A 1042039-nucleotide genomic window follows, 5' to 3' on the forward strand; every position below is an offset into this window, starting at 1 on the left:
GAAGATATTTGTTTTACATTAGATTTAATCTTTATTTAAAAACATTTAGGAATTCTAATTCCTTATGACTATAGGAACCTTGTGAGATTGTGTATGATATTGTATCGACTTCATTTTTCCTTATATCTTGACCACTCTTGTCTGCACCATGGTAATTAAAAACTTCAAAAAATGAAAAATTCGAGATGTTCAAAAGATGTTCCTTTCAAAAGGCGCTGTCTAACAAAAAAAAAGCACAGTAAGCAATTTCTTCTTCACTGTTCTGATTTCCAAGAAAGATTGGACAATACCTTTTAAATAAAAGAAGAGAGATGTTCAAAAAAAAAAAAATTCTTTCAAGAGAGAATCCAAAATACTGGATTCAGATAATACACTGCAGTAAATTTGTAACACACTTCAGCACAATTTTGAACGCTAAGTTTAGTGAGACGGAAATTGAAGTCCAGATTTCTGCACCAAACTGATTAATGAACCTCTGCTTCCAAAAGAAAGTCTGAACCCGGTTAGTAATACAAAACATGCGTGTACGAGAATAAAATAAACGAAACTATCCAGAACTATGGGCCTAACAAAACTTCATTAACTAAAGACTATATCTGAGTCCCCGTTAACGAGACAGCGCTGATCTGATTTCTTCCATCAGACGTTGTAGGGATGGAAGAAACTTGTTCATTGCATCAGTTGAGCAGAGGCTTACAAGTTGAAAATTAGTCTTAGGTCAAAGCTAGAAGATGCAAAATAGCTGAATGTTCGGAACAGATGGATGAAGGAGGGGAGACAAATGGATGAGTCTTTCGCCTGGTCAGGGCCCAGCAATTATATTAAACACAATATACACAAAAAGTATAAACAAAAATAATTATAAAACAATGAATTAGTATCTAATTGTTTCTTCAAAATGAGAATTAAATATTACAATTAACAAAACTACATATCTTTGCTAAATTTAAGTGAAGTTTTTTCCTGTTTCTCTTAGTAAAAAACAGTTTATATATTTACAGAATTATTATTAATTTTGGGAAGTATCGCCCAGATCTTTGATGGTTTAGAAGTCTGCTTTATAAAAATCACATGTTACAGAATCACAAAATTAAAACTATCCAAAAGGACAGTAACAATATTGCGATTATAACGCCCTAATGAAGAAGTACAAAAAAAAGTGATCTCTCTCACATCTAAGACCGTATTTATCATTAGTTACTGAAAAGTGTTTGTATACCACCAATCAGAAGAAAGTAATTTTTAATTGTTAAGTATTATGACGGTTTTTTCCTTGAAATTTGTTCTTGAACTGATAACCTGGATATTACTATCAAGCACTTTAAAAATAAAAATTGAACTTAACAATAAACTAAAAAATTTGCTTAATAATGATTATATAATGTAGAATTAAAATAATTATTTAAAAAACAAACTAGAGGTCCGACTTTATTCAACTTTTGTTTCTTTTTTAAATCTCTTGTTATCTGACCTAACTATTTTTTATCTTTCCTAATTTCATGTATCTAGAATGAACAATATAAATTTTGTTTCGTTAGTGGAACAGAACTAAATGAAGCTGATAATAAGTTGAAAAATAAATTAAGTTGAAGTCAATTATTACATTTACGATCGTAAAAATTACAGCAACAGCAACTAGGGAAGAGTTTAACTTCACATTTTTGATAAACAACAAAATAATAAAAGTTTATGTTTTTACCAGAAATGAACTCCGAAGATAAATTTAATACACGTAGAATTAAAAGACTTATTTTCACAGATTACAATAAAAAATTAAAAGATACCGTTTCTATTCTCGCATATTGTAAGAACGTTATCAACACTACAATTTTATTCACCCCAAATAAGTCTTTTCCTATAATTTAAACTAAGTCAAGAAAAACAAATTGAATTGAATAATTTGTTTTTGAAACATCTTAAGAACTATTCTAAGAACTAACATATTCATTTAGCTTTAAGATCCTCACTTTATCCTATAAAATTCTTCTTTTAATTCCACGGTCTCTCCTACCCAAAAGTATTTGTAGAGACTTATTATTATTATTTATTATTATTTCTCAATCGCGGACATTTTTGTAAGTTTGATACATCTAAGTACTCAAACCTTTACTGACACTTATATACTGGAAAAGTATATAAGGTATAGATATATAGGGTATTTCGTCTGGATGCTTATTGCGTTTTAAGATCATTTCCAGATATTAGGAAAGGTGGTTGTGCATAGGATTAAATTAAAAATAAAAGTAAGAAATACAATGTACTTCCATGGGAAAGTTGACGAACTATGATGAAGATAATGAGATCATGGCTTGGAGATTTTTTCGAGGCAAATTTTCAATAATTTTTTTTTTTTTGCCGGCGCATCGACGTCAATGGCCATTAGCGCCCCGCTTGTTTTTTTTTTTTCCAATAATAAATTTGTCTTCAGAAGAAACTGATGAATTTGTCTTCCTTCGGGTTAGAAAGGAAGATAAAGGAAGGATAGGAGATTATCAAGGTTTTGAAGATCATACCTCAAGTGGTTAGGATCGACAACATCTAGGTGAGAAGTCAAGGTTTCCCTAGATGGACGACAGAAGCAATCGCTCTCTAGTTATTACTCCAGACCTGGAACCATCAAACTAGAGAAGCAGCGAAATAAGTATTTAAAATAAGTGCGATCGCTTGCAAAAGAAAAAAAAACATAACCTAGTATAAAATTAGAGATATCGTAATAATCAGCAAGTACTATAATGCGATGAACCGTAATAAAACACACGAAGACAACAGCACAAACACCGCTCGGACCCACTATTAAAACAAAAATTTGAATACGATTGCAATTTATTTCTTCATTTACATCATTGAATAAATAAAGATTACGAATTTATCTGATACAGAAATAATAACCCAACGAAAATGAAGTTAAGGTAACTTGTTTGAGTTTATAGAACTTTTGATTATTAACAATGTTTAGAAATAATAAAAAAAAATACATCTTTAAGTGTTCTTCAACTGTGAAGTAAACAATTAAATCTCCTAGCATGACTGTACATTACTGTAGTCCAATGACCTTGTTTATATTTTTTAACTTTTTTTTGCTTAACAAAACATTTTTATTTGTATATATTTCTTAAAATTTATTATATCAACATTTTTCTTAAAAAAAAGTAACATGGAATAAATATTATGATGTTGCTCACTATATAAAAACTTAATTTTTTTATTACAATGGAATAGTATTTATATATGTATATTTTTTTAAATCTATCTTCAGCCAATTTGGTTGTTTAAACTACAATGTAAATAGAATTTTAATTTCAAACCGAAGATCAAATCTTGATTATAGAAATGTTTTGTTTGTTAGATTAATAAAATTAGAGGTGATACTAAGACAAGCGTTAAATGAAAATTGTAGGCAAATGTGTATATTTTTCGAAGAATTATGTAACAATTTCCCTTTCAATTATATGACTACATTTAACCTTTTGTCATAATGAAATAAGTCATTCTAGAAATGTTTATTAATATCGGGATTTTTTGTATGCATATTATTATATTTTTGGAACGTTGAAACAGGATTGCTGCAGGTTCTTTATAGTTTATCATCTGGTATTTTGCCAGCCCTAGTTTCATGAACAAATTTCATTCTACCTATTTTAGTGCTTTCTTTTTGTAAAAGGCATTTAATAAAAAAATGTATTAAGAATAAAAAAGATGAAAAATAATAATAAAAATAAATAAAAAGGAGGAAAAAAATATGTGATAAATTAGGAAAATACAAATTTTTAAGATAGTATAAGAATTATCTTATATCTCTTGCAGCAGTAAATACATAAAGATTTTGGAATGTACATAAAAAAAGTTAATTATTAATATCAGTTAAGTAATTGTAAAAATATGAGTTAATCATATGTAGGAGATTTGTTAAGTTTAATGACATAATTAAGGTTAATGTAAACTATTGTAATAAATATTTATTTTATTTTTAGGATCCTTAATTTTGACCTAGTGAAAGAACTGCTTGTGATTAATTTTGAACCAATAATGTAAGTAATTTCGATAAGCACTTTGTTGTTTGCAGTAAAATTTCTCTATCATTGCTTTCGCACAAAGTAATACCAAACGGGATATCAAGTTTTAGCTTTTTGAATTTTAGTATTTGAGATATCATTCATCCAAAAACACACAATCCAAAATCCGCACGTTTTTTGCTAAAAAATATTTATCTCATATTCGAAGACATTGACGTTTATTTCCACTCAAAACTTGAGTCAATTGCAATGCTAACGAAAGTAACAAAAACATGGCTGAATGTGCTTTCAGGAATTTTTTTTGTCAATATACATACAATCAACTGCTAGCGGTTTTAATGATGAAATATTCGCAACATATAAGCCTAGTATTTGGCGAGCACACTTGAAATACTGTCCAAAGATCTACAACTTTGGCTATATTTAAACGCTCTTCTTATCATTGAGGGTCGCTCAGCTGTTCACTTTATTTCTGGCTATCACCCTGTCCTATTTCACTCAACACACATAGGCATCTATTTTCATTCACTGACGTAAATCGAACAATGAACGGGTAAAGATTCTTCGGCTATTTAAAATATAAAAGTATTTATTTATTATTCATGTACATATGTACTTATTATGTATTCTATGTAGGCATGATACCTACCAAAATAATAATAATAATAATAATTAAAATAAAGATAAATTAAAAAAATAAATAAGTATGCTCAATAATATATATATTTATTTATTTCGGCTTGTAAAAACCTTTGGTCATATGCCGGACCCCAACAAATTCGATCTCCAGTATTCTCTATCCTCCCAATCTCCTTCTGATAGGCCTCGTGCTGTCATTGTCTCCTTCACCTCCTGCAACCATCTCTTTCTTGGGCGGCCTCTTTTCCGTCTCTCCTTCGGGACATAATCTAAAAGCTTCTTCGGCCATCTCTCTTGACCCATTCTTCTGAGATCGTCGAACCATACTGCAGCTGTTTGGAGCTGTCCCAATGATGTGCATTATGTTTGTGCCCTACTTAACGTTTTCTCGTATGGCCGAGTTTGTCACCTGCAGAGTCCTTAAAAAAGCGACAACTTCTTCTAAAAAAAAATCCATTTTCAAAGCTTGCAGCCTTTGCGCGTCTATCTGAGCTTCTAGAGCAGATAAATAGATTTACAGAGAGTACTGAATTGGTAAATGAAGCAATTTGAAGATACTAATATGTAGAATATTTTTCTTAGATATTGGTGACTGAATCTTTCATCCTAAAGGAAGAAACATTATTGCCAATTTTAGTCATATTTTTTATTATTTTTTGGCAAGCTTGGTTACATAAACAGTCAGAACTGAAGACACACCAACCTTTAAAGTTAAATTGTAAAAATACAATAATTGTATACAATAAAATGTATACTATAATTGTCCAGAAGTGACCTAGTCCTTAAGACTAATGCTCGGCAAAAAATAGAAAAAAATTATGACTGAAATTGGCAAGATTTTGTCATCATTTTGAATACTACTATTAAGTTAAGTTTGTGTAGATAGCACATCCATTTACTGCCTATATATACTTACACGTCTTTGTCCTTATCATAGAAGTCCACGATAAACAGTAAATCCAATTCTTGGACGGTTTGATTGTGGTAGTGCAGGACACAAGTTTGTTCTTTAGAGGGCGTTGGGAATAACAGTAACCAGGTGAAACCTGGTTTTAGAGCCTGACGTGTGGTTTTGTATTTTTAAAAACATTAGTGTATTCAGACTTGTATGTTTAATTAGCTGGTTAATTTGGTTATTTGATTTTGGATTCAGAAACAGATAAAATGTAGTAAATACCATCATAATTGTTAATATTTGTAAGCATTTATTTACAAATATGTATTGTTTTGCAAAAACGAGTTATGCAACAATAAATTCTGTTGAACATTATCTTGAGTATTTGATCTGGATCCACAACAGCTTGAAATGCATATTTCAACTCTTAAAAAATTATACTTAATGTACTATATAAGTTAATTATAAGACATCGTATTTCATAAATTTCATCATCGTGTTTTTATAAATTTTGTGATTAAGGATAATAAGAAGAAATGTTTTGCTTTTTTGAAGGCACAGAATTGTGACAAGGGACATTTTCGTTCTGATGTTACAAATTACATTTCACGCTGGACTGGAATTGTGAAAAATTTACTGTCTAATACTCTAAAGAAAACGGAATAAAATTGATGAATTAAGTTTCAGTAATTACTGAGTATTAAACTTCATCACATTGCATTAAATTAATAATTTATATTTAAAACATAAAGAGAGTGCTGCCGCTGGGTAGCTTCTCTCCTCCTGCTCTTCCCGCACCAGTTCATCTCATTCACCTCCTATTTGCTTATTGTATATATTTATACAGATTGTAAATCACAAAATAAATTAAAAAAAAAAAATTAAAACAATGTTGCCCAAAAGTAAGTACCTTTCAATTAAAAGTGAAGTAAACTCTCTTGTTTACAAAAGTTAACAAACAAGAAAACTCTCTTAATACTACAAAATATGTACAGAAAACTATGATCTTAATTTATTAAAAATAATTTATTTTGGAATAATTAATTTCCGAGGTTAAGAAACCTGAAGATTTTATTTATTGAAATTAAATTTAAATAGAATTACAATGAAAATATTATTTATTTATAGATTGATTCTATCAACTTTAATTTAAGCACTTTTTTATTGTTATGTAAAGAAAATGTAAAAAAAAAAAAAATTATTACAAACCGAGTCTATTTACAATTATTTTTTTGTTTCTATAAATGTTTAGGAGTGCTTCTTTGGATACTAAATTGGAGTTGACAAATGTTTGGCTGCGATTTTAAAAGAGTGCAGCATTATACAATATTCATCTTTCCCAAAGTAAAAAATATTATTTTAACATATAATTTATTTTTTTTTACGATGGCCGAGTTTGAATTATTTGATCTTTAAAAGACTTATTAAATATACAGCTATGGAAACATTCCAATAAAGAGTGACCATCTCTTAGTTAAAAAATTTTGCAGTGTAAAGAATAAAGGTGGATATAATGTAGCTTTTATGTACAATGATTTCTAGTATGTAAATTGTTAATGAAAACTTAGTAAAATACAAAGGAAAATATTATTACAAAACAATGTATGTAGTCAATTTACCTTGTATTCAACACTCTTCAATTGTAATCTTAAATGATCCACCAAAACAAACAAAATGAAATAGATGTTGTTATCTATAGTAATCTCACTGAGATAGACTTAATAATTTTGTTATTGAAGAAAACTAACACTTCGTTCTTTGTTTTTTTAATTTAAGGTGTGTCAACATCTGAGGTCAGGACATGCCCTGAGCTTTTTTCAGTGCACTACCGGTCTCAGCACACTGTTCTCCCGTTACAGAAAACACTGTCCAACGCTGGACATTAGCTGTAAGAAGCTTCTTGCTACAGAAAGTCTAATGGCTAGCATCTGGATTCGAACCCGGGATCTCCGCGTCTGAATCCAGTATTCTTTCCAGTGAGATATTGCTCAAACATATATTAAACCCAACATTAATATTATATATTATTTGTAATCTAGAGATTCTAAACACTGAGCTCATCCTAGTCACTTTGTTTTAAATATAACTATTACATTTATATAACGTTGAAAAATTGTTTTTACTAGAGTTCAGCCCTGAATTTATTAGAAAATGTAAATGACAAGTGATTAAGCTAAAATCTTTGATAGTTCTTCCTTTCCTTGACTTAACAGAAGTTCCTTAGGGTTCCTCTCTTAAGTAAACTATTTATTTAAACTTATTAATCAAGAAACTCAGCTCAATCTTCTGGACATTTTTTTTTTATTATTTATGGATGGCCTAAAATTATTTTTGGCAGTATCGTCCACTAAAGAATTAGGGACTTTGAACAGGCTTTGGATTCGTAATCCTGTTAATGCTTTGTGAACAGGTTCTGTTTGGAACAGAACCTGTCTGAATGCAGCATAATTTTTTTTGGCAACACACTTTGCTGACTTACAAAGTTGCAACCCTACTGAGAAAAATGAGTAAATTAAATAATTAATCCGTCTTTTATCCAAGCATAATAAATAATAAAGCATCTTGAAGATTCATGCATAAGCACAGATAATGCTATAAATATTAATAATAATTACTGTTAATTATTTTTGGTAACTGATTCATACCATTATACTATTAATAATATTCATATATATTATTAATAATGTTAGCATATTGTAAAAGGTTGTCTTTAATTCAAGAAATTAAACTAATAGTAGAATAGAAGGCGATTTCTCTCTTTCACGCTTTAGGAGTTATGTTGAGTAACACCGGTATATCTGCATTTTTGTAAAGAAGTGGAGGATGAAAAGGTGTAATCTTTAATGATCCAGATCAATCACAATATGAATAGCTACTTAGAGCGATTTAAGATCTCTTGGTAATTCTGTCACTCGCTTATGCTTTGAAATCGTGAATTGGTCTAACTAAACCCTCCAAGAAATCGATGGGGCAGTCAATAACAAAATGATGGAAGCCCAAATTTACCCTCCAACCTCATCAGTTGTGTTAATCAGCTAACGCCTTAGAATCGGACTGTTGTGAGTTAAGGATTTTTAAGAAACATGTCTCTGCCTCATTATTTCTGTTCGAGATTTGGATTAATGTGCATAAGTAATATGACGGTGCCCACACTGGATTGATTTTTAGAAGGACGTCTACCACCACCAGAAATGTCTTCAATCAAATTTTCCAATTATTTTGCTCTTTAATTAATTTATATTTTCAATCCATTAAATATTTAAAACATAACGCATTAATAGATTCCACTATTTCTCTGAAGTCTTAAATAATACTCTCTACAGTACGCCTTAAATGTAGTTGGTAATTAAAAAAAGAAAAGAAATTCAACAGTAGGTGAGTGGCGCTAATGGCCACAGACGTCGATGCGCCAAAAAAAAAAAAAAAAAACAAAAAAAAAAAAAAAAAAAAAAAAAAAAAAAAAAAAAAAAAAAAAAAAACAGTAGGTGAGCCTCGCTTTCAGGGGTTTTTAAATACGTTTCAATAAGATAAATAATAAATATTTAAAAAAAGAGATAAGAATTTTATCTCTTGTCAATAGTCAATATGTAATTAGGTTTAAAGCTCACAAATCAAAATATTTTTTTATTTCAAATTGAATCTAGAAGTGAGGCCTCTATTTAGAAGTATATTCTCCAGGCCTATTACTTCCCGTGGAATGTAGTAATATCAGTCCTGTATCTTTCAAATACGCCAGCGTGGAGGCGAGCGTAAAACAATTTCTAAGATAGTTTAGTTTCTTTGGACACATTTCCTACTTAGCGTTTACATAACTAGTCCCATTTTTTTACAAAGCTCTAAACTAGGAGCTTGATCCTAGCTTTTCGTTCTGCCAAAGGGCGAGTCTTGCCAGGCTATATATATTTAGCAAGGAAGATCTATGTTGCTTTCCCCCTCTCTTACTTATCCAATAAAGAGCATGCATCCGTGAGAGCTATTTTCCGTCGCCGCTTGAGGTATTTTTGCGAAATATGTCCCTAAAAAATTAAGGGCCAGACTGCTTAATAACAAATTGCTCCATGAAAGCAAGGTTTTGAGGTAATGTACTCTTACGGCATTAAAATAATTTAATTTGACTTAATTAGATGAATTTAACAGTTTACCCAGATTATAATGTGTATATATAATAATGTATAATAATCTTTGTCAAATTGACCTTATTCAAATAAATTTTTAATGAATATTCAACAATTAATTTTATATTTCATTTCTATTAGTGTTGGTTAATTTAAATTATCTTGTTCGAATGAAAAAGATAAGATTCTGAAGTAGATCTTTGCCGAGGTTACTACTTTTTCAGAAATATTTTGCAATAAAAAGTTCTAATCGTTACATACAATCAAACATTATTTGCTGTCAACAAGATTATGCACCAGTGTAACTTCAAACTTCGTCTAGCAATAATGCTAACTTGGGAAACCGCTAATCAAAACATAGCTTATTAAAGCAATCATACCAAAGTAAAGATATGTGTATTTTTTCTTTATTACTTACAGAAATTAAATGACTAAGATACTTCATGTGGGCTAAAATTTACACGATGTCAGCAATTTTCAGAAAGAGCATTTCAAGCAGCATATGCTATCTGTCGGCCACTGGAAGTACTAGACTGTAATAATCCCCTCCAGCATATAATGGGGAGAAGCTTCCAGTTCTTACTTCTTCAGTTACATTCATTCGAACTTTGTTATTTGTAGTAATAATATCCAAGAAAGATAGTAAATACTGATAGTGAAAAAAGTAATTGCCGACGGAACAGTGTTAAACAAGGAGTGATTAAAGACGTGACCAGCTATACAGTCCAAGTAAACATCTGAACGACGAGAGTTTTGCGTAATATTCTGAATAAATAAGGTAAATGAATCTCTTGCTTCAAACTTAATTATGAATGAGTAAAAAAACTTCAAAAAATTAACTGCACACCAAGAAGCGAGGAGCGCTACTAATGCATATCAGATCTCTAGCTCCTGACGTTCAGTTAACGATCAATGTAAGCGGCATGTGGATGCCAGCAAGTTGCCTTGGCAACTACATTGACTTCTTTTTTTGCACCTGTTGATTTGGACTCAGATTTATTTATTTATTTATTTCCTTAATTGTTAATCAATAATTTTAAATTTACAATTTTTCACTTTTTGATTACTGCTTTTCATTCCAATAAAATCTCTAATTTTTATGCAAATTACTTTGAAAAATATTTTGCTTATCCTTCCTTATATTTAGGTTTAATCAATTATTTTTTACCTGAAAGTTCTACTTGTAAAAAAATAAGCAAATTAGTGAAAATGTTTTAACTACTTACTTTATTTAAGTACTACTGCTGTTAATAAAACGAGAAACAACTGAAATTTAGTTAAGAAATGACCTCGTTCATGCACGGACTAGTAAAAAATTGTACATCAGCATAATTTGTTCTGTCATAAACAAAAGAATAAGGATTTTATTTTCGGTATACTTAATACAACTAGCTAATTGAAATGAAGTAATGGATAAAACATTCAAACTCGTTATATAAAATCGACAATTGATTTGTTTGCAGTTCCAATTAAATATCAATCATTGGAGGCGCTGAGTGGTAGATAGGGCATATGTGAGTTATTCAAATCAAAATGTATTATATTTTATTAATGTTAGGCTAGAATATTTATTTTTTGATCTTATGTTTGCTACGCTTTGATTCACAGAGCAAATAATTGTTTTCTTCTTTTTAATTAATCAAAAGTATTTAAATTAAAAGTAGGACAGTTGAAGACGTGTTCTTGTTCTGTTCTGTAGGAAAATGCATACTGATGAAAAAACGCCAACATTGAAAATTTTGTGTCTCTTTTCTGTAAAAGATAAAGTACTCGATAAGTATCTAAGTAAGTTGCAAAGAAAGGATGTTAAATCAACCATAGCAACCTAAAAGTTCTATTGATGAAAAAATACCTCAACAAATCCTTTAGATCCGCTAAGCTTCACGGCTTATCCAAAATGAAAAAAATGACTTGTACTATCTTAACGCAAAATGTTTTCAATTTTTTACAAAGTCTTCTTCTTTCTTTCAATACAACATATTATGTGTAATAAGCTAGTTTTTGAGGCAATAAGAAAGTGTAACAGAACTCATACATGAAATGCCGTTTCAATACCATCTCAGATATTTCAGTAAAAATATAACCAGCAAAGAGCCTCTAAGACTTTCTTGATTGGCTTGCGTTTTTTTTTTTTTGATCGCTTAATAAAGTCGGTTAGTTTACGATTTTAGTGAAATATTTCCCTAAAAAAACATAATTAGAAGATAAATGATCTCCAAATAACTTATTTCATCTTTAGGCCTTCAAGTTTTTATTATATATGTACTTACAGGTACATGAAAAGCGCAGAATTCAATATTTTAGGGAATTCGACTTATTTTGAAAGAATTTAAAAATAAGAATTGGCGCCCAGTGCCATTTCAGCGCATTGTCGGCCACCTGGAAGAGCAAATAACCATTTCCAGAAGTTCTTAGAAAGGAGAAAACTAACGGTTAACTGGTCTTGAACATGGGCGCTTCAGCTGTCTTACACTAATTGAGTTAATCACTGTACGAAATTCCAATTTAAATTTATCTTTAACACCATGACACTTGTGTTAATAAGTTGTAGGAATTTGTTACAACATACATCTACAAATTAATTCAAATTTATACCTACAATAATACAAAAATGGAATTGGGAAATTGAGAAAATCAGCCATATTTAGATTTCTTATTCTAGGTTAAATAGTTTTGTGTAATGTCCAGGTTGATGTAGTCGGTTATTATTCCCTCTGCAAGCATGAAAGACACTATACATTAGTCTGTTCTACCTGCAATAACACCGAATGCAGCAGTTTAACTATACAAATCCGGCACTTAAGTCTGTACATATTCATATTCCATTAAACATTCATTCCTCATAGCCCAAAGAAAGTTTCTTCTCTGACTAAGCTTAATGTTTCCCTTTAAGCTTATGAAAAAACTTGCTTCCATAGAACCTCTTCTTTAATCTGAACATTAATGAATTTAGAACAGTTCAAAACAACTGAAGAACTGTAAACTCGAGAGAGATAAAAGCAGCTACAAAAGAACACTGGAATATGTGCTTAAGAGTTTCAAGGCCATCTCGTTAAACTGGATTATTGAAATGTTCAAATGTTTGAGTAATCAACCATTTTACGCTCACATTTTATTATTGATAATCCAAGCTAAATTGAAAATCATGTACATTATAGATGTTTCTTATTAATGAATCTGAAAGAATAGAGCAAAATACAGCACATGACGAAATTGTAAATTAAAAATAGTGATAAAATAAGTAACTTTTACTTAATTAAACTCAAAGGATGAGTTCCCTGAACCTCATTTTATTTACTCGAGATACACCCTGTACAGATGAAAAATGATTTTTAATAAATAATAGTAAGACAATTTTAATGTTTTTTTAGATGACTTTTTTGTGAGAATTAAGTTTATTTACGAAAATATGCCATTTCCCAAATAAAAGAATAATATAAAAATATGCTTATTAAACTATATTTAATCTAGTGAATAGCTAGATAACAGATTTACTACAGATCAATTATTTTCTTAAGGTTGAATAACATGACGAAGTTCATTGTATTATATCAAGTGCAAGTAACCAGTTCTCCCAGTACGGCAGTAGGTTCAAGGCCAATGTATGTCTCTTCGTTTTATATTCTTAGTACCTACGGCAACTCCATTCCAGTTCTTCTTGTCTAAAGTGTTAACTTGTTAACCATCTTATTGCTATCAACCTTAAAATTGGTACAAACTTATTCAATCCTTCTTGAGGAATATTTAGCTTGTTTGTTCTATTCTGGAGGCATGTTCTCAAACTCACACTTTTAAAAAAAATTTTTTTTTTAATTCATAATATTCATTATTATTGTCTTCAATAGTTTGTAGCAAGGCTATACCTTCTTTTACTACAGTAAGAAAAGTGCAAGTTGGTTTGCTTTAGTAGAATTTACCGTTAAACTTCAAGAGTCAAACAAAGGCGTCTTCCCCTTCTTTGTCAAAGAAGAAGGGTGACGTCCCCTATATGATACAAGCTAAAATAAATTCCCTTATAAGTGTGCTCATTGAGAGTGTAGATGTACAAATGAGTTTTTAAAAACGTTTGTAAATCAGATCAGCACCTAATTACTTTTTGTAATATATATTTGTTAAACTTGTATTTAGAAATTTTATAATCTGTGGAGTTTTGCACATAATAATTAAATAAGATAAAAAGTAGAATCTGTTAGGGCGTAAGTAGCAGGAAGATAGACACTGCAAAAGGGCAAACTACCACTTCATGCTCTAACGACTTTTGTTTACAATTAAAATTGGAATGATAAACTTTATTTAATGATAGTTGGAACTATAATTAAGAAACTCATTTCGTAATAAATGAATGTTACAGGATGAATAATTTATTTTCTCTGGCCCTTATTTGTTACTGGTTAAATCATTTTTGTGAATTCTATGGCTGTAAAAATGATAACATTTGCCACCCTACCAACATAAAATATTCTTACATTCTGCTTGTAACAAGTATTTCAGACAAGAAAACCGTATTATTGTTTCTTTTATTCTTATGAGGCAGCTAATTAGCCATATTGTTGTTGAAGGTGAAGATGAAATCACTAAGCACCGTACATTATTGCCTTGCGATCTTTTAAACCAACCATGTTCGTCTTAAAATCTTAATTTAAATTTGTCAACGAAGCATATTCTCAAATACACGCATTATTAATTTAACTATTAAGGTATTTAAGGTATTTACTAATGTATTAACTATTAATTAATTAATTAACTAATGAAATATCCAGCGGACCCTACCCTATTTTCAGTAACAACGTGCATTTGAATCGCAGATATAAAGAGAATCGATTAACTAAAAAGTGCGGCTTTTTACATAATTAAGATCTTTCAATTTTTTAAAAAAAGTAAAATTACTGCAATTGTAATTTTTATTACTAATTAATTAAGCACTCAATCAGATCTCTCAAAGTAGCCCTATCATCAGATCCCCAAATATTTTGATAGTTCACGATATGTTGAATGAATTTTTTTTTTTCTCAATTTGTGTCAAGTACGGTTTGGTACTTTGTAAGCTAGAAGCTGGTAGGGTAATCGATTAAGTGCAATTGAAGTAGATTTGATGTTTATTATATTCCTCTTCCTCGTAGCTCGTTAATATTTATTCATGCCAAATTAATGGCAATTATAAATAAGAATTCTAAAAGTACTGTCAGGTGTCGTTGTATATTGTTTTTAAGCGATCTATTTAAATGAATTTTTAATTATTTTCTGATTTTAAATGATCGATTATACAACTTTAATTTTCTTAAACAGCTGCTTTCGTATAAGAAAAGATTGATTTGCTAAAGATTTCAGAAACATTGTGTAAATTAAATATAACATAATGTCTATTTTTTGAAGAAGTTTTACCTAATTATGGTGGATTTGTACTTCTTTAAATTTCCGCCATTATGAGTACATGTAGTGTAAAACCGGACTGGAAATCATTTCAGTTTGCGAACGACAGAAAACAGCCCTTTGTTGGCTCTATCGGCAACTTTTATGTACACTATTTAGAGTGAGTAATGTGAGATTTTTGCAAGTATTTTCTCTAGCTATTCATTTTTTTTAAATACCAGTATTCGTTCTAATTTGTTTGATTGTGTGATTTGTTCTTGAAAGAAGGTACTAAAAGCTAAGGTAATCTTAAATGTTACTAACTACTTCATAAAAAAAAATTATATTTGTAAAAATTTAACAAAAACTTACAGTTTAAAATGTTAAGTATAAGGGTTGATTAAACGCCAAAAGGTACACAAATCAGCTAGTACCCAACATTTCATTAATACTTCATTGATATTATTTTAAGTAATTTTACTACATTAATTTTCATTAATATTTTTTTGAATTTATTAGATGTTTCACAGACCCTTATGCTGGCCATTTTAATCTACAAAATATTTGTTCAAGTAGAACACCATTTAACTTAGATTGACTGTAATAAGATAAATAAGATATGCATATTTTTATGACAGTATTATTCCAGTATTTTACTATAAGTAAAATTAGAGGGACTAAATTAAATTACAATTGAGAAATGAATAATTATTGCTGAATAATTTACTTGATATTACCTACGCGTTATTTGTGCTCACAAATACTTCGGAAAGACGAATTCTAGACTGAAATATTGTTTTAAATCCGTGATTCAAATTTAAATAGTAGCCGACTCTGCCTTTGTCTTTTTTTACTTTAACGTGCATGTACATACATACGATATATGTGACTATTCAGAATAAAGAGCATAATAAAGATAAATCAGAAGAATAATTTGGAATAAAGCTAAAATAAAGTACCTATTTAATTACGAAAATATAATATACATTTTATCATAATTATAACAAAAAAATAAAATATTATGAATGAACAAAGGGAAGGGATTAGCTATGCGGTTAGCATATTGGATTCCCACGTGGAGGTTCCGGGTTCGAATCCAGCTGCTGACCCTTAGATTTTCTCTTTCTAAGAGCTTCTTACAGCTCACTGTCCGGGTGATGGACAGAGTTGTCTGTAACGAGAGAACACTGTCCGGAGGCCGGCAGTGCACTGAAAAAAGCTGCGAGCGCCAATAACCGCAGATTGTTGAAGTTGTTGAAGCGACTTAAATCATAAAAAAAAAGAAAAAGAAAATGAATGAACTGGCCAGCATAAGGGTCTGTGAAACATCTAATAAATTCAAAAAAATATTAATGAAAATTAATGTAGTAAAATTACTTAAAATAATATCAATGAAGTATTAATGAAATGTTGGGTACTAGCTGATTTGTGTACCTTTTGGCGTTTAATCAACCCTTATACTTAACATTTTAAACTGTAAGGTGTGGGGCGACCATGGCACGCTTGTATGTGAGAGTTTTGTGGACATAATGTAACATTTTGTTAGAGACACAATTCCTAATCTCACTAAGAATTTTCTCACGGTATATTAAATCCAAATAATCGTTTAATCAACTATCTGCTTAGAATAAGAGTTTTAGTTATAAAATTAGTTTTCTTTAGAAATTAAATAGATGTTTGTCAAGGTTGGCCAAGGATAGTACAATTGTTTTTAGAGTTGGCTGCTAGGTTCCTAAGAAGCTCCTAGAATGTGGGTTTTCTCTCCTTTTAAGGATAAAATTTTATTGAAAACAAATTATTAAAATGCTCCCAAAATCACCTTTTTTGTTTAAATGATTTTAGTAATGATTGGTTAATTTATTTGCGTTATAAAATTTCTGGAAATAAAATCACAGAGTGCTAATTATCTATGCATTTGAAAAAATTTGCCTGATCAAAATTGTTTTTAGGTTTTCTTTTACATTCCTTTTTAGGTTTTAGTCTCAATTTGAGCTCTTAATTAAAATTCCACCTTGGACTAAAAGTTTTACTACCCAATAGTAAGGACCATGCTAATATGAAGTGCATTAATTTTGTATTAAGAAAGTCAGTAGTTCGGAATTTCGTCTCTATTGGATCGATAAACTCTTCAGTCGAGCTTTCATCTTGTAATGTTTCCTAATTATTTAGATTTTATTGAATTGTTGATTATGAGAAGGCCCAGTTCTGCAGGTAGTGAGTGATACATGATCTTACCAGGAATCGTAGGATTGCATTCAATCAGCTTCTTGGGACTTTAATCTCAAAATTATAAGTAACCCTAAGGGTTGGTATTTAATTTTATTTATTTTTTTTAAATTTACTTATTTGATAATTTCGAAACAAACTTAAAGATTTATTTAAAAAGTAAAGAAAAAAAAGTTTTAATTTCATAACTTTGAAAAAAACCTGATAGAGAAATAATAAATACAAAAATGAAAGAATATCAATTCTTATTATAGGGCCTCCCATATCCCAGGGCCCCTCGAATCTGGGAGTGGCCTCGCTCTCAAATTTATATGAAATGAAAAAGCAATTTTTCTATGGTAAATATTCCACGTTTAAAGATAATGCACGTCAGAGGCGTAGTTAGGAGATAGACGTGTATTCATATCCTGTTTTGTCCTAGTAAGAACAAACATTGTACTAATAATACTTAGTTTTGCATAAATTACGTATGAACATTTTTTCATCTTTCACAACAATTAGATGCTTTCTTATGGCTATTTTTTTTTTGTTTTCACTGTGAATGTTGGGCATTGGGTTAAAAAAAATTAGAGTGATAAAGAATAGATTAATATTATTAATTCAGCTTTTATACCCATTCAACTTTATGAGTTCCCAATTGTTTCCTACTATCTTATGTTTTTTATTACTTGAAATAAACAAATTAATAATATCAACTATAACCATTTTTTTTTTGTTTTTAGTATTAAATTTAACATAAAACAAGAACTTAGAATAATGAGCGCCATCTCTGCGGCTAGCTCAAGAAACTGATCTTGTTTATATTTTATTTATAAGTTTAAACAAATAATTCGCAAAATTTTTAAATATTCAGTTTTGTTTATTTAATGGTTTTGATTTTAAGAATTTTTCTAATGCATGTTTATTAATTTTTAGGAGTGGAAGTTTCATCGAAGACTTTCATGAAGTAGCACATAACAGAATGAGTCGACCGAGAAGAATCAGCTTTTTACCTCGGACAATTAAGGTAACAAAAAATTAGTTTATTTGGGTATTTCCATTTTCAAAGCATTGTATCTTTTGCAGTAAAAATATTTTATACCGCTTTAACCTTCAAGCACTTTTTTTTGATCTGATATCTTAGTTAGACTAGATTCATAAAATAAGTTCACAGATAAAATAATCCTTTAGTCAATTCTTTTATTTGTACCAACTACAAATCGTACGCAATACATCATCTCCTTTTAGCAGTATCTCTAACTTCAAAATTTTTACATAAACATGTATTATTTAGAGAGCTTGTAGGCTGTCTGCCTCGAATGCTGAATAGATAAATCAGAGTAACAATAAAGAAAAATGTATACAATAATAAATAATCTATAAAAAAAAACTTATATTAATGGAATGCGCCAAGCTGAGGGAGAAACTTAGGCTATATAATAAAAAAAAATCAGATCAGATTATTAAAAAATTGAGTGTCTTAATTAGAAGAATTTTTGACAGTAGTACTTGCTTGTACAATTGCATTGTAGAAATTAGGTTCTTTAATTGAGGTTTAGTATTTTTTTTTTTTCTTGAAGTCAAGAACCTCTAATTTTTGCAACAGATCTGTATCTTGTAATTTGAACATCCACCATAAACCGCTGTACTTAACTTCTTTTTCTCCTAAATTTTCAAACATGTTGCAAGTTCCTTTAATTAAGATCCATTATATTGGTATTATGTGCGCATTACTAATGTAAAATGTGCGTATGTTTACATTAAAAATGTTTGAATGCATTTATTTCGATTATATTGAGCCGTCTGGATCCATCAGGGAACTTTTGGAAACCAAACTTTTGTTTACCGGCTAGTTAAAACTTATTTTGTCAGTTTAATAAAATCTGAAGAAACTTTTATACAGTTTTTAACTGTTATCCCAGGTAATTAAAAGATTTCCATTTTTGTATTCAACTATATAGGTATAAATCATGTTGCTTTTCTATTAATTAAAAATATTTTTGTTTTTAAAAAAGTTTTTTGTTAATATTAATACAATAGTTAATGCAACTGTAATTAAAATTTATAAATTGTTTGTTAGGCAAGTTTAGGAGATGAAGAAAAATATAACATGCACCCTGACGCTAACTTACAAAATACTGAATTTATCATTTTTATTTTTTAAACTCTAAGAAGTAATATTTAAGCTTCAAGTATAAAATAGACTTATAATAAGCGTATAATAATAACCAAATAATGCTAATCGTTTAATAAAAATTGCATTTGATGGAAAGGTGCTTTTTGAAGTGAAAGGACATTTTAGATTTATGTCGTTGAGAGTTTTATACCGATATTCACGACAGTATCAATATTTCTACTTTCAGAGAGAATTTTTAAATAAATAATATACGAATAAATCAATAATAAATTGTACAATGTAAATTATCTAAGCAATATAAGTTGACTGTGGTCAGTTTGAATCGATACCACTGTTGATACCTTGAAGTATTGATTGAAAAAAAAAAAAAAAAACTATTAGCCAGTGGATTATTTTTTACTGGGACTGTCCATAAAACTATCAAAACTGTAAATTAGTAAATTGTAACCTGTAACTAAAAGACAATTTGATTAATATTTAAATTGAATAGAAACATGGTTAATTGTAATTAGAGGATTTTATTTTTATAAGCATCTTTAATCAGTTATTGCTATCTTTTTATATCATTTTTCGAATAGCTCGCGTTAAGTTAGAAGACTCGTATTGCAATAAAATTATAATTGAAATTTTTATATCTTTTTACACTTTTTCGCTTTATTTATTTAGTTATTTGTTTAATGTACTTGGCCTTCTCTGTTTTCTCCTAAGCCAAGAACTACTATGGTAAAGAAAATAAGTACAATAGAAGTACCACTTTGACAAGAAAATACTTTGACAAACTTAGTTTTAAAGGATAAGAAAAGTAATGCAAGATTTTCTGGCTGGCTTAGCGTCAAACTACAAAAAATTATATACAAAAATTACAATATATACTTCACTAATGTTTACTTTCCCAACAATTATAAAATTTTTGTAGCCTTATACCGGTTTTTAAACTGGAGATCTTTATTTCAGATAACATGCAACTTCCGTGCTTTAAATCTTTGATTTATTCCGATAGCAGACCTTTAATTGTTCATGACAGTTATACTCGTTGCATATATTCCATAAATACTGTATAGAAAACCTTAAAGCCCTTCATACCTTATTTCTAGAAATGCTATTGTAAGACTTTTCCCAGTCTATGAACTTGAAGGAATTTAGTTTACTATTTTTTTTTATATTTTTCTGCGATTGATTGCCTCATTAGGAAAATGTTGCCTGTTCATTGTCCAAAATCTGTCTGCTGTAGAGTCACACTATTTCTTTAACGTTATGAATCCGGCTGTTATGATTTGCAACTGCTTTTTCAATTAACTGTCGTATGGCAATTGTAATATTATATCTGTCAGATTTCCTCGCTGTAAAGTTTTCTTGTTTCCTTCATCACTTAATTTTTTCGGAGTGGAGAACAGTAAAAGAGCAATGAGAGGAGTATCCATACTTTTGTGAAAGTAACAAAAGAATAATTAGGATGGTATGAAGTTTGAAACCTTTATAAAAAAATTGTATTTGCTTTTAAAGATAACGCGTAATAATTTTTAGAGTTGGCAATGATAAAATAAAAAGAATGATATTAGCAAAAGAAAATAATATTTAGCTAATGAAAAAAAGTCAAGCAGCTTAAATGCAGTCTAATTCATTAAAAGGTTAGAATCACACAAAATTATAGAGCGTTAGAGATAAAAATCTGGTCAAAAATACTAACGAGAAACAGCGTAAAATCAACTTTAACGGAGAAATGCCTCGCACAAAAAGTTATATTACAAGAGCACCTAGTACAGTTTTATGAATGAACATTTTGTGCCAATTATTTTGCAGGAAATTAAAAAAAAATTAGAAGTTAAACAAACTTGTGCATTAGTACATGCAAAAAATTAGTCTCAAATATTTCTGGTCTAAAGAAAAGTGGGTGACTTAAAATCTTAAAAACTTAAAAAAAAACTAAGAGAGTTCAAATCTGATTTTTGTTTAAAATATCACCATATCCTCTAAAACTAGAAACATTCGTATCATTTTTACATTTTATTAAATTTTATCTATCGATCACTTGATACAAAATTATTTAGGTGATCTACATCATAATAAAGTGAAGGCCGCATCCAGAAAACCTCATATTCACATGTACTGTCAAGTTCGCATGCAGGGTCATATTAAACCATTTAGTTATTATTTTTTAAATTCTGTTTTGAAGATATAAAATCAATGAAATAATTCGTAATCCATAAAATGTTAAGTGACAATTATTGTTTAATTATCTCATACAAGCTCTTTTTTAACTGATTGATATTTACTTACATAAAATTGAACAACTGGTTTATTTTATTTTTTTGACAATGATATATTACACATCGGCTGTCACATTGAGTCCAAAATTTGTAATAGATGAAAATCATATCGCTCATCAAATTGTTTATGGTAGTCAATATTTCTTTGCTACAACAAATTAAAACAACACAAGAAGAATAAAAGGTTTAAAAATTTAAAAAATACTACATTAATTTAATAGGAAGAGCTCGGCGTTTCGGAGCCCTGGCTTCTTTTATCAAAGTACCATATCAAAATCAAAATGTTTTCTTATTAGCCTCAGTGATTGTACAAGAAATCTGCGTGCAAAAGGATTTGTAATTTTGGTCTTTTAAAAATCGTATTGGGAAGGTTCTCTTTCGAAGATTAGTGCTATCGAGCATTGTGTATTTAAGTCCGAATTGGACTCTTGTACTCTTCGATATATCGTGCTACGCTACTGTTATTGAATCTGTTACCTCTTTACTCTTTAAATTCTAACACTTTTGAAACTGTACAGAATACAGTTAATTTATAAACAACTATTTACACGATTACTTCAGCTTGTCAGAAATAGTTGATTAATTGTATTTATTTATTTATTGTTTTTGTTGTCTTGTTTGCACATCAATTGTATTGATGGAAGGGATTAAACATTTTTAATTTCTCAGAAATTTTGAAATTAAAATAGTAACAAATTGGTTAAAAGAATAAGTGACCTCGATTTTGCACAATAAAATGAACAATAATAGTTTTTTTATGTTGAAATTATGTCACTGTTTAAGAATAACGCTAAAAAAAAAAAAATAGATTCAAAACCATATACGTATTTCTATTGTATCATTTAAATTATGTAAGAAGTTCTGCTGAATCAGCGGGAGCACAATTCAGTTGTTAGGCTAATTGCAATTATTATTAACCATTGGCTTGCATTTTCATTAACTTATTCCTACTTATTCTTATTCATTTTTCTTCTTCTTCTTCTTCCTCTGGCTCTACGGTCCTCGAAGGACCTTGGCCTCCTCTAACACCTTTCCCCACTCCTCTCTCACTAAGGCACCTCTCCTCCATGTCCTCACTCCCAGACTCCGAACATCTTCCTCTACATCATCCAGCCACCTAATCCTCGGCCTTCCTCTTTTTCTCATCCCCCCCTGGGTGTCCATTCATTATCTTCCTGGGAATTCGGGAATCTTCCATTCTTACCAAATGGCCTAGCCATCTCAATCTTCCCCTCTTAATGAAACCTACCAAATCCTGCTCCTGGTACAGCTCTCTTATTTCTTCGTTTTTCTTGATTCTGTACCTTTCCCCTTCTTTCACGGGGCCAAAAATTTTCCTCAGAATCTTCCTCTCCCAGGAATTAATCAATTTTCCATCCTCCTTGGTCAACACCAACACCCACGTTTCACTGGCATACGTAACCACTGGCCTCAATATGCTCAATATGCACCTCGGAACTTTTTCTCTTAAGTAAAGGCTTGCGGCAGAGGGACCCCCTCTCACCATTGCTGTTAATTCATTTTTCTTAGATACTCAAAAAGTGAAAGTAGAAATATTGATTTCTGCATTTTATGCTTTTAATTTTAAATAGTGGTAGCTTCAGACTATGAACTGGAAATAGAATTTAATTAAAATAACGTAGACTTATGGTTGTCTAATTTAAAAATTATTCAGTCTCACTTTAATTACTATTTCCGTCAGAATTGTAGATCTAAAGCCCAAAGTTCTTCATCATGTAGAATTTACAAAGAATGGAATTTAGATGCTCCAATATATGAATAACGAGCTGCCAATAAATCACAATAGTTGGTTAATTAAGTCCAGAGGAGAGTTGTTGCATCTGAATTGCAGTGCACTCAGAGAGCCGCCAAGGCTAATGTTCTCCTTGTAATACGTCTCGTGTAGAGAATGTACAACACTTTATCGCTGAATTTCCTTGTCTTAAGAAATTCAGAGTGTTACATTTTAAAAAGATCACTTTCTCCTTGGAGGAGTTAGTGCAATATTAAACGGGTTGGTTATCTCCCACTGCAGGGAAGCGTGGAAATATAGGTATTATTGCCTCGTTTTATTATTTAATTATTGATATTTTTCCAAATTTGGATTTGTGTCCGAAATGTTGTATAATTTAAAATATTGTGGCTTATTCTGGGTGTAGATGAAGTTTAATAAATTTAATAATCTAATAAAAAAGATATTTTTTTATTTTATTATTTATTTTTTTTGCTATACTTAATTACTTTTTTATATTACATTTAAATTTCGTTTGTCTTTTTTTTAATGTAAATTTTATCTATTAAAACTGTCCGGTAGGACAGTTGTATAAGGGTTGATCGTCAAAAACTGCACGAAAAAGCGTTACGTTAAAAAACACCCAACTTTGACAATTTTTTTCTCTTTTTCAACAAAAGATAAAATTCCCAAATTTTCTTTAAAATATAGGGCAAACCCTCCTTTATAGCTGTAATTTTTTTGCAACAACCTAGATCTAATAGGTATCGAGAAAAAAGTTGCCAAAAATGAGCAAAAACGGCATTTTCAGAAAATGTTCTTGTTCTTGTTCTTCTTGTTGCTGTTCTTCTTGTTGTTACCTTTTTTGTAAACAACGTAGCGCCTAAACGCTGGAACCAATTTTCATGAATGAGGTGTCATTCGATTGGGAATTTTATGTAGATGTGCCTTGTACATTGAATAGGAGAGGAGTTAGCCCACTTTATGTAAGGCCCCCTCCAAAATTATTATTACTAATTGTAAATCTTGGCCCGATTTTGATAAAATTCGGTAGGATGATAGGGTTAGGGCTCCCCTACGTAACATTAAAGCGGCGATCTGCTCTTACACTTGTTAAGGGGAAGTATAGCAATCGTTTCAAATTATCGACACGTGAACCGATTTTCATGAATAAAGTGTCATTCGAATCGAAATTTTGTTCAGATTTGCACTTTGAAAGTCTGGACGCTGTGCCTTATAAGGAGGGGAGTTTGCCCCACCCAAATAAGGCCCTTTCTAAAACTATTATTACCAATATTTCTATAACCCTTAGTCCGATTTTGATAAAATTTAGCAGGAAGAAGCGGTTAAAGCTCCTCTACGTGGCTGTGAAGTGCCATCATGCTCTTACTCCTACTAAGAGGAAGTACTGCAATCGTTAAAATTATCAATGAGTGAACCGATTTAAATCAATGAATTGTCGTTCGGTTCAAAATCTTTGCCTCTTTGCCTTTTAGGGAGAAGTACTGTATTCGCAGTTTATTTTTCTTACTCCTCTTAAAAGGAAGTACTGATATCGCAGTTTAATTTTGCTATTTACGTACAAATACCTTCCTATTTTATTCAAAACGCTTTCTCAAAAAAATTGTTATTGAGGATGGTTTAGGGACCGCAACTATAGTCATTCTTTAAAAAGATCTCTCCAGTGGTAGTTAACGGTTCCGAATTAACACCTTATCAGGTTATAATCATAAAATTGCTTGTTCCAAATTTTTAAAAAAATCTGTAAAGCAGATATGTAACTTTGCAAAATAGACAAAAAGGAAAATCTATCCAAAAGGTACAAAAATCTCTTTCACAAAAACTTACACTGATTTGGTGTACCTTTTGGCGTTTAATCAACCCTTATACTTAACATTTTAAACTGTAAGTTTTTGTTAGAGTTTATTTATATTTTCACACAAACTCCGCTGATGGTCAGTGACCAAGTGTAGGTTTTTGTGTATTTTACTTCTTTTATTCTTTGTATATAGGCAGGCTACATATGTTTTAAAATTTCAGTTGTGTTAATAAAGACATTATCTATATTTCTATATTGTTCAATGTTTTAAACGATTTGTAATTTGGAGTGTGAATCACAAGCATTACCAAAATGAGATTTTGTTTTAGAGTGAATCGCTGTTGCTCTTAAGGTTGTTTTATTTGAACTCATTCAGAACCTTTTACATTTACATTATGTAAAGGTATAAAGTAATACGTCACTCTTACCTAGAAATGTTTGACAGTTGAGTAACTCATTATCATTTAGTTACTTGCTTTTTATTTTTTTAAGTGATGATGAAATGATTCTTTTATCATTATATACGAATCAATAAACTTTGAAAGATACACTTGAGTTTATTGTAAGTTTAAGAAGAACATTCACTGTGATCTAATTCACAACGTAATTTCACGATGCTATTTATGTACGCAAAATGTGACATCATTCTATGTCTAAATATCAGGCTATTTGATTTGATGTGACTCCTAACCAAGCTCTGAAGTTACATTCTCTTTCTCTAACTTCTTACGCCATTATCTTAAACGTTAACATTTTTCTCATTCTAATACATAATATAATATATAATATTTATTGATTTCAAAATTCTTTTATGTAGAATCGCAAAATTAGGAAATTCAAAATTTGAAAAAAGTAGCTATGAAGGGTTTAAAGCAGGAGCAGCAAACAAAAATGATCTTGTGGGCCAATTTGGAAGCCTGCTTACTACTTTATATGCTTTTTGAAAGCAGCAAAAATTCAAAATAGAATTAATTATTATTACAGTTTTTATTTTTTATTTTTTTATGATTTAAGGCGCGTCAAAATCTAAGGTTATTGGCGCCCGGAGCTTTTTTCAGTGCACTGCCGGCCTCCGGACAGTGTTCTCTCGTTACACACAACACTGTCCATCACCGGACAGTGAGCTGTAAGAAGCTCCTAGGAAGAGAAAATCTAAGGGTCAGCAGCTGGATTCGAACCCGGGACCTCCGCGTGGGAGTCCAGTATGCTAACCTCATAGCTAATCCCTTCCCTTACAGTTTTTATTATTATCCAAACAAGTAAACATAGATAATAAAATAATGACAATTATGAGACGCTCAAAAAATATTTAAGTTAATCAATTAGTGAGTTATTCTTTCCCTTATTTCTTAAAAGTCGATCTCAATGCGCGTATTTATTTGCACAAGTTAATTTATGTTGCAGTTTTTCTTCCGTAATTAATGCTGGGTGAATTCCATTTTCAACAAAAAGCACTCTCAAGTTCTTATGCCAGATTTTCCAGTTTAGAAAATTTCTCTTTTATGACATAGGTGTTAAGTACCTATTTTTGATTCTCAAAAGATACAGCAAATCGAAATATCAAGAAAATGTTAAACTACCAAACTTTATCACCTTATATCTCCTTTATAAATACAGCTAGAAAGCTGTAGTTGTGAACGAGAACTATAATTGACCATATTTTCGCAGAGTTTACACCAAGAGGACAGGCGATACAGCATTTTGAAATTTGAAGGAAATGTAAAGCTCCCAAACTTTATCACCTTATATCTCCTCCATAATTACAGCTAGAAAGTTGTTGCAATATAAATAATAAGGTATGCTCAATAAAACAAAATAATTACCTACAAATTCATTGCAGTATCCTTTAAAAAATAAATATAATAAAACATTGTTATCCAATCAGAAACATTCAAATGAAAACAGAGATGACAAGCTCGTCAGACACGTTTAGCTATCATTGTTTTACTATTCAACTGCTAGACTCATTGTTCTAGCGTAATGCTTACCTTGAAAAACCTTCTAAGGTTGTCTGCTAGTCAATAAATGCGGTGATATCGTGACTTACTTGCAATATTTAAAGTAGAATGCTGCAATTTACACGCGAACTTCATAGTTAAATTTTATTTCTTCCGGATGAAATACATATTTGCGTTTATAATTTACATTTATTAAATTTAGTAAATTTAAATATTTATCTTATTAATTTGTAAAGATTTTTTTTATTTCATAAATTAATATTTGGATCTTAATTAAAATTTCTGTAACAATAATATTTGGGCATGCAGCCGATGACCCGAAAAACAAACAATAAGAATTCATTCAGATACCAGTAAATTTTAAGTATTTAATTATTATAATATATTACTTGATTTTTACTGTCTATTTATCGTGTACGATCATGTATTCGCACTTTAATTCTTTTTGAAAATAGAAGTTCTCCAAAAAATCAAGACATACTACGAGGGTCGTTTGAAAAGTCCGTGCAAAGTTAGAGAGATAGCACCGCTGGCGCGTATCGAGGTTATGTTTAGTTAGTAGCATCTCTTGGAAGAACACACACCAAGTTACAGCCAGATCGGTCTATTTCTTTGTGTTTGGCATTCGTTTGAATCGAGGAAGTCGAGTGGTTTTCAAAAAATGGACGAAAAAGAATTTCGTGTGTTGATTAAACACTACTTTATGAAAGGCAAAACGCCTCAGGAGACTAAAGAGAAGCTTGATAAACATTATGGTGACTCTGCACCTTCGATTAGAACAGTTTATAAGTGGTTTCAAAATTTTCGGAGTGGCCATATGGGCACAAGTGACGCTGAACTTTCTGGACGCCCTGTTGAGGTTACTACTCCAGAAATCATTGATAAAATCCATGATATGGTGATGGATGACAGAAGAGTGAAGGTGCGTGAGATTGCTAGTGCTGTGGGCATCTCGAATGAACGGGTACATAATATTTTGCATCAACATTTGGACATGACAAAGCTATCCGCAAGATGGGTGCCGCGATTGCTCACGCTTGACCAAAAACGAAATCGTGTGAAGTGTTGCAAGGACGGTTTGCAGCTGTTCCAGAAGAATCCGCAGGACTTTAAGCGTCGTTTCGTCATTTCATGAAACATGGATACATCACTACACTCCTGAGACCAAAGAACAATCTAAACAATGGGTTACCAAGGGGGAATCTGCGCCAAAAAAAGGGAAGACCGTTCTTTCGGCCAGAAAGATTATGGCGACTGTCTTTTGGGATTCGCAAGGAATAATCCTCATCGACTATCTGGAAAAGGGTAAAACTATTACAGGTGCATATATTCATCGTTATTGGACCGTTTGAAAACCGAGCTGCAAGAAAAACACCCACAATTGGCCCACAAAAAAGTCCTTTTCCATCACGACAACGCACCAGCTCACACCTCAGCAGTTGTGGTCGCAAAATTAATGGAAATAGGGTTCCAACTCGTTTCACATCCCCCCTATTCTCCAGACTTGGCTCCCTCGGACTACTATTTGTTCCCCAATATGAAGAAATGGCTGGCGGGAAAAAGATTTTATTCAAACGAGGAGGTGATTGCAGAAACGAATGGCTATTTTTCAGACTTGGACAAATCCTATTATTCGGAAGGGATCAACAAACTAGAGCAGCGTTGGACGAAGTGTATAAGCCTAAAAGGAGACTATGTTGAAAATTAAAAAAGGTTTACCCCAAAAAATTAAGTAGTTTTTATTTTTGCACGGACTTTTCAAACGACCCTCGTATTTGAGACATCTAGTCGTATGACTAAGGCAATTCCTTCATCGTGTTAAACATAGTCCTTAAAACGTTCAATCATACTACATCAAGAATTAAATAAAAACATAATAATATCCGTTAATATAATGAAAAAAAAGAATATAGTCGCTAGGGAAGGAATAATTAAACAAAAAAAAAAGTCTTATGAAATAAAAAAACTTAGTGCAAACTAAGTAAGTGCACGATCTAGCCAGGGTTGGTGTGGAAACAATGCACAAATGCTCGTGTACTTCTGGAATAATAGCAGACACCAACCACCTAATTCTGGAATGTGCTAACAATACTAAAGGAAGAGAACGATCGTGGAGGGTTGTTCTAACGACTGGATGTCCTTTACCTGCCAATCTAAACACTATACTTGCATCTGATGATGGCAACATTTACACAGAACTCTTTGAGTTCATAAAACACAACAAGATAACTCTGTAAATGTTCAAAATACTAAAGAAGCTTCGAAAGAAGAATTTAAACGACTGATTTGCTAAGCTCAAGAGGCCAATATCAAGGAAAAATGAAAAGTAATTGCGAATTTGGATATGCAATCGTTTCATAAGAATTAACTTTTATGGTAGGTATACTTCATAGGTGCAATTATTTAACAGGTTTACCATCTCTTTGCCAGAAACTACGCTTCTTTTTTTTTATCTTAAACTTTGATTTCTACATACTAATTTCAGGCTGGGCTGAAAAAAAGATTAAGTACTTTCAATTTTCTAGTTTATAAATACATCGACTAAAATCACGAGCATTAATTTTATTTAACGCAAACAAAAGTCGTCTTTATGAATGCAAAAACAAATGACAGGAATTTCTATAACTAATTTTGAATTTCAATATTGAGTTAAAGCTAGTTTTAGCATCTCGCTGAAATCGTTATGAATGGAATAGGTATGCTACGCTTGTGGTTAAATTTAATTGCATTCCCATCACGTGACCATCATAAATTCATATTTGCATTTTATGTTGTACTGTACATAGCTCTGAATCTTTGTGTGCAAGTCGACGGTATTACTGAGTGCTAAAATTTAAACTACGCAGAATTAAATAACTAAAAAAGAAAGAAAACGCTCTGCTGATTGGGTTCGCTTATTTACAAATCTGTGAACACTAGCTCTTTCCCCAAATTAATTGCTTCAATGAAATAAAAATAATACTCCGTTCAAAATTTAATACAACTGAGCCATAAACTTCTCATCTTCATTAATAAAATTTATTTGTGCATCTACCAATTCATCAAACGTCATTACTGGCAAAATTCCACAAACTGACTGTTAGATATCAAGTTATAATTGTTGTAATAATTGATTATTATTATTTATCATTCTGCATTCTGCGGTCACACATCAAGTCGTAATTTAATTCAATATTCAAGGGCATATGAAACTCATTATATATAGTTCAAGGTTACCAGAAATTTTCTTTATTCAGATGTTAATTTAAACCAAAATAAATTTGTCTTTTCTAAATTTCAGAAATTTGTTTATTCTTTTAAAAACTTTCAGATTAAACAATATTTGAAAAATTTCCATTTCTGATATTGCTTCTACACGTTTGCTTCTTTCTTGTTGTTTCTGTCATCTTAGGAAAGAAGTAGAACTTATTTTGTTAGCAGTATAGCTATCGCACTAATTCCGGGCAATTTTAATGTTTATTCTTATATTTAATTAAGTTTCTGAAATTGAGAGGGTTAGCTCAATGGAAGCGCGTTGAATGCCAAAATTTGGAATTAGAATCCGGGCATTACTCGTACATCTCATCACTACGTTTGCTACAGAAAATGCCCTGATCTTATTGGATTTTGGAAACTGAGTTTTGTTAAGAAATAAAACTCAATTTAAAAATCAAATAAGTAATAAGTCTTATTACTTCGTTCAAATATGAATAGCTTTGAAGTTTTAAGTAATTTGAAGAAAGCAGAAAATAAAAATTTCATAAGACTTATTATATTGATTTCCAGTGATTTCTGTGATCATTTAAGGTTTTCTGATTGGACTATAAATTTAGCTCACCTTAGCAAATGCTATTCTATTATTAAGCTTTGGAACAAGATTCTAAACACTAGCATTTGACATTCATTATATGTAAACATCATGTAGATATAGAAATGTAAACCAACAATTCATAAACAAGGTCAGCTGGTGACATTTTATTTTCAAGATTTAAATTTATTTTAATGAAAAAAAAATTTCCTTCTGTTTTTTTTCTTTAATTTTGTTTTATTTGAATGATTTACCTGTTTGTTACAATACATCCTTAACTGTACTTCACGGTTGGAAAAGCAATCATGGTTTAAAAACTGCTTTAAACAATTTTTTTAAATAAATTTTCATTCCAAGTTATTAAGTTTGCTAAATGAAACGTTAACCAGCCATCTACGGTGTACGGTACGAGGGTCATTTGAAAAGTCCGTGCAAAAATAAAAACTACTTAATTTTTTGGGGTAAACCTTTTTTACTTTTCAACATAGTCTCCTTTTAGGCTTATACACTTCGTCCAACGCTGCTCTAGTTTGTTGATCCCTTCCGAAAAATAGGATTTGTCCAAGTCTGAAAAATAGCCATTCGTTTCTGCAATCACCTCCTCGTTTGAATAAAATCTTTTTCCCGCCAGCCATTTCTTCATATTGGGGAACAAATAGTAGTCCGAGGGAGCCAAGTCTGGAGAATAGGGGGGATGTGAAACGAGTAGGAACCCTATTTCCATTAATTTTGCGACCACAACTGCTGAGGTGTGAGCTGGTGCGTTGTCGTGATGGAAAAGGACTTTTTTGTGGGCCAATCGTGGGCGTTTTTCTTGCAGCTCGGTTTTCAAACGGTCCAATAACGATGAATAATATGCACCTGTAATAGTTTTACCCTTTTCCAGATAGTCGATTAGGATTATTCCTTGCGAATCCCAAAAGACAGTCGCCATAATCTTTCCGGCCGAAGGAACGGTCTTCGCCTTTTTTGGCGCAGATTCCCCCTTGGTCTCAGGAGTGTAGTGATGTATCCATGTTTCTTCCACAGTGACGAAACGACGCTTAAAGTCCTGCGGATTCTTCTGGAACAGCTGCAAACCGTCCTTGCAACACTTCACACGATTTCGTTTTTGGTCAAGCGTGAGCAATCGCGGCACCCATCTTGCGGATAGCTTTGTCATGTCCAAATGTTGATGCAAAATATTATGTACCCGTTCATTCGAGATGTCCACAGCACTAGCAATCTCACGCACCTTCACTCTTCTGTCATCTATCACCATATCATGGATTTTATCAATGATTTCTGGAGTAGTAACCTCAACAGGGCGTCCAGAACGTTCAGCGCCACTTGTGCCCATATGGCCACTCCGAAAATTTTGAAACCACTTATAAACTGTTCTAATCAAAGGTGCAGAGTCACCATAATGTTTATCAAGCTTCTCTTTAGTCTCCTGAGGCGTTTTGCCTTTCATAAAGTAGTGTTTAATCAACACACGAAATTCTTTTTCGTCCATTTATTTGAAAATCACTCTACTTCCTCGATTCAAACGAATGCCAAACACAAAGAAATAGACCGATCTGGCTGAAACTTGGTGTGTGTTCTTCCAAGAGATGCTACTAACTAAACATAACCTCGATACACGCCAGTGGTGCAATCTTTCTGACTTTGCACGGACTTTTCAAACGACCCTCGTATATAGAAATAACTAGTTAATAATTTGTCATTTTACTCAAACATATTATTAAACAAAACATTAATTTGATTAATGGATTTAAAGCACAAGTGTTACATAGTCCTGTAACGAGATATCTTGCTATAAGATAGATTCTAAGCAATACATTCTATGCAGTTTATAAGAAACATTTTTTCAATTAATGTAATTTAATTCGCGAGGTTAAACGATAACTCAAATTCAAAAATTTTACATGTTCTCCAGTAAATTAACTTAAAGCAGATGCAGAAAATAGAATTTCAAAAGCAAAAATATGCAGAAGGAGACGTTATTAAAAAAAAAACCTAAATAATTTCGAAAAAATTGGGGAATTTAGCAATGCTGAAATGTACGAGTAAATAAAAATGTAGACCCATAACTCAAGATGTTAAATAAATGAAGATTCTTATCTTAAAGTGTGTATGTTGTTGATAATACATGATGCATTTTTTAATTGATACATACAGTTTGCTTACAAAATGATAAATAACGATAAATAACAAATTTAGGAAGAGAGAGAAATAAAGATGGAAGCAAATTGAAGCACCATATTCACTTATTAATTAAATTAAACAGATATTATTCTTTAGATATTACAATTTTTTTTGTGTAAAATACCTGTTTTTAAACATTTCCCTTGACTTCCCTCTACTGCAAGTTATTAATTGAAAATTGAGGCAACATTTTCGACACTTTCAGAAATGTCAGGATGGTAGAGTGAGACAAATTTGAGCGAGTGTTTGATCTTTCTGAGCTGGGTAGAAAAGGTGTTTAATAATTATATCGCAAGTAATTACCATAATCCGCTGGTATTAACTCTCAGAGCATCAGATTCCTATTAAATTTTTGTTACTATTCATTTTTAAGTTAAAGTTCATTAAAATCTGAAGTGATTGGTGTCCGGGGCATTTCTGGACCCCGCCTGCTTCCGGACAATATCCTCTCATTACTATCGACGGACAAAGAGCTATAGAAAAACTCCTAAGAAGAGAAATCAAATTTAAGGTTTGTTGGAGTAGAACCTTGACTGTCGTATGAGAGACTTACCACTGAGCCTTCTCTTTGGATTCTGCACTTTCTGTTCAGAACACATTAATCTTTCGCCATTTTTGTTGCTAGTTATATATATTTTTTTTGCAACAAGTTTAAATTTAGATACTTTGGCACCCTCTAGTATGCTTTACATATTCATTATGTGGTTAAAGTAAGAATATTATAAAAATATATAAATAAATGAAATTATTTTTAGCTTTTCATATTAAGACAGTGTAGCGTTCCACTTGTAACTTCCTTGTAACATTACTATCGTTTAAATAAAACTAAAACAACATATATCTTTTACAGTAAGATATTAAGTGTAACTACACCTAATTACTATTGCAACAGTCATTTATTAGAGTAAATAATATTTACTGACATTTGAAATTATTAACAGTTAAACTCATAATACTAGTTCTACATAACTAGTGAACAACTTTGAACCAAAACCTGATTGCAAAACAAAATAAAACAATGGTGATGTGGCAATACTACTAGGACCGGTCCTGTGAGGTGACAACTTGCACTTAAATGTCAGCATACAGGTTGCTTTTTGCTTAGCACAATCAAGTCTACTTCAATAGATTTATTTAAACCACTTTCATATTCTATAGCAATCTATTTTGCTACTGCTATTTAAATAGTTCTTTTTTTTTCAAATGGTTAAATCTATTGCAGTACTTAATTTAATATAAAACTAGAAAGGCTGAAAAGGCGGTTGGAAAAAAACTCAGTTATGCACTCAGAATTTAACTTAGCTACTTACTAGAAAGAATAAAAATTACCGAAAAGCTGCTATCCCTGAATTATTCTGGAATCAAAATAAACCAGAAAATAAATTTCTTGAAAAATTAATTAATCTTCTTTCATCTTAGTCTAAAATTGAATGCTTTTATTTTACAAAACATATAAATACAAATACAGATATACAAAAAGCGTGCAAGACGGCTTATGCCGTCTATCGAGTTGCATAATTTTAGTTCAGCCTCTAATTACAGTATTTATTGTTGTATTTATTTCAGAAATGTATATTCATACATTTTAATTTGAAATACTAAACAAAGTACATTTAATATTGTTAAACCAGGAACTGGTTATAAAATATATGATTTAGGTATTTAGCAAGTGTTGTCCAGTTAGTACCATTCAATAAATTGACCACCTCCTCTTGATTTAATTTAATTTTACCAAAATATGCCTTTCTAAATTCCCCTAGAATTGGGCATATTCCAAGGAAGTGAATGGTATCTTCCGGGACATTTAGATTGCACATGGTTGATAGTACAAGTCTAACAGTTCGCCTCTAGCTTTTAATTTGAGAGATTTACTGTATAGATTTATTGCATTATTGTGGATATAGAATTTTGCCTGATGTGGTTAGTCTAAAATTAGTAAAGATAAATTTGATTTCCAGGACTATTTTTCATTCTATCTTGTTTTGCAAATCAGTTTACCAGACTTATTCAAAGAATTAGTTGTTATTTTAAAGCTAAGTCAAGTAACCAAAAAAACTTAGAATATAGAACAACTAACTTCCGTATGATTATTTATGTTATTTCTCAATACTTAAATCGACCAACTTTTTCTCAAACTATTTTACAAGTATGTTTTACTCGTTGAGTCTGTTCTAAATGTAGATTAGTTTATCTACAATTTGACTAAAAAGTTGTATTTTGAATTTTCTCTGCTCCGAAGATTGCTAAAAACTAAGTATGTTGCCCTCATAGACATAAAAATTGTCATAATAATTATCATTAAACTGTTTATTTTAATCCAATACCCTTATCGTAACAAAAACATTGCCTACTAACCTTCGGGCACGTTTCAATGCTACATAAGAATATATCTACATGTGAGTGCCAAAACACAAACATCACTTAAACGAAAGACAATAGCAACGCATCTTGCTAAATAATTGAACAACAATAACAAATCTAAATCCGAAATAATGTTTTTTTTTTAGCTATAAATTTAATGTTGTAATGGATACAATTATATAATCAAATTCTAATTTTTTCAATGTCTTTTAAGAGACACTCATTAACTAATTACCACCATTCAAAAAATGTAAACATTTTCGACTGGTTTAGAAGAGCTCCCAAACAACAAATTATGTAAGTCCTCGTTGACAAGCGTACAACATTCAGGTGTTTTAACTAACAAGGCTTTGTAAGTTAAAATTATATTTCTTAAAGACAAAGATGGTAGGCCCATACTGGCCATCTCGTCTAGTTTTTGTCCCAACATGTGCAGGGTATCCGGAAAAGTTTTATATTGCTCTTCTGAGTAAAAGTTATTTTGCATATCGTCCCTCTAACTTGGAGTTCTATCGTGGATTGCTCAAAGCCAAGAGCAAGCGCTAATATAATAATCTTTCTGTCATTCGTTCATTTGGCCGCACCATTCAATTATTCGAATGATTTCAGCATAGAAAAGCTTACTTAAACCGCCTTAACCAAATACCAGTTCCAGGCAGGCCAATTTACTTCTGTCTGGAATCATCAGAATAAGAGCTTCGTTTCCACTTTTCAATTAACTCCCAAGTGTATCCTCCTTAGCATCTAAAACAGACCTTAGCGTTTTCTTACTCGTCAATTCTGCTTTAAAGAAGAAATAGGTTCGCTAGTCCTAACTTACCCTCAATTGTCGATCCATTTCTTAATGTGTATCTTTCAGGAAAACATAGAATTGAACTTCTATTAATTATAACTAAAAATAGAAAACGCTAGTTTTAAGAAAAGCCAGTTTGCTAGTAATTATGTTTCACAAAAAAGCTATTATAAATCATTCTCTAAGTTTAGGTTCTTTCTATGTAAATGTAAATATTTTATTCAGTAAATAATGAACAATATTTTACCTTGAATTACAAAATCTTGCATTATAATTTAGTTTGTTTCGTATTTATGCATTTTACCGTACATCTGTTAGCGTATTTAAAGAAATTTATTTGATATATAAATTAATATTTACTTCTACATTAAATTTTTTGGTAATATCATGCAATTGTTTTTTGTCTTTTTTTTCACCTCACTCGTGAAGCATGATCGTTACGGTCGTTGAACATAATTTTCCCATATTATTGATAAAGCATTACAAACTTGCTACGAAGTTTATTCTCTACACACTAACTTCTATCTTTTAAATTCATCCAACAATACTAACAATATAACTACTGCATATTAGGCTATCTTTTAGATTAAGCTGATTGTGAGTAAATTTTCAGCGGTAACATTGTTTCAAGATAGTGTTAGAACTGATTTTTGCCAATGGAATAAAACTGTTACCAAGTGTTGAACAATACATCTTACCTAAGTGCAGACCTCAACGTCTGGATGGTAGAATATAACGGAATGAAAGGTACACTTATTTAATAAACTATTCCAATGGGAGGGACACAATAATCTAAAACCAAAGGCTGATCCGCTTGCTTATGAATTCAGCTAAATTCAGGAATTTTTTTGCTCAATAAATAAAAACTACCAAACAAAACTGTGTACTTTAATATGTTCCTAAAGCCGAATAAACCAAATTTTTTAATACTGAACGAAGAGTCATTAAACAAACATAATTTTACACTGGATTTAATAAAAATGATATGGAAATCTTGAATATAAAGAGATTTTTAAGAGAAGATAAAGTCTATGTTGCATTACAATTTTTTTAAAAAAATGATATATTCTCTTTTAAACGGCATCACAAAAATCAAAATCATTAATTTCTTTAGTGACCATGATACCAAGCAAAAGAAAAAAGAAAATAAATACCAATTAGACGACTCACATTTTCATAGAAATAATAAGAACTTCACAGTGATGATCAAAATAGTTTTAAAAGTAGGCCCAGTGAGGGAGGATTGTGATGTATAAAATAAACTCAAACCGAAAATTGTAGAGATCCTGCTTACCTTCTCAGAGGATTCGGAGATGATAATGTGGATAACAATGGAGTTATATTTACAGTGTAGTTTTCAGTTTTTAGCGATTTTGTAGGAAAAAAAATCACATTTTTGTACTAATTTTAGTACGGAAATTTATTTTAGGCCTAAACAATGTATTACCAGATTGCAGTTATAACCCTATGCGCAGACATTTTTTGTTTGTCTCCAAGGTGTTTAATGGTTTGCATTATTGAAAATTTATAGGACATTTAATCGAGCTGTAAACATTCCAAGTTATGAAAATTTATCTTTTCGAAATTGACAATTACAATAGCCAAGGAAAGTTGCAACAATGTCTACCACAAATTTTTAAATCCAGCAGAATAATTTAGCAGGTTATGGGGTAATTTGCTTCTTTACTAACCTGTTGAGCTAGCTGTTAAGTCTGGGGATCAATGACTGTTGTCTCTTCGACAGACAGCTTGGGGCCTCGTTTAGATATCACTGCCACAATTGGTCTGCTTTTCTAAAATTTATACTTTTTGGCAAATTATTCTCACTATTTTTTTTGTTTACCCTATTCCAGGTTATACATTGAAACTTTAACATTTATATAATTTATGATAAAGACGGCTTGAAATACAGGTTTAAAAAAGAGTTAGCGGAGAGTTAATGTGACCTAAATACCGATAAAATTATTTTCAATGCAGTGTAAACTTATTTATTGAACATAAATAAACAAAAGATATTTCAAACGAAATAAATTAATGAAAGAGATCACATATTTGCTTCTTCCGAGTTTATATGATTCAGACAGTAGCTTAGTAGCTCTTCACTTCATTAGGAAAATGTTAAGAGCTCTCGTTTGATTTCACTCATCCTTCGAAGAAAAAGGAAAAAACATATGGTCTCATTCTTGGATGAGGTGGCTGGTTTGACGAAAAAATCTCAAGATTCCAGATAGAAATGATTAATCTCTTTTAATGACGCAATAAATATATTAGTTACAGGAAAAATTTTAAAACCTTCATGGTATAGTTTGAAAACATTTCTATAAAGTTAGTTTTTCTATTTTATCCTCAATTCACATCTTTGAATCTGAGAAGGGCTCCCTTTCAGTAAAATCATATTCTGTTCACATATTGCCTGCAAACCTTAATTAAAATAGTAATGCCTATTTGTCTGGCGTCCAGTTACCAAATTTGGTGTCGTGGTCCAAGTCCAAAGTACATTACACTATAAACATTTTTTTTTCAAATTGCTTGCACTGACTAGGGAACAACCACTTTCAAATCCATGCTCGGAATTACTACACCAATTATTTATTCAGGAAAACTCTGAGATCTATTTCTGATAAAAAGCTTAAGTTTCTAAAAGTATTCAAATGCAGTAACTATATTGTAATTTTAAATTTTAATTAAAGCAACAGTGTTAATTGTAACTGTATTATATATTTTAAAATAGAATGGATTTTCTATAAGTTAGAAAAAAAAGAAATTATACATTACATTATTATCATTAACTGATTGCAGTGTGCAACAAATGCATTTTCCATTTAAATTACGTGCATTTTTGTTAGCTGGTTCAATGGTGTATGATTGTGTCGGAAGCACTGTTGTGACTGTTTTTGTGTTCCACTGTTCCTTTTATCCATTTCCCTCTCATTGTAGTTTGTAACTTATCATTGACTGTCGATGATAACACAGTTAGAAACTAACTCTGTTAACTTCACTCAACAAATGGTGCAGTGAGTAACTTCAACCAATTTTTGTCGTACATATTTTTTCAATCTTTTATTTTCACTTTATTATATTTATAATAGTAATAAGTGGATACATAATAGTCGTTGTATTTTATTATATGAGCGGTCCATCTCTGATTGCTTTCATAATTACTGAGGTAAAGAAGTGAATTTCAAATCTGCTTGGTTATTACTCTATGTAAATTTGATTTAGTTTAAACTATTTTGTATTGAATGTTGGGTTTGTTACAATTTTTTTTTTTACTCTATTTTATTCTGATTATTTGATTAAAATTTACCTTTCACACCTAGTTTTTATTTAAGGATGAAATCTGCCTCCTTATGTTTGAAGTTAAGTACATTTACCTTCAGTTATTATCTTAAATTTAAATAATAAAGGGCGAGTTTTTCTGTATTCGGTGTGCAGTTTATTTTTTTAATTACAAATCATTCTATGACATTAATTAGAAATGATGTTTTTACATTTATAATAACCTAATTTTTACCTACTTGCTATTGAGAACAATTTTAGTAATCACCTTTGTTTGCTGTTTGAATATCCTCCTACTACCTACATATCCCAGTCATACAGATACCATACTAGTGTTGCCCTACTTATGGAATAGTTATTTGCATTAACTCTTACTTTATTCTTTTTTTTTTCCTGTTTAAATATTTCACTTTAATCGAACAATATTGGATGGGTGGTTGAGCTAGTTGATGGTGGTCCCGCTAGAGCGTACAACGTTCACTACAAATGTAACCAGTCTTTCGTGTGGCCCTCTACAGAGCGGCTAAGTATGAATTACTATCTAGTATTAATTTCTATTTGATACTCCTTAACTGCATTTTGCTTGTGTTATGTAATCTACACTTAGATGGCTAGCGTGAGTGTACTTAATCATATTACTCTTGCACTCTGTTGCAATTTATTGGGGGTTATATATATGTGTGTGTGTGTGTGTGTGTATGTTGATGCACATTGTGGAATACTTAAAGCACCGTAATTCTCATTAAATTTAATTCAGTCTCCAATAGGAAGAAAGAATATCGCCAATTTCAGTCTTTTTTTTTTTAAATTTTTTGTCAAAATTTCTACTTATGGACTAGGTCATCTTCTGGACTTATGTTTATTGACAAAATATTTTGTACACTGTTACATCTAAGGTTGGCGAGTTTTCTGCCACTAGGTCGAAAGCATGAAAAAAAAAATAATAATAATAACTGAAATGGCCAATATCTTTCTTCATTCTGGATTAACAAATAAGTCATCAAAAACAATGAATACTCTTCGATTAATTCCTGAGTTTTCTGGAAATTTCCTGTTATTCTGGTACTTGTCTTCATACCTTTGAAACTCAATAGATTTCTTTTCCTAATATTTTTAGATAGCATCAATTTGTTTAATAATAATACCAATTTAAAGAATTTTATTTATTATTGATTTAGATTTAATTTTTTATATTATAGAAGAATTAAATAACTGAAAACCGTTTGTATTTTTGGAACAAATATTTAACGCGGACTAATTTTCAAGAAAAGTGATTTTGTAATTTAATTAAAATTTGTTACATTGAAACTAGGAACGTAAAAAAGAGAGGAAAAAAAACATTCAAGGGTTTATTTAAATACTTCGTGGTGAAGAACCATATCTTGATGCTTTCTTTATTTTCTCACAAAATCATTCTCGATTCTTACACCTCTGCCGGTGGAAAATGAGGTGCCTCTGCCGCGTTGGTCGATATCTAGATGGCTATTATTTTCTAATGTTATTTTAATCGAGATTATTTTCGCATTGCAGAGAGTAAAATCATTCATTTAATCAGTTGCTCTTAGATGGTTACAACTCAGTCAATTTGGTTGCAAACATATGTACAGTAGGTACTATTACTGCTATAAAGGTACATTAAAACACTAACTTTACTCGAATAATGAGATTCTAAGTCTCAGTTTAATCTTGATTATATAATGTAGCCACAAAATTCATAAGCTCCGTTCAAATTAACATTCAGTAACATCAGGAATTACATTACTTTCTGATTCTCAACCAAATTTGTGTCATTTATTTATTATAAGACACGTTTTACGATCCGTCATGCGCATTTGTTTAACTAGCAAATTATGCACATCATTTTCCACGTTTTAAGGTTGGATGAATTGTAAAAATGATGAAATGGCAACGTTGAGCTACAGAGGCTTTTTAGAAGAGAAAATATTCTCAAGGGCAACGTTGCCTGGATTAAAACTCGGGATCATCACGAACCACTTAAATAATCCCTAGATTTTGGACGTTTCAAAGTCAACTAACAAATCATCTATACATTTAATCTGTTTATGACATTATTGAAACTAAAAATAGGTTACCTTGACATAGTACCTTTAATGTGGACATTGAAATGAAATGTAATAAGTTCTGAACCTTCGCCTCCAGGAATGGATACTAGGGTAGTTCTATATTTGAACTCCCCGAAGCTGAGGCTGTCAAGGTTCTTATTCTTGTATTCTCTTGCTGTTTCCTCGTTGAGATTTAGTGTACGAAAGATCTACGCTGTTTACAGTGCCATATGGATTATTTACAAAAGGATATGGGCATGGAGGAAGAGGGTCACAAAGGTTGTGATCCAGTTATATGTCTTTGAATTCCGAAAATAAAGACAATTTGTGGGTTAGAACCTTGAAAATATTAGTAAGAGAATGTCTGGTAAGTTTTCATGCCAGATTTTCGTTAAGACTTGTGTTCAGATCTTCAGGTGCCAACAGTTTGAGGTTTCTCTCAAAATGGTATTCTTCTAAATTGAACAAAAAATGTGTTACAGAAAATTTTTGTAAAATGTTATACTATTGGAACGCTTTGAATATAACAGAGTTAGCTGGGTTATTTTGGGAAAAATTAAATCACAGATTAAATCTAATATGTATTCAAATAAGGTGCTAAACATAATGAATGAAGATGAGTATAATATAACGTTAAAGCAATGGTGGTATGTTAATTGCGGAATGGAACTAATGAGTGCCATTCTCAACTCAATATAAGTAATTTAATTGAGAGACTAAAGATTATCTGTTTACTATTGTGTTTTGATCATTACATTTTCACCTTTATAATATTGCTTTACTGTTTTATGATATCTTAACGTTTAAAAAAAATTATTTGATTTGGATTTTAAAAACGTATCATTAGGCTTAGAGGAATTATTATACTGAATTTAAAATAATTAACACGTTTTAAGCCGGTCAGTTGAGATTGTTTATTTAATTTAAAAAGTTTTATTAAAAAGTTACTGATGTGAAGGATTTTATTGATTTCTTTAAAAGTGTTGCAAACTTATTATGAAGGACTATAAATTTGTTCACTTGTCACATCAATGGATTACTTAAACATAAAAGTAGAGTTTTAAAGTAGTTCAACTTTTAGAATAAATTATTTATTAGATAAACTTTGTAAGAATTGTGAGTGGATTTTGATTTTTCAGATATTTCTTTTAAATATGACTGATTTTTTTACTTCTAATTTTGCTGTAACTTTCAGATCATAACTATAACATTTATCCGTATTTGTTGGAGTACAGAGCTGCGTTGTTCTTCCAGATCGGTTTAACCATTTTTCTTAATGACTATAGTGAGAAGTTGCCAATAGATTAATACCGTAACTTTAATAAAGCAGGTGCATTTGTTTTTTCTAAAACCATTTGATATTATTTGTTATTGTTTTCTAATTAATGAGAGTCAACATCTGATCTCATTGCAATTGGAGACTTTTCCAGTGACTTGCCAGCCTTCCGGTCAATTTTCTTTCATCTTTGAGGTTCCACACAATAGGCACATTTTCACTTGAGATCGATCTATCTTTTACTCTCCTTAGAGTAATACCTTTAATCTGAAATAGTAATTGAAAGTATTCAAGAAGTTTGTGAAGGCAATTTGGAAGTATATTTTGGGCATAGATCTTTGGGGAGTGACTACAGAAATAGGAAAAAAGCTGTGAATTGTAATTAATGAACCTTACTCTAGGAGTTTAGTAGTTCAGGCAGAAAAATATGGCTAGGTTAAGATATTGAAACACTATGCTAATTTTAGTTTTGTATTTTAGCCCAGAGAGCTACTACTTTACAAGTGCTTGCTGGAAATTAAATAAGATTGCAGCTGTGTAACTTTTTTAATTCAACTCTATTCCAAATTGTCCTGGTAGGAATAATTTCGTTGTCTGATTAGTATTTTGATTGTCTGAATTGGAGTAATTATACTAGCAATTTATTAAGGATAGTCTTTTCTTTGTTACCATTTTTTAATGTTATTATAACTTAGTTCATCTTTTCATCTTACTTTAAAGACCAGTGCAGCATTGTCACTAGTAATTTAAAACATTGGGTTAAAACTATTTGCCTTAATGATCTAAGACTTATTAGTTAGTGAACATAGATAATTTCTGTTCTTGGTTCCTAGATTCTGAGGAAAGGAAACCTCTTTCCCTGATTAACCCCACTTAATCTAAATTTTTTTCGGTGCTTAATGTTGCATTGCAACCTTGAAGGTCTATCAATTGAATGATTACCTTTAAATTTTGCTAACTAACTACTCAAATCCAACCTAACTTTTTTTTTTTCATATTTTCCCATGAAAATGAATTTTAGTTTATGATTAGTTCTTTGTCCAATTCTATTGAGAATATAAATTCCCAATATAAATACTCACGACATTCCCACATGCGACACCTCCTTTCTCGCAACTTACCAGGGTAACAACCTCCTTCTAGAACAGCACGACTTAACGAATTTTAAGAAATTTATACAATACACGCAAACGTCATTAGACAAAATTAGGAACTAGTGCTGCAAATGGAAACTAGACAGTGTACAAAAAGACGCATGCTAAAATCTTTTCGCTTTCAGACTAATCGTAATTTTAAAAATCTACAACATTGACGTGCAACGGAAAATAGCAGACGAAACGATTGGAATATCTTGGTTTAGTACTAGAAACATATTATGACAAAATTACCCTGGGGACTCCACACATTACATTGAAATCAAAACATGACTAACAAGCTCTCAGTAGGTGCTCTAATTAATCGACAGACATTTTGAAACCTCATTATACATTTACACTCAGTACCTTTTGGGTGGGCGGTTGATGGAACCATCCGCAGGTCGAATCCTTTTATTTTTTATTTGTTAGAAAAAATACTATTAGCAGAGGGGGTGTTTCTGAATGTTTTCTTTCTCGAATATACTATATAAACATGGCGAACTGTTTGCAAATATATAAATAGTAAGTAAAACAGTAATTCCTATTTTTTTAGGCGGATGATGCGTCCAACTACCTAATTAGGTGTCGTGGACGAAAACATATATAAATAAACGTAGTACCATATGGATATAATTCGGAGACATACACCTATATATACAGGGTGACCAAAGTTATATGCTCCACCCACTTTTTTTTTTTAACGGCGGGAAATTTCGAAAAAATAAAAAACACGTATTTAATCATTTCTAGTCTAGTTTATTTTCAGTGACCGACCCATTTTTTTAAACCCCTGTATCTCGAGATACAGCATCCAACTGGAACATTATATTTTTGTTTGCATATTTTTATAGTATTTGAGCTCCTAAAAAAAAAACAAAAAAAACGTTTTTGAAATCGGTTAGGTTTTTCAAAAGTTATGGTAATTTAAAATATGAAAAAAACAAATTTCAGTTTATTGTCAAAATTGCGTTATTTTTTTTAAAGAATCGGTTCAAACTGGTCACCATCAACGGTTAGACAAGCCAAAACTCTGGACTCCCACGCTTTGCTTGTAGCAGCACTTATGGTGGCGAAGACAAGATCTAGGCAGGCTACAGTTATTCGACGTTCAGGTTGTTTTTTCTACAAACGTTTGGTGTAGAGTTTTAGGAAATCAACTAATCGGCCCATACTTCTACAGAGAGAACTTAACTGGTGTAAGGTATCTAACTTTTTTAAAAAGACATTTTGCGAGTTCTGCTTGAAAATGTTCCACTACAACATCGGCTAGATATGTATTTTCAACAAGATGGTTGCCCGGCACATAATGCGAGAGTTGTTCGACGTTAACTGTACAGGAATTTCCATAAAAAGTGCTGAGGGACTCATTGACCCATCCAATGGCCAACTCGATCTCGACTTAACCCCAATGGACTATTTTTTGTGGGGATATCTAAAAAATAAAGTGTACAGTAACCTTAATCCCGTGGCTTCAGTCGATGATGTGAACCGTCAAATAACTCTAGCCTCCCTAGATCTTGACTTCGCCACCATAAGTGCTGCTACAAGCAAAGCGTGGGAGTCCAGAGTTTTGGCTTGCCTATCCGTTGATTGTGCCCAGTTTGAACAGATTCTTTAAAAAAAATAACGTAATTTTGACAATAAACTGAAACTTGTTTTTCATATTTTAAATTACCGTAACTTTTGAAAAACCTAACCGATTTCAAAATTTTTTTTTGTTTTTTTTAGGAGCTCAAATACTATAAAAATATGCAAACAAAAATATAACGTTCCATTTGAAAAAACAAAGTTGGATGCTGTATCTCGAGATACAGGGGTTTAAAAAAATGGGTCAATCACTGAAAATAAACTAGACCAAAAATGATTAAATACGTGTTTTTTATTTTTTCGAAATTTCCCACCGTTTAAAAAAAAAGTGGGTGGAGCATATAACTCTGGTCACCCTGTATAAATAAGTGAATATATGTGTAAAAAAGTGCGAATAGAATAGAGAGTTTGTCCCAATTGTAATATTTTTTTGAATAGTTAAATTAATATGTAAATCAATTAATTTGAATTGAAAGATTGTGTTTTCCTGCTTCTATTAGTGGTGAGGATTAGTATTAAACTTCTTTTGACTGTATTTGTTACTGAATGGTGTCCAATGGATAGGAAAAGGAAAAGAGGACGGCACTATCTAAGATAGTAGGACGTGATTCATAAATATTCGTCGGATCTGAATGGAGTTCTAGAGATAAAATGAAATGGAAAGAGTTGGGTGAAAGGCTTAACCCAGAAATGGGTTCAATTCCCAAAAAGGAAGACTTTTTTAGGTGTGTTAAAATTTTCTTTTTTTTTTGTTAATTTAATTTGGAATACAAACTTAATTTCAGTTATTTAGTATAAAAAAGAGAAGATATTAATGTAATTTGTTCTTAATTTCTGGAATAAATATTTTATTTATTTATTGGACTCTGGATCACCTATCCAGGCTATTGTTGTCACAAGTACTCTTACTATTGTTTACACTCTTTCTGTGATCACTTTAAGAAGAAATGTCAGCTATTTTTTTCTATAAAATCAGTTTTCATTTGTTGTCATCGTACAGTTTTTCAGGAATAACTATCTTTTTTCCAGTATGGCAATGCATACCTGTCGGAAAACTCAGTTCATTGGCCTACTGCTAAAGTGAGAGGGTTCGAGAGACAAAGCTCTGCTTAAGTTTTTACGTATATTACGAGTTTAAATTTTCAACACTATTTGTACAAATAGTCTTAAAATTAATTCTGTTAACGGACATTAAGGTTTTTAATAGATAAGAAATGACACGAAAATTCCTAAATGAATACCACTGCCTCATATATTCCCTCCAGCTAATGTTAGAAGACCGGTAGGGTTGCTATTCATTACTTTAAATTACGAGTTTATCAATACACTACTCGTAAATCAATACAGTCCAAACTATTAGTAAATTATAATTCAATAATTGGATATAAATTTAGTATTAATGTATGAATGCGTTCAATCAAATACACTGCTCCACAAAAAAAGTGGCGCACTTTAAAAATGCGTTATTTTTTTTTCTCTGTAACTTTTTTGTTCTACATTTTATTTTAGTTAGCAAATATAAGAAGTATAAAGTTACGGGAAGGCTAAAATAAAATAAAAAATGATCTAAAAGAAATAAAAACCTTTAATTTAACAAAAAAGTATTTCTCAGCAAAATATGAGTTTGGAAAAAAAAGTATTTCTTCCGATTAAAAAAGGAGAAAAAGAATTTTAGTAACGTGTATTGCTCGCATTATTGCATCTAATCTCCTCAGCATACTCCTTATTAAATTTCTCACGAAATCTTGTGTTAATTCCTCCCATATCTCCACCAGAGCACCTCGCAACTCTTCTAAGCTCCTGGGAGGATTATTTCTCCATCTTAATCGCCTACCAAGCTCATCCCAAAGATGTTCAATAGGGTTTAAATCCGGGCTGCGTGCTGGTCATCTCAGAATACGAATGCCAGTATCGTGGAGATATTAAACAACACAGGCGGCAGTGTGTGGTCGGACATTATCCTGCATAAAAATAAAATTTTCCCCAATAAATGGTGCATAGGGTATCACATATTGCTGCAAAATTTCCCTCACATACAAATCTGCATTCAAGATTGCCCTGATGAACACGTGGAGCTCAGTATAAGCTCCCATAGAAATCTCAGCCCACACCATCACTGAACCACCTCCGAATGGTAGTCTACCAGAAATATTGCACGGAGCGTAGCGCTCCCCAGGCCTTCGGTAAACTCGTCGCCTCCCATCAGGTGCATAGAGAGCAAAACGGGACTCGTCTGAAAAGAGAACGTTTCTCCAATCGTTCTCAGACCAGTTGCGGTGTTCCCTAGCGAACTCTAGACGGGCTCTCCGATGGTCTACGGTGAGCAATGGTCCTGTGGCTTGCTTCCTAGAGCGTAAATTCATTTCAGCGAGCCTTCTTCGTACATTTTCGGCACTGACTGAAACTCCACGAACTGTAAGCAGTGTTTGAGCTGTTTCAGAAGCAGTTGATGTACGATTTCTTAGTGTGTGAATTCTAATAAATCGGTCATCAAGTGCTTCTGTGGCTCTTGGTCGACCCGAACCTTGTCTGCGAGTGCAGAGGCCTGTCTCCCGGTAACGATGGATGGCTCTACGGACGGTGGTCTCAGGCAACCCTAACGTTCGTGCTGCGTACCGCTGACTCCGTCCATCCTCAACTAATGCAATAATACGGGCCACTTGCTCTGCTGTAATTGAGAGTTTGCAATGCTTTCAGCTTGAAAAGAGTCGAAACGCAACTGTAGAGGTCAATAAATTTATTTACTGTTGAGGTGAAGTTCACGTTGTTGTTTACACAAAAAGACCGAAGGGGATTAAACGAGGAATTGCTTCTCTATTTACAAGAAACTTTGGGCCTTGATTCGATTAATTGTTCCCTGACAGGTTATGAAAATAATTAAAACTAATAATCTTTCCCCAAAATGTGATAAAACAAAAAATAAACGCTTTTTTCAAAGTGCGCCACTTTTTTTGTGGAGCAGTTTATATTTTGTTGAACAAATCGTTGTTTCAATCCATTTGATAACCCTAATTTAAGAGTATTATTTTCGAATTCCAGTTTCCAACAAGTTGATAGAGTGAGTGCAGTGATAAATTGAAGTAATAACTCTAAAGATAGATTCTGAAACTCTATTAACTAGCCTAGACCTAGACTATCACTTGACTGCGAACACTAGTGATTTTAGAACTATCTTCTATTAATCTAACGCCCTAGCGTGGAATGTGATTTCAGTGAATGCCCATTGATCTGGTCAGAAATGTGTCCGCTTTCTGTTTATGTTATCTTCATATCAGTTTCTCAACTGTTTTAATGTAAATAGTTGGATCCATCTAGATTTTACAGTTATTCAGTCTTTGTTAATTTGTACAATGGTTTTATTAATTAATTATTTAGATTTATTTGCCGAGGATGAAACTCGTGGCCCTCGACTGTCCCAAAGCGCTTGTTTTGTGAACGTTTAGTGTGCATTGTTAGTAAAATAACAGCCAGTCTATTTTTGAAAACAGAAAATTTCCCTTGCATCTATTTAAGCATTGCATAAATCTTATTGTTATAGATCTGATCACTCTTAGCATTAAACAAAATCTTTTCGATTGCAATAAATTTATCTGATGAGGTGTGAGCAGAGAGCTTCCATTAATGATGCCTCGTAAACATTTCTCAGAAATAACTTTCTCAGACGTCATGACAAAGAAAGCTCCAAGCTATATACCAGTGAAGGAAATATTTTTTGGGTATGGAATGAAAAGGTTTAGTGTTTTATTAGCATTTTGCAAATAAAGCTTTAAGTTTGTGTGTATAAGTACGATTCCTGAAAAACCGTTTTGAATACCAGCTTGAAATGGTGAAAACACAACGATTCTTTTGTTGAGATAAAATTATTGGAAGTATGATTCCAGCTTCAATTGTATTTTACTTTTCTAGAACTGACTTTTTAACAATTTGCATCCAATGAAGACGAAAACAAAGTTTGAAGCAAAAGAGATTTAGCAATCAGTATTTTTTAGTATTGAAATAAAAAGTGCCTCTTTCATATTACTATCTGTATTCTGTATAATACTATCTGTAAAACTTTTTGATTAGATTATAGTATTTACAGCCTTTTAGGCGTTAGTGAGGAAGGGTTCCTTTTTGTCTAAATTCTGTAAGATAGCTTGGTATATATATATGGATAACGACTTTTTCTCGGAAACTAAGATAGCTAGAAAAAAACTAAAAAATACGTGTTCCCTTAGTTTTTTGTTAGGAATCCAAATTTACTTCGTAAATTTTTTTCGGTGCTTCCAGAAGCGAGGTACAGGCACCAACTTCATTTTTTCAAATAGGAAGGTGCGGTTTTTATTTCAGAAATAGATTCCTCTATTTTTTTTAAAGAAAAATTTACTGGAACGGTTTTTTTCTGTGAGCGATATTTTAGAAGTTATGAATGAAAACATGATTCTTATAAGAAATTTCAAAATGATAATATTATAACGGTTTTTTGATTGAATAAGAAGAAAAGTACTATTTTATCATAAATTTTACTCCTCATTAATATTGCAGATCATGCTCGAAATGGCCTCCACAATTAGAGATGCATAGACATGCACTTTCCTGCCAATTGCCCCTTACTGCCAAAGAAGTACATTCGGCTTTAACCGAGTTACAGGCATCTATTATTCTCTGCTTTAGTTCATCTACAGATGCAATCCCTGCTTGATTCTGATACCTAGATTTAGAAATGCTTTTAGATAAGCAGAAATAAGGAAAGAAAGAAAAAAGTTATGAATAATCACCTTGTTTTTCAGGTATCCCCAAAGGAAATAGTCTGTAGGTGTCAAATCCGGTGAACGAGATGGCCACTGAATCGTCCCCCATGTCGATATAATACCATGAGGCATGTAAAGAGATATCTCGATAGGCAATTTGATGGGCATGTTATATCGACACGGGGGCTATTCAGTAGCCACCTCTCTCACAGGACTTGACACCTATGGACTATTTCCTTTGGGGATACCTGAAAAACAAGGTGATTATTCATAACTTTTTTCTTTCTTTCCTTATTTCTGCTTATCTAAAAGCATTTCTAAATCTAGGTGTATCAGAATCAAGCCGGAATGGCATCTGTAGATGAACTAAAGCAGAGAATAATAGATGCCTGTAAGTCGGTTAAAGCTGAATCTATTTCTTTGGCAGTAAGGGGCAGGAAAGTGCATGTCTATGCATCTCTAATGGTGGAGGCCATTTCGAGCATGATCTGTAATATTAATGAGGAGTAAAATTTATGATAAAATAGTACTTTTCTTCTTATTCAATCAAAAAACCGTTATAATATTATCATTTTGACATTTCTTATAAGAATCATGTTTTCATTCATAACTTCTAAAATATCGCTCACAGAAAAAAACCTTTCGAGTAAAAGTTTCTTTAAAAAAATAGAGGAATCAATTTCTGAAATAAAAACCCCACCTCCCCATTTGAAAAAATGAAGTTGGTGCCTGTATCTCGCTTCTGGAAGCACCGAAAAAAAGTTACAAAGTAAATTTGGATTCCTAACAAAAAACTAAGGGAACACGTATTTTTTAGTTTTTTTCTAGCTATCTTAGTTTCCGAGAAAAAGTCGTTATCCATATAGCTTGGGACACCCTGTATATATACATATATATATTAGGAGAGAATCTTGATGCTAGTGTTGTCGGGCGCGCAGCAGTCACCTGGTCCCGGGAATAGGTCATGGTCCTGGAGGCGGAAGATGGAGGCAGTGCAGTGGTGGGAGGCGGCAGTAAGGTCAGGTCTATATCGAGCGCAGTCTCTCTCGGCACTTCAGTTCGCTCTCTCTCGGCCGCCACTGTCTCCAATGTGAGTATCATCTGCTCTCTCACTGCCTCCAATAGTTATACTTTCTTTTTTTAAGATGAATTTCTGCATTTAACCACCCAATTTTCTTCTATTTACTTTTGAGTATTTCTTTTTTTTTCCAATTTAATCATTTCATTGAATATTGTATTGCCCCACCCTTTAATTGGTCTATTAGATTTCCCTCCATAACCTAGAGTGCTGTATTCTGCATACTCTGTAGCTCTAGATACCGGCAAAAGTTTATTTCATTATTATGTTAGATTTAAAGAACATTCTCTATATTCCCTATTGTCTAATTATTGTTCTACTTTGTTCTTAAAGAACCAAATACTTGCATACAAATATTTCTACAATTCATTGCTATTATATTTATTCTTTTCATCTAGAAAAAAATCCAAAAATATTGTATTATTATTTAAAATAGCACAATTTTTCCTCCCATAAAAAATTGTGCAACTTGATAAATCTCAACTACATTGAAAACATCAGGTGTGACACACTTTCCCATAATTTTGCTTACCTCCTTTTCTTGAAACTAATTAATTTTGTACACTTTCATTAAACTTGTGTGTTTTACTGAACTAGTTAGCTTTTCTATACTAAACGTTACTCAATATATCTAGACTTGTATTATACATAAAGTGGCATAAATTAAAATTATTGTAGCTCCCGAAGATATTAAGACATTTATTACTGTCGGAAATTATTCAATCAGGCAATATGACGTTAAGCTTTCGATAAAAATAATCAGTTAGACTAAATTCAGTTTACTTAATTTTGTTGAAAAATTGCGAGAATGATTTTTCTGTAATTTTGTGTAATGTGTACTAGTATGCAGGCTTATCACTTTTATTTATGACATTTTCCTGGAATATTGTTTTTTTTTTTTTTTGGAGGGGAAGGAGCTAATTATTTTTAGAGTATTATGAATTCTCAGAGTTTTTAAAATGAAAATCAAACTAAGTAAATTGTAATAATACTGGACTGATTTTGACGAAATAGTTCTATTCTGCAGTAGTAACTAATGAAATTTTAATTTTGAACATTCAGCAATTTTGGGGGGGGGGGTTCTGGAGGTTACATCTGCATCTAAGATGAATAATTTTATTTGCAACTTAAGCAAACAAACATACTGAGCTTAAAACTTTGATAAATTCTTCGTTTTTAGTGGGTTAGAACTTCACACTTTTAGCCATTAGTTGTTTTTTTGCAAATGGCTTCAAGCCAAGTAAGCCACCCTTACTCGGTTTACAGTTTTACGCGTTTTTTTTTCTTTCTCGATAATTGCAATAAATACTATCTTAAACTTAGCATTTTGTGCCGGCACTGCAGTAATTTGATTTAAGAATTTTTCCAAAAAAAAAAAAAACTTATTTATTTATTTTTGGAGGGATTCTCGGAGAAGTACGAGTAACTGTAGCCTCAAATATGCCTTCTAAGAGTTGCCACATCAGTGTAATTTCTATCTTCTTCTTTTTTTTGTAATTAAATGATACCTGAATTAATGTTTGAAATAAATGAATCGGAAAACAAGAACTGTGACTTTATAGTTTCGAGTTTCAGAATTTTGAGTTGAAATTTTCCCTTAACTGATCTCTTAAGTTCACCAAATAAACTTATTAAGCTAAGCTAATGGCTTATACTTATACTCAAACATCAATTTATTTGAAGCATGCACGTCTGGTGCATATTTATATGAGGCATGTTTAAATAGTCGATATAATTTTTGTGGTTGAAGAAGATAAGGCGCGACTCTGTCTACGGATCGATTTACAGTCAAACCCACCTCATAATATCGCTGATACGATCAATTACAAGCTTAATCATTTTACAATTGTAGCTGTAAACATTATATTTCAAAAATATTTCGAGATTTTTGCTTTTGTAACAGCAGATAATGTATAGACATAAAAACTTTTGTTTTAATAATATGACTTTTTAATTCATTCCTGAATACATTCACAGCATAACTTCCAGCATTCATGCATACATATTAAAATATATCATAGTTTCGTTACTTCAGAACCACTTTCATTTAAGGTGTTTACACCATTAAGATGTGTTCCATTAGCAACCCTGATCAATCCAAGATCTTCCCAATTATCCACTCTTAGTCCTGTTCCTAGCATCTTTTCATTTCTATCCTCAAAGGATGTACATTTTGAGTGTCCTGTTATTCTGCGTCTTTCTGTTAGGTATTCCAATAGCTTTTTTGGCCATCTTTCCTTATTTATCTTATTAACGTGGTCGAAACATTTTGTGCCGGCACTGCAGAAGATTTAGATTTGCATTAGACCTAATTCTAATTCCAATATTAGACACGCACTGGAGACTAAACACCTTATTTTTTCGCCAAAAGTTGATCTCCAGACCTAACAATCGTTCCCAGTTCTTATTAAGTTGATTGAGTTTCCAAGTCACCACTTCTGCCCTGTGCGTGATAGATTTTCCTCTTTAAGGATACTATAACTTCTTTCGCTCATATAATTGGGTTTAATTCGCCATTCATTCCTTTTTTTCCATTTCCTATCTGGAGGATGTCTGTTTTAGTTTGCCCCATATTTGAAGTCTGCAGTCTCTCTTATCTTCAGACCATCCAAATTTAAATCTTTTATGGGGTAGAATATCTGGGCTCATAGTTTTAAATTTTCCAAATTAATTTCCACACTCCAACTAATTCGTTTTACAAAATCAAAATACTAAGTAAGTTTCAAATTTAGTTTTAGATCTTTACTCGGTGAATTTTCAGGATTGGCGCATGATGTGAAGTTGTGATGTCATCATCTCTGCTGTGAATATTATTTTTCAACTTAGATTTTCAGAAATAAATTTAAATCGAAATTTTTCTACTTATCCAAACTTATAAATAGTTTAAACAATACATCTCTTTTTTGGGGGGGTTCATTTAAAAACATTATTTTTAGGTCAGTACATTTCTTCTGATTCTGGAACTCTCACGTCGTTTAAGTTCTCCATCGCCTCTAACATTAAGTTGAACAGAAATAATATTTCATTTCTAGATCCGTTGCTACTTCCAAACCTTCCGTCAATACAGTTTTATCAAAATAATGTTTTTTGATTCCTTCATTTACTTTCTGCCATCTATTTATAATTATCAAAGTGTTTCTAAATTTTCTGCTTGTTATTTTCATTGGCATTTTGACAGAAAAGATTTTTTATTTATTTATTTTAGTTTATTTGAAGAAGATAGGTACATACCTAACTTATAAATTTCTTATTATTAAAAAGGTAAACTGTACCAAAAGTTACCTTTGGCAGGATTTTATTCTGCCTTTTAAATATATTTATGTTTAATAAATATATTTCTATAAAAATTATCTTTCTGTACCATTTAGTAATGTTTCGTCACTCTAACGATAAGTAGCCCACTAGCTAGTCGAGTCAGCTAGTATTCGAATGAATTATTATTTACCACAATTGATTTTTCTTTTGTAATACATTAAGTGCATTTATATTAGGTTGACTATTTCTTATTCATTAAATATTGTAACTGAAATAAGCCTTTACAACTAATGGTAGCTCAGATCTTGCATGATGAAGATGTAGTTTTTGAGGTAGTGGTGATTTAGCTAAAACAAAAACTCCTGATGAAGGGCATCAATAGTATACACGAAACGTAGAGCAACAACAAAGGATTTTTAAAAAGACTTTATTTGGCCGTTGCTAAAATAAACTACTCCTCATATCGTAAGTAATTTTGCGTTAATCATTCAAGATGACAAAAGATTTTTAATTTCATTCCATTCACGGATTATGATAAAAGTATTTTTGGGTCCCAACCGTTTCATCGGTCCATCATAGTCTGGCGGAACTGTAAAGACTGGACAGATTTTAGATCTTCAAATTATCGATTAACCGTTTGGTTTGTAATATTAAGTATATATTTCTTTCAAACTGCGTGCTCACGCGTGCACCTACAGTCATGAACATTATGACTGTAATGTAATTTGGTTTTTTAGTTAGGTTCTTGTCCTGTGCAAGAACACCCGTAGGAACATATCTTTATCTATTCTATATCAAGTATTCAGACCAGAATGTAGAGAACACCTTGGGTAGAAAGGTTAAATGGTAACAATATACTCGTAATTGTATGACAGAGCTAGCTATTCGTTGGCCTTATTAATGTACTCCACCGGACTGATGCTTAGCAGGAAAGCCCAAAGAGTGAATTAAAGGTTGAAATTGCTTAATTTAAAATAAATAAATGAAATAATTTTTTTAATGAACATATCCCGAGTAATCTTTCTCAGTCGAGTTTCATGGATAATGGTGGCATAGAATTTTTTTTGTGAGGCCCCTTAAAGGTATACTGTCGTGTGTATACAACTTTTTTAAAAATAGCATCAGTAAATCAAGATAAAATCCCCAGTATTTTTGGTCACCTGTTGGTTCAATTCAGTGTAATTAGTATAATTATAAATTTGGACTGTAAAACAATGTTTCCTGTAGGAATATTAGTTCACTTTAAATCAATATTAGGGACAGGCACCGGCTGCAACTACTTGTTATATTCAGTAAAACTTCCTTTCTTTTTCTTTAAACTTTTGTTATGCATTTTTCTATAAATTATCAATTGAAGTCTGATATAAAGGATCTGGTTTGCTCTAAATTTAATTGCTGGTTTCGTTTGATAATGAAATGTTAGCTATATTGAGGGCAGTATTATACTTCAGTGATATTCTGCATAGTTGTGCAGTGGAGTGTTAGGTAGGAGTATTTTAAACATCACAGGTCGCCATGATCCCTATATGTAAGTCTTCTTTCAATTAATACCATTTGTTAAAAGGAATCATTTATTTATTTTATTTTAGTTTATAATAATTATTATAAACCCTGATGATTGTGTTAAAATGAATCTATCAACCATTTCTTTGAACAAAAAGGAAATCAATTTTCTGAGGTTTTAATAGAAGTTTCCAATTAGGAAATTGGAAAATTCTATTAAAACCTCCTCATTATTATTTTTTTGTTTTTTCTTTCTGAAATATTAAAATTTCGAATTAAAAGTGAAGAGTAATTATCAATGTTAGAAACATGTACGCCATAAGTAGAGTATAGAGTAAAACTAAGATTTCGAACTTACTGTGCCCTTGCAAGCTGGTGGTTGTTCAAAATATTTATTCATTTTCGTCTGATCAAAAAATAACTTCATATGGTTTTGAAAATAGAGTTTATTGGGATCTGGTAAAAGACCATTTTTGCGTATTATCTGTAAAATTATAATTATGTGCTTTGTGACCTTAATCTGTGTATTAACAAACGACAAGTGGTCAGGTGTAGGTTAAAGGAATAATTTTATCTCATTTAGATTCGCCGCAAAAGGACTAGAAAGCCAAAGAAATTAGGAGGTGATACAGAATAGACTGGAGAAAAGTCTACTGGCTCTTGGAGGGTACTAACAGAGCTATATTCTGGAAAAGACTTACTCGGCTGAGAATGCCGAATGAAGCAGTGAGAATAAGAGTACTGCAACGTTTGTGTCCTATGGAAATAAACAGTGAAGCTGAGATTGAGGATAAGACTTGTAAGATAAAGAATAATTATCAATGTTATAATCAATACTAGTAGAACCAGTAGAATATATATAATATATAATACCAGCAGAACTATAATTTTGAAATAGATAGGAGCTGTTAAGTTTTGTACAGATATACGAGTAGTTCACATCTTAAGTGTAAACTAGCAAAAGCAGGTATTATTTTCAAATTTAACTAACGTTTTTAAAAGTGCACTGAGACATTCGAGATAATGGATTGGCTCAGTTACTTTTGTTGGTGCCGAAGTGCGGATGGGAGCCACTTGGCAAGGGGACAAATAAATTAGTATTAGAACTGCATAAATTGGGAGCACTATGGCTCCCTCAGTTCAAAGCTGTGGGTATGGCCGTATTGGTTATTGCTGGTTTGATTATATAGTTAACGAAATTATATAATTAGGTGGAAGGTAGAAGTAATCAAATTAGCGGCTAGCCAAGGTGGAAGAACCTGAACTTTACCAAGAAGGGCAAACCGACTGTAACTGGGTGGTTGAGGTATCTGACGGCAAGGCCTATGGCAAGTGATGCCATAGACAAAGTGTTCATGAAAAGCTGATGTTATTCTACAATGTTCTCCAATACAATATTCTACCTGTTCTCTGACCTTTACCAGTATCATCATGAAACTCTAGATAACTCTGGACAACATCTTCAAACTTGCCCGACCCACTCTTCACTATGTACTATAATCGACTTCCTCCATTTGATAGCTTCCACAGTCCCAGGTCAAGCTCCACGGTAGCCGAACAGTTAGAGGCGAGACCTAATGAGTATTGTGGTACTGGGTTCGATTCCCATTTTAGGCCAAGAGATTTTATTTAATGTATGTAAGAACTTTGTAGTGAAGTTATGTTTGCAAATCGCCTCCGTCCACGACACCTAAACGGTAATTTGACGTACAGCTCCCTTTACTTTACTTTACAATCCAAGGTCCTCCTTTATCTAAAACCATTCACTGAAACTCCTCTTCGCTTTAGATTATCATCCTGACCCTCTCTGTTACCAAATATCCATCTTAATCCTTCCGTTCCTCAATTTAAAAACTTAAACATATATTGCTTCAAACATTCTTCTTTAGCTGCAGTTTTTATTACCCTGCATACAATTTTCTTGGTCTAAATTAAACAAAAAATTTAAGACTATAATAGTTGAGACATTCGAAGTTATTTATGTTCTTAAGTGCATAAATAACTGATTTTAATATTAACTTTTAGCTTGGTACTGTTAAATTTTCTCAGTGTGTGATAGAAAGGCGAATCTGTATATTATTTACATCAGGCACCGGCGTCTGAAAATATGAATCTATTTGTAAAATTTAGAAAAAAACAACACTAAATCTAATTGCGTAAATTTGCTTTTATTTGCGATAATTTGGGCTTTCTTACTAGCAGGGTAAAACCGCAAGGTTTAAACTAAAAGACAACGAAAGAAATTCAAGCAGTTATATTCAGTAGAAAATATAACTTTATTCTGAAATTAGATTCATATTGTCAAATTGTGTGAAATATCTATCTGATTAAGTTTGATTAGTTGTCTGAAACGGATAGACAGGGATAGACACTTCGTCTCCCTCATCAAACCCATTAATTTTTCTATTTTAGAGCCTCAAATATATTCTCGCAAAACCAATCTAGAATATGTTTTTCGAATGATATTAAGATTTATAATAATAAACATTGGAAAGAAAAAAGGAATGTGAGAGGGTAATGGCGGAATGTGACTGAATGCAGTGAAGCAGACGATGAAGGGAATAGAAACGCTTCGCACGATCTTGGTGGTATTTCTTGAATTTACCTTCCATAAGTTATATAGAGCACCCGCTGCCAATCTCCTCTCTTTTATAAAATAAAGATCAGGAGAAGATTGTCTATTGTGCGGCAATAATTCTGTTTGCCAGCATGGTTTGAGCTTAGCCTTTCTCACTAGCTATCTAAAAGGCAAAGAAATAAATTTACGCTGCCAGATTTAGTAGATAATTACATTATTCTACGAGGGTCGTTTGAAAAGTCCGTGCAAAAATAAAAACTACTTAATTTTTTGGGGTAAACCTTTTTTATTTCTCAACATAGTCTCCTTTTAGGCTTATACACTTCGTCCAACGCTGCTCTAGTTTGTTGATCCCTTTCGAATAATAGGATTTGTCCAAGTCTGAAAAATAGCCATTCGTTTCTGCAATCACCTCCTCGTTTGAATAAAATCTTTTTCCCGCCAGCCATTTCTTCATATTGGGGAACAAATAGTAGTCCGAGGGAGCCAAGTCTGGAGAATAGGGGGGATGTGAAACGAGTTGGAACCCTATTTCCATTAATTTTGCGACCACAACTGCTGAGGTGTGAGCTGGTGCGTTGTCGTGATGGAAAAGGACTTTTTTTGTGGGCCAATCGTGGGCGTTTTTCTTGCAGCTCGGTTTTCAAACGGTCCAATAACGATGAATAATATGCACCTGTAATAGTTTTACCCTTTTCCAGATAGTCGATTAGGATTATTCCTTGCGAATCCCAAAAGACAGTCGCCATAATCTTTCCGGCCGAAGGAAGGTCTTCGCCTTTTTTGGCGCAGATTCCCCCTTGGTAACCCATTGTTTAGATTGTTCTTTGGTCTCAAGAGTGTAGTGATGTATCCATGTTTCATCCACAGTGACGAAACGACGCTTAAAGTCCTGCGGATTCTTCTGGAACAGCTGCAAACTGTCCTTGTAACACTTCACACGATTTCGTTTTTGGTCAAGCGTGAGCAATCGCGGCACCCATCTTGCGGATAGCTTTGTCATGTTCAAATGTTGATGCAAAATATTATGTACCCGTTTATTCGAGATGCCCACAGCACTAGCAATCTCACGCACCTTCACTCTTCTGTCATCCATCACCATATCATGGATTTTATCAATGATTTATGGAGTAGTAACCTCAACAGGGCGTCCAGAACGTTCAGCGTCACTTGTGCCCATATGGCCACTCCGAAAATTTTGAAACCACTTATAAACTGTTCTAATCGTAGGTGCAGAGTCACCATAATGTTTATCAAGCTCCTCTTTAGTCTCCTGAGGCGTTTTGCCTTTCATAAAGTAGTATTTAATCAACACACGAAATTCTTTTTCGTCCATTTTTTGAAAATCACTCGACTTCCTCGATTCAAACGAATGCCAAACACAAAGAACTAGACAGATCTGGCTGAAACTTGGTGTGTGTTCTTCCAAGAGATGCTACTAACTAAACATAACCTCGATACGCGCCAGTAGTGCTATCTCTCTGACTTTGCACGGACTTTTCAAACGACCCTCGTATAACAAGATACAAAGTTTCCTCTTGTTTGAAGTAACATTTCTGTTTAAAGATTTACTTAAATCCAAATTTTATTATAAACTAGTTAATTCAATAAGGATGTGGATATATTAGAAAAAGTTTTTCCGCTTTTCCCATTTAAATATTATTTAGTTGATTATTTCTCTCTCTAAGTCTGCCAGTGGTCTCTACACGAGATATTATCATTTTGAAAGGGAAATACCGGCCCAGGAACTGAAACGAAAACATGTTTTATTCACTAACATCTATTTACTAGAATACAATCCTTTTATACAAATCAGCCATATCCAGATTGAAATGGTTTTGTTGTGTAAGACATTGAAGATACAGGGATAGACGATAATACTTTAGTATTGTTGCCAGCTTGTCCGCAGATATGTAGTTACAAGTTAGTTCATATCGTTGTTTCAAACTGCAAACATCAGTATTAACTAATTCGAACAAATTTCTATTCAGTAGATTTTGTTTTCTTGTAAGTATCATTATTAGTTTTGTTATTGTATTGCATTATTAATGATATGCAAATATTAATTATTTGAATCATTAGAGTAGTTGGCGTAAGACTATTTGCTGCCTGTAACAAGTTAGAGAGGAAAAATATTGCATCGTGCAAATCTTTCTTTGGAACCCTGTAAACATGGAAAAATAAATATTTTTGTCAATAATTGCAGTGTTACCGTGCATGTAAGCGCGAGCAGTCTGCATAATTCATAAAGTGAAACTTGCAACAATTCAGTCGTGATATTTCTTTTAAGTTCCATCATTTGCTACTTACAATCAAAGTTTACCCAAAAATCGTCAAATTTTCAGAATCAAAATTTCAGTTTTACGATTTTCTCTTTAAAAGTAGTTCCATTGATTTTCTCTTTAAAAGTGGCTCCATCGATTTTCTCTTTAAAAGTGGCTCCACCATCGATTTCCCTTAAAACTTCGTACTTACTGCACATACAGGTCTACCACTACCTGTTGTCTAAGTCATGTTTTTTTGACGAGTTATAGTTTGATAAGGGCGGTCATGTTGTACTAGTTTGTTTAGATTTTGCGGTCTTTTCTTTTTTGGTCCTAACAATATCTTCTTCTTTCCCTTTTGGCATTATAACTTACTGAACATTGTGTGCAATATACATATACATATTGTGGTTATGAGAGGTTCAATTTTGAATATTTTTAGTGCATTTGAAAAAACAATCGCTTGGAGTTTATTGATGCATCAGAAAGAAATGAAGTTGGCTTTTTAGACCAGCGGTACTCTGGTTTAAGTAGTGTAATATACTATAAATTTATGTGGCAGGATATCCTAATTCTTTCGTTTGTTGCCTTTTTGGGTAGAAAGTTTTATGTTACAGAAACATAATTATGATCTTGCATGAGATTGTTCCAGTATCTTAATTTTTCATCAGTAGAAGAAAATCAAAAATTGTTGCCAAACTTTCTAGAATAGTTTCCAGAATTTTTTTAACATTAAATTTTATGGGAAGGGATTAGCTATGCGGTTATCGTATTGGACTCCCACGCGGAGGTCCCAGGTTCGAATCCAGCTGCTGACCCCTAGATTTTCTCTTCCTAGGAGCTTCTTACAGCTCACTGTCCGGTGATGGACAGTATTGCCTGTAACGAGAGAACACTGTCCTGAGGCCGGCAGTGCACTGAAAAAAGCTCCGGGCGCCAATAACCTTAGATGTTGACGCGCCTTAAATCATAAAAAAAAAATAAAAAATAAAAACATTTAATGAATCTATGTTTCACAAACTTGAAAGTGCCGTACTTCCTAAATTGTAAGCTTAGCAAAAATAAATACTGATATCGGCAACAATTTCTCTTCCCTTACAGGTATTCTGTCAGTCACCAGAAATATGGATAATACTCTCCATCAATCATGGTGGATTAGAGATGATAAGATGAATAATAGACTTTATTCTACTGTATATTTAAATTTATGATTTGATTGATTTGGATTTGCTATTCTTAAGAGAGTTATTTCCTTGTTTTATAAAAAGATGTAATTTAGAATTAAGTAAAAGAAAGACAAAAAAAAGTAATGCCTATTTTTCAGATGGGCTTTACGTCCAACTGCCTAAATAGGTATCTCAGTCGGAGGTGACAAGCGTACATACTTTACCACAAAGTTCTCATATTTAACATTAAATAAAATGGTCTCGAACCCAGTACTAAGAAATATAAATATTTAGCGTTGAGGGTCTCGCCACTAACTGCTTGGCTAACGTGGCGCCTAATAGAATTAAGTATCCTGCAGTATTTAAATCTATGGACGTATAGACTGCAGAGAGCACTTTGCAGACATGTAACTTTCTTTACTCTTTATTTTCAGAATAAAGTTTCTTTGCAGAAACTTTCTTGTAAGCTAATATTTTGTTTCTAATTACTAGCCTTATGCTAAAAACAAGTAAAAGTAGCATTCAATAATTTCACATTAACTTTTATTGAAAAGCAAGAATTATTCATTGAGATTGAGATGTGCTGCATTCAATATAAGAGGATTACCTGGCTCTAACTTGTTTCTCGCAGTTCAGTATTTTTAAAATAGCGTTCAAATCAGGTCTGAAAAGATGCAAGTCAAGAGCTGCCGTCTTGAAAGTAAACAGGTAACAAAAATTTAATCACTAATGATCTACTACTTTTAATGAATCGAATCTTAAGAAAAAGATAAACCAGGAGTATATTGACCAATAAAAAAATCACCCTATTTTTAACGACCCAATTAATGAAGGAAAAAGAAATAGTTTTACAACCATTGAGAGGGCTGATCTAAAGATGTAAACAGAAATAGATTTGGCTAGTGTCACAGAATGTAGAAGATCTGAAGAATTAAAATTATAAAAAGAAATAAAATTTAAATAGATTTGGTCTCTTGACGTAAGCTAAACTTAAGAAAATGAAATGGGAGTGTGAGTTAGTATTCACGAGGGAAAAGCGGTCCATTAATGATAATGATGTTCTCAGAGCCGTGCCGGCAGGTGGTTTGTACTGAATAAAGGAAAATTTTCTTTTGATCGATCAAGATGTGATGAGCTAACCTATAAAATGAACCACAATGAATTCCAGAAACGTTTAATTCTGTCATCTATTACAACTAAAAGACTACGTATTTATAAACGTTCATGGCTGTTCATAAATGTGCTGATAAAATGAAGAAATTCTTCGAAAATGAAATATAATAGCTGGCTGAAATATGATAACTTGAACAATATCCGTTTGATTAGTGAAATTTATTAATATGACTGTTTACAATAAAACAAAAGAACAGAGTGTTCTATTGCTAATTTCCAGTTACCGAGTAGTTTTCTATTTCCATTATTCAGTTTGGATCTAGTTTTCAAACGTGTAATAATGGTGGATCGCGTGAAAGTTCATATGCGTCTACCATAATTGTTTTTCTATTTTTAAATAATAAGAAATGTAATAAATTGTGTCAAAGAAGAAGTGGAACAAATAAAAATCGAACTAGAAAAGTGATGTGAAGTTAAAAATAAATTGGTTGGAAATGTACGATATTTTTGTTGTTGCTGGTGGTGGTGGTGGTAAGCGCTTTAAATTTATTTTGTAGCTTCTTAAATCAACGTGAGTGATTTTTTTGTTTTATTTAAGGGGTAAATATTGTTAACTTTATTTTTTAAACAATTATTTATTATCTTTTTGTTCGTCGCAGAACAGAATTGTTGGAATTTAAAGTTTAATTATTTGGTTTAATCTAGAACTTAACGAATGCAATGTAACTTGAAATTATCCCTGGGGGGCGCTAGTCGAGCAGTAAAACACTTTGGGAAGTCTGGATAACCAAACTGTTGGAGATATGATTGTCCAAGCACAATTATTGTATATTTCAGTTAAATTTCCCTATTTTATTTGGATTTAACTTTGTAATGAGGAATATTTATTATTAAACAAGTTAGCTATCAGCTTCCAACTCGTCACCTAATCTTTGATTTATTATCTATGGAGGTTTTGAATCCAGGCTTCAACTTCTTTCAATGTAGATGTACTTTATCAATCAATGCAAATCCAACCAAATTTATAATCAATACTAAATTTACCTCTCGGCCTTTTGGCTAAGATCAAAGTCTAGTATCCGTTCTTATCAGCTTAATCTCTGGTACCGCTTCCATAGGAGGCCCAGAAGATTAAACTGATTTTTGGAAAATGACGAAGTGCTAGGGGCTTGCTACACCTCTGTCGCGGGTTAACCCGATATTGCAGTACCTCTGGGAACGGCCCAACTTTTAGGCGCCACGGTAGCCTAGCGGGTTAAGAGGCGAGACCTGCAAAGCTAATATGCATTGTGGTACTGGGTTCGATTCCCGGTCTTGGCCTTGGATTTTATTTAATGGTTAAATGAGAAATAGTAAAGTACGTTTGCTATTCGCCTCAGTCCACGACACCTAATTGGTAGTTGGACGTTAAGCCCCGCCTGAAAAAATAGGCGATTACTTTACTTACTTTACTTTTACTAAATTTACCAATGATAATGTCTATTTTACAATTTTATTTTTTATTATAACATTGAATATTGGTAGCCCTATTTTCTTTGTTTTTGGATCAAAAAAATCTAAACAGTGAACTTTAATCATGAAATATTTAATTAGTTTTTTCTGTTGTTATAAGTTAAGTTTAATAATTAGAGAGAATAATAAGTAAATTGAATTATTCAGCTTGTCTAAGAAGAAAAAATGTCATTGTTTTTTTCAAATTAAAAAGTGGTTAGTACCAGTCCACAGGTTATAACCATTCTACTTCATCATTACTTCGAATTCTTTCAAATAACCTTGAAGAGAAGTGATTTAGTGTAGAAAAGAGCAATTTGCCCTGATTCATGACTAGAACCTACTTTTATTTAATAATATCTGAGACGGTACTGTCATAGCATATTGCTTCTTTTAGAAGCTCCCGTGTTATCTAATGGTTTTCATTACCCATAAATAAATGATATTGGGTTAGATATAATCCAGTAAATTAAGTTTATCATTTAGATTGAAATGGAAAACTTATTAGTGCTTTAAACCTCAATAGTTTTGGTTACTTAGATTTGTCTTTATATATATTCCTTCTAAATTTATAACTTCCATTTATATCTCCTACAGGTACATCCAAAAGGCATTGTTGAACAATTTGAGAACTATAGAATAGAGACAATGCGATATTCAAAGTCTAAGAAAGTTCAGCTAATTCTTCCTTATCTCGGACATCTTCTATTCTCTTGTCTTGTGATCCTTTAAAGCTTTTCTTTGAGTGTGTATTCAAGTAATCAATATAACTCAGCAAGTTATAATTTTGAAGGAAATTGAATTCAAGATAATATTGAATGATTATCTTCTTAGAATGCTTATATACTTTCACGCTGACCTAGTGCGGATTTGTGAGTTTCTTCAGTGATTGAAAGGAGCTTGAAAGGTTCTACATTGGTGATTATCATTGGAGATGTTGTTCCGTACAAACATTTATTTTAGGGCCGGCAATTCAAAAGTTTATATCAAATCAAAGCTGCATTTCAAGAATTTTTTGCTAGTAAACTTAAGAAAGGGTAGCATAGATAGATTCCAACAGCTCGTCGAAAGATGATTACTTAGAATATAGGACTAGATTTTGAATAATATCATTGATTTATTAAGCAATCAATTCAGATCTTTAAATTCCCATAGGAAGTTTCCATTTTGAAATACCTTGATTCCGGTAAAATGGTTTATATATAAATCGGAGTATATGCGTGCTTGGGGTAAGCCTAACAAAAAAACGGAAAGTACCATTATGTTCAACTCTTTGCTGCCAGGGACTGGATCAAAAAGCTTTTTACAATAAATCAGCCAAATGGAAGGGCTAAATCCAGGAATTAACGTGACATTTTTAGTTATTTGGCCTTAACTCTAATAAGAGTTTTTATTTAGAGAGGGCAAGATAACAGCAGGGTTCATTGTCCCTCCCAAAAAATATCGGTTAAAGGTTTCCTTTAAATTTCATAAGCTCATTGTACACTTGTTTTCCTAGCAAAATGCTATTTATAGAGGCAAATCAAGTAAATTACGTTGCCAGATTTAAAGGAAATCGGTTGGATGTGCAATTTTCCTGAATAAATATAGATTTTTGCGTGTGCAGCATCAGTTCCTATTTCCTTGGCATAGTCGGCAGAAGTTAAATAGAGGTGTTACTTAAAAAAAAACACCAAATTTTGAAAGAAATATCGTTTGACAAATTATTCCAGAGTAGGCCAAAACATTGTTTTGCAATGGTGTCAAAACTATTAGTTTTGGTATAGTTAGTGATTAGGTTAATGTCTATAATATTGAGAATGTTGATGTCGATCTAAATTAGTGTGTATAGTAATGTACAAGTGTACAAGGCCAATCAATTTCACATTGATCAAGCTAAACGATTATTTATTTCTATCTTTTATTTTTTTGATCTATTTTTATGTGCATTTATGTTGTTTATAGCGATTCAAATGCATAAAACTTTTATTAAAATCGCATAGTTACTATTATTAAAGATAATTCTTACGTAATTGGAACTTTAAAATCATTTAAATTGGAAGCAATTTTGTTTTTATACAAATAATAAGGATGATTGGGCTGAAACTAAGAGGTCTGTCTATTCTTGGCCAAGTGACATGTTAGTAGTGAAAGTTAGAGCAAGTTGAAGGAACAAGAGACCATCTGTCTGAAATGGTGTTGAAGTGAGAGATGTGCGTATACCTCACACTTACAGGGACACTGGCAATATGATTCTACACCCATTTCCGGCAAAAAGTTCGTATAAACAATTATCGATTCTTTTCCTTTTTTCGAAAAAGCAGCAGAATATACAGGGTGTCCCAAGCTATATGGATAACGACTTTTTCTCGGAAACTAAGATAGCTAGAAAAAAACTAAAAAATACGTGTTCCCTTAGTTTTTTGTTAGGAATCCAAATTTACTTTGTAAATTTTTTTCGGTGCTTCCAGAAGCGAGATACAGGCACCAACTTCATTTTTTCAAATGGGAAGGTGCGGTTTTTATTTCAGGAATAGATTCCTTTATTTTTTTAAAGAAAAATTTACCTGAGCGGTTTTTTTCTGTGAGCGATATTTTAGAAGTTATGAATGAAAACATGATTCTTATAAGAAATTTCAAAATGATAATATTTAACGGTTTTTTGATTGAATAAGAAGAAAAGTACTATTTTATTATAAATTTTACTCCTCATTAATATTACAGATCGTGCTCGAAATGGCCTCCACCATTAGAGATGCAAAGACATGCACTTTCCTGCCAATTGCCCCTTACTGTCAAAGAAATAGATTCGGCTTTAACCGACTTACAGTTATCTGTTATTCTCTGCTTTAGTTCATCTACAGATGCAATTCCGGCTTGATTCTGATGCACCTAGATTTAGAAATGCTTTTAGGTAAGCAGAAATAAGGAAAGAAAGAAAAAAAGTTATGAATAATCACCTTGTTTTTCAGGGATACCCAAAGGAAATAGTCCATAGGTGTCCAATCCGGTGAGAGAGGTATCACTGAATCGCCCCCCGAGTTGATATAATACGCCCATCAAATTGCCTATCGAAAAATCTCTTTACATGCCTGGTGGTGTGTATCGACACAGGGGGCGATTCAATGGCCACCTCTCTCACCGGATTTGACACCTGTAATATTAATGAGGAGTAAAATTTATAATAAAATAGTACTTTTCTTCATATTCAATCAAAAAACCGTTATAATATCATTTTGAAATTTCTTATAAGAATCATGTTTTCATTCATAACTTCTAAATTATCGCTCACAGAAAAAAACCGTTCAAGTAAATTTTTCTTTTAAAAAATAGAGGAATCTATTTCTGAAATAAAAACCGCCCCTTCCCATTTGAAAAAATGAAGTTGGTGTCTGTATCTCGCTTCTGGAAGCACCGAAAAAAATTTACAAAGTAAATTTGGATTCCTAACAAAAAACTAAGGGAACACGTATTTTTTAGTTTTTTTCTAGCTATCTTAGTTTCCGAGAAAAAGTCGTTATCCATATAGCTTGGGACACCCTGTATATATATATATATATATATATATATTATATATATACAGGGTGACCAAAGTTATATGCTCCACCCACTTTTTTTTTAACGGCGGGAAATTTCGAAAAAATAAAAAACACGTATTTAATCATTTTTAGTCTAGTTTATTTTCAGTGATTGACCCATTTTTTTAAACCCTTGTATCTCGAGATACAGCATCCAACTTTTGTTTTTCAAATGGAACGTTATATTTTTTGTTGCATATTTTTATAGTATTTGAGCTCCTAAAAAAAACAAAAAAAAAATTTTTGAAATCGGTTAGGTTTTTCAAAAGTTATGGTAATTTAAAATATGGAAAACAAATTTCAGTTTATTGTCAAAATTACGTTATTTTTTTTAAAGAATCTGTTCAAACTGGGCACAATCAACGGATAGGCAAGCCAAAACTCTGGACTCCCACGCTTTGCTTGTAGTATTACTCGTACTTACGGTGGCGAAGTCAAGATCTAGGGAGGCTAGAGTTATTCGACGTTTAGGTTATTTTTTCTACAAACGTTTGGTGTGGAGTTTTAGGAAATCAACTAATCGGCCCATACTTCTTCAGAGAGAACTTAACTGGTGAAAGGTGTCCAACTTTTTTTTAAGAGACACTTTGCCAGTTCTGCTTGAAGATGTTCATTCATCTACAACGTTGGCTAGATATGTATTTTCAACAAGATGGTTGCCCGGCACATAATGCGAGAGTGGTTCGAGGTTACCTGGACAGAAATTTCCATGAAAAGTGCTTGGGAACTCATTGTCCCATCCAATGGCCACCTCGATCTCTGGACTTAACCCCAATGGACTATTTTTTGTGGGGATATCTAAAAAATTAAGTGTACAGTAACCTTAATCCCGTGGCTTCAGTCGATGATGTGAAACGTCGAATAACTCTAGCCTGCCTAGATCTTGACTTCGCCACCATAAGTGCTCCTACAAGCAAAGCGTGGGAGTCCAGAGTTTTGGCTTGCCTATCCGTTGATTGTGCCCAGTTTGAACAGATTCTTTAAAAAAAATAACGTAATTTTGACAATAAACTGAAATTTGTTTTTCATATTTTAAATTACCATAACTTTTAAAAACCTAACCGATTTCAAAATTTTTTTTTGTTTTTTTTAGGAGCTCAAATACTATAAAAATATGCAACAAAAAATATAACGTTCCATTTGAAAAACAAAAGTTGGATGCTGTATCTCGAGATACAAGGGTTTAAAAAAAATGGGTCAATCATTGAAAATAAACTAGACTAAAAATGATTAAATGCGTGTTTTTTATTTTTTCGAAATTTCCCGCCGTTAAAAAAAAAAGTGGGTGGAGCATATAACTCTGGTCACCCTGTATATATATATATATATACATTAAGCACACTTAGTGTTTATATGTACATAGTTAATTACTCTAATCGATATTTGCCAAAATTTGATGAAATCAGTTTGCCTTCTATAAGAGGGTGTATCATTTGTGAATTTAGAAGTAAACATATTTCGTTGTTCATTCTTTTTGGTGACTGATTCATAGTTTCAATAGGATGAAAAAGTAATTGCCATTTCAGTCGTGATACATTTATTCTGCCGAGCTTTCGACCTAGGGATTAGGTCATCTTCAGGGCTGTGGAACATATTTATAGTTTGTTGATTCTATTGATATGAATATGTATAATAAAATGAAATTTACAAAAATTATTTACCTAGTTTAACTAGATCATTGTTAACAAACTGTAAATATGTTCCACAGCCCTGAAGATGACCTAATCCCTAGGTCGAAAGCTCCGGCAAAATAAATTTTACTCGACTGAAATGGCAATTATTTTTTTATCCTATTAAACATATTTCATTAGCGTGCTCCTGACAACAATGAACCCCAATTTCGCAAGCCATTTCCTGACTAACTTATAATATTGACGCAAGAGAATCATTCCCTCAATTCTCTTAGTGGTAGTTCAATGACCAGTTTTTGAACTCTCTGTATTTTTTTATGTTTCGCTGATTTTTCAGTTTACTTTTAAAATTTTCACTTCTTAGAAATAACCATGTCCAATACAAACCCAATTTCAAAAATCTAAAACTTGTTTTTATTTTTTTATGCAGAGTAGAAATGTAAATATTTAAGCCCTTGATTAAGTGCTGTTCTATTTGGGTAGGATATTTGCAAACAGTTGAAGCTGTCTCACTGTTGTGTATAGCGAAGATAACTGCTCTGGAAATTGAATTAGAATCTACAAAAGGGCTGGTACAAGGCGCTCAAATGAAATGAGTTTCCTGAATGTTATGGTATGATTGTGTTTGTGCGACAATATCGATTTAAATGGATTCTTGGTGAATAGAAGCATGGAATTTATTCTAAATTTTCTATAAATGTCTGAATTCACGTAAAAAGCTTTCTATAAAATTTGTTTTTGCATTTCAATTTAAACTGTGGAAATATTAATATCGTGGAAAGGATATACCAGTTTATATTTTCGAGCAAACGTTCCTTAATTCCAAAAGTTAAATCTTCAGTGGGAATTTTCCTAGATTCTCAAATCACTGCACAGACAAATCGTACGTAGGTTAACCTAGCGAAGTGAGACATTGTTCTGCACGCCAATAATGTTTGACTTAGTCATTCCGTCAAATAGGAAAGAGCAATTCGAATTGGTAAGATTTTGTTTGAAGTTATTAAAAACATAGTCGATCTTAAACTCTTAGATGAAAACAAAAAGAAATAAGAACACGTTAAAAAACAATTTATACATCGGAATAATGCTTTTGCTGTGTTTTACGTATTAATAAGGCTAATGCTAGATTGTATTTTTTGCCATCTACCTATTTTGAAAAACCAGAAACAAAAACTATGGGAAAAAGTGGACCTTTTCTCCTAATTTTACAGGAAGGCTGCTGTTTCTGTATTTGTTAATCAACGCCAATGTTGGATTGTAGATGTTGGGTCAATCTGTTTTGAAAAACGAAAAGTAAAAAAAAAACGATGAAAAAATGAATCTTTTCTCTTAATTTACTGATTTCGTGGGCAATTAATCTCTCTTAATAGCAATGTAATTAGATCTGAGCAACAGGAGACTATTTGCCCTGTTTAATAGAGAAGAACAGGAGGATTTATATTACTATGTAGGAGTCTGTCCAGTCCTGACGGAATATAGAGTAAAGTGGCTGGGGAAATGGAATTTGACTCTTTCCGAAGTCATATTCCTGTTAAATAGTGGAGGAATGGAAGCATGTTACCGGTTATAAAGACCGGCAAGTACCGGGTCTTTCTGATAGCTGGATATAACAGCTAAATAAATATTTATTTTGCAAATCAGGAGAGATATAATTTTTTTTTTTTTTAATTTTGCCTAGTATTATTTTTTCAGTTATGTAAATATACCAGCAACTCTAGGCTGACGGTAATTTACCAAGCCGAAAATGCTTTTTGTTTTTCTGTAGCCTTTTATTTAATATAAAATTGTATAAATATTTTTGCCCAATAAAGCTATTCTATTCTGTTCTATTCTTAAATTGCTTCGATTGCAATGATGTTGTTCCTGTATTTGACTTGTAATAATAAGGCCAATTCTAGATTGTACATGTGGCATTTATCTATTTTATGAAAAAAAAAGAGAAATGCAATAGAAAAACCTATAGGTAAAATTTTACAATATCGTATGCACAACATACGAATTTGGAAAAATGAAGATTCCATTCTACGGAAGTAATTCTTAAATTTTGTCATTTGTCATTAATTAACAAGTACCAATCACCTTAAGCAACAGTCTCTACCGTAAAGTTAGTAAGCTCTAAATAGGATATGGTAAAATTTTCTTTCATCTAGTAATTCAAAATTTAGTTTTTCATAATGCTTTTTCAATCTATTGTACTCAACTTTGTGGCGATTAACGTTAGGTGAATTTAAAAACTCAGAAAGTCTCAATTCACTGACCAGTTGACAGTCTTGGGAATTCGGTAGCAAGGGATATACTCGTATATACTTTATATGCCTTCCAAGGGTGACCCAGTGAAAATGACCACATTTATTTCTTTAATAACAGCAAAAGTATTATAGATATAAAAGTAACAAAAAAATCTTTGAAAAGTAGAAACCTGGGAGATTATTTGTGGAATATTACATCCTTCAAATGATGACCGTTCTGGGCTTTACATTCTTCCAATCGTTTAACGAAGTTTTTGAATACTTTCTTCAGCATGGAAGCCGAAATTTTTGCGAATTCGGCTCTAATCCTCGATTTTAATTTCTCTAGATCACGGGGCTTGGTTTCATAAACACGACTTTTCAAATATCCCCACAGAAAAAAATCTGGACCCGTCAAATCTGGCGAGCGAGGCGGCCAAGCGAAATCTGAAGAACGTGACAATAAACGAATTCCAAACGTTTCTTTCAGCAACGCAAGTGTAAGAGCGGCGGTGTGACAAGTTGCCCCGTCTTGCTGGAACCAGGTTCGATTCAGACGACGTTTGCAGCGGAGTTGGGGGATGAGGAACGAGTTTAACATCTCCCTGTACCTCTCTCCATTGACGGTCCGATAATTCCCCACGACGCTACACCGTAACTCGTTGGCTATGTAACGGTTTTTCTTGAATGTATTGCGGATTACCACTTGCCCAGTACCGAAAGTTTTGTTTATTTACCGATCCAGAGAGTTCGAAATGAGCTTCATCGCTCATTAAAAGATTATTTAAATCAATCTCACCATCGTCCAATTTCTTTAACATGTTTTCGGCGAAAAGTAATCTCTGTCGGTAATCAGTTTCTTTCAACTCTTGAGTGATCATCAACTTATATGGATGGTGGTTCAAGTCTGAGGTTAGAATTCGACGCACAGATTCCTTGATAACTTTAAAGAAGCTGCGTGACGGCGAGCGGAACGAGTTGGACTAATTTCTATTGCTTGGCAAACTTTTTCGATGTTTTCCGGTGTGCGAACTGTACTTTTGGACCTGGATGAATCTTATCAGTCGTCTTGCCACTTTCACGGAAGTTTTCAACCCACCTGAGGATCGATTTTCGTGTAGGAACAGATTCATTACTTTGAACTGTTTACGAAACGCTCTATGAACTTTCACAACCGATTTATCTCGAAAATACGCTTCTACACAAAATGCTCGTTCTTTTGCAGTGTAACGTTCCATGATTACTAAAATGTTGATAACAGAAATCTCCCAGGTCTCTACTAACCATAGAGCGCGCGTTCGTCCCTGTAGCAGTGTTACCAACAGAGTTATTCAAAAAAGAAATGTGGTCATTTTCACTGGGTCACCCTGTACAAGTTGCACTGTACAAAAAACACCACTGTCTATTGTTAGTGACTTTTAAAAAAGGATTTAATCTCGAAGCAAACTATCTTGGACTAGAACTCAGCATCTCTGGTGTAAGAGCCAACTATCCTATTCTTGAGTTTCATCTTTTTTGAACGCATTACGCTTTAAGAAAGAAGATTACATAATTATTATGTTAAATCTTCAAAAATAGGGTTTTCAAAGAAAATTCATGTTCTAAGATGCTCCTCAGAAAATATCTTAATGAAATATCTTGTTTTTCTTTGTGGCAAATTAGTTGATTTATATCCAGCTAATATAAGCGCGATAGTTTATAGTCAGCAGTAATTGATAGTGTGAGATAGAAGACAATTGTACTTGATAGTAATACTAGCTGGGCTCATTGAAAACAATTACAATAGTAATAAATAATAGTAATATTTATTTACATCATAACTATAAAGAAAAATATGTATTTTTTACTATTTTAATTAGATTATAGAATATGGTTACCGTTTTAGTTATTTGTTCGACTTTAATGTTCAGTTTATTGATGAATCATTAACTAGAGAAAGGTTAATTTATCACAAATGTATCAAATTAGTTAAATACTGTTGCAAATATAATATAAATTAATTTTCCATTCACAAAATGTCACATTTCTTGCAAAAAATTATGTTTTTGCAGAAGGAGGCCACAAATTTGCTAAAAAGTTGATCAAAAAGCTTCTTCTTTTTAAAAAATTAATAACCGCTATTTATTAACCAATGAATAATTAATACCATAACTGCAAGATAAAGAATTAAGCGTTGGTATCAGGTCCCGGGATTAGTAGTGGCAACTTTGAATTGATCGAAATTTACCGTAAAAACTCCTAGCTTATGATGAAACACGGTATACACTGGGAAAAATGGCATTTAGAGGGGGTCTATTTTAATTAAAAATAGTTATCAATAAAAATTAATTAAATATTAAGGGACTTCAGAACAATATTTCCAGTACAATATCAAATTAAAAGATTAGCAAGTATACTTAAGAATTTGTTCCCTTACTCTCATTTTGTCCTAAGTTCTATAAAACTGGAACAAAAAAACGATAGTTTCAAAATCTATAACTTTATCACATTATTATTGAGTGGTATTTATGCTAGAAGGCCCTTTAATTAAGCACTATGACACCCCGTGTCCCTAGTAATAAGTATTGGACGAGAGACTTGTCTTTAACTAAGAAGTAACTAAATTATTTATATTAATAAAGTCATTGGTTATTAATTCTTCATAACTTCATAATTAATGTAAGAGATTTTGTACCTTTATTTAGCAACCTAATTAAATATTCTAATTAAATACTTCCGATAGTTCTATCAAGAAACCAATTTTCCTTGATATACCTTGTTATTTTGTACCACCAGTGGTCGGTAACAGGTGGACCGTGGAGGAAACGATTTTTTGTAGTAATTTGAATATTTTTGCGATTTCTTTGGTGGGTTTTTATTTTTTGTAGGAAATTTATGTTAAAAGCTATTTTTATTTCTTATCGTTAGCAAAACTTGCCGCAAGACGGAATTATAGTGTAATCCTTGCAACTGCTGCGGACAAAATAAAGGACCCTAAAATGCACATTCACTAAAACGAAAATGCACTACAGTGCTAAGCAGTGAGAGGAAAAAGCAGATTTAGAAGAAATGACTTCCTTTGATAAATGGGTGTAGGTTGAACATTTAATTTATTTTTTAAAAAAAAGAACCATATTGTGGTATAACCAGCATTCTTGCATCTATTTTACTTTTTAAATATACCCAAGTTGAACAAACTGCTAATTTAACCAAAACTCCGTACAGTTCAACTAATTCCTCATAATACTGTGAAACGATACCACAATATTATTCTCACCACTAGAACGCTTTAAATTTCCCAAAACTAATCATGTTGTTTAAGTACTTATCTAGGTAAAATACTTATTGTCTCGTTACATTATTTTCCTGATTGACTCGAACTGTTTAGAAGTACTAAAGCAATTAGAAAACGTTTAGAAGCACCATAGATATGGACTACAGTAGGGTAAGCAAGTGGAATAGAAGCTAGGTACTCAGACTAAGGAACAGCTGGGTTACTGAAACAAGATTACAACTCCCAAAAAGGGAAGGCCCCCTTTTTCAAGATAGTTTCAAAATTTACACAAGATATTAAAAGTGTAAATGTTATTACTAAATAGGAATTCTGGAAACATTTCCATTTAGTATAATGGCCACCCCATTGAGAAGTCTACAAAAAAAAAAAAAAATATTATCAGAAGAAAGGCCTAAAAATGATGTCTTACTTTTCTGTAAAAACCCACCCGAAGATTTACTACCAGAAATATTCATTGAATTGAATCTGGGCACAAAGAAGAATTCTTGAACATTATACCAATATCTGTATCCACAACCATTCTGAATGAATCATTTCATTGTTTCTACATCAACTCTAATCTTATATGAGTGATAAGCGATAGAAAATAGCGTTCCAGGGTCGTTAAAACTTATTTATCGTCTAATAAAAAAGCATTTATAAGCTAATAAAAAATTAGCTTATCATTATAGGTACTGGGATTGATAGTTACTTTATTAAAATGATCTATCTATATAAATAGATAACATTTAAACATGTCGCTTTCACTAGTACTTAGAGATTATACAATTTAGGCCAAATGGTTACCTGTAATAATGAATCATATAGATTGGTGATTACCTTGACTTGAAATCTTATTTATAATAATCTTGCATTTTTGTTTTTACAAAAAAAAATTATTTCCATTCCTGCATCTTGTTTTGTAGACCATTTGATACAATCACTCATAGCAAAACTCACTTGCTATATTCTAGTTACTGGGTGTAGTTTTACAACAAGGTTCATTGAACAAAACGTTTTCTAACAATGGTTCATTAATAAGCTCATACGCTTTCGCAGACAGAAATATTTATGCTTTCTGTTTACCTTCTGGTAGAAGAAGGTACTATTCTAGGCAATCAATACTTCAATAGTCTAATAAATTATAATATAATTTAATTTTTAGGGTATACCTGATTCCACCGATTAATAATTGGTTTGCTTTCTTTTCATTTTTGGTACTTGGAGTAAGTAATTCTTTCTTGTTACTTAAGAATTTGTGGTTAGTATGTTATGATTTGTTACTTAAGATCTTCGAGAAAGAGTGTTGCTCGGGTGTCTTTCTCGATGTGAAGCAAGCCTTCGATCGGGTTTGGTACCCGGGCTTGCTCTGGAAACTCAAGGGCATTCTTCCGTTCACTCACTTCCTCATCTTGAAATCCTATTTGTCTGATCGTCATTTTCAAATTCAAATCGGGACATCGTATTCAGCTAAACATCGCATTGAAGCGGGTGTTCCTCAAGGAAGCATCTTAGGACCTATCCTATATGTTATATACACAGCAGACATACCAATCCATCCTGAAACTGTCCTTCTAACTTATGCAGATGATACCGCTATACTTTCTCCTCACATTGATCCGGTAACTTCACATAGAAACCTTCAAACACATCTCTTTTCTCTTGAGGAATGGTTTAAAAAATGGAAAATCAAGTTAAATGAAACCAAATCTCAAAATATTACTTTTACCCTCCGCCGCAACACTCTTCCTCCGATCTTCTATGACTCAATTCCAATTCCTCCTGCCAATGTTGTCCGCTATCTTGGGCTTTATTTAGACAAAAGACTGACTTGGAACCCGCACACACGACTTAAACGAACTGAAGTTAACAGGCGTTATCGACTACTTAAAAGACTTCTAGACCAACGTTCAAAACTTTCACTTAATAACAAACGACTGATTTACAATTCCGTACTAAAACCCGCCTGGACGTACGGTATTGAACTGTGGGGTTCAACGAAACGCTCCAATCTTCAACGAATTCAATCTCTTCAGTCTAAAATTCTCCGCACTATCGTTAACACTCCATTTTATGTTTCTAATCGAACCATCCACACAGACCTGGAAATTCCGTTTGTTGGTCAGGTTGCACGAACTCGCTATAAAAGTTTTCATCAGAACATGCACTCTCATTCCAATCCTCTTATCCGCCACTTATCATCTCATCACCATCCAGATCATCCTCCCAGACGACTAAAACGCCAATGGCCTCGCGATTTTCTCTCTTCTGAGGAGAGTAGCTAATCCTAGAGATGACTTAGGGAGTGTTATCACTGGGTAACTTCTCCCCTCAATTAGTGAGTTTGTAGTGGTATCAGCTATTGACATTGTTACTAACAGTGCATCTAGCGCTGGTGTTACTTAACAAATAAATTAGAAAAAAAAAAAAAAAAAAAGATCGAGTAAATTTCTCTGCCTTATTACTCAAGAACTTGATGTTAGTTTCTCTAACTTGTCACTGACTGGAGATTAGTATAGCAATTCTGAATTGAGACTTAATCATGCTAGCTTTTGTTATCGCTGCATTCATTTATTTGAAGGGAAAAATAAATCTTGGAAAGTTGTAGTTCATTGTGCCTGAACTTAAGGGAGGAAAAAATGAATAAACAGGGCATTGTTTCATAGAAAACTTCTTTGGTAGGGACAAAGGTATGCGTTGATCCAGACTGTGAAAGCGTCAGTACACAATAGAATCAGCTTAATTGGAAAATTATTAATATCTGTAAACTTATAAATACATTATTAGGTCTTGTGTCCGTAGTTTTAAGGCTGGCAAGAGCTTTGTTCTTCTCGTGAATATTTTGAATCTAATAAGCATATTCTGCATAGTGGCCCTTTTAACACAATCTCGGCGTTCACTTAGATGGAATATTAAATGATTTACTTATTGAATATTAATAGAATTGTAAAATTTCAAGTACCTACTCATTGTTCATGCACAATGAAAATTAGGTAATGTATTTCTTTGTGTTCAAGCACTGAGCTGAGAAATCTCAGTCAAGTCTCAGTGTTTAGGTTCTTTCAGATTTAATTTTTTCTTGTTTAATTTTGGAATATTTCGCTTAGGTTTATTTGTTTAGTGACAGTTTTATTATTATTATTTTGTTCACGCCAAAATAACAGTACTCACTACTAAGTATTACAAACTAGACCAATGTAGTTTGTGGCACAATAAAGAAACATACTAATAAATAATTTATTTATATACTCTTTGCCTTAATAATCTTCATATTTATGAACTTCGTTGGCTAAACTGATTGAGGCTATTTTTGTTCCCCTTCAATGTATGAATAGAAAAGCTTGATTTGTCATTGGCTGGCCGCAAGTGATTATTACATTATTTTGTGCGACTTCTACAGCGACTGGACATAATTAGAATTCTTATCGCTTATACACATTAAACAAGTGTTACATTTATGACCGAGCACCCATGCTACAACACGCATTCGGTTATCTTATCTTATGTGAAGAGTGTCATTTAATGTGTCCAGATTTTTGTTTTTAAAAGTAGTCAAGAGTATGGAAATGCTTAGTGCACTCTGTTAAATGAGCTTTAATAATAAAATTAGTTATTTTCTATCTCATGCTAAACGCTGTGGTTTTTTTTTTTTGAAATTTATTGTTTTTGGGTTCCTTGAATTAGGTGGAAAAATTGTTTGGACTCTAACTTTAGAATTATTTTTATAGAAAACTAGATTATTGGGTTCAGAAGCATCCTTTTGCTTTTTTCTAATTCTTGTTTGGAAACAATAGTTTTTATTAATACAAAGAACAAGTATAGAGTTTCATCAAGTATAGAGAGTGGAATACAATTGCTTCCAATCATTTGGAACGCAAAGTGCCTTGTCCTAATTGATACAGTTAGATTAACTCTCTGTCTTTGTTGTAGCTAACTAAAGCAAAAATGTGCATTTTTTTCCATATTTTGTCTTGATTGGCTAACAAAATGACAAATTTATTGTTTACAATGTCTTAACTTAGTTTTAGTATTGATGAATCAAATTATGCACCTGCAAAATTGATAAATCTAAAGTATGATAATAATTGAATGCTCACTGGAATTTTAAGGTTTTGATTAGTTCCTTTAACTCATATTTCTGTCAAAACAATCTTTGCTCACTACAAAGGAGAAAGTTAATAAAACCAACTGGAAAAATGGAGCCATTTTTCTATCAACTGCAAAATTGTATCATTTGTCTACTAATTAAAGAAAGAAAAGAAATCGCATACTTCTTTTTTCAGGACGAGGCTTAACGTCCAAAACTACCAATTAGAATGGTAGAGGCGATACGGCAGCTCATATTAACGATAAATATAAAATGTTATAATTTGAAATTAATTTACTATCAATCAATAAATTTCAAATTATAACAATAAATGCAAAATATTCCCTAATTTAGACGTTTCAGTAACCAAAATTATTTGTTTTTTAAATTCTGTACTAAACACATAAAAAATGAAGTGATTTTAACGTTAATTAATAGACATTTTTCAGATATACATCACAAATACAGCTTCTTTAATTATTCATAACTTTGAAAACAACAATGCCATCAAAATGATTCCAACTGCGTTGTCTTTATAACAAATTATATTTAAATAAACTTTGTTCAATTACATGTTTTGCTAATAATTTTAAAAGATAGAAAATATTTAGGTAATAAGGATTTTTTATAAAAAAAAAAAAAAAAGCTAAACAAAAATATTTTGATCAATGGTAGCGACCTCGAAATATTAATCGATTTTGCTCTAATACGGACGAAACTTTTTGTTTTTAAATGAGCTTGGATTTTCCGCCCGGCGCTCTTCAAAATTTAAAAGTCATCATTTTTTTGAAACACCTTAATAATCAGTGAGGGAAGACAGATGAAGAGTCGATCTACATAACTTGGAGTGTCGGCTGTAAGTCATGGGGAATCCTATTGCAGCACTGAAGGCATTTATTAAACAATGAAATCATTATTTTAACACCTTTTAGTCTTGACATCTTAGATTAGGAAGAAAATAAAATACTCTCAATTTTTAGTGTCTTTAAATGACACCTTGTCGCTGATGTGTCCATTCCAGCTTCAAATTCCCATTGTTTACTTTTCAGATTCAGTGAAGCAAAATTCTTCAAATCCTTCTGAAAAATTTTGTATACTGAACTCAAAAATATATTTTTTTTTCCTACTAAGAGGTAGTTGAAACCAAATCGTCACCTATTTTGTTTTATTTGCATCTCAGTAATTGCTTGTAGAATTCAGTGAATTGGTGAAATGGGTTCGCTAACACCAAAAATAGGAATTTATAAAGAAAAGTTAAAAAGAGGTGAAATATAATGGGCTCGTTGGATTTGGGATTGATTTTTAATTTGGTGAAGGAGTCCTCTTTGTACAGAATCTCTGTTTTTTTTTTTCAATTAGATTGTTATATATTTAAACATAGATTAATGAAAAAATTATTATCTCAGACTTGGAATATAAATGAATCAATTTAATTTTTATTAACTATGTTAGCAGCCTCACAATCCATACAGATCTCCAAATTCCACTCATCTCCGAACTTGCCAAAATCCGATATAAAAATTTTCATCCAAAACTCTCACTTCATCCGAACCCTTTAGCTGCAAACTTGTCTTCAACTACGCTACTCTCAATATTTCAATAAAAGGATATATATATATATATATATAAATTATTACAACTAAAAATTATACTTAGGACGAACAAAAATCTAAATTTTTGATTATTGACAGGGTATTTTCCTGTTACTGAACGATTTGTCTGAAAGCATGTCAAATAATTAGCAGCTAACCAACAGATCTCAAGGTGAGAAGGAATCAAACAAAAAAGAACAATAGAAAATCAGATAAATATGTACTTGCAATACTGATCATTAAAAATGAAGAGGAAAGAGAACTCTTCTATCTAGGGAGATATTGTAACAAATCTGATGATTACCTCTGAATAAATTACTTTTCAGAGAATGTCTGAGATTTAAACGTCCCGTTATGTAATGCCTTCATTAAATTAGATTAATGAGGTTAGTCATAAAATATGAATAAAAGTTGCTACATAATTTCAACTAATCTACGTTTGCTTAGATAGCCTCTTATTAAAGGAATTATTTTTATTTTTTTTTAATGAATTAAGTTGCAGTCTATATTTAACTACGATAATAAAATATAAAGGAGGTAGGGATGCAAGTGTAGTGATAAGGTAGTTACTCTGATTATAGAACTCAGGTGGTATGTTATGAGATTACATTTAGAACGGTGCCAAGTCTGAGAGTGGACACTCCTTAGCGTTGTTCCGTATTGTGTCAGTGTACTCAGGATGAATCATAACTATCTGGCTCGCCATGGCATGTACCGACGAACTCAATCAGTACCCTACTATCCTCGGCTGCCTTCATTGGTTAGAGACTTTCTTTTTTTTTAAATTTAAAATGTTTCGTTTATTGGTTTTTCTAAATTTATACAGGAAAATAAAAGTTATAAATTGAGGCACTGATAGATGTACATTTACTGATCTTCTCACTAAAGCCATCAATTTGTTTCTTACTTACAATAGGCTGGAAGTAACAAAAAAAACTTTGCATTTTTCACCTTGATGATTGATGTTACAAAAATGGTTTGTTTAACTTTACCTGTTCCTCAAGTTTACTTTTCAATCAATTTAAATCATCATCCACTAAAACTTGAACCCATCCGTGAGTCTACGATATCCTTCCGATTTTAAGCGCTTAAGACTCCAGTCATTCTGGAGAAGACAAAGTAAAAAAAGTTATTAATAAGTTAAGATAAAAAATCGTCTATTTTTTCACTAGACTTGATTCTAACTACCTGATTATGTTTAGTTAGGGGAAGAACATAATTTCTCCTTAACGATGAATATACGCGGGCTCAAACTAGAGCTTTCCCACTAATAATTCCATGCTCATATTAACTATTACTTCTCTCGTTTCTATTTCCCCTTATATTTAAATTAGTAACTCCTAAAAGGTGCAGAAAACATGTTAATCAGGCCATGCTGTGTTATAACGTGGAAAGTGAGGTAGAAGCTGAAAATTTATAGCCTTTATTGTGGCAGGCGCGGCTTTGCCTTTTGCAATGTCTTGATGAAGGAGTAATCTTTTTCGTTTAAAAAGGAGAGTTATTCTTCAGCTTAAATTGAGTGCAGCTGAGTGTGTAAATAGTTTGGATTTAATCGCATGACCAGTTTAGGATTATGGCATAAAATGGAATATCTATATAATTTATAAAATAATTATTTCAAATAAATTATAAACTTTAATTCCTACGATTATTAAAACTTATACATATTACAGATTATTTGAAAATAAAGACTCTATTAGAACGAAGTTGGAGTTATAAAATAGATGTTTTCCGCCTTAAATAGCCTGCTTATCAAAATTAAATTTCATTTACCTCTTTTAAAGTTTTTGCCGAACTGTTATGTGATCGAACCTCACTTCTGGGACTGTTTACGTGCCTTTAAAATATTCTAAAGTTTATTGTTTATTTGCTCGCCCTTTCCTCCTAACACATCTAAATTATAGCCTGCCAATAGAATGTCCATCGCTCATCACTCTACACTCATTCACGCTTAAACTCCAGTTAAGATATTGTCTAAGAAGTTTGAACTTTAGAAGATCATCGCCTACCCCCTAATAGATGCCTTTCAGACTAATAATAAAACGAACTTTTCAGTTCAAATATCTTTCGGTGCTATCTAGTCATTTTTTTTTTTTTTAATGGTATCAGTGTTTACACTATTAACCAATCAACAACTTGTATTTGTTTTTAGCAATATCTGGCTGGTAGGTTTTTAAATATTGTAATTCTTAATAAATTCTACCAAAGAAGAATACACATAGGTGTTGTTTGAAAATATTATCTCCTTAAAACAGAGGGGAACAGGGCAATATCTTGAGATTTCGTTAAAAAACTTTTCCCTTTCTTATTTTGTAGTTAGGGCAAACCATAACTATGTGTTCAAAATCCTCCGTCTCATTACATCTCCTACTCAGAGGAGAGTTTAATTTACCTATCCTAAACAAATATGACCTACAAATACCATGGTTTGCTCGCATTCTATTCATTATGGTAACAATTCTTTTGCCAAAATAACCATCTTTAAACCATGCTTTATGGTTAACCTGTGGTACCATGGTTTTGTAAAATTGCCATTTTTCCATGATTTTTCTTTTTACCCAGCCCTTTAAATCTGATGGTGGAAGAGGGATCGCTAAGTACTCAACAGAACTACTGGCCTCCTTAGCAAGTAAATCTACAGTTTCATTATTACAAATACCACAATGAGTCATTCGCACTGACCCCACCGATCCTGGATGATATTTTTTCTTGGAATTACTCTTCTCCTCGAACTACCGTCTTTTTCTGAAGCTACAGGACGCTGATTCTGCTTTATATTATCTTCACCTGAGACTATCCTATATTTGTTACGGAATTCTTGAGATATTATTCCATTTCTCCAAAGATACCATGGATACAATACTAAGGAAATTAAAGGCATCTTCAAATAACGAAATGTGTTTTTTCTAATTCAGTATGTCAGTTGTTTGAATCAAGTACTTGTAAGCTAATATACGATAATACTTCAAGAATATTAGACAACAGGAGCAGCGTCTTCTGGTAGACTATAGGCGAAATGCTTATTTAAACGTGTGTTATATATCACGGTTCGCCTAGAACGATTTTAATTGAAAAGTTCACCAACATTAAAAAAAAAATTTTCTCCTTATTATTTGGGTCAAAACTAACCAAAATCCACTGAAAACCAAATCGGTTTACGTTGCGGATTTTTTTTTTTTTAATTTTTTAGATCAAAAAACGGCTTTTTTTGCATTGTTAAGCTTAATAAGGAAAAACAATACAATTTTTTGCAAAACCAATGCATGCATTTTGAAGCTGAGGGAATTTCCGACAGATTGATGTATTTTATAAATGATAAAAATGAAATTTCGACATTCAAAATCAATAAAAAAGAAATTTTTGAGCAAACTAAGGCAAAAACAAGGCGTTTCTCGCATTTCAAAGCTTACTTAACAAATAAATCATCGTTTTTTTGTGGAAGGGAATGGGACTTTTCAAAAATGAGAAAAATTCCTGCAAAATACAATATTTATACACTGGGAAAAGGGAAATTTTCCAAGTCAAATTCATTTAATGAAACATTTTGGATTAAAAGACAAATGATTACTTTTTTTTTTTTTTTTTAATACTTTATTAAACTCATAGGAAAGTAAAAGTACCATACGGCATGGAAATACCAAAGTATGGTGAAAGACTTCTTCGTTCTATTGTTGTTTACAATTGTAATCATTTGTAATTTCTTTTGTTGACAAAATAATTTATATCATAATATATGACATCAAAGTATTGTACTATCGTTGTTCACGATAAAATTATTGAGATTTTTGTTAAAAAATAAAATTTAAATTACTTTAAGTTTATAATTACTTTAAATTTTTATATTTATGTACATATACATAAATGTCTTTTTTGTGAAAATTTAATTTCTATGAATATCTATCTTTATTCAAATAAAGTAAAAAATGTTGACTAAAAAAACTTAAAAATAATTGAGTAAGTTCTTTACAACCTCTGATGTCAATCACAATGTCTCCAATAGCAAAAACTTTAATTTTTTTTGGATTACTAAGCCCTGCAATGCGATAAAAAATTATTTGGGCTCTTTTAATTCAAAAAGTTTCATTAAATGAATTTGACTTGGAAAATTTCCCTTTTCCCAGTGTATAAATATTGTATTTTGCAGGAATTTTTCTCATTTTTGAAAAGTCCAATTCCCTTCCACAAAAAAACGATGATTTATTTGTTAAGTAAGCTTTGAAATGCGAGAAACACCTTGTTTTTGCCTTAGTTTGCTCAAAAATTTCTTTTTTATTGATTTTGAATGTCGAAATTTCATTTTTATCATTTATAAAATACATCAATCTGTCGGAAATTCCCTCAGCTTCAAAATGCATGCATTGGTTTTGCAAAAAATTGTATTGTTTTTCCTTATTAAGCTTAACAATGCAAAAAAAAGCAGTTTTTTGACCTAAAAATTTAAAAAAAAAAAATCCGCAACGTAAACCGATTTGGTTTTCAGTGGATTTTGGTTAGTTTTGACCCAAATAATGAGAAAAAAAATTTTTTAATGTTGGTGAACTTTTCAATTAAAATCGTTCTAGGCGAACCGTGATATAGATACATTATAATTTTGTTAAATTATCAATTACATCGCTACCGTTCAGAATTTAGTTTAACTAGTAAATGCTTTACTCAAATTACATTAGTGCTTTATTTCGCTGACGCTAGATTATCTCTCTCAAGCTGCTGTAATATTAGTTTTTTGTAAGCTCTGCCCACAAAAATAATAACTCGCCGTTTTTTGGTTAATTTTAGGTTCTGCAACTTTTAATGTTGTGGTTATCTCGTAGTGAATCCCACGTGTAGCTACTTTTCATTTGATAGAAAAAACGTTTATACGTAGTAGAGTATGTTCTTTCGACCCCATCCACTACACCTGTAAAAACTTAGAAGAGTCTAGAAAATGTCTTCAAAATTGAGGAAACTTTATCAGAACTAAATCCTCCCTTAGGACGTACTTCAGAGCAATTTAAGTATACTTATCACGGGGAACATCGTGACCGTTCTTGAGGATTTCCGGGTAGCTTCATTTTGTAAAATGACCTCTACATGTCCAAATTTTGAGTAACCACAAATTCAAAAAACAAAAACATCCCAATTGGTTGATTTGTGTGTGGTAAATACTCAAATACGACAATTGCAAAAAGCCAAATTGAAAAAGTACTAATTAGAGATCTGCAAGAACAAGACTATGCTAAAAAAAAAAGGCTAACTCCTTTTGTTGCATTTTATTATCCACTCAAACAAATAATTTAAATTCACTGCATTCAATATTAGCCAAATAAATTAGATTAGATTATTTTGTAGTCGGTTCCGTTACCCAGAGGATCTGTGTAACACCTACCAGTTTACAGTTTAGGAGCCTGAGGGATAATATAGAGGGCATGCATTTTTCTTCTCCGAAGAGCCGAACTCTGAGCTATATCAGTTCATCACACTTGAAAAATACCTGCAGCGCCTTATTTTTATCGATACTTTCTATGCTGAATACTCCTTATCCTCCTTAGGGACTTAGTTTATCATACATTTACTGAGTTAGACGGTACAATAGTTCCATTATTCATTCGTACTTGTAGGGATACTCATGCCAACATTACATTGTAATGTATCTTGTACCTTAAAAAAAAGACCTAGCAAAGTCCATTGTCAAGTATCTACGAATAATTAATTTCTGAGAACTGAGCCACTCCGCGGCTCTTTTGAAGCATTTAAAGTGTTTATTTTTGTGTTGTTGGTAGCTCCATTTGGTAGTTAACTAGAGTAAATTGAATGAATTGTAATTTCTGAGAACTGAATGATGAATCGTGCCGCCGTAGAGTAAAACAAAAAAATGTAAATATTTGCATGCATATTTTTTTTTTTTTTTTTTTTTTTTTTTTTTACAACCATTCTGTCAATATGTATCGAGTCCGTACTTTCATCTACCTGTTAATGGGTTAAGGCCAAATAGAAAGGGGAGCGTAATCAATTCTATCACTAATTGAAACCCCAAAAAATAAATAATACGTTATCTCATCTCACCAATTAAACTGATGTTTTTAAACGATGTTGTTTTCATTCATATTGTATATCTTAATTAACAGCAGCAGAGGACTGTTTTTGTTTATTTTGATAATATTTAACTGAAATAAAAAGCCATTTGAATATTTCCAAAAATCTACTTACGTTCTTTTTATCTTAATTTTTTTTTTTTTTTTTTTAAGTACAATGTTGCTCAAATTTGAATAATAAAAATTAGCTCTTCAGTAAAATTTGATAAAAAATTACAAATATTAATGTTGCTTTATTAATGGCACCATGATTCGAGTGTTTAGTGTACATATTTCAAGTGATAATGCATTAGAGCCTTATTTAGGTTTATTTATTTATTTTTATTTTTATTTATACCAATAAAAGGAGGTCTATTGACACTCAAGAGGTTGTTCAAAGTAGGGAGATAAATTTAATTTTTCAGATATTTAGCAGTTAAATCATTTACTATAAAGCGTACCTCTAGGTTTCTTCAGAAGAGCTTACGAAGATCAAAATATTACTAATCAGCCAAAAACAAACGTAAAGAGGATTGGAAAGGTGTTCATTCCCGAAGAGTAAACAGCTTGTGCGCTCATCAACGCTAAAAGAATTGTATCTGTTGCGAATTCACGCCGATATAACGCTAATATAAGTGATTCCTGACGGAAGAAATGGAAAAAAGGAAACTCATATGGTTCGGCCACGTGTTGAGGTAGAAGGTAGAATGCCGAAGACTGTGATGCAATGGAGCCGGCCAGGTACGCGGAAAAGAGGCAGGCCTAGGCCTATCTGTTCCTAGGAACAGGTGGCAAAATGGTATCGAAGAGCTAATGGCTGGACGAGGGGTGTGCGAGCAAGACGCGATGGATAGAGTGCACTGGAGAAAATAGTATAGATTGAATAGGGTAGCTATGGTTCCTGCAGTGCACTACATTGTTGGTACATGTGTGAAGGGAAATTGGTCTGAGGAAACCTTAAGGTTGAGGACAAATCCTTATAAAAAAAACAAAATAAGTGATTCCTCTAATAAGGAGATTCTGGTCACAAACAAACAGAAATTGTTGTAACTAAATCCATATTTGTACCAACCCTTAGGAATTCCTATGAGCACGAATCTTGTAAAGTAGTAATGAATCAACGGTCCAGGCCTAAGAGATGAGATGTAGAAAAATGTTCAGGTCAAAAGCGAAGTGATTGGCTAAACTAGCCGAAGCATAGTTAGGCCCTTAGAAAGAGCTGGATGGTTAGATTACTCGTTCTTTATGGAACGAACATAGCGCATGCCGAAGATGGTGCCCAACTTGACAAGGATGATAGCTTTTATTTTAAAAGGCTTCAAAATTATTTTTCCTGTTTTGCTTTTCTTTTTGTTAGAAACACTCATTTGTTTCAAACGGGGGTCCATCTACTAAAAAATGGCGTACTCACGTATTTCTTGTAAAATTGTCGCTCTACAAGAAAGTATTCAACCTGCAAAACATTGCATATTTTTCGGAAGATTGAAATAAAATAAGATTATTGATTAGTAGGAAAATTTGGTTGGATTTGCATTGCTAGATTATATCGTTACTTAGTGCGTCGAAACTCGCATATTTCTGATTTATTTTGGATTTCCACTCTTTGTCAGAGGCTAACTTCAGTGTGTTTCAGTCATTTACTGCTGGCTCCATTCACTAAATATCTTACCTATATAACTTGTACTAATACGGCGGTCAGTTAGTATAATGTGAGACAAAAACATATGGAAGTCAAGTAAAAGTTCCTGCACAAAACCGAATGACGAATCTCTGATGATGAATAGAAAAGGGAAACCAGAGAAAAAGATTATAAATATGCGTGCCTCAGCAGATAAAGGTAAACCAAAATCAATAACTTTTTTCAAGTTTTTAAGACAATTCAACAATTAAAACTTCAGTTAGATTGAATCTTTAAATGTATCGCTTCATTACAGTGATTTCACACAGATCATTTTCACTTTCCTTGAAGTTAAGAAAAATTTTGCAAATTTGCTGATGTGAAATGCGCAATACTACGCCTTTATCTTTTAGCAAATTAATTTCCTATCTTTGACAGTTAATTGATCTTCAATCTTTATCTTTACATTAAATTATTAAATATTATTTATTAATAGTCTGGCTTTTTAAATAATTTAAATATTAAAGTATAAAGCCATACTCCTAATCTAAGGCGCCACGGTAGCCGAGTGGTTAGAGGCGAGATCTTTGAAGCTAATATGTATTGTGGTACTGGGTTCGATTCCCGGGTCTTAGGCCTTGGATTTTATTTAATGGTTAATAAAAGAAATTTACAGTAAAGTATGTTCGCTAGTCGCCTCTGTCCACGACACCTAATTGTTAGTTGGACGTTAAGCCCCGCCTGAAAAAATAGGCGATTACTTTACTTTTTCTGCAACCATGTAGGGAAGTTCTCATTACTCAATTAAAATCAGCTGTGTTATGCCCAACTTCTCACACTAGTGGGGAAAAATTCCCATTAGTGTCACTTTCCGCACTAGTGTGTGGAAAAACTTTATTGTGCTTCCTTGATATAAGAAGTTTTGTTATTAAATATTTTCTGTAAAACTTTAATAAGCTTATTTAAATTTATTTTATCTAAATAATTAAAAAAAATAAAATAAAAATTGAAAGGAATATAGAAATAAAAATAATACTTTAATAAATAATTAGATATTTTTAATTATAACAGTTAAAAAGGTTATAGTGTTACCTTATAGAAATTTAAAATGGATTCTTGTGATTCCTGTTTAGAAAACACTCCTCCATCAATAAAAGAAACAGCAGAAAATGTAATAAGTAATGTAAATACGTAAGTAATGTAAATAATTGTAATATAACAATAAATATTTATAATAAATAAATTACTTTTTGTAGACTGTAAAAATGAAATTTTTAATTTTTTTAGTTAATAAATCTAATGGTTGCAGAAAAAATATAATATTTAACTCGAGTGTCAAGTATTTTCCTCACACTCGGCAATTTGCACTTGCACTCGCCTCGCTTCGCTCGCTCGTGCGTGCAAATCCTGCCTCGCGTGAGGAAAAGTACTACTTTCACACTTGTTAAATAAATAACCATTACTTACTTTACTTTTACTCCTAATCTATCGGGAAGTTATTTCTAATTATAATTATTAACGTTGAGTCCACAACTGGCCGAACAATCGCCTAATTAACTAATAGACATCTAATTGAAATTAAACAATGGAACTGAAATAATTATCTCTTTCTGAACGTGGGAAAACTTTCAAAATATTTGTTTTTTTCTTTGAAAACATTTAAAATTATGAAATTTAATTTTTAACACAATTTTAATAATAAAATAAGTTTTATATTGTATATTCAATTTTTTTCTCACTGTTATTTTGTTACTGTTTGATTTATGCTTAAAATTTAAAGTATAATATGCGAGAAAACAGAGTAACTTGTTGAAAAACCAGTTTGTTGTTGCCCTTGAACTTAACCGAGTTGCAACAAATTAGATACGGCTGGACAGTGTGTGGTTTTTTTTTAGAGTGTTTACGTCGAATAGTTCGGTTTACTTCTTTTTTAGGCTCATTTAGAGCGCTGAAAGCTAAACGTTTTGGAGTGTAAGATGAAGAATTAAGATTGGTAAAATGATTTGGATTATGAAATTTAAAATGCTACTCAAAGGGGTGGATCTACCGTAGAGGTTATTGGTGCCGATTTGTAAATAAGGAGATACCTTGTTAGGGTCCTGCATATAAGACCCTTGCTGTTTGATTATTCGATTACTTCATTCAAATAATACTTAAAACTTTTTTTCTTAATAATTATTAACTGTTATGTCCTCATATTTACTTATAGTATTACTTTTTCTGTATTCTTTCACCCCTGAAAGCTCTTTAAACTTTGTAGCAAGGAATTCTTGTCAATCGCGTTTTAACTTTAGATTTATAAACAAGTGACCTTGTTAAGAAAGTAGAACATAATGCCCAACAAACACTCTTTCCTATTTTTTTCAGTTTAATCAACAAAGAGATAAACATAGAGGAGTAATTTGTGCATCTTTCGTTATGTGATAAATAAATGTCATGCAGCTATTCAGGGCACTGCAATGTTTAGTATTCTATTCAGATGTTAGATCGTTGCATAGTAAACAGCACGAGTCTTTGCAATTACCATCTTGCGAGGTTCTGTCCGATAAAAATTGCTTATTATGTCTTATAAATAGATAGATGCTCCATTGAATTCCGGTCTCGAATTTATACACGATCAGTCCAAAAAAAAGGATTAGCAAGAATCATACTCAAAATTTTGGCAGTATTAATACGTAGTACAAATATTGGATTGAAGTTAAAGATTTTGTACATTTCCACTTCAAGTGAGGTGAAACTGGAAATCACTCAGATTTTCTTTTAAAAATATCATTTGTTCATAGACGTCTTGTATTTTTCCGAGACAAAATGTGAGAACATTTTGCAAAATTATTATGAAAGAGTAAAAAAGAGACATGCACTTACAGTTATCTTTTCTCTCGGTAGAAAAAAAATCTCTATTTATTCTACAGGTTCAGTATGTCAGCCATTGCCGTCTCAGTTCAGTTAAATACAAGTTTGTTTAAGAACATTTGTATTTAATTAGACATCTTTTTTTCTCTCTTTTATTCTAAATTAAAGACAACTTTCTGTTCGTTTATTTTTATGCAAACAACACTGTTTGAACTATCCCATTATTTTGGTAACTATTTACCATTGTAAGCTGAATGGTAAAGAGAGTTATATTCCTGGGAAACATTATGTCTAAGGAAGTTGTTGTAATTCTAAAGGGTCTTAAAATAACATTCAGGAATGTCTAGTTAATTTGATCATATTAAATTTGGAGTTTCGAGATGTTAATGGGGGGAAAAATCGGAAATAGTGAAAAATTATAAAATGGTAGTTTTCTCGAAAATGTTTGAGAATGGATCATGAAATAATGACTTTTTCACCAAAATTAGACGTAGAACTATCTATTTAAGAATGGCCAGTTTCAAGCGGGTTCTACCTGTGTATCATTCTATGAAAAAATAAAATAAAATAAATCTAATTTACTGTCTAAATTCCGAGTTATTTACTCTTAAGTTATTCCGAGTGTAATAAATTAGAATCTTAAATCTTAGATTAATCTCAATGTTAAATAAGAAACTAAGAATTATGAATTCTTAATAGACTTAGTCCAGTGTTTTTTAACCTTCCAACTTTACTGAACGATTATCTTTCAAATTTTTCTGAATTTTAAAATGACCCACCTGATTTCATTACCTGGTAACCAACTCTAAACAGTAAGCGTGTCTCAATTTGTTTTGAAACTATTTTAGAGATTCTAAAATTTCACTCTATTTTAGGTAATAACTATCTAAATTATTAAAGATGCTCTTAACATTTAGTAAAAATATTTGGTTCTTATTTATCTTCTGATGTAAAATTATATTTTTGGATTTGTTAAGTTTGTCACACATACTCATTACAGAAATAAATATAGTGGAGTCTCGGTTATCCGTCATGACCGGGACCGGACACGTGACGGATAGTCGAATAGACGGATAATTGGAAAAAACAGGAAAATTTCCAGATTCTTTTGTTTAACGTGTATAAAACTTTGTATTAACTGGTGTACATATTTTATACGTTCATACGCTTAAGCCTTAAAGGTCAGGTATCTTTCATTATTCAATTCATTCTATTGTGTATTAAAATTAATGAATACAATGTCTGCGACATAATTTTTTGGTTTTTTTTAAATTTTTAAATACTGAGGAAAGTGACGGTTAATTGGAATAGACGGATAAAAGGTTGTCGGATAACCGAGACTCCACTGTATTGTCATTTGTATACCATAATTGCGCACTCAACTAAACAATTTGTTTAAACCTTGAAAAAGATAACAAAATTATCGAAACTCGGGCACAAATGCATAATATCATTTTCCTTAGCAAAACTTCTCGAACTTAAGTAAATAACTTAAGTAAAAGTTCTAATTTTAAACACTGTTTATACAATAATAACTAAGAGTTGCAAAAAGACTGGACCGCTTTACCAAATTGACTTTTTCAGTCTTTTTAATAAAACTTGATATACTAATTGCATACTAAGAAGATCCATAACTATTGGTGGAAACGTTTTCATTTCAGAGAATCTCAGGATTGAAAAATTTAAAATTGATTTCCCCTCAAAAGTTCTGTATTTATGATATTGAAATGTAAAACCAAAATCCGAAAGGATAAAATATTGTTTAGACGCGAAAATGCAACTGTTCAGAACCGTTTTTTCGAGATCTTTATAATTGTTTAAGCAGTTCATTTGAGTTTAGACATAACTTATGTCAGCACACTTTTTGGTTTGAACCTGAATGTTCTTGAGGAGATGTTCAATTACTTGGCAATTAGGATACTCCGCTAGAATCTAAATGAGACTTAGTTGGAGGAAATGGAATGAGGTCGGAACTAGATTATCGATGTATTGAAGATGCTAAAATTGGAAGTAGCGGTTTACTCTCTTGAAACTACAGATCTTTTTGTGATCCTAGTGACTAATTTCCGAAAGTGTGATATTATTTTTTAATCTCGTATTTTTTTTAGCTTAAGTTAAATTTTTAATAAGTTTTTAAATTATTACTAACTTTTATTTTAATAATGTAATCTTGCCTAATTAAACTGCACTTACAGTTTCATCTGTATCCTAATAACTATATTTTACCTTTATCTTTTAATTTTTATTTTTTTTGTAAGGAACTATCAAATCAATTATATTATCTTTATGAAAAACGTCTTATAATTTATAATAAATTAATACTCAAAATATTTGAAAATAAAATCAGTTAAGTGCTCTTTCTGAAACAAAAAAATCTAAGGATTGTGGTCTAGGATAGTTCTTTTGTTGCGTAATTTCCGTCGAGGAATCAGATAGCCAACACATATCTAAGTGCAATACAATCTTGCATATAATTTTATTATTTAATTTTTTAGTTTTGGATTCTTATATTGAATGCATCCAACTTTATCAGACGATATTTTGAATGAACAATAAAAAGGAAAAGATGCTTATAAGGTACTCAAAACTAGGTTCCATATACGAGGGTCGTTTGAAAAGTCCGAGCAAAGTCAGAGAGATAGCACCACTGGCGCGTATCGACGTTATGTTTAGTTAGTAGCATCTCTTGGAAGAACACACACCAAGTTTCAGCCAGATCGGTCTATTTCTTTGTGTTTGGCATTCGTTTGAATCGAGGAAGTCGAGTGATTTTCAAAAAATGGACGAAAAAGAATTTCGTGTGTTGATTAAACACTACTTTATGAAAGGCAAAACGCCTGAGGAGACTAAAGAGAAGCTTGATAAACATTATGGTGACTCTGCACCTTCGATTAGAACAGTTTATAACTGGTTTCAAAATCTTCGGAGTGGCCATATGGGCACAAGTGACGCTGAACGTTCTGGACGCCCTGTTGAGGTTACTACTCCAGAAATCATTGATAAAATCCATGATATGGTGATGGATGACAGAAGAGTGAAGGTGCGTGAGATTGCTAGTGCTGTGGGCATCTCGAATGAACGGGTACATAATATTTTGCATCAACATTTGGACATGACAAAGCTATCCGCAAGATGGGTGCCGCGATTGCTCACGCTTGACCAAAAACGAAATCGTGTGAAGTGTTGCAAGGATGGTTTGCAGCTGTTCCAGAAGAATCCGCAGGACTTTAAACGTCGTTTCGTCACTGTGGATGAAACATGGATACATCACTACACTCCTGAGACCAAATAACAATCTAAACAATGGGTTACCAAGGGGGAATCTGCGCCAAAAAAGGCGAAGACCGTTCCTTCGGCCGGAAAGATTATGGCGACTGTCTTTTGGGATTCGCAAGGAATAATCCTCATCGACTATCTGGAAAAGGGTAAAACTATTACAGGTGCATATTATTCATCGTTATTGGACCGTTTGAAAACCGAGCTGCAAGAAAAACGCCCACGATTGACCCACAAAAAAGTCCTTTTCCATCACGACAACGCACCAGCTCACACCTCAGCAGTTGTGGTCGCAAAATTAATGGAAATAGGGTTCCAACTCGTTTCACATCCCCCCTATTCTCCAGACTTGGCTCCCTCGGACTACTATTTGTTCCCCAATATGAAGAAATGGCTGGCGGGAAAAAGATTTTATTCAAACGAGGAGGTGATTGCAGAAGCGAATGGCTATTTTTCAGACTTGGACAAATCCTATTATTCGGAAGGGATCAACAAACTAAAGCAGCGTTGGACGAAGTGTATAAGCCTAAAAGGAGACTATGTTGAAAAATAAAAAAGGTTAACCCCCAAAAATTAAGTAGTTTTTATTTTTGCACGGACTTTTCAAACGACCCTCGTATACTTCATTTATTGGACAATGAATTCAACAAATCAAAAGTATTTTGATTCTCGTATATTTCGTTTTGAACATTAAGCAAACCGCATCACATAATTTGATTTATTTATTATTATTGTTGTTACAACTGTAAAACGTAATGAATAAGTTATTTTGTTTATTTATCTGCATAATTTCTTTTGATTTTGAGAAAATATTAAATACGTACATGGGCGCAGTATCTCATTAAATAAATTGGTGTAAAACTTAATTATTACAAATAATATAAGCTCAGAGCTAATTATCATTAGAATGTAAATTATACTTATGGCTTTAACACTCATAAACCGAAAAACCATAACCAAGTAACAAATTGATTGGTTCAATATGATATAATTGTTATGAACGTAAATTTCCTTGGCCGAGTTTATGAGATCACAGAGTGCAAACACCTTTTGCCGTTGGAATAAAACCTTCATGGCAAGATGGTGAATGCTTTAATCATGTATTTACTAAATTTTATATGCTAATTTGGAAGCTCATTAAAATGTACGAGGGTCGTTTGAAAAGTCCGTGCAAAAATAAAAACTACTTAATTTTTGGGGGTTAACCTTTTTTATTTTTCAACATAGTCTCCTTTTAGGCTTATACACTTCGTCCAACGCTGCTTTAGTTTGTTGATCCCTTCCGAATAATAGGATTTGTCCAAGTCTGAAAAATAGCCATTCGCTTCTGCAATCACCTCCTCGTTTGAATAAAATCTTTTTCCCGCCAGCCATTTCTTCATATTGGGGAACAAATAGTAGTCCGAGGGAGCCAAGTCTGGAGAATAGGGGTGATGTGAAACGAGTCCTATTTCCATTAATTTTGCGACCGCAACTGCTGAGGTGTGAGCTGGTGCGTTGTCGTGATGGAAAAGGACTTTTTTGTGGGCCAATCGTGGGCGTTTTTCTTGCAGCTCGGTTTTCAAACGGTCCAATAACGATGAATAATACGCACCTGTAATAGTTTTACCCTTTTCCAGATAGTCGATGAGGACTATTCCTTGCGAATCCCAAAAGACAGTCGCCATAATCTTTCCGGCCGAAGGAACGGTCTTCGCCTTTTTTGGCGCAGATTCCCCCTTGGTCTCAGAAGTGTAGTGATGTATCCATGTTTCATCCACAGTGACGAAACGACGCTTAAAGTCCTGCGGATTCTTCTGGAACAGCTGCAAACCGTCCTTGCAACACTTCACACGATTTCGTTTTTGGTCAAGCGTGAGCAATCGCGGCACCCATCTTGCGGATAGCTTTGTCAATGATTTCTGGAGTAGTAACCTCAACAGGGCGTCCAGAACGTTCAGCGTCACTTGTGCCCATATGGCCACTCCGAAAATTTTGAAACCACTTATAAACTGTTCTAATCGAAGGTGCAGAGCCACCATAATGTTTATCAAGCTTCTCTTTAGTCTCCTGAGGCGTTTTGCCTTTCATAAAGTAGTGTTTAATCAACACACGAAATTCTTTTCCGTCCATTTTTTGAAAATCACTCGACTTCCTCGATTCAAACGAATGCCAAAGAAATAGACCGATCTGGCTGAAACTTAGTGTATGTTCTTCCAAGAGATGCTACTAACTAAACATAACCTCGATACGCGCCAGTGGTGCTATCTCTATGACTTTGCACGGACTTTTCAAACGACCCTCGTACTGTCTCTAAGCTCATATCGGTTCTAACCGAAGATTTTATTAATTATAGTGGTAACCGCAATCTAATATCTGTTAACTTCTTCTGTTTTAAAAAACAGTGAAGCAAAACAGCATTTTTATATTGCACTAATCAATTTAATGTAATAGTGAGTGCAAATATATTTATGTTTTGCTTCATGCGCTCCGTTTTAGACCAAATAAGGCTCCCATATTCTTAAGGCTCCCATATGTCTTAAAATCACTGAAGGGGTGGCAACATCCTTTCTCCACACTAACAGTAGGAAAATGGCAAAATTAAATTTACGTACAGCGTAAAGCTGTACTTATTACGCATTGCACGAATATTTTGCAGATTTCACTATTTAATCAATAAATTTTAATTACAAAAAAATTGATTTTACTAAATTTTAAATAGCTTCTGACCCCTGTACATATATGAACTACCTCTCTAGTAGTTCATAGTGTAAGTGTGGAGGTTGTTTGGGTTAATAGGCAACTACACCGCAATGCGCCAAGATTTCTGAAAAAGTGGACATTTCACTACTCTCTGTTTCCTTGTAATATTAGTTCAGGGTTCAAGACACCAATTGGGACTGGGTAATTTTCAAACTTGTAACCTAAGGGACAAAAATCGTTCTTAGTTTGCCAACGTCGTTGTAAGTTCTATGGCCAAGGGATGTCCTTCAGCGAATTGTTGACAACTTAGTAATCTCGCTGTTGGAAAATGAAAGCAGTATGAACTACATATTTTTACCGGTAATTCAGTTTCCTTTTCTTTCTATGAAGTGAAACTCAAAACCTATTGCACTCGTCGGGTATCTCAGCTAGTTCTTAATAAAACTTTTATAAAAGTAATAATAAATATATTTTTTATTTTTATAAAAGTTATTTTGTGTCTGTAACTCAATTAATTAAGAATTTATTATTTTATTATTTGATAAAACTATTTTTTACTTTTATGATTGTTTACTTCGCCAAAAATAATGTAATAAATTAACCTGGTGTATAAATCAATTTGAAAGGTAAAGGAACTCAACAATGTCTTGATAATAAATTTGCATACTTCATACAACTTACTATTAATTATTGCAAGGCTGAAATTATTAATTATGTGATGCAGTTTGTATTAATTAGGCTTTCCATTTTCTAAGCTTTCATGATCAGTTTTAATATTACTTTCTCTTTGTACGAGATAAGCCATAAAGGTATTTCAAGATTTTTACTCGATTAATGGAATAAGGCACGAACGATCAACCCCGTATCACCCTGCCAGCAATGGAGCGGCAGAAAATTCTGTAAAATCTTTCAAACTAATGATTGGAAGCAAAGGAAAGGCAAACTTAGAGACTTCTATCAGTAGGTACCTTATATCACTACAGAACGTCGGAGCATTCCACTACGGGAGAAACCCCGGCAAAATTAATGTTCGGACGAGAGCTTCGTACGCGTTGGGATGCTTTGCAAGCACACAAACAAGAAGCATCCCAGTACAAGCAAATCCAAAATTATAAAGGACATCGCAGCACGGAGTTTTCGATAGGGGAGATAGTGTATGGCCGCGACTTCAGCGATTCAGCTCACTGTAGTAAAGCACAAGTCGAAGAAAAATTAGGCGATAGGGAAATGGAGGGTGATCGGCTTTTGAGGCGGCACGTTGATCAGTTACTAATGGCAGATTCAGATGGTTTTGAGCCTCATCGGCAAATCAAACGAACGAGCGGAGGAGAAGAAGATGCGGAAGTGGCACAACAGGGAGATTTGCCAGAGACAGTAGGGGTCACTCGTTCGGGATTTAGAAAAGACTGAGGGATGAGAGATGACAAGCGAAATTCAGAGGGGAGATGTGTTATATTGTTGTCTAGTTACTGGTATTAATTGCCATGTGATAAAAATAACGTATGTTGAGTTGAGTTGAAATACAAAATTGTATAAAACGCTAATAAAGAATATCTGGAATAATTCTAGAGTTCTTTCTTGTCATAGTAGAGATATTACAAAGAGTTAAAACACTTTAGTGAAATTCTTGAATCTGCGAACACTAACTCAATGAATTTTAAAACGATAACGGCAATTTCACCTAGTAACAAGACGTGGAAATGGGGTGATTGAAGGTTGCTAGTAAGATCTACAAAACTAAGCAAAAAGAAATACAAAGAGCATTGTTGACAAAGCAAACAATTTTAATGGCTTGCCTTTCTTCCCTTAAACGATTATTCTAATGCTTAAGCCGCTGTATGCATTCCGGTCCAGAAGACGATTTTGTTCTTTAAAGTATTTACACTTTTCAGTACAATGCAGGACTTTCAAAATAATCGTTTAATATCACATTTCCTATGAACAATTGGCAAATTTACTGAACAAAAATAAAAGCAGTTAAATTTTTATCACCTGGCCGATAGGAAATTAGAGTAGAAATTCGTCCCTCCTACAAAATTGCATAAGCTCTAAAACAAGTCAACACCAACAACCAATTTGACGAACCTAATTATTTCAAGTTATAAAACACTTATAGTGATCTGAAAATTACCTCTCAATCAAAATTGATCAGTGCTATATGGATTAGTTCGGCCGGATGTGAATCTTATGTTGTTTTTTTTGTGAGTAACTTCTTGGGACCGTGGAAGGACGATTGATTGTGGTCTCTTTTTTCAAGGATGAACAATGATATCGCACGAAGAACTAAGCAGATACCAAAGAGTAAGTTTCCCCCCCAAAAAAAGTTCGTAAATCTGATATGGTCGTAAAACCTTTAAAATCGGTAAGAGAGGAAAAGAAGTACACGATATAGGCCGTCAGTAAATTAGGCCAGAATGTAAGAAAGGAAGCTTGTTATAGCGGCTAATGTCTGAAGAGCTAAATTAATTCTGTTAGATTGTCACACAATCCACAATTCAAGAAATATTAAAATATTTGAATAAGTAAAAAACGTAATTTCCCGAGTGTTGCTTTAGTACTGCTGTGAAAAAACTAAATGGAATAGCAATGTTAGAATTTAAAAAGTAAACTGAGCCAGAGATAACAGTAAGTGTTTACTGCTGATATGTCATTTAATAAAGTATCAACTTCACTAGTATTTTTGCCATTTAATTCAATTGTCTAGTTGTGCTGAACAGAAAATGATTCACAAAAACAAATTAATAATAAACTGATATTACAAGGCAATTTTTTTTGTACAAGTAAGTAACAACATTTCTTCAGCTGGATTTTCAGTTTTTTCCAATTTTTTATTTGTTTTGCGTTACAATATTTACACCTAAAACGAAAAAACGCACTTCTGATAATAAATAAATATAAACAAAAACAAAGCCGTCTTTATCTGAGTTGTCAGCATATCAGGAATACAGAAACATGTTCGAGACATCATTTAAAAGTCAAAAATCTCTTCAAAGATCGTTCAATCGAATTTAACTCTCAGAAATGTTGCACTGGTGATTGTAAAACACCACCTTTCCCCAAAAATGTAGAGTCTTCCTTTACGTGTTTTTGCATTTAAAACTGAAATTTGGAACTCAAAATTTCGGCAATATATTTAAGATGATATTTTAACGCTGTAAAGGGATATTTACATATCCGGAGAAGGGTTTGTTGAGACGTTATCAGTAAACATTTGGTGAGAGCAAATGTTTTTATTTGAATGAATAATTTTCGCTATAGGATTTTTATTTCAGGGGTATTTGGGAAAAAGATGGAATTAACCTAAGTTTTCATTGTTACAATTAGTCTATGAGCTAAAAATGTAGTTGTGACTAGTACACTTGTCCTAACAGAATTGCATTTTTATTAGTAAATGCAACTCAGAAACAAATAATTTACGACTTTAAATCCTACGCTTTTCTTATTTTTTTATAAATTCATTGATAGTTTCAGTATTATGAAGTAGGTTTCAATTTCAATAGGTTGTGGAAGCATTATTATCACTCCTAGTTATTATTATTAAGAACTGAGATTAGGTGTGGCCATTTGTTTGATCACTCATTGTTATTCATCTATACACCATTCAACATAAACTAATCAACCTACTCTGCAATGATGTAATCGTTCCATACTTTGTCTTCCTTTTATATCATCTGGTTGAAGTGTTTCCATTTTTACAGGGAGATATGCGTTTAATGTTTGCTCTTTAACGCGATAAAATCGCATTCAATTATACTTTACGAGCTGTCGGGGTTTTTTTATATTATTATTTCCACTTCAAGATGACATTTGCAACAATGCAAAATTTTAATGGTTAATGAAATTAAACTTATCTTTAATTACGAGACTTTAAGTGGGTAACGCATTAAGACAATTCCTAACAAATTTTTTAATCAACAACTAAGTATCTTGTCAGCCCATTTTGCTGTCAGAATGGCCAAACAAGTTTTCCTAAGTCTTTCATTCATTTTTTTTAGCTTCTTCACCCTTCATGCAACCGTACCATATTGATTTTCAGATCAGTCAATACAAAATATTCTAAGTCTTTGGATATCTGAATTAGGCAGTCCTTAACTCCTTCTGAAATATATTTCTAAGGATAATAGTCAATTTTATTTGTACGTAGGCTCCAAATTTCAAGTAAGTAAGACATTCTACTGAAACCTTGAAACCTCTTCTAAGCTTTCAGAAGAGCCTGAATAACCCTGGTTAAAAATGTGGTATAGTCCATGCTGGATAATACCGAAGATTTTATCATACCACGCAGTTTTATTTTTTTTTAATATTAAAAAGATAATAAAATACATATTTGTTTGATCTGTTTCGACTTTCATCCATGATCTGAGGTTGCAGTTTAGCGTTAAGAGTTTGTCTTCAAGTAAGTACCCATTTCACATTAAATTTTCGAATTTTCCCTTCAATTTTTTTTTATCAAGTTTGATTGATGAAAGTATGAAACCTATTGGAAATACCAAAAAAACAAAATAACCCTATAATAGCCCTTAAAAACTGGTGCCTATCTAATTTCCTTCAAGAAAAACAAGTATATTGGCTTAAGAAGTTTTTCTGGTCAACAAATTGTGGCACCTTATTACTTCAGAACAACGAAGATATTTTACAGTAAGTATCACATTCTATTCCGATGAAACAAGAAAGTTGAAATTGAAGATTATATTATGCGGATGAATGTAAAAACACATACGAAGATTATTAATTTCATTTTTTGAATGTAAGAAAAAGAAATGGTTATCTAGAGAAATTATTGGTAAAATTAAACATTATTATTATTTTTTTTTTTTAATGATTTAAGGCGCGTCAACATCTAAGGTTATTGGCGCCCTGAGCTTTTTCCAGTGCACTGCCGGCCTCCGGACAGTGTTCTCTCGTTACAGACAACACTGTCCATCACCGGACAGTGAGCTGTAAGAAGCTCCTAGAAAGAGAAAATCTAAGGGTCAGCAGCTGGATTAGAACCCGGGACCTCCGCGTGGGAGTCCAGTATGCTAACCTCATAGCTAATCCCTTCCCTTTGTATTATTATTATTGTTATTATTATTATGAATACCAGAGTTTCTGTTTCCGTCCACTAGGACATTAATATCATTGATGATTAATTATCTAAAAAATCTTAGCGAATAAAATAATTAATGTACTTTCTCTCTTTTCCTCCTTTTTCTTAGTCATTTCTGTATTTAAAATGTTTCTATTTATATAAATCTATTAATTATAGATTTCTTTTCCTAATTGTGAAGATAATATATGTTTCAAACCATGCCGTTTAAAGTATTTTGTTCGGTTTCAAAAACGAAATCTTGTATCTTGTATTTTTTGTTCATTTAAATAAACTTCATTACTATTCTTATAATTATTATTTAGTCACATCAACATCTGAGATCATTAACAGCTAACTCATCAAATAAAATTCAATTTATATGATGATCTGTACTGTACTAAAATTTATCTCCTCACAAAACTTTCTGTAATTCATAACCTTGGTGTTCTGATGAATAAATTTCCTTTAAATTTGTACTTTATTGATTCAAGAAATTTAGTGTAAACTTGCCAGGCATCCTAAAATTAAATTCCCCCCCCCCCCCCAGATATCACAAATGATGGCCGCCTTCAAGAAGTTCTTGGTGCTTTGGTATTTCTACCAATCTGTGAAAGCAAGCCTTCTCTCGTACATAATTTAAAAGTGAATGTTTAAAAATTTTCAAATGTATGTTAGATAATTCTGCATCACGAATATTAATCTGCACTAATAATCATGAATGTGGGTCAAGAAGCACTTCACATTAAAGTGCATGACGTTGAATGAATTTTTTTTTATAGTTAGTTAAATATGAGATATAATCTTTTGTTGGTATAGATAGGTTAGTTGTGTTAGGAGCAGGAGCATTGAAGGAGGTGGAGACCTTATATGTCAGATAATAAGTATGTGTGAATATTTGCATAGTATGGGGGCAGAACTTATGAAATACAGTTGTTCTACTTATTTGTGCTCACTGTTAAATCATCATTGTTAGGTGACGAACAAATTTAATAAATCATTTTCATTCTATTATTTTGTTTAATTTCTTGCTTTCTGTATTCTACTTAGGGAAGAAGTTATTTGCAGATTTCACCAGGGTATTCTTTTTTTAGGTTCTCTGAGTACGATAAAAAAAAACAGAAAGTTGAAATTTTACATTCTCGCAAATAGAGGTTTAGAAAAAAGAGAAAAATACAAAACCTTTCTTAGTTTTGCTGGAATTTCCATAATTTCTGTTTCTAACATTGTTCTTTAATGCCAACCGTACATTATACACATTAGGTCAGCTGATTTTAGATGTAGAGATTTAGAAAAAAAGGAAAAATACAAAATCAGAATTGAAAATTCGATTAAATGTAGTTTTGTAAGAAAGGGTATTTATGTAGTCTACTCTTTAAAGTCCCTTTTTTTTCATTATTCTGTTCTTGCCATCTGAATAATTATAATCAGAATCTTGTGTTGAACTAAATGTTTAAATTTAAAGGAAATCGGCTGACCTGAAATAAGATTTAAACAGATTTTTCACTATTTTGGAGTTTCCTTGAAAATGGATCTTAAGATTTTCTGTAACTTAGTGTAGTGATGTTATAGCTATTTCTCTATATCTTCATTTAAAACAGTTTCCTCGGAAAATTTTGATTAGGTGAACTTCTAGAAAAGTGAAGTGGTAGTTTTTCCTCTAAAGTACTGTTTTTGTAACACAAGTACCCAATAAGATGGTACAATGTATTGTTGAAATCGAGTTTGAAGGAAATGTCTTATCCAGGAGTATCCCTTCACTTAATGAAAAGTTAACGTTCTCGAAAATGGTTCCCAGGTTTTTCCTGAGTATTTAATAAGAGCATTATTAAATTTGTAACTTAGATCCTTGGTAATAATATTTAGAGAAAGTCATGTTCACACCTTATTTTTTTTTTAACTTAATTGGTTAATAAAGCTACACAAGGTTATTAAAAGCTAAGTTGGATTTAACCCAACACATACTAATTATATAGCAAAATTTAGGCAATATTATGTACGTTTTATACTCTTACGGGTTATACTTAAGGTGACTAAGACAAATTATTATTTGACCAGCCATGACCAAATATTGCTCAACTGGCATTCCAGGAAATTCATTAATTTTAACTTGGCTTTGGAAAAAAATATGATGCAAGGTACTTCAAAATTAGGGAATTATAACTCCTATATAACTGGAAGAAATATTTTTAATAATTTTTGCGTTACCATTTTACTTTTTATTGTTTGGTTATATTGTTTATTCATTTAAGCGTAGTCGTACACTTAGTGATAGAACTCTGCAATGGGCACTTCTACTAATTAAAAATGGCGGTATACAGTAAATAAAGCAACAACATCTGTGAAGTTGAAGCACTTTTTTTTATTAAGGAAAACTGATTGAAATGATTCTACAGATAGAGAAAGAACATACTTCAAATTTCATTTCAAAAGCTTTCATTAAAACTGTCTGGTAGGACAGTTGTATAAGGGTTGATCGTCAAAAACTGCAGGAAAAAGCGTAACGTTGAAAAACACCCAACTTTGTCAGTTTTTTTTCTCTTTTTCTATAAAAGATAAAATTCCCAAATTTTCTTTAAATTATAGGGCAAACCCTCCTTTATCTTTTTATTATGCTTTCACCCTAAGGTTTTAGATCATCATACTTGTAAAACTCGGAGAATGTTTTTATTTCACATTAACTAGTTGCTTTTCTAAAATACTTTGTTTACTTTATAAGCAGTGAACATATTGAGTATCTAGTTACCCAATTCCATAGCACTATAACTTCTGCAGTTTATAAACGGCACTGTAAACTGTTCGAGATGAGTAACCCCGTCTTTTAACGAATTTTTATTGTTCTGCTTTAATCGAAGTACAGTTGAATGACTGTTTTTTCCCCCCGGAACATCGACTGCTATGGTTATTAGGGCCAATGATAATTATTGCGATTATTATTGTCACTACCTTGTTACAGGTTTTATTGTCCATGGCAATTGCCTTATTGTCGGGAATTTTTAAGACAAACAACTTAGCTGTTTTGTTTTCTTTCTTTTTTCCAGAATTGCATTGTGATTTAATGTCAAACAAGCTTAAGGTCTCGGATCTGTAATAATATCTTGATACTCTATTCTCACTTAGAAGTGAGCATCCAAAAGTAGTTATATCTTATGTCGTTTATAAATGTGAACAGTAGCGTAGCATGATTATGATGCTAATGTTCACTTGTATGATAGCTCAGATATTTTGTTAAGACCTGGTCTTCGAACCATTTACTCATCTGATGTTACTCCACTCTTAATGTCCTATCGAGGCTTTGCGTGGGTATGTTTATAAATTTATTTAAGCTAAACAGATGAAAGTGCATTTATTTCAACATTCAGCAGTCTTTTTACGTGATTTTTCAAGCTCGGAAATAATGTTTACCTTAACAAAAGGTTATATAGTGCTATAATTGACCATACTCGTATGTTATTCTATACTGTTCTAAAGAAGAAAATCCAATGCGTTTTCTTTTTTTTAAACATGTTTCTGAATCCCATATTGTTTTATTTTATAAGGATCTCATTTAATAATTTTATGTTTTTGTTGATTATGTTACTAAAATAAATAATTCTTGTTTATTGCAGACGGAGCGTGATGGACGGGAGGGGGAGGCCGATCTGGACGAGGAGATGGAGAAGATCCTTAAACGAGATGAACTACCAACTGAGAGATGGCCGGTTGTTTCTACTGAACAGCCTCCAGATCGTAGGCATATGTCCGAACAGGAATACTCATGTGAGTTAGGCAAATGTGAAGAAGTGTTGGTAAACACTCATTAACCATGTAGATTGTAGAATTTTATCTCTTTTACTTAATGATTATTAAGAACGAAACAGTTTTGGGTTCATGAAAACAAAACAGAAGTTTTTAGATTCAACATTTACAAAGAAATATGGGCATTCTGGTTTCATCTTAGCTCAATTTCCAAGGGATACTCCTTCAATTCTATGCAGAGAAATCAAAGAACCATGGCTCATGTGGCATTTGTGCTCGGCTAATTATAAATCTTTTCTCTGAAGTATCTCTCATCAGATAAGATTCTGATACTACTTCTGAGTCATTTTAAGTAGAGAAGGTAACCGTGAGCACTCAAGGTATTGCGAGTATTAATACAATGTAAAATAAATATAAATGAAGTAGATAGGAACTGTGTAAAGCATTTCTATAGAATTTCTAGTATTTATTTTATTATTTTTTATTACATAGCCTTTATTTATTAAAATAAGAATATAAATAAAAATACATATCTTGGAACACAAAATTATGTAGACAACTGCCATGGTCAAAGACCGTCGGAGGAGTGGTTAATACAAATTATTTTTTCAATTAGTGATTTAACTAATACTGAACCAAGAATACTTATTGCATTGCAATATTGTGCTAACAGAGGCCAATCAGAACCATTTAAAATTTCTAATATTTCCTCATTTGATATAGAAATATTCCTAAAATATTTTAATCTGACCTCACACAGTCTAGAACAAACAACCAAAATATGATACATTCGATCATGTATTAGCTCATTATACAAACAAACTTCTTCAGTGTTATGATGGTATGGCGAAGAACTACCTAAGTACAATACACCAGCCCGAGCCTTAATTATCCACATGACTTGCTCCAAGGATAGCTACAATTGAAGTAATGTTTTCTACCTAAACTAAAATTAAGCTCTTTATAAATGTTCGGAAACATTCTGTATAAATTCTTTTTTGTAATGTAGTTTGGATACATTGCACTAATTTATTAAAAATACCGTTCCACGAATTTCTAGTATTTACATTCGGATATTTTCTTTGTGTTTTTCCCCTCTAATCAGTGAATTTCATTTTTTAATTAATTATATTTTCTAGTTCACAGAAAGAAAAGTTACCCTCATATGCATGTCCCACTGAAAGCATCATATTCCAAAAGAAAAAGAGCACATTCCTGTAAACCTGAAACCGACAGTATTCCTCAGGTAAGATTCAATAAAATTTCCACCTACAATTTAATTTTTTTGGTCTATTTTCTTGTTTTTAAATTAATTTACGTTTTAATGAACTACAAAGTGGGAATTACATGTTTTCAAATGTTCTTAGAATAATAAATTTTTATTTTCATTTATTTTATTTAAAAATAAAAATAAGATTAACATTAGCAGACTTTTTAAATGGTTTAAAGCTAAAATTGTTTTCACAAAAGTACTATTGTGAAAAAAAATGTGAGACGTTAACTAATCAGTGATTAATCACACGCTGAATGAGAATGCGAGGTCATGAATTCGAGAAAAGATGTACCTCACTTTTATATTCTTATTTTATGAGCCTCATTGAATGGGAAAAATGAGTATATGGTTGAAAAAATCTTTGAATCTAATGCGTAGTTGTAATTACTATTGGAAACGTATTAATGGGCGCTTGTCCCTCTCCGAAAAGCCAGAAGGGTCCTTCAACAAAAGAAACCAATCTGCTGCTCCAATCTTCTTAGCATTTCCTTGAAAAAATCTTTGAATCTAATGCGTAGTTGTAATTACTATTGGAAACGTATTAATGGGCGCTTGTCCCTCTCCGAAAAGCCAGAAGGGTCCTTCAACAAAAGAAACCAATCTGCTGCTCCAATCTTCTTAGCATTTCCTTGAAAGCATTCCTCTCTCGAATACCCTAAACTTAGTGTTTATGATACAAGCTCACTCACCTAAATAGTGGTACTCTGTTACCTTAATCATCTCATCACAATTCTGGTTCAGTACTGGCCACTTGACTAACTTGTGCATATTTAGTGGGTATCCTTTCGGTCAGCAAACCTGTCGAAATTCTTAAATGCTTGTCACTCAAAAAACCAAACATTTTAGATGTTTTAGAATCTTACGGGTCGCCCCAATAGTTCTTCAATATTTTCATCCTCTATTTCTTAATATTTTTGTCTCAACACTAATTCTTGACAGTAAAACTAGTGCGAGACTTCTGAGTGGTGTCAATACCATCATCGGCATATATATTATAAAAATATGTTTAGTAAATTATAATTTATTATTTGTTAATTTCATTTGAGAAAATTTACATAAATTAAGCTTCATGACAAGTTTACAAGTCTGCTACAGTGATGTTTCATACTGTTCTATACTCTTGTGTGCCATTTAATAATTGTAATAAAAAATATCTTGCATAACTATAAAAATACCTAAAATATTAAAGTAACAAAAAGAAAGGCCTACAAGATACCACACATCCATTCAACTTGTAAGTCTTATTAATGTTCTAAGTTTGAAGAGAAACGTTGAAGTATTTTTTGTAAAAATTTAAAAGAAAAATTTGGAAAACTTTTCTGGATAAAAATGAGGTCAAAGATTCTTTTTATATAAAGAGATTTTGTTTAAATAACATCTATTACTTATTTTTAAAGTGCTATTATTTATAAATTCCTTATTTTACATAATTTTCAGATTACAATGTCCAGTCAAGGAGGTACAGACTCAGACCCAGGTCACAGTATACCTACAACAAGGTTAGTTCAAAAATTAATATGTAGTATGAAAGTTTATAACTTTATAAACAACAGTTTGCTTAGTTTAAACTTATTTTCTAATTACTTACCTGATTACTTATATTGTATCCATCAAGTTTGTTTCTGTTCCTTCATTCTCTCGGTGTTTTAGACTTTCTAAAGAATCTATTACAGTTCGAAAATAAAATAGAGAACTAATATTCACTTTTACATTTTCTGTCATAAATTCTACGACTGATTAATTGTTGGGAAAAAATAAGAAAGTTTGTTTCATTTGTAGATCTCAACAACGCATACAGATAATTACCCTCCAAGAAAATAATAAAGAATAAGGGAGAATTGAGCATTCTAATGTGTCCAAGATGACTTTTTAGTCCTTTCGTATACTTTTGATTTCTTCCGCTGTTTGTAGGTATTTTAAGTATTTGAATATTGGTATTGAATTGGTTATTATCATTATTACGGTAGCTAACCTAGAAAAAAAGGTATGTCTTACGGTTATAGTGTTGAGACCAGATAAAAATTGGTACAACTCCTCTAATGGATGAAATTATGCAGACTGAGTTGGGGCAAATCTTTGGATTTATTTTTGTCAGCTAAAGAGCTAAACAAGGATTCTTGGTTTCCTCAACTCTTTTCAAAATAATGTAGGCATTCTATTGAAGAAAGAAACTAAGAGGTGACAGAATAGGAACCTCTCTTGGTTAGGGGACATGATTTTTCTTACTTACTTGTTGTATTACAAGTTATCGATGCTCAAAATTTCCAAGATACTGTGAGGAAAAATTTAAAAAAGAATGATAAAAAATATATAATAAGGGTTGAAACATTGCAGAAAAACTTATTTTTTGGTGATATTACTCTTAGATTTGTATTGTATATCGATTGTAGAACTCATAAGGAAGGTGCACATAATAAATATTTAATTCTTAATTAATTTCTAGCGTTAGCAAGAAGGGACATACATAGAAATACTATTGCTAAGGTTTGTTTTTGTTTTGACGCAATAATGTATGTCAAGGTCAACTCAATATTGGGAGTAGTTTTATTTAAACGGTTTTTTAAAATGCTGAGTGTATTTCGTTGAAATAAAATGCCGTCATGAAATCGTGGTTTTTAAAGGTTCATCGCCAACGGAAACTGATCTAAAGCAAGTAAAGGTTTGTTAGGAATCTGGTCCTTCATCTTCCCAGTAAAGAAATGGGCAATGCAGCTAAACGTCGTGAAAAATGGCCCTAAACTGCAGTGTGGTTCATTTGACACTAAATGTGAGAAAGCTTTGAGCGAAATGGGCGCTGCAATTTTTAAATATTAATCAAAAAACAAATAGGGAAACGATTTTGCATTAATCTCTAGAAGAATCCAACAAATTTGATGCGCTGATTTTCAATGCTGACACTAAACGTCAGAATCAAAACAGTAATCCAAACATTGACTGTAAACCGCTACATTAAAACAATAAAACAAAAAATCGAAGTCGATTTTATCAGTTGGAAGGGTCATACCCAGTTCTTTCTAGGAACAGAAAAGATTCTTTTAATTTATTGAACAGCAGAGGGTAAAACAATTGGCGAATACTTCATAAATCTTCTTAAACTAGTAGATGTAACAATCATTAATGAGCAGATCACCTGATTGCAAAATGGAAAACATAATCTCATCAGGACAATGCCTCTACCCACAAAAGTGCTTTGGCAAACTGTGGGATTTGAAGTACGTATTAGTTGAGAGATCCATCTCATTCGGAGATTTTCACCCTCTGACTTCACCAAATTCACTACTATTTAAAGAAATTCGTTGTTGGATAATGTTTTGGAACAAACAAAACAGTCGTTATTGTTTATGAAATACTCTTTCCAGAATCGCCCTCAAAAGGTGGAGTCTTATTGATTGGAAAAAAAGTTGTATAGTGCTATATAAAAAAATAAATATTTATTTTTTATCTTTAGAAACACAGTCATTCGCGGTCAGGCCAAGAACTTTTCAGTTTGCTATACAAATTATCTTTTTTACCCACCTGATCGGTAGATGAATATTATGTCCGCCTGGGAGTATTGACTTCACTTTATATGTAAATATGAAAAATACGACAATAATAACACTGCGTCACAACTATCATGAAGCTGTATTATCCTTTGTTTGACAATACATTTGAACTTGCTTATTTTATAATACTAATGGCTTTAGTGGCAATATGATATTGCATTAGGTGTAGTTTATTATAGGCTTATCTGTACGCTGATAAAGTAAGTTATTAGTAAATTGCTAATGTATATCTGTTTATTTGACAAATGTATTGAGTTCCAGTTTAGTGGCAAAATCTATAAATGTTTAGCTTTTATTTTAAAATAATTTCCGCTCATTTTTGTAATTAGGCTGATATATTATCAACAATTCCGACGTTTTACTTTTCCGATTTTGAGAATAAAATCGAATGGTGGGTAGTTGTCAAACGTATTTGAAGGAGTGTGAATCAGACACATTGGCGGATCCAGGACGTCCGTTTTTTTATTGTCAATGGTAAACAGATGATTGTGTGTAAAATCACTCCATCTTCTACTTGAAGATGTTGTATATATAATTTCTAACAAAATGTCTGTTCTTCGGTTAGAAAAAAAATTAAAGTTCAAAAAAAAAAAAAAATCTCAGAATATATTTCTATCTTATCAGGGTAATCTTAATTGTTTTGGCAAAATTATTCAGGTGCCACCTACCTGACTGATTCCAAAAAAAAACTAATTTTACCTAGTTCTTCTTTGAAATACAAACAAATGTAAGCAATTGAATAGTAATTTTCTCTTTATTTTCATCTAATAATAAAAAAACTTTTCTCCTTTAGACCCTCCTCTGATTCCTCGCGTAAACAGACTTGCTTAACTTAGCCTAGGGTTATTATTGTAATATTAATAATATTGTCAACAAATTAAGTGAGTACTTAATATAAAAACAAAATTCAAAGTAAATATTTGTAGAGTAAATTTTAGAAAAGAAGACTTTGATATTAAAAGGAATCATTATTTCAATCAAATTATTTCATCAAAAGATGTAAAATATAATACTGGCGGTGGGAATCTAGAAGTAGAAATCTAGCAAGGGTTCTAATTTTTCTCAATGTTTTATAAGAGGACAGGTAAGACATTTAACAAAAATACCATCTATAGAAAATAATAAAATTTCAATTGCTTCTAGCATTTGTATTGTTATTATTATAATATTTTTTTAATGTTCAAATCCACGTGGAGTGTTCAAAAAAAGAGGTGACGTTTAAGTTTGCAGAAATTATAAAGTTTAGAAAAAAAATCGCGGGAGCCATTGTCGTGAAATTCCAAAAACTTTTATATTGGATGCACGGCCAGGGTCCTCGCGAAAATAGTGATACAGCCAGTTTTTTGTTTTTCAATTTTTAATATGTCTATACTTTTACTTGAGTTACTGCTACACCAATAATTTTTGCTGAACTCTTGCAGCCCAACTATTGAACCCGCTGGAGATGAAGACTCGACCGCTGAAGATCTGCCTTTAAGTGATACTACGGAAGAACCGTTAGCACCTCTTTCAGAAAGAGCAAGAGAAGGTAGCTTAAGCCTATCACCAGATAAAAGAGTACAGTTTGATATAGGTAAACAGAAATCAGGTAACTAAATGCACAGTAAGCACGCTATTTAATTTTGTTTTTGTTTATATATATATATGATTGTTTGTTTCATTTTATATAATTTTTATTCTGGTTTTTAATTATTGTTATATAAGGATCAGCCAAGTAATAGCAGTTTCAGGTAATGCCTAAAGCACAGAACGCACTTTTTTAGTTTTCAATCTATCCAATATTTTGGTTTCGTCTTTGTTATAAACTTACGCTCTTCATTAGGAGAATATCACTGTGCTAATAGTTTTTCACCAATGAATCAATTTTTTCTATAGCATGCTGCACTTTTTGTGTTTAATTTTAAGTTGCTCATTTTGATTAAGAAAAAATTATATCCACCGTGTCGGTTATGTCAATTTTTTTAAAAGCATGCTGCATTATTTGAGTTTCATTTTATGTTCGCTTGTTCTGATTAAGAAAAAACATCCTTAGGTAAGAAATGCTAGAGAAAAGTGATCATTTAATTTTATATGTTAATATTTCATCACCCTATAAAAACATTTTCAAGATATCCTTAATGAATTAAATCTCAGAAGAAATCTACTAACTTTCTTCAGGTTACAGGGAAAAAATATTTAGAACCGAGAGATTAATTTGCCATCCACTTTAAAATTTATTGGGACACTGTCTAAGATAAAATGATGAAAAATTAATCCTAAAGTATAGCATTGACGCTAATGATTTTCAATAATATTACTGATGAGATATTTGTTCCTGAATATTATTTGTTACCCATCCTTTTAAATTTGAGAATTTCATTCTTCTAAATGTAAGTGAAATTATTTCTTTAAAAAGAACTTGGAATCTTTAACTTTAAACAGAACGTGACAAACCCATACATTTTTGCCGGAATACTAAATGGGTAGCATCCACTCTCAGAAATGTGGAAGTAGAACTGATTTATTGGCCACGCAACTTTCTGAGTGGCTTAATGTATAGTGTATAATAGAATCTGTCAAACTGGATATCAGTAACGAATGTATTACGGTCAGAAGATAAAAGTCCAAAACTTGTATGGAATAAAGAAAAAAAGCATTGTTTTATGGATGAAATCAATGAACTATGTCGTTTGTTCGGCCTATCGACTTTAAGATCATTTCCAATGCTTAAAAACTTGAAGAATCCTAAAAATCTACGATTATGAGATATGTCGCTGAAATTCACTGCCGTGGTACATGCTCATTCTATTCGGAGAATCCAAGCTTTCTACTTTTTCTTTTGATCTTTCACGTTGTTGTTTATGAATCTCCCCTTATCAGATTTTGCCTTCATAAACTGGTTGTCTTTGGTCAAGGTATTTCTAAAACTACCGCCAGCTGGAAAAGAAATGTTTTAGTGCCAGAATTGCTTTCCCAACGTCTGAATACTTCTTTGGTTTGTGAAAATGAACAAGACGGTTTGAGGTAATACCCAAAATGATCCAAAGAAGGGCTAAACCCTCGAAAGAGAGAACACCACATTTGCTAACATTTTCTGTCTGGTTCTTGCGGCATATATGCAAATTATACCAAAGAAGGTTCCCAAGTGAAATTCTATTCTCATGCAAAAAAGTACTAGACCGCTGCTCTGTCTCAACCCAACTTAAATTTTATTCTTGAAGATAAAAGTAATGTTTGGGTTTTATATTCTAAAACCTTTTTATAGAAATTCAAAATAGCATATTTCTCAGAATTAAACACTCATAGTAAGCACTAAAAGTATAGATATTATATGCGTAGAAAATGTTTGATTATGTGATTAAGAATATTACTAGAGATCAATTGAATAAATTGATCATTCAGAGTTTTCACTAATAGATACCTATAAATCCTTAAAGCAATATATACAGACATTTGTTGTAAAGTTAAATTAAGTTTGCTTTGAATTTTGTACATGAGTTGTTTTTTATTGGTAAATTAGTTTTTTAGATAGTTTTTTCTTTCTTTTAAATGAGAGAAAGTAGAAAGGGATGCAGTATTTTTCCAGTCAATAGTCTAAACACAATTACAAATTGTACTTAGAAAGTATGCTTTGATATTTCATCATTTAACTTCATTGCATTTTATATTGATCAGTATTGCATCTTTAGGATCTCCCGAAGGAGAAGAAGGAGGTAGAGGTAGTGATACAACACCAATTGAAGAACAACCGTCGGACGAAACTAGGCGGGACCATGACAAGAAAAGAAGAAGGCATTGGTATTTATTAAATTAAAATATTTAAAACAGTATGAGTTAGACAATTACTTTATATGGAAGAGAGAAGGGTAGATGAAGCTGTTAATTAAACAAATAAAAAAATTCTAAACGTCTAAGAAATTATTCTTTAAAAGTGAATTATTTTATAATATGTTTCCGATGATAAACAATAATTCAGTTTATTTAGAGCTTTTCTTCCCTGGCAACCACTTTTATTAGAGCTTAGGAATTAAGTCCTTATTAATTTATTATACCAAATTTCACTAATTATTAATTATTTAGTTTATATTCTATAAGTTACATTAATTATTAGGAGATCTCATCACCATCACCTTAGAAAGTACAGCCTAGCAGAGGAACCTGGTTGGAGAAAACGATCAGGAGCTGAAGCTCTTCCGAGGAGGATGAGCGAAGCAGTTTTAGAAGAAACATCAACTTTACATGAATTAGACCAAGATGATCTTGTCAGTGAGTATTCTTATTACAAGTAGTTACTTAATGTATGACTTTGAGTGTACATTAGAATGAAAATTAAGAACACATTTACTCCACGAGTATGAAAACCAAACAATAATACTATAATGAAGTATTGGTACAAAGGAAAACTAATGTACATAGTTTCAACAAGTTAACTTTGTCGTCAAATATCTGAAGAATATTGTAATTCCATATGTATTAATTGACTTATGGTTACTTACAAAGCTTAGTAATTTATTTTTTCTGAAGTTAATGTTAAATTTTCTTATCTATATGAATTTTATTAATGAAAAAATCAATCCTGATGTGCCTACAACAGTAATAGCGTCAAATTTAATTAAGGAATTTTTGCGTTGATGTTGTTTAAAGCTCAGGAGGAATAGGCTGCAATTGTGATAGCTAAATTCGCTTTCATGTTTCTAGTTAACGTGATTGTAAATATATTTCATTAACTTTTCGCGCTACCCTAATTTAAGCAGAGTTTAAGTTATACTTTAAAAAAAATAAATAAAAGGAAAAAAAGCCTACTAAGCCCACATGATATATAAGTAATGAAGTAATCTTGAACATAAAAGAATCAGAAAAATTTCTTAGAGGGGCGGACGACAGGTATGCTCTGACCTTCCAATAAAATAATTTTCTCTACCTAGGAACCTTTGCATCGTACTATCCAGTAAAATAAAGAGTTCTCGATAGCGAGAGAACACTGTTTAGGGACCGTCAGGCATTGAGTCTCCGAGCTCCAATGACCAAAGAAACTATCAATTGAAATGTTATCTTCACTATCACCATTTCTCTATTCTATTTGAAAAAGAAATCCCTGGGATTGAACGTTAAATTGATTAAACAAAACATTACTTTCTTATTTTACTCTATTTTTAGTTCTTTATAAGATTTGTTTTATACTTTTTCATAATTTTCAAAAAGGTAGTAAATTTAATTTACTTTTAAAATCTAGTTACAATTGTAAATTACATATTATTTTCTACCGGTCTTTTTATGAAATAAGAGATATCGCCTTCTCTTGTGTTGGAAGAAATGTATACGGCAATGAAATAAAACATTTGATTGCTTAATTTTTTTAAACTAGTTATTCTGAAAATTATATACTTTTCAGGTCATCGTTTTGACATATCGAAGGGTAAACGAAGATATAGTGTAAGACCAAAAGAAGGGCGAAAGGAATCTGCAGTGACTATAGTTGGACCGAAAAAATCTTATGACCACAGCCCTCATGAGGTGAAATTTATTACATTTGATTATTTTAATGGCATTATTATATTGCTAAAGTTATAAACTCCCTTTTAGTTTATTTAGAATTTAACAAGTTTACTTTATTAGAACCGTACGGCTTTATTTTATTTAAAAAAAAGAGGAAACCTGTTTCTTTAGGTGTTTGTACAATTGGATGAATTATCTGGCATTGGAAATGAACGTGAATGGAAAGAAACAGCGAGATGGATTAAATATGAGGAAGATGTGGAAGAAGGAGCTGATAGGTGGGGAAGGCCACATGTAGCTCCCTTGTCTTTTCATTCATTGCTAAATCTTAGGCGATGTTTAGAAACAGGTGAATTAATTCAATTTAATAAAGAAAACCAATTTTACAATTTAAAGTTGCAGAGCACTAAATATCTTTGTCTTTAGGGGTCATTCTTTTGGATTTGGAAGAGAAAGAATTACCAGGTGTGGTTTATAGAGTTGTGGAACAAATGGCTGTTGATGAGTTAATAGGATCAGAGGATAAACCGACAGTTATGCGAGCACTTCTTTTAAAACATCGTCATGTTCATGAAAGTGATTCAAGGTTTAGATTCAACATGAGAAGAAATACATCCAGTTATTCTAGCCTACAAGTAATTTTTTTTTTTTACTTTTTTAATTTTAAATATGAACTGTTTGTGTTGCTGTACAAACTACTGCATACTTCTTTCTTCTCTGTCTGTAAATTATGTATGTAAAACTGTGTGGCAGTAGCCGCATTCTATGAAATTCATAAACAATATCGCTTACAAGTTCTGTTTTCTACATCACTCCACTAATCCTGCGTACGAGATCAAAAATATTAACAGCTGATTTTTTTTTTTAAAGACATTTCATAATGTCTTCTTGTTCTTTTTCTTTGGCATAATTTTATTGGATTATTCTTTTGCGTATATAAAACTGTACAATTCCTCTTTACTAATTAAGTATTAATAGAATATCCATGGTAACTTGTCACATGCATTGTGATTTGGACTTCTGAATGGCAACATTCTCTGCTATTGAGATTTACTTTGCCCAAGAAAAAATATAATTTATATCAAATACTGTATGTACGTTGTGTTGTCAGCTAGTTGAATACTAATGATCTATGTGCTCTTGCTTTTTGCGCTTTCCATCTACGTTTTGAAACTTCAGTCAATGGCCTATGAGGAAACCTACACAACATCTCAACTTGATCTGCGTCACGAGAACAACGTAAAATTATTTTTTTACTGTATTTTTCTTTCTCAAATCTCGGTAGTATTGTCTTAAACATGCAGCTAAATTGAAAATAAAGTTGCTTTTAGTACCTTCTCATTTCATTCTTAACAAATGCTTTTTTTTATTATATGTATATATTGAGACTATTGTTTTTAACATCACCATCATCATCATCATTATTATTATTATTATAGGAAAATGCTAAAGGTACATATGTGTGTGAAAATAACAAATAGAACATTTCTACCTGAAATACTATAATATATTCTCCTTTAGGAAGAAAGAAATAACGTCTGTGGTGGTTGGTAGTAGGAGCTAGGAGAACCAAACATGCTCCTCAACAGGATTATTTTCATTAGAAGACAAATCTACTCTCAATTTTGTTTTTGTCGTAGGCCAATAAATTCTTATTATTTGAATTGCTTATTTTAATGTTTTTTTTTTCGTAAAAGTAGAAAAATAAATGTCTATTTGTTCAAAGGGGCACTAGGTGTATAGTAAACAAACATTTCTACAATTTTCTGTCTTATCATTTTAATTATAATCTGAGCCTGGTAAGGAAATCTAACCTAATGCTACACAGCATAACCTTAGCAACTGGTGAAACTTCAGCCCTGTTATTGCACTTAAATTGCACAATTCTAATTCTGGCTGATACATGTACGGCGAAACTTGTCTTTTTAAAGAAACTTCAGTGCTGTAATGCTTTAACTTAAAAGGCTAATGGCGAATGACCTAGCGTAGCTTCATTGTCTAGGCAGGGATCCCTGATAAGAATTATCATTTTTTAATTTTTCTGTCTCGGTTTTATTTAAAAGTCGATAAAATTTTACTCTTGTGGCAAAAGGCAAGCTGCTCTTTTTGCTAAACTACAAGGAGCAGTACTAGGATTCGGGACGGGTGTTGGTCTAGTGGTCAAGAGCGTGGATTTGTAAGTGGAAGATTCCCAGTTCGAATCCCGCGTAAGACTACTTTTTAATTGTTAGTCAAAATAGTTTATAGTAAAGTATGAGCTTCCGCCGCCGTCCACTACACCTAATTGGTAGTTGGACTTAAAGCCCGCCTGAAAAAATAAGCGATTACTTTACTTACTTTTTTACTAGGATTCGAAGAAACAATTATTTTAATTTTTTCCTCTTGTTATAATTTATTATAATTTTTCATTTATTATTTCGACATTGATTCCACATCATATGTAATTACGCTTCTCATCACAATGATTTGTTGCATGACAAATTTTCGCTCTGTCCTGAATGATTATTTTTCTCTACACTACCAACCTTACTTCTAAAAATATAATTTTTTTTAAAAAATGTGCACACTTCCTATAGTGTAGTAATATTTTAGACTTCTGAAATTCCTGAAAGCTTTTAATGTACATTGTACATTACACAGAACATTTCCAGTTCACGCAACAATTGCACATTCAGAATTAGTATTGTAGGTTTCTTTTAGAGAATCTTTGAAGTGCTCATATGCTCTCTTTTTTACTTTCAGACTGTATACAAAATGCCAAATTTTTCTACGTTTAGATATTTAATGGCATTTCTAAGAAATAAATAGTATGTTTTGTGAGAAACCGCACAGTGTTAACAGTACTCTTCATATTTTGCATGGCCTCAGTCCTTCTAATGACGGATCTTTATGATGCGCATCATCACTTTTCGTTGACGTTGGATTAAAAATTTTCATTGAAGAAAGATGTTTACAGTGGGTTAGAAATGACTGTTTAAAAAGTCATTGTAACTTTTATTTATGAATAAAAGCTCCGTTTAAGTATCATCGGCTTATAAAAATGAATTGTCATCCATCTCCAATTAATTAACTTTATGCAATATTTACCCAATACATAATTTACAAATTTGACTTACTTATTTTCAATTTTGTTTAGTTTCTACTCAGAAATCAAATTCAGATTAAGTAAGTTGCTTCAAAGGTTCGTGAGCGCGGATTTGGGGCTGAGGCTAACTCCAATTTCATATTCCAGTAACTGAAAATTAAGTTTCCCATTTTTAAAAAGAAGAATATAAATATTTGTATATATATCATACATAATATATAATTTAGTAATATGCGTAGTTAATCAAAAGTTTCTCTTGAGTACATACATATGTTGTTTTTTTTTTATAGAATTTGAATGATGAAAATAGAAGAGTAAAATTAGTTCCTTCAGCATCTGCTGTAGACACAACAAAAAGTACATTTTTGCAGCCACCAAACATTCACAATCACACTGCAGTAAGTTTTAAAAAAAATTTATAATGCATAATAATTTTCAAGTATATTGAGTACTTTTAGGGATTAGCTATGTGGTTAGCCAACTAGATTCCCTCGCAAAGATCCCCGGGTTCGTATCCAATTGCTGGCCTTTACATTTTCTCTGCCTAGGAGCTTCTTACAGCTCACTTTCCGTTTATAGACAGTGTTGTCCTGTAACAAGAGAACATTGTCCAGAGGCCGGAAATGCACTGAAAAAAGCTCTGGGCGCCAATTACCTCAGATGTTGACGCGCCTTAAATACAAAAAATAAAATAAATAGTAGTAATAAAACAATGTTCTTCAATATTCTAATCCACGTTGGATGTCTTAGATGACGTAATTTTTGTTAAAAATATTACCTCAACGTTGAAAAGTGATTTTCAAGAGAAATCAAGAAGTTGCTGATACCATTTTTCTGATTCACATTTAGCTTTGGCATCTCTATCCAGATTTTTTCCTGGCATATCTGTAAAATGTGACGGGCATTTGCATTTGACGTAAGTCTGACATCCGTTCGCTGAAAATCTCCTTGATTCAGAGTTTTAGCTGATGTTCATTTGCCCTGTTTGTGGCCGGCGCAATTTCTAGGCTTCCAGAAGAAAATTCACTTAAACGACAATAGTCTTTCATAATCCCATACTGTATAAAAGTTGCAAGCACTTCCAGATTACATTCATCTTAATAATTGAACCACTTTGAAATCTATTTGCAAAGTGAGGTAAGTGAATGAAAGTAAAAATGTTTTACTAACATTGTTTTTTCTTCTGTAAAAGAGAGCTTTATTTTTTTTTTATTTTTGTTCTTTTGATTATTGAAATATTGAATATGAAGTATTAGCTAAAATACTATTAATAATTTATAGTTGCAATTCGTTTGTAAGATATGAAATAAAATGTTTGTTTTTTTTATTTTACTAGGTAGATATGAAAGAAGAAACGTATATGTCCTCTTCGGAAGACCTAGCGAAAAAAGCTGCTAAAGAGAGCATTTTAAAGAGAATTCCAGTAGGAGCTGAAGCAACAACCGTACTTGTTGGTGCCGTAGATTTTTTAAGTCAGCCTACGATTGCTTTTATGCGACTTGCTGAAGCCATTCCTATCCCCAGTGTAACAGAGGTAATCGATTTAATTAACTATGCGACGATTAAGATAGACCCTTGCCGTAAGGTGTACTAAAGTATTTGTTCTGATTTCTTTCACGATGAATGGGTTTATTAATTATGGTTACATATTTAGCTATTTTTACTGTTGCTACTGTAGCAAACTATTATTTATTTATTTATTTATTTTTTTTCTTAGGTTCCAATTCCAGTGAGATTCATGTTTATCTTATTAGGACCTCAAGAAGCGGATCTTGATTATCATGAAATTGGTAGATCAATTTCTACTCTTATGTCCAATCCAGTAAGGATTTTTTTTTTAAATTAAATATTTGATAATGATTTTGGTAAAAATGTAGATTTGTTCCTAGACCATTTGTTCCCCCGACGATGGCAATAACCTTGTCAAAACGTTGGGAAAAATTAGAGTTGTGATTTATTGACCGAATCCTCGCTACTGTCCACAAAATGCATTGTTAAAGTAATTTATATATATTTAATAAACAGATACATATTTTAACAGGAATTTCACCGCATAGCATACAAGGCTCTGGCTCGGAAAGAGCTGTTATCCGCAATCAATGAATTTTTAGACTGTTCAATCGTTCTGCCACCAGGAGATTGGGAAAGACAAGCCCTTTTACCATTCAGAGAACTCAAAGCTAAAAATGAAGCAATAAGAAGACGACAAAGTAAAGTACATCAAGATGAAATTTCTGAAAAGAAAGGTAGTTCAATTTTTATTTGTTAAAATTAATATTAGAAAAAAGTAAAAGTTAATCATGAATGAAAAATTAATCGAAATCTTGAATCTTTGATAGGTCGTAGAAAATTTTATCTTATTAATCGTCTAATTTTATTGTTAGTTTTAAAAAGTCACATTTATGTTCTTAGATTATATCTTTTTAGTAATTTAATTGTTGATTTTACAAGCAGGCACTCCAAAGTATACATTTTTGACGTGTGGTTGGGACAAATAAATATTAATGTCAAAATTTGTCCTCTTTAGCTCTGATTGGTGAAGAGAAAGGGGAAAAAGACGAAGGTGATGAAGAATGGAAAAAGGGACGAGACGATCCTCTACGAAGAACAGGACTTCCTTGGGGAGGACTGATAAATGATTTTAAAAGAAGATACCCATTTTATTGTTCTGATTTTTTCGATGGTTTTAATGGACAGTGCATTGCTGCGGCTATTTTCATGTATTTTGCTGCTTTGTCTGGTGCTATTACCTTTGGTGGTCTTATGGGTAAGATTTAAATAAAGTATACTCTTCTGCTATAGCGTAATAGTGAAAATTTATTAAATAAAAATTGGCAAATAAATTCTTACTTTGTTTCAACTGTGACATTACTGACTGTTGTAATTTGAAGTATTTTTATTTTATTTTATTTATCTCTTAAGTAACTAGACGGGAATCTGTTAATTGTATTATATATAATTTTGAGTTGAGACATTTTAGTAATGAAAGGTATTTATTAGTATAATAATTAAAAATATATTATTAAATTGCCCTTTTTAATAAAAAAATCATCGTGTGTAGAAAAAATCTGAAGCAAACAAGCAAACGGACTTCCTCTTCCCGCAGTTTTCTTAATAAAATTGTCTTGAAACAACTTGTGCAAAAAAATCACTAACAACTAAATTTATTTAGTAAAATGTCCCACAAATAAATTTTCTCCAAATTTATGTTTTCTTCTTTTTTCTTGGCCTTATGGTGATTCCAAATTAGCCATCCTGCAAAGGTTTGTTTTTATGTAGTGGGTGGATTGTCTTTTATTATGTATAGTTATTTACATATTAAATTTTTATTAGTATTATCAAGATAACAAGGCCGGTCATTACACTTGTAACTCTATCTTTAGAGAGCATCTTACTTAGTCCTCCACTTCCAAAAATGACATTCATTGCAATATAAAAATGCTGTCAGCTCAAATGTTGATTATTTTTCAAAAAGTATATAATACATAACTAATTCTTGCTATTTATACTTAATGAAACACGTACATATTAGGGTGCCCAGACAATTGAAGGCCAGAATGCGGGCTGCAGCTAAAATATAAGTGTAACTGGGTTCAGTCTCATTTTTAGGCCTTGAATTTAATTTAATTTATGTTTTAAAAAGCGAATTTTGTAGAATGTATGTTCACTAATCGCCCCCGTTCACGACTCCTCATCGTTAGTTTGTTATAAAATCCCACCGAACTAATATTTATTTTCTTATTTTATATTTCTTTCCACTACAATCCATTAATCCAAGAACATTCTTCCCACTCCATTCCTGGGAATCCCAATAGAAGACAAGTCGCCGTTGGCCGAGAGATCTGCTGATGGAGTAAAATTGATTTTTATTTTTTCTTTGTAAATATGTAAATACCCTCTCTCTTCTCATTCAGTCAAACTTTCAGCGCTAATACTTTGCCAATTACTCGCATCTCGCTCAACTCAAGTTGTTCATTATTCCTTATCACATTCACAATCTATCGTCTGCATATATCTCATTCCTCACAGCTTGAAAATATCTCGGAGGGTTGTCAGTGGACAACTGCTCCACTCTTAAGCGCATCTTTTCCCTTCATCATATTTACTAGATGCAAATATTTATTATCTAGATGCTAATTTTGCAGTTGTAAATTTTTCAATAAATAAATTTAAAAAAATAAAAAATCTGTTTTCTCATAAACAATAACATCAGAGGAAAAAATCCTCGGACGTTGAAATTATTGGTTTATATCCTATGTACTTCAGTGATTCTTCTTAGCCTTCTTTTAATTTTTTTTTTCGCTTTGGGCAGCTGACAAAACTGAAAATTTGGTTGGTATTTCGGAAACTCTCATATCGACTTCTTTAGCTGGAATTGTATTTGCTCTACTGGCCGGACAACCATTAGTAATAATAGGAGCAACTGGGCCTCTTCTTCTTTTTGATGAGAGTTTATACACGGTAAGTTTATATCTTCTATGTCTGTTTTCTATGTAAGTAGTAATGTTAATTCTGTATACTAAAAGTTTGATTTATTTTCGGTATTATTCCAAACAATCCTTTATCATTTAAACTAAGACAGATTTTGATACTTATGAGGACAAAATCATAATTTAACCTTTCCATAGATCTATTCTTTTCTTTCATTTTTAGTGCTGAACTTCATACATCTTGGATTGATTTGAATATAAATTAAATAGAATAAAATATTAATCTTTAAAATTTATTTATGGTTTATATATTTTATTTGCTTCAGAATACCATTAGTAATTTCTTTTTCATTAGAAAGGTGCACAATAATTAGTAAGATGAATAATAAAATCGGTGAGTAGCAATACTTACTGGTAGCATACTTGACTTGATTTTACTAATCAGTTTTGAAGACAATCTCAGAGCCAATTGCCAGGGATGGTAGTAGAGGCAGGAACTGTACAAAAGGATTAGGGCTTTGAGAGAGTATTCTGGTATTTTTTCTTGGTTTTCGCTGCTTTATGAAAGGAATGGTGAGTTCGGGTGTTAAAGTGTGAGGTTTATGACGTTTTCATCGGGGCATCAATTTACACAGCATCTTAGTTTGAAATTTCTATTTTCTCTGAATATGTATATGTTTGGTTGAGCCCTAGAGTGCTAGTTCTAGATCCACTCTGGTTTGTTATTAGCCTTTTAGTTCCGTCGGTAGTTTTTGATATTTTTTTTTTTTTGTGAGTCGGTGAGTGAGTTTAATGTTTTCTACGAACAACGTGGTACTCCAGGTTGGAGGAGAGTAGCCCGCCGGAGAGTGATCGAGGCATGCTGGCATTTTTGATGGTACAGTTAAATTCTCAATAAATTTTTTTGTTTGGTTTTTTCATGGTTATATGATGTGAAGGTTTGTCTGTAATATATGGGAGCTGACAAAGAGTTTGTACATTTCGCAAGGATGATTGTTTCGTCATCATATGTAAAAAGTTGTGCGAGTGAGATGAGAACTCAAAGAGGATAATTTTATAAAGGCGTTTTAATGAGTAAAGGAGATAACTTCCAAGTGAGATCTTGGATATAAAGAAAACTTAGAGCTTTGATTTTTTCCAATTAAGCGCGATTAAGTTTTAAAAGTGCAAGGAGCGTAGGCTGGTGCTGGGAAGATAAATCAGCTAAGTTTTAATGTAGCACACACTTACAGAAGGAAGTTATTTGGTTAGAGGACTAAGGGGTTTGGTCGATTTGAATAGACCTCCTTTCTGGAGAATGTGAAGCTGTGGTTCATGAGTTTTTATTAGTAGATGGTTAAGTCAATTTTAATTTAATTTCTTTAACTTTTTGATAAACATCAAACCACTCTTGCGTTTCGTAGAGTATGTTTGTTTTCGGTGCATTAAGTATTTGTTTGGAAAAATAATAGGTCTTTTAATAAATTGAGTAAGTTAGTGTGTTCTCAGAGGAAGAAAACAAAATTTGTTTTTTTCTTGATTGAATTTCTTGAACTTGAATAGATTTTAATATTTGGGTAATAGATTTTTACATAATTACCTTCGATTCAGAGAAAATGAAAAGAGCAGCCAGATAGAATCCAAATAGAGGATTATAGTTATTGCTTTATTTTTTTTATAAGCTAAAGAGCAGAGTATGTAATTAACATGTAAAGTTTTGGGATTCTGTTTAGTTTTGTCAAACATCGGACATTGACTACCTCACAATGCGCGTATACATTGGAATCTGGTTAGCAGTCATTGCACTCGTAGTCAGCTTTTTTGAAGGAAGTGTCTTCGTAAAACTCTTCACCAGGTTTACTGAGGAAATTTTTGCGTCTCTCATTTCTCTTCTGTACATAGTAGAGAGTGTCATGAAAGTGTGCAAGGTATGTAATAAGAAAATACTAAATATTTTTTATTTTTTCGGTTAATTAAAAAATATTATGAACATGTGAATAAATGCACACCAGAATTAATTTAGAATTTAGTGATATTCGGATTACTGCTTGGTAGCATTTATTTTGTAACTGGGCATATGCCTAGCTTGGTTATACCTTAGATGCGAGAGCTGCAGATTTTATTTCCAAGTACCTCAAAAGGTTTTAAACGAAAATCTTTAGGGGAGCTGAAATTAATAGCTACAGGGTTTGATGGTGACAGTTTAGTAGATTCGACTTCTCTCTGTAATAGCGGGAATTTCGCTGTTAAAAATTTCATTCTTATTATAGTGAGAACCCTGGTTTCGCTTTTCAAAAACGCTAGATTAAACTGCCAACAGAGCCCGCTACGCTAATTTTTTTCTATCTGATCTTTATCGCTCTCAGTAAATCGCTAATGTAATTGACTATACTAACATTTTGATTTATTGAATTTCCGGATTTTGGTGGATGTACATTGGTGATCTTGACCAATTTTACATTTATTCCAGATATTTTAACAATTATGCCCATGGAACTAAAATAATATCACACGAAGTCGAATGAAATGTCTTAAGAATCGATTCGGCCGAGTCGCCAAAACTTAAGATTTACGGTTTTTGATACCTAAATAATTATTATCCGAATTGCTGAAAATGTAGAAGTATATAATAATAAAAAAATGAGTTTATTATTAAATAATTTAATAGTTTGTCATTTTTTTTTTTTTTTTAATAAGTTAATTTTGTATCCTCAATAACAGGTATTTTACCGGCATCCTTTGATGACACTTGCAGAATACTGCGTTGAATCTAACGATACAGCTTGGTTGATTAGAAAAAGTAATGAAGCTTTCCTTGATGGAACATTTAATGCAACTTCATCTGAAGGACAGAATTCTGCTTTTAATAAGTCTTTGGTGTCAAATTCCTCTCAGATCAGTGAGATGTTAGTAGTAAGAGCATTATCATGGATTATTATCTCCTAGCATGACGATAAATTTAGTATAATATATATTAATATTAGTACACCCAATTAATTTTTCTAAATTACTGTTTTACGAAATCAAGTTTTTAATGTCATATTAATTGTGTTAAACAATAATAGTAGTACTGTTACTGTCAGTATTATCGCTGTAACATCAGAAACAATTTCGTGCTTAATTGATTAGTGATATGTTCAGAATTACTTTGACACTTATATTTTATTAGTGATCTTTCCTTTTTATGTGTGATATATTTGATAACAATTTGGTTTGAATTTTTGAGGTGTCTGGTCAATTTTTGATATGATGTTTCAGGGTGAACTTAACTCATGTCGATATCAACACTTGGCCTATAAACAATTCTACTCTAATTATGCAGGCCATTCCACCAACTGTAGCTTCCAATGAGATAGCCAATCAACCCAATACTGCATTGTTCTGTGCCATCCTTGCTCTAGGAACTTTTTTCATTGCTTACTATCTGAGACATTTCAGAAATAGTAAATTTTTAGGAAGAAGTGTATGTAAATTTAATTTTTTTGTTTTTTATTACTCGCTTCATTTGCTTTCATTTCACAATTCAGAAATTATTCTTTACATTCCAAGTAATTAAACATTAACATTTTTATCACCTCACGAACGTATTATAGACTGGTAGTGGTTGTGTCGAATAGAAATTAGAAGACTTCTTTATTTCTTTTTTAATAACCTAAACTTATAATAACTAATTTATGTAATTAAGTTTCAACTTATTTGATTAAAAACAACTTGTTCTAGGCTCGACGAGCTTTAGGAGATTTTGGTGTTCCTATTGCAATTATTATAATGGTTGGCTTAGATTATGTAACTCCAGGAACATATACTGAAAAATTGAAAGTGCCAGAAGGTCTTTCTCCATCAGCTCCTGAAGTGCGAGGATGGATTATTCCACCTTCTGGTTTGGTAGCACCCATCCAAATTTGGGTTGCCTTCGCATCAATAATTCCAGCTCTTCTTGTCTATATATTACTTTTTATGGAAACACATATCTCGGAGTGAGTCATCAACTGCATTACTTAAAATAAATGGTTTTAGATCATTTCGAAACAGATTTATTAAGTGGAAACACGCTTACTTATCCTTTTTTACATTTCTTCTCTTGGTCGAAACGGTAACTTTTATTCTTTACTAAAAGTAAAGTTTGAAATTAGTGTTTTTTACAACCTTTACGAAAGTTGCACAAAATGAAATTTCATGAAGTTGTAAACAAAAAAAATAAAATAATAATAATACTGTTTTTCTTGCCAAACTTGTAATGTTAAAGGCGGGTCAATGTTATGTCTCCCTAATTACTTTCCATCTACATAGTTTTTCTTCCTTATTCCTCCTCAAATGAGAAAAAGTATTTTCCCCATTATATACTATATTACACGTTAATATTATACGTTAATTTCAATGTTAATAAGTGCAATAAGTGGATACTTCAGGATTTGAAATATGTTTAATTTGTGGGGATTTTGATTAAGTTACAATGGAATCCCCTCTAAGTACCAGTCGAAATATAAACGTTCAGCTTTTTGCGATTTTTCGTTCTAGTGATATTATTTTGTTCATACTCTGACCTAAAAGTATTTTTTCATAGTGGAAGGATTAGTGCGATTTCATGCAATATGATCTGTCAGTTAGGCCAATACTAATATCATATAAAAGTAGCTTTCTAATGCAGTACTTATATATTTTTTTGTACATAAATTTGCATCTCCGTCTCCTATTAATTTTCATGTTTTAAGGCTTATCATCGATAAGAAGGAGCGTAAACTAAAAAAAGGTTCTGGCTTTCACTTGGACATAGTTTTGGTCTGTTTATTGAATGTCGGTTGTGGTCTTATGGGAGCACCTTTTATTTGTGCCGCAACTGTGAGATCTGTTACTCACGTATCAGCTGTAACTGTCATGTCTCGCACCCATGCACCAGGAGACAAGCCTCACATAATAGAAGTAAAGGGTAAATATCTTTCTAAATTATATCTGTAGTAACGTGAGAAATTAGATTTTTCTAAAATTTGAAAGGGCATATTTTGAGGAGTAAGAGTGGCACCGTAAAGTTGTACAGCAGTTTTTACTTGTTTTCAAAAATTTGTATACCTTATAAATTTAACTACCTCCATTCCAAGGTACTGAACTTCACATAGATTGTTTAAGTGTAGGATGATTAAGCTTCTTTCAATTCATTCCGAGGTTTTGGAGTGTCACCATCGTTTAAGTCTGCGTTCAATTTACATGATTGTCTCGAATAATATGTACAGAAACTTTAAAATTATAGTTCAGCATAACCATACAATCGTTGAATTACTTATAAAAATATAGAGAAATTCAATCCGGCGATACTTAAAAAAAGTTCTATTAACTGTTATTTCGAATCTTAAAATATTATTTGGAAAGGATTGGAATTGATAAATTACCTGACTGCTAAAAAAAATTTTTTGCGACTCTTTTTTATTCGATTTTGGTTCATAGTACTAATATTTCTGTAAAAGGTTTTCACGTTTGCTAAAAAATAGTAAGTTTTTCTTTTTAATGTTTTTATGAATATTGTCTTTCAATAAATCACTCATTAACATAATTTATTGCTATTAAATGATGTTGGTTATTTTGATGACTAATTTATCTTACTTGTCGAACTAAAGAGATAATTATTCTATTAAAACTGCATCAGGTAAGTTAAATGAATGTTATTTATTGACTCTTTTTGTTTTGTTTGTTACAGAACAGAGGGTGAGTGCTCTGTGTGTCAGTGTTCTAGTAGGACTATCTGTATTAATGTCACCTCTTTTACGACTTGTGCCTATGGCCGTTTTATTCGGTGTCTTCCTTTATATGGGAATATCATCCATTAATGGCATACAATTCTTTGATAGATTCCGCCTATTTTTCATGCCAGTAAAACATCACCCTCAAGTTGCCTATGTGCGAAGAGTAAGTTTTAAACGATTTTTACAAACGAGAGTTGTATTTATTCTCTAAAAGGGCTTTTTAAAGCCCTTTTATGTGCCCCTTGTTACTTTTTTCTTCAAAGTTCGAATTAAGCGTATATTTCTTACGCTACCTCTGTTTGATTTTGAAAGGCAGGAATCTTTTTATGTATTTACGTTGTCTCAGATGATACCTACTATGCCATTCATTTTTCATGCTGTCAGCAATAACATTGTTCAAATCGTAAAAAAGTTTAATTTAGTAGATATTCTGAATGGATCTAATATTCTAAGTGATTACTACGTAAAAAAGATCTTTTCTAAATAACAAGGTAATACAAAAAGAGCAATCAGAAATAGAATTATTTTTAAAGATAATTTTATCTTATTTTCACTTTGCAGACGCACCTTCAAATCAATTAAATGTGCAGAAGCATCTACTTCTACATATCCATCGCACTGTACGATTATAGTGAATTTTAATTGAGATGTTTAATGACCGAAGAATCTGAAAGAAATATAGAGGAGTTTATTTCTTTTTTATTTTTTACATTTGGGTCCCATGCGATCCTGGCCAACTGATTTGAACTTGGAGAAAAATTCAAGGAACCAGAAATAACTTACCAAAAAAACAAAAAAATAAAATATGCTCTCATTAAAAAAAAAAAAAAAACACTAGTATTTTTTTTAATTTTTCACTTTTTTTGTTTTTGTTTCAATCTTAAGGTATTTTAACATTTAACAACAAACGGGATCAAAAAGTTTGAATATTCATAAACTTAGATTAACTGTCAGGAACTTCACCCAATCTCCTGAAAAGCGTTAGAGCAATAATAAAATATTCATTAATGAATATATCCTGGTTTAACTCCTCAGTCTCATGCGTCCAGGAGTCAAGATTCCTTGACATTGATTAAGTGCATTAAAACCACTTTTTCGGGCAATAGTTTCGACACAAGCAAGGTGATCCTAACACTACCAAAGTGATTACGTTGGCAGGCAGTAGATTTTTTACGGTTGGCTACAAAACAAAATCTGCTGCTACGTAAAAAAGCTCTATTATATATATTTATAAATGTGAAATATTTTTAAATTTACAAAATTTTTGTATTTCTGTATGTTGGATGTCGTTCACTTTAGATGAATCGCAAGCTCATTGTTTATTTATCCCTTAATTAAAAAAAAAATATATAATTTAATTTTTTCAAAATATTTAGTCTGCTTTTCTTGTTACAGGTTCAAACTCTAAAGATGCACTTATTCACGTTTATTCAACTTCTCTGCCTGGTTCTGCTTTGGGTAGTAAAATCTTCAGATATATCTCTAGCATTCCCGTTTTTCCTTATACTAATGGTACCCCTTAGAGCACAATTGAGGTTTCTTTTTTCACCTGCAGAACTTAGGGCGGTTAGTAAATATTTTATACTATGCATCATTGTTTTTCGACTAAGTAGTTAAGTAAGATTATTTTAGAATAATACAATAATGTTGAATGTTTAACGTCATTTTATCAAAATTATTTTAGTTTAATGGAGCACTTATTCGAACATTTAATTTGAAAAGTCATATTATATGTAATTGATTTACTTTTATTGTGCCAGCTGGATAGCGATGAGCCTGATTCTGTGGATGGTGGTGAAGAAGAGCCGGACTTCTATACTGAAGCCCTTCTTCCTGGCTAAAGCTGTTTTAACTTTTGGGTCCACGTTGTTGTAACTAAGTCCACTTTCTAACTTATTTATCTGTTACCTGTATATATTTTCTCACTTATTTTTAAAGAAATCATTCCTAAATATATTTTTATTTTACAATTAGTCACATTAAGCTAGATTTTTTTTTATCTATAAATAAATTTTTCTTTTAAAGAAGGTTATTAACAAAACAAGATATTATCTAAAAATTATTTCAAGGGAAATTAATAAATAATTACAGTTTTCAAAAGAATGATATTTTTTTGAGTCAGATTTATTGTTATGCATGAGTGGAATGATAGTTAAGACCTATTTTTTTTTTTTTTTTTTTTTTAAGTGTTGTAATCTTCGAGGACAATTTCTACTAATAAAATATATCAATAATCAAAGTAATTGATTTCAAGAATTTAAAAGTGTACCATATAATGAGAAAGTTCGATTTGGTATGAGATATTCTAATCTAACGATGTAATATTGCAAATCAATATTAGTTGATTTTTTTAATTTATTTTTTTTTTGTTTGAGAAATTAGGTTGTTTGAAGCAACGTAGTCAATTGCAGAACTGTGTAATTATGAAGTAACGAAATTCCAGTTCTATTTAAGAACTTAAACTTTATCTTGTCCCACTTAAAAATTAAAACGATACTTAAAATTAAGTATTTATAAAATTTAAGTATTTAGTATATTAGAAACAGTCCGATAACTGCAGTAGAAAAGTTTGATTAATTTAGGATTATTAAAATTACAAATTTATAGGTCTATTCAACCACTAACTCACGTTAATATTAAATAATATTAAATAATTTTATCTTTGTTTCTTCATTCCGTTCTGAGAGAAATCCCTAGGATAAGATATTATGTTAATTTATAACAGTATTTTTTTTTTATATAAAAAATTATTATTAACTAGAAAGCTTACTAACAAAATGAATGATGAATTATTGTTTTATATTAAAACTTATGAAAGGTTATGTGTACATATATATATAGAGATATATAGAGTTATACGGGTCAGGGAGAGTATGAGATTTTTGTTGAATGAACAAATTGTTTCATTCCTGAAACACACTAGTTCGGTGCTAAAAAGTGGTAGAGCTGTGAAATTTTGTAATATCTTTAATAGTATTTCTTACTACTTATAGATTTTTTTATGAGTAAAAAAAGAAAAGTTCAGTGATATGATATGGTTCATTAAATGAATTTTCTTTATTTTTATTCCAACACTAATGGGAAGAATGTTTGGTATCTGTTTTTTCCCCCTTTAGACCAATTTTCTAAACCAGGAAATAACTAAAATTCTTATCATAAGAAAACATTCAAGTTTTCCTTCATTAGTTGTACTAATCATTAGCTTTTAGAAAATCTTTGTTTAGTATTAAAGAAAGAAAAATGGTATTATATTTTAAAATTAAAAGAATTACAAGAAGAATGATTAGATGTTTGTGGTTGATGTAGTAACGTTCACATCTTTATCTAAAGTAAAATTACATTAGTTAGATAAGATGGAAACGAAAATTACATTCAAATTTTGTCAATTGTAGCAAAAAGTAAATTATAATTGTTCTATTATCTCAACCAATATCACAATTTTTTTTGTTGGATTTATTTAGTTTTTTTGAGTTTGTGAAAAAAAAATTAATTAAGATATAATATATCTTATTATAGCCCCTTATTTACATAGTTATTTTCACTGTTTTCGTTCCCACATTTTCAATTTACTTTCTTTGAGTTTTGTTTATTTCATTATTTAATTAAAAATTAATTTTAAACAAAACCTGTGCCAATTTTTATTAGTGTAAGTATTAAATTCTTGTTCTCATTCTTGTAAGTTTTTCTGCTTTGGAATGTTGGTTGTTGGGAATATTTGTACATAGCTATCTAATTAGAACAAAAAGCCTGTGATTTAAAGAGAGATACGTATTAGATCGTTAATTGAAAGTTCTATTTTTTCTCTAACTTCCAATCTTTTATTTCTTTAAAAAAAAAAAATAATAATAATGCATGTTCCAGAAACTAGACATTGAAAATATTTAAGTAATATAAACATATTACTTTGTATTTCTAACATTAACAACTGTAGATCAGATATATTTTTATTAATATTAATTTAGCCAATCTTAGGTAAAAAGAATTTATTTTAAATAAATAAATGAAATGTATCATGAATGGCAATATTTAATAACATTAATTGTGATGAATTAGGTTTATAAATTAAATTAGTTTCTAACCTAGTTTATAAGAATAAAATGTTTTGCCTATTCTTTTTATTCATCTGTTTTTATTTTTCCCAAGAAAATTTACCTGTTTCCTTTATTTTTTGAGTCTTAGAAAGAGAGAGAATGGGTGAGAGAAAATCTACGTTTGAATAGTTGAAATGTACAGTTCATTCGAAAACGAGCTATATTAGAATAGTAAAAATTCTGGACAAATATTGTTTTCTCTTAGAAATTCTATTAATTCCCTAGTCTCGCTTTTTTCTTTTCCTAAATTTAAGAGTTTAAGACTTTGCTCTTATTTCTCGTTGAATGTAGGCAGCAAAATTAATCAAAGTGATAATTGGGCTTTATTAAAATAACTAACGATAGTGCAAAATTTTGAAGAAACAGTTCATTTCGATATAAAAAAAATTATTCCTCAGCAATAATATTTTTCAATTAGGAGAAATCTCCCATTTGAATTTAGATACAATTGGAATGATTTCCGGTGAGGGTTTCTCTGTATTCTCCAAGTTTTAGTTTAAAAGAATAAAATGAGTTTTTTTTATGATTTGGGGCGCTAAGGATGCGACAAACGTATTGTAGAATGGAATGTTTAATGTAGTCATTCAACAGTCTTCACAAGATTGAGTGATTGTCAAGATTAGAGGGAAAGATAAGTATGGCCTTCCTGAAATAATGGAAACCGAATTGCACCGTATTTCTGAAATAAGGAAAATTAGAGCATCCCTTGAAGAACAAGTAAGAAACATTGCAATCGTGTTTTAGCTGTCTAAAAAATTTCTATTATCTCCATACTTGTATAATGGTATCTTCAAGATATCAACGCTTATGCTTCCAATTATTTTCAAAAAAACCTTCAGTGCTGTGGATGCCAGCCTGTCAAATGTTTCTGTTGACACAAATGCGTCGAATATATAAAAGAAAACGATGATAAAATTGTTTGTACGGCAAAAATCATGTTGCAATTTGGGAGCACTGCAGGATCTATCGTAGCAACACAGTTGAAGAGTGTTTCTTGTCAGCCAAGTACAAAAACATCGCACTGCAGCAGGCTGCCGTTTGGTTTCCGGGACGGCGTTGAAATCAACATGTCGAGTAAATATTTAGTTTCTCTTTAACATCTCATAACACACACAACACTCTAACCTGGCTCAGCTCCGCACCATACTAGCAAAGAACTTGACACTTGTTGCATCACAAACGTACTCCCTTAACACACTAAATACTAATTCACGTTAACACGTAAACCTCACTTCTTAACTTTCAGTATTCTTCTGACAAATACATTTCAGTGTCTGCAGCTCTTCTAATTCTTTTAACTCAGTTTTTTCAAAACTTTTAATACAGAAGCAATAATGAACGGACAGTTGCAATCAGACAAACAGAAATGTAACATAAATGACTGTAAAATCCTATAAATAAAAAATAGGATTATAAATTGTTTCCGTATACAAAATACGGAAATAATTTTCAAATAATTCTTTAATCTACCTGAAGCAATACCTCGATACTAATATTGATCTACTTTTATCTTGGCAGATTCCAATTTTTATATTCATATACATATGTCTCTCCTTACTAGGATAGAGAAATTTTTTTATTGTTCCAGTTGCCATAGGGCCGTTTGTGTAGCAAATGAGGGATTCCCATATAAGAATTTTTTTAATTCAAGAAAACTGAATCACAATTTACAAATTAAAAATCATAAAGTATTATATGTTCACCTAAAGATTTACTATCTGTTATTATGTGTGTAATTAACTACATTTAATACTTACATTGTATTCAAGGTAGGTTTGTAATGTTGAACTGACTATAAAATAGATTTCATTAGAAATTATTACCATGATTTCTTTTGAACGTATTTTTTAAATTATACTTTCCCGCCAAGTTAGCGCTATTAATATATTGTTAGAAATTCAAATAAACTTATTTATTTTGTGATAAATGTATTTGCTAAAATTTTTGTATACTGATTAAAATAATTTTTTTTAATTATTATTTAATTATGTTAAGGCACCTAGCGATTGTCACTGGCAATATGTCTGCTCCCTTCTATGGGTTTGGTTGGTGGACCAATGTGTGTTTAGTGGTAATTTCTAGTGTGAAATTTTGCTGATATTTGTGTGTATTTATTTTCAATTTCGCTATTGAAAATGACAAATAAACCATTTAAGTTGGTCTTAAATAAATTGTTTCTTAAATAACTGGTGAGGACATACATTTTCTAAAATGCATTGTTTTTGTAAGATACTTAGAAATATTAATTGTTGTAATATTTTGAAAATTTCAATTTTCTTTAAGTTATTGAGATCATTGGTTTGATATTTCCTGTCACTTTCAGGGTCTACTTTTAATGCCACATCACCTGCTATTTGCTTGATGATTTATTAAGGTAAGTTTAGTTACTTGTTTGTAATACATTTTTTGGAACGTTTCCTTCCAAATTACTAATTGTGTGCTTTAAAGACATTATTTGTCACATATTTTTACTTCTAAAAATTTAACGAGTACACATTTCATGTGTTATGTTTCTATTATTAGATTCGTAGATCTGATCCAAATATAATATTCCTGGCTTATTTCCAAATTTCTGCAGTTTCCTGTTTCAATTCTGTTTGTGAGACTAAGGTGACATTAGGTTAAAGTTTATTTAATTGTGAATATGTACTTTTCGTAATTATATGTTCGCTTTGTGTTTTTGTGTGACTTTATCTCTTTGCTTTATTTTATCTACTTTACTTCATAAAAATCTTGGTACACTCAAGTGTTTTCACTTTTAAGAAGTCAATTTACTTTCCACTAGCAAACAAAAATAATAATAATAAATAATGCATTAAATTTCATTGATCTTCAGAATTCCTAGCGAGATTTTTCCTATTTAAATATTGTTAATTGGAAGTGTGGAGTATTTGCTTTTTAACTTTGCTCACCATGTGCGTACAGGTATTGAATTTAGTATCGTGCTTGTTTTCTTTGTAGGGTCTCATGAAATTGTTGCTGTGGATTTTCAAAATAACAGTTTTGGGTTTTATTTCGAGTGGATTTTTAGCATGGTACTTACAGTGTCCAGTGGTTCAAACTACTCTATTCTAAAGATGTTGTTAACTTGTAGGGAATGGTGTGTGTAACGGAGGAGTCTAGAGTGCAGTGCGTTGTGCTCTTTATACCTGTAACCAGTGAAGAAAGAAAACTAAAGTATGAAATTACTCTTGTTGGATCAACTCCGGTTAAAGAGCTAATTAACAATGTAGCTAAACATATGAAATTTGAACCAAATTCTTTCCAGTTAAGATTGCAGTCGCTCCATGCACCTGATAAGGTATTATTTAAATTGATGACTAAGGCTACTTTAATATTCCTCATTAATTTTGGCATAATCAGAATTTGCTCTGCAATAATTGGTTTCCAGAAATAACGCACAGTTTGCTATAATTAGTAATAATGTTTTTGCTTTTGATGCTTTATTGGTTTTCAGCTAAAATATTTAATTTTTGTTCATTTAAAATCTCTTTTATTAGCTTCTTAGTGATATTATACACCTAAAGTTTAAACCGCTTTATTTTTGGTTGTTGAGCAGAGTATCAGATTGAAGGAAATTGAAAAAAACTGGAAGACATGATCTGATTTGATTAGTTGGATAGTTAAATATATTGGGATACTTATGCCTTATTTTTACTTAGATTTAAATGAAAACTTTTTTTTTGTTATATCTAAAAAAAAAAATTATATAACAATTTGGCAGATGTTTTTGAAATAAAATCATATTTTGAACTACTAGTTTCGATAGGATTGTTCGATAGGAACGGTGCAATCCTGAGTTTCCTTTTATAAAATTAAAATTCTCCGAATATGAGCAAAGTAATTCCATCCTATTAGATATAGATGCGAATTAAATTAATGGTTTACACTAAGATTCTCTTAATTTGTTTAAAAATGTACGTAATAGCTTGACATTTTGTCTTCACTTGGTTGGGTTCTTTCTAGTGGTTTACATTGATCTTTTTAAAGTTATGTCCAGCTTTATTCAACTTTCTTTTTGTCCAGCTTGTAGGCCCCTTGTGCTAAATTTCAAAAATTTAGTTTTTCAGGATAGTCACAGTTCGTCTTTGTGTAAAAAAATGTTTGTATTGAATGATTTGTTTTTTTTTGCTTTGTTTTGTTCTTTTGAAGTTAAAACTAACCTTTTAATGGTGCAAGATAAGATAATTTTATTTCTTTCTGGTGCGTGTCAGTCGGGGAAATTCTAATTTTTTGAGGTTAATAAAACTTCAAGAAATAGATGTAGATAAATATTACATGCCTTAGATATTAAAAAAAGAACGCTAAATTGACGACTTAACCAATAGGATGTCCTTTTGAAAAGTTAATGTTTTCAATCTAAAGGGACATTTTTTCGCTGGTACAGCTAATTTAAGTGTTACGGCAGATTCTTACAATAACGTGGTTCAAAGTTTTTAGTTCCTGTAATGCGCTGCTCTTTCCTGCTGCTCTGTTTAAAAATGATGAATGGACGTTTGGATTAAAACTTGCTTTCTGGGCTCATATCACACTTTCTAATTTTGTAAGCATCCCTTACAGAAAAACAGAGATCCTTTCCTTTACATTATTTTTTTAGCAAGCGGCGTTTGGAGTTGGTGTCGTTTTTAAAATTTTGACATAAAATCGCCTGTATTTTTTTTCATAATTAAAATATCGTCGATTTTATCTTTTGCTGACTCAAGCTTAAAATAAAATATATGTAACGATTTGTTAATAACATTTAGAACAGGTAGGGTCCACTTTCGATATAGATTCCTCTACCTTATCACACCTCTCCACTTATGTAAGCACTTTTTTTTGGCGAAGAAAATGATTCTGGAACAAACAAGACTATTTTATTATTATAAAATATTATTTTCAAGTTGATCTAACTGTTATTTTTTCCGTTTTTTTTTTTGTTATTCTACATTTAGGTTACACGGAGGAAACCGCTTTTGTTTTTGTTCCGGCAAAATACTTTTAAAACGCCCACATGACATGACTGAGAATGGAAAATATATTTTCGTTGCCTATGTTATAAGAAATGTGATATGAAACATCTTCACATCTTTCTATTACTGTATTTTCTTACTTATTACAGTTTAAATTATTATTTATCAACTAAACGTAAAAGTGTATACCACATGAACATGGTGGTAAGAATTTTGTTGGAAATTCCTTGCAATGATTAATGAATGAGCCAGGCTCTCTTGGCTGACAAATAGCTGCTACTTACTTCTTGCTCTTACCAGTTCGTTCGGTAGACAAACAAACTAGGATTACTTAGAACGGCACAAAAATAATTTTTCAAAACAATTTTGGGGTAAAAAGTTTTTTAATGAAATTTCTGTTTCAAGATTAGATAACACAACTGCTAACCGAGAAATTCAAAAACTTGAACTTCTAATCTTTAAAATAGCTCATTTTTTTTTCAACTTAGAATTCCAGTTATGCTATTAATACTACTTGAAATTATTTAAGAATTTTTTTATTTCGCTTATTATGTAATTCTTAAAAGGTATTGGGAGTTCATTTTTGTAATTGACTTCAGTAGAGAGGCACAATACTGAAAGGACCCCACCAGTTTTTATACTGAATATATTTTTTTTCTTTTCAGCAATCTACAGTGCATAAAAGTTGTGTGCGATTCAATTTATTAAATATTTATTTTCTTCAATACTACCAGCAATTTAAAATGAAGTGCCTGTCAATATTATTACTGCATTTTTAAATTAAATTATTTATCACTTTTTGTTTTGTGTCAACAGTAATGTGTTATCCTGTTTATGATCTTATTAATGATAAGACCTATAAATAATTATCTATGTTTAGATGTTACTTCAATTAATATGCACTTGTTTAACAGCTTCGATTGTAATTATAAGATGCAGATTTTATGTTGCTATATAATTTTATTTATAAAAAACTACATTTAAATATATTAACAATTTGTATTAGTATAAACATAGATGCCACTTGAATTGGTCGCTTGATGCTCGCATAGAAAAAGTTTTTGAAAATTCATATTAAAACGCGAAACCTAAAACTAGTTTTCCTTAGGCAGAAATGCACTAAGATGTCTCTTTGTTTTTTTTTAATTTTTAAGGTTCTACTTAGTTAAATTATAATTAGAGACTTTCCAGGCAAGTTTTGAATTTATATCTAAATTTGAATATGAAATGAATGAAACATATCTCTTATGACTCAAAGCATGTTCACTTTGTTATTTCTATAACATTTTTTGACTTGATGACGTAATTTTAGCCTTTTAGTTGTTTATTTTCAAACGCAAGAATTCATTGTAATTTCAAAGTTATCAAATGGTAGTTATTTTTGTTAACATTGTGACTAAGAAATTGCTGGTAAATCTTAGAAAAGCGTCCCTCTTAGATATGTAAGTTCTAAAAGTAGTCTGACCTTTGCGAAAGGATACGTACGGTATGTGGTTTCACTAGCTCCTAAAAAAAATAGTTTTTATTTTAAAGTAATATATTTATATATTTCTAGTAAGATTTGAGAGAAGTCTTACTAAGTAAGATGTGAGAAATAATAAATAAAATATTGACTTTTTACCGAAAAAATAGTTATGAAAGCTAAAATTTTTAATTTTCAGCATTGCCGTCGCAACCACATATTTAACAAATAACTATTTTTATATGTTCTGGATTTTTAGTAGCAATGATTCGGCTAATAAATAAATTTAAATTTTTCCATAAATTTATTGTCTTCTTTAAGGCTCGGATTGTATATGAATTTAATATTTCAATTTCATTAGGGTAATCCTTAAAAATGAATATAAGAAACGGCGAAAAATTTGAGATTATTTATTAACCGAGCTCTCGCTGTTATAAGTACACAATTTTAAGTAAAGTAATCGTATACTTTTTCAGGCGGGGCTTTACGTCCAACTACCAATTAGATATCGTGGACGGGGACGAAAGCTCATACTTTACTTTAAACAATTTTTCCTAACAAATAAAAAGTAGCCATACGCGGGATTCGAACTAGGAATCTCCCACTTACAAAGCTACGCTCTTGACCACTAGACCAATACCTGCCCCGCAGTTTTAAGAATAAAATTTAAGTATTTATATACAAAAATATTGATTCCATTTCGCCTTAAAGTTAAAAAAAATGTGTTTCTTCTTCATTTATTATTATTATTTTAATTAGTGAAGCAAAAAAGTTCAGTTCTTGACATAGTCTCATCAATTATGCACTAGAAGTTGTTTTTAAATGATGTTTTTCAACATATTTGAAATAATAAATTTCCTTATGAAAACTAACTAATAGAAAAAAATATTTTGAAATAACCTGTAATTATCTTTAAAACATTTTAAAATGTTTGTGAATATCAACTATTGGGAAGATCTACCGTAAACTTAATAATTTTGCAACAATTGTTGTTTGCTAAAATGATTAAAGGAAATGTATGCTAAAGAAAAATCCAGTTTAATTTTTATTTTTACATTATGTCTTTGTGTTTTGGTGTGGAATGATTTAATATCCGTGGATATAAATATTAACGTTTATGTCTGGTAGTAACTTGTGGGCTCCCCGTGTACAACTTAATACGCCTTTATTTTATGATATGCAAATTAATTATTTTTCTTTAGTTAATTTTATAAGAGAGATAAGTGGCGTGGCAGACGCAAATTTTTGTATGTACTTTTAAAAAATGTTTTGGTCAATGAAGGGTTACGTTCTTATTACTATTATTTATTTATTTTAAGCATACATTCTTACATTTTACATATCAAAATATATTATATAAATTTAAAAGTCAATTGAGCGGCGTTTACGTAGTTTAATGAAAAACTGTAAGCTTGTTTTGCAATAATCAGTTACTAAAGCGAATTGACTATTTTCGGTAGTTGTTACATTTAATCTGTTTTCGTTCCTAAATGAAAATTTTTAGTTTGACTTTCTTAATAATAATTTAATTTACTAACTCTACATCAAATTGGTACTTCTGTAATTTTTTGCATAGTTAATGAAAACTAATTTACTTCTACAGACAGTGAAAAACATCTTCGTCTAATCGATTTGGTTTTCGAGGTGGACTCTCTTAGATATAAGTGCGCTATAATCGATTTACGACATTTTGGAGGACTTCTTCGAAATTTTGTTTTCTATATTAGAACGTAGCCTCCACTCTGTTTTCTTGCTTCTTAGGTTATAAAAAATACAAACAAAAGGTTATGTTGCCCTTACGATTTCTATTAATTCTTTAATAAATCTCTCAGTTGATTGCAACTTAGCAATTGGTTTGAAATCTAAACTTTCTGCTTGTTTGTAAATAATTATAAAGTGGGGAAAACTTGACTAAGTATTAACTTTCCAATTTTTGATATTAGGTAACTTTTTTAAAGTTTTTAAAGGGCAAGGGTTGAAGTGTTGTCAGTAACGAAGGATTGCAGTCCAGAGCAGAGGAGGGTACGGGGCCTATGTTAACGCGTTATTCTTGAAGGAAAAAAAGTTGTATCAAAAGTTTGTGATATTTAATTTGATAATGATTTTTTATACCAGTAACATGGAGAACTTGTATCTCACATTATTCATTCATCACCACAACTAATTCATGATGACCATATCCTAATTCTCCCGCGCCTCGGGATCTTTTGAGTTTTGCCTTCGAACTTTGGTGTGTTCGAAAACTGTGGTATAGGAAAATGTAAATAAATGAACAATCGGTGAGCTCGAGATCAATTAATTTTGTTTGTTTTAGTTTTACTTAAGGCGACATTTTCATTTCATGCAACATTAGTGATTTGAATTTTCTATGTGCATTACCTGCCTCCGGCAGTTCAGTCTCGTTGCAGACCATACTTCATCACCGGACAAAGAACTGAAGGAGTCACCTAGGATCTGAAAAATCTAAGAACAGCCAGCATGACTCGAACTGGACCTTTGTTGTGGGGAGAATCAAGTGTATTAACCACTTAGTTTATCCCTCCTATAATTTTTTAAAAAATAAATTTCATGATACAAAACACATTATGATTATCGTAAAATCTCTCTTTCTGTTGGGTCCTCTCTAATTTGTAAATAAAAAATCTTGCTGCTCTAATATTTTAACTTTGGTGAAGTAATACTATTCCTTTTTTTGAACAACCCATTAAATGCTAAAACGATTTTATGTACATGTTGCTCAAATGCAATTTTATACACTCATTCTAGCATATCTTATTTATAAATAACCAAAGATTTTACTGAAATAGAAAAGTGATTCATTTGATTTGAAGTATTAGAATATGCTAATATTAGTTACAAAAAAAAAAAAAAAAAAAAAATACTCAGAAAAACTATGTATTTAAGTTATGAATCTTAGAAGTTATATTTCCGCAAAGAATAATAACTTTATTGTGTGTTAATATTTTATGGGACAAAGTAAAAGAAATAATCGTTTTCCAAATCTTCTCTGATATTAAATTACTAAAACCTACTTGTTTTACCTTTGATTATATATTTTTTTAACATATGTCAATTCTGACTGGTCAGCTTTTCTTTATTTTTTGTTTGTAGAATTTAACTTTGTAATTCAAATTGATATTAATACTTTATTGGTAAAATGGAATGTTGTTTAGAAAAATTTGTGCAGAAAAAAGAGAAGAACGTTGAATAAAATGACCCTCTCAACGTTGGTTTCAAAAAATTGAGAGTACGAGACAACAGCTAGGTATAAAAGGGAGGTTCAAGTATCTACCAGAACATCCACACGAAAGTTGAGCTAAAGATTGTAATAAACATGGGCAACAGCATCTGGAGGGTGCAACTACATAGGATGGAACTAGCTGCAGATCCGCTTTGCATGAAATGTGATCAGGAAGATGAAACTCTAATCCACTTCCTTGGAGGATGCACATATTATTATGCTCGCAGACGATTCCTAACCTGTGCGCCTAAAAGTGCCTTCGGTTGAGGCCTCTTCGCTCGCCTTACGTCTAGAATTTTTAAATAATACTGATGTGAGTTGTCTACTGTATGTACAATGAACCCACTCCGGGAGCTCACTTCGATATGGAAGAGGTCACAGTCTTTGATAATATTTGATCAGAACGAATTTTAAGAAAAAGGAATAATATTACAGTAATAAAGAACTATTACTCTACAAATATATTTTTTTTAATTTTAAAAACAAAATAGGTGTTGATTTAAATGCTTGTTATTATTATTTTTGATTCATGTTCAAACACAAGACGAACTCCTTTGATTCATAACTAAACTTCAAAAAGTTTAAATATCAGTTTTCCTTTAAACATATCATTGCTCAGTTGTAAATGTTTATTTTATTAAAAAAAAAAAAAAATTCTACTTTCCTTCCCAAAAAAATTAGGAGAATTATGGAGATAACTGTGGACAGATGGAAGGTAAATAAACCTTAAGTCAGTCAGAGAGACTTATTCACAAATAACCTAAAGCTGCAACTTCTACCCACCTTTTAACATTTCAACTAACTTATTTCTACAATTTGTCCAATTGTAATTTTTTTTTTTTGTGAAGAAAATCATACAGCAATTGCCATATGAAATATGTGTGAATTAATAAAAATTTTGTTGCATCTTCTTTTTTTTTTATAGTGTGTAGGGCTTTGCAATATTTTTAACCTTACAAATTAACGTCCATTTTAATTATATTTAATAGAAAACTAAAAAAATTTAACATATGATTAGTACATTCAAAATAGTACGTTGTAATAATCATTGGAAAAGAAGTGCTCATTAACATTTTCTTTGATGTCTGCTAAACAAAAAGGATTTAAAGTAGTCATTTTTAATACATTCCTTCGTCGTTCAAGGAAGTTTAAAAACAATTTTGCTAGCAGTGATTAGGTTTATCTTCAGCCAAGGACATTGTGCGTTGAAAAAAATTTTCAGGGTAGGTTGATTGGTTCATTCTCAAGAAATTTCTAAATTTTTTATTTTTAATTTTTGCGAAATACATTTTGAAGAATGAAATGGAGAAGATGGTAAAAAAAAAGCTCGAATATTTTTGTACAATATTTCTTAATTCTTCAATATTTTATTTTTGTATTCCTTTAGTTTTCCTTAGAGTCAAATGATTGTGTTACCCATACTCGCTTTTTATAGCCAGCAGTTAACAACTTACATACGAGTGTCAAAGCTGAAACATTGGACAATTGTATTTTTAAACATATTTATTTACTGTGTTTTTGTTTTTACAATAACAATTATTGTTGACAAAACCAACATATTGGTATTCCCACAGCTACTGATCGATCAGCTTCTATGGCCTCAATTTTCCAATACATTAGTGGAAAAAAAATTAACCTGAACTTTTTCAACGTTCATTTGTTTCAAAAAGGAATTGGTTTCAGCAGCCTCTTTAACTTTTTTCTTCTCCCTGAGCTTCCACAAGCTAAGAATGGCTCTCTTCCACATCTTTTGCTTCGTGGTTTCCATGAGATATGGGTGTTTAGTGGTTTATTCCTCATGCAGATTTATGCATTCCTAGAAATAACGCACTGGTTACTGAAGGTGACTTCACGAAGTGATTGGTGCTTAGTGTGATGTATATATTTTTTTTTTTTTTTTTTTTTAATTTGTTTATTTATTTTGCAACTATAATAGATATAACAAGCAAAAGGGATGAGAGTAAGGAAATGGCGCAAATACACGGGCACGCACATATATGCACTTATATACACGCGCGCGCATATGCATGTGCGCCAAGAGGCGTGAGTGGAGTGAACGACGACCATCCAGTGATGGAAGCCGTTAGTTCGCCTGATTGGCAAGCTTACACAGCAACCATCCTAGGAGGTCGGCGTTGTGTTGAGATGGTCGCGTGGCCACCGCCGCTTTAGTCTGCGATGAGGATTAGAAGGAAGTGTTGTGGTAGACATGTTGTGGATAAGAGGGTTGTAATGACTGTGTAGATTTGAGTGGAGTTTTGTGTAGCGAGATTGTGCTATTTCAGAAACGAGAGGAATATTGAGATCAGTGTGTATTGTATGATTGGAGACGTAGAAAGGAGCGTTAACTATTGTTCTCAGGATTTTTGATTGTAAGGTCTGAAGTCGGTTGATGTATGTATATATTTAGTGTAGTGATTTAGAGAGTGTTTGAGAACTAGATGTTGACAACTGCTTCGTAAATCCTATATTTTTATTTTATTCTCTCTTGAAATTTAAATTTAAGTAAGTTATAAAATAAATTTGTTTTTTTTAAACAAACCTTCTACAGACGTTTATATTTCCATGTCCGTAATTTGATTCTTACCCGTAGTCACCTACTATTCACAAGAAGTTATTTTTGTGCGGCGTAAAAAGTGATTAACATGAAAGTTATTTTGGCACAAAATGATTTCTAAATAGTTTCTGAACGTATATAATTAATTGATTATGGGGCGGGTGTTGGTCTAGTGGTCAAGAGCGTGGCTTTGTAAGTGGGAGATCCCCAGTTCGAGTCCCGCGTAATACTACTTTTTATTTGTTAGAAAAAAAATGTTTATAGTAAAGTATGAGCTTCCGCCCCCGTCCACGACACCTAGTTGTTAGTTGGACGTTAAGCCCCGCTTGAAAAAATAGGCGATTACTTTACTTGATTATTGATTATTTTATTTGATATCAAATTGATTGATATTTCGGTAAAAAGTTTTGCAAATAGAAATTTTCTCTATAATTCATGTTTTTTTCAGATATTCACAGAAAAAACGCAAGGCTCCCTAGAGGCTGCTGGATTTAATACTGAACCTCACTACAGAAATTCCCTAATGGTTGAAGGAATAGGAGGTTCTCCGAACATGATCGTATCACCCACACCTCTCAGGGAGGATAGTGGTGGTGAAGGTAGATCGTCGCAAGAGAATTTCTCAGTTTATCAACTGCCAAATCCTCCACCGGCGCCGCCGCATCTTCCAGCTGCCACGCCCGCCACTAGCACTGAATACACTTTTTCTACGCCACTAATTCGACATGAAACAGGTTTTTTTAAAAAAAATATATATTAAATAAAGAATTTATTACAATAATAATTGATCTAAGAATGCCATACTAACTAACAAATAAACGAATACGGATTCCATGTTGTTTAAAAAACAAAATAATAATAATATTTTCCAGGATATGTGGGTCTTGTAAATCAGGCAATGACTTGTTATTTAAACAGCCTTCTTCAGGCTTTATATATGACTCCAGAATTCAGAAATGCATTGTATAAGTGGAAATTTGATGAGTCTCATGGAAATTCACCAGCCAAATGTATACCCTTCCAACTGCAAAAATTATTTCTTAATCTGCAGGTAATTTTTGCTTAAGCTAAAACAAAAATACGATGTAATTAAAATAAATATTTATTATTCGAATTTAAATCGGTTACAATTATAAATAAGAAGAGATAAGCAGTTTTTTAGTTATTAAGTACAAACAGAGAACACGTGATGTTTTAGTATGCAGTAAATTGTAAAAAGTTTGTAACATGTCTAATCGAATGGTGGTTTTATTTTTATTTTTTAATTTGTGGAAGGTAATTTGATGTTTACAATAATGGCTGAATGTAACAGAGTAGAGTCGTTACCTATTGACAGAACTTCAAGACATTGTGGGTCATTTCGTGATCACTATCGCTGTTACTAGAATAAAAAAAAAATGTCGAATAAAAAAAAGTACTAACTATGGTAATATTAGGGTAAAGCCATTTCTTGCTGAGTTGGAGCGAGTCGGCTAGAATCTGAAGAAATCAGGATTTGTGAAACTAAATGTGTTGGACATTATTTACGAAGGGAATTTGCAAATTTTTTTTTGCTCAAGGATTTTGGGTTAAAACACTCTGCAGAACTCCAAGAATTGAGTTACGCATTAGTCTGTTTGAGAGATTCGTTCATTAACAAGAATATTAAGCCATTAATAAGTTCATTTCGTGGCGGGTACGCTGAGACATAGGACGTAGCCAAAAAAGTGGCCTCTTACCGGATACTCTTTGCTGAAGAATGAGATGTGGTTCGGCTGATGGATGGGCAAATTATTCATGACTATTTAACAGAAAATTTGTTTGTGGTGATCAAAATTCTCAACAAAAAAATAATTATTGTTTTAATTCACATAGACATTTCAATATGGATTAGGGTGACTATTTAACTAAAATATTAAGAGTAAAGAATTGAAATGCTTTTCCATTTTCATTTTCTCAAAATTATGCCTAAATATACATTGTAGACATCGAGTAAAACTGCAGTCGAAACTACAGAACTTACTCGCAGCTTTGGATGGGAATCAGGCGAAGTCTGGCAACAACATGACATACAAGAACTTTGCCGTGTAATGTTCGATGCATTGGAGTATGAATTCAAAGAAACTGAACAGGCAGATTTAATTAACAGGCTGTATCAAGGTAAGCAGGTACATTTTTTTTTTCTTGAAGGCAAATATCATTTACGTTTTTCAAAATAATAAAGAAAAATTTGTAATTATTTTTTAAGGGAAAATGATTGATTATGTAAAATGTTTGGAATGTCGAAGGGAAAAATCAAGGGAAGACACATTTTTGGACATCCCACTACCCGTCAGACCTTTTGGTAGCTCTGTCGCTTATGGCAGTATTGTAAGTAATGTAAAATTTTGTGGATTCACTTGAGATTTAGTTAATTTAAATTGTGAAATTATAGCTAATGTTTTCAGGAAGAAGCCCTGAAAGCTTTTGTTCAACCTGAAATCCTTGATGGAAATAATCAATATTTTTGTGAATCATGTGATAAGAAATGTAATGCGCATAAAGGTCTTAAATTTTCTAAATTTCCTTACCTACTTACACTTCATCTGAAAAGATTTGATTTTGATTACAATTCCTTACATCGCATCAAACTTAATGACAAGTGAGATATTAAAAATGTCGCAAATCTTATGATATTTGGTAATACTAGGTTACAGAATTCTCATTATATAATTAATGCAATTTTTCAGAGTGATTTTCCCAAAAATTTTGGATTTGAATAATTTTATAAATTTGGATAATAACTCTCCGGAAGAGAGTATAGAAGGAGCCGAAACAGCTATGAAATGCGATGATTCTTCCACTGCCGATTCTGCCCTCGAAGAAGAAACTAATCAAGTACCCGAGTCTAACATAAATGAAGTTGATCAGGTATTTTACTTCAGTATCTAGTAACTTAGCTTATTGGAGCTTTTGTACTCGAAATGCGAACTGGAAAACTCAGTAAGGAACTTCTCATTTCATTAATTTTCTTCACTTGTGGCCAATACGAGCAGTTACTGTGCCACATACTCTTAGAAAAATGTTATTTGTGAGTACAGAACTTCTCTTCAATGGCGCCCTCTCCAGTTATCAAGAAGTTGACTTCCTTCACACGCCTGAGTTTGATCTCAGTAGCCTAACCAACTCTTTCGGCTTTTTCTCAAGTGATGCCTAAATACCGCATATTTCAATAACGCTGGAACAATATCTTGAATTATACAGTCATTCATGTTTTTCTTGCCTTATAGATCCAGGTTACCTAATAATTGTTTTGGAGAAATGAATAATCTGACTCATCAACCCTTTTTTTTTGTTTCTTTGCGGTATTCTTATAATAAAATTCATTACTTATGTTTCACCTGTTTTCCAATCTTTCTGACATAAATTTTTTAGGAAGATGATGAAGGAATAGATTTAAGTAGTAGCAGCGGTAACCATCAAGAAAATGAAAGAAGTAGACAACAGAATATATCTAATGGTCCTTTCGTTTACGAACTCTATTCAATTATGATACATTCGGGAAGTGCAAGTGGTGGTCATTATTATGCTTATATCAAAGATTTCGCTAAAGAAGAATGGTACTGTTTTAATGACCAATCTGTCACAACAGTAAGTTTTATTGATTCGTTATTAATTTAATTATTGGTACTTACATATATATATGAATGTAAATAAATATTTACGAATTTATATTTTTAAATGCACAAATTCTTGTGGTTATTCAAGATCTTTTTACCTACAAGTCCTATTATTTATTACGGGATACCAAACAAGTAATTTCTCTTGGTACCATTTACTGTACAAAGTATTACAAAATTCATATTCATTTATTATTTAGTTATACCATATTTTCATTTTAATTTCAATTTTTTAGATTACTCAAGAAGATATTGAAAAAACTTTTGGAGGAGGTCCTCCAAGAGCTTATTACAGTGGAGCATACAGTTCAAGCACTAATGCGTATATGCTTATGTACAGGCAGATTGATAGAGAATTGAATTGCCTTGCAATGAAGGAAGATGAATTTCCACCTCATATTAAGGTACTTTGAGCCGCCAATATTATAATTAAATTGGCCGTTTAGTGTTACTTATTATTTTTACTGAATTCGGTTGTTTTTATTAGAAAGTTTTAGAAGAAATAAAAGAATCTGAAGAACATGAAAGAGCAAGTAGAGCCCGTCGAGATGAAATGGTCCGGCTAAACATATACACCATCCATCCTGTAACTGGAGCACGACTAAATCATAAAATCTTCTTCCACAATGATAACAGTTTAGGAGAAGTGCTAGACCAAGCCTACACTGTATGCACAGATAGTTAATAATATATTGCTTTGTGGTTACAATGAAATTACTGTTTCATTTTGATTAATTTATTATTTCCTTTAGACTTTTAAATTGGAAGGTGTGGTACCTAAAGAACAGTGTCGTTTGGTATCATATGTCAGCACCAATGACCATATGGAAGTTAGTTTTGAAGCAAGAGAATATGAGAGTATTAGGGAAATTATGGCTTCTCTAATTCATCCTTCTCATGAATTTTTTTTGGAAATTAGGGAAAAAAATAAAATTTTCTTACCATACAACTTAGGAGGTTTGTTAATTTACTATTTCATTTTCAATAATTGATAAAATCAATGCTGTTGAAGTTTGTAGAAGTATTTTAATTGGTTAATTTCTTTGCTTCTTGTAGATATGTGTCTGACAGTGTTCCAAATAGATGTTGATAATGAGGAAGTAATTAGTGTACATCAAGTTCGAACTAGTCCTTGTGATACACTCCTTGAACTAAAAAAAGTTCTTTGCAGAGCGTTACCTCTTCCTTCTCCAGAAATACATGTCGTTCTTTGCAGTATTCCAGTCAGTTATTTAAGTAATGAAGCAATACCTCTTAATAAACTGATTTCACAGACATGCAGTAGGGTAGGTTATACTTCAGTTTTGTAAAATTTTAAACTTTTCTAGTCATAGTTATTAAAACAATTATTTCAATTTATTGAATTTAATAATTTTTAAATAGATATTTATTTGCCCCATTGGCCCTGAAGGAGATTTATCAAACAACTTCGAGAATTCCCCACTTTATAAGTGTGTAAAATTACTTCAACATGTTATTGTACTTCATTTTTTGATTCCAGACAATCTTGAAGGTAATTGTTTCTTTTAGAACGTTTCATTCGGTTTGCTTTACCACTTGAACTAATTTTTTAAAATTATTTTAACAAGGAAAAAAAAAAATTCATTCATTGCAAATAACGATTGTTTTAGATACTCTAGAAAGGTTGTTAATTCCACCACTTGAAGATAAATGTTTAATCGAGAATAGTAAACAGTCTGAAGCTACCTCTACAGGTACTGTTTTCTGATTGCGGATTATTAGCGAAAATATAAAAGTATAATCTAACCGATTTTCTGTAAATACAGATATGAACTTGACACTTACAAACGGTATAAACGTTGGTACCGAAGAAGAAATAGTATTCGGTAATACGACTACTTCAGATCAGTCTGCTAGTGAAGATAGTAGTCTCACTGATAGTGAAAGGTTACTTATGATTATGATTAACATATTTCTTTTAAATGCCTGTTATTCAATAACAAGGAATCTGGTATTTTTCAGAACTATTATAGGCGATGAACAAAATGATTGTCTTCCAGAAACCAGTGACTCCGACCAATTATCATCACCAGAGGCTCAGACTTCTACCAAAGTAAGTTATTTTGTTTTGGAAGTTTTACTCGCGCAGGTAAAAGTTTTGTAGACAATGAAAGATAGCAGTGAATAAAAAATTCTTATTTTTATTTTATTATTTATTTTTATTATCATTTATTAATTGGTTTATTTTTGAAGAACTGTGATATCAATGGAGAAGTAGAAGAGAACTGGGATATAGAATGTGAACCACCAAAGAACTATTATTTTCGTGCTACCCTTTACACTATCGATCAAACACAAAAAGGTAATCATTAATATATGCAAGTTGCATTTAGCTAATTAGATAAAACCTCATCAATGATTGTTCTGCATCAAGTATTCTTATATAAATTTAAATAACCTTCATTCTCATGGAGTTAAGGAGAGAGATGTTTGTTAAATAAGCAATAGCTTTTTTTTTTAACAGATATTCGATAAATTCAACATGTACAATTGTCACAATAAATGACAAGATTTAACAATGACTGTGTCTGGATTGATGGAGGTGATAATCAAGAAAAGCAATCTTCGCGTTTTTCGATATTCCTGCTTTTGTTAGATTAGAGGAATTGAAGTTGGTTATTTTGTATCCTTCCTTCAAATGAGTCAAGAAGAGTCAGAAAGTAAAGATTTCTAAGTGAAATTTGGAAGCTTTAATAGTTGCTCTGCATTCCCTTCTTGGAATTCTAAATGAAATGCAGTTAATTCTGTAACCGAATACATGCCTGACGAAATATCGGTTGCTTCCCATTAGATTTATTTTTTTAATTGGAAACTAAAATGGAAACAGATGCTGAAAGGAACTGCTTCTTTTCATTGAGAAAAAATGAATCAACATAATGTGTTTATTCACGATCAAGTTTTTTAATTCCCTTAGTTTCTTGTTTGTTTTTCTCTAACTTAAAGTTTCTGTTTTGTTTTTGTTTTTTTATAGCAGTTAGGGTTGTGGTGGATAGACATATAGACGTGGCTACATTGAAGTCAAAATTAGAAAGATATGTCGGCGTGGCAGGAAAGTATATGAGGTTGACCAGAGGTGCAACAGCCACAGCAGAACAGGGAGCAGTATCTAGCATAATAGCAGCAGCACCAGTGCGTGGAGAACTTTCACCTTCGTTAATTGGACTTAAGGATGAAGACAGAGTCAGCATTAGTTTTCATCGTGTCCTAGAAGAAGGCGAACATTTGGCCAAGTTATATCACTTCAGTCCAAATTTAACTAATGTAAAATGATTTTTTTTTTTTTTTCAAATTTTAAAATTCATTTATGAAATCAAATTAAAAAAAAGAAGAAAACTTCAAAGAATTGATTATTTTTCTTCATTAAGATTATTTGCGGTTGTTTTTATAGTTCAAAGGCTAAAGTTTTTTAATGACTTTAAATGCAGTCTAGGAATTTTATTGCAGTCGTTAATGTATCTTTGTAAGCAATTGTAAAGTACACTTTTGAAATTTAAGGGGTACATATAGAAGAAGAATATTTCTACTTAATGATGTACTTTTTATTCACTTCAAAATAATGTAAACCCTTGAACATCTTCTTAAAAACACTTTTAGCAAGATGATTTAATGCTATTGTTAAAACAGATGTGGGGCAAGGCTAAAGAAAAATAAAGGTATAAATTAGTGATTAGAACTTTGTTTAGACATTTCATCAAAACGAAAATTTTACATCCTCAGATAGACCTCTAAATTTGCTATAAATATTCACTTGTGGACATTTAAAAACTTTTTATCAAATTTCGTTGGAATTAAGAATAAAGAAAACATGTGTTTTATTCTTAAAGTGAAACGACCACTTAGTTGAATTAAACCATTCCCAGAAAAAAATAATTATGAAAATAAGCTTTTATTTCTTCTCGATTAATTTAAAATATTGAAGTTTTAATAGGTTTATTCATCTTCTACATATTTTAAACTACAGAGATTTTGTTTTACCTTTTTTTCTAAATTTTCCTTTTACGTTTCAGCAAATGTCTTACTTATGTGATTGGATACTCTATAGGGGTAAAACTATAGGAGAAATGAAAAAAGCCATGCTAAAAGAATTGGAGAAGAGACATAATTTAAAAATACCAATTGATAGGTTTGTAACAGTCTGATCTCATTTATTTAAATTTTTGGCGCATGGTGAATGAAGTTACATTTCGCTTTTCCAAAGAATTATAGAAATCTCCTTTTCTTCGGAATACAAGCTTTAGTCAACTTTTGCACAGGAACATGTTTTTAAGATCCAAACGTATTTTTATGATTTTTTTTTTTTTTTTATAAAGAGCATGCTATTAAACAGTGATCTGTTTCTAATTTTAAATGTGATTTCTCTAGTTAATTCATTGTTTAAAACATTATTTGTTTTAAATATTTATTCTGTAGTGATGATCTTACTTTTTCAAAACAGATTGCGCTTAAGGCTGAAATGTTGGAAAACGCCTGGACGAGTACTCTTAGATAACGAAGAATGGACTGATGATGGTATTTCAAGTCCAACAGAATTGTTTGTGGAAGCTCTAGATGGGCCAGAAGAAGTTACAGCTCATACTTTTCTTGTAGTTTTTACAAGAAGATGGTCTCCGTCCACTTTAACTGTCGGTCCTTATGTTGAAGTGGCTCTGCGCTCTCCGTCAGTTGCAGACTTTAAAAACAAGGTATTTTTTTCTTTTCATATATGTACTCTTTTTTTTAATGATTGTGCTGTCATTAGCTGTCCTAATATTCTGTTTCTTTTATTTCCGTTGACTCTTGAGCTGAAAAGATTATTTATAAAAATGGCACATAGATAAACTATTGAAGTTTTCTATTTCAGATAAGCATAGTAGAATTGTTGATAAGAAGGCGGAGGATTAAAAATTACTTCACAATCAAACTAACTATTACTGATACTATCGATAATAATGTGTTTTATATTATTTAAACACAAGTAAAACACTTTAATGCTTATGTTGTTGTTCCAGTTGTCTGAGATTAGCAATATCCCTTCTGAGCACATTAAATTTGCTTTTGGTAATTCCATGTTCCCATGTGACATGCCTTTGCTTAGCATAAATGACTTGGATTGGGAAGATAGTGTTGACAATCATAGGCGCCTGAATATGAGCGTGAAGGATGGCAACGTTGTTTACTATAAGTGAGTATTTATTTATAAATATTTTATCTATTTTATAACCCTGAGAAGAATTTATTTTCGATATATTCTTAAGTCTGTTCTAATACAATTTTATTAGCTTTTATTTATTATTTATTGAGAAAAAATTATAGACTTTTTTAAGGGTTAGAAAAAAAAAAAGGAGAAAAGGCCCAAATTTGAAAAAATTCAGAAGTTTAAAAGTTTAAACAATTATTAAAATCTGCCGCAATGTGGTACCTCTATTTAAAAAAAAGAAAAAAATTGGGGAATATTATTTCCATCTTCAGAGACATGTGTTGATTATAACATGTAGCAGTATTCATATAAAAAAATGCTTTAACACATTTTAACATTGCTGTACTATAGTAACTTATAAGTTGAGGAGGTTGGGTCTAGGCAGATTTTCGTAAAGATTTCCTCAAAAACCAATTTTAAAATATTAATCTTTTGTCTCTTTTATTTTTTATATTTTAATATATTATCTTAAAAGTAATCTGAATAATTAATTTATTAAGTAAATAATTTTTAAAATAGGGGCACCAGATTCCGAAAATAGATTAGATTAAATTAGGGTGGCCTCAAGGCTTACGCCACCGCGACCCCTATGGATCTATTGTGGCTCCCCGACTTTAGAGCTTACCCTCCAGACCCGTCCTTGATGGATTAATTCTGCGGTCAGCATTCCGAAAATAGGTTTAATTTGAAAATAAATGTGGATATTAATTTGCAGAAAATATGAAAGATCTAGTTTAAATTAGTGGAATTATTTTATGACGCGAAAGCATTTGAACTTACTTTCGACATATCAGTGCACCCGGACATTGTTCTCCCTTTAACAAATTATCAGTCATTGGACATTAGTTTTAAATGCTCCTAGCAAGAGAAAATGTAAACACACACAGCTGAACTGTAACACAGGATTTCCGCATGGGAGTCCGTGCTCTAACCTTGCAGCTAATTTCTTAACTTAATGGGGTCTCATTGTTGGTATTTACTTTTTCGTTGTTTGATATGATTGTTCCTCTCCCTGCGTTTTTTGTTTTTCCATACGAATTTTACAAACTACACTCCTCATAAATTCTAGCAGTTTTTTTTTTTTAGACCAGAATGGAGGAAAAATACTACTAAACATTCTGTTATGTTTTCGTTAAAGAGATGATCGTGAGGAGTTGAAAACTTTAACCAAAGAAGAACAACTTGAAGTAAGCAGCATGGAAACGTCTTCTCATCCGTCGCCCTCAAATACTTCTTCATATATTTCTGGTTATTCTCCTCGTAAAGAGAAGGCCTTGAAGATTTATTTGGATACTCCTTCTAGAAGGGCAAGATCAGTAATAGATGTTGATTGAGGTAAATACTTTGTAACTTATATTTTAAATTTACGATTGATATATTAAATTTAAAATAACTCATTTGTGTTATTTTGAGTATTTATTCAAATACTATGGTTTTCAAATCGTTGCCAAAAATAAATACAAACTAGTATTTAAAAAAGTTATGCCTTAACTTTTCGAGCACCTTTGGTGTCTTCTTCAGTAACTGGAGAAGATCGAGGCTTAGGGTTCGTTGGGAAAAACAACTTTCCAATTATCTTTTCGTAACTATCTTGTTACGGTTCATGAAGAAAGACTAAAAAATGTCCAAAATGTCAGGACAAGTGAAGGCAAAATTTAATATCATTTTCCCAAGTCAACTATTTCAATGATTTCAATAACGATTTATTTATTTTTAAAAAAGTGAATAAAGTGTGATTTGAAAATAATTATTACTCCTCCCAGGTTTTTTATAATAGTGCATTAGTAGCTTTTTGACTCTCATATTTTGTACTATTCACATGTTAAGTTGATCACTTTGAACTGTAATAAATAACATGTATTTATTGATTTGTTTTGTACTTGATATTCGACCTTATCTTCCATATTTATAATCAAGATATTTATATTTAAATTAAAAATGCAATGTAATATACTGTTGTAGAATACATCAAGAAATAAATTAACTTATTAATTTATTTTTATTTTTTTGAAGGTTTGCATCAACACTTCCGCACCAGCTTACGTCCCTGCGACAAGACGCCAGGAAGTGTTACTTGGAATCTCGACTTATACTAAATTATATGTATTTGTTGAGATGAAGACAAATTGATGTATATTGTTTGGCTAAACTAACAAAGCTAAGTTCTGTCTCAGCCCGATAATATAAATATATATTTGTGTAAATTATTGTATTACAATCGCATGTTTATAAAATGTATATAACAATAATTTAAAAAATTACCCATATTACGAAATATCAGGTCAACATGTAACAAACAATATAGCCCAGTGTGTTTCAAGTTCATTTTTTTTTTTTTTTAAAAAAAAAAAAAGTGAATAAAGTGTGATTTGAAAATAATTATTACTCCTCCCAGGTTTTTTATAATAGTGCATTAGTAGCTTTTTGGCTCTCATATTTTGTACTATTCACATGTTAAGTTGATCACTTTGAACTGTAATAAATAACATGTATTTATTGATTTTTTTTGTACTTGATATTCGACCTTATCTTCCATATTTATAATCAAGATATTTATATTTAAATTAAAAATGCAATGTAATATACTGTTGTAGAATACATCAAGAAAAAAATGCGCGAATATTTGTGTTTTATATGTAACCCTAAGTTTTATATTTATTATGTACATATGATGATTTGTGAACCCATCCGCCTTTCTGCGATTGAAAAAATGTTAATTTTTTTTATGTCATCATTAACACACCGAAGGTTCTTTCTGTCATTTTAGGTGAAAGTTCATATAATTGTTCGAAAGATTTAAATTAAAATTACCAGTCTTTGATCTATAAAATAGAAAAGGAGAATTTCTTAGGCCGATACTAATTCAATAATTTTCTAGTCTTTACTGTTAAACTTATCTACAACAGAAATGATTAATGGAAGAAAAATAAAAATCTGGTAATTTTAAAGTATAACTGGGCATCAAGTGCTCGTAACTTTTAATTACAAAATTCTTAAAACATAAACAACCTAATTTTTTGATGCTAAAATTGAGATATTTGCAGTTCAATAAATTCTAATTATAATGTAAGTAAGACCCTTACAAAGTAAAACACTAGGTACAAGTAATAAGTGTTATTAAGAAAAATGTGTGCAGTTAGATCAAGTAAAAGAGACCAAAAACCAAAATTGATAAAAATTCAGATGAATTAGCAATGAATTCATAAATTTATCTTGATCATTTATCTTTGTTAGCCTTCATAAATGGACCAGCTAAGGGTTATTGCGTTTGTATTTTTTTTTGGCTCTGCTTGCTCAAGAATAATTCGTCTTGTAAAAACAAAATGTATTAAATATCCAGCCAACTTAGTTGATTTTCTACTAACTAGCTGACTTAAAAATGAAGAACATTAGGATTAATCTAAAGACAGCAATATTCAAATACTATCCCCTCAAAGCTCAAACTTTCCCTAAAAGCACTAAATGTGAACGAGGGCCTCAAACATTTCCGCCTTAAAGCTTATTCCTTTAAGCGCCTTTCATTTTTATTTTTCAATTTGAAAATCCACATTGGAAAACATGATTAATTTTTCGAAAACAATTCAGCTGAATTTCTAGCTTAGAGCGACTGAAATAATTAATTAATTTTAGGCGTGAAAACTCACATGATAAAGTGAGTTTTAGAGTATGTGTGGGTGAAAATGATAAAATTGTGATGTGACCCAATAGAACTTAAAACTGCAACATATGTATACTTCTTTTTCTGGGGAATTTCGATTTGATAGTTTGGGCCAAAACATTTAGAAATAGAAAATTATTAGAAATAATAATAATGATAAAATCAGTAGTTCTGAATCGATCTGTAAGTTAATAATATATTCACATTAGAGGGTTACTTCAGAATACTTACGCAGAAATCAACTACTTTTTTTCTCTCTTGCAACCCACACATCGTACACGAACTTAAAAGATGAAATAAAATAGAACTTACAAATTGTTGGTTCATCATAATCAATTTGTAATTTATTAGTAGGCTGATGTGCAATCACTGTCAAAGGCCAGTATTTCATTACAAATTCAGTTGATGTTTGTAATAATCGAAGATTTCATTTACTGTAGAAATGTATGTGTATTCAAAAAACCATCACAGATACAATAAAGACATATGTAGGCACTAAAATGAATTAAAAAGCATATTAAAAAAAAATACATACAGCAAAGATCGAGCCACAAAAGCGTACTTTTTATCTCTCCAGGATGGACTACATAGAAAACAATAATATAAATTTTCTCAAAAAAAAAAAAAAAATAGTATCGAAAATATTTGACACATTACGAGTACTTTCCAGAATTAGATATGCATTTAAGAAATTGATGATCCTAAAATCAATCTGAAACTTAATGTAAGCAACGAAGAGGTTCTATCCAAAGATCAATTCAATAAAATGAAGGAAAAATGAATAAATGAATTTTAAACCTAATGACAATTTGATGATCAACTTTATACTAAAACAAACATAAAGCTGAATCACTAGATGAGATATGAAGTGATTTCAGAAATTTGCTATTGACAATAACGTATTTATAGATTTTCTTTCATTCATTAAAAATAGTTATTCTTTGAATTAATAAACTAAAAAATTAATTTGGTTAAAAAAATGCGTAACTAAGCTAATTTTATAAATGAAATTGCATAATTCATTTCTTTAATTTTGGTCTATATACAAATATACAAATCAACTACTCATTTTGTTTAATAATGATACCACTAAAAAGAGAAAGTCTTCCAAAATTCATCACTTTGTAATGAATTTTAATCTAGGATTCTTACTCACTACTAAACTTATTATTATAATTAATAAAAAATATTTTTTATTAACTTGGCAAATAAATTTTAAAAAACTATTTTTTAGAGTTTTAGGGTACAACACACTCAAATGTATAACTTTGATTCTTAACTTTCTATTTCCTTGAAAAGTGATTAAATTTAAATGGCGTTTTTTCAATAAATTGTAGTAATACTTTTTCTTTCTTTTTTTCCTGAACGGGAAAAACGAAAATGAAGGGACTAATGAAAGCATTCGATCACGCATAAAACCTCTAAGAACGCGCAAAATATATAAGTTAACAATATAAATCTATAAAAGTGATTGCACAAGTTTAAATCACAGCATACGACTGGCTCTTATACATAGTCCGAATGAATAGGCGCTGTCTCAGAGATAGCTGCCAAACGTTGCCGCGATAACGGTCCCATTTCCCATTGGGTTACACCACCTCCTCCACCTCCACCAACAGTCTCATAAGTTCTTTCTGAGAGATCAGAATAATAAGCGGAACTTGGTGGTGAGCCAGTTTCACCGTCAGTTAACACATATCCAGTATTTTGGTAAACTGGTTTATCTAATTCAGCGTAGAGTGCTTCATCCACTGTATAATGATTGGTGGCTGGCGTTTCACTAGGAGCAGCAAGTGCCGGCCTCCGATTCATCCAACACCACACACCGCGTCCACCTTCGCCACGGGTTCCTGTAACACTCAACTTTGAGTCTTCTCTTCTTTCAAGTCCACCACTAACTCCACTGGTACAAGTGTCATTATAACCTGTAACATTTACGTAAGCTTTAATTTCAAATTAGTATTTTAAAACATTGAGAGTGTTACAAATTAAGTTCAAATTAAATAATCAAGAGGTGATTCAAAGTAATAAGGTATTTAATGATAATGGAATTATTGAAGTAGAAGTTTTAATAAGAAATTTTTCTATCCATGTTCAAAATTTATCGTTATTATTTCTATTCAAATGATAATTAATAATTGTAAGACCAAAACTAATCTGAACTAAACCTTTGACTGAAGGTTTGGTCTTTAAACTCAGTTCCCAACCATTGACCAAAGTAGGCACAAATAATCTTTAAAGAAGGGTAATGAATGGAGCTCTTACGATTAAAAATTTATACTGTTGAAGTATAAAATGGAAACTAAACTTCTTCTTTAGTACGCGTGGACCTTCACATAAATTGTGACTGCATTTTCACCTACATAAGTATTCTGCGGCTTTGGGTAAGGCCAAAATAAAAAAAAAATTATTGGTTGAAAGTACACTTTTATATCTCAATGAAAATTTCAACGATATAGTCCATTACGTAACCAATCATTTTTGAGCATATTTTGTTATGAAAATATAAACTTACGTGACGAGGTATTGTTGTTAATTCTCTTATAACAATGTCTAAGAGTAACCATTAATGTTGCGCCAAGCAGGGCTGATAAAATGGAAACTACTATCAGGGTGATGGACCACGGGACAAGGGCTGATGCCAAACCTGTAAAGTTGCACAAACTGAACTATCTCAAACGAATTTAGCAGTTCAATTACTGCTTTAGCCAAACAAATAGATCTTAATTTAATAAAGACCTCCTCCATACTTCTAATATTTTCAAACTGAAGTTAAAAATATGAAAAATAAACAACTTTATTTTTGCAAAAAGATTTGAAACGCACTTGTTGGATGTAGAGTGGAGGTTGCCCAAGAGCAGAGGTCACATGTAGTGACACCATCCGGTGGTATATCCCTTTCAAGAAAGGCCGGTCGAGGAGGCGGTGGCAGGAAGCCTCGTGCCCATGCACCATCTTCACCTTCTAACTCTAATGTTCTGGTAGTATCTTCTTCCAAAGCTCCGGCCCACCATGACCCGTCATCCCAGTTCACATCCATGGCTTCTAAAATTGAAACAGAAGAGAACAAAATGTGCGTTGTAAAATATAATTTTTGTGATGGCTAACTCGTACACAACTTTTTCAAGATCTAATCTCGTCTTTTGTCATACATCTTTTTCCCTAGAGAACAGTGAACTTTAAGAAAATTTAATACTCTATGCCCACCACTTTAGTGAATGGGATTTCAACTATCTACCTTATCAAGGGGAAAATATTTTTCAGGTATCTTTCAATAAAAACATCAGGTATACACTTCGATTTGGGTATGATGTTTTATCAAATTTAGAGAACACCACAAAAATATAACTTTCCAACTTCAAAATTATTCTTAGGGCAAATTCTTAAAACAATTACATTTTAAAATTACCATTTTTATATTTTCGATTCGAAAATGTAAAAAAAATATTGGCAATGAACCAATTTTTAAAACCGAGTAGAACACACAAATGATCTCAAAAGCAAAAGTTCAAATTATATTCCTAAAACAATGGATTGCAAAAGTGAATCTATTTATGTGCAATCGCATGCCAATTATTTGTTTTTTTACTCCAGGAACTCCCCTGCTTCAACCCATATATGGTTAGCAAATTCCGGTTTCTAGCCAAAGAATTTATACTATTTAATTTGTTCCTTTACATTAAGATCATAACATTTTTTTGTTCCTTTACTTTAAGATCAATCGGATATCAAATTTAACCAAAAGTTTCTGCCAAAATATTCACAGCATAACTGTCACAGCTTTGAAAAAAAAAATTTTTTTTTTTTGCTTTTTCTAATATTCAGACTATTAACTAAAAAATATTCAATAATAAAAGTATGAAGATTGATATTATACGCTGTTTTTCGCGAAGGATATGTGCGCTACAATTAGACTTTAATGGTAGGCAGCAGGTAACTTAAGAGTAATAAGTTCTTTTATAATAACCAAAAAATGTATGTTTAAACCAGAATACTTAAGCATTATATAAAAGAAATTTACAATCAGAAATTAACTGATCAGTAAATATTAATGTCAACAGAGCAAAAATTGTTTACCTTCGTTGTTAGCCAGTTTGTTACCTTTGTCTTTTTACGCATCGCTACTAAACATATGCACTGACATTAACTCTTAAAGATAACATGAAAACATCAAAATTCCACTCGCACTATGAAGATGTAATTCACTGCAGAGTGACTGTGTGACTGTACAACGGCCCCCCAACAACCAGTCCTGACGTCATATTCCTAGGTGGCCTCTGCTGCCCCCACCACCTCACCACTTCATGGGAGGTAGCGGACTGAGAGCTGGAAAGCAAAAACTCCATCCTCTTGTTCACGTACAGAAGCGCGCATGCATGGAGTTGAGATAGGCGCGTACGTCCAGTTCACACACACTAACAACACATCATGACACAAACTTGTAACTCCGGCACACACAAATTACTTCTTTCTCACTAGCCGGCCTTTCAAACTGGCGGTTTATAAGACACCTTTTCGACACTCAGTTTTCTTTCACACAGCACGTGTAAATTTGTTCCACCCTTGCTTGTCGCAGTGCTTTCATTGCATTTTATAGACGACTTCACACTGCATAAATCTACACCTGGAACTTAAAACTTTTTCTAGCAATTTCTATTGCTCCAGGATATTTGTTCATAGCGTTTAATAATATTGAAGAATTGCCACATACTTATCAGAAGAAATTTGGAATTTATATATTTCATTCTGTTGATCTTTTGGTTAGAAAACTTATGGCTATTTTACGCAGTTTCAAATCAATCCATCTTTCCCATAGTTAGAATTTTGAAAAAGTATAATATTCTATAATGAAAGACTAGCATATTTGAAACCCTACTGAACTCTCTGGTATTTATACAGCACATTTTTTCCTTTACCACAATTCTAAAATTTCTAATTTACAAATTTACTTCTAATCCTTAATTTTTACTAAATCATAGATGACCACTTTTGATAGCCTTTACCTCACAGGGTTCCACTTCCTTGCAACCCAAGCCATTGCCCGGGTACTATTCTTCACAGGTATTGTTATTTAAGACTCCTTTTCACCAATTGTTCTCTCGTGATTTCAATTTTAAGAACCAAGTTTCACCCGTTGTTAAGAATAACATCTATTAAGTGTTTTTATTATCTTTTATTGCTATTGTTTGAGGCCTTATCGTCTATCTTTTCCAAGTCAAACAAGAGCCTATGGCAATTCTTAATTTCTTTCTTACCATTTCTTAATTACTGCCTCAATATGAAAATTTTGTCTACAAACCATTTTTCTGAGATAGGTGCGCTCTGATTTCTCCGGGACTTCTCATCTTTTTTCCGATGCTTTTTCTCATTAACATGACTCTATCTCACTCTGAGAATTCCATCTCTGAATGTTGATAAAAATTCGAAAATTGTCAGAATGAGCAATCATTTAGAAGGATGAAATCAATTATGTTTTAATAAAACAGCCAACCTTTCTTTTGCTTATAGAAGTTCCAGATTTTCTGTCTGCTGTTTCAGGTAAATTCCAGCTGAATTTCTACAATCGTACCTAATAAAATATAATTAAAGTTACAATTTACAATGACAACTTTTTCTGAACAGTATCTTTGCGATATATGTTTTTAGTTATTATTCTTTACTAACATAGATTTTGTTATCCACTAATACTACTAATTAATGCCATGTCCTTAAACTACTTTTCTTCTTTTAAATCTGTTTCCACTCATCAAGTCTATTATATAAAAAAGATAAGAGCTCGTTAATATTTTAGAAATTGAGGCAGGAGTGTCAATTGGAAGTATATATTTTTTCTCTATCCTTTTCAATCCCTACCGTAACATCTTGCTTAGTTCAGGGGCTTTATCTAGGAAAAGTTACCAGTCAAATAACATTATTTCAGGTAAACGCCCAGAGAACCTTAAGGGCTATAAATCAACACTTACTACACCTTCTTAGCACACAGAAAATACGTTCTTATTTATTATCAGAACTAAAGCAAGTATAAAGATTATTTGGATTTATTTATTATTATTGAAATATTAAGGATTATATTAATAAAACTGAAAGAATAATAAAAAACAAAGAGCTAATATTATATCACTTTATTATACAAATATTTTTCATATCGGCTGATGATTTCCATGCCGTATTATTCCAAACGATTTTGTTTTGTTTCTTTCCCACTGTAAAGATTGTAAATTAATATCAATAAAGTGTATTATTATTATGATCATCATCATTATTATTATTATTAATATTATTTTATTATTATTATTACTGTTATATTTCATATTTTATTTTATATCAGGAGGAATTTAGTATTTTCCGAAACCATAACTTAACAGGTGGATATAGGTCGTGGATGCTGTATCACTTAGTTTCCAAGGTCACACAATACAATTCCTCTCGATTTCTATCTTTAGGGTTGCCCAAAGCAGCTGAAAAGAAAAATGGAAGCTTCCTCTGGAATCCTCTAAAACAATATAGATAGATAGATAGATTAGATATTTTTTTTATATTTATTGTTTTAGCATTACAGCCGTAACAAAACAAAACAAAATAAAGTAAAGTAAAGGAGTCTCTTTTACATAAGTGTAAAATAATATAGTGTAAAATGTTTTTGACCTTCTCAGTTTGATTTTTTTTTTTTTTTTCTTTTTACCCCTACACTAGACTTAAAAGAACAGAACTAAACAGACGCTATCGACTACTTAAAAGACTCTTAGACGATAGATCAAAACTCTCTCTGGATAACAAAAGACTGATTTATACTTCTATTTTGAAACCCATCTGGGCGTATGGAATAGAGCTGTGGGGTTCAATCAAACGCTCCAATCTCCAAAGGATTCAATAGCTGCAATCTAAATTTCTTCGAACTATCGTAAACGCTCCATTTTACGTCACCAACCTGACTATACACACTGACCTTAAACATTCCTTTTGTCACCCAAGTTGCTAAAACTCGGTACAGAAAACTCCACTTCAGCCTGCTAACGCGCTGATTGTAGCACAATAAACGAAAAAAAAAATAATTTTTTTTTTACCCAATGAGAAAAGTATCAATTTTATACAGAAGTATTTCATTTTGTACAAAGTTTGGGTTGAACGTTTTTTGTAAATTCTTATTTTTTTGACGCTGGCTGAATGGCGAAAGCCGATGCCAAAAAATAAATCTATATTGTTTACAGCCAAATATGCTGAAATAATCTTGTTACTAACTTAGAGATTTGCATGAAGCTGTATAATTTAACACATTATGTTAACCAGGTGTAAAGTACTTAATTACGGATGATTCACAGAATTCTCAAAGATGTGATTCATGACTTTTTAATAACGACTTCAGTATAAATTGCGTTCGTTAATGAAACATCACTTGAAGCCATGAAATAATAATAATAAAAATTAAAAAAATAATAATAATCTAAAATAAATATTGACCGTCAAATCTCATTTAATATAGATTTATTTTCTCCTCTACCAATAACATTCAGCAGCTCTTTCTTACAAGTATATAATGACAGTCAAGAACTAACTCATCATCTGAGGAATTAAAAAAATAACAGGTTTTGATAACTCCCGGCAGCCGGAGTGCTTTGAAAGTGGTAATTCATTTCATTCGCTCAATTAGCTCTTACATACCAACTAAACGTTATTTGCATTACTATAAAATATCTTTGTAAATTATTTCTTACATGGCTCTGCCTTCGTCTATGTTTATTTTTTCCGTATTATCCATTTATTGTGTTGTCAAAAAGAATTGTGCTGAATTTTAGTTATAATTAATCACTAATGTAGTTCTGAATAATTTTCAAAGAAATTAAGGTTTCTCATTAAATGATAAAAGCTTTCTGTTGTTGAAAGTAATTAGGTATAATAATTGGAAAGAAGAGGTTCTAGATGAGGTTCAATAATCTTTTTCTTGTTCTATATACTTTCGTTCCAGTAACAGTTTGTCTAGTTCTGAAGTCTAGATTTAAAAGTCAAATCTAGTGCGACTAGAACGTTCGCTTGAAGCCCTTGGATATCAGTATTAATAAATAAAATAAACGTATTGTGTACTACGAAAATTGGTGAGCCCCAAATGTAATTTTTGGTTACTTTTCTTTAATTTACATGCATTGTGGCGTATTCTGAGAAGTTGCAAGTGTGGTATAAGTTTCTTTAAGACTACTATTCGCTGGATATCAAGATATTGTGGAAGCGGATAATCTATTACTGCCAAGGGAGATTCGGCTATGTAATGGTTTTTCAATCAAATTTTCATTTGACTTATATACTATTCATCTTATATTTCTTTTAATTACTGTATTCGCATATCTAAATTAAATATACTACGCTGTCTCTTTTAAGAAATTCAACCAAGACACTCTTATTTCAATTGAATTCGAAATGAAGATGTTTTATTTATAAGAAGAGTCTTAAAAATAAATTCACGATACGTTTTTAAAAAGTTCTAAATTATTTAAATGTTTCAAAAAGTAGCGGGTAAAAGAAGCACTAATCATAATAATTGTTTCTATTTGAAAATTAAAAAATATTTATACATTTACATTTACAGAACTAGACTATTACACGATCAAATGACCTAAAAGAAGCACTATATATTCATAAACTTGATGTAACCACAAAAAGCTGCAATGGTAAGCAAAAGTTTTGACTTAAGTTCAAAGATAAATGAAATCTGATGTGAAAGATTCACACAACGTTTTGTTTTACGACCATCACTATAAAGATAATCGAAGTTTTGAAAAGAACTACGTGAGTTGGAAATTTGAGAATATAAGAAGTCATATGAGTGTTCCCAGATTTGAATAATAAATATTCTACTTTTTGTAAAATCTAATTGTTGCACTTGAAAAAAGAAATCCATCATGCAGAAATAAATGCAGGTAAATCCGAAAATTCCCAATATCCTTTACAAATCGGCGTTGTTGAAGTCTTTTTTGACGGCAAAATTACTTTGTCGGTCGAAAGGCTTTGATATTTTCTTCTTTTTTTTTTTGTCTAGTGTTAGTCAGGTAATGCGTTATATACAAGAATCTATTCAATGCTGGTTTGTGGTGTACCCCAGCTAGCATGACACTTTGCCATTGTATTGTATAAGAAGTTTCAATATCGTCAACATCAATTTGTCCCCTTTGAAGGTCTTTCAGATCTATTGATCGTTTGCGTACTTCCCTTACTTACGTTTTGATGGTCTTGTTCTTTGTGACTGAGAGTAATTAACACGATCGATAACAACTGCACTCAAGGAGATACTTTCATGTGTAGAAGATAATTACTGCCTTTGATTTTTTTGTAGAACTTCATTTTAAAAAGCGAAATAGTGTCTAATAAATATTCCAGGTTGTTTATTTAAAAAAAAACGCTCTATTTTTAAAAAAATGCTCATTTTCCTCTTTAAAATAGCTGCCGTCCAATTCTGTATCAAGCTACCTGTATAGAACCTTTATAGAACGAGTTTGTTAGATTTTTAGATATAGAGTTGGAGAGTATGTGTGTAAGATGAATGCGCAAGCGCCATAGACCGGCTATGGTTGTGTATAAACTTCATTTATATTTCAAATCAAGTATCAGGGTATTGTGGCATCTTTTCCTGGTGAGGAAAAAAGAAGCAGGTTTTATCTACAGGATTGCTGTACTTAATGTACATTGTCATAAACATAAGCGCGCATCGAAAATTCAAAGCAGAAGAACTGTTTTGTGGCAAGATGCTGAATATGTGAACCAATTCCAAACTGACAACATTTGTAAAACACCATTATGATCTTATCTATGTGAAAAGTGAACTAAATATTACGTTAAAATTTCAAATGTAAACTTTAAAAAAATCTGGAGCTAGCACGACTTTCATTTAATCAATTGTTATGATTCTAATCTGCCAATTGTTCATGTAAATTGAAATCTGATTCTCTAGAACTTTCCAAAAATAATTGCATTAATAACTCAACCTTTCTATTATCGTTTTATTGACATGAAACAGACTAAGGTCGCTTTTTTATTTACGAAAACAGTAAAAAATAATTTGTGTCCATATTAATATGCAAAATAATTTCGCCCCTTATTCGCCATTTAATGTTGTTACAACTGATGATATGTTTACAAAAAAATTATAAAAATTTCGAAACTAAAATTGAAGCAAGGAACAAAATGATAATGTTTTTAGAAAGTTGAAAGCGTTAAGCAGTTCATTCGATTTTTTATGGGTTACTGGCATCTGGTATATAATTATGGTGATTTGCGTGCTGCTGGTCAACATATTAATCTACCAACAATCACAAAAAAAATAGTGAACTTTTTTTTTTTTTAACCATTCACAACACAATATAGTTCAAGAAATTCTGTAAATGAAAACCAGAAAATCTGAATTTATGTTAACGTTTATGTAATTAACGATACAGAAATAAAAAGGCTCTGTATCATTAGAACTAAAAATGGTTTATAAGAAGTGCTTAGAATAGAAAATACAATTTCTGAATTTTCGAATAAAATATAATTGAATTTCAATTCAATTGTCTTTTTAGATAACCTTATCATTAAGGCACTACGTGTGTATATAAATTAAATCATCAGTCTAACAAATATTTACATCTCTAACTTCCCGTACATATAGTATATCAGCCAACCAATATTTGTCTGACTGATTCTATTTAAGAGAAAGAGAATGCAACTAACGTCGTTAAAAATGGAAGCTCATAACTTTGGACAGCTTCCAAAACTAAAAATGATAAAAATAGATGTAAGAAGCAAAGTCAAATGAAATTGAGAAGTAATATTTTAATACTCAAGACATCATTTTTGCAATTGTTTTTCAACATTTCCTACTAGAAACTTCCTTCCTGTGCCTAAAATGTTGGTGATCATTAGTATGTATACTCCAATAACATTAAACACATATTTTGAGATCATTAAAAAAAAATATTTAGTTATCTATCGAACGGTTTCAATAAAGACGGTGATTTTGTTGCAAAAGTTCTCTAGAATCTTGCAAATCTTTTGTTTTTTGTTTTATAGTTTAAGGAGCATTCATTACATCTAAAAGATCATTAGCGCTCGAGCTATTTATCGGCCTCCAAACGATGATCTCTCGTTATAGACTGTAAGGAGTTCATTGAAAAAGAAAATCTAAAGTTAAGCATGAAATATACATCGTGTAATCGTTGAAGTATTTCAATTAAAAAAAATCCACATAAACAAACTGTTTCATAAAAGGTCATTGTTTCGCCGCAGAAAATTTTCACTCTTAACAGGTTCATTTTAATAATAATTTTTTGTACAAATACATATTATTACTATGGGTTACGGTTATGGGACAGCGCCTCCAAAACAAAAAATTGATATAAAAATAATATGGATTCTTTGAATACGGTATGAGAAATCTGCACCAATTTTTTCTCAAAATTAGTAACGTAACATAGTGTTTGATGATCTTTTTTTTAAAGGTTCATTAGTATTCGCCACTAAAATTATCTTCCAACTTTGTTTACATCCCAACTATATCTTAATTAATCTACGCGAATCTATATTAATCTGCCGTATTTAATATTAGCAAATATAAATTATGTGTATATTGTACAAAATTCTTATATTTGTGTGCCTTAAACCTTTTCTAAAGGGCTTCTGGTTTCTTACAAAGGTTGTGATCCTTAGGGCGTCTATTTCGGAATTAAAATGAAGCCAGCAATATTGAATAGTTAAATTACAACTATTATAATGCCTCTAATTATTGATATAGGTCCTAATTACTTACATTAAATAGAACATTTAAGCTACAGTAGACAGTAAATAGATTCAATTTACATTTAATCGTAACATGCTAACAATCATATGCCATTAAATCACTACTAGTGGTTAGACGCTAGTGGAAAAGCGTGTATTTCGTGTAATTGGGTAACCGCAGGAAATCCAGGCCAATTGTTATCTAAATCGTTGAGCACTCAGCGAAATTGAAAATTAATCTCAACAATAGAAGCATAAAAAAAATCATAGAAGTTTTATTCCCATGTTCTCTCTATCTAATCTGCGTTATTTCTATCAACTTTAGATTTCAGTAATTACTTCTTCTTTTTTAGGTATTAATTCTTTCTATAAACTGAGAGTTACTGGAATTCTCCATTATGAGAGTTTCTCTCAAATCTTATCAAATTGACGACACATTATGATCTAAGTACAGCAAATTGATACCTATCTGTAGAATTAATAAATCAGTTGCTACAAGTTTTATGCCATTAATTTTTCTTTTATCATTTTTCGTGATATAAATCGTTACTAAGGTTACCCAACGTTTCTAGAATTTCTTAGGTGTAATAAGGCCTAAAAAATCTAGGCAAATATCTTCAAAACTAAGCCAATTAAAAAATATTCTTAAAATTTTAAGCACACAAAGGAAATAAATAATAAAGTACATTTGGTCACTTACGAGTACATCGAAAGTTTATTTTTTTATTTGCTTCCAGAAAATAAATTTTTAACACCAAACATTTTATTTAAAAAAAAATTTTTTACAACATTATTGACAAAATCTTGTTAATTATGACAAATTAAGTATAAAAAGCCATGAAATATAAAAAAATACGAAATTTGGCTAAAAATTTCCATCTAAAAGTAATGAAAAAAGCAAGTTTTGTACCAGGGCAATATAATACAGTAGGAGCTCAATGTAGGAATCCTGTTCAAGAGGTGGAGTTAAATATAAGAGTGTAACAGCCAATCAGATAGCACTAGTGAAACCTTCCACTTGCGCAGTAGAGATCTTCGTCTTATTGGTCAAGAGTATGTTGGGTAAAATGGCGTAGATTAGTAATATTATATTCTGATTGGCTGATGTTTTGCCCATTCACTTCTCTATTTCTCAGGCATAGATTCTGCTGTGAGCTCCTATTCCATTATGTTCTACTGATACTAAAATTGAATTTTACTGCAGTTTTAGATGCGAATTACGTAATTTTTTTGCTATTAACATTTATTTTAGTCTTTAAACAAAGTGCTATGCATTTTTATTATTTAAATAATTTTTTTTTTTTTAAACCGATCTGGACTTACGGACTCGAACTGTGGGGTTCAGCCAAACATTCTCCGTCAGATTACTAATTCTCCATTTTATGTCTCTAACTCCACCCTCCATAACGATCTCAAAATCCCATACGTAACTGACGAATCTAAATCTAAATACAGAAAATTCTTTGACTCTCTTCCACGAAACTCCAGCGAGAGTGTTGCCGGTGGGCAGCTTCTCTCCTCAAGCTGATCCTGTCACGAAGTGTTCTTTTATCGTATTCACTCATTACATTTTATTCTTTGTAGATTGTGAATAGCAAATAAATTTAAAAAAAACAATAATAATAATTTTTTTAAACAAGAATATTATTATAATTTAGGTTTTTAAACATTTTTCGTTATTCATCATTATTAAGGTTACCCAAAGTTTCTAGAATTACTTACATAGGTATAAGTTAAGGCCTAAAAAATTTAAGTAACCGTCTTTCAAACTAATCCAATTATAACATATTCTTTTGGCACACAGTATTAATTCACTTACTGAAACTGAATTTTACTGCAGTTTTAGATAGGAATATTGTGAAGCTTGGCATTGTTCAACCAACACGTACTGTTTTTTTTGTAATAACTTATTATACCATCAATTTTTCAGCTACTAGAGAGTGGCGTTTAATAAGCAGAACTACATATATTACAACGAGCTACTCAACAATGAATGGATAGCTAGTGAAATGGTTGTTTAAGTGAGATGCTATTGTTAGGTATAACCTTATTCTTTAATTGTTGGTGTTGATTGATACTTTTAATAACATTCCATTTCATTATTATTATTAAGTCACTATTATCACTAGCTTCTTCTGAATAACGAGTATTCTATCCTGACAGGAGTCTTCAACAAAACTAAAGACACACTATCTACAACTACATTAATAAGTTTCCCCAAATCTCTAATCTCATAATATTCTGTGAACCGATTTTTCAAAATCTGAGGTCGGGCGAGAAAATTTTATGATAGAATTTTAAATTTGAAAAAAGGGACAGTAAAAATTTTATTGATTGACTAGTGGTTTTGAATCAGACTTTTTTGTTTTTGTTATAAAAAAAATATTTTTAGAAAAAATACATGTTGCCAATTTCCGACTTCCTTTACAATAAACAGCACTACGCCAAAGATATACTTCCGATGCCTCATTCTAAAGGCATGTCAAGTTTTTAACAAATCTTATTAATTAGGTGGGTAGAGATTTTGATTTTATGTTGCTCCCTTATTTGTTCTTGAAAAAGTATAACTAAATTTTTATATTGAAAGTGACTGCAATAAAGCTTTGATTCTGGTTTTCATATTGTTCCTTGTTTATCTTTCACTTCTATTTATTTCTTAATTACACAATGCACGCATTATTTCATTAAAAATAAGGAGAAATTTAAATACAACTAAGTTTTTTGGCTTATCTATTTTTATTGTACCTATTGCTTAATTTTGTGAGATGTTCACCATTGTAGTTTTTGTATATAACACAAATAATCCACAAACCTATCTCTTTTTAAGTTTATTTATTAACTGTTTTAAATAGCTAAAAATTAATTATAATTCCACAATACTTTAAAAGCTTGAAGCAAGCAAAGTGGAATTTAGTGAAGGCTTCCCGTTGAATTCCAAATCACTATAATGCATTTTTTTAAAAACTATACAATGCTAGAATGATTCAAACATTTGGAGTTTGAATAAAAAAGTGTAACTTACAACCTTGAGAATTTCGAACAAAAAATTTGGTGAGTATTTTAATTGTTAGAGTTCTTCTCAGAGAGTTAATAATTTTTCTTTATATTTTAAAAACTTTTGTGGTTAAATCTTCTACGTAGTATGTTATAGTTGGAATGAAATATTTAAATAACTAGGTGAGTCTAATAATGGAAGCTCTTTAACACGCCATAAATAATAAGAAAGATGCGTGATAGTGGAAGGGAGTGTGGACACTGTAGTACCTGCAGCCACGCTGGCAGAGAATACCCTTGTCCTGTCATCATTAGCCTAGCCTTTTGACGATCTCTTTTAGAAGGGTAGTGTAGTGGTGGCTGAGTGTTCCTGAGTCAGGACTCTCCAACTAAGCCGCCTTCTCAACCTTGCTCTATAAGTGTTCCCACTTCCAACTTCTAAAACTCACCTACCAAAAACTTTGCTCCAGTCCACACATAAACTTAAGACTAAAGTTGAAATTAGTTTTGAAAATTGTTTAAATCTCAACATATAACTTTATAATTTAATTAAACGCAACGTATTGTGACAAGAAAGTTTATTCTAATTTTCTTTAAAATTTATTTCAAAATATATTTATAATATGAATAAAATTTTGGCTGGATTTGAAGTAAATTACAAATGTTAATTGGTATAAAATATGCATTGTGGTACTGGGTTCGATTCCCGGTCTTGGCCTTGGATTTTATTTAATGGTTAAATGAGAAATAGTAAAGAACGTTTGCTAGTCGCCTCCGTCCACGACACCTAGTAAATGGTACTTGGACGTTAAGCCCCGCCTGAAAAAATAAGCGATTACTTTTACTTGGTATAAACTACTTTAAGGTATTAGAATTTTGATTATTAATGATTGAGGCTCCGAAATCATACAAATTGTCTATTTTAAGTTTTACTAGAATTATATTTTTTAAGGTAACTTGAATTGAAAAAGTGAAATTAAAATCTGAAATTTAAAAAGTTTAAATTTTCGATTAGAATAGTGACCCACAAATAAGCTTTGATCCAAATAACCCAAAGTAAACCATTTTTGCTCATAAATTTGTAATAGATTTTAATAATTTTTTCCCTAAAAAGCTTCCCCACATATAGATTTATACATTTTATCAAAGAAATTCAATTTTGAACAAATTTAGGAGAGTGGTAGAGATAAAATTCCTTTAAAAGTGCTATTTCTGTGTATAGGCGTTTCCAGTTTTAGTACAATTTCAGCAAACATTTTATTTATTGCTGAAATTCCAAGTTTAGAGTCATTTCTTCCCAGAAATGCAAACTTTCTGAAGTGTTTCGTCATTTTTTTGTCCGATTTCGTAAAAAAATACTGATTTGATTCAACTTTGCATATTAACCTATTGATCTAAAAATTGCATTTTCTGTTTGAAATTTACAGGGTCATCTTGTGTTATGAAGTTTCGGTATAATAAACTGCGGATTTTTCTCTAACATATGTGCCATTTCATTGGACTGTTTTACATCAATTAGAAATAGTAAGGATTAACAAGGATTAAAAACTATGTTAAATTTTTTGCGAAAATTGAGTTCATCCCAAACCGAGACCTGGCCTTCACTATATAACTTCGTCCAGTCTTCCCTTTCATACGCCTTCGTCCCCCTATCAGATATTTCAGCACTTTCCGGCATCATGTGTTCTGACCATCTGCTACTTGGCTTACCTTGACAACAGCAGGTTCAAACAGCCTTATTCTGCATGACTTTCTTACCGGCAACAGTGTCCTGCATCCTAATTAAATCATCCATCTTAATCTATTTAGTTTTATCTACTCTTCCACCGGCACTTCTTTAAATAACTCGTTGAGTTCCCTATTATGTCGGATTCTCCAAGTGTCTCATTACTTGATTGGCTCTAAAATCCACCTATTTTTTTTTTTTTTTGTAAATATATCTTATTTCTTTTCATATTTGTTATTAATCACCCAGCATTCAAATCCATATGTTAAGACTGGATTAACCAGCGTTTTATACAGACGCAACTTTAAATATACTTCTATCGATTATTTTTCGATTTAAAATTCCTTTACAGGCATTACATCCATAATTACGTCTATTATTATTAATAATAATAGATAATAGCAGACTATTCTATTGATATACTGGTATACATATGTTGCTGTAAGAATTTATGTAGTAAACGAAACCATTCAGTTTTTAGAAGGAGTAGTCAGTCCATTACTTCGAAGGGTGCCTCATTTTTACAGGTACCAGTTGTCATGCATTTTTTTTTTTGGAGTTCACCGTCTCATATCCAATACGCCTGACTGCTCGTCCAATAGCCTGAAATCACAAAGTATTATATAAACATGAAATATCGAACGAAGTTGACCTTGATAATCGGACCAAAATTTTTAAGTTCAACGCCACTTAAAGGAATATTGAGAATATATAAATAATGTATTTTTGCTCTATATTTTCTAATAACCATTATAAAAAAAAATCAAGTAGTAGTTGAAAAAAAGTTTTAGTCACAAGATTTATCAGTCAGTAATTGTCATTTTTAGAAGAAAGTATTTTTTTTTTTAACCGAACCTTTTTACAACAAAAGAAGTCACTTTATTCTATTTTTCTATACTAGAATACTACACCCTTCTTTTAAAATGCTGCACGAAACTGAGTTGGTAGATGGGTATGAGAATGAAATCTGTGGATCACGCGTAGAAGAGGAGTAAAGAATGTTAGGTTGCAGTAGGAGGTGAGAGTATTATTAGCCTGCTTTATTTTTTAATTGCTGAAATAACAAAGGGAGTTTCTAATTCTTTAAACTGTTTGTTATTCATTTCAGAATATATATATTTTTTTATAAAGCTATTTACTATATTCTGTTACAGTCAATTAAAAAAAAATGTTTTTCACAAGCCTAGTAAAGAGGCAGTAGAAAAAATACAGACCAGATGTTTGATAAATCTAAAGTAAACATAAAATTAAAAATTATAATCTATCTCTCTAAAATATTATAATAACTTAACACACTCTCCGAACTATAAAATAAAAAATATTAGACCGTGTGTCAACAAATGAAACGATGTAAATATATGTACGTTTTAAGTAAGATGTAGAACAATCAGATTCCAATATAAAACCTTCGAAGTATTATTACCAAAATAATATGGTAAGAAACATTTCAACTCATTTCAAAATAATAATTTTCAACAGCAGTTACTATGAAAATTTCTAATTTAATTATAGAGTACTAATATTTCATGGTTCTCTCTCACTTACTTAAGAGGCCCAAAGATCTCATTTAATGGAATCAATATAAATTTTTCTTAAATAAATAATTGAAAACTTTTTCAGGCAAATTTTTTTTTTCTAATAAAGCTTTTTTCTTTACAATCCATTTCTGGAAATACTATTTAATTATCTAAGACGTTTTCTTTAAAACATAAAATTGGCAGCAGCATGTCTGAAAAAAAAATGAAGATTTTTAAATCAGGGTTTGTAAGAACAAGCATAGCAGATATTACAAAACCATACAATTAATAGACCTGAAATTATTGCACTGTTTCATAATAATAATTATTTTCCGTCGCGAGATCTCGGTTTCAAATCCAGTCCTTAGATTTTTCTAAAACTTCTTTATTTTCTCTCATTTTTCATTTGGTGGCCACTAAACGTTATTTCTATTTAAATCCTGATTTAGAAAGTTTTTACCTCGACTGCGATCCACCCTCTCCAACAGTTAAATAAATGTTCACAATAAAACCACTCACAATAAACATTGTTTCTTAGAAGCAAGGTTCCAAGATTTATTTCCCTTTGACTGAACGTCTCTCGGAATGAAAATATAATTGTATTTGTAGGTCTACCAACTTTTTAAAAGTAAAAATTCCAGTGTAAAATGCTCCATTTTTTTTTTATAATTTGTCAAGATTGCATGAAGTATTAAAACAAATAAGAACTTGGCCAGTTTGTTTTGTAATGAAATGGCACAGTTGAGAAAGAGGCAAATTGCAATTTTTTTTTTACAGAACTTTATAATGAATTTTTTTTCTTCTCTTCATCATTATATTTACACTTTGCTTTATCTTTTTTGTTTTTAAAGTTACAGAGGTTTTTTTTTACGGAGCAGAAAGAAGGAGAGATGACGGTAGTGTTTTGGAGGTAGAAGTAGGGGGAACCAGAGAACAGCTTAATTACGATGTTTACACCTGGCGCCTGCCCTTTCTGTTTGGTGATAGATAACATCAGTTGGCAGACGTTAAGAAAGTCTATATTAAGTTACAGGTTAGTCTGTCTTAACTTTTTTTACGCTAATGACTTAATTATGATTGAGCCTGATAATACAAAACTAATTATTACTTTGGCTGGAAACGGCGGGAAATTTCCAGAAGAATGTTTAACTACTTCAGGAAGGTGAGAATTTAAAACAACACAGCGACTGGACAAGTAAATAAATCAAAATATTGCACTATCCTGCACTCTTTTTTTGAAAAGTGGCCATTTCATTATTTGTTATGATTTTATCATAATTTACTTTAACTTCAACATCTTCATTTTATTCTGTAGTTTTCAGTAACTGTGGGCAATATGAAATACTTATCAACTTGTTTTAACTCGTTCAGTCAGCACTCCTGATCTTGTAGTTTAAGATATTAACTAAGTTTCATTTTACAGAATATGTTTTACTCTGTGCCCGTCATTATACGATTTCAGGCTTTCGCTTTTATGAGCATAAAATGACTCAAACATAGTATGTGTAAACAATTATTTGACTTAATGCTAGTCCATGATTTGTTTTCGCAAATTGTCAATAATCCAATCATACTGTCATGGGCAAACGACCATAACTGCCATAAAATGATGCAGTTTGCATGAAATTTGGTACCAAGTAAAAAAAATCACCCACATAATGAGTTTTATCTTTATTCTAACGTAAAAATATTAGGCAAATATTGTTATCTAATACTAGTGAAAATTAAATGTTTTATTAAAATCCGGGATTTAAGGAAATTCGCTTACCAGAATAATTAAAATCTTAAACGATTTATTGTTATGAGGTTTTATTATTATTTTATGTAATTTATAAAAGACTCTTGCGGCACTACAGCAAGGAAAGCCACTAAAGTAAGTTAATTCGCTTTTATGAATTAACATTCACACTTCATTCATGCTTATCTATCTGTACTCACACTTACGCGTAATATTCGCTACGGCCCCGAGTGCTAGACCTCTCTTACATGGAATGCAAGACTTATTAGTCCTTTGTAGAAGGATGAGGCTAGAATTATGACTGCTATTACGCTACTGAATGCATGAAGATCAGACACATACCTATAAAGTTGGTCTAAGAAATTTGAAAAATTAAATATTTAACGTTAAAATACTCTTTCTTTAACTTTAATACTACTACTACTACTACTATGTAGCGCTACAGCCCGGGGTGGGCCTTGGCTTCCTTAATAATGCCTTTCCATACATCTCTATCCATGGCCTTTTCTTTCCACCTGCGGACGGAAAGTGTTCTTAGGTCATCCTCAACATCTTGAAGCCATCTTCTTCGTGGACGCCCTTTTCTTCTCGTGCCATATACGTTCCCGTACAACATTTGCTTGGGCATTCTATCGTCCTGCATCCTCTCCACATGGCCCAGCCACTCAATACGTCGGATTTTGATAAATTGAACGACACTGACATCCTGGTACAGCTCGCACAGCTCACTATTTTTACGAATTCTCCAGTTGCCTGACTCACTGTCTAACACAGGTCCGTATATTCTTCTTAGTATTTTCCGTTCAAATATCCTGAGGCTGTTTTCCATTGCAGCAGTAAGGGTCCACGTCTCTGCCCCATAGGTTAGCACCGGCCTTATTAAGGTCTTATATATCCTAGCCTTAGTAGTCCGGGATAAGTCGGGCGTTTTAAAAAATTTTCGGTTGGCAAAAAATGCGCGGTTGGCCGTCATGATTCTTTTGCTTACTTCCATTGAAATTTTATTTTCCTCATTTATTTCTGACCCTAGGTAAGTGAAGCTTTTAACGCGCTCAAAAATGTACCCATGTGCCGCGAAACTAGCGGTGATATCACCTATAGTGCACAAATACTTTGTTTTTTGTTCGTTTATTCGCAGGCCCATCCTTTTGCTTTCCGTGTCAAGCTCCAACAGCATTTCCTTGAGCGTCCCACTATTTCGCGCGATCAAACATACATCGTCCGCATAAGCACAGATTTGTCTGGATGAGCGTAGTATGTTGCCAGTAGGGTTTAACTTCAGCATGACTTTATGGAGGACGAGGTTAAATAGCGTGGCTGAGAGCGCGTCGCCCTGTCTCACTCCTGTCGTTACTGGGAACTCCCGACTCAGGCCACCGCCGATAAGCACTTTAGCACTACTATTGTCTAACGTCATTTTAATGAGCCTAACTAGTTTGCAGGGAAAGTCAAATTCGCGTAGAGCTTCAATCATCTTATTTCTATTGACACTATCGAATGCCTGGCGATAGTCCACAAAGAGAATGTGTAACCCGATTTTGTACTCCCAACACTTCTCGAGCAATTGTCTTACAACGAATACTTGATCCGACGTTCCCCTACCTCCCCGGAATCCGCACTGATAGTCTTTTAAGACACGTTCAGCAAAAATATTAGTTATCTTTAGAAGGATGTTAGAGAAGATTTTGTACGCAATACCCAGTAGTGAGATACCTCGGTAATTCCCGCACTCAAGCATGTCTCCTTTTTTATACATTGGGCATATAAGACTTGTTGCCTACTCCCTCGGCATTATCTCATCTTTCCAGATATCCAGCACTAGCGAGTACAGTTGGTTTAACAATATTTCACCACCATTCTTGAAGAACTCAGCAACTAGACAGTCCTCACCCGGTGCTTTGTTACTTTTCAACCTTTCAACAGCATCCAGAAAATCTTCCATGTCTGGGGGCTCCAGATCATTCTCATCACTCAAAACAATATTCACCTCTGCCACATTATCGTTTTCATTTTCATTTTCGTTTTCATTTTCGTTTACGCCCTCCACAACACCCCTCTTACTTCCAAGCATCTCGCCATAGTATTCAGCCCATCTATCAACTACCTTGGACTTCTCCTCTATGATCCTACCAAGCTTATCCCTGCATGTATCCACTCTCGGTTGAAAACCTCGATTGATGAACTTAATGGCTCCATAAAATTTCCTAGTTTCATTGTTAGCTCTCATTTCCTCAATTTGTTCTACTTCCTTTCTCAATAAGGCCCTTTTCTTAGAGCGGATGATCTTCTTCGCTCTCGCACGATATCTGTTGTAGTCGGAGGTGGATTGTCTGGTATTGCGCTGCATCATGGATAACCTATATTCATTTCGCTTCTTTAGAGCTTCTCTGCACTCATCATCAAACCAATCAGCATTCTTTCTTCTTACTTCCTCTCCTATCACTTCATCTGCAGCTTCATGTATTGCTTTCTTAATTATATTCCAGTTCCTTTGAATACGCTGATCCCCATCGTCGTTTTCAAATCTGTTCTCATCCTTTCCCTGTCTCAATTCATTTCTCACTTTATTGTCACAAACAACCCTAAATTCCTCCAACTTTTCTGGGTCCTTAAATTTTTGTAAGTTCCATCTCTTCCTCAAGTGGGACTGGCCTTGTGCTACCTTTGCCAAACGCTGTCTGAGCTTGATTTTAACCAAAATGTGATCAGAGTCACAGTTAGGTCCTCTGGCTGAGCGAACATCAATAATTGAGGAGGAATGGCGCCGAGATATAAGCACATGATCAATTTGGGTCAGTGATCCGTTCGGTGCTTTCCACGTTGCAGTATGGATCTTCCTGTGGGGAAAGAAGGTGCTCTTAATTATCATATCATTTGCTTCGGCAAACTGGCACAAATGCATGCCGTTCTCATTAGTCAGGTCATGAAGTGAGTGAGTCCCGGCGACTGTACGCGTAAAGCTCTCTTTACCGACCTGTGCATTTAAATCACCCAAAATAATTTTTGTATCATACCTAGGAGCAGCTTGTAGACTTCTTTCTAATTGCAGATAAAAGCTACTTTTTTCATCTTCGTCACTATTCTCCGTGGGGGCGTAGGCTGATATTATTGTCAAATTTCTAAATCTGCCTTTCAAACGCATCTTACATAATCGGTCACTTATTGGCTCAAATAGTAATAAGTTACGGCGCATCTCTTTAGTTATCATGAATCCGGTCCCGCTTTGTCCAGCTTTTTTGGCTCCACTATAAAATAAAGAGTAGGCTTTCTTGTCAACTCTACCATGCCCACTCCATCTAATCTCCTGTAGAGCTACAACGTCAATTTTATATTTTAAAATTTCATCTGCTACCTCTACCATCTTTCCTGGTTGCAGCATTGTCCTCACATTCCATGTGGCTAGCGTCCAATCCAAGTTCCGTGGTCGTATCCTTTTATATCCATCCAGCTTTTCATTATTAGTTTTCAGAATCAAGGGTATTTCAGTTATGCAGGGGATTGGCCCACAGTAACCTAGCCTGATGGGGGGGCTGCCCCCTTAAGGCTCTCAAGCTAGCCTATGAATCTTAGGAGCGGTAGTCCTAAGGTGTGTACGGCTTATGTCCTTTGTCTGTAATGCAGTGATTGTTGTATAAGCGTGCGGTGTACTGTTCTGGTGAGGGTGCATGGTGTAGTGAACTGTGGTATCCCGTGGGGGCGTTATTCCCCAAGTAACTGCATGCATCAGTTACCCCTTGCGGGGTCTTTCTTTAACTTTAAATAACTTAAGTGATCAGTTGCATCATCAATGAATGAACATTATTTTTTATAAATAAGAAAAAGTTTTACTATAATTCTTTCCCTCGCCAATCAATATATCATTGGCTTATAAGGCTTCATTTCAGTAAGGAAAAACCACATTTCATGTTAAAGTTGCCAGTGGTGAATTTGAACCTTCCATCTTAGTACAAAGAGAGTGAGTGAGTAGAAAAGTGTTATTTATTGACAAGGTTTCACAGCAGGGAACCAATACATAACTGTTTCCTTATATATAACAGCACTCCTGCGAAAATATTTTCGATGTTACCAACATTACAAATCTTTTTTCGTACATGGAAAGGAAACTACACACAACCAAGTGAAAAGTTTGATTCTACTAAATCAATAGCAACTCGTCTGTGAGCCTTAGTAGAGTAAGAACGTTAATATTCCTTTCTAAATGGAGAATATTTATAGAAAACATGTAATGGCTTCAACCATTTTGTCATTAAATTTTATTGCTGTAATTCAACTTAATTATTCTAATAATCTGAATGGATAAACTGGACGAAAATACTTCGTTTTGGACGGTAAATGCAATTAGAATTTCATCCCATAGTTTATGAAGGATTTGAAAGGAATCGGCTACTTCATTCCCAACAGTGAAGAAATTAATGGCTCAAATAAACGTGGTCGTACTTCTTTTGAAGATGACCTACGTGAAGAAAGGTCCTGAATTGCATCCACAGAGAAGAACTAACGGTATTGGATGATCGGCGATTTAAGCTGTGCGAAATTGCTGATTGTTGTCGATTTCATCAACTGCTGGAAAGGTCATAGCCTTTGTTACACTTTTTTGTTGATTACTTGACAAACACTAAAACAATATCTGGAGAGTTTTAAAAAAGTCTTAAGGTTATATGGATATGAAAATTTCAGAGAAGAGGTCTGGATTACAAAGGAAGAAAATAATCTTTCAGCTGGTAACAGAAATGGTGATTTAACAAAGGTTCATTGGCAACGGGATTCGCTCCATTCGCTGGAATAGAATCTTCTCTGAAATCTAAATATTCCCAAATTTAAAGAAATTTGTGGTTTGGCAAGTTTTGACTTAAATGAAGAGTTGATATACTTCTAGAACTGTACTTCAGGGATGAAATATAAACATTTGAAACAGTTGATTTATCAGCATTATTCTAGAAGATGATTATTTAGCAAAATAAATATATTTACACTTCTAAATATTTAGCAAATCAGAAAAATTTAATTCGGTAAAGCGAAACTTCCAATCAGTTTTTTTTTAAATTTAGGATTTTAATCTTAAATTTGATCCTTCTTTAATAACAGATATTGAAAATTCTTTAGTTTAACAGATATTAAATTAGCACAAAAGTAATCATTTATAGTTTCTCTGCAAGCCAAAAGGCTGAAGTCAGCATTGGTAGGACTTCTTATCTTATAATATTGCATTACAAACTTGGATGAAGCAAACTGTTTTGTGTTTTGTGATAATGTTACGCATTGTCAGCTTTTATAATTAAAATCCCGTAATTACACGTGTTTCCCTTGCTGTCATTCTTGAAGTTTTAACTTTCAAATATTCTTCATACTCCGTACTTTTGAATCATATTTAATTCTTATAACGTAAAAATGCACTTAATCGAATCTCAAGGATAGATATTTCCAATAAAAGTTGTTGAACTATTTTCATTCTATTAACTCACCTAGTTTAAAGAAAATTAAACGTGAAAATCTTAAAGACAACAAAGTGGTACTTCTACTTAACTGTTTTTTGTCCAAAACCTTATTAAGGCATTCAAGGCTCCTCAGATAAATATTAAATTTGAATTTTCTTCGATTTTGTTTTTGTTTTTGAGTTACGATGGATAAATACACTGTTAGACAGACATATGAACATAAAGCAATTTGTAAAAACCACTTTTTTTGAACTCAGCGCACCTCAAAATCTCAAATTGAGAGAGTGAAATCTCGAAATCTAAAACTTGCATAACGACAAAACCTCTTACATAGCAGAACAGTGAAAGTAAAAAGCATTATCACTAAAAAAAATTAAACGTAAAATGGTTATCATCTTTTTTTACTTCTAATTACAGGTAAACAATTATTTGGTTGCTCTTCACGTTAAAAGAATGCGCAATGTATTGTAATAATGTGTTATACTATAAACAAGTAATGCCTTCAATTTGGTAAACTTTTTAAGTAGACTTTAATTATTACATTCTGGTAAATCCTAAAAATTCTTCTTTCTCCTATCAGTTTGTCATACATTTATAAGTGTGAACTGAAAGTATAAGCAAGCACAATTGCAAATCTTGATCTCCGATACTGATGGTTATACTAAGTGATTCTCCGAAACACACTCAATAAATGCTATAGTAATAAAACAAAAAATGCTTCGAATAAAATTTTAAACAAACCTATTTATATTTTTTCATTTAAACCATTTTATGATACTATATAGGAAATTTAATTAAACACCCATGTAAAAAAAATATATATATATATATATAATGAAAAACTATAAAGACATTTTCTCTTACACTAGTATTTTTTGGGTATTTAATTTAAATAGGAGTTAGAAGTAAAATAATCGAATGAATGACTCATGGTTGGGGACGAGACAGATCCTGGGACTTCCCAGAATCGATCGTAAGAATTTGGCAACTGAAACGACGGTACCTGTCCCGTTAGAGAAAATAGGTAATCTTATGAATTCTGCCTTACTGAGTTTTCAAGATAACATAAAACTATTTTTAAAAAATCTGATTCAGAAATAAATTAATTGCTCTACTGCAATTTAGTATTAAATTATTTCCTTAAAAATAAAATTTTTAATACCGTAATTTAGCTTAAATATTACATGTATCATAAGTAGAATGGCTTACAACCGAACTCTGCATATCTTTAGTTTGGGAGTGACTAAAAAGTTAAATCCTCTGCCACTTGAAAGATCTATTGCAGGTTCCTAAAGTGCCAGTGAAGTTCTTTGATATTCTTAGTAGATACGAGCCTGTATGAGCCTGTAAGAAGGTTTACAAGTGAAAATGTGGGCTAGAGACTGCCTACGGTTTGCTAAACCCAATTCGCACGTATCAAATCCCATGAAACACTTAGTGAGTGTTAGGGTGTCAGTGTAAACGATGTGTATTGCAATTAATGAGAAGAAGAGGCTAGTCCACTTTCCTCTAAAAGAAATAGACAAAATCAAATAAAAATATTGTAATTTTTTTAAAAAAGTATGTCGGTAACAAAAAAAATAATTATTTATTCGATGGTTTTATAGTATAAAAATACTAAGAATTCTTAGGTGCTGAGATGAACTACAATGTTATTAAACAGATGGTAGATTCGTATACCATATTGTCTAAAACAAAGCTGAACAGGAATGCTTAGTTTTGCAAGGTACTAAAAGTCAATAGTAAAACGTCCATTTGACTTTTTATAAATCTAATTAGAGTGACTTTAAAGTCACTTCACATCTTCCTCATAAATTCACTTCATTTTGTTAACTTCTATACTTAGTAAATTAGATAACAATTTCGTTTTGTCCTCTTCCACTTAAATTAGCGTACAGTCTATTCAATCCACAAATAAAAGAATTCGTACACCTTTGCGGAAATCTGCCACTGTCTAGTAGTGAGCTATTCTCTACTGTTTTGATTTACCTATTTTAGAAGACAACCTTGTATTAAGTTCACCTTATTCCATTTTTTTATTTATTTGGTCAATCGCAAAATCAAGGTGTAAGCTGTTTATTCGTAATAATTTATTGCTACATTTATGCCATAACTTGCAGAAATAATTCCATTTTCAATTAGAATCGCGATAATTACAGAAGGACAGGCGGTGTGAGGTTTCTCTAGTTTGTAAGTTCATTTACTGTGTCGATTACCAATGAATTTGATTTAAACAGTCATTTTAAACAGATATCAAAGTAGAATGAATAACATGAACTATGGAAGGAAATAACTATTTATACTTGTTAAGCACCGTGTTCTTAGAAAAGTAACCATTGTGGTTCTGATGTTCACGCTTCACCGAGTGTAAGCAACTAAGGATATCCTCTCTAGCATTTCAATTCCAAACTATTCTCCACACTTCCTTTGGACCCTAATTTTTGCTCTTTTTTTCTTCACTGGTTTTAACTGCACTGACTGTTCTGACACTATATGCTCAAACCAATGAAATAATGATAGTTTGCAAGTACTCCGTTAGTTAAACGAATATTTCAGAAGAAAGAATTGTTGCTAAATATTTAATCTTTCTCTTTTTTATTGTAATCTGCAGTACAATAGGCGGATATATATATATATATATATATATATATATATATATATATATATCACTAGTACTTTGTACGTGGGTAAAAATGTAATAATAACAAACGCCTAGTTTGTATTTTTGAGGCGGGGAAAAATGATCAGTTTGCGATAAAGAAATTGATGAAAATACACAACTGTATCGTTAAATTGTAAGAGAAACCGCAAATTCTATAAAAAATACTATTAGAATGATAGAAATGTTTTAAAAGAAGATACTCCATTTGCATTATGTATCAATATATAATAATAATAATATAATATACTTTATTAAAAAACGCAAAATAAACATTTCTACAGCAAAACTGAAATCACTAGTATATACGGCTAGGGAAACCCGTCAGCCGGAGGTTGATGTAAAACAAAACCAATTTAAATTTTAATACAAATGAACCAAGAACTTCATATTACAAAAACAATAAGTAACATCAATCAAAATGAAATAAATGCCAAAAGTAAATAAATTACTAATTTCACTTAAGAAATTAATGCCGTTAATCAAATAGAAAAATAAACTTTTATCAACCTTACATAATCCAAAGAATAGTATAAAAGCAACAAAAACTTATGATACATAAATAAATTATAATATTTCCAAATTAGGTTACATAATGAAAATTAACAACAATCAAAAATTAAATTCCTGCACCAACTGAAAACGGTAGCGCCAAGCAGACCTGGCGAAATTTATGAGACCATGACAGTCCAGAGCATTTAAATAATCTCTCAATATATGTAAAGTAATTAGTGAGCTGCTCCATATTTAATTTAACAAAAAAATAGAAGATAAAAAGATCGTTTCAACATTTGCAACAGGCTATTTTTACCGTTAATGATTTATATTTCCAGCAAAAAATAAAAGAAGAACCGCAAATTTTGAGATTTAATTGTCTTAGTTAAAAAAAAATTCTGATCAAAAATATTCTTATGTATTTTTAATCAATTACACTCGTAAAAGTTCTGAACTTATCTAAATAAATGAAGAAATAAGGAAATCTGCCACTTTCCACTGAGCTGTCACTGATACCCTTAAAAACAAAATCTATTTACATCTCAGCAATATGAAAATAAAACAATAATTCAATGAATAATAGAGTATTCGAGGTCTGCTTCTATGTATCTATATCTCATTTATTTTAAGGCTATTTCAACGTCAAATAAGTTTGTGATTTAATTGTGTGTTTAAACACCGTTTAAATTTGACAATATTTAATGAAATTTTGGGCAGGATAGACATCGTGACTAATACATTCATGTAGTTCTAGTACAAATTTATAAATTACAACTTTAAGTTTCGTTCTTATTCTTTAATTTTTATAGAAATATATTTTCTAAAAATCATTTGAAATCAAGAATTGCATGAAAAAAAAGGGTAAATATTGGTTAAGGCCGTATTAAATTCACAATGCAGGAACACTGGTGTCATCTGTCTGTTTAAATTTAAAAGATCCATTACACATCAGCGGTTCAATCATGGCCAGGTCTTGTTTGTGACTAGAAGTACCCAAGCTGAAAATCTCCAGTGGTTTGGGACTGCCTGCCGCAGATGTTACTTGAAATTCGGCTGACAGCTGTTTACAAAGGGCCAGCCCTATTTTATTTTTTTGTTTCATCCCTTCATTAAAAAATATTGATCTAGAATAATAAACAATGCAAGAACTTTTAAATGTATTTAACTTTTCTTAATTCCTAAAGACCAATACTGAGTGTCAAATTTTGGATAATGAGTTTTTACAGAAAACATGTACAGATAGCGATAGAAAAAAAACTGTTTATAGTGCTGAGACGATGAGTGAACCGAATAACTCATAGAATCCCAGACATAGTCACAGAAAGCTCAAACTTATTTGTACAGGCTCGATTTTTCAGTTTTTCGGGTTTTGTAAAAATGGTAAAAACGATTTTCTTTAAACTTCGCAAGTTTTCACTAACTTAAACGCCTATAACCTTTATTTTAAACCTTTTCGTAGGATTATTTCTTTTGGGGACTCTCAGATGTTGGCAATTTTCAACTTTTCTGCACAGAGCAATTCAATACATTATAGAATAATGACAACTATATAAAATATAAAGTTGTTTTAAAAAAACTGCAAGAATTCCAAATTTTAAGATATTTAGTTCATCGAAAACGAAAATTATTTATAAAAATTCGGTTCTTTTAATTTTTTATGAAAATGGCTCCAACCATTTTTATTGAATATGGTGTAATTAAGTACTTGTTTACAATCGCTTTTAATTAAAACATCTTGCAGAAAAAAACAAATCTTTGGTACTTTTAAGCGACAGATAATCTCTTTAATTGAGTACATACTTAGGACTCTGATAATCGGCGCAGAAATAGTAAAATACATAAAACTGAAACATAATTAATTTTACAACTTAAGCAATACTAAAATTATCAGCCTTCAACTAAATGTATTCTAATTTTTTTTTTTTTTTTTTTTTTTTTTTTTAAACCCAATAGGTAACTATAACAAGGTACAGACTAAATAAAGGTATCACATTAAAGAAAACTTAAAACATTTTGTGGGTGATTTGGTGGAAGGATGCGGTGTCAAGTAATATTTGTTCAGACTATCTAGTTTGGACCTGGTTTTATCACAGTTGCCACTTCTGTCTACAGATAATCAGATGCCATTAATGTCCCTGCCATTCAAAATCTTGTCGGCCTACCTTTACTGCATTAACGCTAGTCGTTATTACCGAAGAATACTTTCAATATTTTCAGCATCATCAGAGTTACAAATGCATTTTAATGGATTCATTAAACGATTTTAGGTAGCGAAAGATTGTATTATCTTCAGTATGTTTCAATTAAACATATTGTTTCATCGACCACTTTAATATCAACGATTGAATTTGATAAAATTAGAATTTTTAAATATTTATTGGATAAAATATTGATACTAAAATAAAAAATAAATGTTGCCAATTATAAATAAAAGTGAAGTGTTGCAAATAGATTGGGCCTTCCAAGCAATTCATATTAATTGTGAAACAAGAGCAATGGACATGACTTAGATTAAAAGTACCTGAGAAAGTGTGAGTTAATATTGGCCGAGAGAGAAGAATGGACCAGAAGGTGCTCACAAGAGCTTCAACCAAGTCTAATTCACCTCCTCTTTTCGACCTCCACTTTTGGTAAGTTAGTAATATTTTCCATTTTTATCTAAGTAATGACAAGGATATCTGCAAAATTTCTTCTTTAAAATACTGAAGTTCAAATACATATATGTACTATAAAACCTTCGATTTTTAAAATAAGTTTTTATTTTAAAGAATTTATAGAAATGTTTCTACCTAATTCAGATGTATTAAAAATTGCAACTGAAATATTTACTTGTCTTTTGCTAGGTGGCTAGAGTTATCCAGACCCATCACTAATTTCTGCTGAAGGCCAGCTGGCATTAGAGTGACTACACCACTAATAATAATCTCTTCGCTCTTGAAAACATTAGAGTGAAATTAAACTTCTGTGGTAAAAACAAAAGTTACTTCTTAAGGTCACATTCAACCGTTTAGTTTTAACAGTTATTTTATACTAAAAGTTTAAATTTAATTCTACGCTTAGTTTATTTTAAATAAGGTGCCATGATAGCCGAGCGGTTAAAGGCTGGACCCACAAAGCTAAGAAGTGTTGAGTACTGGGTTCGATTTCCAGGCTAGGCCTTGGATTTTATTTAATGGTTAATATGAGAATATAATAATAATAAAGCATGTTCGCAACACCTAATTTGGTACTTGAACGTAAAGTTCGCCTGAAATTTATACTGAAATTTGCTTTAAAATTCATATACAGCGCTTTATGATAGAGTGGTGTTTTTAATTTTTCATGTGGTAGAATTGAGCGGGATGTTTGAGGAGTGACGATTTCTAAATCAATTCTTTTTCACTGTTTCTCAATGATATGCACTTAATGAAATATGAACCTTCTTGAAGTGTACTGAATTAAAGGAATCTTTCTATTTATGTTAATCTTAATGACTCAAACTTTGCAGGCAGGCTTTGGTTAAAAAGAGACTCTAATTAGGCCAAGTTGATATCGTTAGCAAGTGGAGTATTACTTAAATTAGAAAACATCTCATCTCATCTTTGGGTGGTTATGATTTCGTGAATGTGGCTTCTGAAATTGGTGTTATCTAACCCCGTACCATGCAAAGTTATCCTTTATAATTTCTCTCTGTCTAAAGTCATGTTCAGAGTAAGATATGAATATAAAACTGACGATCACATAGCTGAATCGACAAGTGTTTGCCAAAATGAGCGAATCAGTAATGTGTTAATAAGTTTTCTTTTATAAATTAAAATAAGACGGAGCCTTTCGTTTAGCTCTATCAGCATAACTCTAATTGTTTAAATGCTTTAAATGTTTAAAAATTAAGTTAATGATTTTTTTTTTGTGATTTGTGACATATCTTATTCATTCATAAAACGTTATATTCCTACAGAATAATGGAAAAGTCGTTAGATTCACCATGAGTAAATGTAATTTCTAGACAATTATTGTGCTAATGAGTATGAATGTTAGGTGCAAGTTATACTAAATTTTCTTTTCATATATTGAATGTTTGTCTAAGGCCCAATAAATCAACTACATTTTATGTAATTTGAAGCAAATGTATCTAAGTATGACATTACGAGTGCGAATTCATTAATTTATGAAGTTGATAGAAATATTTATTATAACAGAATTTACTTGTTCAACTTGCTAATAAAGTTCTGTTATGTACGTGGATTATCTGTATTAATTTTTTTTTTACGTTAGCTTCAAGTTATACTTAGTTTGCATAGTATTGTAGAATTTACACTTACCTACTTGTAAGTAAGCAAAGTAGTATAAATATTTAGGGCCCCCTCCTTTAGAATTGTTCACAATTATTGAAACTGATCAGCTATGAAGTGAAACTTTGTTTTTCAATTTTAAGACAATTTATAATTCTTTATTACATTATCTTATTACATTACGAGAATTTATTTTAATTTAATTCTTCAATTCAACAATTTTAGATAACCTACATTTGCGACAAATAATTCTTTTCTTAAAAGTTATATAAATACATATATTCATGAACTAGATTTAATTTATTTGAATTCGATTCTTTTTTTGAAAAAAAATATTGTCCTAGTTATAGCTATCGAGAATATGATACATTTGGTTTCAATGTTTACAACATTGCATTGAATGTTGGTATAACTCTCAATCTTACCTAACCTTAGTTGAAAGAAGTGGTGATTTCTTTACCTCGTGGTAAGTGTTTTTTACATTTAAGTTTCCGAAATACTGAAGTAAATCTTCTTCATTCATATTAACATATTTTATTCAGTTTCAGTTTTTTCGAGAATACAATGGCGCCGAAGGGGAATAATATGATTCCAAATGGCCACTTCCACAAGGATTGGCAAAGATTTATAAAGACATGGTTTAATCAGCCTGCACGTAAGCATCGCCGTCGCATGAAGAGAATAAAGAAAGCTAACGAAGTTGCTCCCAGACCAGCTGGTCTACTCAGACCTGCAGTACGATGTCCAACAGTAAGATATCATACTCGCTTGAGGGAAGGTCGGGGCTTTACGTTACAAGAAGTGAGACGTGCAGGTATGTGTCCAGCTTTTGCAAGGTCTATTGGTATTGCGGTTGATCATAGAAGGAGAGATAAGTCTGTAGAAGCAATGCTTCTGAACGTAAATCGTCTTAAGGAATACCGCAACAGGCTTATACTGTTCCCGACGAAGAGAAGTAAGGGACCTAAGAAGGGTGAAGCTACGGAGGAAGAGATGAAAGTTGTCACTCAGGTTCCTCTGCCAATTATGCCGATTAAACAGCCAGTAATAAAATACAAAGCAAGGGTACCAACTAGTGAAGAGAAGAAATTCTCTGTTTACGGAGCTCTGCGGAAAGCAAGAGCTGACCAACGCCTTGTTGGAGTGCGTGCTCAAAGAATGAAATTAGCTGCTGAAAATTCAGAAGATGTCACTAAAGGAACAAAAGAGAAAAAAGCTAAGAAGTAAGATTATTGTAATATTTAAATGTTAATTACATTTTCAATAAAGATTTTTATTTGAAAACTATTTCATTACTGTGAACCATCTTGCTTATTTTTAGTATCCTTGGTTATTTAAGTGTGATATTATTTCACAGTAATTGTATTTTTACAGAATTGTTGATTTAAAATGTGAGATCTTTGTGTTTGCTTTAAAAATTGAAATGTGGTAATAGTCGGATTTTTTACTTACTACTGATTAATTAATTAATTGTATATAAAGTATAGACAGGTCTTTCATTAGTTTTGGTGATTCCTATTCAAAAGTTGCTTAATAATATTTATGTTCTATTTGGAAGTGTACTATTGCCCTACGAGCCTCATAAAAATAGTACCCAAAATATTAGTGAGCAGCAAAGTAATGAGCTTATAAATAATCGATTGAAGAAGAAATTGTAAATTCAATCTTAAAAAAAATTATGATACTTTTCTTATGTAGATTAAGTAATCTACTTAAGTATTTAACTGACTCTAAAGTTCTCTTTGGCCTCCCTGACAATTCCTCTCCATATATCTCTGTCTTTAGCGTTTTGACTCCATTAGGTCATTTCATTGTAGACAGATCTTCCTCGTAAGTCTTTACTCCAGAATTTCCTCTTGCGCCTCGTTTTCTCTTTCCGTGGAATACCTCTCTACTTATTCTCTTGACATGCTCTTATCTAGTCTTGCTACATGTTCAATCCCGCTTATTCTTTTTTATTTAATGAAACGTACTATTCCTTTATGACCTGCCAGATCGTCCAACTCTTGGTTGGATAAAACGCTAAATACCTTGCGTACTTACTGGTACAAGATTCTCAAAAACTAAGGTTCAGTTTGCGGAATCTTTAATTATCTAGACAGATCTACGCCTATCTCAGGAAGGCTGCTTCTGACAGATCTCTTCTTCCTTCTCAGCCTTAAGTATAATGAAGTGAAAAATAAAATAAATCAAAAGTATTTTACTCAATTTAAATTCACTCAAAGAATTAAGACCAACATCTGTTATGCCCAAATATTTATAATTACCAACTTCGCAAGAGTATACATGTTTAATTTATTGCTTAAATTCATAGTAGATAAACAATGAATTTTTTGATGAACTACGAAAAAGTTCATAAATGCTGCCTTGTGGAACGGAGTCATTAGTAGAGTGATGAAAACTGTCTTCAGCTGAAATTTGTCTAGAAGGAAAACAAAGAAGTAAGTACGGGATATCCAACCGTGTACCCGTTTGCTATGTACAAAAAATGCTATGAGAAAGGTAGCTTTTGCAAATGTGCTTAATTTACATTCCAAAACTTTAATTACTACAAGGCAATTAACTCACCAAAACAATTTGATGTAATCTGGATCTTCTACCGAAAATGGGGATAGATAAAGACAAAAATAAATTTTATGTTTTTACTATATAGTTACTTTTAATGAAGTAAAGCGAATTTAAATCCATTGTATTAGTCCACACTAATCTCGAACATGTAGTCGAGTGGTTAGAGGTCAGGATCGCCAAGCTTATTTATTTTGAATAAATCCTTAACTACCTGAAAAGTTGACGAATTAAAGTTTGCTAGCCCACACTATCTGTCGACTAATTCTGGCACTATTCCATTAATTTCAAACCAGGCTAATTTCCATTTAGTGTCTTTAATAATTTTCTTAAATAGTTATCGTTATTTAATAAAGAAAAGTAGACTAGAAAATCTAAGAAATGCTTATCAGGAACAAACCAATAAACAATAATGCAAAACTTTCCAAGAAGTTGTTTTATACTATTGTTTTGTGAATGTTTCAAAAAATAAAATTACGTAAATTTTATACTGCCTGATTAAATGTCTTCTTAGAAGTACGAAGCGATCTTGAAAACCATGTTATGCTAATATTATGTTAATCTGTTTCAATATTAAATTTCGATATTAAATAAATGCAAAGTAACGATGATTATCCAAATATAACCTTCCGTGAGCGTGAAGTAACCTTCGGGCATTTGTTTGTTGGAAATAACACGTACATGAAGTGTAAATGATTTTTAGGTATATTATTTATTATTATTTTTTTATAAAATTCAACATTTCTCTGATTTTTATTCAAAGTACCTAACAAATTAATGTAAAGTTATTTAGATTTGTTTTTTAGTACTGTAGTTTTATAAAACATCAATGAAAATATTATTTGGCCTTTTCGTGTTTCAGCTATTGCTTGCACAGATTATTGGAACATTCAGTAAGTTATTTCCAGTTTAATTCATACATATATAACTTGACTGATTAATCATTGTTTGTAGAATGTTTTCAATATTTATGGCTCAAGTAGCTCTTTACTCAGGATATAACAGCGGAAAACCCTGAGGAGATTGAAGCCAGTTATCTGAAGAATATTTAGAAGTTGCATCCATAATGTGAAATGTATAGGCATGCCTCGATTTCAGTGATTTGTTAGCCTCACTTTTGTGCACAACATTTCCATGTATTACAACACACGTTCCTAAAAACAAAAATAGATAAAAGTTATGATCCAAAAATTCATGTTACAAAAATTGAAAAATTTGTTACCTTTAGAAACAGGGTAAGGACGAAATCCTGACGATGGGTATGTTACAGGTGGTCTGTCGAAAACTACAAGCTCTTCTGCATTAGGATCTGGATTTCTAGTATATCGTCTGTGCACACCACTAGTGTGAGAACCAGGGATAAACCAAAGGCAACCATTTTCTAGAAAAAGTAATAATTGTTAATGTTCATTATCTAGAAATTAAGCAAGGTGGTACGACTGTTAGTGTACCATTTTTTAACTTATATTTTTATTTAAATGTGCTGTGAACGTTCATTGGTGCAAATTAATGTAGAAACGTAAAGATGAGCACATTTTGAGAACTTTTTTAATCTTGAATGTTTTGTTAAGTTCAAGAATCTTGTTACTTCACTCACTTTTTTTTTGTTTTGACGATAATTGCTCTGACGGACGAAATCCTTAAGGTTTTTAGATTAAAGACATAATGGATAAAATAGTATATTATTTATAGTTTTTTATTATTATTCATTACCTAAAGTAGCATTATCTAAAGCAAACCACAGTCCAATTAATGTGTTAGGATCTGTATGTAAAAATGTTGAGTCTTGGTGTGGTACAACTGAAAAAATAAAATTAATTCAATTGCGAAGCAATACATTTTTTGAACATTTCAACTGTTTTAATCTTCAATTGCTCTATATTTGTTAGAACAAGTGAAGCTTAGTATGTTAAAGCCATTTTCGCTTAAAGTAAATAAAATTATCAAGTAGTTATTACCTTCACCTCCAATCTGCGGATTTTTGTAAATGTACATACTTTGAAGAAGTACGGGTGCTTCCATTCTCAGAACATTGCAGAGATCTTGCACCTTTTTGCTAAAAGATATCTCTTTGAAAACTGGATGAAGCCAGTGTAATGCATGGCCTACTTTACTTAGAGATTCAGATTTAGGCACCTGCAGTTCACCTTTATCATTAAAAGCTTGTGTCTCAAAAAAGTATCTAATTTTGTCACCACTTTCGAGAAAATATGCATCCTTACTCTGAAATCGGATTTACAAAATATTCTTAGCATAATTATGTGGTAAGATTTAAGTGCTTTTAATTTTTGAAAGTGCTAGATATAAACATGAATTTTTGAAATAAGAAACAGGAGTTCAGTCTGTCTTTCTTTTACGCGGTATTCTATAGTTCAAAATTTATTCTTTAGTTGGAATAGAAAGTCCACAGTACATAAATAATATTTTATCTTTAAAATACTTTAACTGTTAGATGAAATGCTATTTATTGAAGAAATATGTCTAGTTTCTTGATGAATTCTTTACTGATGTGTGATGATTTGTATTTCTTATCATTTTTTAGCTATTTTGTATTTGTTATTTTTTTTTCTTTTTATACTTTGAAACTTATTCTGTTATACAACTGATACTTGTTCTGTTAAATTCTAGTGATAAGTACGTATTTCAGCACAAGTCTTGAAAATTGCCGAGCTTTGCATATATGTGTAACTGTGAAAAATTCTAAAAGGCCTAACTTACCTACCTATAAAAAATATGAAAAAGGACAAATACAAATTACTTTTTTAATCAGTAGTAGTAGGTTTTATTGAAAAATTCATTACAAAAAGACATTTCAATATATGAAAATAAATGAAACTTATCAAGCATGGGTATCAGTCTGCGAGGATTAATCAGTATAATAAAGAATTCTTAAAGAATTTTTAATTGCTGACTCAAAGTTGTTTGTTACACAGATCTTGGGGCTTTTATCCTTATAATTTTTAGTTTAAAAATAATTTAAATTTAAACTCACTTGTGGGGATTGTGTGGTACTGAAAACAGTTTTCTGTGTGTCTGCAGGTACATTTTCAGCAAGCTCGATACCAGCTTTTTTCAGATTGGTTACTTCTTCTTCTGTCAGAAAGTCTTCTAAGATAAGAAAACCGTCTGCCTGAAACTGTTTTATTTTTTCTAAGTTAGAATCTTTTTTTAGAACAATATATTCAGTTTTATGTACCAAGCTTCGTAGAGACATTGTGATTTTAACGTATGGTTTTAACATTACATTTTTTTCGTACACCATAATGCAACTGAACTACTGAACCGTTTTAGTATATTCATATTTTTTCGTTAAGATACCAGGGGAATTGTTTTCTTTTAAGATAGCGTAAAGTGAAACTTTTATCACAAATGAAAATCTCTAATAGGATTCAGTTTGTACAATCTCTCTACATATAGGTACTTTAAGAATAACAAAGAAAGGCCACTTCAAAATGTTATAAATCGCCTTCTCAATTTTACTTGGAACTAGAGCTTTTCTACCAGCTTTCAACATTTTTAACCGAAAACTGGATAATCTTGAAACAGTACATTAAGTTAATAAGATGAGGTTTTGAAAGTGAAATAAAATTGGGCTTAAATAAAAATCTGGTGTTACCTGAATTTAGCCTCTAATCATATTCTTACATTTTTCTGATTTTCACAATTATTGAATACGTTTCTAAGATTATTGTGTTATTTGTCTTCTAATTTTGTATTTAAAAAAGGTCTTTATTTTGTACGCACGATTTAAACTAGTTAAACGAATTACGAATTTAATAGTTCTTTCAGTTTTTCGCGTCACACACTGAATCCTTAGGCTTTATTTCGAACATTTTTGTGGGAAATGTAATGTTTGAGCGTTCAGCAGGGGACTTGCTTTCCTCTAAAAGCAACTTCTACATTAGACGGGTTTAAAAGCTATTTAATATTTAGGGAAATTAATAATTTGATAATGTAAGGTCTCTGTTTAGCTCGATGCCTGCTTTTCTCGGTCTTCTTCTTTTTAAGCAGGAAAGTTTTCGATTAACGAGGGTACAAACACTGTCGCTTGGTGAAATCAAAATTTAGTTTAGGTTCAAACTCTTGTTCATCTCTCCTATTGCTTCTTTCACACCTAACAATTTAAGGAACCGCTGCAAATCCATAATATTTTCTCAAGCTAAGGCATTGCAGTATGTTTAATATTGTTGAAGAAACTTACTTTTTTTTTTCAGGACGATGGGGTTTTGTGCAACATTACTAATATATCCAGTAACGTTCATGGTCGATCGACGACGAGATGAAGTAGATACTGGAGGGAAAATTATTCTTCCACCAACTGTACTTGATTTTATGGCAAACCAAACGCTCCAGTATCCAATGCTATTTAAACTTTCGAATATAGAAAACAATGTCAGTACACATTGTGGGGTACTGGAATTTATTGCAGAAGAAGGTACATTTTTTGCACCAACATGGATGTTAGAACAATTAAAAGTAGAGGCTGGCAGCTTTATCAAAGTAGAATCTGCAACATTACCAGTGGCTACATTTTCAAGATTTCAACCTCAGCAAACCAATTTCCTTGATATATCTAATCCTAAAGCAGTTTTGGAAAATCAGTTGCGTAAATACGCTTGCCTCACCGTTGGAGATGTAATAGCTCTCTCATATAACGACAAAATTTATCGACTCAAGGTAACTTTCTTATTTTATAAAAATTATATCCTTTTCATCGTTTGAAGAAAAAAAGATTATATTCCTGGAGTGCCAAAAAACCCAAAAAATATGGAAATGTCCCGATGCCTTCCAGTGCACCGTAGTTCTCCGGTCAGTGTTCTCCTCTTACAAACAGTTAACCGAAAAAGGTTCCTAGAGAGAAAAATGTTAGGGCAGCCAGCAGGTATTCATTGTGCTTTCATGGATCTGTTCCTACTTTTTTTTTTCCAAAGATTACTTTTTGTATTAATGGGATGTTGAGGATTTCACTGACTTATTCTCACAGTTTCTGCATCAGTAATACTAATTTCTGAATTATAGCAATTTTTGCGAGGTTGTCCAATGGATATGTAATTGGCTACGCGACAGAAGCTACCCCATAAACGGGAACTTATCCTTTTGTCAAGATAATAATCTGCACTATTTTCATTCCTTCGTTCCAGGTTCATTCTTTTTCCCAGTCCTTGACTGGGCTCATATTTCCATAACTGGGTGACGGAATTATACTCACCTTGTTTTCATTTACAACCTTGGCAGAGTGCTTAAAAGCTTTAAACGGAACAAATAGCTTGACGACACTATCTCGCTATTTCGTGTCCATTAACACTTAACATTATTTAATATTCTAATTTAAGGCGCGCCTTACATCTTATGTCATTGGGGCCTGTGGCCTTTTCAGAGCAGTGCTGGACAGATTAATCTCTTTGCGGACTGATAGGTGTAAAGGTTCCTAGGAAAAGAAAATTTAAAGGGAGCTAGTTGGACATGAATCCGGGTTCTCGAATTTCGGTTAAGTGCATTACCTCTTAGCTAATCCCTTAACTTTATTTACTTATTTTTAATTAAGGCCTTTAAATCCAAGGTTATTGGCACTTGGAATCTTTTTTTAAAGTGTACTGCCGGTCTTCTGGTAACACGTTTTCTCATTGCAGCCAACAGTATGTATCACCGGACAGTGAGCTGTAGGAGGTTCCTTGGAAAAAATATCTGAGGGCAGGCAGGATTCTTCACCCGGAATCTCTGAGTCTTGTGTCTAACTATTCTACTAATTCCATCTCCCCTCTTTTCTTTATTATTTGAATTTTCGATTTTCTCCACTCTGAAATTTTTGATTTTTTGCTTATTAAAAAAAAAAAAAAACTCGTTTTTAGGTGGAAGAAGCACGGCCAAGAGATGCGGTAAAAATTATTGAATGTGATATGGAAGTAGATTTCTCAGCCCCTGAAGGTTATGTAGACCCTAAAATAGAACAGCAAAAACAAGAATTGGAAAAAAACCAAAGCAATACTGCAACGGTAGTACATAATTCAAATAGATTCAGGCCGTTCTCTGGTAAAGGTCATAGGTTGGATGGTAAAGAAAATAAAGTTACTGCAAATGAAGATGCAGAATCAGACGTTCCTCCAGTAGGTATACCAGATTATGACTATAAAATTGGTTCAATTGAATTCTTTCGTAATGAACGCCCAGTTCCTACAAATACAAAAGAAGATGCTGCACAATCGTTTCCTGGTAATGGAAGGAGTTTAGATTAACGAAATTAAGCAGTATTTATAATTAATTTATTGTGACTGTGATAAAAACGAATTTCATGTGTACATTTTTGTAGAAATGATAAATGTAGGGAAAAAAATTGCAATATAATAGGCCTACTAACGCTTGATCAATGTTTTGATTGTAAGAAATAATTTTATAATTTTCGTTAAGAAATTAAATTTTTTGTATTTTTATTACCAAAATTATATTTCCTATTATACTTATTTGAAGGTAGGTTTATTTATTTATTTAATTTTCAAGTCCGTCCTGAACAACATTTCTACTTAATATCTAGTTTTAAACATGTCTAACATAGGTTATAGCATTTATGCGACTAGAGTTTTGTAACTTTTTTTAATTTTTCAAAACGACTTTTTTTTTTTTTGACGAATATCATTTTTGGAGTTTATTTTATTTTGTTTACTTAAATGTAAAACACCTTTCAAATTTGATTATGAATCTTGAATATGGAGATGAGCTTTTAATAATATCTTCTATTTACAGAAAAACAAAAAATAAAAACTATAAAGTAGAAAATGTTAAAATGAAGATCACTGCTCTACAAATTGAACCTTAATTGCAAGAAGCAACTCCTAACTGGTTTAGTCTCCAAGAGATTTTTTACAATTAAAAATGCTTTTATGAAGAAAGAAGAATATAAAAAACAAAATAGCAACAACACACATTTCAGCTACTACCAGATTGAAAACTTAAATTTCTTCCCAACTTACATGCTTCTACACAGACATCATTTCACCTAGGTGATTTTCTTTTCCTGATTAGAACCGATAAAATTCTTTATTAAGTTATCTTCATCTTACACTTTTTTTTTATCAATTGCTGAATGATTTTACATAAAGCTAGTACTGGCTTTCATGGCTAAAAAAGTATTCATAAGGACGTGTACTTAACGTCTTATATCTGCATTAAAAATATTTTTAAGACACTGGGGTTTAGTCATTTGGAATCTATAATATATTAGAGAGTTTTATTGTATATTTTTATTTTCCCGTCTAACATGACAAAATGGCACAGGGGGGGGGGTTAAAATGTAAAATCATTGTCTAATCAGGCCATAATGTTTTTATTTTTGGCTATAAATTCGTACACACAAGCAGGACACTTGAGACCACTGAAGCATTATTTTTTTCTTTAAAACACATGACTACATTGGCTAGTCCGTTTACATTGTGGGAGGAAAAGAGGAATGGGTTTCAAATTTGTTAGAGCATTGTCAGATAGCTCAACCATCTGACCATTTTTTTTTTAATCGAAATAAAATCACTTTTTCAAATTGGCTCTTCATTCGATAGCCAGAACGTGGCAATTTATATGGCGTTGGAAGCTTCTCAGAAAAATATCAGTCCGCAAATAGTGGTAATCCATTTATTTTCAAAAACTAAAACTATTGCTAAATCGAAAAATTTGAGAAGTGGAAGCTATGTTGATGTAAATAATTGCAGAAAACTAATTAAAAAGTTGATTCTTCGGGTTGTTACAATGAATGTTATGAATTCTTAGACATGTAGATCGTTCAAAAGTGTACAAACGGTTATTTTGGTCATACTCAGATAGTACAACCACGAAATAAATTCATGTTTTCAAACGGCAAAGAAGACTGGTGGAAGTGGCATAAGAAACAGTAGTGGCTGAAGGAAAGGTTAACCTAAGTCACTGGATCCCTTAGACGAGTGATCACAAATTTGAATGAGGATTGGACAGTTTCAGATTGTTAAGCTCTATACCATAGATTCATCACCTTAATATAACATGTTACCTTATGCGGGAAGGTAAAATATGGATGCCTCGCCCTTACAACAATGCTTAGAATGTGAGAAATAACAGTAACGATGACATAATTCAGGCAAAAAGCATTATATGCTTCTTTTTAGTACTTCTTCTTTTAGTACATCTAGAAATTTAGGTTTTCATTATTTTTGCATCATGTTTTTACTGAAACCATGTTATTTATTAGTCCCAGATTTTTGTTTACTTGGTAGCTTGATATTTTTATTTTTTCTTTAAATTAAGGCACGTCAAAGTTATGGCGCCCGAAGCCTATTTTAGTACACTGCTGTCTCAGCCATCTCTGTCCATCTCAGAACAGTTTTCTCGTTGAAAGAAAAAAAACTTGAGAACAGAATAACTAGCGATTTCGTGTGGGGTTCTAATACACTAATCACTAAGCTAATCCTAATCCCTTCCCTAATTCTAATATTGAATTTGGTTTTTTATGCGTTTTTTGAGATAGTTTTGTTACAAATAGAAACGCAATATTTTATTAAATATTATTAATGATAGGTTTTTTAAACAAGAAAAGTAAACAAGATTGCAGATTGCAGTTTGTCTGGCTTGGAGTTCCACATAGAGATATCCAAATCGAGTAAAACAATTATTTCTCATTGGTAATAGTTTACAATGTAATTTGCATTTTTCTAATGCCCACTTCATTGTCGCTACATCTTATGTTTGAGAAACTTATGGAAGTAGATATGCTAATTTGCCAAAAATCTTAACGAGCTACTAGAAAGCTTAGGACTTTCCTAATACACAATTAGCTTGTTTGAAACTTTAAGTGTACAACGTTTGGCGCTGCTTCACATGGGATACTGTAGCAAATGTGAAGTGATAATAATAGATGAATGTTTAGAACATGGATTCAAGATAATTTATGATACTCCAGTCATAAAGGCCTAGATGTATTTTTTTTTTTTTTGAGGGGCTAGGTGTGATGACCAATTGGAAACAGCCTCAAGAACTATGTTTTTAAAAAAACTTGAATGTGAATTTCTTCTCTATTAGTAAAATATTCATTAGTGTATCTAAGAAGTATATCCCATCCTGATGACCCATGCCTCATTTCGTATCACAATTAGAGAGATGTTTCTCTTGCCCAAGTCACGAATTACAAACATTTAAATCACCATTTTGTTGAAAGGTTGCTTGGTAATCACGGTCAATATTGGTAAAGTCACCTCAGTAGTTTTCTATTTTGTGGTAAGGATAACTTTCTTGTAGACAATTTTTTTTCTTGGCAGAGAATATGATAACCCATAGTCAGATGTTAAATAATTAATGCAGAAAATTGAAAAACTAGATTAAAATATATAGGGTAATTTCAAATTTCAAATGTTATATAAGATTTATGTGAAATACTATACAGTTTTTCGCAAAATACTGGAAAGGATATAAAGGCCCTATTCCCTTCGTGATATTTTGATCATTAAGAAATCTCCCCACAATATTTGCCATGAATGCGCTTCATTCGAACCTTGTAAGAGAAAGTAAAAATAGTATTAGATTAAAAAATATTATAATCGGAGCTCATTACTGGGTTCTTGAATATACAGAAGTTACAAAGTTAATCGCGCAAATTAGCAGCATTTTTGCGAGTAAGAGTAACTTTGTTACTTTTATTAAGACTGAATATTGTTACACTATCTATTGATAACAACTGAAACCTCAAGTTCTCCTATCAGCCACTAGAATTCTGGCATGTTCTAGATAGCCCGCGTAGTATCTAGATAATGTAAACTGTCCTGAACAATGTTCAAATAGGGCAAAACACCCTTTTCTGATTATAGCTGTTCCATACTCATTTTGTTTTAAGTTACTATTTTAGCAGAATCCAATGAACATTGAGAAATTCATAAACTTCAAAGATAACAAATTTCTCAGTCTTCTTATAGTTTAGAACTATAAACAACTTTCATAGGGTGAGGTTTACTATGTTGTAATCTTAGCTGATTTAAGCTATGAAAGATTAGATAAACTTTGTTGGATAGATTTTATTGTTTTCAGGATTATGAGACAGGATAACATTAGAAGAATGTTAGTTTTTCAATTGCTTTAGTTAATATCTGCCATTACAGCTTTAATATCTAATTAAGAAGAGGGATTCATGGCCTGTGACCATTTGTAGTGAATTTCATGAACTGCTGTTACAATTAATTTTGCTGTTTTTTTTTTCTGTTATCGTTGGATCATATTTCAAATCAACAACATTACTGCAGGGAAGAAGATGAGATCTTTTCTTTAGTTACATACATTTCAATTCTTCACTCACCAAACCTCCACATGCCAAGTCTACATCAGCCGGACAACTATAGCAATCTTTTTCCTCAAGCACAAGTGAACATTCGAAACGAACAACTGAGTTCTTTTGGTAAATTAATTGAATTAAATTCAATAAATTTATATATAAAAAAACTATTTCATTAAATACAACAAAAAACGAAGCTTATTCTTTTCTCAATAAAATTAAACTTTTTTTAGAACTTGTGTAATCATTAAGTTTATTAAAAAAGTAGTTACTTCAAAAAAAAAAAAAAAATATTAACGTTTAACAGAAGATATAAATAAAAATATATACATTTTTTGTCATAGGGTTCATTGTATAAGGGTACTGTAAATTGAATTTAGAAAAGTGAATCACGTTAAAAAAAGATTTATGCAAGATATATTAATAGATTTCATTTACATGTCTGTACCCAACGGATATCTCATATTAATATTCAACTTGGGATCTTTCGTATCTAATGAAAAAATTACATGTAAATGCATTGGTAAACAATTGTAAGTTGGCTTGATTAAAGTTATTTTAAGAGCTCCTAATTCACTCATTTAATTCATTATCTTATGTAAGTTTGAAATGTACAAAAATCGCTATGCCTTCATTTTTCTTTCATAAACTAATAATAAAGTGTCAACAAATTCAATCCAGAATTATTCTATTGCTACAGAGTCCATTCATTGTATTTTTTCATAATTCTCAAGAATTAGGAGGTATTTTATGTAAAGTTCTGTCAGGCAAGCATCTCCTGTTTACTTGAAAATTAAACAGAGGCTATAGAATTTCTTTCCAAAACGCAACGCCGATGTAAAATTATTTTCGTTCAAATTAAATAACATTTCTTAAAGCGTTGTCAAGGACATACTTAAGTGCAATATAAATTCATTATATTACTTATTGGAACTATTTATGTATTTATATTGACCACGGCCAATGATTTTATATTCTCGTAAATGCGTATGCATAGTGCATTTATTGAACTAAAAAATATGAATTATATTATTTACTACATTTTATCTAATTTATTAAAGTTTATACTGGATCATTATTTCTGATTATGTGTGTCTTAAATTGATATATACTGTTCATTTGATTAGCTGATAGTAGAATTAATGTTCAAATCATTATTATAATTTTTTTAACAATTGCCTGATAAAGGAATAAATTGCATTCTAACATACGAATAGTAGATATAAATTCCAACCTTTCATTTTTTACCTTGTTATGTAAATCCTCTCGCATGTTGTTAGGTGAAAAAGGCTCAGAGTAATACACAACTAAAACAAAGCTTCTAAAGCCAACTGATTAAATGTTAGTTGAGTGAACAAGGTTGTGTGTTGGCCCAGTGACAAGATAGCCTCCCACTCATCTTGAGTTCCACCTCCTCTGCTTTGCTTATAACAATTCCTGATCCATTCACCCACTTTAAGTTTCTGTTATTTGGTATTGATAACTTTTTAACTCCTCCTGCGGTTTCAATGAACACTCCTGAATATGTTCTAGATATAGCAGTAAATATTTCTTAGAGGCTGACAGATTTTTGACAAAAAGGGTACGATTAACGAAATTTACGTGTAAAACATTGTTACGAATCAACCTTTTTTAAAAATAATCTTAAAACTTAATCTAATCAAAACAGAATTCTATCAAGCGTCTAAAACTGTTACTAGTAGGAGAAATTTAATGATCTTTGTTTCTAAATATCTATTGCATAATTATCTACAAGATTGATAATCCTTGTTATTAATGTACAAGAAACATAAAGCATATGTATATTAATTGTTTGAATAACAATTTAATAATGTTCCCGATAGAGGTAAAGTTCTTTGTTTTTGAGATTTATCGCTGAAAAATGCGCAGGGCAGAACTTTATGGAAATAATTTCCTTCCTGATTAAAAGAATATTGATGATGTCTCACCATCGGAATTTGACATTTTACGCAGTAAAGAATCAGAAAATCGTATGGAATTAATCGAAATAAAATTTGTAATAATTTTACAAAATTATAAACAAGTGATTTATCTTGGTGCTTTATTTGAACATTTTACGACTAAGGTTTATTGCATTAAACTAAAAAAATATTTATCTTACATGTTATTATTTTGTTTTCTAATATACAACTATTAATCCCAAATTTAGAATTTTATTCCGAAATACTTTAAATTACTTCGGTTATAAGAAGCATTTGCGTTGAAATAGAAATATTTTTTTGAAATACTTAGAACTCCCTAATTGTTATCGTGATGGAAATGATTATGATAGAGACTCAAGAAGAGTTACAATCATTTTTATATTTATTTATAATGAAAATGGATTCTGTGTTACATTAAAATTATGTTTCAAATTCCAAAAAGAGGAAAGCTACTCTTTCTTCAAGTTTTTGAATACAGCCTACTTAGGATTTCAATCATTTTTTAAACTAAAACAACAAATTTGTGTAGCGAACTTTGACTTCGATTTAAAGCTTCCATCATGCTGGAGCAGAATCAGATGATGTACTAAAAAAGTTTTTAAGTGTAAAATATATATTTTTTTTCTACACAAACCTGTTGATTCAGTCTCTGAAGATAGAGGAAATCCTAAACCGATCAGGATAATGATTATTGCAATGAAATATAAAAGATAAAAAAACTGAGATGAGTTATTACAATTAGAAATAATTTATTCAATTTTTTCTTAACATTCAATTATATTAAAAATATAATCAAGAATTTATAGAAGTGCCGAAACAAAAAAATCTGATTTCTTAATGCTTTGAAAGTATTTTACTGTTTAATATGCTATTGATTATTAATTATAAATCACAGATTTAATCCTATAGCCTCGCTTAAAATTAAAATTAGTCGATTTTTTTTTTTTTATTAAGGTATAAAACCTTGTACATCATATTTTGCGAATATTTCGTACATATTAGAGCTTGAATAACTGAGATTATAAGTTAAGTATTAAATAAACGTTGAAAACGAATGTGAATGTTGATATTTATGTATAAGTTTTCACACATTTTACAAAACTATCACTTTGAAGGAGCATTGCAGCATAATCTACAAAAGAGAGAATGTCAGAGGGTGAGAAAGGCATAGAAAGAAAACATGTGTGCTTTAGAAGAACAAGATGGGGAAAAAAATGCTAGCAGTAAGTAGCCCACATGTTCTGTCGAAAGGATGCTACACTTTAAAAAAAACTCTGAGTAGTAAGTTGGAAAACACACAGTTCTATCTTTGCCAATTTGGTTACGTATTACATAAATATAGAGGATATTTTTAACTTGTGAGCCATAATTTTTTTTTTTTTTTAAATAATGTCAACAATTAGAACTGCATCTTGAAAAATCTCTGTACGTTGTTGGCTTCTCTGTTGTGTATTTTAAATAAAGTGAATTATTATTTACATTTCAGGCCTAGTCTGAAATATACTCTCAAACGGCTTAACAATTTTCTTTAAATAAGATTTTAAATTTAAGATTAAGATTTTTAGTAATCGAAATTTAAGTATATTTTTTAATGTGTACTTCAGAATAAAAAGAACACTCTCTGATTTAAATAGGAAATTCTTTTTGTTAAATATTTGTATGAGAATAATTATTTTTATTTCCGAATTGTAATCGGAAGTCAATGAATACAAAAGGTTTAGTAGTTGCAGAAACAAGAAAAAAATTCTACTTTCTCTAAATTCTAAATATGCGATTAAAATAATTCACTGCATATCTATATATATATTAAGAGTGTGTGTATGAGAGAGACAGTGGGTGAGTGAGGACTGGTGTGCGGTGATAATTCTTCTGAAAAGGTCCATTAGAACAATTTTAGAACAAAAAGTTGGCATAAAATTGAGAATTTAATAATTCTAATAGTTCTTTACCCACTAAATGTTTTGTTTAACTAAATTTTAAATGTGAAACTGTTAGTGAATCTGAGCGAAAGCCTAAAAATCCTATAAATCTATAAAAATTTGAGTTAATTTTTGTTGTTAATTTAAACGAGATTCCATAATAGCTATGTTATTTCTATTTAGTATTTCGGTAAGTTTATTCACAATGTTGCCAAATATGCGATCACGTCTTTGTTTATCTATAGAGTTTGGTTTGCGTTAAGGTATGCTAAAAATAACTGGCTGAGTAATAATATAAATGATTAATTAATTGTTTTTAATTCACATCATCAAAACTGTTGAAGTGAATGTTAATTTGCTTCCAAATCACCCATAGATAAATAATGTACTTCTTTTAGCTAGATAAGTACAAAAATCTTACTTTTAATTTTTCCATTTTTTTTTTTTTTTTTTTTAAAGTAATTTCTTTCCATTTTATTATATTGAATAATTATATAAAAGTATATAATTTTATACACTTTAGAACAGAGAAACTAATAAATAGTGGGCGAATTTTCGATTTTTAATTGCAACGAAATTTAAACTAAGGGAAATTTCAATAAGCATTAGTAATTTATGCTGTTTTAATTGATGAGGCAAAACCGAGGCAATCTTTATATTGAACTGAAAGTAACTGTCACTTTGCTATTATAGATGACATCGGAAGTGTATTAGGATGGGACTTTGAGTGCATTCTGTCAAATATTCCATTACAGTAATGTCTCTTTTAACTGATGTCAAAATAATTAAATTATTTGGAGCACCTATATTGATGCAGATGAGAACTCTAATTATATATTGATTATGCTTTTTCTTTATTCCATTAATAAATAAAATTCTCTTTGTCAGTTCTATTTTCTCCATTAAACCATTCTCGCTTAAAACGTTTTATTTTTTACGATTAGAATGTATTATGAACCGCTAGGCTATAGAATTGGAGATAGTGCTTTTATAATTTTTGTAAAATTGAAGAACAAATGACAAAATTTTAATTAAATTTAGGCGCTAATACCAACGCCATTGATGACTACTTCATAATAAACGTGTGATTTTATTAATTTTATGAAATATTAGAAATTTAGTGAATTACATAGTTATTTATGAAGTCAACAGACTACGATTGAGGAATTCTTTTTTATATTGATTCTGTAATTTCAATATAGTGGATAATTTTTTATTTAGGTATTAATATCAACGAAACATACGGCTATTATTTATTTAAAAGTTATTTCAACTGTAATTTATGATTTTAACTTAATTAAAGGAATAAAATCAATGTTGATCTTATGAAAAATTATAAACATAATTTTTTAATACGTCAAATCTTCTTTTTAGAAGGATATTTTAAAATTATATAGTATCCTCAGAGCGAAGCTATTAGCTAATAATATTTGATCTAGTATAAAATTGAAATTATTAGTACATATTTATGGAATGCTGTAAATTTTGGTATTTCGGAACTCAGCCTCTCTGTAGCCCGCTTATTCAGAATCACTTAAATTTTACTAGTAATGTAATAATAACATAAGGTGAGACCAGCATATGATTTTTTTTTTTTTGAGTTAGTCTACTAGTAAAATAACAAAAAAATGTTTTGGAAATAAATATGGTAAAAGTGGGATTGATGGAATAGCTCTTGTACATATTTTATTTTATTCTTTTTAGAATTCGAACATTATCGCTAGTATGGTTAATTATATTTTATAAAGATGTCCAATGGCCAATCTTCATTACCTTACCATTTTTATTTAAGATTTTTGCTAATGGAAACTTTACTTCCAAATCCGAATTAGATTTAAATTTAATTTTTGCTAAAAACAATAGAAAAGAGATATTTCTAATTGGTCTTACTTGGTCTTAATGAATGGTATTTAGGGTAAGGTTAAAGTAATGCAGCTTTTTTGACCACGATAAGAAATAAAGGATTTTCTTTTTATTCAAACTGTTCGTCTAAATGTTTTAATTATTGAAGAGAAAAGCGGAGAATATAAGATAAATTCTCTATATCTTATAAGATTATCAGTAAGATATAATGTATGTTCATGATAAGAGCAGAAAATTCTACTTTCTTAAAGAAGGAAATGGATTCAATGTTTCAGTTTTTACTTAGTTTTTAAGTTTGGAAAGAATTATCAAAGTAGTGTAACCTTTTTCCAGTACTTCAAGGTCGATTTCGCATTTTCTGTACTATAGTTTTCTCCAAGTTGTTAAAAGGATTTTTTATTTCCATAAGTGGTTAACAAAAATTAATAGAGGAGTGCAGCTGCTAAGTTAGAGTCACTCAAAATGACTCCATGATATTTCTCCTGATTTCTATGAATTTTACTATCTGTTATTATTATTATTATTATTATCTGTAGAATATAATTGAATTTCTGATAAATTATTGACAAAAAAACTTCAAATGAATGTATGAATTTAAAAAAAATATAAATATTAATAATAAACGTGACTAATGGATATTCATTGATAATATTTTTTTATTTTAGAAGGAGATACGACAAGTTTTTAAACAATGCTTACATATTCAATGAAAAATAAATAAATAAATGATGAAAAATAAATAAATTAAAACCCCAGTTAATTATATTTTCTTGAACCTTTACTTTGATATGTTTAGCCTCCAGCTAATGCAGCTAATTGGAAAACCACAAAGCTTCTTAGCCCTTTTTATTGAAATGGAGAATACTTTCTACTTTCAAGAAAAATAAAATTAATCTTTTTTTCTCATGCTTCTTTTTCTGTTGTTAATTAATGGCAAATGCTGCTACGAACTGCAGCTGCTACCCCTATTCCGCATTCTTAATAGCTTATTTTTTCGTTTTAAAAAGCATCATAATTAACATGCATGACTTAGAAATTACTGAGGGTAAATCAATTTTTTTTTTTTCTTGCTAATTATATTTTTACATTAATTTTAAATGAAATGTTAATTCATTTGTTATTTATTCATTTATTGATTCAAAACATTTAATATGTTTTCTACAGACTATTGACATATTGAAATAAGTAATTTCGCATAGATAGGTAATCATAAAATTAATTAAAATTTTAAGAAAACTCTTTGCCCGTAATTTACTACAACTGTAAAATTAGATTCCTTCGAAATTAGAACCGAGAGAGCTTACCAAGAAAATAGTACCATATTCTATCACTAGATAGCATAATAGTCTTAAAAAAGCTAAATCTTGAGACATGCTTTGAGCAACGAGAGCATACTGCTCTGTGTACTACTGGTTTTTTTAACAGATAACACAGGTTAATTTATGTTTATTTATAAATTTAAAACATCAGGAAACAAGTTTTGGACAACACCTAGAAGCAAAACAGAAATAATAATTCCAATTTAATGGACACATGAATGCACAGTTGCAAGACGTGAACCGGTTTTTGAGATAAAGATAAATACAATTTCCTAGCAAATTTATCCTCTCTCCCTGTCATTAGCCATTGTAGAATGGAATGGACTTGTCACCGCCCACCTCTTGTGGATGACAGAGTGAATTAAATAATTCAAATCCGATTTGAGATTCCCTTCCAGAAGAGGTGCCACCAATATTGTATTGTGTTACTATAGAGTGAATGTTAATAAAGCTCAAATTTTTGTCTTGTAGTTGTATAATTTTTTTTAAAAAAAGTATTAAAGCAGTTGAAGAATCAATTTTTTTGTTTGTTTGTAAACTACTTATTTTATTTAAAATTACTTATGTACCAGTTAAGAAAACTTTCTCTTTAGTATGTTTTATTTTAAATTATGTGATTTCGAAAAGATTTTCAAAATTTTGTGTTATTAATTTTTAATTGTTTAGGATGGACATTTAAAACATAGCCAGGGAGGTATCATGTTTTTACTTTCTGTTCCTATTTAAGAGAAATGCTCCCCCTACCTTTTTTGAATTGAGTAACTTATATTTTCAAAGACCTTTTAGGTTTCCAATTTCTATCTCGCCCTCTCTTAAGCTTGGGAAAACGCTAATAGCCATAAGAGATTCTTTTCTGAGTGTTTTTTTTTTATTCTCGCATATTTTTTTCGGAATTTTTATCAATTTTTTTAAAAATCCCTTACCAATTACACCAGTGTAATTATTGTTTAAACTTCAGCCAATACTGTGTCTTCGTACAGCGTCTTCGTTTTAGCTCTCTGAAGTTTTTATTTTTCGCTATTTTTTCTTTTTTATTACCTTTCTATTATTATTTTAGATGAAAATCGTAATAAACTTTTTCTTCTTTATTTAATCTTTAAAAAAATGAAGACATTTTTTAATCTACTACTAATGAATATGTCAATGAGCATTAGGGGCTCTGCCTCCACCACTATGGTAGTACTGATAAGACTAACAGTGAGAAATGGGGTTTGAACAGTTCTTAGTGCGGTGGACCAGTAAGCCGGACGACCCAGGTCCAAAGCTGCCCTTAGCTCTTCCTAACAGTATCTACAGCTAATTGCTTGATGATGGATGTAGAGAAAGGGCACTAAGTTGGCTCCTGGGATCAGTGACCTTACAGTTAACACGCCTGAAATTAAATTATAGGTAGGTACATAAAAATACTGTAAATAAATGTGAGGATGCTATTAATAATATGGAAGTAGGACTTTTATAAGGGATCATTAATGCAAGGTCAGAAAAGATCAGGTGACACACCTTTGAGTATTCAGATGTATTCAGGAGCAAGAAAACGTTATCTCTCTGGTAAATTTGATGATATAAATGAAGTGACTAAAAATCATACAGCGCATTTTTTGTTTTGTTTTCGGGGATATCAAAACTTGCATTTTTGTAAAAACTCGGTTTCGATAATTTGTTGCTAGGATTGGGTTTTTTATTTTTTCAATTTATTTCAATACTGAGGATTTCCTCCACCAAATATTTCTCTTAATTTCAGCTTCCAACTGGATCTATTCCGGATATCCTCTTCTCTCAGTCCGTAACAGTGGAGGCTTAATCGGACGCCATCTATCCTTGCATCTGCCCTTTCTTCTTCTACCTTCTTTCCAGTCTAGGATTTCCTTAGCCATTCTTCCATCTTCCATTCTTTGTATTTGGCAGTAACATCAAAGTTTCATTACCTCCACCTTCGCATTTTCTTTCTTATTTCTTCGTTCCTTACTCTTTCAAGCTTTGATATTCATGCTGCCCTTCTCCAGTAATCCATCTCGGTAGCTAGATGCTTTTTACTTAAAGCCTTATTCAAGGTCCAAGTCTCAGCGGCATTTAGTAAGTAAACTTGGTATCAAGCACTGGGTGGCAGAATTAACTAGCTAAAAGAAATAAAAAGTAACAATGTTTTTGGTTAACCAAACATTTTACACAAATAGAAACCTGTATGCTTAAAAAAAAATTAAAAAAATATATATTTTTTTTATTAAATCCTAAAATCCCATTCCTCTTTTGAATCTTATAACAAATGACTACGTATTTGTAATGTACTGGGGTGCAGGTGCAGTGACCATGGCAACGTAATTCCTCAGAGCCGGAACGCGCACCACCCTAACAGAAGGATTAGCCTAGTAAAATGGCTAGGTCAGTCATAAATCTATAACGTCACTTCGTTATTACATTTGAGAGTGATGTCTTCTTCATCTTTAGTTACGTGTATTTTTGAAATTCTTTTATAAATTTACGAAAAGTTCGAAGTTTTTACATTTTACTGCTTCCATTTACTACTAATGCTAAGCTTGTTGGAAGTCAATACCTTCCTCTCATTGCAGACGACAAGGTTCAAAGATGTTAACTCTGAATTTTATAAAATACTATATCGTACATTTTATAATCATTATTATAGAACCATTTGTCACACTGAAACGACACATAACAGGTATGTTTACCATTACCTCTAACCAAGAACTGCGATAAAACTAATTTATTTACAAAACTAACGAAACATCTTTTATGCGAGTGTCACGGGGCGATTGTCCTAGTCGTACAAATATGGAAGTTGCTCTATCCTTTATATGGATTATAAAGATGTACTAATAAGAATGTGGGTATTAGGGTGTGTTTGTGAGATAGCAGACCAAGTCCTGAAAGTGAGTTTGGTTTGTAATCCTATCTCTTGTGAACCAACTTTACAATTAAGAAAATGATATACATAAGAAATGTGTAAACAGACCAACACAATCTGATTATGTTATTAAATCAATCGAACAATTAGGTAAAGAGATTTCCTTTAAATAATCAATTTAATAGTTTTGATTAAACAAAGTGTAAACAAAGATCTAGATAAAATGGATCAAAGATATATAAATAATATCATTCACAGCAGTTAGCCGTATCATTAATTTGTATAAAGAGTAAGAAGAATATGTAACTGAAAATAACATAAGCTATTCTATAAAGTATTTAAAAAAAATTACACTAGTTCTTGCACTAGTAATAATTAAATAAACTACATAAAGTAATTTTTTGTCAAAAAGTTTGTTTGGAATGTTTGAGACAGAAATACCTAAATTAAAGGTGCTGTCTCACCTCGAAATGATAAACTTTTCTAGTTTACATTTTAAAGTAATAACTTGTTCAATCATCTGGAGAAGATACACTCTAAAGAATTAAACAATACCTGCATTATTAAACAAAATAAATAAAACAAGGTTACCAATAATTTCTGAGTCCAATGACCGCACTAATTTTGAGATAGAAGATATTTTGGTCACAGATAATGACGAAGGTTAGTTCCACCAATTTACCACTGAGTAAATTGCAGAAAAAACGATCACTGGCCAGTAAACAATCCAAAAATATTTAGGAAATTATAGCTTTTTTTTTCTTTCTTTTCAAATTGATGTGGTATGATGATAGCCGAAAGAATCAGGCTGATTGTCCACCTCCTACATAAACACGTGTTTGCCTCGTCCTCTCAAGCTGTTCTTCACTCCAAATCCTTATGCACCTCACTTGACTCTAAGGTAGTGGTTCTTAACCGGTGTTCCGCAGAACACTGGTGTTCCGCTAATACGGTCCAAGTGTTCCGCGAAATTTCAATTTTAAATGTATTGAAGATTAGAAAATTTTCTTATTTGTAGCAACGCACTTTTATGTTCATTATTTGATTAATTTAATTTTCAGAATTTATTTTTTAAAACTATGTAATAATTTGTCCTTTTTAATTTTAATTAATACATACATCTTTTTTGAAAATTATATTCGATTTTTTATTATTCATTAATTTTAAGTTCTTGCTAAATGCCGAATTTCAAATTTTTTAATGTTAGTGTTCCGCGAAAAAAATATATACATAATTGTGTTCCGCGAGAAAAATATATACATAATTGTGTTCCGCGTCTTTGAAAAGGTTAAGAACCCCTGCTCTAAGGTAATGATAGCCAACCTGAACATTCTCAACACATCAAGTCTGTCATAAATAACTTCAACTTGTGAATAACAATAATAACATGGACTGTTGCAGAGTCCTATCTCAAGTGATTGGTCCAAATTACTTCAAATCCAAATCCCGCCTAACTAATATCAAAATAAACACAAATACATTTGATTTGTTCAGGATTACAGTAAAGTACTTTTGGGATAAAGTAGCTGATTTTTGTCCTTATTAACTGTAGGAAGATAGAGGCATACAGAGTAAAACTGCGCCACCACTGTCAAAGCAATCAAAGATATTAAAACAGACATAGAACATCCAGACTTCTAGGTAAGAGAAGTTTCCAAAATTTCACTCTCTCCAATAAAAATAGCTTTGTTACTTTTTTCTTATATCTCAAACCTCAATTTAACTGCACAGATTATTCCAAATTATACATCTTAAATAAAAGTTAAGAAACCTCTTAAAAGTACTGAAATTGTCTAGTACAAGTACTGCAAACAATATGGACACTCTAAAGGGAATTCAAATATGCTGGAAATCATCCCTCAGCTAGCTGCACTATACCAAGACGGTGCCAAGCTTCCCTCTCAGTAAACTATAGAGATTCTCGGAGAACTAAAAATGTTAAGGAGTGCCGCCAATGAGCTCGATTAAAAAAAAAACCTGGACCTACACTCGTCACATCTTGTCCTCCCATAAGATTTACTTTCAACTCATTTCTGTTGTTACACTAAATGTTAGGTTTAGTGGCCCGGACAGAATGGAAACGGAATGGGTTACAAGACAAGGAAATTTGAGTGGAAACAAGGATTAGAGAGAAGGAAGACAAAACAAAGAGTAAGTGAGAAAACTGAAGGCACGCTGTTCAAAAAATCAATGAAGAAAATAAAATAATTTAAACACTATGAAAACAGCGAACTGTGGCTGTAGGAAGTGCTGCTATCTTTGGCCAAATTTTGAAATAGTAATTATCCGAATTTTAAACTTATTGAAACTACCTCCATGGTTACAAAATAAATTCATTCCCAACAGAAAAACAAACAAACAAACAAAAATCAAAAAATTGAACTAATTTATAATATTTACACTTGGAAATCAAGAAACAAAAATTATTCTTCTTTCCTTTAAAAATAAAGTAAATACCCAAAACTACTCAGTAATTAATTTTGTTGCTTTTTTGTTAAATTTAAATAAAAAACAAACAATTTTCTCGGTACTCTGTTATTAATAACTACTTACATTGCAATGTACAGCAGCAGGTGTAACTCGTTGTAATACAAGTTAATCAGATAAGTGATTATGTGACATTAGTTTTATCATTTTTCTTTCTTTCGTTGTTAATTTGATTTCCAACATCAAAATGTTAGACTTATTAATTTTTAAATCATTAATGCGGTTAACACATAGTTCGCAATGTTACATTAAATTGATGTAACCAATGTAACAATAGTATATGAATTGAACAAAAATAATGATTCTTAGATTAGTTATAATCAAGAATCAATTGTAATATTTATCACGTGATTAGTTAAGAAGCCGCGGCCCTACTTCACTGGTGGTGAGGATGAACAGAAGAACTTGGAGGTAAAGTTTCACACTGGTCTTACTGCTCACTTTGTAAACTTAACAACTTCGTCTGCTTCCTTACAAACAATGCTACCCCTACCCATTCTATCACACAACTTCTTGGTGTACGGCCCGCACGCTAAGCTAGTGGTTTGGTCGCATCCCCATAATCTTAACTCTGTGTATAACTCAATGGCGCCCTTTGAATGGTCTGCCAACCATCGTCAAGTCAGGTTTTGTCCTGTTTTCATTTGGCTAATTGTTAAGTTGCTTCTCTAAATCACAGACATTTCTCACCCGCATGGGATTAACTCTGTTTAATATAATTTATTATCTTTCATTTGTTGAATTTATTTAATCATTTATTTATATTTTATTTGAAAAATAAAGTTCTGTTAGTTGTTTAAAATATTTCTGATTACAAATTCAACCATTGTGTCTGTTTCTCGTTTTTTTCGTGTGTTATTATATCTTTTCTTTCCCTCTTTAAACATTGAACTTTGTTTTATGGCAAATAGAACTTGAAAGATCCATTCTTACACATAAATGACAATGGTTTTGTCAAGGTTGAAGTTATGTATACAGATAAGCTTTCTTCAGTGGCTCTTTATCAAGTTTTAATGGAGGTTACTACTTTTAACTTCTCTTAGTATTCTAACACGAGGTTGTGTTGCGGACGTGTCAAATTTTAAACATTAAGTTTTTGCCGATAATATCCCCTGAGTTAAAAAATGGGATTTTGCAGAAAATAGTCTTCGAGTGACCCAGAGTAACTTCAAAACGAAATATTGCATTTTCTCGAAAAGTGGATTTTTATTTCTATGTTTAAAGAGATTTCTCGAAATGTACACTAAGGGTGCGTTCCACTAAGCGATCACAACGACCAAAACATACCTTCAGGCGTTCCACTTGACGACCGCCGTCGTTGTGGTCGTGGCGAAAACGTCACTAATGACGTCACTATTTTCGCTCACGCGAAGCCCACAACGCCCCATCTATAGAGCTGGGTCGAAGTGGGCGTTCAGAAATATGGCGCAATTTTTAAAACAAAATATGGCGACCGAAAAAATTATCTCATGTAAATAATAGAATGTGTTTCTCGAAAGTCTACAAAAAATAAATAAATAATTACTTATCCCTTTACACACTAAATCACTGAATAACACAAAATCATTTACCTGAAATTCTTCATCTGAATAAAGATCAATTACACTGATAGCTAATAATACGTGGCCTAAGTTTTCGCTTTTTATCATTGCGATTTTGTAAAATTGCATTCCACTCTTCATCGGAACTAGATAAAGAACTTTTAAAAGCATTATTAATAAATATCCAACTGTTGCCACAAAAGACATTTTAATTTTATTTAAAGTAAATTTTATAAATACTCCACTAAAATGTAATATAAAAAATTGAATTATATATATTCTTTTAATATAAGTCAACTTTACCAATAATTAATAAAGTTTATTATAACTGCTTATAAACGGGGTTAAAATTAAAAAACAACCCTTCAAGCTTCTAACTTATTTTCGAGGCCGCCATATGTAATGTTTACATGAACGGTTAAAACGCCCACAGTCAATTCCACTTGGGTTTTCGATCGCAACGCTCGCAAGCAAGTGGAACGGGCAAAATCGCGGTCGTGAGCGTGGTCGTTTAGTGGAACGCACCCTAGGTAATCGCTTAGTTTTTCAAGCGGAGTTTAGCGTCAAACTACCAACTAGGTAGTAATATGGACAGGAGGTGGAAGCATATAACGTAAATATTAACTTTTGTTCTAATAAAATATTGTAAAGTACGTTTGATGGTCGCCTCCGTCCTCGATATCTAAGTTGGTAGGTAGTTGGACCCTAGAAAAAATAAGCATTACTTACATTTATTTTGTTTACTTCACCCTGTCATTTTGGTAAGAATTAAATATGATTAAAATGTTCGGATTGTAAAGAAAAGTAGTTAGTTACCCTGAGAATAATGGCAAGAGAATGTCATGTGATGGGTCACTCCAGGTGACGTAAAATTTCGTCATCGTAGAGACAAAATATTGTTTTCCTTGTAATACTAAACCATCAAGGAAAGAATCATTTTTCAAAGATTTTTTTTATTAAAGAAAATTTATTAATATGTTGAACGATTGTTTCGTTACAGCACTGGATGATGTTAACCTCCATTAGTTTTGTTTAACTGCACTAATGGAAGCGCTAGTTCCGGTAAAGACCACAAAAGTTAGGTGATAAAATATACAGTAGAGTTAAGCATACAGCAAACAAGTGCAATACACTTTTTAGAATCATTTTAATTATTTATTGGTTACAACGGAAATATAAGGGGAAGGACCATTTCCTGCTCTCATTATGCAATATTAATTTTTTAAGTGCTTGCGTTCTCTTCTTAAAATGCGCAGCTATAATTTGTTTATTTAAAGGCACTGGTAATAACTTCTTTTGTTGCTATTAGCTGCTTAATGGATGTACACAATAATTAACTGTTTCATAAATAAATCTAGATTCCTTTGTTTCAAATATGAAAGAAAAAAGGCAAGAAGTTTCGTTTTTCAAAATTCTGAAATGAGGTATGATCATTTTTAAATTTTCCCACTTTTTAACTGCCTAAAATCTCATCTATTTGGAGAACTGTTATAAAAGCTTTGCCGTTCCTTGCGTGGAAAAAAATTTGTTATGATCATTGATTATATACAAAAATAAATGCAAAAAGCTTCAATTCTAGAAAAATTGTAGATACTACCATAGTACAATGATGAGGCACCCTGCATTATACTTATGGTATGGGTGATTCCTACCAGATTGATAGCTCATCCATTGATGGAGGGAGAAAATACGAAGGAAAATTGGATCCACAATGATGGATATCAATCCGTGTTCTTCATGATTCTGCCCGGAATTGGACTTTATTTCATTTTCACAGGAGAATCATAAGATTTGTGTAGTGAAATTTGCAGTTTCTAGCCGAAATGATAATAAGGTGATCAATTGATGGATCAGTCGCCTTAGCAACTAACGAGTAATAAATACTCGCATTTGTATGCCCTACGCGGCTTGCGTTTTTACTTGTGAACCTGGCCGCTACAATCATTGAGGCTGATTTCTGTTCTGATCACATCCTCAATCTGTATAGAACCTAAAGCAGAGTAAGCGATATGTACTTTCTTTTCCATCAATAGGTAGGAATTATTATTATTCGGCACAGTTTCTCTCGTTTTTAGTTCAGTTCGTTCATTGTCGCGTCATGCGTTTGGACGATCGCACTTAGAATAATATAAAGCGATACTTTTCCTCAGGCTTTTTGCTCAAAACATAAACAATTGAGTATTTTTTTTGCACTAAAATTTATTCTAACTTTTTATCACCCACTTACTTAAATCTTTAACTGTTTCCAGACCTTCTTTTTTCTAATATTATTAACTGAGTAAGAGATCAATTTCTTACACAAAATTATCACAAATTATTGCCAGTCTGATACCTACTACTATAGACTCGACCCTAAAATATTCTTAGTAATGGTTATTCTTTTTTATTGTTTTTAATTTTCCAGACCTTAGGAAGAATCGCAATGAAGTCATACTTATAATGTAATTTTTCATTGGAAATCATAGAAATGATGTTCTATGATTTACTGAGTACACAAACATTTTTTAGAGGAAGGTATCAAATATAAAAGGAGGAAGATTTGTGAAGATATTTGAATGCTTGTATTTTAATTTTAGATGAACGAAATATCTTTTAAGTTATTGTTAATCAGTTAATAGTTAAAATATGGACTGAACGACTGGAAATTAAACCCAACTACGGAAAAGAAATACATTACAACGTAAGTACAATTTATATTATAAAACAATGAGCAAAAGTCGCAATCAATACAGTCAACTCTACGGCAATCACAGAGTGAAAATCATAAAATATCTAAACAACTTAATGTGAGTGATATGAAAAATATAACATAGAATAAGTCATCTTTCGACTGAAATGAAAAATTCAGAGAAAAGAATTGATAATAAAACTGAATATTGGTTATATTATTATCTACCTACTATAAATGCACATAAAATATAAATTACAACCTACAAATGTTTTGTTTTGAGTGACACGGCTTATTGACAACTTAATAAGTACTGTTAAATCTTTCAGCTGAAAGATGAAAGTATCCATCTAACGTTAACGTATTTGGTTATGCAATAAATCTAATAACGAAAATTTATTTTAGTTTAGCAACCTTTAATAAAAGTATTTTCCCTCCATAATTGATTTATTTTACAAGGAAATTCTGTAAAGTTATCTAGGGATAGTCAATGATTTTGGACTGGTTTAGTTCGACTTCAAGAAAATAAACCCGAATTCCTGCCTTCAGATTAGTTTTTAGGTACGTTCAAGTAACTTCTTGTTTACCGAAGCAAAAGAAAATGAAAAGAATTTTCTTTTTTACTTAGCCCGCCTTGCTAAGGAAAAGTGTGCTAATTCTTTTAATATAAAATATGCTTTTTACATTTCTTCCCATTTATTTTTTCTGTAGTGCATTGCATATAATATTGTGTACTAGTGAGCATACCGTGCAGTTTTTGCTTACAGCTGTGCTTGCCAGTTTGTGTAGCTACAAGCCGCATGAGCTAAACCGCTGGTAATTTCTGCTTTTAACCTATTTTAGTTTCACCTTTACGCAGCATTCTTAAGTTCTTCCACAGAGATTAAAAAGAAAAAGAAAAAAGAAAAACGTTTTGCAAATGAGCGATGAAACCTGAGAGCATTGTACTCAACCAGCTCGCTCCCACCGTTTTGTTATAAATACAGTTTGTCCTCTTTAGGTACATTGGCTTTTTTTTTTTTTCTCCGTCATTTCACAAAAGTAGGATGTGTCTGGAAAGTATCCCTTCTATCTGAAGAGATTTTATTTCAGCCTTGCTTTTATTTGTGAAAGGACAGCGTGGAACTAAACATCTTTCAACTTAAAAAAATGTAAAAAAAGTTTCCTAAAAAGGGAGGATTTTTCATTTTTAAATTTTAAAAGAAAGTAATTTAAAACGCAGTTATTATTATCTTGAATATTTTCTTGAGCTTTCCATGGGATACTAAATAAAAATCAAAGGCACAAAATTAAGTACTTGTTCTTAAGTTTCTGTCTGTATCAAATTAAAATGTATTTGTTCTTTAAAAATGAATGAATTATCATATTTTTTTTCTGAGCACTCTCGTTTTAATTGATAGTTTTTCCATTTATTGTAACCAATTTGAAGTTAAATGTTACAGTTTTCTACACTTAAAGATACTATACTATCTTCTGATGGCAATCTTAGCATGTTTCTGCTTCCATTTTCGCTCTTTATGGCTAAAGTAACAAAATTTGAGTTTGATTTCTAGAGTACCCAAGATTTACATGTAGTTTAATGCATTGTGTATAATTTTTTAAAGTACTAACAAGGAATTATTAGTAAAGCTATAATTTTGCTTTAGCAATCAAAATCAAAATACGAGCAACTTAATCACTTGATTAGTTTCTTCTGAAAGAATGCTCAGACGAACAAGTAAAAAAATTAAAAATTTCGTTAGAATTGCTTGGAAAAATTCAATAACTAAAATTAGATTTATTTATAACAGACATAAAACTAACAACTTATGCAAAAAGAACAATTTGAACTTACACAAAAGCTTCTTTTTTTTTTTTTACACAAAATATTAAACCTTTGTAACTACAAAGGAAAAAAAAAAAAAAATCAGTCGTTATAACAGTTCCCTATTATTCAATACTAGACTAAGACAATAATTTATTTAAACATACAAGTAGGCGATCTCCTATAAAAAAAAAAAGCGTACATCTCAAAGTAGTGGCTAATTAAACATTTATTCTACATTACTACTTAAAAACCGTAGTTTCAATTTCATTGGTTTTCATGGAAATATCGATTTCATTATTATATTTTAAATTTTTTACATTACATTTTTATTTATTTTGAATTCGGCTTTTTTTTTTTTTCTTGTATTAAGAAATCAGAAATATGAATAAAAAAATTTAATAGCTTTGCGCAATTTATTATTTGACAAGTAACCTTTCTCACCGCTAGGTATCAGCACTAACAAGTACTTGAACAACCCAATTTCAACTGGAACAACAAGAAATAAAAAAGTGACTTTTACATTTGTTTGATACTAAATACTTACTTCTGGGCTTTGTTTTGCTTTTAACTAGCAACTATCCTCTCTCAGAGAGGATAACAACAAAAATGCACTTTCCCAAGAGAGGAGACATCTTCCCTGCTTGCAATAGAAAGACCCTCTGTCAGTACACTCGACACTGATATCCCCTGTTTAATTCCTGTTAAGTTCCTTGAAAGGTCTTACCCACTCCCTTTGGTACAGCTCCTAGAGAGCACCCTAGGGAATAGACGATGCCATTAAAAAGGAAACTTATGTACATTCCCTGCACTGATAACTCAGTTAATATCTTCAAGAAAGGGAGAACTTTTATCGTATAAAAGGAAATTTTTTATTTCTTTTACTTCGCCTACATTATATGTAAAGAGAATATGCTTTTTACTGTAACGAATATAAGTAATTTCGTTAAGTGAATCAAAAGAGCTAAGAATATTGTTGAGATGGAACATTATTTTCATTATAAACGATTCATTCAGTGGCTTGTGAAAAAGTTTGATCAATGCTTGCAAATTTATTTACAAACGTTTTTCTTACGAAGTGGGAACTCATCTGTAGCTTACAAATATGGCTGTCTGATAAAATTACTTAACTGGATTTCATGCATTGACATGTTTTCATGACCTCGTTCTATTCATGTCTACTAAAAACTACAAGTAGTGTAATAAACTTTATAAAATTTTGCAGGAAATCTTAGTATTTGCAAAAAAGTTGCAAAAGAAAGGATGAACTTTTGCACAATATATCAGTTTGGAAGGCTAATCGTAATCTAATAAAATTTTTCATCTAACTTACGAATGTGAAACATTTTCTCAAATACCTAAATACTGGAATATAATTTCTCAAATAAATGTTGATCCATAATTTTCGGTGAATAAATTCTATAGCAAAATCTCAGTCACTCACACCCAAATTCTTGAAGAACGGAGAAACGGAGAAAACTTTAAATCTTAAGAGTACATAGGGGATGTAGGGATTGAGCCCTTCAAGAAAGTATTTGAAAAATATAAGTTCTTCAATAAGGAGCAATAAAAAAAGGATCAGTAATGCAGATTGTAAACAGGAAATTCTAATTCTAATACAAGTTTAAATGGCTTAACTCAAATGTTAAGACAATTTTTACATAAACAATGAATCCATCTAAATTCATGAACGTCATTCTTTAATCTAAAAATTGGACTTTTGTATTAGATTAGATTCTGTGGGGTTTATAGCCTGTTAGCTTATTCCACTGCGATCTAAGAGATCTGCTGCGTCATCTAAGCACCTCTCCGTCACTGTGGATGAAACATGGATACATCACTACACTCCTGAGACCAAAGAACAATCTAAACAATGGGTTACCAAGGGGGAATCTGCGCCAAAAAAGGCGAAGACCGTTCCTTCGGCCGGAAAGATTATGGCGACTGTCTTTTGGGATTCGCAAGGAATAATCCTCATCGACTATCTGGAAAAGGGTAAAACTATTACAGGTGCATATTATTCATCGTTATTGGACCGTTTGAAAACCGAGCTGCAAGAAAAACGCCCACGATTGGCCCACAAAAAAAGTCCTTTTCCATCACGACAACGCACCAGCTCACACCTCAGCAGTTGTGGTCGCAAAATTAATGGAAATAGGGTTCCAACTCGTTTCACATCCCCCCTATTCTCCAGACTTGGCTCCCTCGGACTACTATTTGTTCCCCAATATGAAGAAATGGCTGGCGGGAAAAAGATTTTATTCAAACGAGGAGATGATTGCAGAAACGAATGGCTATTTTTCAGACTTGGACAAATCCTATTATTCGGAAGGGATCAACAAACTAGAGCAGCGTTGGACGAAGTGTATAAGCCTAAAAGGAGACTATGTTGAAAAATAAAAAAGGTTTACCCCAAAAAATTAAGTAGTTTTTATTTTTGCACGGACTTTTCAAACGACCCTCGTACCTCAAGACAGCCAACTTTAGTTACAATAAGACAGGTTTCTTCAATGCTTACTTCTATTCCAGCAAATTTTTTCGGAAAGTACAATTCAATTTTTAAGCGCCATCACTTCGGTTCTCCTAAGTTACGGCACATTTCGTCTGTAGCTGGCTATGGAAGTCAACAGACAATAGTTATTACAGAATTTGCAAAAAACTAAAAATCAATAAAAAATATCTGAATCTCAAACGTTGACATTTAATTAGAACAAAGAAAAAAAGCATTTATCTTGAATTAAGTAATAAAGCTTAGTTATGACATTTAAAGTAAAAATGTTACCATCACCTCAAAAAAGTAGACAAAAAAAAAATAATAAAAATAAATCATCTTCACGTCAATATGACTTATTTATTGGCCAACCAATACAATCATTTATCGAGTAATCCATCAATATCAAAGGTAATAAATTCATCATGTTCGCAGGTGCGGATAAATCAGGAGTTGATGAAAAAAAAGGCTAATTTTTTTTTTTTTTAAACTTACATCAACCTGGCTGCTCGTCTAAAATGTGGCAAAAAATGTCTACAGTTACTGCGGTAACCGTTTTTATAATGAGCTACAAGCAAGATTTTCTTTTCGAAATCATTTAGCCATCCGATAATTTTTAAAAACGTTCCTCTTATTTACTTTCAGCTAACTGCAATTGTTAACTAATTTAAATTTTCTTATTGCTGGTAAGAAAAAAATGTTGTGGTCAAATATTTGAAAATAAGTTTTATCTGAAAAATACTTGCCATTTGTGAATTTACAGAAAACTGCTCACAGCCTCGGTTTTTGGGTAAAGGTGCTATGGCCGCTAGTAAGTCCTACTGCCGAAAAACAACTTTCTTAAGTAAGTTTGAAATGTTCTTTCGGGTTTAATTTAAACTTCGAATGCTAATTTAAATAATTTATATTCATACTAACATTTTCAAAAAAAATGTTCATATTATTGTTACCACATATCTATCCAATCATTCAAGACATACACACATTTCTCCATAAACTGAGGCAAAGAGAAGTGACAAATGCATCTTTTATTTGGATACCTGGTCATTCTGGGAACATTGACGCTGATTTCGCTGTAAAAGAAGCCGCTACTAGCACAGCGACAATAGAAAGAACCATGCCATGTAGCTGACAGCGCGAGTGGACATCCACAACGGACAACAAACTCAGAGCTATTGAAGAAACTATAAACGCTTGCAACTCAATCGATTAGAAGAGAGAGGTAACAGTGGCTTGGCTACGAATTCGTCTTACACGGCTAACGCGTGGACACCTTGTATGTAACTGCTCTTAAAAGTTCTATTAATTTTTGAACAGTTTAAATAAGTTATCAAAATTTGACAATCAGTTCAGATCAGTTTATTAACTTAAATAAAATTCAAATATATAGTTAGAGAAATAATAATGAAGGTAAATTTAGGGTTTTCTACACTTTGCGTTTAGTTTAGTTTCGAGTCGTGTGCTCTTTGGCCTTCCACTCAAACATTTTATTAACTTGTTTAGAAGGTAGGTGTTTTCATTGGAGATTTGTAGAGTTTCAACGCAAACAGCAGACCCATTCCTTCACCATAAGTAAACGTGAGGTTGAATTTACCCTTCCTGCACCACTGTTGGACTTAATGGTCGAATGTGGGTTCCCAATCTTTTGGACAACGCTTAAAGTTAATGAACCTAGAAACAAACTTTGTTTCTAAAACTTTTGCAGGAAATTGAACATACTCTCTTTACTTAACTTCCTATTAAAGTTTAGACGTATTCTATACTATTTTTTTTCCCGCCCTTTCAGAGATTTTATAAATCTCAAAATTACTATTTCATAATATTATTCATTTGATTTTGTTAAAAAATAATCATTAAATTATCTTCACCAAGTAATTGCGCGACATCATACACTTGCTTTGTACCGTAGATTTATTTTTACCTATTTTCAGGGCTTTTAGGTTATCTTGCCCTAAATCGAATTTTTTCAGAGAAGGGTTTCAAATAAAAGTTTCAGTTGTGCACTAATTCTTATTAATATAATCAATGATTGTCTGAAATGATTTAATTCATTGACTTTTAAGATCTTGCTTCAAATGATTCACTACTATTTCATAAAATTATTTTCGTGAAAACTCAAAAAGTTAAAAACTTGGATTAGAAAACGGTTTGAATTTTCTAGCGATCTTTTTGTTACACTGTTGCATTGTCCTTTGATTGAAATTTGAAAGATAGATGGATATGAATCATGGTTTCTGAAGGTGATTAAATAAACATATATAGTTGAAACAAAACTGTTGAGACCAGTTTATTCGTTAAGTACATTGCAGTATAGAAGTGCAGTACAGTTTTTTTACACTGTTTATTGGAACTAATCTCAATGAACTAAATAGTACAACTTGACCAAATAGGCGACAATTTGGCAACCCTTGAACTAAGGACTAAATTTAAATAAACAAAAAGTTGAATGCACTCGATATTTTGTTGTTACAAATCTTACAATGTATCGGAACATTTTTTCAAATGTTACAGCACTATAGTGTAGGGTAGCTTCCCCCTATTCCCCCTACTTAAAAAATAACATTCTGAAGTTGCATTATCCAATTTTGTTCAAAACTTTAGTAATAATTTTATAAATATTTTTAATAAATCTAAATTAAAAAGTTTAAATTTTGTTTATTTTTTTTTATTGTTGTTTGACGAATATTATTCCATTTCATGATAAGAACATTATTCTCAGGCAATCCTTAATTGGGGAAGTTTCCTTCAGCTAATCTTCTGTACTTCTCTCGGCTTTCGCTAGTTTTGTTTTAGGTCGTGACAATATTCATTCTCTCACCTCAGCCGTCTCTATATCCTCAGCGTTTCTGAAGCGCTGTCCATCCATCACCAGCCTTCCTTGCTCTTCCTCAGTTCATGACTGTACAATTGCTCCCTTTTTCTTTTTATATCTACTGGAAAATTTATCTCCCTCCGGTTCGTTACTACTTAATTATTCATTTCTTATCCTTTTAGATTTGAGATTTTCATACATTAATCCATTTTATACCCGGGCGCTCAAGTGTCTACTCATAACTTGGTAGTTAAAAGTGGAAATTTTATTCTATTCTTCATATCTCCATTAAAATATCGAATTTTGAGATTCCCTTGTTGTTATTTGCATTCTAAATGGTGAAGTGAGGCGCGGCCACTTACCTGGTAAATTATTGAAGTAAATTGGTTCAGAAAATTATAGGTACCATAAATATTTTTATCTTAATTGTAAAATAGCATAAGTTAAATAATTTTGTCGAACTATTTTTTACATCAAAATAAAGTATATTTTGAGCTGTTACTGTTAAATTTGTTCCTTAACCCTGAAGATGACCTAGTCTTGAGGTTGATAGCTTAGCAAAAAAAATATTACTGTAATTCGCATCATTCTTTCTTCCATTTGTATTAAAGGATAAGTCACCAAAAACAATGAAATTTACAATAAGTATTTATCATTAAATGTTGAGGAAACAATAAGACTGACAACAAAATTGTTTTATTTCAGTTCCAAAGCAAATCTTCCAATATACTTCTGTAATCAAGACTTGGGAGTCCTCAAGGATTTACGTCGCGTTCACTACAGATGCAAGTAAACTTGATGGAAATTAAATCGGATTTTAGCTCCCTCACATTCTCTACAAACTTATAATCCGCATGCTTCACTCGGACACTTTACAAAATTTAATGAAGAAACCATATCGAATACTAAAAGCACTCTCTCCTTCCCATGTCATCTTTATCCTTTCATTACTTTAGCTAAGTCTCTTTGTAAAGGCTTTAATTTCTATAACAAATTAAGTGTAGACTCAATATTAATGGTTTCTTTCAATCAGTTTTTACCGCAGCAAGAAAATTGAAAGTGAAATATTTATATTTACAGAAGCGTTGGATAGTTAAATTTTACAAATTGAGGTTTGAAAACCCTTAAAAAAATAGATTTAGTGTAAACAGGGAAACCTTTGCAGTTCTACATAAGAAAATCGCAGTAAGTAAATTTTGAATACTGTTTACTACTGCACTAGTTCGAAAATTCGGAACATAATCATTTATTTTTCTCTTTCTCGCTAGTAAAAGTGTAAAGTGATATTGCTTGTCTGACTTTACTAAATAAGCTCCAATATATTTATACTCTTTTCTCGTTTCTCTTTCTGCAATTAAACAATAAAATGCCGCGATTAAGGGAAACATTTTTACTGAAATGTTTGATTTGTAATAATATTTTGCTAGCGAACGAAACAATGCTGCTTTTAACGCTTGTGAATGAAACAGTCCTAAATAACACAGAACATTGGGCATAATTAATGGAAGCGTGCGCAATGTAATCAGGAAAATTTAGGGAAAAACACTCGAATAGACAATGTCAGGCATTCATTTATTATAAATGATTCAATAAAATCTAGAAGTTACATAGCAATCTGTAATTGTATTCAGTTTAATGTATTTGTGTATCAAAAAATTATTTTAATGACTGGATTTATGTTCAGCATCTTTATTACAGTTTAAAACAAAATTCTACCCGTGAATCTGTTTGTGTCGATCTTAAAGGTGCTAAATATATGAAAGAATAAACATTTTCTTTTAAGAAGGCTTAATCGCTTTGTTTTTACTAAATTTGCTGTATTAAGGACAATCGCGTGACAGCTGCTATTTGTATGTTTAGATTAGTACATCACTTGATAATAGATGGTATCTTACTTGATTACTTCATTTAACAAAATACCGCATTAATCCTATTCAAAAGTGTGCTCTTATATTTAAATCTTTTAATAAATTTTCGAACCTATAATTTCCGATCTGAAGGGAAGTATTTCTACTGTCGCTTCCGTGAGTCCATGTACTTGGTTTTGGCCTCGTTTTAACAACAACCCCATTCTTCCTGCTAAGGACTAAAGGGCGTTAGCGTTAGCAAGTTTCTTTAAAGTTAGCTTCCGAGTTACTAATCATATCATTATCATCGGCAGTCGCTTATTGGTCTGCACTTTTGAATCCTTAACTACTTACTTTTCAAGGGCTGTGTTTAGTTATAGGCAGGACAAAAAGTCTTCCTGGCCCAACCTATTCTCTACTTTGACTGTACCCTCAACATCTGTGATTGCTTTCGGACGAAACATTCCAGTCTAATCACAGCCATTCTCACCAGATTGACGAGCTTTCGGTGGCACTAAGCTCTTCCATACCTAACCACCCATATTGATGGACTTTCCGCCATCCGCATCCTGAAGACACACCTGGGATCATAGAAACCCAGTGCCAGGTTTCTACCTCATATTTGCTTACATATTTATTTAATTGAAACGAGCACCATAACTACTTCTTTTTACCAGATAAAATTTCCTATTAAATTGCCACATTAAATTTTGCAAGGTGATAAATCAGTCAATGAAGTATTGATAACAACTACCTTTGCTGCTTAGATACTTCTTCAGGTAACTTGACGCCTGCAGGTATCTGAAAAAAACCACAAAATACACTTAATATTAATATCTAAAGACATTCAAAATATACAGATAAATGATGAATGTTCGTACTTCTTGCCGACAAGCAAACTCTACCACTACACACATACAAATTCACATTTACTTTTGTACCCTTTACATATGGTTAGTTGTTAGTACCCATATGCATGACAATCACTTGAAGTAGCCAAAGTAGAACTTTAAGGTCGTAGTGGATTAGGATTTATTGAGCTACTCTGACTTCAATCTACTACCCAAAAAATGTTGTAAGATTGTTTTTTTAAAATTAGGATTAAAAAAAACTAAATAAAAATTGTTTAAGAGAAACTAGGTGAGATTTTTCACCATAGCTTTTTACACAATATAAATTCGCGAGGTTTGGCAAAAAAAAAAAAAAAAAAAGTAAAAAATAAGGGGGCACTCGGGTTTGAACCGAGGACCTCTCGATCTGCAGTCGAATGCTCTACCACTGAGCTATACCCCCACGGATTGCAATTATGATGCACTAACTATGAAACATATTGCACCTTCAGAAAAAAAAAGTAACTGAATAATCTTTAGAGCTTTAATTTTAGTGTAGAAATTAAATTTAGTTGAGACAAATTGGAATCTTTTTAAAATAGTTAATAGTTTAACAGCTAACAAAATGGCTTGCTAAAGAAATGATGATCGATTATTCTAGATTTTTGTAAATCTACTTTTAAAACAATAATGGAAAACTTTCAAATCTTATCTGAGGTTAGAATGATACTTCCGGGATCTAAAAATATTTGTAATCCTAGGTACACTTGGAGGAAGTCTGCATTTAATCGTACCTTCAGTTTTAAATTAACCTCAATTAAAATATCTCAAGAAGAATTACAAGAAGTACATCAGCTATCAAGCAAAAAGTTGATCAGGTTGAAACTGCTTCGTAGGTATTACCCTTCTCAAACCTAGGAATATTTTGCGCTTAGTACTTGATGGATTTGGGATTTCTTCTACTTCAAAGCCTAATTTTAGGGCATTTGCTCTATTTTCACTTTCTACCAGTAAAGGGAAGGTCGCGAAGAATTAAGATTTTGAGTTACCACCAAAACTATCCATGGGTCTATGCGTGCGTGTTCGTGATTTATCCAACTTAACTCAAAAACTAATAATCGCCGAAAATTCAAATTTGGTATTTCGTTTAGGTACCAATAGAGTTTCATTTATAGAAAATTCACACTCGTGTACTGTTAAAGAGGGTTAAATGAGTTACTAAAAATAGATTTTAATGGAAGTTCCTCAATCGAGAAGTACTGCTGTACCGAATAGATTATTCACCTCCTCGAAAATAGATCGTAAACTTTTATGTACATTCTGTATTAACGTTCTATTAACACAATTTTATATCATTTCTTTTATCATTTGTCGAGAAAGATTCGTTTTAGAGTAGATTCTAAGAATGGGTTTTGGGATATGCTTTCCAGTAAAGTTACATTTAAGTATACGGTACCGATATAAACTGTGTAGTATTGTTAAGAACCAAATATTCTGGGTTTGAACCTCGACAATAGCAATCAAAGAATGGCAAATATGTATAAATTTAAAATAAAATGTTTTATAGCAATAGTCTCGTTATTTAATAGCCACAATACAATTTCAGTCAGAAACAGTGACTTCTGTCAAAACAATCACTAATTGTTGATAGATAATGATAATATTAAAAAAAATAAAAAATTATAATACATAATGAGGAAATATTTCATTAAAATATAGGACAATATTGTGGCAAGAAGTAGCTCTCGGGCTGGGCCAATACCCAGAATATTAGGGTCTCTTATCGCTAAAACAGAGTAAATGCAATCCGTGTCGTATCTAGAGGTGCCGGGCGGGCTGATGCTGCTTTCTAGCGGGGGGTAAAAAAAATTAGGCCACTTTTATCTGTCGGTTAGCACGCACGCTGAGTACACAGTAATCTGAATTCTAATTCGCATTGTAAACTTCCTTTTCCTCTATCATGGTCTACTCAGATTCACCCACACAGTGTTTCTAGATCTGTGTGTATGTGTGATCACTTAAGAGAGCGGAAATGTCATCGTCAGTACTATTATATTCTTTTTTTAAATTACATATTGGGTACTTCCGGAAATCTGATCACTAGATGTAGTTTTCTCCGAAAGCACTTCAATCAGTACTTCTGGAAAGTTTTTCTTTATGTTCATCGGTTTCTTTCTCGCTGGTTTTTCCTTTACACTGCTATTTCATGAAATTGACAGTAATTCCTCTTATTTAAGGATAGTGAGAGTTATATTGGATGGTAAGTTTTGGAGAAAATCACTTAACCAAAAATGAGAATATCTGGAACTTTGTTTATAGTTCTTGAATAACGTCCACTCTGCTAAAGACGTGTCGCTCTTGTTTGAAACTCCTTTCACAATTACTGATTTTGACGTGTTCAGTAACTTCATTTCCTCTTAATAAACATCGGCATAACCTTCCTAAATGCCTTTAAGGCTATGCTTCCCCCCAAATTTTTTTCTTTCTTTATTTTACCACTCAAATTCAGCTTTCATAAACAAAAACAACAAATTTTGAATTGTTTGTGCCCTACAAATAAACGAAGCCTAGAAGTTCTAGAAATACCAAAGGCTGGCGATTTTTGGAAGCCTTAGTCGTATGGAAGAAGCCAGCGTTGCGGGGTCAGAACGTTAGAGCTGACAGAAACCACCGTTCGGAGGGCGCCCAGAGGTACAAGGAGACTGACTGCTGACGAGGAGACCGTCCACGACTGACAAAGTTTCCGCTGCCATAGATTTATTGTCGTGCAAACTATCCGAAATCATTTTCAGACAGAAGTGGAGACCGCTCATGAGGCTAAGAATTGCCCGAAATGTGGACACAGTGCAGAGGCGGCTTGCACTTTTATTCCAGGAGCCTCAGCTACAAAAGTTCAACTCACTCCAGCATATAGTCGAAAGACTAGCTCCGGAACACGCACGTAAGAAACGTACTTTTAGCTGAAGAGATTTATATTATTCGCATTAGTTCGCCAGGTTAGAGTGTGAAGAAGGCGGGATTTCCACCTTGCAAAATCTCCAAAAGATGGAGGTGTGTTAATAATGGTTTGGGGAAAATTCATTTCATAAGTGAAAACTGTACTCCATCTGTTCCAGAGAGGGGAGCCTAACAGCGCAGAGGTTCATATCTGACATCATCGAAAATCATATCGTTCCAATTGGCCCTTCCACCTTCATTTTTAAGCAAGACAAAGCGCGGCAACCTTAAGCTGCGATTGTGATTACCGACTAACTTAATGAGACCGGTGTACGCAACCTCAGAGGCCAGCCCGTAACCTCAGCCTCAACCCAATGGAACGAGCTACGGAGGAACACCCGTAGATGACCAAAGCTTGCCGCAGCAGCAAGCCGAGAATGCAGGCTTCTGTCTGCAAAAAACAGAGGAAGGTATCATTCCTTATTACGTAAAAACATTAATTATCTTTAAGTACAAGATTTGTACTTCTTTTGATATTTTTATTTTTTCGATACACAGGTATTTATTATTTTACAATCTCTGTTTCCTGCTTTTCTATTATGGCATACGGATTTCATTTTTATATAGGGTAATAAAGACAAAATATCCAGGTGTGCCGGTTTTTGTTGCTTCAAAAAAACAAATCATACAGCTTTAACATCATTATATTCAAATAAGAGGAGTTATACAGCTAACAATGTAGAGCAACATTGGATATTTGTGCTGCTATAAAGTGTTACATCAAGCTGAAGAGGCCACTTAAAATAAAAGCCGGCTCAAGCTCTTTTTGCAAGTAGTTGGAGAAACAGTTGCCATGGATAACATATCCATGGTGATCTCTTCTATTATTAACTACGTGACATTAGGTAAAAGCTGTACTTTAGTCAATAAAGGGATCGCGTAACAGGCATAAATCCGTCGGAACAATCTCTAGTTGCTACCATTCAGTTAGATGTATAACTGCTTTAGATACGTGCAAAGATCTCACTGTTTAGAGTTCTCTTATAGCTAATATATAAAGGACTGATAAACCTGTTAAGAACTACCAAAAATAGATTTTAAAATATTTGAAATCCATCATTTTTTTTTTTTTTTTGCTCCTATGGTTAAAGAATTGATTTTTTTGTTTTGTTTTATAATTTCTGCAAATAAAAACCATGTGCACCGTTAAACTGCCAAAGAATAACAGATAATGTTATTCTTTGAAAAGTGCAACTAGTTTTACTATTGGTTAACATGAAATCAGTGACTCGCGTGGAGTTAATGTGTCAAAAAAATCAACTCTATTCTGAATCTGATGATAGTTTGAGCCTATGTTACTCAATTCTCAGACTCTTAGAGAACTTCTTGATTTCAATTTAAACTAAGTTCACTTTACAATTCTAGATATACAGAGAATTTTTTCCATTTCTTGGCGATTTGTTTAGTTCTTTCAGAGATTCCAAAATATTATTCAGGTCAAAATATTTTATGCAGAACTCATTGCGAAGTAAAACAGTTCTGAATGTAGGAGTTGAGTTAATAAGATATAGCTGACCAGGCTTGGTCTTGCCGCTACCCACACATGAATTTCATTTCTAAAATAACTCAATTCTTTTTTACATCCTTGATTAAATACTCTTGTTTTTAAAATCACTTAGACAATATTTTGGACACCTATTTCCACTTTGTTACAACTTTTTCTCGCTATCAAAGCTTAATTTTATAACTTTGCTTATAAAAGCTTGTCTCACATCAGCTTATTTTCATTGTTTGCTATACTTCTTAGCACATTTTTCTTATTATTTTGTACGTTTAACTTGTGATTCTACTTGGTTCCATTTCATGTGATTTTCGTTTCTTCTGTTATTTTTATCTATCACCGACTAACAATTTAAAGGTTAATCTAGGTTGTTAAGTAAATAAGACATGATATGAATCCAAGTATGACTAAGTAAAGTAAAGTTAAGTAATTGCCTATGTTTTCAGGCGATCCTTACGTCCAACTACCAATTAGGTGTCGTGGACGGAGGCGACTAGCAAATATACTTTACTGTAAATTCCTTTTGACCGATAAATAAAATCCAAGGCCTAAGACCGGGAATCGAACCCAGTACCACAATGCATATATTAGCTTTACAGGTCTAACCGCTCGGCTACCGTGGCGCCCTCATTTCACCTCTATGTTTCGCCAAGTCAACCAAGATCTTTTTCTATTCCTTGTTCTTTCAAGTAGGTACAGCCTATTCTGCGTTCTTCTTTCCAGTTGTCTCAATCAAGCTCTCATATTTCAACCGTATTAGGGACCTGTTAATTAATCTGCCATCCATCTTATCCTTCATCCTATATTATGGGAAAGATATTTTCCTATATTCTTTATATATTATCATCCTATATTGATGTCCTAAATGGACGGGAACTTTGAAACGCTGGTATTCATTTGTACTTCTTAAGAAGCAAAAAATAGTATTACTATTTGTGTAATAAGTATCAATATACTACAGGCTTTCTGTGTATATGGCCGAGATTAAAACATTGTATTATTATGTAGAGCCTTAGGCCTCAAATTGATTTATATCCTCTGGCCTTGGAATACAAAATTTCCAGTTAGATATTTGTTTCAGAAGGACTTAAATTTAAGCCTCATTGCTTATAGCTAGGCAATCATGTAATCAAAATTTCTTTCTACTAGGCTTATACATTTAAACTTATTCTCGTTTCTGCCAAGAGTATATAGAAAGAAAATAACTATAAACGTAAAAGAATGCCTGTTAGCCAGGGCTAGACTAAGATAATTTAGCATTGCACATCATTCTTTTCTCAGCAACCTAATTATTGACAATAAGTGAGATATTAGAAATTAATATTCTTAAGAGAAAATTGCACTTACCTTAAACTTAACTCCAACCTCCATTGATACCATAACTGTAAGAAATTTTGAACGTCCAACAGAGTTGTTATTCATTCAAGGTTCAAACACAATTCAGTCAATTCATATTTAGTTATGCAAAATTAAAAGTAAAAATTAGATTTAAATCTCAAGGCAATGTCTTTGTGAATAATTCAAGAGTTCTAACATGTAGATATTATTGATGAATCTAAATGGCAACAAATTTGGTAACCTAGGATTGTTCATCAATCAAAGATATTCAGTAGGAATTCAATTAAATTAGCTGGTTAATTAAATGCAATATTCCTAGAGATATTGAATATTTTAATAAATTAATGGAAAGTATTTATTCTGTTAGCGCTGAAAAATAGATCTCTTAATTAATGAATTTAATTATAAGTGTCAATTATTCATTACTGTTTTCTCTGTTTATTTTTGGTGCGTTTTCACATTACCCATTTCTATGTAATCAAAATCAATAAAATGTTATTGAATAAATCAGTAAAATGTAATACTTTAAACTATTAACTTTTTTAAAATTGTGTTTTTAATTAACATTTTAAAAGGTCCAACTCTTTTATTTGCTGCCACCTTGGCAGGCAGATCTTTCGGTTTTCAAGTGGTTTTGTTACTTATTAATTAATTTGTTTTATTTATTTTTATTATTTTTTTTAATAAAAAAATACCTTACGGAGTACCTTTCGGTGGCGTTGGGTGAAATTTTAATCAGAGGATGCAAGATGAAACCGTGGCTGAAACAAGATATAACATCAAAATAGTCAAAAAACTGTAAAGTAGTATCAACATGCAATTATCTTTATTTACGTATTTGTAATATATATATATTTTTTTTATCCATTTACAAATTTATTTGTTTAGAATGTTAAACGAATTGAAAAAGTAGAAATAATTGTGGCTGCCCAATAAAATTGTGAAATGAAATAAATATAACAGTAATCAATGAGTGCAATGGTATAAGTTCCAATAAAGTTATTAAAAAGGTTTTATATATTTAAATTGTTTAAGGATATAAAACAAAAAAAGGAAAAATTGAATGGGTATAAATAATTACAAAACGAAATATCTCATTTGTAAGCTGTAAATTATTCATATTATAACTAAAAAGTCTTAAAATTGTCCAAATTACATCACATCGTAAACTTTTCTCAAATTTCTTTTAAGCAGTTTTGTTCAGAGAGATTCACTTTTGTTAGATAAGCAGTGACAAATGTGGAGGGACATTGGTGGGTCTACATCAGTACTGAGCAACCTCTCTCTTCTTACCCATGACAACAAAACCAAGTTTTTGCCCATGTTTCGGGCATGTCAAAAGTATATTTATCATCTGTCTATGAATGGGAATGTTTTTCGCGTAAAAACTAGTCGTATTTGAAGCAGTTTACAAATAAATCACAAAGTTAACATATACTCGTACATAAACTAGACCCATCAGAAATATGTATAAACAGCGGCCGTGGCCACTACTGCCCAAATTATCAGACTGTAACAGCTACAGATTGTAGAAGTCCGAACTACAAAGAGGTACCATAAAGTGCTTTTATTGAAAATGGAGCCGTCAAACTCTGTATTCCTTGTTTTAAAGTAGAAACGATTCGCAGGAGCGCTCCACTATTATTTTTGGATGCGGAGAGGTGATCATGAGCGCCTTTTATTGGTATTAGTATAATTATTGGTCTTACAGTATTATTTTATTATTGCTGCTATTCTTGGGCACGAAAAGCCACATGCAACGAACAGGCTGGCCATCTCTGCGTTGTCGCTACTGTCGTGCTAAGGACGTTCTTATGGGTCTCTTACAGTCTGTCGCACGGGTACAGGTTTCTCTCTACTTAAGCTTTCCACGGCTGACTTCAAGTCGTTTCCCAGCAGGGCTCACAGAGGCGGCAATCCTCTTGCATCGACGTTGGTGTACTCGTATGACTTTTTTTTTTGCAGACTGAATCCTGCCGACATCAGAGCTGAAATGTACAAAAAAAAAGGGCTTCAAGAGTTAACGACTTAGGAAGTTAACGCGCCTAATTACAAAAATCTTTAATGGAGCTTTGCTTAGAAATGTTAGTTATACAGTAGCACAAATTTAAGGGCTACCTGAAGGTTTGTAGGCTATTATGAAGACTATTATAACGAAAACTTGTATACTCAGAGAGCCATACGGTTAGATGGCCAACTACCATTACGAGTTAACCGAATGAATTACTTACAAACACAAGTTATCCCAAAGCTAAAGTAAGCTTCGCGCATTGTTAAAGGGCATGGTACTGAATTAGCCCCTCTGGTGCCCCATAAACCCTTCCTTATAATATCTCTAATGCAAATAACATAATTGGTTCGGCCGAGGAACTGTTACAGCCCGTTTCCAGCGTAGAAGCGTACGCTAACCTTGCCATGTCTGTAGTTCTCTGCTTCCTAACTCACACCGCGTATAACGCCCCCGACCCACCAGAGTAACTCGTCTCTTCTCTCTCCAACTAAGCAGAATCAACACTCCTCTATCTCCCTCTTTACAACAAACATTGTTAACACATAATGAACTTGGCCCTTGCTATTGATCAAAAGTCTGGTTAATTTATATTGTTACCATCAGCTGCGCTGCTCTTCACTGAAAGGGCTAACATACGCATGATCGCCTTACCTACGATATCATATATTATGTAAATAACACTACAATCTAAATAAATTTTATCAATTTCGGTTTATTTTTCTTTTATAACTTGGTTTTGTAAACGTACATGTTCATCATTTTTGTAAATGATCGTAATAATGTGTTTAACTTTTAACCAGATTGGGAAAATAAAAGAACCACCATCTAGACCGAAATAAAAAAAACTGAGATCAGTTATTTGAAATTTTCTCCACTAAGTTATAGGTAAATGATGAAATAAAAAAGAAATTAACCGCATTAGCTTCCAAGTAAGAAATGTTTCTAAAGTAATCATCCCTCTATCATGGTTTGATTTAGATTTAGAAGTATGCCCAAAAAGCAATGACGTTTACGCCATCACAATGATCTGTGTAGAGGAGCCACAAAACAAGAGAAACCGTGCTGTGCAATGGATACACCCGCGTACACTATCAACTTGCACCTAGATGTATAAAATGCGCTCTAACCTTACCAATAAGAGCAGTTTGATAAGCCTTCCAGAAATATAATGCTTACAACACGCGCACTCTGTTTAAGACCGCATTTTGCAAGCTAAGCACAAGGAATTGTTGATGTTTGGTCAGGAGAGTTACTTATATTGAGCAGAAATTTATTCAAGTGATCTTAAATAGATCCATTATTATAGCAAATGGTACTCAGTGAACTTATCACATAGATTACAGATTAGCTGGGGAATCTGTGAAATATTTTTAGTGTCAATTTGTGTTTCTAACTAATGAGGTACCCACAGTTTTATAAGAGAACTGTGAAACAGAAATGGTGTGCAATACAGAAGTATCTTCATTTTATTTAATTTATTTTGTTTTGTATACCTTACAAATAACTATGTTCTTGTTGACTTTTCAAGAACCAAACATTCGTTTTCAAACACTCTTTTTATTTATTGTCGAAGAATAAATGATGGTTGTGAGATAAAATTGTTTCTTTAAGCTAACATTCCATGAAATAGTGAGAACAGAAAGGTGGCTCTGAAATTCCAAGATAGAAACAAAGAACAAAAAGTGACGAATTCCTAGAAGTTTATGTAAATGGTTGAGAGAAGTTAAGAGTAAGAAAAGGAGTTAGTGGCATTAAAAAATCAAAGCAGTAGGAAGAATGAAATCTTTTATCCGAGTGAAAAATAAATTACTTTAGGACTACAGGGAAGGTGAGTGTGGCTTGGAGGGCCCACTCGATGAATTGATGATGGGTTTTTGCTTTAAATAATTTTAAGAAAAAAAATGCCTAAGATTTTCTAAAAAAAAGCTTTCATACTTTACCATATGTGTAAATTATTTACTTACAAGTATAAATTATATCAACATTTTCGGAGGACTAAAAATAATTGTTATGTTAGAAGATAGGAGACTAGGTAGTGTAGTTTAAATTTTCAATCATTGATGCTTAAATAGATTGCTAGTACGAGGGTCGTTTGAAAAGTCCGTGCAAAAATAAAAACTACTTAATTTTTTGGGGTAAACCTTTTTTATTTTTCAACATAGTCTCCTTTTAGGCTTATACACTTCGTCCAACGCTGCTCTAGTTTGTTGATCCCTTCCGAATAATAGGATTTGTCCAAGTCTGAAAAATAGCCATTCGTTTCTGCAATCACCTCCTCGTTTGAATAAAATCTTTTTCCCGCCAGCCATTTCTTCATATTGGGGAACGAATAGTAGTCCGAGGGAGCCAAGTTTGGAGAATAGGGGGGATGTGAAACGAGTTGGAACCCTATTTCCATTAATTTTGCGACCACAACTGCTGAGGTGTGAGCTGGTGCGTTGTCGTGATGGAAAAGGACTTTTTTGTGGGCCAATCGTGGGCGTTTTTCTTGCAGCTCGGTTTTCAAACGGTCCAATAACGATGAATAATATGCACCTGTAATAGTTTTACCATTTTCCAGATAGTCGATGAGGATTATTCCTTGCGAATCCCAAAAGACAGTCGCCATAATCTTTCCGGCCGAAGGAACGGTCTTCGCCTTTTTTGGCGCAGATTCCCCCTTGGTAACCCATTGTTTAGATGGTTCTTTGGTCTCAGGAGTGTAGTGATGTATCCATGTTTCATTCACAGTGACGAAACGACGCTTAAAGTCCTGCGGATTCTTCTGGAACAGCTGCAAACCGTCCTTGCAACACTTCACACGATTTCGTAGGAGCATGATTTCATTCAGCACAGAATTCAAAGCTCTTTTCTTCCTTGTAAAAGCTCTTGCGTCCCTAGTTAATTAGTTAATACATACGTAAAGCGGTGCAAGATTTTGAAATGCACAGAATGCTCTGTAATCTCAAGCCCCAGAGAATGCAAAAAAAGTGCTTGCAGTGACTATTAAGAAGTTGTAAACTTTTAGTTGTCTTGCCATGCGTTCGACGTGTATACACGTCATTGTCTGATTTTAATTCCGCACACTGTTGGGGGTTTTTAACGCTTAACTGGTTAAGGGCCATCAAGGTTGCTGACCCGTTTCAGAAGGTTTGTGGGGCGTCAGCCTCACTGTATGGATAGTATATAAAAAAAGGAGAGGCCAACTTCGTAACATTAAAAACGTTTGTGGCAACTGGCTGCTATTTTGTAACATTAGCCATTTTCTATGAACTTTTTTTTTTAAAAGTAGCCTCAGATCTAATTAATATAGATGAGTAACATCATTTAATTTAAGAATAAATATTGTAATAGAAGTCACCACAATCTGATTTCACTGTAGCACAATAGTTCATACATTAATAAAATAACAGTCTGCTCTGAACCGAACCAAACTCCAGATAACATATAGCAGTAAAAGTAATAGGAAATACGTATTTTTCATACAGCCACGATTCAATTCACCACGTTTTAATGTAAATTCAAAAATTTTGACTAGATATATAAGTTAGACCAAAGGAACAAGTTTTGTAAAATGGTTTAAAGTGGAAAATAACCTAGAGAGATAATGTTATTGAAATAAATTAGACGAAAGAATGTACAAGATCAATAATCTATGTAAATTCAGGACTAATGAGAGCTAACAATAGAAATGTAAAAACACACTTCTTATGACTAAAGATAAATGACAAATTTCTGCAAAATTTAGAAAAAAACAAACAAAAAAAGCTTATAATTATGTGATGATTCTCACTTTGTAATAATTTTTCATTAGTTTTTGTCAAAATTCATTGTATCAACATTTTATTTAATAGATTTTCTCCCTTTTTTATTAGAGTCTGGAACTGCACAATTGAGGACCAATCTATATTCTGGATGTTAGTTTTACCATCGGGAAACCAATATGTGCCATATTTTGTAAGCAACGGAGCAAAAGGAAATTACTGAGCACTGGGCAAGGTGTAACAATAACCAAGGACAGAATGTAGAGGACTAAAGTGGCAAGGTAGCCGAGAATTACAGTAAAGGAGCCAGTCTTGCCGCGGCCTCTTGAATACAAATGTGAAACAGACAAGTCTACAAGTAAGAGGGCGGATGAGAATCTAAGGAACGAGGCAGGAAGTAACAGCTTCTATCCGTTAACACCAGTTGGGTGTCATACCCTCTTTGCTTTCCACCTTCTACTCTTCCGTTATTAACACCCGTCTCATTCTCAAGGGAGGTTTCTAGTTTTTTCTTTCTTTCTTTTTTTTGTTTGTAACTTCTTATGTTTCTTTATAACGATAAATGGAATAAAAACGAGCAGTTCTCGCCTGGACAAGGGGGAAAAATGCATTTCATAGTCACTGTTTTTGAAGGCCACATCCACCTAGGTCAGACAGATAAAGGATATGTCCGCTATCGCCATTGTCATGCTAAACGTGTTTCTCATTTTTAATTTTATAGCAACGCCATCTGCTACAGCAATTTTATTAATGGAACAATAATGTCGCTTTTGTTTCCATTTTTTTAAATTTTCATTTTCTAAATTATATTTTACAAGTAGTAAGTTCAGGGAAGATGCTTTTTTAGTTTGAGCAGTAATCCAAGATGCCAAACACGATCGAAGGCCTGGCTTACGTCTAAGAATGCCCATGAGCAATACTGCTTTCTCTCCAGTGCTGAAGCAATAGCATCCACAACCCGGTGACATTGTTGAACAGTACTATGATGACGCCTGAAACCAAATTGGTGGTCTGGTATAACACCAAACTCCGATAATATGGGGTTAATACGCTTAAGTAGCAGTTTTTCAAGAAATTTTCCTAGTAAGCAGTAAGCTGATAGGTCTGTAGGATGAGGGAAGGTGAGCAGGTTTCACCGGTTTCAGGGATCCTCAAACCTATGTGGACTTACGGATCTCATTCACCTCCTATTAACTTATTGTATATAGTTATGCAGATTGTAAATAACAAAAAAAAAAAAAATATTTTACAAGTAGAGTCTTGTTTTGATCAAGTTCCGATTTTGTAAAGTTTTTTGTTTTAAACTATAGTTCCACTCGCTAGGCAGGAAAAATAGTAAATCTAAACAAATCTCAAATCTTTAAGAAAAAATTTTAAATTCATTATCTCTTGAATGCTATATTTTTTAGAATACTCTTGGCAACCAGAAAGTCTTTGCTTCTAACAGAGGACATCTAAAAGAGTTAGGGATAAGTTAACTTGGTTTAGTCCTGTTAAGACGTCATCCCATTACCCCATTACAATTTACTATCTAGATAACCTGTTGGGATGTTAATCGCTCGACGAGTTAAAACTTAAGGGAAGTTGACTGAGGAAAAGTTTCTTTTTAAGAAGTAAGTAATTGAGTAGTTCCAAATATTCCTAAAACGACGGCTATTTGTTTAAAAATTTGAAATACCAGCTCATAATAAATCTATTACTCTGATATGAGATTTTTTTCTTTTTTTTTGAAGAGATAACTAGAGGGTGAATCTACGAAGTCTAGGTATCTTTTGGGACTTGTGAACTTATACCCAAGCAATCATAGTCCCCACAACTAACAAAACATAATACCATCCATAAAAATTTTGGAAACAAATTGACAGAATATTTGCCATCTTTTGTATACTTCTTTTGCAGTTTTTAAGTTATACGATTGTTGATCTGCAGCCACGAGTACCAAGATTAAGGAAAATCAAAAGTTATCCTCTGCTTTAAAGCTTTTTTTGTAGTTGGATTTTCGAAGAAAGGTTGGATCATGAAATACAAATACTGTAAGCATTGTAATCTTTTTTCCTTCAGTTACAGTTTATTCCAGTTCGCTACTAAATTTCTTGATTGCATAGAACCCTTCTCTCAAATTGGTGTAGTATCTGTAAAGGTTCAGGATCTGCATTCTCCGACTGCACAATTTTTCGCTAGAACATATTATAAAAAGAAGTCCTACAAAAGGTTATTTAGTCTTATTTTGGAGAAATAAATCCTATACGCTAATAAGATGCACTGTTTATGCAGATTTCTTGGACAAATAGAACGATGATAGTTAGTTGTTTGACAACATTAGAAGTGTTGTGCCAGTTCTGTAGGGTGTAGAAGGAGTAACGTTCTAAACAGTTAGTAATTGATAATAATATTAGGAGAGGGTGTATCATCATTGTGAACTGTAGCTAGATTAGTTATAGTTGATCAAATAGCTGACAGATCCTCGTCTAATTCAATAGACAACCAACCCTCCTATTACTAACTCTTCTCCCGCTAGATTATCTCCGTAAAATGCAATCGCCCTATTTCTATTTGAATTCAAATGTTCTATTTAATTTTGCAATTAATGGAAATGAAGCCATCCACCAATCAACAAAATAGATAGACTATGCTTTTTACTCGAAGAGATTTCAAACTTAAAAATCACACTCGCCATTTCCGCAGAGATAATTAATAAATTCTGCATAATTAGTAAAGCTTATCTGTATCGGTTAATCGCCTTTCTTTAGGCTGTTTATTGATTATCGCGTAGTGACTTATTCGTGAACATTCAAATAACTTTTTAAATTTCACAATTCGGATTTCGGAGACATCACTCAACTTCTCACCAGGTTCTTCGCCTTGTAGACACTATTGCTACCTCCCGCGAGCAAAAGCAGTATTGCCCGAGTGGTTTCCTTGACGTCCTCAGGCGTTCGACAGAGTGTGGCACGAGGGACTACTGTTTAAGCTGAGGGAGATTCTTTCTCATACTTACTACCTCATCCTCAAATCTTACCTAAAAGATCGATATTTCAACTGTGGAGTAGCAGACTCTGATATCCGTCTAGTTCGAGCTGGTGTTCCTCAGGGCAGTGTCCTAGGTCCTCTTCTTTACTCCCTATATACAGCAGATATACCACAACATCCAAATACCATTATTTCTACCTTTGCTGACGATACTGCAATCTTATTCCGATCCTCTTATCGCTACACGAACTCTACAAACACACATCAACCACTTACAGGACTGGCTTTTCAAATGGAGAATCAAAACTAACGTTACAAATCAAAGTTTATAGTATTTACTCTCAGACGGAAAATACTACCTCCAGTCATCTTGAACCAAACTCCCATACCAACTGTGGACAAAGTACGCTACCTTGGACTGCACCTAGACAAACGGTTGACATGGAATCCCCATACTAGACTGAAAAGACAAGAAACTAACCAACGCTACAAACTTCTCGCCAGACTACTTGACGAATGTTCGAAACTTAACCTACCTAACAAAATACTCTTATATCTACTGTTACTGCGGCCGATTTGGTCATACGGCATCGAAGTATAGGGATCGACTAATCGTTCCAACTCACTACTAGCAAAAATGTTCATTATTAGCAACTTGGCCAAATACAGTATGCTTTTTAGGAGTAGTTTATTGGTGGAATGTTTACTGGTACATTCTTACAGAACTTTTTCTAAAAACCACATTACAAAGAAATTTTAGTACATGTATTTCCGTTGATAACTAGATATAGATAAGTAACTTCCTGTTTTTTTTAAAAAAAGAAAGTAAAACTTTATGTAACTGATTGCTGAAAAGAGATGGCAGATACAGGGACAATGCGATTTTCATATACAAAGATATTCGGTTCGTCAACGAATATAAACAATAAATATGATCTTCTCCCAGAATCTCACACAGTTATGTTGGTTCTATAAACGTGTCTGAAGTAAACTAGAAAGCTGTAAATGAGCACATCTGCTTTAAAAGCACATACTTGGAATTAAGTGAGCTCGCATTCCTCATTTTAACAAATAGGAGGCCAATTACATCCAGTTTGTGCATGTGTATGTAAGAAGTTTACCTTCTTTCTCTTGTTACAGATTCTAATTCTAAGACGGAAGTGTTGCAATCATATAAGCCTAACTTGCATTTTCTATCTCTCATTTTCTCTTGATTAACGGTCTGTTTGCCAGCAAAGAGTAGAGGTAAGCATTCCCTGTCTCTCTCACATCCCTTATTCCTAGGAGCAACATTAAGCTTATACACCACACAATCTCAGAACAGCAAGAGGGAAGCCTACATTCTCTCTTCTTAAGACTTAGTTCGTAGATAAGGCCACTTACATATTTGGCCATGTGTAAGTAACTCTGCTAGCTGGTTGAACGGTGAAGAAGTGTTCGTACGTGACAACGCTTTCGGCCAAGTCCTAACGGTATGCTAGGGAAACTTGACTAAGGGAGAAAGCTTGGGGGCGGCACCATCTCTTCCTTACCATTGTTGTGTAAGAACCTCCTCATCTATGACAGTGGAGCGTGTTGCTTACTATCACCAGAATGTTGAGGAACTATGTATAAATATAACATTTCTTTCGCAAAGAAATTTTGAAGAGTATAAACCAAAATTAAAAAGCATCATCGCAAACAAACCGCTTTGACAAACTGCATTTCAGAATGAAACTCATTTCTATGAACGAGCATCTGAAATTCTCGTTTTTTAAATGGAAAAAAAATTATTAAGCTGCCACTAAAATATATAATAATTTATTCAATTTCCTATCTCAAGCCAATTGATACATGCTTTTAAAATTTTAATTTCTACAATATGACACTAGAGGCTACGGAACAGTACAATACCCAGATTTTGAGCTGAGCTACAGACTGTAAAAAATCTTTAAAATATATCGCATATGTTCCTAATCCTCGTGTTCAGGCGAACGAAATAATTCTTCCTTCCATAAGTAAAACAAAATAAAAACCTTTCTTAAGGCACAGTATCTTAGCAAATGTATAATCTCCTCGGTTGTATTAAAAAAATCACACGAGATTCTTAAGTAATGGTAACTGAAATATGTATTATTTTTATACATCCAGTATTTGGAGAGTTGAAATAAATTCTATATTTTTTATAATTTCGCAAAATACTCAGTGCAATACCAAGTGTCAGTTCCAATTTTCATAAAATTTGCAGATCTGGTTGAAGGTTTTAAGGTCGAATAATATATCTGCTTTCCTGTGGTGGTAAACTAAACTTATTGATATTTTTTGCTCGCATAAAAATAAAATAAAGAAACATATCAACACATTCACATAATTCGGCAAATAAGTGGCAATAATTCCTGAAGAAACAGCAAATATTCAGTAGCCATTTTGGGAGAAGAGATGGTAGCAGTTGTAAGCGTAGAACTTAATTTTCAATTTTTAATTTTTCGCCACATCAATAATATGCAGCAGATATTTATAACAATGTTCAAGGCAGTGAATGTAAAAGCGTATTTTTATAAATGCTGCTTTTTATGTGTTTTTGGAAAAATTAAAACTTATTTTGATTTTTTTGATAAAAAGAGAAACATTTAATTAGTTACTAGTGATGCGTAAGAAAGAATCTGCTTTTACATTAGAGACAGGTAAAGAGTGGGTAGGCTATGTTTTTGCATAAAATATGTGGATTAAACATAAAAAAGGGCACTCCATCGCTGGAAAGAGAGATGTTTGAATTTTCACTCATGTGATGTGCATTCAAAAGCTTTAAATAAACAAAAAGATGAAAAGAGGTGCCCTCCTCCTCATCCCTTTAATCTCTCAGAAAAAGTGAAATTACTTTCCTCATATTTATTTAATCTGAAATTTATTTTTGTATTAAGTTCTTTTTTATATAAATATATAAATTTCAGTTAAAATTTTCTGAATTCTGATGTTTCTTGATTAAATTCTTTTGTCCAACTTAAAAATTATTTTACATTTACAAATACTCCATAAATACTATAAACTTAAAAGAAGAAATAATATTATGGCCAATTTCCGTCATGAATTTGTATTTATTTCTTGCTGATCTTTGCTGACTACTTACAAATGGCTGAAATACAAACAGAACTGGACGTTCCACTTCCTCTCTCGCTACCACCAAAAGTCTTTACTCCTTCAGACGTTAAATACACTATCAAGAATCTTCCTTCTAGAAAGTCTCCAAGATATGACCTCATCACCTCTGAAATTCTCCTCCACCTACCTAAAAAAGCTATCATCTATCTCGCCTACATTTACAACTCTATCCTTCGTACTACATACTTTTGATATAGATACTAGGCCATCTACAAGGGTTTACGTCTGCAATTATAATACATTCTTTACATTTTATATTTAAGGTAGTTGTGTCTACTGTCCTTCTGTTTATTGGAAAAGTTCTGGAATCGACGAGAAATTTTTCTTCCTATTGGATCAATAATTCAGTCGCCAAAAACTATTAATATTCTGCAATCGTAAATTAATTAAACGTGCTCTGTTTATCTAATACAATATAAATAATAATAAAAAATGAATTCTAAAAAGTCAAAAATTTGTTGAATTAGAATCAGTAAAAGTTTTGCAAAAATTGAAATTGGCAAATTTAAGGTTCTGCCTCCAGCTTGCGGACAATTTATGAGTTGGTATATGGAGGTTAGTGGCAGGTGTTGCGATTACTCTTCATATTCTGACTTATTCATTGGCTACGGAATGGCTAGCACGTTACAATTCTTTTGATGAAAATCCTTGACAGGGCTGAAGATCTTTTATCGACATTTTACCATTCTTTAAAATGGGTTATTGTCTTGCAGCTGCGAGAGTCTTAAAACCATTTTTATCCGCTTTCTTGAGCAAAGGTTGCATAATTGCCTAATGGCGGGTAAAAAGTTGATCAGATTTCAGCAATTTTCGTGGTACTTGACCGTTTTTGGATAGGAAAGGGAGGAGATTACCTGCTAGCGTTGAGAAAACCCTGAAGCAAGAGGCAGTAATTTTATCCTCTTTGCTGGGCACTCTTCTAGACACGCCATCAAAAGTGAGAAATTCAAATTAAATTGTTGTTAAATCAAAGCTTATCTCATTTCTTACTAGGAGTGACAAAAAGTATTACGAATGTGCAGATTTTTGATTTTGAATTTAGATCGGAATAAGCTAATGAAGTCTAATATAAAATCTACGATAAAGTCAGCATACTCAAAATCAAAAACGGAAATCTCTGATAGCTGAAACTATTGATTTCGGTTTGTTGTCACCCTGAGATCCGGAGCTTTCGGATGAAATCAGCAAATCGATTGTGACACTTTACTGATTCGTTTTCCTCCACTAATCTTCTTCAAGAGTTCAATTCATTTAGGCGTAATGAGGGACATCATTTCTTCTACAATATGGTACTAAACGGGATTCAATTTGTGAGTACAACTTCCCAATTGAAGAACTGGTAATGTCCTTCTTTAATATCTGGGAACGTTTTTGAAAGATGAAACAAAGACATTGATAGGGGAAGTTAAGATTATTGTGGTACAAGGATTCGATTCCTAGTATAATATCTAAGCATTGGTTTCAATTAAATACTTATTTCTAATAAATAGATGAATAAATGTGGCTACGAGAGGTAATAAAGTATGTTAGCTATCCGTCTCTGTTCACAATACCTGATTTTTAGAGGGACATCAAAGGCTAGTTCTAATGCAGTAGGCATAAGCCTACTATTGATGGGATAGAAGCCTTCCATTTAAGATTAGTTTGACATGGTTTCTACTTATGTCTGAAAAAAATACAAGTGAAAATTAGGTGAGTCTAAAACACAACTTATTTGTTACAGTCACCGTCCAGACCATTCTTTGGTCGAGGCACGTCACAATTGAGGCACTAGACTGTGCGCACTTCATATTCAAACATTAATGTGACAGTTCAAATATTCCATATTAAGGCAGAAAGTTTGCGTATAATTTTGATTATTTCCTTTTCATTTGTTTTTACGTTTTTAATAAATATAGGATGAAAAAATAACTGCTAATTTCAGTCATATTTTGTATTTTTTTTTTATTATGCCTGTTTTCTTCGTGGTGTATCCAAAGGTTTGCTCCACTTCAGTGAAAATGTTGGTTCGATTGACTTTTTTCTTTTATCTTATATTTTTTCATCCTATCTTAACAATGAATGTCACCAAAAATAATGAACAGTAATTAATAAATATAACAATAGTGATCATCTTAAAATAATTAAAAAGAAAAACACAAACAAATTTTAGTACCAACATGAATTTTAAATATTGTAAACATTTTTTAACATAATTATATTAATTAGAAATAAAATGGAACCTTTTGATTAAAAGAATAATGTGTCAGTTAAATATTAAAACTTCTACAATTTCTTTCATGACCATCTCTACTCAGTCCATCAGCGCTTGACTGGAGTTTTCGTTGGGGACGCAAACTTTTAATCCTATTACTGTAACTTATTGCCCGGTGAGACCGCACGCAGGAAAAAGGAACAGATTAAAATTGGCGGGAGAAAGTTTTCTCGCAGAGAGCGAGAAATATAGTATATATATATATAGAGAGAGAGAAAGACTGAGAGGGGTAACAAGAAAAGCAGGGAGCGCATTGTGAATCCAGAGTGAACTGCAACCCTCGGGATCTCCGTGGCTCAGAAATCCATCAACACCTAAATCCAAATATATCTCGTAGAAGTACTCAATTATTTGTAAAATATTCTCTCCACTAATAAGCTTCCAGAATTTAGTTCTGCATTCACTGCATTTGGTATTTGTTTAACAATAATAAGAGAATAGAGAATATTTGGAAATATTTTGGATGCAAATCCAAGAGGTATACTTTTTTACTTAATGAAAACAATATGCTGGTTAATTACACTGTCTTTTTGAATGTTCAAAAATCAAATTTCGCCTTAATTCTTGGACAATACGCTACCCATTCTCTTTGTGTTTCTTATTTTTTTTCTTTTCCATAACAATCCTGAAGTCATCCGAAGCCCTGTCGGCCAACAGATCTTTATGAAGATATTCAAATTTAAATGAGATAAATGAGACTAAATGAAGATATTTGAATTCATTTAATACACGTACGTTTTATTGAATCAAGAAGAATAAGCCGGCTTGGACAAGTAGGAGGACCCCATTTGAGAGCATGGTTATAACTTGTCGTCCTTGGAGAGTATAGGAAGACGCCAAGGAAATACTGGAATAAAGACTTAAAAGATTATCTGTCTAAAATCGAAGTGACCAAATGGAAATTTGGAGAAGCAATGTGAGAGAGGCCAAAGTCCGCCTTGGACTGTAGAACCATTTAAGTAAGAGCATCTTACTTCATTTATGCACGTCAATAAGATTCTAAATTTTCGTATAAATCTATAAAATACATGGCGTTCTCCCATACAACTTTTTCTTTTTTTTTAAATACAATGTTCAAGGTTCAAAGTTACACATTTTCTTTAAATTTTAAAATTACCTAAACATATATCATTTTTACAAACATTAATTAGCTGGAAAACTGTAAATCAAGTGGTACAATAATCTAGAAGAAAACTCAAGCATGCCTCTTCTGTTCTAAAAATTATTTTCCTGGGACAATGGTTATATTAAGTGTTCAAGATATGAGTGGTTGTAATGCAAGATTTGGAGAAACGGTAGGAGCTATTTTCCATTAAATCTTAACGACGAGCAAAGCCATTTCATAAAAGTGTAATTGCAAGTTAAGGAAGCCTAGAAATGTGTCAATGAACTCTCCGATATGAAGGAATTATCAAAATTTTGTCCTGATTTTTCCATAGGTTAGTTAGCTTACTTTGTAAGCAAAGTAAAAAATAAGTTTTAAAAATTCACATTTATTCTTCAGTAACTGGAGTTTAGAAGAATTTCATTTAAAAAAAAAACTTGTAACGTCTCTTTAAGTTTATTATGTTGTTATACCAGTAAAGTTTAACATCGACTTCGTCCAGAATGTGAGGTTTTAAAGTTGAATAACGTATGATATTTTCCACACTGTGATGAGGGAAGTAGAAAAAGAACATTACAAAAAAAAAGTAGGAGGGGATAGATGCGTTAGGGGTGAAAAAGAATTGGTTTAAGTCGGCAAAGATGGCTGCTGCGGGGTTGGCTACAATTGAAAAATAAAAGCGAGGTTTCAAGTTTTAGAAGGGCATCCCAGTAGGGTTTGTGCTGAGTATAACGGTAAGCAACTAAGGTTGTTATTTGGCGTAGATTTATAGTAGAACTTTATTCTACCTAGCCACTGGTATACTTAAAGAAAAAGACCCACTATTTGAAGTAGCACTAAAGATCTACCGCACCATTAAAAGTTTATCGTTTGATTAACCATAATTACATACAATTTCAGAATAAACAGTGCCCACTAAACTGTTGATCATAAAAGTGAAAGTTTCAATGAAACATAAAAAAAACAAAACGTAACAACACATTTTGTGTTATTTTGTAATCTTGTTTCACTTAAAAAAAAAAGAAAATGCTAACTTTTCAAAGTACTTTACTTTATAATAACCTACTTCTAACTTTATAATAGATATTTTTGTATTCTAAATTGTTATTCTTAGTTTTTCAATATTGAGTGGGACCCTTTATTTTTTAATTTAGATGTATCTAGATGTAAATATTAGGACACCTACGTGCAAAGAAAGAAACCTCTCCCTCAACCTATTTAGTAAAGTACTTATAATTTTACTGAAAAGTAAGGAAATGTATCGCCTACAGTCTAACTTAGATTCCACAATGCTTAGAGACAGATTGTAAGGAAGTTTTAGAGGCTATGAAAGGTCGATTTTGAGCTGGAAATACGTTTGTTAGTTCTATTCATCAATGGCAACAAAACCAGAACCCATATGCAAGAGGATGAGAGATTTCCAGTTTGTTGTGCGGTGGAAGAGTAAAAGAAAGTTATTTAAGATAATCCGCCCCATAATATAGGATGAAGGATAAGATGGATGATAGATTAATCAACGCGGTCCCTAATATAGTTGAAATATGAGAAGTCGATTCGGACAACTGGAAAGAAGAACGTAGAATAGGCTGTACCTACTTGAAAGAACAAGAAATAGAAAAAGATCTTGGTTGCCTTGATAAAATGACTTGGAACACCCAGGATATGGGGAATAGAAGAAAGTAATGGTTGACTTGGCGAAACATAGAGGTGAAATGAGGGCGCCACGTTAGCCGAGTGGTTAGAGGCGAGACCTGCGAAGCTAATATGTATTGTGGTAGTGGGTTCGATTCCCCGGTCTTAGGCCTTGGATTTTATTTAATGGTTAATAAAAGAAATTTACAGTAAAGTATGTTTGCTAGTCGCCTCCGTCCACGACACCTAATTGGTAGTTGGACGTTAAGCACTGCCTGAAAAAATAGGCGATTACTTAACTTTACTTTTTTTACATAGAGGTGAAATGTCGAAGAGGGTCGCCTAAGGGCCGTTATGCCTAAAATTAAGAAGAAAAAAGTCTGGAAGCACTATGATGTTTGGCTTATTTTTAAAATAATTGATAAAATTTGGTTTTGAATTGATTTGGGAGCCGCAGGTTCTCCACCCACTTTCAGGAGGCATCAGTAATCCTGCAAATTTTCCTATGAGATTTTCTTTTCTTGTAATGAACTAATTATTTATAAGAAAGGACAAAAAAAAAATTATAGAAGCAGCAATTTTGAAGAATATTATCAACTGAACTTTTAATATTTGCTAAAAGATTGTCATTTGAATGTTTTCACGCACTGATTTTGTTTTTGTAAGTTGAATAAATGGAAGTAAAACTTTATAAAGAATGGTACTAAGGATAAGGAAATGCCATGTGTAACACAGTACACTGAGTATGTAGCATTGCTCGAGTAAATATAATTTATATGTATGTATATGTGAAGGTGCCTTATTACTTCACGGAGGAGAAGGACTTTAATGTTGGTGCTCACAGTCAACATGTAAACTGCATTAGCTCTATTCCTCTGCTTCGCAACATCACCAGAAACAGCCACCATTCCTCCTCACTCTCTGTATGCATATTCTATTCACAACAAAACCATATTCTATATCAAAATATGGCGCTTTAAAGTAATTCATTTAATGGATTTCATATTTTAATTAAACTAATAATAATAATAATACTGCAACTATTACACTAAATTATATTCAATGAAAATATTCTTTAATCTTTACTTGATTAAATATTGTGATTTAACCTTGAAATTCTGGTTCTGAATAGAGAAAAGAGACTCTATTCGATTTAAATAAAATTTAACTAGCAAATTAGACATTAGCTCAAAAGAAAGAACATTTAGCTGGCTGGATCAGAAAGTGAGTAAGCAAGCAGACCCAGACAATGGAAACCAGAAAGCTCCATTGTGACTCTCACACTAGATGTCAATGTTTGGAAACATTGTTAGGTTTGCAGTTCTCGACAATATCATTGATATTATAAGTCGATGTTTTGCATTTTGTTCGTGTTTCTACTCGCATTTGGATTTTTATGTATGTATTACTTAGAGAATTTGACATCCATTTTTTTTTCCGTCAAACACTACACTTGCTGACACGCAAAAGCTGATGAAACAAACTCTGATGATGAATGAACATCCAAAACCGATAATACACCTAAAAAAACAAGCGGAACAACGTGGGATAAAAAACAATGATGTCAGTTTCATAGAATATGATTGTTCATAAGTGGAATTGCAATGCTATCTACGTAGTAGAAATAAATTAAATTTATTGTAACTATTGCCCAACAGAGCCATTTTGATTTAGTTCACAACTTCAGTCCAATGGAAGCAATTGTAGAGACTTGTCTAACAATTGTAGATTTCATACATTAATCTCCTAAACGTTGTTTAATACATATAAATTATATCTTTCGCCTTTTACATATTAGTTTAACAATAACAATTGGCAATCAAAGGTTGACCATCATATCGGTGTTACCTTTCACTGCGTAACCAGCATTCAATAGCATAAAAGTCATGAGATTTTTTGGGTCGAAGTGATCGATTGCTTCACCATTATGCTTTATAAAGTGTATAATTTGCAAGCGATTAGGTTTTAAAGATGGGTAGCTAAAGATTGGCAAAGGACAATGTTCAAACATGCAGCAAATAGAAACCATACAACTCCAAAACTTTATCATTTTGTATCTCCCTCAAAAAACAGCTAGAAGGCTGCAATTGCGCAAAATTGTAGAGGTAAACGAGTAATATAATTGTACATATTTCCGCAGAGTTTACACCTATAGGACAGGAGATACAGCAATTTGAAATTTGACGGAATTGCAAAACTCCGAATCATTATCCCCTTATATCTCCTTCAAAAATACAGCTAGAAAGTTGGAATTGTACATAATTGTAGAGGTAAACGAGTACTACAATTGCCCATATTTTCGCAGAGATTACACCAACGGGGCAGGAAATTCAGCAATTTAAAATTTGAAGGAAATGTAAAGCTCCCAAACTTTATCACCTTATATTTCCTTCAAACTTACTTTTTTTTTATTTCAAAAAACTGGCACATCCATGGAAGTCAGAACATTGTGGTTGAAGTATTTTGCTTTTATATTTTGATTTTATTTCAATGCTCTTTCCTGACTTAGGATGTGATATAATAGAATGGGAAAGTTTCTACCGACACTAAAAGGATTCAAGAGAAAAGAAGTAAGTGAAAATGAAGCTCTTGAATTTCCAACGGCATCATTTACATCACCGAGTAACGCTCTTTGAAAAAACCAGCAAATGGATCTTAACCTTTTCGTTGACAACTTGTAGAACCAGCAATCACTTTGCCCAATCGATAAATTCTAAACAATAATTATCATTAGTTTTCTCTGAATATTCGTGACCGTAAATAGTTAAACTTACACTTCTAGGTTAGCGAGGAATCGGTCAAACAATTTTATTTGACCGATTCCTCGCTAACCTAGAAGTATTAGTTTTCTCTATTCATTCTTTCTTCATATTCTGCTATTCCTTCAATTTTGATAAAACAGCCTTAGATATATTAAAAAAAAAATATATTTTTTTAAAAAAGACCACTGTAATATTGAGTGTTACCATTCACTATAAAGAAGATAGTGGTTTTTCTTATCGCTTGAAGGAACTAGTTTATACAAACTGACTCATACTGGGGAGCTTATACGAGGGTCGTTTGAAAAGTCCGTGCAAAGTCAGAGAGATAGCACTACTGGCGCGTATCGAGGTTATGTTTAGTTAGTAGCATCTCTTGGAAGAGCACACGCCAAGTTTCAGCCAGATCGGTCTATTTCTTTGTGTTTGGCATTCGTTTGAATCGAGGAAGTCGAGTGATTTTCAAAAAATGGACGAAAAAGAATTTCGTCTGTTGATTAAACACTACTTTATGAAAGGCAAAACGCCTCCAGGAAACTAAAGAGAAGCTTGATAAACATTATGGTGACTCTGCACCTTCGATTAGAACAGTTTATAAGTGGTTTCAAAATTTTCGGAGTGGCCATATGGGCACAAGTGACGCTGAAAGTTCTGGACGCCCTGTTGAGGTTACTACTCCAGAAATCATTGATAAAATCCATGATATGGTGATGGATGACAGAAGAGTGAAGGTGCGTGAGATTGCTAGTGCTGTGGGCATCTCGAATGAACGGGTACATAATATTTTGCATCAACATTTGGACATGACAAAGCTATCCGCAAGATGGGTGCCGCGATTGCTCACGCTTGACCAAAAACGAAATCGTGTGAAGTGTTGCAAGGACGGTTTGCAGCTGTTCCAGAAGAATCCGCAGGACTTTAAGCGTCGTTTCGTCACTGTGGATGAAACATGGATACATCACTACACTCCTGAGACCAAAGAACAATCTAAACAATGGGTTACCAAGGGGGAATCTGCGCCAAAAAAGGCGAAGACCGTTCCTTCGGCCGGAAAGATTATGGCGACTGTCTTTTGGGATTCGCAAGGAATAATCCTCATCGACTATCTGAAAAAGGTGTAAAACTATTACAGGTGCATATTATTCATCGTTATTGGACCGTTTGAAAACCGAGCTGCAAGAAAAACGCCCACGATTGGCCAACAAAAAAGTCCTTTTCCATCACGACAACGCACCAGCTCACACCTCAGCAGTTGTGGTCGCAAAATTAATGGAAATAGGGTTCCAACTCGTTTCACAACCCCCCTATTCTCCAGACTTGGCTCCCTCGGACTACTATTTGTTCCCCAATATGAAGAAATGGCTGGCGGGAAAAAGATTTTATTCAAACGAGGAGGTGATTGAAGAAACGAATGGCTATTTTTCAGACTTGGACAAATCCTATTATTTGGAAGGGATCAACAAACTAGAGCAGCGTTGGACGAAGTGTATAAGCCTAAAAGGAGACTATGTTGAAAAATAAAAAAGGTTTACCCCAAAAAATTAAGTAGTTTTTATTTTTGCACGGACTTTTCCAACGACCCTCGTATACTTCCGTTCTAATGTAATTGATTTCATAGAATGGAACGGAAGGGAACTGACGTTCTTCAACTTTCATTAAATGAAATTGAATGTTTGATCCGTGGAAATGTAGTCATATTATTGGTACATTATTACAATGAAACTGAACAATCAAACTGTAGCAGCATACATATAAAGAATTCCTGCAAGCACAGTTGGCAAGTTGGTTGCTTTATTAGTTGTTTTTTGCTTTCTGCTAAACATAAATACACATCTTCTACTCTTCCACGCCCCCTTTTTCTGGTACCTGCAGAGAGAAGCGAGCGCACGACTTAAGCTTCTTTGCTGTACATATTTCACCACCAGCCCAACACAGAGAGCCAAAGACTTGGTGAGTGAGAAGCTTTACTGGTTGGATTTTAATAAGGTTTGGCTGTAAGTAAGGCAGACATAACTCGTGGTTACAAACACACCAGCTCTTCGCTTTACACAGTTGAAAATTAAAACCCCTGCTGTGCGTTCGCTGTCCAATCCCACCCTTACCATAAAACATTCTCCAATTCGTCTTCATAACTTTATAATTCGCGCGTTGATGCTCTAGAAACCATTTTCTTGGGCAATAATATTTTCTTCTACACAGGTTGGTTTCCCTCATTATCTGTTTCTTTTTTATTTTTTCCTTACCAGTTCTTACAACTTTGTGGCTAAATGACGTTAAAATTAAATTTTAGAAAGTTATTAAAATGAATGTATAAAGAAGTAGGGTATTTGGATTTAATTAAATTATTTGTAAGTAGAGAATTTTGAGCGGCGTATTGTTCATTTATTATCATCTGGCTTAAAAATATCTCTAATAATAGGCCATGAATGTAACCCAAACAACGTTAGTCCGTATTAAATGTTTTATTATTTTATTAATTAGTTTGAAGAATTCAACGTACTGCAGAAAATGAATTAGGTATGCAATTTGAGATGAGAGAAATCCGCATGGGGTGGATTTTGTTTTTAATTAATGCTAGCGGGTCTGTTCCTGTGCCACCGTTATTTTATCTTTCATTATCAATAAAAGTAGCTTTATCTGGTGCTAACAATCGCCTAAAGCCTCTTGCCGTAATGAATGTTTCTTCTGTAATCATCCCATTTATTGCTTTGCAACTGTAAACTTTACAACAAGCAAATGTGAACCTAGAATAAACTGGTATGAGTGACATTTGAAGAAGATACCCAATGGTATCACTGCTATAAAGAAGTGGAACTTTCCTCAGGAATCATCGATATTTTATCCTTGGAAATGTATCATTTAAATCACTGCAGAGAGATTTTGTGTGTTTATGATGCAATATGAGAAAAAAATTATTAAAACAGATTACAGGTGCACAGGATCTCTTATGCAGAGATCTCTTGGAGAATCTAGCTGGCAACCTTTAGATACTCTTGAGACCGACAATGCACTGACAATGTAATGATCTGTAATATTGACGCGCCTTAAATTAGAAATAAATAAATATAGTAGCCGATTATCAAAATAGATTTTAAAGTTATTCTTTGAGTTTTTGGTACAATAAGCGCAGAGTTAAGGATATGTTTTTTGAGGATATGAGGAGGTCCTGTTTTCCTTTTGCTACATTAAGAAGCTACCAGTTTACCAAAAAGATTTTCAAAAAAGTCAAAAATTATTGTAGTGATCTATAATTTATTCAATAATGGACTTTTTGTGTTTACAAATGAAATCTGGTTACGAAACAGCAAGATAGAAAAGAGAAGCTATTGAGGATTTTTCGTTATATTGTTTATTTTTTGGCGCATCGACTGAGATGGTAATTAGCGGCCCTTTATATTACTCTTTTAGAGGCGGCTGTTGTTCTAGTGGTCAAAAGCGTGGCTTTGTAAGTGGGAAATCCCCAGTTCGAATCCCGAATGCTATTTATTTGTTAGAAAAAATTGTTTATAGTAAAGTATGAGCTTCCGTCCCCGTCCATGTAGTTGGACGTTAAGCTCCGCCTGATAAAATAGGCGATTACTTTACTTTATTGCTCTTTCACAAATAAGGAGTTTGTGAGACACATTTCAATAAAAAATGTACCCCTAAATTGGGATTTAGCTAGCTCATAATAATGGTTTGGGGTGAATATTCAGTCCGAACTTATTGGTAACTTCAAAATTTTGATTACGCACGCTTAATTCAAGGGTTGTTGGAAAAGAGAGTATGAGAGAAATGGGTGATTTATTGGAAGAAACTGAACTAGCTAGAGTAGGGCTGATGTTACAGACTGTGTCGTCCTTTCTTCGTAAAATAAGTTCAAAAAACGAGTTGAGTACTGGACTTTCTTCTTATACGATTATACTCGTATAAATCGATTCCTAAGCTCGTAATTTCTTCGATAATAGTCGCAAGAATACAACTATAAATAATCTTGCTTCTTTACGACTTGTATTTTTAGTGTTTAGAAAAAAAAATTATTAAAATACATTTTCTTTATCTTATGGTGATATAAATTTGTTTACAATGGTCTTTTGCGATTCATAGCATTCTTGCAGTAACTTATGTATTTAAGCCAGTAATAACTTATTGCATTTTATGCAAAAATTTTACACGGTTGACTCCAATATATTAAATAGCAATTGCACCTATTAGATGAAATTGCGCTGTTATTGAGATCTGATTTATTGTTATAATGTTCTACAAAAACACCCACGTTCAATCTAGCACTTGTCAGGTCGTATACATGTTAATTCTGAAAGCACACAGGGCTACATCGCATGACAATCCGGTGTTTAAAATAACTGTCATCGTTGATCGTTCACTTTGATATTGCTATTCTTAACTATGCCCAATGATAATCTTCGTTCTGCAAGGTCGCCATCTTCTAATAAGAGAGTAACTATTACAAAAGTGGTGCATTCTGATAATTAAGATATGAAGATTCTTGTTGCAGATATTATAATTGTAGTTAATAAAATTTCTTTAATCTTGAAACACTTACCAAATGCTTTATTACTTACTGCATGAACTTACTTTACAACTACAATTTTTCCAACAAACTTAAATTTAGTTTCTTTGGTTTTATTCGTCATAGTAGTGTATCCCTGAGAGGTTTCTGACTTTGACTGATCATCAGAGGTTTATTAATCAGTTTGGTGTAAAGATTTCATCTTCTCATATGTTTCCGTCAGTTTTGCTGTCTCCGCTGAAGCTATCTCAGATGTTGGATGCGAGTCCGAAACCGGTCGGGGATAAACGTGCGTCCTTCGACGGATAAAACTAAAGTAATTCAAATACTGCGGGCCTAACCACATTTTCAACTAAATTTAGTTATATGCGAGTTTAGAAACCAGGAGTAATAAAGTAATGCCTATTTTTTCAGGCGGGCTTTACGTCCAACTACCAATTAGGTGTCGTGGACGGAAGTGACTAGCAAACATACTTTACTGTGAATTTCTTTTATTAACCATTAAATAAAATCTAAGGCCTAAGACCGGGAATCGAACCCAGGTACTACAATACTTATTAGCTTTACTGGTATCGCCTCTAACCGCTCTGCTAACGTGGCGCCTTCGAAACCAGAATTTCAGTTATAAATTCATGTTCATAATCAAACAAAGCCCCCTGTACAAAAGTTTACTGTACTCCAAATTCTAAATTTTTAAACAAGAACGAGGTTAATATTGGATAAGTGTTTACGTTGACACTTGAAATTGAGATCATCAATACCATTCTTTCTAACTTCATTTTCTAATACAAACCCCTCAAATCAATTTGTCCCACAGAATATTTCGTAGATCTGAAAGAATAGAACTAAATATGGGGAGCTACTGGATCTGGAACAAATTGGGCGACCGTCACTCATTACTGAAGATTTGGTACAGAAAGTTGACGAACAAGAACAGACGCTATGCGATTTTATTGTTATAAAATGAGTTTGCTCCAGTATCAAGAAGAGTTCTTTATGAAATTGTGACCTGACGCTTAAATTGCCGAAAGTTTTGTTCATGCTGAGCAGCGTACAATCCTGATCTAGCGTCCAGTGACTACCTTCTGTTTCTGCATTCGAAGATATGTGTTTAGCGCCATGTCGACGATGATAACGTCAAAACGATCGTCAAATCAAGGAGCAGACTTCTTCAATGAGGATAGGATTCAAAAAACTGGTTGTACGATACGGTAAGTGCCTTAATATTAGTGACAATTATGGCGAAAAGTAGATTAGGTGCAGGTTTTCATGTAAAAATGAAATTTTTAAGAAAAGTCCACTGTTTTTTTCTTTTTATTTCAAAACGGTACTTACTTGAGAAACACGCCTCGAATATAAGAACATTATAAAATCCACTCTTTCGAACTCTGGAACTCCAAGATGTCTATTACTGGTAAAAATTCAAAATTAAACGCACGATAATAATTATTACTTTTACAAGAGGCAAGGGAAAAAGAAAGAAAATTGATTGGGCATGATTATGTCCAAAATGGATTGAGTTGGATCATCATGTACAACCACAAGCAAATTTAAAAGGAACTAGCACTTGTAATGTATGTTTTCAGATTTTATTCTATTAATCACCAGTCCCAAAACGATATCTCCCACTTTATTATCAGATGAAATGAAAATAAACATGAAAACTTCTGCATTTTGAGAACTTATTAATAAGAAAGTTCAAACCCTGTTAAAGGGTCAACATCTTAGGACATCCATTGAAGTTATATTATACAAAGATGTTTCTACATTAGTCATGTACTCGTATAAACTAATTACATTAGTGCTGTCAAGTCTTTAATATTAATTAGAAACAGGACTGTTTACTTTCAATGAGGGTTCCACTTCAATATCTTGCAGCATTACATTAATAATGGTTTTCACCAACAGTTTTTGACTCTAAAGATCCTTGGACAGGACCAAAACTTATCCGGTCTCTTTCTATGGGGAGGTTTTTGATGAACAGGCCGCGGATGTCCAATTTTCTAATTTCTGCTCTCACTACCGCAGTTTCTAAAGATTAGAAAATTTAACGAGCTCGCATCAAATGCAAGAAGCATTATCGATATTAATTAATATATCTTTAAACTATAAAAATTTTACCACTTATGAATTTATGCTAATGAGGAGAGTTATGGTTGTAAAGTAATAGAGCCAAGTTTGTTTGAAACTAAGCGTCTCTGTTATTGTTTCTTTTAAAATGTTATTTCTCACAATATTTATGTACTACCTTGAAAGGTACTTTTAAATGTAATTTAAAGTACCATTACAGTACAATTAACTTTCTATTAAGTAGATTACACATTGAGTCACGTATTGTAAGAAAACAGATTAAACGTAAATGTAATGTTTTACAAAATAAAACTCTCGAGGAATTGATCCGTTTTTCACAAACCATCGTTCAATGCTACTTAAAATCGGCAACATACTAAGTTTACTGCTTATGTCGACTCTAAAAAATAAGTTTTTAGATTTTTAAAACTTTTTGCAAATCTTTCCACACAATTGGAAGCTGACCTTTTTCTAAATGGTAATCAATTTTGTTAAATTTTATCGACAAATTGATTATTAGGGGCACCTTGTGGAGCTAGGGTAATGTTCAAAACTGCAGTTATTAATCTTTGGACTGTCAAAGATAAAACCATACCAATACCATACTTACATATATATTTATTCTCATTTTCTAAAAAGTAACTGAATAATAACAACTTCTTATTCTCAGATTTTTTTTTTGCCTTTTTTTTGGCATTGGCTTTCGCCATACAGCCAGCATCGTCTAGGTGCTTATCACTAGAATATCACTCACTCTCCATTCTTACTTATAAATACATTCGCTTCACACATTCATCCCTCTACTATATACAACTATTTACATATACTACAACTAATGGATGGATCAGTACTCTATATTCCTGCCATCCTTATAGCTTAACCGAAATTAAAATTACGTAATCCTTCTGTAATCATTTTCTTCCATTCATTCTATGACTTTTAAATACATTCATATTTCATTGCTAGCTCTGCTATAGATTTAAGCACATATATGTTGGTGGAGAATATTATGTCTTCGTAGCGAAATGGTGCATCTAAATACCTGTATATGTCGTCAAACATTCGTTTTCTTTCTACCACATAACGTGGACATATCATTATTATATGTTTGAAATCCTCCTCTTCAGTGCCATCTACGCAGAGAGGAGAGGACTTTTTGTTGATCCTGTGAAGATACGATCCGCACACAGCGTGGTTCGCTCACAGCCTGTTTATTGTCGTAACAACCCATTTATTAGTGACAGTTCCCTTAAACCATGATTGTCTAGGTAACTGATCTGCCATAGTTTTATAGAATCTCCATTACTGTAATCTGTCTGCCATTTTTGTAGTGCTGCTTTTGAAATTATGCACTTGATATCGGTGTATGGTAATTTATAATTAGCCATTTCCCCACTATTGGTGGCTTCCTTTGCAAGTTTATCAACAATTTCATTATTCTCAGAATTACTTCTAAGGCTAACTGATCTTTAAACATAAATCTTTATAATGCAATCATCGCAATTTCAGCAGATATAAAAACATTAATTGAAATATAAGAAAAGCTAGTTTTATAGTCAGGGCCGGATTTAGATGAAAAAAGGCCCTAGGCTATTCCACTTATGAGGCCCTTTCACCTCCCATTTTTAAGTTTGTAAATTACATGAGAAATAATAAAATACATCACTACTGTGATATACATATATCAATATGTTAAATGAAACATGTTGTTATTGGTACTGTTTTTAGAATAGTGTAATTTTAATTTCGCTAACAATTTGAATGTAGGCCTCTCTTGATCTTGAGGCCCTAGGCTGAAGCCTAGTTAGCCTATAGGTAAATCCGGCCCTGTTTATAGTAATGTTTGAAAAACAATACGATAAGATTTAAAAACATTAACATGACGGTTGAAAGAACATTGAACTCGAACTCTTGTTTACTTACAGAAATACGAAAATGTAAATATTAAAAATGCGTGATGTAAAATAGTAAACAATTGAATACTAATTATAAATTAACATCCATTATTTAGGTTTAATGAATGTAATTTATTAAATGTCACTTAAAAAACGAAGTATGCATATTTTGAAATAATTTTAAATAGACTAATTAAAAGTTTTTGTTCTTCATTTGTTAATGAGGTTTTGTTCTTTGAATTGTAGTGAATTTACTGTTAGTGTTTAATTATAATGAAAAAATAAACACAGGTGTACCTGTGCTTACAATTCAACACTTAATTTTTAACATTAAACAAAAAATTTGTTAGATTTATTCTGTAACAAATACCCAATCGGGACGCAAGGATTGCAGTTTGTTTCATTTATTTATAATAAAAGTCTCTTCAAGACATTTTTCTTGAAGACGCCTCTATTTTGGATTGTTGAAGGAGCAATTGATCACTGTAAAATGATTCACAGCGCCTGTTCACGCCGAGTGCTAACTGAATGAATGCAGCAAACTAAGACCTAAAGGCAGCTTTTATAATAACCAAAACAGGTTAAAGACAAGACTGAAGAACATTCCAGAAACTGGGTCCACCTTTGAACCATCTACTTGTTAGCTCTGGGAGCTCTTCATTGCTGTTTTTTTTTGGTATTTTAGGATACAAGGAAATTAGATACGAGAGAAAATAGATAAATGGTGATTTCTAATTTTGAAAATCCTCAAGATAATTGCAAATTTTTGGATAAATTCTTGGAATACATTCCAATTTGATATTTAAACAGAAATTAGTAAATATATTCATACACATAAATATCTGTGCATTTGTGTTCGCAAATAATAATACTCGTACATTCTACTGACAGTGTATAATTAATCATGATTGATCTAATTGATCATGTAAATATTAACCATTCCTAAGAGGTATATGCTGGCATTAAATTAATATAATGCATTAGGGAGAGGAGGTAAATATAATTTTGTAAATAATTGACATATATGAATGGAGTTAGTGGATATATACACTTGTGTATGTATGCAACGTTTGGAAAAGCTGATAGACGTTGAACGGCAAAGCGCGGCGTCAGCATTACTGTGTGTCGTACAAATACATACAGAAGCGCGCTGAATCCCAGTAAATTATACGTAAAATGGTTCACAGTTAGGAAAGGAATGGTGATATAGAGTGGGGCAGAAGAGGGGGAGATTTAGTTCGTCTGTTTGTGCAACGGTATCAAGCGCTAGACAATAGAGTTGATTGGATGTCCCCATTCTGATATTGTTGTGGACACTGCACTTCTACTGGTCCATTTACAACATTTCTCTTATTTTAATTTTATATTATTTAAATATTAAGGAAAATGTAGGAACTTTTATCACAAAATGGCTGCGATAATGATTACCAAGATATGCAGTGTTTTAAAGTTAATGTTTAGGGAATCTGCACCCACCATGATGTACATAAGATCTTTAATTAGTGTAAGACGGCTATTGAAGATTCTTACATCATATTCAGGAGCAATAATCCTCCTTTGATTAAGAAATAATAGTTTGTGATTTGTTTGAATTGAAGGAATAAAACTAACCATAACTCCTTAACAAAAACTTACAGTTTAAAATGTTAAGTATAAGGGTTGATTAAAAGAAAAGGTTCACCAATCAGCAAGTACCAAACATTTCATTCATACTTCAGCTTGCAATTTCAGCCAACTAGAAACAAGTACTATAAAGCTTATGTTTTATCCACATTTTATACCAATAATATCATTTAAGTAATTTTATTGCATTAAATTTTCATAAATATTGTTTAGAATTTATTAAATGGCACAGAACGTTATGCTGACTATTTTCAAATACAAAATATTTGTTCAGTAAAGTGTAACACCCATTTAACTTAGATTGATTTTAATAGAAAGTTTAATGGCAGCGCTGAAATTACAAGCGGAAGTATAAATTAAACGTTGGGTACGTGTACATTTTGGCGTTTAATCAACCCTTATACTTGACTATATAAACTGTAAGTTTTAGTTGAGGAGACATTAACTATCAAAAAGAGAAACAGCAGCTATCTAGTCAAATTAGGAGACAATTCGATCTTTTGCCGATGGTTTTTACTTCTTACTTTTCAAATTAGATCAACCCTACTTGTACTACCTAGTTTTGGCCTTTCTATTAACTGTCAAACATAGAAACAGCAGCAATCTAGTCAAGTTAGAAGACAATTCGCTCTTTTTCCGATGGATTTTATTTCTTATTTTTCAAATTAGATCAACCCCACATGTACAATCTATCATTGGATCTTAAATTAACTATCAAATATGGAAACAGCAGCAATCTAGTCAAGTTAGAAGACAATTCGCTCTTTTTCCGATGGATTTTATTTCTTACTTTTCAAATTAGATCAACCCCACGTGTACAATCTAGCATTGGCCTTAATATTAACTATCAAATACAGAAACAGTAGGTATATAGTCAAATTAGGAGACAATTCGATCTTTTGCCGATGGATTTTACTTCTTATTCTTCAAATTAGATCAACTCCACTTGTGATAACACCACAATGACTCTGTCATTGAAAAAAAAGGAAAACTTACGAACATCATAGAAATATACAATCAGAAATCAATTCACCAAAACACTATGAACGACCATTAACTATAACTCTGATACACTCTTTAAACTCATACCGTACCGAACACAGAGCTGCAGAAATCTCATGATTGTAACGAGCATGTTCTGTACTATTAAAAGTGTTATATTTAAGTTTTTATTAATTTACGCATCATTCATTAGAATGAATTCATTAAACGATTATGAATCACATATTTAATTTAACAACAATTATTTCCCAACACAAATGAACTGGGTATGATTCAGTTTTTCCTGCTTACCTTCTCACAACTTCCATTTTACAATTCTAAAACATTACCTACGCACGTACAAAAGATACCTTATTCCTTGAATACCTTCCAGGATTCTTTAATTTTATTTCGGCCTTTGTACAATAAAAAGACGTTCACATAGAAGGATTTGTATCAACTACTTCTGTAAAAAACAATTAGGGGAACAAAGAAACTTAATTTTTAACTTTTAGTCGATTAAAAAGAGAATAAAGAAAGAATAACATCAAAAAGGCTGAGAAAACTATTTGGGGAAACAGAAACGATAGTTCAGTACATATAGCCCATTAAAAATATAAGATTAAAGAATACATTATAAAGGTTTAGAAATAAGTTTAAATAGTTTTTGGATTATTCAAAATTAAAGAATGAACCAACACTGAATGTTGATAAGACATAGCATTATTGTTAATTTGTAAGTAATAATTAATTGATTAAATGTTATTTGCATGCAAGAATAATAAAAATATAAAATAAGTATTGATAATAAAGTCTTACCTTGTTTAAATAATATAAAAGTTCATCAGCATCTCAATAGATCACCAGTCCAATATCACCTGGCACTAGACACTAGTTAAAATAATTCACAACACTATTCGCACTAAAACTGTATATCACGCACTAAGAATAACTTAAACAATTTATAAAACACAACTGCACTTTAACACACTATTATTTCATTTAAAAAAATCACGTCAGACATTACTAACGAGTTAAAGATGGCCGCCGATAACTGGCTAGGCAGATCAGCTGGTAAATTCAGATCCCTTCATTTACCAGCTGATCTGCCGAGCCAGTTATCGGCGGCCATCTTTAACTCGATGGTAATGTCTCTTTATTAACGTGATTTTTTAAGTGAATATTAGTACGTGATAAAGTTATATTTTATAAATTGTGTTTAAGTTATACTTAGAGCGTGATATTGAGTTTTAGTGCGAATAGTGTTGTGAACTAGGGCAACAAGTTAAATGGTCCTGAGCTGGTAATCTATTGAGATGCTGATGAACTTTTATTTAAAGGTTATTCATGTTTTGTGCGTAGGTAATGTTTTGGAATTGTAAAATGGAAGTTGTGAGAACGTAAGTAGGTTCACGCGTCGATAAATTTGAAACGATTTCAATACTTCTTGCTAGTAAGTATAAGAGCAGGACGGCACTTTAGTGTTTAATGTTAATGGAACCTCTTAACCCCATCATTCCACCAAATTTTATCAAAATTAATATACCACCAGTGAATACTTTCAATGATTCCTATGAATCTAACTCGCCCTGACTCTATTGACTTCTCTAAGCGAATAACTGCATAAAAGGCCGCAGTCTTGATCTCTGCGCACTCTACAGTCTTGTGTCCCAACATAACTAGCGCCCTTATTGTCTGAGACCAAGTCTCAACATAATTAGCGCTCCTAGTGTCTTAAATCTCAACATAAATAGCGGCTCTTTTGTAACTTAAGTTTCAACAATGAGCAGGTAAAACCAAAAATATATATAAAAGACATTGCATGCAATATTTCAGGGTCTAATCTATTTACTATGACACGATACCGGTCTAATGTTACATTATGGTTTGCATTTTCTCTGATATAATTATTCAAATTGCTCACCATTTAAAACATTCTGACTGGATGATTTCAAATTTTGTAATGCTAGATGTTATAGGTTTGAAAAGATGATGTAGCAATATTAGTAATGTTGCCAGTAATTACCGTTAAAGAGTACTATTAAATAACGAGACTATTACTATAAAACATTTTATTTTAAATTTAAACATATTTAGTTATTATCACCTTCAATATACACCCCTCCCCTATCCCTACAACGCTCCATGCGAATTTAACATTGTTCGAAGCAGTGCTGTAGGTCTTTTTCTGTGAGTTTCTGCATGACACGTGCCGATTTTTCTTTCACAGCTTCAACGGACTGAAATCGTGTTCCTTTTAATGCAGATTTGACTCACGGTAGTAATGTTGATTAATTATAATCGATATTTTCATCGGTTTTGGACGTGGAAGGACGACCCGGGCGGTCATCATCTCCGACGTCTTCTCGGCCATCTTGGAAACGCTTGAACCACTCAAAAACTCGCGCACGTGATTAACATTCATCGCCATAAACTTCTTTTAATAAAAGATAAGTTTCAGTAGCGATTTTACCAAGTTTCATGTGATATTTCACGACAATTCGTTGCTCTACTACATTTATAGTATCATGTTTTCGGCAAAACGAAACTAACACCTCTTACACAAACGACGGTTCCGGTCAGACAGATTTCTCAACAAACACGTGAGACGCTGCAATCGAAAGAGAAGGCTTTACGCTGCACAGCTGTCGGTCGTTAGGATTTGGCACAAGCACAGTTCTTCTGTAGCAGTATCAGTCTCGTTATTTAATAGCCACACCCCGTACTTCTAACCGATCGTTTTCCTACCGGGTCTTATTCTTGTAGAATTTTGATATTATTATTTTGTACTCAGTTTACGCTTTGTAGTAGATGCATCTGGCCGCTGAGAGCAACCTCATCCATTACCAACTTTCTTTAAACTTCTAAGTAGTTTCTGATGAATGTTGAGATAATTTATTTATATATACTGAGTATTAAATTTTAGAATTTGCAGTCCTGGACACAATTTTTTTATTTTTAAAGTACTCTAATAATGCAGTGATAGAACTTTCGCTTTATTTCAAACAAGTACACACAAAAATGAAGTATTTATTTTAGAAAGCATACTTGAAGTATTTGTTTTCAATACTTAACTTCGGATTAAAATCGTATCTTCCCCTTCACCTGTTGGCAGAGTACTACATTCTTTTAGTTAAAAAAAAGCCTGTGGCGCGTAGTAATTAGCAAATTTGTTTGATAAAAACCTTTTTTACAACTCTATCATTGGAGGGTTTCAGACTTCAGTAAAAAAAGGAGTACCTAAATCTAACACCACCAATCTAACACATCTGTAATTAATGGTTATTAAAAGGCAATTAATTGAGAGGAGATAATGTTAATTAATTGAATAATGAACGTTTGTCTTTTTTTTTGGAAAGAGAATGATCAAAGTTGTTTATTTTTAATTAGCAGTATTTGTATTCAAATTTCATTTTGATGTAGAACGGATCATTTTGCGGAAATGAAAAATAAAATAAAACATTTCTTAGGTAAAAGAGTATTATGCGATTTATGGTGATCAAATGGACGCAAAATCTAGTAAGGGAATAAAAAAATATTGATCACATTTGAAAGAACTATGCGCGGAGGAGTGGCCGAAACTTCCGAGAGGTGATTCAGCAGCTCAAATGCAACAAAAAATATTCTATTCGGTTTGGCCCGATTCTCAATAGTATCCAAGATACGATATATGCATTTTTAACTTTTCCGTCGATATTCGCGTTTTTCACCATAAAAACGGCCGTAACTTTTCTATCCTTTATCCTACAACAAATCTGCTTATTCCAAACGAAAGAGCATTAAATTTTCTATAAATCTGTACAACAGAAAACCACAAAACGTTTCTTATAACAATGAAATTTTTACTTTAATGTCTAAAAAATTCGTTCTCGATGATTTTTGTTAAAATTTTCAACTGTATTTTTTCAATGATTAATGAATCAAGGAGTCACATAATTTCAGAAAAAGTTGCGCATTAATTGAGCTTCAAGATCATATGGATTTTTTTTGGTTTTGATTATTAATGATGTTCCGTAAAGATGCTCGGCTCCGCAAATTGTGTGGAGCTGTCCTATTGCTAACAAAGTTCGTGCTGTGGTTGTGATGATGTCCGAGAGCTTGCTGAGAGACTGAGCTTAAAGGATACGGTAAATCAAGAAGGGAAAAAAAAGGTTAGAAAGTATTCAGAAGACATTGAAAATGGCCTGCAACAACTTGCAAGTCAGAGTTACGAGATAAAATGCGAAAGAAAGATGAAGAAGAAGTTGCCAAGACTTCTGAAAGAATATGCTGAAAAAGAATGTGTAGGAGGAATTACACAATTTTTGGGCTAGCTTCCAAGATCAAACTTTTTTTGACAAATTTTCAAACTTTAAGATTCTAAAAATGGAGTACCTTTTTAATTTAAGTTCATCACTTCTTGAGTAAAATCACTTTGTTCGTCTATTTTCATTCAGAAGCAAACGAGTAATATTCTTAATTTCTCTAATGCTCCTACTATATTAAACAAAACATGTTTAAAATGAATTTAACTAATGAAATTAACATAAAGAAAATACCATTACTTTACTAATCATTCATATCAACTAGTATTCAACATTACAAACAGTTGGGGGTATAGCTCAGTGGTAGAGCATTCGACTGCAGATCGAGAGGTCCTCGGTTCAAACCCGAGTGCCCCCTTATTTTTGTTTCTAATTTTTTCATTTACTATTTATTAATTTTTAATGGTTATAATTAATAAAAATGAATTTTATTGCGCAAAAATCTGCGCTAAATTCACTTTATTGCAGCATTTTTGATTTATTTGTTTCATTCAATTAATAATTTCTTTTCTTGTTAGAAAATTTAACTAAAACCAGGTCAATTTCATTGCTGAGCAATGAATAAATGAGGTCTTACGTAATTCATACTTGCTGAACTATAGAAATCATTGATTACTTGCAAAATACCTGCAGTGGTCGTCGTAAAATGTCATAACACAAATGTAGGAGGTTTAAGTGAGATCCACATCACAATTTACGTAATATAATTTATTTAAAATTATTTTGTGGAAAGAAAGAAAACATATTTATTAAGTAAAATAGCGTTTCCGCTCGACTGATTTATAAAAAAAAGTCCTAAGATTTTTTTTTTAGAAAAACATTTTCAAATAAAAGTTCTTCATCACTGCCATGCGCATACCAAGTTTGAACAAAATCTTTGAAGCGGTTTTCTAGAAAATTCCAAAAAACGGAAAAATCGATTTTGTCTTGTAGTTGGTTGATTCCAAAAGGAAAGTGGTGAAACAGGAGGTTTTAACAGATGTCCTGTTGATAGAAATAGTGTTAATTAATTATATTCCCAAATTACCTAATGAGGTTTGTACTGGCTGATTTTACAGAGATTTGTCCCTAGACTATTATACTAAAATATGGTAATAACTTTGTGGTTAATATTTTATTACTGGGGAATATAATGAAAACTGAATTATATTCTATGACTAGTGGATTAAGATAATCTATTTCTTTGATTGTACAATTCAGCATCACCAATCAGGCAAACTTTCAATCGATACACCACATCTTATCAAAGGAACTTTAAGCATACCTTTCATCAAAGCTAAGCGTATTTAGTCAAAGCATGCTTAATATTTAGCCTCTAGTTAACCATAGACATACTCATTTTGGATTACTGGAATTACTTTGAGCCTTATACACACTACAATAGCTTATTGTAATGTAATATGTTAGAATGATCTTTGATCTTAGATCTATTGAAAACTTAAGGTAATAATTTACAATGCTTATACATTACTTTTTTACTTCTCTTAAATGTCGTTAGAAGTAGTTTGGCGACCTAGTCAACGGTTTCGATATCGTAGTTTCACCAAAAATACCTGCTTTATGAAGATTTTTTTTTTTAAAATTTATTTTGTAATTTACAATCTGTATAAATATATACAATAAGTGAATAGGAGGTGAATGAGATGAACTGGTGCGGGAGGAGAGAAACTACCCAGCGGTAGCACTCTCTATATGAGATAGGGGAATGTGAAGAGGAGAATATGAGTAGGAGAGAGGAGAGATTTAGTTCTTCAGACTGTAAGGAAGTCGCGGGGCCACTGGCGATTCAGTCGTCGGGGAATATTAGGGATGTCAGAGGAGGCGAGAGACTGTACCAGAGGATTTGAGCAAGCACAGAGAGCAGTATGGAATTTTTGATATTTAGTCTTGGCGAGTTGGTCTATGAAGGGAATGTTGAGGTCAGTGTGAAGGGTGAGGTTAGTCACCGTAGAAAGGTGCGTCAGCTATCTGTCGGAGCTTTATGAAGATTTGAGCAGAAATAAAAAATAAAATAGTTTTATCTAATGATCTGCAAGCGTAAACAAAATGTCTCAAAGAAGAAAAGTAGCTAATGCTTGAAACTTCTTGTTAATTTTGATCCTTAATTTTGCTTTTGCCAAATGTGCTACATGCATTCTTCAGTAATATATAATTAAATAAATAATTAAATGTAATTAAAAAATAAATATTTGTCGTGGAAAGTAAAGTTTTGTAAAGCTTTTTTAAGTTTAAGCGTCAGCACTCTTCGAAAAAAGTTCTTTAATAAATATTTCTCTAAAAGCAATTATACCAGAAGCCCAATAGCTAAGGAAATCGCGGACACTGCTGAGTTGAGGAAAATTGTTCCAGCCAGTTTTGGCGAATGATTTTTTAATTCAATATTTTATAATAATATGAGAAAATTACTTTTGCTAACCACAACTATTGATGTAGTTGGAAGTTAAGACCCCCACTGAAATTGTGATACAACTATTATCTCTTTGGAAAATATAAGAAAAGAGGGGGAAAATTGTCAAAATTTTGTGTTTTTCAACATTACGCTTTTTCGAGCAGTTTTTGACCATCAACCCATTTACGACAACCCCCACTCGACAGTATTTCTGTTGTCCACCTTAGCCGAAGTACAAAATTCTAACTTACAAGTATTTTATTTTGTTTTTGTGTTACGGTGGATTCATTCAAACCACTTTCTCGAACTCAGGGGACTAAAAGGAAAATAAAATAAAACGTAATAAATTGTTGTTGTCTTTTAGAATAGCTTATTTTGTAAATATTCAATTTAGTTCGTTCAGTATATTGATCAGATAGTGGAGGAGCACAGAATATGGAACAATATTTAGAAGGTTCAAAAAAACATTTTCCTTTCGGGGCAACATATTTCCTGTATCCAGGTTAACCAACAGCGGACACATTTCCTTCTCAAATTGTTTACCTGTTACAAACAACTCTGCAAAGTAAACAAGAACTGTATACATTTCTTTCTTATTTAAGTTGTTTTTATATTTATTATTTCACTCTGAAAGTATTTGCACATCCTATTTTTATATATCTTATTTATGTATAATTAAACGAATTCTTAATTTATGATAATTATAAATTGTTTAGATAAATGGGCCAAAAAAGTACATAATTTCACTTTCTAATTCTCCATTCAGTTCCTCGTTAATGGCCATTTTTTTTGCCTTTTTTTAAATTTTTCCTCAGAGATTTTTTATTCAAATTTCCCTTTCAAATACAAAAATATACAACAAAAAATCCACTTTCTAAACTTTATGCTCAATGATAACTCAGCGCGCTTACAAAGGAATCAAACTTCCATCAACGCTGTTGAGCATCAGTTTTTTGAAGTTAATAAATACCTGATGAATGACTTTTGAAATTTCATCAGAGTCCCTGATTTTTCACCAATACGTAAACTTGAATTGATCAGGAAATTCAGTTAGCTGGATTTGTAAAGGGTCTCCTAAAGTTTTTGTAATCTTTAGGCCTTACTACTGTAGTCAGCACTTCGTATATTCTTTCACCAAGGATATTCTTCTTCTTCTTCCCTTTGATTGGATTAGGCAAGTTCTGAGATTCGATGTTGGAGATTCTGAATAGTTTTAGGTCAACCAATAGAATTCCATATTCAGTTGCACAATACTTCACTTATTTTTTTTTTTGTTTTTGTAATCTTTCTTGAATACAAAATAATTCCATAAATACGAGGGTCGTTTGAAAAGTCCGTGCAAAGTGAGAGAGATAGCACTACTGGCGCGTATCGAGGTTATGTTTAGTTAGTAGCATCTCTTGGAAGAACACACACCAAGTTTCAGCCAGATCGGTCTATTTCTTTGTGTTTGGCATTCGTTTGAATCGAGGAAGTCGAGTGATTTTCAAAAAATGGACGAAAAAGAATTTCGTGTGTTGATTAAACACTACTTTATGAAAGGCAAAACGCCTCAGGTGACTAAAGAGAAGCTTGATAAACATTATGGTGACTCTGCACCTTCGATTAGAACAGTTTATAAGTGGTTTCAAAATTTTCGGAGTGGCCATATGGGCACAAGTGACGCTGAACGTTCTGGACGCCCTGTTGAGGTTACTACTCCAGAAATCATTGATAAAATCCATGATATGGTGATGGATGACAGAAGAGTGAAGGTGCGTGAGATTGCTAGTGCTGTGGGCATCTCGAATGAACGGGTACATAATATTTTGCATGAACATTTGGACATGACAAAGCTATCCGCAAGATGGGTGCCGCGATTGCTCACGCTTGACCAAAAACGAAATCGTGTGAAGTGTTGCAAGGACGGTTTGCAGCTGTTCCAGAAGAATCCGCAGGACTTTAAGCGTCGTTTCGTCACTGTGGATGAAACATGGATACATCACTACACTCCTGAGACCAAAGAACAATCTAAACAATGGGTTACCAAGGGGGAATCTGCGCCAAAAAAGGCGAAGACCGTTCCTTCGGCCGGAAAGATTATGGCGACTGTCTTTTGGAATTCGCAAGGAATAATCCTCATCGACTATCTGGAAAAGGGTAAAACTATTACAGGTGCATATTATTCATCGTTATTGGACCGTTTGAAAACCGAGCTGCAAGAAAAACGCCCACGATTGGCCCACAAAAAAGTCCTTTTCCATCACGACAACGCACCAGCTCACACCTCAGCAGTTGTGGTCGCAAAATTAATGGAAATAGGGTTCCAACTCGTTTCACATCCCCCCTATTCTCCAGACTTGGCTCCCTCGGACTACTATTTGTTCCCCAATATGAAGAAATGGCTGGCGGGAAAAAGATTTTATTCAAATGAGGAGGTGATTGCAGAAACGAATGGCTATTTTTCAGACTTGGACAAATCCTATTATTCGGAAGGGATCAACAAACTAGAGCAGCGTAGGACGAAGTGTATAAGCCTAAAAGGAGACTATGTTGAAAAATAAAAAAGGTTTACCCCAAAAAATTAAGTAGTTTTTATTTTTGCACGGACTATTCAAACGACCCTCGTATGTATGTACGAGTATGTCGGTATAGAAGCGCTGATTGGTTACATCAAACGAGATTGGTGGGTGTCTCTACTGGGTAGACCGGGTAATCATGCGCTGCTATCGTTCATTTACAAACAAAAGCGACTCAGCATAAAACTCAGACTCAGATTGTCTCCATAATAGAATGAAATAGTGATAAAAAGGTCAGCAATCTTAGAATGTTATGTTCTCTGTAATAAAAATTACTATTTTTAATAAAGTTTATTTATTCTGAACTGAACTCTAATTCTTGGGGAAAACATCTTTATATTAATTCTGTAATTAATATTACAGATAGAATATTAAGGCAAACACCCAAAAATTCATTTAACTTGGATCAGATTGCTTGGTAATGCTATTTGAAGTTTAGAAAGAGTGCTTTTAAAAGGACTTGAGGGGTGCAAAATGGTGATTGTCTTACTCAGGTTTTGTTTTCTTCTTATTTGTACACTGAGAATCAAGGAAGTAGAAGTCTAAGGCCATCTGCGTTTTTGGAGGCAATAATTAAGGAAGCTACTGGATTATGAACAGAGTAGCCTGTTTACTAAGCTAGAGAAACATAACAGTAATTTGTTTGGGTCTAGTATTCTAGACTACATATTTGTAGTGTAGCAGTGTGATTATTTATTGTATTTTGTAATAGTCTCGTAGTTAGGCCCATGCAAAATTTATTGCAAGACATAGAATTACTAACTGTGGGCTTAGTAAATTAAAGTTACCAACACTTTGAAATAACCAATAATATAATGACTAGAAAAGTACGAGCAAATTGCACTTGAAAAACAATTGTAAATGGCTAGACAAAGGGATGGAGTTAACGAGATTGACGGTTATTAAAAATTCTGGGATAGTTCTCGCTGCTTATGGGATAACCTTCCTTTCGTTAGCTTTCTTTGCAAGGCTTACTCTCCCTTAGAGAAAAACCTTAATGTTAGGTAAATCTTGGACCAGGGGTCGGCTACCCGCGGCTCTCTTATCCAAATTGGGTGGCTCTTCAGCCTGACCAAAATGTATTGTGTTTTAATTTTATTGAAACAAATGCAAATTTCATTTATTGAAGTAGAGACTTCTTTTAAAAAAAGAATTTTAAATGTGATAGGTTCGAAATTGAGTAGAATTATATTAAAATAAAGTACGTAATTATTTAAGAATGCCGCCTTTTCATTCAAACATAGGTTTATTTATTTATTTATTTAATTTGCAATATGTAAAAATAAATTTATAAAACAATTATAAATGTTATTATTATAAAATAATAATTTGTGAATACTAGAGTTTTTTACAATATCTTCCTTGCGGCTCTTGGTAAGAATTATTAAAATTATTTAAGGAGAAATGGCTCTCTACTTAAAATAGGTTGCCGACCCCTGCATTAGACCTGTTACGTTTCAATCTTCGTTTAACTTTAATTTTAATTATCAAAAATTCCTATTTCGCATTCTGAGATTTTCATCTATTACCCAGACCTGCGGATCTGGGTTAATACTTTGTCACTCTGTCTAATTTAGAATTCACGCTTTAGTTGTAATGACTATGCAGATATATGTACATTATCTATTCAGAAATGATGTTATATTTGATTTTGATACTAAATTCATTTATCATTTTTATTTTTATTTTTTTCTACTTCAGACATTGGTATTAGTAGCTTTGCCTTACTTATTCAGTATAATATTACAGTAGCCTAGTTATAGAAATGGAGATTAATGTTAGCCGGTTACTGGTTTTGCCAGCGGCCAAGCCGGTAATGTGTTCGCCAACATTACAAACAGGTTTATAGCTTGGGCATTAATTAATCACCTAGCCCCACCGTCTCCTCTATTTATTACTTGCTTTCTCCACCCTTGCTTACTCTTGTCTCTCATAGATTATTGCGGTAACCTGTCAACGTAGCCACTGTTGACCGCACACTTTAAGCTCTTTATGTCCACCTGATGACAACTGTCTTATATTTTCTGCAGCAGCATTCCAAAAATTACAAGTACATCTTTAGTTACAATATTTTAATGTATTTAATTTAATATTACTAAATCATTCAAACTAACAGGCTATTTACAAAGTCTCTAGGCAACATGTGTAAGGGCTTCGGATTAGTGGGAGAAAGCTAAGAGACGATTCAGAATGGCCTTGCTCAGAGAAGCAATCAGAAGCTCTTTTGGATACCTGGGGTAGAAGGCAACAAGAAAGCAGTGAAACTGGCTTGGGTAGAATCCTTCTTGGAGTGCGTTGGACGAGCTTCAGAGCGATATTTTAGGGTAAAAAGTTGGGTACCAAGGATTTGGCAATGGGAAGTGACTTCTCTCCGTCAATGGGATGTAATTGAGAGATTTGTTGGGTTGCTACTTGTCTAGCCAGTCACTTTTCTAAAGAACAGTAAGAAGACTGTCTGTCCTGACTGACGGAATTGAGTTGGCGACACGGCCGTTACCGTTTCACCAATGATGGTTTTAATGAATTTGAAAAAAAAAAAAATTCTCAACAGAATCCTTGAAACGTCCTGAGCTCAGGGATAACTTACAGCATTGTTGGCAGACTGAAGTCCGTTTCTTGAGAAGCACCAAGCATATGTTTCTTACGAACATGCTGCAAAATTAAGAGTCAACTGAGCCATCATTAAGACAACTTCAAGATACCTTAAAAAGAAATGCAAGGAATTATGGAATAATTTCTTTTTTAAAAAATCTCCAAATTCTCTAATTGTTTTGTTTGTACGGAGTTAACAAATCTCAGAAGGATCCGCCTGCTTCCTTAAGAACAAACATTGCCATACCTGTAATCCTGAATTTCCACAGTTTGAAAATGTTGGTTTCGATCATTCGACGATCACACAACTCTTGAGAATAAAGTGGAACTACTGAACCCACGAAAATAGATCTGCGAAAAGAGTCATAAATGAGGTAGGAAATAGAATTTAAAAACAAATTAAAATTAGGTTAATGGGAAATGGATGGAGAATTTACATCTAGTTTAATTGTAATACAGATCTGGTGCGCTACCTTGGGCTCTTTATAGACAAACAACTCACGTGGAACCCACACAGTAGACCTAAAAGACAAGCAATGAGAAAACGTGCGAAACTTCTTTACAGACTTCTTGGACGACGCTCCAAATTACCCATTGAACTCAAACGCTTAATATATAGTACTATCCTCAAACCTATGTGGACTTACGGACTAGAGCTGTGGGGTTCAGCCAAACCAACAATCGTACGGACTGTACAGATATTTCAATCAAAACTCCTCCGACAGATAGCTGACGCTCCTTTCTACGTGACTAACCTCACTCTTCACAACGACCTCAACATTCCCTTCGTACACCAACTCGCCAAGACTAAATATCAAAAATTCCATACTGCTCTCTCCACTTGCTCCAATCCTCTTGTACTGTCTCGCCTCCTCTGACAATCCTCCTCGCAGACTGAATCGCCAGTGGCCCAGCGACTTCCTTAAGGTCTGAAGAACTAAATCTCTCCTCTCTCCTACTCATATTCTCCTCTTCACATTCCCCTATCTCATATAGAGAGTACTACCGCTGGGTAGCTTCTCTCCACCTGTTCATCTCATTCATCTCCTGTTTACTTATTGTATATATTTATACAGATTGTGAATTACAAAATAAATTAAAAAAAAAAAAATAATAATCTTCATAAAGCAGGTATTTTTGGAGAAACTACGATTTCGAAAAAAAGATCATTACGAGTATATCCCGTAGAGTGCTGGGTAATTTCTCTCCTCCTGCTCTTCTCGTACCAATTAATCTCGTACTTCCTGATTTACTTATTGGGTATATGTAAATGCAGATTGTAGATAACTTCATAAATTATATATATATATATATAAAAAAATGCAAATTGGAGTGTTACTTCACAAAATATATTTTATTTCTTCCGTGATTAAGATTAATTGCTTAAGATGAGGTATTGTGCGAACATTTAGGAATCACGCATCGTCACAATACTTTCTGCTAAATGTTGGGACCAGGAGGAAAATTATAAAAATACAAGTATAATATATTGAACAGCTTGAAAAATTTAAATAACTGAACGTTGGAAGGTAAAGCTGTGAAAAAAGAAGAGAAAGAAGTGGCAGGAGAAACTGAGGCTGAGTGTCGGAGAATACATTTCTCTTCATCAGGTGATAAATAAAAATTCAGCGCATAATAATTCTGTTTTTTACAGTTTTAAAAGGAATTTTGAGTATCCACGCACAATGGCATTGTCAAGTGCCAGTTAATTCTATTTTATTTTGAAAATTTATTTCCATTTTATTTTTCTTTGGTGGGTGGAGGAAAGAGGCGCCTAAAAATGGACTGTCACAAGCAGGAGCACTGGAAGAAAAGGAAGCTAGAACAGAGGGAGTAAGATAGAGGTTTAAAATTTAAAAAATGCAAGGAAGTCTCTAAGAAAAAGGTTGGCAAACTAAAACAACGTAAGAAAAGTGAAAAGAGCAAAACATGGATGGTAGAAACAAAGAGGTGAGTACAATAGATTTGTAAGAACTAGGAAATGAAGTCAAGCAAAGGAAATAAAGAAATGTCGTTATTATTATTATTATTATTATTATAATTCAAGATGGGCGCCCTAAGCCACGAACTAACCGATATGAAAACCTTAACTCTCGCATTCAATCTTGATATAACAGTATCATATCATCTTGAAACTGCCAGTTTTGTTAGATTATCTTCTCAAATCCATCGAAGACAGGTTTATAAACTTCTCTGTATCACAACCACACCATATACCCTTTAATACTCTGCGCTGCAGTACCCAAATTAGTGCAACTCACTGTGCAACTCTTTAATTTCACACTGTTGATATTGAGCTGCAGAATTAATTCCATGTTGAACAAGTAGCGGGGCAACCACTGATAGGTGCCAAGTGATCAGCGTCACAATGCAATTTTTTCGTTCTAAATTGTCGATTATAGTGATTCACGGTTTGACAAAGTGTAAAATACTAGCAAAACAAAATATATTTGGGAATCCTGACATGAAGAAATGTTAAATTAGGAACTTCGAGAATTGTCGAGAGTTTTCTTTTTTTTTGGTGCATCGGTAACGAAGATCATTGGCACCCCTAATTTCCCTTCTTTCTCGAACTTATTGCCTCATTACTGTGGGCCGAAAGGGTGTTCACACCAGTTTTGTTTGCTTTGTTTGAGGCGCTTCAATATGTGAAATCCTTGAAGCCTGAAGCTTTTTCGGTGCACCATCAGTCTATGGAACCCTATCCATCACTGGGTAGCAGCTGTAAGAGGCTCCTCGGAAGAGAACAGTAGGTATTTGTCGTTAATTAGTGTCAGAAAACATTTAATGTATTTAACCAACTGATATTTATTAATAAAAATGAACGCAATCAAAAGTAGAATGCAAACAAAGACAATTTTTTATGTAGAACAAATGTTAATTAAGCAATTTGCAAAACAATTCTAATTTTATTTGTTAACGTATCTATTTTAGTATAATTGTGGTTCATTTTGCTTTCAGCACTTGTTACCTTCTTACTTGAATTTAGAGAAGCTATTGCGATAGTTTCAAATTGAATGTTTACCAGAAATGGAGTTTTGAAGCCACCTTTTCATTTGAGAACATCGTATGTAAGTGATCGGATGTGCGACCTTTGTGAGAGGATGAGTTTTTTATAATTTCATTTTTTACTCCATTTTTCTTAAACTATTTACCCACCTATTTGAAACGTTATCCTGGTTTTATATTTTATACCTCTTCTCTGAAGCGGATAGAATATTGTTAGGGAGCCTTTCTTGATGTGGCTTAAGCCTTTAGATTGATTCAGGTACCCAGAACTATTGTGAAGTCGAAAAGAAATCTCCCGTCGATATATTCTCTAATCATAAAATATTTCCTTACTGACTACTTCTTTTACAATAGTTTTTGGATCAACCAACTTTAAGTACCCGCTAGCTCTGGCAGGATTACCAAATTTTCAAATTCACTGAACATCCAGTCTTTTCAGCCGAAAATTCTTCAAGATGCTCAAGATACAGATTCAACACTTCAAAATGATTTTAAAATCCCATTCGAAATTGAATGAGCAAAAGCAAAATATCGAAGATCTTTCGATTCCCTCTCTTTCTACTAGATATCCTTTGATTCAAAAATCATTCATTCTATACAACGCCCCTCTACGGTTAAATCGCAATAGGCTTCGTGACCATCTCCGTCAATACTATTACGATATAACAGACACTAGCGAGAACTTATCTCCTCCAGTTGGTCCAGCCAAGAATACTAAATCATTACATTCATTTATTAAACATTTTTCTGTAGAATGTGAATAGAAATTAAATTAAATGTACATATAAGTAATTTATCACTGGCACGGACGACTTTAAGCATCTCTCTAAAGTGCGATTTCAAAAAAGATGGCGCAGTTAGGTGGTAGATTGGAAACCTACCAGTTTACAATGTACTTGTCATTTACTTCTGTTCCAACAATACGTTGATAACTGTGCTGTGAAATTCAGTATTACTTATAGTTAATTTGTTAGTTGGGAAGATACAAGCCAAATGTTCACTTGGTAAAATCAACTCTTAAACGAAAAAGCCGAGATTATATTGTTTTTGTTTTTTAACGTTTATTTATTTTCAGCAGAAGAAAAAAAAAAGCAAGACAAAACAAGTTACACAACCAACTAACCCATTGGCCATGAGATCGTCAGGTGAGTTCCCACACAAACTAGTAATTTGTACATTTTTATAAAAAAAACAATGCCTTATCTATTATCTATTTACTGAGTCTATTTTCTAATACATCTATAATACTGTATTTTATATTTGGGATGTTCATCACTAACTGATTGTTCATAATATACGCAATTAATAATTCACGTAACATTAAAAAAAAAGAAGATAATTAATTCTGTTGATTCATCTTATTTGACATTAGTCTTAATTTTAAGCAGTATAATTAGATTAATTTAAAGCGGTCGATCAGTAGAATTGCAACGAAATTCATGTAATGTAATTCAAAATATTTTTTCTAAAATTATTGGCCCTATTAACAAAGAAATTTCTGTTCCCAGACGCATCCTCCGATGATCTTATAGCTGTCAGTAATCCCTCACCCAGATGTACTTCTCTAAGATGACATAGACAGGAGGGAGTTCTCGAATAGAAAATGGTGGAGATCCTCGCTTAATTTCAAGTTGTCATCAGGAAAATATTAGGTTTAAAAGGGGTACAAGTTGTGTTTAACATTTCAAATCTTACATTTATAACCAGTTTTGCGATTTGAAACTTTTCCAAATGTAAATAGGGGTTAACCGTATTGGAGGTAAAGCGTCTATTTGATGGTTCGAACTGTGCTGGCACTCTTACAAACTAGTAGAACTAGTTCGTACTGTTTAGAACAAAGTCTAATCTCTAATTGGGCAGATTTACCTCTCTGGTGACAAAGCAATTAGCTCAGAACGCTAGACACCTAGTTTGAGACTTGTTGACTTTCCGATTTTTTTCTTTGCGAGGAGCCTCTTATGGCTACCGTCCGGTTAGTGAATAGTACCTTCAGCCACTAGAGAGACCGCAATTCACATAGAAGACACTGAGTGCCTAAGACATTAGTTATAGAAATAACGCTACCAAGAATAACCTTATCACTGAGATCTTGGGAAATGCTATTTTGATTTTCTGAAGTTCAGAGGAATGGTTAGCAACCTTGTCAAGTTTAAACGTGCTAAGCTCTACTTGACTTTGCTACAACCATTCTGGATCCTTGTTTCACCAAACTATTATTTTAACCATTTATTCCTATGAATTACAATAATTGGAGAAAAACAATTTTTAAACACAAAAAGTGGGATGCTTTTTTTAGAAATTTGTATTAGTTTTACTTTTTTTTTTAAATTCCAGAAAAAAGAACAAACTGCTTATTACGTCAATATGAAAGGAATAATGGTAAGGTATTTTGTTCCTTTTAACTAAACTATATATATACATAGTATATTGTATTTCACTAGCCCAACAAATCCTAACTCTGTTTGAACTATTAATTTAGATTCCAATCTCTAAATGTTTAAGTTATGCCTTCATTATCTATCTCCTAGGAATTCATGATGGGAATATTTCAATATAGGTACAATAATTCATGCACGTGACCAACAGGAGATGTGAGTCACGGACGCTAGGGAGATAATCTGGTGCCCGTCGCACTGTATTGGTGTTGATGGTTTGAAATATTGAATTACAATTTCACTGACGGACGAAATGCTAGTATTATATCATTTAGATTGCAAATTTAGTGAACTCGATCCTGTGCTACTATTTGTCCTAAGTATTGGATTTATCTCATCGCCATTCATGGAAATCTCCTATTAGAGTTTATTATTACCTTAATTTTTACTTTGGTTTTATGATATTGAGTAAGTGAAGTGTTCTAAATTACTCGCATTGTTTTTTCCATTTGTTTTAGTGGTGATTCCATTGGAAAATGGAAAACTATTTAAATTGAATTTCAACGATCATCTAAATGTTTTGTATTTTTAGTTTTATGCGGTAATTTTCTTCCAAACAACACCTCGAACTAAGGACACGATCTTTAGGGTTCGCCAAGTATTTCATTTCGTATCGGTTACAATTTCTCAAGATCTAAACCAGAGAGAACTGGCTGGAGGCTTACACTGCCTTGAAAATGCACTGAGCACGAATGAACTCAGATGTTGTCAAACCTGAGTATGTTTTTTGTATAGCTGTGCTTTGTTAGAATGAACTATGAAGATTTCAAGTCCCTTTAATTTTTTGCTAATTTTCTAGGTTCTTTGAGATTGAAAACGTTTTCTAAAAATTGACATTTTTCGAGGCCTTCAGAAAATAAAAGCTGGTACTGTTTAGTATGATGAGTTAGAATTGTTATGGGAGTTAAAGTGGCGATACCTACTGTAATAATTATGGTGAAGAACTGCAGGAAAGAGTATAACCGGAAAAGAAGAACTAAAATTAATTTGGAAAAATATCTTTATTTAACTCTTTTGTAAAATTTACTTTTTGTGACGTGGTGCCTTTTCCTTCCGAGGTACAGATTATATATTTATCAAATATACACCAAGAGATGCTATAATTAAAAAATAATTTTCCACTAATAACATTTTATTAAAAATAATAAATAAATTTATTATTCTAAAGAATACCATATTAATAATATGCCGAGTAAACTAAAATAATACCACAACTGCGATAATTGCCATTTTAATCATTGTTCATATTTTTATCTCCATTTATATTAAAATAGAGGTTTTTTTTTAATTATCTTGTAAAGTATAAAAGCGTTAAAAATCACTGATATAAATTCAGTAATTATGCCAGTTTCTAACAGTGCAGTATCTAGCTTTATTGACGCGTACTATATACCAACTACTTATGTATTACAGGGAAATGTATAGAAGTTCAATATAAATATGTGAATGGTCGGGAAAGTACGTTTTGAAGGTACGTTCTTTGATGCGTAAAATTAAGATGTTGTAAATTATGGAATATCAAAACTCGATGAAGCAAGAAGTACTCAAGAGTTTAATTAATTGTGCCAATTCCTCGACGACTGATCAGAGCATTAGATAACCCTAATGCTCCACGAAAAAGAACAACACTCACTATCGGTAATGTTTATTACAGAGTAAAAGCTGAACTATTCAGTTCTGACGCAATGTCTCGCTTACACAATGTGCTAATGACACAGCTGCTTCAGCAAAACGCTTGAGGAATTCAAGGAAGCTGCCAAGATTAATGATCCCCGACAAACAGGGAGCTGTAAAAGTTTCTTTTAGGAGAGAAAAAAAATATAAGGCCTGGCAGCATCTCCGCTGGGAATCCTTTGTACTAACCACGGCAAAGTTAGCTGAATTCGAAGTTAATTGGTAACAAATTTGTAAAATTTTAATTTTTATTCACAACTTTAGAATTTTAACTTTATGTTTTAGTAGTAGGGTTTTTTTTTCCTGCCATCAGTTTGGCTGAAGTTAATTATCCATTAACCGATGCATTCCAAACTAATGAAAGAAAACTTATAACAAAAAATAAACTTGAAGTTTAATAACATTATTAAAATTAAGAAAATACTGGAAATGGTCAAGAAATTAGAGTATTCGTAGTTCATAGTTATTCCAAATTAAAAACCGCTAGAAAAAAAGAACGATACATTTTTGTTTTTGTAAGGCGCGGTCTTAATGCAACTATACTTAATAGTGTTTTTCTTTTTTAGTTTTAGTAGGCTGCCTGCTTCCAGTCAGTTTTCTCTCGTTGAAGACAACACCGTGCTTCACTTTTGGGAGTCCAGTGAGTTTTTAACCACTATGTTGGGAGCTCGATCTTGATCTGGAACATAGATAACCCCATTGCATGTTCCTTCCTGCTCTTCTTTTACGATATCATTCTAATTCGTCGTTAGCAGCATTCGAGGCACTCCATTCAAGGTAAAGGATACGATACCTTTATAGTCACAAGTAAATTCAGATCTACGGATGGTGTAGTCAGTATTGAAGGAACATGTTAGAGGGCAGCTATTGGCAAACGTGCGACCAACTTTGACGGGAAAGTAGCCGCAATTACATTAGCAATGGAAATTGTTCATCCGGGAATTGAACAACCGACCGATATTCTTGTTGATTCACTGGCAGCTATTTCAGCTCTTGGGAAGTACAATAACCGGGTAGAAACGAGAATGGAAATTAAATGCAAGGAGAACTACTACTCGTTGTTAGACAGCAAGATAGTGTGGTACAGCTTTTTGCATTCCTGGCCATTGTGGTATTCAAGACATGAGAAGGCGGTCAGGTTGGCCATAGAGGGTGCTACGAACTATCAGCGGGACCCTCCGCTAACTTTAAGATAGCCAAAAAAAAATTATTAAAAGATTATTGATTTTAACTTTAAAATAAACTAGTGATTTATTAAGAACTAAATGAATATGATGTATTTAGCATTTGTGCTAAAAAAGAAGAAGAAAAAACCACATTGCATTAATTAAGATTTAGTAATATTAATGGCAGTAAAAAATTACCTTTTGATTCCAAAGGGTAAAAAATATGTTTTCGTATCAACCATTCATTAGATCACCATCGTTTAATAGCATTCTTCTATTTATTGATTTAAAATACTTCTTTATTTTTAATGGACAAATTTTTGAATAAACGGTTTTAGTTGTATTTATCTTTATAAGATAAATAAACCTTTTTTTCACTAATTATTCAGTTTTTGTGTTTCCCAGCTGAAAGTTTTTGTACTTACTGAGCATTATTATTATTAAAGCAGAAAACACAACAAAAGATGGTACTGTGATTTGTATAAAATTAAATTTTATTTATTGTTTTATAGAGAAATTAATGTGGATACGTCCAAATTCTACCAATTTGTAAACGTCTTTTGAGCTAATATTTACTATTTCATTCCCGGCAGACGGATTTTCCATGCCGTATGGTACTTGTACTTTCCTATGAGTTTAATAAAGTATTATTATTATTTTTTTTTTTTTTTTTTTTTTTTTTTTTTTTTTTTTTTTTTTTGGCGCATCAACAGCTGAGGTCATTAGCGCCCGGAGCTTTTTCCAGTGCACTGCCGGCCTCCGGACAGTGTTCTCTCGTTACAGACAACACTGTCCATCACCGGACAGTGAGCTGTAAGAAGCTCCTAGGAAGAGAAAATCTAAGGGTCAGCTGCTGGATTCGAACCCGGGACCTCCGCGTGGGAGTCCAGTATGCTAACCTCATAGCTAATCCCTTCCCTTATATTATTATTATTATTATTACTATTTCATTCTCAATTCATTTTTGAGTTGAACTTTTTTTTGTGTCGTACTTGGCTGCACTTAAAAATATTTCTTATAACATAATTTCTATTCTCAAGTTATCCAATATTTCATTGCTTAAGAAGCTTGTAAAATAATCTGTCCGGCATACTTTTTGATTAATTAGAAATTAGAAATTCTTTCTTCAAAAACGATTTGTACAAGCACGAAATACTTCTGATCGACTAAATATAGTTGAAAATGTTTTCAACTATTACAAGAAGGACTTCCATTATCATATCATTATGAAGATTTCTTTGATTTGGAGAACGTCATGCAAACAACAACCAAATCCAATTCGTATATTCTACATAAAATATCGTTCATAAAACCTAAGCAGAATCTAGTGATGAAAAACCATTTAATGAAGAGGTGGAAAGAATCATCCCGGAGACTTCCTTCAGAAATAAGGTATTATTTCTGAAGATATATATAAGGTATTATTAGGTTTTTAATAAAAATAATGAAACGAATTCGCTTTACCTCAAAGCGAAGGCTAAATCTAGATTTTCTACCCAGTATTGCGCTATCTTAATTCATTTGACCGCCAGATGGAGTTTGAATCAGTAATATTTATTTAATTAATAATAATCTCATATTTAAAGAATACAGTAGTAGCAAAAATTATTGCAATTTTTTTAAACAACCGTAATAAAACAACTTTAATTGTGCAACATATCTCTCCTGCCAAAGATTTAACAAAGCATTATGACATTTTGTGACCATTATTTCTGAAGGGCTAATATTTTTTTAAAATAAATGGGCACTGCTACTTATGTAACTTACTCATTATTTAGAGGTATTTAGACCAGGTTTCCCATGACAATAAATAAGAGGCTTATAAACTTGGTTTTGGTCCGACGACCATACTTGCTCTAAGTTTAGTCCAGCTTGGGAAAGCTTTTACTTCAACTTTTTCAAACAACTTTAGTTTTGTAAAGGCTAATTATTTACATTTTCTTAAATTAAATGTGGGACAGTTGTAAACTGAATAAAATATAGAAAATATAATCAGTGGTAACTGTATTCTAAAAGGTATTAAAAATATTGAAAGATATTCTTTACAATATTCACATTAAACTATTGTATAATGGTATAAAAATTAAATCGATAATTGGTTTGAAATTACTTGGGAAAACTCACAGATTCGAAAACTTATTTGCTACTCTTATTCGGAGGTAAAAGCGCCAAGGAAGGCGTTTGGTCATGTGAAAACAGAAAGGATATCAAACGACTTCAGGCAATCCTGTCCCGCTAATTCAGCAAGAAGTTTCTTTACTATTAAAATAAGTTTTAGAAATCTTGGTTTTTGTTTAGTATTTTTTAAAATAAAATACAGAATGGTAATATTACTGTCTGAAGGTAATCACTGGATTATTATCTTCCATGCGACAGCTTGCTGTCTGAAGACTGATTGAACCAAGCTTCCTCATTATATCACAAATCTATTCTAATCTTTAAATTTGAGCTTCTCGTTTTAAACAAACATTACTGTTTCCAAGCTCATTAATAGTAATCAAGCGTTGCAGTTACGAAATTTATGTCCCGCTTTATAGAATCTACTTTAATTATTCTATCTACCCAGACAGAACTAAGGATTGTAAGTATAAGAATTGAGGTGCTGCCTTCTATAATCCCTAGAACATGTTTAACGGCATGTTAAAAGATTCCTAACTTTTAGTATATTTTTATTGCAGAATTATTATCTATTTTTTGAGGTATACAGTGTTTCTATTGAACTCAAACTAAGTTCAAATAATTAGAGACCGTTGAAGTTACTCGAAACAGCTACAATTGAAGTCCGTGAGTACATTTAGAGAATTATCTATACTAGTAGAGGGAAAATGGCGGTTCTGGCGCACCTAAATTGTGCCAGATCCAAACACCTCCAAATCTGACCGGGTAATCATCGAGTTCAACGAAGCTGTAAGCCACACCCATCAGCACCATTCTACCCCCACCTATCATCGAATTTGACGAGGCTGAAATCCGCACCATCACAAAAAAAAAGAGGAATCGTTTTAAAAGATAATAACGGCCTTATTTCTTAAATAACATAAAATAAAAAAAAACGTTATCGCTAAAATTTTGATTTAGAAGTAAATTACCCATTTTCGAAGTGAGCAAGTTGCCGAAAAATAACAGTAAATTTGATGTAGAAAGTTAAATGATCGAAGTTTTCTCATAGTTTTGAAACTCATCCAAAATTAAAAACGTTTATACCTCTCTTCCTTCTTTTCGGATATTAATGAAATCTTTACCAAATCATAGAAACATTGAAAATTTAACCTTCTACGAATCTCATTTACTATTACAGGTAGAAAAATGCGATTTATACCAGCTGTACAGAAAACTTTTCTCGGAAAATTGTAAATAATAGGGGCCGAAAATTCTTTTCTTTTTTTGCAATTTTGTTGCATTACTTTCTTCTACTTCTTGTAAGAAGGTATTGGATTGGTGCAGATTGGTTCTTCATTTCCACAACAGATATCCTGGATTGGCGGGATTAAAACCTGAGTCACTAGGAGCTTTTTAGTAATTATAAGGGCCCAATTTCACAGCAAAACCAGGACCGGACCGCACTGAGTTACCCTCACAACTCCATCTCCAGCAATATATATTTCTCTGAAAACACGTCACACTATACTATATGAACTCCTCTGTTATATTATTATATCGGTAAAATTCTCTCTGCTTCCCATTGTAAACATTATCTTTCACAGCCACATTATGTAATTATGCCAATTGGGCATTTAATTACAGTTAGGCTACAAATATAGTAGAAAAAAAATTTGCATTTGGTACGAAATCATCACAAAGCTTTATTATATGAACATAAGCTCGTAATGCGAAATCAAAAATCTGGTGAAATATCCGACTTTATATCTGTGAAATTTCTAGACACGTGAACGGTAACGGCTCTTATAACTCCCACAGTAAACAACAGATTATTCGTATGAAATATTGTGCTCTTACACACTCTGTTTTACTGAGTAGTATGCTATAGTTTTCTTGAATACAGATCCATTACTTGAGAAGATATTGAGAGTTGAAATTATTTTGGGTCATGGTTTTGCTGTGAAATTTGGCCCGTATAATTTCCGCAGTAAACAACAGATTATTCGTATGAAATTTTGTGCTCTTACACACTCTGTTTTACTGAGTAGTATGCTATAGTTTTCTTGAATACAGATCCTATACTTGAGAAGATATTGAGAGTTGAAATTATTTTGGGTCATGGTTTTGCAGTGAAATGGGGCCTTTATCACACCCACAGAAAACAACAGATTATTCGTATGAAATTTTGTGCTCTTACACACTCTGTTTTACTGAGTAGTATGCTATAGTTTTCTTGAATACAGATCCATTACTTGAGAAGATATTGAGAGTTGAAATTTTTTTGAGTCATGGTTTTGCTGTGAAATTGGGCCCTTATTACTCCCACAGTAAACAACAGATTATTCGTATGAAATATTGTGCTCTTACACACTCTGTTTTACTGAGTAGTATGCTATAGTTTTCTTAAGTACAGATCCATTACTTGAGAAGATATTGAAAGTTGAAATTATTTTGGGTCATGGTTAGGCTGTGAAATTCGGCTCTTATAACTCCCACAGTAAACAACAGATTATTCGTATGAAATATTGTGCTCTTACACACTCTGTTTTACTGAGTAGTATGCTATAGTTTTCTTGAATACAGATCCATTACTTGAGAAGATATTGAGAGTTGAAATTATTTTGGGTCATGGTTTTGCTGTGAAATTTGGCCCGTATAATTTCCGCAGTAAACAACAGATTATTCGTATCAAATTTTGTTCTCTTACACACTCTGTTTTACTGAGTAGTATGCTATAGTTTTCTTGAATACAGATCCTATACTTGAGAAGATATTGAGAGTTGAAATTATTTTGGGTCATGGTTTTGCAGTGAAATGGGGCCTTTATCACACCCACAGAAAACAACAGATTATTCGTATGAAATATTGTGCTCTTACACACTCTGTTTTACTGAGTAGTATGCTATAGTTTTCTTAAGTACAGATCCATTACTTGAGAAGATATTAAGAGTTGAAATTTTTTTGGGTCATGGTTTTGCTGTGAAATTGGGCCCCTATTATTCCCACAGTAAACAACAGATTATTCGCATGAAATATTGTGCTCTTACACACTCTGTTTTACTGAATAGTATGCTATAGTTTTCTTGAATACAGATCCTATACTTGAGAAGATATTGAGAGTTGAAATTATTTTGGGTCATGGTTTTGCAGTGAAATGGGGCCTTTATCACACCCACAGAAAACAACAGATTATTCGTATGAAATTTTGTGCTCTTACACACTCTGTTTTACTGAGTAGTATGCTATAGTTTTCTTGAATACAGATCCTATACTTGAGAAGATATTGAGAGTTGAAATTTTTTTGGGTCATGGTTTTGCTGTGAAATTGGGCCCTTATTATTCCCACAGTAAACAACAGATTATTCGTATGAAATATTGTGCTCTTACACACTCTGTTTTACTGAATAGTATGCTATAGTTTTCTTGAATACAGATCCTATACTTGAGAAGATATTGAGAGTTGAAATTATTTTGGGTCATGGTTTTGCAGTGAAATGGGGCCTTTATCACACCCACAGAAAACAACAGATTATTCGTATGAAATTTTGTGCTCTTACACACTCTGTTTTACTGAGTAGTATGCTATAGTTTTCTTGAATACAGATCCTATACTTGAGAAGATATTGAGAGTTGAAATTATTTTGGGTCATGGTTTTGCAGTGAAATGGGGCCTTTATCACACCCACAGAAAACAACAGATTATTCGTATGAAATATTGTGCTCTTACACACTCTGTTTTACTGAGTAGTATGCTATAGTTTTCTTAAGTACAGATCCATTACTTGAGAAGATATTGAGAGTTGAAATTTTTTTGGGTCATGGTTTTGCTGTGAAATTGGGCACTTATTACTCCCATAGTAAACAACAGATTATTCGTATGAAAGTTTGAGCTCTTACACACTCTGTTTTACTGAGTAGTATACTATAGTTTTCTTGAATACAGATCCTATACTTGAGAAGATATTGAGAGTTGAAATTTTTTTGGGTCATGGTTTTGCTGTGAAATTGGGCACTTATTACTCCCACAGAAAACAACAGATTATTCGTATGAAATATTGTGCTCTTACACACTCTGTTTTACTGAGTAGTATGCTATAGTTTTCTTAAGTACAGATCCATTACTTGAGAAGATATTGAGAGTTGAAATTTTTTTGGGTCATGGTTTTGCAGTAAAATGGGGCCTTTATCACACCCACAGAAAACAACAGATTATTCGTATGAAATTTTGTGCTCTTACACACTCTGTTTTACTGAGTAGTATGCTATAGTTTTCTTGAATACAGATCCATTACTTGAGAAGATATTGAGAGTTGAAATTATTTTGGGTCATGGTTTTGCTGTGAAATTTGGCCCGTATAATTTCCGCAGTAAACAACAGATTATTCGTATGAAATTTTGTGCTCTTACACACTCTGTTTTACTGAGTAGTATGCTATAGTTTTCTTGAATACAGATCCTATACTTGAGAAGATATTGAGAGTTGAATTTTTTTGGGTCATGGTTTTGCTGTGAAATTGGGCCCGTATAATTTCCGCAGTAAACAACAGATTATTCATATGAAATTTTGTGCTCTTACAAACTCTGTTTTACTAAGTAGTATACTATAGTTTTCTTGAATACAGATCCATTACTTCAGAAGATATTGAGAGTTGAAATTTTTTTGGGTCATGGTTTTGCTGTGAAATTGGGTTCTTATTACTCCCACATTAAACAACAGATTATTCGTATGAAATATTGTGCTCTTACACACTCTGTTTTACTGAGTAGTATGCTATAGTTTTCTTAAGTACAGATCCATTACTTGAGAAGATATTGAGAGTTGAAATTATTTTGGGTCATGGTTTTGCTGGGAAATTCGGCCCGTATAATTTCCGCAGTAAACAACAGATTATTCGTAAGAAATTTTGTGCTCTTACACATTCTGTTTTACTGAGTACTATACTATAGTTTTCTTGAATGCAGATCCATTACTTGAGAAGATATTGAGAGTTGAAATTATTTTGGGTCATGGTTTTGCTGTGAAATTGGGCCCTTATTTCTCCCACAGTAAACTACAGATTATTCGTATGAAATTTTGTGCTCTTAAACACTCTGTTTTACTGAGTAGTATACTATAGTTTTCTAGAATACAGATCCATTACTTGAGAAGATATTGAGAGTTGAAATTTTTTTGGGTCATGGTTTTGCAGTGAAATGGGGCCTTTATAACTCCCACAGTAAACAACAGATTATTCGTATGAAATTTTGTGCTCTTACACACACGGCTTTACTGAGTAGTATGCTATAGTTTTCTTAAGTACAGATCCATTAGTTGAGAAGAAATTGAGAGTTGAAATTTTTTTGGGTCATGGTTTTGCTGTGAAATTCGGCCCGTATAATTTCCGCAGTAAACAACAGATTATTCGTAAGAAATTTTGTGCTCTTACACACTCTGTTTTACTGAGTACTATACTAAAGTTTTCTTGAATACAGATCCATTACTTGAGAAGATATTGAGAGTAAAAATTTTTTTGGGTCATGGTTCTGCTGTGAAATTGGGCCCTTATTACTCCCACAGTAAACTACAGATTATTCGTATGAAATTTTGTGCTCTTACACACTCTGTTTTACTGAGTAGTATACTATAGTTTTCTTGAATACAGATCCATTACTTTAGAAGATATTGAGAGTTGAAATTTTTTTGGGTCATGGTTTTGCTGTGAAATTTGGCACTTATTACTCCCACAGTAAACAACAGATTATTCGTATGAAAGTTTGAGCTCTTACACACTCTGTTTTACTGAGTAGTATGCTATAGTTTTCTTGAATACAGATCCTATACTTGAGAAGATATTGAGAGTTGAAATTTTTTTGGGTCATGGTTTTGCAGTGAAATGGGGCCTTTATCACACCCACAGAAAACAACAGATTATTCGTATGAAATTTTGTGCTCTTACACACTCTGTTTTACTGAGTAGTATGCTATAGTTTTCTTGAATACAGATCCATTACTTGAGAAGATATTGAGAGTTGAAATTTTTTTGGGTCATGGTTTTGCTGTGAAATTAGGCCCTTATTATTCCCACAGTAAACAACAGATTATTCGTATGAAATATTGTGCTCTTACACACTCTGTTTTACTGAATAGTATGCTATAGTTTTCTTGAATACAGATCCATTACATGAGAAGATATCGAGAGTTGAAATTATTTTGGGTCATGGTTTTGCTGTGAAATTGGGCACTTATTACTCCCACAGTAAACAACAGATTATTCGTATGAAATTTTGTGCACTTACACACTCGGTTTTACTGAGTAGTATGCTATAGTTTTCTTAAGTACAGATCCATTAGTTGAGAAGAAATTGAGAGTTGTAATTTTTTTTGGGTCATGGTTTTGATGTGAAATTGGGCCCTTATTACTCCCACAGTAAACAACAGATTATTCGTATGAAATATTGTGCTCTTACACACTCTGTTTTACTGAGTAGTATGCTATAGTTTTCTTAAGTACAGATTCATTACTTGAGAAGATATTGAGAGTTGAAATTATTTTGGGTCATGGTTTTCCTGTGAAATTCGGCCCGTATAATTTCCGCAGTAAACAACAGATTATTCGTAAGAAATTTTGTGCCCTTACACATTCTGTTTTACTGAGTACTATACTATAGTTTTCTTGAATACAGATCCATTACTTGAGAAGATATAGAGAGTTGAAATAATTTTGGGTCATGGTTTTGCTGTGAAATTGGACCCTTATTACTCCCACAGTAAACAACAGATTATTCGTATGAAATATTGTGCTCTTACACACTCTGTTTTACTGAGTAGTATACTATAGTTTTCTTAAGTACAGATTCATTACTTGAGAAGATATTGAGAGTTGAAATTATTTTGGGTCATGGTTTTGCTGTGAAATTCGGCCCGTATAATTTCCGCAGTAAACAACAGATTATTCGTATGAAATTTTGTGCTCTTACACACTCTGTTTTACTGAGTAGTATGCTATAGTTTTCTTGAATACAGATCCTATACTTGAGATGATATTGAGAGTTGAAATTTTTTTGGGTCATGGTTTTGCAGTGAAATGGGGCCTTTATCACACCCACAGAAAACAACAGATTATTCGTATGAAATTTTGTGCTCTTACACACTCTGTTTTACTGAGTAGTATGCTATAGTTTTCTTGAATACAGATCCATTACTTGAGAAGATATTGAGAGTTGAAATTTTTTTGGGTCATGGTTTTGCTGTGAAATTAGGCCCTTATTACTCCCACAGTAAACAACAGATTATTCGTATGAAATATTGTGCTCTTACACACTCTGTTTTACTGAGTAGTATGCTATAGTTTTCTTGAATACAGATCCTATACTTGAGATGATATTGAGAGTTGAAATTTTTTTGGGTCATGGTTTTGCAGTGAAATGGGGCCTTTATCACACCCACAGAAAACAACAGATTATTCGTATGAAATTTTGTGCTCTTACTCACTCTGTTTTACTGAGTAGTATGCTATAGTTTTCTTGAATACAGATCCATTACATGAGAAGATATCGAGAGTTGAAATTATTTTGGGTCATGGTTTTGCTGTGAAATTGGGCACTTATTACTCCCACAGTAAACAACAGATTATTCGTATGAAATTTTGTGCTCTTACACACTCGGTTTTACTGAGTAGTATGCTATAGTTTTCTTAAGTACAGATCCATTAGTTGAGAAGAAATTGAGAGTTGTAATTTTTTTTGGGTCATGGTTTTGATGTGAAATTGGGCCCTTATTACTCCCACAGTAAACAACAGATTATTCGTATGAAATATTGTGCTCTTACACACTCTGTTTTACTGAGTAGTATACTATAGTTTTCTTAAGTACAGATTCATTACTTGAGAAGATATTGAGAGTTGAAATTATTTTGGGTCATGGTTTTGCTGTGAAATTCGGCCCGTATAATTTCCGCAGTAAACAACAGATTATTCGTAAGAAATTTTGTGCTCTTACACTCTCTGTTTTACTGAGTACTATACTATAGTTTTCATGAATACAGATCCATTAGTTGAGAAGATATTGAGAGTTGAAATTATTTTGGGTCATGGTTTTGCTGTGAAATTGGGCCCTTATTACTCCCACAGTAAACAACAGATTATTCGTATGAAATATTGTGCTCTTACACACTCTGTTTTACTGAGTAGTATGCTATAGTTTTCTTAAGTACAGATCCATTACTTGAGAAGATATTGAGAGTTGAAATTATTTTGGGTCATTGTTTTGCTCTGAAATAGGGCCTTTATAACTCCCACAGTAAACAACAGATTATTCGTATGAAATTTTGTGCTCTTACACACTCGGTTTTACTGAGTAGTATGCTATAGTTTTCTTTAGTACAGATCCATTAGTTGAGAAGAAATTGAGAGTTGAAATTTTTTTGGGTCATGGTTTTGCTATGAAATGGGGCCCTTATTACTCCCACAGTAAACAACAGATTATTCGTATGAAATTTTGTGCTCTTACACACTCTGTTTTACTGAGTAGTATACTATAGTTTTCTTGAATACAGATCCATTACTTGAGAAGATATTGAGAGTTGAAATTTTTTTGGGTCATGGTTTTGCTGTGAAATTGGGCACTTATTACTCCCACAGTAAACAACAGATTATTCGTATGAAAGTTTGAGCTCTTAAACACTCGGTTTTACTGAGTAGTATACTATAGTTTTCTTGAATACAGATCCATTCCTTGAGAAGATATTGAGAGTTGAAATTTTTTTGGGTCATGGTTTTCCTGTGAAATGGTGCCCTTATTACTCCCACAGTAAACAACAGATTATTCGTATGAAATTTTGTGCTCTTACACACTCGGTTTTACTGAGTAGTATGCTATAGTTTTCTTAAGTACAGATCCATTAGTTGAGAAGAAATTGAGAGTTGAAATTTTTTTGGGTAATGGTTTTGCTGTGAAATTGGGCACTTATTACTCCCTCAGTAAACAACAGATTTTTCGTATGAAAGTTTGAGCTCTTACACACTCTGTTTTACTGAGTAGTATGCTATAGTTTTCTTAAGTACAGATCCATTAGTTGAGAAGATATTGAGAGTTGAAATTATTTTGGGTCATGGTTTTGCTGTGAAATTCGGCCCGTATAATTTCCGCAGTAAACAACAGATTATTCGTAAGAAATTTTGTGCTCTTACACACTCTGTTTTACTGAGTACTGTATTATAGTTTTCTTGAATACAGATCCATTACTTGAGAAGATATTGAGAGTTGAAATTATTTTGGTTCATGGTTTTGCTGTGAAATTGGGCCCTTATTACTCCCATAGTAAACTACAGATTATTCGTATGAAATTTTGTTCTCTTACACACTCTGTTTTACTGAGTAGTATACTATAGTTTTCTAGAATACAGATCCATTAGTTGAGAAGAAATTGAGAGTTGAAATTTTTTTGGGTCATGGTTTTGCAGTGAAATGGGGCCTTTATCACACCCACAGAAAACAACAGATTATTCGTATGAAATTTTGTGCTCTTACACACTCTGTTTTACTGAGTAGTATGCTATAGTTTTCTTGAATACAGATCCATTACTTGAGAAGATATTGAGAGTTGAAATTTTTTTGGGTCATGGTTTTGCTGTGAAATTGGGCCCTTATTACTCCCACAGTAAACAACAGATTATTCGTTTGAAATATTGTGGTCTTACACACTCTGTTTTACTGAGTAGTATGCTATAGTTTTCTTAAGTACAGATCCACTACTTCAGAAGATATAGAGAGTTGAAATTTGTTTTGGTCATGGTTTTGCTGTGAAATGGGGCCTTTATAACTCCCACAGTAAACAACAGATTATTCGTATGAAATTTTGTGCTCTTACACACTTGGTTTTACTGAGTAGTATGCTATAGTTTTCTTAAGTACAGATCCATTAGTTGAGAAGAAATTGAGAGTTGAAATTTTTTTGGGTCATGGTTTTGCTATGAAATGGGGCCCTTATTACTCCCACAGTAAACAACAGATTATTCGTATGAAATTTTGTGCTCTCACACACTCTGTTTTACTGAGTAGTATACTATAGTTTTCTTGAATACAGATCCATTACTTGAGAAGATATTGAGAGTTGAAATTTTTTTGGGTCATGGTTTTGCTGTGAAATTGGGCACTTATTACTCCCACAGTAAACAACAGATTATTCGTATGAAAGTTTGACCTCTTATACACTCTGTTTTACTGAGTAGTATGCTATAGTTTTCTTAAGTACAGATTCATTACTTGAGAAGATATTGAGAGTTGAAATTATTTTGGGTCATGGTTTTGCTGTGAAATTCGGCCCGTATAATTTCCGCAGTAATCAACAGGTTATTCGTAAGAAATTTTGTGCTCTTACACACTCTGTTTTACTGAGTACTATACTATAGTTTTCTTGAATACAGATCCATTACTTGAGAAGATATTGAGAGTTGAAATTATTTTGGTTCATGGTTTTGCTGTGAAATTGGGCCCTTATTACTCCCACAGTAAACAACAGATTATTCGTATGAAATATTGTGCTCTTACACACTCTGTTTTACTGAGTAGTATACTATAGTTTTCTAGAATACAGATCCATTAGTTGAGAAGAAATTGAGAGTTGAAATTTTTTTGGGTCATGGTTTTGCAGTGAAATGGGGCCTTTATCACACCCACAGAAAACAACAGATTATTCGTATGAAATTTTGTGCTCTTACACACTCTGTTTTACTGAGTAGTATGCTATAGTATTCTTGAATACAGATCCATTACTTGAGAAGATATTGAGATTTGAAATTTTTTTGGGTAATGTTTTTGCTGTGAAATGGGGCCTTTATAACTCCCACAGTAAACAACAGATTATTCGTATGAAATTTTGTGCTCTTACTCACTCGTTTTTATTGAGTAGTATGCTATAGTTTTCTTGAATACAGATCCTATACTTGAGATGATATTGAGAGTTGAAATTTTTTTGGGTCATGGTTTTGCTATGAAATGGGGCCCTTATTACTCCCACAGTAAACAACAGATTATTCGTATGAAATTTTGTGCTCTTACACACTCTGTTTTACTGAGTAGTATACTATAGTTTTCTTGAATACAGATCCATTACTTGAGAAGATATTGAGAGTTGAAATTTTTTTGGGTCATGGTTTTGCTGTGAAATTGGGCACTTATTACTCCCACAGTAAACAACAGATTATTCGTATGAAAGTTTGAGCTCTTATACACTCGGTTTTACTGAGTAGTATACTATAGTTTTCTTGAATACAGATCCATTCCTTGAGAAGATATTGAGAGTTGAAATTTTTTTTGGTCATGGTTTTCCTGTGAAATGGTGCCCTTATTACTCCCACAGTAAACAACAGATTATTCGTATGAAATTTTGTTCTCTTACACACTCTGTTTTACTGAGTAGTATACTATAGTTTTCTAGAATACAGATCCATTAGTTGAGAAGAAATTGAGAGTTGAAATTTTTTTGGGTCATGGTTTTGCAGTGAAATGGGGCCATTATCACACCCACAGAAAACAACAGATTATTCGTATGAAATTTTGTGCTCTTACTCACTCGTTTTTATTGAGTAGTATGCTATAGTATTCTTGAATACAGATCCATTACTTGAGAAGATATTGAGATTTGAAATTTTTTTGGGTCATGTTTTTGCTGTGAAATGGGGCCTTTATAACTCCCACAGTAAACAACAGATTATTCGTATGAAATTTTGTGCTCTTACTCACTCGTTTTTATTGAGTAGTATGCTATAGTTTTCTTGAATACAGATCCTATACTTGAGATGATATTGAGAGTTGAAATTTTTTTGGGTCATGGTTTTGCTGTGAAATTGGGCCCTTATTACTCCCACAGTAAACAACAGATTATTCGTATGAAATATTGTGCTCTTACACACTCTGTTTTACTGAGTAGTATGCTATAGTTTTCTTAAGTACAGATCCATTACTTGAGAAGTTATTGAGAGTTGAAATTATTTTGGGTCATGGTTTTGCTGTGAAATTCGGCCCGTATAATTTCCGCAGTAAACAACAGATTATTCGTAAGAAATTTTGTGCTCTTACACACTCTGTTTTACTGATTACTATACTATAGTTTTCTTGAATACAGATCCATTACTTGAGAAGATATTGAGAGTTGAAATTATTTTGGGTCATGGTTTTGCTGTGAAATTGGGCCCTTATTACTCCCATAGTAAACTACATATTATTCGTATGAAATTTTGTTCTCTTACACACTCTGTTTTACTGAGTAGTATACTATAGTTTTCTAGAATACAGATCCATTGGTTGAGAAGAAATTGAGAGTTGAAATTTTTTTGGGTCATGGTTTTGCAGTGAAATGGGGCCTTTATCACACCCACAGAAAACAACAGATTATTCGTATGAAATTTTGTGCTCTTACACACTCTGTTTTACTGAGTAGTATGCTATAGTATTCTTGAATACAGATCCATTACTTGAGAAGATATTGAGATTTGAAATTTTTTTGGGTCATGTTTTTGCTGTGAAATGGGGCCTTTATAACTCCCACAGTAAACAACAGATTATTCGTATGAAATTTTGTGCTCTTACTCACTCGTTTTTATTGAGTAGTATGCTATAGTTTTCTTGAATACAGATCCTATACTTGAGATGATATTGAGAGTTGAAATTATTTTGGTTCATGGTTTTGCTGTGAAATGTGGACTTTATCACTCCCACAGAAAACAACAGATTATTCGTATGAAATTTTGTGCTCTTACACACTTTGTTTTACTGAGTAGTATACTATAGTTTTCTTGAATACAGATCCATTACTTGAGAAGATATTGAGAGTTGAAATTTTTTTGGGTCATGGTTTTGCTGTGAAATTGGGCCCTTATTACTCCCACAGTAAACAACAGATTATTCGTTTGAAAGTTTGAGCTCTTACACACTCTGTTTTACTGAGTATTATGCTATAGTTTTCTTGAATACAGATCCATCCTTGAGAAGATATCGAGAGTTGAAATTTTTTTTGGTCATGGTTAAAACTCCACACCAAACGTTTGTAGAAAGAACAACCTGAACGTCGAATAACTCTAGCCTGCCTAGATCTTGTCTTCGCCACCATAAGTGCTGCTACAGGTAAAGCGTGGGAGTCCAGAGTTTTGGCTTGCCTATCCGTTAATTGTGCCCAGTTTGAACAGATTCTTTAAAAAAAAGAACGTAATTTTGACAATAAACTGAAATTTGTTTTTCATATTTTAAATTACTATAACTTTTAAAAAACTTAACCGATTTCAAAAATTTTTTTTTTTTTTAGGAGCTCCAATACTATAAAAATATGCAAAAAAAAAAATATAACGTTCCATTTGAAAAAACAAAGTTGGATGCTGTATCTCGTGATACCGGGGTTTTAAAAAATGGGTCAATCACTGAAAATAAACTAGACTAAAAATTATTAAATACCTACGTGTTTTTTATTTTTTCGAAATTTCCCGCCGTTAAAAAAAAAAGTGGGTGGAGCATATAACTCTGGTCACCCTGTATATATGATAAATTAATAATATATGTTCGTACTTTTGCTCTCTCATAATTAACCCATTCAATTATAAGATTTTATTGGAATGAAAAGATTCAAAAAACTTGACAAATCAATGGAAGTTTTAGCTAATTAAAATTTATATTATAAGTGAAATTATGAGATTTCTATTTCAAGCAAGAACCCACTGGCTGCGGCTTTAGGCTGGTAACAATTTCAACAAAAATCCAACTCACAGGAAGTCCGAGAGAATATATCCGGTAAAAAAAATATGACTCAATCGCAATATTTCATACTGGTACACGGAGTAAAGTGTAAACAGGGGTCTGTGAATGAAATCCTAGAAACATCCAGAACTGCGGTAACACACGTAGAATAATTTTTCTTTCACAGGAGAAGTGGTTTCCTGTGCTTTTCCTACAAATGTTTTTCTTCAAGAATACTATTTCCGAGAAATGTACAGTATTACCTCTTAATTAATATTAAAGAACATTGAATTAATTGGTGGAAACCTAACTTTTGAAGGAAGTCAATCACCGGAAAGCGCGACTATACAGAATGTTTTTCGAAAGATTTTCTTTTGACATTGTTTAAAAAACAAAATCTAAATGTATGATGATAAAGTTGATTAGTGTTAAATTGTACCTGTAACTAGTGTAGACTCCGAAAGTGTGCCTTAAAATATAACATAATGTGGCGATGGTAACAATTTTTCATATTTGTCCTTTTTATCCCCTTTTTCTTTATAAAAATAATGTTAATTGACTAACTAAGAAAGTGTGTGAATTCTTTTTCTTTTAAAAGAAATTAAAATGTAACAAAATAAATGAAGAAGAAAAGTAATGAAATTGATCTTTATTAATTAAATAAATGTATTTTGGGAATAAAAAGGAAAAACTTTTTCTACCCCTGGACTTTTGCATTTAGGAAATTAAATTATTTTCAGCTTTAGGCGAACCAGCAGTGAATTAGTCCATCCAAGGAATTTTTTATTTTATTTCATTTCAAACAAGTCTATTTTCATCAATTTCTTTATTCAGAATTGTCCATTATCAAAATTAAAATCGATACAGTTAGATTCAGTTATCGTTATTTTTTTTTATTTCATCTTATAGCCATTTTCAGTTCAGCAGGCTGCAGATTAGAAGCCATTCCAGCTTCTCAACGATGACTTACACACCACCTGCAATAATGGCAAGTATCAATGACGTCAAATTTAAATTTGTCCTAGTTTCTTTTAAATTTTCATAATAGCTGGTAAATGAAAGAATTGTTTGCTCTAGGGATTTTCATAGATGAACTTCAGCCAGAAGTGATGAGGTTACAGCTTGGAGATGGTAATTCTTAGAGAACCATAATTCTCTCGGCCACCTCAGGAATCAATTAAAATTAGGGAAGAGAAAAAAGAAAAAAAAATCACAGTATTTTGTTTCATTTAACAATGGCTCATGCAGCCCTCACTGTTGCAAATGGCCAAAAAATATTGTTAAGAAGTGGAAATAAAAGGAAATCGATTAATTTCGCTTTTCATCTCTTATCCTTGTATTATACTTCGTTATTTTCCTTTGGCTTCGAGATAGATGACTATCCTTAGAAGATTGTTTACAACTCGTCTCATTAGAACTTTGTCCTATATCTGAAAGCCTTTAAAAAGAATAATAATTAGATAATTACTTTAATAGGATGAAAAATTATTACCAGTTTCAGTCATTATAAACTTTATTATGCCGAGCTTTCGACCTAGGGACTAGGTCATCTTCAGGGCTAATTTACAATATACTGTTTTACATCATTGGAGGGTGGTGTGTCTTCTGTCATGTCTGTTCAGTCCATGTGTAAAAACAGTATATTGTAAATTAGCTTGAAGATGACCTAGTCCTTAGGTCGAAAGCTCGGCAGTATAAAGTTTATAATGACTGAAACTAGCATTTATTTTTCATCCTATTGAAACTATGATTCAGTCACCAAAAATAATGAACAATAATAATTACTTTAACAAACAGGAACGTACGAGGTTCTCAGACGGCTCCCAAGCAGAGGAAGAATGAAAACAGGGGAACAGGGCCGCTATCCAAGCTGACTTTGGAAACAAACGAATATTTTCTATTGAGTGAGTGTTCTACTAAATTCAAGAAATGAGAAGTCCCACTAACTGCGCGAAATAGATACTCTTTTGAGGAAGTAATAACTGTAATTGAGCTTCTGATTTATACGAGGGTCGTTTGAAAAGTCCGTGCAAAAATAAAAACTACTTAATTTTTTGGGGTAAACCTTTTTTATTTTTCAACATAGTCTCCTTTTAGGCTTATACACTTCGTCCAACGCTGCTCTAGTTTGTTGATCCCTTCCGAATAATAGGATTTGTCCAAGTCTGAAAAATAGCCATTCGTTTCTGCAATCACCTCCTCGTTTGAATAAAATCTTTTTCCCGCCAGCCATTTCTTCATATTGGGGAACAAATAGTAGTCCGAGGGAGCCAAGTCTGGAGAATAGGGGGGATGTGAAACGAGTTGGAACCCTATTTCCATTAATTTTGCGACCACAACTGTTGAGGTGTGAGCTGGTGCGTTGTCGTGATGGAAAAGGACTTTTTTGTGGGCCAATCGTGGGCGTTTTTCTTGCAGCTCGGTTTTCAAACGGTCCAATAACGATGAATAATATGCACCTGTAATAGTTTTACCCTTTTCCAGATAGTCGATGAGGATTATTCCTTGCGAATCCCAAAAGACAGTCGCCATAATCTTTCCGGCCGAAGGAACGGTCTTCGCCTTTTTTGGCGCAGATTCCCCCTTGGTAACCCATTGTTTAGATTGTTCTTTGGTCTCAGGAGTGTAGTGATGTATCCATGTTTCATCCACATTGACGAAACGACGCTTAAAGTCCTGCGGATTCTTCTGGAACAGCTGCAAACCGTCCTTGCAACACTTCACACGATTTCGTTTTTGTTCAAGCGTGAGAAAATCACTCGACTTCCTCGATTCAAACGAATGCCAAACACAAAGAAATAGACCGATCTGGCTGAAACTTGGTGTGTGTTCTTCCAAGAGATGCTACTAACTAAACATAACCTCGATACGCGCCAGTAGTGCTATCTCTGACTTTGCACGGACTTTTCAAACGACCCTCGTAACTAACTTGTTACAGTGGAACGATTAGTGTCCTTCACTTTTATGTTTTGTGAAGTTGGTACGTTTTCTTTTAAAGACTAAAAATAATTTGAGCGACTTGTTAATTTTCATTAACATTATAGTGGAGATTTTACATTTTTAATCAAAATAAGTAATATTTATAATTTATTTTCAACATCTTGGTATGCTTACACTTTTTATTCAGCATCTTATAAAAATAACAAAGATAAAATTAGCTACAGATTTTTTTGTTTTGCATAAAAAGGAAATTAATTAATGTTAAATATTGTACTACATTTAATTGGTTCTTGTGTAAATTAGTTTATCATTTTAAAAGGCACTTTACTCATCAAATTGTAAACCACGAAGGACTTCGTTAAAAAGAAATAATTATGTATGTTTAACTGTTTAAATAATAAGTATTGCTAAAATGAAATTTATTTCTTTGTTTGGTGGTTATTTAAAATGAAAGCTGTAATGTTAAGGAGTTAAGGAGAAGGAAATAAATAGAAAAATGATGTGCAAAAACGGAATATTAAAATATATACCCTCCAGTTGTACACTCGGTAGATATGTGATGAATAGAACGGAAGTTACAATCATGTCAGGTCATCTCAGATAAGTTAAAATCAAACAAAAGGATTTACGTCAGAACTAAAGCGGAAGCTGTCTTAACTTCGCCATGAAACAGTCCATTTATTCTGGTCCTAAATATGACACACGTGCTCCTAAAGGAATAAAATTATTTCTTTCTATATGAAACATATTTAGAGAACATATAATGCATTAAAGTAGTTCTAGTTATTTTTATTTTTACTTTTAATTTAAGGTGCGTCAACATGTAAGGTACGACACCGGAACTTGGGCACTGTTCTCTCGTTTCAGATAGTCCTTTTCATTAATGGATCCAAGGGCAGAATGAATGGAATGAATTCTCCATCTATAACCTGTCCATCGCACAACTAACATGAGATAAAACCCTCCTTAGTTAATATAGTTGAAATTAATTTTGCAATTTTAGTACTGTAAAGCAGGTTAAAAACGTTTTAGAACAACAAAATAAAACCGTTTACGAAAGTAGAGAATTGCAATAATTTATTTTTGGATGAATCAGCAGTAATGTTTGTTTATTTACCCATAAATGGAGGCGACAAGGTTTGTGCGACATTATTTTAAACAAGGTAAGTAGTCAATAGCTCAGTAACAGTTTTCTCAGTTACTGTTCAAGTGAACGAAATTTTCCTTGAGTTATGGAATAATTAGAGATTTATAAACTATATCTAATTCATTTATTTGGCCTTCGATCAAATATGGATTATTGTTGAACTCTAAGATTATAACTAACAGTAATTTTAATTGGCAGATTCCACGAAGTAGCTTTACTTATAATCCGAGCGGATTAGTAACAGACTGACAGAAAGGGCTAGTAAAAATAACGAACTATTGTTAATAAATAGATTAACGATTGACATTAATACTAACTAACCATCGACAGAAAATTACAAGAACTAAATGTGCAATTGAAAAATATGAAAAAGTCCGAGGAGATACTTAAGTAAGGAAGAAACCAGATTAGTCTCGGGGACTGATCTCCTGCTTTCAGAGGATGTTAGGAAGGAAAACATCTTCGCAAAGTATTTAATGCGGCACCCTGTGTTGGCTTTGAAAGAAGAAGGAAAACAGCTTCTCATTTCCTGTTTACATTATGAGTTTGAGTTAAAAACATTTGGCTTTCCGCTGCCATAAGAGATTATATCGCTACGAAGATTATTATTGTGGAAGTTCCTATATCATTTAAGAACGGCGGATTTACCTATTAGACTTTCTAGGAGAGGAGGTTGATAAGCCTTTTAACTGTCATAAGGTGGGGAACTGAACCTGTCCTAGAAAATCAATAATATTTATCTGAAAACATGTTTGACACATGAACAGAAGTGTTATCACTAGGCGATCTCCTCCTGTATCTCGTTTTATTCTAAACAATATTGCATCTTGATAAAACTTTGATTGTAATGCCTTTTCTTTCAGGCGGGCTTTACGTCCAATTACAAAATTAGGTTTCGTGGATGGAGACGATTAGCAAACATTCTTTAGTATAATATACTCATTTTAACCGTCAAATAAAATCCAAAGCCTAGGCACAACCCAGTAAAACATATTACCTAGCTTTGCGGGCCTCGCCTCTAACCATTCGGCTACTCTGTACTGCCCTGACAGTAAAAACCAATAAATAAAAATTGCAGAATCAAATCTGAATGTATAATATAGTAACCAGTTCGTTGATGTATGATGTGTATAACTGAAAATAAATAATACAAATTATTATTGTTTATTTCTTTTGCAACTGTACTAGTATTGTACAACAAGCAAAAGTGATGAGAGATAAGGGATGGCGCAAATACACATGCACGCATCTATATGTGTGTACATACATACACGCGCACATGCATGTGCGCCAAGGGCGTGAGTGGAGTGAACGACGACCATCCAGTGGATGGAAGCCGTTAGTTCGCCAGATTGGCAAGGTTACGCAGCAACCATCCTAGGAGGTCGGCGTTATACGAGTATGTTGAGATGGTCGCATGGACACCGCCGCTTCAGTCTGCGCTGTGTATTTGAGGAAAGTGTTGTAGTAGACTTGTTGTGGATCAGAGGGTGGTAATGACTGTGTAGATTTGAGTGGAGTTTTGTGTACCGAGATTAGGGCTATTTCAGAGACGAGTGGAATATTTAGATCAGAGTGTATAGTATGATTGGAGACGTAGAAGGGAGCATTAACTATTGTCCTTAGAATTTTTGATTGTAAGGTCTGAAGTTATTTAGTTAAAAATCATTAATCAATCATTAATTATTAAAATAGATTTGTAGTATTTTTTTATTATTTTTTTGCAGCTGAATCACTTTGCTGTGAATAAAACTAAATTAAAAAGAATCGAAAATTAAAGATCAATTCATTTTTAAGAAAACATATTTAGCATTATTTTTATTCTCTCTACATTTTGATTTTTCTGTTTTTCAATTTATTTAATAATTCATTAGGCAAAGTTGTTTGTAATTAAAAAATAAAACTAAATAGCAAACCCAAATATTTTGTATGAATTTTTTTTGTTTGTTTTGTTTTTAATGTCGAGGAAAAACCAGATTACATTTTAAAAGAGTTTTGAAAACAGGACCCATCTAACTGGTACAGTTTTAAGTGCTAAAACTTTGTATACTTTAGACGCGACGAAGAGTTGAGGGTGGAGTATATAGAAGGTGCACAGCTGAGCTATGTTCATATTTAGGTCAAGCCGAGGGGCGGTAAGTTAGGACAACACTTAGCCCATCCTCTGCACCATCCGGACAGGGCGGCTCCGTGTGCACCAGCTACCGCCAAACAAGGATACAACCAGTTACATAATTACCAGAGCTAGGCACACACCTGTGTACTGCTATTTCTTTACGCTGCACTACTTTTATTTCCACTTATTTTTTTAAAACAAAAACGAGCTACTGTTTTTTTCTTTCCAATTTAGAGAGATTAGCCTTTTTGGTCCTGGAAAGCAGGATTACAGTGCGTCAAGTTAGCATGGAACTTACATAGCACCGTACGTACCTGAGTGAATGAATCACAAGTCTTCTGCTCGACGCAGTTAAGACTGAACAGTTTCTTCAGAACGGGAAATTTTCATTAGGTTGCAAAGGAAGGTGTGTTTTCGTTGTTGATTAGAACTCTTGAGGTAATATAGTGTCCGTTATGCAAATTGCCAGGCAGGCAAGCAGTGTAATGAGCTGTTTCAAAATCTACATATCCTTATCTTACAGCTGGGTTTTTTTGTCTTTTTTTCTCCATCAGGTTCTCAGTGTAACTAGAACCTCAAGAAGAATTTAATTAAGAGCCAACTGGAAGAGATATAGATGAAATGATCTTGTTCTCTAGCAAGAATAAGTATACAATAGAATATATGTAAATTTGACTATAATAAAGTTTATTATTATTAAAGATCAATGTAACGTACGCTCGGCTACCGTGGTGCCTATAGTAGCCATTGTAAATTATAATATAAGTTCTCTTGGCCATAAAAAATATAAACATAAGCGCTTTAAGCACATTTTGTCGTAAATACCTGTGTATCAAACTAAGGTTTTTTAATTTTTTCCCCTTCACACGTAATTATGTTCTCTTTACATCTGTACTACTATTTATCTGTTGAGTGTATACAGGCGCTAAGCTTGAAATCTCAATTTCTGTGTTCTTTCATTTTTGTGTACATATGTAAAGTTTAGTTAATAAATCGCAAATTTCAATAAAAGATTAAAACAAATAAAAATTATTATTATGAATTTTATAATTACCGTTCTACAAGTTCTCGCAAAAATAGTTGACAAAATATCGAAACTCAACCTACATAACAAAAGGCTCTTATATCTAATGTTACTGCGACCCATTTGGTCATACGGCATCGAAGTATGGGGATCGAATAAACGTTTGAACTCTCTGCGCATCCACACTTTACAGTCAAAAATACTACGAAAACTCCTTAACGCTCCATTCAATATTTCTAACCTCACTATCCATAATGACCTCAAAATCCCTTTCATTAAAGACCTTGCTGACACTTGTTTTCTTAAATGTCATTCCTCTACAGCAGGCTTATCCTAACCCTCTCATAGAACACCTATCTTCTTCCACAATACCAGCTAATCCTCCAAGGAGACTGAAGAGAAGAATCGGCAACAAGTCAATGAAATTACAAGAATCATATTGGCTTGAAAGACTTAAACGAGGGCCTCCAACAATGTACATCATCAGTCTGCTAACACAGAATACTGATAAAAAGAAGTCCTTTTCTACCATGCTGGTCAGGTGAACGGGAAACCATCGACGCTTCAGCCTTTGGGGAAGGTTTTCTGTTTGGGGGCAGGTTTCATGAAAGAGCTTTATAGAGTTCAGACAGTTTGGAATGAACTTTGATGTAACGAGATTTAGCAAGGCCAAGAAATAATATATACATATTTCTGTTGTTTATTTGTTGTAGATAGTCTGATTGTTATGATATGTCAGGATTTGGGAAATGTGGGATTGGATGCAATCAAAATTGGAGCACTTATCCTTACAGTTCAAGTCCATGTGTTTCTATTGAGGCGATTTGGGCTTGAAAAGTTTCTTTTTTTCCAAAATAGACCATTTGGATCATTTAAAAAATATTTTGACCATGTGGTAGCGTAATTTAAGTTACTGTTGATTCAGTTGGGTATTCCAGAGGCGTTGGCCGGAGATATAGAAATATAATTGTTTCAACTAGCAATAATCGCACCTCAGGAGTCCTTCATTGGTTTCGATATTACCACTGCTCAAGGTTGTATTAATAATAATTGAAGTGAGTACTTAAGAATAATGAAGTGATGATTATTGAGTGGCATAGGTGAGAAAAACGGTAATTCTTTCTAAAATTACGCATTCCAAAGAATCACTTTTCAGTTATTTGCTAAATTATCCGATCTAGTGATATTTTAAACGCCAGCAGAAAGCAGTAAAGGTATTGGGAAGATGTACGAAATAAAAGTCCGTGAACTTGGTACAGATATTGAGGTTTAATATTGATCAAATTTAATTGCTTTTCGTTTTAAAATTTATTGATCGAAAGAGATTTAATTAACCAGCAGCACTTCATAAATTAATTTACATTCTTTAACAGAAGAGGGTAGAGGGCTATTAAGTCTGGCCAATGAAGGAAAACAAATAAATTGCCAATCAGCTAATGAATATGAATTTGGGAAGCAACTTCCTTCCAGGATAAAATTTTTCATTTAAAAGGATGGTGATAAAAAAAGTGGTAAACAAAACAAAAAATGAAGAAAGATGCTGCTTTGTAAAGAAAAGGGTAAGCTGTTGCCAGAGATTTTGACAGGCGCTCTCTAGCTCTCTCTCTAGACTCCAGCTATGGAAAAAATTCCAACCCCCTATCAAATTCATTAGAGCGAAACCCCACCGCGCCACCTCGCCCAGTACCGAAATTGGATTAGGGTGTGAGAGGATGAGAGTACAGCAAATAGGAAGGGGCAAACAGACAAGGGGAGGCTAGCTTGCGTTATTGAGTTTTTGGACAAAGGGAAAACGGAAACGAGACCTCCCTCCAGACCTTAACCGGATTTGTACCTACTCCGGAACTAGCAGTGTCTCCACTCGAAATATATTTTTTATTTTAATATACAAAATAATAAAGAACATTCGCTTTGAGTGAAGAAACCAATAATTTTCCTGCTTCAGTTTATAAATTTGCCATAATGGAAAATATGGAAATTGTTTTTTCTGAATAGAATCAATTGGAAGAATGGAAGAAAGGTGCTCAAAGAAGGTAGAGCCCACTGTTGCAGCTGCTTATTGAATCTAATATTCTGTCGAGCTTGATCATTCACAAGACTATTCTCCAAGTTCTAATTTTTTTAAACTCCGAGAAAGACACAGCAAGCGATCTGATTGGCTGAATTTAAGCTTGCCCAAGAGATGTTCCCCGCTTGAGCAATGGTACCAAAAGTAAATTTCAATTTAGCTTCGGAGAATTATTGTACCAATCCCTAACTTATAGAGCCTGATTGCTGCAGGTTGGGTTCTAACATTTTACTCTATATATAATATTACGTTATTCAAAAAAAAGCCTTGTAAATTTTTACCTTCATAAAAGATGCGAAATTGTTGACTACAGTTCATATGCAATCATTTGAGTCGTCAACATATTTTAAACGTCGTAACCTTTTTTTTGGGCTTTTCTTTTGGCATTGGCTTTCGCCATACAGCCAGCATCGTCTAGTTGCTTATCACTAGAATATCACTCACTCTCCATTCTTACTTACAAATACATTCGCTTCACACATTCATCACTCTACTATATACAACTATTTACATAAACCTTACTACTAATAGATGGATCAGTACTCTATATTCCTGCCATCCTTATGGCTTAACCGAAATTAAGATCACGTAATTCTTCTCTAATCATTTTCTTCCATTCATTCTAATCGGCTATAACTTTTAAATACATTCATATTTCTTCGCTAGCTCTGCTACAGATTTAAGCACTTAGATGTTGGTGGAGAATATTATGTCCTCGTAGCGAAATGGTGCATCTAAATACCTGTATATGTCGTCAAACATTCGTTTCCTTTCTACCATATAACGTGGACATATCATTATTATATGTTTGAAATCCCCCTTCTCATTGCAATCTACGCAAAGAGGAGAGGTCCTGTCATAATCTTTAACTCGTTAGTTTTTCTTGTCTTCTTAGTGAATGCACTTAGCAATGTATGCACTTTTGGTGGTTATGGAAATGTTCTTATCGTCTTGAATATTAGACTATTTGTACAATTTCACCCAATTTTTCCCGAAATTGAGTTTTTAATGGTTTTTGACGCCCTCAAAAACAAAAAAGATTTTCCAGCGAGGCCTATCAATGTGTGTGTGTTGTTAAGAATATAAATTGAATTGAACATCTCATAAATCGTAAATATTTACCACGACTTCGCTGAAAGCTTGAATTAGGCATTTCCGTTCTTGTATCACAGTTTTAATTTTAATTTTTTGTTTTGTTTTATTAAATTTAAAAATCCAAAAGTTGGAAATGCACTTTATACAAAAATGTTTCAGTTCTTAAAATTTTGATACTGATTTTTGTCTTCCTTAATGCTTATTACTTTTGTTCGGAACATTTTTCCCGATTTTTTTAAGGAGCTATTTCCCAGGAACACTTTGTTCAGCTACTTTCTTAAGAGCTCATTCAGAACATTTAACTTTACCGTCTCAAATCTTACCAAAGACCCAAATAAAAGAAAATAAAAATCATTGCTAAAGTTCTAGTTTTGTGTAAAATTTGTAAAAACAAAAGAAGTATGTGGTTATGTTTAAAATCTGAAGGGATAATTGCATATTATAGCAAATCTATCACTTATACTCGGGAAAAAATGATTTTGGGAAAACTTAGATTTTTCTTCCAGGTTTAAGATAGTGAGGTAATGGAATTGATTGCAGTGCAGCCGAGTACAGTCCAGACTATATTTCTTTACAAGGGGTAAATAGAAATGCACTTCTTCCCACCTAATTTATTTCTGGGGAATCTAAATCTCCATTCAAATCTATAACAATTGCCCTTAATTGAAGAAAAAGCCGAACGAGAATCCTGTCCACATTATTTGTTTTCCTTTTACTTATTTCTTTAAAATTATTGTTCATATTTTTTTTTCATTAGCCAGTCCGGCCATAGCCATTTGGAAAATTCATTCCAATTTCCTCTCTAAATAACTTAATCAAACAAAATTCAGTTAGAAAATAAACGTTTCCAATTATCATATTACTACCAATTTCAATTTAATCCTAAAAAATATTTATATTAAAACCAAATTTCAGTTTTACTCGCCACTTCAATTTTTTTTTTTTTTTATTCACCGCTTTATTAGTGGTTTTATGATTATTACTTAATTACTTAATTAATTTACGATAGAATTTTTAATATTCTCCAACAAAACCACATTTAATTAATATATTTCACTTATATCTAACACATACACAAACAAACAAGTGGTTTCAATGAAATCGTGCTAATCAGTGGTCAAAAGTGAACTTAGTGTGCACGATAAAAAATAATAAAATTAAAAAGTATAAATTGAGATGGAATTAAATAAATACAAATAATTTATTATTTATACATTTACAATTTAATTTAGTTTTTCACTAATATTTTAATTTCATTTAGAAGATAAATGCATTTGACGTAAAAGAAACTTAAGCTACACTGCGCTTAGAGTTATAAGATCGCTTATTGTACTTCTTAATCTATAGAATTCCACTTATAACAGGAAGTGTGAGTAGCCAAACGTTTTATCTGAAATGCCGAATATACAGGATGATCCACTTAAAACGCACCAATCGCTTATAACTTTTTAGGAAAGCGGAATTTCGAAAAAACCCACGAAGTAAACTATATGTTTTTTTTGGTCTAGTTTTCAAATTTTCCACTCCCAATGCTGTATCTTTATTTTTGACGGAGTTACGGCCAAAAACCCAATTGAGGTTTTATAAGGGCCACTGGTTTTGACAATGATAGTGAAAACTACATAAAAAATTGTGAAAAATGACGTTGATCCCGTTTCGACACCCCTAATATTTGTTGAGATATTTAAGATCAAAGTTACTATTTTATCTATTCGTGAACGGTTTTCAATATTAATTTTCTACCAGAAATATACGTTTTGGGAGGTCCTTTGACTGCAAAAAATGTTATTTGTGACGCAAAGAACAAAAATAATAATAATTAAAGTTTTTAAAAATGTAGTGCAGTGTAATGGTTATGGGTGAGTCAGAATAAATTTGTTTTATCATCAAATAAAATCAACCATCACATCATTTTAATGTACTCCGTATGCAAGACTTCTTGAACTGTGATTACGGTAAGAATATCTTGCCAGGTTGCTGGTCTAATGATCAAGAGCGTGGCTTTGTAAGTGAGAGGTCACTAGTTCGAATCTCGCGTATGCAGTTATTCATAGTACTTAATATATCATAATACTTTTTTTAATAAAATGTAGTCATACGAGGGATTCGAACAAGATATTCTTACCGCAATCACAGGTCAAGAAGTCTTGCATACGGTGTACATTAACATGATGTGATGGTTGCTTTTATTTGATGATAAAACAAATTTATCCTGATTCACCCACAACCATTACACTACACTACATTTTTTAAAATTTTCAATTATTATTATTTTTGTTCTTAGCGTCACAAATAACATTTTTTGCAGTCAAAGGATCTCACAAAACGTATATTTCTGGTGGAAAATTAATATTGAAAACCGTTCACGAGTTGATAAAATAGTAACTCTGATCTTAAATATCTCGACAAATATTAGGGGTGTGGAATCGGAGTCAACGTCATTTTTCACAATTTTTTATGTAGTTTTCACTATCATTGTCAAAACCAGTGCTCCTTATGAAACCTCAATTGGGTTTTTGGCCGTATCTCCGCCAAAAATAAAGATACAGCATTGGGGGTGGAAAATTTAAAAACTAGACCAAAAAATTCGTGGGTTTTTTTTGGAAATTTCGCTTTCCTAAACAGTTATTAGCGATTGGTGCGTTTTAAATGGAACACCCTGTATATGAGTATATAGAGTATACTCCTTAACAAAAACTTACAGTTTTAAAAGTTAAGTATAAGGGTTGATTAAACGCCAAAAGGTACACAAATCAGCTAGTACCCAACATTTCATTCAAGCTTAGTTGATATAATTTAAGTAATTTTGCTGCATTAACTTTTCCTTCACATTTTTTAGAATTTATTAGATGTCACAGACCCTTATGCTGGCCAGTTCGTTCATAATATTATTTGGTTATAATTATGATAAAATGTATATTATATCTTCGTTTTTAAATTGGTACTTTATTTTAACTCTATTCCAAATTATTCTTCTGATTTATCTTTAATATGCCCTTTATTCTGAAGTTGTCACATCTTATACATGCATGTTAAAGTAGAAAAAGACAAAGTTAGAGTCGGCTACTGTTTAAATTTGAATCACGGAGGATTTAAAACAATATTTCAGACTTGAATTCGTCTTACCGAAATATTCGTGAGCACAAATAACACACAGTAAATAACAAGTAGATTATTCAACAACAATTATTCATTTCTCAATTGTAATTTAATTTTACTTACAGTAAAATACTGGAATAATTAGCTGTCCTAAAAGTATGCAATACTTATTTATTTTATATTACATAACATATATATAACATTGTGAGAAGAACAGCTACATTGAGAGTGTGATTGAAGAAAACTATATTATTTGCGATAAAGCCAGATAATTATTACCTATTATTACAAACGTTTGACTACTACATAAAATAACAATTACTTTAATCGAAGAATAAACTTAAACAGACGATTTTTATTAAAAATAAAATAATCGAAATCATTGATGTATGTTGGTGTAAGCATTTTTTTAAAAAAGTTTTTAAATTTTGTAGCATCGTAATTTTTTTTATTTTTTATACCGTTTTCTTTTTAACCTGTGATTAATAGTTTGATTATTATAGATTAATAGATATTATAGTCAATCTACAGTGCTACTTGAACAAATATTTTGTAGATGAAAATGGCCAGCATAAGGGTCTGTGACATCTAATAAATTCTAAAAAATGTGAAGGAAAAGTTAATGCAGCAAAATTACTTAAATTATATCAACTAAGCTTGAATGAAATGTTGGGTACTTGCTGATTTGTGTACCTTTTGGCGTTTAATCAACCCTTATACTTAACTTTTAAAACTGTAAGTTTTTGTTAAGGAGATTTTTGTACCTTTTGGATAGATTTTCATTTTTGTCTATTTTGCTAAGTTACATATCTGCTTTACTGTTTTTTTTAAATTTGGAATAAGCAATTCTATCATTACAACCTGATAAGGTGTTAAGTAGGGACCGTAACTACCACTGGAGAGATCTTTTTAAAGAATGATTATAGTTGCGGCCCCCCAAACCATCCTCAATAACAATTTTTTTGAGAAAGCCTTTTTATATAAAATAGGAAGGTATTTGTACGTAAAAAGCAAATTTAAACTGCGATTTCAGACCTTCCTTTTAAGAGGAGTAAGAAAAATAAACGGGCGATTACAGTACTTCTCCCTAAAAGGCAATTCAAAGATTTTGAATCGAACGACAATTCATTAATGTAAATAGGTTCACCCATTGATAATTTTAACGATTGCAGTACTTCCTCTTAGTAGGTGTAAGAGCATGATAGCACTTCACAGCCATGTAGAGGAGCTTTAATCACTTCTTCGTGCTAAATTTTATCAAAATCGGACAAAGCGTTATAGAAATATTGGTAATAATAGTTTTAGAAACGGCCTTACTTGGGTGGGGCAAACTCCCCTCCATATGAGGCATAGCGAAGAGACTTTTAAAGTGCAAATCTGTACAAAATTTCGATTCGAATGACACTTCATTCATGAAAATCAGTTCACGTGTCGATAATTTGAAACGATTGCTATACTTCCCCTTAACTAGTGTAAGAGCAGATCGTCGCTTTAATGTTACATAGGGGAGCCCTAACCCCCATCATCCTACCAAATTTTATCAAAATCGGGCTAAGATTTACAGAGTAATTAGTAATAATAATTTTGAAGGGGGCCTTACATAAAGGGGGCTAACTCCTCACCCATTCGGTGTACAGCGTCGAGACCCCCAAAAGGCACATCTACATAAAATTCCGAATCGAATGACACCTCATTCATGAAAATCGGTTCTGGCGTTTAGGCGCTACGTAGTTTACAAAAAAGGTAACAACAACAACAAGAAGAAGAAGAAGAAGAAGAAGAAGAAGAACAACAACAACAATTTCTGAAAAAGCCGTTTTTGCTCATTTTCGGCAACTTTTTTCTCGAAATCTATTAGGTCTGGGTGGTTGCAAAAAAATTACAGTTATAAAGGAGGGTTTGCCCTATATTTTAAAGAAAATTTGGGAATTTTATCTTTTATAGAAAAAGAGAAAAAAATTGTCAAAGTTGGGTGTTTTTCAACGTTACGCTTTTTCGTGCACTTTTTGACGATCAATCCTTATACAACTGTCCTACCGGACACTTTTAATATAGCTAGCTACTCAATAATGAATCTTAGATCAGTTTATCAATAATCAAATCAATTTAATGCTAATAAAAAATAAAAAATAAATGCTGGCCCTAATTTTTTGTTATTCAAAGTTTATAAAAAAAATTGTTACCATTGTTACCATAATTGGGTCATTATTACAACGATGGTAAAAACAATTATTTATTTTTGTTTGCTCACCAAATTTATGTACCATAAAGTTTTGTAATAATCACTATTTAATTGTTCCAAATAAGTGTTTCACAATTTAAAGTTTATGTTTATAGAAAAAACAAAGATATTATTTTATTTTTTGTTTATTTCCAACTCAAATCTAATTTTTATTTTATTTTTAACTTATTATTTTTAGAATGAAAGCAGTGTCTCATTAATGATTGATTACTGAGGTGATACCAAACAGGTCACATAATTTACAGAAAAGCACCTGTCCGATGGTGTAGTTAAAAAAATTTCTTTCTTTCTATAATTAACACAGAAAATCTAGGATTTCTGTTTTAAGGTACTTACAAAAATGAAAAGATCGAAGAAGAATTAGCATTATGAGACAAATGAAATGTTTGAATATTTAGTTACATTTTAATTAGATTCTTTAATCGCAGAATTACAGAAATTGCTGCAGATTATTAATGGAACGATTGAGTTGTAGTTTGGGTTCAACGCCGGAAAATGTGAAATGTTTTCCCATCATGGGTTTTCAATTTTTCCCTAAAAACAAAAAACTTATAGTTTAGCCCGCAAAGCTAAGAAGAATTGTGGTACTGGGTTTGATTTCCGGTCTAGATTTTGGATTTTAATGGTTCATACGAGAAATTTATAGTAAAGTATGTATGCTAGTCGCTTCCGTCCGCGATCCCTAATTTGGTAGTTGACGTAGATCACGCCTCAAAAAAATAAGCTGTACTTTACTTCTTACTGTTTGCCTGTTACAACTGGCAGGAAGTTTTGGAGTTCTACTAATACTTCAATGTATATAATTGTGTATTTGTGCACATTTATATTTATAATAGAGTTATATCTAAAAATAAAAGTTACACACAAAATTATTCACTTATTGTGAATGGAATTTACACTCTGTAACCGGATGAGCTAACTGTTTTGCAAAAAGTGCTTTTGCTGCCGATATGAATAGATTGTAAAGAACTTAAAAATAACATAGTATACAAAGCTTACTTTCTATCTTTTAAAGAGAAAGCAATTAAGCTTAGAATGAAAAGCTCGAAATATTTTTTGCTTGCAACAAGTACATATTACAAACACATTTAATTAAGAAGCAAATATTTCTTTCTAGAAAAAGTATTTTTTCCGCTTTCACTACACTTTGATACATAATTTTCACTAAACTCTGTTTGAACTGTGATTCAAAGAGAATAAAACTATTTACGAGGATTTCTGTTACTGTTAACTAACTGGTAGAAAATCAAAGGAGAATATTAAAATAATTTTGGGAAGATGGTAGGAGCTGTTTTGGACTCACAGAAGACAAGTGTATTCACAGCATTCTTACGCCTAACTTTTTTGATTTTCAGTTCCTAACCTTCTACGCATAAATATAAATCGGAGAACTGCTCCTAGAATATGTGCAAAATCAACAAAGCTTGAAATGTATTGGTTTGGATTTATAATACAGAACTACTAAATTATTAACTCGCGCACATGAATCTAAAAACAATTTGTGTAATAATTTTGAATACATATTTGGTTTTAACCGTACAGACTATTTTCCAAAGTCCAAAGTTGCGGCAAAATCTATCACTGGGACATCATTTAAAGGTGCATTAAAATTTGAATCTGCTCAGGTATAGCATTCATATTAAAGTAGAACAATAAAATGTGCATGTATGGGGAATATGAACTCGTAGGACCTTCTGAGGACCAATATGGGTTGCTAAGGAGGTTCTGAGGGTGCGAAGTTTTAAGTGGAGAAGGAAAACACGAGTTGGCCAGGGGATAGTAAGTAAAGGAAGAAGGGATAAATGATTGAATCAGTTTGGAAATGCTTCTCTATTAATTAATTAGATTTGACACCTACTAATTTTAAACTTTATATTACATTTAGTGGCAGACCAGCTGTTCAATGTCTAGAGATGAAGAAGTGGTAGGGACACGATGCTTGAAATACACGGGTAACAGAACCTAGCTCTCCCATATCGTGACACAATGCTTGTGAGCTACTAGCGTTTACCAAACTAAGCGTTCACCAACTAAGCGTTTACCAAAGTAAGCGTTTATTTGGCAAATAACTAACACCATCCGCTCATGCTTGCTTTATCTTTTTGAATACCAATCATACATTCTTTACTAGTGTTAAATTATATTCAAGGATCTGCCCTTTATTTTAAAGAAAATTTGGGAATTTAATTTTCAATAGAAATAGAGAAAAAAATTGTCAAAGTTGGGTGTTTTTTCACGAATATCATAAATTAATAGAGGAGGCCAGGACCCACTAAGGGTTGTTGAACCACGGAAATAGATAGATAGATAGGGTGTTTTTTCACGAAACGCTTTTTCGTGCAGTTTTTGACGATCAGCCCTTATACAACTTTCCTTCAGGATAGTTTTATTTAGCTTATAAGTGTTAATTAACGCCCATCTTCATTATCTCTTCACATTCCCGATCGCCAGACATGAAAGTGGGTACAATTGAGGTTTTTGAATGTTCATCTTGCATAGTTCTTTGCTTATTGATAGTAAGCTGCTTAATTTTTGTTGAGTACTATTAGGAACAAAGATAATCAATAAATCATAGTCTTCTCGAAGTGATGCTGCATTTCCTGAGGATAACATAATACAGCGAGAAGTCGAAGAACGTAAGGTGGCTGTGACCAACTACTGGGGCAGGCATTTTCATGTTGCAGTATCCATGGCGACATAATTGAACATGTTCTGGAAACAAAAATGTTGAAGCAAATCAGTTTTAGAGTTAGTTAATTTAATATCCTATCAAAGAATATTTCTGGAACTGTTCCATTTCCAAAATATCGTCTTTATTTAACTTTTCAGTATCGGAAAATTTACACTCACTATTATTGAAAGTATACACTCGTACCATTTCTAGTAACAATAATCTGCTGAAAGTTATCTGAAATCGAAGATCGTTACATCTTTCTCTTCTGGAATTTCAGCATGACACTGCGGATTGTAGGACTAGTCCAAGTTTGTATTTCCGTATTTAGCTTTAATAAATTTCCACGAAACATTAGATGATTTATCCTAGGTACTGTAATCACTTTTAGTTATAAAAATTCACGTAAATATGAATTTTAATTACATCGTATCACTAATAAGACGTGAAAAGAGCAATATTATACTCTTTTAATCTTTTAATGATTCTGAACTGTGATAAATTATAAAAAAGAATGTTCCTCTTTTTAAAGGTAATCTCACGTTTATGGGCTTTTCAATTTCGGTACGTTTTACTGGCCTCAACAACTGAGAGGTAATAAAGTCAGTTATTGGATGAAAAGGTGTTAACTTGTGACCTAACCTTTCATAAAATGTCAACTTAATCTGAACTTAAACGAGGTAATTACTTGTTTTTTTATAGGCATAACTTTTGTAATATATTCAATATTTTTGTGAGCAAGCAGGAATTTCTTCTGTTATAGGAGCAGATTCGGAGAATTATTATTCAGAATTGATTTATATAAATTTAAATTGTATTTTCTCTTGTGCTTGAGATGAGAAGATATTCTATTTTGTATTTTTAAGGAAAAATTCGAGTTCAAGACATCTGAGCTCGAAACAGTAGTGTTTTGATCTCTCTGGATGTTCACCTTCTTCTTCTTTTTGGTTTCAACATTTTTGAAAATGAATGTTTACCGAACAATACTTTTGTGGCGGATGTAACTGTTGGTTGTGTTTCAGAGGAAAATTTTTATGCTGAAAAACTGACTACGAACTAGAAAATTGCAGGAAAAGGAGGAGTAATTAAAGTAATTACTATTTAAACGTAAGTTTTTTGGAAAGTTGTGATTTTTTTGGGTTTTTGGGGTGACTTACTACCGCCTTTTGAAAGCCTAAAAGTGTTCTTGCGACAATATGCGACCTTCGAAATATCTTTGAGGGACTTATATTTAATATATATATATATTTATTGGCTTCAAATCAAATTATAAAATGTACATATTTACAGGAATAAAGAGGTTTCAGGCGATAGTGCCTATATACACTCAACAGAGCTTAAAATAACACAAAGTAAGAAAAATTAATATTAAATACTAAGGAAAAAAGAAGAAAAAAAAAACCTTAACTACAAATAAACAGTACTAAAACAAAATATGTTTTAGTCTCTTATGTTTGTATTTTTTGTATGCAAGAGATGTTAGATCGTAATTAACTATATTGGATACATACAAGTGTGTGCTGGCTTCACACAAGCTGACAAATTTTTCTGAAAGAAGGTACACTTGCGTAGAGACACTGGCCACATCAAGTGTGGCATGCATGTAGTCGATTGGTGTCCAGCGAGGGTAGGACCCAATCAATCTCAAACATTTATTCTGCGCGCGTTGTAATTTTTTATAGTTTGTGGGGCAAGTATTAGACCAGACTGGGGCCGCATATAGCAATACAGACCGAATATACAGGTAGTAAATTAACTTTTTATTTACAAAATTCAAGTTTGAAGTTTTATTGAACAGAGGAAATAAGCTACACAAAATACCGAGCGATTTGTTGCAAATTGAATTGATGTGTTTTGTAAACGTCAGCTTTGAGTCCAACACAACACCAAGGTACCTGACCTCTCTTTTCCAAGGGAGATCAACACCATTAACTTTTACAAAATTTATGACTTGGGGCCTCCTACGTGTAAACAAAATTATTTCAGTTTTCGCTTCATTGGGTTTTATTCTCCACTTATTAAAATATTTAAAACTTTTTCCAAGTGCAATAGAAAGATGCCTGGCTATTGTAACCACTCTAAAAGACGACAGAAAAAGTGCAGTGTCGTCAGCGTATAACGAGCATTTTGGTCTGAATTTAAGTTTTGTTATGTCATTTATGAAAATGTTAAAAAGTGTGGGACCAAGGACTGAGCCTTGGGGTACACCAGCCGCAATTTTTCTAAAGCCAGAAGTAGCGTTACCAACTGTAACACAAAATTGACGGTGTGTTAAGTAACTGTTAACAAAGTGGACTAAGTACTTCGGAAAGTTGTACTGTATTAACTTATAAATTAGACCATTATGCCATACGCAGTCAAAAGCCTTTTCCACATCGATCAGTGCCATCCCGGTGTGCTTATTTAGATTAAAATTGTGCTCAATTTCGTCAATAACTCTGGCAAGTTGTGCAGTTGTAGAGTGTCCCGCCCTAAAACCGAACTGATCAGGGGACAGAATATTATTATTCTCAATAAATGAACTAAGTCTTTTCAAAACAACACGCTCAGCAACTTTACTGAGACAAGGGAGCAGAGAGATAGGACGATAGCTACTGGGAAGAGTAGCATCTTTACCCGCTTTGGGAACTACAATAATTTTGGCGGTTTTCCAGGTTTGTGGAAAATAGCCAAACATCAACATATAATTTATTAATTTAGTTATGTGTATTAAGCTTTTCCTGGATAAGTTTTTCATTATACGAGAGTTAATACCGTCCAAACCTGGGGACTTGCGATTTTTTTGATGAAAAATTATTCTCTTGAGCTCCATTGGTGAAGTAAGTTTACAATCCTCATGCTTGATACAAGGGGTAATAAATTTTCTGACAGTGGAAATTACGTGCCGCGTGAACGAAGGGACACCTAAGTCAGTATTCATGGAATGAACTTTAGCGAAGTAGTCCGCCAATGTGGCAGCTTTGTGTTGGGGACTTATAAATTTTTTATTTACGTAGAAATAAATGGAACTTATAAAAATAAAGTTGCAGTAAGTAATTATTCATTTCTTTAAGAAGACTGTATATTTATAAAACTCGGAAATCTGTAAATAAATCTGAGGGATGTTACTTTATAAAATTGTCTACTTAAGTTTAATGAGTAGCCATGCGCAAAGGCTCCACCCAATAGAGAGGACCCTCCTTCATTCTTGTACCATCCACTTTCCTCAAAGGTAACCTGTCATTTTACAAATTACAGCCTTTCCTTTGCCTACTACTCCTCTCGTCTCTTTTGCTCCGCCAACATGTTGATGCGAGGAGAGAAAAATAAATAAAAACGTTTTTCTGTCGCATTACACAACTTGTCGTTTTCTATTCCCTCTCTCACTCTGTATCCGTTTTCTCTTTCAACCCCGCTCTTGTCGCCGCAATCTCATCATGAACCAATTATAAGAGAGATGCCTACATCAAAGTACTTTCCTAACAGCCATCCTCTGGCCATGCTGCAACAACAGAAGTAGAAATGTATATTAAATATTGTGCGCTGTGTGTTTACTAACGGAAAACTAATCTGAAAATTGAGGTATATAATTAATTTCACTCAATAAAATTGTTCAAGCAAAAGGGAAAGTTTAATAAAATGCTATTTTCTAGAAAAGTTATCTATTGAAATAAATAAAGTATTCTACGTCATTTTAATAAACATTCAGTCCGCCAAAGAGAGAATTCAATGTAAATTTGAAATTCAGCTTGGGAGGAAATTTAATTAGCAACTGAATATTGAGCACAGCCCAGATTTGTCCAATTTCATGATCCTTGAGTGGTGTTTACTTGTATAATCAGTATGGAAACGTGGCTATTTTATCTGACTGAGCTGTAACACATCGAATTTAAACAAGAAATCTTCTCAACACTTCGTGGGGATTTTTGATTTTTTAATTTGGGAAGGCAATGTTATAAATAACTTCTACTAGCCATCTTTGCTAAACTGTAATAAATTTGAGGACAATGTTCTAAAAACAAAAGTTAATATTTAATCCAAGAAAAAACATGGCCTCGAAAGCGATGGCACTTAGCCTTTGTGGTTAGTACTGATTACCAACTGAGAAGTGGCGATTTACGAGGGTTGGCTGAAAAATAATGCACACATGCTAGGAGAGGGGGAAAGAAAAGAGTCATCAAGTTCGGACAGAAAGTATATTAAAGTGCAATTCTTAAGCTTCACAATTATGTATTACTTTTCAATGTAGTCACCATTAACGCTAATACATTTCTTCCAAAGTGAAACACGTTTTTTCATTCCGTCTCTGAAGAATTCTTTTGAATTTTCTTGAATCCAGGAATTGACAGCTGGGTCATTCCACGTCAAATCAACACGGGGTCTGAACCTCACCATCTCGGATTTTCTTGAAATTTGGCACATGTGTACTGTTGGTATAGACTTGGAAAAATATGAAATTTTACTGTGATATGTCAACTGGTTTATGAGTTACAGGGCTGTAAAGTTGCCAAAAATGGGCTGAAAAACAAGGAACCCCGTGTTTTTGAACTACTGTAGAAGCTTTCCTAATTGAGCTAAAGACTTGGGATTGGTGTCATTTTATAGCATATATAATGCACTTTCCTGTGATATGCAACACCATATGGGTTAGGATAAACAAACTTTGTTAAATTTAAATTTTTTTAAAAAGTACATATTTTAAAATTTTAAAATTAATTCCATGTATAGCTAGTAGTGTTATGAATCACTGGGCAAAATATTAATTTGGGACCACAATGGCTTCATTGTTAAAAAAAATTAAGACTAAAGCTCCAATCCGATTAATTCAACTCTGAATTCATGTTAATACAATAATGCTAATAATAATTCCACTAATAAGTCCAAAGTAAAACATACTGTTAAGTAATAGGATCTCTTTAATATTTTAAGCTTGAAAAGGCTTCATTTGTTTGACATGCATCACTTTCTAGTAGGACATATGTAAGTTCTTTCAGTCAGAGTCACAGGATCAATTTTTATCAAAACATCGACTACTGAGACCCAAAGAATATCGGCATTTCTTGGATGCGAGATGATTTAGAGGGTCCAGTTGGATGAAGAAAAGTTACTTTTACTTCATCAAGTTTTTCATTTTTCTCTAAAACATATCCAAGCCACCAGTTTCTTTATAGACTACACTGATATAACCTGATATGTCGGCTAATTTTAGTTTATCAGGGAATTTTGAAACTTCCATTTCGCAAGCTTCTGAGTTCATAGAAAAGTTTTTAACCAATATTTTGGATTTACTTCTGGGAATGAAAGCATGATATTGCTGTGTTCCTTTAATAGCCAATGCTTGAGCAAACCGATTTTTTAAAAAACACTCAGATTCAACATAGTCTTCCTGGGTTGAATATGCAAAGTCTATGTTCGTGATGTTTTCTACTGCCCACTCAAAATGTTGTGAAGTTTGGATTTGATTTCCATAGCGTCGTTGCAAACTGGCACGAGCTGCCAGTCTCTTTACCGAACCCCCTACGCCATCACAAGGCCCTTTGCCGACTTAAACCAACTTAAAGAGGCTGTTATCTCAGCCAAAGAAGACTGTTCTTGAACAAAGATATTGAATGGAATTATTTTTGTATAATTTGATTAACTGCATAATTTCATTAAAATAATATATTATAATTAATATGAATAATTACTGTAATCATAATTATTAATTATAAAAATGATTTCAAAATCAATATTTTAAATCTTAATAATTATTAATTATGATTCATTGATTCATTATTACTATTTTCAATTTATTTATTACTTTAATTTTATTAAAATATATTTTCCTTGAAAAGGAGCTTTAGTCTTGAATTTTTTTAACAATGAAGCCATTGTCGTCCCAAATTAATATTTTGCCCAGCGATTCATAACACTACTAGCTATTCATAGAATTAATCTTCTTCTTCTTTTTCTTCTTCTATGGGCACTACAGACCGAGACGGTCCATGGCCTGCTCTATGCGGGTAGACCACTCAACCCTATCATTCACCAGGTGGGCCCTCAAACCTATCTTTCTCATATCCGCTCTCACAAGAATTAATCTTAAAATTTTAAAATATGTACTTTTTAAAAAAATTTAAATTTAACAAAGTTTGTTTATCCTAACCCATATGGTGTTGCATATCACAGGAAAGGGCATTATATATGCTATAAAATGACACCAATCCCAAGTCTGTAGCTCAATTAGGAAAGCTTCTACAGTAATTCAAAAACACGGGGTTCCCTGTTTTTCAGCCCATTTTTGGCAACTTTACAGCCCTGTAACTCATAAACCAGTTGACATATCACAGTAAAATTTTATATTTTTCCAAGTCTATACCAATAGTACACATATGGTAAATTTCAAGAAAATCCGAGATGGTGAGGTCAAAAATGGTCTTTTTTTGTGTTGATTTGACATGGAATGACCCAGCTGCCTTCACCTCATCGTCTGAGGAGTAGTATTTCCCTTGAGGTCTCTCTTGAGTAGAGGAATCAAATAAAAATCGCGGAGGGCAAGATCCGGGTAATAAGGAGGGTTTGGAATTGGTTCAAACTTCAGTTTTTTTAGAGCCTCTGCAGTTTTCAGGTGTGAGGACGAGCGTTGTCATGTTGCAAGATTATTGGTGCCAAGCTCCCTCTAACCTGGCAAACTCGACGTCGGAGGTTTCTTAGAGTCTGTACGTACCGAGAAGAATTTACCGTTGCCCCTGGATCCAGGAAAATCGGTCACATAAACTTGGTGAGCATCCCAAAACACAGTCAGAAGAATTTTTTTTTTTTTGCGGACGGTTGTGTTTTGAACTTTTACGCATGCCGATATTCTGTGCTCTGCTTTTTCTCTTCAGGGTCGTAATGATGGCCCCATGATTCGTCCCCTGTCACAATATTCAAAAGAAAGTCGATAACAGCACGCTGTTTATCTCTCAGTGACATAGCACCAGTACACGGATCCATACTTCGGCGTCTAAAAATACACTGGCTGAACGCAGCGAGTTCAAACTGCGCATACATAATAAGGGGAAATGTGACTTCCAAATGCCACATCGCGCGCTTTTTGAAGCTCTTCGTTCGCGCTCTGAAAGCATGTGTGCATTACTTTTTAGCCAACCCTCGTAATTCTTAAAGCAACCCACACATCCTTGAGGTGCGTAATCCAGTCAAAATCACAAGTCTCTCTGGTCTTGGACAGCCCATGGTAACTTACAAAAACAAACTCCAGAGGTAAATGTTGCGTGAAGTTGTTTGAAAACTTCTAGATCCGTTGCTTCCACAAGGACGGTGTGAAATTGAAATAAGCTATTCACTTTTGGACGGTAAAATGTAAGTAGCTGTGAGGTGCAAAATTTAAATTGCCAGCTAAGAAGCTGCGAATTGACATAAGTTAAGTTTTTTATATGAAAAGATCAATTCAAAATTGTTTTCAACTCAACTCAACTGTAGCACTACGGCCCGTGTAGGACCTTGGCCTCCGCCAGTACCTGACCCCAAGCCTCTCTATCCAAAGCTTTCCTTCTCCACTGTCTTACATTTAGTTCCCGGAGATCTTCTTCCACATCACACATCCAACGCAGCCTAGGTCTCCCCCCTCTCGGTCTACTGCCTCCAGGGTGACCCTCCAGCGCTCTTCGTGGTGCTCTCTCACTCTCCATCCTCTGCACATCCCACCCAACGCAACCTTCGCTTCTTGACGACAGACACTAAATTCTCTTCCCCGTACAACTTTCTTAACTCCGCGTTTTTTCGGCACCTCCAGACCCCATCTTGGCACACTGGTCCATAGACCGCCCTTAATACCTTTCTTTCCCAGCGGTTCAATTTCGATTCGTCTGCATGCCTCAACGTCCACGATTCCGAGCCGTACGTTACTACGGGTCTAAGGACTGTCTTATAGATCGTCAATTTGGACTTTCTTAAAAGGGATTTATTATAGAATGTCCTCCAAAACAAATGTCCAACAATCAAAATTGTATTATTTTTATTTACTCGTTCTATAACTTATTTTCTTTTCTGCTTGCGATTTCTTTTAAGTTTGTATTTTTATTTAAAGCCATATTGTTGGTTTTCTTCACGTTTAGTTTCATGTCTTTAGTCTATACTATGATTCTAGTTCCAATCTTCTTTGGAAATCGTCCTTCCTATATATCTGCAAGTCTCCTTTCCTATTTCAATTGTTTATTCATTCTTTTCTTCCCTTTTGATCAGGTGCATTGTAATCCAACATTCCGTGTCTCTCTCTTTTTCTCCATCACTGCAAACTGCTAACCATTGGTGCAAGGCCAGATTACTGTTTTCTTTTTATAGTAAATAGTCAATGGAAAAACTAATTAAAAACCTCGAGACCCAAGCTGAGAGTTTGAGGAGACGTAATCTCTTTTCTATTCTTTAACATATAAAAATACTTGGAATAAGAGATTAGCTTAGCGAAAATGTTGCAGAATTGTTAGAGGAATTGAATTTCTTATCTATTTAATGCAAAAAAAAATTGGGATAACGATAAATAAATAAATAAAATAATGCACCGTTCATTTAATTTACATCGAAGTAACTATTGTTGTGGAAAAACTTTAAATTTACACATAGGTAATACCGAAACTATGACTGCTAAAAATTAGTGTTTTCTATTCTTAAAGATTTTTAAATAATTTTTTGCATTTTATTTTCAGAGTTACAACATAATATAGTATTTATTGAACGCAATATTCCAAGAGTTTTAAGAAGGCAAAAAGTAGTTAAGTAAGAAGACTAGTTGACCAATGACGTGGCTTTCTCCTATTGGCTGAGCAACTAAAGAGATGAATGGTGTTGAAAGGAAGTCATCTCAAGTTTTAATTGGTGGAAAAGTTACCTTCTGGGAGTTCAGCTAGGGGACACCCATTACTTCAACTGTCCCTCACTAATTGTTAGATGGGGCAATTTATATCCAAGTGAGAACTTATTCTGCCGTCTTTTATCTTATTTATTCTGACCAATAATAAATTATATATATAACCAAGCAATTCATAAACTTTGAAATATAGCGGCTTGATTTCTTCTTCAAGGGAGGTTTCGAGAGTAAATAATAGCACCCTCAAAGGACTAGGATTTTACATTTCTTTATTTTAGCTCACTAACATAAAGAAATGAAATAAAAATACCATTATTACTGCAAGATCCATTAAACAAACCAGGTAAATTAAGGAGGTAAGTTTTTCAACTATGACATCATTTATCCATTTTTAAAGTAAGGGGAATATCTGTAATCGGATCTCTCTTTGTATTTTAAATACTGTTGAATAAGATTCAGAACAAGTAAACAACTGCGTCCTATTTGTAGCCACCCAAAATAATTACCGCCTTTTAATAGAAATAAATTTTTTCAGCACATGTTTAACCGTAGGCTGAGAATAATCTATTGGCAGCCATAATGAAATTAAGCACATATGTGTCCTCTATTTTCTAGCCAGTAAATGAAATGTTGTTTTTTTATAATTGAATCGGTTATTACAGAAACAACTCATGTTACAAACTCACGATTTTTCAGGTGACTGCAGAAACAACATTTGTGCAGCACGAGTTCTTTCTGTACTAAATGAAATATTTACGCGGCCGTTAAGACTGTTTAAACTACTGCAGATGTATTATTTCTGCATTGAAATGTGCGTTAAGGCTCAAATTATGAAATAATGTAAAAAAAAACAAAAAATGGCCGAAATGTCACATGTGTTGTTTCTGCAATAACCGATTCAATTTCACTCTTCTTGCAGAATTTTGAATTTATTGAAAATTAGATCTTGTCCAAATAGTTGAGATACGTTGCCAGTCTCATTACTTAATTTACAGACCTCGTAGTTCAGATGTTTAATAGACGTGACAAAGAAAGAGTAAGAAAAATAAATAAATCATGGACAAACATTGACTCATAAGTAGAGCAAAATAAAGTGACATGAAGAAAGAAAAACCAGTTTACATGAAAACATCGCTGTTTATCTATTTGCTGACGATAATATCTGTGAGAAAACAGAAATACAGTTTCCTTAGCTCTAAAATCCAAGGAAAAAATTAATATTACAAGAGAAAATTAAATAATACAATTAATTTCTCAATTTTAGAAACCTATTTGAACTATTTGTAGCCAACATTTTAGCATATTTTTTGTTTTAAGAGAAGTATCAACATTTAAAAGAAGTTTTTTTTGTTATTATTATGAGTATTCCCTCATTTAATTTGGATTTTTTAATTAGGATGTCAAGTCTGCCTGAAAATAAATAGGCTATTACTTTTTTATATTTATTACAGAAGTCTTCAAGGTTCCCTGGAACGTGGAAAGCGGTTCCGCAAGTGTTCACTATTTCTTCAGCCAAAACGCACGTAAAAAGGAAATCATCCGTACAATTGTCTTATTAAGATGTTTGTGTTAAGAATACAAGAATAATTTTGCGAATTTGAGTAGATAAAAGCTTGAGTAGATAAACTATTTTATCTGCTACTTAAACACGGAAGTTCCTTCAAGAAAACCATGAGCTAGAAGGGTTCCTAAAAAGTGTAGAAGGTTGAAGATCCCTGACCTAATACTTCGTCGTCAAGGGTTAAGTGTTGAAATAGACTTGACATGCAACTGTTATGCACAGAGGAGTATATGTATGTTCAAGAGAATCTTTTTCTTGCAGATAGAGCAAAAACATCTAAGATCTAAGTAAGTCCGTGTCTGCTGGACCCTGGAAATAGACTTTGATTCAATTAAAGTTAGGGATTCTAATTTTTCCGCCTAAACTTCGATTCAGCAAGGCGACTTTTCAGGATAAATAGTTACTTTCAGGGAATGAGGAAGTTAAATATAGAGGTTAGTAAATACGAGTACTTAGAGAGTTCATTTCCACATTTATGCGTTTCATAGGGATACACTCAGGCCATGTTATTTACGGACATGTTCAGCTCCAATAATCATATTCTCTGCCACAGCCAGTTAAAATGAACATCATCTTTGTTATCTGGTTAGAGATCCTACCTGAAGCATTCACCTTAAACCCGAACGATCAGGCAACTTAGCAGAAAGAGAAAAGTTTCGAAGTGTAATTTCCAAAGTAATTAGTACAGTTTCAAGGTCGTAACACCAGATTAAATTAAAAGTTTGATAGATGATAATTTATTCCCAAAGATTGTTTTTTCCCCGCCAATACTGGTCTCTGGAATCAGCCGATTATTGCGCCAATTATTTTTAAATTAATCTCTAAATCTCAAATTCAATGCACTTCCTTCTAATAAATAATAATAATAGCATCTTTGAAATTAAAAACTGTTATGAATGTATAAGATGGAACTTACTTTAGCATGGATTTTGTTATAGAAAACTACGAAGTATTTAAGCATTGTTAAGCCCTAAAAGAGTTTAAACACTCATGCTAATTCAAACAAAAATACCATCACTAAATCAAACTATAGAGTATTCCTCTATTATATGAATATCTCTGGCATTTCTAAAGAATCATTGGAGCAGAAATGAAATACGGACTTGTTGCTTCTAGCAAAATAGATCCTGACATAAAGGTTAGAAAACCACGTTTTCTCTATTCTCATAGTCTTTTACATTTTATTGTGCTGTTATGCGTTAAAACTGTTTATGGTATACATGTATTGCAACATGAATTCAATAAGCTTAAATAGCTACTGCTGGAAAGTGAATGAAAATGAATTACATTGTTATATGTTATAATTCTCCAGTCCTGAGTTATCTAGAAGCACTTATTCTTGTTTGCATTTAATAATTCGGTACCAATAGTTTCCATATTTATATTCCTTTCACCATCGCCGATGCATCCTGTTGCTACATCCACAGTGACCAGACCTAGCGATTTGTGTCTATGAATAAAGTACTGCGATTTTGAAAGACAGTTCTGCAACACAAAAAAATTGACAATTTTTCTTCCGAACATCTGAACTGAATGTTCGAAAGCATTAGGAGGGTCCATCGTGTGAAATTGCAGAAAACCATGGCATCCTTAAATCTTAAGTTTGTCCAGTCTCCGGCCTTGATGAAGAATTTTCCAGTACTGGAATCAAGTTCTGGACTAATTGTTCAGATAACTGCATAACTGTTCTAATTGTTTTTTAACTTGTTCCCGATATTCTAAAGACAATATTATGATTTATATTTGACTACAGACTAAATGAAAGGTTATAGTTACAGTTGTGCAGTTAAGGTTACAGTTTTAAGGTAATGAACGTTGTATGTACTTGATTGATTGATTTCCTAAAGATGCGATCTTCTTCACTAAATTTGAGAAATTATTTATTCCGTAAGCTCCTTTGATTTATCAGTAAGACTTATTTGTAAACGTAATGGTAATATAAACTTAATCTTAATGCTTAAAAATTTGCTAAACTTGAGAGTTAAATTCTTAACCTAAAAAAAATAAGTCAGCAAGTTTCAATAGATTGTTTCAAAAGTTAGTCGTAAATACAATAAATTTACACTTTGATAATCACGCATCTCTTTTAGTAGACTTTATGTATGTGATAAAAAAGTTGTGCTGATTCGTGTAATGTTAGTATCAAAAAATAATCTACGTTACATTTCGCTTAAGCTCATAAATTACGTAAAACCTGATTAAATTGAGCAATTTTTTTTTTCGCTAAAACTTTTTTTTTTTTCACTTTATTTGTGTATGTACAATTGCAACAATTGTTGCATCAAGTAAACTTGATCTTACTGGTTCAGTTCACTTGTTATGACATGATTAGAGCAATCACCCACTGGTGAAACTCTTTCGCAATGATTTAATCACAACAGATCTCTAGGCCATTTTCGCTTCAAGCGACGAGGAGGATTGTCGGGAAGGTGAGGAGAGGAGAGTTGTTGGACAAGAGGATTAGGATGGAAAGCTAGGAGGCTGTGAAAGTTGCGGTAGCGAGACTTTATTAGGTTAGTGACAAAAGGGATGTGTAGGTCAGTGTGTATGGTAAGGTTAGAAATGTAATATGGAGCATTCAGGATTTTCCTTAGGATTTTGGATTGTAATGTCTGTAGGCGTTTGGAGTTAGAGGGTTTGGTTGAGCCCCACACTTCTGTACTAAAACTTATTAAAATTGAAAGCATAATAAATAAGGCCAACAAGGGATTCTTTAAGGTAGCTAGTTCTAAATCAGTTATTATGGGAGAAATACTCAGATGAATTTGTATGTACCTTACTTGTACGTACAAACTAATTGTATGCCCTTGTATTTATATTTTCATTAAAAAAAACAATGATCTGTAGAGCATGATCTTTACCTTGTACTATACTCTGAGTAGCATGTTGTTTCAATTAAATGTCACGTTCAAGATCAAAACAGATACAAATATACGATTCTACCAACTGCAATTCTATGTTAAAATTGTTAAATAACCAATAGAAAAGTCAATTATTTTTTACCTGCCTTAATACATTCAGTAATAAATAGATATGACAATTACTATACCTGAATTTAAAGTAAGTAAAGTTTATTATGGATTGGCAAAGATGAATGTTTTAATTATTGTTTCACTTTTGGCGAAAAAATAAAGAAATCCTAAGAAAGCTTTAAACTGAAGGACATCTCGGCTACTTGGTGTAGGATATATCTATATACACATAAAATTACGTGAACTACAGAATGGGTCCCACAAACAAAGTAGCAATAAAATAAGCGAGACAGCAAAAGACAACAGCTGTCTAAACTAAACTACAGCCACCCTTAGTGCAGTTACTGAACTCTACAATCAGCTAGAGCAAACAGCAAAAAAAATATTAATAGAAACCTAAAATCGTGTGTGGAATCCACCCCACCCCCCTAGCCCCAAAATCATATCAGTTAAGGGGTAACTGAAAAATTAAAACAGTTTAGTTTTAAAACTCACCTCTTCCCACTGAATTTTCATTATCTGATTGGCGTTCTGAATTTCTACATCAATTAACTGAAGTACCAAATTGTCTGGCCCATCAATTTTGACATTCTGCATTAAAACTGTCCGGTAGGACAGTTGTATAAGGGTTGACCATCAAAAACTGCACGAAAAAGTGTAACGTTGAAAAACACCCAACTTTGACAATTTTTTTCTATTTTTCTATAAAAGATAAAATTCCCAAATTTTCTTTAAATCTTACTCCAAATTCTCCTTTATAACTATAATTTTTTTGCAACCACCCAGATCTAATAGGTTTCGAGAAAAAAGTTGCCGAAAATGAGCAAAAACGGCTTTTTCAAAAAATGTTCTTGTTCTTGTTCTTCTTCTTCTTGTTGTTCTTGTTCTTGTTGTTACCTTTTTTGTAAACAACGTAGCGCCTAAACGCGTGAACCGATTTTCATGAATGAGGTGTCATTCGATTCGGAACTTTATGTAGATGTGCCTTTTGGGGGTCTCGGCCCTGTACATCGAATGGGAGAGGAGTTAGCCCCCTTTATGTAAGGCCCCCTCCAAAATTATTATTACTAATTACTCTGTAAATCTTGGCCCTATTTTGATAAAATTTGGTAGGATGATAGGGTTAGGGCTCCCCTACCTAACAATAAAGCGACGATCTGCTCTTACACTTGTTAAGGGGAAGTATAGCAATCGTTTCAAATTATCGACACGTGAACCGATTTTCATGAATGGAGTGTCAATCGAATCGAAATTTTGTACAGATTTGTACTTTAAAAGTCTCGACGCTATGCCTCATAAGGAGGGGAGTTTGCCCCACCCAAATAAGGCCCTTTCTAAAACTATTATTACCAATATTTCTACAAAGCTTAACCCGATTTTGATAAAATTTAGCACGAAGAAGTGATTAAAGCTCCTCTACGTGGCTGTGAAGTGCCATCATGCTCTTACACCTACTAAGAGGAAGTACTGCAATCGTTAAAATTATCAATGGGTGAACCTATTTACATTAATGAATTGTCGTTCGATTCAAAATCTTTGCCTTTTAGAAAGAAGTACTGTAATCGCAGTTTATTTTTCTTGCTCCTCTTAAAAGGAAGTACTGAAATCGCAGTTTAATTTTGCTATTTACGTACAAATACCTTCCTATTTTATATAAAAAGGCTTTCTCAAAAAAATTGTTATTGAGGATGGTTTGGGGACCGCAACTATAACCATTCTTTAAAAAGATCTCTCCAGTGGTAGTTACGGTTCCGATTTAACACCTTATCAGGTTATAATGATAGAATAGCTTATTCCAAATTTTAAAAAAATCCAATCTGTAAAGCAGATATGTAACTTTGCTAATAGACAAAAAGGAAAATCTGTCCAAAAGGTACAAAAATCTCCTTAACAAAAACTTACAGTTTAAAAAGTTAAGTATAAGGGTTGATTAAACGCCAAAAGGTACACAAATCAGCAAGTACCCAACATTTCATTAATACTTCATTGATATTATTTAAGTAATTTTACCGCATTAATTTTCATTAATATTTTTTAAGAATTTATTAGATGTCACATACCCTTATGCTGGCCAGTTCATTCATAATAGTTATAATTGTGATAAAATGTACATATATTATATCTTCGTATAAATAGGTACTTTATTTTAACTCTATTCCAAATTATTCTTCTGATTCTGAAGTTGTCACATATACATGCATGTTAAATTAGAAAAAGACAAATTTAGAGTCGGCTACTGTTTAAATTTGAATCACGGAGGATTTAAAGCAATATTTCAGTCTTGAATTCGTCTTACCGAAATATTCGTGAGGACAAATAACACACAGTTAATAACAAGTAGATTATTCAACATTATTTATTCATTTCTCAATTGTAATTTAATTTAGTTCCCCTAATTTTACTTATGGTAAAATACTGGAATAATTAGGTGTCCTAAAAATATGCATATCTTATTTATTTTATATTACATATACACAACATTGTGGGAAGAACACCTAGATTGAGAATGTAATTGAAGAAAACTATATTATTTGCGATAAAGCCAGATAATTATTACCTATTATTATAAACGTTTGACTACTTCATACAATAACAATTACTTTAATCGCAGAATGAACTTAAACCGACGATTTTTATTTAAAAATAAAAATAAATAAAATCATTGATGTATGTTGGTGTAAGCAATTTTTAAAAAAGTTTATGAATTTTTTAGCCTCATATTTTTTTATTTTTTATAACGTTTTCTTTTTCACCAGTGATTAATAGTTTGATTATTATAGATAAATAGATATTACAGTCAATCTAAGTTAAATGGTGTGCTACTTGAACAAATATTTTGTAGATGAAAATGGCCAGCATAAGGGTATGTGACATCTAATAAATTCTTAAAAAATATTAATGAAAATTAATGCGGTAAAATTACTTAAATAATATCAATGAAGTATTAATGAAATGTTGGGTACTTGCTGATTTGTGTACCTTTTGGCGTTTAATCAACCCTTATACTTAACTTTTTAAACTGTAAGTTTTTGTTAAGGAGTATACATTAGATTTTTAGATTTCCTGTTAAAAAAAATAATTAAATTTAAAATATGTTGGTGTCAAAATTTGCCTCATTTCAATTAACTCATCTCATTTTTAAGAATCATAAGTTCATATTTATCTTGCAATGCATCAAATTGAATGTCAAATTTAGAGTTTGACTTTCTAATAATTTGTATTAATTGTTTTGTTTTTCACCAAAGATTGGTACCCAAAGGAGTGGTTATACTGCTAGGTAATTGCATAAGACAATAACTGCAATTAAATTTATACATTGATTAGTGAATAGTATTAATTAACATTAAACAAATTCTCCTAATTTATAATATGAAGTATCAATATGCAGATGAAGGAGGACTCAAACTGCAAGTCAGCGTACTCATGAAATCAGTAAACTTGGAAGAAATTTTTAGCGACAACAAAACAAAGCGGGATAGATTGTTTTGACTTAGATGCACGCACATGCGCCAACGATCGTTCTCTAAAGAAGAGTTTTAGTTGCTGAGGAGACGTCATGGTTCACAGTGAGGACATCGTATTTTTCTTTACAGTTTAGTTGGTATCTTGATGAACAACAAACGGTTCTGCAGACCAAACAAGTTTTAGTTCTTTTTACTAATATTAAAAAGGAGTATCACAGTCGTGAGAAGTTTCTGAGATGGTAAAATTTTGAATAGAGATAAATGCATTGAGGTGTTCAGGTCTCGGATTTTTTGAAAGAGAGTTAAAAGAATGTTTGAAAAAATAAAAAGTGGCGAGAAGCTCAAATTATACATTTCATTTTGTTATTGTTATACCGTAGATGTTAAAATTTCGGCCTAGATCCGGATTTGCGACTAAAGTCATTTTCGGATTGTCGTATTTCTATAAAAAATGACATTGACGATTTTATTTAATCTTTATCTTTTATTTATCCAGCTAAATGTAACAACATTTAGAAAGATTCTCAAGATACCTGCAAAATTTAGACTACTCTCGAGAGATTTCATCGACGCGTAATTCTTCGAGGAGCGATAGAAATGTTTTGGAAGAAAGCGAACGGATTAGTGGATTAAAGTTGGCAGATATTTTGCGACGGAATCCAGTAGAGAGATAGTGTAGCGGGATTGGGATAGGTTGGGATACGAACGGAATGTTTAGTGGGTTGTACAGTTGGTGACATATAAAGGAACATTTACTATTGTCTTTAGGATTCTGGTGTGGAGATTTTGAATTCGCAGGAGATTCGATCGTTTAGCTGCCTGTAAAGTTCGAATCCGTATATGTATAGGTTAGTGTTTGCTTGCTCAGAGTGTCTGTCGAGTAAGATTTTGAATCTGAAGTTTTAGTCGAAGGTTCCATGTTTGTACAGATAAAGCTATTTGACTTGATTCGCAACTAGTATGTGGATGTTATTAGGCAACGAACATTGTTAACATTGATTTTCCATTTGGCGAAGCCAAGATTCAGGGAGTTGAAGGTGATTTTGGATATTTCTGATGGCTGTGAAAGAATCTATGTTTGGGATGATAAGTCAGCTGTTTAAAGATCATAGACCAAAGGAGGAAGTATGGTCCCCTGCAGGACTCTGGATAGGTAGGAGGAGGAAGCGATACCATTGACCATTTTAACCCCACTTCATCCGTTATTTACTTGGGAGCGAATTACGTTCGATGAAAATTTTTGATTTGGTAGCAATCCGAACAAAGAAATGCTCGGGGTCTCAGTAAAGGTGAGGTCACAAGTCGAGCTGCTCTTTCTCTTCTTTCAGCTGGCACTGTCATGACACAAACTCTGTCGAATTAGAAAACAGCATTCATCGGGAAACATATCGTCAGTTGATTACTTGACACTTACTGGAAATGATAAATTGACAGCCATTAGTATTCAATGTAATTATAGACGTCTTAACCTTGCTGACGAAATAGTTTACCGAATTTCTTGAAAGATTATTGGTCATTCGAGAGCTTTTATTCCTATTTCTTTTTCCTTTCACGGAACTTTTAACGACACAACGGTGCTTATTGTTTTTATAGAAGAACGAGCCGATGTAAGTAGATATTAGATGTAAATAGAAATGTAAACATTATCCACCTAGAATTAATGGATGCACTTGGAGTTGATGTATTCAAGTCGTATTGGGATATTATTGAGTGGCTGCAGGTGATGGAGGTGGACTGTGGTCGGTGTAGGCTGTAGCCGCAAGTTAAACATGTGCTAATTGTTGGCAACCACCTATTGACATGATCAAGATTGATGTTCCATTAGCAGTTAGTCAAGGGTCAAGGCAGTGTGGCTGCCTGACGAAGTGCAAGGGTACGGGAGAATTCCTCCAAGGGAGTACAAAGAGGAATTAAATAGCAAGAGAGGGGAAAGTTCTAAAGGTCGAACAGTGAGAGAAACTGCGTCGAAATCAAGAACCAAGTGAAGTCTCAGTGTATTCGTGTACACAGGCCTACTGTGGGTGAGCATAAAGGCGCTCTATAGAAAGCCCTGAGTTCGATCTGTGGCCCTTCAGAGGTTTAGTTTGGTCGGCACGGCCGGTAGATTGCTCTGTAGGTTGGCTGGGTCCGTGCCGGTTAGCAGGGATGCTGGGTTAGTCCGCATCTCGCGTCCGACCCGCCCACCTCGTAGTAGCACGTCCTCTTCCAGGACGCGGTACGATTATTACTGATGATTGTTGCTAGTTTCTTTTAAATAATGCTTTTTATGTTTTAGTCTTCCGCTTGCGACATATTTAGCCAGGCTCACTTGTGCGTGTGTGCATCTTAGTGACTGTTTCTGTTGCGTACTGGGTACATCCTCAAAGCAATTTTACTGTTTACAAGACTTTGGTCCAGTATTTTCAAAAGAAACATCGGGAGCCGGTGAGTCCAATAAGCCATAAATTATTTTAATTTATTAATCATCAGTTACTTAGGTTTTATTCGCCAATTTTTAGCTTGTACTTAGTATTTGCTGACATGGAGATATGTTAACTTGGAATCCTATTATTTGATTGATTAATTGTCAGCGACTTATTTGCGCTGTACCTCAACATAAACAAAAAGAGACCATCTTGGTAACAAATAACATTTTTCGGATTTTTGATTTTGTTTTATTTGTTTTAAATAATATATGTTATAATTTAGTAAAAGTACCATTAATGCTATTATTTAAAATTTAATCATTATTCTCCATGAAAGTTCATTATTATTTATTAAGGGCTTGATAAAGGGCGTTGTCGTTTGTTTATTTAGGATAGTTAAATAACTATTCATTTTTTTTACATTTTGTGATTTATGTTTGTTTTTACACCGTAGGATTAAAAGAAAATAACTTGAAGGTTTGTGGAAACCTGTGGAAGTTGGTAGGACCGCCTGTTGCTGCCGTCGGAGTACGCCTATCTCTCTACCCGGCCGCCGGTGCTTGTTGTTTGGGGGCGGCCTCGTGCCCGAGGTTCAGCTCTAACACCACCCTTGCCTTAGGCATTAACGTGTACAACTCTTAGCCACTATCCAATTATCCTTATAACACAACAGGAGAACTCTACACTCCTGTTGGCAAGGACGATGAAATAAAAGAAGAGCAGATCATACATTTTTCTACGCCTTCATCTCTCATCTAGTATCTTACTCTTTGCTTTATCTGATTTCTTTTAGAATTCCGGAAGGATTTATAGTATGTTCCAGATGTTTTATCTACCGACTTTACATACGTTAAATATCAGTGAAGTTACATCCGTTTTGCTAATAAACTAGAATTTCTCAGCTGATAACAAGCAGTGCGATTTCAGTTCTCTTAAATTCAATCATTCTCCATTGTCACATCTACCCCGTTTCAGGACATTTATCAGTAATAGCTCTTATTATAGTTAATACTATCTGCAAATCATACCGAATAGAATTTTTTTTATTTTTAATTTAAAAATTATTGTTACAAATAATGGTAAAAATGTCGCGCCAAATTTTAAATACCAATTTATCAAAACTTACTCATAAAATGATTTTTATAAACATGTTAGCTAATCAAGAAATGACAAGTGTATCAAAATGCATTTATCTGAACTATTTTTCATTAAATTGAATGATATAAACTAAAGCTCTCTAGTGTACGCCACGATGAATATCGTGATGAATATAACGATGAATATTCTGGAAAATAATTTAAAAATAAATTTCAGTCATGAACTGTGCGCTGAAGTTCATCTCACTCGCGTGATAATTCCTCCTTCTCCATCTATCCTTTGCTAAGAGAATATTCTGTTGTTTTACTTTAGAAAGATAAATACATATATATCACGAACAACTTCATCTGGATTCTCTAAGGTGTTGTATTTTATATATTAAGTTGTAAAGATATAAGGCAGAAGTTTTGGCAAGATATCCTCTTGTGTTTATATGCGGGCAAACTCCATTCTGACTGCATTAGAACTTTCTAACTATACTTAACACTACTTTTTGCGTTAATTTCTTTTCATTATAATTTAATATATTTAGACATAACATTTATCTCTAAACTTTTCTTAACTTTTTTAAATATGGAAATATATTTCCACATTAAATAATGAACTAAATAAATGTAAATAATCGTATGTAAAAGACAATTTTTTTGGGTAATATAAGCGGTTTAATTTGTTACTAAAGAATTAGGGGCGGTGGCCACCGGAGGTATTGCGTCTCTCTAGAGGTCAGCTGATAGTCTCTTGGTATAAATTATATTGAATTAATTTGAATATCACATTACTGGTTTTCGTAAATAGGGAAATTGATAGAAGTTTTTTTTAATACTTTAGAAGTTGTGGCTACAACTAAATACTTAATACCTGTTGCCATTGTTAGGGGTTGTTTTCTATAAAGGGACATTCTTCATCAAAATCTCACGACATAGTCCTGTTAGATAAAAATATGGAAAAAAAATCTTTCAATAGTTTATTTCGGAATTTCATAAAAAATATTTAAATATTTAAAAAAAAGAAGACCAAGATGAGGTGGTTTGTTTTTTCGGTTTGATTTCCGCTTTTGGTTGGCTGGTAATATGTTGGCAAATATGTTTGCTTTGATTTCCGCTTCTCCACTATTTCAGACAGTATTTGCCGCAATTCTAAATGAAAGAGTTGTAGTTGTTTTTTAATCTTTATTTACTTCAAATAGGTGCTAGTAAAATCAAACAATAAGCATGTAAAAACTTACCACTCTGTAATCTAAGTTCCTAAATTTCTTTGCTTTTTGAAAATAAGTGTTATACAGGGTGACCAGAGTAATATGCTCCACCCACTTTTTTTTTTATAACGGCGGGAAATTTCGGAAAAATAAAAAACAGGTATTTAATCATTTTTAGTCTAGTTTATTTTCAGTGATTAACCCATATTGTTAAAGCCCTGTATCTCGAGATACAGCTTTGTTTTTCAAATGGAACGTTATATTTTTTGTTGCATATTTTTATAGTATTTGAGCTCCTAAAAAAAAATTTTGAAATCGGTTAGGTTTTTCAAAAGTTATGGTAATTTAAAATATGAAAAACAAATTTCAGTTTATTGTCATAATTACGTTATTTTTTTTTAAAGAATCTGTTCAAACTGGGCACCATCAACGGATAGGCAAGCCAAAACTCTGGACTCCCACGCTCTGTTTGTAGCAGCACTTATGGTGGCAAAGTCAAGATCTAGGCAGGCTACGTGTTTTTTTATTTTTTCGAAATTTCCCGCCATTTAAAAAAAAAGTAGGTGGAACATATAACTCTGGTCACCCTGTATATATATATATTTCGTTCGACATTAATTGAAACGTATTATTTAATAATCGAATGAAAAAAAAATTATTATTTTGGGAAACGAACTTTTTTTTACTCAATAAACACTGTGAAAAGTTGGAAAATTATGTAAATTCTTTCTGATCAGTGGCATTACTTATTTTGCTACATTTTCTCTCGTTCACTAAAGATTACACAGATAATAATTATCATAGGTGGTTTAATGAAAGTTTTATAGCATCTTTATTGGTCATTTATTAACAATAACTTTTAGATCATTTGCAAGTTCTTAACTTGCAAATATATATATACATGTATTACATAGAGGATCTCTAAACGGAATCTACACAGTTCCTTCTTCTTTGGAAGAGCGAGAAGAGAAGCTACAAGTTAGAGAAGATAGTTATTGTAATTCATCAAACGATCTACCATAGTTAGATCAAAGTCATAAGATAGAAGTTCAATGTAGAGGAAGTCTGAATTACAAAAAAAGTGTTTACTCAAATAGATTATTTGTGTTAAGAACTTGCAAATGATCTAAAAGTTATTGTTAATAAATGACAAATAAAGATGTTATAAAACTTTCATTAAACCACCTATGATAATTATTATCTGTGTAATCTTTAGTGAACGAGAGAAAATGTGGCAAAATAAGTTTGTGCCACTGATGAGAAAGAATTTATATCATTTTCCAGCTTTTCACAGTGTTTATTGGGCGAATAAAAGCTAGTTATATTTTTCCCAAAATAATTTTGTTTTCATTCGATTATTAAATAATACGTTTCGATGAATTTCGAACGAAATATCAAAATTTAAGTGGTCATCTGCTGTTTAATTTTTTTTTTTTTTTTTACCAAATCTTTTTAATTGTATGCAATGGTCTCTCAAGTATCCCAATACACATTTAAAAAACTTACTTTGAGTGACTGGTATTAGAAAGAAAACCTAAAACCACCAAATTGAAATATTATTCCTGTAGTTCGGCCATCTTTATGTCCTCTTCTTTTTAAGATTTCGTTTTCTTTTTTTAGTTTCGTACTTTCGATAACATGCGCAGAGTTTCTTGAAGATAATAAATATATATATATATATTTTTTTACTGAAACATTCATTTTTTGGAGAAAAGATTGTAGCGGTTTTCTGCGTGGGTTCTATTTATTGTTACAAAAAAAAAAAATAAAATAAAGTGATATCACAAAATATATGAAGACATATTAAAGATGGGCAAACACTGGAAACCAAAAAAAGGAACAGGTTACCAGAGAAGAAAGGCCCTGGTTCCCAATACTGCAAACCATCTATTCAATTGATGGTTATTTTCTTATTATTTACTCTTTACTCATTTTCGTTACTCACATTGAGTACGTAATTCTGCCTCATCTGTTTTTTTCCTTTAATCTAATCTCTTCCCCCAATTAAAGAATGGCGTAATAAGATTTACATTACGTTTGGATTTAGAACTTCCAAGCTCCGTGAGGAAATCCCTCTTTTTTAAATATATATTTTCCTTTAGATTTTCCTTTGAAAGATTATTACATAAAAGGAGGAGAGAAGAATGTTCATGCATAAAGAAAATATTTCATTTTGTGCGTTACAGCATACAAGCTACAAGATAAAGCGTACACATTCTAAGTTCATGGCATTTATTTAAAAATGATGTCTTTATAAAGAGCGACGCGTTGAATAAATAAAAAAAAATGTAAAAATAAATATATAAAATAAAATATTGAATAAAACACAGCAATACTTCTAAAATCTTTGAAGCAGTATATGGAAGTTAATATTTTTATCGAAACATTATTTATAAAAAATTGTACATTCCTCTTTTATGCATTAAATAATATCCAATTTACAATTGATGATGTTTGTATTATGCTTCAACAAATTATTTACAAAATAGCTGACTATTCTGATAAATATATTAAGCAACTTTAGCAATATTGTGCCATTAGATTAAATTACAAATCAGGTCAGCCGCTGATGCAATTTGACCTGTTTTACTCCTTTTTCTTCTCTGATTAGTATGTGGGACCCAAGTTTGCGAATATCAAGAAAGAGAAAAAATATTTGAACAGTTATTAAACAAATACAAAATTCTAACATATAATAATTTTTTATACAACTTTGGTGTACCTGCAGTCGAAGATATTTTCTTTTTTGTCCGGTCTGTAATACGTATTAATGAAATTAGGGAAGGGATTAGCTATGAGGTTAGCATACTGGACTCCCACGCGGAGGTCCCGGGTTCGAATCCAGCAGCTGACCCTTAGATTTTCTCTTCCTAGGAGCTTCTTACAGCTCACTGTCCGGTGATGGACAGTGTTGTCTGTAACGAGAGAACACTGTCCGTAGGCCGGCAGTGCACTGGAAAAAGCTCCGGGCGCTAATAACCTCAGCTGTTGATGCGCCTTAAATCATTAAAAAAAAAATTAATGAAATTCAATCTTGTGTTTTTAATTGAATTAAAATAATTACAGAAAATATTAGAACGAAAATAGTTTAGCTATTTTGTAGAGATACGCCGCGAAGAAGATGTTATTATACGTACATAAATTGAGCCAGTAGTTTTAGTTAGATAAAAACTGTCTGTTTAGGCTGACTAAAGTGATTTGGTACTCTTTTTTCTTTTGATTTTGACTTCCGGAAGTTGGCTATTGTGAGAGAGTGTTTCCTCTTTTTGGCTTTACTCTAAATGAAGCTTGTTAAATAGTGCAGTTTTGAAAACATTAATCGTCTCTTTAAGGGTTTTTCTTTCTATCTAAATACTTGAAATAATAAAAAGAGTTGATGCGATCCTTCATGGAAGAAGTGCAAATAAGTAAGAGTCTAACTTATTGTAGATGTCTAGTGAAATCTGAGGCTGGAGAAAACAACTTTTTACTTAAACTAATAAGTAAACTTTTATGACATTGGAACTTTCAAATAACAGGTGCTTCATTAAATTTGAATTTTAAGTATGGTCACTCTGGTAAAAAATTACTCAGCGCTCTCTGAAATTGTAAAGAAAGGTTTAAACTAAGTAGTACTAATTATCCACTCTTTGAACGAAATTACCCTAATTAGATGCGCAAGCACTTAGTTTATTTATTGTATTTTTGGGGCGGCTAATATTGGATGAAATTGTATTATTTCGTCAGTAGAGCTTCTACTTACCGAAACTTCGTTATTCTTGAATTTAATTATGAATAAATGTTATTGTTTACAAAGATTACAAAATAACTTTTTATGTCTGCTTATCTCTAATTTTATTGTGAGCCCTTATTTTTATCTGTTCTTCTACTACCAATAATGTAATACACAAATTTCACCTCTGGCGGTCAGACTCTATCCATCGCCTATGTTTTAAGAGACTGTTTCATTCCTATCATTTCTGCATTTTATGTAAATACAACATTTTTTTCTACTTATCATCTATCTTCGCTGGTAAGTAATGACTACATAGATGGACTTTAAGTCCAACTATCGATCAGGTGGAGCAAACGGAGGCGAATAGCCTAAGCTACTTCATTTTTTTAATACACATTTTAAATAAACTTGAAGGTTTTGACCTGGATTTGATACTAGTACCACAATTCGTGATTCTAATCGCTCGTCTACCGTGATGCTGTTTAAAAAAGTTTAGTTGATTAATATAGGGGGGAGAGAGCGGCACATTTGAACAGAATTTACAGTTTCTGTTACAGAGTGCACAGAATCGTATTATTGAACCTTTTTATTTTGTTTTCTACAACTTTCAAGTCTTCTTAACAGATCTGTATCAATAAACAGTTGGTACTTCGCATTTCTATACTTTTTTAATTTAAAATTTTTGTGTCAAATGTTAATATCTGCCCCACTGGTAGGGTAGCTTTGTACACAATATAAAATAGAAAGAAATGATATTACTTTACTCTGAATCTACCTTCTATCAGTTATTTCTCTTACTACTCGATTACTTTCTCTTTTAAACCACTGAAATCTAGTTCAAAAATCAAGAATGACTCAGTTCGAGACAACTGAAGTGATGAGTTTAGGAAGTTTGAACAAAATATTCGGTTTGTTGCCCTTCTTAATGTAGGTTCGGACCATATTCCCCTTCTCTGCGATTAAACAAAAAAAAAAAGTCACAAACTTGCAGGTCGGTAGGGCACATTTTAACTGTGATGTTGAAATGTGTCCCTTCTCCTTCCGTAAAAGAAAATATAATATCCAACACTTTTTGCAAGCAAATACTTTTTTGTAAATACTACGTTTAAAAATACGAATTCCAAATGTTAATATGGACTAACAATACTTACACCTTGTCCACTACAATCTCCACAATACACCTTCAAAGCTGTAACAAAAATTTTACTTCCACCTTACAAAATATAATATTCCTCAATTCTGACTTTACAAACAATGAAAACGAAGGGAAACTCTGTCAATTATACAACAGGTCTACCACAACATATGGAGAAAATTACCAATTATAAATGTTTTAAATATTTGGCGAGAAATTAGAACTGTTCAAAGGTGCCACCCTCTCACCAACAGCTCACTGTTCTTTAATTATTTCAAAGATGTAAGTAAATCTTGTGAATTGCAAGGGAAATCCTTTATAATATCCTTGGTATAAATTTAATGATTTGCAATTTTTCTTGAACAAAATTGAAAAAACAAAGAGTTAAAAAAAAACAAAAAAAGTGGCTGATATATTGGATGAATAGGTGATGGAGCCTGCAAGGGTGGTAACGTACACGTGTACTGTGGAGGCAGCAGTACTCCTGGGGGTTCCAAAGTTTAATTGAGCGGGCTATACTCAGTGAAAGAAGGTCTCCATATTCATAAAGGTCCTCCAACCCTACATGGGGTTGGCCATAAAAGCGAGTGCGTCCTTCTGATACACTCACTGGTCCAGCGAGGAGTAAAAGTTAGTGGAGGCAACTGGTCGCTCCAGAGAGAGATATTATATATACAAATGTACCACTTCTAAGTATGGCCACAATCTTAAATTCCAATTCCACTGCGACATATACTACATGAATAAAGATTATTTTTTGTCTAGGGGAATTTTCATCGTGCAAGGATTGTATGAAGTTGTAATATCCTTTCCTATAGAACTTTATATTATATTAGGGTCTTCTTTTTTTACCCCCACTAGGGCAATATTAGGCATTTTAATGGGCCAAGCAGCATTAAACCATAACAGCCTTCTCTTTTCAAAATAAAAGTGGACTATGTAATTGCTTTAGTATCCTCCAAGATATTTCCAAATTAATTCCAAATTCTGGTTTACTGATTTGACAATTTCTGATTTGAGATAAGGTAGACCGACTTTGTTTTTTAAACAGTATGTAGGGCGAAAGGGCCACGTCCTTTTGAGAAAGAGGTTTTTATATTGGCTAGGTCATATTAAGAGAAAGCCTTGTTTAAAAGCAATAGTATAAAGGAATCACATGTAGAGGAAGGTAGCGAATAGATGCGATCAAAGAAGCTGGGTATAAAACGAAAAAAGATTGATAAACAAAAAAACAGAAGCTTCTGGGACAAACTTTCAAAAGATGCTAATCTGAAAAAATTAGTGACAACCAAGTATTGCTATTCGACAGTTTAGAGATAATCCGTGCTTTTATGGTTATGACTTCGGAGATAAACTTTCTGTTTAAGAATTGGTTAAGAATTTCACAAAATCTTTGTTCGATTTCCTTTAAAATTGATATATTAGTAATTAATTTTAAAATGATAGGAAAATCCAAAAGTTTGTTTCAAACAGATTCATTCAATTGTTAAAAAATATCTGGTTTTATTACGAATTTTCTGTTGGAACTATTTTCTCTTAAAATTGTTGTTTCACAAAGATATTTAATTTTTTGCTATCGTTAAGCAGGTTGTAAAAAATGCACATCATAATGAAATGACACCTTTAATTATCCTGTCAGAGACTAATTTTACTAAAACGTATTTTGCTAGACATTTTTTAAAATAATGTTATCAAATAAAAAATTTACGTGTTGTAAGTTCATTTAATTTTTAGCTAAAAAATTGTAAAATCATTTACAAAAAAAAAAGGTCCCAGAAAAAGCAAAAATTTATTCATTTAAGTGGTACTTGTGGTAATTTCTTTAAACCATCTGTACCATCAATAGATCTAACCCTTCTTTAATGTACATATGAAACAAAACCGTAGGTTACACTGAAATAGTACGTTAGAGAGTAACCAATCAACTCCCAAAAAATAATAGAACTTTTCAGGTAAAATGTTACAAATAAAGGTTGTGTAAGCACTGTGCCTACAATGTTTGTTAAAATTTTAAGAAAATCGAGACCATATGCAAAAAAATTATGTAAAGTTATTTTGATGCTGAGAGGATTTGATCACTAAATTACAGTTAGGTCTCTTAAAGGTATCAAATTTAAAACATTTTCTACATTTATTTGGACAGAGTCCTCAAAACTGATATTTGTAGTAAAAACTTTAAATGGAAAATTTGACTTGAAAACAATATTTTGCTTACGTAGTAAGAGAAAACAGAGTCATAAACCATCAAAGTTTGAATCTTCTTCAGAATTTTGGTTGATCGATTTTTCTTTTAATTTATCGTGTTGGAAATATTAGCATTTTTTAAATAAAATTTAAATTTAGCATTCTCCGACGCAATGCGCGTGCTCAAGGGAGATTGATCTATAAATAAATGATGTTTTTTTTTTTAATTGTGCTGAAGTTTTTACTGGTATTGACACCTAAATGAGTTTTAGAGCTGCTAAAGATCGACAATTAAGTATGAATGGCCAAACCATTAGCTGTTTTATCCGTGTGGAAAAAATAAAGTGATTGATATGCTTATAGCCCAGCTGAATTTCGAATCAGCCATCTACGTAAGTTTAAATGAATTGATTAAATTGAGGTTAAATCTTATTGATAACCGGTTCGAGGAGGTTTTCCTCAACAAATCAAAGTCGATTATTTTCTCCACGGTCCTGTCATTTCGTATCTAGTAATCCATCATTTATGAAGATATTCCCGTAAACTCTAAATTCAGATTTTGCTGGAGTATATGTTCTTTTTTTTAAAGATTAACTTGTAGACTGGTCGTACATGTTTTGATTCCTTTACAGTGCTTTTCAATACTCTGGCAATTTCATCTCCTGCCTCCCAGCTCACATTAATAGCCACAATTTGTAAATAAATTGTAATGCTACATTTTCAGTTTCATATAATCTAGTTATTATGCATTCTAGACGATCAATTTCCTTAAAAAAGTAATACATTCGCTGGAATGTAGTAAAAAGTATAAACGTATTTAATATTTTTGCGAATTCTTGTTTTTTGAAATGTATTTTCAATTTGATTTTTCGTTCATTGAAACGCTGACCCAGAAAATAATAAAAATAATTATCTTAATAGATATTTTATATGAAAGATAATTATGATTTAATGTGAATTACTAAATTATCTAGAAAGTAAAAGGAAATTTTTGTTATGATGGAAGATTACAAAAATAATAAACAAATATTATGAATGTTAATAATGAAAATTATTATTTACTGGTAGAACTAAAGCTTCAGGCTTCATAATATGAGTTTTTTCTTTTCACAAAAAAAGTTTAAAATTTGAATAAGAGGTTTATTAAAACAGGATTTCATAAAAATCACTTTCTTTTCAAGCTAGAGCCAGTCTCTTCTAAAGCAGGTCGGATGGTGGTAAGTGTATAAAAAGATATTGGAGGCAGAAGTGATGGAAAAATAGAGTAGGCAGACTCGTGGTTAAGGATGAATGAACAAGGCAAAGTAAGTATTCCGTTTGATCGTTCGCTCACTAGAACTACATTCTACATTCTCAGTTTGGAAATCTCTTCCACAGAAACAGTTTATTACTGGGAAAATGCAACGTTTACTTTTGATTTTCTTAAAAAAAAACAGGAATTCCTAATTAATCAATAATTAATTCACAGTTCAAAAATCTCAGAAAAAAATTAAATAATTTTTTCAGAATTAAATTAGTTAATAATAATAGTTTATTTGTATAGCAAATTGGCCTTAGATGCAATATCCCTTCTCGCTTGAAAAGGCAGAATTTTGCTCGGGAGTCTTCTCGACGTGAAGCAAGCCTTCGATCTGAAAATTCAATGGCATACTTACACATCTTGAAGTCCTATTTGTCAGACTGTTGTTTTCAATTTAAAATCAGAACATTGTATTCAGATAGTTATAAAGGCGAAATGGACGTTCCGCAAAGAAGCATCTAGAGAACCTATCCTAAAATGTAATATTCACAGCAGAGATACCAAACCTTCCAGAAACTATCCTCCTAACTTAAGCAGATGACTCAGCTACACTTTCTCCTCAAGTTGATTCAGTAATTGCGCAAAGAAAACTCCAAACCAATCTCTTTTCTCTTGAGGAATGGTACAAAAAACGGAAAATCAGGTTAAATGAAACAAAATCTCAAAACATTTTCTTTCAATATCCGCCGCGTCACTCTTTTTCCGATCTACTGTGGACTCAGTTATCTTGGACCAAATTTAGACAAAAGATTTACTTGGATGCCGCATACAGGACTTAAACGAACTGGTTAAAAGTTAAGAACTGCTAATTTAAGTAACAATCGAATCTCTCACTTCATAACAAACGTATAATTTATACTTCTTTCCTAAAACCCACCTGGACTTACAAGTACTGAACTAATACTTGGGTTTCAACGAAACGTTACAATCATCAACTTCCTGATGTTTCCTGACATTTGCTGTTTTGAAGAGAGTAGTTGATACTAGGGAATATTAACCTCTCCACTCAGTGAATGTATGGTAGTATCAACATTAGTAATTGATTGGTAATGTAATGCAGCTAGCGCTAGTGTAGCTTTCAATATAAATAAATTAAAAGAATATTACCTGCTTTAGCAAAAAGTTTTATTCATTAATATAAGCAATATTAAATGAATTAGTTTTTCAACAGTTAAATGTAAAAAGAAAGATAAAAAGAAAACAAAATGAAAGTAACATCCTGATTTTAAAATAAGGAATTACTAAAGGCCGAAAGAAAATAAGTAGATTTTAAGAGTATAAGATGAAAGCAATTTGGGCGGTAGATTTGTATACTAAAATGAGCAACCACTTTATTTAGAATATTTATGCTGAAAGATCACTCTGAAATATAATGCAGTAATTGCTGCACTTGCAACGATGTTTTTGTTATTTTAAGATCTATTTTAAAATATTTGCAATTACCAATTAGTAAGATAAAGTTTAATTCTCATCCCCTTTATGGGTTTATTAAAGCCCTGCTTATTAAAAAAATCTCTTGTTTAACTGCAGGTCATTTTAAGCCCATATTCCCTTAAACCATGAAACAACCAGTCTGATCAAGCACAACTTTCCCCAAGTAAGCTCAGCAGTACTACTGGCGATGCTACTGTCAAGACAACCCACTATAGCCTTCCTCTTTCGATTGCATGTGGATAAAATTGCATTATGTTGTCCAAACTACTTGGCACCCACCACTCAACTGCATGTTTATTGATTACCGCTTCCTTATCACTACTTCTCTCTTTCAATTGTACCCGTCACTATCAAATAAACCACAGAACTATTTTTGAAATGACATTCCAATAGAAACATTGTGAATATACCTTAACCGCGAGTTCAACTATAGTTTGATAAATAAATACTTGGATGGAAGGGGGAAAAAAAGCAATTGAAGTAAGTTTGCTCACGTAACTCGTTCGGCTTACTGCGCTCGTTAACACGATTGAGTGAGCAATGTCTAAACTTTTGAATTTCCTTTGAGAAAGTTAATAATGACCGAGTCTTGTATTTCTTAAGGAAAAACTTAGTAAATCGGAATGTACAGATTACTTTAGTCAGCAAATAGAATTAGTCTAACTTTTTATCTATCTTGATTAGCTTTTTACCTTGATGATCATTAAAATAAAACTAGACAAAGTTCTAGCTATCTATTTTTTATAGTTATTATTTAAACTAACTTATCTCTAACACCCGCACACGTTTGCAAACACAATTATATATATAATTTTTCCTTTTCTACTTTAGCTTTAAGCTTTTCTATTTTTTTCAAATCAAAATAAGTTTTATGCTATTTCTTTTTCATTTTTTATTTATTAATTAATATTGATTGTAATCAATTTTAGGGCGTATAGGCTTTAGTTAAACGATTGAATCAAAAGTTGAAATCCCACAAAAAGTTTTCGTTCAAAGTTAAATTTTACAACCTTGTTAGGCATACTTTTTGCTTTGTACAATTTATTCCAAAATCAATAGTAAATTAAATTTCAGCTTACTGTCATTCAAAAATTCATCCTCAAATTCCTAATGAACACGAAGTCTCTTTTCCAGATGATGATGGATCAGAAGTATGTTTATTACTGATAACACATCGTGGATAGTGTTTCATAGTGTTGTAGTTAGACGTAATAAGTTACTTTTATAAGACAAAATTAATTTATTTTATTATAATCATGGAGGTAATTTAAAATATGATTTTAAGTCAAAATTTTCCAACAAATATTGAAAACGATAGAAGAAGAAACAAAAAAGTATTGAAAGTTTGTTTGAAATAATTTAAGAGCTAGTTTTAACTGTCTCCATCGTTGCATAGTTAGGGAGCTAGAAACAACAGCGTTCCTGAAATGGAGTTAGTCTGTTATAGCGCCTGAAGTTAGTGGCATAGTTGTGGCTGGTGTGCCGGCATGCCGTGCGGTACTAGCGCACCCGCTCTGTCTCAGGCGCTACCAGCGCACTGTAATCGGCCACTAAACCTCTAGCGCCAAACAAGGAATGTCCATTTAGAAAACCATTCTCAACTAAACTCATAAATTACCAGACAGAAGTTTCGTTTATTTCTGAATACTAGAATATAATGTTACTATTATTATTATACGATATTTTTTTTAGCTATTTCAATGAATATTTCATACAAATTTTATTGTTCATATCATTACTTTGTTTAGAATACTCGCTTTTTTATAAATTATTATTCGCGTACTGCTTTATGATAATTTGTAGGCTTTAAAAAATGTCATTTAAAAATTTATTCAATTTATTTTTTTACTTTTTGCGAAATGATTGATCAAGTTTCAAGAATCGAAGCTAATGTGTACTTTGTAATCGAGTTACAAATATTATTTATCGATTAAGTGCTTACGAGAAGTTGTATTCTCACTTTCCGTTGGAATAAGTCTTACTTCCCCATGAACGTTTTCTTGACATGCTTCAAATAAGGAACTATCCTTTTTTTTATCCTTCAGTTTATATTCTTTATGAATCCTGCATCCTGTCCGCATTAATTCTTTTTATAAAACTCTTGGCTGTCAATAGCCTACTTAAAATTAAAATTAAGTAATGCCTATTTTATCATGCTGGCTTGAAGTGCAACCATCAAATAAGACGGTGGCGAATAACAAACATACTTTACCATAGATTTCTCATATTAACCATTACATGAAATCCTAGGCCTTAATCAGAGAAATCGAACTCAGTACCTCAACAAATATTAGCAATGCGCCATTAACAGTTAGGTTAGTGGCGCCTCACTCCAAGGATAAGACCGATGTTCATGGAATTCGTTATGAGAAGTTTTATTAATATAAAGGCACAATAAGTCTCGTGTGGCTGTGGTGCCGTGGGGATAGGGTCCCGCCCCGTCTTTTCAAAATCTTTATTAATATAAAAAATAAAATAATTACCACTGCAACATTGTAATTAACCGCGCCACGCTACTGTTGCATTTTATAATTAGTTTTGGTGCAGTTGTAGTTATTGTGTACATGTTATAGACTCTGCATAAAATAAAAATAAATTTTCAGTTTTTTTTTATAGAAGGATGTAGAATTTTAAAATTGAAGTTTTCACCTTAAACATAAAATCCTTCCCGCCATTATTTCACTCATACTTCTCTCCCTGCAGTTACTCCAGTGGGTTATCTAGGGCTCCATCTCGACAAACGATTGACTCATGAATCATACGAAATGTACTGAATCACGGATGCAGAATGTTAAAGAAACTAAAAGACAAACGCTCGTAACTCACTATCGCATTCAGTCCATAATCCTTAGGCATGGCTCCTTTTTACATCTCTAATCTCCTCACCAAGCACGCCGTCTTAAAAATTCCCTTCAAAGCCAAACTTCTCTATCAGAAATTTCATTCCAAACTATCTCCTCATTCAAGTCCACTCATCCAAGCTCTTTCAATGTCAACTCTTCCCATGAACTCTCCTAGACGTTTGAGGCGCCGCTAACCGCGTTACCATCTGACGTCGGCCATTCAGAGAGTCAGTAGCACTTCCTACGCCTTGAGGCATCATCATTGGATGGCCGCCGTTCACGAAATCAAACCACGGTACATTTCATGTTTTTTACTCGTTGTAGCAGCGCATAATTGTAAAATTCTCAAATAAAAAGAAAACAATTATCGATTTAAAATTTTATACGATATTTTGACGTATTTATGGCATCTAATATTTTGGTACTGGCAATCAAATACATCTCTATTCATTATCAATAAGAATTGAAGTTCATGATATGACAGGTGAATGATGTAAGTGATATAAATTTGATTGATATGCAAGTCATATTTTCCTTCTGTCTTGCTTAAAAGGGTATCGCTACGAAGTAATCGTAAAAATATTACAAAAAAATATCTTGGGAAACAAACCCATCTCGATAGATGGAAGGGAATTGATCAATAAGATGGCATAGAAAGGAAGAAGGAATTTCTTCGCTGTATTGTGGCATCCTTATCAGCCAGAGTCAGTAAACTTACATGTCGTGATTGATTGACGCTTGTTACTCATTCTCCCAGCTTTTAACTTGCTAGAATCTTACTTTATTTTCTTACTAATATTTTTGTCTCATTTTTTTTAATACATACATATATGATACATTTTTTTGAATATATACTTTTCTAAATATACAATTATTTCCATATTATTTCAATTAGCTATACATTAGAAAATTAGCTACATAATTATCAAATTCCTCAATAGGTTATCATGATTAGAGAAAAGCTAACTAGTACTGAAATTTCTCTTGTGAACAGTTAGATTAAGATTGAGAAATAATGAGCGAACCAAGAATGAATCGCAGCCTAAGCGGGATAAACCACTATTTTGAAGTATCTAAGTCCAAATGTCTAAAGAATTGACATTATTTCATTCCTGAGACTTAATTTGAGGTAACAGGATACCGAAACTTAACGGAATAACGGCTAATTAAAGTGAATATCTACAAAAATCACAAAAAATTGGAACGCGTTAAATGTTACTACAAAACAGACGTGCTTTAGTCCATCTACCGATTAGTTGCCGTAGATTAAAATGGATTGCAATTATTCTTTACTTTGAATGTCTCATGTTAGCTACCAATTAATAAAAAACAAGTTCCAGGCGTGAATTAAACCCAGAACCATCATTTTAAGTCTCTCTAACCACGGTTGTGTCTAGCTTCCTCCTAACAGCCCACCTCGGGTAAATAAATCTCAACGTAATGATCCAAGGTAATCAGTTGACATCAAGTCAGTTTGCTTGAAATATATCTGAAGTTAAGAAGAAACCGATGAAAAAGAATCTTTGCATTGAAGTCTTAGACAAAACAATATACTGAAACTAAACTCAACAATATTTTGACGACATGGTCTAACCACGTCAAATACCTCGGCAAAACTTTGGATAATAAAGTGACCATCTCTACCTTCTTGCTGGTAAAGGCAATTCTGGTAAACTGACAACAAGACTGTTTTTCTCTTTATTCTCATAAGACTCGAAAAAGACACAAACTCGTTCTCTATAAATTGCTCTTAAGGCTGATGATACTCTACGTCTATACTGCCTGGATCATAACCTGTAGTTGTAACATATAGAAACTTTAGACACCACTCATACTTGCAAATGACTCTCCTCGAGGTACTGGAATCGACTCCCTCCATAAAATCCAAGTATGTTCCTTTATCCAAAAGCGTTCACTGAAAACTCCTTTCCACTCTGGATTATCACTCTTACCCTCTCTGATGTGAAATAGCCATCTGAGATTCTTCCATTTCCTAAAGACACAGAAGAATTTAACATGTTCTTCTTTAACTTTTTAGTTAGCAGTTTTGTCTATTGTTCTCCCTACAAAAAATGGTCTAGTCTTTTGAAATGAAGGTTGTAATGTAAGTACATTGGTACTTCATTACTTTTGTATGTAATTTATATATTTGTAATAAAGTTTATTTCTATATATGTCTAATTGGAGTCTAACTTTATTATACTGCTTTCAACCAAAAAAGGGATAGCTCATTTTGGAGCACTCTACGTTTTATTCCTGGGCGATTTTTGAATAGCCTGAAAGAAAGTCTTTCTTGTTATGTCAACTATTCTTTATGCATTTCGTAGATGCACATCACAGATGTTACTTAAATTTGAGTTATACATTATAAATTAATATTTTTGATGGTAATTTGCCTTGACATTGATATAAAATAATATGCGAAAAAAGGATTCTTTATTGAAAAATAAATTCTAATATTTGTGAACTAGATGTTTATGTATGCGTGCAGAATACTGGATGGTAGATGAGTGCGCACTGGCAGAATGAAGCAGAACATGCGGACCGGTTCAAGTTTGCCAATTACTTGGTTGGCCAGATGCCGGCTCCTATAGTAAAGTTTTCTCCGACTAGAGAGATAGCGGACAGAAGCCGGACGGGTCTAAATGTTTTACCGCCCCTTTATGGGTGTTCGCGGCCAGTTTCCTCTCATACCCTACTCCTGCTCCACATCTGCGAGCACCCCTCATCTACTCAGCCATTACTGTTCAGTTGGTATACTCCAGTAGCCCAACAGTTCGCTACGCTGTTGCTCCTCTATACTTGCCATCCCCTACCATTTGCGGAATGTAATCAAGTTTATGTGTAATTAACCAACATATGACCAAACCAACTCACTTTCCATGCTGCTATCCCCCCTTTCGCAAAATTTCAACACTCCCACACTAGATAGATGGATATTTCTCTTCCCCTCTTGATCATGAATCTTACCTTGCACTTATTACCTAAATTAAGTTTGATAAGGGGGCGATTGAATATTTAGAAAGTCAAATTATTTTGTTTTAAAAATACTCGATCTGAACCATGTGTGACATTCAAAAAATGAAAAAATAGGATAGTCGTTACAGGAAGGCGCCCTTGAAGAATGGACCAGATGGCCGACTGTTGGGATTCACCATTACAAGGATGCTCCCAAAATGTACAAGTTTCTTTTTTTAACAGCAAATGTTTGCCGGATTGGAGTGGATGAGCGCCATTATGTTAAACATGAATTACGCGCCGTTTCATGGTAGTGTGCAGGAGAAGTTGGGAACTTCTGCCGAAGAAGTAGCAGGGAGAAACTCCAACTAATGCGACTCCTGAAGGAAAAAGCTTCTGACTGCAATGACGCATAAGGATCGACGAGATGTGATGATATAGATAGAGTTTCTTGGACAGCTCATCAATTACATCTTGATCCAAAAGTTAGATATTAACCAAGATGTGAAATTAGACGATGAATCGGAATTTTCAATTGATTACGTCTACGGAAAGTGACTGTTTCTCCAATTGTTGTGGAGGAGGACTGTTGCTGCCCGAACAGTGGCCAATTTTGCTTGCAATGTCTACTTACACTTGGTGATTCACTTTTTGCTAACTGGTATGAATAATTACAAATAGTAATTTATTTTTATTAACTATTTTGGTTCTCGGAGGGAAATTTTCAACTATCAAAATGTTTGTGGTGCTAAGTATTAGTCTAAGTACATGCTTATTTTGCGAAAAATATCCGTCTAGCAATAGTTCATGTAATTGTGCATTTAAGTACTTTTTATTACAAGTATCAAACGTAACTTTATACAAAATTAATCTCATACTACGCTACATTCATTTAAGCTTCATTAAAAGTTTTCGAAGATACTTTATTTAAGCAAAGGTTTATGAAGTGAAGTTCTGCTCTAACTAACAACTATATTTGGTATATTAGAATGAAGTGTCTAATCAAAATTACGAGTGATAAAAACCAAATGAGTGAATGTACAAAACACAGGGCTATTCGCCAAAGCTGACTGCAGATTTAATCCTTCAAGGCCGTGGGACTATAAGGATAATTTTAGGCCTATTAACCGGCCACTGCAGGCTCAGAAAGCACATGCATCGCAGATGATAGCCTTTGTAGGTTCTGTCAGGAAGAGGAGGAGGAAACGGCACTGCACGTGTTGTGTCAGTGTGAGGGGCTCGTGTGGCTAAGGATGTTACTTCTCGGGGAGGAAAAACCAAGGCCTGTGAGCTTTATCCAGGAGTCGCTCTCCAGAATTAAGAGTCTGATTAAACGGACGGGACTGGAGGGTGAGCTCTAAAGTGAGGGGAGCCACAATAGATCCAAAGGGGTCGCAGTGGCGTAGGCCTTAAGGGCCGCCCTATTAGTATCTTATCTTATGTACAAAACATTTCGAATTTTTCTGTAACTTTCTAAGCCAACTAAATATCATCTGGAATTCATAACTTTTCTGCAAAAACAAAAGACGTGAGGGGGGAAAAAAATTAGAATAACGAAATTAAAGATTTAGCTGTTATAATTTCCATAACATGAGAAATTTGCAAAGTTCTTTAGGAAATTTTTGTTAACAATGGTTAAGTCTTCAAGGAACAATTTGATAACTAAGATTTAATGAAGTTCCAAATGGCGAGTCAAAGAGGAAAGTGGCTACAAGGGGGTGAACGAGGAGGAGAAAAGGCTGGCACAATCAAGCTAAGGAACTCAATTTACCTGCCATTAAAAAATAAAAAACAAAAAATTATCAAGTGTTGTTTCCTTCCCTCTTCCATTTTTATTATTATCCCCTCCACCGTGCCTCACCCAATGAACAAGCTGCCAACGGAAAAAGTACTTTAATTCAGTTCTCATGCTGAGTGGATGAGAAAGTATTAGAATGGAAATGCATTCCGTGGAGCATGTTTCATATTTATGCCACACGTTTCTTAAGAAACCTCTCACTCTGAAATTTGAGATGCTGACTTTCTTTTCTTACATTTGGTTTGCCATTTTCTATTTCCACGTTTTATTTCATTTTCTTCTTTTTTCTCCTTAGGCATAAAATGAATATTTAATGTACGGAATTTTACAGTCCTGTTACGAACGAAATATTTACGAGGGTTGATAACGTAAATTTAATAACGATCATTTCTAATAAGAATTTTGTAAATTTGTACTTCAAATTATTATTTACGAACGAACCTAATCATATTTCTTTATAGACCAAATATTGGATTCATACTTTTTACTTCCGCTTTCTTACTCTAAGAAAACGGTTGTGTTGCGATCGTGTCAAATATTCAATATTAGGTATATATTGGAAATTTAAGCTTTAAACTTAGACTTAAATAAAAGTGTTTTTGGCATAAGGTACTTCTTTGTATGACATCAAAAAAATCTTCATAAAGAAAAGTAGCGGAAAATCTGTTGTAAGCGCACGAAGGCGCCTCTATCTAGGAAGCGGTGACGCGGAATTTTTATAGAGGGTTAGTTGTCTTGAGTTCGTAAGCCCCACCAGCTTGTCAAGGTTGGACACAATGTGGGGTCAAAGCCGGAAGGACCAGGGCGGAAAAAAGAACACCACTCATGATGAGACAAACCCTAAAGCTGAAAATAAAGAAATCACCGTTAAAGAAGAATAGATGAATATTTAAAGGATACAGGAAGGCAGCTGTTGCTCCTTCTTCTTGCCAGCAGATGAACGAGATGTACCGCTTTTGATAACCTGGAAATAAATGAGCTAAACACAACTACTAAGGTTATAGAAGCAAAGCTACAGATGTTTGGCGGGAACTCATGGAAAAAGGTGATAGCGGGAAAAATATAACGCGGTAAGGTGCGTTGCGGGAAGATAATAGGACCGCCAAGACAAGGCTGTGTGCGATTCAACCTCTGTATTAGGTGCTCCAAAATACTATTTCTCTTCCTTTTCTAGAGAAAAGGCTATCAAGGCAAATCGACGATCTAAACTTAACGTTACAAAACAAACTTACTTCATTAGATAGATGATGATTTCATCCCGGAGTCCGATAGGACAGTTGTATAAGGGTTGATCGTCCAAAACTGCACGAAAAAGCGTAACGTTGAAAAACAAACCCAACTTTGACAATTTTTTTCTCTTTTTCTATTAAAAGATAAAATTCCCAAATTTTCTTTAAAATATAGGGAAAACCCTCCTTTATAACTGAATTTTTTTTGGAACAACATAGATCAAATAGATTTCGAGAAATACGTACGTTGCTGAAAATGAGCAAAAACGGCATTTTCAGAAAATGTTGTTGTTCTTCTTCTTCTTCTTGTTGTTACCTTTTCTGTAAACAACGTAGCGTATCTGTACAACTCTCTTTTTGACTTATTAAATAGGAGGAAGTATATAATGTGTGATAGACATAAATGCCTGGAGTCTTTAAGGTCACATTTTTTTCGAACGAATTTGAAACATATTTCCGTATTTTTTTTCGTGACAGTCCGAATAGTTTTCTGGTAATTGGAAGCGCTTATACTTTTTTAATTCTAATAACTCGCCTAAGCAAGGGTAGGTTCATTTTGAATATACCTACATATACGAGGGTCGTTTGAAAAGTCAGTGCAAAAATTAAACTACTTAATTTTTTGGGGTAAACCTTTTTTATTTTTCAACATAGTCTCCTTTTAGGCTTATACACTTCGTCCAACGCTGCTCTAGTTTGTTGATCCCTTCCGAATAATAGGATTTGTCCAAGTCTGAAAAATAGCCATTCGTTTCTGCAATCACCTCCTCGTTTGAATAAAATCTTTTTCCCGCCAGCCATTTCTTCATATTGGGGAACAAATAGTAGTCCGAGGGAGCCAAGTCTGGAGAATAGGGGGGATGTGAAACGAGTTGGAACCCTATTTCCATTAATTTTGCGACCACAACTGCTGAGGTGTGAGCTGGTGCGTTGTCGTGATGGAAAAGGACTTTTTTGTGGGCCAATCGTGGGCGTTTTTCTTGCAGCTCGGTTTTCAAACGGTCCAATAACGATGAATAATATGCACCTGTAATAGTTTTACCCTTTTTTCAGATAGTCGATGAGGATTATTCCTTGCGAATCCCAAAAGACAGTCGCCATAATCTTTCCGGCCGAAGGAACGGTCTTCGCCTTTTTTGGCGCAGATTCCCCCTTGGTAACCCATTGTTTAGATTGTTCTTTGGTCTCAGGAGTGTAGTGATATATCCATGTTTCATCCACAGTGACGAAACGGCGCTTAAAGTCCTGCGGATTCTTCTGGAACAGCTGCAAACCGTCCTTGCAACACTTCACACGATTTCGTTTTTGGTCAAGCGTGAGCAATCGCGGCACCCATCTTGCGGATAGCTTTGTCATGTCCAAATGTTGATGCAAAATATTATGTACCCGTTCATTCGAGATGCCCACAGCACTAGCAATCTCACGCACCTTCACTCTTCTGTCATCCATCACCATATCATGGATTTTATCAATGATTTCTGGAGTAGTAACCTCAACATGGCTCCAGAACGTTCAGTGTCACTTGTGCCCATATGGCCACTCCAAAAATTTTGAAACCACTTATAAACTGTTCTAATCGAAGGTGCAGAGTCACCATAATGTTTATCAAGCTTCTCTTTAGTCTCCTCAGGCGTTTTGCCTTTCATAAAGTAGTGTTTAATCAACACACGAAATTCTTTTTCGTCCATTTTTTGAAAATCACTCGACTTCCTCGATTCAAACGAATGCCAAACACAAAGAAATAGACCGATCTGGCTGAAACTTGGTGTGTGTTCTTCCAAGAGATGCTACTAACTAAACATAACCTCTATACGCGCCTGTAGTGCTATCTCTCTGACTTTGCACGGACTTTTCAAACGACCCTCGTATATGTATATATACTTTCAAGTCGACGGCACATCTATGATGACTATGATTACCTAGTTAAGTCTCCAGGCTAGAATGCCAGATACTACCGGTGTGATTTCCACCGCCTAAGCACATGTACAGGTTATTTTGGCATCTAGTGGCTATGCTGTCGCTCGCTTTTCATTGGTTATAATTCGCCAACCACATTAAGTTAAGTCTAATACTAGTTACACTGTACTCCTTTAGGAACCCTGTCCCAATCGTTATCGGTTATTCTGCACGATCGTACATTATTCATAATTTTTTTTTTTGCCCAACTCCGATTTCTGCATCAGTTCTCTTAGGGGTTATTTTCTCCAAACTATTATTAGTTTATAGCAATAGTTTTTTGTATTTGGTTATCCTAAACGCCGAGAAATCTGAGCTTAGAGTGGCGATTTCCTAACCAAATCTGTAATATAGTACCATTGATTATTTATTCTTTTACACCAGAACTTGTGACGAATCTGCAGGATTTAAAATTACAGAAATGTCTAGGGTACTCGGTTGTTGCATCTTTTTTAAATATAGTTTTTTTTTTATCAATTTTACAATGAATATAAATAAATACAGAATACAATATTACGTTCAAGACTTTCATGCTCGCATTGTTACGATAATTTTGTCGGCAAACAATTTATTATCTATTCTAGCATATAAAAGATGAATCAATATTTATTATAATAATTCTATTGAATTCGCCAGTTGTTGGATAGCTGAGATAATGGGCCACTCGAAAGATGGCCCAGTTATTAAATCAAACTGCAAACAGAGCATTCGGCTAGATGTCGTACTTCTCTTCTGGTAGCCCCATCACAATGAAGCAAGGAGACAACAATAGTGTAGAAGTGCCCAGAGGGTTGTGGATTCACTTTGCTCGCCCCGCAATATCTCATTGTGTGAGTGTGTTTGTAAAAAGGGCAAGGGCATTAAAAATTCTAGTATACTACTTCTATCTCCCTTACTGTTGCTATCAAGTATCTTCCATACCCTTGTCTGGCTGTAAACCAGACCATATATAATCACATATGTGCTGGCCAGCCATCACGTTAATCTGATTAATTAATGAATACTATACGGCATAATTATGCGCAGATGTGTGAATAGAGAATGTGCAGATGATCGAGAGAAGAGACTTTATATTTTAGGGTTAGGAATAACTTTTGTTACTCTAGCACCAAGCGTCAGCTAAAAATTGGAGAAGTCCTGTAGCATGACAGTTAAAAACTTAGGTATTGTTCACGCTTGTCAACCAAAGCGACCTGCTTTCCTGTACTTGGTCAGCCGTACATTAATGATTTACACATCCCCTAATGTTGACAAGAAGGCTCAGCAAAATGATCCCTTATTTAAATTTAGTGCGCATAATGAACCCATTCTATCTTTTACTATCTAAATTTTAGAAGAGTAATTGGAAAAAGTTGTCGCAGGAATTTTCAGAATATTATCTTGCTATGGTAAAAGGAAGATTTGCTTCTTAATAAACTTCCTAAATTGAATTTACTATTGAATTCTATGTTTTGAGATGCTAACAATGTAAGAATTATATTTTGCTTTTCACTTTTCCAAAAAGAAGGTCCAGGATTTTTATTTTAATCTTCAATCATCAATGGTAAATCGTGGTACATATTTTTTCCCGACATTTTATTTTTTCATCCATATGTATTGAGAATGTATGTTTTCATCATCTTTTCTGTTAAAAAGAGACTGGAGTCTTGCAATTTGAACCAAATAATACCTATTAATAATAAAATATTTTTAATGTTTCAAAAAATTCTAGCTCAAATTTTACTCTCGCATTTTAAAAATAAGTTTGACAACTATTTCAAAGATATGTTGAAAAGATGAGCTGAAGTAGTTAATTGAAATAAACAAATGTTTTTGGCAACAATCTTTTTATTATTTTAGGGGATTGATCTTTAAAAGTAATGATGATTTTTTGGGGGGGAAATCTGTGCCCAAATTCATCAATGTTATTTTCCAAAATATCTGATTTGTCACCAATGTATACGTATCCGATATAATCATATACATACAATCAATATATGTATATTGTAAATTGCACGTATGTACTTAATAATTTATTTTAAGAATCATTTTATACTATAAATTATAATATAAGAAGATTTTTTAATTAAAAATTGGAATTTCTGAAGGTTGGAGAAAATAACGAAACCATTACGTGATGGCCAAATTCTGTTAAGGAGAATTCCATTGTTCTGATTCTAAATATGTGCAAGGCTTTCTAAAGAGAGAGATCACAAGTTTAAATATTGTCGAGGAGACTGTTCTGTCCGAGGATAGTCGGAAGTTGTGGTAATGGGAGCATCACTGCCAAAAATGCAATCATATTTTAGTATTGTGAACTAGTAATGCTTCTAGCTGAGCTTTAGTGCTGTTTTTTACTCCTCGGACTGACCAAGTGCCCAACCTTTACTTACAAATCTATGTAGGTGTTATTAAATGAAATCTGTCCTCCTGTGATTATTGGTAAAAATGATTATATTTTGTTAAATTTTGGTTATTTTAACTTTACGGATATTGATTTTTAAATGTGGATTTTAATCATTTCACCTCTCGAGTGAAGTAGATAATTAATTATTTAAGTATTGTAAGGGACTTTCCCCTAAATTATTATTATATGAAAGTATCTTTTAGTATTCTCTTAATTAAATTCTTTTTGAATAGGTTTTTCCCCTAAAACCCAATAAATAAATGAAATAAGGCAATCTAATATTCATTATAGTAGAAGCATTATCATTTAAATTTCATTCTAGGTATTACTCTTTAAAAATCGAATTACCAAAGGATCTGCAAGGGCTTGGAGCGACTCATTCAGTGAAATATGAGACGTGTCTTTCGCGGAATTGCAGACAGAAAATAAGAAAAGAAAATAGAAGGATGTACAAAAAAAAAGGAAGTAAATTGAAGTAATGAGTGCAACAGAATGGAAGAAGGACTTCTTCCATCGCCCTGTTGAGAAGATGGAGAGGAAGCAGTCTGTGCAAGAGGGTGGTTGGTGGAGGTAATAAGAGGGCCGAGAATGAGCCAACAGTGTTGTTGTCGCCGTCGAGTGTCGTGGTTGTCGTCGAATTCTCTTCTTCTTCCTCTTTATCGCCAGACACCCCATTCAGAGGTGACACAGATGAAATAGTGTGAGGCCATACCATAACTACCAGCACACACAGCTATAGAATCACAGTATTATAGCAATCCTCGCCAGCTTACATAACATACTTAGGAGGGAGGGACTCCATTTTTATTTCGATTTCTAAAAGATTGCTCTTTTCGTCTACTTCTCTCTCAAACTGACGGCACCATTTAAAATTACTTTTATAAATATAATTCAATATCATTTATTAAATAATTAATAATATCTAATAAACTCTTCTGCTCATTCAGAAAAGAACTTAATAACCAGGATTAAATCGTAAACCTTTATTTTACAAAAAACATTTGTTAGCACTAACCTTTAAGTTCCGCACAATGAGTAAATTTGATCTTAAGATCTTTATGCTTTTCGTAGATATAAGATGTAAAATATGCTAAAATAATATTTAATCAACTCTTCTGCGCTTTCAGGATTTCATTTAATAGTTGAATTATATTGTTAAAAGTTGTTTGTAATTTGTTAATCTTAAAATTTCATCTCTAAGTAAAAAGAGTTTGTCAGTATATTAAGATTCGTTTGCTTTCATAGATTTAATAATTTCACTTCTCTGTGATGTAAACATCTACAGCTTTTTGTACTAAACTAAATATTTTAGAATATTTACTTTTTATTAATCCTTCTCCTCGTAAGAAGAAGCATTGTAATCGTGCCGATTTTCAATTTTGTCTTTTCCAAAGAAATTCACGATTTGCGGGTCTCCGTGAGAAGTGTTTTTTTTACAAATTGTGAACATGTAGTCGGTCCTCTTGGTGTCCCATAACTGGAAAGCGGAGGTTAGTAGAGAAGTTCAAATTTTGATACTTCATGCAGGTACTAAAATGGAATGTGATATTAAGGTTTTAGACGAAATTTAATCGACATAAAAGTACCAATATTCAGTATTTACTTTTAAGTTTTTGCCTTGTATCTTAGAACGACTTTTAATGATTATTTTTAAACTTCTTATTGTACGAGAACTTCTTATTGTACGAGAACTTCTTATTGTACGAGAACTTCTTATTGTACGAGAACTTCTTATTGTACGAGAACTTCTTATTGTACGAGAACTTCTTATTGTACGAGAACTTCTTATTGTACGAGAACTTCTTATTGTACGAGAACTTCTTATTGTACGAGAACTTCTTATTGTACGAGAACTTCTTATTGTACGAGAACTTCTTATTGTACGAGAACTTCTTATTGTACGAGAACTTCTTATTGTACGAGAACTTCTTATTGTACGAGAACTTCTTATTGTACGAGAACTTCTTATTGTACGAGAACTTCTTATTGTACGAGAACTTCTTATTGTACGAGAACTTCTTATTGTACGAGAACTTCTTATTCTCGTACTATTGGTATATCCATGATTTTTTTTTTTTTTTTTTTAATACTTTTGGAAGAAAATTAGATTAAGACCACTTATTAAAGGATATCGTGGGAATTATCCTTCTAATGTTACATTTTAGAGTAATATAAGTCTTATCACTGATATTATACTGTCGAGGCTGCTAAAATGTTGAAAACTGCATGTCAATATGTGCAGTTTCCACTATTTCAACCAGCTCCTTGTAAAGTACGTAGTACAGTAATTGCAACTGTTTTCATGCAAGGCCTGCTGTTGAAGATAAACTTATTTCAGCTGAAACCACAATCTAACTGGAGGATTGGAGAAACTTAAATAAGCTTTGTGATGGAAGGGGAGTCCTTAAATTGTTTGGGATAAAAAATAAAAAATGCGGGAAATAGAAGTTGCAATTAAAGTAATCGCCATTTTTTTTTTTTCAGGCAGGGCTTAACGTCTAAGTTTAAATTAGGTAACGAGTTGGGATCAGAAGCATTTACTTTGCAGTTATCCCTTTTTTAATAAAAATATAAACTTACACGCGGATTTCTAGGGGTACCTATAACATTACATCCACATCCACACCCATAACCATTATACTAAACCTGCCCTGATAGGATATTACAATTACAAAAACATATTTTGAATTAATATTAGTATAATTCGAACAGAATATAGAAAATATTTGAAACAATTTTTTCTATAATATAAATATTAAACAGAAATATTATTATAACAGCACACAGAGAATCCGCCATCACTTGCAGAAGTGGAAATTTGTGAAAGAGGCAGAATGAAGTAATTCTAGTAATGTAAAGTTCCCCAAACTGTAATTACATAACATGTGGCGCGCTGCTATTGTAGATATACACTTGAGACTCTAGAAGAGGGTGTAGATCCGATGAAAGGGTGGAGAATAAAAGTTCTATTTAAATGTACAGAGCGAGCTAATAAGAACTAACATCCCTTGCAGGCGTTTGTACAGTGAATATAGTGTGAGGGGAAGGTATTGTGGAAGTGACGCTAAAGGATAACCGCTTGTCAGCAGCCATGAGGCAAAGTAGTCTATTGTAAATATTTGTGTCTAAAGAGGAGAGATAACCGTCACAGACGGAGGGAATGTGTCAGTTTATAAAGGGTGTTTAGAAGGTCCTTCGTTTGCGTGCTAGCTGGCTGTATGACGGTGAGCAGTGTGATGATTGGAACACAAACAAAGTTTACTGTCCGCTACGTATCTGTCTATAATGCAATCTCCTCATGCATTTCTGTTACTTGCACAAATATGTACTTACGGGAGTATGCAGTGCCTACTAAAGCGTCATGCACTGTATTGACTGGCCGTAGTATTTATCTTGTTCTAGTATCTCTAATAACTAATTTATACACATATCTCTTTGGCTGTTTCTTTTGTTAGTTAAGTCCAAATATATTTCTTTGTTTTTCCCCTCTATTCTTCTTCCTTTCTTGATCCAATAATATTATCTACTAATGATGGTTTTGGTTTTTTCGACCGTTGTTGATAGATGATTTTTGGTGAATATCGAGGTGCGGTCTTAAATAAAAATAACTTTTTTGCTTTATACCAACGTTTCGGTAATTTTTACTACCTTATCAACAGTTATGATGATGTACTCGTAGCTCTACATTTAACTTCACAAACTTTTTTTTTATAATATCCTGAAGAAGGTAGTAAAAATCATCGAAACGTTGGTGTAAAGCAAAAAAGTTGTTTTTATTTAAGAGCGCACCTCGATATTCCCCTAAAATCAATTATCTACTAAACAAAAATTTGGCATGGAAAATTCACACAGTTGACTTTTACTGCAATTTATTACTAATTTTTTAAAAATTAAACCTGGAAGTTATGGGTGATGCCCAGTAAGCGTTTTAGTGTTTAGGAGCGCCTAAGATTTGGCCTGTAACTAGAACTAGAGAACTAGAACACTTCTCTCAGTAGTTTATTACTCAAAATCCGGGTGTAATTAACCAGGTTAGGTCTTAATTCCATTTTCTTTAGTCTCCAAAACAATGACATTTAAAAAACAGTCAGTTCCTTCTTTTGGTAACTAATTTACTTCATCACAACAAAAGAGAAAGGTTGTAACCACTTTGGTCCATTTTTTCTTCTTTTAATTTTGAAGGACATCAAATTTTATAAAAAGTTATTAAAGCTTAAAATGTTGTTCAAAAAGAACCGATTAAAGCTCTTTTCTCTTCTAACTAAAATTACTCATAGACTTTGGTACGAAACCTCCACAAAGAACAAGAAAAAGAATGATGAGTGACAGGTCCGAAAGAAAGAGATGAAGAGAATGAGTAGAATAAAATGTCAAATGGTGCATGACAACGGATGAAGACTAAATATAAAGAGAAAAGAAAAACGAGTCTGGAAGTCCTATTATCAGGAAAGATTTCATTGGAAGCGATGAGGCTACACAAACGGGAATCGATCAATGAAGGGTGTTCGATGATAAAACAATAGAAGAGTGGCTGAAGGTGGAAAACAAAAGTGCTCATTGTCCTCAAGTTTTCACAATACATTCGACCTGGAGCTCGGCTGTGTTACCAACCCGGCAGCAACCGCTCTTCTCCGCTAATAGAACGGTTAAAGGTAGATTCATTTTTCTTCCTAATAGCATTAATTTGATTAGTCTATAAATTTAATTGAAGTTCACTATTGTCGAATGATCCGCTAATATGAAATATTGTTGAAATTTTAATTAAACCTTTCATTTAAATATTTACACATTTTTTTGTTTTTTAATTTTAGTAAATGAAACTGCAACGATAACGGAAAACTCAGAAACAATAGTTGAATTAAATTGTGGAAATAGAAAGTGTTTGCAATATATCCTGAATATCTTCCATTGAATCTTTTGTCTCGCAGAAGATAAACCACTTAGATTGAATGTTATATAGCGCATAGTTTGACAAGTATAATTTTAACTATAGACAGGCTAGCCATTAACAGCGGTAACTATCGTTTCCGCTTTGTGAGACTAATGGATCTGGAAATGGTTTTCCAACATTGAAAGATGCAATATATGTGACAGTGAGTGCATTTCCAGCCAATAAATTGACACGAAGTAAGTGGCCTGTGATAGCTTCAAATTTGGTTCTAGTGGCTTAAAATATGAACAACATATTTGTTTATTTGAAAAGATGTTGTTATTAATACAATTAATATGGTTAAATGGCCACAGGTTTAACCAGTTAAGCGTGGAATTTAGTTTTAAAAACCCTCCCACAATGTGCGGAATTAAAATCAGACAATGACGTGTATACACGTCGAACGCAGGGCAAAAACAACCAAAAGTTTACAACGTCGTAATAGTCACTGCAAGCGACTTTTTCTGCAATTTCTGGGGGCTTGAGATTACCAGAGCATTCTATTCATTTCAATATCTTGCACCGTTTCACGTATGCATTGCTCTAGATAACTAGAGACGCAAGAGCTTTTACAAGGAAGAAAAGAGCTTTGAATTCTGTGCAAAATGAAATCATGCTAGTACTGAGGTCTGAACCTCTAAGGTAAAAACGGCATTGCACAAGGGTTGAGAGCTTCTATTTGTGTGCATAATACCCCAATCTCTAATGCGGAGACCAAACATGTACCAACCACTTATCATTTGGCTGACTCCCTCCACCTCCCACCGTATAAAATACTTGGCAGTTCTATTGGTAAGATAAAGGAAACATCCCACCAAATAATATTCTTATTGTATTTTATTAAAAGTTCGAATTTTTATGGATAATGGCAATTTTATATTTTTCATAACGAGTATATACGTCAAACACGCTTAACTGGTTACCCAAAATTGACTGGAGAGACATAAATTTTGTAAAATGAGGATGATTAGGGGGAAAAAGTGGATTTAGGGGAAAAAATTGTTGGATGCAAATAGTATAAAGTTGATTATCTTGAATCATATAACCACTTTTCTAGAAAATATTAAATAATTTATACAATTACGTATAAAACATTAGACCTATTAAATGTCAAATATTGTATAAAATCAATTTTTAATTTGTAATGGGGCAATTAGCTCAACACCAAAGTATTCGTTATGTGTTCACTGAGTCAATGAATTTTTATGACTCGTTTTTCTTGTAAAGAAGGGCATTATCCCCAAAGCATTTATTCCAACTGGATAAACAAATACTATTGGGTATTATTTTAAATGTTTTAAGCGCTTATAAGCCAGAATTAGTCAGCATTCGTCCAGAATATAGTTGTCTGTTTTGTATAGATTTGGTTTCTAGCTATTGCCAGAGATGGTAGAAATTACATGATGCGTTTCGTGAAAATTTGTTATTAAATTAATAATTCCTTCCAGGGTTTCTATTTAATAAATTGATCCTTTTCTATTAGGCCAGTGTTTTGTGTCGTTGATATTGGATTCACAATTGTGAACCATTTATTACAAGTTTAGCGTAAAACAATTACCGATCTATCGTTTTCTACCAATTATCCCCCCTCCCTTCGCTACAAACAGTGTACACCACTAAATTGCGGGTGTATTGTTTATGCAGTAAAACAACTTGTTGGAATATGGCGTCTGTCCAGGACCATAGTATGTATCTCTGAGGCTGGCCATAGTTATCTCTAAAAGTGAACATAACCGGACATTGTCGGCCCTCATCCTCCTCACTCTCTCACAGACTGGAGGCTGCTGAGTTTGGTCGAGTCCTCTCAGACCACTTATGACATGTTTTACAACAAAATTATCTGTACGGTTGTTGTTCAGTACCAATATTTTTATATTAGATTTTTATAATTAGCTGTATATTGTTGACTAGCGTTAAATATATTTTTGCAAAAATTAAAAAACCTTTTTTGCTTTACTTCAACAATAATAAACAACAACAACAACAACAACAACAACAACAACAAGAACAACAACAAAAAGAATTATATATATAAAATGGAAATAGTATTTGCAGTGCTAAGTATTTTGTCATTGTCAGGGAAGGTAATGAGAACGGGCCGAGCTAGAATGAGGAGCAACGAATGCGACGGAATGGAGCCTAAGTTAAATCACCTTGCCTTGCTTGTGATTTGTGTGGCTAATTTTCTGTCTCTTGTTTAAATGGAAACTGTCTAGCGTTCAACGCTAAAGAAGGGATGTGGCAGACTGTAGATCATGCTACGCCAGCAATCCTCACATCTTCAGTTGTTTTACAAAAGATATCACGATTTATTGTAACAATAGGATCACACATCTAAACCAATATTTCGTCGTTATTGTCTAAATCAGTGGTTTAAATACCTATGTTCTATCGTACCCTTCTTTTAATAATAAATAGTTGCCCTTTCTCAGGAATCTTCTTCATCAGTTAATTTGAAGAATAGTGTTCAGCAATATTATTTAATTCAAAGGCGGCAACAATTGCGATTGCTGGCAATTGCCCAGATAATCGCAAAATTCTTTTGTGCTTTTAGAAGCTGGATAATATTTCTGAGAAAGGTAAGAAGCCCTTGCAGTGGGTTCCGTCACTTTGCGTGGAAAATATTTACAAATAGGCGGTCCGCTTTGAACCAGGAGAGCCTACAGCATTAAAAAAAATTTGTTACAGCCACCATCAATGAAAGTTCATCAAAGGAATAAAGGGACTACGTGGACAAGCGTTGGGCTTTCTTTTTTTGGCCCAATGAAGCGACTTCCATTGAATCTGTGGCAATAGCAATTGCATGATTTTATGACCTTTTAGACTTGACCTTCTCTAGTTTCATCTCCGTAGAATTGATCTGGACGTTACGTTCAAACGCCAATTGCGCAGTAGGGATTGACGATAGGTCACCTTTAGACGTAAACTTTTATAGGCCGATACACCAGCACACTATGTACAAGACCTACCGCTGAACAAAATACGGACTTATAAGACGGTGCAAATGGTTAGCTAGATACACATTCTATTGCTATTGGGTTGTCCGGAAAATAATTTAGTCTTTACTAAGATGTCAAAGCGTGATTTTCGCATAACTTTGTTTTACAAGTTCAACAATGTATGGGGCGAAAGCAGTATAAGTGAGTGCACTGTTCAACGGTGGTTCCAGAGATTTGAACCTTGAAGGCAAAGAAGGCCGTGGAAGAAGTTCTGCCCTTGATAACGATGTTCTCCGAGCTTTGGAGGGAGAAAATCCCAGAAAAACTGTTCGAGAACGGGCAGAGAAACTCGAAGTCAGCAAATCAACCGTCGATGACCATCTCAAGACGATCGGGAAGGTGAAAAAGCTTGAAAGTTGGGTTCCTCACACATTAAACGAACGCCAAAAAAGATCAACGGTATGAAATTTCTGCTGCACTTCTTTGCCGAAACAACAGCGATCCTTTTCTGGTCCAGAATTGTGACTTGCGATGAAAAGTGGATACTCTACGACAACAGCAGACACTTTGGACAGTGGCTTGACAAAGGAGAAGCAGCACGACATTTTCCAAAGCCCATAAATCATCAAAAAAAGATGGTGGTTACTGTTTGATGGGCTTTATTTGGTCTGATTCATTACAGCTTCTTGAATCCTGGCAAAACCATCAATGCTGAATCGTATTGTAACCAAATTGACGTAATGCATCAGAAATTGGCAATAACGAAGCCATTTTTAGTCAATCGAAAGGGGCCCATTCTGTTGCATGACAACGCTCGGCCACATATGTATCTCACTTTTGACTTCCCGAAAATTGTTGGAGCTTGGCTATGAGACTCTGCCACACCCCGCCCTACTCAACGGACCTCTCGCCTACTGATTACCATTTTAACGATAATCCTGCATTATTTTCCGTACAACTCAATAATTTAGTCTGGGTGTAAGTGAAGAAGTGTAAGGAGTGATCAAGGCCATAGTCCCTCTGTCCCTATTTTTTGGTAAAAAGTGTGACGTGATTTTTTTTGAAAAAAGGTAATTTATTAAGCAGAAAGAATAGATTCGTTTCCAAAATACGGAAATAGCAGATCCAGTTCTGCTAAATTTTCCGTTTCCAGCCCTCTTGTTAGCATGCTACAGCTTCTCTGCGGGCACTATGATGGAGTTGAGCTTTGCTCCTAAGACTTGGACTTACCTGGGTAAGGGCAGTACCTTTTCTCTCACGCCGGTAAGTTTTGCGTAAGTTTAGCAATTACAAAACGTTGCTTGCTATTGAATGAAAGCATTCAATTTCATACCTTGAAAAGCGAGTTGAAAAGAAACTTCATTATTTATAATAAATTATTTTTTTTTTAATAAGAAGCCAATGGAAAAAAAGTTATTGAAAAGGTATGTATGGGCTATTGGTTTAGATAGGTGCCATGTTATTGATGAGAATCAGAAACTTCTCCTTTATTAAAGAAATTTCCTCGTTCCCGTAATTTATTAAATACTCTTTATATCCATGTTGGAGGAAAGTTGAAGTGAAAAAAAGATTAGAACAGAGATCAAATATAAAGGAAAAAGCCCGCTCTGGGTCCCTTTCAATTTAACGGAATCTAATAATTTTTTTTTTTTCTTTTTCTATACTTTTCTTTTTTCTCATTTAAAATGCTTCACTAAGCTGAGCGCCCCCTCCGAGAGAGATGAAGCACAGTGTGTACTAATACCCTTTATAATCTCTCTTCAATGTTTAATGTAAATAATTCTGTTGCAACTTTTTTAGGTAAACTAGAATCATCTTCCCCTCTTGTTTATAATTTAAACTTTTTATATTATGTATAATTAATTCATTTCTACTAATATTCACCAGAAAAAAAGCTTGTTTTATACTTATTTAAGAATGTGCGTGTAAAGGGCGGCCCCCTTCTTGAATCTTAAGAGTAATGAGAATTTTCTTTCAAAAGCCGGTCTGTTACTTTTACTAGAAATGTATTATGTTATCGTATTGGAAATATGAGTAATGGTGGTCTTTCAATCACTCTTAAGAAGTGCAACACCAATAAAATAAAAATCTTCTAAAGGGAAATTAAAACTATATTAGAAATTAGTGTTGAAGAAAATTGAAAAAACCTTTCAAATAAATGTGTCAATCAACTTTACGTAAATCAATAAAAATCAAGCAAACAACTGGAAAATCTATTCAGTTAAACACTTTCGTTTGTTAGGTTTCTGCTAAAATCTGTACTTTTGGAAATATCTGTAGAATCTAGCGGAATCAACCAAGGATTCTGCAAGTTTTCTATTTACAAATATAAACTTGAACTAAAAGCATGATTTACATTCACAAGAGCTAGCATGTACTACTAGTTATATTCTGATCAAACTCATGCAGGAGTTATCATTCCTAACAGAGAAACCTTTTCATTCCAATAAAGCGTTATACTTCATCCATCCAATTCGATGACCAACTTTTCTCGTGAGATTATCAGGTGCTTTCTGCTCTTATTTTGAATATCCATATTTGTAAAAAACAAAACGAAAAATGGGATGATGAGAAAAATAAAATGTTTTGGAATCATGCATTTTGTTTTTAAAGTTTCAGAGCGTTTTCTGAGTCTATCCCTCAACAGTGGTTTATACATCTGTTTAGAGTACAGAATGCGTCTTCCAATGTGATTCTATATAAACAATTTTACTTCCACACTCCAAACTTATTAATCTTGCTGTGATTATGGATTAAAGTGAGAAACCAGTCAGGGTTTTCAATAAACAGACCTGCTACAACGAAAAAAATCAAAAATATTATCCAGTACTTTGGACGCAACCCAAATTATTAACATTTTTTTTTATATCAAATTTCTTAAATTTTGATGAAATGGTCACATTATTTATTAAAAATATAATTCTGATTATTTCCAAAAATAAAGCAATATAGATTGATCTCAGGAACACAAGCCTATCAAAGAAATCGTACTCTACTGTTCTACAGAAGTTGAATTGTCTAAATATTGCTGTTAAAGTTACTGAATTTCCCACATAAACAACTGCAAAGGGTTTTCCTCTCATCAAGGTAACATAAGGGCCTTGAGGACAAACTTGGCAGACTAGCAACGAGATCTAAGAGAGTTAGGTGATGCTGCTCCAATAAAATGTGGGAGAATCAAACTGGGAATCCTGTATTATCATCCCAAATAACCTGCGATCTCACAATACAAATATCCATAATAATATATTATTATAAATATAAACAAATGCCAAAATTATGCGTAAATCTAGCGTTTATGCCTTAATTATGAGATTGAGTTGTGATTAGACAAGTAGACAGCACTGTTTAATCACAGTACATCGAGTTAGTGTTTACATAAAATCAATGATATACATTAGTATGTAAACCCAGGAACAGTAAATGTCCATATATGTAGTACTTAATTAATACATTTAGGGCTTAACCAGGAGAGTAAAGTTGTTTCTAGAATTAGTTGTAAATGGTATTTTAGAAATCTTATGTCTAGGTTAGAAACAAATCAGGTGTAGCTTTTTATTTAATTTGTTTAGTTTAAATTACAAATTAAACTAAACAGGTTGAATGCACTTCGTACCAGTTTCTTCGGTCCATTTTATTTTTCTTAGACATATGTTTGCTTCATTTAATATAATACAATTTTTCTATAAATAATTATTTTCTATATTTTAACCTACTATGACCAATACTCCTTTTTATTTGTTCCTGAATCTATCTTTGCAGTAGCCACATTTCAAGAAAGTAACAAGCCACAAAAATGTATTGAAAGTGAAGTTAAAGGAAACTCGATACGATGTACCAAAAATTTAAAGTTTAAACTGATCTTCAATAAACCAAATTGTTCATAACATTTTACTGTTATCAAATTTAAATTCTTACATGTATTTTTTTGCCTTTTTTTTTGGCATTGGCTTCCGCCATACAGCCAGCATCGTCTAGGTGCTTATCACTAGAATATCACTCACTCTCCATTCTTACCTACAAATACATTCGCTTCACACATTCATCATTCTACTATATACAACTATTTACATAAACTACTGCTAATGGATGGATCAGTACTCTGTGCTCCTGCCATCCTTATAGCTTAACCAAAATTAAAATCACGTAATCCTTCTCTAAGCATTTTCTTCCATTCATTCTAATTCGGCTATAGCTTTTAAATACATTCATATTTCATTGCTAGCTCTGCTATCGACTTAAGCACATAAATGTTGGTGGAGAATATAATGTCTTCGTAGCGAAATGGTGCATCTAAATACCTGTATATATCGTCAAACATTCGTTTCCTTTCTACCACATAACGTGGACATATCATTATTACATGTTTGAAATCCTCCTCCTCATTGCAATCTACGCAAAGAGGAGAGGACCTTTTGTTGATCCTGTGTAGATACGATCCGCACACCGCGTGGTTCGCTCTCAGCCTGCTTATTGTCGTAACAACCCATTTATTAGTGACAGTTCCCTTAAACCATGGTTGTCTAGGTAACTGATCTGCCATAGTTTTATAGAATCTACCTTTATCACCATTATTGTAATCTGTCTGCCATTTTTGTAGTGCTGCTTTTGCAATTATACCCTTGATATCGGTGTGTGTACATGTATTAATAAATACATATATCAAACTTTATGTAAAGATTACATTAATGTATTATTATTATGTACTAATGTATTGGTTCATAAATGTAAAGTTACCAATTAAATAGAGGTAGGAGTCAGCAAGTGTAATGCAATGTGGTGACGTAAGTGAACTCGAAGTTTCTACACTCAGCTCTGATAACGGATGCAAGTTCGAAACTGGGATATACCTGAATAAATGCGTGTTACGAAGGATAAAAATCAAAGAAATAGAATTTATTTGTATTACAAACATTGGTAGTAGTTTCTATCGTGATATCTGTAAAAATAAAATGGCAAAAAACTCTGACCGACTTTTTTCCAGCTGGGTTTAGCGAGAGTTATTAATGTTTAGGACGAAAGATGTCCTAGACTGCATTCTAGCAGTGACCACCAGTAGAAATATCAACATCGTCGGCTGCATCCAGTGCTATCCCAATCAATTCACTACACACTAGCTCCATCGACTAGCAATTGCTTGGATTTTATAGATAATGGCCACATAGTTTTTGTAAGTTTTAATGAGTGGCCGTGTTTAGCTAGAGATGGGCATGGATTTGCTAAATTAAAACTGTCCAGTAGGCTGCTCGTCAAAAACTGAACGAAAAAGCGTAACGTTCAAAAACACCCAACTTTGACAATTTTTTTTTTTTCAAATATGTAGTTGCATTCATTATCACTGCAAGCTGATGATGATAAGTGTTTAAGTATTGGGGGTGCCAGTATAAATGTTATTCTGGTTGTTAATCTAAAAGATCCAGTAGAAATGGGTTCTTTATTTCACAGTTCATTAAAAAACAGAAAATTAATTTAGCTATAAACTTGGCTATAAATATATTTGTGAAAAAACCAGTCAAATCTTTTACAGCGTTCTTAAACATAAATGAATTGATGTTCTGTAGCCACTTCCACTTCTTCTCCGAGGTATGAGATAAGGGCACCCGATTTATTTCTTACTGGAAATAACGAAGTGGTAACTGAATGCGACTTAGTTAAGGGTTTACAACATATGTATGCAGTGATATGTGATTATGCACAGTGTGACTAATGTAAGAATTCAGGGAGAACCCATTCTCTGCCTCCTGAACCCTATATTCTTTCTAAATTTGGATTTATAAATGCTTCTTACCTCTTATTATAGCTAATAACATATATGTGCACTACTAGAAAAGCATACTTGTTTTGATAGTCTAGAACTTGTCTGCATTTCAATTAGCTGCATCTAAAGAGGAGATGATTGATGTCCCCATCATCTCCGCTACCACATTCGCACTTGGGACTACTATCTAGTAACATTATTTTATAAAGGTGAGGATTCGTGAGGACATGGTTGTACCTGAGTCGCATTATTGTTGAATAACACCTCTGTCCGTCACCTATTTCTTCATAATTCATGGCTTGTTAGGGTTTCGAGGCTGTATCTCAGCATTATTTACTTACTTGGCCCCTACCTCATCTACTTTGCGTTGTAGAAGTTTAACTATGTTTTCCGCTATACCTCTCACGTTCCATGTTCCATACTTTATCGCTCCATTTCCACGCAGAGTCGCTACCGTTTTCTAGTTTCCTTTAATCTGAATTATATCGGAGATATGGGGAGATTGGCTCCACAGTCCCCTAGTGCAATGAAGGGATTGCCTCCTTTAGGCCTCTATTTGTCCTGAGCACCTTCAGAGTTTTGTTTGGAGGTTAAACTCCTACTTCCTGAGACGGTCAGATGGCCTAGACCCATTCAGGTTGGTGCACTGTTGATCGATTAGATTACACAGGGGGCACCACGAGCAGGCGATCAACTTCACCCCCAGCATTTTTTAATTTTCTGTTTTTTTATAAAAAAAACAAAAAAAAACTTATTTTTACCTTTTCCTGATCAATAAACTCTTGACTAACTTCCAAACTACTTTTTCTTAAAGCATTTTTGAAGTCTTTTGCTAAATATTGGAATATATTGCTCTGACTTCACTGACAGTTTGACTTTACATTTTTCAACTAAGAAATCTATTTCCTCTTTATGTAAAGATTATATTTTCTAGTACATAAACTTTACTGATGGTACAAAATTTATTTAATTTAAAAAAAAAATTCTCATTTGAAGAAGAGCTCTCACATTCATCACTTATATCAGCTGAAAATAAACCCATTCAACTGCTATGAAGGTGCCAAAGTATAACCTTTACCAGGCTAGAAATAGAGTAAAATTTAACCCCTTTTGGTATGCATTCAAATCAGTCGGTCTGTTTTGTTAGAGGTCGGACTGTTGTAGTTGAACTAATGAAAAGGTCTTCATCACAGTTACGGCTGAACTAAACCAGTGAAACAGGTATGTAATGCAGTATAGTACATACGGAAAAGCCTTTTACCAACTTGTACAGTGATCAATGTTCAGTGGTTGGGTGTATAATTCTGTCATCAATGGCTCCAAAAGACCCAAGCAAGCAAATTTCCACTAATGGTTGGATTCTCGGTAAGCAACATTGGTTCTTTGAACGGTAATGGTAAAACAGTGTTCTATTTGGTCCTTTAGCTGAATAAAATTCTTCTATTTACTCTTAGGCAGATTATTTTAGCTACATATGGCTGAACATGGCCTTAATTTACTGGGTATTTGATGTTCACCTTATATATATATATATCTGCTCTGTTGAACAAAAGATTGTTGAAAATTTTGGTTTTCTGACTGATCAGCATTAGCCAATAGAAACTGTTATCATTTTAAGTTGTTTATTTCCATCCAAGATAATTTTATAATTTATTGAATAATGCTATTTATTAAGGCCTTGAAAACTACTTAGCTAGATATAATTCCATTCTGGTAATCATTGTACGCCATGTTTATTCAGGCAGACAGGATCATCTGGCTTATCAGACAGTTACACACATTTCCATCAAATCAACCATTGCATTGACGAAACTTGCTAAAATAGTCTCTAAATTTACTGATTTATTTTTCATTTTAGCGCATTACCATCTCTCTTCTCTTGGTTTGCAGTAAACGCTAGTTTAATCATCAATTCTTGTTAATTTTATTTTTATAATTTAAGGTGCATCTTGAATCATTAGCAACCGTAGCCATTGTTAGTGAATTATCGGGCTACGGAACAGTGTTCTTTCAGCAATTGCCCGCCCTGTCTAACATCGGTGTGTGAGTTGTAAGTGGCTTCTAGGAGGAAATAATCTAAGGGGCAATCCGAGCATCAATTCGGGTTTCTTTAAATTTGTTAATCAATCACATAAGAACAAACTTTTTGGTAATATTTTTACTTGAAAAATTTACGCAATTCAATGATTTCAAGATTTCAATCCATTAGATTTGTGTACTTGCTTGCTTTTATCACGGTTGTTTAATCGTCATAAAAGTTTTTACCTCTAAAAGCGAATCTGAATAGTCATGCATTTCTAGAATCTCTGACTGGTATAAAAGAGTTCTAAAGTGTATCATTCTATTAAAAAAACTTACGTACGAGGGTCGTTTGAAAAGTCCGTGCAAAAATAAAAACTACTTAATTTTTTGGGGTAAACCTTTTTTATTTTTCAACATAGTCTCCTTTTAGGCTTATACACTACGTCCAACGCTGCTCTAGTTTGTTGATCCCTTCCGAATAATAGGATTTGTCCAAGTCTGAAAAATAGCCATTCGTTTCTGCAATCACCTCCTCGTTTGAATAAAATCTTTTTCCCGCCAGCCATTTCTTCATATTGGGTAACCAATAGTAGTCCGAGGGAGCCAAGTCTGGAGAATAGGGGGGATGTGAAACGAGTTGGAACCCTATTTCCATTAATTTTGCGACCACAACTGCTGAGGTGTGAGCTGGTGCGTTGTCGTGATGGAAAAGGACTTTTTTGTGGGCCAATCGTGGGCGTTTTTCTTGCAGCTCGGTTTTCAAACGGTCCAATAACGATGAATAATATGCACCTGTAATAGTTTTACCCTTTTTTCAAATAGTCGATGAGGATTATTCCTTGCGAATCCCAAAAGACAGTCGCCATAATCTTTCCGGCCGAAGGAACGGTCTTCGCCTTTTTTGGCGCAGATTCCCCCTTGGTAACCCATTGTTTAGATTGTTCTTTGGTCTCAGGAGTGTAGTGATGTATCCATGTTTCATCCTCAGTGACGAAACGACGCTTAAAGTCCTGCGGATTCTTCTGAAACAGCTGCAAACCGTCCTTGCAACACTTCACACGATTTCGTTTTTGGTCAAGCGTGAGCAATCGCGGCACCCATCTTGCGGATAGCTTTGTCATGTCCAAATGTTGATGCAAAATATTATGTACCCGTTCATTCGAGATGCCCACAGCACTAGCAATCTCACGCACCTTCGCTCTTCTGTCATCCATCACCATATCATGGATTTTATCAATGATTTCTGGAGTAGTAACCTCAACAGGGCGTCCAGAACGTTCAGCGTCACTTGTGCCCATATGGCCACTCCGAAAATTTTGAAACCACTTATAAACTGTTCTAATCGAAGGTGCAGACTCACCATAATGTTTATCAAACTTCTCTTTAGTCTCCTGAGGCGTTTTGCCTTTCATAAAGTGGTGTTTAATCAACACACGAAATTCTTTTTCGTCCATTTTTTGAAAATCACTCGACTTCCTCGATTCAAACGAATGCCAAACACAAAGAAATAGACCGATCTGGCTGAAACTTGGTGTGTGTTCTTCCAAGAGATGCTACTAACTAAACATAACCTCGATACGCGCCAGTGGTGCTATCTCTCTGACTATGCACGGACTTTTCAAACGACCCTCGTATCTTTCTATTAAAACATCTTGCATTACACATTACTAAAATTATTAAGGATATTTGGTCTAGATCTGGCGGGATAGTAAAGAATTTCAACCTGAAACGAATCCACAATCGCTACTTAAAATCCTTTGCCAATGACTGGTCCATATTATGAATCCAAACTTAAACTCTGATTTCATCATTTCCATTTGCCTCTGCGCTAGGGTTGCCAACTGCCCTTTTTGGAAAGGACAGTTCTTTTTTAACACCTGGATGTCCTTGTCCTTTCTTATATTAGGAAAGGACGCCTTTTGTCCTTTTTTCAGATATTGTTCACACAAATCTAATTTATTTTATTGCATTTTTGATTTAAGTTCTGACTTCCGTGACTTCTTCATTTGACGTGTTGTTTTTCTGTTCTAACTGAACTGAATAGGTCAACAGGTTATTGATGTAACGTGAACTTTTTTTGAATAAGTATGTAAGATATAAATGTACCCAGGCCAGATTATAGACGGTGGAGAGGGGACTTATCCCGGGGCCCGGAGCCGGAGTCTCTGCGTGTACACCTAAATAAAAAAAGGAAAACGAATGATAAATATTCCCGGGCCCCAAAATCCTGTCGACGGACCTGAATGTACCTAATTTGTTTAGGGAGTCCTTTTTTGGAACTTTATAGAGTTGGCAACCCTACTCCACGCAAATCCATCCTTCTACAACAGAGTTTACAGACTCCAAGCTCGCTATTTCAAGCCTTCAACACTAATACTCTTCTTTTCAAACTCTTCCTGGGTATCCACAACGAGATTTGAGCGTCGATGGCCCCGCGACATTATATCTGCCTATCAGTGTGTTAAGCCGCGTACCGTCCTTTCTCGGCGGTACCGTTTGACAGTTCTCCATCTCGCCTTTTTCTATTTCTCTCTCTCTCTCCTTATTCCAATTCTCGTAGTACGCGTTATTTTTCGTTAATCCTTTCTTTTGGTGTCGCCGCCAATATCTTATTTTTCTGCTATTTTGTAGTTTTGTTTAGTTCTCAGTTCCCATGGTTTCAACCTTCCCCTTCTCTATCCTCTCTTACCCGTGGGGTTTTTCCGTCTGCTGTAGTTCTGTACGCCGCTGACTCTGTGCAAATAAGTTAGTGCTCCTCAATTCCATACCGCTTCATAACGAGTCGACGTCTGACCCTGCTCTGCATCAGATATAGTACGCGTCCGCTGGACCAACGCTTCAAGTACAGCTTTTCGTATTTCCGCAACGCTTCATCATCGGCTGCTTCCGGCCCTACGTCACTCGAGTCTGCCTGCTGGTGTACTTCTTACTGCACCTCAACCTGCTAAGAGTCACTTCCGCTGATATCTAGCACTTCGCTTCATCCGCATCTAGTGCATTGATTGTACTATTACCTCTTCCTTCATCCGCATCTAGTGCATTGATTGTACTATTACCTCTTCCTCATCCGCATCTAGTGCACTTGGTGCACTATTACCCTTCCCTCTTCCGCTTACATCACTTCCAATTCTAATACGCCTCTTTGGGCTTGAACCCCAATATTTCTTACGCTTCTAGGAGCTCAGCTACACATTACACACACACATCTTTACACACTTGTTTACCTAAGCTCCTTAATAGTTCCTATTCCCTTCTACCGCTTAATTAGAGATCCTTCACCGCCTGGCGGATGCTGTGTGCGCTCGCTTCCGGTGCGTTAAAGGTAAGTGTTTTCTTGACCATTTTCATTACTAAATATTTTCTTTGTATTTATTTATCTCCTCCCCGAGCACATATCGATTTAAATTACGTTTACGTCATCTTCCCCTCTCCGCATCTGGGTGTAAGCCTCACGCGCTTACACAGTGTTTAACAAATGGAGGATTGCTATTCATGATAACCTAAACTTTTCACTTTTAAAGATCATATTTACTTGTTGCATTCAATCAAACACGGTTGTAAATTTCAATACATACAATATACGAGTATATGTAAAATTAACTGGTGTAACTGCCAGAAACTCAAATTATTGCTGATCCTGAAACTGAAGAGTAATAACCTTCCGATGGAGGTTTCTTTCTGTCAGCTGCCTTGGGGTTATCAACTTTTATCTTGTAACAACCATTTTGTTTAAATATGCAATAGCTTTTTCCTGTTTAAAAATAAAAATAAAAAAACATACTTTATTGTATTTGTAAACAAATTTCTCGGTAATAATATTTTTTAAATATTCTTTTTGTAAATCCATCTCTAAGACTCAAATACCTCATTTATGAAACAATTCTTGTAAACTAACATAATATTCATAAAGTTTTGTTTCAAAGGAGTTGGGGGTCAACACACATACGCAAAAAATAACTTTACATGCGTACACACAGTATTTCTCTGTTATGGCTAAAAGTAAATAGAGAGAGGAAAAAATGGTTTGGTATAATGGAAAATGAATAATTAAATACAAAAAGAAGGCAATAAACATAAAAATGTAGGAGTTTTTGGTGGAGGTGACGTCGAAAGTAGTGAAAGCAGGAGGACTGAGGGAAAATGCGGAAGAGAAATAATGAGAGAAGAGAAAGTATGATATGAGAGAGTGGAAAAGAGAAGGAATGATACCAGAAAGTGGAAAGTAGAAATGGTACTGAGGGAGAAAACTGCGGGTCAATATTTGAAGAAGGAAAGGAAAATTCAAGTCTTGAGTAATATTTAATGCTTGGATGGAAACTGTCGTAGGGTTTGCTTGTTTTATAAGTACAGACGTGGGCCGCCCTTCTAAAGGTACAAGTATTTCCAAACTGGAGAAATTTTAACTAGTAATATAAACTCATTTCATACTTTTTTAATTACATATTTTTTTATATTTTATTTTTCAGCGTTTTTATTACGCATACATATGATTTCTCTTAATTATTTATCGCTTTTAGATTAGAGTATTAGTATTAGATTACTCGGTGGGACGGCACTGCAGCCACCAAGAGGCTTATTGTGCCTTCCCTTAAGTCTAGTAGGTGAAACCTCCCCTTCTAAGAAGGTTGAGGGTTTTCCCAACCAGTTCCTTCTGCGCTACAATCTCCTCTGGCTTCAAGGTACCAAAGATTTCGTAGAGCAGTCTCTCGATTGCAGATCAATCGAATAACAGGTGAGAGGCCGTTTCTTCCTCTTCCTGGCACAATTTGCACATCGGTTCCGAACTAATAAGCCCTACCTTGTGCAGGTGCTTCCTGAACCTTCCGTGCCCTGTGAATAGGCCTGTAATCAGAGTGATCTGATTCCTGCCCAAACCTAGAGTCACTTTGGTTCTTTGTTTCCACAACAAGGGCATAACCCTCTTTCTGTGTTTGACCCCAGGAAGCATCACCTAGTACTTTTCATGTTCTCTCCAGATCCAATCTCTGAGAGCACGAATGCACCCCTAGTGATCCCCAGGACTGGTTCTGGGCCAATGAAGGGAGTACTAGCTCCATTCCTGGCCAACTGATCAGCCATTTCATTCCCCTTAATCCCCATATGGCCCGCACCCATTCCAATTGGACTTTATTGTGCCGAGCCAGTTGATCTAGGGCGTTTTTACACTCCCAGACCAGGGAACAGGTAGTTCTGAAGGAAGAGAGGGCCTTCAGTGCCGCTTGACTGTCCAAAAAAATGCTCTATTTCTAAAATCTCCTTATTTCTAAGATTCATTCACAGATTTTTCCAAGCGCAAGCTTTAATGGCAAAAACCTAGGCCTGAAAGACGGTGGCATATCTCCCAAGAGCACTCTCAATGAGTACCTTAGGTTTAGCCCCATACACTCCAGCTCCGGTCCCGCAGGCCATCTTTCAGTGTTTTTATTACGCTTACATATAACATATATGATTTCTCTTAATTATTTATCACTTTTAATTAAAGAGTAATAACCTTCCGATCGTGATTTCTTTCTGCCAGCAGTCTTGGGGTTATATTTGATCAACATCTATCTTGTATCAATCAATTTGTTTGAATATCCAATCGCTCCTCCTTATCCAAAGGTCTTAATCTACCTCTAGCAAAGGTCTCTTTACCCAAAAATAAGACTGCCGACTGTACGTCTCCAATTTTAGTTTTAATCTGGCTATTTATGGGACCCTTGCTGCAGCTGTCTAAAATTAATTTAAAGCGTTTGATGAACGGTTACTAAAAATATCATATTCAGATGAATTCTCAGGGATGTTTAAATCATCCATTTGGCGCTAGGCTGGCTTTTCTCTGGATTCCATTGCCAATATACGTATCTTTGGAGCCTTTCTATACCACACAATGGTTCTCAAATACCTTTGTTCATTTTTTTTTAATGCCGTTAATCCAAATCCTTTAATTCAAAAGCCAGAAGCGCCCATTATTTTTTGTACTAGTGTGTGCTCTGTCTTAAGGAACCACTTCAAAACTCATACCGGTATCTCCAAAACTATTTATAGTATACAAAGGGCCGGCAGAAGTAGTTAATGTTGTACTTGGATTTAGTGTACTCACAAAGAAGCTCTAGCATATGATCATATTTATTCGCATTTTAACCATTTAATCTATGTAGACGTCAACTTTTTATGTATAATCACAGCCACCATATACGAGTATGTTATACCTTTGCAACAATCGTTGATTATTTAGTTTTTATTAAGCCATTCCCACTTCAATCTACTGCCAAGTTGGCAGTGCCAACCACCTTATCTACTCTAAAAATATCTAATATCTTGTGGTAATCTTTCACTCCTTTACTAAACATTTAATTCCGATCTACGTTTCTTAAGTTTAACACGATTGCAAAAAGAGCTTCTAGCTTGAGACAGCATGAATACCATTGATGCTCTAAAAAAACTATAAATAGAAACTAAAAAGAAAATCATGTTGTAAACATGATGCATGATTAATTTCCGCAATGAGATGAAAAGTAATAAATTTTTCCACTGTTTCCCAATGCTACAAACACAATTCTTTATTTCTATTGTTATTTAAATGAAGCGTGAAGTAAACACTTGGAAAACGAATTGGCTTTTGTTGCCGGTAATAGAAGCAAGACATAAAGCTTCGTTTATCTCTTAAATTAAATGAAATGGTTTCTACCATTTATTGTTTGTAGCTAGAGTATTTTTAATTCTTTTTCACACTGGTCTGTTTGTGTTAGTACGGACTTTTTTTTTTAATGTTTCACAATGTGCTAACTCCATACTATTTTCAACTAGATTAAATCTTACAATTCCAATTGAAAATCCACTGTTAATTTGGTTTTTTCCATTTTTAGATGCTTTTATTTCTTTAAAAGGGAACACGTTTTTTTTTTCGGATGCAGATTTTAAGTTTATCACCGGATATATATTATGTTTTTGGGATTCGAAACACGAAAAACTGTATTAAAACTGTCCGGTAGGACAGTTGTATAAGGGTTGATCGTCAAAAAGTGCACGAAAAAGCGTAACGTTAAAAAACACCCAACTTTGACAATATTTTTCTCTTTTTCTATAAAAGATAAAATTCCCAAATTTTCTTTAAAATATAGGGCAAACCCTCCTTTATAACTGTAATTTTTTTGCAACCCCCCCGACCTAATAGATTTCGAGAAAAAAGTTGCCGAAAATGAGCAAAAACGGCATTTTCAGAAATTGTTGTTGTTGTTGTTGTTGTTGTTGTTCTTCTTCTTCTTGTTACCTTTTTTGTAAACTACGTAGCGCCTAAACGCGAGAACCGATTTTCATGAATGAGGTGACATTCGATTCGGAATTTTATGTAGATGTGCCTTTTGGGGGTCTCGACGCTGTACACCGAATGGGAGAGGAGTTAGCCCCTTTTATGTTAGGCCCCCTTCAAAATTATTATTACTAATTACTCTGTAAATCTTAGCCCGATTTTGATCAAATTTGGTAGGATGATAGAGTTAGGGCTCCCCTACGTAACATTAAAGCGGCGATCTGCTCTTACACTAGTTAAGGGGAAGTATAGCAATCGTTTCAAATTATCGACAAGTGAACTGATTTTCATGAATGAAGTGTCATTCGAATCGAAATTTTGTACAGATTTGCACTTTAAAAGTCTCGTCGCTATGCCTCATATGGAGGGGAGTTTGCCCCACCCAAGTAAGGCCGTTTCTAAAACTATTATTACCAATATTTCTATAACGCTTTGTCCGATTTTGATAAAATTTAGCACGAAGAAGTGATTAAAGCTCCTCTACATGGCTGTGAAGTGCCATCATGCTCTTACACCTACTAAGAGGAAGTACTGCAATCGTTAAAATTATCAATGGGTGAACCTATTTACATTAATGAATTGTCGTTCGATTCAAAATCTTTGCCTCTTTGCCTTTTAGGGAGAAGTACTGTAATCGCCCGTTTATTTTTCTTACTCCTCTTAAAAGGAAGGTCTGAAATCGCAGTTTAAATTTGCTTTTTACGTACAAATACCTTCCTATTTTATATAAAAAGGCTTTCTCAAAAAAATTGTTATTGAGGATGGTTTGGGGACCGCAACTATAATCATTCTTTAAAAAGATCTCTCCAGTGGTAGTTACGGTTCCTACTTAACACCTTATCAGGTTATAATGATAGAATTGCTTATTCCAAATTTAAAAAAAACAGTAAAGCAGATATGTAACTTAACAAAATAGACAAAAATGAAAATCTATCCAAAAGGTACAAAAATCTCCTTAACAAAAACTTACAGTTTAAAAAGTTAAGTATAAGGGTTGATTAAACGCCAAAAGGTACACAAATCAGCAAGTACCCAACATTTCATTCAAGCTTAGTTGATATAATTTAAGTAATTTTGCTGCATTAACTTTTCCTTCACATTTTTTAGAATGTATTAGATGTCACAGACCCTTATGCTGGCCATTTTCATCTACAAAATATTTGTTCAAGTAGCACTGTAGATTGACTTTAATATCTATTAATCTATAATAATCAAACTATTAATTACAGGTTAAAAAGAAAACGTTATAAAAAATAAAAAAAATTACGAGGCTACAAAATTTAAAAACTTTTTTAAAAAAATGCTTACACCAACATACATCAATGATTTCGATTATTTTATTTTTAATAAAAATCGTCTGTTTAAGTTCATTCTTCGATTAAAGTAATTGTTATTTTATGTAGTAGTCAAACGTTTATAATAATAGGTAATAATTATCTGGCTTTATCGCAAATAATATAGTTTTCTTCAATCACACTCTCAATGTAGCTGTTCTTCTCACAATGTTATATATATGTTATGTAATATAAAATAAATAAGTATTGCATACTTTTAGGACAGCTAATTATTCCAGTATTTTACTGTAAGTAAAATTAAATTACAATTGATAAATGAATAATTGTTGTTGAATAATCTACTTGTTATTAACTGTGTGTTATTTGTGCTCACGAATATTTCGGTAAGACGAATTCAAGTCTGAAATATTGTTTTAAATCCTCCGTGATTCAAATTTAAACAGTAGCCGACTCTAACTTTGTCTTTTTCTACTTTAACATGCATATATAAGATGTGACAACTTCAGAATAAAGGGCATATTAAAGATAAATCAGAAGAATAATTTGGAATAGAGTTAAAATAAAGTACCTATTTGAAAACGAAGATATAATATACATTTTATCATAATTATAACCAAATAATATTATGAACGAACTGGCCAGCATAAGGGTCTGTGACATCTAATAAATTCTAAAAAATGTGAAGGAAAAGTTAATGTAGCAAAATTACTTAAATTATATCAACTAAGCTTGAATGAAATGTTAGGTACTTGCTGATTTGTGTACCTTTTGGCGTTTAATCAACCCTTATACTTAACTTTTTAAACTGTAAGTTTTTGTTAAGGAGATTTAAATATTGGGTGTGACCAGCTGACTGCGATGTATTTACGTACAAAGCTGTTCACAAATTCTATTTCCTTTATCTTTTCCTAACATTCCTTGTAGGGCTAAAGATTGACTGGCCTGATCGTCCGTGAACCGCTTGCAATAAGCCTAAAGTAAACGAATTAGGGGAAAGGAATGATACTAAACAATAATCAACCTTATCATTCTTACTATGTGAGGCTAAGGGAATTAAATGATAGAAAAACAATAAACGCATGAATAGTTACCACGCCGTAATCATTTAAGACTATTAAAAAATTGTAATAATTATAAAAATAATAATAATAATTTTAGGGAAGGGATTAGCTATGAGGTTAGCATACTGGACTCCCACGCGGAGGTCCCGGGTTCGAATCCGGCTGCTGACCCTTACATTTTTTCTTCCTAGGAGCTTCTTTCAGCTCACTGTCCGGTGATGGACAGTGTTGTATGTAACGAGAGAACAATGACCGGAGGCCGGCAGTGCACTGAAAAAAGCGGCGGGCGCCAATAACCTTAGATGTTGACGCGCCTTAAATCACAAAAAAAAAAAATAATAATAATTATAATTATACGCGGAGGACCCGGGTTTGAATGCAGCTGCTAGCCCTAAGATTTTCTTTTTCTAGGAGCTTCATACAGCTCACTGTCTGGTGATGGACAGTGAGTAACGAGAGAACACTTTCCAGAGGCCGGTAGTACACTGAAAAAAGCTCCGGGAGCCAATAACCTCAGATGTTAATGCGCCTAAAATCATTTAAAAAAAAGAAAAAAAATAATATACTGTCTAATAACTTGGTGGAATATTGAGGTGCATCATAATTACGGAAATTGGGCATTATAGTTTTTACAAAAAAAAAAAAAAAAATATTTTAAAACAATATTAATAATATTTATTATTCATTCAACGCATTTATCCTGAGAAAGATTTAAATTAAAACAAAAAATGGAAGTATGTATTTAATTAAGATGAACCAAAGTTGGTACCTCTGGTGGATATGTAAGCAAGTCGGTGTTCAGTTTTGGTGCAGAGATCTGGCGAGAGAGTGCGCACAGCTAACCGCTTCAACATTAACCTCTGTATAATTAACGTCGGCTTTGTACTACAGTTAGGTCGCAGCGTGGCTTGTACTGGCCCTAAAGTAAATAGAAAGCAATTAGTACAGTTAGTACAAAGGTAACTATCGTCCATCGCCGGTCCGGTCGACCCCCTGCAGGCGGTACTGGTAACATGAAAGTAAGTAAAACACCTTCCAACTAACCTAAAGCATCCACCCTATAAATCCCTAATTGAATTATTAATCGTTCGACCGTTCTCCCTTTTCTCTGATCCGTTCCTCTATACTCAGGGCTACTTCAAACTACGCACGAAAACCTTTACTCTTCTTTGGTAAAATATTAAAGCAAGGGATTTTGCTGGTTGTGGACTCGCTTTGAGAAGGGATTTCTTTGAGGGATTTCTACTGTTTTTAACATAAACCCTCCTTTGGCCTCCTCTATCTCTCTCAGAACAGGTTTCACCCTGTTCTACTCAATCATGGCCACTTATATACTCCGTAAAAGTTTTTACGTATTTTCCTCCCCGAACTGTTGGGAGTTGAGATGCTCTTAGTATGCAGGAGCTTAGGGATTTCTTAAGTCTTTGTGCATTACTGAAATATCATTTATTATTCTATCAGTAAATTTTTCAAAAATAAAGAATATCTCCTAACTATTTGAGGTAGTTTTAATGGATGACCTGGCAATGGCTGGTTATTCATAATTCAGATTCCTGCTTTAACAAAGTAATTTTGGGATTCAATAATTTATTGGGTAAGACTTTAACAAGGCGTGGTTAACTTTTGAAGTAATAATTTTGATAATATAAATAATTCTTATTGGCGTTATTGTTAAGCGCAATAAATATTTAAAAAAATAAATTGATTATTATCTCATTTTGTTTAGGTACCACGAATATTTAAATGTCTTTTAGAATTTTTTCTTCAGTTAACATTTAAACATCATTTTAACCTAATATTTTTATTTTTACACTCCTTTCTCTTCTTTCATAAGAGTAAAGAAAAGTAATCGCCTATTTTTTCAGGCGGGACTTAACGTCCAACTACCAATTAGGCGTCGTGGACGAGGACGGAAGCTCATACTTTACTATAAACATTTTTTCTGACAAATAAAAAGTAGCCATGCGCTGGATTCGAACTGGGGATCTCCCCACTTACATAGCCACGCTCTAGACAACTAGACCAATACGCGCCTCTATCTTTCTTAAGAGTATATATGTATTAAAATATAAATAAAACTCTTTTTTGACTTGAAAGTTTGACGGCTTACGTTGTTGCATTAAATACTTCAACAAAATTGAATATCCAACGTTTACTTTATACTTGTATTCTGCTAATCTTCGTCAGAAGGATTTAATAGTTAGATGTTTAGTAAAATAACTAAAATAAAAGAAATATGACTACCTCAAAATAAAATTAAATAAGTAACATTGCATATCAATTATAGTCTTTATTCATATTTCACGAACCGGACAGAAGAGACAGCAAATTAGCTCTTGCGTCCCACAGGTCAGCTAGGGCTATTATTCGCTCTCAATTAGCTGGACTAATAGTATTAGAATAATAGCCCTAATCTTACTAGAATAATAGGCGCTAGTAAGTGTGGGCAGAACTCTCTGGCCAGAGATAGAAGCTGAAACTTGGAAGCCTTTATACTGACATGTTGTAGTCAATCTCAGTTGATTATACGTAGTCTGTTTCTGGTTAGTCATCCAATGACTTGGTGTCTAAATTTTACTTCAAATTAAAAGATGTTGTATTTTTTAAGCCATACACACCGGCTGACTAATCCGTAAGAGTCTAAATATTCATATGTTCAAGTAAGTATTTTATTTTTACTAATATTTTGTAATTCACTTGGGTCTTTAATAATTAAACTGTTTGTGCGACTGAAGGTTGCCCTCATGACAAATTTTGATTGATTCATCCAAATAGGAGAAGAAATTATAGCCAATGGAGGTCCCAATTTATTTAACTTCGCCGAGCTTTCGACTTAGGGACTAACTCATCTCATGGCTTATGCCAGGGATGGCCAACTTTTCTGTATATAAGATCTACTTTTTATCTTAAAAGTGTGTCGTGATCGACTTGTTGTCTTAGGAGTAGTCTAAGGGGTGAAGAAGGGGGTGTGAAATGCATACTATGTTTATACACTGTGTTTCTGTATAAGGTGCATTCCAGCGAGGTATGGCTACCCATTAATAAATTATTTTTTAAATCACTCCGTACATGCGGTGCCTAAAAAATTCTATTTTCCGACACATTTTCAAGGTAGATTTTTACTAACTTAAAATGCAATTTAATTTTTTTATCAACTGCAATAAGTTGTACTTTTTGTTCGTAAATATGAAAAAGTTGTTATAAAAATGCACAGTATTGCTGATAATTTGATTTCAATTGCAATTACAAATGTATTAGTACCAATTTAAATAATTGATTAGAATGTGCAAATATTGAATAATAGGCTCCTAGAAACACCTACTTTGTTAAAATACCTCTCAAAAAAGCATCATCTTTTCAAGTTATTCATCAAAATATTATTAGTACATAGAACAGCTCTCCTTCACTTTATGAAATGTTAAGACTGCAGTACAGTATCTACTATGCTGCTATTTTATGAAGAGGAAGTTACATTACTGGAGAATAACGTAGACAAATGAAGAAAGATACCTCCGCTCCCGTTTGCTACGTATGTTGATGCGTAAATGTAAGATTAGCGACTGGGATGAGAGCCTCTACTAGAAGGTTGTGAAATTCCTTTTTCTCTGGTTCTAAAACTGCTCTGTGAACAAAGTTTAATATGATTAATGATGGGCCAAACTTTGCGCTTGTCTGCCACTACGCCCATAAGTTTTGCCAACCTTTAAAGAACTGTCCTGGAAACCCAATTTACTTTAAATATATTTATAACAATTACAAACTTTAATAATTATGAAAATTACTTTAAAATCTTGTAATTAAACTGGCAGTTTTTATTTTATAAAAATTAGTAATATTCAAATGAAATAATGGTAAAGTTTTGAGATAAGGATGAAGTATGAGAGAAGATAAGCATGATTTCCGCTGATGACAGCGGAAGCAGTCTAATTATGTTATGTGAAATTATCTTCTTTCATTTGACAGGTGTTACTGCGAGTTTTGGGCGCCTTAAATTGAACCTTTTTTTTAACTTCAGGCATTCGCCTTTTTTATATGATTACGACTGTTAACAGACAAAAGTTAGAATTTATTACTGTAGATTAGAATGAAATCAGTCTTGTGGTTTAAAGTCAAAAGAATCTGTATTTCAAATACAAAAAAGTTTACCTTTCGGTGAAATGACATGACTAAATGCTGGCTGGATTCTCCCCCTACTAAAGAGGTTGAGGACTTTCATTACTAGTTCTTTTTGCGCTATTACCTCCTTTGGTCTCAAGGTTTCATAGCGCAACCACCTGATTGTGACACAATCGAACAACAGGTGAGAGGCCGTCTCTTCCTCTTCCTGACACAATCTGCACAACGGTTCCGAAGCTAATAAGCACCACCTTATCACAGATGCTTCCTGAACCTACGGTGACCCGTGAATAGGCTAGTAGTCAGAGTAATCTGATTTCTACCTAAACACAGGGTCTCTTTGGCTCTTTGCTTGCACAGCCAAGGCATCATAGTCTTGCTGTGTTTAACCCCATGACAATCACCCAGTTCTTTTCGTGCTTCCTCCAGATCCAATCTCTGAGAACCGCACGAACCATGCCCTTGGTGATCCCTAGGACAGGCTCCGGGCTGATGAAAGGAGTTTTGGCTCCATTCCTGGCCGCCAGTTAATCAGCTCAATTCATGCAATTAAATTGTTTCGAAACTTAGTTCTTGTATCAAATAAGTACTCGTATATTTAAAATCACCGCCATCTTGTTCAGGTTCACTAGAATAAAATGAAAAGGAGTTTCCGGCGAAAACTCAAAACCGAGAATCGAAAATGTAAAACTGAGTATTTTTGGGAAGTTGGGAACAATAATCCCCTCTACTTATTTGAAAGATACTGGTATTTTTCCAATTTGAATACAATCAATTACTGGATAAACTTCCACATAAGTAAAACTCTTAGTTCTTGCATTCCATGAGTATGAGAATCAATAAACGAGAAAGTTCTGGACTGTCGCAGGCAGACAACACATACAAGACGAGTGTGACACAGTAATTAGAGAATTTCCACTATACTTTACCGCCAATTTTAATTATTAGTTCTGTTATTAGATTCCTTAGAGTTCCTAGGTTGTGACTGTGTCAAATAAACTGAATACCACGTCACTTATTTTACTTAATGTCGAAATTATGAGTGGGTAGCATGTTTACCATAGCCTGCAAAAGATTTTAAGGGCTCTTTAGTATGAAAAGCTGTTTTTCAATTTGATCTTCTAAATTCTCAAATTAAATATATTTAATTTTGATGGTTTCTCAATAAGATTTGAGACAAAATAAGCCTCCATTCTCTGAGATTGTATTTCTCAACCAAAAATTAAATTAAACTGCAACAATGATAAAGTCATGTATTTAATAAAATATAGGAACTATATTTTATAATTCATTCTTATTTTAGATCTAAATGAGATATATTCATTTCGTTTTAATTATGATTAAATTTTTTAATTAGCTATATCATTGTTTGTTTTAGCATCCTTGTAAACATTTTGTATTTAAGGCAGTCATTACCTAGAGCACTTGTGTCCGGAGCCTTCTCACCTTGAATCAATCTCGCAACAGAGAACTGTTTCTATTAATTTTGTATTTAAGTGTACTTCAACTTTTTTACTTTATTTAAGTACATATTACCGGCAGAGTATTTATTTTGTAAACTTCATTCAATTGCTTCAAATGCATTAAATCAGGTTTTATAAAGGCTTTACATATACAGCCTGAGTTTCTTATAAAACGCCCGGAAAGAGAATAATCAGTTTTATACATATAACAAGTTGGGATGCAGTATTCTAATATGCATTAAATCGGTGACAGAGAGCGCTAATAATTTTGACAAAGTTTAACCAAATAAATTACGATATACTTAGTTTATAAACTTTCTTTTTCACAATAGAAACTTTAAAAGACATTTTTAGGAAAGCGTACTGCGCAAACTGCCTAATTACTAAAATATTTTATAAAATAACTTCGCATTGGATAAAAAAAACCACGCTGCCAATAACGTTTTAACATTTTTATAACGCTGCATTTAACATTCTTTGTTTAGATTTGTTAGCTGGTAAGCATTTGCTCCTTTGAAACTTTAAATTTTAAATAAATTGTTATTACCGGCATATAGCGTTAATTAAAAAGCATTACCACATTTTAATTATCAAGTTTTCACGATATCATAATTAAAGTGGTTTTTTTTGTTTTAGAATAGAAAATAAAAGGAATATATTAAGTAATAAGTTGGCTCAGTTGGAAGGGAGTTGGCTTGTACTATTTTGCGAGAAATCGAGAGGTTATTTTTTCTCAACCAGTTTGTTAGTGGACCAAGTTTGAAGCACCTGACCAACTTGACTTGATGAAAGCAGCCGTTATATTCATCCAGCCTTCTTCAGATTATGGTGTGCCTAGTTATAAAGTTTTGAATGCCGGCTAAGAGAGTAGTTTCGAGGCAAAAAGCCAGTCTTTGTTCTGCTGGTAGTAGCTGGTGGTGTTGTGCTAGTACTGGCGAAGAAGTGAGTGGAGGAAACGGCGGCCATAGCGCACCAGGCTTTACTTAAACTCCTTAACAACTCCCAGCTCTGGGTCTTAGTTTTCAATTACAAATATTGAATTACTCTGTCTATATAGATTTGCAATAACTTGATAGTGTTCATCTTTATCTTCAAATGAAGATAGTTTTGACTATGTTAACAGATACTGCTACAGCACAGTTTCATCTCTTTACTTTGGATGTATAGTGTAAGACTACAGAATCAACTTACTATTCGCATATTTCGTTCAAAATTTGAATAAGGCTTTCTACGTTCAACATTATTTCAACAGTAGCAAGATTTTATTGTGGAAATGACAAAAACATTTGTCAAAAATAATTGTCTAACTGGCGTATGATAGATTAATAATGATTGGGATTAACAGCTCATCTTGAGGATTATATTAAGGTATCAAGAACATAACAGAAAAATGATATCTTTGAAAATATTTGGTGCTATTTTAAAGAAAAACTCAACAAATCTTTCAGTAAAAATTGCAGAAATTTGATTGTCGAGACTCCCCTGGTTGGGCCCAACTGAAATGCAAAGATTCAGTTTATTCAGCCATTTTTTGTTTTACGAGATATTTTGTTCACAAAGGATTTCAATACGGATATATATTCTCAGAAAACTTGAGATTTAATGCAGTAAAATATAACCTAAACTTAGGAAATTGAAGAACAGGTTCCTGCACAAAAAGGCAATTTTGAGTTGCCCGTAATTTTGAGAAGTTTTGAACACATTATAAACTCCTTAACAAAATTTTACAGTTTAAAATGTTAAGTATAAGGGTTGATTAAACGCCAAAAGGTACACAAATCAGCTAGTACCCAACATTTCATTTATACTTCAGCTCGTAGTTTCAGCCATTTAGAAACTTTAATATCATAATATTAATTATATTAATAATAAATAATATTATCATTAATATTTTTTAGAATTTATTAATGGGCTATCAAACTGAACGAAACTAAATCTCAAAATATTATCTTCACTCTTCGACGCATCACTCTTCCTCCTGTCTTTTACAATTTAATTCCTTTACCAGTAGTCAACGTAGTCCGCTACCTTAGGCTTTACCTTGACAGAAGACTTACATGGAGCCCTCGTACTCGACTTAAGAGAACAGAACTCAACAAACGCTTCCGACAACTGAAAAGACTACTCTACAACAGATCAAAAACCCACTCTGGACAACAAAAGACTTATATATGTAAGTACATTAAAGCCAGTCTGAGCTTATGGCATCGAACTGTGGGGTTCAACCAAACGCTCAAATCTGCAAAGGATCCAGTCCTTGCAGTCTAAAATTCTTCGCTCTATACTAAACGCTCCTTTCTACGTCACCAATCAAACCATTCACACAGACTTGAACATCACTTTCGTCACACAAGTTGCTAAAACACGTTACTGAAAATTTCATCTTAACGTTCAAACACATCACAATCCACTTGTACAACATCTATCTTCAAGAACATTTCCAGACAACACTTCCAGACGTCTTAAAAGACAGTGGCCTCGCGATCTCCTCTCTGATGAAGAGAGTCAGTGGAATTTAGAATGTTTTTGGAGTGTTACCGCTGGGTAACTTCTCCACTCTGATATGTGTGAATGTTATGTATTGTTATCATTGTTGTAAATGATTGTAACTAAATAAATGATTAAAAAAAAAAAAATTATTAGATGTCACAGACCCTTTTGCTGGCCAGTTTATTTATAATAACTTTTTGTTAAAATTATGATAAAATGTACAGTACATCTTCGTAATAAATGGGCATATTATTTTGATTCTATTCCAAACTATTCTTCAGATTGAACATTGAATTAGATAATTTGTCGCCTTAACCTTTCAGCTCCTGCTCAACCGATTTTTCTTTGCATTTCTCACGTTGCTTCATTTAAAAAGCCCCAAAACTTATGATAAAGTGTAAGAGAACAGATTTTAATGAATATATTCTGTGATGTGAGTGTATTGCGCTGTTCAAATTTATCATTTTAGATTCGCTGTGTAAGGTGAATAATTAAAATATAAAATAACTTCTGCACCACATCATATTCGAAATGACTGAAATACATTTCTCGTTCTACCCGTACCATCCCGCTCTTTCCTAACTATTTCAGCCACTTCGGTATTCACTTACTCGCATGTGCTCTTCTATAACATTAAAACTGTATGATTATAATTCTCTGAATGTGTGCAACCCCCCCCTGTTTTATAAATCTCATAATACGTAGTTTTGAATTTCATTCTGTGCAAAATATGTGGAATCCTACAAATAGCTTGGGGGGGAAAAAAACACAGTTCCCTGATCTGTAAATCTGATTTTGCACGCTGGAGGCAACTACGGTCCCCTAACCATATAGCTAGTTTCATAATTCCTCTTTTTAGATTTTCATGTTAATGGAATCTTTACTAAAAGCCCGTAAAACTAGAGGTATGTCGGTGAATATTGTCTGATTTATTGTTAGCTCCCTGGACTCGGCAATGTTTGGCATGCGCTTTAACATTTCTAATAAAAGAGGAAAGAACTTTACAAATTATTCTTCTTTTTCTATCATGCTTAAAAATCGTAATTTTTTTATGTCAATTTCCAACTTGCATGCGCGAGAGTATTATTTTTTTTTAATTCAACTTTTATTTTTATTTTTTAATAATTTTTAATTTTTCCAGCGAACATTTTTGAGCCGTAAAAGATGTAGAGAGAAGAATTTTGGATAAAAATCCACTTAACTTAAACAAAAGGAGCTTTCAGTTTTTCTGGAAAAGCTTTTCTGCTATCGCTAGGTAATTGGCTCATTATTACGCAAAAATTAGTAATTGAAAATTTTCAGTTATTGTATATAGTACTAATGTTGTGTGTGTACTTAATTTGTGAGTTTTTATATCTCCATAAATATTCAAACAAAATAATTTAACATAAATTTAATAGATTATTAAATTCATGATTAATAAATAACGATTTCAAATTTCAAATTTAAGAGGAAGAATAACCAAAACCGCAATACCCTTGTGGCAAACAGATTACAGTAATAGTAAGAAGGGTAAGGCGCCACGGTAACCGAGCGGTTAGAGGCGAGACCTGTAAAGCTAATGTGTATTGTGGTACTGGGTTCGATTCCCGGTCTTAGGCCTTGGATTTTATTTAATGATTAATAAAAGAAATTTACAGTAAAGTATGTTTGCTAGTCGCCTCCGTCCAAGACACCTAACTGGTAGTTGGACGTTAAGCCCCGTCTGAGAAAATAGGCGATTACTTTACTTTACTTTTTTAAGAAGGGTAAATTTTACAAGCGTATGGTATAATGAACCAATTGCCTAAATGACCTTGGTTTAAAGGAACAGGCATGAGCAAAAGATTGGTAACTACAATTAGCAGATTGAGAGCGAACCATGCAGTCTGCGGGTCGTACCTACATCGAATCGGTAAACGAGCTACTCCGTAGCGCGAAAAGTGTAAGGAGGAAGAAGATTTGAAACATGGCGTCATGGAGTGCCCACTTTATAAGAAAGAAAGAGATGAACTGTTCAGCTCGCTTTACAAAACTTTTTGAGTGCGCCGTTTAGATACGAAGAAATCATCTTTTCTAATAATATCTATGTCCTGAAACCTGTTGAAGATTTGATTACCAAATATATTTGTAGATACGAGGGGGTACCCAAAAAAAACCGGAATTATTTTTTAAAAGCTATTTATTTACAAAATTTTTACAGAACAACCTTATCCCCTTCAAAATACTCTCCATTACAGCTAATACATTTGTCCCACCGGTGCTTCCACTGTTCGAAACATTTTTTGTAGTCATCTTTAGAAATGGCTGACAGCTCCTTCTTCATTTTTTTCTTGACCTCTTCAATGTTGTCAAATCGGTGACCTTTCATGTTCTTTTTCATGCGTGGAAATAAGAGAAAGTCGCACGGAGCCAGGTCAGGCGAGTAAGGTGCGTGGGGCAGCGGAACCATGCCATTTTTAGCCAAAAACTGTGAAACAGAGATGGCTGTGTGTGCAGGTGCATTGTCGTGGTGGAAGAACCAGTCTCCTGTTTGCCACAAATCGGGTCTTTTTTGGCGAACACTATTGCGCAATCTTTTCAAAACTTCCAAATACAAGGTTTGATTGACGGTCTGACCTGGGGGGACAAACTCTGAATGGACTACGCCTTTGGCATCAAAAAAGCAAATCAGCATTGTTTTGATGTTTGACTTGACTTGACGACATTTTTTTGGTCGGGGTGAAGATGACGTCTTCCATTGGCTCGACTGTTGCTTTGTTTCTGGGTCATTACCATAGCACCATGACTCATCACCAGTAATGACCTTTGACAGAAAGTCTGGATCAGTTTCAAGCTGTTGTTTCAAAGCACGACATGTTTCAACTCGATGTTCTTTTTGATTGTCAGTCAGAACTCGAGGAACAAACTTGGCAGCAACCCTTTTCATCCCCAAATCTTCCGTTAAAATTCGCTGAACCGAGCTCCAAGATAACCCACTACTCTCTGACAGTTGATCAATTGTCTGTCGACGGTCTGTGAACACCAGCTCTCGAATTTTTTCAACATTTTCGTCGATTCGGGCAGTTGATGGACTTCCAGAACGAGGTTTGTCATCAATCGACATGTCGCCATTTTTAAACCGAGTAAACCACTCGTATACTTGAGTTTTTCCCATAGCGTCTTCTTTGTAAGCTGTTTTCAACATTAAAACACTTTCAGCAGCATTTTTGCCGAGTAGAAAACAAAATTTCAGAGCTGCAAGTTGTTCACTTAAACTTGCCATCATAAAAAACGAAAAAAGAACAAAACAGCGCTGGTAAAAACAATCACTGCAGATGAACAGAACAAGCCAGGCAGACAACACAGGCAGGACTGAACTGGCAAGGAATTGCGCTATACACGTCTAGCGGCAGAAATGCGTACTACATAATTTCCATGCGCGGCAACGCAATTCCGGTTATTTTTGGGTACCCCCTCGTACAAAGTTACATCGTTAAGAACAAATATTCTGGGAAGGAATGAACTTCGAAGTTGGATGTATGGTGGAAAAAGCCAATACCACAAAAAAAAAAAAAAATTAGAAGTTACATAATTTCACGCGATATTTATGAATATTATTCATAATTAAAAATCCTACCCCTACAATTTAATCAATTGAGAAAAACTAATAAATAATTAATTTAAAATTTACCAATATAATAGTAGAAACTGATGTAGGTGCGTAAAAATTTAACTACGTAAGAATTGAAAGTTCAATAAACCTCGAAGTATAAAATAATTTGTGAAATCATAAATTTAAATATAACTTATCTATTTGAATTAATTTCTTAATTTTTACACTTCTAAAGCCCAAATTAATCAAATATTCTAAATTTAAAGAAAACTACCTAACCTTCATGCCTTTATAATCTAAATTATTGGAGTGATTGCAGAAAATTCTTCCCCCAATCGTTTTTATTTTCTCAATTAGTCTTTTAGAAAAAAAAAAAAAAAAACTTAGTTAAACACAAAAAATCAGATTCGTTTTTTTTTAGTGGAATCTTTTCCAAAATTGAATAATAATGATTTCTTAGACTCTAACCGAGTACAGTCGTTCTAGAAAAGAATACTTGTAATTAATTAATTTTGAATAGTATTAAAGAAAAAATATCGATTAATTAGCAAATGATTAAATATTTACTTAACTAGCTAATGGACTAGCTAGCTTTGTGAACTGTTTGATAAAATTAAAATAAAATTACCACAGTTTCACAATAAATGGTTCATATTAATTAATAAATCTAATTTAAATATTCAATTATAAAATGAAGTCAGTGTATGCAATGTGAGCGCATCAAAATCAGACAAAAGGAATAACGCCTGAAATGAATTGCATTGTACCTAAAGGCATCTAAAATTTACGTAAGTGTATTTGCATACATATGAATACATTTTCATATAAAGTTCTACCATAAAATATATACATATATTTTCAATTAAAAGTTAAAGTTTTACGTTGCTGATATTTTTGTATTTGCCAATTACATTATGGAAAGTTTATAGTTTTCAAAACTAACTTAAACTGTTAATTTACCTAATGCAAAACCAGTAATTTTTCCTTCGCATTGATTATTGTATTAAAATTGAATGAAATGAAAGTACCTTACTAATATTTACGGATTTACTGCTTTAAATGTTACTAAATTTCATTAAAATTATTGCTAGAAATCCAAATTTTAAGAATACTGGTTGATTGACTGTGCAATTTTATAAGCGAAAGGCTTAGATTTGGAAATTTTCCACTGCAAATTATTAACTTGCTTTCATTAATCTTCGATTGCAGATTCTTTTGACAATCACTTCTACTTTGCGTTTATCTTGATTAGGAGACTTACGTACAACTTTAAAATTAACTCGCATTAATTATTTCTGGTTAATTAACTCTGCTGGCTGTTTAACTAATAACAATCAATAATTTGAGTTAACGATTTAGGGTAGGTCTATCACTTAGATTGGATTAAACGTACCAGTAATGATTCTAGGTTAGAAGAAAAATTGCAGGTATTTCACAATTTTCTGGTATCTGAGTTCGAAAACATGGATTTTAAAAATTGTTAATTGGGGAACTGAACTTTCAACCCTGGTTTGTCATCAATGGATTATTTTCTCGCACGTCAACGATCTGATTTGTAGGCAACAAAAACTAAATTGTGCATATTACAGATTTTGCTTGCATAATATTAATGAAACTTTTTCTAGATGAAATTGTATATTTAGATCAATAATAAAATAAATCTTTTTAATAGATCTAATTTACAAAATGTCCTAAGTTTTTGAGTTTTTTGAGTTAAATAAATTACCGTAGTGGAAATTAAGGCAATGCCTTAATTTAACATTTAATGCTTGATTTAAAAGCAACTATTCTGACAAAATAATCCTACAACTGGCTGGAATTACTCTGTCTTGTGTCAGTATAAAGTAAAATTACAAGCTTAAGATAAAATGCCAATTTTAATGATGGTACAATTTCACTATGATAGACAGTTAATGTTCTTGTTAATATTCTTGATGTTTCAATGTTAACACCACCAATCAAGGTTTACAAATGGCAATAACATTAACTTATGGTCAATTAGAAAGATAAGATTAAAAAATACAATAGTATGAAAAAATAACTGAAAGTTTTAGTCAAGATATATTTTTTTATTATGAATTGTCAGGGCTAATTTACAATGTACTATTTTACATCATTAAAGGGTTGGTGTGTCTTCTGTCTTGTCTGTTCATGGACTGAGTGTGATCGGTGTGTGTAAAAAAAATAAAAAATAAAGAAAAAAAATTATTTGGGAAAACAAAAACGATAGTTCAGTACATATAGTCCATTAAAAAGAAAAGATTAAAGAATACGTTATAAAGGTTTACAAATAAATTTAAATAGTTTTTGGATTATTCAAAATTAAAGAATTAACCAACACTGAACGTTGTCGAGACGTAGCATTAATATTAATTTTTAAGTATCAAATAGATGATTACATGCAATTATCATTCAAGTATAATAAAAATACAATTTAAATTTAAAATAAGTATAGGATAATAAAGTTTTACCTTGTTTAAGGAATATCCAAGTTCATCAGCATCTCAATAGATCACCAGTCCAATTGCACTTGACACTAGTTAAAATAATTCACAACACTATTCACACTAAAACTCAATATCACGCACTAAGAATAACTTAAACACAATTTATAAAATATAACTTCACTTTAACACGCACTAATATTCACTTAAAAAATCACGTTAATAAATAGACATTACTATGGAGTTAAAGATGGCAGCCGGTCATTGACCAGGCAGATCAGCTGGTAAAGGAAGGTTATCTAAGTAGAAAGACCGACTTTTTTTTTTAATTGCGAATGAAATAAAATCTGTAATTCGCTGATTCCTCATTTACTAATTACATATTAGTTTTGTAGATTATGAATGAAAATAAATGCAAAAAAAGTTGGACGCACTACTTAGATAACCTTCATTTACCAGCTGATCTCCCTTACCGGGTAACGGCGGCATTTTTAACTCGCTACTGGTATCTCTTTGTTAACGTAACTTTTTAAAGAATATCAGTGATTGTTAACGTGAAGTTATATTTTATATAATGTGTTTAGTTATACTTAGTAAGTGATATTGAATTTTAGTGCAAATAGTGTTGTGAATTAGTGTAACAAGCTTCGTTGTTTACAAAAAAGGCAAGAACATTTTCTGAAAATGCCGTTTTAGTAAAGTTTTTCTCGAAATCTATTTGATCTGCGATGCTACAAAAAAAAAAAAAAAAAAAAATAATAATACTCTTACGAACGAGAATATGCCCTAAATTTCAAAGACAATTTGGGAATTATATCTTTTATAGAAAAAGAGAAAAAAAATTTGTCAAAGTTGAGTGTTTATGAACTTTCCGCTTTTTCGTGCAGTTTTTGATGATCAACCCTCATACAACTGTCCTACCGGACAGTTTATAATGCATGATTATGCAGACTATAAGCTAACGTAATTACCAAACTGAAGCGTCTATTTTTAGAGGTAAAATATAATTAAAAATCGTCATTATACAGTTTGTAAGGAAAAAAATCATTGAATAAATTGTATTTAGTAGAAAAAATAAAGTATTAGAATCTTAAAATACTCGTAGGAGTCATCGCTTAATGTTTTTCTAAAACTTTGCACCTAAAATCAAAATAAATTTTTACTATATTTTGTTTTAAAAACATGTGAGAACTTAAAAATAAAATTTTAAATATTTCTCTCCACCTCAAATTTTCCCACAAACTCTCCCAGACGTTTGGTCGCGCAACTTACCTGAATGCCTGACGTCGGCTATCCAGAGAATCAGTACTCCCTAACGCCTTAAGGGACTATCACGGCTGCCATCACTGGATGGCCTCCGCTAAAGAAATCAAGCTAGTGTATGTGCGCTGACGCTAAGTCAATGTACATAATTATTTTAAATATGTCCTTTTTACTTGTTTTATTTCCAGTATAGTTGTAAAATTCTTAAATTAAGAGAAAAACAAAAAACAAAAAATCCGACTTATTAATAAATATTAACAAAAAACTGCCCATCTCTTACGCTTTACCACCAAAGACTGTGATGGAAAACTAACAATGTCGATGTTTCTACTGTTATAGTCGTAGTATCAAATTATAAAATAGAAAGCCCTTTATGAATATTACCTTTTTAGTAATTAAACCCTTAATTAAAACGGACACTTCAAACTTTATGATAAATGCAGTTAAGGTTAAATACTGTTATAGAGAAGAAGATTGGTATTGCTCTATCTGTCACTGTCCTTCATTTCATTGCACTTTCAGCTCAAGTGAGCGAGCACTAGAGCAGACAGTGCGGCGAGGAGCGATCGTAAATAGACCGAAGAACATCTCCATCGTGCTTAACGATTCTTATTACTTCAATTTAACAGGTCCATTGAGATCATTCTCGTTCTATCTACCCTTAAACAATAGAAGAAACAATTTTTGTTTTGTTCTACGTTCTCTCAGCTAGGTAAGGAAAGTATTGCGGTCTTGACAAATATTCTATTTCGTTTTGAGATCTCCTGAGTTATAAACAAAATGTTTTTAGAAAATTCTTGAATTAATGAAGGTTAAATTAATTTTTTTAGGGCCCCCATGAGACATTAAACGCTTTTAGTGTGTTTTATACATTATACCCATAGTGGTGTATGACATTTATTTGTAACGTCTTTCTTTGGAAAATTCTATTTAGGCAATTCCTATAAGAGGGAGAATGAGGCATCCCTCTAAAGGATGCATCATATATATCTTACAAGAAAGGTAAAAAAGTTGCTCAAATTTCGAGTTTAAAAGAAATCGCACCGCAGCAAGTATCGCTGAACAGTTTTTTAGAATCAGAACTCCTTTGATTTTCTCTAAATCACGTTTTGATTTAGGAACTTGGCTTCTTATTACCGCCATTGTTCTACGAAATTTAGGGAGATTTCTTGGGGATAGATGAGAGTTGGCTCTGCCTCTAATTTACGCGGACACTTGCGGCTTATCTCTACGTTTCTCGAGCTCGGGTTTTTGCCAATTATCGTAATAATTTCTCATCTTTTGTTAGGATAAAAGCAAATACATTTGTTGTGCAATGTATTTAACCATTGCCCCAAGATTTATGCTCGTAAATTGTTAAACTTGAGATTTATTGATAAAATGGCCGACAAGCTGAATGTAAGGGTTTAACTGTTCACAGCAGTAAAAGACTAAAGTTAAATTTAGTGGAAAACAAAGCTAAAACCAACTCAAGGAGAATACCAAAGAAATTAGAAAATATCACTTTAAAATGGTGGAATTGCATGGATGAAATTTTGTTTTTTCAGGACCTAGCTTTAAAAGAGCTAAAGTCTAAGACATTTTGAACAGAAAATTGCCGATTTTCTGTAAGAGCTTATGAAAAATAATTAAAGTTTTATAATCTTTTGCACTTTTCTTAGTTAGTTTTTTTAGTGTGAATGTTTTTTATTTTTTGTCTAGTTTAACTTTATTATAAAACTATTTCCAATCAATTTGTGCTTACAACTTATGTAATCTTGTTATGTGATAAATACTGTTGCCTGTCATTGACTACGTAATTCAAATATACTATTTATAAATCAATAAAAATTCATTTTCGTATTAATACGCTGAATAGTACAAGTGCTGCATATGCAGAGTTATAAACTTTAGGGAAGAATCTAAGCTTTCAGTTTGTGGTCCAGGGTGAGTGAATTACGGTGAGAGGCTGCAGGACCTAAGGGGAAGGACAGATGTCCGGTCACCACTTCAGCATCACCAGCGGGGGGGGGAGCAATATCCCCCTCTCTGCAGTTGACCTGCATAATGCTTCTTCTATCTAATATTTCTGCACATCTCTTCTGTTTTAATATATCTTTGACAAGACACATTTATCATAAATCACCTCTAATACTGCTGTGAAATAATATTTGAACTTTTGATAGAGGGTGAATTATGAATTGCACTTTAAGGGGTCAGTTCGGTTTCGATTCCGTTAGCAAGATTCAACGATAGGGTGGCTCTAATAAATGGATTTCTATGTATTGTTATTTCCTAAAAAAATAACCTTAACGATGAACTTTCTGGCATTAAAGCCAGATATTGTTTACATTTCCCTGTACCTATCACTTTTACTCAAAACTTGTAAATCTATTTATTTTTTGGGGGTAAAACATTATTTTTCTAGTTCTATAAAATCGGCATCTGCAGATTCCATTCTGGATTATCTTTCTAGATTTGGGAGATTGTAATGCTATCAATTTAATACAGGTCGTGCTAAAAGATTAGCAGTACCAATCGGAAAGTTAACAACAAAGTGGTTTTATGGTAACACATGAAATCTGATTAATAGTTGTGTAAATAAAAAAAAAACAATACAAAAGTAAAATATTTTACGAAAGGAAATATGTAAATACATTTACAGTTGGTGAACCATAAAGTACAAACTAATAAAGAAACTTTGGGAACAATTTTTACCTGAGTTCAGGATTCAAGCTGCTCACTTTGAGTAACGATACTGTCAGCACGGAAATTGGACAATAAAATTTGTATATAACTGCGTGTGTGTGTGTGTTTGTTACTCGTTATAGTTTTGAGTTGTATGTTGCGTGAAACATATGTTCTCATCTTTCTAACAAATACCCGTGCATAGAAGTTCAAAATCGAGTTAGTCTACGTTAAAGTGGTTAATTGTGTAAAACATTCTTTAAATTGTATCTGGGTCTACCAGTCTTCCATTGGGAATACCTTCTCGCTGTTTGTTTGAAAATAAAAAGGGTAACCAATACGCTAAAAACTAACTGAAAAAATTAAAAAAAAAAAAAAAATCGCAGAGCTTTGAATTGGCCAATTTACTGAAAGCAATTAGTAGAAAACTGTGATTGATTTTACTGTTTTCTTATTGGTTGAACAGGAAATTAGCAAATCAATTCAATTCCCTCCCCACCAATTGTATATTTGAGCTGTAAAACAATTTTGTTTATTTTGGAATGAAAATATATATGTACCAACAGAATTTAATAAATATGAATAAATACTAATGAATATTGTCTATAATATTCAAGAAGATAAATGAATTTCATTATTTGCCCCTTTTGGATTGCTAATTTAAACAGTGAAAGGTAAATATTATTTTCCGAATAAATTAATTTTGTTAAAATGACTATCGCCTGAGTGAGCGAATTAACTATGTTTAAGTAATGATAAGAAGGAATGTTGGGTATTTAAGAAAGGATCCTGCCAAGCTAAGAATAAAAAAAATTGTTAAAATAGGACACCATTTCCATTAAATATTTTAATTTATATCTTTGTAATATTTAATAAAGTTCTAACATAAAACAATAAAAAAGAATTATTACTATTTTAAAATTATTTTATGTATTCTTTTATTTTATTTAGAGAAAATTATAATGCGAGTCAGGCGCTACGGTAGCCGAGCGGTTAGAGGCGAGACCTGTAAAGCTAATAAATTGTGGTTCTGGGTTCGATTCCCGGTCTTAGGGCTTGGATTTTATTTAATGGTTAATAAAAGAAATTTACAGTAAAGTATGTTTGCTAGTCCCACCTCCGTCCACGACACCTAACTGGTAGTTCGACGTAAGGGTCGCCTGAAAAAATAGGCAATTACTTTACTACTTTACTTTAAAATGCGAGTCTTTTTTTGGGTGAGGGGAGAGATTTTAGTAATTTTTTAGAGTTATTGAAGTGGAATTAAACTTGAACACCAAACATACAATAGAATGACTTTAGATAAGTATATATTTCTTTTCTTTTTTTGAGACAGAACATTGCTTTCAGTAGAGTTCTTTAGGAGTGGTGTGGTACTTCTTGTTATGGCGTGACGCATATTTCAAGAGGATCACACGACATTATAGCGATTCAAAGTCAGCCAAATTTTTATTCAAATACTAAATTTTAAGAAAATTTAACTGCGTAAAACAAGAAAAATTTGAGTTTATATTCGCAACAGATTTTTTATTTTTACTCTTTTACTTCTTACAAAACTAATTCTACGTTTTATCGACTGAAATCGTTTACGGATAATATAATAATGGTAATTTTATAGCTATTCAGCCTAAAGCGTCTTTTTAATGGTTTAAAATACGTTTCGAAGCACCTTGGTTCCATCTTCTTTATAATTAAGAAGTAGCTGACTACTTGAGAATAAATAGCTAGGAATATTAGTCAGCGTTTTAAATAAACTAAACTACAACTTATACCTTTTATTTGTTTATATGTAATTTAGATTTAAGTAATTAGATCAATGTTGGTGTCTTTGGTTTTCTGGTTCTTAGTTCAAATATGTTACTAGACAATGAAATGTATTATGCTGTAGGCGCCGAACGGATGGAAGCAAAGCTAATTATGTGTGGTACTGGATTCGAATGAGGCCTGTAAAATCTAAGCCTTGGATCTTATTTAATGGTTAATAAAAGGAAATTATTGTAAGTTAGCTATACGCCTCCGTCTTCGACATCTAATCGGGTAGTTTGGAGGTAAAATCCTCCTGAAAACGTAGATATTACTTTATTTTTTTAAATTACAAAGCTGTACCCAGAATTTCCTAGTACAAATCTCAAATTTATAGTGATAAAGTATATGCAAATTTATACAGAATATTTAAATGGCTGGTGAGATGTTTTTAAATAAGAACCACTTTGTTCATAGACATCAACATATTACTGATTTCTTTTAAAGATGAAGATAATCACTGGATGGCTTGAAACATATTGAAAACCATTTAAAAAAGGGTATTTGTACGGAATAATGGATTTTTTTTTTTTTATACGTTCATAACGTGTGCTTTGCATTAAAATAAAGAGTAACTGATAAAGAAATGCCTATTTCTTCAGGTGGACTTTATGTCCAACTACCAAATTAGGTGTCCTGGATGTTTTTCAAATGGCGAATCAAAATTTATAGTATTTACTCTCAGACGGAAAATCCTACCTCCTATCATCTTGAACCAAACTCCTATACCAACTGTGGACAAAGTAAGCTACCTTGGACTGCACCTAGACAAACGGTTGACATGGAATCTAGACTAAAAAGACAAGAAACTAACCAACGCTACAAACTTCTTGCCAGACTACTTGCTACCTACATAGCAAAAGACTCTTATATCTACTGTTACTGCGACCTATTTGGTCATATGGCATCGAAGTATGGGGGTCGACTAAGCGTTCCAACTCACTACGCCTCCAGACATTATAGTCAAAAATACTTCGAAAGCTTCTTAACGCTCCGTTCTATGTATCTAACCTCACTATCCATAATGACCTTAAAATCCCTTTCATTACAGATCTTGCTAACACTCGTTTTCTCAAATTTCATGACTCTACAGCAGCTCATCCTAACTCTATCATAGAACACCTATCTTCCTCCAACATTACCAGGTAATCCTCTAAGGAGATTGAAGAGAAGATCTTCTCTTATCGTGAGAGCAGTATAGCAAAGCACGTTACTGGAGTGACACCACTGGGTGCCTTCTCCACTCATGATATTCTTTTATTTTTTGTTATCAGGTACCATATTTGCTTGTTGCAACAATCGCTGCAGTTGTCAATTCCAATAAAGATTAGAAAAAAGAATTGTGTAATAAACCGAAATACCTCAGGAGGGACCCTTAACTCTCTTCCTGTAGGATAAATATGAATAACCAATTCGTTTTGAAGCTGTCGGACTTTTCTATTCACTAGTTCTTTTTGAAAACTCTGGAAGCTAACATATAGCGCATTATATTTAGATTGTGTTGCATATTTTTCCAACTGTTTGTGAAAGAAAGTCAGCTTTATGAAAATTTAATTTTCTCCAAGATTGCACTAAATTTCAATTAAATTGCATATAATTGTTGAAAAGCTTATTCAAATAAAAAGAGAAACCACTAGACTTAAACTTACTATTCTATTCATACTCTGAACAAAAAAATTGTTTATTTCTCCATTGCCAAAAATAAAGAAAAAAAAAACGCTTTTGACCGAGAATGAAGGTATAAAAATGTAATATGAGACTGGAAATGTGATGATACGGATAGGAGAAGTTGAAGATACTTTTTAAGAAATCTCTAAGCTTTTCATTCTTCCCAAATGGAAAAAAGATTTCCCAATCGCACTCCCTCAGACGTCCTTTTAACGTAATATTTTGTTACTAAGTACAGTTTCATCAAGAATTACTTACTGGTAGCTTTTCTCTTTGTTGCTTTCATCAAAGGTTCTGCATTAAAGAAACATGATGTTACGGGTGTTTTAATTTCTTAAAGAAATCAACGCGACTTGGATATAATAAATAAAATTTGGATCCTTTAAATAGTCCTTTTAATGCTAGAAAGATGTATGCGGAAATGCCCTGTTTATTATCCTTTGGGCACAGAAAGAAAGAAATCAGCTAGTCCTGTCACTTTAGGAAAACTATTAAAATTGTCCAAAAAGTGTCTAGCCAAGGCTAACTGAATTCTTAGATCATAACTGGGAAGAACTACATTTTAATCTAGACTAATTGTATTTATTAAGAAAGATTGTTTAGGTCAAATTTATTTCACTGCTATTGTTACTGACGTGGTTTAATTTGTGTTAAACGCAGCATACTGGCAAAATAAATTACACTTAAAGGCGCCACGGTAGCCGAGCGGTCAGAGGCGAGACCTGTAAAGCTAATATGCATTGTGGTAATGGGTTCGATTCCCAGTCTTAGACTTGGATTTTATTTAATGTTTAAATAAAAGAAATTTGACAGTAAAGTATGCTAGTCGCCTCCGTCCACGACACCTAATTGGTAGTTGGACCTAATTGGCGATTACTTTACTTTACTTTTTTTACTTTAAACTATACTTAAGATTAAATTTAATGCAATAATGAGCCCAAATTATGCTCTTTTTGCTTGAAAATTCACTCAAAGGCGTATTTCGTAGGCGTATATACTTACAGTGTAATGGAAGTTAATACTCGTAATAAAATCATAGGATGGAATTTTTTACTAAAGCATTGTCTTAAAAGAAACAATGTTACTGTAGAAAGAATATTTTTCAAGCAAACGAACGTACAAATGCTGGTTGATAGATTTAAAAAGGTGTGAAACTTATAGTGATTCTTTATTGAATACCTGGTAAAAGCCCTTTGGCCCAAAGGGTTCCTACCACACCATGAATATTGATAGGAAAATTTATTTAGGGTATGTGACAAGGTACCATCCAGGTACTCCCTTGACAAATTTACATCAATTCCTACCACTGGCAATCACTCATCTGCATAATGTTGTGAGAGGTATTACATTCCTGCCTAATAAGCGAATAAACTTATAAAAAATGGAAAAGAATGCTTTACACAGAAATATTGGATAATAATTTTGTGTAAGTAGTTGCCACTTCAATCAGAACAAATAACATTTATTTCTTTGTCTTTGATGAAGCCAGTGGAATAGTATGATCGATTTAGGCAATCTCGTAAATTGTTTATTGTCTCTTAAACATAAATCTGTTAATTTTTTCTTCTCAAATTTTTGTTAATTAAACATATTTATTTTCCAATAATTTTATTAAAATTTCGTAAAGCATGACGGCCTTATCCAGTAATCCAATAACGAGAAGTTGCGTTCTCTTAACTGCCCAATGAACAATGTAATCTTGAGAAAAAATTATGTTAAATTTAGAATTTGAGGAAAACCTGAGAATAGTTTAATTATTATATTTTGGGCGCAATCAGTTTTGGATCGTTCGCGCCCTCAATAATATTTTCTTAAACAAATTGTGGCCTCTCACAATTATCTCTTATTTTTTGTTTAATTTAATTTATGCCAAAATTTTGGGCACCTGAATCCGTCTCAAGTTCTCTCAACACCGAACGATGAACTTTAGAGCCTTATTATGAGATAATCCCATCCTTACATATTATTTTATTTATTTCTTTTTAAGAAAGAAACCAACAGGGTTTTCCTAGCTGTAAATATTAGCTTGAAGAATAACCCAAATTGATCTCATTTTAAGGATTCTCTAATAGCGAAAACTCTATAAGAGTCATTTTATCAAAGTAACAAAAAAAACGTATACATCAATAATAGCCATCCAAATATTTTTTAAAAATTTTATTTGACGGCATTTTTTTCTACTGATTCAAGATATGATGAATTGGGCGCACGGACTGAAGTACCCAAGAATACTGAATGTTTTGCCTTTATAATTTGTAATTCTCCAGTTTGTAGATGGCATTGAGGGGACAGTGTTTTCGTCTTACAGACAACGCTGTCCATCTCCCGACAGTGAGCTATAGGGGTTTCTAGGGTGATAAGCATCCTAGAAAAAAAAATCTATGGGTAGCACACCTGGTTTTGAACTCGAAACTTCCGTCTACTTCTCCATAGCGCTATCAACTGAGCTAATCTCTTCTTCTGATAGATAGAGAGAGAACACTTTAGTGATATTAGAAGTACTTGGTAGTGTAATAAGAAAGCCCCTAGAGGAATGAAACAGGTGGTGACGCGCTTTAACCAGGATAAGTTTAAGTTTTGTCACCTCAACTAATTTATCCATTGAACTAACAATCCAGTTGATTCACTACGCCAAATTTCGCAATAATAAACTGTTCATTTTAATTCAGAATTATTCGTGACAAAGATGTATCTTCGAACATTCAAGAATACAAATATAAAATATGAAAAAATAAAGTGGAACTTTTTTTTTTTTTTTTTGTCCGTTGAGATACGACTCAAATTTTATACGAAGCCATCCATTGAATTGCGTACTACGGACTAACAAATGCTTGCTGGTCTGTGGGCAATCAAAAGTTAGATTGCATGGCAATGTTTCTGCACTTCTCTTGGCTTGCTTCTCTCTATTCCTATGGGAAATATACGTAAGTAATATTTACGTAAAAAGAAATAACATCTAAAAGCTACTGGGCCCATATATTCAGTCCGGTGGGAAATAGTCCCATTCAATTTTCAGCAGCGAATTTCTTCTTCTAATGTATTCGGTTAAGGAAACCCATTTTGTTAGAAATATAAGGTATATAATATTGTTTTAGTTTCTTTTTTCAATAATACTTTTTTGTCTACTAAATTCATTTTCAAAAAAATATATATAATTTAGCATTACAACTAACTTATTTACAAAATCAATGACAATTATGGGGTTCGACCCAGGAACTATTTACTACGAAATCTCGTATCACTGCGTACAATTAAAAACAATGTTCCTTTAAAAATATTGATAACCACTTTTCGATAATAACCTTGAAGTGGATAAGAGGTCTGTGAAGCGTTACTTTAGCTAGGTGGTTTGAGGCTTAGGCCACCAAGTTATTTTACCAGTATTGCCATTAAAACTGAGAAATTTTTTGTCAAATAAAGCTAGCTATTCGTCTTCGCTCATTACAAAATGATCGGCAATTTGTGGCAAAGTCTGACTTATAAAATGAGGCATTTTACTTTCTTTTTATTTTTCAGTCCAAAGGTTTTTGCAGAGGTTGTTTGAGTTTAAACTAATTAGTTTAATATGTTCAAAAATAAATTCACTACTATAAAAACTCATCATACTCATTTGTATTCAGTATTTTCAATGAACCTACATTAACTTGTTACGAAGCTGCAATAGTTTTTTTAGGTAATAAGTGCATTCATTCGATTACTACCCAACTAATCTTATTCCATGTCTTCTCTTTATTCGAGACTTATCGTAAAAAAAATTTATTCTTTTCATCGAGTTTGTTAGTTACCTTCTAACATCGTTACGTGTTTTGTTAGTCTAATAGTCGTTATCATTTCTGTTACAGGACAGGTAATGCAGAATACCCTTACATATCACTGCCTCATGTACTTGTAATGAGATTAAATAGATGGAAAACATGCGCCAGTTGTTGTAAGACCGCTCTTGCTCAGAGGGGAAACCAGACTTGACGAGTGACGACGGTGCAGTGTACACCAAAAACATCCAGCCTCAGGGTAAACTGTGTAAATATTTTAATTGAAGAGTTTGAACTGGGTGGGATGGATGTAGATGTTGAGAGCGATGATGTGGTATATATATATATATATTCAGATTGGGTACTTGGTATGCACCGTGCGACCTCCACCCGGCGTTTCCCCGTTACCAATGGTTACCCAAACATTTAGAATACTGCAACCGTACCACTCCAGTCAAACTCCCTGAGTTCTTGTTTTCAACCCCGGTTTATTCTTTTGAAAATGCCCTCTTTTATTTGTTGTTTAAAAGTTATATAATATTAAAAGCAACTAGGAATCTAGAACGTTAAAAGTCAAACTGTAGCACTTAACGTCTATAAATCGATTTTGCAACATTAACTCATTAAACTACAAAGTTATATATTTGTAGGGTAAACCGATCTGAACGTACAGTATTTAACATTTAAATTATTTATATTGTTCAGTCATTTAAGGATTATAGAGGAAGTTTAAAAATGGATTACTATTTAAGTGCAAATGCTTTAGTATCATTATTTTAAAAGGAAGAAAGATTATTCCCAATTTCAGTCATGATGTCATAATAATGACGTTAACTTACTTATCGTACGTTCAATAAAACTAAATTTCTAATTTTTTTTTTAAACTTCAATTCTTTCTCTTACAACTTGAAAAGCAAATTAAAATCTGATTTGTTGGATCAGGTCCTGAAGTTGTTCTCAAAGTTTTGGATGAATAACTTTCCTAAAAGATGGAACTTTTAGTAAATTTAATTGTATTATACTTTACAAGAGAAATAACGAAATCTGTTATTAATTTAATTAGACTGAAAATATCTGCCTTTCTTTAAAAAGAACCCTTTTTCAGTTTCAATTATATTTTCCTTTTTCTTTTCTTTTTTTAAATTTATTCTCGGGTCTGTTTTCTATTTCCTAAATTCAATTTAAAACTTGTAAGAAAATGGTTGAACAGATGGTTCGGTCTCCAATGCTGAACAATATTGATTTCTTTTTATAATCAACGGCTTCTTGTAAGCTAGAGTGGCCAAGTGCTGAAGATATGAGAAAAACATGATGGAATATAAACTCCAGGATATAATGATTCATAGTAAGCTACGGATTACCTTATTATATATGTAGATCATCGTAAGAAATGTTTTGTAGTTAACGAGAAAGTGATGCAGATTGTAGGTGATTGTAGCAAATGGTGATTGTTGCTATATTTTTGATGTTGAGTAGAAAGTAGACTGTTTGTCAATTAATTTTTTATTTTAACTTGTATAAATCAACCTTTTTGGAGTTTATTTGATCTCTCCTTTTTCTTTGTATTTTTTCTAATCTTATATATTGACAATTTTATTTAGTCCATTTAGATATCATTGCGTCATTTTCAGCACGTATTTTCTTTTAGACAGAATTCAAACATAAATTTTTTTTCCACAATTATTTAGAAATTTACATAAAATATATTAAATTAAAGTCGAGTCATTCAACAATAAAGCAAATCTTAATTTTTTTAAAAAAATTACAACGAGAACGGTGGCCTAACAGAGGATGCATTCGCAGCTTTTGCAGATAATGCACAAGATGTACGAAGTCTTTGGTGGCGTTTAAGACTAGATGAATTATAGCCGATAAAATCTACGGTAGTTCAAGGATGTTAGATTTGATTTTGAACAAAGAGAGCTATGCCAGACCAATTGTAAGGATTTAAAATGAAGTCTGGTCAATTGTGAAGAACCAAGACCTTCATTAAGTTCATGCTGACATTCCCTTATTGCCTAATTAAGTGAAAACGATTCCGATTAGGAGCTCATTGAAACAGTATCACAGAGAGAACAGCCACATTCTCTTTTATGTTTGAAAAATCCTGAAGAAAGCAGGAAAACCAGGCCCCATAAGAACAGCAAAATTGATGATGGGAAGAACTGAAAATGAATTTTACATAAAGATGGTTTGTTGGCGCAGGACAAAAGAGATGGAATCACGGTAATTAAAGGTGCTCTGGAACCTAGAAGACGCAAATATTAAAAGCGACCAACTTCATAATTTTGCAAATTTTCTTCATGAAATCAAATTCGATCAGTTTTAGGATTTAAATTATTGTAAATAATCAAGCGCAAGGACGGTTGCTTTCTAGAATGTTATTATTTGTTATGTCTGCCCTAAGTTTACTGTATTTTCAGCATCCCAGTCTCAGTAAATAAATAAAAATGGCTTTTGTGTTTGAAATTATTATTACAGTAAAAGCTCTTTATTCGCGGGGTATATGTTCCATAAATATGCCGCGAATACAGAAACCGTGAATACGGAATGGTAATTTATATGGGATTATAGGGGATACGTTCCTAGGTGACAAAATAAAAAAAAAACAAATATATAAAAAAATAAATTTAATTGAAGTTTTTGAACATTTTGATTAATTATCTTAAGGCTTAGGCAATGGTTTGAAGAATTTTGTAATTTTCTCTTGCTTGGCAGTTTTTAAAAGCTTTTGTTTGCAGTCAAAGTTTGAACTTGCCACTACAACTACCATCAGGTTCTTTAAAATGAGCGTAAAGATACTTTGCCTTCTCCCGGACCATTGGACCACTCAGGGGCACCCTTTTTTGGATGCGGTCTTCGATCCATAATGACAACGCCACTTCCATTTTTTTCTATTGCTGGATCACGAACAATTGCTTTCATTCTGTGCGTTTACATTCTCAAAAACACCGATCGCGGCGAAGGCGGCTTATGTCAAAGTCCTCGGCGATATCATTTAACAACATACTTTAGGCAAAGTTGTAATACTAAGATCTATTTTACTTTTTTTATTAGTCCATTTGACGGCATTTACAAAGGATATTGGGTTGGATACCTATTGGAATCCTTTTATTATCATAGTGTACTTCCGCGAATATCCGCGAATATAGGAATTGGGTCGCATTTTTTTAATCCGCGAATAGTGAAAACGCGAATGAAGGAAGCGCGAATAAGGAGTTTTTACTGTATTTTAATTTTAATTTTTTTATTTACTCGAAGTTTTCTTTGTCCATTTCAATGCCTTCCTCCAGGCAGTGCTCTTTCATTATAGACACTGTTCTTCATCACCGGACAGTGATCTGTAAGAAGCTTTCAAACAGAGTAGGGATTATATGTGCTACTAATTTCTTCAGTAATGTGGTATAATTTAAATTGCTTTTATCGAGAGTGTCTTTATCAGTTTTGCTGAATCTAGATTCAGTTAGTCAAGTACCACAATTGTAACTTTCTTCTTAATATTAATATATACTTACACCATAACAGAATGGACAAAATAGTAGAACATTTCCTTTCTCAACATTTGTAATCCAGCGTCTCAACTTGTACCAGAAGTGGCACTAAAACCATTGTAAGAATTACAACAACCTGAATAAAATTTCAGATTTTGCTACCATCTGGTTACCGTTGAGGGTAAAGAAATCGAGTGGAAGTGAAGACAGTGTTGGCAGTTTTAATCTGGAAGACGGCGCCAGAGAGCAGTTCCGCTTCCTCGTTCGGCCAACAAGTTTACCCCGCTTTCTCCAGCATTTAGAACGTTTCTCTTTCTACCTTGGAACCCTGGAGACATTCATAAACACTCACCAAGCTTAATTCTGTTTGTTTTCTCTAGATAACGGCCTCTCTAGCTTCCAACTGTGCGCGAATGAAGGGGATTTGATTATTTTCAGGCAGTAATTAAAAGCCATTTCTCAAGGTTTAAACCGGTACTCTTGCAGCACCTTACCCGCCATTTATTTATCCATCTAATGAAAGGTTTCTTAATATTTACTGGCTTCTTGTTCGCAGCAAACAAATTTTAAAACAAAAAAAAGTAAAATTAATATTAAAGTGGAGGATAATATTGTTGTTTTCATTTGGCTCCCTATTGAGGGCGGTCCAGAAATTCGCAGAGGCCCGAATTTCCTGTCAATTTATTTATTGGGACTGTTTTAGATTAAATTTCAGTTATTGACTATTCTTTAAATGCAGATTTTAACTGAAGGATGTACTACTAATCTAAGAACAGATGCACTATATCCAGGCCTTTTCGTTTATTTCCTTTTTACAATCTAAAGATAATATTATCAGTGTATGTGATGTAAGTAGTTCTAGGCTAGATCAAGCTACCCATTGGCTAAACTATCGCTGGAGTTAGTTCACTACACAGGTGGTCACGAGGCCATTTGCGTCTCAATTGACTTGTTGGACAATCTAGAAGCGAGTTAGAAACACCATTTTGTATCATAGGTTTTGTGTATAAAAGAAGAGGAGTCGAAGAATTTTCGATATTTGCATTTCGATGCTTCAATAACAAATGAAATTTAAAGATCGATGTGAAGGGATAGCGTTAGAGACATAAAATGGAGCGTTTGTAAACTGACGAAGTATTTTTGATAGATAAGACTGGATTTTTTACGAATTTGAAAGATTGGTTGAACCCTAAAGTAGTTTGAATACGCTGACTAGTAAATTAGTCGTTTTCATTCAAACAGTAACTTCGATTTTCTGCCTTTTAGAAGTAGTTGTAATTGGTTGTGTCGGTGAAGTCAAGTCTTTCCAGCCTAGTGTGCGGGATCCATGATAGCCTTCTGTCGCTGAACAATCCCTAGGTAGCAAACCAAGCTAACAAGGAGAAAATGGAATTGAGTTTAGACTTAAAAGGAAATAAGAGTAATGTCGCAGAGTAATAGTAATTTTTTGGCATTGTTTAAGTAATATATGAAATTCAAATTCGATTTCTTGTTTGGCAGTTCCAAAGGTGGGTTTTATTACTTTGCTTTGAAGTTAACGATTTTTTAGCATTTAGTTAAGGTAGTCATTATCAGAGTTTAAGATAAAACAAAGCATATTGTGTGCTTCTTTTAAAGGAATGTTTTAAGGACTCAAAAGCTTCAATAGCTTGCTGCTTTAGTTATTGAAGTTAGAACTAATTCAAAGCTAACTCAAAATAAGCTATTCTTCTCAATGCAGAATTGATTTTGTTGATGGCAATCTTTTGTCCAACTCAAAAGCATCAAGATGAGCACGATCTTTTGTCTAAAGCTTTTCTTTTCTCGTATCGACTCAAGCAATTGATGCTTGATGTTGGGGTATCCCCAAAGCAGGTCTTCAAGATAACCTTTATTTTTTTATATTTCACCTATTCCCACTATCTTTTTTTGTGTGTGTAAATAATTTAACCAGCCTCAGGATCCGATGATACTAGACATCTTAACAGAGATTGATCTTTAGCCAGTGTCTGAAAACATTAATCTTTGTTCTTAGGTAACCTAAAAACCAGTAATATCATTAAAAATTTCAAATATCTCGTAATTTGCTATTCGTTTCATTGAGTTCCTAAAAATTTTTAGTTTTATTCAAATTACCTTTGAAACATATTTAAAATATAATGACAGGAACCTTTTAAAGACATTTATGGAAGTTTTATAATTGACATAACGAACCCTTGAAGGGCGTAATTTTATTAAAGCAGGGGTTGGAAGAGTTTTGATTGTTCACCGTTTTAGCAGACGCCCACTGTACCTAATCTAATTGAGCGCTTCAGCGGCTGAAATGTAAACTTAGTGGGCCAGTGTTACTAAATTTATGTTTGTTGAATATTGAAAAACGGACACGAGTCTATACGCTTGCGGTAACAGTTGCGAGTGGAGGGTGCCTTCACAATTTGTCCTATATTTTAATTGTACTACGAGTAGTACAGAGCTTGTAGTAAATGACCTACTAATTTTATTTCGCAGTTACACAAACCTGTTCAACTTACTTTTCAATTAATGCTTTCGCAGCCACCAGTATTAATGGTTCCATGTAACTTCTGTATAAATATACAAACTTTACTTTCAACTCTTATTCCTAAGAATTCTAGTTTGCTATTTTTATTGCAATTTATTCAGAACTATTACTTTTAAAAATTGTCGATTCTGACAGTCATTCTGTGTCCTAAAGAATTTTTACGAATAAAAGTCAAATTCTCTGCAAGAATAATATTTTCTAAATTCAAAGAAGGGGAACATATCCAGAGTTGAAAATTATCTTGGCCTATCTTTTATAAATAGGGTAAGTAAATTGTTCTATGACTTCCTTCTAAATAGATTAACGTTATTTGTAAATGCAAATAATATTCTTAAAATATGCCAGGTTGGCTATAGAAATGGCTTCTCTACGTAGGCTGCATTTGGTTTAAGTGTACTGAGCTATTACTAAAGCATAAAGGAGAAAATGAGTTACGCATTCTCAGTAGATCTAAGGGCTGCATTCGACATTATTCATCAAGACCCATCATTTAGAAAACATTTAATAATTAAGTGCCCCCGCGGTTAACATGTTGAGGAATCTATGTACGGGTTTAGGATCCTCCGTTTGGGCAGCATTCGGAGATACTGAATCCTTTTCCCCTCTGTTCCTGTTCTGTTCTTCTAGTTCATTAATGGAGGATGAACTACAGTGCTCACGTGATTAAGATTCTTCTTTACGCATAGCCTGGATCAAACTTAACTAAACAATTTAAGCTTAACTAAAACTTAAACTGGGGATTCAAAGTGAGTCGCTTGAAAGTAAGATATATCTTGGTGAAGGTAACATGCAAGAGTAATGGGAATAAATTCAAAGTGAGTCGCTTGAAAGTAAGATATATCTTGGTGAAGGTAACATGCAAGAGTAATGGGAATAAATTCAAAGAAAAATTCTTTAAAAATAGTAGTTTTCCGGAAATGGAAATAAAAACTTGATGTTCTTTCGCTAATTCATCACCTATTAAGAAGAGGTGAAATGAGCCTTAAGTCGTAATTATTAAATTTAAATTTCGTTAAAATTTGTTTTTCAGGTGCTTGAAGTTATTATTTATTTTTGCATTATTTATGTATTTCAAACATTTAATTGAATTGAAGTACTAAAGACTCATTTGCCTAATTCCCATTAATGAATTTATACCTTCTGCAAATCGATTGCTATGTAATTAGTAAATTGTAATTTCAATAAAAGATTAAAGTCCTTGTAACCATTTAAAGGGATTTAAATTACTATTCATTCAGTACAAAGTGTTAATCAATTAGAATTTGTATGAAGGATCTAAATTAACTGCAGTGGCGAGGATCTCCATTCTTTGGAATCCTACACGGAACTGGTGATTAAACGGAGCTCTAGCAAATTTGTCTGATTTTTTTTTTTAGAAGCCGCAGTTTATTATTCTGAACTAAATTAACTGTTATTTTTCATAAGTTAATTAAATAAAAAAATAGAAACACTCGCTGACTTGTGAGAGTACATTTTTTTCTGAAATTCCGTTTATAATATAAATTCGAATAAACTGACCGTTATCATTTAGCGCCTGCTACTGAATTATTGCAACGATTTACATAAGGGAATTAATCAAAATGGGTTCTAAAATAAATTATTTATTATTTAATGGCCAAACTTTACTCGTTTAATAATTTTAAACATACACCTATTCCACCAGCCGACCTTGTGCGGTACCTTGGAATGTACCTAGACAAGATACTTACCTGGAACCCCCATACGAGACTTAAACGTACCGAACTAAACAAACGATACAAACTTCTAGCCAGACTACAAACGCTCAAAACTCTCACAACAGAACAAACGACGACTCTATACAGCTCTTCTCACACCAATATGGACTTACTTACTCGAGCTTTACGGAACAGCTAATAAATCCAACATCAATAGACTGTAAACACTCCAATCCAAAATACTTCGCCGCATAGTAGACGCTCCATACTATGTTAGCAACCACACAATACATCTCCACTCATCTCCGAACTTGCCTAAATCCTATATAACAATTTTCTTCAAAAACTCTCATTTCATCCCAACCCTTTAGCTACAAACTTGCCTTCAATTACGCTACCCTCCAATCCTCGAAGACGGCTGAGGCGCCGTTGGCCCCGTGACCAACTGGGTGACTAATGGCGGCCATCACTGGATGACCGTCATTCACGTCTGCCACGCTATTTATATACATTCATCACATTTGCTTATTGTACCCTGAAGGTAAAGGTGTACCTGTACCCTGTAGGTACAGGTGTAAATTTCAATAAAAGGATATTAAAATAATAATAATAATAATTTTAATCTTTATAATTTGGGAAATTTATTATAAATATAAAAAGCTCTGACATAACCAAGTGCTTTGACACTTAAATTTAAAATATTTCAAAAAGTGGAGTCAATCGATTTGTGCTGTGAACGTCTCGTATTATAAAGGGCTGAGGCTATTTCTTAGGCAAGGTAGCCCTAGGATGTTTATTGAAAATGCTTATGCAGGGGTGTATATTTAATATAAGTGTGGTCTGTAAATGTATGGGTGTTTAGAGGTGTATGTGTACCCTTTTAGTCGCCTCTTACGACAAGCAGGGAGTACTGAAGATGTATTATCCACCAATGAGGAGGTTGAAAATGTCCAAGCGAACAGTTTACCGACCATACAGCTTCGTCTGGTTTTCACTTGGCACGACTTCATAAGGCATCTAGGCTCCATTTACGCCAAGAAAGACATCATTAGGTCAACCAAAATGACTTCACATTATTTCTAGTTTAGTCTGTAGTAAATTGATCGAAGATTGGTGCCAAAATACGCTACTTTGAGTTTGTGCTCTAGGATATAGCGGCGTGACAGCAGGTGTAATGCGATGAATTGTCACTAGCATAGAGTTTAAATAATCTCGGATCTTTTTTAGCAAAGCAGATTTGGTGTTAATCAATACATTGATGAAATCTTAAGACCTTATAACTTCAAGAAAAAATTAAGCTTTTATCATTTGGAAAACTAGAAGCCAGTTTGGAAGTAAAATTAAATGAAAAGACATTGTCGCCTCCTTAATCGTAAAGGAGAATGAACCATTGTTTCTTACAATGAAAAAGGATCTGTTGATACGCCCTCTCAGCCATGCACCAGTAAAGTTGAGCTCGCTTTAAAACAATGTATGAAGAGCTCGACACAGGATGCACTTTGATAAACAAGATGCCAACTCATAATTTAACTACTACGATTATCTTGTTCGAACGGTGTTTAAAAAAATGTGCTTTGAACTCATAGTCTCTAGCCTTTAAATAAATTCAATTATTTCTTTATCAGTATAAATGTTACTTCTTCTTTGTGCGCTTCCTTCCTTGGACAGCGCAAGCTGCCTTCATAGCTTGTGGAAGGTGTGACGTCCTTGATATTACTACTCATTCTGTAAGATGTTTCTCTCACTTATCGGCTACTAGCGGCATTTACATCAACATCTTTCACACAAACCTAACAGTAAATCAGACAATCTACGAAACAACTCCTCCAAGTGCTTACACAGCACTGGAAGCCTTGAGAAGAAGCTTCAGTTATCACCAGTGAACATCTAAAGCATCCCAGTATTTTCAATCAGATACCAACAGCCTCGTTCACAGCCTTACTCTTGCACTAGTTCTGCTGATCGCTCTTTTAGAAGGCATTGACGAGTAAGGCAACTCAATCACTTTTAGCTATATACTAGAAGACTTTAAAAGTCTGTATAATAATTCCTGGCTAACTTCTTTCCTGATAAAACTTTCCCAACTTACTGTTGTCAATATTTCAATACGCTTTTCTTTTACTTTTCCAACTTCAACTTCTTGTATTTCTATTTCCATTGATTTATTAAGTTAGAAGCTACGTTTTCCTTACTCTCTTTTATACAATTTTGTTTATACTTGATTTTTTTTTGACGTGAATTCGTCTTTAAATTTGCTGTCATATGGAGGCAATCCAAAAAACCTAATGATAACAAAATCGGCGGATACAGTTTGGCATTATAGTTTCGAATCTATCGTCTACATCCAAAATTAAATTAGACCACTGGATAGCTAAAGGATCAAAGAATTCATTACGATAAGCGAGGACTGTGACGCATCGCGCGCGGTGGAGGGGGAAGCGCCGCCATTTTGAGATCATTTTGCTGCGTATCGAGATTTGCAATTAGTATAACTTTTGACTCGGAGAAGCAATGATGTTCGTTTAAGTTTTAATCGTCAGCTATCTTCACAATCTATCGATTATATATAAAACGTTAGTGTAAAATAGTGACAGTGAATAAAATAAGGTGTTAGAATAAAAAATATTATCAAAAATATATAATGTCGGCCTATACGCGTCGAAAAGCCAAAACCAAATACAGTGATCGTATACGGTTGGAAAGGGCTTCTCAAGAACAATCGAATAGTAATAATAAAAAACCATATGACCGAGTCAAGCTGTGCCGGGAACGTAAAAGAATGAATGCGGCCGAGCGGATCAACGACGGTGTCAGTAAATCTGCAGCTGGGGCGGTTGAAATTATGCATGTGGATGATGAAATCGCTTCTACATCGACAAGAGACTGTATAGGCATAGATTGTGTTCGATCGTCGATTATGAAGACACATTGGGCAGCAGCTATTTGTTTCCTTGATTTCATCCAAAATGCATAAATAAAAATATTTTATGTAAAAAATATAAACTATAAAATGTAAAATATACGTTACGTAAACGTATTCACGTACAACACACGGCCGTGTCCATGTTTAATTTAAGATGTCGTGTACGACGGTCGTTTGAAAAGTCCGTGCAAAAATAAAAACTACTTAATTTTTTTGAGTAAACCTTTTTTATTTTTCAACATAGTCTCCTTTTAGGCTTATACACTTCGTCCAACGCTGCTCTAGTTTGTTGATCCCTTCCGAATAATAGGATTTGTCCAAGTCTGAAAAATAGCCATTCGTTTCTGCAATCACCTCCTTGTTTGAATAAAATCTTTTTCCCGCCAGCCATTTCTTCATATTGGGGAACAAATAGTAGTCCGAGGGAGCCAAGTCTAGAGAATAGGGGGGATGTGAAACGAGTTGGAACCCTATTTCCATTAATTTTGCGACCACAACTGCTGAGGTGTGAGCTGGTGCGTTGTCGTGATGGAAAAGGACTTTTTTGTGGGCCAATCGTGGGCGTTTTTCTTGCTGCTCGGTTTTCAAACGGTCCAATAACGATGAATAATATGCACCTGTAATAGTTTTACCCTTTTCCAGATAGTCGATGAGGATTATTCCTTGCGAATCCCAAAAGACAGTCGCCATAATCTTTCCGGCCGAGGGAACGGTCTTCGCCTTTTTTGGCGCAGATTCCCCCTTGGTAACCCATTGTTTAGATTGTTCTTTGGTCTCAGGAGTGTAGTGACGTATCCACGTTTCATCCACAGTGACGAAACGACGCTTAAAGTCCTGCGGATTCTTCTGGAACAGCTGCAAACCGTTCTTGCAACACTTCACACGATTTCGTTTTTGGTCAAGCGTGAGCAATCGCGGCACCCATCTTGCGGATAGTTTTGTCATGTCCAAATGTTGATGCAAAATATTATGTACCCGTTCATTCGAGATGCCCACAGCACTAGCAATCTCACGCACCTTCAATCTTCTGTCATCCATCACCATATCATGGATTTTATCAATGATTTCTGGAGTAGTAACCTCAACAGGGCGTCCAGAACGTTCAGCGTCACTTGTGCCCATATGGCCACTCCGAAAATTTTGAAACCACTTATAAACTGTTTTAATCGAAGGGGCAGAGTCACCATAATGTTTATCAAGTTTCTCTTTAGTCTCCTGAGGCGTTTTGCCTTTCATAAAGTAGTGTTTAATCAACACACGAAATTCTTTTTCGTCCATTTTTTGAAAATCACTCGACTTCCTCGATTCAAACGAATGCCAAACACAAAGAAATAGACCGATCTGGCTGAAACTTGGTGTGTGTTCTTCCAAGAGATGCTACTAACTAAACCTAACCTCGATACGCGCCAGTGGTGCTATCTCTCTGACTTTGTACGGACTTTTCAAACGACTCTCGTATTTAGTTATCTTTTGGCTAAAATTCTTTATGTAATATTTACTACGAAAACTAACGCTAAGTCGTTTTTAGGTCATTTAAATGCCTTTCAGGTTCAGACTGGATGTTCCAAAACTGTTCTGGACCAACTAAAAATTAAAAAAACAAACAATTGCATTCTGCGTAGCATACGTATCTATGCTGCACCATTGTTCATCGGAATTCGAACTATCGCCCAAAATTTGACGACGATAAAAAAAAGATAAGACTTCAACTGGATACACCCTGAATTTTTATACCTGTTATACTTCTATTTATATATCGTAGACTCTTAAAGTAATTGACCATAAAGATACTATAATAACCAATGGAAATCGTTCGGTTTTGTCATTCATCTTTCATTCACCATAATTCTGGACAGTTTTCGCATATCTTAAACAAGATATGCCAAAAAAAAAGAGGACATTTGCAGGAAGTTTAGTATCTTTCCGGCCGGAAAATTAAGCTTATCTCAGAGGTTTACACACAAGAACGAGAGTGCTTTGTGCTTTTGTGAAAGGCAGACAAAACCAGCTAACACTGAAGCATTGTCATTATAATATGTATTTTGTTATTAAAGTGAGACGAATATATGGGTTACTGTAAGAGAAGTGAATTTTGTATGTGGTTTACAATTTGAAAGAGGACCTTATTTATATTTTATAACTCTTTTCACTAGCATTACTAAAAATTACTAAATAATTTAACCATTTTAAAGCAGCTTTTATCATAGCTGACTTAATTTAAAGTCATTTCGTAAGATAATAATTAATTGAACTGTTACGTGTACCGTATTACATGAGAGAAATTTGAAATAGGTGACGATAGTCGCTGGCCCACGCTGGGAAACAGTGGGCATTTTTCATTTTGATTATAATAAAATGAAGCAAGCGCACTTGGAAAAAATCTTCCCAGTTACTGCATCTTAAAAAAACAATTTGTTTGTCTTTAGTTATTTAAAGAGTTCTCTAATGCTTTTTTGGTTTTTAAGAACAATTATTGTTCTTAGATAAAGTTATTAAGGTAAGTGCTAGTGAAAAGGGAACGTTAAGTATGTGATCTATTCCAGACATCTAATTTTCCAATCATTGTTTCACTTAGATTATTACGTTTTATTTTAAAAAATATTTGTTTATTTTATCGTCTTCAACTTTTTAACTCTTGTTTGTTCATATTTCTGTAATCATTTTAATAATTCTTACATCATTATGAGGAAAATTACTGGCAACACGTGCTCCAACGTAACTAGGCTAAACGGCCAGCTGGATTCCCTTATCCTGACTGGCCATACTCATTTCACTTCTGGCAACGATACGGAAAGTTTATTATTGCGTAGAAATGTCAGAGTTTAGTGCTAGAGAGAGAGAGGATAAGGTAGATTCTATGGTTCTTCCAAGATATGTACTTCTTGCTGCCAATTGCATTATTTTAACAACCTCTTTCTTGCCAGCGATGTCTTTATTGAATTCCCTTCTTCCTCTGGCAACTTGGAGTCATGCTCTGGAAAAGGTTTGCTTTTATCTTTTCCGTGTAATCTTTGAAATGTCCTCTTTGTTTTATTGTGAATAAAGCTTCATTATTATGATTATGGTTTTTCCGGGTTACGGGCTAACCAAAACAGTTCTGTTACGCCCGAAAGCAAAAACATGAAATACCAAATTATAACTTAACTACATTCTACCTTTTCTTTTTAAATTAAGGAGCCTCAAAAATATATTTTTATATAAAAATCAATTTGAAATATTTCTGTCACAATTGGTGAACTTTAAAAAAGAAGTAGTTTCCTATTTCTTATATTTCCAGAGGTAAAACTGTAATTCAGGCCGCCAGAGATTTAGGAGAGCGCTGGTATCGCAAATTACTTTTTTTAATTACGTGACCGTTCCCGAGAAAAAAAAAATGCTGATCCATTGAATCTGTACGATGCCCTAGATATGGTTGAGTAATCAAATAAGTTATTTCGGCCATGTTTACTCTATACTGTAAATATTTATAAAAGTTTTAATCCTTTTAAATCTATTTTATTTTTTGCTTTTTTTTTTATGGTTATCTGATTCAGTATTCAAACAAGTGAATACCGCTCAACCTGAACAATAAAAGAATATTACATAAATTGCACGACTATTCATTTTTATTGGTTCAAGTTCTCTCAATTTATTAATTTATTTTCACTGAAATTATGTATCCTGTAGTAATAAATTATAAAATTTAGAGAGGATAATTTTGTTCAGGATATGAATATATTTTACATTAATGAATTATGTAAGTTATTCAATTACCTTTTATGAGAAAACTGCAATGCATAATGCGAATGAGATTTGAATAACATTCTAGAATAGTTCAGAAACTTTCATTTATATTCATATTTTTAGAAACATTTTAAAATGAATTTTATTAGTATTTAAAATAAAGATAAGTTTGGTTAGTATTTTGTAGATTGTATTAGAAGGGCGGTTCCACCAAAAAGGGGAAGGAACGCAGGCAAACCAAAATGCCCATTGTTCCCCGCCCTATCACTCATCTCATGAGAGATACCCGGGCTTTAAAACAACAGATCCGGCTAAAGGTTGCCAGATGCCAATACAATAAACTAATAAAGTAGCAACAGGACACTAGGGAGCATGGCGACTCAAAATCGCCCAGTGCACTGAATAAACCTAGAAAGTTCATTAAGATTACCAGATGCCACAATCTCCGGTAGGGAGACATTTAAACCCTCCGAAGACGAGAAATCTAGTTTTAGAATAAACGGGGCACACCTCTACAAAGTGCCGCACAGTCTCATTGGACTCACCACAGCCAACGCAAATTGGCGACTGGGTAAGGCCGCATTTGAAAAGATGGTACGCTAAATTCGCATGTCCACTGGCGGATCCGGGACCTGCTAAAACCAACTAACTGTAGCCGTTTTTGACAGGCCAAGAATTTCTTTAGCCTGACGGCAGTCAGCTCGGGATCTCCACCGTTTCCGATGTTCCTTTAAAATCCACTGCTCCACCTCTGTTCTACAACGTCGATAGGATACAGGGATAATGGGCTGAGGAGTCATTGTTATCAAGAATTTAAAATATATCTGGTTCATTTTATACAAAACATTTTTCTTAATATGGTGTTTTAATTAGAAAATAGTTAATATTAACTGTACGTAGCAATAAATTAATTGTTTTCAAAGCTATCAAAACAGTTTTGGTATAGAAATATCTCTGTGATTTAATTAAAAAGGCGTCTCTAAAGTTTGGTTTTTAAGGATTTAAGGATGTAGAAAAGAGATAGGAGTACAAACAAAAAAGTCTAAAATATCTGGAAGTTTGGAGAGTGAAGTAGGCCAATAAGTTGGTTTGAGTGGAGATAAAAAGGAGTAATTCGTTTGGGATAGGACATTGTTCAGGAAACAGCCTCGAGGATTGGGCACTCTACAGCCCCATTGTGGATGCTTAGCGTTATAGTCACCTCCTGATAAGAAGCGGGATCCGAGGGACTGGAAAAAGGAGAGGAAATCATTGGAAGATATAGTATGATTAGGAGGGCAGTAAACTGATGCTATTGTCAATTGGAAAGAGTTTATTGGGAGAGATATGACAGTTGATTGAAGAGAATTGGTAGGATTAGTTGGGATCAGATTGTGTTGAAGACAGTTTTTTATTAGAATTGCAGTGCCCCCATGGGCAGTATCATCAGGGTGATCAGTCCTGTGGATAGTGTAGTCGGTTATGTTGAAATAAGATCTGCTAGTAAAATGAGTTTCAGTGATGAGTGCGATGTCTATTCTTCTGTAGTGGAGGAATGCGTCCAGTTCGAGTCGTTGGGAGCTCAGCCCATTGGCGTTCCATAGGAGGATTGAGAGAGAATTGATGTTTGAGGGATTAAGGAGCAAGCCTGGGCAGGAGATTCGTTATTAGGGTGGTAAGGAGGTTAATAAGAGGATTGATTGTGCTCTTTAAGTCACTTAAGAAGGAAGTGATTACAGAAGTAATATCAGAAGTAGGATTTGGTTGAGGAAGAGGTAGTTGTGGCTGAAGCGCAGGTTCACTTCTGAGCATTTGAGCATACGATATTTGAGCATTGGTTGTTGTTGTCCTGTTAACTTCTTTCAGTGCAGGAAAAGCGTTGAGAGATGGTGGCCCTGGATAATCTCTTCTCACAGCCGAAGGGTGCTCGTAGACGGGCTTCGGCCTCCTCATTCTCTGGAGCTCCTTATGAACAGAGCATCCCTTATAGCTGGCAGAGTGATTGTTTCCACATAGAACGCATTTACGAGGGACCGTAATTGGTTTTGGGCATTCCTTGCTGAGGTGGGGTTCTGCGCACTTAGCACAGTAAGGTGGATGCCGGCAGTAGGCCTTAGTATGTCCATATTGTTGGCATCGTTTGCACTGAACGATTTCAAATTGTTTATAAGGCTCTTCAACTCGAATGCGAGTGTAGTTTAAAACTTTCAATTTGAATACATCCTTATTATTATTTTGAGGCTCCAGATCCACAAAAAACAGTGGAAAAGGCTTTTTAGTATTACGGTGAAGCACATTTGTAACATTTCTCGGCAGAAATCCAAGATCTGATAATTCTTGTTTAATAACTTCTGGCGGTGTAGTGTGGTGGAGTGAACGGATAACTACTCTAAATGCTTTATCCTGCTTAAGTTGATAAGTATGGTATTCCTTTTTACTTATGCCGATGATACGGCCATCCTCTCTCCTCATAAAGACCCGGTCCTTGCCTACCGCTTCCTCCAATCCCATATAGAATCTCTTGAGCCTTGGCTAAAGAAATGGAGAATTAAAATTAATGAAAATAAATGTAATTACATTACATTCTCCCTAAGGCGAACTATCCTTCCACCCGTTTACCTAAACCTCACTCCTCTTCCCACAACAGATTGTGTTAAGTATCTAGGACTCTTCATGGACAAACGCCTAACCTGGAATCCACATACTAGACTCAAACGGAAAGAACTGAACAGACGATACAAACTTCTCTCTAGACTTCTTGACAAGCGATCTAAACTCTCTCTACAGAATAAACGACTTATCTATACTATGATACTAAAACCTGCCTGGACTTACGGAATGGAACTTTGGGGCACAGCCAAAGCTTCCAATATCTACAGAATCCAATCCTTCCAGTCAAAAACTCTCCGTAGAATCGCTAATGCTCCTTACTTTGTTTCCAATCATACCTTGCACCGAGATTTCCTTGTTCCCTATGTTTCTGAAGCTGTAAGATCCCGATACTTTAAATTCCACACATCAATCACCTCACATCCCAATCCTGTAGTAGCTCAACTTACCACTCTACCAGGAAATCCTCCCAGGCGGTTGAAGCGCAGGTGGCCACGCGATCTTCTAAATGAAGTAAGAGCCAATGTACAATAGTGAAGTGTACCACTTTGGGAGTTTCACCAATGGGTGAATTCTACCCTCATGTATTCATGTATGTATTCTATGTATCATGTTGTAACAGCTTCACTTGATGCAGAATTATTCTGCAGTTAAAATTGCTTAATAAAATTGTTTAATAAGCAAGTTGTGAAAATAAATAAATTTAAAAAAAAAAAAAGGATTTAAGGATTCAAAGTATTTCAATAATTTATTTTGATATGCTTCCGCCTTATACGAAATAAGATTACCGAATCCCTGAATTGAACCAACAATAATAACATCTTATCTACTAACTTAGCCTGTTTACAGATAAAACATTTCCAACTTCTGTTGAGTAATTTTTGCCTTCGTTTCATAATATCTCTTTTGAAAAAACTGCCGGAAGGTATAGTTGAACTCACTCCATCTTAAAGGTCGGCTGCACACACAAAGGGCAATTTCTTAAAAAAAAAAATCCAATCAATGGATAGGGCAAAACCTTAACGTATAATGGGAGGTTTTTTTAGCTCTTGGAGTGATGGTTTAGCGGCAGGGAGGATGTAAGCTACTGAAGAGCTCGGCCAGGATGGAGAAAGAATACACGGCTCTGAGACTTCCTTTAACCTCTGCCCCTACATCCGCCCAAGACCACTCTCAGCTGTTTGAGCTTACAGCCCCCTTCTTTCCACCTAATAGTCAATTGAAAACTATTTCACGGCCGCTGAACAGTAAATGTGATCGAAGTCAAAGAAAGAAGATGACTTTTCTAGCCTCACACAATGCATCTTTACTGTAATAATCGTTCCCTTATTTTCTCTTTGGTCTAGGCCAAAATTATATTTATTCAGATCTTTCACGTAACAAAAATTGCTAAAAAAATAAAATAATGTAAGAATTCTTTTTGTTTATTTGTTTAATTTTCCTATTATCTGGGAAAAAGGAAACTATTCTGAATTCCCTCTCGGAAATCTCGATATCAAATCCAGCTGCTCCCCTTAGACTTTCTCCTCCTAGAGCCTTCTTACAGCTCACTGACATTTTAATAATTCTAGCACAAAAAAGGGCCCGTTATTTAGCGATTACAATAAAAACAAAAAAAATCCTGAATAAAACTGATTTTATTATTAAATATTTAGAAATACAATATGGCAGCCACAGTGGGCCACTATCATTTGAATTCTACATAAAATGATGAACGAATATTCAAAACTAAATAATAAAATTGCTTAATAAAATTGTTTAATAAGAGTGTTTAAATTAAAATTTTGATTGGGTTCTGTTTGCCCAGCCAGAGAGCTTTATTGCGCCGATCCCTGGCAGGTCTAGGAGCTACGATAAACTTCTTTTTCATGTAGTCTAGGATTTTTCCTTTGCTCTGAAAGTGCCTACATAGTTTTATTGCAAACTAGCTCTATCAGAAAGTATTGTTATTATAAGAAGCCATCTTAATTCTGGGCACCCACCGCCTGTGGAACTATTCGTTCATTAAGAGGTACCCTTAATCCTTTGTCATAGTCGTTTTTGCGTTTTATTTAAATTATCTTCTTACGGAAAGCTGAAGATTCATTCTTTGCCGAAGCTTCATGAGGGAAGATGCTTACCCCATAAGTTCATTTTTCATCTCTATTACCTCTGTACAAACCTTAAGACAACATTGGTTTAACATCTGAATCGACCAGTCACTATGTTTTGGTTGTTAGCCTCAAGGATAATAATCAATGGATGGATTAGGACGAGGTTGATAGTGAATCCGAAAATTTTGAACCCATATCCTCATTCGGGGATAAATTAATTTAAATTAAATATTTTTTGTATTTGCCCTTATTAATAAACAAAATAAAACAGCGATGGTCATTGAAATTAAATATTCAGTAAAGCTCTAATACAAAGTATTGGTACCTCTTTGGGCGTAATTAATTGTCGGTAAAAATTTATAATTTATTATATTTGAATTAAATAAATTTATAATTAATTTTATCTGGACTGATCAATACAGTTTGTGTTCAGTATGATGGCGCTTATTTCTAGATAAAAGCGGGTCTGTTTCTATATAAATTTACCGAATTTTCATGTAGGTTTTACAAATAATTGAATCGTTTTGTTTGCGAGGAATTGAATTTAAAAGAATGAATTTGAATTTATCATGAATACTGGAGCATTCTAATTAGATTAGATTGTAATAAGTTCTTCTTTCATCAATTACAAAATGTAATATATTTTGCCCTTTATTTTATTGTTTTATTATAAAGCAGCAGAAATTACCATTAATTTATAAATGTTGCTCTAACGTAATGTTAATATTTCCTGTTTTATGCTTATTTCTAGTATTTTCGTTCTAGTTATGTACTAATTTCTTTGGTTCCTGACAGAAAGTTAGTTTGGTTTTGGAAGAACTTAATATAATAGAAATATAAGTTAGGAGATTTTACTTTGGGTTGAATAAGTGCCGTACCCAGAGAATCGAGGAGGAAAAGTTGTGGCAGCATCAAATGTGATGGAAACCCTGGCGGCGGCGAGTGCCTGGGACTCCGGCAATCCAAAGGTGTTCTGCATTCGGTGGTCAAGTAGGCGGAAACAGCACCTGCAAGTTACAGCAAGGACTAAGATGCCAGTTGCAATCTGATTCATTCGGCGGGCCCTTGTTCTTATACATTCCTTACTTTAGTGGACCAACGAACTGGGTAGCTATTTCTTACAGCCCACTAAAAGCATCAACCTAGGACGTTGGTAGTTCGAGTTTTTCTGGAGATGGACAACAATATGGCCAAGATAGGGCACAGTAAGTTTGCGAGAATCCTTGGCTAGATTCGTTTCTCCTCTCTTATTTCGGGTATAACCTTTTGAGTACCTTTGGAGATTTCTCTACTCAGACCGCATGGTCTGACAGTCCACTTAATACTCAGTCCAAATAATACTCAGTCGGATACAGTCTGGTATAACAAAGGGGAAGGCAGAGAAATTTTTGTTGATATCTCTATCAATGATGCTGCTAATATAGCTCAGGCGTATATAATATTAAAAAAGAACTCAATATAGAGCGTTGACTACATAATTGGATATTGGCTCTGAAAAATGGTGAAGTAGCTTGATCACGACCATGTTTCCCTTCTAAGAAGAAAAATCCCCCATTACTCTGGGGCCACCGGGTCTTATGTTTAAGTGTGTATAAAGCCAAATCAGCCGAGAAAAAGGAATAATATTAATAATTCAAATCATTTAAAGCCCATCCCTTAATTTGGAAAAATGGCCTAAATTTGTAGATAGTTTGACAAAGATTTTTAACGTGGAATCCGCACACTAAACTGGAAAGACTTGAACTCAACCGAAATCACAAATTACTACTGCTAATTTGCAGACTAATTGGCAGACAATCAAAGCTACCACTGGAACATAAAAGACAAATATACAACAGCGTACTTAAACTGATCTGGACTTACGGACTTGAACTGTGGGGTTCAGCCAAACTTTCCAATTCACAAAGAATACAGTCCTTCCAATCAAAAATTCTCCGACAAATTACGAATTCTCCATTTTATGTCTCTAACTCTACTCTACTAAGAAAGCTAGTGTTTCCATGCACTTTTTAGTACAATATAGGATGTCCTGTAAAATTTACGATAGTTAAGAATTAGTTAAAACAGTAGCGGAAGATTGAATTCTTTAATGATATAATTATTTATTCATGCATATTTGTAAAGAGATTTGACAAGTTATTGTTTTTTAAAAAAGAGGTAGTTTTAGATTGTTTCTATTTTGAATCATTATGGCATTTGATTAATTTTAAACTTTTACTTAATATCTCATATTATTTATATATTAGATTTCTGCGACACCTTCAATGGTTGCTGTTAAGGCGGCCTCTAAACTTGACATTGAAATTCTCATCCACTCAATCAAGTTTCAGGCAGACTGAATTTAAAAAAATTTTCATTGATGCCAGGCAACGTTACTTTTATTTTTTCTTTAAAAAAGTGAAGCCCATTCTTCAAGCGGGCTTCACGTCCTACTGCCAATTATTAGGCGTCGTGGACACGGAGGCGACTATATTCTTTACTGTAAATTTTTTTTATTAACCATTAAATAAAATCCGAGGTCTAGTCCGAGAATCTAACCCAATACCACAATACATACTCTTTAACAAAAACTTACAGTTTAAAATGTTAAGTATAAGGGTTGATTAAACGCCAAAAGGTACACAAATCAGCAAGTACCTAACATTTCATTAATACTTCATTAATAGTCAAGTAATTCTACTGCATTAATTTTCATTAATAAGTTATTTTTTAGAATTTATTAGATGTCACAGACCCTTATGCTGGCCATTTTCGTCTACAAAATATATGTTCAAGTAGCACTGTAGATTGACTGTAATATCTAGTTATTTATAATAATCAAACTATTAATTACAGGTTAAAAAGAAAAACGTTATAAAAAATAAAAAAGAATTATGAGGCTAAAAAATTCAAAACTTTTTTTTATAAAAAACTTACACCAATGATTTTGTTTATTTTATTTATTTATATTTATTTTTAAATAAAAATCGTCGGTTTAAGTTCATTCTTCGATTAAAGCAATTGTTATTTTATGAAGTAGTCAAACGTTTATTACAATAGGTAATAATTATCTGGCTTTATCGCAAATAATATAGTTTTCTTCAATTACATTCTCAATCTAGGTATTTATCCCACAATGTTGTATATATGTAATATAAAGTAAATAAGATATGCATATTTTTAGGACAGCTAATTATTCCAGCATTTTACTATAAGTAAAATTAGGGGGACTAAATTAAATTACAATTGAGAAATGAATAATTGTTGTTGAATAATCTACTTGTTATTAACTGTGTGTTATTTGTGCTCACGAATATTTCGGTAAGACGAATTCAAGACAGTAGCCTACTCTAACTTTGTCTTTTTGTGATTTATCATAATTATAACAAAAAATATTATAAATGAAGTGGCCAGCATAAGGGTCTGTGACATCTAATAAATTCTAAAAAATAACTTATTAATGAAAATTAATGCAGTAGAATTACTTGACTATTAATGAAGTATTAATGAAATGTTAGGTACTTGCTGATTTGTGTACCTTTTGGCGTTTAATCAACCCTTATACTTAACATTTTAAACTGTAAGTTTTTGTTAAAGAGATTTTTGTACCTTTTGGATAGATTTTCCTTTTTGTCTATTTTACAAAGTTACATATCTTCTTTACAGATTTTTTTAAAATTTGGAATAAGCAATTCTATCATTATAATCTGATAAGGTGTTAAGTCGGAACCGTAACTACCACTGGAGAGATCTTTTTAAAGAATGATTATAGTTGCGTTCCCCCAAACCATCCTCAATAACAATTTTTTTGAAAAAGCGTTTTGAATAACATAGGAAGGTATTTGTACGTAAATAGCAAAATTAAACTACGATTTCAGGACTTCCTTTTAAGAGGAGTAAGAAAAATAAACTGCGATTGCAGTACTTCTCCCTAAAAGGCAAAGAGGCAAAGATTTTTTAATCGAACGACAATTCATTGATTTAAATCGGTTCACTGTTTGATAATTTAAACGATTGCAGTACTTCCTCTTAGTAGGTGCAAGAGCATCAGCAACGTAGAGGAGCTTTAACCACTTATTCGAGCTGAATTTTATCAAAATCGGACTAAGCGTTATAGAAATATTGGTAATAATAGTTTTAGAAAGGGCCTTATTTGGGTGGCGCAAACTCCCCTCCTTATGAGGCACGGCGTCGAGACTTTTAAAGTGCAAATATGTACAAAATTTCGATTCGAATGACACTTCATTCATGAAAATCGGTTCACGTGTCGATAATTTGCAACGATTGCTATACTTCCCCTTAACAAGTGTAAGAGCTGATCGCCGCTTTAATGTTACATAGGGGAGCCCTAACCCTATCATCCTACCAAATTTTAACAAAATCGGGCCAAGATTTACAGAGTAATTAGTAATAATAATTTTGGAGGGGGCCTTACATAAAGGGGGCTAACTCCTCTCCCATTCGATGTACAGGATCGAGACCCCCAAAAGGCACATCTAAATAAAATTCCGAATCGAATGACACCTCATTCATGAAAATCGGTTCGCGCGTTTAGGCGCTACGTTGTTTACAAAAAAGGTAACAAGAAGAAGAACAACAAGAACAAGAACAAGAACATTTTTTGAAAAAGCCGTTTTTGCTCATTTTCAGCAACTTTTTTCTCGAAATCTATTAGATCTGGGTTGTTGCAAAAAAATTACAGCTATAAAGGAGGGTTTGCCCTATATTTTAAAGAAAATTTGAGAATTTTATCTTTTGTAGAAAAAGAGAAAAAAATTGTCAAAGTTGGGTGTTTTCAACGTTACGCTTTTTCTTGCAGTTTTTGACGATCAACCCTTATACAACTGTCCTACCGGACAGTTTTAATTAGCTTCACAGGTCTCGCCTCTAACCACTCTGCTACCGTGACTACCTTGTTACTTTATTTTCGCCTGATCATTGCATTAGTGGCCTAGAACCCACCTCATTGCTCCGCCGGATCCTGCAAGAGTTTGTAACAATTCTTATGTGTTAAAACTTTATTTCGAATCCCCAAGCCTCACCTCCCTCAAAGAAACGTGATCATACCTCTGCTCCATTCATGTTTATTTTTTAATTAAAACATTTTTATACTTTATTTAAACCAATTTAGTAAAGAATGCTCAATACAAACTTTTGCTTTCAAAAGAAAGGAGGGGTAAAAATAATTCTATTGGAATTTAATTTGACTAAACGAGGAGTGTAACATTTAGGATTTTTCCGTGTGTAGGAGTAACTTAAGAGGGGCGACGAGGGTAAGTCACATGGGAGGCCGTCGGCAACATCAAAGAGCGCACAGATGTACCGGACTAGAATATTTTTTTCCCTTGCTATGAAATAAAGCGTTTTTTTCATAAAATGAAACCCTTTGTTGTAGGTATGTGGTACTAATACAGCTTTCCTGGGCAGATTTTTTTATTTTTGTTACTAAGAGATAGGGGCCATTTTGTGGTGGAGGTTTTTATATACGATATATACGAGTATATAATATACACAGAGATTTACCGCCGTATTAAATGATTTTAAATGATGAAATTAAAAAATAAATAAATGCTAATAAAGTTGCGTGCAAATCCTAAGTAACGTGTTTGTCATAAATTCATAAAGGGCATACAATTCATAGTTACTTATGAAGACTTTTAAATCGTTAAAAACAAATATATTTATATATATACAATATATATTTAAATCTCCGGAGTTTTGATCGAAAAGATTTACAAATCGGAATTGAGATAATCAACTAAGACGGTACAAGTGCGAGGAGGATAAAATTGTTTTTCAAAACTTTATTAATATTTTGACTCTGACAAATTATTATTTTTCCTGAGCATATCTAAAAATTATCTTGTAAGATCTTCGGATTTATATTTCACTATTTCATTCTTTTTTTTAAAAAATACATAACTATTTTATTAACGAAAGTAAACCAATTATTAATTTAGATGACAATAAAAAGAGACATTCAAAAAAAGATTACAAAAGTCAATACGGATTCATTCATGTTAAAAATCCTCATTATAATCGGCTGAAGATTGTTATGTCTGGCTTGACGCAACAGTTCAATGTCATTTAGCCGTGCTCCAGCATTTACGAGGGTCGTTTGAAAAGTCCGTGCAAAAATAAAAACTACTTAATTTTTTGGGGTAAACCTTTTTTATTTTTCAACATAGTCTCCTTTTAGGCTTATACACTTCGTCCAACGCTGCTCTAGTTTGTTGATCCCTTCCGAATAATAAGATTTGTCCAAGTCTGAAAAATAGCCATTCGTTTCTGCAATCACCTCCTCGTTTGAATAAAATCTTTTTCCCGCCAGCCATTTCTTCATATTGGGGAACAAATAGTAGTCCAAGGGAGCCAAGTCTGGTGAATAGGGGGGGATGTGAAACGAGTTGGAACCCTATTTCCATTAATTTTGCGACCACAACTGCTGAGGTGTGAGCTGGTGCGTTGTCGTGATGGAAAAGGCCTTTTTTGTGGGCCAATCGTGGGCGTTTTTCTTGCAGCTCGGTTTTCAAACGGTCCAATAACGATGAATAATATGCACCTGTAATAGTTTTACCCTTTTCCAGATAGTCGATGAGGATTATTCCTTGCGAATCCCAAAAGACAGTCGCCATAATCTTTCCGGCCGAGGGAACGGTCTTCGCCTTTTTTGGCGCAGATTCCCCCTTGGTAACCCATTGTTTAGATTGTTCTTTGGTCTCAGGAGTGTAGTGACGTATCCACGTTTCATCCACAGTGACGAAACGACGCTTAAAGTCCTGCGGATTCTTCTGGAACAGCTGCAAACCGTTCTTGCAACACTTCACACGATTTCGTTTTTGGTCAAGCGTGAGCAATCGCGGCACCCATCTTGCGGATAGTTTTGTCATGTCCAAATGTTGATGCAAAATATTATGTACCCGTTCATTCGAGATGCCCACAGCACTAGCAATCTCACGCACCTTCAATCTTCTGTCATCCATCACCATATCATGGATTTTATCAATGATTTCTGGAGTAGTAACCTCAACAGGGCGTCCAGAACGTTCAGCGTCACTTGTGCCCATATGGCCACTCCGAAAATTTTGAAACCACTTATAAACTGTTTTAATCGAAGGGGCAGAGTCACCATAATGTTTATCAAGTTTCTCTTTAGTCTCCTGAGGCGTTTTGCCTTTCATAAAGTAGTGTTTAATCAACACACGAAATTCTATTTTGTCCATTTTTTGAAAATCACTCGACTTCCTCGATTCAAACGAATGCCAAACACAAAGAAATAGACCGATCTGGCTGAAACTTGGTGTGTGTTCTTCCAAGAGATGCTACTAACTAAACATAACCTCGATACGCGCCAGTAGTGCTATCTCTCTGACTTTGCACGGATTTTTCAAACGACCCTCGTATATGAGGTTTATATACTTCAATTAAATGTTTAAGGCAAATTGCAACGCAAACTTTTTAATAAAAAATTGCATAAAGCATTGTTTAGTGCAACGTTTCCCGAAGTGTGAGTCGCGATCCGGCACCGGGTCGCAGAAAAATTCAGCTGGGTCGTGGCAAAAATTGTAAAAACACAGAATATGTTATCTATAACATTTTGCTCTAAATTTAATATTTTTCGAAACTTTTTCAAGTATTGCAGGTGGCAACCCTTTACCACCGTTTCCTACCGGACCGTTTAAATTCGGATGCTCTGATTGGCTGATTTCGATTCGTCATTCAGTGCCTTCTGTCGATATTGAAAAGGAAGAAATGCTTAATCTTAGTGAAGAAGAAGTTGATAATTTAATTGAAATATCATGCGACACCGATCTTAAAAAAGGGGTTTGAAACTGTATCACTAATTAATTTTTGGTTGCGCTGTCAAAAGGAATATCCAAGCGTAAGCGAAAAAGCGATACAATTTTTAATGCCTTTTGTCACCACTTATACGTGTGAAACTGCGTTCTCAGCCTTGGTGTACTTGAAAAATAAGTATCGAAACAGATTGGATGTCGAACCTAATTTGAGAATAAAATTAACATCATTAAGTCCTAATTTGAAATTACTATGTGATGAAAAACAACATCATCCTTCGCACCTTCCAGGTCAAAATATGTAAATCAAAATTTACTTTAAGTTTTAAATGAAGATAATGGATTGTCTTTAATTACTTATGTTTTTATTATATAATTATTTTGCAATTTTTGTGTATGAAATAAACCAACAAATAACTTGAATTTTGATTTTTATTAAAAAATAAAATTTGTTTTATAAATAAATGGTTTTTTTATGAGGTGGGTTGCGAAAAAATTTAAAATCTCGTACCGGGCCGCGGTCAAATGTTTTGGAGACGCTGGTTTAGTGCATTGCCAGTTCTCTGGACGTTACTCTTTTTCTAAAGGACTAAGTATATTTCTTCTAAGTATATTCTTCTAAATATACTTCTAAGTATATTTAAAAATAAAAAAACTTTTGGTTTTAAAGTGTAATATAACTGAATCTACTTTCTAATCTGGAGCTATTCATCAACCTGGAAAAGAGATACTCTTTGAAGTAAAGATACAGGCTATTTGACTGCCCTGGTAATTATTTATTCCCGATCGTATACAAGTCTACATATAAAAATTCTGATTTTTTTTTTTTAAATGCCTACCCTAATTTTAATTCCACCATATCTACTCTAAAGTTTCAATACCAGAATTGTATCGTTAGAATACATGGAGAATTCAATACTAGTATTGCTTTGAGGAATAACCGTGCTAGTATTGATTGTATGGAGTATGTATACTGAAACTGATATATACATTAGGTATATGCCCCCCAAAAACATTTTGGTACAAAACATTTAGGTAGCACCATGTTCTTTTTCTTATAATTGATAGAGACCCGTCTGTTGAATCAGAAATTTTACTCCAACATTTAGGAGATCTCCAAGAGGAAGTAAATTTAAATTTAAGTATTTTTAGAAGAATTAATTACATTTCTTCGTGAGTAAGTAAGTAAAGTAATCGCCTATTTTTTCAGGCGGAGCTTAACGTCCAACTACCAATTAGGTGTCGTGGACGGAGGCGAATAGCAAACGTACTTTACTATTCCTCATTTAACCATTAAATAAAATCCAAGGCCAAGACCGGGAATCGAACCCAGTACCACAATGCATATTAGCTTTGCAGGTCTCGCCTCTTAACCCGCTCGGCTACCGTGGCGCCTTCTTTGTGAGTATATTCTGAGTATAACTCATCAAGGGGTTTAGGTTGTGGTGGAAAACACCCTATTTCTCGCCAAACTAATTTACTATTCTCTACTTTTTCCTTCGTTTTTCGCAATTAAAGACAAGAAAAAGGTCTACCCTAGTTGTTATATTTAGTGTTGACTTGTTTAGCCGTTGTCCATTGTGCAAAACAACTAGCGCACTTTATTCCAGAAATTTTCGGCTTAAAAAGGCCCTTTAGGTTAAAAAGATTGCCCAGGCCTCCTGTAGGGTTTCAACGGTGTTGACGTCACTTCTTTTTCTGCCGAAAAGTAAAGGGTTGATATGTTCGTTTAATTCCAATTTATGCAGAAGCTAGCAGAAAAAGAAAGTGTTTTAAGAAATATGTTTTCAAACTGTTAACCCTAGGCTGCTACCATTAACAATTTAAAAATAAAAAAAAAAATAATAATGTAAAGGTAATGAAAATGGACTAGTGGTTTGGGGATTGTTTAGGAAGAACACACGTGGGTTTCGACCTGCAAGATATGGCGCACTGTTGTGTTTGTTGAGGCACTTGTAGTTGGGTTAGCAGTTTGTTTGTAAGCAGACCAAGGTGGGACAGCATGTGCTGCCTGGCCGATAGAGAGAGGCGAAGTGATGCTGGGACAGGTACAGTGGGCGTGGCACAGGACCAGGTAGGTGTGCACGCACCGACATATCGACCCATCCCCTCTTCAGGGCGCCCTCACCCTTTGCCCATGCACCATACAGAGCACGCTGCAGCTCCACCTAGTAGCTTAAATAATGAACGCAAACCACTCACTCTCTCTGTACATCTACCGCTTACTCGTACGAGCTATAGGCCAAACATTCAGTCCTCGTGCACCTTCAAACCTAACTAGCACCCTTGCAGTTTTTACCTCAATCCTGTACTCTCCTTTCTAATACCTCGTTCCCTATATACCTTCACCTACGATTAGCAAGTAAAGCTAATTTAGACTGTTTAAGAACCATTTAACATTTGCTGTGTTTGGCCTTTTCAAACTATAATGAATATAAACTTCATTTTCACCACTTGTATCGTTGCGTCTTATTTAGAGTAGCCTTTGTTCCGATTTCATTTATGCTAAATTTTGCGTCATTTTTTGAAAAATAATATTTTGCTACAGATTTAATCGCCTATCGATTCCAAATTAATTCAAACAGTTGAATTAGTTTAAATTTAATACATGAAAAAGAAAATTAATTTTTTCTTCTACTTCTTTATCTTCTTCTTTCTTGGCCTTATGGTTATCGCAACATTCAGTTGCCAGTCTTTAAGTATTGGGTAGTTTGTTCAACAATATGTTTAGTTTTAAATTCATTATCAGTATGATTAGAAATCGATAACTTACATAAATTAGAAAAACCAATCAAAAGAGTTACTTTACGAAGTGAATACATTAAATAGAAACAAAAGGCAGTTCAGCCATATCTACGAAGCCTCTAAGATCTATTCTTTTTGCCACTGAGCAATTTAATGCAGCTTGTTGTCCATTTTGCGAATATTGTAATGGCCTATTTTGACATCTGATTGACAAGTAATGGGCCTGCAGTATTCTCTAACTTACAGGATTCACCAACAAGCATTCTGGTTGGTCCTTCTAAAATCTCCATGCTTAGAATGAAGTCTCCTTAAATGCATTTTATACGATTGGCGTGTGTGATTAGCAGGACTTTGCTTGTGGATACGCTAATCCAAATAATTGCACAGATTGCTGCCAAAAAAAAGGACTAGTTATCTAGTAAAAATGTGTAACACAGACTACAATTATTTGTTCTGGGATCCAAAGAAGATATTCCGCTAAATTAAGAAGTCAATCTTCACCCCTATCTGTAATACAGTGTAATATTAGTGCATATCATTAGTTCACTGGACAATGCAAATTCTGAGCTTTTTGTTGATGAGTACACATTTTTTGAATTCCCATCTGTACATTCTGTCATCTACGCTAATGAACTACAACTACCGTTAGCAAATATCTTGAGATTTAAAGAAGAAAATCATTACAGTGATACAAAGAGATCACAATCCCAAATCCCCTCACAATCATCCCCTAAAAAACAAATTTAAAATGAAATAATATTTTTGCCTTAATAGTTTTATATTGATAATTAATATTAATTAATTGGTAATAAAACGTAACATAACAATGGATGGGAATACATAAAACTTTCATTTCAGATATTACTTTGGAAGTTTATTTTTGCCATAGCTGCTATTTCTATTTTTATTTTCTTTATAAACATTGCCATACATTTACTAATTTATGCTACAGCAACCCTATAAAATAGGAAAATGGCAATTCATTGATTTTAACTTGTTCATTTTACTTTCTCATTATCTAACAGCAATGCTTGATTGAATTTGAAACTGAAGGGTAAATATTAAACAATGGAATGATAACAAACTATAGCCTTCCTTAATCAATACTTCTGTCTCATCTTCAGCTCTTTTCTATGTCAATTTGTGACTTTTGTAAAGAGTGCATTAATTTATTAATTATTAAAACATTACGACTCTAAATAAGAGTATCTTCAGGCAATTTTAAGTCTTTTTTGGACCTTTATGATTAGATGATTATTTAAGATGAGAAATACACAGATAAAATCTGTGATAAAGTAAATTCATCACAAAAATTATATCTCGGATAATGAATATAAATACATTTATTTAGGAGCTTTACAGAAAAGAGGATACTTAGAATAATTTGAAAATATTAGAATTTCAAATGAGTTTTCGCGCACTTAATACTAAGAAAATTATTAATATACTTTTTACTGAACTTGTATTAATTTTTAAAAGATTTATTAATGTACATCTTTTTTCTTTTATTAATGGAAAATATTTTATATTAAGTATTAAGTATAAAGTATTTTATATTTTTTAATAAGTTGAAAACAAAAATTTCAAAATTGTTAGCAGCAATACAAAATTCTGAAAAATAAATATAAAGTAACTTGTTCAAAAAAATTATGGAATGGAAAAAAGAATTCGTTTATAAGTAAACAGAAATAAACATTAACCAAAAACAATAGCAGTATAACATAGCGAATAAACTTTTATTTTTTTAAATTTCTTAATCCAGAAATATTTGCGGATTAAAAGTGCTAAGTTCATTGAGAATATGAAGTCTAAAAGTGCAAGCTTTGTTGTGAAATGTGAACACTCGTATAATAGAAGCTGGAATTAGGTGGACAAGCTGGCCACTGAGCAATTTAATGCAGCTTGATGTCCATTTTGCGAATATTGTAATGGCCTATTTTGACATCTGATTGACAAGTAATGGGCCTGCAGTATTCTCTAACTTACAGGATTCACCTGTATTCTGGTTGGTCCTTTTGCTCTAAGTTTGATCTATTACGAAGTTTTTTTCTTCTTTTAAATTAATGCATTAATATTTTTTCATTCAATACTTGTCAACCTACTACTGCTAGATACCATCTTTACATAGTAGAAAATAAGTCGGTTATCAAAGCTTAAATGTGTTCCCATTCCAATGTCTACTAAGACCTGTTAAAAGTGGAGGTATTGGAGAGTGATTTTATAGTTTATTTATTTTGTCACCATTAATGTGTGTAGAAAATTTGTAGAATACAATATAATTTTTTTCTATCCTGTTTCTCTCATATTTGGCCCTTATATTATTTCAATATGCGCTTTTTAACTGATACACAGTGGCTGTTGCAATCGCAGTTTTTTTATTAGTGACGACATGAACTGTTGTCTGTGAACGTGGAGAACTTGGGTTCGAATCCAGAAGTAGGTTCTTAGATTTTCTCTTTCTAGGAGCTTCTTACAGCTCACTGACCTGGGATGGACAGTGTTGTCTGTAACGAGACTATATTGCCCAGAGGCCGATAGTGCACTGAAAATAATTCCAGCCGCCAATGGCCTCAGTTGTTTACGCATCTTAATTAAAAAATAATAATAAACTAATAATAATTCCTGATTAATGTCCTAATATTATTCGTTCACTTTCATTTCAGATAAATATAATGCACTACACTTTGAATTAATGATAATAATAAAGCAGACGGAACCAATAATCAAAACTTTTAATACTTCGTAGATTACTTTGCCTTCTTTCTCCATCAATCTCTACAGCAATATCTCTGCAAAATTTCATGTGACTAGAAGAGTATGCATAATTTATCAGGATATAAAGGACTGAGAAGAGCTTCTTCTTAATAGAACTTTATTGAGCGAAAGACAGCGATCCTTGATTTAATGCTGTGTCATTTTACCCTTTAGAATTATATACCTTCTCGGTAATAAATTGATTGCTAGAAGGTGTACATAGACATTACATTAAAAAGGGGATTTCCGGTGGCTTTTTATTTAAAAAAATATTTGATTTATGAAGCATTATTATTCATTTTTCCGATCCACTTTAAGTGATAGCGTACAGTATCTTTCATCGTTTTTGGTGGCTGCTTCATTAAACCAGAAGAAAGAATATTGCAATAATAATATTATAATTGTTAATAGCTTATGGTCATTAATTTTTTCTAAACTATTTTTTTTGGTCAAATTAATGTTCATTATAATTCTGCTACTGTATTAAATAAGTTCCACCGTTCTGAAGATTACCTTGGTCGAAAACTTGGCAAATAATAATAATAATAATAATAATAAGGGAAGGGATTAGCTATGAGGTTAGCATACTGGACTCCCACGCGGAGGTCCCGGGTTCGAATCCAGCTGCTAACCCTTAGATTTTCTCTTCCTAGGAGCTTCTTACAGCTCACTCTCCGGTGATGGACATCAAGATCTCCCCTTTCCCTTTGATTCTGAAGCTGCAAGATTCCGTTATGTTAAATTCTACGCTTGATTTTTTTCACATCCTAACCCTATAGTTTTCGAACTTACTGCATTGCCAGGAAATACTCCAAGACGGTTGGAGCCCAGTGGCCGATCTTCTTAATGAAGTAAGTACCCAGTGCACAATCGTTCTTCGGTAGTTTAACCTATGGTAAATACCCTCCTCAAGCTACTCATGTACGAGCTACATGTATTTATACTATGTATCATGTTGTATCAGCTTTACTTGATGCAGAAATGTACTGCAGTTGTGAAAATAAATAAAGTTTAAAAAACAAATATCTACAGGACTAGCTGTGTATACTATTTAAAATGGAAATCCATATCTGCATGTTAAGCGAGTTAATACAATTGAATTTTTGATTGAATACTGCATTATGATATGTCAACATAAACTTTTGTGCTATTTTATTTAAAACATATTTACTGTTTTGCAAAGATGCAAAATTTGATTTATACTTCTCAGAAAATTATCTACTAATGCATGGGTATACGAATTTGCAAAAACAATGGTCCAAAGTATATGTTTCAGTGGATAGCCTTCCCTTGTGAATTAGTCGTTGGAAATTCATTGAAATCGTATTAAATAGCGATCAAATTAGTACCAATTTCTATAAGACTTTCTGACAAATAGAGTGGTTTCAGAAAAATTAAGAAAAATTGGATGCAAACTTTTAATAAGTAATTGGATGGGTAATGGATAAATCTAGAGAATTTATTTTATACATCTATGCGAACGTAATTTGTAACAAACAAATATGTATTTGAGAGTGTGGCTTACTAAAGTAGGCCAACAAATAACCAGAATCAGAGAAACAAGCCACACCCTTTACATTTTTATGATCACCATCCATGCAAACAGCAATTGCAGTTATTGGAATACTTATTGGGTCCATCTTTTCAATTTCCACCGCCTCCTGAGAAGTGAGCTTGATGTTCAATAAAGTAAAAGCTACGCTTTCTTGCGATTCATCTGTCTGAATTACAGATAATCTAATAAATAGATAGTTGTTTGTTCTAACTACTTTTTATCCTCTTCTAATAAGAAAGCAGTGCCACAAGAAAAGTAGAAAAATGGAAATGTGATTCATAAAATTGAAAAATACTTGTAAAATCTCAAGTAGATGGAGTTTTGATGTAGCCAAAAACAAAAAATATTGACAAGTCCGCAGTGCTGGAGAAAACCTACGATAAAACAACTTTATATCAATACATTTATATAGTATATAAATTACATTTCTTATAAAAGCTCATTGAGAATCTGATGTATACTTTGCCACTAAAACCTACCTGAAAGTAGGACGGCATAGGTTCATCGATAAATTCTAATCTTCACCGAATAAAATCTCTACAGTTTAAAATTATCCGCACCATTGTTAATCTCATGTTTTAAATCTTCCCATGTCTACATACTTAGAAATACCAAGTCAGGTTGTCCTTTTTTATATATCTATTCAAATGAACAGAGGTTTTTTTTCAATGTTAATTAAGAATTTTGTGCAGGTATTTAGTGTTCAGCCAACAATTAGACTATATAAACGTGGTACGTAATTCTCACCGTCTCTTAGTTATCAAAAACGTACTTCTAACTTCAATACTCCTTCTTTAAACATCAATTGGTAACATCCTTTGTTCAGTTTCGCGATAGAAGGAGAGCAATATTTATATGAAAGAACGCCTATTTCCAAGCTTAGAATTGTTAGCCAATTACGGATGAGTCCTGCATCTCTACTTTAGAATCGTTTACAATGATGGTAGACTTTATAAATTTCAAAGCGACATTGAATTCCTGGTAATGTAATACCCGCGACCAGGATTGCTTGCATACATCATTTTCTGATTGTATGCCCCCAATTATATGCTTTTAAGAAATAGATATATCTTGAAGTAAAGCAATACAGATAAAAGTGAAGTAGAAAATTTTAACAATTTACTGCAAATTTCAGATAATGTTGTTAGATGTTCTCTAATACTTTACCATTGAAGCATTACAAACAAGGCAACATCAGTTGGAGATATTTTATCTTTAATTACTTTTAAAAGCGCATGTAAGTGAATATTTTGTTTTATGTATACATTAAAATATCCAAAATAATGAAAGATTATGTCAATGTATTGCAAACTAACTTGTATGGGGGAAGCAAATAAATAAATCTATCTGTCTATCTTTTATTCAGTTCTAGAATCGATATTACATTCCTATTTTTTTCGTGGACTTACATCAATTTTCTGACTGTTGCAATGTAAAACTCTTTCAAGGGGCGATAAAAACAACTTTTCTCTTCCATTTCATATGCCTTTTATTTCTGTTTGAAAAAGCAGGTTTTAATTTCCGCTTGCATTCAGTAGGAATGTTTAACATTCCTTATAATATCTTACCGAAGTATTATTATTTTTTCAGTCTTTGTAGTTCTTGGTTACTTTTATAAAAGAGATTTTGTTGTTCGTTTAAACTTACATTCCATCTTACTTCGTCAATAAATTTGCATTTTTGTATCTCAGTATTATTGAAATTTCCTTCACCTTTCATAATTCTTTCACAATTCTATTCCGGATAAATCTTATTTTAATGATATGTTCTTTTTTTCGCATATGTGTAGCACCTCGCTAAGCTTTCTCGGCGAGTCGGAGGTACTGTTTTCTCTTTCTCTTGACAATCACATTGTTTGGTACTGTTAAAGTTATAAACCAGTTCGTATGCATATTAACTGTTATTAAATATAAATAAATATAGTCATAAAATATAAGTTTTAAAAAGTCAATTACGGAATAACGGAACAAAATTCAGGAAAGCTATAAATATTCGGATTGCAAGTCTCTGCAATGATGCAACTTAGTGCACTCATGAGCGAGATGTTAAATTAATTCAACAAAATACCACATTAGCCACCACCAGACACCATTATACAAAAATTACTATTAGTATTTACTATTCATTATTTTAATCAGTTATCACAACTAAATTCGCTCGGCTGAAGTGATAAACTATGATATTAAGGAAGCATTTGCTCTTCTATTTTTGCCGGGGAAGGTTTTGTATTCGGACAGATTTGAGATTTTTGAGTTTTCACAGTGAATGTGGAAGTCTTTACAATAAATGGGCAGTAAAAATGAGAAAAACCGTCTCAAAGTTCCAAATTTAATTCTTAGATTAGATGCCAACATCGCTATGGAACACGTACTTCAAATGCAAAAAAAAAAAACATCTCACCAGAAGCAACGCACTACTTGAACCTACTTGATCATGCTTCACTTAGATTCATAATGTTGGGTCTCAGCCATTCTTAACATTCCTAAGCTTTCTTTTTGAAGCATTTGTTTGTTTTAATTTTCTTTATAAATATTAATTATTGGCGTTAAATTTTAGGTGATTTTCTTTATGGGCGTCAGCATTTGTAACATTTGTAATCCTCTACTATTTAGGAAAGTTTACTTTAAAAGCTAATGATTGGAAGGACAATTAAGAAGGAATTAAATTTTTATAAAAAGCTTTTTATTGACCGAGTTTCAGTTGCAATAAGTATATAATAAAGCCATGTTCCAGTCCCAAATCCCTTTTTTATTTTATAATTTTTATATAAATGACGTTTCTGACAACCCTGGGTCCATCTTGGTTATTATCTACATTTAAAATTCTTTATAGATAATACTGAAAATGTTATCTGTAAAGAATATAACTTAACAGCATTTTTGTTACAAGATCTAATTTCAATATTTGAAATGATCCAGTTAATTATTACTTAATTTTGAGTTATTGACCATTATTATTATTTTTTTTTTTTTTATGATTTAGGGCGCGTCAACATCTTAGGTTATTGGCGCCCGGAGCTTTTTTCAGTGCACTGCCGGCCTCCGGACAGTGTTCTCTCGTTACAGACAACACTGTACATCACCGGACAGTGAGCTGTAAGAAGCTCCTAGGAAGAGAAAATCTAAGGGTCAGCTGCTGGATTCGAACCCGGGACCTCCGCGTGGGAGTCCAGTATGCTAACCTCATAGCTAATCCCTTCCCTTATTGACCATTATTAAAATTATATTCAACAATTTCGATAAAAATATTGAATATAGAAAATGTTTAATGTTAATTTATATTAAACTATAAGTATTAACTGGAATAAGGAAAGAAAAAAATTGAAAAACTACTTTGTCAACATATTTTATGTAAAATATGCATAACAATTGAAAATATAACTTAACTTAGACGTCTTTGTGTCTTGTTTATCGTTACTGGTGTTGCGGCTAGACTTACACATTTACTACGGTCGAATGATGGAACCAACGGACCGTGCTGGATGTATATTCCAGTAGCTTCCATGAACATCTTACCGCCTCAATGCACTGCACAATATAATACGCCTACTAACTTGCCTGTCCTACATTTACATGAATACCTGCATGGCAAGATTTTTCTTCTCTTTATTCGCACGTTATATTTCATTTAAAAGAATATTATTTACTAAATTTATTTTAATTATTTTATTTCAAAAATAAAGAATCTTTACGATTGCTTTTTAAGGAGAAGAAATTTAGATCTTTTTTTCTTCTTTTTCTATTCATTACTGCCTCTTTCAGCCAGCCGATAAATATCAATTTAACCGCGATTTAATGAATAGCTTGACTTGCAGATTACCCAAAATCCCCTTGAAATCTCTTTTAGTGTAATTGAATAAAATTATAATTTGTCTTTGGTTGAATTAAAAAACAGAACTCAATACCAAAAATTTGGCGGACAAATTAGCCCTAACCTAGAATAAAATTTAGGTTGAAGTATTTCTCTCTCATCTAATATGGAAAGATGGTCACAAAGTATTAGTTTGAACTTCGCCTAGATCGATTGTTTTTGCATTAAACATTTTTGTGAAAGAGCTGCAAATTACGTGCAATTGGTAAAAATGAAAGATGTGTAGTGTAAAAGATGGAGCCTTATTTAATTTTTATTTTCGTGGCTTTATTTAGAAATGCTGGTTCGATGATTACTTCCTGCAGTAATCAGTAAAATTCGGTGATGGACAGTGTTGTCTGTAACTACAGAATGCCAGAGTTAATTGTCTTTCTATATTAAAAAAAGTAATAACAATTTAAACGATTGCATCGCGGCATTTCATTTTAATCTGATATTTCTTTCATGGTACCCCCACACTAGACTTAAAAGAACAGAACTGAACAGACGCTATCGACTACTTAAAAGTCTCTTAGACGATAGATCAAAACTCTCTCTGGACAACAAAAGACTGATTTATATTTCTATTTTGAAACCCATCTGGGCGTATGGAATACGGTAGAGCTGTGGGGTTCAACCAAACGCTCCAATCTCCAAAGGATTCAATCTCTACAATCTAAAATACTTCGAACTATTGTACACGGTCCTTTTTATGTCTCCAACCTGACTATACACACTGACCTTAACATTCCTTTTGTCATCCAAGTTGCTAAAACAAGATACAGAAAACTCCACTTCAGCCTGCAATCTCATATAAATCCTCTAGCTAAAAACTTTCTTCTAGAACTCTTCCTGACAACCCGACAAGACGCCTTAAAAGACTGGCCTCATGATCTCCTCTCCAGTGAAGAGAGTGACTAACCATCCAATATTTGGGAGTGTTACCACTGGGTAACTTCTCCACTCGTTACTTATCATTAATTGCTCTATGTTTCTTTTTTACTTATAGCGCTAACGCGCTGATTGTAGCGCAATAAACGCAAAAAAAAAAATCTGAGGTTTCTGATTGCATAATCAAGGAATTGTTAAATTTGTCTTTCTTTTTTACAGGTACGACAGTCTTACAATTATTGTTTACATTTTTTCATTCAATTATTATCTCACAATTAACTGAAAGATTCAGTGAAACCTGAACTTGTTGGTTCGAATTATAAGTTCGTATTCAAACAATACGTATAGCGACTTGGGACAAAGGAATAGTACACCTTTACGATTCTCGTCCCCCGATTTAGAGTCCTCGCCACACCCCCTTAGCTATCCAAAGTCGTCCGATTTACGACAGTTTCCGTCGTGTTCGCCAACCCTACTTGCTGGCTAACAACTACCTTCCCTTCTTCTTGTTGAGCAATGCTGCCGAGGACATTATTGGACCACCGCCTTAAGGCAGCTCCAGTCTGGACAAGAACTCGTAAATTTCCTATATTAAATTTCACCCTCTTGTTCCCCATCTCTTCTAGTCTGGTTTCTCACTTCCTGTGTCTAACACACGCACGCAACTCCCGAAACTTCCTCTTTGGAGACACTGCCCATCCCCAATACTCTCATTTACTCTTACCCGTTTAACCTTCCGAACGACTACGTTTTATCTGTCTTACTTCTTATTCCCTTTTCTTCCAAAAACATTTTCCTTTCCACTAACCTCTACTTCGTTTTTACACCTTTATAAAAGTCAACATAACCTGCGCATAATGATTTTATAACATTACATTCATTTTTTTCTCTTTTTTTATATACATTTATTTTTGTTGTTTTCCACAGTAGTTTATTGCTTCATTCATGTAATACATCGTGAATATACAGTACAAGAAGTATTAATTTTTTTTTTAATTTAAGGCGGGTTAACATTTGGGGTCGTTGACGCCCTAAGATTTGTTCAAGGCACTGCCGGTCTCTGGAGAGTGTCCACTTGCTATGGATAACACTGTCTATCGTCTAACACTGAGCTGTAAGAAACTCCTAGGATGAGAAACGGGCAGGAAGTCCAGTTCACTGACAACTAAGCTAATCCCTTCCCTAATTAACCCCTTCTGTTAAACTCTTACCTTATCGGCGCCTAGGAAAACAAAACATCTGATAAGTAATTGATTATTGACTTCAGCATCCGAATAGATTACTCTAAATTTTTTAAATTCAAATTTTACAAAATATTAACAGAAGAAATTAAAAAAAGTCTTAAAATTGAATGTAATTATATTTATTACTTTTTCTGTCTTTTTATAGTTATCTCACAATTCTTGTTTTTAAAAACTATAAAGAGTTTATGGATTACATTTATTAGTTAAGTTATTGTTTATAACCTACAATAAAAACTATATATTTGTAGCTATAGTTTTCTTTATATATAGCGATTATAAAAGTGTTTTTATTGGGCTACCTGTCTCTCGCTAGAGTCTAATAAAAGTCATGTACAATTTTTTATTACAGCACAAATATTATGAGAATGAAGTCTTTTTTTTTTTTGACGGAATATTTCTTTAACTTTATTCAATTCTGACATTTTACGGGTCTAACGCCGAGAATCAGCAAAGTGTCAGTTCTATTTTATGTCAGTTTGGGAGAAAACGCTCCTCTAGATCAACTTTCTTCTATGTTGTGCATGAAGTTTCTTCATTAATAATCTTTCTAGGCAAGTTGTGTTCTGGCAGGCTTTTTAGGAAATGCAAAAGTCCCCAATCTTTTGTAATAAATATTCATAGTAAACGCTGACTTAACTCAAAAGATCTTAGAGTTAGCTTGAAGTTACATTAGATGAGTGACTCGTACATTAGAGAAAAAAGTTATTGCTTTGAAAAAGTTTGTTTAATTTTTGTCTATATTATGCATGTGAACCCAACAGCAGACTCTTGTTCTGGCTGAATTCAATCAGTTATTGCCCTTTCAACTAGTTTATTCTCTAAAAAAGTAAATCGCTCGGCCTTGATTGACATCATTTCCAAACAGTTCTAATTTCCGGTGTCAACATGTTAGGTTGTTAACTATAACTCTTCTTGCTTGTAGCCACCTATTTCATTTTCAGTTCTCGTAGATCCAGGAGGTCTAACCTCTTCTTGAGGGAACCAAGCGACCCTGAGGGTATACCAGCCTAATACCTCAAAGAATACATATGTTACACTGACAATCCCAACACACACAATGCACATAAATCCTGCGGAGATGTGTGCAATTATTTGGGTTTAGCAAACCCACAGATCGAACTGCATACCACGTTCACTCACACATCTACCCTTATGCACTCCACATCAACCCCTCAAACATTCACTCGCATTCTCTCTGTCATACTGATGAAGCTATATGGACCCATTACGGAGGTGTGGGTAGCGTAGGGCTTCGTCGCATCCTCCAGCTCCATTAGTAATGATGCAAATCAAGATATAATTTAATTTAAACATTTTTTAAAGTTACTTCTGTATTTAAATTAGATCTTTATTTGTTTATTTATTTATTGTATATGCAGCAAAACACAGCAACCCTCTGACGGTCAAAAGACCAAGAGAACTGTCTGTCGCTTTTCTATTGTAATAATATCTTATGTAAATATTATCCAAAATAAAGACAATATTATTATTATTATTAGTAATGATGCGTTTACAAAGTAGTCTGCAACTTCATTATATTTGACCCGGTCTTCTTCGTACGATGGCTAAAGAATCATTACTTATTGAATTGTTTTCTTGTTTCAATTAATTCACAATTTAAGGTAATTTCTCAATTAATGTGGCATCTTTAATGGATCTTTAATCATAAAGTTTATCGAAATGAATAGTCCATTTAATGCTAATTTTAAGTAAGAGATATTCAAAACTTATAACATGCTTTTAACGGGGGTTCGACTGACTGACCGAAGTTGTGTTACTCTATATGTGGGAACAGTTGCAACAACGGCTGGCAGTTTTGCGGCAGGAGCAACTAACTAATCCAGGAGGCCCCTGAGGGGCAAGCTTGCCAGTGAGTGTTCAGAGCGAACTGTAGAAGTTTCTCTACCATGTTGGACAATATCCATTAGGATAATGGTCCACCTCTCTCCATGGTGATCACCCTTCTCCTCTCAATCACTCTTCACGTTCCCTTACTCCATTAACCCTCTCTGTTGTTTCCATGTCGGGCTATCCTCAGCAGGTCCTTGCTTCTTCTTACATAATTCATACCCGAATACGCACGAGCAATTTCATAATGTTGCGAAACCTGGATACTTACTTCCAACTACCTCCACTTTCACTTTTGTACCTATCTGATCTTTGTTAGCGCTATAGTTGGTACTATATGGACGTCATTGTCCTTCAGGTAAGCTATTGTGTTGAGCTTCACATGTGCATGTTGTATAAAACCCATTATAATCTTTGGCCTGTTGAATAAATGCGGTTATTTCCAAAGTAATTTCTTCAGCACCAGAACTTACTGTAGAATAATTCATTAGCTAGAACTACTTTATTGAGAGAGAGGAGAAGTTTTTATGTTCTTATGTTAACGATCTTTGCCACAGTACATGTAGAACAGCAGGTGAAAAGTTTGTTACATCATCATATGTATATATTCAACAAAGTTTAGCTAAGCGAATCTTTCAGAAGAAAATATACTATCAGTAATGGATTTAGAATAATTTGATAACACTACATTACACAATTTTTTCCCTTTTATTTTTGCTGCGAAAAATCTCTTGTTATATTTTAATGGAACCAAATGATCGTAAAAGTTTTTATATTAATTTATAAACTGCATTTTTGTACATAATCCATTTCTGAGTGAGGCGTTGGATGTGCATTTTATATAGCTACACTCATTTGCAGTATTTCTTGGTATATACGCATGATTTTCATCTCTTTTTTCTCTTGATTCGGAGAGGGAAGGAAAGATAACGCTGAGAGAATCATATGTTTGTTTCGGTAAAGGCCGGCTAAACAGCAAGGGTTTTTTTTACTGTTTCTTACTAGTATAAGAGAAGGAGTTGCGTCCAGGGTAGATTTGCTACAGAAATATCCTATAAAGAAATAGGTCTCCTGTACCCGTAAAAGCGCTTTTCACCAAATTGTTGTGTTGTGTGTTCTTGAGCAGTATAAAGCAATAGTGGAAAATCTAGAAAGTTCAAATTTGGGGTTGGTGCTACTGTCAAAAAGCCTTAAGTGATATCCTGCCACACAAATATGCAACTTTATTAAAACAATTTTTTCAGTTAAAAACAGGAAAACGCTCGTTAAGATAATTCCGGAAGAGTAAAAAAATGCTCTAAAGTTTCATTTAACGACAATGGCTGGCCTCACCACCTGAGTAACATTAATAGGAATAGAAAATCATTGATCAGAAGTACTGTTATGATAAATCCATTTTGTTGTTAGCATTATTTTTGGACCAAATAAGTTCAAGAAAACTTTTTAATACGTAAATATGGGTATGTTTCATTACCAAGACACCTAACTGGATGTATTTTCTCTTGATTCAAATGCTCTGATTATAGGATTCTGCAAAAATCAGTGTAGGAGTATTTAGCAATGTTGGAATTTAGTATCAAATAGTTTATTCAGTCTATAGAAGCCTTTACTAGCTGGGAAGATGTATTTTCCTGCCTGTGCTCATATCTCCTTTTCTATGCTTTCATGTTTCTTGTCTGTCCTTCCATCTTCTTTTTAGCGCTTTTCTAGCCAACTGCTTTATCTCTTAGTCTCTCAAAGTTATTTCTAGACTTTTTGAAGCCAATATAATTATTTTTTAAACTTACTTAGTTTACTTCTTTTTGAAAAGATCTTTTCTAATTTTCTCTTAACCTTCCAGTGGGCGCGAGTATCTCACAAAATACAAGCTAAGCCTAAAATAATCGCAGTTTAGAATAGAATAAAATAGAAAAGAAATTTATTATTCTGGGACAATTGTCCCCTAAGAATAAACACAGGTACAAATAGAGGCCTTAATAGTTTGGCCTGTGTTAAAAAGAAAATAAATAAATAAATAAGTATTTACAAAAAGTGAAAATAAAAATAACAGCAGAAATTAAGGAAATAAATTAAAACAATTAAAATTTCGGATGAAGCTGAATAGAAAGGAGATAACTGATAGACGGGATTTAAAGATAGTGTAGGAGCATGGCGGACAGATGATGGTAAGGAGTTCCAGAGAGAGGCAGCTCGTATTAGGAAGGACTTGTCAAAGGATGAGGTACGGTGAGAGGGAATATAGAAATAAGATGAGCGAGATCTAGTATTACGGGAATGGATGGAGGATTTAAACTTAAGGAGTTGAAAAAGTATAGGAAGGCCTTTGAGACTGGATGACTTGAAAAAGGAAAGAAGCCAAAAGATATTGGCGGCGATAGACACGAAAAAGCCACTTTAACTCATCATAGCAGTGCGAAATGCGAGAGTCTCTGGGAATGCTGAAAATAAATCTTATGAAGCAGTTCATGAGGCGCTTGAGCTTAGTTTATTGACGGAGCGGAGGAGGGTGCTGTCCTTTAAACAATGCTACAGCCTCACGACTAGTTTTCTTTAGTGCTTATCTCATCTTGTTTAGGGTTGTACATTTCTTTGCAATTGTCGATTCGTGTCTGAATGCGAGTATTCGCGACCATTCGAGTAAGTTTCCAGACTTATCAATTATTTATATTTTTTCTTTTATATTTGTGTAGATGTCCATCAAATTGAACATTGTTTATAAGAATATTGTTTTCTACTGACAGAAAAAGACATTGTATATCTCAGATGTGACGTGGAAATATCTGCGAACGCTTTCAGATAGTCTAGTGGCTGAACATGCTGACAGTAATTATTACACTTTTTGGCTTGTAAAAAATAAAAAGTACTGTCGTTTTCTGAGTCTTTTTCATTTGTAATTTCAATTATTAATACTAATTACAGATGTTATTTAATTAATTTCATTTTTTCTATTGATAGACAAAATTAAAAATACCAAAGTTTATCTGTAAAATACGCGCGCCCTTTTTGTAACTTTTTGGGCGCGCCCGCTGGAAGGTTTTTGAGAATTGATTGCAGATAATATGTTTATTTGGGGGCATTCCTTTATATTATTTAAAATTATTTAAATTTTTGTAGTATATAAATTTACTCGAAGCTATATGAATTATTTTTTGCATATTCAAATTTTATTAAAAATTTGTTACAAATGAGGAGAATACGGTAAATTACTTAAGAGTAGTCAGGCACGATATGGTAGTTATCACTGAAGCGTGGGTGTTCAAATATTAGAGACTGATATGCAGTGAATTGGAATTAACGCCTGAACGGTCAAACAATGTCCATTGTGAGTTCTCTCCCCATTAAAAAGGAACATCTATCCACTGAACAGAACAAATAAGAAAGGAGTGATATAAAAATCTAATTGAAGTGAAAAAAGTCTTCTCCTACGTTGAACTCTTTGCAGAATTCTTTTTAAATATCTACATTTTAGGTGTTTTCTCCTTATATTATGTTTTGGAAAGTCACTGATTTTATTACTTTTTAAATTGTAATGTAATTATAATTTCACTTATTAACACTTAAACAATGGTTGGTACATTGGGCTCTCCACGAAGATCCCGGGTTCATGACTTATGCCTAGACTTCCTATAAAAGTTTTCCCTTCCTAGGGGCCTCTTGCAGTTTACTGTCCGGTGATGGAAAATTTATCTGTAACAGATAGAAAACAAGATGGAAATTTAGTACCTCACGAGATTTTTAATCAAATTACTTAGTGGTAAGACATGAAAATACATAAAAATAGCATTAAAGAAGAAAACCCACCAACCCTTTCTCTTAAAATGTACCCTTAGCCAAATTTTCATGAAAAAAATGTTTCATTTAAAAGCTGTAGATGTACATATTTACTGTAAGTACGCCAATTTCGGAAATAAATCGTTGAAACCGTTTTTAATGAAATTTAAAAGTCTAAAAAATAATCAGTAAAGTGGTATTTTTGGATGATCGATCTTAATCATCATCTTATTTTGAATACAAGAGAAATTCCTTATTCTAGCGTCCATTATTGTCATCTTAATGAAATATCAAAATTGTACTTTCACCAATTTTTCGTAGAGTAAGGACACATAGACCACTTTGTAAAAACTACTTTTTCCTATCTCAGGAGTCCTCCCAACTTGAAATAGAAAATCTGAACGATTACAATACCTCCTTTTATTAGCGTAAGAGAAAGTAATAAACGCCTTACTTTTAAGTTCATCAACCCTTACAAGACACCAGGTACACAGGTTGGGTGCGCAACAGGTCGGAACAGTTTTGGCGAGAACCCATGGCCAGGGGCTGGTGAAAAACTTTATAAGTAGCTACTGGATCAGATTTACTAAGAAATTATTACAACAGAAGGCCATTACGATTATCGTAGGGCATCCTAACGGGTTATTACAGATTGGAGAAATACGTGTATCGTAAAAATAGGTTTTGTCAGGAGATAGGGTGCCCCACGTTTTAGAGCCAGTGCAAGGTGGCTGTATGGTTCAGAAACATAACTAAACTTCATTACAAATTTTATTATTTTATTAAAAAAAGGAGATACTTTTCATTAAATCATTAATCGTTGCCTGTTTCTCACCGTCATCATTCCTAAAGTCATATAACATTTAAACAATATTAAAAAAAAAGAAAAGTTAATTTTTGTTTATTAATGCTTTATATTTGGTTTTCATTTAGTTATTTTCTTTTCTATCGACACACAAACTTTTTTGTTGACCCGACTGCCAACGGGTTATTCAACAATATTCAATTCCAATTTCTTATTCATTTTAACTTAACGTTATTGATGGTGTTAACCAAATTTCAATTAAAATGTTCGAAGTACAGATGTTGAAATTAAATTAGATAAATTGTGGTAATTGAAAATAAATATATAACGTTACAAAGCGTTAATTGGAATTTAAAATTCAAAGCGACAGACTTGACGCTCTTGAAATCATAAACCTTTTTCCCTGTCATGCAAAATTGTAAATTGAAAAGCTATTTGGCGACTCTTGTATTTATTATTACTTCTTATTGATTTTTGGATGTTGGACAGCGCATAAAATAGCATTTTACATTCGTCCCAACATTTCTTTCTTATTTAGGAAGAAATAAATATTTTAAGCCTTGACGAAAGAATGAAATGATTTCTGAAACGTTAGCATGAATGTAAAATATGTTTTTAAAATCTTTTAGTATTGTGAGACATGAAATGCTTGGAGAATGTTATCCATCTCCTCCTTGGATCCACATCTATATCGACGGTTCAGCAGAAGGTGCCACTAAAAATGCGGGAGCTGGAGTGTATGGTACCAACTTCCAGTTCTAAGAACCGGTTGGAACGTGGGCATCAAATTTCGATGGGGAGATTCGGGCTATCCTGATAGGTCTAATATACGTGGTTGAAAGAAAATTGGACCAAGTAGTCTTTCTTAGTGACTCCCAAACAGCGTTAATAGCCGTAACGGGAGCTCAGAGTGCAGTTTCCGCTGATGTAAGAGCGTGCCAGGAAATGATTGGAAAGATACTTGTAGAAGGGAAGCACCTGGTTTTCCAGTGGATTCCGGCACATTGTGGATTACCAGGGAACGAGCAGGCCGATAAACTTGCGAAACAGGGAAGTCAATGCGATCAGCCCGACCACGCAGTGTGTTACGCATCGGCTAAAAGAGTTATAGGTAATCACATAATGGGGAAATTACACGAGGAATACAGGAGCACGGCCGCTGGAAAGCAGTGGGCAACACTGCTAGAAAAGAAGATAACCTGCCGGCCTCCCAAGAAAAGAGTCTGTCGTGCTCTTCCGAGGAATTACAGGGCAAGCACACCTCCACAAAATAGGTATTAGGGACTCGCCGATTTGCCCATTGTGCAATGACGGCGTAATGATTTTTAACCATTTGAACGAGTGCCGGGCACTACAGGGCATGAATACGCCATATGAAAGATATTGGGCTGCCAGACAGAAAATGGCTTAACGCCTTTGTCGCGGGATAAGGATAAAAAAAAAGTATTGTGAGACTTGTGCTCTAGTCAAGACAACTTATTCCGCCTTTTTACTTTCCTGTCTTGTAGGCGAGCGGTTAGAGGCGTGATCCAACAAAGCTGTATTTTGGTATTGGGTTCAATTGTTCAGTGTAGGCTTTGGTATATAATGGTTAATTTGAGAAATTTATAGTAAAGTAAGTTTGCAGTTGTCTCACGTTCACGACACCTAATTAGGTAGTTGGATGTAAAGCCCTTCTTAAAAAAATTGGCTTTACTTTACTTTCACTTCATTCTCCGGTTTGATGTATAATCCATTAAGAGCTTTATTATTTACAGTTAATAATTAACAAGCAGCAGTTTTATTCTGTTAATTTTCCCTTAAGGCTAGAAATGGTACTTTTTTATCCAGAAAATAGTTTTGGTTATATCGTAATTAGTCTGGTTTCTGTGATTGCTTTTATTATAAGTATCTATAATTGGGATTTTTTTTTTCGAATATTCAATTTTTCAAGTGTAGTTTTGAAAGAAGAAGTAAGATCTGTACTTAAAGCGAAAGAATATTGTAGAAATCTCTTGTAAAAACTCTTAAGTCAAATTTTCTATTAATATTGCTGCGTTACATCAAGATCTAGCAAAGCAATGACGGCATATTAGCGCTGCAGATTAGTGCTTAGGAAGCATAGATCTTCTTAATCTGTGAAGATCGTTGATTGCTAGCAATTTGCAATCACTTATCGAGAAGATAGTTGGTCACTGACATAATCGTAATCTTAAAAGGGCGGCAATTTTTGGATTTTGGGAAATTTCACTTGTTTATTTTGATTATTGGCCAAGAAGGCGGTGCACTCATTGCAAGTGAAAATTTGGAATTTATTTTTTTCTTTTAATAGTATTTGAGAATATTCATAAATTACAGTAAATCACGTTTACAAAATGCAAATCAAGTTGACAAGTTTCGTCTCCATTTTAAAATGATTATTCAACAACTCATAATTTTTCATACAGCTGAGCCATTTTGGAAATTAAATCCGTTTTTATTTTGTAAAAAACACACACCTATTCGCTGAGGCGATATGTCAGTGTTTGGGGCCTGACCACTATACAGCAGAAAACTCCTCCTCAAGCTGCAACTCATGAATTAAGATTATTTAATGAATCCAGATTGTGACGAAAGCATGATTAATAATTTCCTTATTAGGCCGACTTGACGGCGCAAAAATTAATTAAAATAGAAATAATTCATAATTACTTTTTAAAAATTGCTAACTTATGAGTTACGTACAGCCAGCAATGAATATTGTACACAAAAAGGGCAGTAGAAGGGCGAAAGTGGCGTTACAAAAGGAGTAATGTGAAAAGGGAATATAAAAATAGAAGAATAGGGTGCAGCAGCAATAACGCAACAAATGAATGCTCTTGAATGCGTCCTTTCTTTCCCAAACCTCTGTAGTACACTTATTTACCCTTCTTCGCTGCATCTTCTTCTTCGGCGCAGGAGATTGCCACTTGTAATCCTGCATTCTTGCAGCGACCCTTGAGAAATCTATTGTCTTTTTTTTTTAAAATCTTTTCATTGAATACTTTTGTTTGAAAGTTTTTCACAAGCAGATTGATGCGAAGCAAAATTCATAATTTTTATTGACTCTGCTGGTTATAATATTGGAATGAAATGTAGGAATATCTGTTATATCAAATTATGTCAGAGCTGTCTGAAGAGAATAATTAACAGCATATTTTCATGGTAAAAAGCCATTGTATGGATGGATGTTGGATTTCAATCGGATTACCCAATAAAATCCAATTTTCCACTTGAAGAACCAATTTGAGCACTAAGATAGACATGCTAAAAAGGTTAGACGGAGAGAAATTTAGCCACCTTGAAGGCTGATCTCTTGAGATCCACCATTTGTCCAAACTATTCATTTGATTGGCTATTTTTTTTTTTTTTTTAATGTTCCCAAGAAAATCTGCTAGCCACTTTTTTCAACTTAGACAGAATTTCAAATGTTAGATCTTTTATTTAATGTACATATACGAGGTTTTTAAATTAAGTAATGAGACTGATTTTTTAAAAACTTTTTATTCAAGAAGAATTACAATTCTATATTGTCACCTTCAAAATAACTTCCTTCTGAAGCCACACAGCGCTGGAGACGTTTCTTCCACTCCTCATAGCAGTGCTCGAACTTCGATACAGGAATAGCCTTCAGCTGGTTGGTTACAGCCGTTTGAATGTTTTCGACTATCCCAAAATGAGTTCCCTTGAGGTGATTTTTCAACTTCGGGAAGAGAAAAAAGTCACAAGGACTCAAGTCAGGCGAATAAGGAGGTTGAGGAGCCACAGGAATGTTTTTACTAGTTTTTTATACTAGCGTATAAAGTATTTTTCATCGAAACCTACCAAAAAATGGATTTAATAAGTAGTCGTATTGGGTGTGTACGAGTACAAAATATCTCAAATTAATGAAACTAATAAATAATATTAGGACATTATTAATAAATTATTAGTTTATTTATTTTTAATTTAAATTGCGTAAACCACTGAGGCTACTGGTGGCCGGAATTTTTTTCAGCGTACTACAGGCCTCCGGACAGTGTTCTCTCGTTACAGTCAACACCGTCCATCACCGAACAGTAAGAGCTGAAAGAACCTCCTAGGAAGAGAAAAATCTATGGATAGTACCTTTGATTTTATTCGTCACAGCACCTCTGATGGTGGAAGGAAGTTTGAAACCAGTCAGGGATGCAATTAACATGCGCACTACGATTAAATCAAATATATTTTTAGTTAATTTCTAAAAATTTCATTCCGCCTTTACTTTTGTCACACAGCATTGGTTTACGGCATTTTTCTTTTCATTGTTTTGTTAGAAGTTGCGCCGTTCAGTATAACATTCTGTACATTTAGAGGAATACAGCCAATCAAAGAGGATTTGTCTGATATTCGATATTAATTTTAATATATTGATCGTACCATTTGGTGCAGTACACAGACAGCAATATATAAAACAGAATACGTTAGCGTCCTCTTTTAAATAGAATGAATTGTGTGTATTTGGTCTACACTCGGGAGTTTTAATTAACGATTCTATTCATAAACTGGAATTCTTGTTAAAGTATTCAATATTTTTAATAATACTAAATCATTAATGATAAATTGTTTTGCAGAAATTGGAATTTATTTCACTCAAAGTTGTGTTATAAATAAATAAAATTTTGCGCACAAAAAACGTATTGGATAGATGGCCTAGCAACTTATATTAATTTGAGTAGGCTGACCCTCCAGTTCATTAAGTACAAAAGGTCCTTTGATGTAGAAAGCGTACAACCCTAGCTGGTACCTTCTACCCGCCACTTTACCCATGGGTTTCAGGGAATGAACAGTCACCAGAGCATTGTGAGGTTGGCCCGAGATAAGAATGGAAGCAAAGCTTTGTGCCTCCACGAACACACCCATTAGAGTACCTTTAGTAAATAGTTATGTTCTCTTAATACAGATGTCATTAAATATATGTACAAATGTGTGTTAGTCGCATACACGTCTCAATACTAACTGCAAGTGGAATGCTAATATTGTTAATCTTTTGCCCGAATACTTCGGCAATAATGTAAATAAAATCTATTTTTTTTAATTTATTTTTTGCTTTCATTTTAATTATTTTGATATTGAGTTCGCACCGAAAAGATCCATCTTGAGGTCTCTCAAGTCTAAAAAAAGGGTTTCACAAATTGACGTGTTTGTAAATGTGCGTTATAAATAAATAACGAAAAACCGCAGAACTTTCAAATTTGATATTTTGATAAATTGCCAATCAGTTAATAAGTTTTTGGATAAAATCAGCCCAAGCAGAAGTCCACTTTACTGCATCGACTTTAGTTCACAAAACTAGTGACTTCGGGGAGGTAAGCAAAATAATTCTTTTTCAAAATTGGTATTTCTGGGTACGTAAACCTTTCCAAAGTGTACACTTTATTTAAATCTAAAAGCACTGGTCATCTGCAAGTCTGAATTGGCAAAACTAGAGCAACACCCATCTATGGTGACTACCAGAAGAGCAAGAAGATTTGGAAATCTGCTAGTCGGGCCAAACCGTTTCTAGGGAGTGAGGAAATTTAAATATTTAGGAGCCTCCCTCACAGAGAGGTCCAAGAATGAGGTCAGCGAGGACATTAGTAGCAGAATCTCGGCAGGTAACAGATAACTGGAGGGCGATAATAAGCAAGTCTCCAGACGAGCGAAAGTCACCATTTATGAGACAGTTCTCCGACCGGTATTGTTACATGGCCCGGAGGCGCGGATGTTGGACTGCAGCAGATGAGCTGAGATTGAACTGCTGGGAGGTGTATTTATGGCCCAATAGTTGAGAACGGCGTGTACTGGACCACGTAAAAACGCTGAATTGTATAAGCTCTAAGAAAGAGACTCTTTTTCTTCTTCTGGGGCGCTACAGTCCTGAAAGGACCCTGTCCTCCTCAACCAACCAGGAGGACCATTCCTCTCGAACGTGGGCTCTAGAAAGTCATCTGCGCCCGCCGTGCTCCTCAAGTCTGCCTCCACATCATTCAGCCACCTCATACGAGAAGAGTAATCCTCCCTGGGTTTCTGTGGGTCTTCCTCTCCCAGACAACCCAGGACCCGCTCGTCTTCCCTGGACAATACCCACTTCTCACTTGCGTAAGTAACTATTGGCCTCATCACTGTCTTGCATACCAGTAACTTTGCACGAGTAGATAACGTTATAAAGCGAAGTAACATCTATTGCTTGCTGCAATTCACGAACAGACTCTTGTGGCTGCTATAAAAGTGGAAAGGTTGCGCTAGTTGGGTCATCTTCACAGAATGAGTGTGGAAAGAGCTCCTCGAAAGGTCTATGAAGGACACCCAGGAAGTAGAAGACTTAGAGGTCGGCCTAGAGATCGGAGTTGGCTTCAGGATGGGCATTAGACAATGGAGATGGAAAGCCACGGACAGAGATAGTTGGGACTGTCTGCTAAAGGAGGCCAAGGCCTTGCAAGGGCTGTAGCGCCAAAGGAAGAAGAGGAAGAAGAACAAGAAGAGCAACACCTTTTCTTTCATTATAATAATGAATTTTAAAGCATGCTCTAATTAGCGCTATGATGTGACCACAGCATGTCGTCTTTTAGTAGAAGTAACTTGCTGAAGCAAGAATATGGACTGTTAGCTGTAATAAGGAGATGTTTAATAATTAAAACAAGATGCGACTTGCTAAATGTAAACTACAAAACTTCAACTCAAATAAAATGTATACAAACTCACTTTGTAATTTAGAGTAAATAGAAAAATGTAATTGGTACATTACAAACTTGTAATTGTACTTGATAAGCTTTCTGCTCCAAGTAATCTGACATTATTTTGGTAAAAACATTTTGCAAGAGAAAGATCTGAATGGTAATAATTGACTGAGTTTATTTAGTAGGTAAAAAAAAGGTATAGAAAATCAGGTGCGTCTCAATTTGTATAGAATTTTAACAAACACAATTGAGAATGTTCACGTTAATAATTAAACGCCGAGACCGTAGATAATATTCTAATTGAGTTGCTAAGACAACACAATAAAGTCCAGGGATTCTAATAAATAATAGTGACGATCTGTATCTGTCAAGTAATTTAACCAAATTGTTCCTTATTAGGCGATTTATCTTCGATAGCCTTGATCTGTTCCGGAAATGATCTTGATGAGGGTAAGACAAGTTTCATGAATTCTTTATGCTGTTCTGATCTCCTTTTAGTACAACCTCTTTACTTTAACTATTCTGTTTGGAATATTATTCACTGTTATGCAACTTCGATCAATAGATTACGTTTTAACAGAAATCATTACTTTTCCTTCTTTCAGTTTTAGTAATTGGCTTATAAATACACAGATTTCTCTGTTTTTCGTCCAGAAAGATAAGAATTACTTGGTTAGAGGAGGTGCGTTAACGAAACAGCTGCCTGAGGATACGAGCGAATTAAGCCCATGTTATGATTCCTCTGAAGAAAATTAGTGATCTTAGAATAAAACTATAAAACCCATCTCTTTGGCTAGACAGTACTTAATTCTGGCCTCATCTTCCTTGCGGTAGTAATTGTCTCTAATTAAGTTTTCCTCCATTTCCCTCTATGACGTCTGCCACAGATTCTATCTCCGCAGTCTTCTTGAGTCCTTCATTCTATTTACACGGCTGTACCATCTTAGCTGCGCTTTTCTCAATTAAATCCGAACTAGGTTCTCATTGATCCAACTTGTTTCTAATCGTAGTGTTTCTGATACTGTCTCTTCTAGCTTCGGTTTCAAACTTTTGAGGAAAAACACATCATCTCTGTAAACGGCTAGAAACTTATTCTCTTATCTACGATTCGCTTCCATAGATGAGAATGGATTAACAAGTGGAACATTTAGACCGCCATTTACGTTTTCTTGACCACTTCTCTTTAAGTAGGAAACTTTTTTATGTTAATGGTGGAGGAGGACTTCCTTGCAGCGGCCACATTAATATTAATTTCCAGCTTCAAATTTCCGTTTATCATCTGGAGAAGTTCCTGTTCAATCTCCTCCGCATCCTTTTCCTGTTCCTGTTTAGACAGACAATAAATAATATTAATGTTACCTAATACTCCTTTAAACAGTTTCCGGAGTCATATTTTTATACACTGCCTAAAGCTTTAAGATTCACAGAATAGGAAATAAAATTAAAGTAAAATGAGAAATATGTAGAGCACTTATTTAGATCAACGGAAACACGTTTCTTCAAAAATTTTCTCCTTTAGAACGGATATTGAGTTTACATAGAACAAGTCTGCCAACTTCCTTACTGAAATCGATTATCATTTGGTATCATAAATTTTATCTGTGATGTCTGTGAGTGATTTAGATTCATAGAATCTGTTTAAAAAATATTATTTATTGTTTTTTTTACTTTATATCAGTGTAAAAAAATAAAATCAATGTCAATCTACATTCTACGTCAATCTATCTCGTATTTAGTCTAGGATTATTTCTTACCGTTATAAAATATCTCATTATTCTAATATAATGAAAACTTCCGAAAAGGTTATTAAATAATTTTTTCCATTTTTTTTCCTTAACTTTAACAAACAAAATTTAATAATCTTTATTTGAAATAATTTAGTTATTTAGAGCGAAATATGAAAAGAAAGCCATCAAACGAGAAAATAAGGAATAAAAGAAAACTCATAAAGTAAAAACTGCTTCATTTTTTTTTCTCTTCATATTTTATTTTTATAAAGGAAAGTAATTTAAAAAAAATTAAGCCTAATTTATTCGTATAAAATTGTTTCTTTTATTATGTTCACTAAAAGAAAGAAACTTTTTACTGAATTAAGGAGTTTGCTATTGAAGAAAAGTATGTACGCACGTTAAGTCTACTGGTGTTCACAACATGTCTATAAGTTAAATATTTCGATTAAACTTATTTTAAGTTTTTAATTAGCGCTTCCACGTAGCCAATTTTACTAACTGTGAATCAGCAGCATGAGATGGACACGTAGTTGAAGTCAAATGCTCTGCAACAAACGGATTAATCAGTCTCTGATAACGAGTGGACGACTGAAACGAATCAGGGATGAAAAAAATAATGCATTCTTCGACATGTAAAATCAGGGTTGTGTATATTTGTTATCAAATCTTCAATTTGCATTAGCGGTGCAGGCTATTGGATTTAAGTTCTAATAATTAATTAATTAATTCAAGGCTTATTCCATGGCATCTCCATGGCTCGCACAACCAAAGTACAACTATAGTTGTGATTCCGAAACTACACAAGCCTCAACAGTCATCTACCTCCACAAACAAGCCAGTAAGTTTTGCTTTCTTTCCTTACCAAATCATTTGAACAACATCTTCTGAATTCCTCTTCATTCCTTCAATAGAAGCACGCCTAAGATTTCACCAGCTTGGCTTTAGAAGCTGGTGCATCGCATTGTGGACGCCATATCCAACAGCCTTGTGAGGGGGATGCTATTTTCGAAATGTATTGTTAAGGGCATGTCCCGGCTAGGTAAGGTTTTTGGTGTAAATGTTCGCTGGTTTTGGACCCAGCAATGTAGGAGATACGAGTATGTAGCAGAAGAGTAAGGATATTTACTGGAGGAATAACAGCGTAAATCGGAATGTCACTGGATTTGTAAAAGTTGCAGGAAAAAGCAACGGCAGATTGCTGCCTTAATATTTTTGATAATTTAATGCAATAAGTGTAAATGTAATAAATCTGCGACCAAAAGTTTATTAAACAAATGAATGAATGCTTTTATTTACAAATTATTTAAATACAATTGAATTTATACAAAAAATGCGTACAAGACCATGGCTTTTGCCGTCTGTCGAGTTGCCTACTTTAAGTTATTTAATTTAATTCATTCTTAGCTTTACAATTACAGTATTTATTATTCATACAGCAATTAATTTAATAGTTATGTTGGAAATGCTCAATCAGAAACTTCCGATATTTTATAACTGTATTTAGGTATTTGGCGAGTGTTGTCCAGTTGACCACCTTCCTCTTGATTTAATTTTATTTTACCAAAATATGCCCTTTTAAATTCCCCTAGAATTGGGCATATTCCAAGGAAGTGAATGGTATCTTCCGGGTCATTTAGATTGCACAAGGAGTACGTAAACACCCTATTCTTACTCCATGGTTGATAGTACAAGTCTAACAGTTCGCCTCTAGCTTTTAATTTGAGAGATTTAGTGTATAGATTTATTGCATTATTGTGGATATAAAATTCTGCTTGGTGTGGATCTAGTTTTGAATATAATTTATGAAACTCACTTTTATCAACTTGGTTAGCATTTCTTTTTTACTATTTAGTTCAAGTTTATTTACTAGGTTTTCAGGATGGAATGTTTTGAGAATTTCTTTGTTAATTTCTATTTGAAACTGATTACCTAAATCTTTAATGTGCTTGTACCAGGATATTTTTTTTTCTATTATTACATTGGCTAAAAAATTAGTGAGTCTATTTGAAGGCTGATTTAGTACTTTACGGATATGGTCTATGTGCATTTTAAGAGTGTAGCCATACAATGGTGGGATGGAAGTTTCCAGGTATAGGACATAATCGAGTGTGTTTGGAGGCAGATAAAATAACCTCTTAAGGTTATTTGGCTTTAGCTACTTTTTCTTTACTAGTATTTAGTTTGAAATTGAATGATGGATTAACAAAAGTTTATTAAACGAATAATGAAATGTTTTACTGTTTGTTGAGGACATAAAAGCTACTTTTAATATTTCAGTTTAAAAATACTACGTGATTAGTTTGAGTCACGTCTTTATACAATGTCCATATAATCAGACTATACAATAAACGTTTGGTAAATGCCTATATATTATCTTGCAGCGAGTGGGCATGTACAAAAAGCTAAAAAAAAAAGGAGATCATTGTGTCTTTTAAAAAGCTTTCTACGAACATTAGTTTGTAGACCCTGTTATTTAGTTGATTGGATGGTGAAATGTTTGAAGGAGGTAAAAGCTGGTCTTAGTGAGATTGTTCGACTATGTGATGCGCTGGTATATATATATGTGTGTGTGTAAATTTGAGTAATAAACCAGGTGTGAATTCTCTCTTAGACTATCATTAGTCAAACACTTGGTTAGTGTTTGAGCTGCGCTCTATACAAGGTACTTATAGCCAGTTTGCTCCGGGATTATCGTGTATTAGTAGGTAATTGGTCTTCAACTTCTGCAGTCATCCTTCTCCCAGCAAACTACTTCACCACCACTTCACATATCTACTTGTTTCAGACGTTATTAAAACCTTTTCCAACCTCTGTGTTCACTGATTTTGCTAATTATTATATCAGTTTTGAACAAAGGTTAATTGATTTTTTTTAATAATGATTTAATTAATCACTTAAACACTTCAGGAAATAAGTAATTGGTAGTCTAGAAATGCTTCTTACTTTTAAGAGAGGAAATACTCTTAAATTGGAGGCTCTATTGGTTTGGCCTGTATTTTAGATATTTATATATAAAAAATAAATAAGTATTTACACAAATAAGAATAAAATTAAGGAAATAAATGAATTTAATTATTATTACTGAGGAAGTTTAGTAGAAAGGAGATAATTAAACAGAAGGGATTTAAAGATGGAATGGGTAGGAGCATGGCGGACAGTTGAAGGTAAGGTGTTCCAGAAGGAGGTAACGCATATTAGGAAGGGTTTGCCAAAGGATGAAGTACGGTGTGAGGGAATATAGAGATCAGAGGGACGGGATCTAGTATTGCAAGAGTGGATCGAGGATTTGAACTTGAAGAGTTGGAAAATATAAGATGGTCTTTGAGATTACGATAACTTGGAAAAGGAATGAAGACAAAAAATACTGGCGGCGGTAGACGGGGGAAAAGCCACTTCAACTCATCGAGAGTCTCTGGGAATTCTGAAAATAAATCTCATGATGCAGTTAATGAGGCGCTTGAGCTTAGCTTCAATATCACCTGAAAGACCGCCGTACTTTCAGTCACAAAATAGCTGAAAAGTAAATTCAAGAGTAACACTACAAATTATATAGAACCACAAATCACACTTCAATAAAGAAAAGACACAAGACCATTGTATTTAAGACGGTCTAGTGGGGAAGAGTTGTGTGGAAGAATGTGGAAGGTTTGAATGTGGAAGAGGAGGATTTTGATGGAGGCAGACTTCCTTTGACGTGGCGCTCTAGATTCTTTTTATTGTTCTACTTTGGAAAATTTCTTCTATAAAGTGGGAACTTTTGATTCGCCAATTTTGGCCGAAATTTTAAAAATCGGAAGTAACGATAAGCGACAGATACCAAGTTTGATTTTGAGTAAGTAAGCGTACTTTCTCTGATCAAATAAATCAGAATAAGTAAATTAAGGCTTCTCAGTTGGAACTTCAACCAGTTTTGAGAAGTAAGATATTGTTTATGGTTGCTCTATCAATAGATATTTCTGTCTAGTATTTTTGTTGAATGCCTCTAAAGTTTTATTGTATGTCTTTCTTTTAGTATTGGCTTGGCAAATCTTTGAACGTTTAATTGATGTATGAGTGACAGATATTGGCCTGCAGTCAGGTTGCGTTGTGGCAGCACACAACTTCAAGCCGGTTTCATTAATCGTGATCCCTGTAATTGGTTTCAGCCCCTTACTCCCCTCCCCATTGCTGTGTACAGTCCCCTTCCTCTTGGACAGCTCCATATTGCCAGAATATACAAGAGTTACGGCCGTTCGGTTATTAAAACTTTGTTCTGTATTGGATTTCCACTTTGAGAACCAAAACCAATCAAATTATTATTAATTGATTACTTATTACCAACTACCGTTCAAAAACAATTTGTTATTTTAGGAAAAAATTAAATAAAATAACGGTGAACTTAATTAACTTACGTAATATTCAATAGATACTAAGAATTACAATCATCTGACCAACATTAACATTATTACAATGTATTAATGATTCCAAATCCTCTGCCATCAGCCTTTTTACTGGTTAAACAGAAGATAAAATTACTGGTTTTGGACAAAAAGTTTTGGTTATCTTTGCTAACCTGATTTACCCGCTAGAATCACTAGTACCGTGTGGTAAAAAGTGCCGTATTAAAAACAATTAGTATGTCTGAAGTGTAATTCGAATAATGAATAGTGAAAAATTGGTACGAATATTAGATTTTTAACCTTTAATCTAAGTTTATTTAGTGCAATTTTGTTAAAATAAAAAAAATATTTCGGATTGCTGGCTAAGAGGCTGATCATTGCGAAGCGACATGATTTAAAACTTGATGAAGATTTCAATTATTGGCTGGGTAAATACTGCTTAATAGTGAAAGGGTATATTGAGAGAGGACTTTTTATTATGTTTTGTGATGTCAAAGGTAAGTTACTTAATCAAGTATTTTGTGTCCAATTGAATTTGTCTGTGCAAATAAACGAGCTGAATTATTGAATTTTGTACTCGTTTATTTAATCTACCATCCTAGACTAATCTATTATCTAGACAATCTAAACTATTCTAGACTAATCTAAGTCATAGTCTGAAACGTGATACGAGCTAGCGCCGGGCATCATCGTATGGATTATTTTAATTGCATACTCGTTTATCTGGTGAACAACGTCATAACTGCAAATTTGATAACACCAAAACTGTTTATAAGATCTTACTTATGGAAGAAGTACGTATACTTAATTGCAATTAGTCTTTAGATACTCTAGGACATCAGATGTAATGTGATGTCATGCAATTTTCATCTCGCCCGAGAACAAAATCGGCATTTCAGTAGTTCGTAACGACTGGAACAATTGTGTATTAGAATGACCTAACTGCTGCGTAACGTCGTGAATTGCTTTATAGTGCTGAGGAACAAAGAAGTAATTGAATGAATAATTTTTTCACAAATACTAAAAATGAGTCACTTATATTCTAGTATAAATTAATAGAATTAATGTGCTTATGACCTAATGCTTCAGTTTAGTATTTTATTGTAGAATATTTCTTTAAAACTTGTTATAAAACAAATAACCACAAATTTTGTGTTGTTTTAATTCTGCTGTAGTAGGGGTATATTTAAGTTAGATACGGCCCCGGTCGACAGCTTTAATGTACATCTGCCTTCTACATTCCATTACACGTGGCTGGGCTTACCACTCAAAATGAAAGAAATATAGGTCTTGGCCTGAAGCGCCATCTGTAGCAGCGAGGTATAGTTGTAATGGAGCCAGCCAGTAGGTTGCTTGGGGAAGTGAGGGCCGACTCTTCCCCGTCTTCTTACAACTAAAGGCTGAATGTCGCAAAATATAAAGCAACCAGCCTGCTGACAAATAGCACACACATACCTTATGCAACTCTTTCCTTTGTAATTCTACATATTGTACATGTTGTGTACACGTCAGCGGGAATCTTATACTCTGCAATATCTTTCTCAGAACTCTGTTCCAATTCAGATTATATTGTATACATTAACTTTTTTTTTAAACATCTGTCCCACAGTGGCCAACATTGGAACTATGAATAAGATAGCCATAGAATAATAATAAGTAACTTATTGAGAATGGCTAACATCTAACATTAAAATGGATTCATATATTTCAGTGCCTTCAAAAGCGTTACCGGTGTCATCTTATTTAGCTATCTTTGAATAGTTACCTTTGGCTAACTTCTAGAGCAGCGTTTTCCAACCTGTGGTACGTGAGTTGCTGGTTGGTGGTACGCGAAAAATTATCAGTAATGGCGGACATAAAAAATTTAAGTATAAATTACAAATATAATAGAAAAAATAGTATAATAATAGGAGAAAATATAATAGCACATTTAACAGGATAAAATTATTTTCCGAAAACCGAAAACACAAGTGATAATTGGATTTCAAACCCCTTCTATAAAGAAAATTTAGAAAAAACTACATCATTATCGATAAAAGATAAAGAAAATTTAATAGAATTATCATGTGACAGAACTTAAATGATAACTATGTAAAAATCTGCTTAAAGAGACTGATTGTAATGAGTAAGCTCTACCCAAGCAACATTAAATTTAATTGGTACTACTTACAGGTAGTTGAATGCTTAAAAGAAATTAATTTAGAAGGTTTAGGCACAAAGATAATAATCCTAAAGAAGAACTTTGTAAATTAATTTATAATTTGGTTGAGAAAAATATGTACGCAATTTTTAATTGTTTAAAAAAAGTTTTAAAACTAAGATCTTACACTTGACAAACTGTAATTAGTTTATAAAGTGAACATGAATTGGAACTCCTTTGTAACAGATACATTGTATCTCTATACAAATAAAGATAATAATAATAAAATAACACACTCGGAGTAACAAATTTCTCGAAATACAATCATTTTTAAGAAGTGTTACAATTTAGCATGATGTACTACCAAGTGGTACGCAAGCCAAAAAAGGTTGGGAAACGCTGTTCTATAGTATGGATGAGGTGCGTATGTAATAGGCATTAACCTTAACATTTTAACCAACTTTTTCATTATTTTCCCGACCACCAAATTTATATTGTACCCAATTAGAACCACTAAAACTACGATATTAAATTTTGAACCAATCTCTTAAATGATTATGGATTCCTTTTCTGTCTAGGTTTTATAAAATAGTATTTTTGTGGAACTTAATTTAGATTTTTGAAACAGATTTCACCGTGAACTATTTATATTAAATTTTCTCAGCTCCTCTAAAACATTTACTAAGAACATTAATATGCATGTATAAATTTTATACTGTCAAATGAGTAGCAAAAGTTTTAGTTAAAAAACGAAAAATTATAGTCTAAACTTGATGTCTGAGTAACCAATTAGACATCACACGTAGATTAACTGAAATCCCTGTGTTCAAGAATACTTAACTACTTGAAATAATAATTTTGGTAGTTACGAAGATTTGTTTTCCTCGTTTCCCGTGATAACCTTGCATGCAACTGCTTTAGAATGACCACTGGAATTACTGGATAGATCGTTCAATGGTATAGAGGTACGTAGCGTGCACGCTGTTAGTCCAAAAGCCCCTAAGGTTGGTTGTTAATGTCTTCCGCTCGAATAAACTCTCACATTTTTCACATCGCAAGCACGTTTGGGATTTTCATTTCCCAAAATATTACTAGCATCAAGGGTTTTCCACCATTTCCTAACCATTTAGAATAGATTCCTCTGCATCTTTGTTATGGCATGCGCGTCCATTATTGTTAAAATTGTTTGCATTGCTTGGTTTAGTGAATGAAGAACCGTTTATAAATTTAAATAAAAATATTAACATTTTCGTCGCAATTATTTTAATTTTTTATTGAAGCCTTTAGTTTTCTTATAGAGCTTTTCCCCTTTACAATACGTTAAAAGGCCTCTTTTACATTAGAATTTCAGGCTTCAGTACTTTTAAGGCTAGCTAGAAAATGGCAAACCCAAATTTCTTTATTTAGGTTGTGTACAAATTTCACAAGAACTATGTTAAGGGTGACAATTAACTGCGTATTGTTTACTCGTTGGATGTCCTATCACTTTTGAAACGTTTATCAAGGAAAATTGATTTTAGAATGGTTGCTAAGGTGGGATGTTTATTCAGGTCAAGTGCTGTTATTGTGCTCACTGCTGACGTACCATGAATACAATGTTACTGGGAATTAAATGTGTTGTTGAATTCGTATTTTGAAAATATTGCTTGATTGGAAATGCTGGCCACTTTAGTAACGCTTTGTTTTAAATTTTTCTCTATAATGACAACGGATGCGGCTCTCAGAATTGGATCTGGAGAGAGCATTAAAAGAACTCGGTGATATGTCCTGGGGTCAAACGCAGTAAGGGTTATGGTGCCTTGGCTGTGTAAACAAGGAACCGAAGAGACTCTGTGCTTGGGTAGAAATCAGATTACTCTGATTACAGGCCTGCTTACAGGCCATTGGTAGGCTCAGGAAGCAACTGTACTAGGTGGGGCTTATTAGCTCGGAACCGTTGGGCAGATTGTGTCAGGAAGAAGAGGAAACGACCTCTCACTTGTTGTTCGCTTGCATTGCAATCGAGTGGTTGCGCTATGAAACCTTTGGATCGTTGAGACCAAAGAAGATAGTAGCGCAAAAAAGCCAGTAGAGAAAGTCCTCAACCTCTTTAGTAGGGGGAGGTTTCGTCTACTACATCCAAAGAGGAAGACACAATAAGCCTATTGTGGCTGCGGTGCCGTGAGGCATAGATCCCATCCCTTTTCTAATCTAATCTAATGATAACAGAAAAATTATTTTTAGCGATTCTAGCAGAAATAATTCGTGAGTCTTCTAGAATCTACTTTTCTTTCGGCCCAACTTCCACATATGTTTAATGTTATACTTTGTATTACTGAAAAATGTATGTAGTAGACAATTTTATTTTTCTCCTACAACAATTGTTGTAAGTCATTTGAATATTTTGCAGCGGATTACTTTTTAATTCAAAAATTTTAAATCCGTAGAAGGTAAATTCTTTCCAGTTATTATAATCCCGTAAGCGTCTCATTAATTAAAATTAGCTTATTAGACGAAATTAATGAACCTATCAGATAAATAACCCGGTGTTTGCTAACATGACAAGCAAATGAAATATACATTTATTGTTCAACGTGCAGATATTAATTCAATGTAGAGCTGTATGTTACATAATATATATGTATGTACGAACAATGTATAACTGTGGCTTTATTGATCAATACATCGCCAATATATGTCGGACAGATCTGATTATAATGCCAGACATTATGGTGATTATCAGTATAGCTTTTACTTTGATCTAGCAAAAAAATTACTTTAATTAAAGTTAATTATTTAACAGTGCGGTCGATCAAAGCGCCATTATCGTATTTTTCAGTCAATTTGAAGCTTCTCTTTCAATAATTTTTTTTTTCCCTTCCTCTTTTTTTAAATCAGTTCTTTATTTATTTTTTTTTAACTCTGTCGGACAATGTTTAATTTGTAGGACTAAGGTGTTACCTGTTCGCAAAATACTGAATCTTCAGGTAAGTATGAGCTAGTAACGTTTACTTCTTAAGCACAAATTGAAATCTTTCTCTTAGAAATAGTGAGCTGATAACTCTTACCATTAAGAGACGCTTACCTTTAAGAGCTTTAAGTTGGACATTGGTTCCAACGTCTAGATGAAAATAAACTAAAATCCAAATTTCTTTAGAGCTTACATTAAAATTGATAAAATCTTGTTACTGTCTATAAGGTTGCCAACACTGCCTATAAAATAAATGTTCCAAGTTATATTAATATTCGAAGTTTTGGATTTCCAAGGATCCAGCTTTAATCTAATACATAATACAACATCTGCGGCAGGAATATAAAAAGCAAAATTGAGGCCTCAGTGACGACATAATTTATCAATTTATCTAAATGTTTTACATGAAAAAATTAAAGATAATTTTATTTGCTTATTCTCAATGAGTTTAAAAAAAGAAAAATTAATCCATACGAAAAACGCTTATTATTTTAACGGTAAACATGAATTTTAGTTGTAAAAAATGTAAAATAAATACCTAAACAAAAGATGATCAAATATAGGTCCATCTAAAGTTTGTAAGAAGTCTCACCGGTCAAATTATGATCACGCAGTATTCACGTATTTAAAAAAAGGTACTCTACGTGATCGTTCAAAACACCAAAAGCTTTAGCTGTTATAATTATTGTTTTTGGTGACTGATTCATTAACCCAATAGGAAGATAGAATATTGCCCATTTTAGTCATGATATTTTTATTTTTATTTTACCGAGCTTTAGGACTAAGTCATCTTCAGGGCTAATTGACATTTATTGACATGATTTAGGTGTTGATTAACTAAAACATCATTTTTGATTGTTGTATGTTTCCTCTCCCAGATAGATATATTATGGGTATTATCTGAAACGTGATGTATGTAAATACATTACGAAACTCTAGTTTCATGTTATGCTTTTCTTTTGTATAAACAGATAGATAATATTTATTAGCCGGCATTGAGCAAAATTAAAGATATATATACTTATATAAATATAAATGTTCTATTATCCGAAATTAACCATATTTATGTAAACGCCATGTTTGGAAACGGTGGTGATGTTCTCAATTACTAAAGAAAATATTCAGCTATCCATAGATAGTAAAGTTCTTGAAGGCCCAAATCAATCCTATTGTTGATGAACGCTTAAATCTTAAGACTTTGGGTCAAACAACGCTTATAGGTTTCAAGAGAGATTAAAAAAGCTTTTTTTTTTAATACATTAACTTTTAATGTATTAAATTAGCGTTTCCCAACCTTTTTTTTGGCTCGCGTACCACTTGGTAGTACATCGTACTAAATTATACCACTTCGTAAAAATGATTGTGTTTCGTGAAATTTGTTATTCCGAGTGTGTTATTTTATTATCTTTATTTACATAGAGATACAATGTATCTATTACAAAGGAGTTTCAAGTTTATGTTTACTTTATAAATTTTGTAAAATGTAAGATGTTAGTTTTAAAACTTTTTTTAAATAATTAAAAATTACGTACATATTTTTCTCTTCAAGATTATTAATTACGTAATTTACAATGTTCTTCTTTGGGATTATTTTATTTGTACCCTAATCTTCTAAATTAATTTCTTTTAAGTATTCCAACTACCTGTAAGTAACAAATAAATGTAATGTTGCTTGGATTTAGCTTATTCATTACCATCAGTCTCTTTAAGCAGATTTTTACGTAGTTATCATTTAAGTTCTATTAAATAATTCTATTAAATTTTCTTTATCTTTTATTGATAATATTGTAGCATTTCATAAATTTTCTTTATAGAAGGGGTTTGAAATCCAATTATCATTTGGGTTTTCGGGTTTTGGAAAATACTCCGTGAAAGACAATTTTAATCGTGTTAAATGTGCTATAATATTTTCCCGTATATCTTGAGATAGACTAAACTTATTATTGTACACATTGACAACTTTACTGTATAATATTATTAATTAAAATAATTTTTATGTATTATGGGAAAAAACATTTCTGTGATTTTTTTATGTTTTAATTTTTTATATCCACCATTACTGATTATTTTTCGTGTACCACCAACCAGCAACTCGCGTACCACAGGTTGGGAAACGCCAACCTTTAAAAGTTCTGAAATTTGAAAGTTCTGAAAAAATTCTGTTTTTTTTTTCTGCCAGTGATTTCACCGAGACTGATGAAACTTGTTAAATAAATATATCGAAATTCGTAACAAACAAGTTGACTTCAGAAAGGGAACAAGAGCCATAAAGTTAGATTCTACCGAGAGAAATTTTATTTAAAGTCAATTAAGAATTCATATTGAAAGATAAGAAAATTTTTTGTTTAATTTTAAAAAAGAAGTCTACCTGTTTTTGCTTTAAAGAATGCCCAGAAAAATAAATACTTTAACAACAACCGGCAAACTCAGCTCTGCACGGACTGCTTCTAACGTTGTGTTTCCCCCGGAGAAGGTTTATTTATGTTATTTTTCAATTTCCGCCACAACTTTTCAGAGTGAAAAAAAAGAAAAAAAAAAGAACCGTGCGCCTCACATCAAGCCGATGGAAGTAGAACAACAGAGATTTTTTTTATCAACTCGCCTCTTTTGTGAAAAAAGAGTTGAATATAAAATACATAGGAGAGAAATAAATAAATATATTCTTCCTTTAAAATGTAAAATTAAAAAAAAAAAGATAAAATAAATAATTCTGTTTTGTGACAGTGGCTTTGATATTTGACAATTTCTGGAGAATTTCTCTGATTATATTTTTGTTTCGAATTGTTTTTATTTGTCTATCAGCGATTTTAAATGTTCATTTTTTTTTTAAATATAATTTTTTCTTTTCGAAAGCTTCATATAAATATGGGGAGTCTTTTTGATGCTTTTTTTCGCTTGGCTTCTATTGTACTTATTTTAGAATGGGATTTTTTTCAGGATTCCTTCTTCCCAAGTTAAAACGTAATGTAAAATAGGACTTTTTTAAAATCATTGTAATAAAACAAATTATAAATTATTCAAGTTAATTACAAGCAAGAAATAAACAAGTTTTTTTTTCCAGAGAAACCAGTTCAAAGATTTCAGTAATATTCAAATGATTTGTTTAGTTGATAAATGATATCGTACACTACTGCCCATAAAGTCATTCGACACTTCTGGCTCTGTTAAGTGCCCAAGGGCAACTGGCTAGTAGTGATGGGCTATTAGAGCGGACTCGTTCCACTGGAACGAGTTGATTCAAATCCCTATTTTAAAAAAAAGTGATTCCGCCCCGCCCCAAAAAATTGAGGCAAATTAAAATGAAAATAATTAATACTGTAGTCGTTTACACTAAAATAAAACTGACTTAAGGCTACTATGTAGAAGTTCACTGACACATTCCAACTTGTAAGAGGAATCCACACCAAAATACAAAACCTGGCGAGCTTAAATACTGATGCTTGAAGAATAAAATAAGTTCGAAGGTTTTTTTAGAATATCAATTCTAAAATAATATTCATTTTATTATTTTGTTAATTTCTAAACAAAAGTAGGGGTCGATCTAAGACAGGGAGTCGAAGGAAAAATAATTTCGTACCCAATATAGCGAACCTTGCAAAGAAACACCAGGCACACCCATCTCATTAATTAAAAAGCAATGCTGTAGTTACTTTACTTATTATTTAATATTTTATTTTACATATAGAAAATACTGTGTGCTTAATCTTTAACTTAGCGGCTGGACGCTCTTTCTTTTATCTTCATTGGCGAAAGTTAAATCGTGTACATGTTAATACGACGATCAAAGTAATACTGAGCTAAAAAATAGTATTACCTAACTGGATTACTTACTGCTGTATCCCTCCCACTCTATCACCTACTTCACAAACATTCGTCGATTGGAAATGGGTTGCAGTTTAATATTCGTTTCATTTGAAAACAAAAAACATTATAACGCTTTCTCAAGATGTTTTTAATTTTTAAAAATTTGTTTTTGTCCATTACTTTTATAATATACGAAGAATTTCGAATAAAATATAATATATAAACACAGAATGATCTAGAGTGCAGGTGGAGTCAGTCGTCGTTGTCATGGTGATGGAACCGTTTAACGACTCCGGCCCAACACCAGCAATTTCATTGGTTAAATCCACTGGAATTGGTGGAGTCAAATCCGGAGTGATTTAAATCCTTTTGAAACCGGACTCGTTCCATTTTTTCGTTCACTGAATCTAGCCAATAGAAAATGCTGGAGCTGGATCCGGAGTCGTTAAACGGTTCCATCACCATGACAACGACGACTGACTCCACCTGCATTCTAGATCATTTGTGTTTGTACATTATATTTTATTTGAAATTCTTCGTATTTTACAAGAGTAATGGACAAAAACAAATTTTTAAAACTTAAAAACATCTTGAGAAAGCGTTATAATGTTTTTTGTTTTCAAATGAAACAAATATTTAACTAAAACCTACTTCCAATCGACGAATGTTTGTGAAATAGGTGATAGAGTGGGAGGGATACAGCAGTAAGTAAACCAGTTAGGTAATACTATTTTTTAGCTCAGTATTACTTTGATCGTCGTCATGAAATGTACACGATTTAACTTTCGCCAATGAAGGTAAGAGAAAGAGCGTCCAGCCGCTAAGTTAAAGATTTGGCACACAGCTTTTTCTTTTTGTAAAATAATAAGCTATTTTAAAAGCTTGATATTAATTCATAGTAAATAAATATTTCTTTCTTTATGAGTAATTATCATTTTGTTTGAAGGGTTATAATTTTTTTTTATGGGAATAATTTCCTACCCATTTGCGTTTTTCTTCTTGAATCAAGTTAACTCCGGTGGTCAAGCTAGATAACGACAAAACTGCAGTTGCTTTAATTTTTATATTTGACTAGCCTATTTTTGTTAATATTTGGTTACGTTGTTAATTTTATATTTATCAGATCAATTGGAAATTAGGGAACTACTTAATGTGTGTTAAAGAAATATAGTTTTGTTATTAACTGGAAAAGCTAACTTTTAATGATTTATTTAATTACAATGCGTGACATTTGTACTAATGCATAGGGTAAGTACAGACTGGAATCAGTGAACGAGTTGTTGGAATCGATTCCAACCCTGGAACCGATTCAAATCCAACGACTCCAAACGCGGACTCGTTCTGCCCATCACTACTGGCTAGAGCTCCCAGGCACACGCTGGAGCCCCTCTCCTTCCTCTTCTCCAGTTCTGCCAACTGGGCAATGATACGCTATTAGCACCAACAGATAAATTCTAGGCCGGGGGGCCGCACATCCCTACACAACAGTAATATTCAAATGATTTGTTTAATTGATAAATGATATAATACAAAAAAAATGTCTTAAGATTTTTTTGTCAAAAAAGTAAATCTTTTTCTTGAATTATTGGAAAAAATTCGCTAAAAGTGTGTTGCATACCAATTATTTACGTCAATATATGAATTAAGATGTATATTTAATATTTTATACAAAATAAATGAAAAGATATGTACTTTTAAACAGAATAATGTCCGATTACTGATTAAAACCGATTAAATAATAAACAATCCATTAAAACAGAAAAGAAATAAAAAAAAGACACTCTTAAAAAATGCAATGTAGTTTTTCAAATGAAATAATAATTTTACATCTTACACAATGGCTCGAACTTAGCTAAAATTTAATATACTTAATATATATTTGTGTTTCAAAATTTAAAGTTAACCTATTATTCGAAACATTATTCCTCCTCTAAACTTATATCTGACAGACTACACTTGCTTGGGTAGACACAGTGCGATAACTTGGATTCTGTACTTGCAAACGACTGGACTTGAAATCATCACAGTGGACTCAAAAATGTAAAAAATCAAACAAACAAAAGTTAGTATTAACTAAATAGAATGACGATTGATTTACAGAGAATTAGTTTCAAGTGCTCAATCTACAGGGGGTCAGCCAGGCATCTGTTACATTATATCGCCCACATCCTTTGCAGATCGGAATTTCTCGTTGAATTCGCTCCGTCATCAAATAGAACCATTCATAGCGACCTACAGATATTATTGTCACTTTTCTTTCACTCTAATTTTCTAATTCATCACCTCTTTTCTAAATTCCTTCTAAACAATAGTTCTCGACTTTTTAAGCGACTCTGGCCACGCGATTTCTTCGGTGAATTCCACGCGATGCCCTCAGAGAATTCCACGCGATTTCTCCGGTGAATTCCACGCGATTCTTTCGGTGAATTCTACGCGATGCTCTCGGTGAATTCCTCGCCATTCCGTCGGTGAATTCCACGCGAAGCCTTCGGTGAATTCCATGCGATTCCCTCGGCGACTTCTCTCACACGTCACTTATGAATTTATTTACTAGTTGCAGGAGTTCTACTCTAAATTATAAAAAATATTATAAAAGTGTATACAGTTTACAGAATAGTAATTTCAAATAGTATGAACAAAAGGAAATGGTACATAATTCTTGTTGCAATCTAGCATTTTACAGTTTTAATTTATTTTAATAAATATACATTTATTTTTTATTTATTTTCGCAAACCTCTGATGATGACCGTTCATTTCGAAAGAAATGTACCTACAAACGGTCAAACTAGTCTCAACCACAAATAGTGCCACTACCTTTTCAACAAGAATATTTAGTTTCTCTCCAAAAGGTTATTTCGCAGCCAGTGAAGCTAAAGGGTTACTTCCAACATTAATTTAGTTTTACCTTGCCCATCCTCAGCGAGTGGAAGCTTGGTTTATTGCGTAGAACACAAAGGAAACAGAATGCAAACAATGGAAGTATTGTGTCACTCCACAATGTTGGACTCTATTTTGATGATTCGTTCCTTTTTTTAAATATTTAATTCTGTACCCTCTTATCCATCAAAATTAATTTACTCGTATTCGGATTTACCGATTTTCTGTGCGTGACAAGGTGTATTTAAGTACCTATTGTGGGTGGGTAAACCAACAAAATTCTGAACGTATGCTTGATGTAGGAATATAAACACCATTCTATCTCCTCACTTTGTCGATAAAATGCTGCGTCATCAGCTTTTCCTTTAATATGAGCTTTTTAAGCATCTTTTCTTTTCCCCTTTATAACCAGAAGAGGCTTGGATTATTGCATGAAGTAAGCAATAGTAGAGATAGACTGGTTTTCCCCATCGCAGTGAACCCTGTTTTTGGCATTTTAAGTGAGCCGAGTGGTAGAAGTAAAGGTTGTATAAGATTATGTTGGGAGAATCATCCTTAGAATTAATATTCACTCGCTTTATTAGGATAAACTTAATTAATTTACACTATTATTAACATATTTTTCTTGTAATTATAAAAACGTTTTCATAAACTGTTTTGTCTTATTAATTTTATTTATGTATTTTTTTAACATAGAATATATCATTCTGGTCAATCAATATCAATTATATTTATAACAATTTCACTTTTACAGAAATAAAGTGCTGAAGTGAAGACAAAGCCGAGCATTAAAAGTTTACAGAAAAAGAAAGTATACAAGTAATCAAAGAGATCAAATACTTTATGAAAGTTTCCGCCATAATTAGTTACATATTAATTAACATATATTAATTTAGTGGGTCTATGGCTCAGTTCTTTTTTCGAAAAAGTATTTACAAAATACTCTTAGCACTCGGGACCTGACATTTCTCAGCACCTTCTTTAGGATAGGCATCCAAAAAAAGTGGCGTCAAGTTTAAATTAGAGATAAAATATAGGAAATAGAAGATGGTAATATTTTCTGATAGCCCAGGCTATAGCATTAAGGCGCTGAGGACATAAAATCAAACAAAGGTTTGGAAATACCTTAGCAAACTTAAAGTGAACTACTCATTCTGCCAGGATGTTTTTAAAGGAAAGAAATGAGGAGATGGCCAAATGGCAATTGAAGGCACTGCCAACCTCACCATATTCAGTCCAAAAATTCTTGTAGGATAAGCGGCAGGCTCTTCTAGGAAAAGTGATATCAGACAGCAGACCCAAGTTCGAAGTGACCCATCAGCCCTGATGCTGGCGATGATCTATCTTCGTCTTTATAACCGGAAAAGAACTTAGGCTTGAAAGAGATCTGAGAAAGATAAAAAATATGCTGCATTTTCTGATGAATTTTGTAACGTGGCATTGGCGGGTGGACATCTGAAGAAGCTGTGCCTGGAGGGTGATAGCATTTTTAGAATCTGTGGGAAGATAAAGGAGTCTCCATTTTATCTCTGCTGGCTGAATAGTTTACTGCCTGAGATTTGGTAGTAGATATAATAAACCCACCTTAGACCTCTTCTAGAACTTGAGAATTTGTGGACGGAGTACTATAAAGTAGCAATTTCACTGCACAAAAGATCAATGAAGATTGCAGTTCACTAACCTTACCCGTAAGGAACCTCTACCACTGTTTAGTTTGATACATACAGAAAAAAGTAATTGGGAAATTGAAACTAATCTCAAATTTTCTTGTTTGAGAAATTTCCTTTAACATAATTATACAATGAAAAACGAGTGTGAAAAAAAAAATGTACTTAAATATCAGAAAATATAGAAACAAGTTTGTATGTGGAGTGAATCAAAGTTGTTATACGCCAGCAGACTGCAGCCCTGCGCTACCCTAAACAGCGAGCAACTCTTCCGAGTTATTTAATACCTCAATGTCAATATTTTCCTGGTTTCCTATTCTCTTGAGCAGCGCCACGGTATGGAACCTCCTTTACACAACGGAAACAACAGGCACACAATAAAGGCACATTATTACACTTCTTTATTATAGTAAAACTAAAACTTTTCTTCATCTTCTTTATATTCTCTGCTGTAAATAAAAGAAAATAATTTGTTTTTATATCTTGCTGATCAAATATTAAATAAAATCTGATTAAAAAATAAGATGTCTTGCGTGGAAATGCTGATATGATTTTTTTGTTAAAAGGCAATTTACCTGATAAAAATTTTTTTGAAACAAAAATTGATTAAAAACCACGAAATTTAGGCCTTTGGCACACAGAAAGCGGTCTGTCGCGGCGGCCTGCGATTTGGGGACGTCACATAGGACGCGATTCTTTTGTTAGAGCGGTCCAGTTACCAAGCTTTCTTCTTCAGAAGTAGTAGTGCGTCTTTTTGTTATTTGTTTTAATTTTTATATATTGAGTATGAGCTTGGACGAAGAGCAACTCCTTCTGCTATTAGCTTTGCAAAGTAAAAAGAAGAAAAGACGAAGTTGGGTGCATGAAATCAATAAGAAGAGAGAACAATTAGGGGAATACCACCGCCTTATGTATCGAACTGGAGTCACATGAAGATAGGTTCTTCTAGTATTTTCGTATGTCGCGAGAATGGAATAAAAAATGAGTAATAAAGTTTCTTAACATTGGAATCTTTATTTCGCATTACTAGGTGGCAAGGCGGTCACGTTGAAATCTGTAATTTTGTACTACCAGATCGCTTGTCATCGCAACAAAGGCTAGCCCGCGGCGGTAGACCGCGTTCTGTTTGACGGAGATGATGCAACATTATGTAATACAACTAGAACGCTTGACAGCCTAAATCGGAGATCGTTACCCGCCGCAACAGACCGCTTTCTGTGTGCCCAAGGCCTTATTCTTAGAATAGCACTTGCATAGTATTCACTCTAAATAAGAAAACTCTCCCTCCTCTCTTCTTCCACAATACTTCTATACCAATTACTAACCAAGTACGATATCTCGGACTACATCTTGACAGACGACTAACTTGGAACGAGACTCAAACAAACCTGAGGTACAAAATGTTAAAGAGATTACTCGACAAACGTTCTAAACTGGCCCTGGCGAACAAACGAATACTATACGAGTATACCGCCCTACTTACCCCAATATTGACGTATTGAATACAACTCTATGGAAGTGCCAAAAAATGGAACATCAACCGACTTCAATCCTTACAGTCTAAAATCCTGAGAACAATAGATAACGCTCCTTTCTACGTCTCCAATTGCACAATACACTCTGATCTAAATATTCCTCTCGAAATAGCCCAATCTACACAAAACTCCTCCACTCAAATCTAGACAGCCATTACAACCCTCTGATCCGCAACATGTCTACTACAACACTTCCTTCTAATCCTCAACGCAGACTAAACCGGCGGTGGCCACGCGACCAATACATAACGCCGATCTGCTAGGATGGTTGCTGTATAAGCTTGCTAACCCGGCGAACTAACGGCTTCCATCATTGGATGGTCGTCATTCACTCTATTCACGCCTCTTGGCGCGCATGCATGTGCTCGTGAATGTATGTGCATGTATATCACGGTTCGCCTAGGCCTAGAACGATTTTAAATAAAAAGTTCACCAACATGAAAAATGTTTCTTTCTCCTTATTATTTGGGTCAAAACTAACCAAAATTCACTGAAAACCAAATCGGTTTACGTTGCGGATTTTTTTTTTTTTATTTTTTAGGCCAAAAAAGAGCTTTTTTTTGCATTGTTAAGCCTAATAAGGAAAAACAAAGCAGTTTTTTGCAAAACCAATGCATGCATTTTGAAGCTGAGGGAATTTCCGACAGATTGATGTATTTATGAAAATTAAAATGAAATTTCATTTTTATCATTTATAAAATACATCACTACTAATTTCATACTAATCATACTTACAAACTGATTATAATGAGGACATCCAGGACATCGTACGTTTATTCGGTGGGAATTAAAAAAAAAGCGTTTAGAGTTAGACAATAAAGATGGATTTATTGAAATCTTGTTTCTATTCAGTTAAAGTTTTAGAGATACTTAGCGAGAAACCAAAACCTTTTCCTTAGTGTTAGTTAATAGTGTTAGGCTTAGCTAACGTAATGCACAGTATTTATTATTTAATCTGCAATAAATTTGTAAAAACGATCAGGCTAAACTCTTCTTTTTTTTTGGTTAGGTTTTACTGCAATAAATGTCCATTCTGATTTTAAATCTTTTAAACAGAGCATTTTACTCAGATAGCAATTGTTAACGAAGCAGTACATGGCTACATCCAATCGGCATTCGGTCCGGCCAAAATTAGTCGCTTAACATGCAAATCCACAACATCTGTTGCAAGCTGATTCTCTGCCACTACCCGTTCCTCTTTTATAAATAAGCCGGTGTTCCCTTTCTACTTTTTCCTCTTTTTTTTTCAGCAGCAGCAGCTACACCCAACAACCTCTTCTTGTACGCTGATCTCCTGTCGTATTCCCTCTTGTGAGTTTTCTCTTAAAATATTTTTTTTATTCCAGAATTTTTTCCACGCTCACTCTTCTTTATTTTTTAGTCGAACACTCTCTTAGCCAGGAGACCGTGCCGTATTCTCTCCTGGCCGGTCTGCCATTCTCTAACCTTTTAATCCTCTTAGCTGGATCAATCTCCGGTCGGTAAACAACTCTGGCTAAATATTAAACCAACTTTTTATTTTGTTTTTTGTTTTACTACTCTATTTGGCTGGAATTATTTTTATTTTGGCCAGAATTTAGACTAATATGGTGTGTAGAGGAGGGCTAACCAATGGTTGTTTATTAAGTTTAAACCAGCGGAAGTGAATTTCTGGTTTAAACTTTAGGCATTGTGTTAAATAATAAACTGTTTTAAATAATAAGGTGTATTTCAAATACGGGAGCACATTTTACCTGAAATTCAAAGGTTAGTGACACCAGTAACACATTCCGAGTACGCTGGGTTGCTACTGAAACTACCTATTGAATGGGTTATTGGTGCAAAACTTGTATTAGTTTTAGACGGAGTTTCTGTCAATAAGCGCAAGACGGTCTTTCTGAGCAAAGTATTGCGAATGGTATCCAAAAAGGTTAAATATGTACCATCCTAGCTGGATTGGCCTCATTCAGAAAGAAAAAGAGCAGTAGAGGAGAACCGTGAGGTCGCCTTGCATAATGCGCGAAAAACTCTGAACCGAATGGCGTTCATAGCCTACTTATTTCTTCTGACCACCTTTGAACGAGAGTTCACTTGTTACAGACAATGAGCTGAAAAAAGCTCCTAGGAAGAGATAATCTAAGAATCAGCAGTAGGATTCGAACCCATGATCTCCTCGTGGGAATCCAACGCTCTAACCACTCAGCTATTCCCACTCTCCATATTTATTATTATTATATTAAAAAAAAAAAAAACTAATACAAGTTTTGCACCAATAACCCATTCAATAGGTAGTTTCAGTAGCAACCCAGCGTACTGAGCAAAGTATTGCGAATGGTATCCAAAAAGGTTAAATATGTACCATCCTAGCTGGAGTGGCCTCATTCAGAAAGAAAAAGAGCAGTAGAGGAGAACCGTGAGGTCGCCTTGCATAATGCGCGAAAAACTCTGAACCGAATGGCGTTCATAGCCTACTTATTTCTTCTGACCACCTTTGAACGAGAGTTCACTTGTTACAGACAATGAGCTGAAAAAAGCTCCTAGGAAGAGATAATCTAAGAATCAGCAGTAGGATTCGAACCCATGATCTCCTCGTGGGAATCCAACGCTCTAACCACTCAGCTATTCCCACTCTCCATATTTATTATTATTATATTAAAAAAAAAAAAAACTAATACAAGTTTTGCACCAATAACCCATTCAATAGGTAGTTTCAGTAGCAACCCAGCGTACTGAGCAAAGTATTGCGAATGGTATCCAAAAAGGTTAAATATGTACCATCCTAGCTGGATTGGCCTCATTCAGAAAGAAAAAGAGCAGTAGAGGAGAACCGTGAGGTCGCCTTGCATAATGCGCGAAAAACTCTGAACCGAATGGCGTTCATAGCCTACTTATTTCTTCTGACCACCTTTGAACGAGAGTTCACTTGTTACAGACAATGAGCTGAAAAAAGCTCCTAGGAAGAGATAATCTAAGAATCAGCAGTAGGATTCGAACCCATGATCTCCTCGTGGGAATCCAACGCTCTAACCACTCAGCTATTCCCACTCTCCATATTTATTATTATTATATTAAAAAAAAAAAAAACTAATACAAGTTTTGCACCAATAACCCATTCAATAGGTAGTTTCAGTAGCAACCCAGCGTACTGAGCAAAGTATTGCGAATGGTATCCAAAAAGGTTAAATATGTACCATCCTAGCTGGAGTGGCCTCATTCAGAAAGAAAAAGAGCAGTAGAGGAGAACCGTGAGGTCGCCTTGCATAATGCGCGAAAAACTCTGAACCGAATGGCGTTCATAGCCTACTTATTTCTTCTGACCACCTTTGAACGAGTGTTCACTTGTTACAGACAATGAGCTGAAAAAAGCTCCTAGGAAGAGATAATCTAAGAATCAGCAGTAGGATTCGAACCCATGATCTCCTCGTGGGAATCCAACGCTCTAACCACTCAGCTATTCCCACTCTCCATATTTATTATTATTATATTAAAAAAAAAAAAAACTAATACAAGTTTTGCACCAATAACCCATTCAATAGGTAGTTTCAGTAGCAACCCAGCGTACTGAGCAAAGTATTGCGAATGGTATCCAAAAAGGTTAAATATGTACCATCCTAGCTGGAGTGGCCTCATTCAGAAAGAAAAAGAGCAGTAGAGGAGAACCGTGAGGTCGCCTTGCATAATGCGCGAAAAACTCTGAACCGAATGGCGTTCATAGCCTACTTATTTCTTCTGACCACCTTTGAACGAGTGTTCACTTGTTACAGACAATGAGCTGAAAAAAGCTCCTAGGAAGAGATAATCTAAGAATCAGCAGTAGGATTCGAACCCATGATCTCCTCGTGGGAATCCAACGCTCTAACCACTCAGCTATTCCCACTCTCCATATTTATTATTATTATATTAAAAAAAAAAAAAAACTACCCGTATTAGTAAGATAGAAATATGGGAACCAATATGTTCTCTATTTAAATAAAAGTTTTTATACTTATCTCGAAATTTACCATTTATATAGTTTGTAGTAATTTAACTTTATTTAGTACATCAGAAGGAAAAGTGTGGTAACTGACTTTAAGTTATGAGTGAAATATTAGTTTGTAAACTTAATTTCACAAGTGAATGCATCACTAATTCACAAAGAAACTTATAATCACTTACCTTTAATGAAGTGGATCCCATTAAATAAATACTAAGCGTCCTCTAATATAAATCTAATTAGAATATCTATGAATATTATTATTGAATTAATGTCGTCTCACTGAAGCTAAATATGTCAGTTATGGTTTTGTTCTATTTCTGCAACAAGTAATTCGAAAACCTGGAATATTTATTGCATTCATTGAAAATATTTTTATTTTTTTTATTCGAGCACATTCTGGCAATGAGCAATTTTTCAGGGAATTACTTTTTAGAACATTTAGGACCTTGAGTAGAAGTTGTGCTCTTCTTTAGAGGACTATTTTAGAATATGGTAACTCGTATACGTTATAATATTTTCTGGAATTCTGACCATAAAAATGAATTGAATGACGTCAAGTGCGGATTCCCATCACTCGAGTTCTCAATCTTCGAGCAATTGTCATTTATAGTGAGCGCCAATCTTTTTTCTTCTCTTTATTTTTTTAACTTTTTTTTTTAAAGGAAAATTTATTTTTGACAGTTCTGGGGGGGGGGGGCTAGGATAGGTTTTTCCTCTAACGTTACTGGTCACCAATCTCTTGAACGGTTTCTTGGTTGGTAAACCCTTCAATCTGTTAATTACTGCAATCTGAAAACCTGAAATGCTATTTTCCTAAAAGAATTGTTGTGTTTTTAGAGTATGTTGAATGATTCCAACGATTTTCTTACAGTCATTGCATTAATGTTGATCTGTAACATTTATTTGAAACTTTTAACGAGGAAAATCTAACTTAAGGTAGGTCCAAAGAAGAAGTGGAGGATTAGCTTCATTTAAAGTGTTACTTAAATGAAATATGCGACCTATATGATATCGTTGGGGAATAAACATTGAAGAAATACTCCAATTTGAAGAAAGTAATTGGGTGGAAATGTCAATTTACTTTATACAAATCCATTATAACACAACCATTATGTCCATATTGTAAAATATGTTCCACAGCCCTGAAGACTACCTAGATCAAAAGCTCGGAAAAAATAATGACTGAAATTGGCATTATTCTTTTCTTTCTATTATTTGGATTAATGAATGGGGCACCAAAAACAATTAATAGTACTTAATTTTAAATTAAATACTTAAGTTTTACACTACCCTGAAGATGGTAATATATCTACCGAAACGTTGGTTAGATGAAACCAAATTTGTGTTTGAATTTATTGATTGACCGCACCCCAATACTCCCAAAATCATCAATCCTTAATAGTTGATTTAAATTTTTTCTGTTCGATGAATAGTTTATAGAAGTAACATAAATTTATAGACTTAAATGTTGTCTGTTTTTCTTCTTCCTTAAAAATCCAAAATTTTTATTTTTTTTCTTTAACAAACTTGTGACTTTTCCCCGTGTCTATATTACTGGTTACTAATAGAACAGCTCCAGCAAAAATAGAAGGACAAGAATCTTGTTTCTATATTTGGATAAAAAAAGAACATACTCGGGATATCCTAATAAATAGTGTACCTAAACCTTTTGCATTTTCTGACTCTCTCGTAGTTCCATAGTTCTTGTTATAGCGTAGAATCGCTAAGCTTTCTCCTAGTTTGGAAATTAGTTTTCTGCTTTTTCGTTCCTTGAAAAAGTTATTGGAAAAGTTAGACTAAGTTATGTTGAATCAAAATCTGGTTTTAGTTTTGCTGATATAAAAGAGATAATCTCTGTTTGTTTAATTTTGTGGAATTATCTTCTTTAGATAGAAGTGACAAAATATATTCAATAAAATTTACCGCATACACTGTTTGCATATTTTCTTATAACGTTACAAACACAGATACTGCTGAATCCAACAAGTACTCGAAAGAGCGGGACAACTGTTTTGTCAATTTTTGGAGTAAGTTTCAAATTGGCGCTCTTGTGAGGGTGAATACGCTGTTTTTAATAACATGTATAACGTATATGAGGGTTGTAACCACCAGCGAGAGTTTAACCGTCGTACTGCACCCGCTGTGTATATATTTATTTTGTTAGGGTGTACTTGATTCTCTGTTTTTTCATTACGCTGTACGCTGCTGTCTTAGTACTACACCACCCTCTATCTAGCATTGCGTTGTTGAGCCAGCCCATCGACCTTGCTCGGTCGATACACGGTATGCGGCCCCCAAACCGCTCTCGAACATTCTTACCTCAGGCCTTGCGCTTCTACTGTCTTTTCTTTCCAACCGCCAATTGCTCTTCTCTCTTTCCACTCTCATAAGAGAAAACTTCTACTTCCCAATCTCGCGTTAAAAAATTCATAACAGCCTCTACCCTCTTCATCCATTAACATCCTCACCTCCTCACCTGTTCCACCTTTTATCATTCTTCATTCAGCTTTTATGTCTTTTTATTAAAAGAATTTGATTAAAAGAAAACTCTTTTTCTTTTCTTTTTTGCCTTCTCGATCATTTTTTTAACGATGAAGAATTGTTTTAGATTTCATAACCCTAAATGAAATATTTGATAAAAATTAAAAGACTTATTTCTTACTAATACCGAGTCGCATCGCAGAATTTTTAGATTAAGATAAGAGATCATACTTGATTGCTACTGCTCTCCTAAGTAATTTTGCTAACATAACATGAATTAACAGGCAATTTGTCTTCAATGAAGTCATTTAAAATGGATTTCCTTTCTTTCGGTATCTCCAAAAACTTTCTTTTTAAAAAAGTATTATAAACTCAATGTTTATTTTAAACAGCGGATTTTTATCCTAAAATTACAGAAGCATCAGATTCCCAAAGAAAAACGAAAATTGTTGATGATATTGTGAATACAAAATAAGCACTTTTGAAGATTTACTTAACTTTCTTGATGCTCACATCAATGGGAACGCATTTTGCTAGGATTTTGCCACTTAACATAAGTCCTTTTCAAATTCATTGGATATAGAGTTTCCAAAAAGATCTTCTTCAGTGGCTAGTGGCCTTAAAGCAAGCAAGGTACTGTTTTATCAGTATCCTCATTTGGGATGTAGCCACTTTTTGTGATTGTGCTTTCGTGCTAGCTCCTAAAATACGAATTTTCCTCGCGAGCAGATGTTTTGAAATCCCAAAAGAATCATGCCTCTAAATACAGTCACGCCTACCAATACAATCATGCTTTATTTATGCCTTAAGTAATTATTACGAGGTGTGGCTATTAAATAAGGAGACTGATGCTGCTACATATGCATGCGATGCAACTGTGCATGCGCCAAATCCTAACGACCGACAGCTGTGCAGCGTAAAGCCTTCTCTTTCGATTGCAGCGTCTCACGTATTTGTAGAGAAATCTGTCTGACCGGAACCGTCGATTGGGTAAGAGGTGTTAGTTTCTTTTTGCCGAAAACAAGATACTACACATGTAGTAGAGCAACGAATTGTCGTGAAATTTCATATGAAACTTGGTGAAACTTGGAACTTATCTTTTATTAAAAGAAGTTTATGGCGATGAATGTTTAACACGTGCGCGAGTTTTTGAGTGATTCAAGCGTTTCCAAGATGGCCGAGAAGACGTCGGAGATGATGACCGCTCGGATCGCCCTTCCACGTCCAAAACGGATGAAAATATCGATTATAATTAATCAACATTACTACCGTGAGGTGTTTGCTCAACTCCGTGAAAGAGTAAGGAAAGAACGACCCGATTTGTGGAAGAACAAGTCATGAGTTCTCTATCAAGACAACGCGCCAGCTCACACTGCATTATCTGTCAAGACGTTTCTAGCCAAGTACAACATCCCAGTTTTAGGCCATCCGCCTTATTCACCTGACCTGGCCCCATGTGACTTTTATCTGTTCCCCATAGTCAAATCTGTATTAAAAGAAACACGATTTCAGTCCGTTGAAGATATAAAAGAACGCATCATGCAGGAGCTCACAGAAAAAGATTTCCAGCACTGATTCGAACAATGGTAAATTCGCATGGAGCGTTGTAGGGATAGGGGAGGGGTGTATATTGAAGGTGATAATAACTAAATATGTATTTAAAATAAAATGTTTTACAGCAATAGTCTCGTTATTTAATAGCCACACCTCGTACATTTGTACGAACACTCTCACTGATAAATACATGGTTATTTCATTTATTCATGGGTAAATTACTTGTTATTCCTCTCCCATTATCGGAAAATTTAACCTAAATTTTACTGCATAAATTGATGTTCATTTAACATGAAAATAGCTCTTCTATAAAAGGAGATCCTTCCTTCCTGTTGGCCCTAAACCCCCTATTGGTGGCTAAAAAGCTGCTGACTATAAACTAAAAAAAATCTGTAACAATAAATAATAATATAAATTCACTAGGAGGAACCACGGCCTCCTGTTTTAGAAATTAATTATTGTAGCACGAGTTTCATTTAAAAAAGTCTCATATAATACTTTGAATGATAAAAATGCGGAGTAAAAAACAACAACAACAAAAAAAAACAATATTGATTGAAGTTCATGAATATTTGCTTAAAATAAGGTAAAACATAATTGGGTTTTAATAATTCATCTAATGTTTGTTGTTCGTGGCAAGTTTTCAACACATTAAACTGGAATAACAGTTTCAAACAACAGAATAAATAACAATGCTCTGATATTTGGAAAGTTACTTTGTTTGAATTAACATTTCCACATTTGCTGGAAATTATTAGACCCAAACAGGTACAAAAGATAAATTTTAACAACCAGTTTCGCTGATAAACAAAACTTACATAAATTTAATATGGAATATGAGAAACGAGAAATTTAGGAACTGGTAATAAAGGTACAAAAAAACATTTTATTTAGGGGTGGATATTAATAATGAATATTAGAAAGTTATCATCGGTTAGGAAATTGGATGCTTTTTAATTAAATTAAATGAAAACCTTCACAGTGTTTCTTTCAATCAGTCTACCATTGGAGAGTCAGAAATTATTGCTAAAATGCAGGTAAACAACTCTATTGAATAGGAATGCAGGTTTGCAACTAGGCGTGCAACCAGGAAATAAGAAACAAAATTTAAAGCCCAAAATACATCTCTCTCAACTGAAACTGTCGGAAGTGAGTTCCTACAAGAACTCTCCTTACTTAGACAATAAAATAATCCATTCCTATTGGTTCTACATAAATGATTTCAATGGAAATTAAAACTTTACCATTACATACAAATAAGAAGTTTTAACTTTGCCGGAGATTTCCAGTGACCCGATTTGTTTTCAAATAAAACGTGCCCCGGAACACTTGGAGAAGACGGTTTCCTTGTTGAACTTCCTCTTCCCAAGCAATCCTTGCCCAGTTTCCATCTGAAGCGGACACAACTGTTTCTACGAACTACTAGGAATGGCGGGTGGCAAAGGGAAAACTTCTACATGTTTACTTCTTAAGAGACCAGTTTACTCAAGTAAAAACCATCAGATAGGCCGATTGCAGTTTCTTTCAAAAAGTCCAACCAACTTGACCAATGAGTCGGCAAGTTCCTGTCTTTCTTTACCCTTGTAACCCTCATCGCCCTTAAAGGGCAGAGAAAGAGGGCCCCTATACTTTAGTAAAGTCTCTTCTTATACCATTAAGGAAAAATCATTCAATAAACTTTTCACAATTCATTTCATTTCGTTCAGCTTCACGTATATATACTCGTATTGTTTTAATCTTGATAATTTTACTCATAATCTTTGGCAGTTTTAATCGATAACATAAAACATGTCGATAATATTTAACTAATTATTATTTTTCTGCAATCGCTAAATAATGGGTCAAAGCAATGGCCATCTAAATTTAGTGTTAATTGCTAAATTAAGTGCTAAATTTAGTAAATTAAATTGGTTGAAATTCCAATCATATTATTATTATTATTATTTTTTTTTGGCGCATCAACAGCTGAGGTCATTAGCGCCCGGAGCTTTTTCCAGTGCACTGCCGGCCTCCGGGCAGTGTTCTCTCGTTACAGACAACACTGTCCATCACCGGACAGTGAGCTGTAAGAAGCTCCAAGGAAGAGAAAATTATTATTATTATTATTTTTTTTTTTTTTTTTTTTTGGCGCATCAACAGCTGAGGTCATTAGCGCCCGGAGCTTTTTCCAGTGCACTGCCGGCCTCCGGGCAGTGTTCTCTCGTTACAGACAACACTGTCCATCACCGGACAGTGAGCTGTAAGAAGCTCCAAGGAAGAGAAAATTATTATTATTATTTTTTTTTTTTTTTTTTTTGCGCATCAACAGCTGAGGTTATCAGCGCCCGGAGCTTTTTCCAGTGCACTGCCGGCCTCCGGACAGTGTTCTCTCGTTACAGACAACACTGTCCATCACCGGACAGTGAGCTGTAAGAAGCTCCTAGGAAGAGAAAATCTAAGGGTCAGCTGCTGGATTCGAACCGGGACCTCCGCGTGGGAGTCCAGTATGCTAACCGCATAGCTAATCCCTTCCCTCTATTATTATTATTATTATTATTATTATTATTATTATTATTATTATTATTATTATTATTATTATTATTATTATTATTATTATTTGCGTTTATTTATGCTACAATCAGCGCGTTAGCGCTATAAGTAACAATGATAACCGAGAAACAAATGATAAGTAACGAGTGGAGAAGTTACCCAGTGGTAACACTCCCAAATATTAGATGGTTAGTCACACTCTTCACTGGAGAGGAGATCACGAGACCACCGTCTTTTAAGACGTCTTGTCCGGGTTATCAGGAAGAGTTCTACAAGAAAGATTTTGAGCAATAGGATTTATATGAGGATTGCAGGCTGAAGTGAAGTTTTCTGTATCGTGTTTTAGCAACTTGGGTGACAAAAGGAATGTTAAGGTCAGTGTATATAGGTCAGGTTGGAGACATAAAATGGAGCGTATACGATAGTTCCAAATATTTTAGATTGTAGCGATTGAATCCTTTGGAGATTGGAGCGTTTGGTTGAACCCCACAGCTCTATTCCATACGCCCATATGGGTTTTAAAATGGTAGTATAAATCTGTCTTTTGAATGTCCAGAGAGAGTTTTGATCTATCGTCTAAGAGTCTTTTAAGTAGTCGATAGCGTCTGTTTAGTTCTGTTCTTTTAAGTCTAGTGTGGGGTCATATTATATAATATAAGAATATGTAACTTTCTTAAATAACACCCCTGTAAATATTTAATTTGGTTTAAAACTTTGGTTTTCTCCTTAAAAGAAATCTCCAAAAAATCTAGACGGTGCCTAATAATGGATGTTAAGATAAAAATTTGATTTGGTCCGAAGTTCTAGACAATATCACTGATTTTATCTGTCCTAGCGTCGCGCAAGTTTTTATTCTCCATTGCCGTATTTAACTTAATTCTTTTCTTTTTCTTTATCAAACGAAATTAATGATTCAAGTTGACTCGCTTTTTTTTGGAAGCTACACTGGATGTTGGCCAATCTGTAGCTTCCACATTCTAGCCGGTCGCCTTTCTTAACTCTGTTCATTGAGCAGACGTCTTCATTCCTGATAGCTGTTATCCATCTAATATGTATTATAATATAAGCTAGTGTACTACAATCTTGGAAGACTTCTGATGTAAGACATTCTGTACGAAAGCGACTTCAAAATATGTTATTCGAGAAATGTAATTTCAAAAACTACCTGTATTCGTCAACAATGTGGATCTTACATCCACAAAATGAAATTCCTAATTCGCATGATACTTATATTAGAATAAATTATTTCATTGATCATTATAATCAGATAAAAATCAACCAAATTTTTTTGTTCTAAAGGGGTGTAAAAGAAGAAAAGCTAGGAATGTAGATTGAAGGTGTTATCGTAAGTGACCTGGAACCTTCTTCAGTGCCCTGGAAATAGCCTTCTTTCAACAGCCACCCAGTGTGGAAATCCAGCGGAGCTAGTGTTATTGTGGTGTGCCGGAGGCTGACGGACGTTGCTATTCCACTACAGCATTTCCTTGGCCGTGAAAAATTCATTAGAAAACTAGCACCAGGAGGGAGTGGCTGAAGAGACAGAGAGTGTGTACGTGTGTTGTGTGTGGAGGGTGAGGAAGGGAAAGGGCAGTGTTGGCCGCCCTTTGGGCCCACCTTAATTTATTCAGTTGCAATTAGCCCGGCGCCCTAATGAATAAAAACAGCCACAACTCAACAGTTGTACAACTTTTCTCTTTAGTCACTCATTCCATACTTTAATATTAACTCGCTTTCACCCATGCAAATAATTAATTTAATAAAATCATACTAATTTTTAATGGTGCAATAATTATTGTTCTTTTTAAATTGGTATAATTTTTTAATTTACCAATTTGGAAATATCGAAATTTGTATTTTAATTTCTAAGAAGGAGATCTGTTTCGGTGGTTTGGAAATCAAAGTGCGTGGGCGTGACGGAGAGGGTTGCAAAAATTCATTAAATATCCACTCATTTTTTAATTAGCATAATAATTAACCTTTCCTTTAATTCATAATTAATATTTTACTGAAATTAATTTTGAATTTAATTATCTATTTATTTTTAGCACATTTTTAATTTAATTTTGTCTTTTCTTTTTTTTATCAAGACATTGAAAAACTTTCTTATTATAATTAATTTTTTAATTATTTTAATAAAAATAATGAAATGATGATTATTGTCAAGCAACATGCTTTTTCCAGCTATAGTTTTGTAAAGAGTGAGCAAAAATAATTAATTAGGAAAATAGCCTTCATTCTTTGTCTGAGTCCAAAACTTAGCTGTAAAGAGCAGTAAAAAGTAATTTTAATGATTTATTTTGAGGCGTTTGCAGTATTTTTTTAGAATGTGAAAACAATTCGAGTTTTTTTTGTAAATAACTTTGGCACTTATTCTTTGTTTGGTTGTAATCTAAAGGGCATTTTCTCCATATTTAAATCATGTTAAAATTTTTCTGGTCGCAATACCTCAAAAAGATTAATTAAATAAAGAAAAGAACTTTTAACCGAAATCCTTTTTTTAAATTGGGTATTGAAATTGATACCTCTTAGCGGCCAATAGTGGGCAAGGATTGCTTGGGGAGAGGAAGTATTATGAGCATAAATGATTAAGAATTTTACTGAAGGCTATACATTGCTGTTTGGAGAGTGAACACACTGGTTCAAAATATACATGTGGGCGGACATGCGTGGGAGATCGCATGGAGATCGAATCAGACCTCTTACCAATATTAAAAAAAAAAAATAATCAGAACGAAATCTGAGGAAGAATCTCCCTCAGCTTAAACAGTAGTCCCTCGTGCCACACCCTGTCGAACGCCTGAGCGACGTCAAGGAAAACACTCGGGGCAATACTGCTTTCGCTCGAGGGAGGTAGCAATAGTGTCTACAACGCGAAGCACATGGTGAGAAGTTGAGTGATGTCTCTGAAATCCGAATTGATGATCCGGAATTATATTTTTGTTCTGACGGTAAAGGATAAAGTCTTTTAAGAAGTAGCTTTTCGAGGATTTTGGAACTCCTATACCAACTGTGGACAAAGTACGCTACCTTGGACTGCACCTAGACAAACGGTTGACATGGAATCCCCATACTAGACTGAAAAGACAAGAAACTAACCAACGCTACAAACTTCTCGCCAGGCTACTTGACAAACGTTCGAAACTTAACCTACATAACAAAAGACTCTTATATCTACTGTTACTGCGACGTATTTGGTCATACGGCATCGAAGTATAGGGATCGACTAAGCGTTCCAACTGACTACGCCTCCAGTCATTACAGTCAAAAATACTTCGGAAACTTCTTAACACTCCGTTCTATGTATCTAACCTCAATATCCATAATGACCCCAAAATCCCTTTCATTACAGATTTTGCTAACACTCGTTTCTTCAAATTTCATTCCTCTACAGCAGCTCATCCTAACCCTCTCATAGAACACCTACCTTCCTCCACAATACCAGGTAATCCTCTAAGGAGATTGAAGAGAAGATGGCCTCGTGATCTTCTCTTATCGTGAGAGCAAAGCACGTTACTGGAGTGGCACCACTGGGTACCTTCTCCACTCATGATTTTCTTCTATTTCTTTTTTCTTTTACCATATTTGCTTGTTGCAACAACTGTTGCAGTGGTAAATTACAATAAAAGATTTTTTTTAAAAAATTTTGTCATAATATAAATTGTACCTATTATAAGTACTATGAAGCTGATCCGAGAAAATACAGTACCGAGCTAAATACATTACTTTTTTTTATTTTGTATTTAAATACTTCAAAGAATGTTGGGCCGCACGGCAAGAAGATCGAGAAAATATAAATATTATAAAATTAAATTTAAATTATTAAATTAATTGAATTTTAAATTATTAGAAACAAAAATTGATTATTTGTGTAATTATTTACTGAAACTTTTATTACAATTACAACCAATCAAAATAACCGTGGGCATCATTTAATTCCCAAAATGATGATTCGCTGCATCTTCCGTCATAACCTTTATGTATAATAGAGCTATACTATAGGGCTAACAAGGAAGAGATCAGAGCGTACGGTTGTAGAATTAGAGGCCAGTAGCTCGGTGATTAGCTAGCTAGAAGGTACATACTGGGCGCTGAGTGATTAGCTGGAGCAATCTAAACCTGAGAACACAGAAAGACAAGAGAACAAGGGGTCTCTCCATATACAGAGAAAGCTGTTCTCTGTCTCCAGCCTGTGCTCGATGTTAACGTTGGCAGCTAAGGCTTCCGTTAACTACCCTGGGATCTCGCTAATGGCACTAGGCGTTGGCTTGCCTTACACACCAGTACACAATATCCTCCACTTGAATCACCTTTAATAACAAGGGAATTCCGCTGGAAGCATGGTCCTAACGCTAATTAACGAATATCCTTCTCCATGTTGATAAATAGTTGTATACAGGAAGCATAAAGTAAGCTCACATTATTACCTCTTTGCTATAGTGCCGTTACTATAGTTTGTTTAGAAATGAAGATTTAATTAATTACACAATCACAATCACCACAATCACAATTAGAATCACCTATAATATACGAATATACCTATAATATATCGTAAATAAGGTGTATTTTATTGAATTAACTTCAGTGAGTTTTGCTTAATTTTAGATGCCTTTTCAAGTAGCTTTCAAGTTTTCTGTTGAAAAATTGAATCTGCATCTTTACTCAAGTAGTTGTTAATAGATAAGGAGTTCTAGGTTACAAAGTTTTGTACGAAGAGTGATTAGTAGAAGCTCCTGCTGGGACTCTGTCTGGCTATGGTCTTTGAATCATTGAACTCTACTGCCGGTTGGAGGAATGACAGGGAGATTGCGAAGTTGAAAATATATTGTCGAAAAGTGAAGGCTTTCGACCGGAATTGTTGGAGTTCCAAATTAGTGAGAAAATGAAGAAGTAAACTGCAATATCTATGCTTAAAAACTCAAAATAGAAATATGAAACTCTTCTAGAAGGATCTGCCAGGTGAAGAAAACCTGAAAGCGGACTTTTTAGATAAAATTGGGACCTTAACAACTGATCTAGACAGTGGAAACTAATGCGATTTAGTGTCAAAGAAATAAAGCCGATTATTTTGGTAAACAGGTAACTGTCTTACAGATTGAGGTGTACGCTATTCTTTGTTGCAATTTGTATGAATAGAACGAAACTAAAAGAATTTATATCTGCTTGAATAATTAGGCTGCGCTGAATGCACAGAACTCTTCTGTCTCCATCTCTAAATTGTTGCTAGAACGTCCCAGGGGATAGAGAAATGTTCTTCTGGTAAGGAGGTTCTTCTACTCTAGGACTTATGGTATTTTAGGTTATGGATAGGTTGGTCAAATTAGGCACCGTTCTTTCTTTTATTGATCCCTAACCTAGTATTAGTATATCTTTAACCACTTCTATCAAGCTACCAGTAAAAGAAATCTTCATAGGATCATAATGGATGAGTTCAGTGGGTTGTCGGTAATAGAAAGCAGCACAAAGTTGACAGTAAGATCAGCATTGTCGCTTAAGGACACACTTCTACATAATATGGTTCATCAGACCCTTTTTTTGTAGGGAAATTAGTCTGAGGAACTTCGGTCGGAACAAGGGAACGGTGGAAGGGCTTAAGATGTTTCCTTCTAAGATTTTTACTCTACTTCTTCGGACAGCTCTGAATCTTAAGCGATTCTAAACAAGGTCTGGATTTTCGGCCCAGATCTTGCTGGTGTTGTTGTACTTTGGGATCTTTAAGGGCCCATAGGGGTTTTAGAGTAGATTTTAGAACCTCTCCACAGAAAGCAGTACAATACCAAGTGAGATGCACGTTTCTTAAAAAATATTTTATTTACCCACAATAATGCTGTTTAGAAACTAGTGAATCATTAACCCACGGAGAACGAATTGAAGTGTTTAACATGCTCAGGTTAACTGTTTGGGTTTCTGCCAAAATATCTCAAGGAATTAACAGCAGTTTATATATGGTAGCAGAATACAGGTGTAAATGTCTCTTATGGTTTCAGTATTCAGGTTAGTTCGTGGTATTCGCTATTTTCCTTTCAAAAAGCATCGGTTTTATTATGCTAAAGTATTTAGTACGCTGCTTTTATTATTCCCTTATCTATTTGTAGCTGAACTAATACTGTCATAGTCTGTTTAATTTGAATTCAGACAGAACTAACAAACGAAATCAAAGCGGCAGTTGTAATATCTAAAAAGGTGCAATTTTTTTTTATTAATTTTAAGACACACTGATTTTTCAATTGGCAAAAAGACAAAACTCCTCGTATAATTGAATTGTTCATTATTGTAACCGCTTTGCAGCAGCTTCTCAGGTCACATAACAATTATTTTCATGGCATATCGAATGTATACATTTTAATAGCGCAGCATTATTATTATGGTTTCAGATTCCTTAAAATGCATAAAAATCTTCTCCATACTGAAGTAATCTGCTGTAAGTTTCATGAATCATATTTTCCACTTTTAGAATTTCTCACAATTCATCGTTTTTCAGTTAGCACAAATTAAAAATCGTCACGTTTAACCTCTGTAAATGAGGTGTTTAATAATACGAAAAATGAAAAATTAGCTTTACAGCCTCTTCAAAAATTTTTATCCAAAACTAGCAAGCAATTCTCAAATTTCTTTTCAAAAGCTGAGAATGAGATAACCTTAATTTCTAACTAGCCTTCCAGAATAAACAGTGGAAGGTGCAATCACGTTAAAACAAGTGTACAGAGGAAGTTGGTATTTATCGTTTATATCTTCCTTTGTGGATGATAACTTATCACGGCTGTATCTTTGTTAGCAAGATAAGGAAGGAGTTCACCACGAGCACTCTCTGGAATTAGAGAGTTCAAGTTGGACAAGCTGGCCAGTTTTGGAGTTCCTGTTTGAGCGATGACTAAGTCACGTGACCACTGTTATCAGCTTCTCTGTAATACCAACTATTATATTCTTCCTTTTTTTTCCTTTATAACTAATAACATCCTTTTCCTGTATCATAAAGTCTACTTGGTTCATGTCCAGCTTGGATGCTACGAACTCAATTTTTCCACTACAAATTTATCAATCATTAAGGCAATAGAATCAGAAACTTTTTCGAAGTAAAAAATTGCAATAATTTTATTGTTGTAAACGTATTGTTTTTACAAGAGAATTGGTTTTGGTTTAGGAAGCTCGCTTAGTTTAAGTACTGAAAAAAGTATCGCTATCTTCCCAAATTCGGGTAAAGACCAATTTCTGCTTGGAATAAGAGATAACCCGATCTTAAATTTAGGTACCATATCAAAGAAATTAGAGTGGTCGGCCAGTTAATGCTAGCTTCTAATCTTTTTTTGTAGAAATATAAAATCATTGGTACCGTTCGCAGTAAAAAAGAGATTTGAGTCTTTGTAGCAATTCTTGTTATCTTGTCCTCTGTACAGTCCGTACAAAAAGCAATATTTCCAATTATTTTATTTTTATTATTATTAACCAATTATTTATTAATTTTTAATATTATCATTTCAATTTTTTGTCTTTTTGTATCAATTTCTTTGGCAATTTTTTAAAGTTATGTATGGAATCGTGTTCTTTTGTGATTAGTCAATTCTATGACTAACTTGCTAAATAATTTAGAAAAAAAGTATAGACACCAAATATTTTGATCATAGAATAGATTTAAAAAAAAAATACTGTCTATACGGGACTACAAGAAAAACTATAGACGAACTGAATAACCTAAGAAACGATAAATACAAAGTATTAATGCAATTTTACTTCTAAAGCAATGCTCAACATTAGCTGCCTAACCGATGGACTTCTGCAAGATTTCCTCAGGATTGAAGCTTTTTCTTTTTTTAGTCGGGAAAATGCCTAATCATCATGTTGACCAATTAGAAGGCACTAAATTTGTAGCCTCAATACTTCTGTCCTAATAAACATCATTAAATAAGTTATTTAATTTAATTCTGAATTTGATTAATTTTGATAAAGCCTAAGTGACATCAAAATCTTAACGATTTATATATATTTTTTTAACCTTTTTGAATAGAAGCACACGTGCTAGATTTAGCTAATACTTGCTACAAGCGGCTACCACAAGACGCCTATGCCTCGGTTTCCTACTTAATGCAATGTACACATCACATAACTGCGGTCTCTCAATGACCAGATCTTACTAATGTGTTTTAAACGACGTTCTCGGTTCCATTATTACATTTCTATTGCTGTTCACACAACAGGTGAACCCAGATATTGCCTAACGTAAGTATTAATATTATAACTTGGTAAAATAAATTCTAATAAAAAAACAATTAATACACTAACATAATTTTAAAACTAATTCATCTTGTATTCTTAACTTTCTATGAAGGTGTTGAATACCGGATATAATAGAGGAAATGATAGAATCTTAGCTACACAAGAGATTTGAGATTTGTTTATAGTATTTGTGAACTAAAATACGAAAAGCTCACTTCAAAAATGAACGTACGTTGATATTCTATCATGCTATTTTTAGACAAATTACTGCAACAATTAGAAATCAATTTGTAAGTATAACTGCAGTGGTTTTATACCTAATGGATTGACAAACTTGCGCTTTATATAAATCATAAAAGTTTACCAGGATCTTCTTATAATTTACTGAAGTGATTAGTGAATAAAAAGGTTATAGAGATGTTAAAGAAAATAATGAAATGAAATCATTTGATAGAATTGAGGTAAAAGAGTACAATAGTAATTAATATGAAATACGTAGTAAATACAATGAGCGAACTAAAAACTAAGAAAATACTACGAATTAATCCGAATTAGCAGGTTGAACTTAGAGTTACAATTAACAGCTGCTGTTTGATAAGGTTTCTATCTAATGCATTTTTCGAATTGCCTTTTTGGCTAAGCTAAGATTTTTGATGTATTTCCTGGCAGTACGGTAAAGCGGTCCCAGTTTCCACTTTTTTTTTTTTTTGGTTGTGGAGAAATTTTCCCACTTCGAGTCCTGATTTCTTGTAGTTAGCATATTTTTTTTCCCCTAAATTAAGGGTACTTAAGATATTAAGGATACTTTTTTGGAAATCTTCTTTTTTCATTCACTAAATAAGGTAAAACTAAAAAATGTAATCATTCTTTAAGGAGACTTGATAGGGAATTCACATGTTCCTCTGGGTTCGGTTACCGGTCTATGTCAAGCTGTAATTCAGTCATTGACAGAAATGTTTAATGAAATTTTTTCCTTCTGCATCAGAAATATTAACAACATCTCTGTTTTCTTTCTTTAGAGAGAGAGACAGAAAAGAAAATACAAAAAGATACAAAAAAAAGAAATGTTATTAAACCAGCGGTATTACATGTGTTGTGCAAGTGGAGTAAAGGAACTTGTCAGTTAAGCATGAAACTGTGTTTTGTTATTCCATGTTCGGTGGCATCACTATCTGGCTAACGCAGCCATGGCTTCACTTGGGATATTTGTGTTGTTTTCCAGATGTGTTTGCCTTTATAATCCAGAATAATTATTGAATCAGAACCAAATGCACACGCAGCACAATTCTCTCTAAAGCTAGCTTTATTCACAGTTTACCTTATTTTTTTTTTTTTTTTTTACTATCTAACTTTTTGTTATTTATTTAGGTACATAAGAGTAATCAAGAAGTGATGGAATATTTTTGTGAAAGTACATTACTCCAACAAGATTGTTTGACAATCTTAGTACTATCAAGGTACCCAAACTACTTTTTTATTTATTTATTTATTTTATAATTTTTTTAAAAAAATTTGTATGTTAAGTTACACCAGCGCCTAGATACGCCATTAGTAACAATGACAATAACTGACATCACTACAAACTCACTAATTGAGGGGAGAAGTTACCCAACGGTAACACTCCCTAAGTCGTCTCCAGGATTAGCTACTCTCTTCAGAAAAGAGAAAATCGCGAGGCCACTGGTGTTTTAATCGTCTGGGAGGATGATCTAGATGGTGATGAGATGATAAACGGCGGACAAGAGGATTGGAATGAGAGTGCAAGTTCTGATGAAAACTTTTATAGCGAGTTCGTGCAACCTGGACCTACAAACGGAATTTCCAAGTCTGTGTGAAGATAGTTAGATTTGAAACGTAAAATGGAGCATTAACTATATAGTGCGAAGAATCCCAAACATCTGAAAATGTTTTTACGTTCCCAGTGATGGATAATAAGGGCTGATTTTCGAATTTTCTATTATCACCAGAGGTAGATAAAGAAGCTGAGTCAGCTAAGTAAGTGTAGAGTTTGAAGGAAAAATAAGTGAAGTCAAAACCTCTACACCAAACTGTTTAAACAACCTCTGATGAAAAACGGAAACCGTCAGAAATACAATAAACGACGGATACCCCATCTCTATTTGGCAATTCACTAGTGGATATCATAATTGTGACTCTATGTTATCTCAGTTTGTGGTAAAATGGTTCGAGATAGGAAAGTTGTAAGGAGGCGGGTGTAGAGTGGTTTCGAAGCGTTTCTTTGTAAGTGGGAGATCCCTAGTTCGAATCCCGCGAATAACTACTTTTTGTTAGTTAGAAAAAATTGTTTATAATAAAGTATGAGCTTCCGCCTCCGTCCACACCTAATTAGTAGTTGGACGATAAGCCCCGCCTGAAAAAATAGGCTACTAGAAATTACTACTACTAGAAAAGTTGGAGGGTCTAAATGATCTAAGTTTTCTAAGGGCAAATAGGCATTATCACTCTAAAATGATATCATCTCAATGCTGCATCTAAACCAGTATTGATCCTAATTTACAAACATAATTATTGCTTTGAACTAATATATTATTGGGTGGAACTTACAATAATTGAGCGCACATGTTATATACCTGGGTCTTGGTAAGATGCATCTAATGTTAGCGGTGAACAATATGTAAACGGTATCATATTGTTCTGCCAAGTACAGCTGTTGCATGCTTAGGGGTAGCCGCAAGGAATTCCCAGTCTCTGCCACCAGTATTCCTAGTATATACGTAACCAGTGCTCATTAATCATGTGCACATCCTTGGTTATTCATGCGGATAAGAGGAATCCATGAGTGGGGGCCAGGAGCACAAGGAACAAAGTGACAGAAGTAAAACTAGTGGCCATAAATAATACGCCATAATTGGAAAGTACGGAGTGTGCACTTCTCACTGGCTGCGCAACAGTCGCGCTTTTGGTGCCCTTGCTGATCCTAAACCCCCAGCAAGAAGAAACATTGGTGGGCGAAAGACGAAGCCAGGGGAGTTTGTCGCAGATGCGAGCCAGCCTTCTGAAGCTACAGTCCCCTCGATAATTTTGGATTAGCTGTACAAACAGTGCTCTCCCTTAATACAAAACAAACATCCCCAGCTCTTCGCTCCTGAGTACAAATAGGACCTGGCAAAGCATTATATTGCCACACTGTTCTCAAAGCTGGATATGTTTTTGTTTTATCTACCCCCTGATAAATACAATTAATTGAAAAATAAAACATTATAGCGACACATTTTAATTAATTTAACCAGGATAAATTTTTCAATTTTGTCTGATACCAAACTTGCTAGACATTTCCTTAAGTTTTTCCCTAATAATAAATTCTAGAGTTGCAACTTCTATATTTAAAGGGTTTTTAATTAATAAACTTTGGGTGACATAAGTAAATCCGACACCGATTCGTTGTAGAGTGCGAAGATCAGAACAGAAGTGGAGTTAAGGGACTTCAGTGGTTTTGTGTAATGATTTTAACGAATAAACTATTTCCATTTTAAATGAATTATGAGCTCTTACCTCTCTGACAGATTCTTTCAAGTTCTTCAAGGCACTACTCACTCTTCCATCTATCCTGTCCTTGCTGGTGTACCACAGAGAAGTGTCTTAGCTCCTCTACTTTACACAATCTACACTGCCGAATTACCTTCTAACCTTAATACCTCTATTTACACCTTCGCTGATGACACTGCCATTCTCTCCACATACTCTGACCCTATCCTCGCAGTACGCTCACTACAGTCCCACCTTCACTCAATAGAACCTTGGTTAGAAAACTGGCGAATAAAAATTAACCCAACTAAGTCTAAATACATAGTCGTCACACTCAAACGACAAACTCCACCACCTGTCTTCTTACATCATACACCTATCCCACCAGCCGACCATGTGCGGTACCTTGGAATGTACCTAGACAAGAGACTTACCTGGAACCCCCATACGAACTAAACAAACGACACAAACTTCTAGCCAGACTACTCGACAAACGCTCAAAACTCTCACTACAGAACAAACGACGACTCTATACAGCTCTTCTCACACCTGTATGGACTTACCGACTCGAACTTTACGGAACAGCTAAAAAAACATCAAACATCAATAGACTGCAAACACTCCAATTCAAAATACTCCGCCGCATAGTAGACGCTCCATTCTATGTTAGCAACCACACAATACATACAGATCTCCAAATTCCACTCATCTCCGTACTTGCCAAAATCTTGTGAGTTTATAAAGCAAAGTTCATTTCAAAAATTCTTTCAAAATTTTTATTGATTTATAATGATTTGATTAAACTAAAGTTCAGCTTCCTTTTTTAAATTTTATACTAGTCTGTCAGCAAAAATTTACTTTAAGAAATCTTTTAAACGGGGTCACTCTTTTATGGAATTCAAGTTGGATTACCTAAATTAATATTGCCACTTTTCACTTTCTTTTTTCACATTTTTAAAGCCCAGATAGTTGGCAAAATTGAGAGTGCCCATTTTTCTTTTTTTTTCAATGATAAAAACTTTTTTAAAACATTAAATTACTTTTTTAAAAACTTTAAGAACTCATTCTGTCTTTTAACCCTTCACTGAATAGTTACAATCTTATCGAAACGTTAAACTCGATTAGAATGGCTGTCAATATAAAGTAAGTACTCTCGAAAGGCGTTCTATTGTAGAGAAGAGAGAACCCGCATTCTCCGGTCCATTTTAAGGGTCTGTGCGCCGTGTTAAATGCTGACAATCTGTGTTAAATTAATGAATACATCAATGTTCCGCTATAGCACCTCTTCAACCAGCCCGTACAAACTAGGTCTAACAGATCTATTCTGATTTTGGAGAGTAGCGATTTAAATATCGAGTTTGGGAAAATAACCATTTTCTGTTTTAAACTATTAAAAAGTAATCCCATACTTTTTTCAGGTGGGGCTTAACGTCCTACTACTTATTGCATAAGTTATTTCCTGTCTGCTGTAGTTCAATGTCTTCCAAAAGTCTCATAAAAGCCATCCCAGTACCTATTCTCATTCTAAAATCCTATCTCTTTAATCTCTAGATCAGATTCCACTGAAGAATTGGTTTAAAACACTGCTCCCAACAGAAGTAGTAACAATTAAACCTTTATATTATTTATGTTACGTAATTAGATAAAACAAAATCTGTCAAGTACTCAAAAGAACAAATACAAATGATAAAAATCTTTTTCTTTTTTTTTTCTATAATGCAAAGTATGTAGGGCTTCCCTAGCCAGCCTTATTAAGTCTTAAAGGACGGACTGCTCTTTGAAGTTCTCCAGTTCTAGGCGAAGATGTGCTACAGAACCTGTTTTTGGGACCAGGTTATGCTCGCTTCTTTTCTAATAATCCGTGGTAGTCCACTCCGTGGTAATCTTACTCCTTCACTTAGCGCCAACTTTCCTCAATAAGATACTCCGCCCATAAGAACCTTCACCTTTATAATGAAGCCATTCGTGTCGCTTACCAAAGTCTTCTTTCTAATTTTGCTCTATACTTATTCGCCACACAGACCAACTGTCTATGACAGTCGTATTATCTACTCAAACTTATTATTGGACGAATGGTATTTAATTGGATGATTGCACGAACACTCTAATGGTAAGAGTAAAGAATTATTTATTGAAAAAATAATAATTACCACCGAGTAGGTAACTTTTAATGACAAAATGTATTTTACAATTTTTTACAAACCCAAAGATTCATAATTAATTTATATATGTATAAATAAAGGGATTTAACAATTAAACATCGTGTATAGCTAAATATTTTGTACGCTAAGCCATTTGCTGTAACTACTGCATTGCGCCTTCCAGTAAACGAAATTAAATGATGGCATCCCATTAAAGCCCCACATATAACAAATTATCCGAGTATGTTTTCTAGGGAAGATTACTAGGCGTACATTAATACCAGAATACACTCAACCAGTACACTAGCTGATAATAACGTAATACCTAATTTAAAATTGTCACCCCATGTAAAATATTGCAGTTTGGATTCTTTCTTATAGTAGAAATAATATAAAATTATGGCCATAATTTGATTTGCAAGCTCAATATCAGATTATCTCCCAAGTTCTGTTTTTAAGGACAGTGCAGCCAACATTGACAAGATTGCAAATCGTATCTGGACATCCTGTTTCCTATTTCATTTTTTACTTTATCTTAATATTCTCGTTAAGAAGTACTGCTATCGTGATAATGTTTCTGTTTAACGGAAAAATCCGATTTGAGATCATCTGAGTTTTAACTTATTTGTTTGAAAGTGAAAAATCAATCCTTCGAATGTTTGGTCGGTGTAATAAAAAGTATTGTAAGTATTATTAAAAACAAAAGCAACAAAAAATCGTAGCTACAACTATCAGATCGGACAATTATTTCTGGAAAAAATTAGCCAATCGAAAATGCCACTTTATTGCATCGATTTTTCAGTTTTATAATTTTTTTTTCGAAAACCCATTTTACAATTTTCTTTAAAATCAGTGTAATAATAATAATAGTCGGGAAGGGATTAGCAATGCGGTTAGCGTACTGGACTTCCACGCGGAGGTCCTGGGTTCGAATCCAGCTGCTGTCCCTTAGATTTTCTCTTCCTAGGAGCTTCTTACAGCTCTGTAACGAGACAACACTGTCCGCAGACCGGCAGTGCACTGAAAAAAGCTCCGGGCGCCAATAAACCTTAGATGTTGACGCGCCTTAATTAAAATAATAATAATAATAATAATAGTCTTTATAAGATTAAAGACTGCCTACTAGTAACGACAATCAGGGGAGTAGGTAATCTCATATACATTTCTGATAAGATGCAAAAAGAGTACAATAAAAGGAGGCTGGCAAGTGCACTCTGCTTCGTGTGCCAATCATTCCAGACGTTAATGCACCTTAAATTTAAATAAATAGTTAATCAACTAAAAACTAGGTTAAAGATAAAAGTAGTGTGTGTCCATGCCAGATTGTTTTTTAATTTGATTAATAGAGATTTAAGCCATGTTTTAAAAAGATTAACTTAGTATTTAATGAAGTTATTGTATTGTGTATAAATTTTCGTTCTGATTTTAACAATTTCAGATGCTTGATTACGAATGAATTAAACCACTTTTGCTAATGTACATAATGAGAAAGAGAAGAGAGAAATGATTGAGTGAGAAACTTGATCATCATTCATGATACGTAATGAATCAATAGATTGATTCCAGTTTCCTTAGTTGACAGTGTTGTAACAAGAGTCCTTGACTTCGGTTTTGCAGTGAAATATAAGCAGCTGAAGCGATCTTTAAAAATGTTTGTACTCTTAACTAAGGAATTACTTTCATTAATCCATTGTAGTAAAAATAAGAAGAACTGCTGCTGTCCTTTCGTTGTGGCAGCCGCCATTAGGAAGCGAACCTCTTTTGGTGCCTTCACTTTGGGGAAGCTAAATGACTTAGTAAGAGATAACGTAAGAAAAGTGTACGATATGAAGCAGGAGAGAGATATAAAGTGGATTTCATATATATGAAACAAAGAAGTAAGGGAAGTAAGGTTATCATCCTGTCTTGGGATTTCCATCAGGTTGAGAGAGAGAGGAGGTAATGCTTCGGGATATACTGTATATGTCGATGGTTATATGGAAGGAGTGGTAGATCATGGCTGCTAGTAATTGGCTATATAAGGCTTCACGAGTTATCATCTTCTTACCTTGCCAGTATATGTCTTCTCTAGAATAAAGCTGAAAAGAAATAGGTAACTTAAAGATCAGAGAATTATATACACAAAGGCCAGGGGTATGCGAGGCTTAGTTCCATCAATTTTACTTTTAAGTCTGATAATCAACACATCTTTTTCTAAAAATTCTCGAGACCTTGTATCTTTTTCTCTTATTCAAACTAAAAATTTAAAACATAGTTATTTAACTATCCCCATCATTATTTGATTATAAAACTGTCCGTTAACCAGAATTGGCACTTAACGCTGCCCTAAAAGAAAAAATAAAGCTTACTAAACAAATTATTCAGATAAAGTTTAATGTAATCTAACCTGCACGTATGTTCTGTCCAGATAAACCTGGATTTACATGCTAGATTGCTTCCTCGACAATGCCGTGTAAATTGAAATCTTGCTAATGGATTTAACAATCCACAAAAACCTTAATTCTGTTTTTAAACTTCTAGTAAAATAAAAAGTTATGTACTTGTATATTTTAAAATAAAAATACATTAATTCAATATTCTTTACATCGTATAATTTAAAAAAGTAGCAATAATAAATGAAAATTGCTTTATTCGAACATAACTTTTTTTGTTTTATTTTTTATTTATTTGACGATTGCATCGGCAAAATTTTGTAATAAGTGATACAGCTGTTCTCTACACTATCAATAATTAATAAGGGGAGAAACTACCCCCAGTGGTAAGCACTCCGCATAAGAGATGTAATAGCTATAATCTCGTTTATTCATCAGAATAAATCTCGAGGCCCATTAGCCTCATACGTCAGGAGGATCGTCAGGAATTCTTCGGGAGGAGAGCAACGCCAGCCAGGCGCATATGGCCCACCTTGAATAATTTTATGGCACGCGATATTCATCTTAATTTTACAAAATTTGTTTATTGTCTCCAAATGGAACTGATTGTCCTTACAATATAATAATAAACTAAAACACACTTTTGAAACATCAGAATCAAAGATTTTACTATTTGATTTTGATTTTTTATTTTGCACAAAAAGTTGTGAGCGCTTTTGGATCTCCTTTCACCTGCGAATCGTTTTTTTTTTTTTTTAAATGAAATTTACTAAACATAAATCAAGCTCGAACTTAACGGATGAAATCCTGCAGCATCTTAATTTGTGCATATAAATACGCATATTGAAATCGATTTGCTAGAGATAAGTGAAAGATTTGAGAAACAATTATCACACTAATTGAATATTATTCGACTATCTCATAATAATTGCCATTTTCTATGTTTATATGTATGAGTAATAAAACAATAATTATTAATTCTGATTTGAATCTTCACTGCAAAAAGTTTGTATAGTGGGTCCAAACTAATAGATTTACCTACAATTTTATAAGCAGCCCGCAGGCTTATAATGAATCTCCAAATTGGCCCACAAGATCATTTGGGTTGGCTATCCGTTTAATAAAGGGACCAATTCAAAGTGAAGTGTTCCATTATCCTACGTATTTTTCATTTTTGATATACTTTGTAAAAACATAATTGCAAAATTCTTAATTCTTGATCTTAAACTGTTTATTTCCGATCCAATTGCTTAAATTTGGCACGTTTTGCAATACTTTTTCTCATCTAACAAGAGAAAGAAATAATTACAATAGTTACTGATTATTATCTTCACCGTCATTTGAATATTTTAGAAATGTTTACTAGCCTGGGATTGAGTGAGCTTGGACTATCGGATTGTTCTTATCGGCGTGATCATTCTAGGAATTATATTTAATATGTTTGCATTTTTTTATTGCCTATATTTATAGTATTTTTGGGTACAACCGTGCTCGTGGATTGAGATTCATAAAAAATTAATGACGTTTGTTTCATAGTTGCTATTTAAGCAAATATTTAGTTGAACATATGGATTTTCAGCATTACTTCCGTTAGTCGCTTTAATTTTGGGGTAGATGAGTTGTATTTGTTACTAATAAATGAAAATGAAGGTAAAAGAAAGTTATGCGCACTCTAGAACGGATGAAAGAAAATCTAAAAAAAATAGTTGTAAATATTTTCTTGAACGTTGTGGTTGCTTAATGTACGCATCAACGTGCAGGACGTGAGCGTGCCGCGTGCGTGCGAACTGTCAATAAGAGTGATCAGTATCTGCAGCTGACGTAGCCCAGTCCCGAGGCACATACTAATGTACTCCTGTGCCCTACAGGTCACCACCTGTCGTCCTATGGTCCCCTTGTCCATACGCCTAGGTTATCTCCACCATTGTACAACCATTCTGTATGCACTGGCTGTGCAATATCGGCTACTTCCTTCTCTCTCTCTCTCTCTCTGTCTATAGCCTCCTATCGCTAAATGCAAGACCGGACTCTGAATAAGGCTGCTATACGATAATCCAGAACAGTCTAACAGTAGTGACTTTAGAATTTGCATTTATTTTGCACTTTCTATATGATATTTGGATGTAAAAAGGTGGAGCAATGATTTCATTTACTCTGCTCAAGTATTTTAACTTCTTTAGCAGCGTCAGTAAAAGTTGAAGTTCGTAAAATGGACGGTATTTTGCGCTCTAAGATGGAAACATATTTCAGTTTATCTCCTACATTACATATTTAGAGAACGTTCTTCTTTTCTTTTTTTTTTCTTTTTCGAAAATTTGTATTTATCGATTTTTTCTTTAAGCGTACGAACAATTTTATCACTTATCAATCTCATTATCGACTGTCTATCGCCCGATGCTTGTCAAGCAAATTGAATTGTTAAAAGAGCCACTAACTAACTCCCACTTCTATAACCCACTTCTGTCTACACTTGACGTCTAACTTCAACCTGGTCTTTCTCTGACATTCCTTGTTCACTGGGTTCTGATATTTGAATTCACCCAGATCTGGAAATGGGGCGTGAAACAATTTGATGTGATCTTTCGCATTTCTCTTACTGCAGTACCAATTAGTATTAATTATAATTAATATTTAACACAAATTATTATACTTTTTTTTTTCAAATAATCAATAAATACTCAAAATGATATCTTAAACAATTTTTCTTCAAACTGAATTTGTTCTAAAAGTTGCATTTAATATTGTGCAGAATCATAGCATTAAAATCGTGCTTATGGAAGCGAAAAAGTCAATTCCAATTCTCTAAACCAAACTGAAAATGAATTGAAAATCTAAAAAAACCAATGTCACATTAAAACACTTGTACTACGACGTATAAAACAACTTTATTTAAGTCGAGTAGATCTATAACATAGAATTAGAAATATAATAAAATATATTGTTGTCCAGAGGCTGAAGATGAGCTTGTTAAACCAAAACGCCCATTCATATTTATGTTAAACATAAAGGAGTTTTGGTTTATCAGTCAAAAACTTCCGAATCCTGCGGACTTCATCAATCAAGAAACTACAATTTCCTCTTAAGAACTAAATATAACTTTCATCCTAATCTCTGTTATGAAGGTAAATATCACAGCAGCAGCACTAGCATGGATTATCAATTCTTTATTATTATATGAAGCAATTAGAGTGTGTTTTAATTAAGAGATGAATAATTGACTGATTGTAATACGGTTGGCAATATTGGTAAGGTTGATATTTCTTGTGAATATTTCTCTTGATTAATCTCTTTGTATGCCCCAAAGTGTTTGTTTCCCTTTAATTAGTTGATTAATAAGTTATTGATTGCCATTTTGAACGGCCATTTTGAGGTGGCATTGGCTAAGTAGTCTGTTTGTATGGAATCGAAGAGAGCAATGTATATGAAAAGCCGAGGAAATGTGCCACACTGGAGAACATCAACACTGCCTCATCAAATCCCATTTTGCTCTAACCAATGTCCGGTTTTTTTAAACGGAGAAAAAGGGAGTTAATGACCCGGTTTTATGTTATCAGCTGGTGTGCTGGGAGCAGAGTTATCCAGAATTTCAACTACTAATGGATTATATATAGATATATGTTGTGCGCATGTTTGGATTTCTCCCCTTGCCAAAATGTGTGTAAACATTATTGTTTGTTCTAGCCTCTTTTATTTTTTGTTTAAAAATGGACTAATGTTACTTTAAAAAATGTAATACTACTTTAATTTCTCTTCTTTGCTGTTCGTTACTCTACCTTCTTTTTACTCTAGTTTCTGACAAATTAGTTTTTCATTTTTTTGATAAACTAGTTATTTAAATTTTAAATAGAATTGGAGAATGTCAAGATTTACATGGAGAATTCACATGGTCGCTGGACGAAAGATCCTCTAATTTGCTAAACATCCCTTACCTAGATATCCTCACCTGGTACTAATAATGAGTATTGAATAAAAATGTTTTTGTTACATTTTTAAATCATACTTTATCATAAAAACACAAGATATATGTCAAAATAGAACAGGAAGCACAGGAAACAACCACATGTAAAAAACTGTTGAAATTGAAGCAAACAGAATATTCTAAATAAGAAAAGAAAATAATAAACTTAATTATGTGACTGACGTAATACGATCATATTTATTGCCACAACTTAAATCAAATATTTCGGACATACATCAGCGACTATGTGAATCTCAACAATCACCAAGTGAATCTTGACATCCTCCAATTACGGTCTTTCACGGTAACATATAGTATACAGGGTGTTCATTTTAAGACGGCTCAAATGCATGTCATGCTTAAATGATTGATCTGAGCAAAAAATGGTAGAGGAAACATTTGTTGCCCGTCACCTCTAGTTTCAGAATATGTGACTTGATTTTAGATTTCTGGCCGCATACGCGGCTGTCGCGCGACCAAAATTGAGGGTTCTCAGTTGACCCTCATTTTCATATACACACTTTTAAAGAGTATAAAAAGTTATGAAAGAATCTGGAAACCGCAATTCGATATCTTCAAAATTAAAGGTGCTAGGCCATTTCAAAATCTGGTATTTATTAGTCATATTTCAATTTTTTAACTTGTTATCAAAGAGAAAGAAGATGTGCACCTTCTTCAAAAACCATGAGTTTATGTCAGAGTAGTTAGTAATTAATTGTAGTGAAAAACTGTTTTCCATTATCTGAAAAACACAGGATTTTCTCTTGGTACGGAGAAAATCGATGCGACCATTTCCTAGAAATTCCCTACAAACTATAACTCTATGGAGTTTCCCAGTTAACAGATTTTCCTCGAAGTTAGAATTTCCGCCATGTTTATAATACTACTTGATATTATTGTATAAGTGGCTTAACAGAAATTGTACTTGTAAAATACTCTACTAACCTTCGTTAAGTTCAAGTTTTAACCCGATTCGCTATTATTAGTGAAAGAAAATGAAAAACCATTACACTAAGTAACAACGTTTTTTGTTATTTGAAAACAGAATGAATGATTTACTTTCAGCAGACAGAAATTAAGAAAGTAATTGGACAAATAAATAGGCTCGTGGGCTAATTATATTTTCTGTAGAACTAAAGAAACCCTTTAAAATAGATCTTAACAAGGCTTGAGATTCCCAAACAAATAGATAATAAAATACAAAATAAAATAAAGATGGAAGGCACCAATCAAAATCTTATCGCTGCTTTTTAAAGCTGCGATTCTATTTTCGTTAATTACTGCTAGAAAACTTGCTGAAAAAGAGCTTTCTCTCGCATGGGATTAGAAGCTAAACTATTCCCTTTTTTCATATTCATTTAATTATTTCATCTGAACAGTTTCATGCAGGTGATCCATTATAAAGACACCAATCATTTTCCAAAAATATTAATATTGTTGGTACTCCACAACTGGCGTGTGTGAGTCTGGCTTGAAGTAAAATGAATGAAGTATTAGCGCTCGGATCTTTATTTTAGGACATTGCCGTCTTTTGATAGAGTTCTCTCGTTACAGGAAACACTGTCTATCCTCACTGAGTCATTCCAGCCTTTTACGAAAGGAAAAACTAAGGGTAGCTGCAGACGAACTCAGTACCTTGTCTTGTGGCAATCCAGTGCACTAACCATTGAGTATATTGTTTGCAATCAAACCAGATTTTGGGTGTTTTTGCACATAGTACTTAAATTTTTGAATTGCTTTTCATGAATGAAGCATTTTTTTGTTTATAATTTTTTCTACTCGCTTCATATTATTATGATCTTATTTTCAGTTTAATCTTTACAATCTGGTTATTTTTTTAAAATTTACTAATACTTTGCGAATCATCTGCGAAATTTTAGTAAATGTCTACTGAATTATCTACTGCAATGTGAAAATAAGAAAAAAGAAGTATATTTAAATAAAAGTATTAAGTGTAAAGTTTTAATTAGAATGTTTTACCGCGCCACAACTTGCTAAAAACACTGGGAGATTAGTTTCTTTGGTAACAAAACTTTAGGGCGTTTCGGACAATCCTTCACGGTCAGCACCCTCCGTTTCCATGACAATCGGTAAAGCTAGGGTAATGGCATCTCCTAACCCAGGACTCAGTTATCAGGTCTCAGTTCGAAGAGAATGGTAACAAGGGTGGTAATGGTTTATGGGATTAGGAGAGAAGAAGCTGCAATATTTACATTCATTACTCACCCTTTCCCTTTTTATTCTTTGAACATTTCCTCGTTTTGGGAGCTACTGTTACAACAGTGTCCGAAGATTAGCGTGCTTAAAAGTCCCCATCTTTTATAAGCAAGCTTCTTTCTCCATCTTCACTGTAATGAATCTCAATTTTTTGTTTATGTCTACATCTAATCAAGGATTAAAAACGCTCTAACAGAGAAACCGTTTTGGTTTTTCATTTATGTATTATGATCTACTAATTAAATAGATATTAATTATGAGTTCATCCATTAGTTTTGTTGCAACTAGCTTATTAACAATCCCATTTATCACCTAAGGTTTACTATTTTTGACAGGTTCTTGGACGGCTTCATGACCAAAAAGGAGGAGCCGGGTTGTTCAGCGCTAATACGAGTTACAATATCTAGCCTAGGGAAACTGGCCACAAAATTTGAAATCATTTGTGCTGCTGAAGGATAATCTATTCCAGTGACGCAATTTCCTTAAACATCCAGGCAGTGGACTGGCGAGATTAATACCTGGACAGACATTCTGATTAGTATTGTACACATTTTCTGGGTGTCTAGTCCGCTTATCTCTGAGAACCTGAGACTTTTACGGCGGAGAAAATATTCGGAGTTGAAAACCTCGCACTTTCTAGCTTTACCTAGTACTATATTTCCAGACTCTTAAATCTAACATCAGTGACTCAGGAAGGTTCTCACTAACAAGCCCCAAAGCCACTTGAGAGACGTCTCCTTATAGCTCAACTCCTTAGACGTTTCTACATCCAGCTCCTAAACAACAAACAGAATCATGTTTCCTTAAAAGATGTAGAGGAGTTAAGCCATACAGTCGAGCTTGCTGTAGCTGGAATTTCTGTAGTATTGTTTTTAGACTTCTTCTAATTACATTTTTTTTATAGCAAATAATCGAAAACTTATTTACGAAAAAAAGTAAAGTAATTGTCTATTTTTTCAGGCGGGCTTTACGTCCAACTACCAATTAGGTGTCTTAGACGGAGGCAGATAGCAAACATTCTTTACTGTAAATTTCTTTTATTAACGCCTTTAACCGCTCGGCTATGTGGCGCAGCCTTTGAGTAGTTTCTACTGGTAGTAAGTAAGCGTTCTTTGTTTAGGATGAATTCTATGATGGATATGTTTGGATTGACTTTTATCCTCCATTCATCGACCAGGATTCATGGAATGTATTTTGTAGGGTATTGTCGTCCCTATGCCGAACCGCCGATACAATGAACGACCTAGGTTTTAAAGGGTTTACTCTCTTTGCCAAAGCTATCTCCGCGGGAAGGTAGCCCTTGGGTTTATAGCGACCCTTGGGTGCCTTGGATTCTTGTGCTTGTTTACGTTGTTAGTATAAGTGTATTGTGTGCTTTATTGCCTATTGTATAGTGAAAGTACATGGAGTACTGCGCTAGGAACCCATGGGATTGCAACACTTAGGAGGCTGCATGCAACAGCGACTCCCTGCGGGAATGAGAATGTGGTAATTGCATTCGTAGGTATTGGTAGTGTATATAATAATCTAAAATGAGTGTCAGGATACTATTTTAGAAACGTGCAGTTTATTTTGTCGTTTAAATGTGCAATTGTTGAATTTTCTGAAAAACAATATCTCAATCTATACTGAAATATCCAACCGAGATGTAATGCTTCAATACGTTTTGCTAGCGTGAATAAAACAAATAATAATAAAGATATTTTATTTTCCAAAGCACGCAGAGTTCACAAAATCGTTATCAATTTTAAATACAAAAATTCAAATTAAATAAATAAATCGCCGAAGTGAATACAACATAAAAATCCTCAGCTAACCTTTTATTTTTGTTTTTTTATTTATTATTTTTTGCCAGAAAACTCGAAAACATTTTTAAAAAATTATGCGCACGCATGTGTTAGATCGATGGATCACGAAAATATTTCAGATCCGACGGATACAAATTAGACTAGCGATCAATGTTCAATTGAAAACTTTTATATTTTTACATATTTTTGTGTGGGGATCAAGCCCTAAACTTCTTCACCGCCCAAACCCCGTGGGTACGCCTGCGTTACTAGCGTTTTTAGTAAAACAGAGAAAAAGATCTTGTGTGAATAAAATTTTACAAACTTCTAAAAACGTTAACTTACATACTTTCACCCATTCGTGCCTATGTTCATATTAAAGCGTAAATAACTTTTTATAAAGCCTACATACGCATGCACTTGCATTTAACGTAGTTAATAAAACTAGAAATTTTAGCCTTACATTTAATTATGTGAATATTTTACTGCAAACAATTAATTGAAAAGTTATGGTTGTAATTTAACAACACGCCAGCCAAATAGTTTCTTGGCAGATAATTTGAAATGGAAATGGTATGCGATGGGAACAGCAAATTTGATTAAATAAATTTGACTCGATTGAAATATTTCTTTTTCAGGGCCGTATAAAAGTATAATAGCATAATTTAAAATTAAAATAACAATTTAAATGTTTATCTTCTTCTATTGTATAGAACATGTAATTAAGTATATTAAGTATTAAGTATATTTAAATATTGAGAAATGCTGAGTTAGAAGATAACACCAAAGGAAACTGTATAATGGGGTGGATATAATTAAAAGATCGAAAAGTTAAATATTTAAAGATATGGATTGAGGACTTGTTGAAACTGTTCGTGGTATGTAGTCGGTGATATTGAAGGGGAGTTCAAATTCAATGATTTTGGAGGTGCAGTTAGAGAGTTTGAGAAATTGCGGGATTGAATGAGAAAATAATAAATTTAATTACTTAAGAAAATCTCACCCAGTTGGTCACGGGGCCAACGGCGCCTCAGCCGTCTTCGAGGATTGGAGGGTAGCGTAGTTGAAGATAAGTTTGCAGCTAAAGGGTTAGGATGAAGTGAGAGTTTTTTGATGAAAATTTTTATATCGGATTTTGGCTAGTTCGAAGGTGAGTGGAATTTGGAGCTCTGTATGGATTGTGTAGTTACTAACATAGAATGGAGCGTCTACTATGCGACGGAGTATTTTGGATTGGAGTGTTTGCAATCTATTGATGTTTGATTTTTTTAGGAGTTCCGTAAAGTTCGAGTCCGTAAGTCCATATTGGTGGTGAGAAGAGCTGTATAGAGTCGTCGTTTGTTCTGTAGTGAGAGTTTTGAGCGTTTGACAAGTAGTCTGGCTAGAAGTTTGTATCGTTTGTTTAGTTCGGTACGTTTATGTCTCGTATCGGGGTTCCAGGTAAGTCTCTTGTCTAGGTACATTCCAAGGTACCGCACGAGGTCGGCTGGTGGGATAGGTGTATGATGTAAGAAGACAGGTGGTGGAGTTTGTCGTTTGAATGTGAAGACTATGTATTTAGACTTAGTTGGGTTAATTTTTGTACACCAGTTTTCTAACCAAGGTTCTATTGAGTGAAGGTGGGACTGTAGTGAGCGTACTGCGAGGATAGGGTCAGAGTGTGAGGAGAGAATGGCAGTGTCGTCAGCGAAGGTGTAAATAGAGGTACTAAGGTTAGAAGGTAAGTCGGTAGTGTAGGTTGTGTAAAGAAGAGGAGCTAAGACACTTCCCTGTGGTACACCAGCAAGGACAGGATGGATGGAAGAATGAGTAGTGTACCACAATTTAAAAAAAAAAGTTTCTGTATTTAAACAGATAACATTTTAGTGTAATTTAAATTTCTGAATATTAAATTAGTAGGTAAAAGAATTTAGGCAAACGATTAGATTCATTAGTAGACAATGCTTTAACGGGACAATCGCAGCGCTTAGACGGCATATTTAAAGAAAGAGTTTAGGAGGTGCTTACAGAGGGAATTCCCTGAAGTGAGCGCTTAAAGATAAACAGAAAAGGAAGAGTCGGTTTTTATGAGTGGGGGTTGGTTTACGGATGGGTGGCTGGGACGGATGAAATTATGCTCAAAATTAATAAAGTGAGGGTGTAGCAGAAGTGCGGAAGTAGTTGAAGGAGATGATGATGTCGAGGAAGAAGAAGCAGAAGAAGAAGAAGAGGTATCTGGCCAAAGGACAACATTGCCAGCTGAGAAACTCAATTGAGAGATAGGCGTGAGTCAATTCGCCGGCTATTTCCCTCTCGTCGCCTCTTTTTCTCCTCTCTTCACAAGTTTCCTTACCATCTGAAGCCACTAGGAGCAGGAAAAGCGGCAGACGACCCAAACTGGAAAATAAGCAGAGCTTAATTAAGAGCGAGCAGGGCAGAGTAAAAGGGCTTCCCTTAATATTCATCAACTCCAACGGAATTGTACTTTATAATGCAATTATGACTATTAGTCCGGTAGATATTTTAAGTGGTTTCAAGCCGTGGCTGTTTCCAAAAACCAACCGACCGCTTGGCAATTGAAACTGTTTCATAAATAAAGGCTAAATTTCTTAACCTAAATTAGTTATAGTGAAATTGAATCTGTCTAAATGAAATAAAACAAAAAAATCTATTTGTCTCCTATGAAAACATTTTATTTGTGATCTACCAAATAAACTCGATTTAAGGTTATATCTGTTGAATTTTAAACTGAACTGTAGATCTCTTTCCAATTATTTTTTAACTTAAAGCGCATCAACAACTGGAGTCTTCGGCGCTATAGTAGCAGAAGTAATTCCTAACATATAGATGAACAATTCTGGCATTGAGGCATCGGTCCGCCCACTGGCATCGCATTTAGAGAACTGAAAAGTTATGTGAGCAGCAGCTCATCCCAGATCTTTGATGGCAACAGAGGTCAATTATCATACTTTCTCACCAGGTGAGAACAGGCCAGAACTAGGACAAGGCCTCCGACTAGAAAAAGAAACATATGAGCATGTCAATTGGTCAATTAAAGTCTCCCTTAAAACTGCCAATAGTAAAGAAGGAAAACCATTAACCAGTGCAAGAAGTATTTCCAACAAAGTTGGCTGGTTTCTCTAGCTGTAATTCTCATTCCAGAAACAAATTAATTCAAAATTTAAGCAAAAACACGGGCGGTTCCGTTTTGCTGAGTAATATAGATTTATTATTTACATTACAGCATTCTTGTTTCCTTGATCTTCAGTTTCCATCTTCATACATCATCTCAGACTGAGACAGGTAGATTAAATATTTACCTCAGGGATGTTATAGGCTACAATGCTTACAATTTTCAAAGAGAAAACCCTGCTAGATATTGACCTGGATCTCCTAATTAAAAATTATTTAATTTTTTTTTAAATTTTAAGGTGCTTAAACGTTTGAGGTCATTACGCCTAACCTATCTTTGCCTTTTCTGAACGTATCTTTAAAGAGTAAAAAGTAAAGTGATGCCTATTTCTTCAAGCGGGTTTTACGTCCAACTACCAGTTACTTGTGGATGTAGGCGACTAGCAAACATACTTTACTGTAAAATTTCTATAATTTAACCATTAAATAAAATCCAAGGCCTAAGACCGGGAATCGAACCCAGTACCACAATAGCTTTGCAGGTCTCGCCTCTAACCGCTCGGCTACTGTGGCGCCTTTATTATTTTTTATTTTATAATTACGGATTTCTTGTAATAATAATGTGAGGTTATCAGTCAAGCATATTATTGATTATTTTAATTTAAGGTATTTAACCATATTATTTTACACATCTGAGGACATGGTCGCCCGGATCTTTTTCCAGTGAACTGAAGGCTCGAGACAGATTTATTATTATTTTTAACATTCTACATGAAATTAAAGGTCAAGAAATATTTGAAAATAATAATAGTAAACCATCTAGCATTTTGCTGCAACTGTTTTATTTGTATAAAACGAGTTTATTCTAGTTGGCCAAGTAGGAATCAAATAGAGGGTAAGCCGGCACACATCAATTCCCAGTCACACGGCACAGTTCAGAGTCGGAACGTTGTTTGCCCAAATCACTGCCGGGGCTGTTCTGCCTATCGATTGGTGAGTGAAAGTACGGTTGGAGCAAGTGAGACAGAGTGTATGTATTCAACATGATTCTGAGATAGTCGTGATGGATCACGATCAGTGGGGATTATGCTCCTCCGGCAAGCTGATCTACCCCTCTTTTATGTCGGCTCCTATCTGCTTTTTGTATCTACCTTGCACACACTTATTCCAGTTTCTCTTCACACATTGCTGCTGTGATCTATTATGATTGATGATTGAGTGCTGCGATATAAGCTGGCCAGAGATCGTATAGGTATTACGGACATGTAGAATGCTAATCATTTAAGCATCAAAGGGCGAAATGGCATTTCAAATAAAGTCACTTTAACTCAGTCCAACTTCATTTTTGTTTTCCATACTGTTGTTTACAATTTCCAATTTCTTTTTGCAAGTAAGAAAAGTATTGCGACTATTCAAATTTTCTATTTTGAGGTTTCCTAAATTGGAAAAAGTAGCTTTTAAGAAATAGTTTGTGTATTTATCTGTGAACAAAATATCTCAAAAACAATAAATCGCTCTCAATCAAACTTTATAGTTATTTTCGGTTTCTCCAGAGGACCCAGTTACAATCTTCATTAAACCTTATACAGACCCACTCATAGTGATCAACAGAATTTATTTGAAATATTTTTCCAAAAAAGTCCAATTAGAGAATTCAGAATGGGTAGGCTCTCAACTAAAGAATCATTTCAATATAATGTACGGTCCTGTTTCTTACATTCAGCATTTTAAATAATTCTTAAAGATTCAGGTAACGTTTATTCGTAGAGCAAAATTTTTTTTATTACTTTTTTTCTTTTGCAAAAATCAGGAATAGGCTGAGTCTTGAAGCCTAAAAGGGAAGCTACGGTTGTGGGTTCATTGTCGTTATGATTTTATGTGATGTCACAGGAAGTGGTTTAGTAGATAAAGAGGTTTTCATTTTCAGTAAAAGGAAGTGTCCGTAATCCTCGAAGGTATTTATGCCCAACCACAAAAGTTTTTAAGAATGTCATTAACGAAATCCAAATTAACCAGTTAAGTGTGTTTGACGTGTATACACGTCAAACCAAATATCTATTACGATGCGTTCGACGTGTATACTCGTTGTGAAAAATATAAAATTGCCATTAACTATAAAAACTCGAAATTTTAATAAAATACAATAAGAATATTATTTGGTGTGATGTTTCCTTTATCTTACCAATAGAACTGCCAAGTATTTTATACGGAGGGGAGTGGAGGAAGTCAGCCAAATGATAAGTAGTTGGTACATGTTTGGTCTCCGCATTAGAGACTGGGAATTAGGCACACAAATAGAAGCTCTCAACCCTTGTGCAATGCCGTTTTTTACCTTAGTTAGAGGTTCAGACCTCAGTACGAGCATGATTTCATCTTGCACTGAATTCAAAGCTATTTTTTTCCTTGTAAAAGCTCTTGAGTCTCTAGTTAACTAGAGCAATGCATACGTGAAGCGGTGCAAGATTTTGAAATGCACATAATGCTCTGGTAATCTCAAGCCCCCACAGATGGCAGAAAAAGTGCTTGCAGAGACTATTATGACGTTGTAAACTTGTAGTCGCGTGTATGCACGTCATTCCGCACCCTGTGGAAGGGTTTTTAAAACTAAATTCCACGTTTAACTGGTTTAAAGGTTCTCTAGTTTTAAAGAAAACACCAGCCGAATTGCCCAACTAAAAAGAATTTATGGCTAAAATGTCACCGGAAATGACTATGGCAAGCACAATGACTTGAAATGTGAAAAAAGGATAATGAAGCACAATGCATGTGGTCCTTATTTAGAAATTATACACACAATTTAAAGGATTTAACATATGGAATAATGAAGGATTCGACGGTGTTTCTTTCCCCTCAAGCAAATGGAATTAATACATTTCCACATTGACAAAGTAGCCAGAAAGACAAAGTCTTGAAACTTCTTTTCAAATTGTTATACACATGTTGAGTGATTATTTTTATGGCAAGGTACATGTCAAATATTTGTCTTTAAAGTGCTTCACCTAATAAAGGTTTTATATCAATATTTTTTTGAAGCAAAAAAGTTTGCAAACAATGAAATTAGTCGTTCAATCTTACTTAGCGTGGGAAATTTTGCAAGCCCTTTTTTTTTTGTTTGCCCTTATTAACTTAACAAAAAATTGGTACTTAATATTTAAATTTGTACATGTAAAATGTATTTTCAATAAATGTAAATTTCAAGAGGCTTTTGCAGCTGTTTCCAATAATACACTCGAAATTTAGCCCCAAAAAAATAATAATAATAGAAAATATGTGAATTAAAATATAAATAAATGTATATATGGATTTATTTAACGGTAATCCTATGTTGAAAGGGTGGTAAATCCATGTTTACTTCAGTCTGGTTTCCACAGAGTTTTTGTTGAAGTATATCTTTTCACGGTGCAAAGACTACTGGAGGCCAGGGGTGACGACGGCTTCCACAATATTTGCCCACCACGAGAGAGACAGAGAAGCATGCTTTATAAGAGTTGTTATTCAAATTCTCTCTTTATTTGTGCGTATGTATGTATGTTTTATGTTTACAATCCCTGTAAGCCCCAACTTCCATCCCTGGCTACACCCACATAGGCATTCTCTACTCTCGCAATCTCTATTTTCTCCTCCATTTGCAAAATGGAAAAAAATTGCATTTTAAAATTACTATATTCCTTGGTTATGTACATTTTGTGGTCATTTATATCTGGCCATGTTCCCATTTTCCCGTAAAGTGGCTATTAGCGAGCGAAAGCCTTATGTTTCACCCGATTGTCCTTTTTTTATTATTATTTAACCCTATGTTTTTTTTTGCGCAAACAATATGTCGAGGATTCGGCAGTTTATTGATTCCTGTACCACCCTCCTAAATGCATAGGCTATCATGATTGGTTATATCATGATTTTGTAATACAAATTTTTCGTATTCAATACATTTTCATTTTAAGAGCGCTTATGGTTGTAAATTTAAATTTCGTGATATATAATATATTTTATAGATTTATACAGGGTGAACCAGTAAGTAATTTCCATAGGCCTACTGTGTGTAGTACATCTAAAGTGGAGTTCAATGACGTATTGGCCAACTTCATATGTATTTTCCACTATTCTTGAGTGACGTCACTTAATTTTTTGTCTAAAAACATTACTTTTTTGCAATAAAAATGTTATTACTCAGAAAGTTTTAGTCCGATTTCGATTCTGATGACACGGTTAGAAAAACAGTTATTTTAAACAAGTACAATTTTTATAATCGAAGGTTAATTTGCTTAGTTTCAAATAGGGTACAATAGAAAATTTTGAAATACCAAGTCTAACAGATAAGGGAAGTTTATTTATAAGATGCCTAGTTGTATTGGTTAATACCTAATTCAGATATAAGGATTATCTGTTAGTTGGTTCAAAGTTCAAAGGGTTGTTAAGGCTTATTCACATTCTTATCTTTTTATCTTTTTCAACAGTGTAGTTGTGTGTGAAATCGTAATCTGGAGTAAACACAAACTATATGAATTTTTGTTTAAGTACTTGTTTAAAATATTTCCTAACATTTTTTCAAATATTTCAGATAGATCAGAAGTAAATTTTAAAAGTGCAATTTATAACCTTTGACTTCCTTATCTTAAGACAATCTACTTTAAAAATTGACTACTGGTCCATCTAAAAGAGTTTTCAATGAATTAAACAACTTTATAAACTAACACTGTTGAGTGCTCGTGAACACGTTTTCTTGTATAAAAAACATAATTTTTGATAAGAAGATAAAAGGGAATCATGGAAAATTATATACCGTTTGAAAGCCCATTAGACAAGGAAACTTTTATAAAAAGTGCCAGCACTTAGGTCTGATAATGATCACATAAGGGCCTAATGAGTTTTCTTAAAAATTTCGATTACTTTTATTTTTCCAGCATTCGGAGAAAGATTGAGGCTGTTTGGAGAATAACTTATGCTTCGAAATGGTGTCAATTTTAGGAAAATTTATCTGTGTTTCTAACCGTGTCATCAGAATCGAATTCGGACTAAAACTTTCTGAGTAATAACATTTTTATTGGAAAAAAGTAAAGTTTTTAGAAAAAAAAAGTAAGAACTGTGGAAAATATGAAGTTGGCCAATACCTCATGGAACTCCACTTTAGTACAACTTTAACAACTAAAGAGTGTGACATGCAATTAATGGCGCGTCAACATCTAATATTGGCCATACCCGCATGCGGATATCCTCCGCATACTTAACTGTAAGAAATTCTTAGGAAGAGTATATCTAGCAGTTGGACTCGAAACCGGAACTCAAATTGACCAACCACTGTACCTTCCTTCATTCTGTTTTAGGCACCCATTATCTGATGCCTTTTTACACTTTTTTTCCCATTTAGTTTCATGTTTTTCATAAAAAGATAATTACAGTATTGTGGGTCGCTGGATTACTTACCATTTTTGTGACCAAAGCCAGTGTTATTGGTGTTGAAATGAAAGGCCAATATTACAGTTGAATTCGTCATGAAGTTGGGCAGATTTTCTTGTCATCTGCAGGCTAATGAAAAATGAAAGTGCACACTAATACACATCATTGCACATATCTACTCACACATATACAATTTATATTTGCTCTCTACCTGGTCAGAATTACCCTTTTATGGTTTCTTTATAACGGTTTTATCTTGAAATTTTTATTTAGTTACGAGAGTAATGATATTTTTTTTGTTTTTACAATGAGAGCAACGTTGCGATCACGTAACACACATCATGATATTTCTCCACAACGTCCTGTGCCAATATCTGCGGTCATTAGTCCCTGTAACCTTTTTTTTTAAGGCACTGATGGTCACCAGACAGTGAACAGTAAGAAACACCTTGAAGAAGAAATGTCAAAGGGGCAGCCGCTGGATAAGATTCCGGGATCTTCGCAGGGGAATTAAGTGTTCTAATCACTTCCTTTTATAAGTGTACTTCGGTGCTAGCTAATCATAAGTACCACAGCGTTAACCCTATCCTATAAAATTGGTGGAATACTACCAACCACCTCGTCCTGCATCCAACACAGCACCTTGGCCTCAGCAAGATTTGGTGGAACTGAGAGGTTCTTAGCTAATTTGGTTTACACACACACACATATCCCCTCTTTGACATCGTCGATTTGTGGCATTCATTAAATCAAATTCTTAAAAAATCGTAACAATTTGTGGATTATAGATTCTATTCACAATTTAGCTAACTTGTAATTTTGGCTTGACGTGTAACTGCTGACATGTTCAGGTTAAGCAGCTGTAAACCAGCTAGATTAGAACCCATGGGTATACAGTGCACTAACCACTTGGCTAATCCCTTCTTCCATTTATTATTATTTTTTTTATTTTTTTTTTTTTAATGATTTAAGGCGCGTCAACATCTAAGGTTATTGGCGCCCGGAGCTTTTTTCAGTGCACTGCCGGCCTCCGGACAGTGTTCTCTCGTTACAGACAACACTGTCCATCACCGGACAGTGAGCTGTAAGAAGCTCCTAGGAAGAGAAAATCTAAGGGTCAGCAGCTGGATTCGAACCCGGGACCTCCGCGTGGGAGTCCCGCTCATAGCTAATCCCTTCCCTTATTTATTTATTTTTTTTTTTTTTTGGCGCATCAACAGCTGAGGTCATTAGCGCCCGGAGTTTTTTCCAGTGCACTGCCGGCCTCCGGACAGTGTTCTCTCGTTACAGACAACACTGTCCATCACCGGGCAGTGAGCTGTAAGAAGCTCCTAGGAAGAGAAAATCTAAGGGTCAGCTGCTGGATTCGAACCCGGGACCTCCGCGTGGGAGTCCCGCTCATAGCTAATCCCTTCCCTTATTATTATTATTATTATTATTATTATTATTATTATTATTATTATTATTATTATTATTATTATTACTATTATTATTATTGATATTATTGCCACTACTTTTTTGTGTTGATTCCTAGGTTTGAAGGATGGTATGCTAGGAAACATGGTTAAGTAAATTTTTACTTGACTCAGTTTCTAACAGGTCATGGCTGCTTCAGGAAGTATCTGAACACCATGAGAAAAGTAGAGAGTCCTTGCTGTGTTTATTGTAAGGAAGTTCAGGACGATGCACGGCACACATTTTTCGAGTGTAAGAGATGGGACCAACAAAGAATGCAACTGGAGTTGGAGATAGGGAGCATTACTCCAGAGAATATCGTGGGCAAAATGTTAGCCGCGAAGTCCAATTGGAATAAGGTGGACAAGACCGGTCAGCGATATTTTAAAAAAGAAGAAAGTGGAAGAGGGAAAAATGACGGAGTGCATAGTGTTCCTGGTCCAGCCCGAAGTAATGTGATAAACGGTCCCGGGCTGGGTCCATCAAGGAAATCGAGGAAGTGAGGTTTTTTAGTGGGTAGGTATACCACATAACCTTTCGCATCGGTACCTTTATGAAGGTTTTCCTCACTTATAAAAAACAAAACAAAAAGTTGCCACTAGTTTTACTTTTTCTATTATTTATTTCAATTTTCGTTAGGCCCTCGAGTCAAACTCGGGGCGGTTCTCTTTTACTAACAAATGCTTTTACATAATTACTCGTATCTATCACTGTGAGATGAGGAATAAGGTTATGTGATCCAGACTTTGCATCAACACTCCTCGTTGCTCTTCAGTTTGGCATTTTCTGTTCTTACAATTCTAATATAAAATAAAAAACATAAAATTTGAGGAGAGTACGAATTGCACACGGCTCTCCATATAATTTTCTAATGTCTACAACCATTAAAAAAAAATCCAACCCCATAAAAATAGGTATTTTTAAACTCGCATAAAAGATGAAGTTGTTATCACAAAAGATAAAAAGTGAAACTGTCATTTATTGAATAATAATTGCATCTTAAGAAAATATTTTATTATTTATTTCAAAATATTTACATTTGGAAAAATTGAATAAAATGTCACTTGTAGTTAACGAAGAAAATACTCGGATTATCTTTCCTTTGCCACGAAATGCACACTCGTTATTACTCGGCTTCTTTTACTAAATTAATAAAAGGTACATGTTTTATTTATCCGCTGGGAAATGTTTTGAATTCATCATTATTAACGAATTCTTTGAAAATGGTGCTTCAACAATAAGATTTTCCATTTTCTTTTATTAAATACCTTTTTTGCCTGTGTCTTCTGTTTCTGTATTCTGACTTTTTCTTGCGTTACATTACCTAATTATTTCGCATAATGCCTATCTACATGTATTTATGGTATAGTATCATTATATTTTAAAACATAATCGATTGTAAGATGGTTTTTTACATATTTATGAGGAATATATCTGTTGTTAGGCACTCATGAGACTTTCATTTAAGTACATTCGGAAATGACGTAATTATAAAGGCAGTGGTGGGATTTCATGGTGGATCAGCAATCGCCACACTTTTAGATTCTGTTAACGGAATTTCTTCCTCATTAACTGCTCTACTCCTTGGAGAGGTTTGCGGAATGCTCTTCAGCATCCTCTAGTTCAATGATCTGGCTCTGGCACACCGCCCATCTGGAATTCCTTTTCGAAGGGTATCTCTCTACTTTGCCATGCCAGGTGAACAGTTTCCTACTCTCGGCCACTTGGTTACCTTTGCTTTCAGCGTTTCATTTATTTTATTTTTTAGGTTGTTTACTGATCAGAGAAATGCCCTAATCATATTAAAAATGTTCTTCTGAATCGTTTTCAAATTTAACATTTTAGAGATTTCACCATCTGTTTTTGACTGTTTTACTAACTGCACATTCAGTTTTCAGTTATTCATGATTCTTCTTTCACTCTGCAGTTATAAGAAAATTCTTTCTACAATAGTAATTATATCTTTCTTCTTTTATTAGATTTCGCTTTAGAGAGCTAATATTAGTACCTTACTACCATACTTACAAAATGATCCATGCCAACCCAGAATCTGCTAAAAATTTAAGAAGTCTAGATGTTAAAGCGGAAGAAACGCATTTATCTTTGTTTATTTATTAAAGAATTTTACAACTGTCCAAGTTCAACAAGTAAAAAAGATGAACTGTACATAAATTATGAACGTTGGCTTAGTGCCAGCGAATATACAGTGGCTTGACTTCGTGAACGGCGGCCGATCCGTTGATGATAGCCTCTTAAGGCGTTAGGGAATACTACTGCCTCTCTGGATAGCCGAATTCAGGCATTCAGATAGTCGAGCGACCAGAGGTGCCTCAAACGTCTAGGAGAGTTCGTGGGAAGAGTTGAGGTTTAGTGGGCTTGGATTTTCAGGCCACGAAATTTGGTTTTGGGAGAAATTTCAAGTCGGTTTGGATAGGTTAGAAATGTAAAATGGAGCATTGACTATGGTATATGGGATTTTGGATTGTGAGGACTGAAAGCGATTGGCAGTCCTGCATGGTTCAAGTCCATAAATCCATACTAGAGCTAGCAGAGTGTTGTATAGTTGTCGTTTGTTTAGTAGAGCGAGTTTGAAGCGTTTGCCTAATACTTTCTTTAGCATTCTGTATCATGATTCGGTTCAGTTGTCGAGTATGAGGGCTCCGTGTCAATCGTTTCTCCAGGTGGAGTCCCTTATTAACTGTTGGGAGGAAAGTGAGGTTGAAATAATTCGGTAGGCAGGATTTTTTTAGTTTAAGGTTGACTTGGAATCCCATTCTAGACTGAAAAGACAAGAAACTAACCAACGCTACAAACTTCTCGCCAGACTACTTGACAAACGTTCGAAACTTAACCTACATAACAAAAGACTCTTATATCAACTGTTACTGCGACCAATTTGGTCATACGGCATCGAATTATGGGGATCGACTAAGCGTTCCAACTCACAACTCCTCCAGGCATTACAGTAAAAAATACTTCGAAAACTTCTTAACGCTCCGTTCTATGTATCTAACCTCACTATCCATAATGACCTCAAAATCCCTTTCATTACAGATCTTGCTAACACTGGTTTCTTCAAATTTCATTCCTCTACAGCAGCTCATCCTAGCCCTCTCATAGAACACCTATCTTCCTCCACATTACCAGGTAATCCTCTAAGGAGATTGAAGAGAAGATGGCCTCGTGATCTTCTCTTATCGTGAGAGCAAAGCACGTTACTGGAGTGGCACCACTCCACTCATGGCTTTCTTCTATTTCTTTTTTCTTTTACCATATTTACTTGTTGTAACAACTGTTGCAGTGGTAAATTACAATAAAAGATTAAAAAGATTAAAGATTAAGGTGAAAACAATGAGCTTATAATTTTCGTTGAATGATTTTTATTATCAACTTCCGGAATTCCAGGATGATAAGGTTGACCTGGAGATGGTAATTAACCATGACGGGATACGTAGTTATTGTGTTATCTAATCTGCCTAACAAAATTTGCGAAGTACGTCCAAGAATACGTGGTTGTACAGGTTTCAAGGCTACTTGGAGATTCCATCTTCGCTTAAAGAACTAATGATTTTTACTTTCTATGCTTTACGTTTTCGCAGATCTGTTGTAAGATTAATGAAATTGTATCCTACGATTCTACAACCAACATAATTTCGAATTTTATATTCAGTGTTGGACATAAGTTTTGAGTAAATTCTTACTGTTTAAAACATTTTACGGCAAACTGAGATAGTCTTGCAAATATTTAAAACATATTTATCACAGTGGGAAAAGCATTGATTTGTTTTACTGAGATTTAGTTGTGCAATTTCCACTAATGTTGTATTGATTAATATAATTGCAAAGTTTTAATGAGAAATGCTTATTTAAAGGAATACCCAAAACGATATATGTCTAATTCCCAAATGGTAACCTTCAGTACCAATGAAAGCGATAAGGAATATTTTGAATAACTCTTGCAGGTATGTGGGAAATATTGATTAGAGACTACCTGGGTATATTATATAGCAAAAGGGTTGTACAGGGTGGGCTGCATTGTGTGCATTCATTGGCCGTATGAAAGGTCTCTGCTGTGTTTGTGCGAGTATGTATGTGTGCGTATGTATGTGAGCAAACCCCCCTTCTCTTTCTCTGAACTGGTCACGTGGTATATTGACCCTCATACTCCGACCTCTTGCTGAACCCTCTTCAGTACCAGAGCTCCCTTCTGGTGATTGCCCAGCTCTGATACTGTCCCCCTGGGGCCTCGTCCCCTCTCATTAACCGCCAGTCTCAGCTTTACTGTTCCGCTACAGCACCAGTTTCTTCTTGCTCAGTTAAAGCAACCATCGTCTCCTTTAACATCCTTTCTACTGCCTTTGGGAATTTCTTTGGCCACCAGTCATACCAACCACACCACTCCCTTATAAAATCTTCTATGGAATAAGTGCTTTACTACTATGAGATAAGAATTTACCTATCTAAAGACATTAATTAGTTTAATATTAAAAAAGAAAACAAAGAAATTTTAAGTTGACTTTAAGATTATCTTTTGGGCAGTAACTTTTTTTTCAAGATGTTGAGGAGAAAAATCTTAACAGAGTTTGGTACATCACTGATCTTATTCGTCGTTGTAAATATTGTCAAATATGATCAAACCACATTTTCAACAAGCTAGATCAGTTTAGCAATACCTGTGCATAAATAAATTTTTACTATCTAGATTGTTGTAGAGAAACGCTAGGTTAGCTTCAAAATTTTAAGGTTGTTTTTGGTTGTTATTGCCTCTTTTTTAAGTCATTTAGTTGTGGTAAACCAAACTTGTTCTATAAGTTACCGCTACCCGTTGCTAAGAAATGTTCGTTTAAACGTGCCTACAAAATCCCCTATGAGACAGAAAAGCTAGTATATGTGAATGAAATGCAGTGGTCGAATAAGTGCCTAAACTTTTTTGGAAAAGTTTTGTTTTAAAAGTTTTTAATGAACTTATTAAGAAAAGGTTTTTCTCGATCAAAGTTTCCTAATACTTTTACGAACAAAGTTTTTCTTTAAAAAGTTTTAGGTTCACCAGGAGCTTTTTATTAATAATAATTAAAGTATGAAATTAAACAAGTACTTTTTTTTACAACGGATTATAACTATAATAGTTACAGGCATTACAGTCTTATCACAGAGTAGGCAGCTGAATTCAAACCCAGGATCTCGGAATCTAAATTTTATATTTTATCGCAGAAAAAGAATTCCAAGGTAAGAAAGATGAACCTTATACTTTATTTTTTGCCGTTATACCTTAATTTTTCTCCTTAAAAACGTTTTATGAATAAGTTTTAGAATAAACGTTTGTGTTGTTAAACTTCTAAGGATAAAGTTTTTTAAACAAAAGTTTCCCAATAACGTTACTGCAACGTAAAATTTCAAGTTCAATAAAAACTTTAATATGAAACAAAAGAAAAACTAAAACTTTCTTTAAAATAAAAGTTAACTTTTAATTTTGACCTCTGACTAAAAGAGTTTCCAAATTCAGCAAACCAAGTAGTTTGCCGTCATCAATTATCTCGGCAGTTCTTTTAAGTATTGCATGAGAATCTTTGCATGAGTCAGTCCAAGTGTTGTTTGGGTTGTTAGCTCGGATCACCGCAAGAACGCCGGCATCGCAGAAATGGTGGCCAGTCAACTTCCTAACCTCTTGTGATATAATTCCACAATTTAGCTCTTTTCCACAAATTTCTATCAGTTGTAATTTTTCGTCTCTTACTTCATTTTTGCTCTTCAGTCTTGAAATTAATTATATTTTGTAAAGAACTGCATTTATAGTGTGAGGCGATAGCTCTCGTTTTGAAGAAATTAAGGTGACCCAACGAAGTTTTGCAAGGGGATTACCTAAGCTTTCATTGGTTTTTTCTGTTTTATTTTTCATTTTATTTCAAAATTTGATGTCACTGACTGCAGTGGACTGAAAATTGGCGTAAAATCAGGATGCTAATGAATTAGTCTATGCGCTTGGGTATTATTTTTTGATAATACATGTACTGCAAAAAAGAAAAAATTAGAAATTTTAGCTGAGTAGGTGATATAAATTCCATGATTGTAAACGTAAATAAGACTTAAGATTGTGCCTCTTAGGAGCGGTGATCACGTAGTAAATTATCAGTTTTTATATCTTAAAAGGATGTGTTTAGAGATCTGCAGTTACTTGGTGTTCTTTTTCTCTGTCTGTGAGATTCTCCCTTGCAGCAGAACCTTTAGTTAAAAAACGCCCAATTTGCCTCTTTTTCGAGAGAAATATTAATTAATACTAGGTTGGATTTTTGAAGCACTAAAATAAGTCTTCTAAAAGTGCTTGTTCAGTCTGTTCTACTGTATTCCTTGGATTGTAGGGGGCCGTTATATTGCTATAAATTAGAAATTTTACATCTTAGATATTTGAAATCTCCCTGGCCGCTAAATACTCCGAACAAGTTCATAAGTAAAGGAAATGGAAGAAATAGGGTGGAGGATGATGTACTAAAGATAGAAGCTTATTTGATGGAAAGAAATTTCAGATATGACGAACGACAGGTTAACCAAGATCTGCCTGAAACGTTGGCGGCCGAAAAGTAATGAAACTTATAAATAGTTTTTACAATTATTAAAATAAACTCTCAGTGATTGTCACAGAAGAAAATTGTTTTACTTAAAATGAAAAATATACTTAGCAGTGAATTAGAAAAGATTCGTAAAGATAACATCACCTTTGTTTCATTCGCTTATAAATTCAATAATGGGTCAGCTCACTAAGAGTTTTACCCATAGTGGATACACATTTCCCAAATGGAGTTCAGTTCTTCATGGATCTTGAAACAGTCTTGGTTTCAGTCTTCTTGAGGCTCGCCAAGGTGGTAATGAGAAGTGGATGTCAGCGTGGGCAAAGTGAGGAAGTTGTTTGTCTGTTAGTTTGGTCATGTGAATGTGAATAGCTTGAATGTCGAGTTCTCTGGGTATTTCTGAGTTCCCATTAAACTATTAGGCGTTCAGTGTAATTCGTAGTACATAATTTTGAAAAGTCTACAGCCTTTTCGACAGTGAGTTGCCTACTGCAATTCAGACTGGGTAGGTGCATGTTAAAACAGGTTTAAGGAGCGTCCAATATGTCAGTACAGTGCAGGAGTGTTTGAGAGGTGTGTTTTTTCTTAATTAATTGGTATAAATGCTTCGATGCTAGTTGCAGTTGTGTCGATGTGCGATTTCCAGGTGAGCTGTGCATCAAGGATTTCGCTACGCTGATTTTTTTTTTTTGGAAATACACTATTGAATTCAAACTGTAGGAATACATTATGGTATGCAAAGGAATATTTAAAACTAAAAGCTAATATTTCTAGGCACAGCCATTGTGTATGTAAATACAACTCAAATATAAGTGGGATTTAATTGCGAAAACAAATTAACAATTTATTTTCTGAGAAGCAGTAATTTTGAATAGTGCTAGAGGCACGGTTCTATAAAAGTTTTTGAAAATCCAACCTTAGGGGGTGTTGCGCCCCCTCAAATTCTCTCTCTCTATATTTAGATCGTAAATTTACTCTAGCGAGAGCAACATAACTGCAGTTTACCCAAATAAACTTGATGTTCTGAGATAGTTACTCCAGGTGAAATGTTTCACTCAACGTTATATTATATTTCGTAAACTCTATTTCTAATTGGATAAAATTCCATTATCATTCAAACAGAAATATCCTTATTTTATAGATGAATTAGCATTATAAATACATTTTAAAAAAAAAACTCTTCGGCTTTTTATTATTTCAAATTCAAAATAAAAATAATTTTGTTTGAAAAATGTGTAATTTTTAATATTGGAGTTGGTCAGTTATTATTTTATGCATTTTGTCACTATGCCCTTCGTAATTAATGATGCACGTTTGTTCTGAACAAAAGATAAAACAGCTGAAGAATGTTATGTTTATTAACAACAATGAAGCGATGTGAACAATAATTTTGTAATGTCAAGAAGGAAGCATAATTAGAGTAATTTGTAGTTGAAGTCTGATAGTATTTTAGAAAATCTTATTTAATATTGGGATGAGTTAGGTTTTTTAACACAGAAAAACACTAGATTTTCAATGGTTTATGAATTTTTGTAATATTGGTGGGCCTTGCCTCATTTCCTACTTCGGCCCCTTTAGTGTCCTTCCTCATTGGGCTTTTTCTATCATCAAAATAAAAACAAACTCCTAAACGTTCGGATTTTTTTTTGATTACTTTGATGGAGAAACAACCTTGGTTGTTCCCATTTTAGCTAGAGCCACCCCATTTTTTGATCCCAATAGACGATTCTACACAGAAATAGCAATCCGAACGTTTCTGAGTTAAATGGAAAAGGGAGTTTTGTTTACTTTGTTGCAAAAACAAATGCTCTGTGATAGCATTAAGAGCGCTGTGTACAAAATTCTACGTAAAACATGAATCTATAAAGAAGTAGTGATAAAGAAATGACAGAATCATAATGGAAATCAAATTCTCTAAACCAAAATGATGAATCACTCTCTGATTAGGCTGAAAATCTCGATCCAATTTACACAAAATGTAAAAGATACTTGAGTATTTTTGTTAAAATATTTCTACAAAATCAAAAAAGGCTGAATTAATTAAATAGATTTGTGCAAAATAAAACATTGCATTCTGACTTTAAAAGTGACTACTTTTCGCATGCATATTGTTAACAGTGGAAATTAATTTCATGTCGCAAAGAAGAACTTTTCTGTTCAAGAATTTTGGTCACTAAAAAAAGGATTCTTTTACTTTTGATTACCTCTTTTCTGAGAACTCTTTCTTAGCAGTAAATTTGAGCAATTATCTACTGAAGGAGTGGGCTGTAAAGTCATTTCAAATTAAAAATAACTCAATCATTCTTTAAAATATGGAATTCAAATTTAAAAAGGAGAATTTCCAAGACGAATAAACAAAGTTTGAAACATAATTTGTTTAAAAAAAAAATGTTTAGAGTGTATTTCTTTTATCTGTGGGCATAAATTTATTATCTATTGAATTTATTAATTATTTATTTAAATTATAGAGTACCACACACACTCCAAATCATATATTTAAGGCCAAAGCTCGTAATTTGAATTTAATTAAATCATATTTCATGGTTTAGGCCGTAAAATTGGTGGCAAGAACAAGCTAGTACCGCAGAAAACTTTTATTCTGATCCCATGTGTAAATAACGGCAATAAATAACTGCAGAAGTATTCCAAGGAAATAAGAGAAAGGAAAAAAAGGAAAGAGTGATGAAATATTATCCTTTTTTTCTCTCACTCCTTGCTTCATTTAAGATTCATAAACATAAAATTCCTGGTGCTGTTCGGTCGGTGGTAAAGAGTGTATATGAATCAGGGAAGTGCTTCACTCGGCAATGACTAAAAGCTTGCAGATGATGATGTTGGAGTAGAGTGTGAGGGTAAAGTATGTTCTACTCTTCGTCTTCGGCTCCATGTGGCCCGACTTCCTAGCCCTACAATGTCATACAGATAGTATAGTGTAATAACTGGCTACCCTGCTGGATATATAACCTACTTCCTTTGGCTCTTATACTTTTAACAGTCTTCCATCATTGAAAACAAAAGTACTTCTATATCCTCTATTCATTTTTAATATTGAATTGTGATCCATATTATTCCCCATACAATATTGGATTGTGTTCTATTATAATGGTGTAACATATGGTATCTTTTTCCAGTTGATATAAACATTTTTATGCCTTAAAATATGCTATCATTATCAATATTGGTTTTGTTTCTATTCAATGTATGTAAAATTTTTCAATTTCCCATTTTTTGTTTTTTGTTTTCTTAACATTAAACTATATATTTCTAACCATCAACTTCAGGAGATCATTTAGAATTAGTTTTTATAGTTTGATCACCAATTAAAGCTTCAAAAGACATGTTAGTACGGCATGCAGGGGAAGTAAGGCAATGAGAAAGCAACATCCTCGGTACTGTTTAGTGGTAACAAGCTCGCGGCCACGAAATGAGTTTTGGGACCGGTAGTTTTTGGATTGAAAGATGAAGGAGTTGGAGAAGCAGAGACCTCGGATAGTAGTTGCTTGGCTAGAAGGTTTATAAAAAAGAGAGAGAAGCTGCCGTATTTTCAACTCTCTCTAAGGGAGAATGCCATGCTTACCTACTGGAGCTACATTTGGGTTAGCAATCATTTACACAAGATAGATAAGACGGTTATTTCTGGGTACACGTACAGAGAATATGGCGGAAACTAGATCAGTATGACCGTTGCGCCAATTCTGGGTTTTTGGGTAATCGGAAAATACACACTCTGAGTTTATTGGGTGGAGCTCAGAGTTATGGTAAGCACATAGGGAAGCTGCTAGTGCGGGATGGTCCTTAGAGGCGCTTTGCGGGAACAGGAGTCCATGTTACCAATGTCCAATCATTTCAAAATTAATTGATTGCCGCTAGTTTTTCTATTTAATTCTCCAAAATTGCTTGCTTGTTTCGAGTTGGATAAGAAACTGTAGTCTGCGTGCGATTCTGTTTCATTTCAATAGATTGTTGTTTATTTGGTTTAATTTAAGTGAAATGCCATTATTAATCTAAATGGCTGAAAAATCTGAACAAAATTGTATTTTCTATAAATTAGACCATTAAGACAATACTCCGATTTCACTATTAAAGTCAGACATATTTTATATATCTAAAGATGACCAATGGCATGATTTAAAATGAGAATTGATCGTTAAATGTGCATTTGCAGCTGCAAACTTTGCTGCACTGACCTCTGAGCAGTGCTTCTTCTCTTGAATTCTCTTACTCTTGTAAGAGTATCTTTTACTCCTACTTCTTAGTTCTTCTTCTTCTAATATTAGTGTTCAAATAGCTTAATTTTCTTTTTAATTTTCAGCGCCACTTTCACCCACCCTGTATTTCCAAAATGTTTTACTGGTCATCGGCTATCCAATATTTACACTCATTGGCGTCCGGAGCCTTCTACTGTCTCTCTCGTTACAAACAACACTGACCATCACCGGTCAGCTGAAGAGATCTCCTATAGAGAAAAATTCTAAAATTTTAGTTTTAATTAAATAATGATTTAAGGAACTTGTTTTAACCCTTATCTAAAAATATATTGAAGAGATTTGACTTTATAAATGCGATTATTGATAGCAGTATAAGTAGCAATCTACAATTTTTTGGTAGCAGAAATAATATAGAAACATACTTCCGCAGGTAAAAAACCATCTATCTATATATGTATGAAAAAAAAGTGATATTCTCTCGTTTTGCAGCTGCGCAAAGCCTCGTCAAATGTTTGCCAATTAGACTGGAGCACTTACTATCGATGGAAGAGAGATATCGTTAGAGAAAATAGTTTTGAACAAACTCTACATGAGCTTAGGGATAGGCAGGACAAAAGGCAAGGTAGGGTTATCAGCCCGTACCAATATCGGCTAAACATTTTCATGTTGATTTTGTACTTTGTATACGTTTATACATTGTATATCTCTGTGCATGGTTTGTCTGTGTGTAAGTTCAGGCAGAGGAATGATAGCCTAAGGGTTTCAACAATTTATATCGAACAAATTTTTTTTTTTTTTTTTTGCACACTTCGCTAATCCAAAAATTAATTTGAACTCATTTTTTTCTGAGATAGAGAACCAAAGAAAAAAAAATGTTTTATAAAAGAGACGAAATACGGCAATTAAAGTGGCTAAACTGGCTGTTAGGCCAGGCGCCAAAACAAGTAACTAGGTGTGTTTTCGTAGAGGACCAACTACACTTAGAAAAAAAAGATATTTGTCATAATTATTTTTATTAGTTTTAATAGTTTTCCATCATGTCTAGTTTCACCGATTGGAGCGTTTTCCTCCAAGTACACTACCGTTGAAACATTTCGGAGATTTCCGTACATATAATGGCTTTTTGAATTCGATGTTGGTGTACTGGTTACGAAGCGAGGATTTGCAAGTGGACGTTCACCAGTTCGAATCCCGTATGGAATAGAACAGTTATAATTGTATTTATACCTGTTTATTTATTTAAAAAAAGAAAGTATCGTTTTAAGCATTTATTTTACGTTTTGATTCCAACAAAGTCCTGTATAAGTGCCAGCAAACATAATAGTTTGCTCTAACTGATAAATATTTTGCACATATCACAATAAAGTGCTCTAGCATTCCACAAATATCATATTAACCACATTTGCAGGGATTTGTTATATTATACCTATTTGATTTAAATAATATTGGCAAAATTCGTTTCTTAATCACAACCTGCAGATATTCCTAACCTTATTCTTTGGTTAATTTTGACCGCTGAAGCTCGGTATATTATTCAGTCAGGGGTTGACTGATTTGAACAATTGGCCGTTTCAGCTATGGGTGTTCTCTCTTTGCCTTTTGGCTAAGATATATTATTTCTCAAATGGCATACTTAGCCAACCATACTGCACTTCCACTGCATACCATACCATACTGCAACAATTCCACTTATTCCTGCATGAGTTTCTTCTAGTTAAAAGAAACACTTGTTCGCATATTTCGAGGAATTTGAATATTATCAAGAATTTTTTTTTATGAAATAGTTTCTATTTTTCAGGCGGGGCTTAACGTCCAACTACCAATTAGGTGTCGTGGACGGAGCGGACTAGCAAACATACTTTACTGTAAATTTCTTTTATTAACCATTAAATAAAATCCAAGGCCTAAGACCGGGAATCGAACCCAGTACCACAATGCATATTAGCTTTGCAGGTCTCGCCTCTAACCGCTCGCCTACCGTGGCGCCTTTATGAAATAGTTGAAATTTATATATTTGAACAACTTCAAAGAACTTCAACTGTCTTTTAATTATTTCAAGATTGCTTGTATTACTATTCAGAAATAACATTGTTTGCCTTCAAAAAAAGAGCAAAAATTCTGCAATGAAAACAGAAAAGAAGTTAGGCATTTTGAAGATACCCTCAGACTAGTTCTGGGGATTGGAGAAGTCAGAACCTCGACCAATACAGTTCTTAGACGCTTCAGTGTTGGGTATAACAATTGGTGACGAATTCTGTGTTCACGGGGCCTAAAAATTTGTAAACATAAATGGATCTGTAAATCTGTGAATGATGTTACAATGACTTAACTTATTCTGGATTATCTCTGAAAGGAGGATCACCGCGTTTAGTGTAGGACCTCATTCCATTTTCTTGTTTCCCTCCGCACGCTTACAGTACTACTTAGCCATTTCCTCTTCCAAACCAACTCTCCAATGCTACCTCAAAGTCTTCGCCATTTGACTGTCCTTCTCTTCTCCTGGTTTGGTCTCAGAACCTCCTAATTTCTAACACTGAACCAAAACCCTTAAAATATCTTATTTATTTGTTTTTTTTTCCACTTTAATTTCAAATTCCTCCAACTACAGCTTCTGTTTTCATTTTTTAGGAAAATTATTTTGAAAAAAGAAATTGTAAACATTGTGCTGTTTTAAATTTTACTCTCTGATAATGGTGGAAGTCAGTGAATTGTTTTTATTCGTCAACAAAGAAAGGCAAGATAAAAAGTACATAATGTTGCCAGTTATTACATTTTAGATTCTTTAATAACTCTAAATTTTACTGCTGTAAATACTGCATAGTGGTCTTCCTAAACTTTCTCGCTATTAAAACAACCAACGCGGTTTCGAAATTTATGTCCCTCGCCCACAGAACTTAACTCCAATTATTACATCTACACAGATTGGTTGTAAGGATCTGTGGTATATAAGAGTTGTGGTTCCAACTTCTAAGATCCGTAGAACTAACTAGCCGAAGAGCATCTTTAAAACTCCATTTCTTATTGACCGTTTTCACTGCAGTATTGCTTGCTGTTTTTGAAGGCGGACATTGTAATTGAATAATAACACTAATAAGTCTTCAAATTTAGACTGTAATCGTGTGTGCATACTGGACTTTGAATGCTATTTATACGCTTTGACTTTGCCTTACTCAACTAGTAAGAGAAGGTATAGTAACCGTATAAATTTCTAATTTTGAGAATTCACAATATTCTTTTAACACGTTTTTAACTGTCCTGAGTACAAAAGTGGTTTTTAAGATTTTAAGTCTGTAAATTTACAAGGTAACTAAAAAAAATTAGAAAATTACAGAAAATAGAAATAGTTACATTTCGCTCCATTAGTACACCCCAGTGAAAGCCAAATAGGATCTTGGTCAAGGTCCAGCGGAAGTACCACTCAACAAAATGGATTTTTCAATTGTTATATGTTTTTTAATTTCATTGAAAATGGCTCCAACGATTTGCTTTTAACTTATTTAGCTAATAGTATTATTTAACTCTTCGATTATATTTGACACTTTGTTCTCGGAAGATTCTATTAGGAGTAAAAAAGTTTCTTGAATTTAAATTTACCCTAAATGTCATTAACTAGAAATTAGGTAAATTCTCTGATTCCCGAGATCATAATAAAAATAGCAAATATGATCAATAGTTAAATTAGGCTAAATACAATTCTGAGTTTTATTTTAATTAAAGCTCAAATTGGAAAATTAATTAAAACAACTGTAATTAAATAATAAATAATGCATATTTAACTGAGAGAGTGAACATTTTTAGTGAAATAATTTTGTTCCAGTTAATTTATTATTTAAAATAAAGATAATACAGTTTCATTATTTGAAAATTCAATTTAAATTAGTTTTTCAATTGCAGAAAATTAAATTAGTTTTAACAATAATTTCCTCTTTGTACTTTATTAATATAAATTTTTAATTGAACTCGATAACTTTTTCTGTACCTTTTTTTGTTTTGTTTTTTGTTTCAACGAATCCTGGACCACCATATACGTTATGGATGCGTTGTATTTTCCCAAGTAACAAAACAATCTCCACTGGGCTGTTCATTGTGGCTGGCCATTGTTTCCGTTGTCGAATTTATTTTAACAGTGGCTTTTAGACTGGGTTCCTCTCTTTCTACATTGTTTTTATGGTACGGTATTGTATTCGCGTACCAAATGTTTCGGTACAGAGGCTGGGGAGCTTTCTGTGGTAGGTGGGGGGTACCCTGTCAATTACGTCAGCCCCAACTATGCAGAGTGTCTGGTTGGAAAAGAGCCGTTCTATTGTTTCCTTTCAAATAACGTCATTAGTTGAATTTTCATGATGGTTTTCTGTTGTCTACCTGTAATTAGAGGCTCCTCGTGACAATAACCATCATATTTTTCCAGTAGACATCTCTCTCTCTCTCTCTCCGGTAAATACGATATTTTATATCTATGTACTCTGTTGCACTAATTGATATCAGTTTCATCATTAACTGAACTATTAATATCTAAGTGTAGGATTCTCCTACAAGCCTCGCTGCGCAAATCCATAACTGGTGACTCTTAATGGTTACTCTCCTATTCGGCTAAAAACCATGTCAATAACACTAATCGTCGCTTAATTTGATTATTACTTCTGTTATTTGTTTCAACAAATAAAACATGATTATTGCTGAAAAAAAGTTCTTTTTTCTTTCGATTACAACTGAGAAAAGGTTTTGACGCACCGACCTTGATTTAGAGCACTGCTTACTTCCAGAAACTGTCCTCTCTTTACAAAGACACGCTCATGACCAAACAGTGAGCTGTAGAGGTTCCTAGGAAGAAGAATCCTGACAGAAACATTACTTATAACCTTGTAATGATGAAACCTTATCTCACTGACTTGAATAAAACTTTAATGGGGCTCGTGCTAAGTTTGTAAAAAGTATTCAGCTGTTTTAAAGGATATCGCTACTTCTAAATCGTTAAATGTAACCTTTATTACTAAATATGTTCATTACTTAAAGAAATAATGAAGTTAAAATGTGTCAACATTATAAACTTCCTTAAATATAGCTAATTCGTAACGAAATTAATGAGCAATTTGGCCATGACCTCATATTCTTCTTCCAGAGTCACTTTTCTAGTGCAGCGAAGTGAGACATGGTGATGTTACGAGTTCCGAGCTTTTTATTGCTTCATTGGACAATTTGTTGAAAGAATGCAAAAAAAAAAAAAAAGAAGTAAAACAAAACTCCAAAATGGGAGGCTGTAACTTTAACGTTGCCTCTTAACGACTCCTCTTAACTAGAAAACTAGATTTGAGGATCAAAAACCAAAAAAATTAAGAGTTTAGATGTTGCGAGAAAAGATGATTATTGAGCTGAAGATTGGGAATAAAAATGTAGAGCAGGAAACTGTTTTTGGTTTTATCGTCAGTGAAAACGGAAACCCGAAGGAAGAGGTAAATGGCCGAAATTAAACCAGTAACGACCAGATATCGTAGTTCGGGCATTTCCAGCGAATAAATGATTATCGATACGCTAAGAGAAAGAGAAAACTGACGACAGATCTCCGAGAGGAAGGAAGAGATTGACAACATAATGGGAAGCAGGCCGTGAGTGGAATTTATTAATCCTGGAACCACGGTAGTCCATTCTGCCAGGATAAAGGGGATTGTGACAGCTTTTTCTTACCTTTACATCTAGCGGTAAAGGAGGATTGGACTAAGTATTAATACGTAATTGAAAACATTACGGGGTTAAACAGTTATTAGTCACAATTTTTGCTGATTTTTAGTGAAATAAAAGTTTTTCTGCGGTACAATATACATCTAAAACGACTGTTTTGTTCCCATGGCTATCAGAAGAGTGAAATTGGCTAATGGAAAAAAGCCAAGAATCTATTTAAAATAATTGGGAACATTACCACCTCTTGCAGGATTTTCGTTGGTAATGAAGACAACAATAGTAATGTTGACGTCGATGTAAAACAGGAACAATTTTTAATTTTCTAAGAAAAACGAGGATAACTTAAAAAATATCCATCGTGTCACTTTCAGCAAATGAATTCATAAAGATGACTAAATCTATTCCAAAGATATATTTAGAATGTAAGAGCTATGAGTTATGAAAAGAATGAAAAATGAGTTATGAAAAGTGAGAATGAAAAGCCCAAATTTTGCCCAGAGAGTAAACTTCTCATCAATGGTCAACATCTTACGTAGATCTTGAGATTTCATTATCTGCATGAGGTTAGGCCCGCTGTTGGTGCTAAGATAGATGAAAATTAAACGGTAACTGGGAAACTCTATTTGACTTTGGCGAGATTGGTGATGTTTATTGAATCTGTTGGTAATTTGTTTAAAATTTAGCAAGACAACTAAATCTGCAAAACTATTTGGATCATTGATCCTAGACCCACATATTTTAAAAGTAGTACACATCCTTTAGTACGAGTAGATACACTCGTATTGCAGTAGAACTGAGGCGTGAGATATTAACTTTAAACTATCTTTTACGCTGGATTTCTCTTCGTTTTATCTTTATTATTATTTTATATTTGAACTTATTTAAAAAATGTTCCAAACTAAGCAGAAGTAGAAGTTTGCAAGTAAATTCAAACACTTAGTTTTAATATGTCTGTCCAATAGAACACATGCTGTTTATTTCAAGAGACTAATGGTTGAAGTGGCGTTGCGGAGTGGTTTAGTAGCTAATTGCTTTGGTCCTGTAAAGTAACTGTTATTAGGTTTGTAAAGGGCTAATTTGATTGGCTAGTTACTGGATAGAGTGGTACAACATGATTGGTACGAGTCCAGGCCAATCATTGGCCCTTACTACCATTCCTAAGTGCATTACTGTCGGTAAATCAAGTTGTGTTTGATAGAACGAGGAGAAGATCTAACTTAGATTGAATTGTATGAATACATTTATTGAATAGAGTATTGTAGCCAATTTGCGTTGATATTGTATCTATTTATTAGCCAATTAATTTTCAAATTGAACTGTTTACACAACACAATTAGCTCTTCAAATTTTAGGGAACTAGTATTCAACCATTTTTTTAAAAAGTAGAAAAGAAGCATCTTACAACTCATCAGCAGCATGATCATTTACAGGATTTACTTAGCGTTCTGTGATTTAATTAAACTAAAACTTCGTTAAATAATAATTTTTCTGAAATTTCTGAACAGTATTAATTTTTTTTTGGAGTAATTTATTTTGCAAGAGTATCCTTCCATCAACGAACGGAAGTTTTGTGGTCTTTTGAGATTGTTTAATTAAAAAGAAAATTGCATGAAAAACGATAAACGTCGACTAAAATGTGGCTACATTTTCCGGAAAAGTGTTCGATTTCTGTAGATACTTAGATTCGAAACTATTTAATGCCTTAACTTCTTGTTCTTTAACAATTTTGCTACAAAATAGCTATTTCTTTTTTTGACGTTAATGCACTCTGCCTTAAAAATCATTTATTGAAAATAATGATTATGATGAGAAACGTTCGGTAACGCGTTCATTAATTTTATTTGTCTATTCATTTATCTTGAAATTACAAATAGAAATACATCTATAGAGTGAAATGTCCAGAGCTTGTTTTGAATTTTGACCACTTCTGTGGAGCTTCAAGTCTTTAAAGAGTTCAACCAAAAGTAAAGTTACTTTCCTTAACTTTATGTACTTTTATAGAATGTAAGAGCATAAAATAACGGTTCTGTCTTTGTTTTATGTCTAAAGGAGCAAATGAAAGTATAGTTGGCGCTAGGAGCTCTAAAAGGCCGTGAGAAAGGACTATTTGAATCGGTAAAAAGGTTTTAAAGTTACATAGCTGGTTTCCGAAGGTGGACATTTACCGCAATTTTTATATACCCTTTAAAACCTGAATTTCGCCAAAAAAAATAAGAGTTAAATCCAAGGAATCCTTAGGGATTGTTATAAAGGAGAAGTTCAACAAGAAGACAAGGAATTCAAGTAACCATTTTGGGTAACCTTACTACAAGTTCAAGCAATCAGTAAAAAAAAATAGAAGCTACTTGAGTCATACGGTCATTTATCGATAGCAGACCTGAAAAACTACTTGCTGTGGTTAAGGACCAGAATCAGTTGTAAAGATAGCCTTCCAGAGAAGAAGGATGGATTGCGATTAGAGAACGGAAGTTGTTTTAGAGAAGCATTGTACAGAATCCCTAAGTAGCTATTACACAATGATGGAGGCGACGATAAGTAATTGGTGTTTTTCAAACCTTTTACGAAAAGTAAAAACTCTCGAATAGTAAATTCTTCGCCAAAAAAGAATTCTTAATGACTCTGGAAAACATTAATCGACAGTAACATTGAATCGCTCCCGATCTTCCTATCAGCTGATAAGGGTAAGATATTGGAGGCCCATTACGCGTTTATAGAGTCAAACAGGAAAATAACCAAATTTCTTTTGCACATAAAACAAATCAAAAAGATACTTACAAATATTTACCATTAAGAGGTGGCTAATCTGCAAGATCATAAAGACAACATTTCAAAAAGAAAAATATCCTAAATGCATATCTACATTAAAAAAAATTAATATTTCAAAATATGTAGAACAAAATAAAATCTACGAAATATAAATTCCTTTATAAATCTATTATCAATTTTAAAATAAATGAGCTATTGGATTTATGATTAAGTTACCTATCTGTTAGGCTAATGAAGGACCATGACAGCAGGCCGAGGATGCGGTGGTTATGCCAAGATAGGTATGTTATTTTGAATAATTAATGGAATCAAAGCTGCAGCTTGGGATGTGGCTTTAGATTAATGCGCCTATTGACCGACCTCAGAATGCTTGCTCTATGCTTCTAACTTAATAATATTTAGTGACATAACTTTTCATTAATTTTATGAGCTAATTTATTGAAAAATATTACTTACTCCATCCACAATCAAAGGATTTTTTTAATTATAATTTAATATCGCTGATTTTTATCCAGTTTCGGACTTTGATACGTCATTTTGATGAACTCAGAATTGGACTCCAAAACTTAAGTACCTAGAGATACCAAATAATCGTAGGGATAATAATATTTACATATTACTCTCAAATTCTATGCCCCACACGTGCAGGAGGCATCAGGACTTGTAGGTTAGTCCAGAGTGTGTATTGTACTATAAATGTGTATTTTAATGGTGACGGTTGGACCATTATAAGAAGGGCTTTATGATATGAGAAACAAGTCAATGGCAAATTTATCAAGTCTTAGTATGTACATCATTTGATGTGTTCTCAGTTAAATATCTTCAGTAAGAAATCAACACTATGGCATTCTTATTGGGCCAAGTATTCTATTCTATTCTATTCTAAGAGTTCTACAAAAAATGGGTGCGTTCACCCTCAAATAAATAATATTTTGTTCACCTACATAATTTTATACTAAATACAGCTGAACATTTATTAATTTATTTATTTATTTTGTTTATTAGTACTATAATCAGCGAAATGACGGTATAAATACCAATGATAACAGTGAACATAGAAATTAACGAGTGGAGAAGTTACCCTGAGGTAACCTACCAATACACTGAACTATTAGTCACTCCCTTTGCTAGAAAGGAGATCACTAGGTCACTGTCTTTTTAGACATTTTGCTAGATTGTCAGAAAGAATTCTAGGTAGAGGATTTGAGTGTGATTGCAGGCTGAAATAGAGTTTTCTGTTTTGGCGGCTTGGATGATAAAAAGAATGTTAAGATTTACATGTAAGTCCAGTTAGAGATGTAAAAGGGAGATTTTACTACAAATCGAAGTATTTTAAATTCAAGAGATTGAATTCTTTGGAGTTTGGTGCGTTTAGTTGATTTCCACAGCTCTACTATTGAATGTAATCTGTATTTATATGATTATTAGAATTGCAATAAGTAATGAGCGCTTCATATCTAATAATCTATTTTTTTGTTTTCAGGTAAGGAACATATTTTGCACAAGACTTGGAAGTTATTTTTGGAAACGCATTGTCAATACACACTTTCGTTTGAATTAGCAGGTAATTTGTTAAGAATCCCTTAAATTATCTTTTTTCTTTTGTAACAATCATTAAAATTTTAATACTCATCTATGAATAAATTAAATTATTTATTACAACAAACTTGTATTGAATTGTTTGAACTCTAGTAGAGAAGTACTTTCGTACGAACCACAAATTCCTTTTAATATACGTTGGGTTATACGTCTTAAAAAAACAGTGGCCTCGAGATCGCCTCACCAGCGAAGAGATTGACTGATTAGTTCAGTGTTTTGGAGATATTTTTTATTTATTTACTTATTTTTGATATTCACAACTATAAAAAATGTATTATTAGTGAATTTGTTGGAATGTGATACATAAATGGTATGAAATAGTGAGGGGAAGATGCTTCCTAGTGGAAAACATCCATTTGGGCTTCAGATCGGAAGTTGTTCAGCTAAGTAGGATGATCGCGATGCCAGCGGTGTTTCATTCTATAGGGAGCATTCTTTTTGATTGTGTTTGATAGGAAATCTGCGAAATAACGGGTTGGAATGATTGGACGTAGAATCGTGGATTCTTTTTAGCGTTTTTTAAAATATTTTTTTGAACAAAAAAAAAGAAGACATTTCGTGGTCAGAATGGAGGGTTAAGTTTGATGAGTAAAACTGAGTACTGGTTGTGCAAACTCTCCAAATCTTAGGTTCATGTTATGTCCTCAACTTCTTTTAATATACATTAAAAAACAAGTTTCAATTGCATTAATAAGGTACATTCTAGAATTCCCAAACAATAGAAATTGTGAAATAAGCATTTCACAAATATTTAAAGTCTACTAAGCTTGTTTTATCAATGTGTTGGTGAAAAATATAAATGTTGGTTCACGTTTCTTCCAGCACTTTTACTAAACGTTTCCATGAAGAGGAAATAGCCATAAGTCAGGTATAATCTCCGTGGTGTCCCATGCTAAGCCCTCCAGAGATATTTCCAAATTTGCCCCAAATTAAAAGGAATGAGAGTATTCTAAAAAGACTTCATATCCTTTCAACCCAGGTTATACCAGGGATAACAGAGACGACACATTTGGATAACTACTTCCTGGAGCAATGCCTCCAACTCCCAAATAACCTCCTGAAACGATATATTCTACCCCAGCTCTTGGTAGCATCTGGGTTCACTCTGGGGAACACCTGAGAGTTGTCGGCAGTTAAACGATTATCCTCAAATTAATTAAAAGCCCAACTTAATCAACTTGTTCGTTTGGAATGCGCAAGCAGTTTCCTTCATTTTTTTTTTTTTTTGCCAAAATCTAACAGATCTAACTTGGCTTCGTTTATAGAGCTGCAAGAATGTAAAGCTAGAAATATAACCGGGTAAATAATCGCTTCCATCGCTTGACGTAGTTTAGATTGGCTTCTTAATGGAAGGTAATAATAGATCAATGAATAATAGATGGGGAATTTTAAAACCAAATCGCCTATCTCAAACTCGTTAACATAAGCGCATAATTGAGCAGTCAAATAGGAATTGAGCAGCCAAATCTTTAATTGTGGGTGCTAACATTGGGCCCTAAGGGTTGCGTTAGCTAAATAATCCCTAGAAAACGTAGCTAACGTAAAACTAAAAATTCTAAAAATCATTGAACTTCTCCATTTTCTTTCTTATATTTATGTAAAGTACGTTTTATTATATTATATTTACTAATTTTTACACATCACTTTTTCCACTATCTTGGGAGTTTCTTACAGCTTATTATCCGTGTACAAAGTGATGGACAGAGTAACTAAAATAGTGTATGTAGCTCAGGGATGAAATGGGCTAGTTTTTTTTGTAAAGAAAAGTTGTCTTTTAGTTTAATGTAAACTGAATAATGTTAGTAATAATTTAAAATGATTCTAATATTCTGAATTTACAGAGTTAGAGCCTTGAGGATAGTATTAATAAGAAAAATTCATCTATGTTCAGAATTATAAATTTTGTTCCGCTCTATTTCGTTTTGTTATGTATTTGTATTCGATATTCCAAGTTTCTGATCCCAAGATAAACTTTTTAATTTAGTTTTTTTTTTAATTCTTTAAATATCTTTATTGAATTTATTTTCACAACGACGAATTATTTATTTTATATTCAGACATATTGATGCTTAATGTTCAACGTAAGAATATAATGATGATTTGCGTTGTGAATAAATTAAAAACTTTTCCAATTTGTACAGAAGAGTTCTTTTATTTTTGTTTTAAGGTGGGAACTTTGTTGATTTTTGCATCGTTTTGTACTGATTAAACCATGAACTATGCTTAGTGTTTCGGCAAACTCTTGCTTTAAAACCAAGCCTTATAAGCAATAAATACAATACAACTGCAGTAAATTAGTCAATTAGAACAAACTAAATTTATGATCAAGTCACTAATCAGATAAAGAGCTTTACCCCTGGTTTCAATGTCTATATCATTGATGTCTTACGTTTGGTTAACCTTAAAGTTGCGTTCATCGAACAAAAACTTTAAAGTTGCCATTGTTAACCCTGAGTGGTTGTAATTTAGGGTCTACTAGATCTTCCAATGGATTCCAACTAAGACATTAGTTTGGTAATTTGTTCAAAGAAGACTCATTATTTATTATAACAAATTGTTAAAATTTGATATAAGACTCACAATTTGTGTAGACAGTTGCATTAACTAATGTTACAGTAATATTACTCACAATAATCAAACGTTTTTCCAGTTATTGTGCTTATTGAACACAATTGATTATTTTGAGCAATACTCTATAATCAATAGACTCTCAGAGTTTATAATGCTCCGGGATTCTTGTGCGTTAGATAGATTTAAAAATGTATTCTTATCTCAAAATCTCTTTTATTAACAAAACTATTTTTGCTCTAGACTAGAAGAAATCCTAGTAGAAAACTTATAATAGTGGAATGCGAAAAATGGTTGTTCAATACTGATTGGAAAGAAGTTGGTGGCACACTAACTGCTGGAAGCTCCGCCGTTCGTGTTCATACTCTGGTGCCGAGGTAATTGTATCAGCGGGTATGTACTTGAGGATAAGGCCAGCAACTAGAAGGAGAGGAGGCGGTGCTGATCCAATTTGGACAGCCTTTAAGGACCGCTGTTCTTTCTCCCTTTGACACTTCTTCTTTGCCCGACCTTCTCCGTCGGCACTGTCATAGTCGTGCTTGCCCACCTTCTTCTCCGCCATCATCCAGAAACAGCCATAACTGGATTTGGGTCTGATTCCCGTCAGAACTCTTGGCCCTTCCTTACACATCCTATCAGTAATATCTTTCTCTCTCGCTCATAGTTTCCTTGTTCGAGATCTTCGTCTCTTGCTGGCTGTTCCTAGTTATGGCCAAGTATTTGTCCCATCTTGTTATCCCATCATCCAATACTTGTATATCCCATTTTCCTCCATTTTTTTTTTTTTTTTTTTTTTTGCCCACACGAACACTCATATTTACAACTTTTTCTCTTTCTTCATTTCTAAGAATCAGTAGAGATATCCTGCTTTTGCTTTGTACTTCCTTTATAATAAGTTTTAACACTCCGTTAAAGAATCACTTGATCAGTTCAATTGTTTGGTTTAAAAGAAATTATTTCGCATGCGAGATTCTAAGCATATGAAAAATTTAACTCAAGGAGCCTTTTATTATTCCAACATTCACGATTTAGTGAGGATTTACTTTCTTTTAAAACGAAGGATATTCTACATAAATCTTTTAAATAATAGAAACGTTGCAATATTTCATACCAGCTCTCTTAATCAAAATTCTCAGCTACTTCTAGCAATAATCTATTGTTACTTCGCCACAATCAAATTGTTTTATCAAAAAAATTAACTTCAGTTTTTTAAATGGATCTCTTTTAAATTTCTTCCCTACAAAATAGAAAGGGAAATTGCTAACTAATATAACGGATATGCAAGCAAAAGGGAAACTGATTTGCTTCTAGAAACCTCTAGAAGAGATTGTCCAATCTCAGGCTGCGCTAAATCTCATCGTAACCACTCACTAAACAAACATCAAGCTTCTATCCAGTGACTCTATAATATTCTTAGGGCAAACCAAGGTGGGTGTCACTGCAAGCGTATAAGAGGCTGTTATTTCAAATTGCCTTGCAAAACAGAAGAAATCTTCATTCTGACCATAAACCGTCAGACTCGCAAAACCATTTAATAAATCTACCTCGAGTTTTGCGAGCCCTCAAGGCAAACAAATTTAAAATCGTAAATCCCTAACTATTGTAATAATTTTTCATTTGAAGGATAATAAGATATAATCATAAGTAATTAAAACTTATTATAATGAATACAGAATTAGATTTAGAAATGACAACAATAGTTTAATACATATTATTGAAACTATTTATTTTAAGATAGATTAATATACTGTGCAAAAGCCATTTAAATATGTATGAATAAAATATTTGACGGAAATTATAAAGTTTTATAACTGTAAGAATGTTATGGAGGTAAGTATGCGAATGTATGCACGGGATGGCGGTGTTAAAATGTTGAGAAATATGGAATGTCGGGCGGAACTTGAAGCGAGCAAACTAAATTAGTTTCTCCACCACACACCCACAGCTGAGAAGAAGTATAGCGCTTAGATCTAACAGCGGCTAAACATCAAACATGACAAATGGAAAACAAGATTTTTGTTAAAATTAAATTACCTCTAAATTAGCTTCAACTTTCTTTGCTCCAAATTTTCTTATTATATTTTATTCTTTAATAATGTAAAAATTATTAACATCTTATTGTGTATTTTTTTTTTAATTAAAGAAATAATGAAATTTGTTTTTTGTTAATTCTAAATTAAAGTTATTCTAATAAAACTTCAACTGGATCTGTTGTGACCCGTGTTTTACTTCAGTTTATCCTTTTGAAATTATTTTAATCAAACAATTGCATAACTTGGACATAACAGGTCTGCCCTGTTCGTGATTGTCAGCTGATTTTATCCGTCTTAGAACACATTTTTCTTTCATTTCTGACTCGTTTCGGATTTTACCTGTGTGTTTTATCTGGTGGAAAATTAATATTGAAAACCGTTCACGAATAGATAAAATTGTAACTTTGATCTTAAATATCTTGACTAATATTAGAGATATTGAAACAGGGTTAACGTCATTTTTCACAGTTTTTTATGTAGTTTTCATAATCATTTTCAAAACCAGTGGTCCTTATCTCGATCAGCTTTTTAGCCATAACCCCGCCAAAAATGAAGATACAGCATCGGAGTGGAAAATTTGAAAACTAAACAAAAAAAAACATATAGTTTACTTCGTGGGTTTTTCGGAATTCCGCTTTCCTAAAAAGTTATTAGCGATTGGTGCGTTTTAAATGGATCACCCTGTATATTGACTATTTATTTTTGTTGTAACTTAAGCATAAACAAATCTTATTGTATGATTAATTAATTATGGCTTCCGATATTTAACTTGAATGTTTTAGTAAGTTTGATTCTTTACGTCATTCAATATTAATTGGTAATAAAATTTTTTGAAATGAAAGTAAAATTTGTTTCACCCTGCCATAAAATATTTACAAGTTTATATAAGTTTGCTCTTACCAACTTTACTGGACCAGTTATATCTTTAGAAAAGCCTCGCAAAAGTTTCTTGCATTAAATTTTTATTCAGTTTACCCGTTCCATTAGAAGTTCATTGTTACCGGGTACACCTTCCGAGTTCTTTATAAATTTAATTCTTTATTTATAACTAACTAAACACTGTTGGAGGAAAAAACTGGGACAGCCCCAAACTACAGTTCAGTTTTGTTCGTTTTTCTTTCTAGATTGGAAGAATATTAACATTTGCAAATTAGGTGGTTAGCGTTCTAGATTATAACGCGGAGAACCAAGCTGCCGGTCGATTTTCTGCTTCACACTGCTCGGTGATGGGCCGTTAATGATGAGTTTGGTCGAGATGGGATTGTTTTAGGGTGAATGTCGAGTGAATGTGATCGGAGGATAGGTGATGGAGGACAAAAGTTTCTGTGGAAATGGAATTCACTTAAAGAACTCGAGGAGATCTGGACGTTAGCGAGAGGAATTAAGCCAGGTTGAGAAGAAGATATGTGAGGTACAAATAGAGCGATGAGGAGTTGTCTGCCGTGGCTACTGGCTGCCCCATTGGGGGTAAAAATTAAATAAATAAATAATCCTAATTAATAGAGGAGCTTACATTTTTGGGGAATTCGATACAACATTTTTAGGCCACAGACTTTTCGGGATGATCTTATTTACAGGATTAGGATATGTATTATTTTAATTAAGTTGTCAATAAAAATGTTTGCTTAAGTAACAAACTTTAAAAACATATTTTCTAAAAAGAATTCTTCCAGATGCCTCAAAAGAAAGATATAGAATCACCCAAGCGAAATAAAGGCGAACTAATAATCATATTTTACGTATCTAATACTTCACAGTGTTGATCAATTCTTTATTAATATCTCCTTAACAAAAACTTACAGTTTAAAATGTTAAGTATAAGGGTTGATTAAACGCCAAAAGGTACTCAAATCAGCGAGTACCCAACATTTCATTAATACTTCATTAATATTTAAGTAATTCTACTGCATTAATTTTCATTAATAAGTTATTTTTTAGAATTTATTAGATGTCACAGACCCTTATGCTGGGCCACTTCATTCATAATATTTTTTTGTTATAATTATGATAAATCACATATACGTACATGCATGTTAAAGTAGAAAAAGACAAAGTTAGAGTAGGCTACTGTCTTGAATTCGTCTTACCGAAATATTCGTGAGCACAAATAACACACAGTTATAACAAGTAGATTATTCAACAACAATTATTGATTTCTCAATTGTAATTTAATTTAGTCCCCCTAATTTTACTTATAGTAAAATTCTGGAATAATTAGATTTCCTAAAAGTATGCATATCTTATTTACTTTATATTACATATATACAACATTGTGGGAAGGACACCTAGATGGAGAATGTAATTGAAGAAACCTATATTATTTGCGATAAAGCCAGATAATTATTACCTATTATTTTAAACGTTTGACTACTTCATAAAATAACAATTACTTTAATCGAAGAATGAACTTAAACTGACGATTTTTATTTAAAAATAAAAATAAATAAATAAAATAAACAAAATCATTGATGTATGTTGGTGTAAGTTTTTTTTAAAAAAAAGGTTTTGAATTTTTTAGCCTCATAATTTTTTTATATTTTTTATAACGTTTTTCTTTTTAATCTGTAATTAATAGTTTGATTATTATAAATAACTAGATATTACAGTCAATCTATAGTGATACTTGAACATATATTTTGTAGACGAAAATGGCCAGCATAAGGGTCTGTGACATCTAATAAATTCTAAAAAATAACTTATTAATGAAAATTAATGCAGTAGAATTACTTAAATATTAATGAAGTATTAATGAAATGTTGGGTACTCGCTGATTTGTGTACCTTTTGGCGTTTAATCAACCCTTATACTTAACATTTTAAACTGTAAGTTTTTGTTAAGGAGATTTTTGTACCTTTTGGATAGATTTTCCTTTTTGTCTATTTGGAATGTTACATATCTGCTTTACAGATTTTTTTAAAATTTGGAATAAGCAATTCTATCATTATAACCTGATAAGGTGTTAAGTCGGAACCATAACTACCAATGGAGAGATCTTTTTAAAGATTGATTATAGTTGCGGTCTCCCAAACAATCCTCAATAACAATTTTTTTGAAAAAGCGTTTTGAATAATATAGGAAGGTATTTGTACGTAAATAGCAAAATTAAACTGCGATTTCAGTACTTCCTTTTAAGAAGTACTGCGATTGCAGTATTTCTCCCTAAAAGGCAAAGAGGCAAAGATTTTTTAATCGACAATTAATTGATTTAAATCGGTTCACTCATTGATAATTTAAACGATTGCAGTACTTCCTCTTAGTAGGTGCAAGAGCATGATAGCACTTCACAGCAACGTAGAGGAGCTTTAACCACTTATTCGAGCTGAATTTTATCAAAATCGGACTAAGCGCTATAGAAATATTGGTAATAATAGTTTTAGAAAAGGCCTTATTTGGGTGGGGCGAACTCCCCTCCTTATGAGGCACAGCGTCGAGACTTTTAAAGTGTAAATCTGTACAAAATTTCGATTCGAATGACACTTCATTTATGAAAATCGGTTCACGTGTCGATAATTTGAAACGATTGCTATACCTCCCCTTAACAAGTGTAAGAGCTGATCGCCGCTTTAATGTTACGTAGGGGAGCCCTAACCCTATCATCCTACCAAATTTTATCAAAATCGGGCCAAGATTTTTAAAGTAATTAGTAATAATAATTTTTGAGGGGGCCTTACATTAAGGAGGCTAACTCCTCTCCCATTCGATGTACAGGGTCGAGTCTACCAAAAGGCACATCTACTTAAATTCCGAATCGAATGACACCTCATTCATGAAAATCGGTTTACGCGTTTAGGCGCTACGTTGTTTACAAAAAAGGTAACAAGAACAACAACAAGAAGAAGAAGAACAAGAACAAGAACATTTTTTGAAAAAGCCGTTTTTGCTCATTTTCGGCAACTTTTTTCTCGAAACCTATTAGATCTGGGTTGTTGCATAAAAAATTGCAGCTATAAAGAAGGGTTTGCCCTATATTTTAAAGAAAATTTGGGAATTTTATCTTTTGTAGAAAAAGAGAAAAAAATTGTCAAAGTTGGGAGTTTTTCAACGTTACGCTTTTCCTTCACTTTTTGACGATCAACCCTTATACAACTGTCCTACCGGACAGTTTTAATTATTGTTTCCGTGAAAAAACATGATTAACATTTTTCATATTAATTTTTTCCCCATGCTTACCTAGACAACCATGGTTTAAGGGAACTGTCACTAATAAATGGGTTGTTACGACAATAAGCTGGCTGAGAGCGAACCACGCGGTGTGCGGATCGTATCTACACAGGATCAACAAAAGGTCCTCTCCTCTTTGCGTACATTGCAATGATGAGGAGGATTTCAAACATATAATAATGATATGTCCACGTTATGTGGTAGAAAGGAAACGAATGTTTGACGACTTATATAGGTATTTAGATGCACCATTTCGCTACGAAGACATAATACAGAATACTCGTATTCTTCACCAACATATATGTGCTTAAGTCTATAGCAGAGCTAGCAATGAAATATAGAATGTATTTAAAAGTTATAGCCGATTAGAATGATTGGATGAAAATGATTAGAGAAGGATTACGTGATATTAATTTCGGTTAAGCTATAAGGATGGCAGGAATATAGAGTACTGATCCATCCATTAGTTGTAGTTTATGTAAATAGTTGTATATAGTAGAGGGATGAATGTGTGAAGCGAATGTATTTATAAGTAAGAATGGAGAGTGAGTGATATTCTATTGATAAGCACCTAGACGATGCTGGCTGTATGGCGAAAGCCAATGCCAAAAAAAAATAAAAATAAACAGCTCGAAAACATTAATAATAGTTTTCATCATTTATACATCCTGATTTAAATTGCTAATGTAAGCCGGAAGCAGAAAAAGTTTGCAAATAGGTTCGTTTTATTGACAAACTAGCGAAAGGAAATATATTTTATGATACAAAAATCTGCTATTTTCTAAGTATATTTGTATAATAGTTGCTAATTCGTTATTTTATTAATCTCCAATTCACTCACCCGTCGCTATGCACTTCCGGAGCGAATTTTTATCACTTTGATTTGAAACTTATTTGAGTAAAAATAATGAATGGTTTCCTGCTCAGGTTCTGCTCAGGAAAGTGTTATTTTCCTCCTCTGAAGGACCCCTCTCAGAATTTACTGTTCCGCCATCTTTATCATCACAGAATTGTGAGCATTTCGTTGAAGCCCCATGTTCCTTTTCTCATTAATTCGTTTAGAATTAATTAAAATTTGAAGTTCCAACATACAACTGCAACATTTATGCTCATTTATTTCTATTTTGTTGATAGGTATCATTGAAAATTAAACAAAAAATCCAATAATGATTAAAATTTCATGGATATAAATGGGCCGAAACTGTTTTGAATTAGATTTACTGGGAATAAGGGAACCCATAAATTAGTACATCCATTTAGGATACTGTACAAAGGATTATTGTTAATCTTCTGGATCGAGTGCACCAGCTCCAACAGTACCGCTACTAAATATATTATATTAATTATAATAATGGGTTAACATGGTTATATTAGTAAAGTTATGCATTATATCATAATGGTAAGTTAATGCTAATTGCTTTGAAAGTGCAGTTTGGTAAATATAGTCTCAATAATGGTATAGAATCTCTTAAAGAAACCAAATTTAAGGTTTATTGTTTATATATAAAAAAAAATAAGTTCTTCATTTGGATGACGGATTCCGTATTTGTTGGGATTTAAACTGATTTACCTTTAATGTATTTTTCATTTCTATTTGCTGCTGTAATGCTGTATTAGATTATCACTACTGAAAACAATGTTTTGTGTTTGAAAAGTGAGTGAAAAAACTTTATTGTGCTTCCTTGATATATGAAGTTTTGTTATTAAATATTTTCTGCAAAACTTTAATAAGCTTATTTAAATTTATTTTATCTAAATAATTAAAAAACGAATATTAAAAATTGAAAGGAATATAGAAATAAAAATAATATTTTAATAAATAATTAGATATTTTTAATTATAACAGTTAAAAAGGTTATAGTGTTACCTTATAGAAATATAAAATGGATTCTAGTGATTCTGTTTAGTTTTTTTTTTAGTTAATAACCCTAATGGTTGCAGACAAAATATAATATTTAACTCGAGTGTAAAGTATTTTCCTCACACATAAATAACTATTATTTACACATTTTTAAATTTAAACTGCACTAAATTAGTATTCTTCTACCAGTTAAGCTGTTGCGTGCTACATTATCCGTCAGATTCCAGTTAAACAAATATTTATTAACTCCAGGTAATATTTTCAGCAGTATATTCATTAAAGTTTACTTTTAATTGTTGTTAAGTCTATTTCCGGTTTGCTCTCCTCAGTTATTTAATCACTCTTACTTTCTTACTTCCGTAAACTGGTTGGCGTCTTTGCTGCTTACTTATTCCAACACAATATCTGGGAAACCACCACCTCTTAGTCGTGTTTTTTGACGAAATAGTTTTTAATTTAAAGTACTCTTTTAAATTTCTCTTAGCTTTTGGAAGTAGGCGTTTTGCACTGATTTTTCATTTTAAGTCCCACAATTCGAAAAAGTGGTTTTTAGGAATCGGTGTGTGCTTGTGTTCGTCTATATTTCAGACCAAATTTTTTTTTGATTAATTTAAGTTCTAATTCATGTATTGTTCAAAATATTTTTTGGCTTAGAAATATTACAGTTATGTAAAATTAATTACACGCTAAATATGTCTTTTGTTTCTCTTGCAACCCTGACGATTGGGTGTGGCTGGGTATCAGTTGTATCCCAGGCTAAAAAGCACCTCATTTTTATGCACCTGCTATTATCCCTAATCACTTGGTACTTTGCCCTGTAAAGAGTGCTCTCTGACGTTGTAAAAACCTGTTTGAAAACCCGTGAAAGCCATCCAACGTCCCTTCCGTTTTCTCCACGTTCCATCGTCAACGTTTTACCCCTCTTACCTCACTTCGCCCTTGGTATATTTCCCCTTTACGTTTCCATACTACCACGTTACTAAGTACTACTACGAGAGTTAGGAGGGAGTGTTCAAACTCTGGCAGTGTAAATGCATTAGAGGAGGCATCAAAAGGTTTCAGCTGTGGTGGAACCCTCTTCGCCTAGTGCTCTTCTTTTTTTGTGCGTGCGTACGTACGAGCATCCCTTCAAACAATGAAGTAGAGAGCCGAAATCATTTACATCTAATCCAGTTTATCTCTACCAAACATTTTAAGAGATTTAAATTTTAAAAAAAATTTAATTACTTTTACCAGAAAGTGGAAACACATGTAGAAGTTTCAATTTTTGATCTCTAAACTAAATTTAAAATTTACTTTTTTTCATTATTTCCTAATTTTATGTGTTGACCTCAATTGACCACAATAATTTGAAAACTGTCATCGGAGACCACTGGCGTTTCATACGATTCTTAAGATTTCCTGGGATTTGACGGGAGTTTATTAGCTGCACAATAAGAGAATTTGAGTGCGGTGATAATAAATTATAGACATTTTCTAAAGGAAAGTTGGATTCAAATTTTACGAGATAAAAATAAAGTCAAAATCTGGCGTTGCACACACGCCGTTCTCCTGCAAAAGCTGCTAACCTGTACAGCTTTCCTTAAAACTTTAAATATTTTACTGTTATTATAAACTAATTCTTATTAGAGAAACGAAATTTTCAAACTACACCTGGAATTTCTGAAGAATAACATTTCATGATAAGATGCTGAAAATAATAGTGATTAAGCCTGCAAGTATTTAGCGCAAATGCATACTTTTACAAGAACATTTTGAGAATGAGAGAAAAACTGAAGGGATGCAAAAATCTTTGCGATGAAGGGGGATTTTCGTAAAGAATGATGATATCAGATGACGAGTATTAGAGAGCTGGTTAATGTGTAGCACGTCATTTTGTTAAGAATTGAACATTTAATCGTTGAGAAGGTTGAATAACAGTGAGATTTTACTATCGGCTTGAGTAGAATTTTTGTTTGCATAGATAAAATTTGGAATCCATTAATCGAGTTTCGATGAAGGAGTATACGCTCTTTAAACAAAGCTTTCAAGGCTCTTAATTGTGGTTTAGATGGCCTATTGCTTAGCGAGGAGTGGACTAGCCACTTTTGTAGGACGCCCCTCGTATTCCTTAGAAACAACACAGTGTACAATACTCATTAGGCTCGCAGCAGTAGTTGATGTGTACAACTGCTTGAATTTGGTGTGTTCATATGCAAACTACCGTTCATCACCACGCACGAACATTTTTATTTAACACTCTGTACATTTAAAGACAATGTTCTGATATAGAGGATGTTACAAAAAAACTTTGTATGTACATTAAAAAATGAATCACTTGATTCATCTTTACTTAGATTTCACAAATGTTCTTCCAGAAAAAAAAGTCCTCTTTCGTTGTAAAATCTTTGTCCTGCAAAACATGAGCCATTAAACAGAAAGAATAGTAGTCGGAAGAAGCGAATTCTAAAATGTAACCAAGATGAGAAAGAACGAAGTCTAGAATATATCAGGATGGAAAGAGGTTCATTAATTTTTTAGCCCCAGAAGTACTTTGACTAAAAAGTATGACTTTTGGAATGTAACTTACAAAAAACCTCTAACATCTGTTAAAAAAAAATTAACGTATCTTCTTGATGCTAAAGAGCTCAAACCAACAAAATGTTTGGAGAGGTATCAAAGTTTTATAGTTCTATTCTAATTCTAATTCTTTAAAGAACTAAAAGAAACTTAGGCTATTGCAAAACTGGCTCCAATTGTTGATCATTCTAGAAGAGTCTTTATATTTCTCTTTTAATCGTCAGACAATGTCGACTCACATTGTTATCGAAGTTTGAATTTCTAAGAGGGAAGTGAAATGCTATACGATTTTAAGGAACAGCGACAGGATCAACAATTGATCCGGTTTGTTTTGTTCCGTGGCGACAACCATGTTCTTCATTCATTACGTGTCCGGTATCAAGTTGCATTTATTGAGCTATCCTCAACCATTGTTTTATTTAGTTTTGAATCTTGCAAAATGCAGGATGTTGGTTTTCTGTTCACAGCTTCGTATTCAGTTTTAAATAATTAAAAACTGTCAGAATCAACGATCAAAGGAAGCCGAAAATTCAGCAACAGAAAAGCTATGTTTTGAACACCTTTTGAATTCGTTTAAAAGTTTTTAGAAATTGTAGAGTGCATAAAGATTCAAATAGGTATCTTTCTTTATAAAGAGTTTAGTCTTCATGCTTGTCTATTTTTGTTTTCAAGTCAGTCTGCAGCACTAAATTTGAAAGTTGGCACTTGAAGATGAGAGGAGAACTAAGGTATTTGAATTGCAACTCTTGGGTTGACAGGATAGTTAAGAGTTGTGTTCACTATAAAATCTAGAGACCTGAGAGGACATTGTTAATTTTTTGCCCAGATGACCTGTTAGCAGAATTTAGTGTGCGACACCTTGGTGTTCTTTCTTTAACTTTGCCTAATTCAAGGGAACTTTTAAACTCTACTAACTGCCTAAATCTTATTCATTAGGTCCTCTCTGTCTGCTATTGATACTAGTTGACCCAAAAATTTAAACGATGTAATTTCATGATTATTATTGCCGTTTTACATTTACTTTTCTTTTCTTTGAATGTTTAACAGATCTGTCTCGAGGCAATTCTGCTTTATTACTTTTGTAAAATAATAGTTTTCTTCCTTCCTCATTGAATGAAAGTTTTTGCATTATTCTAATCTTATTTCCGTAGAACTATTTTTGAAAGTTATGTTTAGTTTCCTTCTGACTTCATAATTGAATAAGCACTTAATTTCCGGAGGATGGAAAACCAAGCCGTTTATGCTTTTGTTTTGTTTTTATAAATGTATATTATTATCAATAAAACGTATTATTATTATTTTTTAAGGCGCATCAACCAAGTCATTGGCGACCGGCGCTCTTTTCAGTGCACTGCCGGCCTCCGGACAGTTTTTTCTCGTTACAGAGCAACACTGTCCATCACCGGACAGTGAGCTGTAAGAAGCTCCTAGGAAGAGAAATTCTAAGTGTCACAGCTGGATTCGAACCGGGTCCACCGCGTGGGACTAACTAACTGCATAGTCAATCCCTTCCCTTATTATTATTATTAATCCAAGAATTTTTATATTCTTTTTTGCTTAATAATATTATTTTAAAAAAACAAATTATGGAGATGGATGCTGTGCTTTATAGTGTTAACACGGTTATCCTTAAAAATAATTATTACCATGTATTATGGTCATTTAAGTCTATTTAATTAACATAAAAATAAATAAAACTCTGTATGTAAATTAATAGAGTGAAGAAGTAGTAATCAGCACGTACTAGTCCTTGTAGATGGACAAATAGATAAGGATAAGGTCACTAATTATGGTAATTTATTGCGGGCTGGAGTCAAGCTGATGATTATAATTCTATTAGAGGAGAAGATATAATAGTAAGTGAGGTGAGTTGGCCAGAGGCTATTGAAAGCTTTCCAACCGTCCGGCTGGAGCTTGCCCTGTCAAGCTACCTGCTTTATCATCATAATCATCTGCCCTACAACATCACTCCGTGTACAATACCTATTCTATTTTTCTATTAGTATAACAAAAAATGCGAACATGTTTAAAAAGACTACTAATTGATTGTAACTATATGGTAATAATATTCAACGAATAAACAACTTAGAGCCCTTAGGTGAGACTAATAATTTTAGTTAATATTAGTGGTGGCCATTTTTGTTCAACTATCATCAATCATAGATTAAAACTGTTTATTATGTTTAATATACTATGTAATGGAAGCGGTAATACCGTAATTTCTTGAAAATGTTTGTTTTGAATATTATCGTTGGATTCAAAGGGAGAAACCTTATTACAAATTTCAGTATTGCTCTTTTTTTTTGGCCAAGCTTTCGACCAAGGGATTTGATCATCTTCAGGGCTGTGAAACATATGTTTTACACAAACTGTCTACAATGTACATTGATTTGATTCAAAAAAATTGTTTAGAAAAATTATTTGCCATATGCTTTATTAACTATTATATTATTTTTTTTTAAATTTCAACATAGAAGATTTGTGTGTCTTCTGTCCTGACTACTCAGGTACAGAGTGTTGTCGGTTTTAAAATGTTCTGCTTCATTAACAGATAAGTGTTGCCATTAACACATCTGAAGTCATTGGAATTATTTTTTAGTGTAATGTCGGCCTGCGGACAATTTTGTTACGGACTGTCCTAAACGCGTACTTTTAAGGGCCAACAGCTGAATTCGAACCTTTGATCTCCTCTTTGGAATCCAGCACGCTAATTACTAATGTAATTTATTAAAATATTATTTAAAAAATTCATTTTTATTAAAACAATAAAAATATAAAAAGAAACCTACAACAGTATACGACAAATATTTTTTCAAGTTTTTATATTTTTCCTTGAGGGATTGTGTTTTGTAATGAAGTGGATGGTATTTCCTTTAGTTTCAGTAAGTATGGGGGAAGAAGGGATTGTAAGAGGAAGATGGTTGAGTAGTGACTATATTTACATAATGTAGAGAGAGGTTCTAGATGTAGAGACAAGAATGGGAGAATGGGTAGTGGATGAGTCTCTTTGGAGTTATTGAATCACGTAGTCGACAGCGGAAATAAGAGTACCCAGGCTCTTCTACATCCTGGAGTTATGAGACAGGCACACACTTGTTATACGTAGTTACCAGTCCAGCCTTCCTCTTCCTTTTTAGACTGCCAGATTCTTCTTTATACCCTACGCACTGGTACCCCCGAACATTCCTACATAGGACATTCTTTCATGCGGATACGTCAAATCTTGCAAATACTAAATTAAATTTTGTAAATTAAACAATATGTAAATGTGACTAGCGGAAATAACCACAAACGTTAAAATTCCCTTCATAACCTTAATATTTTAGAAGTTTTCAACAATTTTTCAATTACGGTACATTTTTCAGTATCATTTTTAATTTGGCGTTTTCATTACATCTAATACTGCTATCCTTGTTTGGTATTCGTTAAAAAAATGTCTGTTTGTCTGAAATTATGTATCCATTTGAACTCAAACATAAAAATAACGCTGTGTTCAAGTTTTATATTTGGTTTAAATACGACTAAAGGACCCGACAAAATAAGCTTTACGTCGAAATCAGCTAATCTCGTTAATCGCTTTACCGAATAATTTTATTTATTTTTGAAATGTTTCTCTAAAATTACTCTTACAATTTGGTTTATTTATTACATTAATTAATTCAATAAAGTTTTTTGCAACCATCACACCAGGGAAACGGGAATGGTTACTACTGGGTGAGAGTTTGGTTGGGATACCCTTTAAAATTAAGATTTCATTGCAATTTAAGGATTTAATTTATTAGTACTATTAATCTTTTTATTTTATTTGTTATTTAGTATTTAGAGTAGCGCCTTGCTGCATTGAAATAATTAATTATTGCATTACCGGAGGATTTTCTAAAATAGTCTTGAGTTCTGTGTACCATTTTGTTGGAGGAAGATTAAATAATTAAAATGATATATTTAAAAAAATATGATTTAAAATATTAATAGGTATAAATTTAACCTTCCAGCGGGCGCGCCCAAAAAGTTACAGAAACGGGCGCGCATATTTTACAGATAAACTTTGGTATTTTTAATTTTTTCTATCAATAGAAGGAATGAAATTAATTAAATAACATCTGTAATTATTAATAATGAAATAACAAATAAAAAATGCTCAGAAAATGACAGTACTTTTTATTTTTTTCAAGTCAATAAGTATAATAATTACAATCAGCATGTTCAGCCACTAGACTATCTGAAAGCGTTCGCAGATATTTCCTCCTCGTATCTGAGATATACAATGTATTTTTCTGTCAGTAGAAAACAATATTCTTACAAACAATGTTGAAAATAGTTCAATTTGGTGGACATGTATACAAGAAAAAATATAAATAATTGGTAAATCTGGAAACTTACTCGATTGGTCGCGAGTATATGTCATGCACGGATCGACAATGGCAAAGAAATGTACAACCCTAAACAAGATGAGATAAGCACTAAAGAAAACTAGTCATGAGGCTGTAGCATTGCTTAAAGGACAGCACCCTCCGCCGTTCCGTCTCTAAACTGCGATTATTTTAGTCTTAGTCTGTATCTGTGAGATACTCGCCCGCTGGAAGGTTAAGCCATAAAATATAATAATTTTTACCAAAGAATAATATTTATTACCATTGTAGCAGTGCTCTTTTCCATATAAAATACTTAAATACGAAGTTTTGGATTTTGGCCAGCAGGAGGAGTAACTTTTCACTAAGCTACATTAATAAACTCATTTATAAGCATTACTATTTCACAATACTTAAATATGCTCCCATTTCAGGCAGCATCGCTTCCTTCACCATAACGATGGCTTACAGTGAAGAAGTTGGACATTAGAGTGGAAGACGTTTTCCATAGCTTTTCTCTGCCTCATCTTCTGATTTACGTCATTTTTTGTAAGAGATGAATTTTTACATTATCTTTAAAAGTCTTTTTCGTCGAACATGCTTTCAGATGCTTGCGTTTCGGAGAAGTTCCAGGAGATTTCACAGAGGAATTTAGGAAACAATCTTTTCTTTTTTTACAAAACCTTCTGGGGTAATCTTCTACGATTCTACTTCTGTCTTCTTTAAAAAGCCGTAAATAAATGCAAAATATGGGGATGATAATAGTAATTATTCGGATTTAACAGAGGTTTTGAGTGGCCCTGGTCTGAACAAAATAAATGGTTTAAACATTACTTTTTGCTTTGAAACAACCTAATAATATTATTTCCTTAAAAATATGTATGTTTCACGCATAAGAATACAAAGTTATTTCTTGATTTTGTTTTCTTTTATCGTTGAAATATCTTTCACTAATATTTTGAAAATGATCGTCCATGTAGATTATATAAACTCAAATACTTTATTACAAATATTATCCTCTCTCCACATTTGTTTCATTACTAAAACCAATAAGTATTAAATAATATTGTTGGCATCCAAGTTGAAGTTATTAATCCATGGAAACCGTTATAAATTCAAAACTTTGTCCGAAAGTACATTAACGCACCCGAGCGCTAGGCGCTCTCTAATCCATGGATGGATACCATAGTAGGGTCCGAACTCCACAGCTTCAAATCAAAACTTATTGGCGAGTAGACTGTGGGCATAAATTCTGTTTAAAACTCTTGTTTGATAATGATAAATGTTAGAGCCTGGCTAGTATGTAACACTGAGTCCGCCATAACCTCCCCTCTTAACACTGTGTTGCCTCGTTTTTGTTGTTGGATACCTTTTTCAGCCCTTTTCTTTTATGCACTTTATGTATACATATATGCTTTGGTAAATGGTTATACATTGACGTTTTAGATCTAGAATGCATTAACCATGTATAGCAGTTAATTTTTATTATAACTCGCTGAGTTCACTGCAGGAGATCAAGTAATCATGAGAATAAAAATTAATTTTTCCTTTATAATTGTAAGTTGTGATTTTAAACAGCCGTTCGATAATATTTACATATTACAGTCAATATTTAACGCATTGTGATCAGATATAAAGATTTTTTGTTTAACAAATTAAATCTTACCATAAACAACTATTCTTTCTAATCAACAAAAAAGAAAAAGTATTTAGTTTATTACTTTTGAAATAAGCCAGCAGCATAAATTCCAGTGGGAAGCCTTCAAATTCAAAAATACATTCATTACTTCAATACTAGGGTCCAAATTGATAAAAAAAAGAAAAAAAAGGTTAATTTTTTTAATACAATGAATTTTCTAAAACCTGGTCGACGCCTCTTACTAGAATTTAAAATTGATTCTTTAAAATTTGAATTTTTACTGAATGTTGACCACGACTCTTACCACTCGGCTAATGTAGCACCTTGATTCCCTAGATCTAACCATTATTTCCTCTGAATGTAACCATTATTTCCGCTGTATGTAAGTTTTTAATGTAACTCTAGCCAGCAATAAAAGAGCACGTTATTTGAATAGAATTTATTAAATGTCATTATCATTTATATGGCGATGCACTAATGTGTATTTGGAGACCGAAGTTCTGGTACCTCCCACTGTTCTTGTTCTCTAACTAGTGAATTAGGATCATTCCTTGCTTTTAACCTGAATTATTATCTCTTATACATGGCACTTATCACCTCCACAATAATCTAATAACCTGTCCAGGAAGGCGCCATTCAAAAAACAGCTCTCTTCTTCTTGTAATTTGTCTCCGCTTGTGATCTTTTCTTTCTTTGTTACTTTTTATTTATTTATTTCTTAAATACTACAGCTTTCTTTCTCTTTATATTACGTTCGCTTAATCGAGATTTGTTCTGGAGAAGCATTGTTTTTGTAATCTTGAATAAACCAAATCAAGTAGAACTTAACGGAACAATTCATTAGAGCTACTTTTGTTTAAACAATACCAGCATTAAAAGTACTGTTTGTATTATTACAAAATAAAGTTGATTTAATTATTTTAAATGTAAAGATTATTCTATCTTTTGTTGCCGCTTATACAGCTTGTAATCTAAAAGTTTACTCTGTACATTACTTTTAGCATACTTTATTCAGGTAAATTCACATTATAGACTTGAAAAATAATATTAAAGTATAGAGTTAGGATCTTAGAAATAACTTAAAAAAATGCTATCGTTACTTTTTTCATCTAAAAAGCAGAACTACTTCTTTTTTGAGGGGGTAATAATTATCTTATTGATCACTTTCGTTTTTGCCTTCTTAAGTTAGGAAAGTTGGACCCGTACTCTACAAACTATACACGTCAGATATAACTAAGTTATCCCTATATAACTATTCCACACATACGAGTATACGGACGATACAGCCATATTAGCTACAAGTACACTCCCTTCATCAGCTTCATGCAAGTTACAGACACGCTTACATAAAATAGAATCCTGGGCCAAGAAGTGGCGGATTAAAATGAACCCACAGAAATGCCAACATGCCACTCTCCTGCGGGGCTCCTGTCCACCTGTCCTCTTTAACAGCAATCCTCTTCCTTATACAGATCTGGTGCGCTACCTGGGGCTCTTCATAGACAAGCGTCTCACGTGGAACCCATACAATAGAATTAAAAGACAAGCAAAACGTGCGAAACAGCTTTACAGACTACTTTGACGACGCTCCAAATTGCCCATACTCGTATAAATCGAACATTCTCAAAAATACAATTCTATTCGCAAACCTATTTGGACTAGAGCTGTAGAGTTCAGCCAAACCAACAAACATACGTACAAACATTTCAGTAAAAACCACTCCGACAGATAGTTGACGCTCCTTTCTACGTGACTAACTTCACAACGACCTCAATATCCCATTCGTATACCAACTCGCCAATACGAAATATCGCAGGTTCCATACTGCTCTCTCTACTTGCTCCAAACCATTTTTGCAGTCTCTAGTCTCTACTGTTATTCCTGACAAAGCTCCAAGTCGACTGAATCGCCAGTGGTCCCGGGAATTCCTTAAGTTCTCAAGATCATCGTCATCATCGACTGCTCCACTGGTTATTTTCTCTCCTCCTGCTCTTTACGTATCTTATATATCTTCTATTTATATATGTATATCTTCCTTATATTTATATACAGATTATAAATAAATAATAATAGTAATAATAATAATAATAATATTACCCTTAGATTTTCTCTTCCTAGGAGCTTCTTACAGCTCACTGTCCGGTGATGGATAGAACCGGAGGCCGGCAGTGCACTGGAAAAAGCTCCGGGCGCTAATAACCTCAGCTGTTGATGCGCCAAAAAAATAATAATAATAATAAAGTAAGGAAAGTATTGCAATCGTATGAACTTTTTGAAATATTTTTCTAAAGTGTCCAAAAACCATATTCAGGTCTATAACATACATTATAAGTATTTCTATTTTATATCAGAAATATTCTATTTCTGCTAGAATTTCGTTAGAATGTGTGTCTCTATCATACTGTTAAGGAGGATATAACTTTATTTTGAAGACTTTTTAGTTTTTCTTTTTTTTTTTTATAGTTTTTCACGAAAATAATTTCTATGATTCTCTCTAAACTTTTTATTCACATCAAGCAGTTCTACAACTTTCATTCGGAAAATTAAAAATAATTTTGGCCACAATTTAAGCAGATCTAAAAGATGCGAAAAAATTAAAGAGTTAAGTTAGAGTACTCTAGTTCAACCACGGTATTCTTCAAGAAATGAAGAACAATTCAGGCTTGTTTAAGGAAATAATGGTTTGTATGTTAAACTTAGTCGGTTAACACCTTATGAGTGTCACAAATTGTGCGCTTCTTTGTTGAACACTAGTTACATTGCCAGGGCTATTTTCTTAATTTTTTTCTATTCGTATTTAATTAATTTTGCTTTTTCTTGCCCATCTTTTATTATTTTCTTGCAATTTCTTTCTTTTCTTTTTCATTGTTTTTAATTCTCTCACTTTGGCTCTTACTTTCACTAATCTTTTCTATAATAAATTACAATATATGAGTTGTGGCAAAATAATTACACTTATAAAGGAGTATATGCCCTACATTTTAAAGAAAATTTGCTAATCCTATTTTTTGTAGAAAAGGAGAAAAAAAAATATTCGAAATTGGGTGTTTTTCAACGTTACTCTTTTTTTCGTGAATTTCATTGACGATCAACTCTTACTGGTGAACATGTCAGGATAATTGCTAAAATTTATTTTAGGCCAATTTTAGCTAGTTCTAGCGTGCGCTTATAGAAATCAAATAGTAAAAACTATCTACTATTTTGTATTCAGCTTTTCTGTAAATAGACATTTTTTTTTTTTTTTTATTTATCCTTTTAATGTAATTTACGCCTGTACCCACAGGGTACAATAGGTAAATGCGATAAATGTATAAACAATTAACGTGTCAAACGTGAATGGCGGCCATCCAGTGGTGGCCGCCATTAGTCACCCAGTTGGTCACGGGGCCAACGGCGCCTCAGCCGTCTTCGAGGATTGGAGGGTAGCGTAGTTGTAGACAGGTTTACAGCTAAAGGGTTGGGATGAAATGAGAGATTTTGATGAAAATTTTTATAACGGATTTTGGCAAGTTCAGAGATGAGTGGAATTTGGAGATCTGTATGTATTGTGTGGTTGGCTAACATAGAATGGAGCGTCTACTATGCGGCGGAGAATTTTAGATTGGAGTGTTTGCAGTCTATTGATGTTTGATTTTTTAGGTGTTCCGTAAAGTTCGAGTCCGTAAGTCCATATTGGTGGTGAGAAGAGCTGTATAGAGTCGTCGTTTGTTCTGTAGTGAGAGTTTTGAGCGTTTGTCAAGTAGTCTGGCTAGAAGTTTGTATCGTTTGTTTAGTTCGGTACGTTTAAGTCTCGTATGGGGGTTCCAGGTAAGTCTCTTGTCTAGGTACATTCCAAGGTACCGCACATGGTCGGCTGGTGGGATAGGTGTATGATGTAAGAAGACAGGCGGTGGAGTTTGTCGTTTGAGTGTGAAGACTATGTATTTAGATTTAGTTGGGTTAATTTTTATACGCCAGTTTTCTAACCAAGGTAGACATTTCTGGTGAGAATATTAACTCAATTCTTATCCAAAAAGTGTTCCTCTTTCAACTTTCAAAAATAAAGAAAAATACAAAATAATTCATATCCAAATGGCATTATTTTTAAATGCTGATTATTTAAATAACGATAAAGTAAGTTTCATAAGTTACAAAATAATTGTTGAAATTAATGATTTTATAATTTCATTTAAAAAAGATTAATCATGATGTAGTAATTGTGTTTTGATGATGAATGCAGAATTAAAATTGCGCGTGTCAGATAATTAGCATCACTAACTCTACAAATCAAGGAGCTCTTAATTAAACTTGTTAATGTTTTCCTTTTTTCCCCTTTCCTTTAGTGCACTTCACTTTGCTTTGATAATGAAATAGAAGAAGGGGAATCCAGCAAAGTGCGCTTGTTTGGCACTTCACTCTCAATGTCTTCAGGACACACTTCTGAATTTTTATTTTATTATTACATTCTCTTTTGTTTAGGAAACGCGCTGAAGTCAAGTTTTAATCTTCCACTTTCTAAAATACTATTACGTTTTTTCGTGCACTTTTCAACGATCAACCCTTATACAACTGTCATTCAACTTATAAGCAATATAAATAATTATTCCAGAAGGAAGAAGAGAATTTACTGCTAGCCTAGTCACCATATTATCAGTTTCTTTCAAGAGTAATGGTTGTAAATAGACAACAAGTATATTGGTGGAAGACGGTGTTTTTATTGAATAGACCACAAAATCCAATGCATGGTTTTTGTATGCTTCTGGTGAACAAAGAAACATTCATTGTATTGTATTATATTGTATGTCTTCAGTTATTTGGTCAGTCGGTTACTAGCTGCTATCCAAATTTGACATTGTTATGTCAGAATAGGTTTTAATAGTGTCTTGTACGTTATTGTTAGTGCTTTTTTGTTAATGATTGGCTATAACAGTATCAGTTGGGTAATGATGGTTGCAGTTTTGTGTTGATGTGTCGATGTCCTGAGTTACGTCGAGATAGCACATTCCTTGATCTTACTGATTCTCCGAGTTTGTAGGAAAACACAGGTTAGCCGGAAATGAGAATTTTCCGACGGGTCTTATCCTACCGTCTTTTGTTTGTTGTGTTAACTAACTTAAGAATAATTTTTAACGAGGAGTATGAGCGGAAGTTCGTCAAGTTGATAACTGAGTGCTAGCGCAAAATAGTTACTCTAAGGGTACGTTTACAACGGAGCTGTGAGTATAGATGATAGCAGAGATGATAGCTGATAGAGTAAAATATAATCGCTGATTAGTGTGCACAATGGAGCTGTGATACATGCAACATGTCCGAGTAGTGAAGAAGAGTTTTTATGTTCAGCAGCCATGAAATGGTATATTTTAAAGAAAAAACGCTTTAGAAAATATCATGTACATCCCATAAATAAAAAACGAAGTACTTTGGGTGAATTTCACCATTTATATAAGGAACTTAGAAATTATCCGGATCATTTCTTTGATTAAGTGAGGATGGGTCCACCCACATTCGACTATATTTTAGAAAAAATAAGGTCAAAATTAAGAAAACTTTGGAAAAATTGTCATGGAAATCTTATAACCATAGAAGAAAAACTAGTGATTACTCTGGTAAGTAATGGTTTTATTGAGAAAAAACAAATAAATACACATAAAAATAAATGTAAGCACGATTTAAAAAACAAAATATTGTTTAAAAGTAAATAATAAAATAATAACCAAAAATAATGAGTAAAGACAGCACTAAATAATATTTCTACGTCCATTTTGAAGCTCCGATACTGGAGTTCAGCTAGCAGAAAAATGAAAAATTCAATTCTATCTATGCTCGTTTATACCAGCGAGTATGAGTCACTAGTCGCAGCTTCGTTGTGCACGCTCACATAAGAATGTACTAGGTTATTCTATAAGCGCTGATGCATCACTGCTATCATCTCCGCTATCATCTATGCTCACAGCTCCGTTGTAAACGTACCCTAAGACGCAAAATAGTAGTGGTAATAAATATTTAGTTAAATATGCCAAGTCTGCTAAGATTTTGGTCATTTACAGGAGAGAAGTAGTGCGATCCGCCCCAGATTTTAGACACTTCTGTTTCTTTTTTTTATTTTGAAGAGAGTCAATAATAGTCAGTACACTGGCGACCACTGGTTAGTGTTCTCTTGTTACTGACAACTCTGTGCATCACTGGACAGTAATCCATATCGCTAATCACTGAGCTAGACCGTCCCCTAATAGTTTTTTAAAACACAAAAAATAAATATTAAAGAAATGCTTTGCGTACGAGAACCATATTGATACCTAATACTGTAATAATAGAAAAAGAAATTCCAGTAATAGATAAATGGTGGGTAACTGGTTGAGAAGATGGAGTAGTTAGTAATAACTGGGTCAGAATATTGTGAAATGGACGATAGTTTGGGTCTGTATTTTGGAGCCAGTCCAACTGTGCCAATTCAATTAACACCTCCTTCACCAGTCTCAGATCCAGTTTTGAGAATGTTCCAACACCAACATCTACCACGCGCCAGGATACTATTAGCCCCTTCTTCTTCTTTTATATATGTACATCCTTCCATACATCCTTTGACATATACATAATATCCTCCTCCATCTGCCATATTCGCTCTACTTCACCCAAATTATTTTTAATTAAATAAATTTTATTACTACTTATACATCTATACAGTTTTTCCAATTTTATTTTAATTACTTCATTATTGAATATTAATTAACTATTTACCTAATGCTATTTTTTCCGCATAACAAAGCTTTCACTAATCATTTTCCCTAACACAATGTATGGCGCTGAAATAAATGTACAGCATGTATAATTCCTTGATGTTTGGCTCCCCCCAAAAAATATAATGTTAATCTAAAGTCTGATGTTTCTTGAATAATTGCTAACTAAACTTCTATTTGATACAAATGAGGTTTTTGAGAACTTCTTCAATTTGGATTCTTCTTATACTAATTAAAATATTGTATTACAGAAAATAGTTAACAATGCTAGAATGTTGATGAAACATTGGCCATATTAGCATCTTACATAATGTAATATTTAAAAAAAGAAGTCAAAAATTGAGGAAATTAACAATCAAAACCAAAAAATTCGGAAAATACTTTAAACCTATTTTATTGAAACAACTTTAATTAAAATGATTTATTGTTTTTCCTTCTAACATTAATAATTACTAATCTTATAGGTTTTTCATTCTTTAGACGCTCTTTTTTGAAAGCTTGGTGTATTGAACTTTTCAAATCTTTCTATAAAACTTTAAAAATTGTTTCTCTTCAAAACCAAAATCTGATTAACTTATCTTCTCTCATCTCGTTAGATATTTTAAATTTGAATCTGAAAATTTAAAATTATAGGAAATATTTTAAGAATACTTTTAGTTCAGTGATTAATTTTTTTTACCATGTCTGTTAAATTGAACAGAATGTATTTCGACCAGCAAACTATTACATTGTACACATGTATTGCAGTGATCAAGCTGTTGAAATGTAACTGGTGAAAGATGTTAATTCATTTAATACGATTTGGAATTGAACCAAACATTGTAAACGTTGAAGTTTACATATTCCAGTGGAAGAGAGAGGGTAGAAGTTGGCAATGTCTAATTGATTAGCGGGGATGATACTAAAGCGCTGGGACAAATTGGCACGTCCAATGTCTAATCAACTACGTTCGTACACTAATCCAAAAATAACCTGCATTTAGGTTCATAAAGTTAACCTGTAAATCACAGGCCAAACTATTAAGGCCTCTATTTGTACCTGTATTTATTCTTAGGGGACAATTGTCCCAGAATAATAAATTTCTTTTCTATTTCTATTTCTATTTCTTTCTGTTTGTAACATGATTTTAATGTTAGCACCAAAAATTATAAATAGTATTTGGCAATGATTGAATTTAAATACATATTAAATATTTTAATTTACCATTTAAATTATTAGCTTCTATTTTCTTTATTTAAATTTTGCGTAACAGCTAGTTTTAATGGGATAAATATGATCCCCATATTCTCGTGTTCCTTCCTCTCCATCGAGAAACTATTTCTGGGAGTAAGAGGACTTGAATGAGCAAGCCAGTATTGAGACAATCTTCAACATTAATCCTCTTCACCTTATGATTGATACTGGCCATTGGAAGCCATCCTCAGAACAACTGCTCAGGATAGTTCAGTGGAGAGGTGCATTGGCGTCAGGGAAAGGTCACTCTTACTATCAGTTATCTCCGTGTTTTATAATTCGTAGTGAGTTCTCGTAGTGGGTTCTCGTAGTGAGTTTGCGTTACCGGATAATGCGGGGGAATTTAGCCTCCATCCAGTTTCTTTTATTATGGGGGGGGGCGTCTTCTTTAGAATGTCTTTGAGATGACTTTGAAAATGAAGTGGTAATCTTCATTGCTGGTTCCTCTTGCTCTTGCTAGGACTTTCTTAGAGAAGCTACACTTCCCATGCTGTGAGGGGAGCAGTCTCACCTGACTCCAGGGAATACTAAAGGTTCTTCTGGGCCGCAGTGTAGTGTATTCCATGTATGTGTAAAGTTCCTATAATTATTGTTTGATTAGGTTACTTCAAGAACACATTTTACAAAGCTAAAGAAACTTATCAACAAAATGCTGGCGGATGGACGGATCCGAAAACGGACTTATTAAACAAAAGCAGATGTGCTAAATGACAGATGAAATGAAATTTTTGGTTTTGCATATTTCTGGATGACCTACTCACGCGACTTATTCGAGTAAGGAGTACCTTCTCCTTCTTTAACACACAGTAATTCCCCTTTTTTAGCACAAAAGTCCATGTAGCAACCCATCGTCCATCAATAAGGATTGCCAGCTTTTTCTGCCGCCCAAATTCCTTTAACATCTTCTCGCACCACATCTGATCTAATCCTCCTTACCGCTTATTAAGTTCTTTTCCCCAGGAGAATGTTTTCTCTTCAGCTGTGAAGTAGTAAAAAAAGGCATTGAGAAGTAACTAAACCAGATCTTCCTCCCTTAATCTTTACTGAAATTAAAGTTCAATAAACAGAAGCTTCAGGCATAAGTTTTATCATTACCTAGGTAATTCCAGTAATCTTACATGAATTATTCTAAACAGCTGATGAAAAACATGATGTTTTTTGGTAGGAAACAAAATTTAAAGAAAACAAGGTTTGGGCTGCCTAACATTAATTCCCAAAAATAAATTTCAGATTCAACTTTTAAAAAAAATATATATTTCATTACTAAATTATTAAAATAAATATTTAAAAAATTCATTTTTCAATATTCAATATTCATTTTTAGAAGGAAAGTAAATTCACAATATTGAATAATTCTGCGAATACTGTTAGGTAAATTGAAGTAAGCATAAAGAATTCTTAAGAACGTATCAATAATATATTTCTCAAAAAAGAATGTTAAAGATTCATGGTATATTTTTGCACTGAAAGCATTTTTATGTTTACCTGTCTTTTATCATTCAAATACTATGGCTCTTACCCGATTAATGTCTGCCTAAGTGTATGTCAAAACATCAACAAAATTAGCTGACGTCTCTGTACATATTTTTAAAATGTTAATATAATATTTATATTTAAATTTTGACTTAGGATCACTTCTATCCTGCATTAAACTTTACTGAAACCGAGTTGACCAAAATTAGCAATAAGTGATGCTTATTTTTTCAGGCGGGCTTTACATTCAACTACCAAAATTAGGTGTCGTGGACGGAGGCGACTAGCAAACATACTTTACTGTAAATTTCTTTTATTGACCATTAAATAAAATCCAAGGCCTAAGACCGGGGAATCGAACCCACTAACCAACAATACATCTAAGCTTCGCAGGTCTCGCCCCTAACCGCTCGGCTACCGTGGCGCCTAACATTAGCAATAATTTAAAGTATTTTTTGTAAATAATATAAAGTATATATCAGTCTAATGATCATGATGATGTAACGATGTGCGAAGTTGGTGAAAGATATCAGGAAAGTGGTCTTAAATACTAAAAAATGGGGCATCAGTTGGTCTAATTTAAGAGAAAGTTGACCCTAATTATCTCGTACTTTGTTGTTGGAAAAATGATCCTAATTACTTCCACGAGATGTCAAGTTATTGCTGGAAAAAGGTGATTTTACTTGCTTGGTGAGTTACCAATATAATAGCTTCAATGATTTTTTTTTGGAATATTTATCACATAGAATATTTATTTCTTTCCATCTAAGTGGTTATTTGAGATTATAAACTTACTTTTTCGGTCAACCCAGGCCAGAATTCACTCTTTTTCCAATGTTTTTGAAACATATTATGAAATGAGGACAACCCAGTTTGTAATATCCAGCCTTGCTCTAGTTATTGGCTATTTGGGTTTAAAAATCATTCTTTTCAGACGATCTAGGCTGCAATTCCGACACTTTCCATTCATTTTTTTTGCATATAATTTGATGTAAGGACGATCCTAAGTGTAACATCTAGCTTTGCTTTACAAAATGGTTATTTGAGAGTTGATATCCTATTTTACGGACGATCTAGGCTGGAATTCTGGCTTTGATCAGCATTTTTTATGCAGTAAGAAGGAGTTTGACAGAAACAACTAGCTCTAATAATGAAAATACGATGAAGAGTGTGGCTAGGATTTCATCTAGTACTTTTATAAGTATAATGTACGGTTTTGTCTCTTATATTATATAAAGTGCGGTTAAATGAGTTGTAGGAAGTCCTATAACCAATAAAATCAATTTACAGAATGAATTTACAATTTTTGAGACTTTTCAGAAACTGTCTCCGACAATTTTCTTTAAACATTTTATTGAAGATTGCCTACACATAATAATGTTTATTTAATTTAATTTATTATCAATTATTAAATTTAATTTAACACTATAATGTTTATTTAAATAAGGTTTCAAAAAAAAAAAAAAAAAAAAATATTTTTAGCGCATACCTGAGGGATGGAGAGGAATTTTTCTATTTCCATAAGCGTTATTTCAGCGTACTGAACGGTTTTACAAAGATCATAATATTTGTAAAAAGTAAATACGCTTCAATTTTCGTAGTATTATTTTAAAAGTATATGTTAAAACACCAGGAACTATAGAAGTAAAAGTCGTTTGAGTGCTCATACCACAATTTTATGAATTAACTTAGTCTTTTAACTTTAAAACAAAAGTAAAAGACATTTTAATGAAGCAAAAACAAACTAACAATAAAAAAAAATTGTTAATATTATGTATAAATAATAATAAGCCTTGTTCAGAATTTAAGGAAATAACAAAGAAGAAGGTTTTTTTTTGTCAAGAATGGCAGCCTGCTTCGGGCTTAGATACATCATGTTTTGTCCGTGCTTCGGCCACAAAGTGATGGGGATGTTTTTTAGTTGCGTGCCATGTGCGTGAGTCCCTTCGTCTTTCTCTCATGTTCCCCATATCCTGATGTAGTGTGCAGACCTGGTGCAGGATGGGTAAGTTTGCTAGCCGAGGGAAGTGGAGGGATTTTTCCGCATAGCCACACAGATAAGGGGTAGTTTTATATATATATATATACATGTTTGCGTCAGTGTATGTTTCTTTCGTGGCTAGCTAAAGGAGGCAGGCAGGAGAGAAAAGCAAGATGGGGTTCTTGGGTCAGCGTTTAGACTGCTGCAGTAGTGGCCAGCAGGAAAGAGACGAAGGCCATATTGGTGTGATATGAAGCGTCTATGTGTGCATGTTGTTGGGGATGAACACAACCAGCCTACTTACACACACAAGAACACATAGATACTACTGGCCGCCCCTTCTAGGATTGTATTCAGAGGCTGGCCACTCTAGATTATCCGGTTATATAGGCTCTGCCACAAAAAAACCTAACTTCTTTCTCTCACTTACCCCCACCCCCACTTCTCACGAAACTTCTGCCCTTCAAATTCTGCACACTTTATATATCGTATTCGAGGATGTAGCACCCCCTTCAACTGTTTTTTTTTGGAATAAGACACACGAGGAGGAAGAAATATGGTAAGATCATTCTTCTGCTAGAGCTGATATTTGAAGAATTTATTTACCGGAAGTGGTCATTGTAATATCTAAAGAAACGTTGAATTTCATAGCTTCTCTTTGTATTTAGATAGGTTCGATTCATTCCTTGGCCACTTTAAAGCCTTAGTTCTGCAGAAGTCCATCCTAGACAGTGGGCTAGTTCTCCGACTGACTGTACAATCAAAAAACTTTCTTTTTTTTTGGCATTGGCTTTCGCCATAGAGCCCAGCATCGTCTAGGTGCTTATCACTAGAATATCACTCACTCTCCATTCTTACTTATAAATACATTCGCTTCACACATTCATCCCTCTACTATATACAACTATATACTACAACTAATGGATGGATCAGTACTCTATATTCCTGCCATCCTTATAGCTTAATCGAAATAAAATCACGTAATCCTTCTCTAATCATTTTCTTCCATTCATTCTAATCGGCTATAACTTTTAAATACATTCTATATTTCATTGCTAGCTCTGCTAAAGATTTAAGCACATTGATGTTGGTGGAGAATATAATGTCTTCGTAGCGAAATGGTGCATCTAAATACCTGTATATGTCGTCAAACATTCGTTTCCTTTCTACCACATAACGTGGACATATCATTATTATATGTTTGAAATCCTCCTCCTCATTCCTTTTTGCAGTGTACCCATTTTCTGCTAAATCTCTGAAATTATTGCATTATTTATTTTTTATTTAAATTTAATATTTAACACTCCTACTATTTAATAATTTATTCAAGAAGAAAATTTGATCTCTATAATTTTTTTTGTTATTTTTTAATAAAATTCAAATTTTATTGTGTGAATAGTCAAACCAAACCCGCTGTAATTTACTTTTATAAAAATCAGAATAAATTATTTATACGTTTTTCTTACTAGTATTTTTAAGTAAACAACTACGTATAAATAAAGATTTAAAAGAATAATTGGAGTTGATAGTTACAGAAGGAAAAATACGTCAGAGAAGGGAGAATAGCTGGGTCTAGTACGTCGCTCGAGTCCTAGTTGAGAACCCAGAGATATGACTAAGGGTTTTATAAGTACACAATTCTGGCAGCATCATTTTCGAGACCCATTAAGCAACTTTATATTCCCCGGACGAGATATATATATACATATATCCTTGCTGGGTACGCATTGCTGTAGTGACGGAAGGATATATTCAACAATACGATGAAAAAGTTTTAAATAATTGAAATGCCAAATAATTATAGAACAAGATAAGATAGTAGACGGGACGGGACCTAGCCCCATGGCACCGCAGCCACAAAAGACTTATTGTGCCAGATTATAGAACAAGAACAGAAGTTTGGTTGATATAAATAAAAACAAATAATTTCGTTCTGTAGACAAAATTTAAGAATTGATTTGAGATGAGAAATTAAAATTTTGCATTATTATTTAAACCAGAAAGAAGGTGTTTTTCAAGAAAAAAAAATCCCTAGATTCAAAAAGCATTGTACTTTTAGCAAGTCAACTGCCTACACAACAAATGTCTACTAATCTTATGAACGATCTAAGTTGATTACAATAAAGCTCTCAGCTTATTTTTCACATTCTATTGTTCTAAAGACAACGGAAATGCTTTTGCAAATAAATTAGCAATGAAAAACAAAACAAATGGAAGAAAGGATTTCAAATAACCAGCCAACGCAGAAAATTTTAATAACATTTATTTCCTCCATAATACAAATAACAATAAACTAAATCATGTGACTTCGAAACAGTCACCAGTAAGAAGGCTCAAAGACACTAGATTTATATAGAAATGGAAGTCATCAAAGCACAAAACTAGATCTGATACAGATATACTGTGTAATGTATCTTCTACACATATTAATAAATTTGGATTTTCTAATTTAATATCTCGGCTAGACAAAAACCTTATTTGTTTTAATGTAACTTATTTGATGATTAAAATTTTGTATTTTTGTTCACTCTTTAATATTTAACCTTCTTTCTAATGAGCTTATTAAAATAGCTGTAGCTTTAATAGTTTGAGAAATATAGACAACTTTTTGCTAAAAAGTAGTAACACCTTGAAAAAACATAAAATTAAAAATATCTACAAAACGGAGCCGAATCGAGCCATAGTTTATATGGAATTTTTTGTTGCAAATGATGCCCAAAATCGCCTCCCGAAGTTACCGTAGTCTTATGCTGAACACCCTGTATACATGCGTACATGTGTACTTGTGTCATCCCTTATCACTCATCTCTTTTGCTTATTGTACTAGATGCAGTTGCAAAATAAATAAACAAATTAAAAAAAAAAATTACCCTTATGCGTTTGTTGATTTAGATTGTACCTCAGCTTACAGTAGTATTAGAAAACTAAATGTTTGCGGAAAATGTTAATATTAGAATTACACTAAAACGAAATCTTGACAGCGAATCCTCGGATTTTTTAATTTTACTGAAGTTTTTGACTGATTCAGCCTAATGAATAATCAGGCTTTGGTATCGTGTAAAATTAAATTGTCTAACTTTATTGCTTACTTCAACTATTTTAAAATTTTCCAGTTACATTGTTGACGTAGTAACAAAAGTTAACAACATCTGAGTACCTCCTGTTGTTAAATTATACTTGCAACTTATTAACACCCTCAGTAAATCATTTTACCCACACTTATTCCACGGCCATAGTAATACCACATTGTTGAGACTGCTTTAAAACATATTAAGTCTTTTCACTGTACGCACAAAACCTATAACCACTCAACCGAGCTTTAAAGTTTACGCGTGCTTCGTTGACAGTGGCTGTTGTTGCTGCCGCACGCTGTATGAAGTTCCACCCCTTCACCTCATGGCCTTCCATATTCCCTTACTAAAAGCTAGTAGCAAGGAGCGGTAGGAAATGTTGCCACCAATCTCCAGTAATTCTGTATGCATTAATTGCGTCATGCCCTTAAGCCTTAAGGGTGTGGAGATTGTCTGGTAACACCAACCCCGTTCCCCTTTTGTACATCTTCATTCTCCCATCTAAACGCGATTTCGGGTAGGGGAAACTTAAACCCTTGTAGAATACCATATTGCATGTCAGCCAGTAATGGAATTTTAATACCCGGTCTATGTGGTAGTCAAACTAAGGAAACATCTGACTGAATTGGAATTTGAAAACTGAATTATAAAACAAAATGCATAAAAGTTTGGTTTCCATTTACATATTGAAACATCATGTTAGAAAGGCTTCCAAAATTCTGTTGGTTTGATGTTGAAGAATAAAAAGTATTTAGAATGAGCTTCCTTTTTTTTTATAAGAAAATTCTTCGTAAGGACAAAAATGTTCTTTAAATGCAAAAAATAAAACAATATTTGAATGATCTTTATAATTTTTCATTTATTTGTACACTGCGACTTCTAATAAACTCCAAACATTAATAAATTTAATGCAGTAATTTATTGTAAGAGGCTGAAATGATTAGCTGAAGTATGAATGAAAACTCCGGGTATTTGCGTGTTCTTAACTTTTTAAACTGTAAGTTTTTATTAAGATTTAATTTTAAGGCTCATCAAGATCTATCATTATCGCAGCCTGGTGAGTGCCGCTTTCACTACCAGCCCCGGACAGTGATCTCTTACTGGTGACGTTCTATCAGCTGAACGGAAAGCTGTAGAGATTTCTAGGGAGAGAGAGAATCTAAAGACCAGCAGCTGAATTCAAATCTGAGATCATCACCTCGAGGGAATCCACTGGTGCTTCTCATATTAATTGAGAAATGTTGCAGAAAACTGCCTCTCAATTTTGTAATTACTTAAGGCATTTTTCATCTATATGTAAAAACTGGAGGGTAGGGATTGATTGATCTCTATAAGCTGCGTTGAAAATCATAGTTGAAGACTCCAATGAAGGTTAGGATCAAAGGAAACTGTGTCTCTCCTTAGGCATGCCGCTTATTCACAATCTTCCGCTCCTAGTTTCTTATCCTTTATTTTTATTGAACGGTTCTAGTCCTCATCGATAGATTCCTCTTTTTTTGCGTATTTATTCATACATTTTTGTCACATCAGAACAGGTTATTACTCATAAAATACTATTTTTTTATTACTTACATTTTCAAGTACCTTTCCTTTATTTCTCTTCTGTACCAATAATATGCCTGGTAGAGATTGTGCATTTTTCCTAGTTGATAAACCTCCAGGATGAATGTAGCGGCGAAGGTTTGTACAAACAAATGAACTTTAATCTCTCTGCATCTTACTGCTAATAAAGAGGTTTCTTTTTTCATTCTGTCCGATGTAACTAAACATCTGAAATGTAATTAATGGCTTCCATTCTCTATAGATTCTTATTGCTGTATAAATTTATAGAAGAGTTCGTACCAAGTAAGGTTATTAATTACAAACCAAAACGAAACATAGTGAATATTTAGTTGCTGTTTTTATATCAATCTTCAATCTTCAATCAATCTTAGGAATCCTTTTATCCTTAAAAATGATTTGGCAATACAATACTTCTAGAAGATTGGAATACAATCAATGTTAATTTCAATTAAATAAATACTTTGTTGCTCTCAATTTTGTATGAAGATTAATTGAATTACTTTAAGTGATTAATTATGTAAGCCGATTGCGAATTATTTCATGCGCGAAATTTTAGAACGGTTTACTAGCTTTGGATTAAAAAAAAAATTTATACGAGGGTCATGGATACATCACTACACTCCTGAGACCAAAGAACAATCTAAACAATGGGTTACCAAGGGGGAATCTGCGCCAAAAAAGGCGAAGACCGTTCCTTCGGCCGGAAAGATTATGGCGACTGTCTTTTGGGATTCGCAAGGAATAATCCTCATCGACTATCTGGAAAAGGGTAAAACTATTACAGGTGCATAATATTCATCGTTATTGGACCGTTTGAAAACCGAGCTGCAAGAAAAACGCCCACGATTGGCCCACAAAAAAGTCCTTTTCCATCACGACAACGCACCAGCTCACACCTCAGCGGTTGTGGTCGCAAAATTAATGGAAATAAGGTTCCAACTCGTTTCACATCCCCCCCTATTCTCCAGACTTGGCTCCCTCGGACTACTATTTGTTCCCCAATATGAAGAAATGGCTGGCGGGAAAAAGATTTTATTCAAACGAGGAGGTGATTGCAGAAACGAATGGCTATTTTTCAGACTTGGACAAATCCTATTATTCGGAAGGGATCAACAAACTAGAGCAGCGTTGGACGAAGTGTATAAGCCTAAAAGGAGACTATGTTGAAAAATAAAAAAGGTTTACCCCAAAAAATTAAGTAGTTTTTATTTTTGCACGGACTTTTTAAACGTACGTTGCCCACCAATTTGAAATTTTTATTTCTGGAAAAATTCAATAAGTGGAAGGGTAATTAAAATAATAGCCATTCTAATTCCTAATTTGATTCCCAAGACATCCCCCCCACGCCAAATTTAAAGATTGCTCAACCAGTTCTGGGAATTAGATTCACAGCGCAATTTTTGATGAGCAGACATCCTGCTGCGCGAAGGTAGACCATCTTAAAAATTCCACTCGCTATCGCCGTCTTTTTTATTCTTTTCATCTTCTGCTCTTCATAGATCTTGTTGGATATCCCTGCCTAAAAACACAAAGATAACATAACACTGTACTCGGCTCAATACTGCTAAAATTACGTTAGGAATTATAATTATTAAGTTTTTTAAGTATTTTTATCAGGTTTAGAATGTATTTTGACGACACATTGAGAAGCATTGATTTGGTGAAGGATTTCTTTTCTGGAATATTAAGCCCGTGTGCTTTTACATCCATACACTCAGACATCATTTGGTCGTTAGATATTTTTTCACATGAAAAAAAATGGAAGTGAAATGGTCCTCTAGGGAACCTAAGTTTCAGTAAAAAAAAAAGATAATAATTTATCTCAGCAAACTCTCAAAACAATGCAAGTTGTTTTCGAGTGACAGAGGCGTTATGGATTGGTATTTGAATTAAAGAATAACTACTTGACACTTGAACTTTGCAGAAATATACAGATATATCTTCAACTCGCTTCTCCTCTTATTCTCCTATACAAACATCAATCACCTTTAAAGTTCCTAACTTTGTTTCACTTCATATTTCCTAAAATTTCTAAACAAATAAAACGAATGGAAATTATTGATTATAACTTTTTAAGAACATCATTATCAAACCTTAGAATGATGTTTGTGAGAATCCCCCTCTACTATTTTTTCATTCTATACCTTTTTCCTATAATAAATTGGTCTTCTTAAATCTTTATTCTACCTATTCAATATTCTTTAGTCCTATAATTATTTTAGCTACTTCGTGCATTGTAAGACTCTTTATAAAATTAAATGATTATTTATAAATTCTAAATTTTTCTAGCGAAAAAGTAGATTTGTGCGAGTACAAATGTTTGGTCAACTTAGTTGCCCAAGTATTGGTGGACGATAAGGAAAGTTGATACAACTTTTACTTGAATTCATGTTACTCAGCGTAAAATTTCGATGTTGTTTTAAGGTTTCATAAACCATCGAAATTTCACCGTAAACAACCAGGAAAACAATTTTTTGTAATTGAAATATTTATTGGTTTGTACTAATCATAAAATTTTGTAGATTAGATTAGATTATCGGGGTGGGAACCTATGCCCCACGGCACCGCAGCCAAAAGAGGCTTATTGTGCCTTCCCCTTTGAATCTAGTAGACGAAACCTCCCCTACTAAAGAGGTTGAGGACTTTCCTTACTAGTTCTTTTTGCGCTACTATCTCCTTTGGTCTCAAAAGATCCAAAGGTTTCATAGCGCAATCACTCGATTGCAACGCCATCGAACAGCTAGTGAGAGGCCGTTTCCTCCTCTTCTTTGACACAATCTGCACAACGGTTCCGAGCTAATAAGCCCCCACCTTGTACAGATAACTATGCTCTGTGTGTACTGTGTAAATGTATTAGGGTGTAACAATATATGTTGCTCATGTTCCTGTTTTTAGCCTGGGATACCTGCAGGGACACCAAGTACCCTGAAGAAGTGGCTAATCCACTTCCCCCTACGGGGAATTAAATTTTGTAACAATTGCAAACATTTATATATTTTTCTATTTTTATTTGCAGATGGTATAGATAAAAGACCGCATGTGTAGCTTTGGGGTCCAGCCACTGCCTGGAAAGAGGCGCACCTGATCAACAACATCGCCTCTGACGTCACAACCATGACGTCGTATTTCCTGCTTATCATTCCGCTATCACTTGTTTTATCAACAAAATTAGTAATTGCAGGTATTTATATATATATATATATATTTTTTTTTTTTTTCATGATTTTATGCATTGTTTCTTTCCGAAAATTCAACTCACTTACGTTTATTGCAAAAGCTTGGAAAGATTTAGATATTGGTTAATGAGTAAATGCATTTTTGAGCGTGCAATGTTGCACCATTAATTTAAATTGGGGATCAAACCATCATGATCTGTTTGTTTTAACTTTTATTTATTGAAAATGGAATATTAAAAGAAATCGTAATAAAATAAAACTATTGTAATTATTGTAATTAAATGCAGTAATTACTTTGTAACAGCAGTTAATTATATTTTCTCGACCTCTACTTCCACCCTGCTACGTGCGAATTAACGCAGTTGGTCAATATTTCCGACGATGTTCTTTGAACATAATTTATTTTATGAGGAAATAATTAAAAATGTAGGAAATTAAATGGAGCTAACATTTCTCTTACTCCTTTTATTAATTTTAAAAGGCTGATTTTGCTTGGCGAAAAAACTGGGTCTTTTAACAAGACTAGCCAACTAATTGAACTATTGGGATTGAGCCTGTTGCGGTAGATATCGAATTCGAGACCCGCGCAAAGTTAATTATTGTATAGCGAAGAAAAATGGAATATAATGGAAGGAATTTGGATGAACTAAGATAATTTTATACCCTAATAACGGACAATAACTTTGTTATTATGTACGCTCATGAATCAGTCGTTGCTGGTATACGATTGTTTTCGCTATTCTTATGACGCGATTCAATAACATCACATATTATTTGACACCAACCTTTTAAAAAGTCAAAGAATTTTCAATGCATTGTTGAACTAGTTTAGGCCAAATAGAGCAGCAACAGGTTGACGGCTATGTTCCTTAATTGTGGACGTGCCCTTTACAAGATCCTTTGACTATCTCTTCAGCCTAGAGGGGAACAACAATACACCCTTCTCAAAGTCTTCTCCTAATTTTGTTTAAGGTTTCCGGCTAATTCTAACATTTCCGACATTATAATCTTCAATGTCTGATATCTATAATGTAGGGGAGGAATTTTATTCCAATTTATTGTTTTGCCGAATAGCAGAGCTAATGTTATTTCAACTTCAGGCGTGATGTGTTAAATCTTCTGAAGAGTACTGAAAAACAGTTTATCATAAAATCCTATTTTCTGGAAATAAAAAAGTTATTTTTATATCTCTTTTTAGACAAAATAACATTATTTGTTTTATGATATTAATAATATTTAATTTTTTCCCCTTATTTTCTACTTCTACATTGGTCCCAACTTGGGTGATATAACAAAAAAAAAATATTTTTTTTAAACTAAAACACCTGTAACCTAAATACACTTAACAGGTTTATTAACAGGTGTATACACGTCAAACCAAATCTCTTACGGTGCGTTCGACGTGTATACTCGTTGTAAAAAATATAAAATTGCCATTAACTGTAAAAACTCGAAATTTTAATAAAATACAATAAGAAAATTATTTGGTGGGATGTTTCCTTTATCTTAAACAATAGGACTGCCAAGTATTTTATACGGTGGGAGGTGGAGGGAGTCAGCCAAATGATAAGTAGTTGGTACATGTTTGGTCTCCGCATTAGAGACTGGGAATTAGGCACACAAATAATAGCTCTCAACCCTTGTGCAATGCCGTTTTTACCTTAGACAGAGGTTCAGACCTCTCAGTACGAGCATGATTTCATTCAGCACTAGTGCTGCACGAGAAACGAGACAAATCTCGGTCTCGGTCTCGTCTCGGTTTTTCAAATATTAATTTTTAGCTACAAAATTATAAAATTGTGTTCTTTATTAATAAATAATCATTACGGGTATTGAATTAATTATTAAAAGATACGATTTTATTATATATATTCAATATTACTACATCTATTTGACTTCGAATTACATAAGTAAAGTAAGCAAAGTAAAGTAATCGCCTATTTTTTCAGGCGGGGCTTTACGTCCAACTACCAATTAGGTGTCCCGGACCTAGCAAACATACTTTACTGTAAATTTCTCATATTAACCATTAAATAAAATCCAAGGCCTAAGACCGGGAATCGAACCCAGTACCACAATACACATTAGCTTCGCAGGTCTCGCACCGCTCGGCTACCGTGGCGGCCCCCTTCGAATTACATAATTTTTACTTAAATTCACTAAATTTCACTATTCATATCATTCATTCATTCAATTTCATAAATTTCACTATTAATAATCTAATACTTTGAACTTTGATATTATTTGAATTATATTTTAGAATTTTGGAATTAGTGAATTTGAAAAAAAAGACTATCTATGCACCTAAAAAATATTGCCACAAATTTTCGTTTTTAAGATACACTTTGCCCTAGCATTGATACATGAAAGAGCTTTTACTGAGACAGAAGTTAGAGAAGATCTTCTATTGGTCATTATCATCGCAGCTTGCGAAAATAATCTTTCCGATGGCACTGAAGTTGCACAGATACTAAAAATATCTTTCGCCATTCTAGACAAATTTTTGAAGGAATTCTCAAGTGTTTTCCACCATTCTAAAATGTCAACGTCTACTGGTGCTTGGTCTAATTTGGTGTAATTAATTATTTCTGTCTTCCATGCTTCGGTGATATTTGCCGATTTTTGAGCAAATGGTGCAAAAATATTGATGCAGTCGTCGTCGTCGTCAAAAGGTGAATCATCAGATTCTTTATCTTCACCAACAGCCATAACTAATGGAGCGGGAAGTTTGTTGGGAGGTGTATTTTTTATTTCACGAATCGACTTGTTATAGCAGGCAGATATGTTATTTGGGTCTTTCATTTGGCGCGCTTTTAACATCTTTTTGAAATTATATAAAGATATATAACAGTAATAGTAATAACATATGATGCATTGAAGTGTAAGTAGTTGTCTTCTTTTACACACATTTTCATTACCAATATATAAATTAAAATAATTATTAGAAAATTATAACGTTTTTTGAAAAGATTATTAATAGCAAACCGCTTTTAATACTTAAACAAAAATTCAAAAAACCGAGACCGAGACCGAGATCGAGACTGCATAAAGTCTCGCCTCGTCTCGGTCTCGTGCAGCACTATTCAGCACAGAATTCAAAGCTCTTTTCTTCCTTGTAAAAGCTCTATTGCGTCTCTAGTTAACTAGGCAATGCATGCGTGAAGAGGTGCAAGATTTTGAATGAGCACAGAATGCTCTGGTAATCTCAAGCCCCAGAGAGATTGCAGAAAAAGTGCTTGCAGTGACTATTATAACGTTGTAAACTTTTGGTTGTCATTGTCTGATTTTAATTCCGTACACTGTGGGTTTTTTGTTTTTAAACTAAATTCCACGCTTAACTGGTTAATGAAAAGTAGAAAAAAAAAATTAATTTTTAAGCCCAAATTAAACTTAACAAATGAAACTAAAACGATGGAAGTGTAATTATTATCAGATAAAAATAATAGATTATGCAATTCCCTGAAACATATTTTTTATATCGCAGTGTACATATTTATCAAAACTGACATAATGGAAGGTAAAAGGGGTAATAAAATTGTAAGTGTTTCTGTTGAACTTTGGATCTGAGCCAACCTTAACTGGGCTTGACTAGTTGCTATCAGGTCCTTTTTAAATGAATTATTTCTTTTCCCTACTACAAAGAAAACGCAATGGTATTATCATTTTTTTCGTTTCGTTTCGTTTTGTTCTTACAAGGAAATTTTCTGGTCTTGTGATTGTTTACATATTTTATTACTGGTAATTCTTTTGGATAAATACATATAACTGAATGATGGTAAGTGTTGTCTGTAACAAGAGAATACTGTCCGGAGGACAACAGTGCACTGGAAAAAATCCTTTTAATATTAAAACTGATTAAGGTTTAGCTAAATAAGACAGTTAAAAATGGTTTTTTAAAATACCATAAAATACAAATAATAATTCCAATCAATTAAACGTAACCTCTCTTATTAATATATTCCTGCATTATCAGGTTATTGCCGTAATTATCCCAATAATAGCATCAAATTATCCGCATTTAGGAACTCTATTACTCATTATTGTGGCGACCCACTGTTGGCACGAGACTGCCTCGGGCTCCTCCGAGGCGAAAATGTGTTTTATTTAATTTATTTCTATTTTTATTCATTTAAATATTATACACATGTTTTTTGTCAATATGACACATGTGAGTTTTTCATAAAAGACTAGGAGCTGTTACAAAGCAAAAAAATAGATTGTATGTACTAAGGTACAAGAAATACAGCTTTTAAGATACATATTTGTGGTTCTTATTTTACGCATAACCACAAGTGGTGACCCCAACAATAACAAGCATGCCGAAAAGGAGAAAAGCACAACCAGAACCCAGCGATGATGTAGAAGACGGTGTACCACAACATCCCGCCAACAAAATGAATACATCCTCTAGGTCCAGCAGTACTGATAAATGCCTTATACTACCGCATCCAGCCAGCAAGGTAACAGCGCCCCCATTCGCCCCAGAACAGGTTGACGTGTGGCTGTTGCAGTTCGACACCTCGCTGCAGATAGCCGGCGTGCAGGACTCTGGTAGTAAGTATAACCATTTGATTACAGCCCTGCCTACCGACGTACTAGCACAGGCAATGCGAGTGGTGGAGGCGTCGGTGCAGGACAAATATGAACATATGCGCAAATACCTTAAAGAACGATATCAGGTCACTATCGACCAGCGGATCGAGCGACTGTTCGCAGAAGGGGAGCTAGGGGATCGACGCCCCTCGCAATTACTAAACGACCTGCGACGATTGGCTGCCGGCACTGATATCGGGCAGCATACCATCCGTCAGTTATGGCTCCAGCGACTGCCAATCCACACGCGCACTATCGTGGCAGCGCAGGAAGGTTCATTGGACAGCCTAGCACAAACCGCGGACAGAGTATGGGGAGTAGAGTGTCCAGAACACGGGATCGGTGAAACGCGATGCATCCGTAGCATCCAAAATACGCAGGCAACTAGCTACGCGACACCCATAGAGCGGGTAGATGACGTACCATTCCCGCATAGCACACATAACCAACACTCGCCTCAGCCGCGCGAAGTAGCACAAATAAAATCCCCTAAAGAACGGCGACGCGAAACTCGCAGCGCACAAGCCGCGAAATTGAAAGAACAGATTGCCCAACTAGAAAAGGAGCTGCGCAGCTTGGAGACTGACGAGCTCTGTTTTTTTCATCGGAAATTTGGCAGCAAAGCCTATAAATGTAAGCCCTCGTGCGGATGGCGGCCGGAAAACTGTTTGGGCAAGCGTTAGACGCGGCGAGCAGCTTGCCCCCCCTCTCAAGCCGCCTTTATGTAACTGACAGGCTCACCGGCACGATGTTTCTCGTCGATACAGGGGCGGAAGTGACCGCAATACCACCTCCGGCGGGCAGACAATCACTATCTACCGGAGAACCTAAGCTCACAGCCGCTAACGGAACCCCAATTCCACTTTACGGGCGACGGCCGATGCACCTGGACTTCGGCGAGGACCTAGCAGCACATTGGGACGTACTCATAGCAGGCGTGTCGCGGCCAATCCTGGGCGCGGATATCTTAAAGGCTTATGGCTGGACAGTTGACCTCCAAAACGGCCAGCTGATAGCGTCGACGACCGGAAACACCAAGAAGGAGGCACTTACCGTGCATACGCACCAAACTAGGCGCGGGGAAAACGCAGCCGACCGATACGAGGCAATATTGAACGAGTTCCCAAGGGTCGTGGGGGATGAGCCCATGACAGACAGAGTGTGTTCGCATACCACACACACTATACTAACGACCGGGCGCCCCACGTACGCCAAACCAAGACGCCTCCCACCAGATAAGCTAGCGGCGGCTAAACTAGAATTTGATCACATGTGCAGGAAGGGTATCTGCCGACCCTCCAAGAGCCACTGGGCCAGCCCTCTGCACATGGTCCGTAAGAAAACGGGAGAATGGCGCCCGTGTGGAGACTACCGGCAATTAAATGCCCAAACAGTCCCAGATCGCTACCCATTGCCCCACATCCAGGACTTCACCAGTCATCTACACGGGAAAACAGTGTTCTCGACAATCGACCTGGAGCGGGCCTATCACCAAGTTCCAGTGGCACCGGAAGACGTACCGAAAACGGCCATTACCACACCCTTCGGGCTCTTTGAGTTTCCGCAAATGACCTTCGGCCTCCGTAACGCGGCCCAGACGTTCCAGCGGTTCATGCACGGAGTCCTACAAGGGTTGCCAGAATGTTTCGTCTATATCGATGACATTTTGGTCGCCTCCAGTTCGGAGGACGAACATCACGACCACCTCAGGACGCTGTTGAGCCGCTTGGACCAACACGGTATCAAAATTAACCGCCAAAAGTGCCATTTGGGTCAGCAGGAAGTTCAGTTCCTCGGGCATACAGTCTCCGCACAGGGAATACGGCCAACAGGAGTAAAATGCGAAGCGATAACGTCGTATCCCCAACCCAGCACTGTGGAGCAGCTTAGGCGATTCCTGGGAATGTTTAATTTTTACAGGCGATTCGTGCCGCATGCGGCACAGCTGCAATCCCCGCTGCTTAAATTCCTAAAGGGTGCACGTAAGCGCGACACGCGTAAGATTGAATGGAATAAGGAATCGGAAGGCGCATTCCACGATTGCAAAACTGCACTGGCCGATGCGGCACTCTTGGCACACCCAGAAGCTAACCCTACTTTGGAGCTGGTCGTGGACGCGTCGGAATCGGCGTTAGGGGCCGCTTTACACCAAGTCAGAGCCCAGGGACGAGAACCCCTCGCGTTCTTCTCCAGGCGACTAAGCGATGCAGAAAGGCGTTATAGCGCGTATGATAGGGAGCTCTTAGCCGCATACGCCGCAGTGCGGCACTTCCGCCACTGGGTCGAGGGACGACAATTCACATTACTAACGGACCATAAACCACTGACCTTTGCCTTTCAACAACGTCCGGACAAGGCATCTCCTCGTCAACTACGTCACCTCGACTATATCGCGCAATTCTCCACCGACATCCGCCACATCAGTGGTAGCTGTAATACCGTCGCAGACGCTCTGTCACGCGTAGAAGCCCTAAGCACTCATCAAGGCCTTGATTACAGCCAGCTGGCGCGAGAACAGCTACAGGACGTGGAGCTACAACAGCTCTTTCAGCCCAGCTCGGATACCCACCCCCTCAGCACTGGCCTACGATTGAAGCGACTGTCGATGCAAGGAGGAGGGCCAAATGTTATTTGTGATTTAGGTACAGGCCGACCACGCCCCTTTATCCCACGCAGCCAACGCAAACAAGTCTTTCTATTAGTACACAGCCTGGCTCATGGAGGTCCTAAGGCGACCGCACGGGCGGTAGCCCAACGGTTCGTCTGGCCGCGCATGCAGCGGGACTGCCGTGAGTGGGCACGCGACTGTGAAGATTGCCAGAGGGGTAAAATCGGGAGACACACGAAAGCGCCGTTAACAGCTTTCTCCCAACCCGGGGAAAGATTTGCGCATTTGCACATTGATCTCGTGGGACCGCTCCCGCCCTCGCAAGGCTATAGGTACTGCCTGACATGTATAGACAGGTACACTCGGTGGGCAGAGGCGATACCGCTACAAAGCGCTACTGCGCCCGCCGTCGCTTCTGCTCTGTACGCCGGCTGGATCGCAAGGTTCGGCTGCCCAGCCTCAATCACCAGCGACCAGGGGACGCAGTTTACGTCAAGAGTGTATCATGAACTGGCGGCGCTCACAGGAACTCAGCTCAAACGAACAACCGCATATCACCCGCAGGCTAATGGTGTTATAGAGCGATGGCACAGGACTCTGAAGACAGCGCTACGCTGCCATGGAACAGATAGCTGGATGGACAGACTGCCCACCGTTTTGCTGGGTTTACGAGCAGCCGTGCGTGAGGATACGGGACTGTCCCCTGCAGAGTATGTGTATGGAACCACGCTACGGTTACCAGGCGAATTCGTTGGGGAGGAATTCACTAACCAGACGCAGACGGAAGTGGTTCAACAACTTAAAAGGTCTATGAGAGCCCTGCGCCCGGCACCGACGGTCTGGCACGCCCGCCAAAAACCATTTGTTCATCAACAATTGGGAACCTGTTCGCATGTTTTCCTTAGGATCGACGCGCACAGGTCCCCGCTGGCGCCGCCTTATGAAGGTCCATATCCCGTACTCTCACGAACTGACAAGACCCTATGTATCGACCGACGGGGCAAAAGTAAAACGGTCACCATCGACCGGGTCAAGGCGGCCTATGGACTGGCCACACCAGGCCTTGTCATAACACCAGCGGCGCCAGAGCCTACCCAGGTCCAAGAGAAACAACTGGGAGCACACCCGATCGACACCACACAGAATCACGCTACACGATCCGGGCGAATCAGCAAAACCCCGCAGCGCTATGGTACGCAGCGCTGCTAGGAAGGGGGGTGCTGTGGCGACCCACTGTTGGCACGAGACTGCCTCGGGCTCCTCCGAGGCGAAAATGTGTTTTATTTAATTTATTTCTATTTTTATTCATTTAAATATTATACACATGTTTTTTGTCAATATGACACATGTGAGTTTTTCATAAAAGACTAGGAGCTGTTACAAAGCAAAAAAATAGATTGTATGTACTAAGGTACAAGAAATACAGCTTTTAAGATACATATTTGTGGTTCTTATTTTACGCATAACCACATTATCTATGATCTAATTCTCATTTTCAACAAGATAGTAAAATATTGAGCTGATTTTTGTAAGCTAAACTTGTTCAAGATAGATCAATAAATTTATCTTCAACACTTACGGAACCAATTTATATAAGTTTTAACCATTCAAGACATTTCTAAAAGAGATTTAAACACTCAGAGTATAGATAAACATTTGTGTCAGAAGTCCATACCCTTACTAGGTACATATGTTTGTAATTGTTTTCCAATCTGAAGGTAGAGACACTAGAAAGTGGAAGTTAGGGAAGAATTACCAGGCTGTAAAACATTGTAGGGGAAGGTCCTGGGCTAATGTGGTTGTTGGTACAAGCCAAATGTTGGCAGGTTGCCACCATAGTTACTGGTTCCCTGGTTATCCCAAGGAGTAAAAGTATTTGAGAAAAGTCTTGGGGAAGAAGGGGTGGAATCCAGGGGTCAATGTATTTCTTTAATTTCAGTATACTATCAACAGCTGAGTTGGTGTTAAGATAAGTGTAGTTAGTTGTTCCATATGTTTTATGAACATAGCTAGATGAACGTGTGTCCATTGTTCATTCCTCTCGTTTCTGGAACTAGCCCAATCTCGGTGCCCAAAACTCCACTCAAATCTACACAGTCATTACAACCGTCTTATCCACAACATTTATACCAGAACACTTCCTTCTAATCCTCAACGCAGACTAAAGAGGCGGTGGCCACTCGACCATCTCAACACATAACGCCGATCTCCTAGGAGGGTTGCTGCGTAAGCTTGCCTATGTGGCGAACTAACGGCTTCCATCACTGGATGGTCGTCGTTCACTCCACTCACGCCCTTGGCGCACATGCATGTATGTACACATATTCGTGCATGTGTATTTGCGCCATCCCTTATCTCCCATCTCTTTTGCTTATTGTAATTAATTACAGTCGCAAAATAAATAAACAAATAAAATAAAATAGACAGTAAGATGCATATTGTCATTAGCGACCACCTGTTTTTCGGTGCATCGACTACCATGATCTTGACCTTTTGTCGTATCATTACTATAAAATAAACGTTGGTTATTACTATAAAATAGTTCCGTTTTATGGTTGGTTGAAAAGGTATTTGATATTAAATACTTTTAATATTTCTGAAAAATGCCACTATTAGTTAAAGTGGAATGTTCCTTATTAGATAAATAATTATATCCAAATATTAGAGAAAGAATGATTAAGAAACTATATCACTAGTTAAAGCCAAATGTTTGGGCCTAATTCCTTAGAACTTACTAGATTGGAGCTGGGCTCTAGGAAGCCCCGAAACGTTTCTCTTTTAAAAAATGAATTGAATTGAGAATCTTTCATTTTTTAATGAAATGAGGTTTTCTCACACGAATCTGTGTTTTCACATTCTTTTTTCATCATGGTTGTTTTTCGATAATAATTTTTACATTATTACGGAGTAGTAAGAAATCTTCAGTTAACTAGATCTGCTTTATCAGACCTTATAACTTTTTCCCCTCTTTACATACAAGCTTTTGATAAGGCAGCAGAATTTAAATGCAAATTAAAAGGTAATTAACTATTAAGGCAGAATTATTTTGCGGATAACTGAAAACTGCTCATTATTTTAGGATATTTTTAACATAACGTAATATATTTATATAGGCAGTATGGTCATCTTAGTTGAAGCTGCCAATAATAGTTACTTTCGATTTTTTTAAAAAATATTTAACTGTAATATTATTTTTTTAAATAATTAAATACACAAATAATAGGGTGTTACTATTTGTTAAAACATGTTTCAAAAAGGAAGTTCACCACCACTTGAGTCAGTTAATGCAGATAAGACTCCTTTAATCGGAAAACAAGTACCCTGATCCCCAGAGGGTGGTTTGCAAGACTTAGTTCTCCTTTAGTTCACGCTCTTGAATCTGCTAAATCTGGGATATTTCACGGTCGTTAAATTAGGGCCAGAGATTCTCACCAACGCTTGGACTTAACTTTTGGAAGGTGATTTTCCAACATTTGCAAAATATAGCAGCGAACGTAGCGTTTCTTGTAACGTTAGTCTAGAAATGATAGTGATTATTCTCCTTTATTTTTTTTGTTTTTAAGTTTTCTTTTAATTGCAATTAGATTTATTTATTTTATTATTTGCCAATGATTTTGTATAAACATTAGCTAAAGTTAAATTATATTTACTAAATTATTTTGTACTGTGCGATTTGTTGCCGAACACTTGATTTTATACAACCCTATTAAATGTAGTCCCTCAATTTTATTCCTTTGGGAATTCCACTCCCCGGTACAAATAAATTAATCCATAAATTACAGTTGAGCTGGGGTAAATTACACAATACTGGAGTAACCATTTCATGAGTCACCTCAGTGTACAGTTTTGTTTTAGTAAATTGAACAGTTATTTCATCCAAACCTTGCTGTATATTGAACCAGAAATGAAATAAATGATAAAAGCGGTGGTAAATGATGGAATTTCATTAAGGTCTAGAGAGGAAAACACGCGAATCGCAACAGATTTGAAGAAAGAAAGCCGAACTGTAGTAAGTAAGGAATGGGATTCTGTGTCTAAGTTTATTAAGAGATTTTTGTGGATATAAATTATTTTTTAAAGCGGTTTGTTAATCTATTAGAAGCATTAAAAGAATTTTATTAAACGTAAATTTTTTGAAAACAATCATTTGTCTCTGGCTTTGTTTAACGCGGCAACTTATCCTAACATTAAGGTGACTTTCATTGTAGTAAAAAAAGATCAGTTGTTAGACAACCAATATTTAAAGAATGTATTAGTGTCCAGAAAAGTTATATATCCAGAAAAGTTCACCGTTTGGTTTACAGGCAGTCAACCGCTTATTCACTGCTCCACTGTTCTCTTAAAAAGGATACTTTTTGATGCATACTGACAAAGGTTCTTTTTTTAAAAAAATCTTTATTGAGATTTTTACTCGTACAGTACAATAAATGCAACAAGTAAAACAGAAGACTTGTAGCTGTCTTAAAGTGCGCAGAATGGCGAAAGCCAATAAGCACACTTTGACCCGTTGCGTGAACGCCACCCACTTAGCGATGGCAGTCGTTATATACCATTAAAGCAGGAGTTTCACGGCTATCACACTACAGTACGCGAGGTCACCGAGGATTCAGGCGTTGAGAAGAATTTGAAGAGAAATGGTGGTTAAAAGGGGTTGGACTAGAGGATACTTGTGAGAGGATAGCTTGGAACGGAATTTTAGGAAGCAGATTTATATATACGAGGGTCGTTTGAAAAGTCCGTACAAAAATAAAAACTACTTAATTTTTTGGGGTAAACCTTTTTTATTTTTCAACATAGTCTCCTTTCAGGCTTATACACTTCGTCCAACGCTGCTCTAGTTTGTTGATCCCTTCCGAATAATAGGATTTGTCCAAGTCTGAAAAATAGCCATTCGTTTCTGCAATCACCTCCTCGTTTGAATAAAATCTTTTTCCCGCCAGCCATTTCTTCATATTGGGGAACAAATAGTAGTCCGAGGGAGCCAAGTCTGGAGAATAGGGGGTATGTGAAACGAGTTGGAACCCTATTTCCAATAATTTTGCGACCACAACTGCTGAGGTGTGAGCTGGTGCGTTGTCGTGATGGAAAAGGACTTTTTTGTGGGCCAATCGTGGGCGTTTTTCTTGCAGCTCGGTTTTCAAACGGTCTAATAACGATGAATAATATGCACCTGTAATAGTTTTACCCTTTTCCAGATAGTCGATGAGGATTATTCCTTGCGAATCCCAAAAGGCAGTCGCCATAATCTTTCCGGCCGAAGGAACGGTCTTCGCCTTTTTTGGCGCAGATTCCCCCTTGGTAACCCATTGTTTAGATTGTTCTTTGGTCTCAGGAGTGTAGTGATGTATCCATGTTTCATCCACAGTGACGAAACGACGCTTAAAGTCTTGCGGATTCTTCTGGAACAGCTGCAAACCGTCCTTGCAACACTTCACACGATTTCGTTTTTGGTCAAGCGTAAGCAATCGCGGCACCCATCTTGCGGATAGCTTTGTCATGTCCAAATGTTGATGCAAAATATTATGTACCCGATCATTCGAGATGCCCACAGCACTAGCAATCTCACGCACCTTCACTCTTCTGTTATCCATCACCATATCATGGATTTTATCAATGATTTCTGGAGTAGTAACCTCAACAGGGCGTCCAGAACGTTCAGCGTCACTTGTGCCCATATGGCCACTCCGAAAATTTTGAAACCACTTATAAACTGTTCTAATCGAAGGTGCAGAGCCACCATAATGTTTATCAAGCTTCTCTTTAGTCTCCTGAGGCGTTTTGCCTTTCATAAAGTAGTGTTTAATCAACACACGAAATTCTTTTTCGTCCATTTTTTGAAAATCACTCGACTTCCTCGATTCAAACGATTGCCAAACACAAAGAAATAGACCGATCTGGCTGAAACTTGGTGTGTGTTCTTCCAAGAGATGCTACTAACTAAACATAACCTCGATACGCGCCAGTGGTGCTATCTCTCTGACTTTGCACGGACTTTTCAAACGACCCTCGTAAATCAATTATAAATCAAAACGTATAAATCAATTAAAAGGATAGAAAGAAAAGTCGAAATTAATTCAAGCCGCCTTTTATGAGATGGTGATTGGGTAAAAAATTAAATTTCGCAATAATAAAATATTCAAAAAAATTTAAATCAAGCCTTTATCAAATATTTAACTATTTTTGAAAATTAAATGCCCAGATGAAAATTCCTAATAAAACCGATTAAAAAGATTTAATCATTTTTGTTTTTTTTAGTTGTTAGTGATATTACATCACTAAGTGAGGCGCTGGTGGCAGTTTTCCTGCTTTTATTAGTTTTTTAAAAATATTTCTGGCCCCATTTGCATTTGAATAATTTATTGCACCATTTTGCTTTACGGTTGAGATTCTTAGTTGATGGTTTACCTAAAATGGTTTAATTTGATGTTGTGACAGGATGTAAGTGTGCTTCCTTTATAACAATAATGGAAACGCGTTCTTAAATAAAAATAAATAAAATCCTGTATTTCATCTTTTCATGTTAAATTCCAAGCCGTATTAAATTAAGCACCATTCAAATCGAGGGATATGTGTATAAGTTTCAAATTTTTATCTTGACTAAACATTCATAACAGTTTCCATTTTTATATTTTGAATGAAATATTCAATCGGAAAACTTGTGTATAGAACACATACAAAAGTATATATTCTTTCGTTCGAATACCTACTGTTAAAAGTATCACGCCAAAAAAAAGAAAAAAGAGCAAAATTCTAGGAGTGAGTATGTCGCCGAACATGGAAGGCGGATTGCTGCAGCTGGGTTACAGTCTGTCTGAGATAAGCGTACAGAGTATTTCTACCAACAGCGTGTATATTTTCCATTAAGTCTATACACGTTAGATTCTGTTTGCTTACATGTTTGGTTGAATATAGATGACGACACTCTGGCACTTTTATATTCCAATTCAACTGGCAGCTGACACATGTTGTGTAATGCTGTGTTTTGGTTAAAAAAAAAGTTAAAGATATGTTTGAATTTTGTGACGTTTTTGTTGACAGGTTGTCCTTTATAAATTTATAGATTGTTTATGGAGAAAAAATAAGCTAGTAACCACTGAGAATGTACCAAAAATTTGAAAATAAACAAGAATCATTTTTATGAATTCAAAATAAAGGTTTAATACAAAAGGTTTATCAAGACAAAAAATTGTAGGGAGGAGATTAACACTTTGTTTAGAGAGTGCGGTGATCCTGGGTTCGAATCCAGCTGCTGGTCCTTAGCATTTCTCTTCCTCAGAGCTTCTTACAGTTTCTTCTTGTCTGTAACGAGAGAACTCTCAGTGGAGGCTGGCAATTCGGGCGCCAGTTAACTCTGACATTGTCGCGCCATTTTTTTTTTTTTTTTTTAAAAAAAGTAGGTACTACCACAGATTTTAGTGAATGATTTCTGTTAAAAGAACCGCGAACACACTTTAATTAGTACAAATTCTGTACTAATTTTAAGAAAATATTGAATTAGGTTATCCGCGTAATGGAGAGAGTTATTTATTTATAGCGTTTTTTGTTTTCACATTAACCAAATATTGGGTACCAGGGTTGGAAAAAACCAGCATATTGGTATTCACAGCTACCATTGGCTTCTAATGCCTCAATTTATCAATAAATTGGGGGGAAAAAACCAGCCTTATTTAAAAAAAAGCAGCATTTGTTTTAAAGTAATAGTTTCCTTGCAGTCTCTTTCACTTCTCTCTTCTCCAGGACTTCCACGAGGATAACAGTGGTTCTCTTCCACTAATGTCTTCTTCGTGGCTTCTATGAGAAAAGGAGAACTACAGCGCTGCATATTGTTTTATTCCTTCCTATTAGAAATGCAATGGAAAGAGTGCGTTAAAACAATATATTGTATATATATTTTTTTAAATTTTAATGGTCGCTTACTTCCTAAACTTTGTGTTTAAATTCATAACAGGCTGAAATGTTAATTAATGTAAATGAAAATAGCCTGTGGAATGTCGGATCGGCGAAGGTGATGAACTTCAAATAACTGTAGAACATCGCTGAACTTTCTCTTAATATTGATATAACACAGGTTGTAGTTAACTTTTATCAATAAATTAATTTAGCACAATAGTAATTCTATTTAGCCAAAATTCCCTGCTTAGAACCGGTATCCAAAACCTACTTGTTTGGTAAATATGATTTATAGGGGGTGAATAACAACTTGTCTTTTCTTTTAATGGTCGCGTTTTTCAATTTTTCTGGAAGTTTTTATCTGATTCTGTTATCTCAACTCTATTAGATCATAATTAATTATCTTATCAAATCCACATTATCCTATTTATATTTAATTGTATACAATTATTTCATAAACTTTTCTCATTTTTCGTGCATTTTTATTTTAATTGTGAAAGTTCCCCGTAGGGGGAAGTAGATTAGCCACTTCTTCAGGGAGCTTGGCGTCCCTGCGGGTATCCCAGTCTAACAACACTTCAACACTCACACTGACACCCCTTAACACTCACATACTACTCTTTGGGCCTGCAGAGGTAGTTGATGTGTGCTGGTGCTGACAGACTCTCTCAGCGCAATAAAGGCCCTTCAGGATAGATTCTCAGACGACCCATTTATTATCCGTATCCATGAGATATTGCATAATCTGAATATATGTGATAAAAAGGTAATCTTTGTATGGGTACCAGATCATATAGGGGTGGCTGGAAACGAGAGAACTGATGCAGCAGCCAAACAGGCTGCCTGCTCAAATGCGGATCTAGCCATTCCTGTCAAAACCGGCCGACTTAAAAACATTTGTGAAGCACGCTATGTTTAGAAAGTGGCAGTCCCAATGGGATCTCTTAAATGAGAAGCTAAAGAAAATTAAGTCACTAGTACTTAATCAAGTAGTAGAGAACATCCCGCGTAGAGAGTCGGTAGTGCTCACCAGGCTTAGATTTGGGCATACAAGAGTCACTCACGGATATCTGCTTGCGAACGGAAGGAAACCGAAATGCCCACTATGAAGAGGAAGACTGACCGTGATGCACATGATAGAAGAGTGTCAGGCACTTAAAGGAAAGAGACAAAGAACAGGGCTACCACGTAACTTGCGGGAAATATTAAAAGAGGGCTCCCCTTATATAGGAAGGCTATTTGACTTTTTGAAGAGTAGTAACTTGTATAGTAAAATTTACATCAGTTAGGTTAGGCTAGGTTAGGATATCTTAGGCTGACTTCTGCCCGTCGTCGGATACGATGGTAAAGAGAGTAAGTCAAGGACCATCATACCATACCTCCTTAGCTCCCTCCGCCTTTGACCATTCAAAGGCGTTGTCTCGGATGCTGGGTATTTTGGGCAAGCGCCATTCTAGTTCGGGTGGAAAGGAAAGAATGTGAGGCGCTAATAACCCCTGCAGTTGATGCGCCGAAAAAATAAAATTGTGAAAGTATTTTCATATTTATTTATATGAGGTTATTCTGGGGAGATGGAAATTTAGGTATATATGGGACTCAAATTGAAGAATAATGTTACTAGATTGTGTAGTTTCCAAATCTTTACCAAGTATAAAGTTTCCAAAGTGTCCAAATTCTCTGTAGCTTGAAAATGTTTTGTTTTTGAATCTTCTTTGACTTAGTCATTCGATCAAATATCCTCAGTTCGGAACGTGTTTCTTTCAACTCTTCTCCCACAGAGTCAGCCCTTATTCTCGAGAACTGTGCTGTACTTGAGGAGTTCAGTAATCCCAAAAGAAGCTCTTCATTATTGTTAACTAATTTTCAACTCACAAAAAAAAATTAATAATAAATAAAATGAAAGTACAATTCTCCCTTCAATTCTTTCCAAAAAATATTTTTTTGTACCTGTCTAGCTAGGTTAAGTAGAATAATATTTTCCTTCGGATTGTACAGTTTCGACAAAAGCTGCAATTTTCTTAAGGCCCCATTTTAATGCAACTAGAAATTATTTCTCTCTTCCAGCTTTGCTCGCTCCAACCAATTTTAGTTCCTGTATTTATTCTCCAAAAAAAGCTACCTCCAAGTAGAGCTACCTTTAGGTAACCTTAAAACTAATTTTAAATAAGTGAAAGAAAGAAAGCACATAAAAAGCTTTTTATTACAAATAATAAAATTAAAAGAGAATTTTAAGAAATGGTAAAATAAAATAAATCAAATCTAGAAGATCCATTAGAATATTACAGTGGGTCCATTATGGAGAAAGTGCACACAACGTAGCAACAAGCTTGGTGAAGTGGGGGAAAAGGGAACTGAAACGGATGATTTTAATTACATGATTGATGATGCTATTCCGTACCCCCCCACAAGGAGGAGAAACTAAAACATCATCATTTTCTTAAGATGATGTCTATACTTCAAGCTTAAAGAGTTTTCAATATTAATCTCTTTGGTTATTCCATAACCATCCGAATAAATTAAACCTTGATTTAATATAATAAACCAACCTTTTTTTTTTATAGTTTCCTCCTCTCTTTTCCAGTTATTTTATAATTATTTTTCAATTTTAAAAATTTGTTTTTCTTAAAGATTTTTTTACCTATAAGTTTCTATTCCTTTTAAATGTTATTCATTTGGAAAAAAAGGTGGATTATGTTCGAAAATAAAAAAAAATTTCTCAGGGCCAGCTGCTGGATTCGAACCTGGGATCTCCGCAGGTACACAAACATATTCGTTTTGCGGAACTTAAAAAAAAAATAGCACAATTGAATGCTGGTAATAATGGCACAGTTGTGACAGTACAGTAAATGACAGAACGGTAATTCTAAGCAAATTACATGCTGAAGCAACCTTAGACGGTTTACGTTAGTTGATATATTCTTGTGTAATATAATATCATTTCCAACATTATTATTTTGATATTATTAATTCATGTCGTATATCTTGTTATTTCTGCACTAGAGAACAACTTTGCAAAGATTAGTTCCTTTAATGTATATACTCGTATGAACTTTGGTGTGAATAAATAAATTGTTGTTGTAGTTCTTCATAAGAGTTTTTCGTACCATTTTGCTCGGCTGTTTTTTTTTCAAACAAAAATCTTATGATTCGTGTCTCCAAGAATTTTTGGTTTAATTTTTTCTTTTAATTGAATCATTGAATATTAATTGAATAGATTATTGGTTTGGAAATTATACTTCAGCCCATGTAATGGCTCTCCAAATGAATCTGTCCAGAGCTTTCCTTCTCCGCTGCCTGCTTTCTGAGATACTCCTCAATTTCCTCAGTCCTTCTAGGTCGTCGGTCCTTATACAGCCTTTTGACTCCTCCTTCTGTCTCCATTCTCTCGACATGTCCCAGCTATTCCAGTCTTCTTGCGCGATTCTCGTCAGCCAAACCTGTACCACTCCTTAACCTCCTTGATGCTTTTTATTTTCAACTACTGTTTACCCAGTTGGGACCAAAAATCTTTAGCAACACACACATTCGGAGCTGCTTATTGTCGTTTTCATTTAGTGTCCAGGGTTCACGAGCACACATAACCATTCTTTTTTATTGTTGCACTTTTAATTTCCCTTTCTTGGGTAAATATGACTTCTAAGTATTTAAACGTTTTTTGTAAATTATCTGGTTGCTAGGATTTTGGTCAATCGAACTTCTGTTACAGAATTCATTAACATGCAAAAGTGTGACAATGAACTCCGTATTTCTTGCTAACTATAAACACAGTTAGGCTGGATAATAGTGGAGCGGCGAGCAAAGCGGCGATGATAGCGAAGAGCAAAGCGGCGAAAACAAACACAAGTTAACAAATGGGACCGCGCATAGTGGAGAGCAAAGCAAAGATAGAGCAACGCTATCTATAGTGTTTGTTTTCGCCGCTTTGCTCGCCACTCCACTATGTTTCCAGCCTTAAGTGGCAAAACTTAGAAAATTACATAGCCTAATGGGCTAGTCCGAAGTGATAATTGCGAGGATTTGATTAGAACAAGATTCTTCAATCAGCACCGTTATCCCCATTTCTGGAAGTTCTTGGGCTCCAGAAGTAGTAGGTTTGCAAATGTTGCTCTGATCTAATTATTTAGGCTAATTACCAGTAGGTCCAAACCATGGCGTCCCATCCAAGTGTTTATGTTGTTTTGGTTTTCTCCTCTAAATAAATCATAAATCTAGGTAGCTTGTCTACGAGGGTCGTTTGAAAAGTCCGTGCAAAGTCAGAGAGATAGCACCACTGGCGCGTATCGAGGTTATGTTTAGTTAGTAGCATCTCTTGGAAGAACACACACCAAGTTTCAGCCAGATCGGTCTATTTCTTTTTGTTTGGCAATCGTTTGAATCGAGGAAGTCGAGTGATTTTCAAAAAATGGACGAAAAAGAATTTCGTGTGTTGATTAAACACTACTTTATGAAAGGCAAAACGCCTGAGGAGACTAAAGAGAAGCTTGATAAACATTATGGTGGCTCTGCACCTTCGATTAGAACAGTTTATAAGTGGTTTCAAAATTTTCGGAGTGGCCATATGGGCACAAGTGACGCTGAACGTTCTGGACGCCCTGTTGAGGTTACTACTCCAGATATCATTGATAAAATCCATGATATGGTGTTGGATGACAGAAGAGTGAAGGTGCTGAGATTGCTAGTGCTGTGGGCATCTCGAATGAACGGGTACATAATATTTTGCATCAACATTTGGACATGACAAAGCTATCCGCAAGATGGGTGCCGCGATTGCTCACGCTTGACCAAAAACGAAATCGTGTGAAGTGTTGCAAGGACGGTTTGCAGCTGTTCCAGAAGAATCCGCAGGACTTTAAGCGTCGTTTCGTCACTGTGGATGAAACATGGATACATCACTACACTCCTGAGACCATAGAACAATCTAAACAATGGGTTACCAAGGGGGAATCTGCGCCAAAAAAGGCGAAGACCGTTCCTTTGGCCGGAAAGATTATGGCGACTGTCTTTTGGGATTCGCAAGGAATAATCCTCATCGACTATCTAGAAAAGGGTAAAACTATTACAGGTGCATATTATTCATCGTTATTGGACCGATTGAAAACCGAGCTGCAAGAAAAACGCCCACGATTGGCCCACAAAAAAGTCCTTTTCCATCACGACAACGCACCAGCTCACACCTCAGCAGTTGTGGTCGCAAAATTAATGGAAATAGGGTTCCAACTCGTTTCACATCCCCCCTATTCTCCAGACTTGGCTCCCTCGGACTACTATTTGTTCCCCAATATGAAGAAATGGCTGGCGGGAAAAAGATTTTATTCAAACGAGGAGGTGATTGCAGAAACGAATGGCTATTTTTCAGACTTGGACAAATCCTATTATTCGGAAGGGATCAACAAACTAGAGCAGCGTTGGACGAAGTGTATAAGCCTAAAAGGAGACTATGTTGAAAAATAAAAAAGGTTTACCCCAAAAAATTAAGTAGTTTTTATTTTTGCACGGACTTTTCAAACGACCCTCGTATTTATTTTATTATTTTGAAATATTTTTGGTCCTAGGTAATATGCCTATTGTTGGTTTGTACCGTCAACTGGTGCAGAAAGCCCAGACAGTTTCCGGATTGATCGTTCCTCGCAAGATGATATCTTAGATGCTAAGGTTTTGGATTTAGTTTTAGTGTACTATAAGTATCTGTTTAATAGTTTTTTGATTGAGCTGAAACATGTTAACATGATATATTTGTATTCTTTTAGAAAAATTGTTAATTTTATTTTGCAACGAAATATGGGGTACTACAAAAAGGTAAAATCACCAAAGGGTCCATTTCTTGCAGTCTAAAATTCTCTTCGCTTCATAGTTATCGCTCCTTTCTACGTCACTAAAGAACCGTTCACACAGACTTAAAACATTCCTTTTGACACACAAGTTGCTAAAATACTCGTACTTTACATAAAATTCTATCTTAACATTCAGTCTCATCACAATTCACTGATACAACATCTTTCAGGACTTTTCAGACAACCCATTCTAGACGTCTTAAAAGTCTTGTGACCTCGTTATATCCTTTCCAAGAGTGTGGATATTGTATATTGTTATCCTTGTAGCTTATAACTTAATAAATGAGTGTATTGTAACTAAATAAACGTTAAAAAAAATTCTAGTTTAAATAGATAGTTTTTATTAAACATTATTTTTGCTGAATTTATGAAAATTCCTAATAAATTTGAGAGACAGTTATTCGAGTATACTTATAGGAAAATATCTATCTAGCAATGCTCATAGAAATTGATACAAGGAATGTAGTAAATCCCTGGTTTAGATCAGTCCCTCAGGGCCATATTTTCATATAATTACCCGTTGGGATGCGACACGGATATAAGTATATATATATATCCGTGAACGGGAGCTGGTTAGCAGATAGTGTGGAGAGGGACCGCCATCGGCCGCTCGTTATAACTGTCGGAGGAAGTGCGTGCAGTGCACTGGTCCAGGAATATATTTATGGGCAAGGTCTACTGTCTAGTTTACTACACCAACACACTGTACACATATCACGTCCCAGCGTTTAGAGCCCATTCTGGGTCCGTGTAGTTACAGGGGTAGCCTACTAGGAACAGTCCCACAGCTCTCTTACAATCCCTCTCTCCTTTTTAGGTCGGTAACTGAGAGTAAACAATTTGCCAGCTCACAGAGAGTCACCCATTTTGTACCTACGCTCTAACTGTTCCGTCATTCACTCGTTCAGTGTTCAATGTGAGATCATGGCTTCCAGGATGAGCCTAGAAATATAGAACAAGAGCGTGTTAAAGTTAGAATGAAACAGAGAATTGGAATTATAGAGGAAATTGGTAGTAGTGGATCCCTGACTACTGCACTGCGTTCATATTTGCCTCACAAATACTTCTATGCATGCATGCATTCATTCCAGCTGTAACTAATATAACCTACTTTCCTAGGATGTGACCTAACTTCTTTTAATCTGTCCATCCACTGAATTTAAACCTGTTTTGATAATAGTTTTCATCATTGTATTAGTCAGTTTAGTTGAAGTCATAAAAATACCCTAAAGGATAAGATAAGATTCTAATGGGGCGGCCCAAGGCCTACGCCTCTGCGACCCCTTTGGATCTATTGTGGCTCCCTCCACTCTTGAGCTCACTCTCCAGTCCCGTCCTTTTAATCAGACTCATAATTCTAGAGAGCAGCTCCTGGTTAAAGCTCTCCTTGGTTTTTCCTCCCCTCAGCCACACGAGCCCCTCGCACTGACACAACACATGCAGTGCCGTTTCCTCCTCTTCCTGACTACAAAGGCTATCATCTGCCAAACCCATGCGATGCATTTGCTTCCTGAGCCTGCAGTGGCCAGTTAATTGGCCTACAATTATCCTACTAACCACACGGCCTTGACAGATTAAATCTGCAGTCAGCTTTGGCAAGTAGCCCCTAATGAACTCCTTTGCCTGTCTCTGCCCAATGGTGGCCAAGTACCACCTCTGAGACCACAAAAGCCTGAGAAAGGCACTTGGAAGTCTCCCGCAGCGCCTTCACGGGCCAGCGAATCTGCTACTTTGTTTCCTTTATACATATACTGAATGACTGGGTACCCACACCAGTAAAACCTTATTTTGGTCACTGATTTCGGCCAGGGCATCCAGACAGCCCCATACCAGCCTTGAATAGACTTGATAGGAACCAATAGCTCTTAGAGCAGCTTGGCGATCCTAGACTTAATTATTTCTTGTTTAGTAACCTCGGCAGCACAGAACTTAATTGCAGCTAGCTCCGGCTGAAAGACTGTGGCTAAATTTAAGGATAGAAGACTCTTTAGATTTTTAAGGTTGAAGAACACTTGAGTAGATCTCTTACTTTAGAATTACAAACTTTTAAGACTCTTCTAGGCAAATGGTGGTTACACTTCCCCCTAATGTAACAATTTAATTTTGTAAGGATCTGCCATTTATTTAATAGTAATGATGATTAAATGAAAAATTAATAGTCTTTTTCCCTTTTATTTTTTTTACAGCTATTCTAGACCACTGAGTGACGTATTTTTATAACCTATCGTGAAACCTTTTATACATTCATTCTTCATACAAATTCAGATCAACACTAGTATAAACTAATCATTTGCAATTATTATGTATTGTAGTCTAGATAGATATGTATTATCTTACTTCATCATTATCTACTCATAATTCCCTCAACCTTTACATTCGCAATACACAAACAGGTTCCTTCTTCAATTGAGTAGTATTTCCATTAATTAGGTAGAGGATTATGATTACGTTATACCCATGTTTCAAAATGGGACCTTATACAAAGTTTAAGATATACGTAGTTTGAATTTACTTTAGGTAATGCCGCTGGCAAAGAGCAAAATGGTATTGTGGAAAGCGAGTTGTGATGCCAACTGAGGCTGAGATGACGTTATTAACATGTCAGACGCTTTTAGTGTAAAGATGGAAGGTAAATAGGTGCAGGTTTGTGAGTGAAGTTAGAGAGGATAGAATGAGCAACTGTGTTGGGATTTACTTGGTAAGAGTGGGCTAAACACCTTAAGCGGGGGCACCTGCAGACTGACACACAGACATCCCACTATTTCAACTCAACATACTCTTCATGAGACTTTAGGCAAGCACAGAGTAAAAGGCTGAAGTAAGTACGACATTATGGAAATGTAGTAAGAAGTGCTGATGGCAGAGTGGTACAGTTAGGATGTACCTTTATATTGTCGTCATTCTGAAATACACTCCAGAAAGTCTACAATGCTAGCTGCTATTTTAAGAGTTCTCGCTGGAAGTAGAAATCATAAAAAATCATTACCAAAATAAGTAAATAGGTTAGTATTATTTTTGGAGGGGAATCTGTGCCTCGTAGGCTTTTTTCCCTCCTTTTCAATGCGGAAAAAGGACCCGAAAGGTTAAACCCTGTATTATCCCAAGAAATCCCAAAGCGCTCCAAACTTCTCAGCATTTTTTGTGAGAGTATCCTGGAGCCAAAGATAATGACTATAGCTTTAACTCTTCCATTACAAATCATACATTCAGGGTTAGGATTTGAGGATAATATTGCGGTATCGTCTGCATAAGTTGTAATTAAGGTATGTGGGTGCGTGGGGACATCAGCAGTGTACCCTAGATATAGTACTGGGCCAAGGATGCTGCCTTGCGGGACGCCGGCTTGGATTCAATGCCACATCTAACCTTGAAGTAGCGATCTGTCAAATAGGATTGAAGTATTTGGTAGTAAGGAGTGGAAAGGAATTGCTTCAGCTTGTATAACAGTCCTGGGTGCCACACCTTGTCGAAAGCCTGAGTTACGTTCAGGAAGGCACCCAGACAGAAATCTTTTTTTTTAGAAAAGAGTATATTTTGGTTACCTAAAGTAAAAAAAAAAGTAAAGTGATGCCTATTTATTCAGGCAGACTTTACGTACAAGTACCAAATTAGGTGTCATGGACGGAAGCGATTAGTTAACATACTGTACTGTTAAATTCTCATACTAACCATTAAATAAAGTCCAAGGCCTATGAGACCGGGAATCGAACCCAGTATCTTTGCGAGCCTCGCCTTTAACCGCTCGGCTACCGTGGCGGCTTACTCACTACTACCTTCTTTCTTTAAACAAAGTTGCTTCATAATTACAGCCGCTGTTTCAGTGCAAAAGGGCTAACCCCTCCTTAGCCAATTCGTCTGTACTTTCGTTTCTCTTCACGGCGGTAGATAATTTTTGGAGATGCAGTTACTTAGGATGACCCTGATCGTACTTATGAGTTCTCCTGAGCCTCTGTTGGTTAAAAGCAATAGCACACCTCCCAAATGTTCTCGCCAATAAGTGTCTCAGAATAGGCTTAGTCCCCGTGCCAACAGAGTTGGTCTTATGCCTTCTTTTGAGGGAGGAGTGATGAGGGAGGGGATTAGTTCAGTGATTAGCTTACTGGTTTCCCACGCAGAGATCGCGGGATCGGATCCAGCTACTGGCCCTTAGTGTTTCTTTTCCTTGAGCTTCTTACAGCTCACTGGCCGTGTTTACATTTTTGCCTTTAACGAAATAACACTATCCGGCAGTGTACCAAAAAAAAAGCTTTAAGCGTCAATGACCTCAGTTAAATTTTTTTTAAAAAAGTTAGAATGCAACATTTAATTTAATTTTTAAATTGTTAGGATCAGAGATTTGACGGTGTACTGGGTTGTACTTACATTGGCTTAAGAGATCTAAATCTTCGTTTTACAAATATTTTGAAAGCGACTAAAATTTTGTTTAGTTCTTCTTTAAATTTGTGCGGGTTAGATTCTGGCAGGATTAGTTTATTTCCAAAATTAAACAGTAAAACTTTTCACTTTAAGCAACCCAACTTAGCAACTTTATGGTGGTTTATTGACCGTATTATTTTAGTCCAATTTAGTTTGTTCAATACGTTAAATAAATATGTAGTGAAAAGCTTAAGAAATTATTGCTTATAAGTTATTTTCATTCAGTAAAGAAACGAATAATTGTATTGCAGTTAACTAGTTTTAAAACTATAGATTCCATCAGTTAGGTAACAAGAAATTAAATCCGAAATCCAATCACCAAGACCTATTCCAGTTTAATTGAATTTAAATTCAACAGATGACGTTTCTCCTGCTTCTATTAAAGCGGAAAATAATTAACAAATTTAAATTAGAAAATTATTTCATGTAATTAGCACATTAAAATTGTCGAAATTACAGATAGTCAGATTGCAGGCTTAATTATCAATAAGTCTGATTAAACAGAACAAATCTTTACTTTCAGTAAATACTGTCGAAATAGTGTATAATCTAAAGAAGAGTATCTGTTATAGCTGTTTGGACAGAACTTGACATACAATCCATGGATATGTACCCCCAGTTAGTCTATTTTAATCGTCTAAGCTCTACATTGAAACTCCGACAGATTGTGTATGGCATATGCTTACATAAACCAAAGCTTTACTCAGCTTTCATTGTAGTATGCCTTATGTCATTGCATAAAGTTTGCGCGCGCGTGTGTTTGTGTGTTTCTGCTTACGCTATGTTCTATATAAACTAGATCCCATTGTCTAGCATTCTAGCCGGTATTGTTGACAATCCCCGTGGTACTGAAACGCTGCTCTATTTCCCTCCTTGTTCCCTATCTTTCAATAATACATAATGTCACCTGTGACTTTTTCTATTTAAAATTTAATACTGATCTAGGGGAGTTGTTCTATGAGTGAGTGTTGCATGCCCTTTATAAATGCTGACATTTCTATTGCTATAGATAAGTGCTTTCCTGACAGTATAGCATTTCTGACACATTGGTCTATTCAATATACCAAATGTTCCAACATGATATCTATTTACCCTTGCTGCAATAAATCTTTCTTGCAACCATTCTAGGTGGAGAGAAACAATTATTCTGTTTGTTAGATAAAAAAAAAATGAAATTGAGAAATGAAATTTGTTATTTTTAGAAACAGAAAACTAATCTGTTGACTATTTAAATACTTATTAAATTATTTGCTTTCTACACTTTGTGAAATAATTTCGACCAGAGCTGTAAGAATATCGTATTATCTAAAAAGTGTGATAAAGTTAATAAAATAAAACGTTAAAATGATCAAAAACATACCAGCAACCTATCAAGAGAAGTCTTCCAAAAAACCTCGCACAATTTTATGAAAAAGGAAAGAAATAAAAAGGAAGAACGTGGTTTTATATTTTATTGCTTCTTTTTAAAAATAATATATTTAACAAATATGCCATCCTCAATCTACAGATATATAATCAATGAATCTATCTTGGTTGTTCTTGGCTGGATCAACTGGAGGAAAGAAGCTGCCCAACCTCTCCCAGGAGTTAAAAATTATTTAAAATTAATTATTAATAATATTGGAAGAGCTGAAAAAATAGGAATTAGTCACATCAAACAGCTTTAAGATTTAAAAGTTGGTGAAGATGTGTTTTATTATTTATAACGTAATTTCTCTTAACGTTTCTAAAATATTAAATTATAAAAAATATTAAACTCAATATTAGACCAGTTCTGTATTCACATATGATTACCCAATTAAAATTCAGTAAATTAGGATAACTACTAAACTAAACTGTGTGATAACTAAACAACGTGGAAACGTGCACTAATCTCCACGAACACACAACAATTTCACAAATCCAACACAAAACAATAATTTAGTTTTAACAAATAAGAACACGTTGATCTTACATCTGTGCTATGAGTTCGAGTTTCAAAAAAATCTAAGTAATAGATAAAATAAAATTAAGTGTATCTTCTTCTAGTTGGTGTTTTTTCTTCGTTAAATTACTTTCAGGTAATTAACAAATCAGGTCTCATGCTGATACTCTAACGAAATCTAAAATTTATTGTTCCTGTGATTTTTCGTTTTTTCACTTCTATTTACTCAAAAACACTTTTTCAGACTAAGAGGATTTCAAAATGAATATTTTCAGCGAAAACTATATACTTAAAGTTTCACGTAAACGCAATAGTTACATGTGCGAATAGAACTCATGATTACTGAACTCTGCTCCGCTACAGATCCTTGGCAGGAATGCTGCTGAATGGGTTCTTGGCTGCTAGCAAGAGGTTCAGCACAAAGCCGTTGCAAATGTTTTAGTCATTCCTGGCCGAAAACCAATTTAGGCTTTCAAGATTGTAGCGAACGTCATATCTATAATCAAAGTGGCACTTTGGTATTTAAAGTCAGCCTGCTTGCAGTTCTATCTTCTGTACGAAGAGTATATTTCCTGTTGGTACCCTCTATTTCCTATAATAACAGAGTATGAAAACCATTCTATAAAAATATTTTGTGTGTGGAAAGTTCAAATTAAATAAATCCCTAAAGAAAAGGGCTTTCATTTATCAATCAAAACCTCCAAGGGATTAATTTCAGATCCTTCTTATTTTAGAAGAGAATGTTTGGTCTCTTTACATAGTCGGCTAGAAATTCCAAACTGTGTGAACGTTCCCTCTTCCCTGAACCTAAACGGACTGGAGGAGGTGGCCGTTACAGGCTTTAGTCTCTCCACTTTCCCCATTCCATTTCGATTAATAGCTTACGTCAGTGAGGAGGAAGGGCAGTGTTTACATTCCTGGGGACCACCTCCGCCTCCAGCCAGCGCCACATCTGAGCCTGCCGTGTTACTATCCTCCTCGTCCACCGTCCTAAGGGGTGCCATTCTTTTTCTTTTCTTAACTCTTATTTTATCTTAAGTTCTTCTTGTCACTCGTGAATCTACGTGCCATCAGGCTGTATATTCTATCCTGTTGTTCCCCCTCTGTCATTTATATCCATTACTGACGTTTACCTGACTCAAACATTTATGTTATTTATCTTTTGGATTGAAAAATTTAATAAAGGGTGATAGACGAAATACGTAATGGAAAGAAGAAATGAATTATTTGAAGAAAATTGTGCTATTTGGCACACTTCAGTTTTGTAACGATAATACAATGCTTATTTTGTCCTTCATTTCAAGGTAACGAGTCATTTTGTAAGCAGTTATCCAAGCAGATTTGCCAGCATCTAAGTGCAATTACATAATAGAAAATTATCTTTATCACCCATTTATTGCAACTGACTTTGTAAAACCAAATCATAACACAAATATGGAGTAATAGGCATTTCGACAAACTTTCAACTTTGAGTCTAATTTGAGTGGTCGACTGGCCTTTGAGTCCTCGAAAAAGGTTCTCAGGGAGAGTTCTGAATGATAGGAGATTAAAGGATTTTATTGCGAGAATAATTAGACTAGATTTTGAGTTAGCGGCATTAGCCAAAGTCTTGAGTTAAATGGATTGAATATGTAGCGCAGTGTGGCGTGAGACTTAAATATTTAGCTATATTGCGGCTTTTAGGATTTTGGGTAAAAGTGTTTATGTTCTGTTAAAAGTTTGGATATACCGTTCGAGTCAGTATGTTCATAATGGGTCAAAAGTGGCATTTCTTATTATATATTTTTCTTATTATATTAATAATATATTATTACTGTTCTCCTTTTGTTTGCTTGAACTTTAGAATATCTACTAGCCACTTCTGTGTTTTATTTATTCCATTCGTTTTAAACGTTTCATGGTTCCAAAAACGTCGGTTTCAATTGGAAAAAGAAAAAAAATGTTAAATACATTTTTTCGATTTAAGTTGAACTCTGGGTACTTGGTGTTTTGTTCGTTTACCTTGATCATCCCTCAATGGCGAAGCCTGAGCATAAGAGTTTAGAGGATATTTTTTGGACGTAATAGACTGTTACGGTGGGATCTATATTAGGTGACGAATGGGTTACAGTATTGCGTGTTCAACTGTGTAAATTGATAATCTTTGAAAGCATATGCTACCCTGAGAAGATGACAACAATTCACAATCTCTCAAAAAACAAAATATTGCAATATATAATCATAATAAAAACAAACAGAAGCTCTAGTATTGACAGACCTTTAGATCGATTTTAGACCAAATTGAATATTGCACATTAAACAATATTCCAGGTTGGTTGATCATTAGACAGGACATTTGTCTTTGTTTCATGGACAGTGCACTGCAACATTAGCTACCATGTCCAGCATTCCTTCCAGTTAATCCATCAAATCTAGTTTACGACTCACCTGGCCAGGACAACAAACTTTGGATAAAGGTTATTAATGTACTGGGGGTTGGCGCACCCCTTGCTGAAGTCTCTGCCACGTCACAAACACCGCCCCTCCCAGTCCGGCAATAATTTATTAATAAGAGCTTAAGTAAAGTAAATCTTTTGAGGGAGAGGTTGATGTAGAGGGCTGCAGGTAATACGAAGAAAAAGGGATGTTACAGGAAACTGGTGTTTCCCTTTTGTTCTCAAGGATGAGTGAGCACTTTGTGCATAGAGCAGGGTCGTTGAGCATGATGATAATGTTGAGTACTTGAACAGGCTGAGTGCCATAGAAAGGGTAGATTTGTGTGATGGGGTTGGCCGGAGGATTAGTGAATTGTGTAAGAGGAGGTTTTGAGTAGTGAAAGAATGGAGTATGAGTCATTCCTTTGTGATCGACACCTGTTACTTCAAGAAAGCTACTGTTGCCTTTGAAATCAACTTCAGAACTCCGAGAGGAGAGGAATACAACAATCAATATACAGCTTGCTGCATTATTGATCAATTAGCTTCTGTCAAAATGACTTTTAAATGATATACGTATACTGCTTCACTAAAAGAAAGCTTGCTCTGATTTAGATAATTTATTATTTAAATTAATAAAAATCAGTTTAAGGTGTCACCTATACATACAGATTGCGCATTATCTTCCTCCTGTCTTTTATAACTGAATCCCTTGGCTATCAGGCAACCAGTCTGCTTTCTTGAGCTTTACCGCTGTCAGAAGACTGATTCGAAATCCTCATATACGACTTCTGTTTACTTGTAAGACCACTAGGCAACAGAACATAACTCTCCCTGAACAATAAAAGACTTATTTATGTATTAAGTGTATTAAAAACCCATCTGGGTCTATAGCGTAGGATTGTAGGATTCAATCAAACGCTCAAATCTCCAAAGGATCTAGTCCTTGCAGTCTAAAATTCTCTTCGCTTCATAGTTAACGCTCCTTTCTACGTCAACAATCATACCATTCACACAGACTGAAACATTCCTTTCGTCACACGTTGCTAAACTACTTTACATAAAATTCTATCTTAACATTCAATCTCATCACAATCCACTGACAACATAAATCCCACCTTTCTTCCACGACACTTCCAAATAACACTTCTAGACTTCTTTAAATACTTGTGGCCTCGCGATCTGTCAATTATTTGTATGATTTCTTAGTAATAAATAAGGACTGGGAGCAGTTTATTTTCTGATTGCTATTTTTAAACTAATTCGAAATTGAAAGTTTATTTGTGCTTCTAGATTATTTCAATTTTTATTAATTTTGGAAGCTAACGCGTTTTTTAATGGAACTTTGTCTATTCTCTATTAATTAAATTGCGCTATTTGTTGTGTCAATTCCTCTCCCACTAGCAGTTAATTAAACATATTAAGATGTTTTGTTTGTTTTGGGATACTCGCAACATCTAAAACAAACTTTTAGTATCCACAGTTAAAGTTAATAGAATTTGTCTAAGTCCAAAAGTTTTCTTAGCGGTAGTAATCCAAGCTTGAGTTTTCGCATTTGTATTTTTAGTTCAGACAAACCTGGCAGAGTCACTGCGCCCCTTGAAACATTTCACCGACAGACAGAGAAAGTAAAATGATAAAAAGAGAAAGTGATATTGTGAATTAAAAAAAAAGTGGAAAGTGCCAACTGATTCCTCTGATTCATGAACATTTGGCAAACATCTGTCTTTCTCCCACGGCCATAATTTTCATTGCGTAGGGTGATATTGAGTTTTTACTGAGAACGATTCTTGAAGAAGGGAAAGTATAAACTAATAAATGAGCAGAAAGGGAGAGGAATTATGAGCAATAAAGTCAACCACCTGCGTCCCTATTTTTTACCCTTATAAAGAACCTATGAATTTGTTAATGATTTCGTTTTTTGTTTATTAATAATAGATTTATTTTATTGCTTCTATTTTTAAACAGATTTTATTTAAACAGATTTTTGTTTTAATGAACTTGGTCCACTGATAATAGGATCAACTGTCTTATGTCCTCAGTGGTGGCAAACCTTCTTAGTTCTGTGCGTCAAGTTGTGGGAGGCCATGTTTAATGGTTTTGTGCCTATGGGAAATGGAAGGATCGTTGGTGGCTATATGGCCGCAGAGTGGGTTAGGATGGCAAACTAGAGTAGAGCAAGTCGGAGGAGAGTCAGTCAGTCACAAGTTTTGAGAAATTTGTTCTGATTTGTCTAGATGGATGAGTTGCTCTGAGTGGATGTCACTGCTCAGGTAGAACAGGCGTCGAGTAACATCGGTTTGATGAACATTATGAAGAAAAGGAGTATATTTTATTTTGCACAGTCATTTTTAAGTATCGTTAGAATTAATAGAAAAGTATTCTTGCAGTCAGTTTGCCAGAATTGCCTATCAAAGTGAGTAAAGGTCAGTTTGTTGTCAAAAGTTGAAGTGAGGTACTTGGTTTTTTAGTGATAGGGAATCGTTCTAGAAAGTGAGTCTGAATTGAACTAAAATATCATTGGAATCGATTCTCGTACGTTTTTTTTTTTTTAAGCACGTTGCATTGGCACCCGGAAACTTCACCCGTGACTTCTTTTGCCTCCAGAAACCTCTGTCGTTCCTAGGATCACTATCCTTCAACCAGTCCGTAAATTAGAGGCTCCCAGGAAAATAAAATTAAGGACAGCCAGCTGGAAAGTACGTGGGACTAGAAAATAGATTCAAAAAATTATTGAAGCATTTTGGAAAGCTAAGAAAAACAGATACAGTATTTTATAAAAAATCTGTAATCTAGGTGCTGCTTGTTATAATTTAATTTTTGCGCTAGAAGACTTACATTTATTAAAGTAAATTTTCTATTTAAAGGGACAAACACTAAAAAGAGATCATATTTATTTATTGCCAAAAATAAATAAATAAATAATAAAGACTTTTATATTTTTTGGCCGCTGTCACGTTACAAAATATATTAATGTTTCAAAAGGTTTTCACGTTGAAAAGACTGTGTTAGTCTCCACTAGGACTCCATCCCTTTTTCCATTTTGGGAAGAAAAGTCGTGCCAGCAATTTAGGACACCCGATTTCGATCAATCATTCAATCTCTTGCCTATCTTCCAGAGAAATGGCGACAGTGGCTGGGTGGGTGGTGAAGGGAGTTATTTTCTTTTGAAATAAGAGATGGACGGCGCAATGGCGTAACCTTTATCCATAATGTTTCTCTTCCTCCAGGAGGTATTACCGAGATGGTAAACCTTTCACGCTCTCCCATTTCTGTTTTATACCTCCACGCCCTGCTGCCCTCATATACTCTACAACTACATTGAATAGTGAAGTCACATTTACTTCCAGACTGTTAAACTATTCATTTTTACCTAACGCTTCTTGTTGAGATTGGATCAAATTGCCAAACTTTGGCTTCCATCGGATATTTATTGGTTCCAGCTATGAGTAGAATCCATCCAAATCTGTGGATCGTAAAGTCGAAGTTTGAGCAGTAATTATGAAGCAAAGCAATGAGAGAAAAAAAATATCATTTTTGAGAGTTCCAAATTACAATGATCATTTTATTCTTTATTCATTTTATGTAGTTGAAGCGCCTCAACATCTAAGGCCATCTGAGCTGTGTTCGAACCCTGGAACTGATTGTGGATATCCATTGCAGCACTAACCATTGAACTAATCTCTTTTCTATCTTTAGGTATTGGACTGGCCTTCATTTGAGAAAGTTCATGTAAATCTTGGTCAGATACTCCACCGATTTATTATTATTTTTTTAATCGCTTCAGGATTTTCTTTTTTTCATTAAAATGAAACCACCTTTAGAAAGAATATTTTTCATTGTTGATGTCATGTTTCCTATTTCATTTATGGAAAATTCAATATTTCTTTTTTGTCTGGTGAAATCAAAATCGTTGCAGCTCTAATTTATTTTTCATTAACAGCATTTATTACTATTTTGGAGTTTCTAAGCATGCATTTTATTTTTTTCAAGTTTGAAAGTATGAAATATTCTAAAAGCTAAAACAAAAAATGAATGTTACAAAAAAAAAAAGGAATCCTTTAGATCTCCTTGATAAGAAGTTGTTTTACAGGAATCAATCACTCTTACTTCCTACTGGAAACAGCATCTAATCATTTTACCAATGATCTTGTACTTGGAATACCAAGGCCATACCCCGATGGCTTCAAATCTCCTATGATCCAACTCTATAACCAAGCCCCAGCACGAGCCAGGGCAGTTTACTCCTGTTGTGAACCAACAGAACTTCAGCAGATGTACCATTACTCTCGTTTATTAGTTCTTTAAGAGCATAACGCACCTCAGACATTCAAAGACACTTTATAGCTTCTATCAAAAACTCATTTATCATTCACAACATTCGAATTGGAGTGCAGAAATTGTTTTTCATGCTTCAACTTAAGTAAAATTTCAACAAGAGCTCCTAATTTTGCATTTGTGAATTTTATAAATCAATATTGGAAACCTGTCCCATTAAACTACTAATAAAACTTAACAAATTATATATTTATTTATAAATCTGTAATAGTGCACTATGAGGGTGTGAGGTATAATTGTGGGTATTATTCGATGTTGATGCCGAATATCCTGTCGCGAACAATTTATGTCTCTTTGTGGGGATCGGATGTAACTGGAGTCACAAATATGTACACGTATTTCATACGTTTATATAGCGCTGTTCACATCTAAGTTACAAGTGTAACTTTTATTGGCAGTAAAATAGTAAGAGAAATAAATTTCTTACATTACATTTATGTATTGTACTGACATCGGTTATTTATTATATTTATATTCCAATGAAGTCTAAGAATTACACAAAAATAGTAACAATATGGCGTATAAGGGAAGAGATTAGCTATGTGGTTAGCATACTGGACTCCCACGCGGAGGTCCCGGGTTCGAATCCAGCAGCTGACCCTTAGATTTTCTCTTCCTAGGAGCTTCTTACAGCTCACTGTCCGGTGATGGACAGTGTTGTCTTTAACGAGAGAACACTGTCCGGAGGCCGGCAGTGCACTGGAAAAAGCTCCGGGCGCTAATAACCTCAGCTGTTGATGCGCCAAAAAAAAAAGAAAAAAAAATAGAAAAAAAAAAAAAAAAAAATATGGCGTATATCATAATAATACACTCTCTTATATTTAATAGAAAAATGTCTTCTAACACACTCTAAGTGGTATTTTGGAACAAATTATTCTATCTGTAAGAGCAAGTTAATTAATTCAATCTCTCTACCACGAGCACAATTAAGATCAGATTCTTAAAAGTACGATCAGCTGGTGAATAAATATTTGATTATTATTTAACTGTAGTGATTGAAGTTTAATCTTCCATCTAGTACATCAAGTAGTGTAAGGTAGCTGGTGAGGCAAGAAGGTGACTAGGATTAAAAGTGAATCAGGGGATAGGTTATTTTGTTGGAGGTTGGAGCGATTCGGGTTGAAATTAAAATCGTAGTCCCAGAAAAGAAGGTTCAATGAATGTAAAGTTGTCAGTTAATACATTAATTTATTATGTCAGAATTACAGTGATTCAATTCTCAGATTCTGTACATTTAGGACATATTTATTCTCTAACAATTATATGTTTATGTAAGGGATAAGAGAACATATCGGGCCCTCGGAGGGGCATGTGTTGGCCTAGTGTTATGAAGAGTGGCTTTGTAAGTAGGTGATCCCTAGTTCGAATCCAGGTGTAGCTACTTTTTATTTGTTGAAAAAAAAATTAATAGTAATGTATGTGCCACTGTCCACGAGACCTAATTGATAGTTAGACGTTAAGCCCTGCCTGAAAAAATGGGCGATTATTTTACTTATAGTGATCACTTATATAATTTGTTAAATACGTGTGTTTGAGATATTATTTAAATTTGATAAAAATAATATTTTAAAAGAAGTGAGCAATTACCCAAAGTAAGAAGTGTTAAGAACACAAGATGGTCAGTAGAAGTAATGGTGTATGTCTGGTGCAGAGCTGGGGATCAGCGAGCAGAAGAAGCAATGGAAAGAAACAAGAAACAATAATAAAAGAAGAAAAGGTTGAGTGAAGCCTGTTGTCGTGATGTAGGGGGATCCGGAGACCCCAAGAACTGGACCCAAGCGTACATTTGTTAATATTAGAGCGGACAGAAAGGGCAAAGCGAGATGTTGGCACAGCCAAATTGTGAGAGGGGCGGCAAGATTAAGCATTGTTTTTATGCCTGCATTTCGCTGCCCCCAACACGTGGCCAAGGCTCCCTGCAGTGTCTTGCTCTCTCCAGTAGTCGAACCCAACACTGCCTACATTACTTGCCATAGCTCTCTCTCAAACCCAGCCAGAGTGATTTCCCGGGGGCCACTATAATATTCATTTCAGCCCCATCCCTATTTGAACCCTTCTAACCTCCTAGAATAACATCTCATTCCTTCTGCCACTGTACCTTCTGGTGGGCACATTTTTCTACAGGTCACTCTTTTTTCTATTCTTGTTTATGTATAAATTCTATCCTAAATTCCCAGGAAATACAAAATAAATATTTTATTCGCAAAAATTTGAAGCAAGCTGCTACAAACTTAAAATAATTCGACAGAGATTAAATATTAAATTGTTTTGAAGTGTTCTTACCACAAAATGTTAGGGTTGATTAGTAAAGCTATTCTAACTAAGAGAAAATATAACAATAATGCAGATTTTCGATTTTAGGTAAGTATTACCAGAAAGAGCTTTGTTACAAACAGACCTGAATTTGTCTATCTGCCCATCGATGTGTAAGTTACACTTTAACTCTAAAACGGAAATTGCAGACAGTTGAAACTAGTTGCATTATGCAGATCTAAAACTTTTTTATTTATTACATCTTTGCAGGAAAATGTTTTAATTTAATGAATAAAATTAAAAATAACTTGCATGGTATGAGTGAAAATTTAAATGAGTTCATTAGCATAAAAGTATTTATCGGCGTAAATGTATTTTATCAACGAGAATGTTACATAAATTATTAGGTTAGATTAAATTCTTGGGTTGAAAGAATTTTTTTTTTTTTTAAATATCTCATCCCTACTAGCTTAATTTCTATGGTGAGTTTATTTTAAAATGTGCATGAAAATTAGTTAAAACTTCTGCACATTAGCACAGTATTATAGAAAATAGCCTCATGCTAGATTGCATAAGTATTATACTAAGTTAGCAATACAATCTATAGTTTGGTCATTAAAACACTTTTGGTTATAATGAAAACAATGATTTAATAAAGTCACTCTTAAAAGACGATTCAACGCAGAAAATATACCTTGATTTCGCGTACATTTTGGCTCTGGAAGATTGTACAGTTTTTCTTGTACCTAGATACCTCGATGTAAGTTTGGTCGTGGAGATGGTAGATCGACATTTGTTTAAGCTTCATTGCAGCTGCTAGTCCGTCTAAATGAGATGAGTGCTATCCAAAACAATGGTGCTTGACGTAATCATTAATATTGTTTTATCATTTATTTGCTGTTTAGAAGTGCCCTCTTGAAGTACCATTTAGTAAATTGAAAAAGTAATGACGACAGAAATAACGACAAGAAAGGGAAACTATGCCATTGCCAGGCGGAAATAATTACCTCTATTACAAGGGGCAGAGTTGGAAACGATGAATTACTTCATCAATGATGGTTAGCTAGGGTGGGAGATATGATGCGTATATATGAGTGAATATACGTAAAGAGATGTAATGGAAGTATTCACTCAGACAGACACACTTTGCACGCACACAACTGTAGAACTGTAGCAGCAACAACAATAGAAAGCAATTATTGTTTGATTCTGGTAATTTATCAGCCAATAGCAGCGGGATCTTAGGATAGCCACATTCGCCACCGCTCTGGCCGTGGCTACAGCGTGGTGGTGGTTATATTCACTGGTGGCTAAGAGTGAGGGGGCGCTCGAAGGGGCGTCATTGCCGCTTCCTCTCTATAAACAAAAGGGATCTCGGGTTTGAAGTAGGATACTGTGGCTGGGAGCTCACCCTGTCAGTAGCAATGCTCCTAAGACCGTATCTTTCTCTCCTATGAACACCCTATCCAAGGTTTTTGTGAACTTCTAAAAACCAACTTTATATCTCATTTTAAAATTCATTGAATATGATGATGGTTAGAAACTGGATATATTTGTTTTTCCAGTTTAAATACATACTATCTTATACTCAAATCCTATCTCTCCGACCGATTCTTCCTAGTAACTCAAGGCTCTTCTCGATCATTTATTTTTCCTGTCCTTGCTGGTGTACCACAAGGTAGCGTCTTAGCTCCTCTTCTCTACACAATCTTTACAGCCGACTTACCTTCAAATCCCAACACCTCCATATACACCTTCGCTGACGACACTGCCATTCTCTCCACACATACTGATCCTGTCTTCGCTATCCGCTCTCTACAATCTCACCTTCACTCACTAGAACCCTGGCTACAAAAATGGCGAATAAAAATCAACCCAAACAAATCCAAACACATAGTCTTCACACTCAAACGAACAACTCTTGGACCTGTCTTCTTATATAACACTCCTATCCCACCAGCCGACCATGTGCGGTACCTTGGACTGTACCTAGACAAAAGACTAACTTGGAACCCTCATACGAGACTTAAACGGGCTGAATTACACAAACGATACAAACTCCTTGCTAGACTACTGGACAAACGCTCAAAACTAACACTACAGAACAAGCGTCGACTGTACACTTCCCTTCTTGCTCCAATATGGACTTACGGACTTGAACTTTACGGGACAGCTAAACGATCTAACATCAACAGATTACAAACACTCCAATCTAAAATACTCCGCCGCATTGTAAACGCTCCCTTTTATGTCAGTAACCACTCCATACACACAGACCTCAACATTCCATTTATACCAGAACTTGCCAAAACCCGCTACAACACATTCCACCAAAAACTATCATTTCACCCTAATCCTTTAGCTGCAAACCTATTCTCAACCACACTTCCCTACAACCCCCAAAGACGGCTGAGGCGCCGTTGGCCCCGTGACCAACTGGTAAACTAATGATGGTCATCACTGGATGATCATCATTCATGATTGCCACGCCATTTTTATTGTTCGCCCAGCATATTTACTTATTGTACTGTACGAGTGCAGGTGTAAATTTCAAATAAAAGATAAAAAAAAAAAAAAAATATTTTTAAAGAAATAAATTTAGATTTACTGATTGATTAAATGATTAACAAATTATTTAAAACGAAAATAACAATAAAAGGAAGGAGGATTCGCTTAGTGGTTAGCGAATACTGAATCCCGATGAGAAGATCCCAGTTTTGAATCCAGCTGCATGGCTCTAGAATTTTCTCTTTCTAGCCGGTGATGGAGTGTTGTCTGTAACGAGAGAGAGATTATCATCTCCTTTTTTAAAAATGATTTAAGGCTCATCAACATCGAAGGTTATTAGCGCCCGGAGATTTTTTTTTCAGTGAACCGCCGGCCTGTGGACAGTGTTCTCTCGTTACAAACAACACTGTCCATCACCGGACAGTGAGCTGTAAAGAAGCTCTTAGAACGAGAAAATCTAAGGCCAGCAGCTGGATTCGAACCCGGTACCTCCGCGTGGAAATCCAAAAGCTAACCGCATAACTAATCCCTTCCCTTATAATAATAATAATAATAATAGTATTATTATTATTATTATTATTATTATTATTAAAATTAATGAATATTATTGTAACGATATTGTTGCGAAATGAATGTCTAGAACTGTCTAGAGTGACTCCCAGATAATGCATGTTTGTGAATGTAGTTTTAAATCTTCTTATATTTTATTCTCTCCGGAGCTCATGGTCCGGTATTGTCTTTTTTGTGAGTACATTGTTCCGGAGGTCGGCAGGGCACTGCGAATGCTCGTACTACAGTACTTACAACTGATTCTAAAGATAATCAAAACCAATTTGAAGAACTCAAATTGATTTCTAACTTAAAAGTTCTTTGTTCTGAATTAACATAGGTAGCTACACTACAACTTATTATTTTATGTTACCAGAGGCGCCACAAAAACTTTGCAGAGACGTGGACCTTAAAGCTGTGATCTATTCTGCATTTGACTTCCAGATTGGTCTTAGAGTGTATTAATGTTTTATGTAAGAAAGTTTGTTACTCTCTGGCTTCGTCCACAACAACTGATCGTGCTTGGGAATTAATGCCCAACTGAAATTATATCACATCAAAAACAAAAAAATTAAAAAAACTGTTTGTACTCATTGCGCACTTATTGGCTCTTTGGCTCTTTTGGGTGTTAAGGATAGATACTCTTTTGGATAAGTTAAGGGGATATATACTATTTTGGAAGATACGGCTCTCTCGAAATATCATTTTAGCGAATTATGCTCTCTTTTTACTTATAAAATATTTATAAAGATAAATGCGTTGCTAAAATTTCGGACTTGAAGAGAATCCTGTTGAAAGTGGCACTTTACTAAAGGAATTTTTACTTATTAATTTAATTTTCCTTGTTTAATCCATCATTTTTAATTCTTTTCTTAATACCTTGATCATTAGCTACCATAACTTTAAAAAAAAAAAACTGAGATTTAATTATGCACATGAAGCGTTGCAAGTGGATGTGTCTCGAAGAATACGAAGAATACTCGTATACTAGAGTAATGATATCCGAGTTAGCAACTTTGATTTCAGAGATTCATTCCAATTAGAGGTGGGATATGACGAAAAGCTTAGCGATAATTGTTGTAGATTGGAGCGTATTGGTGGAGATAAAGAGAACTTTATTGAACTAGCTCGTCCATCAAACAGTCACAATCAATATTGACCAACTGCTGGCCGCGGTAGTTCAAACCTTCATCGAATTAAGGCTCCAATCAGTCTCCCTATAGCCAACCCTATTGCTTCACTTCTCCCTACAGCAAGACCTTCACTCTTCTCTTAACGTTTGGATACTATCTCTACCAAAACTCAATGATGGCTATCTTCTTCAACAAACGAAACACCCGCCCACTTAATTGACTTTACGCTGAGGGTTAAGGTAAAACTGCTTCTCCATCTAACTCGCCTGAGCCCTTATCTTTGTGCTTGTTACTAAACCCTCCCTTTCCAGCTTTCTACTTTACCTCTTTACTCCATTACCAGACCCCCTTTGTTGTCTTGTCCATCCTAGATGACATGGTGTATCTTCAGAAAACTGTTTACCCTGCTAACTGTACACTGTTTATATTCCTTCTGTAACTCCTAGCCATTTCGCTCTTGATCCTGCCACCCTTTAATGTACATGCCGCCTTTTGCTGTACATAATTTGATGACTTGAATTCTCTAAAGGTTTTCTCTAATACTTTAACTCTTTCTTTCGTGCTTGGATTGCCCAACAACCAATGAGGATCTCCCAACAGAAAAAGAGAAAAATTCATTTATTAAAGAGTTAAATCCGCTTGTTTTTTCAGACTTGGATTCTTTATAATTTTTAATCCACGGACCGTACATTATACTTGAATGGTATTTAAGAGGTACCTCTACCAACCTATATCCCATAATTATCCTTGATTGAATTGTCCGGTAAAACATAATTAAAATAACCGTTTTAGATCACTAAGAGAGAGAACATTAAGTTCACAAAGTTTAAAAAAAAAATTACGTAAAGTGTAACTTCTGGTCTTGCAATTATGATTACTACATTAATGATCTCTGTTGCGAATCAAATTATAAAGCTTCAGCTCCTGCGATTTTAATTTAGTTATTCACACGGAAAAAACAAATTCCTCAGACTAGCGACTGACTCTCCTCGATGCACTAAAATTGACTCACTCCACGAGACTGCATCCATTATTCCTCGGTACACTCCTATATCCAAAATCGTCTGCTAAAACTCCTTTCCATCCTAGACTGCCATCCTAAACCACTCTGCCGCGACATAGCCTCCTACAAATCCTTCTGTACCCTACAGACACGAAAGACTGAAACACATACTTCTCTAACTTTCTACACTAGCTGCAGGTTTTTCCTTCCTTTTTCTCTGCATTCCTATCCTACACCTTAACCTTTCTTGAAATGAAGGTTACAATGTTTTGTTCATTGATATTTCATATATTTATTATAATAAAGATTTTTCTGTTCTGGATATTTCTTAAACGTTATATCAACAATTTGACATGATAGCAATAGTTCAGCTCATTGTAAGAGAATGTTTATTAAACTTTTACATTTATTTACAAACAATAGACAAACTATACTTTTTTTAATACAACAAATTACAATAAAATGTGTAAAAGAAATGCCTATTTCGTTATTGTTATTAAATACTTTGGAATAAAAAATATGAAAGACATTTTGCTGCAGGTGAATTGTTTTAGGAAACACAATTCTGAGGGAAATTGATTCCATTTCGTTATAATAAATTTAATTGATTTAATCAAACTCTTAATTAAATGATTTAATATTGATTTGTTTCTAATAATGTTATATGAAAGGTTAGTAATTAAAATGAACCCCAGCTAAGTTAAGTAATTCATAGATTTTGGGTAGGTGTTACAATGTTAGCATGTTGGATGGATTGTTAGTCCGACATGTTGTTGTGTTGCTTACACTAACAAACATAATTTGTTATTCATGGTAGTGTGCAATTGGTTCACATACGTACGCACACATAAACACACACAAAATGTACGTACCATTCCATTAGCCTTTTATATGTATGAGGGAATATCGTCCCTCTCAATCAATCTGCTAGTTTCTGCATGAAGCTTTGAGCGTTTCTCATTCTCTGGAGAATTTCTACCTTGATAATCAATATTATTGTAATATATTGTGGCATGAATTATATTGTTTATGGAACACAATATAAATAAGTGGAAAAATTATATTAATCCATGTTTTAAATTATTTAAATTACTTAAAAATGGTTTTATTTATGGTTATTTTCTGTTTCATTATTGTCTCTGTTTGCACTCATATCACATTCAATACTATATCAAATAATCAAGCAAAGACGATTAAAGCAGATAAATTGTTTCAGCTATGTGGTATATTTGATATCGATATGATATAGAGATCGATTGAGCAGGAGGGGAGTGGACAGTATGGTTATGCGGAGAACAAGGAAATGAAAACGTGTGCGTTTTGTTAAGTTTATATTTACCTTTTTAAGAAATACATAACATCTTCCAGGATTTACATGTGCATTATTTACCTGCTCCAAGGAATACATAAAAGCTAATAAGAATAATTTGTGATTTATAGAGTAATTGGGATTTAGAACTAACCAGACTTAACGGTAAGCTGTTTAAATTGGACTAAAATAAGTGGATAAAATTGAACTGAAAGAATATACTTAAAACGAGCCTAGTATACGAGGGTCGTTTGAAAAGTCCGTGCAAAGTCAGAGAGATAGCACCACTGGCGCGTATCGAGGTTATGTTTAGTTAGTAACATCTCTTGGAAGAACACACACCAAGTTACAGCCAGATCGGTCTATTTCTTTGTGTTTGGCATTCGTTTGAATCGAGGAAGTCGAGTGATTTTCAAAAAATGGACGAAAAAGAATTTCGTGTGTTGATTAAACACTGCTTTATGAAAGGCAAAACGCCTCAGGAGACTAAAGAGAAGCTTGATAAACATTATGGTGACTCTGCACCTTCGATTAGAACAGTTTATAAGTGGTTTCAAAATTTTCGGAGTGGCCATATGGGCACAAGTGACACTGAACGTTCTGGACGCCCTGTTGAGATTACTACTCCAGAAATCATTGATAAAATCCATGATATGGTGATGGATGACAGAAGAGTGAAGGTGCGTGAGATTGCTAGTGCTGTGGGCATCTCGAATGAACGGGTACATAATATTTTGCATCAACATTTGGACATGACAAAGCTATCCGCAAGATGGGTGCCGCGATTGCTCACGCTTGACCAAAAACGAAATCGTGTGAAGTGTTGCAAGGACGGTTTGCAGCTGTTCCAGAAGAATCCGCAGGACTTTAAGCGTCGTTTCGTCACTGTGGATGAAACATGGATACATCACTACACTCCTGAGACCAAAGAACAATCTAAACAATTGGTTACCAAGCGGGAATCTGTGCCAAAAAAGGCGAAGACCGGAAAGATTATGGCGACTGTCTTTTGGGATTCGCAAGGAATAATCCTCATCGACTATCTGGAAAAGGGTAAAACTATTACAGGTGCATATTATTCATCGTTATTGGACCGTTTAAACCGAGCTGCAAGAAAAACGCCCACGATTGGCCCACAAAAAAGTCCTTTTCCATCACGACAACGCACCAGCTCACACCTCAGCAGTTGTGGTCGCAAAATTAATAGAAATAGGGTTCCAACTCGTTTCACATCCCCCCTATTCTCCAGACTTGGCTCCCTCGGACTACTATTTGTTGCCCAATATGAAGAAATGGCTGGCGGGAAAAAGATTTTATTCAAACGAGGAGGTGATTGCAGAAACGAATGGCTATTTTTCAGACTTGGACAAATCCTATTATTCGGAAGGGATCAACAAACTAGAGCAGCGTTGGACGAAGTGTATAAGCCTAAAAGGAGACTATGTTGAAAAATAAAAAAGGTTTACCCCAAAAAATTAAGTAGTTTTTATTTTTGCACGGACTTTTCAAACGACCCTCGTAGTTAATATAATAGTTGCAAGTACTTAGAGGCGCTTGAACATGTTATTTACTTAATCATAGAAGTGCAAACCAATGGTTTAAGATAGTAGGAAACCTGTAGAAAATAACAACTGATCTCTAAAACAGATATTTGACGGGAAAAAACGTGCGCTGGCCTCAAGTGACAAAAGTTCTTGTTCCAAGATCAAACGAACTATAAAGATGAATTGGAAGAAAATACAAAATTTATATTTTCTGCTAAAAGAATAGTAATTGGTTTATATTCTGTAATATCCTTCCATTAATGTGCTTAACCAGTTATTTGGTTTTTTGAAAGAAAAATCCAATGAATTTTTCTTCAATTATTTTCCCATCGTACTCTCAACTGAATAAGAGGAGAACTTGTAATCGCGCAGAATTTTAATTTGGTGTTTTCACATATCGTTTTTGGATTTTCTCAGTTCGAAAAAAGTAATTTTTCCAAATTGATTTGTAGGTATGTTTGTCTATACAGGGTGATCCATTTCAAACGCATCAATGCCGCGTATCCAGTCATACATGTATACATCATAATACTTTTTTTAATGAAATGTAGTCATATGCGGGATTCGAACTGGAGATCTCCCACTTACAAAGCCCCGCTTTGGACCATTTAGACCAACACTCGCCTTTCCCTGGCACAATTCGTACCACAATTACAGGTCAAGAAGTCTTGTATACGAGGTACATTAACATGATGTGATGGTTGCTTTTATTTGATGAAACAAATTTATCCTGATTCACCCACAACCATTACATTGTACCTAATACATTTTTTAAAACCTTCAATTATTATTTTATTTTTTTTCTTTGCGTCAAAAATAACATGTTTTGCTGTCAGAGGGCCTCCCAAAACGTGTGTATTTCTGGTGGACAATTAATATCGAAAACCGTTCACGAATAAATAAAATTGTAACTTTGATCTTAAATAACTCGACAAATATTAGGGATAGCGAAACGGGATCAACGTCATTTTTCACATATTTTTTTTTATGTAGCTTTCATAATCATTGTCATAAACCAGTGGTCCTTATGAAACCTCAATCGGGTTTTTGGCCGTAACTCCGCAAAAAATGAAGATACAGCATCGGGGGTGGAAAATTTGGAAACTAGACAAAAAAAAAACATAGTTTATTTAATGCGTTTATCCGGCTTTCCGCTTTGCTAAAAATGTTATTAGCGATTGGTGTGTTTTAAATGGATCACCCTGTATATAACATATTATGTCTACCGTAACTTCAAAACGAAAAATGGCAGTAAGTTAAAATTAGATATTTACTCGTAGTTTAGGTACCATAATTAGGTTCGGGTCAACTTTGCTATATAAAATTTTCAGTATTTTAAATTTGGGGTACTAATTGTTTGTATGTAGATCTAGATCTATAAGTTTGACTAAATACGTACATTTTCCGTGGAGAATTCTATTAAGGATAGTTCTGGGAGAGGGAAGTGGTTGTTAGGTTATCGCCTTATTGTGCCATTATTTATTCTTCTAGCTTGCCATCTATATTAATAAGAATTTTATTTGAAACTGAATGCCCAAATTAAAAGAAAAACTGCAGACCGGAAATGCAACTAGATTTGAGTATTTTAGATTTAATTTGCATCCTGCTCCTACGATATTATCTAAACTTTGTTCAGTGATATGCAAATTTAACACCCAAGAAACTGAATTAATGATACTTCTGTGAGAGGGATAAGCCACCTTTCAAAGTAATAAGAATTTAACATAATTCAAACGAAACGAGTTTCAGAAAATGTTTTCAATCTTTGAGAGTATTAGTATAAGAAAGTCGTAAGATTTTTCAAACATTTTTAAAAAATAAAATTAGAAATTTTGGTTCGCTACTTATTGGGACTACTTGCTACGTATTGTTTGTATTATAACTCGAGTATTTACTAAGCATCTAGACTGGTTTTCTAAAACAGTACAGCTTAATGATACAAGAATTTCCACTTTTACATCAAAATTAAATTTTATACAAAAAAAAAAAGTGAAAGCAAATGTGAGTCAGTTGGTGGAGAGACCTTTAAGCCGAATGTTTAAAACATGTTTTAAAATGCGAACCAGGTGGTCATCTGGTAAAAAGTGAAAATAAAAAGGCAATTAGCTTGATCTCAAGTGAAAAGTAGGGGAGCAACTTCAGCCTGCAGTACAGTGTACAGGTTTAAGGCTGAAAGAGGTAACGAGTGTACGTGCCGTGAATGTGGTAGAGTTTGGAAGATTCTCTCCTCCAGCAGGAGGGTGGTGTCCCGAGAACAATCTCCCGGGAAGTCATGGCAATCCGCTAGCATTCGTAGCTTCGGCCAACATCCACTTCTTGAAATCAATCCTTTACAACTTGCTCACAGGCTTTCTTCCGCAGGGCATGATAGTTTTTCCTCTTAATGGAAATTAGACATCTTTCTTTAAAAAAAACTTGGTCATTTCGAGATTTAAAAGCTATTTATTTATTTTTATATCGAACTCTAACAAAAAGTTGAAAACAGTTTGTTCCTAGTTTCGAATTTTCTACCTATGTTTGATTCATATCATTCTTTTAAAGTTCACTAAATTGTTTAGTCAACAACAGCCTTCTACTTTTTCCCATCATTTCAAGTTCTATTAGTAATTCATTCAAAATAACAATCACTGAAATAAATGCTGTTGTCATTCATTTCCAGTTAATAGATATTCTCTTCCTTGGAACTGAAGCAGTTCCTTACAGATACATGGCGGTCTTAGTCGAATATAAAAATCTTATTAGATACCTAAAGTCTGCTAGTTTTGTGAATTAGGGTTTAGAATGAAAGGAACTAATAGGTAACCTTTACCAGTTTCACTAGAATATATCCAAATTTTCTACTATAAAAATTCTAATTTTGTGCCAGAGCAGGATTATACACATTAGTATGATTAGTTATGAATGTAAAGGTTTTTCAAAAAATGAAAAATTAGAAAATGAACTTTAGTTAGAAATTCCTTTGTTTCGTCTTCTAACATTCTAAATAATACTTTTGAAATTTGTTGGGATATCATTAGACATAATAAATTCTACTTCGATTAATTATTTAACTAAAACAGATCGAAGTTTTTTTTTAAAAGAACTTACTATCATCTATTTGCCAATGAAAAATAAAACGAAATGGTTAGCAAATTTTATTATTTATAACAACTGAATCAGTGCCTTGTGTCAATGCTTTAAGTCGATTCAAAAGGTTCTCTTTGAGCTCGTATGCAAGCTTGTAAATCATAGAGGCATAGCAACAAAATTATAGTTATAAAGGAGGGTTTGCCCTATAATTTAAAGAAAATTTGGGAATTTTATCTTTTATAGAAAAAGAAAAAAAATTGACAAAGTTGGGTGTTTTTCAACATTACGCTTTTTCGTGCAGTTTTTGACGATCAACCCTTATACAACCTACTGTCAGCTTTAATATGGGTACTATTAAATTAGTGTTGGCGAATTTCAGGGTTTATTTTGATTTTAGTACAAATTTTATTATTCGTTTCCAACTGTTTTCTATATTTTCTCATGATGTTGCGTTCTAAAGTTTTTGTCTGATTGAAAAAGGGAAGTAACTAAATTTTGTTCCCGCGCTACTATAGGCATTAGATAACTGAATACGAGTACTTACAAGATTGTTCAATAATATAATAAACAATAATTTGTTAAGCACAAACCACTTAAGCTTTGTTAATCAGAAAATATTGCAAATTAGTGTTATTCACAAAGTAGCAATTTAATAATGTTTTATGTACATTCAGCTACGAAAACACAATACAGTTTTGGTTACATTGTTGATTAACTGTGTAATTGGATGCATACAATTACAGTGTACCACTAGTAGTAAAGGCGAGATGCACCCAAACTGCATTAGAAGCATTACCGCCCTTTCTGTTATCCTCTACAACAGAGGGGGGGGGTAGTTGCGGGTGAATGTAATAGAGAGCGACGGAAATTTGCATTTATCACTTGGCTTACCATTTGTAGATTTGGTGTTGTAGGTAGCTAACGTTGTGATGGTTAACATTGTACCATTGTTCGCACAATGGGGAATAAAATTATTAAGTCGCCAAATTGGATGTACTACAAAGAGGGATTAATTGTTTATGGTATTTTTTTTTTATTCCATTTTTTGAAATAACATTTTTCTAATGATTCTATGAAACTAATTACTTCATGAATCTGCTCTGATTGGACCAAAAATATAAACGCATGAGCACTTATATGTTTTTCTTGTCTTGCAATTATGGTTTTTGCTAAATCTAATTAAAACTTGAAAATTATCCTATATTATTACTATTATTTTGTTTCGTTACCTCGTCATGAAAGTAGTTGAGGCAGCGTACAGTTGGTGGTCAGCCAGATTGTAGCTATTCACATTTGTTTATTAAACGACTTACTCCAGATCTTCCAAAATTAGCCCTCAATTAGAAGGCTAGTTTGTTCTTAGGAGAGTCTTCTAACCCTGAACCGCCTAAGGCTCTCTAGAAACCCTAGGAAACTCCTGGCTCTAAACACACCCTTAGATTTCACTTAGGAGGACATATCCCGAGCTTCAACCTTGAGATTATCAATGTTCTCTAGAGTGAGGAGATGAAATTCCTTCTCCCTTGTTACTTACTCTAAAAAAAACGATTATAGTAGAAACTTGCTTACTTGGTTACTTGTACGCTCTGTCCTAGACACACTCGTATACGTATCATTCATCCCTAGATACACTCACCACTAGACCATTCATACTTTAGTACGCTCCACCCTGACGCCTTGGATTTGATTTAATGTGAAGTGAGCAGCATGCGCTTCATCTTGCTCAATAGCTTTTTCTCTTCTCCCTAAATATCTTCCCTGAAATGTCCTGGGAGGGCCTTCCTATGTGCTAAGCAGGATGTAACGTGAGTTCTTGGATTACATCAATCCTGGCTAAGCGACATGTCCTCATAACGCTCCATGGAGTCATTTTTCTCGAAAAAAAAAACTCGAGGAGGTAAAACATAGTGTTTTCCATTGCTGCTCTTATTCTCATCGTTGTTTTCCTGCGAAAGACGTTGAAATAAAAGCTGAAATTATTGTTTGATTCTGATTTGCAGCAAACATTTTTAGCGCGTGCTTGAATGTTTAGAACAATAATATTCTTGAAGAACTACTTGAAAAGAAAATGAAGAAGGATAAGTATTGAAACAAATGAGAATATTTGTTTCCTTGGGCAGCTCCCGGAAGACAAGCAGTAGTTGGTAGAAGATCCTTGCTAAGTCCATCTCAGTTTATTTATTTATAATCAATAAGCTCTTGTAGATTGCATTATCTGCCTAATAATTTGCTAAACAAAGAACCGCTCATCAACTAACTCATCAAGCTTATGTTTACTTATTTTTATGTTGGGATTAATTATCAATGTCTTTTACATTAATTGAGTTGCTAAACTGTTATACCCGTAGGAATACCATGAACTCTGAATAAGTAGCTCTTCTTTGTAGTGGAAGAATATGTAAAGAATTTGTTTTTACAGTAGAGTTAGCTGAATGATTTAGCACAGTTAGATAAAATTATGAACAACAAAATAAAATAAAAAAATAAGCAAATTAAATTGCTATTAAATGTAATAAATCTATTAATGAAGTTTATTTCTTTGACCTTAAATTTAAAGACAGTGAACATCTCGTTTCTCTTAGTTTCAGAAGTATGCCATTGTCTGTTCATTGATATGCTTGTCCAAAGCTACAGAGCTGCCATGATAAGCATAAAATCTAACTTGGGAAAATGAAATTAGCATATTGTATAACTGAAGAAAGTGTATCTTCTTCCTGTATGTGTATTTACTAGCTAGCAAACTTACACGCAGTATATTATACACTGTTTACAAGTCACGGTAGTATTGTACTCCGGTATATACACTACGTGAAGATTAAGCTTAAAGTTCTTTCTTCTCTTTCCTTTTTAAACCCAAATAAGTAGCAGTATGACCTGTTAACTGCGTTAAATGTTCCGTCTTTACAATTAACTAGATTTGTAAAACTGAAAAGAAGTTGTAATTTTCTGTTCGGTGAATATTCCAAGAAATTAAGAATGCTCTTTTTTGGATGGTTTTTGTAAATTTACAGTCGATTATTGTCATAATCAATAAATCGACGAGATATGTAATAAGAACTATGTAGCAGGCTGTATGATTGAAGTATTTGGGAACTTACATGAATAGGATAATTTATTTAAAGAAATAGAATTTGATTCTTGACTTAAGCATTTTTAAGTTAAGAATACTTAAATACAACTAATTTAATGACTACAATAATTAGGGGCGTTATCAAATATAAAATATATTACTAGAGCTACCCATTATACCGGCTAAGTCTAACTGGAGAACGGTTGAACTTAGATGGTTAGTTCAATTTATTATTCCAAATTGCTACTTTTTGATCTTTGTGTGATTTACGCTTTGGAAAATAAAGAAAACCCCAAGTTTTTTGGCAAATCCGAACTGTCTTTTGAAATTAGCACCTGCCCAAAACACAAACTTTGTTTTAACTTGATTTTTATAATTTCCAAATTCTGAGTTCTTATTACGAATTCAGAGTTCGAGACTTCTCTAATATTTTTAGGAATGAAGTCTTGTATTATTTTCATCATCATTTCGCTATTTTTAACTGTCTCTGTAACTCAACCAACCCGCAGAGCCACGCCCTGAAGAGGACAATATATTTGTCGAAACGTTGGCAAAGAGACGAGTTGTTTTATTTGACCGATTCCTCGCAAATCTTCCATCCTAAGCTATTTTTAACTTTATTAAGAAAAACTGCTTTTCATCGTGATAAGCTCATTGTACTAGAAAATGTTAGTGAAATAACTTATAGCGTTTGATTTTTTCATTTTTGTCTCAGAGCTATTGTTTTTCTTATTTCTAACCCTTTTCAGGTTCTCATTTATCGTCAGAGGTTGAACCATCAATTTGACGTAGAGGATTTGACTGTTGAAATCTCTTCTTTCACACTTTTACTTGCTGACTCAAGAAATTCTCATTTTTTTGCTGTCTACAGGAATATATCATACTAATCTTTGATTTTTGATTGTACTAATATTATCCAGGACATTAGACCTAACCACATTTTCAATAATAACACATAATCACCCGATTTGGAGATTGAAAATTGAGTGTTTTTAACTAATAGTTTTTACTAATTGTTTCGACCTGAATGTTATACCCGATTACAATAATACTGCAATACTTAGGAATTAGGAACCCAACTTTTTCAAGAAACTCCTAAAATCAAAGACCTCTCTATTTTCAAATTTCTTCAAGTACAGAATTTTGGAGACAAATTTGATCCTAATTCTTCGGTGACAGGAGTCGCATTGTAAATTAAAATTTTAATTTTTCCAACATCGTTCACTAGTTCTTAACAAACAATGAACGCCAAACCTTAGGAATTGTTTAATGTACACATTCCTTCACAAAATGGTTCTTTAGCTAGGGAAAGTTTTTCATTTAGCGAATCGCCACGGCAGAATGCATTTTGCGCTATTGGTTGGGAGTACGGCACAATTTTTAAAAATCATTATATGTATACCATAAATATTACATTGAGAAGTTGGTTAAAACTTACGACCAATAATAATAATTTCAAACCAGTTACTTATTCATAAACATGGGCGCATATATCAAAGTGCTTCTGGTAGTAAATAATAAATAAAAGTAAAAGAAAGAAAAAAAAAATGAAATGAAATCACCATTATGGGAATTGGGGGAATAGTGGAGTCAATATGTAGCCACTAGAAGTACAGAAGGCTGGTGGTAGCGGTGGCACTTTGAGAATTGGTCTATGTCAGATCGATAAGCCCGACCACTTGAGCAAGTGGTCAATTACCAAGCACCAATAACCCTAAAAGCTGCAAGTTTTCTTCCTTTTTTCTGGCCAATCCACTCTTTCGCACACATTGTATTTAGTTGTTGTGTCCGTATACTCTAATTCTGCACATTTTTCTTTTGCTTTTACTATTATTTGCCTCTTTTATCCTAAATCATATTTTAAAATTTCTTATTTTATTCCTTTATTTTAAAATTTACATATGTATAACATGTAACGGATGCACGATAAGAGGATCTGTATGGAAGTGTTTGTTAGAGGAAAAAGACTATTGCGGTGTCATACTAAATTTGGTGCAATAGGCAAGATTCACGCGGGCCACATCGCATTACAAATTTGATTTGAAAGGTATGATTCATAACATCAGAACCCAGAATGCTTTAGAAATCTAGTCGAACTGTAAGCTAACTCAGTGTTTTTTACCTTACATTTTCGAAAACAAGGCTACCCTTTAAGTATATTTTAGGTTTTGCCTCAACACTACATAACAGAGACAAAACAAGTAGAAATCTAGACGGACTAGAACCCAATTTGATATTTTTCCGTGGTTTTTTACCTTAAATTTTCCGAAAGAAGGCTACCCTATAGGTATATTTTAGCTTTGACGATTATACTAGATAACAGAGACCAAACAACTAGAAATCTGGACGAACTGGAAACCAGTTCGGTATTTTTCCGTTGTTTTTTACCTTAGATTTTCCAAAAGTAAGCTACCCTTCATGTTTATTTTAGCCCTGGCCATAAAAGTAGGTGACAAAAACAGAAAAAGTGGAAATCTAAACAAGGGTTATCCAATTCATTTAAAAAACGAGCAATTTGATGCAACAGGCTAGATTGACGCGAGCCTCATTAAATTTTCAAATCTGATTTGATAGTTATGATCTACAACATCTTAACACAGAATGCCCTTTTAAAGGTTTCCGCTATTGGCAATTTACATCACGTGACACGGAGGGTTTCTAAACATCGATGGTAATAGTCACCCACAGGCCTCCAGTAAAAGCACTGGCTCACGTTTATACTTGTCTTCGGTAGTTAAAGGGTTAACGAGGGAATGTTGTGTACGGTATTGCCTAGATCTCCCCTAAGCTTCATTTTCTTCGTAACAATTTTTTATAATTTCACTTAATTTTAGAACATCGTCGGCCATAAAAAATTACTTCGGGGGTCGCATGCGGCCCGCGGGCCGCGAGTTTGATACCCCTGATGAAGGGAATGTTCAGGTTAGTGGGAGAGGCTACACCAGGGGCTGGGACAATTTTTAAGAGAAGTTTGGACCGAAGCTTGCCCACGTCGACATCAGAATCAAAGACAAAATCCATTATTTAAATTGTTGATGTGATTTATTTATATTTTCACAAATGAATCCAGTCACCTGCTTAAAAATCTTCAAGGAATTACTTCCTTCTTCCTTGAGTCAAATAAAAATTTTCTCTTCCAAATCCTGAAAAACTTGAAGTTTCAATTTTTTTTTTTACTGCCATTGGCCAAAAAATTCAACCGGAAAAATCATGATCGTTTTTAAGATTTTTAGGAAATGAATATCTCTAAGACAGATTAGAATTCATCATTTTTGTTTGACCCTTTAATATTAAGTATAAATACTCTGTAATTGTTTGGAAAGTGCTCTGGTTATAAAAATGTGCCATCTTGTCAACTAATGGCTTCCAGTGTAATTATAAGAGACAATCGCTTAAGATTTACAGAATGTGAGTATAAAGAAAGGGCGGTAATGAAAAGAAGAAGGAGAGAAAAGAGTGTTTGAAGGACGTTGAAAGAAGAAGCAGCTGAAGAATAAGAGTGGGTGGAGAGATTGGTGATTGTGACTAGTCGAGCGGAAAAGTCATTTCCGATGAAACCGATTGTGTGCTCCAAAGTGCATCCAGAGATCTCTTTTTTCTTGTAGAAGCCCTTGGTTGCTGCTTATAGCATGCTGCCTATCCATAGAGACGGTGTTACGCCTAACCAAAAGCTATTAGTTTTCACTATAGACCTGCCTGCCTGGCAGTCAGAGAGCACGTTGGAGAAATCTCCAAGGGGTTGCTTACTAGAAACGGGGCGGTACGAACTGATTGATTCTTACAAGTTACTGATACGTTCCTATTGTATTAATCTTCTCGCACTTTGATCCCCAACTTGTGGAGGTTTTACGCCATCATCTTTACTCCCAAGCTATTGCCTAGTTTTTAACACAAATAATATTTTCTTTGGTTGAAATTCTGTCAATTTGTTCCTCAAGCATAATTCTAAAATACATTTTAATAACTCTAAAGTGTTATTTTTTAAAATGACTTGGGAAATGTACGTTATATTCCTTTGGTTGATTTGGTAATCTCTACTTTATGCTGTAATAGAAATGAATAAAAAGCTGTTAATAACACCCATCCTTACGACTTCTCTTACCCCTATAAGAGAAATGTAAGTACTTATCTTCAAACTTACAATGTGCAAGAGAATTGTGGACTTTTAGTTATATTATAGGGAGTGTGCATTAATTTTAAGGATTTTTTTTTGTGAAATTGGAGCTTTATTATAAAAAATTGGTACAAAATATTCTATTCAAAGTATTGTCCATCGCTAGCCACTACTTTTTCCCATCTTTCGGGTAAATTATGGATTCCATCCCAAAAGAACTGTTCGTCTTTTGAAGCCAAGAAAGAATCAAGCCAATTTGTGATACCCTGTTCAGAAGTGAAGCGTATTCCAGAAAGAGCATTCTGCATCGATCGAAACAAGTGGTAGTCGGAAGGGGCCAGGTCTGGGCTATAAGGCGGGTGAGGCAGAACTTCCCATCCACTGTTTTCCAAATACGTTTTAACCGGTTTAGCAACATGTGGCCGAGCATTGTCATGATGGAAAATTGCAGACTCGTGCCTGGACGCATATTCTGGCCGTTTTTCTGCCAATGCTTGCTTCAAACGCATCAATTGTTGTCTGTAGAACTCGCCCGTTATAGTTTGGCCTGGTTTCAGCAGCTCATAGTGGATGACACCCTTCTGATCCCACCAAATACACAGCATTACCTTGGCGCCATGAATATTTGGCTTGGCCGTCCATGTTGTTGCATGTCCGGGCTTACCCCATGATTTTTTGCGCTTCGGGTTGTCGTAGTGAATCCATTTTTCATCACCAGTGACGATACGATGCAAAAACGACTTCTTTTTGTGGCGTTCAAGCAGGATTTCCGACATGCAAAATCGCCTTTCGACGTCTCTCGGCTTCAATTCATGTGGCACCCAATTTCCTTGCTTTTGAATCATTCCCAATTCTTTTTACTATACATAACCACTTCCTTTTTCTTCTTCGTCTTCTTGTTTGGCAATAAAGGACCTTGGCCGCCTCAATAATTTTATACCGCTCTTTTAAACCACTCTTCTCCATCTTCCAACGCCCAGATCTCCAAATACATAACATTGTAACGCTTTAAAGGTCCTATATTCGAAAAAATACAAACATTTATTCAATAATAAGGCCAATCACTTCTTGAAGGTTAAATATTTGTTAAAAATTTCATCTTTAATTTGATTTAATTGGTGATAAGTCATACATCACTCAAATGGACTGGAAGGCAACAAGCCTGGTTATCCATCTTTCGCTGGGAAGGGCCCTAAATCAAATCTTCCTGGCAAAACCATTCAAATAAAAGTTACAACTTCGGGCCTTAGAATGGCCCCTTCTGCGAAGTTCCGTTTTTTAGTTATGCTGACCATACTCAGCGTAGACAAACAGAAAAATGTGTAAAAACCACATTTTTTGACCCAAGGTACCTCAAATTTTACCAGTGAAAAAACATCAATATTTGAAACATTCTTGCTAAAACTTTCTCTTGCCTAATTTCATGTACGAGTATGAAGTAAGAGAAAATCAAAACAAAGTTTTAAGCGTAGGATTTTTTTTTTTTTTTTCATAATTTAAATTTATAAATTAATCGACGTTTGTATATTTTAAAAACTGTTTTACCTTCAAAATAATTTGCGAATAAAATATGGAAGAAGGGCGATATGTTTTGAAATAACGGTGTGCGTCATATGACGATAAACAAAAACCAAAGTGCCTGTCAACTTCACTTGAATATAAAATAGAATTTTAGACTTTGACATGGATCGATGGTAAATGGTTTGTAGAACATTGCAGAATATGTCATCGTTGATATTTATGTTCACATATAGGAGTAAACTCGCTCTATTTGGGTTTGTATGAGTGTAAGTGGTTTTGTGGTACCTGAGAGATATCTCGTATGTGTATAGATATTCCTGGTGCTATGTTAGCTCTGACTTTGTGGTACAGATCTAGTTTTTGATGATGTAGAGGAATGAGTGGAAAAAAGTCTTGAGTTTCATTTTGGAGAGTTTCAGAGGCATCAGAAACTAGCGAACATTGTTGATATTATCAGTCTTAACGCGCATTCTTTCTATGTTCCCACCCACTCGGTTTCGGATTGTCATTCAAGGTACACCAAACAACTTACTAATGTAAAAACACATTAATATTAGCCACCTTAACCTATTTAAGAAAAGAGACTTAACCTGTTCAGGAAACTAAACCTGAGGAATGCATTTAGAAACAGCAACTAACTACTAAGGTATTTGCATATACCAAAACTATCAGCCCTTATGACAACAGTGGAAATCACTGACACAACTCTGCTCTGGCTGTGATAGTACCAAAGTGAAAGGAAAATCAAAGACAGATACAAAGAACACATCCGTTCTTATTATCACAACTTACCTTATCAAACACAGTCATCAACTGGACAGTATGAATAACTTAATGGTGCTGTTAAGTTCAAGAAGACTTATGGACATCTTAGAATGAATAAAAAAATGTACAACCACAAAGCGTTTCACAAAAACGTTATCAATGACCATATTAACAATAACTCAGATACCAAAATAGCCATTGCTGAACAAACTTCACCAAAACTCACATATACACCAAATATACGAGTGGGATGCATGTTCTCTAACTATTGTTTGGAGATGTTCGTTTTAATACACAATACTAGTTATTTACACATTATGTGCTCACAATCCTATTTCTATCAATATTTAATTTAACAATAATTATTTCTCAGTAGAAACAAACTAAGTAGTCCAGTGTTACCGCAAATAGAATAGTATAGTTCTATTTATCACGAATCTCGAAAAAACCGGTAAATTCACAACTTGATAGAGTAATTAATATTTAAAGTAATAATCAGTGTTATATGTCCTAGCTTAATTAAATTGTTGTAAAGATCAAACTTATAGTTCTAATTCAAATGAATTCAAATGTACAATTGGATTAATCCGTTTCGTTTATCTTCAGGTTTATGATTCAATCAAGAATTTAGATGTTGGAATCTTGTTCATACTATTACAATCAACATATCGACCAGCTTCATAATATAAACATACTTTGATAAATTTATTTCATTACACTGGTTTGGTTCATAAACCTTTGATGTAACACGCTGGTTAGTGAACTGAGTAGACAAATCATTATCCCTTGAATGTGTACGGTACGATGTGTTTTATAAGATATTTTAAGATTATAATAAACAAAAGAAATACTCCGAGATGAAAATTTAGAAAAAAATAAAAATTGTGTTCTCATATTGAATATAAAATACCTTTGGTAATTCTAGTGGAAAAAATGCTGTAATAAAGTATGCTTCATTCCATCCAGCTTCATTATTGATGTTTTAATATGGACCAAATACAGTCCATCATTTTCATTGTAAATATCAATCTTTTCTGTTTATTGTTGCATTTTTGTTAAGTTGGAGACTGGAACTTTCTATCTCTTTTGCTATTGTTATGGCGATGGGAGAATGGCTGTAGAGGGATTTATTACATTTCATTTTAAGTGAAAAAGATTTAATTTTTAAGATTTAAGACTAGTCTTTAAGATTTTGTGTAAAATATTTACATTATAATAAGAATTTCAAAAATCGTATAATATCTTCAACTATAGACGATAATCGTTTTTTTTTTTATTTTATTTTAAGGCAATCACTTCTAAACTTTTTATGCTTCTCTAAGGAAGCGTTATGAAGGCCCAATATTCACTTTCTGTCCTGAAGGCGTAGTCTCAAAACCCCGAATGCGGATCATACCCTCAGAGGTAACCTTAGAATTCAAATGATTGCATTACACACTTAGTTCTCTTCACGATGGCAACAAATGCCTAGGATCGACATTGAAAGTAGTTTTTGGAGACTGAATAGTTTTTAAATGAGGATAGTTTCTCTCAAGGTCAATTCCGCAGATGAACCATAAACCTGATGGTAGAGTTAGAATGGGGTTCCTTGTAACGCCGTTATTGTGCAATTCTATAAACACTAGCCAATTAATTGTACAAGAATAAGAATGCAGCCAGCCAATAATATCTCAGAAGTCTATGAATATAGGCAGCCACAATGTTTGTAGCAAACAACTAGGAGTTCTGCTTCCAGACTTGTTCAGAAATTCTTAGTTACTAGTAAAATTTGATCATCAAAAGAGCTACTAGTCTCCCAGCTAACTGTTGAGGAAAACTGACCAGAGGCGGGGCCGTTGTTTTTTATTCCTGGCACTGGTTGTGTAAGCTACTTACTGCATAATTGTAGCCAGATAGTCACTTCAGATGTGGTCTCTTCGAGCCTTCCTTATGAAATTGGTTTCATGAAATTCCTTTTCATCAAAAGCTTCTTTAAAATATAACTTAGACCTTGGGCACACAGAAAGCGTTGCTTTCTTTTCCTGTCAATTAGTGCTTGGACAATATCAGCCTCCATGTGAGTATGGCCTTACAATAAAAATTTGTGGTTAATTTTTTTAATTTGTGGATATTTATGATAAAATGAAGAAAAAATGCGTAATTAAAGTGCACATAGAGTTGAAAAAATGAATCATCTACAGGCACAAAATACTATGTGTACATAGTGTTCTTTACTTTAGATAAAGTAATACTTGCACTCTATCATCCTATAGCTTCTTAGTAATTTCTTATTATGTATTTAGGAAATAGAACAATTTGTTAAGGTCCTAAAAACATTTCTGAATTACAAGATGTAATTCTTAACAGATTGATCGTTGCTAACACCCAAATTATAGGATTTTACTGCTGGGTAGGCAAAGTTTTCAAGCAGAAATGTGTAGATCAATGGCAATTAGATAATGAACCTTCTTGAATTCAATGGACTACCATTGGCTCGTCTACCAGCCTAAAGGTGCCATTAGTTTGTACGGGAAGTGGTATTAGATTTATAGTTCGGTTGGACTCGAAGTGGGGAGGACTGCTTTAGAATTAAGTGAAGTTTAAAAGGAGTGCGCGGGGACAGCTGGTAAAGGAGACGAAGATAGGAGCCCAGATCGAAGAAGTACGGTTTGTTACTATGGCCTGTACTCCCTAAGAAAAGGGCATAGCTCTACATCTTCCAGGGAATAACAACCTTCTCCCTTCTTTCAGACTTCTACACCATGATTCTTCTTACCCCTACAATTCAACCTGGTTCCAACAAAAGCCTTTCCGCCCTTAAGGATTAACCTAAATGAATCGCAATAAATTAATTTAGGGGCGGTTTCTTTTCTACACTCCTTAGCCCTTATAGCAGGATGGAAAACTAAATTAAGAGCTAAGAAAAACTCCTGCTACTCAAAGAGGGTGTACAGTAAGTTCTAATAACAAGGTGAACATTTTCGTTGCCCTTCGCCAAAGGGACGCTTCTCATAAAAACAGCAAAACCACTATAATGTTCCGGAATACCTTTATTAAAATACTTGGGCTTTCTCATCTCTTTTAAAAACGCAAAAAGTTTTCTCCTCATATTTTTTACCGAGCTCGCAAGGAAATGGTCAACTTTCGAAATAAAAGATTGAAACTTTACAAGTATTCTCTCATATTATTTTGTTTATTGTTTAATATTAAATAGTTATTTTATTTTCCTACGGCTGTGGAGATTGAGAAATCCCCATTCTAGTCTGAAAAGGCTTGATAAACGATTGAAACCCATCTACTAACAAAAGACCTCCTAATACTGCGAACTATTTGGTCATACGGCATCGAAGTATGGGGATCGACTAAAAATCTCAACTCTCTAAGCATCCAGTCATTACAGTCAAAAATACTACGATAACGCTCCGTTTTATGTTTTTCAATCTCACCATCCACAATGATCTCAAAATCCCTTTCGTCAAAGATCTTGCGTAAACCAATTTTTCTAAAATTTCATTCTTCTACAGCAGCTCATCCTAACCCTCTAATAGGTCACTTATCTTCTTCCGCTATACCAGATAATCCTCCAAGGAGACTGAAGAGAAGATGGTCTCGCGGTCTACTCTTATCGTGAGAGCAGTGTAATAAGCGTTCATGATAAAGGAGTGATTCCAGTGAGTGCCTTTTCTACTCAAATAATCCTGATTTTTTTGATCATGAACCATATTTACTCATTGCATCAATAGTTTTGAATAAAATTTTAATAAAATTCTAAAAAATAAAACAAATCATCATCAGTGATATTCAGTTAGTTTTATTCAGTGAAATATTGATTTGTGATGTATTCGGAATATTCACTGAATAAAAGAACACTCAAAAGAAAACAGAAAATAGGATTATATGAACTTTTACAGATAAAATTTCAATATTTATCATACATTTTGATTTAGAATTTTGTTTTTCCCCAAGTGTATAATACATTAAACAAAACTTTTTGGTTTCTTTTAATACCAATAAAATTCGGATAATATTATTTTTTTCCTCGTAAAAGAATAAAATGGGGGGTTAAATGTAATGCTCTGTAAAAAAAAAATTGAAGATGCTTTTTGGAAAATAAAGATTAAATTTATATGATCTTCCATTCACAAAAATTTAAAGGTTACAATTGTGTAAATTATAATTTTTACTAATCTCTTGGCTAGCATTTTTTAACTGAGCTCAGGTTGAAAAAATAAAACAAAAATTTCGTTTCGCTTTATAACTACTCCCCTTTCTCCGCTGCTCATAGTCTGAAGAAGAAGGCAATACTGTTCATAACCGGACAGGGAGGTGTTATAGGCGTCTAGGAAGAGAAACTCTAAGAAGAGCAGAAATTACCACGAGGGAGTCTAAGGGTACGTTTACAACGGAGCTGTGAGTATAGATGATAGCAGAGATGATAACTGATAGAGTAAAATATAATCGCTGATTAGTGTGCACAACAGAGCTGTTATACAAGCAACATATCCGAGAAGTGAAGAAGAGTTTTTATGTTCAGCAGCAACGAAATGGTATATTTTAAAGAAAAAACGCTTTAGAAAATATCATGTACATCCCATAAATAAAAAACGAAGTACTTTGGGTGAATTTCACCATTTATATAAGGAACTTAGAAATTATCCGGGTCGTTTTTTTTTTTGAATATGTGAGGATGGGTCCACCCACATTCGACTATATTTTAGAAAAAATAAGGTCAAAATTAAGAAAACTTTGGAAAAATTGTCATGGAAATCCTATAACCACAGAAGAAAAACTAGTGATTACTCTTAGGTTAGTAATGATTTTATTGAAAAAAAACAACAAATAAATACACATGAAAATAAATGTAAGCACGATTTAAAAAACAAAATATTGTTTAAAAGTAAATAATAAAATAATAACCAAAAATAATGAGTAAAGACAGCACTAAATAATTTTTCGACGTCCATTTTGAAGCTCCGATACTGGAGTTCAGCTAGCAGAAAAATGAAAAATTCAATTCTATCATCTATGCTCGTTTATAGCAGCGAGTATGAGTCACTAGTCGAAGCTTCGTTGTGCACGCTCACATAAGAATGTACTAGGTTATTCTATAAGCGCTGATGCATCACTGCTATCATCTCCGCTATCATCTATGCTCACAGCTCCGTTGTAAACGTACCCTAATGCACCAAAATATCTTCGCTAGCTGAACCTTCTATTGGCAAAACAAGGAGACTGACCAAGATGTAACTTAACGCCAGCCAGAACTCTTAATTGCATCTTACTTCGTATCTCTTTGCCCAACTTCTTGTACAATCCTCTTAGCCTAAAAACATACTTCTGTGATCTTCCAAGGCCATTATTCTCCACTTTATACTTTCTTTGTTGAAAATTTCTTTATGTCGACCAACTTTTGATCAGTTTTTTAAGTATCCCGCTGTAGGTAAGCGTTTCGCTCTTTCTCTAGGTTTACAATCTATTATGACCGGTAATCAGATGATCTTTACTTAATCATATAAGGAAGGTCGTTGAGTCATTTAAGTATTCATGGCCCCCATAACTAACTGACCCAAAGCAGAGGTAGAACTCTAATTAACCGCAAATATTCTCACCTCTTCAGAATCATCTGAACTTCAGGCATTCTTTGATAAAAACGATGCCTACGACCTAGTTTCACAAAGATCTTACTTTGTTCTGAAAGAGGTCTGCCAGCTCAGATTTTCTCCTTTATTGACTCTTAGAGGGCACTATTTGCTTTAACTTTCACATCCAAGTGGATTAATTGTAAGACTAAAAAAAGTTGAGGCACGACAGCCTTATGAATATGGATAAAGGTGCCCCAGAGATATGGAATAACATCATATTGTAATATTCCTCATCGCCAACAACCCACCCACAAAATTCCTACCTTTTTCTTCCCAAGGAATTATTATACTTCACCAATCTAAACGCCATTTTATAAACATCAGTCAAATATAATCTTTAAATCTCATTGATTTTGCATTATTCATTAAATAACAGAAACAGTCCAGCTTATTAGAAATATAATTTGTTGTAAAAGCTGTTTTACACTTTCTGCAAACTAAGAATAATTATTTTGTGTGTTTTAGGGGAATGTATGGCTGCTCTTGGCATGGAAGAAGGAAGGATTCCAGATACAGCAATATCGGCCAGTTCGACGTACGAAATTAAATCAGTCGGCCCACAAAACGCGAGGTATGATTTGTTTTATTTTAACTTTAAGTTGACAAATTTTAGGGATTAAATAAAAGACAAATTAAATGATGCACATACATACATATATTTTAAAAAGTTAATTTACAAAGTATTATTTTATAAATAACAGACAAATGGTTACCAACAAGTTGATAAATCGTTAAGCGATATAGACCCGACTAAGTTGGTCTACGGTCACTGTGCCTAAACTTAAAGCGCTAATTTAGCTGTACAACTAAACTATGTAATTTAAACTTTGGGAACATCATAACTGAAATAGGCCGTTTACTTCTAGTACTAGACTTCGCTACACTTGCTATCCTGAAATTATGAGCCTTGTTCACAAGAGAGTTTATTATAAGCTCTGTTCCATTCACTGGTGGACGAAGAAAAACTTGTTGGTGGTTCCCGTTCTATTAGAGTGTGGTCTTGAATTTCGTTTTGAAGTGATAGATTTTAAATTACTGATTTTTTTCAGTAACATTTACTACTCTATTTGCGAAACTAATAAAAATATTGCGGGGAAAAAAATAGTTTTTGTAAACTGCCTCCGCTATTCTTAGCAAAGCTTTCTATACCAGGATCACTGATAGTTTTTAACTATATTAGAAATGAAGAAGAGTACGAGCACTGATCCAGCAAAGTTTTTGTAGGGATATCTAAAAAATAAAATGTACAGTAATCCCGTGGCTTCAGTCGAAGATCTGGAACGTCGAATAACTCTCGCCTGCCTAGGATCTTGACTTTGCCACCATAAGTGCTGCTACAAACAATGCGTGGGAGTCCAGAGCTTTGGCTTGCCTATCCGTTGATTGTGCCTAGTTTGAACGGATTCTTATAAAAAATAAGGTAATTTTGACTTTAAATTGGACGTAACTCCCTTCTCAAAAAATAGGCATTACTTACTTTACTTTTTTTCGCTTTTCACGTCGAGTACAATTTAGTTTTAGAAAAAAAAAAAAAATTAATGTACAAGAAAAGACAATTTGTATTGGAAAAGTCGTATGAGTGGTTATATGACAATAAAAATGGTGGATTGAATTAATGGATATGTAATTCCGAGGATAGTAATTTATAAAAGCCGAAGATACTATAGAATACTATCCACTTTTGGTCCTTTTTCGAGTTTTGAAGGAATACAAAATGGTAGAACAGCTGGGTTTTGGTGGAGGGGAAAGGATGAAGGTACAGAGGGCATAGATTTCCATGGATGCTGGATTTCCTGTGAAAAGATCGGGGTATCAACTCGACCGTTATGGCATTTGATTCAACGTTCGTCCAGGTGTAATCAAGTGGAAGAATCTACCATCTTTTATTGTCACCATCCTTTTTTGTTACACCTACTCTTTCTGAAGAGGAGGCGTAATATAAACATTCAATTAACCACAGTAATTATTCTGTAAATCATAGAAATTATTCAAGAGCAAAAAATATGTGCTTTCGTTCAGATTTGAAAAGCCTGAGTCTCAAATAGCGTAGAGCTTAGACAGAATGGATCGCAGAGCCAGATTGTAGATTGTGTTAGTAGAATTTGAATTTATCAAACATAAATGAAAGGTAACATGCAGAGTTGGCCATAATTTCAAATTATTTAGCGAAATAGTTATGTGAAATTACGTTTTTATAAGAAATTATTTTAATCGTATTATGTCAAATAAATAAATGAGATAATCTATTTAAAACTAATTATTTCTTAATTCGTTTGATGAAATAACTAATAATATAGAATATAACTACTGTTCATTATATTTAAATCACACTTCTTACACTTGGCACCTTCATTCTGTCAAGTTGGGCCCTCTAAGAGATGAGCGAGTGTGGGTTCAAGGCGTCAAAAGGTGCAGAGTTGAGGATTGTGAGGGTGAGTGGGCCCCAAATTGGTGTTTTGAAGGCGCACAATGCAATTATTTCAATAATTATTGACCATATACGAGGGTCGTTTGAAAAGTCGCAAAGTCAGAGAGATAGCACTACTGGCGCGTATCGAGGTTATGTTAGTTAGTAGCTTCACTTGGAAGAACACACACCAAGTTTCAGCCAGATCGGTCTATTTCTTTGTGTTTGGCATTCGTTTGAATCGAGGAAGTCGAGTGATTTTCTCACGCTTGACCAAAAACGAAATCTTGTGAAGTGTTGCAAGGACGGTTTGCAGCTGTTCCAGAAGAATCCGCAGGACTTTAAGCGTCGTTTCGTCACTGTGGATGAAACATGGATACATCACTATACTCCTGAGACCAAAGAACAATCTAAACAATGGGTTACCAAGGGGGAATCTGCGCCAAAAAAGGCGAAGACCGTACCTTCGGCCGGAAAGATTATGGCGACTGTCTTTTGGGATTCGCAAGGAATAATCCTCATCGACTATCTGGAAAAGGGGCCGTACTTAAATTACGTAACGAACGCAAGGGGGGAGGGGGGTAAGGCTCGATTGTTACCATTCGTTATGGTTCGGGGGAGGGGGTTTTTTAATGCTTGTACGTAATTTTTCCAATTGAATCTATAATTTTTTGGTCATTAATGGAAAAATACTAACGATATTTTTCGCGCCAAATTCTACTATAGCCAACCTTCATACTAAGTGATAATGTAATTAAATAAGTAATAAATAAAAAATATATGTTTGATTTTAATTAAATACTATGCAATGACGATATTCCATAACAAAAAATTACGTACATTTGGCTAGGGGGGGAGGGGAGGTTGACATTTTGTTACGATCTGTTACATCGGGGGGGGAGGGATTAAAAAGCTCTTTAAATTGCGTTACGTAATTTAAGTACGGCCCCAAAGGGTAAAACTATTACAGGTGCATATTATTCATCGTTATTGGAAAACCGAGCTGCAAGAAAAACGCCCACGATTGGCCCACAAAAAAGTCCTTTTCCATCACGACAACGCACCAGCTCACACCTCAGCAGTTGTGGTCGCAAAATTAATGGAAATAGGGTTCCAACTCGTTTCACATCCCCCCTATTCTCCAGACTTGGCTCCCTCGGACTACTATTTGTTTCCCAATATGAAGAAATGGCTGGCGGGAAAAAGATTTTATTCAAACGAGGAGGTGATTGCAGAAACAGACGGACAAATCCTATTATTCGGAAGGGATCAACAAACTAGAGCAGCGTTGGACGAAGTGTATAAGCCTAAAAGGAGACTATGTTGAAAAATAAAAAAGGTTTACCCAAAAAATTAAGTAGTTTTTATTTTTGCACGGACTTTTCAAACGACCCTCGTATATGTATGTATTTCATTTAAAACAACCAAATTAAAATAAATAATTTCAAATCCTTAATCTGAAATTATTTTTAATTAAATAAATTCGGGGATTTTATTTTTATTTTTTAGGCCATAAGTAAAATTGTGAACTTTGCAAATCCTAATAATAGAATTTAGGGCCCACGATTTCACTGCTTTTGTAAAACATTATTCAAAGAGATGGTTTGCTGCACTTAGATAACTGCTGAATCGTGTGTTATTTACAAAATTTACATTTTGCAAAGCTCTTGCTTAAACAGACATAGTCGTAGATCTTTTCTGCTTAATTAGAGCATTAGGCAATTATTGTAGTCAATATAAATCTAAGAAAATTCATGACAACTATGTTAAGACCTTCCACAGGCCGCGATGAGTGAGGCTATCCACATGATCGGGCGCGGTGTAACAAATTGAACACATTAACTATTTTATTAAAAAGATATTAAACATTAAGTAAATTTTATTATTTTATTAATCATGTAAAAACATAAAGGTAATAACAGGTCACAAAAATAACTCAAATATAAGTTTATTTCAAATTTAAAAACTTTAGATCTCTGTATAAAACTTTAAACAAACAAGTTCTGCAAGCGGAACAATAAAACAAAAAATTAATATTCTTTAAATAAATAAAATGTTAAAATGTTCGTTCATCTTTCTTGTTTATTTTAGCAATTTATCTCACTTACACATTCTGCAAAAACTTTACTTGTACAAGCACAGGGGCGGCTTAAACTATAGTGCAGGGTGTGCAATGCACACGGGCGCCGCCGTCTCTAAGCTAAGAGCATCTTCTTGGACCATCATGGTACAACAATGATATGACAGAAGCGGCCAGCCAGCGCGGTGGCGGCAGTTATCAAACGCGAGCGCCCTATGGGCGGCTTCTTTTTCGAACATTTTGTTTCAACTCTAAATAAACCTTATTTCACGTATTTAAAGTTTAGAAGCGGCCAGACAGCGCCAGGGTTTCATTGCACACGGGCGCTACACGAGCTAGAGCCGCCCCTGCACAAGCATACAAACATGTTGCACTTCTTGCAATGGCAATCTGATTTTCAATATTCTTTTACCTTTACCGTAGTAAGAAAAAGTTACTATAATCCTGCAGATTTTTGATTTTGTTATTTCACTGGAGGTATCCGTTTTTAGATCCTTTTGAGTCCAAAAAGGTAGTTTTTACTAAAAAAAAAAAAAAATTATTATTTAATGCAGCTACTCAGAGATGTCTCCAATCAATTAAGAAATACTTAAAAAACTGAAAAATTTCTTTAATCCCACTAAACCACAAAAGATTGTGTTAAGTACCTAGGACACTTCATGGACCAATGCCTAACCTGGAATCCACAGACTAGTACGATTTCCACGATGGAAACTTCATTAAACTACTAACGGCTTATCTACACCAGGATACTCAAAACTGTTCGGAATGGAACTTTGGGGCTCAGCGAAAGCTTCCAATATCTACAAAGTTCAATCTTTTCATTCACATACACTTTTTCGAATAGCTAATGCTCCTTACTTTGTATCTAACTCAACCTTGCACTGAGATCTCCTTGTTTCTTAGGTTTCTGAAGCTGCCAGATCCTGCTACGCTAAGTTCAACGCTTCAATTTCCTCAAATTCTAACCCTCTTCTAGTTTTCAACTTACTGTATTACCAGGAAATCCTCCAAGTCGATCGGTGGCCACGAAATCTTCTTAATGAAATAAGTGCCAGTGCATTTATATTAAAATGCTCTTCTTTGGGAGTTTATTCACCATTGGGTGCATTCTCCTCTCATGCTACTGTGTTGTATCAGCTTCACTTGTTGCAGAAATTTAGTGCAGTTGTGAAAATAAATAAAATCAAGGAACTCTTTTAGAAAGATTGATTTTGTTTAAAACGTAATTGTCAGCTACCTAAACCAGAAATCAAATTTCAACTCACAAACATACAGGACCAATTTCTAAAAACCACTTTATTTTTCTGGTGAAAATTGAAAGCGAAATTTTGACGCAATCGCAATGTTTCCTCTTTCTTAAGAAAGTTGGAGAAAATATTTGTAATAAATTTGGATGGTTGTAGAAATAGCCGTTAGGTGGTATGTACGAGAGGTATACATAAATAAATACATAAAGTGGCGGTGGTGTGGTGGCTAGTTGAAAAACAATGCTGTTAATTAAATAATACGCTCAAGGGTATATAATGTGGTAGGAGGCGTGGTGAAGGGTAATTCTGGGATACATACCTACTCCACAGCTGGCCAGAGAGCTGTGCTAATGAAATGTTTACCTTTTATATGCTTTGGCGGTGTTCTGTTGCCGCTAGTAGAGCTACTGTTGCTGTTATTCGAGTGTAGCCGGTCTGTACAACAACATGGCGTAGCCGCTGGCTGTACCGACGTTGGTCCAACACAGCAGCCCTTCCAGCCTGCCTAACAAAGGACGTGTCTGTCGGCTCCCTTACCTTATACCAACATCATATCTCCTCCACATCCACCAAGTCTCTTGCTCCTCTTACCGCATTTTTTTTTACCTAACTTTATTTTTATTTATTTATAAAGTGAAAAGGTTGTACCTTTTTTTTTTTCATGTTAAAGCAAAATAATAATAATGGGTCTCTCTCTAAAAATACGAATACAGAGAATATAATAGGATGAAAACAACTTTGCAGAGAGAAAAATATATCATCTTTTGAATAAAATCCGTTCTTCAGTCTGTTCAGCTGGAATAATTAATGTCGCATGTGTTTTCCGGTTACTAAGCTCCTAGAGGTTACAAGATCTTCGAAACGTCCAAATAAATCTAACATTTTACTCATACATTATCTGATCGAGGGAGAATGCATCAGTATCTTTATCTCGCTTCCACACGATATTCTGTTTTTAAGATATCGCTTGGTGTTTAATAAAGTCTTAATAATAGTGTTAGTATTCATAAAGGAAATAAAGGATGAGATCAATTAGGAAATGAGGGATTAGATCATGGAAACCTGGGTTCAAATCCACCTGTTTGAGGGTTGATCGCCAAAAAAGTGCATGGAAAAGCGTAACGTTGAAAAACACCCAACTTTGACCATTTTTTTTTTCTCTATTTCTATAAAAGATAAAATTTCCAAATTTTCTTTAAAATAAAAGGCAAATACTCGGTTAAAAGAGTGATTTTTCTAGCAAGAAGTATTGCAATCGTTTCAAATTAACGACGCTTGAACCTGCTTTCGAGTTAAAACTTCCATTTTACAATTCTAAAACATTACCTACGCACAAAACATGCGTATCCCTTAAATACCTGCTAGGATTCTTTAATTTTATTTCAGCATTTATACAAACAAAAAGACGTTAACATAGAAGGACTTGTATCACCTACTTCCGTCATGTTCAAGGACCAGAAATTATTTATTTCCGCCATGTCGAAAATCTGCTCGATTTTAATACTTCCTCCATTGGTAGGGTGAGACAAAGTAAAAGAACCTGAACATTGCAAAAACTAATTTACTGAACGTCTTTAAAGTGTTTAAATAATATAAAAATTCATCAGCGTCTCAATAGATCGCCAGCCCAATAGCACTCAACTTGTTACAATAATGCACAACACTATTTACAGTAAAACACAATATTACACACTAAGAATAACTTAAAAACATTTTATAAAATACAACTTCACGTTAACAAAGGGACACCTAATAGCAACTAGTTAAAAATGCCGCCGTTACCTGGTAAAGGAGATCAGCTGGTAAATGAAGGTTATCTAAGTAGAGTGTCCAACTTTTTTCTTTTATTTATTTTCATTCGTAATCTATAAAAATAAAATTTAATTTGTGAATGTGTAATTAGCGAATCAGGGAAGTTGGTCACCCTGCTTAGATAACCTTCTTTTGCTAGCAGATCTGCCTGGCCAGTTACCGCGGCCATCTTTAACTCGATAGTAATGTTGCTTTATTAACTTGATTTTTTAAGTGAATATTAGTGATTGTTTAAGTGAAGTTGTATTTTATTAAATGTTTTTAAGTTATTCTTAGTGTGTAATATTGTGTTTTACTGTAAATAGTGTTGTGCATTATTGTAACAAGTGTCAAGTTCAAGTGCTATTGGACTGGTGATCTATTGAGATGCTGATAAACTTGGATATTCCTTAAACAAGGTAGACTTTATTATCTATTACTTATTTTATAATTGTTATTCTTGCATGAAAATAGAATATAATCATTAAATTATTTCTGAAATAGGCCTTATTATTCTTTCTTCCCTTCGAATATTCTACAACATAAGTAATAACGGGTTATTGATTTTTTTGTAAGATGGCGTATCCTTTTATTTCTTCGATTTCAATTAATGACATAATTTTAGGGTGCAAGGTATTAGTAGGATTTAATTGTGTAGTTTCGGGACGGATCTTTAGAGTGTAATAACTTTCTACTTAATTCAGCGCTTTTTTTTATAAATACACACATTATATTTTTATACTTAATTTATTAAAATAAAAAAATCTGCAACCATAAACGGAGATGGTGGTTTTCATGGCCAGTAATAAGTTATGATAAAAGGAAAATTGGAGATTAGAGGTCGATCTTTACTTTACTAGGGATTCTTTCTTAACTTAAAGTCACAATTTTCGTTTCTTTTTCTCTCTATCTTCTTAAGCTTTTTCTTTTTTTTTCGTTTTTCTTCTAACTTCTGCTTCATGCTACTACCTTAGCTGTGTGTCTAGGTGTTCTACTTTCTTGTACGTTCAGACTATTACTTCTTATTCGCTCTGCAAGGACACTTTTTCTGTACTCATTCCACATCACCTAATTCCATGCAGCCTCCAGGTAACCATATAACTGTTCCTTACAAAACTTTTTCATTATCATAAACATGGTACCGTTATCGGCAAGAATCTCATTTTTATATAAGCTCTTATAAGAATATATTATATAGCCATTTTTTTTTTTCTCTCTCTGTATAATCAAAATATATTTTAATCTGGGCTATATTGTTTTCTCTTCCTCTCTCATATTGCAGATTTTCGAGTTTGAATTCTCGTTAGAAATATCCATTTTGTGGTCCCCTCAGTTCGAAAAAGTGTTTTACTCATAGGTGTGTATACACTAATAAAGAGTTTCTCAAACTTATATCGTCTACCGCCCACTTTGACAATCAATTAGTTTCTAGAGCCCCCTAAAATTTTTAACTACCACATCTTAAAATTCACAATCGAAATCATGACTTAAATTTAATTATTGCGTGCCATATGAATCTTATCCTGTTTCTGAATTCGAACTTACATTTTAATTGATACTGTCCTAATGAGGGAAATAAAAGGCAACTCAATGAATAATATTTAGGAAAACTTTTATTCCAATTACTGGTTCATTTCAATTTTAAAACTAATCTAATGTGAAGGATGAATCTGATGATTTTTAACAAGTTAGTTAACATCAGGCTCCAATTTACTCAAAAACAGCCGTATGTTAATATGCAAAAGATTTCTCTTTATAATTAGCAGCATTACCACAGCACTAAATAGACGTTCACACGAATGCGGCGATGGATATGTAAAAAATCGGTGAACAATGGACAATTGAGGGATTGGTTTTTATAGCCGAAATTAGCGAAAAAACGAAATAAAATACAACGATATAATAGATATTAGAAGAGTAGTTAGGTAGGTTTTGATTTTAGTTTAAAATATTAGAATAACACAAATCAGCCATTGCTTCCCTCCCTAAACCGCTTGAACACCCCCAATTTTCTGTGGTCCCTTTACCAACCCTCTGTAGGCCTCCAGCGGCCACAAAGGGGGCGTTAGTTATCGCCCACTTTGAGGAAGACTGCACTAACATATACATATACTTATATTATATACTTCGCTCATATAAAGTATACTTCGCTTTGGTTCTACTAGAGGACACCTCAGTAAAGTTTCGGTAAAAATCGATCTATCGAGACTTTTCCTCAGTCAATTTTTTAATATTTTAAGACTTTTTTGATAACGCTCTCAACAATTTTCTTTTAATTTGGAATTACTAGTTGCATATGTATTACTAAGTTTTATTTGAATCATTTGTCCAGCTAAATTCGAGTATAGACACTTCCGGCAGGTGGAGGTTGGTTTGACTTTCTCCTATAGTTCCATTACGGAATTGCCAACTGTATAGCGTCTTATCGAGGATTGAATTTGGGGCTGAATGATTCAATTCAAAGAGAATTGATTGAAAGAAAAGTGCCACTTTAGTGAATAGATTTTTTTCATCATTTAATATTCCATTACCATAATCTATCGAGAATGTTAGTTAGTATTTATTCTTTTTACTGCTTAACGAAATTTTAATTACAACAAAATTGACGATAATTAATTAATAAAAATAATTATATTCAGTAGATGTAAAATAAAAAAAAAGAGCTACAAAATTGCGTTGAGATAATGATTAGGTAGTTAACCCAGATGTCCATTGAGTTAGAACTCAGAGTGTCTCATTACGTTCCAGGTGCTAATTAAAAGTTAAACTGTTTCATTTTTTTTTTTTCTTTCCTTGGAAAATGTAAGAAAAAGAAATTGTTTACTTCCTTTTTGTGAAAAAACACTTCGAAGAATTATGTTTGGTTATTGTTACTGACGCTAATGATGCGGAAAATAAGGAAATGATTATCTAAGTTTACTGATATCGATGTCATCATTGATATTGTGATTGGAACTAGAGTGATACTGCTTTTGCTTCTTATGGTTTTTTGTTATTTTCTTTCAAAATAATTGGTATCTTTTGATTTTATATCAGATTTTCTTAGAAGTATTTTACAATAATAATGTAATATACTTCCTAAAATAATACTCTATTATTTTCCTGGGGATGAGCCCTTAACTTAATCCAGGTCTGGCTTTTCTCACCTCCTTGATTTTTTTTTTCAAATTTCTAAATTTTAAAAGATAGATTATTGCTAATTTCAGTCATATTTTATTTTTAGATTTATTTGTATTAATTCCAAGCTTTCGAATTCTATAATCTTTATTCCTTTTGGGTTAATGAATCTGTCCTGATTTCTAAATAATCTAAATTTTATTTAGTCAGGTGAGAAACATGGCAAATTTTAAAATAGCATATCCTTATTGGCAGTTTTGCTGTGGTATTCTCAAATTCATAGTCTCCTCACGAAACCTCATACAAATGTGTGTATTCTTATTATTTAAAATCGTGCATCTCTAATACTGCAATAACAATAACGTTCTCGGATCCTTTCAAGTAGCTTGTTTACAGCCCCAGGGTTGCACTCATCCCAGATTCAGAATCACTGTTTTAGAGATTTCTTCCAGTGTTCCTTATTTTCAGCACCCGCCATGTAGTTGCGGAAATGGAGGGTATATTTCTCTTCTTAAGGCACTATCCAAAACAACCTTTAGCTTTCTTATTCTTCGTTTCCGTTCGGAATCTCTGTCAGAAGTTTACATAGAATCTTATTAGCATTCTCTTGGCAATTTGGATGGGGCTCTATATTTAGATGCTGTAGCCTCTAAATCCAATGTAGATCTATCCAATGCGGCTAAGTTTTTTGTCAGAGATTACAACTAGTTAGATCTACGCTGCCTGGTTATTCTTTTAATAAATTTTATTTTTTTACAACAACTTCCTTTCGATCACTAGCGCGGCCTGTGTTCGTACCCCCTTTAAAATGGTCTCTGTTTCTGAGGCCTACATCAAAACCGGCTTAAAAAGAGTTTGGCAGAACTTCAGTTTAGTACCGTTCGTCAGCAATTTCGATTTTAACAAGCTGATTTCAATAGCCTTAGTAGCATGTATTAAGATAAGATTGGAAACGGGACGGGACCTACGCCCCAAGGCACCGTAGCCACTAGAGGCTTATTGTGCCTTCTCCTTTTGAGTCTAATAGTTGAAACCTCCCCTTCTAAGAAGGTTGTGGGCTTTCCCTACTAGTTTTTTTTTTCGCGCTACAATCTCCTTTGGCCTCAAAGTTCCAAAGGTTTCATAGCGCAACCGCTCGATTGCAACACAATCGAACAACAGGTGAGAGGCCGTCTCCTCCTCTTCCTGACACAATCTGCACAACGGTTCCGAGCTAATAAGCCCCACCTTGTGCAGATGTTTCCTGAACCTACCATGCCCTGTGAATAGGCCTGTGATCACCTACCCAAACACAGGGTCTCTTTGGCTCTTTGTTTACACAACCAAGGCATCATAGTCTTGCTGTGTTTGACCCCAGGACACTTCACTCAGCTCTTCTCGTGCTCCCTCCAAATCCAATCTCTAAGAGCCGCACGTGCCGAACCCCTTGGTGATCCCCAGGACAGGCAGTAGCATCTATTACTTAACAACAAATTTCTTTTCACTTAAAGTCCGATAGACCCTACAGAAAAAGCTACGAAGATTGATCTACGGCCTTAATCCAGAGTACATCTTTCTAATCCATTTACAAACAATACTCAGTACCTAATTAGGCAGGACAGAAAACCCAACGACCTTTAGTGCAAAAGAAAGTGCAATTAATTCTTAATAAGTATAAACCCTGAAAATGACCTTAGTCCCTAGATCGAAATATTTTCAAAAAATTATAACTTAAATTGGCAATCTTTTTTCTCCTTTTCATAAAAATATAATTAAGGTGCTCTTTAATAAAAAGTACAAATTATAACACAGTCTAGTTTTAGATGTATGTTGGTCGACAATACTTTTATTTGCCTTTTTTTATCTCTCCGTTGTCCCATAAAGGGCATGATGATACCAGCTGAAATAGAGATAGCTGAGAGCGACTGTGAGAGAGAATTAGGTTGGAACCTAGCTAGCAGAAATGCCAACCCCTTTACTGGAATGTAGGACAAGCGAATCCTATATTTATACTCAACTTATTTATTTTTTCATACATTCGATGGTTTAGGGACGAACATTGCTCTGGGAATGTTATAACCAGGTGTGAAACTATCCGACTGAATAATATACACCTCATTCTGGCAGAAGTGTGCTGCTGCTCATATAGAGCACTGCCAGCTACAGTCTAAATGTTCACTTCTTCATTAATAGTTTATTAGCAAACTGATTCTATCTTTGTGTAACGCGATCGAGCGAGATAGCTGGGATCTCTCATGAATTCAACATTACATAGTCATTTGGAGTTCTTTTTTTTTTTTTAATTGTTTAAGAAATACTAATAACATTCTATAACTTAGTAAGAAATAGTGTTTTTATGATAAATCAAAAAATTTTTATTGAAATTTACGAGGTGTGCTCGTTTATTAAATAACGAGACTATTGCTGTAAAACATTTTATTTCAACTTTATACATATTTAGTTATTATCACCTTCAATATACACCCCTTCCATATCCCTACAACGCTCCATGCGAATTTATCATTGTTCGTAACAGTGCTGGAAGTCTTTTTCTGTGAGCTCCTGCATGACACGTGCCGCTTTTTCTTTCACAGCTTCAACGGACTGAAGTCGTGATCCTTTTAATGCAGATTTGACTTTGGGGAACAGATAAGTCACATGGGGCTAGGTCAGGCGAATAAGGCGGATGGCCTAAAACTGGGATGTCGTACTTGGCTAGAAACGTCTTGACAGACAATGCAGTGTGAGCCGGCGCGTTGTCTTGATGGAGAACCCATGACTTGGTCTTCCATAAATCGGGTCGGTTTTTCCTTACTCTTACACGGAGTTGAGCAAGCACCTCACGGTAGTAATGTTAATTGATTATAATCGATATTTTCATCCGTTTTGGAAGTGGAAGGGCGACCCGGGCGGTCATCATCTCCGATGTCTTCTCGGCCATCTTGAAACCACTGAACCACTGAAAAACTTGCGCACGTGATAAACATTCATGTCACTCCGTTAACGTGAATATTCCATACTGCTCTTATGAGGAGAGTAGATCGTGGGGACATCTGGTAATGTCCCTACGATTACCTGGTAATGTGGAAGAAGATAGGTGTTCGATTAGAGGGTTAGGATGAGCTGCTGTAGAGTAATTAAATTTGAGAAAACGAGTTTTAGCAAGGTCTTTAATGAAAGGGATTTTGAAATATCAAAAGTTCCATACTGCTCTCTCTACTTGCTCTAATCCTCTAGTACTGTCTCTCGCCTCCTCTGACATCCTAACAATCCTACTCGCCAACTGAATCGCCAGTGGCACCGCGACTTCCTTGCAGTCTGAAGACCTAAACGTCATTATTCTCCTATAGAGAGTGCTACCGCCGGGTAGTTTCTCTCCTCCTGCTCTTCCTGCACTAGTTCATCATATCTCATATTTACTCATTGTATACATGTATACAGATTGTAAATTACTAAGTAAATTAATAAAATTCAAAGAATATTTATTTACAACTTTGTATAAACTGTTAACAAAAAATATAACGTTAACGTTTCGGAATTGGCTTTTCTGAAATTCCACTTGACATCGTCTAGTTTGATTAAATTCTCGTTTCTGTCTAGGTAAAAGAGTGGGTGGGTGTGTATGTATGCGGAAAGGGACTGTAGAAGGATGTATGGAGTGTAGCCAGGCACGCGGCTATAATGCAGACGGCTAGATGCAGGTATGCAGTTGCAATGCGGAGTACTGGCTATGCTAGGAACGCCCTATCAGTTACGCAATCACGTGGAGGCGGCAAACTCAGGAACACAAATCATGAGGGAGTCGCCACTGGGGAGTACTGGCCTGTACTGTCATTGCCTCTTTGTGTTTCCCCTTGTGTTTCCCCAGGCTGCCCGTACCAGAGTGACACGCACATTTTGCTTCCCCAACCTCCAGACAGTACAAAATAGTTTCCATCGTTCTGCTGGACGAATCACTTTCCATCCCATTCTTTTTATTTTCCTATTCCCTTGATATTACTTCCGCAAAATTGCCAGGGCATGCATAGCTTGTCACAATACCGTGGAATCTCTTTACTAGATGCATTACTTCTTTAACTTTACCTTCAAACTTGGAATAATGATGATTTTTTCTGAAATTAAAAACAAAGAACTGCTCAGAGTAGAAAATAGCAGAACTTCTACAAAATAAAATACGGCTTTAAACTGTTTGATCGAATATTTATTCCCTTACATTCATTCCTTTTTCTTGTTGCCAATAACAGAAAGAATAGTGATTGCTTAAAGTTCTATTTTTTTGATTATTCCCTGTAAATACAGGATACCCGAATCCAAAACGTTGAGTGTATTCTGTATGTCTCAAAAACTACTAGTCGATAAAAATTGCGAATTTGTTGTCTTGTAATCGATTAATCGACGCATTAAGAATGTTTCAGTTCTTAACTGATATTCTCGGCAATATCTTACAAGATTTTTTATAAACTTTATATTCTCTGAGCAGTCATGATGTTTTGAAAATTTAATTTGGGGACTATATTGATTGGGAGCTTGACATGATGTTCCCGATTACTCGCCTACTGAAAAAACGCTGAACTCCTGTTTTATCAGCTAACATTATTATGTGAAAATATCTTCAAGTTCGATGAAGTGGTGGGTTAGAGATAACATAGTTATCCTATTTCGGATGCCGTAGCAGTATGACGTAGACATGAATGAGGTGTCAGACGCCCTGTCAAGGCACGTTGGCTCAAAAAGCTCTTTCATGGGGCCTGCACTTTTTTTTGGAAGGCTTTTTTTTGGTATTCTCAGACAGGAATTGTAGAGGGAAGAACAGATCTGCAGAGACTCATTTTGGTCTAGCCTTTCTGGTTTTCCTGGCCTTCCCAATCTTGACATACTTCTCAGAAAACCTGGTCCATCTGAAGCAGACGACCGTACACCGTTTGTCCAAATCTATGGTCCAGTAAGGTGAAGGCACCATCTGGCTAAGTGGAAAGAATAGACAGCTCTATTCTCTAAAAAACAAAGAGCTCTCAGTAGTAACTTGGATTAAGTTAAATCAACGGAGATGGGCAGGCCAAGTGGTGAGACTGGGTATCTTACTAGATTCCCTCCAAACTGCTGCTGCGAGACTTCGGATCGCAAAACAGAGGGTTAGGAGACACAGATTGCGTGACGAAATCGGCCAGGACGCGAGGGATTGTGTATGTGGGTAACGGTCGCTAGAAATTGGGACGGCAGACGGAAACATATTGGGAGGTCACAAGATAAGTCCCTGGGTGGTAGAACCAGGAAAGTATTTCAAAAATAGTTTGTTTTTTCTGATTTTCTCTTTTTAAAAAAGTTTTTCTCAAAAAATAAAATTTTGTACTTTTAATATTTTCCCGTGTTAATCTGCACCTCGAGAATCGTAGCTGGCGCAAGTCGTGAGAGAGGGATCTCTCGATTTATTTGGTTTTCTTAAAATGTTTACATTTGTCTCAGTAATTTAATTAAATCAATTCATACTCTATCAATTTACCATATAAAATAGTTACGTTTAAAAAGAAAACTATTGAAATGATAAAATCTACCATTGATTTATGAACCATTGGGTTAAAAAAGCAAAATTGTTATATCACTAAAACAAACGTCTAGACTTTGAATGGCTATGTTAGAAAGTTATGGGCGGAAACGGTTGTAAGTTATCTAATGATGTCGGAAGTCAAGTTGATTTAGTATTTGAAGGCAGAAAGGGTAGTAGGAAAGGGACTCTAAGGTTTGGCAAACAAAAGTGTTAAACTTCTCACAAGCTGTAACTCAATTTAAACTGGAATACTATATAAGCAAGTGTTTTCTGCTTGATTTCAACCCTTACCTTTACACCGAGCGCACCCTTTGGCTCCCTTTTAAGTTCAAAAAGATTCAAGTATGTAGGGCACGTGATAGACACAAGAAGCTACAACGAAAATCACTCCCTTTTGTCTCAGAGTCCTTCTTTCCCTTTTTTTTTTTTTTTTGGTAAAGAATGGAACACTTTTTGAGATTTTCATGTAAACAGTAAAATTTGAACGCATCTGTTGTTTTTATCGAACTTTCTGTTTGCTTCTACCCCCCACTCGCTAATAACGTATTCTCTTTTTAGAACATATAAAAGAATTTTCAAATCCTCATACTCACTACCTCATTCTCAAATCCTACCTAAAAGATCGATATTTCAGAGTCAACTGTGGAGCAGCAGACTCTGATATCCATCTAGCTCGAGCTGGTGTTCCTCAGGGCAATGTCCTAGGTCCTTTACTCCTTATACGAGACATACGGGTCATTCAATAAGTAACGAGACAAATTATTATTGCTCAAAAACGGTTTATTGAATCAGTACAAAACTTTGGTTACTTTTCAACATAGTCCCCAGCAACACTTATACACTTGTCCCATCTTTCTGCTAATTTGTAAATGCCCTTGGCATAAAATTCTTTGGGTTGATCTCGAAGCCACTTTTGCACCTGATTTTTTACCTCTTCATTGGATCGAAAATGTATCCCTCGTAGACCATCTTTAAGGGGTCCAAACAGATGGAAGTTTGATGGGGCGAGGTCGGGGCTGTAGGGGGGATGTGAAAGGATCTCCCATCCCAGTTTCTGAAGTTTTTCTTTCGTCAGCTGTGCCGTATGTGGACGGGCGTTGTCATGAAGCGAAATCACGCCTTCAGTCAAGAGCCCACGGCGTTTCGTTCGAATTGCAGGTCTTATCTTGTTTTCCAGCATGTCACTGTAGTACTGGTTGTTGATTGTTCTTTGGCCTTCAAGAAAATCACAATAAATTGGCCCCTGAAAATCCCAGAATACTGTAAGCATGACTTTACCGGCAGATGGCTGGTCCTGAATTTTTTGTCCTGGTTGACTGATTTGAAGCCGGGTTTCTTTGTGAGCGTCCGTGAGTTGTCTGGGCACCCATCTCGCATAGGTTTTCTTGTACTGTAGCTTGTTGTGAATAATGGTATGGACAGTTCCAACACTCGCGTTTACTTTTTCACTTATCAGTTCAACGGTGATACGCCTATTGTCCCGAATTAACGCGTCAATCCGAGATACTAGACTGAAAAGACAAGAAACTAACCAACGCTGCAAACTTCTCGACAGACTGCTTGACAAACGTTCGAAACTTAACCTACATAACAAAATACTGTTATATCTACTGTTACTGCGACCTATTTGGTCATACGGCATCGAAGTATGGGGATCGACTAAGCGTTCCAAGTCTCTACGCCTCCAGACATTACAGTCAAAAATACTTCGATAACTTCTTAACGCTCCGTTCTATGTATCTAACCTAACTATCCATAATGACCTCAAAATCCCTTTCATTACAGATCTTGCTAACACTCGTTTCTTCAAAATTCATTCCTCTACAGCAGCTCATCCTAACCCTCTCATAGAACACCTCATCTTCCTACACATTACCAGGTAATCCTCTAAGGAGATTGAAGAGAAGATGGTCTCGTGATCTACTCTTATCGTGAGAGCAAAGCACGTTACTGGAGTGACACCACTGGGTGGGTACCTTCTCCACTCATGATTTTTTTATTTCTTTTACCATATTTGCTTGTTGCAACAACCGTTGCAGTGGTAAATTCCATTAAAAGATTAAAAAAAAAAATGTAATAAATAAATAGATTTATAAATATTATTAACCTACGTTTGTTTTTTAGTTTTGGTAAAAAAAATTGTTTACAGATTATAATTTTTGGATGTCTTTTTTGAGCTATGTTGATAAAGATCTTTCTATTCAGTAGAAAGAGGAGAATAGAAGTTGATATCGGATTAGGTAGTTTCAAGCAAGTAAACTGAATATATATACTACTTAAGAGTATAGGTTCTCTTGGTTGGCTGCAAGAAACAAGAAGATGGGACCTGAGAACCTGCAGTTGTCTCTGTCTGAAAATGTACTACATTTTCTCCTACCATAGACAGAGAATACTCGTCCAAATGCTATGATACTTTAACCAAGTCCCTTTTTGTGAAATCAATGATCCAATTTCCTCACTGGACTGTGGGAGTCACTGCATAAAACCAGGAACACACATATATGTTGGTCTCAATTGAAAAAGAAATACTGCACCTTCTTATGAGTTAGTTGATTCTTTTTTAATGCATTTAAAGGATCGCGATTTAAGAGATAAACTTGCAAGGTCTTGCTTTGTAGAACATTTTGTTCATTGGTTTTGGCGAACGATTCATTAATCCTAAATGAAAAAAAACTTATTGCCAATTCCAGTCATTATTATTTGCTTATTCTTTACCAAAGTTTCACCCTAAGGACTAGGGACACCTTCAGAACTTATGCTTGTTTATAATTCTAATATTTTTCTACATAACATCCAAAGTAGTTATGTCTTAGATATTAAAAAGTAAAAAATATTATAATTATTAATTTACATAAGCCCTATGGTAACCTACTCACCAGGTCTAAGGCTTGATTAAAAATAAATGCGTAAATAGTTATAACTGAAATTAGTAATAATCATATTTCTTTTTGTAGCGCCATGTTTGATTATGGCCTTTATGTGATGAATGTTCCTTTGATTTAATAATCTTTATTTAATATTATTAATTTTATTCAACTTGAAGCTGATTATTTTTGGTTATTCTGATTTATTGCTCTAATATTTTATAAAATATATAGAATCAAATAACTGGGACCGTTTATATAATACGATGTAATACTTTTATTAGTACTAGAAGAGAAGGAAGTATTGTGATGTTGAAAAAATTTTCGTTATCCGTTAAAATATCTTAAAATAAAAAACTTAAAATATCCGTTTGGAGATTATTGAGAATGACTAGTATAACCCAATTTAAACTGGAATACTGTATAAGCAAGTTTTTATGCAATAAATGATTTTACAATATTGCCTGAAAAAAAATCAACAACTTTAAAACTATTTTCTTGAAAATTCTATTAAGGACATTTTCCTTTAAAGTGGCACTTTTACTAAAATATTATAATGTTAGTACAAAGGAAATAAGTATCCATGTTTGGGGAAATACGAGGGGGTACCCAAAAATAACCGGAATTGCGTTGCCGCGCATGGAGCTTAAGTAGTACGCATTTCTGCCGCTAGACGTGGATAGCGCAATTCCTTGCCAGTTCAGTCCTGCCTGTGTTGTCTGCCTGGCTCGTTCTGTTCATCTGCAGTGATTGTTTTTACCAGCGCTGTTTTGTTCTTTTTTCGTTTTTTATGATGGCAAGTTTAAGTGAACAACGTGCAGCTCTGAAATTTTGTTTTCTACTCGGCAAAAATGCTGCTGAAAGTGTTTTAATGTTGAAAACAGCTTACAAAGATGACGCTATGGGAAAAACTCAAGTATACGAGTGGTTTACTCGGTTTAAAAATGGCGACATGTCGATTGATGACAAACCTCGTTCTGGACGTCCATCAACTGCCCGAATCGACGAAAATGTTGAAAAAATTCGAGAGCTGGTGTTCACAGACCGTCGACAGACAATTGATCAACTGTCAGAGAGTAGTGGGTTATCTTGGAGCTCGGTTCAGCGAATTTTAACGGAAGATTTGGGGATGAAAAGGGTTGCTGCCAAGTTTGTTCCTCGAGTTCTGACTGACAATCAAAAAGAACATCGAGTTGAAACATGTCGTGCTTTGAAACAACAGCTTGAAACTGATCCAGACTTTCTGTCAAAGGTCATTACTGGTGATGAGTCATGGTGCTATGGTTATGACCCAGAAACAAAGCAACAGTCGAGCCAATGGAAGACGTCATCTTCACCCCGACCAAAAAAATGTCGTCAAGTCAAGTCAAACATCAAAACAATGCTGATTTGCTTTTTTGATGCCAAAGGCGTAGTCCATTCAGAGTTTGTCCCCCCAGGTCAGACCGTCAATCAAACCTTGTATTTGGAAGTTTTGAAAAGATTGCGCAATAGTGTTCGCCAAAAAAGACCCGATTTGTGGCAAACAGGAGACTGGTTCTTCCACCACGACAATGCACCTGCACACACAGCCATCTTTGTTACACAGTTTTTGGCTAAAAATGGCATGGTTCCGCTGCCCCACGCACCTTACTCGCCTGACCTGGCTCCGTGCGACTTTTTCTTATTTCCACGCATGAAAAAGGGCATGAAAGGTCACCGATTTGACAACATTGAAGAGGTCAAGAAAAAAACGAAGAAGGAGCTGTCAGCCATTTCTAAAGATGACTACAAAAAATGTTTCGAACAGTGGAAGCACCGGTGGGACAAATGTATTAGTTGTAATGGAGAGTATTTTGAAGGGGATAAGGTTGTTCTGTAAAAAATTTGTAAATAAATAGCTTTTAAAAAATAATTCCGGTTTTTTTTGGGTACCCCCTCGTATGTGTACGAATAATGTCTTCTGCTACCTTGAAAATGGTTAGAAGGGAATATCGGAAAAGTAGGAGTTGTCAACATTATGCACTTCCTTCTCCTACAACTGAAAATGTTTCAATAATGAAAATTTTAGCTCTTTATGAGAGTTAGTCGCAATCTACAAAAAATTAATAATTTTTTAAAAATGGTTTCAACGAACACTTGGTTTAGCTTTCAAATATTTCAACCTCTTCAGTGCTCCAGGCAGGTTTTTTTTTGCAATTCGTTGGAAATGTAACTTCTACAGTAAAACTAATGAACAATGGCATCTCTCAATCAAATAGTTGATTCACATTTTGATTGATTTGTTCATTTTGATACTGAGAGGATCTTTTATTTATTTATTGGGTTTTCATGAAAATATCCTCTTTTTTCTTTTTTTTTTAAGAACCGTGAATCAACCCTGGAAAAGTGGATTGAATTGTCTGTTTTTAAAATTAATGTCGGAACTAACTTTAAATTTCAATTTAGCCCCAAACGGGAACTTGACTTGAACTAGCGTTCGACCGCAAACCCCACTTTGCACATTAGATTTTCAACTTCTTTTTTTTTTAATTCAGAAAATGGCTTCTATCGAATTTAGAATACACATTGCACTACACATAGTTACAACTAAGTTGTAAGACAGTCTACAACTAAGTTTATTCGAAACATTTTTCATATTTGACTAACGATACTTCTGCTGCCCTTTAGGGCAACCTGCGGAGAGAAGAATTGAATTTGCTTTAAATTTCTGAGTTTGCAAAATTGTATTAGTTAGTTAGATACTTTTAAATGTATTAATTAGAGAATTGTGAAAGAAGTCGTATGAGCGTTGACAATTAAGCCAAGAATTCAATTTGATCATTTAATTTTTATTATAAGACATAACGTGGCCCAATTAAAAGCAGAAAACTTAAAGAGTCAGCTCTGGAATTGAGGACTTCTTTCTTGTACAGAGGAAAATGGTCTTTGCGCAATATAGGCTAACAGAAAATGGTCTTTGCGCAATATAGGCTAACAGAAAATGGTCTCCTTTGCGCATTATAGGCTAACATTGAGAAAAAGTTAGGGAATCCAGTGAAAGTCCGGCCTAGTAGACCATCTAGCCTTGAAGATCTGAGGCGCTTTCCTTAGTAATAGGACATTTTTTGTATTTCATACTTTAGATCGGTAATGAATATTTTAATAACACAATAGAATCTTGTATAAATTAGTCAAACATTTTAGTCATTACCAGAAGAATAATGGCGATAATGAATAAAATAACAAGTTCCTTGAAGGCATACTTATACTGCAGATTGAGAGGCAATGCTGTCCCAGTACTTGACTTGGAAGTAGCTCTTCAGGGCCACAACATGCCTGAGGCACAATACCACCCGGTTTTTCCCATCTACCACGCTCAAGGAAGGTTGCATTTCTTCAGGTTCTCTCTTCTTCATCTTCTTCTTCTGCTTCCTCAACGTCTCATCGTCTAATGAGTAGGTCGTTAATGAGAAGGGGGTTTATAGCTCTTGACACTGTTATAATGACACTCTTACAGCGACCTGCCTTCTTTACATCTGTCTGTCTATTCATTCAATTGCACCTTATCATCTTTTATACTGCCAAGTGTACGCTATTCACCTTTATATAGACGAGTTTTCAAAACACAGAAAGCACCATCGACATCTATTTTATTTTTCCCGCAAGATTCTTCAACAAACAGGTCTCCTATACAATTTAAATCGTAGATGTTTTGACTGGATTTTTACTCAATTTTGTTTCTCTAATTTTATTTACTCGCACTTTATTTGGTATTTCCATTTATTTCCACTCTAATAGTGAGAGAATGTATTGCTATGTATGGGTATCACATTTTAATTTTTAACTGGAGAACTCTGTTTGGAGATCCCAGAGTACGATAAAGTACGAGTAGTTTTTACTTATTGATCTTTTGAGTGATTCTTTTGAACAAATTTACGGACTACATGTTGTAGCATAACTGAAAAACAGAAAATTGCAAAGCAGATAATTAAAATATAATAGCTTTGATATTTCCAATATGTACCACCATAGCATTCGGTAAAAGTAAGTAAAACTAAAGTAATGGCTATTTTTGCAGACAGGTTTATGTCCAAATACCACCAATTAGGTGTCTTGGACGGAGGCGACTAGCAAACATACTTTGCTATAAAGTTCTGATATTATCCATTGAATAAAATCCAAGGCCTAGACCGGGAATCGAACCCAGCAACACATATTAGCTTTTACAGGTCTCGCCTCTAACCGCTCGGCTACCGTGGCGCCTAGTTTTTGCTTCAATAGAAGTTCATATGAATACCAAGAATTAGATTCCATCAATTGGGACATTTACTCGTTTAAATGTAATGGTGAACATATCGGACCCTCTGCAGGACCTGATAATAAGGTTTTGAACAAAATCAGCCACTTAAGTTAAGTACCACTTAGTACTTACAAAATTTGTGGCCAATTTTGGGGGTGGCATTGCATTTGAGACACGAACAGAGAGTACATCTGGAGAGTTTTTCATTCGTGTAAGGTGATTCACTCCTTCGTGGAGAGCCTGGGTGATTACCAGATCCTTTTCTAAAAGATTATTCGTCCTAGAAACCACATTAAAGAGCTTTATCCAGAATATTTAGGGATAGCAATAAGAGGAAAGAGTAATTTGGCTCCAGGAAGTAGTTATTCATAACTACAGGCTTCCACTTCTTTTCAAACTATCCTGTAGTATGCTTTCATAACCTGTGATTGCTACAAAAATTCACCGGTTTCGGTTTAGCTAAGAACAATCATTAATCAAATTTTCTTCAAAATGGAGGGCAGGATAGTCTACAAGGGAACGCCCTCTTAAAGTCTTATTATCTGCTTTAAATAACAAAATTCGTCCTTTCAGGCATAATTTTACCTAATCTTTCGTCAGGTTGGAGTAGGATATTAGTCCAAAATTTTAATAATTTTTTTGAACGTAGGTAACTTAATTTGTCCGTTAGAACGCGTAGTTCAAATTACATCAAGCTTATCTTAAACTTCACCAGCAGCCAGAAAGCTGATTTAGAGAAAGCAAGTATTCCTTTTTATTGCTACATTAGCCCTGGAAATTAGAAGTGCTGGTTAGCCTGAAAAGAGATTCTGTTTATGTAAAATAAATTATCTATCCATCTAAATGAATTTAAGTAATTTATAAATTTTAATTATATAATTACAAATAATAACATTTTTAGATTATAATTAAATTAAGTGTGACATTTATGGTTCCATGGAAAAGCGCTCGTAGTAAAACTGAAATTTTATCGAATAATTTTTGCAAAATAGGAAATAAAGTCATTAAATGTAGTTTGTATGCATTCACTAAATTGCATTAGAAAAGCATGTACATATTTAAAGCCATTTTATGAATATGCATAACACTATTGATCAAATTCAGCAATCAAATGTAATATTCATCTTACTGGGGGCTTTCATAGTTTTCATTAAAAAAGTATGGAAGTACAATTTTTGTGATAAGTTTAATATTAAGTGAAATATTATACCTTTCATCGATAAAACTATTTTCTCCTCTTTTCTTTTTATTTCCCACGGAGGTTAAGGGTTTTTCCCATACTCTTAGACTTGTGTGAATCGTAAATTTAAAGAGCCCTATCTTTTTTAAAGGCAACCTCTAACAAAAACGATGAAGTAACATTTCCTGTATCTAACCTCTCCCATTTCAACTACGTTTCCTCTAAAGTCTGTTTATATTTCAAGGATAGCCATATGTTTTTGTAAAAGGATGAAGCGATGGGAGGGTTCACAGTGAAAGTAGAAGAAGAAGAAGAAGAAGACGAAGAAGTAGAGGGAGGACATTCCGCCGGTGGTTAGGTCCATGAATTTCAAGGAGGCGGAATTACGACCAGCATAAAGCTCGATGATCTATAACTGTTTTGGGCCCGCTAGGAAGCAGCGACAGTGAAGTAACGGCCGCACCCTGTGGATATTATACTGATCTACTAAAGTTAGCTAAGAGGCTCCCCTCCAGCACTTGTTGTACCTTCCTCTTCGCCGCAGCATCACATATTCATCCTTCTGCTTCTTAGATTATTACTTTCCGTACTATTTTACATTTTCAGTTACATCGCATCTGCCGCTAGCTGAGAGTACTGAATAATTAACCTCATACTTTTTCAAAATACTTCTTTTTTTTTAGTCGCAACACTTCAGGCAGACTACCAATAAAGATGGATACATTTAATTTGCGCCTCTAAGACGTAGTAAAAATATTTTCATTGACACTTAAGTGACGGACACGATGGCGCGGTCTCTTTAAAAATTAATTCTGACCTACCGCTTAATTTTTATTCAATTATTTAAAACTTTTTCAAACATTTTATGTTATTTGCAAATTATTCTGAGTTTCTCCATCGTAGCATCTATCTGAATAGCCGTTTTCTGTTTTTGCTCCTCTGTTTCTTTTATTGAACCTGCCTTTCGGCTAACTATTTGTTCTCTTTCAATTATTTTATAATGGAGTTGCCATTTTGTTGCTTTCGGTATGCATCTTTTAAAAGGTATGTTTCTGTTGTCAAAATACAACAGAGTGATGTAAACTCGTCAGGAACCAATTGTTGATTTGTCGCATAACCTTTTAAATAGTTGAAGTTAAGACAATTTTAAAAATTATATTTATGGTTCCAATTTTAGTATATATGCCGCCGAAGCGAGTACCACAGGAGAGCAACTAGTTCTGCGCTTAGCTTATTGGATTCCCACGCGGAGATCCCAGGTTCGAATCCAGCTGCTGGCCCTTAGATTTTCTCTTCCTAGGAGTTACTTACAGCTCCGGCGATGGATAGTGTTGTCTGTAACGTGTGCACTGAAAAAAAGCTCCGGGCGCCAATAATCTCAGATGTTGTCGTGCCTTGAAACATAAAAAAAAAATAGATATGGAAGTTAAGAATTTCGTAACTCGGAATCTGTCCCAAACTAACCTTCCTTCGAATCCTCCCCTTAAGACTGAAGCGTTGATCGTCTCACGATCATCTGATCGCACGATAGAAAAAGGCATCCTTCGAATTCACTTCATCGGTATCCAGAGTTAGCAGACTCATGATGACCATCGTTGTTGGATGGCCCTAATTCAATATTCTTTTATTTTATCATTTTTTTTGTTCATATTATTCGCAATATTTACTTATAAATTAAAGAGTTGTATAAAAAAAACAGAACAGAAGCGAATATGCTAAAACACGTAACTACTAATTTCTAGTGTACCAATGAAATTCGAAGATCGGAGTTCATACTGAGAATCAAGAAGGCCTATAGTTTGCGGTCGTCGCTTCCAATCCACTTATTTGTTTCAACAATTCTTTTATGTACATTTGAGAATGAAATCTCGCCCGGAAATAGAAAATTTGGTCTGAAATATAATTTAAAAATCCTAAAATTCGGTGCATCTTTAAGAATCTCAAAGTTGTTTTTATTTTTGTTTAATATATAACATTATTCAAGATCTTTCTAAATGTTAAACAGCTCAAAGTGATCCATCTTTAAAATTAGGCTCTACCCATCAAAACAAGTCATTTGCTTAACAAATGAGGTGTAACTGAGATCCTTAAACGCTAAAATCCTTATTGTTCCTTTTGCACGCATCCTGCTTCCTTCTCCAGTAAACATTTAATCCCTGCACTTCCAGCGCTTTAGTTAAAACCGTTTGAATGATAAAACTTAACACTTAACCTAATTGTTTAGCTGATCCTTAAACATGAATTCTTTTGATACGCCCACTTGTTAACTGTCGACTTTGTTTTTTCCGTTCTGTTTCATATGAAGACGGCAGCTTAAATGTTGTTTTTTTTCAAACCTTTATGATTGAGATGTCAGATCATGCTGCTAAAACTTGGCTAAGGGATGATGCAACTATCTACTTTTACTGCTGTGCCACAAATCATAATAACTCATGAGCTGCTTCTGCCGCTCTCATATATCTAAAAACCCTTGGATGGGGGGGGATTGCAAGTTAGAGTAGCTATGTGGATACTTAATTATAAACATATGGTACCAGCTCCTACTAAACATCGTACAATCAAATCAATCAAATAATACATACAATTTGACTATAAAGTTAGAAATTTAATGAACTCAGCCTGACAACTGTCAGTTTATACTAACTAGCATTAATTTTCGAATTAGTGTCAAACAAGAGCCTCCCGTTAGCTAGTTCATAACAAATCGTAATTAAGGTTCGAGATTTGCGAAACATTTGTTATTTTTTTTTTTAAAAAAATCAATTTGATTGATATATATATTTCTTTTTGTAATTTAAAAATGAATAAATGTTGACCAAAACTTTTTTCCAATCAATATGTCGTAATCTGATCGTTGCTGTAAAATTTTTGACAGAAACGCAACTTATTACAATATTCGTATTTTGAATAAGTACTCAACTATAGAACGAGTCTGTTAATATGACTTAGAGAGATAGTTCTGATAGCACTGTTATAACTCCTTGACACTACTCATCAATTATTTCATCTTGGTTTCATCTTCGAATCTTACTTTTAGCACTGGTCGAGTGAGACTTGACATTTCCATAGAATAGTTTAAGATAATAACAATATAGTTTAGTGTAGTTTTATAGTACAGTTTGCAATATTCACCCGTTGTAGCATTCAAACAGTCAGAGGTGGGGCAGCAGAATTCAGATTCAAGTTTTCATTGCATCAGAAGACTCTTTCAGCATTCTACTTCGTTCGGTTTCGGTCATCTGCCCATATCTCGTGCTTCTTTTTGTTTACCACCTCAAGCAGAAGTCTTCAATTCTCTTGATTGTTCAATCGTACTCCGTACTTTATATATTCTGGCGAATTGGAGTGTGTTATTTGGCAAACATTCACCCTCCACACACTCTTCGGTACTCGATTCCAGCACAAAAGTAGCTTTGAATATTTTGGTGAAAATTCATCCGAGTTTTCTTCTTTTTTTCCCCCCACACAGCCCTTTTATTTATTTATTTATTTTATTCTGACCGAAAAAGCCACTCTGCAAAAGAAACCACCTTGAACAGTTAGCTGGTATTCTCGCAGTTTTAGCTGGTCCCTATAATTACCCGACCACTAAATCACAAGATTAATTAGTCCATTCTTCTCCCTTTCCTCTCACAGACAAACACACACATATACATTAATATAGAGATGGTAGTGGTGACTCCCGTGTTCTGCTTGATGGAGGAAAACGTGGGGTATGGTGATGCGAGCAAAGGACAGCAGGGCAAAGGATGAGGTCATTAGTGAGTAAAAGGGAGAACTCGCACACTGGGTTTTGGGTTGGTTACAGAGGGGGGTGGGGAGTCATGGCATTTAACGTAGAATGAGAGGAGGAGAGGATGGTGGTGAGAGATGCTCCAGCCCAACTAACATGGTAGAATGATACGAGGGTGGTCGGACGGTGATATACCCAATGACACTCTAACGACCATCTCGACTATAAGAGAATGAGGTGCCCCTGCTGGGAAGCCTGGACAGAGCACCCAGATATGGCAGGGCTAAAGCCAGAGCTAAATGTCATCGACTCTGCTACATCATCATTCCTCGCCTTTCTTTGACGTAACGTACAACGTTTAACATTTAATTCCCTCTCATCCTCAGCGGCTAATCTACATCTATTCAGCTGTTTCATCTTTAATTATTCGAGATAAATCAATTAACCATTTCACGTTGTAATAACTTGTACTTTTATATTCTAAAATGAGGAAAATTAATAAATTTTTGAACATTTTTAGAAATACTATAAAAATTCCTGCTTTCTCTTCATTTTCCCAGTGTTCACCTCCAATCGACCATTTTCTTCTCAATCAACGTCATCAAACATTGGTTAATTTCCTTCTCGAATCAATGTAGTAACTTCCGACAAGAGAACTTTCAATAATCTTTTTAAAATATCATTAAAAGAAATTATCAGAGCCAAAAGAAATTATCAGAGCCAAAAGAAATTATCAGAGCCAAAAGAAATTAGGTCAATTTCAATATTAGTTTCTCTTCCTTTTACGGTAAGGGAATGGAATTTTCTCGGACAGATTTTCAATTTTGGAAAAAGCAATGGAAATATCAGGTTTTTTTTTTTAGGTCTTCTGAGTGTGAAAAAGTTTTTTATTCAGTTTGTCCGCCATCACACAAAAAAGAATAATATAGAAAATTTAAATTTAAATTTTCGGTTCTGAACAGAATTTAATTTCGGATCATCAATTCGGATTTCGTAGACATCATCTTCTCACCAGGTACTTCGCGTTGTAGACACTATCGCTATCTCCCTCGTGCAATATTGCCCGAGTGTTGTCCTAGACATTGCTCAGACGTTCGACAGGGGATTGAGATATCCTTCCTCATCCTACCCCTCTACCCTATCCTGGAAATCCAACCAGCAAGATCGATATTTTAGAGACAACTGTGGACAGCAGTCAGCTAAAAAGTTGAATATTTGCAACCAACTTAAAAACTTGTGCACTTTTAAATAAATTAGTACAAGTCATATAGACGAAAGTCATCACGTTTAATTTGCAAAGAATTTTTAAAAAATCATCCGGGAAGGTTGCATTTAGATGAAATATAAAGTTTTGCTGATTATTGTTTATCGCACAAATGTATAACACACAAATTATGTAAAAAACTATTCACTAAAATGCTTTTTCATTTCTGAGGATTGAGTTTCGTCCCAATACTTGCTGCAATACCATCTTCACATTTCAATATTGGCAATTCTAAACAGTAATTACAGAAATTTAAATCGTAGCACAAATATTTTACATTTTCGCAGCACCAGACTTTTAAAAACTCCTCAAAAGCACTTCCGGCTTGTTGAAGATTTAATTATTTTTTAACTTAAATTTTTGGCATTTATTAGACATTTAATTCCTATTAACCTTTTTCTTCTTGAAGTAACGTTTTATTAGATTTGCAAATCTTAATTGAATCTTAAGTGAATCCCCAAAATAAGTCAACTTTGATGTTAGACTTTTTCCAGTTTTACTTTTACACAAAATTAAATTAATAGGAAACTTACAATTCTAAACTGTGTATAATTAATTGTTAATTCATCCAGTATAAATTCTCAAGATGACTCTTTAGACTTTAGGTAGAAAATTGGGCAAAAACAAGAAGTAAAGACAGAAATATTTTCCTGATTAACACAAAAAGTAAATTTTCCTGACACATAATTAGTAGAATTTATATTGAATAAAATTACTGAATTCTCCTTCGTTAACGTGGACTAGAAACGTTTATTTTTATTTTTTTTTGGCATTGGCTTCCGCCATAGAGCCCAGCATCGTCTAGGTGCTTATCACTAGAATATCACTCACTCTCCATTCTTACTTATAAATACATTCGCTTCACACATTTATTCCTCTACAATATACAACTATTTACATAAACTACAGCTAATGGATGGATCAGTACTCTATATTCCTGCCATCCTTATACCTTAACCGAAATTAAAATCATATAATCCTTCTCTAATCATTTTCTTCCATTCATTCTATAACTTTTAAATACATTCATATTTTATTGCTAGCTCTGCTACAGACTTAAGCACATAGATGGTGGAGAATATTATGTCTTCGTAGCGAAATGGTGCATCTAAATACCTGTATATGTCGTCTAACATTCGTTTCCTTTCTACTGCATAACGTGGTCATATCATTATTATATGTTTGAAATCCTCCTCCTCATTGCAATCTACGCAAAGAGGAGAGGACCTTTTGTTGATCCTGTGAAGATACGATCCGCACACCGCGTGGTTCGCTCTCAGCCTGCTTATTGCCGTAACAACCCATTACGTATTTTAAGAATAATGAAATTCAGATTTACGATCTTGAAATTGGATGAACTAAAACAGTGTTATTGAAACTAAAAACTAGAATATAAACCGCTCCAGTGTAGAAACTTAATCTCCTTTTAGTTCGTATTAATTTTTTGTTTCAAACTAGAAACCCTAACCTTTTCTAAACAAGAGCATAAGTTATTTAGTGAGAGAGAGTACCTAAAAGATGATTCTGCTAAGTATGGTTTATGGTTGACAAGAACGTTAGTTTCCAATATGCTAACCATTATTTTTTATCTTCTGTTTTACCGCTGAACGAGACAAAAATTGGTCAAGTTTACGTAATAGTGGTTTGGGAAAGTTTTAAAAAGCAAATCCCTCCCTCACGTAGCTGCTATATATATTTGCACGCGCACATACAATCCTACTGCTACCCACCCTAGCCCTGTACTTGTATACCAACCAGCTACCAAAATCAACTTACCAACTAAACGGTAAATCGTGTGGTAGATATATATATATATATAGGGTGAACCAGTAAGTATTGTCCATAGGCCAACTGTGTGAAGTACATCTACGTAAAGTGGAGTTCAATGAAGTATTGGCCAACTTCATATTTTCCACCGTTCTTGAGTGACGTCACTTTAATTTTGTTTTCTAAAATCATTACTTTTTTCCAATAAAAATGTTATTTTTCAGAAAGTTTTAGTCCGAATTCGATTCTGATGACACGGGTAGAAAGACAGATAAATTTTCTAAAAATTGATATCATTTTGAAGCATAAGTTATTCTCCAATCAGCCTCAATCTTCCTCTGAATGCTGGAAAAATAAAAGTAATCGAAATTTTTAAGAAAATTCATTAGGCCCTTATGTGATCATTATCAGACCTAGGTCCTGGCACTTTTTATAAAAGTTTCCTTGTTTAATGGGCTTTCAAATGGTATATCATTTTCCAGGATTCCTTTTATCTTCGTATGAGAAATTACGATTGTTTTACAAGAAAATGTGTTCAGAAGCACTCAACAGTGTTAGTTATCAAGTTGTTTAATTCATTGAAAACTCTTTTAGATGGGCCAGTAATCAATTTTTACAGTAGATTGTCTTAAAATAAGAAAGTCAAAGGTCACAAATGGCACTTAAAAAAAAAAAAAAAAAATTAAGGTTTATTCACATTCTTTTCTTTTTCAACAGTGTAGTTGTGTGTGAAATTGTAATTTGGAGTAAGTACATTTGTATTTTTGTTTATAAAAATAGTACTTGTTTAAAATATTTCAAAGAGATAGACCAGATTTTTTTTTTTTTTTTTTTTTAGTGCAATTTGTAACCTTTAACTTCCTTATTTTAAGACAATCTACTGTAAAAATTGACTACTGGTCCATCTAAAAGAGTTTTCAATGAATTAAACAACTTGATAACTAACACTGTTGAGTGCTCGTGAACACGTTTTCTTGTAAAACAAACGTAATTTCTCATACGAAGATAAAAGGAATCCTGGAAAATGATATACCGTTTAAAAGCCCATTAAACAAGGAAACTTTTATAAAAAGTGCCAGCACCTAGGTCTGATAATGATCATGTAAGGGCCTAATGAGTTTTCTTAAAAATTTCGATTACTTTTATTTTTCCAGCATTCGGAGGAAGATTGAGGCTGATTGGAGAATAACTTATGCTTCAAAATGGTATCAATTTTTAGAAAATTCATCTATCTTTCTGACCGTGTCATCAGAATCGAATTCAGGCAAAAACTTTCTGAGTAATAACATTTTAATTGGAAAAAAGTAATGATTTTGGAAAAAAAATTAAAGTGACGTCACTCAAGAACGGTGGAAAATATGAAGTTGGCCAATACGTCATTGAACTCCACTTTAGATGTACTACACACAGTAGGCCTATGGACAATACTTACTGGTTCACCCTGTATATATATAAAAAGGAGATACATGTAATCTGTTTACCTAATTCACCGAATTCGATAGGTTACTACACTATGAACATCAAAGTTTTTCTACCTCGTTCTCCACTCTTATCCAATAAATGTTCTCTTGTAGATTTAGCCTGTATACCTCGGTGTAGAGGGTGTATCAAACTATGCACATCATCAAGTGTAAAGCTAGTAAAAATTAACCTAGTAAAATCTGGCGAAATGTTTTGGGATTTCTGTTTTTAATTCCTGTTGAGAGGAAATGTGAACGCGCCAGGTTTTAACAAATTGAATTTTTACCGGATGTGGGTTTTGAGATCCTCTAAGCAAGATCGAGAAATCATAATTCGAACTCCGAGATAATTATTTGATTGATTCAGCATAATTGTTTCATTACGAGTTAAGTTAGCACAAAGGCACGGTGATGGATAGTGTTGTCTGTAAAGAGACAACATTGTCCGGGGGCCGGCAGTGCACTGGGAAAAGCTCCGGGCGCTAATAACCTCAGCTGTTGATGCGCCAAAAAAAAAAAAAAAATCTTTTTCTACATAACAATAATTTTTATCTACAAATCTAATGAATTTTGTTTGAAATTGAATTGAATTACATCTATATTTCTGTAATGTCCACCTTTATCATACAATCTTTTTATTGAGCATTTTATTTTATGCTCTTCTATGCGCCTGCACAACATTTTTCAATTTGTATCTGACCCGTTGTAAAAAAAAGGTTGCTCATCCCTAGTTTAGACCTTTAGTAAGGTATGCAAGTTCATCAATTTAAGGTTTTGTACTTATCAAGTAGTAGTTAAATAGCCTTTGTAATGTAATATTGTTGGGATGGTCACTTACAGTATTAAATAATTAATTAAAAACAAAAAACATTCAATTACTTGTCTCCAAACAGGTTAACTGAAATAATTATCAAAGAATCCTTAGATTAATATAGCCTGGCAAAAACTTGTGTCATAGGCTGTCCAGTGCTATAAAAAGGCTCGTTGATTTTACATTATGACGCGCCTTAATTTAAAAAAATAAAAGAAAAAAAAATCCCAGATCTGTAGATTGGACTCGATTGTCGTTATCCTTGAATCTAAGATGATATTAGCATAGCCAAAGTGTTGCTCTTCTATTGTCAGACGGTAATTAAAACCTTTTAGAAAATCAAATTAATTGTCATTAAATGTAATAAAATAAAAAGCTTTGGATTATTTATTTTATTTCGGTAATATCATAAAAAAATACTTTGCTCACAGTAATTCTAAACCATCTTTACTGGGATTTATCAATTTCAATGGAAAGTTTATCCCAAGTATTCAGTTAAACCTTTCATGTGAAAATAGCGACGTGGCCATTAGTGGGCTGCCAAACGACCATTAGCGTTTCTCTTGATCTCAGTGAATAGGCCCTGGGACAGCCAGTGTCCTGTGTATTATGGACCCCTCTGTGCATATCATTCTCTCGCAGTGAATAGCATGCCTCAGTCTTTCAGCAATGGAATATGCTCTATCATATATGTTTGGAAATCTTATCTGGTACATCTAAAACTCAAACAAATTTACAAATGTATCATTCAAATGTATCCTAGAATAACCATTCAAACACTCAACAGAAAAGAGGCCTTTATACAAGCTTAAAGCTCATTAACTAAATTAAAACTCAATTCCATAAAAAAACCTCTATTACTGTTTTTTGTTTTGTATTTTAAATAAAATTAAATGAAAAACTTTTCCCAGACATTTACTGCTTTGAAATTAATTATATGATATTACTTCTGAATGAATTAATCTAAGCAGGGTTACTGAAGGCAATGTCCACTCCACACCTATAAACATTAATACGGAAAAATAGGCAATTTGTTAAAAACCTTTATAAAAACTGTTCAAACATCATTCGTAATCCTTATTGTCGGGTTTCTTGTTTTTCGTTCAAGGTTGCATTTAAACTTGGTTAAACAAAGTTTCAATTAAGCGTGGACACATTTACTAGCGTGCTTAACCGTTTCTTGCAACTCAGGAGCTAGTAAATTTCTTAAGCTTTCATTTTAATCTGCGCCCAGTAATCTGAACAATAAGGGTATTACAGATAATAGAATTAACCATCTTCTCTAACAGTCAGGCATACAAGAAAGTTGCTTCAAATTAAAGATCGTATGATGCAGTGAACTGTAAGTTTCTCATTTAACACAAAATAAAATACAAGACCTCGCTCAAGTATCGAACTCAATGCATAACTTTGCTTTGCTATTCTTTGGATTCTTTATATTCTTTGGGGATGCACATTTACAACTAGAATCTCTTTGCATTTGTTGTGTAAACGTTTCCTACAAAAGTTTAGTCATTCTTTAAAATTACTCTGACTACTTCAAACTGTGTGGATATATATTCTAGCGTGACATCCCGCCTCTGTTTATAATCTAATAATAACGACTAATAACATCGCTAGTACAACTTCCATAGCAAGTAAATGCTATAGCACTTCTTTAAGTTATAAAACAACATTATGCTTTAGCAAGAGCAGTCCTCTTTCCCAAGTCCAAGAGCTTTCTCTCGATGTTGTGCATTAGACATAGAAGAGAAGCGAGATAGAATACCTCACAAATGTTTCTCTTGTTTCAAAACACTATCTCTTCCGACGAGTTATATCAAATGTCAAAATATTTGACTTTATACGAGTTGTGCCACAGCGTATTCTACTGCTCACAATGGAAGTAAAGCTCTAGCGTAGTGGGTGAATACGAGCAAAGTAGAGGAGTTACTGGAAACAGGAGATGCTATGTGTTAAATCTACCGCCTCCAATGCCGTTCCCACTTCAACCAGACCACATTACACCCAACTTTCATAATACTCCGCGCGTCCAAACCATATCTTCTTCACTTTACCTTTCTACATCGTTACACGGTCTATCACTTACTGTGGTTTACGTACCTTTCCCAAATCTAAGTGAAACATGTCCTTCACTACTGAGTTTCATTCTATCATTCTGTGAACACCCTTCTCAGATTCTTTAGTAAAATTTGGTTTATTTATAATCTATCGTTGAAAAGAGTACAATCCAGTTACTTGATAGCTCGAACATTTTGTAAAATTCCCTCCTTGTCAAAGTATTCCTAGACATTTTGCCCATTTTAATATAAATACTTTAGAAATATAAACAAATAATGTATAAAGTTACTAAACAGTAATGTAACCATCCAGACTGTATATTAAGATCAGAAAACTCTCCGTAATGAACACATGTTATAATATCTATAATTTGACAGATTATTATCAGATCATATTTTACCTCCATATTCGAATTAGACACTATAATTTGATACTAATTAATGTTTGTAGGAAGAAAACAATGCAACGTGCAATGTGTATGGAGTATCATATTTACCGTTGAAATGCTCGAGGCAAGAAAGTCCAATAAGTTTTGTTATACCAAGCCTTCCATACAAGTATAATATATTATTACTTGCGTGGTCTTATTATTTGATCGCATTGTTTACTGTCAGTTAATGTTCAGGAAAGCTAATTATCAATTTTCGTTGTTATTTGATATGTATTGTATGAATTTGGACTTATTAACATTGTGTTCGGTTTCAGGATTTAACCTAAATCAAATTACCATATTCTATTAATTATTAATTAAACATTTTATGTTTAAAATATGGCACTTTCTAGTAATATTATTTATTTTGTTTTATTTGCATAAATTTGGTCTAGGTTGGTAACATCTGTTTTTGTTGCAAGTGATAAGGTCCTTTTAGGTTACTTTTGATATTCCCAAACACAAAACTCAGCATTTTATCAGGATATTTAACTCTCCTCTGTTATACATATAAATCACGCTGAATCCTAACTTAAACTGAAATGGTATTGTGTAGAGAGGGCCGCTTTGCGGTTAAATATTAGGTTTTAATATTTTAAAATATACTCACATTTTAAAACCTTTATAATAATGTTTTTCTCATACTCTGCTCTATAAAATAACAACTATATCTTTAGAGTTGTATATTTTATCATATTTATAACTTGATTTGACAATTATAACATCAAAAATTAAGGCCAAAGTTAACCTTTAAAATCTAGAGACAGGAATAACGCCCTGTCACTAAGGTAACTATTGAATTTCAGCCACTTTAATAATAAAACTCCCAACAACAGAGTGAGTCATGCAGTTCTCTAAAGAATTATTTACTATAATGTAATATTTTACAGTAGTGCCTCAAAATATTGAAATGAACAATTTTCAAACATTAATGCATAACTGGCGCCACGGTAGCCGAGCGGTTAGAGGCGAGACCTGCGAAGCTAATATGTATTGTGGTACTGGGTTCGATTCCCGGTCTTGGCCTTGGATTTTATTTAATGGTTAATGAAAGAAATTTACAATAAAGTATGTTTGCTAGTCGCCTTCGTCCACGACACCTAATTGGGGTAGTTGGACGTTAAGCCCCGCCTGAAAAAATAGGCGATTACTTTTCTTACTTTACTGGTAGTGTGTAGAGAGCGCCACGCTAACCTAATTCCGCGAATAAAGAGCCGATGTCGTAAAAAAAAAAAGAAAACGACAGAAATACAGGTTATGCAAGTTAAAATAGAATTGGGCTGGAAAGGGCAAGTAGCAACAGACAAAGAACAACCTAATTTGGATCCGTGCTGCTCAGAATGGAGGCAAATGGAAATTGAGACTTGGTTATCATTAAATGAATTTTTTTTTAAAAAAACAAACTTTTTCTGTTTTCCTAATTTTGTATTAATTAATTTGTGGATCGTTATTCTGCAGTAAGTGGATTTTCCGGAGTAAACAACTGCAGTACAGTACCCAGAGAAGTAAACTGTTTTAGAAAATACATGAATGTAAATATAACTAAATATAGTTGTGATCTTGACCATCAGTTATGCCAAAGGCTGCCTGACAACCGGTCCAGCCTAATCAAATTGCTTGTTGGGCCTCGTTGATCAAATAAATTATCGGCGGATACCACTTTTCTGCCATAAGGAAAAATTTTCGAGGTTTTACCGTAGGCTTCAATTTCTTGGAGCTTTGAAATTACTTGAAAGTTTGAGGACAAATGGCTCCTACTATCCTTAGCTTTTTGGAATGGAATTGTCAGGGGCTATCCATATTATATTATACTATTCAAATTACGTAATTGAAAATATAACTTTCGCGAAACAAAAAATAAATTAATAATTAAAAAATAAAATAAAAATATTTTATTAAAAATCATTTATTTAGTTACAGTCAATGCATTGCGATATAAGCAACATATCACACATATCAGAGTAGAGAAGTTACCCAGCGATATCACTCCAATAACATTCTACATTCTACTCTTTTCATCATAGAGGAGATCGCGAGACCACCGTCTTTTAAGACGTCTAGAAGTGTTGTCTAGAAATGTTCTGGAAAATAAAGGTTGTATCAGTGGATTGTGATGTGATTGAATGTTAGTTCAAGTCTGTGTGAATGGTTTGATTGGTGACGTTGAAAGGAGCGTTTACTGTAAAGCGTAGAATTTTAGACTGCAAGGCCTGGATTCCTTGAAGGTTTGAGCGTTGGTTGAGCCCCACAGTTCGATGACATAAGCCCAGACTGGCTTTAATATACTTACATATATAAGTCTTTTGTTGTCTAGAGTGAGTTTTGATCTGTTGTCGTAATAGTTTTTTCAGTGGTATTAAGCCGAATATGAGGATTCAAGTAAGTCTTTTGTCGAAGTCAAGCCCAAGGTAGCGGACTACTTTGACTGCTGGTAAAGCAATAAGATTGTAAAAGACAGGAGACAGATATAAAATAATTAAACCAAAATAAGTGTGTTTTTTATAATTTCTTTTAACAAGATTTATTTTTTCTGTTCACAGGTGAGTGATTTCTGGGATACTTAAGGCGTACCTGTTACCGGTAAGTTTCTACAAGATCCTGTTAAAATCCTCAGTAATTGGTACTCCTTCTCATTGTGAGCTAAAAACACCTTTTTGGGCCATTCTTATAACGTATGGATTACCTTTTATAAATGGTCTGTCTAGAGTTACCTGCAAATTATTTAAGATGATCCATGGAAGGTTCCATAACAGATAGGTTTGGATAGGCGTGGTTTTTGGGTACCATTACCTTGGGGAATGGATTATTGTTTCCCAGTACGAGGTCCATGCTGCACTCTATGTTGTGTTTCGGAAGGACGGATTCACAACTACGCGATAAGAGATCGCGATCATTTGTTCGTACAGTCAGACTGCGATTAAAGCGCTAAAATCTTGTTTATTCTCATTCGGACTAAAGGAACTGGGTTTGATTTCCGGTCTAGGCTTTGGTTTTTATTTGTTTAATTTGAGATTTTTATAGTAAAATATTTTGCTAGTCGCCTCCGTTTACCTAATTGATAGTTGGTCGTAAAGTCTGCCTGAAAAAATAACCATTACTATACTTCTTTAAGGGCAACAGACGGGCCTTTAAGACCTTTATAAGATTAATACAAATTTCGGAATTCGAAGAGAATCGGCTGAGTCATTTTCATATTGTCTAAGTGCAAAGGGATCAAAGAAAACTTGTCTGATACATGTTATTATTGGATATTTCAATTTAAAGTAATTTGTTATTAATTTAATCTCGATTCGTTTCGTACAATTATCTTGGCACTGTCTTCAATAGTTTCATTTGAACGATAAACCTATATAATCTAAATTTTTCGTAATAAATCGCATTAACTATTTGAGGGGCCGAGTTAGAATCATTTGAGAAGACAAAAGAATAACCGGAGACTTCCTTAAATTAATCCTAAAACCGCCTTTTAAATGGAAGATTGTATCGCACATCCAGTTGGAGCTCTTTTGTTCCTCGGTCCAATCATTTTCCTTTGTCTCCAGTTTTCCCTTTTCTCCACATCTTTTCTCTTAAACATCTTTATATGTTAAAGAAGGGTTTCACTTTTCTTCCCTTTCATTCATTTCAAATAGTTATATTGATCATAGCAAATCCTCTGTCAACTTGCTTAATATCCTTTGAAATATTTTAATTATTAAAAATTTGATTAAAAAAAAGGAAGTAGAAAATTTATTGATTTTCCAAACTGAACTTTATTTTAAAGGGCAGAAGTAATTTAAAATTCTTTTATCTTCTTTGGTAAGCGGGTTAGGGCTTTTTCCTTTGTGACCGTTTCAGTCGATTAATGTTTATTCTGGTCGATTGGATTTGACAGTCTTTCTGAATGGCTTTTCGAGTGCTTCAATCATATGAAGGGAACTTTTTTAATCACTATTATTTTATAATTATTATTTATTTATTTTTTATTCACAATCTGCAGAAACAAGAAAAACAAAAATTTAATTAAAATTTCTAATCTTTAGTCTATTTCCGGATTCCAAGTTAGTTGCTTGTCGTCCGGAAGCCTACATCCGGTAGCAGCGAAGCAAGTTAGTCTTTTTCAAGAAGGTCAATGGGAATCTCTTCAGCAATAACTAAAAGATGTTGAGTCTGCCCTAAGACAGACAAGACAGACTGAGCCTCCGACATCAACAACTGCCACTTACTTAACCTAGGGCCGCTCACATTGGCCACCAGCCTTCCTATTTTAATGCTGTTTTTTGTTTTATGGCTTTATTTAGCCTCCTACCTGATCTGTTCGCCAAAACGGTTTTTATCCCGGCCAGCTTCTGGTGAAGCTGTGACTTCATTTTTTCCATCAGCAGTAATATTTTATTACCAAGAACGTGTATAATATTGAATTAACAATTTATCTTTTTGCACAAACTCTTGAGTTTTTAAGAAAATGTGTTCACAACAATATTTTTTTTTTTTTTTAACACAAATCATTAATTTTGATCGCAATGATTATTATTATAAGTACCCACTTTTCACTCACTTTCAACCAGTTTTGAACCTCATTACAGATAATTGGAACTATCTTGTGCTCACATTTAACAAACTTGTTGCCACATCACAAGTAATTAGTACCACATTCATTCATACATTAGAACAACTTGAAAACTCAGTAGTCGCAATTTTTACTTATGTTGTGAAAGAGCAGTTTTCTTTTGGCGAAAGTTTTACTTTAATGTGAGTCACTTAAAACGATCCTTACTTAAATGAGGTACTAAGATTCTAAGAGTGTTAATAAAGAGTTCCTATTTGTGTAATGAGGGACCAAGTTGGTTTAAATGTAAGAGAAAAGTGTGCATTTTTTGCATTACACATTTGTAAAAAGCTGAACCTACACCCAGAACAGTATGGCGCACAGTTCGATCATAATTGATTGCCATAATGGTATTGTTTTAATAATTTCCATTTTAAAGCGGCTATTGGTTCGAACACCTAAGTTTTATTGCGATATGCAGAGTCTGTACCTTATCGTTTTTTTTCGGGTTTCGTTTAACTTGGTATTATGAGGAGTTCGCTGTAATGAAATTTATAAGCTTTCGTCCTCGGCATCTAAATAGCAACTTAGTAACTGGGATTCTGATTGAAAAAACATTGATATTTCTCTCACTTTCTTTATGTGTTTTAAATAACCTTCTTTACTAGCGGTCCTCCATTACCTGAGTACGAATCTATGAATCTATCCTTGCCTGTAAGACGATATTCTAAACTGCCAAAAATTGCGACAGCTGATATATCATTTTACGGTGAAAGCCATTTGAGTAATGGGCATAATTATTATTAATTTGCAAAAAGGAAGTCAGAATTCTCCCACTTATTGTTTTCTAAACCAAATTCTTTAGGATTTTCCCCCTCCAACTCCCCAAAATTGTTTACGGCTTATTTTTAACCACCGAAAACTTATTATTCTGTTCAACTCTCAATTTACAAAATGGAATTATAGAAAGTTCCCCCAGCGTCTGCATCTTTCATTTCAACCCCTGACATACATTCTGACAGTAATGTAACTACATCTCTTCCAGATCGTCCTAAACATGCCGAAGCTTCCCCTTATTTTAAATGATGTTGAAAACATTTAAAATTGTAACATTTAAAAATTATTTAAATAATTTCATTTTTTCGGAGTTTCGGTGCTGGCTATTCCGCCATAGTTCGCCCTGATTTTTTTAAGTCCTTCCTCTTCATACTAACAATGGATGAGATCATTAAAAAATGCGAAGCAAGAATGAAGAAGTTACACGTTCTTTTGTTACACAGACATTTGCAGATGGTAGGATTCAGTATATTGACATATGCAGATGATATACTGGTGGCAGCAGATTCTGAAAAGAACCTTCAGTTTAATATTAAAGTTCTCATGGATGAGTTATCTAAAATTAAAATGGAGCTAAATGTAGAGAAGTCCAAGTCTATGGTAGTTGGTGACAGCGAAAGAAGACTATTGGTGAAGGTCAAGGGAACTATACTGGAGCAGGTGAAAGGGTTTAAATACCTGGGTGCCCATCTAAGTGAAGAAGGAAGAATGGACGAAGAGATAAGAGAAAGAATAGGTGCAGCAGGAAGGTTTTTTTTCACGCCGCCAGAAGCAGTTTTATAGGAAAGAAAGAAGTCTCTGCGCGAGCCAAAGCCGCTGTTTTTAAAACTGTTTTTCTACCGATTCTATCTTACTCTAGTGAATCGTGGACTCCAACTAAGAGAAGACATCGGAGCCAACTCGAAGCAATGGAAATACGCTATTATTGAGAAAGATTTTTAGGGAAAACGAAGAAAGATAGAATCAGGAATGTAACAGTGAGAAGAGACCTGGACATTGAACCGGCCATAGAGATTATTAAAAGGAATCAACTCAGATGGTTCGGTCATGTTGTGAGAATGGCAGATAATAGAATTACTAGGGTAGTGTACGAAGCAAGTACAGAAGGAAGAAGACGTCGCGGCCGCCCTCGAAGGACATGGGAAGAAGAGATAAGAGAGAACCTGTTGGAGAAGGGTGTAGAATGGAGGAAGGGGAAGGAGCTGGCCAGGAATAGGAGTGAATGGAAAAGATTATGTAAGGCCTCAACACTGCCTAGGCTCTAGAAGAGGATAGATTATGATGATGATGATGATGATGAACTTATAGTTTCGAATTAAATTTATGAAAACTAATTTGGCTATTTCTTTACGCACTCTTGAGTACAAGTAAAGGAGACCGAAGCAACTATCCAAGAATCAATGTTGCCAAAATTTCACTTTTCTGCACTTGGCACTGATGAGGTTAGAGGAACATAATGGAAGGGCTTAACTTTTCGGCCTGTGTATAACATACACCCTCTGTTTAGATACAAATTGTGCTCGGTACTGAGCATTTTTCAAGTCGACAGGAAAAATGCTTGGGTAATAGTGGTGGGGTTTAAGAGATGTTGGCCAACATATTGCGAGAGGTGTTGAATGCGAGGTTGGATAGAGTGGAAGGAATGGAGGTTCTTTCACCGTTTGTGAAAATATGTAGCCCGAGGGGATGGATACGCTCGGTGGTGAAAGTAAAAGAAAGGAAGTTACCAGAAGTGCGCTGGGTGCAGAGACTCTCGATTTATCATTGAGACGATAAGTCGCCGAGATGAATGCTTCCTTCAAGAAGACCGGGGAGGGTTGAGGCGACCCCTTCAACCTCACTTGGTAGGGTGATAAGCAACGTGCTGTTCGCTCCCAGTCAGCTAGCTCCCAGCGACTACTTCGTTGCCGTTCAACTGCTGCCACTCCTTTTAAACATTCCAAGATTAATCAATGTAACAGTACACATCAATCCAGCTGTCGATAGTGAAGAGCAAGCAATTCGCCTTTGCCTTCAGCATGATTTAGCAGTTTCTTGAGAACCGCAGCGCCACTTCAGTAAGGACTTTAATTGCTATAGAAAGTAAACAGCTTACATTAGATTTCTCTCAAGAACTTTCATCACTTCTCATGTCTAACAAATTTTAGTTGAATCACCCATAATTATTTATGAATTCCCGTCCTGTTCTTCTAATTATCTTTGGCCTGTTAAATAAAAATATTTATTGTAGTTTTAAAAGAAAATACATTTTAGATTTTAAACAGAAGATTAGCAAAACGAGCAAAACGTGTTATTCATTTTATTTGTATCGATCGCATTTCCTGCTCAAATTTTGTTCCTTTCTACAGTAATTCAATTTCACTGCTGCTGTGATTAAAAAATATTATAAATTCTAAAAGATGTTAACAAAAACATCTGCACTATGAGGATAATGGACTTAAGAGAAATAATTCCAACATTTTATACAGTCTAGAGTTCCTTAAAGTCTCCCAAATCATAAATTCACTTAATTTTAGGTTCTAATTGTTATTCCTTGAATTCACTTTTAGACTATAAAGATTCTTCCAACTGGGAAGCCAAATTATTGAGCCTAATTCCATTGTTTTGGAGGTTTAAAGGATTAATAATTTAAAAAATGCTCAGTGCCTTACAAAATGTACAGAAGTTATGAATCGTTCGTAAAGATTTACACTTGGTTGAAGTACTATGTATTTCTGCAGATATTAGCATCTGCTTAGCATTGAGAAGTCCACGTTTTTGTCGTTAATTTTTACAATGAAACAATAAATCCTGCTGTAGAATATTGTTCATAGTTTTTTGGTGACTGATTCATTAATCCAAAAGGAAGATTGATTATTTATTGCCAATTTCAGTCATTATTTTCTAATTATTTTTGGCCAAGCTTTCGATCTAGATACTAGGTCCATCTTCAGGGCTTATGCTTGTTGTCTACTTTAAAAGTCAGGACAGAAGGCACACGCGTTTAAAAAGGTAAAAAATATTGCAATTGTCAACAAACGTAATCTCTAGGTCAAAAACTTAGTAAAAAATATCAGAAAAATTTGGTTACAATTGGAAATAATCTTTATTTGTTTTGAATACATTTTACACAATAGTCTCTGGAGTTCATAATACAATAAAAATACCTAATCTCTTTAACTTTAATTGGTTTATTGCTGTACTGTAGAACGTAAGCATCCTTTAAAGAATGTTTTCAGTATCACTATGGTTACATGTATCTGTAACATTTTAGCAATAATTACATATATTTCGGAAAATTTGGAAGACTAGAGAAATTTTACTTGGTTCTCCTATAGGGGAGTATAGTATTCCAGGATGATCTTTACACATTGATAGCTTTGTTAGTCTTTCCAATAAGAATATATGCAAGCTATGTGCAGAAATTGATCCAAATTAAAATGCATCTTTGATCCAGATACCATACCTCATTCTCTCGTGTGCTGCCAGGAATTAATTCTTGGCTCATTCAAGTTAATTGACTGTCCTGTTTTGGACCAATCAAGCGAAAGGAAACAAACGTCTATTTGTACTGAGTAAATTCTTTGAAAATAATAGGTTTCATCCTAGGTCCAATCCTGTTTATCACCTTCATAAATCCTCTACCCAAACCTCCTCATGTCAACCTTGCCTTGTACGCTGATGACGTGGCCTTTTACACGTCATTTTGGAGAATGGACACCATCACCAACAGACTTCTCTTGCAATAGACAGACTTACAAAATTCTGCAGCAAATGGAAAATTAAAATTAACCACGACAAGACTAACGCTATACTCTTCACCAAACGCACACCCACTTTTAATCGATAAATCAGATGTAATAACACTCTGATTCCGTGGTCTACCCATGTTATGTACTTAGGGCTAACTTTGGACAACAAACTGACTTTCACTACGCACGTTTCCTCTACTCTCACGTGACTCCAAAATGACTGTGACTAACAAACTCCTCCTCTAAAGTAGTCATTAAGTCGATGTTGCTCTACTCCTGCTCCGCCTGGAGCCTGACTTGTTGTAGCAACATCAAGAAACTTCAGATAACGCAAAACAAATTTCTCAGACTCGCAACAGACTCTCCACGGCGCACTAGTCATTGACTCACTCCACGAGACTGTGTCCAATATCCCCCGGTTCACTCCTTTATCCAAAATCGTCTGCTCAAACTCCTTTCCATCCTGGACTGCCATCCCAAGCCACTATGCCGCGACATAGTCTCCTACAGATCCTTCTACAACATACAGACACAGAAGACTAAAACATACCCTACACTAACTCTCTACACTAGCTGCAGGTTTTTCCTCCTTTTTCCCTGCATTCCAATCCTCCTCACCTAACGTTTCTCTTACTTCACTTAGTTAAGAAGGTTGAAATATATTTTACATTTATATTTCTATATTTATTTTATGTACATATTTACATATTTTTTTTTAATATCCTTTTATTGAAATTTACACCTGTACCTACAGGGTACAATAAGCATGTCATTCTATCATTATATGAAAACATTAAATTAAGGCACCATCAAATCAAATTTATTGCGTTTTGTCACTTCAAAAAAAAGTAAAGTAAAGTAATCGCCTATTTTTTCAGGCGGCGCTTAACGTCCAACTACCAATTAGGTGTCGTGGACGGAGGCGACTAGCAAACATACTTTACTGTTAATTTCTTTTATTAACCATTAAATAAAATGCAAGGCCTAGCCTAGTACCACAATACACCTTAGCTTCGCGGGTCTCGCCTCTAACCGCTCGGCTACCGTGGCGCCTATTTTGTCACTTCTATGTAATGACCAAAAGTTTTGGTTACACTTTTACATTTTTTTTTCTATTTTATTTTTATCTTGTTTTCAAGTTTTATAGTCATTATTATGTTTACTTCTTAATTATTTACTATTCGATTCGATCTGTATGTCTTAAGAGCTCTTAAAAGTAATAAAATAAAATCGATAAATTTTATTTCCGAAGTAGTGTCGTTATATGTTTGATTTCTGCAAAACTGTGGCTCCATTGTCCAGCCATTCTTTCTCAAAATGTTCAACTCTGGACTCCTTATCACAGCAAAAAGGGGGTTGAAAGTTGAAAGTGCGAAAAGTACAAACTGGCTGAGCTAGTGCCAAGCCATACTTCAGCATATATATGCAAACGCCATGCACGGTTGAATATTTTATGTTCAGACTGTAGCAGGTAAATTGCACCCTTCCAGCTTCCATCAGCTAGTCAACTGTAATACAGTTTTGAATTATTTATTTCCATATGACAGGGAATTTTAGGGTGCTCCCAGCTAGCTAGGCGCTCTAACTGTAGGCAGAATTCTTGGCTGTTGAATTTTGGCATTATTTTTCTCACTATTTCATTGAAAAATAAACATACTCTGTCAAAGCCAGAAGAAATAGCTATTAATATTTTAAAATATACCCATACACATTTTAAAACCTTAATAATAGTGCTTTTCTCGTACTCTGCTCTATAAAATAACAACTATAACTTTAGAGTTGCGTATTTTATCATATTTATAACTTGATTTGACAATTATAACATCAAAAATTAAGGCCAAAGTTTAAAATCTAGAGACAGGAATAACGCCCTGTCACTAAGGTAACTAGCGAATTTCAGCCACTTTAATAATAAAACTCCCAACAACAGAGTGAGTCATGCAGTTCTCTAAAGAATTATTTACTGTAATGTAATATTTTACAGTAGTGCCTCAAAATATTGAAATGAACAATTTTCTAACATTAATGCATAACTGGCGCCACGGTAGCCGAGCGGTTAGAGGCGAGACCTGCGAAGCTAATATATATTACTGTCCATTATTTTTGAGTCCATGAACAGACAAGACTGAAGACACACCAACCCTCTAATGATGTAAAACAGTATATTGTAGATTAGCCCTGAAGATGACCTAGTCCCTAGGTCGAAAGCTCGGCATAATAAAGATTGTAGTGACTGAAACTGGCAATAATTTTTCATCCTACTAATATGTATTGTTGATACTGGGTTCCATTCCCGTCTTAGGGTACGTTCACAACGGAGCTGGGAGCCGAGATGATAGCAGTGATGCATCAGCGCTTATAGAATAAACTAGTACATTCTTATGTGAGCGTTCACAACGAAGCTGCGACTAGTGACTCATACTCGCTGCTATAAACGAGCATAGATGATAGAATTGAATTTTTCATTTTTCTGCTAGCTGAACTCCAGTATCGGAGCTTCAAAATGGACGTAGAAAAATTATTTAGTGCTGTCTTTACTCATTATTTTTGGTTATTATTTTACTATTTACTTTTAAACAATATTTTGTTTTTTAAATCGTGCTTACATTTATTTTTGTGTATTTATTTGTTTTTCTCAATAAAACCATTACTTACCAGAGTAATCACTAGTTTTTCTTCTATGGTTATAGGATTTCCATGACAATTTTTCCGTTTTCTTAATTTTGACCTTATTTTTTCTAAAATATAGTCGAATGTGGGTGGACCCATCCTCACATATTCAAAAAAAAAAAAAACGATCCGGATAATTTCTAAGTTCCTTATATAAATGGTGAAATTCACCCAAAGTACTTCGTTTTTTATTTATGGGATGTACATGATATTTTCTAAAGCGTTTTTTCTTTAAAATATACCATTTCGTTGCTGCTGAACATAAAAACTCTTCTTCACTTCTCGGATATTTTGCTTGTATAACAGCTCTGATGTGCACACTAATCAGCGATTATATTTTACTCTATCAGTTATCATCTCTGCTATCATCTATACTCACAGCTCTGTTGTGAACGTACCCTTAGGGTCATAGGCCTTGGATTTTATTTAATGAAAGAAATTTACAGTAAATTATGTTTACTAGTCGCCTCCGTCCACGACACCTAATTGGTAGTTGGTTTACGTCCAACAAAAATAGGCTATTACTTTACTACTTTTACTTTTAGAGAAAGATTTTATTATTTAAAAAGCATGTTTAAAAATAACTAAACATTTATTTAGATTTATACATTGATTGTACTCTCCTGCCTCTAGTCCAATTTTAAATTCTTTCCAAAAAAAAATCCTTTGCACCCGTCAAAAACTTATTTAATTAAAAACATTGGCTGTATTTTGGCGCGTTTTTGTTGAGATTTAATCAGGTGTTTTCTCCATTGTAAAATAAAAACATGATGCATCATTCATTTCATTTCATTTCATACTGAGTGCTAAAAAGTACTTACTGCAGGTGTGGAGTAAAACAGATCCGCACAGTTCGTACAATTTTGTTTATGCGAAGATTGTGTGGTTTATTTAGATTGATTTTGGATGAATTTATTAATAATGAATTCTATTCATTGGTATTGAATATGGTGGGTAGGCCATTACTGAGTATTGGCGAGAGAATAAACCATTATGAAATCATTCTGGTTGATCAGAAGAACTGAATGTGTTTGCTTAGGGTCAAAAGGGTGCCGCACTAAATTCCTCGTGCATTATTATACTCTAATTCTATTACATTTAAAATTGTTTATCTTAATCAAGAGTTGTGAAATTATTCTTAATAGCTGTAGAAAATACGGTTAATAAATCCATTTTATAATTAATGATTTAATTTTTTTTTTATCTTTAAATTGTATTTGCCAGTTAGGAATGTAAAACAACTTCTCTCTCAGCAAAGCCCACCTCGTTGATAGATCCCGCAGTCCGCTTGCTAGTTCCTCGTGGCCCAATATTGCCAGTTCAAGAATAAATAGAATTTCAGTCGAAAGCCATTTAAAGTATTAATTTATTTTTGTTGCTAGTTAGTACGATATTTCCCACTAACGTTCGCCTCATATTTTTGGTAAGAATGAGGTCTCTGATTACGTATAAAGTTTATTATGATAAGAATATTTGTAAAACGAAACTCGATGTTTCGTTTTTTTTTTCATTGTTTTAGCAGATTTGAAATCACATCTACTGAAACTTGGTTTTTAATGAAACACTGATAGCCCCAATTTTCGTTTTTAGGCTTTATTATACAGAAAATAAATTTGATGAGGAGAGAGATTCTTAAGAAACTCCAAAATTGGAAAAAAGTAATTTATTTTTTGCGTGTATACATTCTAAATATTAAACAAAAATTATTATAAATAAGTTGCTAGAACGCAGTTCGGCAGCTTTATTATTTACTAGTATAATTATTTTTGACTAACTCAACTAGTATTATAGGTTGGATTTCAGTAATTATTATTTTTATTTTGTCTTAATTTTGTTTGAAAAATTATTTTTTTAGAAAATATCAAGAATCTAAGGTTTTTTGTTTATAACAATTGAGAGCGCGATGGGGGCTGTGATTTTTGGAAAGGGTTTTGTTCTTAGAAGTTTTAGAGAGGAAGAAAGTTCTTGTTCGCTGTCAGATTCATACTTAAAACTTAGCTAGAAAGTGCTAAGTGCAACCTCTATCAACTTTATTTATTTATTAACAATTTTAGGTTTAAGGAAATCTGTGAATTAGCATTCTTGAAATGTTGTAGAGAGAGAAAATCGAGTTACCCACCAAATTAACGGCCTGAAATACCTAAAGCATATTGTTTTTCTGTAAGCATTAATTTTAAAATTATAATTAATTTATCTGTTCACTTATAACTTTTTGGGGGTGTGAAACAATCAATCGTTTATTCTATTGGTACTGTAGCCGAGCTGCTAAGCATAAAAGTATGGAGTTCAATATTATAATGCTCAGGCATAGCACTATATTTGATGCCTTAAATGAATAATTTAAATTAAAGTATGTATTTAAATTAATTAATAGCCTCCATCCACCACGATGCTTAAGACCGGTAAAAAGTAATGTAATCGCCTTTTTTTTTTTTTCAGGCAGGGCTTATCTTCCTGCTACGAATTAGTTGTCGTGGACGAGGGCGGAAGCTCATACTTTACTATAAACAAATTTTCCTAACAATTAAAAAGTAGTCATAAGCGGGATTCGAACTGGGGATCTCCCACTTACAACGTCACGCTCTTGACTACTAGACCAACATCCGCCCCGAAATCGGTTATTGGACGTAAAGCTTGCCTTGTAAAACAAAATACTATATTTTTTTTAGGAGCAATTATAGGGAGATTGGTGGATGAGATTCTGTGGTCTTTCATCAAAACTGTCTTGTGGATTCAGAAGTTTGTGCCAGAATTGTGTACGCCAGAATATTAGTTTCTAAGTTTGGTTTTTAAATTAATTGTTAATTTCATACGTTGAGTACAATTTTTCTTTTGCTGAAGTCAAGGTGCACCTTACACTGTAAAAACTTTATCTAGAACGATGGTGTAAATTCCTCTTAAAATATAGGCGTTTATTTCCCATCATGTTTCAGATGATGTATGTATATATTTTGTTGTGTATGCTAGGTTGCATTGGTATACACCTGTTGGGATATGGTTTGGTAAGAAAACTGAACTGCGGCACGTTTCCATGTTCGAATGTATGCACACTGAGCAGGGCTTGCTGCAAATACACCCTCCAATCATACTAATGGAGGTAAACACAAGTACGCTGGTTTTTACACTTTTACTTTTTGCAGTTTACTTGCTTACTGTACTCGGCTTGTAATTCTGCTACTTTTTCTTTTAATGAAAAAATCTCCCTCTTATATCAGACCGAACGCTTTCTTATCCAAACAGTGCTAATCAGAAATGCGTCATAACTTCTGCTACTATTTACCTCTTCCTTGCCAGAGCATTCTGCCTCACCCCTCGGCAAAGCGTACACCCTTTCTTTCCATCATTTCTAACCTGCTACATCCATCCAGGAAACATTCCTTCATTTCAATTTATATTCATCTTCAGTTCCGTTTCATTTAAGTAATCTCTTTGTGCCCCAAAGGGCTTATCGTGCGAATTCATTTGGTTGCTCACAACCGGTCCCCTGCGGGTATGATAGATGGGGGATGATGAATTGTTGATGAAGTTGTGTTCAGGACATTTCCTTTCCGCCTCTCTTGGGGCTTCAAGTGTCATTTACTGTAACATCATTTTAAATAATTTTGCCTACTTTGTAGCAAGAACTCATTAATGTTGTTTATCTCATTGTATTAGTGATAAAGTTTTTTTCTTATTTTATAAAATTGCCCACATCGACTTTGAAAAAGTTTGCTCGTAACACGCATCTTCTTCTTTTTTTGGTACGAAATATCCTGTAGTTTAAGCCACGTATAAATCTCCTCGTCACGATTTGGTACCAGCGATTAATTCTGGTATCCTCAGTCGTGGGCTGTGTTTTCAAAAGTTTGTTTGGCTTTACTTCTATCTACCAAATCAGTTGTCGTGTACGGATGCAACTAGCAAATATAATTTACTATTATATTCGCATAAATAACTATTAAATAAAATCCAAGGTTTAGACCGGGAATTGAACCCAATATCACAATACATCTAAGCTTTGCGAGCCTCGCTTTTATCCGCTCGGCTGCCATGGCGCTCAATTTAGTTAATACTTTTTATGATATTATATATTTCTTTATTATGAATTCCTTAGGGAATGTAGATTACTACTATCTTGGATTATATGTGGCAAACCTAGCCTAGGATCAACCAATTTAGCAATCCATATGCTCTAGCTCACCACACATTTTCCAGTCAAACCAAGGGAGCTTCAATAGATCTTTAAGAAAGGAGTCGATTCACTTCATACCCTCTTACCTACCTTTATATTGACATCTACTTAAAAGGAAAAAGAAAAAATGCTCCGCAATTACTGAAATTGATTCTATTTAGTTTAAAGGAGCATAAACATAAATATTTTGGTAGCAGTTATTTATTTATTTTAACCTCTTAGTTCTACAGTCAGGATTGTTCGGAACAGATGCGAGTTTTTACCAACTTAATCTTTGTTAGCACGGCCCCGGGGAAATTCATTAGTTTAATTCTGCCGACGAGGCCAACTTTTCCTTTGGGAAAATACAAAATTAGGCTTTCACAACCCTTACTACATAGTTAGCAGTATACTCCTCTTAGTTGCTGGCAGACCCCCCCCCCCCAAACAGTTACGTTTCACTCTAATTCACCATTTTGTCTTTATAACATTTCTAGCTGATTCATTTAAATTAAAACGTCTATAATTTGCAGATTTCATGTTTATTTCTTAATGAAGGTGTTTATTAGAAACTTTAAATAAGTGGGAGACAAAGTATAGTAAAATAATTATTTAAAGTATCTTAAAATAATTGTAATGCCTTTTTTTGTTTTACTTTTAGCTATCCGAATTTTATTTTCTTCTAGCTGTCGAAACGTTGAGTTCGAAATGCTCTGATGGAAGTCACAATGAGCAGGGTGTATACAACTATTCTTTAAGTTCATCCAGAGGTCTGAAATTAGATGAAAACTTTGCAATTAATAAATATCTAGTTTTGGGATGTTAGTTAAGAAATGTGTTTGAGTACTCTTGGCTTTAGCCCTTGTGTTCCTTATACCTTCGGTTGAGCGCTATTTACGGGTTAAGAAAGCAATTCTTTGACTAGATAGTAAATTTTCACTTTAAATTCAATATTCAGATCCAGTGAACGCAATCCGATCCGTCCAGTCTCATCTTCATATTCTCGAACCATGGTTTCGTAAATAGAGAATAAAACTCAACGAGTCTAAATCTCATTTCATAACCTTTACCCTCTAACATAAGGTACTCCCGCCAATCTATCTGAACCATATTCCTATTCCTCCGGCAGATAAGGTGCATTATCTTGGATAAACGCCTTACGTGGAACCCCCATACTCGACTCAAGCGACAGGAACTTTACTTACGTTACCGAATGACCAAAAGACTCCTCGACAAACGCTCCAAATTGTCTCTTATCAATTAAAAGAAACTACTACTAGCCCTAATCTGGACATATGGACTTGAACAGTACGATACTGCAAAGCGTTCCAATCTCAACCACATCCAATGCCTTCTATCGAAAATCCTACGTACAATCCTTAACGCTCCTTTCTACGTAAGCAATCACACTATCCACACTTTCCTAAAAATCCCTTTTGTCCTTGACCTAGCCAAATCCTGTTACAAAGGAATTTCATTCCAAACTTTCCCAACACTTCAACCCGCTCATAAACAATCTATCCCAAACTACTCTTCCCTCAGATCCTCGCCGAAGAATGAAGCGTCGATGGCCTCGCGATCACCTGATCGCATAATAAAAAATGGCATCCTTCGCATTCACTTCAACGGCATCTTGTGTTAGACGACTCATGATGGTTATCGTTGGATAGCCCTCATTCAAATCTTTCAAGCTATGTTTATTTATGTGTTTAATCTGATTTACTTGTTGCCACTAGACAGTTGTAAATTAAAAAGAGTTAAAAAAAAAAAAATGAATACGTTTTTCGATTATGTTGAGGTGAGAGAATATTCGACCCGGAGTGGACTTACTGTGCTCTGTCGGATAATTGCTCCTCTCTTTATTAGCTTTCGGTATCCAGTCTCTGTAAAAGGATATTAGAGAGAATATGCGCAGGATAGCGGTGATTACCGTTTTGAAAATTCTAGCTAGTAGCTTTTTTATGATTGGACAAATGATGGTTTTGCTCTACTGCGTCCGTTGGTAAATAATGTGGTTATATTAGTGCGACCACAACAATATTCCACACACGTAAGGAAATAACCATTTTCTCCAATAAAATCTCGAATACTAATCTTTCTTCTTTTTAGATATTTCTAATTGCAGTAGACCTTTTGTTAATCTTTACTTTAGATATTTAAATTTAGTTTACTCCGGAAAAAAAAAACAAAAATTAATTAAATTAGGTTGATCGCTGGCTTTCCGTTTGGCAGGACATTTTTTGTTTTTCTAGCGTTCTCGATCTGGATTGCGTGAATGCAGTTTTGCATTGGCCAACCACTACAGCCTACCACACTATCTTAAAGGAGCTAATTTAATTTTTTTTTTTTTATTTATTTATCTCTGCATTTCTTTATTTTAATGAAAATAAATTTCTTTGAATGCTATATAAAACACTGAAATTGGCGCAGTTCTAAATTTCATTCTGAATTCAATTATCCTTACTGTGAGATCATACAGTTAACAGTACAATATTCTGTTACACCACCTTGAACTAAACTAGAGAGAACATTTGGCTAATTCATCAGGGGTCTGGGTTAACGAACTAGTAGTACATTGGCCAGCAGTATGGCCGATAATAACATTTACATATTGCTGCTGGAACTGAGTACGATCACACTAGGCTGGAGTAGTGGCGTCTACATCTCACTCACCGGCCATCTCTCTCTAGCTAACTGTTCGCGAATAACCCCAATCAGTATCGACATGGATTCCACTGCCGCCTAGACTATTACTCTTAGTATGTAGCAGGTTGTAGGGCTATAGAGAGTTTCCCCCCGGAGGGGAGAGGGAGAACGTAGAATCAAGCATACTAGCATACCTAACCCATTCAAGCATTCATCTAGCCTTTAGACAATTGAGTTTGCGGTCTACCCAACTAGTTTACATTGTCTAAAACAACATACACTATGAGATAGAATTTAGTGGAACATATATTTGTATTGATATTAGCATTGGAAAGCCGTAATCAAGGAACTAAGGTTAAAATTTTAGATATTTTTAATCTATAACTTTGCGGGAAAGCTCTCGGAAACAATCTTATTTCAATTCATAGTTTGTTGGAACATAAATTACTAGAAAAAAGTAGTTCGTCAATGAACAGACAATATACAATTGATGTTAAACACTTAATTTTGTATTTCAATATTCTTCACAAAGTGCAAGAAGTAAAGTTTTTTTAAAATCAACCTAACGCACGTCAACATATGAGTTCATTGGTGCCCGTCCAGTACTAACTCTTTTTTTGCAAAAACATTTTTATCGATGCTGCACGTTTGTTCTTCATTAGGAGCTTCTGGAAGTTTATAACAGAATTTATGTGTACAATAGTGTAAACAACGACGAAAGTATTAATAAAATAACTAATAAGCAATTTTTAAAAAAATAATAATTATTTGTAATTCACAAAAGAAATGGAGAATCATTGTGAATCTGAATCATGGAGAAAAAATTCGATACTTTGGAAGTTAGAGTTGTGTAAGTTATGACGTATACAGGGTGTATACGGAGGAGTGGTCGAAACTTCGGGAGGTGATTCAGCAGCTCAAATGCAACAAAAAATATTCTCTTCACTTTGGCTCGATTCTCAATAGCGTCCAAGATATTTGCATTTTTAACTTTTTCGTCGATATTCGCATTTTTCACCATAAAAACGGCCCTAACTTTTCTATCCTTTATCCTACAACAAATCTGTTTATTTCAAACGAAAGAGCATTAAATTTCCTTATAAATTTGCTCTATACAGAGCCTCAAAACGTTTCTTATAACAATGAAATTTTTACTTTAATGTCTAAAAAATTCGTTCTCGATGATTTTTATTAAAATTTTCAACTGCATTTTTTTAATGATTAATGAATCAAGGAGTCACATAATTTCAGAAAAAGTTGCGCATTTATTGAGCTTCAAGACCAAATGGATTTTTTCGGTTTTTAATAAAACCCTACCCCGAACAGAGGGGTGTAAATACAGAAAACTGGGATTTTGCGTAACCGACTTTTCACTACTAATTTACTCAAATGTCATCTTTTGGAGAGGGAACAAAAAGAAAAGTAACCATTTTAGTTTTTAACAATTATTATTTAATAAAACGGAAGTAAAAAATAAAGTAGCAATTAAATAAGTTGTAGGTTAAAGAGTAGAAAAGTTACGGCCGTTTTTATGATGAAAAACGCGGATATCGACGGAAAAGTTAAAAATGCATAAAATATCTTGGACACTTTTGAGAATCGGGCCATAGTGAATAGAATATTTTTTGTTGCAATTGAGCTGCTGAATCACCTCCCGAAGTTTCGATCACTCCTCCGTGTACACCCTGTATAACTAGAATGATTTAGTAAAATGTAAAATTTTAAAAACTTTATGTTTTGCTCTATAAATAAAGATCTCTCTAATTACATTGTTCTTGTTTGTTTACTCTATCAACATATATGTATAGCATTTACTTGAAAATTCTGTTTTAAATTTCCAAAAGCTTCTGATGAAGCACACAAATGGTACCCGAAACGTACAGCACCATTTCAATGCTTAAAAACGTTACTATTCACTCTTTATTGTCATCAAATTATACGTATTGACTATATTTCAGTACATTGTATCATCATTTTTGCCATGGTATGGAATTAACGCTTAGTAAAGGGTGCTTCCTTCGCGTTAATTCTTCAAACTTTGTGTTAACTCCTCTATTATTTCCCACAATAATATTAAATTTGAGTTTAAACAGATTTTATTGTTCATAAACTTGCATACATTTTCTTCGACAAACGACTAACATGGAACCCACACACGAGACTCAAACGAATTGACCTCAATCTCAGATATAAATTGTTGAAAAGACTACTCGACAAACGTTCAAAACTGACCCAGAAGAACAAACGAACACTATATACCGCTCTACTTGCCCCAATATGGACGTACGGAATACAGCTCTACAGAAGCGCCAAAAAATCTAACATCAACCGACTTCAGACCTTACGATCAAAAATTCCAAGAACAATAGTTAACGCTCCCTTCTACGTCTCCAATCATACTATACACTCTGATCTCAATATTCCTCTCGTTTCTTAAATAGCACAATCTCGCTACACAAAACTCCACTCAAATCTACACAGTCATTACAACCCTCTGATCCACAACATGTCTACCACAACACTTCCTTCTAATCCTCAACGCAGACTAAAGCGGCGGTGGCCACGCGACCATCTCAACACAACGCCGACCTCCTAGGATGGTTGCCAATCTGGTGAACTAACGTCTTCCATCACTGGATGGTCGTCGTTCACTCCACTCACGCCTCTTTGCGCACATGCATGTGCGCGCACGTGTATGTAAGTGCATATATGTGCGTGCCCGTGTATTCGCGCCATTTCCTTACTCTCATCTCTTTTGCTTGTTTTATCTATTATAGTTGCAAAATAAATAATAATAATAAAAAAAAAACGATTTTAAGAGTATATTTTCTTCGAAAAGTATTCTCGACAGTAATTATTTGTTATAAGTATTTTGAGAAAACAATTCATATCTTTGTTAATTGAATTTATCTAAATCATATCTATGTTGAACTTAAATACCTAAATGGCTTGAAATTCCTGCTGCGTAGAAGGTCATGTGTATATGTTCGTTTAGAAGTAGCACTTAGTTCTCAGCGTTTCCTCGTGCTTTAAAGTTATCCTAGAGTAAGTTCGCTCTCTTCCTCCATTTCTCTCTTGAGAACCTTGTACTCACTCACTAACTCTAATCTTGCGCATTTAAGTCCCTATTCAAGTTGTCCCTGATTGACACCTAATTCTAGTTAGCTGTACTGATAAGCCCCGCGGCATAAGGGGGTTTTCAAGTTTTATCTTAGATTGCTCACACTTATCCCTGACTCTTCGCCCTGCCTTTCTACTTTCCATCTTGTTGGCACTTTTAGCTGGAAAGTTAGCAATATGATATCTTCCTTAAATACTTAATGTTTTATTTCAATATTCTTTACGCAAAGTAAAAAAAAATTAGTTGGCCGAGTTAATTAATTGAATGAATTAATTAATTGGTAGCCGAGTGGTTAAAGACCAGACCTGGGAAGCTAATACAATTTGCACTGTGGTACTGAGTTCGATTCCTGGTCTAGGCCTTGAATTTATTTAATGTTTAATAAATTGAATTTATAAGTAAAGTATGTTTCTAATCGTCTCCGTCCATGATACCTAATTGTAAGCCCGCCTGAAAAAAAGGCACTTCTTTTTCTAATTGTAATTTGTTAAAGCACGCCATCTTCTGCATCATTGAAGCCTTTCTCCAGCTGGCTTTTCGGACAGTGTTTACTCGTTAAAGACAACACAGTCTTATCACAGCTCAGTGAGCAGCAAGAAGAAAGCTCTCGAAGAAGGCATCTGCCCTACCTACATTTCTATATCGCTACTGTTCTTCAGACTTCATTATCTCTTTACTTCCATAAAACATGTGGGGGACGGCCGCGAGTAAATACTTTCGCAGCGTAAATTTACTCAGAGCGTTTTCGTAAGTTTTTATTACTTCACAAAACTCTTCTGATTCATAATTACGTTAAACGAAAATTACTCACCGTTCTTGTACGGTTTTTGTGCGATGCTCTTTGTACATTTCACCGACCAGTTTATTGTGGATAATGTAGCGCATAACGATGCGACCTTCTAGAGCAGGGGGTGGGCAACGTGCGGCCCCGAGGGGTGTGCGCAAAACGGCAAATAATAAAAATTTAAATCATAAAATATTTTTTTGATGTTAATAAAGTTTGGTAATTTTTGCTAGTACAATTATTGTCGCAGCGTTCAAATCTTATATTAGTAATCCGCGCTCTTACTTTGTATGAACACTCGACTTAGAACCACTTAGCCACTTTTACACCAGACAAAGCGTCGGATTTTCGCTTCTTCTCTAGTTATTTATTTTATGGTTCAACAGTTGATTTATAAATGTGTATGCGATCGCATTATTTTTATTTCGTCTGGCTTTTTAATTTTTAATAGACAAAATGATGAAGGAATACATGAAGCAATTTCACAAAAGTCACTAATGCCGTTTTTACATTAATTTGTTTATAAATTTCATTATTATAAATTAATAATCTGTATTACAAATAAATAAAAACACCAAATAAGAAACCGAAATAAATATAAATTAATTCATTTAAAAAATATATATATATTGAGGCCCTGGAAATAAACCAATAACCTTTTGCGGCTCTCGGTAATAAACCAATAACCTTATGTGGCCCTTTACAGAAAACGTTTGCCCACCCCTGTTCTAGAGCTATCAAAAAATCAGTTTTAATGAAGAAAATTTGTAAAAAATTTAATTTTCCGCAATGAAAAAGTATTTTTCCTGGGAAATTATGTATCTGGTAGAAGTCGCGCTGTAATGTTTTTTAACTGTGATTTAAATACAGTGCGGTGCACAAATAAGTACAATTAAACTGAAAAAAAGGCAAAGTTTTTCTTTCTTACGTTAGCCATCGACTCGTTTAACCAGAAGGTAGAGTTATCACTAAATGCCATCACTCCATAATAATTAAGTAATGTTAGTTGAACTCCTTAAGGAATTTATCTAAGATTCAAGACAAAAGTCTGCCAATTTTTATTCATAACTTTCAAAAAAAATAATGCACTTATTTTAGACTTTAAAAAAACAGTTAAACCTATGCATAGTACAATAATTGCTCACATTGTAAACTAGCGTTGCCTAATTAATTAATTCCCATCTTAGAAACTTAGAGTAGCTAATAATGTAGCTGAAAACTAGTTAAATTATTAATAGCTAACCTTTTAGTAGTCTAGCTAAAATGCTGTATTAGTACTTGTATTAATAATAACAGCGCACTCACAGGAGAATATGTTAAGGGCTTTTACCTACATGTTTATGAAGGAGCCGTTGGGATGAAGGGAGAGATTTACTTCATTCCCATAGAGTACAGAGTAGTATATCTTAGATGGAATATGTTTAAATAAGGTAGGAAAGATGTGTTCTCAAGATAGTTCCGTCGGATACTGCGCGACTTAGCATAATCATTTATTTTTACACACCTGTCCCATTCTGTAAATTTAATAGATAATCTCATAAAGTATTTAATTGATCTTTTAATTACTAATTAAAATCAACTCATATCCATCCGTTTTATCTTATCAAGAACCTCTATTGCCCCTTATTGTATCAGAAATTATCTATAACTAAATATTTATCTAAAAGAACATACAAACATAATTCTCAAAATTTGCTAGAAAATGTAAAAAATTGGTAAGGTTACTATCATGGTGTCTTCAAAGCAGCAATCTCTTATGAGCATTTGCTTGCTATGTAGCTGCGATGAAACAGTTCGTATTTAATGCTTTACAGAAAGCCTACTTTAGATAATTTTTTTTAATAACTAAAAGAAAATTCCTTTGTTTCTCAGAAGGAAAACTTACAATACGTATTGCAAAATTAGAAATTTAGTATTAAAGCTCTCTCAGCCCAATCAATCTTTTTCATATTTATTTCAAATATTCCAATTTTTGAGTTTTGTGATTCTGCACAAATTTGAATTAAGTCTGAGCTCCACTTTTCTATAAATAAAATACTTCTATCTCTACTATCTATAAGTAAAACAAAAGAAAACTATATACAGCTCTTCTAGCCCCAAAATCGGCATACAATATAATATATAGCTCTACTGAAGCGTAAAACAATCCACAATCAACCGACTTCAAACCTTACTGTCTAAAATCCTGAGAACAATAGTTAACGCTTCCTCCTACGTCTCCAATCACAATACAATTTGATAAAAATATTCCTCTCGTTTCTTGAAATAGCCCCAATCTCGCTGCATAAAACTCCACTCAAATCTAGACAGTAATTTACAACCCTCTGATCCTCAACACTTCCTTCAAATCCACAGCGCAGACTAAATTTTGGCACAACGTTGTATTCAAATACGGTAGTGTTTTTATGTATTTATATTATATAGATGTCACCCTTGTGACATGTAAAAACAGCGCCATTTGTTTGAAGTAAAAGCAACACAAGCTATACTAAATATAATATTTTACGATTCCATTTCAATGTTTCTGATTGCATTGTTAAATTGAATGTTCATAGTGTTCAAATGTGCAATAAATAGGCCAGAATCTACCGGCTACAACGTCAACTGCTTTCTTCACGTTATGTTCAAAATGGTGCGTTTACGAAAAGACTGCTGTGTTTGGAGGTGCTTACGTCTTATACATGGAACGCGAGTAGAAAATCATTTGAACAACGCAAAGAGCGAGTCGACAGACAACCGGACTTATTTAAAGAAACTACGATAGGCAGTCTGTACACCGTGCATCCCAATCAATATGAATGCTTCTTTCTTCGCAAGCTGTTGGTAATTATGCCCGGTCCAACTTCTGTCAGCAATAAATAGAGAATCGTCAACGATGTTTACACATGCCACTTTCCGCAATGCATGTCAAGTTTTGAATTTATTGGAGAACGACTTGACACTGTGATGTACGCATTAATGGCGCGTACTAAACGTCACATCCAAACCAAGTGCGTGCATTGTTTGCACTCATATTGACCGGCCTGCTCTCCTTCATCTCCAACAGAGTTATGGGGGAAATATAAATCGCATATGGCTGAAGATATTTTCCTTCGAATGTGCAAGGAAAATTCAAATATGAACATGGATTTCACAGCGGGAATCTACAGCGAAGTGTTGATAATGATTGATGATTTGTGCTTAGAGATCACGAACTAAGTTCTCAATCAATTGGGAATGCAATCGCCGAACCGATCTGCTGCTGCTTCGCTGCGGACTGAGCCACAGCAACGCGTGGCCGGGTGCAACTAGTATATTAATAACATGATATTACCTTTTACATTATTTTTTTTTATTATTATTATTTCATATTGATCAATTCATATATTTTTATATCCAGCATCTGTATCTTTCTTGAAATAATTACCTCAGTGTCAAAATTGGATAAAAAAAAAAGAAAAAGGCCAGCTCAGAGGCACGTTTTCTTTTATTTTTTTATTATTTAACAAATTACGAAATATTTCAATGTGCCAAGCAGAATATAAATGGGATCTATATCACTACAATGGGAAGACGAGGTTGTACACCATTTCCAATTGAATTATGAGGAAACCTGGTAACGAGCTTGCTTCGACTCCTACAACCTTCTCCACACTTCGTTTTGCTTTTCTTTTTTCCTTTATCTTTTTCCTTTCACCGTCGTCAGTGTTGCTCATTCAATTTCCTCTACCTGCTACGGAGACACTTCTAGATAGCTGTAATAACCGAACACAAAACCAACCAACCGAGTCTTCTTTCTACTATAGCCACACCTTCATCTTCTTCTTCTTTTGTTTATTACCACTTTCAAATAAGCTGCCATTTTTATCGCAACCACCCGCGGCATTAAAAGTACTCCCAGAGGTATGAGTTCCTTACAACTATCTTAACAACAATGATAATATCGCATATCTAACTCTACATTACCCAACTGGCATTAAGTATAACTCCTGAGGGACGTACATTGTTAGGTTTGCGGCTTTTATTTTTTGGTTTTATATATTTATTTACTTTTTTTTTTGTATGCATATACTGCTTCTATATGCACATATTAGATGTGTTATCTGTTTTATTTCTTTTTAATATAACATTTCTTTAAAATATAAAATAAAAATTCTTGTTTATCATTTAGTGGAAAAGTTGTTAAAAGAAAAGCGGCACTTTCAGCTATAATCCTACATTGTATTTGAAGAAAATACAAACTGCTTAAAAGAAGGCTATTTTTAGTCTAATTTGTATTATTTATAAGATGTAATAAGATCCATACAATCTTCAAGTTTTTAAACGATAACTCAGTTTCAACATTAATTTTTCTAAGACAAGGATCTAATTTTAAATCATTTATCAAAGTTGTCTAAAATTTTTAAAATAAAAATTAAGTTAAGGCATATTTTTATTTTTATTTTTTTTTAAATTACCAGTATTCAATGTAGACCGCTACCTTGGGCTTTGCCTTTACAGAAGACTTACATGGAACCCTCATACTCGACTTAAGGGAACAGAACTCAACAGACGCTTCCGTCAACTGAAAAGACTACTCGACAACAGATCAAAACTCACTCTGGACAACAAAAGACTTACATATGTAAGTATATTAAAGCCAGTCTGGGCTTATGGCATCGAACTGTGGGGTTCAACCAAACGCTCAAATCTGCAAAGGATCCAGTCCTTGCAGTCTAAAATCCTTCGCTCTATAGTGAACGCTCCTTTCTACGTCACCAATCAAACCATTCACACAGACTTAAACATTCCTTTCGTCACACAAGTGGCTAAAACACGTTACAGAAAATTCCATCTTAACATTTAAACACATCCAATCCACTTGTACAACATCTATCTTCAATAACATTTCCAGACAACACTTCCAGACGTCTGTAAAAGACAGTGGCCTCGCGATCTCCTCTCTGATGAAGAGAGTCAGTAGAATTTAGAATGTTTTTGGAGTGTTACCGCTGGGTAACTTCTCCACTCTGATATGTGTGATTCTCCACTCTGATATGTGTGAATGTTATTTATTGTTATCATTGTTGCTTATAACGCAAATTGCGTTGATTGTAATTAAATAAGCATCAACCCTTATTATATAAGTGATCTAAAAAAAATATTTTTTTTTTTAAATTAGGTTTCAATAATACGTATGTATGTCATAACCAGCTGTTATAATTTAGCGATTATTTACTGGGTAGATAGCGCACAGTTCTGATATTAAGAGTGTTCGCGGCAACTTATCCTTAATTTTTTCCTCCATCTCTGAAGATTCTACTACCCTAATGGGACTGGAATCAGGAGATTGTTTCATCACATTGATTCAGTCATTTTGATTTCCACGATTAGAGAGGTTCCAAGTTACTCGTACTCACTATATAAACTGAATACAAATTTTCAAATACGTAAACTTATAAATTGAATAAATTTAAATTTACATTGTTAAATACTGTTCTAAATTTAAAATTATTCAGAGAAAAAGTAAATTGCTAATTTTTTTACCATTTCCTTTCGAGTAATTTCATCTTCAACAAATCCAATCATGGATTATATTTCAAAGAAGAATGATCTTTACCGACGTAGATTGTAACTTAAGCCCGAGTTCATTCAGCCAAGTCTAATAAAAACTCATTCCGAAATTTATATAGTATTTTGTGATGATGTAGCATTATTGTTTCGGTGTGTGTATACCAGGTGTGGCTATTAAATAACGAGACTGATGCGCCAAATCTTAACGACCGACAGCTGTGCAGCGTAAAGCCTTCTCTTTCGATTGCAGCGTCTCACGTGTTTTTAGTGAAATCAGTCTGACCGGAACCGTCGTTTGTGTAACCGTAGTTTCGTTTTGCCGAAAACATATTACTATACATGTCGAATTGTCGTGAAATTTCACATCAAAACTTGATAAAACCGCTACTGAAATTTATCTTTTATTAAAAGAAATTTATGGTGATGAATGTTAATCACGTGCGCGAGTTTTTGAGTGGTTCAAGCGTTTCCAAGATGGCCGAGAAGACGTCGGAGATGATGACCGCCCGGGTCGCCCTTCCACGTCCAAAACGTATGAAAATATCGATTATAATTAATCAACATTACTACCGTGAGGTGCTTGCTTAACTCCGTGAAAAAACGACCCGATTTGTGGAAAAACAAGTCATGGGGGGGGCTCCCACTGCATTGTCTGTCAAGACGTTACCAGCCAAGTACAACATCCCAGTTTTAGGCCAACCGTTATTCGCCTGATCTGGCCCCATGTGACTTTTATCTGTTCTCCAAAGTCAAATCTGCATTAAAAAGGAACACGATTTCAGTCCGCTGAAGCTGCGAAAGAAAAAGCGGCACGCGTCATGCAGGAGCTGACAGAAAAAGACTTCCAGCACTGTTTCGAACAATGGTAAATTCGCATGGAGCGTTATAGTGATTGGGGAGGGGTGTATATTGAAGGTGATAACAACTAAATATGTATAAATTTAAAATAAAATGTTTTTCAGCAATAGTCTCGTCATTTAATAGCCACACCTCGTGTATGTTATAATCGTTCTTGTCAAACGGTTTATCGAAAATGTTTTAAAATGGGCAAACGTTTGAAAGCTTCGTTGGCCAAAGAATGAAGCAGACCAAACTGACGTGAATATGATTTATAGTTCGAGTACATGAAGTTATTAAATATTGTTATATATTTGCTAACAATTTTGCGTATTTATTTAATATAGGAAATTCATAGTAAAATGTGTTTTCTATCTGATACTGAAGTAGTTTAGCATAATGCCTGACAGACAATAGACGTAAACTGCTTCACTTCTTCTCCTTCGAGTTTATTTATTTTTATGTCCTTCCTAACATTCATGTTTACGTACCAGACACTTGTTGCTTGAAATTTAGGTGAACATTGGTCTGTTATCGTTCACATATTGCTTGCCTTTGCTACGAGCGATCTGGCTCTGCTTGTGCATGTGTCCTATGCATTATAAGTATAAAAATTATATACGAAATTAAAAAAAAAAAAAAATGGAAGTCAACAGTTACTTCCGTTCGCTAAGCCAAATTCTGATTGGGAAAGGCGCAAAATTGAGAAGAAAAAGCTGCAAAGTGCAATGTGTTAATTATTGCAATGTTAATTTCTATTTTTTCTTCGCCAGGGATCAAATCTTTTGCAAAATTAATGCACAATCATTTTCATACTTCAGAAAAACTATGACAGTTGATTGTTTGAAGACAAGAGTAGAGATTCATTGCGTAGCGATTCAGGAAAAAAAGAGCGTGCGTTTGAAAGTAAATTGCGTCTCTAGAGGCGACACTAACGAGTTCCTCCATTCTGCACACGTTCTTAGGTATGAAGTGTAGGTCCTTCAGAATCCTTTTTGTCATTGCCTCCTTCATTCTTGTCTTTATATATATAAAAATCTTAAATCAATTTTCTTCCAGGTTGTCTTTTAAGAGCTGCAGACTCTTGGATTTTTTCTTTTTAATACTTAATTATTATTATTAATTATTAACTTTAAATGTTTGCATAACAAATCTATTATTTCACTGTGAAGCATTTTCTGCAGAAAAAAATCTTTTGTGCTCTCATATGGGTTAGAATTTGACTAGCACTCTAGTTTTATTGCAATAATATAGGAATCCATAAAATGCGTGCTTAAAAGATACCCACCCAGCATCGTGAGGAAAAGTGTCCTAGCAGTGGATCTGTATAGGTAGATCTAGATTTTTAGATTTGTCTTGGGGAGTAGCTGAATCAAAATCGAATTTATTACGTCTTAAAAAGACTACATCAATCTTTCAAATGTCTCTTGCCGTCTGTCTTATCTCGTACATTCAGTTTGAATGAAGGATTTGTGTTTTGATTGTAAGCTTACTGATTGCGCCTGTGGGTTCTCTAAACCCAAGTAGTTGCTCACATGGACTAACTCTTCTTATGATGTCTATTCATTTTGTCTGTTCTGTCTAAACTGGTTACCTGCTGATGGACGAGCCAATTAGGTATATTGTGATGGGGTTTTTAAGGCCTTCTAAGTTTGTGACGCTGAGTTGTCCAGTTCAAGGAGTAGTTAATAAGCAATTTCTACAATAAAATCAGTATATCTAATTAAACAAATAAATTTTTCGCTCACTTGAAATAACATACGAAGAAGAATTCGTTTAATATTGAAATTAAGATTTTTCCATTAACAGAATTTAGAGCTTCTACAGTTTGATGATCAAATTGGAAAAAAAAAGAATGTTAAAATGTGTCAATTTTAAATAAAAATGAAAACATCCAAATATATTGACGTCAAAATATTTTATTAAAAACGTTTACAGATGTCAAAATATAAATTCTCCAACAGACCTAGTGATCAGAGGTGATTAAAACGAATTTTACTTACAGAAAACACCGGAACTTGACTGACAAGTGACGAAAGACTCGACTGTATAGCTAGGGTACGTCCTTCCTTTCATAAATGTGTTTCCTGCGTGACCGAAACAAGTGGCCACCACCGCTCGTAACTGCTGTCTGCCATGAACTATAAATTTGTCGCTTTTGGCCCACTCTTTCTATAGATGTGCCTTAAAAGTAATTTTTTTTTTTATTTGTATTTATTTATTTATTTATTTTTTGTTTTTTCCCAATGTCTTACATCATTGGAGCTCTGCTGTTAGATATCTCGCAGCCCAATATATTTTCTGTATTTATGGACAGAAACATTTTTTTTTTTTTTTTTTTAATCTTTTATTGTAACAGTTGTTGCAACAAGCAAATATGGTAAAAGAAAAAAGAAATAGAAGAAAATCATGAGTGGAGAAGGCACCCAGTGGTGTCACACCAGTAACGTGCTTTGCTCTCACGATAAGAGAAGATCACGAGGCCATCTTCTCTTCAATCTCCTTAGAGGATTACCTGGTAATGTGGAGGAAGATAGGTGTTTTATGAGAGGGTTAGGATGAGCTGCTGTAGAGGAATGAAATTTGAGAAAAACGAGTGAACACAAGATCTGTAATGAAAGGGATTTTGAGGTCATTATGGATAGTGAGGTTAGATACATAGAACGGAGCTTTAAGAAGTTTTCGTAGTATTTTTGACTGTAATGCCTGGAGGCGTAGTGAGTTGGAACGCTTAGTCGATCCCCATACTTCGATGCTGTATGACCAAATGGGTCGCAGTAACAGTAGATATAAGAATCTTTTGTTATGTAGGTTAAGTTTCGAACGTTTGTCAAGTAGCCTGGCGAGAAGTTTGTAGCGTTGGTTAGTTTCTTGTCTTTTCAGTCTAGTGTGGGGGATTCCAAGTCAAAGAAACATTTTAAATTTTAAATATTTGTTTTGTTTTCTAATATTTCTTTACTATTGATTGATTGGGTGCGAGATTGTCGAATTCTTCAAGACCTGAGTGCATGTATGAATTTTGGGTATTGTCAAATACCTTCTGTTTAACTGGGTTACCCCACAAAAGGTTCTAATAAAAAGTCCCGTCATTCTTGTTTTAGTATTTTTTCAAAAATTGGTCTTTAGACATAGATTTTCGGAAGAGATGCTAAAGGCAATTTTGATCCGCTTATTGATCATTAATTAGCCGATTCTCAAACTTCGGAAATCAAAGGTATTTAAATTTTCTAATTAGATGTCATCCTAGAAAGTTTGGATTTAATATGACTAATTTAACAACTCTATTTAACTAAGTGATTAATGCCTATTTACATAAATTTTAAGTTACAAGAAATTGTAATATAGTTATAATTGCAATTAGATTAATGTTCAGCCTAGTCTATATATGTGATTAAATATAACAGTATAAGAAGGATTCTATTCCAGTTAGCACTAACCAACAGGTGGTGCCACCTTTTGCCATTACGGCCGTGCAAGAGGAGAAGGCTCTGCCAGCCAGATTGTGTCGCTTTACAAATGCTAATGTGTCCCATACAGAGTAGTATATATATACTCTATGGTATATATATATATACTACTCTGTAGTGGATATCACCGTGAGACTCTGACTATTGAATTTACTGCATATATCTTATCCTTAGCACTGATTTCATCCTGAACATCCTTCAGAATACACAGATCTACGCACACACACTTCTACGCAAGTACATTGAAACTTATCTCGATTGATATTAAATTTTATTTTATTCCTTCAATAATAGGTACAATATTTTACTATTTATTATAATTACTAATAAATATTTCTGAATTATTAATTGCAACTATTATTATTTATTTTTACAAAAATTTATTTAACATATATTATGGCTTGTCAAGATCTCAGGTCGTTGGCGTCCGGATTTTTTGTTCGGGGCACTGTCAGCTGTCTGACAATGTTCTCTCGTTACAGACAATACTGTCCATTACCGGGCAGAAAGCTGTTAGAAATTCCTAGGAAAAGAAAATTTAAAGGTCAGCAGCTGTATTTGATTCCGGAAATCTGTTTATGGCTCTCTTAATTATTCTTCTAGCAGATAATTATTTTAGATTAGATTAGCCTCATATGTAATATACACAGCAGACATACCAAACCATCCAGAAACTGTCCTCCTAACTTATGCAGATAGCACAGCTATACTTTCTCCTCACATTGATCCGGTAACTTCACACAGAAACCTTCAAACTCATCTCTTTTTCTCTTGAGGAATGGTTTAAAGAAATCAAGTTGAATGAAACCAAATCTCAAAGCATACTTTCACTTTCCACCACATCCTCCGATTCTACTATGACTCGATTCAAATTCCTCCTGCCAATGTTGTCCGATATCTTGGGCTGTATTTAGACAAAAGACTGACTTGTAACCCGCACACACGACTTATACGAACTGAACTTAACCGGCGTTAACGATGACTTAAAAGATTACTAGACCAACGTTCAAAACTCTTACTTAATAATAAACGACTGATTTACAATTCTATACAAAAACCCTCCTGGAAGTACGGTACTGAACTGTGGGGTTCAACGAAACGCTCCAATCTTCAACGAATTCAATCTCTTCAGTCTAAAATTCTCCACACTATCGTTAAAGCTCCATTTTACGTTACAAATCTAACTAACCATACAGACCTGGAAATTCCGTTTATTTAGGCACGAACTCGCTATAAAAGTTTTCATCAGAACTTGCACTCTCATTCCAATCCTCTTGTTCGCCATTTATCTTCTCGTCGCCTGCCAGATCATTCTCTCAGGCGATTAAAACGTCAGTGGCCTCGCGATTTTCTCTTTTCGGAAAAGAGTAGCTAATCCTGAAGACAACTTAGGGATGTTATCATTGGGTAACTGCTCCCCTCAGCTAGTGAGTTTGTAGTGGTATCTGTTATTATCATTTTTTAGCTTCAATCCAATTCTAGCTTCTGGAAAAGAAGATTCTTGTGCAGTGTTCTAGTGTAGTAGACTTACCTTAATAATTCTTTTTGACTTTTCAAATGATGTTTTTAAACTCACCTGTAGTTCATGAACTACAGGCTTTTAATCCCTAATTTCGCCCTCAATGATACATTTTTAGTGGTCAAATCCGCACTTTTAGTCCATGCTATGTCGTTGCATCGTCGATAGACATTGCAAGTTTAGATCTGCTTAATGCTACCACTGATTCGCCCAAATATGAAATTCATGCGACTTTACCCCGAAACAAAAGCAGCTTTTTTCTCTTCATTGTTGTAAAGACTTCTCTTATTTTTCTTACACTTAGCTCTTGAAGATACCATGTTTGTTAAGAAACTTATGGAAACGTTCTAGCAGTACATTCTCATAGATCTTTGCGCAGAACTCTTGTGAGTTAAAGTGAACGGAATCTTCTTGGAAATCTTTGTCTTGACACAAATACATAATCCGTTGTTTTCGTCCAAAAATTAGAACAGCCTTCACGACACTTCTTGTTAATTGTTTAAAAAAGAATTTAGTGTTTGAGATGGATAATGGATAAAGATACTTTTAACATTAACCCTTTTCTTTAGTTAGTTTTGGGATAACTAGTTTTTAGTTATCTCATTGTGAATGAAAAAAGATTTATCCGCTATTTGTTGCATGCGACAAGAACTAACGGAATTGGTGCTCTGTCTGTATTGGTTTGAGTTACTTTTGTATGTGTTATGTTCAGAAAAGTAGTAGTTACATTCAAAGTTAGGCAATGGTTTTACCGCTGGAAATAAACGTCTTCAACTCTTGTTCAGGATCAAAAATGTAGTCAAAAGAACAGAGTAAATATTAAGCTAGCCAACTATAAACAAGCCATTCAACCAATAAAAAAACATCATTTTTTTTCTGCAGCCAATTCGGTGGAAAATAGGAATAAGAGAAGAGAGGGGGGACTAGTTGAAATCTGGTGGTTGGTTTGTCGGTACTGGTAGCAATATTCCAATATGAATAAAGCCATTCTATTGGTCGTAGTATTATTATTGGGTGTCGAAAAGATTTATTGGAGTCGAAGCCACTTTCGAATTTATATTAGTTATCTAGTCGATTAAGAGAAATTTACGCCATTGTCATAAATATTCATATTTCATGCGATTGCTCTTTGTTTTTTATAAGATTTATTTCAGAAATGATTTTCATCTACTTTGTTTTTTCAATTAATTCTGTATTTTTAAATAATTTAAATTTTGGAAATAACGTTTTTACTTTTCTTACTCTATTATTTAAGAGAAATTCTTATCGTCCAGAGATTTCTTTTCTGAGTTTTCATTAGAAATAATCGTTTTGTGGTGTTTTTTCCCACCAAATGAACTTTGCTTGAGGCCCACACTTGGGGATCTGGGTTTTTGAGTATCCATGGCAACTAAATAAAGAAAATTAAAATAATTACTGAGAGTTCAAATTTGGTATTTAGGTTTTCTAGACGAACAGGCGTTATCGACTTCTTAAAAGACTACTAGACCAACGATCTAATTTTTATCTTAATAACAAACGACTGATTTAAACTTCTGTACTAAAACCTAACAGAATTGAACTGTTGGGTTCAATTAAACCCTCCAATCTTCAAGAAATTCAATCGAAAATTCCTCGCTCTTTTTTAATTTTCAAATCTAACCATACATCAACACAGACTTACAAATTCCATTTGTAAATCAAGTTCCTTGAACTTGCTATAAGCATCAGAACTTACAGTTTCATTCCAATCCTCTTGTCCGCCATTTATCATCTCCTTACCTTTCAGATCATCCTCCTAGGCGATTAAAAACGACAGTGGCCACGCGATTTTCTCTCTATTGAGGAGATTAGTTAATTCTGGAGATTACTTCCAGGGAGTGTTACCGATGGATAACTTCTCCCCACAATTAGTGAGTTTGTAGTGGTGTCAGTTATTGTCATTGTTACAATTAGTGTATCAAGCACTGGTGAAACTTAACAAATAAAATAAGTTGTTTAGGATTCTCTCAGTTTTCTTTAAATTTGGTTGGTACTAGTTGCATTTATATCGAAAAAAACTTTTCTTTGTAAGATTTGCAAAGGAAAATTCCGCTAAGAGATCTACTAGATGAGTGAAATGGACAGTAATTTGAAAGGAAAGATTTGCGTTTTCCGCTAAAGCGCCATCACTGTTTCTCGTCCTGCCCTCTGTATAATATAGTAAAAAATTAAAAGCTTTTTTTAAATTTTATTTTGCAGAAATTCCGGCTGCTTAGAAGGGCCAAATATACCAAATAGATTTCTCCATATTTTGAAAATTTCCGATTAAACGGTCCCTGTGATTTTATTTAAACTTTTTTGATAAAAATTTAAATGGTAGACATTCTGTATACATTTTTATATCTTAATCATTTTAAGAAAGCATTTTTATGTTGTACTTAAATTTTTATCACCTAATTTACTTAATTTTAGAATTTTACAAAATTCTCTGTGCTGTGTTAATCAAGATCCATAGCCACAAAACATGGCTGAATTCAATATCAAGCTTAACAGTCTAAACTTGTCAAGTATTAACCTTAAAAGTGACCTTAACATGTACTACTAGGACGTGAAAATGATAGAAAATTGTAGAATTGCTCGCGAAACATTTACAGTGATGTTGAATATTCAAATGTTTATAACAAATTCATATCCACCCCCCCTGCTCGGTCGAGTCACATAGAATTGTAGAACAGGTTAATTCATAAAGATATTCACTGAAATGGACAACAGTTTCGCTTATACCTACAAGACTTAGATATTACTGCGGAATAGCACTTAACGTTCATCTGCATTCAGTTTCCCGTTTGCTTCTGCATAGTTTGCAATGTTTAGCATCTAGCGGTAATGACTGGAACTCTGTTAGGGGATATTTGTTTGGTTGATGGACATTGCTACTAAAATTTTCCATTAAAATGTTGAATTTGAAATAAACATTTTCTTGTTTGTAAGAAATGACCAAATTGTATTCTGAATTCTAAAGTTCTACATTATCAATCTACCAAAATGTATATTAATGGGTATAACTTCTCTCTTGCAATGTTTCCTGTGCATTATAAGTTGACAACTTTGTAACGTGTTTGAAACTGCAGCTTTATGAATGACTCTTATTAATGTCAACGTTGTTAATCTTGAGAAATCTGCATTTTGAAAGATGCCACTCCTGCTAATGGAATTTAGGAAACCGTGAATGCTTAAAAATGTATTGTTCTAAGTAGTGCGAATCTTCCAATTCCCTCCAAGTTCAAATAAGATGGAAAATATTATATTTTAGGGAGAGACCAAGCACAGTCACGACTTCTACATTGCATTTAATAAACGAAACTATTTCTCTTAATATGTAGTGTAAGTTGGTTACGGCCTAGACTAATCAGACGGAGCAATTGTTAAATAAACTCCAGTTTTAGATCGCGTATATTATGTTTCGTAACAAGAGTATTATTCATGAAAAGTTTGTTGTCACATTTGCCTTGCCGCCTAAACTTAGCAGAATTCTTTTGTTATGGTGCATTTAAGGAATCATTAAATGAAGTCGAGTTGAACAAACAGAAGTACTACTCCGCACAAACAATTATAGTTTACTTTGGAGTCCTAAGCCTTATTTAGCACACTGCCGACCTCCAAGACAGTATCCTTTCATTATAGAGAGCTATAAAAGACTTGAAAGAAGAAAAAAATCCAAAAAAGCCGGCAGCTAGATTCGAACTCAGATCTCTACGTAGTGTGATTTCTCTGCACTAACCCTTTCAGATCATTCCCTTCCTTTATTGACTTTGATATTTAGAAACTTCGGTAGAACTTTACTTGAGTGAGTTTCACAATGGAGTCGAATATTCCTCCTACCAAACCAACCGTGAATATCTCGATACGGTAACAGTCAAGATGGTAGTAATGCTCTAATTAGTATAATGAAGACCAATTTAACATAAAGAAATTAGCACCACCATAAGTCCAAAGGGAAAGGATTAGCAATGCGGTTAGCGTACTGGACTCCCACGCGGAGGTCCCGGTTTCGAATCCAGCAGCTGACCCTTAGATTTTCTCTTCCTAAAAGCCTCTTACAGCTCACTGTCCGATGATGGACAGTATTGTCTGTAACGAGAGAACACTGTCCTGAGACCGGCAGTGCACTGAAAAAAGCTCCGGGCGCCAATAACCTTAGATGTTGACGCGCGCCTTAAATCATTAAAAAATAATAAAAAATAAGTCCAACTAATTCGCCTTTCATGGATTCGGTTTCTATAAAAACATGGTGATACTTTAATTTTTGTTTAAAGAACTTTCTCAGCTAGATTTGAAAGAAGTTTGAGATTCTTTTAATTTCTAAAAAAGAAAGAAATCTTATATAATTTTTATATTTCTTCTTTTTTTCAGCTTGTGTGATTTTGAATTTTACTAGAACTTCATCTTAAATCTTTGGAAGTTAAATTTCAGAAGATTTAAAAAGTAGTATCTCTAATCAATATCTATTTTCATCCTTCTCGTTTGATGTAGACAAATAGGGAATTTGCTCGCAACTTAATCCTGTTCTCTGAATTATATATTTTCATTTCTAATCGAAATGTTGTAAAAAGAAATTGTACAAAAGTTTATTTATTTATTTATTTATTTATGTTAGGCAAAGAATTTTTATGTAGAATTTTAGGAAATAAGAAGGGAATATGTGACTCTTCGCTTCACATACAAGCGCTCTTAGATCTCCATTCCCTTCCTAGTAAAACTCCCCTTTAGCTTCTTCTGGCACCCCTGGAATCGTGCACGTGTTCGCTTTCTCACCTGTTATGGATTTATTGGGTACTCTTCTCAATTCAACAACAACCTGCAAAAAGCTTTTCCATTTCGTTTGATTTGTTCCACTATTATGTCGTTATTTTATGCGAGATATAAATCCAAATCACATACACAATATATAACCGTGACAGCGACGGAATATCTGTGCTCAGTTAAGATCAACGTAGAAGTCACACGTGAGAAGCAAAGATTTTTACTATATTTTTTTATTGACATTTTTTTTACTTATATTTTTTGCTAACGGAGCTCTCGACTAAAAATGGTGCTTAAAACTTTTGTTTGCTTTGCTACGATGTCTATTTTTTTTAGTCTTGAACTAGTTATTTACTGATAAACTTTGCAAACAGCAATTATGTAATGATGGGTTACGCTCTAGGACAGGGATGGCGAACTTTTTTTCATTTTTTTTTTAGTACTAGCTCTTGGGTCACTAATGCCCATTTGCACAAGAGTTAAGTTTAAAATTGTAAACTAAATATTTTCAAAACTAAACATCTTTAAAATTCAGTTGGTTTAACGGGTAAAACGGAACGAAACAAGTGCTATGCAAGTCTCTTTTTACAAAACATAACTGAACAAAACCTTACAAAAGTGTGTTTTATCTGAAGAAAAATCTAAATGTGGTTATTTGCTTTGGGTTGTCGATTTTTTTAACAAACAAAATATGAGTAAAATTATATATTTTATTTGATATTTTGTAAACACTTTTGCTTTATTTCAAATACTACAAAAGCAAAGCATTTGTCGTCATTTGCGTTGTAGAACTGTAATGATCAAACTAAAGGTTATAGATAGCATTTAAATTGCTTTTGTGTCAATGCGTGATTGAAAAAAAATACAGATAGAATATAAATTATCCACACAATTAGAAAATCTAAATCAACCCGCGTAAACAAACAAATGGTTACCTAGCAATTGTGGGTCAGTGAAAAAGCTTGCGCGGGTGGGTCATAGGATCGCCATCACTGCTCTAGGACCACTTACTTCTCCAGTTCTGTATAGTAGTAGCTGCAACTTTCTGCAACAGGCAGTGTAGCACCTTCAAGTATGTTCAAGGAATTATATTATGCAGAAACATAAATAAAATGTACACAAATACGATATAATTAAATCTAATTATACATACAGATTTCCGCCATAGTTGGGATGATATATGTATTCGTACTACTGAATGTACGATGATTGATGCTTTTAATAAGCAAAATTGGAAAGCCTTTTAGGAGGATTGACTGTTAAAACGCTAAAATATTACAACTTTAAAGAAATTCTAAAATGAATAATAAATCAAACGTACAAAAACGACGTGATGGTTGCCTGGTGACACATGACGGAAGACAGTCTCTGTTGCTAGGGTACAATCACTCTTTTTTTACCTCTTCTGGTGGTGCGACAAGTGGTCGTCAAATGCCATTAAAATTATGCCTTTTTGTCGGCATTTTCACCTCTCTAATTTGAAGTCCATCTTAAAATGCTCGTCTTACTTCTTCCCTAATATTTCTTACATTAATTTTCATGCTTACTATTTTCTGCCAATATCCTTTAAAACTTGATTGACTAATTGATTGATAGGTTGCACATGCGTAATAGTATTGAAATTTAGTTAGCATGCGGTGGGCGGGTTTTTATCTAGAGGTCAAGAGCGTGGCTTTGTAAATGGGAGATCCCCAGTTCGAATCCCGCGTATGGCTACTTTTTATTTGTTAGGAAAAATTGTTAACAGTAAAGTATGAGCTCCCGCCCCCGTCCACGACACCTAATTGGTAGTTGAACGTACAGCCTCACCCGATAAGTCTTACTTATCAAGAGTAGATAATATTTCGATAAGGACAAAACTAAAGGTTAACAGGTTAGAGCGTTACCCACCTATATTTCTAGATATTGAACCTTGCATCGGATATTCTGCGTAATATATACACTCCTTTCCGCTTCGCTGAATAAAAAAGATGATGCTGACTTGTGATCATTATTTCTATTATATTTCCAATTTACATCTCTTTTCGGATGATGCTACAACGTAATTAATGATTCTATCAGTTCGCTGACTGAAATTGCGATGTTTCGCTCTTGAAGTTATTATTCGCTCACAATTCTCATTCCCATTTTCAGATTGTGTGGATTCTAATCAGTACGAGTTTAATGGCACATCCTCTTAGAATCTGGTTCCAAATCAACCTGAAATATCGATAGTAACTAGTTTTAATGAGACATAGTATAGTTATGGTAACTTTTTAGCATTAAATTTAATAATCGTTGCAATTAGCTAATTGAAATTCTTATAATGGAAAATACTTCCTTCCAAATGTTGGTCACTGAATTGTAGTCGCCTTTGAGCTGTTACATTATTTCAGCACCAATAAGAAGTTGGGTACATGCTGACTGGTACAGATACAAAATCACCTTCCAACTATCCTGCTAGCTTATTGCTGACAATCTGCATAATACTGTTTCATCGCAATGGCATCTCAAACTGTAATCAGTATCAGTATCTTGTTTCTGCAATGAAGTAAATAGTCTTCGATCTTTTTTAAAGCTCACATCAATAAGAGTGAATTTTCTTTTAAAATACAAAGGTAATGCGAAGTGTTGAGATTGTGACAAAATTAGAGTTTTCTATTATTTATTGGAAGTAAGGCGCCACGGTAGTCGAGCGGTTTGAGGCGAGACCTGTAAAGCTAATATGTACGAGTATTGCGGTACTCGGTGTATTGGTTTCGATTCCCGGTTTTAGGCCTTGGATTTTATTCATTGGTTAATAAAAGAAATTTTACAGTGAAGTATGTTTGCTAGTCGCCTCCGTTCACGACACTTAATTGGTAGTTGGATGTTAAGCACGCCTGAAAAATAGGCAAAAAAACAAAACATTATTTATCGGAAGTATTAAATATTGGAAATATTTATTGGAGTCTCCTGAATTTAAAAAGTAATTTTTACAAAATTGGCCATTGAGTGTATGTTTTGTGTACATATCTTTGTAAAAATATTTGGAACATTTTATTAATAACCAAATTAAATTACGAAATTTTACAAAAAATAATATAAAATTTTTGAGACCTCAGAAACTTTAGTGATCATCTCTTATACGAGGTGTGTTCAAAAATAAGGTGAATTTTCATTTTTCTCAAAAAATATTTATTTATTCATCGATTTTTATTTTGTCTCCTTCAAAGTAGTCCCCCTCAGATATAATACATTTGTGCCAGCGTTTTTTCCAATCCTCGAAACAGTTCTGATATGAATTTTTTGGTATGTCCTTGAGCTCTCTCAGCGATTCGGTTTTTATCTCCTCAATCGTCGCAAAAAGCCGTCCTTTCATGGGTCTCTTCAATCTTGGGAACAGGAAAAAGTCGCAGGGCGCCAAATCTGGTGAATACGGTGGCTGAGGCATGATAATGTCATTCAACAATTCCTGAGCGATGCTCATGCGACGGTTTTTTTTTTTTTTTATCAAAATTCAGCAATTTTGGAACGAACTTCGCTGCCACACGCTTCATGCCCAAAAATTCCGATATGCCGACATCCTCAGCAACTTCTCTAATTGTGATTCGACGATTCTTCATAACAATTTTCTTTACTTTCTCAACATGTGCTGGGGCGTCCAGGGCGAGCGAGCGTCGTCATTCACATCTTCTCGACCTTCTGTGAAAAGCTTGTACCACTTGTAAACCTTTTTTTCAACCAGAGTACTCTCGCCGTACGCCACTCTCAACATTTCAAGTGTTTTTGAGCACTTAATTCCACTTTTTACACAAAAATTTGATGCAACTTCGTTGATCCATTTTTTCGACAGAAGAAAATCGCCGAACACGCAAAACACTTGTCTTATTTATGCCTCTCACAAACAAACTAAACATGCTATATAGCTACAACTTTGAACATATGTTCCAGACAAGTGTACCAACATAAAAAAAAAAAACAATCGAAATTCGAATGTACCTAGCCCGCGAAATTTGAAAATTCACCTTATTTATTGAACACACCTCGTATTTCAATCAACACTTTAATACAATAGAAGCCATTCACAAATAAATCAAAATTACTATAAAACAAAAATAAATTTTCTGTAAATGTAAGAATACAAATACTAAAAAAATAATATTCACTTGGAACCCAATGAAAGTAGTTCAACAAACTACATTTACACATATAAACGGGCCATATATATATATATATGGCCCGTTTATATGTGTAAATGTAGTTTGTTGAACTACTTTCATTGGGTTCCAAGATAATCTATATATATTAGAATTATTCAACAACGGAAGTTAACCCTATCGATGAATTATGTATGTGGAGAGAGCAGTCGTCCACTTGGTTCGAACATTATAATTCTATAGGTGCCATTTTGCAATACTTAATCTCCATAATATATTTAGTTAAAAGTTGTAACATTAAATTTGCTACCATTGTTTCTCCTTAGATTTTAGTTTATTTTGTTGAGATGTTTTTTAAATTCTAATAAAAATTAACAATAGTCACTTCTGTTAATTATCCAGAATGAATTGCGGTGAATATTTGATGTATATTTATTACTACTATTGCTTGTATATATTTAACGCAGAATAATTAATCAGAATATTAATCAATCATGAATCCATTACACTTGTAAATATATATATTTAAATTAGTACATTCTTATATTTGGTTATAACTTTGCAAATCTCCATTAATTATATTGGACCAGAAGTAGTAGCTTTGTCAATGTTTTCTGTATTGTTTTGTTTGTTATATTCTTGTGTTTGAGGGACACAATTTGGTAAATTATTTTCATGTTGAAAAGTTGATGAATTAATCTTTTATTTCATCGTGGAAAAAAGGAAAAAAAGTTACCCGGACCATGAACAACAATTATTTCTTTTAAAATAACAAAAAGAATTATTAAAAGCAATTTTTGCTGTATTTTTTCTCTTTCTCTGAATGTAAATGGCAAATGAAGGGAGTTGGTCAGAGCAGGAGGGCGAGAGAGTGGATGAGAGGAGGGTGGACAAAGAGAGATTATCTCGGAGTGTTCATCTCTTACAACTCTTGGGGAAATCTTTTTCATCTCCCATTATTCTGTTTGCTGTAACTTCATTTTCTCCCGCTTTTGTACCACCATTTTTCCCTATTCTTTTCACCCGTAAAGCCGTCCTAAATTAGTCCCCTTGGAAGGAGGATTCTACCTTATTTCAACATGCAAAAAATAAATAAATAAACGAAGGAAAAAGAAAATTAAAGAATCTTCTTTTTCTTACATTTTTATTTTATAAGTAATATTTTCGTAACATAAAGTCATTATGCAAATATCTGATGAATAATGGCAACATGATGGTTGAAGTGGTTATCAAATATTTGATTTACGAATTGTTGAGCTTTTAAATTAGTTTTTGGATTTCATTTTATTGTTGAATATTATTGAATCCGCAGCTCTTCCACAATATGTGAGCGCTTTCCTTTGAGATCAACACAACAACACTTAATGTTCATATCTTATCTAACTATACGAGTTTATCTGATCTTTAGTTTGATCTGTTTGGTGATACGTAGAAGTGTTGGTTTCTCAATCCGAATATATCGCTGAAAGAAAAATTAAAACATGAGTAAACTACATAATATTAGAGAAATATTAAAAGCACTAAATTAATGTGATCAACGGTACACGTTAAATGTTCTCGTATTCAGGATGAGACCTGGACTCCCGTTCAAGAAATGATAGTGCACATTTCCTTGAGGATGGCTGTGTGTAAAATAAACCTAGGCATGTTTCTCCCCCTCTAAATTCCACGGTTGCTGGATGCACTCATTTACAGAGTGGCTTCGGTTTGCAATTGCAGCGCTATATGACAATTTTTAGTTGACACTTCCAATCAAGTATGAAGAAACAGAACTTATTTATTTGAATCAATTGGTACCATAACTTGAAAGAAAAGCTATTTTGTTAGACGAAAACATTTTCAGAAATCGGAAACTAAGCAAAACAATGATCTATAGAAGGATATACGAAGTCTGTAAATTAAGTAATGAGACTGATTTTTTAAAAAAAAATTATTCAAAAAGAATTACAGTTCTATATTGTCACCTTCAAAATAACTTCCTTCTGAAGCCACACAGCGCTGGAGACGTTTCTTCCACTTCTCATAGCAGTGCTCGAACTCCGTTACTGGAATTGCTGTGTTTATTGAAATTGCTATGTGACAAGGCCCAAAAAAGCAAGGATGGCGAAGTCGACGATCAAATGCATGCTGATTTGTTTTTTCGATATAAACGGAATCGTCCACAAAGAGTTTCTACATCAAAGTCAAACGGTCAATCAACACTTTTACCGAGAGATTCTTGAAAAACTTCGAAAAAGTGTCATTCGTGTGAGAACAAACATCAAGAACAAGTGGATGTTGCATCACGATAATGTTCCTTGTCACACAACAATTTCAATAAACGAGTTTTTGGCCAGTAAAAACATTCCTGTGGCTCCTCAGCCTCCTTATTCGCCTGACTTGAGTCCTTGTGACTTTTTTCTCTTCCCGAAGAGTGTAAATCATCTCAAGGGAACTCATTTTGGGACAGTCGAAAACATTCAAACGGCTGTAACCGACCAGCTGAAGGCTATTCCAGTATCGGGCACTGCTATGAGGAGTGGAAGAAACGTGTCCAGCGCTGTATGGCTTCAGAAGGAAGTTATTTTGAAAGTGACAATATGGAATTGTAATTCTTTTCGAATAAAAAAAATTAAAAAATCAGTCTCATTACTTAATTTACAGACCTCGCACGTCATATGGGCTCTCAGTCAGACTACTAAAGGTTTATAGTGACTAATAGTGAACAAGTTGGTAGAAGACACTTATGAGTGTTTGTGTTCAGAAAGTAATGACTAGATATTTGGATTATTCCATTTTTCTTTTTACTTTCGATTGGAATAGCCTATAAAATTTTCCAATCAAATGATAAGGTTATATATCGTCTACGGCATACGGATTCTTCATTATTTAAATATTCATTACTGACTCGCATTCAGAATTATTAGAAAATTTTTATGGATATTTTATTGCTTTCATAAATATGTATATTTAAAAAATGTGGAGAAAATTTTAGCCAACCTATTTATTTTATGTTTTCCTCATCTGAAAATATATTTCAAAATTATTTGAATTACCATCACTCTTAAACCTTTGAATTAAATAGTTTTATTCAATAGCTTTGTTTCCCCAAGAAATAACACGTTTCCTTCATTCGAAAGGAAACATTTATTAAATGAGCTTAAAGGTTATACTTTGACGGAAAGCTAACTTCTTTCGTTTATCCAGAATTGAGAGAGGTTTTCACCCTGTTCATGTTACCCCCGGCAACATAACCCTGCATTACTCTCTTGTATTACAGTTTTATAGTCCTACACAGCTTCACAAAAAGTATTGTCTCTGCAATGGTTGAACGAATGGTTTAACGAACTCATTTTACAAGAGGGAGAACAATGTAATATTGCTTTGAATGTTGTATGTTTTTGTGACTAATAAATGCTTCCATTTGTGAAGATCGTGAGAATAACACATGTGATGGGGTCTGTTTAAATTCATTGATTATACAACAGCATTCAATTATTGTACACTTGGACCTGTTCATTCTTTTTGATATTGTCAGAAGTGGTTTTATTTACCAAATATTAAACTTTTAACTTCAAAAATTACCTACTACAAATTTTAAATATTGATTTTTAGTTATTAAAGGACAGTATTGTAATGCAGAAATAAAAAACTGTCATGTTGTTACGACAATAAGCAGGCTGAGAGCGAACCACGCGGTGTGCGGATCGTATCTACACAGGATCAACAAAAGGTCCTCTCCTCTTTGCGTAGATTGCAATGAGGAGGAGGATTTCAAACACATAATAATGATATATCCACGTTATGTGGTAGAAAGGAAACGAATGTTTGACGACATATTCAGTTATTTAGATGCACCATTTCGCTACGAAGACATAATATTCTCCACCAACATATATGTGCTTAAGTCCATAGCAGAGCTAGCAATGAATTATGAATGTATTTAAAAGTTATAGAATGAATGCAAGGAAATGATTACAGAAGGATTACGTGATTTTAAACCATAAGGATGGCAGGAATGTAGAGTACTGATCCATCCATTAGTTGTAGTATATGTAAATAGTTGGATATAGTAGAGGGATGAATGTGTGAAGCAAATGTATTTATAAGTAAGAATGGAGAGTGAGTGATATTCTAGTGATAAGCACCTAGACGATGCTGGCTGTATAGCGAAAGCCAATGCCAAAAAAAAAAAAAAAACTGCAGTATTATGTGTAAAGGGCCCCGGCCCTTCGCTGCGCAGACAATGCCAAGGGTCTCGACAAAGACTCAGTTTATCTAAGGTTTGCTACAGGAAATTGACCTGAAAAGTTGATCCTATAAAAAACATTTTGAGATAAAAAATCATTAATCTGTAGCCCACATATTAGAGTTATCCCGGGCGCCACACTCGATGGAATACTCGCTTCATCTAGGAACAACTCCTTCTTCTGAAGGGGAAGGATTGATTTGGCTTCTACAGAGCGATGGCTCTTCTGTGAAATGGTGACGTCTGAACCCGAACTGGTTCCGGGATGACAGAGGATTCAAGTAGGGGATGGCTATGTTTAAGGAGGAGTTCTTAGGATTTTGGCTTAATAACGGCAGTAGACTTATGGGATGGCAGGAAGGGTTCTTTGGATTGTACGTTTCAATAAATAATTCACTCACTCATGCTAAATTTATTTGAGTGCAATTTGATTAAATAGTTTTCTGTGATACTGCATCACTCTTAAAGTTATATGAAGGACTTAGTGTACTAGAAGAGTATAGCACTTAGGAAAGAAGTTGGGATTGTGTGTTAGAGTACCTGTCGCAACCAGCCAAGTGAGGCGTGTCCCTTCAGGTCACTAACAGAATGATCTTTAGAAGGATACACGTCATATGGGCTCTCAGACTACTAAAAGTTTATAGTGACAAAAAAAACTTTAAAATAAAACAGCGTATAAAGTGAATCTTATAATAAATAATATTTTTCCTCACGAGCACTCTTTAGTGCTAGAAAATGATGTCACATTCTAGCCTAGCGGTTTATTGTGTTCTGTTCTAGTATGCATAAAGTTTTTGCCGTCTATCGCTCGTATCTTACTGTTTACTACTACTGCTGGCATAGTAAACTTGGTGACACACTTAGCAGGCGATACTAAAAGGTGGCTATGTTAATTTAGAGCTCCAAAGTGAAAATTTATTAATGCTTTCATTTTGTGGTTGCAGTTGTTTACTGTTTCAATAATCACGTTTGTTTATTCGCTAAACTTCTTTTAGTTAATTAGAAAATTTATATCTCACCGCGGTTTATCTCACTCAGAGTGTCAAATGAACAGTCAAGTGAGTATCTTCGTTCTGCATTTTCTGAGAAATTCAATCTTATTAGTGAGTTCTCATTTTTTCCGTTATTAGTTCTTTAAACGCTGAATTAAAGTTCCTAATTATTGGTGATTATCGGTTTAAGAATAACGATCAGATAAAACAAAGATACCTTTAAATCTGTGCCAATCCATTATAGACTTTAAAATGCCCTTTGTTCACCTACTAATAACATTCCGCTTCAGATGATTTATTTTTAACCAATTTATTTAGGGGTTGTAATCTTTACCAAATATTTAAAATTCTTCAGCACTCATCCGACTAGATTTTACAGAACTAAAACAAGTCAGATCTTTTGAGAAAAACATTTGGAAGTTCTGAACATAATCAAAACAAAGCCCTTTCGCTGATGCTGAACAAGGCCGACTGCATTTCTCTTGTCTGAAACACGAGTAACAATAATAACTCTTTTCAAAAAAAACTTGTTACGTTTCAAAATCTATTTAAATCTCGTTGCAGTACCTAAAATGGTCCTTGTCCATCGTACAAATCCAAAATTATCCTTTTGCAACCAATAACTGTATTTTTTCTCATTAATATTGCAAACAATAAACTTAAACATCTATAAAATATTCCTGATATATTCAAGAATTTTATCAAAGGGGGAAATCCTTAAAAAATTGCCCAAATAATGATTATACAATTATGTCATTTAGACAAGGTTCATTCTGGAAATGGACGCCACAATTTTTCTTTTAGGGATTTTTGAAACATTGTTCTTCATGTACACTCCAGTAACCATATCTTACTTCAGAGTACGTTAAAGTCCTATGTTTATTTGTATATAATTTTTAATGGTTTTTGCTAATTTTAAGGAACCCAAAGAACTCGCCTGTTGTACCTATTGATCCTTTGCTCGCCAAGTTTGCAACATGTCATTATGCCGTAAAATAGTAGGAAGAGGTAGACTTCAAGGTTTTCTTGAGCAGGTTTGCTTTCTTTAACTCATTATTATTATTATTACTATTATTGTTATTATTATTATTACTAATATTTTTATTTTACACTGACAATACGTATTTATTCAATATTAATATTGCAATAATTTTGCTGTGCAATGCAACTTCATTATTGTTTTAATTGTCCATTTCGGTAGTTGCTTTTAAAATAGTTTAAAAGAATTAAATAGTTTTAAAGAATTAATCAAAGTTACCAGCAGTCCATCTACCGTGAAAACTAGTTTCAACAATTACCTCTTCTAGAAGAAGCCGCAGTTAATGAGTGGTATCATGGGCAGGAACGTTCCACCATTGCCAGGCAAGTGCTCACCCACACTGTTGAGGTAGTAGAATAAGAAATAGCAGGTTGCTTACAAATGTCTCTATTAGTCTGCTGGCTTAGTTCTGTTGAATTTTTCAACTTGGCCGGTACTTTGACGGCGGATGCTGTGTGTTGTTAGGGAGACGATGTGGTAAGTGTGCGTGCAATATATAGACGGTGAGCCTTAGTCACGCATCTCTACTTCCAACACTCCACTTCACCTGTGCCTTTGGCAAACACTGTATCTCAGACTACTTTGGGCAAACTGTCTTGAGCTTATAGGGAACCTCCTCCAGCCGCAGAATATCAGCCACTATCTCACTTCCACTTCCTTACTGGCTAGAGAACTGTACCGCATGCATGCCACGTCAGAGACTCTCCTTGTCTCCTAGCAGCGTGCTCACATTGTCTCTCTGGTCTCTTCTACTTGAATGAGGAGCCAGTTTGAATGTTTTATTATACTCAGTTTGTTTTTGTTCCTTGGCGCTAATAAAAATAAACACCACCATACTGGTTACTTGCTTCCTGCATAACACGTGCCCAACCGCCCGCAGTTACCGAAAATAATGGCTCCTAAGTAATGGAATTGTTTATTTTCAACTTTCTTGTTAACTTTAAGAACATACTTGCGATGAATCCACATAACAAACATCTCACATTTATTCCACCACTGGTAAATAGTGGTTGCGATTTTGCGACATAAACCAACATCAGATAGTCATGACTGTTTAATACCATAATTAACTGAATTAATTAATCTTGCTGACATTTAAGCTGGGGATTTTGGGGGAAAAAGTTGTTGTTTCAGGATGATCCTACTGTCACTGTCTTATCCTGTCTCCATTTAAACACAAGTCCCTGTAAATTCCTCATTTAGTTCTGAATAAATAATACTGTTGTACCATCAACGACAGAGAACTTACGGACCTATGTAACTGGCGTAAGGAAATGTTCCTATATTCGATCTTGTGAGATAGTTCCCTCCACTTCGCATTCAGATCAGCTCTCAGCCAGAGACAATAGTCTATAGCAGTTTACAAATGGTTGCGGTTCTTGGACTGCCGAATGTTTGGTTCAACAGCATTTTTGAGACAAAGATTTACTGAGACAAAAAACAATTTAAGGGATCGCAATTTAATATTAATTTTTTAATAATTATGAACTAAATAACAATAACTTTGCACTTACGCAGTGTCATATAATATCTTCTGTTTGTAAAATTTTGCTTCAAATTATAACTGATTATAACTGTTTTAATTTATGACGAATGCAAAAAATTTGCATTATAAAAATTATAAAATTTAAACAAAGTCATTTATGCGAACACGAAATTTATTTTAATTAATACCTACATGTTGTCTTTTTAAAAGTAACCAAAGTGTAAATTCAATAATTCACCATTCATGAATACAGAAAATCTCGTACGTAACTGACGAATCTAAATCTAAACATAGAAAATTCTTTGGCTCTCTTCCATTCTGTTGTTCAAAATCTTGCTTCCACAAGGATTCCAGATCGTCCTCCACGACGATTGAAATGCTGTTGGCCTCGTGACCAGATTCAATAGTGTATGAAACTCCAGCGAGAGTGTTGCCGGTGGGCAGCTTCTCTCCTCAAGCTGATCCACTCATGAAGTCTTCTTTTATCATGTTCACTTTGATTATTATTTTTGTAGATTGTGAATAACAAATAAATTTTTAAAAAAAAGAAAGACATTCATAAATAATATTAGTGAAATTAGGGACTCGTTTCTACATAAACATAGCAATTATAAGTTTTAATTTGCGAATGCATTTTCAACTGCAGTAGAATCGTTGTTTGTAAAGTAAAATAATCGCTTATTTTTTTTCAGGCGGGCTTTAAGTCCAACTGCCAATTAGGTGTCGAGGACGGCGGCGGAAGCTCATACTTTACTATAAACAAATTTTTTCTAACAATTAAAAAGTAGTCGTACGCGGGATTCAAATTGGGAATCTCCCATTTGCAAAGCCACGCTCATAGCCACTAGACCAACACCCTGGCAAGATATTCTTACCGTAATCATAGGTCATGAAGACTTGCATACGGGGTCCATTAAAATGATGTGATGGTTGCTTTTATTTGATGATAGAACAAATTTATCCTGATTCACCCACAACCATTACATTAAACTACATTTTTTAAAAATCTTCAATTATTATTATTTTTGTTCTTAGCGTCACAAATAACATTTTTTGCAGTCAGAGGACCCCCCCCCCCCAAAACTGGTGTATTTCTGGTGGGAAATTAATCTTGAAAAACGATCACGAATAGATAAAATTGTAACTTTGATCTTAAATATCTCGACAAATATTAGGGATATCGAAACGAGGTTAACGTCATTTTTCAAAGTTTTTTTTATGTAGTTTTCATAACCATTGTCAAAACCAGTGGTCCTTATGGAACCCCAATCAGGTTTTTGACCGTAATTCCTCCAAAAATGAAAATACAGCATCGGGGTGGAAAATTTGAAAACTAAACAAAAAAAAAAACATATAGTTTACTTCGTGGGTTTTTTCGAAATTCCACTTTGGGGACGTCCATAAATGACGTAACGCTAAAAATCTCCTTTTTTGACCCCCTGCCCCATTTGTCACACTGAGTCACAATTTTTCTACCCCTCCCCCCGTAGTGGCGTTACGTCATTTATGGATGCCCGCTTTCCTAAAAAGTTATTTGCAATTGGGGCGTTTTAAATGGATCACCCTGTATATCTAAACTAAGATTTGTATTATTATTATCATTATTAATATTATTATTATTATAAATTATTATCATTTAGGGCGCATCAACATCTAAGTTTATTGGCGCGCTTTTTATTATTAACATCTGCGTTTATTATTTCTCGTTACAGACAACACTGTCCATCACCGGACAATGAGCTGTAAGAAGCTCCTAGGAAGAGAAAATCTAAGGGTCAGCTGCTGGATTCGAACCCGGGACCTCCGCGTGGGAGTCCAGTATGCTAACCTCATAGCTAATCCCTTCCCTATTATTTTTTTTTTTTTTTTTTTTTTTTTTTTTTGGCGCATCAACATCTGAGGTTATTAGCGCCCGGAGCTTTTTCCAGTGCACTGCCGGCCTCCGGACAGTGTTCTCTCGTTACAGACAACACTGTCCATCACCGGACAGTGAGCTGTAAGAAGCTCCTAGGAAGAGAAAATCTAAGGGTCAGCTGCTGGATTCGAACCCGGGACCTCCGCGTGGGAGTCCAGTATGCTAACCTCATAGCTAATCCCTTCCCTTATTATTATTATTATTAGTATTATTATTATAACTAAAAGAAAGTAAGGTCAAGAATAAATGAAATATAACATAATTTTTTCGATAAATAAGACTAAATTTTGAGAAACTTATACTCAGAAATGTGTTCAGAGTATAAGCTGCAGATGGCTTACTCAGTTGCCGAATTGTGCACATTCTTAGACAAGGAAATAAGGAATTAACTTTTCATGTAATGCTAACTTTAGGTCCACTATTGTGTAATTATTGTAATTATCGTTAAAATAAAGCTTAATAAAATTTAAACAATTACATGCGTATAAAGTATAACCAGCTTTTTTTTTTTTTTTTTTTCTTTGAACGATTGTCGAGTAAAAGAGAGAGAGAATTTTAACGGTAGTTTATCGTCTCTTTACTCGGAGTTAGATTAAAGGGGTTTGCTTCTAATCACAGTTCGCCTTCTTGATTAGTCAAAATTACTTACTTCTTGTAGATCTAAAGACAGCTCCTTGAATCTCTCAGAATACCCATTCCTTGTCTAAATAGTAGGCCACACTTCGACGCTTCACTCAGGCTTCGCCCTCAGACCTTCTCCTCGCTTCAGCATACAAAGACTCCTATTTCTTCCTCCTCACCCTTTCAACACTTATTTGTACGCCAAGTTTTAATTAATTTTATTCATTGTGTTTAATGTGCACTTGAATATATATTTAAATCTGTTTATTATTAGTAAAATAATAAACAATTTCAATGCACTTTCATAAATTAGAATTTTATTTTTAATTAGTTTGTTCACTGTAATATCAATGTTTAACTTAAGCGTAAAATTTCTACAATTTTTATATTTCATTGTTTCAATTATTTGTTTCATATTTGGATAGCTACACTATCGCTGGGCCAGAAAGTAATTAAAAAGTTCCCGTCAAATAAAGAGATGTAGCGCTAAACGTTTAAGTTTATGTGATAAACAATCTAATGTATTGTGATGGTGCTTTTATTTATAGTAAAATTATATTGCTCTATAGTTGAAGAATTAGGCTGACTTTTGTTTAAGTTTTAAATGAATGAAATTTCACAGTGTTGTAATTCTAAGTAAAGTAATCGCCCATTTTTTATGATTTAAGGCGCGTCAACATCTAAGGTTATTGGCGCCCGGAGCTTTTTTCAGTGCACTGCCGAGCTCCAGACAGTATTCTCTCGTTACAGACAACACTGTCCATCACCGGACAGTGAGCTGTAAGAAGCTCCTAGGAAGAGAAAATCTAAGGGTCAGCAGCTGGATTCGAACTCGGGACCTCCGCGTGGGAGTCCAGTACGCTAACCGCATAGCTAATACCTTCCCTTTTATTTTATTATTATTATTTATTTATTTATTTATTTTTGGATAGGGCTTACAACGTCCAACTACCAAACTAGATGTCGAGAACTGGAACGGAAACACACATTTAACTAACTTAAAAAAAGTACAGCTACATGCGTTATTCGAACTGGGGATCTCCCACTAACTAATCCTCGTTCAAAACCACTAAACCAACTTCTACCCCCAGTTGCTATTATTTATCGTTTGTGTAAACCTGTGCGTAATAAATCAGGATTCTATTTTATTTATTTAATTTTTATTTTTAATCTGTTTTTTTTTTTATTACTCAATATCTAAAATGAACGCTCACTTGTCTTTCTCTACCATTGCCCAGAATTTCACTAAGGGTACGTTCACAACGGAGCTGTGAGCATAGATGATAGCGGAGATGATAGCAGTGATGCATCAGCGCTTATAGAATAACCTAGTCTAGTACATTCTTATGTGAGCATGCACAACGAAGCTTCGACTAGTGACTCATACTCGCTGCTATAAACGAGCATAGATGATAGAATTGAATTTTTCATTTTTCTGCTAGCTGAACTCCAGTATCGGAGCTTCAAAATGGACGTCGAAAAATTATTTAGTGCTGTCTTTACTCATTATTTTATTATTTACTTTTAAACAATATTTTGTTTTTTAAATCGTGCTTACATTTATTTTCATGTGTATTTATTTGTTTGTTTTTTTCAATAAAATCATTACTTACCTAAGAGTAATCACTAGTTTTTCTTCTATGGTTATAGGATTTCCATGACAATTTTTCCAAAGTTTTCTTAATTTTGACCTTATTTTTTCTAATGGGTGGACCCATCCTCACATATTCAAAAAAACGATCCGGATAATTTCTAAGTTCCTTATATAAATAGTGAAATTCATCCAAAGTACTTCGTTTTTTATTTATGGGATGTACATGATATTTTCTAAAGCGTTTTTTCTTTAAAATATTCCATTTTGTTGCTGGTGAACATAAAAACTCTTCTTCACTACTCGACATGTTGCATGTATCACAGCTCCGTTGTGCACACTAATCAGCGATTATATTTTACTCTATCAGTTATCATCTCTGCTATCATCTATACTCACAGCTCCGTTGTAAACGTACCCTAAGGGTGGAAACATAGTGGAGCGGCGAGCAAAGCGGCGATTATAGCTGCTTCAGATCAAAGAGAGCGACAAGCAGCGAGCAAAAAGTCGCTTGCACATAGTGACGAGTTTAAGTTGCGTTCTCCTTTTGGCGAGACACATGATGGAGGAATTATTTCTATAAGAAAATTCTTCCTTGAAAATTTGGTATTTACAGCAGGTTAGTAGCAGGAGCTGCAGTGTTCATGATATAAACAGGACTAGACATGAACTTGGTGAATTCCATCACTTGTACCAACAACTTCGACTGCATCCTGGCAAGTTTCATGCGTATTTTCGAATGTCTGTTTTAACATTTGATTACATACTAACCAGTGTTGAAGGCATGTTAATCAAGAAGAGGACGAATTTCAATGTTAACCCCATTAATCCTGCCCCATTTCTTATCCAACACAAATCGGTTGTGATGTAGAGGATCCTTTTGGTCCCACAGAGGTTTCTTTAAAAAAAACTACACCAATAAATGAAGCAATATCCATTTTAACCTTTAGAAATTGAGCGCGATGAGAGCGAAGAAATCAAACATGTCACAACGCGTTGCTCTACTCTCTCTTGGTAGCGTTGCTCTATCTTCGCTTTGCTCTCCATATGATAGCTTGTGTTTGTTCTCGCCGCTCCACTATGTTTCACCCTTACATATTTCTTTTTCAAACACCTAATTTTAAAATCTATTTATTATTAATAAATAACATGGCCCATATTGTAAAAGATTTAGGTATATTTACATATCAGGAGCTACAGGCCTTAATCTCCTGCAGGAACTAGTCCCTCATTTCTATGATCTGAGAAATCTTTTCATTGACTACCATTGTGACAATCCCATTCTATGCAGCTTGAACATAGTCATCCAACTCTTCTTTGGCCTGCCTATTCTTCTTTTCCCTACTGGCTTGAAAGACTTTTTTTTTGTAGGTATGTTGTCATCTTCCATACTTACACACAGTTTGGCCATCTTGGCTTACTTATATGTGCGTACTTCACCTGATTATAAGACAGTATCTTGAAAATTACACTTCTCATCTCTATTCAGAATGTCTTTGTTGGATTATGTTTCATATCCAAGTTGTAATCCGTTAGGAATGCCAATTTTGAATCAAATTTAAAGTAGATTTAAAGAGGATCCCATATTTCAAGAATGGACGTCAGTGTGTTGCCTCCATGCAATTTGAATTAACGGTAAACCAAGATAAACATGGTGGTTAAAATGTTGTTTTCAACTAGAATTCCCGGTTTGTTGCACTGTAAATGTTGTGACACTAATGACAGTCCTCTGTACTGCTGCTGGTCTTTGCCGAGTGCGTGTTCTATGCTTAACGATTTGGCTTCAATATTCTGTTGACATAAGGGCCTTGTTTGCTGCATTCATAGTCAGGAAGACGTTACAAAGTGTCGAATCTCATTTTATTGATGTCCTTGAGCTACAAGGGGGTTACTAATAGTTATTTTCAAACCTAGAGAAATCTTTTCTGTGAACTTAATTTTTTCGAAACTTCTAATCGCTACGTTGCATTTAAACCAATGGGAAATAAAATAATAGTGTTTTTTAAAAGAAAAAGTTACAGATGGAAGTAGTTCTTGTTGATTGTAATAAATAAAATAAAAACTTTATTTAAGATGTTTAGGATTGTCCGATTTGGGTCAAATATGCAACGTTTTGTTGTATAATTTGTTGCCATTTTAAAGGTAGCTTCATAATGCCTCTCTCATCGAAGTCTTGGTCCTTATTGGTAAAAAACTCTAGTAATCGATTTTCACAATCTTCTCTTGATCCCAATTTCTTATCACTCAGTAAGTTTTGCAAAGGTGGTAATCGCTTGGTGCCAGGTCCGGACTATATGGTGGATGCTTTAAAACTTCCCAACCAAGCTCCCGGAGTTTCTGGGTGTCTGGGGAGTGGCCTTGCGTTGTCCTGATGGAACACAACCCCTCTTCTGTTGGCCAATTCTGGCCGTTTCTGGTCAACCGCTAGCTTCAAACGGTCCAGTTGTTGACAGTAGGGATCTGAATTTAGTGTTTGGCCATAAGGAAGCAACTCATGATTCCTTTTAAGTCCCACAGTAGAACCTTCCTGGCCGTTAGTCCTGGTTTGGCCACCGTTTGAGCTGCTTCGCCACGCTTTGACCACGACCGTTTTCGCACAAAATTGTCGTATGTGACCCATTTTTCATCCCCAGTCACCATCCGTTTAAGAATTGGATCGATTTCATTCCGTTTGGCCAAGGCTTCGCTGATGGAAATTCGATCCATCATGTTTTTTGGTGTTAATTGGTATATGGCACCCAAACATCGAGCTTCTTTTCGAATCCAGCTTTGCGCAAATGGTTTAAAACTGTTTTATGGTCGATCTTTAGCTCCTGGGCGAGGCTACGACTACTAACATGCTGGTCAATTTCGATTATTTCTGTGATTTTATCGACATTTTCGACGACGGGCCTGCCTGTGCGAGGTGCATCTTTAACATCAAAAATGCCTGAACGGAATTGACGAAACCAAAATTGCACGTAATTAGGTGTTACAGTATCGGCACCATAAACCATTCACAATTTCAGCGGCCTGGCTTGCATTTTCGCCTTTATCAAAGAAAAACTGTAAAATGTACCGAATTTCCTCTTTGTTGACTTCCATTGTTAACACCCTGTAACTCACAACTGAATGGAACGAACAAAAAACAGCAAAAGATTTTTTTTAGTGTGAAATGTCACCTTGACAACGAGCTTAAACTTGAAATAGTTTGATCGATACTTAACGAGATATCGATCACTACAGCCATCTATCGAGAAAATAATGGATTTATTTTTCCCCAACCCATTATTAGGAAGAATACAAGAGATTTTTTAATAAATGTACTTACATCCTGCAGATTTTAATAACTGAAAGTAGACAAAAGAATTAAAAGGGGAGATGTATGATGTACTGGAGAATAATGGATGGGAGTAGCTCATTGTATGGAAACGGAAGTAGAAAGATATGATGACGCGATGTTGCTGCAAGGTGAATGTTTGCGGGGGTGTTGATAAAATCAGGTTGTGAAAATTTCCGGTACTTGGTGTAGATGTTGTCTAGTATGGCTCCTTCATTTCTATACCAAATATACACGCACAGTACAGCATCAGGTGGTAGCACTGGAGCATAAATTCTCCCCGGATCGTATGGATTAAATTATGCCAATAATGTTGCAGTTAATTTAGAGGATTGTTTAATTTAATTTTTGTGATTAATTAAATAACAAGCCATTGAGGCTAAGCAATACCACCACTCCTCTTTCTCCATCAAGCACAGATTCACTCAAAAATAATTAAAAATTAATCAACTTTCCCAGATTTTCGTGCAAATATTCAAATTTAACTAGGCATTAAGTTTAGTAAAATTAATTTTGTATCCCCTTCAAAGTTAGCTTTTTGTTTTTTTTACCGTGAATTCTAAGCGTTTTACGTGGACGAACACAACGTAAACAAAGCACATGGTGGTTTGCACTAAAAAAAGTTGTAGTTGATTGCATCTGCCGATAATGGGCCAATCGGAGAAAACTTAAAACATTGCATTAAACTATAAAAGAAGTGCATAGCAATTTATTTTTTATTTTTCTTATTTACTTTAAATGCTTATATTTCATTTATTTTGTCTTCTAAGATTTCGTTTATACTACTTTTACTCTCCGCCGCATCACTCTTCCTCCGATCTACTATGACTCAATTCCAATTCCTCCTGCCAATGTTGTCCGTTATCTTGGGCTTTATTTAGACAAAAGACTGACTTGGAACCCTCACAGACAGCTTAAACGAACTGAAGTTAACAGGCGTTATCGACTACTTAAAAGACTACTAGACCAACGTTCAAAACTTTCACTTAATAACAAACGACTGGTTTACAATTCTATACTAAAACTCGCCTGGACGTACGGTATTGAACTGTGGGGGTTCAACGAAACGCTCCAATCTTCAACGAATTCAAACTCTTCGGTCTAAAATTCTCCGCATTATCGTTAACGCTCCATTTTACGTTTCAAATCTAACCATCCACACAGACTTGGAAATTCCGTTTGTAGGTCCAGGTTGCACGAACTCGTTTTAAAAATTTTCATCAGAACTAGTGCTGCACGAGACCGAGACGAGGCGAGACTTTATGCAGTCTCGATCTCGGTCTCGGTCGCTCAAGTCTCGGTCTCGGTCTCGGTCTCTGTTTTTTGAATTTTTGTTTAAGTATTAAAAGCGGTTTGCTATTAATAATCTTTTCAAAAAATGTTATTATTTTAATTTATGTATTGGTAATGAAAATGTGTGTAAAAGAAGACAACTACTTACACTTCAATGCATCATATATTACTATTACTGTTATATATCTTTATATAATTTCAAAAAGATGTTAAAAACGCGCCAAATGAAAGACCCAAGTAACATATCTGCCTGCTATAACAAGTCGATTCGTGAAATAAAAAATACACCTCCCAACAAACTTCCCGCTCCATTACGAGTAGTTATGGCTGTTGATGAAGATAAAGAATCTGATGATTCACCTTTTGACGACGACGACGACTGCATCAATATTTTTGCACCATTTGCTCAAAAATCAGCAAATATCACCGAAGCATGGAAGACAGAAATAATTAATTACACCAAATTAGACCAAGCACCAGTAGACGTTGACATTTTAGAATGGTGGAAAACACTTGAGAATTCCTTCAAAAATTTGTCTAGAATGGCGAAAGATATTTTTAGTATCTGTGCAACTTCAGTGCCATCGGAAAGATTATTTTCGCAAGCTGCGATGATAATGACCAATAGATCTTCTCTAACTTCTGACTCAGTAAAAGCTCTTTTATGTATCAATGCTTGGGCAAAGTGTATCTTAAAAACGAAAATTTGTGGCAATATTTTTTAGGTGCATAGATAGTCCTGCAAAAATAGGCGATTACTTTACTTTGCTTACTTTACTTATGTAATTCGAAGTCAAATAGATGTAGTAATATTGAACATATACGTATAACAAAATCGTATCTTTTAATAATTAATTCAATACCCGTAATGATTATTTATTAATAAAGAACACAATTTTATAATTTTGTAGCTAAAAATTAATATTTGAAAAACCGAGACGAGACCGAGATTTCTCGACGAGATATATATATCATGTCTCGGTCTCGGTTGCTCAAGTCTCGTCTCGTACCGAGACCGAGACCGAGATTTGTCTCGTTTCTCGTGCAGCACTAATCAGAACTTGCAATCTCATTCCAATCCTCTTTGTTCGCCATTTATCATCTCATCACCATCCAGATCATCCTCCTAGACGATTAAAACGCCAGTGGCCTCGCGATTTTCTCTCTTCTGAAGAGAGTAGCTAATTCTGGAGACGACTTAGGGAGTGTTATCACTGGGTAACTTCTCCCCTCAATTAGTGAGTTTCTAGTGGTGTCAGCTATTGTCATTGTTACTTATGGCGTATCTAGGGCTGGTGTAACTTTACAAATAAATTGAAAAAAAAAAAAAAAAATTAAATTTCACGTAATTTCGAACATCAAACAAAGTTTAAAGAATATTTCTTTACAACAAGGGATGAGTGGATTTCCTCTAGTGTGCAATTTTTGTGAAATCCATTGGTCTTTCTCTTGTATGCTGTTCAAAAGCGTTTCTTTCTCTTGTATGCTGTTCAAAAGCGTTTCTTTCTCTTGTATGCTGTTCAAAAGCGTTTCTTTCTCTTGTATGCTGTTCAAAAGCGTTTCTTTCTCTTGTATGCTGTTCAAAAGCGTTTCTTTCTCTTGTATGCTGTTCAAAAGCGTTTCTTTCTCTTGTATGCTGTTCAAAAGCGTTTCTTTCTCTTGTATGCTGTTCAAAAGCGTTTCTTTCTCTTGTATGCTGTTCAAAAGCGTTTCTTTCTCTTGTATGCTGTTCAAAAGCGTTTCTTTCTCTTGTATGCTGTTCAAAAGCGTTTATTCTATCGCTGAAATTCCTTGTTTCAAAAAGATTTCACAGCAGGAAGTTACCTTTTTTTAAACAATAGATTATTTAATTTTTGAAATTTTCTAGACAAAAATAGCTTCTAAGATTTTCTGTAATCTTTGTATACACGATACACATACTTAGATATTTAACTGTACTTTTAATCTATTTTCTGGAAAAAATAGTTTTAGAATATTTCTCGGACAAGGATTGGTGTCCGGCTTCCCTGTAAAATTAGATTTTAGTGTAATTTACGGTTTTACAAATTGTTTGAAATTAGTAAAGATTAAATGAGCCGGTTATGCACAAATCTTGGTTCAGTCCTTAGTGTTTTTATATTTATAATAAATTTCCCTAATAACAAAGATTAACACCATTAAATGGCAAAATATTATTTTGGCCATTAAATAATAAATCATTTATTTTAGAAGACATTTTGATTAACTCAGTGCTCTAATATACATTTATCGTTGCAATAATTCAAATCAAATTCAGTTGCAGGCGCTGAATGATAACGGTAAATTTATTTGAATTTAAAAGTAAAGTAAAGTAATCGCCTATTTTTTCAGGCGGTGCTTCCACCGACCAATTAGGTAACGTGGACGGAGGCGACTAGCAAACATACTTCACTGTAAATTTTCTTTCATTAAATAAAATCCAAGGCCTAAGACCGGGAATCGAACCTAGTACCACATACATATTAGCTTTGCAGGTCTCGACTCTAACCGCTCGGCTACCGTGGCGCCCCATTATTTGAATTTATATTATAGTCGGAATTTTAGAAAACAATGTTCATTATTTCATCGCATTTTTCCATTTCTTGTTTTAAGGGGTTAATCGAATTGTAGAGTGGACGGTTCAGAAGTGTCTCCGAATATCTATTCAGTACTTGAAGAATCGAAGAGAAACTCGTACGTGTTCGCACCAGATTTTTGTATTTAACCAGAAATATTGAAATAAATTTGGATGGAAATAATTGAAATAATAAAAATATAATAAAGAAAGGAGCAGTATGTGGAAGCCCGAAGGTGACGCGTGCCGACCCAGCTCGAGTTGATAAAAGATGAGAGAAGATTAAAATGATTAGGGGCGCTAATGACCTCAGCAGTCGATGCGCCAAAAAAAAAAGAATACTGCTTAGAAGTCTCAACAATATAAACTTTTAGGAATATTTAAACTTCCCATATCCATATTTTCGGATAAATTTTATTAAATTGAAAATTGGTTAGAGCCGCATCAAACGACATGTGAACTTCCATTTGGCCCCAGTCTGATCAAATTAACAAGAATATATTTTTGATATCCATTTGTAGCCAGCCCTCTCTGTGTGTACCTTTCATTATGCCTGTGTAATAACCACCCCTACATATTGATGACGCCCGGTAAATTAGTCGAAACGTCAGTTAAAATATTCCGTTTCAAGTGAAGCCAGGTAACGGACAACCGAACTGTATAATGTAAAGGTAATTCTGTAATTCACAAAGGAACGCCTCACTTTCTCTTTCCCGCAAACTGCGGGAGATAAACCATTTAATTATTCAACAATTACTAAAGTTAGCGGGGAGGTGGTCCTAGCCTTTGAGGGATGAGCTTTCTATGGTATAAGAGTTAAACAATGAAATATAAATCCACTGTACGTATTCATAATGATAGTATTTTCCTTATTGTTACGAATTATTTTTACTATTGATATCTTGTGAAGTGAAAGCAAAGCTTGGGATTTAGGGCTTGTGAAGAGTTGGGGTTTTGTAGGAGTGTATTAAAGAATTCCAAATGGCCAAACGACCCTTACGATAACCAGCTGCCGTTATACTACATCAGGCATAAATGCAGTAAAGAATAGAATTTTAGTATCAAATTTGTCTCTCGTGTGGCTCAATAATATTTAAGGATTAATGTTTCATAGTTAATGGTAACTTCTTTTGTTACCTTGACATGGCTGCGGGAATCACAGCCATAGCAACATATAATGTCCCAACTGCCAGCCAATCTTCTCAGACAAACCGCACACAAAACCTACAGAATTAGGTCTCCGCTATAGAACATTCCTTAGAATGAGAAACACAGCTTCTTCTAACATTTTTCATCCAGGTGGAGCATAAAAAAGAATAGATTAGTGAATCAGATCTTTCTTGTTCTTATTCTTCTTCTTCCTTTGGCGCTACAGCCCTTGCAAGGCCATGGCCTCCTGAAGCGGACTTTCCCAACCATCTCTGTCCGTGGCTTTCCTTCTCCACTGTCTGACGCCCATCTTCTGCAGCTCCGCCTCCACATCCTGGAGCTAACTCAAACTTGGTCGACCTCTAGGTCTTTTACCTCCTAGGTATCCTTCATAGACCTTTCGAGGGGCTCTTTCCACACTCATTCTGTAAAGATGATCCAACCAGCGCACGCTTCCCACTTTTATGGCAGCCACTAGAGTCTCTTCTCTATAGAGCTTATACTATTCAGCGTTTTTACGAGAACAGTACACGCCGTTCTCAACTATTGGGCCATAAATACACCTCCCAGCAGTTCCATCCCAGCTCATCTGCTGCAGTCTACATCCACGCCACCGGGCCATGTAACAATACCGGTCGGAGAACTGTCTCATAAATGGTGACTTTCGCTTGTCTGGAGACTTGCTTATTACAGAACGTACTTACTTTTACTACTGAGAAATACAGCTTCTTCAAACATTTCTCTTCCAGGAGGACCAAAAAGTATGAATAGATTAGTGAATCTGATATTTCTGGTTTAAAAATTAAATCATTGCAATACTATCCTTTTAGTAAGGAAAAACAGCAGGATGTTACGTTAAACTAGTATCTTGCAATATTTCGTCAAAATCAAGCTTAAATTAAGCGGTCAGCTCAGTGGTTAGGTATCATGGACTTTGACGCGAATATCCCGGGTTCGAATTTATATTGCACGCAGAAATAAGGCCCAGAAGGTAATATAGTTCAGCTAACCTGAGATCACAACAATAACAAAAAACATACCTCTATAATAAACTTCAATTCCTTTTAGTAGAAATAAATAAATCGATAATGGTGAAAAGTTGATAGCAAGAAAATTGCTTTTGTAATATTAATAAAAAAATAAATATATTTTGCTGTTTCTGCAGAAAATCATTATTTAAATAACTACTTATTCCATTTAATATAATTTCAGCACATTCTACTTTATTGTGAAGTATAATGTTTTATTCATGAGGCTTGAATTTGTGACTGAAAGCAGTCGTAATGTCGTTTCAAAGTCCCAAATAAGATTGACACATCTACTTGAAAGGAAACTCCGGCCCCATCCTTTGCCACCAGCGGGGGCAGAGAACATCTCAGTATCAAATATCAAATGGGCCGCTCTCCGTCTCCAACACTCTTACTTTCTCTTCAATTCTATAGCAATGCTGTATAAGGAACGAACATTCACATATAGAAGTCATAAAGATAGACAATTTCCGTTCTTATGAAAGCAATAGGAAATTATTCAAATATTGTGTATCCGTCTGTATATACTTCCTCCAAACTTTTTGCCATGGCACTGCGAATATATATAAATTAATATTTTTTTCTAGTTGTATGGCTGATGTATTTATTTTATTTTTTTAAATATTTGCAGGTAAAGTTTACCGTACACCTGCTTCATTTTTCATTCCTACTTATTATGCTTAGTAATGTGCACGATTTGTAAAAATCAAATTCATTGCCAAAATGTTTCAGTTTTAATAAAATTTGATGACCAAATTTTGGTTCCAGTTTTTCGGTAACATGTCTTGAGAACGTCCTTTCAAAGATGTTCTTAAAAGATTGCTTATATTTCTGGCAGAACTGGCAAGTTTAGCATTTTATCTAACGTCCAGTGATTTTGCAACGAATCTCCGGTTACTATAAATACCTCCCACATTTTAAAAACTAATTTGAATAAAAATACCAGAAACCTGATAAAACTGATAAAGTCGAATACCATTCGAACCTTTTCAAACTTGTCATTCTCATACAAAAGACGAGTGAAACTCAAAACTTAGACCTGTTTGGACGTAAGGGACTAGAACTCCAGGTTACGGCCAGCGATCAAATATCTTCAGCATACAAGCGGCAAATCTCCAGAAAAATGTAACTGTTCCTTTTTTTTTATATATAAGTTTGGAAACAAACTTCAAAAACTAAACGTTTCCTTCAGGAAGAAAACGTTTGAAAGTTTAGCGGCCGTTGCCTAAGTTCTTTAAATTCCTGCTAACTAGCATGAATCCTCTTAAAAGCTCTTACGAGCAGATTCTAAGTTTTCTTCCAAAGAATCACTTTCCAAACTTGTAATCTTGCGAAAATGAGCACTTTTCCTGCATGATAATGGAAAAAAATAAATTTCCAACATTGTGAAAATTCAGTCAATAATGGATATTATAAGTTTGAGATCAATTAGAAAATTCTTGACGTAATTCGGTGAACTTCGCATAAAAGTTTCGTACCTTTAATATGCGATTGCATCTCTAAGTTCTTAATTAGATTAACTTATAAAATTCAACTTACTGTAGTATAATGCATAATACACCCTCATCCATCCGCCTTTACCCCTCTTATGTAGCCTGTGCTACCCCCCCTTTCCAAGCTTTTCAAATATTAATTAGAAGAGTCATGCACATGCGCACTAATTGTTACTCACTGTTTTACATTCCCTCTCATTTTGTGCCTTCTCTGCGATGTGGAATCTTTATAAATTATTAAAATGAAACTCAAAACTGTATAATTAATTTTTGAATTATTTAGCCTTCTGATGAGATGTAATTTCTTCCCTTTTTACTTTGAATATTACATTTGTTATCTTGTTTGCTGTTATTTTACACATGAGTGCTTAGTTTGATAAATAATTGATTAATTTATTATTTCGTCGTAAAAATAATTAAAAAAAAAAAAAACATTCAAATGAATCGGTGGCCTCAAATTTTGATGCAGAAGTTTTTTTGATCAGCAATAGCTACGGAAAGTCTTTTTTGAAGAAAAAATTGTATTATTTTTTCAATTAAAAGAAATTTATCCTCAAAATTTCGTGTCACTGTTGAGAAAGCCTTATCATCCTTAACTTTTACTTTTGTCTTTGCGTCTCACATTCTCATTTAAATCGCCATCGTATTGTGGCTGTAAGGTCAGCCTCACTATTGGATGAGCAATATTGCCGAGAGTTTTTCTCGATGTTTCTTAGGCTTTCGATCGAATTTAGCCTCAGGGATTCCTTGACAAACTCAAGAGCCACCTACCTACCGTATATTACCTTATTCTCTAAGCATATCTTTCCGGATCTTATTTAAATGTTGTTTTTAGTAATGCCTACCCTTCTTCTTTCCAGATGTTTCTCAGGAAGTTTCCTTGAGCCTGTACTCAACCTGTAGATGTACAGGTAGCTGAGGATAGTTAGGTATACCAGAACTATCCTCACATATGTTAGTTGTTTTAATTTCATTCTCAAACAGAATCTACAACTTTGGCTAAAGATGTAGATCAGGGGCCCCCAAACTGCGGCCTGCTGAGGACATTTATCCGGCCCTCGCCGCACTTCCAGAAGGGGCATCTCTTTCATAGGTGGTCTGTGAGAGGAGCACTATATGTGGCGGTGCCGGCAAAGCGCTGCGTCGTTCATGGTCAGTACTACTTCTGGTGACGCGGGACGCACGCGTCACGGCTCCGAAAAATAACAGCAGAAGTACTAAAAATAACAGAGAAAGGCAAAGCACTATAACTAAACCGGACATTGACCAACTCATTAGCCAAAAGCAGGCCCATAGTTCCCACAGAAATACTGGGCACTTTGGTTATTTAAATTTACTTGTTCTTTATTTGAAATATTCTATTTGTTCCCGTTTTTTGTTTTTTGTTTTTAGATTAAAATAGTTTTTTTTAAATAATACTGATATATTCTGGCCCTCCAACGGTCTGAGGGACAATGAACTAGCTCCCTAGGAAGAAACGCTTGGGGCACAGATCTGTAGATCGCGATGGATTTAGTTTTATAATCTGTCATACTAAATCTACCATGAACTCCTCAATTACTGTTACCCTCAAATATCTTCCAGTCTCTAAACTAATTGCTAAATTTAGAACCCTTGCCCTTTTGGGAATTATCAAAGGACAATATCGTATATTCAATCAATTCAGGTAATTAAAAAGCAATTTATCTGAATAACCCAAGATTATTTTAACATCATTGAATAAATATAAATGTAAAATATTCAGAGATGATGTTGTACTAAATTAACTTAATTAATCGTGTTGCATGAAGAGTGCCGTGTATCTGACATTGTTATTTCTTTTCATTGTCCGCCTTTTCTACACATTGTGAAAAAAAGGTCCTAACAGTGATGCAAGGCATGAAGTTTTTGGGAACTTGATTATTTTTATGGATATTATTTTTAGGATATTTTGGTTGAGGAATTTTGGCTCCTAACTTTGTGTTCTCGTAGGGAATAGTTTGATTTGAGTAAGTGATGTAGTAATTAAGAAATAAACATTACTAGAACATTTAGAATTATTTATTGGCCATATATCTGCATATTCATTCCAGAAACTTATGGTCTTTTTTACAATTTGTTTATGTTATCATATTGGGTAACTTTTATAATATATTTTAATTCCTACAAGTTGGTTATTCACTCTCAATTTTCTTTAAAAAAATCTTTTTTTTTAACCCCAGATATCGGAAAAAAATGCCCTGATAACTCTAAATGCAAACAAAATCTCTAACAAAGCTTTGTCATGATCTCAATACCTAGCAAGAGGCAGTAAAATTATTTGATAAATAAATGAATTAAAACGCTTGGGATAATCTGGATTTCAATCTCTCAGAAGGTGTGGGTGGATTGAATGTGTTGTTTTGATGTTACCGGTGATATATGGGATGACTTCAGTTAGTTTACTCTTTGTGAGAATATCTAAATTGACAAATTCTCTGGGTATTTGGGTGCTAAATCAAGGGGCACTTAGCGAGATATGTATTATTTTGAATCTCTGCTAGCTTTCCTCATCAAGCACCTTAACTGGGCAGGCGCCTATCTTATGACAGCTTCTGAAGGGTGTCCTCTGGAGTTTTGTACAGCCGGATTGTGGTAACTGTTGTAGTATCGTGTAACATGGTTATAGGTTAATGTTAATGTGTTGCCCCTAAGTGTGTCTCTTGTTCAGGAATACGTCCGTAATTACTCTCTTTCATCTTTCTATTTTTAAGGAATCCCTCATTTCTTAATGCAAACTGAAGGACGAAGATTTTTGCTTCAGTTTTGATGGACTTTTCCTTGTTGAAACTGACTAGATGTTAAAAATTATAACGGAAAGAATTATTGATCTTTCTTTAATAATAAATACTAATTAATAATATGAAAGCGCTGAGTGTAGATTTAACGTAATATGTAAAATTAATGTTCATTAAATTACCTGGGCGTACAAAAACAATATGCTAGCTTATAAGGTAAATAATCAAATGAAAACATATGTTAGCTCGTTGTGTTTATAATATATGTACCTTATATTTGTTTTAATAACGGAGCATATTTACCTTAACTAAGTCCTAATTAAATTATATTCCACTACATCATGTTGTACAATTTTTTTTTTATATATCTACGGCAATGCCACGAGTGTTCATAATAATCATTCCGTTAATATTGGGTTCACTTGTTTTGACATAATTGCGCAAGCGCGCGAAGTTATAGCATTATACATCCAAAGTCAAAGACTAATGTTTTTTTTAAGGAACACTGAAGTGACTTAAGAACTGAGGAGAAACAAATTGGTAATAAAATTATAAATAAGTGTAAATCGAAATATAACGTTGGTAAACATTTTGTCTACTTTGGTAAACGTACGAATGTGGCCAGTGATAAATGTCGTTTCTTATTATCTATTCTATAAAATACCTTAAGTTGTAAGAAAGATAAAATAATTTCTCGTAAATCAACCATTCCACGTACTTCATCAAATTTTCTGTCATTTCAGTTAGTCAATTATCAATTTAGAGAATCTAATTGAAACAAATTTCCTCAGTTGCAGAAACTTGTTTTATTTCTCAATTTTTACTTCAAATTTTGAGTTTTTATCAAGTAGAGCAATTTGAGGTGTAATTAGTTTAAAAAAAAGTTTTATAGTTGTAATAAAATATTTAACTGTGTTTTTTTCTTTTTTAACTAACTAAGAAGCCATAATTGATTGTTATCCAATTTACCAAATGAAGTGATCATATTAGTGAAACAATATCAATATTTACTCAAAAGAATTGCTACGTTTTTAGTTCTGCAAGATGCAATCGAATTATTTATTATGCATACTTAACCTCGTCTGTCTGCAACATCTTTGCCAACATAGCATGATATACTTTTATACACTTTAGATGATGTTGTTTAGAAGCTCCTTTACATAATAAGTGACATCATTGCAATTTTCGTAACATTTCTAGAGTTATGAAAGTTTTGTGTTTTTATGGAAGTTATCCCATAAGAAAACACAGATATCTTCTCATACTCAAAAGAATCGCTACGTTTTTAGTTCTGCAAGATGCAATCGAATTATTTATTATGCATACTTAACCTCGTCTGTCTACAACATCTTTGCCAACATAGCATTATATACTTTTATACACTTTAGATGATGTTGTTTAGAAGCTCCTTTACATAATAAGTGACATCATTGCAATTTTCGTAACATTTCTAGAGTTATGAAAGTTTTGTGTTTTTATGGAAGTTATCCCTTAAGAAAACACAGATATCTTCTCATACTCAAAAGAATCGCTACGTTTTTAGTTCTGCAAGATGCAATCGAATTATTTATTATGCATACTTAACCTCGTCTGTCTACAACATCTTTGCCAACATAGCATTATATACTTTTATACACTTTAGATGATGTTGTTTAGAAGCTCCTTTACATAATAAGTGACATCATTGCAATTTTCGTAACATTTCTAGAGACATGCAAGTTTTGTGTTTTTATGGAAGTTATCCCTTAAGAAAACACAGATATCTTCTCATACTCAAAAGAACTCATCATTTATACCGCATTATGTGGTGTACATTCGCCATGTGATAATCTACTTCCGTGAAAAGAATTATTGGGGGTTCTCTAACGGATGTTTGTTTCAGTTCTAGACTGGCTCTTAGGTCTTCGCTCAGTAATTTTTCTTTTTTAAAAAGTATTTTTAGTAGTATATTTTAGTAATTTTGTTTCGAATACAAACCGGATCTTTTTTTAAAAAAACTAAGTGGATGCGCTAATCATTTTAAGAACTTATTTGTAAATTTTTTTCTTGAACAATGATTTTAGGCTGTGGGACTTTGTGCATATCTCTGCTTCATTTCAGAAACTTCTGCGGGATTTTCAGCATTATAATTTTAGTTCAAACTAAATTATGTTTTTACTGCTATTTACTAGCTGATTGTGGGGTTTTATGTTTCAGTTTCGCTCAGGTTAGTAGATCTGAATAATTTTGTCTACTCTGATTCGGAGATTGGTTATGATTGTCTCGAAACAGTTAGCTTTAGAACGAAAAAGCAAGGACTTGTGGAATCCCAACTGATTGTCCAGGTCCACTACAACTAATAATAATAATAATAATAATAATATAATAATATTTATTTATTTTGTTTTGAGGAATTCCTCATACAAATGGAGTTGAGTGACAAAACAGAATACATTTCTTGAAATATAAATACAAAATACGTAACAATAAAAAATATATTTATAAATTTATAGATGCTCTTTAAAAATAATTAATAATAATGACAAATTTATCTTTTTCAAATTTCAAATAAAACAATACAATTCAACTGACATTCTGCTTATGTAAAATAATTTTTGGATTAAAAAAATTAGAATTTGATACATAGGCCTGACATTACAAAAAAATAAACATTATCCATTTTGTCCGTATTAACAATAATCAGTAAGTTAGAAAAATGTTCATCCAAACTTACATTATAGTCTATGTAGTTAGTAAGAAATCTATTTCTGATAATGGCGAGTGGGGCACAAGAGAGCAAGAAATGGCGAATGTCATCTGGCGAGCGTTCGTCACAAAGATTGCAACGTTGTTCACCATTAAATATATAGAGCTTTCCTTTGCAGAGCAGTCTGCAGAAATTAAATTTGGCGACTCTTATCTGGCTAATTACTTTTTGTTTTGAAATATTAGTTCTAAATTTTAGATAAGGCTCTCCAAATCCTAAATGGACTGTAATTTGAATTCATAACAGAATTTATATCTATGGATACCTTGTAGTTTCTAATTTTTTTCAGCTATGTTTAAAATTTCACGATGGACTAAATTAGGGTCTGAAATATTAAGAACATAGTTAGCACCAATTGTAAATAGTTTATTTTTTAATTGCGAAAACCAGTTGAATCTTATGTCATTGTTGCAGAGATTATCCAAGTACTTTAACTTTTCCAAACATATTCTAGGGAGTCGCTCATTACTCATATTCCTAATCTTCGCCCACCAGCTAATCATTCTTTTAAGAACCTCCACCTCTACATGAAAACATCCTGTTTCCAGGCGCACGATATAGTTAGGAGTATGAAGAGGCGAATTGAAAATTGATTTAAAGTATTCTATTTTAACAGTACATAAAGGAGCCCATATCTCTGAAGAATATAATAAGACTGAACTGGACATCGCTCTCTAAAGCTCACATTTAGTCTCACAAGCGTCAGATTTAGAGGATACAAGAATTTCTTTAACTTTAAACGAGGCTAGTTTTGCTTTCCTTACAAATTCCTCAGCGGCCAAGGAGAATACACCTGAAGATGAGAACCTGACGCATAAGTAATTCACGCTATTTACAGCATTGATTTTAGAATTATTAAAATAGAATGCTCTATTAGTCCTCAGTCTGCCGCCTCTTCTGAACGGGACGATGTTAGTTTTGGCAATGTTAACTACTAAAGAATTAGAATTACAGTAATCGGATAATAATTGTAATTTATTATTAATTAGAACTATGTTGTACATTCCCAGTTTACAAAAAAACTTTTCTGATTTCGCTAACGAGAACTTTACTAACAACTAATTCAGATTTATTTAAGCGAAACTGTACAAAAATGTAAGTATTGCTACATAGCATTACGCGACATTATCTACTAATAGTAGTTAGTAGATATTATTATTAGGGGGCGAATTTGTAATTGTTACATGCTTTTCCATTTATTTTAATGATGCGAACGAAATTGGCTAATTAAAACTATAGGCCCAAGTTTTGATTGGTAGTCAAGAAAAGTAAAGTTAATTGAAAAATGCAGTAGGGTGCCTCTTTTTCTTCTGGACGAACAAGTTTTAACGACTAGCCTAGGACAAATAAGGGAGAGCTTCTCGCACAAACCCCTAGACGTTGTAAGAAATAAGAGTGCTGTGTTACTCTACCTCCAGAGCAGGAAGAGGTAAAGTTGCGTAAGAATAGGATGAGGGCGGGCATTGGCTGCCGTCGCTAAATAACAACAACTCTGTATTACTACTTCCTGGCGCTGCTTCTTCGCCCCCCCACAGGAGCACTTTTAATGCCAGCGACAATCGGACAAATTGTATCCATCCCATTTGTTAAAAGCGACCTCCGCTGATCATGACTCCTCTCTGATAACCGAAGCGTTAATGACTTTTCGTAAAGAAGTATTCAATTTAAATAGAGGTTTATTTAAAAGTCGTCTTCTTATTTAGTATTTTCCTTACTTAATGTTTTATCCTTTCTTCTCCATTCTTCTCACTAACTTTGTAGTCTCAGAAAAAGAGTTGTTAATCTTCTTTTTTTTGATCATCCAAGTGTAAAAGCTCAACTAAAATAAGTGAATATAGAGTTTTATACAGTTTCTTGATTATAATATACACTTTATACACTTGAATAATATATACTTAAATACACTGATGGACAAAATTAACGCACCACCCTTATATTTTTTTTGTGATTTCCAATTTGTGCAAATTTTGGACTTTCAAAATATTGTTGGCTGAAAAAATAAGCCATTTGTAACTACGGCCATCAGAAGAATTTAGGCCTACTCTTACCTCATCTGTGATGCGAACTCTCTTCCAGTTGTCTAAAGTCCAATTCACATGTTCACGTGCAAACTGAAGCCTGGTAATTTTGTGAACTGTGGTAAGGAGAGGGCCACGAGCAGGATGTCGGGCTCTAAGGTTACTTTCATTAAGTCTTCTTCTAACAGTCCTGCTGGAGATGGAAACATTTCGGACTTGCCTTATGAGACTTTTTATCTCATTTTTCCGTTATACTCCTGCTTCGCAAAGCCAGGTGCCGGATGTACCTATCGTCTCTCTCTCTGCTGTACATCTCTTCTTGAATGACCTCTTGTCTCCCTAAATCGCTTTAGACAAGTGATGTACGTCCAAAACAAAAGCGGAAAATAATTTATTTAATTTTAACTAAACAAAAACTGAGTGGGGTTTATTTATAATAACACAAATCTATTAATAATTCTAAAGAAGTATACAAAAATTGATGAATAGATTTTGGAGTAGTAACTGTTAAATTTTCTTTGGTTTTCTCTAAAAACTTGACTGCTATTTTATACTATATGTGCGTCATATTTCATACTTGCAACTCTAGATATGTGCCACAAATCTTTCCGAGCTGCGACTATATTTTTAGCCCTTCCGCCCTTTGCCAAACAGCCGTTCCATCTCTGATCTGCCCTGTGCCTGGCTAATATCAATATATCAAGCATTCCCTCGGCTAACTAGAGGTCCCTCGTTTTCGGCACAGTAACCAGATAAAAAAAAAAAAATGAAAATATTTTTACTGGCATTGGCTAAATGTATCTATAGATATGGAAATGATGTCTGCAATGAAATGTTATATATATAGGTACCATAAGGTAATATTTTGGGTTAAAATTTTTATTTATTTACTGATAAAAACACTGTGTTCCTTCCCACCATGGGAGAAAGAGCGAAGGTTTCAACCCTAAATATGAGAAATGTCAGAATTTATGGTTGATAAACGCAAAAAAATGTGATAAAATAATAAATATTCATTAAAAATAAAAAAACCTTACTCAAAACAAAAATTTAATTCTGTATTGGGCAAATGTTTTACAAATCTAAAGAAAATGTAAAATTCTAAACAACTATAAAATCAATCGTCGGATTTCCTTTTAGATTTGCCATTTTTGGATGGTACTCTGAAGTTTAAATTGCAACGACCTAAGAAAGAATAAAAAACTAGCCTAATCTCAACGAAGAACACATCATGAGTTGTCATGTTTTGAGTGGAAGAGATTGGTCCGACATTGTACGAATGAAATGACAGTTGAACCAATGGTCTCGTGTACACGAAGAACCCAGTTTTGGGGTTTACATAGGCGGCTTTTAGATTTTACCTTCTTAGGTGAGCTTCTCAGCTTACTTGAGGTAGATTAGCTTCTATGTAGCTTGGCTACAAAGCCTGCTTCTCCGCGACCTAGAGAGACGCCTGCTCTGACGCCCACTAGTTTGAGCACCTTTACAGTCCTTTCAGTTTAGTTAGTATGATGAAAGGCTCCAGGCCAAAGCCAAAAGGGTGAGGATTTTTCTCTTTGAAAAATTGAACCCTCCAGCCATACCTACCTTTCACAGCGATTTTAAAAGTTAAAAATTTGGAGGTTTTAAACTTCTTCAAATTTCAAACCTTTATATCTCTCTTCGTCTGGTTCAGATGTTAATGAATTCTTTACCTAATTGTAGAGAAACGTCCGCTCTGTAACTAGTATAAATTGTAAAGTCCTAGTTATAATAGGTAATATAGGTATAATGAGATATTGAAGGCTACTTTTTGGTGGTTTTTAACGTCCTTCGAATTTCAAAGCTCTACATCTCTTTTCGTATGGTTCAAATTTTAATGAAATTTTTACCAGTTGTAGAGAAAAATTAGCACTACAACTGGTATAAATTGAAATGTTCTAGTATAACAGGTTGTCAGATATTGAAGGTTAAATGAACATCACCGTTTCCAGTTCTTTCTGAATCAATCTAAACAAGCTATTATCTCCAAGGTCATTGCAATGCAAGTGTTTGCTCAACCTAAAGTGACAGTGAAAAGACTTCAACTTAATAGCCGCCCTATATTGTTGGAGTAGCGGCGATGTTTGGACAAGGCGACTGAATAAACCTTATCGCCTTAAATAACTTGAGTTTTCTCGCACCACCCATTCTCTGAGGACAGCGCTGATTAGGACTTTTTTTCAGCAGTAAGTTTTAAGTCCTATGAAAACTGAGCTAACTAATCTTCCGCCTTTTTTTTGCCTTGTTAACCGAACTTCGGGTGACCAAACGTGAAAAATTAATAGCCTTGAGCAGTCTACTAGAACCTGATAGCCAGTAAGACTCTGGAATTCGATTCCTTTTCTTGCAGTTTCCTGTGATGAACGCAGTTGTCTGTTAGGACAGAGAGAATACCATCCAAAAACGTAATAAAGAGCTGAGAAGGTTCCGATGACTTTAGCTGATTTGACGCTCTTAATATAAAAAGAAATAAATAAATAATGTTGAAGTTAAGCTAAATCTAAATTTTTAACTCTTTAATTATGTTTTTTAACCCCACCATTTCGGCTAGAGACTACTCTAAATCATTCTGACACGCCGCATTTCTCGCCTCTGTGGTTTCCTATTTGGAAGATATACAGCACTGCACATGTTATTTGTAGCCTTACAGTCTATTTTATTTGTAGCTAATTGCATCCAGTTTCAGTGCATCTTGACTTGCCTCTTAAATTAGACGGTCGGGTGAGTTTACAAGCCTTGAAAAACCACAAAACGTTCCTCCTTCCCCCTTATCTCCTACTTTCATTAACTTAGGAGGGTTAATAAGAAGAAGCCCAGTTCAACAAGCCTAATTTGGCAATTGTTGCCCGGGCAACAGGAACCATCTATGAAACAATATTATACCTTTGGATCCTTAAGATGGTAATCTAATTTTACATCTATGAACTCCTTTTGAGAGAGAGGAAAGACATCGCAAGGTGCAAAGAAGCGGAACAACTTGGCTATCCGAGGAGATCTGGTATTACTCACTTTCGACAATGATCAAAACTAATTTCTCAATTATTTTCTAAACGAAGAACAATCAGGTTAAAACGGAGGAATGTACCCGAACGGCGTTGTTGTAGGATAATGGTAAAAGTTACTAATACTCCTACCTAATACTCTTCCAAGTATTATTGAACCAATTGGTAGTTAGATAGCAGAAGGCCTGGATCAGGCAAGAGTAAAACAACAAATGATATTTAAAGTACTTTCTTAGTGCTGGCGGCTTTTCGAGACATTGCTTTCGAATAGCCGTAGTCATCTAAAAAGTGATTGATTATCTTTGGCGAGGTCCACGGAATTGAACATTGGTTAGCAAATAAACCCGAGAATTGTTAAACATAGCCGGTTTGAGCTTACTGGTAGCGAAACTTAAGATCTATGTGCACTTTGCAATCAACATCTGCTTGATTTGGGGTATCGGTTTTCTTACAGCAGAATTCTGGCCATTTGGAGGGATTTGATTTGGAGTTTTTCCTCCAAGGCGAGGTGTCCTCCACAAATGGAGCTGCAGCCACATTTCCTAACCAAATCATAAACATTGAACTGATTATTATGCGCAAATTAGAAAAGTTTTTAATATTTTTTTTGTTGTGCTACCGAGATTAGTGGGCGAGGAATTATTAATGCTAAGGTCTTCTCAATTTTCTCGGATAGTCAGGCTGCTCTACAAGCTATTAGTTCATACAAGGTCAACTCAAGGCTGGTTTGGGATTGTCTGGGTGCCCTGAAGGAAATTAGTGACCAAAATAAGGTCTTTCTGGTTTGGGTACCTGGTCACTCAGGATATAAGGGAAACGAAGTGGCAGATTTATTGGCCTGGAGCCCTGTTTTAGGGTTTCGAAGTGTGTTAAGCCTGTGGCCATTAACTTATGGGTGCAGAGTAGGTCTCAGGAGTAGTGGCTCAACACCACTTGTCAGAGACAGGCGAAGGAGTTCATTACGGGCTATTCGCCGAGGCTGACTGCAGAATTAAGCCGTCAAGGCCGTGGTGCTATAAGGATAATTGTAGGCTTATTAACTGGCCACTGCAGGCTCAGAAAACACATGCATCGCTTGGGCCTGGCAGAGCCTTTGTTGGTTCTGTCAGGAAGAGGAGGAAACTGCACGTGTTGTGTCAGTGCGAGGGGCTTGTCTGGGCTAAGGATGTTACTCGTCGGGGAGGAAAAACCAAGGCCCGAGAGCTTTACCCAAGAGTCGCCCTCCAGAATTAAGAGTCTGATTAAACGGACGGGTCTGGAGGGCGAGCTCTAAAGCTGGGGAGCCACAATAGATCCAAAGGGGTCGCAGTGGCGTAGGCCTTGAGGCCGCTCTAATTTAATCTAATCTAATATTTTTTTGAAGATATTGAGGGCAAAATTGGTCCTTGCCTGTAAAACTCCAAATAGTATTCTTGAATTCAGTGCATTTTCAGAATGCATTCTCGTTAAATTCCTAACTTCTTTTGAACTTTCTAAGAATACTTTTAATTGAAAACATTTTGTTAAAGGTAGTAAATCGCATAAAGATAAGAAGTTTACAAGACTCAAATAAGATTATAATATTCCTTTTGTTTAATAAAAGTTTCAAAGCGAGCGAGATATTTTATACTTTGTTATTGTTATGCCAAGTACTGGGAGATATCTGAAAAGTTTGCTTAAAGCTTATAAAAGATCAATGATTTTTTCTTTACTCATGTTGCACTGAGTATTGAAAAGTTTTTTAAGTTTTGGTGAAAAGTGAATCTTGTTATTGTTAAGGCAGCTTTCATGAACAGATCGTTCCATCCAGAGTTTAGACCAGTTTAGATAATTTCAAAAGTTATATTATACTCGTTATATACATATATATATATATATATATATATGTAGCAGTTATCTGACAAAAGGTTATTTTAATTTTGCTGAGGTAGAATTAGCGGGGGACCGCTACATAGTGGAGCGCATGTACAAGGCTCCTTTGTTGCACAGTCAAAGTAAATGTCTACCGCTTTCTCTATCTCTCATCCTGCAAGCCCAACTCCTCCGGTGCTCATTATAAAGAAGGACGTACTCTCTTCTTCTTCTTCTTCTCCTTCTTCTTCTTACCGAGAGTTCGTTACCCTAATACCCCGTAAACTGGTAAACTTTAAACAATTCTCTTTGACCCGAACTCCTAAAATCTTCTCCTGCTCAAACCGGTGCTTAAAAACAATTTCCGCTTTAGACGATTATTATGATTTACTTATTTACATTGCCTGAACGAATTCGGCATTAAATTTCCACTAAGTCACTTTGTTTATTTCGCCTTCCATTTTAAAATCTTGTATTTTATTGTAAGTAAAATTCATTTATTTATTTTTTTTTTTTTAAAGAAGATTAACTACAAATTGTTTGATAACAATGAACACTTCTGTTCAACCTTGTTTAGTTCTTATTTATTCAAACCTTTTTTGTTTCGTTCTTGCTGAGTAATCAGTTTGGATTCAGGATGAATAAGAATCCAATTTGATGCCTTACACTAGTATTTTGCGTGAGATTCTTTAGCCTTTCATGATTTGACCAAGGCTTTTGATTAAGTTCATTACAAACTGCAGCTCGAAATATTAGAGAATCTAGGAATTAATGATTGAGGCTGAGAGCTCATTAAATTTTACCGTTACCTTTGTAAAGAAGAAGATGTAAAATGTAATTCCTGTCTTTCTAGTACGAATAATGATAATCGTTGTGATCGTTTTAGGTAACAGAAATTATGATTTTTTTTTTTTACCTTTTTTTTGGCATTGGCTTTCGCCAAACAGCCAGCATCGTCTAGGTGCATATCACTAGAATATCACTCACTCTCCATTCTTACTTATAAATACATTCGCTTCACACATTCATCCCTCTACTATATACAACTATTTACATACAAACTACAACTAATGGATGGATCAATACTCTATATTCCTGCCATCCTTATAGCTTAACCAAAATTAAAATCACGTAATCCTTATCTAATCATTTCCTTGCATTCATTCTATAACTTTTAAATACATTCAGATTTCATTCTAGCTCTGCAATAGGTTTAAGCACATAGATCTTGGTGGAGAATATTGTGTCTTCGTAGCGAAATGATGTACCTAAATACCTGTATATGTCGTCAAACATTCGTTTCCTTTCTACACACATAACGTGGACATATCATTATTATATGTTTGAAATCCTCCTCCTCATTGCAATCTACGCAAAGAGGAGAGGACCTTTTGTTGATCCTGTTTAGATACGATCCGCACACCGCGTGATTCGCTCTCAGCCTGCTTATTGTCGTAACAACCCAATTTATTAGTGACAGTTCCCTTAAAAACCATGGTTGTCTAGGTAACTGATCCTGCCATAGTTTTATAGAATCTCCCTTTATTACCATTACTGTAATCTGTCCGCCATTTTTGTAGTGCTACTTTTGCAATTATGCATATTAGGTTATGATTTCACTGGAAATTGTTTGTAAAAGCTTAGACCATTCATAATTTTCGTCGAATCCGTTAATTTTTGAAGCATCTAGAATACTGATGGGAAGTAGTTTGAATCTTCTCAGGCATTCTTAGATTACTGGATGTATTACTTACGGAGTACTGAAGTTTCACTAGCCAACTGTAGTGCTCTTTTTTGTTGGTAGAGTTTGGAGCTACAGCTACATATTTATTCAATAATTTTGACAAGTTTTCATGAACTTAACAACATGGCGGATCCACATCTAAGCGGATTTTGATTATTCTTTCTTTATCCCTGACATCCTACAAATTTACCTTTTCTTGTTCCTTTTATTTTACCAATTTTTCTTAAAACAAATCATTGAATCTTGATCATCAATGCACAACATGCGTCCTGCTGTTGTATTATTTCCCATACAAATTACATCCCTGCTGTACTCCAAAAACAAACCACTCCATTTCACAATTTCACAGTTGAAACTTTATGTATGCCGACATTCTATTCACAAACACTGACAGAGTAGATCATTTTCATAATGGCAGATTTAGCATTCAGCCATTCTGAATCTGAAAATCTTGGATAGTGTTCATTCAAGTAAATTAGGTATAAAGCTTAGAATCTTTATAGTAACAATTAATTAATGTTCAATATTGTTATCAACTGATTTATGTATTCTGTGTTCATAAATGACGTTTTATTGAAAAGTAGGGGATAAATAAGAGTTACTCATCAAGATTTATACTTGTTTCAAAAAAGCAGAAGTAACTTCCACAACTACCTAGTCTAATTGAATTTACCTGTGTTTGTAATTAGCTAATATATATTAGTTCCCTTTGTTTTAACATAATTAAATCCATATCAGGTTTTGAGAAGTCCAATTTTACTCGCTTTAATAAGTAAACTTTACCCCGGGGATGCCAGTTATATTTACTCAGGAGTCAATAAACTATAGTTTATTGAAACATAATTTCCAATCATCCATTGTGGGGTACATTACGATTTAACTAGCCAGTTAATTACGAGTTTCGTAACATAAAATTTACATTAAACTGGACTGGCCTCCAACTAGCTACTAACTAGATCCTGAAAATTCTTTAAAATGATGGTACTGATATTATAGACAGAAGTAAAGTAAAGGTAAGTAAATGCCTATTTTGTCAGGCGGGCTTTACGTCCAACTAACAATTAGGTGATATCATAGACAGAACTGGATTGTATTTTTATAGAATTAAGAAAAAAATTGACAATTTGAGAATGTTAGGAACTGAGAGAAATGGTGATGAACAAATAGTTTGCTTTAGCTGGTAACTATGGTTTTTGACGCAGCTGAAGTTAGCTGAATGTTTGGTTATTAATAATATTGCCTAGGTTTGTTGATGTAGATTTGAGTACGAATAATAGTTCTTGACGTGTATTGGCTTCCACTTGTAATTGAGAAACTAATCAAGCTCTTGGAAATAGTAAATAAATAAGCATGTAAAGTGTTCCCCTGAATTTTCCAATTCAAGTTGTCTAATTTGTTTTAGGAAAGGTTAAGGCTTGTAAGAGCGATCATCTACAAAATCCATTAACCTAATCAAGCTCATAATATCCAAATCAACCCTTTAAATATTCATTATATATAAATTATTAGTGAAAATAAAGTAAGCTAATTGCTTATTTTCTCAGTAAGGGCTTATTGTCCAACTCTATTAAATTGGGACGCTATTAAATTACACTATTAAGATTTTACCAATTAAATAAAAAGTAGCTACAGCTAGACTCGAACTAGAGATCTCCTACTGTCTAATCTGAACTTATAACCACCACAAACCAAACCGCCCTTACGTAAAACTTAATTTAATTTCTGATTTTGAAATGTATCAAGTGATCCTTTCTCCTTTCTTATGCTCCTGACAGATGAAGTAAGATAAATTTCTTTACAATGATTATATTTTGTTCACAGAATTCGGCAAGAATTGAACGGAGGTGCCTGGTGTCCAAAAGCTCAGATAAGTAGCGAAGTACGAGAATACTTAGAGGTGGACCTATCTAGGAACCACCTAGTTACAAAAACGGAAACGCAAGGCAGATTTGGTAATGGACAAGGCCAAGAATACGCTGAATCCTTCCTCGTAGAGTATTGGAGAGAGTCGCTAAATCAATGGGTTGTCTACAAAAATGCTCGTGGACAAAAAGTAAGTATAAATGTTTCTAATAAATTTCGAGAGTTTTCTTAATAAAGCATCAAGTATAGAAACAAACCCTCGATCTGAATATTGTAATTTACAATTCTATGTTAGCCTAGAGTGGGATTACAAAATTCATGAAATTTAAAATGCTTTCTCTAATACGAGATCACTAGATCTTAGATTCTTGCGAGGAAATATATCTTAATGAATTCAGAACTGGTGGTTAGATGTTAGAAATCCAGTCAACGTCGTCAATGTTTTTAGCGACTCTTATAAATCGATGATGGACATAGGTTTCTTGCTAGACTTCTAAAATATTTTTTAATCTAGAACATAAAAGATAATAGAAGGAATTGCCAGGGAATGCTGATATCGTTTAGTTGACTGAAGTCCAAGCTAAATACGGGAAATAAGATGCTAACGCTCGTGTACTTTGTGCAATGTACATACAAAACCCTATTTTTCAAGAAGAAATCGTGTCCTAAGCGAGCGCAATATAGAAACCATAAGTTGCGTGATTGCACCGCAAAGCATTATGTAAATTTTTAAACTTTCCCGCAGACCAGTATAGAAATACGCAAGAGAAGTTTTTACAAAAGAAAAAACGAATCTCTGCTACGAAATTGGATTTATATTGTCAATACAGCTCAATATCTTGAATATAATAGTTACTAAATTTAGTTAGACACTAAATAGCATTCTGTAAACAGTGGGACAATAGATATTTCTTCCTATAGATAATTTCAATACAACTGTCATGGTTTCAATAACTTTTTTTAATGGTAAAAAAAAGTATGCTGTAAGGTCAGGGGTCATTTTTTTTTTTTAAATAGAAGGAAATAGCAAGTGACGTGTTAAGACGTTTGGTTAGCGACTGACTACTTCACTTCCTTCTTTTAATGAATAGAAGCTTGATTTAGGGATCTTAGTCGTAAAAAATACATTAATTTCCAGTAAAATTGTGCGAGTCAATGTGATTCTTCTTTTTGTTTAAAGTCAAGAATTTGTGTTAATTCCAAAATACTGTTTAAAATACTAAAAATCGTTTTATCATTAGAAGAACTTATTTACAGGGTGTTCATTTTAAGACGGCTCAAATGCATTTCATGCTTAAACGGTTGTTCTGAGCGAAAAATGATAGAGGAAAAATTTGTTGCCCGTCACCTCTAGTTTCAGAATATGTGACTTGATTTTAGATTCCTGCCCGCATACGCGGCTGACGTGCGACCAAATGTGAAGGTTCTCAGTTGACCCCCATTTTCATATATACAATTTTAAAGAGTATAAAAAGTAATGAAAGAAACCGGAAACCGCAATTCGATATCTTCAAAATCAAAGGTGCTAGCCATTTCAAAATCTGGTATTTATTAATCATATTTCAATTTTTTAACATATTATCAAAGAGAAAGAAGAGCACGCGATTGGTCATTTTTATGTATATTTTCATCCCCTTTCTACTAAAAATATTGCCAAGGCCGTAAAGCTAGTATTTTTCTTAATATCGGGAAATAAGTCGTTTTCCGAGTGATTTTTCTAAGAAAAATCAAATGTTAAGAGCTTTAGATGTTCTCAAACATACCCAAAATGGCTAAAAAATAATTTTACATCTGTTACAAACAAGAAGGTTTAATAATTATTTGGTAATTTTGGGAGAGTTGCGTTTAATTACCAAAAAAATTGGAAACCTCCTGCCACATTTTTAAGTGATCAATATCTTTCATGTAAAGGATCAAATTTATTCCTTAATTTACCAAATAATGCACTTTTGCAGCATGAACTGTGTCTTGAAAGGTGCCTCCTCAGATTCGCAAGCCAGGTTAGCCAGGAGGTTATCAACTGCTCTCTGTATCTGAAGAGGCACCTTTGAAGGCACAGTTCATGCTGCAAAAGTGCATTATTTGGTAAACTCCTTAACAAAAACTTACAGTTTAAAATGTTAAGTATAAGGGTTGATTAAACGCCAAAAGGTACACAAATCAGCAAGTACCCAACATTTCATTAATACTTCATTAATATTTAAGTAATTCTACTGCATTAATTTTCATTAATAAGTTATTTTTTAGAATTTATTAGATGTCACAGACCCTTATGCTGGCCATTTTCGTCTACAAAATATATGTTCAAGTAGCACTGTAGATTGACTGTAATATCTAGTTATCTATAATAATGAAACTATTAATTACAGGTTAAAAAGAAAAACGTTACAAAAAATAAAAAAAAATTATGAGGCTAAAAAATTCAAAACTTTTTTTTAAAAGAAACTTCACCAACATACATCAATGATTTTCAAAAATCATCGGTTTAAGTTCATTCTTCGATTAAAGTAATTGTTATTTTATGAAGTAGTCAAACGTTTATAATAATTATCTGGCTTTATCGCAAGTAACATAGTTTTCTTCAATTACATTCTCAATCTAGGTATTCATCCCACAATGTTGTATATATGTAATATAAAGTAAATAAGATATGCATATTTTTAGGACAGCTAATTATTCCAGTATTTTACTATAAGTAAAATTAGGAGGTCTAAATTAAATTACAATCGAGAAATCATAATTGTTGTTGAATAATCTACTTGTTATAACTGTGTGTTATTTGTGCTCTCGAATATTTCGGTAAGACGAATTCAAGACAGTAGCCTACTCTAACTTTGTCTTTTTCTACTTTAACATGCATGTACATATATGTGATTTATCATAATTATAACAAAAAAATATTATAAATGAAGTGGCCAGCATAAGGGTCTGTGACATCTAATAAATTCTAAAAAATAACTTATTAATGAAAATTAATGCAGTAGAATTACTTAAATATTAATGAAGTATTAATGAAATGTTGGGTACTTGCTGATTTGTGTACCTTTTGGCGTTTAATCAACCCTTATACTTAACATTTTAAACTGTAAGTTTTTGTTAAGGAGATTTTTGTACCTTTTGGATAGATTTTCCTTTTTGTCTATTTTACAAAGTTACATATCTGCTTTACAGATTTTTTAAAATTTGGAATAAGCAATTCTATAATTATAACCTAATAAGGTGTTAAGTCGGAACCGTAACTACCACTGGAGAGATCTTTTTAAAGAATGATTATAGTTGCGGTCCCCCAAACCATCCCCAATAACAATGTTTTTGAAAAAGCGTTTTGAATAACATAGGAAGGTATTTGTACGTAAATAGCAAAATAAAACTGCGATTTCAGTACTTCCTTTTAAGAGGAGTAAGAAACATAAACTACGATTGCAGTACTTCTCCCTAAAAGGCAAAGAGGCAAAGATTTTTTAATCGAACGACAATTCATTGATTTAAATCGGTTCACTCATTGATAATTTAAACGATTGCAGTACTTCCTCTTAGTAGGTGCAAGAGCATCAGCAACGTAGAGCAGCTTTAACCACTTATTCGAGCTGAATTTTATCAAAATCGTACTAAGCGTTATAGAAATATTGGTAATAATAGTTTTAGAAAGGGCCTTATTTGGGTGGGGCGAACTCCCCTCCTTATGAGGCACGGCGTCGAGACTTTTAAAGTGCAAATCTGTACAAAATTTCGATTCCAATGACACTTCGGTCGGTTCACGTGTCGATAATTTGAAACGATTGCTATACTTCCCCTTAACAAGAGTAAGAGCTGATCGCCGCTTTAATGTTACGTAGGGGAGCCCTAACCCTATCATCCTACCAAATTTTATCAAAATCGGGCCAAGATTTACAGAGTAATTAGTAATAATAATTTTGGAGGGGGCCTTGCATAAAGGGGGCTAACTCCTCTCCCATTCCATGTATAGGATCGAGACCCCCAAAAGGCACATCTACATAAAATTCCGAATCGAACGACACCTCATTCATGAAAATCGGTTCACACGTTTAGGCGCTACGTTGTTTACAAAAAACGTAACAAGAAGAACAAGAAGAACAAGAAGAACAAGAAGAACAAGAACAAGAACAAGAACATTTTATGAAAAAGCCGTTTTTGCTCATTTTCGGCAACTTTTTTCTCGAAACCTATTAAATCTGGGTCGTTACAAAACAAATACAGTTATAAAGGAGGGTTTGCCCTATAATTTAAAAAAAATTTGGGAATTTTATCTTTTATAGAAAAAGAGAAAAAAATTGTCAAAGTTGGGTGTTTTTCAACGTTACGCTTTTTCTTGCAGTTTTTGACGATCAACCCTTATACAACTGTCCTACCGGACAGTTTTAATTAAGGAATAAATTTGATCCTTTACATGAAAGATATTGATCACTTACATATGTGGCAGGAGGTTTCCAATTTTTTTGGTAATTAAACGCAACTCTCCCAAAATTACCTTCTTGTTTGAAACAGACGTAAAATTAATTTTTGTGTATGCTTGAGTACATCTAAAGCTCTTAACATTTGATTTTCCTTAGAAAAATCACTCGGAAAACGACTTATTTCCCGATATTAAGAAAAATACTAGCTTTACTGCCTTGGCAATATTTTTAGTATGCGGGCAGGAATCTAAAATCAAATCACATATTCTGAAACTAGAGGTGACGGACAACAAATTTTTCCTCTACCATTTTTTGCTCAGATTAACCGTTTAAGCATGAAATGCATTTGAACCGTCTTAAAATGAACCCAGTATAAGGATGTCATTGTACAACAACAAAAAGTATGTTTTTGGGTATAATTTGTTAAAATAAGTGGAAATGGTGGAATTACAACGAAATATTTTTCTTTTTTATTTCTTGAATTTCATTATTTGTTAGTGTTTCAATTTTAATTAGACATTTTATTTCAAAGAATGTAATGTCTAATTAAAGATTAGATTGAATTTATGGTTAATGAGAGTGAAATTATTCAAATTTTAAATTTAATCAGATACCTGCCACGATCTCACTAGTCCATTGATGTAAGTTGTTTGCTATCTCCCTCGTAGTACCTATCGTATTTTACAATACAAGTAATGGCTTTCCGCAGTTATTGACATTTTAGACAGTAACTAACATTAGCAAACTTACCAACATTACTGGCTTATCGAATCCCGTATACTCAGTAATTATATATTATATCCAGTTACATGAATCATTCAAGCTGGTGCTACAAAATAGTCACGATCAGTCGTTCCAGTTAAGCTTATATATACAGGATATCATCATGTTACGTTGATTTCAATTCACCACCTTATTTTACTGACCTCCAGTATCACTTAGGAAAAATCACTAATTTTTTTAATTATTTAACTAACTTAGTTCAACTAAAAATAGACGAATCTCTAGAAAATGTAACAATAATATTTTAGTAAATATTAATAGTTTATGCAATATATACTGGACAGAATTTCTAGTAAGTTTAATTAACCCTGCGGATCTGGTAGTATGATTGCTGTTGTGGTGGTAACAATGTACAGAGGAACAAACTTTCTCCAACGGCGCAGCCAATTGATACTTGTGAGTTGAAACTACTCCATATTTATGACAATGCGGTACTTTGTACAAGTTTCCGTTGTTATTCCCTTATACCTACAATACCAGCCATCGGCTAGAAAACTCATTGTATTGTTCGTATTAATGAATTATATTCCTTTAGCTATTTCTCCTTTATTTACATTATATTTTATATATTTTAAAAATATATTTGTTTAGGTGAGTAATTTAATTTGGGACAGAAACAACTTCTTATTTTTACCCATAATTCCTGTATAATCTGACCTCCTTAACGATAAAAAGATCAGTCTGGTTCAAAGGTAGCTGGTGGCTTTGGGGTTTCATGAGTTGAGGCCAGAGACTTTATTTGTAAGTTCTTTGGTAGTTAATCCTCAGTCTAAGGAGAATCTGTGTAGAGGCTTTAAAGATGTTATGGGGATTCACGTTTGCAAAAGCGCCTAGCATCTTGTAAAACAAGCATATTCCTCGTTTGGGAAAGTAGGGAGCCTGAAGTTGACCTTGAATGGATGACTGATCATCAGAGTTGTCCAAGTTGGCCAATTGGACAGAAAAGATGGCATATACTCCATTGATTCGTGCAAAAACTGTCCTCGGTTCTACCAAATGCACTGTACGAATAAATCTTAATGCGATGACTTTGGAAAGAGCCCCATAAATCCTGGACGGTGGCACCAAGAATCAACAGTAAAACAACATTACCCAATGTAAAATCAGCCCTGAGGAAATTCTTGAGGCTTGATTGGGAACCAGGTTATTCCAGTCTCTGTCCTACACAAGGCTTGGTAGTTTCAAGGATCAACCAGGTTTTATAACCCAGAACCTCAGTGAAAACTTTGTCAGCAGGAGGAGGTAATGAAATTATGTTACTTTTACTCTGCAAGAAAAACTAAAAGAAACACTGCATTCTGTTTTGGTTGTAATTATGTTTTACTTGGCAACTTGCCATCTTCAACCCCATCTCAATGTCCTAGAACCCTGGCTATGTCAGTGGAGAATTAAGGTTAATCAACAGAAATCTAAACATATAGTCTTCACGTTAAAACCGAAAAACCCTCCCTTCCATACATTTTAACCATATCGCCCTTCCTACCGTTACGAAAGTTCGTTACCTTGGATTTTACCTTGACAAACGACTAACCTGGAATCCTCATACTCGACTAAAACGAGCTGAGTAAAATAACAGATATAAACTTTTGAAAACACTACTAAACAAACGTTCAAAACTGCCATAACGTAACAAAAGACAACTGTACTACTCTGTACTAGCTCCTGTATGGACATATGGAATAGAACTATAAGGAACATCAAACATTCGAACCTTCAATGCCTCCAATCCCTTCAATCGAAAATCCTACGCATCCTAGAAGTGCTCCATTTTACGTGTCTAACCACACTATTAACGATGACCTTAAAATTCCCTTCGACTCATTCTTCGCCAAATTCCGTTACATTAAATTCCATTCCCAACTATCCACTCACATGAATCCTTTAGTCCAAGCCCTCTCAACCTCCACCCTCCCAACTAATCCTCCACGACGCTTGAAGCGTCGGAGGCCTCGCGGCCAACTGTGAATGTAGCGTCGACTATCTAGTGTGACCTCCTGCTATAATGGCATATTACGACTGCTATCACTGGATGGCCGCCGTTCACTTCAGTCACTCCAGTGTGTGCTTGTTGGCCTAGCCTATCAACATACTCTATTATCCACCATCTGTTTTACTTATTGCATTGATTTCTGTGCAGTTGTAACAATCTAAATAAAGGTTAAAAATAAATAAATAAAAACTAGGGAAGCGACTAGCTATGCTGTTAGCGAATGCTGGACTCCCTCGCGGAGATCCCGGGTTCGAATCCAGCTGCTGGCCCTTTGATTTTCTCTTCCTAGGAGCATCTTACAGCTCGCTTAAACTTAAATAACTAGAGTCAAATCTTATCTAAATTGGACCTAAAGATTATTTTCATCTTTGCGACCGATTATGGATTTTGCGGACATTCATGTTGGACTAGTTGGAGTCGATTGGGGGGCACAATCTGAGAAAGAACCTATTCGAAATCTACCTTTACTTTTAAACTTAATTTTTTTCGAACAATGGAAAAATTGATATGGAATTATTAAGAAATTGCTTCTTCTCTTTTCCTTATTTTGACTTTCTTACTGAAATAATAAATATTATCTTGATAATTTATTCTTAAATAGGGTTGGATGTTAATTAATCTTATTCCACTTGGTTAATTTAATATACAATTATTAACAAAGTGCTTTTCTCTTCTTTTAATTCTCTTTCTCTGTCAGAAGCCCCAAAACTAATTGCTTTAAATCTACTGATTGGCGTCACAATTAATTGTCTTCAATATAGACTTTAATTTGTTTTTCCTTGATTGAAATTTGACCAGTCGAATGCAGGATAGCGTGTAGTATTGTACTTTTATTATTTTGCCTGTTTAATGTATATAGCTATGTGATGTTGTGGGGGTGAAGTTGGGAGAGTGCAATCGAGCGGTAAAATTATTTAAACTTGAACCCGCCCCTGCCCAGTTCAATGGTGGCTCCATCATCTACTGTCCCTTCGGGCTACGAATTAAATTGACTCTGTAAAATTTATTCGACAGATGAAAAAGTTCCAAATCAACTGGTCATGTATTGGCCCTTGTGTATTACGGGGTGGGGTGGGGTGGGGCGGGGCAGGTTAGTGTATATATTTGTGCGTTAGTGTGTCTGTGTGTCTGTAAGCTTTGTTTGTGCAAGTTGGCCTGTAGGTGAGTCTATATATATATATATTACATGCATGCTTGTTTGGGAAGGATGCTGAGAGGGAAGCTTGCAGAAAAATCCCTTTTTTTTCACAAACATTAGCGGCCCTTCCGCCGGTAGCCCCTTACTGTTTGTTTAAAACAGAGGGGAAGGGTTATTTTTCTGTTCCTCTGGCCGTACCCTTTTTACAATTGCGTATTTTATTGCCCCCATTTCGTGTGCCCTCCTGAACCCTTTGTATTGGGGGGGTCTATATCTGTATTATATTTCACAGACCAAAGCCAAAAAGAAATTGTATATTTCCTTTAGAACTAACGAAAGTTAATTAAGGTATTTTTTTCGTTAAAAAAAAGGTGTATTTTCCCTTCTCAAAAAGGGCCCGAAAAAGATATTAGCATCCATCTTTATCTACTTTCAATTTTCTCACAGGATCTTCAACTTTATTTGAAAACATTTTCCTAGAAATATTTCTGGGAAAGGAAAACATTCCTCTAAAGTGCTAATTCAATAAAATGTAACCAACTTGCTTTGAATATTTATTAAAGAAGACTAAATGTTCCGTTTACTAAACTTTTTTTTTCCATTTTAGAGACCACTTTGAAAACTGTTCCATCAGTTTCTCTAAAAAATCGTAATTACAACATGCAATTAGGCGCCTATTAAGATTTAAACCAGTATGGCGGGATCTATAGACCGCAGCCCTCCTCTTTAGATCTAGTAGACAAAACCTCCTTTACTAAGAAGGTTGAGGACTTTCCCTACTAGTTCTTTTTGCGCTACTATCTCCTTCGGTCTCAAAGATCCAAGGGTTCCATAGCGCAACCACCTGATTGCAACGCAATTGAACAAGAAGAGGCCGTTTCCTCCTCATTCTGATAATATAAGAGATAAGATATTTATTTGGCTTTTAAAACATATTTTGTAGCCAGTGAGTCTGGACCACAAATTACATTCATATTACAGATTAAATACTAAGAATATAACAGTCTAAATAAATAAATTAATAAAGAAAAGAGAATTAAGACTAATAGAGAAAACTGAAATTACATATTATTTAAGAATTGGAATACTGCACATTATTATAAAACAAAATGATAACTGAAAGTAGTAATAATAATATAATAATGATAATAATACTAATAATTATTATTATCGATAGGATGAAAAAATAATTGCCATTCCAGTCGAGTAAAATTTATTTTGTCGAGCTTTCGACCTAGGGACTAGGTCATCTTCAGGGCTAGTTTAGAAAGTAATACTTTTAAACCTAGTCCCTAGGTCGATAGCTCGGCAAAATAAATTTTACTCGACTGGAATGGCAATTATTTTTTTCATCCTATTGAAACTATGAATCAGTCACCATAAAGAATGAACAATAATTATTATAATAATAATAATATTATAATATTAATAAAAGTAATAAAAGAAAAAGAAACGTAAAGAATCAAAATAATAATCAACATAGAATGTTCCTCATTGAAATATTTTTAAAAAATATGAAGATACACGCTATATACTGTTGTACTTACATGTAAAGGGTGTAGGCTCAACTATTTGTTTCATATCTACAATAAATTTTCTAATCTTTAAAGCTTGACAAATATAATAATAAATTTTGGTCACATTATTGATTTCCAACAATCGAGCAATATTTGAACTATCTGATCACTATTGTTACTGATATGTTTACTAAGAGATTTTTCTCTCATTATACATGGGAGAATTTAATAGAAAATTGTAAAGATCTCTTGCACTCTCTAAATTACAAATCTGGCAGTTATCTTCCCCAAAACGTTACAATTCACTTTAAAAAAAAATCGGATGAATCGTAGCTGGATAATCAAACTTTGTTTGCTCACATTATTATCTAAGTTTTAAATAGTTTTCTATTCCTGCCAGACTACTGATTAACCTATAATTATTATTGAAGCGAGAGTTGATAACTAAATCGATATCTTCCGATAAAGTGTGATTCCTGATCTTCTTTTAGATATACACATTAAATCAGATTTGAAAAGAATTAGTATTTTTATTTTCCAATATAAGATTCTCTCTTAATTGTGAAAGCCAGTTGTGTTCAGTGATGTTGTTGAAGAGAGTTTCGCTTAGCTCTTACAGTTTTGAAAGGCGCCTCTCCTGACACAAGCTGCACAACAGTTCCGAGCTAATATGCCCCCACCTTGTACAGATGCTTCCTGAACCTACCGTGCCCCGTGAATAGGCCTGTGATCAGTGCAATCTGATTTCTACTCCAAACACTGAGTCTCTTTGGCTCTTTGCTGGCACAGCCAAGGCATTATATGTAGTCTTGCTGTGTTTAACCCCTGGACACAGCACCTAGTTCTTTTCGTGCTCCCTCCAGATCCAATCTCTGAGAGCCGCACGAACCGAGCCCTTGGTGATCCCCAGGATAGGCACCGGGCCCAGGAATGGAGTGTTGGCTCCATTCCTGATCAGTTTTGAAGGCATTCTGATCAGTAGAGCATTGAATGTTTAGATATTCAGAATTTGAAAAAATTATAATAGAACTTTAAAAATTGTTAGAAATGGTCATGTGTTACCAATTATTATTATTATTTTTTTTTTAATAGATCGTAATATAAGGATCCTATTTAAGTACTATTTACGGCGGAGTTCTTGTAATATTGATAACGACTAAAATTTAATAAAAACTGCAAGTTTAAAGATAAACTTGACTAAATAAATTCAGCTAAGAGAGAGTAGCGTTAAGCGTTTAGATCAGATTAGTTTAAAGGACTTTTTTCAATTTATTCACTTCTTGGAAGTTAGATTCTAATTCACATCTCGCGAGATGGCTGGTTGTGTTTAATAGATTCAGTACTGCGGGAAAGTATTGGTAAAACTGAAGGGAGAAAAGATTACATTACCATTCCATGTAGACTTCATTTGGTTTTCCATCTTTCGTATTTGTCTTCTGCTGCTATTTCGCTTTGCGACTGCAAAACTATTAAACTAGCTGTCAGTGATTCACATCAAAGACTGACATTCTCCTATTTTCTTACAAACTGTAATTCCCTCTACAGCTTATTCAGTCTATATATATATATTTGTGACAAACATCATTTTCTTCCTTCCAACAATCCTGGATATTTGTGCATTTATTTACTTGTCTTTTACATGAACAATATCTGTAAGTATTATGCAATAAATTTTTGTTGGAAATATAAGAAAGCAAATATCGTCGCCATAAACCTGTCTATGTTCTGACACCTTGTAACTACAAACCAGCATCTCTCTTCCAACACCGCCTGTTGGTCTTCTCTTTTAAGCTGATATTTTTGTTACCCTGCAATTCTTCTTTTTTTTCCCACCAGACGTGTGTAGAAACCCGAAATGTAGAGATAAAGGAGAAGGTAAGTTCTTAAGGTCACAGCCAACGCATGCTTAATCCTGAAAAAGAAAAGATCCATTTACAGACACAAATTACAGAGGGATCTCTATGAATACGGCTGAATACTGCTTCAAAAGTTTTAGCTATTAATTTTTTTTGCCCCTAGAATTATCCCTATTTTGAGATTTAAATCGGAGAGTACCAACGTGAGTTCACAAAAGGAAAGTCACAGGTGGCCAGATATTTCAGGAACTCTAAATCAAGGATGTGGAATACAACATGGAAATTCATCTCCTGTTCATAGACTTTGTCAGCGTAGAAGGCCAACTGTTTTGAACGATGATAGAACTGAGGGTAGGTTTGGTTCGTGTTACTGAAAAAGAATACTTAGCTAGTCGCGTCAAAACACAGCCTGATACCTTCAAAACCAGAAAGTTGTTTAGAAGACCCGGCGATGCACTATCTCATGCCATCTACTTAACATAACGTTGCAGGCCTAAAATTATACACTGATCAAAGTAAGCGGCTACGTTATCAAACAAAAGCACCCAATTCTTTGAATATACAGATGATATCTTTAATAATGTTTGAAATGAAAATAGTTTCGAAACAAAATTTTGAAGAGTTGGAGGAATTCCTTGTTTCAATGATGATAACTTCACGTATTGTCAAATTTCTTTATTATTACCCTCATTTGTAAATTCATTTTATGTGATGGTCTTGAATCTACCATGAACATTGTTCTTTTTTTTGCTAATTACTGTGTTCCATCTTTCAACCTCATCTGTTCCAGATCATCACCTGTTCTTAAAAATGCTCTTTGCAATTTTCAACCCTAAATCGCCCGCAAAAGCACAGGTTTTTTTTTTATGCTGCAGCTACTCCAGTGTCCATAGAGCTTAATTTTTGTTTTTACATGCTTTTATGACATCTTCCATGAGTGCAGACATTAATTAATAAATGGCTAAAAGCATTTCTTTATGTTACACTCTTATTGTGCTTTCAGATTCAGTAGATCTCAAGGTATTTCAAGTCCTGTCTTAGTTTCTACAGGCTTTTGTAGAAGCTTTGAATGCTGAGAATCAAATCAATTTTTTACTTTAAAGGGAAACTCAAAAAACCCAATTTATGTAGCTACGTTTCTTTGTTTTATTGATCAAATGTTTTTGCCTGTCCACGCACAGAAGAATGAACCCATTGTGATAAAATGATCGATTACTTTACTCATTCAACATTAACTTATATAAAAAGAGAAAATTATTACGATGAAATTAATTTATTCAAAGATAAAAAAAAAGATATTTTATCTGTAAATGAAGTTGAAGTTAAAAAAAAAAGAAGTACTCTTTTGTAGTTGACACCATTTGTATTACCCCTAGCATTAGAGATGGAAGCCATACGCTAATCTCTGGTTGCCGGAAGCTCCCTCTATAAACAAGCTTAACCACCCTGGAAGGCTCATTTAGTATTCAACACTGTAGTCCACGGTCCCTTGCCTGCTCCAGATATCTGCACAAATTATAACTGCTAACTTTACTACAAAACCACAATCCCCTGCTTTAGTTTTTTTTAAACTAATAAAAACAAAAAATTAATTTCTTTGCGAAGAGTACCTATTATAGAAACTGGTTATATTATCCAAAATTGGTTCGTTTGGGGGGGAAAAAAAACGCAAACATTTCATCATACCTAACAATAAGCTTGTTAGCTTTTAGAGTTTAAAATTATTATTTTTCCGTGGTATGTAGTGAATTAGAAATAGATTTCCGGAAGTACGTAGCTTTATACAGTCGACTCTCGATAATTCGAATTTTTCGATAATTCGAACTCTACAGCTGCTAACTTCGGTAAATCGAAAAAATTCAGTGTATTTAGATACGCTTGATAATTCGAAATCCTTTTCCCCTAACAACAGGGGGAGAGAAGACTCTATAATTCGAACGAGGCCGCTTCCCCTCTTTATAATTCGAATTTTCCCTAGTAAGGTTTACTTCTCATTTTCCGCTTATTGTCCATTTCCTGCGTAATGTTTCCCTCCTTTCAGCCCAGTTTAACTTTACAATTCTCTTTCTTAGTTTGTCACGATGGGAAGTACGTCTCCCTTATGTGCCTGACAAAGAAATATTATCGCGGCCGTGAAAAGTGGTTCGAAAAAAAAGATATCGCCTAAACTTTCAATATTCCACCATCAACGCTTTCTACAATTCTAAGTCACTTGACTAAGTCAAGCCACATTGAAACAAAAAACTGTTCTTCATTTTTTTAATTAGGTACATATGTATATTATTATTTATTGAAATGTTAATACATATGTAATTTTTTTGTTCTTTTTTGTCGTTTTCATTATTTTCACTTTTTTACTTGAGGCTACATATGTCTAAAACTTAGGTAAGCTCCTACGTATTTTCAATATAAGTATCTACATACATATATACTATAAGCCCTATTGGTGGGTGTGCTGAATTTTTTCCCAAATTCGTCTATTAAAGATAGTTAAAGATAACTCACCAGTCCTTATAAGTAGATTAATATCCTCAGCTATGCTAGGGTGAGAAGGGCTGAGTTCATGCGATAATTCACTTTTTACTTTTAAATTATATATTTACAACAAACAGAGAGAAAGAATGTAAGCAAGAAATCATTGTAACAGATTAGATAATTAGGTATAGTATGAGATATAAATTTTTTTCCACATGCACTTCTATATACAAACGTACTACATCAGAGCCAGTAGCGGAGTGCTCCCCCCTCCATCAACTTTTTCGTACTGAGGCGAGCGTGGTTACGCCCCCTCCCACTCCACACTTGGTTACAATACATAATAAAAACTCTTAATAATTCGAATTTTTTTCCCCCTTCTTGATAATTCGAACTCTCGATAATTCGAATTTTTCTTGTAGTCCCTTGGATTTCGATTTAATGAGCTATAATAATCATGAAATATATCAATATCAGAAAAAAGTTTATTTAGTGTACAGCTTGCTAAGTTAACCATTGGTTGATGATTCTGCAATTATTTCATTTGATTAGAATTGCCCCAAAATTGCTAAATTTGTTAAAATATCTAACCAGGTTTTTAATATGGTTTATGATGCTACAGTTGTAACCGAAAAATAGTCGTAGGTGGCAGGAGCTGCTACATAATATAAATTTGCACTTTGGACTGCAAGACCAGGTGCTGTTTACAGCCAAGATTCCAAAATAAAAATAAAAAAATTCATTCTCTACCGTACGTTCGGCCTGGCTAGTGCCTGCTTATGTTATCTATCGTCTGTGAGTTTTATCTTTTTATTATTATCTTGTATCTAGCATAAATTTTCCTTTTTGTATGAATTTTTCCTTAAGTAAAGGTATTTTGTTGTTGGTTCATTAAGCACAAGAAAGAATTCTATTTTACTCCCTATCGCCCCGGGTGATTGTCTCCAGGACCCTCCCTCCTCACACCAGTGAGCTATCCCGCCAGAGGCACCCTTAAGGGTATTTTTCTATTTGAGGCTGGTTAGGGATCCCGTATCTGATAGCTTCGGCTATCTGGCGCCCGCAAGGATACCGCCCCTGACCGGTCACACAGTATGAAGAGTTTGAGTAAGTAAAGTAATGGCCTTTTTCTTGGTGATTTGGCTTACTGAACTATCCTTGCGCAATCGCGGCCGAGATGTGTGGTATCTCTACGGTGACCATCGTACTGTTTTTGGCAGGACAGTACTGTTTTTTAAGACGCTGTCCTTCTTTTTTTTTTTTAAGCATAAATGTCCTGTTTTTTATTCATTTGTACTGTTTTTCAATGAAATTTAAATTATACTCAATGAAATTACCGAAAATATGAATATTTTTTCGAAGATTTATGTCTGATTTTGTTAAGATCTGACCTTAATATAGTGAAAATTAGATATATTTGTATATTATTGTCGTTAGTATAGTTTTAAAGAATGTGACATTAAAACAAAATTTTAGAAGACTGAATATTTTTTCTATTTACAAGAGTTACTATTTACATTTTGTTACTAACTAACAAGTGTATAGTTCAAGTAGTCGCTCAGTTTCGGCTGAATATGGGCCATATTATATGGCCATTGTTTTGTAATAACCGATCTCGTGTTAATAAACGTATTAATATTTTTTATAGGTTTTTTTTTGCTCCTTGTCCTGTTTTTTGATACAAAAATAATGGTCACCGTAGGTATCTCTCAATTCAATATTAACATTTTACCAATTAAATAAAAAGTCGAACTGTGGGGTTCAACCAAACGCTCAAAACCTCCAAAGAATCCAGGGCCTTGTAGTCTAAAATTCTTCGTTCTATAGTTGGACGCTCCTTTCTACCTCACCAATGAAACCATTCACATAGGCTTAAACATTCCTTTCGTCACACAAGTTGCTAAAACCCGATACAGAAAATTCCATCTTAACATTCAATCTCCTCACAATCCACTTGTACGTCTATCTATCTTCTATAGCATTTCCAGACAACACTTCTAGACGTCTTAAAAGAGGAGTGGCCTCGCAATCTCCTCTCTGATGAGAGAGTCAGTAGAATTTAGAAGGTTATTGGAGTGTTACCGCTGGGTAACTTCTCCACTCTGATATGTGTGATATGTTGCTTATTTTTACGTTTGTTGCTTATTACGCAATGCTTTGATTGTAACTGAATTAATGATTAAAAAAATAAAAAGTAGCTGGGCACTGGGCTCGAAACTTGGGATCTCCCACTAATATGTTCCCCCTTATAGTCACTACACCAAACCCCTCTTGATTTGTAATTGAAAAAACAATTATAAATCAGTTTGAACTCATTTATAGCTTTATTGAACAGCATACTAAAAATTGAAAATCAATTTGAATTATGTTGGAACAGTTATTTCTCATAACTCAAGCTCCATAATTGCGCAAAACCATTTAGAGTTTCTGATAAAACAAATCTATTATTTTTGTTGCATTTTATTGCTGACTCCATTGAATTAACAAATCAAGTAAATAAGTGTTGCAAGTATAGCGGGAAAGAAAACATAAATAATGTCGGAATCTCTTCAACAAACTGATCAATATACTAGGATTGGATTAAAGTGTGAAACGAGTCTTTAACATGCTGCTACGAAAGATAATATCCAAGATGATAAATATACAGATATGGATATTTTCTATTATACAAAAGTAATATCATTTCTACCTAAATAAGATGCGTTGGACTATTTTGCTTCATTATGATATTGCATTATAATGCAGCATTAGATGTATATGTATGAATAGTTGCAGTAGAGTTGTGCAGAATAGCAGCAGCCAGCCGTAACAGAATATTATTCTCTCTCTCTCTCTCTCTATATATATATATATATTAGATATAGAATATATGTATTATATAGTCAGGTGTAACAATATAGTGTTTGGTTATACAATGGGACGCTGTACAGACATACATAGCAATGTTGCACTACACATATACAATCGTATACAAATAATAGCTCTCTCGTTCCTTGTTGCCCTTATAGATAATCAGACATGCGTCATCTATAGTAACATCTACACAGACTTAATTACTATGAATCCAGATTTAGTATATGCCCAATTAGTGACCTGTTTCACCTTACTAGTACAAGTAAATCTACAATATAAACCCCTTTGCGCACCCTTTATTACAGGGTTTCACCTGTTAGTTTGGATATTTTACCTTGGTAATTCTCTAGGATGATTATCACATCTCTCTCAGTCTCGTGTATCTCGTATTGTATCTTCCTCACTTATTTAACCATTTTGTTGTTCATTTTTATTTCTATTAATTCATTGTGGATTAAACGGATTCATTGAGGGATGCTGATCAGAGGTAGACCAACTTAATCATAAGGAATCTCCCATACAGAGAGATAGACCCTTTTTTTTCTGTATGGTGGTCTCACACGATATGTCCTGCATTTTAGTATACCTAAATGAGGTCTTCATCATCAACATTCTTTATTAGTTTTAAGGCAATTGCCTTACATTCAGAGTTGGGAGATCGTCCAAAGTTTTACATGAATAAATTTAAATTTCATATACTTGAGAATTAATTATTTGTAATCACTTAAAGAAAACATTTTGAATTATGTAAACTAAAAGAAATAAAAAATTAATTATAATAAAAAATTCATTTATACATTAAAATAAAGAATTTAAAAACAAAATTTCCAACTACGAGAAAGAAAGGAAAAAGTTATCCATCTACAAATTAAAAAAGCTGAAATAAATAAATAAATAAAAACTGCATTAATTAAGGATATGATTGAAATTATATATTTGAGTCCCGTTGAGCTGGAATTCATATTAGTTTATGTTCCCCTTTTAAGACACTTAGACTGATGCGAAAAGCAGGATGTTCTTATGTTGTATCATTAGGTTGCTTGATTAAGTACCAAATTTAAATATGTATTCAATAAAAATAGAGTGTTAAAAAGGGAAATTAAACTAGGGAAACTACTTTAATTATGATTATTAAGAACTAAGAATGAGAGAAGTTAAACTAGAGTTGGATGTTTAGTGTTTTGACTAGTCTGATGTTAAATGCTAGGGTCGTGCTAAACTGATTGATCTAACTAGAATGTCCTAGGGTAGGGGTCCCCAAACTACGGACTGCGGGCCACATGCAACCCCCTGAGGACATTTATCCAGCCCCTGCCGCACTTCCGGAAGAGGCATCTCTTTCATAGGTGGTCAGTGAGAGGAGCACTACATGTGGCAGTGCCGGCAAAGCGCTGCGTCGCTCATGTACAGTACTACTTCCGATGACGCGGGATGCATGTAAAATAACAGCCAGAAGTAGGAAGAAAGGCAAAGCACTATAACTAAACCGAACATTGACCATCTCATTAGCCAAAAGCAGGTCCATAATTCCCACAGAAATACTGGGCAGTTTGGTGATTTAAATTTACTTGTTCTTTATTTGAAATATTCTGTTTGTTCCCGTTTTGTTTTTTGTTTTTTCCTTTAAAATAGTTTGTTTTATAGTCCGGCCCTCCAACGGTCTGAGGGACAGTGAACTGGCCCCCTGTGTAAAAAGTTTAGGGACCCCTGTCCTAGGGTATCGTAGTCCAGGTTTTTATATACTCATTAGAGTGGAATAGTGATGAATGGTCATTTCTGTCCTTTTCTTAATTTTTCCCTTCACCTGCCAATGCCACTTTTTCATTTTATCAAGTTCTCGAATTTATTTCTTCGTTTCCAGACTTCTGTACCGCTTCTAGAGCTGGTGAAAAAGATATTGTGAGTGTGGTAATGGACTGGTTATCTTGGCAACATTGATGGACTTCCTATTTAGCGAGCGTGTAGGTTCTTTCTTAGCATTGAGGTAAAGGGACCACCGAGCGTTTGCCTTAAGATCTCAACCTAAATGCAAAATATAAAAAGCATTTCCAGAAGTCTTAAAACCCATTCACAGTTTATTTATATTAACATAAGCAGAAAGATTGGAAGACAATAGACAACAATAAAGAAGTTTATTAATGTGTTATGTTACCATTATGAAGACATTCTCTTCGATAATGTAATTGATGTGAAATCTCAGCTTGGAGTTGCAGAAAGTGAAGAGGCAGCTCTAATTTGTTTGCTAAATGAGGGAAAAATCTTAAGAGTCGACCTTCTCAAGATCACTTCACACAAGTTCTGCTGGTTTAAATCGGCAGGACTTGCTAGTTACCGGAAATTTCTATCTATTCCTTTAGGAGAAATTTTATTTTGAATGAATTCTTGCAAAAAAGAGGTCGAGCAATATCCTTGAAAAAGTCTAGAGATGACTTCTACCTTGTTTTTTCTCTCCAATAATATCTGGAGCAGCGCTGATACGATCTTAAGAAGAACTAAGGACGGTTTTCTAAGAAAAAATTGTGACCAATTTTCAAAAAGCATTGGTTTATACTAAGAGAATCTCAAAAAAATATTTGAGTTTCATTTTAAAATACCTAGATAATCCATTACATTCCTTTACAAGTTTTACCACTTTGACAATTACCTGATAATATTACGAAATGTTGAATTACTTTATAAAAGTTTTAATACGCTGTCAAATTGTCTAGATAAAAACAATTGAGAGCTTTAATGAAATCTAGTTAAAACAATTTAATATTTTTTTTTTTAATTATCCTACGAATAATTATGGCAGGTAATCCTCCAGTTTGGTGGCAATGTCCGCCCTGGCGTGGCAAAGACTAAAATGTAAGTTTTAATCCCGTAATACTGAACAAAAGTTGCCCGCACTAGATTAGAGTTTCAGTTAGATTACTTTTATGTAAGTTGACATAAGTACCGAGGCGGTGGCCCGGAGGGTTGTTTGCTAGCCATGGAGCCCTACCGCCTAAAAGGGAAACTACAACAGTTTCGTTAGCTAGGTTAGCGGGGCGTAGAGTTACGTTTTTCCACGATTCTACAAAACTTCTTACATCTTCAGTTAGGAGATTTCAGCACTTAGTTAAGGTTGGAAACACACTTGAGGGAAGTTGAAAAAACTAATTTAATCAATATTTTACTTGAAAATTCCGCGTTTCACAATAATTAGGTTTTCGTAAATTAGAAAAGAAATCTCGTGGCGAATAATTATTAAACTCTCGGTTCGAGAAGGAATGAAACACCTGTAGCCATTATTTCAGTGTAAATTATCTCACCTTTCTTAAAAATCAGACTTCTGTTACTAAGACCTTTCCGCCTCTTACTGCTGGGGTAATTAGAACATCTCTAGTTTCTCTGAGCGAGTTATAAAGTAATCTTCTGTTCAAAGATTTCGTATGATGTTTACTGTTAGTTTTATTTTATTTTTTTATTATTTAAGGCGCGTCAACATCAGAGGTTGTTAGCGCCCGGAGCTTTTTTCAGTACACTGCCCGCCTCCGGACAGTTCTCTCGTTAGAGACAACACTGTTAAAGCTGCAAGTAGCTTCTAGAAAGAGAAAATCTAAGGGTCAGCAGCTGGATTCAAACCCGGGACCTCCGCGTGGGAATCTAATGGGATAACCATAGAGCTAATCCCTTCCCTTATTATTATTATTATTATTCTGTGCATGAGCGATGCAGCGCTTTGCGGCACCGCCACATATAGTGCTCCTCTCTCTGACCACCAATGAAAGAGATACCCCTTCCGGAAGTGCGGCGGAGGCCGGATAAATGTCCTCAGGGGGCCGCATGTGGCCCGCGGGCCGTAGTTTGGGGACCCCTGAAATAAAGTGTATTTTGGGTTGAAGGATTTGGGTCGCTAAGTTTTACTCATGTCCTCTAGTGGGACCGTACTTGAGTTAATGGTATTAACATCATGTTGCCCTTATTTTTCTAATAATTCATAGCTCAGTCTTATCAATCCTAGCTCCGGAGTACTGTAAAAAAGAGTGAATATTATCCTCTGCTGGCCTAGGCAAACAGCACATTTCCAAGCAGCTCCACCGATAACTAGTTGTGGATATTGACCTAGACTAATGCTGATTCCCCTGTCGAGTTAATCTGGCCTAAAACCTCACCACATGCTTAGAAAGCATCACCACAGAGTGTTCTGTTGTAAATGACTGAGACTCCCTGTAGTGACTAATAAAAAAGGAGAAAAAACGTCTCTTATATTCTCCCAGATTGCAGTGCAATCGCTACTTTGCGTTATGACATTTGGCGGCCAGAGGATACAATATGCAATAACTACTGGTAGGAAATCCTTGGAGTATGTCAAAAGACGAGGTTTTTCTTTCTAGAAGTACTAAGGGGGACGCCACAATAGGTTTCTTTACTTCATTTTGACAGAGTTCATTAACCTGGAGCTATTGTGCAGACTGGGTTAGGAAGAAGAGTAAACGACCTTAATTTCAGGCATTGAATCATTGTTTTAAGAATTTTTGTCATGTTGGGTCCATGAAAATAAGAGGGGAGACTTTATCTACTGTACGTATCAAGGCACAATAAGCAGCGAACTATAGGCAACTCAGGACTGGCCTGAGTCCCAATAAATAACTTGTCACTCATTGATTATCGTTAATCGGGGTTTATGGGAGAAAAAGGAGCATTTCTTTCAATCTAAGGCCTAGGTCTAGAATCTAAGGAAGAAATAATACATTTCTTACCTCTTAGCCCAGACTAAGAGCTCTCACACTTCTGATTCCAAACATATATTCAAAATTTCTGTTAATTTTTAAGATTTGTAGTCGCAAACTTTTCAATGTTTTGTAAGTTTAAATCTGACATAAATGGATTCATTATCAGTGGAAATAATTAATTATTTATAGCGTATATAGTTAATTTACAATTATGAATTAAATGGAAACAGATCATTTTTTGTAACAATATGGAAGGTATAGCGGAATAAACTTTACAAGTTAATAGTTTAAATTAACAAAACTTCATAGAGGAATGGTTTGACAACGTTACATTTCACTTGTCAAATATCCGTGGCCTCTGGGACATACAGTATTCAATAACGCGCAGAATTTAAAAGATATTTTGTTGGGATTGCGCATTTTCCTATTCACTAAAAATAGATCTAACAATAACACCATCCATTAATGCTTAAAACTTATCGGCCATGAATTCCACGAGACCATTTCTTCATAAATATTGTTATTAATGTTTCTCACTAAATAGAATATTTTATAAAAGCAGAATTTTACAGAGAATACTGTAAGTAAATTGATATTTTATCAGTTTAGTCACCACAAGATAAATCGACTTTCATAAAATATTAAAGGGCAATGGTATGAATTTATAACACTCTAAATGGCAAAAATTGGGTGATTTGATAGATAACTGCAAACTGACCTAGAATGCAGATATATTGTAAAAGCAAAATTCAATTGTTAACGCGGTAGGTTTTTTTTTTAAAAGAAAAAAAGATTAAAAAGGGAAGAGAATTAAACAATGGATTCCCTCGTAGAAACCCTGGGTTCCGATCCAGCTGTCTGCTCTTATTTTTTTGTAGAATCCTCCAACAGTCCACTTCCTGGTGAATGGAAAGTACTGTCTTTAATGAAAGAACACTATTCTGGAAACCGGCAGTGCAATGAAAAAGGCAACGGGGTCAGTGACCTTAGATGATGTTTTTTAAATAAAAGAAAAACAAAAAAAATTATTTAAAGCAAGAGTGAAAATGAAAAATTTTACTCACCTTACCGCGGATCCTGTCTCTGATCTTGAAAGATCTTTACCACGAGCAACCAGCACATTAGACCAAGAGTTGCGTCCAAATTAGGCCATTACAAAGATCAGGTTTCAAAATTCCCATTTAACAATAAATTTAAAACTCATCATTCATCTGGATTTAAGGAGTTGAAGTTAGTTTTTACCAACCTAAAAATCTGCCAAATAATCCCAGTTTCTGTGTCCCAAATTCTTCCAGAAAGTCACACAAACTCTGGTACTTTGTTCATTTAACGTAACTTTTCACAATAACAATTCTCTCGTTCAAAATCTTTTCCTGCTAAAAACATCTCCTATTTTTCACTTTCCAATACTGCAATGCTCCCCTTGGAGGGTTCGCATAAAATGCAATACCTTATCGCTAATAATCATAGCAAGTACAAAAGGCCTCCAGCAGTGATAGTTAAAACATTACAGGGAGCTAAAATAGATGTTTTTGTTCGATACGGATTTAGTTCCCTTCCAGAAGTTCCACCGATCCAATCTATTATCAGAAATGGAGTTTCATTAACAAAAGTTGATTGAAAAATAGAATTTTCCGTGCGTACGGGTGTACTCATTACTGGTTTTCTTTATTTATTATGTTTATAGTTTCAGCCTATTTCCTGAAAAAAGGTTTTTATATTGGTTTTTTGCTGGCACCAGATTCAAGCAATGTTTGTTCAATCCTATTGCCTGACAACAGTTTTCATATTTGATTTTTTATTGGCACCAGATTCAAGCAATGTTTGTTCAATCCTATTGCCTGACAACAGTTTTCATATTTGATTTTTTACTGGCACCAGATTCAAGCAATGTTTGTTCAATCCTATTGCCTGACAACAGTTTTCATATTTGATTTTTTATTGGCACCAGATTCAAGCAATGTTTGTTCAATCCTATTGCCTGACAACAGTTTTCATATTTGATTTTTTACTAGCACCAGATTCAAGCAATGTTTGTTCAAGCCTATTGCCTGACAACAGTTTTCATATTTTTTTTTTACTGGCACCAGATTCAAGCAATGTTTGTTCAAGCCTATTGCCTGACAACGGTTTTCATATTTGATTTTTTACTAGCACCAGATTCAAGCAATGTTTGTTCAAGCCTATTGCCTGACAACGGTTTTCATATTTGTTTTTTTACTGGCATCAGATTCATGCAATGTTTGTTCAATCTTATTGTCTGACAACAGTTTTCATATTTGATTTTTTACTGGCACCAGATTCATGCAATGTTTGTTCAATCCTATTGCCTGACAACAGTTTTCATATTTGATTTTTTACTGGCACCAGATTCAAGCAATGTTTGTTCAATCCTATTGCCTGACAACAGTTTTCATATTTGATTTTTTACTGGCACCAGATTCAAGCAATGTTTGTTAAAAATGAACTAAATTTCTTAAAGATATAATTCCATCAGGGCCAATCTGATAAGTGTTCGTTCAAAACAACAATTTTTCTCTTGTGACAATACCCCAGCGTTAGTAGTTAAGTGATTTGAATTAATTTCATTAAGGGGCCAATAATGTTGTTGAGGTCAGCCCAGCCATTGGTCATCCATACTCCAAGGTCTGTCTATCTCTCCCTCACTCTGATGCATTCGCTTTCCATTTGCATTGAGATTGGTTTCTGATTGCACGACTTGATTATATTGAAATTATTCGAGTATCTATTTGCTTTGTTGAATAACCAGATTGAATGAATAATATCAAACCAACATTGTTCATTCCGCTAAAGTGCTTTAGTTCATTAGCTTAAATATGTAATTATAATATTTGATTGGAATCACATTTACCAATACATTTCTCAGGGCAGTTAATTTTTATTCGATTTAATTAACATTTAACAATGTTTTAAAATCCAAAAAATATAATATACCTAAATATAACCTATTATAAAAAATGGTTTAATTTTTGCAGGTCCTAGCTGGAAATACAAATACATATCTGGTAGTTCACCAAGAACTTGATCTTCCTTTCATCGCCAGCAAAGTTAGGTTTATACCTTATAGCGAACACCCAAGAACCGTCTGCATGAGGGTGGAAATTTACGGTTGTCTCTGGGAACGTAAGTAATTTTTTATATTATTTAAAATTTAGTTTTTAAAATTATCAAAAGTTATTTATCTAATGTTTTTTAGTGTTATAAATTGTTCTCCTAGCGCTTTAATTTGTGATTATAAATGTTCCTAGAGGCTTAATTTGCAGTCCTTGGTAACTTTCTTTCTGGTGTTGCTTCTCGATAAAGGATCCTAATTATGGTTGCCCTAGCAACCCTGCGGATAACTTTTCGACAAAACTAATTAAGCTAATTATAATTTTTAAAATCCAAGTGTAACATTTAAAATTTTAAATTCTGTAAAAGGCACTGATTTCAATGATTTCCTTATTTAACATAACCTTACTTCACATAATTAAGAATTTATTGCATGATCTTAATTGAACAATATTAAGCTTATTTATAAGTAAAATATTACAGGTGAAGAATGGTTACTTGGAGATAAACTGTACACGTATCTAACGTACAGATTACTGTAGTAACCAACAAAATACTTGGGGATCGACGAACTTGCTTTCGAATTACTTTTTGTCACTTAACACGTGGACTGCCACGGAACTTTTTGGGCCAATTTAATCTAAGAAGCCAATTTAATTTAATCATATTATATTACAAAAACCTTTAATTATAGTACTACAAGATTACTCGTAATTCGCGTTCTAGGCAAGTAAACAACCTCCGAGATATCTCGTAGTTGGCAGGCAACGTGTTAAGGTGTTTTTTCCTTCATCAGAGATACATATGTACATCAGCATGGCTTCAGATATGGGCGATCAAACAGTCTCCACTATTTACTCTAATATCAACTAACAATTACTTAGCCAAAATCGTATAAATAAATCATCAATAACAGTATCAAGAGTAACTGTGCAGTTACTAGTAATAACAACATAGCAGAAGTTTATTTTGCAAAACTCTTAGTCTGTTCCTACGTAGAGGCGGGTGCCAATTAAGAACCTATCCAATTAGGAAATCCTAAGATGTGGGACAATGGCGTTGCACAGAGTTAGTTGATGCATTGAATTTCCTGAATCTGCAAAGTGCCAGCACGTTATAGACCCAGCCAGTCTGTTTATTTGGTGTTTTCTGAGACGACAATGCTCCGAAAAGATACCTAACTGTTGGTAGAATCTTTGTTCATGACTAAGTAGGTCTTCCACATTGCCTGTCCCAGACCAGGAAGGCTGGTCTCCAGCTTACGAATTATTAAACATTCTAAATTTGAAGTAAATTTGTACATTAAGACTGTAAGATCGGCGGCAAGTAAAGGTCGTAGGAGTGTTCATATTAGGTTGGTTTTAATTGGTTAAAATAAACAATGTAAAGAACAAAAAAATTGCCAACTACAATAGAATCCCAAAGCTTTAAAATTTTAATTAATGCGAACTCGATTATATCAATGAATGCTTTTATTTATTTTGTAATCTCTTCCTTCGTTTTATTTAAGAAAGAAAATGAGATCAGAAAGATTTTGGGTAAAGGGAGTGCCTTTTTATTTTTCGGTGCTGAATGCCTGAGGAGGATGGGATGAACTGTGTCTGGCAGAGAGACTTCCCTTAGGGAGAGTATATAAACAAAGGATAGAAGTTACGTTCACTTTGCTAGTATAACTCCTGCAAAACACAACATTTCATGCGCAGACATTTCTATATCTCAAAGAAAATTAACTTACTACTATTTTGATTTATTTCCCTATTTATTTCAACGGCCAAGTTTCTGTAAATAGTATAAAAAAGGGGAAACTTTTTAAATTTTATTTATTTTAAATAAATTTAGTTCGAAGGTTTTAAATTAATGGAAGCTTCTAGCTTATTTGTGAGGGAGAACCAACTAAACTGAACTCAAATTCAATAGTTACTCTCATAAATTTAGATCACGTCAAAAAATATTGTTTTTTCTGCAACCATGTAGGGAAGTTCTCATTACTCAATTAAAATCAGCTGTGTAATGCCCAACTTCCCACACTAGTGGGGGGAAATTCCCATTAGTGTCACTTTCCGCACTAGTGTGTGGAAAAACTTTATTGTGCTTCCTTGATATAAGAAGTTTTGTTATTAACATAAATATTTTCTGTAAAACTTTAATAAACTTATTTAACGTAACTAAATAATTAAAAAACGAATATTAAAAAATAAAATAAAAATTGAAAGGAATATAGAAATAAAAATAATACTTTAATAAATAATTAGATATTTTTAATTATAACAGTTAAAAAGGTTATAGTGTTACCTTATAGAAATTTAAAATGGATTCTAGTGATGCCTGTTTAGAAAACACTCCTCCATCAATAAAAGAAACAGCAGAAAATGTAATAAGTAATGTAAATACGTAAGTAATGTAAATAATTGTAATATAACAATAAATGTTTATAATAAATAAATTACTTTTTGTAGACTGTAAAAATGAAATTTTTAATTTTATTAGTTAATAAATGGTTGCAGAAAAAATATAATATTTAACTCTAGTGTAAAGTATTTTCCTCACACTCGGCAATTTGCACTTGCACTCGCATCGCTTCGCTCGCTCGTGCGTGCAAACCCTGCCTCGCGTGAGGAAAAGTACTACTTTCCACACTTGTTAAATAAATAACTATTATTCTTACGTAAAATCCAGCTTTTTTGAGTTTTATTTAGGCTATTAGGACTTAGTATTTTTGTCGTATTCAGCATGAATGAATGATGGAAGTTGTTGCATGTTTGCATTTTACGATGGAGCAAACGCCTAACCTGGAATCCACATACTAGACTGAAACAGAAAGAACTGAACAGACGATTCAATCGTCTCCCTAGACTTCTCGACAAGCGATCTAAACTCTCACTACAGAATAAACGACTTATCTACGCTATGATACTGAAACCTGCCTGGACTTATGGAATGGAACTTTGGGGCTCAACCAAAGCTTCCAATATCTATACAATCCAATCCTTCCAGTCAAAAAGACTCTACAGAATCGCTAATGCTCCTTACTTTGTATCAAACTCTACCTTGCACCGAGATTTTCCTTGTTCCCTATGTTTCAGAAGCTATAAGGTCCCGTTACATTAAATTCCACACATTAATCACCTCACATCCTAATCCACTAGTATCCCAACTTACTGCATTTCCTTAAAATACTCCAAGACGGTTGAAGCGCAGGTGGTCACGCGATCTTCTCTATGAAGTAACTGCCTGTGTACAGTAGTGAACTGTACCACTTTGGGAGTTTCACCAACGGGTGAATTCTCCCCTCATACTATTCATTATACTATGTATCATGTAGTATCAGCTTCACTTATTGCAGAAATGTACTGCAGTTGTGAAAATAAATAAAGTAAAAAGAAAAAAATTTCGATTTACTGATTTGTAACAAAAAAAAATTTCCCGGAAAGAACTCTGGGACATTGATCTGATATTTTTCTTTATAGAATAGACAGAAACCAATTCGATTGAAATCGGTGACTGCTAATATTGTACCGTCCTCCTGTCAAATAAAGAATTGTATCCTGTAAAATTTAGGATAAAAAAAAAGAAAACTTACTTTCAAGAAAATTTCATTAACATGTAAGGAAGAAGGTATTTATTAAGGACGAGATGTGATGACGTCTTATGGAATAGGGTGTGTAAGAACGCGAAAGGGGTTGAGAAAAGGGAATAATGACTGGAGGGTAGGGATATGACGAGCAGAGGGGTATCAGTAGGTACCCGTAAGTGTTTCTATGTGTATATCTATATGCGCTATGTAAGGGTGTTTGTGTAGTAAACAGAAGAAACTATGGGTGAGTATTCGTGAGAGCGAAATGTTTAGAAGCGCCGAGCCTTTGATGTTTGAAGTCGCAAAGATCCTCCTACAGGTTCTATCTAACCTTGCCTCCCCTAATGCGAGTTTATTGGGTGTGAAATTAACGTTTCCTATCGTGTATATTTCATTTACAAGAAGAGAACTCCGACTTCTCTAATTTATTTAGCCGCTCTAGTCAGAGAGAGAGTATAATCTGAACTTGGTGTTAGAAGAACGTCTATACAACTAAATAAGCGGCAAAATCCTTTTGATTATCCTGATGAGAAATGCTATTATAATATTGTTTTCCATCCCTTAAATTATTAATATTTTAATTGTAAATTTCATGTTTTATTTTAGCTCACAATGTATTCCTTATTAATTTACAAGATATGTTCCCAATCGGGTAAAATTTTATTAATTATGTAAACTTTTATGAAAACATGTTAATTAGCGCTGCAATGTATTATTAATAAACAAGTGCATTCAAAAATGTATCTTTGCAGTTAATAATTGATACCATTTGACCATTCAATGCTTTCTAATTCTCAATAATGTAATAAAATTTGTCATTCAGATTAGGTGTTTAATATTAAAACATTGATACAAATGATTCGTGATTAAATACAAAATTCAGTGACTACAAAATGGAAAATTCAGAAGCAGTAACATGCTGAAATCTTTGTTTTTTTTTAAAGCAACAGAATGTCACTTACAAATTATCAAGATTTCCCTTAGAATTCCGTATTAATTTGGGCAATTAGTTTAAATCAAGTTAAAATGGCTACTTTTTTTGAGGAAAAAAATACTTTAATAACAGCCTTGCTGGAGATTTCCTTCAAACATGGGAAGTTTAACCATATATTTAACACTGATCAACTAAATAATGTAATAGAACATAATAAAGTATCTAAAGAAGTATAAAGTATCTAACGACAGCCTTTCAACAAAAGAAGACTTGAAACAGTGGTAGACAGCGCCAGCATGATTAAAGGCATAAGCTAAATTTATAGCAAATTAATTAACAGATTAATAGATTGCAATCAATGAAAGTTAAATGGTGTGCTACTTGAACAAATATTTTGTAGATGAAAATGGCCAGCATAAGGGTTTGTGACATCAAATAAATTCTAAAAAATATTAATGACAATTTAATGCAGTAAAATTACTTAAATGATATCAATTGTTATAATAATTCCATCAAACACATGTTTTTTCTAAGTTTCTAAATGGCTGAAACTACGAGCTGAAGTATAACTGAAATGTTGGCTTCTTGCTGATTTGTGTACCTTTTGGCGTTTAATCAACCCTTATACTTAACTTTTTAAACTGTAAGTTTTTGTTAAGGAGAATTATAGCTAAGTCATGAGAATTATTTTCAAGAGTAACATTCAATATATCCATTGTAGCACTCATGTTTCTAACTCTGGTTTCGAAAGGCCATCCTTTCTCTGCACATGCTCGAATCATGTAAATCAGGGGTGTCAAACTCAATTTAAACACGGGCCAATTGGTGCTACAGGCAAGATTCACGCGGGCCACAATCACATTTACAAATTTTGTTGTAATTTAAATTCCAAATTGAGGATTCCAGAATATGGATAGGATAATTAAAACACTATATAATTGTATTTATAAAACGAAAATTATACTTTATTGCCCGAAACTTGGCCAGCGATTTCCTCGTACAAGTATTGCTATATCTGGATTCAAAGACTGAGAACGTAAGAATATATTTTGGGAATTCCTACATTTTTTTGTCTTTTAAAACCGAATCATTCTGGAATTCCGTTTAGAGTGGTAGACATATCGCTTCCAAACGTCGCCGGAACTGAGTCAGCGTGTTTATACTCGCCCGCAGGTCTTCAGGTAAGGGACTGAACCACATGTGTACTCGTCTTCAGTAGCTAGATGGTTAACAAGGGAATGAATTGTGTGTACGGTATTGCCTTGATGTCCCCTAAGCGATATTTTCTTCGTAACAATTTTTTCTGTTTTCATTTTATTTCAGAACAAAGTGGGCCACAAAAAATCACCTCGGCAGCCACCAGTTTGACACCCCTGATGTAAAGTTTCTTTATCATGATTTGCATAACCTCTGCGTCATCCAGTTCTTATTCCATATATTTATAATTGTCTATTTCTATTAACATACTAAATAATTCGTGCAGGGAGCAGCTTATATGTATATGTTGAAATCAGGATGTAGAGGTTTCAGTCTCGAGTTCAGGTAGCTTTTCGATGATGATGTTGAGTAATTAGAAAGCTCTGATAAGAACATTGATATGGCTCCGGGCACCAATGTCTTCAGACCTGTTTTAAATTATAATAACTATAATTAATTAAACTGAAGGGGCTTCATTACGTCAGAAATTCCCTGTTTTCCTTTAAGCTTTGTAATTGAAAGTTTTCGCGCAACCAATCGACAATGTGGTACATACAAACTAGAGAGCTATAGTTTAGAAAGAAAAACCGCATTAATCGCTACATACTACAAAGTTAATTAGCGCGTTAAATCTGGGTAGAGAGGTAACAGTGAGGTTATAGTACCTGAACTTTGCTTTCATTGGCGTACACATTTGCATTTGCCGTTTGTCGGCAGGAATGTATGTATGTACAGAACCGCTTATATACCGTGAATAAATGTAAACAATTGAGGATCTGGCCAGGCTCCCACGGTCCTTTTATCTTTCTCTCACACCATTTACAATTTCTGCTAACCATTTCCAACCGCTTAATATATGTTTCATTTCCGGTTTGTGGGAAAATTTGAATATTTTGTCAGGTTTACATTCTGTGAGAATTGCGGGTGGGTTCTTTTTTTATTTAAAAGAAAAAAAAGAAAAAAGTAAAAGATATGGCTGTTCTTCCTTTTTTAATCTCATTATATACGTGGGGTAGTTTATAATAATGCTACTGTGGCCATGGGTTCTGATATAATTTATTACATTGTGTTCTAAAAATTTTGACATACGATTTTGAAATTAATAATCTTGCAAATACAATCATGTTGAGCAACATTTCTATTTTATTAGCTCTTACTTCCGAAAGTTTATTACCAGCAGATTTCATTTCCTTGACTATTAGTTTCGACGTCAAAGGAGTCATGTTCAGCGACTGTAATTTTTTGAATAATTCCTTTAAGGTATCCATAACTACCACTGTGTTAATGGTAATTTTTCTCCCCCCTTCTGAGAAAGTATTACATTTCTACAGATTTTCGAATCCATGTTTGCCCAATCACTATTGAGTATTGATCTTTCCAGGTGAGAAAATCTCAAAATACTTTTTTAAAAAAGATTCAGCGATAAAGGTGGCTCCTCTGGCTTGCAAGCTAGGTTAGCCTAGTATTAATGAAATGTTGGGTACTTGCTGATTTGTGTACCTTTTGGCGTTTAATCAACCCTTATACTTAACATTTTAAACTGTAAGTTTTTGTTAAGGAGTTTACCAAATAATGCACTTTTGCAGCATGAACTGTGCCTTCAAAGGTGCCTCTTCAGATACAGAGAGCAGTTGATAACCTCCTGGCTAACCTGGCTTGCGAATCTGAGGAGGCACCTTTCAAGACACAGTTCATGCTGCAAAAGTGCATTATTTGGTAAATTAAGGAATAAATTTGATCCTTTACATGAAAGATATTGATCACTTAAATATGTGGCAGGAGGTTTCCAATTTTTTTGGTAATTAAACGCAACTCTCCCAAAATTACCAAATAATTATTAAACCTTCTTGTTTGTAACAGATGTAAAATTAATTTTTAGCCATTTTGTGTATGCTTGAGAACATCTAAAGCTCTTAATATTTGATTTTTCTTAGAAAATTCACTCGGAAAACGACTCGATTTCTCGATATTAAGAAAAATACTAGCTTTACTGCCTTGGCAATATTTTTAGTAGAAAGGGGATGAAAAAATACAAAAAAATGACCAATCGCGTGCTCTTCTTTCTCTTTGATAATATGTTAAAAAATTGAAATATGATTAATAAATACCAGATTTTGAAATGGCCTAGCACCTTTGATTTTGAAGATATCGAATTGCGGTTTCCGGTTTCTTTCATAACTTTTTATACTCTTTAAAACTGTATATATGAAAATGGGGGTCAACTGCGAACCTTCACTTTTGGTCGCACGTAAGCCGCGTATGCGGGCAGGAATCTAAAATCAAGTCACATATTCTGAAACTAGAGGTGACGGGCAACAAATTTTTCCTCTATCATTTTTCGCTCAGCACAACCGTTTAAGCATGAAATGCATTTGAGCCGTCTTAAAATGAACACCCTGTATATATTTAATATAAAAAGTAATAGAGCTACTAATCTATTTAAGATGTGTTGAGATAATCGAGCCGTTTCCTGAAAATACCTTAGGTTTAATCAAGTTATTCTGAGCGCTGAAAAATCTTCTCTTTTTCCAAGAATAATTCTAGAAAACTTCGATTAATTTCTGTCGATCTAAACGTCAACTGTTAAACGTTTAAAATTTAAATTGTGATGTTTAAAAACTACTTATAGAAGATAGATAGCTGCAAAAATTCCGTACATGTTTTAATCTAAGCATGGGCATTATCAATTTAAAGCATCATGAACTAAATATCTCCTATCGAGAAGTCGCTCATCGTTTGGACCTATTTTTTCGTGCTAAAACAAAAACTAACTGAAATAATAATTAGGGCTATTAAACAACAAAATGGGCAACATATCTGTTGGTGGTAAGGTTTTATTAGTAAACTTACCAACGGTAAATAAATTGAAGGCTAATAATCAAGAAGGCTGAGAATCAGCAGCCATAAGTAAACGTAATTAGAAAACTACGGATTTATTGTGAGCTTAATTTTATTTGCTCTCTCTCACTTGAGAGATGTGACTATCTAAAACGGTCCTGAACCATGAGCAGTTGTCTTTATATTTGCAGCTTATTAAATCTTTGTTTTTAATTTTATATTTTGGTGCAAATTTTGAATTAAAGACTGTCATTACTATCTTTTTTCCTTATCGGTGCAATTGTTACTACTTTATTCTATCTGCTTGTTCACCTTTAAACTCTCTACAATGAATAGTTGCTGCCTCCAAGGCTGGAAGCATGGACGACGCCCATATACAGTGACTCCCATTAATATTGGGACAGTACATACAGAAGTTAAAAATTGACGAAAATTAAAAGTGGCACCCATTTATTCAAATTTTTATAAATTCATTTCATTTTATAATTACTATTAATTAAATAAAAACTATTTAAATAAGTACTTAAAAATGTTTTGGTAGATTAGCAAAAAATATATATAATAATAAGAGCAAATTCTACCTCTCATAAATATTGGGACACTATTATAATTTATAGTTTGTCCAAGGTTTTGCCCGAATATTTATACAATTTGTAAATATATACCTTAAGCATATATTCAATATGAAATTAACAATTAAATTAGTTTATATAAATCAAGCCAGGTGTAACATGCCGCGCAAAAATACAAATACAACGATTGAACAAAGAAATATTATAATTTCTTTGCACAAATACAATAAAAAGTGTTAGAGAGACAGAAAAACTGATCGGACCTAAAACATCTACTGCGTGGAACATCATTCAGCGTTACCAAAAAGAAAAAGAATTGTTTCAACCCCACAAAAAGGCCGTCCTCAACTGCTCTCTGAGAGAGAGCAGCGTTATATATTAAAAGAATTAAAAAAGATCACCGACTTAGTGCTCCAAAACTTCTATGTGAAATTTTTGACATGTTCAGAGAGCAAAAAAGGAGCAGAAACAGTTCGGAGAGTGCTAAGAAAACTCGACTATCATGGTAGAGTAGCCTGGAAGAATCCTTTTGTCAGTAAGATAAATCGTGTTAAGAGAGTGAAATTTGCCGAAAAATATTTCAATGTAAATAGTGACTTTTGGAATGATATACTCTAGCGATGAATCAAAATTTAATGTGTTCCAGTCAGATGGAAGGGTTATGGTCTGGAGGAAAGCGAATGCTGAACTCGAAAAGAAGAATTTACAGCCAACTTTAAAGGGTTTTAAAGCTGCACCTCCGGGTGGAGGTGGGTCAGTTCTGGTTTGGGGCTGGATGTCCGCATCAGGATTTGGAGAATTAGTGTTTATTGATGGAATGATGCACAAAATGGTTTATAGTAATATATTAAAATATAATTTGAAAAAAGTGCCCAAACATTTGGTATTTTAGGGTCTTCTAAATTCTACCAAGATAACGACCCCAAACCTACGGCTTGGGTGATACGTCAGTGACTGTTATACAATTGCCCAAAAGTATTCCAAACCTCTCCGCAATCACCAGATCTTAATCCCATTGAACATTTATGGCAATATTTAGCCAGTGCTTTAAGAAAAACGAATAATATCTAACAAAAATGAATTAAAACTATGTTTCCTGGAAGAATAGGAAAAAAACACCACCTGAATTAACCAAAAACTTGTTTCACCTATGCCTGATCGTTTGAGGGCTCTTGTAAGTCAAAAAGCAATTATTAAATTATTACCAACCAATTATTAAATAGTAGGAGATTTTAAATATTGAACATTTAAACTCTAGCACTTCTGGTGTCCCAATATTTTTGAGAGCCTTATTTTACACTTTTTCAAAAAGTGCTACCTAACAGTTTGGAATTTCATTGATTTATACTTATATATAATTTGTACAGATGTTGCTAATGTTATTTAAAAAAAAAAAAATCCAAACTTTTGTATGTTGTTTTCATTTTCCTTTTAAATCATTTTGTAATAGGTGTCCCAATATTAATGGGAGTCACTGTACGAGGGTCGTTTGAAAAGTCCGTGCAAAAATAAAAAGTACTTAATTTTTTGGGGTAAACTTTTTTTATTTTTCAACATGGTCTCCTTTTAGGCTTATACACTTCGTCCAACGCTGCTCTAGTTTGTTGATCCCTTCCGAATAATAGGATTTGTCCAAGACTGAAAAATAGCCATTCGTTTCTGCAATCACCTCCTCGTTTGAATAAAATCTTTTTCCCGCCAGCCATTTCTTCATATTGGGGAACAAATAGTAGTCCGAGGGAGCCAAGTCTGGAGAATAGGGGGGATGTGAAACGAGTTGGAACCCTATTTCCATTAATTTTGCAACCACAACTGCTGAGGTGTGAGCTTGTGCGTTGTCGTGATGGAAAAGAACTTTTTTGTGGGCCAATCGTGGGCGTTTTTCTTGCAGCTCGGTTTTCAAACGGTCCAATAACGATGAATAATATGCACCTGTAATAGTTTTACACTTTTCCAGATAGTCGATGAGGATTATTCCTTGCGAATCCCAAAAGACAGTCGCCATAATCTTTCCGGCCGAAGGAACGGTCTTCGCCTTTTTTGGCGCAGATTCCCCCTTGGTAACCCATTGTTTAGATTGTTCTTTGGTCTCAGGAGTGTAGTGATGTATCCATGTTTCATCCACAGTGACGAAACGACGCTTAAAGTCCTGCTTATTTTTCTGGAACAGCTGCAAACCGTCCTTGCACGATTTCATTTTTGGTCAAGCGTGGGCAATCGCGGCACCCATCTTGCGGATAGCTTTGTCATGTCCAAATGTTGATGCAAAATATTATGTACCCCTTCATTCGAGATGCCCACAGCACTAGCAATCTCACGCACCTTCACTCTTCTGTCATCCATCACTATATCATGGATTTTATCAATGATTTCTGGAGTAGTAACCTCAACAGGGCGTCCAGAACGTTCAGCGTCACCTGTGCCCATATGGCCACTCCGAAAATTTTGAAACCACTAATAAACTGTTCTAATCGAAGGTGCAGAGTCACCATAATGTTTATCAAGCTTCTCTTTAGTCTCCTGAGGCGTTTTGCCTTTCATAAAGTAGTGTTTAATCAACACACGAAATTCTTTTTCGTCCATTTTTTGAAAATCACTCGACTTCCTCGATTCAAACGAATGCCAAACACAAAGAAATAGACCGATCTGGCTGAAACTTGGTGTGTGTTCTTCCAAGAGATGCTACTAACTAAACATAACCGCGATACGCGCCAGTAGTGCTATCTCTCTGACTTTGCACGGACTTTTCAAACGACCCTCGTATATCTATATGTATTGTGCACAATAGGTGGCGCCTAAAGTGAGGCTTTTACCTAGGTAGAAGGTATTATCAATGGATTTCCTATGCGAACATATAAAGACTTTTAAAAGCTCAGTCCTCAGTCTTTACCACTTACCTTTGAGAGAGTTTGAATTGATCAATTCAGAGCAATACCACTTTTGTTTCTACTTTGTTCTAGCTTCAACATTCTTTCTATTTCATCTGATAAATATACTGCCGAGTTTTATACTTTCTTTGAAACTTGACAAATAGTTTCAAAGATTTAAAACTTATGAATACCAAATTGGGGAGCTTTACATTATTACAATATATTAATTATTGTTTAGTTAAATGAAATAAAAAGAGTAGTAGTAGTTACTTTTAATTAACAATCCTAGACTCGTTAAAATTAATTGAAATTATTAAATAATAAGCTTTGTGTAGTTCACTTTATCGACTATTAATAATTTGCTATATTTGAACAGAAAGGGAATATAATTCTGTGAACCACTTTGGTATTCTATCCCTTCCGTTGCTAAGATAAGACCTTGATTTCCGACTTAAAGCTCTTCCGTTCTCCTTACAATCTTGGTAGAAACTATAGACAAAGCTGTAAAGCTGGCTGCAATACTCTATTATATAGAAGCATTCATTTATCTATAAAAATTTAATAAACTTCAGTAAAAATATGTTGTTTTTTTAAATAATAAAGTTTTCTTATGTATTTTTGAAGAATATAATCTACCATTACAAATGATTATTAATAATTTTTGATGTTTTTCAAAAATAATATCTTTCATTATTTCCCATTATTTAATTTTGTCGATATTTAACAAAAATTCTTAAGAACTGAAATTGATAGATGATCGTGAAGTTAGCTTAATGTACGCAAAATGATTTTTCATTTCGCAATTTGTATTGTAAAAAAAAGGGATCTTGTTGCCTTGTTTACAATATTTACAATACTTACAATACTTTACAATATTATTCTCACGATAGTACATTAGGGTACCTGGATTTGGGTCAATTAGGGCAACAGTGAGTGAAGTGATATTCAAAAGTTGTCTTTAACTTCAGAAAGTCTGATTTTTGAACTGATCACATTCTTCTAGGTGTGGAATTCAGACAGAGAACAGTTAAGGAGAGGAGGGACAGCAGAGCGATAAATATGGGAACTCAGCTTTATGGTTGGAGAAAGAAGAAAGTAGATTTCAAGAAAAATGAAAGAAAAGTGAAGCATTGCGATCCTGATGAACAAACCAACGCATTAATGATGGGTTCTCGAAATTAAAATAATACATCAAAAGAAACAGTTGGAGAGGTGTAGAACTAGCGAAAGAGCGTGGTCGAAGTAAAAAGATTTAGAAGGATAGTGGAAAGGAAGTTCGAAGAGAAGCAGTATAACCAACCGGACAATTCCAACTCTTCAAGATGTTATTCACTATGAGACAAGTATTTGTAAAAATAACATAACGACGGAAAAAGGTCGGTTACTGTGTGAACTTTGTAACAAACAGAGGGAATTTTTCCTAGAAGCTCTATGTCTCTAAGAGAAAAGGAGGATGTTGATTAGAAGACATGTGCTAGCATTGGCGTGACCTTATAAAAGATTGGTAACCTTGGAAGGTGCAATTCGAGATGAGTGCTGGATTTCGATAACTACTCAGCCTCTGCGGTTTAATGTTCACTCCAGGGTTGCACATAGCCATCCAAAAAAGCAAAGGAAATGTTGAAAAAGTTCCTCTTAAGTCTGGTAAACCTGAGATCGGTGAGCTAATCACTCCAAGCTTCGCCGTCGACTTGATTATATCCGTAAACAACGATCGAGATCTTCAGTTCCGTATCAAGAAGAACTGCTGTAGATAAAAATGAGAATGAACCCGTCAAAAACAAAAGCTACACGAGTAGGGAAGAAGGCTGGCAGAATATATTTTTTTTTTTTAATCTTTTATTGCAATTTACCACTGCAACGGTTGTTGCAACAAGCAAATATGGTGAAAGAAAAAAGAAATAGAAGAAAGTCATAAGTGGAGAAGGCACCCAGTGGTGCCACTCCAGTAACGTGCTTTGCTCTCACGATAAGAGAAGATCACGAGGCCATCTTCTCTTCAATCTCCTTAGAGGATTACCTGGTAATGTGGAGGAAGATAGGTGTTCTATGAGAGCTGCTGTAGAGGAATGAAATTTGAAGAAACGAGTGTTAGCAAGATCTGTAATGAAAGGAATTTTGAGGTCATTTTGGATAGTGAGGTTAGATACATAGAACGGAGCGTTAAGAAGTTTTCGAAGTATTTTTAACTGTAATGCCTGGAGGCGTAGTGAGTTGGAACGCTTAGTCGATCCCCATACTTCGATGCCGTATGACCAAATGGGTCGGAGTAACAGTAGATATAAGAGTTTTGTGTTATGTAGGTTAAGTTTCGATTGTTTGTCAAGTAGCCTGGCAAGAAGTTTGTAGCGTTGGTTAGTTTCTTGTCTTTTCAGTCTAGTTTGAGGGGTTCCATGTCAACCGTTTGTCTAGGTGCAGTCCAAGGTAGCGTACTTTGTCCACAGTTGGTATGGCACAATACAAAAAAGTAATTAAAGTTATTAATGAGGGTTTAATTAAAACAAATTCCTTGGGGCGAACCTCGATTTCGCTAAAGAAATAGTTCAGCGAGTGGATGCGTTGTACAGATTGTTGAAAGAAAGTTTCCTGAAAAGCGAGAAAAGAAGAAGAGGACTAAATTCGTTTGATTACACCAATCAATGGTTAAAGATAACGGGTGTAGCAAGATGAGTGAACTGGTGAAAGAATACCAGAACTGGAATGGTCTTAGTTAACTTACGTCTCACACTGCCTTGACGGTAAAGGAAATTGATTCTGATGATGTCGATATTGAAGCAAAAAGAAGTTCATTTTCAATTTAAAAAAAACTTTATATTATTATTACTATTGGCAAAACTGTAAAAGGAGGAAAATGTCATCTTATTCGTACTTACTGTTTATATCTAATTAATTATTTATAAGCAAACCAAAGAGTTTTCAGAAGAGAAGAGTTGAATAAATTATGTTTAACTACGACTGTTTGCAAACCCTTAATTTAAGTTTATTTTGGTATTCTGATGTAATGGATTGGGACTGTTTGGGTGATATTTGACAATAGCGTTGCTATAACAAGACTAATTTAACAGCATTATTGTCAGTAAATATCAGATAACTTGACAACTAATTGATACTCATTACCTGAATACGCAAATGTCTATTTAGTTGTTTTGTCAAATTCTACATCTCTGTATCTATATTGCGAACAATTATCCTTGTTATATTTAAATATTGTTGATTTAGATGATCAATTAGTTATTTATCAGACTAGGCTATACATTTTTTTTTTGCGTTTATTGTGCTACAATCAGCGCGTTAGCGCTATAAGTAACAATGATAACATCAGTGAACAGTAGAAGTAAATGAGTGGAGAAGTTACCGCAATGGTAACACTCCTAAACATCATATGGTTAGTCACTCTCTTCACTTCAGAGGAGATCACAAGGCCACTGTCTTTTAAGACGTCTTGTCGGGTTGTCAGGAGGAGTTCTAGAAGAAAGATTTTGAGCTACAGGATTTATATGAGATTGCAGGCTGAAGTGGAGTTTTCTGTATCGTGTTTTAGCAATTTGGGTGACAAAAGGAATGTTAAGGTCAGGGTGTTTAGTCAGGTTGGAGCGCTTACGATAGTTCGAAGTATTTTAGATTGTAGCGATTGAATCCTTTGGAGATTGGAGCGTTTGGTTGAACCCCATAGCTCTATTCCATGCGCCCAGATTGGATTCAAAATAGAAGGCTAAATCAGTCTTTTGTTGTCCAGAGAAAGTTTTGATCTATCGTCTAAGAGTCTTTTAAGTAGTCGATAGCGTCTGTTTAGTTCTGTTCTTTTAAGTCTAGTGTGGGGTATGCTATACATAGAAATAAAATTACTTGTTCAGTCTTTGAAAAGTTCATTGATGGATTTCAAAAATGTTTTAGGAAGCTTCTTGAAGGTCAATTTGTTATTAATGAAGTCATGCATAACCAAACTGGGTGTCTCAAATTGAGGGATTGTTTCATATTACTGGCTGTTTAAGCCGGAAATCAACCGCCTGCAGTCTTTTCCGAAGGACCCTGTGAAAGCTGCTGTTCTGAAACTTACCTGTAAAGTGTTGATTTCGTCCTTCTTGCTCGGTCATCTTTTACGACATAATGACCTTGCCTTAGTTTTTGACAGTTAGGTCTCAGCCTTTCATATCATTAAATAATGAAGCATTTGGAATTATTTCACTTATACTTAGTTTAACTCTGGTGAGCAAGCATGTTATTTTATTGAAACCATGTTGCGACAGAGGATGTCCGATGTCAAGGCTACATCAAGGCTCCAAGTACGACTACGGTTAAAAATTGAAGTTAACTTACAGCTATCAAACTAATTATACTCATAAAACATGCTATTTTTTGCATAAGTCATGATGAAACGAATAAAAAGACAACTAACGGAATTTTGCTGTATACGTATTGAAAATAATTTCTAGTCGTTTTCGATTAGTGGTTCCACTGAAGAGAACCTTTTATATTTCTGACATTGTGTTTAATTTATGATAGACTGTATTTAAGTTATACTTAGTATTCTTTTACCTGTTTTTTTTTATTACAGTAAACAAAATATTGAATATTAAATGAATTACCTAGTTTACAATTCACATCATTTTATCTAGTTAGGTTCAGTTTGTTCCTTATTAGGTAAAGGTTTAAAATTTGGCAATGCATTTGTAAATTTATTAATTACTTTATTACTGTGCGGGTATGTCTAAGAACAGTGTTGTCTCATAGCTCTTCACAATTTAGGAAAATCAATTCCTTCGAATTTGAATACTTCTTTTAATCGATATTATAATCACATCATTCACAGTTTTATCTCCATTTTTCAGCGACCGCCTCCGTCCTAGCTTCCTCGTTCAGCTTGCACAGATAAACTGAACTATGGCTAGATAATGGTAGCATTTTTGAAAAGCCAAGGATCAAGAACGCGAGCGGGTTAAGAGAGATGATATGTAAATATAAGAATGATAAAAGAATAGTGAATAAAAAGAAAAAATCACCTCAGAAAGATCTAGCTACGAATCGAAACATATCAAAGACAACCGCTGCACCTTTTTTTGTAAAAAAAAAATAAAATCACAGAGGTGTGTACTAAAGCAGAGTATCATAGAGTTCTGTTCCGATTTGGGAGGCCATCAGCGGTATACAGGAAACCCTTCTTTTTTTTTAATATCATAATTTTTGCCTCGGGACATAATCTAGAAAAAGGAAACCGCAGGTTGCGAAATGGATTCCAGAATTTTGTGAGTTGCATTTAGGGTAAATTTATTTGGATGTAATGTTCTACTGGAGGATGTTCATTGTATGCTAAATGCGCTCTATCGATATTAGTAACCATTACTCGTAATTTACTTAAACTATAATTTCATACACGTTCTCTGCTTATAATCTTTCAGTGAAAGCCCAGAATCATTGGAATAATTAATTTTTCCTATTTTTCAATCTACTAAATTCACTTTTTAATTTTCAATCAAACTAGTCCTTCCTTTTTGATCAGCATAGTCTAATTAAGACTGTAATCGATTAAATGGGTAGCATGTTTTCCATCTATTAGTTTTCTATCCCCCCCCCCCCCGTTAGATTTATTGCTGTTTGATGTGCTAGCTTTACTGATTTTCGACTTATTTTTTTAATAACCAATAATTAAAACTTTAATCGGTCCTTAGTAATAATAACAATCGGATCTAGCGTGCAGGTTAAGAAAATATTAAAGGGAGCCTATAGTTGTCAGAAGATTGTCTGTGTTTGGCATCTGTCCAATCTCTTTCACTCTGGTCGACCTATGGTGAATGGTACACACTTTAAGGTGACAATTCCTTTTCTGTCAACTTTGAATTTGCTTTGTAAAATATTGTCTTAATATTTCTATTTACACTTACATTTTTTAGGTTATGAATTGTAAAAGCACTGTAATTTAAAAATGTCCGGTAGAACAGTTGTATAGGGGTTGATCATTAATAAGTGCACGAAAAAGCGTAACGTTTAAAAACACCCAACTTTGACATTTTTTTTTCTCTTTTTCCATAAAAGATAGAATTCCTAAATTTTCTTTAAAATATAGGGCAAATACTCGGTTACAAGAGTAATTTGTTTTTTTGCTACAGTTTAAATTTAATAGATTTCGAAAAAAGTTACCAAAAAGGGCATTTTAAAAATTGTTCTTGTTACCTTTTTTTGAAAAACAACGTAGCGCCTAAACGCGTGAACCGATTTTGATTAATGAGGTGTCATTCAGTTTGGAATTTCATGTAGATACGCCTTTTGGGGGTCACAAAGAAACAGTACATGCTCTAGAAGAGAAGTTAGCCCCATTTATGTATAGCTCCCTCTTAAACATTTATTACTAATAACTGTGTAAATCTTATCCTGATTTTGATAAAATTTGGCAGTATGACAGAGGTTAGGTTTCCCATTTGTAATATTAAAGTGTTGTCCTGTTCTTACATCTACTAACAGGAAGTATTGAAACCGTTTCAAATTATCGACGCTTGAACCTGCTTACGTTCTCACAAAATCCACTTAACAAGTCTAAAACATTACCTATGAACAAAAGATGCATATCGCTTAAATATCCACTAAGATTTGTTCATTTCATTTCAGCATTTGTACCTCCCCCCCCCCAAATAAAACGTTCGCATAGAAAGATTTGTACCAACTACTTCCGTCATGTTCAAGAACCGGAAATTATTTATTTCCGCCATATCGAAAATCTGCACGATTGTAATACTTCCACATAGGAAAGGTGACGGAAAGTAAAAGAATCTGAAATCGTCTATTACAAAAACTAATTTACTGAACGTCTTTAAAGTGTTTAAGGAATATAAAAGTTCATCAGCATCCCAACAGATCACCAGTCCAATAGCACTTAACACTATTTAAAATATTTCACAACTCTATTTGCACTAAAAACTCAATATCACGCACTAATTATTACTAAAAACATTATATAAAATATAACTTCGCTGTAACAATCACTAATATTCAATTAAAAAGTCACGTTAACAAAGAGACACCAGTAACCAAGTTCAAAATTGCCGCCGATAACTGGCCAGGCAGATCAGCTGGTAATTAAAGAGTGATCAATTTTTTTCATTTATGTTCATTCATAGTCTATGAATGTGCAATAAGCGAATTAGGGATTTTATTTTAGTCATAAATGAAACAAAAAAAATGTATGTATATAAAATATAACTTCACTGTAACAATCACTCTGCTGAGGTAACCTTCCTTTACCTGCTGATCTACCCTAGCCAGTTACCGACGGCCATCTTTAACTCGTTAATGGTGCCTCTTTATTATCGTGATTTTTTAAGTGAATATTAGTGCGTGTTAAAGTTCTATTTTGTAAATTGTGTTTAAGTTATACTTAGTGCGTGATATACAGTTTTAGTGCGAATAGAGTTGTGAATTATTTTAACAAGTGTCAAGTGTCAAGTGCTATTGGACTGGTGATCTATTGATGTGCTGATGGATATTCCTTAAACAAGGTAAGGCTTCATTATTAATTATTTAATTTAAGTATCAATTGTATTATTATTATTCTTGCATGGAAATAGCATGTTATCATATACTTATTACTTACAAATCAATATTAATGCTACGTCTCGACAACGTTCAGTGGTGGTTAATACTTCAATTTTGAATACTACAAAAAGTATTTAAATTAATTTATAAAACTTTCCCATGTATTCTGTACACTTTTTAATCGTCTATGAATTCTAAAATTTCGTTTTTGTTTCCTCAATAGTTTTCTAAGCCTTTTTGATGTATTCTTTAATGTTCACTTCTAAATTGATTAAAAGTTGAAAATTATCTTTTTTGATTCCCCAAATTGTTTTGGGAAAATTGTTATCTAAACCTTTTTCATGTATTCTAAATTTTTCCCTTTTTAATCAACTATAAGTTCAAAATTAGCATTTTTGGCTTGCCCATGTTGTTTTTAGAATAGATTTATAAATTTTTTTAATCTATGAATTCTTTGTTTTTAATTTAAATTTAAAAGTTCATAATTTGAACTTTTGTTTCCACAAGTTTTTTTGGGGGGGATTTATTTATAAACTTTTTTTATGTATTCGTTAATCTTTTGGACCCTATTTTCTCCAAGTGGTTTTTTATATTTGATTACTAAAACTTTATTAATCTATCATATTTTCTTTTTAATCTACCTGTCAGTTCTAAATTTTCATTTTTTCTCTTATTTCTCTTTCTTTCATTTTCTAAGCCTTTTTGATGTATTCTTTGACCTTAGTTTTTAATCGTCTATTATTTTAGAATTATTTTGTCTTCTGCTGTTAATGACATTGTATCGTAAGTAGCTAATATCGTTATACGAGGTTTATTAGGTCTGTCCATAGAGCAGATATTGAAGAGTATAGGACTTAATATAGTCTTGCTCCCTGAGGCAGGGCTGGTAATGATATTAAATTTTATCTAGAAAGTTAGGCCTTGTGAAAAGGATTGTATGATTTGAACAATGTAAGTAAGAGCGCAAGTCTACCTAATTTTGTAAATCAGTCCAGCAAGTCAAAATTGTCAAATACATCATCTAAATCAAGTTATATAGCTTTCTGATTTCTGCTTTATTCACGATATATTCAGTTACTCGCTTAACTTGATGTTATTGTTAGATGCTTTGACCTGAACCCAAATTGGTGAGTTGGCATTTTGTGAGTTAAGAGAGTCAAGTTATATCATTCTTTTATAAAACTTAGATAGAACACTTTTAATAGTACAGAACGTGCTACACGCTTTAATATTCATACTTTTTTAGTGAGGTTTGCTCAGCTGTTTGGTGTGTTTGGTACGGAATGACTTTAAAGAGTGTATCAGAGTTATAGTTAATTTGGTTTTTTATATTGTTTTGGTAAATGGATTTCTGTTTGTATATTTCTAAGATGTCCGTAAGTCTTCCTTTTGTCCTAAATGTAGCAGAGTCTTCGTGTTGTTGATACTGCCCTGTGTTTGATAAGAAGGTTTGCGTAAGTTGTGTTTGTGAAAGTAAACATTGGTCGGTTTAAGTGCATTCTTCGATTAAATTTATTGTTACAGTGCTTTATCTAGTAGTTACGCGTAAAAATATGTAATATGCATATAATATAAAATAGATATAGATATCCATCACGAGTTCGAAATTGTAGATTGCATGCTTTTTTGTTGAGTACTAGTCTGCCTTGCATAGGCCCTGAGTTCGAACCTCGGCGATTTTGCCTGACGGTTAGATCTCTTTGACGAATAACATTAAAATAAACGTCAATAAATTTATTTCGAATTCAGTATTACAACCGAAGATGTATCAGCATAAAAATGAATAATATAGCACTATACAACAAATTTGATAACACCCCGGACATATAAATGGTACCAAGTAATGTTTTATTTTGTTGCCTGAATGAGGCGAATTGAACAATAAAAAAAAAAAAAATCCTGGAAATATAAAAACGGCAGCATTCAGAGTTATAAAACTGGTAATATGACCACAGTGTAGCCAACAGTATTCTACAGAAATGGTTCATTTTTATATTTAAGGAAATGTACTCTGCCGCAGTGTTATACGAGTATAACGGTCGTTCATATATTATGTGCGCACATTAAATATCTACCGTAGTTTTGTTTAGCCTAGTTTTGAATTATTCTAGTTTTTCATTGCTTCTATAGTTTTGAAAATATTAACTTTATTGTCATCTATAATTTTTACAAAACAAAAGAGTTGTGGGTAATAAAAATTGGCTTCAGATTTCCTACAAACTCAGAATTATTTAACAACATGCATAATTTCTAGATGATAGAGCCGCAGTATACGTTGAAATGTTACGTTAGTAGAAAGCTTGATACTGCAGCAAGAACTATGCTGAACACCACTAACAAATAAAAAGTCAGTTTCACTTCCAGAAACTTAATGTCATTTCGTATAAGGCAGTTGGAGGACATAAAGGTTACCTGCATTAAGAACTCTTTGACAGGACTTGCTGTCAGAGACACTTACGTTAGTTTCTTATCCCTTCTTCAACGTAATTTAGTTAGAGAAAAAGAATTGCATATAATTTGTAAGAATAACAGACCAAGTTTAGTAAATGTATTGTTTTAAAGTCTCACCCAACAACTATTCGCTTTAAAGTTTACATTCGAAGAAATCAAGATAAACCGTGATCAAAGAAGCAAGAAGTGAAAGATGGCTAACCAGACTTCCAGTCAAAGTCAGTGTTAGTCAAGTTAGCGGTTTCGTTCAACTGTTGCGTTGTGGAAACTACGAGTTGTTAGTAAGATGCGTTACTAAATGTGCATTTTGGATTCTCTGCGTTCCTTCCGCTCTTGGGTGAACCGATCTTTGTTACAAGACAATACAAGATGTGTTACTGTAAAAGAAGAAGAAGTAAAATACAAGTATAATAAAAGACTCCGAAATTATACATAAAAATGGACATTAAAAATTATTTTTGACTGTTTGTTATGTTTAGAAGTATGTGCTAAGAAAGGTTAGGTTTGAGGTGTCGTCGGCCTGTTTACTTCCCGATTAGATAGTGTTGTCCACTCTCTGTAGCAAGTTCTTTTGGAATGAATTTTGTTCTGTGCAAAAGAGTTGTTGACATTAATTGCAATACACTATGGATTTGTCTATACGCAGTTCTTTATTTTGCAGCTTCTTTGCCTATCATCTATACGATGCAATCGGAAGTCAGTAAAGGTTAGAGTTCAGTTGTTTGCATGAATCTAAAACAATGAGGTTGCAGATACGAGGGTCGTTTGAAAAGTCCGTGCAAAAATAAAAACTACTTAATTTTTTGGGGTAAACCTTTTTTATTTTTCAACATAGTCTCCTTTTAGGCTTATACACTTCGTCCAACGCTGCTCTAGTTTGTTGATCCCTTCCGAATAATAGGATTTGTCCAAGTCTGAAAAATAGCCATTCGTTTCTGCAATCACCTCCTCGTTTGAATAAAATCTTTTTCCCGCCAGCCATTTCTTCATATTGGGGAACAAATAGTAGTCCGAGGGAGCCAAGTCTGGAGAATAGGCGGGATGTGAAACGAGTTGGAACCCTATTTCCATTAATTTTGCGACCACAACTGCTGAGGTGTGAGTTGGTGCGTTGTCGTGATGGAAAAGGCGTTTTTCTTGCAGCTCGTTTTCAAACGGTCCAATAACGATGAATAATATGCACCTGTAATAGTTTTACCCTTTTCCAGATAGTGGATGAGGATTATTCCTTGCGAATCCCAAAAGACAGTCGCCATAATCTTTCCGGCCGAAGGAACGGTCTTCGCCTTTTTTGGCGCAGATTCTCCCTTGGTAACCCATTGTTTAGATTGTTCTTTGGTCTCAGGAGTGTAGTGATGTATCCATGTTTCATCCACAGTGACGAAACGACGCTTAAAGTCCTGCGAATTCTTCTGGAACAGCTGAAAACCGTCCTTGCAACACTTCACACGATTTCGTTTTTGGTCAAGCGTGAGCAATCGCGGCACCCCCATCTTGCGGATAGCTTTGTCATGTCCAAATGTTGATGCAAAATATTATGTACCCGTTCATTCGAGATGCCCACAGCACTAGCAATCTCACGCACCTTCACTCTTCTGTCATCCATCACCATATCATGGATTTTATCAATGATTTCTGGAGTAGTAACCTCAACAGGGCGTCCAGAACGTTCAGCGTCACTTGTGCCCATATGGCCACTCCGAAAATTTTGAAACCACTTATAAACTGTTCTAATCGAAGGTGTAGAATCACCATAATGTTTATCAAGCTTCTCTTTAGTCTCCTGAGGCGTTTTGACTTTCATAAAGTAGTGTTTAATCAACACACGAAATTCTTTTTCGTCCATTTTTTGAAAATCACTCGACTTCCTCGATTCAAACGAATGCCAAACACAAAGAAATAGACCGATCTGGCTGAAACTTGGTGTGTGTTCTTCCAAGAGATGCTACTAACTAATCATAACCTCGATACGCGCCAGTAGTGCTATCTCTCTGACTTTGCACGGACTTTTCAAACGACCCTCGTATGTCCATCAGGTAGAGAGCTATCGGAGAGTTTGGCAATTTAATTTTCAGTTTGATATTTAGAGTTATTTATTTTGTTGTGTTCTAAGCAAAGATATTGTAAGTTTCGTTTATCCTTTTCCATTATACGTCACTGTTGTGGATTTTTAGAGTTATGGTTGGATATGTGTTTTATTTTCAAAATACTACTTAACTGTACCATTAAATTAAAATCTTCTAGTGAGAAATAGGAATTGTGGCTTGTATTGGTAACTTTCTGGCTTGGAAAAAATCCCAGCTAATGAATGAAATCCTTGATTAATCCAGATATATCCCGTTTGCAAAGTAATTTACCCTTCTCAACCTTGTAAGAGGTACTGATGACCCTTATAAGGAGACCGTAGATGGAAGAAGAGAGTAAGAAGTGCTCTCCAAAGTGACCTTCTCTTAGTACAAAAAGCTTCAAAATAAAAAGAAGAAAAAATAACTTTTCTAGTAAAAGAAAAGTCCTAAATTAAACTTGCAAGATACAAGTGAACAAGACTTCAATGAAGAAACAAGAAAAAGAAGTAATATTTGATGGAGTTATTCTACAGTACAGTTAAATTATTGTGAGATCACTTAATCATAACATCTTATTACCTATTTCATCAGATGGCAGGGCCAGTTGTAAGTCATCGTTTATACTAAGAACTAAACTAACCCGTTAGTTACCGCCTTCTACAGAATTTACGTACCCGAGAAGATAGTGTTGTGCAGTTATAGAAAGCACCAATCGCAGGATAGCACTATCGTTAATACTATAGATTTGATAATGCGGGATTCATCTCTTAGCCAGAAGAATAATAATGAATTTAATAGTTTCATAAATATGATTCTGGAATATATGTAAGTCTAGGTCTACTGTCCTCTTAAAAGATTATTATATTCGAACTCAGTGAGCATATTGAAATTCAGTTATCATCCTCGCAATAATACCACTAATGGCTGCAAAAAGAAAAAGTAATAAATTTACAGTAAGGCGAGGAAAATGTATTGGAACTTCGGTGACAAATTTGACGCTCTTTCCCATCTCGTTCACAGTATCCAAGCTTGAGAGTAAGGCATAAAGGAGCATAAATCACATTTTTCAGTAATCAATTAAGAATTATTTTCGGATTTGAAAGATCTCTGCCAGTAGTAGAATATCCTAATGAGACTAAGAATTAGTGATGAATAGACGCTTGTGAGTGTACGTATTGTGTGCTGTGTAAATACTTGAAATACACTAACTTGTTCCCTCTTAGAATCGCGTAAAGTTGATGACGAAGACGAAGCTCAATCTGTACAAAAGCGTTTCATACAGAAGGAACTACTTTAACTGCGCATTAATCACTTCTATCTTTGTTCTATTTTCGTCAAACTGAAGGACCTCAAGTCGAGTGGTTACCCTACCTCTTTTCTGCACCACCATATCCACATAATGTTAGAATAAGTACTTGCTTAAAACTTACTGACTTAAAGCTTGTATTACTTTTTAGGATATCATCTGGAATTGTTTTTTGTTATTCGATTTATGATATTTAATTTTTTTTTTTACCGTTAATATGTCCATTTATCTTTATTAATAATACTTTTGTATTTTTACACCTCGTTTTAATCAATTTTGCTAAATCTGTTCACAAAAAAACTAAATGTAAGAAAGAGTTCGTGAAGTAATAATGGGCGAGCACGTAACATATTTAGCGTCACGCTGATGCTATTGTATTGGAAGTGCACCAAAAACCGAATGTCTCACAACCTCTGAACTCTCTGCAGAAAGGAGTTCAAAAAACTCCCTAAAATTTCAAATGAACTTCGTACTTTGAACTCACGTCATCACTGTGCTCAATTTGCGACAGTTAGACTAAGAGCTGTATCTATGATGGTTTTTTTCGACCGTTGTTGATAGATGATTTTTGGTGAATATCGAGGTGCGGTCTTGAATAAAAACAACTTTTTTGCTTTATATTAACGTTTCGGTAATTTTTACTACCTTCTTCAGGGTATTATAAAAAAAAAGTTCGTGAAGTTCAATGCAGAGCTACGAGTATATCATCATAATTGTTGTGATGTTCAACAGTTATGATGATATACTCGTAGCTCTACATTGAACTTCGCAAACTTTTTTTTATAATACCCTGAAGAAGGTAGTAAAAATTACCGAAACGTTAATATAAAGCAAAAAAGTTGTTTTTATTCAAGACCGCACCTCGATATTCACCAAAAATCATCTGTATCTATGAAATAACGTCCTCATCAAAGTGTTGGTGGTTTATGTTAAGGCATAAGGTTATAAAATTATCCATTTCAAACCTCTCGAAGCAAGATCATCTTCTTCGTACATAAATTTGGGAGTAACTTATGCTGAGTAGGTATGTCTAAAAGAAAGGCATACAATGAAAGTGTCGGATGTGGAACTTGAAATGCAACGCTTCAGGACCTGCAATTAAAAAAAGTACGGACTTTATGCATCTGTCTTTGTATGTTCACGTCAGTGTTAGCGAATTCATTTTAACAGAGGGTGAAACGCTGCAATACAATGTTCAAACTAAAGGTCAATCAATATTGGATTAAGCTAGCGAGGATTCGTTCAAATAAAGAACAACTCCATCTTTACGGCAACATTTCGGCAAATATATTGTCTTCTTCCGAGCGTATTGTTATGTGAGCTCCAAAAAGAAACTTTGTTCTGACCGAGTTGCTGTCTTTTATTTAAAACTTTAATCATAAATATTAATAGTTTGCGGCCACTACAAGATAATACAAATTCATAAAAGCCAATCATTATAGTACAGTTTGTAGCGGCAGGAATACGAGTAATTGTAAATATTCAGCTAGAGAACGCTAGCCACTAGAAAAGTAACTTTTGCAACTTGGCTACTAGAAATCAGTTCGTCCGTTCACAACGCAGGTAGAGAAAATAGAGATTACTTGTGTAGGACACTCTCAGCTCAGGTGCAAGCTTGAAAATGTGGCCAACAACTTGCTCTCCAACGGCAATAAGATGTGGCCTGCGGCTAGAAAATTTACCAGAGCATGTAAGTTCTAAAACCGAGTCCACTGTATAACTATCAAGAACAAGGAGTTTAAGGTGACCAGTGCAATAAGTATTTCTAATACGTAGCATTCATGATTCGTCTATTTGTTTAACGGTTTCGCTCTTTGTTATTTAATAAGTGCAGATACTTCAATGTTTCTTTTCTTAACACCATCAAACAATTTATTTTTTAGGTTATATCCTTCCTGAAAAACATTATTTTCAAATTTCTACTTGGTTAATAACTAATTTTCAATAGGCGAAGCAAACTTCTGCAAGGTAGATGTACCTAAGGTTAGAGAATCTCCGTTGTTTCAACATTTAGCGTTTAAATAGTATGTAGAATACAACTAGAAGCATATAATATCCATCTTGCAGTTTGCTGTGCTTATTTGTTCGAGAGATTTAAGAAAAACATATCGTCATGATCAGCTTCAATCAATCTTTAAACTAACTGGACAGACCACCATTTCTACATGCATGCTTCTTTTCAATATGAGAACCGAACTCTCTAAGAGTAAGGGATGTTCTGAAATAGTAGTATGAATCCATAATTAGTCTTTTTCTTTTTTTTTTCTTTGTTATTGGGCTCTTGAGCTAGCAAATCAGCCATTTACATTCTTCTTTCGAAGCTTCTTTAATATATTGAATGTTTATAGAATTATCTTCTTGTTTGTTATGAACTCAAAGAGCTCTGTGTAAATACTGCCATCATCAGCTGTCAGAATAGTATTTAAATTGGCAGGTAAAGGACATCCAGTCGCTAGAACAGCCCTCCACAATCGTTCTCTTCCTTTAGTATTATTAGCACACCAAGATTAGATGGTTGGCGTCTGCTTTTATTCCAGAAGTACAGGTACACTGGTGAAATGTTTCTCCACCAATCCCTGGCTAGATGTTGCGGCGAATAATTGTGATTAAACCTCATTCTAATGACTGAGCTAACAAACTTCCTATTGTAGTTTTTATATTTGTAAAACCATGGTCTTTTGGGGGACACTAGATTGGATGGTTGTGTAAAATTGGCCTTTTCTCGCCTTTGACAATTCGTATATCCGCTGCCATTCCGGTATAGCACTCCGCTTTTGCATAATTTTTAATATCGGAGACTAACATTGAGTATGGAGATGTATATTGTAAGGAGATCGCATCCTTGGCTTTACGATCCACGATTTCATTTCCTCTCAGACCTGTGTGACGGATTTTGCCTTTTCTTAGAATACTATTTAATAATTGGGAAGTTTCTAAGATTAAAGCGGGAGCATTATTTCTGAAATTTTGTAGTTTTTGGAAAACACTTTTGCTGTCGGTGAGAATTAAAGCAAGAGATTGGATCTATTGAATCTACATACTTTAAACATTGATATACTGCAAATAATTCGGCTGTGAATATGTGAAGCGAACTTATTTAATTTAATGTCAGCGGAAAGATCAATCATTGCACATCCCATCCCGTCCTGATTCTTAGAGCCATCTGTGAACAACTGATATCCGTTGGGAAAGTAGCGGTGTAATTTGTTAAGAAGTAGTGCGTTGTTGCAGTTCTTGATCAATCAAATAACATTATTGTTGATTAAAGAATCAATCTTTATTCATTTAAATGTGAGTTTTAATTGCAGCAATGGCAGTAACATTCAATGTCTCTTTAGCAGTCAAACGCAATTGCAAAATAATAATACAATGGTAATATTAAAATTATCACAAGATATAATTTAGAAATTGAATTGTTCTTCCATTTTGCATTTATTGTAAAAGAGATATTTATAACGAGGTATAAATTATTTAATTGCGACGATTAAATTATGATAAAAGTGACAGACAAAGTAAAGACTCGGCATTTCGGAGATAATAGAAAAATAATTAGGTCTATCTTTTCACAAACCTTTTCCTTAAAGAATAAAACTAAATAAGAAAAAATGAAAATAAAAATAAGAGAATGAAAGCAATCAGATTTGAAAAATAGGCTAAATAAAAGAAATGCTTTATTTAGTCTCTGCCAGCCATTTCTTCCTCGACCTCTCCCGAATAACCTCGTATCTTTATTCTATTCTCTAAAGAATTCCAAGCACCTAAGCTTTCAAACATTTTATAACAGACTAAGTTAAAGGGCATGCCTAACGGGCGTAAAAGTTTTTTGTGGTACCTCTCTTCAAAGTAGAAAATGGAAAATGTTTACACTATGTTACTTTTTCATGTGAAGCAGTTCGCCAATATGATAAATTTTAATACTGTTTTCCAACGTTTTTTTTTCTTTTTCTTCTTCTTCAATTTCAAAAGCTATAAAACGAATAAGAAAGCATTTTCTTTGTCTGAATCTCTGACATAAAATTCAACTCTTGAACGATGGTATAAAATTGTCTGCTGCAGTTGAACCTATCTACCAAGTGTACTCTTAGTTCGCTAAAAATTGTATATTTATATACATACTATCATATAGTTGGAAATATTTTTCTTACTAGATAATAAAATAGAATATAGCTGTGTAAACTTTTTTTTTTTATGATTCAAGTTGCCCAAATAAGACATAAGATAATAAAAATCTAAAATCTCGAGAGAAACATCTGGATTTCCAAGCAGTATTTTGTTTGCTAATCATCTCAGGAAATGGCGCAGCTGTATCAGCGGATAACAATTTGGACTGATGCATTTTTAACTCCAAAGAAACTTTCCTTACATTGTTAAGAAAATTACCATCATAATTGACAGAATAGAAAACGTTTACATTTGGACCAGTAGAAAATCGAATTACATGCTGCCCAGTGTCAAGAATTCACAGTTGCTTGCAGTTAAGATAACTACTTATTTATCTGGATAAACGGGTTATATATTCTTTTACAAAAATAGTTAACATAATGCAGTAACATAAGTATTCAAGACAGTGGTATTGAAAATATTATGACTAACATAAAACTGCAATAATAGTAAAGTGGTTGATGATATTTTGTTTATACAGTATAAGTGGATATAATGCTAATTATAGATATAATTTACTAAATATAATTTAGGTATTACAAGTCCTTAGAAAACACAAGAAAATAACTAGAAAAACATGTTAGATTTGTATGCAGGGCATTCAAAATAAATTCACATCTTCGTCTACATTGTTTAAAAATCTTAGACTTTTCGTAATAAAAGATAGAAAAGAATTATAAATAATTTTCCTGGTTTTGAAGTCAGAATATCGAAATTTATTTTTGAAACAGGTACATAGCTGTCACAAGACCATTAATATGCAGCACATGAGTACTGCAATCTATGAGAATGACTGGAATTTAAATTTAAGGCTTTTCAAAAAATTGTCGTAATTAACTAAAAATATAAGTTTACCTGTTATGAAAGCTATGCGCCTTCGAAAATTGTTCTATAGTTGTCTAGGCAGTGATTACGGGTTGAATAACAGGGAATACTGGGGCTGGTAAGAAATGTTACCTCTAGTATATTATATTCGGGGGGGTGGAAGGCTGAGGAGATTTCTCACCGGCCTATCATAACTTCGCCTTTGCGATCAACAACGGCCTTTCCAACTGTAGGATTTCAGCCTGAAGGATCCAGGGTTATTGCCTCCACATTTTATGATCCATAGTTTAGTCTACGGGTAAGAACAGTCTGTCTAGGAGTAATTTTGGATAGTCAAGACAGGAATATTGTCGCTGATAGTTGGGTGATTCCACTGCGTCATTCTGAAACAAATTTTTTATGGTTGTAGTAGATTATTAGCTGACAATATAATTATTATTTTTTTTTTTTTTTACTTTTTTTCAGAGAGTTTAATGAGCTACAATGCTCCAAGAGGTGACTCGGAGCTGGAAGACCTTAGTTATGATGGTTACCTAGATTCGGGTATCATGAAAGGAGGTCTTGGACAATTGGTGGATGGTGTTTATGGATCAGATGATTTCTTATTGGAAGCCAGAGAACCATCTTCTGGTTAGTAAAAGATTTGTTCGTTATTGCCTATTTGCTGTACTACCAATCTTATTTATTTTCTTACTTGTAGCTTATGCTGTTATTTATATGTATATCAATGTTCACTCGCTGAAAATTTAAAGGCGCAAAGCATTTTGAAGCTCGAGTTTTGAATTTAATCTATAGCCATTTTTCAAATTGTTTGAATAAATAGAATTGAGATCTTCTTTGATTTTTGGAAGCGGAAGCTTTGCATAGAGCTCAATAGCGTTTCAAATAGCCAACATGTTTCTTTCAAAAAGTAGAAAGACATTTTAAAACAAGTTTTTTATTTATAATATAAATTAATTTTAAATTATTAAAGAACACCATATGATTGCCAATGTAAACAAACTGCTAATTTTTTTTGTCTGCATTTTTCTCATAATTTTAAAGTTTAAAAGTGTGTAAACTAGTGACTGTAATTATAAATTGAAATTATTAAAAGTTGAACTTTTTACTTTCATATTTTTAGAATGAACTTTAAAATAGCTTCAGTTACTTTAACCAGCTCGCCTCAATGAACTTTATTAAACCATTTTCCTAAAAGTGATCGAAGTAATCTCAATCAGTCCTTTATACCCTATTTTGGATCATATCTTCTTGCTCATTTACATTGGATAAAGCTAAATTTGTAGATTGTAATTTTATGGAATGCGTTAAATTTGTTCGGTCATCTTTTCCACTTCAAAAATTTTTAAATTTAGTATTCAGATAAAGATTAAGTGCACTTTATTGCATGATTGCTTGTCTCACCTTGTGCACCCTATAGTTAGTTTAAACTGCGCATAATAGTTTATTAATTTCAAACTTACAAGTGCTTTCCAATTATGTTTTTTTTAGTTGCAGTTTCATTCATTTTTTTTTACACAATATTTTGGAATTACAAATCCCACATTTTAGTTACACTTGTTAGTTGTTATTACCTTGTTAGGATTAGGTTTTTTGTTATTTATTAGTTACTTTTTTAGAGCTATTTGATTGATTATAAGTGCATTTTATTTTTTAATAAGTTATACGATGCTAAAATTGACGACAATATCTAAATGTAATAACAATTATTGTGACACATGTTAGCAAATATAAAGTTTATGTTGCTCTAATCTTATTGTGCAAATAAAATAGCTCCTTTTATTTTCCCCAAAGAAATTCACCTGAATTTTATTCACTGTTTTTAGCATTATATCATTTATTAAAAACTTACAATCATGCCACTAAATATTGGGTTTTCTAACTGTCTATCATGACTGTACTCCTTACAATTGATTTAAAATAAACTTAGTTGCCCTACATAGAACTAAAATGATCTGGAAGGACCGAAACGTCTTAGTCTGTTTAAATATTAAAAGCTATTATGGAGACTGTATCCTGCTACTTTTAACTATACCCGTTTTCATTTATTAAAAATAAAAGTCCAAAAAATTTCCTGAAACCAGAATATTGGAAAAATCTATTTGCAGATTAGAATCCATTAATGGATCAATATTGCTATTTGGTAAATAATAGACTCAGCCCTCTTTTTGGGGGCTTCTAGAGAATAGTGCTGCACGAGAAACGAGACAAATCTCCGGGTACCGAGACCGAGACGAGACTTGAGCAACCGAGACCGAGACCGAGATCGAGACATTATATATATCTCGTCGAGAAATCTCGGTCTCGTCTCGGTTTTTCAAATATTAATTTTTAGAGACCTGCGACTCACTGACTGGGAAAACACAAACTGCCCCCACCCTAACTAGGGCCGCTCCCTTGGCTTTTATACAGCGGACCGTTATAGGCTTCGGTCACTAAACTCCCAGAACAATCTAGCCCTTTAACTGATTTTCTACATTACTCATTCTCTTAATTGTTTGCATTTTTGTATTTGTAATATCCAGGCCCTGAAGAAGCCAATATATTTGTCGAAATGTTGGCGAAAAAGACGAGTTCTTGTTTTTATTTGACCGATTACTTGCCAAAACTAAATCATTAATTTAGTAATTTACGGTCACGAAATCAATATTTTCAAAAAAATAAATAAAATAAAAATAATTAGCCATCTATCCCTACTGTTGGTATGGCCATCTGTCCCGAATGCTAGAGAGAGAGACGGCCAATATGATAAACATAACTCAACGCGTACTTTTTGACAGTTTCAGAAGTTAGGATTCATTAATGTATACTGTACTTTCCTAATATGTAAAAAACAACACTAAAATTTCGACACATACATTCGCTGCAGCATGCAGTATGCAACTATCATAAAAATTTTTGTTGAGACGATAATGTTTTTATTCTCTGAGTTAATTAATAACACTTTGACGCAGACCAAAATAAACTCACTTTAGTCAAACATGAACGTTCATCACTTGAGAGGTCACACGCAGCGCCGTCGGACGACATTTCGGTTAAATTTCGGCTGTTGGCCGTCTCTCCCGATTGGCCTTCTCACCCGACATTACCCTATAGAAAAAGAGAAAACAAATTGTCAAAGTTGGGTGTTTTTCAACGTTACGCTTTTTCGTGCAGTTTTTGACGATCAACCCTTATACAACTGTCCTACCGGAAACAGTTTTAATAATAACAATTTTTGAAAATATTATTAATAACAAACCATTTTTTTATTCATTTTGATTGCCTCAGATATTGGGTTCATTTTTTTTTTTTATTTTTAATACTTAAACCAAATTTCAAAAAAAAAAAAACGAGATATCTCGACGAGACCGAGACCGAGACGAGCACTTGTCATACGAGACCGAGGCGAGATCTACATAAAATCTCGCCTCGTCTCGGTCTCGTGCAGCACTACTAGAGATCGAACCAACAAAATTTCTGTACATAATTTATTCGAATATATGCATAAGAACAGTAAGGTTTACAAGAAATAAGCAAAAAGCGTTTTTTTTAGAATTGCTTTAAATGAAATGTCAGTCAAGACTTATCCGTCTTAACATCAGAATAACTTGAGGCTATATTCATTTAAGCCTGAACACTGACCTTTTGACGTCGTTTTCATAATATAAATTCACTTGCTGTAGAGGATTCAGCCTTCTTCTTACTTAAAGTGACTTTAAATTGCACAATATGCAAAGCTAATTTGTTTTAATTATGAAACCTCATTTAAATGTGGCGGGCAAACCAAATTTCAAATTTATTTTCAAAAATTGTAATTGTATTTTTTTATTCCAATTTTCTTCGAGTTTTTTTCCAAAATTAAAAGCAATATAAAGTAAAGTAATGCTTATTTTTTAAACAGACTTTACGTCTAATAACCAAATTAGATGTCGTGGACGTAGGCAATTAATCGTAATGAACATTGTTTGCCTTAAATTTCTTCACATAAATCCTTAAAGAAAATCCAAAGCCTAGACCGAGAATCGTACCCAGTACACATCTTAGCCTCTCCGCTACCGTGGCGCCTCGTTTGTTAAAATTATTATGATCGTTAACTAAACCAATAATTTATTGAGATAATCAAGAATAATATACCGTAGAAGTGTACAATTTATTTCAAAGTTAAAATTAATTATTACATCAATATCGGATAAAAAAGTAAAGTTCCGGCATCAGCAGATAGAGCACAATGGTTTAGAGACTTGAAAAGGGAATTTTCTAGATAAACTTGATATATGATAGTAATTCCAGTTGGTGGAGTGTCGCCAGATTGGAGGCCGAGAAGATTCTGGATGTACCGTAATGTACATATATAGCCTTTATCCTTCAACAATGTAAACTTGTTATCAACGCCTTATGATGTATGGCTTGATCCCCATGTATTGTGTGGTAAACTACATTTACTGCTAAATAATAATGCTTTATCAATCATTTCTTAAATCGAGCAAGCTTATCGATTTATACACACTCTACTTTTTAGTACTTATTTTTACCAATTACTGAAATTATTTGCAACGATAAAACATTTCGGTTCAAACTCCTATTTGGTTTCAAAGCCATTACACTATTCTTAGTTTAAATTTTAAGAAAACATTAATAGGTTATTATTTCTTGGTTGCTTGGTTTTGTGCATATTATTCAGTTTCGAAACAAATCATTAAATCTAATCAAAAAAAGTAGCTTAAAAATTTGAATTTGTTTGATCCTTTTTGAATAATGGCCTATTTGTTCTCGTAGCAGACTACTTACATTGACATTAAAGTTTTTCAACTCATATTTCGAGACCCTCACAATTTCTTTTTACATTAAAGTGATTTCTTGTTGATTGCAGGACTACAGATCAGGTTGTAAGATACCCGGGCAGTTTTCGTGAACTCCTTTTAGAGACACACTTTAGCCAGAGTTTCAAGTTTAAGTCTTAATTTTCCTTGAGCCTTGTTACATGTCAAGTTCGTCCCTACGTCACCACCAACCAATCATTTTCTCTGCTCTGCTTCTTTCTATGAGCGTACCTCGGAGTTCAATGTTCGGTATCCTGTTTTCTAGTATTATCAACATATAAACCTAACTTCTCGGCTCTTTTTAAAAAGACCTGAATAGTATAACACTTATATTCGTTATCACATCATCACAGTTTTGATAATATTATAAATTAATTACACGTAACATTTGATTGAGGGTAGTTCATTTAATATTTAACAAAAACAAAGGTCTTTATAATTATAACAATATACGAGATGTGGCTATTAAATAACGAGACTATTGCTATAAAACATTTTATTTTAAATTTATACAAATTTAGTTATTACCACCTTCAATATACACCCCTCCCCTATCCCTACAACGCTCCATGCGAATTTACCATTGTTCGAAACAGTGCTGGAAGTCTTTTTCTGTGAGCTCCTGCACGGCGCGTGCCTCTTTTTCTTTCACAGCTTCAACGGACTGAAATCGTGTTCCTTTTAATGCGGATTTGACTTTGGGGAACAGATAAAAGTCACATGTTTTTGGCAAAACGAAACTAACACCTCTTACACAAACGACGGTTCCGGTCAGACAGATTTCTCTACAAACACGTGAGACGCTGCAATCGAAAGAGAAGGCTTTACGCTGCACAGCTGACGGTCGTTAGGATTTGGCGCATGCATTGTTCTTCTGTAGCAGCATCAGTTTCATTATTTAATAGCCACACCTTGTAATATTACAACAGCGCGGATTTAATTAAATAAATGTCACTGAAAGAATTTTTTTTTGTAGAGAATTATGATTTTAAGTGCCAAGTGTACAACAGGACAAAATTAATGGAGTCATGCATGAGTTTGGATGAGCAAATCTGAATATGTATAGCCGTGGCTAAGCACTTCATGAGGGTTTTTTAAACACCCAGCTACATGATAAAAGGATGTTTTCTTTTATATGACGGGGTTTAGTAAAGCCTGAATAAGTGTTCCGAGTTGTGATCCTTTCTGAACCTTCAGATTAAGAATAAATGCAGTAGAGGATTGAAGCTTGCATAAGGTGCGAGCAAGCACAAGTATCATAGCTATTCGATTGCACTAATTGATTTCCAATTTCCTTAAAAGAATTTCCGTCGCATGTAAATTCAGTAAGAGCATTATTGTATTGCAGTAATTGAATTTGCCAAAAGGATCAGATCTAAGGCTGAAGCCTGAAAGTTCCTAAAAACTGCTACTAAACAAGGCTCTTAGTTTTTCACGATTTCCTGTTGAATGCTAAACCTGTTTTTGGAGGTATCTAGAATGGAATAAAGTGTCAAAGATTGTTCACACAGCAGAATTGGAATTGATATTACATGCTCAAAGTAATGTCCATTACAAACACACTAGCTAAGTGCATATATCATGAAAATTGTTTAAAATAAGTAAAATATGTTTGCTAGACGCGTCCGTCCACGACACCTAATTGTTAGTTGGACGTAAAGCCTGACTGAAAAAATAAGCATTACTTTACTTTACTTTTTGTGTTAAATAAAAATTGAAATTAAAAAAAAAAAAATATTCGATTTAAAAAAGAATTCCGACATAATAAATCAGGGAATAAAAAGTGCCACAGTCTGATTTATGACGAAGTAATCAGTTAAATAGTCGGCTCTTAATGTGGGGACACTGGACACGACAGGGAAAATTAACCTAAATATCGATGCAGAAGCATAATGGCCATGAATAATGATGGTGAAATTGATTCTTCTCGCCTTTAACGTAAAGTGTACAATTACTAGAATAGCATTGTAACTCTTAATCTATTTAGGCGACATTACACTTTGAGGACTATTCTAATCCCGAAGGACTCTAAATGAGACTCTATTCCTATTAAAAAAAAAGTTAAAGTTCATAACTGTATTAATCATCTTTGCAGATTAAGTTATTCATAATTGCATCTAATATAGATTTGATAATCTAGTGTTTAGAGACTCCAAATTCAAACAAACATGAACTTTTGGGTACTAGCAAATTTAGGGAAGGCATTAATCGAGCATTGAAAGAAGTCTAGAATCTTCATTCCAGAATCCGTTTAACCATTTACAGTTTAATGTGCGATCTACCTGTTACAATGTGTACGTAGCTGAGGTATGAGGTAGATCTGAGAAGGTGATTTAAGCGGTTTATAAATTCGACCTGAACTCTTTCTTACTGATACTTACTGTTGTTTGAACTTACTATTATGAACTTATTGTTCACATAGTTTGGTAACGTCCATGTTTATCTACGATATATTTCATAGCATCTATATAAAAAGAATTACTCTTAAAAAAGAGGATTTGTCCTTTGTTTTAAAGAAAATTTGGGAATTTTATCCTTTATAGAAGAAAAAGAGAAAAGGGTCAAAGTTGGGCATTTTTTCCAAATTAAACTTTTTTGTGCATTTTTTGAAATAGTACCCTTACACAACTACGAGTATATGTATGACTGATTATTTTAGTTATTGATAATTCTGAAATAGCGATTTTTGATTTGATAATAGAGATTAATTTGTTTTTGTAATAAAAAGTCCTTCAAATTTTTTGTGAAATAGAAATCAATAATTTAGACCAAAAAAGTAATAAGTGAGATCTATTCTTTGAGAGGTGTTAATATTAATGGTTAAAAAATATAATTTAAATTAAACAGACTGTATAATTATCATTCCTAATTAAAAAAAAAAAAAAAAATGTATACGTTCCATTTTTCTTTTATTTCTTTATTAGATAGATATTGATGCTGGCCTAAGTATCTCGCTTTTTAATCACTCCTCGACGATTTAAATAAACAGATTCGCTGAGCAAGTCTCTCAGTTTCCTCCGGCCAGTTTATTGAATCTCAATTCTTTCCCTCCTTCTAATCGCCTTAAATTTCCTTCTTCCTTGCTTCGATATCTCACAGTTTGCCAATCTCTGTCAGATTTTTTTTTTTTACCACCTTCTTCCTCCTCTTCCATCTTATGTCCTAGTTCCCATCTTCCTCGTCATTCTTAGAATAAATCTATATTAATTCTTCTTTTGTCATTCTCAACACTTTTATAATTTTTTTTTTTTGTTTTCTGGCTTTTAAAACTGAAGTTATTTACACTTTAGTTCACTTAAATAATGAAGTTTTTTAGAGTTCATTTCCTCGGAATTAGTTTCTCATCACAATAAGGAAAAATATAAAATCTGAACAAGCTTCGTTTTTTTTTATTTTTGCTTGGAAGTAGTTAGAAATAGAATGGACTTGAGCAGATAAGGTTAATTCTTTCAATATTAGTTCAGACTTATGCCTGCAACAGTTTAGACCAGAGGTTCTCAAACTTATAATACCGTTTACCGCCCACTTTGAGGATCAATTATTTTCTAGAGCTCCCCTAAAATTTTTAACTTTACCACATATTAAAAATCACAATCGAAATCATTACTGTAATTTAATTATAACTGCCATATAAGTCCTGTTTCTGAGTTAAAACTTACGTTTTAAATGATACTGTTCTAATAAAACATAACTTAATAATATTGAGAAAAACTTTTATTATAATTAAAACAAACATTTCAATTTGAATTTTAAAACCAATCTAATGTAAAGGATGAATTTGATGATTTTTAATAAGTTTATTAATATCAGGCTTAAAACTTAAAAACAGCGTAAATCATTGCGTTCGATTTCTCTTTCTAGTTAGCAGCACTAAATCCACGTTCATACAAATACGACGGAGGGAACGTTATCAAAAATCGTTGAACAATCGACCACAATCCAGGGTATAATGGCGGAAATGGCTTTTGTAGCCAAAATTAACGTAAAAACTTAGTGAAAAGCAACGAAATTATCGATGTAGCGTAGTTAGATAGGTTTTGATTTTAGTTTAAAATATTAGAATTAGAATATAATTAATCCAAGAGAATTGATTGATTCATTTCACAAATCAGCCATCGCTTCCCCCTAAACCGCTTGAACAACCCCCAATTTTCTGTGGTCTCTTTACCGCCCCTCTATAGGCCTCCAGTGCCCACAAGGGGGCGTCGCTCACTTTGTGAAAGACAGGTTTAGACTCAAAATAAGGCCTATCTTTCGAGTAACTACTACTGGTATTGAATTCAAAAATTTAACAAAAAAAAGTAGTACTTAATTTCACTTAATTTTTTGGTGATATCACTGAAATGAGTTAAACCAAGGATGAGCAACCCGCGGCCCGCCAAGCATTTCTAAAATTGAATTTGATCTAATATCGATCAGCTTGTATCGAAAAAACAGTGTCAAATTTCTCATTAAAAATTTCAAGTAAATTCGTTTTTCTGTTCTTTTCTTGATTGTTTTTATCTTGCATTAAAATTTGTATATGAAATCTTTACTTTTTTTTTAAATTTTATATTTTTTTATTCTAATATTTATTATAAATAATGTTTCGTAAATTATTAATAAGAGTTAATCTATGTGCGGCCCGCCAAAAAAAATTAAAATTGGCCCATTGATTAAAAAGGTTGCTCACCCCTGAGTTAAACTATTCTCTTATTGTAGTCAGTTAAATATTATTATTAAAATAGCTATTTCACTCAATTTCCTCCGAAGCAGGAATTTCTAGGATGATTTCGTTTTTTGTAATTCTAAATTTCTAAATTGAAAAGTTGATTTTGGCTATAATTCTTTTTGATTTTATGAAGTTCTGGGATACACACTTTCCTTAGAAGTTCTTTTATTTTAGCGAATTAATCGTGAAACTATAAACCTTTAATATACAACTGATCTGAGACAGATAACTAATTTATGAAACTAACATTTTTGAAAAGTTGAAGTTAGACCTTTAGAATTTTATTTAGTGACAGACTTGTGACTGTTCAAATTAGGTTTCTTTCTTGGTCACGTGCTAATTAAGTTTTAATGGAACACTTCAATAAAAAAAAAGAAGATAATTTTGATAATTAATGAAGAACATAATTGGCAACAATTGAATAATGAATGGCCATTTTTTTTTATATTTTTTTTACATGTTATTGGCCCCAGACTGGCTGTAAAACACCTTTGGAGCTAACTTTTCCATCCCTTTTCACTAATAATTTCACTTAAATATCACTTAAACACCTGTTGAAAATTTTTCAGTTGCACAATATTTTTCCACTGCACTATGGCCTCCTCCCAAATTCATTTATTGATTTCTAGTTTTAAGGCTTACTTGTGGATTGCAGGTTATTCTTCTCTTCAATTAGAACCTAAAGAACCATCCTTGGTTAGAAGATGGAATTTGGATTCATTTAATTTTGACTTATGGCCAGGTCTGTCAAATTTATATAAATATATATATATATATATACCTATTTATTTTTTCATTTAATGAATTTGTAATATTCTAACATTCTTTTCTGGACAATCGTTAAAGTCATTTGCAAATTATTTCAGTTAAAAGAATTGCATGTTCATAAAATCCATTTCAATTACTTTTTCCAGCATTTTAAGACGGCTGTTTATGTGGCATTATAATTTAGTGAATTGGAATGAAAGCTAGCCGTATCAAGCTTATAGTAGTAGTTAGTAGCTTTTTTACACGTAAATATATTTGATTCATAAATTTGTACTTAATTGAATTCAAGCTAGTTGAACGAACAATTCTATCGTATAGACCATGACATAGAATACGTATGTGCATAATCTCAGCCAGGAAAGGTGGTTAAGGAGTTGGTAAATAATTCCAGAAAATAAAAAAACGTAATCGTAACGTAGACTTTTGCATTTTTTTTTTTATAAAATTCCTGTTCTAAGATAAGATTAAATGGCTTAACTCTCATACAATTGTATAGAAACATCAATCCATCTATTGTTTGTATTCTAGATTTAGTGGAGTTCGGTCTGTCGCACCGCGACCATAGGATCTTTTGTCGAAACTTCAAGCTGGAACAGTCTTCCAGTTATGTCTGTTTGATTGGACTCAAGTGTACAGAAAGATGAACTCCTAGAAGAAGTTTGAAGGCACCTGTTTATCTTTAGAGTGCCGAACGCTCAGCCTTACGTGGTCCTTAACTAAACAAGAAATACTCAAAAACTTGCCATTTCTTTGTCTTTCTTTCTTAGGCCATCCATTGACAGGTGCGAATGTACTTCCAGCTTTGATGTGAAAGTACCTTAAGTAGTAATGCCCCAGTAAACTTAAGCAAGTGGCTAATAATTAACTTTTTCGCCTGTTTCTGGCCTTTTTTCACCCACCATTGCTACGACTATTTGCTTTTTCACGCAATTGGTATTTTATTGTGCTGTAAATGGTTCAGGTCTTTTGAGTGTACCATAGGAACCTTCTCGGCTCAGATGGGCTACCGTTTCACTTCGTTTTGATGTCTTGATTGCCCAGACACTCAGACAAAATATAAAGCAATACTCATCGGAAGTAATCCAGGCATTCTCACACTCCTTTCAGTTAACATCATTAAATAGGTTATGACAGCCAATAGAATCGCCTGGTTTTATAAAATCCTGATTCTAAAATTGATTGTTCTTTCCTTTATATTCTCAAAACCACAAATTTATTGGTAGTAGTTCAGTCTGAAAGAATGTGACTGGTTATTCCTTCTAACTTTATACTTACTTACTTACTCCATGGCTCTACAGCCCTTGTAGGGCCTTAGCCTCCTTCAACAATTCACTCCAAGCCGTTCTATCACTCGCTTTCCTTCTCTATCCTCCCGCATTTAACTTGGAGAGGTCCTCCTCCACCTTGTTCAACCATCTTAGTCTTGGCCTACCTCTAGGCCTTCTGCCTCCGGGATGCCTTTTAACTTTATAACTTGGATTAACGCATACACCTGACTCCTCCTCTTTCTGTTCTGAAACTGAACGAGACCTCATAGAATCTTAAGATCACCTAATTATTAATGACTGACAGTTATTAAATATTCATTTTAAAGCTTAAAGTCTTGGTTATCTTAATTGATTTTTTAATATGATCTCACAAATAAAGCTGTAGTAATTGTTCTGTGTTGTATCCCAATTATAAGAATAGTTTTCAAATTTATTTATTTCTTAAATCAAATCCTTCCTCAACGACAATAAATTCTGGGAAAGAGTTGCATAATCTTCGGACTTCTCTGTCACGATCTGCATCGGGGTTTGGGGCCGTGTAGAAAGTATTTTTGGGATGTAAAAAAAAGACAAAGTTTTGGGTCCTGCTATGGCTGGAAGTATCCTTTAGATATAATCCTCAAATCATGTCATTTCCTTGAGGCAGTCTTCTACAACTTATGTTTTTCTCCATCAATTATTATCCCTTTTACGAACTTTTCTTTTACTAAACAAATTAGCTGACAAAATCCTGGTTAAAATTGGAAATGCTGCAGTAAGGAAGCACAAAGATTATTAGTGCCTCAGTATAAATTATTATTTATAACAATACTGTGACTTACATCATAAATTATAATTGTTTAAATTATTAATAACGGTTTAATGTGCAATGAAAATAAGCTACTATAATAAAGATTTATGTTAAATTTAAAACAGAACTGTGTAAGCGATTATGGGGAATATGATCCTTTTGACGTTCAGATTTATTGACTTAATTACAGTAATTGGCAATTAATCTGAAGGTAGCTATTACTGTTGAATTACAGTTTTCCATTGAATGATGTTTTGCTTTGGTGTCTCTCATTAAACAAAACCATCTGCTGTACATAGAATGTCTCAGGCAAACTGATGTAATTTTCTCATGATAAAACAACATTAACCTTTTGTTTAAATTCCAGAAAATTATTAAATACAAATAGCGTAGAATTATTGTAAGTTTAATATCTTGTAAAAATGTTTTATTCGACTTAATATTATGTTCTGTAAGAAGTGAGAATTGCTAAATTTGTTTTCCTAAAAATTTAGAAAATTGAATTCATATTGAACATTTTTCAATAAATTTAAATTGTTTTATAATAGATCCAAAGCATTCCCCATTTTTGCTTTATTAATCAATTAAATTATCAATCAAAGGAAATGGAAGTGTTCTTTGTTCGATCACCTCAGCGTTTAGATTTCAAAATTTAAATCATTTAGTTAATAAATAAATTCTGTTTATGAAAGAATCAGAAATCAAAAAGTTAATTTAGCCCACAAAACCCAAAATTGATTACTTAATAATTTCAACTATTTTATCGTTATCTCGATTGTAATTTTGCTCTTTATCCAAATTTTGATATCATATGTACGTACTACTGTAAAGCCCTTAGTCTATACTCAGTTTCTAATTAATAACAATTACTATTAAATTATTGAGTAATTTATACGGACCTAAAGCTGATATTTTTAGATCATAAACATTCTGAGACACATTTAGGGGCACAGCTAGAATGTTTTGGAAGTATAAGTTTGGTTTGAGTAGTTAAAAAGAAACCAAAATAATTTAGGAAACGTGAGTCTATCAGAATAATGGTCCAAATAAATTATTTTATTGACAATCCCTAAAAGTTCACAATCCTGTATAACTTAGATCCGATGGAGATAGATCCACAACTGGTTGTGAATGCGCCAGAGAAATCAGATAATGGTGTTTTCTTCATATTTGTTTGAATATTTGCGCTTTTGGAGATATTGGGAGAAAAGTCTGAAACATTGCCTCAGATACTTATGACTTAGATTTGTGATTTGTTCACTCTTTTAAAAACTACCAGTGGGTTCATTCACACTTCTACAGCTGTTTGCCTCTTCTCAGCAGCATCCTTCTTTAGTCCATCAGAATAATGCTGTCTGATAATAATGTCCATCGGGGATACTGCTTCCATAGTCGTGTTATTAATTTAATCTTGCAATTAATCCAATTTCATTTCAAATTATTCAAGTCTTAAATTTTGAGTAGTCAGGTATAATCAACTCCTACGTGTCCTTGGGTCCCTCTCCGCGACGCCTTATTTATGATTGCTCTAATTTTCTTGTACTTATTACTTATCATTGAAGAATAATTATCTGTTCTTTTTCAGGAAGTCGATGGGTTGGTTGGATGAACGAATCTCAACAAAGTGATAGTTTGGAAATAACATTTCAGTTTGACAATCTGCGAAAATTTTCTGCAATGGCTCTTCACACCAGTCATATAGTGACTAGAGATGTGCAGGTAAGATTTTGTTTAGATAAATTATTCTAGGTTTTATGGTAGGCATTTGAATTTATTGCAAAATGAGGAAATATTTGTCTCTAAGCTAGCACCTTTTCATTGCAGTAGTATGTACATACTTCGTACTATTTAAGGCGACGTTAGTCCTCAAATTAATTCAATTAATCCAGTAGTTTGCGAAAACATTCCCAAGAATTCCTTAGGGAGCTCAAAGAGTTGTGCTCATTCAGAGTTATCACTCTAATCTTCCAATCTTTTCTCATTTGATCAAGCATTTTTATCGTATTTGGTGAGACATAGTTGATATTGTGAATTTTATTACTATTTTGTGTTAGGTCTTTATTATTATTTCTTGTTATCTCTTCTTCCAAAATTAAATTTAAATTTGACCGCATTAAGTGTGCATTAATTGCTAAAAATTAGAATACATCAGGTCGAATTGATTTCGAAATTCTAACATTAAATAACTTTTGAAATCCATGTTTTGAAATAACTTTGGGCCAGAAAATCCCATTTTGCCCATAAATATTATTGCCACGCCCAAAATTTACATGAGAGAATGAATTTTATTTTTGATTATGTGTGTCGCTCTGCACAGGCGGAACTGTTTTGGACAAATAAGCAGAGAACAGTTTGACAGTTTGTTTCGCGAAAAAGAAATAAACTTCTATTTTGCCCAGGGACAAAGAAGGGCAAAGAAAAAAATACTTTACTTAAGTGAAATTAAAAATAATAAGCTCAGTGGCAAACCTTTACAAAATAAATCAAAAAAGGTTTCTAGATATTCACTAACTGTGTATCAATAATAATTGGGTTATTAACTATTAAATTAAAAGTAAATATAAATATTAATTCGCGCCATCTTTGAATAGTTATACGATTCAGTTTTAAATGATTCTATTGCAGTTTTACTGATTAAAGATGCAGTTAAAGAGTTCCTGAATTAAGAAAATTGAATTAGGAATTAATTTTTATGTAAGTAACTGTTCTGAATGGAGAAAAATAGAATTTAGTGTTGACTGCTCTGGTGTTGATCTAACTGGACTTTACTGCTGAAGATATGAAGCAAATATTGAGGGTTTTGATTCCTGCTCTGATGGATTTTTCGTGGCCAGTAAGATAGATTTTTATCCCGAAGAACGAGTCAGTTTTGCACATTTATCTCAACTTTCGTGATGTCAACGTTCTAGTTGAGCTTTTCTTTTATACTTTCTTAAATTTTGAGCTCTTCTTTATTTGACATATGTTTTGAAATGTTTGTGTGAATGTGTTTTAATTAAGCTCGCAAATGTTTTCCGTGCTTCAGTGGATCTATTGTAGTACGAAGATGTAGAGACTAAACGATAGCTATCATTTAATTGTTTGATAAATACCCCAGAGAGTATGTACCTTCGTACTTGGTGTATTTTCAAACCATAATAAGGTTACCAAAAATTAACTTGCCGAAAGTTTAGAATCATATTAAAAGAAAACTTTTTAGATCTACGTATACGAGGGTCGTTTGAAAAGTCCGTGCAAAAATAAAAACTACTTAATTTTTTGGGGTAAACCTTTTTTATTTTTCAACATAGTCTCCTTTTAGGCTTATACACTTCGTCCAACGCTGCTCTAGTTTGTTGATCCCTTCCGAATAATAGGATTTGTCCAAGTCTGAAAAATAGCCATTCGTTTCTGCAATCACCTCCTTGTTTGAATAAAATCTTTTTCCCGCCAGCCATTTCTTCATATTGGGGAACAAATAGTAGTCCGAGGGAGCCAAGTCTGGAGAATAGGGGGGATGTGAAACGAGTTGGAACCCTATTTCCATTAATTTTGCGACCACAACTGCTGAGGTGTGAGCTGGTGCGTTGTCGTGATGGAAAAGGACATTTTTGTGGGCCAATCGTGGGCGTTTTTCTTGCAGCTCGGTTTTCAAACGGTCCAATAACGATGAATAATATGCACCTGTAATAGTTTTACCCTTTTCCAGATAGTCGATGAGGATTATTCCTTGCGAATCCCCAAAGACAGTCGCCATAATCTTTCCGGCCGAAGGAACGGTCTTCGCCTTTTTTTGGCGCAGATTCCCCCTTGGTAACCCATTGTTTAGATTGTTCTTTGGTCTCAGGAGTGTAGTGATGTATCCATGTTTCATCCACAGTGACGAAACGACGCTTAAAGTCCTGCGGATTCTTCTGGAACAGCTGCAAACCGTCCTTGCAACACTTCACACGATTTCGTTTTTGGTCAAGCGTGAGCAATCGCGGCACCCATCTTGCGGATAGCTTTGTCATGTCCAAATGTTGATGCAAAATATTATGTACCCGTTCATTCGAGATGCCCACAGCACTAGCTTTCTCATGCACCTTCACTCTTCTGTCATCCATCACCATATCATGGATTTTATCAATGATTTCTGGAGTAGTAACCTCAACAGGGCGTCCAGAACGTTCAGCGTCACTTGTGCCCATATGGCCACTCCGAAAATTTTGAAACCACTTATAAATTGTTCTAATCGAAGATGCAGAGTCACCATAATGTTTATCAAGCTTCTCTTTAGTCACCTGAGGCGTTTTGCCTTTCATAAAGTAGTGTTTAATCAACACACGAAATTCTTTTTCGTCCATTTTTTGAAAATCACTCGACTTCCTCGATTCAAACGAATGCCAAACACAAAGAAATAGACCGATCTGGCTGAAACTTGGTGTGTGTTCTTCCAAGAGATGCTACTAACTAAACATAACCTCGATACGCGCCAGTGGTGCTATCTCTCTGACTTTGCACGGACTTTTCAAACGACCCTCGTAACATAGCTCTGAATTCGTTCAATTTTTTTTTTTTTTTATAGAAGACTTAGAAGCAGTAGCTCTTTCGTGAAAGCCACTTTCAGTCATTTTGAATTTTCTTTTTCGGACTCCTGAGAACCACTCACACCGAACGACCGAATTCGTGTCGATTTATTTTCAACCGAGAATAACCAGTAAAACTTTGAACTAATTTTTTTGGAAGAGGATTTACCACGCCCTCTTTCTTTCAATTTATAACATTACTTCTTTTGAGCGTCTAATAAATGTGTGCACAATCATTTACAACATCATCATCAACATTATTATGAAAGCTAAAAACATTGTTACTGTTTAAATACTTGTGATATTGGCTAGAATTCAGGTTTTACTAAAACTTACTAGCAGGTTGTTCAAGGTACAATATGAAGTTAAAAAAATAAACAAAAACTTTAGTTGAAAAAAGCGAAGTCAGCTTTGCAACATTCTAATAGGATTTCCATTTGTTTTTCACTCTTTCAGAAGCCATTGAGGCAACAATTAAACTTAAAGCCACTTCAAGTTAACAAAAAATATCTATGTAAATACAAATTGTGCTCTAATTGTGAATATTTTAAAAGAGTGTATTATTATCAGGGAAAGGGAGAACAAAATTTTATAGGAGCACACTGAATAGAGATTTATATAATAGAGTGGGAAGCTAGATGTTAAAAGAAATACTCGTATAATACAAAAGAAGGAATGTTGGAAGGGAAAATATAGGGACACAGTAAACTTTTAGTGTATAACTGTGTGATACACTTAACAAATAAAAGCATTATATTTTACCTTGTATTCTTGTAAAGTAAGTCTTTTAGAAGCTTTCTTTTGCTATCCATGTAACCTTGCGATACTATATGCTGCAAAAACGTTCCCTAAAAAATGTATTATGCATAAAAATAAATTTATCTCCCGTTAGAATCAAAAAAATGCTCTTTAATGATTTATGAAGCAAAAAAAGAATTGAAATATTTACTCTTTAAATATTTTTCATATCAATTTCTTCTATCTCTAGTTACATAGTTTATTCATCTTGCATAGTTCAGTTTATTTTAAATTTTCAGATGTTTTTATGCCACAGCTGTCATTAGGGGTGTAGCAAGTAATTGATGATTAATCGAAATCGATAGTCTTTGTTACTTCTTCCGCAAGGCTGGTTAATAAAGAGTCTTGGTTTTGTTAAGGACGATTCCGACAGATCTACATATTTCTAGCAGCCTTTAAGAACAGCAGCGATTGCTTTATGGGTAATATAGCATGTTGCCTCTACAAAACCAGCTCTGCAATGCTTTTCCATTTCTAACTATTCGTTGGCAATCTGTAGCAATCTCATAAATAACCATCCTCCACTTGTTCATCGTCGATTTCTGCTACATTTTAATTTAAGCTGGTTTTTGAGATTAATGATTACAATTATGGTTTTATTGATGACTGCTTTGTTTTGAATGGTTGGCCATGCTTGATGGATATCACGTATCAAATTCATTTTATATTTTCAATTATAGGTAACTATTTAACTAATAGTTAATCAAAATCAATCTTATATCTTTCTAATTACAGTCTAAGCATCTCTGTTTCAAAATAACAGTGCTAAACTAAATTTTTACTGAATGAATTTAATTTAATTGTTACACTAAATGTATGAATGAATCTTTTGCCTTTTAATGAAGTAACTTACATAATACATAAATCTTATCTCACGAAATTCCATAATCAATAAATTTATACACTGTAATTAGTGTCTCGTTATTAACGACCCAAGATGCTGTTGACCCTTGTAATGCTACAGCGGCAGTTTACTTTTCTGCTGATACATCGGAAATTATTTCTGATGAACTTGAGCAATATTATTAATACTGGGGTAACTTGCTGAAACTAATTGCGACATCTTTTTTTCTTTTTTTTATGAAACGGTCCGACTGAAATGTGCCTTACTTTCACTTCCATTTCAGAATAGTGTACTATCCAAAATTAATTAAAACATGGACAGTTTAGTAAAAATAGTTACAGTTTATAATCCGCAGTTTGATTTACTTCGACCATTAAGTAGCAGTTATAAATATTAAGTAATATGAAGTTTATATTGCGTAGAAAAATTAGTGAATTACATTATTTGCAGTGTTGTCCATAGGAATGTTATTCCATGGGATGGGCTGGGATGGGACAGCACACATTTGTATTTCCCATGGTAGTCGATAATTGATATTGTAAAATAAATTTAGGCTGAAATTTGCAGTTGCGTAAGTGCAACAAAATATAATTCATTCATCATCTATGTAACTGCAAGGTGCTATGAGAAGGATTTCGAGTCTAAAGAATAATTCAGGTTTGCCTAGATTTTTTTCCTAGACTGAGCAGAGTGACTCAGAAATAAAATGAGAGTGTCAGAATGACACTGAATTGTCATACTTAGATTATACTTTTGAGTGATAAAGTTAATAAATTTTGTCGTTTTGCATGTCTCTTTGTGCATGTAGTCCTATTTAGTAGACACTAAACTTAAACTTTCATAAATTTAATAATTTTTATTTGAACTGTATTCCATATTAATATTATAATTGGAATCCCGTGGGATGGGATGGGATGGGACAAGCATAAATTGCCATGGGATGGGACAGAAAAATATGTCCCATGGACAAGCCTGATTATTTGCATTACTGTTCGCTCTAAAGTTTTGTCACATGAAGCTAAGGTCATAATATACAGAACATTATTGAGACCGGTTGTAAAGAGTGCTAATGAGACGTGGGTATTGTCTAAAGAAAGTGAAAGAATGCTTTGCGTAAAGGAAAGAAAGATATTTGGTCCATGCTTTGTAATTGGTCAGTAGAGAAGTAAGAAAATTGAAGAATTTTACCATAAAAAGAAGAAGATATTGTGCCTTTCTTAAAGAAAATCCGCCTCCGATAGTTAGGTCAAGTAGTCAGAATGGAGGTAAACAGAATGCCTAAAAGATTCCTCCTAAGCTCGACCAGGTGGAGCTGGCCGGAGAAGGTAAAGCTTGTGGAAGAGCCCCAGGTCATTTAGTACTGTTGCGCCACAGTTAGATAGATAGATTAATTTGTTCTCTTAATTTGTAGTATCTTTTCAGTGAGATAAACCTCATTGCAGAGATTCAGTAAGATTAAATAAAACACCCCATTATTGGATCTGTTTGATTTTTTGTGGAATTTGCTCATTATTTCTTCCAGATTGCAAAAGCAAATAACAGCTAAAAAATAAAGTTCAACAATCCTAATCAAGGGTTAAAAATTATGTAATCAAAAACAAGAATTAATTAATTATATTGGGAAATGCGTACTTTATTAACAATTTGAATGTTAAAAAAAATAAAAGTAAAAAGAAATAAATAAAAATCGCTTGGATGAAATGAAACACGAAGAGTAAAACTTCCATAGCCTTGTGATAGAAATATAAAAACGTTTTTGCAGACTATTTAGAAATATACACGTATTCGCACAAACTCCGCTTGCTGCATGTATTTATAACTCTATGTGTACAAATATTTGTAAAGCAAGTGATGCGAAAACCTGGTCTGTTTGAGTTATGCTCTCAATATTCTTCTTTTTTTTTTAAGTCGGAAAAGTGGAACGAGAAAAGTAATAACGGGATTTAAGTTTTCCTTTTCCCTCGCTGGGCTATTATTCCATAATAATAATTTATTTGTTTTTTACTTTCGAAACTTGTTTGTTTATAATCGTTAATGTAATTTCTTCCTGCGCTTGACATCGCCATTAATATTATTATTGCAAGTTCATCAGCTTTTTCTTAACAGAGGAGTCTAAGCATTTCTTCCCCGATCATGATAATACAGGCATCTTCTGCAATCTTTCACTAGTTTAGAGTTCCAGCTGAGTTTAAATAGAGCCTCTAAAGCTGTCTTACTATCAGAGATCATTGCCTTTATCACTTCATTCTGGTTCCATTTCAGGACCTCACAGATTAGTAATCCATGTAACTTCACTTGTAAAGCTGTACCATTATCTTTTTCCAAGCTTTTGAACTCCATAAAACAGACAGATCAGAAGGCACATCAACACCAACCTTAACTATAAAGCCGTTCACTGCACTACTAGATTAACTCCACAAACCAAAAAAGTTGAGAAATGTAATGAAATAATGTAACATACATTGTAGGCGCCACGATAGCCGAGCGGTAAGAGGCGAGACCTGTAAAGCTAATATGTATTGTTGGTTAGTGGGTTCGATTCCCCGGTCTTAGACCTTGGATTTTATTTAATGATTAATAAAAGAAATTTACAGTAAAGTATGTTTGCTAGTCGCCGGAGGAAAACTGTCATTTCCATACGTAAAAGAAAGGAATGATAACTTATTGTATCTGAAACATTACATGAAACATGACATACTGCGTAAATTTAGGGACATCGATTCAATTAACAGTTAATTAACTGGATATCAATTAATTACAGTGCCTACAGCGGTTTGCCAACAATAACAGATTTCGATAAATGCTATTTAGACAGATTGTGCAAGTCTTGATGCACGTCATAATTGTTCAATAATCCAGTGCCATAGCAATTCTCTTTTCACTTTACGAGGGTCGTTTGAAAAGTCCGTGCAAAAATAAAAACTACTTAATTTTTTGGGGTAAACCTTTTTTATTTTTCAACATAGTCTCCTTTTAGGCTTATACACTTCGTCCAACGCTGCTCTAGTTTGTTGATCCCTTCCGAATAATAGGATTTGTCCAAGTCTGAAAAATAACCATTCGTTTCTGCAATCACCTCCTCGTTTGAATAAAATCTTTTTCCCGCCAGCCATTTCTTCATATTGGGGAACAAATAGTAGTCCGAGGGAGCCAAGTCTGGAGAATAGGGGGGATGTGAAACGAGTTGGAACCTTATTTCCATTAATTTTGCGACCACAACTGCTGAGGTGTGAGCTGGTGCGTTGTCGTGATGGAAAAGGACTTTTTTGTGGGCCAATCGTGGGCGTTTTTCTTGCAGCTCGGTTTTCAAACGGTCCAATAACGATGAATAATATGCACCTGTAATAGTTTTACCCTTTTCCAGATAGTCGATGAGGATTATTCCTTGCGAATCCCAAAAGACAGTCGCAATAATCTTTCCGGCCGAAGGAACGGTCTTCGCCTTTTTTGGCGCAGATTCCCCCTTGGTAACCCATTGTTTAGATTGTTCTTTGGTCTCAGGAGTGTAGTGATGTATCCATGTTTCATCCACAGTGACGAAACGACGCTTAAAGTCCTGCGGATTCTTCTGGAACAGCTGCAAACCGTCCTTGCAACACTTCACACGATTTCATTTTTGGTCAAGCGTGAGCAATCGCGGCACCCCATCTTGCGGATAGCTTTGTCATGTCCAAATGTTGATGCAAAATATTATGTACCCGTTCATTCGAGATGCCCACAGCACTAGCAATCTCACGCACCTTCACTCTTCTCCATATCATATCCATCACCATATCATGGATTTTATCAATGATTTCTGGAGTAGTAACCTCAACAGGGCGTCCAGAACGTTCAGCGTCACTTGTGCCCATATGGCCACTCCGAAAATTTTGAAACCACTTATAAACTGTTCTAATGGAAGGTGCAGAGACACCATAATGTTTATCAAGCTTCTCTTTAGTCTCCTGAGGCGTTTTGCCTTTCATAAAGTAGTGTTTAATCAACACACGAAATTCTTTTTCTTCCATTTTTTGAAAATCACTCGACTTCCTCGATTCAAACGAATGCCAAACACAAAGAAATAGACCGATCTGGCTGAAACTTGGTGTGTGTTCTTCCAAGAGATGCTACTAACTAAACATAACCTCGATACGTGCCAGTGGTGCTATCTCTGACTTTGCACGGACTTTTCAAACGACCCTCGTACTTACTAATTTTAATTGAATTATTAAGCCACTGAATATTCTCGATATATATTCCCTAATATTTTAAGAGTGGATAAGCAGTTTTTAAAAAAAATAAAACTATATTTACATACCAGTAAATGTAAAACTGAATAAGAAAACAAAAAACACTGTGTATTTTAAGTGGTTCAAGTCCGGGTAGGAACTTTTATCCCAGTGTTGGCTAGGATTTTTTAAAATTGCGTTGATTTCTTTCTAATCCAATCACTTTTTACGAAAATCAAGCAGTGGTCCAGAAAACGCTTGTACGCCAGAACTGAATTATATACAGGGCCGGATTTTCCTATAGGCTAACTAGGCTTCAGCCTTGGGCCTCACGATCAAGAAGGGCCTACATTCAAATTGTTAGCAAAATTAAAATTACACTATTCTAAAAACGGTGAACACTAAAACACTGAACCGAAAATAAGGAGAAATTCTACGCATATGACTAATAAACAAACATAAAAATGTATTGGTTAAGATCAACGCTTTTGAGGGCCTCATAAGTGGAGTAGCCTAGGGCCTCTTTTCATCTAAATCCGGCCCTGATTATATACCACAAATTTTGTTTTTTCCCATTGTTTTTGTCAACTGAAATCGTGGTTTGTTTCTTCCATAACCAGTTTCTTTCCTCTTCCAAACCAAATCAAAATAACGTTCAACCTGTTGAAACTTTATAACAGCAGTTCTATTGATTGATAAAACTTTTATGTTGCCGTTCTCGAAGTCCAGCTACTCCCAGTGAAAATGACCGTACTGACGAGCGGGTTAGGTAAAGAGATTAGGAGTTCGGACTAGTAATTGAAAGATTTCCATTTCTCGAGCCCGGTATGAATTAAATTTTTGATTTAATTAGTAATATGCAAAGAGTGAAGGATTCTCATTTGGAAGTCTCAAACTTGAATCTCACAGCAAACTTTATTTTTGAGCCGCTACAGCTCAGTCTGGTTACGTACCCTAGTTTCGAAATAACACTTCCGGTGGTTTGTTTATTCAGAAGACCCAAACTGTGAATAAAGTGAATTGGGCACACAAAATTTTGATCTTTTATAAAATATGACTTGTCTTTTGTTACGTGTTCATTTATTTGTTGTTATGTTTTAGAGAATTATTTATTTAACCAAATAAACACTTAAACATTTAACCAAAATTGGCGTGGGCAGCCAGTCCTTTTAATAGAATGCAAGTTCTTTGACCAAATGTGCACATATGTATTCCTGAAAAGCTGTTCTTTCCATGAACACTGCTGGTAAATTATTCAATAGTAACTAGCTCGCATTAAATTTGTACCACTGTTCTGCGGTCTTTTCAAACAAAATGTCACCATCATTTGAACTTGAATTTTACTTAAATGAAATAAGATTATGTTAGTAAATTGAAATTAGCTTATGCTGCACCGCATCAGTTTCAAACGCATGATAGCTTTCAAAAACAGTATTTATTTCATCTTGGTGTTGGCTGTAATAAAAAATTGAATCCATGATATTTGTCACGTGTTTTTTGGTGATTGGCTTCGTCGGTCTCTTATAAAGGAATCACTAATCTTCGCTTGCAGCATTTTTATAAAGTTTTGCACAGATTTCTTCAAAAGCTGTTGTGTTAAAAGTTGGTCCCTGGTAAAATCACAAAATAATATACTACTTTTCTAACTCATTAGTTTAAGGCCGAGTTTTGAACAGTATTGTCTCTGTCTAGAGCCCCCCTCTCGAATCGAAAAAAGGCAGGGTGCGCTGTTCAACTCAGACATTCATGATCCTTGAATTTAACAAAATTAAAAAAAAAAATGAACAACTTTACATCACTGGCATTATTTTAGTGAGTAATTTCCTTAAACTTAATCGTGATTTTGTTGATTTGAAGTAGTTCGATCATTATTGATCGTCTTTTTCCTTTATTTAAAAAATTGTCCAATTTGCATAGAAACCAAAAATAAATAAATAACAACCGAGAGAAATAAATTAAACAAACATGAAAACACGTTGTTTCAAGGCAAAACATATTCAACAGTGTTATAAATTGTTTCGTATTCATTTTCTCCTGTAGTTGACTGTCCTGAGGGATATTAGGAATTCAATTCAGAGCATGGCAACCTCGTCTGTTCACCTCTTCACCGATCGTGGCAATGATATATCGTCCCAGGACAACGTTTTGGTCCTTCTTCCTCATTGAAGCATCTCTTTGGCCGTTTCCTATTCTCTTTCTCATCTTCCTTATTTTCATCCACCTGCTGGGAATAATAAAGGGTGAAATATTTTGCAATGATATTTTTTTCAGCTACATCCCCTCCATTAAGCCTCCATCTTCTACTTTTATTATTTTCCAAATTAAGGTTACCTGTTTGTATTAATACTGCCTGAATTTTCATACAAATTTACATTTGTGTGGTAATCATGGAGTAAGTACTTTCTACAACTCGACGACATTATTCGTCTGGGATAAGGTTATCTTTAAGTTGCTAAGGAAATTCCTCGATTTCGCGGTATTAAAATTAGGTTTAATTGAAAGCACCGAGCGAAGCGATCATCAACCCAAATATTAGCTCCAAGGAATCATTGGAAAAGTGCACTATAACTCCACACTATTCTAGAACGAAGAAATGGTTACGATCCTACTCACGGTACGATTACTGCAGTATGTCTTCATTTCTGTGCCAAGAGCCATAATCCCAAAGACGTGGAGGTCGCATTAAAAACAAAAATACTCAAAAATTAGCAATACTCAAACACGTACAAAGTTCTCGAGTACCATAATACTAGATAATTGAATGAGTGATAAATTTCCAAAATAGTTTGGAGCTAGAATTGTCCTCCGATGTCTAGAAATAGTCGTATTGTTTTCATGAAATACTCCTTAAACGTACCTACATCGCGATTCTCTTTACTGCTGTAAGATTCATCATTATACCTCTTTCGCAAAAACTTCAAATAGGAATTAATCTAAAAAATTAATAAATTTTTGTGAACATATGAATAAATTGCAATTTAATTCATTAATATGGTTCAAGAAAATGGAAAATCAAGTTAAATGAAACCAAATCTCAAAATATTACTTTCACTCTCCGCCGCAACACTCTTCCTCCGATCTTCTATGACTCAATTCCAATTCCTCCTGCCAATGTTGTCCGTTATCTTGGGCTTTATTTAGACAAAAGACTGACTTGGAACCCGCACACACGACTTAATCGAACTGAAGTTAACAGGCGTTATCGACTACTTAACCCACCCGTTGCCGCACACTTTTAATTTGATGATCGTGCTCAGAAACACACTTTTTTTTTCTCAATTGTTTATGACTGCCAGATGGAATCAAGTGTAAGTTGTATGTTTGGAAGTAAAAATTATCACATTTGGCCACGGTTTTTCCAAAAAACCTCTCGACGGCTATAACCGTCATTTGCTCATCATGTTATTTTTTCTCTTTCCAGAGCAAATGACGGCTATGACCGTCGTGACGACTATACAGCATTTGCTTTACTAATTTAATAATTAACAAGTGTATGCGTTAGTACACTTCGTACTAACGCTGTACTTTTTTTTATTAATTAAAATGTGCACGACGGCTATAGACGTCGTTTGCCTACATATCAACAAAGATCGGACGGCTATAGCCGTCATTTGCGGCAACGGGTTAAAAGACTACTAGACCAACGTTCAAAACTTTCACTTAATAACAAACGACTGATTTACAATTCCATACTAAAACCCGCCTGGACGTACGGTATTGAACTGTGGGGTTCAACGAAACGCTCCAATCTTCAACGAATTCAATCTCTTCAGTCTAAAATTCTCCGCACTGTCGTTAACGCTCCATTTTACGTTTCAAATCTAACTATCCACACAGACCTGGAAATTCCCGTTTGTATGTCAGGTTGCACGAACTCGCTATAAAAGCCTTCATCAGAACTTGCACTCTCATTCCAATCCTCTTGTCCGCCATTTATCATCTCATCACCATCCAGATCATCCTCCCAGTCGACTAAAACGCCAGTGGCCTCGCGATTTTCTCTCTTCTGAAGAGAGTAGCTAATCCTAGAGATGACTTAGGGAGTGTTATCGTTGGGTAACTTCTCCCCTCAATTAGTTAGTTCGATGTCAGTTATTGTCATTGTTACTTATAGCGTGTCTAGCGCTGGTGTAACTTTACAAATAAATTTTAAAAAAAAATTCATTAATATAATTTAGTAAGACATTTTTCTCAATTTTTTTTTTTTTTTTTTTTTTTTTTTGAGATTACAAATTAATAATAAAGTTATTTTGGTAAGAGTATTCGGATAATATCAACAATAAAAAGAATCCGTAATATTTATTCTGTAAATAATTTTGGATTTAATTAAATAATAGACGAGAATTTGAGTGCTGTTGTGCAGCTATACTTGGTGAGTATAAGAAGTTAATGCCAAAGATGGCCACCAACCAATTTCTTCTTCTTGCAAACCCGTCTCTCTCTCTTCCAGTACGCAATCCACTTAGGAGATTTCTTGCTTAAGGTCCATACAATGTCCATTTATATGTTGCGCATGTTTCCATCATAAAATATAAATCCTTTAATATTGTTACATCCTTAAATGGCACTTATTTTACAAAAATTGTGGATTAAATTGTTCAGAATAATGATTCTGCGCAATTTTATATTATAGTGAATAGCCGAAGAATTGTTTGGCCGAGGAATAAATATTGTCGAAAATGAAAAATAGACTAGAAGATTTGATTCTCTTACTTAGTGAAAAGTTATTATTTGTAGTCTCATAAAATCTGAGTGAAAAATATTTTCAATCAAATCTATAGTTATTTTAGTGGACATGCAGAATAAACGTTCTTTATCTAGGGATACTAGAGGTTAAAAATAAACATTGGTACTGGCTTTTGGTGTTCACAATTCCACAAGTGTCATCGTGTTGGTCTAGTGGTCAGCAGCATGGTTTTGTAAGTGGGAGATCCCCAGTTCGAATCCCGCTTTTGGACTACTTTTTAATTGTTAGAAAAAATGGTTTATAGTAAAGTATGAGCTTCCGCCTTCGTCCACGACACCTAATTGGTAGTTGGACGTTAAGTGCCGCCTGGAAAAATAGGCGATTACTTTACTTTAAATGTTGTTTATGGAATTTTTAAAAAATTCAGCTTATTGTGGATACATTGGACATAATAACTAGAACAACGAGAGGCCTCTAAGCTAGCTAATAAGGGACTGGGGCTGAGGTGATTGGATCAGGCACTTAGTACTTACTTAGGAAAGATGTTTTCAGCATGCTACAATTCACGCAACAAAAAGGTTCGTCCAGTTTATTCTCGACGAGGGAGATAATATTTTTTCGAGGCCAGGCTCCTATCAAAGTGCTGAACTTATCATGTTTAAAATAATAAACTATGCTATTTAGGCCAAATTGAATTGAGATCTGTATGTGTGTGTTTTTCTTCTTATTGTGAAATATGTGTGCAAATGAAGGAAAGATACCAAAAATATTTTATACTTATTTCTTGTTTCGTTTATTTGTTGCGCCAGGTGTTCTCTGTGGCAATGGTATCGTTCAGTCTGGATGGAGAACAGTATCATGCCAATCAAGTGAAATTCGTGCCAGAGCTGAACAACCTAAGGAATGGTGCCTTTAACGTCACAATACCATTGCACGGACGTCTAGCTAGGTACCTCAAAGTTCAGCTTTACTTTTCCGCCAGATGGATACTTCTTAGTGAAGTTTCATTTGATTCAGGTAATTTTTTTTTTAAATATAAAATTGTATTAAACATTAGCCGCCATCATGGCTTATTGGTTAGAACCAAAAACGAGAATTTAAACCGTCATCAACCTAACAAAAATACCAAATCTTAAAAGAAGCTGAAGAACAGATAGAAATTGCTTGCATTTTTAACTTTTACAGATTTAAGTGATGCATTTCAACTTAAATGCCTTCTTCGGGCCTGGAGACTAGTGTTAGTTTAACCTGTTCGCTTGTTCCACAGGCAGATTCTAGGTCATTTTCCCTACTTACCATTCTCAGTTCGCCTTTATGTTCGGTAAAAATCTCTGTTTATATTTACCGCAATTCATTCCTTCAACTCTGAGCCTTCATCGTAGATTTACTAAGTCCTGGTTTTAAAATGGAGTATTAATGTGAACTAATAATGCTAATATTCATTCTTCTCATTTTACACACTAATTCTTATTGTAGAAGACCATTTGATACTCCGGTTGATCTTGTGTTTCAATTTTGGCCAATTTCCTGATAAGTGTCTTTTAAGCATTTCTCTCACTCGGCTCAAAAGTTCTAATATCTTTTAGATTTCTTCTAAAAACTGCTCATGATCGTTAGAAATTACCACTCGCCATCAAAATTCTGCTAGACATCTATTTATTGCTGATACATTGGGCATAAAGACTAGAATATTCATCTAAGATTCTAAAAAATAGCCTTCAATCAAACTCCAGCCTTATAGCCGAAGCTCTTTCCAAACATCCCTCCTTTAAACATCCAACTCTTTATGCGCTGCTAGCTTCATGTCTTCTTAAATAAATAGTAGTGATAATTATAGTTCATTATTTTGGGTGACTGGTTCATAATTTCAATAGGATGAGAAAATATAGTTCATAACCATACGACTGAGGATACACCAACTAAACAATAACCATGCAAAAATAACATATAGACAATAAGCCTTGAAGATGACCTAGTCCCTACGTCGAAAGCTCAGCAAATATAAATGAATATCATGACTAGGGAACGGATTCGTATGTATTTACATATTTTTTTCTAGGCAATTTACAGACGTTTTTCAACTAGAAGTATTCATACTGACACTTTTTAAGCCGTTTGAGTCTACTTTTATTTCACATATTTCCACATATTTGGATGTTATCGCATATTTATACATATTTGATTAAAATAAATAAATATTTCTACATATTTAATCAAAATATGAACATATTTTTCATTTTGGGCATATTTTCATAATTGGGAGGTGGTTGACAGGAACTGTGAACCACAGACTGTAGGGCTGTGAATCACAGTGGGTACAATGGTTATTGTAATTTACACAGAATGCTGCTAAACAGTGACGGGCACTTGTTAGTTCTTTGAAGTTGTCTGACGTTGTCTGTTCTTTCAGCTCGTTCGTTGAAGTGTCCAATTCATTTCGTTCGGTCACTTAGTGTATTCTTTTTTGGGTGAAATGCCACGAACATCGGCCTCAAACAAACAACTGGTTGCTAAATATCTTCGCGAGTTTCCAGCAGAACTTTTTCGAAGTGATGGAGACATTTTGTACTGCACAGCTTGAGACAAGCGCGTTTCTTGCTCTCAACGTTCCCAAGTCACCCAACATATTGCCACCGGATCGCACATAGAGAATAAAAACAGAAAGAATGAGAGGACGTCCTATCAAGCCTTCCTTACATCTCCATCATCAAGTAAGTCTACTCTGAGTACAGATCTGTGTCGGGCTTTGGTTAGAGCAGATATCCCTTTCCACAAACTTAAAAATCCTCATTTCAAAGGATTTTAGTCGTTACAAGTCCATCTTACGCCCAGATCGTCGTCACTTTACGTTCCAACATTGAAATTTCATGTGGTTGCAAACAATTTCGAAGAGTCAAGTTTTCAAAATTGAAAATTTAACACATCTTTTTATAAATAGTAAAAATGTTCTTTGTTGTATAAATCATTATAACTTGTAAAAACAAATTATTTTGTTCCTAATAAATTATTATAAATTGTAAAAATGTTCTTTTCTTGTATAAATAATTATAACTTGCCAAAAAAAAAAAAAATCCATTTTAATAAAAAAAAAATGTCCATTTTACTTAAATATTCCAGAAAATATTTTAAGAAAATCACATATTTTCCACATAATTGACGAAAATAAATGCATATTTTAATTAAATATTTGGCATTTTTAAATACATAAAAATCCGTTCCTTAATCATGACTGAAATTGGCATTTATTTTTCATCCTATTGTGATAATTATATACATACAAAGAGATAGATGTACAGTTGTAATTAAGAAGTTTATTCATTATCTAAGTTGATTGTCTGTAGCAGTCAATGCATTTCCATTTCCCGAGTCAGTATTACCTTTTTACTCACAATTCTTAAGTTATGGTTTGTAGAATCGTGATCTATTTTGTAGATCTTTAATATAGTATTTCTCTCTATTTAGCGTACCATCTTTTCAAATGCGGCCTTACCCAGTCGCCAATTTGCGCTGTCTGTTGTGAGTCCAATGAGACTATGCGACACTTTGTAGAGATGTGCCCCGTCTATGCTAAAACTGATTCCTCGTCTTCGGAAGGTCAAATGTCTCCCTACTTTCTAGGTTTATTCCAGTGCACTGGGCGATTGAGTCGCCATGCTCCCTAGTGTCCTGTTACTACTTTATTAGTTTATTGTATTGGCATCTGGCAACTTTTAGCCGGATTTGTTGTTTTAAATCCCCGGTATTGGGCATTTTGGGTTGCCTGCGTTCCTTCCTCTTTTTGGTGGAACCGCCCTTCTAATACAATCTACAAATCTACAATTTCTCTCTTTAGCAAACGTACGCTGATAGAAACAAACCAGCGTTCAAACCCCCTATCGCTATTATTTCGTTATTTTCTTTCGAAACACAGAAGACGATTTATATAATGACTCTGGTCGCCAATTTCTTCTGGATATCATTTTTAAAAATACCAATTTGTTTTCTATTAATTTGAGGTTAATATTTACCGATCCACAATTTTATTGATTACATTACTCTCACGTTGGGAAAAAACGAAAGTTGAACACTGTTTGTAGCTCAGTTCTATCCAAACATGTACAAGTTGTTACACCATTTTAGCAAACTTTAACTCTTGGCGGTCGGTTGAAAGAGGCCTCTTAGAACGAACTGTACTGTTTGTTTTTATTGGGCCAACTTTTGCTCTTTCTTAACGGTCATGTCAAAGTAAATTCTACGTATTCTTCTACAATAACCAGTACACCAAATATAAGCTCTTAAACGACGGTTCAATACCCTTTTTCAAATCCAATTGATGTTCAATTCATTTGAGTTAAAGTTTGTAATTTTCTTTTTATAGAATTCTTCAAGTTTCTTTCAAATTCATTATTTATTTATAAATATGAATGTAATTATTTGTTTTCCTTCCATTATTATGAAAACTAGCTAAGACTCTTTTAAATTGTAAGGTTAAAAGTAATTCCCAAGATTTTGTTAAATAGTATGAAAACAATGTACGATCTTTTAAATATGAATGCATGAGTTAAAATTGATTAGCTCGGCTTCGATCTTTAACACTAGATTTACACTTTCGGCTGAGTTCCTACTAAGTGTGAGCGGTTACTTCTGCTCCTCAGTTTCCCGGGTTACCAAATCAAACCAATGAATTAACACTATTAATAACAGATAAGTTTTTACTTAATTCATTAACAATAAATGCCTTTACATTTTCACTACATTTTTTTTACTTTTCCCAAATTTTACCCGTATTATCCCTTTTATCATAATCATGTGCTAATAAATTCGTAGAAAATTTGCCGACTTAATAAAATTCAAAAATTGTAATTACATAAACAGGAATTGATTGTTCTCGCATTTCAATCTAATTTTTCCTTCTTTTATTTAGTCTATTTATTTCACAATTTACGAATCATCAGTGGATATATATATTATTAGACGCATACGAGGGTCGTTTGAAAAGTCCGTGCAAAAATAAAAACTACTTAATTTTTTGGGGTAAACCTTTTTTATTTTTCAACATAGTCTCCTTTTAGGCTTATACACTTCGTCCAACGCTGCTCTAGTTTGTTGATCCCTTCCGAATAATAGGATTTGTCCAAGTCTGAAAAATAGCCATTCGTTTCTGCAATCACCTCCTCGTTTGAATAAAATCTTTTTCCCGCCAGCTATTTCTTCATATTGGGGAACAAATAGTAGTCCGAGGGAGCCAAGTCTGGAGAATAGGGGGGGATGTGAAACGAGTTGGAACCCTATTTCCATTAATTTTACGACCACAACTGCTGAGGTGTGAGCTGATGCGTTGTCGTGATGGAAAAGGACTTTTTTGTGGGCCAATCGTGGGCGTTTTTCTTGCAGCTCGGTTTTCAAACGGTCCAATAATGATGAATAATATGCACCTGTAATAGTTTTACCCTTTTCCAGATAGTCGATGAGGATTATTCCTTGCGAATCCCAAAAGACAGTCGCCATAATCTTTCCGGCCGAAGGAACGGTCTTCGCCTTTTTTGGCGCAGATTCCCCCTTGGTAACCCATTGTTTAGATTGTTCTTTGGTCTCAGGAGTGTAGTGATGTATCCATGTTTCATCCACAGTGACGAAACGACGCTTAAAGTCCTGCGGATTCTTCTGGAACAGCTGCAAACCGTCGTTGCAACACTTCACACGATTTCATTTTTGGTCAAGCGTGAGCAATCGCGGCACCCCCATCTTGCGGATAGCTTTGTCATGTCCAAATGTTGATGCAAAATATTATTCGAGATGCCCACAGCATTAGCAATCTCACGCACCTTCACTCTTCTGTCATCCATCACCATATCATGGATTTTATCAATGATTTCTGGAGTAGTAACCTCGACAGGGCGTCCAGAACGTTCAGCGTCACTTGTGCCCATATGGCCACTCCGAAAATTTTGAAACCACTTATAAACTGTTCTAATCGAAGGTGCAGAGTCACCATAATGTTTATCAAGCTTCTCCTGAGGCGTTTTGCCTTTCATAAAGTAGTGTTTAATCAACACACGAAATTCTTTTTCGTCCATTTTTTGAAAATCACTCGACTTCCTCGATTCAAACGAATGCCAAACACAAAGAAATAGACCGATCTGGCTGAAACTTGGTGTGTGTTCTTCCAAGAGATGCTACTAACTAAACATAACCTCGATACGCGTGGTGCTATCTCTGACTTTGCACGGACTTTTCAAACGACCCTCGTATATTCACTAATCATTCATTTTATATTGCATATATATATTCACTACACATATATGCACTTAGCTGAATACACCCACTCGAAATACATTTTATTAACATCTAGTATTCCAATGCACTATTTCGTATTTTTTTATTTTGTATGGAGTGTTCCACCCACTTTATCTCCTCTATATTCCATTGATGCAGTTCTTTTTTTCCCATCAGTTTTACTCTAGTGCTTTTCATCAATATATTTTCCTTCTTTGTTGAACGTCATTTCCACTTTATTTTTACCGAACAATTTTTGTTTGCAATTTCCTTTGTAAACCTTCAATTTTTTAGAAATTTAATTACTTCTATAATTTTCCGAGTTTCCCTAACTGTGATACAGTTATACCTACAAATTTATTTATTAAAATAAAAAAATCTCTATGATGTAATCTACGTTTAAACTACGTTTAAAATGATATTTTAACTTAGCCTTAGTTTTATTAGTCTAATCTCAGGATCTAATTTAAATTATCCCTTTCATGGCATCCGCTAGGATAAGGGTTGTTTCTAGTATATTCAGGAATTCAGGTTACTGATCACAATTGTTCTAATACAAATTTTCTGAAACTAAAGCGCAGATAAAGTGCTGTGAATTTGGTTAATATACTTGTATTTGTTGGTTGAACGCATGAAACTATATCTTTTGTTCATAACTTCGTTATTAATACAATTGATTTAACTTTTTGCTTAAACTTTACATAACTGGCAACCAGTTAGTTGATTATATAATGTATTATTAATAAACATAAACCTAAAACATTATGTGTATTGTTGGGCCGTTGAGTGGTATGTGGGGAAGAACTTAGATGGCCAAGTTGCCAGCCGAGTATAAGTTGGTGAAAGCCTTACGCTCTTTGAGTGAAAGACACTCTATCATATTGCCAACAAATTATATAAACATTAGTTACCTTTTAAAATTATAATTAATTTCAGTAGTTCTGAACGTTTTAAGCTTTTGGCTAGTATCAAAACTTCTAATGCATTTAGTTCATTTTGAATTTATGTTTTACATTTCTAATCTGCTTTGAGATAATATTTTCAGGGGTTATTTGTAATTTTAAAATCTCTTTATTAAACAGATGGGTTTTTAAAGAATGTCGCAGACCTAGTGCCAAGATTGTTCTATTTTTAAATTTCCCGTCACTTGTTCCTGTTGAATCTTTTTCCGGTGAATTTCTGGGAATCATATTAATTTGTTGACTAGCCACGGTAGGTTCAGAAAACATCCTCACAGTGTTGCGGATTAATTGCCCCATCAACAAAAAGCAATTGGTCTATCATATTTTGTTTGATTGCATTGCTATCGCGAAGTTTCGGTATTTACGGTACTCTGCAGCCAGGAGAGATCATATTGCAACGAAGACCAGAGGGAAGATCCTGGAGCGTTTTACCTGTGAGGGTGTTAGTTAGTATTAATTTTGTTTACGCTGAAGTGGTATTGAAAACACTAGACCAAACCTATAATTCAGTAACATTCCTACAGGGGTGTTTTTACCTACGGTTTTTTTTTCTGGATTCATTGTAGGATTCATTCACACTACTCTATACTATATCCCTTTTTCCCTAATGATTTAAAAATTAAATATGTCTTTAAAGAAAGCCCTGTTTTAAAGGAGATATGGGTAAACAAGGGTTATAATATTCATATATAATTCCATGTGTATAAAGTTCCATCAGAAGTGAATGGATGGTATTGAATCCGTGGAAGACCTCCCAGCTACAAGAACTGTTTCCATTGTATGCAAGCATTAAATCGATGTATATTTGAATTCACACCTCATACAAACTTGGTAAAAGTACAAGTTGAATTGCTTTATTTGCATTTATAATCATAATAACCTAGCAAGTGAGATAGCAAAAATCAAATTAATTTAAAAAAAAATGTCTATTTATTTAGTTGATATTTTCTGCAGAAGGATTATTTACTTACACATACACACGCTCACCACTTTATATTTATATAAGGCAGTATTTGATTTCAAAACCATTGTAAACAGCGGACATCAAAAGCATCAGGATTATCACATTTGACTTGACACAAAACTGAGTCTGTCAATGGTGGAGAAATAAGTTAACGCTTGAATTAATGGAAAAGTTCCAGTTGAATTTTTTATTTAAAACAAAAAACATAACAAAAAAAACTCTATATCATTATTATTGATTGCGACCAAAAGTATATTTACTTCTGAACTTGGATTCTTAATTATACATAAATTTCTCAGACTACCAAACCAATGGGGACCTAGTTTTACTTTGCTTACAGACTAGAATAACATAAGTTAGCTATTGCTATTCTCTCCCAAACAATTTTATCAGTAGATGAGAAGCTGGTAATATGGGACAGTCTTTTTTTACCTTGCATATATTGAACACTACTGAAATGAAAATCTACTCTGAAGTAAAATCATAGACATACATTATTTGTCTTTGTAAATTTGGTGTCCTGAGAGGATCACAGCAAGGAGACTGGAGTTACACTGAAAAAGTCTGTCGTGGTGCCACATTGGGTTTTCAGAAAGTGTGGTGGTAATATGGGAAACACATAATAATTATAGTTAATGTTCTCGTTTCTCCATGAATTGTAAAAATAATCCTTAAATATGCCACAAAACTATATTTTACACAATTATCGTGCATTAAGGATAAAAATTAGGGTGTAATCAGTTTTCTTAGAGAAATGTCAAGAAATCCTTGAAATGATCTTTTTAGGCCCTTTATAGTACCCTGTAGAGAAAAAAATAAAAAATTATAAGGCACTAGTTTCGTCCTCAGTGCCACTTTTCACACTTGTTCGGCAGACGATTAACGAGGTTTATATATGGGGCAACGCTGTCCCATAATACCACCATACACCGCGAACAACATAACCTCATTTTTTTCCCAATATACATTCATATTTGAAATCCATAATACTGGCAATTAAAACTCTCTACTTTCTATATTTTTAATGTCTAAGAGAAATTATTCTAACTTTCCTCGGTATTAACCAAAATCAGAGGAAAAACAAACCTTAAGAAAACTTTTTAGCACTGACAAAATCAACACGGTCCTCTCTTGGACAAAGCTGCCACTCGATTGACGCGTTGCATTCTGCAGCAGGCAGAGCCTACCCCAAAGAGTAGTAAGGCACCAAAAACTAACCAGATAGCACTACTGGTTTCACAAAAACAGGGGTGTCCTAACCCCGTCCCATATTACCACCTTCTCCTCTATTATTGTTGTTTTGTTTTCTTGTTTTGGCATTGGCTTCCGCCACACAGCCAGCATCGTCTAGGTGCTTATCACTAGAATATCACTCACTCTCCATTATACATTCGCTTCATACATTCATCCCTTTATTATATCCAACTATTTACATATAATCTACAACTAATTGATGGATCAGTACTCAATATTCCTGCCATCCTTATAGCTTAACCGAAATTATTAATTTTATTTTTATTAAAATTATGGTTTGAGAAAATCATGGTGAGGCCATATTTTATTTTGATGTATAACTCTAAGAATTATAGAACTCTTGGTTCTCTTTAAGTTCTTATATAAATTATGGTGATTTTTTTAAGGTTAGATGAAAGAAGAAAACTGCGCAAACACTAAGAGAGGAGCAAATTAAAAGCAAACAGCTGCTAATTACGCGAGGTTAAACATCGATATTCCAATTAATTGGAATAAATATAAACAGAGTCGATAACTATTTAATAATTAATATTCTTTGGTATATATTTCTTTGGGATTGGTTGAATTATTTTTCCTCGAAGGAAATAAATTTTCTTGTTTACTTTTTAGAGTATTTTTGTTTCCGGTTCGGAAATTCTTTTGTACTTTTTTAATTAGAAGTTTTAATCTAAATTGCTGTAATTATCTATTTTTAAAAGCGGACAACTCTGGTTTAAAAGTAATTTTAATGATACTCTATTAATATGCTTACTATGATAGTTAAATAAAATAAATGATACTCAGCTACCGCAGTTGTTTAATCTTAAATAATTATTGTCTCTGGATAATGTGTAAAATTGTAATGTTAGGTGGGGTGTGACCAGGAGAGCCTGAACGTCACTGCAGTCTTTCTAAAAAAAATCTTCGTCCTTAAGTGAATGTGTAGAGTTTGTAGATTTAGAATGTGAGCTTCTACATTGTGTACTGAGTGACTCTGGTGGTTGCAGTTGGGTGCACTAAGCACTACCAGGTTGCTTGCACTTACTGACGGAAGTGCGAAAGCGTTGTTGGCAGCAATACTGCGTTGTTTAACTTCCTTCTCCGCGGGGAATAAGTTTTACAATTTACCTTATGTGTAACTTTTTTTTTTGTTTGTAGAATTAAGCATATTTTCTTCTTTTTTTTTTTGTGATTGCAGTTACCGTAAGCGGAAATATTACGGAAGAGGATTCCCTAGAACAATTCTATGGAGTTCCGGTTGAGAATGAAGTAGAAAAGAGACCAAATATTGGCGGTGAAACTACGCATGCTCGCAAAGAAGTCACACCTGGTGAGGAATACTTTTTTTTACCTCCTTTACCTCAATTTGATAAATACAAGCGTCCTGTTGTCCTTGAAAGTATATGTATGTATTTTTAAGGTCCTTCATTTTATGTTACATAATAATGCCTAAAATTTTGTTGCCTACATGTTTAGGAAGTAGTAGGTGCGTCACATTTACCAATTAATGAAACAATTCTAATTCATTTGTTTTTTTTAAATACTCTAAAGGTTTATCAAGAGGATTTCGGCAAGATTAATTGATGTTGATTGTTGATTAAAATGGATGGAATTCTTTTCTTTTATTTTTTAATCTTTTATTGCAATTGCACCACTGCAACAGTTGTTGCAACAAGCAAATATGGTGAAAGAGAAAAGAAATAACAGGAAATCATGATTGGAGAAGGCACCCAGTGGTGCCACTCCAGTAACGTGCTTTGCTCTCACGATAAGAAAAGATCACGAGGCCATCTTCTCTTCAATCTCCTTAGAGGATTACCTGGTAATGTGGAGGAAGATAGGTGTTCTATGAGAGGGTTAGGATGAGCTGCTGTAGAGGAATGAAATTTGAAGAAACCAGTGTTAGCAAGATCTGTAATGAAAGGAATTTTGAGGTCATTATGGATAGTGAGGTTAGATACATAGAACGGAGCGTTAAGAAGTTTTCGAAGTATTTTTGACTGTAGTGCCTGAAGGCTTAGTGAGTTGGAACGCCTAGTCGATCCCCATACTTCGATGCCGTATGACCAAATGGGTCGCAGTAACAGTAGATATAAGAGTATTTTGTTATGTAGGTTAAGTTTCGAACGTTTGTCAAGTAGTCTGGCGAGAAGTTTGTAGCGTTGGTCAGTTTCTTGTTTTTTCAGTCTAGTATGAGGGGGGGGATTCCATGTCAACCGTTTGTCTAAGTACAGTCCAAGGTAGCGTACTTTGTCCACAGTTGGTATAGGAGTTTGGTTCAAGATGATGGGAGGTAGGATTTTCCGTCTGAGAGTAAATACTATAAATTTTGATTTCGTAACGTTAGTTTTGATTCGCCATTTGAAAAGCCAGTCCTGTAAGTGGTTGATGTGTGTTTTTAGAGTTCGTGTAGCGATAAGAGGATCGGAATGAGGAGATAAGATTACAGTATCGTCAGCAAAGGTAGAAAGAATGGATGGAATTCAACTTATTTATAAAGGACATATTAAGAATTGTTACAAGTATTTAGTTTGGTTGGAGTCGTAGAAAAAACGATTTTAGATTATAGAAATTGAATTTTTTTGAAAGTTTAAACGCATGAATAAACCCTTTTATGCATTTCCGAAATAGTTTCTTGAGAAAGTGTGACAAAAGCCTTTTGTTCTTAAAATAGAGAATTTAGTTTTAACGTCCGTTTTTGTCAAAATCGTCTGCACCGTAAAATTAAAAGATAAGTATCCACATAAACTTTTGTAGTTAAAGATATTCTCTCAATAGAAGGATACGTATATTTCACGCAGAACGATTGAATATTCTACAGGTTTACTCTATAAAGATTTTGTAGCAGCAGTGAGTATGAACCGTCTGCAGTCTGTTGAGCGGAACCAGAGGAGCAGATTTAATATAGAAGTACGCTGATATACAAATTCCATATATATTTTTTTTTTGTGGTAGGACATTACAATATATATTATTTTGTGACATGCTGACTATATTATTATCAGATATTTATATTATCATTTTTCTTTTTATTATAATAACATAAATAACATGTTATATAGTATTTTATACTTTCACAATATTCAATAATAATTTACAATAATTATTTTAAAATAAGTTAAGTAATAGCTGACTGGTAGGGCCCAGAACCCGGGTTAGGGTGCACTTGGTAGCCCTCAGTTTTTTATCATCTCAGGAGCCAACACTCCGTTTGGTAGTCAGATTATGATTGCTGCTGTCAGACCGTCATAGAACTGTTTTCAGTTTTGTTTCGTTTTGGTACGTTTTTATTAGTGGTTTCGGATGTGAGACTGAAATGATAGCTTTATAATTGAGTGCTGCAATGGAGTGGTAGAATTCAACACCAATAAGTTGGAATGGGGTTTTCTTCCATTACATGAAGATGTCTCCGTATACTACAATGCCAGCCAGATACTGTGTCTTAAGATCCAATAGGCTCTTACATCCACCTCTGGACGGACTCTCAGTTATTTAGAATGTCGTCACCGAGCTCCTTCCACAAGGCTGTAGGTCTGTCCATTGTGAAAACTTTATATTCATGTACTAGCGACCTACCAACTGTGAGGATCTGCGTTATGTAATTGATTCGGCAAGAGTATCAATTGAATGTTGGTCAAATGTTCACGTTTTATGTAGATTCGCCTCACCAGTACTAAATTACTGGCGTTCCACCGCATTCTATATCTCTTACTGCTTATTTTTTTATTTTTTACCTTTACTTTTTTTTTTTTTTTTTTGAAATTTGCATATTCTTCATCCTTACTACATTACTTTTCATCAGTACTTTTGTAAAAAAGATTACTGTAATGGTTATTGAAAATGTGGTTAGATCTGCAATGCTAATTTCATCCGTAATGTGGTAATACTGCTGATTTCATCCGTTACAGCGATTTATTTCATTTTTGTCTCCTAGATTGGTTTCGAACTAATTAATCAATCAGCAGAGGTTGAGTTCATCAGTTAACATTATGAGCAAACGTAGTGTGAAACAGAAATGTAGTTGATAAACATGCAAGATAAGTCGGATAAATTAGCGATAATACTTAAGGTTAGAGGATAAGTCGTTATTACAAATTATCTTTTTATAAAAACAATTTTTTTTTTTTCTACAGACTCAACGAAACTCAAATCAGATTATTTTTCCCGGTGAAAACTTTAAATAACAAATTTGACAATATCTCAAAAATTTTCATCTAGTTTTAGCTGTTCATTATTTTTGGTGACTGATTCATAGTTTCAATAGGATGAAAAAATAATTGCCATTTCAGTCGAGATACATTTATTTTGCCGAGCTTTCGACCTAGGGACTAGGTCATCTTCAGGGCTAGTTTAAAAAGTAATATTTTACATTACAGGATTGGTGTGTCTTCTGTCTTGTCTGTTCTGGAAAGACCGATCAGTTTCTAAACTCAGACTCAGTTTCTAAAAGGGGTAAAACAAAATTCTTGTCAGTTCTACTTCTATTTTTACGCCATAAACACGAAAATATTGTTTGAACTAAAAATTTATTGTTCTAAATCAGTTTCAATGTTTAGCTATTTCACAGTAGTTTACAAATAATCACGCTTCTATGATCCAGATAAAATTAAAATTTATTTAATCAAAACACATTTATAATTAATGTAAAATAATTAAAATAGGAAATGTGGGCGACAGAATGGTTTATACGTATGAGGAGTTTTGGAAAGTTCATGTAGAAGCAGCACAATATGTAGGTACCAGCATCTTGACAGCCTGCGGTCAACCCCAGTCTCCTCCGCTAGCTTTGTGCTACTGATTAAACGCAAATTATGTGGGAGAGATTCTTGTGCTTGGCATCATCAGTTTTAATCGCTTTCTGGTAACCTTGAGTTCATGTTTGTAAATATGCCGAAGAGTTAGTTGACTTCTGTTATTTTTTTGAACAGTTTTCTCTCTCCTCCAATATAGTTGATAGCTCATTTTTGTTACATCATTTTACAAATATCTGCCTTAAATTTAAATAATTACAATTGATTGGGTTGAATTCCGACTGTATTCTATCAAAGCGCTTGATTTCAGCCCCCCGCCTTCAACTTATTTGACTTAAACTATCGTTAAAGTTAAGCTAAATTCTCTAAATTTAGTTTTTCGTAAAAACAATGTTCCAAATGAAAATGAAATGGTTACACGTAATATGTTATTTGTTTTTTCAATTAAACAAAATTAATACATTAAAGATTCAAATTGGCGAGGAATTGGTCCAAATAAAAACAACAACTCGTCTTTTTGCCAACGTTTCGACAAATAGATTACCTTCTTCAAGACGTGGCTATGCGGATTGGTTGAGTTACAGAAAACCCACAAAGCTGGGTTTTTATTTGGACCGATTCCTCGCCAATTTGAATCCTTAATATAATATTTTTTCGGTCACCAAAAACCAATATAAATTAATACATAAATACAAATATGACTTAAGATTTAGAATTGAACTAGCGAGGAATCGGTCAAAATAAGAAACAATAACTCCATCTTTACGCCAACGTTTCGACGAATTTATTGTATACCTTAGGGCCTGATTGATGAGTTGGTTGATAAAAGATAATACAATTCCCTAATGTGCCTTAAGAATCTGTCTCTAATTAATTTATTTTTTAAGTTTTTATTTATTATTATTTATTTTTTTAATGCAAGTGAACCAAAATGTCGACTTATGGAAACATTTATCATTTACGATTTCAAGTATAAACTGCAAGGAAAACTGTTTCTCAACAATTTAATAATTTTAAGAATCTCGTTGTTTGATTATAATTTTGTTTTTTTTGTAATTAAGTTATTATTCAAATCGTTCAAAAAAAGCAAATAGCAATTTAGTGTTTTATGCATAACTGTGCGTTGTTAGTTTAGGCGTACGGCCAATTGCAATTTGTGCAAAATTCAGAATTTCGGCGGGAGGAGAGGGACACTAATGTCTCAATAGTGTCTAATTGAATGTGCAAATTTCCAATTGTATTAGCCGCGTCAAATAGGGACGTTGTGCGGATTCAGTGGTCGATATCGCTGTGCCTCCCAAAGCCTCTCTACATCTACCACTCTCCTCACACTTGCGCCACGAAACACTGGTGGACAACAACACACGGCTGTCCACATTACCGAATTATGTACACAGTATTGCCTCCATGAATTGGGTCAATCCATGAATTACAATACCCGGGGCGCATTATGCACACATAAGTCCAACTATGGGGTAACTCCACGGCTAACGGTTGATTTAATAAATAATATATTTTAATACCAAATATTGTTCTAGAGTACTTGAATTAATTTTATGTTCATTTTTCATTAACTGTGTTACTTTTGATTAAATATAGCCAAAATTAAGGTTGCTCTGAAGCAGCGTTTTTTTAAATTTCGTTGAAAATTTTTCTTTTGAATAAAATGGTCTTTAAGTGCATTAGTTATGCATTATTTATTATTAGTACGACTTGCAAGTGAAGTTTACCCCAGTAGACGTACATCCACACTTAAGAGAGAGTGGTTATGTTCAAGTATACTACACATGCAATGCATTTTTCATGAGAATATAAGCCGTTCACTGCACAAATCGATTAGCACCACTTTTTGAAATATTTTAAAATGTAATTGTCAAAGCACTTGGTTCATTCATAGCTTTTTAACGAACTTTTTGGCCATTAAATAATAAATAGTTTATTTCAGAGGCCATTTTGATTTACTCCTTGCAGTAATGTAAATCGCTGCAATGATTCTATTCAAATTCAGTAGCAGACGCTGAATGATAACGGTAAATTTAGGTGAAATTGTATTATAAATGGAATTTTTAAAAAACAATGAAATAGATTTTTATATCACTTATGTCACAAAAAAAAACTAATTTGGGAAATCTGGCCCAAAAAGTTGTGAGCGCTTTTAGATCAACTTACACCAGCAAATTGTTTTTCGAAAATAAAATTTACCACACAAAGTTAAACTGTTAAACATTTCAAAAATATGGCAATTATAATACTCGTTTACCTCTACAATTGTGCATAATTGCATCTTTATAGCAGTATCTATTAAGAAGATGGTGATAAAGTTTGGGAGCATAAAATTTCCTTCATATTTCGAATTGTTGTATCTCCTGTCCTATTGGTGCATTCTCTGCGGAAATATGTACAACTCTAGTACTCGTTTACCTCTACAATTGTGCATAATTGCATCTTTATAGCAGTATCTATTAAGAAGATGGTGATAAAGTTTGGGAGCTTTAAATTTCCTTCATATTTCGAATTGTTGTATCTCCTGTCCTATTGGTGCATTCTCTGCGGAAATATGTACAACTCTAGTACTCGTTTACCTCTACAATTGTGCATAATTGCATCTTTATAGCAGTATCTATTAAGAAGATGGTGATAAAGTTTGGGAGCTTTAAATTTCCTTCATATTTCGAATTGTTGTATCTCCTGTCCTATTGGTGCATTCTCTGCGGAAATATGTACAACTCTAGTACTCGTTTACCTCTACAATTGTGCATAATTGCATCTTTATAGCAGTATCTATTAAGAAGATGGTGATAAAGTTTGGGAGCTTTAAATTTCCTTCATATTTCGAATTGTTGTATCTCCTGTCCTATTGGTGCATTCTCTGCGGAAATATGTACAACTCTAGTACTCGTTTACCTCTACAATTGTGCATAATTGCATCTTTATAGCAGTATCTATTAAGAAGATGGTGATAAAGTTTGGGAGCTTTAAATTTCCTTCATATTTCGAATTGTTGAGTTGGTGTTGTGCTCTTGAACTGTGCAGACGTGTTTATTAGTGCTCCGTACTATTTTACAATTTTTGTTGTGTTGCAGTTGTAAAACTAATTAGATTTTTATTCTATATTACAGTTTAAAATGTGTTTTATGCGTTAGTGTATTTCAATTTTTAATTTATTAATTGTGAATAAAAAGAAACAGAATCTATTTTTATTGAATTTGTTGGAAATAGTTAGTGGGAGGAGCATGCCTGTTGATAAGGTAAGCGGTGGGGATGAGGCAACAATAAGCACCGTGCTGGATAGAATTGAGCATATGTACTCTGAACTTTTATCTTTTAAAAAAGACGTCAATGAATGTAAAACTGAAAATAAAAATCTTGTTTCTTCAATAAAATTACTGGATGAAAACATTAATAAGCGTTTCTCAAATTTCGAAAAGGATTTTAAAAAAGTAAAGAAAGAAAATTTAATTTTAAAAAAAGAGAATCAACAGTTAAAATTAGAACTGAAACATTGTAAAGTAAATTTAAATAATCTTATGAATTTGCACTACTCTAATAGAATTAAAATAAAAAATGTGCCGTTTAATGATAATGAGAACTTATTTGAAAAATTAAAAGTAATAAGCTCCACCATTGGTGTTGAAAAAGAGATGAATGATATTGATTACTTATTCAGGGCTAAAAAACATCTTTCTAACTTTAACCCGTCCATAATATTCAAATTCCTTAGAGTAAAAAAAAAAAAAAATGAATTTTTTAAAGCATATAGAGTAAATAAACGTAAGTTATGGAGTGAATTATTTGATGTACCAGAACTCTCACCTCAAAAAATTCCAATTTATATAGAAGAGGATATGTGTAAAGAGACTTATGAACTATTCAAAAAATGTAAGCAATTACAGAAACAAGGAAAATTAAAGTATGTGTGGGTAAGAAATGGATTAATTCAAGTTAGAAAGCAGGAACAGGCTGATATTATTAATATCAGAGAGGATCAGGATTTGAAACTATTAATTAAAGATACTGATTTAGCGGAAGATGGAGCGTCTGTAATTTCTGAAGGCTCTGAAACTGATTGTACTGACAGATCTGATCTTAGTTCTTCTAAAAAACGTAAAATTACGAACATTAAAGCACGCACAATACCGGCATTTTTTGAACAAAGTACATCTTCTAAGGAGCCAAAAAACTATTAAACTCAATTCAAAATAATGATAATTTAATAAAGTTGGGAAAGAATAATTTGGAGGAAAAGAAGATCATTAAAACAATAAACTCTCAGTTAAATACAACAGATAATTTTAGCTTTCAGCAGGAAACCGTTTCTCAAGTACGAATTGCTTTCTGGAATATTAGGGGCTTTAAAACCATGTTCTGTATGAATTCTTCAGAATTATCTTCAATGTTAGATTGCCACATCCTATGTTTTGTAGAAACATGGATTTTGACTGAGGACTTCTGTCGACCAAAATTTTTTGAGGATTATGAGTGTGTAGTTAATAAAGCTATTAAAGTCTATAATAGAGGAAGAGCTAGCGGTGGACTAATGATCTTGGTTAAGAAAAATATCCTGCGATCTGATATAGAAATTCTATCATGCACTGAAAATTGGATTACTGTTCGTTTGAAAATTTTTGAAGAGATTATTGTGTTGTGTGTGAATTACTGGAGACCCGCACTCCTTGATGACGTCCTTTTGAACTCTTTTGCCTCTGAGCTTCATGATATATCAGTAATGTTTGGTTCAAATACTGTCATTGTTGGTGGCGACTTCAACGCCCGAATAGCAGCACTTAACTCCTTAAGCGATGAAGTCTTTGAAGGCTCGTTGATGTGTGGAACACGCTCTGTGCTTGATGATGTAGTGTCATCGAGGGGTGTTAAATTAGTGAATTTAATGGAAGAATATGGTTACTTCGTTTGTAATGGTCGTTCACTAAGTGATTCGCCAGGTAATTTTAGTTTTTTATCAGATCATGGATGCAGTACTATAGATCTTATTTGGTGCTCTCATAATAGTTTGCAATTCACTTGTGACTTTGAGATTAAGAATTTTTCAGATATTTCTGATCATTTTGGTGCATTGTTAAGTATTAATGTTAATAACCTTGATAATTTTTCCTTGGCTGATTTGGCCTCAGATTCGGTTGATAATGTTTATACTATTATTGATAGACAAAATTCTAAGCTGGTTATGTATAACTCAATTTTAGGAAATGATTTTTCTGTTTATTATAATAGTGAAATTCCTGATTTACTGTCTGATAATTTTAAAAGCGCTGCTTTAAACGCTATGAGTAACAGTAATATCATTGTAAAGTGTCATTTTAGAAAAAATAAAATCAAAAATCAACCTTGGTTCTCTTATGATTGTCTAATAAAGAAAAGAGAAACTTATAAATATTACAGAAAATATAGGAAGAATAAAAATTTGAACAATCTCTCAATTTATCTTAATTGTAAAAAGTCATATAGATTGCTCATTGGTCACTGTAAGTCTTCTTATTTTAATAATATTAGGGAATCACTCTGTAATATTAAAAACTCGTCAGAATTTTGGAAAACCATTAATAAATTTCGAAACCGAAGAAATATAGATTGTCCTATTTCAGTAGAACAATGGGAATTGTTTTACAGATCCCTTCTTCCGCCTAGGCCGATAATAGATAAAGATTCAAATTTTTTAACAGTTTTTAATCCAGATTTAGATTCAGATTTCACGTTAGAGGAGCTAATGGTTTGTGTAAAAAGTTTAAAAAATAACAAAGCACCAGGTTTGGATAGTGTGCCAAATGAGTGTTTTAAGTATTTAAATTGTCAGTGGTTACATTATTTGTTGAATATTTCAATGTTGTCTGGAAATATGAGACAATTCCTCAGGACTGGTTAAGAGTTAAACTGAAATTTTTGCACAAAAAAAATAATGTATCTGATCCGTATAATTATAGACCTATTTCCTTAGTCAATTCCATAACAAAGTTATTTACTAGTATTTTGTATAATAGACTTGTGCTGTGGGTGGAGAGCAGAGGGTTGATTCCCCAGGAACAGATGGGGTTTCGGAGAGGGAGGGGTTGTGGAGATGCGATATTCGCCTTGGCTGGAGCCATCAGCATAAATTTAAGATTAAAGAAAAGGCGTGTATTTGGAACATTTGTAGACTTAAAGCGTGCTTTCGATTCGGTTCCTCACTCTCAGTTGTGGAGTAAATTAAATGGTATTGGTCTTAATGGCAAGTTATTGAGAATAATAATGTCTATTTATAATGGCACGAATATTGTCATCTCGCAAGATAATTCCTCTTCTTCGGAGATCCCGTTTACCGAGGGAGTTTTACAGGGAGAAATTTTAAGCCCGCTACTGTTCGCCCTCTATATTAGCGATATTGTATGCTTCTTTAATAGTAATGGGTCTTCAGGTATTGATGTTGCTCCTAATAAAAGTCTGAACATGATCTTATACGCGGATGACATTGTTATGCTGTCTGGTACCAGAAATGATGCACAGTGTCAATTAGATTTGTTAGAAAAGTATTGTCAGATGTGGGGTTTAACTGTGAACGTTGATAAGACTGTTGTTCTTCCCTTCCAGAGAGGTACAAAAATGGGTGATATTAAACATTTATGTTATAAGTCATCTAAACTTAATTTTGTGAAAAAATTTACTTATTTGGGTGTCGTGTTTACAAGTTCCCTAAAATTTCGAGCTGCATGCGATGAGTTTATTAAGAAATTTAATGTAGCAAATTCAGTTGTGATAAATATTTTAAGAAAGTGCAAGTCTGATAAGTGGTCGACTAAAGTTGGTTTATTTGACTCACTAGCAGAGAGTGTCCTGCTTTATGTATCTGAGGTGTGGGCCTGTAACTACACCGATCTAATAGAAAGAGGCCAAATTAGATTTTTAAAATCTATCCTAGGTTTAACTCGAACAACTCCTGATTCCTATGTTCGTGTGGAGACAGGCAGAGTCCATAGTAGATGGAAATTATTTAAAAGAATGGTAAACTGGTATATTAAAATATTAAATATGAACTCAGACTGTTTACCTAAAATAGTTTATAATAGAATGGCAGAATTAGAGAAAATTAATCTTCTATTTAATTGGTACAACACATTTAAATTTTATTTAATTTCTATTGGTAAAGCAGAAGTGTTGAACATGCAAAGTAGTTCGCAAGTATTAAATATCAAAAATGGTCTCTGTGAATCTTTTAAAAACTCTCTAATTTGTAAAGATATTGAATTTGTTGTGAACTCTTCGTTTAATTTACATTTCCGTCTCTGCAGTTCGTTAACTTTTGGAGAGGAGTATTTATTAACTAATAGATGTCATGTTAATAAGATAAGAATTATTGCACAACTAAGATTATTCAATAAAAAATATCCCTCTCTATACCTTAACTTTAAAAATTATAAATTTTTTCCAGACAGAGTATGTTCTCTTTGTTCGTTAAACCATAATGATAATATCTACCACTTTCTTTTTTATTGTTGCAAATTTAATAAAATTAGAGAAAAATATTTGGCTAAATATATGAATCCCTCTCCTGTAGCTCAGGGAGAATATGTGTCTATGGAGACTTTGCTGTATAAAATTGATATTAGCAAAATTAATGACATATATTTATATATTTTAAAGGGATTGGAAGTTAGATCAATGAACCATATTAATATCTGAATTTGCCATTTTCAAAATTTGAATTGTAAAAGAAAGATGTATTTTTTTAATTTGTTATGGAGTCTATTTTATTTATTTTATTTTTATTTTTATTATTATTATTATTTTTATTTTGACTAGAACTATTATTTTTTGATAAGGATTGATATTTCAGTATTATTTAAATATTCTGTTTGAGAACTTAGATCTTTCTGTTCAGTTTCTTTTATGTTTCTATTTTTATGAACTGTAATGTTTATTGCAATCACACCAACCCTTTGTATAAGTTAATTCTTGAAACAAATAAAAATATTATTATTATATTTCGAATTGTTGTATCTCCTGTCCTATTGGTGCATTCTCTGCGGAAATATGTACAACTCTAGTACTCGTTTACCTCTACAATTGTGCATAATTGCATCTTTATAGCAGTATCTATTAAGAAGATATAAGGTGATAAAGTTTGGGAGCTTTAAATTTCCTTCATATTTCGAATTGCTGTATCTCCTGTCCTATTGGTGCATTCTCTGCGGAAATATGTACAACTCTAGTACTCGTTTACCTCTACAATTGTGCATAATTCCATCTTTATAGCAGTATCTATTAAGAAGATATAAGGTGATAAAGTTTGGGAGCTTTAAATTTCCTTCATATTTCGAATTGCTGTATCTCCTGTCCTATTGGTGCATTCTCTGCGGAAATATGTACAACTCTAGTACTCGTTTACCTCTACAATTGTGCATAATTCCATCTTTATAGCAGTATCTATTAAGAAGATATAAGGTGATAAAGTTTGGGAGCTTTAAATTTCCTTCATATTTCGAATTGCTGTATCTCCTGTCCTATTGGTGCATTCTCTGCGGAAATATGTACAACTCTAGTACTCGTTTACCTCTACAATTGTGCATAATTCCATCTTTATAGCAGTGTCTATTAAGAAGATATAAGCTGATAAAGTTTGGGAGATTTACATTTCCTCCATATTTCGAATTGCTGTATCTCCTGTCCTATTGGTGCAATCTCTGCGGAAATATGTACAACTCTAGTACTCGTTTACCTCTATAATTGTGCATAATTGCATCTTTGTAGCAGTATCTATTAAGAAGATATCAGGTGATAAAGTTTGGGAGATTTACATTTCCTCCATATTTCGAATTGCTGTATCTCCTGTCCTATTGGTGCAATCTCTGCGGAAATATGTACAACTCTAGTACTCGTTTACCTCTACAATTGTGCATAATTGCATCTTTATAGCAGTGTCTATTAAGAAGATATAAGCTGATAAAGTTTGGGAGATTTACATTTCCTCCATATTTCGAATTGCCGTATCAGCTGTCCTATTGGTGCAATCTCTGCGAAAATGTGTACAACTATTTCGGTGGTGAAATGAAGGATATTTGGAGTTTACCGCAAAGCAAAGGGAACTCCTGCTATCAGAGTGGAATGGATTACAGAGTATTACCATTTATTTTTAATAATGTTTTCACTTTATTTATTTTATTCTGAGGAGTCGGTGAACAACACTAGGAAACTTTTTTTAATTTTTTTAAAAAATAATATTAGAGAGCAGAGAAATAGCTGGTGTACGTAAACTTGTTCAGCGGAAGAATGATTTATGATCATAATTTAGCTGCAGGAGCCCAAGTGAGACGACGGCTTTCATTATGTTAGCTTGCAAAGTTGACTGTGTGAAACCCCAAGTCAAACATGTTTGGATCACAATATCGAATGCATCACTGATTTTATTTGATTTTAAACCGAACTCTGTGCCTTTTATAAACTTAGTACATATAGGTTTGTTTTACTGCAGCCATTGGTGCAATTTTACACTAAGTTTATTGGGCGACCGACTATGTTGCTAATATAATTTTAGCTATGGGTTCCAATATCCATTCCAAGAACTTTCATATATAGCTATTTTCCATCGCTTCTTAATTATTTACGGACTTCAGATTCTGTGCTTTACTCCCAAAACTCAATTTTGTGTTACCACGAGTGTGTTACTTATGTGGAACACAAGAGTGGTTTAACGTTAAGGGAGGATTTTTTTGAAAAAAAAACAGCAAATGATGGCGCTTCTTTATGGGTATTGTCACGATTATGGAATAATCATTTCAAAATATGCCCATTCTTTCACTTATTATGATGTGTTACTTCAATTTGAAGAGGTTTACTGGACATAAGAGGGAACAGTATATCTTAAAATTTTCTAGATCTTAAGAACAACTAAAAAAAGTAACTTATTTTATGTAATTTGTATGCACAAATACTATTCCAATGTGGTCTTTCAACAGTTTACATTAAATTGTCATTATTTTTGATTCAGATTTAGTAGCGCTCGACAGATAGAAACAAACCGAAACTCGGCAGTAGCCTTATACCATATTTAATATAATTTCTACTCTTTTGTTTCAAAGCCAATTTCATAGCTTTGAAATTTTACTGCGTCTTTTTACACTTCAAACCAAAACTTATGTTTTTCATATAAATTACCTCATTCTTCCTTTTAATGGCTTTACGAGGGTCGTTTGAAAAGTCCGTGCAAAAATAAAAACTACTTAATTTTTTGGGGTAAACCTTTTTTATTTTTCAACATAGTCTCCTTTTAGGCTTATACACTTCGTCCAACGCTGCTCTAATTTGTTGATCCCTTCCGAATAATAGGATTTGTCCAAGTCTGAAAAATAGCCATTCGTTTCTGCAATCACCTCCTCGTTTGAATAAAATCTTTTTCCCGCCAGCCATTTCTTCATATTGGGGAACAAATAGTAGTCCGAGGGAGCCTAGTCTGGAGAATAGGGGGGATGTGAAACGAGTTGGAACCCTATTTCCATTAATTTTGCGACCACAACTGTAAAGGTGTGAGCTGGTGCGTTGTCGTGATGGAAAAGGACTTTTTTGTGGGCCAATCGTGGGCGTTTTTCTTGCAGCTCGGTTTTCAAACGGTCAAATAACGATGAATAATATGCACCTGTAATAGTTTTACCCTTTTCCAGATAGCCGATGAAGATTATTCCTTGCGAATCCCAAAAGACAGTCGCCATAATCTTTCCGGCCGAAGGAACGGTCTTCGCCTTTTTTGGCGCAGATTCCCCCTTGGTAACCCATTGTTTAGATTGTTCTTTGGTCTCAGGAGTGTAGTGATGTATCCATGTTTCATCCACAGTGACGAAACGACGCTTAAAGTCCTGCGGATTCTTCTGGAACAGCTGCAAACCGTCCTTGCAACACTTCACACGATTTCATTTTTGGTCAAGCGTGAGCAATCGCGGCACCCCCATCTTGCGGATAGCTTTGTCATGTCCAAATGTTGATGCAAAATATTATGTTCATTCGAGATGCCCACAGCACTAGCAATCTCGCGCACCTTCACTCTTCTCCATATCATATCCATCACCATATCATGGATTTTATCAATGATTTCTGGAGTAGTAACCTCAACAGGGCGTCCAGAACGTTCAGCGTCACTTGTGCCCATATGGCCACTCCGAAGATTTTGAAACCACTTATAAACTGTTCTAATCGAAGGTGCAGAGTCACCATAATGTTTATCAAGCTTCTCTTTAGTCTCCTGAGGCGTTTTGCCTTTCATAAAGTAGTGTTTAATCAACACACGAAATTCTTTTTCGTCCATTTTTTGAAAATCACTCGACTTCCTCGATTCAAACGAATACCAAACACAAAGAAATAGACCGATCTGGCTGAAACTTGGTGTGTGTTCTTCCAAGAGATGCTACTAACTAAACATAACCTCGATACGCGCCAGTAGTGCTATCTCTCTGACTTTGCACGGACTTTTCAAACGACCCTCGTATTTCGACTTTGTTTTAAATGAATGTAAATTATGTTTATTAAATTATATTATAATTGAAATAAATTAATTGCACGATCTATTTTTACAATAAACTTGTTGTACGGTATAAATTTGATTAGCCTACAAAGTTTATATTTGTTATTGCAAATTTCGCCCATACTTTTCGCATAAAATCTAAAATTCTGGACGATTCGAGTTAAATTGTACAGTTTTCTCAAATACATACATACGAAGAATGAATGCGAAATATTAAGGTTCCAATCACAACAGTGTATAACAGTGAATACCTAAAAGAAATAGAATGGATAGAGTTATTTGCTGATTGTTATTCGCTAATTCCTGTCCGCTGACTGTACCAAGAGCAACAGGAAATGAGACTAATACCCGCAAGATTTTTGTAATGGAAAACATTTTGTGCGCTTCTGCGAAGAATAAGTTTGGATTTAGTGCTAAGACGAGTTCTTATCTTTTTTGATAAAGTAGAAGAAGTTCAAAATCCAATTCACAGGTTTGCTAAGTCCTGTTGTTAAAAAGTTTTTCAGTTAGTTTTAGAAGTTTCTGAAAGTGTAAACAGTGAGAGGAAGGATCAGGGTTCCAAATTATTAGGAGGTCACCCTATACTGGCACATTCCGCATGCTGCAATTAAAAGATTAAAACTAATTTAAATTTATAGCGATGTGATCTACCTAGCCTTTCAGCATCTGCTGGTTCATTCATTCATTTCATTCCAAAATGCTTCACCGTTTTCTTTCTTTATTACCATTGCTTCATATGATGTCAGATCTTATGTAAAAGATGACCTTATGCTATTCGTAAAATTCTTAATTTCGATCTTCTTTACAAAAATTTCATTTTATTTTAACTGGACATCTTCTAACCTGCTCAGCGGAGTTTTCTGACATTGATTTGTGGTCAATTGAAAAATAATAAAACGTTTTTTGTCCTAGATATTTTACACTGGAAGATATTTTAGAAAATAAGATGCAATTCAAAATGTAGTTATTCGTTTGGATGATTTCCAATAAATTAATATTATTTATTTTTTGGGGAGAATTTATTCTTTCGAAATTAACTTCAGCGATTTTGAGTAAATATTGTTTTAATGTAGACTCATCAATGTCATATAAAACTATTGCTCTCTAGATATTATGACAATTATTTTTCATAATAATAAATTTCTTCTTCTACTTCTACATCTTAAATGGCTCTACAACTCATGCAGAGTCTTGGCCTCCTCAAGACGTGCCCGCCAGGCGTCTCTTTCCTGCACAGCCACCCTCCAATTTCGAAATCCTAACATTCATGCAGCATCCTTTGCCACACTATCCTCCCAGCGCTTCTTTGATCTGTCTCCCCTCCTGGATGCTTCCTTCTAGTATCTTCCTAGAAATTTCATCTACAGCCATCCTAGCTACATGTCCTTCCCATCGTAGACTACCTAGCTTTATTATTTTTACCAAATCAGTATTCTTGAACAGAGTGTACAATTCCTGATTTTTCTTAGTTTTCCAATTCTGCCCACCGCGTATTTCAATTTAATAATTTATGAACACCTTATAACTCTTTGTTGTATTATTTTTTTTTGTTACAGCAACCAGTCCATCAGGGCGTACCCAGGCCTACATTGGACTAATTACTGGGGTCCTTGCCATGGTATTATTGCTATTATTTTGTACAGTACTACTGATGGTCAGACGAGGCAGAAAGAAGGTTGCCCTATTGCACAAGCACACATCTTTAGGCGCTAAACCAGGTGTCACAATAAATATGAAAGAATTAAAAATGAGTACACCAATAATAAATAATGGTGTCACTTCAAGAACTAGATGTAAACCAAATGGTGGTGCTAAAGGTACAGGAAGCGGAGCAGGTCTCTATGGTCACATGCCTGGCGAAGAAAGTGAAGATTCTGAGAATTCATCTGTATACCATGAACCGTACAAACTATTGCCGTCGGCCAAACAAGAATATGGTTGTTTAATTAAGAAAGATGCTCTTCCGTCAAGCAAGAGTGCTGAATACAATACTGGTAAGCAATTCTAGATTTTAGATAATTAAGTGATTAGTGGTGATCCGCAAGACTGAGCAATAGAATCTTCCTTTGAGGCAAAGCTTTTAAAGGTACCCTAATTAAGAATGTTCACGCGAAATGAATCGTACTGATAATTATCGCGTTTTAGAAGCAAGAACAGTAGTTCTTAATCTTTAAGATTAAGTGCTTTGAAGTACTAATATGAAAGAGTAGTTTAGTAAACGTTGTTAAGACAAACAAACCATTCATTGCAAGATAGATACGTTTGATAAAGCTGCTGTTCGTTTATACATTGTTAAAATATAGCGAAATAATTGTGATGCTAACATTAAGTTTTTGTCAACGAGGATATTTTTTGATTAGTATTTAAGTAAATACGTATTAATTTTTTGTATATTTTGCTCGTGCAATACATTAGATGCTAAAATAGGTTACTCGTGATTTTGTTCAATAGGATTAGCTACTTCTGTTGCGAAGTAAAAATTCTGCAACAGCTACTTGGACACACAACTCAAATGCGTTAAACTACCTTGAACTAGTAACACTCAGTGCGATGAACAGTAACCACTCCAATTTTATCTTTTGAATAAGATAGTAGTAGTAGACTTTTTTTAAAAAATACATTACAATAATAAATAAAGATTTATCCATGATCTATCGATCGTCGGAGGAGTCTATCTAACGGACATTAAAAATAAATGCTATTTAACTTCTTACATTTAACTTGAAAAAGAAAGAGCAATAATAATACAATAAAAATAAATGAAATAAATATCTGTATACATATTAAAAAATAAAAGAAATTTAAATTCATTACAAAAATGCAAAAAAAGAAAGAAAAATAATAGTTGAAACACAACAAAGAAAAAAAGTTAAAATAAACATTTGTAATAGAAATGAGAAAATGAAATACAATTTAATATCATAATAGATTAGTAAGTATAAAAGAAAGAAAAATAATCTTTTGAATAAAATATTCAATGTTGGTCTAGTGGTCAAGAGTGTGGCTTTGTATTTGGAAGATCACCAGTTCGAATCCCGCGTACAGCTACTTTTTATTTGTTAGGAAAAATTGTTTATTGACGGTATAAACCTTTCTGCAGAACGAAAGTGATAATGTGTGATGAAGCCTAGATCATTGTTTGCTTGAATTATCACCAAGAACTTTATTTCAGTTTTGATTGCTTACTTTCCTATTAATAGTTTACTTTCACTCATTTGGGTTATAAAATTATGTCTTCTTAAGCAACTATTTGGAATGTAGCAACCATTTTTAACTTTTCGATTAAAATGCGCTACCTGGATCATATAATAATTTGTCAAAATTAATGTAATAACTCTCTCACTCTAATTTCTACTTTTTAATGAAGATAGAGGTAATCGTAAATTAGAGATAGTATTTAAACATTTTATAGTATGTCTGCAATAAAAGTATGAATGTTGGTTCAAGTTTGATAGGCAAATAACGTTGAGCTATCAGTGAAGCAGGTAAGAGTTCATCAAGAGTTTTACCCTGTCTAAGGGGCTACCTGACTTTAAGAGCCGGCTATGTCTCTAAATAACGAGAGGCCACTAAACACAGATATGACGGTCATTATCCTCTAGCAACCCTTATAATTTCTTCTCTCTTTTACTTGGAGCCAGTAATGGTAAACGGACGAATGGGTGAGGAACTTTCTGTCCCTTTTCCTTTTTACAGTTCTTGTACATAATTTCCACAAACCTTTACCATCCATTTTCCTACTTATTGACCTCATAACTCCTAAGAGCATCGTTAAGATTCTCTGCTCTTTCGCTCAATACTCGTTTAACTTAAAGTGGATATACTGTTCGTGTCACATGTTTTTCTGAAAAAAACATCCATTATTGTTTATTAGTCGATAAATCTTCTCTATAAATGTTACATACTATTAAATTTCTGTATAATTTAGATGTGCACGTAAATTTTCTTAATTGTTCATTTTTTCCTTGTACTGTTGCAGTACACACTCTTTTGTGAGGTTAATCTATTTTTTATTTCTTTAAACCGTTAGAGGAACGGAAAAGAACAATTCAACTTATTCTATTTTTAGACCAAAGAAATGTTTTTGAAAGTAGTTCTAAAAGAGGAAAACTGACTGGTTTGAGAACGTTCATTAGCTAAATGGAAAAAGTCGTCAAAACCACTTTTATTGCCGTGCCACATGCCCTGTTGATATTTCCCAGCAAACTAACTACCCACTCCATAATCTAACGAGTTTAAACTTTACTTCTTATTATATAAGTAGCAAACTTGTTTCAACTTATCTTTAACTGGCAATGACGAACCACTGTTTACACCTTTATTCCCAATCCTAATTTATACTTATGTTCTCTTTCTTTTTAACTAAGTTCGCACAGAAGTTTTTATAAATGAATTTGGTACATTTTTGTATATTTAGGTACAAATACGGCTAACAAACTTCACAACAATTTTACCACCAGTTTTTACCTCATTTGCCATATTTCTTTTCCATGAATTCTGTTGCGAATTTTGTATAAGTTATAATCTCGCTTAACTCTCTCCTCCTTTTCTATTTTAACTTTTAACAACTCTAAACATGTACAGGCTAATCCTCTTAATACAACACGGCTTCCATCTATTCGCTTTACTATCATTAATTTGTGGAAACCCTCATGCAACACCATTTTTACAACAACTTGGGTCAATATACATACGCATTTCACTTTGTTGACTACATGATGCTGCCTTGGAACACAGTATGATGCTTATGCACTCCTCAGTAACCACCACCAACACTGGGCGAAGGTTTTAAGGATTATTAAGAATTAGTAGGTTCAAGATTTGTTTAATGGAAGAAGGAATTGAAAAAGTGGATTCCTTGAAAATGCATTGTGAAATTAATTTTGCGGAGAAGAGGCAGTGAAGATGTTTTTAAAATTACTAGATTAACTTTGAATAAGTTATAGGAAGCCTAACTTGTGCAAAATAAAATCTGGAATATTTATATTTGAATGCAATGTGTGGGAGGGAACTGCGAATTGCCTATCTCCATATCAGCATATCAGGCGATCTACTGCGAATAGCAAGCAGAGAAATATTAGCGACCTATAAAAGAGGGTTGAAGACGCAATAGATGAAAATTATTCAAGAGAGTGGAGAGGATAAATTTGAATCCAAAAAAACGTTTAAATTTAATTGTATCGGGTATTGGGAAGAAATATAATTAAATTGAAAAAAATAAATTATATTTAGTTTTTTTTACTGTTTGGCCAGTACAAAGTTAGTAAGTTACTAAGATTCACTTAAAAAATATATATTTGTTTTAATTGCATTTCCATAATCTAACCGCCTCTTTTTGCAATGACTCCTAGCTCTCGTACTATACGGGGTGCGTTCCACTAAGCGCTCACAACGATCAAAATGTACCTTCAGCCATTCCACTTGACCTGCGTGGTCGTGGAACGTCACTAATGACGTCATTATTTGTCGCTCAAGCGAAGCTCACAACGCCCCACCTTAAGAGCAGAAATTTGGCGCAATTTTGGCAATTTTTAAAAGCAAAGATGGCGACCGAAAAAATTATATCAGGTAAATGGAAGTATTATCTCATGTAAATAATTGAATGTGTTTCTCGAAAGTCTAAAAAATAATAATAAAATGAAAAATTATTTACTTTACTAAGTAATTATTTAAATTACTTACTCCTTTACATACTAAATCACTGAATAACGACCAATTACACTTTGATAGTTATTAATACGTGGCTTAAGTTTTCGCCTTTCACTATTGCGATTTTGTAAAATTGCATTCCACTTTTCATCGGGACTAGATGAAGAACTTTCTAAAGCATTATTACGTTGCATTAATAAATATCCTACTGTTGCCACAAAAGACATTTTAATTTTTTTTAAACGTAAATTTTATAAATTCTCCACGAAAATGCTATATAAAAATTGAATTGTATATTTATATTTTTAATATAAGTCAACTTTACCAATAATTAATAAAGTTTATTATAACTACTTATAAACGGAGTTAAAATTAAAAAACAACCTCTTCAAGCTTCTGACTTATTTTCGAGGTCGCCATTTCTAATGTTTACATGAACGGTTAAAACGCCCCATAGTGTCAATTCCACATGGGTTTTCGATTGTAACGCTCGCAAGCAAGTGGAAAAGGGTAAAACCACGGTCGTGAGCGTGATCGTTGTGAGCGCTTAGTGGAACCCATGGTATCCCATAACACAGCATTTTCTAAGAACATACCTCATCGTGTTATACCTTTATCTTCTGTCTGCTTCTTGCGTAATGAAACCCACTGTCTCTTAGGGCAAGGAAATCACGATGCTAGAAGCTAGACGGTGCGCATTTCGTAGTTTGAAACAGGGTGTTTGAATTCTGTCGTTCATATATTTTTGGAAGCGGATTATGCTGCATGTTCATGTTTAACTTCTCCAAAGAAAAAAAATAGCACTCTTATCCTGCTGTTGTCAATTAGAAACGATTTAATGCACGGTCACCCAACCTGCCTACTGTTACTCTGAAGGGCTTAATGGCGATGAACTTCTTTTATGCAAATCATGAGAACAATAGTCAATCACTGTGGGTTCTAATATTGACCATCAATAAAAAAAAGAATCAATAAAAAAGTTATTTAACAGAAAAACTGTCATCATTCTTTTCATCCGCTCCATTAACTTACTGACTGAAATATTAATTTATTGCGCTCTTTGGCTTTTAAGTATGATTTATAAACGTTGAACACTTTAGCCATCACGTTTTTAATTTCTTTTGCTTGAATTTCTTCTTTAATTTCGTTATGAATTCAACATAAGTAATTCGCTTCTTTCTTTTTGCTTAATCTTTTAATAACACTTATTTAGTTTACTTCATCCATAATGAAATCCGCAGTCTCCTCAGGGAAGCTATTAGAACATACGGTGACCATTCGTACTGTTTTTGGCAGGACAGTACTGTTTTTTAAGACGCTGTCCTTCTTTTTTTTAAGCATAAATGTCCTGTTTTTTATTTATTTGTACTGTTTTTCAATGAAATTTTAATTGTACTCAAATTTAATTTTTGAATGTAAAAATATAGTATAAATGTATAATAATTAAGTTCGCAAATAATCGTTTAGAAAAACATTTTCTGTGTACATTAACTTTAGACGAACCTTTAGCGTAAAACACAACCTGTTTTACCGATAGAGTAGACTAGTCGACTAGTGTAAACATCGATCGCAAAACGTCATGTAAAAACTAATAACTTAACTAACCTATACTATTATATGGCCATTGTTTTGTAATAACCGATCTCGTGTTAATAAACGTATTAATATTTTTTATAGGTTTTTTTTTTTTGCTCCTTGTCCTGTTTTTTGATACAAAAATAATGGTCACCTTATTAGAACAGTGTTAGGATAGTAGAACCAATAGATCTGCATGGAAACATCTGGAAAGTTCTATTCTTGGTAGGGAATTCAGAAAATCACACACACCGTCCATTTCAAATAAAATCGCTTTTTCTCGCCCAAAAGGAACTTTAAAATTGGCATTTCCAATCGCTTGTAATACTTCCTTTTGCTCTAATAATAAAAGGATGTAAAAAGAGAGGTTTTTATCAAAATATCCGGTTTACATTTGTGTTTCCAGTTCTCTGATGTGCACCAATAATATTATAATAGTTTAATAGTAATAATTTCCTTTTCCTATGAAATAATTTTCCTTTCATTGAAAAAATACCGGACTTCTTAGTGTGTACTTTGTGTTTGTTTTGTTTTCAAGTTAAACAGTTATTTAGTCATGCAGGAAACAGAACAAAAAAATATTCGTATTTTATTATTATTGTATATTACTTCAGTACGAGGGTCGTTTGAAAAGTCCGTGCAAAAATAAAAACTACTTAATTTTTTGGGGTAAACCTTTTTTATTTTTCAACATAGTCTCCTTTTAGGCTTATACACTTCGTCCAACGCTGCTCTAGTTTGTTGATCCCTTCCGAATAATAGGATTTGTTCAAGTCTAAAAAATAGCCATTCGTTTCTGCAATCACCTCCTCGTTCGAATAAAATCTTTTTCCCGCCAGCCATTTCTTCATATTGGGGAACAAATAGTAGTCCGAGGGAGCCAAGTCTGGTGAATAGGGGGGATGTGAAACGAGTTGGAACCCTATTTCCATTAATTTTGCGACCACAACTGCTGAGGTGTGAGCTGGTGCGTTGTCGTGATGGAAAAGGACTTTTTTGTAGGCCAATCGTGGGCGTTTTTCTTGCAGCTCGTTTTCAAACGGTCAAATAACGATGAATAATATGCACCTGTAATAGTTTTACCCTTTTCCAGATAGCCGATGAGGATTATTTCTTGCGAATCCCAAAAGACAGTCGCCATAATCTTTCCGGCCGAAGGAACGGTCTTCGCCTTTTTTGGCGCAGATTCCCCCTTGGTAACCCATTGTTTAGATTGTTCTTTGGTCTCAGGAGTGTAGTGATGTATCCATGTTTCATCCACAGTGACGAAACGACGCTGCAAACCGTCCTTGCAACACTTCACACGATTTCATTTTTGGTCAAGCGTGAGCAATCGCGGCACCCCCATCTTGCGGATAGCTTTGTCATGTCCAAATGTTGATGCAAAATATTATGTTCATTCGAGATGCCCACAGCACTAGCAATCTCACGCACCTTCACTCTTCTCCATATCATGGATTTTATCAATGATTTCTGGAGTAGTAACCTCAACAGGGCGTCCAGAACGTTCAGCGTCACTTGTGCCCATATGGCCCGAAAATTTTGAAACCACTTATAAACTGTTCTAATCGAAAGTGCAGAGTCACCATAATGTTTATCAAGCTTCTCTTTAGTCTCCTGAGGCGTTTTGCCTTTCATAAAGTAGTGTTTAATCAACACACGAAATTCTTCTTCGTCCATTTTTTGAAAATCACTCGACTTCCTCGATTCAAACGAATGCCAAACACAAAGAAATAGACCGATCTGGCTGAAACTTGGTGTGTGTTCTTCCAAGAGATGCTACTAACTAAACATAACCTCGATACGCGCCAGTAGTGCTATCTCTCTGACTTTGCACGGACTTTTCAAACGACCCTCGTATATCCAAGATTGTGGAAACGGAAATTCAGCAGTCATTTTAATGAGATTTCCGCCTATTCAACTTCAAAGTTGAGAAAGGAAGTCAGAATTAAAACGGAATAAATATCTATATCTAATAATTCAGAAGTTTTGTTGAAAAATTTATACATCATTTCCTCATTGTATTACTGCTAGGAAATTGAAAAATGTTATATTGTGTGACTGCTAATGAGAGGGATCCTTTACTATTCCTTCAGGTTCTGGCATAATGAGTTAGCTAATTACGAGAGAAGTCACAGATTACCACTGTGTAATTTCGAATTTCATTGAATTGGATCAGATGTCACCATTTCATTGTACAACATTATTATCGTGTTTTGGACGCCTTTAGAACTGTTGAACAGGTGATTTCCTCGATGTGAAGCAAGTTTTTGATCGATTATATATCAGCCAGGCCAGCACTGGGTCTAAGGGCGTTCTCTCTTGAAACAAATAACAAATATACTTTGTTCTACGGGCAATTCTACGATGTAGTCGGTACATTACTCTCCTCAGAGCTGAAGCGATAATGTGTACATGATGTATTCTTTAGAGTTAACAATTTTTTGGAAATAATTATTTTATTATACGTATAAATTATTTCGAAATATTTCAGTTAGTGAGTCTTACATTTATATTAAAAATTAATTGCTACTTCTGAAGGCTGCTTAGAATAAGGAAACAGTGGGTATACTCAGCGGATATTCCAGCCTATCCAGAAGCTATACTCCTTATCTAGGAAAGCAATTCGTTCACCTTGCCGAGACCCAAGCAGTGACACTCGGAACTCCCCAAACTTATTTCACTTCCTTAAAAGTAAGGTGGTATTCAACTTAATGATTGAAAAATACTTTTACCCTTCGACGCATCACTCCTCCGCCACTTTATAAAATAATGTAATTAATCACAGTGCCACCAACCATGCAACATTCCGCTGAATTAGGTTTTTATAACATTTGAATTGAAACTGTTGCAAAGACTATTGAAAAGAATGCTCCTTAAAACTTAAGCTAACGAATGGTGAAATAGACATACTTTCTTTAGACAGCAAACAACTAATTCTTAGAAACCTATCTTGGGACCTTTACCTATCTTAGGGTGTTTTACTACGTTCCATACTCCATAGATACTACCAGCTTCGTCACTCGCTACAAAACTCCATAAATCCTTTAAATCCCGTTTTTTTTTGCATTAGCTGTTAAGCCATAGCCATTTACCATTTATTAGTTTTATCTTTCAATACGCCCCATCCCAGATTACTCTGCTCGGTGATTAAAGGCAGTGAACTTGCGATTTCCTTTGTTGCAATATGATAGCGTTGGCTACTCCCTTCAGAGTGCATGTGTTCAGGATAATTATGCGCAACTACGTTGGTTTAAAAATAAATGAATGAATTAAATTTTTTACTTGGTTTATGAGGCATCTAAAAATAACTTTTTGGGACTGTTTAGTGTATTCTTTATTTTTTTTATTTTGTTTATTATTTTATTTATTTATTTTGTGAAAATCAAATAGAAATATACCCGTAATTTGGGTCTTCTTGTTTCTTCATAATGATGACGTTTAGAAAAGATTTTTTTTTAACTACATGACAGTTTTTCAAGTGAAACGCAGTACCATCTCTGGATAGTTGGAAAAATAGTTATTTAATTAACAAGTGTGGAAAGTAGTACTTTTCCTCACACGAGGCAGGGTTTGCACTCACGAGCGAGCGAAGCGAGGCGAGTGCAAGTGCAAATTGCCGAGTGTGAGGAAAATACTTTACACTCGAGTTAAATATTAAATTTTTTCTGCAACCATTAGGGTTATTAACTAAAAAAAAAACTAAACAGGAATCGCAAGAATCCATTTTAAATTTCTATAAGGTACACTATAACCTTTTTAACTGTTATAATTAAAAATATCTAATTATTTATTAAAATATTATTTTTATTTCTATGTATATTCCTTTCAATTTTTAATATTCGTTTTTTAATTATTTAGATAAAATAAATTTAAATAAGCTTATTAAAGTTTTACAGAAAATATTTAATAACAAAACTTCTTATATAAAGGAAGCACAATAAAGTTTTTTCACTCACTAGTGAGGAAAGTGACACTAATGGGAATTTTTCCCCACTAGTTAGGTAAAGTTGGGCATTACACAGCTGATTTTATTTGAGAAATGAGAACATTCCTACATGGTTGCAGAAAAATAAAATTTGTGCTCTGCAAGTAGAGCTTATGCAACTATAATCTCCGATGCGCCCATTCTTCATTGGAAAACTTCATTAAAAGTTTTGTTGCAGCGATTATAGTTTTTGTAGATGCGAACAGTAGTTTCAGTTCAAGCTAAGTTTATACTACAATAGTGCTACGATAACCACTTGCTCAGCTTTCGGTATTACACCAATTTGCCTCCTTGTTTTATATTATATTTTGAATACTTTTATTACCATGAACTGTTATTCATCTTAAAAGACTTTATAAAACAGAAATGTCAGTCATTTGAATTTTGGATCCGCTCATTTAATAATTTCAATTTTAAATAATTGACATTTTAGAAAAGTTATGCGATTCATTGTTATTTTATTTTTTATTAAGTTACTAATTATTTTTTTAAAGAAATATTTGATAACTTCCAGCAAAATTAAATAATTTTTCTTACTAGGCTTATGTCGTTCATTAGACTTCACAAGTGTGAACAGTTTCCAAGAAGAAGTGAAATTCTCCTCGCCGTCTTTGTACAATCTGACTCCGCCGCCTCCACCGTCGTCACGGCCTCCGCCGTATGAGATGTCAACCAACTTCAACAGTACGGCCACGCTCAACAAAACCAATCAAGCACCTCTGGAGAATTATTACGCGGCTACAGATATTATCAAGGTAGAAACCAATTTCCCGGCTAACTTATTTATTATCTACTTATAAGTAGCTATCTGTTTTTATATTTTTAAAACTTCTGTGGAATTTTAGTATTATAAACCTTTTAGCTAAAGTTATTTAAATGAAAATCTTTTTAAATTTGTGTATTGGGGAATTTATCTTTTCTGAGGCGGACGCATGCCTGAGATCTGTTTCGGTGATAATTGGCCAGACTTCTTGTTTTAGACCAAGGATGAGCAACACGCGGCCCGCCAAGCATTTCCAAAATTGAATTTATTTTATCGACTTTCTCCCATCAATATATTGTTATAAAATTAATTATAATAAAATGGTAGTACATACTAAACCGAATTTTTTTTTATGGCGAGTTACTTGTCGTCGACATTTTTAAACATGCAATACGAATGCGCCGCGTCTGCGCGATTTTTTTGTAACTGACGAGATACACACTTGTCAGTGACTTGTTCAAACATGCAATACGGACGTTTCGTAAATTATTAGTAAGAGTTAATCTATGTGCGGCCCGCCAAAAAAAATTTAAATTTAAATTGGCCCATTGATTAAAAAGGTTGCTCACCCCTGTTTTAGACCAAGCAGGGTAGCTCTGAGCAAACCTCTGCTTTCTCTCTCTCTCTCTCTCTCTAACTCCTCCCACAGAAAACCATAGTTCAGACTCTGCGGAAGGGGTTTTGGAGCATTGCCTCTGCCTATGGCATCAACCATACTATTCCTCTCTTAGCCGACATGTCCCAAACCAGCCTTTAGTTGACCTGGTAGGAACTAATAGCTCGTAGAGCAGCCAGACTGTCCGAAAAGATTACGACCTTAGAATTAGTAATTCCTCGCCTAACAATCTCGGCAGCGCAGAACCTAATTGCAGCTAGCTCAGCTTGAAAAACCGTAGCTAGTTTGCCTAGGATAACCGAAAAGCTATATTTCGGCTTAGCCCCGTACACTCCCGCTCCTACACCCTCCTCTGTCTTGGAGCCATCCGTGTACCACATCGAGTGGACCCACAACTGGGGGGTCCACGTCTCCAATACATACTTTGAAAGGCTTGTTATTGATTGCATTATTTGACAACCTCTTCATCAGCCCTCAGCACTGAATTCAGGAAGAAAATGTCATAGAATGAAAAAACCAGAAAACCTTAGTCTCCAGTACTAAATCTGCTTTTTTAAAAAAATAATATTTATGAGGATGAAATATTTAATTTAAGTTCCAAATATTTACAAGCAAATTGGTTGAACAGAAATACCCTCACTTAATTGTATATTTTTTTAGTTTCTGGCAATTTTTTCTCGTTAACACAAACTTTCAAGCATTTTCTCATCCGGAGAAACTCTTTTATTCTTTTGGAAGTTTAACTAATGTTGAATGTTCACCATTTTGATTGCAAAACTTTTATATAATTTAGGTTAGTAATGTTAGCGTAGAAAAAAACAACAACTATTTTGAATTTACTTCCAAGGTTATTCATTTAGTGCTTGCTGTAAATGAATAAACGCTCAGAATTAATCGCAAGCCTGCCTATTGGCCATGTTTTATTGGCAATAAAATTGCCTATTAAAGACGAGCGATAGAATAGAATAGATTTAATGTTCCATTTCTATTTATCACTATATTTACATGATCAAATCTGAATTTTAAAAATTTAATGGCCACATTTCCCTATATAGAATGTAAATTTTTTGGATATAAAAATGTAGTAAAGTAAGTATAGATTCATCCCCCTTTTTTTTTTTATTTAAACTTAAATCGACCAGAGGTTTAATTTCACTAGAGCACTGAATAGCTTTAGATGAGCTTTTTCGTTTCCACTCTTTACAGCATCGTAAAATCTTGTGCAGGAGAAGTAGTAACAGTTACTGGTACTTGATGATTTGATTGTTTGCTGCAATACTTTGGTAACTGATAGCGTGCGTCCAGGAATGTTCCATCACTAAGACCCGTAGTAAATAAACTACATGGAACACTAAAAGAAAGCCACCGATGTAATGGTAAATTGTAAAAACCATTCATTCCCATTTAGCCAGAACTATCCTCTTTATTCGTATTGCTCAGACTCTACGGGAATCATGTTAAATTAAAGCTACGAAATCTTCTTCTATGTTTTTTTTTCGTTTCTTTTTCCACAACTTCTTTTTGCTTCTCCGCTTTTATCTTCTTGACTCTTCTTTCTCTTTCTCCCTCTCTCAAGCTTCTTTACAGCCCTCTCTTTAATTCAATTTCTGAGAAAATGTAATTTCCTGATCTTTATAATTTCCTATAAAGTTATTTATCTCATTTCGTTAGCATATTTCATACTTATTTTCATTTTAGCAGCATCAGTTTTCAGGACGTGGCTGATTAGTTATCAGTTAGTCTTTCTCCTTTACCAGCTCTTCTGTTTTATTAAACTTTTTTTTTAATTTCATCATTACTGTTCTTTAAAATCAATGATTCCAAAACTATAAGGGTACGTTTACAACGGAGCTGTGAGTATAGATGATAGCGGAGATGATAGCAGTGATGCATCAGCGCTTATAGAATAACCTAGTACATTCTTATGTGAGCGTGCACAACGAAGCTTCGACTAGTGACTCATACTCGCTGCTATAAACGAGCATAGATGATAGAATTGAATTTTTCATTTTTCTGCTAGCTGAACTCCAGTATCGGAGCTTCAAAATGGAGGTAGAAAAATTAATTAGTGCTGTCTTTACTCATTATTTTTGGTTATTATTTTATTATTTACTTTTAAACAATATTTTGTTTTTTAAATCGTGCTTACATTTATTTTCATGTGTATTTATTTGTTTTTCCTCAATATAACCTTACCTCAGAGTTATCACTAGTTTTTCTTCTATAGTTATAGGATTTCCATGACAATTTTTCCTACGTTTTCTTAATTTTGACCTTATTTTTTCTAAAATTTAGTCGAATGTGGGTGGACCCATCCTCACATATTCAAAAAAACGATCCGGATAATTTCTAAGTTCCTTATATAAATAGTGAAATTCGCCCAAAGTACTTCGTTTTTTATTTATGGGATGTGCATGATATTTTCTACATCTTTTTTTTTTTAAATATACCATTTCGTTGCTGGTGAACATAAAAACTCTTCTTCACTACTCGACATGTTGCATGTATCACAGCTCCGTTGTGCACACTAATCAGCGATTATATTTTACTCTATCAGTTATCATCTCTGCTATCATCTATACTCACAGCTCCGTTGTAAACGTACCCTAAGGCGGTGCTTCCACCCAGATGGGCGGAAAACAATCGCAAGAGACTCGCAAGTTTTATCAGGCACTTCTTTTTGAAGCATAAACAAGCGCAAAATTATGAGTATTTATAAAAGATCCCTTATTTAGCCTTAAAGTAAGGAGGGGACTTTATAATAAAAAAGGAAATAGAATAGAATATTTTGAGAAATTGCCTGTTGCGCTGTAAAATAGGCTTAATTTTTTACTTCTGATTACTAATTATTGCAAATATGCCAAAAGCATCTTTATCTTTAATTTTTTCCATCGTAACACGCCCGCTTATTGTATGGAGGAGAAGGTGGTATTATGGGACGGGGTTGGAATTTGGGACACCCTTGTTTTTGTGAAACCAGTAGTGCTATCTGGTTAGTTTTTGATGCCTTACTACTCTTTGGGGTAGGCTTTGTCTGCTGCAGAAGGCAGCGCATCCAATCGAGTGGCAGCTTTGTCCAAGAGAGGACCGTGTTGATTTTGTCAATGCTAAAAAGTTTTCCTAAGGTTGATTTTCCTCTGCTTTTGGTTAATACCGAGGAAATTTAGAATGATTTCCCTTAGACATTAAAAATGTAGAGATTAGAGAGTTTTAAATGCCAGTATTATGGATTTCAAATATGAATGTATATTGGAAAAAAAATGAGGTTATATTGTACGCGGTGTATGTGGTATTGTGGGACAGCGTTGCCCCATATATAAACCTCGTTAATCGTCTGCCGAACAAGTGTGAAAAGTGGCACTGAGGACGAAACTAGTTCCTTATAAATTTTTTTTTGTTTCCTTCAGGGTACTATAAAGGGCCTAAAAAGATCATTTCAAAGATTTCTTGACATTTCTCTAAGAAAACTGATTACACCCTAATTTTTATCCTTAATGTACGATAATTGTGTAAAATATAGTTTTGCGGCATATTTAAGGCTTATTTTTACAATTCATGGAGAAACGAGAACATTAACTATAATTATTATGTGTGTCTCATATTACGACCACATTGACTGAAAATCCAATATTGCAGCACCACGACAGTCTTTTTCAGTGTAACTCCAGACTCCTTGCTGTAGTACACTCAGGACTCCAAATTTACAAAGACAAATCATGTATGTCTATGATTTTACTTCAGAGTAGATTTTCATTTCAGTAGTGTTCAATATATGCAAGGTAAAAAAAAGACTGTCCCATATTACCACCTTCTCATCTACCTAACCGGTTTCGGACATTAATGCATCATTAGAGGTAATTAATCTAAATGGTGTAGGGATTTCGTCTTCACTTACGTTACTTACATTACACTTGCTGTCAGAGTGAAAGTGGTTACATGTTATGTAATTGAAAATGTTAATGAATCTTTAAAACATTTTGTAAAAATGATGAAATAAAAACCTTGTAATTGTTTAAGGGTTGTGTACGTTTAGGGTATGAATAATGCTTTAGAATTGTTAAGTTGGAGTTGTACTTAAACAGCAGATCTAGAAAGGGTGGAGAACATCGATACAAAAAGTATGGAAACCACTGGCCCTAAACACATCCTTCTAGTTCGCTAACACCAACTTCATACTCTGCCGTCATGTTTTAATGAGGTTTGACATAAATTTGTTAACGTAAGCGGCCTAAAGTTTCACAGATTTAATCAAGTATAAGCGTCTGTTTCATAGTAAATTATAGAAATTTATCTACCTTTGGCTGTAAAATTATCAAAATGGCGAGTCATAAATATATAACTGTATTTTGGAATATACTTATATCTACAGTTTTCAGTGTTGTACAGTCATCATTTTTGTAGGCTCTCAATTTTTTATTACGCTGTATGAATTGTCACAATCTTGTTAGAAATGGTATCTCACGTACACTTTACTCTCTTTCGTTAAAAAAAAACAAACACACGTGAGCAATTTTGTCGAATAAAATCCTCATTAATGCGTTTTACTTCGAAAATATAGCAAATGATTTTCTTAAAAATGGATAACAATTTCCCTTAAACCATTATTTTTCAAACTACTGGTTTTCCTTTTGTTTCTTTTAATTGGTTGTTAAGTCAGGTATGTGGGAAAATGATCCAAATTTCACTAGCTTAGTAATGGGTTTGCCGCCTTGGGTCTACTTCACCCTTGTGTAGCAACAACAACGTTAACGGGTTGTTAGTGCTAGAGCGATGCAAATGAATTGCGCAACTCGATTAGATGCATCCTATATCGTTCAGTTCCCTCGAAGTAAAAAAAATGTCCAAGCAGTCAGTATTATCATGGTGGGAAAAATAATTCTAGCCGTTTTTCTGCTACAACATTTTCTTAAATCTAATCCTAATATTGAAATAATGTTGCTCATTAGACGGAACCTCGCAAATAGATAAATAGAAAAGTCTAGTGTGAACGAAAAGCAGTAAAATTTCAATTTTAGCAGCCATTGCCAACACGATAGAAAAGGGCTTTATTAGATTAAGCAATACAAATTCTGTATGAAATATCTATTTAAATGTACGTAATCACACACATATTATTTCATTTCATTTATGCCTTAGTTAAAAATAAAATAAGTAGATTAGTTTGATTTTTGGGAAAAAGGAGGACAAACCAAATCTGCACAGATGTGGAGTTATGAGAAGTAAGAGCTCCATGCTGGGATGTTATTATGGCGGATTGCATTTAAATGGAAACTGGTTTCCCAAATATTATTGAATAAACATGTAGTTGACCCATTTTGTAGAAATGCCTGGTGAAATCAGAAGCAAAGAATCCAATCCGAGTCCGTTAGAAGTTGATGTAACCTAACCCAACCTAACTTTGCTTTAGAAACTGGAGTTAGGAAGTTGGCTAAGCAAGACCAAGTACGCAATACCACCATCAGAAACCTTGAAGTTGATTCTTTTCCATTACTGACTCAGTGGAAACTGAAATAATTCGGGAACGTCTGCAGCATTGGGTAGCTCCATTCTTCCGGAAAGCTTTTATACTGAAGGCTCGTGGAACGAGTCATGGAAAGCATCTTGAAGCATTACCTGAATGAAAGCCAAAAAATTAAATAAAAAAATAGAGAGAATGAGAAAAATTGCACTTCTTTCGCAGCTCCTTTAATGCCAGAATTCCTTTATTCCTGCAAATTCAATTTCAAAATGATCTACTAACTTCATCATATAATTAAATTGGTTTGAATACCTGAAATGTTAAAGATATTCGGCTCTCTATTTATCCAATGAAGATAATGTTCGTTCAAGGGTCGTGAAATATCAGCTATACTTGCTGTCTCCAAGAAGTACCAGTACCCACTCCCGGGGTTATAATTTAACCACCCGGTTATAAGAGATGAAATTTTCGCACTTTGGCCATAAATTAATATTTTTCATTTAGTATTTATTTAATTCATTTATTCATTAAAATATGCGTGTATGATATTTGTGATCATTGACCACAAATGATCATTTGTGGACCCAGAGTTTTTAGTTAGTGTACTGGCAGCCTCAAGGCACAATCTAAACCGGTCTGATAGTGGTCTGCACAGGTTCCTTGGAAAAGGAAATCAAATAATAGCAAGCTGGACTCATAATGGACCCTAAAAACTGGACCGAAAGGAGAAAAACAAAATGGAGCAACTTTATATTTCAAATAAAGAACATCAAATTAAAAAAAAAAAAAAACGTTATTACGGAAGTTATAAACTAGGGTCATTTATACCTGCCAACCACAGAAAGCTAAAAAATTTATGGTGTATAATGCATTAAATTCAGTTAGCCATAGTAAAGTTTTATTAATGTAAACTGGTACCACTTTGTTGACAGACGGAAAGGCGTGAACAACACCTGACGCCAGGAAAGTTCACGCCGTTGAAACTACCAGAAGGTAATCCGGAAGATGCTACACCACTTCTTGAATTTTCTAGGCATCGTTTGCGGGTCATTGAAAAAATGGGCGAAGGCTCATTTGGAATGGTTAGTAAATCCGTTTGTTTTCATTGTATTTCAGTGTTTTGTAGGCAATTAATTTTTATGCATTCATCTTCCTTCAGATCCATCTTTGTGAGACTGAAGGGGTGCCTGAGTATAATGGAATTACGTCATATCATAAGAAACAAGTTATCGTCAAATCAGTGTGGCGAGGTTGCACTGAAGCGACAAAGTGAGTATTTCATACTTTATTTTACCCATTGTAGATGATTATTTGTTGCCAGTTATTACCGCAAAATAAATATGTATGCCTAAAACTAATTCTATACTTCGCGTAAAAGTAGAATAGAACCATTATATAGAATAGGGTATGAAAATAAATGGGGTTCTTAAGGATTTATTGCAATATTTGTCGGTTTAAACTGTAGATAGATAGATTCTAGCAGGGTGGCCTTAAAGGCCTACGCCACCGCGACCCAATGGATCTATTGTGGCGCCCACCATTCTAGAGCTCGCCCTTCAGACCCGTCCGTTTAATCAGACTCTTAATTCCGGAGAGCGACTCCTGGGTAAAGCTCACAGGCCTTGGTTTTCCTCCCCGAGAAGTGACATCCTTAGCCAGACAAGCCCCTCACATTGACACAACACGTGCAGTGCTGTTTCCTCCTTCTCCTAACAGAACCTACAAAGGCTATCATCTGCCAGGCCCATGCATGCATGTGTTTTCACAGCCTGCAGGGTTTAAACTGTAATCAATCGTTCAATGCGCACAAGCAGACCTCTAAACTGTATTGTTATTCGCCGCGGGTGTTTCAATTTGAGTAACCTCGCTCTATTACCTTACCTCGCAATAGCAGAGGTCGTTGGGTGTTTTGAATAATAATAATATTCAATCGATGAAAGTTTAACGATAGAAAGAAATACACATAAAAATTCTGAAAAAGATGGCCACTTAACATTCATTTTTTTTAATCATACGTATATAGCAGGTATGGCGGTCAAGTAGATCGCGATCGTCCAGTCGATCTCAATGATCTCAACCGCATCCGTAATGTAGTAGTAATCCACAGATACGTCTTTAGAATTTTTTTAGTTTATAGTGGTCACAATTTTTCCATCATAAAATAAAATATAAATCTGTACTTTTGCTGTAGTTAATTTTCAATTAAGAAATATTATTAATAAGATGATTTGTTGATTTAAATGGGGTTCTGGCTCTGGAGGAGAGGGCTGAAGGTGCATTTCTTCTTGGTTCGGAGACGTTATGCGTCTTGGCACCTCGAGTGCCTGGACAAGTATCCCATTAAGGCTGTGGACGGTTTAAATGATATGCCGCCATTATCATCTACATCTTAGCTGTCTGAGGGAGGGACTTTTCTGATGCAGCTGGCTATAAATTATTTCGTTGCTTCTCTATAAGACTATAAGGTGGCTTGAGTTGGCATTGGAGGTTATCTTGGACTATTTCTACGGATATTGTGGTCTCAATGCATATCTTTGGTGTGATTACCTGCAATAGTACCAGATATATCCGGATGGGACTGAGTCCCTCTTAAACCAGAGGACTTCCTGATACGAGCTTATCAAAGGTTTTGTTTTGGAACTTGCTTCAGCATTGATCTTTCCATGCGTGCCGGTGGCCCACTAGCCCTCTTGATTGTATTTTACCTGATTAATTTATGAAATCACAAATATTTAAATTCTTAAAGTCTAGTTTTTGAGCGCGAGAATTTCTTTCAAGAACTTTTAAATATACATTTTTTTTACTTTATTTATTTTCACAACTGCAGTATATTTCTGCAATAAGTGAAGCTGATACTACAACTTGATAACAAAATAAATACATGAATACATGAGGGGAGAATTCACCCATTGGTGAAACTCCCAAAGTGGTACAGTTCACTATTGTACATTGGCACTTACTTCATTTAGAAGATCGCGTGGCCACCTGCGCTTCAACCGCCTGGGAGGATTTCTTGGTAGAGTAGTAAGTTGAGCTAATAGTGGATTAGGATATGAGGTAATTGATGTGTGGAATTTAATGTAACGGGATCTTGCAGCTTCTGAAACATAGGGAGCTAGGTAATCTCGGCACAAGATAGAGTTTGTTATACAAAGTAAGGAGCGTTAGCAATTCTGCGGAGTCTTTTTGACTGGAAGGATCGGATTCTATAGATATTGGAAGCTTTGGCCGAGCCCCAAAGTTCCATTCCATAAGTCCAGGCAGGTTTCACTATATCTTAGTGTAGATAAGTCGTTTATTCTGTAGTGAGAGTTTAGATCGCTTGTCGAGAAGCCTAGAGAGAAGTTTGAATCGTCTTTTTCAGTTCTTTCCGTTAAATATACTTTATGCAACATTTTGCAATTTGTATGCATCAAGTGCATCTTTGAGTGTTTTTTTTTTTTTGTTTTTGTTCCTATTAATCTTTAGACAAGAGTTCCTGCGGGAAAGTTGCTGGATGGGCACCCTAAGGGACGCCAATGTAGCCAGGGTGGTAGGCGTATGTAGCCAAGAGGAGCCTTTCTGCATATTGCAGGATTATTGCGAATTTGGCGACCTACCCACTTTCCTTCAGCTACAATCCACTAGCCCGGATGAGGAAAATCCAGCTCTCAGGTGAAAATTTTCATTGATTTTTTTCTGTATTAATTTTATTTATTTTATAAATATAGATTAATATTTTACTAATGCCTCTTTTTATAGCTACGGTTGTCTAATATATATGGCGACGCAGGTGGCTTCAGGCATGAAGTACTTGGAGTCCTTAGACATGCCACATAGAGATTTAGCAGCTAGGTGAGACTATACTCATCTTGTTTCCCTCTTTTTATCAATTTTCCTCCTAATAAAATGTAAATAATATAAAGTAAAACACGATCTTCTCTTTGTTTAAATTTACACAGTTGAAATTAAATCTCAGAATTCATTATTTTGTATTTAATTATTATAAAGGTTAAAATTCCGAATTCAAACAACATTCAAAAATCTGTAACTCTGTTTACTGAATATATTTTTCTCATATTTTTCGGAATTTTTTACTGCGATTTTATTTAAACTACGTCTGTCGATCTACAGGTTTAAAAAAAAAAAAAAAAAAAAAAAATAACTTTTCTCGAAATAAAAAATCGTTTTTGGCATTTTAAGCTATCAAATATTAAGAGAAAATCGTGCGTAAATTTACCAAATCTTCCAACATCTGATTTTGTATTTGGACTTAAATCCCTGCCACGAATTTTTTACTTTTACTAGAACCAAGAGCTTCGAACATTTGTGAATTATAATTTCAGTAGTAAGAGTTGAGAGCTTGTCACATGTTTGTCGCTTTAAGTAACTTGCTTTCATGAGAAATAATCTGGTAATTTTCTCAAATTGTTGAATCCATTCTTTGGCTTGTTCTAATAATCGCGATCTACAACAATTGGAATCTACATTTCCTTATCAGCTTTATTAAGTTCAATGCCAATGGTAATACAGCGCTTTGAAATGTTTTTCCATTTTTGCAGGAACTGTTTGGTCGGCAAGAGCTACCATATAAAAGTGTCCGACCACGCAATGTATTGTACTAAGTATGAAAGTGACTATTATATAAGTGATACAAAGGCCAAACTGCCAATCAGGTGGATGGCCTGGGAGAGTCTCCTGTTGGTATGTATTCTTTGTATTCCTATTTTCACCTTGATTTCAATATCTGGTTTACTCTTTCTTTTTTTTCTTTTGCTTTTTTTTTTGGCATTGGCTTCCGCCATACAGCCAGCATCGTCTAGGTGCTTATCACTAGAATATCACTCACTCTCCATTCTTACTTATAAATACATTCGCTTCACTCATTCATCCCTCTACTATATACAACTATTTACATAAACTGCAGCTAATGGATGGATCAGTACTCTATATTCCTGCCATCCTTATAGCTTAACCGAAATTAAAATCACGTAATCCTTCTCTAATCATTTTCTTGCATTCATTCTATAACTTTTAAATACGTTCATATTTCTTTGCTAGCTCTGCTACAGATTTAAGCACATAGATGTTGGTGGAGAATATTATGTCTTCGTAGCGAAATGGTGCATCTAAATACCTGTATATGTCGTCAAACATTCGTTTCCTTTCTACCACATAACGTGGACATATCATTATTATATGTTTGAAATCCACCTCCTCATTGCAATCTACGCAAAGAATAGAGGACCTTTTGTTGATCCTGTGAAGATACGATCCGCATCTAGCGTGGTTCGCTCTCAGCCTGCTTATTGTCGTAACAACCCATTTATTTGGTTTTACTCTTTATTTTTAGATACGTATCTATTTATTATTATAAAAATAAAATATAAGAGTGGGGATGATTAACATCATTTTTTTCCTTCCAGTCTAATAAATTTATTTCATCAGCTAGCATGATGGTTCAATTTATAAATCCAACTTTAGTCTGTGGTTTTCGCGTACAATAAATATGATGTATACTTCCTAAATATATAAAATATAAAAACAGTATTTATTTGAGCAGACGTTTATAAAAATGATTTATTGAAGCAAACATTTTGTGTAATCCCCCTAATTCCTTTTGCTGTTGCTAAAGAGCCGTATAAAAATTCCATATATAATTAAATTCTAGTAATTTTTTTTTAAATATATTTTTTGGATTCGGGAGGGTTGGTCCGGAAATTATACTTTTTATTTATATTTATTTTTTACGAAACAGATGTTTCGATTGTTTATCTAATCATTTTTCAGCTCTATATCCTTTTCAAATTCATGAAAATTCAGACCATACAACCAGATGATTATGGTTAAAGCGTGGGCTTTAGCAAAGATCAGAACTTTTTTCCCAGCTTTCGATTTACTTGCAAGGTTTGTTTTACGAGAAATGGTAACAGCTAGCACACATGATCTTTACTTCTGTCACGATTTCAATATGGACAACCTTGCTGGCATTTTCTATACACAGTTACTTGAAATAGAAGTCTTTCACGTAGTAAACTAAATTACTGAAAGATTTGTGAATTTCTTAAATGAAAGACATCAATAAGTTTGAAGATATTCTGTCATATATATGTGGCAAGAAATGCCAACACGATCGTTTCCCAGAGCATTATGGAGAAAGCAAGTGACTTCGTTGCTTCCAGGTAGATATGTTTGGTCTTTGAAGCCCTTTCGATTATCTCCAATGATCCTCTAGATCTTAGTTTGTTCAGATCACCAGTTCCAGAACCAGTTCGTACACCTTGTTGAAATAAACTCGTGCGAGCAGTTATTGAAAAGAGTATGGATGCTCCCAATCTTAATTGCAACAACCAAGTGATGAGAGGGAATTGTGAATATTATTCAAGCTTGCCTACAATTTCAAGGAGCGTATTTTGCGTAATTTTAATGAGTTATTAATTTTGCTGTTAATTGCTAACAATTTGAAACAATCGGCTAGGAAAATTAGAATGTAACATTTATGATAAAAAAATCTTTAATATTTCCCAGCCCCACACTAGACTTAAAAGAACAGAACTAAACAGACGCTATCGACTACTTAAAAGACTCTTAGACGATGGATCAAAACTCTCTCTGGAGAACAAAAGACTGATTTATACTTCTATTTTGAAACCAATCTGGGCGTATGGAATAGAGCTGTAGGGTTCAACTAAACGCTCCAATCTCCAAACGATTCAATCTCTTCAATCTAAAATACTTCGAACTATCGTAAACCCTCCATTTTATGTCTCCAACCTGACTATACATTCCTTTTGTCACCCAAGTTGCTAAAATTCGATACAGAAAACTCCACTTCAGTCTGCAATCTCATATAAATCCTCTAGCTCAAAATCTTTCTTCTAGAACTCCTCCTGACAACCCGACGTCTTAAAAGACAGAGATCTCCTCCCAAGTGAAGAGAGTGACTAACCATATAATGTTTTGGAGTGTTAGCACTGGGTAACTTCTCCACTCATTTACTTCTACTGCTCATTGTTATCATTGTTACTTATAGCGCTAACGCGCTGATTGTAGCACAATAAACGCAAAAAAAAAATATTTCCTAAGAAAAATAAAAATATTGTATATGTATCAGAGAAAAACAAACATCACAATAATAAAATAATTAATCTTTGAAATGAACGAATATAGAAGAAACAAAAAGAGAAAAATATAATCTAAGTGTCTAAGTAAAATAACATTCAGAATAATTAACTACTTTATTATACGTAATAAAAGATCACAACCCGAAGATAATCTTATTCTCCTTATCTATCATTAATTCTTTAACATCACGGTCATTTTCACTGGGAGTAGCTGGACTTCGAGAACGGCAACATAAAAGTTTTATCAATCAATAGAACTGCTGTTTTAAAGTTTCAACAGGTTGAACGTTATTTTGATTTGGTTTGGAAGAGGAAAGAAACTGGTTATGGAAGAAACAAACCACGATTTCAGTTGACAAAAACAATGGGCAAAAACAAAATTTGTGGTATATAATCAGGGCCGGATTTAGATGAAAAGAGGCCCTAGGCTATTCCACTTATGAGGCCCTCAAAAGCGTTGATCTTAACCAATACATTTTTATGTTTGTTTATTAGTCATATGCGTAGAATTTCTCCTTATTTTCGGTTCAGTGTTTTAGTGTTCACCGTTTTTAGAATAGTGTAATTTTAATTTTGCTAACAATTTGAATGTAGGCCCTTCTTGATCGTGAGGCCCTAGCCTAGGCTGAAGCCTAGTTAGCCTATAGGAAAATCCGGCCCTGTATATAATTCAGTTCTGGCGTACCTTGCGTTTTCTAGACTACTGCTTGATTTTCGTAAAAAGTGATTGGATTAGAAAGAAATCAACGCAATTTTAAAAAATCCTAGCCAACTCTGGGATAAAAGTTCCTACCCGGACTTGAACCACTTAAAATACAGTGTTTTTTGTTTTCTTATTCAGTTTTACATTTACTGGTATAAATATAGTTTTATTTTTTTAAAAAACTGCTTATCCACTCGTAAAATATTAGGGAATATATATCGAGAATATTCAGTGGCTTAATAATTCAATTAAAATTAGTAAGTATAACGTACATTTCGTAAAATTTTATATGATAATTTGTACTAAAGCAGCGAGGTTAATTTATAGGAGAATGAGATCCGCAGCAGAATAGTTTGTGTCAGTAGGATGTCAATTAGTACGGGGCCGTATAGTACAATAGTGGGAAGGTATACCGTTGACAGGTTATTATGGTTAGTAGAGGTAGAATGTACCTATAGACAACATACTCCCAAAGGGGAGCACCATATTCCTTAAACACAGGTTTAACCTTCTCCCTTGCTTTCCCTTTGTTAACCTTATTTACATAAATCTAAAGTGTATAACTATTACATATCTAATTTCTTTCATGCAATTGTCTTAACATTACTTGCATTAGAATGTTTACTTTGTATTTTTAGATGTTGTTTTTTCAAATTATTATTTTATTGGCATGAGCACGAACTATGTGCGGTACAGAATTAGGCCGAGTGAGAAACACGAATGGAGAGGACTTTCAGGTCCGAGACTCTCTGGGATGAATTAGAGGATAAAGGTGGGGATTATAAGTAGCTATTTAGACCAACGACATAAGGATTATTGTTTTGGAAAGATATGCGCAGCGACTATACAAAAGGTTTTAGAATGATCTTAATGTTTTTTTATAAAAAGTGTGTTACCTGAATTCATTACCATAGGGAATGATGAGGCATGTAGAAGAGTGACTTTGGAGACATTGGCAGTTCGGTAAAGGGGTTCCGACTGACTTCATTTATGCTGGATGATTAGATGGTGCCGCACGATTCTATTTTACATCTCAGAGCAATGTTTAGTGCAGAATGAGGCCAATGATTTCGGTTCACAAAACTCCTAAGTACAGTCGAGCCTCCCATAAAGGACACTCTAACTAGCGGTCACCTCCATTTTACGGACAGTTTTTGGATTTCCCCGTTTTACCCCTATGCACTTTCTATATAAAAGAACCTCTGTCTAACGGACACTCCACATAGCGACCGCGGACATTGATTTTGGGGAACGGATTATATGTATCACCTCCCACCAACGACCACCTTATTATTAAAAGTTCGTTTGACGCGGTGATCAAAATAATTATTCCCACTCAAGTTTTTCTTTTTTTCTGTTTTTTTCCTAAATTTTCCTATATAAGCTCATACATCTTGTACCATTTTAATCATTTTTCAATATTGCTTTGGTCGAACAATATTATTTTTCCCGATATGTCTCCCAAAAGAAAATGGTTAACTCTAGAAGAGAAAATAAATGTGTTGCAAAAACCAAATCGGATAATTAAGAAAAATTTGATGCATATCATATAGCTGCAATAATTATGCAATTATGTACGTTTTTAAATCTATTAATACTAAACAATTTTTAAATAGATGTTTGGGAAAAAATCTTACATTTTTTCAATACGAAACTTGCCTTACCTACTTCTAACGGCCACCTCCTAACAGCGGCCACTTTGCTTTACCCCGTCAGTGCCCGTTATTGAGAGGTTCGACTGTAGTTGGTAACGTCTTTTAACTATTAACGCAGCCATGATGACATGGGTCATCACCGATCGTTAGCCTTCGAGAATAAAATCCTTCGTAGGATATTTAGTCCATTGAAAGAAGGTGCAGTCTGGCGACGGTAGACAAATCGAGAGGTGATACGACTGTACCTTGGAGTCTAACGCCTTGAGAATTATTAAACTATCAAGTTAAGATTGGCAGGACATGTCAGGATGGACAGTTCCGATATTACCTCCATAACTTTTATTTGGTGGGAATCTTTCGTAACTATAAGGTGCTAGATACACAATAATTTCAATTACAAAAACAAAGATCTCTTACTTAAATTTCTATAATGAGTTTACCTGATTTAATGTTTCGTACTGATGCTTTAGTTAGCTAGTAATCTTGCCTTTGATGGGGGAAGAATTATCATGGTTCGATTCCTTGGAGGTCCCAAAAGTATTCCTCCAGCTTCTTTAGTGAAGTGGGTCGATTCTGAAGTGAAGACAAGAACTAAATAGTCAGTAAGAATGATGGCGTGCTTACCACAAGTTCTAACGTAAATCTACTTAATTATCCGCGTTGCAAGCCTCTGGTTTTTTCGCCACAATTTCGTTTATATTTAAATAGAATTAGAATTTAAATTTACGCTTAATAAACAAATAGAATTTTTCCCTTCTTAAGATATTTAGTGGACTGTCTTAATTTTCAAATTAATGATGAACGAGGGCAGATGATAATGATTAGCCGGTATTATACGAGTAGTAGTTCACAATCCTGTTTGGTCTTGAGTAGAGAGATGTAAGATGTAGAATGGGTAGGTGCCCGTAAGGGTCTTAGCCCTTTTTTAACTTAACTAAGTTAAAACAGCGAATTAAAATAGCTGACGAGCTACGGCGCTGTATTATCGTTCCACTTTATGCCAGATGTTGTTAATGAGAACTGAGTTGAAGAGTTTTCCTTACAAGAAGAAGAGAACGTTTTAAATGTTTGCAACAATGTCAGTTCGTTAGGATGTATATGTATACCTTATTTTAGTAGCAAGGCTTTGCCTAAACTTTATTTTAGACTTATTAAACTTAATTTCAATGTTAAGTGAGATAATTTTATCCAATTTAATGTTTTACCCACTTTATTTACATAGGAATTAATTATAGTCTAAGGTACAGTAAATAAAAGTTCGCCTTACTGGAATTACTAGATTATATTAGCAAAATAATAATTACATCCTAATTGTGTCTGGATAATAAAAGATTTTCTTGATGGTATTATTTCGTCAGAAGCTAGTTCTCTTGTTGAGCGCCGTCAAAGTTTCGTCTTTTGAATGAAACTGACAAGAAAATTATTGGATAACCTATAACCTTGTAATTCAACAAGACTGCCTACTGATTTTTAAAAAAAATAGATTTCAATTGTATTGCAGAAATATTAAATTTCATATTTGTGGAAATTGTAAAGGTCCTAACGTGATAGTTAAAGCGGATATTTAGTTGTGCCGTTTGAATTGGATTAATGCAATTTATCGGATGTTAGTCTAGATGTTAGCTACGGGTTGCTCTTTTAGATGCAGCGGCGAAAACAAGTTAGTAAATTAGTTTTTATTTTGCTGTTTGAAGCGCTTCGTGAGAATAAAACGCGAATTTGGCAGTTAAGTGTTTGAAAAACGATGAAAAGTTTATGTTCAAAGGTATTGGGAATCCAGTAATAAGACGCTAGAAATTGGGTTTTTCGTGCCAATAAATGTTATTACTCAGAATGTTTCCATGCTAACGCGATTCCAAAAGTAAGATTGTGTAAAGTGTTGGTATTGTTCAGGAATAGTAAGAAAGTCAAGCGACTAATAATAAAAATAACAAAAGTAGGTAGAGGGCAGAGGTCGATAAGGTAAGAACCCTGGTGAGTGGTGGGGAGGAGTGACGGAGGCAGAAGGTGGCGAGCCATTGCCGAGATAAGACCACGGAGCTGCTGAGAATTACATACGAGCTGCTGAGAATTACATAACGAGCTGCTTTGGCGTGAGGTGAGCTACTTCCGAGCTAAAGCCCTCTGTGTGCTCCTAACCACTCACCCGGGTTCGGGCGTTAACTCTCGTTAATAGTACCTCTCGCCTTTCATTTAATCAGAGATTATTGTTTTGTTAATAAGTTTTGGTTTATTTTGTTTTACTTATAATAAGGGATATTCTTTAGTTTATTAGTGTTTTTCATTTCAGGGTTTTTTTTATGTTGTAGAACTGTAATTGTAGAGAGAGATTTTGTATATAGGTGTGTGTATGTTTATGTTAGAATAACAGGTAATTCATTATAATAAATCATTTCTAAAAACTGTGGCTTTTCCTCCCCTCTTCCTGTGTGAATGGTCGTGTGAGTGTGAGAGTGATTGTGTGTGTGTGTGCAGAAGCTCAAGGAGAGCGCGCGCATCAGAAGGAGCGCGCGCTGTGCAATAGGTTGGCACTCAGAGAGGTTTACAACTGGTGACAGGTGGTAGCGGTCAGAGCTAGTAGCAACGCTCCCACAGGAATAGCGCTCGGCCTGTATCTGGGAAACGCGACGTCCCTCATCGATTTTGACTAAAATTTTGAATTTAGCGATACCCTTAATGTAAAATTTGGAACGTTCTAAATTTTAGTTCATTTTCCTACATATAAATTTCCCGCGGGAAATATTGTCTTTGTAAATTGTGGGATAGCCGTGGTTACGACACCTAAGTGTTGGGTATCCTTCGAACCAGCTCTTCGAGCTCTATTAGCTAGGAATAGTATTGACTGAGGTTATCATGGAAGCCATGCAAGCCGAACTTAAGGAATTGAGGGCGGAGCTTCATAATGTGAGACAGTCTATCTCTCAGCGATCCTCTAGTCCAAAAAAACGTGAACAAAAGGACTTAACCCTTCAGAGTCTTATTAGGACCTGGGGGGGAGGCGAATTAGAGGAACCAGTGGAGCAGTTCCTCACTAACTTCAATATAGTGGCGAGAAATGGTGGGTGGTCGGAAGCAGAGCAACTGATGGTTTGTAGGCTGAAACTGACGGGGGCAGCTGCCAGCTGTATAGCCGGACACCCTGAGTTATTAGAACCTATGGCCACTTTTAAAGATTTCGAAGGGGTGTTGTTGCGCCGATTCGCAGGAACTGCTACGCCAGAGGAACATCTGATAGCCTTAAACGCGGTAGAACAGCTCCCGGGGGAAGATGCCCTACAATTCGCGGATCGTTGTCAGAGGCTGGGCGAAAAGACGCTCAATCCAGGGGTTTCTGTTCAAGAGGCAGCCTGGGCGAGGGCGAATTTAGAAAAATTTCTAATAGCTGTTTACATTAAAGGCCTTAAAGGAGAAGCGGGTCGGCAATTGCAGTACACACCTCCTGGCACGTTCCAGGAGGCTATGACTAGAGCCGCCCGGATCGAGCAAGTGAAGGTGAAACTAGGCAACCCCCGAGAGGTGTGGGCTATACGAAAGGAATCTCCGGGTCAGACGTATCAAGAGCAAAAGGGGGTGTGCTACGAGTGTGGCCTAGAGGGCCATTTCGCCAGGGATTGTAAGCGAAGACCAAAGGTATCTCAGGGAAGCGTAGCTCCTAACGCCCGCACCCCGCGGAAAGGTGGTACAGCGCGCTCAGTTACCTGCTATGTGTGCGGGCAAATCGGTCACTATGCGCGCGAGTGTGACAAAAGAGCCACTCTAAGGAGGGTAGCGGCCACCAGATCTCAGGAAGAGACTAACCCAAAAGGCGAGGGCTCGATGGATGCCCCACCGTCGATCGCCCACCCGTATTAGGGGCAGCTCCGGCTCTCGTACCCAGCGTCTCATCAACGCGCCTTCGAGGCCTGTTGTTAACTGCAGAAGTGGGCATACACAGATTACAATTGCTCCTTGATAGTGGGTCCGAGATATCAATACTTAAGCAGCCAATCCCGGGAGTAAGAATTGGTAGTTCGGAAACGAGGGCGACGGGGGTTATGGGGGGAACAATCCCCATTCTAGGCGAACAGAAGTTGGTGTGTAAAATTGAAGGCGAGGAAGTACACCATGTCTTTGTCATTGCAAAGGTGACAACGCGTGGAGACGGCATTATAGGGTGGGATCTGATGACTAAGCTAGGAGTTATAATCAATGCGGGGAATGGGGCTGTCCAAGTAGAAGGAAAACCGGTATCCTCGGTAATCTTGCCCGAAGGAGAGGAACCTGACAAAATATTGGGTAGCACAACTTCCGAGAGGGAAGTGTTAGGGGAAGCGGACTCTCCAATCTTATCACCCAAAACAGTTAAGGCTGGGGGTGCTAGTTCGATACCGCCTTTCCACGAACAAATGATTGAGGGCAAGTTAGACGGCCGTCTGGAAGGGGATTGGGTGTTGGAGCCCGTTCAACAATTACACGGTGGAGTGAGAGTGGCCAGAAGTGTGAACCGAGTAGAAGGACGACGAGTCTGGGTAAAAGTCATCAACCCCACACGGGAGGAAATTCAGTTAGTGAAAGGGCAGATATTGGCTTTCGCGGAGAAAACCTCTACTTCAGTAGATCATACAGTGGTTGCGGCTACAACGGAAGCCCAGGGTGGGGCGGGCAATCTGGAGGAATTAATATGCGAGAAACTGGCCCATTTGAAGGGAAGGGAACGGCGTAAATTACTCCAAGTCTTATGGAAGTACTCGGGAGTATTCGGGGAACCGGGAAAGGAGGGATGTAAGTTGCCGGTTCATCACGCGATCAAAACGACAGAAGGAGGGCCTATCGCCAAGAGACCATACAAAGTACCGTTCCATCAACGAGACCTAGTTAAGCAGCATCTAAATGATATGCTTGCCAAGGGGATCATTGTCCCTTCCACGAGCCCTTGGTCAGCCCCTGTGGTGCTGGTACCCAAAAGAGGCGAGAATGGCCAATGCCAATACCGGTTTTGCACCGACTTCCGAGGGCTGAACAAAATAACGAAAACCGATGCCTACCCTTTGCCGATTATTTCCGAAACCCTGGAGAGCTTGGGCCAAAGTAAGTATTTCTCCACAATCGACCTCGCGAGTGGATATCACCAGATACCCATTCGTGAGGGGGATTGCGAAAAAACCGCATTCACAACAGTTGGGGGCCATTTTGAATATAGGCGCATGGCATTTGGATTGGTCAATGCACCTGCAACCTTCCAACGGTTGATGGACCAGCTCCTAATGAACTTAAAGGGAGAGGAGTGCATGGTGTATTTAGACGATGTAATAATCTATAGCCGGGACCTGAGGGAACACTGCGAGAGGCTGGACCATATATTTCAAAAAATAGAGGAAGCTGGATTAAAAATTAATTTGGCTAAATGCAAGTTTGCCCAGACGGAAGTCAAATATCTCGGCCACGTAGTATCGTCTGAGGGAGTCAGACCCGATCCGGGGAAAGTGTCGGCCGTGAGGTCCTTTGCGATACCGACATCCGCCAAAGACGTTAAAAGCTTTCTTGGGCTTGCTGGGTACTACCGGCGTTTTATCTCAAACTTTTCGGACCGCGCCAAACCACTAACTGCATTGCTGGGGAAAAATAAGACTTTCCAGTGGGGTGATCGAGAACAGGAAGCTTTTACAGATCTGAAAGGAGTGTTATGCTCCTCGGATGTCTTGATATATCCCGACTTCCGGGATCCCTTTTTGTTAGCCACAGATGCCTCCGGGGTAGCGGTAGGGGCGGTCTTATCCCAAATTCGAGAAGGCCATGAGAGACCAGTTGCTTATGCCAGCCGACAGCTTAATAAAGCAGAGCAAAATTATTCGGCAACGGAACGGGAGTTGTTAGCGGTAGTGTGGGCTACAGCTCAATTTCGTTGTTATCTCGTCGGGCGTAAATTTACATTGATGACAGACCATGCAGCGTTGAAGTGGATGCTGCACCTAAAAGACCCTTCGGCCAAATTGACCCGCTGGGCGCTGCGGCTATCGGAATTTGATTTCGAAGTAGTGCATCGGCCGGGGGTTAAACATCAAAATGCGGATGGGTTAAGCCGCGCCGTTGCCAACACCCAAACGCAGGAGATAGGGAACCCCGCAGCCCAGAAAGGACTTAGCGAAAAGGACAGATGGAGACGGGAACAAGAACGGGATGCATGGTGTACAGGGGCCAGACACAGGTTCCCGGACAAAGTAGCACAGGAGTCAGGGTTATGGTATTGGACCCAAAGCGAGGCAAACCGTAAAGGGTGGAAGATCATGGTACCAACCAAGCTCCGCGTCCACGTGATCAAGACCCATCATGATACTCCCTGGTCAGGGCATCCGGGAGCGGAAAGAACGGCCGCTAGGATCCGGGAACAGTTCTACTGGCCAAAGATGGACCAGGATATTCAGAAATTTGTGAAAAGTTGCCATTCGTGTAATTCCCGAAAAACTCCAAAAGGGTTAACAAATCCCTTAGGAAGGGTGGAGGCTGCAAACTTCCCACTAGAAATAATATCGCTGGATATAGTCGAATTTCCAAAAAGTAGGAGCGGCTACCGTTATTTGCTAACCATGGTGGATAATTTTACTAGGTACGCGGAAGCGGTGCCTTTAAGAAGTCTGACTGCCGAAGAAACAGCTAGAGCAGTATTGAAAGAGATTATTTTAAGACATGGGGCACCTAGGTGCATTCTAACGGATCGAGGGACAAACTTTGTGTCACAACTTTTCAAAGCGATGTGTCAAGAATTAAGAATCAAAAAGCTGCAAACAACAGCATATCATCCCCAAAGTAATGGGATTATAGAACGTCTGCATCGCACTCTAGTAGATTCGTTAGCCCATTATGTTCGCCGGGATGGACAGGATTGGGATGAGTGGATTCCCTATGCATTATTGGCTTACCGAACCACCATCCATTCATCCACTGGATACTCACCGCATTACTTATTTTATGGGCGGGAGCCGGAATTACCATTCGATTATCCGTATATTTTGAGGGAGAAAAACCATGATCTAGAAGAATACACGCGGACCCTAAAAGAAAAACTGATACAGGCCTACGCAGATGCGAAGGAGACGGATGTAAAAGCCAGAGAACGATGGACCCGAGCCCATGACCGCGGGAAGGTGTTACGGGTATTCGGAAGGGAAGAAAAGGTTTACTTATTAGAACCAGCGGTTCCCCGTCACCATGCAAAAAAGTTTCATAAACCATGGACAGGACCACATGTCATTACCGAGGTTATTGCCCCTACGACCTATGAGTTGGCTCTCAAATCAGGGGGTAGATATGTAGTTCACGCGGATCGTTTGAAACCGGCATTAGAACGAGAAAATGAAGTGGATATACCAGCAACGTTACCTCCAGGTAGGGGAGCGCAGTCCTTCGAGGAAAGTGATAGCGGGACGACTAGCTCCGAAAGTGACCCAAGGCAAACCGAAGAGGGAACGGCGAGCGATCCAGCCGGAAATGGGAGTAGGAGCGGGAGAGTGACTTCCCCGAGAGAACGCAGCGGTTTAGCAAGAGAAACCATAGGAGGAAGGGAACCCCCAGAAACAGTCGTAGACCCGGCCGATCGAACATGGCATCCCGGTCGCCGGATTATACATGAACGAGAGCGGTCCCCATATAATTTGAGAGGGCGTGAGATGACAGGTGCGGACGGTCCTTCCTCACCAATTAGGCCACCATACACGCTGGTGAACACACGACCCAGAAGACGACAAAGACAAAGGGAAACGAGTGAGAGCGATGAATGAATGGAATGAATGACCATACCGGGACCCCCCCCCCATTGAATACCCTTCTAGTAGAACACAATGTGGGGAACTTGGTTGAGTGGGAAAAGGGAGTTGAGGGGAGGAGCTTTCGGCAGGGAAACTCACAACAGGACAGGCACGTGGCACCGGCTTGACAGGGCAACCTTCAAAAGAAGCAAACCTCTCTGAGGGGCAGAGCATCCAGAAGGAAAAAGGCGAAAAGGTTTAACGGGAAGGTGCGTACACGATCCTCGCTGGGACAACCGAAAAATGGAGACACGTAGTCACAGAAAACAGGAAAACGATAGCAGGCGTCACAACATCAAAACAGTCTGCCAAGGCCGACCAAGATAGCAAGAAGAAGCAAGAAATGAAGAAAACGAAGATAGGGGAAGTAAAAGTAGAGGATGGATTTGACACATACCCTACTTTTCAAAAGGGGGGAATGGTGTAAAGTGTTGGTATTGTTCAGGAATAGTAAGAAAGTCAAGCGACTAATAATAAAAATAACAAAAGTAGGTAGAGGGCAGAGGTCGATAAGGTAAGAACCCTGGTGAGTGGTGGGGAGGAGTGACGGAGGCAGAAGGTGGCGAGCCATTGCCGAGATAAGACCACGGAGCTGCTGAGAATTACATACGAGCTGCTGAGAATTACATAACGAGCTGCTTTGGCGTGAGGTGAGCTACTTCCGAGCTAAAGCCCTCTGTGTGCTCCTAACCACTCACCCGGGTTCGGGCGTTAACTCTCGTTAATAGTACCTCTCGCCTTTCATTTAATCAGAGATTATTGTTTTGTTAATAAGTTTTGGTTTATTTTGTTTTACTTATAATAAGGGATATTCTTTAGTTTATTAGTGTTTTTCATTTCAGGGTTTTTTTTATGTTGTAGAACTGTAATTGTAGAGAGAGATTTTGTATATAGGTGTGTGTATGTTTATGTTAGAATAACAGGTAATTCATTATAATAAATCATTTCTAAAAACTGTGGCTTTTCCTCCCCTCTTCCTGTGTGAATGGTCGTGTGAGTGTGAGAGTGATTGTGTGTGTGTGTGCAGAAGCTCAAGGAGAGCGCGCGCATCAGAAGGAGCGCGCGCTGTGCAATAGGTTGGCACTCAGAGAGGTTTACAACTGCATAAAACCCATATCCGCCCAGTGCTAAACCAGTGAATGCCAACATTCAAAGACGATTCCTGTATGATCTGTAGTGATTCTTGAGGGTGTTCAGATGAGGCACAGTTATGACGCTGAGTTAAAAAGCCTTTAACAGTCTATGATGACTAGGGAACGGATTCGTATGTATTTACATATTTTTTTCTAGGCAATTTACAGACGTTTTTCTACTAGAAGTATTCATACTGACACTTTTTAAGCCGTTTGAGTCTACTTTTATTTCACATATTTCCACATATTTGGATGTTATCGCATATTTATACATATTTGATTAAAATAAATAAATATTTCTACATATTTAATCAAAATATGTACATATTTTTTCATATTTTTCATTTTGAGCATATTTTCATAATTGGGAGGTGGTTGACAGGAACTGTGAACCAGACTGTAGGGCTGAGAATCACAGTGTGCAATGGTTGTTGTAATTTACACAGAATGCTGCTAAACAGTGACGGGCACTTGTTAGTTCGTTGAAGTGTCCAATTCATTTCGTTCGGTCACTTAGTGTATTCTTTTTTGGGTGAAATGCCACGAACATCGGCCTCAAACAAACAACTGGTTGCTAAATATCTTCGCAAGTTTCCAGCAGAACTTTTTTCTGGGAGTAAGGGAGATCTGATCAGATCAAAACTGGTAGAAGTACTGAGCAAGAACAAAGATTTCTGATATTATCAGTGGAACAGAAGTCACCTCAGAACATCGTATACCCAACGAGATAACTTCTTTCAGCAAGACACCTATAACATCTGTAGATGTTGAACGATCTTTTAGTCGTTACAAGTCCATCTTACGCCCAGATCGTCGTCACTTTACGTTCCATCATTTGAAATTTCATGTGGTTGCAAACAATTTCGAAGAGAGAAGTTTTCAAAATTGAAAATTTAACACATCTTTTTATAAATTGTAAAAATGTTCTTTTCTAGCATAAATAATTATAACTTGCCCTCCCCAAAAAAAAATCCATTTTCATAAAAAAAAATGTCCATTTTACTTAAATATTCCAGAAAATATTTTAAGAAAATCACATATTTTCCACATAATTGACGAAAAAAAATGCATATTTTAATTAAATATTTGGCATTTTTAAATACATAAAAATCTGTTCCTTAATGATGACACTCATAATATATGGAAGACGTAAGGGATCCACTCACAGTATCAATCCGCAGAATATGCTAAGAAAAATTTCTGATGAGCAGCACACAGTACGAGGAGCGTATGAGGGTCGAATGGTTGGAGAGTAATAACTTTTAAATTAGTTGCGATGATTTAATAATAATAATAATAATAATATTAAACCTTTGGCGCAGCATCCCTAGAAGACGAAGATGTAGACAAATAAGATTTCTATTGAATTCAAAAGTATTTGCGAATAAAATATTCAGTATCGCTGCAAATGGATGAAAAAACAACACTGGCAAGTTACAAATTTAAGGACCTAAAACAGACTATGTCATAAAATTAATACAAAATTGATGTATTTTAATAACATACAATTGTGAATAACATAGAGCTATAACTTCGTAATGTTAAGAGACAAATGTCCAAAAGAATTTATACCAACACTTATAAAAGATAATTTTGTTTGTTTTTTAAATAAAAATTATTTACGTAGAATACATTCTCATGGATGACCTTTAATCAATTTAATGGGCACTGAAGAAAATTCAATTTTCTTTCAATTGATCTTTCCGGGCATTAATAGAAAAGTTAATCTGATATTGATTACTGAGGATTTTACCATCTGTACTAACAATCCAAACATGAAAACAGTAAATAATGATAGTTTTACACAATTAATTTTTTTTTGTAACTTCCTGCAATTTAAAGCTACGAATGATTAAGTTTAAACATTATTAGATAAGTTTCCTGGTCTCAATTTTTGTCTTCTTACAGAATTATTTACACATTTAAAAATTGTTGTCGTTCGTTACACTGGTGTCGAAGCTAACTTGAGTCAGAGAACAGTTTGGACAGAAGACTAAATTTAATTTTATATTGCTTCCAATAAGCGTTTGTGGGTTAGCTTAGCTTGAATTATCTTAGTTAACATTCTTCTAAGATGTTAAATTCCATTCCATTTCTGATTTCATTCAAAAGTAAAGTTAAAGTACTCCAAAATTCTTTTGCTGCTCCAAATTTCATAATTATGAACAGAATTAAGGAAAGTAATGATATTTTAAGCAGATCAAAACAACAATCTTAGCCAGCATTGGCATTCTGCAGCTTACATAATTGTTGGATTTTCTTTTATCACTTCGTGCCTGATATCTGATGAAACCGGCGAGAATGGTTGGTTCTTTTGTAAACTGAACTTAGGAATGCAGAAATTGTGTCACTTTTTACAAAATTCCTATGTTTTCAATTTATATGTGTATTTTAATTTGATTTTATTTTTATGTTTAATATTTTATTATCTGCAATTATTAGGGGAAACAGACCACGAAGAGCGATGTCTGGTCGTTTGGTGTCACCTTATGGGAGATGTTAGTTGTGTGCGGCCAAAAACCCTATGGAGAGATGACTAGTGAACAAGTCGTAGAAAATTGTAATCATTGGTACCAGGGCGATGGTCAAGCCAGGCTGCTATCTCGTCCTCAGACCTGCCCTAGGGAGATCTACGATCTGATGACGGAATGCTGGAAGAGGAATGAATCGGACAGGCCGAAATTTTCAGAAATACATTTGTTCCTTCAAAGGAAAAACCTTGGATATGTCCCTGTTATTGCGTGAGCTATAGCTCTTTCGTTCATAATTATGTCCCTGACCCGACCAGACATATTGTACGACTGGTTTCCATGTTACGTTCTCCTTGCTCATTCTGTTGGTTCGCGGCTAGGCCTATATATCTTTTTTGGGTAATTAAACAAAAAAAAATTATTAAGAAAATTATAAAAATAATAATAATAATAATTTTTTTAATAAATATATATAAAACAATGAATTAAGACTCACTCACTCCAGTGTCTTTCTTGAGGTGATATATATATGGAGGTTCAGATACCTCGTTGACCCACCACGTATGAATGTTGAACTTACACCCTCTTATCCCTTACACGAAAAAATGGTTTTTAACTTTTCACTAGTCCCGCTCCATTATCGTCAAGCATAATCCACCTCACCCTCTACACCTCCTGCATCTTTTCAAAATGTACATACGCACTTATTCGATGTCATTTTGTTCGTTGTTAAAAATCAAATATTTCTGAAAGACATTTTGCTTTTTGTTTTTCTGTTTCCACGAGAAGAGGCACAATGTTAGCGTACTTAAGTGTTTAGTAACAGTGTGCTCCGGAATTACAGGGAACACAGAGTAATGGTCATTTTCTTTTTATTGCCAACTTAGTCGAAATAAAATTAAAGAATAATTAAAATTAAAAAAAAAGCCAATTCTAAAAAATAAATAAATAAAGAAGAAAATGTTTTTAAAAAAAATCCAAGAGACTATTATATATTTGTATTTACATCTGTATATTTAAATGAGATTTATGTGTGTATTATTGAGAAGTGTTTGAGAAAGAGAGAGTAATTTTTGAAACATGCTCAAAAAAAGAACTGTGCCGGTCTTTGCTCTAAATTTGAGGTTTTAAAAAGTCCGTTTGTTGTTTCCAACTTTTAAGAAATAATTATTTTCTTTTTTAGTGTTTCTTCTTCTGATTTTAATGTGTCTTTTTGTTTGTTTTTTTTATTGTTATGATCTTTCTCTTGATTTATGTTTTACGTAAAACGTGGATTTCCGTAGTGATTAGACAGGATTGGCAAGTTACCAACTAGATATAGTTCTAAAACTGCTGGCAATAAAGAAGAATAAGCTTTTCTGCAGGAAAACGTTTGTATGTAGCCTCACCAGGTAGGATAAATCGAGTTCCGTTTCATCCAGTAAGAGAAAAGCGGTACAAAGAGATGGAAGTGCGCAGATCATTTATTTTTGTTGCAGGAATCCCCGATCATAACTGATAAACATCTTGTTATCAGTTACTATCCCAGTAAGCCATTAGAATGATGTATTCATGCTGTCAAGTTAACATAGTTGATGTTAATGCTGTTTTAGTTGGACTTTGCTGAAGAATGAAGATACAAATAATCTCGAAAATGTTATTAAGACTTCCAGATCTTGAACTTTTTCTTCTTGGAAAATACTATTCAATAGTCTCTCTCTAATTCATGGTTGGTTTCAAGAAGCTTTACCGATTTGTTGGCCATTCTAGCTCTTGTCAGTTATCCAGTGATACATTTAAATGAGACTGAGGTATATCACCCTCTCTGGGAAAAAACTCTTGGCTAAGAGGAAGTCCTCAGTCGTGAAGTTTGGGAGTATAGTATCCACAATTTCCAAGATAAAGATTCGTTTTTCATTCATACGACAAATTTACCACGCAGTAGTCTGTTACAGTGGATCCAAGGCAGTGATCTTTCTGAATCCATTTTAGAATGCCTGAAACACATCTCTACGATCTGAAAAGGCGTTTTATTTCATTTGATTTTTCTACGTGTTTTAACAATATGTCATAAAGAGGTTCAGGTAGAAAAAAAAAAGTTGTAGGTACGGTTTAGGTAAAGTAAGGGGGTTTAAGGTATAATATAGTTCCCAAAAGTCCCTTTGCTTTTGCTCATTTGATTCCTAGTCTGCATTTAGAAAAAACAAGTCTAGAAGGCCTTCATAGAAGTGTATTAAGAAACTCGAGAAAATCTAGAATGATACTTGCTGCAAGTTGTCACAATTTCTTATTAGACTATATGGCTGGTAATGCCTGCCAATTTACCCAATCTAAACGAAATCGTACAAAAGCAATAAAGCTAAAAGAGAGATAAAAATAAAATTCTTAATTTCAAGCTCGAAACATAACGTTTCAAAAGCAGAGTAAAGTCTTGCCATTATCAGTCTTACTTATAACGGAAATCGCCATGTACTAGGATCACAACTTCAAGAATTCGAACATAACAAATCAAAATTCTGATTCTTTTGAACCATTTTTCTTCTTTTTTTTTTAAATGTTTGTGTCTTTTGTACGAAAGATTGTGAGGCGTTATAATCGTGATTCTTAAATATGTATCATACTTTTTTGAAATCTGGTTCTTCCTGTGTGGATATGTAGTTTATATTTACAAATTGTAAGAAAAGTTGGTACGAACTATTTGAATCCTATTTTTGTCTCGAGAAATGGTAATTTTTAAAAACAGAAAAATTATACCATTACAATTACTTATTAAAATAATTTAAAATGTGTATGAACATAATGAAAAAAAAAAAACATTCTTGAGCTCTACTTAAGTGTTCTTTTAATTAATATTGAATTTTGTATTTGTGGAGCTACGAGATTTTTATATATATATATACGTATATATATAAAGAGATAAATAAATAATAAAAAGAAAATTTTCGACCAAATTGATTACACTTTCTTTTTCTATTTCATTTCTAAATGGATAATTATCATTTTTATATATAATGAACAGTTCGTTTGTTGTTACTTAAATATAAATAAAATTAAGAAAAATTACGTATATATAAATAAAACAAAAAAACAAAAAAAATAAGGAATTGTATATAATCATTAGTAAATAGTTTTAGCAAATAGGTCAAAGTGAAGATGAATTACACAAAAAAGAAAGAGATCAGCATATCTGATTAAAAAAAAAAATCTTTAATTTTTTCAAAACTATGTTTTCCACTGCATGTAGTTTGTAAATATTACTATTTAGTATTTAGCTGTATATGTATAATTTTTTCAAAACAAAAAGAAAAATATTTATATATCCAATTGATGTACCTCAGTGATACATTCCAACGAAGAAATTAAATAAATAAATAATAAAATTAGATTTTAATTTATTGTGTAAAAAAAAAAAAAATAAGAAGAAAACTCGAGAAAAACCTGGCTGATTTCGCCGTATTTTACATTTAATTTTTTCAAGGTTTTACAAAATCTTTATGTATATTGTACATTTTTTATTGAGGTAAGTATAAATTTTTGGAAAAAAAAGAAGGAAAATTTAATAATTAATAAAAATAGGAATCTTTGCGTAATTTTTTAAAATTTCATTTTTGATTAAATGAATTTAATTAAACCAAAAGTATAATTATATTAGCACAGGTAATTGTAAAAAAAAAAAAAAATTAAATAAAAGAAAAGAAAAAAGAAGCAATTTTTGTGAAAACTCAAAAATAAAATTAAAATAACTTGTCTATTCTCCAGTTTATTGTGGTGAATACGGAGGACATATCCGAGGAAGAAAGTAGAACGTTCTTTTTGCAAAAACATAAAAGATGATAATTATTTATTGGATCAATATAGAGTCTTGATAGATTTTTCACGCTAACTACTACCAATTTCTCCAGATCGCAGACATCTCGTGCAAAAATACATCTATTGCCATAGCGTTCAATAGGAGAATCTGAAAAGCTATCCATCGATGCCACTTCCTTTTCTGAAGACAGAGGTGTATTCTACAGTTGGATGAAACTGGGCTTGGATTTGCTAAATTAATAATAGTTTGCAATATTAATTCTTTAATTTTTCCTCTCTTTTAATTGGGTTACTTTATTGCTTTGTGATATTTTTAAACATAATAAGGGACATGCGTGATGGTTTTGTTACTTGTGCAGGTTGGTGCATCAGTTTTTACCATGTTTGAGAGGTTTCTTTTAAAGGTTGTGTTCCAAGACGTTTAAAATGAAATAATTGGCAGTATAAAAAGTTTGAAGTACCTTGCCTACAATAGATTTTTATAGAAAATATGAAACCCATCTTTCAGAAGTGGGATCAGAAGCGTAGGATTGGGAGGACCGTTTCGTGGAATGGAAAGAACGATTAGGTTATGTTCCGGTATGTTTAATGAATCCCACTCATCAGACTGTTCGCCGGGATATAGACTATCTCCGCCCCGGTAAATATCTACCCATGGATTTGATAGCTACGGTTGGAGATATGAATTGGATTACATGAACTAAAGGCACTAAAGCAGTGAAATTGAGGAAAAATTCTCTGTGTCTTCTAGTTTTAATCCCAATGATTTGCGAATTGGTTTTGCATAGTACCGAGGAATAACTTTTGAGTAGAATTATTAAAGAAGAGCAACTTCTCTTATAGCGCAGTAGAATGTACTCCGCTTTCTTACAATTACCTTGTCTTCTTTACAGCTTCATTTTATATTATTGAGAGCAGCAAATACACTGGCTCGTGAGAAGCTATATAGAAAACAAACCTCTAATTCTATTCATCTCAGCCTAGAAGATGATGCGAAGAATTATCATTAGTTTCGAAGCTCTCCATGGCAATTGATGTATCCTTATTAAATTTCTTCTGAAATAATTACTATTCCGATCGAATAATTAGCCTGATTTTTCAGCTCCCATAATAGACCAAAGTGGTGAATATTTGCAAGTAACATAAGACTTTATTTTGATCCAAATATATATTTTGTTGTATGTTCGAGCAATAATGCCAAATAGTTTGTAAATGAGAATAATATTGTACTTTATATTCCACAAGACCATTTTTAAATGAATTGATTAAACATTTTTTAAAAAAAGTATTAGATGTATTCTTTTCCGTAAATAAGTTTTTAATAATTCATAAAATGTCGTTTTTAATGAAAAGATTTCTCTTCTCAGTGTCCTTGTATTTGACTTGCACTGGAAAAAACAAAAAAGAAAAAAAAAAAGGTAAAAGTTTTTTAATGTATTTGAGATTTTAAAAATATTTTTAATTGGATGTAAATACACGTGATTCGCTAATACTCTATTCACACAGAACAAAATTAAAAGATGATGGAAAATAAAAATAAATAATTTTGCAAAAGTTTATATATTGAGAAAGCTCTTTCTCTGTCTCAGTCTCTCACTAAAACTCTCTCTTTTTAGTATAATTTAGGATTTTTTGTGGCCTTTTGAACAGAAAAAAAAAAAAAAAATTTAAGTTAATCCAAAATTGTAAACCTGTGGGAGTAGCTGCAATAAAATGTCAAAGCTTGTCAATTTTGGGAAAATACCAATACTTGATGTTTAGGTTTTTATATTGATTGTACGATATATGGGAGAGTTATTACAAAACTAGTTCAAGGGGTCACGAAAGAAGTCTGTTAACGCTTCAACATTATCTTTGTTTAATATCACCCACTTTTTTCTCATCTTGTCTTCGCCTATCTGGCAACTAATTGCTCGTGCTGCCTAGATTTCAATTCCCCCTTAGTAATTGCATTCCTTTTCAAATTTGCTATTTTTTTTCTTATCATATTCATTTTATTTTTTCTAGTCAGCGCCATCCGTTCAGAGCAAAATTTCTTGTAAATCCTTTTTATTCTTTTTTGTTTTCCTAAACTTTTTAATTCCTGTAGGCTAGACAGGGCCCGTTCATATTTTTTATAGGTTGAACGGGACCCCTTTTGCCTCATGACAATCACTGACTCAGTGACAAAAGTTTGAGTTAGGACCTCTTAAATTAAATAAATAAAATTAAAAAATTAATTCAGAGGCCTTCTCTATCTTTCATCACTTTTATGTCATATCCAATCTGGTCTAACTGTTTTCGTAAATAATCTAAATAAAAAGAATTGACTAGATTAGATGTGACAAAAGAGGACTCAAAGTGTTTCTGATTCGCACGGTCTTCACTACAAACATTTGAACAACTAAAAAAACAAAACTCATCTTTTATTTGATTAGTTGTCTAAATGATTTAGTCAAGTCTGATATATATAATATAAATATTGTTTTTTAATAATAAGTGGATTAAAATAAATTGTCTACCTAGTTATTTAAGAATGGAAAAACAAAATCTTTTACCAGATAAAATGTTATTTTAATTTTTAGGTGATACAATAAATGTTTTTTTCGTCAATATCTATTTCCTTTCAAACCCTTTTCAATTATAATTTTTTTACCTTAATAACACCAGGGCCATCAAAGTTTCTTTCATTTGATGTATTGCAGCCTACCATTTCGCCAAGCTTTGGCAGTCGCCTTTATGAATGAGTGAGTTGGCAACCAACTTACATATCGGCCTGCTGGTTTTTGTAGATTCCCTAACGCCGGACAGCCACTAGAGTACAGGTGTGTACCCTTCTTCCAAAAGCCTTCTATCACCTTCTGGCTATTTGTATATTCTCAACTAGTTAAGGACTTAATAGTCTGAGAGATCACTTAGAGCATGGACAAGTAAAGAGTTGGTCGTTGGATTTTTGTCAACAGCTCACTACTCCTTCAAAATTTATGGGTAAAATGGAAGCTGAGCATAAGATTAAATGAAACTAATCTCTAAAAACATGCACACAAGAAGAAATTACTTCACAAGTAAAACGAAGTGGGACCCAAATCAAACAACATTAACTAATATGGCTTACAGCACATTTCCAAATAGTGTGCTAACAAACCTGCGACTGATGTTGGGTTTGTTCAGCTGTCAAACTGCTATTGAAGGAATCTCACTCTTGCAACGTCAATGCCGAATGGTTTTTGAAAATTTGTTAGATCAGCATGTGTAAGGTGAGTAGAAAACATTGTCTAAAACAATATCAAATAATTTTTTTTATTACTCGTCTTGCAATACCTTCAAGATCAAATCCATCCAATTGAATAAGTTAAATGCGAGACATCTTACGTCCTAAATTAAGAACAATGCCTTTACTTAACTTTTGAATCCAGTCCTGTTAGCTTACGAGGCAGTTAACCCACAAAAGTGGATGTTTCTTTTACTCAGGAAATGAATCCCTCAATGCCTACTATTTCTTAAGATAGCCAAGGTAAAATAGAATGAACACAACAAATTGTGGTTGTCACATATCCAGCACTGAGAACCTAACAACATTTACAATATGTCGAAAAGATTGAAAAATATACCAGAGAGAATATTGATTTAAATTTAATGTTGGCCTTCCAGCCGGCGCATTCATTTCTATGCAGTTGTTAAAATATCAATGAAGTAATATAAAAAAATATAACAAAAAATCATTTTGCGTTTTCTATTTCTGCTTTTATAAATCTTTTGACTTAAATAACGAGGAGAACCTTCAATATAGATGAAATGTGGGATCACCACACCAGGTATTCTCAAGGGCAAAGCATTTTGAGGTAAGTTAGAAAATGGCAATTCATTGCAGTAATTATCGTTAATAAGAGATTGAAGAGAATTGAAGGTCAATTGCGCGATATGTTAGTGCTTATCTTAAATTAAGCCCAATTAGAGAAAGATCCAATCAAATAATACGTTAGGCTATGTACCACAACTTAGGTGAAGCTAAGAGATTACTGTAAAAACTGAACAGTACTCATTACTTGGCATTATTATTATATTATGAAGTAAAATGTAATTTGGAATTAGTGATTACTGTTTGAATACTATTGGTATTCACGAAATGGAAATATGAATGCGACAAAGTATTTAATCACTGGTCCAGATGTTTTAAAAGAGTGATGAGATGTTGTGCGGATTACTTATTTAGATTCCCACTAATACACTACTTGCTTTTCATAAGCTATGTGTTGGTAAATTACTTATTTAGGAAAACGGAAAAACGAAAAAAATAGTGGATCCGATTAGGTAGCATGGAAATTATAGCTGTATCTTTTAGAAAAAGTTGGTAAGTTAACTGGCTAATCGATTCCTTCTACGAGCAGAACAGTTTCTCTACAGGAACGAATATTCAACTTCTCAGTCGATATTATACTTGATGCTGCTTTTACAAATGATTAGTGCGTGTTACAACATATTTAAAAAAATTCTTGGCGAGAGCTTTAGCGAAACGGAACGGGAGTTAGGAATAATTTAGTAACAAAGTTTGTGACTGTCAAACTTCTTTGCTGGCAATCAATTGATGATGAACAGGATAAGAATTGGTCTGGGATTAAGTGAAAGCTTCTGAATTAATACGCTATCTGTGGGGAATGTGGGCTTGCTGAGGAACATGTGTTGGAAGATTTAGAAGAGGAATTGGTAGGTAGAATTAGTAAGTAATAATCATGTGTTACGTGACAATTGGTTTTAGTAGGGTTCTACGGAAGGAGAGGTACCTCAGAAGGGTACTATGAGGTATAAAAAGTAAAGTAATGCCTATTTTTTCAAGCGGGCTTTACATCCTATTTTTTTTAAAGAACTTGGCTAGATAAATTATAAATAGATATTATATTGGAAATTGAGTAGCGAAATATATATATAGTATTGGTTCTAACTATGAGGAAGAGGATGTGGCCGACAACGACAGCACGTAGATGGGAGATCGACTGGAGTTTGCAAAAGGAGCAGCGGAACAGTAATTGGGTTCACCTGCCCCCTTCTAAACTACTGTGGTGGCAACATTTATATTTCAAGAGACAGACCGGCTAGGTACATTGCGGTGGCATCTGTTCAACTATTTACAGAGCTAGCTGCCCACCGTTTCAAACTTATATACGAAAACTTGGGCAATTTGTCGTAGGAAGACGTTTCAGAAACATTAGGTCCATTTCACAAACCTTATATATCTCTTGTACCATATATATTTATAACTAAGCTCAGTTTCTTAGTATAAGACTTCATGATCTTTATTAAATATTATCGTAACGCCTAAAATGGAAACATTATTATGATTTACTGAAATCTCTATTTAAAATTTTGCTCAAAATTGTTCAGTGAATAAAAACATAAAAAAAATTGATATTTAATATTCATTGCTGCGAGAAAACACCAGGCACTTCTTATGAAGATTAATTTAATTAAAATAATAACTTAAAAAAAAGAAAAATCATTTTAAACAAGATAAATTTAAAATTTTTGGTAGCAAGTTAGTAGTAAGTAGTTCGCAGTTTACAGAATATCAATGTTCAAATAATTTTTCTTGTGTCGTGAAAGGAAGGTAATTAATTAACTTCAGCAACTAAGATTTCCAGTTTCATCTTCACAAAATGTTAAGTATATTTATTTTGATAAAGAAATGTAATTTAAGAGTTTGAAAATTTGTTCACGAAGATTATAAGACAGGCGCAGCCACTTCAATTATATAACTTTAAATCCTAAAGTTAAATCCTAACATTTCTTTTTTTAACTGGAGGTGATAAAGACGTAATCTGGATTCAGAATGCCAGAGTAATTTTAGAATGTTGAATGAAAAGAGGGGGATTAAATTGGAATTTCCTGGCAATGAATTAGATAGATATAAAGGAGACTTTTGGATGTGTATACTTATTTTTTTCCATCGTGTACTAGTGCATTTACAAACAAAATCATTTCTGGGTAGAATAACATTACAGAGTTAGCTAAAGGATTTGGTTAGGGAAACGTATGAAAACTTATAATCATATATTATAACTCCAGCAACTATAATCATTCACGTGCATAAATGAAGAGCCTCTGAGTAATGCAATATCTGCATTTTAATAAAGGTCATATCTCTTGTTGCTATTGCAATTTTCCCTTGGGTCTCAGCATACGTACAAAAAAAACCCTTGTCGGATTATTTTCACCTTTGTGGAGGGGATTTAGTTCCCTCCAGCCGTACCAACGGGGACTCACTGGTAACATTTTCTTTGAAATGCTCTATGCTAGCTCAGGAGAGGTTTTTTTAATTGAAATGCAATGTTTCCCCTCTTTTATTGTATCAAATGAAAGGGAAAAAAAATTAATTCATGTTCTCTCAATGCTTACGAACACATTGTTCTATTTCATAGTGAATATGCATTTTGTAATTTTATTAGTTGGAGATTTTATAATTTATTTTAAGATTTGACTTCCTTGTATTAGCACATGGTGGCGAAGGAAACAATCCTTATAACCTTCCTAAGTTTGAGATTTCTTAGGTATCTTAATCCTGATTTGGTGGATGTGTTTAAGGTAAGTGATTTCATCTACTAGCGAAGACCAATGTTGGTCCAGTGCGCTATTCGTTTATGTAGTAATAGAAAAACTGGTGTGAAAACGTAGTCGTCTTTCTCTTGAAAGAATTCTCAAGGTTCCAAAATATTTTTGCCAACCTAAAATTTTAGTAACATATTTTATTACTATTAACATTGTCATAGAGATGGGATTAGCTATACGGTTAGCGCATTGGATTCCCCACGCGGAGATCCCGAGTTCGAATCCAGCTACTGACCCTTAGATTTTCTCTTCCTAGGAGCTTCTTACAGCTCACTGTCCGGTGATGGATATTGTTGTCTGTAACGAGAAAACACTCGTTCTCAGTGCACTGAAGAAAGCTATGGGCGCCAATAACCTCAGATGTTGACGCACCTTAAAACATTAAAGAAAAAAATAAAATAAATAACATTGTACAGTTTGTTAAAGCCCCCCTGTGGTTCCGGGGTTGCAGAATAGGGCCACAGTGTCCTCTGCTTGACGTAAGAGGCGTCTAAAGAGGCAACTGACCGTTTACCTGATACCTGTTATCCTCCCTTTTACCCAATTCTTGGCCCATCATATAACCCATTACCTTTCCTTATCCTTTCGGCTTGCCCTCACTTTTGGGGGATGCTTCCCCTGCTTTCCTTGCATGGTGGGCCCTATGGTGGAGGATGGAGCTTAAAAACTGGGTTCTACCCTTGCGCTCTAAGGCGCCGGACAATACATTGGGCCCGGGTCAGAGTAACCTCGTCGGCGGTGGTATTTCCGGATGGCGACCAGACCATACACCTGATACGGTCGGTGAGGGGCTCTGTCGTGGCCACCATCTGTATGGGTATGGTTTCTCCTGGGTGGGGGGAACGTTCGAATAAAGCTTCTTATTCCCTATCGAGCAAACGAATTTTAGCGGGAGAGAAGGAAAACTAAGTAACTCACAGAAAATGGTGTCGAAAGTGCAAGAGACAAGTAGTGAGACGTGATAAGTTCCCTATCCCAGCAAACATTGACGAGTGTTCCAGACGATGGAGTCTTGACACCCCCTGTTGGGAATGATTCTATTTCCTTCCAGCGGAGATCGAGGTTAAAGAGACCGCCACTCTCCACAGCGCCTCCACTCTCCACAGTGGTTAGGAGTATAGCGGAGTTGACGTATAGGCAGAAGCCGGAAAAGGAAACACTGCTATAGAAGAGGTCGAGCAGCGTGACTAAGGAGAGGCGTGACCACAGGAGGTTCAATTGTTTTTCATGAAGAGAAAGACATGGAGGATGCCTCCTTGGCAAGATTAGACAAGGAATTACGCAGAATGAAGAATGTCATACAAAAAAATAAAATAAAAATGAAAAATGAAACGCCGCAAGCCGGCAACGTAATATCATCATAGACATTCAAGATTTCCTTCGTGAAGTAGTAGAGTCGGTGGAGGTGGTGGAATTCCTAATAGGTTGGTTGCAAGGAAGGACCATGATACCGCAAGGGCTGTCACAGGTTTCAGCGGTATTTAGGTCAGTTGATATTCTGAAGGAGATGGCAGTAAATTAGAATTATCCGCGATTTCCGTTTTGTTTTGGAGTTTGAATGGCCAAAAATACTCCCAACCAACTACAAACAAATTTTCAAAAAAAACAATATTTTCTAAGCAAAAGCCCACAAAATGGACATTTCGGATAAAAACGTAAAACCGGAAAAATCGGTTGTTTAGAAAAACATTACTAATATTTTCAGAAATTCCATAATAAATATCGCATCTTTTAAATGTTTAAAATGTCTACTGCTCACCTTAATAAGTAATTAGCTCTTTCACAGTAGGTATTTTAATTGAAATTTGTTGTTATCCTTTTCAGTAATAAAGCAACATGGAATTTTTGAAATACTTTCAGAATGAAATTACATAGCAGGTATAAAATCATTGTATTTTATTGTCCATTGTTACTAAAACAGTTGTTCCCTAAAATAGGTGACGGACGTTTCAGTTATGTAAAGGCATTGTTTAACAATTGTGTAAAATATTCCATAACTGGGCTGAAGTATTGATTGGTAAGAAAATAATATCATCTACTTCTCTATTATATTAAATGATTAATGATTGTCAAATAGTTTTTTGTAATGAAGAGTTTGACAAGGGGGCAAGAGTTAAGTTTTGCGTTCTCATTACTAGCAGGAAATATATGCTCGCGTTGATTTCCTCAGTCCAGAACTGGAAACACACTGCCACCCTTGTTGCTAAAGGTACTACGTCCTAACAACAACAACAACGTTAAACCCCATTCGCTCATTATTCTTCGTCAAGTTTCCGCTCCGTTCTCACCCTAGTCTTACTCTGTCTCTTTCTGTTACGTTAGTAAACACATAGAGGGTTGGATGCTTCCGGACGTACCTTCTCATTTCCGCTTTTTGTAGGATAGATCCCTCTCTTATGGTAGCTTGTCCATTCTTAAGGGCGCACTCATATTCTTCTCACAGATTACACTATTATTCCAAAAATTAACGCTGACTGTATACTCAGTAATTGATTGAGTCTTTGTACAGATATATCTTAGGATAAAGATCGAAAGTAATGAACTCTTCTTTCCTAGGGCTCAACTACCAAATCTAGTGTCGAGGCAGAATATAATTATTAATATTGATCGTCAGTGGGAAGCGAAACCCTACGTTATCCAAAGCACTTCTGGGCCTACATTGCTACCCCAAAGAAACACTACGAAAGTGACCGACCAACGATGTAATTCCAAACCTTGGTTGAGCCACCCAAGAATCCTTAATCTAACTATCCTTAATTTTAACATCAAAAATCTTAAGAAACCGTATGAGCACACTTTTTTTTTAAATCCAAACATTTCCAAACGCTGAATAATCAAGACAGACTTTTTCTTTGTCTTATCTGTACTAAATATTATGTGTACTAAGTGGGGTTAAACTTTTACATCTGCTATTTCTAAGGAGAGCTTTCCTTAAGATGAATGAAGCTCGGAATCCCGACAAACGAGTGTAACGTCAACAGCTGGCTAAAGTGCATGGCTTGTGATTAGGCCAACTTGTCCACCTCCTCTTTTTTACAAACTATAATCTTGGTGAGAATTAAATGTGGCAGAAATATTCTGTGTTTGAAGAACATACATGAGTTAGAAAGTTTAGAATAGTATTGTAGTAAGAAAGGTCGAGTGAGCGACCACACCAAATTTTTTTTCCAACAAACAATCCTTTCATGGCAAAAATAAGCAATTGCATTTCTTGATCTTTGACAACCTTCTCACACTTAACAACAAAGTACGTTTTTGCGTACAGTAAGCCAATTTATTTTCCGGAATACCTTACCTTCATTAGTAAACCACATTTTACCACGTCTAGCAATCTTCTACCCAAGGAAAACCAAGGCTTCCTAAGTAAATGGATTCCCAGATACCACTTACCACTTCCATTACTTTGTAAAAGAATAAAAAAGTTTTCTGACAGGAGTTGAGGAGAGTGTGGGAGAGAATTATACGAGGTTGTTGTTAAGGTTAGGAAGGTAGCAGCAGAACTGGTTGTGTTATAAGAAGCCTGAGGGAGATTCATGATAAATTACTTTTACCTAAAATATATTTCTCTTAATTTGTGGCGGTAATCAATCAAATAGTAATGCAAACAGCTGCTCTTGCTTCCGCTTTTCCATTAAACTGCCGAAAAATCTATTTCGCTGCGATGTTTAGCTTAAATAGTCATTGTAACCAGATTGGAAAAAATTATCAATTTATTTCAGAAAAGACCTTTAGCCTTTTTAGCATTTTACTTTCCTGTCAGCTAGACAAATTACCACCCTTTTCTTAAACGTTTTTATTAATCAAAACGAACTAGTGTAAAAAAGACATTGTTCTATATTAAGTCGTGAATTTTTGAAACGATTTCTAAAAATCCTATTTTCTACTTTTTCACTTTAAACAAAGAATAAATGACTAAAAATTGTTTTCACTAAACTTATTAAATTATTATCTGGGAGCCTTATAAACAACAACATCATCTTTGTCCCTCTGATCTAAAAATGTAGTACAAAAATCTCTCCTTTCACATAGCATAGCATTGAATTCCATGTTTTTATTCATAATGTAGTAATTTTTCTGCTTCTTTCTCCTGGTGCTGTTATGAGAGCCCGCTTTATCCATCTTCCCTTTCCTAACCCATTCTGGATACGATTTTCTGGATCAATCTGTGTGTTATGTCGCTACGTCCAACTCCATGAATTTGATGAAGCTTCTAATTTGCCATTTGAGAGGCTTCCTTTCATTTTAATTTAATTTTTATTTCATCATGCAGAATTCCTTAAATGAAAGTTTCGTTCCGGATCGTGCCTTTTTCAGTATTTACTACTAGCCTTAGCAGGAATTTAGGCAACATTCATTTTGGTCACTTGTTGGTTTAACACCACTCAGCTTTTGGAACTGATTAGTTTAATTTGTTCGTTAACAGATTTGGACTTACGCAACTTGCCGATCTTTCCTGATTTCCATGTTACCTTTATGATTCATTTATAATTGTGCCGGTCCAGTTTAATATCTTCATACGATATCTATTTTTTCATTCCTCCAGAGATCAATGAGGACTTTTGATTAAAGAATCATCGTTCTTGATTCATTATAAATAATTGTCCCCCCAAAGAATCGACTATAATTTTTTTTTCTCTTTCTAGAGGTATCTCACCGTTAATATTAATGACTCTCAATCGTTCGAGGAAACCCCACTTTAAAAAGAGGTATGATTCTTCTCGAATCCTACCACAGTTCTTGAGCCTTATAATGGAACCAATATAAGCACTAAAGGCACTTCTCATGGGCACTAGTTCTCTACAACAATACAATATAGAGTTTGACACTTTAGTTGGTAATCTCAGCATGACGTATATACTTTTGCGGATAACAACTTCCATCAAGTCCAAAAATTTTGGACTTACTATTAATTACTATATAATTCAGAAAGTGCTAATTCAAAGAGCTCTTTTTACCGATTGTAGTTTGGATTTTAATTTTTCGTAGTTCTCATTCAATTATTCACATAAATATTGCTCCAATTTTATTTATTCATTAAAAATAATTAAGTTCCAGCGGAGACTATTGTTCCATTATTGTTCTATATGATTTAGTATGCTATAATACATAATAACCCCCTTTACCTTTCATGACCATTCAAGTGAACTTCATCAAGGTCGTTAAGTGTCACCTTGGGGATTAGTTGCACTGCTACCCCATCGTGTCTCGCCTAGGGTTATACAAGAGTTGAGATTAGATATTCATGGAACTTGTCTCTAACTACCTTCTTGTTAACGCCCTTTAGTTGCCAGGGTTTTTAATATTTCAAGAGAGAGAGACACCAACAGTGTTTGATATATTCTGTATAATAAGGCTGAGTGCACAGTTGGCAGGGTGGTGACTGATATGTCTAATAAGAGAGGCGGGTTGTTTATAATGAATTCATACTCTGTAGAGAGACAGAGATATACAGTATACTTGGCTTGAACATTACGCTTCTTAACGCCGACAACTCCCAGCATTATTTCGGTTCCAGCGTGGGAGAGTGCCACAGAAAATTTTTTTAATTAGACACGATGAAGACATCCAGCGAGTCGCAGAATTGAAAGAAAGGCCTGTCTTCAGATACTCAAACGCCTTCCTCTTTATTAAAATTATAATTAAATGACTCATTTCTTCAAACCTAATTCAATTTTTTTTTTTCACCCTTAATTATACATATGTAAATTGCCAACATATTGCAACTTAGCAAAAAACCCAACGATTATAGGAATCAGGGTTAGGCAGACAATTCCCAGGTTTTTAGTGCCACTGGAACAGGATATCCGCATGTACCCTGAAGAAGCCACATGCAATAAAAACTCCGTTTCATTTGGTATTGTCTCAATTACTTTATCATAGAACCGTTCGAGAAGACAGAATTATTGACCTGAGATTATTTGACAAAGATAGTAAAAGTTTGTATGAAATCAATATGGTGGAATTGAAAGTCACACTCATCTCACTAGCATTGGATTTAGTATTTTCAGTTAAATCATTCCGTTGTACTGTTGTCAAATATTATAACATTTGGGCTTGAAATGGAAAGCTTTCTCAATTCTAATCCAATCTAAATTCAATCGTCTCGATGATTTGCGTGATTAGGTTCCAAATATAATATCCTTTAGAATTTTTTTTTTTTAGTAATTCTGCAGCATGGAAACCCAAGTGTGAATTAACCTTCTCCCTTCTATTTTGATTATTATTTCTTTTTCGCGGCTAATTAACAGGTGGCAAAGTGTTTGGCGTGCGCCACACGGTTGCAGTAGAGAAGAATCCGGGTGACTTCAAGATCGTCAGCTAATGGTACCTGAAGTTGTGGAGAGGGGTTTGATGTAGTTTGGAATAGTAATTGGGAGATCCCCAGTTTTAACGTGTTGCTACTTTTTATTTAGATGGTCAAATATTAATGGTAAATATGAGCTTCCGCCCCTGATCACGATGCCTTATTTTGGTAGTTGGACTAAATGGAGAAAGGAAAACGATGTTCCCTAACAAGCTAAGAACAAGCCTCTGCACATAATCGCACTGAGAGAACGATGGACTTCCTCTTCTGGCTGTGATCTCTTCAGTATCCTTCTTCCTATTCCTAGACTTTCTTCTTTTCTTTCTGTCTGAAGGCTTACAATATTCTGCGGTATTCTGCATTCTGAAAATCTTTTAATATGGCCATAATATAATAATAATAATAATAATAATAATAATATTAACAATAATAATAATAATGATGTTTATTGATAATTTTGTATACATAAAATAATATTATTGTATATAATTACAAACAATATAGGCATGGACATCAGTCTGTCTGCCGAGATGTTGCTAATACTAAAACAAAAGTCTCCCTTTTAATAAAAATAACAATAAAGCAATACAAATTCTTCTGAACTAAAGCTTATTTCAATAATTGAACTTCAAAACCAATTCCCTCCTGTACTTAAGTGCTAATATTAGGCCATAACATAATAATTCCCTGTTTTCAATTTTCATTCAGGATTGAGAACTTTCTTTCCACAATTCTCCTTATTCAGAATTCCTTCTCTTTCTTTTTGGGATTTTCTCGCGGATCGCCTTCCCCTAGAAATCCATTTTGGTTTGTGGCTAACTTGTTTTGCATCTTATTGTTCACATTGTAGGTTTTTGCTGCATAAAGCAGGATGTTCTGTGCAGAGTTGTGCTAGATATTGGATTTAATTAGAGTCATATTGTTAAAACTATTAATATTTCGGATATTTCGGTAAAAAATCCAAGAAAAAAAAAAAAATCCTACCATTATTTATTTTATTATTCAATTGTTTATTATTCTTCCAAATGTTTGTTGAGTTTGTTTAATTTAGATGGTCAAATTAGCACATGGGTTGTCTTGCATTTTGAGAAAATGAGCGATCATATCTGAAGCTCGTTATCCTTCGTGAGTTATTGTTTTTTTTTGTGATTTGACCCATTTTTATTTTTTACAAATCGTTGTGTGACCAGAGGACCAAGACATTAACCAGAAGGGATATATGGCATTGCTATCGTTTGCCTCATATAATTAATGTACGTAATTCATACAAGTTGGAAGGATTTATAATCTTACTATCTTATCACAGTAATAAGATCTGAGACTTCAGTAATAATTCATATGAATAGAAGCCCTTTCTAAAATGTAGCCAGTACGCCTTAATTCATGTCCAGAGGCGAAAGTAACCGATTTAGGGTGCATAATCAAGTAGTGGTTGCCATTTATACAGCAAAGAGGGAATGAGTAGAGAGGGATTGGCGATGATGATGTTGATGATCAAGGCAAGGGTTAGATAGAGCGGAAGTGTTATTGCAGGTCTTGCAGAGTGAGTGAGTGGTATAATGCAGGTGCATGGGTAGTTACCCCTTAACATCTACAGCGTATAGTGGTTGATGGAGGCGACATTGTACTCTGGCGCCCCTCTGGGTCGGTGCAGCAAGGGACCATGTGCAAGCTTAATAGCCCGTCACATATCGGAATTTACTGCCACGTAATAATATATCCAATCATGGAATTTCCACACGTTCATTATCGACTAATTATTGATAGTCCATTAAACCTTTTTTCAAGGGACATTTAGTCTAAATCATTCAGTTTCTTTGATTGTATGGTTCATTAAAAAAAACGTTTTTTGTTAACCAGTTGCTTCTGGCAAAAAAGAGTCCCAGAGAATTTATTTAAACAGCTGTTTTAAATTTCTAAAACAAAAACAGAAATAATAATAAAGATAAATAATGATATAATAAACATCCTTGCGAATAGATTATTTATGTTGGTTGCATTTAACACAATGTCATTATGGTAATCACCATGGTCAAAAGTTACTTCTGAAAGAAAAGACCCTTCAGAAATCCTCGCGAATTCCCCTCATGATAATGATATAATTAAAAGATTATCTTCCATATATCCTGATAAATCTCTACTACTCCAGAAAATCGGTGATTTTACATGTCTTAAAGCAGTGACGGCAAACCTATGACCCGCGGGTCAGACACTGACCCACAATTGCTGGCAACCATTTGTTTGTTTTTGCGGGTTGATTTAGATTTTCTAATTGTGTGGATAATTTATATTCTATCAGTATTTTTTTCATTCACTCATTGACACAAAAGCAATTTAAATGCTATCTATAACCTTTAGTTTGATCATTACAGTTCTAAAACGCAAATGACAACAAATGCTTTTGTAGTATTTGAAATAAAGCAAAAGTGTTAACAAAATATCAAATAAAATGTATAATTTTACTAATATTTTGTTTGTTAAAAAAATCGACAACCCAAAGCAAATAACCATATTTAGATTTTTCTTTAGATAAAACACACTTTTGTAAGGTTTTGTTCAGTTATGTTTGTACAATATTAAAAAGAGACTTCCACAGCACTTGTTTCGTCCTGTCTTACCCGTTAAGCCAACTGAATTTTAAAGATGTTTAGTTTTGAAAATATTCATTTTAAAATTTTTAACTTAACTCTTTTGCAAATGGGCATTAGTGACCCAAGAGCTAGTACTGAAAAAAAAAAAATATGAACAAAACTTGACCCATGTCTCAAAAAGGTTCGCCATCCCTGTCCTAGAGTGAAGGATGTAATCTATTTGGGTCTCAAATTAAGTATTAACAGTCAGATGTCTGAAATAACACCACATTATTCTTGGCAGGAAGAAAATGGAGAGCTTCAAGCTCTCTCAATCTATCACAGATATCAAGACGAAAGCCAAGCTTTGGGACAAAGCAGCTTTACTTTTTTACACTTACGTCTTTGAATGCTGGATTCTGGACTGGAGAACCGTTTAAAAGCTCAGAACTGCAATTACGAAGAGCGAAAGATATCGCAGATATAAAAGAAGCAGGGGGGAAAAACGTGAAACAGGAACTACGTGGAGCAAGACCAGGAGATATCGCACCTCTTCGATCGGTTACCAAGTAGTTTCCTCAGAGAGATCATCTTCAAGAGAACAAAATTTAAAACCATCTGTCAATTTCTTTGCTGGTAAAAATGTAGGATCTTATTTTACATGTTAACGTTTATGAACTTTCGGATGCGTGTTGATTTAATCCAATGATTTAAAGTATTGTATGAAGATAAAATATTCTATTTTATTTATTTATTTTTTGAACGAGATAAACAAAATATTCGATTAAATAAAATCAGATCTAGTTGACTATTACAGAGTTTTTAACTCAACAATAATGAAATTTGAGGCGCCACGGTAGCCGAGCGGTTAGACCTGCGAAGCTAATATGTATTGTGGTACTGGGTTCGATTCCCGGTCTAGGCCTTGGATTTTATTTAATGGATAGTAAAAGGAATTTACAGTGAAGTATATTTGCTAGTCGCCTCCGTCCACGACACCTAATTTGGTAGTTGGACGTAAGGATCGCCTGAAAAAAATAAGGCTAGGCATTACTTTACTTTACTTTTTTTACAATAATGCAATTTCTTTTGTTGGAATCCATCCCTGTTTAATGATGAAAAATTTTCATTCTTTGAGGTGACTTTTTCTATAAAAAGTGATTTTGGATTTTCATAAATCTCTGGGAAGATGGAATTTAAATATTCCTGATTTTACGTTAAAAGCTAACATATCCGAGGCAGCTGCAACGATATTCACTAGTCCTGCACTGAGATAAAATAAAAAATGAAAATATAAAATTAAAAAATTGTGAATTAAGCCGGGCCCTGATATTGGAGCCAACTTCGCCACACTTGTAAACTTTTTATTTTATTCGTAATTGTTAAAACTACTGAAAACAATATTTTATGTTTTAATAAAACTTGAAAACCCAATGTAACACCATTTATTTTCATTTTGTATTCATTAGCCCACACATCAGCATTCAACAGCAGTTTTCTTACGAATGATAGTTTATAACGACTATTATTTGAAAAGCGCGTGTGTAAATAAATATTTTGTATTCGTTTTAATTGAATTTCAAAGTGTGTGAAGCCTGTAAACGACGGAATTAAATTGAATTTTTGTTCCGATTGGGGGTGAGAGTTTTAATAAAACAATCGGAACTTTATTTTTTGTTTTATTATTTTTTTTTCAATAAAAAAGTTTATCATTCTCTGTTACAATTATTGTAACAAGAGTGATGTTTAAATTTACATTATTGATTTTGTCTTTTGTTTGTTTTGTTTAACCTTTTAGTTCGAATTTTTACAAATAATATCGTGTAATCATCTCATTAAAAATAATAGTGTTCGCTAGAATCTTCTCTTTTCTTTTTTTAAAATTAAAGTATAAACTTTTACTTACTTTATTTAATCAATCTTCAAATAGCTCACACTAAAAAGTTATGGTTTCTTCTTTGAGCGATCTTTCTGCGAGCTGTTCGATCCCACGCTCTACTAGTGCACTCCAGTTTTAACTTTAATGAATTTTAAAATTTTCTTCTTCAAAGATAGTTTGTTACGGAAGTTAACTGGTCGAGAACTAAAGTCTGGAACATAAGTTTGTTTTAAAAGTAGTCCAAAACTTCAAATTATTCAATTTTGTCTTGTGTCTACGAAGAGATAGCTGAAGGTTATCTTGTTGATTTGCAATCCACTGCAGCTCAGTCAAGTGACTGATCAGTAAAGCCCGAGAAAGATATCGTGATCGATTCATGTAAGTTTTCAGAAGATCGTGCAAGATCGATATGGAGACCTCTCTTAAGAGTGACTGCAATAGACATAGTCAGTTCTTTAGACTATAATGGTTGGATTTGACTGGTCAACTTCCTGTAAATTCTCATCAAATTTCACATAATGGACGCCCTGATTCTTCATTTCCAAGGTCCTCATCGCTATAACCTTTTTTTTTTATTAAAACTACACCAAGTATCTGCTGATCAAGAGCATTTTCATTTATCTTCGATTTTATATCTCTGATTATTGATGTGGATTGAGGAGATGACTGTACGTTTTGGAGTTCTCCATACTTTCTGGAACTGCTGAAGAAGCACCAATTCAGCGATAGATTGTTAGGTGAATTGAAAAATTAGGTTCATTAACAAATAAGTTTTCAGTTCCTGATTTAGATAATAGATTTGTTATTTTATTTCTTTTACATTCCTTTTTGTATTTTTGACTTCAATGTAAAAGTAGTGCTTGGTAATTGACCAGTGATGTCTTAAATTCAACAAAATAAAGAAAAAACAAAAAATGAGTAATAACTTTTAAATTTATAAAGGGGAAAAAAAATGATTACCTATTTCGGAAACTAAATACTTTTTTCATTTGTTTTAATGTAAAGCTTTCGACTAGGGATTAGATTATTTTCAGGGTTGGGAACATATTTCAACAGAAACAGATTGATTAGAGTAGAGACACAATCTAGACTAGATTCTGTGTAGGCCAAGCACCTAGATCAAAAGCTTGGCATTAAAACAAAAAATATTATGACTAAAGTTGGCAATTACCTTTCTTTCCTTTAGATTAATGAATCAGATACCAAAAAAGATGAATAATACTCTAGAATTTATCGATTAATCTATCAAATTAATCTTCCTTCCTTCACATGGTGCATTGTTGTGTAAAATAAGAAAAGAAAATTATCAACCTCCAATTTCCTATGTAATTAAAGTTATTTAGCAAATTATATATTGATTAGCGAAGGTTTTAGCGAGAATACCTGTACACTGGTATGTATTAGTCACTCGCAAAAAGATATTAATCACAAAAGCTGTGTATTTTGCGACCAGGATTATAAATTAATAAGCCCAAAAAAATAAAATACAATAAACTGAAACGATTAGAAGTAAGAAAGGTGTTTTGAGAAATTTCAAAAATTAAGATTAGGGTATCACTTTTCTCTGCAGTTCCCCTGCAGTTTCGTCTGATTCTTTTTCAAGTATTTCATCGAGATGTTGGCGCATGCGAGCGTGTGTGTAAATTGGGTTGATGTATTTGGATAAACGCTAATATTTACAAACGTCAACTACATCTGCAGATCGTATGTGTTTTGAGAGGGACTGTAATTGTTAGTTGTTATGCTGATATATGTACCTGCAGGAAGTTTAGATATCTGAAGAATTGGTTACATCTATCTCTAAGCAATTTTTTACTAGTCTTACTGCGATTCTTTTTTTATTTTTCTAATTGGTTTGATTTCTGTTGCTCTGAATTTTTGTAGAACATTGTCAGCTTCCAGATCCATACAAAAAATGCAAATTGTTAAACAGTGTGCTTAGAAGCTTCTAAGGAGATAATAAGTGCAGCAATGTTTTCACTTGGATCGGGAACCTCCATAAGTGAGTCCTGCGTCCTCATGATGAGGATTTCTCTTCTATACAGTCGCTAACTTTCTGTAATTTAATGCAAGGTATTGTCAGAAAGTAAAACAGCAAAAGGATCAGGTATGTCTTATTAGAAAAGGCAGCATACCAACGATTGTGTCTGAACTGAGATGAAGTTAAGCCAAGTGGATTTGCAGTGAAGCACCAAGAACAATTTCTTGTAAGGGAGAATGAGAATACTGTGGTATAGATCGGATTGTAAAGTAAATAGGAGATAACCTTGCCCAGAAATACTTTGGACAATATTGCTTCCAGGGGTAGTTATTGCAGTGACTAAAATGCGTTGCAATAGATGAAAAGAGAAGGTTTCGCTTTAATTGCATCTACCTGGATCGTCTACCAGTTTACAGCTTAAAAGGGAAGTTAGAGCAAAATATTTGCAGATGGTTGATTCATGAATTATATGAGAAAATTTATGCGTAAAAGTAAAGAAATGTAATTTAATAAAAAATTGTTTAGTGAAATTAATGCAACAATGATTGGAGGCATTCGCCGAGTATATCCTTAAAGCTCAGGCTCATTCGCACTTTCCCATTTCTTCGGCAGAAAATAAATGGCATTAAGTTAATCTACTTAGGCGACATTAAAGAAGAATTCTTTTAAAGGAGATTAAAGAGAGAAAAGAACCGCAATAAGTTTTGGCATTCGACTTTGGTATTTAGTCTTTTGTTTATCGAAAAGTGCTAAACTTCTTTAATCTTCTAGAAATGTTTAAATAATCTATTGTAATCCTTTAAATTATAAAGGAGTAATATTTTTAAAGAAGAATTTATTATAACTAAAGTTTCTTCTTTACCTACGAACACTTTCTGAAATTTAAGTATTAATATTAATAAGGTGCTTTATTTATTGTTATTTTTAAGCAATTAGCATAAACATACTAACTGCATAAACATAATCGTAAACTGCAGCACTAATTGCATGGATCCGTCCTTCTCGATTGCAAGAGATTCATGCACAACCCCAACAACGTTTAGTCTTAAAAGTAAATGGACTGCTGAAATTTAACTGAATATTTGCTAATTTCTGTCCTAGGACTAATTCAGAACACAAGTTCTGTTCATAGTAAAATAGCTTTCTGGTTACATGAAGGGACAATAATTCTGTGTAGAAGCATACCTACCTAGCCTTCGTTATTATAGGCGTCATGCCCGCCTAATTACTTTAGCGTGCTAAAAGCATATTTTAGCCACGAAGTAACATTGGAAATTTAATGTGGAAGTATAGTTTGTAGCAACCACAGACAGGGTACCAACAAGACCTTGGTAGAGCCAAAAGTTTTAAATGAATTGAGAAATTTGCTTTCTAAATTTGGTTTTTATTACGTTAAAAACAATAATTTTTCATATATCTTTTAGTACTCATAGTGAGCTAGTATTTGCCAAAAAAAAAATGAATTTACGATTTTTATAATTTTTTCTCAAAAATAATTCAATATATTTTAAAATTTAAAAAAACATTCAGGTCAAGTTAAATTCGTAATTGGATTCACTGATTTGTAGATCCCATTTAACATCAATCAATACCTTCATCGATTATCGGTAACATTGGTGGATTCCGTCTATTACTAAAAAAAATAATAAGATCAAATATCGATAAAAGAGCGTTTATCTTAGCTATCAAATTTAAATGTCCATTAAGATGATTAAGTTAATCCGAACAAATGAAAACATCTCAATTAATGGGTGATAAAGGCACCTAACGCCTTAAAATTTTAATAACTGAGGGAGCCTCTCAGCAATAAATGTTAGAAATAGTGTGAAAATAATCTGTGTTGGGCTTCCTTAGAGGAGTTCCTGGTTAGTGAAGAAATTCCTGCTCAAACCACGTTTTTAATTCTTCAAGGATCTTGAGTTATCATCTGTGGATATAATCTCAGCCTAAAAATAGTTCAAATCATTCAACACGCTGTTAATGCACCAGTAGAAGTAGCAGTTCTTTGAGCTCAGTTCACACTTACTCCCTGTACATATAAAGTTGTCTTCCATCTTTCCAACGAACACTGACACATCAACAAGCCATTCAATGTGGAATCACGCTTGCTACGACAAGAACTTCTGAGTTTGATAATGCTTTTAGCCGACACTGTCACATTTGACTTTATATATTCAGGTGCAGTCAAGTGACAGTCATCTTAAGAAAAATTAAAGATCCTTTGTCTGCGAAAAAATAAAAAAATACTTCTGTTTATGAAGAAACAACATCAGCAAGTTGTGATCCCTCGTATAACTTTACTTACTAACTGAGGCCATATCAACATCCCGTTTGTTGACATAGAAACCCAAAATGCTTGCGTCTTACTTAGAAATATGTCAGTACGCTATCATTGGTAGAAATTTATGGACTTCCTGATCATGATTTTTGATTATCATAAGAGCAAAATGATGCTTAAGACTTTCAATCCAAACTTCGGATAATTTTTTTCCCCCAAAAGTTGTTAAATATCAATAAACAATGGAAAACTTCATGAAAGAAAAGTAATAATTAAATGGAATAAATCCCATCTGTTCTAAAATACTTTCACCAGAATGTGATAAATAAATTGAATCTGTCCTGTTGATTACATTCTATATAGATAGCGAAATGTTCTGTACATTTAATGTAATAGCCATACCATCAGGTAATACATCCGTATGAGTGACATCATTGTTTACTTAGGTTTGATTCTGGTGTTCAGATCGATCGCCCTACTGCATTTCACAACAATAGATAATCCGAAACACAATATTCTGGTTATAGTAAACCAAGTAGAGTACCTTCCATCCAGAACACCATATCCATCACTGTGTAGAGTAGTTTAGGTTTGCTTCTAACGGTAATGTATCTACCGCTCAAATCTAGTCTAAGGGAGTATTAAATTTTGATTAAATTATAAATGAGAGAGATGTCTATTTAACATAATAACTAAATCCGTTTCAATCTCTTCTCATCATGATATCTCTTTTAAAAAAGAAACCCAAAGTACCATAATCATTAACCTACAATACGGTTAATGCAAGAATACAAATTATTTTATAATATTAATTATAAAGTTTATGTACCTCAAATGCTGTAAAAGAAAAATAATTGCTTTGTTTTGGAAAAGGATTATTCTCTTCCTAAGGAGCTTCTTAAGGCTCCGGTGATGGGCAGTGTTGTCAGTAGCGAGAGAACACTGTTCGAAAAAACCGCAGTGCACTGGTAAAAGCTCTGGACGCGAATGATCTTGGATGTTGACGCGCTATAAAAATAATAATAATAATTGTAAGACCTGCAAATTGCAAACCTGTGGTACTGGGTTCGATTCCCGGTCTGGGCCTTGGATTTTACAGTAAAGTATGTTTATTAATCGCCTCCGTCCACGTCACCTAATTGGTAGTTGGACGTAAAACCCGTCTGAAAAAATAGCAATTACTTACTAATTACTTTGTTTCAATTGCAAAATAACACTAATATCTTCTTCATATGGATTCTTATTATACGATCTCATGATTAAATATTGTTAAGTGTTAAACCTACCACACAAATCGTAGATCGTACGTTAGATCGTAACTGCTTTCCAGTTTTATCAAGTCATTCAAGGGTCTCCTTTTTCTCCCTAGAATCATGTGGAAGCAGATGTCCCACAGGGAACTGTTACAGGATTCTATCTAACATAATACACAATTAATTAATTTTATTAGATTTTTTTTGTTTAACTTTTGTTGGTGATTTTTACTACTGCAAAGAAATAAATACAAAAATAAAACAGATGACGTGATTGACAAATCAATTGGTCAAACAGATTCGAATGTTTTATTCTGTGCCCAGATTGCTGTCCATTGTTAGATAATAACAGTATTGAACGTTTGTCTAGTAGTTTTTTGAAAAGTTTGTACCTGTTATTTAACTTAGTTCGTTTTAGTCGAGGATGAGGATTCCAGGTTAGTCGTTTGTCTGAAGTAACGAACTTTTGTACCGGTAGGAAGGGCGATATGGTTGAAATGTATGGAAGGGAGGGTTTTTCGGTTTTATTGTGAAAACTATATGTTTGGATTTCTGTTGATTTAACCTTATTTCTACGCTGAAGGAAATTCATGTTTATAATTAAAATTATAATATGATATTTCGTTTTACTCTCTTTTCTACTTAATTAGTTGAATTATAAAACAAGATATAGCAATTAGTTAAATGAAATCTAAATTAATCATATTCATGTTATTTTTGTTATTAGATCGGTCTTTAAATAAGTAAATACATTAGGTAACAGTGGATTCACATTATTAGAGTAATCAATATTAATACAATGAATCATTATTATATTAATTATATAATTAATATGCATACTATGTATGGCATGGTTAATGTAATATATATTAATATGAGACTCAGAATTCAGCGACCATGATGAGGTATATAATACATATATACCCCCTCTGAGCAAATACAGTTTGCATATATCATGATACCTTTGCACGTTTCATCATTGATCTTTAGCGGGCTATTTGGGCTTATATTTCAGGATTAGTTCACGTACAATAGATCAATTCAAATGAAGATTCAATTTATCAAAAAAAATCTTTAGCTACTGCTATTGATTTTTTTTTTAACAGTTAATTTTTTTTTTTCTCAACAGTAAGCGAAGTACTTTTAGGTGTTCAGGGAAATAAAAATCAAATTTGGTAGTCTAAGAGTTCTCTAGTCTTTCCACATGCCAGGGCAGTGCTTAGTTAACCATTTAAAATTATTATGCCTTTCATAATGTGGTGGATTTACTAATACGTAGGTTATTTACTGCGTAGAATATGTCGTTGTTGATCATGAAACCATTAACATTGGAAGGGCATACGAGGGTCGTTTGAAAAGTCCGTGCAAAGTCAGAGAGATAGCACTACTGGCGCGTATCGAGGTTTGTTTAGTTAGTAGCATCTCTTGGAAGAACACACACCAAGTTTCAGCCAGATCGATCTATTTCTTTGTGTTTGGCATTCGTTTGAATCGAGGAAGTCGGGTGATTTTCAAAAAATGGACGAAAAAGAATTTCGTGTGTTGTTTAAACACTACTTTATGAAAGGCAAAACGCCTGAGGAGACTAAAGAGAAGCTTGATAAACATTATGGTGACTCTGCACCTTCGATTAGAACAGTTTATAAGTGGTTACAAAATTTTCGGAGTGGCCATATGGGCACAAGTGACGCTGAACGTTCTGGACGCCCTGTTGAGATTACTACTCCAGAAATCATTGATAAAATCCATGATATGGTGATGGATGACAGAAGAGTGAAGGTGCGTGAGATTGCTAGTGCTGTGGGCATCTCGAATGAACGGGTACATAATATTTTGCATCAACATTTGGACATGACAAAGCTATCCGCAAGATGGGTGCCGCGATTGCTCACACTTGATCAAAAACGAAATCGTGTGAAGTGTTGCAAGGACGGTTTGCAGCTGTTCCAGAAGAATCCGCAGGACTTTAAGCGTCGTTTCGTCACTGTGGATGAAACATGGATACATCACTACACTCCTGAGACCAAAGAACAATCTAAACAATGGGTTACCAAGGGGGAATCTGCGCCAAAAAAGGCGAAGACCGTTCCTTCGGCCGGAAAGATTATGGGGACTGTCTTTTGGGATTCGCAAGGAATAATCCTCATCGACTATCTGGAAAAGGGTAAAACTATTACAGGTGCATATTATTCATCGTTATTGGACCGTTTGAAAACCGAGCTGCAAGAAAAACGCCCACGATTGGCCCACAAAAAAGTCCTTTTCCATCACGACAACGCACCAGCTCACACCTCAGCAGTTGTGGTCGCAAAATTAATGGAAATAGGGTTCCAACTCGTTTCACATCCTCCCTATTCTCCAGACTTGGCTCCCTCGGACTACTATTTGTTCCCCAATATGAAGAAATAGCTGGCGGGAAAAAGATTTTATTCAAACGAGGAGGTGATTGCAGAAACGAATGGCTATTTTTCAGACTTGGACAAATCCTATTATTCGGAAGGGATCAACAAACTAGAGCAGCGTTGGACGAAGTGTATAAGCCTAAAAGGAGTCTATGTTGAAAAATAAAAAAGGTTTACCCCAAAAAATTAAGTAGTTTTTATTTTTGCACGGACTTTTCAAACGACCCTCGTATATATCCCATTTTGGGTGAGGCATTAAATTTACCAATGCTTCACTAACGTGTAAGTCCATCAAAAAGATACATATCCAAAATACACAAATATCGCAGTTTCAAAAGTAGATAAAGGGATAGCTTGCCGATATAGTAGAATAAAGATAGAAATTCTATGAAACCACAGATATAATTCACTTTTAGCTAAAATAATTTACAAATTTTAATGTTATCAGGTAATAAATGAAACATAATCAAGTGGAAAATAACTCATGCATACTAAACAATACTTGAAGAAATACTTTAAAAAAGAGTTAATAAAGAGCACCCTGAAGGAGACTTGATTGACATGAGTCTAGTTAAGTATTTAAGTATTAGTAACAACTTTTAAAGCACTAACAACAAAATGTCAGTCAAATTTTATGTTTAAAATAATTTGAAAACTTATAAAATATTTTCCACCATAATGAACATGTCACATTAAATATTTATTATTATTGATTTTATAAACATTTTACCTCAGCTTACAAAATATGGTTTTTAACTTTCATTAACTATTAAACTTTAATTTGTTTGTAGATTTTGAACTGTAATTGTGCCAGAAAGTTTATATTTTAAATTTTATATTAAATCACTAAATGAATAATTATCGTCAATACAACATAAATAATTAACAATAAAATTCAATAAAAACTTTTACAAGTAGCAATTTATTATTTTATTTATTAAACACTATTTCGATACAAATATGTATATAACAGTGGGATTGACCCATATTTACATTTGCAAACATACTTATGAAAGTTCCAAATTACAGAACAAAATTAAAATTAACTAAAAACAATTCTCATAACCAAAAATTAAAATAACTTTCCTGTTAACAATAGAAAATAAATTAAAAAGAAATTATAATTATTATATCTTAAAAAACTAAAAATTATAAATTATATATTTTTAAAGAAATTTTTATTTATATTAGATCAAGTGATCTGTTTATTAATACTGTGGTTAATCAATTAAATAAAATATTCATAAATTTCAATGAATTAATTGTAAATAAAAACAAATGGCCAGGCTTACTGTTTAAGAGTGATTTTATTGTGGTAACAAATAAAAAAGAGGAACCTACATTTACTAATTCAGGCACAAAATATGTTCTTTGTGAGGCAAAAAGGGGACATTTAACGTAAAAATGAAAACAGTCTATTAGTTCGTTATTCTTGCAGTACACACATTATTCAAAATTCTTTAAAATTAATGAGGTGCTCTGATCGGTAAATTTAGACATATATTTCCCAGATAATCTAAACTGTGCAATAAAATGTTTAAATAAAAATTTTAAATCAGAAGTTAAATAAGTTTGAACATTACAATCAGTTTCAAAAAAATCTAAGTAATATAGATTGTAGTTATAACAATTGATTTATTCCGTGCTTCTTAGATAACACTGATAATTATTCAAAACAGAAGAAATAGTATTTACTAATTCCTTGGATTTTAAAATAGCAACCATTCCAATTTCATCAACCATATTAGCCAGTTGAGCAAACCAATTGTATTTGTCATTATAGCTTTATTATTCAATTTGTTTTCGAAATATAAATCTCTTAATTTTAACGGACATATTTTGGGAAGTCTATGATCCTCCATTTCAATAACCTTTACTAACCATTTAAGAGTTAATTTAAGAATTTTTAACTTAATATTGGCAAGACCAAATTCCAAACTAAGTAGAAAAAAAGGGACAAACCTATTAAGATGAAACAAACGTTTAAAAAACTGCAAATGAATTCGCTCCAAGTCATTAGCATACCGTATACCCCATACTTGTACAGAATAAAGGATTGTTGACTGGACCAAAGTATTATTCAACGTAATTACAGAATCCCAAGATGAGGATTTAGCCCTTCTTAACACTTCAATAACCGTACCTTGAGCTAAACCAGCCTTAGAAGAGATGGAATTCAGATGCGAAGAAAATAGGCCTGTACGATTAAATGAAACTCCCTACAAGTAGCAATTAATAATATCTTAATTTCCTGGTTGGACAAAGTGAACATTGCAAGTAGGTCTAGAATGTGCATTCAAAGCACATTCTGCAAAACACAAAACTGCTTCATAAAATTTTCTTGATACAAAATATTATGTTTGTAGTTTAATATTAATAAAATATTTTCCGAAAAATTACATGTGAGGGAGTATACAAAAATTTGCAATTTGAAAAGTGGCTCCATAAATTTCTTTTATTTTCATAATTCTATTGTACCTTCCCCTTTCACTTCTTACATTTATATTAAGAGTGAATAATCACTGAATAAAAATTCAAAAATATGGCAATTATAGTTCTATGCTGAAGAAAGTGATGTCACATATCATGTTGTTCACAGCAGTTGTTGCTAACAGTACTGAACTATTAGCGCTGTCTGGTGTAAGATATTGACTACTAACGGTTAGCCAGACCTCATCATTAATAATAATAATTATTATTATGATTAATAATTAATAATTAATTATTATAAGAAGCTGTTGTACTAAGGAGTCTCATAGTTTATACTTCAGTGCGTATAAAGAAACTTACATCTCTTGCAGATCCATAAAAAATAATAATATAAATAATTAGAAAAACCATACTGAGATAAAATGCGAACATCAACAAGTGTATTTGCATTTACCTGTATTAAACTTAAAACAGTTTTGACAAACTAAAAACGAACATAACAGAAAGTGTTTATTACTTGATGAAAATAAATTAATTAACAAAAAAATCTTTTAATCACTAAGGGTAAGGCTATTCTTTAGTAAGCTCAGTGTGTAAAAATTTATTGAATCGTTCAACTTATTTTCCTTCTTCACTTGCAGCGATTTAATCAAATCTACGTCAATATTCACAAAATATTTAACAATATATTGTCTTCTAAAACTACCATAAACCGGGACTATATCACAACCAAATTATAACAGTTTTCAAAACTTATTTTTGTTACAAACTGAGTATATTAATTCTGCTTAGATTGTAAATTTTACAGCCTTGTGCAATAGACTTTTAATATTTTTATTAGACGAGCTTAACTACATTTTTAATCTAATTTTATAGGTATCAATATGAAATTTAATAAAATCATCTTCTCAGCAAAATGTAACTAAAACTTCTATAAATTAAGTTATATATTGAGTTCAAGACAGAAATCGACATCGAAATTTTTGTAAAATGTTATTGTTATTAGTTTTTAATAGAGAAATAATTTTTAAACAGAATGGCACAATCTAAGCCACTTAAATCTAGAATTTAATGACACCAATTCTGTTTGAAGCAATTCTTTTTTAACAAACTCATTTTTATGACACTATCGCCTTGATCGATAAAAACAAAATGTTCAGCTTAAAATTTGAAGGAAAAACTACTATTTTTGTTAATTCATAGCTTATTTCTTTATTATCTGATTCTGAAAAAAAAAAAAAAAAAAAAATGCTTTGAACAGATTGAGCAGATAATGCTCCCACTTAACCGACAAATTTTTAAAAATTCCGTGGGAATCCCAAAGCTTCGTTGATAAGCTGTTTGTAAACAAGTGTGATTACAAACAAAATTCTTTTTTAAACATTCATTATTGAAGATGAAATTTGAGAGATTCAAAGTGCTTTTAAGTGTGTATAATTGGGCGATAAGTTTGCCCAAAGTTTCTAGTTCTATATTATTTTTCTATTCCCATTTATTCACCTCATCATTATATGCTGAATGTAAACTTTTTTCTTTCATGGTGAATGATTTATAAAAGTTAGCTGCCATAATGTATGTTTATTTATTCAAAAGAGAAACAACAGTGGAAACCAGAACCATGGAGATGAAGGAGAATGAACTGGGAAGATATATCGGTCCCTGCTGAGTTGCTTGGCTACAATTAACAGCCAGCCTGGAATATGAGTGAATCACTCTGTTTATCTTTTATTCAATTCATTTCATGGAATTACTGATATCTCTCAGTCTGCACTACGTACTTGGCCCTTTATTAAAACATCTTTCATACTTGATACTAATGCACATTGTTCTAGTTATATGTTCCTTTAGTATCCAAATTTTCTGCTTGATGCTTGACTAATATTCAAATTCTCCACAATTTTAAGCAGATTAATTTATTCTAGGCTCTTTAATTATTCATTTTTTTCTTTCAGTATTTTTATAATTTTTGAGATTTAATATCTGTTATTTCTCTATACTCTTTTCTTCACAGTAATAACTTCTCGTGAACAGACATCAGAACCTCAATAAATTAATTAATGAAACTCAATTAGTGTTCATTTTAATTTGGCTAATGGCCAAGGTTGTTCAAGGTCTCTGTCTTATAGATGCTGGGCAAGGCTGGGAGCCTCGCTCTGAATGATCGCTAAAGACAGCAAAATCCATAAACATGGATTATTTAAATTTGCTGCTGCAAAAATCTTTGAGAGGACGCCATTGCGCTGGCTACCTTCCAAGATGTAAAAAAGGACATTTAAAAATATATCCGCTGTGTAGTTGGTGGAGCAATTACACGTCGCTACTATTTGTCTGATGACAAAAAGTAGTATTTCCGCAGGAAGGGTTTTTATTAAAATCTCATAAATTCTAGCCAAAAGAACCTCCTATAATCGGATTTAGTAATCAGGGCGATTTAGCCGGCGATAGCAATCAGGGTATTGTGTAGCTCTAAACATGGAGTTCAAGTCTTTACAGGAATAATAAGCTGTCAATAATTCTCATAAAACTAATACTTCTTCCCATTCGTAAAAAGTAAAAACCTGTAAGATTTTTTGAACAGCCTACTCTGCGAAGGGTAGTTTAATAATTTTTGTAACATGATGGGCTAAAAATCTAGGAATAATTTTTGAGCAGAAGCTATCTTGGAATCACTACATAAATGTTACACTCAATACCAGAGTCACTCTTGATAGGCGTAAAACGCTGTGCGATATAAGTTGAGGATTAAGCCTTAAGATTACCTAGTGGATCAATATCAGTGGGAAAGACCAGTTGTGTCCTGTGGGGCTGTGATGTGCTGGATCTCACCAGCAGGTTGCGGTCGTAGCAGGCACAAGAGAGAACCGCAACAACCACAACTTGGAATTTTTTCTTATCCTACTATCGCTTCATATTTACATCCGAGTTATTACCATAGGATGTGCCCTCCAGACACAGCATAGCAAAGTTATGCGACGAGATGCAGACGGATCCGGTTTTGGGGACTTCTTTCCAAATGGAAATCTTCTAAGTACAATCTCGTCAAGCCCTTTAAAGTTATTATACCGGAGAGAATCGTTTTAAAGTACAGACAACCTGGCAGCTTTTCGTGGTACGCTGATGGCTCCAAGACAGATGAAGTGGGAACCAGCGTGTACGGGGGCTAAACGGTAGTAGATGGAGCTCGACGCAATATACCTTTGTCTTCAGATATGTTAAGAATAAGGATAATTATTCCAGAAACTTTATCTTCTCGAATAATCAGGTGGCCATACAAACTGTAAAGTCCTATGAAGTCTACCGAAGGATAATTTAGAAATCCTGACAGTGAATTGATTACCTGAATAATGTCTTTTGCATCAGGGTGCCGGAGGCAATTAGCCGGACCCGGGAGAGGTCCTCCGAAGTTTTACAGGATCAGAATCCTTTTTTGGCATTTACAATATCCAGCTAGTACACCTATCAGAGGATGGGTGGAAAACAGGTCTTAGTAGTGGTGGAGGGAAACAATAGCCCAGAAAGAAGAGAAAACTATTAACAACAGCTACTCCCCCAAATTTACTACAAGCAACAATGCCGGGAGGCCATTTAGAAATCTTACTGGCCTTTCTAGATTAGTAAGAATGCACTGAATGTGTCTGGCAGAGGTTAACTAGTGTAGGTTGTCAGAAAGAAGAAGTGGCAATGCATTTATTACGCTGAAAGGGTTCAGATTTCAACCCTTCCTAGAAATAGAGATCAAGTAATTCAAAGGTTTTTTAACACCACTTCATTATTATTTATTAATATTATTTTTTGACGAGTCAACAAGTATTAAGTGAGACGGAAATAATGGGCAATCTAAGTGAAGTCGAATTCTCTGCGCCAAACTGAATAATGTAACTAAATCAAATTAAATTGGAAACCGGTCAGGAAGACAATAAACACGCGTGCTATGATAGTTGAAAACAACAATATTATTTTGGTTATTATAGGGCCAAATAAGCCGACTGAGGAGATATTATAAAACAAAATTATGTTTTTTAGAAAAAATGATACAGAAGTGCAATGATCTGTCTCTTTCTCTCCTTTAATGTAGAGGATATTGTTAATCTTTTATTGTGATTAATCCAAAAGGAAGATAGAATTTCATGTAACAATGAAAAATAAAAAATTATAATTGTCAATAGCACTGAAGAAGTCCTACTAATCTCTAGGTCGAAAGATCGGCAAAAATTAAAAATAATGGCTGAAATTGGCAATATTCATTTTTTTTTTTTTATTTTAATTACAATTTGAACTAATCTGTCTTAACTGGAAAAAAATGTTTTTCCAGAAATAAAGTGAATACATTATTACAGGTATAAAATCATTTGTATATTACTTAGCTAGACCACGTACTGTGCATATATCAAACACAAGTTGCATAAAACATCTCCGAGAAGTTCTATGCATTCAAGTTGGACTGAATAAGACGTGAGAAATAGTTACATCCATGTATTAATTGAGTTGGCTTCATATGTAAATTTGAATATAATTCAGGTAAGTATCAAATGAAACATATATTTGTAACTTAAGTAATAATAGTAATAATAATAATAAATAGGGAAGGGATTAGCTATGAGGTTAGCATACTGGACTCCCACGCGGAGGTCCCGGGTTCGAATCCAGCAGCTGACCCTTAGATTTTCTCTTCCTAGGGGCTTCTTACAGCTCACTGTCTGGTGATGGACAGTGTTGTCTGTAACGAGAGAACACTGTCCGGAGGCCGGCAGCGCACTAGAAAAAGCTCCGGGCGCTAATAACCTCCAGCTGTTGATGCGCCCCCCCCCAAAAAAAATAATAATAATACTTTATTTAAAAATACAGAAAAAGGATATTCAGAAACAACAAATACAAGCAATATACAGCATGAAACTAGTCCGTCTGCTGCAGATCGACGTGAAAATAAAATATTTAATTCATGTTCATTATAATAAAGCAATATAATCTATGAATAGATTATAATACAAAAAAGAATAAAATAAAAATTAATAAATGCAAAACATAGACAAAATAAAATAAAACTAAAATTATATTAACTTCAATAAATTATAATAACAGAACAAAAAAAAGGTATCAGAGATTAAACACATGTTACTACCTTGGGCTTACAATAAACAGTGAAAGAAATACATATAACTTTCAATATGAAGTGGTAAAAAGGAAATTAAAATAAAAATAAAAATGAATAACAAACATGAATCTGTAGTTAAATAAATTGGCTTTTTGTTAAAGAGGCTGAGTTTAAGTGCAGGCGACGAATCTCTGCAAGTATGGTGCACTCGGCCATGAAGTGCACAATATCCTGTTTAACACGCGCATTAGACAATGAGCAAATAACAATTTCTCTCATCCATATAGAAACACCATTAAGATACAATAAATCTCCTTTTAAACTTAAGTATAAAGCGTATTTAATTTTTTAAATAATTATTACAATATTTTTAACTAAAACCAAGAAAGTTCTGTTGGAATATTCTATAATGATTAGCTCTAGGAAAAGTGTACTGTAAAATTCACTTTTAATAAATTATTATTCTCTGGCGTAGATCCGATTATATAGCCGAAGAGGCCCAGCGTGAAATATTTACTGCTACAGGGATTACAGATTATCCTAAATGGAAAATGTGTTCATTCTGACTACATGTTCAGGTTTGCCTCTCTTTCATCTGAAATCAGTTTTGCTTCGAATTTATTTTCTAATATTTTGAATATTAATTAAGGAAAACTATAAAGATTTTGTTAATTAAAACAGTTCAATAAGTTTTTTCTTACGTTTTTTTTTCCCCATACAATTTTCATATGAAAATTATTATAATAATATCCACCTATTATTGTTTAGCTTTGATTCAAAATAATTTTCCTTTATCCAAGAGAAAACACAAAGAGAATTTTCGATCAAAATTTACTTTATAAATTTAAATAAAAATTCATCTCTAACTGTTTTAGGCTTCAATTCCCAAAAAGATATTTCTTTTACAAACTGCACTAACTTCTCGCAAACCTATTTATTCATAATTACATAAAGAGCACTAACATCAGAGAACTTTGGAAAAGTTCTGAGACTAATGTAATTTGAGGTAAGTATTTACTAAATTCAAAACAAATTTTCCGGAAATGAAACATTTTGAATTGTACTTGATGCAGTCCTTGGTGAAGTTGCCACAGAATAGCAGAGCTGTGTAACTATTGCAACGCTTTGAATGTAGAGCAATCTGATGCTCAGCTAAAAGAAGCAACTATTGAGTTGTAGATTACTTTTTTCTTATTGAATTACTGGGAAATATTATTTTAGAAATTATATACAAAGAATGTACTTTTAAATACTTTATTAATGCAATGTAAACCTATTGACAACTTTGCAAAACAATGTATTTCTTATTTAAAATGCTGTCAAGTGTAAAAACTAACTAAGGAAAAGTACTCATTAATTTTGTGTTTGATTAAACTTTTGGTTTATATTACGTAATGCAAGGATATCCCAGTGTGGGAGGAATCCTTCTTGTAGAGATATTCAGGGATAAGCTGAATAACGAGATAGAAAAGAGGGCTTATCTTCTATAATTATTATTATTTAGCGCCCATTGCATTAAGATGAAAGAATAACCTAAACTTATGGTTAATGCAAAATTATGATTAGTACCTAATTTATGGTTGTGAAAGATTAAAGATTAAGAAAAATATTAAAATAAATAATTATCACAGCTATTTAACAATAAAAAATAATAGCAGTGTCAACTAACAATACTGAAGCGTAGAAGCTAATAACAAAAACAACGGATAAAGATTTTACATGTTCGAAATTTTTTTTGCTAGTGCTAGAACAAAGTCTGTCTTCAGTAAAAAGTTAGATCGAGAAGATGAGGCGCTTTTCGGTGAGCAGATAGTAGACTATAACAATAATGTATATTATAATCGATGGACCGTTTCCCTGGATGGAGGAGGTTAGATGTACCAAACAACTTTATACGGATATCCTGAAAAAAAAACAAAACGCGAAGCTTATGCCAGCAACAGAGAAAATAATCTCTTAATCTTTACGGCCTCTTGTGAGGTTCTCCTCAGCGCAAACTTTAGAAATAGAAATATTCAGCCCGAAAAACTGTGGAGTAATTGCCAAGAGAACTTTCAATGAAACACACAGGCTTCCCTTCAAAGATCTTGGCTCCGGAAGCAAAAGCCCTCTTGCTTTGAATTAACGAAAGATAAATGAAGTGCAGAAGTCAAAATAGTTAAGGAAACTTGAAAACTAGCGCTTTATAACCTCTTTGTTGGCGCTAAGACCTTGAATATTTCAAACAGGAGTGAGGTTCCATTGCGAGGTTATAAATTTGAATCAAAAAACTGGGGATTTTCTCTTTTTATGTAGACGCATACGGAGCAAGTGGTTACTCAACATAAACGATTCAATTCGCTGGGCAAGTAGATTGGAGGAATTAATTGCAAAAGCCAAAAACTTAAGTAAAAGTTATAAAAACAGTAATTTTGAAATATATAGGCAGAATGACCTAATTTTCTACAGTTAATATTTCAGTAGAGCTTTGTAGGAATGTTACGAAGTGGTACTCAAGTTAAATGAAGTGTTATTGTGTAGCTAGGAAAGAGTAGCGCTAAGAGAGGACCGCGATGACAAAAGTGTACAGAAGAGAAAGGTAAGAGAAAGACATTACTGACAGTAAGCTGCTCAATAAGAGTAAAATGGCAGTTCTTCAAGCAAGGCAACACAAGCAATACTCGGGGCTGTTTTGTGGCCACAGCTCTCTCTTACAGTAGCACTCCAGGTCGGCAGCAATGGAAGCACTTAGTCTGATCAAGGAACGGCGTAAAAGGAGTCCAACCACTGTGAAAGATACTAAATGTAACAGACTCACCACCTGCTACCTCATCTGGAGTACACTCTCAACTCATTTCTTCTGGCTTAGCACTAAAGGTTTTATCTCACTTATCATGGGCCTTATCTTCACATCCAGTAATTATAAAACCTTTCTAAAAATCATACATTTGGTACATTTCAATTCTAAAAGATCGACGTAGTATTTTATACAAGTCACGTTCCTCAAGAATTTTAATATCTATTCTGTAAAGAATAAAAGTAATTATTGGAAGTAATTGATACTAGTATTTTATTGGTTCTTATCAGTTTAAAGAATTTAACATAGAAAGTTGTCTAATTATTTTATCTGGCCAAAGTAAAAATTGAATATTACCATTATTCAAAATTATAAATATCCGTTTCAGAAAGGTGTGAACTTGTGATAATAAATGCATTAGTTAAAAACAAACTGAATGCCTTGCTGGACATGTACGACCATATGACGGTATTTATTAGTAAGATTGTGGACATCATATGGTTCTTAACTCCGCTTTTGGCTCTTTCTATTAGGATTCGTTATATTGTGGAGCGCATTAAACTGTTGTAGTCATTGATGCGTTTTAACATTTTTCTGAACTCTTTCCTTGCTCGGCAAGGCTGGTTGGAGTTTAGGTATGCAAGTTTGCTGTTATGCGATACTTTTTGCGGCGTAGTAGTGAAAAGTCGATTACGCAAAATCTCAGTTTTCTGCATTTACACCCCCCTTTTCGGAGTAGAGTTTTATTAAAAACCAAAAAAATCCTTATGGTCTTGAAGCTCAATAAATGCGCAACTTCTTCTGAAATTGGGTGACTCCTTGATCATTGAAAAAGTGCTGCTAAAATTTTTTAAAAAAAATCATCGAGAACAAATTTTTTAGACATTTCAAGTAAAAATTTCATTGTTATAAAAAATGTTTTGAGGCTCTGTAATGAGCAATTTTATAGGAAATTTAATGCTCTTTCGTTTGGAATAAGCAGATTTGTTGCAGGATAAAGGATAGAAAAGTTAGGGCCGTTTTTATGAAGAAAAACGCGAATATCGACGGAAAAGTTAAAAATGCAAATATCTTGTGACACTATTGAGAATCGGGCCAAAGTGAATAGCATATTTTTTGTTGCAATTGAGCTGCTGAATCACCTCCCGAAGTTTCGACCACTCCTCCGTATGCACCCTGTACAGACAAGTCTGAACGAATTAATAAATTATTTGAATGTACGATGTAAGTACGAAATGTGGTAGAGGGGTGTCTTCTACTACGTGATAAACAAAGTAACCTAACTAAGTGTGATTGGGCACTGATTTCTATTGTTCGCAACTGTGTTCGCAAAATCGCCGTACTAGACTCGCTTCGACTGCCTTTGCGATCGATGGAGACCGTTGTGAAGTGAGGAATGTTCATTCTGCCTTTTCTGCCATTACCTTGTGTTTCACGATACGAAGAACCACATGAATTTTGCTAATTTTAATTTTTTTATTCTCTAATGTTTTAACTATTACAAATAATGTTTTAATTGTGATTGTTTTACTTACAGCTAACAGAAACATTTTTTACTCAATGCAGTTTTCAATTATTAATTAAGGCTCTGAGTTTAATTAAATAAATTAACAACCAGCGAGAAATGTAGACTAGTGTACACAGTGCATTGTATATGTCATCAACATTTTATAAAGTTACCTCTACAATCATAGACGAAATGTAATAGAAGTTTTCCAATTTAAATTTAGTTTTCTACATAAAAGCATAATTACTTTCAGAAAATTAAAATTAAAATGTATTCTTTGGTTTAATAATCCCCAAGCGTAAAGTTGATACATTAGACAAACTTTTGTACATAATGCTAATTAGGGTTTAAACATTATTCTTATTTTTTGTTGGGAATAGATTTAGCCCATATTAGCTGGATAATACTTTTTCAATAAAATTCTTACAATATTCACCAAACACTAAATTCCACTCATATTTTATAAATCTAGTTTCTACTTTTTGGTTAAAATTTTTCAATTTGATCAAAAAAAGATAAAAACTATAGTTACTACAATATAATACAATAAAATGTAATGTAGAATTTGAATAAACTGGCTCATTATTACACATTTTAACTTTTCAGTTATTATCCAACAATTGGTATCTGTTCCTTAACTTTTATTCATATATTTAATTCGCTTGGAATTCATTTTTGGTAATTTGGTATGTGGTATTAAATAATAGTAATTAAAAAAGTAAGAATAGCTAATTGGTTAGAGCATTTTATATGAATTTTCAGCCTTGGATAGAGTTGTCAGTGAAGAGAGAACGCTGTCCAGAGGCTGGCTGTGTAAGATGGGTTCCAGAAGGAAATGACGCCACGTAGATGGGCTGTGATGTAAATAAAGAAATAAAATGAAGGGGGTGAAGTTGATCGCCTGCTCGTAGTGCCCCCTGCGTAATATAAACCAAGGATGAGCAACACGCGGCCCGCCAAGCATTTCTAAAATTGAATTTATTTTATCGACTTTTTCCAATCAATATATTGTTATAAAATTAATTATAATAGAATGGTAGTACATACTAAACCGAAATATTTTTTTATGGCGAGTTACTTGTCGACGACGTATTTAAACATGCAATACGAACGCGCCGCGTCTGCGCGATTTTTTTGTGACGAGATACACACTTGTCGGTGACTTGTTCAAACATGCAATACGGACGTTTCGTAAATTATTAATAAGAGTTAATCTATGTGCGGCCCGCCAAAAAAAAATTTAAATTTAAATTGGCCCATTGATTAAAAAGGTTGCTCACCCCTGATCTAAACGATCAACAGTGCACCAACCTGAATGGGTCCAGGCCATCTGACCGTCTCAGGAAGTAGGAGTTTAACCTCCAAACAAAACTCTGAAGGTGCTCAGGGTAATTGTAGAGGCCTAAAGAAGGCAATCCCTCTATTACTCTAGGGGATTGTGGGGCCAATCCCCCACATCTCCGAAATCAAACAGATTACGATAAACAGAAAAAGGAAAAACTGGACTCTCTTTTATGGCAGCGACTTGGTCAGCTACCTCTACAACACAATAACTGAAGACTAAGTAAGTAATAAAATGATAATTTTTAACATTACTTATGGAAGTTAAGTCAGGTCCAACAATAGTGTAGCTTGGGATATTGCTCCAAGTAGCTTGATGAAAATGCACTCGGTAATTTCATAATTACAGCTCAACTAATACAAGCTCAATCCAGAGTTAGAAAACAAATTACACCTTATATTTTGGTATCAGACCGTACGATTTGATATCGCGTCCGGTAATTGACCGAATTTCAAAATGAAAGACGAAGTGTAAAGTGTTGGTAGTGCGCAGTACGGCTAAGGAAGCCGACGGACTAATAATAATAATAATAATAATAATAAAAGAGGCCGGCAGTGCTCTGAAAAAAGCTCTGGGCGCCAATAACCTCAGCTGTTGATGCGCAAAAAAAAAATAATAATAATAATAATAATTATACTAAATTCATATGTAGAGGACAGAGTTCGGTAAACATGAATGCTATTAACCTTATTATTTCATAGTACTAGATCAGTCCTTAATTTGGCGGACTTCTAACGCATTATATGTATTAATGTAATGTCCAGAACACAACCAAAATAGAGCTCTTATTACTAAAGCCCATGCAGAAGATAGTTCTCTGGAGTACTTGTCAAATTGAAAGAATAGTGGTCGGCGATAGTGAAGGAGAAAATAGAATGAATTTAGCTAAGGGGCACATAACCTTCATGTCAGTTGATTACGTTATGTGTCAGGAAACTCCTAAGGAACACAATTGTCAACAAAGGAGCCTCCATTGTTTTCTTTGTTGCGAAGTCTACACCCCTAAATTTAAATTAAAGGCTCCTCGAAAGAATGCATCTCCGTCATCTTTGATCGGACTTAGACCTTCTCTTTCTGCAATTAAAGCATCGTAATTTACAAATTTTTACTAAAAAAACTGTGCATATAGTGGGGAACATTTCGCTTAGTCGTTACTAGTTGCATCTTTATGACTTTTGACCGCATAGAAAAATTTCAACAGAATTTAAATTAAAATTTAAAGCTCTCGAAAACTTATTAAATCTAAAATCAAATTCCCTGGACAGTTTTTCGGATAAACGTGAACCGTCACAGCCATTCAGCATTCTTACTTTAAATCTAAAAGAACTGGTTGGCCACACTTTGTCCATAATATCAAAAGGGAATCCAAATAAATAAACTGCTTCTAGTCGGTCTCAACTGTGAGTGGGTTTGACTTGCAGTGCACTATTCTCTCTGGCAATATGATTCCAGAGGTTACTCGGGTGCGAGTATTGTGTAAGGGGAGGGTCTCAAACTGGGTGAGAGTAGGACATTAAAGAAATAGAGAGGGTGAAAGATCTTTTGCATTATTCAAAAGCGCATCCCTGTTGATTATTTGCGTAGAGGCTGGTGACTGTGATAGCCCTGGACCCACGTACAGCACTCTGCTCAACACTATGCTACTGGCAAAGGGAAGTATCCAGTACAAATCCAAAGCCCACAGAAAACTGCCTAACCTCTCCCTTTGCCTAAGATCCTGATAGTCAAGGGGATCGGGGCTTGATGAGCTGTTTGCTCTATGCAGATTGGATTGGTTAAAAGTTCCACGCTTTACACATCGCACCCCATCTTAACTTCTTTTCCAGCGTTCATTCTTTAGTACTGTTAACCCTCATCTAAAATATTAACCTTTCACATAGTTTCATTAAAAGTTAGTGATATGATTTCCCCCTTAATTATTGTAGTTCCAAACTTTGCTATTGTCCATGTTAAGGTTTTGGGGTTCTTTTTTTCGAGTGAGTATAAAATAAATGTTGAAAAATATTCTAAATTGATATTGTCTGAAATGTTTTAGCGACATTTCTCTTCTGTGTACTCGTACTTTATTTTTCATTTTATCAAGATGACATCGTTACAGTATACCATCCATTGCTCGCTTTGATAGGTGCCTTAAAAGGCACTCCTCTTTGTTTTTACCATTTGAAAGTTTCCTACATATCACTTCAGCATATAGGAAATAAACCTTTTTGAAGATAAATATTTCTATTTCGATGCACAAAAGTTTCTATGAACGGTAATAAAGTCACAGAAAAAGTGAAATACCGGGGCAAAAAAAAAAAACTCAAAAAAAGGTTAAAAAAGATGGCTGGGTAGAGAATGATGGTGGCACATGCAGCCACAAACAAGTTTCGTTCTAACTTTCACAAGAATAAGTATAAGTACTTACATAACAAAATTTCCTTCAAATTTAGAATTTAGATTGTTAAGCAGGAAATGTGACGCATTACATTTAAGAGAGTTAATCCTAACATCTCCTCTGGATCTAGTTAATAAACTGCCTATTCCTGGAAAGGTTTTACAAATAAAGTTCCAGATTTACACGTATGCTGTGATTTTATTACGGACCACCAAGTTGTTACCTCAATACTTCTAAATAATATGTAATTAAATTTATATTACCAAATTAAGTAATATTCACAATATTCATCAATATAAATCAAATCAAGTATTCATAATCAATGCAATACAATTCTAACATTACAATCATAGGTCGTAAAAAATCAAATAAATGAAATAAATCTTTAATTATTTACTCAAATGAAATGAGTTTGTCATTAATTCTGTTGATTACATCTCTGAAAAAATTTATACATATATTGTAAATTTTCAGTTTTACTACTAAAATGCTATTGGTGAAGAGTGTAGAAGGCCTTGTAAAAGAGGCGGCTGTAATAGCTGTTTTATGGATTCCTCTAGCTGGATGTAATTAAATACAGTTTTATAGAACAATGAATCAAGCAGAAAAGCCCAACTGAATATTCTAGAACTCTAAATATTGTACCTTAACTCAATGCAAATAATTTTGTTAATGTTCGCACAGTTAATGGTTTTAAATTTAGATTTTTATTGAAATCAGTTTATTATTCGATGTTTTATTTTACAATCAAACATAAATTTATTCCTAATTTTGAAAGAAAATTAGAATCTTATTATTTCCGTAGAAAGACCGGAAAGAGGTAATTGGATACGTTAAAGTTTGCATTGCCTCTGGCATAACAATTTTCAGTAACCAAGTACAAGTACGATACTGTAAACATGTTTTAACCATAATTGATTTTTCTCGAAGTAGTAATACTTCCTAGAATAAAAAGCTAAAATAGAATTTTCAAGTAAAAGCAAGAGATTTCCATGGCTTAGTTCATGCACTTCACAATTTACATTATTAACCACATTCATTAATTAACTAAAGAAAACAGCAATAATGATGAAAAAAGTATATATATAGCAACAATATGATATTAGGCGAAATATTTTTTGGTCTTTATTTGAGCTTTTTACACTTAAAAGAGAAATAACATTTAATAAACTTGTGGCAGCTCGGAATTAGCCGGAATAATCTTGTTTTTTGAACTCAGTCTCAGCGTGAAATGTTCACATTAAAAGTCATAATTGCAGATAAAAAAGGAATAGTGATTATTCTGTATAAATTATAGTACGAAGAATCATTTCAAATAAAGTCACAATTGAAACAGAAACAATTCACAAGAATTAAATAACTATTTTATATCTACGCCTTCCTTTTTTTATCATATTAAAAGGAATTAAATATTAAATTTGATTTTTCATATCGACGAACGACTGAACCATGCACTAAAAAGACTTGAACTCAACCGACGGAACAAATTACTGTTGCGACTAATTGGCAGACAATCTAAGCACTACTGGAACATAAACGGCTAATATATAACAGCTTTCTCTAATGGATCTGGACTTACGGACAATCAGAAATTCATCAGATTACGAATTCTCCATTTTATGTCTTTAACTCTACCCTCCATAACGACCTCAAAATCTCATACATAACTGACGAATCTAAATCTAAATGTAGAAAATTCTTAGACTCTCTTCCATTCTGTACCAATCCTCTTGTTCTAAATCTTGTCTCCAAAACGATTCCAGATCGTCCTCCACGACGATTGAAACGCTGTTGGCCTCGTGACCAGCTTCAATAGTGTAAGAAACTCCAGCGAGTGTGTTGCCGGTGGTCAGTCAGCTTCTGTCTTCCAGCTGACCCAGTCATGAAGACTTCTTTAGTGATATAACTACTTCTGTCTATTTGTGGAATTTCTCATTTCATGGTTTAGGTAAAAAAGTTCTTTTAAAAATGTTGGACTAATTTTCTGTAGTTGAGATTAGAGCCTTTTGCTTAACGAAAGTTTACGCTGCTTACTGTGTGCCTTGAAAGCATCTAATGGTTTGATTTCTTTAATCTGGTGTCAAAAAACTAATTTAATTAGTAATTTTTTATTTTATTTTGATATAATATATATACTATATATTTTAAATGAATGAAAATGAAATTTATTTTCAGCCAAAGCAGCTGCTTGGTTCTTATCGCAGATCTTTTTTACGCACCGTCAATGAGAGAGAAAGAGAGCTCTAAAGTCAAATACACCAGAAGATCTTTGAGTTTCTATTTCGGAGCAGCCATTCAAGTGTGTGTGTCCAACGGAATCTACAAACGGAAAACTAAGTATGTGTTCTGTGGTAAGTTAGAGTTTACCTGTGGCTACGTTAAACCAGCCAGTTCAAACATCAGCTAACTCTAAGGTTTAGATTAGATAAACTCTAAGGTAGTTGTGGCTATTGAGGGTGTCAATGTAAATTTTAGGCTGAAAGACAACATACCTCTGCCGCACATGGAGTAGTCGCGTGGGCTCAACCCCTTCAAAATCTTAGCTTGGCTGTTCCGGAATGTCCAGCAGCTGGCATTTTAATAGGTAAAACGTTTGGACATGTTTGGTTATACAATTTTTAAGTAAAAATAAAAATTTTAATGCACCACGGTAGCGGAGACGTTAGAGGCTAGGCCCGCAGAGCTAATATGTATTTGTGGTTCTGAGTTCGATTCCCGGTTTTATTTAGGCCTTGGTTTTTATTTATTAGTTAATTTGCGAATTTAATAGTGAAGTATGATTGCTAATCGCCTACGTCCTCGACACCTAATCGGTATTTGGTCGTAAAGCCCGCCTGGAAATTACTTTACATTACTAGACATTACTTTACTTTATAAGTTAGTTTACTATAAAAGTTTTCTTTAAGAATATCGTGCAAAATATGTTAGTTACTTCATTATTTTGCAGTTTACAAAGCGTTCATGAAGCCTGTCTGGCCCAGCTAATATTAGACTTTTTACACCATTCAGAATAATAATTGACAAAACATATCAAGACAAGATGTACAAATTTCAATCAAAGCATAAAATCTCTTCATTATAGAATGTGTATTATTTTTGCTTTAAGTTAAACCCATTTCCGCCGGTTGTCACGTACACCTTGTTGGATTTGAACGAAAGGAGTAGTATTTAATAGCCAATTAAAACAGCGGCTTGTGGTGAAAAAGAAATAAGAGAAAATTGTACGATGTCTATGGGGATGTTAACCTATCCTCTCCGCTCAGAATGGTTCGGTCATCTTCTGAGGATAAAGGAATGCAGGACATTTCAAGAAAAAAGTATTCAAGGTGAGGCTGAGCCAGATCTAGAGGGCGTCCCATGTGGAAGGACAGCGTGCAGAAGGATCTAAGGGAAGAAGCAGGAGCACAGCGTACGCTGAAACATAGTAAGGTGTTAGTATTCGTTGATAGCAGGGCTATTAAATGCACTGGATGCGCCAGAAGTAGGAGATGTAGCGAGGAACCAGCAAAACAGTTACTTAGAATGTTTTAAAAATAAGTGAAGACTTGCCTACAATGTGAACATCAGCTGGTGTAGCAGTTCAAAATGCACAAGCATTCACTGAAATTCAATGCCGAAAGAAAATTTTTGGATCAAGAGTTGTAACAATTTGAAATGAATACTCACATTCTCTTATTGTAGTAATTACATTTTGATTGACAAATATTCCTTATCATTAAATTATGCTGACGCCGTTTCATCAAAAGTAGACATGTTGTGCTTATCTAAAAGTATTAGTCAAATGTGTTGTTTGATATTAGATAATTTGCTTAATATTAAAGTATAAATTAAAATTTTAGTGACTTGCCGGAATTGACGTAAGAGTGTACATGATATTCAATTAAAGAAACCATAACTTTGGGAGAAAAATAATAAGAAAATTATGATTTTACATTTTAGATTTGAGATTTTGCGTTGAACCCAACGAAATATTTCTTTTTTATCTTGAGGGCATCACTTATAAATTCAGAAAATGTTTTTAACCTCAACAGTGCTTGAGGCGTTGTGGTGGTGTACTGGTTGATATTACGAAACACTTAGTCTCTGGTTCTGACACTTTAAGGAATAAACTACCAAACTGTAGAGGATGCTGATGGAAGAGAGATAGAAGAGGAAGTGAGAGCAAGACTGAAATAGGAAATGAGAGACAGAAAGAGGTAGCGACTCGCCAGCAGTCTGCCCACCCACACTGACAGGTATCAGACGTCACAAGTTTACACAAGTTGTCAAATTAGCAACAAAGATAAGTTGTGTGATGTGGAAAAGGCTGCTCTGTAGCAGAGGTGGATGTTATTTAGATTACTGGAGTTATAGTAGAAACTGATGAGCCTAAAGCATCCTCCCAGCGGAATTGACGCTTCCTTTACCACATGGAATAATCCATTCCCTATTTCGGGAGAAACTTTTTCTCAAAAGACGGAATAATGAAATCAGAAAGCAAATAGCTTTCCTTTAAAACACTATTAAACAAGTTGCATAGTTCAGAACATTAACATAGATCCAGGGTATTGTCATCTACTGATATTGTTTGGTAATAAATCAATGAAATCTGGTTAGGTTTGCAGTGTTGGATAATACCGCTGATTTTAACCAACGTAGCACACATATTTTTGTATCCCTCACCATTTTCGAATTTTCTTCCATTATCAGATATTGATTAATCAGATTGGTGTAGAGAATTCGACTCTATTTGTGTTCTCGTCTCAAATTTGCTGAATTCTACACTGATTAATCAACCTCAGCTTCTGGATGGAAAACATGTGTTCACTGCGCAAAGAAAAAAACAAAAAAAAAACACAATTTAGGAATCGAAATCGAAAGCGGTTAGAGGCAAGGCTCACAAAGCTAACATGTATTGTGGTCCTGGATTCGGTACCTGGTCTAGACCTTGTATTGTATTTAATGGTTAATATGAGAATTATAATCTTGGACGTTGAGGCATGCAGCCAAATTCAAAATTGAACCGCTGGGAAAGAAAGGTATTGAGGGCGTTGTATGGACCAGTGTGCCAAAATGGAGTCTGGAAGTGCCGAAAAAACGCGGAGTTAAGCGAGTAGCACGGTGAAGAGTATTTAGTGTCCGTCGTCAGGCAAGGAAGGTTGCGTTGGATGGGATGGAGAGTGAGAGAGCACCACGAAGAGCGCTGGAGGGTCACCCTGGAGGCAGTAGACCGAGGGTAAGAGATCTAGGCTGCGTTGGATGTGCGATGTGGAGGAGGATCTCCGGGAATTAAATGTAAGTGGAGAAGGAAAGCTCTGGATAGAGAGGCTTGGGGTCGGGTACTGGCGGAGGCCAAGATCCTACACGGGCCGTAGTGCCACAGTTGATATGAGAATTAAACAGTAAATATGTTGCTAGTCGGGCTCAGTCCATAATACCTAGTTCGGTACTTTTTTTAATACCATAATCTATATTTGAATCATTTTCCAGGGTAACGTGTAAGGGCACTCGGTCGATTAGGAGTATTTGATTTCTACAAGATAAAAGTAGGATGTACTCCTCCCTGAAGAATGACTAGACTTCAGGAATAGGTACCCAAACTGCCGGTGTAGTATGGAAAAGTATGATTACTGCTTGTCCTAATGCAGGTCACTTTGCTAATTTATAATAATTAAAATATTACTGCAGTAGGTCTTGATAGAAAAAAAAGAGAGCAAATAGATTTATCAAAGTTTATCCAATTAAAACAAATAAACTCTTAGGTAATAAACAATGACAACCTTAGTACTTAAAGGAGTTTTTTACAGTTAATTTCTGATGAGTACAAAATGTTAATAACAAAATGAAATCAACAGTGTTAGTGCGTTGTACATTAGCGAGAATGGAACAGTAGATTTAGTGACTGCCAGCTGGCATTATACTTAAATGAAGAGGAAGCCGTAGCGAAGCAATGTTGATGGCGAGAGGCAACCTGATAAAAGTTTTAATCAGGATTCTCCCATTAAATAATTTAGTGGATACCTGGCCGACTGTGGAATAGCCAGAATCTGGGAAAAATCAAGATAATGGAAAAAGGCTGAATTGGTATGAGTTGGAAAGTATGCTTTAAAAAAATAAAGGTATTGAATTTTTGAACTGACGACGAATTGTGTTGGCATGACTGTTGGATTTGTTTTTGTTTTTTTGTTTTTAATGTTTCTTTCTGTTAGGGAGAGTTTTACCTTTAAATGGAATTTTATTCTACTTTATTTCTGTGTTTCCTTTAAATAATGCGACAGGAAATGTTGCAACACGTCACATACTGAATTAAGTCTTCCTCAAAATTGTTTGTTCAGAGATTGCCTAATGCGAAAACAATTTTTTTCCCCCGAGTTATTTAATCATTAATTAAGGAGCAAGCATTAATTTCTTATTCTCTGATTATAAATTATTTTACTTCAACAAATTTTAGTTATGAATACTTCGAAGGTACAGTATCGTTCTTTCGTAGATATAAAATGAAGGGACAATGTCACCGCATAGTAGACCATCTGTAAATCCCACGCTGCCTAAGTCATACAAAATTATCGATTGAAATCCTAGTTACTCAAAGTTGTAACTAACTGAGCCTATATTCAGCTCTTCATTAAAAAGAAAAAAGCAAGTTCTGAACCTTCTAAAAAACTATTTCTAGAAATAGTAACAAGATGCACAAAAGAGTTTAAAGTTTAATAAGAGGTTAGCTAGTAAAATACTAAAATTTATCAATAAAGCTGCACTTGCCTTGACAGATATTACATTTTATCTTTAAATTCCAGTAGTGTGTTTAGTGTACTTTACCATTTTATATTCACCAGAACTAAAAATTGATCTGATAAAGCACTGTATTAGAGGAACGCTTAACTTAGCAGTTTCTAAGAATTTTTTAAAAAAAACAAAAACTAGGAAATATTTTTCAAAAACTTCACATATTAAAGTGATATGCATTTAAAAGTAAATACGGGTGTCTCAAGCTATATGGATAACGACTTTTTCTCGGAAACTTAGTTAGAAAAAAATCCCTAAAGGAAATAGTCCATAGGTGTCAAATCCGGTGAACGAGGTGGCCACTGAATAGCCCCCCGTGTCGATATAACACCATTAGGCATGTAAAGAGGTATCTCGATAGGCAATTTGATGAGCGTGTTATATCGACACGGGCAGCGATTCAGTGGCCATCTCGTTCACCGGACTTGACACCTAAGGACTATTTCCTTTGGGGATACCTGAAAAACAAGGTGATTATTCATAACTTTTTTCTTTCTTTTCTTACTTCTGCTTATCTAAAAGCATTTCTAAATCTAGGTGTACCAGAATCAAGCCGGGATTGCATCTGTAGATGAACTAAAGCAGAGAATAATAGATGCTTGTAACTCGGTTAAAGCCGAATCTATTTCTTTGGCAGTAAGGGACAATTGGCAGGAAAGAGCATGTTTATGCATCTCTAATGGTGGAGGTCATTTCGAGCATGATCTGTAATATTAATGAGTAAAATTTATAATAAAATAGTACTTTTCTTCTTATTCGAAAAAATGAAGTTGGTGCCAGTATCTCGCTTCTGGAAGCACCGAAAAAAATTTACAAATTAAATTTGGATTTCTAACAAAAAACTAAGGGAACACGTATTTTTTAGCTTTTTTTTTTCTAGCTATCTTAGTTTCCGAGAAAAAGTCGTTATCCATATAGCTTGGGGGACACCCTGTATATGCAGAGTATGCAGACAAAATGTAAAGAAAATCGGATTATTTTTGAGGAATTGCAAAAAAGAAAGAAAAAATTACATAAATAGGTTTTTAGCCACCTACATTCAATTAAATTAAATAATAATTGATTAATTACATTTATTTAAAGCATTATGACAAGATAATATTCTTTTGAAGTGATTATATTTTGTTTAAGGCTCATAAAGTAATTGATTTCGAACTGAGTTCACCACGTGCCCAGTCGAGTAACTCCCAATGGCGCGCTCTCTTGAGAGTTAATTAGTCTAATTAACTCGGGAGGAATAGCTAAATCGGCCATTGCTATGTACATTTCACTGCTCAGAATGTATACAATCGCAACACTCTCAGTGTGCAAAGATCATACTCTTTCTCTTTGAAAGAAGTTGAAAATTAAACATCAGTTACTCCTATCTTGAAAATATATAATTATTTTCTACTATTCTTTTTTTTCTTTTTAATTATTGTTAAAGAGATTTCATCTAATTTGATCTGATAACAATGCTCAGTCAACATTAAATATTAATGAAATATATCCAACATTTAAATCAAAATTCTAGATAGTGGCGACAATTGGGAAGGAATATTTTTACCTGTGGTTTGCAAACAATATTTAAATCAATAATAACACTTCCTTAACCAATATGGAAGCGTAGAACACTGCAATAATAAATATTTCTATGTAGCTCCGACATGGTTATCCTGGTAGAATACATGGAAGGAAGGTTAGATCAGGATGTCAAGCGGACAAGTTCCCCTGAGATCTGGCTTGTCCGCTAGAATGCAGCAGTGGGTAGGTAACATTGTTGGACATTCACCCTTGTAGCCGCTCTTCTCATTCATATTTGAAATTCCGTGGTGGCCGGGTCTCAGACCTTTGGCGGAGAGTGGATGGTTGAGGTAGAAGCTATCCACCCATTCTGTCTGTTGAATTTACCACAAACCGCCCAGACAATGTACCTCGCCGGTTCGGCTTGTTCACTGAACACTAAGCAATACTACCGATACAATGCTAAAACAGGGTTTGCTTGCTCACTGTTGTTAGGCAAATTGTTTTTCTTCAAGAATTTTTTCTATTTATTTATCACTTAAATAACTTCATTAATAAATAATTAAAACTCCTTAACAAAAACTTACAGTTTAAAATGTTAAGTATAAGGGTTTATTAAACGCCAAAAGGTACATAAATCAGCAAGTACCCAACATTTCGTTAATACTTCATTGATATTTAAGCAACCTTTTCAACATTTCATAAAAATTTTTTAGAATTTATAAGAAGTCTCAGACCCTTATGCTGGCCAGTTTACTCACTATTTTCTTATAATATTGATAAAATGTACATTACATCTTCGTAATTAAATAGGCACTTTATTTTAATTCCATTCCAAATTATTTTTCTGATTTATCTCTTATGCACTTTAAAGTAGAAAAAGAAAAAGTACTAAAACTCGAACGACATCTTCCTGCCAATTTTTTTTTCAAAATGTTTTGTAGTTATTCATTTAATATCATCTCTAAAACGTTGCAATTTCTACTATTTAACATATAGAGCAAACTTTTCTACACAATTCGGTAAAGAATTCATTTAAATCTGAACAGTAGAAGGAGAGATATAAAGGTTTGTAATTTTAACGAAATGTAAAAGCTCCAAACTTTAACGTTCTATATATCATTAATTATTAACACTAAAACATAGCGATTTATAGCAAATTCAGGCACCTTCAGAACGTAAAAAGTGTTTTTAGCGCAGTCTGTGGTGAAGTGATCGCGTAGAATTGCTTTAAGTCTTAATATGGAATAAATTTGTTTATTACTTGCACAAAATTGTGAAATTATAATTGATATTTTGCGACCTTTCTGATTCAGTCACAATTGCAGAAAGTTCTTTCTGATTTATTTGATCATTTCTTCCATATCAATGAGCTTAAAAATTATTATTTACGATTATTAAAAAAATAATTGGCAAATTCCTTTAAGTTAATCATAATATGATGTAAAACATTTTTTTGTTATTGTTTTTTGCACGGAATACTAATCAATAGGCTGCCATATTATGATTTGAAAAAGTAAAATTTAATTAAGGACCATGTATTGTTATTAAATGGCAACTGTTGATTATTATAATTTTATTATTGGAAATCCATTTCAAGGAAATAGAATATTCATTGTTGGTAGCAACAGATAGATATATTACATGGACATTTAGAAATAATAAACACAAAATTGGGTATAAATATAAAATGAAGGTAGCGATGAGATTGGTAGAATGGGCGGGGTAGTGGCTCTCGTATTGTGTGTTTCTGACCTGCACGGTTAGATATTTGATTATTGAATTCACCTGAATTCAAATACGAATTTAATTACCTTCGTTTTCAATTAATTCCAAAGATATGAAACGATATTTTAAAGCTAGGAAGTAAATAATATTTCAATTTTGTGCGGAATAATTGTTATGTATTGTATTTGAACATTAAAAAAAATCTTCTGCTATGGTAAATGACAGAAATGAAATTATACAATTCAGGTATATTTATATTTTCATATATTGCTTCCAAATTTGGTGAAGCACTAAACATAAACATTTGACCATGAAAAAGGCTCGCCACTGTTATTAATTGGAGAAAAAACAAATTTACTAAATATTTACATTTTAAGACTGCTCGACAAACGTTCTAAACTGATCCTGACAAACAAAAGAATATCTATACCATTCTACTTGCCCCAATATGGACGCACAACTTTACGGAGCCAAGAAAATCGAACATCCACCGACTTCAAACCTTACAGTCTAAAATCTTGAGAACAATAGTTAACGCTCCTTTCTACGTCTCCAATCACACAATACACTCTGATCTAAATATTCCTCTCGTCACTGAAATAGCCCCAATCTCGATACACAAAACTCCACTCAAATCTACACAATTATTACAACCCTCTGATCCACAACATGTCTACAACAATACTTCCTTCAAATCCACATCGCAGACTAAAGCGGCGGTGGCCACGCGACCATCTTAACACATAACGCTGACTTCCTAGGATGGTTGCTATGTAAGGGTACGTTCACAACGGAGCTGTGAGCATAGATGATAGCGGAGATGATAGCAGTGATGCATCAGCGCTTATAGAATAACCTAGTACATTCTTATGTGAGCGTGCACAACGAAGCTTCGACTAATGCTGCTATAAACGAGCATAGATGATAGAATTGAATTTTTCATTTTTCTGCTAGCTGAACTCCAGTATCGGAGCTTCAAAATGGACGTCGAAAAATTATTTAGTGCTGTCTTTACTCATTATTTTTGGTTATTATTTTATTATTTACTTTTAAACAATATTTTGTTTTTTAAATCGTGCTTACATTTATTTTCATGTGTATTTATTTGTTTTTTTTTTCAATAAAATCATTACTTACCTAAGAGTAATCACTAGTTTTTCTTCTGTGGTTATAGGATTTCCATGACAATTTTTCCAAAGTTTTCTTAATTTTGACCTTATTTTTTCTAAAATATCGTCGAATGTGGGTGGACCCATCCTCACATATTCAAAAAAACGATCCGGATAATTTCTAAGTTCCTTATATAAATGGTGAAATTCACCCAAAGTACTTCGTCTTTTATTTATGGTATGTACATGATATTTTCTACATCGTTTTTTCTTTAAAATATACCATTTCGTTGCTGCTGAACATAAAAACTCTTCTTCACTTCTCGGACATGTTGCATGTATCACAGCTCCGTTGTGCACACTAATTAGCGATTATATTTTACTCTATCAGTTATCATCTCTGCTATCATCTATACTCACAGCTCCGTTGTAAACGTACCCTAAGTTTGCCAACTTGACGATGTCACTCCACTCATGTCTCTTGGAGCTCATGCGTGTTTGTTTGTATATACATATACAGACGAGTAGGGGTACTATTTGCACGATTTCCTAACCTCCCATCTCTTTTGCGTACGGTACATTGACTGCAGTTGCAAAATAAATAAATAAACCAAAAAAAATATACATTTTAATGAAATGTATAGAATAAAAATATTCTTAGGTCATACCCTCTTTATTTTTTTAAGAAATTCATAAAATGTGTGTTAATTGAGTTATAGTTTATAGCGAAACGTGGGCAACAGAATGTGATAAAGATATGCTAAGTTCAATGAATTATACCTTTATTGCATTTTTAAATGTGGATTGCACAAAAAACTGCAATTCATATAACTGCGGTTTTCTGAATTCAGCTACGTTCAGCTGTTTGACACACTATGACTGAACTTAACCACTTTTGCATTTAATATTCATTCTAGAAAAAAAATCCATTTACAAATGGGAATTCTTCGTTCAAATTTTAGCTAGCTGCAGTTAAAATTATAAAATGCCACAGATGATTCAGACAGATTTTATTTATGTAAATGAATATTTGAATAAATATACTTCTCGAATTCCATGGTGTTTCCTTGATGTTGTAATCAATGCCCTGTCTCCAGAATTGAAATTGTGCAGATTCTGAGTAAAGGTATTTTTTCTTTATTCTGAAGTTCCTCTGCCTGAATAAAATTTGAAGTTCCAAAGGCTTTGAACATTTCCGACATTTTGTATGTCCTGTAAATAGAAATGTTTTTATTCAATGGTAGAGACATTCATCATTAATTGAGCGCATAAACGAAATAATTGCCAGAAATTCAGCATTTTTTCTTTTTAAATTTTGAATTTTAGTCGCCTAATTCTGTATTTAGCATCATTTAACGGGAAAGAATGCTTTTAGAAGAAGTTACAAATAGCAGAGAGCGCTTATGATTACCACTAACTTAATGAAAACAGAAATCAACGACAGAATGGCAATTAGCAATAGATGCTTCTTTCCACTGTAAAAGGTAATGGGTTTTGAGAATCAGTTAAATATCGCCAATTTAAGATTAAGATCACGATTTCGATACAGAATGTACTATCTCCCAGTTTGAAAATTGATAGCAAAAGCCCAAGATGGGTTACTATGGTGTTAATACAATAATGAATAATAATAAAACCACATTCGAACTCCACATATAATTAACAGTTTTGACTTTAAAGCACGAAGGGAAATTTTGGTGCTTTATCTGGACTATTTATGCATTATGGGATAAGCGTATCCCAAAAAAATTCCAAACAACAGAAGAGCGTCTATTCTTAATTATATTTAATATGTTCAAAGGAGAGAAACGATTCGTTTATAATCTCCATGATTTGTCAAATAAAGACTGCAAATAATTTTGTACGTGAAACAGAACTGATCTTTATTAAAATAATTTAAACTAGTTGATAAGGTTAGCATTTTCATTTCCTTTTGAAGGGAGAAATGTAGGATGCTAGTTTGTGAAAGGTCTGTAGTCGTGGGATGAGTGACTCGATCCATTCCAATATGATCAATTTGTGTTAATAATTTACATCAATAGAGAGCATATGGAACTATCGATAGTGAAGGGAGATCTAGTGGCCTGTTTGATTTCTGATTGGTCCGGGCTAGGGCGATTAAATAACGGATGACGCTAGTTGATTAACAGGAGCAATCACTCATAACACCGCACCATCTAGCCGGCGCATTGCCAAACGTTCGCTTTGCCTTCCTTACCTAAACAATACAGCCAAACTTGTTCAGCATTCATTTATCTTGTTTGAAAGGATTGTTTATGTTAAATGTACAAAGTTTAGAGATTTTATTTTACCCTCTAGGACCTGGAGCATATTTAAGGGAAGCAGGTAAGGAATGTATGTACTGAGATTTGAAAATTATTTAAAAAAACAAAATAAAAACAGTTTAGCACACTAGACTCTATACAAACCCAGAAAGATATGCGCACCTTACAGCATTACACACATTGAGGAAAGCTTTTTACAAGACAGAAAATTCTAAGTTAGACCCAACACATTCAGTGACGTATCTCACAGTAACTGTCGCTATCTAACATTGCCTATCTCCAGAAAAGCGAATCTTCACCTTACAGTAGATTGAAGTGATGTTTATACCAAGATCTCAGAAAACATATTAATTTATTTACTTGAATTTTGTTTGATTTTACTTATCACTTTGTGAAAAACTTTAAGTGAGCTGGATCATATCTTTAATTTGCTAATTAAACAAAAAATTATCAAATAATGTTTTTCTGCAACCATGTAGGGAAGTTCTCATTACTCAATTAAAATCAGCTGTGTAATGCCCAACTTCCCACACTAGTGGGGGGAAATTCCCATTAGTGTCACTTTCCGCACAAGTGAGTGGAAAAACTTTATTGTGCTTCCTTGATATAAGAAGTTTTGTTATTAACATAAATATTTTCTGTAAAACTCTAATAAGCTTATTTAAATTTATTTTATTTAAATAATTAAAAAACGAATATTAAAAAATAAAATAAAAATTGAAAGGAATAAAGAAATAAAAATAATATTTTAATAAATAATTAGATATTTTTAATTATAACAGTTAAAAAGGTTATAGTTTTACCTTATAGAAATTTAAAATGGATTCTAGTGATGCCTGTTTAGAAAACACTCCTCCATCAATAAAAGAAACAGCAGAAAATGTAATAAGTAATGTAAATACGTAAGTAATGTAAATAATTGTAATATAACAATAAATGTTTATAATAAATAAATTACTTTTTGTAGACTGTAAAAATGAAATTTTTAATTTTATTAGTTAATAAATGGTTGCAGAAAAAATATAATATTTAACTCTAGTGTAAAGTATTTTCCTCACACTCGGCAATTTGCACTTGCACTCGCATCGCTTCGCTCGCTCGTGCGTGCAAACCCTGCCTCGCGTGAGGAAAAGTACTACTTTCCACACTTGTTAAATAAATAACTATTGTTTTTAGACTGTTAATGTATAGTAGTAGATCCAGTAAAAAATAGTAATGAACCTGGTTAAAGTCCCAAAATCCTTTGGTATTAAAAAACTTTTCGTACAAATTACAAGTTGGAAATTGAAAATAGATCTAAGTTGCATGAATGTAAACACATTCTAAAAATTTAGTTATTTGCGAATATAAAATTAAATCAAAAAATTATTTTTTTACCTTTTTGCACATGCATTATACGCATACATACCTTTTTATTACATAAATGAATTTGTTTTTCTGGTTTGTACCGAAAAGAATAAAAAATATACTGTAATGTGCAATTTCTACTCAATTGGAATCAAATTATTGCTAATTGATACAATTTAATAAAAGAAATATCCAGATACAACCAACATAGTATACGATTTTTCACTGAATCTACTTAGATCTTTTCCTATTTCCGACAGAAGATGAACGTGTAATTATTGTACGCCATGTTTCATAAATAGAAAATAATAATTAAATATACCATTTAATGGATTTTAATAAACCATTTGAGGCTTTATTGAGGATTCTTACGAACTCCCTACTAAAAATCACTTTAAAAATGGTAATTTTAACATATTTTTAGTTTCATTAAAACTTTTATTTTTAAAATTACCTTATTGCCCTAAATTGATTTAAAAAAAAAATTCATTAAAAAATATTTAATATTAAGATAAAAATTTAAAATAAGTTATAACTTGTTTAAAGCTAAACATGAAGGCACACATTGTAAAATATGTGGAAGGCCGACTGTGGCGGCAAGTTAAGTGTAACAGGATTGGCCGTATGATTCTAATCCTCCAACCATGAATATGAATTGGGTATTAACAAATTCTAACCAAGTTTGTTCGTGGATTTCCTAATAATTCTGGCCGTATATCGTAGTTAGGAGAGTTTGTCGCTTCGTAAAGGTCCTTGGATAGACCCGGAGCTCTCTCTCTCCACTGGCCCGGGGCCATACCCAATGCTTGAGGAGGCGTTAGAACTAGCTGATGGCATTATTTCGATGTAGCTGGCTGTGTATATATATATATATTATATAACCGTAAACCCAGACTCTCTCACTGCCTAATTAATTCATTACTTGTGTTGGCCAGAAGTTCTTTATACTATGTCTTGGCTATTGAAGTAAGAAAGATGGCCAGCCTGGGACAATATGACTTATTGTTGGCGGTCCAACTTCTTAACCCATTCCTCCTTCGGTTATCATTTTAACACTAAATAATTACAAATCAAAATTTATGAATTTAGCTTTGCTTTTAGAGTTCATAGTTTTCATGTATAAGTAATGTACATAGTATTGTGAGTACGTAATCTTGACGTTATAATTTAAATTCAGGGATGTCTGCTTGGTGAAATACGACACTGAGCCAATTACAAGCAAAACCTCAGAATATATTATATTATATATATTATACTTGCTTAGACTTGATACTTACATAAAGCACTATCACAAGTTTACCTATTAAACTATTATTTTTTAATGCCAAATAACAAATAAGTATTTCTGTTATTATAATTAATACTTTTCTTAATTGAAAAAGAACACTATCTCTTTTATAAAAAAAATACATATCAGTACCTCGGAGGTACATAACACTAAGTCTCATTTTTAATTTTGTACTAGAGAGCAAATGAAAGATTTATTCGCCGGTATTTCTTACTTGTAAGCCCACGGGAGTTATTTTATTTAAATATTTGGTAGATAATAAGCAAGTTAACAGATGGTTGTGTGATGAAAAAAATTTTTTTTGGATTAGAAAAATTACAAAAATAAATTTTGAAAAAATGGACTTAGTGTTGTATATAACATAAAAAAGAGAATACATAAAATATAGTTTTGTTAATTGAGAATGTTGCTCGTAAACTGTAGTCATATGTGTCGAAGGAAAGTTGCGAAATTCATGGTTTATTTTTTGCTAAATTACTAACTCTTTTACAATACTTTGGGAAATAAAAGAAGTAGACTTATTATTATAAAATTTTACTGAATAAAACAAATAATTTGGCAAATTTCCGAACCACTTAAAATAATTAATAAGTCAATATTTATTCAATTAAATAAGTTAAGTAATTAAACAGAGATTAAGATGTACTTTAGAAAAACTGTAGGAATTTTAAATGTTGGTTATTTTTCTCATATAAATTTTATCACGGCTTTATGTTTAAGATTAAAATAATAATTTAAAATTAATAAATTTTAATGAAATGAAATCTAGTGAATTTTTTTTTTTAATCTTTTATTGCAATTGCACCACTGCAACAGTTGTTGCAACAAGCAAATATGGTGAAAGAGAAAAGAAATAACAGGAAATCATGAGTGGAGAAGGCACCCAGTGGTGCCACTCCAGTAACGTGCTTTGCTCTCACGATAAGAGTAGATCACGAGGCCATCTTCTCTTCAATCTCCTTAGAGGATTACCTGGTAATGTGGGAGGAAGATAGGTGTTCTATGAGAGGGATTCTATGAGGTTCTATGAGGATGAGCTGCTGTAAAGGAATGAAATTTGAAGAAACGAGTGTTAGCAAGATCTGTAATGAAAGGGATTTTGAGGTCATTATGAATAGTGAGGTTAGATACATAGAACGGAGCGTTAAGAAGTTTTCGAAGTATTTTTGACTGTAATGCCTGGAGGCGTAGTGAGTTGGTACGCTTAGTCGATCCCCATACTTCGATGCCGTATGACCAAATGGGTCGCAGTAACATTAGATATAAGAGTCTTTTGTTATCTAGGTTAAGTTTCGATCGTTTGTCAAGTAGTCTGGCGAGAAGTTTGTAGCGCTTGTTAGTTTCTTGTCTTTTCAGTCTAGTATGGGGATTCAACCGTTTGTCTAGGTGCAGTCCAAGGTAGCGTACTTTGTCCTCAGTTGGTATAGGAGTTTGGTTCAAGATGATAGGAGATAGGATTTTCCGTCTGAGAGTAAATACTATAAACTTAGACTTCGTAACGTTGGTTTTGATTCTCCATTTGAAAAGCCAGTCCTGTAAGTGGTTGATGTGTGTTTGTAGAGTTTGTGTATCGATAAGAGGATCAGAATGTGGAGATAAGATATCAGTATCGTCAGCAAAGGTGGAGAGGATAGTATTTGGATGTTGAGGTATGTCTGCTGTATACAAGGAGTAAAGAATAGGACCTAGGACACTGCCCTGAGTGAAATTAATTTTTTTTTACAAAAACACAAAAAAAAAACAAATCTGTCTCTTAAGAGATGTCAGAGAAGGCGAGTAAAGATCAATACGCATTTATATAAAAGTAAAGATAAAAAGATAAGAGTAGAAATAAGATGCACATAAAATTATTCAAAATGCTAATCAAGTCAAAATAGAATACGGACTTCATTTTTGATAACTGAAATGGATTTGTCCAACTTTAATTTTATGTTTTCTGTTTCGAATCATACGCTAAAATAATCTTTTATGGATACACATTCGGGTCGGCTATCATTTGTGCTTTGAATTTTAATTTTGTAACCTTTCTTTCTTTAAATATCATTCCATTGGTAAGTCCATTCACTGATTGATATATTATTCTATTATAAAAACAACTTTTGGCAGCGTCAACAATGACATCAGTTTTAATATCGATAAAATCTTTTGTTTTTTATCGCAAGAATTTTAAATTACCTATTGTTAGCCTGACAGATGTTTACTACTTCTATTTGTTTGAATCAAATGTTGCGTGAGGTCCAATCTCAGAAGAAAGACTACTAAAACTAAAACAAAAATAAATTTCTCTGTCGGCATTAATTGTTTAAATCATTCCTAGAATCCCGACAAAAGACGAGACAATGTTGAGCTTCTTCTTAAATGTGGAACTTTTTTCATTTTATTTTAACGGGTGGCCCAGTCTCCCCATCATAACAATAAAATAGGAGGTAGTATTCGCAGATAGCAGTTTTGATTAAGGGGAATTTCTTATAAGATAATCCATGTTGTCGAAATATTCTTCTACTTTTGTGAAAACAGATTTCGTAGTGAATAAAAACAGAATTTAATTGTTTTTAAGTTGAACATGGTTTTTATGTTTTCTCGAATAATGATATTGAGAATCTGCTTTCTACAAAATGTTGATTATTCTCTTGATAGTTAGCTTCTTACAGCTCACTATCAGTGTGACGGATAGTAGTAATAAATCTCTCATTAAATAGTCTTTTCTAGTTTAAATATTTCCAAAAATAAATGAATTGAGATACCAGGACTTGCACCATTTTAATAAGTTAATACAATTGAATGCGGCTACAAAAACAAAATTATAGAAAAAAATCGACAACTCTTGTACTTTCTAAATATATTTTTTGAATTAAGGCGAGTCAAATCTATTGGCGCCCAGACCTTATTCAGTGCGCTGCTGGCCTTCAAGCAGTGTTCTCGTCAAATGTCTGTCACAACACGACCTTTAACGTAGGATCATGGTAAGCTATAAGTGGTTCCTAAGAAGATAAAATCTAAGAACAGGAAACATGGAAACTAGAAACTACATTTGAATCCTGTTCTCTGAGCGAATCCTTTGATTTAATATTTATTTTTCAAAATGTTTTGTACACGACTTCTAATTATTTGATTAAAATATTTTGATGCATTTCTACATATAATTATGGTTAAATATTCTTCAATAATTGGTAAATATTTCTCATTATTTGAACAAAATAATATATCAAGAGATTATATGAGCATATATTCTTCTAGATTGGCGTGAGAATGCCTTAGGCATTTTTGTAGTAGGTCTTAAAAACTAGGTATAAACTTTTCTTAGTACACCTGGGACAGCGCTGTATCAATTATTACTCCAGCCTTGCACAATGTACGAAGCAACAGAAGGGTATGCTTCTTTTATTTTCTTTGCAGGATGGCAAAGGGTAAGAGGTTAGTAGTGGTAGCATGTTATTGGAGATACCAGAGGAAGTCTTGGCTGGAGTAGAGATGTTGAGGTATAAACTCGGCTTTATGGTCACGGTGTCGTTTATAGCCGAGTTGGGCTTGGGGCTGTAGCTTTACTCCCTCACCCTACTCTAGACGCGGCTCTCTTTCTGAGAGCTCTGACATCAATATTCGGCCGGTATCAATATGTAACATGGATGGCTCGCTTTCTCTCGCTGGCAATATAACACCCCGGCTGAACGGCACGAGAGCAGCTCCAAGCTGCCAAAAGCCCAACACTAACACACATACACAGAACAAATTCTATCCTTTAGCCCCCATACTCTCCCTACATAGTTTATGCAACCGGCGTCGCAGTAAAACCGCGATAAAATATGTTGGGGCTTTTTTGACGGCGTGAGGCGCTCTAGTCACGTGATCCTGCGTGCAGTTCTTGATGTTTGCTAACTTGAAAAATTCATCCACTAAGTTTAGGCCAGTGTGCATTGTACTTACTGGCTATTTTGGGCACCTTTTTACTTCTTTTAACTTTTTCTTTTTGAAGCTTAAATTACTGGTTTTTGGAATAATTGTAAAATTGGTGTAGTTTCGTCCATTCTATTTGTTCAGTCGAACTCATCTTTTCGCGGCGCCCCTTCTTTTTAAATTTTCGCGCCATGCTTTTCCCGCGTTTTGGTTCCCGCCAAATTTCTGAAGCCTAGCATCTTGTAACCTTCATTGTGTTTTCACTTCTCTTCTTTCCAGGCTACAGTGCATCTCATCCATCGGCAAGAAGAAGGAGCAACAACCGCCTTCCTGTATCCTTTACATTACACTTCTCTTCAGCATCAGTTTTACTCCATCTTCAACTGCAGGGTTATCTCGGTGTCTTTTGTTTTCCCTCTTTATGGCTCTGGCCCTTCAGGCCTCAACCCCACTTGGTGTCCAACCTTGTCGAGGTGGTGGGGCTTACGCACTAAGGGCACTAGAGATTAACCCTCTCTAAAACTCTCGCGTTTTCCGCTTCTGGGTGGGCGCCTTCGCGCGCCTACACTATTGATACTTTCCTATCTAATATATAATAATCCTCCTGTTCCCTTGAGGAGCTCCTCTCTTCCTGATAAATAATTCTAATTGACTACATTTAATGCCTCAATAAATTTAGCAACTTTATAATTTAAACTGTAATTATCTTTTAAAAAACAACAAATACTTATATAAATAAAATAAAATAATAACTACAAAGCATTTTTTAGATCAAAGCAATAAATTTGGAAGTACAGGTTATATTCTTTTTAAAGAATTTCCAGAAATAGGTAAAAATTAAAGCAGATTTGGCAAAATGTGGGGCAAAACATGTTGCAAAAAATCTTACTTGGATGAAAACTGTTTAATAATTAATATTTATTTTTTTATTTTAAGAATTCTAATTATTTTGGAAAAGCATTTATTGTATTAACTAACTGCCAAAAATTTCCACTCTCTGATTAAAGTAAAGATGTTTTTACATTATTGGCTTAGAAAAGGGGGGAAAGTAAAGTTAACGAATGTAAAAATGGTGAAGGGCACATTTGGCGCACTTTAAAGGATGACCCGATTTCTCCTCGGGTGAATGATAGATGGCATTAAACAAATATCTGTAAATATGAAAATGTTTAGCTGATATTCAATTATATAATATGTCAAATATATCCCTTATGTAACAGACAGGCACCATGTGGGTTACAAGGGAAGCATATCTGAATTCCAAATATTCGATTAAGAATGAGAAGCTGGAAACGTGTGCAGCGGCAGCAGACTGAAAGTGGGATATTGATGAGGTATATTGGCACTGTTAGCTAGAAGGGAACATTGCGGTCTCCCTGTGAATCATATCCTACAAACGTTTCCATCCCAACAATACACTCAACCACCCTACTGGGTTGTATAAAGAGTAGGGCTAATAGTGAATCATACACCAAGAAAGCTATCAACACATGTTCTCTCTCATGTTTGGCCAGTGGTTGGTCGAAGTGGTGTTGAAACCTCCCTGCTGTGGTTGTTCTCCCATCTACATTAGCCTTCTACCGCCCACTGGGAGGTATTATTTATAATGTAACATTCGGCTATGTTTGTACACTATTTAACAAACCTCTTTCATCGGCTAAGTAACTTTTCTAACTTTCCATTATAATGTTTAAACGGCCTCTACCAAGAAAACAATTGTCATTGCTCCATTTCAAACACAATCCTACAATTTATATTCTCTTTGTTTATTTTTTTTATTAATCATTAAAACTAACCTTTATTCTTTTATCCACTTCATTATAATTGCTCCATTATTCATTTCTGATCGGGTTGGAATGATTTATTGTAAATCCAACTGTAATCAGGCACTTTCCTGTGGAGATGCTCCTTTCAAGGAAACCAAGTTTGCCTCCACTAACAAACTTATCCGTTTACTTTAGACTCACTTAAGGTATACACACATTCTACACAGTTAGAGTGATATTCTACTGACAGATACATTCAGAGTTACTGAAACACATAATCCACTTCTTCAAGAAAAACACGTGTACGAGAATTCCAACTGCGCCAGTTGATTTCGCTTAAAGTTAACTTTAATGATTTCTAAAGATTCACGTAACTAATTGCCATTTTTCAGAAGTTTCACAGAGAAACTTCCAAATGTTAGTACAAAAAGAATTATTCTCACACGTTATTAATTTGGTCATTGTGCGTAACTAAAACTTATTGCAAACGCCTCAAATGTGAGATGTAAGTGACAGAGATGTTGTTTCTGTTATAATTGATGCCATTTTTTTTTTTTTTCAGCAACAAATCTTTTTTCAGTTTTTAAGACAGAGAATTGCAGCTTCAAGAGCTCTAAAATTGTGGTTGCCGCAATAAATTACCTCAATCGGCATTTGTCTTCAATTTTAAAGCCTTGCTACTCTCAGTTGCAGATTTTGTTCTTGAAAATTAATTTTTAGGCAACAGTGTTCGATTTTAGGCTAGTTAAATTCGACATTAAAGCAAATCTTAACTCAATCTTTTAAGTATTTATCTCGTTTAATATTTTTTTTGTAAACTTCATTTTGTTTTATGGCATTCCATCAGTTTAGATTGGAACTATTTTGGATAAAATTAAATTCCAGAAGAGCAGAAAGAAGGCTATTTTCAAATCAGCTCCAATGCCAGTGTGTTCACTAAAAGCAAAGTAGAGAAATCGCCTAATTTTTCAGGCGGAGCTTAACGTCCAAACTACATGGACGAGGGCGGAAGCTCATACTTTACTATAAACAATTTTTTCTCTAACAAACAATAAGTATTCATAAGCGGGATTCGAACTGGGGATCTCCCACTTACAAAGCCACGCTCTTGACCATTAGACCATCATCCGCCCAGTAAAGGAACTGATGTAAAGAATTTTCAGTAAAGAACTTCGAAACACAAAAAAATAATCGAAGTTAAGCTAGTTCACAGCATAATTAATTCTTTTAATTTAATTTTATTATTAATACAAAAAAAAAATCATTATTCTTTAAACTTAAGTACCTAGCCTAATACATTCAAAGAGGTTAGGGCTTTACCCTAAGTAATAAAATTCTACCTAAAATTTCAGTGTAGGTCAGCTATCTAACTTGAAAATAAAATTCAAGAGTAATAGAATCCTACGAAGCAAAATAGAAAATTTTGTTCTTTCAATATATTCGAAAAAAGCGTATATGCTTCAGAATATATGGGTTTTTATTCCAGTACACTTTGCCACATAAAAATGGAATGTTAGTGTTTTCGACCATCTTTTGCGGTCCCGTAAAGATACGTGCTCTGACTAAATGGTAAAAATAAAATAAAAAAATAGATGCCTAATAAATAAGTAAATAAATTCATACATTTTGGTGTTGGACTCAGCAGGTGGAGAAATCAATAAGCAACTAGAAAACTCTGAACACAAAAAAAAAAGAATACTCTAAAATTAAATATCAAATAAAAAATGGTTATAATTGTGTTGATTATCAGAGAAAATTGTTTTCTTAATTTCCGTAAATGTAAAAATCATTGGTCTGTCCCAATTTTTTTGTTATAAAGCTTTGAACGTTAAGAATATCCAACTTATTTCTTAACTATCTTATTTCTTTTTTACGATTTCTACAGAATCAAAATCTATGAATACAATTGCTGGGCTACGGACGTTTACGGAAAACTGAAGCAAATTCAGTGAACTGTTAAATGCAGGAGAATACGCGGTGTGATTCAACAAGATTCTGTGCAAAACTTGGAACCTTTGAGCTCCAATTTTTAGTCAGAAAATATTATTTGTCAAAGCAGGATCTAATTCGATGGTTCTTTTAAGGTTTGTTATAATATTATTGTTCTTCTTTTTTTTTAAAAAAAAAAAGAAAAAAGGTTTGTGATGGAATTTTAAGGAGCGGAGGGACCTATCTCTAGAATCTTCCACTGGTTTTGTAGATGACCTTAAGTCCTGGTATCGCCTTATTTTCACATCCCCTTATACAGGTGATTAGCAAGAGCTATCAGTTTTATTGAAAATATTCCCAGTCAACGTACAATTTTTATGTAAGGATTTTCCATTTATTCCTTTAATTAAAATTACGAGGTCTGTAAATTAAGTAATGAGACTGATTTTTTAAAAAAATTTATTCAAAAAGAATTACGATTCTATATTGTCACCTCCAAAATAACTTCCTTCTGAAGCCATATAGCGCTGGAGACGTTTCTTCCACTCCTCATAGCAGTGCTCGAACTCCGATACTGGAATAGCCTTCAGCTGGTCGGTTACAGCCGTTTGAATGTTTTCAACTGTCCCAAAATGAGTTCCCTTGAGGTGATTTTTCAACTTCGGAAAGAGAAAAAAGTCACAAGGACTCAAGTCAGGCGAATAAGGAGGCTGAGGAGCCACAGGAATGTTTTTACTGGCCAAAAACTCGTTTATTGAAATTGCTGTGTGACAAGGAACATTATCGTGATGCAACACCCACTTGTTCTTGATGTTTGGTCTCACACGAATGACCCTTTTTCGAAGATTTTCAAGAACCTCTCGGTAAAAGTGTTGATTGACCGTTTGACCTTGAGGTAGAAACTCTTTGTGGACGATTCCGTAGATATCGAAAAAACAAATCAGCATGCATTTGTTCTTCGACTTCACCATCCTTGCTTATTTGGGCCTTGGTGAGATTGAAGTGTGCCACTCCATGCTCTGGAGCTTGGTTTCTGGGTCGTACTCAAACACCCAAGACTCGTCACTAGTATTTCGTCTCTTCCCGAAGTTGAAAAATCACCTCAAGGGAATTCATTTTGGGACAGTCGAAAACATTCAAACGGCTGTAACCGACCAGCTGAAGGCTATTCCAGTATCGGAGTTCGAGCACTGCTATGAGGAGTTGAAGAAACGTCTCCAGCGCTATATGGCTTCAGAAGGAAGTTATTTTGAAGGTGACAATATAGAATTGTAATTCGTTTTGAATAAAAAAATTTAATAAGTTCTCTCTCGTTACTTAATTTACAGAACTCGTATATTCCGCATTCTGACGCCTTTTACCCTCGAGGCGGCCCTGGCTGTTATTAAATATTTATTAGATTTATTCGAGTAAAAGTAAAGTAATTTTCTATTTTTAAGGCGAGGCCTAACGTCCAACTACCAATTAGGTGTCGTAGACGGTTGCAGAAACAACTATCAACATTATTTTAAACAAATAAAAGCTAGATTGAAAACAATCGAAAAATCCACCCTTCATAACCGCTGGACAGAAGACTCACCAACCTTTCATGTTAAAATTGTAAAAAAAATTATTGTCGTTAATAGCATGAACCTTGAAGATTACCTACTTCCTAGGTCGAAAGATTTGCAAAAAAAAAAAATTATATTGAAATTGGCAATAAGTTTTATGCCTTTTAGATTAATGAATCAGTCTCCAAAAAATATATATATTCTGGGTAGTAAATTTAACGTGTAAAATGAAATTTAACGCCAATGATATTGCAACAGCGGCCCATATGCTACCGCTATCTAATGGATTAAAAAGAACTGCTAAGTGTGTAGTTGCAGTGTTGTAGGTTGAATGGTTCATTGGGGGTGGCAGTGGGGGCCGAGTTGTTGTGACAAAGTGTTTGTCACATTACCGGAATGGCAGATCGTCTGGAAGATAGTGTTTAAATCGTTCATGCGCACCCTCCTCGCTGGACTTTGTAATTTTACTGCAGTACTTTTACAAACACATGTTTTCTTTCTTTTTTTCTACTTCACACTTCTATCATTCCCTTTTGGGGGAGATGTCCATGCGTAAGTATGTTTAATTCAATGTAATATGTTATTTTGGGGTTTGTAATTGATTATAGGATAAAAGTATTCGGCGAGTAATTTTATTGTATAAGTTATATCTCGCAAATTACTCGTGGCCTAAAGCTTCGCCGGACATTTTCATTTGTGAAAGTCGCCATTTTAAGAATTGTTGAAATGATAATGCTTTTATTTAAAGACTGTTTTGGTTTTATGATGTATGAATATTTTACTAGAAGTCTAGCCTACAAATTAACCCACTATATTACCGCTGTATTGGATGGTGTATTCGGCATTTTTAAAGTTTCTAGCGCTTAGTATTGGCAGGAACTTCAATTTATTTCGTAGTAAATACATTTAGTAACATCCGAGTTACTACCATGATTGAGCTACCAGCATTTTCTATTCCAGTGCTCAAGCCGCTCAATTGCTTTCGATACTCAAAAGAAGTAAGTAACACGCCCCAATGATAGATAAATCGGTCTAGTGTAAGCAACTACCTCATCGGCTAGCTCAGCTCAGCAACGATGTCGATCTGCTAACTAAGTAAACAAAAGACTATAAATCTGTTAAGAAGGGTTATAAGTCTGGAAACTACATTTAGTGAGTTCATAAAATTGGTGTAAAGTATGTTGAGTAACTCATATTTACAAGTAATTTGCTATAATCTTAAGATTCTGTAGAAGCAATAAATGGTGTAGCGGAACAATACTATTCGACTGCTATTCCTAAATAAGCGCCAGCCAGTATGGTGATTTCTGTCACTTGAAATGTGCACTCCGATAACTATAACTTCTTACAAACAGTTCTAGTCACGAACATTGGGACGGTGTAAGAACTCAGAATTCAACTAATTTTGTGTTATGCTTTGTATGTGTTACAGGAATAGTTGGCCGTGTTAATCTAATTCATACTTATAAGAAGAACATAAGTTTGTTTTCGATTTTATTTTTTACTTAGATCAGGTACCACACATTGGTCAACTGATATGGATAGAATTATTGACAAAAAGATGGCTGTGATTTTGTCATTTAAAGTAAAGGTACTTGGATGCATGAGGGTTTCTAAATCGTCATTGTTATAACATTGGTTCCAATGAGTTGCGATTTTGTGGGAATACAAGTATCAGCTACCCACTATGGTTCCATTTCATAATTTCCATTATTTAATTTTATGGATCTCCGATGCTTTATTGCAGGGGTTCCAAAAAACAAAACGGGAACAAATAAAATATTTCAAATAAAGAACAAGTAAATTTAAATCACCAAACTGCCCAGTATTTCAGTGGGAACTATGGGCCTGCTTTTGGCTAAGGCCAATGACCGGTTTAGTTATAGTGCTCTGCCTTTCTTCCTACTTCTGCTGTTATTTTTCGAAGCCGTGACGCCTACATTCCGCGTCATCGGAAGTAGTACTGTACATGCGCTTTGCGGCACTGCCACATATAGTGCTCCTCTCACTGACCACCTAGTGGAAGAGATGCCCCTTCCGGAAGTGCGGCGAGGGCCGTATAATTGTCCTCAGGGGCCCGCATGTGGCCCACGGGCCGTAGTTTGGAGACCCCTGCTCTATAGGAAATCCAAAAGTAGGGTAGGCAAACCATCGTTCAATTGTTTTTTACGCCAACTAATATCTCACCAACAGTTCTTTATTGAATTCCCAGAAAGTGCATATTTGCTTATGGAGGCATTACGACCTTTTGCCTTTTGTGGAAGTGAGATAGCACAAGAGGGGTCCACAACTTTTCCTGTAGGTATGATGTCTTTGATCATCGACCGCAACCCAGAAATAGTTATAATATTCCTATCTTCTTTCTCATTCTATTTTTTTTTTTAATACCAGAGACTGGGATTTCTTCAGGGAATGCTGCTTTTGCACCCTAGTCTCAACTCGCATCTATGCCTTATGAAAGTAGAGTTGATACAGTGCTAGGTTCCTTTCCTAAACCTCATCCACTTGATGAAAATGAAAGATAGAGTATATCCAATTCATTTCTCTGCAAAGCTTTTACGATTCCAGTGCAGGGCTAATTCTATTCCTTCATTCACAACTATAATAGGATTCCATTTTTTTGTTTCGACACATCGAATGCTGTGGTCATTAACATTTTTTGTATTTTCCTTGACGATTCGAGCTAAGACGTCCATATTTCTAGCTTCCACAAACAACATCTTACTCTTCTGAGTGCCTTCTGGCAGCATCTCAATTTTCATTTTATTTAACCTGCGCTTACTAAAATGCCTAAACCAGTGAGGAATTACATCTACTAAGCGTGTAATTAGTACATTGAATATCTAGAAGTAGTTCCTTCTTCGTCATTGAATAATTTTTTAAGTTTGACGCATATTTCTTGAGCTGAACTTAAATCAAAGATATTTCTACTTCACCTACTAATGATGAGGTTGAGCTGACAGAAACAAATTTCAGCAGCAAATGTGAAAAAAAAATGGCCTATGAACTAACCTAGTAATGGCGAACCTATGACACGCGTGTCAATGCTGACACGCTAGCTTATTTTTGGTGTCACCCATCTTTAAAGATAAAAAATTTTATAATTCAAATATTTGTCTCTCATAACGGCCAGAGTTGGTTATTAATAATAATAATATCAACGAAATATGTAAAACAAGTCTCTAAATGTAAATCATTGGTTTCATAATTTTGGTTTTTGTATTTTAAATGGCATTAAACAAATAATTAACTTAATTATAAATATTTCTATTTTTTTTATTCTTTACTTTTGTGATGTGTGACACGCCACGAAAATTATGATTCGATTTTTCAAAATTTTGACACACCGAGCTCAAAAGTTTTGCCATCACTGAACTAACCTATTGTTTAATAATTTTGGCTCCAATCCTATGAATTAACTTAATGTTTCTATTCCCCAATTTATTGATTTCTAAATAGTACCTCCCATGAGCCATAGCACAAAATTACACCAATATTGAGAGTTAAACTTGAATAAGTTTGATTCAATCAAACTTATTTTCAATAGAAATACAATCATTCCAGTCCTTTAGGTGTGCGAATTGATATTGAGACAATGAACGTTAACACTAGCCGCCATTGTGACACTTCTGACTCATTGTGGCGAGTTTAACACAACATTTGTTCGGCTAACCAGTTTGTGTTTCACATAAGTAAAATAGTGCACCGAGCTACAAACAAAAACACCTGATCCCAAACAAAAACAAAAAAAAAAACCACTTGCCGTTCCTACACCAAAAAGTTGTACGATCGACACCAGTGGAAACCCAGAGGTAGATTCTGTCATACCCAGGGGAGCTGTTCTCTATCTGATGAATTTCCCTTATACATTTTTCACCCCTTCTGTAAATGAAAGCACACGCCTATGGTATAGCATTGCCAGTCCAATTTCTGTCAATTGGTACACGAACCAAAAAATTGGTACATGTTGGAAAATGCTTTCCTTGTACATTTTTTTTTCCAGAGGTTCCCCTACTCTGAAGAATGGCGAGCATTTGGTGTGACAATTGCCTTGTGTTTTACGTATATGGGAGAACCCATTTAACATGCACGTACTTTGTAGCTGTAACTAATACTGTGGACAAGCCTGTTATACGTCACACTTCTCACAGACATTTTTATTCAGTTATTTCTGCGCCATTTACCACTTACCTCATCTTACCTGTCAACCCTGGAATGGTTAATTCCCTTTATAGAGGCATACATACCCCCCGTTATATACATTTATATTTTTCAATTCCATTGTTGTAGCATTAAGAAAATGTTTAATTTAAAATTAAACAATTAATAGATTATTATGAGATTAATAAGAAATATAATCGATAGATGATAACTAATAGATATTGTAATATAATACTACTACATAATATAATATTTCTTAAATAAACAATAAAATATCTTGATGTATTATGAAACAATATTTTTTGTTTTGTTTTTAGTTTATGACTGCCTATTGGTAGCAACTAAATACGATTACATACGTATAGTACAAAAATAAAGTGGTTTGAAAGAATTGAATGAGGGCCATCCATTGGTGATCATCGCGAGTCGACTGGCACAGGATACTGATGAAGTAACTTCGAAGGCTGCACTAGTGGTGGTTCCAGCTAGACTCTCATCTAGATCTGCATTAGCGACGGCTCCAGGCGAAATCTCTCCCTGATCGATCTTTCTGCTTCATTGCCGTTTCCCTTTTGCTAATCAAGACATGATAGTGATATTAAATTGTAACATCAACAACATTGAATTAAAAGAACTACAACATCAATGAATACACGCTGGTGTTATTAAGCACCTGGTCATTGACGGCAGAGTAAAAAAATCAACTGCTTTCTGTATAATCTCCATTCAGTATAAAAATCTTTTTTTTTTTTTTTTTTTTTTTTTTTTTTTTTTTTTTTTTTTTTTTTGCGTTTATTTTTGCTACAATCAGCGCGTTAGCGCTATAAGTAACAGTGATAACAGGGTAACAACAAATAACAGAAGAATACGAGTGGAGAAGTTACCCAGTGGTAACACACCAAAACAGGCTATTAGTCGCTCTCTTCACTTGAGTGGAGATCACGAGGCCACTGTCTCTTAAGGCGTCTTGTCGGGTTGTCAGGAAGAGTTCTAGAAGAAAGATTTTTAGCTAGAGGATTTATATGAGATTGCAGGCTGAAGTGGAGTTTTCGGTATCTTGTTTTAGCGACTTGTGTGACAAAAGGAATGTTAAGGTCAGTGTGTATAGTCAAGTTGGAGACATAAAAAGGAGCGTTTACAATAGTTCGAAGAATTTTAGATTGTAGAGATTGAATCCTTTGAAGATTGGAGCGTTTGGTTGAACCCCACAGCTCTATTCCATACGCCCAGATGGGTTTTAAAATAGCTGTATAAATTAGTCTTTTGTTGTCCAGAGAGAGTTTTGATCTGTTGTCTAAGAGTCTTTTAAGTAGTCGATAGCGTCTGTTCAGTTCTGTTCTTTTAAGTCTAGTGTGGGGGTTCCAAGAGAGTCTTCGGTCTAAGTAAAGCCCAAGGTAGCGGGCAACGTTTACTACTGGTAGAGGTGTTAGGTTATAGATGACTGGAGGAAGAGTAATGCGACGAAGAGTAAAGGTGATATTTTGAGACTTGGTTTCATTAAGTTTAATAGCCCATCTCTTGAACCACTGTTCTAAGGAGGAGAGATGTGACTGCAGATTTCTGTGAGCAAGTACAGGATCATGATTAGTGGACAGTAAGGCGGTGTCATCTGCGTATGTGAGAAGTGTAGTGTTAGTATCTGTTGGTATGTCTGAAGTGTAAATGGAGTAGAGAATAGGACCCAGAATGCTGCCCTGTGGAACTCCAGCGTCGATATGCTTAAGTGGGGAGAAAGAAGATCCTATTTGCACTCTGAAGTACCTGTCGGACAAGTAAGATTTTATGATTAAATAAAACGTGGCAGGTAAAATATTTTTAAGCTTCCACAAGAGGCCAGTGTGCCATACTCTATCGAAGGCCTGCTGCACATTCTTTCTTTTCAAGAGAGGATGCTATTATGTCCACTACTCGATGACATTGCTGAATAGTAGAGTGGTTACGTCTAAATCCAAACTGGTGATCTGGGATCACATGAGAGTTTTCGAGGATAGGAAGGATTTGTTTGAGAAGAAGTTTTTCGAAAATTTTTCCTAGTACAGGTAATAAACTAATTGGACGGTAAGACGAAGGATGTTGATGAGGTTTTTTAGGTTTTGGGATAGGACGGATTACGGAATACTTCCACAAGACGGGGAAGTAGGTTGTTCGGAGAATTGCGTTGTATATGGAAGTCAGAAATATCATGGCTTTTTTGGGAAGATTGCAGAGAATGGTTGGAGTAATGAGATCAAATCCAGGCGCTTTCTTACGTGAAAGGTGATTTATGACGTACTGAACCTCAGAAGGTGAAAATGGTTTGGGTGGGAGTGAGAGAGGAAGAGGTGTGTCCAGATCTTGTAGGAGAGATTTTTGGAATTGTGAGTCGATAATGTCAGAATGTGGAGTGAATGCATTTAAAAAATGAGAAGAAAAGAGAGCAGCTTTATCACCATCGGAAGTAGCCCATGATCCATCGCTACGTCGAAGTGGGGAGGGTACTGGTTTGTAGCGGAGGATTCTTTTTGAAGCGGTCCAGAGAGATTTGTCTTCGGTAGTCAGTGATAGTGTATAGTTTTCAAAACGTTCATTTTTTAAGAGCTGTAGTTCAGTCCTGAGTAGATGAGTAAGTTTGTTAAAGATTTGCTTGTCTGAGGGATAGCGGGAGCGCTGCCATACGGCTCGTGCTCGTCTCTTATCTGTGATGAGTTGTCTTATGTATAGTGGTAAATTGGTAGTGTGATTATGTTGTTTTCTGGTATGTGATGCAGATTGATAAATGGAATTTTGTATTGATGTTGTGAAGTGTTGTACAGCGTTGTCTATGTCTTCACTTGTTTTAAGTACAGTTTGTAGATTTAATGAGTCCTCTAATTTAGATTGAAATTTCTTCCAGTCGACCGGGCCACATATCAGAGATGGTTTAGGAGTACTAAGAAAAGGATTTATGTTGAGAGTAATCAGTACGGGGCTATGATCTGAGGAAGGTTCAGTTAGAGTGGAGATTTCATAGTATTGAGACATCCGATAAGTGACAAAAATATCTAGGATATCAGGGAGCTTAGATAGAGATGTAGGCCAGTACGTAGGATGATCCGGTGATATTACGCTGTAATTTCGGGCGTGAAGAACATTTAGTAGAGTATGGCCACGTGGATTTGTTGTGCGGCATCCCCATTGTTGGTGCTTGGCGTTGTAGTCTCCACCGGACAGGAATCTGGGACCAAGTGTTTTGAAAAATGAAACAAACTGTTGTTGAGATATGGATTTGTTTGGAGGGCAATAGACAGCTGCGAGATTAAAGTTATGAGGATGAGCGGATAAGGAGATACTGCATGATTGGAGATAGTCAGTAGATGATGGAGGAAGGTTATGATGTGAGAGAGTATTGCGAATTAGGATTGCCGCACCACCGTGGGCCGTGTCATCGGGATGGTCAGTCCTGTATGTTTTGTAGTCAGTGATGTAAAAGTTTGATCTACTAGTAAAGTGGGTTTCAGTAAGTAAAGCTATGTCAATACGTTTGTCGTGTAAGAATGCGTCAAGTTCGTCTCTGTGGGAGTTCAACCCATTGGCGTTCCAAAGTAGGATGGTTAAGGATTGTTGAGTTGGAGAAGTCAAGGGTTGAGACGAGGAAGTAGTTGACTAACTAAAGTGTTTAGAAGATTAACGAGTGGAGTAAGGAGGGATTCGAACCTTTGGAAAAATGAGTTGAGAACTGTCGTTATGTCGGGTTGTGTAGATGGAGGTTGAGGAGGAAGAGGTGAGTACGGAGAATAAGACCTCGTGATCTCCGAATAAGAGAGTCCTCTGGTAGCTGGTTGGTTGAAGGGCTGCTGCTGTGGTTGTGATTGCTGCTGAAGGTGTGACTGCTGTTGCAATTGAGGCCGATTCTGTGGTTGCTGAGGTCGTTGGCGCGCTGTTTTCGGGAGAGCTGGGAAATCCTTGAAAGCAGACGTTTGAGGAGGCTGAGGGTGATGGCCTCTAGAAGGTAGGTGACCTCGGGCAATCTCTCTTTCCCGACGAACTCTTTGAAGTTCTTTGTGAACTTCACAGCCTCGGAAGGCAGATGAGTGAGCTCCAGAGCATGGGGCGCATGTGGGAGGTGTATCAGGAGATTTGCTGCAGTTTTCCCATAGATGAGGACCAGCGCATTTAACGCATCTCGGGGCTACGTGACAGTAAGCCCGCGTGTGTCCGTATTGCTGACATCTCTTGCACTGCGCTATTTCTTTAGTTTTGTAGGGTTCTTCTACCTTGATTATTGTATTGAGTAGCCCAGTGACGTTGAATATATTTTTATTGTGGGTATCTGGCTCTAAGTCAACATAAAATAGAGGCAGCGGATTTTTGTGGACAGGGTGTCGGATGTTTGTTACGTTTCTTACGTTGAACCCTATTTGTTGAAGTTCTTCTTTAATCATCTCTGGAGGAACTGTGTAGTGCAGGTGTCGCAGAACCACTCGGAATGCTTTATCTTTCTTGAGCTGATAAGTGTGATACTCAATTTTTTGATCATTCAGATAGTGGACAACTTTCCTGTAGGCCTCAATATTTTGGGTAGTTACCAGTATATTGTCCAAACGAGACTTGCACGAATAATTATTGGCTCCTATGAAGTTCTTCAGATGGTCATTCAACATCACAAAATTATTGATTTTGTACACGTGTATAGGGGGTGGCTTATTATCACTGGTGGATGGATCGCTAACCTCTGGCAAGACGCTAAATTTATTGTGGGTGGCAAAATCGGATACATACTGTACATTTTGTTGCTGCTGCTGTTGAGGAAATGAAATTTGTTGTAGGGAGGTTGACTGAGACAATACGCCTCTCTGACGAGTTAGTGGCGGCGAGGGGACCGGAACAGTCTTCTTACTTTGCTTCTTTAGTTTACCTTTCCCAGGTGAGAGCTTGGCCATCTCTGAAGACCGTTTTGGTTTGTTCACTGAGGAGGTAGTAGATTCGTCCCCTGAGGTAAAAACTCCCCCCATATCGGTGTCACTTAGAGCCATTGTCTAAGCTGGCCGAATATGGGATTTCTACACTTTATTTTATTGTTTATATTATTTTGTAAAAAACTGTATAATTACCTAACCTTTCTAAAGAATCACTTCTCTCTTCACTGAGCAAATTGTTTGCAAAGATCTAGGCGAAAGATAATTATAACGAAGAATAAAGTATCTTTTTAAGTTTATTGAAAAGAAGGAAAGAGAAGAGAAGTCAGAGGAAAGAAAAGAAAAGTCATGTAAAGTTAATGGAATAAGTAAACTGGCAATAACACTAATAAACTAAATATATATACACAGAAGTAAAAAACTATAGTTAACAAATGTTTTAGAACACAAAATATATACTAAAATCCAATCAAAATTACTTTAAATAAGTATTTAACGAGGAGCAAAAATATTCGCGTATATTCACTATTTTAGCACCCAGCTGATTCAGTATAAAAATCAAATTAAAATTATAGTTCAAAGTTTCCTGTGGCATTTGACATTAACTTCCATTTATGAGGATATTTCTTAATTTAGAATTATATTTCAGAATTGTCATATTCCACATTTTATTGTATAATCACAATCTCTGCCTAGCTAACCTGTATTGATTTGTAGACAGTATCTCCTTAACAAAAACTTACAGTTTAAAATGTTAAGTATAAGGGTTGATTAAACGCCAAAATGCACACAAATCAGCAGGTAACCAACATTTCATTCATACTTCATTGATAGTTGAGTAATTCTACTGCATTAACTTTTTATTAAATTTTTTAGAATTTATTAGATGTCACAGACCCTTATGCTGGACACTTCATTTATAATATTTTTTTGTTATAATTAATAAATCACATATACGTATTTAGTAAAAATCTATCGAGCAGAAAACGAGATATATAGTGTTTAATTTTATTTCCGTTCTATAAAGTAAAAACTATAACTTCAAATATCTCGAAAACTACTCGATAGATTTTTACTATTCAGACTAATCTATGTGTTCAGATTGCCTTATTTTGGTTAACATGGTTTTTATAATCTTGCAAATATTATGTTCCCATTAAATTCAAACATTCAAAACATAATTTTACTGTATCCATTAATAACATAGAATTTCAAATGGAAACTTATAATGGCACCAGTTGCTTAAGTAATTTTGTACGATAGTAAATTTTTAGCTAGTATTAAAGCTATTTATGTATACTTTATGTGTGTGGATTGGAATGTAAAACCGCCGGCTGATCAACTCATAATCTCCAACCAATCAACCTGGCTAATTCCACTTGGATCCCGTACGTGATTCTGATATTATGCATTTAATTACCTCTAGGCCGAGCTTGCTGCAATGGTATAACATTAAGTACTAAATTATAATGGCATGTATTTAATATAAAGAGTAATTCAATATGCTGATGAAGGAAGAAATAGCAGTAAAATTGTTTTTAATTACCTGCTTGGTAATTGCTCTAGAATCCCAAATCTTTGACTTAATTAGTTCTGATTAATTCATAGCAGGTGTCCAATCTTATTGAGTTGAGTGTTGATTTGTACATTGGCCTTCTGCCAATTTCAGTCATATTTAGCCTATGACATTTTCAGTTGACACCTTTCGTGACCTAAACAGTCAGGGCAGAAGAAACACTAAACTTTGATGTTAAAAATGCCAAAAAAAAAAATGAAATTTTCTAAAAGCATGAGACCCGAAGATGACCTAATCCCTAGGTCAAAAGCTTGGCAAAAAATAAATCAAAAATTATTACTGAAATTGGCAATAATCTTTATGCCTTTTGAATCAGACACCAAAAAAAGATGACCAATATTCTACATTAGGGATGGCGAACCTTTTTGAGACGTGGGCCAAATTTTGTTCATTTTTTTTTTTATAGTACTAGCTCTTGGTTCACTAATGCCCATTTGCAAAAGAGTTAAGTTTAAAAATTTTAAACTGAATATTTTCAAAACTAAACATCTTTAAAAAATTCAGTTGGCTTAACGGTTAAAACGGTAAGAAAGAAGTGCTATGGAAGTCTCTTTTTACAAAACATAACTGAACAAAACCTTACAAAAGTGTGTTTTATCTGAAGAAAAATCTAAATGTGGTTATTTGCTTTGGGTTGTCGATTTTTTTAACAAACAAAATATGAGTAAAATTATACATTTTATTTGATATTTTGTAAACACTTTTGCTTTATTTCAAATACTACAAAAGCATTTATTTGTCGTCATTTGCGTTTTAGAACTGTAATGGTCAAACCAAAGGGTATAGACAGCATTTAAATTGCTTTTGGGTCAATGCGTGATTGAAAAAAATACAGATAGAATATAAATTATCCACACAATTAGAAAGTCTAAATCAACCCGCGTAAACAAACAAATGGTTGCCTAGCAATTGTGGGTCAGTGAAAAAGCTTGCGCGGGTCAGTGTTTGACCCACGGGTCATAGGTTTGCCATCACTGTTCTACAACATTAGTTTTTTGTTTTCAGAAGGATTAAACGTTTCTTTAATAATCTGGAGAGAGCTCTTTACCATTCCATTACTTCTTGGCGTTTGAGTCTGGTGCAAGAAGGGTTCTAGATGAGGTTCTTGTCAATGTTAATTCCAAGATATCTCACCTGGTCAGCCGAAGGAAGTAGAGTGTTTTGAAAGTAGATAGGGAACATGTCTGTCTGTAGTGGGTGAATATAATTTTCTTGAATATAATTGTTGTATTCTTTTGATACGGCACTATTTTTTTAAAAGAAAGAGTTGCAAGGTTTTTTATGCTTCTTTATTATGGAGCACATTCTTTTTAACTTAAAGAAAATTATCCTATTTCACTTTTGAGGATTCTAGTTAATTTATATCTACATTTTATTTTGTTATATATCCAATTTAATTTAAATTCAATGTAAACTATTCTGCAGCCTAATTAATTTCAATTCAAAAACCGAAAATAGAGAAGATTTTGTTTTCAATCTGTGGCCATTATTTTACAATTACTGCTGGTCGGCAAAAACTAGCGCCGGACACATGCTGTAGATCGAAAAAAAAGGAAGTATTTTGCTGGTCCACATACGAGAGGAACATGACCTCGTGCTACGGCTAGTGTGTTGACAATCCAGGGTCACATTAGGTTGATAGAAGTGAAAAATGATGAGTTTCTTGTGGTGAAAGCACTCTGGGTCAAAGCAAAGAGAGAGATGGCAAAAGTAGGAGGAGTAATTTTGATAAAAGTCCAGCTCTATTTGTCAAGTAGATTGAGGCAAGCTTTTGCGATTGTCCCACATTACACACACACACATAGCTATGTACTTGTGCTCAACATTAGATATATTACTTGACCCCTCTTCAAAAAATCATACATGCGCACATGTGCACCGTACATAATAGTCAGCACTTGAAAGGACCACCAAAATGATAAACAGGACTGCTTATTGTCCGCAACCATGTTGGAATTTTCTCTCATATTATTAAAGTTTCTAAGGGGGTTCTGGAATATTCCTTGTGAGGTTCTTTCCATTAGTTTTACATGGATGTATTGAGTCACTCTGGAAAGTCCCAGATGGATTTACGTAGTAGTCATCTCTTGTTTCCAAATTTCTCACTAAATATCTCCTTAACAAAAACTTACAATTTTAAAATTTAACTATAAGGGTTGGTTAAACGCCAAAGGTTCACAAATCAGCAAGTACCCAAAATTTCATTAATACTCCATGGATATTATTTAAGTATTTCGCTCACACTTGATTCTATTTCTGCATTCAAAAGTGCCCATTGCTTTTTTTTGCTTTTCAAATTCGTTGTATGTTCTCACTTCTATTTGTCGCATTCTTTCTGACGACATAAGCGCAATATTTGAAGCGTTTAAGTTTGATTTTTAATGGCATCTGCTGCAAGTTCTTCTCCGCTTTTTTTCCGACTGATTTTTAGTATTCCATATTATTTATCTTTGTATCCTTTACATAATAGGTAACTATTACTTTGCGTACTATTTCATGCCCTCTTGGGCCATTATCACTTGAACATCAGCAAGCAGAAGACTAGTTATGTAGATGCAGATTAATGTCGATTTTAATGCACTTTGGCGTACATAAACTTTCTTTGAGGATTAAAATAGATTTACCAAAAGCATGCATTCCGGTACATCTAATATTAACACCACTTTATTTAGAAATAGTTGAACGTGCATTAAAAAAAAATCGTGCATTAAAGCAACCTAAATTTAATCTATTTTTAGCCTCTATTATTATAATTAATTAGAAAAGCAACATTCCGCACGATTTATCTCCACTGTCTTCAAATAAGAATTGCATTTAAAATGCACCACTTTCTTTATCTTAAACTTGAGGAAGTGTAGCTACAAAATGAATTTTAGGTGTTGCTTCAGGTGCATGGGGGCTGAAAATGTTAATCCACATGTAATCTAAATATTCACAACTTCTATATTTAACAAGATTTTGATAATCTATCTGTTCTGAGCGAAATAGCTTCAACTATTGTAACCATGTACTATTTTATGAAGGAGCTAAGAAAAATTATTTTCTAATAGTTATATTGAGCAGAAAAAATGCTGATGACATGTCTAATTTTCTGCGAAACTACAGTAAAATTTTAGTTGTCCACGGTTAATTGTAGAATTCAGTCGTCACTCGTTTTTAAAATATTGATGTATATGTTTGAATGCAATAAAGTAGCAACATTGCTGGTATTTCATTCTCTTGGAGTGGAGAAGGGTGTTTCGCCGTCCAGTTGGAGAGTTCGGCCAAAACTCCATTCCCATTGGATTATCACCGAATGGCCCCTACGGAAATAAGGCGTTAGCATCTCTAAAATCCTACCGTTTATGTAGGAGTATTGCACAACCAGGGCACGTTGGTCACCAGTCACCGTCAACCCGATGGGAGAAATGTATATACATACTTCTAGTATATCTAGTCTACCTGGATATGAGTGCACAGGAAATTATCACATCGATCCGAAGTAGTGTAGTTGCCAAGGGAACGTTCTTTCTAGGTACAAACCTCACTCTCTATAGGGTGATTCTGCCAGTAAGAGGGGTTACTGGCTAGCTTGGACCCTGGTTGATGTAGTGTTGGGACGGCAGAGTTAGTACGGAAGAGATGGCAGTAGAAACTGCTGCGTTAATTTATATTTGATGTCCAGAATCAGCAGGAGGAACTTGCAGCGCGCTGTGCATTCCCGGCTCTACGTCTACTTTATCCCAGTTTCTACTTCTGCTGCGGGGTTGCGACTGTGGCTATAAATGTGCTCCCTTCCGTCTACTCTAACTTCCTCGCTTAGACTTTTGTTACAGTTTTCTCATTCAGTCTCAATATTTACGGTCAGACTAACCAATAATTCTCTTGGGCTGTTTTGACTTATAAATGATCTCTTGGACTAAAAATATTACGTTGCCAGGAATGTTTTGCGGCTTGGGGCAAGGGTTCTACTCAAAACGTTTTTTGTATGAAATATTAACTTAATACCTCATCGTTGGTACAAAACCTAGCAGCAAATTTTCTGCTTTTTTAGAAATGCCTTTTTTTTGCTACTTTTGTACTTAAACCTTCGGACTGGAAATTTTTGGTTTTTGTACCTGCTGGCCTATTTACATTGATGATGATAATTTAAGGACTCTCATGGAAACTAAGCCACTTTAAACTGATCTCGATACTTCGGAAATATTGGAGGTCAGCCTTTTGCGGATGGTTTGAAGCGCCTTGGAGGGGTGATAAAACTCGAAAAGTGGAAACCTCATGTTTTGAAGGCTCGGCGATGGTTGTTAGGTATGGAGATTCGTTCTTCACTGCACATGTGCCACAAAAACGATACATTTTTGTATTGAATTTATCATGAAAGTTGGATGCTGCACTCTAATAGGAAACTTGCTGATTAGTGCTTAGACAATTCGAGCTTTTCTAATCGCTTTCTAATTGTCAGAACCTAAATATATATGTAAAAGTAAATGATTATAGTAAGTGGGCAACGGCTGGTGTCCAGAGCTGTACATTTTAGAAATCCCCAAAACCACCAATGCCAGAAGGTGTAGTAAAAAAAGAAAATTGACGAAATGTACAGGTTATCATCATCCAATAACTGACGGTGTGGGTCAATAGAAGAGATCCGATCGTATTACAAGACAACCAACCCAAATGTTTCGACTAATCAGTTAGAATTCGAATCTCTGCTTCATACACCTTATTCTCCATACTCTTCGCCATTTGATTATTTATTTGAAGGTACTGGGAAACCTCTTCCTGAATATGATTATTATTAAAGATATTCCTTTACATTTGAGGAGGCAAAAATCATATACATTGAATTTGTTTTAAATCCCAAGGTGCTAATTTTCACAATGATTGAATAAATCGACTTAATTCTAGATGTACAAAGGTGAGCTAATATTAAAAGAGCTTATTTTGATTTAATCAAATGAAATTAGTGGAGTAATACAATTTTTAACGCAACCCGCAAAACATTCCTGACACCTAGAAGCCATTAGTTAAATTTTAATATGAGAATTCCTCAGCAAATTAATGCTAATATAATCAAAAATTCACTGCCTTCCTTCCTAAAAGGGGTAAATCAAGTGATACCCAGTAGCGATGCATACTATAGGGTTTACAAGAATATTGTCTGATTTCAGAGAAAGCTGTAAGCTCAATTTATTAATTTCTACCCGGATGTTCAAAGGAAAGTTTAGAGAAAAAGGAAACATCAGAAAAAGCGATCATTATCCGGTTCCAAGACATTTTATTTCAACATTAACTGATTTTCTCAGAAGTTACCTTTTAAAAATCATCAATTAAAAATTAATGAAGTGTTCCTTCAATGAAAAAAACTTCTTAATAGCTTCTATTTTATGAAATAATGAAGAATAGACCATCCTAGGTCATTCCAGAGAGTACCTATCCTGTACCCACATCACTGGGATATATGATGGAATGAAATTAGTATACACACGATTAGCGACTTATATCTTTTCTTGCGGCCAGCGATTAATCCTTCAATATTAGCTACCAACAATTGGTCGAATGGATTCGCGTTACTTCTTTACTTTTTTTAAAAAGATTCAATTATAAAGATTTACAACTTTTGTACTCGTCTTTTGTAATTTTAATAATCTTTTACAATTTTTGAATACTCAACTTTTACAACTTTTGTAATTTTAATATTTCGTTCGGCCCGTGGAAAAAGTTTTCTTTCCATTTCTGCCCGGAGGCAAAAACTGAGCTGTGCCATGCCTGAGCTAGACAGATTCCAAGGGGAAAAAAATAATTTCAAATAATAAGTTCAGAATATTTAAGAAAACTAATGCTTATTTTTATAAATTTTAATTTAATGTACACGTTCCATTTTATGTCTCGAACCTGACTAAACACACTGACTTTAACATTCCTTTTGTCATAAAAGTTGCTAAAACAAGATACAGAAAACTCCTCTTCAACCTGCCATCTCATATAAATCCTCTAGCTAGAAATCTTTCTTCGAGAACTCTTCCTGATAGCCCGACAAGACGCCTTAAGAGACAGCGGCCTCATGATCTCCTTTCAAGTGAAGAGAGTAACTAATAGTCTAATGTTTTGGAGTGTTAACACTGGGTAACTTCTCCACTCGTTTGCTTTATCTGTTATTGTTGTCATTGTTATCTTTATCGCCAACGCGCTGATTGTAGCACAAATAAACGCCAAAAAAATAAATTCAAAATTATAAATACGTATTTAAAGTTAATTAAACAACAATTTTATCAACACAACAAATTTCCTTATTCGTTATAATTTCAACTTATGATTTCACATAGTTAAATAAAGGTAGACCATTGTTAATTCTGTTCTCTGAAGATGGTTGTACAACGTGGTGGAAATAGCCTAAAACGGAAGACCATTCTGCGAGGGTTTAAATGAGAGGACTGACTTAATGAGAATACTGTAGGCAAAGTTACTGAAATCACCTCATCAATCACTTCAGTTTGTTTCGAATAGGCGACAGTGGCTTCCCTCACTCAACTCCCGAGAATAAAGGAGATTAGTTATTCTACTAAAGTATACCTTATTCTGGAAAGTAACATTGTGACAATTGGCAGGGGCTGAATGTCTGACACTACACAGTACTATGTAAACATGAAGAAATCCTTAGAAATGTCAAAGTTACAAAACATATATTCAGTAAGATGGAAAAGATTTCATTTTAGTTTCCCTTACAATAACTGAAACATTTCTTTAAAGAACAACTCGTTGCACTTTTTCTATGCTGAATAACCCAAGTAATGGTTAAAAATTCCATTAGAGAAGCATCATAAACTTGTGATGTATGGTTTGAAGGTTTCAACTCTCAATTTAGTTCCCCCTTTTCCTTCTTAACATCCCTCGACGTGAAACCGGTACAAGGTTCACCAGCAAGACTGGGGAGTTGTGAGTGGCAGCTGAGTGCAGGGTGCAGAAGCTGAATGCAGCGGTTAGAGTCTGCTTACATTGAATGTACTGCTACTCTCGGCTGGTATTCCCAACACGTAGCCATATTATGTCCGACCACTATTTGGCAGGAGCCCCTTTAATGAAAATAATGATCGAGTTACCTTACGGTAGTTGCTTGCCTACCATCGCCTCGCCCAAATCTCTCTCTCTGTTTCAAACAGAAAGGAAAACAGCCTCATTGAATAAATAGCTTGTATGCTTGCTTATTGAAACTGCTCCACCACGTTGCAGATTCCATTTGTATTAGTTTTGTTTAACTGATATTTACCTTAAGTGAATTCTTACCGTTAATTTTTATTAGAAAAGTTGCTAAAATTGGATATAATCTTTTATAACTGTGGTAAGCATCATTTTTTTTTAGATCTAAAACTAAATTTTTTTCAATGTTAATTTGTTAAAAAATTACTAAGCTGATTTAAATAATTGGTTTTATTTGGCTTTACTCCACACAGTTTCGTTATAAACGAATAAGTTTCATTACAACTTACTGGACATTACCGTTATTATTTCCAGCTAAATTATAAATTTATACTTAATAGGTTTAATAGCTTAAGATATTAGATGGATTTTCCCAGGGTTCCCGAAGATGTAGCAGGGAATGGTATTTAGAGTAGATAGATTCTAATCTGGGATGTTTGCTACTTAATTTTCGCTCGATATGCAAGAGGTAGAAGATTGGGTAGTCGATAGGCATCCGGCACTGGGAGAGAATTCCCACTGGGCAAGGTGCCGAGAAACTGGAAGCTATTCTGAGGATCTTCTACTTGCAGCCCTTAGTGTTTATGAGGAGAAGAGCAAATGGCATACTTCCAAGTGGCCTCGCGGGTCTTGACCTGGACTAATAAATCGAAGCCCAGACCGATTTAATCTGGCATTTTTTATAAGGCACGATAGCTCAGCAAATATCTCCACGGGGCGTTCCACTGTAGGTGGGTCCATTTTCTGTGGTGAATAAGCTAGGAGGAGAGGAAAATTCTATGAAACACTGTCAGATTGCATTGCAATCGCTGTTACGAGAATTGAGACCACTATTTGATCAAAGAAGTCTATTCGCAAAAACAACAACCAGAAACTCTGGACCTTGTAAAAGTACGAGGTTATTCCTAGGAATAGATTTACCAAGAACCTTTGGGCAGAAGAGGAAGTAATGGAATTGGCCTACCTATTTGAAGCTGAAGATGAATTCCCTAGGCTGACATGTTGAGACCTAAGGAAATCATGTCGCCAAAACGATGGTGGGTAGTACTCTGGACATCTTAAAGAGGAGAGGCTTTAATATTTTAGAGACTCCTCAAGCTGATAGGACAAGCCTCTTTTACTCCACTACTCTGGAGAATAGAATTCTATGATTAAATGATAGAAATAACAATAATTCAAGATCTCTCGCCTCGCCATGAAAAAGAAAGTTCTTTGAATTGTTAGGCTGGGACACCTGCAAACATGCCAAAATCCCCCAAAAATAGGTAGTTTACTTTTACTTAGATGAAGACCATTGATTAAGAAAAGATTTTTATTCAGTTATTACAACAAAGTTAAAAATAAATATGTGATCGAATGGGTGGGAAAGATTGGTCTACTTATTTAACTTGTTTTCTTTAAAATTTTAGAAATTGTAAAATTTTATTTCAAAATAATGGTTTGTACTAAAAAAAGACGAAGCAAATTCGGTTATCATTTACTGAATTTTAATTAAATTGAGTTTATGTCAATTTCATTGAAAATCAAAGAAGTGGCAAAATTCCCTCTTTTTTATGAAAACATAAATTCCATATTTCTCCTGCTTCTTTTTTTTTTTAAAAAAATATGTGCTGAATATCACAAGCAAATCCACACAAACTGAAAGCTTGCTTAATCAATAACAGTGAATCTAAATATTAAATTATATATAGGTATATATATATTCTGCTTCAAAGCAAAAAATAAATAAATAAAAAATCAACATGGATGGCAGTGACGCCGTCTCTGGATAACTTTGATCTTCCAAAAGAAGAGTTTTCAATGTGCTTTAGAGAATGTCATTAATAATTATTATTTCTCTTTATTTATTTTCAGTTAGTTTTAAAATTGTCACATTAATAAAAAATAAATGAAGAAGAAAAAAGAAAATTTTAAATGTCAAATGCATTTTTAATAATTGCACTAATTTTCTATTTTCTTAAAATGAATTTGTCCTTGTTTTATAATATTGTTTATCCCTTTATTCACATAAACATAATATTGTATTTTCTAAATTTCTTTGCTTTTCAGTGCGCTCGTAATGAAATGAGCTGGAAAAACTAAATAGATTTAAATCCAAGTTCAGGGTACTGAAATCTTCCATATCTTTGTAAATTCAGTACGAAATAACGCTGGCCTTGAAATTTGACCTTCGCAAATATGATTTTTAGATTTTGAAATTTCATCTATTAAACACTTACTATGGGACAATCATCACTTTATTTCTAAATAGTTTATTAGACTTTAGAGGAGACCTGCTTTCCTCTCAAGTTAGAACTAGAGCTAGGAGCTAGAGCTCCTTTTAGCTAGAGCTAGGAGTCCAAGCAGAGCACTGTCTTCTAAATTTCTATCCCTTGGAGCCCTCCGCCCAGCTGATGTTTGACAGTCTATTTGAAAATGGGTCGTAAAGCTAAAATTTATTGAAGAATTCGCAACCTTCCACGACAACTGATCAGCAATTGGACGTAAAAGTACGTTTAAATTAGTAGGCATTACTTTACTTTTTCATTTCGCGCATTGTCTGTTCTGTTCAGGCGCTGTTTTGGCGTGAAGACCTTTTGATGTTCACGTGCCTTAATTACATTTTAAATTTAGGGGGTAGTTAAGTTTTATTTTTGAACATAAATGCAGCAACATTTTAAATTGCGAGTAACATTTGTTGCACTTTTCTGCTTCTTCTTTTTGTAACTCTGGTTTCGTCAAGCTTGATCTATTTATCTAATCATTGCCAAACGTTTCCACGATTTGTCTTCATCGCGATATTGTTTTAGTCTATCAGTAATACCGCCGAAACATAGAGCCACGGGAGAGTACGCAAATCTGTCTTGTTGTTCGGTAATTAGATAATGATGTTTTTTTTCAAGATCCAGTCTTTTACAAAGCAAGACTCAAAATTTTCAAGAACGCTGGGTAAAGTGGAGTTAATGTCCGCTGTTTGGTAAATTTATTTATTTTGTATATAATATACATATACTTACACTTTGCCTGCCTTCTTAGCAAGGCTGAAGTTTTGTAATTGCAGTACTTTTAAGACACTTTGCGGGTGGCCGACGTCTCCTGATTCAATCTAAGAAGATCATCTTTAGAAGTCCAAAGGACGTGCTGAATTAGATTGCTGCTTTAAACATAAAACAATGAGCAAAGTAACTATATTAAGTAAAAGAACCAAGTGAAACTTCTAGGCTACAAGTTGGTTAAGTCTTGCTAAGATATTTCTGTAGCTATTAGTGCTGTTCTAAGTTTCCCCAGAACTGGTTTTAAGTTAAGCTTTCAATAAAGAAAAAAGCTGCCAAAAATAATTATATAGTCCAGCCTAATGAAAGCTCTAAAAATTGTCTTTCTTTCTCTAAAAACTCTCGTTAGTGAAGAAAGTACATATTTACAATGATTACAAACTTTCATATTTTCTGCATTATATTTATTTAACCTATTATAAAGTTTCAACTAAATAATATTTAACCAACAATTAATTTGAATCCTGTGTAACTAAAGGATCTAAAGGATGGAAGATTGAGTGAGGTTTAATAACAGTCGAGCTTTCTGGTGGAGTTCAAAGGATACCCGTAAGGCGAGCCTCTGCTACGTCTCTCCATATCAAGGGAAACATCAGCGCTGAATATCATGTAACCCGCTCACCGCCAGTCCTACACATACAATCAACCTACCTTCATAATACTCCCAGACTTGCTCTCTTATAAGGACTCTTCCAACTAAACATCGGGTAAACTCAAGTGTGTTAAATAGTTTGGTCGTACGAGACGTTTTAGAGAAATCAAGTCGACAAGTTTCAAGAGAGTAATTGTGTTAAAGGTTTTGGAAAAAGGTCTTATAAAAATCTGCAGACCAGGGATTGAAGAAGAAACTAATCTACGTTGACCGATGTTAAGATCTATTAAATCAAAGCGTAGAAAGCCTAAACTGCGCTGGAACTGAGCATAGTTGGGCATGTAATTCACTGTGCCCGAAGTGATCTACTATGGCTCCTAAAGATCAAGGTTTGTGCATAAATGATGGCGCCTTTAAAGTGTGTGTATGGGTTTGAGTTTGCCTTGGGTACGCTAGACCCAAGTAGATTCACGCGTGTGATGTTTTGCTGGGATACCCGCAAGTTTGTTAAGATTCCTGTAGAAGTATTCAGTCCATATTCTTCCATGGTGAAATCTGAGCCTAATATAGCTCTTCCCTACAGAAAATGTTCCTCGTAGAGCCTTTAAAAAAAGCCCTAGGGAACCGTTACATCGAAACCCAGAACATAGTGAAGTTAACTCCACCGCTCCTTCGTTGCCTTTTGCCCCGGCATGGCCAGAAACCTAGAAGAAATTCCCTATATTCCCCTTAGAGAATGCCATATAGTCTTTGCTCACATTTTTCCCTTATTTTGGAATTCAATAGCTCTTGCTCAAAGCCCTGAGGATGACTCACTAACAATAAGTCAGTCGTTTACCAATTGGTATCAGCATTTAATTATTTCAGCCAATTCAGCTAGGAAAATCATCCCATTATCACAACTGAATTAGATTGTAGTTCTATAATTGTCTTTTTCAGTTAATGGCCGCGGTTATTACTAAAATCCTGCATTTTTTTTGCCTTGACCTTATTATTAACAAATTTAATCATGTTTATTTCAAATATTTTTTCAGCCACAATATAGTAGATAATTATTTTTTCAGACTATTAACAACTTTAATTATATAAAACATGAAGTTGATTTAGTAGAGTACATATAATTGATTAGAAGGAAGTTTGCTGGCTAGAAGCAATTAATTTAAAATAACTCTTAAATAATCCTCTTCTATTTGGTCATTCTAATCGATTTCAATTTCGTCCCCTCACTTCCCAAGGCAGCGTTGCCTAGGCGATATCTACATGATAGAACTCAGTAAATAAATAATATCACCAATCTAAGGTTTCTTGTTGAGGCCTAATTCACGCCTTCTTGGTCAAACTATTGTTGCTTAGCTCAACTATTATTTATAATTGTATAGTTTATACTTGCTTTATATTATTTACCCTCGTCCCATTGTAGCTATTTACTCTTAATTAACCAAAAATACAAAATAATAAGGTAAGCTGTTACTTTTATAACTGATTTTGGTAGATAAAGTCCCCCCTAACTTGTTGACGATTTGTTTGCAAAAGATGCTTCCAGAAATGCTAGCAATAAGAATATAAAATTAGCCATATCGGATTTACAACTTGAAATTATTATAAAAACGGTTGCAAGGAAAACATTTTTTTACAAAAGTAAAATATAAAGAACTGATCAAAAGTCGATTGAGCAGATATATCTGTTGTGTTAATCTCTAGCAGATTGCACCAAAGAAAATCTGGTGTCCTCTGGTCTCATTCATTCGTGTTCATTTTTAATGGAATCTTATTATTTAGAGGAAAATAACAAAATATTTTCTCTAGTATACATAGTTTCTTCGTGAAGCCTTACATTTTGAAAAATATTTTTGAGGAAAGTATAATCTGGACCCAGTGTTAATTTATAATTATTTTTTTTATTATTTGTTTATTTTTTTGCAACTGTAATTAAATTACAATAAGCAAAAGAGATTAGAGTAACGAACAGTTGCAAATACATGCATGTCCACCCAGAGATTTGTGTGGAGTGAACGACGACCATCCAGTGATGGAAGCCGTTAGTTCGCCATGTTGGCAAGCTTACACAGCAGCCATCTTAGGAGATCGGCGTTATTTGTTGAGATGGTCGCGTGGCCACCGCCGCTTTAGTTTGCGATGTGGATTTGAAGGAATTGTTGTAGTAGACATGTTGTGGATCAGAGGGTTGTAATGTCTGTCTAGATTTGAGTGGAGTTTTGTGTAGCGAGATTGGGGCTATTTCAGAGACGAGAGGAATATTTAGATCAGAGTGTGTTGTGTGATTGGAGACGTAAAAGGGAGCGTTAACTATTGTTCTCAGGATTTTAGATTGAAAGGTTTGAAGTCGGTTGATCGATTTTTTTGGCCCTTCCGTAGAGTTGTATTCCGTACATCCAAAATAGGGCAAGTAGGGCGGTATATAGTTTTCTTTTGTTCGTCAGGGTCAGTTTAGAACGTTTGTCGAGTAGTCTTTTTAAAGTTTTGAATCTCAGGTTGAAGTCAATTCGTCTGAGCCTTGCATGTTAGCCGTTTGTCAAGATGTAGTCCGAGATATCGTACTTGGCTAGCAATGGGTATAGAATTGTTGTGGAAGGACAGAGAAGGGAGAGTTATAATAATTTCTGCTTTAAAAAATGCAATCGATTCGATTTAAGCTTTGAAGTAACGAACATTTTTGACTTGAATGAAAATCAATGTCACATAACCTGATAGTGCCTTTCATGCGATTAACAACGTATAATCGATTTTAACTGAATCATTTTATTCCATTGAAAACCAACATTGACGATTCGACTATTATAGTACGACATCGACTGTTTTGTTAGGAAAGAATGACACCTCAAAGCTGTCCCACACGTGCTTACAATACACTTATGTCCTTCAGTCCTTAAGGAAACCGGTGCGGATACGTGTGTACGGGTAATGTGTCCATGTGTGGGGCAAAAGGGGACATTCTCCTTGGATTTATCTTCTCGCCACACTCCTCTTTCGACCGGCCAACTTAGATAATGTGTGAATTCTTCGGCCAACCTCTGCGTCATCCCAGCCCACTCACCAATCATTACTTCTCTCCTTCGCTCACCGACTCCTATTCCTCCCGTGCTGTCTCTTTCTATATCTCACATCCTGAGAACACATAGCGCGCCAACACAAACCTTCTTTCTCACTTACCAGAAGAGTTTTCTCGGTCAACTTGACTTCACTGAGAATTTGTTCAACCGTTAAATTGGTATTTTGTGACAAACTAGGTTTTATCCGATAATTGTTCCCATGTTTTCTGACTTAAATTACACTTCGATTTTCTTTCTCCTGCTCTTATGTTCATTGTTCGAAGGTTATATTTTGAATTTATTTACCTATCAGCGGTTAAGTGCTAGATAATGTAAAAAATATTCAAGGAATGTATATAATTTTCTTTCCTAGTCTTTCTGCATTAAATCTTGTCTTAAGTTACAAAAAAAAATTGGAAATTGAAAATATGAAAATTGTAAATACGAAAGTGTTATTTATTAAAACAAAGATAGCAAACAATACTTCTATTTCACAGTCCGTTTCTGAATTATAATTATAGTTAATAATTGAAATTAAACTGAGCTAATTTTTAATGACTTAAACAATTTTTTTTTTAATCTTTTATTGAAATTTATCACTGCAACGGTTGTTGCAAGAAGCAAGGTACCTGATAGCAAAAAAATAAAAGAAAATCATGAGTGGAGAAGACACCCAATGGTGTCACTCCAGTAACGTGCTTTACTATACTGCTCTCACGATAAGAGTAGATCTCGAGACCATCTTATCTTCAATCTCCTTAGAGCATAAACAATTTAGCAATGGAATTTCAATTTTCGCTAACTAAAGGATCAATTTCTTATTACTAAGTAATGTTTGAGGCGCCACTTTACTCGTTAATCAATTAAATATTTCGGGTGTTTTCTGACTTTATATCTAGTTTACATTTTCTTCTTGGAGCCTTACAATCTGGAAAATATTTACTTTCGTGCAAAGCATAATCTGGACAGAACATCCTGGCGTTGATTTATAATAACTTTTGGTTAAAAAATTTATTCCATTTGTGAGCTACAGTAATTAGTTTTAGACACAATTTAAGCTACGAAGTAGCTTTGCGTGTTTGTATGAAACAACAAAAGGAATTTCAATTTATCATTGGTGAAACTCGCATTTAGTTTCAATAAACAATTTAATGAAATGAATGTTCAATACAAATCAATAACATTGAGTCATGTTTAACTTATCTTTAGAACAAAAAAGTCTGACACAAACACATATATACATGTACACTGCAAAACAATATAAAATATAATCAAGTGTAAGTGTGCTAGTGTGTGTGTGTGCGTGGAAGAGAGTTGTTACAGAGTTTGAATTAATCAAAAGTGTTCAAGTTGGACGCCAATTGAACATACTGGGGCCCAGTAGCTCAGCAGTGTTTCTCTGTAGCCAGCTAGAAGTTGAACTGTGTTGTTGCTGCGATAGGCCCATTTCTACGTAATTGGAAAAAGGGCTGTGGAAAGGTTTTTCCAGTTGAGGTTCCGAGTAGTGGCAATCGTAAAAGTATTTTAATTAAGGACTGCTAAGGGTAAGACAGACTGAAAGTGAAGGTTATATCGACAGAGGAGGTTACTGCCGGCATCGAGAGCAACCCGCCGCCGTCACAAATAAACCTCCTCTTTATTACCCGCCTTTTTTTTCTTCTCCCCCGATTCGATTACCGCCTCTTCTGCAGTCTTTCACTTCATCTTCCAACCCTCTGCTTTTCCGCCACAGTTTCCTTTGCCTGCGTCAAGTCGAGCTTTTAAATCCCGCCAACCAATAGCCATCGCCCTACAGTCAGAGCTATGCTTTGAATATATACTGGCACACCCTTTGAACTGTACGAATCTTTCTTGTATATAACATGTTTTGTAGTCATACCACGTGAGCGCCTATTACCTTATAAAGAGTAACTGATCAAATTTAGCATTCTAGAACGCAAGACTCTGCTAGCAGACGGAAATAAAATAAAACAACCATTCCTATTGCATTCGAAATTTATTTAAATTAGAATTAGAAAAGATATATACATATAATATTTCCCTTTTACTACAACGTTATTCGCATTTTAACTGCTAACTTTTTCAAATATAAAGATGAAATAAATAATAAGAACATATAAAATATGGATATTACAATGCTGAAGTTGTATCTCACAAAGAAATGGCCTTCGATTTTGATTAAATATAAGTTGGGTTTAAGTATTATGGATGCTAGAATGAAATAGTGGAAGGGTGACGTTTCAGCCAATAGCAGAACGTCCAAAAAATAAAGTTCGTTGAAACTGAACAATCGATTTGATAAATTAATCCTAATTAATATATTATAATAATGATAACTGACTTAGACCTTAAAAGGTTCGTTGCCAAAAAGCACTGTTGTAAAGGTGTAGTACAGAGGTGATTAGCAAATATGGAAAGGTATTATTGAACCTTTTTATTTGGTTTTCTACAACTTTCAAGTCTTCTTAATAGATCTATACCAATAAACAGTTATTAATTTACAAACATATTTAGGTATATTTTTTTAATTTAAAATTTTTATGTCAAATGTCAATATCTGCCCCACCGGTGGGGTAGCTTTGAGCACAATATAAAATAGAAAGAAATGATATTACTTTACTCTGAATCTACCTTCTATCAGTTATTTCTCTTACTACTCGATTACTTTCTCTTTTAAACCACTGAAATCTAGTTCAAAAATCAAAAATGACTCAGTTCAGGATGTTGTACCTGAAGTTTGAACAAAATACTCGTATTCGGTTTGTTGCGCTTCTTAATGAAGGTTCGGACCACTCCACCTTTAATCTCTGCGATTAAACAAAAAAAAGTCACAAACTTGCAGGTCGGTAGGGCGGCACATTTTAACTCTCCTTCAATAAAAGAAAATACAGTAAGACCCCGCTTAACGCGGGGGATACGTTCCATCAAAGTAGAGCGTAATGCGAAACAGCGCTAAACGAGGCTATTGTTCGGTCGTGACCGAGGACCTTCGGCCAGTTTGGCTGGCTTCCGGCTCTCGCGGGTCAGCATCGCGCCCGCGCGCGTACTAATGTCCGCATCCGCCTTAATTTCCTTCTATCACTTATCACCAATTACTAAGTTATTATTTTACACTTTTTTATTCTCTTAAACTTTCTGTCTACGAGGTGTGTTCAAAAAGTAACGGGAATTTTCGTTTTTTGAAAAAAATATTTATGTATTCATCTACATTAATATTGTCGCCTTCAAAGTAGTCCCCTTCGCATACAATACACTTGTGCCAGCGCTTTTTCCAATCCTCGAAACACTTCTGAAACTCGATCTTTGTGATAGCTTTCAGCTCTTTCAGCGATTCGCTTTTAATGTCATCTATGCTTGTAAAACGACGGCCTTTTAATGTTCTCTTTATGTTTGGAAATAGAAAAAAGTCACATGGAGCCATGTCTGGCGAATATGGAGGCTGGGGCATCGTTAAAGTTTTGTTTTTGGCCAAAAATTCACCAACAAGCAATGAAGTGTGAGCAGGTGCATTATCGTGGTGCAAAATCCATGAATTGTTTTGCCACAAATCCGGGCGTTTTTTTTCTGATTGCTTCACGCAAACGGCGTTGAACTTGTAGGTAGTACTCCTTATTGATTGTTTGACCTTGTGGCAAGAATTCATGATGCACTATGCCATTAAAATCGAAGAACACAGTGAGCATAACCTTCACATTCGACCGCACTTGTCGAGCCTTTTTCGGTCTTGGCGATCCAGAATGCCTCCACTGGAACGATTGAGCCTTAGTTTCGACATCATATCCGTAAACCCATGTTTCGTCACCTGTTATAACACGTTTCAGTAGATCCGCATCGTTGTCGACTTCATTGAGTGACTCTTGAGCAACTTCCATTCTCCGCTGTTTTTGTTCGAAATTCAACAATTTTGGAACAAATTTTGCTGCCACACGTTTCATACCCAAAACATCCGAAAAAATTTCATGGCATGAGCCAATTGATATGGCAACATCATCAGCGACTTCTCTGATTGTGATTCGGCGATCGTTCATAACCATTTCTTTCACTTTTTTCACGTTTATATCGGTTGTTGATGTGCTTGGACGTCCAGGTCGTTCGTCATCTTCAACGTTTTCGCGGCCATCTTGGAAACGCTTATACCACTCGTAAATCCTTGTTTTACTCTTAGCAGACTCACCATATGCCTTTATTAACATTTCACACACTTTATTTCATTTTTTACGCAAAATTTAATACAAATTCTTTGATCCATTTTTTTTAACAAACAAAAATCGCCAAGCTCGAAAAACACGTCTAACCTTAACGGCTGCCACTTAAGAAGTAAACAATGAATATTACTGAAAATTTTATCGTACTTCAGGGGCATGTGTACCAACATAATAAAAAAAAAAATTTACAATCAGACTCTCCAAACCCGCGAAATTTAAAAATTCCCGTTACTTTTTGAACACACCTCGTATATTAACCTGTTTCCGTTTCTTATATATATTCTAGACCCTTTACCCCACTACTTCCTTTGGACCATGTATATGTCACCTTTCCAGTATATGCAGTTCCCTGCTAGTCCTTGCTTAAGACGCCTCTCTGCTCACGCTTTAGCAACTTTTAACGCATCTCAGCCCGCTTCACTTCCGCTGACACCTAACAGTACGCATCATCCGCATCTAAACGCCTCTCCAGAATATCGCGTCACGCATATTCCACCGCTTATAGTGCACTTATTGCACTATTCCCCTTTTACTCTTCCGCTTACCTCATTTCCACTTCCGCTACGCTTCTCTGAGCCTGAGCCCAAATATTGCCTCCCTTTCTCAAGCTCAACACACACACACACACACACACACACACTTACATAAACATATACACACGCTTCCGCTCCACAGCTTCCTTTCCTCTCATCGCTTCTCAGGCAGCTTATCAACATACCTCACGCACATCGCTCCTTGCAAAGGGTAAGTACCTTCCCCTTTTTCTTTTATTCTTCTATTCTTCTTGGTCTACTATTATTTCGTACAGCGCCCACTTGGGCACCTTAGCATTTGGGTGTAGGCGGCCACGCGCGCCTACAGCTATCTTAATATGTTTCTACTAACTATATAACATGAACTATTTCTTCGACGTCTTCCACATTTACCTCATCTAAACCGGTTTGTTTCGCTAATTCCACTATTTCTTCCACAATTTCGGGGAATCCCCGTAGTGCTGCGAGCAATTTCTGGGAATCCCCGGTTTGAAATAAAAGAGCGCTAAACCGAAACAGCGCTAAACGAAACAGCGTTAAGCGGGGTCTTACTGTATAACATCCAACGCTTTTTTGCAAGTAAATAGATTTTTGTAAACACTAGGTTTAAAAATACGAATTCCAAATTGGTAACATGGACTAACAATACCTTGTCCACTACAAGCTTCACAATACACTTCCAAAACTACAACAAAAATTTTACTTCCAACTTACAAAATATAAACCATTCCTCAATTCTGGACTTTACAAACAATGAAAACGAAGGAAACTCTGTCTCAATTATACAACAGGTCTACCCCAACATATGGAGAAAATTACCAATCATAAATGTTTTAAATATTTGGCAAGAAATTAAAACTGTTCAAAGGTGCCCCCCTTTCCCCTATACTTTACAACAAAATTCTCATATTGAACATTAAATAAAATTCAAGGCCTAGAACGGGAATCGAACAATACATATTAGCTTTTCAGGTCTCGCCTCTAACCAATCGCCAAAGCATTGTAGTTATTAAGACCAGAAAGAAAGCAAATGATTCCAGAATGAGCATTTTTGGTCAGGAAACAAAGTAACTTTATTATTTATTTATTTATCGAATTCAGTATAAATTTATTCAGACTAATTAAAGTTGCCACTGTGTTTTTGAAATAACATTTAATAAAAATCACATCAAAGAAAAAGCAATTGATTTCATTTACGCTAATGTTTGTCTGATTACTGCAGAGGTTCAGTATAGTACAGTACTATATTACCTGGATCTAAACCCTTCACTAAAACTAGCGTGCAACATGCGAACAACCGCTCAAGCCTTCACTACTTACCTTAATACCACGTTATTTACACGAAATTGTATTTATTTTGACGGTTAGTATTTTTATTAGATTTGTGAAAAAGTGCCAAGGAACTTGTTGGTAATTACATCATCAATAAAGTGGTTAGATGTAATTATTTCAGAGTATAAGAACTCTTTTCGCTAATTTTAGTATATTTCAAAAGAGTACAGAAGTAATTGGCACCAATTTTGGTGCATTTAGTAGCATTTAATAGACACATTAATTTGCGAATTTTGTTTGGCTATAATTAAAAATGTATAAATAGTCACCACACCTGGTAAAGTAAAGTAAACGCCTATTTTTTCAGGCGGATGATCTTTAAGGGAACTATGAGAGTCAGCCAATCATGTTGCTCATTGCCACAACTACAAACTTCTGCACTAGAAACTTACCAACGATCTATATATTTCATTCTTCAAAAATCTCATCTCAGTTTGTTGTAGCAAATTTACTAAAGGGCGATGACACCTAATTAACTTTTCGCTACATCTCTGCTCCAGCAGTTATTAATTAATAGTAAGCTTCATTATTGAAAATATTAATGGTAAATTGTAATTTAAATACGTCATTTTCCCTTCTACGTCTCCAATCATACTATACACTCTGATCTCAATATTCCTCTCGTTTCTGAAATAGCCCAATCTCGTTACACAAAACTCCACTCAAATCTACACAGTCACTACAACCCTCTGATCCACAACATGTCTACCAAACACTTCCTTCTAATCCACTTCGCAGACCAAAGCGGCAGGGGCCACGCGATCATCTCAACACAACGTCGACCTCCTAGGATGGTTGCTGTGTAAGCTTGCCAATCTGGCGAACTAACGGCTTCCATCACTGGATGGTCGTCGTTCACTCCAATCATGCCCTTGGCGCACATGCATGTGCCCGTAAATGTATGGATATATATATGCGTGCATGTGTATTTGTGCCATCCCTTATCACTCATCTCTTTTGCTTATTGTACTAAATACAGTTGCAAAATAAATAAACAAAATAAAAAAAAATATATATAATTTGTACTTCAAATAAAAACAAAAATTATTAATCTAGCTCAATAACAAAAGTTAATTGAAATTAAATAATACAACATCATAATAAACCTTTTAGAGATAATTTTCTCAATACAAAGGGCAAAGAGAAAACTAATCTTTTTGTACTGTTTCTATCTGAATCTGTACGGCTTGTACAACATCTGTCCAGTGAAGTTTCAGTAGAAAAACCACTTCGATTCCCCACGAGTACTGTATGATGAGAAACCACTTTTTTGCTGCAATGATAAGAGAAGAACAGCGAGATCGCCTGCCTTGTGACTAATTAATGGTAAATACCTCAATTGTAAATGGGCTAGTAAAAGACAAAGAGGAGAAATGAAATGTTGTTGGTCAAAGCAGGTAATTAGAAGAGTAATTGCTGTGTCTGCTGGCGACACATCTTATCCCCTCTCTTTACCTACTGTTACTCGCCCTACCGTATTTGGATCCCTTATCAAAAGATAACATCAAATGATGGTAGCCCCCTAAAAGTTGGGGAAATCAAACAGCAGTAAGGAAACCATAAATCTAATTTTCTTCCTCTAATTCTCAAACACAAATAACATCAGAAGATTTGATACATCTTGCATAGTTTGGGATATATGGTTTATAAGCCAGTTGTAAATGGAATTTCTCTTAGTTTCTTGTAGACAGAAATCGAGTCAGAACAATTGATAACCTATACTGATATTTTTTCTTACAACAAATTACTGTTATTAACAATGGCCCTACAATTTATAAGTGAGTTTCAATTTCAACTTTGGAAATGCAAGTAGCGAACAGAACCGTAGAATGCTTTAAATATCCAAAAAATAATGACCCAGAAGTTGAGCTAATTCATCCTCCGAAGTGATTTCCCTCACAGTTGCTCTGCAGTGAAACATCGTTTCTATGTTCACATACGAGAATCTAACGCACTTCAAGGATTTCTAAAAATATTTTAGTTGAATCTTCAATAAATTACTTGGGACTTAGTTTTATTAATCATTACAATTACGTTAAATAGAGAGAATTATTTTTGTAGGAAGAATTTCTTAAATTTTGGAAGTTGATTCGTCATCTAATTTCGGTTTGAATCGCAATCAATAGTATAAGGTTTCTGCTTAGTTTCAACTAATTGACTAAGCACTAGTTGAACTTAATTTTTCCTTTAACATAAATTACGTTAAATAATCCAAGTCCTTCTCCCTTCGAACTTCACATTAAATACAAAAAAAAATTAGTACACACATAAAAGATGATAGATTATTCTAAATTTAGGCAATCCGTATCCTAGAACTTTACAACAATAAAAAGAATTGGGTCGCCAAAATGTTTTATAATTTAATATTATCTTTAACTTTGCAGAGTGTATTTTTATTGGTTGAAATATATGAAAATTCTTTATCTTTGTACTCAGCTGCAAACATTAGATAAAGCTTTGAATATGAGGTAGTCTGGTGGCCGGGGGCTCAGCCCCAAATCTCCAAGCCCCACTGATCGTCACGTTTCGTTTGTTTAGGGCTTGGCCTGCCCCTGTTCCGCCCTGCGCCCAAGATCATATAACCATACAGATCAAATAAACTCCCTAATTATCTACAACTACAATACATGCACAAACACATTGCCTTTTAAACCTGGTGTTAAAAAATTAGTTCATACATTGAAAAATTGTTGAGCATTATACTTAAAATGAAAATGTATCACTCTATGGATTACCAAAACTAACTTTAAGCGAATATTAATTCGTTCTCATTGATTGATTGATTATTCAAGATGATCAATCGAAATTGATTAACACAAAATTAATCTCTGTGTTATAGAATAATAAACAGTCCCTTGGGCTCAATGGCCTTAGCTATCGATGCGCCAAAAAATATAAAAGTATATGTATATATTCTCTTGGCCACTACGCAGTTCCCATCTATTTCAACTCCATTCCATTCAACAGGTACTCTTGTCGCACCTTTCCGTAACAAACAGGTATTGTTTCTTTGCAGTACTCCACAAATTATTGAACAGTGGACCATGCCTGCAAAAACTGGAATTGCGACTGTCTAATCACTTTTACAAAAACCAATGACCAAACAGTTAGATGTTTTAATATAATTGCCATAATGTTTAGGATACCAAATGCAACTGTCTTTCAATGAATTTGGCTTTAACCGAACAGTGTTAACCTGTAAGGCTTTATTGTAGTTTGCTTGCTACTTTGAATAATTGGTTAGATAAAATGCTGACAGAAATCCGGAATTTACTCAACATATTTGTAAAAGTAAAGTAAAGTAAAGTAATCGCCTATTATTTCAGGCGGGGCTTAACGTCCAACTACCATTTACTAGGTGTCGTGGACGGAGGCGAATAGCAAACGTACTTTACTATTTCTCATTTAACCATTAAATAAAATCCAAAGCCAAGACCGGGAATCGAACCCAGTACCACAATGCATATTAGCTTTGCAGGTCTCGCCTCTTAACCCGCTCGGCTACCGTGGCGCCTTAAAAAAATGTGGAACGCTTCACGATTTTGCGTGTCATCCTTGCGCAGGGGCCATGCTAATCTTCTCTGTATCGTTCCAATTTTAGTATATGTACCGCCGAAGCGAGTACTCAGCATATTTGTAAAAGAGTTGTATTTGAAGACTACACGGGAAGAAAGGGCTAAGTCCATTTTGCAGATTTTTCAGGAGAGCAACTTTAAAGTTAGAAACGTTACAGTTTCAGTGTTTATTGAAATATGCTTTTGTAATTTATACAGTGTATTGAATGTCCATTCTTTAGTATTCCTTAAAAGTATCAAACAAATATTTTTAAAAATTGGGGCCTCTGTGTTGATTTGTCTGTATATCTCTTTTCCAGTTTCTTAGTATAACCCTCGAATCAGATTGTGAAAATAAGAATATAATGTAATTTAGAGATCATATTTCACTATATAAACTCCATGCAACTCACTCTACAAAATTCTATTCATCTGCGAGTCTAGTCACCTACCTTACAGGGTTTCATGACTAAATGAGTTTCAGAAAATTGTGTACAAATTTTCTGCTTTTATTTTGAATGAACTTATGTAAATTATAATATATATATCTTTCATAAATAACTTTCATAAAACCAGACAAAGAAAATTAATACAGCTCAGAAATCCACCCCTGCAGGACTTCACTCTTACTGTCCGTGTTTTGGATGGACTTCATCCGATTTCTCAGTGTATGCCATATATATATCTTGTTATAACTCTGAGACTAAAACCATTACATTCAACTAAGTTGACCCATCTGAAAGTTTGTTTGATGAACTACATAATGATGCCAAAAACTCATTTTCGTTAAAATCGGACTTTTTTCCGTGTAGTCTTCATTGTAATCTACAAGGTTTTCTGTAACGCATTTTCGTACCACAAAAATGTTCTCACTATGTATTTTAAATTTTGTAAATCACTTGTAAGTGGTTAAGATATGATTATAATTTATTGGTGAACGTGGTGACCAAACATTTTTTGTTTAAAGTTAGCTGTTTAAATCAAATTTCTTTAATACAATAATGGTGGCATTTCCTTGAAAAATTTGAGCAAATCCATTTCTATAAGTTCTATTGTAAAATGCCCGCTAACGAGGAATCTTGTCCTCTCAAGCGATTGTCAACTCAATTGAATATTATTTCTGAATGAATTAGTTACTTTTGGAGCAACAATTTTAATAGTTCAGAGGCCGCAAAAGTGTGTCATTTTCTTTAATGAAGTGTCTAGTTTACCTTTTAATTTGGTTTAATTCATTACTTCAAAAAAAAAGATCAACTAGCCTTGGCACCTCTACTTTTGGGTGCACCACAACAAACATCGACATTACGAAGGAAAAAGAGATTTTTTTTGTTTATTATTAACCCTCACTAATTTGGACTCCTCTTTTCCCCTCTACAGCCTTCTTACTTTTAGCACGCACACACCTCGCTTCCATTTTCTGTAAAATGAATTTTATTTTAGCAGAGTAAAAACAGCTTTCCCTTTAGGTGAAAGCCAAATTTAGAATAGAGAAACCCAGCTGGTAGGTAACTGGGGAAAGGCTACGGGGCCCCCAATTTTCATTAAATGTAAAAGTTTGCTTATAAAAACAGCAAACTAACAGCGAAGGGAAAAACTGGAAAATAAAAAAAATAAACAAGAAAACAACTTGCGAGCTTCTGGCCAGCGGGGAAACTCTGTACTTCCTCATGGGAATGGAGTTAGCAATGCCTGGTGCTCTGGAAAGGGGTAAAAAATGTTTGTAAAGGCTTGGAAAATACAGGAGATTTAGAATGTTTTGCCTCTAATAGAAGTAATTAAAGAGGAATAGTGGCTAATTAAATATAAATAGTTGATCAAATTTAAATTATACAGCCGCTTCTAAATGAATACAAGTCTCACAAGTATGCCAAGCTGTATAAACTAAACTTAAATTAGACGAAAATAAAAAAGTTGTAATAAATAAGTTTGGCAGGAATAAATCACTTCCATGTGTAAGCAAAATTCGATCATTGAAATGTAGCAGTAATTTTAAGATAATCAAAAATACCTTCATTATATTAGCAGAAATCAGTAATTAATATTAATGAATAATTAATTTAAAAATGCAAAAAAAACTTGAAAAGATTGCTGCAACTTTTGGTTCCCAGCATAAAGAAAATCTTATCTGAAAGCCTGTAAATATTTTATTTTAGGTTAATATGTATTGAAATAATTATTTCAGAAGATGGACCATAAACAGTTACTTGATGTATGAAATTTATTCTTTCGATCAATTAGGCATATTCCAGATAGAACCCGGATGTTAAACGAGACTTTAAGACTTGTAATGCTCTGAATTTGGGCGTAATGCACAATTACGTAAGTTATGATTATGATAGCCCCTCTCAAGTCAACTACCTTAAGGATAATTTCACGTAACTTCGCCCCTTAGGTCTCTTAACTATTTGGTTTAACTATACATATTCTAACAAACATTTTTATTTCGAAGTTTCTCTTTTAACATTTTTGTGTGCTTTAAATAATTATTAGTTGAAGGTTGTTGAACGAATTAAAATTACAGGGGTTCTAACCTATTGTACATACACTTTTAAATAGAATCCTCAAACCTCATGAGGATGTCAAACCTATTGGCCTCATGGCAATATTAGCATTCTGATTTGGATTGAGCTTCCAACCCGTTGGCGCAACTGGGAAGCCATTTTTAATCAGATAAGTTTTCTATCCAAGATACTATACTAAAATGGAAATTCTCTCAAGAGAATATTCATTCAGAAAGAGGGCAGAACCAGTTCTCAGAAATTTTGGTCTCAATTGAACCAATCCTCCAACATTTTTTCTAGCTGTTATGAGAGTGGTTCCCCAAATTAATGAACTCAGGTTCCCCTGGAATGAATTTGGAGCAGAAGTCAAAAAGTAAAAAAAAAAAGTCTACAACATTGCAAAAGAGAAAATTACAACTTGAGACCGATTTTTCAAAGTTCACTTTTGGCTTTTTGGTTCAGCAAGAAATGTACAAAAAGGAAACGGAATTTAAAATTTTTAGAATTGCTAAAACCAGAGAATCTTTGCAACAAAAACAGAAAAATGGTAAATTAAAAGATGATTACGAAAATGTGTTATTTCTACTTTTGTCAATTTAAGAAGATTGTGTAAGTGGTGCAACCACTTAAGCCTCCTAATGCCTTAAATCAAGCCTTCTATTTCTAGAAAAACATTTTGATATGCAAATATTTATTTCAAAAAACCCCTCCTATTAGAATTTTTTAAAAAATATATTTTTCTTTACTATCGACGTCTAATACAAACTAATAACACGGTGGCGAACGGAATGCTCTACCAAATAAAGGGTGAACCGTTTGATAAGGGCTACGGTATTGTGGCTGCGAAGACTCCCTTGACTTCTCGCATGTTTAGTGTTGGTAATATAGTCTCCTAGAAGGTTCCAGAAATGTATATTGAATTCAACCCTTCTTACCTCTTTGTGAACTCCAAGCAGTTCCATATTGCTTGCTTTAGTCAACTTTACTCCTTCCTGTATCCCACCATCAATAATTCTTGCTCAAATACAGACCACCATGAACACTCATCACTTGAATGTAATCTTGAAAGGGTGCCTAATTAGACTTTCCAAAGGACATGCATTTCATTTGTAATTTAATTAAAATAATTCGTACTGATATCTACCTACCTCACCATTCGTACAACTGACATGAATCATCAACTATTTTAATAAAGAATCCAAAATGGTTTGCTACAAGGAGTAGTTCAATGGACCAGTTTAGATGCAGTTTTATGAATAAGAGGTACAGGATAACTAGATATTTTAAATTAACGTCATATTTAATAATATCGATAGAAACAACTGGAATATGTTACCGTGAAAGACCGAAATTGGAGAATGTCAAGATTTACTTGGTGACTGTTGAGATTCACATAGTCGCTTGGGGAAAGATAGAATATTTGATTTAAATTGAGGCAATAAATAAGATTGTATAACGTCAGCTACATAATTAAATTTATAATTGGTATTATTTTCTTTTCTCATGTAGAATGCGCTGTTCGTTTTAAGTTCAACAGAGGCGCCACGGTAGCCGAGCGTTAGAGGCGAGACCTGTAAAGCTAAGGAGTGTTGTGGTACTGAGTTCGATTCCCGGTCTTAGGCCTTGGATTTTATTTAAAGAACTTTATAGTAAAGTATGTTTGCTAGTCGCCTCCGTCCAGACACCTAAAGTTAGCTTAGTTGGACCCGCCTTTACTTACTTTACTTACTTACTTTAAGTTCAACAGTTTATTTACATGTACTGTTATGAAGCTTCCTCCTATTTTCACATATATCTTGTGTTTTAATAATAAAGTATTATTTCAAAAAAACATTTTTATTCAATACTCACTATAAATGTATGGTGAATGTCGTCGTTGGCAAGGTGTAAGACTATTCACCTAGTAAATCTTGACACTCTCCAGTTTCGGTCTTTCACGGTAACATAAATATTGTTTACGATTACTCATTATTTACGACAGTCGCCGATAGTATCAAGAAGATTTGCATCATTCATAATTACTTGCAGTGACTTTCGCATTCTGCGAGCTAAAGCGGTAAGGGTGAAAGAAGGAGGCTAGCCGGAAGTTATGGGCGTCCCCGGGGAAAGAGCCCCCTTTGTGACACCGAGATTGTCACTTATTTAATCGCTGGCATCTCCTTAAATCAAATTCATTTGTTACTTTGATTTACTGGATCTCAAAAACCATTATTATTGTTTCTAAACATTCTCCAGTACTGAGGATGTCCGATATCAGCGAATAAAAAATTAGATACAATTATAATTAACCACTAAATTCTCTCAAATTCCAAGTAAAGAGATAAAAGAGAATGAAAAAAAAAACTGTTAAATTAACAAAATTGTTTGGGAATGTTGAACAATCTTTGCAGAACAAAATGACTGGTAAAACTTAGCAGACAGATAACTAATTAAAACTTACCAGTAACAAAGTTGTATTAAAGTTTTCATCCTTCTTTTGTCATACATAATGGTTTGCAAATTATAACTGTTCATGTTGTGTTACGATGGCCTTTTATTCCACCTTCCTGAACCGGATTTATTCCTCGCTCTCCTATTTTCTTGTCTCTTCCAGTAAAAAATTAACTAATGATTGCATTGGGTAATTTAAGAACTGAAATTAACTACTATTCGTAATTTATTTTTAAGTTGTAAAGCAAATAAGGAAAACAGGATCTTCTTTTTTCATTTTAATGAGAGAGATCCTTAGGATCGTTTTGGCAACTTATCGCACAACTTTTAACTTCTTTTTTCACAAACTTAGATTTCTATGTCCGTTTAGAGCTCAATCCCCGCTAAACCTAACAAAATACGAATGGATGCCTTCATTTATCTCCACCAATCACTTACCTATCACTAATTGATTGATTTAACTTTTAAATTTTAGGAATAATCTTCAAACAAAAGAGTCAACCTTAGATAAATCACCAACAGATACATTTATTTTTCTTCTAGGGAATTTTAGTTATCGAGCATCATACACTGTTCTAAAACAGGGTTTGACAATCCTATGTATATGAATTGGAATTCTTTCAATTAAATCTAGTGTTGTTAGACTATTTCATGTGTAGACTTCAATTGTATTTTTGAGTTATTTTTCAAAATGATATTTATCGTGAATTTTCAGCAGATATCAGACCTCTAAAACCAATAATAGCTTTTATTCTCCAACGTTTTTTAATTTTACTTAAACTTCAATTTGGTGATGTCCTAAAAAACGTTTTGTGAGGCGGAATGTCAAAATCAAACACTCTTACCACCATTATCAGGACCACCATTCTGTTCAAAATTTTCATGCCAATCTTGCCCAAACCTACTTCGACGCTGACAAAGTGGTTTGGAGCTTTGTCCATCCAAATTAAAGTTCTGTAACTGTACTCAGACTAGTTTGACTGAGTATTTATTTTTAAATAAATTGTTTTCTATCCCGTAGAGAAAAAGTCAGAAATAGAAAATATGACTTTTAAAAGTGAATACAACTCTACTTATTTTGTTCCTTTAGTTCATGACCGATTACCTACAGCATTTCTTTCAAGTATTTAGCTTGTTAAATTGTCATTACGATTTTGGCGTTTATTTGTCTCCTCTATGGTGACTATTTTCTCATCAGTAAGCAAAATGGACTAAACGTGTGACGCTGCAGCATCACTTTAGATGTGTTCCATCTTAATTCGTATCAGAACGGTTGTGAACTGACCTTGTTTCTCCAACAATCACCCATTCTAAAGTCGCTTATTTAGTTTTTGTTATTTCGTTTGATAATTGTTGCGAGATTGATCTAAAAAAAAAAAGTTTATATTTTCAAAAATGTTGCATGAATATTTATTTAGAAAAAAAAAAATACTGTACAACTAGAGATTTATTACTTGGAAGTATTACTCATGGCTTTAAGATACTAATATTATCTAAATAACTCCTGAGTATTTCAGATAACAGCTCAAAATTATTTACCGTCTCCCCCATTGTTATAACAGTGTCTGTTAAGTTTCGAATATCCACCGGACTCGAATAATAATAGTTTACTTATTTCTTTTAGATACATTAATCCATAGTGGGTTTTACAAGTATGTACATTTAATACATTGCTCAATTAGGCAAACAAAAACTGAAAATAATATAATAATTAGTATAATATATAGAAAAATTCACTAAATAAAGAGAAAGGAAAAAAAGAAATGCCTGCTTATTAAATAAAATAAATTTTCTTAAAGAAGTAAAACAAAGATGACAAATGAAATTCAAACAATATGGGGCTGAACTTTACCCATAAATATGATTATTATAATTATTATTATTGCAAATATATTATGAATTAATTATATTAATTGAAATCAACTACTATTAGTTACATTTCTAAGGGACAGACTTTTTGTCACAAATAAATAGATGTCGTTTAATTTATTTTTATCAATATTAGGATGACAGATTTTCAATTTTATCAGAACTAATATGGGCTGACAAGAAGTACTGTTTTAAATATTTAATTCTTTACGACAAAGAAAAGGGCAGTTAATAAAACAATGTATTAAACTATCTGTTACACTGGAATTACATAAATTACGAAATTTTTCAGTAACAAACTGAACTTTTTCACCATTTATAGTAATACAGGATATTTTCTTTTAATAATAATAATAATAATATTGGGCTTCGAGTTTGTCTTTAGGAGCTTCTTGCAGCTCACTGTCCGCTGATGGATAGTGTTGTCTGTAACGAGAGAACACTGTCTGTAGACCGGCAGTGCACTGAAAAAATCTTAGATGTTGATGCGCCTTAAATCATTATAATAATAATAATAATAAATCTATCCATATATATTTTTAATGTTAATTTGATAATAATACAATTAATTTACATGGGACTTGATAATACATATTTACATAATATTATTAACTATTTCCTCCTAAGTCTTATCTTTTTTTGATTGAATTTAAGTCCGTGAATTTTATGTTCAAAATTTAGAAAGTTGAAGAAATAAAAAAAAAATTATATGAATTGTGAGATCCTAAATGATGTCAGAATATTTTGTCTTTCAATCAAGAAAAATAATATACACAAAATTCTAAAATAATGACAAAAAAAAGGAGCGCAACAGTTATAGTTTAGTGATTAATGCATTTTAAGTAACAAGAGTGTTCACTATTTGCCTGTTGAGGGTGGATATCATATACAAGAACTTGGAAGGACTTATCATCAATCAAGTTCTAGTTGGGGCCGTACGATCAGCCGCACCTGTCCAGTAGGATAATACTTCCCTAGCCGACCTGTGATTAAATGTTCCTGTATTCAATCTACAAGTTCAGAAGAGGCAAGGATGAATATGCCACGCTGGCAGACCTCTTATTCCTGAGTCCAGATTGTTCGTTTGTCTGTAAGTGCTTCATATTAATAATCTTTGGTATAAGATCCTTTGACATGAGTGGTGAATTGGAATTGTTTCACTTAGTCGCTTACCAAACGATTAGAGTGCCATCAAGATAAAATAAAATTTATTACTTCACACATCTGTACCACTCAACAGCATCAAGAGGAAGAAGTAAATAGGGTTGAGAAATAGGTCATGAACAGTGGAACACACTTCACTTCGATGGTAACACTTATTTTATAAATTAATAACTAACAAACTCACAACTTATTTGTTTTCTTTGCACTCTTTGTTTCTTTAAACATCGAAGATCGCTGGACCCAATATAACCTGAATGTGTAAGGAGATAATTACAGCAGAATCAATCAGAGAGTACAGTTTATTGTTTTTCCACGGTCTATATGTTGAAGCAATTATTGATCATAAGATGGACGCCTTGAAACAGTCATGATGACAAAGCATTATCTATTTTCTACTTCACAAATTGATCTGCTGAGCAACCACCCAAGGGAAAGGCCTTACATCATGTTGCTCCCATTAGATATCTAAAACATAATTAGATATTATCAAGCACTCTTTCAACTGTTCTTCATATTTCAAATGAGTTTGCAAGAAAATTGAAGATTATTGTTGATCGCTTTTGGTGACTGATTCATTATTCCAAGAACAAGAAAGAATATTGCCAATTTTAGTCGTACTTTTTTGGTCTTCTTCAAGGCTTACGCTATTCATAATTTTAATATTTTTTGAATTGTTACATCTTAGGTTTGGGTCTCATCTGTTCTGACTGTTTGGGTCCTGAGTAGTTGTAGTTTATGTAAAGTTGTTAATAGTATAAGCCCAGAAGATGACCTAGGCCCTAGGTTGAAAGTTCGGCAACAAATATAGAAGTGATAACTGAAACTGGAAATATTCTTTCTCCCTCAAACAAAATTTGATTGTTACATCATAGAATCTGAAGCAAATCTCGAAGATTTACTGAAATATTTCATCATTTCTATGATTTATTGTGATAGATAATGTATGATACATAATACTCTACTCTACTACTTTACTCCGCTAAAAATATGAAATATCTTTGTTTTATAAATTTAATAAGGGAAATTGAGAGTTTACTTTTTTCTCTGTTTTTCTGTTAGAGTAGGGTTAATTTAAAGCAATTAACATTGATTCTTTATTAGACGTTGCAACAAACCGCTGCTTTGAACTACAATAAAATTGTAGATTAGTTTTCTTAAAAGAGAAAAATAGAATAAATTAAACTGAAAATTTAAAAAATTAATAAAAAGTTGTTTTATTCTGTAAAGTTTCATGAAGTGAACAATTGAGAAACAGAAAAATAATACTTATCGTGTTTTGCTTTGGCATTCAGTGACACAGCCAGCATTGAGTTCTTAATTTAATCCTTACGAAAACGCATATTTTACGATAAAACAAGACGTAACCTTTTAATTAATAATGAAGAATGTTTTTTCATTCTAAATCAATAATTTGGCAACCAGGTTGCAAGATAAATCCTAATGATGTTAAAACATTTTACAAAAGCAGCTTTTTATCTGCAGAAATTTGGAAAATGATCCACCCTTATTGAGAGAAGAAATGTTAGCTAAAAATATTAAATTACATTTCAGAATTATATTTTAAAATAACAATAAAAAGCTTTAGGCAAGAATAACCTTAGTTAAACATGTTTATTTGTGAGAGTTCAAAACTACTGTTGATTGCACCAGATAGATAACAAAAGATTGACTCAAAAAGTGCTTATGTGCCAAAAAGAGAAAAGATAAAAAGAAAATAGCGATAATTCTGGTAAATGACAAGAAAATATCATCATATCAGAACGTCCAAACTTTTCTTGTCACTGTTAAAAACTTTTTCACCTTCGTTACTAAGCTGATATATCTTTCCAACATGACACAATCTAACTATCAGAAATCACTTCCCAACTTTATAATACTGTACAAGGTTGCTTTCTTCTATTTTGGTTTGCCTCAAGATATTGTCAACCGCATAATCCGTTAGTTAGCTGACGTTATGTCAATCAATCACGTTAAATAAAAGCCCCTAGGAAGGCTAACAATACGAGGCGGCCAAGAGGATCTACCAACTGCATATGATTAATGATGCAACTGGTAGTAAGGGGCTAGCGAGCGCGAGTTTAGAATGATGAATTACTTTGGCTCGGTGTGTCCTCTCCCCTGGCCGTCTAACGTTTCTTCCTTCTTGCAAACGCTCCTGTACTTCTGCAAATTTCCTATTTTTCTCTGCAAGCTCACACTGCTTAACACACACAATCTCCGCTATTGAAGCCTTCTCTTCTAGGTTACAATTTGCAACGTACACAATCTCCTTTCCGAGCTAACTGAAATTAACGTCCTAAATGGTATGACTTAACTTGAAGCACCCTTTTAGAATTGCATAGTCAGTTCCTTTTCATCTTCCCTTCTTTTTTAAAAAAAAATAAAATAAGTCAAATACTCAGAATAATTTTTTTTTTAAGTTTAATGACTAAGCTAGGAATGATTTAATTCTTGTTCAAGTTGAGAATTCCAGGTCCAAAATTGATGAAACTCATTTCTTCTTGCCCTCAAATACAGTTATATTGTTATTATCAAATTATTTGAAACACTTGTCTAATTTATATATGTATTTATTTCAAAGTATCAACAAACAAAAAATGTGAAATATGACTATCAAAATTATAATATGTGTGAGTTACTTATTTGCGGACCATTGCTTTTTAAACTGTCCAGTAGAGCAGTTGTATAACGGTTGTCTTCTGTTATGTTTTCAACACTGGCTCTTTAAGTATAACTCTTAAAAAACTCATCTTTTTCAATATGTCAAACCAATCGGATGGATCTGTGCTACCTCAGTGGCTGATATAAGTGCTACCTGAGAGAATGAGGGAGATCTGAGTGTCTTCTAAAGAAATCTATTAGAGACAGGACACTCTCACTCACAGATGGTACCTCAATTAACAACATTATAGTAATCAGATGATCGAAACTCAATCAAGATGGCAGTAGTAAGCCCGCAGTCAGCTGATTGAAACCACGATGTAGTATAACCTTAAGCGAATCATACTCTCCCTCATAACCTACATACATCGGTATCGTTTCAGCTACTTTATTTTAATTACCATGTGCCTAATTTTGATTCAATTGGAGAATTTTGTCGGAATAAAACAGTTAAGTTGAAAATTACATTAATTTTTTTATGAAAAATTTTTATTGCATAGATTGATTCTTTATGAAATACCTACGGGGGGAAAAAATAGTAAAAAAAATCTAAACTATTGTTTTAATAGAGAAAATAGGCATTAAAAATGTTAATGGCGGATCGAATAAGTGTCTAGTGGGCGTGTATACTGGCCAATAGAAGCGTAGGTAGGTGGGAGTAAACCACACTCAATTACACGCCCACCTACTACTTCAACGTTCCACCATTAACACTTTTTAGTGCAAATATTAGTCACAAAAATGTTCTCTAGAATTTTTTCACTATTTTTTCCTCCATAGGTATTTAATAAAGAATGAAATTATGCTAAAATCAAAATAAATTATTTTGAAGATTTATATTACGGTTTACCATCAACTACGGTTTATGAATGATTGCAAAATATGTTTAACTTTAATTATACGAGTAATGTGCCTAATTTTGATTTAATTGAAGTTTTGTTGGAATAAAATAGTTATGTTAAATATTACATTAATTTTGTATTAAAAAATTGTATTGCATAGGTAGATTCTTTATGATATATGATTATTGCCTTTTGCTTTAAATCTCTCTACAAATCCAAAAATTTTTCTTGTCATGACCACACCACTATCAGTACAAACACCAACTTAATCCAACTCCCTCGTGATTAAAAAAATCATCATAGAGAATATTTCTTTCTTTGTAGTATGACCTTCCAATGCCCAGTAATTCCAATGCAAGTGTTTATCTACTTATTATCTTGTCCATATCCAACAAATACTGACCATTGATCTGAATCTTGAATCTGTAGACTCATCAAGCTGTATGGCAAATTTGGGGCTTTATCTAATTCTTTCCATTAATTGTTGAAACAAGACCTCAGCAATTTCTGTAATCCTTTTACAAACTGAATCATTTGATAAATGAAATTTTACGCAGTTTATCTGCACACTTTTAGGTATCCCATGAATCAACACAGTAACTTTAACTGCTACGGGCAGTACAAGTTCCTCACCAATGGTAAAAGGTTTTTTTCGCTTTCGCTGTGTTTGAAAGTGCATACTTTCAAACGTAAACGTTTGGCGCATTAAGAAGTACGAGTTTTCAAGACTAAACTTAACAAAACAGATTTTTTCAGTATAATATTTATCCCCTGGGATAGAACCCATCCATATAATCAAACAGCCCAATACAAACATTTTATGAAATATAGCCTTACAAGGAATTTATTTTCATCTTCTTGGATAAAAGATATTCCTACAATAATGCCGAGTAGAACTTATGACGAAATAATGATAAGATTTCGTCTAAATAAGGTACTCCAACTGAACTAACAAGTGGATGAACCAGTTTATATTTGACTTTCATAAAAAATCTTGTTAAAGCTTGTTATTGTTACGTTTTTATCTTCATATGATTTTGTTTTTTAAAATTTCTAACTTGCTTAAAGTAATAGAAAGCAAGGAACCTTAAAAATAATACCCTACTTCCTAATATTCACTATTTACTTGACGTTAAAGTATACAGGGAAGTCAACATCCTGTCTTCATATGAAGCTTTATGCCCTGTCCCGTGGGGAAGCAAGAAACAGCGGAGAATATAACTTTCTCACCTTTGTACAACTTGAGACAGCCAGGTGATGGAACGCGCCAACAGACTTGAGCTCTTCGCCAGCCCACCACATCCATTAATTTACCATCGCATGTTGGCTCTCGAACGATGATACCAACCGCTATACCAACCTTACCTTCTTGGCACAGGACCGTCTCACTTGGGAAAATATGAAAGTTTGTTACACTGAGCTACGTTAGTGTGTTACCTAGATATGTGTCTACTTCAAAACAAACACATTATATATATAAACTCATCCCTTTTGCATCTTCTTATATCACCATCTTGGTCCTATCTAAGTTTTACGGGAAGTGTCTAACAAGAGAGTTATGCCTGAAAAGTCTCTGTAAATGGATGTGCCAGTCTAAAGTGAAAAGGGACTTCAGACTGAAAGGATCGAAACAAGCCCTCTTACTTCTTGTTTCGACCTTTTCATGTTGATGTACGAATAGTAAAACTCCTAAAGTATTAAATAAAGATAGAGATAAAAATTAAAATAATTATTGTGAAGTTTTAAAAACTTCGAAAACCAATAAATACGCTTTTAGAGCAAGCAAATCAGAATAAAATGTGAGATACATAAAGATGCATCCAATAATAATTTACATTAGAGACTAATAATTAATTAAAACTTTCTGGCACAAAAGAAATTGCAAATTGTTGAAAAACACCCAAATTTGACAGTTTTTTTGCCTCTTTCCCTTTAAAAGATGAAATTCCAACATTTTCTTTAAAGTAAAAGGCATAGTCTCATTTTTTAAATGTAATAGAACTTTAGATAATGGAGATATTTGATTTGTTGACTATTTTTATCAAAAAAGCACCATCTGGTATAATACAATAATAATAATAATCATTTGCTGCGCTTACAAATGAGGTTATTATCGTAAACTATAACTGGAAATAAAACATTTAATAAGAGACAGCACTGCACAATTAAAATTGTAGAGTTAACTACTCTAATTGACTTTAAACTGTATAAAATATTTATTTGCCTGGTCAGGGCTAAATTGATTGAAACTTTAAAATAAAAAGTAATATTGAATGCACAAAAGATTACATATAACCAACAAGTGCAAATTCAATCTTCTACAGTTTTTTTGGGAGGACAACTCGCTCAAACGTCCCTTGAGGAATTAATAAAATTGTCCTGTTCAAGTCAAGTAGAACAGCCCTTGGTACTTGTGTACATGGTTCATGGACTGGTATCTTCATTACTCTGAGTAACTTCTTTCCCATCTCAATAACTGTCCAAAAAGTCGATTCATTAACCGATATAAGGATCAATCAGCCAAATACTTTTTTCAATTCCGCTAATGGAGTACATGCTATTACGTTTTAAACTAAATGGTTTCTTTATAGGATTAATAGATGAATTAGTTGATGCTTTTCAATTTTCTTTATAAAGTAATCCCTCTTACAAAATAAAATTAAAAATTAAACGCTTTTCAACTCTACATTATAAACAATGTTCTGTATAAATTTTGAGACTTCGTTTTGTAGATTGGTGAGAACTCTGAAAGGTAATTCCATTAAACGTATTGAACGTCTGAATGAAGTGTAGAGACAATCAATCGTAGTACATAATAATAATCTTTAAAAAATGATAAATCTATCCAGTAAAGTGGTGCTCATGGTTAAAGAATTTAATCATGTTTAAATGCGCTGTACGGTATGAGGCCCTCGTTGTACCATGATGGTCCAAGACGATGCTCTTAGCTGTCTCAGGGAGCGCCGCGGCGCCCGTGTGCATTGCACACCCTGCACTATAGGTTAAGCCGCCCCTGCTCCCAGACATCGTTTAAGAGATGAGCCAAGTGAGTTAGTGAGTCCTCATTTTATTATTGTTACATTTGCACCCTTGAAATGCAAATACATTGCTTGAAATGTATCTGCATTGATAGAAAACTCTTACTGGAGATCGGTACGGTAATGATCTTAGGACGCTGATGCGAAAAAATTTAATATAAATATAAAAAAAAACTCTCTGGGTTTCAATCGGTATATTTATGCTGCGATAAATGAAATTCATTTGTTTTATGCTACATAATATATTTAGTCAACCATGGTTTTGACTCTCACTAGTACGGATGATATCTTAAGTAGTGTTGGCGTAGAACGAACAGTTCTCCAATAGTTTCTCATAAATACGTTTTTCTAATAAATGTGTGCCGACCGTTTCAAACTATTCTTCTTACCAACTCTGAAAAGTATTTTTCTAAACGTTTTAATGAATAAACAACTTTCAGTTAAAATGTGCTTTAAGTACATACGCATTAAAATTAATATTGCCTAAATAAAAAGTCTAAAATAAATTGTAAACTGCACTCATTTTTTAAGTATATTACATTGCAAGTCTAACTAGAGTTTAGAGTAAATAATCGTATACGTGCTTCTATCTAGCGGTGTTTTAGTAGCAAACACTGGCAAAACTGCATCGTTGTTTTATGGTAAGTTGGAACAACTATAGTGTTCTGCATCATAGAATGTATGAATCATTTAGAAGCACAAAAAATAAACCTAATACATCCTTAAACCTAATCCTTAAGAATCCTCTTTAAATGCTTACTTTTTTGTTTCATTTAAGGCGTGTGAACAACTCGGGTCATTGGCACCCGGAACTTTTTTCAGTGCACTACTAGCCTCAAAATAGAATTCTCTCCTTAAAGACAACACTTTCCATCACCGGACGGTGAGGCGTAAGAAGATTCTAGGAAGAGAAAATTTAAGGGCCAGCAGCTGGATTCGAACCGGGGAATTCCGCGTTGGAATCCAGTATATGCTAACCACAGAGCTAATAATTGTCTACTGTTGTTAATAAAATACAAAAAAAAAAAACAAGATTAGTTGAAATTATCTTGTGTAAACAATTAATGACATCTGTGGGCTTCAAAATCAATTACAAGCGAACAAAAAAGAAGTATGTTTAACTTGAAGGTAGCTGTTCGCTAGGTTGCAGCATCTTACTCGTTGGCCACAGATATTAGTTCCAAACTTGCCACATAGTTGCAGTACCTATCAGTCATCTTTATTTTATTATTTTTTAACAATTTGGATAAAACGCCCATTAAAAGTTAATAATAATAATTTTATACTATCCATGATTGGATCCATTAGATTGCCAAAAGGGCTTTTTTCTTATTGTATGCAAATGTCTGACAAAAACGAGACTACATACTTCCTAGAATGGATAAAACAGTGATAACTTGAGGACATAATCACATTTTTAAATAAATTTGTATAAGAGTAGCAAGGTGTCCGTAACTATGAACTTCATATTAGTTTCTTATATTAAGTAGGTATAAAACTGTCTGACTTACCATTCCATGTAAAATTCAGTCGTACTTACCACTCGATGTTTCGATGCCAAACCATTTGTTCTATTTCCTTTTGCCTGAAAGTTTTCTAGTACTGGTGAAGAATACGCTGCTTCAACTATTATTAGAAGTACTGAATCTGAGAACTGCAGACGCACTAGACTAAGCCTATGTTCTAGTCCAGCGTTTCCCAACCTTTTTTGGCTCGCGTAACACTTGGTAGTACATCATGGTAATTTGTACCACTTCGTAAAAATGATTATATTTCGTGAAATTTGTTATTCCGAATGTGTTATTTTATTATTATTAATATTATCTTTATTTGTATAGAGATACGTACAATGTATCTGTTACAAAGGAGTTCAAGTTCATGTTCACTTAATAAACTTTGTAAACTGTAAGATCTTAGTTTTAAAACTTTTTTTAAATTAAATTTAATGTTGCTTGGATAGAGCTTACTCATTATAATCAGTCTCTTTAAGCAGATCTTTACATAGTTATCATTTATGTTCTGTCACATGATAATTCTATTAAATTTTCTTTATCTTTTATTGAAAATGATGTAGTTTTTCCTAAATTTTCTTTATAGAAGGGGTTTGAAATCCAATTATCATTTGTGTTTTCGGGTTTTGGAAAATACTCCATGAAAGACAATTTTAATCCTGTTAAATGTGCTATTATTATTTTTTCTCTATATCTTGAGATAGACTTACTTTTTATTCCTGTACATATTAAAAACTTTACTGTATAATATTTAATTAAAATAATTTTTATGAATTGTAGGAAAAAACGTTTCAATGATATTTTTATGATTTAATTTTTTATGCCCGTTATTATTGATCATTTTTCGCTTACCATCAACCAGCAATTCGCGTACCACTAGTTGGAAAACGCTGTTCTAGTTCAATATAATCGTCTCTTGTTTTGAACTAGATATTATAAGCCCGTAGTTTTTTCAATCTAGCAAAGAGATTTACAATCTTCTTTTAA

At 33.8% G+C, this 1042039-nt stretch overlaps 8 protein-coding genes, 5 long non-coding RNA genes, 4 other non-coding genes and 1 pseudogene across 45 annotated transcripts; 7 read left to right on the forward strand and 11 right to left on the reverse strand.

Annotated features, from left to right (window-relative positions):
- The first annotated feature begins 10239 nt into the window (after positions 1 to 10239).
- Positions 10240 to 134049, forward strand: Ae2 (anion exchange protein Ae2). Of its 11 annotated transcripts, none has more exons than XM_074119425.1 (26): positions 10240 to 10440; positions 18153 to 18243; positions 106280 to 106430; positions 107549 to 107655; positions 109120 to 109181; positions 112649 to 112815; positions 114896 to 115004; positions 115318 to 115472; positions 116599 to 116720; positions 116874 to 117051; positions 117129 to 117337; positions 117882 to 117941; positions 120078 to 120185; positions 121124 to 121321; positions 121505 to 121609; positions 121829 to 122033; positions 122315 to 122554; positions 124100 to 124248; positions 125930 to 126124; positions 126918 to 127102; positions 127455 to 127659; positions 127917 to 128173; positions 128909 to 129123; positions 129886 to 130094; positions 131327 to 131497; positions 131692 to 134049. In XM_074119425.1, exons 2-26 carry the CDS (start codon positions 18199 to 18201, stop codon positions 131770 to 131772), a joined length of 3888 nt encoding a protein of 1295 aa, XP_073975526.1. In that variant the 5' UTR covers positions 10240 to 10440; positions 18153 to 18198; the 3' UTR covers positions 131773 to 134049. The 11 variants fall into 11 exon arrangements, with proteins under 11 accessions (XP_073975526.1, XP_073975528.1, XP_073975522.1 ...); XM_074119421.1 differs by lacking the exon at positions 10240 to 10440 and adding an exon at positions 11157 to 11176; XM_074119417.1 differs by lacking the exon at positions 10240 to 10440 and adding an exon at positions 14989 to 15192.
- On the reverse strand, positions 10620 to 22114 carry LOC141449731 (uncharacterized). Its single transcript, XR_012455660.1, has 5 exons — positions 21887 to 22114; positions 21631 to 21768; positions 11933 to 12041; positions 11515 to 11845; positions 10620 to 11414 (listed from the first exon to the last, which is right to left on the reverse strand). It is a non-coding gene; the product is annotated as an uncharacterized lncRNA (long non-coding RNA).
- Positions 64325 to 64517, forward strand: LOC141450562 (U2 spliceosomal RNA). Its single transcript, XR_012456172.1, has one exon. It is a non-coding gene; the product is annotated as a U2 spliceosomal RNA (small nuclear RNA).
- Positions 134050 to 134190: 141 nt separating the features above from the next.
- On the reverse strand, positions 134191 to 136039 carry LOC141449732 (uncharacterized). The gene is made up of 3 exons (XR_012455661.1): positions 135780 to 136039; positions 135493 to 135677; positions 134191 to 135413 (listed from the first exon to the last, which is right to left on the reverse strand). It is a non-coding gene; the product is annotated as an uncharacterized lncRNA (long non-coding RNA).
- Positions 136040 to 136045: 6 nt separating this feature from the next.
- LOC141449728 (ubiquitin carboxyl-terminal hydrolase 47-like) lies at positions 136046 to 157689 on the forward strand. Of its 5 annotated transcripts, XM_074119430.1 has the most exons (25): positions 136046 to 136211; positions 136346 to 136396; positions 137117 to 137323; positions 146683 to 146968; positions 147107 to 147285; positions 148199 to 148373; positions 148462 to 148583; positions 148661 to 148854; positions 148943 to 149123; positions 149628 to 149843; positions 150109 to 150276; positions 150360 to 150539; positions 150625 to 150829; positions 150929 to 151158; positions 151256 to 151385; positions 151504 to 151587; positions 151660 to 151780; positions 151856 to 151946; positions 152087 to 152195; positions 152865 to 153154; positions 153901 to 154016; positions 154329 to 154575; positions 154882 to 155054; positions 156208 to 156404; positions 157083 to 157689. In XM_074119430.1, the coding sequence occupies exons 3-24, from the start codon at positions 137120 to 137122 to the stop codon at positions 156401 to 156403; spliced, it is 3897 nt and encodes a 1298-aa protein (XP_073975531.1). In that variant the 5' UTR covers positions 136046 to 136211; positions 136346 to 136396; positions 137117 to 137119; the 3' UTR covers position 156404; positions 157083 to 157689. The 5 variants fall into 5 exon arrangements, with proteins under 5 accessions (XP_073975531.1, XP_073975532.1, XP_073975534.1 ...); XM_074119431.1 differs by lacking the exon at positions 137117 to 137323; XM_074119433.1 differs by lacking the exons at positions 136046 to 136211; positions 136346 to 136396 and adding an exon at positions 136550 to 136632.
- Positions 157690 to 158819: 1130 nt separating this feature from the next.
- On the reverse strand, positions 158820 to 163190 carry LOC141449730 (uncharacterized). 2 transcript variants are annotated; one of them, XM_074119434.1, is made up of 4 exons: positions 162805 to 163190; positions 161554 to 161772; positions 161243 to 161374; positions 158820 to 160652 (listed from the first exon to the last, which is right to left on the reverse strand). In XM_074119434.1, the coding sequence occupies exons 2-4, from the start codon at positions 161765 to 161767 to the stop codon at positions 160234 to 160236; spliced, it is 765 nt and encodes a 254-aa protein (XP_073975535.1). In that variant the 5' UTR covers positions 161768 to 161772; positions 162805 to 163190; the 3' UTR covers positions 158820 to 160233. The 2 variants fall into 2 exon arrangements, with proteins under 2 accessions (XP_073975535.1, XP_073975536.1); XM_074119435.1 differs by having other exon boundaries at positions 161243 to 161362; positions 162805 to 163047.
- A 7991-nt stretch (positions 163191 to 171181) lies between these two features.
- LOC141449736 (uncharacterized) lies at positions 171182 to 177735 on the reverse strand. Its single transcript, XR_012455662.1, has 3 exons — positions 176998 to 177735; positions 176732 to 176915; positions 171182 to 175789 (listed from the first exon to the last, which is right to left on the reverse strand). It is a non-coding gene; the product is annotated as an uncharacterized lncRNA (long non-coding RNA).
- A 2483-nt stretch (positions 177736 to 180218) lies between these two features.
- On the reverse strand, positions 180219 to 181820 carry LOC141450351 (uncharacterized). Its single transcript, XM_074120695.1, has one exon. It carries the CDS (start codon positions 181818 to 181820, stop codon positions 180219 to 180221), a length of 1602 nt encoding a protein of 533 aa, XP_073976796.1.
- A 9791-nt stretch (positions 181821 to 191611) lies between these two features.
- On the forward strand, positions 191612 to 192588 carry RpL13 (ribosomal protein L13). Its single transcript, XM_074119439.1, has 2 exons — positions 191612 to 191767; positions 191844 to 192588. Exon 2 carries the CDS (start codon positions 191866 to 191868, stop codon positions 192526 to 192528), a length of 663 nt encoding a protein of 220 aa, XP_073975540.1. The 5' UTR covers positions 191612 to 191767; positions 191844 to 191865; the 3' UTR covers positions 192529 to 192588.
- Positions 192589 to 194559: 1971 nt separating this feature from the next.
- On the reverse strand, positions 194560 to 205550 carry Phyhd1 (Phytanoyl-CoA dioxygenase domain containing 1). The gene is made up of 6 exons (XM_074119437.1): positions 205391 to 205550; positions 196859 to 197002; positions 195825 to 196089; positions 195580 to 195666; positions 195089 to 195247; positions 194560 to 195020 (listed from the first exon to the last, which is right to left on the reverse strand). The coding sequence occupies exons 1-6, from the start codon at positions 205412 to 205414 to the stop codon at positions 194854 to 194856; spliced, it is 846 nt and encodes a 281-aa protein (XP_073975538.1). The 5' UTR covers positions 205415 to 205550; the 3' UTR covers positions 194560 to 194853.
- LOC141449734 (ubiquitin recognition factor in ER-associated degradation protein 1-like) lies at positions 194738 to 200324 on the forward strand. The gene is made up of 4 exons (XM_074119438.1): positions 194738 to 194759; positions 195137 to 195256; positions 198081 to 198543; positions 199716 to 200324. Exons 3-4 carry the CDS (start codon positions 198085 to 198087, stop codon positions 200097 to 200099), a joined length of 843 nt encoding a protein of 280 aa, XP_073975539.1. The 5' UTR covers positions 194738 to 194759; positions 195137 to 195256; positions 198081 to 198084; the 3' UTR covers positions 200100 to 200324.
- Positions 205551 to 227441: 21891 nt separating the features above from the next.
- Positions 227442 to 236591, reverse strand: LOC141448628 (uncharacterized). Its single transcript, XR_012455179.1, has 3 exons — positions 236372 to 236591; positions 230451 to 230497; positions 227442 to 228211 (listed from the first exon to the last, which is right to left on the reverse strand). It is a non-coding gene; the product is annotated as an uncharacterized lncRNA (long non-coding RNA).
- TRNAC-GCA (transfer RNA cysteine (anticodon GCA)) lies at positions 230918 to 230989 on the reverse strand. Its single transcript has one exon. It is a non-coding gene; the product is annotated as a tRNA-Cys (tRNA).
- A 35052-nt stretch (positions 236592 to 271643) lies between the features above and the next one.
- On the forward strand, positions 271644 to 271715 carry TRNAC-GCA (transfer RNA cysteine (anticodon GCA)). Its single transcript has one exon. It is a non-coding gene; the product is annotated as a tRNA-Cys (tRNA).
- A 31977-nt stretch (positions 271716 to 303692) lies between these two features.
- LOC141448629 (uncharacterized) lies at positions 303693 to 306920 on the reverse strand. Its single transcript, XR_012455180.1, has 3 exons — positions 306725 to 306920; positions 306456 to 306635; positions 303693 to 303962 (listed from the first exon to the last, which is right to left on the reverse strand). It is a non-coding gene; the product is annotated as an uncharacterized lncRNA (long non-coding RNA).
- A 4149-nt stretch (positions 306921 to 311069) lies between these two features.
- On the reverse strand, positions 311070 to 311249 carry LOC141450574 (U4 spliceosomal RNA; annotated as a pseudogene).
- Positions 311250 to 340346: 29097 nt separating this feature from the next.
- On the forward strand, positions 340347 to 927612 carry LOC141449738 (discoidin domain-containing receptor 2-like). Of its 14 annotated transcripts, none has more exons than XM_074119448.1 (19): positions 340348 to 340632; positions 594092 to 594256; positions 657190 to 657295; positions 774093 to 774324; positions 798855 to 799002; positions 829714 to 829878; positions 839417 to 839503; positions 843173 to 843306; positions 857481 to 857688; positions 867284 to 867415; positions 883893 to 884054; positions 884154 to 884330; positions 894089 to 894303; positions 901318 to 901467; positions 901545 to 901654; positions 903854 to 904039; positions 904127 to 904219; positions 904927 to 905068; positions 921203 to 927612. In XM_074119448.1, the coding sequence occupies exons 2-19, from the start codon at positions 594190 to 594192 to the stop codon at positions 921503 to 921505; spliced, it is 2817 nt and encodes a 938-aa protein (XP_073975549.1). In that variant the 5' UTR covers positions 340348 to 340632; positions 594092 to 594189; the 3' UTR covers positions 921506 to 927612. The 14 variants fall into 14 exon arrangements, with proteins under 14 accessions (XP_073975551.1, XP_073975549.1, XP_073975541.1 ...); XM_074119443.1 differs by lacking the exon at positions 340348 to 340632 and adding exons at positions 566539 to 566743; positions 573834 to 573948 and having other exon boundaries at positions 883893 to 884330; XM_074119442.1 differs by lacking the exon at positions 340348 to 340632 and adding exons at positions 571505 to 571769; positions 573834 to 573948 and having other exon boundaries at positions 883893 to 884330.
- Positions 927613 to 1025000: 97388 nt separating this feature from the next.
- LOC141450585 (U6 spliceosomal RNA) lies at positions 1025001 to 1025107 on the reverse strand. The gene has a single exon (XR_012456181.1). It is a non-coding gene; the product is annotated as a U6 spliceosomal RNA (small nuclear RNA).
- Between the last annotated feature and the right edge of the window lie 16932 nt (positions 1025108 to 1042039).

This window comes from Rhodnius prolixus, unplaced genomic scaffold, assembly GCF_049639745.1.
Source record: "Rhodnius prolixus isolate KJV_2025 unplaced genomic scaffold, Rpr scaffold_2, whole genome shotgun sequence".
Taxonomy (NCBI): domain Eukaryota; kingdom Metazoa; phylum Arthropoda; class Insecta; order Hemiptera; family Reduviidae; genus Rhodnius; species Rhodnius prolixus.

Coding starts and splice junctions, on each gene's coding strand:
- Ae2 (XM_074119417.1), top strand. CDS start 15,086: ATGAGTACATGTAGTGTAAAACCGGACTGGAAATCATTTCAGTTTGCG. Junction 115,005..115,317: donor AAGAAAAGAAGAAGGCATTG/GTATTTATTAAA, acceptor ATTAATTATTAG/GAGATCTCATCACCATCACC. Junction 117,052..117,128: donor TAGGCGATGTTTAGAAACAG/GTGAATTAATTC, acceptor CTTTGTCTTTAG/GGGTCATTCTTTTGGATTTG.
- LOC141449734 (XM_074119438.1), top strand. CDS start 198,085: ATGGGGTTTTGTGCAACATTACTAATATATCCAGTAACGTTCATGGTC. Junction 198,544..199,715: donor ACAAAATTTATCGACTCAAG/GTAACTTTCTTA, acceptor ACTCGTTTTTAG/GTGGAAGAAGCACGGCCAAG.
- Phyhd1 (XM_074119437.1), bottom strand. CDS start 205,414: ATGCGAGAGGATTTACATAACAAG. Junction 197,003..205,390: donor GAGAGGATTTACATAACAAG/GTAAAAAATGAA, acceptor AAAATAAAACAG/TTTCAGGCAGACGGTTTTCT. Junction 195,667..195,824: donor TCCGCAGATTGGAGGTGAAG/GTAATAACTACT, acceptor TTATTTTTTCAG/TTGTACCACACCAAGACTCA.
- LOC141449730 (XM_074119434.1), bottom strand. CDS start 161,767: ATGGATGTGAACTGGGATGACGGGTCATGGTGGGCCGGAGCTTTGGAA. Junction 161,375..161,553: donor CTCCACTCTACATCCAACAA/GTGCGTTTCAAA, acceptor GCAACTTTACAG/GTTTGGCATCAGCCCTTGTC. Junction 160,653..161,242: donor TAACAACAATACCTCGTCAC/GTAAGTTTATAT, acceptor TAAATGTTACAG/GTTATAATGACACTTGTACC.
- LOC141450351 (XM_074120695.1), bottom strand. CDS start 181,820: ATGCTGCAACCAGGAAAGATGGTAGAGGTAGCAGATGAAATTTTAAAA.
- LOC141449728 (XM_074119429.1), top strand. Junction 149,124..149,627: donor ACATAAATGAAGTTGATCAG/GTATTTTACTTC, acceptor TAAATTTTTTAG/GAAGATGATGAAGGAATAGA. Junction 151,159..151,255: donor TTTCACAGACATGCAGTAGG/GTAGGTTATACT, acceptor ATTTTTAAATAG/ATATTTATTTGCCCCATTGG.
- LOC141449738 (XM_074119440.1), top strand. CDS start 594,190: ATGACGTCGTATTTCCTGCTTATCATTCCGCTATCACTTGTTTTATCA. Junction 594,257..657,189: donor AACAAAATTAGTAATTGCAG/GTATTTATATAT, acceptor TGTGTGTTTTAG/GGGAATGTATGGCTGCTCTT. Junction 905,069..921,202: donor CCTGGGAGAGTCTCCTGTTG/GTATGTATTCTT, acceptor TGCAATTATTAG/GGGAAACAGACCACGAAGAG.
- RpL13 (XM_074119439.1), top strand. CDS start 191,866: ATGGCGCCGAAGGGGAATAATATGATTCCAAATGGCCACTTCCACAAG.